The following is a 1,153,433-nucleotide window of genomic DNA, read 5'->3' on the forward strand; positions in this document are numbered from 1 at the left end:
TTATGATTAAAATACACACATAATTAAACACGCATTTGCGATTTAAATCAGAACACAATTTAAATCAATATAAATGTTTATATTGTAACGCATACTGTCCAGCCTCCATTTCTCTATAAACATTTACTCTGTTGCACACACACACAATAGAAGCAGGAACCGCTGTCAGAAGGGAAGATATCTTCAAAATATCGCAAATATCGATAATGTTGCGATATTTTGAAATATAAAAGTCAATTGATTGTCCATAATATCGCTATTCTATTTTTTCGAAGAAATGTTTGTTAAAAAGAAAGTCCAGCACTAGCTGGATTCAAACACACAACCTGCCAGTTGGTAGTCACGCACCTAGACCAGTAGGCTACAAGACAGCTTGCATGAACAGGCAGGCGAAACAGCCCTACACAGCCCTGTCGCAGTACACGAATATAATCATACAGTTATTAAATTCTTTAGATACGCGATTCCATATTATATTCCCTTTTAATCAAATTCTAAAAGTATGCTTGTTGACTCCGGTATCACGTTAGTTAAAGACTTCGAAGCTTAAAATATTTAGGGAGAAATGGAATACTGGTGTGTATTTTTTTCTTTAAATTACCAAGACCAGCTATATACTGTATGTTTATGTTCCAAAATTAATATCGTTTATGGCCTTCACACGCATTACAGTATGCTCCTATTCTTTTTATGCTCAACTACTAAGATTTCCCTTCAGTGGTAAAATTCAATATCTACAACGGGCACATTAAGACGTTTACAGTAAGTCTTTCTACGACAGACCAACGGACCACGAGTGCCCCTGTCGGTCAACCAATCACGAACCGTGTCATCTTGCGTCATGATACGCGATACCGCAGCCAATTACCTGCGGTACGTGTCTGTACCGCACACTTTGAATGGCTGCATCTGTACAGTGTATTGCCAGGGACTTACAGCTTTCCCATAAAATATTACATAAGTAACTGTTGTAACAGAAAGTATAAGGTTCTGGATTCCGAGATGAAGTTAAACAGATTAGTTTATTGCATGCAAGGAACAATTAAGCCGAAGTTTTGTTTCCCGCAAGAAACAACAAAACCGAAATATTGTTGAAAGTGCTGGTACAAACTTTAGGTTTATATATCCTTTCCTTTCCGCTTCTGACATCACTCGTTGTTATGGTAAAGGGGGGAGGTCACGGTGTTTCATCAGTTAACAGACCCTGGCCAAATGGTCAGTTAAGATTATGTCCCCAGGGGGTTCCTAGCTCGCATCTGGAATCCTTATCAGTTAACTGTCACACTCCAGTCTCTTGTGCTTGGGTTTTGACCGAGTTTAGTTGTGTAACTTGAGTTGTAACATTTTTTGGCTGTAGAAAAATGTCTTTTAAAGACAGAAAATTTTTTTTGAATCAGCTTCGGCATATGATTGTGATCTGTGACATATGGTATTTATATTGATTCCATTTCTCAAGGGAATGTTATATACTAAAAGGTTAAGGGAGTTAAATCTCTTCAGTCAGGAGATCAAGAGGAGGTTAATGGGAGGTTTGCACATCAATTCAAATGCACATAAAATGGTTGAGGAACATTTACTGGAGAAGGTAAGGAAACTCATCGCTGTAGCCTGAGCCACAGCCAAAGTGCAGGCATCAGGTGTGGCAAGACCCAGCGCACACTTATATAACTCGACCTGCAGAGGGCATGAAGTAAGTATCAGCAGCTTAGAGACCTATGAGGACAGCAAAAAAAAAAGATTAGGGAATGGAAGTAAACAAAAACAAAAACATTGCTGGGGAGACAGTGCCACAGCAACTGAGCATCATGGAACATCATAGCAGCAAGGGAGATCGCCATAAAGGATAAGGGATAAGATGTTTATGTCTTTGTATGCCCTATGATAGACTTGCATCCCATCCAGAGTGTATTCTGCCTTGCATTCGTTGCTTGTCTGGTTAGGCTCTGGTTCCCTGCATAACCCTGTACTAAATAAGTGGTTTAGAAAATGAAGGGATGAATGGACAACCACACAGTGCTGCATTGTAAGGTTTATATCTGATGAGACCAAACACAGAACAACCAAATTAGATTTTTATTTGTGTTTTGATTATTATTTCACTCTTCCTTCTCATTCCTAGTGATAAGTGGCAGGGGTGAGAGAAATAAAGGATGATCAGACAGGACAGGATGCATGGTGGCTCAAGGGAGTGCAATTGTGTCAAAGGCACAGGTAAGCAGTACTAGGAATAAGTGAAGGCAACATGGCAACTCAGGTTGAAAACAGATTCAACTTCTAAAAAAAGAAGAAAGAGGACTGCTTCAGCTAGACAAGGAAGGCTGCGTGGTGAAACCACCTTCTGGAAGACTTTTTTTTTAAAGAAAGAGGGGGAGAAGAGGAGTCAAATGAAGTTATATAATAAGGTCTGTCAATAGTGAGAACAGATTGAAAACAAACATGCAAACGAGTAACCAAAAAGTATAATTCGTATTGTTTTGCCACTTTGATCGGTCCTTGAAAGGGGCACAGTCTGAGACAGGTTCTGAGTACAGACACCTACAAAATACATGATTTAAAGGGAAAAGGTAATGTTTAATGGAAAACAAGCCTGGCCCTATGGTAAGGAAGTGTAAATAAAATCCACACCAGGTGAAAATAACAATCCACCAAAGTGAAATATAAAATGCTTAGCCAGAGGACTGCTCATTTAACTGTGCTGAAAAAAAAAATAATTAGCAATGCTGCTTTTTTATCAATCCTGGGGAAAGTAATGCCCAGTAGCATTTCTTAAAATGGCTCTTTTTATCAGCCTGGTGAAATAAAGCAGCAGAGGTGTTGTTTCTTTATTAACGATGGGGAAAATAATATTCAGCAACAGAGTGGCTTTCCTCATCAGCACTGATAGAATAACACAGCAGCAATGCTGTTCTGTCTTACCCACACTTAGGAAAGTAAATCCTCTCAGCGCACCTTCCCAAAAGAGACAGGCCTTGTCTTTCTGGAGAAAAAGTGGATGGATCTGAGGTTTTGACATACTACCAAATTTTTATTTAAAACTCCATGTCATTTTCAAAATTATAGATTCAGTGGTTAGAATACTTGCCTACAAAGAACAAGGAATTGATAAGACATACCTTTAATTTAAGTCATAAGGGCACATTACTTTTTTACACAACTTCTTTAAGGCAAATTGGTTTATACACCTTATAAATTTGCAGTTTTTTTATAATGCTTAACCTCACTGTTACAACACAAATACAATCTCTTCATTCAGACTTGTGATGCTATTCAAGATTTTCAATAAAAAATCACTGTGCTGTAAAACTCCTTGGAATTGATGATGCTTGTTTTATGGAAGCATGAGTGGCTAACAAACAGCAGGATAGCTATTCAAAACTTTCTGGAAACTTTGGTTTTCCAGATTGTTCTGAGCCTTAGGATGCATTAATTTGGGATCAAGTAAATACCATCTACTGTACCTTCATTATCAGATGAAAATGATAAGCTGAATGATTATTTTGAGTTCAAATGTCTGTACCCCTTCATCCACAAAACAAAAGTGTATCCAATGAATCATACCACTATCATTAATTGGGCTCCTTGAAAGTCACTATATATCAATTCAGGAATCTTTTCTTGTCCTTATCTACTATAAGTAGTGGGGCGGAGCGGTGGCTCTGTGGCTCTGTGGCTAAGGATCTGCGCCTGTGACTGGAAGGTTGCCAGTTCAAATCCTGCAGCCAGCAGAGGAATCCTACTCCATTGGGCCCCTGAGCAAGGCCCTTAACCCTAACTGCTCCAGGGGTGCTGTACAATGGCAGACCCTGCACACTGACTCCAAGCTTCTCTCCCTGTTTCTGTGTCTGCCTCTCCATTGAGAAAAGCTGGGATATGCAAAAAGATGCATTCCTAATGCAAGAAATTGTATAGGGCTAATAAAGAAACATTATCAATAAGTAAATTATATTAAGAAAACTCAGGTTTATAATTCAATATTTAGGACAGTTGAAAGCCAAACCTATATTGTCCCAAAACGTCATCCCAGAATATTTTTTTTTAATCTGTAACATTAAAATCCCCATTACACACAGTACCAGTTGCTAAATGTTCGTATGACAGTGAAGACATCAAATTTATTTTGGCTCTGAAAACTAACAGATTATGCTTTGTGTATGAAGACAGCCTTAGCCCCTCAGGGACACCAAAGGCATCTCTATCAGTGTATAACATTAATTGATTCAAGTCTGCAATACTGCTGTTAAATATTGCAATAAAAAAGAAATCTTAACCAGATGGTGCCACTGGTTAGACACTTCTTATCTTGATATTAAGATTCACTCTTTACAATAGAAAAGACAAAATGTAGAATGTATCTGTATGGGATCTGACAGCAGCATCTGCAAAGACTTAATTCATTGGTACCTTAAAGTTAGTAAATAAAGTGATTTTTCAATTAAAAATGAAAGTCTGTCTAAATCTTTGTATAATATATGTTAATTATTTTCTGATCATTTCCCATGCAAAATGATCAGAAAAGGTTGAGCATTGTTTAAAAAAGCCAACTTGAGTTACAATTATGTTACTTCTTAAACAAGATTTAGTATAGTTTTGAGATGAATCACTAAAGCCTTATTTCCATGAATACACGGTAAAGGCAACGTGTGATACAAGGTTACACATGACTAAATGTCTACATATGACACCGACAACAACTGTTGTCTGAGTAAAATGTGAAAACTGACAGATGGTCTATTTTAGGTGTCAATGCATGCACTTGAACAGACATTTAGAAATCTCAGAAAAGATTCCTGTAATTGAAAATAGGTATTTAAGAGGAGATGAAAAGGTATTTTACAGCTAATGTACAATGCAGCATCATTTTATCAGTTGAGAAATGTACAGATTAGAAGTACAGTACATACACCACAAGATCAAACAGTATTTCTGCCTATTGTACATGAAAGGCATCAAGGTGGTTTGGTAATGAAGTAGAATGTACAGTAGCAACAGTTATTCACATAATAAAATGAGCTAACTTATAGTTATCATGACACAGCAATCCTGTTTATTCATAGGTTTTTACAATTTCAAAACGGGGTATTTGAATATACTTTCTTGCTCTAATTTCATTTTGTGTAGATTTTTCCTTTTTAAAAGCACATGCTCTCACTTTTGTTTTATGCACCTTTCAGTCCTTTCCCACGCATGTGGTATCGTATGTACCAAGCCATAAAAAAATTGTAGAAGGGTCTGTAACAATAAACTGTACCCATTCCCAAACATACATTGACTGTTTATAATACTCTAATTATGTTGAAATATTGAAAGCTAACTGGATGTCTTTTTATTGACAATAATGTAGTTGTATATTAGTAATTTTACTAACTGAATAGTGGTATGAATGTTTCCTGCAAGTTTATATTATGCGCTGCATTTGGGATAGCCATTCCTTTCTATAAGCCAATAGAAGACCTTACTGTAGTTTCAATAGTTATGAAAGGTGTAGAAAATAACTGTATGCTGTTTCCTGTATTAATTGATCTCTCACAGATTCACGGTGCACTCAGTCTGCTGTACCACTGAGGTGGAGTCTGGATGGTTGACTGACGTAAGATTGTAAGTTCATGCAGTAGTTCAATAATAAACCATGTTTTACTTTTGGGAGATGTTTGGTGTTGTGAAGTGCCTCCCTATGTGCCTTAAACTGCCTACATGACTAGTAGAAGGACAAGGAAGTATTCTAATGTGAATTACGTTCATACTGTAACTAGCTGTTTTTCCATAGTTGAATCTTATTGTATATTCTGTCATTGTCATGTCTGTTAGTCAGTTAAAATTCTGGGGCAAAGATTCTATAAACATTTAAATAGATTTTTTATGAGTGTTGAGTTAGTGAATTGTGGACTACAGGCTCATTGACCATGTTTAACTTTAACAACTGTTTTTTTTTGTGTTTGCCTTTAAATTTTTATATAACCATTTTACTTCTCACTGATTTATGGTGCTAAGGGAATCAAGATCATTTGTTATCCTCCTCCAGGCAGTTTCCCTTTGAGAGCCATGTTTTTTTTTTATTTTCATATATATATATGAATAAAGTGTCTTTTAAATACATTTCATAAAAGTTATTTTTACACATAGGATTCTTTTTGTAACTGTTAAGTCTCAAGACTGCCATTTGTAATTAAAACAGTGCCAGTAATACAGGATTTATGGTTGAATTATTGATTGAATTTGGGATTCAAAGATCCATGGGCAAACTTAATAAGTGTTGTGGAAAATAAATCCTGATAATCTTGCATCAATCAGTCTTACACTTAATTTGACTTCAATTGAGGTATATGCAATCCATCTGAGTAGCAAAGATCAGACTATAAATTAACAATGTGTCTGTTTTCAAACTGTGAATGAAAAGATCCCTGAAAACTGAAGCATTTCCTTTTTTTAATTTTCATTTTCAGGGCCATACCTTTTAGCATAATGTTTTTAGAAACAAGTTGTCTGAATGATTGTGCTCCAAACGTTCAAATTTTCTGCTTTCGGTCTACAGTTGTTTTCAGATGCACATTTTACCCTACTTAAAAGCACTCTACCCTAACCTAAAAGCAGCCATATCACCCTGCAACTCACAACTGGCAACCCCCTGAAGCTAAGCAGGTGTGAGCCTGGTCAGTACCTGGATGGGAGACCTCCTGGGAAAAACTAAGGTTGCTGCTGGAAGAGGTGTTAGTGGGGCCAGCAGGGGGCGCTCACCCTGCGGCTCATGTGGGTCCTAATGCCCCAGTGTAGTGATGGGGACACTTTACTGTAAACAGGCGCTGTCCTTCGGATGAGATGTAAAACTGAGGTCCTGACTCTCTGTGGTCATTAAAAATCCCAGGGTGTTTCTCGAAAAGAGTAGGAGTGTAACCCCGGCATCCTGGCCAAATTTCCCCATCGGCTATTATCAATCATGGCCTCCTAACAATCCCCCTCTGTGAATTGGCTTCATTACTCTGCTCTCCTCCCCACTGATGTGTGGTGAGCGTTCTGGCGCACTGTGGCTGCTGTCGCATCATCCAGGTGGATGCTGCACATTGGTGGTGGTGGACACTGGCAGCATATCGTCACTTTGCTTTCTGCCTATGGAAATTGAACTATAGTAGTTCTATGGAATTAAAAGAAGTATTTGTCTTTGATATCATTCAAACCTAGCTTCTTACAAGTGTAGTTAGAAACTACTGTATAACCTAATCTTAGTTGCATTGACAAACATTATTTTACTCTTTTCTTCAAAGATTCTTAAAGTTTTCTCCTAACATTTTACACATGTTTGAAAATACTTTTTGTTTTGATATCCATATTAAACACATTAACTATTCACTTATTTACTTCATGTTTCACATCTCAAGTGTGTAGGAATTCAATTTCTCACAAACCTACTTGGCTATGATTCTTGCAAATCTATGGGTTTAGCAAGATTGACTGTAGAATTAGATACCTCATTTTAAGGATATGTTTAGAGAAGCATAGAGGGGTAAAGGGGTAAAGAGGGGGGCAGAGGGGTATAAAATCTATTCTCCTCTATTGTGCTAATATTAATATAAAATCTGATGAGATTTCGCACACACAATTCTCTTTTTAAAAGTCCTGTAACATCACAGACTTATCTGGGTAAATGAACTCTTCTGTCCAGCAGACTCGTTTTTCTAGAACAGAAGTTCTTAACCTGGGTGCACATACCCCCTGGATGTGTGAGATACCCTTTCTGGGTGAACAAGATAAGCCAGATTTTTTAGAAGGTATATCACTTCAAACACAAAGCCCAGATTTAAAGTGCAACAATTGTGTATCATTAAACCTAGGTATTTTAGGGTAAAATGAGAATACTTTTGAAAACCAAAGGGATAAGCAGTGGGACTGTGGCTAAAGGATCTGTGCCTGTGGCTGGAAGGTTGCTGGTTCAAATCCTATGGCTTGCAGAGGAATCCTGCTCCAGTGGGCCTCTGAGCAAGACCCTTAACCCCTACTGCTCCGGGGGTGCTGTACAATGGGGGCCCTGTGCTCTGACCCCAAGGTTCTTTCTGCATCTGTGTCTCATGGAGAGCAAACTTGGGTATGCGAATAGACAAATTCCTAATGCAATAAATTGTATATGGCTAATAAAGTGATCTTATCTTATAAAGGCTGCAGCAAATGTTAAGAACCACTATTCTAGAACATAGCTGTTACGAAGCTTCTTTCAGGACCCTATGCAGACAGCACATTCCGGAAGGGAGTGAACAGAGATGGGGAGGAGACGAGGAACTGGGCTGGTAGATGAACAGAAGGGCATGACAAAGATGCTTCGGGGGGAGTGTCCAAGGCAAACAAGCCCGAAGGGAGTCCGTAAGAAAATCCAGGAAATGCAAAAATCCAGATCCGGGTGATCCAATCCAAGACAAACAAGACAAAGTTAAAAGCCGGAGCGGGATCCAGCGAGGGGTCTAAGACAGACAAGACAAAGTTAAAAACCTGAGTGGGATCTGGTGAAGGGTCAGGTTAAAAGAGGGGAATGGGACAAGGCGCTCCAAGTCCTGGACCGGCTGGTCTGTTACACTGATAGGAGGCCAATGTCCTCGAGCCGTGGACGTTAGGTGACTCGGTGGTAGGCAGGCCTCCAGGCGTCTGTGTTCCATGGTAGAGCCCAGAACAGAGTGAGCTTCTGGCTTTTGTAGGGAGCCTGGAACAGGGGGCAGGTGCACAAAATCTACTAAAAGGTGAACGAGCCGGAGTGACCCTAGGGGGGTGGGATTACAATTGTGACAGTGGCTTTTCCTGTCTTCAGTTTTTTCCCCAAAGAAAAACCTTTCCTTTATATAATATTCATGCACACTATGATTTTCTGTAATTTTGATGGGTAAAAATTACCCTCTACAATTTGTAATTAAATTCATTGGTCCTGTATACAGGTAACAAACTGTACTCTGTAGCAGAAACAAATAGTTGCTAGAAAATGCTTTTCTGAATGCAGTTCTGAAACTTTAAGAATTTTAAATTTAGATAGTTTTCTCTTTTGTATGTTAAAGACCATACAGTATTAAAGCACCTTAGAAGAATTGTTCTTGCTAACATCTGATATTTTCATTTGGCTTATTGTACACTTTAAGCAAATTCAAGACTTTCCCTTTTTCAGTTCTTTAAAAAAAAACACTCAATATGCGCATGTACGTTTCCACAAAAATAAAAAAATATGGATTTTGGATATTAAGTGTTTATCGTCTATAAATTTTTAATTCATGACACTGAATTGTTTGGGTTGAGCTGGGATAAAGTATGATGTCCAGGGATGGGAGAACAGTTAACAGGTACAGATGCAGCCATTCAAAGTGCGCCGTACAGACACGTACCGGAGGTAATTGGCTATGGCCTCGCGCAAAATATCGCGATACGTGATTGGTGGACCGAAAGGGGCACTCATGGTCCGTTGGTCGGTCGTTTAAATGTCTTTACTGTGCCCGTTTTAGTATTGAATATTTATATGGAATTTTACCACTGAAGGGAAATCTTAGTAGCTGAGCATAAAAAAGAATAGGAGCATACTGTAACGCGTGTGAAGGCCATAAATCGCGTTTAAATCGCCTTTATTTAAAACCCATAAATAAAGCTGATACTGTTTAGACTTTTAATTATTTAAAACTCTATTACAGCAGCACAATGCACAATGCAACGTAAATCGCTATCTTTGTCTTCTGCGTAATAATGTTCACCTCTCTGTCCAGCAAATTAACAATAGTAATAATAATGAACTTTATTGTATATTGGTACTTTAAAGGTGGCTCCTCAAAGCACTTTACAGGATAAAATCAATAACAACAATACTGTTAGGCTGGGCAAACGATTTTTATTATTATTTTTTAAAGAAATACAAAATGAGATATAATGATGTGTTCTGGCTTAGACATTAACGAAGAGCATAACAAAGGTCATAAAGGTCATAAACGATATTAATTTTGGAATATCAACATATTATGTAAACTGTATGTTGCTGTTATTAGTATTTTAAAGAAAAAATACTGTAAAATCCTGGGTTCGGTACAATGATTCAGGCATCCATGTGAAGGACAACAGAGCTTTCACTGGCTCAAAAAGACAAAAAGACAAAAAAAATAATGGACACAGCGCGAGCCTGCATTCTCTCCTCGGCCGTCCACACCAAACTTTTGCCTGGGTCAGATTTAAAATAAAACTTCACTCGCGCCAAACAAATAACCACACACTGAACACTGAACATGTTAACCCAAATATGTCTCACAATACTTTTATGGTACATTACTTTGCTAAAATGTATTTAAAAATAAAAACGATTAGAAATGCCAGCGGAGAAAGAGACACACACAGTTCTTCATTGTCAAAAAGTAATTGTTTTTTACTTTGTTAGCACTCAGACAAACGCAAACACGTTATTAATTAAATGCTTTTATTCATTCTTAATTGAACTCACAAGTTGTCATCTGCTGTTGAAGCTCTGTGAGACTAGACTCACACATTGCTAGACTTGACTCGGCTCTGGCTTTCCCATCTATACCGATGCACTGCAAGTACAACCCCCTCTCTGCGGGAGTGCTGGCTGTGACGAATTAAACCGGTTTCACAGGTAAGTAGAAGGGGGTGAGATTTCCAGCGAAAGACACCTCCCCCCCTCCAAAACCCAGTAAGTACAGTACTTACTAGTTAAGAAAGCTAGGCTCCTCAATGAATTTGCTTTGACATGCTAATGCATTGGTGTAACAGTCCGGGCGTGGCAAGCTTCTAATGTCTCCCGACTACAGCGTAAGGAACCCTTCTTTCATTGGAAGACAATGAACATATTCTACCCATACATGAGAATATAATGCTGGTGCGTGGGCGCGGTGGGGTGCTGTACCAGCTGTCAAAATAAAAGTTCTTGTTTTTTTTAAGTCAAATGAGTGTCCATAATATTGCAGTAAGTGAAAAGGCCACGGGCATTCCTCCTCCCCCTACATTCTCAGAGTAGAATAGAATTTTCCTTTGACAAAACAAGGCTCGCCAGATAATGTAAATCAAAACCTGTTTTTCTAGCTTTTAAAGTCATGCGATGTGTAAGCAGGAACACATCATTATATCTTACCTATGAAAAATACATAATAGAGCTCCCAAACAAACGCAAACGTTTTTTTAATCAAATGCTTTTATTCACTCATAATCTGACAATTTCAGGAAGACTAAGGAAGGACTAAGGGAATTGTCATCTGTTGTTGAAGCTCTGTGAGCTCGATGACATTGAGACCACTTGTTATCCCAAGTTGTTTGAATTGCCAGAATTCAAATAGAGAAAAAAGAGCTGACTGACAAGATTTAAGATGTGGCTGTCAAAAACACACGGATTAAAAAGAACACATTGCCCGATGTTAGTTGCATTGCTTGAAAAATAATTTTATTTCGAGAGACTGGATAAGTAATTCAAGTGTTTTTTTTAACTTCCTGAAAAACAAGTTATAATTTAACAATTTGTGCAAACGTTTTATGATATGTCGCTGTTGTGAATGTCTGTGGAGTGTATCTTATTTGCCTGTCTGTCCTGGCTGTGCTCTCTCGCTCACCCCCCCCCCTCTCAATTCAATTCAGTTCAATTCAAGGTGCTTTATTAGTATGACAGATGGGTACAATCAGTGTTGGGTATTTACTTTGTAATCTGTATTGATTTGAGATGCCACTTTTAAAGGTGATATATAAAATCAAGGCATTAACTTGCTTTAACTCTGCAAGTCTGAGTTCTTGAGTCCGTCCTATCCAAGTCCAAAAGTATTACAATATGTATCTTTATAGCAGGTGGTGTACAGCTTTTTAGTATAGATTACACTTTTCTAAAATGTATTTTAAAAATAAAAACGATTATAATCTAATCTTTCCACGTTTGATCCCAAGATCCCAAGAAAAATAAATCTAAACAGGGATAAAGCTATGCTGAAAGTTTAATAAGATACTTAGAAGACTGCACAGCCCAATTTATGTTGCATTTGTCTGATTGTGAGGCGAAACAGCCCTAGACAGCCCTGTCGCAGTACACGAATATAATCATATCGTTATTAATTTCTTTAGATACGCGATTCCATATTATATTAGCAGAAAAGCTTAAAACTACCACTTTTTTACACGCTATTTCACATGTTAGTTAAAGACTTCGATGCTTAAAATGTTTAGGGAGAAATGGAATACCAGTGTATTTTTTCTTTAAAGTACCGATTCCTGGAATCTGACTGGCTGACACCCTTCTGAAGTGGTTCCATAATATCTGGTATACGGAAAAGAAAGCGTTGATAAAAAAGCCTCATGTATCTGATACAAGTATCCTTTAATACAGTCTTTGATGTGCTCTTGAGGATCCTTGTGATATTTTGAGCTCTGGTTGAATGATAAGTGTCACAGTTTAAATAATTTTCGTAGTGAGAAATTATGAAACGCTCTGTTAAAAGCAAGGGAGTTTTTATGTCCATTACAGTAAAAGAAAATGCCTGACAAAGTAGGGCTTGGACAGATTCCAAGTGCTTGTACAAATGTGCTAAAGAAATCAAAAATTTCAAAATAAAAAAAAGTAATTCCTTTATCGTATTGGCTAGCTAATGTCCTGTCCTCGTTAGTTAGATCCACGAAATACTGTGGTGTTTGTCAAAGAAAAAACTAAAATTATTTTAGTTTAAAATGATGGTTAGAAAGAATGTGGACCAGCGTAATACTTTGAGTTTACAGCTTGTCCAAAGTCATTCATTATTAATACTATTAGTAATATCTTCGGTAAAGGCTTTGATGCATAAATATTTCTGATAAAGGTAGGTTGTGTACTTTTGTCCAACTGAGCAATCTTGCTTTCATAAAATATACCAACTTTTTAATGACTGATGATTAACATGCTGTAATACACAGTTCAAAATTAAAGGCTCAAATGCTTTACATGAAAGGTTAAGCTTTATTGGCTCCTCCTGGCGGTTTTACAAGGTGATTCCGGATACTTTCCGGCATGACGTCAAATGACGCGATACACCATGTGATACTGCGTTTTAATGTGACACGCCCACCAGGGTGTACCGCGAAATTCCCCACCCATTTTGAATGGCTGCATCTGTACATGCTTGTCCAGGCTTAATGAAAGGAATGGGAGAGTATTCCACAAGACAGCATTTGTAATCCGATGATCTCAGATGTACTGCTTTATTTACTGCCAACCGTGACCAAACACACTATTAATCTATTGCAGTAGATAATGTAAAATAATGCAATAATATATCTAGTGTTTAATTAAAATGACATTGTAACTGCTATAAAAAGATTTGGTCATTTTCCCAATCTTAACTTTATTTTGATGCCTAATGTATTTTCAGGTCGTAAAGTATGTCCACAGTTTTGTTTTCATCATGTGATAAAAGCTCTTTGCAATAACAACACATTTGCAAAACATTTTCCGTGCTAAAAGTTATTTTAATAGTTTCTGAGACTCTGTGTCCTTGTTCTTGTGCAGGATCATTTCCCTGGCTAATGGAATTATAATGCCCTTTTGACTTTTCTAGTTTTGTTTTTAATACATACTCTATACCTAGACATACTTCAATAAAATATTGATACACATTGGCCCATATAAAACATGTGTCTATAGAAAATCAACAATAATTAAATCAATTTCCTGTTGTGAGTCTATATCTAATATCGATCTGATTTATAGCCATTTTCAGTCAGCCTTTGGAGAATTACCTCCATAATCCCAAAGATGGACCTGTAGTAAACTCTTTTTGTACTCTGCATTGATAATGTAATGTTAGACAAGAAGTGACAAATTGTGAGAACCTTGAAGACTTTTTTATTTTTATTTTATGGAGGAGGGGGGCACACGTATTTTTTGGGAAAATCTCTTTAAGCACATCTTATATTTTCTTTTTTATAAACCAGAACTAGATCAAATAGTTACCTACTGTACCTGAAAGACCTTCATCACCTGCAGTCTTTTTGTCAGGGGCCTTGAGTTTTGTCAATTTAAGATTACAGGTTAGTGTAATAACAGGTTAGTTATCAACCATTTTGGAAAAAAATCTTCTTCGGTCGGAATAAGAGCCTGAATCGTACAAGTAGAAAATAGGCTTCTTTCTGATTTGGTTTTAGTGAGCAGCTGTCCATGCTTGGTGTTACAATGTGGAAGATCAGGGACTGAGGCGGACAGATTTCAGAGATGTCTGCTCTTTATTGTGCATAACTCTTAACCGACACAGGCTGGCAAAAACCCGCCAAGGCACGTAAGTACCGTATAGCGGTAACCTCCAGATCCATAGCAGCGTTGGAAACCCCAACTGGGTGCTGTGAGTGACACAACATTTTACCCCCCTTCAGAAAATTAAACAAACACAGTTCTCCCAGACAGTGAAAAGCACTGCTGGAAGTAGGGCTGGAAAGCACCATAAAAGCAACCAAAAATCAGTAATAAAGTAATTAAGCCAGGCTGGTCTGGACCGGACCCTGGCTGGCCTTGGAGAAGGAGCTATGGGTTCCTCAGCCACAGGAACGCACTGCTCCACCAGGACGTGGACCTCGCCTGGGTGTCCAGCAGGGGCAGCCTCGGCCTCCACGTCAGGATATGTGGGCGCTGTCACTGTAGAGGCAGCTGGCATGCCATAGTGACCCATCAGTGAGGCAGAAGGTGATGGGACCCAGCTGATCTATGACCTGTTAAGGAGAAGACCAAAAAGACTGGAGATTGTGCACCTGAGTGGGCCACATGGCGTCAGCAGCAAATGCTATATGGATAGCCTTGTTCAGCGTGAAGTCATCTAGTGTTGCAAGCAACCTTTCTCTGACTTTCTCGTTGTTTGTGTGCTCCACTAGCTGATCTCTTATGAACTTGTCCTGCATCGCGTCAAATTGGCAAGGGGAGGTTAGGGCATGCAAGTCCGCAACAAACTGATGCACAGACTCACCCAGCTGCTGTTTGCACTGTCTGAAGAGAATCTTGTGGAAAATGACTGTAGTGGCAATGCTTATTAATAAGACAGAATTAAGTGTTGCTGTGCTTTCCTAAATGAGGCCCCTTCCCTCTCTCTCTCATCTTTGTGATGCAGCCACAGAGAAGCTATTCATGCAGTTCTGATTTAAGGTGTTTTCTCTCAGATAAGGAGCAGCTCCCAAATGGGGATGGCACCTATCTGTCTTTGAAATTCTTGGGAACATCTGGATTGCAGTCCTAGATGTCAGAGGTCATTGTGACTCATCTCTCACCTTAACCAACCAATCAGGAACCTATAGGGTATGGTTACCCCCGCTAAACCTTTGACCAACCACCACCTGTCTTGGTCCTGGTTTAAAAGACCCTGCACAGCTCAGAAACTTTGCTTCTCTGGCCAATTTTCACACACTCAGAGACAATCACATAACGGCTGGTGCTCTCTGTATAGGGACTGGAACCTTGTTTCAGCAAAGTTCTGGCCCGGCCCGGGGAATGCCCGTATGTAAATTGCTAGGCAACGCCAACATGGACGCTTCGCTTGATCACCAGAGTATACGTTTGGACTCTTGTCAACTACCTGAATATGTTTTTATTCAGCAACAGTGCTACACCGAAAGCAAACCAAGTTTCTTCCTTTAAGAGTGACTTGCTCAGACCCGCGGTCAGCCTCTGTGAGACTTTCTACTAGTCAGCTGGACTACTAGTAGGTCCCTGAGAGAGACACTGTCCGCACGTCGCCACAGCAGAAATCTCTCCTCCTAATTTGTCCGACTTCGAGCTGCACCACAATTGGTTGGCTAGGAGCTAGAGGATGCCGGGACGGAGCCGATTGAACGCTGCAGCGATTGGACAGAGCCGCTAGCTGGTCTTGGTGCCCATGCTGGGAATTATGAATCCATATCTAGATAAGTAAACCCAATGTTCTACATTGCATCTTGAGAATTCAATTGTTACCTCAACACAAGTTGATATCAATTCAATTCATATGCGTTATGTATTTACTTTTGAGTAGCTAATGTAGACTGATTAACGATAGTATAGCCGAACGGTATACTGAAGTATATTCTTTGTATCTCTTTGTGTTTTGCATCTCTTTGTGATTATATACCTTGCACTTTGATAACCCTCACAGTAAGATCTGTCACCTGTATCCAGGAAGACTGTTATATGTTTTATGCACAATTTATGTATTAATGAATGTATCTCATTTATTGAATCCATGTGTGTCACTAATCGATTGTTTTTCTAAAAGCCATAACAAACCACCTTGTTGCTGCTACAATTAATAAGTAAATTCACAAAACCTCTACATGACACTCTGGGGGACAGCGAAGTGCACTTTCAGAAGCTCCACGGCTTATTACTAATAGTATTAATAATGAATGACCTTGGACAAGCTGTAAACTCAAAGTATTGGCCTGGTCCACATTATTTTTTTCATTGAACGTCTTTGTAAAAGTAACACCATAGCATTTCGCAATCACGCATTTGTTTCCAATCATACAAAGTACAGTAATTTTTGAGAATTGATTCACCATGCCTTTCACATGCTCATAAAAGAGATTGATTTAGGAACATAAACATATTACCGTATGCAAACTGTACTGTATACAGAATGTATATGTATATTTAATGTCTAAACTGTGCCCGTTTAAGTATTGAATATTTATATGGAAATTTACCACTGAAGGGAAATCTTAGTACCTGTGCATAAAAAGAATAGGAGCATACTGTAACGTGTGTGAAGACCATAAATGATATTAATTTTGGAACTTAAACATACAGTATATGGCTGGTCTCGGTACTTTAAAGAAAACATACACACCAGTAATCCATTTCTCCTTAAACATTTTAAGCATCGAAGTCTTTAACTAACGTGATACCGGAGTCAACAAGCATACTTTTAGAATTTGATTAAAAGGGAATATAATATGGAATCGCGTATCTAAAGAAATTAATAAGGATATAATTATATTCATGTTGCAAAAAAACTGCAACGGACATAAAAACTCCCTTGCTTTTAACAGAGCGTTTCATAATTTCCAACTACGAAATTTATTTAAACTGCGACACTTATCATTCAACCAGAGCTCGAAATATCACAAGGATCATCTAGAGCACAGCAAAGACTGTATTAAGAGTATACTAGTGACAAACTAGTATACTTTAGATCTTTTCTTCTGAACCGGGGAAAATCTGATCAAGTTTCTCTATAACAATAATAAAAAACATTATTTTACATATCACCTTTATGTGATATCACCTTAAGGACAGCACATACAGTACAAGGGTTAATTGCACAATGGACCGCGCAAAGACATTTAAAATAGTCTTCTTTAGGTGTGAGGGCAGGACTGGATCGCAGAAGGCATAATCAGCAAATTAGGAAAACAAAGAACAGGACAGGTGAGACGTTTATCCAGAGAGCAAGTGATCAGAAAAAGGAACAGCTGTTACGCCCAGGTTTTACGCTCTCTCTCTGCTGAATGAATAAAAGCATTTTATTAAAAACGCGTTTGCGTTTGTCTGGGTATTTACTTTGTAATTTGTGGTTTACATCTACTGTATTGCTTTGAGATGCCACTTTTAAAGGTGATATGTAAAATAAAGTTTTTTTATTATTGTTATAGAGAAACATGATCAGATTTTCCCTGGTTCAGAAAAAAGACGATTAAAATCTGTCATCTTTCCACTTGTATGTCATCTGAAAATACAAGAAGTTTCTGCTTTGTGTAAGGATGGTATCAAAAAGTTATCTAAGTGGTGAGAAAGCTGTGCTCCTCAAAGCACTTTACAGGATAAAAATAACAACAATACTGTTAAGCTGGGCAAACGATTATTTTATTGAAATACAAAATGAGATATAATGATGTGTTCCGGCTAAGACATTAACGAGTACAACCCCCATCCCTGCGGGAGTGCTGGCTGTGATGAATTAAACCAGTTTCACAGGTATTTTCAAAGTAGAAGGGGGTGAGATTTCCAGTGAAAGACACCTCCCCCTCCAAAACAAAGGAAGTTACTAGTTAAGAAAGCTAGGCTCCTCAATGAAATCGCTTTAACATGCTAATGCGTTGGTGTAACAGTCCGGGCGTGGAAAGCTTCTAATGTCAACTCGACTCTAGCCTAGCCTAAACTCTGAACATATTCTAGCCCTAAATGAATTAATAGCAAACATGGTTTACATAAAAGACATTTTTCCAAGAAAGTTTTTAATAATACGATCTATAGTTGAAATCTGAGCCTAAATAAAAAGAAAAAGCATTTTCAGAGAGCAATTACGCTGTGTTTATGTAGAAAAACTGATTAGGTTTATGAGCAATCTAAAAGTCACAGATCGGCACCAGACCGGGAGAATGCCTGCAGCGTAAAAGAAAATGCCTGATGAACTAGGGATTGGACAGTTTCCAAGTGCTTGTACAATCGATGGAAATGTTCAAATAAATGTGCAAAAGAAATAAAATAATCATTTATTTCTTTATCATATTGGCAAGCTGATGTCCTCTCTGTTAGTGGCTGTGTTTCTGCGTTGGGTAGCAATGGGGGACTGTTCTCAGGCGGAAGATGTAAACAGCTTAATTTTTGTGTTAAATATTTTTTTTTAATTAAAATTAATTCCATACAGCAATCACATATTTGGGTACCGTTTCACAAAACTTTCATGCTTAATATGTTTAGGGAGAAATTGAAGACTGATGATGGAATGGAATGGGATGAATGATAAGTGTCGCAGTTTAAATAATTTTCGTAGTTAGAAATTATGAAATGCTCTGTTAAAAGTAAAAGAAAATGCCTGACAAAGTAGGGCTTGGACAGATTCCAAGTGCATTTTTGCAATTTGCGTTGCATTGTCCATTGTGCTGCTGTAATACAGTTTAAAATAAGTCTAAACTGTATCAGCTTTATTTATGGGTTGCAATTTAGAAAAAGTCAAAAACCGCACTCAAAATGCAATTTACAGCTTTCTGGCAAGAGGAGACACCCAAATTAATAATGTAACATGCCACGGTTTGTGCATGAACAAAGTTATACTGCTATTTCCTTAGATACGCGATTAAAAAAAATAAATTTTTTGAATCCCCGGTGGAACACATTCCATAAGATTCAGCGCTTTTATATATCGCCTTTAAAGGTGGCTGCTCAAAACGCTTTACTGGATAAAAACAACAATAACAGCAACAACAACAATATTGTATTTCATTGCACTTTGAAAACCAAGTAATAACTTAACTATATGTGCAAACGTTTTATGATATGTCACTGTTGTGAATGTCTGTGGAGTGTATCTTATTTTCCTGTCTGTCCTGGCTCTCTCGCTCGCCCTCATTTCAATTCAATTTAAGGTGCTTTATTAGCATGACAGATAGGTACAATCGGTGTTGGGTATTTACTTTGCTTTGAGATTCCACTTTTAAAGGTGATATATAAAATCAAGTCTTTAACTTGCTTTAACTCCGCAATGTATTTAAAAAATAAAAACGATTACAATCTCATCTTTCCACGTTTGATCCCAAGATCCCAAGAAAAATAAATCTAAACGGGGAGAAAGCTATGCTGAAAGTTTATTAAGATACTTAGAAGACAAAGATATCAATTTATATTGCATTTGTCTGATTGTAAATCAAAAAAACACATATATTTAAACCCGTGTTTGCGATTTAAATCAAAACACAAACGCGTTGATATTGTAATACTATTCATTGTTATTAAAATGACTTTAATTCGATCATGTTGTGATATTTAGAAATATAAATTTGTTTGGTGTGAGTGAGGTTTTATTTAATCTCTGACCAAGGGAAACGTTTCATTTTTTCAAAGAAATGTTTGTTAAAAAAAAGTAATGGTTCCACAGTGGGATTCAATCACAGACTGTGTGATATGGGAATCAGGAACCTAACCCACAGCCCCACCAGCAAGGTCACATGCAGAGTGCTGAAAAAGCACTACAGAAACATTATCAACAATGTACAGCGTGTACTATTCTTGTGTTGCAGTACATGAATATAATTATATCGTTATTAATTTCTTTAGATACGCGATTCCATATTATATTCCCTTTTAATCAAATTCTAAAGGTATGCTTGTTGACTCCAGTATCTCGTTAGTTAAAGACTTCGATGCTTAAAATGTTTAGGGAGAAATGGAATACTGGTGTGTATTTTTTCTATAAAGTACCGAGACCAGCCATATACTGTATGTTTATGTTCCAAAATTAATATCGTTTATGGCCTTCACACGCGTTAAAGTATGCTCCTATTCTTTTTATGCTCAGCTACTAAGATTTCCCTTCAGTGGTAAAATTCCATATAAATATTCAATACTACAACGGGCACAGTAAAGACGTTTACTGTAAATCTTTCTACGACAGACCAACGGACCACGAGTGCCCCTGTTGGTCAACCAATCATGTAACGTGGTACCGCGCGTCATCGTGTGTCACAATGCGCGACACCGTAGCCAATTACCTCCGGTACGTGTCTGTACCGCTCACTTTGAATGGCTGCATCTGTATGTCCCTCTTGGTTTGTAACTCGTCGTGATCGAATTTATACCTTTTGTATTCTGCTAACCCTCACTGATAAGATCTGTTATGTTTATGAACATTTTATGTATTAATAAATGTATTGTCGTCTATTAGTATCCATGTGTGTCCATTGTTGAATTATCCTGCAAGGTTGGTCTTCTAATAGCCATCAAAGAATCATTTTGTGAATTACTGCTACAATTAATAATAGTCCCCTACATTTATTGGTGCCTCCTGAGAGGATGCCTACACCGGTTTCACAAGTGTTTTCTCAGCTTCTTCATTTTTGAAGTTGAATCGGGCAAGTCTTCCAATGAAAGACAGTCCAGCTTCCCTCCACTGACAGATCGACACATGTTTTCTTAGAAAAACAGATTCACAACGTGAACCTGTGTCAGTCTTCTGTGTAAAAAAAAATCAGCTTGAACACCATGGGTGCTGGTTTTAATAAGCTGCTGAGTAAAGAATAGGAATTTTCCTGCTGTCAGCAGTATTGTGTATATAGTTCATGTACAGGCTGTAAAATGTTTCACAAGAAGAGGTCTTTAAAATTAGGCTGGGCAAACGATTATTTTAATTCTTAAAAAATAAATAAAAAATGAGATATAGTGATATGTTCTTGCTAAGACATTGCACGACTTTAAAACTATAAAAACAGGCTTCGATAGTTAACCACAACAGCATCCAAATCATATCAGCTACTGTATATAAAATAAAGTAATATATTTACAGTAATTTAAAGTATATATTTAAAGTAATAATTTAACAATATATATAAATGTTTTATAATATGTCTTCGTTGCAAATGTCTGTAATATGTCTGTAGATTGTATCTTATTTTTAGTTTTTGTTTTGTTTCATATTAATTTTATAATGGAGAGTGTCATAGAGAGACCCCCTTACCCCCATCTTGATTAAAATCACAAACATGTGTTTCATAAAATACTTTTATTTTTCACAATCTGACAATGCAAGACAGAATTCACATTCACTGTGCCCAATGGCCTTACAGATCAGCAAATCAAGGAAGAAAACAATTATCACGACTGGCTTTTCAATTGAATTGCTTTAACATGTTAATGCGTTACTGTAACACATTGGAAAGTGGGGGGGGTGCTGTTCCAGCAGGAGCATATTGTACTTCCTCTTGGGATCAAACGTGGAAAGATTAGATTGTAATCACTTTTTAAAAAAATACATTTTAGAAAAGTGTAATCTATGCTAAAAAGCTGTATTTATTTAATACCACTTGATAGTTATATTAATAGAATTCAAGTTGATAGTGTTTAGATTTTTAATTATTTTAAACTGTATTACAGCATCGTACACATTAAACATGAAAAAGTGGATATATTTTATAAAAGCAAGATTGCTCAGTTGGACGGTATACAGCAAGTATAATTTTAATATTTGTAATCGCTCTTCTTGCAAGTACAAACATAAACTGGAATGCTACAGAACCCTAAACAAACAATACACTTAGTTTAGCAGGATTGGCATGATAAGCACATTGTTTAATGGGGACATCATTACCCACGTCAATTATCACTGTACAAGACTACTTCAGCCTGCGTAGTCTGCAAAGGAACAAGTAATAGTTTTATTCCATGCTGAAAAGAGAAGAGAAAAAACGCAACGTTACGGCTCTGAATCCTTCTTCAGGTGTGAGGGTCTTCAGCTCAAAATGAAACGCTAAAATGTAATGTACTGTAGGCTCTGAACGGGTTAAACTTTGATTTGGGCTTGCTTGACATCACTGCCTTTCATCTGTAATCCTGCTTGAATCCTGCTAAACTAAAAAAATTAGACACAAGAAGAGAAGAGGCTCTAGTGAAATTTCTCTGTGAACTGAAGAGTTAAAGTGTAAAGTGTAAAGTAGCAGGTTAAGTAATAGGTGTAAAGTAATAGGTTAAGCTAGCAGCCATATCACTTTGCAACTCACAACTAACAACCCCCTGAAGCAAAACAGGTGTGAGCCTGGTCAGTACCTTGATGGGAGATCTGGGAAAAACTAAGGTTGCTGCTGGAAGAGGTGTTAGTGGAGCCAGCAGGGGGTTCTCACCCTGCAGTCCATATGGTTCCTAATGCCCCAGTATAGTGAGATGTAAAACCGAGGTCCTGATTCTCTGTGGTCATTAAAAATCCCAGGGTGTTTCTCGAAAAGAGTAGGGGTGTAATCCCAGCATCCTGGCCAAATTTCTCATTGGCCCTTACCAATCATGGCCTCCTAATAATCCTCATCTATGAATTGGCTTCATTACTCTGCTCTCTGTTCTGGCGCACTATGGCTGCCGTTGCATCATCAAGGTGGATGCTGCAGATTGGTGGTGGTGGTGGATGGGAGTCCCCATTACCTGTAATGTGCTTTGAGTGGAGTGTCCAGAAAAGCGCTATATAAGTGTATGCATTTATGATTATTATTAAAGTGTCTCCTCCTTTTAAACGTGTTAATGTGACACGGAAGATATTACTGTATTAACGATGTCGTTTTTTTGGCTCACGTGGGTTTGCACACTACACACTGCAGTATTGCTGTGTACATACAGTATGAACATGTTGTGATATTTAGAAGTATAAAAAATGTCAATATACAGTAGTGTCCATAATATTTGATATTTTAGTTTTTCAAATAAATGTTTTTTTTTGTTAAAAGAAAACTCATAGTAACTGCTGGATTTGACCACACGACCTCACAGTTATAAGTCAGTCACTTAAGCTCTCACAGCACTGATGCAGTCATGTGACAAGCACTGAAACAGTAATACACATATCAATGGAAAGTTTTATACTACCGTTGGTGCTACAGTACCTGAATATAATTATGTCATTATTAATTGCTTTAGATACGTGAATCCATATTATATTCCCTATTAATCCAATTCTAAAAGTATGCTTTTGTTTACTACGATAACGAGTGTATTCGCAGAAAAGGATAACATTTTCACAAAGTATATAAACATACAGTAATATGGTCAGAAGGAGCACGTAAAAATGTTTCCGAAATAACCCCATGTAAAACTTTGATGCTTAAAATGGAATACTGGTATTAAAATTCAATATAAATATTCAATACTAAGTGGATTAAAATGTGCACAGAAAAGAGATTAAATAATTAAATCTTTTCACTACCGACCAATGCACCATGAGTGCCCCTGTCAGTCATTTTGGCCAGCCAATCACGTACTGCAGTGCAGCGCGGTGGTTCATGCGTAGTTGCGTGCTGTAGGGGTTTGTACTGCGAACTTTGAATGGCTGCATCTGTATTTGCTTTTGCTTCAATAGCTGAAACAAAATTCATAATGTTTATGTTGAAAAAAGTGACAGTGTACACATGGACACTCTTCTATGTTCTCAGAAACAATACCCACACAATAAGGTATGGAGAGCCACACACTTGTGGGAAATTCAGAAAATGCAGTATACACCATATAATAAAATTAAAATATAAAATGACTAATAAATTAGCTGCAGTACTACAATGACTATTATTATTGCATGGAATGAAAATTATTCCCTTCATCCCCTTTTAATATATATATATTACAGAGACATATTTATAACACTACCACAACTTTGAGATGCTCCCCATGATGACTTAAAACCGAACAAGTCATTAGTGCTATTTTGATTCATTCAGATTCCTTTGCTAAAATTGTGAACTGCTCAGCTGTGACTCCTCATTATGAATGTGTTGCTTTCATTAAGGTCCCCATGGCTGACACTTGGGACAACAGAAAATTCCCTGGAGTAGAAAACCCACCAAACATGGCCAGAAAACCAAATCCCAAAAGAGAAAAACACATTAACATTTATCAAACCACAGGCCACTACACATTATCCAGAACTCTCTTGTACTGTTAGGAGGAGCAAATCTGTCTCCAACTTTAGAAATGTAGTAGAAATTCATCAGATATGTTATCATTGTCATTTTTTCAAGCATCATTAGCAAAGTCATCAAGTAGTCTACTGGTTTATGTGCCTGTTTAGAAACCCACAGGTTGTGGGTTCAAGTCCAGCTGGGGCTGTGACTTTTCTTTTTAACAAACATTTCTTTGAAAAAATAGAATAGCAATATTATGGACAATTAATTGACTTTTTATATTTCTAAATATCACAACATGATTGAATGTAAGTCATTTTTAATAACAACGAATAGTCACCTTCTTTCCTTCTGACAACTGTCCCTGCTTCTGCTTCCTGCTTCTATCGTGTGTGTGTTTTTTTTCAAATACATTTTAGAAAATTGTAATCTGTACTAAAAAGCTGTACACCACCTGCTATATAGATACATATTGTAATACTTTCGGGTTCAGATAGGATGGACACAAGAACTCAGACTTGCAGAGATAAAGCAAGTAAAAGCCTTTATTTTTCTTCTCCGTCACCACCTGCCAGCCCGGCTCTCCCGCACCCCGACCAGAGACACACAGCCCCCGCCTGCCAACAGCGAAAGAGAGAAACACCCAGGGGTGCAGAACACCCAGGGGTCCAGTCACATGACTTTGGGGCTGTTTCGAAAGCTTAACCTATCAGCAAGACAGCAAAGACATTTTTCTAAGAAAGTTTAGCATCTGTCACTAATGAAACCACTAAATAAAGACATACATATAGAAATGGACAATTAATTGACTTTTATATTTCTAAATATCACAACATGTTCGAATCCAAGTCATTTTTAATAACAATGGGTCAACTGGGTAAACTATCACAAAGCTTTAGAGAACTTAACATTTTTATTATCAACAAATTGTAAATACCACGTTTACATTGGCGTTATTCATTTTTCACTTAAGTGTATGGAGGATTGTGAGAGCAGACCCCTCCTCTTAGGCTGTGCAAACGATTGTTTACATTTTTATTAAGAAATGGAGGCTGTATGTGTTACAATATAAACATTTACTGTCAAACTTTAAATCAACAGTTGATTTAAAGACGATCTGTCAAAGTGCAATGAAATACAATTTAAAGTGTATTACAGCAGCACAATGTGCTTTTTCATCGTGTGTCTCTCTCTGGACGGGGCGTGGGAGAGCTCACTGGCAGGTGGTGACGGAAAGAAATAAAATAAAGGCAGCTTTTAACTCCGCAAGTCACACAACAATACTCCAGTTCTCCCTAAACACTTTAAGCACCAAAGTCTTTCATGTGTTTTTCATCACTCTCTGGGGAGTGCTGGCTGTGACGAATTAAACCGGTTTCACAGATGTGCCTATGTATGCTGGGAAAATGTTTCGAGGTAAAGTTTTCCAGCACGGGGGAATCTTTAAAGTGGAGATGACGGCACAGAAATTTTGTGGCATGCATAAAAAACAACAATTCTGTCAGTAAGCCCTAAATGAATTAAAAGCAAATATATTTTACATAAAATACATTTTTCCAAGAACGTTTAGCGTTTGTCACTAATGAAACCACTAAATAAAGACATAAACATAGAAATCTTAAGATTTTTAAAATACATGACTTTGCTAAAATGATTACAAACGCCAGCGGAAAGAGAGTCCTTACTTTGTCAGCACCCAGACAAAAATACAATGCTTTTATTAATTCTTAATCAGATGGTGAGAGTAAAGGGGGAGCGATAAGGTTGAAGGTGTGGAAAAAGATTCCCTTCCCCCCACGGAAAGACAGACACATGTTTTCAAGGTTTAGAAGTCCCCTAGATAAAACATCAACTTTATTTAAACTCCAACAAAAGTATTAATGGTTATAACAATAATAAAAAACTTTATTTTACATATCACCTTTAAAAGTGGCATCTCAAAGCAATACAGTAGATGTAAAAACAGTTAAAAGGACCACAGATTACAAAGTAAATACCCAGACAAACGCAAACGCGTTTTTAATAAAATGCTTTTATTACCCGGGCGTAACAATTGTTTCCTTTTTTTGATCACTCACTCTCTGGATACTCGTCTCACCTGCCGTGTTTTCTTGTTATTTGTTGATTATGCCTGCTGTGATCCACTCCTGCCCTCATACCTAAAGAAGACTATTTTAAATTTCTTTGTGCGGTCTATAGTGCAATTAACCCTTGCTAATACATTTGCGGTCTTTTTAAAGTATGTGCTGTCCTTTGACAAAAAAAGGCTCGCCAGATAATGTGAATCAAAACCTGTTTTTCTAGCTTTTAAAGTCGTGCGATGTGTAAGCAGAAACACATCATTATATCTTACATATGAAAAATACATAATATAGTTCCCAAACAAATGCAAACGTGTTTTTAATCAAATGCTTTTATTCACTCATAATCTGACAATCTCAGGAAGACTAAGGAAGGACTAAGGAAGTTGTCATCTGTTGTTGAAGCTCTGTGAGCTCGATGACTTTGAGACCACTTGTTATCCCAAGTTGTATGTATCGCCACAATTCAAATAGAGAAAAAAGAGCTGACTGACAAGATTTAAGATGTGGCTGTCAATGTTGGATTAAAAAAAGACACATTGCCCGACGTTAGTTGCATTGCTTGAAAAATAATTTTATTTTGAGAGATGGGATAAGTAATTCAAGTGTTTTTTTAACCTGAAAAACAAGTAATAATTTAACAATATGTGCAAAAGTTATATGATATGTCGCTGTTGTGAATGTCTGCGGAGTGTATCTTATTTGCCTGTCCTGGCTGTGCTCTTTCGTTCGCCCTCCCCCCCCCCCCTCTCAATTCAATTCAATTCAATTCAATTCAAGGTGCTTTATTAGCATGAGAGATGGGTACAATCAGTGTTCGGTATTTACTTTGTAATCTGTGGTCCTTTTAACTGTTTTAACATCTACTGTATTGCTTTGAGATGTCACTTTTAAAGGTGATATATAAAATAAAGTTTTGTATTATTGTTATAGAGAAACATGATCAGATTTTCCCTGGTTCAGAAAAAAAGATCTAAAGTGTACTAGTTTGTTACTCTTCTCATTCCCTCTTTGTTAAATGGCTTTTAATACTAATCTGACCAATCTAACTGCCTGTTTTCTGTGCTTTCTCTATGCTTTAAAATAAACTATTATTCCACAATGCAGGGTATTACATGGCCAGTATTACATCCTTCTGTTGTATTTATGAAAAAGAAACAAAACAAAAAGCATACTAACAACTGTGCCAGGTATCTGTTTTCCTTGTAAATAGTTCCCTGCGGGAGATCCGGGCTGGCAGGTGGTTTCGGAGAAGAAAAATAAAGGCTTTTACTTGCTTTAACTCCGCAAGTCTGAGTTCTTGTGTCCGTCCTATCCAAGCCCGAAAGTATTACAATATGTATCTTTATAGCAGGTGGTGTACAGCTTTTTAGTATAGATTACACTTTTCTAAAATGTATCCCAAGATCCCAAGAAAAATAAATCTAAACGGGGAGAAAGCTATGCTGAAAGATTATTAATATACTTAGAAGACAAAGATATCAATTTATGTTGCATTTGTCTAATTGTGAATCAAAAAACACATATATTTAAACCTGCATTTGCGATTTAAATCAAAACGCGATTTAAATCAATATAAATGTTTATATTGTAACACATAGGTGACTATTCATTGTTATTAAAATGATTTAAATTCAATCATGTTGTGATATTTAGAAATATAAATTTGTTTGGTGCGAGTGAAGTTTGATTTAATTTCTGACCCAAGGAAAAGTTTTATTTTTTCAAAAAAAATGTTTGTTAAAAAAATGTCAGTGGTTCAGCTGGAGTCAAACACACACCGTGTGATATATAAGTCAGAAACCTAACCCACAACACCACTGGCAAGGTCACATGAGGTTCTATAGATACGCGCGATTCCATATTATATTCCCTTTTAATCAAATTCTAAAAGTATGCTTGTTGACTCCGGTATCATGTTAGTTAAAGACTTCGATGCTTAAAATGTTTCAGGAGAAATGGAATACTGGTGTGTATTTTTTTCCTTAAAGTACCGAGACCAGCCATGTACTGTATGTTTATGTTCCAAAATTAATATCGTTTATGGCCTTCACATGTGTTACAGTATGCTCCTATTCTTTTTATGCTCAGCTGCTAAGATTTCCCTTCAGTGGTAAAATTCCATATGAATATTCAATACTTAAACTGGCACAGTAAAGACATTAAATATACATAGTTCAGGTGGGTAGCTGCGTCAGCATGCGTAGGCTGCAAAGGAACAAGTAATAGGTTTATTCCATGCTGAAAAAAAGAAGAAAGAGAACACAACGTTTCGGCCGTGGAGCCTTCTTCAGGTGTGAGAGAGACACGGCAGTAGGCAAAGGTAAAGTAGCGGGAGAACAAAGGTTGGGAGGGAGGAGGAGTGAGAGGCGGGAGCAGGGGACAGAAAGAGACGCCAATCAAGAGGTGTGAAGTCAGAATGGGTGCAGAGAGGTGTGAAATGAAACTTCCAATGAATGGAGAAAATTTAAAAGAACAGTAATCTGTCGTTAAGGGAAGGGAGAATGTGTGATCCTAACTGCAGAATAATTTTAGTTTCGGTGGTCTTTCTGATGTATGACTTCAGAAAACCGTCTTTGAGAACACAGACGGAGAGATTAGTGTGGTCGTGGCAGTCAGAGGTGAAATGAGAAACAATGGGCTTGGAGAGATCTTTAATCTTCACAGCCCTGACATGTTCTCTGAAGCGGTCTCCGAGTCTCCTTCCTGTTTCTCCAATGTAGATGGCTGGGCATTTACTGCAAGAGATACAGTAAATAAGGTTGCTGGAGGTACAAGATGCTGTCTGGGTGATCCGGAATTGTCCTGAGGGGCCTTGAATGAGTGTGGTGGTGGCTGTGTACGTGCAGGTGATACAGCGAGCTCTGTTGCAAGGGAAAGTGCCTGGTGTGGATGGTTGTTGAGGGCGGTCAAGGGAGCTGTGAACAAGGAGGTTACGCAGATTAGGTGGTCGGCGATATGAGATGATAGGGCGATCAGAAAAGAGGGCCCCAATGGAGGGATCATCCTGTAGGATGGAAAAGTTCTGGTTAATGGTCCTGGGGATAGGAAGTGTGTTAGGGTGGTAAGGAAGCACCAAGGGAATGCGGTTGTTACGGCGGGAGTTCCTGATCGGGTTGATGGTCCGGGGGGTGTTTTTGGCTCAGGCAAGGGCCCTGTCAATCACACTGCTGGGATATCCTCTGTTGATAAAAAATGAGTACATTACGAGGGCTTGGTTCTCAAAGTCGATGTCGTCGCTGCATAGTCGTTTTAACCTAAGGAACTGTGAAAAAGGAAGAGAGTTTTTAGTGTGTTTGGGGTGAAATGAGCTGTACAGGAGGTAGCTGTGTGAATCCGTGGGTTTGTAATAAAAACCCACAAATATACATATACATACATACATTAAATATACATATACATACTGTATACAGTACAGTTTGCATGCAGTAATATGTTCCTAAATCAATCGCTTTTATGAGCATGTGAAAGGCATGGTGAATCAGAGATTCTCAAAAAATACTGTACTTTGTATGATTGGAAACAAATGCGTGATTGCGAAATGCTGTGGTGTTACTTTTACAAAGACGGTCAATGAAAAAAAGAATGTGGACATGGGCAATACTTTGAGTTTACAGCTTGTCCAAGGTCATTCATTATTTATACTATTAGTAATATCTTGTTAAATACTTTGTTGGCGACAGCTCAAACATGAGAGGTTGAGCTTTATTAGCTCCACCTTGCAGAAATTCCGGATACTATTATTTTACTTGAGGTACTATACGAGAATTTACGGTAACTCAGTAATAATGCGGTATCGCCTGCTCGTTTTGAATGGCTGCATCTGTTGCCCCTCACGTACATCTGTAGCCTGATGCTGAAAGTTATGACTAAAGAAAAAATGAAATGAAGTTTATGCTTCTAAGAATTAATTACTAATACAAGTAATTGACTCAGTATTAAAATATTACCTTTTGTTGGTTTTAAAGGCACCATGTGTGTTCTGCACAAGAGAAATCTAAAGTACAGTAGCAATACAGCCTTCTGTTTATTGGATACCAAATTTTATTAAGTCAGAATCACTGGACAAAATGTTTTTTTTTTTGCTTCATTAATTTTGAACCACATAAGATCAACAAAAGCAATTTTTAATTAAAAAGATCAAATTGGTATTTATACGTTACTTAAATCAAGTCTTAAATGCATGTGTATTGTATTTACATTTTATTTTTATTAAAAACAACTTTACAATGTTATCTACTCAAGAATGAACATCAGAAAGAGCCTGCTACTTACCGTGCATGTTAATCATCCCATATTGTTTCAGAAAACAGAAAAAACATTTATTAAAATGTGTTTTAGATACAATTTAAATCAATGGCTTTAATACTCTGACTGACAGCTGTACAATTTACAGTGCCATCTGTCTGTCAAGGATTATTTTCATTTTGTGTGCACAATGTGCAAGAAGCCGTATAATAATGCAGTTGCCACATGGTCAATAAGAAGATTTATACTGCAGCAGTATGGCACTGACAGTACAGTCAATTATGTCACACTGTACATCTGCATGGGGGCTTTTTTTTCATTGTCTAGATACCTCACCTTTTTAAACCCTTTCTGCTCTTTCATCCTCTCATGCAAAAAATAACCCTGGCAGTCCTGGTAAGCAGCCGGGTGATCCAAAATGGTCTGTTGAATGTGAGCACTGTAATAGCATAGAATCCCAGAAATGATGTCGCTGCTTGGAAATGTCTTCTTTCCTTTCTTGAATTCTGACTCGCCATGAACCACACATCAAGCCAGCTTTTACCTGATAGTGGCCCCTCCTTTTGCCATGGTCTATGAACTTTGTCCAGAAAGAAGTTTTAAAAAAATAACCTTACTACATATGGTGGAATGAATATGAATTAAAATGTGTAATCACCTCCATGCTGACCATGCAAACACTAGTGGTACTACAGTAATGTATGTGGAGTCTCAGCATCGATATTACGATGTCCTCCTCCAAAACTCCATTAACCTTACTTCCCCTTCCAAAATGCCATTCTCGTTGCTCCACAACTCCATGCTTCCAGCTTCAACATTGGAGGATATCCTAATATGGATGGCATAATGCTGAAGCTCAAATTACTCTGGTTTAAATCACTGTGTGTAATCTCCTAAATTTATGTTTAGAAGCCACCTTTACCAACATAAAATATGTTATAATGCTCTAAAGTTAGGACTTATTTTTACCTTTTTATTGGGGACTTTTATCTATTTTCAGTCTTTCTGTCCTAATGAAAATTATGGTCACTGCATTTTTTAAATTTTATTTATACGATATACTGTATATGTGCAACTTTAGATGTGCTGTACAGTATCAATATACTGTATTTACAGTATACTGAGGAAACAGGAAAATAAGAAGAGGTCATTTAGACCATCTACCTCTTCTGGTTACTAGTAACTAAATGTTATATAGAAAATACAACTGATTTCTGTTAAATGTTGAGTAACACATGGGAAGCTAACTATTAGCTTGTTCTAGCTGGAAAATATATGAAAAATTATATTTAATTAGATTAAATATCTATGTGTATTGTCCGCAATGGCTACATCTGAATTTATTAGGAATAATGAAAAAAAGTTAAAAAAATATTTCATTAAGCAGTCTTTTTATATTTTAATTAAGGTTTATAGTCATACAAAATGCAATTAACTATAGTATGAAAAAATATATTTTAGAGTGCTTTGTTATTGAAATATTCTTTTTACTTTTTTTACATTTCTGTGACATTCTTCATTTCAAATTAAAATGTTTTAGACAAAATGTATTCTTAATGAAAATGTACCAGTACTAAAAAAAGCATTTATGCATCATGACCATTGTGTTGCCTGACAGCTTGACATTCTTATGTTAAAAGAGGTCTTGTCTGTAAGGAAGATACTTTAGTGGGAAATCAGTCACACCTGATTTCTGAATAACTGGAATTCTAACACTGTGCTTACACTGTAGATGTCTCAGGTCTTAAAGACATAACTGAAATCAGGGGTACTCAATTACAGTCTTGAATAGCTGTAGGTTTATAAGTAAGTAATTTTGGATCTCTAGCATGTAAGGAATCGGAGAAAGGTATTAAATACGCCCAGTGATGTTAATTAAGTAGGTAGGTAAGAATAAAAATATCCAGCTTTGGAATCGGTGGTCTTTCAGCTATGGAATTGTACATCCTTTCCTAAGTGTGAATTAATCCCTAAGACATGTGTGCTCTTTTTTACTACTTCCTGTTTCTAAGAAACCAATTATAATACTAGACAATTTTATTCTTGTATTGTTTCTCAAGCCGTGACATTGCTGAATACTGTAAAAAAATAAAATGTAGCTTAGCAAATGAAAGTCCATTTACATTATAAGCCATTACACAGAAAAATGTATTGAAACTAGTTTTCAGCATTTCTGGTGTTGATTTAGAAAATGAGTTTGAGAAATGGGCAGGATAACAGTTACAGTAAATGTTCTACGTCCAACAAATAAAAGACTGTGAGTACCACCAGTAAAACTCAAGTTTCAAATTGAATTGGTACAGTACACATGGGCTGAGAAACTTTCATTGGTAGAAGGACCCTAGAAGGCCATAGAAATCTTTACACAGTTGACTCTTTAATACCCTTGGTAAAATGTAACTGAAAATTGGTTTTAACAAAATAAAATGCATGTATACAATCAATATGTGTTGCATAAATAAATGAAAATATGAACTGTTGTAAAGTTATCAGTACCAGATATGGCAAAAACAAATCTGTCCAAAATAATTGCAGATTTTTCTAAACACACAATATTCAAATTTATTCACATCCTGTAAATGTTATGATTGTAGTGCCCACTTTTTTGGTCATCTGGTTGTTGCTCAAAATTTATGGAAGTCAGGTTCTTGGAAATAGATTGCTGAACACAGATTAACCTAATCAGCAATATGAACCATCATGGGGAGTGTCAGCAGATTGTCAGAGGGTCTCAAGCAAGAGTTAATCTCCACAAATTGGATAAGGGTTATATAAGCATCCTACCATCATGGATCCAAACACCACATACAGGATATATCCATAAAAAAAATAATCCAATAATTTTCAAGTTCTCTTTGGCATGGAGCAATTTCCTTTCTTTGAGTCTTTAAGGATCATCCTTGAACCTAACCTTACATGCCTCCTTGCTACAATCCAACATCACAGATTTTTGGGTAATTATTGAATCTCAGTAACAAAATAAATGCATTGTGTTGGATAACAGTGTTTTTTCTTAAAGTGAATAGAAAATTCTTAATATAGAAGTCCTTCAATACTTTCTATTATCTCTCACGCTTCCCTGTCAGACTTTCAGCATTCCAGGATCACATTCATCCTCCTCTTCATTATTTTCCAAAGATTACTTATTTTAATTCAACTGGTTAAAGTAGCCTTTGTGTCCAGCATGCTTCAATTCCGGTTCAGACCAGTTCTGTGCGTTCCACTTTATAAATTACTGCAGATCTGCATAAAAAAGTATGTATAAAGTTCACAAGAACTCTCAACAGACGTTACAGAAAAAAAATACAGACTTCAAATTAAGCACAAAATTGTAAACTTTGTGAAAATACTGTAAGTCGCCATATTGTTGCAAACCCCCAGTTTCGCCACAGGTGAGAGTGAACAAATTACAATGTGATGCAGCCTCTTTCTACTCACTAGTCACTGTTATCACTAATGTATTGCAGTGAATGAGTGAATAAGTGCAGGTTGTGCAGCAGACATTTCACCACAGAAATGTTCAAATTTATCTGCATGCATAGTTAACTAAGTAGTATTTGTCAAGAAAACCATCTCAAAATTGAGAGCAATATTTCTGTTGGATTAAAAGAGATGTATTCACAAAGGAATAAGTAACAGGTTTATTCCATGCTGAAAAGAGAAGAAAGGAAACACAATCTTTTGGATATGGAGCCTTCTTTGGGTGTGAGAAAGACAGGGCAGACAGCAAAGATTATATAGCATAGGAGAACAAAAGCCAAGAGAGTGGAGGAAGAGGGAGCAGGGGAGAGGCAGAGTGGCCACTCGGTAATGAAGTCGAAACCTACAAATTAATAGAGAGAATTAGAAGAAAACAAATCTGTCATTGAGAGAAGGGGGAAGGTGTGAACCACATTTCAGGATAATTTTAGTTCCTGATGTCTTTCTGCTATAGGAGTTAAGAAATCTTTTTTGAGAATGCAGAGAGATCAGTGTGATCATGGCCATCAGAGGTGAAATGAGAAACTATGGGCTTGGAGAAATCTTTAATCTTCACAGCCTTGACATGTTCTCTGAAGCGGTCTCCATGTACAGATGCAGCCATTCAAAGTACATGGCACAAACACGTACCGCGGGTTATTGGCTATGTCCTTGCGCATCGTGAAGCATGATGACGCGAAATACCGGGGTACGTGATTGGTTGACCAACAGGGGCACTCGTGGTCCGTTGGTCTGTCGTAGAAAGATTTACAGTAAACGTCTTTACTGTGCCAGTTTTAGTATTGAATATTTATATGGAATTTTACCACTGAAGGGAAATCTTAGTAGTTGAGCATAAAAAGAATAGGGGCATAACACGTGTGAAGGCCAGAGATGATATTAATTTTGGAACATAAACATACAGTATTACAGTATATGACAGGTCTCGGTACTTTAAAGAAAAAATACACACCAGTATTCCATTTCTCCCTTAACATTTTAAGCATCGAAATCTTTAACTAACGTGATACCAGAGTCAACAAGCATACTTTCAGAATTTGATTAAAAGGGAATATAATATGGAATCGCGTATCTAAAGAAATTAATAACGATATAATTATATTCATGTACCGCAACACAAGAATAGTACACGCTGTACATTGTCTGTTGATAATGTTTCTGTAGGGCTTTCTCAGCACCCCTCAGGTGACCTTGCTGGTGGCACTGTGGCTTAGGTTCCTGACTCCACCATCCCAGGGTGGGTGTTCAAATCCACCCTACGCCATGACTTTTTTTTTAACAAACATTTCTTTGAAAAAATAAAACTTTTGCCTGGGTCAGAGATTAAATCAAACTTCACTTGCACCAAACAAATTTATATTTCTAAATATCACAACATGATCGAGTTTTGATTTAAATCGCAAAAGCGGGTTTAAATATATGAGTTTTTTGATTCACAATCAGACAAATGCAACATAAATCGATATCTTTGTCTTCCTAAGTATCTTAATAAACTTTCAGCATAGCTTTCTCCCCATTTAGATTTATTTTTCTTGGGATCTTGGGATCAAACGTTGAAAGATTAGATTGTAATCGTTTTTATTTTTTAAACACATTTTAGAAAAGTGTAATCTATACTAAAAAGCTGTACACCACCTGCTATAAAGATACATATTGTAATACTTTCGGGTTCAGATAGGACAGACACAAGAACCCAGACTTGCAGAGTTAAAGCAAGTTAAAGCCTTGATTTTATATATCACCTTTAAAAGTGGCATCTGAAAGCAATACAATAGATGCAAAAACAGTTAAAAGGACCTCAGATTACAAAGTAAATACCCAACACTGATTGTACCCATCTGTCATGCTAATAAAGCACCTTGAATTGAATTGAATTGAATTGAATTGAGAGGGGGGTGAACGAGAGAGCACAGCCAGGACAGACAGGCAAATACGATACACTCCACAGACATTCACAACAGCGACATATCATAAAACGTTTGCACATATTGTTAAATTATTACTAATTTTTCAGGAAGTTAAAAAAAAACACTTGAATTACTTATCCAGTCTCTTGAAATAAAATTATTTTTCAAGCAATGCAACTAACATCGGGCAACGTGTTTTTTTTAATCCAACATTGACAGCCACATCTTAAATCTTGTCAGTCAGCTCTTTTTTCTCTATTTGAATTGTGGCGATTCAAACAACTTGGGATAACAAGTGGCCTCAAAGTCACCGAGCTCACAGAGCTTCAACAACAGATGACAATTCCCTTAGTCCTTCCTTAGTCTTCCTGAAATTGTCAGATTACGATTGAATAAAAGCATTTGATTAAAAACACGTTTGCATTTGTTTGGGGGCTATATAATGTATTTTTCATATGTAAGATATAATGATGTGTTCCTGCTTACACATCGCACGACTTTAAAAAGCTAGAAAAACAGGTTTCGATTCACATTTTCTGCAGAGCCTTGTTTTGTCAAAGGCCAGCACATACAAGGGTTAATTGCACAATGGACCACAAAAATAAATGTAAAATAGTCTTCTTTAAGTGTGAGGGCAGGAGGGTATCGCAGCAGGCATAATCAGCAAATTAGGAAAACAAAGAACAGGTGAGACGTGTATCCAGAGAGCGAGTAATCAGAAAAAGAAAACAACTGTTACGCCAAGGTTTTAGACGCAATTGTTTTAACTTGCTAATGCATCAGACACATTTCCTGGCGTATTGTGTTTTAAATAAAATAGGACTGTCTTTCTCTGGTATTAGCTCATCGGTATGGTGTAAGTTTTATCTGTACCATACTATACAGTATATAGGTACAGACAAGCTGCACTACTGTATCGCTTTGGTAAGGAGACGGACTATGGCCAAAATCACGAAGACTCTCTCATACCAAATAATGAAGATGAAAAGAAACAGGAAGTCAACACGAGACATTGAACAGCATTTGGCTTCGATGGACATCTTCGTTTGTGAAAGCACAGTGAGACGACATTATAAAGGGGAGAGGAGGCCAAGATAATCTAAACTGAGGACGATTCAAAGGTAAATAACTTTCTAAAAATACTTTTCTTGCATGTAAGTACAACTACGCACATTATTTTTAAAACTAACTGTTGATCTCTTTTTTTCAAGTCCTATTGTGAGAGCTATCGACAGACTGACTGATGAAAATGATGAGCTACCAGCGATGCAAGTCCAAAGATGGCTATGGGCTGACCTCGGTGCGAGCGTTAGTCCGACATCGATAAGAAGAGTGCGCAGGAGGCTTGGATGGAGATACAGAAAAACCAACACTTGCCCCATGATAAGGCTAAAAAACAAAGAGGAAAGACTCAAACATGCACTCCAATGGATTGAACAGGGGGAGGCATTTCATGATGTCAACAATTTTATTAACAGGCTGTTTCGTGTTCTTCCTAGGATTGTTGACCGGGGCGGGGGATATTCGGGAATGTGAGTCTAAGAAAGACAGTCTCACGTTTGTGGAGAGTCTGTCCACAAACAAAACATTCCTGTTGGACAAGAGGAATGTAAAAAAGACAATTACTTTTTGTCAATGAAAACCGGTGTGTGTATCTCTCTCTGCTGGATGTCTCTCTCTTTCTCTCTCTCTGCTGAATGAATAAAAGCATTTTATTAAAAACGCGTTTGCGTTTGTCTGGGTATTTACTTTGTAATCAAAGTTTTTTATTATTGTTATAGAGAACCATGATCAGATTTCCCTGGTTCAGAAAAAAATCTAAAGTATACTAGTACTAATCTGATCAATCTAACTGTCTCTATCCTTTAAAATAAACTATTATTCCACAATGCAGGGTATTACATAGCCAGTATCACAGACCAGTTCACAGGTTTGCATGCATAATTTAATTTTGAAAGCCACTAAGACATCAGGTACTACTGTTGTATTTCTGAAAAAGAAACAAAACAAAAAGCATACTAATAACTGTGCCATCCTGCTCCTTAGTTAATACAATTGATTATTTATAAACAGTTAACATTGTTAGCAAAATATTCTGAATTATATTTTACCCTGTTTTTTGGTTTTGTATTTAACTTATTATATGATTGTAGTGTGCTCTCTGAAGGCACCAGTTCTGTAGGGTTTGGGCATTTACTGGGACAATTATTAATTGTAGCAGTAAATCACAAAGTTGATTCTTTTGATGGCTTTAGAATCCAACCATGCGATATAACTCAAACAACGCACACACACACAGGTACTAATACACGAGGATACATTTATTAATACATAGAATATGCATGTAAACCTAACAGATCTTATCTTGAGGGTTATCAGAATACAAAAGGTATATATTCAGTCAGTTACAAAGAGTTACATATATCAAGAGGACATACGTTCAGTATATCATTCATTTAGACCGTTTTGTAAATTAACTTGGTTATAACTTCTACATTAGATACTCAAAACAAGTACATAACTCTTTGGAATTAAATTGATATCAACTGGTTGGGATAACAATTGAATTCTCGAGCTGTAATGCATTGAGGTTGAATACTCATCCAATCTCTGGGGATTCAGATCTCCTGCGGGCTCTCTGAAACAGTTGCAGGCTGTTGCTGTCCAATCCGCGCACTCTGGCTCGGTGCCAGGCTGTGATGTGCGGCTTGTGACAGTGCCCTGCTGATGCTCACTGACCGGCTAGTTAGTGTTGGCTTTAACTAGCAAAGTTTGCGCACAGGAGAAAAGATGACTGTGGGTCCCAGCAAGTCAGGAAGAGGACCAGTTCGTTCCTGATAAAGAGTTAGTTCTGAATAGTGATTCAGCTGTCCACAGTTCTGACCTGTTCACGGGGCCTGCTGCTGGTGCTAACCTCGGGTGGATCCTCTGGTTACTCTCTGGCAACCTCCGCTCTAGACTCTTAGAACAAAGGAAAGTTCTGGCATTCGGACACACTGGCTGTTCCGTGGTTGTCCGGGCTGAGTCTCAGGATGGTCAGGAGGCACGCTGAGAGAATGTCTTGCTTTTGGGAGCCTTCTGCTCCTGGGCCGTCCTGCCCTGGAATTCTCCTTTGAATTCCCTTTAGAACAGTCCACAGAATCCTCTCCAGAATCCCTTCTGAATCTTGTCTGAATCTCAATCTGAATCTCAATCTGAATCTTGTTGAATCTCCCAGGCTCTCTGTGTTGCCTGTTTTTACCTGGAGGAACTTCAGCTCATTGATTGGCTGAAAGTTCCATGGGCATCAGAGTCCCACGTGGGTTACTCGGCCCTACCAGTCCCTGATTGGTTGATCAAGGTGAGATATGAGTCACTTACTCCTGACACTTAGGAATGCAGTCCAGATGTCCATCTGGCACTCCCTAGACAGATAGACGCCAATGGATGACCATTGATCATGATAGCCAGGCTTAGCTAAGTGCATCCCCATTTGGGAGCTGTCCCTTATCAAAAGAAAACATCTTTAAATCAGCCTGCATGAATAGCTTCTCTGTGGCTGCACCACAGAGATGAAGGGAGAGATGAGGCCTCATTTGGGAAAGCACCGCAACACTTAATTCTGTCTTATTAACAAGCATTCCCGCTACATGATAGTCAGATTTAATGTATATTTTAACAATGAAAATATATTTTTACAGGATGCGGGGGAAAGTGCAACAACTTATTACAGTGCTAAATTCAATATTATTGATTACTAAGAGTTAATGCTTACACCTAACTTTCTTAATTAGATGTATTTAAAACAGTGAATTACTGTAAATGTAACATAACATTTAGAAATACAATCGAGAATAATTTTGTGGTGTTTGTATAGATGAAACGTTCCTAAAACGTATAACGTAACAAAATTAAAGAGGATTAAAATCTGTAATCTTTCCACTTGTATGTCATCGGAAAATGCAAGAAGTTTCTGCTTTGTCTAAGGATGGTATTAAAAAGTAATCTAAGTGGTGAGAAAGCTGTGCTTAATGATAATTAAGGGACTTAAAAGTAAAAAGAGATGCTTCATATTGCTTGACTAATTTTAAAAACTAAGTTATAAATGCAGATGCTCTCTTGGTGCTGTGCTGGGTCTAAATATACATTCGCCCCAGAGAGAGGTCGAAGAGCGCCTGGCTGGGGTGCGCGGGGAAGAGCAGGACAGGAGTGAAAGTGGTCAGGGCGGGGTTTAGGAAGGCCGCTGACCAGTGCGGCTGTTCCACAGTGAAGCAGGCGTACAGTCTGGGGAGGTATCTGTTTTCCTTGTAAATAGTTCCCTGTTTCTGCACCCCTGGGTCTTACTCTCTCTCTTTTCTCTCTCTCTTAGGCGCGGGGGCGGTATGTTGGCTTGCGCTGTTGGCAGGCGGGGGCGCAGGAGAGCCAGGCTAGCAGGTGGTGATGGAGAAGAAAAATAATTGTGAAAAATTGTGTCCGTCCTATCCAAACCCGAAAGTATTACAATATGCATCTGTATAGCAGGTGGTGTACAGCTTTTTAGTACAGATTACACTTTTCTATAACGTATTTAAAAAATAAAAACGATTACAATCTAATCTTTCCACATTTGATCCCAAAATCCTAAGAAAAATAAATCTAAACGGGGAGAAAGCTATGCTGAAAGTTTATTAAGACACTTGGGAGACAAAGATACTGTATCAATTTATGTTGCATTTGTCTGACTATGATTCAAAAAACACTTATAACTAAACATGCGTTTGTGATTTCAATCAAAACGTGATTTAAATCAATATAAATGTTTATATTGTAACGCATACTGTACAGCCTCAATTTCTCTATAAAAATTTAAAAGATCGTGTGCGCAGCCTAAGAGGGTGGTCAACTGTCAGTGACAGCTGACAATCCTACATACACCCATATGAAAAATTAATAATGCCAATGTAAACGTTGTATTTACAATTTGTTGATAATAGAAATGTTAAGTTCTCTAAAGCTTTGTGATACTTGACCCAGGCAGCAAAAGATCAGCAAACGCATGTTTAATTATTTGTATTTTTTTGGCTTTTCATATTAATCTGATCAATCTAACTACCAATTTTCTGTGCTTTCTCTATCCTGCTAGATTTGCAATTATTCTGAACATTTTCTTCTTGAAATAACTCATTTCTAAATACCTTTTTTCACTGTTAACATCTTGCAGCAACTCTGCGACAAGATATACACTTAGCTCAACCTGACAGTTCATCCTGCTACCAACATTGAATAAAAAAATCTTAAGATTTCTATATTGATGTCTTTATTTAGTGGTTTCATTAGTGACAAAGGCTAAACTTTCTTAGAAAAATGTCTTTTATGTGTTGCCGAAAAACTGACTTGCTTTAACAAAATATATTTACAAATCCTTTCAGCTGGCAATCTACCTGAATGCTCAACTATCTGAGAAGCCCTCCATGAAACCATGTTTGCTATTAATTCATTTAGGGCTCACTGACAGAATTGCTGTTTTTTATGCATGCCAAAAAATGTCAGTGCTGTCGTCTCCGCTTTAAAGGTACCCCCGTGCTGGAAGAATTTGACCTCGGAATGTTTGCCCAGCGTACTAATATAGGCACATCCCGGAATTTTGACTCCACTGTGTAATGAAGAAATTTTAAAGACTACTTCTTAGCGTAGATAAAAAAGCTTGGATTCCCATGGACAGTATCTTATACACATATCTTTTTCTGTTGTCTTTGTTGATCTCTTGAGTATCCTTGTGATATTTTCAGCTCTCGTTGAATGATAAATGTGTCGCAGCTTAAATAATTTTCATTGTTAGAAATTATGAAACGCTCTGTTAAAAGCAAGGGAGTTTTTCTATCTGTTATAGTAAAAGAAAATGCCCGACGAACTAGGGATGGAACAGTTTCTCAGTGCTTGTACAATCGATGGAAATGTTCAAATAAATGTGCTAAAGAAATAAACAAAAAAGTAAGTTATTAGTTTATCATATTGGCTAGCTAATGTCCCATTCTTGTTAGTTAGATCAACAAAATGCTGTGGTGGGTGTTATGTTTTGTCGATGAAAAAAATTTTTTTTTTCATTTAAAATGACGGTTGCAAATAGTGTGGACCTGCGTAATACTTTGAGTTTTACTGGTGGAGCTCATACAGCTGTGTCTGGATATCTTGGTCAAATATTCTGCTAGTGTGTATTGTCTGTTTAGGGTTCTGTAGCATTCCACAATGGGCTGCTTGTTCCCCCCTCCTGCTGAAGACTCGACCCCTTCTACTTTAAAATACTTGTGAAACCGGTTTAATTCTTCACAGCCAGCACTCCCACAGAGAGGGATGAAAACCACATGTAAGACTTTGGTGCTTAAAATGTTTAGGGAGAAATGGAGTATTGGTGTGTATTTTTTCTTTAAAATACCAATAACAGCAACATACAGTTTACATAATATGTTTACGTTCCTAAATTAATATAGTTTATGACCTTTATGACCTTAGTTATGCTCCTCTGAGTTTTATGTTTAGCTACTAAAATTTCCTTTTAGTGGTAAAATTCCATATAAATTTTCAATACTAAGCAGATTAAAATGTGCACAGTAAAGAGATTAACTGATTAAATCTTTTCACTACCGACCAATACACCACATTATCTTTCGTGTTGCATTAACATTGGAATGTTTTTTTTACAAGTGTAAATACATTTTAGCAAAGTCATGTACCATAAAAGTATGGTAATCAAAAACCATCTTTCGCTGGAGTTAAAATAAAGTCGATGTTTTCTCTTTTGGTTAGACTTGACTATTTAGCCATAAGATAAACAATAGATTGTCATTATACAACCTTATGTTTATTAATCTTCTTAGTTATGCACAGTGAGAATGATAATGTAATGAGACTTAATTTAATCACAGAGTGCCTATAAATTGTGCTAGGAAGAAAACAGGTGTTCTGAAAGGTCACATACAGTATAAACAGGTTTTCGATTGACAGAATGATAGTGTAACGATTTTGGGTTCGGATAGGATGGACCCAAAAACTCAGACTTGCGGAGTTAAAAGCTGCCTTTGTTTTCTTCTCCATCACCACCTGCCAGCGAGCTCTCCCAGAGAGAGAGACACAACCAGAGAGAGAGACACAACGAGCCCTGCTAATAAAGCACCTTGAATTTGATTGAATTGAGAGGGGGGAGGGCGAGAGAGAGCGAATGAGCAAGAGAAAGAAAAACACCCAGTGGTGCAGAACCAGGAACTATTTACATATTAAAACTATTTCCCAAATTGAATATGTGCTATATTTATTGTCAATTAATTTTCCATAATATTGCTATTCTATTTTTTCAAAGAAATGTTTGTTAAAAGAATAGTCACAGTGTCAGCTGGATTTGAACACAAAACCTCTAGTTTTCAAGTCAGGAACGTAGACTACAGTACCACCCGCAATATGCAAAGAGGTGAAACAGCCCTTCACATACAGAATCAACAGACATTGTACAGCGTGTACTACGGTGTTGCAGTACATGAATATAATTATATCATTATTAATTTATTTAGATACGCGCGATTCCATATTATATTCCCTATTAATCAAATTCTAAAAGTATGCTTGTTTACTCCATTATCGAGCGGATTCGCAGAAAAGCTTAAAACTACCACTTTTTATACACGTTATTTCACATGTAAGTTAAAGACTTCGATGCTTAAAATGTTTAGGGAGCAAGGGAATACTAGTGTGTATTTTGTCTTTAAAATACCGAGACCAGCCATATACTGTATGTTTATGTTCCAAAATTAATATTGTTTATGGCCTTCACATGCATTACAGTATGCTCCTATTCTTTTTATGGTCAGCTACTAAGATTTCCCTTCAGTAGTAAAATTCCATATAAATATTCAATACTTAAACGGGCACAGTAAAGACATTAAATATACATATACATACTGTATATAGTACAGTTTGCATACAGTAATATGTTTATGTTCCTAAATCAATCTCTTTTATGAGCATGTGAAAGGCATGGTGAATCGGAGATTCTCAAAAATTACTGTACTTTGCATGATTGGAAACAAATACGTGATTGTGAAATGCTGTGGTGTAAGTTTTACAAAGATGGTCAATGAAAAAAAGAATGTGGACCAGGGCAATACTTTGAGTTTACAGCTTGTCCAAGGTCATTCATTATTAATACTATTAGTAATATCTTGTTAAAGATTTAGATGGCGACAGCTCAAACATGAGAGGTTGAGCTTTATTAGCTCCACCTTGCGAAAATTCCAGATACTATTATTTTACTTGCGGTACCACGTGGTATCATGGGGCACTATGCGAGAATTTAAGGTATTAATTCGGTAACTTGCGGTAAACTGCGTCAAGCGCACTGCAAAATAATGCGGTATCGCTCGCTTGTTTTGAATGGCTGCATCTGTAGATTACTGGGCATTTACTGCAAGAGAAAAGGTAAATAAGGTTGCTGGAGGTACAAGATGTCATCTGTGTGATCCGGAATTGTCTTAAGGAGCCTTGATTGAGTGTGGTGTTAGATATGTGCTTGCAGGTGATGCAGCTAGCTCTGTTGCAGGAGAAATTTCCTGGTGTGGATGATTTCTGAGGGTGGTTAAGGGATCTGTGAACAAGAAGGTTATGCAGATAAGGTGGTCAACGATATGAGATGATCGGGCAGTTAGAAAAGAGGGCCCCAATGGAGGAATCATCCTGAAGGATGGAAAAGTTGTCGTTAATGGTCCTGGGGTTAGAAAGTGTGTTAGGGGAAAGGGAAGCACCAAGGGAATGCAATTGGTAGGCCAGGAGTTCCTGATCGAGTTGATGGTCCGAGGGCTGTTTTTGGCTCAGGTGAGGGCCCTGTCAGTAACACGGGTGGGGTATCCCCTGTTGATGAAAAAAGAGTGCATTTTGAGTGCTTGGTTTTGGAAATCTATGTCATCACTGCAGAGTCGTCATAGCTGAAGGAACTGTAAAAAAGGGAGAGAGTTTTTAGTGTGTTTGGGGTGAAATGAGCAGGAGATAACTACAGATGCAGCCATTCAAAGTGCGGGGTACACACACGTACTGGAGGTAATTGGCTACGGCCTTGCGCATTGTGACACACAATGACGCGCGGTACCACGGTATGTGATTGGTTGACCGACAGGGGCACTCGTGGTCCGTTGGTCTGTCGTAGAAAGATTTACAGTAAACGTCTTTACTGTGCCCGTTGTAGTATTGAATATTTATATGGAATTTTACCACTGAAGGGAAATCTTAGTACATGAGCATAAAAAGAATAGGAGCATACTGCAACGCGTGTGAAGGCCATAAACAATATTAATTTTGGAACTTAAACATACAGTATATGGCTAGTCTCGGTACTTTAAAGAAAACATACACACCAGTATTCCATTTCTACCTAAACATTTTAAGCATCGAAGTCTTTAACTAACGTGATACCGGAGTCAACAAGCATACCTTTAGAATTTGATTAAAAGGGAATATAATATGGAATCGCGTATCTAAAGAAATTAATAAGGATATAATTATATTCATGTTGCAAAAAAACTGCAACGGACAAAAACGCTTTCCATAATTTCTAACTACGAAAATTATTTAAACTGCGACACTTATCATTCAACCAGAGCTCAAAATATCACAAGGATCCTGTAGAGCACAGCAAAGACTGTATGAAAAGAATCACGTATCTCAAGAAATTAATAAGATATAATTATATTCGTGTACTGTGACAGGGCTGTGTAGGGTTGTTTCACCTCTCTCTTCATGTGACTCTATTCAAAAGCCATTTAGCAAAAAGGGGATGAGAAGAGTGACAAACTAGTATACTTTAGATCTTTTTTTCTGAACCAGGGAAAATATGATCATGTTTCTCTATAACAATAATAAAAAACATTGCCACACCCGGACTGTTAAACCAACGCATTAGCACGTCAAAGCCCATTGAGGAGCCGCGCGCAATAATTGTTTTGTCCCTTGATTTACTGATCTGCATTAATTACAGAAATCGAGTTCCTGCTCTTTGCAGACGACCTGGTCCTGCTGTTGCCAACAGAACAGAGGCTGCCGCAGAACCTGGCGCTGCTGGAGCAACACTGTCAGACCTGAGCGCTGACAGTCAATCTGGACAAGACCAGAGTTATGGTTTTCCAGAAAAAAAGCCAGACCCCCATTAGTCTTCCTGAGATCGTCGGATTATGAACGAATAAAAGCATCTTATTAAAAACACTTTTGCATTTGTCTGGGTATTTACTTTGTAATCTGTGGTTTACATCTACTGTATTGTTTTGAGATGCCACTTTTAAAGGTGATATGTAAAATAAAGTTTTTATTATTGTTATAGAGAAACATGATCAGATTTTCCCTGGTTCAGAAAAAAGACGATTAAAATCTGAAATCTTTCCACTTGTATGTCATCGGAAAATACAAGAAGTTTCTGGTTTGTGCTAAGACATTAACGAGTACAACCACCCTCTCTGCGGGAGTGCTGGCTGTGACGAATTAAACCGGTTTCACAGGTATTTTGGCTCAAGTAGGAAGTACAGTAGGACAGCACAAAAAATTATCATGAACTTATTATTATCATGAACTTACCCAGTGGGCAAAAAACGTATAATAGACGTCTATTATACGCATACCTTAGATGTCTAAATGTGGTCTGCAATTAGTCTAGAATGAAATTCTAATATACATTTAATGTTATACGTCAATTATACTTCTATGTTTAGACGTTCATTATACATAAATGGTTGGAGTTCTATTATACGGATAAATTTAGAGAACTATTATACATATATGGTTGGAGTTCCGGATAACTTTTGAGGTCTATTATACGGATAACTTTAGAAGACTATTATACGTATATGGTTAGAGGTCTATTATATGGATAACTTTAGAGGTCTATTATACGTATACAGATGCAGCCATTCAAAATGCGCGGGTGATACCGCATTATTTTCCGGTACGCTGTATGCAGTCTACCGCAAGCTACCGGTAAATACCGCGAGTTACTGGTAAATACCGCTAGTTACGGTAAATTCTCCTATACTACGACATGCAAAATAATAGTATCCGGAATTTCCACAAGGTGGAGCTAATAAAGCTCAACCTCTCATGTTTGAGCTGTGGCCATCAGTCTTTAACGAAGATATTACAAATATATTAATAATGAATGACCTTGGACAACCTGTAAGTGTAAACTCAAAGTATTGCCCTGGTCAACATTCTTTTTTCATTAACCGTCTTTGTAAAAGTAACACCACAGCATTTTGCAATCACGCATTTGTTTCCAATCATGCAAAGTACACTGATTCACCATGCCTCTCACATGCTCATAAAAGAGTTTGATTTAGGAACATAAACATATTACCATATGCAAACTGTACTGTATACAGTATTTATATGTATATTTAATGTCTTAACTGTGCCCGTTTAAGTATTGAATATTCATATCTAATTTTACCACTGAAGGGAAATCTTAGTAGCTGAGCATAAAAAGAATAGGAGCATACTGCAACGCATGTGAAGGCCATAAACAATATTAATTTTGGAACATAAACATACAGTATATGGCTGGTCTCGGTACTCTAAAGAAAACATACACGAAACATGGTTTCATTATGACCAGAATCGGTCTTGAGATATTTTTAACTTGATTTATAGTATTTGAGAGGTATGTCTTAACACCGATACTACAGTGCGTAAATACTGCTCACGTATATGTTTCTAGGTTTATATTATGCATTTCATACGGTCAAATTACTTTTGAGCAACTAATAAGAAGCGCGAAACGGTATGCGTTTTAGTTTCGTTTTGTGCTGGGACTCCGCGCTTTGTCGCCGTGGATTGATTAGACATATCAAGTACATACAAGTCATTTTTTAAATGTTGTAGTTCGTCTTGTAAAAATGTTACGAGTACATCATCTATCAACAATTACACAGGTTCTGTTTCCATATTGCGGATTTTTGTTACGTAATATTATTTTCTAGATTTTCTAGCCGCCATCTTTAATATATGATTTGGGCAAACAGAGCCGCAAAGAAGTACATTATGGGTTGTTGTTTTTTTTTTTTGCAGTTTTATCTAGAACAAGCGATGCTTAAACCTTTGTCTGATTCTTGTGAAACTATCCACACGACAGTTACAATACCTAGGAGTACGCTGGACAAACGTTCCGAGGTCAAATTCTTCCAGCACGGGGGTACCTTTAAAGCGGAGACGACGGCACCGAAATTTTTTGGTGCGCCTTCTCTTTAAAGCCCTGGCCAAATATGAAGGCAGTACGTACAGTTATAATTCAAATGGAATTAAAAACTACACATCCCAGTTACCATGGTGGTGCTTGTGATCATTGGGTTTAACCAACGAAACAGGGCGAAAAATAAGTCACATGACTTTGGGGCAAAGTTTCGAAAGCTTAACCTATCAGCAACAAAGCGAAATTTACTCGATAGGCTACCTCAAACTGTCAGTTACACGACTGTGTATCTCGCTTAAGCCACTCCTATTTGGCATTTTAGTTATGGAGGCGAGAAGACGCCCCCCCCCCCCCCTCTGGGTGTCTGATTAGCCGCCATCTTTAACCGCTTCGTGTCCGAATGGCAGTAGCTACGAGTACGAAATAAAGTTCATCTCAGCTACAAAACATATATATTTTTGTGGTAAGAGGGAGCAAAACATCAGTATTTACTGCTATTAATTAGTGTATGATTTATAGTTGAAATCTGAGCCTAAATATAAAGTTAAAATCTAGACAAAGCAATGTAGGAAATACAGAGAAAAGAAATCCTTTCTGACATCTAAAATCAGTTTCGATCGAGGTCTCTAAAACGAGCAAGAAAAGGGGATTTTCGGAGGGCAATTACACTGTATTTATATAGGATAAGTGATATATGAGCAATCTAATTTCTTGTTGGTTTAAAACAGTGAAATGTCAGCTGCAAAAGATCGCACCAGAAACAGCACTCTCTCTGCCTGTCATAGACCTTCAGGAAAGGCTGAATGATGTCATGTCAAGTACAATAATTCGGTGATCAATAATAACAGTTGTAGGACAAGAAACAAAATATAGTGAAAACTTAAGATTTTTAAGACAAAAACTCAAATTCATTCTACAAATTAAGGCAAATGAAAATTCAGGACGTTAAAGTGCTAGAGGTGTAAAAAAAATACAAAAATGCACATGAGCAAAAAGTTTTAGAAATGGAGCAAACAGAAAAAAAGCCATGCCTATAGTGCAGAAGAGGGATGCAAGAACTCTTGCTTAGATATACAAAAAAATCACAAAAAGGTGTATGTTACAAAAGAACATCCAAACATGTTCATCATGTACATGAACATGTACATCAATTTCCCTTCGCGATCAATAAAGTCTTATCTATAAACATGAAACAGAGTGAGGAATCAGAAAATTAGAATGCATAAAAAACAGCAATTCTGTCAATGAGCCCTAAATGAATTAATAGCAACCATGGTTTCATGGAGGGCTTCTCAGATAGTTGGGCATTCAGGTAGATTGCCAGGTGAAAGGATTTGTAAACATACTTTGTTAAAGCAAGTCAGTTTTTTCCGCAACACATAAAATACATTTTTCCAAGAAAGTTTTGCCTTTGTCACTAATGAAACCATTAAATAAAGACATAAATATAGAAATCATAAGATTTTTTTAATTCAATGTTCGTAGCAGGATGAACTGTGCTAAGTGTATATTTTGTCGCAAAGTTGCTGCAAGATGTTAACAGTGAAAAAAGGTATTTAGAAATGAGTTATTTCAAGAAGAACATTTTCAGAATAATTGCAAATCTAGCAGGATAGAGAAAGCACAGAAAACAGGCAGTTAGATTGATCAGATTAGTATGAAAAGTTATTTAGCAAAGGGAATGAGAAGAGTGACAAACTAGTATGCTTTAGATCTTTTTATCTGAACCAGGGAAAACTGATCATGTTTCTCTATAACAATAATAAAAAACTTTATTTTATATATCACCTTTAAAAGTGGCATCTCAAAGCAATACAGTAGATATAAAATCAGATAAAAGGACCACAGATTACAAAGTAAATACATATAAGAAAAACAAGCAGATAGAGATGCTACCAAAATTATAAAATGAAGCAGATACAAACACCAAGTCTTCTGAAAAGAAAGGTTCTGAGGTTAGATTTAAATGCACTCAGGGTATGTGACTGATATCACTGGGAATACAAATTGAGAGCTCTGGGGTGCAGCTAGAGAAGTCACCCACAGAATGTAGATGTTCTTGAGGACAGCTAGAAGACCAGAGTCAGGCGGACAAAGGTGGGGAGTAGACAGATAATAAGCCATATACTGTAGGTACTGAATGAGGATGAGGATTTTGAAGTTGACTCGAAACCTGATAGATAACCAATGCAAGGACTTGAAAACAGGCGTAATGCATCCCTGATAGGATTCTCGTTGTCATATTCTGAACATATTGAAGATTGCTCAGTGTGGATTTAATTTCCCCAGTGAACAGGATGTGCATTTATTAATTCTAGAAAAAAAAGCCTTTCTTGATTTCTCTAGTTCTTAGTTTCTCTAGTTCCCTTTAAAATAAACTATTATTCCACAATGCAGAGTATTACATGGCCAGTATTTACACATGATATTTGTGATTTCATGAAATTAACACAAGCAGCTTTTGGAGATTTAAGTGTTGGCTGAGTTATTGCAGGATAATAACTATAGGATAGATTTTGTGTAGTTGCTAGCATTGAACTGTGTGTTGGATGCACATGAATTGAAGGAATGGGCAAACATAGCTGATGCGGATCCAGAGAGCCAGCATATTAAGATGTTTATAATTAGAGGCAATTTGTTTAAATTACTAGGTATGGATACTGATGTGCAAGAGAGGTGGAAAGGCTGTTTCCTTAAGCCAGCACTATAAAATATTTTATTCTCAGTGAGATGCTGCCATTTCATAGTGGGTTTCTAACACTGTGTATAGTTCCATCCACACAGTGCCTTTACTTCCATCCATTTCTAATCTCTTTATCCAGTACAGAGGATTTGGAGCCTATTCCAGTAAGCAACGGACACAAGGCAGAATACACCCTGGACATAGCGCCAGTCCATCACAGGACAGACAGACACAAACACACACACACCAGGGCCAGTTTTCCCATAAACCAATTAACTTACCAGTATGTTTTGGAGTGCGAGAGGGAGTCATATCACACATATGGAGAAAAACCATGTAACCCAGAGAGAACATGCAAAACCCACATACACAGGATGGCAGGAATTGAACCTAGGACCCCAGTGCTCCAAGATAGCAATGCTAACCACTTTGCCACCATTATAAATGGATGGATATTTTAGTTATCTTTCTAGTTCACAGGTTTGCATGAATAATTTAATTTTGAAAGACACTGAGATATCAGGTACTACTGTTGTATTTATGAAAAGCAAAACAAAACAAAAAGCATACTAACAACTGTGCCATCCTACTCTTTAGTTAATACAATTTATTATTTATAAACAGTTAACATTGTTAGCAAAATATTTTGAATTATATTTAACCATATTTTTTCTTTAGTTTTGTATTTAACTTATTATATGATAGTCAGATTTAATGTATATTTGAACAATGAAAATATATTTTTACAAGATGCGGGGAAAAGTGCAACAACTTATTACAGTGCTAAATTTAATATTATTGCTAATAGTTTATGCTAACACCTAACTTTCTTAATTAGATGTATTTAAAACAGTGAACTGAGTGTAACATACCATTCAGAAATACAATCGAGAATAGTTTTGTGGTGTTTGTATGGATGAAACATTTCTAAAATGTATAAATGTGATTGAATCCCATGGAACTATGACTTTATTTTTTAACAAACATTTCTTTGAAAAAATGAAACGTTTCCCTTGGTCAGAGATTAAATAAAACCTCACTCGCACCAAACAAATTTATATTTCTAAATATCACGACATGATCGAATTTAAGTCTTTTTAATAACAATGAATAGTCACCTATGTGTTACAAAATATACATTTATATTCATTTGAATCGCGTTTTGATTTAAATCGTAAACGCGTGTTTAAATATATGTGTTTAAAGGCGATATACTGTATAAAAGCGCTGATTCCTATGGAGTGTGTTCTGCCGGGGATTCAAAAAAATTATTTTAAATAGGCTGATAAAGCTTAGACTACTGTAACTGTATTCTAGCCTGTATTACAACAGAACATTGGACAATGCAACGTAAATTGCAAAAATGCACTTGGAATCTGTCCAAGCCCTCCTACAAAAATTATTTAAACTGCGACACTGATCATTCATCTCTAAATAAACTTTATTTTATATAGCGTTTTAAGCGAAAAGGTAATTAGATTGCTCATAAACCTAATCGCTTTTTCTACATAAACACAGCATAATTGCTCTCTGAAAATGCTTTTCCTTTATATTTACAGTAGGCTCAAATTTCAACTATAGATCATATTATTATAAAATTTTTTGGAAAAATGTATTTTATGTAAACCATGTTTGCTATTAATTCATTTAGGGCTAAGATACGTTCATTGTCTTCCAATCAAGTCGAGTTGACATTGGAAGCTTGCCACTCCCGGACTGTTAAACCAACGCATTATCATGTTAAAGCGATTCTATTGAGGGAGGAGCCCAGCTACCACTTAACACTGTACTTCCTACTTTGAAAATACCTGTGAAATCGGTTTAATTCCAGTGAAAGACACCTCCCCCCCCCTCAAAAACCCAGTAAGCAGTAATGCTTTAAGTTGAAAATCGAGGTAGATTTTGAGGATGATAAAGAGGATAAACTGGGATGGGAGGAGGGTTTGGTTTTGCATAAGGGGCGGGATTATGATAATTGGAGGAATTTGCGAAAGTATAATGGTTTGATATATTTGATTTTGTACTGTGGACGTTATCTATGTTTTTGGTTGGTATTATGTTTATATGGTTGTTTTTGTTGGTTGGTTGTTATTATGGTTATTAATAATACGATCTATAGTTGAAATCTGAGCCTAAATAAAAAGAAAAAGCAAGTGATTAGGTTTATGAGCAATCTAATTACTTATTCATTTAAAACGCTATATAAAATAAAGTTTATTGTTAATTTGCTAGACAGAGCGGTGAACATTATTATGCATAAGACAAAGATGACGAAATCTGTGTACGCTGTAAGGTTTTTACTTCTTAAACTTTTAAAATACACGTTTCGAACAGAAACAAATCCTCTTCCTGGTACAGTACTGTATGTATAGCAAACCAGCACGTCTTTTTTCTCCAATCAGAGGGGTCTCAGATGGTGTCAGCCAATCACCATTCTGAAGCCCTACCATACTCTCTGGTATGGGGAGACCCCAGAATTCTGTCCCATAGTTTAGACAGATGATAGATACTTTTATTGATCCCGTGAGGGAAATAAAGTAAGTCGTTTTCATTTTAGGAAATTATTAAACGCTCGGTTAAAAGCAAAGGAGATTGTCTGTTATAGTGGACATAAAAACAAGAGTTTGCTGGCATTATATCCTAGAAGACAGACCAGGAGAATGCCCGCAGCGTAAAAGAAAATGCTTGATGAACTAGGGATTGGACAGTTTCCAAGTGCTTGTACAATCGATGGAAATGTTCAAATAAATGTGCAAAAGAAATAAACAAAATAATCATTTATTTCTTTATCATATTGGCTAGCTAATGTCCTCTCTTTGCTAGTTAGTGGCTGTGTTTCTGCGTTGGGTAGCAACGGGTGACTGTTCTCAGGCGGAAGATGTAAACAGCTTAATTGCCGTGTTAAATAATTTTTAAAAATTAAAATTCATTCTATACAGCAATCACATATTTGGGTACCGTTTCATAAAGCTTTCATGCTTAAAATGTTTAGGGAGAAATGGAAGACTGGTGTGTATTTTTTCTTTAAACTATCAAGACCAGCCATACACAGTACATTTGATGTACATACAGTAATGTTTATGTTCCTAAATTAATATCGTTTATGACCTTCAGATGCGTTATGCTCCTCTTCTTTTTATGCTCAGCTACTAAAATTTCCCTTTAGTGGTAAAATTCCATATAAATATTCAAAACTAAGCGGATTAAAATGTGCACAGTAAAGACATTAAATGATTAAATCTTTTCACTACCAACCAATGCACCACAAGTGCCCCTGTCGGTCATTTTGGACAGCCAATCACTTACCGCAGTGCCCTGCGGGTAGGTTACTGTACCGCGGGTTTTTACCGCGCATTTTGAATGGCTGCATCTGTATGGTTAGAGGTCTATTATACGTATATGGGTAGAGGTCTATTATACGGATAACATTAGAGGACTATTATACATACATGGTTAGAGGTCTATTATACATCAAAGATAGGTTTTGTAGGTGTAGAAACAAGTAAACCAAGCCAATGATTTGGTTTAGAAATGTATTCTGAAAATACACATTCACACCTGAAAAATTAAATTATACATTGTATGCAATCAATCAACAATCAACATATGGGCAATAATCATAAAAAACACAGCTAGTCTTAAACTTCAGCAACAAATTCTGGTAACATCAATATACAGTATAGTAATGACAAACACAAACTAATTACATTAACACACTAACTCAAAACCACATTTTGATTCAAATATCAATTTTAAAATGTACAACTTATATATTTCCCCCCCAAAAAAACAAACAGATATTACAATGGAAGTTAAGACGATTTTTGTCCACCATTTGCAAACCCTGTCTAATTGTCCTAACAGGAGAAGAAACCTATTATTTTCAGTGTCCAGATCTCCTGGCCCCCTGCCTTGCATATGCATTCTTCAAGTAACGCATTGCGTGCTCCTTTATATCTTTTTCTTTCGATGTAGGGTGGGACTTCAGCACCACAGCTAGGAGAAAATTATATAATATTACTACTCAAATAAATGATGGTTAATATCTTCTTGAGTATAATCTCAAAAATGAACCATTAAGGTTTACTAAGCTCAAAGCTGAAATAAACAGATAAAATGTGGCTGGCATCACAGCAATTGAGCAATAAAGTCTGTCCTAATTAAAGAGTACCCAAAGTTTGAAAGTACAACATAGAATAGGAGTACCTTTAATGACTCTATAAAGATTTTGTAACGGACAGTTCTTTCCGGACCCTATGCCGACGACACAATCCGACGAAGTGGGGAAACACTGGGGAAACGTCATGCAGGAAAACGGGGCTGAAGACAGGGGGGCGTGTCCAAGGTGCGCTGGTGCACGGGGGAGGTGTGGCCGAGGCGAACAATCCAAAAGAGTAATCCTTAGAGTACCCAAAACACAAGGAATTAGAACACGGAATTAAAACCAACGAAGGCCGGGTCAGAACCGGCGGACAGGGAACAGGAACAGGAACAGAGGTTAAACCCTTAACGGGACCAGGCGCTTCCAGGTCCCGGACTCGCACGATATGGAAATCAGATGCAGAGCCCGGATAAGCGTCAGCGCCTGGCTTTTAAGGTGGGCTGGGAATGGGAAACAGGTGCACAGAATAAAGTCTTGAGTGAAAGGGCTGGAGCACCCTTAAGGAGGGGGGACTATAATCGTGACAGATTTATCTCCCAGGCCCCTCTTTTGTTGTTTATCTTTTCGGTTTGTGCCAACGAAGTTGAATTCTGTCATCAGTTTATTTGTCATAAGTCTGAAAACCAAATTTTCATTTTTTCAAGTGAGTTTCCACTCAACATTTATTTACTCAAATATTTAGGATCAAATGTAGTACTGTAATCCTTATATTTTAAAAGACAATTTTGCAGTTTTACACCTTGCACATTCAGTGGTTAACACATAGGTATGCTCAATTCTGTGGATATGTTAATTTGATCGAAGTAAAAATGTAATGTAAAAACATTTTAAAAAATCAATAAGCAATACCTTGACAAGACTGTGAAAACACTCTCTCTGACATCACTGCCGCCTACTCTCTGAAGTTGGTTTATCTGGAAATAATATTATATTAGAAATAATATTAGAAGCTATTTTTACTACTAGATCTTCATTAATCAACTAATCAGACATGCCCATTTACACATTCATGGAACAAACACATTTTCACGTATTAACTGCACTTTTTTGCAGTATTTTCTCAGTCTAAAAATACAAAGTGACCATTTTTCAAAGTAAAAAAAAATTGTAGTAACTTTTTAGAACATGAAAACACTTTATTTTGCCATTAAAGGATAAGCAAGATTATACATTATAAACTAAAAATATGAACTTATGCCAGAGATGGATCATATTAATCAGATGTAGGCTATGAAATTATGACCCATCTGAAACCTAGAATATTAGTAGTGAATATTTCCTACACCACAGTGGGAATATAATATCATACCAGCAGGTTTTGATTGTCCATGCTGTCAAGTGCTTGCTTGTATGCACAGAACTCTTCCATTGTGGTCAGCCTCCTGATGTGGAATTGGGAGTCCACCGGTTCCATGGACCTACCCAAATGCCTCAATTCATCCCTCATCTCTATCAGGAGGCCCAATACCCGCTGACCTTCTGAAACTCTGAAATAATTTACATTTTATGTCAGCATTTAAAAGGAATTGGGTTAGGATTTTCTTACACTATTGTCACATTAGCATTACTGTAGTGTTGCTAATGTGCTACATGCAATTTATAATCTTAAAAATAAAAAATTCCCACATCTGTAGTTCATTTTAACTGTACTTACTTCCTTCTGAAAGAGGATATCTCTTTCTCTTCTCTTCTGGTCTGGACATGGTCTTCTGCCTGGGAGACTCTGAAAAGAATTCAGTTATGGAAAACATTTACTTTATCACATAACTTAATATTTCAATTTAGTCATTTAGTTTGTCATTGAACTAGGATTCTATAAACAATGTCAATTAAACTCCATTGGTGTATTTATTAAAAACATAGCTTCAAGTTTGAATATGTTTGTGTCGTTTGCAGCATTGTGGTAAAACACAACATATTTTTTTATTTTGTATACGAGCTTCACATAATTAAAATACATTCTGTGTAAAAGTATAATATGGGTAGATTTATTTATTACTTTATACAATAAAAAATACATACTTTTTGACATTTCTGCCATCTGGCCAATCCTAGAAATACTAGAAATTAAAAAGTTAACAATAATCTCATACCTATCAAATCTATCATTTGCAGAGGGATCATAAACTATTCTTAAATTTAATAATTTAATAAATATGATACAAGTAATGTACTATTGTTCATGTCTACAAAACCTTGTGTTAAAACATTTATAAAGCCTTATTTCCTCACCTGATCGAGATGAGGGAGAAGGCGAGGGTGAGTGGGAAGCTGAGGAGGCATGGTGACTCTGGGGTTCGGTTGAAGACTTTGGTCTTATAACTTGCTTAGGACTTTGAACATTGCGTGGTGAGGTCACAATTTGGACTACCTGGGCTGTTAATATAATATCGCAGATTTATTATGGACATAAAATGTTCACCAGTCCAATAATCTTTTAATATAATTCGCTTATGGTAGACAGTTCTCCAGACTTAGGAAAGTACAGTGACATAACCTCAGACGTAATAAAAATAAAATAACTTGTGAATTTCATTTCAATTTCATAGAGTAATTAGATGTAGGCAAAAAATGTAGTAATACCTTCAGGAATGTTGAATCAGAACTCGGCACCGTTTTTTTCCTTGGGGAGGTTCTCACCTTTGATGGTTGGGCTTCAATAACATAAAAAATGGTGTTAACTTGTCTTTAAATATGATTGATGATGGTTATCTTCTAAGTGCATTAAGAAAACATTTTAACTTTAATTCCAATAACCTACCTTTAAGCGTACTTGAACAGCTGAGAGAGCTCTGGGAGACACTCTTCCTAGGAGAGAATCTCAGTTTGGGGGGTGGCACTGGCAGCTTCGGTGGCTTCTTCTTTTCTAAACAGAAAAAATATGGCAGTAAAATATTTCATATTAAATTAAATTATTTAATCAACTTGATCTGTAACTTTTTACAATAAATTTATTTCCTTTATTTTGTGAACTTTGAAGGGAGAGAAATTGACTTACTTGGAGTAGCAGCATCAGAATCAGTCTCTAATATAATAGAAAATTATCATATTTCAATATAATACTGAAAATTAGTTTAACATAGAATAAGCTAACCAAAATGTTTAGCAATTTCCATTATCAACAAATCTGATAAGATTTTTAACATTTTCATACAGAACACCTTTCAAAATGACTTATTTTAAAGAGTTGTAAAAAAAATCAATAACAAGTGTAAGAGGACACAGGGAAGGGTCATCTCTAACAGGTACTCAGAAACAAAAAGCTGAAAATGCTAGAGATGGACCTTAGCGAGATGGTGGACAAAAAGAAACAGCTGACTAGTAGATGGAAAGGGTCTACCTTAAGAGACAGCAAGACACAGCTGAGACGCATCAGGAACCGGGATATAAGTGGCCCGGAGGCAGTGAACAGGGCGGAAGCTGGGAAGGTGAATGCATTTTGGAGGAAAAGAGTGGAAAGGTGCTTGTTACGGATCGGGCTAAGGAACAACAAACGACTGCAAGGAGAAAGGTTTATGATTTTGGATTACGGACACTGGTTTAGGATACATCACGGATTGTCTTTATTACGGACTTTTGGAACTCGGAACGAATCAGGACTAAGGGAGCGGATAACGGACTGTGTTGGAAGACACGCCACGGATCTGAGGACAGTAAAGTGTGGTGTAACTACTACCTTCGTTTACATAAACTATCCCCCGGAGACACCACAATTGGTGGAGGATGCGGGCAGCTCCCGCTCGGGTTTGAGAATCGAAGAGAGCAAGTTTTTTTTTTGTGTGTGTGTGTGCGGGTTCTGCTTTGCGCGTGTGAAGAAACGCTATGGAAGACTTACTACAGCAGTTGTCCCAGGCCACCCTCGCCCAATTCCAGGCATTACAAGGACAACGAGAAGCTAACGAAGCGCAACTGGAGGCGAACCAAATCCAAAAAGAAACCAACGAACGAATTATAGAGGAGCAAAAATTAATACGCGCAGAGTTGTGCAGGTTAAGGGAAGAAATCCGGCAGACCCCGGTAGCGGGGAGAGGCACCGCTCAAGAAGAACAAATTACGCTAGAAAATATGACTGAGCTTGATGATGTGGAAGCGTATTTAACCACCTTTGAAAGAACTGCAGCTCGAAATGCATGGCCCAAAGAGCAATGGGCTGGGAGAGTAGCCCCTTATTTAATTGGAGAAGCCCAAAAGGCATATTATGATTTAAAAGAAGAAGATGCAGAGAATTATGAGACTCTGAAAAACGAAATATTGGCAAGACTAGGGGTAACCATGGCGATACGAGCAGTCCGGTTCCACAATTGGAGCTACCAGATGAACAAGCCTATGAGGTCTCAGATGTTTGACCTGGTACATCTGGCAAAGAAATGGCTCCAGCCAGAAGAATTAAACCCAGGACAGGTGGTAGAAAGGGTGGTGTTGGATCATTTCGTGAGGAGTCTGCCTGTGCACCTGAAAAGAAAAGTAAGTGAAGGGGATCCCCAGACCCTAGATCAAGCCGTGGACTGGGTGGACAGACACCATGCCATAGAGGCCCTGATTAGGGAGAGAAAAGGGGACTTTCGGAGGGAGGAGAGAAGAAGCCCCAAGAGTCTGGAAACCAAAATAAAGTACCGGCCAATAAAGTATAGTGATTATCGGGAACCTATACAGTTATAAAAAAACCTTCGGGGGAAGTCTGACTCAAGGGCCCGGCCATGGGAAGAAACCCGGCGACGTTTTAATTGTCAGGAAGAAGGGCATTTAGCCAGCTATTGCCCTGGCCTGCCCGAACCCATGCAGGTAGACCCCAGAGATGAAGCCCTATGCAACTATCTTACAGCGGGGGTCCCGACCCGCGAGGATCCCCATCTTACGAAAATCGAGATAGAGGGAGAACCCATCGAGGCCTTATTGGACTCTGGCAGTGCGGTGACCCTGGTGACCCCTACAATACTTCCGGGAGGACTAGAGATTCCAAGAACAAAGGGAATACCTATTACTTGCATTCACGGGGACACCAAAGACTATCCGATGGTCGAATTGAGCATCTCTACAGAACAGGGGACCTACCGCTCAACGGTAGGAGTAGTTGAGCAGTTGCCATACCCTGTCATACTGGGACGAGATTGTCCCCATTTCCTCCAGATTTGGAACACAATCCAATCAGCTAGGCCAAGACCCATCCCCTGGCCGGAAGACAGTGGTGACGCCCCTGCCGACGACCCTGATGAGACGGACCCACAAGAGAGCGGAACTGAACTTGGAGTTGAGTTTGGAAATATGGAACTACCGAACTGGGAACCCCCAGAACGTCGGGGTAAGTTTGGGACCGCCCAACTAGAAGATGGGAACTTGAGACATGTGTGGGGACATGTCAGGAAAATTGATGGGGAGTGGTGTACTGATCCTAACACAGTGAGTTACCCATATTTTATGACAAAGAATAATCTCCTTTATCAAGTGCAGCAGAAGGGACAGGAAGAAGTGGAACAACTCCTTATTCCCCGGCCTTACCAGATGAAACTCCTCAACTTGGCCCATAGCCACCTCCTGGGTGGGCACCTGGGGGTAAAGAAGACATCCGAGAGACTCCTCTCTAGGTTCTTTTTGCCAGGGATCTATAAGGCCATCAAGAAGTACTGTCAGGAATGCCCCGAGTGTCAGAAAAGTGCGCCACAACCTTATTATAGGAACCCTTTGATTCCCCTCCCAATTATTGAAACCCCCTTCGAACGGATTGGGATGGATTTGGTGGGGCCCCTGATCAGAACCACCAAGGGTCACCAATACATTCTAGTAATAGTAGATTATGCTACCAGGTACCCCGAAGCCATTCCGTTGAGAGCTGCCACCGCCAAAAACATAGCTAGGGAGCTAGTACAACTGTTTGCTCGAGTCGGAATTCCTAAAGAGATCCTAACTGATCAAGGAACACCTTTTATGTCTAAAGTCATGCGAGACTTATGTAAGCTGCTGGGTATACAGCAGATCCGATCCTCTGTTTATCACCCTCAAACCGATGGTCTAGTAGAACGTTTTAATAAGACCCTGAAAAGCATGCTTAGGAAGACGATGCAAAAGGATGGAAAAAATTGGGATCAGCTGCTCCCGTATCTCATGTTTGCGGTTCGAGAAGTACCGCAGGCTTCGACTGGATTTTCCCCCTTTGAATTATTATACTCTCGGAAACCACGGGGCCTATTGCACGTGGTCAATGAATCGTGGGAACATCAACCTTCCCCTTTACATACTATCATTGAGCATGTGGAACAGATGAGAGAAAGAATAAATGTTATTGTTCCCTTAGTGAAAGAAAACCTGGAGAAAGCCCAGGCGCAACAACAACAAATTTATAATAGGGGAGCAGTTGCGAGGGAATTTCAGATTGGGGACAGAGTACTGGTGCTAGTTCCAACCCCAGAGTGTAAATTCTTGGCATCCTGGCAGGGACCTTATGAAGTGGTGGAAAAGGTGGGGCCAGTCAACTATAAGGTCAAGCAACATGACAGAAGACCGCAGCATCAAATCTACCACGTCAATTTGCTGAAAAAATGGCACGGCTCCGAAGTTCTGCTCACCCACTTTTCCCCAGACCTGCTGGAAGAAGAAACGGGTGCGGTAGCCGTGGGAGACCTGGCTCCGGCACAAAAACAGGAACTACAAGAATTCCTGTCCCAAAACAAAGATGTTTTTTCCCGGACACCTGGTCGAACCCACCTTATACAACATAAGATCGTCACGGAACCGGGGAAAAAGGTAAAGCTACCCCCATATCGAGTACCAGAAGCCAAAAGGAAACTGATTAAAGAAGAGGTGGGTAAAATGCTGGAGATGGGAATAATCGAGGAATCCCATGGTGAGTGGGCTAGCCTGATAGTTCTGATCCCCAAGCCGGATGGAACTATCCGATTTTGCAACAATTTCAAAAGGTTAAATGAGATCTCGCGGTTTGATGGATACCCCATGCCCCGTATAGATGAACTAATCGAGCAATTAGGTAACGCTCGATACATCAGCACCCTTGATCTTACGAAGGGATATTGGCAAGTGCCGCTGGCCAAAGAAGATAAAGCCAAAACCGCTTTTGCCACACCTGAAGGACTATATCAATATAGGGTTCTACCCTTCGGTTTGCATGGCGCGCCCGCAACATTCCAAAGATTGATGGACCGAATTCTGAGACCGTATCGGGATTTTGCAGCCGCCTACTTGGATGACGTTGTAATCCATAGCATGACCTGGGAACAACATCTATATCACCTGGAAGCAGTGACTGGAGCGTTGCGAGCAGCAGGATTAACGGCCAACCGAAATAAATGTTGTCTGGAGGCTAGGGAAGCCAATTACCTGGGTTATACGATCGGGAGAGGATTGATCATGCCCCAAGATCAGAAAGTACAATTAATCAAGAACTGGCCCAAACCAGCTACCAAGAAGCAAATTCGAACGTTTGTGGGACTAGCAAGTTACTATCGGCGTTTCATCCCAGGGTTTGCAGCCATGGCCGCCCCTCTACACTATCTGACGAAGATGAGCTGTCCGGAGAAAATAAAATGGACCGACGTGGAAGAGAGGGCTTTCCAAGACTTAAAAGCAGCTCTCACTTCTCAACCCGTCTTACAGGTACCAGACTTCAGTAAGCCTTTCATGGTACAAACTGATGCTTCAGACACTGGGATTGGAGCCATACTGTCGCAGGAGATTGAAGGACTGGAGCATCCTATTCTGTATATCAGCCGTAAGTTGAATCCGGCCGAAAAACACTATTCCACGATAGAGAAAGAATGTCTAGCAATCAAATGGGCCCTAGACTATTTAAAGTATTATTTAGTGGGAAGACAATTTATATTATACACAGATCATGCGCCATTAACATGGATGTTACAAAATATGGATAAAAACGATAGAATTACGCGGTGGGGTCTTAGTCTGCAAAGATTTCAATTTCAGACGGTCTATAGACCCGGAAGGAAACAAGGAAATATAGACGCCCTCTCCCGAATGCACTGTTTGTTTTTTTCTAGATCGCCCGAGGTCGGGGCTGATCTCAGGGGGAGGGAATGTAAGAGGACACGGGGAAGGGTCATCTCTAACAGGTACTTCCGAAACGAAACGCTGAAAATGCTAGAGATGGACCTTAGCGAGATGGTGGACAAAAAGAATCAGCTGACTAGTAGATGGAAAGGGTCTACCTTAAGAGACAACGAGACACAGCTGAGACGCATCAGGAACCGGGATATAAGTGACCCGGAGGCAGTGAACAGGGCGGAAGCCGGGAAGGTGAATGCATTTTGGAGGAAAAGAGTGGAAAGAGGTGCTTGTTACGGATCGGGCTAAGGAACAACTAACGACTGCAAGGAGAAAGGTTTATGATTTTGGATTACGGACACTGGTTTAGGATACATCGCGGATTGTCTTTATTACGGACTTTTGGAACTCGGAACGAATCAGGACTAAGGGAACGGATAACGGACTGTGTTGGAAGACACGCCACGGATCTGAGGACAGTAAAGTGTGGTGTAAGTACTACCTTCATTTACATAAACTATCCCCCGGAGACACCACACAAGGTACAAGCTAAATGAGGCATCAGTTGATATTAAGAACTGTTTAAAAATATAGCTATTGAGATTGTTACTTTTACATACCATCAACGTAATCGGAGAACACCCGCTTTTTACTTTTGCGTTTTGGATTGGGTGTCTCATCCTTGTCTTCAGCATCCGTAACAGAGGTGGTTAAATCAAAGTGATCACACTCTGATTTCTTGTCTACAAATAATTATATTTACATTACATATGATCAAATATGAAAAAGGTATTGTTGCACTAATACATGTACATAGACAGTTACTGTAAATATTCAATTGGAATTTATAATAATTAACAGGAATTTGCTCTTATTTTCAAAGAAAGCTATACCTGATGTATGTTTAACTTTAATGAGCTTGAAGGTAACCCAAGTATCTTTATTAGGGTTGGCCTTCTCTTTGTATAGTTTTGTGGCCTGCTTTGGATCATTCGGCCACCATACATACTCACTTCGGGCAACCACCCAGTTTGAGGGCAAGACTCCGTCAACCTCCCCCTCCTGCTCTATCCAAACAGCGCGTGTCCACATCACCTGAAATAGACATACACATTTTAATTTTGAGTCTTAATTCAGATTGTGGTGCTGATTACTAAACTTGTGTTCGCTTATAATGATTATACTCAATAAAAACACATAATTCAATAATAAACATTCTGCTTTATTTATACATTTGTAGTTAGATGGTATTTACTACAAGCAATTCCTCACAAACTTTAAAATTTAAACTTCACCATGAGAAAAGAGCAGACTGAAGCATCCTGTGTGAATCAAAGTTGCAACTTCTTCATGGAACAGGATTATGTTCTATGCCATGAAGAAGAGAGAAAAGGACATAACCAGCACCATATGGGAGACACAGTACTTTTCTGTGCAACTCTTTTACAGAGAGGAATTTCTCCCTTGCATGCACCTCCAGACTATTAACATATACAATATTAAGCAGTTTTGACTCACATGGTTCAGTGAAGAAGTTACAAGTCTGAGTCTGTCGTACAACATCACATAGAAGACTTCTGTCTGCTCTTTTCTCCTTCACAAATGCAAAGTCCTCATTATCCAACAGGAAACAACAGTCTTTTTGTCTTGACGAAATATACATCCGTGAACCAGATGCTTCATAGTTGCTCTGAACTCTTTCCTTCTCCTTCATTCTCTTTACTACTTGAGCTATAGGGTTATGACTGTTCTGCACTAGTTTCTTCAAGGACTGTAAGAAGTTTTCAAATGGGAATGCAGATACATAATTTAAGGAACAATTACATTGTACCACATCCTGATGTAGATGTCTCAAACTGTGCACATTATATACAACAAATGTTGGTCCATACAAATGCTGAGCATTGTCAACAAAGGTATCAAGCAGTTTTTGGGCATAGTTGAGATAGGCATTTCTCTTTCTTTCGTCCGAGTCCAACATAATGGAAAGAGCAACTGTTAGCATCAGAAAATGGGTGTATAGTTCCTTTGATACAACATTACAAAGCACAATGGGGCCTGTATACAAAAGGAACTGGCGGAACTCTGTAGCCTTCCATCTGTCAAGCTCTGAGAGGGATCTTGGCTGTCTAGCAAATTCCCCAGGCATCTTTCCGCTAAGAATTTCCAAATTGTCAGAAATTTATTTCCTCTGCCTGACAGACAGTCGACATTTAAGTGGTCCTTGCTTTAAGAAAATAAGAATTCTTTTGCCAACACCAAGACAAGCTAGATGCATGTAGTCAAGGGAGAATTGGCTTATGCACCCAATTCCAGCAGCAGCTAAGGGAGAAAGTCTTTGTTGGTGTTCCTTGTACTCAAAGTCCTTGAATTGTTCATCTGTACGATCATTACATGCCTCCTCCCCTGTGAAAACAACTCTTCCCTCCCAGCTCCCTTTAATTTTGCATCTTTTGCAGCCAAAGTACGAATTGTGTCCTTTGCAGCATTTCAGATATGAGCGTGCAGGGGCATCACATATAAAAGCCTTCACAGTAACATTAAATACTCTATCTTCAAAGTGAATGCCATTATTGGTGAGTAACTTTAACTCCTCTAAAAAGTCACTCACATAATCATCAACTGATTCAGGCTTGGACCCTCCACAAAATAATGCTACAATAAAAGGCTGGAATTGATGAAAATAGGCCAAAATTGCACAGATGTAGATTTGAAGAGAGAAACTCCATCAACATTGATACACAGGTCTACAGAATGCATGCCTTCTTGGAATGTTTTAGAAGAAGATATGTTTTTCAGGATTCCTTTCTTTAATCCAAAGTAAATGTACTGACCGTCGCATTTATCACTGATTTGCACTTTATTAGGTGTTTGTAGGAGAGTCCTGCAATCCTTTGGAAGCTTGTGCCCCTGACGTCTCAATATCTCCAATAAATCATTGAAACACTGTCTTTTACAACCATGCTTTGCAGACCAAGCTACAAGTTCGGTAGATTTGGCCTTGCTGGGTCAGTCTGTGCCTCATCTACAGGGTCAGTAGATTCAGGACTGGGATCAGTTACATCAGATTAATCAGAGTCAGAAATTTCAACCTCATTCAAGATTTCTTCTTCAGAAGTAATAACTTCTTCAGTGTACCCATAGTCATTTGAATCCTGGTGTGTAATGTCATCACTGACACAAGCACCCATATCACCAGACGACTGTTCCACATTCTCGTCCTTGGTGTCATCTATGTGAAAACTGTCATCTTGATCATCACTGCTGGATTCTGCAAGAGCATTTAGCTCTGCACGTCGCTTCCTCTATCGGGATAAATAGTGTTTTGACATAAAGTCTGATTTTCCCATAAAAACATATCGTTATTCCTTAAAGTTGTCTTGCTGAGGCAATTCTAATTTCTAAGAATATCCATATATTTTTAGGAGAATCGGAGAAAATTATCATCACATACTTTACAAATCCATGGGATACTATAACATTAAGGGTTGTTTAGCATTGACGTTGTTAATGGTACATGTTACATATTTATTTTCAATGATCTGTTGAACATGTGCTGTTTTTTCTGATTCTCAAATTAGAGAAACGGCAAAACGATTTTGTGTAATCTTCCCCTTCACACTATTTTTATGTGCCATTTTTTGCTTATTAACATACTATTTTAATCAAAATAATATTAAGTAAGATCTGTATGTATTCAGATAGTATTATTATTATTATTTATACTTACTCGTCAAAAAAGGATTGCTGAGATATTCGCGGACTTCTTTTATGATTGAAAAACATGGCCAAAATGGTGACCAACGAATACAAGCAATGCATTGTGGTATATAACCAGAAAATATGCTGGGTTAGATATTTTCTCGACGTATGCGTTTATTAATGTTGTGGATATTATTGTTGAAATTTTACATTGATAAAACATTGCGGCTATGTGCCCCCTGCTATGTGCTGATGTGCAATTTTAATGCATACAGTTAGTAAGGATCGGTCACTGTTGTATGGTATTATATACAGTATAATGACATTATGGAATAGGATGGGGACAGGCCTGGCACCACGGGGGGAGGGAGGAGTGTCGCCCCTTCAGTTTTGGGCAAAAGGATTTACTTAACTTGCGCCCTAAAAAAATAGTTGTAGTTTGTCAATGGTCAGACAACACTAATTGACACTAACAGTCACTCGGACTGTTTGATGTGCAGGAGGGCTCTCCGTCCAGGAACTGCACATATCAGTGTCGTTATTAAGTGTCAACATTACGATCCTGTTTGCTCTGTTGGACCAATTCCTTGCAGTAGTTTATCATTATACTTAAAATCGTTATATAACTAGGACTAGTTATAGCAGTCTGTGCTTTCTGTTGGTTTTACTGTTGGTAGCTGCAAAAATGAACGCTTATACTTTTCGCTCCAGGCAATACAAACCACGAGAGTGACGAAAAATGTGAAACTGAAATTCATCGCAAATACCAGATTGTTAGTCGTTATCTTCTATCATGAAGCACTAATCAATGGCATAGCTGCGAGATTTCATTTGGGTAGCTGCACCGTACAGCTCCGTTTCAACCGAAATATCACCCCCCCCCCCCTCAGAACTTCAGACACCCCCTACAGATTTTTCCCCGGGCACAGCGCACTGATGGGGGACGGGGTGTCCAGGAAATGGTATCAACTTTTCTCAAGAAAATAAAAATAGAAACTCTATTGGCACTCAAACATTTTACTGTTTTTTTCAGGCAGGTGGCAAGTCCCCTCCGCAAAACCCTTGTATGCCAAGCTGTGGGCATTGATTCGTCGAATATACGTATATTCTTAGCGAAAATACGGCTATACGTACAGTGCCTTGCGAAAGTATTCGGCCCCCTTGAACTTTTCAACCTTTTGCCACATTTCAGGCTTCAAACATAAAGATATAAATTTTTTATTTTGTGTGAAGAATCACCAACAAGTGGGACACAATTGTGAAGTGGAACGAAATCTATTGGATTTTTGAAACTTTTTTAACTAATAAAAAAATGAAAAGTGGGGCGTGCAAAATTATTCGGCCCCTTTACTTTCAGTGCAGCAAACTCACTCCAGAAGTTCAGCGAGGATCTCTGAATGATCCAATGTTGTCCTAAATGACTGATGGTGATAAATAGAATCCACCTGTGTGTAATCAAGTCTCTGTATAAATGCACCTGCTCTGTGATAGTCTCAAGGTTCTGTTGAAAGCGCAGAGAGCATCATGAAGACCAAGGAACACACCAGGCAGGTCTGTAATACTGTTGTGGAGAAGTTTAAAGCCGGATTTGGATACAAAAACATTTCCCAAGCTTCAAACATCCCAAGGAGCACTGTGCAAGCGATCATCTTGAAATGGAAGGAGTATCAGACCACTGCAAATCTACCAAGACCTGGCCGTCCCTCTAAACTTTCAGCTCAGACAAGGAGAAGACTGATCAGAGTTGCAGCCAAGAGGCCCATGATCACTCTGGATGAACTGCAGAGAACTACAGCTGAGGTGGGAGAGTCTGTCCATAGGACAACAATCAGTCTTACACTGCACAAATCTGGCCTTTATGGAAGATTGGCAAGAAGAAAGCCATTTCTCAAAGATATCCATAAAAAGTCTCGTCTAAAGTTTGCCACAAGCCACCTGGGAGACACCCCAAACATGTGGAAGAAGGTGCTCTGGTCAGATGAAACCAAAATCGAACTTTTTGGCCACAATGCAAAACGATATGTTTGGCGTAAAAGCAACACAGCTCATCACCCTCAACACACCATCCCCACTGTCAAACATGGTGGTGGCAGCATCATGGTTTGGGCCTGCTTTTCTTCAGCAGGGACAGGGAAGATGGTTAAAATTGAGGGGAAGATGGATGCAGCCAAATACAGGACCATTCTGGATGAACACCTGTTGGAGTCTGCAAAAGACCTGAAACTGGGACGGAGATTTATCTTCCAACAAGACAATGATCCCAAACATACAGCAAAATCTACAAAGGAATGGTTCACAAATAAACGTATCCAGGTGTTTGAATGGCCAAGTCAAAGTCCAGACCTGAATCCAATCGAGAATCTGTGGAAAGAGCTGAAAACTGCTGTTCACAAACGCTCTCCATCCAACCTCACTGAGCTCGAGCTGTTTTGCAAGGAAGAATGGGCAAGAATTTCAGTCTCTCGATGTGCAAAATTGATAGAGACATACCCCAAGCGACTTGCAGCTGTAATCGCAGCAAAAGGTGGCTCTACAAAGTATTAACGCAAGGGGGCCGAATAATTTTGCACGCCCCACTTTTCATTTTTTTATTAGTTAAAAAAGTTTCAAAAATCCAATAGATTTCGTTCCACTTCACAATTGTGTCCCACTTGTTGGTGATTCTTCACATAAAATAAAAAATTTATATCTTTATGTTTGAAGCCTGAAATGTGGCAAAAGGTTGAAAAGTTCAAGGGGGCCGAATACTTTCGCAAGGCACTGTATATATACATCGCCGCGACGTATAATCAACATCGAATTGCAACCGTAAAATCGTATTATTATATTTATTACTATATTTATTATACACGTGTAAATAAATTAATTACTGCGAAAATAATTTACTTCATACACTGTGCAGAGTGCCGTATACTCCTAGTTGCGGCACACACAATATATACAGTAAAAAGCCTCAGGCACTGTGTTAGATGTGTTTTCGACGTTATATATGTGTTTATTAATGTCGTCGATTTTACGGTTGCAATTCGACGTTGATTATACGTTGCGGCAACGTATATATACGTATAGCCGTATTTTCGCCGAGAATATACGTATATTCGACGAATCAGTGCCCACTGGGTAATTCTTTCATAACACGTATACACCACTGTGTTGACCTCAATGCCAGATGCATGAAGATTAGTGTCAATAAAAAAAATATTTCACAGCTCTCTCAACTCATGAATCTTGCCTATCATCATTCCTACTCTTCTTTCTTTGGGATTTAACTTTAACCAAAATCTGTTCTCATCCACTCAGTCTTACATCCATAGTACACAGCATAAACAAAAGCACTTTACATATCTGTGTATCATAAACCTTCCCATACATTTTACCTGGCATAACAATCTATAACTAATTCTTAATATACACAGCTCATATTACCAGTTACTCAATCAAGTTCACAGGATCCCACTTTTTTTTAGAATGCAGCTGAGGTGCCACATTCCTGGTTCACTTCTTCAGAAACTCATCCCTTCTTCATTACTTCAAAACTGTCTTCGCAAACCTCTCCCTTTTCAAACCTTGATATTCCTACTAGCAATTACACTTATTTCATTCAAACCCACTCTATGAAAAATCTATAGTCAGTTAGTGGTCACTGGTTCCTACACCACTATTGAAAATACTAACTAGCTAAACTAAGGTTCAGTCTTAAGTCTTTCTTGCCATTCCTTGGGATATTGGAATAACTGATGCTGTGTTTATGAAAAGATATCCTGTTAAAAAAGAGATACATTTAAAGGCAAAACAAAATATAATGCGTTAAGGATGTGTGTGAAAGACTTCAGTGTGTAACTGTGAAGTTTTGGTATAGTAACTGATGGTCTGAGTGTGTCTAGCCAGCCTGACTGGCTAGAGACTTAACTAAAGAGACTTGACCAAAGGAAATGAAAAAGCAACTTAAGTGACTTGAAAATATAAAAGCATCTAAAACATATAAGTACAAATACCAGCACAGTACAGGTGGACCTAAATGAGTTATCTAAACATGTTATTTGTATAAAATTAATTGAAACAAAGATGCAATATATGGGGAGAGTACAGACCTGCAGTGGTGAGCATTTGTGCTTTATATTGCTTAGATTTAAGTTTAATTAAAGGAGTAATTCCTCATTGGTAATAAAGCAAATTTATTTAATGGCTTGAAACCAGATATTGTTAACATGCTGTAGATTCAGAAACATGTCTGGTGGATAACATCACTATGAAATTTGCAGAACTGGTAAAACTCTGCCAACAGATGGAGAGATATGTGTACACTAAGGTGAGAGCAGTTCACATAGGGTGTATTCCTCAGAAATTGGATGAATCTCAGAAACTATATAAGACTGGGGAGATCTCTGGTTCACAATTATTGTTAAAGAATACAGGTCATTTTAAGAGAAACTGCAGAAAGCACATGCAGGATGAAGTAAAGCAGGGACTTGTCCTGGGGTTCATCTGACAGGGAAGAACAGGAAAAAAATGTATCTCCCTGCTAAGACGTTTGTCTGGGGAAGATAAACAGTCCTTTGAGAGATCTGTTTTTCCAGAGTGTTCCCTTGTAAGTCTGACCTAGTCCATTGAGCAAAATGAGTTAAAACTAAAATGTACTACTAATGGGATGTCTGTTTCTCTGTTATGGGATAGAGGAGCACAACTGTCATGCTTGTCTTATTGTACTGCTCAACAGTGTGTATGTAGAGTATGTGGGTAGACGGCAGGAGACCACAGGAGTAGGGGGCAGTGAGTTGTACTTGCTGAGTACAAGGTCTGATGGCTTCCTCTGATGAGGAAAACCACAAGTCTGAGCTGCTTCAGGTTTTAGTGTTTGTAGTTAAAAAGTACATAAAGCTAGATATGATAAGGCCCAAGTGTGTCTAGAACTGTGTCATTTTAAGAGGCCCTGGGTGGACTCTTTCAGAGTGAGCACAAACAGATCTGCTTAAGGGGGTAGTGCAGCCCAAGGACAAGATTGCCTTGGTTCCGGAGCAGAAGCCACCTTTTACAGGTGCTGAGACTGGGGTTTCCTCCGATGGATTTACCACTCTTTTGTATGTAACTGTGGAAAGTGGGTTCTAGGCAGCTGTGCTGATGCAGGAGCACGGAGGTAGGCACCATCTGTGAATACTGTTTGGGACCATTAGGTGCTGTAACCAAAGGGTGGAGGGACCATGAAGATTTAATACTGTTTACTGATGGGTCCTCTCTGGTGTAGAGGGGAGAATGGAGAGACATAATTTGATGTGTTAACAGCTGGAAAGACGCACAGCAAGCCGAGTTGAGAGCAATGACTGAAATTTGTAAATATGCTAAAGGAAACCGGTAACAATTTAAATCTACTGTATATATGTATTTGGTGTATGCCACGATTTTGGATGGCTGTGGAGGAATAGAGATTTCCTCACCAAAGCAGGGACTCCAGTTAAGAATGCTGGATTGATCTCTGAACTGTTAGAAACTTTGCAGCTGCTGAATGAAGTAGCTGTGATAAAGTGTAAATTATATAATAAAGAAATATCTCCAGTAACTCAAGGGAACAACTATGCAGATGCGGCTGCCAGGCAAGCAGACCTGGGAATGCAAGTCTGAGACCACTGTTGGTGGAAAAAAAGGACAGCTATAGAACATTAAGGCTGAGGCCTCTAAAACTGGACATGGACAGGGTAAGAAAAGAATGTGGGGCTGCATGATGATGAGGTGTGGTGCTGCCAGCAGACAAAATCCCCTGCATCCCCTCACTGCCTAATGTCTTTTGTTGCCTGAAATTGGAGACCCGGGTGTGAAGCAAAAATGTGTGCCAGTTTTCACAACGGGTGGGGACTGCCCTGCCGCTTGGGTTTTAATCAAGGGACACACTTCACTAGAAAGGTTTCAGGCTGTGATCGCCTCACTGGGAGTGAGGTGGGATCTACAGTGCTCCAATCATCCTCAGTCTTCAGGGAAAGTGGAGAGGGTTAATTGAACCCTCAAGAAGAGACTCACCAAGTATTCTGTGGGAGGGGTCTCCTGGATGGAGCTGTGTAGTTTGAGAGCTAGGACCAACCAGACCACAGGACTAAATCCTTTTGAAGTCGTCACAGGGAGGCCAATGCGTCTCACTGACACTTTTGTTGCCACCATCATGATCTGAGACAATTAACTAATTCTGTGGTGCAGTATTGTCATTTGCTTTCACAGGCCAATGGCCTCACCACCCACCAAGCGAAGGCCGCCTGGGGAAAGACCATTCCTGGAGGCCACGACCTACAGCCGGGAGAGTGGGTGTGGATTAGAAAGATACAATCCCAGATGCTTCAGGCTGAGTGGGAGGGGCTGTACCAAATGCTGCTGATGACAGACTACTAATGTGTGAAAGTCCAGAGGAAGGACCAGTGGATTCATGCCTCCTTCTGTCGACGTGCCCAACCTCCGGTGGAATCCACAACATAAAGACTATTTTTATTTTTTGTTTTTATTTTTAGGAGTAGTGTTGTTCATGTGTATAATTGTTATAATCACATGTATTAAGAGCACAATCACTGCTTTATGTCACCACATCACCTCCAATACGAATGTTAGGACAGTACACAAGTATGAAGTAAAGTTAGCAGACTCCGCATTTTTGTTGAAAAATGGAAGCTATGTTCCTATTTTCCAAGGGGGGATTGATGGAGCCTGCTAACGGCTTTTACATGCTGAACTGTAACCATCAAACCTGCTTGATCACAGAGGCTCTGTAACCATCACGCCTGCTTGATCACAGAGGCCTTCCCCCCTGTACTTACCCCCTTTAAGTACTTACTTAAACATCCAAATGGTAAATGTTTACACTAAACTCCTGATGACAAAGAAAGGTTTCTATTTCCTTAGGTTACATCAAAGACAGGAGGGGGGAGGAGGGGGGGGGGAATGCGTATATATAAGTTCTGTAGGACCGTATCCACTTGGAGCAATGATAGGTACTATAACTATTATGGTGCTTATTGTGGTTCCTTGTATGCATACAATAAAGCCAGGCTCGAATTTCTTGGTTTCTACAGTGTGTTCTTCACTACTTGTCATTGATCTCCGCTTGCTACATAGTGTTACAACACTATGTAACACAGCCTACCCTTAACAACAAATGTTCCCCAGGGGCTATAAAAACTCATGATGGCCTCAAATTAATGTCCAGGAAGCTGTATCGCATCCCCAGACAATATTAGCACTGTGCATGCCCTTAAAATACCAAACAAAGTTTAATTGTGCACATGTAAGAATTTGAAATTCCTAAACCCTTCACCAATAATACAATAATTAATTGATCCATACTGCCTTAATTAATCTATACTACCTTTTTTAAAACTGGCTTGTCATTGCCTGCTCTACGAAAGTAATGGAATTTACATGAATTTTGAATCTACTCCAAACAGTGCAGTGTGTCCTGAACCTTTTCTCTCTGGTTGAAAGAGCTTCCTTTCTGGTCTTTTTTTCCATATGCATTTGATCTTATCTTCATTTATATTATATTTTTAGCTATCATAATTTAAAAATTATGCATGGAAGTCATTATTCTTTTGGGGATTAAAGGGATGTGGATAGCCAGTTACTTCAATAAAATTCACCATATGAATTATGTTTTGTACTTAATTAGGATTTCACTAAAATCCTGAAATGGTGTTAATCATTAGAAAGCATCTTTCCAAGGTTTGGAAAGCATAAAGTACCTGGTACTTTAAAATTTGCATAGTATTGATGCCATTTTCACACTGTTGTTCAATATTGTGAGTACACTTGAAGTACTTAAGTGTTTCTCTGACAGCATAATTTAAACCTTCACAGCCATGCCCAGTTGTTCATCTGGAAGATCAATTTTCAAATGATAGAATGGCTCTAGATCATAAGGTCAAATAACGTCAAGTGATACAGGTCTTTCAAAGTATTCCTTCGACCATAAGATCAGTATGTTACATGTTTCCTTCACACCAAAAAACAGTACTTAATTAATGTATTTTTTATTGTTGTTGTTGGCATGGCTCACCATAGATTTTTGGAATTTTCAGATTACACATTTTCTTTGAATTCTGTCAGAGGATTTCCGGGCTACTGCATTCTAACCCTGTTCCTGTAAGAGGCTGTAAAATGTCAGTGTGAATCATCATAGAATTAGGAAAAGAAAAGAAAATCCTCATCTGTCAAATGTTTTGTCAGTTTATAGATTGGTAAGCTGATTCACCATCTTTGTGAATTTTCTCAAAGCAATCTTACAGTGTCTTTTGATTTTCATATTACAGTGTGTACTGTTCTGCTATTTTAGTTAAGAAAAACGATGAAAAAGCCAAAAGATTTGCAAAAAACATCACTAAAAACCGTATGTACTTTTTGCATTATGATTTTCAGTTGATGAGTATAGTGATGTATATAAGTTCAGGTGGGTAGCTGCGTCAGCATGCGTAGGCTGCAAAGGAACAAATAATAGGTTTATTCCATGCTGAAAAAAAAGAAGAAAGAGAACACAACGTTTCGGCCGTGGAGCCTTCTTCAGGTGTGAGAGAGACAGGGAAGTAGGCAAAGGTAAAGTAGCGGGAGAACAAAGGTTGGGAGGGAGGAGGAGTGAGAGTCGGGAGCAGGGGACAGAAAGAGAGGCCAATCAAGTGGAGCCTTCTGCTCCTGGGCCGTCCTGCCCTGGAATTCTCCTTTGAATTCCCTTTAGAAAAGTCCACAGAATAGTCTCTCAGGCCCTCTGTGTTGCCTGTTTTTACCTGGAGGAACTTCAGCTCGTTCATTGGCTGAAAGTTCCACGGGCATCAGAGTCCCACATGGGTTCGGCCCTACCAGTCCCTGATTGGTTGATCAAGGTGAGATATCAGTCACTTACTCCTGACAATTAGGAATGCAGTCCAGATGTCCATCTGGCACTCCCTAGACAGATAGACGCCAATGGATGACCATTGATCATGATAGCCAGGCTTAGCTGAGTGCATCCCCCTTTGGGAGCTGTCCCTTATCAAAGGAAACCTTAAATCAGCCTGCATGAATAGTTTCTCTGTGGCTGCACCACAGAGATGAACAGAGATGGGACCATTTGGGAAAGCTCAGAACACTTAATTCTTTCTTATTAATAAGCCTCGCCGCTACACCACCCTAACACACTTCCTATCCCCAGGACCATTAACCAGAACTTTTCCATCCTGCAGGATGATCCCTCCATTGGGGCCCTCTTTTCTGATCACCCTATCATCTCATATCGCCGACCACCTAATCTGCGTAACCTCCATGTTCACAGCTCTCTTGACCGCCCTCAACAACCATCCACACTAGGCTCTTTCCCTTGCAACAGAGCTCGCTGTATCACCTGCATGTACACAGTCACCACCACACTCGTTCAAGGCCCCTCAGGACAATTCTGGATCACCCAGACAGCATCTTGTACCTCCAGCAACCTTATTTACTGTATCTCTTGCAGTAAATGTCCAGCCATCTACATTGGAGAAACAGGAAGGAGACTCGGAGACCGCTTCAGAGAACATGTCAGGGCTGTGAAGATTAAAGATCTCTCCAAGCCCATTGTTTCTCATTTCACCTCTGACGGCCACGACCACTCTAATCATGTCTCCATCTGTGTTCTCAAAGACGGTTTTCCGAACTCATACATCAGAAAGACCACCGAAACTAAAATTATTCTGCAGCTAGGATCACACATTCTCCCTTCCCTTAACGACAGACTACTGTCCTTTTAAATTTCCTCCATTCATTGGAAGTTTCATTTCACACCTCTCTGTACCCATTCTGACTTCACACCTCTTGATTGGCGTCTCTTTCTGTCCCCTGCTCCCGCCTCTCACTCCTCCTCCCTCCCAACCTTTGTTCTCCCGCTACTTTATCTTTGCCTACTGCCCTGTCTCTCTCACACCTGAAGAAGGTTCCACGGCCGGAACATTGTGTTCTCTTTCTTCTTTTTTTTCAGCATGGAATAAACCTATTACTCGTTCCTGTGATGTATATAATATGCATTGTGAATAGTTTTACTTAAACACCATTTAAAGAATGACTCATTATATCATCAGCATACTATATGTCTCATTGATTGAGTTCTCATTTTCATTTGTTTATGTTAATTTTTCCTTCTGCAGTTAGATCCCCAACTTCAGAAAAACAAAAAAATCTCTTCATGGCAAATTCCCAATACTTATCTAAGCATGATCATTCTAATCACATGCCAAAAATTATGTCTTCTTGTACTGAAACAATCCTTGTAACTGCAACTTGAGTTGGTATTTTACTTCCCTACAAGGCAAACATGCAATCAAACAGTTCATTTGTATGATTTTCAATGTATTGTTGATATGTTTGCATTTCCAAGATGATCAACCACCTGTCTAACATAGAAAACTGATCCACCAAGTTGAGAAACACGCCTAGATTTAAAGAAGACTCATTGTAAAAGTGTGAATTCATGACTGCCAAAAAAGTCATACACACACTATAAAAAACTGGATACAGTTTATTATTTTCAAGTGAATAATAAGCTGTCTGTTATTTGCATGAGCTCATAGGGTCTCTAAACCAAAAGATTGAAACCTTCTTCAATATGGAGACAATATTCAATGTTCAGTATCCCAGCATTTTCAGTTTAAAAATTCCCAATATGAACTGCACAATGTTCTTTGTTGGGTGTATCAAATCTAATTTTTGTTTACTATTTCATGCTATTCCCCTCCAATCATTATTGATACACTGCCTTGCACAATCGTTCAGATAATTTAAAAGTTTTCAAATGTTGCTGGCTTAAAAATTGTACTTACACAACCTTTTCCAAGCAGTGTTTTTATCGGAAACTCACATGGTGAAACAGAAAAAATGTCAGAAGATATCTTAAAGAAATTCAGAAACTGATGTATGCTGTTTGTACAAGTTCAGACCCCACACATTAATATTTGGTAGAGCTATGTTTTGCAGCTATAACAGCTTAATAACTTTTAAACAATGTTTTTTGGAGTACAGATGCAGCCATTCAAAATGCCAGTACAAACCCTCGGTACAGTAATCTACCCACAAGGCATTTTAATCCGCTTAGTTTTGAATATTTATATGGAATTTTACCACTAAAGGGAAATTTTAGTAGCTGAGCATAAAAAGAAGAGGAGCATAACGCATCTGAAGGTCATAAACGATATTAATTTAGGAACATAAACATTACTGTATGTACATAAACTGTACTGTGTATGGCTGGTCTTGGTAGTTTAAAGAAAAAATACACACCAGTCTTCCACTTCTCCCTTAACATTTTAAGCATGAAAGTTTTATGAAACGGTACCCAAATATGCGATTGCTGCATAGAATGAATTTTAATTAAAAAAAAATATTTAACACGAAAATTAAGCTGTTTACATCTTCCGCCTGAGAACAGTCACCGGTTGCTACCCAACGCAGAAACACAGCCAATAACTTGCAAAGAGAGGTCATTAGCTAGCCAATATGATAAAGAAATAAATGATTATTTCGTTTATTTCTTTTGCACATTTATTTGAACATTTCCATCGATTGTACAAGCACTTGGAAACTGTCCAATCCCTAGTTCATCAGGCATTTTCTTTTACGCTGCGGGCATTCTCCCGGTCTGGCGCCGGTCTGTGACTTCAAGGATATAATGCCAGCGAACTCTTGTTTTTATGTCCACTATAACAGACAATCTCCTTGTAACCAAGCATCTAACCCCTCTGATTGGAGAAAAAAGACGTGCTGGTTTGCTATACATACTGTACCAGGAAGATGATTTCTTTCTATTCGAAACGTGTATTTTAAAAGTTTAAGAAGTAAAAACCTTACAGCGTACACAGATTTCTAAACTGATCAGGATCGTTATCCTTGTCTTATCCATAATAATGTTCACCGCTCTGTCCAGCAAATTAATAATAAACTTTATTTTATATAGCATTTTAAATGAATAAGTAATTAGATTGCTCATAAACCTAATCATAAACACAGCGTAATTGCTCTCTGAAAATGCTTTTTCTTTTTATTTAGGCTCAGATTTCAACTATAGATCGTATTATTATAAACTTTCTTGGAAAAATGTATTTTATGTAAACCATAATTGCTGTTAATTCATTTAGGGCTAGAATATGTTCATTGTCTTCCAATCGAGTTGAGTTGACATTAGAAGCTTGCCACGCCCGGACTGTTACACCAACACATGTTAAAGCAATTTCATTGAGGAGCCTAGCTCTTTCTTAACTAGTAAGTACTGTACTTCCTTGGTTTTGGAGGGGGAAGGTGTCTTTCACTGGAAATCTCGCCCCCTTCTACTTTGAAAATACCTGTGAAACCGGTTTAAATTCGTCACAGCCAGCACTCCAGCAGAGAGGGGGGTTGTACTCGTTAATGTCTTAGCCGGAACACATCATTATATCTCATTTTGTATTTCTATAAAAAAATCGTTCGCCCAGCTTAGCACTATTGTTGTTATTGTTTTTATCCTGTAAAGTGCTTTGAGGAGCACAGCTTTCTCACCACTTAGATTACTTTTTGATACCATCCTTACACAAAGCAGAAACTTCTTGTAATTTCAGATGACATACAAGTGGAAAGATTACAGATTTTAATTGTCTTTTTTCTGAACCAGGGAAAATCTGATCATGTTTCTCTATAACAATAATAAAAAAACTTTATTTTACATATCACCTTTAAAAGTGGCATCTCAAAGCAATACAGTAGATGTTAACCACAGATTACAAAGTAAATACCCAGACAAACGCAAACGCGTTTTTAATAAAATGCTTTCATTCATTCAGCAGAGAGAGCGTAAAACCTGGGTATAACAGCTGTTCCTTTTTCTGATCACTCGCTCTCTGGATAAACGTCTCGCCTGTCCTGTTCTTTGTTTTCCTAATTTGCTGATTATGCCTTCTGCGATCCACTCCTGCCCTCACACCTAAAGAAGACTATTTTAAATTTCTTTGTGCGGTCCATTGTGCAATTAACCCTTGTATGTGCTGTCCTTAAGGTGATATCACATAAAGGTGATATGTAAAATAATGTTTTTATTATTGTTATAGAGAAACATGATCAGATTTTCCCCGGTTCAGAAAAAAAGATCTAAAGTATACTAGTTTGTCACTAGTATACTTTTAATACAGTCTTTGCTGTGCTCTAGAGGATCATTGTGATATTTCGAGCTCTGGTTGAATGATAAGTGTCGCAGTTTAAATAAATTTCGTAGTTGGAAATTATGAAACGCTCTGTTAAAAGCAAGGGAGTTTTTATGTCCGTTGCAGTTTTTTTGAATCCCCGGTGGAACACATTCCATAAGAATCAGCGCTTTTATATATCACCTTTAAAGGTGGCTTCTCAAAATGCTTTACAGGATAAAAACAACAATAACAGCAACAACAACAGTATTGTATTTCATTGCACTTTGACAGATCGTCCTTAAATCAATTGTTGACTTTTCTCTCTTTACTACTGAACTTGTTTGGATTGACTGAGCTCCGTTCTGTACCACACAATGATCCCCCCAGAGTCTCTTCCCCGGGTGATTTGTTTTTTTTTGACATAGGGTAAAAAACTTTCTCTCGCTTGCCCTCCCCCCACTGTTTATTGTCTGTTTTTTTTTGTGCTGTCCTTTGACAAAAGAAGGCTCGCCAGATAATCGAAACCTGTTTTTCTAGCTTTTAAAGTCGTGCGATGTGTAAGCAGGAACACATCATTATATCATACATATGAGAAATACATAATATAGCTCCCAAACAAACGCAAACGTGTTTTTAATAAGAGGTTTTTATTCACTCATAATCCGACAATTTCAGGAAGACTAAGGGAGGTCTGGCTTTTTTTCTGGAAAACCATAACTCTGGTCTTGTCCAGATTGACTGTCAGCGCCCAGGTCTGACAGTGCTGCTCCAGCAGTGCCAGGTTCTGCCGCAGCCTCTGTTCTGTGGGCAACAGCAGGACCAGGTCGTCTGCAAAGAGCAGGAACTCGATTTCTGTAATTAATGCAGATTAGTAAATCAAGGGACAAAACAATTATTGCGTGCGGCTCCTCAATGGGCTTTGACGTGCTAATGCGTTGGTTTAACAGTCCGGGTGTGGCAATGTTTTTTATTATTGTTATAGAGAAACATGATCAGATTTTCCCCGGTTCAGAAAAAAAGATCTAAAGTATACTAGTTTGTCACTCTTCTCATCCCCTCTTTGCTAAATGGCTTTTGAATAGAGTCACATGAAGAGAGAGGTGAAACAGCCCTACACAGCCCTGTCGCAGTACACGAATATAATTATATCGTATTAATTTCTTTAGATACGTGATTCTTTTAATACAGTCTTTGCTGTGCTCGTGGGGATCCTTGTGATATTTTGAGCTTTGGTTGAATGATAAGTGTCGCAGTTTAAATAATTTTCGTAGTTAGAAATTATGGAACACTCTGTTAAAAGCAAGGGTTTTTATGTCCGTTGCAGTAAAAGAAAATGTCTGTTTTTATGTCCGTTGCAGTAAAAGAAAATGCCTGACAAAGTAGACTGATTTTTTGAATCCCCAGTGGAACACATTCCATAAGAATCAGCGCTTTAATATATCCCCTTTAAAGGTGGCTTCTCAAAAGGCCTTACAGGATAAAAACAGCAATAACAGCAACAACAACAATATTGTATTTCATTGCACTTTGAAAACCAAGTAATAACTTAACTATATGTGCAAACGTTTTATGATATGTCGCTGTTGTGAATGTCTGTGGAGTGTATCTTATTTGCCTGTCTGTCCTGGCTCTCTCGCTCGCCCTCCCCCCCTCTCTCCCTCAATTCAATTCAATTCAAGGAGCTTTATTAGCATGACAGATGGGTACAATCAGTGTTGGGTATTTACTTTGCTTTGAGATGCCACTTTTAAAGGTGAAATATAAAATCAAGGCTTTAACTTGCTTTAACTCCGCAAGTCTGAGTTCTCGTGTCTGTCCTATCCGAACCCGAAAGTATTACAATATGTATATTAATAGCAGGTGGTGTACAACTTTTTAGCATAGATTACACTTTTCTAAAATGTATTTAAAAAATAAAAACGATTACAATCTAATCTTTCCACGTTTGATCCCAAGATCCCAAGAAAAATAAATCTAAACGGGGAGAAAGCTATGCTGAAAGTTTATTAAGATACTTAGACGACAAAGATACAGTATCAGTTTATGTTGCATTTGTCTGATTGTGAATCAAAAAACACATATATTTAAACCCGCGTTTGCGATTTAAATCAAAAGGCGATTTAAATCAATATAAATGTTTGTATTGTAACACCTAGGTGACTATCCATTGTTATGAAAATGACTTAAATTCGATCATGTTGTGATATTTAGAAATATAAATTTGTTTGGTGCGAGTGAGGTTTTATTTAATCTCTGACTCAGGGAAACATTTCATTTTTCAAAGAAATGTTTGTTAAAGGAAATTCATGTCTCCAGGGGGATTCAATCACAGACTGTCTGATGTGGGAGTCAGGAACCTAACCCACTGTGCCACCGGCAAGGTCACGTGCAGGGTGCTGAAAAAGCACTACAGAAACATTATCAACAGACAATGTACAGCGTGTACTATTCTTGTGTTGCGGTGCATGAATAGAATTATATCGTTATTAATTTCTTTAGATACGCGATTCCATATTATATTCCCTTTTAATCAAATTCTAAAAGTATGCTTGTTGACTCCGGTAGCACGTTAGTTAAAGACTTCAATGCTTAAAATGTTTAGGGAGAAATGGAATATTGGTGTGTATGTTTTCTTTAAAGTACCGAGACCAGCCATATACTGTATGTTTAAGTTCCAAAATTAATATCGTTTATGGCCTTCACATGTGTTACAGTATGCTCCTATTCTTTTTATGCTCAGGTACTAAGATTTCCCTTCAGTGGTAAAATTCCATATAAATATTCAATACTTAAACGGGCACAGTTAAGACATTAAATATACATATACATACTGGATACAGTACAGTTTGCATACGGTAATATGTTTATGTTCCTAAATTAATCTCTTTTATGAGCATGTAAAAGGCATGGTGAATCGATTCTCAAAAATTACTGTACTTTGCATGATTGGAAACAAATGCGTGATTGCGAAATGCTGTGGTGTTACTTTTACAAAGACGGTCAATGAAAAAAAGAATGTGGACCAGGGCAATACTTTGAGTTTACAGCTTGTCCAAGGTCATTCATTATTAATACTATCAGTAATATCTTCGTTAAAGACTTTGATGGTGACAGCTCAAACATGAGAGGTTGAGCTTTATTAGCTCCACCTTGCGGAAATTCTGGATACTATTATTTTGCTTGCGGTATTATAGGAGAATTTACAGTAACTCGCGGTATTTACCGGTAACTCGCGGTAGACTACGTAAAGCGCACCGCAAAATAATGCGCTATCGCCCACGCATTTTGAATGGCTGCATCTGTATGTGTCTACCAGCTTTGCACACTCTTTTGGAGTGATGTTCACCTATTCCTCTTGGCCAATTTGCTCTAGAACATTCAAGTTTATTGAACAGCTCTTGTAGGCTGCAATTTTCAAATAATGCCACAGATTATTGATGGGGCAGAGTTAAAGACTTTGACTAGGGCACTCAAGGACATTTGCCTTTTTATTCTTTAGTCACTCCCAGTGTGGCTCTGTGCTGAAAGGTGACTGTTGTCCTAAGCTTTAGTTTTTTACCAGACTAAAAAGTTTGACATATTTTCCTGTACTTTGTGCCATCCATTTTCCCTTCACCTATAACAAGATTCCGAGTCCCTGCTGATGAGAAGCATCCCCACTGCATGAAGCTGTCACCATCATCCTTCACTGTATGAATAGTGTTTCCTTAGACATGGACATTGTTAGGATTCTACCACACAGAGTACTTGTAATTTTGGCCAAAAGTCTCTATTGTAAAGAAATCTCTACAAAACTTTTTCCAAATCTTTGCAGGAATACAAATTGCAGATGGGCTTTGAGATGGTTTTGTTTGAGTAATGACTACTTTCTTGCACCCTCCCAATTAGGCCAGTGTTATGCACAGTTCTTGATATGGTTGACTGATCCACCTTTACTCTTCTCTCATCCACTGAACTCTGAGTGATTATTGGTCTTTTAGTGACTCTCCTTTTTTGGTTGCTGACTTTTGGGGAATGGCCTTTTATAGGCAGTGTCTGGGTGATGTAATGCAGCTTACATTTCTTGATTATTAAGCCATTAGTGCTCACTGGAATTTCCAAATACCCATTTTGCATTTTTGATCACGATCTGTTAATTCCTTAGAATGCTCTTTAGTCGTCATTTTCATGTGTTTCCTTGAGATTCACTCCCTAACCAATGATCCAGTGATGTTTTTATTTAGTAAACACTTCAGTTACTTCAATTGTAAAAAGACAGAGGTCAATGGTAAATCAATTATATCCTTCTTAGGGCAATTTCTTTCACCTGTGTGAACTAAAAGATACCAGAGCACAGGCACAGGAGTCTAAATACTTACACAAGCAACATACCTGTATTTCAGTTTTTAACAGTCATTTGATATCTGCTGACAATTAACTAATTTTGTTTTATTTTTTTCTGTTTGAGCATGTACGTTTGCAGTCAAAATAGTGGTTGGAAAATAATATGTAACTATCATTTGTAATTCAGCAAGATTTGAAAAATCGTAAAGGGTCTGATTACTATTGCAAGACACCTTAAGTTCTGTCCTGTGTCTCTTTGATTTTGATACCTTGTGCCTGATGAGATTACAATCTTTTAACTTCTAATTTATCTTCTATTGTAGTTAATGAAAACAGCCATTGAAGTAAACTGTTCATATGATTTTTGACCATTTACAGTAGGCACAATCGTATAGTTTTACACAAAACATCAGCTCATGAGATTGGTAGTTCAAAATCAGGTGAATCTGGGCTGTCGGTGATTAGCCCCATCTAATTAAGTATATATTGTATGCATTTTATAATTCTTAAATTAAGTAATTAACACCAGATAAGCATATGATATGGTGTATGTAGATTTTTGAAAGGCTTTTAAATGTTTTTGAGAGATTAGTTCCATACATTTTACAGTAAATATTCATGCAATTGCATTTATTTCCTTTGAATACTGGTTAATGGGTAGAAAACAGAGTATAGAAAAGATGTGAATACTAATATTAGGAATTATACCGCACAATTCTGTATTAAGACCATCACTCATTTGTAGTAATGATCTGCATTCTTGTGTAGCTAGTAAACTATTAAACCTACATAAGATATACCTGTATTTATGTTCATATAGAGAGCATACACTGTAGAAGTGGCAAAGACCATCTGAAAATATTTAAACAACATTCAAAAGTGGCATCAACACCAGGCAGATGACATTCATGATAGAGCAATGGATTGTTTCCTTTAGCATTTATGCAGAAAAAAAAAATCAGAAACTATAAATATGGAAAACAGTAAGTTTTAAGAGGGTACCTATGGTGTGTACAATTTGTTCAACCCTCTATAAGAGAGATATTGCTGCCCTGTGAAGTCCAAAGTACAACAACCCATAATGACGGCCTTACAGCACTCAAGCACACGCTGGACAAACGCACAGTGCTTGATCCACCCACCCACACCCTGGTACGCCTTGCAGAATTGGTCCTCACACTGAACGCATTCTCTTTCAATAATCTTTTTTACCAACAGGTCAGTGGAGTTGCCATGGGCACCAGAATGGGACCCAGCTATGCCAACATTTTTGTTGGCTGGGTAGAAGAACGCTTGGAAACAAATTTGCTGTGTTGATGTTACTGGTTTTATCATAAATAAACCTGCTTTTTTACTTAATCGTCATCATTACTTCATTGTTTGGCACTCCCTCAAAGTCTATATTCGGAAGATAGCAAAACAGAGCATACAGCAAAATTTCACCATAGCAATTATCAGGTTCTAGGAGGAGGAGCTGACTGAACAAAGTTGTAATAATTTTATTAACAGACTTTTTTGTGTTCTGCCCAAGATTTTAGAATATAGTTTAATAATGCTATGTAGGGTGCTCTCTGAAGGCACCAGTTCTGTAGGGTTTGGGCATTTACTGGGACAATTATTAATTGTAGCAGTAAATCACAAAATTGATTCTTTTGATGGCTTTAGAATCCAACCATGCGATATAACTCAAACAACGCACACACACAGGTACTAATACACGAGGATACATTTATTAATACATAGAATATGCATGTTCACCTAACAGATCTTATCGAGAGGGTTATCAGAATACAAAAGATATATATTCAATCAGTTACAAAGAGTTAAAAACTCCCAATATTAACAGTTTTTACCAGAGACTCCCAATATTACAATATTGAAATAAAGACCTTACTCAGGTGAGAACTCTCTCTTCTGGCTTTCCTTGATAGTTATATTTCCATGACAGGAATTAAATTGATATCAACTGGTTGGGATAACAATTGAATTCTCGAGCTGTAATGCATTGAAGTTGAATACTCATCCAATCTCTGGGGATTCAGATCTCTTGCGGGCTCTCTGGCTCGGTGCCAGGCTGTGCTGTGCGGCTTGCGATGGTGCGCTGCTGATGCTCACTGACCGGCTAGTTAGTGTTGGCTTTAACTAGCACAGTTTGTGCACAGGAGAAAAGATGACTGTGGGGCCCAGCAGGTCAGGAAGAAGACCGGTTTGTTCCTGATGAAGCGCTAGTTCTGAATACTGATTCAGCTGTCCACAGTTCTGACCTGTTCACGAGGCTTTCTGCTGGTGCTAACCTCGCGTGGATCCTCTGGTTACCCTCTGGCAACCTCCGCTCTAGACTCTTAGAACAAAAGACAGTTCTGGCACTCGGACACACTGGCCATTCCGTGGTTGTCCGGGCTGAGTCTCAGGATGGTCAGGAGGGGCGCTGCGAAAATGTCCTGCCCTTGGGAGCCTTTCTGCTCCTGGGCCGTCCTGCCCTGGAATTTTCCTTTGAATTCTCCTACTGGAATAGTCCAAAAAGTCCACAGAAGTCTCTCAGGCCCTCTGTGTTGCCTGTTTTTACCTGGAGGAACTTCAGCTCATTCATTGGCTGAAAGTTCCACGGGCATCAGAGTCCCACATGGGTTCGGCCCTACCAGTCCCTGATTGGTTGATCAAGGTGAGATATGAGTCACTTACTCTTGACACTTAAGAATGCAGTCCAGATGTCCAACTGGCACTCCCTAGACAGATAGGCACCAATGGATGACCATTGATCATGATAGCCAGGCTTAGCTAAGTGCATCCCAAATTTGGGATCTGTCCCTTATCAAAGGAAACCTTAAATCAGCCTGCATGAATAGTTTCTCTGTGGCTGCACCACAGAGATGAAGAGAGAGATGGGGCCTCAGAAACCACAGCAACACTTAATTCTGTCTTATTAACAAGCATAGCCGCTACAGCTATATAATGATGTACATTACAAAATCTTCTCACCTTCTCACCCACTGATAATATAGACTCTAAAACAAAAATAAATATATTAAATAACGTGTGCTACATTGACCTTTTTATGAAGTGATAGATAAGCAGGGTAGTGTCTTTCTCTACAAGCTACTGTATGTAAAAATTGTCTCCCAATCTTACAACAACAACAGCAACAATAATAATACTAGTAGCAATAATAATCATTGTCATCACCATACAGTGTGTGATCTTCTGTCACGGCATGAGGAAGACAGTGTGCCTGTCTTTCAATAAGGTTGAATGTTCAATAATAATGTAGGTATACAGCAAATTGGGTAAAATATATTATATACAGTTTAAACAGTGCAACATTTACTGTTGGTATGTACTGGAAATGTCTGCAAATTGTGTTATAATTGAATATGCTTCTGTCAATACATTATTGTAACACAGATTATTGCTCATGTCCATAGCCATAGACTGTAATCAACACATCGGAGATCTTGTTTGGATTGCAAGCACAGTTTAAAATAGCAGTTGCCTAGCCTGTTTCACTCTCAGTACCAGTTATAAAATTGAAAAAAAAAAAACATTATTATTTTTTACAATATATTACTGTACATGCTGTAATACACATTATAAATTTAATGCAAGTCAAAACAGTATGCAAATTAAATTCACTGCAGGGCTAAGTATTGACCAGGATACAAAACCAGGTGTTTTCAGGTGACAGTACAAATAGTCACTAACACAAACATGTTAAACATTTACTGTGCTACCTGGTGGTTTAAAATAATAGTGCATTCCTAAAACAGAATATTTTTTTTAAAAGGTGCAGTGCAGTGTTGTATGTATACTGTTTTATACTGCATTATTTGTCATGCATGTGAATGGCTGGACGTACATTGGATCCCACTATGTCATATGCAAAATTAATGCTTTCTGAAAATACATGGATTGATTCTGTATGTTGGTAAAACATCTGAGATATTCATTTGTTTATTGATTTATACTAGGAGGCACTCTGGATAACTAATCCAACTTTGCCTGCACACTTATTATCATATCTTCATTTGATTTCTTTCACATATCTCATGGTGTCCAATAAAACATATTTTTCCCATGCTAGAATTCTGTTACTGAAGTAGCAGCAGTTAAAAAGTGACAGTAATTGCAGCAAATAAGGCTTTCAGGAATGTAGCAATGTGTCTACTTATACATACACAATCTGTGTATGATCTTCTGAACATCTGAAACAAAAATCATTGTTTTTAAAAAGATCTAGACTTTTTAAAATGAAGATAAATATCAAGATACTCACAAACATGCATACTGCTTTTATAGAATTTAAAGTAATTTCTTTTTATATATATAAATAGATCTTTAATGATTTATTTGCCTTTTATTTTGGAAAAACTTTTCTCCAAAAGCTGAGTCACAGTGTATCAACTGTACTGTATACTGTTGCCCTGGTGATGAGAGCCTATCCTGTCTAATTAGGGACTGAGAAGTGAGTACTGTATATGTGAAAATCTTTTCTTGAAGTTCAAGCAATAGTGCCTTAAAAATATTGGGTACACAATAAATCCCTCTGCTATGCTATTCAGTTCAAACATGAGGACTCCTGATGTTTGGGTTATAATTGCTATGTTACAACGAATTGCTCTCAGCTAGGAAATGTTTGGAAAGCAATGAAAAAACAACTTTGTTGCATATGCAGAAGTGTATTTTTTTGTTTAAGGGAAACTGTGCTAGGTCTTTGCGATATGACTCTATCCTACAATTTTGCATTCAGTTGTGAAACCAGTGAAAAAATAAAAACAGGTCCTAAATGATAGGCAGTAACCTTTGAAAGCCTGGGGAGTCTGCAGTGCGAGAGAAGACAAACTGAATTATATCTGCTGAGTACAGAGATGGAAAAAAAGAAACAAGATAGAGGGAATATACAGTAATCAAAATAGCAAATTAAATAACAATAGCACTGGTCTGAATTGCAAGTGGATATATAAAGTTAATTGTTGCTGCTATCCAACACTTCATACTCTCTTATCTTAATTTCTATAGTGAAGGAGACTAGAGGGGTTGCTAATCAAGTGCAGAGCTGCTCCCAGTAATGTTTGCGGCCATTTGTACAGCTGATTGGACAGGTGAAACTGGTTTGACTACAACAGATGTTGCCTCAGCAGGTATTCTAACTCAGAGCCTTGAATTTGGTCTAATGATTACTATTCTATACAGTATGTTGCCACCCACTCTAGTCCACAGATAACATTACTTATGCATTACATTAGTTACTAAATTTGTGTTGATAAACAACACTTTCTCAATATATGGAATGGCTGCCTTTTTGCAACCTGTGATGCAATTTGCCTCTAGCCTGTTCATAAGATGATGTTCTGATTAATGTTTATAGGGAAGAGTATGTCTTCTCTCTCTCATTTTTCGTCATGGCAGCTCATTCACATCTTCTGTCAATCCCACCTTGATTGCTGTCACCTGTCTAGACAATGGCACTAATGATCACACTGCTATAATTTGGTGTTGTGCTTCACACATGCCTTTTTAGACTGATGGCTTCCAAACATCAAGTGAATGTAAATAACTATTTGACTGTCTTTCAGAAAAATAAACACCACAGCAAAAAAACAAATCAGAAATCAGACACTGAGACAAAAAAAAACTCTCTTTCAGTTTAATTATTCATACCCACTGGGCTGATGGATATCCAGAAAATGACCAGTTTTCAGTTTTCATTTTTTTTTACTGTACAACCTAAACATAGGTTGAGTAGGTGGTCTTGTCTTTGATTTTCATAGCTAGCACTTAATAGCCGGTGTGTTCAACCTCAACCCTGACCAAAGCTGATGTGGACATCAATACCAGAAAAGCAAATATAAGAATCACACACAATTAGAGTACTAAAATATAGAAAAATATTAATAATAAGAAACTACATCAGCATTCCTTTAACACTTACAAGAATAAATGAGTAGCATTAGTTAAGCGCACAAACATACATATAATAAAAGAATCACAAAACTGAACAATTGCCACGACCGCCAGCCAGCAGAGACCAACTTGTAAGCGATCTAATCAGCACCAGCAGCGGGTTATTATTAACATATATTATCACCCCCCCCACCCACCCCCATACCTCTTTTATTCTGGATTATGGATTCCCCTTCTGCTTTTTCGACTTTGGACCTCGCCTCTTGTCTCAGACTGTTTGCCTCCTGTGTTCTCTCCAGATTACGATTTACCTTACCCCTTTTCACCATGACCTTGCCTCTTGCTTCAGATTGTTCGCTTCTATCGCTCTTCCTGGTTACCGGTACACCCTTTTCCTTTGGACCATGAACTCGCCTATCATATTGGATTGTTCGCCTGCCTTGTCAACTACTTACTCCTGTGTCTGCACAGGATCCTCGTATCTATCCACCAGGGATTCCGAACAATTTTTTTTTTCAATCTAAGAATATCTTCGGGTAGCAATTTCTGTACAATGAAAAAAACAAGCTGGATTTTATATACCACTTTAAACTTAAGCGTTCTCATTTTTTAAAACACCACTGCAATTCTTCTGATGTGAAATAACAACATATGTGTAAGAACTACTAACTATTTAATAAAACACATTTGTAGAGATTTTACTGTTTATTGCCTATTTTATGAGTCTTACAGTGTATGTGTGTTGTTGGTTGGGTCAATCAAACAAAATACATATTTTGTGACTAAACTTTAGATCCTGTTGTAAGCACTTTCTACCACAAAGTACAGTAAATGCAAACTATTTCTTTAGGACTTGGGGCATTCACTGATCTGTGGACATTTGTTAAGGTGAGGAATGCTGTGACCCTTCTCAAGGTTTGATCCAACATTGCTGTGAAGCGCAAGTAGATGGGCTAATGGCTGTAGAGGGTGGAGCAGCATACCAGACTTTGCTTCCATGATCCACTTGAGCTCTTTGCTACCTCTTTTCCTTTGTATACTACCTTCCTTGGGTTTTGAAATCCAGTCCTCTTGCGACTAACTTTTTTAAAATTTTCCAAACTTTAAAATTTCGTTTTGTTTTCCCAGACCTAACTTCCAAATTGTGGTTCTTTACTTGCCCTACTTACTTGACTCAGACAATGACATACCAAGGTCTTGTCTGCCAGGGTTCTGGTTAGCCAAATTATATCTAAGATTTGCATATATCTCCTTCAGGAATTTTTATTGTTTCAATCAGGAGAGACAGGAAAATGTCCAGTGACTGTGAAAACTCATTACTTCTTCTGAGTGATACACACAAGTTTGCCCATGCCTTTGATACCAAACAAGCATAGACCACTTCTTAATATAAATAATTGCGGTGCTTTATATTGTATTTTAACTTTATTTTTGGTTTACCCTTATGTTAGGGAATGAAGTATGTATTGTTGCAACACATCCAGTACTTCATACAGTCTTTTATCAATAAGGAATGAAGGATGCTATTTTATTGAGTTAAAATTCATTTTATAGGTATCAAAATTCTGATTTGCTATACAAGCAAACCTGAACCCTTAATTAATGTGGATGGATCAGAATAAATGGTTTTCTTTGCTACAGTCAGAATTCTGACTGTTTCATCTGTCCGTTATAAATTGCTCTTTAATTGAAAACCTAACTATTGACATCTATGGGTATTTGCTCAGTTATCATTTATTTCTTGAGTTTTAATCCAGTTGGTTATGTTGAGTATAACCATGTGATTACTTCATTTAATATCAACAGTGTGGTAAAACATGGTGTTTATAGTACCTAGAATATATATATATATGGATGATTTTATGGTATGATTGCACAATTTCTGGCTAATGAAGAAGTGTCCCCAAATTTATAACTTTGTTTCTGGTGTTGGGGAATCTCTTTTCTTGACTTGAGAACCATCAGGTCTACTTTGTTAGTGGCCAACTATTATCTCTCCTTTAGAGATACTGTAGGTTCACAGTTCTTTTAGCCTTTGTGACAAGGAATCCACTGGGGAGTGCATGCCGACTAACTTGTTAGCGAGAAATGAGTACACACACCCTAAAAACAAATATATGATTTACAAGTATGATTCAGTGCACTATTACTCACTGGTTCAGCCTTAGTGTTTTCACATTCAAAAATACATGCATTTGCTATGCCAATGGTATCGGTTTATAATAAACTAGCTTTTTTTATTACGTCATCCTCTCTCATCACTTCTCAATAGCATTTAACCTGAGGACCACAGGACACCAGTATATCTGTGGCATTTGTACAGTTACTGTACATTTTGAGAATAAATCAGCACAAACACTACTTTCTACAACACATTATGCGATTAAAGGTGGCCCAACTCCTTTCAATGTTTTATTGTTTTTATACTATAGTGTACAAGTCAATGAACTGCAGTATGACCTGTATACTGTATAAATATACTGTATATAAAATCTAAAAACAGTATGATACTGTATGGTTTTAAAGCCACTACAGTACAGTATAAGTGAAATTTAAGATATAACATATTTAATATAATATATTAAATATAGATATACTTAAATCAAAATCTAAAGTAAAATTCTTTCCTAATCACTTGTTGCTGAAATTTGCATTAAGACAAAATATGTAATATTTCAATGCGGATGTACAGTAAACCTGAAAAAATCACATCACATTCACAACAAGCTATAATAATATAACTAAATAAGCTATACCCGGATGAGTAATTTTGCTTTGTAAAACAGCCCTATTTTCATTTTTTTATTAATTTAATATTTAACATACTGTTTAAAACAGTAATTGGAAAAATTCTCAGTCTAAGGCAGAGCATTGACTGGGATTCAACACCAGGCGTTTCGGGTGACAGCCCGGAAAACTTCAGAATGCCATGATAAGCTTTTAATGCACCACCTGGCAGTTTTAAAAAGTAGTGAAGTGTTACAGTGTACGTCATAATATTTAAAAAAATGTTGTAACAGTATATGTGGTGAATCATGCATTCCGAATGGCTGGATCTGTGCAATATAGTAATATTATCCTTTCCCTCTCTGGAAACCAGCAAGTCTATTATTAGCTGGTATCTCCCAACTAGTGGCTCTAACTGCCTGTTAGGCATGTCTTCATGTTGCATGTTCCTCATGCAAATACATACACTCCTTCTACCACTTCACATGTTTATGCATAACCAGGAGGATACAGGCTTTTATATCTTTAAGGAGTCTTTAAGGAGTGATCCATCATTCTGCAATGAGACAATGCACTCCTACAGACAATGAAAGCTGTAATGCAATGCACTGCGTGTCATGATTGTAATCTCTCCCCCTTAAGGGCGCTTCGGCTCTTTCACATTTTAGTTGATTTTGTGTACCTGCCCCCTATTCAGCCCACCTTAAAAGCCAGATGCTCACTCTGTTCCTGGCTCTGCATTGGAACACGGATGCCCGGAGGCCTGCCTACCACCGAGTCACCCTACATCCACGGCTCGAGGGCATAAGCCTCCTATCGGCATCCTGTACCAGCCAAGTCCGGGACCTGGAGTGCCTGGTGCCTTTACCCATTTTTATTACCTGTCCTTGCACTCTGGTTTTTAACTTTTGTTGTGTTGTCTCTTCTGGATAACTGGTTTTTGGACTCTTGGAGTTCGCCTCGGTTTTACCCCTGGACTCCTTTGGATCTGTTCGCCTGGACAATGCCCCCCTGAGCACCAGTGCACACTCATCACGCCCCCCTGTTCATCAACCAGCCCAGTTCCTCATCTCCTCCCCATGTCTTTTCACTCCCTTCCTGATTGTGCTATCTGCATATCTGCATAGACTCTTCGTAACACTGCGGATCATTTGCGTGTGAACCTTGCACTACTAGATTTGTAGTAGTCCAGTTCAGGGTGCTGAAGACTTAGTTAACAACAGGCACAAGGCAGGATGGGACACCAGTCCAGGGTACACACAAAGATACACCAAGTACCTGTTGGAAACATACGTATGTGAACATAGACACAACATACAAACTCCACAAGGACAGGGCATCAGGTCCAGAATTAAACCCAGAGCCCCAGTGCTTGGAGGCAGCAATAATAACTACTGCAGCATTCTGCTGTCTTTGCTAAATACAGTTTTCACCATTTTTTATTTATAAATTGTAACACTGACACACCTAGCACAACTAAACACCTTTCAATTTAAAACAATCCAGATCAGCAACTCTTTATATCACATGTACAATTGGTCAGCAAGGATAGTGTGGAACTGACAGCCTACTGTAAATTGGCATTTTTCAGCTGCGCACAAAAACTTCTCTGTCTCTTATTTCCAATGTAATTTTCTGCATTTGATTCAATTCAGAAATGCGATAGTCAAGTGGAGATGGGATAATGATATGAGATAAAACATTACAGATCAAATATTATAGACAAGATATATAAAAAATCTAATAAAATAACCTTTTAGGTAGTATCCATTTCTAAAAAGAATCTGAGATGAATGATGTATGTGTCAGTATTATACGACTGAACCCTAACAGACTGTTTTCCAGCTAATGTTACCAAGTCACTGTTTTTTTTAATGTAGACCTATTAAGCAGTCAGAGACAAAAGTATTGGCAACATTTATTTTTAAAGCTGATATTAAGATATCTACAGAGCTACAGACATATCATTAGCATTGACATGCACTGAGATCAATCCTTTCAACTGGCACTTTCAGTGCTACTCAGGAAACATTAGTGTCCAATAAAAGTTTAACAGACTTTGAATTGACAAATAAACCTAGTTAAATAAAGTATTTATTCAAATTAATGAATTACAGAATGGTTTTGTTCAGATAAAGGAAACCAATCTTTTTTTAATTACTTTTGGTTGTGCTGTAACCATTGGTGGATTTCAAGTTGAAAAAGACATACAGTGGGTGCAGATGTCTTTTTTTGGTCCCTTGGACTCTTGTGTCTTCCAATTCCATTTCAAACTGAGTCTGCTTTCACTTACGGGACATTAAGATATATTTATATATTTTTATCATACAGTATATATGATATATAAATATCATATTAATATATATTTCTGAAAGTATATCTTTAAATGTAAGTTCCTATTTGTTGCTAGAGGTTTGTAAATACCTATAATTTCTAATTTCTATTAATTACCATAATTATGATTGTAATAATTATTGCATAATGCATGAAATATTTATGAAGTACAACTTTGATAACAGTAATAATGACTCAAGGTGCCAGTTGGAGGTCAAAACCTTGAAGTCTGAGCAGTACAGTAGCCTGTAGCACTATTACTAGCAACACATGGTGACATCTGAAACCATATTTGTTTTTAAACAGTCACAGTTTTTCTTTGAACTGAATGCTTTCTTGAGCTACCTTCACTTGTTGGAGAGCTTAAAACAATTGGAAAGGCAATTATTTCTGTTAGAAAATGCATGGCACAGCTGCAAAGCAAACTAGAAGATGCAGGGGTTCTGAGTGAGTCGAGTGGGGGGATGAGTTTTAGTGCAACAGAGCAGTAGAGAACATACGGTGTATTTTGTCATTAAGAGAGTGGTGACATTTAAATCTGAGAGCATGTCATCCCCATTTCCTGGTTTTGTTTGGTGACCATTAGTGTTTATCTTAATAATCACAGCTAATTTCAGGGACTGGATAGGGTAGGTTCTATGCACAGGAGCCATGTACTGTATCTCTGTTAATGAGGTATTAGGATTGGTCAATCAGATATCTCTTTGCTTCAGTTGAAATCACATGCATTTATTACATCTAGTGGGAACTGAAAGGATCTGACTAGAAGATGATACTTTAAGTCTTGATCAATCTTCAGTTTACTGCCTTAATTGTGGATAGGCACCCAGGGCTAAACTACATTTTCTAAATTCCAGGAGCAAATAGGGTGAAACAAGATTTAATTTGCTTTAAAAAAATAAAACACCATCATGCAGAGAAAAAGAGCAGAGATGCTATTTTTTTTCTCTGTTTTTTTCTGCATTTTCAAGGACTGTATTGAACTTCTGGCATTGCTGATCACAGAGAATGAACAGCCTACCAATTGTGTGATTATACTGTATGTGAACACGATTAAGCATGTATTATCATGTACCTTTTGGCACAGTTAATGACAAATCAATTTTTTTTCAGTCTGGGCAACTTTACTGTGAAATCAGCTTTTTTAATCTGGTTATGTGAATCAGCTATATGGATTTGGTGCACATACAGTAGATAAAACACATTCTGAGGTAAAGTACTGTATACAGGCCTATACCCAAAAAAGGTTTTTGATTGATTGAGTGTGCTTACATTGCTGTTAATACTTATATTGATGATATATATTGATGATTTCCTTATTGCATCAATTAATTAAATACACTGGCCTTGCAGGAAACCTTATATCATATAAATCCTTCTTAATCAGCTAAATATTCCAGTTCAAAGCATAAGATTTTTATTTTTAGAAATGTATCCTTCTCTCAACATGAAGGTAATGATCTGTGCAGGTTTTAAGCATACAGTCATATAAATGTCTCTTTTTGTATGCAGAACCAATGCAATGCTCCTAAAAGCATATTTATAGGGGTCCTTCAGTCTTATTGTACTGCACCTTTCATTCCAATCTGAAGCCCTGAGAATGGATGTACAGCGGTAGTCTAGCATTTCATTATAGGGTCAGTTATACAACGAACTGTATTCAGTGGTGAATAAGGGACAGTCCCTGAGGTGGAAACTGTTATTGAACTGTTATCTGCAGTTATATTTGTTCAAACAAAAGTTAACACATAACACACTGTATCACATTCTCTTTCAGGATGAAATTTATGGAATTTATTCATAAAACTTTTGTGACACATGCTTATGACCTTTTTTAAAAAGACGAGAAGCCTTTGTATTTTTTAGAGAACATAATGAAAATATTTTGACTTATTTTAATAAGTTGATGAAACATCCATGGTATATCACACTTCTCAATTTCTTGGTGGTGTTTTTTTTTTCTCAAGGTAAAAAAAAAACCTAATGGTAAATCGGCATGACAGTGAAATAAATGTGTACAAATTTGTAAGATAAAGATTTCCCCTAAATTAGCTACAGCAGTTCTCCCCAATTCATGTCCTGGAGAGCTGTTGTGCCTGCAGGTTTTCAGTTCATCTAGGCTCATAATGACCTAAATCAGCTCATTATTACCTTAATTCAACAAATTTAACAACTTCCCCCAGCTTTTTTTAGGTACTGCTGCTTTAAAGAGACTTGAAAAACCTGCAGACACACCTGCCCTCCAAGAACAGAACTAGGGACCTCTGACCTACAGCATACACAACAAAATTTCATCATCAATAAATTAAATACAGATTTTTAAATGTTACACTGAAATAATCTTTTCCAGATGATGTAGAAGAATGACATAATTTTTAAGTGTAATTTGTACATCTGGCAGCCTGATGTATTCTATGTCATTACACTGGAGTTACCAATTTCAAATCATCTGCTAATGTGTCTCATACAACTATGGAGAAACAATTAGAAAATACATAAAAAATCAACAAAATTCTGTCTTCTGTTTTATGGCATTTTGTTACACCAAACTCACCTAAATTAGTCAGCATGGCAAATTAAAGTGAGAGACAGTTAAGTTGTCTTAATGTTTTTTCGAATGTTTGACATATACCGTATATTGTATACTTCATATAGTGCTCTATCATGAGTATCTATCCACCAAGGAAGAGATCTGAATGAGTCCAATTACCTGCTCCATTATGCAAAGAGGTCCAGTTAATTGACATGGTGACAAGCACAGTGGCTGTCCCCAGATAATGATTCAAAACATTATATCTCAGTGCTCTGAATAGGACAACATTCTGTTGCTCTCAAGAGAGTTTTGGTAGGTATTCTACTGTATTTGCTTCAAATATTGAATAAAAGGGACTGGCTTTCAGGAGTGACTGGAAACACTGGAAAATTGGGCACTGGATCTTAGATATTTGACAGTAGCATTAACTTTGTAACTTTGTAGCTTGTTCTTATTCGATTTCAGAAGTTAAGCAATGCTAGACCTCCTCAGCACTAGTATGGGAGACCACTATGGAAAAAAATAAGGTGCTGCAAGTGGTCTACTTGGCACTAGCCTCTCTGGACTAGAATTGTCCAACCATTTTTAAAGAAATGTTGTGATCTGTTGTGTATTGGGGCCCTGGGCATGATGATTGCAGTATGTCACCCAGTCAGTGCTTCAGTGGTTTTATACTCTACAGGGTTAAAATCTACATTTAAAATTTTTAAAAGTTAAATTTAGAACTACATATACATATAAATTTCTACATATACATTATGTAGAAATTGCAAACTTTAATGGTAGGAAGCATTAAACACCTTAAAAATTTCTTACAGATGAGTATTCAGAAGAATTATGATACGGAAGAAATATTAATGCAAGGTTTATGTCTAATCAAAGTTGCATTAAAAAAGAACATTCCCCTCACTAGGTAAGTAGTGTAAAGCAAGAAGAGTAAGAAATCTCACACATCTTAAATTAAGAGATACATTTTGTTTAATTGTAAGGCTGTAAGTCTCAAACAAATATCATGTTTATAAATAACAATCTTTCCAATAGGCATGTATTTGTTTAAAAGATTCTCAAAAGTGATCCCTTGCCATGTACAAAGAACCATAACAAGATTATGTGCTGAAACAAGTAGATGAGCATCTTATGACCATGGAAACATTAGCTTTGGGGTAACATAGAGCAGCAATAGGAGCTCTGAACTCATATCAGGAAGGTGATGTGTTTGAGTCCCTGCTATACAATATACTGTGTTGTGAAAAAGTGTTTGCCCCCTTCCTGATTTCTTATTTTTTTGCATGTTTGTCACACTGAAATGTTTCAGATCATAAAACCAATTGAAATATTAGACAAAGATAACACAAGTAAACGCAAAAAATGCAATTTTTAAATGAAGGTTTTTATTATTAAGGGAAAAAAAATCCAAACCTACATGGCCCTGTGTGAAAAAGTGATTGCCCCCCCTGTTAAAACATAAATCAACTGTAGTTTATCACATGTTTGGAAAGCTGAGTTCAATTTCTCTAGCCACACCCAGGCCTGATTACTGCCACACCTGTTCTCAATCAAGAAATCACTTAAATAGGACCTGCCTGACAAAGTGAAGTAGACCAAAAGATCCTCAAAAGCTAGACATCATGCTGCGATCCAAAGAAATTCAGGAACAAATGAGAAACAGAGTAATTGAGATTTATCAGTCTGGAAAAGGTTATAAAGCCATTTCTAAAGCTTTGGGACTCCAGCGAACCACAGTGAGAGCCATTATCCACAAATGGTGAAAACATGGAACAGCGTGAACCTTCCCAGGAGTGGCCGGCCGACCAAAATTACCCCAAGAGCGCAGCGACGACTCATCCAAGAGGTCAGAAAAAAACCCACAACAACATCCGAAGAACTGCAGGCTTCACTTGCCTCAGTTAAGGTCAGTGTTCATGACTACACCATGAGAAAGAGACTGGGCAAAAATGGCCTGCATGGCAGAGTTCCAAGACGAAAACCACTGCTGAGCAAAAAGAACATAAAGGCTCATCTCAGTTTTGCCAGAAAACATCTTGATGATCCCCAAGACTTTTGGGAAAATACTTTGTGTACTGACGAGACAAAAGTTCAACTTTTTGGAAGGTGTGTGTCCCATTACATCTGGCGTAAAAGTAACACAGCATTTCAGAAAAGGAACATCATACAAACAGTAAAATATGGTGGTGGTAGTGTGATGGTCTGGGGCTGTTTTGCTGCTTCAGGACCTGGAAGACTTGCCGTGGTAAATGGAACCATGAATTCAGCTGTCTACCAAAAAATCCTGAAGGAGAATGTCCGGCCATCTGTTCATTACCTCAAGCTAAAGCGCACTTGGGTTCTGCAGCAGGACAATGATCCAAAACACACCAGCAAGTCCACCTCTGAATGGCTTAAGAAAAACAAAATTAAGACTTTGGAGTTGCTTAGTCAAGGTCCTGACCTGAATCCGATTGAGATGTTGTGGCATGACCTTAAAAAAGTGGTTAAGGCTCGAAAACCCTCCAATGTGGCTGAATTACAACAATTCTGCAAAGATGAGTGGGCCAAAATTCCTCCACAGCGCTGTAAAAGACTCATTGCCATCGCAAACGCTTGATTGCAGTTGTTGCTGCTAAGGGTGGCCCAACCAGTTATTAGGTTTAGGGGGCAATCACTTTTTCACACAGGGCCATGTAGGTTTGGATTTTGTTTTTCCCTTAATAATAAAAACCTTCATTTAAAAACTGCATTTTGTGTTTACTTGTGTTATCTTAGTCTAATGTTTCAGTTTGTTTGATGATCTGAAACATTTCAGTGTGACAAACATGCAAAAAATAAGAAATCAGGAAGGGGGCAAACACTTTTTCACACCACTGTATATCTCTAGCTGCTCCAGTTCACGCAGCTGTGAGAATATTCTTACATTTTTGTACCTACATTAAAACTAAATGATCTGTTGTATGTTTGTTTAAACTTTTTTACATACATAAGTGCTCAACTATAGGCATTTGTCTATATACTTTAAGTGGGTAATTGTATTCTAATGTGGTTAAAAGATATTAGCATTTTGTGTATGCCATTTTTAAACAACCTTTCTTATTTAACAATTTAATGAAAAATGACATGAATTTTGATATTACACTGGCAAGCCTTTTAGAAGTTATTCCTCCATCTTCTCTGACTGTACCTTTTACTTTCTCAGGTGGCGAAATTGAAGTTATTAATTTTGATGAGTATTGTAAGCTTGTCAAACTCATTGATTCCAGACACATTCATCTCCCTGGCTAAAAGAAATTAGCACAGAGAGGTTTAAGTAACTGTGATAGTTTTCCTCTGGTTGGCCTGTTCACCTCTAATATAAAACCTCATTTCTTTCTCTGTGGGCTTAATTTAAGAGTAAGGAAATCAAGCAGGTCATGGGGTGGGAGTAAATCCTTCCCTTTGTGAGCCATTCGAACCAAGTACAGAGAGGCATCTTGGTGAGTGCAAGGCTTTCTCTCTCCACCTCATCAAAATGAAGCAGAGAATGGGTGCTAATCCTGTACAGGAAGACCACATTTTTATTAACATGTGCATGTATACGTGGACCTATGTTACAACAAGGCAAACACCAGCCATAGGAAAAGACATTTAATAAAATAACCTTTTTACATCACTAATGTACATCCGAATGAACATTTTATTATCCTTTATACCTGTTATTCATTTTTTTAAGAATGGAGTTTTCTTTAAATAGCCGTTTGTACATACAGTACAAGTTTTATTTTATTTAAATCCCTGATGCATTTCATATTGTTTTACATAGAACTCTTCATTTCTCTTAATAGAAAAGCATATTGTAGGGTCTGTTAAAAGGGAAACTGAAATAACTGAAATCCTTTCAAATCAAGTTTTATAAATATTAGGGAAGTTCTGAATGAATGGCCTGTTAGAAGCCAGATCACTGAGCCCTGTTTTGTGTGTAATGAAATGTATGCCTCCCCTTGGAGAATGTGAAGGCAATACATTACATTTGTGCTTTGTGAGGCCAGGAAAAAAACACTCCATAATTTATTGGGCAAGATTTTGCTTAGAAATATTCCTTTTTTTTTCATCACATTCAACAGGTGTGTATGCTATACCATTACCAATGGGTACAGAAGAGCAGATCATTCACAACAATATTGACGTTTTATTTACATGCAACATGCAGTGCAGTACTGGCTCTTCTGAGATTTCCTCAGAAGCTGCTGACCTGGAGTCATGGTCAACATACTTTTTTTCTGTGGTAAAGCAGTTGAGGACAGTTCCATGGGACCTCTGGTTGGACATACAGTACGTAATCCCCCGTCCTAGTTTATCTTTGCAGGTGCTATTCATTAATGTATACACAATTGCCAAAACCTTTAGTTACACTTAACTCTTACAGCACAAGCTTAAACACAGAATGAAATACAGGATAATCATCACCACACATTACAGAATCTCAATTTTTCATTCCGCTTAGATATAGAATGCTAATGAGAAAGACGGGTATAATGCTCCTCCTTTAAACCATCTTGGGCCAGTTTTCCTGTTCAGCACTAGTTATATTTTTCTTTATTTTGCGGATGGATATTGGTTTAAGAATGATATGGGGCTGCGGATGCAGACTTGGTTGCCTAAGCGCTTTATGAATATAGTGCTGCATTGAGACTGCTTGCGCTTCACTCTGATTCATCTCTGTGGTAGGCAGCGGGCGAACAAGCGAGAGAGGGGGAGAGAGAAACAGAAGAGCGAGTGTCTCGGTTTCTTGTACAGTACACACAACTCGCTACTAACAGGAAGCTGTCCATCAGCCAAACCTGCTGAAAATGATTCTCACCCTGATCAGTTTCCTCGGATTGCTCGTCTCCGGCAGTCAAGGTAGGACAGAATATTACCTGGCAAGATGGGGAATAAGTTGCTAACTGCCTTTTTTTTAATTCCCCAGTTTAAAAAAAAATCAGTCTTGGTTCAAAGTGCGATGTGTTGTTAAGATGAACTAGCTAAAGAGGGAGAGTGAGAGAGGCGGATTAAGACTGCAGTGTTTTGTAGTTGGAGCACGTCCTAATGGAAAAAAATAAAAATAAGGGTATTGTTTTGAAGGAATTGGCAATCAAATAGGGTTCGTGGACAGGCGTGCGTTCTGATCTCTTTTTCATCCTATAGTGCTGTTTACCCAAAAGTGCGATTCTTGAGCAGGAAGAGAATCCTGGAATCTTGGGTTTCGATTAATATCTTGCAAGTTGTAAACTGGCACAATGTCGATGGAATGTGTGCAACCAGTATATGTTTCACAGAGCATAAGTGAGTTTATCATACCAATATTGTGGGGATAGAAAGGAGTTGAACAGATGTTTTGAGATTTGATGTCTAGAGTGCTACAGAATAAGCGAAACAACGGTTCTTTCTAGCAGACATCAGCGCACCCAAACCGTAAACCCAGTGTTCACACTTCACATTTATTTGGTAAGGTAACTTATGTGTAGTTTTTAGTGTCACTGCTCAGTTTAGGTCTCTTCTCTGGGCTTGTACGCGGTAGATTTAGCTTTAAATTAATATATTGACAATGGGCAGTGATATGTTATTTCAATAACACATTGGGGGGTGCTACTGTTTGATTCATTACATCAGTACCAGATTAATTCAAAGGTAAAATACAATTTGGGATTCCCTTTAAGAAGAATAATTCATTTTGAAATCAAACAGATGGATAGGGAGGTTGACTGGTATTAAGACAAACTGATAAATTCGCAGACTTGCAGCCACTGTCCCACGCAGACGCGTTCCTCGGAAAAGCTAGCAGATTCAATGAAGACATTATTTGCCTTCCAAAGCCTGCAACCTGAAAGTTGCTCATCTGTGCTAGCGGCTGCAAAAACCTCAAAGCCAGTGTGAGAAAAAGAGAGGGAGAAGGACAAATGTCTTGTCTTGTTCTTAATAAAGGACGGCAGGTGGGGGTAGAGCGCTACACATAGATCTGAGAAAGTGGGAATTGAATCAAAGACCATTCATCACTAGGGCAGGTTCTGTGCACGGAACGCTCCACCACATGCTCTTTCTCCTTATGCTTTTAGCCCCGTTTGAGCCCAGAAATACAGCAATAACCCTCTAGTCATTTACTCGGTTGTTGTCAGCTAACACTACAGTACAGCGCACAAAATTCACTAGCTGCTTTATGTGGTCATTTTAAAATCAAGCTAATTAATATGCTCATATTTTTGGTCCCCAGGGCAAACTGTCAAGTTTACGGCTGACTGCTGAGAAAATGGTGACCTGATTAGTACAGTGAACACACAACCACAAACTAGTACGGTCATTATTATTACAAATTTTACATGTCGCTCTCATTTTTCATGTGCGCGAATTGCAAGATGGAATTATTACAGCGTTTTGTCTGTAAAACTGAAATAATTTTAAAATATATTTTCCCTCTTTTATCTGGTTTCCCTATTTTTGCTTGTTCTCAGAACCTTCTCATTAATCGCCAAAAAAAAGAATCGCTCGATCAGCCCAGCGCTAAGTTTTTACTTGAGATGAAAAGTACAAAAATACGCTCTCTCTTTAATTACCACAAGTTTCATAGGCACAAGCTGATTCATCATTATCTATTCGCAATACTTCAATGACGAGGTTTAGTTGGGGCTTCTTGTGAGTTATCTAAGAAAATGGGAGTGAAAGTACTGTAATGCTTGTTTTTACCTCAGTTCTATAGGTTTGTTGAGTAACATAGTAAAATATATAGACCTGCACAGTATAGTATTCTTAATGTTTATTATTTTTTAGAGGTAACACTACTTTTTATGCCGTTATATATAAATATTGAAGGAAGTGTTAACCTCTTATTTTGCTGTATCAAAAGCATTGTCTGGAGGAATAATATTGTAATGCAACGGGGGTTCAGGCGGGCGCCTTTGCCTCATTAGGTCGGCCCCCCACCGTCGGGGGCTCGAACCCAGGACTCCTGCATCACTCAACAGAGACCCAGCCCAGTGAGCCAAAGAGAGATCTCTGTACAGCCCAGTAGCTGTAGTCCTGCTATCACAGGGAAGGGCGGCGACGTCACCACTCTGGTAAGCTGGCTCTTACACACCCTGATGGCCGTATGCGTTACACTCTCCCCTGCTTAACTCACCATCCCCGGTGAAGGGCTATCCCATCCCGCTGCTGACACCAATGTAACGCAACAGGGGATCAGGCAGGCGCCCTTGCCGCATTAGGTCGGCCCTGCACCTTCGGGGGCTCGAACCTGGGACTCCCGCGTCACTCAACAGGGACCCAGTCCAGTGAGCTAAAGAGAGATCTCTCCCCGGCAACCACTCCCAGCATGCCCAGCGGTACTAAAAGTGACTAGGGGCGCTTCCTCCTCACCACCAGGCGAGGGAGTTACACTATGATTAATTTGATTTCATTGTGTGTTTCACAACCATTTTTCACTGAATATAGTAAAGTGTATCTATGTTTTTAAACTTAAATTTAGAATATGCAAGTCTCCAGATGAAACAATTGGGAATCCTAAAAAACTAGAAAGGCACAGATGGCTCAGTTATAATACTGACTGTTGCAGGCACGACTTGTGTTTGGAGTAGGACGAATACATTGGTATATATTTACTAGGATTCCAAGATGCAGAACTAAACAGTAATATGAATGTACTTATACAGAAGAAAATTAGAATAGAATAAGTGGTGGAAAATTCCTTATATTACTTTTAGTGCTATCCAACCACAGCATTGCAAAATAAAAAAGTGCAAATCATAAATATCTCATCAAATGTGAAAATGCATTAACTCATGCTGTAGTTGTGTCCCTTCGTTTTCAGTATTTCATGTCAATCAAACAGCTTTTCCAGGTTGATTCATTAATGTCATAAAGAAAGGCAAAAATGTGATTTCATTTAATGTGAAGTGTAAGGTTCCAATATGTTTAATAAATCAAGTGAGACTTGTCTATCAGAATGAAATTTCCTTCAAATCAAATTCACTTTCTTTCTTGACAGCAAGCTTTATTGAGTGTTTATTTTAACATTTTTAAATGTGAAAGGTTTCATGGGAAAATCATGATCAATAAACCCAAGTCAATTTGAAAAAAAAACTGATCCCTCATCTCAAGGTGACAGTGAGCAAACTTTGGTTTCTCTTCGGATACAGGAATATGTTTTGGAAGGAAGGTGTTATTAAACCATGACATTTTTTCAAAGGTTGCTTTTACAGCAGGTGACTATTATTTATGTGTTAGCTTTATAAAGTCATCTCGGTCACAATTGAGACCCTTCATATTCCATTATTTCATTATCCGTAGGGTGTTAGTCTTTATTTTATGGTCTGGGCTTTTTTGAATATGGTAAAAAGGCTGGTTAATGACGGATAAAACTTTGAAGATAAAACTCTGAAGTCAGTAATGTAGTTTCTCAAATGCAACAAGTACAGTACATCTACCTTCACTTTTGTTATATTAATGTTTGATATTTTGTATTTATATGCACTCCACATAAAAGTAAAAAAATGTGGTGTTTATTTGAATAACTATTAAAATATTAAATCGGAACAATAAATAACCACCTAACAACTGCAAATAATGTACCAAACAGTGTACTAATAGGGATTCTCTGCAGCAGAGATGCAAGATCACCCTCAACAGTAGAACCTTTTATGTATTTTGGACAATCAGGACCAAGGCCAGTGAAGTACAGTAGGTAGGTGGCAATTAATTCTTTAATATTTGCCAGTTCAACAGAGAGTTTTAGGGCTTCAGCACACAGCTGAGATGAAGGAGCCTCAAGAATTCATAAAGATAATACATTTTATTACACAGGCATAAAATGTGGAAGATCATTTTGTCTGCAGGGTTTCAAAGCACCAGCATATGAAGAGCTGGGAGAAGTTAGTAAATTGTTTGTTAATAGCTGAACCGGAATTATAACCTGCAGACACATGAGTCCCACAGGACATGGATAAGACAACCCATGTTTAGGAAAAAGCAAAGTCTAACTACACTATGGTAACAGTAAAGCAGACATAAACAATGTGTTACACTCTGTGACAAAGGCAGCTGTGGATAATTCAACACATTCTCCACAGCGGAAAACTCTTAGGAAGCCTCCTTGTATACAGTATCTGAAGAAAATGAACAATCAGGATTTTAACACAGAGAATATGACAACTTTATAAACACTTTCCATTAGAAGAACTCAGAGTGTATTGTAGTGCCACTCGGGGTGCTTTAACATGCGCATGGAAGGTGGGCTGAGTACAGCGCCTGGGGGCGGGACTACAGGACTGTATATAGTAGGGTGGAGGCTGGGAGACAGCCCCTTCCCTTCATGTCTCTGTGTCAGTGAAGGTGTAGCGCTGTAACCCCTGTCCTTGTGTCTGTACCTTTCCCGGTTCAAGTTCAAGTTCAAGTTAATAAATGTCTTCAACCTTATGCCCTGATTCCCATGCCTGCTCTATTCCGTATCAAAACCCGGATTCATTACAGTATGAACAATGAGAAAACATTACAAATGAGCTTGTGAGGTTCCTGCTAGCTCATTCACCAGCAGTATCCTTACACCAGTTCTTCAACAGGTGCAATGTGGTAAGGTGTCTTGGTCCATGAAGATCTCTCAAAATCTCTCACTGCCCATGCTTCTCCTTGTGATTTGCTTTACACAGAACCATATCATACTGATTAGAGTAATAATATGTTACTGTGGAAAACATAGATTCATGTAAGGTGTAGACAATTTTTTTCAATTTGTATTTTTATAGTCTAATCAATTTTAAAGTAACAAATGTGTAGAGATTAAATTAAGCATTTAAAGCAATTTATTTGATGTAGATAACTGTGACAGGCACATAGCATCTGAAATACTTGAAGTGGAACATTTCAAACACAAAATGTTCTGCAGGAACACCATAATCCTCTATACAAATTGGTAGCAATTACATTTTACTCATTTTGTGGACGTTCCAAAGTCATCAAGATAAAGAATGAGCGAAAAAAAAAAGTTTCCAAAGAAATGGGAATACAGTTAATCATCTTTTTTCAGCTCAGTGGGGGTAAAACTGTATTTCATGCCAAGCTAAAACCTTGTCATGTGGACTGATTTAGTTGGATTATTCACCAATGAAGTTACCTTTAAGCACAAAATATTAAATGCATGCAATTAAAAAAAAACAAATGTTTTTTTTCTCAGTATATTGCTATAGTGCTCAAGATTTCAGTCTGCTGAAAAAAAAAAAGACTTTATGATACTGAGATAACTCGCATGGTAACAAGAGATAATAACCTAACATGGAACTAACAAAACTGCATTCAGTGCAGAATAAGGCAAACAGCTTGTAGAGATTAACTGGAGCAAAGCAGCATTCCCAGACAATATCTAAGGCTATCTGGATTGGTGATCTTCAGAGAAAGTGATAATGGCTACAGAATTAGAACCTTGTATGTGGTTTGTTGTGACATGCAGAATGGGTGTCTCATTACAGGCTTCCTGATTTTGTCTCTGAGCACTGCAGGAAGTGTCTTGTATAATATCTGAGCTTTTAAATCAAAGTCTTAAACCACGGAGCTTGTTTCTCCCTGAAGGTAAGTTAGCAGTGTACAGAAAACTAATTCTCAAGCAGGCAAGCTTAAAGTGCTTTTAGCTGGGTTTGTGTTATAGAACAATTTACAGTTTCATAGAGGAAATGGAAATACCCTTTTTTTCTCTTGAGGTTCTGTACAAGTCATTAGTGTCTCTTTGGAATGCAGGAGAACTGTGCAAGAGCAACAGTTTTATGACCTGGAGGAAGAACAGAAGATCAATAGATATAGTCTGGCATGCAAAGATAGGGGAGTTGGCATTCCTGTTGCCATAGTGAATAAAAAACACATTCTCAGGAATATCCAACAGAAATTCAAATATTTCACAGAAACCCAGTGAGAAATACTAGAGTGATCATAAATGTTTGATGAATGCTGTGACAGTGTGTAGTGGGAGGTAAAAAGTCAACGCCCCGAGTGAGGGGACGGAAGCACCGGTGTGAGGTCAGCAAGGACAAAAATAATACAAAAAGAGTGAAAAAACTAACAAAAAGGCAAAAAGAAAGAGTACTGCTGTGCTGCGTTACCATCAGGCTGGGCTTACCCTATTTAACGGGGTCCAGCCTGGGAAAAAACAGCCGCTAGCACAGCGGTGACCAGACTAGACTTACCCTATTTAGCAGGGTCCAGTCTGGTGAGCAGGGCATGTATGGGAATAAAAAAACAAGAACAGAGTGCATATCAAAAATGTGTGTGTATGTATAAGAAAAAGAAAACCTTACACGGTTACAATGCCCTGTGGGACAGTCGGTGTAAACTGCCACCTCCCGGGGGTGGCCCTGCTTGTCGGAGGGTGTCCTGTGTTCCTTTATAGGACCTGCCTAACTGGGGCTCTGCAGCTGTAAGCCAAAACAGCTGGGATTACGAAGGTCGAGGCGTCGCCCTTCTGCCAGGGCTCTGCCTCCACACTGGACACGCCCCCGCGTAATACCACGATGCCATCCATATAATGCCTTTTATGTGGTCAAATTTTTTATCTGGGGGAGGAGCAATAATCAAAATAATGATATACAAACCAGTACAGAATAATGAAATGGCAAAGAAAAACAAACCTGCTATCATACCTCACACACCTTATTCCCAAAACCGGGTATTGGCTCAAAAAGAAAATATGTAGATTATATAACTATTTAAGTACAGTTTTTCTAGAGAGACAGAGAATACTTAAGGTCAGCAAAGAATTCAGAGACTAATTTGCAATCGAGCACAATATTGTTCTCCTGAATCAAGACATAAATGTAGAAGAGTGCAAACAATATCTCAGCACTGTACCATACGGCTTAACTCAAACTGTATCGTGTGTAGCATACAATTTCATTGTTACAGGGAATCATTTGTTGATAATTTTTTTCCTGCAATGAAATTGATTGTGTCTTTTGATTAATTGAATAAAACATACAGTTGAAAATCAAATAATGCACTCATGGAAGTCCACAGAGAAAATCAATTTTAGTAATGGCATCTAAGAATGGCCTGCTGAATAATTATAATAAGACCTTTCAAAATATAGTTATATTTTATAATTGCAATTGTAATGGCAGAAACAGCTTCACAGGTGTTCTTGCCAGGTTAAAAAAATGTTTTCTAAAGCCTGTTCATATTTGGTTTGATACTAAAGAGCAGTACTTGAGGAAGGGCTACTAAACAAAATGTTTTTCTGCCTTACAAAATGGTGGGCTTCTACAACATGCAGTACACTATTCCCTTAAAGCTTGTCTTGTAAAACATAACGACATGTCTGAGACGCTGGTGTTTGGCCTATGGGGTTCAGTCTTTTTTTTCCACTTCATTGACCCTTTGCTAGAACAATTTACCTCTAAAACACAAAGCCTTTCTCTAGAGCTGTCATCTACTGACAGTTTAAACTCAGCAATATTGACTTTGGCTTCTAATGAATAATCTGGGTGAATTATAGAGGTGTTAAAACAAACTGTAGCATTGTCAGATATACTCTACTGTTCTTATGTAGAGCATGCATCTGATTACTTAAAAGCTGGTATAATTTTATAAATTATTTTAGCTTTATACTGCATGGTGCAATGGTTATCATTTTGCCTCACAGTGCTGGGACCCTGGGTTCAATGCCTGGAGTGATATCTGTGTGGAGTTTGTATGGTTGTACCGTGTTCCTGTGGGTCTCCACTTTCCTTCCACAGTTCAAGACATAATGATAGGTTTATTGGCTTCTGGGAAAAAGCGTCTCTAGTGTGAGTGTGTGCATGTCTGTGTCTCTTCTGTGATGGGCTGGCAGCCTGTCAATGGTGTATCCCGACTTGCACCCGTTGTTGCTCAGTTAGGCACTGACCAGCCACCCTCTATATCAATAGAGGATAGAGGTTAGAAGATAGATGAGAGGATTTAAGCTTTATGGATTTTAAGCATTGAAACATTAGTAAATATGCAGTTAAGAAAAGTACACATTTTAATTATAACATTTGAGGTGCAGAATATTGATTACTGTTGGCTTTTCATAGTGTTTCTTGGCCAAACCTGCCCCCATCACAGTTCTTCATCAGAAGTTTGTGAGTCATTTTCAGAGCAAGAGTAAAAAGGCATTTCTCATTTAACAACACCACAGAGCACATCTCATTTCCTGATGTGTTTTCATGAACTTATTCTTGAAAACAGAAATATTTCACAGGTCTCACAGCTAGCATCAGTTAAGGGACAATACAAATAAATAATTCTTGTTTTTGAGCAAATTTGGTTACTTCAGTGGCTAAGGGCTCAGTAGTGTAGTGCTTATTTCCTTGTAAGCGGTGTACTTATGTAAATGTAAGCTCTCTGTGCGTTATTTGGGCTTATTTTACTGGAGCACATTTGATAAGCATGCTACTGAAACAGTTGGGTTTTTGTGATTGTGTTATGTACTGTTGTATAGCACAATACCAAGAGTTAAAATACAAATTGGTTTGCACTCCCCTCTTCTTCAGTTTTTCTTTATGGAAATAAGACCAGGATCATATTGAGATCTAATAGTTCCTAAAAGGAGCTATTAAAAAATAAAAAGTACAATTTTAATTAGTTATTTGACCCATAGGTCCTTCTTGGGGAACCTTATGATACACTGAGTAGCAGCAACCATTATGCATCTGCTCACTGTCTTATAGTACAATTTTTTTTCTCCTTAACAGCCATGATGGAGCAAAAACAGGCCCAATTACTAATATTTACAGGAAAAAAAGAAAAATAAAGTTTGTCCTTAAGTTATGCTAAAATGTCTATTTCAGAAAGGTTTGGCGAAGCTTCCAATGGAATTTTATCATAAAATGTTTAATATGTATAAAAGATGTCTGTTATTATAGGATATGCCAATATTTATGTCTTCTTTACAGGGTGCATGGAAAACTATCATCTGCTTTTGAATGCAATGTCTATTATAGTATCCTCAAACCAAAATGTCAAAATACTGTGTTAGAGCCATTGAACCAGGGAAAGTAATGAAGCAGGAAAGCACACATGCTGCTTAAGGAAGCATGAGCAAATCACACCCTGTAGAGTCCAGTCCTAAAAAAGCTATCCAGTTTGATTGGCTAGTGTTCAAGCATTATTCAGTACATTACACAGTTTCTATGGAGTGTTGCAGATGTTCCTTGGTTTAGTTTTACCACCTCTGCATTCACTACTGTTATCTGATTTTTTTCTTTAAGCAATTGCAGATTGAATTGTGGGATTCTTTCTCAAATCCATTCCCCATAACATCTGAACTACAACTTACTAGGATCCATGAGTGATCAGTGTACTTTAGAAGAAAACAATATGCAATATACTGTACAGTACATACTGAATATTCTTTCAATATACAGATAAAGAGCCACTGTTAATATTGCAACTGTTTAATTTTACAAGACAGGAATGGGTACATACGTTCCCTGAGGCCATTTTTCCTGAAGGACCTACACATAATTTCCTATTAACTTATAAACTGGTGATTTTACTTGTTATGCTATATATAAATATGTAGATCTATTAAATACTTAATTATTATAACAAAACACAGAGGAGCCTACACCCTGTAGCACTACTCATTTAAAACCCCTATAAGAAAAATGTATTGCCACAATACAAGCATATGTCAGGATCCCCATTCTAAGTAGTAATTTTATGTTTATGTTGGAGCTGCCCATTTACCACAGTTTGGGATCTAATGTCATCTGAAGGCATTATTTCACACTAGAGCTTGTGATCACTTCTAGGCTTGTGTTGAACGTTATTTCACAGACACTGCTAGGATTTATCATGATCTAACCATCAATTTACCTACTGTTATCTCTACTACAAGTTGCACAATATATACAGTATATATAATGTATAATAGAGGAATCAGTGGGTAATAGTTCAGTCACAGTTTGGCCTTGCACTGGGGTGCCCAGGTTTGTATTTTATATATACAGTATATACATTTCTGAAGCCAGAAAAAAAGATTAGTCACTACCTACTGTACTCATACTAATAGAATACATAAAAACATGTAGAATAAAAAATCTAAAAGTAATGTTGCTTGCTATAGGATTTTCACAAATGTAATTATAAAACTACTGATCTGAATACACACGTTGTCACGCCCTCTGGCTGCAGAGGGCGCTCCTTCTCTGTCCTGTCTCTTGTTTCCGGTGCTTTGCTGTCCTTCCGGTGTTTCTCTCTCTCTGGTGCTATATATTTCCGGGTCTTACACTCTGCCCTGGCTCAGCATTGACGTTCAAATGTCTTGAGACCCGCCTAGCACCAGGTCACCCCACGTCAGCTGCCTGAGGGCATTGGTTTTTATACGGCACTCCTGAACTCTAATGTGCACTGTGCACTAATGAGCTTGGGCCTTTCTCCGCGTCTTGCCGCTACACATAGGGTCTTTTTTGCTCCCCTGCTCTCCACCGTTCGTCCCATTTTTCAGACACCCGTGACACATGTTTGTTTAACCTTGTTAATAATATAGTAGAAAAACATTTAAATGGTAGTTTATAATTTATTTGTGCACATATAATGATATTTTCACTTACTGAATCATGCAGAGAGTTTGAAAACCTTGAATGAAATCTTCTTTTTAAATTAGAAAGGTATCCCAGGTCTTTATGTACATGACATTGATGCTGCTTGCTAATGTGACATCTCTTTTGTGAACTCAAGTACTTCAGCTTTCAGCATGTGCTGAGAAACAGTATTGCACTCTTCATATACAACGATGAACAGTTCTTCATGTCATATTGGCAAAGGCATACTGAAATGAAAACTAAAGTCGCCCATCCAAGGATGCAGAAATGGAGACAGGAACTAGAAAGAGCATCCTGATGCACTGGGGTGTTCAGAAGTGTTCAGAAAGTGATACTTCTTGTGTCAATTCCCTTAAAGAAGTGCCGATCACCAATATGCAAAAGCACACTCATATAATAGCACATGCAATAGAGTAATATATTGAATTGTTAAAATTTACATTTAAAAATTTAAAATTGATGTAAATTATTTATGATTTGTCCAATTCTTGCCATATTTACTATTATGGAAAATGTCTGTAATTGAGTTGTTAACTCAATTTAAGTTATGTAGCATTGATTTTCACCATAAATGACAAAAATAGTATGAAGGATAAAACAGCAAATTATATTGTAGGGTAAATATACCTTTTTTAAATGGAACTGTGCAAGTACCTGAAAAACAGCACAGAGATTGGCCATATTCTTCTGGAAGCCTACTTGCGTTCCTGGTGTGGACTGATATTTACTCGCAGACTAAAATGGGAATTAAGATTTTTGTAATACACTCTGGTATCACTCACCTGAATCCATAAACCAAAGTTTGTGAATCACAAATTCTTAATCACTTTAATAGCTGTTTAAAGTCCCTGCAATGTAACATGATCTCCACTGCTTTCTTTCCTCCTTAATTGAGCTCTGGTTCACAGTCACCCTTTCAGTGTCTGGAAAAAGTAACCTGTGTGTCTTGACATGTTCTGTGCACCAGCACAACATGCTTGCCTCATGGGTTTTAATAGGCAACACAGGGACTTTGTGATTCAAAAAGGAATCTCTTCAGAGAAACAAATATAATCCCAAAGTTTCATACCTGCAGAATTTATTCCATTTTGAATACAGAGAAATGGGAGAGAATGGGGTTCTTACTTTAAGAACTTCAGGCCAGCAGTGTGCTGGTGAAAGGATAGAGATTAAAAATGTTTATTGTACATCAGCCTTCAGCTTAGTCTTTGGCATTCAGCACAGGAAGTCAAAAACTGTGTGACTTCCTGAAGATAATCCATGAATACTATGGGATTCATTTCATCTGGTTCTTCTTAAACTTAAAGTTTTTTGTTCAATAACCAGAATAAAAATGATAATGTTTTTTAGGGGTGTTTTCCATCTCCACCAAATTATGATGTTTATAACTTGGTAAATGTTTGCAAATAGGTGGAATTAAAATGTTTATTTTTAAGAATTTAATCTTCAAAACAATTTTAGGACAGTATCAAAAAGGTCCCAAGTTGAAAAATACTTAAACATGTCATTTTCCCATTTCAAATCAGTTCAATATCTTTACCAAGGAGAGAAATGATCATTTGTCAGAGGATGATTGACTGCAGCAAGCAATTTATGCCACAATACAATAAAAAACAAAATTAGCAGTACTGTATACATTTACTTTGTGTTAGACGTTAAATGTTTCAACATTGTAAAATGAAAGAGAGCTGAGGAAGGTTTCACAGTCTAATTATCATTTGCTTCTCTTTTTAAAGTTTTTCAGCATTTAATTAACCTCTGATTGTGCCTTATAACATGTTTCAAAATATATTTCAGATATATGTCATATTCCCTGTATTCTTCTAATCTTTAATCTGGAGTATTTGCTGTGCATAGCAGCAGGTTCTGAGTACCTGGCTAATTAAGGTGTAAGGAACAGAGGTTCCCAGCAGACTTCTCAGCTCTTTAGAGGTTAGAAGCAATATGGTATCTTGTCATGTTCACGCCCCCACAAGGGACTCACAGCCCTTCTTTGTGTCAGGTAAACAGACCCAGATTTAGATGCTTAATGATGCAGTTTCACCATGTTGCCCCATCCTTTTCACCTGCAGATTCACACCTCTGTGTCACAGCAAATCAGCAATCAAGGCAAGGGCTTAATAGAGAGAACAAGTGATCTGCAATCATTTTATCCTCCATTTCCACTCTGCCTGTCCAATAACAGCAACAAAAAAACATCTGTTGTCCTTACAATTCCCTGTTTAAGGTCAGGCTATTTGCCACCATGTATTGAAGAGAGCGTGAGGCCAGCAGGATCTCATTCCAGTCGGTGCTACTAATGATCGAGACATTTCAGCCTCTTTACTCTCCACTTGCACACTGTGTGTCCTGCAAGTGCAAAGCAGCAGCCAGGAGAAATTAGACTCTGATGAAAAACAGTGACTGGATAGAGCATCAGTCAGCAAACTACACTAAACACAAAGACCAAAACAACCTAACTCACATTAAGTCTTATGAATTTCTTTACTCTCTGAGACTAGTCGTTATGTAGACCAGTACATAATGCTTTTGCCATAATAAATATTGTGCAGAAGCAAAGACTGTAGTCTTTGATTTGTGTTGATAGCCTTGAAAATGTTAATTGCCTTCCTTCAGTCATTCTGTACACTATTTAGTGCTGCTTAACTTTTGATCAGATGATTTTCTTCAGATACTGAAGAGTAACAATATTTCAGTCAATTTGTAAAGAGACTAAAAGGAGGACTCAGGAAGTGGAAGGCTGATTGGGAACAATTTGTTTGAGTTACAGTACATAAAATGTAACTTATAAACTATATTATTCTTAAAAAGATCTGTTTGTTCAATGTTTAAGTTCGCAATTGAATACCTGATAAATGATAATAATATCAGCTACAAGTAAAGATAGTTCAGGTGGGTAGCTTTTCAGCATAGAATAAACCTACTAAAATTACTTGTTCCTTTACAATTAAAGATGGTGCATTAATATTAATAGCAGCAGTCTAGGGTACCCATTAGTTCATTTTTGACACAATAAATATGAATTGTGAGATATTTTGTGGTTTATGATTAAGGGATTTATGATGACCATTTGTAGGGAAATTTCTACCTGATATATACTCTGATTTAATTTCCTGACTTGTGGTGTTTTCTGCAAAGCCCTTTATTTCATTAAATGTGACCACACATTCTGCCCTCCAACATTCAGTAACAAGGAAAGTTGTTTTGTACTGAGAGATATATACTTTATATCTATATTCAAATTAATCTTTGAAATGATCGTTTTAAAACGCAATCTATGAATGTGTGATTTAATAAATTTTGTTTTACTTCCTGTTTTAAAAACTAATATACAGTGGATTTACATTTTCAGTCTGGGATAATTCCGTGTGCACAGTTATATTCTTTTCGTGAGAACCGTAAGTATTTGACTGTCAGAACTTAAGACGAAACAGGCTAGCACTATTTGAATTTGCAGATCAAAGAATCCTGCTGCTACTATACAGTAATAACCTCCATGCCTTTATACCTGATGTGAGAAAACCTTACATGGAATTATTTAAACTTAATCTTTTTATGAGAAATCATGGTGTAGTTTTCAGTTTGAATTCAAATGAATTAAAAAACTGTGATATTAGACACATTGGTTCAGAAACTGCTTCCAAAAGTTTTTGCATACAGTACTGTATGTAGTTTTTTTTTATATATTTGAAGGAAATAAATCATTAATGCAAGACATTGGCTTTTTAAAAGTGAACTGCACTCAGAATCAGAAGGTAGTTGGGAAACATTACCTTGGTTTTTCACCTCTATTTTTCATCTCTGCCTTGTGAGCTGTCAGTCATGCTAATTGACGGGATATACTGGTGACTGTGAGGGACCTTTGGCTGGAGGGTAAGACAAGAAACCCTACCTGCTGATGGCTGACAATAGAAATAACACAAGCCCATTATAATAAGAGTGAGTGTCTGCTACTCCAATTAGCAATATTGACTTTATAATGATGTTAACACAGCATGGGTCATTGGAGGTGGACAATGGTAGGATGCTATAGTAAACAACAATAAATAAAACACTGCCTGAATTGATTGCTGCTGCTTCCTCCAGTGGCTTCTGAGAGGCTGGTAAATGCCTAGGAGGCGCTTCACTTAAGAGGGTGGCAGCACAAACTACTCTGCCAATAATTGATTATGCTAGTTTGTAAGGCTGGAAATAAACCAGCAGACTGGATCTCAGCCCTTTCTTCTGTTGTGAAAAGTGTAGTTCAATGTATTCAGTCACTGAAATAAAGTAACTGATCATGCCCAAATAGTATTACTTCACAGTAAACATGCTCTTGTTCCTGAAAGACATTTTAGGACATATTTCCATGCAAACTCTAAGCACAGCATAAGTGGAACAGAATATGTTTGCCATTTATACTGATATGATATGAACTCCTTAACATTATGCACTTACTGTATGTCCTATAGTCTGACCAATTAACTTTTTTAATTAGTAAACTGCTTATCATGGAAACTATAATTTCAAATATAAAAATAATTTAAATAAATAATTATTAATTTATCTGGACAATATAGTCTCTTGAACTTGTTACCGATAAACAACTCGATCACATTATTCTGATTTCTGAATGCTAAATATCTTTCTCTAATTTTATGGTAACATATTCACTGGATTTATATTATTTAGAGAGATATTACTTTGCTAAACATTCAATGTAGGCTTTTTGAATAATTATGTTTTTAGTGTAACAATTTGAATTATTTATAGTACTTTCAGACTATGATTCCTATCAGAATACGTGCAGTTTTCAAATCAAAATCACTGTTGATTTTTTCACCATTGCTTTGTACTTCACAGACTAATATGATTATTTTCTCACTATTTTATATTTGTAAATATGATCTGTCTGGTGGAACTATTGCACAATATGGATCGACCCCTTAAAAACAGATACTCTGAAAGGTGAGATATTTTGCAGGGATTGTCTGCATCCAAAAGTAAAATTCTAATTTTAATATTGAAAAAGAACTGGACAGAACGTAATATTGGGTAATATAGGAACAAGTAATAGGTTTATTCCATGCTGAAAAAAAGAAGAGAGAAAACACAACATTTCGGCCATGGAGCCTTCTTCAGGTGTGAGAGAGACAAGGCAGTAGGCAAAGGTAATGTAGTGGGAGAAAAAAGGCTGGGAGGGAGGAGGGGTGAGAGGCGGGAGCAGGGGACAGAAAGAGAGGCCAATTAAGAGGTGTGAAGAAGGCTCCATGGCCGAAACGTTGTGTTTTCTCTCTTCTTTTTTTCAGCATGGAATAAACCTATTACTTGTTCCTTTGCAGTCTACTCATGCTTACGCAGCTACCCACCTGAACTACTATTGGGTAATATAGTATGGAGGAAAAGGGTCCTTTGGCTCTCTTTGTGTCCCTTGAGTGGCCATTATTCTCTGCTGTGAATGGGTCTGTTATTTTATTATGGAGAGGTTAACGTGTAGCATTTGGTTAAAATTGGTTTCCCAAGAAGGGTTCTCTGAGTCTGTGTTGTTTGTTGATTAGATCAGAATGTGATTTTCTTTGTTTCATTGTATAGATATAGTATCTTTAATCTCAGTCTCCCTTGAATTAGAATTGAAAAAAATATTTGAAAATAAACTGTTTTATTGCACTTACAGTATTTGGAAATAAACTTTCTTTCATCTAAGTTTCAAAATCAGAATGGCATGTATCTACACTTGAAAGATATCAGTCTCGTGGTATTCATATTGAATATCCTGGTAGCTTCAGAATGTCATTGCCCTTATCTTGGACTGCTGAGCCTTAAATACAGGTGTAGAAATGTTTGATAAAATAAATTAAGACTCAACAAAATATAGAGATGTCATTTTTCTAGATCTCCATTATAGTAAAACAAATGGGAAAAACTATAGTAAGGACTTATTAAATAATACAGACAATCAGAGGGTATTTGGACTACCCAACACATGTATTTTAATTATTAATTTAATATTTTAAGAATTATTAAGTTGTAAATGTTTCCAGTTGTTCAGTATCCACATCATATTTGATTTTCTTCACACACTCACAGCAACATTATTTTTTTATGTTCTACAGAAGTACAACCTGGTCTCAGTTCTGAATTTATTTGCACTGAAATTCAGTTAATACCCCCTGGTCTATACTGTTATTTTTTTGGTTCTTCTTCCCTGGACTCTCTCCAGCTCTGCAATGTATTTTGTTTCTAGTGGGCTGACCATTATTAAGCACATAAATACAGATACAGTTGCCCTCTTGCCTTACACAGTTTTAATATTACATCTATGTGTTATTAATAATTGGGACACTAAGAAAAGTGCCTGGGAAATGTAATAAGTACTTGTTTGACTAAATCTACTATTAAAATAGACTGATTAAAATGTAAAGAACAAGACTGGGAATAAATGACCTTCTGTTAAAGTCAATCTGGTTCTAGTTGTATATTGGTTAGTTGTTAGACTGCTGTATTTAACACTGTAGACTATAATTCTGTGTTAAATACAGCATACCGTACTGTACATCTATGGTTCTACATGTGTCACAGATATTTTAAAAAATCAGTTCACACCAGTAGTTGCTATTCATGTCTGTGATGACTTTTGTTTCTCTGCTGTCCACAAACATTGGGCACTAATGCAGTGAACAAATGATCTGTCTAATCAAAGGCACATTTCTGTGTATATGCAGTTATTGACTGGCTCAGAAATGTATGGCCTGGTCCAACAAGTTGGAGCACTAAATAGAGCAGGTCCTTAGGGTGAGTGATGCATCACTTTCAATCTAGGCTGGTGCAGGGGTATTAATCACAATCTTCAGCTCTTCCCTTTTGAATAAGATCACACCCTCTTGGGAAAAAATACAATAAAAAATGCTACACTATAATTGGAAACGCTGACTACAAAACACACGAAGAATGGATTGTATAATTTGCAATGAGAGTAGAGATGGTATTTATTTGCTTACTGATTCCCTATCAAAGGGCTTTGCTTTTTTTGATCGCTCATTGACATCTCTAAAAAGATAGCGCACTTTTTTTAGAAAATGTTTCAAATAGTCATTTTTTTCTCTGTTGAAGGCCTCCATAATGAAAAAAGGCTCTGAGTGATAATTAATATATAGTTTAGTTTTAAAGACATCACATGCATTCAGTTGCCTTTAATTATCAAACCATAATGAATTTGTTTTGTGAAGCAAATTTCAAAGTATCTAGGATCTTGATTATCCTATGAGCTAGAATACTAAATAGAGCCCTCTTATTTATAAACATTCTTATGTCCTGTTACTTGTCACATGGTGTTTCCAGTTGTTGCCACTAAGGGGCAATACTTTGTTCTATTAATGCTCGGGATTTTTCCTCTTCAGGTAAGCTGCAGAGCTGTCAGTTGTGTCAGTGTGTGTAGATGACACAGAATAAAGTTTCTCTCCAAGATTATTTTTTTCTGTAGTATGAATGAATGAAACAGTATAGTATATGGTTGAATCTGCAAGGTTTAATGTGTTTCACACATTCACAATCTGAATCTGTTCAGAATGGTCTAATTTACAGTACCTGAAAGCTTAATTCTACTAAAGTGCCTATTTTGGAGCTAAGACAATATATGTTTTGGGGGTTAAACAAAAACACATGTAACAAAAAATACCAGAATCTGTAAAGTAAATTTTAATAATCCATTCAATTAGAAAGATAAATTAAGCATTTCTTTGGCTGAAAAAAAAAACATATTCTTGACCAATGGAGAAATACTGTATAAGTTTTCTTACCAAATTGCTGGAAATTCTATGTAAGCATTTTTTTTCCAGTAGTACATAGCTACAGCATCTAAAACAGTACTGTAGCCTAGCACTAAACTCCCCTTGGCCTAACATCAGGTTGCAGAGTTAAGTATACTGTATTTATATAGTTAAAGAAGAAACAAAAAGTGCAGAATGGAAATTCAATATAAAACCAAACCTGTTTGTATATTAGCATACATCCTGCAATCATGTTACATTTATTTTAGTGTTTGTGCAGTTTTTTTTCATTTGTAATGTGACATAGTGAAAGATGTTGAAGCAGCTGAAGCAGATGTTGAAACATAAAAAAGCCTTTACACATCTAGCGCATAAAAGACAGAGTGTTCTAACGCTTGCATCAACAGAAACCTTTAAAGTCTCAGACTTGGGTTTTGTCTCATTGCTCAGATATTTAAAATATATTTATAATACACCTGAGCAAAGTGCATTACTCTTTTTATATTTTGCCAGGACCTTATTGCATGGTGAAATGTTTGTATTACAGGCTTACTAGGATAATAGTACAGCTAAGACAAACTGAATGACCACAAATACAATTATATAAGCAAATCAAGGGATAATTATTGAGATTACTTTTACTTAATAATACTTTAAAAAAAGTGTGTCTAATTCTCTGCTTAAACATTTGTATGTGTTACTTTAATAGCATAGCTGTGTGCAATAAAGGAAAAAGTACCGGTAGTGAAAATATGGCTGCTGGACAATAAGGAATGGAAAAAAAAAATCTCTGAAAAGAGCTTTTCTACTGAAAGGAGCCCACCAGTAAATAACCCACTTGAAAAGAGGCCATCGGTAAATGTGCCACTGGAAAAGAGCCCATGGATAAATGGCCCACTGGAAAAGAGCCCACCAGTAAATAGCACATTGGAAAAGAGCCCATCAATTTAATTGTAACAAGACAGAAAATCCACTTCCAACAAGAAGCAAGGATTAAGGTTACATTAATGAATCCATCCCTTTTCTAACCACTTCTTCCAATTCAGGATCATGGGGGCACCAGAGCCCATCGTAGAAACCAACTGGCACAAGGCAGGGTACAACTTGGATGCGACACCAATCCATCACAGGGTTAACACACAGACACTTACACCTAGGGCCAATTTTCCCAGAAGCCAATTTGCCTACCTATTTATCACTGTGCAGTTACATTAATTTAATGGCAGCGCATTATAAACAGTGCAATGAGTAAATTAAATTATATTGAAGTGGATTTTTACCTGCTGGACTATATTCCTGCACTGGTCAGGCATTGACTACTGATGCTGGTAACATAGGTCATAGTAGACAGAGAGTAAGGTGGAAACACAATAAAACTCAGCTGCAGGCACAACCTCTGTGGACTTAACTTTCAATGTTAGGTCTTCAGTCTTCTGTACTAAAAATCGAATAAACCAGGAAGTCTGGTTCCTGGTTTATTCAATTATTTTAAGGATCAACAACTCTCTATATAATGAAGCCCGTGGAGAGCCTATCTACTTGATCCAATTCAGAAGCAAATAAAACAGAAACACAAAACAAAATATACCACAAAAAAACAATTATCTCCCACCATACAGAAACCTGATTAATGACAGCCAGTAGAGGAAAGAAAAGTTATAAGTAAAGTAAAAAGACATCGAAACACCCCCCATACTTCAAACATGAGGCAATATGTCATACAAACAGATTTTAATTGCTACAATCATAGCGCTATTTACATCTTGTTGTATAATGTACACCTAAAAATGAGTGCAGATGTGCTGCAATTACTGGGACTACACAGATTATTTTTGTATGAGATTTATTTTTATTTTATCTTAAGTACTCAATTTTAACTTAAATAAAAAATAACTACTATCAAGCCCACTTTCAAAAAGTAGTAGTTCTATTCTTTAAGTTGAGTGAAATATATAATTTATTTCCTGTATAACTGTCTTTCAGTATGATAGGTTTTATTGCTGGTGCTGGAATCATACTAAGGGTTACAGTCTTTAGCATGACTGAGCTGCCTAATGAAGTATGATCTCAGAAGACCAAAAGATCAGAGAATTCTACTCCATTAGGAGAAAAAATACTTCCGGTTCTTTTTTGGGAGATATTTCTGCCTTTTAGTGTTGCAGATAAAGAGTGCAAACTATTGAGATCAATTTAGTCTTATTATGTGTGCTACTTATGAAATGAATGTCTTATAACACTTTATGGCAAAGCTTTATAAAGGAACACAAAAGGTTTGCCACTGTTTCTGAACATAATAACTGGATATCCATCCATTTTCTCACCACTTTATCTAGCGCATGGTTGCGGGGATTCTGGAGACTATCCTGGCAAGCAACAGGTGTAAGACAGGATACAGTACATCCTGGATAAGATGTCAGGGAACACACAGACACAGACATGCACACACTCACACCAGGGCCAATTCTCCCAGAAGCCTATTAACCTGCAAGTATGTCTTTATACTGTGGAAGTAAACCTGAGCATTCTATAGTTTTTTGCAAAAGTATTCAAATCCTCACACAGTTTTCATATCATGTTGATTTAAAGCTTAAAGTCCTTTCAAGTATATATCAATATTTGTAATATACACAACCTTGATTCATGCATTCAAAGCAATAAATTGAAATAAACAAAAAATAAAAAAATGAAATAGATAATATAAAAGAAGAAAGGTCATGATTACATAAGTATTCAAAACCTTTGTTGTTGCAAACTTAAAATAATTTAGGTGCACAAAATTACTTTAACAATAAGTTGAGTAGCTTTCTTGAGTGCAAAACAACTGTTCATATGATTTCAGAATAAATTAACCTTAACTTGTAAGGTCCCTCAGTCAAGTAATTAATTTCAAGCAAAGATTCAGCTAAGAAGCTTTCAAAATATTTCAGGGATAGAGTTGTATAAAGGCAGAGATTAAGGGAAAGACATATAAACTTTTCAAAGACTCTTGATTTATTTTTGATTATTGTGAAATTTGATTTTAAGAGTTGAAAGGCAAAAAGATGCTGTCTAGATTAGGTTATCCCTTCAAAATGAGCAGCCAGGCAAAAAAGAAATGGATTAAGGATTTCACCATGAGCCCAATGGCAAATCTGAAAGAGTTCAGAGAAAAATGTCCATAGGTGTGAACAATATCGTGGTGCCTCCATACATAGAGAATGAATTTTATATATTTGTCTAAAAGTATTGAATTGAAGCGCAGAAGAACATCTCTACTTAGAGCACCTCACAAGTAGATTACATTTTTGCTGCACTCCCCTGCAGTCTCTGCTTTGGCTCCATGGTTTTCAGGGCTCACCTGCTGCTCCCTCTCCATGCCAGGACAGACAGGCTCCCTCAGGTCAGCAGATTAAATGGTTCCACTAACAAGCAATTCGTTTCTCAATGCAGCACCCTGGTGGGAACCAAAAACAGCCTAGATATCTTGATGGTCGATAAGCCTTTTTTTAATACAGGAACAATCAAGCAAATAAGAATGAAAAGAAAACTTCACCATTTGCACATCTTCCTTCAGCTCTGCTGTACATGTGTGTAGGTCACTGGAGTGTAACTGTGATGCAGAAATCTTGCTTTTTCACCTACAGTGGTTTGTGAAGTCGGCAGATTGTAAAAGTTCTGTTCTGTGTTCTCTCTCTAATGTTTTCTGGCACTTGTTCCTTTTCCTCTGTAGTGGCAATGCCTGTTAATAAGACAGAATTAAGTGTTGCTGTGCTTTCCCAAATGAGGCCCCAGCTCCCTCTTCATCTCTGTGGTGCAGCCACAGAGAAACTATTCATTCAGGCTGATTTAAAGATGTTTTCTTTTGATAAGGGACAGTTCCCAAATGGGGATGCACTTAGCTAAGCCTGGCTATCATGATCAATGGTCATCCATTGGCGCTTATCTGTCTAGGGAGTGCCAGATGGACATCTGGACTGCATTCCTAAGTGTCAGGAGTAGGTGACTCATATCTCACCTTGATCAACCAATCAGGGACTGGTAGGGCCGAGTAACCCACGTGGGACTCTGATGCCCATGGAACTTTCAGCCAATGAACGAGCTAAAGTTCCTCCAGGTAAAAACAGGCAACACAGAGGGCCTGAGAGACTTTTTCGGACAATTCTAAAGGGAATTCAAAGGAGAATTCCAGGGCAGGACGGCCCAGGAGCAGAAGGCTCCCCAGAGGAAGGACATTCTCGCAGCGCGCCTCCTGACCATCCTGAGAATCAGCCCGGACAACCACGGAACGGCCAGTGTGTCTGAGTGCCAGAACTTTCCTTTGTTCTAAGAGTCTAGAGCGGAGGTTGCCAGGAGTAACCAGAGGATCCACCCGAGGTTAGTACCAGCAGCAAGCCTCGTGGACAGGTCGGAACTGTGGACAGCTGAATCACTATTCAGAACTAGCGCTTCATCAAGAACGAACCGGTCCTCTTCCTGACCTGCTGGGACCCACAGTCATCTATTCTCCTGTGCACAAACTGTGCTAGTTAAAGCCAACACTAACTAGCCGGTCAGTGAGCATCAGCAGCGCACCATCGCAAGATGCACAGCATAGCCTGGCATGGAGCCAGAGAGCCAGCAGGAGATCTGAATCCTCAGAGATTGGATGAGTATTCAACTTCAATGCATTACAGCTCGATAATTCAATTGTTATCCCAACCAGTTGATATCAATTTAATTCCTAAGAGTTATGTACTTGTTTTGAGTATCTAATGTAGAAGTTGTAACCAAGTTCACTTATGAAACGGTCTAAATGAATGATATACCGAACGTATGTCCTCTTGATATATGTAACTCTTCGTAACTGAATGAATATATATCTTTTGTATTCTGATTACCTTCACGATAAGATCGGTTAGGTTTACATGCATATTCTATGTATTAATAAATGTATCCTCGTGTATTAGTACCTGTGTGTTTGCGTTGTTTTAGTTATATCGCATGGTTGGATTCTAAAGCCATCAAAAGAATCAATTTTGTGATTTACTGCTACAATTAATAATTGTCCCAGTAAATGCCCAAACCCTACAGAACTGGTGCCTTCAGAGAGCACACTACACCTCTAAATCTTTGTTGTCCAAATAAAATGAGGGATATGAGTTTAAATAGAGATTTAGAAGAATTACTGAGTTAAGCAGGAAAGTATGAAGACTATTTTTTCTAGAAAGACATAATGTTAATGTAGTTTAATTATAGAGTATACATGTTCATTTATACATAAATAAATAAATAAATTATATGGAAAATTGAATTGAACAACAGTTTAAACTTCTAAACTTGAAAAGACATTTGTTTTTTTTTCCAAGAATTCCTATTTAACTGTTAATCATGGTAAATGTTAATAGGATCTTTGCTCTGTGCATAAATCCCTCTCCATAGCAATCCTTTAGGATAGCGTAACACAGACAAATACATTTAATTTGAATAATCATAAACATCATAAAAAGATATATTCTAATCTGAAGATGCCCACTGTTAGTTTATGTCCCATGTGGTTTAGATTAGTGACTTAAATGCACTTCATATTTTAAAGCTTTAAATCCTCTTCTTTCATATACAGGATTAAATATGTGGATATAATCCAGAACAGTGGACTACAATTCATCAACAAACTCAGTAAAGTAAATGGATTAAGTGGGATTATACTAGTGAGGCATATTGGATTTGGTGAATGCAGTGTATAACAGAGGCATGTGACTGTGTGGTTGGGAGAGAAAAAAGGATGTGCATGAACTAATAGGACATGGGGCTACTAAAATATTCTCAGAGAAAATATAAGAAAACCTTAACAATAAGCACTATTCTCCTCAGATGGCAGTTCAGAAAAAATGCATTCCTTGCATTCAAGAGCAAATGTAATTGTAATTGTGTTCAACACAGAAGCAATTCATTTTATCAAATTTGTAATATTACTAATCCATAGAATTCCCCTGGAGAACTTGAAGAATATTTGAAAACAGCTCTGTTCTTTTTTTACTTTGGCAGTATGCTTTCAGAAAGAAACTGACCCCACATACAGTAGTACCTAGTTGTCAGTTTTCTGTCATTTGTCTTCTGCCACCTCTTATATTAATATATTTTATCACTGGGGAAAAATCCAGTTGTCCTACTTATATTTCTAGTTTAAATAACCTTCCTTTGACATGACGAATCACACCATGTCCAAGTTAAGCATCCACAGGCATGGTACTTGAGTCCAGCATCAGACCATCTTCCTCAAACTGGGCAAATTATTAAATACTATACACCTTCTCTTCTGTACATGCACATAAATTCTAACAAATACAGTAACAGCAAAGTCAGGTTGATTGAACGTTTACTACACAAACATACATACAGTACAAACACTAACAAATTCCTTGCTCATCCGATTTTGGAATCCTGGCAAATGAGTCACATACAGGAAGGATAAATGACACAATCAACTCACAACCCATTAACTCATTAACACAGAGGTAGAACACTTGTACGTAACACATGCTTTATGTGGGTAGTTGTCTGTTTAATTGTTTATGGCCAGCAAAAGTCTGAGTTAGTTTGTGGTGCTCTCCTTTACTGTTTCTCTATGTTCTGTTCAAATGAAAGAGTTTTTTAAAGTATGTAAATATGTGAAAGACTGTTGGTGGTGGAGCTAAAAGCTAAAACTGGAGAAAGAAGGCTGTGTCAGAGAAAATACTGTACAGCATGAGAGACTGGCTCAGAGGAGTGTCATGTGAATCTATTTTTTGTGGAATGTGAAGGATGGTGATCATTGTCTACATATACTGCACTTGTTTATTTCTTAGTCTTCTCTGTATCACACCTGTCATCTGTGTCTCATTGTTATTTTTCTTTTGCTGTAATGTTTTGCTTGGTTTGTTTTCATATTTTTGATCCCGTGCCCTAAATCACAACTATGTTTTGATATTGTTCCTTTTTTTACACTTTTCCCATACTGCTACTAGAACAGTTTTCCACTTAAATATAGCCTGTGTGAAAAATGGATGAGAACTATTTATTTAGTCTAATATGATGTTCTTGTTGTTGTGATTTATAACAAAGTGCAGTTAATTGTAACTGAATTGCAGAAGGAAGAAGATAAGTTTTTGTTTCTGAACAGCAGGTTACACAACTGTGCTTAATTTTAGCATCTCTGAGTTCTCTGGCACAGATGTAACTGTGTTGAAGTTAGGTGTATGCTTTCACTGCCTTATTTCTTAGAAAAGAAAAAGAAGATTTTTTTTTCAAAATAGCCAATCAATACCATGCAACATGGCATGTTGAAAGAAACATTAAAGATGAAAAAGAAGGATATGAAAATGATCCACATTTCCATTGCTGAAAGTCACTTCATGATTCGGTAGTTCTTATAGAAAGCAGCCCTGTTCTGTACAGTAAAGCTGCAAACTAATGCTGTGTTCCTGCTTATGCTACCAGTAGCTTTGCCATCAGCACTATGTGGAGTGTGGATTAGTGGGCTTGTGAGGTCCAGCAGGCAATCCTTCACACCCACTCTTCTTTCATCAGCACTGTTTTCATTTAAAATGTGTCATTGATTTTCTCACTCATGCTACACAGTAAGTTCAATATAGTCAAACAGTTATGTTTTACAATCCATACCTTCTTAGTAAGAAGTCACTGAGCTTTGTATGACATTAGACTTTTGCAAGATAAAATAGGTATGGAACCACCTCTAATATTTCCCCTGATAGTGATGAGGCATTTCATCATCATCTCCATGGGAAACTAGAAGTTTACAGTAACAGTAATATCCTTTGGCAGATGGAGTATAATTTACTATAATGTTATACTTTTCATAGTTTTTTTTAATCACAGAAATTATTGTCATAACAGCACGATTTGAATGATCCCACAATAAAACCATTGGCTTCACAATAACTTTACTAAGCACAGAGTGTGAGAAGTGCTTTGGACAGTAAACTTTGGCTTAGAATATGTGCTAACCCAGAAAAAGGGAGAACTGCTGTTTACCTTCAGTGAAAGTGGCACTCTTAAGGTTGTTGCATTTGCCATTGCAATTGTTTTCGCAACAAAAGAAATGGATGTTTGCACTCTTCATTTGGTGGTAGTTGAAGATATTCATTGAAGTAAGAATGTATTCTGAAACACGTTACTTGTGATCCATATTTCATTCTTTTCTTGAAATAACAATACACAATTCATAGTAAAACCTAATCTTTCCCTCATCTATTATTTATGTGATGTCTAGGCAGCTCAGTATAAGAATCAGTTTACCTTCTGAAAATCTGCTACTACAGTGAGGAGCTGGCATGCTTCACCTTGGGAAGGGAACCTCATTTGTGACTAGCCTTTGGAAAAAGCTGCTGTGAGGGAGTAGGTGGAAGAGGTAACCAGATGTCATCCAACGATTCAGTGAATCTGAAATTTCCCTTCTTGTATCCCAGAGTCTAGTGAAAGAATTTGAAATGAGTCACAGCTTATTTTCCAAAGTCAGACTGAACAACAAAACTCCAAACCAGAAGTATACCTGTAAATTTAATGTCATCTTCAGATTTATTATTTCTTGTCTGTACAATATGTAACAGTTTTATGTTGTACTTTTTTAACTTTACTGGTTCAGTGGTGACAAATGCATTGATTCTTTTGTCAGCTTCAAAGGCATAAATGGAATGTCATTCCAGTATCACTGACCAGAAAATATAAGCTTGACTTCCTTAAAAAATGTGTACCAAAGAATGTTTTTGCCCAACATAATGAGACAATATCACTACCTTTGGTTCATCCTATGCTATAAAGCAAAAGCATGTCTCTTAATAAAGTCAATGAAATGCTGTATGCATGTGTAATTTTGCTATAATGGTATTTTATATAATGGTGGGTTTATTATTTCCTTGGTATTTAATGTAATGTCTTTAAATGACTGCTGGCACTTAATCATAAAATTGTAAATATTAACAGTAACTGCTCTATTTTCTTATGATTATTAATATCCTTTGTCATTTGCTTGCTTTATTGATTACTTGAACTTATTTTTAATGATTAAGAAACATCAACGTCTGAATCACAGATAGGGTTCTAGCTGCTGTTCATGACTTACTGTATTGTTTTCTGGTGTCACTCAGGAATCTGTGTACTGTATTTTCACAACTTTGTGAAAATGGATTGGGTTATGCATCTAAAGTTCTTTTTGATGTAATGTTGAGTAGTTTTTCATTAAACGATGTTAAATAAAAACAAATATACATGGTTATCTCTTAATTTCTTGTTTTAAAAGAAGCAATAATTCAAAGGAAGCTTTTGTTCTGAATCAATATACATCCATACCAAATCTGACAATGATGTGGCTGTCTCTATTCTATCTAATTGCATCTCTGACATAAGACTTGGATGACTCCAAATTTACTTGATCTTAACTGTGACAATACTTAAAACATGCTTATTGGCACCCCTCATCAACTTCGTAAAGCCAGTCCTGTAACACTATCTGTAGATGGTTTTGTACTTGAGCTTCAGTCTAAATTGAAAAACCTTAGGGTGATATTCGATTCTTGCTTAACATTCGACCCACATGTGCAGCATATTGTCAAAACATCTTTTTTTCACCTCAGAAATATCGGTAGACTACACCCTATGCTATCACTAACTGTGGATGAAAAGCTGGTCAACAGATTTGTGTTCTCTTGAATTGACTACTGTAATGCTCTACTTGCTGGGGTATCTAAATCTACTTTGAACAAATTGCAGTATGTCCAAAATTCAGCAGCCAGCATCCTGACCAGGTCTAGTGCAAGTGATCACATGACTCCTATCCTGGAGTTCTGTCAAATTTCGTGTGGACATTAAAATCCTCATGCCCATCTATAAGGCTCTGCATGCCTTGGCACCTCAGTACCTGTCTGAACTATTATCGCCTTACTTCCCACCTCGCAACCTTCACTGTTCTAATTCTGGTCTCCTAACTGTCCCCCAAGCCCATCTACATTGTATGGGTAACAGGGCCTTCTCCTGTTATGTCCCCAGGCTCTGGAACTCTCTGCCCAATGATATCAGAGAGTCACCTTCTCTAAACTCCTTCAAATCCAGACTCAAAACCTTCTTCTTTAGAAGAGCCTTTACTTAACTAGTTCCATTCTTCACCCCTCTGCTTTTTCTAGTACCACCATCCACGGTCTCCTCTCTATATTGTAATTGTGTTTTATCCTATGTATTCTTTTTATGTATTGTTGTTCTCATTCTGTAAAGGGCTTTGAGAAGCCACCTTTAAAGGTGCTATATAAAATAAAGTTTATTATTATTATTATCTTTCAAAGAAATATATATTTTTTAATTAAAGTATAGGATTTCTGAAAATAGCATTGTTTCAAAGTAAAGGGTTATTGGTACATTATACTGTACATATGCATATTTCTATATGAATCTTTATTTTTAATCTAGATCAGTAAAGCCTTTAAAGGCTAATGATGATAAAAATGCATTTCTTATTCTGCACACCAATATAATGTATTTCCTATATAAATCTGATCAGTTTTGTGACACCCATAACTCTTCATGCTTGCACAACACTTTATGACTTAACTATTTTAAACATCCACAAACCTGGAAATCCATGATGCTGTATTATGTGATAAGAAAAAGCAAACATGTTATTAAGCAGCTATACTTACTTTGCCATTTATCAGCATCAATCATCCAGAGCGATCCCTATGGTAGTATGTTCCAAGTATTTGTGCAGAACAGCAATGAACCTTTTGTAGAGTAATGCAATGAACATAACCTAGACGAGATCAGTTATAATGGTCCTGAGAACTTTGCATGACCTTCCTGATTGCTGTGTGGATGCAGTAAGAAAATGTTACATCTGCTTTTCTGAGATAAACATCAGCCTCCCAGCCAGAACTGGGTAACACTCTTTTATGTTTTTCTTTTACAAACTCCTTTATATTTTTCTCATTCATGTATATAACTCTGAGAGCTGCTCTTTATGCAGGTTATAGACATTCAAGTGACATAAGCCAGGTTCCTTGGGATCTGGCTCTCAAGAATCTCAGCGATGACAAGAAGAACATTGAGCTGATTTCTGTGAGCTGATGGCAGTGACAGCAGGGAGAATAGAGCCAGAGAACTACAGAAATGATGGACTCCCTGATAAATATGTAGAGTTCTACATGGATTTCAAAGGAGTTTTTGCGCAGCATTTTGGTGCAGATTTTAATTTCATGGTTTTCTGTTAAAGTATTATAAATGCTATTGCCGTGGATTGTGTGTACTGTATATAGCACTTTAGAGTGTATTAAGGGTATATTGTACATACTGTACTGCATAGTATTTTTAGTATAAGAAAGTTTATTAATTTGAATGCATTATGCTTATACTGTATGTTTGAGAAATAAGGTTTATAAGATCATATTATGGTAATTAATTAAGATATTATTAAGGTTCACATTGTTAGTTATGCATTTATTTTGTTTTTAATTCAACAATTCCTGAGCTTTTGAGTTAATGTATTTCAGTTTACATGGGTACAGTATTACAAACCCTGCTTTGAATGTTGTGATGCTGACAAAACTACAAACCACAATTGAAATAATTTCCTTTATATACTGGTCTAAAAGAGATGAAGCAAGGCGTGATGATTCCATTAGATACTTTGGTTAAAGGTCCATAATCAATAAGAAAAAGAAAAAAACTGCAATCAGCTGTTCCTTTTTTCTGCATATTTAAAGGTTTTGGAGTCTGTGTTATTAAAATTAAAATCTTCAAAAATTAAGTTTCACTTAAATTCAAAAAGGTGATACCAAGTGTGTCAACAGTATTTAACTTACAATAATGAAGTACCATTTTGCTGCCTCTAAACTGATGTACTAATGCTCTGGCTCCCAGATGCTGTGGTAATACCTCCATTAAAACTGAATACTTCATTTTCGTTTTCTGTTTTCTATTTTCTATTTTCTATTCTGTCTCTAATTCCAAGTTGGTACAAGATAATGCCTTTCAGTTCAAGATTTTTTCTGCTAAAGAGTATGGTGAATAATCTAAATTTCTGCAACTGTGTATCTTTAAAAGTTGAGGGCTTTTATTAACATTCAGCTCCAGCTGCAAACCCTAGATCACCTGTGCTGACAGACGCATAGAGTAGACCAGTGGTTCGCAAACTTTTTGGACCAAGTACCACCCCTAATCCAACCAAAGCATCCAAGTACCACCTACAAGTCATCATCTCATAGGAACCCCAGAAATTCTCAATGACCAACATGAGTGTGCGTGCACACACACTCACACATACATATAATAAATATTATAATAATAAACTTTATTTGATATAGCACCTTTAAAGGTGGCTTCTCAAAGTGTATTACAGAAAAAAAACATTAACAACAACTAATAAAAAAGCACCATTTCAATGAGAGGGGTGAGCCTGTTTAGTTGAGCAAAGCAGATGTGAATTAATTTTTCGAGCCTTGATACAATTCACAACAGAGTCTAACAGATATTAAATCGTCAGGCATTTTCTTGACGGCAAAGGTCTCGCGGTGGATGTTGTAATGCGTACATTAATTTCTGGAGCAACCTCTCTAATTTGTGCAACTACACCGTTATGTCGGCTTGTCATTACTCTAGCACCGTCTGTACAAACTCAGACGCATTTTATCCAGTCGAGGCCATTCTCTTCGATAAATTCATTCAGAAGCTGAAATATGTGCTCTCCTGTAGTTCCTGTTGGTAGCGGTTAACAGATCAGAAAGTCTTCATGGGACATGCCCTCAAACTCGTATCTAACGTAAACGAGCAAATTGGCCAAATCGACTACAGACTCATCTAATTGCAGTGAAAAACATCTGCTCATCTTAACGCGCTCTATCAGTGTACTTTTGATATAATCCTTCATTTCAATAATTCTATGAATGACTGTGTCTTTCCGGGGGAGGAGGGCAGCAGGTCGAGCTGTTTAACAGCTTTTTCTCTACACATAATACGTGTCAGCTCTTTTGCCAAAGGTAAATAAGGTTCTTCAAAAATAGTGTAGCTTACCTGCTTTAGCAATCCGCAAGCTTGCATTTTTCTGTGTTTCCATTTTTATTTCTGTATTTATTTAAAGTTTTTATTTCATGCGCATGGGAGCAAAACACAGAGACGCTTGGTGTATTTTTCTCAAATTAGAACAGTTCTTAAATATTTTTCTGTTATCACGTGTAGTATGCTCTCTGAAGGCACCAGTTCTGTAGGGTTTGGGCATTTACTGGGACAATTATTAATTGTAGCAGTAAATCACAAAATGATTCTTTTAATGGCTTTAGAATCCAACCATGTGGTATAACTCAAACAATGCACACACACAGGTACTAATACACGAGGATACATTTATTAATACATAGAATATGCATATAAACCTAACAGATCTTATCGAGAGGGTTATTAGAATACAAAAGGTATATATTCATTCAGTTACGAAGAGCTACATATATCAAGAGGACATACGTTCAGTATATCATTCATTTAGACCGTTTTGTAAATGAACTTGGTTATAACTTCTACATTAGATACTCAAAACAAATACATAACTCTTAGGAATAAAATTGATATCAACTGGTTGGGATAACAATCGAATTCTCGAGCTGTAATGCATTGAAGTTGAATACTCATCCAATCTCTGGGGATTCAGATCTCCTGCAGGCACAAAGAAACAGTTGCAGGCTGTTGCTGTCCAATCCGTGCTCTCTGGCTCGGTGCCAGGCTGTGCTGTGCGGCTTGCGATGGTGCGCTGCTGATGCTCACTGACCGGCTAGTTAGTGTTGGCTTTAACTAGCACAGTTTGTGCACAGGAGAAAAGATGACTGTGGGTCACAGCAAGTCAGGAAGAGGACTGGTTCGTTCCTGATGAAGCACTAGTTCTGAATAGTGATTCAGCTGTCCACAGTTCCAACCTGTTCACGAGGCTTGCTGCTGATGCTTACCTCGGTTGGATCCTCTGGTTACTCTCTGGCAACCTCCGCTCTCGACTCTTAGAACAAAGGAAAGTTCTGGCACTCGGACACCCTGGCCATTCCGTGGTTGTCCGGGCTGAGTCTCAGGATGGTCAGGAGGCACGCTGCGAGAATGTCCTGCCCTTGGGAGCCTTTCTGCTCCTGGGCCGTCCTGTCCTGGAATTGTCTCGCACCACTGGAATTCTCCTTTAGAATTGTCTCAGAATAGTCTTGGAGCTCTGTGTTGGCTGTTTTTACCTGGAGGAACTTCAGCTCATTCATTGGCTGAAAGTTCCATGGGCATCAGAGTCCCGCGTGGGTTACTCGGCCATACCAGTCCCTGATTGGTTGATCAAGGTGAGATATGGGTCACTTACTCCTGACACTTAAGAATGCAGTCCAGATGTCCATCTTGCACTCCCTAGACAGATAGGCGCCAATGGATGACCATTGATTATGATAGCCAGGCTTAGCTAAATGCATCCCCCTTTCGGAGCTGTCCCTCATCAAAAGAAAACATCTTTAAATCAGCCTGCATGAATAGTTTCTCTATGGCTGCACCACAGAGATGAAGAGAGAGATGGGGCCTCATTTGGGAAAGCACAGCAACACTTAATTCTGTCTTATTAACAAGCATTGCCGCTACACACACTTTCGTGTGCTCACAAGATTACCTGCGTTCGTAGCACATATTTCTATGCATTCCTGTGTTTACAACGTTGGCATTGTTCCAAAATCACGCACATTCTCCTACCTCCCTATTTGCTGGAGATACAGTAGCTTTTTTAAAATACAATTGGTCACTTGCATCCGTAGCACACATTCCTATAGAGTGGTATAGAACTACAGAGTATCTCTTGTGTCCACTGAAGTATTAGCGTGCACTGTATCGTAGCACGTAGGCTGCATATTCAACACGTATTAAAATACAAAATATGAAAACCCGTCCCAATTTTTCAGCACACATGACACAGTTCCAGGGTCATTTGGTGTACCACCTGGCGGCACTCCATGTACCACTGCCGGTACACGTACCACAGTTTGAGAACCACTGGAGTAGACTAAAGGTCAAAATGAAGAGGAGATAGTATTATCTGTCACAGAATTAAGGCCTTTCTGTGGCAGATTTAATTCCCTGCAGCTCTGCTGCTGGGGGTGAAGTGTGTACTGTAGATAAGTTGTGCTCCCCTGTGGTGTCAGAATGGGGGCTGGATTGCATAGGAGTGCAGTGCTGCTCCATGTGCTGAAGACACCCATCTCATTACCGTACCACAGGGCCAGGACAGCTTGCTATTTACATTCTTTTTTTTTACTTCCAACTCAAAAGGATGTAAATCAAAAAGTTATTTTACAAAAATATCGAAGTCTAAGTTTAGAAATTAAAGATTTCCTTTTCTTGCCATTGTTACAGAAAAATGCAGAAGATAAAAATTATTTTGCTCATATTATATTCATTTTTAATCAGTAATAGCACTTACTATACCAGTTGTGATATGTGCCAAGCTTTCACTCATACTGTCTCTGCCAAGTCACTCACTGCCTACTGTGTGATGCAATGTGAGGCTAGCAGCAGTGCGGTATGAAGGTATTTAAGGGTAATGAGGTTTTAGGGAACCAAATCAGTGGTATACTCTAACAGATAAACAGTTCTCTAATGAAATAATTCTCACTGACAAGATTATTGAAAAAGCTGTTGTGTTTCTTGTTATCAGCTTCTGCTTTGGGTTTTAGGAGGCGTGTGAACCTAAGTCTCCTGATGTACAATGTGCCGCAATGAAATAGCTGGTGTGTGTGGTAGAGATGTGTGTATAGACTATGTATAGCATTTAGCACACTCTCACTGGTATGCACCAGTATGGTAAGCAATGAATGTATTAGTAATGTATCTCTGTGAAGCATCACCATAATATTGTCTTCTATAGTTTTCAGAATCTGGCCTCTCTGTGAATTTTCAAAATTCATCATTCTTTATATTTAAAATATTTTCTGAAATGGAAAAGGTAAGAATAACCTTCAGAATCAACAGATGGTTGAAGATACAGCTACAGCCAGGTTGGTTTATCTGTGGTTACTGTATGTGTGTTTTGAGCAGATCTTTTTTATAGTTCTATTAGTAGAGAGATTGGTTGGCCAAATGGATGCAGTGCTCCCCACTGGCCAGAAGATACAGGCCAATATTTCATTCCGGGCACAGGAGATAGCATGTTGATGAAGATACCTTATATCAGATAGTGAAGTAAACTAATGCCTTCAAAGAACTCACAAAAATAATGAAGAGCAGAAGTCTGAAATGCTGTCACAGACAACATATTTTTAAGTTATAGATACTGTCTGCCTACATTTTTGACTTACACATTTTTTTGTTTCACTGTTTTTTTAGATTGCTTTTTTCACTGTCTAGTGCTGTTTCACTACCGTGTTCCAACCCAGAAGATTATACCCTAACAAAAGTATTTTTAGATGGAGTTTTCTAAAGAGTATTATATATCCTCGAATGCTTGCTTGATTTTATAACTTGCTGGATGTTTTTGTTATGATTAATTAACCATGTTTCATGTAGACTACTTACAGTACATTACTGCTATTTGCTCTCTGAGCGCCAACCTACAATGCTATAATCATGACGAAATGTAGTTGCACCATCAGAGAAGAACATGTAACTTGAAATTAATTCCTGCGTATCCAGTAAATACACCAGCTTCTCTTCTGAACAAAAGCAAATCAATGCAAGTGACTTTCATAACATCTATGAATTTCCTTCAGCATATACTGTATAATGAATATATTTTATATACATCTATCCAACCCTGTTATTTTTTAATGCATCATACCCCCCTTCTCAGTAAAACAGGTGCTTATTCAATCCTTCATTGTATCTATTACTTCATGAAATTACATACCATCACCGCCACCCAGAATCTTTAAGTGTGGTCAACCATCATGCTTTCTTTCCTCTTGGCATGCTTATGTTTGTTCATTTCACACATTATATCTTGTTCATTATCATTAGGTTTTATCTTCTAGAGTGTTATTTAAAAACATTTAATTTGTCACTTTTCTGGTATTTACTCTGTTCTCTGTTGTCTTTCTAACATTAGGTTCCTATATTTTATAGTTAATAGTGTACAGTAACCCTCTTTTTGTTTCCCTCACTCTGCAAACAACAAAACTCAAGTCTGTTAAATCAATCAATTCACTTTCTAAAATTACTGTATTTTGATTACATTTGGTAGGATAAGATACTTATTGCACAGCAAGTAATGTAAAGACGTTTCAGAAATCATTTTATTAAATAAATAGAAGTGGATTACAGTATGAGAGGACTACACATACTGTATTGATCAAGAAGACGAACAACCAAAGATGCTGTCTGCTCCTAAGATTACGTTCTCAAATGGTAAAATCTACAAACACTTTGTATTTTTGTGGAACCTAAACAATAATAATCAGGTCTGCCTTGTTAATGATATGTGTGCCATAATCCTCAGTGTGCAATGTGTCCATTAAGAATGCTTTGAAGTCCAGACAGGAAAGATACAAAGGTGTGTGATCTCACTGGCTCTATTTCCAAAATGTATCAGGGTCATGCTCTGTTTGATAACAGACAAGTGCACAAGTGAATGGTATTTTTTTAGCTTCTTATAACCCTGGTTCAAAACTAAAAACACTCCAACTTCAGAAATAAAACACCCGTACTTTGATGGTGCTGCAGTATGTATCTTGACAAACATTGATATGTCACTATATTTACTGAAGCAAATGAGTAGAAGAAGGAATTTCTTTACATTAAACTTTACTTTCCTAGCAAATGTGATTTGACTTAATACTTAGGTGTGAAAAATGTTATCGGTGTCATGTATTGCGAGCTTTACTGTGAAACAATAAACAACCCCTGCCAAAAATAATTAAGTAAATAAACCAAATGAATCATTTTTTCTATGTCAAAGAGCTTTCATTGTGTACAATGTTGTAAAGAACTACAGTCAAGCATACTTTTAATTTATTTTTTAACTTAGTTTCTTTGTGGCTTATTGCGCTTCTATTGGAAGTGCCTCTTTCATTGCACTTGCCATTAAGAATACCATTGCATGCCAGTATGCTTGCCTTAGGTTGCTGACTCCGACACTAGGTGATCATGTTTGTCTGAATGTTAGACTGTAGGCTCCCAAAGAACATACTCCACTCTCCAAACTTAATCAAAGCACCAAAACAAAATAGCATTTCAGTCACACTTGTGACCATGGAAAAGATTTATCTTCAAACCAGTTAATACCTTTTTATTATAGATGGTAGAAGCTAATGCAATTTGTAATTTTTAGAACTGTTGTACTTCCAATAATGAATAGATTGAAATGTATAGTGAATTAAATTTACCAATATCATATATTTTACTGTCATTTAAATACTGTAGAGATTGCAAGACGTTTTATTATGGAATGTCATTGGGAGCATTTTTATAGTGGCTGCCTTTGATGGAGCTTAACTATTTTAAACAAAAAGCTTTCAATTTAAAAACTGTAAAAACAGTGTAGATTGTCTAGTGCTAAAGTTTTACTTCTGCAATTGTTTCTTTTAAATTGCTTTTTTATTGCTAAGTTGTACCGTGTCTTTTTCAGATGGGTGTTTCTTAACCTCAGTGCTTCCAAACACTGTTTTCAGTTCACAAACCATTCAGGCTCCAGATTAAAATGCATTCTATCTGAAACCAGGTGATTCTAATAACCCCGACTGCCGAAACCTCAGAAATTAATTGCATGGAATATCTTCGATGAATGGAATATCTGACTGCATGGAAAATCTTGTCTCAGTTGTGATATTCTTTAACATCATTTTATGATTATGAAGCAACACTGCAACTTTTTTTATATAATTAAAAGAATTTGGGGATTGATTCACTCCAAAACCTGTCTGTGTTTCAGCCTAACTCCGGGGATTCTCAATCGTCAATGAGCTAGTCACTGACCGCTGCATAATGAAATTATTTAAATAAAATTGTAATCAAGGCAAAATGTATCCTTGTGATCTTCTGGGTGTTAACTTTGAAGCTGAGAAGTTGGGTGAGGGAAGTTAAGAGGTGTTGATTCGCTTTGAACAGCGGAATGACAAGAAAACGTCATGCTTGAAGCTTTTGGTTAAAACATAGATCTCTGAGTTTCCATCCTTCAACAGTGTTTCTATGAGGGTTGATACAAAACTTACACTTAAATTTAGATAAGGTACAGATGCAGCCATTCAAAATGGGTGAGGTATTTCGCGGCATACCCCGGTGGGCGTGTCGCGGTATCACGCGGTTAATGGCGCGTCATTTGACGCTCTGCCGGAAACTAACCGGCGTCACCTTGTAAAACCGCCAGGGGGAGCTTAACCTCTCATTTACAGCATTTGAGCCTTTAATTTTGAACTGTGAATTACAGCATGTTAATCATCAGTCATTAAAATGTTGGTATATTTTATGAAAGCAAGATTGCTCAGTTGGACAAAAGTACACAACCTACCTTTATCAGAAATATTTATGCATCAAAGCCTTTACTGAAGATATTACTAATAGTATTAATAATGGATGACTTTGGACAAGCTGTATACTCAAAGTATAATTTCTTTAGCACATTTGTACAAGCACTTGGAATCTGTCCAAGCCATACTTTGTGAGGCATTTTGTTTTACTTCAACGGGCATAAAAACTTCCTTGCTTTTAACAGGGTGTTTCATAATAACTAACTATGAAAATGATTTAAAATGCGACACTTATCATTCAACTAGAGCTTAAAATATCACAAGGATCCTCAAGAGCACAGCAAAGAGTGTATTAAAAGACACTTGTATTTATCAACGCTTTCTTTTCCGTATACCAGATTTTTTGGAACCACTTCAGAGGGGTGTCAGCCAGTCAGATTCCAGGAATCGGCACTTTAAAGGAAAAATACACACCGGTATTCCATTTCTCCCTAACGATTTTAAGCATCGAAGTATTTAACTAGCATGTGAAATAGCGTGTGAAAAAGTGGTAGTTTTAAGCTTTTCTGCTAATATAATATGGAATCGCTTATCTAAAGAATTTAATAACGGTATGATTATATTCGTGTGCTGCGACAGGGCTGTGTAGGGCTGTTTCGCCTGCCTGTTCATGTGAGCTGTCTTGTAGCCTATTGGTCTAAGTGCGTGACTAACAACGGGCAGGTTGTGTGTTTGAATCCAGCTGGTGCTGGACTCTTCTTTTAACAAACATTTCTTTGAAAAAATAGAATAGCGATATTATGGACAATCAATTGACTTTTATATTTCAAAATATTGCAACATGATCGATTCTAAGTCATTTTTGAAAACAATGAATAGTCACCTTCTTCCCTTTAAAAGCTAGCAAGACAGGTTTCGATTCACATTAGCTGGCGAGCCTTGTTAAAAAAACTAATGATAATGTAACATGCCACTGTTTGTTCATGAACAAAGTTATACTGAGATTTCCTTAGATACACGATTAAAAAATAAATAAAAATTTGAATCTCCTGCGGAACACATTCCATAAGAATCACCGGTTTTACAGTATATATCGCCTTTAAAGGTTGCTTCTCAAAATGCTTTAAGGGATAAAAACAACCAGAACAGCAGCAACAACAATATTGTATTTCATTGCACTTTGAAAACCAAGTAATAACTTAACTATACAGTACATGCAAACGTTTCGTATGTTGCTGTCGTGAATGCCTGCGTACCCATAAGTATCTTATTTGCCTTGAGTCCTGTCTACAGTATATTTGTCCCCCTACCCCCCTCTCTCCCTCAATTCAATTCAATTCAAGGTGTTTTATTTGCATGACAGATGGGTACAATTCTTGTTGGGAATGTATACTTTGATATTTACACTCGGTGCGGCACCAAGGGAGCGTCTGCATTTATAACTTAGTTTTTAAAATTAGTCAAGCAATATGAAGCATCTCCTTTTACTTTTAAGTCCCTTAAATACATTGAGCACAGCTTTCTCACCACTTAAGATTGCTTTGTGATACCATCCTTACACAAAGCAGAAACTTTCCGATGACTCAAAGTACAAGTGGAAAGATTACAGATTTTAATCGTCTTTAATTTTATTATGTTATAAGCTTTAGGAACGTTTCATCTAAACAAACACCACAAAACTATTCTTGATTGTATTTCTGAATGTTATGTTATACCTACAGTAGTTCACTGCTTTAAATACATCGAATTAAGAAAGTTAGGTGTAGCACTTTAGATCTTTTTTTCTGAACCAGGGAAAATCTGATCATGTTTCTCTATAACAATAATAAAAAACTTTATTTTACATATCGCCTTTAAAAGTGTTCCGCCGGGGATTCAAAAAAAATATTTTAAATAGACTGATAAAGCTTAGGCTACTGTAACTGTATTCTAGCCTGTATTACAACAGAACATTGGACAATGCAACGTAAATTGCAAAAATGCACTTGGAATCTGCCAAGCCCTGCTACAAAAATTATTTAAACTGCGACACTGATCATTCATCTCTAAATAAACTTTATTTTATATAGCATTTTAAGCGAATAGGTAATTAGATTGCTCATAAACCTAATCGCTTTTTCTACATAAACACAGCTTGATTGCTCTCTGAAAATGCTTTTCCTTTATATTTACAGTAGGTACTGTTAAACCAACAGTGTACTGTTAAACCAACGCATTAGCATGTTAAAGCGATTCTATTGAGGGAGTAGCCCAGCTACCACTTAACACTGTACTTCCTACTTTGAATACCTGTGAGACCGGTTTAACTCGTCACAGCCAGCACTCCGGGAGAGAGGGGTTGAGTAGTAGAGGCAGGCGAGATTTCCAGCGAAAGACACCTCCCCCTCAAAAACCCAGTAAGCAGTAATGCTTTAAGTTGAAAATCGAGGTAGATTTTGAGGATGATAAAGAGGGTAAACTGGGATGGGAGGAGGGTTTGGTTTTGCATAAGGGGCAGAAGATTTCCCTTGTAAGGATGGTATCAAAAGCAATCTTAAGTGGTGAGAAAGCTGTGCTCAATGCATTTAAGGGACTTAAAAGTAAAAGGAGATGCTTCATATTGCTTGACTAATTTTAAAAACTAAGTTATAAATGCAGACACTCCCTCGGTGCGCTGCTCTGGTATGCCGGCTCTTACACAGTGCCTGTCGGCAGTAAGCGTTACAATATACATACCCAACACTGCTTGTACCCATCTGTCATGCAAATAAAAAACCTTGAATTGAATTGAATTCACACGCGTTGCAGTATGCTCCTATTCTTTTTATGCTTAGCTACTAAGATTTCCCTTCAGTGGTAAAATTAGATATGAATATTCAATACTTAAACGGGCACAGTTAAGACATTAAATATACATATACATACTGTATACAGTACAGTTTGCATACGGTAATATGTTTATGTTCCTAAATCAATCTCTTTTATGAGCATGTGAAAGGCATGGTGAATCACTGTACTTTGCATGATTGGAAACAAATGCGTGATTGCGAAATGCTGTGGTGTTACTTTTACAAAGACGGTCAATGAAAAAAAGAATGTTGACCAGGGCAATACTTTGAGCTTACACTTACAGCTTGTCCAAGGTCATTCATTATTAATACTATTAGTAATATGAAGACAATACGTACAGTTATAATTCAAACGGAATTAAAAACTACACATCCCAGTTACCATGGTGGTGCTTGTGATCATTGCGTTTAACCAACAAAACAGGGCGAAAAATCAGTCACATGACTTTGGGGCAGTTTCGAAAGCTTAACCTATCAGCAACAAAGCAAAATTTACACGATAGGCTACCTCAAGCTGTCAATTACACGACTTTTAAGTCCCTTAAATACATTGAGCACAGCTTTCTCACCACTTAAGATTGCTTTTGATACCATCCTTACAAGGGAAACACACTCCATAGGAATCAGTGCTTTTATACAGTATATCGCCTTTAAACACATAAATTTAAACACGCATTTACGATTTAAATCAAAACGAGATTCAAATCAATATAAATGTATGTTTTGTAACGCATAGGTGACTATTCATTGTTATTAAAAAGACTTAAATTCGATCATGTCGTGATATTTAGAAATATAAATTTGTTTGGTGCGAGTGAGGTTTTATTTAATCTCTGACCAAGGGAAACGTTTCATTTTTTCAAAGAAATGTTTGTTAAAAATAAAGTCATAGTTCCATGGGATTCAATCACAGACCATGTGATATGGGAGTCAGGAAACTAACACACAGCGCCACCGGATTTAATAACACAATAAAAACGCTATAAAATAATGTGACTAGGCACAGAAAAAGTTTACAGCACAGTACAATAATAAATGCTGACCATGACTTTAGAAGCATAAATTACCTTACACTCAATTTAAACACAAGCTGTCTTTCTGTATGAGCCTCTAAGCTGGTTCATACAGAAAATGTAGAAATGCATTAGCCTGATTATGATTAAAAAACACATAATTAAACACGCGTTTGCGATTTAAATCAGAACACGATTTAAATCAATATAAATGTTTATATTGTAACGCATACTGTCCAGCCTCCATTTCTCTATAAAAATGTACTCTGTTGCACACACACACAATAGAAGCAGGAACCGCTGTCAGAAAGGAAGAAGGTGACTATTCATTGTTATCAAAAATGACTTAGAATCGATCATGTTGCGACATTTTGAAATCTAAAAGTCAATTGATTGTCCATAATATCGCTATTCTATTTTTTCGAAGAAATGTTTGTTTGTTAAAAGAAAAGTCCAGCACCAGCTGGATTCGAACGCACAACCTGTGTGTTGATAGTCACACACCTAGACCAGTAGGCTACAAGACAACTCACAGTCACAGGGAGGTGAAACAGCCTTACACAGCCCTGTCGCAGTACACGAATATAATCATACCGTTATTAAATTCTTTAGATACGCATATTATATTCCCTTTTAATCAAATTCTAAAAGTATGCTTGTTGACTCCAGTATCACGTTAGTTAAAGACTTCGAAGCTTACAATGTTTAGGGAGAAATGGAATACTGGTGTGTATTTTTTTCTTTAAAGTACCAAGACCAGCTATATACTGTATGTTTATGTTCCAAAATTAATATAGTTTATGGCCTTCACACGCGTTACAGTATGCTCCTATTCTTTTTATGCTCAGCTACTAAGATTTCCCTTCAGTGGTAAAATTCAATATCTACAACGGGCACAGTAAAGACGTTTACAGTAAGTCTTTCTACGACAGACCAACGGACCACGAGTGCCCCTGTCGGTCAACCAATCACGCACCGCGTCATATTGCGTCATGATACGCGATACCGTAGCCAATTACCTGCGGTATGTGTCTGTACCGCGCACTTTGAATGGCTGCATCTGTAGGTCCCTTTCCAGGCCATAAAGGCTCATGGGGAATGGGGGGCAAGGGCTACCATTTTTCTATATTTAGATAAGGTAGTGTCTAAATATCTGAGGGTGGCATATTATAGTGGGTTGACAGGGTGTGGGCTCAAGTCCCTGGTGCAGATAATGCTGTTGTATGCTTGACCAAAGTTCTTTACCCCAGTTGTTTCAGTCCAACAAGCTATATAAGTGATGACCAGTGTTCCTGGGGAGTAACCCTTGCACTGAACTGCTGTTCAAACCTGTGGGGGAGTCTTGTGTTTTCTAGTCTGCTTAATGCTAAAGAAATAAAAGATGAGCTTAGTTATGGATTTTACGTTTTGCCTAAAGGGTGATAGTACAAATTATTAGGATTCACTTCATGCTAGAAGGTAAACAGTAGCCGAGGATTGTTGAGGGGAACAGAACAGGTTTATTAACGAGGCAAACAATCTTGCAGAGGTGTTTAGACTGTAATGTCTTGCATTGAGATTAGATAAGATCTTTTTTTATTTCTGCTTGCTTAAGCTATAGAAGGGATAATGTGTGGTTTCCAGAGAAATAGAGTTTCTTCACAGATTGGACAAATTGTCTGCTAGTCAGGGGAAAGTGCTGTAGTTGATGTGGCAGTGCATTTTCTCACTGTTTCATCCTTCTGTGCGGTCAAATCCCCAGCGTGGCTCCCATGGATCAAAAGCATAAATACAGGCTTATCTAATTGGCTCGGAACACAGGGGAGGACTGTCCCATAGGAACAGGTAGCTGAGAGAGATGAGGCACTGGGTGAGCAGAATCTAAAGACACCCACAATGTGTGCATTCAACATTGGAAAAGAACAGGGTGAATGACACTGGCACTGCCAGTGAGGTGAAGTGTAGGCCATGTATGCCTCACTGCTGTGTAATAATATTGTATTTATATTATTTTATGTGTACCATGTGAATCGATAAAGATGTACAGTACTTTGGCTCTAAAAATGTGGCATAGGGGTGTAACCATTTGAGCTACAAATGTATTGTGTTTGATTGAGCACCAAGACCATAATTTTTTATCTTCCTCTCATTTAAGCCTCATCACTGAGATTGTGTTGTTTTCAGAGTAAAGGGAACACTTTTTTATACAAAGAGCTTTGTGGACAAGCATGTTTAGCATGTTTCTGAATTGACAATCTGGCTTGTTTGAACAAACGACCGGATGAGAACTTTTGATCAATTACTGTAGTTACTAGCAGTCCAGCAAGCTAGATGGGCAGTTTGGGCTTCACGAACATGTTGTGGCTCCAGGATACTATCATAGAACTTTTTGTTTGTTTCAAATGGCCATTTAACCTGTCTGTGTTAATTCATCTGTTAAAATGAGTGAATCTAACATAAATATTTTTTGCTTGCACATTTAGCTGGGTCATCTGTACGCAGGTGGAAACTTTAGGTGCCAGATCATCATTATCCCACTGTGTGACAAGTGTTGACCATATTAAGACAACCTCCTCAATGTTTTAAGATTTCAGAATGATCGAAATCTCTCAGTTTAAAATCTTAAGTGATAGAAAGAAGCAAGTATTCCTCTCACTTCTGAGCAGTGCAAATACAGCATTACAGGCATCATTTATATGTGCTGCATAAGAGCAGTGTCACGTGCTTATACTGATGGCTTAATTTAAAATGGGATTCTACAGAAAATGATTTATGCTTCATTTTAATCAACAGCTGAAAATGCAATTAGATATTATTCCTGGAGCGTGCAAATGAGTTGCCCCTGTAGTATTGTGGGACAGAGGAAGCTAATTAGAGAGGCCGGGTTACCCGTTACGCTGCACTGCAGTGTCAATAGGGCTGCAATGTAAGGAACATTGCAGCGAGCAAGTAATACTGAATCTGTGGGATACTCACAGGTACCCAGGGGAGATTCTCACCTGAGGCAATCTCTTTGTTCGTGACACAAATTCTGAAGATAGTTGTGCTGGAACCCAGCAGAACAAACAGCAAAACAGAGAGAGGTATTTAACTGAACCTGTGCCTGAATGAAGTATCCCTCATCTTTCAAAACTGTATCTTCCTTGTCTACAAAGCTTCTCCTGTATTCCAAAAACAGCAGAACCTACTAGACACATCAAAACGATGTCACATAAGCTCCCAAGCTGAGTTAGTGAAATCACCTTCACAGTCACATAAGACAACACAGTAAATCCAACCTTGAACAAACAGAGAGAGACAGGTCATTTACACGTGGGTTCTCTTGCTTATGATGTTTAGTGAACAGTTTTTTTATCCATCCATCCTGCTGGCTGATTTACTTCTACTGTTTGATTGTTTAATGTGATTCAGTTATCCCGGAGTTTAATCACTTCGCTAGGTAGACCCACACACAAAATACATCTAAAATAAATAAAATTAAAAAACACATGCAGGCTACATTCAAAAAAGATACAGGCAAACAGTACATGGGCTTAATGGCTTGTTGCTCAGTAAAAGGCATTGTGAAATCAGAAAATATAATATCATCACCCAGACAGAAAACAATCGGGTATATTTTGGTATTTGTTTTCTATTTCCTCTTCTGTGTTTTTCTTCTTGTTTTTGTATTTGTGTTAATTGTTGCTGAAGGAAGGAGAAATAGGAGGTGAAAGAACACATAGTTTGAACCACATTATAAGATGGCATTTGCAGATCTTTTATTGTATACTGTATTAACATTATTATCCCACTCTGGAAGTTTATACAGTAGAAGCTTGATTTATGTCTAAAATTCAAGCTAATCATGATAGTACGAACCATACTGTACCTCTGAAATTTACTTGATGTATTATGTCAAATATTATATGGACTTTAAAATCCTCATGCTCACCTACAGTATAAGTTTCTGCATGGCTTGGCACCTCAGTACCTGTCTGAACTATTGTTGCCCCACCTCACAACCTTCGCTCTTCTAATTCCCCCAAGCCCATCTACATTGTATGGGTAACAGGGCCTTCTCCTGTTATGTCCCCAGGCTCTGGAACTCTCTTCCCAAGGATATCAGAGAGTCACCTTCTCTAAACTCCTTCAAACCCAGACTCAAAACCTTCTTCTTTAGAAGAGCCTTTACTTAACTGGTTTTATTCATTACCCCTCTGCTTCTACTTTTCTTAATGCCACCATCCACAGTCTTCTCTGTATATTGTCATTGTGTTTGATCTTGTGCATTCTTTTTATTTATTGTTGTTGTCATTCTGTAAAGTGCTTGGAGAAGCCACCTTTAAAGGTGCTATATAAAATAAAGTATTTTATTATTATTATTATTATTATTATTATTATTATTATTATTATTATTATTATTGGTAGTAGTAGTATTATTATTATTATAGCAACTTCAGTTTAGAGGGATATTTGCTTAAGACTTACACTTACACTCAGGCTTAGATCTGTTCTCAAGTCTGTGGTTTTATACATTTCTGATATTTTTATTTTAAGGATTACAGTTGGAGGACTAAATCAAACCATGCATGTCATAGGGACATCTTAGAGAGACAGTTTTTATCATACAAATTATTATAACATCTCATTTCAGTTAAAGGTGACTATGGATGTGTCTCAAAAGAATCTAGAAACAATGGGTAGTGCCTAGCTAGTGTAAACATTTTCTGCTTCAAAGCAAAGGGGATGTTTGCAGAGATGTAGGGAGTCTAGATTCGGTGATCAAAACAATTGTGTCATGAAGCGTTTTTCAGGACCCTATGCAGATGGCAGAGTATGGAAAAGAGTGCAACAAACATGGGGGAAAGAAGACTAGGATCAGGGCTGGTAGAAGAACGGGGGTGCGTGTCAATATTGCACTGGTGGTCAGGGGTCATGGCCAAGGCAAGTCCAAAGGGAGTCCGTAGGGAAATCCAGGGTAAGCAAAAGTCCAGAGTCGGGTAATCCATCCATGACAGACATAACGAAAGTTAAAAACCAGAGCGGGATCCGGTGAAGGGTTGGGGTAATATTAAGGTGTAACAGGGCCAGTTGCTCCAAGCCCCGGAACCAGATGGTCAGGACACCATTGCAAAGCCTATGTCGTCGGGCCACTCCTGGATTCGCTGGTATACGGGCTTCCGGGCGTTCATTTTCCAAAGCTGAGCCCAGAACGGTAGGAGCGTCTGGCTCTTATAGGGAGGGGCTAGATCAGGAGGCAGGTGCAAAAATCAACACAAACAAGAAAGAGACGGATTAACCTAAGGACTTACGATCATGACAAATTGTTTACCTTGTTTACCTTAGTAAGTTAAGTTCTGGGTAAATTATTAAGTGTCAATCAACAGTCCAGAAAGATACTATATCTAAGATCAGATCAAGACAGAACAAAGGAGAAAGAACAGAACAGAATAGACATGAGGACAGAACATAAATCATGCACCAGGTCATAAATTCTTGTCAAGATCATCCAAAAAAAAACAAACAGATTTGAGCTAAGTATCTGAACCTTGCTAAGACCTTGCTATTCTGTAGTTTTTAGGGAACTTTTAATTCCTGAGTAAAGAATCCCTCCATTAAAATGGTCTCTCATGGTTCATGGGTGCATTTTAGAAAAGGGAGATAGGTTCCCATTTATTTTGTTGTATCTGAGCTTGGAGAGAGGGATTTATCTGTAGGTTGGGTTGTATTTAATTGAAAAGGCATTTTATCTCCTCTTTTGGCCTACATAGGTATTATTTAAGAGTTGAATACTTGGTAGCAGTCTGGAGTTTTAAAGGGTGGTCTAGACATAGGATTCTGAAACACCTTCTCTGTAATCTTGTAAAGAAAATTAGTAAAGACAATTGTGTGTTGTATATTTATGTTGTATGCTTTGTAGTGTGTGTCACTGTCATTGTTAATAAATATTAGTTTAACCAAGAGTGCCTGTATTTACCAAAGCTATGCCAGAGAACAAAGAATCCATGTGAGTAGTAACTACCCCAAACCCACAGGTATATTATTCGTAAAAATCTTTACAATTGGGGTGTTATGATTATTTATTTTACTTATTGACTAATCCACTCTGTCATTTCCTGCTTATTCATGTAACCCCATATTTGTAACAATATTATAACTGGAACAAGTAATAGGTTTATTCCATGCTGAAAAGAGAAGAAAGAAAACACAACGTTTCAGCTGTGGAGCCTATTGTTCCTAATAAACCTATTGTTCCTTTGCAGCTTACTAATGTTGACACAGCTACCCACATGAAATATTATAACTGGGCAAGGCCAGTATTATACAATTAACTGTGCTGTTGCTATACTGCTTTCTAAAATCATAGTTTTGCCTTGTTGTTCTATGGGAGACATGAGTGAATCCTAGCTTCACAAATCTTAACAAGTGCAAAACAACAGATAAAAATGAATGTGTAAAGATGTACTTTGTGTTCAGAGACTTACAGTAGAGTCCTGCTAGTGGTTCTAAGTGTGATTATGTCACTACCCCCAGCCTTTTGTGTTTCACACAGTAAATACACAAATCAGTAAATCTGTTAAAATGGAAACCCTGCAGCTGTTTACTAGAAATAAGTAACCCTGGCACACTCCAGTGGGATTTGTTGACATGACATGAATAAACATTTTAAACATTACCTTATTCAATTTTTCTACTCAGTTCAACGGATTAATAAAGCAATTTGATCAATTTGATATTTGAAGCCTTACTGTAAATTCAAATACTCAGCACTCTTTGTAGCTTTAAGTTTATTTATCTTCCCTTGGTGTTTAACAAGATTTGAGCTAGTACGATTTCTTAAGAGAATGCTTTCAGTTGTAGGTCAAATCAATTGTCTTCTCTCTAGCTTTGTTAGCCATTTTAGTAATAATGAATAAAAAAGGGCATCTGAGCTTGGAGGTTTTATTTAATTTTAAACACTTAAACTCAAAAGGGTTTGCAATTAACTATATTGGTTTAATTTCACATGTGTTAGGTAGTGAAAATCCAACAATGTTGAAGCTGTGCTACAAAATCACTTGACATGGCTTTCATAAGGAAAGTAAAGACAGTCTTAGTTTTGTTGTGGGTTTTAAGAAATGTAGGCCTGCAGGAAATAAAGTTTTTGAAGATGAGACAAGACAAAGAAGTAAGCTCTGTAGATGCATTTTTCAAAATCTTTATCAAATTAGTTTTAAATCTTTGTCAGGAAATAGAAAGGAACTTCCAAAAGGAATCTTGCTGAGGTATGGACACCACTTCTCACAACCTGTAAATATGGCTCTAAAAATTAATGTTGGGCTTTCTTTTGTCCTTTTATAAAAAAAGTTTCACATATCTATATATTTTTTGGAGGAGAATATCACAGAAAACAGCTGTCCACAGTGTTCCAAGCAATAAGTATGCAATTGTGTGAAGTAGTCACCAAGGATTTTTATAGACAATATGTCTATAAATGTTGTTTTTTGCTATATACAATCCCCACAATGTATTTCCTGATGACTCAAACATTCATACCATACAGTATATCTTGCCAAATAAAATTTGTAATAACATAAAGTAGTAATATTTCTCAATCACCATAATTTATTTAAATAACATAAGCCAAATCTAAGATTATTTTCATGGGATGTTAAACAATTACTTTTTTTACAAAATGAACTATATGAACGGCAAGACAAGTGAAGAAGTAACTGCTGTATCTATCATACTACAGTTCTGCAGTTTAATGAACCTTTTATACAAATCTCGGTCTTTGTATGTTGTGTACAAATTGCTGCTGCTAGGAGTTATACAGCATGCTGTAGTGCAAACAGTACTATAATGATAAGAGCATGGGGGATTGATATTAGAGTTTCTGTGAGTGAAGTCAGCAAATGCTATACTGTAGAGTGTGGCCTTGTACAGTATGTATTGAAATATGGATGAGACATTGTACTAATTTATAGTTTTAAATGTTTAATTATCCCCTTCATAAAAGTTCATTGTATATTGTTACAAGCTAGGAGTGTAAACCAATTAAATAAAAGAGATTAAAACTAAAAAAAATGTGATCAATTTCACCACCTTTCTTTGTAAGTAAATAATAAAGTTAACAATTACACTTCACAATTACTGCATTTTTGAGTTTGTGGAGATAACCACAGGATTTTGCATACACAATGTGAAATAATGTTTTGTCACAGACTCTGTAGTCAACCTAACTGTTGATTATTATTCAGAATATTTGTCAATAAAGATCTATAGATACATTATTAAATTAGTAATTAATTAGCATACTTAATAGTTAATTAACTTTACTTAATTTCATCATACATCATACATCAAAATGTATGAATTGGATACATTTGCTATTTGGAAAACCTGACCTATAAAAATAAATGACAAATATCAGAATCTGCATTTAATTTGACATGGCTTCAAAACAATGAATAATTTGATTATCTTCCAAGCTACTAGCAAAATAATGAACATGCAAAATGTCTGTGTATTGCTATATTTTGTTAAGGAAAAATAAATAAATTTCATTGCTCCATATTCACAGACTGTTTCACTGGATGTTAAAGATGCTGTTAATAACTACATTAGCATGAATGCAACACAAAGGATCACAAAGGAAGTCTTCATTAAAGGTAAAAAATACAAGTAGTTAGAGAGTGTAAAGGGGAATGTAATCCCTCTTACCTTCCTTCTCCATCTCTTTTATTCTCTGTATTCTTATTCATACTTCATCAGGACTCACAATTGTTACAGTACTGGCTTAATGACCACCAAGGATTTGTTTTCTAAATATAACTAACATTACCTAGACACCTGGACTAAAGCCATTGTGACTGCCTCAATTTACATGATAAGGGACACTCATGGAACTTCAAATTGATTTGACCAAACATACAGCAACATCATAAGAAAATAAGAAAAATGTTACAAAATACCATATCAAAGTAATGAAAGTATGAAACAGTCAGAGACCATGATAAAGCAAAATAAGTTGTTCAAGTAGGTAGCAGTGTCAGCATGCGTAGGCTGCAAACGAACAAGTAAAGGTTTAGTCCATGCTGAAAAGAGAAGAAAAGAAACACAACATTTTGGCTGTGGAACCTTCTTCAGGTGTGAGAAAGAGAGGGAAGTCAGCAGCTGATATATCAAAGGATAACAAAAGCCAGGAGTGTAGAAGAGGCGGATTGGGCACTCAGGTGGTGCGAAGTCAAGAGAGGTGAAGAGAGGTGTGAAGTCAAAACCTGCAAATGAATAGAGGATTAGAAGGAAACGAGTCTGACATTGACAGAAGGGAGGAGGTGTGATCCTAGTTTCAGGATAATTTTGGTATCTGATGCCTTTCTGCAATTGGAGTTTAGAAACCATTCTTTGAGAATGCAGACGGAGAGATCAAGGCCATTAGAGGTGAAATGAGAAACTATGGCCTTGGAGAAATCTTTGATCCTCACAGCCTTAATATGTTCTCTGAAGCAGTCCAGTCTCCTTCCTGTTTCCCCAATGTAGATATCTAGGCATTTTCTGCAAGAGATGCAGTAAATAAGGTTGCTGGAAGCACAAGACGGGGCTGAGCGGTGGCTCTGTGGCTAAGGATCTGCGCCTGTGCCTGGAAGGTTGCGGGTGCAAATCCTGCATCCGGCAGATGACTCCTACTCTGTTGGGCCCCTGAACAAGGCCCTTAACCCCAACTGCTCCAGGGGTGCTGTACAATGGTTGACGCTGCGCTCTGACCCCAGGCTCTCTCCCTATCTGTGTGTCATATGGAGAGCAAGCTGGGGTATACGAAAAGACGAATTCCTAATACAAGAAATTGTATAGGGCTAATTGTATAGGGTTAACATGATGTGATCTGAGTGTTCCAGAATTGTCCTGAAGGGCCTTGAATGAGCGTTAGAAATACTGTATATTTGCATGTGATGCAGCAAGTTGCAGGGGAAAGTGCCTGGTGTAGATGATTGCTGACTGCAGTCAAAGGAGCTGTGAACAAGATGGTTGTGCATATTAGATGGTCGGAGCTATGAGATGATGGAGTGGTCAGAAAAAGAGTTACCAATGAAGGGATGGGAAAGTTGTCATTAATGGTCCTGGGGATAGAAAGTGTGTTAGTGTGGTAGGGAAGCACCAAAGGAATGCAGTTCTTAGGCCAGGAGTTCCCAATCGAGTTGATGGTCCGAGGGTTGTTTTTGGCTTCAGGGAGGGCTCAGTCAATAACATGCATTCTGTTGATGAAAAAAGAATGCATTTTAAGTGCTTGATTTTGGAAATCCATGTTGTCGCTGCAAAGTCATTGTAGCCTAAAGAACTGTAATAAAGTTCCTTATATATTAGGTGGTCAGAGCTAATAATAATAATTAATAATAATTGCTTACACTTATATAGCTCTTTTCTGAACACTCCACTCAAAGCGCTTTACAGGTAATGGGGACTCCCCTGCAACACCACCAATGTGCAGCATCAACATGGATGATGCGACGGAAACCATAGTGCGCCAGAATGCTCACCACACATCAGCTATCAGTGGGGAGGAGACCAGAGAAATAAAGCCAATTCATAGATGGGGATTATATTAGGAGGCCATGATTGGTAAGGGACAATATTCTAGTTATTTTTGGGGTGAAATTAGCTGTACAAGAGATAGCTGTGTGAATCTGTGGGTTTGTAATAGACTGAAGTAGAGAGTCGTGGATGGTTTATGTATAGAAACCTATCCATTATGTAGTGGAAGATATGTTAACTGTATATTTGAGGGAAGGGTGGGAGTTGGTGAATTGACACAGGAGGTGCTTTAGCTGGTCATTAGAGCATGTGGCGGCACCGTCACAGACATCGGTGTATCACCTGTAGAGGTCAGGGACAAAGCCAGCCTAAGAAGCGAAGAAGCGTTCTTCTACCCAGCCGACAAAAATATTAGTTTAGCTGGGACCCATCCTGGTGCCAAGGGTAAAAATGTAACATTCTGGGCCCTGAAATTGGAAATCGTTAAAAATCAATCCTTAACAGAGCTGTTTGACTCCCCCTTCCGGTTTTCCATCAGTAGATTACTTCATTAACCAATGCAACAATCAAGCTCCCAAGACCCTTTCCACACCCAGGAAACACAGGTCTAACCTTATTCTCAAAGAAGGGTTTCTTCTCCTATTGCAGAAAGACATCCAGAACCAAAATTATCCTGAAACTAGGATCACACCTTCCCCCTTCTCTCAATGGCAGAGTCATTTCCTTCTTATCCTCTATTTACTTGCAGGTTTCAACTTCACCTCTCTCATCTTCGCACCACCTAAGTGCCCACTCTGCATCCCCTCTGCTCCTGCCTCCTCTTCACTCCCAGCTTTTTTTTTCCTATGATATATCAGCTGCTGACTTCCCTCTCTTTCTCACACCAAAGAATGCTCCACATTGAAACATTTTGTTTCTTTTCTTCTCTTTTCAGCATGAAATAAATCTTTACTTGATTCTCTAAAGAAAAATAAACCTCTTGTAAAACATACGTTGTAAATTTACTTTCAAGAGCATACAATACTCGTTTACTTAAAGGTGGTGAGTGCAATTATGCATTTGTTTTGCATCATTTAACTTGAAAAGAGGTATTGGAATGTCAATAAAGCAACTAGATTTTTTTATCTCTTTGTAGAATTTTTAAAATGATACACACAGAAAAGATCTTGAAAGCGTACCATGTTATCAGGAATTCTGTTTACATTACCATGTCAGCTGATACTAAAAAATGGCAAAAAAATGACCACCAAAAATGTCTCTCAGTAGGTCTATATTCTGCTTTTTGTTTTCAAACCATGCTTACAGGAAGCATTTTTTCTACTTTACTTCTACAACATGAAAGGATGCTGGTATCATTTGCAATTCAGTATCTCAATCGAAATCTGTGGCAAGGCATGGTCCTAACGCAGTGGTGCATGGGCACCTTTTCTCATTTAATCACTGTGTTGTCTTTTCAGAAAAGTGCCAGTACCAGTATTTTTTTTTGTCATCCAGCAGTGACAGGAATTAAAGGATGTCGGCTCGGCATGGTCTTTCTAAAAATCATGTAAACTGTATGGCAGTTTCACAACAGTGCCAGCACAGTAACACAGTTTAGTAGAAATGAACTATCATCTCTATCAAGATCACCTGCAGACTCTGGTTACTGACATCATGCCATAACCATTGCTTTACCGTTATAGACTGTTTGACTATAACAGTCAAACTCACATTTTACCAGAGGAAGACGTTATATTATTTGCTCTTGCTCATCATTTACTCAAATTGGTGAATGTACTGTAGTCCCATCTACTGTAGTTATTCACGGGGCATCTGCAGTATGACACCACCAATGCCTGAAGTATGTGTTTGTACTTTAGTTGCATCTACCCTGGAGTAGGAGTGTAAGACCATGAATCCTTCATTATCATTATCTTTTGCTACTTGATGGAAATATTAGTGTACTTACACTTATAATTAGCCCCCAGTTTCCCATGTATAATAATTCATAAAATTTAGTTATTATACATGAATGATAAAATTATTATTAGCTAATATTGTGATCTCATATGTATTAATCACTAATTAATGTACTAATCAAGCAATATTCATAGAAATATGTTAACTGAATGTGGATTCTTGGCTACAGCTAATATTACACGCAATAGAAAAATATTTTGATTTGTTCAATATTTTGCCGCATTAAAAACTCAAAGAAGCTTTTACTGTTTAGTGAGGTTTAAAACACTCCAAAAAAACAAACTCAATTATGAATCACTGACATGAAATTTTGCTTTATTACTGTTCTCAGACCACCGCCTAAGATAGATACAGTAGATACTTTATTGATCCCGTGAGGGAAATTGCAGTGCAACAGCAGCTTAGCACAGTCAACACAGCACAGTGTAACGAAATGATACAATAATACAACAATACAATACAGTACATACAATACATTCAGTACAGTCAGTGAGAGGTGCACTAAGAAGATTTGCTCACAGTCCAGGATATACAAAGAACAAACCAGAACAGTACACAAAAAGTTGTATTGCACATTATAAATATACATATAAAGACCCTGGCATATATTGCACAAAAAACAACAAAAACAAAAAGGGAAAAGCCAGATGTAAGCAGATAGTTTACTGTTTAGTCCAAAACAGGTCAATGTCAATGTTGCCCCTGCCCAGACACAAAGTGGATGAGTTGTGTAGTCTTATGGCAGAAGGCAAGATTGACCTTCTGTTGTGCTCCCTGTCACACTGTGGTTGGATCAGCCTATTTCTGAATGTGCTCTTCATTCTCACAATCATGTCATAGAGGGGATGGGAGACGTAGTCCATGATGGTCTCTAGTTTGGACACCATTATCCTCTCAGCCACTACCTTCAGGGTGTCCAGGTCAGACCCAATGACAGAGATTGCTCTTCTGATGAGCTTGTTCAGCCTGTTAGCATCCCCTACTCTAATCCCAGAGCCCCAGCATACCACCACGTAGAAAATGGCGATCGCCACAACCGACTTATAGAACATATGTAGCATCTTATTACACACATTGAAGGACCTGAGCCTCCACAAGAAGTTAAGTCGGCTCTGACCCTTCTTATAGATGGCCTCTGTGTTCTTAGAACATTCAAGTCTATCGTTGATGTGCACTCCCAGGTACTTGTATGAGACAAGAGTAGATTGGACATTTTCCTCCTGAAATCTATCACCAGCTCCTTCGTCTTTGCCACATTCAATTGCAGGTGGCTCTCCCCACACCACTCCAAAAAGCTGCTGATGAGTCCTTTGTACACTTCCTCCTGCCCACCCTTGATACATCCCACAATTGTAGAGTCATCTGAGAACTTGCAGGTGGCAAGACCTTAAGTTGTATTTAAAGTCCGAAGTATAGAAGGTGATAAAGAACGGAGAATGAACTATACCCTGAGGAGCCCCAGTGTTACTCAGTGCCTGTTCAGGCACACAGTTCTGAAGTCTCACAAACTGTAGTCTGCCTGTCAGATAGTCAGTGATCCATGAGATCATGGAGGCACCCACTTGCATCTCCTCCAGATTCGTCCCTAGCAGTAAGGGCTGGATAGTATTGAAGGCACTGGAGTGAGTGTGTGAGTAGGCCCTTTGCAAAATGTAGATGATTGCATCATCCACACCAGCATTAGGCTGATAGGCGAACTGTAGGGTGTCCAATGATGAAATGACCAGGGGTCTCAGGTGGGACAAGAACAGCCTCTCCAGTGTCTTCATGACATGAGAAGCGCAACTGGTCTGTAGTCATTGATGACAGAGGGGTGCCCTTTCTTTGGTACTGGGACCAGGCATGATGTCTTCCAGAGTACAGGGACAGTCTCCAAGTTCAGACTCAGGTTGAACAGTTGCCGGAGCACTCCGCTCATCTGATCAGCACAAGCCCTCAAAAATCTGGGAAAGATGTTATAAGTGTAACAACATATGTGGTGAGAGTATGCTGCACTATGACATGTTAGTACAAAGTACAAAACATACAGACTGAGACTAGTGAGTGCAACGCAAACTGTGTTTGTTACTTTTGTAGCTTCCTACTCAGACCATCTGTTCTAGAATGTAACTTGATCATATATTAAAAGCAGTAACATAAAATTAAAATGTCAAAAAGTACCTAGGATACTTCAACTGTGGTAAATGCAAAACATCAGTATGCATAGACATCTGCAGTAAAATATCCTGCATTCTACCACAAGGACGAAAATATGCTTCCTACAGAGAGCTTGTCAGATTAAATTCTTCACAATTTTTCTTATATATAACATATAATAATATATATAATAATTAAATAATAAAATACATGCTGAGCTCACTTGCTGTATAATCTTTTACATTTTTTATTGGTTGTTGTAATGTTTGTTGCAAAGGAACTAATCTGGAGACATAATAATGAATCAATAAGGGTTTTCCTATTTATAGACATGCTACGTAGGTGGTGTATATGAAAATTAATTTAGTGTTACCCTCCTTTCAGAAGCATTCATTTAGTTGCAAATAACCAACCTCTACAATAATTTCTCTGGTAGTAATGGCCATTAAATATACTTCCCCTTTATACCCCTTCAGCTTACCTGAAATTGTCTTGAGAGCAAAATGTTAACAACAAGATGCCCTGACAAACATTTATACATCATAAGGGGTGAGCACTGGGTGTGAGAATAATGCATTTGATAACTTCTGTACTGTATGTGCCCATACATGCATTACTTTGTCAGTCTCATCCAAGTACTAAGTAGTAACTGATAGAGAACATTATTGCATCAAAGCTATGAATATGAAATGTGTTCTTAAAGTATGAGTTTTATAATGTGGGTGAATTACGTAAGAGTTGCTAGCAGCAGGTTCTGTGTATGAATACATTTATTAGTTCTGCACAGCTTTGCTCTATTGGTGCTACTCTGGGTACTGTTGAGCGATTTTCACGGATGATTAGAAAAAGGAAATAAAGCTGGATACCCTGAACGCAGTATTAAAATGAAATTGTTAGGTACTGAACACACACCATTTCCATGACAGAGTAAGGAGACTTGATGTAATGAAGTCATTGTTAATGGGCTTAATGTGGGCTGAATAAAAAACAGCATTCATGTAAATCCATTTAAAAATATTGTCTGACGAATTAATTGGAATATCTTTCCTATTTACTCTTAACTTAATAACATCTACGTTATAAACAAGACAACAGTTCCAAAAAATAAATCCCTTGCTAATTATGTATTGTACAGTACCTATCACTAAAATATTAAACATTCTATTTCCTATCAACTTGTCATTTTTTGCAGTCTATACTTTCTATGTTATACATCCAATATACATCAAGTTATAGATCAAATTTGATTTTTATTCTCCTGGAATGTATCTGCATAAAAAATGGAGACCTAATCCAGAGTATAAATATGTGTACTGTATATCTAAAGGTTTGACAGAGGCATAACCGTTGCTTCTGTAGAATTGAAAGGAATTTTAGTAACTACAATTGTTTGACCTGCTTTTAATCCCTTTATCTTGTGATTTTTTTTACATTTTCTTAAATATATTAGTTCCTGAAAGTAGTTAGATGTTACTCTGCATTTTCTCTTCATGTTTTTGCCATCTTATTTTGTAATTTTAGTTAAAATATGGAGAATCAGGATGATGAGGTAATGCAAACAGATTTTTATGAAAAATCTTGATACGCTGATTCAGTCATGCATGTGTGACTAGTGCAGTTCACTCTGACCCTGCCTATCTCAGTCACTTACTGGCTCTGTGCATGAACAGCTCCACACTTCCTAGTGTCGAAAAAGGCCAGGTTCTCTGTCATGAGAGAGTTCTTCACTCTATACAATAAGTTAAAAACCCCAGATTCCAATCCCAACAGGCCCCATACTCGAAGTATATTGATATCAGACATCTAAATTCCAAGACATGCTCTTGAATTCTGACTGACTAGTCTCTAGTGGTGGCCTGGTTAATGTCATAATACTGCTTTTGGAGTTGTTATACAGTAATTGCTGCTGTGGTAACAGTATGTACTGGGCAAGGATCAACTAAGTTTTCTGCACATCAGCATTTGTTCTGGAGTCCTGAAGATGTCAACTTGTGGGAATATGGTATTCTGAAAATCTATCTTTTTTTTCAGTACCTCTTTGTTGTGTTAGTTATTTGTATAATATATTCAAAAAGACCATTATTTTACAGGGTAATGTGGACTCTGTGAAAAGATTTCAAATTTTAGTAGTTGTTAGGAAGGATTGTTATCTGAGATGATACATTCAGTGATTGCTTGTCTGGAAAATGCTGTTTGTAGCTACTTGATCACAGCTGTGGAGGTGTCGCTGTTCAGCCTTTCTGTTTTGAAAATGTCATGTCAACTTTTCCCTCAGAGATCTAGGAAAGATGATTTTCTCATCTTTGAAGATAAAGTCATTAATGTATACCCAACTCTTTGATTCCATTATTCCTTTGTAGGTAATTTCTCTTCTATTCAGGTCATTCTTCTTGTATCATTTTCTTCAGCATACCGTGCAGAGCATCATGGTCAGTCATTGCTTTCAGTGAAGCTACTGTCAAGGGAAGTCAATGACTTCCTGGAGAACATGGGTGCTACAGCGATGTTTTTACCTGTGAGGTGAAATGTGCCTTGATGTGACTAGTTAATTCATGGTGAATTCAAGCACTTTTGGAAGTGCTTGCCTCCAAATAAGTTTTTTTCTTCATTTAAACATACAGTAGTTCACTTTCAAAGCAGTGATTGACTTTGGGGCATCTGCAATAGGCTTGTAATGCTATAGTAGTCTTAGCTCCTTTTTCATCAAAATAACTAAGTGGAATAAGGTCTTTAATTTTTCTGGAAAAAAAATGTCATGTTACTTGTCTGAGCTGCTGATGCAGTTGTACTTTGATATAGGACAGCATATTTGTGACTAAGTAGTTAGCCAAGTTATACCATTGCCAAGATGGTTTCTAGTTTTGTACAGTTCTTTCATGGCTCCTTGAATTTATAACACTTTCTATGAATTAGGCTTTATCTTGGTGTGGGCTTTGTGCTTGCAAGTTAAAGAGCCCTACTGTGAAAAACTCTTTTAATTGTTCGGTAAGCATGGAAACTTGAGTTTTATTATGATAAAAACTGATATACAGTACTATTATAGAGAATAAGGTTCTGTAATCTGATTTTGTTAAGTAAAATTGTCTTCGTATTTTATTTTCTTTGTCACTAGGAAGCAGAGTTTGGCATTTATTTCAAGTTTTTCTTAAAGAGTATCATGTATTAAAGATATACATTTGACTGATTCTGTTGTATGAAGTAGTATTTAGCAAGGCTTAAAATCAAAGAAGAGAAACAAAGAGTTGCACAGAAGCACATGTGTAGTAAACAAATGAAATGCATCTATAGTGTGAGCTTCTAGGGATTTTGATTAGAGCCAAGCTTGCTGTTGCCTGGATAGAAGACTTGGAATTACAGAAGATACTGGAACCCCTTAATCCATACAAAAAGGAGGATTAAGGCTGGCAAGGCAGTCCCATAACTTATACCTAGAATCATCCAATTGTGGTAAGACAGTCAAAAAGTCATAAATGTAGATAATTGTGACACGAATGAGAGAAGCTGCACTTACCTCTCTTCCAAAGAATTCCTTCTGTAGCTCCGTTTTATTGACATTATTATGACATTATCTGTGAGTTCCATATTGCCAGATAATAAATACTCCTAATTAAAATCAAATTAAACTTAAAGCTACTGTAGCCTGTTTTACAAGGTGGATACCATGAAATGTTGTTCAATAGGACACTGAAATGAAAATAACCACTCTCAAATGCATCTTAAATTAACATTAAATAACATTGCATTAATGAACATAACATATTTCAGTGGTTCCTTAATATACAAAATACAAATTCTTTTGACTTTGGCATATTTTTGTTTAAAGAAGAAATTGAAACTGAATGAAGTTTTACATGTTTAATGTCAAATACACCAGGGTCCAAGCTACATACCAAAATAGGCTACTAAAAACATAATTATTAATTTATTTATCTATGTGGCTAGTAAAATTAAACTCTGAAACTTTGGTCAGTCAATATACTGTAATGTCATTAAGAAAACTAAATAATTTAGGATGTATAATTTTGTCAAAAATGCCCAATTGTAGAATGAGGACTGTGTAATAATAGGATGCATATCCTAATTTAAACATATATAATAAACATGGTAAAAAAGTAATTGTCTTTGCTTTTAAAGAGGTCCTCAAAAATGCTTCATGCATTGAAAAATTTCCCTCATGCCTACCCTTAGGTTTGAGCTGAGTTTTATGATACAATGGGTACAATGATGACTGCTGTATCAACACCAGAGTCCACAAACACATGATTCCTTGTAGTCCTAGAAAGTTTGGTAAAAAGTTTGTAGAAAGCAGTTGTCACCGCTGTCGATGATCTGTGTCCTCCAACCTCAGTACAGAACAGTCTCCGTTTCTTGGCTAATGCCATCTGTTCTGTCCTCCGGGGGTGGCTGCACCTTTTCTTTTAGTAAAAGCAAAAGTCTGCAGTACTGTTTAAATAGAATCTGCAGCTAGAGTCCATGGGGGTTGTGTGATATTTCCGCTCAACTCCTCTATGGTTCAGGGGTTGCAGAGAGAGAAGGAGGCCTGAGGAGATGCCTGTGTCCAACACAGCATTGAGAGCAAGCCAAGACAATTCCCTAGGAGATATCTCTCAGAAAGACACAATCCTACTATGGTTTTAAAAATGAAGATTATAGTTGATTTACTGTCTGTTCTCTCTACCATTACTGCTTGGCTCCAGCAGTTAATCAAAGGAAACAAAGTATAGTTTAAAAAACAAAAACACACACATAGCTCTGAGCAGGAATTGCCTTTTCTTAATTCTAAATATTCTCACCCAATTGCAAGTTTTTGAAAACTTTGCTTTATTGCTGTGACTCCTGTTTGATAAACAAGCACCTTTTAAACATTATCTTTATCTATAACTACATGTCAATGTCATCTCTTTTAACATATTACAAGGCCAAGGAGGGCTGGCTAAATTATGATCACTCTGTCACTGTAGCAATCTGCTACATGTCAGCTGCCACTTAGGGAATGCAAGTTGGCCAGTAAGATACTGTAATCCAACCTTGAATCCTGGATTTTCTGAGGAAGTGCCTTTAAGTACTGACCCACTTAAAAGTCCAAAATCTGTGGTATTTATTTTTTGAAGAGATCTACTTTTTTATTAAAAGCTTCTTCTTGCGAATGATATTCCAGATACACAATATCTCACACTGAAACTCCCAACACCCAGTGATGTGAAAGCAAATTACTTCAAGAGCTCATTTCTTTTAATGTAAAAAAGATGGTTTTGGAGAAAAAGAAATGACAAAGTCTGAAGCTTCACGTACTGTGCTGTACAGTGCTGGGATGCATGAAGACTGCTGTCATCTCCTTTTTTTGTAGGAAAATAGCAGCAGCACAGCCTAGTGAATACCTCCCTGGGCTCATGGGCTCATGATGCTTAGAACAGATCACATGGGCTGTGTGATTGATAGAGAGACAGGGGTGTCTGAGTCAGGGTTGAGCTGAAATACGTTAGAATGATGGATGTTCGTGAATTCATAGCTGGGGGGTAGTCTATGATAAAGTGTATTAAAATGATAAATCTGTTCCATATATTGTATGTGAGTGTGGGGCTCCCTGTGGCCAATGGCAGCAAGGAGTAAGAGCACAGCTCTGAGTATGCATTACTGACTTTTCCCTAAGCATGCACGTCAGCCTTCTTATAAGGCTGTGAGAAGAAAATAAAAGGACTTGTCCAGCTAGACGGGTTTCTGCTTCTAGGACCTAGCAGAAAAGTAAAATATGATATAATCCCTCCTTCATCCTCCAGTCTCATCCAATCATATCTCTTCTCAGGAATGTCTAATTGTCTGCTCCATGTCCCTTTTTACTTACTTTAACAACAATGTAAAAAACCTTCTAAGAAAAGACAAAATGCATCTCTATAAAAAAAAATATTAGTATAAATAAATTGATACACATTTTGTAATAAAATAACTATATTTCATAGTTTATAGATGCATGCATGTCTGAATTAAAACCTGGTAATACTAACAGCTTTATGTTAATATCATTATGTCATTGGCATATGTAAGTTGCCAACTTATTCTTATTTAGTTTTATGAACTAAAGAGCTAAAGCAAGCTTTTTAAATCACCATGAGAAACTTGATGCTCTGTTCTCAGCTCATTTCAAACTCAAAGAACATAATTGGAAGATGATATTGAAAAAACAGTTTTATCCTAAAGGTCAATGAACACCGATCTGAATACACATTAAATATGTGTATACTTTTGTCTCACTTTCCACCCATATAACTTTAAGATAGATCAAAAGTATCAATGGGACCTGATTTATTTTTTTTACTTTGATATCTTTGATACAATTGATACCTGGCAGGACATCTGTCTCCTCTCCAGCTCTGCATGCTTGTTTATTTTGTTTTCCTCAATAGAATACATTTCTGTTTAGCAACATACAAATTATCTGTTATTTTGGGCAGCTAGTTACTGCTGTTCACTCTCACTCACATTATTATCGTTTCCACCATTATTTTAGTTTTAGGCAAACCGTTGTTAACAAATGTACAAATGTTCATTTTTCAATTAAATAAGTACATTTAAATATTCTCTCAATTATAAGGCCTTCTTATGAATATCAGCACTTCAGAGGTTTAGAAATATTATTTCCATGGAGCCATGGATCTAAATGTCCTACTTCTCTTGACTGTTTTCTGCAGACAACAAGCATCAGAGCCTGGAGTTATAAAAAAGAGCTGAGCTCTTCCCACAATTTCATTAACTTGTACTGGTATTTGTCTTTCCAAATAGCTGCAAGAGCTCTGCCTGTATTTGCATGGTTAAGGGATAGCATGCTCCTTGCAATGAAGATGTGCTGCTTCGAAGGACATAAAATCCTTCCAATAAAACATTTATGTGATATTATTTTGATCTGTGTGGATTTCCTCTGTTAACTCACCACTGCTTAAGCGATTCCTGCATTTTAGAATAGCTTTTACACACTCATCTAGTGCAAGGAACTGTGTGAAACATGAATTCCTGTTTTGGTTTATTTTTTAACAGGCACAACATGCATTTTTTAATATTGTGACATAGTTTAAATGGATTCTCAACATGTTTAACACAACCAAGAACTCTAAAGGATAATGAAATACAATATGCAAATAAGAGTTGTAACAGAGATGCACAGAGATTGAGGTTGACTATACAAGGTTCCAACTCCTACAGAGAGCCTGCACATACTGTAAACGCACCCTGTTTATAGACAACCTGTTTGTGACAATTAGTCATGCCATTTTGAAAATGCTTAGACTCATACAATTTTCTAGTCCCAGAATTGTAGTGACCAGGCCTTAATGTACAACAATAACATGCATTATAAAATAAGCTAAGTGAGTTTGTATTGCATTAATCATTTGACCAATTTAGGATGATGTTGTTCATAATACAGTCTAGCAAGCAACTTGCTGTCCCTGTCACATTAAAACATGCACAAATGTCACTAAAGCTGAATTCCTGGCAAACCTGAGTCACCCAAGTATTTTTTTACTACATTTGATGCAGATTTCATCCACTTGAAGAGGTGCTAGAATGTCCATCTAATTATAAACATCCAGGTGCTTGTGACAGAACTGCCCTAGATGATAGGGGGACCTACACATAAAATACAACCACAATTAGGGAAATTGAATGGTCCAGGTAACCAGCCTAATGTTATGCTCACATCCCTGCCTTATTGTCACTCCATTAATGGCATGTTTTTAACTCCACCTCAAACCCATAGAAGTAGAAAATCCCTCACCCGGTTGACTCTATTGGGCCAGACTCACTCCTTAACTGTCTTTCTTCTTACCAGAGATCAAACACAGAATATGACGGAGACTGCTAGACAAGATACAAAGTTTTTATCTCTTGGCATCCCCAGATGCAGCCAGTTTCCTAATTCCCTTGTGAGATTGCGAAGAATGCACTGATATCATCTGGCAACTTAACCCCATTTATACAGTCCCAATCCGACCACTCTGCTACTTGCTGCTTAGGACCACTTGCATATTGTAATTCTGCCATGTGTCACAGTGCGCTTTCCTCTTTTCTTTCTCTTTTGGTCATTTTGATCTAGTCCATGCTCAGCATCTATTGTATGACCTCTGGCTGTGTGGTAATTGACAGGTGCCTGGGCAGACAGTATTCCACTCAATTTGTAGTAAATGTCACCTGCTGTGTGGTTTTCTGCAAGGATGGCAGAAAGACTTTAGGAAAGGAGAGCAGATGCAAAATAGAAAAAAAGAAGCACACCCTACCCCCCAGAAAACACTAACCATTATATAAATAACTCAAATAAACATAGCCCCCGAGCCACTGCCCTGCTCCCACTTGGGTGGGTGACACATTTGATTTTACTATATTTGACAAGAAACATATCAGTAGCATGCCCTGCTACTGTAATGCAAGCTCATGCCCTATAACAAAAGGATGAAAGATGTTTGCCCTATATTTTTATTCTGTATCACCAGCAGGAATACAGTGAGAATGACAAGAGGAACTGAGCTATAAAGCAGCATGGTAAACAAATAAATGATGCTTATTTCTGTTTTACGAAATATCAAATATTATCTCCTTATTGCACATTAATAGCACATTGAATTTCATCCCCACAATTTTGACTGTGTAAGCCCTTCACTTTGCCATTGTGGTACATGGCTGCTGGCAGCATTAAAACTGCCATACTTCCCTTAACTACGGATCCTAGACACTTCAGTGAGGCGATACACGTTTATAAACCACTGCAAACTGAGCCGCTAAACATATTCCTTTCTTTATTGCATTCAAGAGTAATTTTGCATTCTGATTAGAGACTTGTTTAGTCATGAGATTTAGAAGAAATTCAAAAAGTCATTAGTGTCATGTTTTCCAAAAATAAAAGAAAAATATTTATATATTTTCAATGCACAGGACATATATTAAATTACCCTGAAATATAATTGAGATTTGTAAATGTTATGGGTATATTTATGTACTGTATGAGAATGAACTGCCTTAATCTTTATTGGTGGATGAATTTGTCTCTAAGTTTCAAACCAGTCCATTGCTGTGATGCACTGCTTCTTAATTGGTGTTCTGGGTAACTGTGGTGTGCCATCAAGCATGAAGAAGTATCCTGATGAGTTTTGGAATAGTTGTGCAACACAAAATCAAAATTTGCTCTAATATTTTAATTAGTGTCAGAAATAAAGTACCTTCTTTGTCTTTGCTCGGTAATAATGAGGCAGTGTTTTTTAAGCCTTAAAAACCTTAGTTAATATTACCTCATTTTATGTCAGATTGATTTTTATTTTGAGTCAGAGTTCTTTTTGGGTTATGTTAGTTGTCATTGTAATTGATGGAAATGTATGACAATGACAGAGTTAACCAGGGAGAACATCTTCTCAAAATTGCCCATTATCTGATTGTACCATTGGTACCATGAGAGCTTGGCTGCCAAACACTGAAACGGGTTGTTGAAAAATGTGTTGAATTAGAAGAGAGCCATGCATTTCAGAGTGGTACTTTAAAAGAACATTATCCCGCTTTATAAAATATGATGCATCTCTTTTATTTCTGACTGTCCTACAGGAAGCCTTCACCTGTTGTCTGTGGTATTGTTCTATAGTTATTACTCCCATCTCTAAAAGTGGAACCCCTACACACTGTTATTAAAACACTTTGACAAATGTCATAAATCTTGTTAGAGGGATGACTGAGCACTCTGCAGGCGAGTGCTCACTTGATGTCGCTCCACGATACAAAGCACTACTTTTCTTTTTCTGGAGTTGGGGTGGTAACAAATTAGTATGGAGCTGGGCTTTAAAGCTTCATTTAAGCCCTCTAGGAGCCCCATATTCCTGGGGTTGATGGCCATCATGCTTACTAAACCATTTCTATTAATTATTGAAAAAGGCTTTACTCTGTATGGTAAGAATATACTATTATTAGACTCATATTTAACATGAGTCACTAACTTGTTTGAAAGGAGTGATTCATTGATATCGGTGAGCCAAAGGAACTGTTAAGTTATGCATCATTATAAGTACTAATTCCATTGTGGTGGTTAATTTGAGAGCAGCAGTTATAGTATCAGAAATGTGAAAAACCTTTGTGAATAATGAACAGTTTTAAACATTGATTATCAGTGACAATACTGAAATAAAGTGTAAATTAGAACAAAATTCAAAGTCAATGAGTTTTAAACTGTTACATTCACAAGACACAGGGCAGAACTCTTCAGAGTCTAGCGCAACCCATAGTCTGTGAACTGTACAGCATGTTCTGCCTTACAAACGCAAATCCTATTAATTATCCCAGAACTCTAGGCATAGAAAGGAAGAAATATTTTTGTGCGCCCTTGATTGCCCTCTAGAACAGTAGTTCACTACAATTGCAGACACCTTGAGGCAGCATTACACTTTTGTTCTTTTTCTCATGTTCTTTTGCTCATGTGAAATAAACACTGCAGCTTGAATCAAAAACAAACCAAGTGCTCTTGGAAGTAAACATGTTGCTGTTACGCCTCACACTCGCCCTCGCAAATACCTTTACATTCTCAAACCCACTTTTTCACAGTCTCATTCCTAATTGAATCCATCACATTCCCACATGCACCAGATTCCACAGATTCTCACTCCCAGACAAATTATCCAACCACGTCCCTTTCCTTTCAGTATTTAAAGTTCCCTCACACACCAACCCATGCTCACTATTGAGAAGCCTCCTGTAGAATTTTCTTGTGTGTTTCTGAACCTTTTGACTGATCTCCTGGTTCTTAATCTTTGCTCCTGCCTTTTGACCATGCTCTTTGGGTTTTGTTTTTTTAGTTTTTGTCTTTTTGGATTTCCCTGGTTACCAGAGTCATTGCTTCTCCAATTGACCAAGCCCCTGGATTACATGTTTTGGATTGTCCCTGTGTTACTCCGCATTTTGCAGGATTCACGGTTATGCATAAAGATCCTCCTATCTTACCTATTGGTTTCCTGACAGTTGCTTTCAGGTGATATACAGCAACAGGCAAAATGAGGTCAAATACATCTGTCAATTTAGATTAAAAGAGCAAAGATTAATGAACTGTTCTGACATATATTTGTGCTTGTGTGGTGCTGAATTTCACTTGATTAGCTGTAGCAACACAGCTGAATTTGAAAATGTTATCTGCTCCCAAATTGATTGCCTGCCAAATGTGTTCCTCCTGACCAATCTCTTTATGCTCTCTGACTTTTTGTAGGAATATTTTTAGAATGTTTTATTTTAGAAGACTGTAGACTCAAAAAGCAAATTAACTGTTTTAGGGGCATGCTTTTCTCTTATTTGCACACCAGCTGGGCACCAGAAGGGTACACACATTAAGTGATGATGAGAGCCCATGGGACTCTCTGCATCAGTCAGTAGCAGTCTCAGTACAAATCATATGACACAAGGAATGGCTTGAGAACATTTAAAAAAATAATGTAATTATTCTCTGAAATAATTTTAATAAAACTGTATAGTGTTAAAACAATTTACAGTAGATTAGTGTTTTGCTTTCATTTAAAAATCTGTTTTCCCATTTTGTAATTGTTTTTAAATAACATTTTGTAATGCTTATCATGAAAGGCACTATGACTTAAATTTTAATATCACTTGAATTTTAATTGCATTTATGTTACAGAGTGATGAACAAATAAAGAGGATTCTTCTTAAATGTTAAAAGAAAAGTCTGCCATGCGCAACACTCACCTTGATAAAACAAGGATTACAGACACATTGCTCTTTAGGGCACAGAGTAATGAGCCTACACTCTTCATACAGAGAGGCTCTTCAGTACATTTATCTTCACAGGCAGCGCTCCAGGGTTCCAAAACTACTGGTCTTTTAGAAGTATAGGCCACTAATTTAAAGCTGTCTACAGTAAGGGCAAATTTAACTCACTGCAAATAATAATATTAAACCCATTTAAGATGCACTATTTAATAATACTAATCATCATCATCCTTATCCCATTTTCCTTTTTATAAGAAAACATTTACCTACAAAAGTGATAACCATCTGTTATATTTTATGAAAACTTATTTGAGATAGATGTTGAATTTGTGCAATATATGTCACAGACTGCTAAAGTCAGATATTTGCGCAAAATGTTATAAATATATTTTAGGATGAAAAAAATAAGAAAGCTAAATTTAAAATCTGAACTTCTGCATGTATTATTCACCTAGTAGCCACATCGAACTTTATAGAGATTGTATTAACACCAACCTACAGGTGCAGCCATTCAAAGTGTGCGGTACAGACACATACCGGAGGTAATTGGCTATGGCGTCGCGCATTTTGACGCAAGATGACGCGCGGTACCGTGGTACGTGATTGGTTGACCGACAGGGGCACTCGTGGTCCGTTGGTCTGTCGTAGAAAGATTTACAGTAAATGTCTTTACTGTGCCCGTTGTATTTTTGAATATTCATATGGAATTTTACCACTGAAGGGAAATCTTAGTAGCTGAGCATAAAAAGAATAGAAGCATACTGTAACGCGTGTGAAGGCCATAAACAATATTAATTTTGGAACATAAACATACAGTATATGGCTGGTCCTGGTACTTTAAAGAAAAAATACACACCAGTATTCCATTTCTCTGTGATACCGGAGTCAACAAGCATACTTTTAGAATTTGATTAAAAGGGAACATAATATGGAATCGCATATCTAAAGAAATTAATAACGATATAATTATATTCATGTACCGCAACACAAGAATAGTACACGCTGTACATTGTCTGTCGATAATGTTTCTAAAGTGCTTTTTCAGCACTCTGCATGTGACCTTGCCGGTGGTGCCGTGGGTTAGGTTCCTAACTCCCATATCACACGGTCTGTGATCGAATTCCGCTGGAACTATGACTTTTTTTAACAAACATTTCCCTTGGTCAGAGATTAAATAAAACCTCACTCGGACCAAACAAATTTATATTTCTTAATATCACAACATGATCGAATTTAAGTCTTTTAATAACAATGAATAGTTACCTATGCGTTACAAAATAAACATTTATATTGATTTGAATCGCATTTTGATTTAAATCGTAAACGCGTGTTTAAATATATGTGTTTAAAGGCAATATATAAAAGCGCTGATTCTTATGGAATGTGTTCCGCCGGGGATTCCAAATTTTTTTTTTATTCGCGTATCTAAGGAAAATAGCAGTATAACTTTGTTCATGCACAAACTGTAATTTGGGTGTCTCCTCTTGCCAGAAAGCTCTAAATTGCATTTTGAGCGCGGTTTTTGACTTTTTCTAAATTGCAACCCATCAATAAAGTTGATACAGTTTAGACTTACTGTATTCTAAACTGTATTACAACAGCACATTGGACAATGCAACGTACATTGCAAAAATGCACTTGGAATGTGTCCAAGCCCTACTTTGTCAGGCATTTTCTTTTACTGCAACGGACATAAAAACTCTCTTGCTTTTAACAGAGCGTTTCATAATTTCTATGAAAATTATTTAAACTGCGACACTTATCATTCATTCCATTCCATTCCATTATCAGTCTTCCATTTCTCCCTAAACATCATTATATCTTACATATGAAAAATACATAATATAGCTCCCAAACAAACGCAAACGTGTTTTTAATAAGATGCTTTTATTCGTTCATAATCCCACGATTTCAGGAAGCTTTCAGGAGCAGCACTGTCAGACCTGAGCGCTGACAGTCAATCTGAACAAGAGCAGAGTTATGGTTTTCCAGAAAAAAAGCCAGACCTCCAGAAAGCTTCCTGAAATAATATATATATATTATATATAGAAAGATATAATGCTATGTTCCCGCTTACACATCGCACGACTTTAAAAGCTAGAAAATAAGGTTTCGATTCACATTATCTGGTGAGCCTTGTTTTGTCAAAAAAAACAGACATTGTGTGGTACAGCATGGAGCTCAGTCAATTCAAACAAGTTCAGTTTCAAAAAAACTGCAACGGACATAAAAACTCCCTTGCTTTTAACAGAGCGTTTCATAATTGCCAACTACTTAATTTATTTAAACTGCGACACTTATCATTCAACTTTAAATAAACTTTATTTTATATAGCGTTTTAAACGAATAAGTAATTAGATTGCTCATAAACCTAATTGCTTTTTCTACATAAACACAGCGTGATTGCTCTCTGAAAATGCTTTTTCTTTATATTTAGGCTCAGATTTCAACTATAGATTGTATTATTATAAACATTCTTGGAAAAATGTATTTTATGTAAACCATGTTTGCTATTAATTCATTTAGGGCTAGAATATGTTCATTGTCTTCCAATCGAGTCGAGTTGACATTAGAAGCTTGCCACGCCCGCACTGTTACACCAACGCATTACCATGTTAAAGCGATTTCATTGAGGAGCCTAGCTTTCTTAACTAGTAAGTACTGTACTTCCTACTTTGAAAATACCTGTGAAACCGGTTTAACTCGTCACAGCCAGCACTCCCGCAGAGAGGGGGTTGTACTCGTTAATGTCTTAGCACAAAGCAGAAACTTCTTGTATTTTCCGATGACATACAAGTGGAAAGATTACAGATTTTAATCGTCTTTTTTTCTGAACCAGGGAAAATCTGATCATGTTTCTCTATAACAATAATAAAAAAACTTTATTTTACATATCACCTTTAAAAGTGGCATCTCAAAGCAATACAGTAGATGTAAACCACAGATTACAAAGTAAATACCCAGACAAACGCAAACGCGTTTTTAATAAAATGCTTTCATTCATTCAGCAGAGAGAGAGCGTAAAACCTGGGTGTAACAGCTGTTCCTTTTTCTGATCACTCGCTCTCTGGATAAACGTCTCGCCTGTCCTGTTCTTTGTTTTCCTAATTTGCCGATTATACCTGCTGCGATCCACTCCTACCCTCAGACCTAAAGAAGACTATTTTAAATTTCTTTGCATATTCTTAAGGTGATATCACATAAAGGTGATATGTAAAATAATGAAAACATGATCAGATTTTCCCTGGTTCAGAAAAAAAGATCTAAAGTATACTAGTTAAAAATAAATCTAAACGGGGAGAAATCTATGCTGAGAGTTTATTAAGATACTTAGAAGACAAAGATATCAATTTATTTTAGTTAAATTTTATATATCACCTTTAAAAGTGGAATCTCAAAGCAAAGTAAATACCCAACACTGATTGTACCCATCTGTCATGCTAATAAAACACCTTGAATTTAATTGAATTTAATTGAATTGAGGGAGAGAGGGTTGGAGGGCGAGCGAGATAACCAGGACGTAAGGCAAATAAGATACACTCTACTGACATTCACAACAGCGACATATGAAATGTTTGCACATATAGTTAAGTTATTACTTGGTTTTCAAAGTGCAATGAAATACAATATTGTTGTAGTTGCTGTTCTTGTTGTTTTTATCCTGTAAAGCGTTTTGAGAAGCCACCTTTAAAGGTGATACATACTGTAAATATGCTGATTCTTATGGAATGTGTTCCGCCGGGGATTCAATTTTTTTTTTTTAATTGCGTATCTAAGGAAATCTCAGTATAACTTTGTTCATGCACAAACAGTGGCATGTTACATTATTAATTCGGGTGTCTCCTCTTGCCAGAAAGCTCTAAATTGCATTTTCAGTGCGTTTTTTGACTTTTTCTAAATTGCAACCCATAAATAAACTGCAACACTTTAAACTGCGACACTTATCATTCAACCAGAGCTCGAAATATCACAAGGACCCTCAAGAGCACAGCAAAGACTGTATTAAAAGAATCGCGTATCTAAAGAAATTAATAAGATATAATTATATTGTATGTTACACCTAAGCAAGAGCCGACCGCTACGCTGCCCTCGTGTTTTGAAATCTTGTGACTTTTGAAATTTACTGGGGATGGACCACATCTGTAAATTTCGATGGGTCCAGAGGCAAAAGTGCCTTGCCTTGCAATCTCCGGGAAACCATTAGTAGCATGGTGAATTGGAGATTCTCAACCCTTACTTCGTGCGACTGGAAAAGAATTCGTGATTTGATCAGTGAAATGCTTCATAGAAGGAGGCGCTCTTTTCCTCTAGTCTAACAGTCTGTCCACAAACAAAACATTCCTGTTAGACAAGAGGAATTGAAAAAAAAACAATTACTTTTGTCAATGGAAACCGGTGTGTGTGTCTCTCTTTGCTGGATGTCCCTCTCACTCTCTGCTGAATGAATAAAAGCATTTGCGTTTGTCTGGTATTTACTTTGGTCCCTTTTAACTGTTTTTCCATCTACTGTATTGCTTTGAGATGCCAGTTTTAAAGGTGATATGTAAAATAAAGTTTTTTATTATTGTTATAGAGAAACATGATCAGATTTTCCCTGGTTCAGAAAAAAAGATCTAAAGTGCTACACCTAACTTTCTTAATTCGATGTATTTAAAGCAGTGAACTACTGTAGGTGTAACATAACATTCAGAAATACAATCGAGAATAGTTTTGTGGTGTTTGTTTAGATGAAACGTTCCTAAAACGTATAACGTAACAAAATTAAAGACGATTAAAATCTGTAATCTTTCCACTTGTACTGTATATCATTGGAAAATACAAGAAGTTTCTGCTTTGTGTAAGGATGGTATCAAAAAGTGCGAGGTGAGAAAGCTGTGCTCAATGTATTTAAGGGACTTAAAAGTAAAAGGAGATGCTTCATATTGCTTGACTAATTTTAAAAACTAAGTTATAAATGCAGACGCTCCCTCGGTGCCGCACCGGGTGTAAATATCAAAATATACATTTGTCCTGGGCAGAGGTCGAAGAGCCCAGCTGGGGTGTGCGGGGAAGAACAGGACAGGAGTGAAAGTGGTCAGGGCGGGGTTTAGGAAGGCGTACAGTCTGGGCAGGTATAGATTACACTTTTCTAAAACGTATTTGAAAAATAAAAACGATTACAATCTAATCCTTCCACGTTTGATCCCAAAATCCCAAGAAAAATAAATATAAATGGGGAGAAAGCTATGCTGAAAGTTTATTAAGATACTTAGAAGACAAAAATACTGTACCAATTTATGTTGCATTAGTCTGATTATGATTAAAAAAACACATATAATTAAACACGCGTTTGCTGACACTTTATATAGTACTTTTAAATGACTTTTTAGCTAAAAAAGATCCTTAATGTTGGAGCTCAGTGAGTGCATGATACTGTGGGGATCAAGTATAAATCAGATCAAGAATCTAATGTTTCTTTATTAGCCCTATACAATTTCTTGCACTAGGTATTTGTCTTTTTGCATACCCCAGCTTTTCTCCAGGGAGACAAGCTTGGGGTCAGAACACAGGGTAAGCCATTCTACAGTGCCCCTGGAGCAGTTAAGGTTAAGGGCCTTGGACAGGGGCCCAACAGAGTTGGATTCCTCTGCCGGCCAAGGGATTTGAACCAGCAACCTTCCAGTCACAGGCACAGATCATTAGCCACAGAGCCACCGCTCCACCCTGATCTAGCATCATTGTTAAGCAACAGTGTCAGTGTTTAAAAGAGAAGGGGCTCATTAGTCATGTACATGCATTGCAGCTGTCCTCAACTGTCCTCAATAGTTCTGATAACTCCTCGCCTTTCATTCAAGTTTGCCTTTCACTGGAGATTTTTTTTGTTATTATGTTTTTTCTGTGTTTTCTACGGAGGGATGGGGTTTCTATTTTGTTGGAGAACAGTTCTAAACAGATTCAGGAAAGAAGATAACAGATCATAGATAAAAGCTTATTAAACTGTGAAAAGGAAAATACAAAGATTATGAGAAAGACCAAGCTGAGCTCCCCTGAGATAGGCACACTGAGTGTGTTTCACAGAGGCCATCAAGTATCAGTTGTTTCCAGACTGCAGATGACTTAATAACCTACACTACATGATCTTTGTTTTTTAAACCCTCAGGTAAATCTCACCTCAACCTGTGGTTCAAAATCACTATACTCTAGGCCCCTGGGATACCTGGCACTAACTGAAACAGCAGAAGGCATTTGAGACAGGAGAGAGACTGCAGAGGCATACTGCCCTTTGCTATGCACTGTTACTACTGTATGTACTGTAAATATTAAAGAATCTGTTTAACTGATTAGAGGGCTCAGTGCTTTTGAACTTCTCCACTCAAGGTGTTAATTTAAGACTGTTTTACCAATTACAGAACAAAATAAAAGGTTCTTGCTTCATATATTTATTCAGGGGAATTACACATCGAATATTGCAACATTTTTATCTACTATCATGTTTTGTGTTTTTGTGACTCTACTTTTCTCCACCAACAACAACGTTTTATTCAACTCGCCCGGTGGAAATAGGAACTGTAATTTGTTGACTGTTCTTTTATTTTGAACTATTTTATTTTAAGATTAATGTGAAATAATTCACACTGTATTCTTTTTAAGACAATATTTAATCTTGAACATTTGAGCATGCAGCTGCCTTAGGTAAATATTATAACCTGGATTCAAACCAGTAACCTTCAGGCTATGAGACAGATCCTGTGCTCTGAGTGAGAGTACCAAGCATTTACAGTATGTTTCCAAGGCTGAACAGAATACTTCCTATCCCAAGGTGAAAAAAATGCTTTTTAAAATGGGGAAATATTTCCTGTGTAAACACAATGCTTCTTCTGTAATTTGTAGAATTGTATTCATGCAGAGGAGCTACAGATTAATCCAAGTTCTCTATAATCCTTTAATACAGGATTAATTTTTATGTCCTTACTGTACTGAAGATTGTATACTGTGTTTCAGAAACTGTGATAGTGTTCAATATGCACTGTGAAGGATGGGTTAGTTTTTAAAGTAATACCTGAGATAGTGCTCAATGTGCAATGGAACCAGAGGATCTGCCAGAAAACGTAGAAACACACAGAATATCTATATAAAACAAATATATATATATAATTTCATTATCTGAAAATAAGAAAAACAATCTATCAGAGTCAATATGTAAAACAGTGTTTTTTTAAGTTTTTAAGTTATACTTGGTAATAAAGTGATTGATGGTCAAGGTGATTATTGTTGGTAAGAAAGTGATTTAATGGTGGATTACAAGGTAATTTTAACTTGTAATGAGTTGATCAATGGTCAAAGTGATTCTTATTGGCAGTAAAGTGGTTGATGGTCAAAGTAATTCTCATAGGTTAAAAAGAACAATTGTCAATGTGATATTTATTGGTATAGTGAAGTGGTTGATGGTCAATAAATTCTTATTAGTATATTCTTATTCTTATAATGGATCAAAGTTCAATGCAATATTTATTGGTCAAGATTATTCTAATTGACAATAAAGTCGTCAATGGTCAAAATGTGATATTTACGGGTAATAAGGTGATTGATGGTTGAAGTGGTCAAATGGTCAGAGTTACATACCCTATATGTAATAATATGTGTATGTGCCATGCCTTTTCTTTATTAGAACATGTTTAAAGCTTGAAAGCATGGGAAATATATGGTGGAATATAAATGTGAGTAAATCTGAAACCTTTTCACTTTTAAAACATGATCCTTGTTGTCTTGTTTGTTATGGATATACAATATATGGTACGTTTGTTTGTATATATGATACTGTGAAGAGTAAAAGACAATTTCAGATCTTGCCCTGACCTTACAACAGAAATTTAGTTTAAGAGATAGTTTATTACTTGCAAATTGCAGATTATTTACATTTTATTTTTATGGATATATGAAATATACTTTAAACCCCGTGACAAACGAGATGCAGAGCTGATTGATTCATAAGCAGTTTAATCATGGAATCTTTGCACAGTTTGCAGCTGCTCTGCATGTGATTAGAATTGATCATACTAATATTAATATTAATTATGCAACACCTGCAGATAGAGATATGAGGGAGTGAGAGCATATATAGGAAACCCCTTAATGTTACAGGGCAGAGTCTGATTTTTGATCAAATATCAAAGTAGACTCCTCCCTTTCTCACTGATTTTCTAAGAATAGGCCCCAGCTCTTAATGTTGAGTTGAATTTTGTGTAAACAGTTTCTGTGATGACAAGTGCCTCAAGGTCAATTGATCACAACTGTACTACGTATGGTAAGATTGGAGTGTCCCTAATTAATATGCATAATCTGAAGTGAACTCTGATTGAGTCTTTACCCACATTTAATTGTGTACAGTACATTCCAAACATATGACAACAAATTATATGATAGCATATTCTGTATTTTTAGGCATTGTTGTTATGGCAATCTATCTAAAAATAAACTAGAGCATATTCTTCAGTTATTAAATAAAATGCCAAACATGAGGAGATGTGTTAATAATTAGAATTCTGTTGGGAACCCATCAGCATTGGCTAAAATATATTATTGTTTCATTTACAGATTGAAATAATATGCTCACTCTTATGTCCTGGGACCAGATTTGCTAAATTCCTCACATTAAGAAATTGTTTTGTTAAATTGAGTTGAACCCTGGCTAGTGTAAGGGCAGGCTTTAGGGAGTTTGGGTGATTGTGTTCTGCACATCATTTGTTTTATCATACTAATACAAAAAGTTATTATAACTGTAATCACTGCAATGCAGTTTGGGGTGTTTGAGTGTGAAATGACTGAACTGGGGAGTGTTTGTGCTAATTTACATGGAGGCTCTGCCAACATCTGCACAAATGTTTCCCAGAAGTAGTTTTGTTTAGGTCTTTTTTTTACTGATGTACAGAAACTAAATTAGGAAGTTTAACTGTGCAGGTGTGTCTTATCATTACCTGACTGCTAAATCCTAAGGGTTAATGATTCATTAAAATCCTAAGCTTCTAATTATGTATTCCGATATTAATGTAAAAAATTCTGGTAACAGGCACAGAGTGTATATTGAGACTGCTGTGCAGATATTGCTCTCCTTGTTGACTGATCTGTTTGTTTGGCAGGTTAGAGGCTCATGTGTGTTGTGCACTCTGGACTTTGTAAGAAACATAACACAGAGCATCAAATCATGTTTTTTTTTAAGATATTGAACAACTGATAGCATTTACTAAACATTTTTATTGAAGACATCTGAAAAATGCCTAAAGCGAAGATCTTCTAATAGGCTTTAAGCTCTCAATGTCGGCATGCATTTCAAGACGGGCTAGAAATATAATTAACTGTTAAAATAAAAGCTGAGAATGTTGTGGTGAGAAAGAAAAACTACCCTAATGAAATTCCTACTGTACCTCTTCACATATCTGAATAAATTTAACATGAATAATTTCATCCTGCTGTGAATCAAGCTGAACAGTCTGTCTTTATGGCCAAAACTCAAATACTGTATGTAGAGGAGCAAACTGGCTTTAATAAAAATGAACAGCCAGGGCTAAAACACAGAGAAAGCTGTCAGTTTTAAAGTGATTTATTTTTCTCATTTATTTCATGAAAAATATTAAGGGATGTTTTAAAGCAGTCAGAATTCTTATATTTCACATCCTTTAAATTCTATTCATGAACATAATTGAGTGCTGACAGTATGAGTAAGATATCATTGTTAGAGAAAAAAAAACCCTCTTAGTAATTAATGTATAAAATTAGCAGTTTGTTTTGTGTATTTTGTGCAAAGCACAACCAGGACACAACCAGGATGTTAATTTTGAACATTAATAGCCATTAAAAAATAGGTCATGGCAAACATGTTGTCTCTGTTCTTATCAAAGTCCAAAATAGAGGAAATATATTTTTGCCACATAGCCATTAAATGTCATTTCATTCTTTTTCATTTTCAATTTTTCCTAAGAAGGTTTTTGACTTCTATTAGAATGAGCTCCACACTTATGTGTTTACAAAAGGTTCTGATGATATGGTAATATTCAGAAACTACTGCAGAATTAATAAATTGTATGTGCTTACACATTAATCTCAACTAAGCAGAGTACTGTAATGTACTGTACAGGAGTTTGGCACACTAAGACAGAGAATTGAAAACATTTTACACTTTTAATATTGGTCCAATATTAATATTGCTACAATCACTAGGAAAGAATTCATGTCATCTTGTTTTGTGTTATTTCACCCAATTCCTTGCAAAAAATATTAAAGTATCTGTTAATTTCAGTGGAGAGCAACTAAATACTCCATTAATAGCCATAACTAACCAACTAATCATTACCTAGTATTTGCTGAACAGAAACTTCCAAGACTATATTAAACACCAAAGGAGCAAGGTTTGCTTTTGACTAGGGTTGTGGGAATTTGGAACAATTGTGTTAAAATGTAACCATCGTCAATTGCAAAGATTTTCTTCTCCCATCTTTAAAAAAACTCCATACGTGTTCATCTCCATCTTAAAGAGGACCAGATAACACCTCTATCTCATCAACTATCTACCTCAGCATTTCTCTGTCTTCTCTGCCTACAGTGTGCCTACCATTTTCCATTAGCAGGCTCCAGTTGTCACAAAATAATTCTGAGATTTTACCAGCAGCACTGAAACATTATTCCACACCTGGGTTATTTACAGTGTAATCTTATCAATGGACTGTTTGTCTGTCATGATTTGTTATGGTGCCAAATAACACCTTCACTGTTTAAGACAACTTGTGTCAATTTAAGACACCACAGTAAAATGATATCCTCATTTAATCAATAGCCTCTAAAACTGAGATGCTGTTCTTTTTTGTCCAATTAAATCAGCAATAAGAAAGTTAGAAAATGGATTGATGATTGTGTGGCTTATATATCACTATTTGGCACCTTGAGGTATAAAGGCTTTTCTTTTTTATGAAACATATATTAAGCAAGAAAATATTTTCTTGTTTTCTTGTCATCTAAAATGTAAAAAAACTTTTGTAGTAGAGCACATGTTGTGCTTTATTGTACTTTATTGTACTTTGCGCTTTAAACACAATACATATATCTTCCAGCCTGAAGATATTTCACCACAGGGAAAGGCACAAAAAGGGGTTGATTAAAAAGTGCAGAAAAAGGGTAATCAAATTATATGAGATTAGGATGAGAATATACAAATATGTCAAGTACTATACCTAAGCCAGGGTCTTTCAATTTAATTGCTAATAATGAATTATTATTCTTATTGCCAAGGGCCAAAATAGAGCTTTAGATGGGCCATAACCAAGCTTTTCTCCATTCTGTTTTTCTGGAATGTCTAAAAATAATACATTTACAGGATGCTGAAGGTAAAAATAGTGACAATAAATGCTGGAGAACTAGCTCTAATATTTTTTCATTTTATCAGGAATTTTAACAAACCCTGCTTTTCCAGTCTTTCAACATCACTCCACCTTCACAGAGCTTCAGCAGTTTGTAGATATATAATTGCCTGCCATAATGCACAAAAATGCTCTGGTTTACTCCCACAATCCAAAAACATACTGGTTCTGTAGGTCGGTCGGAATTCCGACTTAGTATCTCAGAATTGCGACTTAGTAAGTCAGAATTCCGACTTAGTAACTCAGAATTCTGACTTAGTAACTCAGAATTCCGACTTTATATCTCACATTTGCGACTTCGAAATAGCCATATTTCATTGTCCTTTTGTTATTGTTACAGATTCGGGTTCTAGGGCATGTGCCCTCGCCGCTCCCACCCTAGTTCGTGCCTCCCTGCATTGGCTCGAACCCAGGTCTTGCCAGCTGAGCTAAAGAACACTTTCTTTAACCCCAGAGGCCAGTATCCCTGTTATGTGCAGGGGAGGGCGTTGCCGTCACCACACTGCAACCAGATCGTACAACCTGTATGCCGGCCGTTCCATTACACTATTTTCATGAATCGTACAGGATCATAGGATCTATTAGCCTGAAGACTTGTCTTGTACAGTGCCCTGATGAAAATCAAATTAATTACACTAATTTTTATAGAATCCCATTTCTGCCAGTGAGGCTCCCATAGTACCCGGATGGAATAGTGCACGGTGGGCTTTTTAAAAATAGTTTTTATTTACGGAGACAGAATATGAAATAAGATACAGAAATAGGCACTTCACATCCAGAGGAATTCACAATTATAAAAGCTGAAACATACTTTTTACGTATTTCCATTGTATGTCTTTTTTTACTTAAAAAAGAAGGTCTTCTTTAGCTCAGCTGACAAGGTACGAGCCAGTGCAGCGAGGCACGAACTAGGGTTGGAGCGGCAAGGCCACAATCCCTAAAGCCCAAATCCATTACAATGACAAAAGGACAGACAATGAAATATGGCTATTTCGAAGTCGAAATTCTGATTTACTAAGTCGGAATTCTGAGTTACTAAGTCGCAATTCTGAGTTGCTAAGTCGGAATTCTGAGTTACTAAGTCGGAATTCTGAGTTGCTAAGTCGCAATTTTTAGATACTAAGTCGGAATTCTGAGTTACTAAGTCGCAATTCTGAGATACTAAGTCGGAATTCTGAGTTGCTAAGTCACAATTCTGAGATACTAAGTCGGAATTCTGAGTTACTAAGTCGCAATTCTGAGTTGCTAAGTCGGAATTCTGAGTTACTAAGTCGGAATTCTGAGTTGCTAAGTCGCAATTTTTTAGATACTAAGTCGGAACTCTGAGTTACTAAGTCGGAATTCTGAGTTGCTAAGTCACAATTCTGAGATACTAAGTCAGAATTCTGAGTTGCTAAGTTGCAATTCTGAGATGCTAAGTCAGAATTCTGACTTACTAAGTCGGAATTCTGAGATACCATAGTGCGTTTTTTTTTTACTCCCTGGCGGAAACGGGCTTCCATAAGTATCTGTGTGTGCCCTGAGATGGACTAGTGCCTTGTCCAGTCTGTACCATTCCATTCTCCCATTGCTTGCTCTGGCTCACATGTGACCCTGAATTGGATGAAGCATTTAAAACCTAGAAGATATTGCATAAGCGTAACTTAAAGCCAGGTTGGTGACTTTAGGGTGACTTTGACCAGCATCTTCCATATTTGTTTGAGAGATTGATAAGTATGACAGATATGTTGTGAATGCTGAAACACATAAACCAGAGTTTTATGTTTTACATAAAATGTAGAAATATTATTATTTTTTCTAATATATCTGAAGTACTTTCTGAAGAAAAGAAAATGAGATGAAAAGGAGCTTCTCTGCTTCAGCTCTGCCCTGAGGAGTAACAACAGACAGTATTGGCAGTACCAAGATGCAGTGCCAGCAGATAATGCATTACACAATTAAACATTACACAATTAGACAATAAACATGAAGAGAATATCATTACAGAATGTGCTGCTCAACTGAAAATGTGCCAAATTCAATAAAAAAACAGAGGTTGCAACAATGGAGCTTGCACACATCAAGATAAAAAATTGACAAACATGTTTGTAATGCCACTACTGTTTGAATATGCATGCATAATCCAAATCACGGTGTATAATATTTACATTAGGTCTGCATCACACCGAACTCAAGCTGTTCTTCTGAACATTTAACAAAGTGCATAGCTGTAATGAAATCTATAGTTTGCTGGTTAAATTATTTCAATGTAGTAACGCAACAACACTTTGAAATGTGCTACTTATTAACATTTTTACATGCTCAGCAACAGTGAGTGTTGCATACATTGTTCATTAAATATAGACAAATCTCCAACAAATAATTTGTGGAAAAAATGGTTTAAAACCATTTACTATGACCAATTTGTCACTGAAGTGCAAGTCATGTGGGCAAGGCAACCAGAAGCAGTGCCTCTAAAAAGAGCCTAGGAGTTGATGCTTTGATTGTGGTGATGTGGCTAATGAAAAAGTACAAAGAATACTGGGAAATGAAGTATGAAGTCCTGTATACCCTAGTGAGTTGAGGCTGCAGTACTATATTTCTTCCAAACTACTATTATGAACATAATCTGTAACTTTTATGGGCAAATACATTTCATGCAGAGATTCTGGGCTATCATAAAACATGAGAGTGAAATATAAGTGGCTTATTAAATGAACCCAAGACCTGAGATAAAATATATTCTTGTGAATCAGCATATTCAGCAGGTTTTGTTACAGTTTTTTGAATATTGCCTATTTTGCAATATGATTGCTGTTGAATTCAGAGCAGCATTATATTTCATGAACTTATGAGAAATGTATTTTAGAGGGAGTTGTTTCAGGTTCATATAAGATGCTGTCACATCAAATATTGTCAACATTTTTAATAACCAAAAAAAACATCTAAATCATATACAGAAGATGACTACCCTGGTTTGGGTTTTTGCAGGAGATTTTACATGTTAGAAAAAAAATACATTACTAACATCTGCTTATCTCTTCCCTGTAGAGGCATTTACTGTATATGGCATTATATGATATGAATCCTGATATAAGCACAGAGTGAAAGGACTCATGCCTCAACTGTGTGTTCATATAGAGTTATATACACATTAATGTTAATGTGGGAAGACTCTTCAGCGGAAGGTGAGGTGTCATGTTTGTGTGTAATCTAAATGTTTTTGTTAATAAATGCCTTGAATATATTAGTGATTGTGAAATGAGGTTACAAATTATTCTTCTTTGACACTTAAAATTCTAATTGCATCTGTCTCTAAGCCTATTATTCATCATGGTCTCATACCCAGATGGTGGCCATGATAGTAAATTGGATCTGCTCCTGTTCCTATTTAACTGTCAAAACATTTTATTATTTTAGTTAATTAGTTTCTTATACTTTTAATGCTTTTGAAAGTAAAGAGAAAAAAAAACTTCTATTTCCCAACCACCTTCAGCAAAATACACTGATATATGCTTAAAACAAAGGTTTTTTACTCTCATGTTTGAAACAATAAATACTTACTGTATAATCCTTCCAGAACAGTTTGTAATGATCTACAAATCGAGACTTAATATTATGAAAATGTATGTTGCATTTCCACAGTAATATTTAAACTAGTGCATGCAATTTTCAATCAATCACCACTCAAATGAAGTCAAGAGTACATTGATAGTTCTCTTATAATGATACAGTTCATTAATTGTCATTCTGTTTATAATATGTTGCTAGTTCATTTTGCTAGTGTGGACCAGATTGTATTTGCATACTTCACAGTAAAATGCTCATATTATACCCTTACTTTCTTGCAGAGAATTAAAATTTCTTTCAACATCTGTCTCTATTCCTGGGGAATTGCTCTCTGCAACTCCATTAATATGACTTTTATGCAGTCTATTAATTTTCTTGGGCACATTGATGGATGTGATTTCCCCTTGTTAATCTTAGCCCTGTTAACAAGTCTAAAAATTCTTTGACATGCTTAACAAAAGAAATATAAACAAAGACAATGGAATAACATTACACTGTCAATGGTATAATATCCCACCTTTGAGCTGTGTTTTCTTCTTAAAATTTTGCGACAAAAGTTAACCTTTTGTTGTCTTTTTTAAACATTTTTATTTATTTTTTCAAGAAGGAAGAAAGCAACATATTATAAAAAGCGATTGTTGTGTGTACAGAAAATGTTAATCGGTTGAAAACATTTTGCCATGGTTATGGTTTTATGAAGCTCTGGTAGCCCAGACAGCAAAGGTGTCTAACTCCTGACTGGAAGGTACCAGGATCAATCCCAGATAGGATAGCAAGTGATATAGCTCAATCTAATTTCTTCCAGATGGCTTTCAGGACCACTCAGCCTGCTTTCCAAATGAGTACCAGGAGTTAATTCTTCTGGGGGTAATAGACCGGCTAGAGTGTGATGCTGTCCACATCACCACATCACGTCCACTTCTGGTGTCTGATGGTTGAGAAAAATGGTGGCTCTTGCCCCCCATTCCCATGAGCCTTTATGGCCTGAAAATTTATGACCTAACCTAAGCTTATGGTTTTATACAGCAAAATAAACAAAACCAACCAAGTGAGAACTGAAGGTATCTCAGCCTTCATTCGTCCTTTTGAGTTACATATCACTTAAATCCACTACCAAAAAAAAAAGACAGGATTAATGGTAATATTTTCATCTTTCTCAATCAACATATTATGTACAGTAAGAAAAGACCTTGGCCTTTTGAAATGTTATAGCATTGGAAATACAGATAAGGACCATCGAAAAAGGAAGTTAACACTGATAACTCTAAATAATATGTATAATAGGGTATTCTGAAGCTGTCAATTTTATTTTATAAAAAGATTTTAAAACAAAATTTTGAGAGGAGGTCACACCTTAATGTTGCCCTCTCCTGCCCATTTAAAGTGTAAATAGCAGATTTCTTGTTTACTTAGACATTTAGTTTTCACATCCTTCCCTCCACAATTGCAACTACGTCTTTGCAGCAGCTCTCTTGCTCATCATTTATTAACAAAGTAGTGGTGGATGTTGTTATCCTTAGCCAGATGAGTTACCACAATACATCTCACTATATGAATTATGCCTCTTCTCCAGGTTAACTAAGGCTTGAGTGAAGTACTGAAAAAAATCAGTACTGAAACTTCCCTGTTTCATATTGTATCCTATTCCTGGTGTATAAGACTTGTCATTTTGTTCTTAAATGAAGGAATGATGACTAAACGAAGTTTATACTGAGGACATAATGGATATACAGCAGTTAAAATATGAATATGAAATATAAATATAAATTGTTGAAAATTGGAATTCCGACAGTACATGCATGCAATGATTACATGATGATGTTTGTCATAATGTGGCTTTTTAACCTTCAATGAGGTACAATACATTACGGGCACATTGGAACTGGTATAATCCTGGAAAATGTTCCAGGGTATCTTCTGGGATACTTTCACAGAGCTTTTAGATGTACTTAAACACTTCAGTTTATACAGTATACATCATCCAATCAACACCTTTTTTTCAGTTCAGTACATAAAAGCTTTCAACATGTCAGAGAAAAAAGAACCAAAGGTGGTTATGTGTTTCATTAAACATAGCTTTAGAATAAGGAATGCTCTGTAAATGAATAACAGTTTAGTTTCTAAATATATAGAACTAATATTGTGTGTAGGTCAAAACAAAAAAATAACAGCCACTTAAATGTTGTAATATTTGTAAGCACATATTATTGCAGGTCTCTATGGTCAGTGATTTTCTCAAATTATTTAGCATGACATTTCTGTCAGCCCTTACTTTTATACCTGCAATAGTGAGACAAAGCTTTTCAGGCTGGTTTGTATGCTGTGCAAGGAATCAAGATTAATGAACATAAGGAAAGAACATTCATCACCTATCACTCTCTTTCTAATAATCTGGCCTGAGGGATCTATGTGTAAGATGGCCCTGGAGTGATAGTGCCTTATTTTACACTTTACATTTGCTACATTAAAGCACCTCACTGCATAGTCTTTGAATAGTACTTGAGCATGGTTCTTCAAAATACCACACGGCAGCAAGAATGATGAATAAATTGACCGTGAACACAGTGGAGGTAGAACTACAATATGTTTGAAAGTTCAGTAAAGCTTTCATCATAATCATCAGCACAGTGGAGTTATGGTAAAAATGCAAAAGTATATTAATATACTACCATGCCACATGCTGCCAGCAAAACAGACAATCAGTGCACTATAATTTAGGGCAGTAGCCCTGTTAATAAGTTTTGCTGTTTGTGGTGGCTATTTGCTCGCAGCTCTAATTCTAACCTGGATGAGCACAACATATGTTCAGCATTTTTTAAAACTAAGTTTTTACTGTATGAGGGAACAGTTTTTCATTGCCATTCTCTTTTATTGCTTTCTGGGAGAATATATAAATTTTAGGGAATTCATATATGAAGAATAAGTATTAACTTTTAAGGACTAAACACACACAGCAGTGAAATGTACAATTTATTCCTAATAAAACTGTTTTTTGCTTTCACTTTACCTGTTCTGTACAGTTTTCATTTAAATGGGGTGTCACTCTGCACAGAGATCTGTCGAGACAATGGTACTAGACCAGTCTTTTCTTTCAGATCCATTTTGGAACTTTGCTGCTTGTGCTTATTCCAGATATCATCCATTTAGAGCCAGTGGGTGTATTACACCTGCAAATAAGACATGACACATTCCAGTAGATATGAGAAGGACTTCCCGATTTACATACTATATATATTATCCTACACTTCTTAGCACTTTAGGATTAAACATGTGCTACACAGAACTCCAAGAAAAATTTCATTTCACACAGATTTCTTTCAGTTATATTGCTATTATTGTGTTGTTTGGCACTACAACAGATTATAAGAGCCAAACAGTCTGTTGATAAAAATACAGTGTAAATAAGCCAGGTATGGAAAGATGTTTCAGTGCTGCTGGTATTATCTCAGGCTTTATGTTTTGTGGTGGCTGGAGGCTGCTAATGGAATATGTAGGGCACACTTTAGACAGAGAACTGCTGCAGTCCAGATTGGAAGAGATAGCGGTGTTAAAAAGGTAACCTTGTCATCTTTAAGACAATCACATCATTTCATTTTAAAAATAATAAATAAGAAGAAAGATCCAATTTTGTCTTTATTCCATCAAAGACATTTTTATATTTATGCCCGTCTCTATGATTGAATTATACTGTATAAAGGACCAGAGAGAAGGCAATCCAATTAGAAGATCATCTTTTCTGCTTTTGCTTCCTATTATATGGTTGTTGGCTAGACACAGTTTTGGTATGCAAGAAACTAGACTTGCACATCTATTATTTTAAATAATTGTATGGAATTACAAACCACTGCATTTGAAAATTATGGATTATATTGATTATTGATTGGATAATAGTTCTAATAATAATAATAATCTAAAAAAGTGTAGATAAAAATATAAGAAACAGTTAACTGCCAAAATATAATAAATAAACATCCAAAAATGTTATTGAAATAATATACCTCTATTACTGCATATGCTTACTATAAGAAAATATTTTTAAGTCTAAGTTTAGTCTAAGTATTTTTTGTATTTAATTTTAATTTTAATTTTAATTATTAATTCAATAATTCTTGTCATTAAAGATTGCTGAGATTTTTTTTTCTTTTAAATTGTTCATAATCCTTTGCCAGCTGGACAAATGTGCCTCATTTGTTTTCAGGCAAAACTGGAAATTTAATTTAGGTTTAAGTATCAGTCAATGGATTAAACCCAGTGTGTGCATAAGTACTAGTCAAATATTCTTGATCTTGTTTTCCTGTTCCTGTTCTTCTTCTCATCATTGCAAAGCTTTTAATAGGAACAAGGAACAACAATTCGGCCATGGAGCCTTCTTCAGGTGTGAGAATGACAGGACAGTAAACAACGGTAATGTAGCGGGAGAAGAAAAACTGGGAGAGAGGAGGAGCGAGAGGGACAGAAAGAGTGGCCAGTCATGAAGTGTGAAGTCAGGGTAGTTGAAGAGAGGTGTGAAATGAAACCTACATTGAATAGAGAGAACTTAGAAGAAAAGCAGTCTGTCGTTGAGAGAAGGGGGAAGGTGTTATCCTAGCTGCAGGATAATTTTAGTTTCTGTAGTCTTTCTGAATTATGAGTTAGGAAAACTATCTTTGAGAACACAGACAGAGAGATTAGTGTGATCATGGCCGTCAGAGGTGAAATGAGTAGGCTTGGAGAAATCTTTAATCTTCACAGCCCTAGCATTCTCTGAAGCGGTCTCTGAGTCTCCTTCCTGTTTACCCAATGTAGATGGCTGGGCATTTACTGCAAGAGATACAGTAAATAAGGTTGCTGGAGGTACAAGCTGTTATCTGAGTGAACCGGAATTGTCCTGAGGGGCCTTGAATGAGCGTGGTATTAGATATGTACTTGCAGGTGATACAGCGAGCTCTGTTGCAAGGGAAGTGCCTGGTGTGGATGGTTACAGAAGGCAGTCAAGGGAGCTGTGAACAAATAGGTTATGCAGATTAGGTGGTCGGCGATATGAGATGTTGGGGTGGTCTAAAGAGGGCCCCAAAGGAGAGATCATCCTGTAGGATGGAAAAGTTGTCATTAATAGTCCTGGGAATAGGAAGTGTGTTGGGGTAGTAGGGAAGCACCAAAAGAATGTGGTTGTTATGGCGGGAGTTCCTGATTGAGTTGATGGTCCAAGGGATGTTTTTGGCTTGGGCAAGGCCCCTGTCAATAACACTGCTAGGGTATCCTCTGTTGATAAAAAAAGAGTACATATTGAGGGCTTGGTTCTGGAAATTGAAGTAGTCGCTGCATAATCATCGCAGATGAAGGAACTGTGAAAAAGGGAAATAATTTTTAGTGTATTTGGGGTGAAATGAGCTAGCTGGAGATAGCTGTGTGAATCTGTGGGTTTGTAATAGACCAAAGTAGAGAGTCGGGGGTAGTTAATGGAGAAGTTGATGTCTAGAAATGGAAGAGTAGTGGAAGATATGTTAACTGTATATTTGAAGGACGGGTGGAAGTTGGTGAAGTGATACAGAAAGTACTCAAGCTGGTCGTTAGAGCATGTGACGGCACCGATGCAGTCATCAATGTATCGCTTGTGGAAGTCATGGACATTGGAAGTGTAGGAATTAAATAAACATTCTTCTACCCAGCCAACAAAAATATTGGCATAGCTAGGTCCCATTCTGGTGCTCATGGCAACTCCACTAACCTGTTGGTAAAAAAGGTTATTGAATGAGAATGCATTCTGTGTGAGAACCAATTCTGCGTTCCAAGGTTTACCAGGGTGCAGATGGGTGGATCAAGCACTGTGCGTTTGTCCAGCGTGTGCTTGAGGGCTGTGAGGCTGTCATTATGGGGAATGACGGTTTCAAGAGATGTGATGTCCATGGTAAAAATGTAGCATTCGGGGCCCTGAAATTGAAAATCATTAAAAAGTTGGAGCGCATGGTTGCCGTCCTTGATGTATAAGGGAAGACCTTCAACCAGCGGTCTCATAAGCTTTTAATAACTGCTTATCCAATTCACAGTAACGGTGGACCAGAGCCTTGGGCACAAGGTGAGACATACCCATGAACGGATGCAAGTCCATGACAGGGCAAACATGACTCAATTAAACATAAAGTCCCACCAATTTATTTTGTAATATAAGTAAAATGAAAGCAAATTAAAATAACAATAACTAAAGGCATACTATGCATATAGAGATAGTGTGGGTGTAGCCATGTAAACAACCTCTAAGCCTGTATTCTAGGAGATAACATATTGTATTTATAATGTTTTAGGTGAGGAAATGGCATCAGGTGTGATTGTGAATTCCTGACAGCTGAGTATGATTGAACTTGATCTTGAACTTGGCTATTGCCATTCCTCCCAAACTTTCATTATAAACTCCATTTCACTAGGAATAACAATGTCCAATAATTAAGTATACTGAAAGGATAATAGAGTGTTTTATCTTTAACTCAGTCACTCATTGTGGTTAGTTTGGAAAACTTTTGATGTGCTCATACTGACTATATTAAGTTTACATACTTGATAAAAAGCTATAATGTTTTAACCTTCTCTATGAATATTTGATGTTGTAAAACATGTTGTAGTACTTTTTAAAATATATATATATAACAGTGAATATCAATGTGGAATCATGTAACTAAAGACATTTTGGTAGCTGAAAATAAAAATAGTTTCTTCAAGTGTTAACAATATATTTTTTTAATCTAAATATAATATATAGCTAGAAGTAGTACTGTATTCCACTTTCTTCATAAACATCTGCATCACTTTCTTTGACTCATTCACTTTTGATTATTTTGGAAACAATCTAATATGTTGGTTTCAGCTATGTTACTGAGTGAATCTTGACGAATCAATGCATGCCTATCAGCCAGAAGGTCCCAGGCTTGATTCCTGGTCAGGAAACAAGTTTTATTTCTAACAAATAAAATCTCCTTATCTAAAGATAAAATAGTAAACAATATGTGCACTATATTGACATTTTTATTTTATTTTTATGTATCAAAATGTTAAATATTAAAATGATATTTTAATAAATTAAAATAATAATGAATACTGTCAACAGTGGGAGTAAAAACAGTTCTACTGTTTTACAAGCCTTAAAATTAAATCACATATATCTATAACAATAATAATCTAGAATAACAAAGTGTTATTAAAAATTCAAAAGAATACTGACGTATAATAACGTCTCTATACATTATTAAGAATATTAATCTACTAATAATAAATTATTTCAAACTGCTTGAATTTTATTAAGGGTGATTTTCCATTGTTTTCACAACCTTCGCTTTCCCGATTAATCGTTGCTGAATTTTACAATAAAACAAAATACAGATTTTCTCAATGCAGTTGAAAACCTAAAAGAGGGACATCACATTCACAACAAACTATAATAATATATTTTTATATACCTGGCAATGTAAATATAAAGCAATTGACTGTCCAGGAATCAAATTGGTCACCTTCTGAGTAGAAGGCAGCCATCTAATCCATTGGGATAAACTGCTGCTTGAGCATAAGGTGCAACATTACAGTCTATTAAAACATTTCATTAAACAATTCGACTATAAGGGCAGCAAAAATTGGTGTATTGAATGTCAAAATATTTCAAAAATATCCACAGGTGATATTTCTAGCTGCCAGCATTTCTTTAGTTACTGTACATAGTTCCATATCAATAATTCCCTGTGGTAGTGGTAGTGGTACTACAATTAGTACTACAATTTTTTTTCAACAATAACAACAGCCAAGTACAGTGTTCTTATTACATTTACTTAGAAAAGGATAAAACATTATAGCTTTTTGTGAAGTATATACATTTTATTAGGTAGAACAAGCACTTCAAAACTTCCACTGTGTGTTACTGAGTTAAAGACTTTGATGCATAAAAGCTTTATGAAGAAGGTGGAATACCGTTATGTACTTTATTATTTTTATATTTAGCTACCATTACCATCTAATGTATGTACATTTGGTATATATTACATATGACACTGTATGCCTTAAAGCCACTACAGTACAGAATGTGTAAAATATATTTTTCATAATCAAAATTTAAAGCTAAATTGTTTGCTAATTACTCGTTGCTGAAATTTGTATAAAAACAAAATATAGGTTATCTCAGCTGGGATGTTAACCTGAAAGAAGCACATCACATTCACAACAAGGTAGAGTATAATAATAAACTATGTTTTTATAGTTCAGGTGAGCTAAAATGTGGGAGCAAGGTTGACACATGTCAGAGGTGACAGAGAGGTCAAGAAGAACAACATACAGTGAGAGTAGATAGGTGTTAATGACAGAGGAGATTGAGGAGAATGAGTCTGGTAGAGCTGAGTGTCGAGAGGCCGTGGTAATGAATTTGGAGCAAGGAGAAAATCAGAGGATTTGAAGAAGGAGAAGAATAGCAATACAGTTGGGGAAATAGGAGAAGGTTGGGAGTGAATAGCCTGAGGATGAGTGGTAGTAGTTGAGAGAAGAAATGAGCTGTTGAAGAACAATACAAAATTGTAAAATTGGAAATTGAAATTATACCTTTGATTTTGTAGAGAGAAGTCTTGTGTACTGTTTGTAGTGTGTCACACCACACTGTGCTTGTGTAGTGCTTGTAGTGCTTCACACCACCTCAGCCTAGTACAAATACATTTGAAGTTGATATAATCAAGGTTCAAAATTATCCTTTGATACCATTGTGGATTTAGATAGATCACCTGAATAAATACCCTAAACAACATTTCAAACAGAAATTTGAGAAAACAAAAATATTTTAAAAATATATAATAAAGCATTTAAAAAAAATGAGCCTGAGCCTGAAGAATCAGGTAATCCCTTTTCAATGCTGTACTCAGAGAATGTAAAATTGAATAGAACAATTAATCTCCGTGTTTTGGTTTTGTGTTGTGAATTCTCCTGGATTAAATTTCATGTTTCATACACTGTGAAAGAATACAGTAGCATCAGTTTGGAAATATTTCAGGATAAGAAATCCCACATGAAGTGTATTTTCAGTGCACTGAGGGTTGTTGCATTTCCCTAGGAATAGGGAGCAAGAGCTTTTTAACAAAGGTTTCAAAGGCTTTGTATAAACCTTTTGTAGATACGAAAATGTTTCTACTTTGCTGCTTGCAGCTTATACAAGACGGATGTCATTATTGATAACATTTTACTACAGCTATGTCTTCATTCTTGACTTCAGATAAACTTTTCTAATGTCACAGAAATAGACACTACAGAGGATCAGTGTCTACATGTATGTTAGCACCTAGTCAAGGAGGATATATTAAGGTCAATAAACCAAAAAGTGTTGGTCTAAATTTTGCACAGAAAGTGTCTTTGTCCAAAAAAATGTCTTTTTCTGGGACCACTGCCAGATTTGGCTTATTAAGTTGTATCTGATCATATGTTCATTGTGTCAACTCTCAGCGAGTTTGACATTTCAGTAAGATAAAAGTCATCCAGCTGTGTTTTCCCCCTCGAGTCACCCTTGGGAGATCATTTGTTTAGGATTCTCAGGCAGCATCAACTCTGAACAGCACTCAGGTAGTCCATTATGTTGTGAACTAATAAGACAGTGTACAATCCCTCATTGCGGTGCAGAGGGATAAATGGAACATGGAGCAGAAACACATTACAGTGATGTGCCATTACTATATGACAGGCTGGGCTTGTGTGGCTGATACAGTGCAGTTCCTAATGCTCTCGACAGCCTGGGTTTGTGATATCCTGTTTTTCTTACTGTCACACTACATGACTGTTTAGCAGTTCAGTATTTTCTGTTGTGTTGAAAATACATGAAGAGTAACATAGCTTTCAGCAGGCCACACACTTTGTTGCTCAACTTTGTGAAAACAGAAGAATATACTCTCTGAATATATAGGAAAATTGGCCAGAGATGGAGAACTACAGATGCAGCCATTCAAAGTGAGCGGTACAGACATGTACCGGAGGTGATTGGCTGCGGCGTCGCGCATCATGACGCAAGATGACGCGGGGTACCGCGGTACGTGATTGGTTGACCGACAGGGGCACTCGTGGTCCGTTGGTCTGTCGTAGAAAGATTTACAGTACAGTTAACGTCTTTACTGTGCCCGTTGTAGATATTGAATTTTACCACTGAAGGGAAATCTTAATAGCTGAGCATAAAAAGAATAGGAGCATACTGTAACACGTGTGAAGGCCATAAACAATATTAATTTTGGAATATAAACATACAGTACTGTATATGGCTGGTCTTGGTACTTTAAAGTAAAAAATACACACCAGTATTCCATTTCTCCCTAAACATTTTAAGCATCGAAGTCTTTAACTAAAGAGATACCGGAGTCAACAAGCATACTTTTAGAATTTGATTAATAGGGAATATAATATGGAATCGCGTATCTAAATAATTTAATAACGATATGATTATATTCATGTACTGCGACAGGGTTGCGTAGGGCTGTTTCCCCTTTAGTCTACCGGTCTACATGCCCGACTACCAACTCACGGGTTGTGTGCTCAAATCCAGCTGGTGCTGGACATTTCTTCGAAAAAATAGAATAGCGATATTATGGACAGTCAATTGACTTTTATATTTCAAAATATCACAACATGATCGATTTTAAGTCATTTTTGATAACAATGAACAAACAAACATTTCTTTGAAAAAATTTGACGTTTCCATTGGTCAGAAATATAAATATATAATATATAAATAAATTAAATTTAACTAACGTGAAATAGCGTGTGAAAAAGTGGTAGTTTTAAGCTTTTCTGCTAATATAATATGGAATCGCGTATCTAAAGAATTTAATAACGGTATGATTATATTCGTGTGCTGCGACAGGGCTGTGTAGGGCTGTTTCGCCTGCCTGTTCATGTGAGCTGTCTTGTAGCCTATTGGTCTAAGTGCGTGACTAACAACGGGCAGGTTGTGTGTTTGAATCCAGCTGGTGCTGGACTCTTCTTTTAACAAACATTTCTTCGAAAAAATAGAATAGCGATATTATGGACAATCAATTGACTTTTATATTTCAAAATATTGCAACATGATCGATTCTAAGTCATTTTTGAAAACAATGAATAGTCACCTTCTTCCCTTTAAAAGCTAGCAAGACAGGTTTCGATTCACATTAGCTGGCGAGCCTTGTTAAAAAAACTAATGATAATGTAACATGCCACTGTTTGTTCATGAACAAAGTTATACTGAGATTTCCTTAGATACACGATTAAAAAATAAATAAAAATTTGAATCTCCTGCGGAACACATTCCATAAGAATCACCGGTTTTACAGTATATATCGCCTTTAAAGGTGGCTTCTCAAAATGCTTTAAGGGATAAAAACAACCAGAACAGCAGCAACAACAATATTGTATTTCATTGCACTTTGAAAACCAAGTAATAACTTAACTATACAGTACGTGCAAACGTTTCGTATGTTGCTGTCGTGAATGCCTGCGTACCCATAAGTATCTTATTTGCCTTGAGTCCTGTCTACAGTATATTTGTCCCCCTACCCCCCTCTCTCCCTCAACTCAATTCAATTCAAGGTGTTTTATTTGCATGACAGATGGGTACAATTCTTGTTGGGAATGTATACTTTGATATTTACACTCGGCGCGGCACCAAGGGAGCGTCTGCATTTATAACTTAGTTTTTAAAATTAGTCAAGCAATATGAAGCATCTCCTTTTACTTTTAAGTCCCTTAAATACATTGAGCACAGCTTTCTCACCACTTAAGATTGCTTTGTGATACCATCCTTACACAAAGCAGAAACTTTCCGATGACTCAAAGTACAAGTGGAAAGATTACAGATTTTAATCGTCTTTAATTTTATTACGTTATAAGTTTTAGGAACGTTTCATCTAAACAAACACCACAAAACTATTCTCGATTGTATTTCTGAATGTTATGTTATACCTACAGTAGTTCACTGCTTTAAATACATCGAATTAAGAAAGTTAGGTGTAGCACTTTAGATCTTTTTTTCTGAACCAGGGAAAATCTGATCATGTTTCTCTATAACAATAATAAAAAACTTTATTTTACATATCGCCTTTAAAAGTGTTCCGCCGGGGATTCAAAAAAAATATTTTAAATAGACTGATAAAGCTTAGGCTACTGTAACTGTATTCTAGCCTGTATTACAACAGAACATTGGACAATGCAATGTAAATTGCAGAAATGCACTTGGAATCTGCCAAGCCCTGCTACAAAAATTATTTAAACTGCGACACTGATCATTCATCTCTAAATAAACTTTATTTTATATAGCATTTTAAGCGAATAGGTAATTAGATTGCTCATAAACCTAATCGCTTTTTCTACATAAACACAGCGTGATTGCTCTCTGAAAATGCTTTTCCTTTATATTTACAGTAGGTACTGTTAAACCAACAGTGTACTGTTAAACCAACGCATTAGCATGTTAAAGCGATTCTATTGAGGGAGTAGCCCAGCTACCACTTAACACTGTACTTCCTACTTTGAATACCTGTGAGACCGGTTTAACTCGTCACAGCCAGCACTCCGGGAGAGAGGGGTTGAGTAGTAGAGGCAGGCGAGATTTCCAGCGAAAGACACCTCCCCCTCAAAAACCCAGTAAGCAGTAATGCTTTAAGTTGAAAATCGAGGTAGATTTTGAGGATGATAAAGAGGGTAAACTGGGATGGGAGGAGGGTTTGGTTTTGCATAAGGGGCAGAAGATTTCCCTTGTAAGGATGGTATCAAAAGCAATCTTAAGTGGTGAGAAAGCTGTGCTCAATGCATTTAAGGGACTTAAAAGTAAAAGGAGATGCTTCATATTGCTTGACTAATTTTAAAAGCTAAGTTATAAATGCAGACGCTCCCTCGGTGCGCTGCTCTGGTATACCGGCTCTTACACAGTGCCTGTCGGCAGTAAGCGTTACAATATACATACCCAACACTGCTTGTACCCATCTGTCATGCAAATAAAAAACCTTGAATTGAATTGAATTCACACGCGTTGCAGTATGCTCCTATTCTTTTTATGCTTAGCTACTAAGATTTCCCTTCAGTGGTAAAATTAGATATGAATATTCAATACTTAAACGGGCACAGTTAAGACATTAAATATACATATACATACTGTATACAGTACAGTTTGCATACGGTAATATGTTTATGTTCCTAAATCAATCTCTTTTATGAGCATGTGAAAGGCATGGTGAATCACTGTACTTTGCATGATTGGAAACAAATGCGTGATTGCGAAATGCTGTGGTGTTACTTTTACAAAGACGGTCAATGAAAAAAAGAATGTTGACCAGGGCAATACTTTGAGTTTACACTTACAGCTTGTCCAAGGTCATTCATTATTAATACTATTAGTAATATGAAGACAATACGTACAGTTATAATTCAAACGGAATTAAAAACTACACATCCCAGTTACCATGGTGGTGCTTGTGATCATTGCGTTTAACCAACGAAACAGGGCGAAAAATCAGTCACATGACTTTGGGGCAGAGTTTCGAAAGCTTAACCTATCAGCAACAAAGCAAAATTTACACGATAGGCTACCTCAAGCTGTCAGTTACACGACTTTTAAGTCCCTTAAATACATTGAGCACAGCTTTCTCACCACTTAAGATTGCTTTTGATACCATCCTTACAAGGGAAACACACTCCATAGGAATCAGCGCTTTTATACAGTATATCGCCTTTAAACACATAAATTTAAACACGCATTTACGATTTAAATCAAAACGCGATTCAAATCAATATAAATGTATGTTTTGTAACGCATAGGTGACTATTCATTGTTATTAAAAAGACTTAAATTCAATCATGTCGTGATATTTAGAAATATAAATTTGTTTGGTGCGAGTGAGGTTTTATTTAATCTCTGACCAAGGGAAAAGTTTCATTTTTTCAAAGAAATGTTTGCCATAGTTCATGGGATTCAATCACAGACCATGTGACATGGGAGACAGGAAACGAACACACAGCTCCACCAAATTTGATAACGCTATAAAAACGCTATAAAATAATGTGACTAGGCACAGAACAAGTTTACAGCACAGTACAATAATAAATGCTGACCATGACTTTAGAAGCATAAATTACCTTACACTCAATTTAAACACAAGCTGTCTTTAGCCCTCTAAGCTGGTTCATACAGAAATGTAGAGATCCAGGCTCAGAACACACAGCTTCATTAGCGAATACATTTGCAGGACAACTAGAGAAGACATTTTACAGAGGATGGATTTTTAGAAACATCCCATCAGTGACATCACTGAAGTCAACTCCTAGGTACTGTAACTGTCGTGTGGATAGTTTCACAAGAATCAGACAAAGGTTTAAGCATCGCTTGTTCTAGATAAAACTGCAAAAAAAAACAACAACCCATAATGTACTTCTTTGCGGCTCTGTTTGCCCAAATCATATATTCAAACGTGAAATTAAGAAAATAATATTACGTAACCAAAATCCGCAATATGGAAACAGAACCTGTGTAATTGTTGATAGATGATGTACTCGTAACATTTTTACAAGACGAACTACAACTTTTTAAAAATGACGTGTATGTACTTGATATCTCTAATCAATCCACGGCGACATTGTTAAAAGCAGAGTCCCAGCACAAAATGAAACTAAAATGCCCTGGGCATACCGTTTCGCGCTTCTTATTAGTTGCTCAAAAGTAATTTGACCGTATGAAATGCATAATATAAACCTAGAAACATATATGTGAGCAGTATTTACGTACTGTAGTATCGGTGTTAAGACATACCTCTCAAATACTGTAAATCAAGTTAAAAATATCTCAAGACAGATTCTGGTCATAAAGAAACCATGTTTCGTGTATGTTTTCTTTAAAGTACCGAGACCAGCCATATACTGTATGTTTACGTTCCAAAATTAATATCGTTTATGGCCTTCACACGCGTTGCAGTATGCTCCTATTCTTTTTATGCTCAGCTACTAAGATTTCCCTTCAGTGGTAAAATTAGATATGAATATTCAATACTTAAACGGGCACAGTTAAGACATTAAATATACATATACATACTGTATACAGTACAGTTTTCATACGGTAATATGTTTATGTTCCTTAATCAATCTCTTTTATGAGCATGTGAAAGGCATGATGAAACGATTCTCAAAAATTACTGTACTTTGCATGATTGGAAACAAATGCGTGATTGCGAAATGCTGTGGTGTTACTTTTACAAAGACGGTCAATGAAAAAAAGAATGTGGACCAGGGCAATACTTTGAGTTTACACTTACAGCTTGTCCAAGGTCATTCATTATTAATACTATTAGTAATATCTTCGTTAATGACTTTAATGGCCACAGCTCAAACATGAAAGGTTGAGCTATATTAGCTCCACCTTGCGGAAATTCCGGATACTATTATTTTGCTTGTCGCATTATAGGAGAATTTACGGTAACTAGCGGTATTTACCGGTAACTCGCGGTATTTACCGGTAACTTGCGGTAGACTGTGTACAGCGTACCGGAAAATAATGCAGTATCGCCCACGCATTTTGAATGGCTGCATCTGTAAATTGGATTGGGAACATTGCCTTTTCTGAAGGATTTGAAGCCAGCATACCTTGTCTTGTTGTCTTCTGAAAATAAATGGTATTTTATTCATTTTTTTTAAAGAAGCCCCATTTAGGTTTTTCAGAGTAAACAGTTAATTTGGCCTTATTTATCTAACCAAAATATCTTTAAAATCTATTGCCAGATAATTTTTACAAATGCATTTTTACAAACTACTAAGAATAAGAGAACTGCATACAAAATGCCTCCTAGATTTTTGATTCATTACGTTATTAATATATTACATCCAATGCTTATTTTTCAAAATGATGCATGACAAAATGCTAGCAGTGGTCGTGGTCAAGTAATAGATTGTGGCTACCAGCATGGTATAATGGTATAAACGCACCATCCAAATGAATTATAGATGGCTAAATCGAATTAGATCAATTTTAAATATTATTTAATATTATGCAGCACTGAATTAGTTCCATTAGAATCAGAAATAAAAACATGTAATTTCTAGCAAGCAGAGATATTAATAGAGAACAGAGATAGAAAAGTTGGATTTAATGCAGGATTATTACAGACATACTGTAAGTATTACTCTGAAGAGAGTGGTAGTGGTGGTTTGGCATCCCTAATATATAAGCAAAGTGTGGCATTGGTAACTTAAGGTTGCCATATGTGCTCAATTTGTAGACCACTAGAACTGCCCTCAAAATAGATAGTTTTCACTGTGTAAAATATTGACTCAAGAAGGCAGATGGAAAATGTAAAAATACAGTATGATATACTAGTACCTTTATATGCATCAGTAAATAAAAGGAAGAATACTGAATAACACTACAGACGTCTGGTGGCATTCATAAATAATTTGAAATATAAAGGTCAAATTGGCATTTTAATGTAGTTTCTTCATATGCTTGTCTTGTGTTTCCATTAACTACCCAATTATCTCAAGTGATCTCCTGATGTCATGCAATTTAAAAATCTAGATACATTTTTGAAGGTTCCCCTGTTCGGTATATATGTCACATTCAGAAATACACACTTTAAAGTGCACGTTTAAAAGTTCTTCTTGGATTTCTCAGATTCCCTTAAAAATGTGCTTTGTTGCTTTGCACACTTAGGATTTATCTAATCAGAAAATTCCAAAAAAGGAAAGTTTACAAGCCAGATAAAATCTTATAACTCCAATGTTTGGTCGGCATTCTGTTCTCTGTCTTTTTTTTACACAAGAAAATAAATTATATTACAGAACTAAGTTCTGTATTTTGACACCTCTTGCGTACATAATGATTGATTCTGCTCTGAACACCTGCTACGGCAGATGCTGTTACCTTTCTCAGATTCTTTTGTTTTTTTCCTACTTAGAATTTAAAATATGTACATTCTGTATTTTAGCCATATCAGTGAGTCAGTGGCGTTTCTGGATACCTTTATACTTCAGAAGAAATAGATTTTCAGTTGAGTCTCATGATTTAGCATGCATAGATACTCAAGGTACTGTATCTATCAAAGAGTAAGTCTTAAGTTTCAAGCACTGCCAACATTATCTGGTGTACTTCACCAGAATGATTTAAATACTCCTTTTGCTTTGCAGTACACTGTTTCACTGTGGTTTTGTGGAATTAATTTTGTTTGTTTAAAAACAGAACTCTACTGACAGAAAACATAGGTCTCTTTTTGTTTTAAATAATAGTTTCTCCAAAAATATATTTCAGAATTTCTGTTGAGATTTCACAGAGCTCCAAACACTAGAGCAAATGTGCACTAAAACAATAGGCTTGGCAAATTACCTTAACAGTTTTTTAAATCATACTGGCCTTAAGCTGGAGGGCATTCAAAGAAATGTATTTGGTCAATTTTATATATGTTTATTGTTGTAACTACACAGAGGTATTGATAGCTATTAAAATTCATTTCCTGCTCCTTTGAAATCAAATCAATATTTATCATTGTATATTGTGTGGACACTGCATACAACATTAAATATTGACAATAAATATTTTAATGGAGAAATAAACTATTTTAAATAGACCATACTTTTTCAGGCTTTCACTAAAAAAAGTTCCACAATTTACGAATGGATTTGTGAGCACGTTCAAATGGAAGGCATTGGTATGGGTCTTGTGACCCTAGTCACAGCAACAACTGTTTGCATTGCTGAATATGTAGTTAAATACCATATTCTGGCTGACATACTGGGGTTGGTCTGCTCTTAATGAAGCAGTCTGAAACCCTTTATTTTTTTTGATTGGCAAGTCTTTTTTGTGGGAGGTGTTCCAAATCTCTTTCAGCCACTTGTTAATGAATGTTGTTGATTCCATGCAGCATATTACTGCTGAAACCAAGAACACATTAGGAAAGAATAACACATGACAGGAATACAAAATAGAAAGATATCCTTATAGCTCCATTAAAATTGTCTAATAAAACAAAACAAAACTGCTGTAAGTCAATGAAGACTTCTACCCACTGAATAAAACTGAATCTACCCACTGAATTAATCTGTAACGAACAGTTCTTTCCGGACCCTATGCGGACGACACAATCCGAAGAAGTGGGGAAACACTAGGAAAACGTCATGCAGGGATACGGGGCTGAAATCAGGGGGGCGTGTCCAAAGTGCGCTGGTGCACAGGGAAGGTGTGGCCGAGGCAAAGAATCCAGAAGTAATCAATAGAGGGAATCCAAAAACACAAGAATAAGTCCATAGCCAGGAGATCCATCCAAACAAGGAATTAAAACCATGAACCGGGTCAGAACCGGCGGACAGGGAACTGGAATAGAGATTAAAACCTTAACGGGACCAGGGCTTCCAGGTCCTGGACTCGCACGGTGCGGAAACCAGATGCAGAGCCAGGATGAGTGTCAGCGCCTGGCTTTTAAGGAGGGCTGGGAAAAGGGATCAGGTGCACAGAATTAAGTCTAAAGTGAAAGGGCTGGAGCACCCTTAAGGAGGGGGGACTATAATCGTGACAGTACGCCCCTCCTTTTCAGAGCGGCTCTGAAGCCCTAAGAAACAAAAAGGGGAGAAAAAAAACCCGATGGAATCCAGGCTGCCAGGATGCCGTCCGCGGGGTGCAGGTGTTGGCTCTGCATTCTGTAATGAACAGTTCTTTCCAGACCCTATGCGGACGACACAATCCGAAGAAGTGGGGAAACACTAGGAAAACGTCATGCAGGGATACGGGACTGAAAACAGGGGGGCGTGTCCAAAGTGCGCTGGTGCACGGGGAAGGTGTGTCCCAGGCAAACAATCCAGAAGTAATCCATAGAGGGAATCCAAAAACACAAGAATAAGTCCATAGCCAGGAGATCCATCCAAACAAGGAATTAAAACCATGAACCGGGTCGGAAAACCGGCGGACAGGGAACTGGAATAGAGATTAAAACCTTAACGGGACCAGGGCTTCCAGGTCCCGGACACGCACGGTGCGGTAACCAGATGCAGAGCCAGGATGAGCGTCAGCTCCTGGCTTTTAAGGTGGACTGGGAAAAGGGATCAGGTGCACAGAATTAAGTCTAAAGTGAAAGGGCTGGAGCACCCTTAAGGAGGGGGGACTATAATCGTGACATAATCCAAATACAATCTCCCGCACAATGACTTTCAGCTCTCATAATGTATAAAAGAATAGATGATCACAATGAAAACCCAGTGTTGAAACACAATTCACAGTTTCTTTGACTGTCATTAACAAAAAGGCAGCCTGAAGATTTATACCACTGCTGAAATTTTGACCATGTGTAAAACTAAAAGACAAATCAAGTAAAAGCTGTTGGGCTGTTGGTGTTGGGCTGCAAAAGCTGTAGATCAAACATAAAACACATTTCAAAACTTTTAGTCTGAAATTACCCAACCAATATTTCATATTCAACAATTCATGAAGGATTGTTGGTGACAGTTATAAACCTTTATACTGTAGCTAGTATGTTGTTTGAAAGTAGATTTTGAGCATAAAATTAACCATTATGGATGGAAAGAGGTTTGGAAATTGTATAATACTCCATATATAATTATTGTGTTTGAATTGTGCCTTTTAATGCTATAACAAGAATTACAGACCTGTTTATGTAAGCATACTGTACGTGTAGAGGAACAAAGATAATTTTTCAGCTATAGTCCTTTCTTTGCAGTAAATGAGTTGGTTCAAGTTCCTAGAACAGGGACATCAAGGGCAATTAGGGATTTCTTCACTATAGATCCTTTGGATTCATCTAAAACAAATTAATTAAGGAGGGCTGGTAATCTCCATGAAAGGTGGGGCATTACAGGTTTCTTTATGCATTGATCACATTTGTCATTATTTTATCTTTCCTGATGGTTCCCAGTCCCATTGATTAAGATGATTATTTAGCTGTTTTTTCTTTAATATAAACAAATGCTCACACCCCATTTTGCTTAGTGAGCACAACAACAGAGGAGATCTGGCGTAGCACAAACATTTGTGGGAGTGGGGTGACTTAGTGGATTACATTAAATGTGTTATTACGATGGGCCTATAAAGGCACAATAAGCAATTCTAAAGATAGGTGTGTGAATTAAGACAGAGCAAAAAAGAAACAAAACAGAACTTACAGCACCAGTCTCCATTGTTATTGTCTGAGATTTGCAGTTCTATTGCCATATGGCCTTTGTGTTTTGATATGAGTGTATGTTTGGATTTTTAATGTTAATAATCCAAATCAATAATAAATAAAATAGAGCAGCAGAATGGGGTAGTTGCTTGTTGGGATAGCCTTCAGCTTACCCGCAACCTTGTATTGGATAAAACAAAATAAATGCATGGAATAAATTAAATATGGTCTACTTTATATACAGTTTCTTATCACCTGAAACCAGGAATCAGTCATGCTGATCTTCTTTGATCTTTGATCTGTGATTTCCTCTTCCATTTTTGTGGTGTGATGACTGAAACTTCCAAATTAGTTACGAATCTAAGCACATCTTCCCTGAATTTACTTCAGTACAATTTGCAATTACTATATGTATATTGTATTACAAATATATCTTATCAGTATCTTTTAATTTACAAACCATCAATTGTCTACCAAATCAATGGTTTTGTCCGTATTTTTGTATTGTCTGCAAATTTGATTCGTTTTCTAACTACTGTATATAAGAATCTAAATTATAAAGAGCAGAGATCATGTATCCTGTCTTTTCTACCTTGGGCATTATCAAGTGTCAGGAGTACTTAACAGCCACATCCTCTTAACAATTTGGTCAGCCTCCACATAAAAATGATACAGCACTAAAAATAAATTGGCATCTAGCAAGGACTTTACAATATTACTTTATACTTACCATTAAAATAAACCTATAACTGCAACAAAATCACAAAGCTATATTCAGCAACAACAAAAAATCAACTTTAGAAATTGCACTGCCATTTTATTTGACTGATATGACACATCTACCGTAAAAACATGATGTTGATTAATATTTGTTATCAACAGAGTTGATCAACAATTGATATACTGGGAAATTATATCCCAAATTACTTGGCACTGTGGCTAAGGATCTGTGCCCGTGCCTGTGGCTGGAAGATTGCTGGTTCAAATTCCATGGCTGGCAGAGAAAGCCTACTCTGTTGGGCCCCTGAGCAAGGCTCTTAACCCCAGCTGCTCCAGGGGTGCCATATACTGTAAATGGCGGACCCTGTGCTCTGACCCCAAGAGTTTCTCTCCCTGCATGTTTGTCTCATGGAGAGCAAGCTGGGGTATGTGAAAAAGACAAATTCCTAATGCAAGAAATTTGAATATGGCTAATAATGTGATCGCTTATACCAGTATATCACTTACACTACTATGCAGACTACTAGTGTATGAGTCTACTGGCAAAAGCAGTGGAATCTGTAAATCCACATTACTGGCTTCTTTGCACCAGTTTGCATATGCAGTATGATGTACTTCTGCCCCATTACTATCATAGAACCTGGATAAGCGTGTGTCTGTTCACTAGTCTCAGAGCTCTAAATGCCACACAATGTCCCAGTCCATTTCACTAATGTTCAGCAGGGCTCAAATCTGATGAGCAGAACATTCTACTCTTCTCATCTTGATTTTTTTAATGCCTCCCAACATTGTCTTGATGAGGACATAGAGTAAGTTACCGTACATAAATAGCCAGATCTTTTCATGTGTTCAAATTTTCTTTGATCACTTTTCACGTTGTCAAGTGCTAGAGTGAACTGTCATTACATAGGCAGTATCAGAGTGTGTTGTCCTGCTAGAATATTTTTAAGTCAGAATAAGCCTGCTTCCTACAGCAATGGAGGTTCCAGGACCTGATAAATGTAGAGCTGTGTAGTCAAATTGTAGAAACTAGAGCAACTGTGTCTGGAGCACTAGACAGCCATACTCAGAGCACCACACTTGGAGCTTACTATCTATTTATCTCTAAAACACAACAATAGGCATATTGTTCTGAATGGCTGCACCACACTCCATTAGGATAGTGTTCACAAAATCTTGATTCATTGCTAAAGAAGACTTTACTGCTGACAGTTCCCTCTGAAGTGGCTTAGGAGACTTATTGTAGTGCAGTACATACCATATGCTGAATGGGGCGTATTGGTTATTTTCTTTGTTTTTCTTGATTTTCACTAGGCTCCACTTACAACAAGTTAAAACACTTTCTCACTGGTACCCAATCAACTCTCTAACTAATGAGGTTGTTTAGTGCTTATGCAACAGACAAGGGCACTTAATCATGGACAGTCATGGATGCCCAATATAATGAAAGCAAACAATTTAATCAGTGTTCTTAGTAAATAATTATGCACATTTGGAGGAAGGGGTTTGCTTTGTGGCTAAGGATCTGCACCTTTGACTAGATGGTTGCCAGTTCAAATCTCACAGCTGGCAGAGGAATCCTACTCCAATGGGCTCCTGAACAAGGCCCTTATGTTATGATCCCTGCCTCCCGGCAACGGAGGAGGCAGAAGTAGGCGTAGCCCCTATCCATCAGTTCACCTATCAGTTTTCGCATTCACCACCACACCCCCGTCTCATCCTAGTTAAACACCTGTCCTTCCCTACCTCGTTGCTCAGTATTGGTTTTCCCTTTCGAGCTTCCTGGTTGCGCTACTTCTACTCTGTGTTCGTCTTGGCTTTCGGTTTGCGGTTTTTCCCTTTGGACTTCGGCTTTTCGGATCTCGGCTTGGATTGGTTACTTTCGCTCTGTTTTGGATCACTGGCTACCCCTGGATTCTCGGATTGCTCTACGGACTACGACTTCGGATCTCGCTTCGGCTTCGGTACTCGTTCCCTTTCGGATATCTGGCTTCCCCTGGACTCTCGGCTCATTCCTACGATTACGGTTTGCTTTCGGATTACGACTTGGTTTTGTTCGCTCCTGCAAGTGGGTTCACTCACTGGTTCGGTCCCTATTACCGAACCCATAACAGAATACTGAGCCATTTAACATGGACCCAGCGGAGCAAGAGGAGATTCGCTCGGCTTTGGATCAGCACGGACAAGCCTTACTCCAGCTCCAGGTTTCTGTCCAACAGATCTCTGCGCACCTGTCTGCAATGCCGCCTCCGCCAGCTCCTACACCTGCCCCTCGACCTCTTCCACTAACTCCACCTGACAGGTTTGACGGCAACCCTACGAAATGTCGGGGCTTCTTAGCACAGTGTGCGCTGGTTCTCAGGCTTCACCCGGAGACTTTTTTTTCTCCTCAGGACAAGATCGTCTTCATAGTTTCACGGTTAACCGGCCGCTCTTTGGAATGGGCTACTGCTCTGCTTGATCGCGGGGCTCCTGAAATTCAGGATTATGATTTTTCTTTAGAAAAATTTAAGGGGGTTTTTTGTCGTCCCATAGTTGGCCAAGACTCTGCCTTCCGCCTCTCCTCCATCCACCAAGGCCGTCGGTCTGTACATGATCATGCTATAGATTTTCAAGTAGCAGCAGCAGAGATTCACTGGGACGATGAGGTCCTTATTTTTCTTTTCCGTCAAGGACTCAGTGAAGAAATTAAGGACCATCTGGTAAATATGCCGCAATTGGGCAATACGTTGCAGGAAGTTATTTCACAGGTATTGCAATTAGAACTCAGAATTCGTCATAGGAGTGCTGAGAGATCTCGGTCCCCTATACTAGAGGCTCCTCAGCTATCACCTTTCAGATCTGCCGATTCAGAACAACCTATGGAAATAGCCCGAACCCGGGTAACCCCTGAAGAACGAGAGAGGCGCCAACGAGAGGGTCGCTGCCTGTACTGTGGGAAATTTGGACACTTTAAAGCGGCCTGCCCTGCTGCATACTCATCCTTGAAGCGCCGCCCACCTTCTCAGAATCCTAAGGTGAGTGAGAATACTCAATTCCCTCACCTCTCCTCAGGATTTTTTATTTGTTCTACACTATTCTGGGGTAATGAAAGGAGACCTCTTCTTGCTTTTATAGACTCAGGGGCGGCGGGTAACTTTATAGACGCCGCAGTCGCTCGAGCTTGGAAACTATCCTTGACCCTGGTGTCTACCCCTCTTCATGTCCAGTCTATTGATGGCTCCCCCGTATCTCCAGGACTTATTAGGTGGCAAACGGAAATTATAAGCCTGCAGATAGGCGCCACCCATGTGGAAGACATCTGGTTTTATCTCCTTGAGACCCCAACACATCCTCTGGTGCTAGGCTTTCCTTGGCTACAGCAGCATGACCCACACATTTCTTGGTCCCGTAAAGAGATAGTAGCTTGGGGACCCAGATGTATTAGAAAATGCTGTCGCCTACCAGTGAAGATTGCACTCATGGCGACGTTCCCTTCAGGGGTTCCTACCATACCCCCTCAATACTCTGATCTACAGGAAGCCTTTAATGAGCAGGAGGCCTTGGCCCTCCCCCTTCATCGACCATACGATTGTGCCATTGACCTTTTGCCTGGTACTATCCCTCCCAAAGGTCATATTTTTCCACTCTCCAATTCTGAGTCTGAGGCCCTGAAAGTCTATATACAAGATTCTCTGAAGGCTGGGCTTATACGTCCATCCACTTCACCAGCATGTGCCAGTTTTTTTTTTGTGGAGAAGAAGGATGGCGGGCTCCGTCCCTGCATTGACTATCGTGGCCTCAATGAGATCACCATCAAGAATCGGTACCCTTTGCCTCTAATTCCAGCAGCACTTGAGTCTGTGCATGGAGCCAAGATCTTTACAAAACTGGATTTACGAGGGGCCTATTATCTAATCCGCATTTGGGAGGGGGATGAATGGAAGACGGCATTTATGACAACCCATGGACATTACGAATATTTGGTCATGCCCTTTGGTTTGGTTAATGCTCCAGCAGTGTTTCAATCTTTTATTAATGACATCTTTCGTGATCTCCTACAAAGATTTGTCTTGGTTTATCTAGATGACATATTAATTTTTTCTGATTCCTTCCAGGATCATGTTCTCCATGTCAGAGAAGTACTCTCCCGGCTCATTGAGAATAAGCTATATGTCAAACTAGAGAAGTGTACCTTCCATGCTTCGAGGATTCACTTTTTAGGGTACGTCATCTCGCCGGAGGAGGTGGAAATGGATTCGAGTAAAGTCTCGGCAATTACTGATTGGCCCACTCCCAAGAATCTCAAACACATTCAACGATTTCTCGGCTTTGCTAACTTTTACAGGAAGTTTATTCGAAACTTCAGCTCGGTGGTCACTCCCATAACCTCTTTGACCAGTAAAGGACCTAAACAAGGCAAATGGACCCCTCAAGCCGAAGAAGCATTTCAGCGTCTGAAACACCTGTTCACTACAGCCCCCATCCTAAAACACCCTGATCCAACTTTGCCCTTTGTGGTCGAAGTGGATGCTTCTGGCCATGGTGTGGGTGCTGTTCTCTCCCAACGTCATGGAGAAAAACAGATTCTTCATCCCTGTGCCTTCTTCTTTAAGAAGCTATCCCCTGCCCAAATGAACTACGACGTCGGTAACCGTGAGCTCTTGGCCATTAAGCTGGCATTGGAGGAATGGAGGCACTGGTTAGAGGGTGCTCATCACCCTTTTTTAATTTACACTAATCATAAAAACCTGGAGTATTTGCAGTCGGCCAAATGTCTTTGTCCTCGCCAGGCTAGGTGGTCCCTTTTTTTTTCCAGATTTAATGTCTTGATCACCTACACTCCAGGTTCCAAGAACATCAAGGCAGACGCCCTTTCACGGATCCACGACCCCCCTGAGGCCGAATTGATTCCAGAACACATCATCCCGTCTGGTAAGTTCCTGGCAGCGGTAAGATGGGACATTGAGGTAGTTGTCCGACGAACCTTGGTAGGGCAGACGGTACCTCCTCAGTGCCCTCAGGACAAGTTATTTGTCTCTAATTCCGTCAGATCGGCAGTTTTACAATGGGGACACGACTCCCGCTTCGCCGGACACCCTGGATTCCACCGTACCTTGAATTTCATCTCCAGAGACTTCTGGTGGCCAACTATGGCCAAGGATGTCAAGGAATATGTCCTGGCCTGCTCTATCTGCTCCCAAATGAAGTCTTCCCGGATGAGGGCAGTGGGCCTTCTTCAACCCTTACCCATCCCGGACCGTCCTTGGACCCACCTCTCAGTAGATTTTATTACTGACCTTCCACCCAGCCATGGACACACGACTATTATGGTGGTGGTAGACCGTTTTTCCAAATCTGCTCACTTTATTCCCCTACCATCCTTACCTACAGCTCGAGAACTAGCAGAATTGTTTGTACAACATATCTTCCGACTGCATGGCATCCCTAAGGATATTGTTTCTGATAGGGGCCCTCAGTTTGTCTCCCGATTTTGGAGGGCCTTCTGTAAGTCACTGGGTGCCTCAGTCTCACTTACCTCAGCTTATCACCCTCAGGCCAACGGTCAGACAGAACGAATGAATCAGGAACTGCTGACCTATTTACAGACTTATATCTCCTCTACCCATGATAATTGGGTGTCCTTGCTCCCATGGGCAGAGTATGCACACAATTCTTTGTATACCACATCTACTGGCATGTCTCCCTTTAAGTGTGCTTTAGGTTATCAGCCTCCTCTTATCCCTGACTCCCATCCCAACACAGAGGTACCTTCGGTTCAGGACTACATCTCTAACCTGAAGACCTTCTGGAGGAAGGCCAAAGCCACCCTTCTTCGCACCTCAGCTCAGCAGAAGAAGGTGACTGATCGGCGCCGTCGTATCCCACCCAGACTTCGACGTGGTCAGTTTGTTTGGTTATCTACTCGAAACCTTCCTTTTAAGCAACCTTCTGGCAAGCTTGCTCGCAGGCACATTGGTCCTTTTCGTGTCCTCGCCCAGATCACCCCTGTAACTTACCGACTGGCCTTGCCTCCTCCCCTTCGGATCCACCCTACTTTCCATGTTTCCCTCCTTAAACCCTTTCACAGATCCACCCTGTCTAAACCGCAAAAAAAAACCCACCGCCTCGAGTAATTGATGGACTCCCTGCTTGCACGGTCAATAAAATCCTGGATTCCCGATGGTCTCGTGGATCCCTACAATATCTCGTCGATTGGGAAGGCTACGGTCCGGAGTAGCGCTCGTGGGTCTCGGAGAAGGATATTCTGGACCCCAACCTCATCCAAGACTTCCACCTTAACTTCCCGGATCGTCCCGTTAGGGCGTCAGGAGCCACCCGTAGAGGGGGGTATAATGTTACAATCCCTGCCTCCCGGCAACGGAGGAGGCAGAAGTAGGCGTAGCCCCTATCCATCAGTTCACCTATCAGTTTTCTCATTCACCACCACACCCCCGTCTCATCCTACTTAAACACCTGTCCTTCCCTACCTCGTTGCTCAGTATTGGTTTTCCCTTTCGAGCTTCCTGGTTGCGCCACTTCTACTCTGTGTTCGTCTTGGCTTTCGGTTTGCGTTTTTTCCCTTTGGACTTCGACTTTTCGGATTTCGGCTTGGATTGGTTACTTTCGCTCTGTTTTGGATCACTGGCTACCCCTGGATTCTCGGATTCCTCTACGGACTATGACTTCGGATCTCGCTTCGGCTTCGGTACTCGTTCCCTTTCGGATATCTGGCTTCCCCTGGACTCTCGGCTCATTCCTACGATTACGGTTTGCTTTCGGATTACGACTTGGTTTTGTTCGCTCCTGCAAGTGGGTTCACTCACTGGTTCGGTCCCTATTACCGAACCCATAACACCTTAAGCCCGACTGCTCCAGGGGTGCTGTACAACGGCTGACCCTGTGCTCTGACCCCATGCTTCTCTCCCTGTCTGTGTGTCTGTGTTTCATGGAGAGCAAGATGGGGTTTGTGAAAAGATGACCTCCTTATGCAAAAAATTCTATATGGCTAATGATGTGTTGTTTTTGATACTTTCTGTATGTGATCCTTCAACTTACGATGTGTTAGTTCCCTGTGTATGTACAGCATCATGTTATTTTTTTAAATTGTTGTATGTTGAAAGACATGTGTCCTGTCACCCTCAATGTAGCTTTGTTCCATGCTGCTTGTATACACAGATACCAAGATAGCACTTTCCCATGAGAAAGAGGTCTCAAGAGATTGAAAGACCAAGGATTGAAACACCATTTTATATGGAAATTCATGCAAGAATATTTTATAAAGCAGAAAAAGAGACCTGAAGCTGAAGTATAATTTAAACAGAGCTAATCTTTTTCTGATCATTTTTGTGCACTTTGAAAGTCATAGATTTCATTGCCTAGGCAATTTCCAAGTAAACTACAGAAAGTCTCTTGGTTAAATATTCTCTTTAATAATAAATAATATGGTGCTGCCGGCAGTTTTGTAAACCATTTGATGGAAGATGGCATCCCGTGTTTCATGTTTGTGATTCTATAAAAAAACATAATCCTTTAATGCCAGTGTGCAGTAATAGTTTTCATAACAGAATCCCAGGGGCCAGGTGCATGCTCAGTATTTACAAATTAAAAATAAAACACTTAAAATATGGGTTTAATTATATTATAAAATATTGTGAGAAATCTATAGGGTCAAGAAAAAGTTTGAAAGCTCCCTAGGCTGGTTTGTATTCTTGTACAGAATATTTAAGACCTAAAACATAATTATATTCTCATGACATTCTTAATAAAATATAAATATAATTTGATCAAATGTAGAACACAAAGACACAAGATATTAATGTATTATTTAATCATCATAATTATGTAACAGTAAATATAATAGAGAGAAAAAATAATGTGAACCCTTAGTTTCAGTAACTAATGGCTCCTCCTTGAGCAGAAATTACTTCAACTAGATGTTTTTTTTAACTGTTTACCAGTCTCTCACATCATCTTTTAGAAATTGTGGTTTCTTACAGAACTGTGTGAAATCAGTGACATTTGAAGGTTTTCTTGGATGAACAGCTCACATCAGGTCCTGTTGTAACATTTTATTGAGGGTTAGGTCTGGATTTTGGGGCCATTCTGTTGGAGATCTGTTAAGGAATTTCTTGCTGACCCATTTTCAGCTAAGCTACAGCTCACAGATGAATTCTCCACTAGAATTTCCTGACATAATTCCATATCCTTGGTAATGTCAATGATGGCAAGCTGTCCAGGTCCTTACAGTATGCAGCAAAGGAACCCCCAACTTTGAAACCACCATGTTCCATGGTCAGGATGAGGTTTTTCAGTTATAATGTAGTGTTTTCATTTTGCCACACAATACATTTCTCATTTTGGACAAAAAGTCTAAACCCAATGACAATATGTAAGATACAAAGCAATATTGTTTCAGTTTTAGGAATAAATAGGAGTATTCCTAGATAGTATGTCCAAAATTCAGCAGCCAGAATCCTGACCAGATCTAGTGCAAGTGTTCACATTACTCCTATCCTGGAGTCCTTGCACTGGCTTCCGGTCAAATTCCGCGTAGACTTTAAAATCCTCATGCTCACCTACAAGGCTTTACATGGCCTGGCACCTCAATACCTGTCTGAACTTTTATCGCCCTACTCCCCACCTCGCAACCTCCGCTCTTCAAATTCTGCCCTCCTTACTGTCCCCCAAGCCCGTCTACATTGTATGGGCGACAGGGCCTTCTCCTGCTATGCCCCCAAGCTCTGGAACTCCTTGCCCAAGGATATTAGAGAGTCACCTTCTCTAAACTCCTTCAAATCCAGACTCAAAACCCTCCTTTTCAAAAAAGCCTTTACTTAACTGGTTCCATTCTTCACCCCTCTGCTCTTCTTAATACCATCTTCCACGGTCTCCTCTATTGTTATTGTTGTATTGTTATAATTATAATTGTGTCCTGTCTTGTGAAATTTTCTTATTTATTGTTGTAGTCTTCTTATTTATTGTTATTGTCATCCTGTAAAGCGCTTTGAGAAGCCACCTTTAAAGGCGCTATATAAAATAAAGTTTATTAATATTATTATTATATTCTTCCATTGACTTTCATTACCTTTAGGTATCAATTTTTTATATGCCTAATCAAAGTTCTACAATTGTTCATGACAATATTTGCATTCTAATTAATCATATTTTCTCCAAAGGTCTTGTAAGCATTGAGTAATTTTCACATCTCCTGCTTATTGAGAGCTGAAACACCTTAAAAAGCAGTAGCTACACTGAAGGGAAATTATTATTACACTTAATTGGAAGAAGATGCTAGAAAATGTATATATGCATTATTCCGTGGTCTGGGATGCCTGGCTAAGTGCCATTGGTCTTCAAAATGGTCGTGTTAAGTTTGTCAAACTGTTTGCCAAACTGACAGTTAGATTCTGAGCAGTAGTTAGGGGCCTGAAAATACTCCAAATATAGGCTGCACAGCAAAACACACACAGTGCTAAATGTGAACTATGCAGCTGAATGCACAGCAGTGTTCAGAGGAGGGCTGCCAGTCAGAGGAGCTTACAACTGAATTTCATGCCTGATCCACACAGTTCTGTTGATGGTCCCAGCTTAAGCAGCTGGCATTACTCAGATGTTTGTTTCCCACAGTTTTGCTGCTGACAAGTTATTAATGTCAGGGGTTTAATTTTAAAACATTTTTCTCAACTGCAGTTTAATGAGTATCATTTGTCTGGGACAATGCATTGATTATTTTCTTTGAAACTGTGCCTTCTACTAATTTGGTGCTGGTACAGCTGAGAGAGATTTAAACATTATTTAAATTAGTGAAATTGGATTTACTCTAGCAACTCTCTATCAGGGAGATAGTGTGGTCTGTGACAACAAACACCTGCACGTTCTTTTAAATTTTAATTGAAAGAGAAGAGTTACTAAAAAACATGAGTTTCCCCAGGTGGATTAGGTGAATGCAGTCACCTGACAGCAGATCATGATCATGGGTGCAAGCTTTGGACATGTCACTATCCAAGTGTGAGTGGGATCACCCAATTGAATGAGAGCTGACCAAGGGAGTGTGAGATTAGTTTGCCAGGGATATTTTGACTTCAGCTGCCACAGGGACAATTGCAGTGATGTTTGTGAGGGGTGCACCTCTCCAGTTGGTGATGAACACAGGTATTGGGTTGTGTTACCTGCGATGCAGTTAATGATGAGAGTGTTAAAGGTGTATGACTTGAAGCAATCTGTCAAAGCTTCCTCACTCACTCCTCTGTTACAGTAGGTTTCAGGATTCTTAACTGTTTGCTGAGATGAGAAGAAACACACTTGGCTATTCTAAATTGGGTGGGTATAACACAAATAATTTACATGTATATACATTATAACATACTAATATAAAAACATAATTTTATTTACTCAGTTATAGCAATTTATAGTGTTAATAGATATTGTATATAAATAGATTTGGAGCAGGACATGGTGTAGTACTATACCAACCAGCACTGAAAACCAATTCTTAACTGTTCTTGAGAAGCTAAAATTCTGAATTATTAAAAATCTGTCAAAGTACTATGAGCTAACCTTAATTAGCAGAAAATTTGGATTCCCCACAGAAGGCAGAGGCTGAGAGCTAACCCTCCATAAACCAAAAAGAAGATTAATTAAATTTGACATTTTAAGATGTTGTTTGAATGTAATGGCCTTTAATGGAATTGGCTCATGTATGTGACTGAAAATTTATGTTCTCAAGTTGTAACTTTGCTCTTAAAGAGTGAAAAAGGTTACATTTTTATCCCAAAAGATTGCACATTATCAGCCTAAATTCGTTTTTTACAACCACTCCTCATCACACTGAAATAAACTATCCGGAGACATAAAACAAGCTTTTATATGCTCCCACTTTGAGCAAAGGACGTCTTTTTTGAAGTGATGCTATCTTAACACTTTTCTTTTTTAGCTAATAATGCACAGCATTTAGAATTTCATTTAAAAATGACATTGGTAGATTTTCTGTTTAAAATAAGTTCATTTATGCTAATATTAGGAAAATAACTTTTAATTATGACTGAATAACAGCTCTTTGTGCAATGAACTAAACCTGATGTACCTGTCTATCTCAGAGAGAGGGTCATACAAATGGTGTTTAACTTTCCTTAATGAATGTCACCAGTAAGTTAAGATCTGTTCCAGTGTGCATACAAGGAGTTGCACAACTAATGAATAACATCTTTACTGTTATTCTCCCTCAGCTGTCTTGACCATTGTTCCAGGGTTAGAATGAAGTTCTCTCTCCCTAGACCTCAGAATTCATCATCTTCGATTTTTAAGGTGCCCAATTTATGCACCATTTTATTGGTGTGTTTTTGAGGTCCCCTTTGAAAGAAGCAAACTCATGTCCACAAAGTCACACAAAGGAAGAGTGTTTTTTGATATCACAGAATGTGCTGTGGAGGCAGTCCATTGATCAATTATCAGCAGGTGGAAATGAGATAAGAAGACAGGCTACTATCAGCATTTCTCCTTGACCTCTCAGCCTCATATAGCTCCAAAGTCATATGACTATAAAAGTAAATTACACAAAATCATGCCCCAGGAACTATCACTTATGAAATATATTGTAGTGACAATGGTTTGAATTCACTGACACAATTAGAAATTGGTTCAGGTAATTCCAAGAGTACTTTATGGTTAGTAAGAATCAAACAGTCATAACAAATAGCGACATAAAGAGATTCAATAGACACAATCCAGAAGTTAAATTAATGCAATTAAAAAAATTACCAAATAAACTATTAAAATAAGTGATTTGGTTTCTGTGATACACACAAAAGGCAAACCAATCACCAAGGGATTATAGGAGGTAAAAGCAACAAGGATAAACATACATTAACTGTAACTCAGTAGCCAAGCGTAATCAGTCTCACATAATATGTAATGATTTATACACTTGAAAGACAAATAAATATGTAATTATTGGAATGAATTATTCATTAGCAAACACACTGGTTTGGAATAATAGGGTAATTCCCAGGTGTTACAATGTGAAAATTCAATGTAAACTCATTTGCTACTGTATATGATGTCCTGGTCTATTCCATAATCCTAAAGGATTTTGCTTATCAGGGGTACTCTTACAAGCATTTAAAAGAAAATGAGTCTCAGGAGCTACGTTGTTTATTTTCTATTCAAGACAAGAAAACATTTCATATATTTTTGAACACCTTTCATTCTACAGTATCTATAAAGGCCTTCATACAGCTATACACATTCTTTTTACTGTATGGTGCTCCTGGGAGAAACAGAAGTGCACTCAAGATACCTGAGGTCTTACTATTGAGGAGTGAAGTATTAACATAACAGTAACATAGTAAATAGTAACATAGATTTTGATCACGGTGCCATGATTCAGTATGTGCATCTTAGCTTTTATCTGGGATTCTGATATAAAAAGACCACCTTAAATTTAGTTTTCATTTACATTTTCAGAATCCTTTGAGACATTAATAACTTGCTATTTAACTTGTCACGTTGCTATTTTCATTAGAACACATTGCAAAGTCATTGACAAGAGTTCTATTGTTGAGTTGTCTGGAATGTCTGAAACCTCTTTACTTGTCACTACAAAAACCATTTTCCTCTTGGGTGACTTATGGTTGTCGATTTATGAACTTAATCATAACCTAATGAAACTTAATAAACTCATTAATGTAAATGTGCTCAATGTGAATATGTAACAGCAGAGGATATTTCTGTAGGCACAATAAAACAGTTCCACTCACAGGGCCCAGATTAATAAGGATATTGAGTTTAGATCTTCTCAAATTTCAAAATCAACCCTTCAAGCTCATAGCTGTGAAATGATATATTTAATAAACAATATTTTAAAAATTGTCTTGAAATAAAAAAAATAGTGATTCAGAGCATGAATGATACAATTTCTTAGGGAAAAAGCAAATTTAATATCTTAAATGAAAAACACAAATGATGTATCTTTGGGATATTAATAACTCAGTACAGAATAAGAAGACTTAATTTCCTAGTAAACAAAAGCTGCCCAGTTCCCATGAGCATAAAATAATAAGCATAAAAGGAAAATAAGGAAGCAAGGAAGCACAAGTTCAGTTACTACAGGGCTTGGAGAAACTCAGAGTATGTTCCTCCTGCTCCTTACACATTAGGGACAAGCAGTGCCAGGAAGTAATTGGCGATGGACCCCTGGCACACTACAGCACCAGTCAATCTGCACATTCCCCTCCATGCATGCTCAGCCAAAGCAAGTTTTATTATTTATGAGTCTTCCATGAAAGCTGTGATATTATCACCTCGTCTCTCATGGGGCAGGCAAGCTATGTGAATGACTGGGTGAGTGATGGACAGTGCTGCAATGTGACTGTGAATGAATTAGACTGTCAAGTGAGGATGAATTAGATTCACATGTACAGTACAATTCTGGCAATCAAGGGTCTATGTGGGGAGGAGGAAGGAGTTGGAAATTGAGAAGCACAGGAAGAGCTGGTGGGGAGAATGCAAACTTTATTGTTGAGCTGCAGACTTACAGGAATACTTTTCTGAGACTGAGAGAACCATTTTTTCTCAGGATGGATAATGTACAGTAGATGCCATTAATAATTTCACTAAAAATATTATTTTTCTTTTCTCCTCATGCTGAAGTAGACATTGTTGAAGTACAACAAACTGTCCCCTTGTGTGACACAGCCAGCCAAACCTGTAGTTTTAGTCTAATGCATAACTTCATGTGGCTTTTTCTACTTAGTATGTAATCTCGACTTGACATTGTATTTTTCAGATTTCTATATGAACCTCTATCTTTACAAGCATTTCACTGCAAATTATATAATGTACAGTATATAAATGTATGGTAATGCACAACCTGTATGGTAACTGTCACCTTTGGTCAAACTGTCTTGCATTAGCTTGTGGTAATAGAAAATTAAGTTATTTCTTGTCATTCTTATCAAATCTATATAAATTGAGAAGCTGCCCCACTCACCTCTAAATATGATGCACCCTGTGAGAATTGTTTTAAGAGAAAGTTTTTAAGGACAAATGCTCTTCACTTTTTCTTAGTTAGAAAGTCTCAGATTACATTTGTTTAGCCTTAAAGCTTTTATGTCTGTAGAAATGGTTTTCACTTGCACTGAGCATGTGAAATATGGTGGGTGACAAGGAACTGTCAGTGGAGTGAAAGTGTTCTTAAGTGGAGGTTCCTGAATGATAGTGCAGGAAACTCTACTATTTCTCCTTGGGAATATTGTGTCCCAGTTACTGATTTTATTAAAGATACAGATTCAAAAATGTGGGTACATTTGTTCAAATACTTTAAACCATTTTCAGTGAGTCACAGATATATAATTTAAAACAAGCAAGTACCAGTTTGTACTTTATTTTTACAGTATGTATGTCTTCATATAAAAGTTGAAGTATCACTGAGAATAAAATTAATAGCTGACCAGGATGTGAAGATCTTGTATATGTATTTCAAATTATGAAAAAAGATAAGATTATATTAGCACATAATTGCCTTTTACTCTAAAAATTATTATTTTACTATGCCCACTGTGACATTTTATACATTCCCTACAGTTTAAATATACTGTACAATCAAAGACACTACACCGAATTGCTAATTTTGTATGATGAAGAATCTGTATCATCTACTTAAAGGCCAGGAGACATTTTCTTAATGATTAGGAATACCTGCTCGGGAGAGTGAGATTTGTATAACAGCATCGGTAAATTATGTAACATTTTGCTCTGCTTATCTTGGTAATTTGCTCCCATGAGGTTCTTAGCTCATCTCTTGGACAGCACCCTTCTCGTATTTCCTGTTCTACCATGGAGCTTTGGGCAAGTTTCCATGGAGACAGAGTAAGAAATAATGCAACAGCAAAGAATTCACTTATCCTATGCAACATGTATATATTTAAAGGATGAGTGAGACAGACAAAAACATTGCAAAAGGAAAATAACTTTACCTAACCTCATCTCACCATTGACACATTTAGCCAGTTTCCACCTGGAATTTCCTCCCCCTTAAACATTTGTTATATCTCTGCAGCAGAACATAGCAAGAGCCTGGTTTGGGTCTTAAATTGAAGCTAACCCCCTTGGCTTAGTGTGAACAGTCAAATTTCTTATATTTCTTAATGTGTGCACTCAGCAGACAAACATATGAAAAAAAAACCCCAAAAGCAGCAGGCAAAAATGTTTTTTTGGGTCTTCAGAGGTCAGATTTTTCAACTATATGCATGTAAAAAGGCCTGGGAATTATTTGAAAACCTTGTTCTAGGCAACTACTAGCTTGGATAAAAATCTGGGACAAATTGATCAATTAGAAAAAATTCTACATCATGTTTTGTGAAGACTGGACCAGGAATGAAATTTCACGCCTATAATAAAAAATCATAAAAATATCGAAATAATAAGAATAAAAAACATTGCAATTGCTATAAAAACCTTTAGACACTGCTATAGAGCCTTTATCTGCTGTTATGGATGTGTCATATCTGTGGAAACAAACTTTATGGTTTTGTTGTGATGATATTGGAGAATACGTGCATGTAAGAAAATTTCATGCACGTGGAGCAGTTTGAAAAAAAAGTTTATCTTGCTTTTATCTTTAAAAAAAGGGGCATCCGGGCAAACAGGCTAAAAAGAATAATCCAACTTCCTCTTTTCTTCAGAGCCAACCAAAATTCTAACAAAATAGAGGTGTTCTTGGGTACCTCAATCAGTAAAGGCACCTGCTTTGAACACAGGTTAAGTATTATGGCCTAGATGTGTTTTAACTTGGTTATTTCACTAACCAATTGTACCACATAAGTGGTAAAATTGTTGCCATACATTGTTGCCAAGGGCAGGTTTGGGAATAGTTGAATCTCAGCTGAAAAAACAGATATTGTACTTTGGTAACTGTAGTAATGCCACTGAGGGGTGTGGCACACTTCCAATTAGCATTAACTCTCCTCTTGATGTTGCAGCAAACCAAAAGATGAATGTGCTGATGGGTGAATCTGTTAGAGGAGACTGTTTTACTCTGTTTCTCCCTGTGCAGTACAATATTCATTGCAATAAGTAGAGTCTATGGGGCTTCAGTTATGGCAAGCAAGTCATCCACAGTGTAACCAACATTCTCATATTGCAGGAAAGTCATTGTTACACAAGCAGTATGAGGACGTGTGTTTCCCTTCTAGAGTATTGTCTTGTTAGCATGATCCTGCAGGAAGGGCAGCGAGTGAAGTTCCAGGATTTGATCAATGTGTTGCAAAGTGATCAGATTGACATTAATTGCCTGAAATGTTTCTCCAAAATATATGATGCCTCAGTGGGTTGTTCTCTTGATAAAATGATGTATATCAGTTAGTTTCTGTAATTTGCTTTCTTAATTGTCCGCAGCTTTGACTTTCAACATGTAACTTATACAGTGATCTAGTGCTCATGCAATAAAATCACTGAAGAGACAAAGAGAAAAAGTCAGTCATTAATTAACAATTAGTAAAACATCCATAAGCATTGCTGCCGCACAGCATTGAGGCCCTGGTTCAGTTCCTGTGTTGCAATCTGTGTGGAGTTTGTATGTTCTCTTCATGTTTGTGGGGGTTTCCTTAGGTTGCCCTGTTTTTGTCTCACAATCTAAAGACATAATGTGAGGTTAATTGGTTTCTGATAAATTTAGCATATTGTCTATATTTTGTATGTGCTCTATAATGGACTGGCATCCTGTCTAGGGTGTGTCCAGCTTCACCTTGCTGCCCCCTTGCAACCCTGCATTGAAGTTGAAAATTGGAAGTGGATCAGAAAAAGGATGGATGCATAGATATCTTTCTTTTTAGGAGTCTTTAAATCCCTATGACAATATTATAATTTACAGTAATTTAAGCTATTTTCACATTGTAGAATGTGCAAGTAAGACCTTGATTAGATAGAATACTGATGTGACAGACTCCTCCCTAGACAAGATGGTGCCAGGGATCTGAGCACATTAAGATTAATCAGAATAGTAAATTGCAGGAGACTTTATTTCACAAATTTCAGAGGTCTTACATATAAGAGACCCTTAAACATGCTTCCCTAAACGTAGCTCTCCAACTAACATTGAGTTCCTTTATATACTCAAACATCACTCATCATGCCATGTGATTATGTACACTTTACCTATCACCAATAATCAAATTACTTAACTAATTTCCACACAATATATTTAAATATTCAGAGTAGAGCACCACATATCTACAAAGAATGTCCTGTGCCGACCGGTGAAAAAAATAATCTTTTTAATCTTGAACAGACTATTTCTGATCTGAGGGGATCTGATCTGAGTATTCAATATCCTCAGATTGACAAAATCATCTACTTTAGTATCCATAGTGAAACATACAGTATAGGACACAAGTAGAATTGTTGTAAGTATATCTTAAACTATGAATAGTTGGTACTTCTTTACACAAAGTATTGTGGTAGTATAGAACAATCTACAAAGGGTTTCAACAGAATGTGAAGTTTGAGAAGATTATGGAATGAGGGGCAGAAGTTTCTTTATTTCCTCTCAGATTTGTGGGTGTAAAGAAGATGCTGCTGTAATGTAACGGGGGCTCAGGCGGGCCCAGGGATGCCAAATTGTAATTTAGTGTGCTCTCTGAAGGCACCAGTTCTGTAGGGTTTGGGCATTTACTGGGACAATTATTAATTGTAGCAGTAAATCACAAAATTGATTCTTTTGATGGCTTTAGAATCCAACCATGCGATATAACTCAAACAACGCACACACACACAGGTACTAATACACGAGGATACATTTATTAATACATAGAATATGCATGTAAACCTAACAGATCTTATCGAGAGGGTTATCAGAATACAAAAGGTATATATTCAGTCAGTTACAAAGAGTTACATATATCAAGAGGACATACGTTCAGTATATCATTCATTTAGATCATTTTGTAAATGAACTTGGTTATAACTTCTACATTAGATACTCAAAACAAGTACATAACTCTTAGGAATTAAATTGTTATCAACTGGTTGGGATAACAATTGAATTCTCGAGCTGTAATGCATTGAAGTTGTATACTCATCCAATCTCTGGGGATTCAGATCTCCTGCAGGCACAAAGAAACAGTTGCAGGCTTGTTGTTGTCCAATCCGCGCTCTCTGGCTCCGTGCCAGGCTGTGCTGTGCGGCTTGCGACGGTGCGCTGCAGATGCTCACTGACCGGCTAGTTAGTGTTGGCTTTAACTAGCAAAGTTTGCACACAGGAGAAAAGATGACTGTGGGTCCCAGCAAGTCAGGAAGAGGACCGGTTCGTTCCTGATGAAGAGCTAGTTCTGAAAAGTGATTCAGCTGTCCACAGTTCCGACCTGTTCACGAGACCTGCTGCTGGTGCTAACCTCGGGTGGATCCTTTGGTTACTCTCTGGCAACCTCCGCTCTAGACTCTTAGAACAAAGGAAAGTTCTGGCACTCGGACACACTAGCCGTTCCGTGGTTGTCCGGGCTGAGTCTCAGGATGGTCAGGAGGCGCGCTGCGAGAATGTCCTGCCCTTGGGAGCCTTCTGCTCCTGGGCCGTCCTGCCCTGGAATTCTCCTTTGAATTCCCTTTAGAATAGTCCACAGAATTCTCCACTGAATCTTCCTGAATCTCTCAGGCTCTCTGTGTTGCCTGTTTTGACCTGGAGGAACTTCAGCTCGTTGATTGGCTGAAAGTTCCATGGGCATCAGAGTCCCACGTGGGTTACTTGGCCCTACCAGTCCCTGATTGGTTGATCAAGGTGAGATATGAGTCATTTACTCCTGACACTTAGGAATGCAGTCTAGATGTCCATCTGGCACTCCCTAGACAGATAGGCACCAATGGATGACCATTGATCATGTAGCCAGGCTTAGCTAAGTGTACCCCCCTTTGGGAGCTGTCCTAGGTAACCTTATCAAAAGAAACCTTAAATCAGCCTGCATGAATAGTTTCTCTGTGGCTGCACCACAGAGATGAACAGAGATGAGGCTTCATTTGGGAAGGCTCAGAACACGTAATTCTTTCTTATTAATAAGCCTCGCCGCTACACTGCAAAAAAATAAACATGTTGCAAGTGCTTATCCTCTAGAGTCATTCTCAAAACAGAATAGTAAAAACAAGCCTTAACAGGTTTTCAGTTGCCAGAATTTTCACTTCCTCTATTGCTGTGAAGTTGTGTGTATGCTTTTCTAAATCAAGATTAACAGATAGCAAATTGGGTTAAAATCGATGCCAAATAAAAAAAAAAGCAAATGTTACACGTATTTTCCAACCTTACATGGCATTGCTTTGTACAGATGGTTTTTGAGATGTGGTCTGAAATGGACACTTAGAGAAGCTTTGTTATATGTAACAAATAAACAAACTGTGAAGTGCAAATTGATTACCAAATGCAAGCTTATCAATATAATAAAGTTACACCTTTTGGTTAAGCATAAATTAGTCCTGCTCCTGTGAATAAGATGAAATACGAAAAAAAAACATTAACAGCAAAAACACTAGCAATCCAGTGTGTTCCAGATCCAGCACATTCTTTCAGAAAAAAATGGCATACAACCCTATAATGTATTATAACCATGAAGGATTTTAAGAAACATCTATGGACATAAGTATTTAGCAAGACTGCACAATACAATGGGAAACAGTTTCCATACAGTACATGTTAGCAAAAAAGGCTCCATGTTTTGATCTTGATATCTTACTGCTTTGTTCATACAATAATACTAATCTTGCTCTTTAACATATTTGTTTGATGCTCCTTCTAAGAACTGAAATAAAAATCATTTTAATTACTGTTGTGGTCATTTTAGCATGACTAATTAAGTAAATTTAGAAAATTGTACTGTTCATGATGCCTTTGAGAAGATATATTTTTGGTTTTATCTCTGATCTCACCATGTTAGTGGTAAGTGTACACTTCTTGTAAACCACCAAACTATGGTGACCTCTGATCTATTCTGGCTTAATACACTGAGAACTTATTTGAAGGAATGAGCTGAATGTTATGCTTCATCAGTCATGTCTGTTTTTGTGTGGAATTTGCTTAGTTTCACTTTTAGTATTGTAAAAATCACATTATTTCATAACATCCTGTAATATATACATTAATTAAAATACAAATGAAATAATTTTGTAAAGTTATAGATTGATTTTACACCTAGTGAACTAAACTAAAAGAACGCAACACCTCTTTCACAGTCTATCCCTCCCATCTGCATGGAACAGGCTGAAAATTAACTAATTCGTGAAGAGAATCTGATGTCACTGCTGACGAGTTTATTGCGGCCTCTGTCAGCCCAAGCCAGTTGGGTGTGACGTCTAGGAGGTGTGAACAGAGGGCCTCTGACAGGTCGCCTTGCTCTGAGGCCAGCAGCATGGAGCCTCACTGTCCTGTCACTGATGTGGGCATTGTGTCTGCTGGCAGTTTCAGCAGCAGTACGGGTGGCAGATCTGAAATTATCTCTCAGATGGACCAGTCTGATGTGTCGGTCCTGCTCTGGTGTGGTCAATCAAAGGCAACCGGATCTTGGATGGTCATCTCCCCTGCCAGTCTACTGAAACCTTTTCTGCAGTCTGCACAGTGGAGCAGCTTACTCCATAGTGTCTGGCCATGCTGGCACATGACATGACTGCCTGCAGCATGCAAATACCCCTCTACCTTGGTTCTGATGACATTCGAGTCATTATGGAATGCACAGAAAATGGACTAAGTGTGGCCTTTTTCTTGCAGTGACCTGAGGTTTGAATTGAGGCCTTTTTAAAGGTGACCTGATCAGGCATTGTTGCACTTGGACCTTTTTGGGTAAAAGTGCACCTAACAAGCTTTCGTGTGATTGGCAAATTGCAATGCCTCACTGCACAAGCTGTATTGCTGGTTATAGGGCTTAAAACAAATTGACAACTTTTTTTGAAAGTACATAAGCTATAACTATAGCATTCTCATTCCAGAAAATGTTGCATTTCTTTTTTCCATCAGTATATAAATGCCTTAAATCGGATTAGGAATGTTTGAGGCAGGATTCTGAAATAGCAATGGTGTTTGTAAACATTATGATAACATTATTGATAACAATAATGCAAAAAACTGCAGATATTCACACAGGTCTCAGGAGTCTAGTACTTCTGAGGCCCATAAATACAGTATTTGCTTAATTTAAACATTGAGGATTAGGGCATATTTAAAATTGTTCCAGTGCCAGAGACTTAATACTTCTAAAATCTATATAATATTTATTTTAAAAAAGGAATGAGTCTTATAAACAACATTGTATCCAGATCACCATCACCATTTTTTTTTAATTCCTGGACATACTGTATATGTACATTTTTGGATTGTATTACTGCATACGGCATACTCTATGATAGTAGAGTCCAAGTCAAGTCTAATGTGCACGACAAAGCCATTGGTACTGTATGGGTTTAAATTGTTGTAAGACTGGAGCTGGCTCTTCTAACACTAATAGTCACTAATAGCTGGCACAAGATACTGAAATATTCTAAATATTTTACATTGACAGCATCAGTAGTTTGATTACCTGCATTAACAACAGCTTGTCTGTCTAATGACTGCTTGGAATTTAAAATAATGAAGTACACTGGAGTGCTTTAGGGAATAATAGATATGCATTTATCTTATTTTTAAATTCTGTCAATAAATTTTTGTCTGTCTTGTGGTTTTGCTGTTTGCAAATTAATTCCCCTGCTGCCAAGGATAAGGTCATCTATCTGTTCATTAAAACAAAGCTCTTCTAATTACTGTCTATTTGCTGTAACGGGCTTGTTTAATGCAGAGAGTTCATTAACTTAAGGCAATTATCATTTGAAAAGAAAATATTATAATGAATGGTGTATGTTTCCAGCTTTGAAAAAAAAAAACCACAATACTAATAAAAATACCATACTCATATCCCACCCAAGGTTACAGTTTTGGCTTCCTACGGAAAAGTGTACTAAGGCAATTTTAATATTGTAGAAACTATATGTAGAAGGAGAGATGCTTGTTTTACAGTCAGCATCAACACTTTAAAAGAACTTTTCTGAAGCATAATACCACGGAGGGTCAATGGGTATAATACCACGGAGGTCCTGACTCTGTGGTCATTAAAGATCCCACGGTGTTTCTCGAAAAGAGTAGGGGTGTAACCCCGGCGTCCTGGCCATATTTCCCATTGGCCCTTATGAATCATGGCCTCCGAATAATCACCATCTATTAATTGGCTTGATTAGTCTGTTTTCCTCCCCACTAATAGCTGATGTGTGGTGAACGTTCTGGCACACTATGGCTGCCGTCGCATCATCCAGGTGGATGCAGCACATTGGTGGTGGTAGAGGGGAGTTCCCATTACCTCTAAAGCACTTTGACTGGAGTGTCCAGAAGACAGTGATATAAGTGTAAGGAAGGTGTGACTGTTGTTGACTATGGATCCTTCAGACAATCTGTGTTCTGTGTGAGATCACCGGAGCTTGCCTGGGGTTGTCAGGGCTTGTGGGCAGATAAGTGCACTGATACCATTATCAGGCTGGTAACGGTTTTGCTTCTGAAGTGCTGAAGAACCCTTAGTTCTTACCAGTGGCTGACTTTTAATTCATTTTTTTATCCTGTGGATCATTATGTTTTACAGGACATTTAATTGCTAAACATTTTAACAAGTCATAAAGGGTTCTGAAAGATCAATGCGAGCAACTGGATAAATTATATGCTGTTATTATGATGCTGTAATACGAAGGGACAGGGAATGGAGGTGATGGTTTCTCAGGTGGTCTAAGCTAGGTCCAGACAACACCAGCATTCATGTCCTCCCATCATTAAACCCAGAACTTTAATGAGAGCTGCAAAGACATAAATAATCTTAATTCAGGAGGAGTTACTAATTTGTTATAAAACTAATGAGTCCTGCTACACAGAGAGAAACCACTTACAAATCATTCTATGCTTGTTTCATCATTGTTTTATTTTGCCCTTTTAAAGTTTTTAATTTTCTTTATAGGCCTAATCATTTTCTTTTGGAAATTTCAAAATAATTAAAAGACGAAATAATATTTTGAATTAGATGATAGCTTATTTAAAGGAATTTTGCACCATTTACAGCAAAGTTCAGTATTCCTGAACTGTGCCATATGACTCGTATAGAATTGTAGTGTGATCAGCCATAATTGTTACCTGCTAGAGGATTTGTGTCACTGGTGGGCCTATAGAGTATATTCATGTACTGCAGCAGAACTGAAAAATGCACAGTAATGAACCCAAGCAAAATACTGTTAGCAAGACGAAAACAGCAGTAGTTCTAGAGCTTTGTCCTTAAGGGGAATAATTTTCTCACATGTGGACATGTGCTTGTACAGAACTCCTTTAAACTGTATTTGTATTTTTGGTTGTCTTTCCTCTGTTACGCAAGGTGAGAGGGACTACATTCAATTCTTTACACCCCTCTCCAAAGATGACTGCTTTTCACTGCCTGTCTCTCACATAGGTGGATCTACCAATTATCTGAGCTTGTCATCACTGTCTTTGCTCTCCCAAGAGCAATTCTTAAACTAATGGAGTCTTTGGAGGCAGTTTGTGGTGTGAAGCAACACTCCATCTCCGCTCTGCATGGCTGACTGTGGTAAAGTGAGCCCCTTTGAAAAGTGCTTCTGCCTAATTTGCAGTGGGGACATGGGGCCATTAGTCAGGATGCCATAGAACCCTGGAAGGGACTGTCACTTCAAGAGCTGTAATCTGGGAAGGCAGCTGTGCCTCCTTTGGCATTTTTCTAATGCCGCTACCTAGCTGCCAGCAGATGCTGTCCTTTAGTCTCCAGCTTCCCAACATTCACAACACTTAGACATGTAGCAGCAAAAAAAAAACATTCTGAGTCTCTTTGACAAACACCTAGTTTGAAGAAATCAAATCCAAATATTTTTTCTCTGTTCTTGACTTGGTTGAATATCTAGAATGTGGGAGAGTTTGTTTTTTTCTGGGTCTTGTACTGCAGGTGGCATTTGTTTATTTTACAAAATAGGAACACTTTTACTGAACTGCAGTAGCATTATTAATTCTGTAAAGCATGAGTCATTCCTGACCTCTTCAAGATTGAAGGAAATGGAACATTGCAAGTTATCTGTGACATTAAACTGCAAAACATATTTGTGACTGCATATCTAATAATTTGTTTATATAATAAGCAACAGTTAATGATTGCAACAGATATCATGTATCAACTTTTAAACAACCTTACCTCAGGTCAGTAGGTTATTAAGCCAAGAAACAGAACCTTTCTTTTTTAACTTTTTTATCACAGGTTTAAGGGAAGCATCTCTTGTGATTAAGATTAAGATCTAGGCATGACTAGAGCTTTTACATTATACAGATCTTGTTGGATTTAAGTTCTAGGTCATGTTAACAGCAATTAAAATCACATTCATCCACAGATTTATGAAGATGAGCACAGTTCACTAATTAATCATCAAGAGATCTACATTCTCATGCACCAGTAATGGTAAAAAGCTATAGAGCATCACTTCTGTGGTTATTTCACAATGTATATTCTAATAGATTTGTTAATAGTGTGTTTATTCCCTTAAGTGAAGGTACTGCACTGTACCTGTTTGTTTTTCTTGTTTGCTTTTTTTACTCAAACCAGTTGATCTTTTTGCTCTACAGTGCCTTTATGCACTTTTAGCACAAGATATTTGCATGGTAGCTTTGCAGATTTTCTAGACATTTACCATGTGTATGCCATGTCAGTTGGTTTACCATTGTCTCTCACATTTTTTGTGATACCAACTACCTGTCTGTAGCTAACCATGCATTCACTGTGCTTCACAATGCTTAACATTGTAAATGATAGTTAGTGTTTACGAGAGCAGAAGCAACAAAATCACTCTGATATTGAAAAGAGCTACAGAAGTTGCTGTGCAACAAAGTGGTGATCAAAGTGGAAAGAAATAATTCTATCTGCACAACGCTTGTAGCCTTATTTGTGTTTACACGTGGGGATGCCAGGAATACTCCTGTATAAATAACATAAGGAACTAAGGTTGCAGATGAGAGGAGATCATTTGACACATTTTGTATTGCTAGTTTTGCTTATTGATTAATTTTAGCCATTTCTTGAAGAAGTCTGTTTTTACAACATTCTGGGTTGTTAATTACAGTATATATTTCTGCAACACCTTGTGTAAAGAAACATTTCCAATTTCCATTAAGTTTGTGTTTTTGTAAGTTTTTTTTGGTTCACTTTTGGTATTGATATCGATTCCTGTGTGACCTTATCCATAACTTAAAATTTCAAACACTTTAATCAAGGCCCTTCACTAGTCCTCTAAGAAGAAAGTGATGTGATTCCTTTAACTTGTTTGTGTAAGATGTGCCTTTAAGAACGGGAGTCGTTGTTGTATTGGAACAACTATGACCATGTTTGGCCTTGAAGTAGTTAGAGAGCAGAAATGTCATTTTTGAATCACGGTGATCAAAACTGTACACAATACTTTCAATCTGGTCTTACTAATGCAATGGTATTCAAACAGACTTGGAAACAAATCAATTTTTATGTGCCAGTTTTTAATATATTGAGCAATTTTTAGATGTTGTTTCATTAATGAATACCTTTTAATAATATACTGTACTAAAGAATGTGTTTTCTTTCACTGAAAGTTGTGAACATTTTCAATGGAGTTTTAAATCAGTCTGACCCAATTTATTTGAATTTAAACTGTGTTTCAGAGAAGCACAAGCTCATAAATGAATATTAATAGGCAAATGTTTGCCACCAGAATATACTTCAGTTAGTGTTATGTGATTACTGGACAATGAATCACTGTAAAATGTATGTGTAAGCCAAATATTGAAGATAGTGGGCCTTAATAAACTGGATATTATCTCTGAATGTAATTGGAAGTATATGCAATAGTAAAATAAAATAGAAATAATAATTGTATTAATGGTCCTTATGTATTACTGCCAACATTTTAATTTTTATGTGTGTATGAAAACTTCCATCACTAACACCAGTGCTGAAAAAAGCATTTTACAGCTTTGGGCTTTGTTATGCTGTCACAGTTTTTACACTTTTACATTTTAGAGACTTTTAAAAAGGGGCTCCATTGTGACTAGGCATAACTGCTTGGTTTCTGGGCTAGTGCCCAGTCCCACAGAATGCAGACAGATGTAAAAAGGAATAGAAAGCTGACTTCAAAGGTGTTATGGCTGAGCTGAAAAAAATCTGGCAGAAGCTATAAAAAGAAACATTCTTTTCTCAATTGGCTTTGTTTTTCAGAGTACTGCTGCTTTTGCCTCCAAAAGGTAGGCCGGAGGATCATTTGCTTGGTGGAATAGCTCTGGCTCCAGCTCCCCTACAACCCTGTATTGGAGAGAGTAGTTTAAAAATGAATAGAAGGAATTATTTTTCTGCTCTTTGTTATTGTACCTTAGCTGGAAAATTGTTGCATTATACTGCATTAAGGAAGCCTCCCCATAGCCTCAGCGTGAGCCTTCCTACTGATAGAAATATCTTGTGATTTAAACACCCTTCCCTGAACTCTGTACCAGTGGTAGGACAGAGCTAAAAAACACAACATACAAGAAATTTGTTAACTTATTCAGCTCTTTGAATATCACTAAATATGGATGTTTTCTTATTTGTTGATCCAGAAATATTAAAATAGGAATCCCACTTTAAGAAGCAACTTACATGTACAACACTGAACTTCAGCTTAATTTCACATTTAGCTTAACAGAACAAATTAGTCTAAAGCAGCCTGGGATTTTTAGCTGTCCAAAATGATTTTCCATAATTTGCAATATTTAGCCTTTCTTAATGCCGCTAAACTTTTGCAACCATGGGTTTAACAAATGCATGGACATAGACAACTGAGAAATCTATCTCTGTTGAGGGTTACAAAATCATTGCACCTACTGTAAATCATCACACCCGCAAACAAAAAAAATATTATATCTCTCTTAATCTGGTGTTAGAAAAGGCAATTTTGGACCAGAAGGCTGTGTCTCTGCTTAGCATGCTTATTATTTCCTAAGCAGGATGTTCTGTGCTTGTAATGGCATCCCTCTTCTCCCTGTTGGGCTCTATCAACCATGCTGGAGCGTCATGCTGTGAGCTGATTAACAGCAATCCTGTTCTCAGCTAAGCATTTAAATGACAGTTTTGCCTTTTTTAAGGGTGGAGTGAGGGAGGGGGTGGAATGATTTAAGCTCAGGATTTAAACATCTATAAACTGAAGTGAACAAGCCCCCATCAATAAATGATGGTAAAACATTTGGTGTTATTCCCTTTGAAGCATTAACACTGATGATTGCAGGCTATCTGATGGAATATGCCTTTAATCGGAATGGATTCACAGAGAAAGAAAAAGAGGAAAAGGATGCTATAAAAATCACTGTGCTGGTACCTCCCGATACATAAGAATGAAATTGAAGTAAAGAGGCTTTAAGCTATTTTATATATTGAGGGTCTCTCTAGCCATCAACAAATCCCATACATTTTTTTTCAGAAACAGTGCATGAACTGCACCCTCGCCTTGGAGTACTGAAATACCACAGCCACCTGTTTGGGGAGATAAAACCCTGCTTATGAAGAGGAAATGAAGTGATTTCTATCAAGTTTCATAGAATACAAAGTCACATTCCTTAGTCTCCTGGGAGACAGCTACTGAAATCAAATGGTCATCTTGTTTTTAGGGTTCTATTTGTCTTATTCTGATTATGAAAATCTGGCATTTGTGAGGTCTTATGATGAATGAAGGTCTGGGAATACTCATTGAATATTTTCAGCAGGTACAGTACATCCATGGCAGAGATTTATTTTTCTCTAAGGTTGTCTTCTTGGAAATTTGCTTCGATAACATGGAGGGTTTTTTTATTTATAAAAAAATGATTGAATCTTGACAGTTCAGTTTCTAAATCTGGCCAATGAACTGTGTTAATTTTATGCCACAGCAGCTATTATCATAGCTATAATTAATTAAATTTTGTATAATGCTGTATTGTTCAAGTATTGACCAAATGCAGAGAAATGTATCTATTTCAATATGACTTTGTTCAAGGTATTGCTTTGAGTGAAGGTGATTTACTGCTTTCTGGCCCATACATGAAATTACCAAATAAAGTGATAAATTAAAATGCAACAAATGATATGGTCTTTTATTGATATATAATAATTTAATTAACATCCTCAAGACACTAAACATTGTCTTGAGATTTATATAATTGCATTGTCTATATATACTGTCCTCCTTGTGTTTTGTAGCACAATTTGTCAGCCAGCCAAACATCCTTCAAAAATTACATAAAAATCAGGAATACAAGCTTCAGTGTTTTATTGAACAAACACCAAGCATGTAACTTTGGTGTAAGGAGTAAAAAGCAATACTTTTGCTGGCAGAAACCAAGCTGATAGTAGCAAATACTATAGATACACTGACAGCCAATTACTGACAATGTGCTTGGCACAACATTATTTCTTATTTTTACAATCAAAGTATAAGAGATACCATAGAATTATGCTTTTGGTCTTACATTACACACAAACAACCAGCAGGGGGAGGAAAAACTAACAACTGAACACAGAGAAGTGTATCATGGGAAGTAATCACTCAGAAGACTAGTAATGGAAGTGTTCTTTTATTGCTCAGCATGGCATGAGATGAGATCACTACCCTTAAAAGAACTTCTCTCACTAGCCAACAAGAAAAAGCCACACTAACACAGAATGAAGGTGCAGGGTCCTGACTAATACAGGCCAGGAGTTCAGGGTGGGAACTCAAGATCACAGGTCAGGATGAGGAAAGAAGGGACAGTCACACCCATACACTAGCACTACTTGTACATAAACCCCTGTCCTTCTCCCCAAGTCCCAGAAGTTAATGATGTCCCTGTTAGTTCCCTGTTAGTTACAAATATATTGTAAGAAATCCCCAATGAAGAGGAATGCAGATCCTATGCAGACGCAGGAGCAGGTAGATATCGAAACAGGCACTCCGAAACAACAGGCGAGATTATGGTCGAATGGCAAAAGGGAGTTCAAAATCCAGGAGATGCGAAGAGAGGCGTACAATCCAAATCAGTAGGTGAGGTACAAGGTTGAGGGGCAAAAGGGTGGTTCAGTAACTGGGAGAAGTATAGTAAGCGAGGTACAAACCAAGGCAGGGTACAGCTCTCTAAGAGAAGACTCAATACCGAGCAGTTGGAAGCGGGTCAGAATGGTTTAAATAGAGCTGCATGCTGCACGGTAGAGCATGTGCTGGTGGATTAACACGTGCGGCGGCGCTTGTTATTATTAACCTGCTGCTGGTGCTGATTAGTTCTCTTGTGGGTTGATCTCCGCTGGCTGGCGGTCGTGACATATATCTTCTGATCATTGAGAGAATGTGGAGATTTCTAGGAATGATTTTCCCATACCTGTATAAGTGGGGTGTATATCTGTATAAAAAATGGAAAAGGTAATATTATTTTATAGTGAAATGCAAAGGTCTAAGAGCTACCAACATGGTTGCATTCATAACATACTGTACTACTTACCATAACTGCCTTCCAAGCTGCTGACCCTAGGTTGATTCCTTTCCAACACATAGCTGCAGTTGGTCATATATGTATTTTTTTTGTAGGCTGTAGGCTTTTGGGACCATGTCTCCCGCAGCTAGCAGCCATATCTCCCTGCAACTCACAACTGGCGACCACTGAAACTAAGCAGGTGTGAGCAATATCAGTACCTGGATGGGAGACCTTCTGGCAAAAACAAAAGGTTGCTGCTGGAAGAGGTGTTAGTGGGGCCAATAGGAGGTGCTCATCCTTCAGTCTATGTGGGTCCTTATGCCCCAATATAGTGCCAGGGACACCGTACTGTTAAACGAAAGGCAATGTCCTTTAGATGAGATGAAAAACCGAGGTCCTGACTCTCTGTGGTAATTACAAATCCCAGGGTGTTTCTCAAAAAGAGTAGGGGTGCAACCCTGCGTCCTGGCCAAATTTCCCATTGAAAATGATTGGCATCATCTAGGTGGATGCTGCACATTAGTGGTGGAAGAGTCCCCATTACCTGTAAAGCACTTTGACTGGAGTGTCCAGAAGAGCACAATATAAATGTAAGCATTTATACATGTATATCATTGATCTGCTATAGTTTATACTAAAACAGGATGATAAGCACACACTGGACAAACAGAAAATTTAATTCAGAACATTGTTTTTAAACCATGTTGTTGAAACCAATACCCTGCCTTCCTTCAAGGCAGGACTGGATGATATCCTTGTATCAGTTATCTAATAATTGCCCAGTGATCTACTGTATATGGTCATTGAATGGTCTCTGCTAGAATTCTGATAGAACTTTACCCCTTAGTTTACTGAAGTTCTAATAATTGTAATCTCATATGTAAAAGTCAGACTTAATTGTCTGTGATTACTTGATTCAATTTATTACCATTTGTATGGATGGGCACCACATGAGCAATTCATAAATGTACTGAAGTAAATGTTTAAGGATTTGTTTCATAGTTTATTATAACATACAGTACTGTGTTTCATTTATTTATTAAATATATCCTACCAATTAATGAATTATTCATCTTGAATACTTCTTGTATCAATCTACCCTATTAGGATTCTTTCAAGAAATGGCTGGATGAGATTAGCTGCTAACTGCCAAATAGGCCTCCTCTCATTTGCAAGCTTTTTAAGTTTTTATTTAAGAATGAAACAAAATGATATACCGTAAACCCAGATATGTAGGTGATCATTCAGAGACACACGGTTCCACAAAGACCAGTGTGCCTGTATTTTACAACAGATTCCAAAAGGTTGGCATAGTTAATGTTAGTGGTGTGCAATGTACAGTATTGTCAGTGCTCATACAATCTCTAGAGGCAGATGGAAACATGGGGCTTAGGTGTTCTGAACTCTACTAGGGCTAACTCTAAAATGCTGATGTGCAAAAATTTAGCACACAGAATAATGAACAGAATAATGCAGCAAATAATCTATTGGGGCCTAGTAGCAGTGACACGTGATGCTATCTGTGTGAAGTGTTTATGTTGTCTCCATGTTTACACAGGCTTCCTCTAGGTGCTTTGTTTTCCTTTGGTGGGTGCGTGTCTGTGTGTGCTCTGTGATGGACTGGCATCCCGTCCAGGGTGTATCCTGCCTTTTATCCATTTTTAAATGAGCACCTGGCTCCCTTGCAACCCTGTATTGAGAGAAGCAGTTAGAAAACAAATAGATGAAAATATACAGTATGCATGATTATTGCTTTGTGTGTCATGTAGCTCTATAATTTGTTAATTATCTAGAAAATTGCCATTTTTACTATTTGACACATACTGCTGAGTGTATAAAAAAATTACTATACACTTGCATAGCAAATGTTTTACACCAGCAGCAATATTTGTTATGTTTCTTCACAAAAAATGTATTTTCCTCACATAAAATTTACAAAACATATATCTTTAAATTGCTTTGCTATTTTTAAAAATGCAAGTGAAAGTACTGTACATGTTTGCGATAAAACATTGCTAAATTGCTAAATATACAGTTTACATTATATGGAATGTAACAGTGGGTTGATGATCTCATATCTTAATGCTTCGCTCATTAGTAGGTTGTATAACAGGCAGCATTGGAAAATATAGTAGATAACTTGGAAGTATCTGTGCTTTTTTCAAGGGTATGAAAACATTTAAGCATCATTAGAATGATGATAAAACAAAATGTTCTATTTTCTTGTGCAAGTGTTTCAGTAGTGTATGTAGTATAAAAGACAGAAAGGGATAAGTTCTTTAATACTCCACCCATCAAAGCACACCAGACACTAAACAGAGAAATAGAAACACTTTATAAAGGAATTGGAAGGTGCTAACATTTTCAATAATCAAAAACAATACATGGCAAGCTATGTTCTTGTATTGGAGAAATAAAAAACAAAACAGATGTACAGTATGTGTGGATTATATGTATTACTTCAAAAAGCATAGGATCTAGATAATTATTAAGGGCAACACTAAGAATTGAGTTCCCCAAAAGACAAACATCTGCCCTTGACCAATATGTTATGAACAGTAAACAACACAGACACAATGTTACACAAAAGTATGTACAGTATGTGCTATTATACATTTAAAATCAAAAGATTTACATAAAAATATGTGATTGAATTATTTGGAATTTGTCTTGAATATAAAGTTCTCAATTGTCCCCTGAAAAAATACTCACTGACTTGTTTTAGCTATACATACAGGATATGTTTTAATATATGAATTATGTACATATATTGTAAATTTGCATAAATGGTCTTTGGTGCTTTCAAAAGTTGGACCTGATGATGATATATTACTGTGCATTTCAAGCAGATCGGTAATATGTGTTCAAACAACAAAATCACTTGTTTTTTGTACTGATATGCTGGATGATTTCTAAGTGGAAAAATATTACTGTGTATCTGATTAAAATGAATACTCAGATTAGATTCAAACCAATTTCACACGTGGAAGCAGTTTTAATAACCAACAAAATGTGTACAGAGATTGTCAACAACAGTCATATGGAGAAACAGAGAACTATAAACTACATTATACTATAAACTACACTACATTTCAGATCACTTCAGGATTCCTTTAGAGAACTCTCATGTTCTCACTCTCAGATGCCTGCTACAGAATAAGGTTCAATTGCTGTTGATTTTCCCAAAGCGCTGCTATGGGTTCAGTGAAGACCCAGGTCTCACAGGTGGAGCAGACTGAAATAAGTAAATCCAGCACCTATGAAGAAAGCCAGTCAGGCATCACAGAATTAAATTAATGTTAATGAATTCTAAATGTACATCTCACTTAAAGTGATAATGTGATGTCTGCTGCAGGGCATATACTAATAACGCATTCATTTAATGTTGATAAAGGCTTCTTGTGGACAATATGCTGATAAAGTGTGTGCTGACAGTCAATTATTACAGCAACAAAAGCATCACACAGCCTTGCAAAAAGAATTCTGGTACACTTTCAGTCATTCCAATTACATACTCACAGGACTGGATACTGCCAAAAGGCAAACTGTGTTACCTAAGAGTGTGTTTTTGATAGAAGGGGAGATGTGTGCGGTATTAAAATACATGTACTTAAAATTTTACCTGTTTAATTTTAAGGCTATAGAAAAATACAGAAAGGAACTAACAGGCCTCACTAATCAAGACCACATTGCTTTCATATCATTGTTATTTTTTAGGCTGTTCTAAGCCATCTTTTCTTTTCTAAGTCATCTCAGGTGGACTGGCCTCACTCTAGCCACGTCATCATTAATAATGATATCAGGAAGTGTGGTACAGATGTGCAGAATGATAATTTTGCTAGTTCTTGAGTACAACAGACTACTAAATTAGAAGGTCCAAGATGGTTTGTACAGGAGTGTATAGTTGCTAGAAAGCTTGTAGTGATTTTGGTAGCCTAACTGCATAGCACTACTGTACTGTATATTGATCAAATCCTCACTTGCTGTGCCTAGTGAAGGCTTATACGAATGAGACAAAATTTCAGCAGAAGAATTCAAACATTCAATCTGCTTGTGTACAGTGTCAGCAGTTTTCTTGTAAAATAAGAATGTGTCAATTATGTTGATACCCCACTCATGAATTGAATGCCATTGAACATTTATGTCAACGAATCAATCCTTTGTTGTTATAAAACCCTTTACAACAGCTTACCTCAGAGCACTTAAAAGATTTACATAGCGTTTGAGAATATTGCACAGCAATGGTCAGCTGGGATGATCATCTAGGAACATCTAGGAATATCTAGGATGTGACAGAATCCTGTGATATTATTATTGTATTGGTTTTGATGGTGGCTGCATGCTGTATGCTCTAGCTTGTGACTTTCACAGTAGACTTCTTATTGATCAAATAATTAATGATAAATGTGAATCAGCATAATTAATTTATCTGTCACATCTGTTCAATGAAGTTTTTTTTTTCATTTTCCTGATAATTTCCACTGTGAATTAGTTCCAGCTATACATTATCATTTTATTTTTATGGTAAGTATATTATCATGAGTGTGTTATTACCTATGTTCCATATTTCTGAAGTTGAAGCTGGCACCGACCTCTTTAGCCCCCACGAGACCAACTCCTTTAACAAAGTCTCTGATTGGTAACGCTAATTAGGAGGTTTGCTGTTGGAGACAGCTGTAAGGAGCTGTAAGGAGATCTTTATTTTTAATTGCTGTGACTGAAATGTTGTTCTCCTAGCAGCATATTGTTTTTTTACAGCTCATTTTGTGTTTATTATAACTAAAGCCCATGAACCTGTACAGACAATGCAGTGCTGTTATGCAAAAGTTTAATGTACAAAAAAAATACAATGTATTTAAAGTATAGAGTGCACTTTATTCCACAAATGTAATGGATTTTATTATTGTTTGCCTTTATTACTGTTGTAAAATCTGTATAGTACAAGTAATTGCATATACAGATGCAGCCATTCAAAGTGTGTGGTACAGAGATGTACCGCAGGTAATTGGCTGCGGTGTCGCGAATCATGACGTAAAATGACACTGGGTACCGTGGACTGTTAAACCAACGCATTAGCATGTTAAAGCAATTCTATTGAGGGAGGAGCCCAGCTAACACTTAACACTGTACTTCCTACTTTGAAAATACCTGTGAAACCGGTTTAATTCCAGCGAAGGATACCTCCCCCCCCCTCAAAAACCCAGTAAGCAGTAATGCTTTAAGTTGAAAATCGAGGTAGATTTTGAGGATGATAAAGAGGATAAACTGGGATGGGAGGAGGGTTTAGTTTTGCATAAGGGGCGGGATTATGATAATTGGAGGAATTTTGCGAGAGTATAATGGTTTGATATATTTGATTTTGTATTGTGGTTGTTATCTATGTTTTTGGTTGGTATTATGTTTATATGGTTGTTTTTGTTGGTTGGTTGTTATTATGGTTATTAATAATACGATCTATAGTTGAAATCTGAGCCTAAATAAAAAGAAAAAGTAAGTGATTAGGTTTATGAGCAATCTAATTACTTATTCGTTTAAAACGCTATATAAAATAAAGTTTGTTATTAATTTGCTAGACAGAGCGGTGAACATTATTATGCATAAGACAAAGATAACGAAATCTGCGTACGCTGTAAGGTTTTTACTTCTTAAACTTTTAAAATACACGTTTCGAACAGAAATAATTCCTCTTCCTGGTACAGTACTGTATGTATAGCAAACCAGCACGTCTTTTTTCTACAATCAGAGGGGTGTCAGATGGTGTCAGCCAATCACCGTTCTGAAGCCCTACCATAATCTCTGGTATGGGGAGACCCCAGAATTCTGTCCCATAGTTTAGACAGATGATAGATACTTTTATTGATCCCGTGAGGGAAATAAAGTAAATCATTTTCATTTTAGGAATATATTTTTCATTTTAGTTATAGTGGACATAAAAACAAGAGTTCGCTGGCATTATATAATTATATGAATTACACGAATATAATTATATCTTATTAATTTCTTGAGATACGCGATTCTTTTAATACAGTCTTTGCTGTGCTCTAGAGGATCCTTGTGATATTTCGAGCTCTGGTTGAATGATAAGTGTCGCAGTTTAAATCATTTTCGTAGTTAGAAATTATGGAACGCTCTGTTAAAAGCAAGGGAGTTTTTATGTCCGTTGCAGTTCTTTTGCAACATGAATATAATTATATTGTTATTAATTTCTTGAGATACGCGATTCCATATTATATTCCCCTTTAATCAAATTCTAAAAGTATGCTTGTTGACTCCGGTATCACGTTAGTTAAAGACTTCGATGCTTAAAATGTTTAGGGAGAAATGGAATACTGGTGTGTATGTTTTCTTTAAAGTACCGAGACCAGCCATATACTGTATGTTTATGTTCCAAAATTAATATCGTTTATGGACTTCACACGCGTTGCAGTATGCTCCTATTTTTTTTATGCTCAGGCACTAAGATTTCCCTTCTGCTTTGTGTAAGGATGGTATCAAAAGCAATCTTAAGTGTAGAGAAAGCTGTGCTCAATGTATTTAAGGGACTTAAAAGTAAAAGGAGATGCTTCATATTGCTTGACTAATTTTAAAAACTAAGTTATAAATGCAGACGCTCCCTCAGTGCGCTGCTCTGGTACGCCGGCTCTTACACGGTGCCTGTCGGCCGTAAGCATTACAATATACATACCCAACACTGCTTGTACCCATCTGTCATGCAAATAAAACACCTTGAATTGAATTGAGGGGAGAGGGGGGGAATACTAAAGCCAATACTGGCTCAATACCCTCAATGGGCTTTGACGTGCTAATGCGTTGGTCCGGGTGTGGCAAGCTTCCAATGTCAACTCGACTCCATTGGAAGACAATGAATGTATTTTAGCCCTAAATGAATTAATAGCAAACATGGTTTACATAAAATACATTTTTCCAAGAAAGTTTATAATAATACGATCTATAGTTGAAATCTGACCCTAAATATAAAGGAAAAGCAATCAAGCTGTGTTTATGTAGAAAAAGCAATTAGGTTTATGAGCAATTTAATTACCTATTCGCTTAAAACTCTCTATAAAATAAAGTTTATTTAGAGATGAATGATCAGTGTCGCAGTTTAAATAATTTTTGTAGGAGGGCTTGGACAGATTCCAAGTGCATTTTTGCAATTTACGTTGCATTGTCCAATGTTCTGTTGTAAAACAGGCTAGAATACAGTTAGTCTAAGCTTTATCAGCTTATTTAAAATAATTTTTTTGAATCCCCGGCGGAACACACTCCATAGGAATCAGCGCTTTTATACAGTATATCGCCTTTAAACACATATATTTAAACACGCGTTTACGATTTAAATCAAAACGCGATTCAAATCAATATAAATGTATATTTTGTAATGGATAGGTGACTATTCCTTGTTATTAAAAAGACTTAAATTCGATCATGTTGTGATATTTAGAAATATAAATTTGTTTGGTGCGAGTGAGGTTTTATTTAATCTCTGACCAAGGGAAAAGTTTCATTTTTTCAATTAAATGTTTGTTAAAAAATAAAGTCATAGTTCCATGGGATTCAATCACAGACCATGTGACATGGGAGTCAGGAAACTAACACACAGCGCCACTGGATTTAATAATGCAATAAAAACGCTATAAAATAATGTGACTAGGCACAGAAAAAGTTTACAGCACAGTACAATAATAAATGCTGACCATGACTTTAGAAGCATAAATTACCTTACACTCAATTTAAACACAAGCTGTCTTTCTGTATGAACCTCTAAGCTGGTTCATACAGAAAATGTAGAAATACATTAGCCTGATTATGATTAAAAAACATAATTAAACACGCGTTTGCGATTTAAATCAGAACATGATTTAAATCAATATAAATGTTTATATTGTAACGCATACTGTCCAGCCTTCATTTCTCTATAAAAATTTACTCTGTTGCACACACACACACAATAGAAGCAGGAACCGCTGTCAGAAAGGAAGAAGGTGACTATTCATTGTTATCAAAAATGACTTAGAATCGATCATGTTGCGATATTTTGAAATATAAAAGTCAATTGATTGTCCATAATATCGCTATTCTATTTTTTCAAAGAAATGTTTGTTAAAAGAGGAGTCCAGCACCAGCTGGATTCGAACACACAACCCGTGTGTTGTTAGTCACACACGTAGACCAGTAGGCTACAAGACAACTCGCATGAACAGGGAGGCAAAACAGACCTACACAGCCCTGTCGCAGTACACGAGTATAATCATACCGTTATTAAATTCTTTTGATCCGCGATTCCATATTAGATTGGCAGAAAAGCTTAAAACTACCACTTTTTCACACGCTATTTCACATGCTAGTTAAATACTTCGATGCTTAAAATCGTTAGGGAGAAATGGAATACCAGTGTGTAGTTTTCCTTTAAAGTACCGATTCCTGGAATCTGACTGGCTGACACCCTTCTGAAGTGGTTCCATAAAATCTGGTATACGGAAAAGAAAGCGTTGATAAATACAAGTGTCTTTTAATACACTCTTTGCTGTGCTCTTGAGGATCCTTGTGATATTTTAAGCTCTAGTTGAATGATAGGTGTCGCATTTTAAATCATTTTCGTAGTTAGAAATTATGAAACGCCCTGTTAAAAGCAAGGAAGTTTTTATGCCCGTTGAAGTAAAACAAAATGCCTGACAAAGTATGGCTTGGACAGATTCCAAGTGGTTGTACAAATGTGCTAAAGAACTTATACTTTGAGTATACAGCTTGTCCAAAGCCATCCATTATTAATACTATTAGTAATATCTTCAGTAAAGGCTTTGATGCATAAATATTTCTGATAAAGGTAGGTTGTGTACTTTTGTCCAACTGAGCAATCTTGCTTTCATAAAATATACCAACATTTTAATGACTGATGATTAACATGCTGTAATACACAGTTCAAAATTAAAGGCTCAAATGCTGTACATGAGAGGTTAATCTCCCCCTGGTGGTTTTACAAGGTGACGCCAGATAGTTTCCGGCAGAGCGTCAAATAACGCGCGATTAACCACGTGATACCGCGTGATACCGCGGCATGCCCACCGGGGTATGCCGCGAAATACCTCACCCATTTTGAATGGCTGCATCTGTATATGGAATGTGTAGGAATTGAGCTGTGTTTCAAGAACACATACTAAAATGGAAATGGAAAATCAGACATTTGGGGGCCTGGGCACCACTGTTACATTGTCCCTGACCAATACAGACCAAAAAAATGTGTTGCTCGTCTTCTGTTATATACATAGAAGTGTGAAACTGAGAACTATTCATCCTTCTCTCTTTCCATTACTTTTTCCCTCCAGGGCTGAGAAGCAGAATGTTTCTGTTATTATCTGAGCACCCTGCTGTGAGGCTATACATGACCATGGAAAGCATTTACAGTGCTGCGAATATCTGAGTATCACTTCTTAAAGGTACACCCCCTGTCATTAGAAGACTGTTATATAGTAGTATATATAACTTTATACTACTAGTAAGAGTAGGAGATCGGGATAAAGTAATGGTGTCTAAAAATGCATTCAATACGCAAACCACCTCATGCGGTTCCAGCGAGATTGTATCCTTTTCCTTCTGTTCTTTAACAATCATACATGGCATAATTCTTGAGGAGTTTTGAAACTGTAACATTGAACTATAGAAAATTATAACTTTAAACAGTGTTTTGTGTTGTCATGTGGTAACATATCACATCTGTTAAATACCTAATAATTTTATATTTATATATAACAATAACTGTGGTGGGCACAGTGGTTAGCATTGCTGTCTTGCAGTGCTGGGGGCTTGGGTTCAATTTGTGGGGTAATATCTGCATGGAGTTTTCATGTTCGCAGGGTGCTATTGTATCCTCTTTCATTCCAAATATATGTTGGTAGGTTGATAAAAACAAATTCACCCTGGTGTGAGTGTGTGTGCATGTTTGTATATTATATACAAACGTTGGTGTGCCAATTCTATTGCCCTGGCTCTGAACCACTGTGACCCTGAATCAGATAAGCAGTTACTGTAAGTGAGGGTGATAACAACAAAGATATGATGATTATTATTACTGCTGTTGTTGTTAAATTAAAATAGGAAAAAGCAAGAACTTTATCCCGGGTACCTTATATTAAAAATATCAAAATATAAAAATTAAATAAGTTACAAATTGTACACTTTTTTACTTCAAAATAGGTACAACCATTAAAGACAACATAGGCGTGAAAAACAAGATTTAAGAGTATAATCTGAAAGGTTGCATCTTGACGTACACTAAAAGGTGGCACAGTAGATATATCCAGATGAGTGTGGATTAGTTGATTAGAAACTGTATTTTTTCTAGTTAAATGCGTTTTAAAGGTATTTATTTTTAAGGCTTGTGCTGTTACATTACTCAATGGTAACACTTAGTGTTGCCTTGAAGGTACTTGGAAACAATATGATTAGTTATTTTTTCATTTGATTTACCTGACAGATGTCATCTCGTATCTTAGAACTTGCTGTTCAGAACTTGAAAATCAATCTGCAAACACCCAGTGGTTATAGCACTCTAAGCAAAGGTCAGAGAAGAAACATTTCAATTATTTAAAATACGTCTCTGTATCTTGACAAAAAGTACAGTTCTAGAGCAATGGCCCACATATTGAAGAGTGGCAAAGTAGAATTAATGTACACTAAATGATATGGAAGGAAGATTTTTTAAACAGTTTGTTTATTGGGAAGTTCAAGTGCATTACAGAGCCTTATTTCTGAAGTGTTGTAACTGCTGTGCACTTCATGGCTTGAGGCTTGTTGTGCACATTTTTTAACAACTGTATATAGAGGAAAGGAGACAGAACACTGTTATTTTTAAATGGACATGTTGATTAATGTAGTGCATTACTACATTATTTTGTATTTGTACATAATGCAAAAATAGTCTTTATTATAAGCTTTTAAGCTTTATTATAGAGTGTTAAGTAAATCCTACATATGCAGCATTTAGTGCTGTTGTTTTTAATATGGAATACATCTGATGTCTCCAAAATGAACAGCATATTAACTGATTCATTTCTGAATGGAAGAATTATTTTATAGAACAGAGAAAATAGCTTAACATTTGTATTATATCTTGTGAATGAATAATGAGAATCTGTCCTGTATGATATTGACAAAATAAAAAATTAGAAGCTGGCATTTGAAAAATCTCAGTGGAACAGAATTAGGATAGGATAGGATTTCATAAAGGAAAAAAAAGTTTTCAGTAGTTATGAATGATTCTGAAATTCGTAATCAGTAAGATCCTACTAGTTTACATCACTGCATATTAACAGATCATCAGATCACAACTGCTTGCTTTTTTTGCAAAAGTCTTTCTGAAGCAGACAATTCCATTTGTACGCAGTACAGCATATCAGGATTGTTTCTGAAGGTTGTGGAGAGACCTGGCTCATTACTGGCTTGGCTTTTCTGTCAGGCTAAGATTAGCTATCCTCTTTTCCAAAAGGTAATGTGCAGTACTGTCAGGGAACTGCTTCACTCAGCACCCTTCAGTCAGACTGCCATTCATCTACTATTGCCTGCAGCACAGGACACTGACAACCTTGTGCTGAAGGGTGACAAGCCAAGGTTTTGTTTAGTTTTGAGCGCAACTGGCTAATAAAGCCCCTCTTCCCCTTACATGTAATTTTAATCCAGCTTCATTTGTGTCTACTCATAAACCGTGACATTTAAAGCAAAAAAGCATAAATAAACTGTAATTGATCAAAACAGTACTTTAAATTCTCATGAAGTTAAATCATATTGAAAGCAAAGCGAAACAATCCACATTCCTATTTATTTATACATTATATTATCATACAGATTATACTAATTCATTTTTGGTACATTAACCTTGGATACAGGTACCTTCTAAATAATTATGCACATAAATAAAAATATTAACAGTGTGTTGAAATAAAAGAGTTCACCAAATCCAAATCATATCAAGGGTTACTGTGGTCTAAAATGTGATCAACACATCATACTCCTTGTTACAGGTACATTGTATATTATTGTGGCACATGCTTCAAAATATACAAATAGTTAATTTTTTTTTCTTTTTTTGGTATTTTAGCTATGATAAAAAGTTCAAAATGGGAACATATATCTTTGTTTCGCCTCCACTGGATTCTGGCTGTTAGTCAGAATAAAACCATCCCTGGGACCTACAAAGATCTTGACAGAATACTTTCCAGTGCTGGAGAGATTGTGCCTCAGCCAGCAGGTTTTCTGACAGGATAATCCAGCTGGGATTTATCAGCTGTGGGCTGACACAACCTCATTGTGAGCCAGTTGTAGACAAACCACCAAGCCTCCTTTCACTGTCCTGTCTGCTCTGGCTCTTCATTAAAGTGGTTCTTTTACTCATGTCTCAAAGAACCTCTCACCTGCAGACAGCTAGTCACACAAAACAGACAATTGGTACTACAGTATATGTTGATTTTAGGAAGTGGGAATCCCATTTTTGAAGAAGTGAGTAAGGAGTGATATACAAATGAACACATCAAACACCTTTCTATTCAATAAGGTCCCTGTTTACTTTATTCTGTTGTGATAATTTGATGTGTGGACTTTGCAGTAGTGAGTACATTTATTTACAAGTATACCAATATAGAAGAGAGCCATTTGTGTAATATACTTTACAAATTAATCTGTGAAAGGTTAAGGGTCAAATCAGTATCTCCTGAAGCAGAATAGGTTTGTACAGTATGTCATATTGATTTGATGGTCAGACAGTGCTCAAGCAGATTTAGATCATTGGATAGGATACAGTGCTTAGAAAAAAAAGTGAATTCCCTTGGTTGGTCTGTATTCTCATATATTTTAGACATAAAACATAATTACTATGTTTACTTGAATATAAGTCACACCTTGATTTTTTTTAATTTTGAAATTGAAAAAAAAGAACTTTGCAAAGCAAACCTTACTTTTCTGAATAGAAATTACCGAAATGAAAAAATAGTTTTCCTGGTTTTAAATAAATAAAGGAAAATGGAGAGAAGTTTAACAGAGAAAATACAAATAATGTATGGATAAGCACCATCCTTTCTTCCTCTAAAATATCATCTTGCTTCCCTTTTGAAGCGAGAGCTTCTCCTTCATCCTTCTTTTTCTTCTTATGCATCACTAGTCTACTTCAATATGCCTTGCAGCCTGATGATTTCCATGCTTTTCAACACACAGGATTACCTCCTTTTTGAATCCAAAAGTGTACTGTGATTTCTTTTTAGTAAGCAAAATGTCATTCTGTTAAAGTACGTACAAACAGTTCAACACTGTTCAGCACCCTGGTGGAAATATGTCAACAATCAGATCAATGTCAAATTTTTTATTTAGTTGTAAAAATGTAAGCCACATGCCAGATGTACCACCTTGAATTTTGGAAAACTAATTGTGGCTTATATTTGGGTAAATATGGTAGATCTCCATGAAGGTCTTAAAAAAATTAAATTAATATGATGTGTTAGCTAATAACATAAGATACCTCTTAATTTTTACATAAAATTATCCAATAGCAAATAATATTTGATAAGATCACTTCATTAGACATACAATTTCTGGCATTAGGAATTTGTCTTTTCACATACCCCAGCTTGCTCTTCATGAGACACACAGATGGAGAGAGAGAGAAGCTTGGGGCCAGAGTGCAGGGAGCCATTGGAGCACTGGAGCAGTTTGGGTTAAGGGCCTTGCTCAGGATTCTAGCTGAAGGATTTGAACCAGCAACCTTCCAGCCACAGGCACAGATCCTTAGCCACCGCTCCACCCCTTTATTCATATTGTGTGAATAAGTATAACTATATTTAATTTCAGCAACTGGTGGCACTTCTTTAAACCGCAATGACATTAACTAGATGTTTTCTGTAACTATTAGTCTCTTGCATTGGAAATATAAGGAATTTTGGCTAATTATTCCTTTCAGAACTACTTATCAGTAGTATTTGAGGACTTCTTTGCAATAGCAACTCACTTTAGTGACATAACACTTCAGTGGAGTTTATCTGCTTATGAATTTAGAATCATTGTCTTACTATATGGTCAGCTTCAACTGACGATTTGATAGACTGATCAAGAATATCCTCAAGAATATGCTGATACAATGACAAAGTTATGGTTCTGTCAATGATGGCAAGCTGTCCAGGTCCTGTGGCAGCTAATGACTCAATATGACACAGAAACCTATTCAAACAATGACAATCCCACCATCATGCTTGATTTAAACTGGAATGGAAGAATGCTGAACACAAGGACTATTATGTGATTCTTTACTGTGTTATATAGGAACACGTGCTAAGTAACAAATTGTATTAAAATAAGTTATCTTTGGCAAATAGGGAAAAGGAAGATAAGCATTATCCTAGAATGCTGCCAATCTGATAAGCACAGGGAAGAGTGATAGATAACAGAAAATATTTAAGGACTGTTCTAGTTTAATCATTTTGATAAAAATACACCTAGCATCTCTGTGTGTTTCACTCCCATGCGCATGAAATAAAAACTTCTATTAACTTCTGCGACGGACTCCTGACTGTCTTTTAAGGGGAACATTTTTTTCCCCAGAAATTTCTTTTTTAACCATTCGGGTACTCTTTGGCTATTCTCCCATCAAAGCCATTCCCTTTCAGTCCTTTCCTGAAGACTGAGGCATGAACACTAGCATTAGCTGCAGTGAAAAAGGCCTGATAATCCTTAGATAATACTCTGGAGTTCTTTGTGACTCCCTGATGATTTTTCGAGATACTTTTGGGGAGATCTTGGTTAGACAACCAGTCCTGGGTAGAATTTCTTTGGTTTTGAATATTTTCCATTTGTAGACTGTATCTGTTTGACAGTGGATGGGAAGTGCCCCATGTTTAGTTTTCATAACCCTTTCCAGACTGATAAGAAGCAATGACTACTTTTTCTGAAGTCTTCTGAAATCTCTTTTGATTATAGAATGGATTTGTTACCATACACTTCCACTAAAGTTTCTGACTACTACATAGCACAGGGCTACCCAAATTCAGATATTGTTTACTTGCTCCCCAATTATTTGATTCTAATTGTCCCGTATTTGTTCTATGAAAACTAGTGTTTTTTCTACTAGTGGTTGAAAATACAATTTATTTGCTCTACCTCTTATACCATAATGCTGTACATGGTCTTAAATTAGGCTTTATATGACATCATAATGATGTTCATAATGCCTTATAACCTGGGCTGTTTTCCATATATTCTTCCTCCATCTGGTTTTGTCAAGGGCCCAGGAGTTGATTTTGATGTTATATTTTTCATAACAATTAGAAGAATTTTAAAAGAGAAGAAAAGATACACAACGCATCAGAACAAGTGGTTGAATATCAGCTGGGTTTCAGTTTTTTGTGTAAGTGGAAACCCAGTTATTTGCATCCTTTGGTGGTCAAAATCCATGTTTCCAAGGAGTATAGAAAGGTACAGGCAATTATCATAAATCTGAGTCAATAGCACTGGGGTTTGTACATTTGGAGCTTACCAAGCTTACCAAACTTCTGTCTTCTCATCTTCACATATGCTTCAGTAAATGCGTTGGCATTATTCTGGTGATCCTTTTTTGTTAAGGCATACTGTATTGCAGCATCAAAGACATACTATTACTAACATTGCACCCAAATAAATTTACTATTACTAAAAATCTTTGTAACTATAGGAGGTAGAGACTTTTTTTAGCACATGCCCTTATCCTGACTTGCAAAAAATATGCAGTTTTACTTTAAGTACTAAACAAAAAAATGAATATGTTAAAATGCAAGTATAATAAAATAATCATTTAAGCAACCCAGGATAGCTGATTCACAGATACTTACGTTTGCAAACAATATGTTCTTCATCAACTTGAAACTGTATTTTCTTTCAGTATGCATGTCTCTGCATCCTGCCAGCATTAGAAGAGTGAGGAGGACTCTTAGTTATGACCTCCAGCTAGAACATAATGCCTATTAATAAAAAAAAGACTAAGGTTTTGTAGAAATTAAACTAAAATTCTATCCTATGAGAGATATTCTTGTTTTTTTTTTATCTTGTCATCAGGTCTTTGTGTGAACAGCACAATGAGACTTAAAAGACTTAAAGCTCTAACTTGGTCAAGACTTTTGAAGCTTTGTAGAGCAGACTTGTACATTGTTCCCCACGCCTCTCTGTTTTCACACCCTGGTGCCGTGGTGACAGCAGCAATTTTCAGAGCAATTTCCTTGCAGTGGAGACCATTATTCCTCCCTGTGGCTATCCTGTTTGTCCTTGACTGGCACTCCGAAAATATGGCAGTAGTAGCTCAAGTGACAAGTTTTTCAACATCATATATAGGAAGAAAAAAGTCTCCAGGGCTGGCTCTAATGTTTTTTTTTGCATTTTGCTTTTGTTTGTTTTGTTTTGTTCTTTTTTTGGGTGGGGAGTGGCGGACTTGTAATAGGCCAAGTTATTCAACAATTTCATCATGCTGTGACTTTGATAGTGTACTTCTGTGCTTCATGTAGTACATATTGATTTTGCAGAGGAATACCGCTGGTGGGGTGATAACGTGGCATTTTAGTTTGATTAAAATATTATGACTTCAAAAGAATGTCCAGAATTGTGTTAATGTACAGATGCAGCCATTTAAAGTGCGCGGTACAGACACGTACCGGAGGTAGTTGGCTACGGCGTCGTGCATCGTGACGCGCGATGACGCAAAATACCGCGGTGCGTGATTGGTTGACCGACAGGGGCACTCGTGGTCCGTTGGTCTGTCGTAGAAAGACTTACTGTAAACGTCTTTACTGTGCCCGTTGTAGATATTGAATTTTACCACTGAAGGGAAATCTTAGTAGCTGAGCATAAAAAGAATAGGAGCATACTGTAACGCGTGTGAAGGCCATAAACGATATTTATTTTGGAACATAAACATACAGTATATAGCTGGTCTTGGTACTTTAAAGAAAAAAATACACACCAGTATTCCATTTCTCCCTAAACATTTTAAGCATCGAAGTCTTTAACTTACGCGATACCGGGGTCAACAAGCATACTTTTAGAATTTGATTAAAAGGGAATATAATATGGAATCGCATATCTCAAGAAATTAATAACGATATAAATATATTCATGTTACAAAAGAACTACAACGGACATAAAAATCCCTTGCTTCTAACAGAGTGTTCCATATTTTCTAACTATGAAAATGCCAGGTGAAAGGATTTGTAAACATATTTTACATAGATACTGAAATAAAGATTGTATTTTAGATTATGTGTAGTTGTTAGCGTTGAACTGTGTGTTGGATGCACATGAATTGAAGGAATGGGCAAACATAGCTGATGCGGATCCACAGAGCCAGCATATTAACATGTTTATAATTAGAGGCAATTTGTTTAAATAACTAGGTATGGATACTGATGTGCAAGAGAGGTGGAAAGGCTGTTTCCTTAAGCCAGCACTATAAAATGTTTTATTCTCAGTGAGATGCTGCCATTTCATAGTGGGTTTCTAACACTGTGTATAGTTCCATCCACACAGTGCCTTTACTTCCATTTCTAATCTCTTTATCCAGTACAGAGGATTTGGAGCCTATCCCAGTAAGCAACGGACACAAGGCAGAATACACACTGGACATAGCGCCAGTCCATCACAGGACAGACAGACACAAACACGCACACACCAGGGCCAGTTTTCCCATAAACCAATTAACTTACCAGTATGTTTTGGAGTGCGAGAGGGAGTCATATCACACATATGGAGAAAAACCATGTAACCCAGAGAGAACATGTAAACCCCACAAACACAGGATGGCAGGAATAGAACCTAGGACCCCAGTGCTGCAAGATAGCAATGCTAACCACTTTGCCACCATTATAAATGGATGGATATCTTAGTTATCTTTCTAGCTCACAGGTTTGCATGCATAATATAATTTTGAAAGCCACTGAGACATCAGGTACTACTGTTGTATTTATGAAAAGGAAACAAAACAAAAAACATACTAACTGTGCCATCCTACTCCTTAGTTAATACATTTTATTATTCATAAACAGTTAACATTGTTAGCAAAATATTTTGAATTATATTTAACCCTATTTTTTCTTTAGTTTTGTATTTAACTTATTATATGATAGTCAGACTTAATGTATATTTGAACAATGAAAATATATTTTTACAAGATTTTACATTAAGCACTTAAAATTAATATGGTTAATAAGAGTAAACTGTAGCATGCTGTAACAAGATCGGTTAAACTGCGAAGAAAATGCTTTCAGAGAAAATGTTTCAGGTGTGAAGAACATAGATCTCCAATGCAATTTCAACCAAACCTGTTCCCACACACCCTGCCCCCACTACCATTAGAATATACACAAAGCACTCAAATCTTTCGAGCTAATGATCAGGTGACCCGAGAGAGAGCGAGAGAAACACCAAGGGGTGCGGAACCAGGGAACTTTTTACATGGAAACGGGCAATCTCCCCAGACTGTCCGCCCGTTTCACTGTTACCTGGATACCTCTTTATTTAGAACTCACTAACACTGGTTTTTAGTTTAGAAGGATTCAAGTAGGGTTTTAGATGAAAGGCAGTGACCTTAATCAAGCCCAAATCATAATTGAACCCATTCAGAGCCTACATTACATTTTAGCGTTTCATTCTGAGCAGAAGACCCTCACACCTGAAGAGTGCTGGCTGTGACGAATTAAACCGGTTTTACAGGTTTCAATCACAGACCATGTGACATGGGAGTCAGGAAACTAACACACAGCGCCACCGGATTTGATAACGCTATAAAAACGCTATAAAATAATGTGACTTGGCACAGAACAAGTTTACAGCACAGTACAATAATAAATGCTGACCATGACTTTAGAAGCATAAATTGCCTTACACTCAATTTAAACACAAGCTGTCTTTAGCCCTCTAAGCTGGTTCATACAGAAATGTAGAGATCCGGGCTCAGAACACACAGCTTCATTAGCGAATACATATGCAGGACAACTAGAGAAGACGTTTTACAGAGGATGGATTTTTAGAAACATCCCATCAGTGACATCACTGAAGTCAACTCCTAGGTACTGTAACTGTCGTGTGGATAGTTTCACAAGAATCAGACAAAGGTTTAAGCATCGCTTGTTCTAGATAAAACTGCAAAAAAAAACAACAACCCATAATGTACTTCTTTGCGGCTCTGTTTGCCCAAATCATATATTCAAACGTGAAATTAAGAAAATAATATTACGTAACCAAAATCCGCAATATGGAAATAGAACCTGTGTAATTGTTGATAGATGATGTACTCATAACATTTTTTCAAGACGAACTACAACATTTAAAAAATGACTTGTATGTGCTTGATATCTCTAATCAATCCACGGGTCTCAGCACAAAATGAAACTAAAACGCATACCGTTTTGCGCTTCTTATTAGTTGCTCAAAAGTAATTTGACCGTATGAAATGCATAATATAAACCTAGAAACATATACGTGAGCAGTACTTAAGCACTGTAGTATCGGTGTTAAGACATACCTCTCAAATACTGTAAATCAAGTTAAAAATATCTCAAGACCGATTCTGGTCATAATGAAACCATGTTTCGTGTATGTTTTCTTTTTCATCTTGAAATAGCTCATTTCTAAATACCTTTTTCACTGTTAACATCTTGCAGCAACTCTGCAACAAAATATACACTCTGACAGTTCATCCTGCTACCAACATTAAATAAAACAAATCTTAAGATTTCTATATTTATGTCTTTATTTAGTGGTTTCATTAGTGTCAAAGGCTAAACTTTCTTGGAAAAATGTATTTTATGTGTTGCGGAAAAAACTGACTTGCTTTAACAAAATATGTTTACAAATCCTTTCACCTGGCATTTTCGTAGTTAGAAATTATGGAACGCTCTGTTAAAAGCAAGGGAGTTTTTATGTCCGTTGCAGTTCTTTTGCAACATGAATATAATTATATCGTTATTAATTTCTTGAGATAGGCGATTCCATATTATATTCCCTTTTGATCAAATTCTAAAAGTATGCTTGTTGACTCTGGTATCGCGTTAGTTAAAGACTTCGATGCTTAAAATGTTTAGGGAGAAATGGAATACTGGTGTGTATGTTTTCTTTCAAGTACCGAGACCAACCATATACTGTATGTTTATGTTCCAAAATTAATATCGTTTATGGCCTTCACACGCGTTGCAGTATGCTCCTATTCTTTTTATGCTCAGCTACTAAGATTTCCCTTCAGTGGTAAAATTAGATATCAATATTCAATACTTAAACGGGCACAGTTAAGACATTAAATATACATATACATACTGTATACAGTACAGTTTGCATACGGTAATATGTTTATGTTACGCGATTAAAAAATAAATAAATAAAAATGAAAAGCCCAGCACCAGCTGGATTCAAACACACAACCTGCTAGTTGGTAGTCATGCACTTAGACCAGTAGGCTACAAGACAGCTTGCATGAATAGGCAGGAGAAACAGCCCTACACAGCCCTGTCACAGCACACAAATTCTTTAGATACGCGATTCCATATTATATTAGCAGAAAAGCTTAAAACTACCACTTTTTCACACGCTATTTCACATGCTAGTTAAAAACTTCGATGCTTAAAATCGTTAGGGAGAAATAGATACCGGTGTGTATTTTTCCTTTAAAGTGCCGATTCCTGGAATCTGACTGGCAGACACCCCTCTGAAGCGGTTCCATAAAATCTGGTATACGGAATAGAAAGCGTTGATAAATACAAGTGTCTTTTAATACACTCTTTGCTGTGCTCTTGAGGATCCTTGTGATATTTTAAGCTCTAGTTGAATGATAGGTGTCGCATTTTAAATCATTTTCGTAGTTAGAAATTATGAAACGCCCTGTTAAAAGCAAGGAAGTTTTTGATATTGTCAATATCAAAAGCATTGATATTGACAATCTGCTGTTGCGATACATAATTCTTCAGCACAATAATTTTTTATTACAAGCCACAGTACCAGTTTTTGCATAAGCCCCCTTTGCCTAGATTTTTCCTTCTTTTTAATGGATTAAGATCCTTTAGTCTGATGTGTTCTCCTTGTTCCTCTTAAAGGCATGACTGAGGGCAAACCTGAGTCACATAAACTCTAATTTGCAGAATAAGCCTTAGATTTGTGCTCAAATGCCTTATATAAGCAAATTTTCTTTCTTCTCATGGCTTCCAAGAAAAAAAAAACTTTTCTAAATGTTAGTTTGCCCATCTACAGGTATAAATAGACTGATTGTTTTGTGTGATTCCTACATTTAGACATTATTTAAAATCATAAACATCACCATAATCATCAAAGGTCTTAATCAAATGCATCATTCAGTCACTGGAGCTTCATTTTTAAACTGCTTACTAAAACTGCGGCTTTATTCATTTAAAACTGTTATGACTGTACTTATCTGTTTATTGAAATTGACACTTGAAATTCACTGCCTAAACTTAAGATTAAAGGTTAAATTATTTTCATTAGAAAGCATGTTATTACAACTTCTAACAGAAGTGGCTTTAATGAACATTCCATGTCTGCCTTAATTACAAATAAATGCTCATTATTATTTTTTAATTAGTTTTCCAAATCTGTCGTGAAAAGGTTTTTATTTTATATTCTTTTCAATCACGGTCTCTTAGACTAATGAGTTCTTTGTAGGTTTATTTAATTAAATTTAATTGCAGTGCAGTTGTACTGCTTTAATGAAGATTCCCACACTCAGTTACAAGCTCACACACACACTCATACACAGTAGTGAGACACTGTTGACTTGGAGAGTATAGATTGAAAGAGAAATGTAGGACTGTGGAGCAATAGCTTGAACATTGCTAGCTCAGATCCGAGTTATGATACAACATGACCAGCATCAAGATTTACATAGAAGTTACATGCAGTTACAAGCACCAGGATTCAGGTAGCACCACATGCTTTGTAGTAGTCCTAGAGTTAAGTAAAGTAAAACTAATTAATTCCATTAACTTAATTAATTCCAAATCAGTGAATATAAAAAAAAACAAATGTGAGTTTCAGAAAATAAAGAGATAAGAAGTAAACATCATGCTATGAGCTGTTGCCATCTTTAACTGAACATTGATGGATTCCATTATTTTAAATTACATATTTCTATTTAATAATTTAGGTTTATTTATACAGATCTTGTTTTCTTGCAGTAATGTAAAAACTGTGTTTATAAGATCTGTAAGATTTCTTTAACACAAATGATATACTTATAGCTCCAAATTTATTTTTACAATGTAATTGAAATGTAGTCATAGCACAAAAACACAAGTGTAAATTACATAAATTATACCATGAAAAATTGTTGAATATGACCATTATATTACTATGTTGCCTATGTCTAAACATGATTATCAGTACTCGATACCACAATAACAAATCTGTACAAAACAGAATATTTTATGGCATTTAATATACAACATTAAATGTATTTAATTCTAAATTTATGACATTTAGAGTTATTCATAACCCCAGCAATTGTTTTATTGATCCTAATTTGGCATTGGTAACATTACAAACATGGTTTTAGACCATTTCCCCATGCAGAATATGAAATTGTGATAACCAAGAAAGAACATTGTTTTTATGCTCCCTAAACCATTTGATAGTAGATATGGAAGTGACTGCAAAACAAGTTTTAACTTTTTAGTAGAGAGAACCTGGTATTTGATATACTTTGGAATCCATCCATATCTCAATTTTAATAAGTGGCACTGGGACCGGAGGACCCAGTTACAGAGGACGTGAAAACAGCGGACTCCAAATCTTACAAAAAGTATGGCATTTTTTTTAAATTGAGTTTTACCTGAATGCATTTGATTGCACATTTTAATTAAACTTCCTAGTATTTTCTTCCTGGTGGGATAGCAACCATTGCATTAGCATTCAAGATGGATGTCCAAATTCTCTGATTTTCTGATGGCATACCATATTTGTTGCACTTCTATGTTTAGTCTTCAGGAATACCCAGGAGGAAATATAAAATATGAAATGGAATTTGAAAAAAAATCTATGTAAATCAAATAGTCTGGTGTTATGCAGATAATTATCTAGTATTTTCACTAAGTCCCAGAAAAGATCAAGTATTGAAGCTTGTCTGCCACTAAAAGCATAACAATGGTCAAATATTAGCTAATGATTCTCACCTAGCCATTTCTTGGCATGAACAACATGTCTATGTAGTTTGTTTTACTTCTACATGCTACAGAATAGTTTCCTCTTGTGTCCACTGAATTTTAATTTCTGTCCACTAGACACATGGCTAAGGCTTTTATGAAACTATCATATAACTGCAAAATACTAGAATATTCAATTTGCAGATTTTTTAAAAACAAACTGGTTGTTTGTAATTAAATTTGTACATTGTGTATTTAGAAAAATATTTGATTATTTTTGACAAATGTTTTGTCATCAGCAACTCTGATAGTGATGTTTTCATGCTTTCATTTGTGTAGTAAAAGCTATTTTGGAGTCTAGTTGTGTACGACTGGAGTGACCGGAACCTTCTGCCAGATGGTAGGGGAACAAGTTATGACTGGGGTGAGTGGGGTCAGACATAATTTTGGTGGCTTTTTTCAGACTCCTGTTGTTGTATATTTCCTGGATGGATGGTAAGGCACTGCTGATGATGTGTTGTGCAGTTTTGACCACCCGCTGTAGTGCCTTACGGTCGGATGCGGTGCAGTTGCCATACAAGACTGTGATGCAGCTGGTCAGTATGCTCTCCACCATATATCTGTAGAAGTTGGTGAGGATCAGTGGATGTAGGTGTATTTTCTTCAGCCTTCTCAGGAAGTACAGCCGCTGATGTGCCTTCTTGATGAGACTGGAGGTGTTCAGTGTCCATGTAAGGTCCTTAGAGAATTTGAAGTTATTCACCATCTCCACCGCAGACCCTTCTATGTAGATGGGGGAATGAACTTTTCCTTGTCTTCTGAAGTCAACAATCAGCTCTTTGGTTTTGCTGATGTTGAGACATAGATTGTTGGTATGGCACCAGTCTGCAAGTTGTTTTATCTCCTCCCTGTAGGCAGTCTCATCATTGTCAGTGATCAGGCCCACGACTGTGGTATCGTCAGCATACTTGATGATGGTGTTTGTGCTAAACTTGGCAGTATAGTCGTGAGTGAACATGGACTAAAGCAGTGGGCTGAACACACAGCCTTCAGGGACACCAGTGTTAAGGGTGAGTGTGTTGAAGGTGAGGTTGCTAATTATGACAGTCTGGGATCTGTTGGTGAGGAAGTCTAGGATCCAGCTACAGAGGGTGGTATCTAGACCTAGAGCCCTGGGTTTGGTAGTGAGTTTTATGGGTATGATGGTGTTAAATGCTGAGCTAAAGTCAATGAACAGCATTTTTGTATTCTTGTATAGGTGTTCCTTTTATCCAGGTGGTTAAGTGTGGTGTGTAAAGCTATAGAGATTGCATCCTCTATGGACCGGTTTGTGCGATAGGCAAACTGGAGAGAAACAGGTGTTTTTGGAATGCTGGCTTTAATGTGTGGAATAAGTAGTTTTTCAAAGCACTTTATTATGATGTGGGTGAGTGCAATAGGGCGGTAGTCATTCAGGCATGGGGGTGCTGATTCTTTTGGTACTGGCACATTGGTGGTTGTCTTGAAGCAGCTAGGAACAGTAGCCTGGACCAAGGACAGGGTGAAGATGTCAGAACAGACATCAGCTATCTGTCAGGCACATGTTCTGAGTACCTGGCCAGGGATACCATCAGGTCCAGCAGTTTTTTGTGTGTTCACTCTACTTAGTGATTTCCAGATATCTAGCTTGGATAGTGTGGGGTGTAGGGTGGCAGCGGAGTCAGAGGTCCAGGTGGCTGATTCAGGGTGAAGAGCTTCGAAACATGCGTAGAAGGTGTTAAGCTTGTTTTTTCTGTGGAGTTTTTTCCCTTTTAATTTAAGGGATACCTGAATATAAAGATGGTGACATTATCCATACACTTATCATTAAAAAGTTTAATGAGAATCATAGTGAGTTGGAGTCTGTTCTGGAAGAAAAAATGCAATGTGGGACTGAGCGCTCATGACTGCTCTTCTCCTGCACAGGATGCCTATCCATCTCAGATCTACACAGAAAAAACTATCTAAAAAACAATTATGCAAATAATTCAAATAATAATATAATTAAATAATTGTCCAACTATTCAAATCTAGTCAGTTTGTCCCTGGGAAAGGATTTTGGGAACACCTTGTAGTATACTGGTGTGGTATATGGAATCAACTTTCACATATAGTGAGGTGTCAATCTGACCCTTATTCTGTATTAGAACTAAGCTACAGTAGGTGCTGAGTTCTCAAAGTCTTGCCGCATAATGTGGTGACACTTTATATAGTGAATATTTTTAATCAAACCTTAATGCTCAAACTGAACACTTTTATTAGTTAAAGAAATTAAATGTTAAAAAAATGTAAAGGCAAAAAACAAAGATATGTTGATTACATAAGTATTCAATCCCTGAGAAATAGTGGAAACACCTTTGACTGTATTTACAGCAGCTACCAATTATGTCTCTATAAATTCTCCACACCTACAAACTTGCTCAAGTTATGTTGGATCTTGAATCAAAGGTAGCTCATTTAATATATTGTAGATCAAAAAGTTTGAATTTTGTCTCATCTGATCAAAATATCCTTTGTCACATATTTGCAGTATCACTGAAATTATTTGTTGCAAACCCTATGTGGGATTTGAAATGACTTTTTGTCATTAAGGATTTATCTTCTTACCACTTAGCCCATGAATATTTTCTCTCATCTCAGTCATAGAACTCTGTATCTTTTTCAAATGTATTGTGGGCCTCACAGTGGCATCCCTCATCAATTTTCTTTTTCTCTTTTCACTTCTTAATGATCAAATAGGTTCTGTCCATCACAGGACAGACAAACAGACACAAACACACACACACCAAGGCCAGTTTTCCCATAAGCCAATTAACCTACCAGTATGTTTTGGAGTGCGAGAGAGAATCATATCACACATAAGGAGAAAAAACACAGAACCTAGAGAGAACATGCAAATTCCACACACACAGGATGGTAGGAATTGAACCTAGGGCCCCAGTGCTGCAAGACAGCAATGCTAACCACTTCGCCACCATTAGAAATGAATGGATACCTTATCTTTCTAGTTCAGAGATTTGCATGCATTTTTGCATTTAATTTTGAAAGCCACTGAGACATCTGGTACTACTGTTGTATTTATGAAAATGACATACAAAAAGCATTCTAACAACTGTGCCATCGTATTCCTTAGTTAATACATTTTATTTGTTAGCAAAATATTTTGAATTATATTTTACCCTATTTTTTCTTTAATTGTGTATTTAACTTATTTTCTGATAGTCAGATTCAATGTATATTTGAACAATAAAAATATTTTTTTACAAGATGTGGGGGAAAGTGCAACAATTTATTAAAGGGCTAAATTTAATATGCATTCAGAAATAGTTTTGTGGTGTATGTATAGATTAAACTTTTCTAAAATGTATCATAAAATTAAAGACGATTAAAATCTGTAATATTTCCATGTGTAATGTCAGTAGAAAGTATAATAAGTTCCTGCTTTGTCTAACGATGGTATCAAAAAGTAGTCAAAGTGGTGAGAAACCTGTACTTAATGATAATTAAGGGACTTAGAAGTCAAATAAAATGATTTACACTGTTTCATTTTAAACAATGAGTTATGAATGCAAACGCAATTGGTGCCATTCGCTATAGAACGGCCATTGTGGAATACTGAGCTCTGCGCTTCCTCCTCTCTCACTGCCGCCTCCCCCTCTGACGGAGCACAGTGGGTGGCACACTATTTTCAAACCCTTTTGATTGGGAAAAAAAGACCTGCTGATCTGTTCTACATACCAGGAAGACAACAGAATATGATTTTTTTCTACTCGAAACATGTGTTGTCTTTATGAAATTCATGTATTTTAAACATTTAATTAAGAAGTAAAAACCTTACAGTGTACACAGAGATTCTAAACTGATCAGGAGGAAGAAACATTAACTATTATTAACTATCAAAGTCTGTTTTTATAGCTTTTAAAGATGTGCAATGTCTAAGCAGCAACACATCAATTATATCTCATTTTTTATTTATTTTTTTAATTTATTAAAATTGTTTGCCCAGCCTTATTTTAAAGACCTCTACTTGTGAAACTTTTCACAGACTGTATATAAAACTATATACACAATACTGCTGACAGCAGGAAAATTCCTATTCTTTACTCAGCAGCTTATTAAAAACAACACCCATGATGTTCAAACTGATTTTTTTACACAGAAGACTGACACAGCTTCGTGTAGTGCTGGGCGATAATTCGATAACGAGATTTATCGCGATATAATTTTCCTCTATATAATTTTAACAAAAGTTCGATAAATGTTCGATATATATGTTTATGCTTTGCGCATGAAATGCGCATGAGCACAAAAGACTGCGCGAGTGCGCGTGCGTGTTGCAGACCAGGCAGCTAATGTGGTGTTGTTTACCCACACAGTGGTGGCTGACAGGATTGTAGTTAGAGTGGAGAAATGAGAGACACTGAAGCAAATGTAGTGCTGCCAACGACCAGCTCGAAGGACGATGACATTATCGACAGAAAAGGTCATTCAACTTCGGGAATTAGGAGATTATTTGGCTTTTTACGATCAGACATAAAACAGAGCACTTTAAACTTTGCAGTCTGTCTGAGCCATCTTCCATGTGTGTTTTATCACACTGTAGTATTTATTTTTTCTATTAAGATATTTATTTTGTAAATTTTACTCATGCATATTTGCTATTTTGTTTTTTCTACAAAAGAAATGTTTATTTGTTAAAAGAAAACTCTTGGCAATAGCTGAATTTGAACACCTGATCTTAGTTTTACAAGTCAGTCACTAAAGCCATCACACCACAAACGCTAACTAAATAGTGAAACAGAAGTACACATATCAATGGAAAGTCTTATACTACTGTTTGTGCAACAGTACATGAATATAATTATATCGTTATTAATTTCTTTAGATATGCGATTCCATATTATATTTCCTATTAATCAAATTCTAAAAGTATGCTTTTGTTTATTCCGATAATGAGCGTATTCGCAGAAAAGGTTAAAACGATCACTTTTCACAAAGTGTATAAACGTAAAGTAATATGGTCAGAAGGAGAACGTAAAAACGTTTCCGAAATAACCACATGTAAGACTTTGATGCTTAAAATCTTTAGGGAGAAATGGAATACTGGTGTGTATACATAATACGTTTATGTTCCTAAATTAATATTGTTTATGACCTTCAGATGCGTTATGCTCCTATTATTTTTATGCTCAGTTACTAAAATTTCCCTTTAGTGGTAAAATTCCATATACATATTCAATACTAAGTGGATTGAAATGTGCACAGTAAAGAGATTAAATGATTCAGTTAAGTAAAGAGATTAAATGAATCATTAAATGATTCAGACCACAGTCTGTGAGAATTCAGAACTGTGTGTCTGAACAGGTAGTGAGTAACACAGGGACACCTCAAGGGACAGTTATTTCTCCATTCCTCTTCACCCTCTATACTTCTCAAAGTACAACTCAAAGTCATGCCACCTGCAGAAGTTCTCAGATGACTCTGCAATTGTGGGATGTATCAAGGGTGAGCAGGAGGAGGAGTACAGAGGACTGGTCAGCAGCTTTGTGGAATGGTGTGGGGTGAACCACTTGGAATTGAATGTAACAAAGACAAAGGAACTGGTGGTAGATTTCAGGAGGAAAAAGGTCAAACCTACTCCTGTCTACATCCATGGAAGTGGCGTGGAGATGGTGGACTCGTACAAGTACCTGGAAGTGCACATCGACGATAGACTGGAATGGTCTAAGAACATCGAGGCCATCTATAAGAAGGGACAGAGCCGACTTTACTTCTTGAGGAGGCTCAGGTCCTTCAATGTATGTAGAAAGATGCTACATATGTTCTAACAGTCGGTGGTAGAGAGCACCATTTTCTACGCAGTGGTATGCTGGGGCCCTGGGATTAGAGCAGTGGATTCTAAAAGGCTGAACAAATTCATCAGGAGAGCAAGCTCTGTCATTGGGTCTGACCTGGCCCTCCTGGATCTCCCATCCCCTCTATGACAGGCTTGTAGAAATGAAGAGCACGTTCGGCAATAGACTGATTCATCCACGGTGCGACAGGGAACTCTACAGGAGGTCATTCTTGCCTTCTGACATAAGACTGTACAATGCATCTACCTTGCGTCTGGGCAGAGGCAACATTGACAGTGACCTGTTTCTGGACTGAACGCATCTACACATCTACTGCTACATCTGTTCTCTTTCTTTTCTTTTCCCGTTTACAACCATTTTCTGTGCAATATATGCCAGGGACCCATGCAATACATTTATATTTATATCTATATCTATATTTTCATCTATATTTATATTCATACAGATGTAGTCATTCAAAATGGGTGGGGTATTTCGCGGCATACCCCGGTGGGCCTGTCGCGGTATCACACAGTATCACGTAGTTAATCGCGTCATTGACGTCATGCCGGAAAGTATCCGGCATCACCTTGTAAAACCGCCCATGTACAGGGGGAGCTTAACCTCTCATGTACAGCATTTGAGCTTTTAAATTTGAACTGTGTATTACAGCATGTTAATCATCAGTCATTAAAAAGTTGGTATATTTTATGAAAGCAAGATTGCTCAGTTGGACAAAAGTACACAACCTACCTTTATCAGAAATATTTATGCATCAAAGCCTTTACCGAAGATATTACTAATAGTATTAATAATGAATGACTTTGGACAAGCTGTATACTCAAAGTATAATTTCTTTAGCACATTTGTACAAGCACTTGGAATCTGTCCAAGCCCTACTTTGTCAGGCATTTTGTTTTACGTTTCAACGGGCATAAAAACTCCCCTGTTTTTAACAGGGCGTTTCATAATTTCTAACTACGAAAATGATTTAAAATGCGACACTTATCATTCAACTAGAGCTCAAAATATCACAAGGATCCTCAAGAGCACAGCAAAGACTGTATTAAAAGATACTTGTATGAGATACATGAGAATCCAGGCTTTTTTATCAACGCTTTCTTTTCCGTATACCAGATATTATGGAACCACTTCAGAAGGGTGTCAGCCAGTCAGATTCCAGGAATCGGTACACACCGGTATTCCATTTCTCCCTAAACATTTTAAGCATCGAAGTATTTAACTAACATGTGAAATAGCGTGTGAAAAAGTGGTAGTTTTAAGCTTTTCTGCTAATATAATTTGGAATCGCGTATCTAAAGAATTTAATAACGATATGATTATATTCGTGTTCTGTGGCAGGGCTGTGTAGGGCTGTTTTGCCTCATTCTTCATGTGACTTCCCTTGTAGCCCACTGGTCTATGTGCCTGATTACCAACTCATGGGTTGTGTGTTCAAATCCAGCTGGTGCTGGACCTTTTCCTTTAACAAACATTTCTTCGAAAAAATAGAATAGCAATATTATGGACAATCAATTGACTTTTATATTTCAAAATATCACAACATGATCGATTCTAAGTCATTTTTGATAACAATGAATAGTCACCTTCTTCCCTTCTGACAACGGTCCCTGCTTCTGCTTCCTGCTCCTATTGTGTGTGTGTGTGTGTAATAGAGTAAATTTTATAGAGAAATGGAGGCTGGACAGTATGTGTTACAATATAAACATTTATATTGATTTAAATCGTGTTTTGATTTAAATCGCAAATGTGTTTTTTTAATCATAATCAGACTAATGCAACATAAATTGATACAGTATATTTGTCTTCTAAGTATCTTAATAAACTTTCAGCATAGCTTTCTACCCGTTTAGATTTATTTTTCTTGGGATTTTGGGATCAAACGTGGAAGGATTAGATTGTAATTGTTTTTATTTTTCAAATACGTTTTAGAAAAGTGTAATATGTACCTGCCCAGACTGTACGCCTTCCTAAACCCCGCCCTGACCACTTTCACTCCTGTCCTGCTCATCCCCGCGCACCCCAGCCGGGCGCTCTTCGGCCTCTGCCCAGGACAAATGTATATTTTGATATTTACACCCGGCGCGGCACCAAGGGAGCGTCTGCATTTATAACTTAGTTTTTAAAATTAATCAAGCAATATGAAGCATCTCCTTTTACTTTTAAGTCCCTTAAATACATTGAGCACAGCTTTCTCACCACTTAAGATTACTTTTCGATACCATCCTTACACAAAGCAGAAACTTTCCGATGACATACAGTACAAGTGGAAAGATTACAGATTTTAATCTTCTTTAATTTTGTCACGTTATACATTTTAGGAACGTTTCATCTAAACAAACACCACAAAACTATTCTCGATTGTATTTCTGAATGTTATGTTACACCTACAGTAGTTCACTGCTTTAAATACATCGAATTAAGAAAGTTAGGTGTGGCACTTTAGATATTTCTTTCTGAACCAGGGAAAATCTGATCATATTTCTCTATAACAATAATAAAAAACTTTATTTTACATATCACCTTTAAAAGTGGCATCTCAAAGCAATACAGTAGATGGAAAAACAGTTAAAGGGACCAAAGTAAATACCAGACAAACACAAACGCGTTTTTAATAAAATGCTTTTATTCATTCAGCAGAGAGTGAGAGGGACATCCAGCAGAGAGAGACACGCAGACCGGTTTCCATTGACAAAAGTAATTGTTTTTTTTCAATTCCTCTTGTCTAACAGGAATGTTTTGTTTGTGGACAGACTGTTAGACTAGAGGAAAAGAGCGCCTCCTTCTATGAAGCATTTCGTTGATCCGATCACGAATTCTTTTCCAGTCGCACAAAGTAAGGGTTGAGAATCTCCGATTCACCATGCTACTAATGGTTTCCCGGAGATTGCAAGGCAAGGCACTTTTGCCTCTGGACTCATCGAAATTTATAGACGTGGTCCACCCCCAGTAAATTTCAAAAGTCACAAGATTTCGAAACACGAGGGCGGCGTAGCGGTCGGCTCTTGCTTTCCTGTCTATGCCGATGCACTGCAAGTACAACCCCCCCTCCATCTCCTGAGTGATGGGTAACAGTTGGATATCTGGGAGAATTATTCATCCCACTGGCGTCTGTGAATTCCGCTCTGTAAACAGTGCTTCCTGGGGGGAGATAGACGGCGGGGACAGCATCAACAAATTCCTGTGTGGTGGTGAGCGGAGAGGCTGGGATGGAGTGTCCTGAGGCGGTGTGTGCTCTGCGGGGGGCAGAGCTTCCGCCAGGCATTGCAACCTGCGCGGTGGGGAGAGGCATTTTTCGGGAGACAGCTGCTCAACTGTTGACTGCTGGAACATACTGTCTCCTTCCTCTGCATTTTCAGGAGTGTCTCTAGCCTCCCAGTCCTCCCCAGTAATGCGTCGTACTGCTACCCCTGCTGCCGAAAAGTCTCCACACAGGTGCTGCTTCTACAGGTTGGCACCCTGGCCAGTGGCCGAGAGCAGAGACCCACGGCCCGTGGCAAAATAACAGAATTCATATAAGAAATAAAGTCACACAGTAGTATTCATCAGTTGCGGAACAGATGTCAAAATAAACTTTTCTTTTAAAAAAGAAAGCGTCTTACCGCTTTCTTTTTTACTGTCCTGGTGGTAGATTTCGAAGATCGTTTCGCCCGTGCTGTGTTTTCTTGAAGAACAGGCTACGAAGAAATAATTATAATTGAATTTAAAATTCAAAACGGCAATAATACCTTGTAATATGCACTGTAATCGCGTATTTCAGATGAAGTCTGCTGTATTTGCTTACCCTTCGCTCTTTGGAAGCTGGGGCGGCAGAAGCACCCCGTCTCTTCCCGTAAAAGGTCTTGGTCTCCATACTGTACTGTGGCTGCTGTAGTGCAGATTCGCAGTTTTTTTTGTGATGGGAGCTCACCCATCTTGGTGTATTTATGCTATATTCACATGTACAGCTAGAATGTTCATTGTCTTCCAATGAAAGGCGGGTGCCTTTTGCCGAAGTCGGGAAACATTAGAGGCTTGCCACAACCGGACTGTTAAACCAATGCATTAGCACATCAAAGCCCATTGAGGACCCGGGCGCAATAGTTGTTTTGTCCCTTGATTTACTGATCTGCATTAATTATGGAAATCGAGTTCCTGCTCTTTGCAGACAACCTGGTCAGCTGTCGCCCACAGAAAAGAGGCTGCGCCAGAACCTGGCACTGCTGGAGCAGCACTGTCAGACCTGGGCGCCGACAGTCAATCTGGACAAGACCAGAGTTATGGTTTTCCAGAAAAAAAGACAGACCTCAGGGAAACAGGTACAAATTCACACTTAACAACACATTAACACCTAACAACGGGAGCAGGGACGAATTAGGCCAGTACCCACTACTGTTAAACATACAGAAAAGAATATTAAGGTATTGAAGTATTGGCTTTAGTATTAGCCATACAGAACATTAAAGTGCCCCTTTTCCATTCAGCGGATGCCTGAGCCACTGTGTCCTATCTTCTGACAGTCGCCGTTGTGAATGTCTTTAGAGTGTATCTTATTTTAAGTACTATATTTTTGTATTATATTCCCTATTAATCAAACTCTAAGAGTATGTATCGGCTTGTCCCCTCCACCCGCCCCTCTCTGTGTACAGTAGAGCCTCCTGTCCAGCCAGCACATGTCCACAGACATTCACAACAACGACATATCAGAAAACGTTTGCACATATAGTTAAATTATTAGTTGTTTTTCAAGAAGTTAAAAAAAAAACACTTGAATTACTTATTCAGTATCTCGAAATAAAGTTATTTTTCAAGCAATGCAACAAACGTCGGGCAATGTGTTTTTTTTTAATCCAACATTGACAGCCACATCTTAAATCTTGTCAGTCAGCTCTTTTTCTCTATTTGAATTGTGGCTTACACATCGCACAACTTTAAAAGCTAGAAAGACAGGTTTTGATTCATATTAGCTGGCGAGCCTTGTTAACAAAAAAACAGACAATACACAAGGGAGGGGGATGTCAAGCGAGAGAGAGAGTTTTTTACCCTCTGTCTCAAAACCCAAATAACCCAGAGCAGAGACTCTGGGGGGATCATTGCATGGTACAGAGCGGAGCTCAGTCAATTCTTATGGAATGTGTTTTCTTTCCTCTTTTTTTCAGCATGGAATAAACCTGTTACTTGATTCATATGGATGCCCGGTTCCTCCGGGTATTCAAAACATTTTTTATTTTTTTTTAATCGGGTATCAAAGGGAATAGCAGTATTTTGAGCGCGGTTTTTGACTTTTTTTAAATTGCATTTTGAGCACGGACAGCACATACAAGGGTTAATTGCACAATGAACTGTGCCAAGAAATTTAAAATAGTCTTCTTTAGGTGTGATACAGTCTTTCAATATAGTCTTTGCTGTGCTCTTGAGGGTCCTTGTGATATTTCGAGCTCTGGTTGAATGATAAGTGTCGCAGTTTAAAGTGTTGCAGTTTATTTATGGGTTGCAATTTAGAAAAAGTCAAGAAAAAATTGCACTCAAAATGCAATTTAGAGCTTTCTGGCAAGAGGAGACACCCAAATTAATAGTGTAACATGCCACTGTTTGTGCATGAACAAAGTTATACTGAGATTTCCTTAGATACGCGATTAAACAAAAAAAAAATAAAAATTTGAATCCCCGGCGGAACACATTCCATAAGAATCAGCGCTTTTACAGTATATATCGCCTTTTAAGGTGGCTTCTCAAAACGCTTTACAGGATAAAAACAACAAGAACAGCAACAACAATATTGTATTTTATTGCACTTTGAAAACCAAGTAATAACTTAACTATATGTGCAAACGTTTCATATGTCGCTGTTGTGAATGTCTGTGGAGTGTATCTTATTTGCCTTACGTCCTGGTTTTCTCGCTCGCCCTCCCCCCCTCTCTCCCTCAATTCAATTCAATTCAAGGTGTTTTATTAGCATTACAGATGGGTACAATCAGTGTTGGGTATTTACTTTGCTTTGAGATTCCACTTTTAAAGGTGATATATAAAATTTTAACTAAAATAAATTGATATCTTTGTCTTCTAAGTATCTTAATAAACTTTCAGCATAGCTTTCTCCCCGTTTAGATTTATTTTTCTTAACTAGTATACTTTAGATCTTTTTTTCTGAACCAGGGAAAATCTGATCATGTTTCTCTATAACAATAATAAAAAAACATTATTTTACTTATCACCTTTATGTGATATCACCTTAAGGACGCGCAAAGAAATTTAAAATAGTCTTCTTTAGGTGTGAGGGTAGGAGTGGATCGCAGCAGGCATAATCGGCAAATTAGGAAAACAAAGAACAGGACAGGCGAGACGTTTATCCAGAGAGCGAGTGATCAGAAAAAGGAACAGCTGTTACACCCAGGTTTTACGCTCTCTCTCTCTGTTGAATGAATGAAAGCATTTTATTAAAAACGCGTTTGCGTTTGTCCGGGTATTTACTTTGTAATCTGTGGTTTACATCTACTGTATTGTTTTGAGATGCCACTTTTAAAGGTGATATGTAAAATAAAGTTTTTTTATTATTGTTATAGAGAAACATGATCAGATTTTCCCTAAAAAAATAAATTTTTTGAATCCCCAGCGGAACACATTCCATAAGAATCAGCGTTTTTATATATCGCCTTTAAACACATATTTAAACACGCGTTTATGATTTAAGTCAAAACGCGATTCAAATCAATATAAATGTTTATTTTGTAACGCATAGGTGACTATTCATTGTTATTAAAAAGACTTAAATCCAATCGTGTTGTGATATTTAGAAATATAAATTTGTTTGGTGTGAGTGAGGTTTTATTTAATCTCTGACCAAGGTAAACGTTTCATTTTTTCAAAGAAATGTTTGTTAAAAAAAAAGTAATAGTTCCAGTGGGATTTGATTACAGACCATGTGATATGGGAGTTAGGAAGCTAACCCACAGCACCACCAGCAAGATCACATGCAGGGTGCTGAAAAAGCACTACAGAAACATTATCGACAGACAATGTACAGCGTGTACTATTCTTGTGTTGCGGTACATGAATATAATTATATCATTATTAATTTCTTTAGATATGCGATTCCATATTATATTCCCTTTTAATCGAATTCTAAAAGTTTGCTTGTTGACTCCGGTATCTCTTTAGTTAAAGACTTTGATGCTTAAAATGTTTAGGGAGAAATGGAATAAAGTACCAAGACCAGCCATATACTGTATTTTTATGTTCCAAAATTAATATCGTTTATGGCCTTACAACGGGCACAGTAAAGACGTTTACTGTAAGTCTTTCTACGACAGACCAACGGACCACGAGTGCCCCTGTCGGTCAACCAATCACGTACCGCGGTACCGCGCTTCATCTTGAGTCACAATGCGCGACGCCGTAGCCAATTACCTCCGGTACGTGTCTGTACCGCGCACTTTGAATGGCTGCATCTATATGTGTGATACTATTTTTCTGCATACTGTTCTGTTCTAGTTTGTTCTTTGTGTGTCCAGACTGTGAGTAACTCTTTTTGTGCACCCCTCACTGTACTGATTGTATTGTATGTATTATACTATTATTATACATTTGTTACACTGTGGCTGTGTTGTCTGTGTAAAGCTGCTGTTGCACTGCAATTTCCCTCATGGGATCAAGTATCTATCAATCTTTTCACTACTAACCACTGCATCACGAGTGCCCACAGTGTGAATCACAGAGTGAATGGCTGTATCTGTATAGTCACATGATTGCCCAAAACATGACACACTATATATCAGGAATGAAAGAAGGTGGAAAGCTACTTTCAATAACACAAAGTGTCACAAACACAGCACTAGAAAAGGAGACTGTTTAGATTCTCTTGCGCTTTTGTAGGTATCTGAGTGACTGCGGAGCAGTAATTCTTGCAGTCTGAAGTGATGATTCTGCAAAAAAACTAAGCTTTCTAAAAATTGTTAGTTCATAGATATTACTGTATTTAAATAAAATTTGTGAAAAATAAATATTAGTCTCTTAAACATTATTGGTTTAAAAAACTGTAAGTTCCACACATATCAATGGAAAGTCTTATACTACTGTTTGTGCAACAGTATTAATTTCTTTAGATATGCAATTCCATGTTATATGTCCTATTAATCAAATTCTAAAAGTATGCTTTTGTTTACTCCGATAATAAGTGTATTCGCAGAAAAGGTTAAAACGATCATTTTTCACAAAGTATATAAACGTAAAGTAATATGGTCAGAAGGAGCACGTAAAAACGTTTCCGAAATAACCACATGTAAGACTTTGATGCTTAAAATCTTTAGGGAGAAATGGAATACTGGTGTGTATTTTTTCTTTCAAATACACACACCGAACCTCTAATTTTCAGTGGTTTTAATTTACAAAACTGAAAAACAAACATGAAATTATTTTTAATGATGTTCTAATTTGATAACAAATAACAACATAACAAGTGAAATAGCCTGGATCTGTAAACTACAGTAACTACAGTTTGTTAAGGACTAGCGTCTTCATTATAACTTAAGTGTATATAAACTGATTTTTTACAGCATGATTAAAAGGGATATTAGCACATCTGCTAATTATCTGCGTCAATTTACTTTACATGATAAAGACACCTTTAATGATGTTTTGTGTTGGGGAGGGGGCAGTTTATATATTTTTATGATTAGATCGTTTCATCAATTGTATTATATTAATATTATTTTAACATTTAACCTACTGTTAGGTTAATAAATAAAACTGTCAATACTGTACATATATTATTTATTGTATTTTATTATTAATTACCCATATAAACAGTAAAAGAACCTCAAAAGATTTAAATCACTGATATTATTACAGAGAAAGTGAAACAAAAAGGAAGTGTTACAAAATTAAACAATTTAACTAAAATGGCTGAACTTAAACCTGCATGGAATTATTGAGAAACACTGAAAAAACAGCATATTGTAAATGAAAAACATTTTGTCATAATTATTGCAGAATTGTTGTGGTGAAACTGATTTCCTGAAAGAAAAAAACATTTATATAGTGCAACTTGTTGTAGTATCAGTTCCAATGCAATGTATAGTACGTGACAGTATAGTAGGTCATTCAAGTCACTACTAATTTATTTTGTTTATGCTTATTTGATTTTAAAGCCCTGCAACCAGAATCATAAAAATAAATAAATAGTTTAGCTTGTTTTGTGTAGAACAAAACTGACTATCATATAAATCTAATTAGTTTGTGTTAGCAGTAACTTTCTTTATCGCATTGGTATAACTGTGTGATTGTGTTTAAGTGCTCAAATCATTGGCCACAGTCCAGTCACGGATTGCCATTCAATCTCAGATTTGTCAAGTGAAAACTCCAGTCCGTAGCTGCAAACTCTGTTCTTCTATTTCTGGGGTTCAATGGGAGAGTGCTTAGTTTTTGTTTAAGTATTCTGGTCCAGGAGAATGCTACTATTAGAACAGATGGGAGAATTAACAATAAAAGATACTTGTTTATAGGGGTCTGTGTGCTATAATAGGGCATTAGTTATGAGTTTAGGTTTGAAAAATGTGTTTGGTAAAACAATCAAGTCAAATTCAGTCTTATGCTGTTAATGTAATTTTGCAAATGGTGGCCAAATGATATTAACAGCAAGCTTTGTTAATACCAGCCATGGTTTGTGTGTTTTACCATCTCTTTTTACTTTTGCAATGAAAGCCCACCCTAATTGTAACATAAACATGCAGGTAATTGAAAATAGTGTCAAGTGACAACACTTTCCAAAGACAAACAAATAAATTGCCTGGAAAACACTCTGTATTTATATTCAGAAATATGTCTAGTAGTACCTTCATATTTCCAGGTTCTCAAATACATTTGTTTTCAATTCTGGTACTGGAGATCTTTTTGTGGTGGGTTGAGTTTAATTTTGAGTAGATATTCACTGGTGCTAATTGGTCTACTTTCTTGTTTTGACTTTTGGTTATCCATTTCTGATTTTTGGACTTTTACTAAATAGTTGATATTAATTAAATAGTTAATAGTTAATTAAAGTGTTCCAAAAACAGAATATTTTCTCTCTTCAGCTTGATTTTCTTACTTACCCTTCTTACTATCTAAACATCTAAACTAAAATGTGACCAACTGACTGATGACATTGAAAATGAACTGGACACTCCTTCACTCCATCTCTTTTTACAGGGGTTACATTTTGGTTTACAGGTTGGTTACATTTTATTTACACTCCAGAATAAGGGAATTTCAGAAATTTGGCAATCGGTATGGGGTTGATACTATCGACAATCCTATTAAAAGTTTTAAGAGTTAAAAGCAAATTAACAAATACACCTCAATTAGACTATTAGTGAGGATGTGCTGGAACAAAAACAAGAAGACACAGCAGTCTTCCAAGTCTGAGAATCAGTGCTGTAATAGAAAAATGAGACAGTCATCAATGGCTGAGACAGTCAGCAATGCCCCAGAGCCTCACCTACTGTAGCTCAGCGTTGCAGGTGATACAAATTAGGATATTTAATGACCCTCTAGATAACAACATTTACAATGCTGTGAGGTGCAGAGAGCCATCAAACCCACATCAATAGTAATTAAATTAGTAGGGGCCGGAGCAGAGAGAGTCCAATCTGGGAGAGACTTTAGGTAGACAGGTATAGCTCTGACATAAAAAAGGTTGATTAATCCTCCTCTTCATGATTCAAATATTGACTTGTGGCATCGTTCGTGTATTCATTATTCAATTGGCCAGAGCCTGCCACTATGACAACATTTCAGCAATTGCTCTGTTAAACTTCAGGGTTATTCTTTACAGATAAATTTGAAAGTCATCCTTAAATAAAAAGTCGTAATATTTTCTCGTAAACTGACCCTTTTTACCAAAGGTGCTTTAGAGAGCACTACAATTTTCATGTCACATTTTTGTAATCCAAAGTTTAAGGAAAATGCATTTTGTACTTTTTTTCTCAAGAATTTTGTAAATGTGTGATGATCATGAGAGACACCCTTTAGTTTGAGATTGCCAGATACTCTGAGATATAATATTTATGAGACATTCAAAAGACAAGAACACCTGACATTCTTTGGTTGGGTGGTCTTAATTTATTTATGTCATGAATAAGTTATGGCTAACAGGTATGCCAACAGTTATGGAAACTTTCCTTTGTCAGCTCTTCCTCAGACCTAAATTAGGCTCCGTAGTAAAAACCTAGTGTTTCTTTTATTTTCCTTTTACCATGAAATTAACCTTTACCTGTTTCTTTGCAGTCTACACATGCTGACACAACTCCTTACTCAAATGTCATGAGTACACAGAAATTAAGACCAATTGCTAAAATGGCATATTGTATTTTGACATATATAATCCATTCATCCAATTTCTAACTACTGTATGTAATACTGGGTTGCAGGAGTCTATCCCAACAAACAACAGGCACAAGTTGGGATACACCCTGGACAGGATGACAGTCCATCACACAGAACATCCAGACAAAGACATGCACACATTCACACCAGATTGACTTATCGCAGAAGCCAATTAACCTAACAGTATGTCTTTGGACTGTGGGGAGAAAGCAGAGCACCCAGAGGAAACCCACACAAACACAGGGAGAACATACAAACTCCACGCAAAGAGTTCCCCAGATCCAGAAATGAAACCAGGGCCCCAGCACTGCGAGGTAACAATACTTACCACTATGTGACTTGTATAACATGAAAGTAAATTTTTAACTACAAGGTTCTGATTTTTTCTTTTGCATTTCTTATGCTATGGTATAGTTTAATCCTTCTGTCATGCATTAACTGCAGAAAGGTGAGTGAAATCTGATTAAATTTAACACCCATCTAAAACAATCGAAATTTAAATATTTGCATAAACACAGAACAGTAATGTGATTTGTGTGTAAAAAAATACAAAGTTGACAGATTTCCTAACATACAACAGTATGTAGCCTGGGTTTCTAAAAGGCGCAAAAACTATCATGCCACACCTCTCAGGTCCGATTTCACTCAACAATAACAAAAAGCCAGTGCTGCCAAAATCTTTTTTTTTTGTCAAAAGAAACAGATTCTCTTTTTTGATGTGATTATCAAAACTATTATTTATCTCCTCAGAATGATCCTAACGCCTAGAGGCTTTATGGCATGCTAAGCAGATATTTTCTGTTTATTAAACTGCCTTGCTTCCCTCGGTGCTTTCAAATCAATAAATCATTGTTTTCTGATGTTTCATAGGACATTTTCTTTATGGAAAGTCTCATCTCAGAGCACTTCAGAATGAGTCATTTCAGAATTGAATACAGGAAGGGTTACAAACCCCCCCCAAAAAAATAGTGTATTCAAGTAACGAGAGGTATGTATTTAATTCATACAAGGGAAATTTAATTCAAAGTGTGATTAAATAATATACAGTAAATTGATTGTCTTTAAAGCTGAAACTCCACCCCTGCACCCCTTGATAAATATGAAGAAAAAGTCATCATAAAATAAACCACATGATAATGATAGATATTTGATACTCATACTGTACGTATGTTAGGGGAATCCTTTTTTTTCTAAAACATTTTTTTTCATTTCAAGGTTCAATGTAATCAAGTTATGTTGTTTTACCTGAAAAACATAGGTGCCAAAATTATTTGCACCCTTCAAGATCCCAAATACAAACACGTGAAAAAATAACATTTGTACTTGTTTGTTTGAGTTCTATTTTACACACTAATGTGTGTACTTCAGTGGTTTCACGTTTTCCTACATTATAAAAATGCCGAAACGGACAGAAAATCCTTTTGTCATCCATCAGCATTGGGAAGGTCAAAGAACTAACAACAGAAATAAGGCAAGTCATTGTTGATCGTCACAAGGCAAATAATGGGTACAAGAGTAAATTAAGTAAAACCTTAAAAACACCAATATGTCAGAGCAATAATTAAAAAAATTCAACACTACTGGAACAGTGGTTAATTTGCCAGGAAGAGGATGCAAGCCAAGCACAGTGAGAAGGATGGCTGAGGGTTATATAAATATGAGGAGTGGTTGCATCATGGGGCCATCCCATCTCTAAAATGACTATTAGACAACACCTCCATGCCAACAAGCTATTTGGAAGATGGATCTTTCAACATGACAATGATCCAAAACACACTTCAAAATCAACAAAGAAATAGTTGACAGAAAAGAAAGTCTGTGTTTTGCCATGGTCATCTCAGTCCCCTGACTAGAACCCTATTGAAATGTTATTGTATAATGTTTTTTTGTGTTAGTTGATTCCATTGAATCATTAATTCAGGATAATTAATCTCTTATGTTGGGAATATATTTCAGTGCTGTATGAACTCATTATTTGCTTTATACTTCTTTCATATTTTTACAGAGGTTGTCAATAATTCTGGAGTCCACTGTATTTCTTTTTACTTTAAATAACAATATGAGAAATATTACGCTTCAAATTGCCTCAATTCTGAGTCTTAGATACCTGTCTGTGTGGAATTTACATGTTCTTTGTGCATTTGCAGGTACTGATTTTGACAGGTACTGGCTATGTTTTATTGCAAATTTGAAATTTTCTTTTTATAATATATTCATTATATATTATTATTATACATTATATCTGGGCTTCTTTCTCCAGATTACTGTAATACTATTGGCAGCTTCTGTGTTATCAAAAAGGTGTATGGCTGGAAAGAATATTAAGAATACAATATGAACTGATTAAACAGATTCAAATTAAAAACCTTGAGTAACTGCAGAACAGAAATCTATGGGAAGTGAATGTCAGTCATGAGGAGTTGTGTGAAAAAGAAAAACATTTGGCTTTACGTTCTAATTCCAGATGCTGTTAGTAGAAAGTGTAAAGCTCAAGGAGTAAACAGTGTTATCACTTCAGAAACAGCTACCATACTCCAAAGCATTTCCTTTCATGCATTTGAAGAAGGAAAACCTGAGTGCGATACCAGTCAATTGCAATCTTTGTCATGGCAAATGCACAGGTAACTTTAAATTTAGCTCTGGGGGTTCTTTTTTAAATTTGGTACGCTGGTATAAAATGAGGCTTCAGAGGTCTCAGGCTAGATCATTTCATTTAATGATGATAATTTTAGGACAAAGAAGGTTTTGATTTAGAAGGAAAGGCAAACAGACAATGAATATTAAGTTTTAATTTAACAAATGAATCAATTCATCAAAGCATTAGCAGGGTATGTTAGTTTGTCACATATGAATAGATGTCTGTGTCTGGGAAAAAAATAAGGTTTGGAATACCAATGTTTAGAGCAGTCCTCACATTAATGCCAGTCACACTCTTTTGCAAGGACCAGTTAAGATCAGTGTCTCTTCACCAATAAGGTCAATACTCCTCCTGTCATTAGCCCACATATTGAGTATGACACCTTCTGGCATACCCTAATAAAAACAGTTTATTCCTTTTTGTTAGTTTTTTTTTCTAATTTGGTCCCAAAAGAAAACCTACAGCTCTATCTAAGCAGTCCTTTAATCCCATTTCTGTGTTTAAATGGCAATAAATCACTCTGAGATGTCATAAAACAATAAGTAGCAACAACTTTTGAGCAAATAAAAAAAAATAATGCAGGTAAAATATCCCATATTTGGCCATTTAATTTTAGAATAAGTTTGTGAATTTCTGGACTGAGTTAGAATAATATGTATAATAAAAAATCTTTTGTCCATGTGTTTTGTTTCACAAATACTAATTATACATTTTTCACATTTTAATTTATTTAAAATAAAATCCTTTAAAGCCAACTTACAGTTATATTGAAAGAAGGATATGTATACATTTGGAGTTATTTGTTGTATATGTTTAATAAAAAATAATAAATGTAGATTAAAATGTTTCATCTATACTGAGTGTTGAACTAAATCTAGTAGTTTCAGTGGTTGTTGTTTCAGGCATAATATGTCCAGCAGTGCTCCTGAGCTCAAACTAGAATTATCAGAACAAAGAGAAAATTAAGAACCTAATGCACAATGGGATTTTGAACAGAGATAGGCCATGTCCCAATTATCACACTGCACCCTAAGCCCTTCCTGCACTTTCTGCACTTTCTGCATTTCTGTGACTTAGAGCAAGTGTGGATTTCAATTGTGCAAGCATTCGAGGGTGCATCATTATATAAGGGGTAATGGGACACCCCTACCTGAGCCGTGGTTACAGCTTTCTGTTGTTGGTGCTGCTTTTTCAGTGGCTAAGTGCATGTTGGCAGATATTTTTTTAAATAAATTTTAATTATCCGGTTGCTTGTTTCATTGATGAATTTCATCTCGTCTGTCCCTGCATAAAAGTAGTGACACATTGTAATCATTCATGCTGAGATGGCTGTATTTAAAATAGTTGAAGTAAACTAAGGGAAATTTGGCAGTACCAGTCTCTGTTAATTCAAAGTTTTGTATTACTAAATGCATTTCATATTGGCTTTCCCAGTACAAAATTGATAGTATGAGGAACATAAAACATTCATTAATTTTCATTCAAAATAAACTAAATAAAGGTAAACTTGACAATACCTCATAGCTTTCTACTATTAAATATTCTGCGTACAAATTACATCGCAGGTAAACAAAAATTCATCACTTGAAATGGGTGACGGAAGCTTTATGTCAAAACTTTGTAGCTATAATATACAGTATATAGTATGAATCTAGACTAGCCTAATGCAATCATGTTTTCACATAAAATATTATGAATTTTAAAACTGTAAAAAAGTTCAATTTTACTAACATGTGAGTATTTTATTCACCAATGCAACTGCATTGATAGGATTAAATGTCACCACTCCACAAAGAATTGGGGGTAATAACCTTCAACGAAGTCTGTTCTAATGTGGACTTCATCATAGACTGATGGTTAGGGTATCAGGGGCTGCAGGGGTAGAGCAGTTCTTAGTATTGAAGCCTCACAGAGCTGGGGACAAGGTTTCCATTCCCTACCTTGGGTGCTATCTGCATGGAGTTTATACAGTATTTTTGCCTGGGTTTTCTCCCACTGTTCAAAGACATACTGGTAGGCTAATTGACTTCTCAGAAAACTGGAGGTGGTCTAAGTGTATGTGAGCCCTGCAATGGACTGGAGTCTCATCCAGGGTGTATCCCATATTATGCCTCTTGCTCATTGGGAAATACTGTCTAACCTGTGACCCTGACATGGATGAAGTGGTTAGAAAATGGACAGATGCATGGATAGGGAGGACAGCAAAAGATAACACATGAAGGGGAGCGTTTATCAGGTGAGAGCCAGTGGCCAAGTCTCTGACCACCAATAAAGAACAAGTCTTTATTATCTTAAAGAAACACTGTCCAGTACCATTATTGCATACATATATATATATCACCATTTGTGATTTTCAGACATCATCTAGGTATCTGCTTTACATCTCTGTGCAGATCTCAATCATCAGATGACAAAAATAAATAAAATGTAAAGAGAAAGTTACACATCAGCTACAGACTAAATTAGGTTTTTGATGGAATGGAATATGGACAAATGAAAAGTAAACATTTGTCAGTTGTTTTCCAATTAGGGTGAAATGATTAGCAGTTCAATCAAGCCAAACTAAAGAGAAATAAGCTTTTGAAATTAATATATTGTTGTGATGTAAAATGCAATTGGATCAAATAATTTAAAGACTGATCACAGTGTTCAATAATAAACACCAATAACCAGAAACCTTAAATTATTTACATATACTGTACAATATCCTTTAAAAACCTTGCTGATAACAGTTTAGCAATTGACCTCACTTTAGTAGTGCTTAAATTTACATATATAACCGACATATAACCGATATAAGTGTCAACAGCAACAGCAGTCTTACATTCTTTACTGATTGTGTTGGGTTGCAGAGTTAATTATGAGTTAAGTTATTTTTATTAGAACAGTACCATAAGAGAAACTAATGTTAGTTTAATCAAATGCCTAGGAAAACTGTAGGAAAGACATTTTTTTATTTAAACAGCTGATTTGATGTTTGCTGTTTTTATAAATAACAGCAGGAAGGGTATACAATATCTGCTTTGAAACCTAGAGAATTGGAAGAGCTGTTTTGTATTCTTATACATATTCTAGTGTGTGTTAACTTTCAGCTTACAGTTAAAGGCTCTTTGATATTAAATATTTGCTTTTAAAATGGGTTGTTTCATATTATGTATTTAATGTTTATTTTTATTATAATAACTTTATGTAAGGTCAGTTACAAATTGTAATAACATAATTCATAATTTGAATAACAAATAGCTCAAAGTTTAATATTGACAATAAAATGTTATTAAAAGGGTCAGTACTAATTGCACTGATTTCACAGTGGATTAAGAAGTGATGTAAATGTCATGTATCCCGTGGAACAAAACTGCTGCTTCAAAGAATAATTATATTTACCCATACTTGCATATTTTATACACTGCAGACAATTGAGATACTTGACATTCTAGTTTTGAGTAGGAAGAGAAGCCTAATTTGGTTTACTGCTTATTTTCTGTTTTGAGTTTGTTAAAGTCTTAAATTACTTTAGAAGTATTCCCTGTTGGTTTTGAGGAAGAAATGAAAAATGACATAATGCAAACTGATTCCAAATACCAATCTATCAGTATTATTTCTTTTTCATGAATCTTTTTCAATTGTGTATACTTGGTTAGTGTTTCTTACATTTTCTCTGTTGAGACAGATTAGATTCAGCCCAAATCACATTAGAAATATACCCTGCCCCTATGAAACCTATCTTCAAAGTGAGGTATTATTTTTCAGCATAACCACTGTGCCACCAACATATATTCTTCAACAACTGCTTTTTGAGTTTTAACAATAACCGTTTGCTATAAAACTATTGAAGTACAGAAGCAGTGATTTGTCAGTTTAATTGTATTTAATTGCATTAATTCAGTTTTTAAATAGTTTTGTCTTTCTCTTTGCTATTAAAATATTTCAATAATAGAATAATAAATCTTAATGAGGATCTAGAATCAATAAACAATGTAACTTTTTTGTTTTGTGTATTTGTTTAAATTATATTAATTTCATTCCATCTCATCCATTATATAAAAAATATCACAGGTACTATAAAAAAAAAGTTTCAAACAAATGATTGCACAGTGCCTTTAACACCTATTATTTAACTTAATTTATTTTGTTGTTCTCTGTTTCCTTTTAACTCTTTCTTTATTCTGACAAAGAGATTTGTTTTTAATGATACAGTATGTGTCACAAACTCGTTTCACTGTGAACTGAATAAAAGGATTCTTTTTCATATCCTTCATGGACTGGAACAAAAAAACATGCAGTTGCATTATGCAGATTTTTCTATATTTAGGAATTAAAATGTGAAAAGGGTATACTGAAGCATGTACATGTTTTAAAATAAATGTATATTTATTTCACTTATATTAGTCATTTGTGAGTTTCATAAAGCCCCAGAATGTTACAGAATCTTTTGGAAGTCACCTTGATTGCTACTGAGTATATAAGGAGACCGAACACAGAAGCGAAATGATCAATATGACAGCATCATAGGTAATGTCACATCTGGCAAAATAGTCATTGACCTCAAGCATCTCTAGTGGCAGCTAGAAAAAAAATCCATATTTTTCAAGCATCCAAGTTTTAATGTGGTATCCATCATCAAGAAGTTCAAGGTTAAATGAAAGGTTTCTCTCTTTTGCAGTCAGAAATTTAGTTTTAGAGACTAACTCACACCCAAAGGCAATTTATGGGACTCTTAAAAAGTTCTACTGTAATTCGTTTTTTCACATGGTAATGGCCTGGCAAAGCACTGTAAAGTAAAGTGTTTTCTACGCAGCAATTACAGAGCTGTTCTTTAAAATGCCCTGTTAGTGAGCCTGCTGCCCCACTCACTCTGTACTCTTCTAAATCCTGTCTTGGTTTCTATTCCCTAATCTAGGGAAGTTATCATTTTTTCCCCACAGAAGATTAATACAGACCAAGAACCATAGACTCCTGCAGTACACAAATGAAAATAACTGTGAAGGTGTGAAGTCAAAACATGCATGAAAATAGAGAAGATTACACTAAATAAATCTGTCGATAATTATGAGAAGGAGGAAGGTGTGAACCTAGTTTTTAGGATGAGTTTAGTTTCTGTTGTCTTTCTACTGTGGGAGTTGAGAAACCCTTCTTTGAGAACAGAGACAGAGAGATCAGTGTGATCATGGCTGTCTGAGATGAAATGAGAAACTATGGGCTTGGAGAAATCTTTAATCTTCACAGCCCTAACATGTTCTCTGAAGCAGTCACCTAGTCTCCTTCCGGTTTCCCCAATGTAGATAGCTGGGCATTTTTTGCACGAGAAACAGTAAATGAGGTTGCTGGAGATATAGGATGTCGTCTGGGTGATCCGGAATTGACCTAAGGGGCCCTAAATAAGCGTGTTATTAGATATGTACTTGCAGGTGATGGAGTGAGTTCTGTTGTGGAGGAAGGTGCCTGGTGGGAATGATTGCCAAATGTGGTCGAGGGAGCTGTGAACAAGATGTTTACATAGATTGGATGGTTGATTGTAACAGATTGGGCGGTCGGAAAAAAGGGTACAGATGGAGGGATTGTCCTGTAAAATGAAGCAGTTTTTAATGATGGGTTAGGGTGGTAAGGAAGCACTAAGGGAATGCGATTTTGAGACTGGGAGTTCCTGATCGAGATGATGATCCCAGAGCTGTTTTTGGCCTGGGTGAGGTGCCTATTGATAACCTGGGTGGGGTATCCTTTGTTGATGAAAAAATAATGCATTTTGAGTGCTTGGTTCTGGAAATTCATATATATATATTTGTATGAGCTTAACATGCAGAAGTTACATAGTTATATTGCCACAGTCAGGTGCCTCAACCAGTCGCGGCTGGCATCATCCAAATCGATACATTTCCCGGGGATAGTATAGGATGTGGTCGGCCGTCTGCTCCTTGCCATCGCCGCATTCGCAAGTTGGGTCATCAGTGAGACCCCACTTGTGTAGGGTGGCCCGGAAACGGCCATGTCCGGTTCTTAGTCAGTTCAGCTTGACCCAGGCTTGTCTGGGTAGGTCATTTCCAGTGAGTTTGTTGTATACTTTGTCAATAAATTGTTTGAGTCTGTGGTTGTTATTATTCCACGTGTCTTGCCACTTTTTGTTAGCCCAATTAGTGCCATTGTCATTGTTTGCTTCTTTCATAAGGCGCCTCATTGTGTTAGGAGGTGAGTGCCGGTTTTCTAATCAGAGGATTGTGGTGTTCCGGTTGCAGATGGCATCGTGCAGCAGGTGGTTGGAGTCATCCGAGGCTTTCAGTGCAAGGTTGATGCAACTTGCTTCTCTGCGAAGGTTAGGTGGGGAGATGCCACTGAGAATCGGTAGAAATTCAGTGGGTGTAGATCTAATGCACCCGGTTATAATGTGCATGCTGTTCTTCAGGGCTGTGTCTACCTTCTTCGTGTGGCTGCTGTTTTGCCAGGCAAGAGAGCAGTACTTAACTACCAAGAAGGCCAGAGAAAGCACAGAAGTGCGTAAGATGGTAAAATTTGCACCCCAGCTAGTGCCAGCTAGTCTTCGCAGGAGGTTGTTCCTTGCTTGGATTTTTGCTGCTGTTTGTTCAAGATGTTGTTTGAAGGTCAGTGAGCGGTCAAGGACAACTCCTAGATATTTCGGGCTTTTCTTAAATAGAATAGTTTTGTCTTCGCACTTGACGTTGATTGTTATGTTAGGAACGTGATTGGGGAGGTGGAAAATGCTGCTCACTGTCTTAGGTGATGCTAAGTTTTAACCTCCAGTCTTTGAAGTAGCAGTTCAGCTTGTTCAGGTCATTCGATAGTGTAGTTTCTATTGCTTTGATGTCTGCGGAGCAATGCATAACAGCAATGTCGTCTGCGTATATGGACTTTTTGGCAGTTGTACATGGCAGGTCAGCTGTGTAGATGTTTAACAGTGTAGTGGTTTGATGGGTTTACTGAGACAATTATTAATTGTAGCAGTAATCACGAGGTTGTTCATTTGGGCTTTTAGAAAATCAATCGTCAGAACAACTAACAACGCACACACACGGGTTCAATACACGAGATACATTTATTAATATAAACTGTGCACCAAACATATACTAGTCTGCCTGGATACGAGCGGCAGACCTTACTGTGAGGGTTATCAATATACAAGGTATATAATCTCGAAGTGATGCAAACACAAAGAGATACACAACAGAGAATATATGTCAATATATATCGTTCTGTTACCAAATCGCTAATCAGTGTTATTACCCACTGTTACTTTAAACTCGTAAGTAAATACATTACTCATGAATTAAATTGATAACAACTTATGTTGAGGTACAATTGAATTCTCGAGACGCAATGTAGAACATGGGGTTTACTTATCCACTGTGTATGGATTTGGAATTTCCTGGCACGAACACCAAACCAGCTGACAGGCTCTGTTGCAGCCTCTGTTTCAGCGGTTGTCCAATGGGCGTTGTGTCGGCGTCCTCTGGCTACCGGCCAACCAGTCAAGGTGCAGCTCGGAGTAGGACGGGCGGAGGAATCTGACTGCGGCGCGCAGGGCAGTCGTTGCTCCGAGGGGATCTACCAGCAGTCCGGCTGGCTAGTAGAAAGTCTCTATGCACAGAGTGTGACCGCGAGTCCTCGCAAGTCACTTTTTTGCCTGGGAAGAAGCTGGTTCGTTCCCAGTCCAGTGCTGCTTCTGAATAAGCTATTCAGGTTGTCGACGAGGGTCCAACTGTAGGCTGCCGTTGATCAAGCGGAGCATTCACGTTGGTAGAATTCTGAGTACGTACGGGATCCTCGGCCTCGTGCTTAGAACAAAGTCCAAGTCCCTTTGCAGACAACAGCAGTTGTCACGTGATTGTCTCTGAGGATGCGCGAAAATGGCCAAGGAGAGCCCCGATCTGAGCTTGCGCTCCCTTTTTGACCAAGACCCAGATGTGTGCTGATTGGTTGAGAGTTTGGCGGGCATTGGAGACCCACGTGGTATTACCACGCCCTGCCAGTCCCTGATTGGTTGGTCAAGGTGAGATATAAGTCACTTACTCTTGACACTTAGGAATTCAGTCCAGATGTCCATTCGGCACTCCCTAGACTGATAGGCGCCAATGGATGACCATTGATCATGATAGCCAGGCTTAGCTAAGTGCATCCCCGTCTGGGAGCTTGTTCCTTATCGAAAGAAAACATCTTAAATCAGCCTGCATGAATACTTTCTCTGTGGCTGCATCACAGAGATGGAGGGTGAGATGGGGCCTCCTTTAGGACAGCATACCAACGCTTAATTCTGTCTTATTAACAAACATTGCCGCTACAACAGCATTGGCGCCAGCACCAAGCCTTGTGGGACACCTTTCTTAAGGTAAAATTTCCTGGAGGTGTCATTGCCCAGTGTTAAGATAAATGATCTTACCATGCAATGGAAATTCATGTTCACTGCCGAGTAGATGTAGCCTGAGGAATTGTGAAAAAGGGGGAGTTTCTGGGGTGAGTGGGGTGAAAAGAGCTATACAGGAGATAGCTCGAAACCAGCTCGAAACTCGAACCATCTCTTTCTCTCGCCCTGCCCCCTGGTACAATGACCATCTGCGATTCATGAAGGCAGCCTCTCGCAAACTTGAGCGTAGGTGGCGTCTTTTCGGCCTAAATGTACATTATCAGGCCTGGAGAGATTACTTATCTGATTATAAGGTTACTATAGAGTCTGCTACATCCACCTACTTCTCTCGCATCATTGAAAATCACCAAAACAATCCCAGACATCTTTTCTCCACCATCAACAGACTGCTCAAGCCAAACTGCCCCACCACATTACCTGCCTCATCACAACTTTGCAACACATTATTAGATTTCTTTAGTTCTAAGATTGACAACATCTGGCATCACATTCTCTCCACTACGGATATAATTTCCAGACCTCCTCCCTCCTCATCCATCTTCTCTGTTTCCCGTCTCGCCAGCTTCTCTTCTTGACTCAGCATCCCTAAACAAACTAGTTATGCGCATGAAACCCACCACATCTATTTTAGATCCCATTCCCACCACTTTATTCCAGTCCTGTTTCTCTTCTCTCTGTCCCATTGTCCTCAATATAATACATGAATCCTTGAGCACCGGCATTGTACCAACGGTCCTCAAAACTGCTGCTATTACCCCTGTGCCAAAGAACCCTAACATGGCTCTCGACAATCTTAACAACCTTTGCCCCATCTCCAACTTACCCTTTCTCTCTAAAATTCTAGAACGTGCTGTCACACTTCAGTTACATAACCACCTCATGACAAACAACCTTTTCGAACCCCTCCAATCTGGCTTCCGTCAACTTCACAGCACAGAAACCGCCCTAGTCAAAGTCACCAACGATCTCCTAATAGCTTCTGATTCTGGTTCTCTTTCCATACTCATCCTTCATGATCTCAGTGCTGCCTTTGACACTGTTGACCATTTCATCTTACTTTCTCGTCTCGAGACCGTGTTTGGAGTCTCTGACACTGCCCTCAAATGGTTTAAGTCTTACCTCACTGTTCGCTGTCACTTTGGCTCTCTCAATGGGTACAGGTCTGAAATTGGTCTTGTCAAGTCTGGTGTCCCCCAGGCCTCAATACTGGGCCCCTTGCTCTTCAGCATTTACATGTTCCCACTTGGTCAGCTTTTAAGATCACATGGCCTCAGCTTTCATTTTTACGCTGACGATACTCAAATATACATCCATACCAAACCCAACACTGATGTGGCTGTCTCTATTCTATCTAATTGCATCTCTGACATAAAAATTTGGATGACTCAAAACTTCCTTCATCTTAACTGGGACAAGACTGAAGTCATGCTTATTGGTACCCCCATCAACTTCGTAAAGCCAGTCCTGTAACCCTGTCTGTAGATGGCTCTGTACTTGAGCTTCAATCAAAATTGAAAAACCTTGGGGTTATATTCGATTCTGGCTTAACATTCGACCCACATGTACAGCATACTGTCAAAACATCTTTTTTTCACCTTAGAAATATCGCAAGACTACGCCCTATGCTATCATTAACTGTGGCTGAAAAGCTGATCAACATATTTGTATTCTCTCGAATTGACTACTGCAATGCTCTACTCCCTGGGGTATCTAAATCTCTGAACAAGCTGCAGTATGTCCAAAATTCAGCAGCCAGAATCCTGACCAGGTCCAGCGCAAGTGTTCACATTACTCCTATCCTGGAGTCCTTGCACTGGCTTCCGTTCAAATTCCGCGTAGACTTTAAAATCCTCATGCTCACCTATAAGGCTTTACATGGCTTGGCACCTCGATACCTGTCTGAACGTTTATTGCCCTACTCCCCACCTCGCAACCTCCGCTCTTCAAATTCTGCCCTCCTTACAGTCCCTCAAGCCCGTCTACATTGTATGGCCGACAGGGCCTTCTCCTGCTATGCCCCCAAGCTCTGGAACTCTTTGCCCAAGGATATTAGAGAGTCACCTTCTCTAAACTCCTTCAAATCTAAACTCAAATCCTTCTTCTTCAGAAAAGCCTTTACTTAACTGGTTCCATTCTTCACCCCTCTGCTCTTCTTAATACCACCTTCCACGGTCTCCTCTATTGTTATTGTTGTATTGTTGTAATTATAATTGTGTCCTATCTTGTGAAATCTTCTTATTTATTGTTGTAGTCTTCTTATTTATTGTTATTGTCATCCTGTAAAGCGCTTTGAGAAGCCACCTTTAAAGGCGCTATATAAAATAAAGTTTATTATTATTATTATAGCTGTGTGAACCAATGAGTTTGTAATAGACCAAGCTAGAGAGTGGGGAATGGTTAATACACTTATGTCTAGGAACAGAAAAATGGTGGAAGATATGTTAACTGTATAGTTGATAGATGGGTGAGAGTTAGTGAATTGATGCAGGAAGTGCTCTAGCTGGTCATTAGATAATGTAGCAGCACAGACAGAGTCATCGATGTATCGCTTGTAGAGGTCAGGCACAAAGCCAGCATAGGAAGCAAAGAAGCATTCTTCAAAACAGCTCATAAAAAATATTGGCATGGCTAGGTCCAATACTGGTACCAATGGCGACTCCACTAACCTGCTGATAAAGGTTATTAAATGAGAATGCATTGAGTATGACAACCAATTCCACAAAACGCACAAGAGTGTGGGTGGGTGGATCAAGCACTGTGTGTTTGTCTGGCATGTGCTTCAGGGCTGCAAGACCGTAATTGAGGGGAATGACGGTGTAAAAAGACATGAAATCTACAATTTCACGCAAGACAATTGCATGTTGAGACAATGGGACACCCAGGGGTGTCTGGCTTGTGGATTTTGGGAAGGAGGTAGAATTGGGATACCTGGGGATGTTTGACGATTGGTTGCTGATAAGAGAGATAGTGGATACCACTTCCTACTGGTAGTCAGTGGTAGGATCCTGTTGGAGAGGACGGTAGGCAGAAGTATCGGTTAATGGTCTGGAGGCTTCCTTAATGATGTCCTTATTACCATATCACAACAGCTCCTCCTTTGTCCGCTGATTTAATGACAATATCATCCCTATTGCAGAGAGATTGGAGCATCTGAATTTCTCCTTGGGTGAGGTTAGACCTGCGTTTCCTAGGTGTGGAAAGGGTCTTGGGAACTTAAATGTTTCATTGGTTAATAAAGTAATCAACTGGTGGAAAACAGCCAGAACGGGGATTCTAAGAGCTCTGTTAAGGATTGATATTGTTAATGCTATCAGTGACCAGGCTGTTGTCCGCTACTGGTGAGGAGGAGTCATCAGCAAAATGAGTTTTGAGCCAAATCCTGCATTGAAAACGGTTGAGGTCAACTTGGGTTTGTGGGATGTCCAGCTTCTTGGGGACTGGAACAAAACTGAGGCCTTTTCCAAGAAGAGATCGCTCATCCTGTGAAAGGGAAAGGTCAGGAAAATTCTAATATATTCATTTTAATAGATGACATAAAACTATTTCTAAATATTTGCATGGGAAAAATGAACTGCAATATGTTAACTCCAGATTAAGAAAGTCAAACTCTCTCTAACATCAACATGAATGCTAAAATAATCATAGTTTTAGAAACAAATACACATTATATTGAAATGGTACATAGACTATACAAAATCTCTAAACAGCACTTCCCTCATTTGTAAAAACAAATTACTTAATATTAAAGACCAAAAAGAAAATCAGGAGGAAAGAGGACAATTAGCTACACTACTTTCATTCCCCATGAGAACAAGCAAGAGCACATAAATCTTACAACCTTTCAGTGTAATTTCGTTTGCATGTTATAATCTGATTCAATTGGAGATGTCTTGGTTGCATTAAGTTCAAAGATGGAGAGCATTGTAAAATTACAAATAAACTCTGATCACAAGGTGTTACAAATTGCTTGCTATTTTCTGCACATTAGCAGAATTCAGCACAAATATTTTGGACCAGAAGGCATGACTTCCCCTAGGGAAGAGAAAAAATGAGATCACATTTTAGAGAAGCAAAAAAACTGTATCCTTTGTCAGTCTGTTAGCAAATATTTTATTGTATTTAAGCAGGGGCTGAGGTAATTTCATTGCTGTTTCAGTGGTAATTCTGAGTTCAAATGCAATGGTGTTAAGACGCCTCTATTCACGACACCTCTCTAAATTTCAAGATGAAGCTAAAGACTATTTCTCATTGGAGTGACACAGAAGAAGACCCAATTATGCAGGCCTTGTAGCCAATTACACTACTTATCAATTTTAAAATTGCTAGCACCTTTTTCTCCATAAAAGGTTTGTTGTATTCCCCATAACCACCAGAACACCCACAGACATGCAAAAGATAAACTAGATAATTGCAGTTTTTTTATTAATCTAACAATTACAACATACAGTATCACCATCTACTCATAAAAAGAAAACAAGAAAACATATACACAAAAACAAATCAAGTGCATGGTCCTCAAAAATCAACACAAAAGTCCCTAAATAAATCCAAAAGTACCACTCTCCTCAATCAGCTGTGTCCACTACTCTGGTGCACCCCCTTTGCACTGAAGGTTTAATTTACCTAAAGCATGCTCTTCAGTTCAGACAGTCCTAAACCAATGAGACAAAATTGTTACATTGTACTACTTTTACACCACTCTCCAAAAAACAAAATACAGGATCAGGGGAGGAAGACAATGCCTTAGCCTTCCTCTGCTGCTCTCTGTTGAGCTGGAGCTTATTTTCCTAAGGGCTATATATCTTCTGGTCCCAAATTCCAGGACTTGAATAAGGAGCAGAATTGTCTGGGTGATCACCAAGGTAAAGGTAACAAGTGAAGACCAATTAGGGAATTGACAGTATGCAGCTGATCAGGTACCATAGTACAATGTCCCTTTCTCCTTTATCTGCTGTGCTTTCTCTCTGTTCACCTTTTCTAGGTACAGATCACTCTCCAAACTGTTTGCACTAGGTATATTTGGAGACCATGATCAAAAGAGGAAAGTATACATAAAAAGAAAAAAAAAGACACCTAACAGAAGCACTATTATATTGCATACTCCCAAACTACTCCCCTACCTGCACTCTTGTCACTCTGTGACTGTTACACTGGAGACCAGCTAGTTGGAAAGCAATAGACCCTATACGGGTGAAAAGATCACAAGGAAGCCGTGAACAGGATGATCAGTGAAATCCAAATTTGAGGTCTAAAGACTAGCAAAAAGGTCAAAAGCCAGAAGAGAGACAAATTATACAATACCCAAGACAAGATCCAGAAATCAGGATTAAAAGACAATCCAAAACTCAATAAACCAAGAAGCACTCAAAGGAGGATCAGATGTGTAGCTCACCAGGCAAAACCCAATATGGAGCAAGACTGGAACTGAGCGCAGGGTTTAAGTAGGTTGGAGACAGGAGGTGTGGTGATGAAGGAGTACTGAGATTGGCTAATGAAGTCTGGTAGATGTACGCCTTCCCTGAGTAGATGAGGTAGGCCGTAGCGGTATAGGTGCCCTCTGGTGGCTGGATGCTGGTACTGTTACAGAGACTCAACTTATTAACTTTGCATAAGGAAATACAACCCAACCTCTGGCCATAAATCTCACATGGCACTACAGCTTTGAAGATACTTTCCATTGTCAATCTGGGTTAGGGCTCTAAAAGTCACTTATAGTTTACAAGGAAACTGAGTGTCTAAGGTGGTCTTGAGCATACTTCCAGAGCCCAGAGTCCAATAACCAATAAGTGACAATGAGAATGAGAGCACTTCACTAACTGACCATGGAAAGTGTCTCTGGTGCTTTTCTCTTAACTACAACCAGTAATATTTAATGGACTGCTCATACAGCACATGCACGCACATACAGTGCCTTGCGAAAGTATTCGGCCCCCTTGAACTTTTCAACCTTTTGCCACATTTCAGGCTTCAAACATAAAGATATAAATTTTTTATTTTATGTGAAGAATCACCAACAAGTGGGACACAATTGTGAAGTGGAATGAAATCTATTGGATTTTTGAAACTTTTTTAACTAATAAAAAAATGAAAAGTGGGGCGTGCAAAATTATTCGGCCCCTTTACTTTCAGTGCAGCAAACTCACTCCAGAAGTTCAGCGAGGATCTCTGAATGATCCAATGTTGTCCTAAATGACTGATGGTGATAAATAGAATCCACCTGTGTGTAATCAAGTCTCTGTATAAATGCACCTGCTCTGTGATAGTCTCAAGGTTCTGTTGAAAGCGCAGAGAGCATCATGAAAACCAAGGAACACACCAGGCAGGTCCGTAATACTGTTGTGGAGAAGTTTAAAGCCGGATTTGGATACAAAAAGATTTCCCAAGCTTCAAACATCCCAAGGAACACTGTGCAAGCGATCATCTTGAAATGGAAGGAGTATCAGACCACTGCAAATCTACCAAGACCTGGCCGTCCCTCTAAACTTTCAGCTCAGACAAGGAGAAGACTGATCAGAGATGCAGCCAAGAGGCCCATGATCACTCTGGATGAACTGCAGAGAACTACAGCTGAGGTGGGAGAGTCTGTCCATAGGACAACAATCAGTCTTACACTGCACAAATCTGGCCTTTATGGAAGAGTGGCAAGAAGAAAGCCATTTCTCAAAGATATCCATAAAAAGTCTCGTCTAAAGTTTGCCACAAGCCACCTGGGAGACACCCCAAACATGTGGAAGAAGGTGCTCTGGTCAGATGAAACCAAAATCGAACTTTTTGGCCACAATGCAAAACGATATGTTTGGCGTAAAAGCAACACAGCTCATCACCCTCAACACACCATCCCCACTGTCAAACATGGTGGTGGCAGCATCATGGTTTGGGCCTGCTTTTCTTCAGCAGGGACAGGGAAGATGGTTAAAATTGAGGGGAAGATGGATGCAGCCAAATACAGGACCATTCTGGATGAAAACCTGTTGGAGTCTGCAAAAGACCTGAAACTGGGACGGAGATTTATCTTCCAACAAGACAATGATCCCAAACATACAGCAAAATCTACAAAGGAATGGTTAACAAATAAACGTATCCAGGTGTTTGAATGGCCAAGTCAAAGTCCAGACCTGAATCCAATCGAGAATCTGTGGAAAGAGCTGAAAACTGCTGTTCACAAACGCTCTCCATCCAACCTCACTGAGCTCGAGCTGTTTTGCAAGGAAGAATGGGCAAGAATTTCAGTCTCTCGATGTGCAAAACTGATAGAGACATACCCCAAGCGACTTGCAGCTGTAATCGCAGCAAAAGGTGGCTCTACAAAGTATTAACGCAAGGGGGCCGAATAATTTTGCACGCCCCACTTTTCATTTTTTTATTAGTTAAAAAAGTTTCAAAAATCCAATAGATTTCGTTCCACTTCACAATTGTGTCCCACTTGTTGGTGATTCTTCACATAAAATAAAAAAATTATATCTTTATGTTTGAAGCCTGAAATGTGGCAAAAGGTTGAAAAGTTCAAGGGGGCCGAATACTTTCGCAAGGCACTGTATATAGGACACCGCCTGGGATTGAACCTGGTCCGACAGCGTCATTCAACCAGCTGGCTGAGCTAAAGAATACCTCAGCCTGGGTGCCTGATTTGTTCTTGGAAGCCGTTTCTGACTAACTTGGCTCTGGCATGTGTAATTGGATGAATTATTATAAGTGATGGTTTTGTGTTTAAGGATTTCTTCACGGAAATCTTTAAGTTAAATAAAGGATTGGGAAATGGTTATTTTTTACAATTGCAGGTAGTCGAAGAACATCAACATGATGGGGAAATGATTTTTTTAATTTTTAAAATGTAAATAAAAAATAAGATACAATGACGTGTCCTTACCTAATATTGCATAAATTTAGAAGCTGTAAAAAACTGGTTTAATTAAAAAACACTTTTATGCGAGAAAAACAAGTGATTTAATTTTACAGCTTGTATATTTAGTGGTTTATTTTGTATTGTCGATTTAAACTGCCCATATTGAACAAAATGCACAAGTGCCTGTGTGCGCCCCCACTCCTTGAAAACCAGCGCGACTTTTGACGCTATTAAGAAGCATCTTTGATTTTTTTCCTCAAAGGAGCGAGGAGGACTGCTGCAGATTTAAGTGAGAGCACACTAAATAATGAAGACAAACACGCGGCTGGTAACTCTTCATTTTCATACCGTCTGAATCAACTTTTCTTATTCAGATCCAAGCTTAGCTATCGCAGTAGCACTGCCCATGCTGGTGGTTTCCCTGCTATGCGGATCAGTGTTTAGGTTTTACGGGTCACTGCCCAAGATTGCAGAGCTTTATAGTGCAGTTAAGGAGCGCTTTGACAGATAAGAGCTGAAACCAGGTAATGCATGATAATGGCATGGCTCTCTGTCTCTGTTTGGACATCGGTACATTTAGATGTTGCGTTGCGTGTGAATATAGTTTCCTCTGACCGTAAGCATAATGTCAAAATGTCACACTGTTCGAATCCGCAACTGCCAAAAGCGTGATGCTGTTCTTAAGTGTAAAATTGTCCCTTTAAAAGTTATTCCTGGCCCTGTCTTCGTACGATACAGTACTGTATCACTGTATCAGTACTCGTGATCAGCTTAGAGTCTTTGTGTGCGCTGTAAGAGTTTTACTCTTTACTTTTCAATCAAAATTTTTAAAATACTTGAATTTAATGAATGCAACACACGTTTCATACAGCAAAAAATCACATTCTCTTCTCTTCCTGTTAGGTAGGACAGATCCGCTGGTCTTTTTTTCCCAATCAGAGGCTGTGAAAGTACTGCACTCCGTCAGAGGGGGGGAGACAACACAGCCTGAGCTTTCTATAGCGTGCAGTTCAAGTGGCACCAATCGCGTCTGCATTTACTTAGTTTTTAAAATTAAACAATGTAAATTGAGATCTTTGTCCTCTAAGTCCCTTAATTAACTTTAAGCATAGGTTTCTCACCATTTAAATTTATTTTCATGCCATAATTAATGCAGGAGTGTGTTGTACTTCCTAATGGCATCACACATGGAAAGATTAGACTGTAATCATTTTTATTTTTTAATAAATTTAAGCAAAGTGTCATCTATACAAAAAAAGTTATATTTATTTAATATCACTTGGTAATCATATTAATATGGAATCGTGTAACTAAGCAGCTAAAATATCACAGGTGGACATTTTGAAAACATTTGGACATGTTTCTTTTTTAAAAGCTTTTATTGTCCTTGTAGTGGTAATGAACAAAGCAATGCACCCAATGCTTCAAAGCATGATCAGAGTATTACTTTCAGTTTGTGTCTTATATATTGAGTACATAAAAATTGTCCACTGTTATTGTCACACCCTCTGCAGCCAGAGGACGCTCCTTCTCTGTCCTGTCCCGAATTTCCGGTCTGCTGTCCTTCCTGTCCCTCTCTTTCCCTTGGGCTATATATTTCTGGGTCTTGCACTCTGTCCTGGCTCAGCATTGACGTTCGGATGTCCTGAGACCCGCCTAGCACCAGGGCGCCCCAACTCCACTCCCTGAGGGCATAGGTTTCTATACGGCATTCCTGAACTCTTTGCACTAATGAGCCCAGGCCTTTTTCCCGTCTTGCGGCTACGCATATGGGTCTTTTTCCGCTCTCCTGCTCCCCACGGTTAGTCCCTTTGGACATCCGGAAGGGGGGGGGGGGGGTTACTGTCACACCCTCTGCAGCCAGAGGGCGCTCCTTCTCTGTCCTGTCCCGAATTTCCGGTCTGCTGTCCTTCCTGTCCCTCTCTTTCCCTTGGGCTATATATTTCCAGGTCTTGCACTCTGTCCTGGCTCAGCATTGACGTTTGGATGTCCTGAGACCCGCCTAGCACCAGGGCGCCCCACGTCCGTGTAGCGGTGAGGCTTATTAATAAGGCAGAATTAAGTGTTTCTGAGCTTTCCCAAATTAGGCCTCATTTCTCTGTTCATCTCTGTGGTGCAGCCACAGAAAAACTATTCATTCAGGCTGATTTAAGGTTCCTTTGATTTAAGGTTTCCTAGGACAGCTCCCAAAGGGGGATGCACTTAGCTAAGCCTGGCTATCATGATCAATGGTCATCCATTGGTGCCTATCTGTCTAGGGAGTGCCAGATGGACATCTGGACTGCATTCCTAAGTGTCAGGAGTAAGTGACTCATATCTCACCTTGATCAACCAATCAGGGACTGGTAGGGCCGAGTAACCCACATGGGACTCTGATGCCCATGGAACTTTCAGCCAATGAATGAGCTGAAGTTCCTCCTGGTAAAAACAGGCAACACAGAGAGCCTGAGAGATTCAGTAAGATTCAGTAAGATTCAGTGGAGAATTCTGTGGACTTTTCTTAAGGGAATTCAAAGGAGAATTCCAGGGCAGGACGGCCCAGGAGCAGAAGGCTCCCAAGGGCAGGACATTCTCACAGCGCGCCTCCTGACCATCCTCAGACTCAGCCCGGACAACCACGGAACGGCCAGTGTGTCCGAGTGCCAGAACTGTACTTTGTTCTAAGAGTCTAGAGCGGAGGTTGCCAGAGAGTAACCAGAGGATCCACCCGAGGTTAGCACCAGCAGCAGGCCTCATGAACAGGTCAGAACTGTGGACAGCTGAATCACTATTCAGAATTAGCTCTTCATCAGGAACGAACCGGTCCTCTTCAAGACTTGCTGGGACCCACAGTCATCTTTTCTCCTGTGCACAAACTTTGCTAGTTAAAGCCAACAGTGAGCATCAGCAGCGCACCGTTGCAAGCCGCACATCACAGCCTGGCACACAGCCAGAGAGCGCGGATTGGACAGCAACAAGCCTGCAACTGTTTCTTTGTGCCCGCAGGAAGATCTGAATCCCCAAAGATTGGATGAGTATTCAACTTCAATGCATTACAGCTCGAGAATTCAATTGTTATCCCCACCAGTTGATATCAATTTAATTCCTAAGAGTTATGTACTTGTTTTGAGTATCTAATGTAGAAGTTATAACCAAGTTCATTTACGAAACGGTCTAATGAATTATATACTGAACGTATGTCATCTTGATATATGTAACACTTTGTAACTGATTGAATATATACCTTTTGTATTCTGATAACCCTCTCGATAAGATCTGTTAGGTTTACATGCATATTCTATGTATTAATAAATGTATCCTCGTGTATTAGTACCTGTGTGTGCGCGTTGTTTGAGTTATATCACATGGTTGGATTCTAAAGCCATCAAAAGAATCAACTTTGTGATTTACTGCTACAATTAATAATTGTCTCAGTAAATGCCCAAACCCTACAGAACTGGTGCCTTCAGAGAGCCACTACATTTACATTTTGGCTATGGCAACATTACATCTGCTCTCTAAGGGCATAGGTTTCTATACGGCATTCCTGAACTCTTTGCACTAATGAGCCCGGGCCTTTTTCCCATCTCGCCGCTACCCATATGGGTCTTTTTCCGCTCTCCTGCTCCCCACGGTTAGTCCCTTTGGACGTCCGTGACAGTTATAGCTTGTTGTTGGCTCTGGCATGAATTTGTGGATAAATTAAGCAATGGTTTTGTGATTAAAGATTTCTTCGCAAAATTAAAAGTTAAACAAAGAAGGAAAGAAGGGTTATTTTTACAATTGCCACTCCGAGGTGTTAGCTTTTATCTGTAAAGGAATAAGAGGTGGTTAGAAAGCTTGGTCTAGGAACAGATCGCTGTCAAGGGATGGAATGCTGGATTAGTAAGAGAGGGGGCCAAGTAGCCCAGGGAGGAAGAGAAGGAACGACAACTGAACTGACACTTTTCTCTTTTCAGCATGGAATAAACCTATTACCTGTTCCTCTATAAATCTGCAGCTTTAAATGACCGTCCAAGGTAATTTATCAAAATTGGAATGTTTTTTACAAGTGTTAATCCACCTATTTTCCAACCACTTTATCCAGGACAGGTAACAGTTTCACCAATGCTATTTGGTAACATTTTTTACAATTTTGACAGACTTCAGAATGCTTCGACTGATACTTAGCCAACAGCCATATCACTCTGCAACTCACAAGTGACAACCCACTAAAGCTAAGCAGGTGTGAGCCTGGTCAGTACCTGGATGGGAGACCTTCTGGGAAAAACTAAGGCTGCTGCTGGGAAGAGTTGTTAGTGTCGGTGACACTATACTGTAAACAGGCGCCGTCCTTCAGATGAGACATAAAACTGAGGTCTTGACACTCTATGGTCATTAAAAATCCCAGGGCGTTTCTTGAAAAGGGTAGGGGTGTAACCCCAGCATCCTGGCCAAATTTCCCATTGGCCCTTACCAATCATGGCCTCCTAATAACCCCATCGATAAATTGGCTTCATTAATCTGCTCTCGTCCCCACTGATAGCTGATGTTTGGTGAGTGTTCTGTTGCACTATGGCTGCCGTCGCATCATCAAGGTGGATGCTGCACATTGGTGGTGATGGAGGGGAGTCCCCATTACCTGTAAAGCCCTTTGAGTGGAGTGTCCAGAAAAGCTCTATATAAGTGTATGCAATTTTTATTATTAAAAATGTAACAATGTGTACTGTGGTAAGAGCACAGAACATCTTTCCACCTGTGAAAAGATTTGCATATGTAGTTTATTCTTATCTGTGTAAAAACACGAAATACAGAGGGAGTTTCAGAAATTAAACAGAGGTCTGGAACACCCTGTCTCAAAAATAGACATTTAATAAATTGAAGGTTGTGAAAATAGTGACAAATCACCCCGAAAACAAAATACAATTTTAAAATACAGTAGTGTGAAAAAGTGTTTGCCCCCTTCCTGATTTCTTATTGTTTTGCATGTTTGTCACACTGAAATGTTTCAGATCATCAAACAAATTGAAATATTAGACAAAGATAACACAAGTAAACACAAAATGCAGTTTTTAAATGAAGGTTTTATTATTAAGGGAAAAAAATCCAAACCTACATGGCCCTGTGTGAAAAAGTGATTGCCCCCCCTGTTAAAACATAAATCAACTGTGGTTTATTACATCTTTGGAAAGATGAGTTCAATTTCTCTAGCCACACCCAGGCCTGATTACTGCCACACCTGTTCTCAATCAAGAAATCACTTAAATAGGACCTGCCTGACAAAGTGAACCAAAAGACCAAAAGATCCTCAAAAGCTAGACATCATGCTGCGATCCAAAGAAATTCAGGAACAAATGAGAAACAGAGTAATTGAGATTTATCAGTCTGGAAAAGGTTATAAAGCCATTTCTAAAGCTTTGGGACTCCAGCGAACCACAGTGAGAGCCATTATCCACAATTGGCGAAAACATGGAACAGTGGTGAACCTTCCCAGGAGTGACCGGCCGACCAAAATTACCCCAAGAGCGCAGCGACGACTCATCCAAGAGGTCTCAAAAAACCCCACAACAACATCCAAAGAACTGCAGGCTTCACTTGCCTCAGTTAAGTGTTCATGACTCCATTATAAGAAAGAGACTGGGCAAAAATGGCCTGCATGCCAGAGTTCCAAGACGAAAACCACTGCTGAGCAAAAGAACATAAAGGCTCGTCTCAGTTTTGCCAGAAAACATCTTGATGATCCCCAAAAGTTTTGGGAAAATACTCTGTGGACTGACGAGACAAAAGTTGAACTTTTTGGAAGGTGTGTGTCCCATTACATCTGGTGTAAAAGTAACACAGCATTTCAGAAAAGGAACATCATACCAACAGTAAAATATGGTGGTGGTAGTGTGATGGTCTGGGGCTGTTTTGCTCCTTCAGGACCTGGAAGACTTGCTGTGGTAAATGGAACCATTAATTCTGCTGTCTTCCAATAAATCCTGAAGGAGAATGTCTGGCCATCTGTTCTTGACCTCAAGCTGAAGCGCACTTGGGTTCAACAGCAGGACAATGATCCAAAACACACCAGCAAGTCCACCTCTGAATGGCTTAAGAAAAACAAAATGAAGACTTTGGAGTGGCCTAGTCAAAGTCCTGACCTGAATCCGATTGAGATGTTGTGGCATGACCTAAAAAAGCGATTAAGGCTCGAAAACCCTCCAATGTGGCTGAATCACAACAATTCTGCAAAGATGAGTGGGCCAAAATTCCTCCACAGCACTGTAAAAGACTCATTGCCAGTTATCGCAAACGCTTGATTGCAGTTGTTGCTGCTAAGGGTGGCCCAACCAGTTATTAGGTTTAGGGGGCAATCACTTTTTCACACAGGGCCATGTAGGTTTGGATTTTGTTTTTCCCTAAATAATAATAACGTTCATTTAAAAACTGCATTTTGTGTTTACTTGTGTTATCTTTGTCTAATGTTTCAGTTTGTTTGATGATCTGAAACATTTCAGTGTGACAAACATGCAAAAAAATAAGAAATCAGGAAGGGGGCAAACACTTTTTCACACCACTGTACAAGCCGTTTGAAATTATTAGTTGTTAGTAATTTATTACTTAACTTCGAACATGTTGTGATATTTAGAAATCCCAAAAAATTCAATGTAGTGTCCATAATATTTACTATTTTTAGGTTCGAACCCCCGACCTCCAGCATGCGAGTCACAAGCCAAAGCCATTACACCAATGCACTACTTGACAACTTAAGCTACAACTGAAAAGGGCAGGCAAAATGTTTCCAGGTGCATGAGTCAAATTGATGCAGATGTTTACAAAGAAAGTGTACTACTGTGATAATTTGAGCTACATGAAAATAAATAAATTCTTAAATGTCATTATTAATTTCTTTACATGCACGATTGCATATTATATTCCCTATTAATCAAATTCTAAAAAGAATGCTTTTTTTACTGCGATAACGAGCGCAAGTATTCATAGAAAAGATTAAAACATTATAATCTTTTATAAAGTATAAAAACTTAATATAGTCAGAAGGAGCAGGAGGAGTTATATTGCCAAAATAACCACAATAAGTAACCGAATGAAAGACTTTGATGCTTAAAACGTTTATGAAGGAATTAAAATACTGGTGTGTATATTTTTATTTAACTTACCAATATCAGCCATATACAGCTTCCATAAAATGCCTTTATTTCTAAATTAATATCATTTATGATGTTCAGAGATGTTATTCTCTTGTTATTTTTGTGCTCAGCTACCAAAATTTCCCTTCAGTTGTACGTTCCATATTAATATTCAAATTAATCAGATTTAAACATGCACAGTAAAGAGATTGAATGAAGCAATCGTTTCACTAACAACCAATGCACCACAAGTGCCGCTTGTCAGTCATTTTAGCCAGCCAATTAAATACTGCGGTATAACATGCTAATCTGCAGATAATTTCCTGCAGTATGGGGATTTACCGCACATTTTGAATGGCTGCATCTGTACGTGTTACGAACACGGACTGAGATCTGTGTCAGGTCTTGTAGTAGACCCTATGTGATGCGGTAAAAGCTGGAGAAAACTGGAAGCGTGGTAAAAGGAAACACACAGGGGTTTAATAGTGCACAAAATAATAGTGACAGTCCGTGAGACAGTGAGCGGGGGAGACAAAGAATAGCATCCAAATCCAAACGGGTCCAAAGGCAGGTCAGGGCACAGTCTGAGAGTCTATCAGCGAGTAATCCATCCTGGGATGCGACAAGGTTAAAATCTCCTGGAAGGGGGAACACATGCACAGACAAAACACAGAGGTCCAAGGGTGACTGGGTGAGATCCTCCAGACCCCATGGGATGAGGCCTATGCCCTCAGGAGACGGATGTAGGGTTTCCTGGTGCTAGGCAGGCCTTGCGACATCCTTACCCTAATGATGAGCCCCGAGGACTGGAGGAGCTAGTCTTTAAACAATACTCCTAAGAAGGTGCACCTGGGGAGCTTAATCACAGGAACAATAACGGAAGTAGTGGAGTGCCCTCTACGGAGGGATGTCAGTTGTGGCAGTATGTAAGGTATAAAGTTGTGCTGAGACTAGACAGATTTTTTTATACAATTTTAGATTTTTTATACAATGAGTACAATATACTCATCTAAAATAAAATACTTGAAGCAGTTTCATGGACAGTTGAATACCGAGAGTAAATTCACGAGGAATGACAGCAGCTGAAAGCTTGGGAGAAATTAGAATCATTTATTGTGATGTGGAGATTTGGCGTAACCCGCTTGGCTGAGGGCCAACCTCCCGGCCGTTGGACGGGGAGGATAGGACCCCCAAAAGAACTAAGCGGGACCCCCAGTCACCAGTGCAGAAAAAACAAAAACAAAAGATTATTGGACCAATTCAGCTGAGGGGAGAAAGTGCCTGCTTGAGGATACCGGAGTTAGTTTTAATGTATGCATGGTAAGCCTCGGAGGATCAACGGCCGAGTTGCTTGATGAGATACTCGGGTATGCCTTGGCGAGCGGCGGAGGATGCGGCCCCTGATCTAAAGGAGTGCCCGGAGAATTGTTTAGGAGGGTATCATGATATGGCTCTTCTCATTTGCGAACAGAGGGGCAGTAGGCAAAGCTCCGGCAGAGGTGCGAAGATGTGCGTAATGGGATAGAGGCTCGTAAGGGCTTATGTAGGAACGGAGTGTGAAATAATAGATGAGAGTGGCAGATCTGAGTTGGTTGGTTTTGCTTTTCTTGAGATAGAAGGTCAGTGTCTCGGAAGATGAGATGGAGATGTTGGATAAGCAGGGTTGAGGAGAAGGATCGAAGGATGTGGAATTAGCGGTAATTTCAGAGCACCTTAGGAAGATAAAGAAGGCTAACAAGAATAAAGATTCAAGAGGGCGGTCGACCCAGGGTGAGTGGTAACCGGACGACGTTGATGCAGGATTCGAGGATGTCTGAGGTAAGTGGTGCGCGTAGGTTCGGAAGTGATTTTCAAGCCACTGAAAAGCCTTTAAGGAGAGTGATTCGAGGGTGGATAAGGGATAGACGGATCGTGCCGAAAAGGAGTGGATGCCGCACAGGTATACTTTGGTGGTGGATGCTCGTACCTTGAGTGAGTTTCTACGATAGCGAACGAAGGATGATGCGGTGAGAATGTCGAAAGAACAGAATTTTATGTTCGCAGAGAGGTGGAAGGATTGGAAGCCCTTTCAGGCAGTGCAGTAAGAATCGAGAGTTCAAGGGGCGATAGTTTGCTGGGCCGGCTGGAGATAGCGATGGAAAGGATAATTCGGAGGAACGTGAGTTCCGAATAGGGAGATACTGTGTACGGGTTCGGTCTTGCATCTGGTGCCAAGTTCCTGAAGCGAGAGAGAGAGTCAGCTATCTCATTAAGGTGACCTGGAATGTGAGCAGCTACGCGAATGAATTGATGTGTGAAAGAAATCCATTTAAGGCAGCAGAGGAATTTCATGATGGATTGGGATGAAGACCTTCCTTTGTTGATTATATGAACTACTGCATGGATGGCCGAATGGATGAGGATGGTTTATGTTTCCAATTGTGGCCCCAAAGAGAAGCAGCAACGACAATTGGAAATATTTCTAACAAGGCTGATGACTGGTTGGCGAGAGGGATTGGAGAGAAATCAGGAGGCCAAGGGGCCGCAAGCCATTGGCCTTTGTAATAGCCTCCGAAACCGACTGAGGGGGCTGCGTCTGTGAAAAGCTGGATATCTTCAGTGTCAGAGAGGAGGTCATCGTAGAAAAGAGATATGCCATTCGAGTTGGCCAAGAAAAGCTGCCAAAGCCTGGGCTCGGATTTGCAGTTGGCTGAAGGGCTTACGTGGTGGTAAAGAGAGGGCACGGAAGAGGCGAGGTCGAGAAGGTAGACCGTCCTTGAGGGATGATACGCATGGCGTAATTGAGGTGGCCGAGCGGAGAGAGAAGTTCCCTCTTTGTGTGAAATTTGGCAAAAGAATAGATAGAAATATACATCTGGATCCTGTCGATTTTGTCGCGAGGCAGGGAAGCGGAGAAATTGATGGAATTGAGGGTGATCCCGAGGAATTGGATTATATGAGAGGGGCCAGTTGTTTTGTCCATGGCAAGGGGTACCCCTAGTTTCCTAAAAACGGAAAGAAGTGTGGTGGAGGCTCTTGCAAGTGGGGTGTGAGGAAAGTCTATGGTAAGGAAATCGTTGAGAAGGTGGACGAGAAAAGGAAGCTTATAGTTATTCGAGGGGATCCAGCCGAGAGTTTCGGCTAAGGTACCGAAAATGTTTTTGGGCTACTCCTACGTCCGAAGGTAAGGCGGACTGCAAAGAACTTGTTCTGCCAATGAACTCTGAAGAGGTGCCAGAGGTCTGGGTCAGGAGGCATAATTTTAACAGCACTGGAGATGTTGGCCTTAGCGAGCCAGGCGCCCAGACGAACCGCTATACCAATGGGATTGATGTGGTATGCAAGGAATGGGGAAGAGTCAAGTGGGCAAATCGTGAAACCATTCTCGACTTTGGATGCTAGCAAGGAATCAACGGACTGGGGATCGGCGGTGGCAGATTGCAAAATTTTTTTTTTTGCAAAAGACAAAGGAAGAAGGAAGTGTGCACGGGCCTGGTGAAAATCTGAAGGAAAGGCCGTCGAGTAAGATGTGGGTGGAAGAGGGGTCGGGGTGATGGAGCAGGCCGAAAAACAAGAGCGGGGATGTCAATTGGGGTAGACAGAAAAGCCAGTAGTCTTTTGGGAACGCTGAAGGTGGAGCGAGCATGAGCTTCGCCGCAGAAGCTGCGAATGTGAAGGAAGCGACGAAGGGGAGAGGTACGTGTAGAGGAATTGAAGATGTTGGGAATTTGTTGGCCTCTGATCATCACGATGGGGCGACTGCGAACATCTTTGGACCGGGAAGGTTTGAAGAAGACCTGGCGGGAGAATAGATGCTGTGGGGGAGAAGGGGCGGAGTCAAGGTTGGGCTTGCGGACGGTACCTGGGCAAAGATTTGATGAATGTGTCTAAGAGGAACAGAAGTCGCAGGAAAGAGCTTGGACACCAGTGAAAGTGCGACAGTAAAGCTCAATGTCCAGGGCTCCCCAGTAGGTGCGCTGGTTCCGTTAGAGTAGGCGGGCAGCGGCCTCGGCCAAGAACTGCTTATGGTAATCGTAGGACAGGGAGCCCTCGAAAAGGACGGATAGATCGGGGATGCTGTGCATGTAATCGTCGAGTTCCTGACGACGTTGGGGAAAGGCGGAGCACGTGATGTCGTGGAAAATGCTGAAAGCCAAGCAGAAGTCGGAAATTCGAAGGACTGAAGCAGAGTGAGGGTCAGAAGATTTGAGTAATGGAAATCGAGCCGCAGTCGACTGTTCTAGAATCGGAGTTGTAAGTGGAGGAAGAGAGAAAGTGAGCTAGATTGACGTCCGCACCTCAGAATTTGCTGCCGGAGTGGAAAGGGAATGGGAGGAGGACTAAACTTTAGTGTGTTAGGAGGAGCTGGGAGAGGAACGGCTGTTCAGACAAAAAGTCCTTAGTAAAGGGGAGATTGGAATCCAGGGCCGAAGGCATGGGATGACGGATGCCGTGTTGGACACCGGGGAAGGGAGAAGATGAGGAGAGAAGAAGAGCGGAAAGCAGATTGTGGTAGGAGGGGTTTGACGGATCTGGGGCCTGAAGCTCGGTGGCTTGGGATATGGAAGCCGAAGACTGCTGGGAATTGAAGCAGGAGCGAAGGCTGCGTTAAGGACTGAGGAGGCTGCCGAGTCGTCTTGGACGCTAGGGGGTTGGGGAGGGTAAGGGGCCGCCTGCTAGCTGAGCTGGGGGTCGTTTACTAGCTGGCCTTCAGGCCGTGGAGACAGCAGCATGGGCCAAAAGAAAAGAAACCGGGGCCGAAGGCACCAAGCTGGCGGAGCTTGAGCCGTGTTGGACGCCGGAGGTAGAGACGGGAGAGTGCAGAAATTAGATTAAGCGGGGAGGGGGGGGGGAGGGGAGGGGCGTGAGCCTGGGGCCTTAGACTCGGCAGCAAGGAGTTTAGGGCAGGAGGCTGGGTGGGAGAGGCTAGGTGCAGTTGTTCAGCAGAGGAATGGATTGCTTGGGGGAAGAGACAGACACGGATATATCAGGACAAGACAAGACAGAACATGCGACAGGCAGAGGCGCGGGCGGCCTCGGGGTCCTCACGTTGGGATGAGTGGCGGCGGCGCGGGTGATGTCATCAGAGAGCGCCGGGGGAAGCTGGGGAGTTGATGTTTCCTTGTGTAGACTGCGGTTACGTTTTTTTTTTTTTTTTGGAAGCGTTTCTTTTAAAATGGACGCCATGTTTTCGAAGTATCCTCTGGAGGCTTGCTACGGTCCGGTTGGAAATCGCGAGAGATGATCCAGGAGAAGGGGGAGCCGATGTGCATGAAGCGCGGCGGCAGGGACATCCTCAAGAGAAGCGGGGGTTATTTGGAGATTTCGCCGTGGAGGAACGGGAAGGCTGGGTTTGTAATGAGAGAGGGACTATGACGGCGGAACGCAGTCTTCGACGAGGAGCTGGATCTTGTGAGGACTGGCTGGGAGATGAGCGGCGCTGATGTGGCACGGCGGCTGAAGGAGGCGATGAGACGGAGGTGAGGGGAGCTGTGGGGGGTGGACTGGACGAGAAGGGTAGGAGAGTCTCCTGCGCTGCAGAAAAGGTCTTCATCGGAGCGGCGGATTTGTAGATCCATGAGAAGGGAGCACGGATTCGAACTAGGCAAAAACAAACCATGCAGAAAACGAACGAGGAAGAGGAGAGGGTGACGTTTGATATTTATGGAGACTGGTTGCTTACGTCGGGATTAGTGAGAATTGCAGCAGCTGTGTCGAATGAGCGCGGCTGCCTTCATTCCTCCCGAACTTTCATTAAAAACTCCATTAAATAAATTAAAACATGATATACAGTTGTTGTATTCTCCTAAAATGTGTTCCAATAAAATGTAGCACATTTAAAAGATAAAAAACTGCATCAGATGATCAGTAATTGAGGGTAACCATGAACTGAATTTAGGGACCTGCTAAAGACTAGAGAGACAAACAATATCCAGGGTTGGTGTCAGAGAAGAATTTAAGGACATTCTTCCCTCAAAGACAAACTAAGACTCCAACCCATCTACAGTATAACTGCTCTAGTTTCCTGGAGTGCCAAGCTGCAGTGTGGTCCAATCTGAGAAGACTGATAGTCTCCTCACATACTTTTCAAAGTGAAAGATGTCATCATCAAGCAGAAGCAATTCACTGAAATTCCTGTTTCTGCTCTAACTCTTTTCCTGGGTCCTTGGTGAAAGATGAGAGATATGAGTAACCATTTATTCCAAACATTTTCAAAGTCTCCACAGAGGTTCTCTTATACTCATTAAAATCCAAGTCTTATGGAACTACAATATACCAATATTAAAAACAATAACAATACTAAAGTACTTAAAGATATATGGTATTCAGCAGTGAAATACTGCTGTGCTATGTACAGTATATGACAAGAAGTGTCAAGAAATTTGCCTGAAGTATCAGCTGTTACATACAGTAATGTCTGCCATGTCTCAAGCAGACAGTTCCTGCACTTCACTGATGGATGAAACTGGTCCTGTCCCATATGAAAAAGGCTTTGGGATCCCTTGGGATGAATGGCGCTATGTAAAAACATGGAATTATTATATTGCCCTTTCTTATTCCTTCAGTGATAAAATTCAAATGATGTAAAAACACATTGTATATACTGTATACTGTACTGCAGTGGTTCTCCAACTGTGGTACGCGTATGCTGGTACGCCATATGACCCTGGAACTTTGTTGTGTGCGCTGAACAATTGGGACGGGTTTTCTTTTTTTTTTACATATGTTGAATACACAGTCTACAAACTACGATACAGCGTATGCTAATACTTGAGTGGTGACAGAGCTACAATGTAATTCTATACCACTCTATAGGAATGCGTGCTATGAAGTAAGTGACCAATTGTATTTTAAAAACATTATCTCCAGCAAATAGAGAGGTAGGAGAATGTGCGTGATTTTGGAACAATGCCAATGTTGTTAACACAGGAATGCATTGAAATGCGTGCTAGGAACGCTGGTAATCTCGTGAGCACAGGAAAGCTTGATAGATAACAGAAAATATTTAAGAACTATTCTAGGTTAATTTGAGAAAAATACACCAAGCATCTCTGTGTGTCGCTCATACGCGCATGAAATAAAAACTTCTTTTAACTTCTGATTCAGACTCCTGAAACTGAAGCTTCTGGATTGCTAAAGCAGGTAAGCCCCACACTATTTTTGAAGAACCTTATTTACTGTTGTCTAAAGAGCTGACACGTATTATGTGTGGAGAAAAAGCTGCTAAACAGCTTGACCTGCTGCCCCCTCTGAAAGACACAGTCACTCATAGAATTATTGAAACGGCGGATGATATCAAAAGTACGTTGGTAGAGCGCGTTAAGATGAGCAGATGCTTTTCACTGCAATTAGATGAGTCTGTAGTCAATTTGGCCAATTCGCTTGTTTACGTTAGATACAAGTTTGAGGGTACTGTACGTCCCATGAGGACTTTCTGTTCTGTAAACTGCTACCAACTACAGGAGGGCACATATTTCAGCTTCTGAATGAATTTATCGAAGAGAATGGCATTGATTGGATAAAATGTGTTGGTGTTTGTACAGACGGTGCTAGAGCAATGACAAGCCGACACAGTGGTGTAGTTGCACGAATTAGAGAGGTTGATCCAGAAATGAATGGACGCATTGCAACATCCACCGCGAGACCTTTGCCGTCAAGAAAATGCCTGACGATTTAAAATCTGTTAGACTCTGTTGTGAATTGTATCAAGGCTCAAAAAATGAATTCACATCTGCTTTGCTCGACAAAACAGACTCGCCCCTCTCACTGAAATGGTGCTTTTTATTGTTTATTTTTATTTGTTGTTATTCCTGTTTATTTTTCTGTAAAGGGCTTTGAGAAGCCACCTTTAGATAAATAAATAATACTTTATTAATCCCATAGGCAAATTGAGGGAAATTTTAAAGGCGCTATATCAAATAAAGTTTATTATTATAATATTTATTATATGTGTGTGAGTAAGTGTGTGCACACACACATACTCATGTTGGTCATTGAGAATTTCTTGGGTTCCTATGAGAAGATGACTTGTAGGTGGTATTTTGATGCTTTGGTTTGATAAGGGGTGGTACTTGGTCCAAAAAGTTTGAGAACCACTGCTGTACTGTAAAGTGAACTCAGAAAAATACACCTTTAATTGATTAATTTGTGGTCTTAAAAAATCTCTTTTTAATTGGAAGTAGTAGTAGTTGTTATTCAGAGGTTTTCCTTAACTATGATTATTGGCAATCCTTATCAATAAGACATAATTAAGTGTTCAGGTGGGTAGCTGCGTCAGCATGCGTAGGCTGCAAAGGAACAAGTAATAGGTTTATTCCATGCTGAAAAAAAGAAGAAAGAGAACACAACGTTTCAGCCGTGGAGCCTTCCCCAGGTGTCACACCTGAAGAAGGCTCCACGGCCGAAACGTTGCGTTCCCCCTCCTCCCCGGAGAATGGAATTTCAGCATGGAATAAACCTATTACTTGTTCCTTTGCATAATTAAGTGTTGCTGTGCTTTCCTAAATGAGGCCCCATCTAGAGGCCCCATCTAGAGATGAATTCTTGCCAGGGTCTGGATTGCAGCAGGCCTCCTGAAACACTAGCTAAATCCAATGTGGACACTTTGCTTGATCACCTACTGTAAGTATACATTTGGACTCTTGTCGACAAACTGAATCAGTTTTATTTAGCAGTGGCACTATGCCGGAAGCAAATCATGTTTATTCCACCGTAAGGAGTGACTTGCTTGGACACGCGGTCACCCCCTTTGCATAGAAACTTTTTGCTAGTCAGCCCGAGGTCCCTGAGAGAGACACTGTCTGGCCTGTCGCTGACAGCAGAAATATCTCCGCAACAGATGTTGTCCATACTCCAGAAAATACAAATCCATATATGGACAACTAACCCAATATTCTACATTGCATCTCGAAAATTAAATTGTTACCTGAACACAAGTCGATAACAGTTTAATTCATATAAGTAATGTATTAACTTTTGAGTATCCAATGTAGAAGTTGTATTAATGAGACTGATTAAAGTCTTTTATGATTAGTATAGCTGAATAATATACTGAAGTACTATATATTCTTTGTTTTGTATCTCTTTGTGTTTTGTATCTCTTTGTGAATATATACCTTGCATTTTGATAACCCTCATGGTAATAGCTGCCATCTGTATCCAGGCAGACTGTTATATGTTTTATATGCACAATTTATGTATTAATAAATGTATCTCATGTATTGAATCAGTGTGTGTACATCGCTGATCGATTGACTTTCTAATAGCCATAAATGAATCACCTTGTGGTTTACTGCTACAATTATTAAATTAATAAAACCCCTACACTTGAAAGGAAGTTTGGTTGCTTGCTGGAATGGAAAACGTAGAAAAAGTTAGCTCTTATCCCTCCAATGGCTAAGGAAGCCTAATTGAAATACATAATGTGTTTGGATGATGAGCCCCATCCATCTTCCTCTCATCTGGTGCCTAGGCAGGATTAGGGGTTTCAGGTACAGTGAGCTCCAGTGCTCCTGCATCATAGACTGCACTGAGGCATCAACCCTTATGTCAGGGCTTATCTCTGTATTCTGCTCCCAGTGATAAAGAGAACACTTTAAAAGATACACAGGCCCATTCTTTAGTGTTATTGTGAATGTACAGTGATACATAAATTATGTTACATACAAATCATGTTTTTTATAATAGATTATGTGTATGATTTTTCAAGAAAATTTGGGAGAGTTATTTTTTGGAGATTTCAACATACATTACAATATTGTCTTCTACAGGTTCACAAAACAACTTTTGTATAAAAATAAACTTTTATTTTTCAAAACCAACTCAAATCATGAATCCCTTAATCCAAAGAAAATTACTAACTAAAGTAAATCTTATTTTTACAAACTTTTTTTAGAGAAGTGTATTATGCTAGCATAATTTAGTAACTGAACTAAACATCCTTTTCTCCATTATGACTCCCATTCACATATGACATACTGTATATTTATTTGTATTTTCTTTCTGAATTTCTTTGCATCAATCCCATTTCTTTCCTGAAATGTTCTTTATTTTTTTTATTTAACCCTTTTTTGAATATGATGATAATTTAGTTGATAATTTAGTAGAGCCCATTTCCTACGGAAACTTCTTTCTTTTCCTAAGTACTTATGTGAACCTTAGTAAGGTTACCTGCAAGATCTCCTGCACTGCTTTAACCATTTTTCTCTGTGCTGTTGAAACCTTGCACACCTTATCTGCAGATGAGACTCATCCATATTGATTACACTGATTTATTTTCTCCCAGGTGGTGACTACATTTTTCAGATTTTTTTGTCCTACTTTGTGAAACACATCGCCCTTAAAAATGATTTAGTATTTTTTCCTTATCTTCATTTTACATTAAAACTAATTTATTCATCAGACCCTTTACAAAATAGTATGACTTACCTGGCAAGTAGCAGGGTCATTGAGTGGGGTGTTATTTTTTTTCATTCTAGATATTATTGTTTATCATTTATTTCATTCAATCTTATCTGCAGATGAGTAAGAGAATTGTATTTTCATTGTCTTGTACTGATAAAGGTCCTCTGATCTGTAACATAGCTTCTTCCTTCTGGCCCAGGCACTGATGAATCAGAAACAAGCATCATACTGTATGTCCTCTTTTACCTTCCTACCTGACCCATCTCACATAGTTTCTAAAATCGGAAATGCTTCTTTTAAAAATGCTAGATCAAAAGTGTTCAAACACAAATAAGAGATCAGAAGTGAAAGTGGATGGAAATGATAAAACACAGCTTCCCCTGTCCCACAGTATATCCACAGATAAAAATGTCAGACCTTCGGTTATTTTTGTATCACTTCAATTCTTTGTTATACAGTAGACTACTTAATTAGACTCATTAATGACCATATACAGTATGATAACTTTACATCCATATAATATATAAATAATTATACAGGAGCCTTCAGAAAACATCCATCTCATTTTCTGACCTGAGTATATTGTCAAATGTAAAAGCAATTAAGGTTTACATAATATTGGAAAAGATAATGGAGTTAGTTGACTCCATTATCTGTGAATTAGTTGTGAAATGTGTAGTTTGTGATAGACTATTTCATTTTTTTTCATCCTGGTACCAGTCACATTTAAGACATGCATGAACAAACGTGTGTAAATGTGATACCTCCAGTATGATTTACAGTACAGTTCTAGTTCTAAATAAGAGAAGGCCTGATTGATTTTATATTTTATTCTAGTGTATTTCAAAACTGGGGGCGGTGGTTAACATTTCTGCCTCACAGTGCTGGGTACTTAGTTCATTTCCAGACCTTAGGTGCTATCTGCTTATAGTTTGTATATTCTCCCCATGTTTGAATGAGTTTCCTCCAGCAATCCAAAGACTTTAGATTAGGTAGATTAATTAGCTTCTGGAAACATTGACCTTGATGTGAGTGTGTACATGAATGTGTTTGTATCTTCCCCACAGTGACCTGGCATCCCAACAAGGGTGTATCCCACCTTGCACCAGTTACTTCCCGGGATAAGTCCAACTATCCTGGAACCGTGGAAAACGGTTAGAAAATAGTTGCTAATCGAAATTTCAGCGAAAGTAAGCTAAAGTCTTACTTTATTTCTGGGAAGAAAATTATAAAATTCATAGTGAGCAAGAGCACAGATGGATAATAGTTTTTTTTTTTAGAACCATGTTGCATGGTTCATTTTAATGTGCAAGACCACCATTTGGAATAGGTTTATGGCCTGGCAACTTTAGTGTTGAAAATTGGTTGTTTGTTTATGTTGTAACAGAAGGAATAAGGTTCTTGATCCCGAGATGAAGTAAAACAGATGAGTTTATTGCATGCAAGGAACAATAAAGCCAAAGTCTTGTTTCCCGCAAGAAACAACAAAACCGAAGTATTGTTCGCCATACTGGTACAAACTTTCGGGTTATATAGTGTCTTCTTCTCCGTTTCTGACGTCACTCGGTCTGATGGTAAAGAGGGGGGTTCATGGTATTGGGCCAGTTTACGATGACCTGGCCAAATGGTCAGTTTAAGATTACACCCAGGGGGGTTCCTAGCTTGCATCTGAAATCCTTATCAGTTAACCTTTCCTGCCATCAACCCCAGCTTGTGACTTAGAAGTCTAAATCTCATACAGGCAGGCTTAAATTCAAACCCCCGTCTTCACATCTTTCTTCATTTATATGAAATTGCTCTTTGGTGACCATGTGCTTCAGTCTACTTATTATTTGCTTAAACCATAACCAACTGTTACGACCCCAAGTGTCTAGGGGTAAAGGGGTGTAACATTTAGGATAGTTTTTGGATGCAGGTGGGTTCTGCTGATGGACTTAGGAAGCGTGATAACAAGTGTTGGTGAAAAAGTGATTATTTTAAGGTGAATAAGTGACTGGTATGTAATAGGACACAATAACACACAGGGAGAGGGAACTAGAGTGGTGCCAAAGAAGAGAAAACAACAAACAAAGTGGAGCTTGCTAAGGAGTGAGGGAAAGCTAACCTAACTACAAAAGAAAACCCAAAACACTCGGTCTTCAGCATCTTCAAACACCCTAGCTAACCTTCACTAACTACCCAAAACCACACAAGACAAAATGGCACTCACCCGTCCTAAACTAGTGTTACTAATACAGAGATCAACTACATGTGCAGAATGTACCCAACAACCTAAACTAACCCTATACACAAATGTTCACACAAATACACAAGTGAACTATGAATACCAATAAGGGAAAATGAGAGTAGACACAAGGAACAGGGTACAAAAGAACACAGAGGTTGATACAATACTTCTGGGCAAGGTAATGGCAAAATAAACGATAAACACAAACCAACTAAAGTACAAAGAGATGAACACAAACCAACAAAAGCTGAAGCTATACGAAAACATACATGAATGCAGCAAAGCCAAAGCAAAAACCAAAAAAGCAAAGTGAAACCAAAGCTGAGCCGAGCAGGACCGAAGTCAAACGAAAGGCCCCTTCCTTCTGAAAACCTCCAAGTTATATACTGAATAAGGTTTATTCTGATTGGCCGAGAAGCTGATTGATGATGATGTCATACGGAAACAATGGTGTAATGATGGACCAATGGGGGAGGGAGAACAATCAAGGTCAGGAAGTGTGGAACATAGGAACAAAATACACGTGGACCACACACTCGATTGTAACACCAACTCTGAAACAAATTCTCACAGTCCGGTGGACATTTTTTAATGTACGTAGCACTAATGAATAAGTGAACAAAGATGTGAAAATGATGTGGATAAAAAAAGTAAAGAAGCTGCTCTATTTCGGTGTTTAGCTGGTATCCAATGCTAGCTATCAAAGTAAATAAATATTAATGCAAAATTCCAAACTTCCAAAGTGCATCAATAAGGTAATCAATAAGCCAGCAAAACAAGACTGAAAAAGCAAAAACCAGCAATATATATATATATCCTATGTTTTTACATGTTTTTGCAATGTTTTTTATTGTAATTGCTTTCAATACTTTTTATGATTTATTTATTATATGCAAGAAATTTCATTCCAGGTCCAGTCTTCATAAAAACATGTGTTTTTTTTTTTCAAATTGATCAATTTGTCCCAGATTTTTATTAAAACTAGTAGACACGTAAAGCAAGGTTTTCAAATCATTTCCAGCTACCTGATAGGCCTAGAATTGAAAATTCTGACCTCTGAAGACCAAAACAATTTTTTTTCATATGTTTGTCTGCTGAGTGGGCACATTAAGAAATAAAAGACATTTACTGTTCACACTCAAAGCCAAGGGGGTTACCTTAATTTTAAGACCAGAACCAGGTTCCTGCTATGTTCATATTTTTGCTCATTTTGGTAAACATACAGTACTTAAGGCTGCATATCAAACTATGGAATATAGTTCCATAAGTAAGTGATTTTATATATTTGATATGTGTATAATAGTTATTGTAAATGTGCTTTTATAAATTCTTGTTGGGCAGCTGAGAGTTCCTGTTTCTGATGATTAGAGAGGGGTTCAAAAACGTTAGCCTTTCCAAATGACTCCCTTGCTGTACTTAAGTGCAATCAACACCTCAATTCTTATATTGATCCTTTAATTTAACAATTAAAGAAATGAAATGCTGGTAACACTAAAATACAGGACTGGAGAAGAGTGGGAGATCCCCTGCAACAAAGCATCTAACAAATTTACTGTTTAAAGTTCACACACACACCAAGCCTGCAATTAGAGCATTTGGTGCATTTTGCTTTTCATAGTGCTATATTACATAATGCCTTGATCATTTGTCATTAATTACACTTATACAGCCCTTTTCATTCCAAAGGATCCCGAAACACATTAAGCATTGGATCTGTTTCTTTCACAACACAAATATAGTACCCAACTCTGGGTGAAATGTAGCAGCCATTATCGGTGGGTGTCAGTCCCACAGCACAGTAGATTTGGTAGAGAAATTACAAATAAAATGAAAGGGAACTTTAGGGAACACAGAGTAAGTACACAGAAAGGTTACAAACAAGAGGAGTCAATTTGGCCCTTCTTAAATATTTAATAGTTAGTAATTAATTGATCCATGGGTGTCATCCAGCCATATCTTCAAAGAAGAAAATATTGCTTCAACAACATAACTGGGTAGCTTGTTCAATACTTTCATAGCTCTTTGTCTCTTTTAAGCTTTAAATGCGCTTCTACCGCTTCTACATTCTGTACAGCATGTTCTCTGGTTATGTTTCTGTGGTTATTCTAAAGACTTCTGCTGGCAAGTCCACAGTGGAATTTAGCCTCTTTAACAAAGTGCCATTGTTTGTTTAGTGACCAATTAGTCAGGATCTCAAATGTCAGAAGAATTCAATAGCACAATGTCCCTTATCACAATGCTGGGTCATTGCTCCAGCAGTACTACTTACAGTAGTAACCTTTTTTTCCCCTGGAGGTCTCCCATCCCAGTGCTGACCAAGCTGAGCTTTATTAAGCTTCTGAAATCTAATGAGATCATTGTACAAGATAGTATTTTCTCAGTCATTATATCCAATGCCACAGAACACAAAGAGGAATAAAAGAACAGACAAAATATGTACAGTATGGATCTTTTGCTCTTGAAGCCAATGGATATACAGAATTCAAGGCACACAGGAAATAAAATGAAAGGATTACAATAGAGTCAAGGAACATAATCTTTTTACACATAACCATTTGTTTTTCCACTGTACAAGGTAAACCCTGCTGCTTTTATTTATTGCGAATACAGCAGCTTTGATCATGCTTTCATATATTGTGCTTCAACATGACAGCTGTAATCATATGAAAAGTACTTATTGAAAAATTAACCTGGTGCAGCTTTAACATCATCACTTTGCTTCAGCTATTGATGAAGGTCAATTGTTTACCTCAAAATGCAAATGCATTTGAAATACGAAATCTTCTGTGTAGACTGCTAAAAAATTACAAAAGAGATACAGGTATAAATACAGTACATGTAGTAACAGAGAGCCTCATTAAGTTTTCATTAGAAAAAACTATTGAGAGATGTCTGCAATCCTGCTTTCTCATGAACATTGTACTGAAATTGACGTACAATAAAATATCTTAAATATAAACTTAAAAATTAATAAATATTGGAGGAAATCATTCGAAATAGGAATTAAGAATACGGAATGAATTTCTTAATATAGAATTAACTAAAATACATGTTTGCAAAGTTTCATCTTTAAGATAAATATCCCACGATTGCTGCTATATTGCTATAAGTGCATTTCACAAGGGCGGTAGTTTAAATATCACTAGCAGGGGAGAGGATATACTGTATAGTGAAAGCACCACATTTCATAATCTGGGTATGCCACCAAGGGAATTTCATCCTTGATTTTTCTTTTCATCCTGATCTGGTGGGCAGGAGGGTAGTAATTTAAATTAAATTGATCTGGAATTTCAAAAAAATGTTTTATGACATATACTGTAATTGCAGTGACTGAAGGTATTATTTGTCTTTTAAAATATGCAGTCATTAGCCACATGTTTAAGCAACAATATGTAATTTATCAATACACATATCCCCTACAGTACATAAACAAGCTACTGGTTGTTATTATTCTCATTTCCCAGGTTTGTACATACTGTAACTTTAAAATAAATGTTTACGTGAACAACTACAAGAACATTTAGATAGGACACGGGCACAAGGAGGAGTGTTACAGAGTGTGAACCAACACACCATTAGAACACATAATTAACAGCCCTGACTAACAGCTAATTTTTGTTTTGTTCTTTTAGATTGGCAGCATCTCCCTCATTCACATACAAAAAGGCAATTATCCCCACATCGTGGATATGCCTCAGTGTGTACCAAATGTAATTCTTGATCATTTAGCTACTGAAAAACCAAATGAGTTCTAGGAGCCAAGAAGGCCCCTCTTGTCTGGTACCAGTTTTATATTCTCATGTTTATTTTGGCTGACAGGTTCTCCTACTAATTATAAGATTTTCTAATCTAGATAACACAGATAAAACAGAAAGATATACAGTATATAAAAACAAATATATATATAAAGAATATAGTGTTACAAACATAAAACTCAAATGTACAAACTGCAAACAAAAAATACTGTAGTTACACTGCCAACAGGACTGACATTTAAATTGATGGGAAAAAAAACACTGAGTATACTTACAAACAGCATATTATCTGTTTCAGACAGAAATAAAGAGAATGGATTATTTCCCACAGTCAGTTATGCAATGCATACTGTACATTAGGCAAACATTTATTTTTATTTTACCTATGCCATACCTCTGCCTTGTATAGTATGTGCAAAGCTGAACAAAGGTCTTTGTTGAATCATGTCTTTATGCTGCTTATTTACTGTATATAAGGGCAGTATGTAACAGCTCACGCCTACTAAAAACAGGAAATATGCGTTCTACATAATTTACATTTAATTGTGCTGTTTTAATACATTGTCTAAATGTTGCATATAATTATATTACAATATATACAGTACTGAGTCTTTACCAGGGTAATATTTTAATCTGAAATATTGCCTACTTCAATAACCTTGACTGGACAAATAAGTGCAGTGATACTGCACAAGATGGTAATGATCCCACTGCACTTTGCATAAATTTACCAAACTCACTGTGGTCCTCTGATATCAGAGACATGATCAAAGAGTTAAACTGCTTGATATCACACTGGTTAACATGAGAGGCAAAACAATTCTTACTGTGGTTATAGTGCCAATTCTGATTACACATTCTATAAAAGATTGCATGCCCTTCCTTTCACACCTGGGAGGCTTAAGGAAGTTCAGGATTGCAGATTAACGTTTTTGATCATGTGATTATAATAATACTATCCTTCAGAAACCTCTCTGAATGAATGATTATCCTATCACCTCTGACTTTGTAGGACCTCATTTGGCAATAAGACACAACTCATTTCCACTGCTCCCAGGAGGAAGAGAACTGTTGTTATTGAAAAGGACTGAAGCTTAGAAGCTCTTAGCAAAATGGATACGGTATGATGCAGGACCCAGGAGAATGAGAGAATGTTAAAGCTCTGTAGAAGGTTCCAATCTAGGTTCAATCTAGTGTCTGGAGTCTTGTATGCCAGTGGAGAGTGGTTTATTTCATAAACTACTCTACACAGTGATGGACAACTTAAAAAAAAAAACTCTACCACAGTAGACAAGGAGGCTAGCTATTACTGAAACAGAAATGTACAGGTACTGTATGATATCAGAAACACTGGGCCTCACTATTCCAGAGTTCGGTTATTCAAGTAAACCCATAAACAGATAATGTATTTTTTTCAGTATGTTGGCTGTTGTACAAACGACCATGAAGAAGGTTGTGATGCAAATTGACTTGATCTTGCAATTTGAATTATGTGAGTAATTAGCTCAAGTATGGGATTAATAATAACAACATAATTATAACAGTACAATTATATGACTGGGAGTTTAGAAGTTACAAGTAAATATATAATAAGGCTTAATCTAAATAAATTGTGACATATGATTGGCATAGGAAATAGAGAGTTCTTGACATTAGTCAGAGCTATGGACTACTGACTACTACATAGGTTGTAACTCTATGTCTGTCCAGGGAAATTCAGAGCTGCTCTTTACACATATAATGGATGTCAGAGGAAGCTCAATGCAGCCCAGGGAAGGTGACCTTTAGACTTACATTGTGGTTTATTGCTGAGCATTTAAATTATATCCTTTCTGGTGGTGCCCCGTCCTTTAGGTCTTGCTTGCAAGCTGAGCAGGAAAGTTTTGGTAACTAATCAGTACATTTTCGTGATTTCCTTATAATGTACACTTCTATAGTTGTGTTCATTAAACAATGTAATATCACTTACATATCTCTAGAAATTAAATCTAAATGATTGTACTTATATTTACTGGTGAATCATGTGTAATTACTGTAATAATTATATTATTTATATGAATTCTAATACAAATAATCAGATACTATTCTTCCATTTTCAAATAACTGCTTTGTCCAATTGCAGAACTGCAGTAAACTGAAAAATCTAATCTGTCAGAAACATCTAAACAATGTTGAGATTTTAATCTCAAATACTACTAAAATGTGATTTATGAATATAAAAAGTGCAGGATCTGTAGTGTATATGTACATATCAAAGAATTAAGTTTGTGCTTAACCCTGAAAATGTTAAATGAATGTCGGATGTCCTTTGTCAGTGTCTAGTTGTTTGATTGCATTTTTAAACATATGGTTTCTGTTTTCTCTTTCACTCTTCCTCCCTGTTCTTTTTGACATTGAAAACCTGCCTCTTCCTGATGTTGGGCCTGTCCTACATGATAAACCCTGTCTCTACCATCCACTTTGTTTTGGTCCTTCTCTATTGGTTTTCTGCTCTTCAGGTAAGACAGAATTGGATTTATTTTGTTAAACTGAACCAAGAGGTGAAGCATATTTTAAGCATTTTAGGAATCATTAGAATTATTGAATGCTTTAGAAGCCATGTTTAGATGTGTCCCCAACATATTCTGAATGACTGGTGATTGAGTCATCAGAATGGAGTCAGAAAGTGATTCATATGGATGTGGTTACTTTCAGTACATTGGGAAAATGATTTACTCTTCCAATCATTTGAGAAATCTGTTGAGCATTTTTAATAGATTAATTTTTAATAGATTTTGTGCTGGTTTATCAATTCTGAAAAGGAGCAGAAAATTACCCAATGTAATTCATTACAACTGTATTCAGTTGTTGTTTACACAAAACACTAGGAGACACCTGTGGTACACAGAAAGTTGTATAGGAGGCTGAGAGCTCCTTCACTGAATGCACCTAGATTGGAAATACTGTACATATTGATATACCTGGGGTAGCTAAAAAAATTCTAACACATAAGTACACCACCATTTTATGTCCAATCCCACTTGCATCCCTGAATTATATAGACACATACATATTCAGCTAAATGAGCTTGATCACATTTATTTTTATGACTAATAAAAAACAGCCTACTTTGGAATTACAAATGCAAATGGGGTTAATGGATCTGCATTATCTGATGTGGTCTGATCTTTGGGTGAATTTGCTGGGACACCCACTCCTGGGTAGACTTGCCTCTGTCTTGAACTCGTTCTCTGTATAGAAGATGGACTTGATATTGTTTGGAAATAACTTGAAAACCCTTCCCAGACAGAAAAGGAACAATGATTTTAGTTTCTATGAGACTATCACAGTTATCTTTTGACCTAGGCATGATGTGTTACCATAAACCCGAATGCTCCAGTCAAGGCTGACAAAGATTTTATGTATGGAAGTACATTTTGATGATCAACTAAAAATGTGCATAGCAGCACTTGATTCTAATTACCTACATAACTGATATGGAAGCAATAAGGTTGCACTTACGTTTTTACACAAGGCTTCTGAATGTTGATTGTTTTTTTTGTTTCATAAAGAGTCTGGGGACAGTAGGCCACATATTGTATCCACTGAATTTGTATGTGTTATACATCACAGACACAGTACCCTGGACCTGTAACATTATTCACCCATTTGCCGCACAATAAAAAGAGCTCCTGTAGGCTCTGTAACTAGTTTTCAAAGAATTGCTCAGGTGCATACTATGCTAGATTTGCATCTCCGGAATAAATAATTCCTGATAGTCATTAAACTGCAGATTTTATCTAACAAGAAATTCAGAACAAAGATCCAAATTATTTCTTCAAATAAATGGGGCAACTTTAAAAAGTTTAGGAACCTGGAAAAATAAGGCCAGGTGGAAACTATATTTACATGGACAGTTAAGCTCAATGATATGCATATCATAAACTGGGAACTCTAATCCTCTATGGGAACATGTTATAAAGACATTGTTTACCAGCATTTTAATCTTTGTTCCATCTTGTGAAAAGAGAACGTATTGTTCTCAATACAGAGTGTAGAGGTATCAAACCAGCAGAAGATTATTTGTTTCATTTTCAGATGTGTTTTGATACTGGCATAACTGATTTTGCTAAAATATCTTCAAAATGTTAAACTGCTGTAGATAATGTCTTATACAACAGTAGTGTGAATCAGTTTTTTAAATCAAATTTTTATACCTGAGATTTACGAAAAAAAACCCAACAAAAACAAATACTTGTACTGATCAACAAAAGTTCCATTTTTGATGTGACTTAGAAAAATGCATTCCCTGTTGCCTCAATATAACCAATGCCTTCACATCTGCTCGATTCTCTCCTGTTATAGCTAGCTATCACCCACCAGTGACTTGTTCTGCACACACACACAGTGGCACTCACACCTTTGATTCCAAATGTCTTCTTATAGTGAAAACAAAACACAGTGGTTGTGAGCTTTACAGTATTCAAACTCACTTAAAAAGTTTAGTGTCTTTTTTTAAAGACAGAGAACCTTATATTTTTTTCATAAATCTCTTTCATCATTTTTGCACCCTCTATAAACCTCATATGCCTGTTTTATTTATCCACACCAACCGCTCTTTCTACTTTTTCCCAACATTCTTCCTCACATCTCGTTTTCTTAGCCACAAAAACAATTTAGAAAGATTTAAAATTATGTTATTGTCAGGTTCCTGGCATGTCCAACTACACCTAGAGCTCCTTATAAAAGCTTAAATGAATAGAAAAAGGGAGATATTGATCTTTGCAGCTTTTGTAATAAACCATTACATTTTTCACACAAAACACCTCACTATAAATTTTACACCTTTTGCCAATTAAGATGTCTCTGAGCTTGTAAAACTATGGGTAAGTACAATGGAATATTTATAGAAATAATGAAATGAAACATATGAATTTGAAACAGTTACCTGTAAGCATTCAGTTAACTAGAGATACTGTTTCTGGTTTATGCAAGTAAGAAGGTGCTGAAGCATGAAAGCCAAAGATCTGATTAAGGGAGACAAGAATAAATAAAGATGTGAAAAGTGCGGTAAAAATGTTACAGTGATATAAACATTCCTGGGTCCATACAATCAGGCCATGACTGGCTTTCAGATGATTGCAAGAACCATTCATGCGTTTAGTATGAAAGTATAACTGAGAAATGAGGACAGTTAGGGAAGTTTGCCAAAAGAACCTCCTGTTCTCTATGGATGAACATGTACTTATGCAAACAGTCCCATAGACTCAAGAGAGATATTGATGTTCTACAGTATATGTAACAATGCAAGTATAATTTCTCCTCTAAGTGAGTCAATATTTGAATAGTTTCTTAATTTTTTATTCTCCTTTAAAAGGAGTGTCAAATCTTACTAAATCTTCTGTTTCTAAAATTATCACTGTGTGGGATAACAAAAATGTATATACTCAGAACAAAAGGTATCCAAAAACAGTAAATATTGTGAAATAATGAGAACTCCTGTAGGAATCAAGGCCTTCTTTATGGCTTTATTTAAAACAAAAAGGATTATAAGATCCATTTCTAAAATAAGCATATTGTTAAATTCCTGATCAGAGGAATGGGAATGTCAGTTTGAAAATGAGCTTACCAGAACGGTAGATATGTTTTCTTTTTGCTTTCAGCTCCAAAGCAATCTGCCTTTACGATTGTTCAGAATGAATAAAAGCCCCATGACAAAAGCTCATTAAGGATTAAGGCAGCCAAAAGCTCCAGCAAGAGGAAAACTGAAGAGTAGCTGCCTGAAAGCCTAACAACGTGTAGAAAATGAAGTCAGGAGACCCCAAAGTTAATTTTCATAATATTTCATCCAGAAAATGGGATATCTTACTTATACATATTATATATAAGAATATATATTACATTCTTATATATAGAAATAGAAACAACCTTAAGATATATAGCTCAGTAGCTATAGTATACAAATACCAGGACCAGCTGGTATTTCAACTTTCTTTTATTAAGGTACAAATGAGAAGTGAGGGAAGGTGAAAAAGAAAAAGATCAAATCCAATTCTTAAGAGCAGGCAATGCTGTTTTGTATGACACAATATTTGGGTAAATGCAAAAACTACAATACTTTTAATTTTAGAGAAATTTCTTCTCCCAAGAAGTGCAGGTATCTTGGCTACATTTGCATCATATACTCTTAATGAATATTGTGATACACTGCAAGCTGGTGTGCTGTAGCAGTTAACTTTAAAAAGGGGATCTGAGGTAAAACACATGTGCATTAATGTAAAATACTTCTCTTTTATTGATAGTATGAGAAAACAAAAACACAAAAAGCTTAAGCTCTTCTTTGAGCTTTTATTTGAGTTCTCTTCAGTCTGTCTCTATCATTAACTGGTCAGCTAAACTAGGTTTTCAAAATAAGGTCTCTTTCTAAGACCTTTTCAAACCATTCAACCACACTAATTTGAAGTTACTGTAAGTCTCTCTTTGTGTCCATTCCCCAAGCATTTAACCTCTAAAACTCAAGAAAACTAAAATACTCACAAAAATGTCTAGACACTCATATTTCATTTTTACACAGCTCCTTCTTAACTAAACCTATTATCCTATCAAAATATTTTTAAAAATCTAAAACTGAAATAATATTGCATGACTGACAACAGTAGGAAGAGTACCAGAAACCAGAAATGTAAAATACATGAACTTCAGATGTTACAGAGTTACAGTAGATGTTGTATAATTTTATGCTTGACTTCCAGGTCCGGATTGTAAACCCCCCTGTCCTACTCCAGGCATCCTGATATTATTTTATTCTGTAATATTAACAATATTTGTTTCTTTCCTCTGACGTTCTATAAAGCACCATAAACATTTGATTTTAATGATTAAAAGGAATATGTTCATGTGGCAGATCTCTGAGACTTTTTCACAGACTGAGCAAAATGTAGTTGTATTTGCAGTTTTCCTTTTTGGTCTGGAAACAATCCAAAAAGGAGATTGGAAACAGAAAACTTTAGTTTTGTTTTATTTTGCACAAATATAAAACCAATGGCTGTGTAATTAAAAGTTGCTCATGCTTCAAGTACGTTCAACAATATTTGTTCTTTGTTTCTTTGCATGATGTAATACAGTACATGGTTGAAATCAATCTAAAGCTCTCTTGCTATTCATCTCTTGTTAATGTGCTGCCTTTTTGACTGCTTGTTCTCAAAACAAAATGAAGGTTATTTAATCTCACGTGACTCAAGGTTAAGGTAATCATAATGTTTTGGACAGCTTGCCCCCCCAACTCACAGAACAGCAGGCAATTTTATCTATTCCCTCATTCACAGCTCATTATGAGATGAGCTACATGGCTTGTATCAAATAAAAATTCAAGGTGTTTATGACATATGATGGCACAACTTTGTGAAATATCTTTGATGGACTCTACATTTTGGAGCATCCTCGTTTTCACAAGGGCTTAATTCTCATCATATTACTTAATTTTATTGATAGCAAGTTCTTTCCAGCACTAGAAGTGGTCCCACTGGTATTGTATTTTAAATTAATACAAATGACTTATTTTAAGTATGATTAAATTCAGAATGCAAATGTTCACCTCCATCTTCCTTTAGGTATAAAAAATCCAGTTGCATTTCCTACTCACAGCTTCTGCACATTCCAGGAAAGAGGTAAAGATCTAGTGGAAAAAATATTTTTATACTTTTTTTTTTCAGTAAATATTTGAAGTATTAGAATTAATTATCATAGGATATCTCCATTCCAAAAATACAAATTCTGTAAGACATAGAAAAGAAAAAAAACAAGTCTGAGGTCCTTGTTGCACAGGTTACTGAAAAGAAGAAACTACAATAGAAGAACCCTGAAGTGGCCGTCCTTTTCTGGGGCTGCACTGGTCTTTAAACAAGCAAGTCAGAGACAGCAAAGACTCATTCTAGATTGCATATGTGAAACTTTTCTTGATACCTTAGTCAATCCAAATCTTTCTTTCTATCACACTTTATTCACTCCTCAATACATCCATTTCATGCTGACAAAAATCCATGTGAGAATTCAAACATTTCCCCACAAGTATCCAATCAAACAAATATAAGCATGTGAAACCACACACAGGTGCTCTCCATATACCTAATTAACATCTCCTGTGGTGGCCATGTTGCAACAACTGTGCTCTGTGTGGGTGGTATGGTATGGCTCTGTATCATTTCCCCTGAAAGGTGGGAGGATTTATTGTAGGTACTGTACAATTCACAGTCATAATAAAAACCTGTTGATTCATCAGTCATGTTAAAAAAATATGCTGAAATTTGATGTGAAAATGATTAAGCTCCTTTCTTTCTACTAAACAATAATGAGCCACATGAAACGGTTGTCCTTAATGAAATGATATTGGCAAACATAAAACCTTGAAAATTCAAATAAAAAGCAGCTGTATGAACTGTGCTTAACTGAAGGATCTTTTAAAATGATTTAACACAGAAACAATTTTCATGAGATGTCAGAATGTGTAGATCTCTGTTCGAAATATTCTAGAGTTTACATTTATATCCTGATTTTGCCATTGTAAAAAATAAATCTCTTTAGAGAAGAAAAGTTTAATCTGACATTTCTTTTTAAAAGCCATAGGCCCTCATTATTAAAATGGTACTTTCGTATTTATGGAAATATCCAAAGGTAATATAATTTCCCTTCATAAAGCTCACCTCAAGGTCTTAATCCCACAAGAGGATATTATTTCATTTCCTTGAACACTTGGAGTGTCAGGTGGCATTGAGCTCGGTTAACTGTTGCTCCAGGCACATACTTTAAGCAGTCACAGCAACACAGAGCTTCCCTACATTAACCCGACTCCAACCCAGGGGACTGTAGCTGCACTGAGCCTGCTAGCAGCTGGCAATCTGTGGAACATGCTTGAGGACCAATCATGGGATCCACATGAGTTATCTGAAAGAGTGAGCTCCCTTCTGCTTTGGATTCCCAGTGGTTCTAGCTGGCAGGCAAGCCATCTCCCTGTTCGTTCCTCTGTGGATAGAGAAAGGGCAGTTTATCTCTCAAGTCCCAATAGAAAATGTCTGACTACATTTTTAAAAGGATTTGAACCAATGGCAAGTTATTAGGACAAGCATTGCCTATTGCCTAATATTTGATTGGATCAGCAATGTACTAATGTCTGAGAATGCATTAGAAACTGAGTTGGATAGAAACAACTGCAGTAGTATTAATTACAACATTACCATCCACTACCTCACACATAACAACAATTCTCATATACAGATGCAGCCATTCAAAGTACGCGGCACAGACACGTACCATGGGTAATTGGCTACAGCCTCGCGCATCGTGACGCAAAATACTGTGGTACGTGATTGGTTGACCGACTGGGGCACTTGTGGTGTGTTGGTCGGTCATAGAAAGATTTAAATGTCTTTACTGTGCCCATTTTAGTATTGAATATTTATATGGAATTTTACCTCTGAAGGGAAATCTTAGTAGCTGAGCATAAAAAGAATAGGAGCATACTGTAACGTGTGTGAAGGCCATAAACAATATTAATTTTGGAATATAAACATACAGTATATGGCTGGTCTTGGTACTTTAAAGAAAAAATACACACCAGTATTACATTTCTCCCTAAACATTTTAAGCATCGAAGTCTTTAACTAACATGTGAAATAGCGTGTAAAAAAGTGGTAGTTTTAAGCTTTTCTGCTAGTATAATATGGAATTGCATATCTAAGGAAATTAATAACGATATAATTATATTCATATACTGCAACACAGCAGTACACGCTGTACAATGTCTGTTGATACTGTTTGTGTGGGGCTTTTTCACCACTCCTCATGTGACCTTGTGTGTTGTGCTATGGTCTAGGTGCCATGCTTGCAAGCCAAAGATTATGTGTTCAAATCCAGCTAGCACCATCACCTTTCTATTAACAAACATTTCTTTGAAAAAATAAAATAGCAATATTATGGATAATTAATTGACTTTTTATATTTCTAAATATCACAACATGAATAACACAAAATCATTTTTAATAACAATGGGTAAACTGGGTAAACTATCACAAAGCTTTAGAGAACTTAACAATAGCAATATTATGGACAATCAATTGACAATAAATATAGAAAAGCACATATTAAATTTGGGAAATAGTTTTAATATGTAAATAGTTCCCTGGTTCTGCACCCCTGGGTGTTTCTCTCTCTGGTCGGGGCGCGCGAGAGCTCACTGGCAGGTGGTGAGAGGAAAAATAAAGGCAGCTTTTAACTCTGCAAGTCTGAGTTTTTGGGTCCGTCCTATCCGAACCCGACTCCTCTTGCCAGAAAGCTCTAAATTCCATTTGTCTTTTTTAAATTACAGATCAGCAGGTCTTTTTTCCCCAACCAGAGGGGTTCCAGATGGTGTCAGCCAATCACCATTCTGAAGCCTACCATAAACTCTGGTATAGGGAAAATACTGGTCTTGGTACCATATTTCACAGAAAAAATACACACCAGTATTCCATTTCTCCCGTGTCCTGTCACAGTGAAGTAGGAAGTGCACCTCTGTCTCTATTTCTCCCTGCTTGCTGGCAGTGGGAGCACAGCCTGTCCTCTCTGGGTAACCAGGTGTTTCATGCATGAAAAGTGGTTATTTACAATCGAAACCTGTTTTATTTATTTTATTTTTATTTAGATTAAGAGTTCCCGTCACCCCCATTTCCATTTAAATCACAAACCCGTGTTTAATTAAATGTCTTTATACACAGCTGTATGAGCTCCACCAGTCAGGACAGGAGGCTCTACTGTACACAGATAAGGGCAGGAGGGGGGAACAAGCTGCCCAGCCATGTGGAATGCTACAGAACTCTAAACAGACAATACACAGGGGGGAGGGCGAGAGAGAGAGAGAGAGGGGGTGGGCGAGCGAGAGAGAGAGGTTTTTTGCCCTCTGTCAAGAAAAATCAAATCACTTGGGACAGAGACTCTGGGGGGATCACTGTGTGGTACAGAGCAGAGCTCAGTCACTCCCTACAATTAGTAAAGAGAGAACAGTCAACAATTGATTTAAGGACGATCTGTCAAAGTGCAATGAAATACAATATTGTTGTTGTTGTTATTGTTGTTTTTATCCTGTAAAGCGTTTTGAGAGGCCACCTTTAAAGGCGCTATAGAAAAGCGCTGATTCTTATGGAATGTGTTTTCTTTCTTCTTTTTTTCAGCATGGAATAAACCTATTACTTGATTCTTATGGATGCCCAGTTCTGCCGGGGATTCAAAAAAAAAACTCATGGAATTGCGTATCTAAGGAAATAGCAGTATAACCTTATTCATGTTCAAACAGTGGCATGTTACATTATTAATTTGGGTGTCTCCTCTTGCCAGAAAGCTCTAAATTGCATTTTGAGTGCTGTTTTTGACTTTTTTTAAATTGCAACCCATAAATAAAGCTGATACTGTTTAGACTTTTAATTATTTTAAACTGTATTACAGCAGCACAATGCACAATGCAACGTAAATCGCTATCTTTGTCTTCTGCATAATAATGTTCACCTCTCTGTCCAGCAAATTAACAATAGTAATAATAACAAACTTTATTGTATATAGCACCTTTAAAGGTGGCTCCCCAAAGCGCTTTACAGGATAAAAACAATAACAACAATACTGTTAGGCTGGGCAAACAATTGTAAAAATTTTTTTAAAAGAAATAAAAAATGAGATATCATGATGTGCTCCGGCTAAGACATTAACGAGGAGCATAACGAAGGTCATAAAGGTCATAAACGATATTAATTTTGGAACATCATTATGTAAACTGTATGTTGCTATTGTTGGTATTTTAAAGAAAAAATACTGTAAAATCCTGGGTTCGGTAAAATGTTTCAGGCATTCATGTGAAGGACAACAGAGCTTTCACTGGCCGATTATCAAACTTTATTGATAAAGCAAAAACAAAAACTATCCGACCAAACCAGAAAAAGAAAAAAAGAATCAAGATTAACGGACACAGCGGGAGCCTGCATTCTCTCCTCATGTACAGCATTTGAGCTTTTAAATTTAATTTGTATTATAGCATGTTAATCATCAGTCATTAAAAAGTTGGTATATTTTATGAAAGCAAGATTGCTCAGTTGGACAAAGGTACACAACCTACCTTTATCATATTAAATATTTTAATTATGCAGAAATATTTTATGCATCAAAGCCTTTACCGAAGATATTACTAATAGTATTAATAATGAATGAGTTTGGACAAGCTGTAAACTCAAAGTATTACGCTGGTCCACATTCTTTCTAACCTTCATTTTAAACGAAAATACTTTTTTTTCTTTGACAAACACCACAGCATTTCGTTGATCTAACTAACGAGGACAGGACATTAGCTAGCCAATACGATAAAGGAATGACTTTGCTAATTGTACAAGCACTTGGAATCTGTCCAAGCCCTACTTTGTCAGGCATTTACTTTTACTGTAACGGACATAAAAACTCCCTTGCTTTTAACAGAGCGTTTCATAATTTCTAACTACAAAAATTATTTAAGCTGCGACACTTATCATTCGACCAGAGCTCAAAATATCACAAGGATCCTCAAGAGCACAGCAAAGACTGTATTAAAAGATTTGCGTATCTAAAGAAATTAATAATGATATAATTATATTCGTGTACTGCAACAGGGCTGTGTAGGGCTGTTTCACCTCTCTCTTCATGTGACTCTCTTCAAAAGCCATTTAGCAAAGAGGGAATGAGAAGAGTGACAAACTAGTATACTTTAGATCTTTTTTTTCTGAACAAGGGAAAATCTGATCATGTTTCTCTATAACAATAATAAAAAACTTTATTTTACATATCACCTTTAAAAGTGGCATCTCAAAGCAATACAGTAGATGTAAAAACAGTTAAAAAAAAAACAGTGCACTGCTTGCAGAACTGCCCCACCACAAACTGCCACCTGACCTCGCCGCTGGAGGGCCCCCACCACCCCCGGCGCAGCACCCCGTCCCTCACACCCAAGTCAAGGCAACCACCCACCTGCTGCAACCAGTCCAACCCCAGGATACAGTCCTTACAGACTGGGGCAAGGTAGAAGGGTTGTTTCACCCTCGCAGCCCCAAAGTGCATGGTGAGCGCCCTGGCAGGACACCAGGCCACAGCAGGGTGATGGTTGAACTGGTGTTGACGAGGGCCTGGCTGGGTCTGCCCTCGGTGAGGCAGGGAAGAAATAAGCCAACTCTTCCCACAGCAGGTGGGGTAAACCCCTCCTTCTTGCTTAGAATAGCAATATTATGGACAATCAATTGACAATAAATATAGAAAAGCACATATTAAATTTGGGAAATCTGGTTTCAAAATTCCTCATATCAACAATGCCTATACTGTTTTCCTCTACAGTATGCTAATCTATTGTCTGTGCTTTCTTACTCGCCCTTCCCCCCTCTCAATTCAATTCAATTCAAGGTGCTTTAGTAGCATGACAGATGGGTACAATCAGTGTTGGGTATTTACTTTGTAATCTGTGGTCCTTTTAACTGTTTTTACATCTACTGTATTGCTTTGAGATGCCACTTTTAAAGGTGATACAGTATATAAAATAAAGTTTTTTATTGTTATAGATTTTCCCTGGTTTCAAAAAAAAGATCTAGTTTGTCACTCTTCTCATTCCCTCTTTGCTATATGGATATTCATACTAATCTGATCGATCTAACTGCCTGTTTTCTGTGCTTTCTCTATCCTTTAAAATAAACTATTATTCCACAATGCAGGGTATTACATGACCAGTATCACAGGCCAATTCACAGGTTTGCATGCATAATTTAAATTTGAAAGCCACTGAGACATCAGGTACTACTGTATTTATGAAAAAGAAACAAAACAAAAAGCATACTAACAACTGTGCCATCCTACTCCTTAGTTAATACATTTTATTATTTATATACAGTTAATATTGTTAGCAAAATATTTTGACTTATGACCCTGTTTTTTCTTTGGTTTTGTATTTAACTTATTATATGATAGTCAGATGTAATGTATATTTGAACAATGAAAATATATTTTTACAAGATGCGGGGGAAAGTGCAACAACTTATTACAGTTGTATTACTTTCTTAATTAGATTTATTTAAAACAGTGAACTACTGTAAGTGTAACATAACATTCAGAAATACAATCGTGAATAGTTTTGTGGTGTTTGTATAGATGAAACGTTTCTAAAATGTATACAATGTAACAAAATTAAAGATGATTAAAATCTGTAATCTTTCCACTTGTATGTCATCGGAAAATACAAGTTTCTGCTTTGTCTAAGGATGGTATCAAAAAGTAATGTAAGTGGTGAGAAAGCTGTGCTTAATGATATTTAACGGACTTAAAAGTAAAAAGAGATGCTTCATATTGCTTGACTAATTTTAAAAACTAAGTTATAAATGCAGACGTTCTCTCAGTGCCGCACTGGGTTTAAATGTCTAAATATCTAAACATACTGTATTGCAGCTCCTTCGCCACGGGCAGAGGCCAAAGACTGCCCGGCTGGGGTGCGATGTGAGGGACAGGACAGGAATGAAAGTAGTTAGGGCAGGGTTTAGGAAGGCAGCTGACCAGTGCAGCTGTCCCACAGTGAAGTGGGCGTACAGTCCGGAGAGTTATCCGTTTTCCTTGTAAATAGTTCCCTGCTTCTGCACCCCTCGGTGCCACTCTCTCTCTTTTCTCTCTCTCTCCCTTGGGCGCGCGGGTGGTGTGTTGGCTCGCACTGTTGGAAGGCGGGGGCGTGGGAGAGCCAGGCTGGCAGGTGGTGAAGGAGAAGAAAAATAAAGGCTTTAACTTGCTTTAACTCCGCAAGTCTGAGTTCTTGTGTCCGTCCTATCCGAACCCGAAAGTATTACAATATGTATTTTTTTTAGCAGGTGGTGTACAGCTTTTTAGTATAGATTACACTTTTCTAAAATGTATTTAAAAAATAAAAACGATTACAATCTAATCTTTCCACGTTTGATCCCAAAATCCATAGAAAAATAAATCTAAATGGGGAGAAAGTTATGCTGAAAGTTTATTAAGATACTTAAAAGACAAAGATATCAATTTATGTTGCATTTTTCTGATTATGATTAAAAAAACACATATTATTAAACACGCATTTGCGATTTAAATCAAAATGCGATTTAAATCACTATAAATGTTTATATTGTACACAAATACTGTACAGCCTCCATTTCTCTCTAAAAATTTAAAAGATCATGTGCGCAGCCGAAGAGGGTGGTCCACTGTCAGTGACAGCTGACGATCCTGCATACACCCAAGTGAAAAATTAATAATGCCAATGTAAACGTCGTATTTACAATTTGTTGATAATAGAAATGTTAAGTTTTCTAAAGATTTGTGATAGTTTACCCAGGCAGCAAAAGATCAGATGCGACACCGAAGATATGATTAATAACCTTTTAAATCTGAAGGGAGATTTAAAGGGTTCCCCTCCCACACACACAGTGGGCTACTGGGGAAGTCACATGAAGCAAGAGAGGTGAAACAGCCCTACTCAGACCTGTCGCAGTACACGAATATAATTATATCGTTATTAATTTCTTTAGATACGCGATTCTATATTATATTAGCAGAAAAGCTTTAAACTACCACTTTTTTACACGCTATTTCACAAGTTAGTTGAAGACTTCGATGCTTAAAATGTTTAGGGAGGAATGGAATACTGGTGTGTATTTTTTCTTTATAGTAGCAATTCCTGAAATCTGACTGGCTGACACTCTTCTGAAGTGGTTCCATAATATCTGGTATACGGAAATGAAAGCGTAGATAAAAAAGCTTGGATTCTCATGTATCTGATGCAAATATCTTTTAATACAGTCTTTGCTGTGCTCTTGAGGATCCTTGTGATATTTTGAGCTCTGGTTGAATGATAAGTGCCGCAGTTTAAATAATTTTCGTTGTTAGAAATTATGAAGCGCTCTGTTAAAAGCAAGGGAGTTTTTATGTCCATTACTGTAAAAGAAAATGCCTGACAAAGTAGGGCTTGGACAGATTCCAAGTGCTTGTACAAATGTGCTAAAGAAATTAGCAAGAAAAAGTCATTCCTTTATCGTATTGGGTAGCTAATGTCCTGTCTTCGTTAGTTAGATCAACAAAATGCTGTGGTGTTAGTCAAAGAAAAAAATAAAAGTATTTTCGTTTAAAATGACGGTTAGTAAGAATGTGGACCAGCGTAATACTTTGAGTTTATATCTTGTCCAAAGTCATTCATTATTAATACTATTAGTAATATCTTCGGTAAAGGCTTTGATGCATAAAATATTTCTGCATAATTAAAATATTTAATATGATAAAGGTAGGTTGTGTTCTTTTGTCCAACTGAGCAATCTTGCTTTCATAAAATATACCAACTTTTTAATGACTGATGATTAACATGCTGTAATACACAGTTTAAATTTAAAAGCTCAAATGCTGTACATGAGAGGTTAAGCTTTATTGGCCCCTCCTGGCGGTTTTACAAGGTGATTCCAGATGCTTTCCGGCATGACGTCAAATGACGCGATACACCGCGTGATACCGCGTTTTGATGCGACACGCCCACCGCGGTATACCGCGAAATACCCCACCCATTTTGAATGGCTGCATCTGTACATCTACATCTACTGAAGCTCTTCTCAGTCAATAGTTGCATTGACTATTGCTGTTGGAATCGGGAATTTCGACCCTTAGCCAAAATGTCCTTCTGTGGATATGTACTCATCAATAAATCCTTGTAATGGCTTATTTTTGACATTACACGTCTTGATAATACATCATGGAAGAAGAATGATGTAGTCCGAGTCTAGGTTCATAATGTAAACTAGGCCATTACGTCACTTTCTTAGCTTCTAAAGTACATTCAGATCTTGTGAACTAGATGACCAGTGTTTTGACACTGTGAATTTGAATCCCATTGGAAACATTTGGAATGGTGTCTCTGCCTAGAATACGTGTTTGAAACGTAGGTTTGATCACATACAGTATAGTACATTATTGTAAATCAATCTAATCTCCACAAAACTAAGTAGCATTAGAGTCTAAAGCAAGAGTTTACAAAAAACCTTGTAACCATTCTAATGCTCTTGTGCTCCAATACTTGTGAAATACTGGTATAAGTGTCAGAAAAGACAAGTTCTTACGAGAAAATTGAATGACAAAATAAAATGACCTGTTAACTGTTGCTCTGTGATGCAGGGAAATTCTCAAATAAGTACATTTCATAGAATGCATTGTTATAATATCCCTTTCACTAGCATACACATTTTTGTATGAAATGTGCCCATGTTTTAATCTCAAGTGAGCAGTATATGAAACTTTTGTCTGCAGTTTCCTACCATTCATAATCACCTGAGTTAAGGAATTTGCCAGCTAAGACACTCATTATTAATATAAAAGCATTATGTTTGCTGAAGTATTCTAATTATACAGATGTGATCATATACTATCACCAAAGCAATTTTGACTCTTACAGTTAAAAAAAGATGTATAAAAGTCAGCCCATTTATCCTTTTAAATGAAAGACAGTTGTGTTACATCCATTGAGAAGGATTTTGTGTTTTGAACACCTTGTATATAGGGCTGAGCTGATTTGCAGTGGCTAAGAGGCTAAGTGTGGATAAGCACATTATTTACTGGTGCTTTTCCATTATGTCTTACTGTGCATTGGTAGACAGTGCTGGCAGTATGGAAGGAAACAAGAAAATGACCAGCATAGTACATCAGTCCAAGCTCAGGTGACACCATTCCTTTTACTTCTTTGGAGAGAACTATTCCTATGACAGGATAGAGTTCTGGGCTAGCATTTGAGGATGCAAGGGTAATAGGAGCCTATATAGTACATTTAGACAGACATTTCTGGTCTTAAGAGATAAAAAGACAACATTTAAAACCATGTACAGTATATGTGATAGAATCATAATAAAATGTATATATAACACAATATATATACTGTATATAAACAAGAGACAGAAATGTTAACCAATAATGCAGAAGATCCCAAATTGGAAGATAAACTCTCCTCATTATATGCGGATTGTACACTAAGTCAATTTCAATAAAGAATTGTTTGTATTACCAGTTATTTAGATGTATAACTCTCAGGTACAAAAAGTCACTGATGAAATAAATCTCAAGAACTGCAGCAGTCTGGGCACCCAGAGAATGAACAATCAAAATGGTATTGATTTGCCTTCTACACACAATAGACTGTTCAGGGTTAATGGGACAATAAGTAAACAAAAGCTTTTGATTCTACATGTTTTAGAATTACATCGTGTTAAATATTATGCATCGGAAGCACTGGGGTGTAAATTGTGAAATACTAGGTTACAACCACAGAAAACCAAGTTAGATCTTTCCTTCTATATCACATAGAAATATTTCCTTCCCCACAATCTGTTTAGTCTTTAGTTAAGCAAAGTTCTGTGCACTGGGTTTGGACAAGTCACATAAAACATTTAATAAACTATGATAACCATATCAATGTTTTGCCTAATGAGGTTAAAAGGATCCATTGTACACTTTAAAAACTAAAAGATGTCAGTGCCCATGGCTCAACATTCTGCATTTTCAGGCATTGTTGACACTTAACTTGTTGCTGAGGCACACTTGTTATTCTTGAGGCACAACAAATGGTGGGTGGATGTGTCTGTGAATCCATGAATGAACTCCAATTGTGAAATAATTTATCACCTTTTGGGAGGACCGGCAATGATATTTGTTTTATTTAGATGGCAATGCAGCTTTGACAAAGTTTTGAAGTTTTATTAACTTATATTCATACTGTGTCATTTAATTCAGAGTCCGCTCTCACCTGTGGCACTGAAGACCTGTGTTAGAGCCTGAATGCCACTTGCAGTAATGAGCTTTGATCACTAGGCCCAAACTTCACATCTTTAAAATGGTGTTAGTGCAGGACAATAATGTAAGACCTTTGAATAACATGCAATAACAGATCTTTCTAGAGCTGGCTCAAATGTCAATATTTCTGTTACACCTTTCTCTTCAACCCTTGCTTCTCACTTGAGAATGCATAAACCTGACAACAACACTGTTGCCTGATTAAGATTGTTAGTATTATATTTTATAAGGAGCAAGCATCATACTTCTAACTGTAAACATGTACTGTAGTTTTTTGCTTTTGTTTCAGATTCATGGTATTAAGTTCCAAAGTAAAATAAATACTTAAAATTAGAAGTTATTTGTTTACCAGTTTTAATTTGCTGTTGGATTTGACCATTAATAAATTATATGAAGGCTCAGCTTTGGACAAATGCATAATGGTCCTGAAAAGAAATACAAATGAACCAAGCAATCTCCTGTGTGATGTTTGTTTTCTATTTAAATAAACCTAATTTAAAAACATTTAAATCTTTCTAGCTATTCTTGACAAGGCATTTTATAGTAAGCTTATCCTTAAACACATTTTATTGTCCGATGATAGCACAATTAAACTAATTTTAGAATCATTCCATATTTTGAAAAGATCATTGTTCCAATGCATTTTAAGGCAGTTAATTAATCACCTTACTTTTCTGAGTGCCTTTGAAAACTGCTTTCCATGATTGCTCTCAGAAACAAATGTGTTGTAATAAATTAAGTACATTATAATTCATTTAATATTTTTAATTTTAATGTGTTGCTATTTTATAATATTGGTGTATCAAGCCTGGACTCAATTACTGATGAGTAAAGTAGATGTTGCAAATGATTTCAATATGTACAGGGGAATATTCCGTAACACTAGGAGAATCTTATATTCTGCTGTTAGCAATCACCTGAATTTCGACCATTATGCATAGATTCCAGCCTAGCCTGTGATTTTTATACATTTTAATTTTTAGAAACAGTTGCTTTCCTTTTGAAATTTAAATGCTTAAATATTTATTTATGGTATTTGGATAATAACAAACCTTTAGTGAACAAATAAATTCACTAAAGCATTTTAGACTCCTAAGAATAAAAAAATACACTTCTGATAATAAATCTTAATCTCTTTCCCTTGTTCACAGCAATTTATCTCATAAATAATGTAAAATTTTGTCTGTAAAGCTGTACCTGTTTGCCATCACACCAAGTATCTGAAAAGAAACAGTCAATATTTTCAGATCTCTTTCACCTGCAGACCAGGAGAGAGTGGAAACAACACCACAAATCTACAACTTCAACAGCATATAATTCACTTGTATGGGACTCTTAAAAAAACATGACTGTAAAAAATGAAAAAAGAGAAAATAATTTGCTTCCCTTAAAATTAGGGTAATTTACACTTTTTGCTATGTTTTTTTTAAAATGGGTTTAAAACTATGGTGATCCTGTTCTGATTGCAAATTACTGTGGGTGACTTTGAAATGCCAAATATGAATGGAACAAATACAGATTTCACAAAGTGACAACTTCTTGTTTTGCTTCATTGGATCCCAGTGATATCTGAAAAGGAAAGTAAGCATTGTTGTAAGTAAGCATGGAGTACATATTTGTTTTGAACCAGAAACGTATCCCAAAAAAATGCTCGGACAATCCTAGTATTGAATATGGATCACATGCTGAAGCTAGTTGCTTTTCTTTTAGAACCAGTCAGGCACAATCAGCAGGAGGAATTGCAATGTGTGTGTACCTCACTGACAGTCTTCCTTTATTTTCACAACCTAATCATTATTACCCTTCAGTCTGAAGTTGGGCCAAATAGTGCCAATTTTTCCACCCTGTGTCCTGCCCACTCATTTTGTGATAAACAGGTGATTACCATGGCCCCCATGTTGTTGACTGCCCAGAACGTGCACATAGTAAATACCGATGTCATAAAAGCTGCTTTAACGCACATACAGTAGCTTCAAAGGAGGGAGATAGAATGTCCTCCCTGCAGTTTAAGTCCAGTGAAATGAAATATAGGAAATTTGAAATTGTGCAAATACCTAAGTGTGCTGGATATGATGTTTGGATGGTTATTCCTACAGGCAGGAACCTAGCTAATCTCTTGCAATAATACAGGTTTGCTACATACTGTAGCAATGTAAAAAGAACATTACTAAGCTTTCTCAATATGGCAAAATAAAATTTCTGGTAAGTATCATCTGTCACTTAGGCATGCATTAGAAGCCCAATTTATTACTGCCTGAAATGATAACTTTATTTTCAAATAGAGGTTGGTGGGGGTGTTAAATCTTTCATACCAGGAGTACATCATATTCATAGACTGGGTATTTCATATTGTTTTTGAATACTGACAAAAAACATTTGTATAGCAACAAATCTAATAGATCAACAGCAGGAATTAATTATGTGTTTTAGGCTCGTCAAATATTCAGTATTTCTCAATTCCCTTTGCATGGTCAATCAAAGTTAAGGAATAATTAAATAATGATAGAATATCTGCTCTTTTTTATATGTTAGGCAACTTTGACAAGCAGTTACAGTATGTTGTAGAAGCAACAAATATATTCACATGTTCATAATGTTAACAGTATGAAAACTACATGTTTAAAAACATACTGTAGTCTGTATCAAAGATTAGACCCTTAGGTGTAAATGTGTCCAGATTTTAGATTGTTGCTTATTTCTACATTTATTGATTTTTTTATTACTTCTTAATTTTATGTTATTATTCATACAATAAGACTAAAAAAAACAATAACATAATGGTCTGACAGGGAGGTACGTCTGATTTATGATTTATTAGACTTAAATGTCCCACTTCTTTGCTATAATAAAAATGAATAGCATAACTTATGTAGCAAGAATTTCTGTTTACTCCTCTTTTTGACTTATAGCACATGCAGGTCATTTCGTAACAATCTATTAATCATTATGTTAAGCAAGAGAGGTTTTTCTCACATGATTATCAAGTGTTCTACAAAAACATTTAATTTTCTTGCCATGGTTTTTCAAAAGACAATACAGTATACACAAATATGTACTTTTTTTCAGTTTTGTATGTTTCTTTATTTTGTTTTTTTTTGCTGCAATTTTATTTTATCTGTATTTGATAAATAATTCTAATGTACGGGTGGCATATTGGTTAGCATTGCTGCATCAAGGTCCTAGGGCCTAAGAGTAGGGTCAGTGTACACTTCACACTCAATGTGATTTTATATTAAATATCTACTGACATCAATATTTATTGAATCAGCACAAGGGAGATTGGGCATATGTGCTTTTTACAGTCAAAAATGGCTGAAAAAAAAAGGTCACCATGAACACCATGATCTACATAGGTGATTTATTTCTTCGAATTTCGAAACACCAATTATGATTATTTTTTTGGATTTGTCTGTATGGCATCAACTCCCATACCTATCAGGAGAGAATGAGACATCTGGACTTTTCTGACACTTCCACCTGCTGAGAGATTAATCTTTTGACAATTTTCAATCACCACAGCACTTGACAGGAGGGCTAACAGCAAATGGAAGAATGGCATTTCTAGTTACATAATGTAACTACAAGCTAGCAGGCACTCAACACATTGCAGAAGTAACCCATCCCAGTGGATCTCTGCAAACGGTGTATTGCTGCTTGGGGATAAAGCTTGGTTACTGTCAGCTAGTGATATGTGTCACTGTCACTTGCAACAGGACAGGAAATTAATAAGAGATGTGAAATATGGTGTCCACTGCCCCGTATTAGTTCAGGTCTTGCAAATAGTGCTTTTTGTAGGTTCCCTGCAGAAATAAAATATTGCCACACATACTGTACGTGCATGTAAAGAGCAACAGTCAAAAACTCTTGGTTTTAAAATATTCTATTTTTTGCTTTTCTGCAGGGATTCTAGTGTCTTTTCAACTCAAATGAGTTATGATTGCAGAAGGAAGTAGTTTTCCTGCTGTTGACATGCCAATCAATAGTTAATTTAGCTTCCAATGACATTGTACAGCTTAAGAAGAGTTTCTGTGCTTCCTCTGGAACATGATGCATATGACAGCTGACATTTTAACCCAATTACTAATACATTATCTAAAATATATTACTTGATTAGAATAAAATGCAAAATATGCAACATTACGTAATGTAATGTTTGTGAATGGTTGCAAATTAATAATTATTGAAATTGTTTATCAATTAATAAAAAATATATTTCAGTGGTAATTAACATGTACTAGGAAATTAACTAATTACAAATTCAGTCTATGCTTACACCTGCAGCTATATAGTACTGTAGTCAAGGTATCTTTGCAGTCAAAAATAAACCTTCTTTTGCCATCTCTGCATTATCATCAAAATTAAGTTGATGCAAAACTTACTGTGACCTTAGCTGTACACAATTTATAATTCCATACATTTATGTGTATTCATCCTATGACATCTTTATTGCAATTAGCAAGAATGAAAGAAATCAACTTCATACAGTAGCTGTATGAATCCATGTAACAGCAGGGTAGCTGTATGGGTACAGTGTCATTCATTGTAGTGCTCTTTAACCTTTAGGGATTATAACACCTCACAAAATCACATACTCCTCTAAATGAAGCAGAAAACCCAGCAGGAATACTCCTCTATCAGCAGCAGCTTTAAATATTAGCACATTTTCTTTTAAAATACATTTTGAAAGAATACCTGTTCTCTTAATAATTTTAAATATACTGTAGTTGTATATAATGTAGACACATTAGTGGTTCTCAAACTGTGATACTCCATATGACCCTGGAGCTCCGCCAGCTGGTACCCCATTTGACCCTGGAACTTTGTTGTGTGCACTGAAAAATCAGGATGGGTTTTCATATTTTCTATTTTAAGACATGTCAAATATGCAGACTACATACTACGATACAGCGCGCTCTAATACTTGAGTGGTGACAGAGCTACAATGTAATTCTATACCACTCTATAGGAATGTGTGATACAAACGTAAGTAACAAATTGTATTTAAAAAAACTTATCTTCAGCAAATAGAAAGGTAGGAGAATGTGCGTGATTTTGGAACAATGCCAATGTTGTAAACACAGGAATCCATAGAAATGCGTGCTAGGAATGCTGGTAATCTTGTGAGCACAGGAAAGAGTGATAGATAACAGAAAATATTTAAGAACTGTTCTAGGTTAATTTGAGAAAAATACACAGAGCGTCTCTGTGTTTTGCTCCCATGCGCATGAAATAAAAACTTCTTTTAACTTCTGAGACAGACTCCTGAAATGGAAACGGAGAAAAATGCAAGCTTGCAGATTGCTAAAGCAGGTAAGCCCCACACTATTTTTGAAGAACCTTATTTACCATTGGCAAAAGAGCTGACACATATTATGTGTATTATTTATTGAATAGAATGACATCGACTGGATAAAATGCGTCTGAGTTTGTACAGACAGTGCAAGAGCGATGACAAGCCCACAGTGGTGTAGTTGCACGAATTAGAGAGGTTGCTCCAGAAATGAATGGACGCATTGCAACATCCACCACGAGACCTTTGCTGTCAAGAAAATGCTTGACGATTTAAAATCTGTTAGACTCTGTTGTGAATTGTATCAAGGCTCGGAAAACAAATTCACATCTGCTTTGCTTGACTAAACAGGCTCACCTCGTCACTGAAATGGTGCCTTTTTGTTTATTTTTATTTGTTGTTGTTCCTGTTTTTTTTCTGTAAAATGCTTTGAGAAGCCACCTTTAAAGGCGCTATATCAAATAAAGTTTATTATTATAATATGTATTATATGTGTGTGAGTGTGTGTGCTCACACGAGTGCTTATGTTGGTCATTGAGAATTTCTGGGGTACTTGTAGGTGGTACTTGGATGCTTTGGTTTGATCAGGGGTGGTATTTGGTCCAAAAGGTTTGAGAACCACTGGTCTACATTATTAACTAGAGTACTTAGGGACTCAATACTGTATTCTACAAGCTGCATATTTAGTTGGTGCCATTCCACTTCATAAAAATAGAATAGTAAGCCAACTTTTCAGTTTTCTGTGCTACTTTCTGATGGAATGTCAATATGGCTCTTGGGAAACATAATGACTGTTTAAAACACAGACAGCTTGCCATTTGGATTTATGAATGCTCAAAACAGCACTTGAAAACTTATCCAATTTATATTGATCAGAGAACATGACATATTTTAAAAGGTACAGTAACAAATTCAGATTATTTATAGCTATGTGGCTATGAGTAGTTGATGGAGAACACCCTCTTTCACAAAATGCATCCAAATAGTAAATGTGGAAATGCTTCCACATTGCTTCCACATTCCATGTTGAAATAAAACAGAAAAATACAAGTTATTTTCTGCACAGAGAAAAAGTGTTTCTGTCTTTGGTGCCTCAGAAAATGTTATGTGGTTATATTCAGTGGAAAGACAGTGCAAGTTTATTAACATGCCAGATGTAACATGGGCATGAAAGAAGTGTCATTTCAATCCTAGGGGAGGAATAATCTCATCAAGAAAATCAGATTTCACTCTTCTGCTTTCTAACTCCTGATTGCCATCATTCCATTTCCACTGAATAAAACAGAAGGACCCTGAGATGTGGAAATTGAGCCTGAGTAACCAAGTCTGAATTGTATTTCTCTGAAGACACTGTTGGTGTCTATTAAACCTATTCCTCTTGTCATTACATTAATTAAGCATCACCTTAGATCTGCAATGTTAATTAAAGAGGAAACAGATGGTATGACATTCTAACGTTTAATATAAAACAATGGAAGATAGCTTTTTTACACTGGCCTCTGAAAGATTTTTGCAAACAAATATTTACAAACATAAAATGCACAGACAGAAAATAAATTATTGTGACCATCTTCTGTTCAGCTGTTCAGCTTTTCAAACAAAAACTAAAACAATTAAAGCTTTCATGACCTTCAAGGTCTTTAACAATTAGAAGATAAGAGTGGTTACATATTCCTTCAGTCCCGCTCATAATTTGTGTTTCAATTTGTATGTCTCCACCAACCTTGTACAAAGATATTATGTGAATGCAAAAGCTTTATCAAGTTACAAAACCTTGATGTACTGCAAACATTTTGCCACTGATTCAAACTAAGTGAAGTCAGGACTTTGACTAGACCATTTAAAAACATTAACTTTCTTCCTACTAAGTTTGATACAGTGTATTTTGGATTAGTGCTTTGGATAGAGAACTGTTGAAATGTGATTTTTTTACTCTTATGTCTGCAACAGGTTTTCCTGAGTAATGCACAACTTTGGGTTTGAATCAGATGTAATGCTTTGCATTTTGACAAAAAAAGTTCCAATTTTGTCTTGTCTGATCACAACACCTGTCACCAAGTTTGCAGTATTACTTTAGCTCATTGGGTGCTGGGATGGGGGTGTAGGCAGGGTGCAGTGGCTACCAGCTAGAGAACTGAAGTGGAGGAGGGGACCACCAGAGCTGGCACCTGTGCAAAGCTCCCAAGTGCAGGGCTGAGCTGCCAGGCCCCTGGCCTGCCACAGCACCCCAAGAGAACTGAGAGCCTGGTAAAACAGCAATCTGACATGCAATCGGACATGCCACTCCCACTTGGGAAAGAATGCAGTGTGATGCTGGTACCAGGGAACCAGAAAAACCTCATGTCCATTGGAGGACAATTCCATTGTGACATGAGTGCCAGGGGAACAGAAGTGTGCACTCTGACAGCAGGTAGCTGCTGCACCAAGCCTACAGCCCCATGCAGTGGTGCTGACAGCCAAACAGCCAGCACACAGCAGACTGGAGCAGTGGAGGAGAGAACAGCAAAGTAAGAGTCCCACATGCAGAACCAGGTGAGCCAGGACAGGGGCAGGCAACATGGAAAGCTCAGGCAGGCAAGGAAGAAAACAAGAAGAAAGCAGAGAGAACTCTACTGGGAAACAACTGACTGGAGCTCTGAAGGTGCAGGGCAGGACACAGACTGAAACATAATGCTGGATTGCTGAGGAGAATCCAAACAGGATTTAAATAATCCCCAACACCTGATGCAGCCTCATTTCTCATTGCATTCAGGTGCAATGAGTATTTTGTCTCCTCAGTAACTGGTGCAAGGCTGGCAGGGAGGAGGAGACTTGGCTCACAGACACTACAATTGCACATTTCCTGCAGTCTTTCTACAACTTTATTGCTGAGTTGTTTTAAAAGATCCTTGATCTTGTAGTGTTGCCATAGCCGGCCCAGGGACACCAAATTAAATGTAGTGTGCTCTCTGAAGGCACCAGTTCTGTAGGGTTTGGGCATTTACTGGGACAATTATTAATTGTAGCAGTAAATCACAAAATGATTCTTTTGATGGCTTTAGAATCCAACCATGCGATATAACTCAAACAACGCACACACACAGGTACTAATACACGAGGATACATTTATTAATACATAAAATATGTATGTAAACCTAACAGATCTTATCGAGAGGGTTATCAGAATACAAAAGGTATATATTCAGTCAGTTACAAAGTGTTACACATATCAAGAGGACATACGTTCAGTATATCATTCATTAAGACCGTTTCATAAATGAACTTGGTTATAACTTCTACATTAGATACTCAAAACAAGTACATAACTCTTAGGAATTAAATTGATATCAACTGGTTGGGATAACAATTGAATTCTCGAGCTGTAAGCATTGAAGTTGAATACTCATCCAATTTCTGGGGATTCAGATCTCCTGTGGGCACAAAGAAACAGGGTGTTGCTGTCCAATCCGCGCTCTCTGGCTCCGTGCCAGGCTGTGCTGTGTGGCTTGCGACGGTGCGCTGCTGATGCTCACTGTTGGCTTTAACTAGCAAAGTTTGTGCACAGGAGAAAAGATGACTGTGGGTCCCAGCAAGTCAGGAAGAGGACCGGTTCGTTCCTGATGAAGAGCTAGTTCTGAATAGTGATTCAGCTGTCCACAGTTCCGACCTGTTCACGAGGCCTGCTGCTGGTTACTCTCTGGCAACCTCCACTTTAGACTCTTAGAACAAAGGAAAGTTCTGGCACTCGGACACACTGGCCGTTCCGTGGTTGTCCGGGCTGAGTCTCAGGATGGTCAGGAGGCGCACTGCGAGAATGTCCTGCCCTTGGGAGCCTTCTGCTCCTGGGCCGTCCTGCCCTGGAATTCCCTTTAGAACAGTCCACAGAATCCTCTCCAGAATCTTTCTGAATCTTACTGATTCACTTAGTCACTTACTCCTGACACTTAGGAATGCAGTCCAGATGTCCAACTGGCACTCCCTAGACAGATAGGCACCAATGGATGACCATTGATCATGATAGCCAGGCTTAGCTAAGTGCATCCCCCTTTGGGAGCTGTCCTAGGACCTTAAATCACCCTGCATGAATAGTCTCTCTGTGGCTGCACCACAGAGATGAACAGAGAAATGGGGCCTAATTTGGGAAAGCTCAGAAACACTTAATTCTGCCTTATTAATAAGCCTCGCCGCTACAAAGGTATGTATGTTTTGGGTCATTGTTTCTGTGTAAGGTGAATTTTTGTCTCAGTTTTAGTATTTGGGAGATCAAAACAGGTTTTCTTCTAAGATTTGCCAGTACTTTGCTCCACCTATTTTTCAATCCATCATGACAATCTTCACAGTTACTTCTAAAGAGAAGCAGCCCCATAATTTAATGCTGCTATAATCATAATTGACAGTAGGTTCAGTGAATGAAGAGTTGTGTTGGGTTTGCTCCAGACCTAAAGCTTTGTTTGTATCACTTAAATGTTTTATTGTAAACATCTTGCACGATTTGAGGTTTGCTAATCTGCCAAATAGGTCTGCTTTGTGGAGTGACTGGGATACTGTTGACTCACGGACATTTTCTCCTATCTGAGCCATTGAACTCTGTAGATGAGTTCAAAGTTACCAGCTGCTCAGGGTGGAGGGACAACCTGATCTAAGCAATGTCTGGGTGGCATAATATACCTTCCACTTCTTAATAATCATAGTTTTTTTGCTGAAAGTGTTATTCATTGTCTTTTATTTTTAAACCCTTCTCCATATAAGGTTTTTCTACAACTTTATCCCTAAGTTGTTTTGAAAGCTCCTTTGTCTTCATGGTTGAATCTTTGCTTACAATTCGCTACCTGAATGAAGCATCTTACAGAGATGCATTTAATTAATTGTGTAACTTGTCAAAGAACTTCTTTGTACCTGAAATAATTAACTTTTACCACAGCAAGGAGGGTAAATTAACATACTTTTTATTTTTTGTTATAGCTTTTTATGACATGTATCCATTCACTTTGAGCATCCAAGTGTTTATCAAAATATTCAAATAAAAATGTGAAGAGATTGGATACTTTTGAAAGGCACTGTAAGTCAGGAGTAATGATAACAATACAACCCTAAAAAGAATGGTCTTGCCTGATTGCCTCACACTTCTCCAGAGTGTCATAGAGGACAGGTACAAATGGTTTAGATTCATGTGTCTTTTCTCTCACATCCTTCCATTCAGCCTTCTTATTATAAGGTAGCTTCGTGTGGTGCATTAACTATTAAAATCACTTTGAAATGGGTAATACTTTTTCACAGAACAGAGATTTAGTTAACAAGAGAAAGCTGTCGGAGCAATTTATATAAAAATAGAAAGCTGTAGTGAATGTACATTTTAACAAGTGGAAAAATCATGGTGATCTGACGATAATAGAGAGAAAAGAGATAAGGAATTCAAGCAAAAAGAACAAGTTTGTTTAGTCAAATGGCGTTTTCATGCTTTAAAAATTACTGATGATCTTATGTTTCATTACCCAGAGCACTCCTGAAATTAATATTTATGACTGAGGACACTATGCTTGAAAATTTAAACTTGCATGTTAGTAAACCAATTAATGAAAATAAGAAGAAAGCAATGTGCTAATTGCTAATTGTTGAATTTTTCAATATAATAATTTCCTAAACAAACCTGACAGTTTTTGAGAGGATAACAAGAGAAATGGGTTTTGCTAAAGGCTACATTTTCCAGTATTTTATGAATGTTGTTAGATAATTTATTCATTGTATGATTAGAGGAGAAAATGAGAGAGGTGGTACGGTTCTGGGGTGCTATCTGCATGGAGCTGGAATGTTCTTACTTGTTTCAATTCGGTTTCCTCTAGGTGTTCCTGTTTTCTTCCACAATGATATACTGGTAGGTTAATTGGTTTCTGGAAAAAAACTTGGCCCTGGTGTGAGTATGTATCTTGTCATAGATTGGTGTCCCATCTGGGGTGTACCTCACCCTGCACCCCTTGCTTGCTGGGATAGGCTCCAGCTCCCCTATGACCATGAATTGGATGAAGCGGTAAGAAAATGCATGGATAGGTTAATTTGAAAGATCATCACTCTTATTTGCTTTCTGTGACTCAAGAGTAAAAGTTTAAAATGCTCTAGAATCCTTTGTTTTTCTCTAAACTAAATGGAGCATGCTTTAAAAGTCAAAATGTACTTCTATCTAGAAATATATGTGGAAAAGAGATACTATGTAATAAATAAATAATAATTGCTTACACTTATATAGCGCTTTTCCACAGTCCACTCAAAGCACTTTACAGGTAATGGGGACTCCCCTCCACCACCACCAATGTGCAGCATCCACCTGGATGATGCGACGGCAGCCATAGTGTGCCAGAACGCTCACCACACATCAGCTATCAGTGGGGAGGAGAGCAGAGTGATGAAGCCAATTCATAGATGGAGATTAATAGGAGGCCATGATTGGTAAGAGCCAATGGGAAATTTGGCCAGGACGGCACCAATTTACAGTATATTGTCCCCATCACTATACTGGGGCATTAGGACCCACATGGATTGAAGGGTGAGTGCCCCCTGCTGGCCCCACTAACACCTCTTCCAGCAGCAACCTTAGTTTTTCCCAGGAGGTCTCCCATCCAGGTACTGACCAGGCTCACACCTGCTTAGCTTCAGTGGGTTGCTAGTTGTGAGCTGCAGGGTGATATGGTTGCTGGATATAATAAATGTAAATAATAAATGTAAAATACCAGTAACAACTGACCCAGGTACTCAAAGTCTAAATACTATTTTTTTTTTCTTTTGGATTTACAGTTATTTAACCAAAATATTTCTTAAATAAATATATCTTCTCAAGGAACTTACTGGTGCTGAAAGCAGAGTTCAATATATATTGTACAAAACCTGCAAAAGCGCTGTCGAGAATGCAATGGCTTATACATTAAATGCATCAATAACAGTAGACACCCCATTTTTAGATACAAGGTAATTTCAATCATACTATTAGGTCAAAATCCAGCCTCACCTCTAAATCTATTTTAAACCAAAAAGTCTCTCCATATCAAAAATAGAGAAACTGACACGTGGTAATATTTAAAAGCACTGACCTATCCTTTAATTCAGATATGTTTTTTCTTTAGTATTCAATAATCAGAAAATGTGACAGCTCTGTATTAGAAACATATTAGAATGCAGTTTGATTAATTTTTCAGCTTTTCAACTGTATACGTTCCTAGAGGATGGTCAGGGGAAATTGATTTGTCTTTCTGCCAAATTTAGAGAGCTCATTCTCATATTTCAATTAATCTTGCTATGATTCTTAATTGAATAAGTTCCAAGCATCACCAATCATCTACTTAATGGTCTGCTTCAGCCAAGCCAAGTGCTATAGAGTACCTTAAGTTTTTTATTTAAAAATCTGTTTTTTGGTGAGCAGCACCCTTCATTTTAATAAAATAAGCTAAATTATAGTAATCTGGAACTCATTTCACTTAATTAATCTCTTGACTTCTGAGAATAACAGGCTTCATGCTCTATAGATTCCACTTATGTGGTGAGGTATTGTCATTGAGACGGTGTTAAAAAGATAAACAAATAATTGCTTTTAGCTTCAGTTAATGTGATACAATAATTCATATGTATCTGTAAATAAGACTGTGGGTCCCTTCCAGACAAAATAGGTTTGAGTTTTTTATGGAAAGAGGTGATTAAGACTTCAGTGAGTACAAATAGATTGACCCATTTGTTTTTAAGAGTGACAATATTTTGTGTGAGATTTTTTTAGATAAGCAGTGAAGATGAATATAATCATTTTTTAAGAGAACTAATGAAAATGTGTCACCAAAAATTATATGAGGAAAAAGTCAATCAATCCTCCTACACTGCTGTTATTATTGAAATGTATGTAGGCAATCTGGAGAACTTTAATATTGTTAAAGTTATAAATGTTTTAAAGTTTTATTTATGCAGAATTTATTTGGCTTAAATGTCATAGCAGGATCAAGAATCAAAGATATTAGCTATACTGCAATTCACAAATCAGTGGCATGCTGTACTTGTAAAATGTTATGTTCAATTTTTTCTTGATTGTAACTGTCTTCTTTTTTCACAATAAAAATATCAAATGGCTTGTGTGGGATACACTAGGCAGCAAAATATAATGAAGTTTTATCCTTTATCATTTTTTGCTTCTTGATGGTTTGTGATTTGGAAATACAAATCAGACCATAATGAAATAAAATCCAAATGATAATTGTTTTTTGAATAAAACCTGTAGTCTATTCAAATAAACTACAGTAATGTAGATTATAGATATAGAATTTATAGAAATATAATACAGAAAATGTTATGTTCAATGGTGCTTTTGCATTAGAAAAGTACAGTAACGATAACAAAATCTGTATATAGTGTTTTCAACGCATAGAAGAGGTGTGTGTTCATCCACCTCTGAAGTTCGTCCACCAAATCTGATGACTCACAAAGGCCCTTGTATGCAAACAGCCCCCTTACACGAAAGATCAGATGGTGAGGTAAAAAAATCATTTCACCAATTAAACTGAATTGTTTCACTCATTTGAACCAATTGAATAATAATAATTGCTTATACCTATATGTAGAGCTTTTCGAGACACTCCACTCAAAGTGCTCTAGAGGTGGTGGGCAACCATAGTGCGCCAGTACACTCATCAGCTATCAGTTGGGAGGAGAACAGAGTGATGAAGGCAATTCATAGAAGGGGATTATGAGGACTCCATGATTAATTAAAGGCCAATGGGAAAATTGGCCATGACGCTGGGGTAACACCCTTATTCTTTTCAAGAAACACTCTGGGATTTTTAATTACCACAGAGAATCAGGACCTCGGTTTTTCATCTCATCTGAAGGACAGCGCCTATCCTGGGGCATTAGGACCCACACAGACTATAGGGTGACTGCCCTTTACTGGCCCCACTAACACCTCTTCCAGCAGCAACCTTACTTTTTCCCAGGAGGTCCTCCATCCAGGTACTGACCAGGCTTACACCTACTTAGCTTCATTCGGTTGCCAATTGTGAGTTGCAGGGTAACATGGCTGCTGGCACAGCAGCCCCCCTTTAGGGTGGCCTGGTTGAATAATTAGGGAGTGTACTTTTGCCAGAAAACTAGGATTAACTCCCCAATAAATCTTTTCTTCTAATTTAATGCCAGTAAAGAGTATGTTTCAATATGGTTTAGTAAATAAATAAATATTTATAACACTACAAGTATTAAGAAATGATTATTTCAACAGCAAAGTTTCAAAACTTTGTCTTCACCTGTACATGATCTGACGGATTCAACAATTGTGCCCTTCAGTTGAAGTAGCAACATTTGACCCTAGGGTAGACCTTTCCATATTCAGCAGGGATGTAGTGTACACCATGGGCATTTGCTAAAGGGATACTCTTAGGTTTTGTTATGAATTTAAAAGAGACTGAATTATAACTGTCACAGTTTGCTCTACTCAAACTGAAAAAAAACATTTAGTGCAGACTATATAACTGTAAGTACAGTAGTAATGAACCTTTCCTTTTTGTTTATAAATTCATCACAAGCATAGAGATACTGCAAGAGAACATTTGACCATTTGTTCTATTTGATTAACTCACACTTTTGTATTGCATCATATCATGTAAAAACATATCCTTTTCTGCACTTTCCCTTCTAATTTTAGAAAAACAAAGAAAAATGTTGTCTTTGGAATTATTTTCAGTAATGATAGATGGAAAAGCATGTGATAGTGGAATACAGAGATGTTCATGAAATTCATTCATACAATTGTTCTAGCAATGCACTTAATGCTGGTTGCATAAATAACTTTTCAAATAATGGCACTGATAGTTTCAACTTCTTTATGACACATCATGCCACTCTGAAAGCTGAGTTTTAAAGACCATACACAATTAAATTTCAAGCACTTTATTCTCCAAACACACAGGGTTAAATGTTCCTGTAGTGCATACTTATTTCTGAACCTTATTCAGAAATATTTAATTTATTGAATTAGTATTTATATTGTGGTCTTTTGCATGTCTTCAGCTTCCTTGTAAACAGTGATGCTACAGTATAGTGCTTTTGTACAGTATTTTTCAGCTTGAGCTCTGGAAAAATTTGGACTGAGTCCTTCATGGGTGATACTGAACTTCCTAGGTATGTCCTTTTACGAGCTTTCACAAGGAAGAGCAAATTGATGAACCTGACAAAGTACATCTTAGTATCAATCTAGGAAACCTATAAGCAATTCCAAACACATAGCAGGGACACTAGTCTGGCTCTTTATAGGACAAAATAGTTCCTTTTCTGTTGGAGGTATGGGAGGGTTGGGACTGAACCTTGAAAGGATCAGTTTAAAGTAACCAGTTAGACCTTTCCTAGGTATTTTGAGAGTAAAGCTGAGTGCCAGTGAAAGTAGAAGCAAACAAAGGACATGCATGCAAACTGTGTACAGAAAGGCAACTAAAGTTGGAATCAGAATGTGCAGCACTAATCTCCATGCCACCATTTTGCCCATAAATGTAAGTATCCATTCATCCAATTTCTAACCACTTTACCCAATACAGGGTTGCAGGGAATCAGAGACTACACCGGCAAGCAACAATCATAAGGCAGGATGCTTGAAGGGACACCAGTCCATCATAGCACACACAGGCACAAACACACACACTAGGGACAATTTTCTCAGAAGCTCACTAACCTACCAGTATGTCTTTGGACTCTGTAGGGAAACCGGACAACCTGGAGTAAACCGACATAGACATGCGGAGAATATTAAAACTCTGCTCATGCAGATAGAACCCCCCTAATTGAACCCACGGTCCCAGTGCTGCCAGGTAGCAATGCTAATCACTGCACCAAAATGCCCCCCAAAATGTAAGCATACAGATGAAAACTTAATTGTCACTACAACATACATTTTTATTTGTCTGATGCAGAATGTGCTTAATACCATAACCCAACTGTGGGTTTGAAATAAAGTATACTGATTCCTCGAATTAATTTATCTGGCAATTGCCAACAAAATAGAATCATAATTAACCGAGAAAGCAAACAGGTTTAATTAATCATTATGGCGCAGCTCTCTCTTCACTGCTTCAAATAGTGGCTATGGCATAAAAAATGAGGTCACCCTAAGGATGTGTGAGAATTTAACAACATTGTTGGACACAGGCAATCTTCTTAAACTATACCTGTTAATTAGATATTTCAGTCTGTCGTAATTCTTGTCATGCATTTTATTGATTTTAGATCTATTTCAAATAAAGAGACTTGCCTTATGACAACTGTTAATGGCATGTAGATATACAATGAGTCTTCATAAACACAAGGAGGAAGGTAAGCAGATATAATTTGAAAAGCAGGGATGAATTTATGAAAACAAATTAAAGGCAGTTATAGTCCAACTGGACTTCTAAGAATCATTAAATCACCAGTGTCTTCAGACCTGGGTAACTCAAGGGTATACATTTCCCCCTGATTTATCATTGACAAAAACATATATAGAACATCTTGTAGCTCTTGATATTCTTAATTGGGGACAAGATTAGGCAACACTGGCTGTACAATTTACACAGGCACGTCCTCAATTACTGAAATTTCACAGGAGGGTCAATTAAATAATTAAGGACCCATTAGCAAATTGGAGATGAAAGCTGTAATTGCTGAATGAATACTCATGCATACTGAATGAATAATCGCCTAATATCTTTAATAATTGCCAACAGATTTTTTTATCTGGACATTGCAATTATTTGTTGCTTTCTCAATATTTGTTTTGTTTTCCCTTCTTTCCTTTCTGACCTTCTTCTCACTAACGCTCATATTAAATAGAACTTGACAGTACAAGTCTGCATGTAAAAGGCTTCTTCACTGTACCAGGGATATCTGTTGTCCAGTACTGCTTCTATCATTTACAATCAAAGGGAGTTGAAGTTATGTAATCCAGACCTAAAAGAGACTTTTATACTCCCTGTGCGAGCAACCATACATGCCAGTTAAGGAAAGTGTAGATTTCAGCTGTTTTTCACAGCACAGATGGGGACATACTCACAGCTGTCCCCGTAGACTGATATGCAATAACAATGCAATATGCTGTGTGAAAATGAAGGCAGGGATGACTTCACAATGCTGAATTAGTCTCAGTGACAAACTTATCTATGAGTGCTATGCTCTGTAAATAGAGAACAACAAACCCGATTAAGTACTCAAACAACTGGAAATTTGGTAAAACTTTTTTTCTTTGAGCCTTGGAATAAAGGAGATATTCCATTAGTATTAAAACTAAAGTCATTCTAGAGATGAAAATAAAAAAAATGTGCAGAAGGAATTTAAAACCTCAGTTATTTTACCCCCAAGCTTTAAAATATTAATGAATTCCTTATCTCTCTATTGTATAAAAAGTTAATGTTCACATAGATGACAGATCATCAAAATGAATGTCATAGCTACTTCACTGTAGGATAGAGATATACTCGGGTAAAACTCGAGATACAAGCTTTTAGCTTGGGTAAAACGTCTCAGATTTGAATAATCATAAACATTGCATTAAGTCGGGAATTAAACTGTATAGGGTCCTGTCTTTAAAGAAATTGAGATAGGGACATTGCATTTGAATTAAGGAGTGTATTTTTTGGTTTTGTTAGAGAAGAAGAAAAAGCAGAAGAACAGCATTGTTCTGTGTGAGTGTGTTTGCTTGCTAGTGCAGCTGGATACCATCAACTAAGGCAATTAATTTCATCTAAAGCCAGCTGTTCTTCTGTCTAGATAATATCAGACAACTGTAACAAAAAACTGTTTCAAAAGCTCAGTTGCTATGCCGTAAAATAAAAACAGCATCTTGAATTTAGTTCAGGTGGCTAGCATGCATAGGCTGCAAAGGAACAAGTAATAGGTTTATTCCATGCTGAAAAGAGAAGAAAAAACACACCCGAAGAAGGCTCCACAGCCGCAACATTGTGTTTCATCGAATAAAGCATCGAATAAACCTATTACTTGTGACTTATCTTGAATTTAGTACTTCATCAGAGATTTAGTTTATGTGCAGGAATGGCTTTTAACTCCTTTATAACCCCAAGTAAGTACAAGGCAGGTATAACATTTTGTGTGAATCATGTAATAGTAATAAAAAATGGTATCTATACCACTAAAATGGTATCTTTAAAGTAACAAGTAATAGGTTTATTCCATGCTGAAAAAAAGAAGAAAGAGAACACAACGTTTCGGCCGTGGAGCCTTCTTCAGGTGTGTCACACACCTGAAGAAGGCTCCACGGCCGAAACGTTGTGTTCTCTTTCTTCTTTTTTTCAGCATGGAATAAACCTATTACTTGTTCCTTTGCAGCCTACGCATGCTGACGCAGCTACCCACCTGAACTACTATCTTTAAAGTAATGTTGTCAGATAATATACAGTATGCATTAATCTTCTGGCTAAGTGGATATGGATATGCAGATTTCTCTTATAATTAAATTCTGACACCCTTTGCTTATCGATGTTTCTGGCATTCTTACACAGACTCTAGAGTCAATGCATACCTGGCTACAAAGACTTTACTTGAACAAATCTTGCACCTATTCAATATTCAGTGACCGTGTCAAGAATAATTCTGAGAATAATCTGGAGGGTTTGAGCTAAAATAAGAGGTTTGATACCAATGTAATTTTCAATTGAAAAGAAAGAGACAACCAAAAATCTATTAATCTGCATGTTAGGATTCCAAGTCATAATTCTACATTATAATCAGAGCAACTTTACGGGCTTGGGATTAGGCAAAGCTTTATTAAAAATCTACTTGTGAGTGGTTTGGTTATATTTCGTTAATGCCTCCACTGTTATGCAGAAAATTCACTGTATTAGAAGCCTCTGTATGTGCTAATCAGCATCGTATTCAGATCTTAACTTGGGCTGTGATTGTGTATGTGCATATAATGCACTCTGTGTACACCTGAGACAGCAGTTTGTTTTATTCATTACCTTTCTGTCTACCTGAAGCATAAATTAATGGAAGGTGATGCCTTGTGCTGTGACATTGGGTGATTACTAGAATTCTGGGCTTTGAAATATTTATTTTGATTTCTGGAGATTTATAAAATAGGTGAGCTATGGAGATAATGTATAATTTATGGAGGGAGTAGATTGATGTAATTTTAGAAATGCATACTGGCAAACACACAAGAAGGGCACATTTATATGATGTAGTCTTCCAAAATGTATAGAGGTTTGGAGCTAGTATTCCTGTCAATCTGAAATAACTGTTTGCCTCAACATTAGACCTCTCTATTTACAGTACTGTAAAGTATCTTGCTTGCCAGACATCCAGGACATTAGGAGCTGTTTTTTTCTCTTTCAGAGCTCTTCAGCTATTAATAAGATAGTAAGAGGGATTGAGGTGAAAGCACAATCTCATTAGCATTCATATGCTGGAATTATTTAAATCAAATATTAGAAATATGAAAGAAGCTTTACCACCTTGATTATGTTGACTCCCAGATCACCTCTTAGGCTAAACTGTGGAAAGCTTTGAAAAATAGCACCTGATCCTGTTGCCATGGTCACATCACAGTCAATGCAGACAGACAGCTTGTGGGCCTGGAGAAGTGAAGCTTATGGCCAAGAACTCTTGGCTTTGCTGTGTAGAGCCCCATTATCACTTTGGATGTGGTCACCTTTACAAAGGCTGACCATAGGGGAGTGTGGTCTTGACATTGAAAATCTTCTCCTGTCACCTGCCCAGATGTTTTTGAAGGGAAATCCCATTATAACAGAGCTCATTTGCCGTGAACCTGTTATACTGATGTAACCTCTGAAGTGTGAAAAGCTTTGCAAGTCCACTGGGTCACCCTGAAGTTTGAAGGTTCTGGAAGATGGTGGATTGAACATGAGGTCTGTCACTACCATAAACAAAATAAAATAGTTATTAAACTGCTGGACATTTGTGTCAAATTATATCAATCAAACACTCCAAAAGTTACAACACTAAACCCTCAAGCATTAAGAAAAACATTTACCTTCCCACACTTGTTTATTTTATTTCTGTTGTTGCTGTTGTAAAAACAAGATCTGATCACAACCTCTTATTGCTTTCAAAAGCAATGCTATCCTCAGTAGTCTCTGACATTTTATGTTCATTTAATTAATTCATTCATTATTTATAAATATATGAAAATGTGAATATTTTCCTAAGAAGATGGATATTACAGTTCTTATATATGTAAATACCAGGTCCAATGGAATTAAAAATCCTTAAAGATTTAATTGTTTCTTTAATCTAAAGTTTTTAAAAAACAGTCTTCTCCCAAAAGTTTTAATCTTGTGAAAGAGTATGTATGTATATATTTATTCGATTTTTAAGATATTTTTAAAAATGCCAGAAGCCAAAGTAGATTTTCCAAAGCAAATTATAACTATGACTTATTCTGTAAATAATATTGTTATTAATTAATATTGTGTCGATTTATTCTGGATATGTGTTACAGAGATTCTTTACATCATAAAGATATAATTTCAGATGTGTTTCAGAATACCCAGAACATAAGCCTTACCTCCATTGATATGAATAAGGATCAGCCTAAACACCTTATAACACAGGATATTGCTACTATTCAAATATCCATTTTCTAGCCACTTTATCCAATTCAGGGATGTAGAAGAGCTAGTCCCTCTCTTGGCAAGCAATGGCACAAGGTAGCATGGATACCCTGGATGGAATATCAGTCCATTGGAGGGCACACACAGACACTACACTCACAGTAGAGACGATTTTTCAAGAAGCCAATTAACTTAATAGTATGTAGCTATCAGTATGAAACCAAACCTACATTGGACTGCAGGAGGAAACCCATGCAAACACGGAGAGAACATACAAAATTCACACAGATATCACCTCAAGAGTTGAATCTAGAGCCCCCTGTGGTGTAAGGCAGCAATGCCGCTGTTGCTAACAATTTATTAATATATTCCATTAACAAAGCATTTCCAACAAATGAATAGAGAAATAAATAGTCCAGACTAGCCTAGAGCTGTTTCCCAAAAAGACACTGCATACACCATATAGTACATACTGTATTTTTGTTTTTTGTCAATGCATTATACAACAAGACATAAATATCACACTAATTTTGTTCTGCTTTAAATATTTGGTTTTGCATTTTGATTAGATGTTTTCGATTTCATTTCTTAATGAGTAAATTATCGCAACATTCCATGATACTTTAGTGACCTTGACCCTCTCAGATGCACTAATTACCTTATTAGTATTTGGTCACAAGTGAAAAGGTCGATTTAACCTTTTGAATGCAAAATTTATTGAAAATCAGGAACAAATGAACAAATATGATTATCTTTTCAACAGAACAACCTCTTTGTGACATTGATATATATTACACTGTGCAAATCTGTGCACTGTTTCTCGCTCTCTGAGGGTTTCATTCAACATTCTAAACTGGAAAGATATTACAGTGAATAATAAGTTATGATTTGGGAGAACCTGAGTCTGAACACCTCATCAGATTCAAATGGGCAGTCCAACTGTCAGTGTAAAAGTATTTATTTGCCACAGAACGTCACTTAAATAACAACCTGACTGCATGATGCTACATTGAAGATCTTGTTGAGGGAGTTATAGGACCTCATCAGTTGCAGGATTTCCAGTGTTCTCCTCCTGACAGCACCCACATTTCAGTAGGATAGTACACATCGCCATGCAGCTCATGTAACATCAACTTTCTTAAAAATGTGACAATCCCATTGAACATCTATGGGATGAACTGGAATGACATGTGTCATCTAAGGCTTAGAGATCAGTGAACAGGCACATGCTTTTCAAGGGTTTACCTGAAGAAAGGGACAAAATGGAAATACAACTTGATTTGCTTCATGTGGTAGCCACACAAGTTACTAGTTTGTGACTTTAAAAGTAGATTAATTAAAAAAATATTTTTTCTTTCATTTCCCTCATTCATTCTTACCTTTTCAGGATTTGGTAAGTTTTGTAAATTTTTTGCAGATATACTGTAGATGAAAACTGTTGGTGCCCATATATTAAAGATATATGTGGTTTTGTTTTGTGTGTATATATTTTGTACCCACCATGTCTAAACATACAGTACAAGGTGCTTGTTAATCAATGTCACCAGGAGGGCAGGAGAGGTGCCCAAGTTAGTCCTTTTAAAACAGAATGATGGCTCATTTATTCTTGTATTGTACCTTGCACAATAAATGTCAATTTCATATCACTCCAGTTCAGCATTCCAGTGCCCCTTCTTGACCTATGAAATATCTCTAGGGTGCTGATTAGCTCTCAGTCCTTGTATCTGTTACCTCAGTGTTTTTATAGGCAACACCTATTGAAATTTAAAACTTAACCCAGAAATGAAAGTCTGAGAAGAATTAACAAATAAAAACAGAATATCAAATATGCTGGAGATGAATTGAAAGATAATCTTGTTTTTACCTACTGTCTGTGAAATAATCACATTCCATTGAGTGACAGATTGAAAAAAAGAAAGAGGCTGCTTGCATGCCAGGTTGGGGGTTGGTTTGTACTGTAGTTCAGAATATGTAATAAAGGAAATAGACTATTTGGTGATTCCAGGCAGGAGCTTTACTCCTGCTTAGCACTGCTGGGTTAACTGCAGCTCTTTGATGTGGTTCTGCCAAGCTCTGCCAGCAGCTGCAACAATCATAGAATTAGATCAACATAATGCAATGATGCTGCTTCCCAGCAGATTAGCTTGTCTAAAGAGAGGACAGGCCACAGGCAGGGACAGGGAGACAAGTAATGTATAGTACTTTAGCCCCTGTCTCCTTCTTCTGTCTCCATCTATGGAAACTGATAAGATGCTAAGAGGGAAAAGCTGCAAAGCTGAAATAGGAAGACTGAAAGTTAAAAAGAGGGTGGGGGAAAATGAAGAAAACTTAGTATGACACGTAAGATAACAATTATTGATGAGGAATAAGCTACAGACAGGAAAGTATAACATTCTGCCTATCCTGACTGTTTGGTAGCTTTGTACCAAAGTAAAGAAAAGGTTGGCAAGCAGTTTCCTGAAAGTACACACAATTCAGGTCTTCACTGTGTAGAAGCAAGGCTTATTAAAAATACAGGAATTAAGTTTGCTGCTCCCTTGGCAGTCTCAGTCTCTCATCTTAGTGGTGCTGGATATAGAGAGATTATTCAATTTGGTTCACATTTAAGGTGTTTTACCTAGGTGATGGAGTTTCATGATAAAAACATCTCCCAAGGCTGAAATTCACCAGCCACCCTAATAAATGGTCATCTCTGGCGCCTTACTGTCTGGGAGATTCCAGGGGAGAATCTCATCCACAGCACATTGTTACTCATCATCCACCTCAATCAGCCACTGCTTCTTTGTGTTTGCTGGAGATCTGAATCCACACTGATTGGATGAGTATTCAACATTCTGCATTAAAGCTCAAGAATTCAATTGTTACCTCAACACCAGCTGATATCAATTTAATTCCTATGAGTGATGTACTTGCTTTTGAGTATCTAGTGTAGAAGTTGTAATCCAAGTTCATTTACAAAACGGTCTAAATGAATGGTATACTGAATGTATGTCCCTCTTGGTTTGTAACTCTTTGTGATTGAATATACCTTTTGTATTCTGCTAACCCTCACTGATAAGATCTGTTATGTTTATGCACATTTTATGTTTTAATAAATGTATTCTCATGTATTAGTATCCATGGGTGCGTTGCTGAGCTATCCCGCAAGGTTGGTTTTCAAATAGCCATCAAAGAATCATTTTGTGACTTACTGCTACAATTAATAATTGTCCCAGTTAATGCACAAAACCCCTACATTTATTGGTGCCTCGCGAGAGGATGCCTACAACTGTCTTTGAAGCCTGCTCCAGATACCCACTACTCTTTCTGTAAAAAAATGTGTTTCCTATTCATTGTTCTAAATTAATTCCCTTTTAGTTTTCACTTGTGTCCTAGGACTGCTACTGAAATAGTCCCGTGGGTTAACCCCCCATACTCCTGATTACATATACATGAATCCTTCTTCTTTGCTCTAAACTTAAGAGTTTTAGTTCCGTATTCCTATCCCTATATTTAGTGCATTATAATACCTAAAATAACTTACCTGGATTTAGATTTAATATATTTTTAGTTTTATTGTTTCTTCACATTGTCTTTGATGAAGTCATTAAATAATCTGCCTAAGGACTTAAAATGAAAAAAGAATTACTGTACTTACATTCAGACATTCTGTAGCCACAAAATAAACATACAGTTGTGTTATGAATGATGTGTCCATCAGAGAGAGAGGAAGGACCCTGTACATTGTTCTGAGAGTCTCGGCGGGTAGGAGAAAAAGGGTAGAATAGAAAGGAAATCGATGACTACTTATCCAAGACGCTGGGCTGAAGTCGAATTCTGGGGACAAAGGCCAAGTTTCGAAGGCCAGAGGTTCAAACAGGAAGAAAATCTCTCAGTAAAGAAGGGTGAGGTACAGATGCAGCCATTCAAAGTGAGCGGTACAGACACGTACCGCAGGTAAGATGACAAGGGGTACCGCGGTGCGTGATTGGTTGACCGACAGGGGCACTCGTGGTCCGTTGGTCTGTCGTAGAAAGACTTACTGTAAACGTCTTTACGGTGCCCGTTGTAGATATTGAATTTTACCACTGAAGGGAAATCTTAGTAGCTGAGCATAAAAAGAATAGGAGCATACTGTAACGCGTGTGAAGGCCATAAACGATATTAATTTTGGAACATAAACATACAGTATATAGCTGGTCTTGGTACTTTAAAAAAAAATACACACCAGTATCCCATTTCTCCCTAAACATTGTAAGCTTAGAAGTCTTTAACTAACGTGATACCGGAGTCAACAAGCATACTTTTAGAATTTGATTAAAAGGGAATATAATATGGAATCACGTATCTAAAGAATTTAATGACGGTATGATTATATCCGTGTACTGCGACAGGGCTGTGTAGGGCTGTTTCGCTTACTGCCGACAAGCACTGTGTAAGTCCCGGCATACCAGAGCAGCGCACTGAGGGAGCGTTTGCATTTATAACTTAGTTTTTAAAATAAGTCAAGCAATATGAACTCCCGGAGTGCTGGGTGTGACGAATTAAACCGGTCTCACAGGTTTTCAAAGTAGGAAGTACAGTGTTAAGTGGTATCTGGGCTACTCCCTCAATAGAATCGCTTTAAGGAAAAGCATTTTCAGAGAGCAATCACGCTGTGTTTATGTAGAAAAAGCGATTAGGTTTATGAGCAATCTAATTACCTATTCGCTTAAAACGCTATATAAAATAAAGTTTATTTAGAGATTAATGATAGGTGACTATTCATTGTAATTAAAAAGACTTAAGTTTGATCATGTCGTGATATTTAGAAATATAAATTTGTTTGGTGCGAGTGAGGTTTTATTTAATCTCTGACCAAGGGAAATGTTTCATTTTTTCAAAGAAATGTTTGTTAAAAAATAAAGTCAAAGTTCATTGGGTTTCAATCACAGACCAAATGACATGGGAGTCAGGAAACTAACACACAGCGCCACCGGATTTAATAACGCAATAAAAATGCTATAAAATAATGTATCTGTCCCACTCAGAATATCCTCAGATCAGTTTGCTACCAGCAATCAAACAAAAAAAATGGAAAGAATTGTCTCCTCCTGATTGGAACCTTTCTTACTGTCTAATAATTTATCAGGCTACCTTTTAATTTCCACTGAAAGAAGGAAGTCACTTGTCATGCAGCTATTTTATTCTTCATTGCACAATATGCTCTAAGTTAGCAAATGAAACATGAACACTTATTGAAATAAATCAAGAATACGATTAACATGAATGTACAGATGCAGCCATTCAAAATGTGTGGTACAGACACGTACCACAGGTAAGATGACACGGGGTACCGCGGTGCGTGATTGGTTGACCGACAGGGGCACTCGTGATCCGTTGGTCTGTCGTAGAAAGAATTACTGTAAACGTCTTTACTGTGCCCGTTGTAGATATTGAATTTTACCACTGAAGGGAAATCTTAGTAGCTGAGCATAAAAAGAATAGGAGCATACTGTAACGCGTGTGAAGGCCATAAACGATATTAATTTTGGAACGTAAACATACAGTATATAGCTGGTCTCGGTACTTTAAAGAAAAAAATACACACCAGTATTCCATTTCTCCCTAAACATTGTAAGCTTCAAAGTCTTTAACTAACGTGATACCGGAGTCAACAAGCATACTTTTAGAATTTGATTAAAAGGGAATATAATATGGAATCGCGTATCTCAAGAATTTAATAACGGTATGATTATATCCGTGTACTGCGGCAGGGCTGTGTAGGGCTGTTTTGCCTGCCTGTTCATGCGAGCTGTCTTGTAGCCTACTGGTCTAGGTGCGTGACTACCCACTGACAGGTTGTGTGTTCAAATCCAGCTGGTGCTGGACTCTTCATTTTTATTTATTTATTTTTTAATCACGTAACATAAACATATTACCGTATGCAAACTGTACTGTATACAGTATGTATATGTATATTTAATGTCTTAACTGTGCCCATTTAATTGAATTTAAAAAAAATATTTAAAACACGAACATTAAGCTGTTTACATCTTCCGCCTGAGAACAGTCACCCGTTGCTACCCAACGCAGAATGGTGATTGGCTGACACCATCTGACACCCCTCTGATTGGAGAAAAAAGACGTGCTGGTTTGCTATACATACTGTACCAGGAAGTGGATTTCTTTCTATTCAAAACGTGTATTTTAAAAGTTTAAGAAGTAAAAACCTTACAGCGTACACAGATTTCTAAACTGATTAGGATCGTTATCTTTGTCTTATGCATAATAATGTTCACCGCTCTGTCCAGCAAATTCATAATAAACTTTATTTTATATAGCGTTTTAAACGAATAAGTAATTAGATTGCTCATAAACCTAATCACTTGCTTTTTCTTATTTAGGCTCAGATTTCAACTATAGATCGTATTATTAATAACCATAATAACAACCAACCAACAAAAACAACCATATAAACATAATACCAACCAAAAACATAGATAACAACCACAATACAAAATCAAATAATCAAACCATTTTACTCTCGCAAAGTCCTCCAATTATCATAATCCCGCCCCTTATGCAAAACCAAACCTTCCTCCCATCCCAGTTTATCCTGTTTATCATAAACAAAATCCACCTCAATTTTCAACATAAAGCATTACACAAAATCAATACCTCAACACTCCATACTCAACAACGATAATTCACAAACAGCCAGAACATGTAACTACACATTCCCAAACAGACCTAATTCCCATAGCCCTGCCCCTTATGCAAAACCAACATCCCTCCCCTGTTCTCTCTCTCCCCTGGCGGGGGATAAATAAATAAACATAAATGTTATATTAAATTTATTATATTTATAATATTTATAATAAAATAAATTTATTATTTATTAATACGGGATAAATAAATAAACAACTGGTTTAGAAATGAGTTATTTCAAGATGAAAAAGAAAGCATACACGAAACATGGTTTCATTACGACCAGAATCGGTCTTGAGATATTTTTAACTTGATTTACAGTATTTGAGAGGTATGTCTTAACACCGATACTACAGTGCTTAAGTACTGCTCACGTATATGTTTCTAGGTTTATATTATGCATTTCATACGGTCAAATTACTTTTGAGCAACTAATAAGAAGCGCGAAACGGTATGCGTTTTACTTTCGTTTTGTGCTGGGACCCGTTGATTGATTAGAGATATCAAGTACATACAAGTCATTTTTTAAATGTTGTAGTTCGTCTTGAAAAAATGTTACGAATACATCATCTATCAACAATCACACAGGTTCTGTTTCCATATTGCGGATTTTGGTTAGGTATTATCAAATTCAGTGGCGCTGTTAGTTTACTGAGTCCCATGTCACATGGTCTGTGATTGAAACCTGTAAAACCAGTTTAATTCGTCACAGCCAGCACTCTTCAGGTGTGAGGGTCTTCTGCTCAGAATGAAACGCAAAAATGTTTGTGTGTATTCTAATGGTAGTGGGGGCAGGGTGTGTGGGAACAGGTTTGGTTGAAATTGCATTGGAGATCTATATTCTTCACACCTGAAACATTTTCTCTTAAAGCATTTTCTTCGCAGTTTAACCGATCTTGTTACAGCATGTTACAGTTTACTATTATTAACCATATTAATTTTAAGTGCTTAATGTAAAATCTTGTAAAAATATATTTTCATTGTTCAAATATTCATTAAGTCTGACTATCATATAATAAGTTAAATACAAAACTAAAGAAAAAATAGGGTTAAATATAATTCAAAATATTTTGCTAACAATGTTAACTGTTTATGAATAATAAAATGTATTAACTAAGGAGTAGGATGGCACAGTTGTTAGTATGTTTTTTGTTGTTTCTTTTTCATAAATACAACAGTAGTACCTGATGTCTCAGTGGCTTTCAAAATTAAATTATGCAATAAATAACCACATGTTAGACTCTGATGCTTAAAATGTTTAGGGAGAAAGTGGAATACTGGTGTGTATTTTTTCTTTAAACTACCAATACCAGCCATATACAGTCTGTAATGTAGGGATTTCTATATTTCTTTATTTAGTGGTTACATTAGTGACAAAGGCTAAACTTTTAGCTTCAGTAACGTGTACATATCTCCCCTTTTTATAAAACGACATGGTTGAAAACTGTTCCAGAGCCACTGTTGTTTCATCAGTGAAAAGTACATCATGAAATGCCTCTCCCTGTTCAATCCACTGGAAAAAAGAAAAGGAGCATAAAGCTTCTGATGGTCATAAACGATATTCATTTAGGAGCAGCATCAGAGGTATGTTTTTAACTGCACTGCATTGGAGAGAATACCATAGTGTGTTTTTTTTTTTACTCCCTGGCGGAAACTGGCTTCCAGAAGAATCAGTATGGCTCAGAGATTAAATAAAACTTCACTCGCACCAAACAAATGTATATTTCTAAATATCACAACGATCGAATTTAAGTCATTTTAATAACAATGAATAGTCACCTATGCGTTACAATATAAACATTTATATTGATTTAAATCGCGTTTAAATCACCTTTATTTAAAACCCATAAATAAAGCTGATACTGTTTAGACTTTCAATTATTTAAAACTGTATTAAAGCAGCACGATACACAATGCAACGTAAATCGCTATCTTTGTCTTCTGTGTAATAATTCTGTGTAATAATTCTGTGTAATAATGTTCACCTCTCTGTCCAGCAAATTTACAATAGTAATAATAATGAACTTTATTGTATATGGCTCCTCAAAGCATTTTACAGGTTAAAAACAATACTTTTAGGCTGGGAAAACGATTTTTTTTTTAAGAAATACAAAACGAGATATAATGATATGTTCCGGCTTAGACATTAACGAAGAGCATAACGCGTGTACTGTATACACTGCAAGTACAACCCCCCTCTCTGCAGGAGTGCTGGCTGTGACGAATTGAACCGGTTTCACGGGTATTTTCAAAGTAGGAGGCGAGATTTCCAGCGAAAGACACCTCCCCCCCCTCAAAAACCCAGTAAGTACAGTACTTACTAGTTAAAGGCTAGGCCCCGACTACGGCGAACCCTTCTTTCATTAGAAGACAATGAACATATTTTAGCCCTTGAATGAATTAATAGCAAACATGGTTTACATAAAAGACATTTTTCCAAGAAAGTTTAGCCTTTGTCACCAATGAAACCACTAAATAAAGACATAAATATAGAAATCTTAAGATTTTTAAAAGACATGACTTTGCTAAAATTTATTTGAAAATAAAAACAATTACAACCGCCAGGGGAGAGAGAGAACAGGGGAGGGATGTTGGTTTTGCATAAGGGGCGGGGCTATGGAAATTAGGTCTGTTTGGGAATGTGTAGTTACATGTTCTGGCTGTTTGTGAATTATCGTTGTTGAGTATGGAGTGTTGAGGTATTGATTTTGTGTAATGCTTTATGTTGAAAATTGAGGTTGATTTTGTTTATGATAAACAGGATAAACTGGGATGGGAGGAAGGTTTGGTTTTGAATAAGGGGCGGGATTATGATAATTGGAGGACTTTGCGAGAGTAAAATGGTTTGATTATTTGATTTTGTATTGTGGTTGTTTTCTATGTTTTTGGTTGGTATTATGTTTATATGGTTGTTTTTGTTGGTTGGTTGTTATTATGGTTATTAATAATACGATCTATAGTTGAAATCTGAGCCTAAATAAAAAGAAAAAGCAAGTGATTAGGTTTATGAGCAATCTAATTACTTATTCGTTTAAAACGCTATATAAAATAAAGTTTATTATGAATTTGCTGGACAGAGCGGTGAACATTATTATGCATAAGACAAAGATAACGATCCTGATCAGTTAAGAAATCTGTGTAAGCTGTAAGGTTTTTACTTCTTAAACTTTTAAAATACACGTTTTGAATAGAAAGAAATCCACTTCCTGGTACAGTATGTATAGCAAACCAGCACGTCTTTTTTCTCCAATCAGAGGGGTGTCAGATGGTGTCAGCCAATCACCATTCTGCGTTGGGTAGCAACGGGTGACTGTTCTCAGGCGGAAGATGTAAACAGCTTAATGTTCGTGTTTTAAATAATTTTTTTTAAATTCAATTAAACGGGCACAGTTAAGACATTAAATATACATATACATACTGTATACAGTACAGTTTGCATACGGTAATATGTTTATGTTACGCGATTAAAAAATAAATAAATAAAAATGAAGAGTCCAGCACCAGCTGGATTTGAACACATAACCTGTCAGTTGGTAGTCACGCACCTAGACCAGTAGGCTACAAGACAGCTCGCATGAACAGGCAGGCAAAACAGCCCTACACAGCCCTGCCGCAGTACACGGATATATCATACCATTATTAAATTCTTGAGATACGCGATTCCATATTATATTCCCTTTTAATCAAATTCTTAAAGTATGCTTGTTGACTCCGGTATCACGTTAGTTAAAGACTTCGAAGCTTACAATGTTTAGGGAGAAATGGAATACCGGCGTGTATTTTTCCTTGTGATATTTTAAGCTCTAGTTGAATGATAGGTGTCGCATTTTAAATCATTTTCGTAGTTAGAAATTATGAAACGCCCTGTTAAAAGCAAGGAAGTTTTTATGCCCGTTGAAGTAAAACAAAATGCCTGACAAAGTATGGCTTGGACAGATTCCAAGTGCTTGTACAAATGTGCTAAAGAAATTATACTTTGAGTATACAGCTTGTCCAAAGTCATCCATTATTAATACTATTAGTAATATCTTCAGTAAAGGCTTTGATGCATAAATATTTCTGATAAAGGTAGGTTGTGTACTTTTGTCCAACTGAGCAATCTTGCTTTCATAAAATATACCAACATTTTAATGACTGATGATTAACATGCTGTAATACACAGTTCAAAATTAAAGGCTCAAATGCTGTACATGAGAGGTTAAGCTCCCCCTGGCGGTTTTACAAGGCGACGCCGGATAGTTAGTCACGTAACACACGTGAACTGTGTGAAACTGCGTGATACCGCGACACGCCCACCGGGGTATGCCGCGAAATACCTCACCCATTTTGAATGGCTGCATCTGTATAAACATCCAAACTATACTTTATCACATTTAATTATTGTTTACATCTTCCGCCTGAGAACAGTCACCCGTTGCTACCCAACGCAGAAACACAGCCACTAACTAGCAAAGAGAGGACATTAGCTTGCAAATATGATAAAGAAATAAATTATTATTTTGTTTATTTCTTTTGCACATTTATTTGAACATTTCCATCGATTGTACAAGCACTTGGAAACTGTCCAATACTTAGTTCATCAAGCATTTACCGGTCTGGCACCGGTCTGTGTCTTCTAGGATATAATGCCAGTGAACTTTTGTTTTTATGTCCACTATAACTACGCTGGGCAAACGTTCTGAGGTCAAATTCTTCCAGCACGGGGGTACCTTTAAAGTGGAGACGACGGCACCGACATTTTTTGGCGCGCCTTCTCTTTAAAGCCCTGGCCAAATATGAAGACAATAAATAATTTCCTAAGATACGCGATTAAAAAATAAATAAATAAAAATTTGAATCTCCTGCGGAATACATTCCATAAGAATCAGCGGTTTTACAGTATATATCGCCTTTAAAGGTGGCTTCTCAAAACGCTTTACAGGATAAAAACAACCAGAACAGCAGCAACAACAATATTGTATTTCGTTGCACTTTGAAAACCAAGTAATAACTTAACTATACAGTACGTGCAAACGTTTCGTATGTTGCTGTCGTGAATGCCTGCGTACCCATAAGTATCTTATTTGCCTTGAGTCTGTCTACAGTATATCTGTCCCACTACCCCCCTCTCTCCCTCAATTCAATTCAATTCAATTCAAGGTGTTTTATTTGCATGACAGATGGGTACAAGCAGTGTTGGGTATGTATATTGTAACGCTTACTGCCGACAGGCACTGTGTAAGACCCGGCGTACCAGAGCAGCGCACTGAGGAAGCGTTTGCATTTATAACACAGTTTTTAAAATTAGTCAAGCAATATGAACTCCCGGAGTGCTGGCTGTAACAAATTAAACCGGTCTCACAGGTATTCAAAGTAGGAAGTACAGTGTTAAGTGGTAGCTGGGCTACTCCCTCAATAGAATCGCTTTAAGGAAAAGCATTTTCAGAGAGCAATCACGCTGTGTTTATGTAGAAAAAGCGATTAGGTTTATGAGCAATCTAATTACCTATTCGCTTATGTAGCGGTGAGGCTTAATAATAAGGCAGAATTAAGTGTTTCTGAGCTTCCCAAATGAGGCCCCATTTCTCTGTTCATCTCTTTGGTGCAGCCACAGAGAAACCATTCATGCAAGATGTTTTCTTTTGATAAGGACAGCTCCCAAATGGGGATGCACTTAGCTAAGCCTGGCTATCATGATCAATGGTCATCCATTGGCGCCTATCTGTCTAGGGAGTGCCAGTTGGACATCTGGACTGCATTACTAAGTGTCAGGACTAAGTGACTCATATCTCACCTTGATCAACCAATCAGGGACTGGTAGGGCCGAGTAACCCACGTGGGACTCTGATGCCCATGGAACTTTCAGCCAATCAATGAGCTGAAGTTCTTCCAGGTAAAAACAGGCAACACAGAGAGCCTGTGAGATTCAGATTCAGATTCAGATTCAACAAGATTCTGTGAGAATTCCAGGGCAGGACGGCCCAGGAGCAGAAGGCTCCCAAGGGCAGGACATTCTCGCAGTGCGCCTCCTGACCATCCTGAGACTCAGCCCAGACAACCACGGAACGGCCAGTGTGTCCGAGTGCCAGAACTTTCCTTTGTTCTAAGAGTCTAGAGTGGAGGTTGCCAGAGAGTATCCAGCAGCAGGCCTCGTGAACAGGTCGGAACTGTGGACAGCTGAATCACTATTCAGAACTAGCTCTTCATCAGGAACGAACCGGTCCTCTTCCTGACTTGCTGGGACCCACAGTCATCTTTTCTCCTGTGCACACACTTTGCTAGTTAAAGCCAACACTAACTAGCCGGTCAGTGAGCATCAGCAGCGCACCGTCGCAAGCCGCACAGCACAGCCTGGCACCAAGCCAGAGAGAGCGGATTGGACAGCAACAGCCTGCAACTATTTCTTTGTGCCCGCAGGAGATCTGAATCCCCAGAGATTGGATGAGTATTCAACTTCAATGCATTACGGCTCGAGAATTCAATTGTTATTCCAACCAGTTGATATCAATTTAATTCCTAAGAGTTATGTACTTGTTTGAGTATCTAATGTAGAAGTTGTAACCAAGTTCACTTTACGAAACGGTCTTAATGAATGATATACTGAACGTATGTCCTCTTGATATGTGTAACACTTTGTAACTGATTGAATATATATCTTTTGTATTCTGATAACCCTCTCGATAAGATCTGTTAGGTTTACATGCATATTCTATGTATTAATAAATGTATCCTCGTGTATTAGTACCTGTGTGTGTGCGTTGTTTGAGTTATATTGCATGGTTGGATTCTAAAGCCATCAAAAGAATCAACTTTGTGATTTACTGCTACAATTAATAATTGTCTCAGTAAATGCCCAAACCCTACAGAACTGGTGCCTTCAGATAGCCACTATGATTACATATTTGGCGTCCCTGAACCGGTTTCCCCTACACTTAAAACGCTATATAAAATAAAGTTTATTTAGAGATGAAAGATCAGTGTCGCAGTTTAAATAATGGGAGTCAGGAAACTAACACACAGCGCCACCGGATTTAATAACGCAATAAAAACGCTATAAAACAATGTGACTAGCCTGATTATGATTAAAAAACACATAATTAAACACGCGTTTGTGATTTAAATCAGAACACGATTTAAATCAATATAAATTTTTATATTGTAACGCATACTGTCCAGCCTCCATTTCTCTATAAAAAGTTACTCTGTTGCACACACACACTAGAAGCAGGAAGCAGAAGAAGGGACCGTTGTCAGAAGGGAAGAAGGTGACTATTCATTGATATCAAAAATGACATAAAATCGATCATGTTGTGATATTTTGAAATATAAAAGTCAATTGATTTTCCGTAATATCAATATTCTATTTTTGCAAAGAAATGTTTGTTAAAAGAAAAGTCCAGCACCAGCTGGATTTGAACATACAACCTATGAGTTGTTAGTCAGGAACGTAGACAAGTAGGCTACAGGGGAAGTCATATGAAGTGAGAGGCCGAAACAGCCCTACACAGCCCTGTCGCAGTACACAAATATAATCATATTGTTATTAAATTCTTTAGATACGCGATTCCATATTATATTCCCTATTAATCAAATTCTAAAAGTATGCTTGTTGACTCCGGTATCTCTTTAGTTAAAGACTTCGATGCTTAAAATGTTTAGGGAGAAATGGAATACTGGTGTGTATTTTTTACTTTGAAGTACCAAGACCAGCCATATACAGTACTGTATGTTTATGTTCCAAAATTAATATAGTTTATGGCCTTCACACGCGTTACAGTATGCTCCTATTCTTTTTATGCTCAGCTACTACGATTTCCCTTCAGTGGTAAAATTCAATATCTACAACGGGCACTGTAAGGACGTTTACTGTACTGTAAATCTTTCTACAACAGACCAACGGACCACGAGTGCCCCTGTCGGTCAACCAATCACGTACCCCGCGTCATCTTGCGTCATGATGCGCGACACCGCAGCCAATTACCTCCGGTACGTGTCTGTACCGCTCACTTTGAATGGCTGCATCTGTATAAACATGAAACAGTGAGGAATCAGAAAATTAGCATGGATAAAAAACAGCAATTCTGTCAGTGAGCCCTAAATGAATAGCAACCATGGTTTCATGGAGGGCTTCTCAGATAGTTGGGCATTCGGGTAGATTGCCAAGTGAAAGGATTTGTAAACATATTTTGTTAAAGCAAGTCAGTTTTTTCCGCAACACATAAAATACATTTTTCCAAGAAAGTTTAGCCTTTGTCACTAATGAAACCACTACATAAAGACATAAATGTAGAAATCTTAAGATTTTTTTATTCAATGTTGGTAGCAGGATAAACTGTCTGGTTGAGCTAAGTGTATATTTTGACACAGAGTTGCTGCAAGATGTTAACAGTGAAAAAGGTATTTAGAAATGAGTTATTTCAAGAATAAATTTTTCAGAATAATTGCAAATCTAGCAGGATAGAGAAAGCACACAAAATAGGCAGTTAGATTGATCAGATTAGTATGAAAAGTCATTTAGCAAATAGGGAATGAGAAGAGTGACAAACTAGTATACTTTAGATCTTTTTTTCTGAACCAGGGAAAATCTGATCATATTTCTCTATAACAATAATAAAAAACTTTATTTTATGTATCACCTTTAAAAGTGTCATCTCAAAGCAATACAGTAGATGTAAAAACAGATAGAAGGACCACAGATTACAAAGTAAATACATATAAGAAAGACAAGCAGTTAGAGGTGCTACCAAAATTAGAAAATGAAGCAGATACAGACACTAAGTCTTCTGAAAAGAAAGGTTTTGAGGTTAGATTTAAATGCACTCAAGGTATGTGACTGATATCACTGGGGATACAAATTGAGAGCTCTGGGGTGTAGCTAGAGAAGGTCCTGTCACCCACAGAATGTAGATGTTGTTGAGGACAGCAAGAAGACCAGAGTCAGACGGACAAAGGTGGGGAGTAGACAGATAATAAGACATATACTGTAGGTACTGAATGAGGATGAGGATTTTGAACCAGTGCAAGGACTTGAAGATAGGTGTAATGCATCCCTGATAGGATTCTCGCTGTCATATTCTGAACGTATTGAAGATTGCTCAGTGTGGATTTAATTTCCCCAGTGAACAGGATGTGCATTTATTAATTCTAGAAAAAAAAGTCTTGATTTCTCTAGTTCTTAGTTTCTCTAGTTCCCTTTAAAATAAACTATTATTCCACAATGCAGAGTATTACATGGCCAGTGTTTACATATAATATTTGTGATTTAAAGAAATTAACACAAACAGCTTTTGGGGATAAGTGTTGGCTGAGTTATAGCAGGATAAAAGACTGGAGATGTTGGTAAAAAAATATAATTTTGGGAAAGCTGAGGAATACACTGATAACAAGAACACTTCCTAATGGGGTTAGGCATACTTTTGATGAAGATGATGAAGTTAACAGACTGTATGTTTACATAGATACTGAAATGAGGATTGTATTTTAGATTTTGTGTAGTTGCTAGCATTGAACTGTGTGTTGGACGCACATGAATTGAAGGAATGGACAAACATAGCTGATGCGGATCCACGGAGCCAGCATATTAAGATGTTTATAATTAGAGGCAATTTGTTTAAATAACTAGGTATGGATACTGATGTGCAAGAGAGGTGGAAAGGCTGTTTCCTTAAGCCAGCACTATAAAATATTTTATTCTCAGTGAGATGCTGCCATTTCATAGTGGGTTTCTAACACTGTGTATAGTTCCATCCACACTGCCTTTACTTTCATCCATTTCTAATCTCTTTATCCAGTACAGAGGATTTGGAGACTATCCCAGTAAGCAACAGACACAAGGCAGAATACACCCTGGACATAGCGCCAGTCCGTCACAGGACAGACAGACACAAACACACACACACCAGGGCCAGTTTTCCCATAAACCACTTAACTTACCAGTATGTTTTGGAGTGCGAGAGGGAGTCATATCACACATATGGAGAAAAAACATGTAACCCAGAGAGAACATACAAACCCCACACTCACAGGATGGCAAGAATTGAACCTAGGACCCCAGTGCTGTAAGATAGCAATGCTAACCACTTCGCCACTATAACGTTGCCGTAGCCAAAATGTAAATGTAGTGGCTCTCTGAAGGCACCAGTTCTGTAGGGTTTGGGCATTCACTGGGACAATTGTTAATTGTAACAGTAAATCACAAAATTTATTCTTTTGATGGCTTTAGAATCCAACCATGCGCTATAACTCAAACAACGCACACACACAGGTACTAATACACGAGGATACATTTATTAATACATAGAATATGCATATAAACCTAACAGATCTTATCGAGAGGGTTATCAGAATACAAAAGGTATATATTCAATCAGTTACAAAGTGTTACATATATCAAGAGGACATATGTTCAGTATATCATTCATTAAGACCGTTTCGTAAATGAACTTGGTTCTAACTTCTACATTAGATACTCAAAACAAGTACATAACTCTTAGGAATTAAATTGATATCAACTGGTTGGGATAACAATTGAATTCTCGAGCTGTAATGCATTGAAGTTGAATACTCATCGAATCTCTGGGGATTCAGATCTCCTGCGGGCACAAAGAAACAGTGGCAGGCTTGTTGCTGTCCAATCCGCGCTCTCTGGCTGCGTGCCAGGCTGTGCTGTGCGGCTTGCGATGGTGCGCTGCTGATGCTCACTGATCGGCTCGTTAGTGTTGGCTTTAACTAGCAAAGTTTGTGCACAGGAGAAAAGATTACTGTGGGTCCCAGCAAGTCAGGAAGAGTACCGGTTCGTTCCTGATGAAGAGCTAGTTCTGAATAGTGATTCAGCTGTCCACAGTTCTGACCTGTTCACGAGGCTTGCTGCTGATGCTAACCTCAGGTGGATCCTCTGGTTACTCCCTGGCAACCTCCACTCTAGACTCTAAGAACAAAGGAAAGTTCTGGCACTCTGACACACTGGCTGTTCCGTGGTTGTCCGGGCTGAGTCTCAGGATGGTCAGGAGGCGCGCTGCAAGAATGTTCTGCCCTTGGGAACCTTCTGCTCCTGGGCCGTCCTGCCCTGGAATTCTCCTTTGAATTCCCTTTAGAACAGTCCACAGAATTCTCCAGAAATCCTCCACTGAATCTCTTCTGAATCTTTCGGAATCTTACTGAATCTCTCAGGCTCTCTGTGTTGCCTGTTTTTACCTGGAGGAACTTCAGCTCGTTGATTGGCTGAAAGTTCCATGGGCATCAGAGTCCCACGTGGGTTACTTGGCCCTACCAGTCCCTGATTGGCTGATCAAGGTGAGATATGAGTCACTTAGTCCTGACACTTAGTAATGCAGTCCAGATGTCCATCTGGCACTCCCTAGACAGATAGGCGCCAATGGATGACCATTGATCATGATAGCCAGGCTTAGCTAAGTGCATCCCCCTTTGGGAGCTGTCCTAGGAAACCTTATCAAAGGAACCTTAAATCAGCCTGCATGAATAGTTTCTCTGTGGCTGGACCACAGAGATGAACAGAGAGATGGGGCCTAATTTGGGAAAGCTCAGAAACACTTAATTCTTTCTTATTAATAAGCCTCGCCGCTACACCACCATTAGAAATGGATGGATAGCTTAGTTATCTTTCTAGTTCACAGGTTTGCATGCATAATTTAATTTTGAAAGCCACTGAGTCATCAGGTACTACTGTTGTATATATGAAAATGAAACAAAACAAAAAGCATACTAACAACTGTGCCATCCTACTCCTTAGTTAATACATTTTATTATTTATAAACAGTTAACATTGTTAGCAAAATATTTTGAATTATATTTTACCCTATTTTTCTTTAATTTTGTATTTAACTTGTATTATATGATAGTCAGATTTAATGTATATTTGAACAATGAAAATATATTTTTACAAATGCAGGGGAAAGTGCAACAACGTATTACAGTGCTAAATTTAATATTATTGATTACTAATAGTTTTTGCTAAAATCTAACTTTCTTAATTAGATGTATTTAAAACAGTGAACTAAGTGTAACATACCATTCAGAAATACAATCAAGAAAAGTTTTGTGGTGTTTGTATAGATTAAACATTTCTAAAATGTATAACGTCACAAAATTAAAGACTATTAAAATCTGTAATCTTTCCACTTGTAATGTCATTAGAAAGAACAACAAGTTTCTGCTTTGTCTAAAGATGGTATCAAAAAGTAGTCTTAGTGGTGAGAAAGCTGTGCTTAATGATAATTAAGGGATTTGAAAGTAAAAAGAGATGCTTTTTTAAAAACTAAGTTATAAATGCAGATGCGATTGGTGCCATTAAGCAGAACGTTCACTCTGAACTGCTGAGCTCCGCGCCTCCTCCCTCTCTCAGTGCCGCGCCCCTCTCTGACGGAGCGCAGTGGGTGGTACGTTCTTTTCAGAGCCTCTGATTGGGAAAAAAAGACCTGCCGATCAGTTTCACACAACAGGAAGAGAAAAGAATGGGATTTTTTATCTTCGAAACGTGTGTTGTCTTTATGAAATTCGTGTATTTTAAACTTTTAATTAAGAAGTAAAAACCTTACAGCTTACACAAAGATTCTGAGCTGATCACGAGAAAGAAAAATCACCAATTTATCACGCATACAAAGTGGCTTTTAACTCTCAAAACCTGTTTTTATAGGTTTTAAAGTCAGGGCAGTGAGGTGAAGAGCTCATGCTGGGGGTGGTGACTGTCCTCTGTGATGGCCAGAATTCTACCACGGCAGCAGACCTCATAGAGCTTTTTGATCTTTTTGAGACCATGGCCGATGATCTTCTGGGCCACATTCACCATTCTCTGCAGTGCCTTTCTCTCTCGAGAAGAGGTGTTGCGGGACCACACAGTGATCGCATTGGTGAAGAAGCTCTCGATAGTGCAGCGGTAGAAGTTCACCAACACAGGTACTGGCATCCCCCATCCTTTGAGGCATCTCAGGAAATAGAGGTACTGCTAAGCCTTCTTCAAGATGGAGTCCGTGTTCACTGTCCAGGTTAGAACATTAGAAAAGTGAATTCCCAAAAACCTTAAGCTGGTGACTGTTTCCACTTCCGTTCCATCAATACTGAGTGGGCTGTGAGTGTTCGGCCTATGTCTCCAAAAGTCCACTATAAGCTCTTTTGTTTTATTCACATTCAAGTCCAGGTTATTGCTATGACACCACCTCAGCAGCTGTATGACTTCATCCCTGTAATCCCTGTCATCATTGCTGATATGGCCTATTATAGTGCATGTCATGTGCCAGCCTTGCCAGACACTATGGAGTAAGCCGCTCCACTGTGCCCTGACTGTAGAGAAAGTTTTAGCAGACCGGCAGGACAAATGACCGTACAAGATCCGGTTGCCCTCGAGTGACCACACTAGAGCAGGATCGACACATCAGACTGGTCGATGTGAGAGATCATTTCAGATCTGCCACCAGTACTGCTGCTGAAACTGCCGGCTAACACAATGCATCTGGCCTTAGAGGAAGGCGACCTTTCAGAGGCCCTCTACACACACCTCCTAAACGTCACACACGACTGGCTTGGGCCAGACAGAGGCTGCAATGCACTCGTCAACAGTTTCAACAGGTCCTCCTCATGGATGAGTCATTCTTCAGCCTGTTCCATGCAGACACGAAGGCCAGGCAGTGGAGGGGGAGGTGTTCTGTTTCTTTTTTCCATCAGTACATACTGTATATGTGGGGTGGCATGGTGGTAAAGTAGTTAGAATGGCTGCCTTGCAGCACTGGTATCCTGGGTTCAGTTCCTGGGGTGCTCGTTCTCTCTGATGTATACATCCAAAAATTTACTGGTAGGCTTTTGTAAATTGACCTGGTGTGAGTGTGCCCTGTGGTGGACTGGGGTTGTATTCCTACCTTGTGCCCAATGCATCCCAGAATTGGCTCCAGGCCACAATGTACCTGAACTGGATAGGTGGTCACATTGAAAATTATGTGATCTGATATATATATATAGTTGTAGCTATAGCTGAGAAGGAAGTGTCTCTAAGACTCTACATAAAGTGGGTAACACCTGGCAACATCCCTGTTATGCACAGGGGAGTAGAGGACTGTACTGTAACCGTGCTGCAACTGACTCATACCATCTGTATGCCGGCTGTTCGTTACAATATTAATAATGAACGACCATGGATCAGCTGTAAACTGAAGAGTTAAAGAAGACACGTTGAGTCTTGTTTTTTCAGCATGGAATTTAACTTTTACAGTGATCCTTTTGGCTTTTGACATATCTCTCTGTCTCTGTTCTCAAGGAAGGGTTTCTCAACTCCCACAGCAGAAAGACAACAGAAATTAAACTCATCCTGAAACTAGGTTCACACCTTCCCCTTCTCTCAAAGACAGACTTATTTTTGTATAAAGTTCTCCATTCGCATGCAGGTTTTGACTTCATACCTTTCTCTACACCTCTCCACTTTGCACATCTTGAGTGGCCTCTCTGCCTCTCCCCTGTACCCCCTCCTCCACTTCTCCAGCTTTTGTTCTCCTGTGCTGTTTAATCTTTGCTGTCTACCCTGTCTATCCCACACCAGAAGAAGGCTCCACAACCGAAATGTTATACTTCCTTTCTTTTCTTTTGAGCATGGAATAAACCCACTACCTGTTCCTTTGCAGCCTACGCATGCTGACAGAGCTACCTACTTGAACTACTTCATCCTTTTGGCTATATTTTTCACATAGCCAGATGAGTAAATTAGATTGGATTAATAGCTGGAGTAAGAAAAGATATTTCACACATACTTTGAAACCATACGGCTTTGGAACAGCGGGAGGCGAGACTCGGCTGGGAAGGAGGGGCGGTATTTTGATTTTCCTGCACAATCTATTAGCTACAATACTATAATGAGTGCCTGAAGCATATCGTTCAAATTTCGGAATTATAAAAAAATAAACCTCTGTTGAGTTTGCACAAGAGACAAAAGGTACCTTTTGAGAAGTCGTGTACTGCTTGCAAAGTAGCTGATTTTGTCAAACAGCTAGTTTTGATTGAATAATTTAAAATCTGTCTGTACTGTAGCTTTATTAAATTGAGCTGAAAGCAGAAAGCTCTTACAAGCAGGTCTGTTAAGTACACCACACCCTTTTGAATGAGTTTTAATCAACTTTGTCTGCCCAGGGGGTTTGGGCAGAGTGATGGAGAGTGAAATAAATGACCACCAGCACTTTTCCTTCCTCCCTGGTGTGAGGTGATAATGCAGAAAACAGGGTTTTTTATTTTACTGCGAGTGTGAAAATTGAGTGAGTACTGGGGCGCACAGTGAGATTAACACAGTGAGATTACTGAGATGGATAATTTTAGTAAATATGTTGACAAATGTCTGAATTTTTGTTTTCACGAGGCAAGATACAATTGTATCCAGCTGTGAATCATCTATGAGACCTTACCCCCGGGAAATTTTGGGGAAAGACGTTTAGTGACCAGCGTTACTCACAGTGTAGTGCCCATTAAGTGTTAATTTTAATACACTGTACAGTATAACAGTATAAAGCAAGTATGTTTTTTAAATGTTTGTAATCATTTTTTTTGCAAGTACATTTTGTATTCAGAGAAGATGGCACCAAACATTTTCGGCTCTGTATGTCGCTTATGCCATTCCTCTTTGGCACTTTAGCCATAGAGGTGGGAAGACGCCTCCTCCCTCCCCCTTCCCTATGCCTGCCTGACCTGTCCACATTTTCAACCATTCTGTGTCCGAATCACAGAGGGTGAGAGAGCACAGAGAGACAGAAAAAAGTTAATGCTGCCTTAATTTTAAATTACTGTATATTTTACCTTCATTTTTTGGTTTTATAAGTTTGTATTTGACTTATTTTCTGATAACATATATTTGAACATAGTCTTGTATATTAATGTTTTTACACGATGTGGAAGAAGTGCAACAATTTATCACACTGCGAATTTTAATACTAATTATTGATTACTAATAGTTTATGCACCTGACACCTGACTTTGTTATTTAGATGTATATAAAATATTGAACTAAGTGTGACATAACATTCAGAAATACAATTGAAAATAGTCTGTGATATTTCTGTAGATGAAAACTTTCTAAAATTTATTTTTAATAAATTAAAAATGATTAAAATATATAATCTTTCCATGTGTAGTGTCATAAGAAAGTACAATAAGCCCCAGCTTTGTTTAATGATGGTTTCAAATATAAAACTAACTGGTGAGAAAGCTATCTTTAATGATAATTAAAGGATTTCAAGTCAAATAAATGATTTACATTCCATTATTAAGTTTTAAAGGCAGACATATTTAGTGCAGTAAACACTGCAAGCTGCAGAACAGTCTCTTTATGGCGCCACCTCGTCTCTGATTGAGCTCATTGGGCAGGGTGCTATTTTCTCAGCCAGCTGCTGATTTGCTTCACACTTTGGGAAGACAGGAGAATGTAATTGTACTGTATTTGTACGTAATGTGTGTTGTATTTACAAAATAAAAGTGTTTAAAATGTTAAGTTAAAAAGTTACTTACATTTTACACAAAGATTCTAAGCTGATCACAAGGAGGAAAAATCACCCGTTTTTTGTGGATTTCATGTTTTCAACTAAGCCCATTTTTTATGGGTTTTAAAATCATGCAATTTCTATTTTAGGCAGACATTTTATTGTTTCTTATTTTTGATTTTCTTTGAAATTAAAAGAATCAGTTGCCCATCATGCCACACAATATAATGTTACATTTTTATGTTTTTGAGAGACTTCAGAAAGCTTCAATTGATACATAACAAATATAGCATACATATATGGAATCCGCTTTATTCAAACTAAAGTTTCAAAAAATGCAACCAGGTACTAGATATTGTTTAAATAAAAAGTCAACAAATTGTGATCTTTAAAATGTCTGTGGCTTGAAGGCTCTGTGGCATTTGTTGACAGTTATTGACATCTGAAACACTGTGTCTTATAAATAGGCGTTTTATTAACCGAAGATTATGAAAACCAAAGAAAAAATGACTCTGAAAAAGATACAAGAAACTTGAAATTACTTTTGTTAAATTATTACTGTTAATAATGATGAGGCACATAATTATAGTTTCAGTGGTATTTTTAATGCTGCATTGTTATTCTGGATTCTAATTACAATATATACGATTTCGTTTTAAGGCTTTCTGTAAAGGCATCTGTTAAATTGCCCCACTGAATAAAGTGTTTTGAATTGTTAAATTGTTGAATTGAACTGGTTTTTACTCCAACTGGTGACAGTATTTACTGTATATACTGTATTCAGAATCTGCTAATTCACGTTTTTTTTTCATTATTAATATCACTTTACATTGAATATGTTATAAAATATTGAAAAATGCTAATATAGTGTATATAATATTTGCTATTTTAATTTTTAAAAAGTCTTTGTTAGGAGAAAATCTTGCACTCTAAGCAAGTATTGAACTTGGATCACCAAGACAGAATACCTATTTAAAAACCTGCTGTACCAACAGGCTGCTCAAAAACAGACCTGAGACGAACAGCTTAAAAATGTTTCTAAAGTAATTATGCGTGAATGAGTCAAGTTAAAAATCAAACATGTTTACAAAGTAAGCAGATTACAGTAATACTATCAGCTATATAAATACATATATCTAGATCCTTAAATTAATATAGTTATTAATTTCTTTAAATAAGACATTCCATATTATATTCCCTTTTTAGCGGATTCTAAAAGGTATGAGGTTTTTCACTCCGATAACAAGTATTCATAGAAAAGGATAAAAGACACTAACACATTCACTGAAAGGAAGAGGCTGTCCCCCAGCCTCTGTCCCACTATATACAGTCTCGTAGTCCTGCCCCCAGGCGCTGTTCTCAGCCCACCTTCCATGCGCATGGCTAAAGCTTCCCGCAAACGTAATATAGCATAGTAGAACAAAAGCTGGGAGAGAGGAGGGGCCAGGGGTGGGAGCGGTGGACAGACAGAGTGGCCAATCAGATAGTGTGAAGTCAGGATAGATGAAGAGAGGCGTATAATGAAACCAACAATGAATAGAGAGAATTTAGAAGAGAATGAGTCTGTCGTTGAGAGAGGGGGAAAGGTGTGATTCTAGCTGTAGGATAATTGTAGTTTCAGTAGTCTTTCTGATGTGGGAGTTAGGAAAACTATCTTTGAGATCACAGACAGAGAGATTAATGTGATCTGGTCGTCAGAGGTGAAATGAGTTAAATTGTTAAATTGTTAATTGTTGTTAATTGTTAAATTGAGTTAAATTGATATCAACCTGTGTTGAGATAACAATTGAATTCTCAAGATCGGTAATGTAGAATATTGGATTTATACTCATCAAGTATGGATTTGTATCTCCCGGCATGGACAGCGAAGGAACAGCTGACAGGTTCTGTCAAAGTGGTATCCAATCCATGGTCTTCTGGCTCGATACCCCATCAGTCCTGGTGCAGCTCGGAGTTGTGGGGAGAAGCAGACAGAGATCATCTGGCAGCTTTGTGCTGTACAGTTGTAACTCTCTAGGGACTTGCTAGTTAGCATCACACTGAACTAGTTAATCTGTGCACAGAGGTAACTGCGCAATCAGAGCAAGTCACTCTTTGGGGGGAGAAACTTGGTTTGCTTCCAGCGTAGTGGCTACCTCTGAATAAGATAAGATCACTTCATTGGTCATATACAATTTCTTTAATTAGATATTTGTCTTTTCGCATATAAAAGTATTCAGATGGTGACAAAAGTCCAACCATATTGTTCCGTTGATCAGGCAGATATAACAGTGGTTGCTAGCACTTCGCGAAATTTTGCTGCAGGCTTGACCTCAGGCAGAATTCTGTCTTTAACATACAGGTTCTCTCTGGCTAGGCACTTGGGAAAAAGTTACAAGTTCCAACACTCAGACTACAGCACTGGCAATCACGTGATTGTCAGACAGCCAAGTTGCTCAGATAAGTTTAATGATGTTCAAGGGTACACAGTGCAATGCCTTTTAAGTGGAGGACAATATGGTTGGTGATTGGTCGCCAGGCAGTTGGGGTTTCCACGCCCTGTAGGTTCCTGATTGGTTGGTCAACTTGAGGAATGATTGACCATGACCTCTGACTCTAGGACCATAATCCAGAAGTGCTTAGAGTCTCAATAGACAAGCAGGTGCCAAGAGTGGGCATCTGTCATGATATCTGGTTGCATCCCAATCCTGGGAAGTATTCCTAAATCAGTCCACCAACGTGAATGGCTTCTCTGTGGCTTGGACCACTGGGAAAAGTACAGTAACACTTAATTCTGTCTTATTGATAAGCCTTGTCGCTACAGCAGTAACAGTATTATAATTGAATGAAGGATTGAAGGCCGCCCATTTTCCATTACATCCCACTTACACAAAAGCTGCAAAGGCTGGCATCAGTGTAAGAGACCCCTCACTCCAGCTGAGCTTTCTGCAACAAAACTGGTTGTTCTCAAGTCAATTCAGAGACAAGTATACTCTGCTGAGATCAGTGCACTCACAGAGAAAAGAATCCTTTCCAAAACCAGTTCTCTTCTTAAGCCTAACCCTTTGCTCCAAGATGGTTTCACCAGGATAGGTGGGTTGCTGAAACATGCAGCAATGGACCAAGGTGAAAGGAATCCTCTCATACTCCCAAGAAAGAGCCATGTTACAACTCTGTTAGTGAGGCACTACCACAAACAGGTAAAACACCAAGGCCATCACTTCATGGAGGGAGCCATCAGAGCAGCAGGTCCGTGGATAGGTGGCGGTAAGAGGCTCATCAGTTCTGTTCTTCACCATTGTATTATGTCCTAAATTCACAGGCAAAATGGAGGAACAACAGATGGCGGATCATCCCTGAGACCGCCTTAGCACATTCCCTCCTTTCACTTATGTGGGGCTGGATGTATTTGGCCCCTGGACAGCTACCACATGGCACACCAAAGGAGGTGCGGCTGAAAACAAGCGCTGGGCAGAGCTATTCACTTGCATGAGTACTAGAGCTGTGCACATTGAAATGATTGAGTCCATGGACACCTCTAGTTGTATTAATGCCCCGTGAAAATTCTTTGAAGCCCGAGGTCCTGCAAAGCAGCTCAGGTCCAATTGTGGAACAAACTTCATTGTAGCCAGTAGAGAATTGAGACTTGCAAAAGACCCTGAGGAGCATGCAAGCATCCAGCAAACAGTGAACAGGGCTGCACATGGAAATTCAACCCCCCTCACATGGGAGATGCCAGGGAGCGTAAGATTGGCATGATGCATAAGATCCTTGACTCTATGTTACTACAGAGCAGACGATCTCCCCTCTCCATCAAAGTCCTTTGCACCTTTATGGCTGAGGTGTAAGCAATACTAAATGCAAGACCACTGGTCCCAGTCTCCTCTGACCAAGAGTCACCATTTTTCTTGAGCCCTGCAATGCTACTTACCCAGAAAGTGGATGTGCTTGCTCCTCCAGGTGATTTCACAGAGAAAGATGTCTTTAAGACCCAGTGGAGACAAGGACAAACCTTGGCCAGTGAATTCTGGACTTGCTGGAGACGTGAATACCTTCCCACTCTGCAGAGCAGGTGCAAATGGAACAACTCATCCAAAAACTTCCAAGTAGGAGACATTGGGCTTATGAAGGAGAGTCAGATCTCACGTGACAAGTGGCCTATGGCATTGATAACTTTGGTATTCCCTAGCAGTGATGGAAAGGAGCAGAAGATACAGGCCAAGACCACCTCTCAGGGCACCTCAAAAAGGTTTGCCTTTGGCAGAGGTCATTCTCCTAGTTCCTTAAGAGGACTGAAAAGTTAAAATGTGTTCAGGTTTAGTTATAGTTAGCAGTGCTATCTAAAGATGTCAGGCAGGGAGTGTTGTGTTCTCTGTTTAATCTTGATGTGATTTTGGCACCTCCTGTGGACAGTTTTTAAGTAAACAGGAAGTAGCACTCTTATGTTCATAGCATCAGCAGTGCGAATAAAATCCAGGTCAATCCTTGTTTGTAGCACTTAAGAAAGCAATGGCTGTAAGTAAATGTTATTGTTTACATGTTTCCAGCCATATACTGAAGAATATTTTGTAAATGCAACCTTTCGAAACGTTTCTGTGTGTTTATGTTCTGCATACACTACATTCCTGCTCTACGCATAATATACAGATGCAGCCATTCAAAACAAGTGAGGTACACCTCGGTACCATGCGGTTGGCGTGTCGCATCCTAACGTCGTATGTAACGCGTCATATGACGTCATATCAGAAAGTATCTCGAATCACCTTGTAAAACTGCTAGGAGGAGCCAATAAAGCTTAACCTCTCATGTACAGCATGTGAGCTTTTAAATTTAAACTACTGTATTACAGCATGTTAATCATCAGTAATTAAAAAGTTGGTATATTTTATGAAAGCAAGATTGCTCAGTTGGGCAAAAGTACACAACCTACCTTTATCATAAATATTTTAATTATGGATAATTCCAGGACTGGGATTATCTGTTTTATGATCGAGAATATAATATGTAATCACGTATCTAAAGACATTAATAATGATATTAATTTAAGGATCTAAATATCTAAATCTATGTATATATATAGCTGGTAGTATTACTGTATTTCACTTTCTTTGTAAACACGTTTTGTTAACACTCCAATCGCAGGTGGATTCTGTTTTTTGGTCTGTTATGGTCTGTAGCTCAAATCCTGCTTAACTGAAAATTAGACCCGAGAAGAGTATTATTGGACAATGTTGTGAGGCTCTGGTGGAATTTCTCTGTAAACTGAAGAGTTATAGAGGAGACAGGTTGTGTATCGCTTCTTTTGACACTTGTAAAAAAACATTCCAATGTTAATGCGACACGGAAGATAATGTGGTGTATTGGTCGTTAGTGAAAAGATTTAATCATTTAATCTCTTTACTGTGCACATTTTAATCTGCTTAGTATTGAATATTTATATGGAATTTTACCACTAAAGGGAAATTTTAGTAGCTAAGCATAAAACGCAGAGGAGCATAACGAAGGTCATAAAGGTCATAAACAATATTAATTTAGGAACATAAACATATTATGTAAACTGTATGTTGCTGTTATTGGTATTTTAAAGAAAAAATAAACACCAATACTCAATTTCTCCCTAAACATTTTAAGCACCAAAGTCTAACATGTGGTTGACTTTCCAACCATATTACTGTAATGTCTGTATTGCTGTTTCAGTGTGTGTCACATGACTTGCCTCTGTGGCGTCACGGCTTAAGCGACTCATTTACAGTATACTCTCTGTGGGAGTGCTGGCTGTGACGAATTAAACCGTTTTCACAGGTATTTTCAAAGTAGAAGGGGGTGAGTCTTCCAGCGAAAGAAGACCCCCCCCCCCTCCAAAACCCCTTTTTTTCTTACACTTGTGTCAAGCTGTCAACAAAAACCAGCTGTCAAAAAAAAGTTTGTTTTTTAAAAAAAAGTCAATTATATGTCCATAATGTTGCTATTGGTACAGTAATTTCTATTGCTACTGAGTCTCTGTGTCTACAGCACATTGTTTGTGAACAAACCGGTTTCACAGGTATTTTCAACCCCCAGCCACTGTTGTTTCATCAGTTGTTATCCTGTAAAGCACTTTGAGAAGCCACCTTTAAAGGCGCTATATAAAATAAAGTTATTATTATTATTATTATTATTATTATTATTATTATTATTATGGATCATATTTTTCCTCCCAGAACTTGTAAATTGTTGTTGTTATTGTTGTTGTTGTCCTGTAAAGCGCTTTGATAAGCATCCCGTCCAGCTTGTCAGGTGCATTCTCTTGTAAAATAGTAAGTAGAGCTCCGGAAAGCCAGAAGTAGCGTTTCACCCCGCCTGCTGTGGGAAGAGTTGGCTTATTCCTTCCCTGCCTCAACGAGTGCAGACCCTGCCAAGCCCCTGTCGACACCGGTTCGACCATCACCCTGCTGTGGCCTGGTGTCCTGCCGGGCACCGAGGCAGCCAGACCCCCAGGGCGCTCACCATGCACTTCGGGGCTGCGAGGGTGAAACAGCCCTTCTACCCTGCCCCAGTCCGTGAGGACTGTATCCTGGGGTTGGACTGGTTGCAGCAGGTGGGTAGTTGCCTTGAGTTGGGTGTGAGGGACGGGGTGCTGCGCTGGGGGTGGCGGTTTCCCTCCAGCGGTCACCGGGGCTCCAGCCCCAGGCACTCCCATGTGATGTGCTTCATCTCCCCACAGCATCGCCGCGCTGGCCGTCTCCTCCCCCCCATCTGATTCCCCGTGCGCCCCTCCGTTGGTGCCCACCGGTCTACTCGAATACGGCATCAGCCTGCTCAGCCAGAGCCAGGGCTGCACCTCAGTCAGGGCCAGGGACCAGAGGAATGCCTGGAGCGCTATCTCCTGGTAGGCCTCCTTCGGGAGAGTAGGGTAACCCTGGCGAGCTAAGTAGGCCACGTCTGCAGCAATTGGACCCAGTGGCTCTCCCACTAGGCAGCAGCGTTGAGCTAACCTTGCCCACGGCAGTCCCGGCACCTCCCCTCTCCTGCCAAAATGCCTCCGGAGGGCAGACGCCAACGCCGTGTGGTTGTACCACTGGTTAACCTACCCCTGTATGGCATTATTGATATTGTTGAATTTTATGTAATATTTATTTTTACCCTGTTTTATTATTTATTATTTTTGCATTTTACAGAGTTATGTTTTTACATATTGTTTTTTCCTGATAAAACAATGCTTACTATCTTCTGTATAAAATAATCAAAGATAGCTTCTCTATTTTATTATATCCACAAAGTAATTGATATTTATATTTATTTATGTGTCCACAAACTAAGATTTTGCATATTTAGATTATAGAAAATATTACATACAGTAGATGTACACCAGCCAAGAAAAAAAACAACACCACCACCAAATAACTTGGTAAAAGAAAAAAAAAACATTTAAGAACACTTAAATATTTTCACTGTTTGAAGGGAACTTCACACCTTGCTTATAACATTCTTCACACTAATGTGCACTTTTTTCAATACTCCAAGACTTAGTATTGTGCTTAACCTACTCAACAATAATTGAAGAGTGGGAAGATAATTAGCCTGATTCCCTGTCTCAGTTCAGGAGACATATTAAATAGTCCAGAGGGATTACTGATATTACAAACAAAATGTATTCCCTAGCAGCTTATTTCTTTTTCACAAAATGGTGGAATTTTCAATTATTTTCCTTGCACATTCTCTAAGCTTTAAACAGTGACCAGAGTTCAACATATTATGACTCTTGACTGAATCAACCTGTGTATAACATCCTCTTCATTTAAAAACACACTGACAGTCTTGTTCATTCTAGAACCAGATACACAGTATATATATATGCTGTATCTTATTATTATGTGGTCTATTGGCCATTCTGTCTCCCTGCCAAACTCACCCCACACAGGTGTACACAATTGTAGCACCTCACCTAATGTACTGTACCTTACCTACAGTACTTCCCTAACACATTACTCTATTGAGCCAATCCTAACTCCATGTTGCCTTTTTAAATTCTCTAACGACTGCTGCTTCCAGCTCGGCAGGACCCTAGGAACCTAGTCAGCTGAAAAAAAGTAATCCAAAACTATTACCAAACCTCTTTTTTAAAATCAATTACCAATGAGAAACTCTAGAAAAGATAGAAAAAAAGGAATGCAGAGGAGGAAAAAATAGACAGCCTACTCAGAAGCCCTTACTTCCTGGCACACTCCCAAACACTACCAACAAACGTGCTTACGGACCAGCATCACAGACGGATACTATCCATAAGATGCTGCTTAAAATCTTTGGTCCTAAATGCCTTCTAATTTCCTCACACCTTACAATTATGCATTCAAAATCTAATGAGGAATCAAGCTTGTCCATAATCTACAAAACCACATTCTGCTTTAGGAGCATGAGCATGTGTTATTATCCATGCTATACGCCAGAAAATGAATTACCAAGAACAGTGTCCACAGTACCTTGTTAAAGACTGATTATGCAGATCTGCCATCTGTTGAGTCTGCATTGACATTTCTGATCAATAAAACAAGAGAACTTTACTATCAAGTTTCATTAGCTGTTCAGCTGCTCCTATAACTCAGTAGTAAGTTGCAACAAGGTTTGTGACACATATCCTGGCAACCGCTCAGACAGCTAGGAATACTCAGGTTGCTCCTCTACAATCTGTCCCCAGTATGCCCCCCTTGGGCTTGATTTCTTAAAGAGGTACATACTGTTTAGGAAACAAAGGAAGTTATTTTATTGATTGTCATTCCTGTATGACATTGTAAAGCCTCCAGCATTAGGCAGAGAACTAAGGTCATCAACATTAATCATAATAAGAATAAGAGTAACAGATAAGTATTCTACATTTTTGTCCATAGAAAAGGATGTTGGAGAATAAACGGGACTGATGTTTAATGTAATTGTGACCAGTTCAAGTAGCTGGCAATTCTCAAGTGTTGCTAAAATGTACTCCAGAGAGATACGTTCAGATAATAATAATATTTGCTTACACTTATATAGCGCTTTTCTGGACACTACACAAAGCACAGATAATGAGTCCTCCCGTCCACCATAAACAATGTTATGCACCTGTAGCGGCAAGGCTTATTAAAAATACAGGAATTATGTTTGCTGCTCCCTTGCCAATCCCTCTGTTTCTCATCTCAGTGGTGCTGGATACAGAGAGGCCATTCCATTTGGTTCACATTTAAGGTGTTTTTCTAGCTGATAGAGTTTTCTGATAAGGAGGTCTGATATGGAGGTCGCCTGCGTGTAACCAAAGGATCCACCCAAGGTTAGCCCAGCAGCAAGCCTCGTGAACCGCCAGTATCCCACCATGAATGCTTGCCTGATCAACAAGTGAACCACGGTCGGAACTGTCGACAACTGAATATCAGTATTCAGGACTAGCGCTACATCGGGAACGAACCGGTCTTCTTCCCATCTAAAGAGTGTGACTTGCTTGGACCTGCAGTCACTTTCCAAGTCCACAATCTGCTAGTTAAGCCAGGACTGACTAGCCGGTCTTCAGAGAGCCCACTGCCAGCGCGTCGCAGCAGGAATCTCTCCCTCCTTCTCCCACACCTCACGCCGAAGCAGGACAGCCTGGCATCAGGCCAGAGGACACCGATTGGACGCAGCAACAATCTGTCGCTGTCCCCTTGTGTCCGTGGGAAATCTGAATCCACACAGATTGGATGAGTATTCAAACTTCTGCATTACAACTCGAGAATTCAATTGTTACCTCAACCCCAGTTGAAATAAATGTAATTCCTATGAGTGATGTACTTGCCTCCTATGAGTGAGTATCTAGTGTAGAAGTTGTAATCTAAGTTCATTTAAGAAATGGTACAAATGAATGGTATACTGAATGTATGTCCCTATTGGTATTTGTAACTCTTCATGATTGAATATATACTTTTTGTATTCTGCTAACCCTTACTCTTAAGCTCTGTCATGTTTATATGCACATTTTATATGTATTAATAAATGTATTGTCATGTATTGGTATCCCTGTGTGTGCGTTGCTGAGTTATCCCGCAAGGTCAGTTTTCTAATAGCCATCAAAGAATCATTTTGTGACTTACTGCTACAATTAATAATTGTCCCAGTAAATGCACAAAACCCCTACATTTATTGGTGCCCCGTGTGAGGATGGCTCAGAGTGAAATGAGTCGATCAAGTGGAATAATTCAGTGGGAAAAAAAGCGGCGCGGCTCGTGCAAAGCGAGCAATACAGTGTGCTGGAAGCCAGAAAAAATAAAGTTCCCCTTGCTCTTTAAGCTACAGTGCTTGATTTCTGTGATCTTTTGCGATCTAACGCATTGATTGCATATTTGATCTTGTGGTTTTCTGTGGTAGAATTGTGATTTAGTACTTAAAAGTAATACTCTCAAGTTTCCTGAGTAATAACAATGGTTGTTAAAAAGTCTGAATTAGAGTCACTAATAAGCACTTTCTCTAGCAACGACAATCCTGACTACTGGCACAGTATTAAGAAAGCTGTCGCTGAGAGGGCTCAGAAACGGCTAGAAGCTAGGCTGCATGAAAAAGAAAGGGACTGGAGAGTTTATACAAACGTAACCATAAAATGCGCAAGGACTTGTTGCGTGTCAGTGAGGATAAAGACTCGCTTAGACAGGAGCTGGATGCTGCCCTGCGGGGAGCACAGCAATTGCAGCACAAGCGTTCTTTACCACCAAGCAGTCCAGAGCACTCGGGTTAGCCGGGAGCTAAGGGTTCCGCCTGAGAGAGAGCTCTCCGGGCCGTGATCTGGAACTAGGGTCACTGTAGAGTAGAAAGCCAAGTCAATTAAGGTGTATGCCCCCCGACCACGATCTCCACCATCTCTCCATCAGAGGAGAAGCTAGGAAAATAAACCTCCACTCGCTGAGACAACTAGCGAAGGACATAGAGAGATTTGATCGATCCACAGTGTCAGGGAATAATGTCGAGAGTTATATTAATGACCTCAGATACACACTGCAGTTCATGCCAGACGCCACAGAACAGGAGAAAGTGTTGCTGGTCAGAAAACTACCAGCAGAGCCGTACGTGAGTGGATGGCTAGGCAGACAAAAGAGGTCTGCAATGACTATGAGGAGCTGTGCTAAGCACTGATCCAAGGGTACAATGCGTTTATTGACCCGATTGCTGCTGTGGCCACCGCCCATCACGTTAAGCACAAGAGAGCCAAGTCACCTTGCGAATATTACGAGAAACTTAAACAAACTTATTTTGCAGGGCAAAATTATGAGGGTTGCGAAAAGAATGCAAATTTCAAGGGTTTATTCATCGCCAATCTCCACCCATCAGTCAGAAAGATGATCTTAATGCTTACAGATGCACAGACCATGAAAATGACTGGTATTTGGAGATAAACGCAGAAAGCCTGGGAGTTTGAGGTCCAAAGTCGCTCCTAGCGAAAAGCTGATAATGCGACTGTGTTAACCGTCAGAGCCAGCAGGGTTAATTCTCTCCTGCTTGAAGGAGCGGAGGTTTCTGAGCTAGCTAAGCCCCAGCACAATGCAGGCACACAGGACCGCACCCAGCCTCCTAAACACTGTGAGAACACCGGGGGAGGGAAAGGGCTAGAGAAAGCTAGCAAAAAGGCTAAGCAAAAAGATGCGATAGAAGCCCACCTGGCCAGGCTTGAATAAGCTTTATCTGGACAGGGACAAACACTCCCCAAGGCTGCCAGAAATGTGAATGACCTAAAACTCTCCACCTCAGGAGAACAGGCCACGCTCCTCTCCACTGGAGGAAGCAGAGACCTGCCCCTCCCCCTCCCTCAGTCTATCTGATTGAGCAGAAGGGTTCCTGCCTGGATGAGGTCAGCCACTCCCAAGCAAGTACTGACCACCCCTGAAGTCAGAGAGCAGGCAGGCTCCAGACATTTTCTGGGGAAGTTAAATCAGAGAGGAAAAGCCAGAGGCTTTTACCTCAAGGTTACCATGGGAGATGTCTTACACAGTGAGACACTGATTGCCACTGAGGTTGAAAATAAATGTAGGGGTTTGTGCATTTACTGGGACAATTATTAATTGTAGCACTAAGTCACAAAATGACTCTTTGATGGCTATTAGAAAACCAAACATGTAGGATAACTCAGCAACGCAGACACACGGATACTAATACACGACAAAACATTTATTAATACATACAAAATATGCATATAAACATAACAGATCTTATCAGTGAAGGTTAGCAGAATACAAAAAGTATATATTCAATCACAAAGAGTAACAAACCAAGAGGGACATACATTCAGTATACAGATGCAGCCATTCAAAATGGGTGAGGTATTTCGCGGCATACCCCGGTGGGGGTGTCGCAGTATCACGCGGTATCACGCAGTTAACATGGTGTTACGTGGTTAACTATCCGGCGTCGCCTTTTAAAACCGCCAGAGGGAGCTTAACCTCTCATGTACAGCATTTGAGCCTTTAATTTTGAACTGTGTATTACAGCATGTTAATCATCAGTCATTAAAATGTTGGTATATTTTATGAAAGCAAGATTGCTCAGTTGGACAAAAGTACACAACCTACCTTTATCAGAAATATTTATGCATCAAAGCCTTTACTGAAGATATTACTAATAGTATTAATAATGGATGACTTTGGACAAGCTGTATACTCAAAGTATAATTTCTTTAGCACATTTGTACAAGCACTTAGAATCTGTCCAAGCCATACTTTGTCAGGCATTTTGTTTTACTTCAACGGGCATAAAAACTTCCTTGCTTTTAAAAGGGCGTTTCATAATTTCTAACTACGAAAATGATTTAAAATGTGACACCTATCATTCAACTAGAGCTTAAAATATCACAAGGATCCTCAAAAGCACAGCAAAGAGTGTATTAAAAGACACTTGTATTTATCAACGCTTTCTTTTCCGTATACCAGATTTTATGGAACCACTTCAGAAGGGTGTCAGCCAGTCAGATTCCAGGAATCGGCACTTAAAAGGAAAAATACACACCGGTATTCCATTTCTCCCTAACGATTTTAAGCATCGAAGTATTTAACTAGCATATACATTCCCAACAAGAATTGTACCCATCTGTCATGCAAATAAAACACCTTGAATTGAATTGAGGGAGAGAGGGGGTAGTGGGACAATAAGATACTTATGGGTACGCAGGCATTCACGACAGCAACATACGAAACGTTTGCACGTACTGTATAGTTAAGTTATTACTTGGTTTTCAAAGTGCAATGAAATACAATATTGTTGTTGCTGCTGTTCTGGTTGTTTTTATCCCGTAAAGCATTTTGAGAAGCCACCTTTAAAGGCAATATATACTGTAAAACCGGTGATTCTTATGGAATGTGTTCCGCAGGAGATTCAATTTTTTATTTATTTATTTTTTAATCGCGTATCTAAGGAAATCTCAGTATAACTTTGTTCATGAACAAACAGTGGCATGTTACATTATCATTAGTTTTTTTAACAAGGCTCGCCAGCTAATGTGAATCGAAACCTGTCTTGATAGCTTTTAAAGTCGTGCATGTATAAACTGTACTAGAGGGCATGCAAGTTACTCTGCCCCTTTCAGCTGCAGGGAGTCCCTCTGCTGCAACACACAGCAGACAGAACGGGAGACTATTGCCTTTCATATCTGACACCAGTGAAGTAAAAGGGGTGTCTAAAGGGATGATTTCAGACCACATTTTAGTTACTTTATTTTGTTTACTTTTAACATTTCTGTAATTTACAGTAGATGTCACAATAGAAGCCCGAAGCATATTATACTCAGTCTAGCCTTGGATCCTCTGAGTCCCATGGCTCAGTCTTGTCTGCTTTCCTAGAATAAAAACAGTTAAGTCTTGTGTACTATGCAATTTATATTTTCCGATTCCATGCATTCCCTTAATGTTTAGAGTTTACTATATTCTCCAGACTCAAACACATAAGTACTAATAGCTCTGTCCCTTTAGGAGACTCTTTGCAGTACTGTGTCCCACTACCCCCATGAATTCTTTAGGTTGGGTCTAATATTTTCCAGTAATATACAGAATGGGATACAAAATGCTGTCAGGCAGGTAACAGAAAAGAGAAAAATATAAATATTTCCATTTTACAGACGTTCACACATTTATAACATTTTGGCTCAATAAAAAGCTAACCCAATAATTAAATGTGATAAAGTATAGTTTGGATGTTTATACATTCATGTTAATCGTATTCTTGATTTATTTAAATAAGTGTTCATGTTTCATTTGCTAACTTAGAGCATATTGTGCAATGAAGAATAAAATAGCTGCATGACAAGTGACTTCCTTCTCTCAGTGGAAATTAAAAGGTAGCCTGATAAATTATAAGACAGTAAGAAAGGTTCCAATCAGGAGGAGACAATTCTTTCCATTTTTTTTGTTTGATTGCTGGTAGCAAACTGATCTGAGGATCTACCCCTGCTCTATCTCTTTTTATCATACAGTACATTTTATTTTCTTGCTTTCTGAAACACAATATAACAAAAAATAACCTCACAAACTCAAAGAAAAAATCCTTGCCCCCCCCCCCCCCCCCCCTCCCTTTGGCAGTACTTCCTCCCATGCTTTTAACTAAGGGCATCTAAAATACTGTCAAACAGCTACAGTGGTATCTCTGTACAAGGCTTTGACTGTGTCAAACACAGCACCTACCGTTCCCTTACCAGCAACAACATGGATTCTAACACTCAGACATTAAAAAATGTCAGGCCAAGAGAGAAAATACTGAGCTTTACAACATGCGGTACCAGTAACATTTTACCCAAAGTAGACTCACCAACCAGATGTGTTTCAGTTTCTGTGATAAGCCTAGATTAATCATATCCTCTCCTCTAGTAGGAGCACCAAGTGTAAACATGTAACGTCCCTATTAAAAATAATGGCAAAACAGAAGTTCACTCTTTCTAGAACATACCTTCCTATGGACACTCCTAAAATGTATAAAATAGTGTCCACAGCATCTCATGATAAAGGCAAATGGGAAACTACAAACTCATTTCATACAATGCCATCCATGAGGGGTTAAAAACACCCTGAGAGAAATTAATTTCTGGATAATTCAACTGCTGTGATTTCTGGAATATGTATTATCCCAAATATTTTCAAAAGAAATTGAATCATTTCAATGAATCTGTGCCATTCAAGTACCTGCTCCAGACAGTAACCACTGCTAAGGATTTATATGAAGCTTGCATTAAAAGACTTTAAAAAAATGTCATGTTCCCATAAAAAAGTCATGCCTTGGAGTATAGACCCCCAAAGGAATGCCATAGACTCAAAAAGCAAAATAAACACATACAGAAAGAAAGTATTTGTATTGTAATTGCAAATCCTGGTATGAGTGATTGGTATGACTTTCCTCATTACAAATCTCTTATTAGAATTTAAATTTCTCTGAAACTCCAGGTCAGAACAGAGAAAATGTAACTGCCTTAAGGAGTTTACGATTATGAAAAATAGAAGGATAAGCATGATACGTATGTCTTCTGTCATTTTCTAAGTCATGTTACTGAGCACCAAAGTAAGAACAAAGTAAAGTCCTGGCACTCGAACTCACTGGCCGTTACCTGATTGTCCGAGATGAGTCTGAGAATGTCCTGGAGGAGTCTTCGAGGAGCCTTGGAGGAGCCCTATGCTGCCTGTTTTACCTGGAGGAACTACGGTCGTTCATTATTTGAAAGTTTCGTGGGCATCTGAGCCCCACGTGGGGTTAACCTGCCCTACCAGTTCCTGATTGGCTGATTGAGGTGGATGATGACTAACAATGCACTCTGACCTTAGAGTTGTAAACCTTGGGATGAGACTCTCCCAAGGAATCTCCCAGACAGTAAGGCACCAGAGATTACTATTTATTAGGGTGGCTGGTGAATCTCAGCTTCGGGAGGTGTTCCTTATCAGGAAACTCTATCAGCTAGAAAAACACCTTAAATGTGAACCAAATGGAATGGCCTCTCTGTATCCAGCACCACTGAGATGACAGAGTGACTGGCAAGGGAGCAGCAAACTTAATTCTTGTATTTTTAATAAGTCTTGCCGCTACACACCCACCTGGATGGCAGCCATAGTGCGCACCGTACACTCACCACATATCAGCTACCAGTGGGGGGGAGAACAGTGATGAAGCCAATTCATAAATGGGGACTTCTAGGAGGCCATGATTGGTAAATGCCAATGGGAAATGTAGCCAAGACAGCAGAGTAACACCCCTACTCTTTTCAAGAAACTTCCTGGAATTTTTAATGACTACAGAGAATCAGGACTTTGGCTTTATATCTCAACCAAAGGATAGTGCACTTTTACAGTATAGCGTCCCCATCACTGTTTTCCCTGTTGTGAGCTGGAGGGTGATATGGTTGCTGCCTGTGGTAATGGAAATACTCTTTTATTAGTCAGAATGGCTTAGTTTCACTATCCTTAAAGGGACTGCTCCCACCAGCCAACAAGAATAAATCCAGATATATTGCTACAGATGCAGCCATTCAAAATGCACGGGCGATACCGCATTATTTTCCTGTACGCTGTACTCAGTCTACCACGAGTTACCGGTAAATACCGCGAGTTACCGGTAAATACCGCTAGCAAAATAATAGTATCCGGAATTTCCGCAAGGTGGAGCTAATCAAACTCAACCTCTCAAGCTGTCGCCATCAGTCTTTATCGAAGATATTACTAATAGTATTAATAATAAATGACCTTGGACAAGCTGTAAACTCAAAGTATTGCCCTGGTCCACATTATTTATTTCATTGACCATCTTTGTTAAAGTAACACCACAGCATTTAGCAATCATGCATTTGTTTCCAATCATGCAAAGTACAGTAATTTTTGAGAATCGATTCACCATGCCTTTCACATGCTCATAAAAGAGATTTATTTAGGAACATAAACATATTACCGTATGCAAACTGTACTGTATACAGTATGTATATGTATATTTAATGTCTTAACTGTGCCCGTTTAAGTATTGGATATTTATATGGAATTTTACCACTGAAGGGAAATCTTAGTGCCAGAGCATAAAAAGAATAGGAGCATACTGCAACGCGTGTGAAGGCCATAAACGATATTCATTTTGGAACATAAACAAACAGTATATGGCTGGTCTCGGTACTTTAAAGAAAAGATACACGATACATGGTTTCGTTATGACCAGAATCGGTCTCGAGATATTTTTAACTTGATTTACAGTATTTGAGAGGTATGTCTTGACACCGATACTACGTAAAATACTGCACACGTATATGTTTCTAGGTTTATATTATGCATTTCATATGGTCAAATTACTTTTGAGCAACTGATAAGAAGCGCGAAACGGTATACCCAGGGCGTTCTAGTTTTCGTTTTGTTTTAATGCAGTGCAGTGGATTGATTAGAGATATCAAGTACATACAAGTCATTTTTTAAATGTTGTAGTTCGTCTTGTAAAAATGTTACGAGTACATCATCTGTCAACAATTACACAGGTTCTGTTTCCATATTGCGGATTTTGGTTACGTAATATTATTTTCTAATTTCACGTTGTGAATATATGATTTGGGCAAACAGAGCCGCAAAGAAGTACATTATGGGTTGTTGTTTTTTTTTTGCAGTTTTATCTAGAACAAGCGATGCTTAAACCTTTGTCTGATTCTTGTGAAACTATCCACACGACAGTTACAGTACCTAGGAGTTGACTTCAGTGATGTCACTGATGGGATGTTTCTAAAAATCCATCCTCTGTAAAACGTCTTCTCTAGTTGTCCTGCATATGTATTCGCTAATGAAGCTGTGTGTTCTGAGCCTGGTTCTCTACATTTCTGTATGAACCAGCTTAGAGGGCTAAAGACAGCTTGTGTTTAAATTGAGTGTAAGGTAATTTATGCTTCTAAAGTCATGGTCAGCATTTATTATTGTACTGTGCTGTAAACTTGTTCTGTGCCTAATTACATTATTTTATAGCTTTATCAAATCTGTACATTGTCTGTCGATAATGCTTCTGTAGTGCTTTTTCAGCCCTCAGCATGTGACCTGTGGGTTAGGTTCCTAACTCCCATGTCACACGGTCTGTGATTGAATCCCATGGAACTATGACTTTATTTTTTAACAAACATTTCTTTGAAAAAATGAAACGTTTCCCTTGGTCAGAGATTAAATAAAACCTCACTCGCACCAAACAAATTTATATTTCTAAATATCACAACATGATCGAATTTAAGTCTTTTTAATAACAATGAATAGTCACCCATGCGTTACAAAATAAACATTTATATTGATTTGAATCGCATTTTGATTTAAATCGTAAACGCGTGTTTAAATATATGTGTTTAAAGGCGATATACTGTATAAAAGCGCTGATTCTAATGGAATGTGTTCCGCCAGGGATTCCCCAAATTTTTTTTTTTAATCGCGTATCTAAGGAAAATTGCAGTATAACTTTGTTCATGCACAAACAGTGGCATGTTACATTATAATTTGGGTGTCTCCTCTTGCCAGAAAGCTCTAAATTGCATTTTGAGAGCGGTTTTTGACTTTTTCTAAATTGCAACCCATAAATAAAGCTGATACAGTTTAGACTTACTGTATTCTAAACTGAATTACAACAGCACATTGGACAATGCAACGTAAATTGCAAAAATGCACTTGGAATCTGTCCAAGCCCTACTACGAAAATTATTTAAACTGCGACACTTATCATTAATCTTTTAATAAACTTTATTTAATTATGCAGAGCGTGTTTAATTGTACTGTTTCAGCACATCAGTTTTGCAGAAAAGGGGATGGTTGTTAGGTCAGCTTCAGTTTTACACGTAAAGTACACATTTGATTTCATTAAAATTATGAGGTACCCTGTATCTGCAGGACTCAAGAGCCTCTCAGTCATATCACTTTGCAGTTGATGTCTCCTAGAGGTTCCTAGATTCTTATTGTAAATAAAAGGAACAGCATACAGTGGGACTTTTTCAAAAACGGGGAACAAATTTCAACATCCGACTGCACCGAGCACACAAATATTGGTTCTAGGCTCCTGAATCACCTTTGGTCCCTGGATCATTGCTTTTAACCATTTACACAAGGTTTTTACTGTAAAACACCTTCACAGCTCAACATAAATGGACCTTCTGGGGCACAGGCTTTAAAGGAGCTTTTTAAAAAAAACAGACTTTGCCTTTCCTGTTATAAGCTATTCTTTTAGCATATGACAAGCATGCCCTTATTATGGCGATATCCTCCTAAACATTGGAGAAATAACTCTAGAAGTTCAATTAAAACAGAAATGCTTCAAATCACTTGGGATACAACAAAAAATTGGTGTATTATAAAGTGTGTTAAAAATGTAGCTAGTTTGTTTTCATACCTTAGATTATAATAAAACCTCACCATTTAACACCAACAGGTGTTTTCTTGAAGTCTGCTAGCTTCAAAGTTTATGGTTTGGCTTTTGTGTATAATGATAGTGAACTCCATTGGAAATGTAGGAAAGTAAGCATTAATAAGCAGGAAAATTAAACCAAGAAACACCTAAAGTACTGGACTATATTGCAGATAAACTACCGATCTACCTTTTAAGCCTGTATAACCTGCAGAACTCCAGCTTTAATTGACTGGACTCAACAGCCTAAGTTTTAAGGTTATCCTTACAAGTGTGGAAAAGCATGGGCGTAATGTTGCAGCCTTCACTGTTGTTTTAGAAGTTGTTTTTCTGTCTTGAGTCTTTCTTAACAATATGGTGTAAACAGTGTCTGGTTTCTACTGTGATCATTATTTCATTACTGAAGTAGCCTTTTGATATTTGCACAGTATTTTTTGTTGCTATGGCTGTTTTCATATTAGTATCTTTAGTATTATTTATTTAGTATTTATAAATAATAGATTTATTAAAGTTGTGTGATGTGTAAGCGGGATATGTAAAATAATGTAAAATAAAGTTTTTTATTATTGTTATAGAGAAACATGATCAGATTTTCCCTGGTTCAGAAAAAAGACAATTAAAATCTGTAATCTTTCCACTTGTATGTCATCGGACATTAACGAGTACAACCCCCCTCTCTGCCGGAGTGCTGGCTGTGACGAATTAAACCGGTTTCACAGGTATTTTCAAAGTGGGAAGTACAGTGTTAACTAGTAGCTAGGCTCCTCAATGAAATTGCTTTAACATGCTAATGCATTGGTGTAACAGTCTGGGCGTGGCAAGCTTCCAATGTCAACTCGACTCGATTGGAAGACAATGAACGTATTTTAGCCCTAAATGAATTAATAGCAAACATGGTTTACATAAAATACATTTTTCCGAGAAAGTTTATAATAATACGATCTATAGTTGAAATCTGAGCCTAAATATAAAGGAAAAGCATTTTCAGAGAGCAATCACGCTGTGTTTATGTAGAAAAAACGATTAGGTTTATGAGCAATCTAATTACCTATTCGCTTAAAACGCTATGCAAAATAAAGTTTATTTAAAGATGAATGATAAGTGTCGCAGTTTAAATAATTTTCATAGTAGGGCTTGTACAGATTCCAAGTGCATTTATGCAATTTACGTTGCATTGTCCAATGTGCTGTTGTAATACAGTTTAGAATACAGTAAGTCTAAACTGTATCAGCTTTATTTATGGGTTGCAATTTAGAAAAAGTCAAAAACCGCACTCAAAATGCAATTTAGAGCTTTCTGGCAAGAGGAGACACCCAAATTATAATGTAACATGCCACTGTTTGTGCATGAACAAAGTTATACTGCAATTTTCCTTAGATACGCGATTAAAAAAAATAATTTTTGGAATCCCTGGCGGAACACATTCCATTAGAATCAGCGCTTTTATACAGTATATCGCCTTTAAACACATATATTTAAACACGCGTTTACGATTTAAATCAAAATGCGATTCAAATCAATATAAATGTTTATTTTGTAACGCATAGGTGACTATTCATTGTTATTAAAAAGACTTAAATTCGATCATGTTGTGATATTTAGAAATATAAATTTGTTTGGTGCGAGTGAGGTTTTATTTAATCTCTGACCAAGGGAGACGTTTCATTTTTTCAAAGAAATGTTTGTTAAAAAATAAAGTCATAGTTCCATGGGATTCAATCACAGACCGTGTGAAATGGGAGTTAGGAACCTAACCCACAGGTCACATGCTGAGGGCTGAAAAAGCACTACAGAAGCATTATCGACAGACAATGTACAGATTTGATAAAGCTATAAAATAATGTAATTAGGCACAGAACAAGTTTACAGCACAGTACAATAATAAATGCTGACCATGACTTTAGAAGCATAAATTACCTTACACTCAATTTAAACACAAGCTGTCTTTAGCCCTCTAAGCTGGTTCATACAGAAATGTAGAGAACCAGGCTCAGAACACACAGCTTCATTAGCGAATACATATGCAGGACAACTAGAGAAGACGTTTTACAGAGGATGGATTTTTAGAAACATCCCATCAGTGACACCACTGAAGTTATTCCATATGAATATTCAATACTACAACGGGCACAGTAAAGACGTTTACTGTAAATCTTTCTACGACAGACCAACGGACCACGAGTGCCCCTGTCGGTCAACCAATCACGTACCGCGGTACCCCGTGTCATCTTTCGTCACGATGCACGACGCCGTAGCCAATTACCTCCGGTACGTGTCTGTACCACTCACTTTGAATGGCTGCATCTATAACCATTGCAGTACAGCATTGAGAAAGTATTTCCAATCATTACTTTGAAGGAAAAGGGTGGCCCTTTTACTATTAAAACGTGACAACTGAAAAAGAACTTGAGAGAAACTAAAGATAATTGCAATAATTTATAACACTTACTTAAATGTTTTACAAATCCTGGAGCAATAATGTTTGAACTGATGACCAAATTGTGGATTAGATTCCTTCACAGAGGAATAAATTCAGACAGGGCAATTAAATCAATGCAAATTATTGCTTGGATTGAACTCTGAACATTTTCATAACATTTTTGTTTATTCTTCTGAAATTCACGTAAAAGAACATATGTTATTCAGCTATCACTCCTGTGATATTTGGACAGAATATAAATTAAAAATTCACAGCAATATTTCTTAAGTGTTGTCAAGTGATCAGTAAACCGGGCCAAGGGCAGAAAGGGTATCAGTTTTGCTGATGCTGTTGCTTTTGTATTAATAATTTAGCTAATCTAATTTTCAGGGAATACTCTCAGAAGATTTTTGAGGTGTCCCAGATTTAATTAATTTTTGCTTAGTGTTGTATTTTTTAAGATCAAACACAAGTGCTTCAAGTTGTTTTACAATAGCATCAATAATTTTTCACAAATCAACCTAAGCATCCAGTAATGTCAGTCTGACTCTCTGACTGGTACAGTGGTGAAGATAATAAATGATAAGGGCATTTTATGATTTCCAGATGCCGTGTCTGACTCACTGGCTGACAGACAGAATAGCAATTGTTTGGCATAAACAAGCTAATTTGTTTTATTGCTGTTCTATTCAATGTTGTGTGTAAAGCAAATTATAACCTTTGGATTATAAGCATTACAACAAAATGTATCTAGTAACAAAGGTATTTAATTCATTGATCCAGTCATTTGTTTGCTTTGAATAAACCCTGTTTTTTTCTAGGCAGAATAGAAGTATCAACATTTCATATTATTTCTATAATATTTTATATAGTAGCTGACTACTCCTAAACAATACACAAAATAGCAAGCCATTTTATTTAGCTAGTGTACAATTGGTGAATATAGAACTTCCTAGAAAAACTAGTATCCACAACTTAAAAAAATTCATCTGGTAGCCACAACAGTTGAAATGAAGAACAAATTGTGAAGGGAAGAGTAAAACAAGAGAGATTGTTCTCTAATAAAGAAATTAAAAAATAAAAATAACCCCACTAATAAACTCACCCTACTCTGGTCAGCTTCTAACAAAACACTGATAATAAACCATGTCACTTACAGTACATTTTTAAAAATCAGTAAAACTAAAAATTCACTTTGTGTCTCCATGTTCTGGCTTCAAGGATTTATCCCCTGTTCTATGCAAACCCACAAACAGAGAATGCTCATCATGTTAAAACAAGCATGGTCTTATGGACAGGTGTGTGCTTGAACCAGGAATTCCCTGCTTTTCGGGGAGTAGAACACAAGAAACAAGGAACTAGTGCAGTTCTAATCTGGGGAAATGGTCAACACCGCCTCCCCCAGAAGTGCCAGAATCTCATAGGGCAATATAAGAGGCATCTTAACTTGACTTGACATACTAGAGGAAGATTTACAAAATTACAGGGGTGTGAAGAAATGTGATGTGATCTTCATGTTTTGTCTACTACAACTTTGCTATGCCAATGCTATTATATGTTACTTAATATTTGAATTCCTTTGCTGTTACATGAAGTTTTTTTGGGGGGAGTATGATCAAATCTGGAGGGCAAGACATCACGTGATAAAAAAAAGGTGTACATAACAGGGCACTGTGACCATATTATGTACAGATGCAGCCATTCAAAATGGGTGAGGTATGTCGCGGCATACCCCGGTGGGCGTGTCGCAGTATCACGCAGTATCACGCAGTGTCACGGGGTTAATCGCGCATCATTTGACGCTCTGCCGGAAACTATCCGGCGTCGCCTTGTAAAACCGCCAAGCGGAGCTTAACCTCTCATGTACAGCATTTGAGCCTTTAATTTTGAACTGTGTATTACAGCATGTTAATCATCAGTCATTAAAATGTTGGTATATTTTATGAAAGTAAGATTGCTCAGTTGGACAAAAGTACACAACCTACCTTTATCAGAAATATTTATGCATCAAAGCCTTTATTGAAGATATTACTAATAGTATTAATAATGGATGACTTTGGACAAGCTGTATACTCAAAGTATAATTTCTTTAGCACATTTGTACAAGCACTTGGAATCTGTCCAAGCCATACTTTGTCAGGCATTTTGTTTTACTTCAACGGGCATAAAAACTTCCTTGCTTTAAACAGGGCGTTTAATAATTTCTAACTACGAAAATGATTTAAAATGCGACACTTATCATTCAACTAGAGCTTAAAATATCACAAGGATCCTCAAGAGCACAGCAAAGAGTGTATTAAAAGACACTTGTATTTATCAACGCTTTCTTTTCCGTATACCAGATTTTATGGAACCACTTCAGAGGGGTGTCAGCCAGTCAGATTCCAGGAATCGGCACTTTAAAGGAAAAATACACACCGGTATTCCATTTCTCCCTAACGATTTTAAGCATCAAAGTATTTAACTAGCATGTGAAATAGCGTGTGAAAAAGTGGTAGTTTTAAGCTTTTCTGCTAATATAATATGGAATCGCGTGTCTAAAGAATTTAATAACGGTATGATTATATTCGTGTGCTGCGACAGGGCTGTGTAGGGCTGTTTCACCTGCCTGTTCACGCGAGCTGTCTTGTAGCCTACTGGTCTAGGTGCGTGACTAACAACGCACAGGTTGTGTGTTCAAATACAGCTGGTGCTGGACTTTTCTTTTAACAAGCATTTCTTCGAAAAAATAGAATAGCGATATTATGGACAATCGATTGACTTTTATATTTCAAAATATCGCAACATGACCGATTCTAAGTCATTTTTGATAACAATGAATAGTCACCTTCTTCCCTTTAAAAGCTAGCAAGACAGGTTTCGATTCACATTAGCCGGTGAGCCTTGTTAAAAAAACTAATGATAATGTAACATGCCACTGTTTGTTCATGAACAAAGTTATACTGAGATTTCCTTAGATAAGCGATTAAAAAATAAATAATTAAAAATATGAATCTCCTGCGGAACACATTCCATAAGAATCACCGGTTTTACAGTATATATCGCCTTTAAAGGTGGCTTCTCAAAACGCTTTACGGGATAAAACATCCAGAAAAGCAGCAACAACAATATTGTATTTCATTGCACTTTGAAAACCAAGTAATAACTTAACTATACAGTACGTGCAAACGTTTCGTATGTTGCTGTCGTGAATGCCTGCGTACCCATAAGTATCTTATTTGCCTTGAGTCCTGTCTACAGTATATTTGTCCCCCTACCCCCCTCTCTCCCTCAATTTAATTCAATTCAAGGTGTTTTATTTGCACAACAGATGGGTACAAGCAGTGTTGGGTATGTATATTGTAACGCTTACTGCCGACAGGCACTGTGTAAAAGCCGGCATACCAGACAGATGGGTACAATTCTTGTTGGGAATGTATACTTTGATATTTACACCCGGCGCGGCACCGAGGGAGCGTCTGCATTTATAACTTAGTTTTTAAAATTAGTCAAGCAATATGAAGCATCTCCTTTTACTTTTAAGTCCCTTAAATACATTGAGCACAGCTTTCTCACCACTTAAGATTGCTTTTTGATACCATCCTTACACAAAGCAGAAACTTTCCAATGACTCACAGTACAAGTGGAAAGATTACAGATTTTAATCGTCTTTAATTTCATTACGTTATACGTTTTAGAAAAGTTTCATCTAAACAAACACCACAAAACTATTCTCGATTGTATTTCTGAATGTTATGTTACACCTGCAGTAGTTCACTGTTTTAAATACATCGAATTAAGAAAGTTATGTGTAGCACTTTAGATCTTTTTTTCTGAACCAGGGAAAATCTGATCATGTTTCTCTATAACAATAATAAAAAACTTTATTTTACATATCGCCTTTAAAAGTGTTCCGCCGGGGATTCAAAAAAATATTTTAAATAGGCTGATAAAGCTTAGGCTACTGTAACTGTATTCTAGCCTGTATTACAACAGAACATTGGACAATGCAACGTAAATTGCAAAAATGCACTTGGAATCTGTCCAAGCCCTCCTACAAAAATTATTTAAACTGCGACACTGATCATTCATCTCTAAATAAACTTTATTTTATATAGCGTTTTAAGCGAATAGGTAATTAGATTGCTCATAAACCTAATCGCTTTTTCTACATAAACACAGCGTGATTGCTCTCTGAAAATGCTTTTCCTTTATATTTACAGTAGGTACTGTTAAACCAACGCATTAGCATGTTAAAGCGATTCTATTGAGGGAGTAGCCCAGCTACCACTTAACACTGTACTTCCTACTTTGAATACCTGTGAGACCGGTTTAATTCGTCACAGCCAGCACTCCGGGAGAGAGGGGTTGAGTAGTAGAGGCAGGCGAGATTTCCAGCGAAAGACACCTCCCCCTCAAAAACCCAGTAAGCAGTAATGCTTTAAGTTGAAAATTGAGGTAGATTTTGAGGATGATAAAGAGGGTAAACTGGGATGGGAGGAGGGTTTGGTTTTGCATAAGGGGCAGAAGATTTCCCTTATAAGGATGGTATCAAAAGCAATCTTAAGTGGTGAGAAAGCTGTGGTCAATGTATTAAAGGGACTTAAAAGTAAAAGTAGATGCTGCATATTGCTTGACTAATTTTAAAAAAAAGTTATAAATGCAGATGCTCTGGTATGCCAGCTCTTACACAGTGCCTGTCGGCAGTAATCGTTACAATATACATAGCCAACACTGCCTGTACCCATCTGTCATGCAAATAAAACACCTTGAATTTAATTGAATTCACATGCGTTGCAGTATGCTCCTCTTCTTGTTATGCTCAGCTACTAAGATTTCCCTTCAGTGGTAAAAATAGATATGAACATTCAATACTTAAATGGGCAAAGTTAAGACATTAAATATACATATACATACTGTATACAGTACAGTTTGCATACGGTAATATGTTTATGTTCCTAAATCAATCTCTTTTATGAGCATGTGAAAGGCATGGTGAATCACTGTACTTTGCATGATTGGAAACAAATGCATGATTGCGAAATGCTGTGGTGTTACTTTTACAAAGACGGTCAATGAAAAAAAGAATGTTGACCAGGGCAATACTTTGAGTTTACACTTACAGCTTGTCCAATGTCATTCATTGTTTATACTATTAGTAATATGAAGACAATACTTACAGTTATAATTCAAACAGAATTAAAAACTACACATCCCAGTTACCATGGTGGTGCTTGTGATCATTGCGTTTAACCAACGAAACAGGGCCAAAAATCAGTCACATGAATTTGGGGCAGAGTTTCAAAAGCTTAACCTATCAGCAACAAAGCGAAATTTACACGATAGGCTACCTCAAACTGTCAGTTACACGACTTTTAAGTCCCTTAAATACATTGAGTACAGCTTTCTCACCACTTAAGATTGCTTTTGATACCATCCTTACAAGGGAAACACACTCCATAGGAATCAGCGCTTTTATACAGTATATCACCTTTAAACACATATATTTAAACACGCGTTTACGATTTAAATCAAAACGCGATTCAAATCAATATAAATGTATATTTTGTAACGCATAGGTGACTATTCATTGTTATTAAAAAGACTTAAATTCGATCATGTCGTGATATTTAGAAATATAAATTTGTTTGGTGCGAGTGAGGTTTTATTTAATCTCTGACCAAGGGAAACATTTCATTTTTTAGAAGAAATGTTTGTTAAAAAATAAAGTCATAGTCCTATGGGATTCAATCACAGACCATGTGACATGGGAGTCAGGAAACTAACACACAGCGCCACCGGATTTAATAACGCAATAAAAACACTATAAAATAATGTGACTAGGCACAGAAAAAGTTTACAGCACAGTACAATAATAAATGCTGACCATGACTTTAGAAGCATAAATTACCTTACACTCAATTTAAACACAAGCTGTCTTTCTGTATGAACCTCTAAGCTGGTTCATACAGAAAATGTAGAAATGCATTAGCCTGATTATGATTAAAAAACACATAATTAAACATGCGTTTGCGATTTAAATCAGAACACGATTTAAATCAATATAAATGTTTATATTGTAACGCATACTGTTCAGCCTCCATTTCTCTATAAAAATTAACTCTGTTGTACACACACACACAATAGAAGCAGGAACCTCTGTCAGAAGGGAAGATATGTTCAAAATATCGCAAATATCGATCATATTGCGATATTTTGAAATATAAAAGTCAATTGATTGTCCATAATATCGCTATTCTATTTTTTCGAAGAAATGTTTGTTAAAAGAAAAGTCCAGCAGCAGCTGGATTCAAACACACAATCTGTGCGTCGTTAGTCACACACCTAGACCAGTAGGCTACAAGATAACTCCCATTCACAGGGAGGCGAAACAGCCTTACACAGCCCTGTCGCAGTACACGGATATAATCATACCGTTATTAAATTCTTGAGATACGCGATTCCATATTATATTCCCTTTTAATCAAATTCTAAAAGTATGCTTGTTGACTCCAGTATCACGTTAGTTAAAGACTTCGAAGCTTAAAATGTTTAGGGAGAAATGGAATACTGGTGTGTATTTTTTTCTTTAAAGTACCAAGACCAGCTATATACTGTATGTTTATGTTCAAAAATTAATATCTTTTATGGCCTTCACACGCGTTACAGTATGCTCCTATTCTTTTTATGCTCAGCTACTAAGATTTCTCTTCAGTGGTAAAATTCAATATCTACAACAGGCACAGTAAAGACGTTTACAGTAACTCTTTCTACGACAGACCAACGGATCACGAGTGCCCCTGTTGGTCAACCAATCACGCACCGCGTCATATTGTGTCATGATACGCGATACCGCAGCCAATTACCTGCAGTACGTGTCTGCATCTGTAAATAAAGGCCTTTATATTATTGTTATTGTAAAATAAAATCTGGTTTGATTTATTTTGAAGAACTGATAATGATTTTTTTTCTTTTTCTATAGCTGAAATGTAACATTGACAATTGTTCATCATGTCAAATTTAATACCACACTATTTGTACTAGCTTGGAATTGCAGACTGATTTCCTTTACAGTTCTACTGTCAGAGGCTACTGTCAAAAATCTCACAGTAAGTCCTTTGGTTTGTTCTTCAGAGTCTGTTTTAATTGACAGCAGTCTAAGCCAATTGATGGCCTGCAATACAGCATTCAGAAAATAGTGTTGCCACTTGCAGTATCCCAGTCACAACCAGATATGTTTTGTTTAATGTTAAGTTTTTACTTATTCATCTTTTTGGTGTCATGATGAATCTTCACTGCTACTTTTCATATATGTATATGTACATAGAAAAGTGTGGGTTAACACATTTTCTTTTCCATCTAGAACCTGTGGAAATGCACTCACCAATGGAGTGCTTTATGGGTTGAGACAGAGTGCACTTTCATTAAGAAGTTATCGATTTATTTTTAATTTTAATTTATTTTTTTTATCCGCCTCTTGGAATTGGAATTAGTGGGAGTTTCATTCACACAAAATCAATATGTTCTGAGGTGAGTGAGCTGGCATTACAGGGAGAAGGGAGAGTACAGGGAGTGGAGTTAGCATGGCCTCATAAAAACCAGGGCTATTTGTGTGGAGGAGTGCTCTAAAACCTATCTTAGTGTATCTGCCAACTCCAAGATATTTAGAGCCTAGACACAGCTCTTTTGTTGCACTTGTGAGTCAGCTGTGCCAGTTTTTAGGAGTCTAATGGTTGCAAGATCTTTTGAAATAAATATGAAGAATTTGCTTTCCGTCCAGAAAACATATACAGTGAATACTGTGAGGCAATAAAAGCATAACAAGTGCAATGGGTTATAATATTAATTCGTTATATTTTTAATGTCTCTCACTATACAGTATATCAAAATGTATGCCTACATAAGGGCTACCATATTATAATCACAGACTATATCTACAAAAGCATATGTTGTACATATGAGGAGAATGTTCATGCTGTACCATGCTGTATAATTATGCTTTACTTAAGTGGTGGCCACTTATGAGGAATCTTCCACTCTTTTGGAATTTCCTTCTTATTGAACAAATATATATATATAAATGTAAACATTAAACTGGAACGATGAATGCTTATAGGGGCTATCAAAAGTATCCACTTCTCTTGAACATTTTCACATTTGATTGTATTACAATATGGATTCATTATATATTTAACTGAGCTTTTTTGGCATTCATTGACGCACAAAACCTAATAATGACAAAGTGAAAGCTGAGCCTCCTAAATAAATTATGAATATAAAACAGAAAATAACTGATTGCATAAATTAAATAAAATGTGAAAAAGTCCAAGGGAAGTGAATACTTTTGATACCCAGTGTATCTATGTAGTCCAACATTATCATCCATCCTATCCTATTAGTCTTTAAACTATGTAACATTGGACAAAATTGGCAATTCAGCATTTGCGAATAAGACATCAAGGGCATGGCTTACCCCCTGCTACCCCAGTTCATTCTAGTTTTATATTCTAGAAATAAGTCCATGATAATAGTTATTATATTTAATACTATGTTTTATAAAGTGCATCTTAGGTTAAAAATGTAGGCTTTAGGCTTCATCTAACTCACTTAAAATTAAAATTAAATTAAAAAGTAACTTCAAATTATTGTTAGTTTAATACTTAATATTAAGATAAGAGGAGGGGGGATATTTTTCATAAAATGAATTGGCATAGCAATTTATGAAAAAAAGTATTGAATTAGGTTAGTATATCAAAGAACACTCAAATGAGTTAATGTTCATTAAAATAAATGTATATATTTATTTTATGTTTATAACCATAACATATTCACAAAGTTATTGAAAGTAAAATGGAAAATCTGTTTTTATAAGGTATGCTGACATTTATTTGAACAGACACGAGAAGTAAAATTATTAAGCTGATTAACATTTCTCATCAACTGTGTTGATTATCAGGGGTGAACTGTGGAGATCCCAGGATTTCATAAATGTAGTGCCATGCAGTCTGGTTGCAATGTAGTTATGTACATAACTACATTAAATTATGTAGTGACTACACTTCCCAGACCATCACATACAGTATGTACTCTCCATCTATTACTCTGTTGCTTGTCTTGCTAATGTCCACCAGAGAATTCTGCGTAAAACCCTAATTTTAGGTAACTTAAACCAGATTCCAACATAATGATGGCATGAAGGCATTGCTCACTTGATATGAGGGATATACTAACTCCCATCAACGCTTTTCTTTCTTGATTTTCCCCAGGCTTGACAATACTGTACCTGTGGCCAACAGACTTTAATTATTAAATTATGCTTTATTAAGTATAAGATTAAGTATATCGACCTAAAACATTATATTTTGTCTATTTTGTAGCTAGATCAATATTATCTTTATAGTCCACTATACAGGAATGTTTGGCTATCTTAAAAAATAAAATCAGTAGCAGTTTTAATTTGTTGATGGGGCACATTAATGGCACAAACCAAGTTTGAAATATTTTATTAGACTTATATAAAGATTGAATTGTTATGGCTAAATACCCTAACTTTAACTGAACCCTTACGCGGGATCAGGGCTAGTTTAAGGGCTGTGGTTACAGGAAGAAATAGCAGTACTTATCCAAATCACAGATCAAGTCTTGTCAGGCATAGATTGTGAAACCGGAATGTCAGATAAAGGGTAGCACAGTACTAGAGGTTAACAAGAAAGTAAAGCTCCTCTGGTGAACCAATACTGAGCATGGTGAATAGGGAAGTGAGTCCTTATATAGTTTGATGCTGACGTGACTGATTGGGTAATTGAGTAATGCATCTGCTTGAGTGGGAATTGGCAAGGGCTTGTGATGGATTATGCATAACAGTGACGTGTATATTCTAATGTATTTGGCAACACTATAATTTATCCATCATACCAATAAAACCCTTTTAATTTAATGTTTCCTTAATTATTAGTTTTACAAGTGGGGTTAAAACAAAAAAAATGGAATATTGACCCATGTGAGTGAGGTTTTGTGAAATTTCTAAGAAAATATTGAACTTTTTGAGGACAATAGGGTAATGAGCACTTTGATGTCAATCTGTCAAGGTCTAAAATCCATTTTCTGTTACTGTTACTTCTATGTCGGCAATTGTAATTATAGTTATCAAGCCATTTCTTCATCATAAGTAGAAAAAACATATTCTACATTCTCTTTTTATCATTGCTATCAATTATTTAAGCTACAATACAAGTAGTTTAAATATTCTTACATACAGATTCAGCCATTCAAAATGCATGGTACAAACCCGTACTGCGGTCAAATACGCGTGCGCCACCACGCCATATCGTGGTATGTGACTGGCTGGCCAAAATAACCGACGGGCACTCGTGGTGCATTGGTCGGTAGTGAAAAGATTTAATCATTTAATCTCTTTACTGTGCACATTGTAATCCAATTAATATTGAATGTTTATATGAAATTTGACCACTAAAGGGAAATTTTAGTAGCTGAGCATAAAAAGAAGAGGAGCATAACACATCTGAATGTCATAAACAATATTAATTTAGGAACATACAGTAAACATATTACTGTATGTAAACTGTACTGTATATGGCTGGTCTTGGTATTTTAAAGAAAAAATACACACCAGTCTTTCATTTCTCCCTAAACATTTTAAGCATCAAAGTTTTATAAAACGGTCCCCAAATATACAATTGCCGTATAGAATTAATTTTAATTTTAAAAATTTATTCAAAACAAAAATTAAGCTGTTCACATTCCTCCGCCTGAGAATATAGTCGTTGCTATGCAACGCAGAAACACAGCCACAGGTAACTAGCAAAGAGAGGACATTAGCTAGCCAGTATGATAAAGGAATAAATGATTTTTTTATTCTTTTGCACATTTATTTGAACATTTCCATCGATTGTACAAGCACTTGGAAACTGTCCAATCCCTAGTTCGTCTGCATTTTCTTTTATGCTCCGGGCATGCTCCCACTAGCGCCGGTCTGTGTCTTCTAGGATATAATGCCGGCAATTTGTGTTAAAATTGGGTTTCCAATAACACCGCAGCAAACTCTTGTTTTTATGTCCACTATAACGGACAATCTCCCTTGTTTTTAACTGAGCGTTTCATAATTTCCTAAAATGACAGAATTCTGGGGTGTCCCTATACCAGAGATTACGGTACGGCTTCAGAATGGTGATTGACACCCCTGACACCTGACACCCCTCTAATTGGGGAAAAAAGACCTGCTGATCTGTTCTACATATCAGGAAGACAACAGCATATGTTGCTTCTATTCGAAACGTGTATTTTAAAAATTTAATAAGTAAAAGTAAAGTAAAAGCCTTACAGCGTACACAGATTTCTAAGCTGATCAGGAGGAAGAAAACACCCGTGTTTTGTGCATAAAAAGTGGTTATTAACTATCGAAACCTGTTTTTATTTCGCCTGGTAATCTACCTGAATGCCGAACTACAGTATCTGAGAAGAGCCACAATTGAACTAGTGTTGATAATAAGAGAGAGAGAGTCCCCGTTACCCCCATTTTTATTTAAATCGCAAACGCGTGTTTAATTAAATGTCTTTTTTAATTCACAATCAGACAAATGCAACATAAATTGTTATTTTTGTTTTCTAAGTATCTAAATAAACTTTCAGCATAGCTTTCCCCCCGTTTAGATTTATTTTTCTTGGGATTTTGGGATCAAACGTAGAAAGATTAGATTGTAATCATTTTTATTTTTTAAATACATTTAAGAAAAGTGTAATCTATGCTAAAAAGCTGTATTTGTTTAAAACCACTCGATACTTATATTAATGGAGTTTAGTTGATACTGTTTAAACTTTTAATTATTTTAAACTGTATTACAGCATTCTACACATTCTTACAAGAGAAGAGAGAAAACGCAAGCCTTCTTCAGATGTGAGGGTCTTCTGCTCAGAATGAAACGCTAAAATGTAATGTAGGCGCTCTGAATGGGTTTTATTATGATTTGGGCTTGATTGAGGTCGCTAACTTTCATCTAAAATCCTGCTTGAATCCTTCTAAACTAAAAATTAGACAAAGAAGAGAAGAGGCTCTGGTGAAATTTCTCTTTTTTAATTTCTCTTTTTTTCTTGAAAAAATATCTTACCCACTGAAATCCAGGCACAGAAGGATTAAAAAAGTCAGACAGGCAGGGGGGAGAGTGAGTTCTAAATAAAGAGGTATCAAGGTAACAGTGAAACGGGCGGACAGTCTGGGGAGAACGCCCGTTTTCCATGTAAATAGTTCCCTGGTTCCGCACCCCCTGGTGATACCCTCTCTCTTTTCTCTCTCGCTCTCTCTCCTGTGGGAACAGGTTTGGTTGAAATTGCATTGGGGATCTATGTTCTTCACAACTGAAACATTTTCTCTGAAAGCATTTTCTTCCCAGTTTAGCCAATCTTGTTACAGCATGTTACAGTTTACTGTTACTGACCATATTAATATTAAGTGCTTAATGCCATTTTTTGACCACGCACAAATATTCTTATGTCCATATCTTCGCAAGGAATCAGTGCGAATTGTAATACTAATTAAATTACCACGGGCACTTTTCACCCTCTCTGACAGCAGGAACATTCCTATTCTTAGCTCAGCAGCTTATTACAAATAGGGTGTTCAAACTGTTTTTTTTACACAGTGACACAGCGTCACGTTGTGAATCTGTTTTCTCATGTTTACAAAGAAACTGGAATACAGTGACACTATCTGCAATATAGATACATATTTTTAGATATTTAGACCCTTATATTAATATCATTATTAATAATAATGATAATCGGCCAGTGAAAGCTCTGTTATCCTTCACATCAATGCCTGAAACGTTTTACCGAACCCAGGATTTTACACTATATTCCCCATTATAAAATGGATAATTTTGGTCCTGAAGTCTGATTGCCTGACATACGTTCGAAGAAGTCCTATGTTTTCTAATATAGGCACATCCCAGAATTTTGACTTCACTGTGTGATGAAGAAATTTTAAAGACTACTTCTTAGGGTAGATAAAAAAGCTTGGATTCTCATGTACAGTATCTTATACACATATCTTTTTCTGTTGTCTTCGTTGATCTCTTGAGGATCCTTGTGATATTTTGAGCTCTCGTTGAATGATAAAAGTGTTGCAGTTTAAATCATTTTCATTGTTAGAAATTATGAAATGCTCTGTTAAAAGCAAGGGAGTTTTTATGTCTGTTACAGTAAAAGAAAATGCCCGACGAAGTAGAGATTGGACAGTTTTTCAGTGCTTGTGCAATTGATGGAAATGTTCAAATAAATGTGATAAAGAAATAAACAAAAAAAGTAATTTATTCCTTTATCCTATTGACTAGCTAATGTCCCGTTCTTGTTAGTTAGATCAACAAAATGCTGTGGTGTTACTTTTTGTTGATGAAAAAATAAAGTATTTTCATTTAAAATGACGGTTACAAATAATGTGGACCAACGTAATACTTTGAGTTTACAGCTTGTCCAAGGTCATTCATTATTAATACTATTAGTAATATCTTTGGTAAAGGCTTTGATGCATAAAATATTTCTGCATAATTAAAATATTTATGATAAAGGTAGGTTGTGTACTTTTGCCCAACTGAGCAATCTTGCTTTCATAAAATATACCAACTTTTTAATTACTGATGATTAACATGCTGTAATTCACAGTTTAAATTTTTCGGATACTTTCCGATATGACGTCATATGATGCGTTCCACTGCGTCATACCGCGTTATGATGCGACACCGTGGTGTACCTAACGCATTTTGAATAGCTGCATCTGTAGCATTAACTTATAATGCTCTAATTATAATAATGAACCATAAAGCCGATATATGCAGTGTTAAATCCACTGAAAGTGGATGAGCTGAACGCCTATTATGCTTGCTTTGACAAGGAAATCACAAAACCACCTTTGCTCCTTGCCACTGATGATCCAGCCTTGTCTGTCACTGAGGCTGAAGTCAGGACAACTTTCAGACAGGTGAACGGCAAGTCCTGTGCTGACCTGTTGGCCACGGTTTTTACAGATATTTTTAAAGATATTATTTCATCTTTGTTGTAACAGACAAATACATTCTGGATCCTGAGATGAAGTTTAAACAGATGAGTTCTATTGCATGCAAGGAACAATTAAAACAAAGTATTGTTCAAAGTGGCAGTTCAAAACTTCCACTTTATATAGCCCTTTTCTGCGGCTTCTGACATAGCTCATTACTATGGTAATGGGAGGAGGTCATGGTGTTCCGACAGTTCACAGACTTTGGCCAAATGGTCAGTGTTAGGTTTCCTTCCTTGAAAAGAGGGGTTTCTAGCTGACATCTGGAATCCTTATCAGTTATCCCCCTTTCCTGCCATAACTCTAAGCCTGGAATGTCTTGTGTCACAAGAAGTCCAGTCCTTGTGCAGAAAGGAATCAGTTAACCCCTTCCTCACATCTTGTATCTTTCTTCACCTTTAATCTTTTACAATCTTCCATTCTCTTGTTTTAACAAAACTACCATTATTTCAGTGCCAAAGAAAAATTCTGTGACCTCTTTTAATTATTACATACCAATACATCTACCGTATTGAAATGCTGGTCATGAGGCATGTAACATTGCCATAGCCGGCCCAGGGACGCCAAAATGTAATGTAGTGTGCTCTCTGAAGGCACCAGTTCTGTGGGGTTTGGGCATTTACTGGGAGAATTATTAATTGTAGCAGTAAATCACAAAGTTGATTCTTTTGATGGCTTTAGAATCCAACCATGCGATATAACTCAAACAACGCACACACACAGGTACTAAAACACGAGGATACATTTATTAATACATAGAATATGCATGTAAAACTAATAGATCTTATCGAGAGGGTTATCAGAATACAAAAGGTATATATTCAGTCAGTTTCAAAGAGTTACATATACAGATGCAGCCATTCAAAATGAGCGGTAAAAACCCGCGGTAAAGTAACCAACCCGCAGGGCACCGCGGTAAGTGATTGGCTGGCCAAAATGACCGACAGGGGCACTCGTGGTGCATTGGTTGGTAGTGAAAAGATTTAATCATTTAATGTCTTTACTGTGCACATTTCAATCCGCTTAGTTTTGAATATTTATATGGAATTTTACCACTAAAGGGAAATTTTAGTAGCTGAGCATAAAAAGAAGAGGAGCATAAAGCATCTGAAGGTCATAAACGATATTAATTTTGGAACATAAACATACAGTATATAGCTGGTCTTGGTACTTTAAAGAAAAAAATACACACCAGTATTCCATTTCTCCCTAAACATTTTAAGCTTCGAAGTCTTTAACTAACATGATACCGGAGTCAACAAGCATACTTTTAGAATTTGATTAAAAGGGAATATAATATGGAATCGCGTATCTAAAGAATTTAATAACGGTATGATTATATTCGTGTGCTGCGACAGGGCTGTGTAGGGCTGTTTTCGCCTGCCTGTTCATGCGAGCTGTCTTGTAGCCTACTGGTCTAGGTGTGTGACTAACAACTGGCAGGTTGTGTGTTCGAATCCAGCTGGTGCTGGACTCTTCTTTTAACAAACATTTCTTCGAAAAAATAGAATAGTGATATTATGGACAATCAATTGACTTTTATATTTCAAAATATCGCAACATGATCGATTCTAAGTCATTTTTGATAACAATGAATAGTCACCTTCTTCCCTTCTGACAGCGGTTCCTGCTTCTATTGTGTGTGTGTGTGCAACAGAGGAAATTTTTATAGAGAAATGGAGGCTGGACAGTATGCGTTACAATATAAACATTTATATTGATTTAAATCGTGTTCTGATTTAAATCGCAAACGCGTGTTTAATTATATGTGTTTTTTAATCATAATAAGGCTAATGCATTTCTACATTTTCTGTATGAACCAGCTTAGAGGTTCAAACAGAAAGACAGCTTGTGTTTAAATTGAGTGTAAGGTAATTTATGCTTCTAAAGTCATGGTCAGCATTTATTATTGTACTGTGCTGTAAACTTTTTCTGTGCCTAGTCACATTATTTTATAGTGTTTTTATTGCGTTATTAAATCCGGTGGCGCTGTGTGTTAGTTTCCTGACTCCCATTATTTAAACTGCTACACTGATCATTCATCTGATCATTCATCTCTAAATAAACTTTATTTTATATAGCGTTTTAGGCGAATAGGTAATTAGATTGCTCATAAACCTAATCGCTTTTTCTACATAAACACAGCGTGATTGCTCTCTGAAAATGCTTTTCCTTTATTTTTAAAGTAGGCTCAGATTTCAACTATAGATCGTATTATTATAAACTTTCTTGGAAAAATGTATTTTATGTAAACCATGTTTGCTATTAATTCATTTAGGGCTAAAATACGTTCATTGTTTCCAATCGAGTCGAGTTGACATTGGAAGCCTGCCACACCTGGACTGTTAAACCAACGCATTAGCATGTTGCCAGTATTGGCTTTAGTATTCCCCCCCTCTCCCCTCAATTCAATTCAATTCAAGGTGTTTTATTTGCATGACAGATGGGTACAAGCAGTGTTGGGTATGTATATTGTAACGCTTACGGCAGAGAGGCACTGTGTAAGAGCCGGCGCACCAGAGCAGCGCACCGAGGGAGCGTCTGCATTTCTAACTTAGTTTTTAAAATTAGTCAAGCAATATGAAGCATCTCCTTTTACTTAGTGCCTGAGCATAAAAAGAATAGGAGCATAATGCAACGTGTGTGAAGTCCATAAACAATATTAATTTTGGAACTTAAACATACAGTATATGGCTGGTCTCGGTACTTTAAAGAAAACATACACACCAGTATTCCATTTCTCCCTAAACATTTTAAGCATCGAAGTCTTTAACTAATGCGATACCGGAGTCATACAAGCATACTTTTAGAATTTGATTAAAAGGGAATATAATATGGAATCGCGTATCTCAAGAAATTAATAATGATATAATTATATTCATGTTGCAAAAGAACTGCAACGGACATAAAAACTCCCTTGCTTTTAACAGAGCGTTCCATAATTTCTAACATACGAAAATGCCAGGTGAAAGGATTTGTAAACATATTTTGTTAAAGCAAGTCAGTTTTTTCCGCAACACATAAAAGACATTTTTCCAAGAAAGTTTAGCCTTTGTCACTAATGAAACCACTAAATAAAGACATAAATATAGAAATCTTAAGATTTGTTTTATTTAATGTTGTCAGAGTGTATATTTTGTTGCAGAGTTGCTGCAAGATGTTAACAGTGAAAAAGGTATTTAGAAATGAGTTATTTCAAGATGAAAATTTTCAGAATAATTGCAAATCTAGCAGGATAGAGAAAACACAGAAAACTGGCAGTTAGATTTATCAAATTAATATGAAAAGTCATTTAGCAAAGGGAATGAGAAGAGTGACAAACTAGTATACTTTAGATCTTTTTTTCTGAACCAGGGAAAATCTGATCATGTTTCCCTATAACAATAATAAAAAAAACTTTATTTGATATATCACCTTTAAAAGTGGCATCTCAAAGCAATACAGTAGATATAAAAACAGATAAAAGGACCACAGATTACAAAGTAAATACATATAAGAAAGACAAGCAGTTAGAGGTGCTACCAAATTTAGAAAATGAAGCAGATACAGACACTAAGTCTTCTGAAAAGAAAGGTTCTGAGGTTAGATTTAAACTGGCCCTGGTGTGTGTGTGTTTGTGTCTGTCTGTCCTGTGATGGACTGGCGCTATGTCCAGGGTGTATTCTGCCTTGTGTCCGTTGCTTACTGGGATAGGCTCCAAATCCTCTGTACTGGATAAAGAGATTAGAAATGGATGGAAGCAAAGGCACTGTGTGGATGGAACTATACACAGTGTTAGAAACCCACTATGAAACGGCAGCATCTCACTGAGAATAAAACATTTTATAGTGCTGGCTCAAGGAAACAGCCTTTCCACCTCTCTTGCACATCAGTATCCATATGTAGTTATTTAAACAAATTGCCTCTAATTATAAACATCTTAATATGCTGGCTCTGTGGATCCGCATCAGCTATGTTTGCCCATTCCTTCAATTCATGTGGATCCAACACACAGTTCAATGCTAGCAACTACACAAAATCTAAAATATGAGCTCTACTTGCCACTTACAATACCAACAGTACCAGCTAACTTTAGTAGTGACATTTTCATGGATCTTTTTAACAATGAAATTTACAACATCAGACTTCAGACACAATTAAACAGGCCTCAAAAAAGTCTGGTACAAACATTTTCAGCATGGAATAAACCGTTACTTTAATGGTGTAAACCTTAAATGGATTCATATTCTCAATAAGATTTGGTGCTCAGTAACATGACTTAGAAAATGACAGAAGACATACGTATCATGCTTATCCTTCTATTTTTCATAATCGTAAACTCCTTAAGGCAGTTACATTTTCTCTGTTCTGACCTGGAGTTACAGAGAAATTTAAATTCTAATAAGAGATTTGTAATTAAGAAAGTCATACCAATCACTCATACAGTACCAGGATTTGCAATTACAATACAAATACTTTCTTTCTGTATGTGTTTATTTTGCAGTTTGAGTCTATGGCATTCCTTTGGGGGTCTATACTCCAAGGCATGACTTTTTTATGTATAAACATCAGTATTTACTGCTATTAATTACTGTACGATTTATAGTTGAAATCTGAGCCTAGATATAAAGTTAGATATAAAGTTAAAATCTCGACAAAGCAATTTAGGAAATACAGAGAAAATAAATCCTTTCTGACATCTAAAATCAGTTTCGATCAAGGTCTCTAAAACGAACAAGAAAAAGAGGATTTTCGAAGGGCAATTACGCTGTGTTTATATAGAATAAGTGATTTATGAGCAATCTAATTTCTTGTTCGTTTAAAACAGTGAAATGTCAGCTGCAAAAGATCGCACCAGAAACAGCACTCTCTCTGCCTGTCATAGATGTTCAGGAAAGGCTGAATGAAGTCATGTCAAGTACAATAATTCTGAGATCAATAATAACAGTTGTAGGACAGTATATAAGGAGGATAAGGATTTTGAAGTTGACTCAAAATCTGATAGGTAACCAGTGCAAGGACTTGAAAACAGGTGTAATGCATCCCTGACAGGATTCTTGCTGTCATATTCTGAACATATTGAAGGTTGCTCAGTGTGGATTTAATTTCCCCAGTGAACAGGATGTGCATTTATTAATTCTAGAAAAAAAGCCTTTCTTGATTTATTTAGTTCTTAGTTTCTCTAGTTCCCTTTAAAATAAACTATTATTCCACAATGCAGAGTATTACATGGCCAGTATTTACACATGATATTTGTGATTTAAAGAAATTAACACAAGCAGCTTTTGGAGATTTAAGTGTTGGCTGAGTTATTGCAGGATAAAAGACTAGAAATGTTGGCAAGAAGAAGATAATTTGTGGAAAGCTGAGGAATACACTTATAACAAGAACACTTCCTAATGGGGTTAGGCATACTTTTGATGAAGATGATGAAGTTAACAGACTATATGTTTACATAGATACTGAAATAAGGATTGTATTTTAGATTATGTGTAGTTGCTGGCATTGAACTGTGTGTTGGATGCACATGAATTGAAGGAATGGGCAAACATAGCTGATGCGGATCCACAGAGCCAGCATATTAAGATGTTTATAATTAGAGGCAATTTGTTTAAATAACTAGGTATGGATACTGATGTACAAGAGAGGTGGAAAGGCTGTTTCTTTAAGTCAGCACTATAAAATGTTTTATTCTCAGTGAGATGCTGCCATTTCATAGTGGGTTTCTAACACTGTGTATAGTTCCATCCACACAGTGCCTTTACTTCCATTTCTAATCTCTTTAACCAGTACAGAGGATTTGGAGCCTATCCCAGTAAGCAACGGACACAAGGCAGAATACACCCTGGAAATAGCGCCAGTCCATCACAGGACAGACAGACACAAACACACACACACACCATGGCCAGTTTTCCCATAAACCAATTAACTTACCAGTATGTTTTTGAGTGCGAGAGGGAGTCATATCACACATATGGAGAAAAACCATGTAACCCAGAGAGAACATGTAAACCCCACACACACAGGATGGCAGGAATTGAACCTAGGACCCCAGTGCTGCAAGATAGCAATGCTAACCACTTTGCCACCATTATAAATGGATGGGTATCTTAGTTATCTTTCTAGTTCACAGTTTTGCATGCATAATTTAATTTTGAAAGCCACTGAGACATCAGGTACTACTGTTGTATTTATGAAAAAGAAACAAAACAAAAAACATACTAACAACTGTGCCATCCTACTCCTTAGTTAATACATTTTATTATTCATAAACAGTTAACATTGTTAGCAAAATATTTTGAATTATATTTAACCCTATTTTTTCTTTAGTTTTGTATTTAACTTATTATATGATAGTCAGACTTAATGTATATTTGAACAATACAATATATTTTTACAAGATTTTACATTAAGCACTTAAAATGAATATGGTTAATAATAGTAAACTGTAACATGCTGTAACAAGATCGGTTAAACTGCAAAGAAAATGCTTTAAGAGAAAATGTTTCAGGTGTGAAGAACATAGATCTCCAATGCAATTTCAACCAAACCTGTTCCCACACACCCTGACCCCACTACCATTAGAATATACACAAAGCACTCAAATCTTTTGAGCTAATGATCAGGTGACCCGAGAGAGAGCGAGAGAAACATCAAGGGGTGCGGAACTATTTACATGGAAAACGGGCAATCTCCACAGACTGTCCGCCCGTTTCACTGTTACCTGGATACCTCTTTATTTAGAACTCACTAACACTGATTTTTAGTTTAGAAGGATTCAAGTAGGGTTTTAGATGAAAGGCAGCGACCTTAATCAAGCCCAAATCATAATTGAACCCATTCAGAGCCTACATTACATTTTAGCGTTTCATTCTGAGCAGAAGACCCTCACACCTGAAGAAGGGGGAGGTGTTTTTCGCTAGAAATCTCGCCTGCTTCTACTTTACAACCGGAGTGCTGGCTGTGACAAATTAAACTGGTTTTACAGGTTTCAATCACAGACCATGTGACATGGGAGTCAGGAAACTAACACACAGCGCCACCGGATTCGATAACGCTATAAAAACGCTATAAAATAATGTGACTTGGCACAGAACAAGTTTACAGCACAGTACAATAATAAATGCTGACCATGACTTTAGAAGCATAAATTGCCTTACACTCAATTTAAACACAAGCTGTCTTTAGCCCTCTAAGCTGGTTCATACAGAAATGTAGAGATCCAGGCTCAGAACACACAGCTTCATTAGCGAATACATATGCAGGACAACTAGAGAAGACGTTTTACAGAGGATGGATTTTTAGAAACATCCCATCAGTGACATCACTGAAGTCAACTCCTAGGTACTGTAACTGTCGTGTGGATAGTTTCACAAGAATCAGACAAAGGTTTAAGCATCGCTTGTTCTAGATAAAACTGCAAAAAAAAAACAACAACCCATAATGTACTTTTTTGCGGCTCTGTTTGCCCAAACCATATATTCACAACGTGAAATCTAGAAAATAATATTACGTAACCAAAATCCGCAATATGGAAACAGAACCTGTGTAATTGTTGATAGATGATGTACTCGTAACATTTTTACAAGACGAACTACAACATTTAAAAAATGACTTGTATGTACTTGATATCTCTAATCAATCCACGGGTCCCAGCACAAAACTAAACTAAAACGCATACCGTTTCGCGCTTCTTATTAGTTGCTCAAAAATAATTTGACCGTATGAAATGCATAATATAAACCTAGAAACATATACGTGAGCAGTACTTAAGCACTGTAGTATCGGTGTTAAGACATACCTCTCAAATACTGTAAATCAAGTTAAAAATATCTCAAGACAGATTCTGGTCATAATGAAACCATGTTTCGTGTGTGTTTTCTTTAAAGTACCAAGACCAGCCATATACTGTATGTTTATGTTCCAAAATTAATATCGTTTATGGCCTTCACACGCGTTGCAGTATGCTCCTATTCTTTTTATGCTCAGCTACTAAGATTTCCCTTCAGTGGTAAAATTAGATATGAATACTCAATACTTAAACAGGCACAGTTAAGACATTAAATATACATATACATACTGTATACAGTACAGTTTGCATACGGTAATATGTTTATGTTCCTAAATCAATCTCTTTTATGAGCATGTGAAAGGCATGGTGAATCACTGTACTTTGCATGATTGGAAACAAATGCGTGATTGCGAAATGCTGTGGTGTTACTTTTACAAAGACTGTCAATGAAAAAAAGAATGTTGACCAGGGCACTTACAGCTTGTCCAAGGTCATTCATTATTAATACTATTAGTAATATCTTCGTTAAAGACTTTGATGGCGACAGCTCAAAACATGAGAGGTTGAGCTTTATTAGCTCCACCTTGCGGAAATTCTGGATACTATTATTTTGCTTGCTGTATTATAGGAGAATTTACGGTAACTCGCGGTATTTACCGGTAACTCGCGGTAGACTGTGTACAGCGTACTCTTAGGAATTAAATTGATATCAACTGGTTGGGATAACAATTGAATTCTCGAGCTGTAATGCATTGAAGTTGAATACTCATCCAATCTGTGGGGATTCAGATCTCCTGCGGGCACAAAGAAAAAGTTGCAGGCTGTTGCTGTCCAATCCGCGCTCTCTGGCTCGGTGCCAGGCTGTGCTGTGCGGCTTGCGACGGTGCGCTGCTGATGCTCACTGACTGGCTAGTTAGTGTTGGCTTTAACTAGCAAAGTTTGTGCACAGGAGAAAAGATGACTGTGGGTCCCAGCAAGTCAGGAAGAGGACCGGTTCGTTCCTGATGAAGAGCTAGTTCTGAATAGTGATTCAGCTGTCCACAGTTCTGACCTGTTCACGAGGCCTGCTGCTGGTGCTAACCTCGGGTGGATCCTCTGGTTACTCTCTGGCAACCTCCGCTCTAGACTCTTAGAACAAAGGAAAGTTCTGGCACTCGGACACACTGGCCGTTCCGTGGTTCTCCGGGCTGAGTCTCAGGATGGTCAGGAGGCGCGCTGCGAGAATGTCCTGCCCTTGGGAGCCTTCTGCTCCTGGGCCGTCCTGCCCTGGAATTCTCCTTTGAATTCCCTTTAGAAAAGTTCACAGAATTCTCCTGAATCTCACTGAATCTCTCAGGCTCTCTGTGTTGCCTGTTTTTACCTGGAGGAACTTCACCTCATTGATTGGCTGAAAGTTCCATGGGCATCAGAGTCCCACGTGGGTTACTCGGCCCTACCAGTCCCTGATTGGTTGATCAAGGTGAGATATGAGTCACTTACTCCTGACACTTAGGAATGCAGTCCAGATGTCCATCTGGCACTCCCTAGACAGATAGGCGCCAATGGATGACCATTGATCATGATAGCCAGGCTTAGCTAAGTGCATCCCCCTTTGGGAGCTGCCCTAGGAAACCTTATCAAAAGAAACCTTAAATCAGCCTGCATGAATAGTTTCTCTGTGGCTGCACCACAGAGATGAACAGAAAAATGGGGCCTCATTTGGGAAGGCTCAGAACACTTAATTCTTTTTCATTAATAAGCCTCGCCACTACAGGCACATTAACACAATGGTATCTGAGCACTTATAGCCCCTGCAGTTTGCATATCTGCATAATAGGTGCACTGACGACGCTACATCCCTGTCTCTTCAGACTGCCCTAGCTCATTTGTATGATAAAGACACATACATCAGAAAGCACTTCATTGATTACAGCTCCGCATTGAATGCTATAGTTTCATCCAGACTAGTCAGGAAGCTTAATAACCTGGGCGTCAACACCTCTCTATGCAGCTGTATTATGAATTTCCTGACTGGCAGACCACAGTCTTTCCTCCATGCTGACTGTCATTATGGGTGACCCTCAGGACTGTGTGCTTAGCCTCTGCTTTTTTCCTTGTTTACCCATGATTGTGTGGCTCCAACACCATCTACAATTATGCTGATGACACTACCATCATTGGCTGAATCACCGGTAATGATGAGACAGCTTAAAGGGGTGAGGTCAGGAACCTGGTGGAGTAGTGCCTTGACAATCACCTCTCCCTCAACATCAGTAAAACCAAAGAGCAGGTCATCGATTTTAGAAAGCAGGGTGGGGACCACACCCCTGTTCACATCAATGGGGTGGCTGTTGAGATGATTAGCAGGTTCAAGTTCTTGGGTACCTTCATCGCTAATGATTTAATGAGGTCCCAGCAAGTAACTGGAGCTACAAAGAAGGCACAACAGTGCCTTTACTTCCTCAGGCAGTTGAAAAAATATGGTATATCTTTAACTGTCCTTACTGCATTTTACATTGTCTGCGCTAATGAGAGTGTGCTCACATATGTTATTACAGCAGCTTATTGTCTGACTGAAAGACATTACTGTGGGTTGGTCATTGGAGTGCAGCTCCCCCCTATTTCAGACATTTTTACAACTGGCTGTCTCAGAAAGGCTGGAAGTATCGCTAAGGATACCAGTCATCCTGGTTTCTAATTTTTCTCCCCCCTTCCCTCAGGTAAGCTTTATAGGAGCATAAAGGCACATACATCCAGGTTCAGAGAGAGTTTCTTCCAACCAGCTGTCAGGTTACTGAACTCTACCCCTACAGTACCACTGAATCACACTGATGTGTTTTATTTCTAAGATGTATGTTAACTTGTTGTTACTGCTGCTGTTCTGTGTTTGGTGTTTCCTTAATGTCTTTGTATTTGAGCAAACATGCAAATATGCATTTCATTGCACTTGTGCATATGACAGTAAACTCTACTACTACTACTACTATTAACACACTGTGAAGTAATGTTAAACCACATTATTACCATTGTTCTAATACTACAAACGTTTCAGATTTTGCATTTTTACTTTATTTCATCTGCAGTTTTAAAAATGTAGGATAATCTGACAGACTTTTGCTGTAATGTTCAATTGTTAGCTATGGAGTTTTGTAAATTCTTTTAAACCTTCTGATATGCTAATGCCATGGATAACACAAAGTAAAGTTTTATAAAATCATATAAGATGCAGCCATTCAAAATACGCGGTAAAATCCCGTACTGCATGAAATTATCTACAGTTTAGCGCATTATACTGCAGTACATGATTAGCAGGCCAAAATAAGCGACAGGCAGCACTTATGGTACATTGGTTGTTAGTGAAACGACTGATTCATTTAATCTCTTTACTGTGCATGTTTAAATCTGCTTAATATTGAATAATAATATGGAATTTTACAACTTTTTACAAAAAAACTCACATGCTGGAGGTCAGGGGTTCGAACCCAGCTCTCGTCATGAGTTTTCTTTTAACAAATAAACATTTCTTTGAAAAACTAAAATAGTAAATATTATCGACACTATATTGAATATGTTGGTATTTCTAAATATCACAACACATTCAAAGTTAAGTCATTTATTAATAACAATGAATAATTTCAAACTGCTTGTATTTTAAAATTATATTTTGTTCGGGGTGATTTGTCACTGTTTTCACATACTTCAATTTATTAGACGTCTATTTTTGATACAGGGTATTCCAGACCTCTGTTTAATTTCTGAAACTCCCTCTGTATTCCATGTTTTAACCTTTTCTATGAATACTTGCGCTCGTTATCACAGTAAAAAGCCTCATACTTTTTAGAATCTGCTAAATAGAGAATATAATATGGAATCGCTTATCTAAAGAAATTAATAACAATATTTATTTAAGGATCTAAATATATGTATTTATATAGCTGGTAGTATTACTGTAATCCACTTTATTTGTAAACACATTTTATTTTTAATTTGACTCATTCACGCATAATTACTTTAGAAACATTTTTAAGCTGTTTGTCTCAGCTGTGTTTCCGAGTAGCCCATGCCCGTTTACTAGTAGGAGTTCTGTCTAGGTGATCCGGGTACCCTTTTTGGGCACACATTTATTTTCTAACAAAGTCTTTTTAAAAATTAAAAAAAATAATAATGTGTACATTATATTAACATTTTTTCGTTTTTTATATTATATATTATATATATATATTTTTATATTGTATATACTGTAACATATTTAATATTAAGTGATATCGATAATGAAATAAAAATGTGAATGACATAGAGCCTGCAACCTACAGATTTAAAGATTGTGATTTGTGAAAAAAATCACAGCTTCAATTTAAACACTATCTAGTACCTCATTGCATTTTTAGAAACCTTAGTTTGAATAAAGTGGATCCCAGGTGCAAGTGACTTCATAACGTGAGAAGGCATTATGCTAAGGAGACCATTCTACAGCTTGCAGTGTTTATAGCGCGTCTGCCTTTAAAATTTAATAATGGAATGTAAATGAATTTTAACTTGAAATCTTTTAATTATCATTAAACATAGCTTTCTCACCAGTTGGTTTTATGTTAGAAACCATAATTAAACATACTTTCTAATGACATTACACATGGAAAGATTATACATTTTAATCGTTTTTAATTTTTTTTAAATACTGTAAGAGGACACGGGGAAGGGTCATCTCTAACAGGTACTTCCGAAACGAAACGCTGAAAATGCTAGAGATGGACCTTAGCGAGATGGCGGACAAAAAGAATCAGCTGACTAGTAGATGGAAAGGGTCTACCTTAAGAGACAACGAGACACAGCTGAGACGCATCAGGAACCGGGATATAAGTGGCCCGGAGGCAGTGAACAGGGCGGAAGCCGGGAAGGTGAATGCGTTTTGGAGGAAAAGAGTGGAAAGAGGTGCTTTTTACGGATCGGGCTAAGGAACAACGAACGACTGCAAGGAGAAAGGTTTATGATTTTGGATTACAGACACTGGTTTAGGATACATCGCGGATTGTCTTTATTACGGACTTTTGGCACTCAGAACGAATCAGGACTAAGGGAACGGATAACGGACTGTGTTGGAAAAAACGCCACGGATCTGAGGACAGTAAAGTGTGGTGTAAGTACTACCTTCGTTTACATAAACTATCCCCCGGAGACACCACAATTGGTGGAGGATGCGGGCAGCTCCCGCTCGGGTTTGAGAATCGAAGAGAGCAAGTTTTTTTTTTTGGGTGTGTGTGTGCGGGTTCCGCTTTGTGCGTGTGAAGAAACGCTATGGAAGAATTACTACAGCAGTTGTCCCAGGCCACCCTCGCCCAATTCCAGGCATTACAAGGACAACGAGAAGCTAACGAAGCGCAACTGGAGGCAAACCAAATCCAAAAAGAAACCAACGAACGAATTATAGAGGAGCAAAAATTAATACGCGCAGAGTTGTGCAGGTTAAGGAAGAAATCCGGCAGGCCCCGGTAGCAAGGAGAGGCACCGCTCAGGAAGAACAAATTACGCTAGAAAAGATGACTGAGCTTGATGATGTGGAAGCGTATTTAACCACCTTTGAAAGAACTGCAGCTCGAAATGCATGGCCCAAAGAGCAATGGGCTGGGAGAGTAGCCCCTTATTTAATTGGAGAAGCCCAAAAGGCATATTATGATTTAAAAGAAGAAGATGCAGAGAATTATGAGAGTCTGAAAAACAAAATATTGGCAAGACTAGGGGTAACCATGGCGATACGAGCAGTCCGGTTCCACAATTGGAGCTACCAGATGAACAAGCCTACGAGGTCTCAGATGTTTGACCTGGTACATCTGGCAAAGAAATGGCTCCAGCCAGAAGAATTAAACCCAGGACAGGTGGTAGAAAGGGTGGTGTTGGATCATTTCGTGAGGAGTCTGCCTGTGCACCTGAAAAGAAAAGTAAGTGAAGGGGATCCCCAGACCCTAGATCAAGCCGTGGACTGGGTGGACAGACACCATGCCACAGAGGCCCTGATTAGGGAGAGAAAAGGGGACTTTCGGAGGGAGGAGAGAAGAAGCCCCAAGAGTCTGGAAACCGAAATAAAGTACCGGCCAATAAAGTATAGTGATTATCGGGAACCTATACAGTTAAAAAAAAACCTTCGGGGGAATTCTGACTCAAGGGCCCGGCCACGGGAAGAAACCCGGCGATGTTTTAATTGTTAGGAAGAAGGGCATTAAGCCAGCTATTGCCCTGGCCTGCCCGAACCCATGCAGGTAGATCCCAGAGATGAAGCCCTATGCAACTTCCTTACAGCGGGGGTCCCGACCCGCGAGGATCCCCATCTTACGAAAATCGAGATAGAGGGAGAACCCATCGAGGCCTTATTGGACTCTGGCAGTGCGGTGACCCTGGTGACCCCTACAATACTTCTGGGAGGACTAGAGATTCCAAGAACAAAGGGAATACCTATTACTTGCATTCACGGGGACACCAAAGACTATCCGACGGTCGAATTGAGCATCTCTACAGAACAGGGGACCTACCACTCAACGGTAGGAGTAGTTGAGCAGTTGCCATACCCTGTCATACTGGGAAGAGACTGTCCCCATTTCCTCCAGATTTGGAACACGATCCAATCAGCTAGGCCAAGACCCATCCCCTGGCTGGAAGACAGTGGTGACGCCCCTGCCGACGACCCTGATGAGACGGACCCACAAGAAAGCGGAACTGAACTTGGAGTTGAGTTTGGAAATATGGAACTACCGAACTGGGAACCCCCAGAACGTCGGGGTAAGTTTGGGACAGCCCAACTAGAAGATGGGAACTTGAGACATGCGTGGGGACATGTCAGGAAAATTGATGGGGAGTGGTGTACTGATCCTAACACAGTGAGTTACCCATATTTTATGACAAAGAATAATCTCCTTTATCAAGTGCAGCAGAAGGGACAGGAAGAAGTGGAACAACTCCTTATTCCCCGGCCTTACCAGATGAAACTCCTCAACTTGGCCCATAGCCACCTCCTGGGTGGGCACCTGGGGGTAAAGAAGACATCTGAGAGACTCCTCTCTAGGTTCTTTTGGCCAGGGATCTATAAGGCCATCGAGAAGTACTGTCGGGAATGCCCCGAGTGTCAGAAAAGTGCGCCACAACCTTATTATAGGAACCCTTTGATTCCCCTCCCAATTATTGAAACCCCCTTCGAACGGATTGGGATGGATTTGGTGGGGCCCCTGATCAGAACAACCAAGGGTCACCAATACATTCTAGTAATAGTAGATTATGCTACCAGGTACCCCGAAGCCATTCCGTTGAGAGCTGCCACCGCCAAAAACATAGCTAGGGAGCTAGTACAACTGTTTGCTCGAGTCGGAATTCCTAAAGAGATCCTAACTGATCAAGGAACACCTTTTATGTCGAAAGTCATGCGAGACTTATGTAAGCTGCTGGGTATACAGCAGATCCGAACCTCTGTTTATCACCCTCAAACCAATGGTCTAGTAGAACGTTTTAATAAGACCCTGAAAAGCATGCTTAGGAAGATGATGCAAAAGGATGGAAAAAATTGGGATCAGCTGCTCCCGTATCTCATGTTTGCGGTTCGAGAAGTACCGCAGGCTTCGACTGGATTTTCCCCCTTTGAATTATTATACTCTCGGAAACCACGGGGCCTATTGGACGTGGTCAAAGAATCGTGGGAACATCAACCTTCCCCTTTACAAACTATCATTGAGCATGTGGAACAGATGAGAGAAAGAATAAATGTTATTGTTCCCTTAGTGAAAGAAAACCTGGAGAAAGCCCAGGCGCAACAAAAACAAATTTATAATAGGGGAGCAGTTGCGAGGGAATTTCAGATTGGGGACAGAGTACTGGTACTAGTTCCAACCCCAGAGTGTAAATTCTTGGCATCCTGGCAGGGACCTTATGAAGTGGTGGAAAAGGTGGGGCCAGTCAACTATAAGGTCAAGCAACATGACAAAAGACGGCAGCATCAAATCTACCACGTCAATTTGCTGAAAAAATGGCATGGCTCCGAAGTTCTGCTCACCCACTTTTCCCCAGACCCGCTGGAAGAAGAAACGGGTGCGGTAGCCGTGGGAGACCTGGCTCCGGCACAAAAACAGGAACTACAAGAATTCCTGTCCCAAAACAAAGATGTTTTTTCCTGGACACCTGGTCGAACCCACCTTATACAACATAAGATCGTCACGGAACCGGGGAAAAAGGTAAGGCTACCCCCGTATCGAGTACCAGAAGCCAAAAGGAAACTGATTAAAGAAGAGGTGGGTAAAATGCTGGAGATGGGAATAATCGAGGAATCCCATAGTGACTGGGCTAGCCCGATAGTTCTGATCCCCAAGCCGGATGGAACTATCCGATTTTGCAACAATTTCAAAAGATTAAATGAGATCTCGCGATTTGATGCATACCCCATGCCCTGTATAGATGAACTAATCGAGCGATTAGGTAACGCTCGATACATCAGCACCCTTGATCTTACGAAGGGATTTTGGCAAGTGCCGCTGGCCAAAGAAGATAAAGCCAAAACCGCTTTTGCCACACCTGAAGGACTATATCAATATAGGGTCCTACCCTTCGGTTTGCATGGTGCGCCCGCAACATTCCAAAGATTGATGGACCGAATTCTGAGACCGTATCGGGATTTTGCAGCCGCCTACTTGGATGACGTTGTAATCCATAGCATGACCTGGGAACAACATCTATATCACCTGGAAGCAGTGACTGGAGCGTTGCGAGCAGCAGGATTAACGGCCAACCCAAATAAATGTTGTCTGGGGGCTAGGAAAGCCAATTACCTGGGTTATACAATCGGGAGAGGATTGATCATGCCCCAAGATCAGAAAGTACAATTAATCAAGAACTGGCCCAAACCAGCTACCAAGAAGCAAATTCAAACGTTTGTGGGACTAGCAAGTTACTATCGGCGTTTCATCCCAGGGTTTGCAGCCATGGCCGCGAAGATGAGCTGTCCGGAGAAAATAAAATGGACCGACGTGGAAGAGAGGGCTTTCCAAGACTTAAAAGCAGCTCTCACTTCTCAACTCGTCTTACAGGTACCAGACTTCAGTAAGCCTTTCATGGTACAAACTGATGCTTCAGACACTGGGATTGGAGCCATACTGTCGCAGGAGATTGAAGGACTGGAGCATCCTATTCTGTATATCAGCAGTAAGTTGAATCCGGCCGAAAAACACTATTCCACGATAGAGAAAGAATGTCTAGGAATCAAATGGGCCCTAGACTATTTGAAGTATTATTTATTGGGAAGACAATTTATATTATACACAGATCATGCGCCATTAACATGGATGTTACAAAATATGGATAAAAACGATAGAATTACGCGGTGGGGTCTTAGTCTGCAAAGATTTCAATTTCAGACGGTCTATAGACCCGGAAGGAAACAAGGAAATGTAGACGCCCTCTCCCGAATGCACTGTTTGTTTTTTTCTAGATCGCCCGAGGTCGGGGCTGATCTGAGGGGGAGGGAATGTAAGAGGACACGGGGAAGGGTCATCTCTAACAGGTACTTCCGAAACGAAACGCTGAAAATGCTAGAGATGGACCTTAGCGAGATGGCGGACAAAAAGAATCAGCTGACTAGTAGATGGAAAGGGTCTACCTTAAGAGACAACGAGACACAGCTGAAACGCATCAGGAACCGGGATATAAGTGGCCCTGAGGCAGTGAACAGGGCGGAAGCCGGGAAGGTGAATGCGTTTTGGAGGAAAAGAGTGGAAAGAGGTGCTTGTTACTGATCGGGCTAAGGAACAACGAACAACTGCAAGGAGAAAGGTTTATGATTTTGGATTACGGACACTGGTTTAGGATACATCGCGGATTGTCTTTATTATGGATTTTTGGAACTCGGAACGAATCAGGACTAAGGGAACGGATAACGGACTGTGTTGGAAGAAACGCCACGGATCTGAGGACAGTAAAGTGTGGTGTAAGTACTACCTTCGTTTACATAAACTATCCCCCGGAGACACCTCAATACATTATAGAAAAGTTTCATCTACACAAAAATCACAGACTATTTTTGATTGTATTTCTGACTGTTATATCACAATATATTATATGCATCTACAGTCAGGTGTCAGGTGAGTAAATTATTAGTAATCAATAATTAGTATTAGTATTAAAATTTGCACTGTGATAAATTGTTGCACATCCACATCTTGTAAAAACATTTCAAACATACATTAAATCTGACTATCAGAAAACCAGGGTTCACTTTTTTTCTGTCTCTCCCTACTCTCTCTCACCCGCTGCGATTTGGACACAGAATGGTTAAAAATGGGAACAAGTCAGGCAGGCAGAGGGAAGGGGGAGAAGGGAGGCATCTTCCCACCTCTATTACTAAAATGCCAAAGAGAAATGGCTTGAGCAACGTTCAGAGCCGAAAACATTTGGTGCCATCTTCTCGGCTTTAAAGGTACACTCCTTGTGGAAGAATTTTCACCTCAAGCGTTTGCCCACCAGCTAACACAGAAGCAAATTGTACTTGCAAGAATAGCGATAACAAACATTAAAAAACATACTTGTTTTATACTGTTACACTATACAGTGTATTAAAACTAACCATCTATGGGCACTACACTGTGAATAATGCTGTCCACTAAACCTCTTTCCCACAATTTCACATGGGCAAGGTCACATAGCTAATTCACAACTGGATACAATTTTATCTTGCCTCATGAAAGCAAAAATTCAGATATTTGTCAACATATTTACTAAAACTATCCATTTCAGTAATCTCACTGTGTCAATCCCACTGTACACCCCAGTGCTTACTCAATGTTCACGCTCCCAGTAAAATAAAAAAAAAAACATTTTACGCATTATCACCTCGCACTGGTGGGGGGGAGAGTGCCCATGGTCATTTTTTTCACTGTCTATCACTCTGCCCCTGGACAGACAAAGTTGATAAAAACTCATTCAAAAGGGTTTCTTGTGTTAACATAAACTGTTTAACAGAGCTGCTTATAAGACCAAGGTGACTTTCTGCTCAATTAAATAAAGCTACAGTACAGACAGATTTTAAATTCCTCAAGCAAAAAATCAGCTACTTTGCAAGCAATACACAACTTCACAGATGGTACCTTTTGTCCCTCATGCAAACTCAACAAACATTTGTTTTTTAGAATTCAGAAATTTGAACGGTATGCCTCAGGGACTCATTATAGTATTGTAACAAATACGGTTCATGCAGGAAAATCAAAATACCACTCCCCCTCTCATCTGGGTCTGCCACCCGCTGATTCAAAGCCATATGGTTTCAAAGTATGTGTGTAATATCTTTTGTTACTCCAGTTATTAATCTGATCTATTTTTACTCATCCGGCTATGTTAAAAATATAGCCAAAAAGATCACTGTAAAGGTTAAATTTCAAGCTGAAAAGACAAGACTCAATGTGTCTTCTCTAACTTAACAACTCGTCCATGGTCATTCATTATTAATAGTGTAACGAATGGCAGGCATACAGATGGTACAAGCTGGTTGCAGCGTGGTGACAGTAAAGCCGTCTACTCCCCTCTGCACATAACACGGATGTTGGCTTCACAGGCTGAAGAAAGATCTGTAGCTTAGCTGGCAAAACCTCTGTTGAGCGACACAGGAGACCTGGGGTCAAACCCATGTGGTGAAGGATGAACCGGGACAGGAGCAGCGAGAGCACAAGTCCACAAACCTGAATTCATTATTATATTATTAATAATATATTCCATATTACATTTAAATTGGAATGTTTTTACAAATATAAGAAGAGGTGATACACAACATGTAAATATAACCCTTTTCCCTCCTTTAACTTAAAGAATTGGGTGAAGAAATCCTAAATAACGAAACCATCACTAATAATAATTCATCCAGATACACACACTTACAGCATACCCAACAACAAGCTATTATAGTGGATTTAAATATATTCGGCTATGTAAGAAACAAAGTAATTCTCTGATCGGGCTTTGAACCCCCTGAGTGCAATGTACCACATAACCTTCCAGTGCCTATATAATATATATTTTTAAAAAATGAACATCAAATGTTTCCAAAATGGAGTTGTGTAACTAAACAGCTAAAATATCACAAGAGTACATGTTAATATTACTATCAAGAGGTATTAAATCAGTACAACTTTGATTAACTTAAAGTATTTTAAACGTTTAATTAAAAAGTAAAAATCTTACAGCATACACAGATTTTAAGCTGATCACAAGGAAGAAAAAATCACCCATTTGTCACTCATAAAAAGTGTTTTTTAACAATCTAAATCAGTTTTTTACAGCTTTTAAAGTCATGCAATGCTTGAGTTAGGCAGGAACACATCATTGTATGTTATTTTTTATTTTGTATGCCTGTTGTGTTGATAAACTGTTCCCCGATTACTGGCAATTGTAAAACATAATCCTTCCCCCCTTCCTCATTTAAATGAAAGATTTCTGTGACGAAATATTTAAACACAAAACCATCACATATAATCCAGCTGGTTCCCTGTTGAATGACGCTAACAGACCAGGTTCAATTCCAGGTAGTGTACTATATAGTTCAGTTTAAACTTTTTTTGTAAAATTCCAAGTTAAATTGTTAGCTGATTACTGGCTGCTGATATTTGGATTAAGACAAAATATAGATTTTCTCAATTCGGGTGTAAATCTAAAAGAGACACATCATGTTCACAATAAGCTATAACAGTGGACTATTTTTTGCATTCAGCTTTATGAGAAACAAACCAAAAGTAATAATAATAATAATTGCTTACACTTATATAGCACTTTTCTGGACACTCCACTCAAAGCGCTTTACAGGTAATGGGGACTCCCCTCCACCACCACCAGTGTGTAGCATCCACCTGGATGAGTGCGCCAGAACGCTCACCACACATCAGCTATCAGTGGGGAGAAGAGCAGAGTGATGTAGCCAATTCATAGAGGGGGATTATTAGGAGGCCATGATTGGTAAGGGCCAATTGGAAATTTGGCCAGGACACCGGGGTTACACCCCCTACTCTTTTCAAGAAGCACCCTGGGATTTTTAATGACCACAGAGAGTCAGGACCTCGGTTTTACGTCTCATCCGAAGGACGGCACCTGTTTACAGTATAGTGTCCCCATCACTATACTGGGGCATTAGGACCCACACAGACCGCAGGGTGAGCACCCCCTGCTGGCCCCACTAACACCTCTTCCAGCAACAACCTTAGTTTTTCCCAGGAGGTCTCCCATCCAGGTACTGACCAGGCTCACACCTGCTTAGCTTCAGTGGGTTGCCAGTTGTGAGTTGCAGGGTGATATGGCTGCTGGCATAAAAAGTAATGCTCTGATCGCGCTTTGAACCACCTGGGTGCAGCTACATTACAGTGCTCAATACCACTACAAGGACAATAGGAGGTTTTTTTTAAAAAGAAACGAATGTCAAAATGTTTCTAAAACGTTGACTTGTGATACTTTAACTGCTTGGTTACACAATTCCATATTCTTAGAACTATCAAGTGATGCTAAATCACTACAACATTTATCTTTTTATAATAACAGCAAGTGGTGTTCTTACTACTTATTCTTAGAAAAGGATAAAAAAAAACATAAAAAGAACCCACTGTAAGTTACCAAGTTAAAAGACTTTGATGCATAAAATATTTATGCATAATTCAATTATTTATGATAAAGGGTGAAGGTTGTGTACTTTTGTCCAACTGAGCAATTTTGCTTTTATAAAATATACCAAGTCTATTTATAGTCTAAAGAGTATACAACTTAAATTCTTAATTGGAAGAAGATTGTCAGCAGTGACTGGGATTCGAAACTGGGCATTTTCTGGCGACAGCTTAGCTTGGTGTACATGAGACGTTAAGCTTTATTGGCTCCACCTGGCAGTTTTACAAGGTGCTTCGGGATACTATTATCATATTTCAATTAACATGCGGTATGATGTGGTATATTGTGCCACGTCCACTGCATTTTAATGCAGCATAACTCGCTCGTTTTGAATGGCTGGATCCGTAGGTGATAGCTAGGCTAACTTGATAGCTAGTCCCTATACTAACAAAAAATTAAATCCATACTGTATGTTCTGTACTTCAAAGCACAAACACAGTTGCCTTGGGAATGTCTATACCAAGACAAATAACTTTCTTCAAATTCTGTAAAGATAATAAAGATTGATTTTCCTTATTCTTTTTTTTAATTGAAAATACATTACTATTGTAGCGGCAATGCTTGTTAATAAGACAGAATTAAGTGTTGCTGTGCTTTCCCAAATGAAGCCTCATCTCTCTCTTCATCTCTGTGGTGCAGCCACAGAGAAGCTATTCATGCAGGCTGATTTAAAGATGTTTTCTTTTGATAAGGGACAGCTCCCAAAGGGGATGCACTTAGCTAAGCCTGGCTATCATGATCAATGGTCATCCATTGGCGCCTATCTGTCTAGGGAGTGCCAGATGGACATCTGGACTACATTCCTAAGTGTCAGGAGTCAGTGACTCATATCTCACCTTGATCAACCAATCAGGGACTGGTAGGGCCAAGTAACCCACGTGGGACTCTGATGCCCATGGAACTTTCAGCCAATTAATGAGCTGAAGTTCCTCCAGGTAAAAACAGGCAACACAGAGGGCCTGAGAGACTTTTTCAGACAATTCTAAAGGGAATTCAAAGGAGAATTCCAGGGCAGGACGGCCCAGGAGCAGAAGGCTCCCAAGGGCAGGACATTCTAGCAGCGTGCCTCCTGACCATCCTGAGACTCAGCCCGGACAACCACGGAACGGCCAGTGTGTCCGAGTGCCAGAAGTTTCCTTTGTTCTAAGAGTCGAAAGCGGAGGTTGCCAGAGAGTAACCAGAGGATCCACCCGAGGTTAGCACCAGCAGCAGGCCTCGTGAACAGGTCAGAACTGTGGACAGCTGAATCACTATTCAGAACTAGCTCTTCATCAGGAACGAACCGGTCCTCTTCCTGACTTGCTGGGACCCACAGTCATCTTTTCTCCTGTGCGTAAACTTTGCTAGTTAAAGCCAACACTAACTAGCCGGTCAGTGAGCATCAGCAGCGCACCGTCGCAAGCCGCACAGCACAGCCTGGCACACAGCCAAAGAGCACGGATTGGACAGCAACAGCCTGCAACTGTTTCTTTGTGCCCGCAGGAGATCTGAATCCCCAGAGATTGGATGAGTATTCAACTTCACTGCATTACTGCTCGAGAATTCAACTGTTATCCCAACCAGTTGATATCAATTTAATTCCTAAGAGTTATGTACTTGTTTTGAGTATCTAATGTAGACGTTATAACCAAGTGCATTTATGAAACGGTCTAAATGAATGATATACTGAACGTATGTCCTCTTGATATGTGTAACACTTCGTAACTGACTGAATATATACCTTTTGTATTCTGATAACCCTCTCGATAAGATCTGTTAGGTTTATATGCATATTCTATGTATTAACAAATGTATCCTTGTGTATTAGTACCTGTGTGTGTGCGTTGTTTGAGTTATATTGCATGGTTGGATTCTAAGGCCATCAAAAGAATCCTTTTGTGATTTACTGCTACAATTAATAATTGTCCCAGTAAATGCCCAAACCCAACAGAACTGGTGCCTTATACACTACACTATGTTGCTGAGCATAAAAAGCTGATTTACCAGTCAAATTCCAATCCAATTTATCTGAATGGCCAAAGCAAAGGTAACGCAATGCGTTTCAGAATTTTGTTAAAATGAAGTATAAAAACTATATTTCCTCAGTGCTACACAGGTTCCATACATACAGATGCAGCCATTCAAAATGAGCGGTACAATCAGTTGAGCAACTGATAAGAAGCGTGAAACGGTATGCCCAGGGCGTTTTAGTTTTCGTTTTGTTTTAATGCAGTGCGGGGACTCTGCTTTAACTATATCGCCATGGATTGATTAGAGAAAGTACATACAGATACAGCCATTCAAAATGCGCGGGCGTTACCGCATTATTTTCCGGTATGCTGTACACAGTCTACCGCAAGTTACCGGTGAATACCGCTAGCAAAATAATAGTATCCGGAATTTCCGCAAGGTGGAGCTAATAAAGCTCAACCTCTCATGTTTGAGCTGTCACCATCAAAGTCTTTAACGAAGATATTACTAATAGTATTAATAATGAATGACCTTGGACAAGCTGTAAGTGTAAACTCAAAGTATTGCCCTGGTCCACATTCTTTTTTTCATTGACAGTCTTTGTAAAAGTAACACCACAGCATTTCGCAATCACACATTTGTTTCCAATCATGCAAAGTACAGTAATTTTTGAGAATCGATTCACCATGCCTTTCACATGCTCATAAAAGAGATTGATTTAGGAACATAAACATATTACCGTATGCAAACTGTACTGTATACAGTATGTATATGTATATTTAATGTCTTAACTGTGCCCGTTTAAGTATTGAGTATTCATATCTAATTTTACCACTGAAGGGAAATCTTAGTAGCTGAGCATAAAAAGAATAGGAGCATACTGCAACGCGTGTGAAGGCCATAAACGATATTAATTTTGGAACATAAATATACAGTATATGGCTGGTTTCAGTACTTTAAAGAAAAAAATACACACCAGTATTCCATTTCTCCCTAAACATTTTAAGCATTGAAGTCTTTAACTAACGTGATACTGGAGTCAACAAGCATACTTTTAGAATTTGATTAAAAGGGAATATAATATGGAATCGCGTATCTAAAGAAATTAATAATGATATAATTATATTCATGTACCGCAACACAAAAATAGTACACGCTGTACATTGTCAGTTGATAATGTTTCTGTAGTGCTTTTTCAGCACTCTTCATGTGACCTTGCCGGTGGTGCTGTGGGTTAGGTTCCTAACTCCCACGTCACATGGTCTGTGGTTGAATCCTGCTGGAGCCATGAATTTTTTTTAACAAACATTTCTTTGAAAAAATGAAACGTTTCCCTGAGTCAGAGATTAAATAAAACCTCACTCGCACCAAACAAATTTATATTTCTAAATATCACAACATGATCGAATTTAAGTCATTTTAATAACAATGAATAGTCACCTAGGCGTTACAATATAAACATTTATATTGATTTAAATCGCGTTTTGATTTAAATCGCAAACGCGGGTTTAAATATATGTGTTTTTTGATTCACAATCAGACAAATGCAACATAAATTGAAATCTTTGTCTTCTAAGTATCTTAATAAACTTTCAGCATAGCTTTCTCCCCATTTAGATTTATTTTTCTTGGGATCCTGGGATCAAACATGGAAAGATTAGATTGTAATCGTTTTTATTTTTTAAATACATTTTAGAAAAGTGTAATCTATACTAAAAAGCTGTACACCACCTGCTATAAAGATACATACTGTAATACTTTCGGGTTCGGATAGGACAGACAAAAGAACTCAGACTTGCGGAGTTAAAGCAAGTTAAAGCCTTGATTTTATATATCACCTTTAAAAGTGGCATCTCAAAGCAAAGTAAATACCCAACACTGATTGTATCCATCTATCATGCTAATAAAGCACCTTGAATTGAATTGAGAGAGAGAGAGCGAGAGAGCACAGCCAAGACAGACAGGCATCGCATATCTAAGGAAATAGCAGTATAACCTTGTTCATGCACAAACAGTGGCATGTTACATTATTAATTTGGGTGTCTCCTCTTGCCAGAAAGCTCTAAATTGCATTTTGAGTGCGGTTTTTGCCTTTTTTTAAATTGCAACCCGTAAATAAAGCTGATACTGTTTAGACTTCTATTAGGATTTAGACTTATATTAGGATTATATACTTTGTGAAAAGTGAGAGTCTTTTAACCTTTTCTGTGAATTCGCTTGTTATCTAACAAATACATACTTTTAGAATTTGATTAACAGGGAATATAATATGGAATTGCTTACCTAAACAAATTAATAATGATATAATTATATTCATGTACTGTCTGGCGGAATAAACTGAAGAGGTTAGTTAATGCGACACAGAATTATTAAGAATTATCACCTCTTTTTACAATTTAGATCAAATGAGAACATTCCACTCAGTGGGCGGTGCATTGTTATCTCAATCACCTGCTAATTCATTTTACACCACTGGACGACAGGAGAATGTGATTGTACTGTATCTGTACAGAATGTGTGTTTCAATCAATACAGTAATTGATTAAAATCACAATCACGTGTTTAATTAAATGCCTTTTTGATTCACAATCTGAAAATGAAAACCACGGTAAAGTCACCTTGAATTAAAAAAAAAACGATTTTGGCACGCCTGTAGCATTTTCGCGAAACCTCCTAGAGTTGTGAGAACACTTGCTTTGTGTATAAAGTACATTGTGAATGTTTTCACAGCCTTCACTTTGTCGTTTTTATGCCATTTTTTTGACCACACATGAATATTCCTATGTCGGTATCTTCGCAAGGTAATCAGTGCGACTTTTAATACTAATTAAATGACCGCTGGCACTTTCCACCCCCTTTACATTCTCAGAGTAGAACAGACTAACCTTCTAATGAAAGACGGTCCACCCCCCACGGACAGGAAAAGTGCCTACAGGCACTTAAACTTAATATGGTCAGTAACAGTAAACAGTAACATGGTCAGAACGAGCACATACAAACGTTTCCGAAATAACCACATGTAAGACTCTGATGCTTAAAATGTTTAGTGAGAAAGTGGAATACTGGTGTGTATTTTTTCTTTGAACTACCAATACCAGCCATATACAGTCTGTAACGTAGGGATTTCTATATGTCTTTATTTAGTGGTTACATTAGTGACAAAGGCTAAACTTTTAGCTTCATTAACACGTACATATCTCCCCTTTTTTATAAAACAACATGGTTGAAAACTGTTCCAGAGCCACTATTGTTTCATCAGTGAAAAGTACATCATGAAATGCCTCTCCCTGTTCAATCCACTGGAAAAAAGAAAAGGAGCATAAAGCTTCTGATGGTCATAAATGCTATTCATTTAGGAACAGCATCAGAGATATGTTTTTAACTGCACTGCATCGGAGAGAATACCATAGTGTGTTTTTTTTTACTCCCTGGCGGAAACTGGCTTCCATAAGAATCAGTATGGCTCAGAGATTAAATAAAACTTCACTCGCACCAAACAAATGTATATTTCTAAATATCACAACATGATCAAATTTAAGTCATTTTAATAACAATCAATAGTTACCTATGCGTTACAATATAAACATTTATATTGATTTAAATCGCGTTTAAATCACCTTTATTTAAAACCCATAAATAAAGCTGATACTTTTTGGACTTTAAATTATTTAAAACTGTATTACAGCAGCACAATGCACAATGCAACGTAAATCGCTATCTTTGTCTTCTGTGTAATAATGTTCACCTCTCTGTCCAGCAAATTAACAATAGTAATAATAATGAACTTTATTGTATATGGCGCCTTTAAAGGTGGCTCCTCAAAGCTCTTTACAGGTTAAAAACAATAACAACAAAACTGTTAGGCTGGGCAAACAATTTTTTTTTTAAGAAATATAAAATGAGATATAATGATGTGTTCCAACTTAGACATTGACGAAGAGCATAACACGTGGCGGCGTAGCGGTCGGCTCTGGCTTTCCCATCTACTGTATTACCAATGCACTGCAAATACAACCCCCCTCTCTGCGGGAGTGCTGGCTGTGACAAATTAAACCGGTTTCACAGGTATTTTCAAAGTAGAAAGGGGCGAGATTTCCAGCGAAAGACACCTTCCCCCCTCAAAAACCCAGGAAGTACAGTACTTACTAGTTAAGAAAGTTAGGCTCTTCAATGAAATCGCTTTAACATGTTAATGCATTGGTGTAACAGTCCGGGCGTGGCAAGCTTCTAATGTCAACTCGACTCGATTGGAAGACAATGAACATATTCTAGCCCTAAATGAATTAATAGCAAACATGGTTTACATAAAAGACATTTTCCAAGAAAGTTTATAATAATACAATCTATAGTTGAAATCTGAGCCTAAATAAAAAGAAAAAGCATTTTCAGAGAGCAATTACGCTGTATTTATGTAGAATAAGTGATTAGGTTTATGAGCAATCTAATTACTTATTCGTTTAATCTAATTACTTATTCGTCTGTCCCATAGTTTAGATAGATGATAGATACTTTTATTGATCCCGTGAGGGAAATAAAGTAAATCATTTTCATTTAAGGAAATTATTAAACGCTCGGTTAAAAGCAAAGGAGATTGTCTGTTATAGTGGACATAAAAACAAGAGTTCGCTGGCATTATATCCTAAAAGACACAGACCGGTGCCAGACCGGGAGAATGCCCGCAGCATATAAGAAAATGCCTGATGAACTAGGGATTGGACAGTTTCCAAGTGCTTGTACAATCGATGGAAATGTTCAAATAAATGTGCAAAAGTAATAAACAAAATAATCATTTATTTCTTTATCATATTGGCTAGCTAATGTCCTCTATTTGCTTGTTAGTGGCTGTGTTTCTGTGTTGGGTAGCAACGGGTGACTGTTCTCAGGCGGAAGATGTAAACAGCTTAATTTTCATGTTAAGTAATTTTTTTAAATTAAAATTAATTCTATACAGCAATCGCATATTTGGGTACCGTTTTATAAAACTTTCATGCTTAAAATGTTTAGGGAGAAATGGAAGACTGGTGTGTATATTTTCTTTAAACTACCAAGACCAGCCATATACAGTACAGTTTACGTACATACAGTAATGTTTATGTTCCTAAATTAATATTGTTTATGACTTTCAGATGCATTATGCTCCTCTTCTTTTTATGCTCAGCTACTAAAATTTCCCTTTAGTGGTAAAATTCCATATAAATATTCAATACTAAGCGGATTAAAATGTGCACAGTAAAGAGATTAAATTATTAAATCTTTTCACTTCCAACCAATGCACCACGAGTGCCCCTGTTGGTCATTTTGGCCAGCCAATCACTTACCGCGGTGCCCTGTGGTGGCTTGTGGGTAGTTTACTGTACCGTGGGTTTGTACCGTGCATTTTGAATGGCTGCATCTGTATAGCTGAAGGAGATATGCCAACAACACTTCCCCTTGTGGTCTAGGTGACTCTGGTCATTGTGCTTAGCAGATTGTCCTCAGCATTCCAGAAGCAGGATGACAGAAAGTGGCCTTGAAAAGCATCTTTTCTGAAGCTGGTTTTGGGTATGACTCTTGACAGCAGCAGCAATCTGTCATTAAAGCATAGACATCTTGGCATTGACACCTCACTCCTCTGCCCAAGGCTAAGTGCAGGCTTAGTCAAATTGAAATTTCTCTGTTAGACTGCTATAGAAAATCTCTCCTTAACAAAGTATGCTTTGTGCAATTTTAGGTATGCAAAAGCTAAATACAGAGCATACACTACTTGATAATACATACACACACACACTTTCTTTATTGACAAAGCTCCATCAGCCAGCAGTTAGGCAACAGAGACACTAGACACCAACCCAGTTAACACACACACAAAGGTTGTAAATGGAACACCTACAGAGGTTTTGGGTGGTTTCAAGACAAAGGGGGCAAAACAGGGGTAAACAATTATCTACTATTTACATTAGGTTTTATAGTCACTATTTAAATTGGCAGGGTGACCTAGTGATCACTCTGCAGACCCTCAGACCATCTCCTAGCTACAGTTACCAGCCTGCTCTGCGGCACATGCATTAGCCGAGCGCGCCTCCGCTTTGCCCCCCGGTGAAGTTGCTACATTACTGAGCTGTCAGAGAAATACATTTCATTTTTGGAAAGTGGTGTTGAAAGTGAAGAGGTAAGCGGTAATAGGATTACACAACTGTAAGACAAAAAGTGGTGAATAATAAAGAGTAGGTGGAGACAGAAAGTGAAAAACATGCAACAGAACATGCTCTACTTAAAAAAGGAAAGACAAGTATCTACAGTATACATTTTGCTCTGGAATATTAAATCTTCAGTTGGAGCCACTGTTCCTTCAGAACAAAATGTGAAACCAGGTGTTTCTAAACAACACATAACATGTATTTAAAACAGAACAGTTTTTGTCCTTATATGCATCTTTACCTGGATTATTTGGATTGCCAGGAGACAAGCCTGGTTATTGTCTTACATGACTGTAATAGAACAATAAAGTCAAGAAAACCAACTAAATCTGTAATTTCATTTTACAGATGAACTTCAAAAAACAATAAACATAATAAGTGCCAATATATTGTTAACCAGCCATTTTATATTACTTGATGTTTATATAGAGCACTCAGTTAAAAACATATTAACATGAGGAGGACATGCAGACATACAGTACAGACAGGTACCCCAAACTGGAATCAAAGCCCTGCCCCTGGAGATGTGTATTGCTAGTCATAATGAGACTCTGACCTATTACAATCTAAAAGCTTCATTTTTCATTTTATAATGCTTGTCTAAGCATTATACAACTCCCATAGTCGGTTTTAATCTAGGGTAGCCCAGTGGTGCAGTGGTTAGCATTGATTCCTTGCTGTGCTGGGGCCTTGTGTCCAATTTTGGACACGAGGTGCTATTGTGGAGTTTGTATGTTCTACCTGTGTTATTGTGAGTTTCCTCTAGGTGCTATTTTTTTCTTTCCATAGTCCAAAAACATACTGCTAGGTTAATTGGCCTCTTGGAAAATTGGCCCTGGTGTGAGTGTATGCAGGTTTTTATCTGTATAACCTGTGATGGACTGGTGCCCCAGCCAGGGTTTATCATTCACCATTGCTCGCCAGGTTCCCCCATGACCCAGTACTAGATAAAACAGTTTATAAAATGGACAGATGGATTTCAATAGGGATTGAGCCTGGAACAAATGTGAATTTAAGGAGAATCAAGGGTTTTTTTTTGTGTTATCCTTGAATTAAGACTTAATTTCTAATTATAAATAACAACCATCAGTTTCCTTGTTTAATTGATACAGCTTATAACTAAACTGCAACAAAAAAGGGGAAGTACAGTATGGAACCAGCTACCCAGCCTGGTGGTTTAAGACAATACACTAGTTCTAAAAATGGCTGGACGAGATCCTTGGATCAGTAATCTACTAACTAGCAAACAGGCCAGTGAATGGCCTCCCCTTATTTGTACCATTTCTTACATTCTGTTTTCCTACATTACAGATAATATTTTTATACATTACAGATAATATGTTAACCCTTTTCTTATTTACACACACAATATACTTTTATCTCCAGGAAACATTTGCAGAATGAAGAGAGCAAAATCAGATTAATCAGATAACTTACTTCATATTTTCAGCAAAGTAGTGCTGATTAAGGTGCAGTGAAAATGAAACTGTAAGAAATATTAAGTACCCACAGGTTGTCAATATTGGGTGACACATAGGCTAAGGCATTTGGAACACCTTTACTTACAATCTTCATAGTGGCAATTAAACAAAGATATCAGTCTCACTTGTATGTTATTGCCACTTGTTTGTTTCTGATTCAGCAATTTCAGATATCAGATCTGTCTTTGTTTGTACAGATGCAGCCATTCAAAGTGCTGCGGTATCGGAATCATGACGCAAGATGACGCGGTTCGTGATTGGTTGACCGACAGGGGCACTCGTGGTCCGTTGGTCTGTCGTAGAAAGACTTACTGTAAACGTCTTTACTGTGCCCGTTGTAGATATTGAATTTTACCACTGAAGGGAAATCTTAGTAGCTGAGCATAAAAAGAATAGGAGCGTACTGTAATGCATGTGAAGGCCATAAACTATATTAATTTTGGAACATAAACATACAGTATATAGCTGGTCTTGGTACTTTAAAGAAAAAAATACGCACCAGTATTCCATTTCTCCCTAAACATTTTAAGCTTCGAAGTCTTTAACTAACGTGATACCGGAGTCAACAAGCATACTTTTAGAATTTGATTAAAAGGGAATATAATATGGAATCGCGTATCTAAAGAATTTAATAACGGTATGATTATATTCGTGTGCTGCGACAGGGCTGTGTAAGGCTGTTTCGCCTCCCTGTGAATGCGAGTTGTCTTGTAGCCTACTGGTCTAGGTGCGTGACTAACAATGCACAGGTTGTGTGTTCGAATCCAGCTGGTGCTGGACTCTTCTTTTAACAAACATTTCTTCAAAAAAATAGAATAGCGATATTATGGACAATCAATTGACTTTTATATTTCAAAATATCGCAACATGATCGATTCTAAGTCATTTTTGATAACAATGAATAGTCACCTTCTTCCTTTCTGACAGCGGTTCGTGCTTCTATTGTGTGTGTGTGTGCGCAACAGAGTAAATTTTTATAGAGAAATGGAGGCTGGACAGTATGCGTTACAATATAAACATTTATATTGATTTAAATCGTGTTCTGATTTAAATCGCAAACGCGTGTTTAATTATGTGTTTTTTAATCATAATCAGGCTAATGCATTTCTACATTTTCTGTATGAACCAGCTTAGAGGTTCATACAGAAAGACAGCTTGTGTTTAAATTGAGTGTAAGGTAATTTATGCTTCTAAAGTCATGGTCAGCATTTATTATTGCACTGTGCTGTAAACTTTTTCTGTGCCTAGTCACATTATTTTATAGCATTTTTATTGTGTTATTAAATCCGGTGGCGCTGTGTGTTAGTTTCCTGACTCCCATGTCACATGGTCTGTGATTGAATCCCATGGAACTATGACTTTATTTTTTAACAAACATTTCTTTGAAAAAATGAAACGTTTCCTTTGGTCAGAGATTAAATAAAACCTCACTCGCACCAAACAAATTTATATTTCAAAATATCACGACATGATCAAATTTAAGTCTTTTTAATAACAATGAATAGTCACCTATGCGTTACAAAATATACATTTACATTGATATTGATATTGATATTGTTTTGATTTAAATCGTAAACGCGTGTTTAAATATATGTGTTTAGAGATATACTATATAAAAGTGCTGATTCCTATGGAGTGTGTTTCCCTTGTAAGGATGGTATCAAAAGTAATCTTAAGTGGTGAGAAAGCTGTGCTCAATGTATTTAAGGGACTTAAAAGTCATGTAACTGACAGTTTGAGGTAGCCTATCGTGTAAATTTCCCTTTGTTGCTGATAGGTTAAGCTTTCGAAACTCTGCCCCAAAGTCATGTGACTGATTTTTGGCCCTGTTTCGTTGGTTAAACGCAATGATCACAAGCACCACCATGGTAACTGGGATGTGTAGTTTTTAATTCCGTTTGAATTATAACTGTAAGTATTGTCTTCATATTACTAATAATATTAATAATGAATGACCTTGGACAAGCTGTAAGTGTAAACTCAAAGTATTGCCCTGGTCAACATTCTTTTTTTCATTGACCCTCTTTGTAAAAGTAACACCAGAGCATTTCGCAATCACGCATTTGTTTCCAATCATGCAAAGTACAGTGATTCACCATGCCTTTCACATGCTCATAAAAGAGATTGATTTTGGAACATAAACATATTACCGTATGCAGACTGTACTGTATACAGTATGTATATGTATATTTAATGTCTTAACTGTGCCCGTTTAAGTATTGAATATTCATATCTAATTTTACCACTGAAGGGAAATCTTAGTAGCTGAGCATAACAAGAATAGGAGCATACTGCAACGCATGTGAATTCAATTTAATTCAAGGTGTTTTATTTGCATGACAGATGGGTACAAGCAGTGTTGGCTATGTATATTGTAACGCTTACTGCCGACAAGCACTGTGTAAGAGTCGGCATACCAGAGCAGCGCACCGAGGGAGCGTCTGCATTTATAACTTAGTTTTTAAAATTAGTCAAGCAATATGAAGCATCTCCTTTTACTTTTAAGTCCCTTAAATACATTGAGCACAGCTTTCTCACCATTTAAGATTGCTTTTGATACCATCCTTACAAGGGAAATCTTCTGCACCTTATGCAAAACCAAACCCTCCTCCCATCCTAGTTTACCCTCTTTATCATCCTCAAAATCTACCTCAATTTTCAACTTAAAGCATTACTGCTTACTGGGTTTTTGAGGGGGAGGTGTCTTTCGCTGGAAATCTCGCCTGCCTCTACTACTCAACCCCTCTCTCCCGGAGTGCTGGCTGTGACAAAACAAACCGGTCTCACAGGTATTCAAAGTAGGAAGTACAGTGTTAAGTGGTAGCTGGGCTACACGTTCGTCAGCGTGCAGGTTACTGGGCTAGGAAACAAAGAGTCATTACTGGAAACAAGCAGCCATGCTCATGCACTGGAGATTCAGGGCTCCAGTAGACTGAATATCAGTAATACTGGGTGATCTTCTAGACCTCAGGAATGACAGTTTTACAATAAATGGGAATTCTGTTCCCCAGTTTACAGATCTGGACCTTGCGCACAGTGTTTAAGGAGCAATTCAGTTCGGAAGTAGATTCAATAGAATCGCTTTAACATGCTAATGCGTTGGTTTAACAGTACGCTGTTGGTTTAACAGTACCTACTGTAAATATAAAGGAAAAGCATTTTCAGAGAGCAATCACGCTGTGTTTATGTAGAAAAAGCGATTAGGTTTATGAGCAATCTAATTACCTATTCGCTTAAAATGCTATATAAAATAAAGTTTATTTAGAGATGAATGATCAGTGTCGCAGTTTAAATAATTTTTGTAGGAGGGCTTGGACAGATTCCAAGTGCATTTTTGTAATTTACGTTGCATTATCCAATGTTCTGTTGTAATACAGGCTAGAATACAGTTACAGTAGCCTAAGCTTTATCAGCCTATTTAAAATATTTTTTTGAATCCCCGGCGGAACACTTTTAAAGGCGATATGTAAAATAAAGTTTTTTATTATTGTTATAGAGAAACATGATCAGATTTTCCCTGGGTCAGAAAAAAAGATCTAAAGTGCTACACATAACTTTCTTAATTCTATGTATTTAAAACAGTGAACTTCTGCTGGTGTAACATAACATAACATTCAGAAATACAATCGAGAATAGTTTTGTGGTGTTTGTTTAGATGAAACGTTCCTAAAACGTATAATGTAATAAGACGATTAAAATCTGTAATCTTTCCACTTGTACTGTGAGTCATCGGAAAGTTTCTGCTTTGTGTAAGGATGGTACCGAAAAGCAATCTTAAGTGGTGAGAAAGCTGTGCTCAATGTATTTAAGGGACTTAAAAGTAATAGGAGATGCTTCATATTGTTTGACTAATTTTAAAAACTAAGTTATAAATGCAGACGCTCCCTCGGTGCCGCGCCGGGTGTAAATATCAAAGTATACATTCCCAACAAGAATTGTACCCATCTGTCTGGTATGCCGGCTCTCACACAGTGCCTGTCGGCAGTAAGCGTTACAATATACATACCCAACACTGCTTGTACCCATCTGTCATGCAAATAAAACACCTTGAATTGAATTGAATTGAGGGAGAGAGGGGGGTAGGGGGACAAATATACTGTAGACAGGACTCAAGGCAAATAAGATACTTATGGGTACGCAGGCATTCACGACAGCAACATACGAAACGTTTGCACGTACTGTATAGTTAAGTTATTACTTGGTTTTCAAAGTGCAATGAAATACAATATTGTTGTTGCTGCTGTTCTGGTTGTTTTTATCCCGTAAAGCGTTTTGAGAAGCCACCTTTAAAGGCAATATATACTGTAAAACCAGTGATTCTTATGGAATGTGTTCCGCAGGAGATTCATATTTTTATTTATTTATTTTTTAATCGCTTATCTAAGGAAATCTCAGTATAACTTTGTTCATGAACAAACAGTGGCATGTTACATTATCATTAGTTTTTTTAACAAGGCTCGCCAGCTAATGTGAATCGAAACCTGTCTTGCTAGCTTTTAAAGGGAAGAAGGTGACTATTCATCGTTATCAAAAATGACTTAGAATCGATCATGTTGCGATATTTTGAAATATAAAAGTCAATTGATTGTCCACAATATCGCTATTCCATTTTTTCGAGGAAATGTTTGTTAAAAGAAGAGTCCAGCACCAGCTGGATTCAAACACACAATCTGTGCGTTGTTAGTCACGCACCTAGACCAGTAGGCTACAAGACAGCTCTTATGAACAGGGAGGCGAAACAGCCCTACACAGCCCTGTCACAGCACACAAATATAATCATACCATTATTAAATTCTTTAGATATGCGATTCCATATTATATTAGTAGAAAAGATTAAAACTACCACTTTTTCACACGCTATTTCACGTTAGTTAAATACTTCGATGCTTAAAATCGTTAGGGAGAAATGGAATACCGGTGTGTATTTTTCCTTTAAAGTGACGATTCCTGGAATCTGACTGGCTGACACTCCTCTGAAGTGGTTCCATAAAATCTGGTATACGGAAAAGAAAGCGTTGATAAATACAAGTGTCTTTTAATACACTCTTTGCTGTGCTCTTGAGGATCCTTGTGATATTTTAAGCTCTAGTTGAATGATAAGTGTCGCATTTTAAATCATTTTCGTAGTTAGAAATTATGAAACGCCCTGTTAAAAGCAAGGAAGTTTTTATGCCCGTTGAAGTAAAACAAAATGCCTGACAAAGTATGGCTTGGACAGATTCCAAGTGCTTGTACAAATGTGCTAAAGAAATTATACTTTGAGTATATAGTTTGTCCATAGTCATCCATTATTATGATATTAGTAATATCTTCAGTAAAGGCTTTGATGCATAAATATTTCTGATAAAGGTAGGTTGTGTACTTTTGTCCAACTGAGCAATCTTGCTTTCATAAAATATACCAACATTTTAATGACTGATGATTAACATGCTGTAATACTAGGCTGGGCAAACGATTTTTAAATTTCTTAAAAAATAAATAAATATCTATGTAAACATACAGTCTGTTAACTTCATCATCTTCATCAAAAGTATGCCTAACCCCATTAGGAAGTGTTCTTTTTATCAGTGTATTCCTCAGCTATCCCAAAATTATCTTCTTACCAACATCTCTAGTTTTTTTATCCTGCAATAACTCAGCCAACACTTAAATCTCCAAAAGCTGCTTGTGTTCATTTCTTTAAATCACAAATATCATGTGTAAATACTGTCCATGTAATACTCTGCATTGTGTTATAATAGTTTATTTTAAAGGAAACTAGAGAAACAAAGAACTAGAGAAATCAAGAAAAGCTTTTTTTTCTAGAATTAATAAATGCACATCCTGTTCACTGGGGAAATTAAATCCACACTGAGCAATCTTCAATATGTTCAGAATACGACAGCGAGAATCCTATCAGGGATGCATTACACCTGTTTTCAAGTCCTTGCATTGGTTACCTATCAGGTTTCGAGTCAACTTCAAAATCCTCATCCTCATTCAGTACCTACAGTATATGGCTTATTATCTGTCCACTCCCCACCTTTGTCCATCTGACTCTGGTCTTCTAGCTGTCCTCAAGAACATCTACATTCTGTGGGTGACAGGACCTTCTCTAGCTGCACCCCAGAGCTCTCAATTTGTATTCCCAGTGATATCAGTCACGTACCCTGAGTGCATTTAAATCTAACCTCAGAACCTTTCTTTTCAGAAGACTTAGTGTCTGTATCTGCTTCATTTTCTAAATTTGGTAGCACCTCTAACTGCTTGTCTTTCTTATATGTATTTACTTTGTAATCTGTGGTTCTTTTATCTGTTTTTATATCTACTGTATTTCTTTGAGATGCCACTTTTAAAGGTGATATATAAAATAAAGTTTTTTATTATTGTTATAGAGAAAAATGATCAGTTTTCCCTGGTCCAGATAAAAAGATCTAAAGCATACTAGTTTTTCACTCTTCTCATTCCCTTTGCTAAATAACTTTTCGTACTAATCTGATCAATCTAACTGCCTGTTTTCTGTGCTTTCTCTGTCCTGCTAGATTTGCAATTATTCTGAACATTTTCTTCTTGAAATAACTCATTTCTAAATACCTTTTTTCACTGTTAACATGTTGCAGCAACTCTGCAACAAAATATACACTTAGCACAGTTCATCCTGCTACCAACATTGAATAAAACAAATCTTAAGATTTCTATATTTATGTCTTTATTTAGTGGTTTCATTAGTGACAAAGGCTAAACTTTCTTGGAAAAATGTCTTTTATGTGTTGCAGAAAAAACTGACTTGCTTTAACAAAGTATGTTTACAAATTCTTTCACCTGGCAATCTACCTGAATGCCCAACTATCTGAGGAGCCCTCCATGAAACCATGGTTGCTATTAATTCATTTAGGGCTTATTGACAGAATTGCTGTTTTTTATGCATGCTAATTTTCTGATTCCTCACTCTGTTTCATGTTTATAGATAAGACTTTATTGATCGAGAAGGGAAATTGATGTACATTATGAACATGTTTGCATGTTCTTTTGTAACATACACCTTTTTGTGATTTTTTTTGTATATCTAAGCATGTGTTCCTGCATCCCTCTTCTGCACTTTAGTCATGGCTTTTTTTCTGTTTGCTTATTTCAAAGCAACACCTGCTCCATTTCTAAAACTTTTTACTCATGTGCATTTTTGTATTTTTTACACCTTTAGCACTTTAACATCCTGAATTTTCATTTGCCTTAATTTGTAGAATGAACTTCAGTTTTAGCCTAAAGAAGTTTTCATTATCTTTTGTTTCTTGTCCTACAACTGTTATTATTGATCACCAAATTATTGTACTTGACATGACTTCATTCAGCCTTTCCTGAATGTCTATGACAGGCAGAGAGAGTACTGTTTCTGATGCGATCTTTTGCAGCTGACATTTCACTGTTTTAAACGAACAAGAAATTAGATTGCTCATAGATCACTTATCCTATATAAACACAGCGTAATTGCCCTCTGAAAATCCTCTTTTTCTTGTTCGTTTTAGAGACCTTGATCGAAACTCATTTTAGATGTCAGAAAGGATTTCTTTTCTCTGTATTTCCTACATTGCTTTGTCGAGATTTTAACTTTATATCTAACTTTATATCTAGGCTCAGATTTCAACTATAAATCTTACAGTAATTAATAGCAGTAAATACTGATGTTTTGCGCCCTCTTACCACAAAAATATATATGTTTTGTAGCTGGGATGAACTTTATTTCGTACGCGTAGCTACTGCGATTCGGACACGGACGGTTAAACATGGCGGTAAATCAGACACCCAGAGGGGGGGGGGCGTCTTCTCGCCTCCATAACTAAAATGCCAAATAGGAGTGGCTTAAGCGACATACACAGTCGTGTAACTGACAGTTTGAGGTAGCCTATCGTGTAATAATTATTATTGAGGAGCTGATAGGTTAAGCTTTCGAAACTCTGCCCCAAAGTCATGTGACTGATTTTTCGCCCTGTTTCGTTGGTTAAACGCAATGATCACAAGCACCACCATGGTAACTGGGATGTGTCGTTTTTAATTCCGTTTGAATTATAACTGTACGTACTGTCTTCGTATTTGGCCAGGGCTTTAAAGAGAGGGCGCGCCAAAAATATTCGGTGCCGTCGTCTCCGCTTTAAAGGTACCCCCGTCGCGGAAGAATTCGATCTCGGGACGTTTGCCCAGCGTAGTAATACACAGTTCAAAATTAAAGGCTCAAATGCTGTAAATGAGAGGTTAAGCTCCCCCTGGCGGTTTTACAAGGCGACGCCGGGTAGTTTCCGGCAGAGCGTCAAATGACGCTCGATTAACCATGTGACACCACGTGACACTGCGTGATACCGCGACACGCCCACTGGGGTATGCCGCGAAATACCTCACCCATTTTGAATTGCTGCATCTGTAGGTGAGTGAAAACAACATGCATAATCCCAGTAGATGTGCCATTAGAAGATGACTCTGATGAGAGTTTTAAGAGTTAATTCTCACCCTACAGTAGCTATTAAAAATCATTAAATGAGAGAAATTGATAACTATTATAAAATGGTTATCCAAAGGGTCACTTAATCTGCATTGAAAACATTTATGTCATTCATTTAAAAAGGCCACCAATATTTAGTTTTAAGTGTCTATAGTCTAATGACTAGACTGCACTCAATGCTCTTAACTAGGCCTTTGGTTTTCAAAGATGCAAACCACTAAGATGACATGCATTGCAGCTTCGGAGAAGGTGATGGTTCCTAAGTGAGATGTCATTTAAGTGTCATTTACAATGCCTAAATGAAAATGTTGCAGAAACAAAATGCAAAAGTGCTCTGTATCTGTTGAATAATTGGAGTCTTTCAATATATATACATACATACCATATGTTGTTTATATTGATAGCTACCAGAAGGCAAGAATACGTTATGAACCTAATGTGTTTTGTATCTTTCAATATGCTCTTAAGATCAAACATAAAACAGCATCTTTTAAATAATTCATCTTGTTGTCCCTTTTATCATAATCATTACCTCCTGCTCTGCATAATCTATAGATTTACTAATTTACCTGTGTTTACTGTTCTATGGTAGTGTAATTAAGCATTTGGAACACATTTGGGATATTCTGAGCTGGCTAATGATCAACACCCCCCACCCAGGTCATTCCTCCAATGCATATGCATTTTAAGGACAGGTTGTCTATTGTCTACGACAACTGGTTGTTAGCTAATTTATTATGGAGACTGAGGTGCTGCAAGAGAATACAAAGTCAGTTCAAGCTGAGTTACCATGGAAACAAAGGAAAATAGGAAGAGGTCTAGGTAGAAAGAGAAAACACTGCTCCTGTGAAACTGTACTGTGAGCTGAGGTTTTCTGATTAATTAATAGACAGCTTATATATGGCAAGGGGTAAGGAGAATTACTCCTCTGTTGGCAACTGCATGAAGGAAATAAGAGAGTCTTGCTTTCATTTTTTAAGTAGAGCATATACTGTATCTGGAAGACTTTCTTTGTGTTAAATTTAAAAACAGTAATATTAATGATATCTGCAATTTCATAATGCATTTTTGTTAAACACTTACTTGTTAAAATGGAAAAAAAAACTGACAGTAAACAGAATATTAAAATGTAATGTCAAGAAATGACAAACATTAACAGAAGGCATCACTTTGTCTGTTTCCTTTTTTTCTAGTTTGCATTGATTGTCTTGGTTAATTTTAACCACCTAAAGTCACCTAAAGACTAATCTGTTTGGCAGTACATATATAGCAGTATATATAAGCACATATATATATTCTTCAGCAGTTGATGAGGAAAGTGTTCTATATGCAAACGTCTGTTACATATGATGTCAACAAAGTGAATGCAATGAAATGAAAATGAAAAGAAGGCTTAGGTGTGAAGTAAGTACACAGTTTGTTGTGTTTGTAAACAAACAGAATAGGTTGGACTTTTTAAAAGTTAGGCTACATAGCTGTTGTTGTGACAAAGTGATGCCTTCTGTTAATGTTTGTCATTTCTTGACATTACATTTTAATATTCTGTTTACTGTCAGTTTTTTTTTTCCATTTTAACAAGTAAGTGTTTAACAAAAATGCATTATGAAATTGCAGATATCATTAATATTACTGTTTTTAAATTTAACACAAAGAAAGTCTTCCAGATACAGTATATGCTCTACTTAAAAAATGAAAGCAAGACTCTCTTATTTCCTTCATGCAGTTGCCAACAGAGGAGTAATTCTCCTTACCCCTTGCTTTTGCTGTATACTTGGAACTGTAAGCACAAACATATTTAGGAGAAAAAAGCACTTGCAATGTCTAGCATCTTAAAACAGTTAACCAAATAGACATAACTGAGTGACAGTAAAAAAAAGATATAATAAAAGAACACTCTTGCCATCTATTCTATATGTAATGCGATTTTACTGCAGTCATTACTGCCTTTGATTTAATTTTACTTCTCCCCATGGTGCAGCAGAAATGTGAATAGCAATCTCTCTGTTTCTGAAGAAAAAAAAACAAAAAATAGAGCACTTTACAAAAAATCTCTGCATGAGTTTTAATTCAGGCTTCATGTACATTTTCATCATTGCACTAGCCTATGTATGATTCATTACCATACCTAATACATGCTGTAATTAATAACACTGCCCACTGATTCTGTAAAAGTGCCAAATATATATATATATTTACATTTTGGAAGGGTATCATCTCTAAAGCTGTTTACACAGAACATTTGTCGTAGCTATTATCTGTCATAAATAAAGAAAATTCAATACAAATTGTACGAATGTCTGCCGCTTCAGTACACTTTAACTGAGAAGTTACTCTTGTCACCTCTCTCTTGTGTTTAAATGCTTTTCAATGCTGATGCCATGATTGGCAGGAATTGTAAATGACAGGGTTCGTAAATAAAATCTACAACTCAGCTCCTCAATAATAATTATTATTAACAATTTGTTAATGGGTAACAGTAGTCTCAAAATGTCTAGTTTTGAGTCTTTTTGTATACTGCAGAATGGGCATTCAAAGGTAGTCAAGAGTGTTTACAGAGGAGCCTACACATTTGCATGCTCTGTACCTGAATAGGTGTATTTAGACACAAGAAGTGTGTGTGTTTATCATTTCATTAAATATTAATGAAAATGAACTTCAGAGATCTGTCAGCACCAATTACCTAAACAAAAAAGAATAGTAAGAATACAAGAGTAATATTGTGAGCCTGTGACATATAGATCACAAATGACAAAAATCCCTGTGAGACTTCTGAATGTTTTTAAGGGTGACAAATGGAGTTCAGAATAAACATTTGGGAAAATAATAAATCTAATTCCTGCCAGTCACCTGATCTTATTAAAGTATAAACACAGAGTTTCAGCATTGTTGCTCAGCATCTCTCCCCAAGCCCCATCATCATCATCACTGCTGCAAATCTGTCTCATCTTTTTAAAGGGGTTTTGATCAGCATTATTAATGTCTTGAAAACAAAATATTACTGCCCATTGTAATTTTGCCTAGACCTAAAAGACCACACCCTGAATGATCCACAACTCTACTGGAAGAATATTATCTGGACAGATGGGTCAAACAATTTTGGCCACAATGAGAAACATTGTATAGGGAAAAAACTAGATAACGCCTTCCAAAAGGAGAACCTCATTCTAATTGCCAAGCATGATGGTGGGAGTATTATGGTTTGGCAATGCTTTGCTGCCTCAGGACCTGGATGGCTTGCCATCATTGATGGAACTTTGAATTTGGTGTTGTATCAACAAATTCTGGGGGGTGAATGTCAGATCAGCCATGAGCCGAAAGTGGGTCAGACAATAATTCCAAATACATATGCAGGTCTTCAAACAGTGTACCTAAATAAAAATTAATTTTGCATTTTGGATTGGTCATGTAAAAGCCATGTGCCTAAACTGCACTGAAATGATATGACTGAAGCAAGATATTCATGCATGGAAACTCTTGAAAGTCACTGACCTGAATGGTTAGAATTAATGGATCCTTATTCCTAAAAGTAGGCTGGGCAAACAATTTTTTTTAAGAAATAAAAAATGAGATATAATGATGAGTTCCTGCATAACTTAGACATTGCACGACTTTAAAACCTATAAAAACAGGTTTCGAGAGTTAAAATTAAGCACAGCTTTCTCACCACCTAGACTACTTTTTGATACCATCCTTAGACAAAGCAGAAACTTGTTGTTCTGTCTAATGACATTACAAGTGGAAAGATTACAGATTTTAATCGTCTTTAATTTTGTTACGTTATACATTTTAGAAACGTTTCATCCATACAAACACCACAAAACTTTTCTCGATTGTATTTCTGAATGTTATGTTACACTTAGTTCACTGTTTTAAATACATCTAATTAAGAAAGTTAGGTGTTAGCATAAACTATTAGCAATCAATAATATTAAATTTAGCATTGTAATAAGTTGTTGCACTTTCCCCCACATCTTGTAAAAATATATTTTCATTGTTCAAATATACATTAAATCTGAACTTGAACTTGAACTTTATTGCCATATTGGTACTGGTACAATGGAATTCTTACTTACAGAAAGTCTCTCGATTGTAAAACAAGTGTAAAAAACAAAACAAAGTGCAAACAGTGCATCAAGACAATGTACAAACAAACAATAGACAATGTGCAAGTAAACATGTAGACAGTTTGAATGTAACCAATACAGATGTGTAAACAATGACTGTAGATGTGCAATAGATAAGAAATCATAAAGAGGTAGATGGTGTAGGTGTGGTCCGAGGGGGATGGCTAAGTGTGTTCGCCAGTCTCACTGCTTGTGGATAGAAGCTATTGAAGAATCTAGTGGTAAGTGGCCGTATGCTCTTATATCTCTTGCCTGAGGGCAGTGGGGTGAAGAGCTCATGCCCGGGGTGGTGACTGTTCTCTGTGATGGCCAGAATTCTACCACGGCAGTGGTCCTCATAGAGCTGTTTAATCTCGGTGAGACCGCAGCCGATGATCTTCTGGGCCATATTGACCATTCTCTGCAGTGCCTTTCTTTCTCACGAAGAGGTGTTGCCATACCACACGGTGATCCCGCTGGTGAGGACGCTCTCGATAGTGCAGCGGTAGAAGTTCACCAACACATGTATTGGCATCCCCCATCGCTTGAGGCACCTCAAGAAATAAAGGCACTGCTGAGCCTTCTTCATGATAGAGTCAGTGTTCACAGTCCAGGTTAGATCTTTAGAAATGTGAATTCCCAAAAACCTAAAGCTGGTGACTGTTTCCACTTCCGTTCCATCAATACTGAGTGGGCTGTGAGTGTGTGGCCTGTGTCTCCGAAAGTCCACTATTAGCTCTTTCGTTTTCTTTATGTTCAAGTCCAGGTTATTACTATAACACCACATAAGCAGCTGTACAACTTCATCCCTGTAAGTGGACTCGTCATCATCACTGATCAGTCCTATTATAGTGGTGTCATCGGCAAACTTTATGATACGGTTGTTGCTGTGTCTTGCTGTGCAGTCGTGAGTAAATAGGGAGTACAACCTTGGACTCAGACAGGAGCCTTGTGGGGTTCCAGTGCTAGGGGTGAGTGGTGTTGATGTTTTATTGCCTATCCGCACCACCTGTAGTCTCTCGAAAAGAAAGTCCAGCAGCCAGTTGCAGACAGAGTTGCACAGACCTAATCCCCTGAGCTTTGTCACCAGTTGACTGGGTATGATGGAATTTGAATGCTGAACTGTAGTCCACAAACAGCATTCTCACATATGAGTTCTTAGTGTCCAGGTGTTCCAAGGCTGTATGCAGAGCCAGGGAGACAGCATCATCCACTGATCTGTTGTTCTGGTAGGCGAACTGCAAGGGGTCCAGGGACTCTGTGATGGAGGAGTTGATGTGTGACAACACCAGCTTCTCCAGGCATTTCATCACCACAGATGTTAATGCTACTGGGCGGTAATCATTCAGGCATCTGATTATCTGATTATCATATATTAAGTTAAATACAAAACTAAAGAAAAAATTGGGTTAAATATAATTCAAAATATTTTGCTAACAATGTTAACTGTTAATGAATAATAAAATGTATTAACTAAGGAGTAGGATGGCACAGTTGTTAGTATGCTTTTTGTTTTGTTTCTTTTTCATAAATACAACAGTAGTACCTGATGTCTCAGTGGCTTTCAAAATTAAATTATGCATGCAAACCTGTGAACTAGAAAGATAACTAAGATATCCATCCATTTATAATGGTGGCGAAGTGGTTAGCATTGCTATCTTGCAGCACTGGGGTCCTAGGTTCAATTCCTGCCATCCTGTGTGTGTGGGGTTTGCATGTTCTCTGGGTTACATGGTTTTTCTCCATATGTGTGATATGACTCAGTCTCGCACTCTAAAACATACTGGTAAGTTAATTGGTTTATGGGAAAACTGGCCCTGGTGTGTGTGTGTTTGTGTCTGTCTGTCCTGTGATGGACTGGCGCTATGTCCAGGGTGTATTCTGCCTTGTGTCTGTTGCTTACTGGGATAGGCTCCAAATCCTCTGTACTGGATAAAGAGATTAGAAATGGATGGAAGTAAAGGCACTGTGTGGATGGAACTATACACAGTGTTAGAAACCCACTATGAAATGGCAGCATCTCACTGAGAATAAAATATTTTATAGTGCTGACTTAAAGAAACAGCCTTTCCACCTCTCTTGCACATCAGTATCCATACCTAGTTATTTAAACAAATTGCCTTTAATTATAAACATCTTAATATGCTGGCTCTGTGGATCAGCATCAGCTATGTTTGCCCATTCCTTCAATTCATGTGCATCCAACACACAGTTCAATGCTAGCAGATACACAAAATCTAAAATACAATCCTCATTTCAGTATCTATGTAAACATACAGTCTGTTAACTTCATCTTCATCAAAAGTATGCCTAACCCCATTAGGAAGTGTTCTTGTTATCGGTGTATTCCTCAGCTTTCCCAAAATGATCTTCTTCCTACCAACATCTCTAGTCTTTTATCCTGCAATAACTCAGCCAACACTTAAATCTCCAAAAGCTGCTTGTGTTCATTTCTTTAAATCACAAATATCATATGTAAATACTGGCCATGTAATACTCTGCATTGTGGAATAATAGTTTATTTTAAAGGAAACTAGAGAAACTAAGAACTAGAGAAATCAAGAAAGGCTTTCTTTTCTAGAATTAATAAATGCACATCCTGTTCACTGGGGAAATTAAATCCACACTGAGCAATCTTCAATATGTTCAGAATATGACAGCAAGAATCCTATCAGGGATGCATTACACCTGTTTTCAAGTCCTTGCACTGGTTACCTATCAGGTTTCGAGTCAGCTTCAAAATCCTCATCCTCATTCAGTACCTACAGTATATGGCTTATTATCTGTCTACTCCCCACCTTTGTCCATCTGACACTGGTCTTCTAGCTGTCCTCAAGAACATCTACATTCTGTGGGTGACAGGACCTTCTCTAGCTGCACCCCAGAGCTCTCAGTTTGTATCCCCAGTGATATCAGTCACGTACCCTGCGTGCATTTAAATTTAACCTCAGAACCTTTCTTTTCAGAAGACTTAGTGTCTGTATCTGCTTCATTTTCTAATTTTGGTAGCACCTCTATCTGCTTGTTTTTCTTATATGTATTTACTTTGCAATCTGTGGTCCTTTTATCTGTTTTTCCATCAACTGTATTTTTTTGAGATGCCACTTTTAAAGGTGATATATAAAATAACGTTTTTTTATTATTGTTATAGAGAAACATGATCAGATTTTCCCTGGTTCAGAAAAAAAGATCTAAAGTATACTAGTTTGTCACTCTTCTCATTCCCTTTGCTAAATGACTTTTCATACTAATCTGATCAATCTAACTGCCTGTTTTCTGTGCTTTCTCTATCCTGCTAGATTTGCATTTATTCTGAAAATGTTCTTCTTGAAATAACTCATTTCTAAATACGTTTTTTCACTTTTAACATCTTGCAGCAACTCTGCGACAAAATATACACTTAGCACAGTTCATCCTGCTACCAACATTGAATAAAAAAAATCTGAAGATTTCTATATTTATGTCTTTTTTTAGTGGTTTCATTAGTGACAAAGGCTAAACTTTCTTGGAAAAATGTCGTTTATGTGTTGCGGAAAAAACTGACTTGCTTTAACAAAATATGTTTACAAATCCTTTCACCTGGCAATCTACCTGAATGCCCAACTATCTGAGAAGCCCTAAATGAAACCATGGTTGCTATTAATTCATTTAGGGCTCACTGACAGAATTGCTGTTTTTTATGCATGCTAATTTTCTGATTCCTCACTCTGTTTCATGTTTATAGATAAGACTTTATTGATCGCAAAGGGAAATTGATGTACATGTTCATGCACATGATTAACATGTTTGCATGTTCTTTTGTAACATACACCTTTTTGTGCATTTTCTGTATATCTAAGCAAGTGTTCCTACATCCCTCTTCTGCACTATAGTCATGGCTTTTTTTCTGTTTGCTTATTTCAAAGCAACACCTGCTCCATTTCTAAAACTTTTTGCTCATGTGCATTTTTGTATTTTTTTACACCTCTAGCACTTTAACGTCCTGAATTTTCATTTGCCTTAATTTGTAGTATGAATTTGAGTTTTAGCCTTAAAAAGCTTAAGTTTTCACTATCTTTTGTTTCTTGTCCTACAACTGTTATTATTGAACACCGAATTAGTGTACTTGACATGACTTCATTCACCCTTTCCTGAATGTCTATGTCAGGCAGAGAGAGTGCTGTTTCTGGTGCGATCTTTTGCAGCTGACATTTCACTGTTTTAAATGAACAAGAAATTAGATTGCTCATAACTCACTTTTTCTATATAAACACAGCATAATTGCCCTCCAAAAATCCTCTTTTTCTTCTTCGTTTTAGAGACCTTGATCGAATCTGATTTTAGATGTCAGAAAGGATTTATTTTCTGTGTATTTCCTACATTGCTTTGTCAGATTTCAACTCAAATCGTACAGTAATTAATAGCAGTAAATACTGATGTTTTGCTCCCTCTTACCACAAAAATATATATGTTTTGTAGGTGGGATGAACTTTATTTCGTACGCGTAGCTACTGTGAGTCGGAAACGGAACAGTTAAAGATGGCGGCAAATCAGGCACCCAGAGGGGGGGGGCGTCTTTCTGCCTCCATAACTAAAATGCCAAATAGGAGTGGCTTAAGCGACATACACAGTCGTGCAACTGACAGTCTGATGTAGCCTATCGTGTAAATTTGGCTTTGTTGCTGATAGGTTAAGCTTTCGAAACTCTGCCCCAAAGTCATGTGACTGATTTTTCGCCCTGTTTCGTTGGTTAAACGCAATGATCACAAGCACCACCATGGTAACTGGGATGTATAGTTTTTAATTCCGTTTGAATTATAACTGTACGTACTGTCTTCATATTTGGCCAGGGTTTTAAAGAGAAGGGGCACCAAAAAATTTCGGTGCTGTCGTCTCCGCTTTAAAGGTACCCCCGTGCTGGAAGAATTTGACCTCGGAATGTTTGGCCAGCGTACTAAAAGCCAATATGATAAACTATTAAACAATTACAGGAAACATCAAGTTGAAGCCATTGCTGCTCAAGGAGGTGACACCATTTACTGAATCTAATAGTTCACATACCTGTACACAACATTTTCTAGTGAATTATACTGTTAATTAAAAATGTACATATGTCTTATGTGTTATACATTTAACATTTTTAGGTTATTTTCATTTACTATCAATATCTAACTACATTTGTGTCTAAAACAAGAAAATGGATAGTTTTCCACCATAGCACCCAAAAAGGAACATACTTAAATCAAAAAAAGAACTTTAAACACTACATCTATGCAGAACAAGACTTCTAGGATTCTCTTATTGCTCTTTAATGAAATCAGACACTTAAAAAAGTAAAATATGTGATTAATTAACTTACTGAGTTTTAATCTGTTATCATTTTCCCTGAAAGTTAATTAAATTAGATGCTGAGTACATAAATAGAAAGTTAGCCAGTAAAGCAATCTAAACAATTACTGCTGACCCAGTTGAGGACTCTTTCTTACAGAAATTCATAGTTAAACTGTACGTTTCACTGGGACTGTTCCTAGCATACCCAGGATTCCTAAGTAATGATATAATGAAGGGTACTAATAATATTTTGGAAAACTGTAGAGTGATTTAATTCCTACTTGTGTTTATCTCTTAACTGGCCTTGGTCATGCTGCTCTTTCCTGCTCTCATTAGTTTATTTAGATACAAATTAGCTCACTGAGACGCAACATCTTGTTCACCATGATTTGAGATAGCAAATGACAGCTTAATCAAAATTCACTCAAAACAAATAAAATGTGCATGTTATGTACTTCACGGACTGCATGCTTTGCTTGTTGATCAATCTTAGGGAACAGTATGGCACACTGACAACTTGCAATAACCTTTTTTTTAATTTTCACTGTGAGAAAACTGAAATTGAGATTATTTTATTTTACCCTTTGTGGTTTACCGAAGGACTGAGCCAAAAAAAAAATCCCTATTCTCTGGAATTTAAATGAATTAAAGGTTTCTTTACCAGACAGAACTGTAGAAATACTAGGATATTTCAGTAGTTTTCTCTCTGTAACATTTATTACTGTAGCGGCGAGGCTTAATAATAAGACAGAATTAAGTGTTTCTGAGCTTTCCCAAATTAGGCCTCATTTCTCTGTTCATCTCTGTGGTGCAGCCACAGAGAAACCATTCATGCAAGGTGATTTAAGGTCCAAGGACAGCTCCCAAAGGGGGATGCACTTAGCTAACCCTGGCTATCATGATCAATGGTCACCCATTGGCGCCTATCTGTCTAGGGAGTGCGAGTTGGACATCTGGATTGCATTCCTAAGTGTCAGGAATAAGTGACTCATATCTCACCTTGATCAACCAATCAGGGACTGGTAGGGCCGAGTAACCCACGTGGGACTCTGATGCCCATGGAACTTTCAGCCAATCAATGAGCTGAAGTTCCTCCAGGTAAAAACAGGCAACGCAGAGAGCCTGGGAGATTCAGACTGAGATTCAGATTCAACAATTCTAAAGGGAATTCAAAGGAGAATCCCAAGGGCAGGACATTCTCGCAGCGCGCCTCCTGACCATCCTGAGACTCAGCCCGGACAACCACGGAAGGGCCAGTGTGTCCGAGTGCCAGAACTTTCCTTTGTTCTAAGAGTCTAGAGTGGAGGTTGCCAGAGAGTAACCAGCAGCAGGCCTCCTGAACAGGTCGGAACTGTGGAAAGCTGAATCACTATTCAGAACTAGCTCTTCATCAGGAACGAACCAGTCCTCTTCCTGACTTGCTGGGACCCACAGTCATCTTTTCTCCTGTGCACAAACTTTGCTAGTTAAAGCCAACAATGAGCATCAGCAGCGCACCGTCGCAAGCCACACAGCACAGCCTGGCACGGAGCCAGAGAGCGCGGATTGGACAGCAACAGCCTGTAACTGTTTCTTTGTGCCCGCAGGAGATCTGAATCCCCAGAGATTGGATGAGTATTCAACTTCAATGCATTACAGCTCGAGAATTCAATTGTTATCCCAACCAGTTGATATCAATTTAATTCCTAAGAGTTATGTACTTGTTTGAGTATCTAATGTAGAAGTTGTAACCAAGTTCACTTTACGAAACGGTCTTAATGAATGATATACTGAACGTATGTCCTCTTGATGTGTAACTCTTTGTAACTGATTGAATATATATCTTTTGTATTCTGATAACCCTCTCGATAAGATCTGTTAGGTTTATATGCATATTCTATGTATTAATAAATGTATCCTCGTGTATTAGTACCTGTGTGTGCGCGTTGTTTGAGTTATGTCGCATGGTTGGATTCTAAAGCCACCAAAAGAATCAACTTTGTGATTTACTGCTACAATTAAAAATTGTCTCAGTAAATGCCCAAACCCTACAGAACTGGTGCCTTCAGAGAGCCACTATGATTACATATTTGGCGTCCCTGAACCGGCTTAATCTACATTACAAAAGTCTCCAACAGTGTTTAATACAGCATCAAGATCTGAAAAAGAGTGACATTTTAAAACAATTTGATCAGAATTACTTCTCTGGCCTCTATGTAATTTTATATCATAACTGTACCATATTAAACATTTCTTTCTGCTACTTTTACTGCAAGTCATTTGACAAAACACAGCGTTTCATGTCGATTCCCTTTTTGTGGCAAAAATCATTAGATTATCTGTGGAAGTGCTCTGATCTGTAAATATGAAACCATTATTAAAAGAAATAACACATGAAGTCAGAGAGCAATGAAAAGTAAATTATTACTAAAAAGTTAAAGTTGCCAACCTATTTTACTGGAGATTTGTCCAACCAAGGGATTGTTTCCTTTAATCCATTTGATTTTCTTAAATCTCAATTTACATTATGGTGATTTTGCACCTGGAAGTTGTCCATCAGTACTTCCATCTGTAACAGTCTTTTGTTGCATTAAGATCTTAAGAGGAAAGTAACAAGCAGTAAGGAAAATCAATTCACAGCATGTAAATCAAAGAAAAGGATAAAGACCTTACATAAATAAATCAAATGGATTTTTCTTCCATTAAAACATGGTTTAATCAATCAATCAATCAAAGTTTATCAAATGCACAGCAATACAGCATGCAGCAGTAATTGCTGGCAATGAAATGCCTTTTCTGCGAGCTCACCAGCAGGGAATAAAAATAAAAATAAAAGATGAAAAGTTGTAAAATAAGGTTACATAATAATAGTGCAATAAAAATTGAATAAAAAACTCAATATAAATAGAATTTCTACATATCCAAGGAGTATGCAATACATTATGTCCAAATAGTGCAATATGCAGTGTGCCAAATACAATGGAAAACTGTATTCGTCATTTGGTCATTTAAAAAAGACCATTAGGGTTGTTGCTGAAGGTGACTGCAGCTTGGCTGTTTAGCAGTCTTATTGCCTGGAGATAGAAGCTGTTCCGTAATCTGTTGGTCTTTGACTGAATGCTTTGATACCGTTTACCGGATGCTAAGAGAGAAAATTTGGATGACTGGGGTCCTTGAGAATAGACCTTGCCTTCTTAAGACATCTAGCTCAGTAGATATCCTGGATGTTTAGTAGCTCACAGCCGGTAATGAGCTGCGCTGACTTCACCACCTTCTGCAGTATTTTGCAATGCAGGGCGGAGCAGCTTCCATACCAGACAATGATGCAGCCAGCCGGGATACTCTTAATAGTGCACCTGTAGACGTTAGTCTGGATATGTGTTGACATGCCAAACTTCTTTAACCTGTGGAGATAGAATAGGCGCTACCGTGCTGTTTTGACCAAGATGTTGGTGTGGTGATACCAGGTTAAGTTCTGTGATGTTAACTGCCAGGAACTTAAAACTGCAGTCCCGTTGATTTAGATAGGTATGTGACATCCTCCCTGATGTTTCCTATAATCCACAATCATTTTTTTATTCTTACTGATGTTCAAAGAGAGGTTGTTATCCTGGCACCATACTGCCAGGGTTTCAACTTTTCTCCCTGTAAACAGACTCCTCATCATCAGCGATCAGGCAAATGACCGTTGTATCGTCTGCAAACCTAATGATGGAGTTTGAGTTATGCCTGGTGTAGCGGCGAGGCTTAATAATAAGGCAGAATTAAGTGTTTCTGAGCTTTCCCAAATTAGGCCTCATTTCTCTGTTCATCTCTGTGGTGCAGCCACAGAGAAACCATTCATGCAAGGTGATTTAAGGTCCAAGGACAGCTCCCAAAGGGCGATGCACTTAGCTAAGCCTGGCTATCATGATCAATGGTCATCCATTGGTGCCTATCTGTCTAGGGAGTGCGAGTTGGACATCTGGACTGCATTACTAAGTGTCAGGACTAAGTGACTCATATCTCACCTTGATCAACCAATCAGTGACTGGTAGGGCCGAGTAACCCACGTGGGACTCTGATGCCCATGGAACTTTCAGCCAATCAATGAGCTGAAGTTCCTCCAGGTAAAAACAGGCAACGCAGAGAGCCTGGGAGATTCAGACTGAGATTCAGATTCAACAATTCTTAAGGGAATTCAAAGGAGAATCCCAAGGGCAGGACATTCTCGCAGCGCGCCTCCTGACCATCCTGAGACTCAGCCCGGACAACCACGGAACGGCCAGTGTGTCCGAGTGCCAGAACTTTCCTTTGTTCTAAGAGTCTAGAGTGGAGGTTGCCAGAGAGTAACCAGCAGCAGGCCTCGTGAACAGGTCGGAACTGTGGAAAGCTGAATCACTATTCAGAACTAGCTCTTCATCAGGAACAAACCGGTCCTCTTCCTGACTTGCTGGGACCCACAGTCATCTTTTCTCCTGTGCACAAACTTTGCTAGTTAAAGCCAACAATGAGCATCAGCAGCGCACCGTCGCAAGCCGCACAGCACAGCCTGACACCGAGCCAGAGAGCGCGGATTGGACAGCAACGGCCTGCAACTGTTTCTTTGTGCCCGCAGGAGATCTGAATCCCCAGAGATTGGATGAGTATTCAACTTCAATGCATTACAGCTTGAGAATTCAATTGTTATCCCAACCAGTTGATATCAATTTAATTCCTAAGAGTTATGTACTTGTTTGAGTATCTAATGTAGAAGTTGTAACCAAGTTCACTTTACGAAACGGTCTTAATGAATGATATACTGAACGTATTTCCTCTTGATGTGTAACTCTTTGTAACTGATTGAATATATATCTTTTGTATTCTGATAACCCTCTCGATAAGATCTGTTAGGTTTATATGCATATTCTATGTATTACTAAATGTATCCTCGTGTATTAGTACCTGTGTGTGCGCGTTGTTTGAGTTATGTCGCATGGCTGGATTCTAAAGCCATCAAAAGAATCAACTTCGTGATTTACTGCTCAAATTAATAATTGTCTCAGTAAATGCCCAAACCCTACAGAACTGGTGCCTTCAGAGAGCCACTATGATTACATATTTGGCGTCCCTGAACCGGCTTAATCTACATTATTTGGCGTCCCTGGCACGGGCGTGGCAAGACTGAAATGAGTCAACCAGGCGGAATAATTCAATATAAAACGCCGCGGGTTTCATACACGACAATACAGTGTGCTGAAAGCCGAAAGAAAAAAAGTTCCCCTTGCTCTTTAAGCAGTGCTTGATTGTTTTCCGATCTTTTTTGCGATCTACCGGGTTGATTGCATACTTGATCTTGTGGTTTTCTGTGGTAAAACTGTGATTTCGTACTTAAAAGTAATACTCTTTAAGTTTAACGATGGTTGCTAAAAGGTCTGAATTCGAGTCGCTATTAAGCACTCTCTCTAGCAGCGACAGGTCTGACCACGATCTCTTCCATATCTCCGTCAGCGGAGAAGCTAGGATAAATCTCCATTCTCTGAGAGAGCTAGCGAAGGACATAGAGAGATTTGACCCCGCAGTGTCAGAGAATAATATCGAGAGTTATATTCAGGACCTCAGGTATAACCTGCAGTACCTGCCAAACGCCACAGAACAGGAGAAAGTGTTTCTGGTCAGGAAAACTACCAGCAGAGCTGTACATGAGTGGATGGCTAGGCAGATGAAAGAAGTCTGTAATGATTTTGAGCAGCTTTGTCAAGCACTTATCGAAGAATACAGTGCGTTTATTGACCCGACTGCTGCGATAGCCGCCGCTCTTAACATTAAGCACGAGAGAGCAGAGTCCCCTCGCGAATATTACGAGAGACTTAGACGAACTTATTTTGCAGGGTGAAATGATGAGGGTTGCGAAGAGAACACACATTTCAAGGGTTTATTCATTGCGAATCTCCACCCGTCAGTCAGAAAGATGATCTTAATGCATATAGATGCACAGACCATTAAAATGACTGATATTAAGAGATTCGTGCAGAAAGCCTGGGAGTATGATGTCCAAAGTCGCTCTGAGCAAAAAGCTGTTAAAGCGACTGTGTTCGCCGTCAGAGCCAGCAGGGTTAATTCCCCCCTGCTCGAAGGAGCACAGGCTCCTGAGCTGGCTAAGCCCCGTTCCAAAGCAGGCACACAGGACCGCACCCAGCGTTCTAAGTGCCATGAGAACACCGGGGGAGGGAAAGGGCTAGAAAAGGCTGAACAAAAGGATTCAGTAGCCGCCCGCCTGGCCAGGCTTGAACAAGCTTTATTAGGACAGAGACAACCGCTCCCCAAGGCTGCCGGAAGCGTGAATGAGCTGATACTCTCCACTGGAGGAGGCGGAGACCCGCCCCCTCTCCCTCCTTCAGTCTATCTGATTAAGCGGAAGGGTTCCTGCCTGGATGAATTCAGCCACTCCCAAGTGAGTTCTGACTCCACCCCTGAAGTCACAGAGCAGGCAGTAAAACGCAGAGGAAAAGCAAGAAGCTTTTACCTCAAGGCTGCCATGGGAGATGTCTTACCCAGTGAGACACTGATTGACACTGAGGTTGAAAGGTGTTTGATGTCACACGGCAAGCTCAAACGGGTAGAAAAAGAAAAGGGCATGCGACTCAGAGAGGAACCTTTGGTGGATCACCAGAAAGGCAAAGTGTGGAAACAGGTCAAGGCTCCTAAGCCTTCTGTACAGAAGGAAAGGGGGGCCAAGAGGCAAACTGTGCTCACACAGTACCCACCGAACACAGAAGCCTATGCGGCGATTCCTTCTGTTCCCTCTGGACAAGAAATAAAAATATTTCCTTGTTCCCCGGATATACAGGGAAGTCGTGTCCCGGCTGAGGTCCCAACAGCCTCCATGCCACAGGAGCGGTGCTCCAAGCAGCCGCCTGATCCACCAGGTAAAGCACACCCCTTTTACGTCCCTAAAGAGGAGCAGATCTCCCCACCTGGCGATGAAAAGGAGCTTTCCCTGTGCACCCTGGCACCCAAGAGGGGTCAGGACCACCACCCTGCAGTGTTGGAAGGGATCCAGATGGCAGGAGAGCAGGTTGGTGATGTAGCCCTCACCCTTAGCCCTGACAGGTCCTCTATTAGTGAGGATCTGCTTGAGCAGCTGTCACAGGGCCACCACCAGGTGCCCCTGGTGCAACATTCACAGGTTAGACAGGAGGTCCAGCTGGACGCTGAGACTACTGCGCTGTGGACACACCTGATCCCAGATGCCGATTCCCTCTGCTGTGACCCAGGGAACCTGCAGTCAGGTAACATTATTTCTCACAACTACCAGGTAGTGAGTGAGACTGACCTGATTGTTCCTGCCTCAACGGCAGGGTTGCCAACACACCCAGTCCCCCAGAAGGGACAGGGAATGAAAGCCGAGACGGTTTTCTTACAGCCACCAGCTCAGTCTGTCAGTCTGAGTCTGACCAACAGTGGTTCACCCAGACTGGAGCTGGATGGTCAAGCCACCCGCCTGCCAGTGCAGGACATCGCAAAGAGGGGTGTCAGAATCCCCACCTGCACTGACATGGGCCTGGTGAGTGATAGTGAGTTCAAAGACAGTGAACTAGCTATCCCACTGCTGGGGCAGCTCCCTGAACCCCTAGCGAGGGAAGGGGGGAGCGAGCAGGTGTCCTACACCCACGCCCAGCGAATGATTGTAAACATGCCGATAGAGGGATTCCTCAATCAGGAAGTGTGCAGGGTGCACCTGAACAGTGAGAATGGGATAACAATCCCAGATCACTCAGGTGCTCCAGATGACCACTCAGCCGAGGGTCAGGCATGCTCCACCGCTGCACCGCCCCCTGCAGGGTTACTAGAGCACAGGCATGAACAAATCGAAAAAGCAGATGCCCTGGAAACGGAGGAGCAGCATCAGCCGCTGCGTCAGATCTCCCCAGATTTCCAGGATGTTGGTGCCCAAGATGCCACAGGGCATACTGAGAAAGACACCATGTACACGCTACGCCAGCTTAGAAAGGCAACAGTCACTCAGAAGGAGATGACTGGGATCAGCCACCCAAAAAGACTTTTGGGAGGACTGATTGCTGCCGCCACTGTTGCACGTTTGCTATTTCTGGTAGGTTTGTGTGCTACTGGCACTCTCACCCTGACTGCCCCAAGAAGGCAGGTGTCAGAAATGCCAGAGGGTAGTGACAGACTGTATCAACAGCAGCAAAAGTTGGAAAGCTTAGGGAAAACCCTAAAGGCAACTTCCTATGCAACAGGATTAAACCTTATTCCCCAACCAGTGGACATGATTCTTGGTGTTATACAGTGGGTTTATGCTTGTGTGCAACAGGCCAGAATGTTGACACAAGACCTGTTAAGGGAGTTTAGTGCCACTGTAGCCAGTCTAGCCACGGCACAATTCCCAACCCACTTGATTCCACTCTTCTCAGTAGAGGAGTATGTGACATTAACCACATCGCTCATAGCTCACCCAGAAGGCAATCCAAGATTGAATTTGGTTCCAAATCTTGAGATGGGGATGGCTACCAAAGCTATCCATTGGCTGTGTCTAAACGATTCACCAATGAAGGGTGTAAAGCTACTGACGAGCAGAGGGAGGTTAATGAAGCCCACGAAGAGCAGGTGGGAAGTAAATGGCTGGTCAGCACACCACATTTAACTGACACCATGACTTGTGACAGGGATGATATAGCTACCACAATGCAGCTACCTAACCAATAGTTTTCCTGTAAGTTCCCGAGGAGGCCATAGTACAGCATGGTAACTTAACACTGTACGGTCTGGAACCAGACAATATAAGACCAAACTTGAGGTCTAAGATGCCTTCAGGTGCCACACTATTCAATTGGATAGAAATCCAAGAAACAGTAAGCCCTGAAGAGGTACAGGTAGTTAGTTTGCTTTAATGGAACAAACCTCCAAACCACAGGTGTTGTGGTTTATCGGGGGCTGGGAACAGGAACTGTTGTTATTGTAACACTACTGCCAGGTAGCTGGATCATGACTGACAGTGTACTCTGAATGATGTAGTCTCACATCAAGATGTACTCTGGGTAGCATGAATGAGTCAAAGGTAGCATGTCAAAAGAAAGGAAGTGACTTCTCCCCAAATATCTACTACAGAGGTATCAGATATTGACAGTGAACTTCCTCATGTGTAATTCCTAGACTGAGATAATGTCTCCTACCGTGTTTATACTCCAGATGTTATTCATCCTGTTTGTTCCCAATGTTGGTTCTGGTATGAATTCTCGAGGAATAATGTAGACATTTAAGATTAATGTTCTAATGACAAGGGACATCACTTAACTCTGTTTTGTTTTGAAGGCAACAACGCCTCAGGACCTCGTGACCTTCAAAAAGGGGGGATATGTAGCGGGGAGGCTTAATAATAAGGCAGAATTAAGTGTTTCTGAGCTTTCCCAAATTAGGCCTCATTTCTCTGTTCATCTCTGTGGTGCAGCCACAGAGAAACCATTCATGCAAGGTGATTTAAGGTCCAAGGACAGCTCCCAAAGGGGGATGCACTTAGCTAAGCCTGGCTATCATGATCAATGGTCATCCATTGGTGCCTATCTGTCTAGGGAGTGCGAGTTGGACATCTGGACTGCATTACTAAGTGTCAGGACTAAGTGACTCATATCTCACCTTGATCAACCAATCAGTGACTGGTAGGGCCGAGTAACCCACGTGGGACTCTGATGCCCATGGAACTTTCAGCCAATCAATGAGCTGAAGTTCCTCCAGGTAAAAACAGGCAACGCAGAGAGCCTGGGAGATTCAGACTGAGATTCAGATTCAACAATTCTTAAGGGAATTCAAAGGAGAATCCCAAGGGCAGGACATTCTCGCAGCGCGCCTCCTGACCATCCTGAGACTCAGCCCGGACAACCACGGAACGGCCAGTGTGTCCGAGTGCCAGAACTTTCCTTTGTTCTAAGAGTCTAGAGTGGAGGTTGCCAGAGAGTAACCAGCAGCAGGCCTCGTGAACAGGTCGGAACTGTGGAAAGCTGAATCACTATTCAGAACTAGCTCTTCATCAGGAACGAACCGGTCCTCTTCCTGACTTGCTGGGACCCACAGTCATCTTTTCTCCTGTGCGCAAACTTTGCTAGTTAAAGCCAACACTAACTAGCCAGTCAGTGAGCATCAGCAGCGCACCGTCGCAAGCCGCACAGCACAGCCTGGCACGGAGCCAGAGAGCGCGGATTGGACAGCAACAAGCCTGCCACTGTTTCTTTGTGCCCGCAGGAGATCTGAATCCCCAGAAATTGGATGAGTATTCAACTTCAATGCATTACAGCTCGAGAATTCAATTGTTATCCCAACCAGTTGATATCAATTTAATTCCTAAGAGTTATGTACTTGTTTTGAGTATTTAATGTAGAAGTTGTAACCAAGTTCAATTACGAAACGGTCTAAATGAATGATATACTGAACGTATGTCCTCATGATATATGTAACTCTTTGTAACTGATTGAATATATACCTTTTGTATTCTGATAACCCTCTCGATAAGATCTGTTAGGTTTACATGCATATTTTATGTATTAATAAATGTATCCTCGTGTATTAGTACCCGTGTGTGTGTGCATTGTTTGAGTTATATAGCATGGTTGGATTCTAAGGCCATCAAAGGAATCATTTTGTGATTTAAGGCTACAATTAATAATTGTCCCCGTAAATGCTCAAACCCTACAGAACTGGTGCCTCATAAGAGCACACTACAGTTGTATAGTTTTAAAGCCAATACAGTATAGCTTGTGGGGAATACATTTATTTGTACTACATCAAAGCTTAATTCGTTCAGAGCACCCGACATTACAAACGCAGAAGTAAAAGGAACGTCAAAATATTCCTAAATAATTACAAGTGAAGAGTTGAGGGATTCAGTGATAATAAAGAAATCATAACAATAACCCAGTTGTTTCATGCTACCCATGCAATCCAACTGAAAGAAGGACACTTAAATCAACACAAAAAAGCTTTATATATATAAATCAGTTAACAACACTTTTACTTAATGAAAAATGGGTAGTTATTCTTCCGCGTGATCAGCTTAGAGTCTTTGTGTAAGCTGTAAGTTCTTTTAACTTCTTAATTAACATTTAAACACCTTAATTTTGTAAACACAACACACATTCTTTACAGAAATAAAATAATGTTTTCTACAGGTGTTCCGTAGATTAGCAGATTGCTGACAAAATAGCGCACCATCCACTAACTGTAAAGACCGTTCTACAGCTTCTATTTTTTAAAAACATTTAGAAAAGTTTCATCTATACAAGTACCACAGACTATTCTCGATTGTTTTTTCTGAATGTCACACGTAGTTCAATATTTTATTTACATAAAGAAAGTCAGGTGTTAGCATTAACTATTAGTAATCAATAATATTAAAATTTGCAATGTAATAATTTGTTGCACTTCTTCCACATCTTGTAAAAACATTAATTTACAAGAATTTGTTCATATATACGTTAAATATGACTATCAGAAAATAAATAAATATAATTTAAAATTAAGATAGCATGCACTTTTTCTGTGTCTCTTCCTACTCTCTCTCACCCACTTTGATTCAGACACAGAATAATTAAAAATAGGAGGGAATGTTTCGCGCCAGTCAGCGCATTATCATCTTGCACCAGAAGGAAGGGAAAAAGCTGGTAGTGCTTGTCATTTCTTTCAGTCTCCATCACTCTGCCCAGTGATATAACATTTATATAAACAATATCTAGTATCTGGTTCAATTTAAAAAAACTTATTTTGAATTAATCAAATCCTAACTGTGAGTTCATAAAGTCAGAATTACATACTATCCCAGCATAACACCTGACCATCTACTGTAAGTATTTCAGTGTTTTTTTTTGTGTATATTCCAATCGCAGCGGGGGCAGGGTGTGTGGGGAAACGTTAAGCTGCAATTAAATTGGGGCTCTGTATTCTTCACATCTGAAACATAGTTTTCTTTGAAAGCGTTTTCTTCCCTCTTTTTGCAGCCTACGCATGCTTACACTACTCCCTATGTGAATTCTCATTCTTGACTGAAAAAGCTTTAGAGAACTACCATTTTTATTTTCAACAAGTTGTAAATATGAAGTTTACATTGGCGTTTTTATTAATTTTTCACTTAAGCGTATAGAGGAGTGTCAGCTATCAAGGAGAGCTCCCCCCTATCCCCCGACAGACAGAATGATAAAGCAATTGGGAAATGTTAACTATCCAGCCATTGCAAGGGGTTCAACTGCAGCAGCCACAAATAAATAAAAAAATACTTTTTTTTTCTCCTGATGGTAACTGTAACAAATTTTCACATTTCACATCCTTGTGAAACAATCATTATGTTCTCATCCAATCAAATGTCTTTTTTTTAAACTGTGATCTTGACATGCAGATGTGAAGTAGAGTTAACAGCTTCAGATTTAAAAGGTTATTAATAATATCTTCCATGTGGCATTAAAATTGGAATGTTCTTACAAGTGTAAAAAAAACATGTCTCCTCAATAACTCTTCAGTTTACAGAGAAATTCCACCAGAGCCACACAACATTGTCCAATAATACTCTTCTTGTGTCTAATTTCCAGGGAAATTACAAAAGGGAACAGCGCATCGGTCCTTGACTATAGGTAAACAGTACATATGATGTCTGGTGGAGTTTCAGCGTTCACTTTTCTGTAATCTGTACAGAACCGTGACGTCTCATCAATGTTTGGTACCAATAAACAGGGGGCTTCACAGACTTCTTTCTTTGAACTCAACTGCGTTCTAGTAAATAATGCACAGTTTATCACCTTCTGAAATGCTTCTAGTTTAGCAGGATTTGCGTGATAAGAACATTGTTTAATGGGGATGACATTACCCACGTCTATATCACTGTACGATACAGGTTTAAGTCGGAGTGTCTGTTAATAAAACAGAGCACCTTCCAATACATATTCAGATGTAGCCATTCAAAATGCATGGTATAAACCCATACCGTGGTACTTGATTAGCTGGCCAAAATGACCGACAGGGGCACTCGGGGTGCATTGGTCAGTAGTGAAAAGATTTAATCATTTAATCTCTTTACTGTGCACATTGTAATCTTCTTAGTATTAAATATTTATATGGAATTTTACCACTAAAGGGACATTTTAGTAGCAGAACATAAAAAGTAAGGAGCATAACACATCTGAAGGTCATAAACGATATTACTTTAGGAACATAAACATATTACTGTATGTAAACTGTACTGTATATGGCTGGTCTTGGTATTTTAAAGAAAAAATACACAGCAGTCTTTCATTTCTCCCTAAACATTTTAAGCATCAAAGTTTTATAAAATGGTCCCCAAATATGCGATTGCTGTATAGAATTAATTTTAATTTTAAACATTTATTCAACACAAAAATTAAACATTCCTCCGCCTGAGAATATAGTCCATCGTTGCCACGCAATACAGGAACACAGCCACAAGTAGCTAGCAAAGAGAGGACATAAGCAAGCCAATATGATAAAGAAATAAATGACTTTTTTGTTTATTTCTTTAGCACATTTATTTGAACATTTCCATTGATTGTACAAGCACTGAATAACTGTCCAATACCTAGTTCGTCAGGCATTTTCTTTTATTCTCCAGGCATGCTCCCAATGGCACTGGCCTGTATCTTCTAGGATATAACGCCAGTGATTTGTTGTTAAAATTGGCAGAGAACTCTTGTTTTTATGTCCACTATAACAGACATAATCTCCCTTGCTTTTAACCAAGCATTTCATAATTTCTAAGAATGAAAATGATTTAAACTATGAGACATTTATCATTCAACGAGAGCTCAAAATATCAAGAGCGCAAGAAAGCAGAAAAAGATATGTGTATCAGATACATGAGAATCCAAGCCTTTTTATCTACGTTTTCTTATCTACACTAAGAAGTAGTCTTTAAAATTTCTTTATCACACAGTAAAAAGTCAAAATTCTGGGGTGTGCGTATACCAGAGATTATGGCACAGCTTCAGAATGGTGTCAGTCAATCACCATTCTGAAGCCATTCAATTTTTTTCCTCTGATTGGGGAAAAAAAGACCTGCTGATCTGTTCTACATACCAGGAAGTCAAAAGAATATGATTTTTTTCTCTTTTCGAAACGTTTATTTTAAAAGTTTAATTAAAATGTAAAAACCTTACAGCGTACACAGATTTCTAAGCTGATCAGAAGGAAGAAAATAACCCGTTTAATGATATAATGATGTGTTCCTGCTTAGACATTGCATGACTTTAAAAGCTATAAAAACAGGTTTCGATAGTTAATAACCACTTTTTATGCGCAAAACACTGGTGAATTTCTTCCTCCTGATGAGCTTAGAAATCTGTGTACACTGTAAGGTTTTTAAGCCTTACTCCTTGGCTATTCCAAGAAAAATTAATCTGAACGGGGAGAAAGCAATGCTTAAAGTCTATTAAGATACTAAGAAGACAAAGATAATGATTTATGTTGCATTTGTCAGATTGTGAATCAACAAAGACATTTAATTAAACATGCGTTTGCGATTCAAATCAAAATGGGGGTAATGGATATTTGCAGTGCATCGGCATAGATAGGAAAGCCAGAGCTGACTGCTATGCCTCCCTTGTGTTTCAAAATCTTGTGATTTTTTAAATTTACTGGGGGTTGAAAATACCTGTGAAACCGGTTTGTTTACAAGCAATGTCGACAGACTCAGACAAAAGCAATAATAACTCTAATAAATTAATAACCCTAATTAATCGAATCCCAGGTATGAGTTCATAAAGCCTGAATTACGTACTATGCCTACATCTGCGAAACACCTGATCATCTACTCTAAAGATTTCAGTGCTTTGTGTATATTCTAATCGCAGTGGGGGCAGGGTGTGTGGGGACAGGTACCATGGTAAAGTTAGCTTGAAGTTCAAAAAACAATTTTGGCACGCCTGTAGCATTTTCACGAAACCTCCTTGAGTTGTGAGAACACTTCATTTGTGTATAAAGTACATCGTGAATGTTTTCACAGCAAGTGAATCAGTACGAATTTTAATACTAATTAAATGACTGCGGGCACTTTCCAACCCCTCTTCTCTTCTCAGAGTAGAATAGGCTAACCTCGGTGGATGTTCTGGGTTTTGTTTGTTCAAAAATCTCCCCTTTTTATAAAACAACATGGTTGAAAACTGTTCCAGAGCCACTGTTGTTTCATCAGTGAAAAGTACATCACAAAATGCCTCTCCCGCCTTTTTTCAAGTCATTGGAAAAAGAAAAGGAGCATAAAGCGTCTGATGGTCATAAACAACATTAATTTAGAAACAGCATCAGAGATATCGGAGAGAATACCATAGTGCGTTTTTTTTTTTTTACTCCTTGAGCATTATTACTCCCTGGTGGAAACGGGCTTCCATAAGAATCAGTATAGCTTCTGGGAAATACATTTTTCCTGCATTGAAGTTTAACTCGTTCAGAGCGCCCTTACATTACAAACTCCAAGCGTTTCATTTTGGCTGTGTTTATTTAACAGGCTGTGGAAACAATAACAACGTACAAAGCTACAGACATGCCAAAATCATTGTCGAACTTCAAGCTAATTTTACTCCGGTAAACACCTGATCATCTACTCTAAAGATTTCAGTGCTTTGTGCATATTCTAATCTCAGTGGGGGCAGGTTTTGTGGGGACACATACCTGTGAAACTTAACCTATCATGCCACCGAGGCAGTCATGTGACAAGCGCATATCAATGGAAAGTTTTATACTTCTGTTTGTGCAACAATACATTAATATAGTTATACCGTTATTAATTTATTTAGATATGCGAATCCATATTATATTCTCTATTAATCCAATTCTAAAAGTATGCTTTTGTTTGATCCAATAACGAGCTTATTCGCAGAAAAGGTTAAAACGATTAATTTTCACAAAGTATATAAACATACAGTAATATGGTCAGAAGGACCACATAAAAACATTTCAAAATAACCACATGTAAGACTTTGATGCTTAAAATGTTTAGGGAGAAATGAAATACTGGTGTGTATTTTTTCTTTAAACTACCAAGACCAGCCATATACAGTACGTTAGTTAGTATGTTCCTAAATTAATATCTTTTATGAGCATGTGAAAGGCATACTTTGGAAACGAATTGGAAACGAATGCGTGATCGGATCAATGAAATTCTGTGGTCATTTTGTGAATGAAAAAATAAACTATTTTCGTTTACAAAGATGGTTACAAAGAATGTGGACCAGGGTAATACTTTCAGTTTACAGCTTGTCCAAGGTCATTCATTATTAATACTATAAGTAATATCTTCGGTAAAGACTTTGATGCATAAAATTCTTTCTGCATAATTAAAATATTTATGATAAAGGTGTTAGGTTGTGTACTTTTGTCCAACTGACCAATCTTGCTTAATAAAATGTGCCAGCTTTTTAATGTATAATGATTAACATGCTGTAATACGCAGTTTAAATTTAAAAGTCTAAAGAGTATACAACTTAAATTCTTAATTGAATAAAGATTGTCCCTCAGCAGTGATCGGGATTCAAAACCAGGTGTTTTCTGGTGACAGCTCAAATGCTGTACATGAGAAGTCAAGCTTTATTAGCTCCACCAGGCAGTGATTCCGGATACTATTATCTTACTGTGGTATCATATGGTATGACGTGATATGACGTGTTATGACGTGTTCTGATGCGACACCCCCACCATGTTTTACCACGGCATACCCCGCTCGTTTTGAATGGCTGCATCTGTACTGCATGCTTTCTTTATCCGTTTCAGCTAAATGAGGGTAATTAAACCAGTCAGAATCTCAGAGTGCCAATTGTAAGAATAACCTTTTTTCCCTCCTTTGTTTAACTTAAACAAGAAGTTTAACTTTGTTTAACTTCTTGCGAAGAAATCCTTAATCAAAAAACCATCACTTAATTTATCCAGATGCACAAATTCATGCCGGAGCCAACAACAAGCTATAATAGTGGACTATTTTTATGTATTCACTATGTAAGAAACAAACCGAAAGTAATACTCTTTCGGTTTGTTTCCAGAACCATTGGGACAGAACCATTGGGTGCTGTTCTTTCTCCATTGCCACTACAGGGACAATAAAAGTTTTTAAAAAGAAACGGATATCAAAATGTTTTCAAAATATCCAACTGTGATATTTTAGCTGCTTAGTTACATGATTCCATATTTATATAACTACCAAGTGATGTTAAATCACTACAACATTTATCTTTTTACAATAACAGCAAGTGGTGTTCTTACTGTGTATTCTTAGAAAAAGATAAAACATTATAACTTTTTATGAAGTACAGAATATAAGCTTAATAATGTTAGAACAAGCACGTTAAAGCAAGAACCCACTGCAAGTTACCAAGTTAAAGACTGCAGGCATCCTTTCAAGAGGCACCAATAAATGTAGGGGTTTTGTGCATTTACTGGGACAAGTATTAATTGTAGCAGTTAGTCACAAAATGATTATTTGATGGCTACTAGAAAGCCGACCTTGCGGGATAACAGCAACACACACACGGATACTAACACATGATAATACATTTATTCATACATAAAATGTACATAAACATAACAGATCTAATCAGTGAGGGTTAGCAGAAAACAAAAAGTATATATTCAATCATGAAGAGTTACAAACCGAGAGGGACGTGCTTTCAGTATATCATTTAGACCGTTTTGTAAATAAACTTGGATTACAACTTCTACACTAGATGCTCAAAAGCAAGTACAGATGCAACCATTCAAAGTGCGCGGTACAGACACGTACCGGAAGTAATTGGCTACGGTGTCGCGCATCGTGACGCAAGATGACGCGGGGTACCGCGGTACGTGATTGGATGACCGACAGAGGGCACTCGTGGTCCGTTGGTCTGTCGTGGAAAGATTTACAGTAAACGTCTTTACTGTGCCCGTTGTAGTATTGAATATTCATATGGAATTTTACCACTGAAGGGAAATCTTAGTAGCTGAGCATAAAAAGAATAGGAGCATACTGCAATGCGTGTGAAGGCCATAAACAATATTAATTTTGGAACATAAACATACAGTATATGGCTGGTCTCGGTACTTACATGAAACATACATGAAACATGGTTTCATTATGACCAGAATCAGTCTTGAGATATTTTTAACTTGATTTACAGTATTTGAGAGGTATGTCTTGACACCAATACTACGTAAATACTGCTCACGTACTGTATATGTTTCTAGGTTTATTTAATGCATTTCATACGGTCAAATTACTTTTGAGCAACTGATAAGAAGCGCGAAACGGTATGCCCAGGGAATTCTAGTTTTCGTTTTGTTTTAATGCAGTGCAGTGGATTGATTAGAGATATCAAGTACATACAAGTCATTTTTTAAATGTTGTAGTTCGTTTTGTAAAAATGTTACGAGTACATCATCTGTCAACAATTACACAGGTTCTGTTTCCATATTGCGGATTTTGGAACGTAATATTATTTTCTAATTTCACGTTGTGAATATATGATTTGGGCAAATAGAGCCACAAAGAAGTACATTATGGGTTGTTGTTTTTTTTTGCAGTTTTATCTAGAACAAGCGATGCTTAAACCTTTGTCTGATTCTTGTGAAACTATCCACACGACAGTTACAGTACCTAGGAGTTGACTTCAGTGATGTCACTGATGGGATGTTTCTAAAAATCCATCCTCTGTAAAACGTCTTCTCTAGTTGTCCTGCATATGTATTCGCTAATGAAGCTGTGTGTTCTGAGCCTGGTTCTCTACATTTCTGTATGAACCAGCTTAGAGGGCTAAAGACAGCTTGTGTATAAATTGAGTGTAAGGTAATTTATGCTTCTGAAGTCATGGTCAGCATTTATTATTGTACTGTGCTGTAAACTTGTTCTATGCCTAATTACATTATTTTATAGCTTTATCAAATCTGTACATTGTCTGTCGATAATGTTTCTGTAGTGCTTTTTCAGCCCTCAGCATGTGACCTGTGGGTTAGGTTCCTGACTCCCATGTCACACGGTCTGTGATTGAATCCCATGGAACTATGACTTTATTTTTTAACAAACATTTCTTTGAAAAAATGAAACGTTTCCCTTGGTCAGAGATTAAATAAAACCTCACTCGCACCAAACAAATTTATATTTCTAAATATCACAACATGATCGAATTTAAGTCTTTTTAATAACAATGAATAGTCACCTATGTGTTACAAAATAAACATTTATATTGATTTGAATCGCGTTTTGATTTAAATCCTAAACGCGTGTTTAAATATATGTGTTCTTATGGAATGTGTTCCGCTGGGGATTCAAAAAAATTATTTTTTTAATCGCTTATCTAAGGAAAATAGCAGTATAACTTTGTTCATGCACATCATTATACAGTATCTCATTTTATATTTCTATAAAAAAAAAATTGCCCAGCCACTATTGTTCTTATTGTTCTTATCCTGTAAAGCGCTTTGAGGAGCACAGCTTTTTCACCACTTAGATTACTTTTTGATACCAATTGTACACAAAGCAGAAACTGATTGTATTTTCCAATGACATACTGTACAAGTGCAAAGATTACAGATTTTAATCGTCTTTTTTCTGAACCAGGGAAAATCTGATCATGTTTCTCTATAACAATAATAAAAAACTTTATTTTACATATCACCTTTAAAAGTGGCATCTCAAAACAATACAGTAGATGTTAACCACAGATTACAAAGTAAATACCCAGTCAAACGCAAACGCGTTTTTAATAAAATGCTTTCATTCATTCAACAGAGAGAGAGCGTAAAACCTGGGTGTAACAGCTGTTCCTTTTTCTGATCACTCGCTCTCTGAGATACATAGAATCCAGGCTTTTTTATCAAAGCTTTCTTTTCCTGTACCAGATATTATGGAACCACTTCAGAAGGGTGTCAGCCAGTCAGATTCCAGGAATCGGTACTTTAAAGGAAAAATACACACCAGTATTCCATTTCTCCCTAAACATTTTAAGCATCGAAGTATTTAACTAACATGTGAAATAGCGTGTGAAAAAGTGGTAGTTTCAAGCTTTTCTGCTAATATAATATGGAATCGCGTATCTAAATAATTTAATAATGATATGATTATATTCGTGTACTGCAACAGGGCTGTGTAGGGCTGTTTTGCCTCTCCATGCGACTGTACCAGGAAGAGGATTTCTTTCTATTCGAAATGTGTAAGTAAAAACCTTACAGCGTACACAGATTTCTAAACTGATCAGGATCGTTATCTTTGTCTTATGCATAATAATGTTCACCGCTCTGTTCAGCAAATTAATAATAAACTTTATTTTATATAGCGTTTTAAATGAATAAGTAATTAGATTGCTCATAACCATAATCACTTGCTTTTTCTTTTTATTTAGGCTCAGATTTCAACAATAGATCGTATTATTAATAACCATAATAACAACCAACCAACAAAAACAACCATATAAACATAATACCAACCAAAAACATAGATAACAACCACAGTACAAAATCAAATATATCAAACCATTATACTCTCGCAAATTCCTCCAATTATCATAAGCCCGCCCTTTATGCAAAACCAAACCCTTCTCCCATCCCAGTTTATCCTCTTTATCATAAACAAAATCCACCTCAGTTTTCCACATAAAGCATTACACAAAATCAATACCTCAACACTGCATACTCAACAACGACAATTCACAAACAGCCAGAATATGTAACTCCACATTCCCAAACAGACCTAATTTCCATAGCCCCACCCCTTATGCAAAACCAACATCTCTCCCCTGTTCTCTCTCTCTTCTGGCATTTGTAATCGCTTTTATTTTCAAATAAATTTTAGCAAAGTCATGTATTTTAAAAATCTTAAGATTTTTATATTTATGTCTTTATTTAGTGGTTTCATTAGTGACAAAGGCTAAACTTTCTTGAAAAAATGTTTTTTATGTAAACCAGGTTTGCTATTAATTCATTCAGGACTAAAATATGTTCATTGTCTTCAAATGAAAGAAGGGATCCTTTCGCCGTGGTCAGGTTGAAATTAGAAGCTTGCCACGCCCGCACTGTTACACCAACGTATTAGCATGTTAAGGTGATTTCATTGAGGAGCCTAGCCTTTCTTAACTAGTACTGTACTTACTGGGTTTTTGAGGGGGGGAGGTGTCTTTCGCTGTGAAACCTGTTTAATTCACCACAGCCAGCACTCCTGCAGAGAGGGGGGTTGTACTTGCAGTGTATACAGTAGATGGGAAAGTCAGAGCCGACCTCTACGCCGCCCACGTGTTATGCTCTTCCTTAATGTCTAAGCCGGAACACATCATTATCTCTCATTTTGTATTTCTTAAAAAAAAATTGTTTGCCCAGCCTAACAGTATTGTTGTTATTGTTTTTAACCTGTAAAGCGCTTTGAGGAGCCACCTTTAAAGGCATCATATACAATAAAGTTCATTATTATTACTATTGTTAATTTGCTGGACAGAGAGGTGAACATTATTACACAGAAGACAAAGAAAGCGATTTACGTTGCATTGTGCATTGTGCTGCTGTAATGCAGTTTTAAATAATTAAAAGTCTAAACAGTATCAGCTTTATTTATGGGTTTTAAATAAAGGCGATTTAAACGTGATTTAAATCAATATAAATGTTTATATTGTTACGCCTAGGTGACTATTCATTGTTATTAAAATGACTTAAATTCGAACATGTTGTGATATTTAGAAATATAAATTTGTTTGGTGCAAGTGAGGTTTGTTTCCCCCAACAACTTTCCAGAGGAGCTATAAATATTTTAAATAAATACACTCAGTATTGCTCATAAGGTCTGCTATTTGAGGTCCAGTTATTTATATGCATACATCTTATTTTATCTCAGCTTTTCAGCTGAGATACACAGATCATACATAAACAATGCAGTAAAAAAATGTCTCATCAAGTATTTAATCATTAGGTATAACAGTTTCCCTTTAAGCCTCTGAAAATACCACCTTCTACCTTGTGAATACCAGTACCTCCTAATTGTCTAAAGGCTTTATTTAAAAAATTAAAAAAAAGAATTGATGTGCTGAAACAGTACAATTAAACACGCTCTGCAGAAAAGGGGCTTCAGTATTACACGTACAGTACACATCTGATTTCATTAAAATTATGAGGTACCCTGTATCTGCAGGACTCAAGAGCCTCTCAGTCATGTCACTTTGCAGTTGATGTCTCCTAGAGGTTCCTAGATTTTTATTGTAAATAAAAGGAACAGCATACAGTGGGACTTTTTCAAAAACAGGGAACAAATTTCAACATCCGACTGCACCGGACACACAAATATTGGTTCTAGGCTCCTGAATCACCTTTGGTCCCTGGATCATTGCTTTTAACCATTTACACAAGGTTTTTACTGTAAAGCACTTTCACAGCTTAACATAAATGGGCTTTCTGGGGCACAGGCTTTAAAGGAGTTTTTAAAAAAAACAGACTTTGCCTTTCCTGTTATAAGCTATTCTTTTAGCATATGACAAGCATGCCCTTATTATGGCGATATCCTCCTAAACATTGGAGAAATAACTCTAGAAGTTCAATTAAAACAGAAATGCTTCAAATCACTTGGGATACAACAAAAAATTGGTGTATTATAAAGTGTGTTAAAATGTAGCTAGTTTGTTTTCATACCTTAGATTATAATAAAACCTCACCATTTAACACCAACAGGTGTTTTCTTGAAGTCTGCTAGCTTCAAAGTTTATGGTTTGGCTTTTGTGTATAATGATAGTGAACTGCATTGGAAATGTAGGAAAGTAAGCATTAATAAGCAGGAAAATTAAACCAAGAAACACCTAAAGTACTGGACTATATTGCAGATAAACTACCGATCTACCTTTTAAGCCTGTACAACCTGCAGAACTCCAGCTTTAATTGATTGGACTCAACAGCTTAAGTTTTAAGGTTATCCTTACAAGTGTGGAAAAGCATGGCCTTCACTGTTGTTTTAGAACATTTCTGTCTTGAGTCTTTCTTAACAATATGGTGTAAACAGTGTCTGGTTTCTACTGTGATTATTATTTCATTATTGAAGTAGCCTTTTGATATTTGCACAGTAATTTTTGTTGTTATGGCTGTTTTCATATTAGTAGTTTTCTTCTGTTAAAACTTAAAATCTCTAGCATTAAATTGGCTACAAATGCAAGAAATCAACCAGATATTCTTACTTGTAAAATGTATACTGTTGCATTGCAGTTAGTTAATGTAGTTAGTCCATAGTCAGCAATCTAAACTTTATTGTTAAGCTTTAATGATTGATGTTGTACCAGTAACCTTTAGAAATACTATAGTACTTCACAAATGCTTTGTGTGTTTGGAAATCTTTTGAGTAAAAGCCTTATAAAAATAGGTTTAGTTTTTACAGGACATCACAAAGAAATAGGATGGTATAATTCTTATAATTGCTTAGTGATTGTATTTGGAAGATTATGGACTAAACATACTTCAGGGATGCCAGTGGATCATTGTGCTATTTGGAATTATTCCAAAAATCAAGTGACCTCTTTGCTGTAGTATTTTTAGTATTATTTATTTAGTATTAATAAAGAATAGATTTATTAAAGTCGTGCGATGTGTAAGCGGGATATGTAAAATAATGTAAAATAAAGTTTTTTATTATTGTTATAGAGAAACATGATCAGATTTTCCCTGGTTCAGAAAAAAGACGATTAAAATCTGTAATCTTTCCACTTGTATGTCATTGGAAAATACAAGAAATTTCTGCTTTGTGCTAAGACATTAACGAGTACAACCCCCCACTCTGCGGGAGTGCTGGCTGTGACGAATTAAACCGGTTTCACAGGTTTTTTCAAAGTAGGAAGTACAGTGTTCCTGTGCTTCCAATGTCAACTCGACTCGATTGGAAGACAATGAACGTATTTTAGCCCTAAATGAATTAATAGCAAACATGGTTTACATAAAATACATTTTTCCAAGAAAGTTTATAATAATACGATCTATAGTTGAAATCTGAGCCTAAATATAAAGAAAAAGCATTTTCAGAGAGCAATCACGCTGTGTTTATGTAGAAAAAGCGATTAGGTTTATGAGCAATCTAATTACCTATTCGCTTAAAACGCTATATAAAATAAAGTTTATTTAAAGATGAATGATAAGTAATAATTTTCGTGGTAGGGCTTGGACAGATTCCAAGTGCATTTTTGCAATTTACTTTGCATTGTCCAATGTGCTGTTGTAATACAGTTTAGAATACAATAAGTCTAAACTGTATCAGCTTTATTTATGGGTTGCAATTTAGAAAAAGTCAAAAACCGCACTCAATTTAGAGCTTTCTGGCAAGAGGAGACACCCAAATTATAATGTAACATGCCATTGTTTGTGCATGAACAAAGTTATACTGCAATTTTCCTTAGATACGCGATTAAAAAAAATATTTTTTTTAATCCCCGGCGGAACACATTCCATAAGAATCAGCGCTTTTATACAGTATATCGCCTTTAAACACATATATTTAAACACGCATTTACGATTTAAATCAAAACGCGATTCAAATATATATAAATGTTTATTTTGTAACACATAGGTGACTATTCATTGTTATTAAAAAGACTTAAATTCGATCATGTTGTGATATTTAGAAATATAAATTTGTTTGGTGCGAGTGAGGTTTTATTTAATCTCTGACCAAGGGAAACGTTTCATTTTTTCAAAGAAATGTTTGTTAAAAAATAAAGCTGTCTTTAGCCCTCTAAGCTGGTTCATACAGAAATGTAGAGAACCAGGCTCAGAACACACAGCTTCATTAGCGAACACATATGCAGGACAACTAGAGAAGACGATTTACAGAGGATGGATTTTTAGAAACATCCCATCAGTGACATCACTGAAGTCAACTCCTAGGTACTGTAACTGTCGTGTGGATAGTTTCACAAGAATCAGACAAAGGTTTAAGCATCGCTTGTTCTAGATAAAACTGCAAAAAAAACAACAACCCATAATGTACTTCTTTGTGGCTCTGTTTGCCCAAATCATATATTCACAACGTGAAATTAGAAAATAGTATTACGTAACCAAAATCCGCAATATGGAAACAGAACCTGTGTAATTGTTGACAGATGATGTACTCATAACATTTTTACAAGACGAACTACAACATTTAAAAAATGACTTGTATGTACTTGATATCTCTAATCAATCCACTGCACTGCATTAAAACAAAACGAAAACTAGAACGCCCTGGGCATACCGTTTCGCGCTTCTTATCAGTTGCTCAAAAGTAATTCTACCATATGAAATGCATAATATAAACCTAGAAACATATACAGTACGTGAGCAGTATTTACGTAGTATCGGTGTCAAGACATACCTCTCAAATACTGTAAATCAAGTTAAAAATATCCCAAGACCGATTCTGGTCATAATGAAACCGTTTCCATAATAACCATAATGAAATGTTTGCGTATGTTTTCTTTAAAGTACCGAGACCAGCCATATACTGTATGTTTATGTTCCAAAATTAATATAATTTATGGCCTTCACACGCGTCGCAGTATGCTCCTATTCGTTTTATGCTCAGGCACTAAGATTTCCCTTCAGTGGTAAAATTCCATATAAATATTCAATACTTAAACGGGCACAGTTAAGACATTAAATATACATATACATACTGTGTACAGTACAGTTTGCATACGGTAATATGTTTATGTTCCTAAATCAATCTCTTTTATGAGCATGTGAATGGCATGGTGAATCGATTCTCAAAAATTACTGTACTTTGCATGATTAGAAACAAATGCGTGATTGCGAAATGCTGTGGTGTTACTTTTACAAAGAAATGAAAAAAAGAATGTGGACCAGGGCAATACTTTGAGTTTACACTTACAGCTTGTCCAAGGTCATTCATTATTAAAACTATTAGAAATATCTTCGTTAACGACTTTGATTGTGACAGCTCAAACATGAGAGGTTGAGCTTTATTAGCTCCACCTTGCAGAAATTCCGGATACTATTATTTTGTTTGCGGTATTATAGGAGAATTTACGGTAACTAGCGGTATTTACCGGTAACTCGCGGTGGACTGGGTAAAGCACACCGGAAAATAATGAGCTATCACCTGGGCATTTTGAATGGCTGCATCTGTACATAACTAAATTATTTATGATGAAGGTGTAAGGTTGTGTACTTTTGTCCAACTGACCAATCTTGCTTTTATAAAATATACCGACTTTTTAATGTTTAGTGTTTAACATGCTGTAATAGACAGTTTCAAATGATTAAAAGTCTAAACAGTATACAACTTAAATTCTTAATTGGAAAAAGATTGGAAAGATTTCTGATGACAGCTTAGATGCTGTGCATAAGATATTAAGCTCCACCTAGCGCTTCTACAAGATATTATTATCCTATTTTAAAAAACATGGGATATATTGCGGTATGAGGTGGTATGTTGCACAACATCCACCTTGTTTTAAAACAGCGTACCTCACTCATTTTGAATGGCTGGATTTGTACACATTATATTTTAACTTTTCATGCTTGTGATGTTTTAAAGTTATCTATTAATATGAAATTCATAGGAGTAAAGTTTTTTAAGTCTTTTGTCATTTTTATTAATAATATTAATTATTAATTATAATAATACACAAGAAAGGGCTATCTTTAATACTTCCTCCTACATGCAAGAAACACCTTTCAGTGTTGTAGTATTACAATTTTTCACAACCTTGGGAACTGTGCATTTTTAATATCAGAGCAGGTACACATAGCTGTGTTGCCTTATTGTAATATATTATGTGTACACTCATACTGTATACATTTGACTGATGACTGTTCCTATATACTGTATATATGTCTATCTATTCTGCAGTGTCTGACAAATATAGCAAACATGAAAAACTACATGATCACTCTTTTTACTGCAGGCTCACAGTGATAAGGTGTTGACTCGCTCTTTTCCTGTCATTAGTATCTTAGAATTCTGTAGCAGACAGCTGTGACAGCCAAACAGTTCCTATCATTCAGGGACTGTTATTCCCATTATGAATGGACAGCTCACACCTCATTTTGTTACACCTTTCAGATGCTGTAGAAACATTGACAGGCATGACACATCATTACATTTAAACAATAATTAACATGAACTTTATTAAAATATCTAGTAAACGGTTTTATTAACCTAAAACTCTTGTTAGTATGTTAAGAATTAAGCAATATGTTTCCATTTGCAATGCAGCTTATAAGCATATAAGAACACATGAATGTTTGGAACTCTGAGCAAATCATTTGGTCTGTCATTCTCATTTCATTGCTCTGTAGGAATGATTTGAGTAATTTAAATTACTGCCAAAAATGACCTCTTTATTTTCACAGTATTTGCAAAACATTATCCTTCCCTTTATTTGTAGGCAATGCATAAATTAGTCCTGGTAATTAATTGTTCCATTGCTCCAGTACACTCAGTACAAATCACAGAATGACTGAAAGACAGTCATCAGCCATTGACTGGTGTCCCAGTGTAGGTTCTATGTACTCACTCTGTCTACCTCACACTGTATACACCAGGATAAACTTAGACCTGGATTTTAGAAAAATTGTGAATATTTTTAATGGGAAATTTACTTTGTACATAAAAAGATTATGTTTTAAAGATATTTATATTTAAATATAATTTGTGATTTCACAATTATCAAACAAATCGCTCAGCACTCATTAACCTGATATCAATTAGTACTACTAATAATCCTCCAGTTATTTATAATTACATGTTTAGTGCACATTCATTTATGTTCTGCTATTATTAGTTAGAGGCAATGCACTGTTTAAATGTTATAATTTTGTTATGGTTATAATCATGGGCTATTCACACTTTAAAATATGTGCATATGCATTATAATGAATATTGAAAAGTGCTATAGAAAATAAAACTGTATTTTAAATATATAATTATAATTACATGTTTCATGTGCTGTATTGTAAGATTAAGTTTTTTTACCTTCCATCAGGAACCAGAAAAAGTTTTTAAATGAAATTTAAATATTTCTAAAACTCATTACATGTCATTTCTTCTGACATGTTTTTTTATTATTCTGCTTCTTAAATGCACATAATGTAATTTTTCAGGATGACCTGGTCCTTGCCATGAAGAGTAATGCCATCTGGTAAACAAATTGCCATCAGTACCTTTAGGAACACAGCAATTAAAGCTATTAATCTCATCTTATCTCTCATAGCATAACACATAAACTCTGTGCAAACTCTACATGTGTACCTAAGGACCACAAATCCCTTACTATTCTTGGTGCGCTGAATGCAATTCAAGCTTTGCTTGTGTAAGTGAGGTCCCTGAGTGTCCATGAGCCAAAGGAGCCATGTCTGTGCAGCAGCAATGTCTTATATTACAATTCAGCGCCACTGCTTGAACTGAATGTTTACCAAGAGCACTATGCAGCTTATTGCCTCAGTGCATCTTTCTTAATCCTGCCAGTGATTTCCATTCTAAAAGAATTAATGAACATAACATTTCATCAGTATACTGTAGATCAAACAGTGCTGTCAACAGGCTAAGCACTGAAATGTATGATTGGTCAGTTGATCAATTATCTAATTTTTACTTTACTTTTATTATTAAGGATCAGTTAATAAAGGGAAGTAAAACGTGAATGCTTATGATTAATGCTTATAAAATACAAATGAAGTTTTTGCATTTTATTTTAGTCTAATATTGTCCATTAACAGGTCAGTATTACCAGGTAATAGGTATTTACAGAATATCACTAATTTTAAGCTTCTCATGTTATTTATTCTTGTCATCTCATGTTATTCATGTCTTCTTTAAAAATGATGCTAAGCAGTGATCTGCAATAGGACAAATGGAAATAAAATACCATTAGAATAAATAAGAAGACACAATGCATAGTTTTAGTTCTATTATCCACTGGAGTTCAGAATCTTTAATAGAACATGAAAGAGCTGCTTCTACACTAAAATTGCAATAACAGATTAGATCTTGTTGTTTTTTTCTTTAGTGAATCACAGTTTATTTTTGGTTAATGCTTACTGAAGAAGTCATTTTTTTCTGGAAAGGAAAGAGCAGTACAATATTAATGAACATTAAAACAATAAAAGACAAACTAATTTGAAAGGATGTTAAATAGGAGGCACTGTTTTTGTCGCCTACACTCAATCAACACTTTTTAAACAGCCTTTGCTTAAAGGATTCTGAAATGTTACCCTCATTATCATGTCAGTACATCCTAAGCTGTGGACCCAGTATTCTCTTTATTGCCAGTCAGTAAAGGTTTCCCTTTCTGAGGGCCTGAGGGCCTGTGGAAAGCAAGTAACCATTCTTCAAATACCCCAAAAAAAACACTCCACACAAAAATATTAGCTCAGTTTTACACATTTCCACACTAAATTCATATTAATTATTTTTCCAACTCATTGTAACATAAATATCAATAGAACCTATATTAAATAATCTGTTTAGTTTGGAATGAAATGGACATGATATGAAGATGTGACACAAACATGTGTTCACATGCATAATTTTGTCATTTATGAACAATTGTGATCTTCTGCCACTTAATTTGGTTGAATATTGATATGGCATTGTGAATTTAGAAATGAGTAACATTTGGACCCCATATCTACCATTTAAAAAATGCAGCTTACACTGCTTGATGTGTAACTTACAAGTGCACAGAACATCCAACCAGTTGGTTGTTTTTATGAATGTCTCTTGTGAAGGAAATGTCATGCTTCTTTTCTGAGTCTCTTTATTTTTGTTTCTTGTGTGATTATATACTTGTGAAAATTTATATCTCATTCACTTACTAACTGCTTCAATATTCTGTGACAATATTCAATGTCGGTATTCTGTGACTATCACTGATTCACAGAAGACAAGATATCTGTAATGCAATGTCTAATTTTCAATACCAGCATGTTGTTGAAGCTGTTGATTGTGTATTTTTCTGCTATTTTCCTTCATTGTGTTGCATCGTGTGATCTTTTTTGTTTCTATATTGATTATTGCTTATGGTCTCCAGCAGACAAGTGTATAGAGAATCAAATTAGTATTGCTGGAATTTCCAACCTGCTGGTGAACACTTGTTGGCAAGCTTCTGTAGCTATTGTGAGAAGTTTATTCAGGGTGTGATCAGTTAATAGGATAGATGGCTAACAGAGACTAAAAATTATCTGGATTTAGGAGAAAAATGTGAGCTGAGAGCAATTTTTATATGCAAAATATGTACAGCATATATAACAAAAGTATATATACAACAAAAATTTGCCGGACAGCCAAAATCATAGAATTAGAAATCTTCATTCCTAGATAGTATGCTGATTTGAAATTTGTGCTACGACCCCTTCCACACATTGAACTAACAATTATTAGGAATTAACATGTTTTAATCAAGGTGGAACTTAAATTTTCATCTACTTAAAGTAATATAAGGCAACAGTTGAAGCAGAAACAATACCAGAACATATATATACCAGAATACTGTATATAAATATTTATAAAACCTTTATACAAGGAGATGAAACAACTCAGAAGTTATTTAACAATGAAACACATATGATATGAAGTACTCCTGTTATTATTAATAGTTGTTCATAATAATACCATGAGATTATAGCAATGCATCAGAACATAAGAATGGTGATAAATGAGAGCAGACCATTTTGTTTGGTTGCTTGTAGTTAATTGATCTGATAATTTCATCCAACTGTTTCTAGAAACATCCAGACACTTCGGTCCCGGTTTTGCAATTTTCACTTGTATCATCTGCATCATTACCTCTTACCTCTCTTATCAATGAGGAATTAAAGTAAGGTGTCATGTTTTATTGAAATGTGGACCTCTACACTGAAAAGATGCAAAGGTGTGAACTGAACACCAGTATGTATTCGGGTTAATTTAACGACGTCCCTGTGTTGGATTAGGAAAGCACAAAAATATGTTATGCTTATCTGTCTTTGAAAAATTTTTTTCAGGCTATCCTGCTAAGTGGTGTGTAGGTGTACTTGATGGATGAATTTAGGGGGAAAATGATTCTAATGTGGGTGACCTCTTCCAATAAAGGCCAAGGCTGGAAAGGCACCAAGAGATAGCCCCAATAAATCCAATAAAGCATTGTGATGATTTTATATTGTAGCGTGCATTGTACCTAAAAGGTTGGAAAGGAAAGGTTTGGAATAATTCTGAAATTGTCTTTTTAAAAATCTATTTTGCATATTAAAACTAATGGTCAAATCTGAGTGTCATATAAAATTAAGATGCTCCATGGAGGAAGAGTCCATTAACACAAATGGAATGAGAAGATGATAGTAAGCAGTAATGATAAAATGACATGAACCACGTGCATTGCAACTGGTTACAAATACAGTAAATGGGAATCATGATGTCAGCTAGTTCCATTTTTTCTATATTGAGGGGTTTCTCTGACTGCAAAATCATTTCAGTCATACAGGCCATAGTTCAAAACATAAAAATATATACATAGTCAGTCTCATGCCTCACAGTGAGTGAAACTGTGGAAACTTTATTTTTCTAATGGGTTTTATTTCCTTACAGTTATTCAAGCTCTGCATTAGTATCCTTAAGGAGGCAGCTGTCATTTGTTGATATTGACAAGAGCTGGAAGCAAGGATTTATTCATTACTTTCTTCACCAGAAAGTGTTGATTAGGCACTTCACACCCACAGGCCTAATCTCACCGCTCTGAACTCATTACAATCAGTGCCCACTGAAATCTAAGAGTGCAAATAATAGGTCTGTGTGCCATGTGAAGTAGAGAGTTATGAAGAAGGTGCAAAATCATTTTGTATTATTTCATTTCCCTTTATGTTACAATCATGGAGAGATTCCAATCTGTTAATAAAGAACAGTGAGAGATGCATGCAAGGGTGTATAACAATGACATACTTTTAATCATTTATTTGATTGATTTGCTTACTTATCTGGTATTTTTATCAATAATGAATCCTGCTTTGAAAAACTGAGTTTGTAACAGATGTGTAAATCAAAGTTTTAAAGGAATCCAGGCCCAGATGAGTACTGGTAGACTTCTGTACATTATTTCTGCTGGACTTAATTTTCTAACAGCTACAATATCAAACACAAGAATATTATGAGGTCATTTGGTGCATTAGAGTCATTTCAGAAACTCCTTAGGCCTTTGGGACTGTATGTCTAGGACTAGGTCTGCTTTGTTCAGCAATTAATTATAGTAATTTATCAGACATTGACTAAGCTATATTAAAACTCTAAATCTACAGTTCAGGGTACACAGAGTTCTGCAATAATAATTTGGTCAGTCCCATTTATAAAGGTTAGGTATGTTTTTTGTTTTAGATTTTGATCAACCCCACTTCCTTAATATACCCAGTTTTCCATTCACTTACCTTATAGTTTAGAAATAAAAATTCTTCATTGTTGACTATAATTCAGAAAACACCTATAAAAGACAATAACTCAAAGTGGCAGCAAGTAAAGTTTTGTAAAGCATCTCAAATGATTATACAATAACTTTGATGAGATCTGTCCATTGCACATATCATTGCCCCAAAGGAATATACTGTACACAATTCTGGCACAGCTGACTTTTTAATTTTAGCTTATCTTCACATCTTCTTGAGTCCCAGCACTTCTGTTAATCATTCACAGAACTACATTTCCTAATAATTCTGTCTTTTACAATGTCACAGCATGTTAGATGTAAAATGTATTTAATTTAATAATATCCCTTTTTAAGAGCTGCATTTTCCAAATTTCAACACACTGATCTTATGTTGCAACAGATACTGCAAAAATCAGGCTATGATTTTTACAACCAAATGATCTAACATATGTTAACATTTTAAATTAAAATTACATATTGATGTAAACTACTAGTAAACAAGTATGCTTATTAATTACTTGTATATTACTACCTTTATTCCTGATAATATATTTTTAATAAATCTCTTATTAAATGTCAGATAGATTAATAATGAACTAAACAGTGTGACAAAAACAGCATATATGCATTATAAGTGACAATAAAGATTAAAGTCACTATTTATTATCCATCCATTATGCAATATGTTTTATGCAATACAGGGTCGTGGAGCCTATCCTGGCAAGCAATGGGTACAAGGCAGAATTCACACTGGACAGGATGCCAGTCCATCACAATGCACACATACGGTATACCAGGGCCAATTTGTACATAAGCCAATTTACCTACCAGTATATTTTCAGATTGTCAGAGGAAATCCAAGCACCCAAAACAAAACCAAACATAATACGAACATGGAGAGATCATACAAAATTAACACAGACAGGTGTGGAATTGAACCCAGCTGCAAGGCAGCAATGGTAAACACTGCACCACTGTGCAACATTATTTATATTATGTTGCTTTAACTGTATATAAAACCACATTATTTGTACAATTCCAAAGCAAAGAAGCTAGCAGGAAAGATAGCTGCTGACCAGGCCTACCCAGGTTACCACAGGTTTTAAAACCTTCCTTCAGGAAGATGCTACCGCTCTATTAAAATCTGGGCCTCCCAGTATTTAAACAGTTCTTTCCTAGGTCTGTCTATTTGCTTAAGCAGAATTCCTGATTATATGCGCACTGTCTCAATGTATAAATGTATATTGTCTTGTTTATGTATGGTATATGTAAAATGTTTTTACAGTATCAAGTACACCAGACCACACTCACAATAAAAGTGCTCACTCTATCAAAGCTGCAACATTGATACACTATTAATTCACCGGGAATTCTAAACAACTGAACATTAAACATTATTAAGCACAAATAATGATGCTTAATTTGTTAATTTCTTTCCCTTAAAGGACAATCTTGGCCTTCATACCCTTACTCTAAATGGTTATTTTTAAACATAGATCTGACATGGGCGCTTAAAAAAAAGTATCACAAAACTTTCCCACAAGCCCTCTGGATTCACAAAAGAATAATTTGCAGAAAGAGATCAGTTGCGATTTGTATTAACCTGGTATGGCCATGTTTCAGCAAGTGCCATTTCTCATATTCACTTACATTATATTGTCATTTGATTTGTGAGCAGACAACGATACAATCTGTAAACATATTTCAACACCAACATAATAATGAGATGATGTAGCTAAGTAGATTTATTTGAGTTAATGCATCTGTGTTACTTTTAACAGCCTTTTACCATAATTTAATACCATAATACCATAATCTACTCTGCAGGGAAGAAAATGTCAGATTGGGCTTTCATGTTAATATAAATCCCAATACTCTTCTAATTTAAATTTACATAATATGTAATTTGAATACATATACTGTAAATTTATATAATTTTCCTTCAGGTATTAAAGATTCTAAATTTCACAATTAATTCTGCTTTAAACAGTTTTGTTGTATCTTCCCTACTGGTTGAAATAGTTTTTTAGCAGTTGCTTTGAATTAAGTACTAAATATTTTCTATTCTTAACTACAGTTTCATAAAAATAGATGACAATGGGATTTTTAAATTTAATATAATAAAAATGCAATAAAAATAATTGCACACTGAATTTGGAGTTCTTTAAGACTCCGACAATGATTCCTAAAGATAGCAGACATTATTATCCACACTGATTTACTGAAAGCTCTTCCATGTCTTACTGGATAGTTAACAATTGTCATCAGTGATAGTTTTAGGTCTATCACTGATCTCTCTACAAGCCTTCAGGAACCAAAGAAGCTGCAGGAGTCACTGTTGTGCCCAAAACAGAGGAGACCTTTGCCAATTAGCACTTGTACTTGGGAAATACTGGTTACAGTTGACTAGTGATATGAAATAGGTTTTAAATAGGCTGGGTTAAATGAGTCTTAGCTCTACTCTGAGTGGGAACTTTTACATCTTGGCGCACACACAAAGCACCAGCTACTGTATGTCAGTACATATCAGCCAAATGTATGCTATTATTCGTGGAATCCTAGCCACTGTTGATCAATGACACATCCCAGGCATGAGTAAGTGCAGAAAATTCTGACTCACATAGAAATGTTGATGCAAAGTTTTTTCAGTGCCAAAAGTCTTGGAAATTCAGTTTGTACTGAAATCCAGAAGTCAGCCAGAGGGCCCTCCATGAACCTCTGCTTCAGGGCCATATCAGTGATCAGATTTACATAATAAGTAATTTGAATACATATGGTCAGATCAATCAATGACTCCTTTATTTCCTGGTGGCCTTGGAGAGAAAGGATTCCTTATCCATTCGTCTGTTGCAGACACTGCCCCGTTTTCTGGAAAATAATTTTATCTTAACGATCACCTGCTCTTCTGTGTCTCTTGTCATACTCCCAGTGCATTAAGACATGGTATCATATATCATTTGACACCACTGGTATCAATGCTAACTGGTCTGCACACTTTTCCAACACATGACTGAAACCGTTTCCTCAGCGCATGGTAAGAAAAATGTTTCACCTAACCTGTGTGGCTTACCAGTTTTGGCAATCCAGTTAGCTATGACAAAATATGCCTGTAATGCCTTCTGGTTCACAGTGGTAGCTTTTTGGAGGGTAGATTGTTAGCCTCTTAGCTCCTGTAGGTTTCCTTGAGACTGCAAGGTCGAGTGTCTGGTCTGCAAGTGGTGTAGCAGTTTGGAGGGCTTGAGGCTTTCCTTAGCCAACACTTCGCCACAAACCACACATAGCAGTTGTGCATCCTCTCCATCACTTGTCTGTACTTTAGGTACTTTTTGTCTTATTTCTCATTTTCTTCATTTTTTGTGTTCGGGGTTTTCTGCTGTGTGTTTCTCCACATTTTCTTTAGCTCTCACTCTTCCAGTGCCACCTATGCTCCATTGTTCCATTGCTAGGCTAATCACGACTACCTTGCACAAAAGAAAATGTGCTACAAATATAAATACAATCGTGGCCCACCCAATAGAAATTAATGTAGCGCCCTCGCTGGGCTCACCACAGAGCAGGCTGGGAGTTGGTCTCTGGGCTCGCAGAGTGACCACTAAGTTACCCTGCTAACGTAAATAGTCTCAACCATACAGGCGTATATAATAGTTAATTGGTTATCTCTGTTATTGTCATTTGATGTGTAACCACCCTGAACCATTGTACGTGTCCTGTTTACCGCCCTCGTGTGTGTGTTAACCTTTGGTTGATTCTGTCTCTGTTACCTATTGTACAACCTCCCTGGGACAAGTCCCCCAGGTTAAGAACCCAAAGACTAGACCATTGGAAAAAATAGCGTTTGGTCATATTTAGTGCAGGGGATTTGGGTGAGATAACACAATAACACTGTCATGGCCAATAAAACATCTTTGCCCAAATCTATGGAAGAAGTCAATGTATATATGTAATGTATAGTAATCAAAGCAATGGAAGGTTGTTAGAGGCAGCTACCATGCAGCATTTTTCAGCAATATTTTTCACAAAGAGTTCTGTGAGAGAAACACTAGTACTGAAAGCTACAGTGATGCTGGATGTGTAGATACTTTTCCCTTGGAACTAGAGAATTTGCCTATAAACTATAAATTGCAGCAAAACACACTGATGAACAGCAGTACCAGAGTGCTTATGGACAGTCCCTTGTTGCAGATGAAACAGAAAGTTTGTAAACATTAAAGATTATCTATGTTTTTCAATTATTTCGGAGAGTAGTGGTTAGGTATCTGAGTTTGTAACAGGTTTCTCAATTCCCAGGAGACACTGGTGTTGTACCCTTCAGCAAGGTACTTCAACTGAATAGATCTAGTGAAATACCTAACTGTATAAATTGATTATCCATGTCACCTCACATATTTGACTTACTGACGTGCCACTCTTCCAGTCTTCAAAAACCCTTCTACTGATAAAGCCAGCAAAAGCAAAATGAACAGTACAACATTACATATTTCTGGGAAAAAAAAATATGCTTATCTAGGTGATACAGTACATATTTTAAATAAAAATGACAGCATTATAACAATATGGAACATAAAACACAAACGGAGGGAGGCCATTCAGGGCATGTAGTTGGTTGTTAGTAGCTAATTAATCCAATTGTGTCATTTAGCTAATTCTTGAAATGAGCCAGGATAACATCTTTGATAATATGAAAGTTTGTTTCATACTTTCTCGCCTCTTCTAACAAACTCTTCCACTGTACTGAAACACTGGTTCTAAAGAAGTCCAATCTGGATTAATTTTATCAATGCCTTTGAGTTAATTTAGTAGTCAGGCTAAAAATAAGCCTTGAAATATATCAGGTTTTCTTTCAACTGTTTTCAGAACAGCAATACATTTTTTTAACATGTTGACCAAAAGGCTTCATCCAATTCAGGCTGACAGGGGAGCCAGACCTTTTTGTAGCCTGCAGCCACATCACTCTACAGCTCACAACTGGCAACCCACTGAAGCTAAGTAGGTGTGAGCCTGGTCAGTACCTGGATAGGAGAAGTTCTTGGAAAAGCTAAGGTTGCTGCTTGAAGAGGTGTTAGGGGGCTAGCAGGGAGCACTCATGCTGCAGTACATGTGGGTCCTAATGCTCCAGTATAGTGATGGGGACACTATACTGTAAACAGGAGCTGCCCTTCGGATGAGACGTAAAACCGAGGTCCTGACTCTCTATGGTCATTAAAAATCCCAGGGTCTCTCAAATTCCCCATTGTCCCTTACCAATCATGGCCTCCTAATAATCCACATCTATGAATTATCTTCTTTACTCTGCTCTCCTCCCCACTGATAGCTGATGTGTGGTGAGTGTTCTGGTGCATATGGCTGCCATCGCATCATCCAGGTGGATGCTGCACATTGGTGGAGGTGGACTGGAGGTGGACGTTACCTGTAACGTGCTTTGATTGGAATGTCCAGAAAAGGCTATAAAAGTGTAAGCAATTATTATTATTAATATTTCAGCAATCAACAGGCAAGAGGCAGGGTGCACCCTGGACAGGACACTGATGTCACGACCACTAACCGGCCCAGACAAGCTTCCAAGAGGGCTAATCAGTTCCAGCAGCAGGGTGTTAATTACAAAACGCTGCCACACATGTTAATTTCTTATCAGACGCCTTACCGTGCTGCTGGCTGCATTATTTTAGCCTCCCTTACCCGTGTATCGTTGCTTGGTATTGAGTTCACTTCTTGTTGCTCTACCTAGCATTTCTTTTCCTTTTGCCTTACTGGAATTCTGACCTCACCTTTTGCCTTCGGACTTTGGTTCTCGTCTCGCCCCTTGGATTGTTTGCTACCTGTGACTACTTTCGGATTTGACTCTGTCACTCTTGTTTCGACCTCATACCTGTGTCACGTTCTGGATTGTTCGCCACCAGTCCCTTAACCGGATTTGACCTACCTTACACCTTTGAACTACGACTCAGCTCCAGGTTTTGCTCTGTTCACTTACTCGCCTCCCAAGGATTCCTGTATCTGCATCGGATGCTTTTTCAACCCTACCTAGCTTCGTTACAGAATACCGAGCCCTACAGTATGGATCCCGCGGATGCGCAAGCTCTTAGCTCCCTCCTCCAGCAGCACTCCCAAGCTCTATCTCAGTCACAGCAGTCTGTCCAACTTCTTACCAATAACGTTGCCTGGCTTTTGTCCCCCCCGGTGCCCCTGGCACCTTCAATAGCTCCTCCTGCAGTTTCTTCCGCAGAAGCCGCGGTCCCCCCCCAACCTTACCGTTTGTTCTCATTGAAAAATATGACTGTAATCCTTCTGGTTGCAGAGGCTTCATTACTCAATGCTTTCTCTCTTTTCATCTGCATCCAGAGCGTTTTCCTACGTCGTGAGAACAGATTGGTTTTGCAATCTCTCTGCTGACAGGCATTGGATTGGGCTTCTGTTTTTTTTTACCAGAGCAGATTCGCAACCCATGGATTTTAATAGTTTTGCAGATCGTCTTCAGGCACGTTTTTCGCAGAACAACCTGGACCTGGTTCACCTTCAGCTCTCAGCAATTCAACAGGGTGACAGACCACTACAGGATTATGTGGAGGAATTTCAGTCTCTTGCCACAGTCTGCCTGGAACCCAGAGGCTCTTGTTTGCCTTTTCTGTAAGGGTTTATCAGAGGAGTTGAAGGAACACTTGGTATTCATGCCAATCCACTCTCATTCCCTGGAAGCAGCAATCTCCCAGGTCCTGGAATTGGACACCCGCATCAGAATCCGGAAAGCAGACAGACCCACTGGAAGCAGACATGGCCCCCCCGAGGCATCGCTTCCTGCATCAAGTAAAGGAAAGGCGCCGCCGAGAGGGACAATGTCTGTACTGTGCTTCTCCTAACCATCTGCTCGCTACTTGTCCTTCGAGACCACCGTCTGCACCTCGTGCTCTACCGCAGCCTTCAGCTAAGGTCAGCAGTGCTGTTTTTTCCCAAGCCTCTTCGGGCACTCTGTTTCCTGCAGAATTGTCGTGGTCTGATACTCACCTTCGTATTGCGTATTTGCGTACTTCGAAAACACTTTTCTATCACTTCAACTTCGTGATCACCTATACCCCTGGATCTAAGAATGGCAGGGCAGATGCACTTTCTCGACTTCACGACCCCCCAGATCTGGATTATGTACCCGAACCTATAATTTCCACTAACCGTGTCGTGATAGCAGTTCGTTGCTCGATTGAAGGTCAAGTCAGACAGGTCCTGGACAAGACTACCATTCCGCTCCGTTGCCCCTTGGACAAATAATTTGTGGTGGATAATTTACATTCGGCGGTTTTACAGTGGAGTCATGATTCACAGTTCGCAGGCCACCCTGGGGTCAAACGTACTTTGGATCTCCTGAGTAGAGACTTCTGGTGGCCTACCATGAGAGCGGATGTGGCAGACTATATTCGAGCATGTCCTACCTGTGCCAGAACCAAGACCCCACGTGCCAAGAAAATGGTTCTCCTGCACCCCCTCCCGGTCCCCTACCGCCCTTGGTCTCACGTAGCGGTGGATTTCATCACAGATCTCCCCAGCAGTCAAGGAAATACGGTTATCATGGTGGTCTCCAACCGATTTTCCAAGTCAGCCAATTTTTTCCGCTTCCAGCCTTACCCACAGCCCAGGAGATGGCAATGCTGTTCGTCCAGTTTTGCCCAGGGATGTGGTCTCGGACAGAGGTCCCCAGTTTGTCTCGGCCTTTTGGAAAGCGTTTTGTCAAGCCCTGGGCACTCTTGTGTCCTTAACTTGGGTATATCACCCGGAAGCCAACGGCCAGGTAGAGAAAGCTAATCAAACGCTCCTTGCTTTTCTTAGAGCCTTCACTTCATTTTCCCAAGATGACTGGTCATCTTTACTTCCCTGGGCAGAGTATGCACATAACTCCCTAACATCCTCCTCCACAGGACTCTCTCCCTTCCTTTGCTCCTTAGGTTACCAACCCTCCCTCATTTCTGACGCCCCTCTGGTTACAACAATTCCGTCTCTGAGGCAATACATCTCGAAGTTAAGGAGGATCTGGAAGGTGGCTAGAACATCTCTTCTCAAGTCAACCCAGCCCCATGCCGCTTTTGCCAACAGACGTCATAGTCCTGCCCCTCGTTTCCGGAAAGGTCACTTCATCTGGCTGGCCACCAAGAATTTACCCTTGTGCCTGTCCTCCAAGAAGCTAGGCCCTAAGTATATAGGTCCTTTCCGGATCCTCTCACAGATTGCACTAGTCACCTACCGACTAGCACTCCCCCCCACTTTCAGAATCCATTCCGCCTTCCACGTCTCTCTTTTGAAACTTTTCCACCGTTTGTCCCTAGTGGCCCCTCCTGCTCGTCTTACTATAGCATTGCTCTGCATCGCGTAGCATTTTATCATGTACTCTGTAGTGTATGTCTTTTACTATTGTTGTTTTTTTTCAAAGAATTAGTTGTTAGTTTAGCAATCTTTTCAAAATCCATGTTGACTGTTCTGTATGGCCTTGCTTATACCTAGGTTTAGTTTTAATTATAGATTCCATAACTGTACTAATAACAGTCAAACACGATGATCTGTAATTCCTTTATCCAGTTTTTTCACCCTTTTATGGATGAGCACTATTGTACAACAGGCTTTCTTTAGTCCGTGGATACAACCCTAATCTTGAATGATTGTTGAAAGAGATTTCTCAATTAATTATAGTCATAATTTCTTGTTTTTTTTAAGTAAATACAATATTGAAAAAATCATTTATAAATTGTACACTGAATCCTGTTATTTCTGTTACACATAAGAATACTACATTTTGATTGAATATGAGTTGAACAGTAATGTCAATTAAGCCAATAATGCTTAGTTTGGGTTTTAATTAATTTACAGGCAGTGTGAAAAGCAGCTGCAAATTAACAATTTAAAAATGTTTGTTGATCTGGAGACAATTCACATCCCTTCTGTAGCATGATGCAATATAGGCTGACAATATGCCAAAGTTTACAGAAAAGAAAAATCTGTTTGTCACTGTTTGCCCAAATATACAATTTATTCATTTAGTGCACAAAGTTGGCAAATATTTAGTACTTTAAAAGCATAAAGATTCATTACAATTTGTACTATCACATAAAAAATAAAACAGAAGACACAATTCCAAGGTTCTTTTGTTCTTTATTGAAGTGTCTCTGTCCAGCTATTAATTAGAAGAACAAACCCATATCATGTAAACATAGGGTTCAACATACAGTAGCACTACATCTTAGATGGAACACCAGTCCATGACAAAGCTTTCTCACAAAATGACAACTTAAATATATCTATCAACCCATCCAGCATGTCTTCATGGGAGGTGGGGGGTAATTGGATCATCCAGAGAAATCCCATGAAAACGAGGGGAGAATTTCCATACTCTACACAGGAGGTGACCCACACTATAATCAAACCAGGTTTCACTATGTTCAACTGGTTAAATTACCTGTGCCAATCAACCATCTCACCAATGAGGTGATGAACAGTCAAAAATAGGATTTCATCATGGTCAGACTTGAATGGTCAATTAATCAAAATGATGCCAAAACATTCAATTAATATCCAAAATCCATATACTTTTCTAAAAACATATGTGTACAAACAGACATAAAATTTAAAGGTGTAGGTAAATTTGAAACATCTACAATTTTTCCATTTGCCATCATTGCCACACTGGCAAGATTTTATGGGCAAGAACATGTTCAGTCTTTATGTTTATCTATATGAAGTTGAAAAGGGGCTCTATAAATGTCCTCTTACACATATGTTTGAAAATGTATTTTCTAGTCTTTATAAATGTATATATGCATGTGACTTCATATCTTATGTTGGAGAATGGGTTAATTTCAAAGAATACACAATTTTGGCCTTGAAGGGCAGACAGTCTACTTCAGATACCATCAATCTTGTAAACAGTGCAGGAACACAGCCTGTCTTCAGGGAAGCACTGGTGCCTCAAATATACAGTTCAGCACAGATTTTAAATTAGCAGACATTGTGGCATTTTGAAATGATTGCCTTCATTGCATAGAAATAAGTTAAAAAGAGCCGACAGTTAATGTCAGGCTTTTTGTCAGAAAAATTACTCAATAAAATAAAGTGTATGAATCTAACAGGAACCTCACCATGACAGATGATAAGGATGGGAAAAAATATATTATTTAAAAATGAATCAGAGGAATGAGAAAATTATTAACATATATCACATTTAGTCATTAAAAGCACGATTAGCACCCCCACTGTTTATAAAAGAATGCATTAAGAATGGACTGTCCACAGAGGAACAGAGTTTTTGAGATAATGTTTCCATGGTAAAACTGCACCTCCTACCCACTTTGCAAAGGCATTGGTGTTTAATTTCTGGCCCATAGGTAGTTATGCCACCTACTGATTATCCTACAGAATCTACTAATCTGTGCTAAATGTGCTTTACTTTCTTGTTGTTCTTGTGCTGTAAATCCAGAAGAAGGGTACAAATTTTTAAAAATAGAGGGTTACAAAAATAGAATAAATCAGCAAATGACTGAGCCAATAAATCAATTTGTAAAATAAATTATCAAAACCCCCAACTTGCACGTTTTTCTCTAAGAATATACTTGAGATATTGACCTAGTTATAGGCACATTAATTATTTGTTCTCTGGCACAGATTTGGTGAAAAGAATAATAATTCAGGCACAATGGGTTAAATAAATATTTACTAACCATACACTACACTACAAACAGCATAAAAATTCAACACACACATTTCTCTACATACATGTTTAACAGACAATGAATTTTAGTGACCTACAGTATGTCTAGACCACCCAGTAAACTCTAGACTGTTACCGGGTATTCAATTCTTAACACCTACAAAGGCCAAATGAAGAGAGAAGCTGTCTTCTAAATTAAATACAATACATTCTATGATTAAGTATCTTTCTCTCTGAAAACCCAGATGGGGTTTTCTAAATGAAAGATCCCCCTATTCTAAAATTCACCCACTAAGCAGGCGATGCTGTTTTAAATCAAGAGATTCTTCACTCAGGAACTCCAAGTTCCCAAAAAGCTAAATAATAGCAAGCTCTCTTAGCAAGGTTTAAATCCAATCGGGTCTTTTCAGTTGATCTCCAACAAGGAACTCTCACCTGGCGTTTGAGTTCTGTCCTCTGCCTCTATGTTCTTGTGGTCTGTTCTTCCCTCTTTTTCTGTCCTGATCTGATCTTATATGTTGTCTTTCTGAACTGTTGATTTACACTTAATAATCTACACAGAACTTAATTAAGTAAGGTAAACCAAGATAAAATGTATGATTGCTTTGATCACAGAATCTGGACCCATTACATCTCAGCAATCATCTCCTTAGCTTTGAAGCTGGAAATGTTTACACTACCAGATGTTACACACTTTATCTAGATTCTTAGAGACACTTCTGAGTCACCTATATCTGTAAGGGTAGTCAGTAACAATATTGATGCATTCTGACAATCAACTGTAGCACCAGTAATGAATTAGATTGTATGTGTAATAGAGACTCTAAACTCCCAGATAAAGTCTTGTTAATACCAGCAATAGGAGAAATGGCTAGGTTGGCATTCTGAATCCTAAAGACTGAACTTGGGAGAATGCTAAAAGTTTGGCTTTAATCAAAGCCTTAGAGAGCCACAAAACAAAAAAGAACTATATTTACCTCTGCACAGTACCTTGAAAAGACCTCTCTCTATTAAACTCTTAATCTCTAGGGTATTAACATTAATACAATTTTTATTATGGTAACATCTCCATAGTATTTCTCTAAGCAAGTTATGAGTATTGACATTTCACACGCTGTTAACCTATTCAGGCTATGCTTTTGAGCTGATGCAAGCAGTGAGATTTAAGCGGCTAAAAGTGAACGCATTTTCATGCACAACAAATATGAAAAAGGTCACCCTGCAGCTGAAAAGTCAGTTCTAAAGTGCCAATGCACTGTTGTTACATTTTAAAAACAGTAAAAATGCATAACCATTGTGCTACTCTTTTAAGTGATTGACTGCCTTAAAGGAAATTGTCAGGCAATGTTAAAATGTGCTAAGAGTCATAAAGCTGTAACAGGTGGAATGATATACTCTTACTGTGGATTTTTTAGATGATCTAAAGTATGATCAAAATCAAGTTATATCACTTATATTTCTTTTCATATTTGCTGTTTATTTCTGCTTGGTACATAAAGCTTTATTATAGAGTAGCACTGTCTTGAACAGACAGAGTAGTGCTCTTGGGATTCTTATAGTTCTTCCAAACGCACTCTGTACATCTTTACAATTTGATATGACTGCATTTTTCAACAATTCAGGAAGTTCACAAAATACTTAACTATATCTGCTAATTTCTTTCACTATATTTCACTATATTTTAAATTGATATCCTTGAATTTATTGCATTCCTGACTTGATTTTGGTAAATGGCAGTGGAGCTAATTTCTTAACCAGTGTTCATTATTGTGTTCTTAATATTAATGTGCTAATATGTTTGCCAGATATCCTGGCTGTTTTCAAGAAATTCAACACTGAATTTGTATGTAGTAGCATGAACACTACAGATCATGGAGAAAATACATTTTTGCTGATACTAATTTTCTGGATGTATGTCAGATGAAAACTCAGTAAATATGTGCTTATGTTCCATTTTATCTACTTGTACATATATATTACAACGACCAATTTGCATTGTTGATATCGGATTTATGTTGCCCGTGATCATGAAGCTTGTCCATGCAATCAATCATAGGCCGCTTGAGAGCACTTGCAATAACTCATTATATTGCCACACATTTAACCTATTTACAGGCTTTCAAAAAAGCATAAGTGTACGCTATTAACAACTGATCATGCACTATGAGAGACATAATAAATATTGCTAAGAAACAAGCAATGTTAAAAGATGGAAATACAGATGCAGCCGTTCAAAATGGGTGAGGTATTTCGCGGCATACCCCGGTGGGCGTGTCGCGGTGTCACGCGGTATCACGTGGTGTCACGTATCATTTGACTCTCTGCCGGAAACTATCCGGCGTCGCCTTGTAAAACCACCAGGGGGAGCTTAACCTCTCATGTACAGCATTTGAGCCTTTAATTTTGAACTGTGTATTACAGCATGTTAATCATCAGTCATTAAAATGTTGGTATATTTTATGAAAGCAAGATTGCTCAGTTGGACAAAAGTACACAACCTACCTTTATCAGAAATATTTATGCATCAAAGCCTTTACTGAAGATATTACTAATAGTATTAATAATGGATGACTTTGGACAAGCTGTATACTCAAAGTATAATTTCTTTAGCACATTTGTACAAGCACTTGGAATCTGTCCAAGCCATACTTTGTCAGGCATTTTGTTTTACTTCAACGGGCATAAAAACTTCCTTGCTTTTAACAGGGTGTTTCACAATTTCTAACTACGAAAATGATTTAAAATGCGACACCTATCATTCAACTAGAGCTTAAAATATCACAAGGATCCTCAAGAGCACAGCAAAGAGTGTATTAAAAGACACTTGTATTTATCAACGCTTTCTTTTCTGTATACCAGATTTTATGGAACCACTTCAGAGGGGTGTCAGCCAGTCAGATTCCAGGAATCGGCACTTTAAAGGAAAAATACACACCGGTATTCCATTTTTTGATCCGTGATCTTGACAAACTCGTTCAGGTGCCCTGCATTACAAACGTTCTTCGCAAAATTCTTTAAGTTAAGCAAATTAAGGGTTAATTTTACAATTGGCACTCCAAGATTCTGACTGATTTAATTCCCTTCATTTAGCTGAAATGGATAAAGAAATAATGCAGTAGTTACAGTTAGGGAAAAAGTAATAGGTTCATTCCATGCTGAAAAGAGAAGAGATCAAACACAATGTTTCGGCTGTTTTCACAAGAGACAGCTTGTGAAAACTCCAGCTGAATCCCCAGATTTAAATCCAATAGAGATGGTATGGCATTCCATGCACAAACAAATGTTGTACTGTGATTTAGACATGGGTAATGTCATCCCCATTAAACAATGTACTTATCGCGCAAATCCTGCTAAACTAAAAATTAGACACAAGAAGAGTATTATTGGACAATATTGTGAGTCTCGGGAAGAATGTCTCTGTAAACTGAATAGTTATAGAGAAGACACGTTGTGTATCGCCTCTTTTTACACTTGCAAAAAAAACATTCTGGATAAAGAGATTAGAAAACAGATGGAAATAAAGGCACTGTGTGGATGGAACTATACAGTGTTAGAAACCCACAATTAGATTGCAGCATCTCACTTAGGATAAATTATTTTAGTGCTGGCTTAAGGAAACAATTTAATGGTGACAAAAATGTACTTTATGTGTTGCAAAAAACTGACTTGCTTTTACAAAATATATTTACAAATCCTTTAGCCTGGCAATCTACCTGTATGACCAACTATCGCATCTTTTTACACTTGTAATGCAACACAATGTTAATGCAACATGGAAGACATTATTAATCATGTAGCACTTTCGGGCTCACGGGGGTATGCAGCTGAAACGTCACTGTTTAAATGAATAAGAATTTAGATTGCTCAGAAATCTAATCACTTATTCTACATAAACACAACATAATTGCTCTCTGAAAATGCTCTTTTTCCTGTTAGATTAAAGTTATACTGGGCAGTGGTGGATGTTGTGCTATTTTGTTAGCAACCTGCTAATCTGCTTAACACCTGTAGAAAATATTATTTTATTTCTGTACGGAATGTGTGTTGTATTTACAAAATTAAAGTGTTTCAATTGCTTAATTAAGAAGTAAAAAGAACTTACAGATTACACAAAGACTCAAACTACAGTATGGGAAACCGAGTGTTTTAGTTGCATTGTATGATTAGTGTTATAGTTTCTCTAGTATTATTAAATCCATCAACTCATTCACTTGTGATTATTTTGGAAATATTTTGACGTTCTTTTTAACTCGGAGTTTGTAATGTGGGGTGCTCAGAACGAGTTAAACTTTGATGCAGTACAAGTAAATATATTTCCCACAAGTTATACTGTAGTGGCTTTAAAACTATACAACATTACGCTGTTTGCATGCATATTTGTTCAAGTTTTAAAACTACAGTATGGAAAAACGAGTTTTAAGAGAAAACAGGACATTTGATTGCTGGTTACCTTTTATTTATTTTTAAAAATGTAATAAAAATAAGATTCAATGACGTGTTCCTGCCTAACTCAAACATTGAGACTTTAAAAGCTGTAAAAAAAATTATTTAGATAGCAGAAAGTCACCTGAATAACAAAGCGGTATTAAAAATACCACTGCAACAATAATAATGTGCCTGGTCATTATGTACAGTATTAATTTAATAATAATTTCAAGTTTCTTGTAACTTTTTCAGAGTCGTTGTTTTCTTCGGTTTTCAACCGCGATAAAGTTACCTTGAAGTTCGAAAACGATTTTGGCACACCTGTAGTATTTCCTTCCACGAGAGTTATGAGAACACTTGCATTATGTTTAAAGTACAATGCGAGTGTTTTCACAGCCTTCACTTTGTCATTTTTACACCATTTTTTACAGGGGCATAAACTATTAGCAATCAATAATTAGTATTAAAATTCACACTGTGATAAATTGTTGCATTTCCACACCTTGTAAAAACATTAAATTGCAAGACTGTGTTCAAACATACGTTAAATCTGATTAAATAAAAAAAAACAGGGTTCACTCTTTTGGTGTCCCTCACCCGCTGCAATTCAGACACAGAATGGTTAAAAAATGGGAACAGGTGAGGTGGGAAGGGGGGAGTTGTCTTCCCACCTCTATGACTAAAGAAAGAATCAAAGAGAAATGGCTTGAGCAACATGCAGAGCAGAAAAAGCTTTGTGCGGTCTTCTCTGCTTTAAAGGTACACTCCTTGTGGTAGAATTTTCACCTTGAAAATTTTCCCACCAGCTAATACACAGAAGCAAACAGAATACAAAGTGTACTTGCAAGAATAGCGGTTACAAACATTAAAAAACATACTTACTTTATACTGTTATACTATAAAGTGTATTAAAACACTCCATGGTCACTACACTGTGAGTAATGCTGCCCACTAAATCTTTTTCCACAATTTCACGAAGGGCAAGGTCACTAGCTGATTCACAGCTGGATAAAATTTTATCTTGCAAAAATTTAGAAATTTGTCAACATATTTACTAAAACTATCCATCTCAGTATTAATGCATAATTAAAATATTTATGATGAAGGTGGAAGGTTGTGTACTTTTATCCAACTGAGCAATCTTGCTTTTATAAAATATATATGTACCAACGTTTTCATGTTTAATGTTTAACATGCTGTAATACAGTTTAATGAAGATCTAAACTGCATGCAACTTGAATTCTTATCTCTATTAATATAACAGTCAAGTGGTATTAAATAAATACAACTTTTTTGTATAGATGACACTTTTCTAAAATGTATTTAAAAAAATAAAAAGGATTACAATCTAATCTTTCCACGTGTGATTCCATGAGGAAGTACAATACGCTCCTGCTTTGTTTAACGGTGGTATGAAAAATACATCTAAATGGTGAGAAAGCTATGCTTAAAGTTAATTAAGGGACTTAGACAACAAAGATAATGATTTATGTTGCATTGTCAGATTGTGAATTAATAAAGGCATTTAATTAAACACACGTTTGAGATTTTAATCAAAATGGGGGTAATGGGGACTCTATCATTTCCCTATTTTTATCAATCTCGTTCAATTGTGGTTATTTTGGAAACATTTTGACATGTTCCTTGTAACTACACTGCTAACGATATTGTAGGAATAGATAAAATTAAATGCTTGGAGTTTGTAATGTAGGGTTTTCCATATTTATGTCTTTATTTAGTGGTTTCATTAGTGACAAAGGCTAAACTTTCAGTTTCAGTAATGCATACGCCTTATGGCCGACATTACAAGTATTGTGTGAGCTGGCTTGCCAGCGCGGTGAGGTCACTGCCTTTCCTGTGAATAGCAGGGACCTGAACCGCCAGCAGATGAGGGCAGATGTCACTGTAGTTCAACTGGCTTGTTCCCTGTTGAGTGATGCTAGAGGCCTGGGTTCAATCCTGAATACCTGCATAACGTGAGCCCGAAAGTACTAAGTTATTAATAATACCTTCTGTATTGCATTAAAATTGGAATGTTGTTTTTTACAAGTGTAAAAAGAGGCAATACACAACATGTTTCCTCTATAACTCTTCAGTTTACACTGGAATTCCGCCAGAGCTCACAACATTGTCCAATGATACTCTTCTTGTGTCTAATTTTTAGTTTAGCAGGATTTGAGCTACAGTATATATATATAATTATATTGTTATTAATTTCATTATATACATGATTCCATATTATATTACCTATTAATGAAATTCTAAAAATGTCAATGTAGTGTCCATAATATTTGCTATTTTGGTTTTTCAAACAAATTTTTATTTGTTAAAAGAAAACTCATGGCGACAGCTGGGTTCAAACTGCTGACCTCAGGCATGTAAGGCACACACTTAAGCCATTACACCACACACGTAATCACGTAAGAATGAGTTTAACTGATGCAGACATTTCCAAAGAAAATTTACAACTGTGATAATTTGGGCTACTGTATATGCACATAATCATATAATTATTAATTTCTTTAGATACGCGATTCCATATTATATTCCCTATTATTCAAATTCTAAAAAGCATGTCTTTTTTTACTGTGATAATGAGCAGCTGACGGGAGCCCCGGCTTTTCCGGGTTCGAATGCGTTACCGCACTGGGTGCATGTCTCCACCACTCCGGATTCAGGGATCTGAACCCGACTCCCTTTCGATCGGCAGGGGGCGATGGAGGCCTTATGAACGGCGCTCCCCCCGTCTTAGGACCGACTGACCCATGTTCAACTGCTGTTCACATGGAACCCTTCTCCACTCCGGCCTTCAAAGTTCTCATTTGAATATTTGCTGCTACCACCAAGATCTGCACCCACGGCGGCTCTACCCGGGCCCGCGCCCTAGGCTTCTGTGCTCACCACGGCAGCCCTCCTACTCATCGTGGCCTAGCCCCCGCGGGCTCCCGGTGCCAGCAACAGCTGGGTATGGGCCCGACGGTCCAGCACCATCCATTTTCAGGGCTAGTTGATTTGGCAGGTGAGTTGTTACACACTCCTTAGCGGATTCCGACTTTCTGCTGTCTATATCAACCAACACCTTTTCTGAGGTCTGATGAGTTTCGGCATCGGGCACCTTAACCCGGTGTTCGGTTCATCCCACAGAGCCAGTTCTGCTTACCAAAAGTGGCCTACTAGGTGGCTCGCATTCCATGCCCGGCTCCAGGCCAGCAAGCCGGGCTCTTACCCATTTAAAGTTTGAGAATAGTTTGAGATTGTTTTGGCCCCAAGACCTCTAGTCATTCGCTTTACCAGGTAAAACTGCGAGACTGTCGAGCGCCAGCTATCCTGAGGGAAACTTTGGAGGGAGCAAGCTACAAGATGGTTCGATTAGTCTTTCGCCCCTATACCCAAGTCAGATGACCGATTTGCATTTCAGAACCACTACGGACCTCCACCAGAGTTTCCTCTGGCTTCGTCCTGCCCAGGCATAGTTCACCATCTTTCAGGTCCTATCGCACACACTCGTGCTCCACCTCCCTGATGGAGCGGGCAAGACTAGCCGGTGGTGGCGGGATCCCACCTCGGCCGGCGGGCGCAGGTCTTCACTTTCATTGGGCCTCGGGGTTTCGCTCACCCTCTGACTCGCGTGTGCGTTAGACTCCTTGGTCCGTGTTTCAAGAGGGGTTGGGTGGTTAGCCGACTTCGTCGCAGACCCCTGGCGCCCCGTCGAGGGTCGGTCCCCAGCCCGGCGAAGCGATGTGGTTGGGGCGCACTGAGGACAGTCCTCCCCGGTCGACAGACCTTCCCCCTGGACCCTTCCAAGCTGACCCAGGGCCGGTTGCGGCGCACCGCCGAGGAGGAAATGTGCCCAGTGGGAGGAAGGGGTGCCCGGCCGGGAGGCAGTCCCGCTGGGGGATCCGCCGGTCCTGGGATGGCCAACTGGAACCCGTCGGGTTGAATCCTCCCTTTGGACTGCAAGGACCCCACACGTTTACCTCTCAGTGGTTTCATGCCCTCTTGAACTCTCTCTTCAAAGTTTTTTTCAACTTTCCCTTACGGTACTTGTCAACTATCGGTCTAATGACGGTTTTAGCCTTAGATGGAGTTTACCACTGCTTTGGGCTGCATTCACAAACAACCCGACTCAGAGAAGACCGGACCCAGGCGCGACGGGGGCCATTACTGGCCTCACACCATCCACGGGCTGGGCCTCGATCAGAAGGACTCAGGCCCCCGGTCGACACCAGGGAGAGGCAGTCCTACGTACATCACATTTCCCGCGCCCAACGGACAGATGGGGATTCGGCGCTGGGCTCTTCCCTCTTCACTCGCCGTTACTGAGGGAATCCTGGTTAGTTTCTTTTCCTCTGCTTAGTAATATGCTTAAATTCAGCAGGTCGTCTCATCTGATCTGAGGTTGTAGCCAGAAGGCGCCGGGGTTGCTACCTGAATGCCCAACTATCTGAGAAGCCCTCCATGAAACCATGTCAGAGATCAGAGATACCACATCAGAGATTTTTTTTACCTGCACTGCATTGGAAAGAATAAGTATAGCTTCTAGTATTTTCTTTCATCAAAGTTTAACTCGTTCAGAGCACCCTACATTACAAACTCCAAGTGTTTCATTTGGAGCTGAAGATCCTCACACTCTTCTCTTTTCAGCATAGAATAAACCTATTACTTGTTCCTTTGCGGACTACACAGGCTGACACGGCTAGCCACCTGAAGTAGTGTTGTACAGTGATAATAGATGTGGGTGATGTCATCCCCATTAAACTATGTGCTTATTGCGCAAATCCTGCTAAACTAAAGATTAGACATGAGAAGTAGTGTCTGAATCACTGTGCCCGTCCTCGCCGAACCCGAAAATACTATATTATATATATTATATTCCCTATTAATCAAATTCTAAAAGTATGCTTTTGTCTACTCCGATAACGAGCGTAGTCACGGAGGGCTTCTTAGATAGTTGGGCATTCTGGTAGATTGCCAGGCAAAACACACATTTCGTACAGATACAGTACAATCACATTCTCCTGTCTTCCCGTGGTATAAAACAAATTAGCAGGTGATTGAGATAACAATACATTGAGACACTTTGCGTTAATATGCGTTAAATATATTTAGATCTTTAAATTAATATCGTTATTGATTTCTTTAGTCTCACAAAATTGTCCAATTAAACTCATCTTGTGTCTAATTTTTAGTTAAGCAGGATTTGAGCTACAGACCATAAAAAAACAGGATTCATTTTTTTCACATATTAAACTTAATATGGTCAGAAGGAGCATGTAAAAACGTTTCCGAAATAACCACATGTAAGACTTTGATGCTTAAAATGTTTAGGGAGAAAGTGAAATACTGGTGTGTATTTTTTCTTAAAACTACCAAGACCAGCTATATACAGTTTACATAATATGTTTATCTCCCTAAATTAACATCGTTTATGACCATCAGATGCATTATGCTCCTCTTCTTTTATTGCTCAGCTACTAAAATTTCCCTTTAGTTGTAAAATTCCATATAAATATTCAATACTAAGCGGATTAAAACGTCCACAGTAAAGAGATTAAATGATTAAATCTTTTCACTAGCGACCAATGCACCACGAGTGCCCCTGTTGGTCATTTTGGCCAGCCAGTCATGTACCGTGATACGCCACAGTGGCTTGTGGGTAGCCGCGTGTTGCGGTGCAGGTTTGTACTGTGCATTTTGAATGACTGCATCTGTAAATCAATACAAATATTCTACCTCTGATTAATACAGGTGGGCTATTTATTAAGCAGACAAGGTGATGATTGTTTATGTGACCATTATAGAAACTGAATCAAACCAGATTTCTTCTAATGACCTAATCACAATGTGTGCTTAAAGCATGCTCAATATCTCTGTGTAGAACTTCTAGGTGAAAGGTAAGTAGAATTCATTTTGGAATGTTAACTCAGAAATTTTGAAAAGTCTGCATATCAAGACAAACAATAAGACTGAATTATTTCAGTCACAGCTTTCCCATGTTCCCACTGCTATGTCAATGTCCAGTCTCACTGATAGTCTCTGCTCTAGACATTGCCTGGATTTAGCTGAAAAACTGGGATTGCATTCTACTAAATTATGTCTAACAGCAGTTCCCTTCTAAGAACGTACAAGGAGATTGAGGAGGACAATGTTTCTGGATGTAGTAACAAGTGAAGTATTTGGAGCAAGAACTCAAAGGGACTAATTACAGTATACTGTAAAATTCAGATAACACACAAAAAAAAGCTTCATTATGTAATCATTATAGATGTACAGATGCAGCCATTCAAAATGCGCGGTACAAACCTGCAGTACGGTAACCTACCCACAAGCCACCGCGGGGCACCGTAGGGCACAGTGGTAAGTGATTGGCTGGCCAAAATGACCGACAGGGACACTCGTGGTGCATTGGTTGATAGTGAAAAGATTTAATCATTTAATGTCTTTACTGTGCACATTTTAATCCACTTAGTTTTGAATATTTATATGGAATTTTACCACTAAAGGGAAATTTTAGTAGCTGAGCATAAAAAGAAGAGGAGCATAACGCATCTGAAGGTCATAAACGATATTAATTTAGGAACATAAACATTACTGTATGTACGTAAACTGTACTGTGTATGGCTGGTCTTGGTAGTTTAAAGAAAAAATACACACCAGTCTTCCATTTCTCCCTAAACATTTTAAGCATGAAAGTTTTATGAAATGGTACCCAAATATGCGATTGCTGTATAGAATGAATTTTAATTTAAAATAAAAAAAATTATTTAACACGAAAATTAAGCTGTTTACATCTTCCGCCTGAGAACACTCACCCGTTGCTACCCAACGCAGAAACACCGCCACTAACTAGCAAAGAGAGGACATTAGCTAGCCAATATGATAAAAAAATAAATGATTATTTTGTTTATTTCTTTTGCACATTTATTTGAACATTTCCATCGATTGTACAAGCACTTGGAAACTGTCCAATCCCTAGTTCATCAGGCATTTTCTTTTACGCTGGGGGCATTCTCCCGGTCTGGCGCCGGTCTGTGTCTTCTAGGATATAATGCCAGCGAACTCTTGTTTTTATGTCCACTATAACAGACGATCTCCTTTGCTTTTAACAGAGCATTTAATAATTTCCTAAAATGAAAATGATTTACTTTATTTCCCTCACGGGATCAATAAAAGTATCTATCATGTATTTAAACTATGGGACAGAATTCTGGGGTCTCCCCATACCAGAGATTATGGTAGGGCTTCAGAATGGTGATTGGATGACACCATCTGACACCCCCCTGATTGGAGAAAAAAGACGTGCTGGTTAGCTATACATACTGTACCAGGAAGAGGATTTCTTTCTATTCGAAACGTGTATTTTAAAAGTTTAAGAAGTAAAAACCTTACAGCGTACACAGATTTTTAAACTGATCAGGATCATTATCTTTGTCTTATGCATAATAATGTTCACCGCTCTGTCCAGCAAATTAATAATAAACTTTATTTTATATAGCATTTTAAATGAATAAGTAATTAGATTGCTCATAAACCTAATCACTTATTCTACATAAATACAGCATAATTGCTCTGAAAATGCTTTTTCTTTTTATTTAGGCTCAGATTTTGACTATAGATCGTATTATTATAAACTTTCTTGGAAAAATGTCTTTTATGTAAACCATGTTTGCTATTAATTCATTTAGGGTAGAATATGTTCATTGTCTTCCAATGAAAGTAGGGTTCCTTTCGCCGTATTCGAGTTGACATTATAAGCTTGCCACGCCCGAACTGTTACACCAACGCATTAGCATGTTAAAGCGATTTCATTGAGGAGCCTAGCTTTCTTAACTAGTAAGTACTGTACTTACTGGGTTTTTGAGGGGGGGAGGTGTCTTTCGCTGGAAATCTCGCCCCCTTCTACTTTGAAAATACCTGTGAAACCGGTTTAATTCATCACAGCCAGCACTCCCGCAGAGAGGGGTTTTGTATTTGCAGTGCATTGGTAATACAGTAGATGGGAAAGCCAGAGCCGACCGCTACGCCACCACGTGTTATGCTCTTCGTTAATGTCTAAGCTGGAACACATCATTATATCTCATTTTGTATTTCTTAAAAAAAATCATTTGCCCAGCCTAACAGTATTGTTGTTATTGTTTTTAACCTGTAAAGAGCTTTGAGGAGCCACCTTTAAAGGCGCCATATACAATAAAGTTCATGATTATTACTATTGTTAATTTGCTTGACAGAGAGGTGAACATTATTACACAGAAGACAAAGATAGCGATTTACGTTGCATTGTGCATTGTGCTGCTGTAATACAGTTTTAAATAATTTAAAGTCCAAACAGTATCAGCTTTATTTATGGGTTTTAAATAAAAGCGATTTAAACGTGATTTAAATCAATATAAATGTTTATATTGTAACGCATAGGTGACTATTGATTGTTATTAAAATGACTTAAATTCGATCATGTTGTGATATTTAGAAATATACATTTGTTTGGTGCGAGTGAAGTTTTATTTAATCTCTGAGCCATACTGATTCTTATGGAAGCCAGTTTCCGCCAGGGAGTAAAAAAAAACACACTATGGTATTCTCTCCAATGCAGTGCAGTTAAAAACATATCTCTGATGCTGTTCCTAAATGAATAGTGTTTATGACCATCAGAAGCTTTATGCTCTTATTCTTTTTTCCAGTGGATTAAACAGGGAGAGGCATTTCATGATGTACCTTTCACCGATGAAACAACAGTGGCTCTGGAACAGTTTTCAACCATGTCGTTTTATAAAAAGGGGAGATATGTACGTGTTACTGAAGCTAAAAGTTTAGCCTTTGTCACTAATATAACCACTAAATAAAGACATATAGAAATCCCTACATTACGGACTGTATATGGCTGGTATTGGTAGTTCAAAGAAAAAATACACACCAGTATTCCACTTTCTCCCTAAACATTTTAAGCATCAGAGTCTTACATGTGGTTATTTCGGAAACGTTTGTACGTGCTCCTTCTGACCATGTTACTGTTTACTATTACTGACCATATTAAGTTTAAGTGCCTGTGGGCACTTTTCCTGTCCGTGGGGGGTGGACCGTCTTTCATTAGAAGGTTAGTCTGTTCTACTCTGAGAATGTAGAGGGGGTGGAAAGTAATTCCGTGTCACATTAACTAACCTCTTCAGTTTATTCCGCCAGACGGTACATGAATATAATTATATTGTTATTAATTTGTTTAGATACGCAATTCCATATTATATTCCCTGTTAATCAAATTCTAAAAGTATGCATTTGTTAGATAACAAGCGAATTCACAGAAAAGGTTAAAAGACTATCACTTTTCACAAAGTATATAATCCTAATATAAGTCTAAATCCTTATATAAGTCTAAACAGTATCAGCTTTATTTACGTGTTGCAATTTAAAAAAAGTCAAAAACCGCACTCAAAATGCAATTTAGAGCTTTCTGGCAAGATGAGACACCCAAATTAATAATGTAACATGCCACTGTTTGTGCATGAACAAGATTATACTTGTTCCGCGGCGGAACGCATTCCATAAGAATCAGCGCTTGTATATATCACCTTTAAAGGTGGCTTCTCAAAACGCTTTACAGGATAAAAACAACAATATTGTATTTCATTGCACTTTGACAAATCGTCCTTAAATCAATTGTTGACTTTTCTCTCTTTACTACTGTACTTGTCTGGATTGACTGAGCTCCGTTCTGTACCACACAATGATCCCCCCAGAGTCTCTGCCCCGGGTGATTTGTTTTTTTTTGAAAGAGGGTAAAAAACTCTCTCTCTCGCTTGCCCTCCCCCCCCCCCCCTGTGTATTGTCTGTTTTTTTTTGTGCTGTCCTTTGACAAAACAAGGCTCGCCAGATAATGTGAATCGAAACCTGTTTTTTTAGCTTTTAAAGTCGTGCGATGTGTAAGCGGGAACGCATCATTATATCTTACATATGAAAAATACATAATATAGCTCCCAAACAAACGCAAACGTGTTTTTAATAAGATGCTTTTATTCACTCATAACCCGACAATTTCAGGAAGACTAAGGAAGGACTAAGGGAATTGTCATCTGTTGTTGAAGCTCTGTGAGCTCGGTGACTTTGAGACCACTTGTTATCCCAGGTTGTTTGAATCGCCACAATTCAAATAGAGACAAAAGAGCTGACTGACAAGATTTAAGATGTGGCTGTCAATGTTGGATAAAAAAAACACATTGCCCGACGTTTGTTGCATTGCTTGAAAAATAACTTTATTTCGAGAGACTGGATAAGTAATTCAAGTGTTTTTTTTAACTTCCTGAAAAACAACTAATAATTTAAATAATAGGGAATATGATATAAAAATATAGTACTAAAAATAAGATACACTCTGTCAGAAGATAGGACACAGTGGCTCAGACACCCACTGAATGGAAAGGGGCACTTTAATGTCCTGTATGGCTAATACTAAAGCCAATACTTTAATATTCTTTTCTGTATGTTTAACAATAGTGGGTACTGGCCTAATTCGGCCCTGCTCCCGTTGTTAGGTGTTAATGTGTTGTTGTTAAGTGTGAAGTTGTACCTGTTTCCCTGAGGTCTGGCTTTTTTTCTGGAAAGCCATAACTCTTGCCTTGTCCAGATTGACTGTCAGCGCCCAGGTCTGACAGTGCTGCTCCAGCAGTGACAGGTTCTGTCACAGCCTCTGTTCTGTGGGCGACAGCAGGACCAGGTCGTCTGCAAAGAGCAGGAACTTGATTTTTGTAATTAATGCAGATCAGTGAATCAAGGGAGAAAACAATTATTGCGCCCGACTCCTCAATGGGGTTTGACGTGCTAATGCGTTGGTTTAACAGTCTGGGTGTGGCAAGCCTCTAACGTCTCCCGACTTCGGCAAAAAGAACCTGCCTTTCATTGGAGGGGAAAGCAAGAGCCGACCGCTACGCCGCCCTCCTGTTTCGAAATCTTGTGACTTTTGAAATTTACTGGGGGTGGACCACGTCTGTAAATTTCGATGGGTCCAGAGGCAAAAGTGCCTTGCCTTGCAATCTCCGGGAAACCATAAGTAGCATGGTGAATCGGAGATTCTCAACCCTTACTTCGTGCGACTGGAAAAGAATTAGTGATCAGATCAACGAAAAAACAATTACTTTTTGTCAATGAAAACCAGTGTGTGTGTCTCTCTCTGCTGGATGTCCCTCTCACTCTCTGCTGAATGAATAAAAGCATTTTATTAAAAACACGTTTGCGTTTGTCTGGTATTTACTTTGGTCCTTTTAACTGTTTTTCCATCTACTGTATTGTTTTGAGATGCCACTTTTAAAGGTGATATGTAAAATAATGTTTTTTATCATTGTTATAGAGAAACATGATCAGATTTTCCCAGGTTCAGAAAAAAGATCTAAAGTATACTAGTTTGTCACTCTTCTCATCCCCTCTTTGCTAAATGGCTTTTGAATAGAGTCACATGAAGAGAGAGGTGAAACAGCCCTGCACAGCCCTGTCGCAGTACATGAATATAATTATATCTTATTAATTTCTTTAGATACGCGGTTCTTTTAATACAGTCTTTGCTGTGCTCTAGAGGATCCTTGTGATATTTCGAGCTCTGGTTGAATGATAAGTGTCGCAGTTTAAATAATTTTCGTAGATAGAAATTATGAAATGCTCTGTTAAAAGCAAGGGAGTTTTTATGTCCATTGCAGTAAAAGAAAATGCCTGACAAAGTAGGGCTTGGACAGATTCCAAGTGCTTGTACAAATGTGCTAAAGAAATTATACTTTGAGTTTACAGCTTGTCCAAAGTCATTCATTATTAATACTATTAGTAATATATTTAATAAAAGCTTTGATGCATAAATATTTCTGATAAAGGTAGGTTGTGTACTTTTGTCCAACTGAGCAATCTTGCTTTCATAAAATATACCAACATTTTATTGACTGATGATTAACATGCTGTAATACACAGTTTAGATTTAAAAGCTCAGATGCTGTACATGAGAGGTTAAGCTTTATTGGCTCCTCCTGGCGGTTTTACAAGGTGATGCCGGATACTTTCCGGCAAGACGTCAAATGACGCGATTTACCCCGTGATACTGCGTAATACTGTGTAGGAAAACCGGTTCAGGGACGCCAAATATGTAATCATAGTGGCTCTCTGAAGGCACCAGTTCTGTAGGGTTTGGGCATTTACTGAGACAATTATTAATTGTAGCAGTAAATCACAAAGTTGATTCTTTTGATGGCTTTAGAGTCAAACCATGCGACATAACTCAAACAACGCACACACACAGGTACTAATACACGAGGATACATTTATTAATACATAGAACATGCATATAAACCTAACAGATCTTATCGAGAAGGTTATCAGAATACAAAGGTATATATTCAATCAGTTACAAAGAGTTACACATATCAAGAGGACATACGTTCAGTATATCATTCATTAAGACCATTTCATAAATGAACTTGGTTACAACTTCTACATTAGATACTCAAAACAAGTACATAACTCTTAGGAATTAAATTGATATCAACTGGTTGGGATAACAATTGAATTCTCGAGCTGTAATGCATTGAAGTTGAATACTCATCGAATCTCTGGGGATTCAGATCTCCTGCGGGCACAAAGAAACAGTTGCAGGTTGTTGCTGTCCAATCCGCACTCTCTGGCTCGCTGCCAGGCTGTGCTGTGCGGCTTGCGACGGTGCGCTGCTGATGTTCACTGACCGGCTAGTTAGCTAGCAAAGTTTGTGCACAGGAGAAAAGATGACTGTGGGTCCCAGCAAGTCAGGAAGAGGACCGGTTCGTTCCTGGTGAAGAGCTAGTTCTGAATAGTGATTCAGCTGTCCACAGTTCTGACCTGTTCACGAGGCCTGCTGCTAGTTACTCTCTGGCAACCTCCACTCTAGACTCTTAGAACAAAGGAAAGTTCTGGCACTCGGACACACTGGCCGTTCCGTGGTTGTCCGGGCTGAGTCTCAGGATGGTCAGGAGGCGCGCTGCGAGAATGTCCTGCCCTTGGGAGCCTTCTGCTCCTGGGCCGTCCTGCCCTGGAATTCTCCTTTGAATTCCCTTTAGAACAGTCCACAGAATCCTCTCCAGAATCTTACTCTTACAGGCTCTCTGTGTTGCCTCTTTTTACCTGGAGGAACTTCAGCTCATTGATTGGCTGAAAGTTCCATGGGCATCAGAGTCCCACGTGGGTTACTTGGCCCTACCAGTCCCTGATTGGTTGATCAAGGTGAGATGTGAGTCACTTACTCCTGACACTTAGGAATGCAGTCCAGATGTCCAACTGGCACTCCCTAGACAGATAGGCTAGATAGGCACCATTGATCATGATAGCCAGGCTTAGCTAAGTGCATCCCCCTTTGGGAGCTGTCCTAGGACCTTAAATCACCCTGCAGAATAGTTTCTCTGTGGCTGCACCACAGAGATGAACAGAGAAATGGGGCCTCATTTGGGAAGGCTCAGAACACTTAATTCTTTCTCATTAATAAGCCTCGCCGCTACAACTGCGACACACCCACCGGGGTATACCGCAAAATACCCCACCCATTTTGAATTTCTGCATCTGTAGCCATACAAAAATGCACATGAAAACCCCGTAACACGTTAAAGGGGCTGTGCTTTACCGTGGCATGTGTTTCACTGGCCAATGATCATCAATAGGCGACACTTGTGGTGCATTAGATGTTAGTGAAATGATTGCTTCATTTAATCTTTCTGCCGTGCATGTTTTAATCCACTTAATATGGAATACTAATATAGAATTTTACAACTAAAGGGAAATTTTGGTGGCTGAGCATAAAAATAACAGGAGTATAACATATCTGAATGTCATAATCAATATTAATTTAGGAATATAAGTATATTATGCATAATGTAATGGCTGGCAGTGGCAGCTCAAAAAAATAAAAAACAGTACTCCACTTCCTTCATAAACATTTTATGCGTCAAATCATTTAACTTGGTCACTTACTGTGGTCATTTTGGAAAAGTTTTGACATGCTTGTTCTGACTATATTAAGTTTATATTCTGTATAAATATCTATAAGGTTGTTTTGCCCTCTTTTTAATCTTGCAGTGTTTTTGACACCTTCTTTTTAGTGCAGTTGGTGCTATAGTGCAAAACAGAAAGTAAACAGGAAGTAGTGCTCTTAAGTTCATAACGTCAGCAGTGTGTCAGCTCCATAAAATCCAGGTCAATCCTCGTTCATAGCACTTAAGAAAGCAATGGCTGTAAGTAAATTTTATTTTACATATTTCCAGTTATATAGTGAAGAATGTTTTGTACATACAACCTTTCCAAACGTTTATGTTCAGCATACGCTACATTTCTGCTCTACACAACATATGACAGCATGCTCGCAGTTAACACTAACAACTGTTAATGCTATACAAATTAAGATATGTCCTGTTGTATTTTTATACATACTGTAAGACCGTTTAACGTTTCTTATTGATTGAGAAGTTCTTTATGGATTGAATAGTATTAGAATGTAACATTTGTGGAGCCTGTGCAGTACTGTGAAAGGTACAGTTGGTAACTGCTGTATATTCCTTTCTTTTTCTAGTTTCACTCTGATTCATATTATCAAATATACTGTTCTACCATTGATGATTAAACAACAGAGTTAGGATGCTATTACCTGACTTGCATGTGTTTATGAATAGAGTTTGGCTGGCTGTCTAACTACGTACATCTTCATACACACACATAGAGAGGACAGTATATGTATACTTTTTAGAATCCATTTAATAGTGAATATAATATGGAGTCACGTAACTAGAGAAAGTAATAATGATATTAATCTAAGGATCTAAGTATAATGTATTTATATAGCTGGTAGTATTACCGTATTCCAATTTCTTTGTATACATCTACATCAGTTTGACTCATTCACTCATGATTACTTGGGAAACATTTTGACCTGTCTGTTTCAGCTACATTTCCAAGTGGTGCATTGGTACAGTGGGTTTAGTGCATGTCTCTCATGTAAGTTCATGTTTGATTTCTGCTGAGTGTACAAGTTTTCTTTTAACAAAGATTCTTTTTAAAAAAAAAAAGTAAATATTATGTACATTTTTAATTGACATTTTTATTGTTTTTAAATATCATTCATTAAAAACATGAATGAGCAACAGTGGGTGTAAAAACCTGTTCAACTAGTTTAATTTAAGTCAATTTAAAATACTTTATTCATCCAAGTGGGGCAATTAAAGACAAGCCTTTAAAACAAGCCTTAAAATTAAATAATATATACTATATTTATAATTGAGAATAACACAGTGCTATTACAAAGACCACTAAAACTGAACAAAGATAATGGATCTGATTAACATGATCAATTTATAAATAATAAATAATAATTTCACACGTCTTGTATTTTGGTCTGGGTCACCTTAGCTTTCTTATTAAAACACCTATTTATGAGACACAATGTTTCAGATGTCAATAACTTTGAGAACAGATGACATGGAGCCATCAGACCACTGGAATTTTAAAGATTGTGATTTTTATGTAAACAACATCTAGTACCTGATTGCATTTTTACAAACCTTACTTTGAATAAAGCGGATTCCAGGTGTATGTGAGTTCATAATGTGAGAATTACAGTACTATTCTAAAGCTACTGTATGTACGCAAAAGACCTGACCATGACACCTTACCATGACCTGAATAACACAAACTCATGTGGTTCAACCTCTCTTTCATTTTTGAAACTCTTTCTGTATTTTCTGTTTTTAACTCAGATAAGAATAAACTTTGAAATTATTTTGACAAGAGGAAAGATTTTCTGTGCTCAATAGCTTTATCACCACAACACCCATTATGCTACATTCTTTATGCATCAGTTGAAACGTTCTGAAGTCTCTCAAAATGTACAAAATGTAACAAAATACTGTACAACACAATGGGCAACTTATTATTTTAGTTTTTTAAAGAAAATAAATAATAAGAAACAATAATGTGTCCCTGCATAAATTACACATTGCATGACATTAAAAGCTATACAAAATGGATTTAGATTATGAAAACCACTTTTTATGCATGAAAAAACTTCATCCACTTTTTGTGCTTAATAAGTGTTGTTTACCTATCTTTATTGACATGATACCTTTATATATATAAAGGTCTTCATAAACAAAACTATGGCTCTTCTTGAGTAGAGGTCAGATTTATCTTGTTCATAACTTGGAGAGGTAAATAAATAACATATTTGGGCCAATATTATTGACATAAAAAATGTATCTATTTTACATGTATCTGTAAAAAAAAGTTTTTTTCTCTGGTGCTTCTTCAAGATCAAATATGATCCCAAATGTGTAAATGACCTTGTGCCTCAAAAGAAAGTTCTTTGACTGTGTGTTGTTAATAATATATATTATAGATATGTATTATATTCCTTTGTACTAATAGGCACACATCAATGTTTAAATAGAAATTACATGCACATACTATATAACATACAGTATACAATACTGTTATACTATTATTTTGATACCATAAAACACACATGTGAAACAGAGGTGAGTCAAATATACATGGTAATGTGCTGTCTATGTTATGCTGCAGTTGTACACAGAGATTCCATATAGGGAATCCACTGGGGTACTGGAAGGTGACTCGGAAATGGAGAGAAAATGAGAAAATAAAGGGGATACCCACCAAGATCCAAAACTATACTTAGCACCAGGGCACAATTCAGGGAGAAGAGGTCCAGCAAGATGGCCAGTCAGGACACTCACCCAGGCAGTCTAAGGGAGGTGTGCCAATAATATACAAAACTGAACTCATGCTTATAGGGGAGTCTCCAACTGAGACAAGGGGGCTCCGTTGGAATGTCCAAAGCCAAGCAGGGAGTGTCAATAGCAGGGAATGTCAATAGTCTTGGTCTCCATTCCTCTCTTGGAGAGATCATGGAGCTCCCTGATGGAACCCAGGGAAAGGAATACCTGAAACAAGGAAGGCTGGCGGGGAGCATAAAAAGCAGGAAAAAGAAGAAAAGAAAGAAAAGGTAAGCTAGAAGTGGGTTAGGCATGAGGCCGAGACAGTTGATGAACTCCTGATGTAAGATGGAGTGAAGGCAGTCCACAGTGAGAGCATGATAGGACTGCCTGCAGTAAAGGCTACTCCAGCAAAAGGGCAGAGACAGTGTCCCTAGGTTGAAACTGCAGTTGGAGTGAAGGCAGTCAACAGTGAGCACTAGGTAACACTGCTTGAGCAAAGGCTGCTTATGCAGCAGGCTAGAGACAGTTCAAGATGAGTTCTAGAATACAGATGGAGTGAGTAAAATTGCTCAGGAATGGAGCTGGAGAGTGAGACAGTTGGAGAGAAAGGTTCCAGGTAAAAGTGGACTGTGAAGAGTGAAGGCTGCTTCAGAGGAGCTCTTTCGAGTCACCATGGGCTTGAGAATTATCCTGAGGAACGTATTAAGGAAAATCCTTATATTATTGTAAATCTACACTTCTGCCAACTGTCAAGGCTTAAATTAGATTGTAGTTTGCCCTCTGTGCTGGCCTTATATAGCCATCTATAGAGAGTAACACACACCATGTAAAACTCTTCCTTTGTTCATACACATGAAATACCTATAATTAAAATAGAATGGGCTGTTCCTATTGTGTGTATTACACCCTCTAATAGCAACAATCAGCTTAGCAGCTTTCCTTTCAGCCACCTTGACAAACAAAATTTTGGGATGGTCTTCACCCAGGAGTGGACTGATAAAAGTTGAAGAAGATGATAACATAAAAAATCTGTTTTGAAAAAAGTTATATCGAGCATACTTCATGTTTTAATGCTAGTTTCTTATGTGGAACTTCTCTGATGTGACTTAAGTTATGGACAGATATACTGTACAAAAATATCTTAAGAGTACTGTTGGATTTCTGCATAAATTATAGATATTTGGGTATTATTATATTGTGGGTATCGAATATATGGCTCATGTTTGTACTATTATTTGATTTACAGCACATGCAATATTATTATAAAGTAGTTCAGGTGGGTAGCTGCGTCAGCATGCATAGGCTGCAAAGGAACAAGTAATAGGTTTATTCCATGCTGAAAAGAGAAGAAAGAAAACACAACGTTTTCGGCCGTGGAGCCTTCTTCAGGCGTTCCAACACCTGAAGAAGGCTCCATGGCCGAAACGTTGTGTTTTCTTTCTTCTCTTTTCAGCATGGAATAAACCTATTAATTATTATAAAGTACCCAATTTAGTTTATTTTCAGAATAAATGTTTTTTGTGTCTTGACTGACTTTAATTTACTTTGTATATTCTTATCTAGCAGTACCCCATTTGCACAGATGTATACCATATTATGTATAAAGTTTGAGTATAAAAATAGTTGTAGACTTCAGCACGGCAAATAATCCACAGGAATCCAGGAGTGCTAGTTGAGTGAAGGTGATGCATGCTAAGGCCGTTTTAATTCCTTAGAAGTGACATCATAAGCTCTCCTTGTCTGATTTGGAAGAACCAATCAGAAAAAAAGAGATATCCAGGAATGTACAGAGATAAAAAGGCAAGTGTATTCACTTTTAATTTTTTATCCATGTCTTCTGCAGAAATAGAAAGAGGGTACCTGTTTATCAGCATCTTACAATCAATTTCTTGCAGGAACTGAAGATAAGCATTCACACAACTTTCAACCCACAATTATAGAAAATAAGGATATACATTTTAAATGTCTTCAGTAAAATATAGAGTATTTTTAATTTGCTCTATATTATTGGCATGTTGCTATCAATAAATAGGCAAAACAGGCACTTGTGAAGAAACCAAGATTACAAAACAGTGTGGAACAAGATGTTCTCGAGTTATTGTATTTCACAGTGATAGCATATTAACACTCATTGCAGCACAAAATGACAGCACATTAACACTTATTGTTCTGCACACTGACAACACATCTAAGCTCTTTTCAGTGCAAACAAAAGTTCCTAGCAGTACAGACATGCAACTAATGAATGCTCATTGTAACAGATTCTAACAGCACACACACACACATACTGTACATACTTGCTTATTGTTGTTGAACACTAAAAGTGCATTCCATCCCTGGACTAAACCTGCAGTATTTATTGGATGAGCATTTGGGGATATAAAATTGGCTTTTTTTTTAAAAAAGAAAGACACTTTTCCCACGAGGTTCAAGGTATCACAACCACACTACCTCCAAAAAGTCATAGAGCTGAGCTTGTGTAAGGGCTTTGATGGGGAAGGATGAGGGACGTGAAGAAATGATTGCTGGGAAAAAGGTGTGTGTCACCAATACTTACACGCAGTCAAGTATGGCTGAAGGTTAGTGCTAGTTCACAACTAGCAATCAGTACACTAGCAGCATATGAATGCTCTTTGCAGTGCACATTGATGACATACAGATGCAGCCATTCAAAATGGGTGAGGTATTTCGCGGCATACGTGGGCGTGTCGCGGTATCACGCGGTATCACGCAGTTCAGGTGTGTCACGTGACTAACTATCCGGCGTCGCCTTGTAAAACCGCCAGGGGGAGCTTAACCTCTCATGTACAGCATTTGAGCCTTTAATTTTGAACTGTGTATTACAGCATGTTAATCATCAGTCATTAAAATGTTGGTATATTTTATGAAAGCAAGATTGCTCAGTTGGACAAAAGTACACAACCTACCTTTATCAGAAATATTTATGCATCAAAGCCTTTACTGAAGATATTACTAATAGTATTAATAATGGATGACTTTGGACAAGCTGTATACTCAAAGTATAATTTCTTTAGCACATTTGTACAAGCACTTGGAATCTGTCCAAACCATACTTTGTCAGGCATTTTGTTTTACTTCAACGGGCATAAAAACTTCCTTGCTTTTAACAGGCATAATTTCTAACCACGAAAATGATTTAAAATGCGACACCTATCATTCAACTAGAGCTTAAAATATCACAAGGAAAAATACACACCGGTATTCCATTTCTCCCTAAACATTGTAAGCTTCGAAGTCTTTAACTAACGTGATACCGGAGTCAACAAGCATACTTTTAGAATTTGATTAAAAGGGAATATAATATGGAATCGCGTATCTCAAGAATTTAATAACGGTATGATTATATCCGTGTACGGCGGAAGGGCTGTTTAGGGCTGTTTCGCCTGCCTGTTCATGCAAGTTGTCTTGTAGCCTACTGGTCTAGGTGCGTGACTACCAACTGGCAGGTTGTGTGTTCAAATCCAGCTGGTGCTGGACTTTTCATTTTTATTTATTTATTTTTTAATCGCGTAACTTAAACATATTACCGTATGCAAACTGTACTGTATACAGTATGTATATGTATATTTAATGTCTTAACTGTGCCCTTTTAATTGAATTAAAAAAAATTATTTAAAACACGAACATTAAGCTGTTTATATCTTCCGCCTGAGAACAGTCACCCGTTGCTACCCAACGCAGAATGGTGATTGGCTGACACCATCTGACACCCCTCTGATTGGAGAAAAAAGACGTGCTGGTTTGCTATACATACTGTACCAGGAAGAGGATTTCTGTCTGTTCAAAACGTGTATTTTAAAAGTTTAAGAAGTAAAAACCTTACAGCGTACACAAATTTCTAAACTGATCAGGATCGTTATCTTTGTCTTATGCATAATAATGTTCACCGCTCTGTCCAGCAAATTAATAATAAACTTTAATTTATATAGCGTTTTAAACGAATAAGTAATTAGATTGCTCATAAACCTAATCACTTGCTTTTTCTTTTTATTTAGGCTCACATTTCAACTATAGATCGTATTATTAATAACCATAATAACAACCAACCAACAAAGACAACCATATAAACATAATACCAACCAAAAACATAGAAAACAACCACAATACAAAATCAAGTTAGTGGGGCCAGCAGGGGGTGCTCACCCTGTGGCTCATGTAGGTCCTAATGCCCCAGTGTAGTGACGGGGACACTATACTGTAAACAGGTGCCGTCCTTCGGATGAGACGTAAAACCGAGGTCCTGACTCTCTGTGGTCATTGAAAATCCCAGGGTGTTTCTCGAAAAAGAGTAGGGGTGTAACACCGGCATCCTGTCCAAATTTCCCCATCGGCTGTTATCAATCATGGCCTCCTAACAATCCCCCTCTGTGAACTGGCTTCATTACTCTGCTCTCCTCCCCACTGATAGCTGATGTGTGGTGAGCGTTCTGGTGCACTATGGCTGCCGTCGCATCATCCAGGTGGATGCTGCACATTGGTGGTGGTGGAGGGGAGTCCCCATTACCTGTAAAGCGCTTTGAGTGGAGTGTCCAGAAAAAGCGCTATATAAGTGTAAGCAATTATTATTATTATTATTATTAAATAATCAAACCATTTTACTTTCGCAAAGTCCTCGAAATGATCATAATCCCGCCCCTTATGCAAAACCAAACCTTCCTCCCATCCCAGTTTATCCTGTTTATCATAAACAAAATCCACCTCAATTTTCAACATAAAGCATTACACAAAATCAATACCTCAACACTCCATACTCAACAACGATAATTCACAAACAGCCAGAACATGTAACTACACATTCCCAAACATACCTAATTTCCATAGCCCCGCCCCTTATGCAAAACCAACATCCCTCCCCTGTTCTCTCTCTCCCCTGGCGGTTGTAATTGTTTTTATTTTCAAATAAATTTTAGCAAAGTCATGTCTTTTAAAAATCTTAAGATTTTTCTATTTATGTCTTTATTTAGTGGTTTCATTAGTGACAAAGGCTAAACTTTCTTGGAAAAATGTCTTTTATGTAAACCATGTTTGCTATTAATTCATTCAGGGCTAAAATATGTTCATTGTCTTCTAATGAAAGAAGGGTTCCTTTCGCCGTAGTCGGGAGCCTAGCCTTTAACTAGTAAGTACTGTACTTACTGGGTTTTTTTTGGGGGGGGGGTGTCTTTCGCTGGAAATCTCGCCTCCTACTTTGAAAATACCCGTGAAACCGGTTCAATTCGTCACAGCCAGCACTCCTGCAGAGAGGGGGGTTGTACTTGCAGTGTATACAGTACACGCGTTATGCTCTTCGTTAATGTCTAAGCCGGAACATATCATTATATCTCATTTTGTATTTCTTAAAAAAAAATCATTTTCCCAGCCTAACAGTATTGTTTTTAACCTGTAAAGCGCTTTGAGGAGCCACCTTTAAAGGCGCCATATACAATAAAGTTCATTATTATTACTATTGTAAATTTGCTGGACAGAGAGGTGAACATTATTACACAGAAGACAAAGATAGCGATTTACGTTGCATTGTGTATCGTGCTGCTTTAATATAGTTTTAAATAATTGAAAGTCTAAACAGTATCAACTTTATTTATGGGTTTTAAATAAAGGTGATTTAAACGCGATTTAAATCAATATAAATGTTTATATTGTAACCCATAGGTGACTATTCATTGTTATTAAAATGACTTAAATTCGATCATGTTGTGATATTTAGAAATATACATTTGTTTGGTGCGAGTGAAATTTTATTTAATCTCTGAGCCATACTGATTCTTCTGGAAGCCAGTTTCCGCCAGGGAGTAAAAAAAAAAACACACTATGGTATTCTCTCCAATGCAGTGCAGTTAAAAACATACCTCTGATGCTGCTCCTAAATGAATATCGTTTATGACCATCAGAAGCTTTATGCTCCTTTTCTTTTTTCCAGTGGATTGAACAGGGAGAGGCATTTCATGATGTACTTTTCACTGGTGAAACAACAGTGGCTCTGGAAAAGTTTTCATCCATGTCGTTTTATAAAAAGGAGAGATATGTACACGTTACTGAAGCTAAAAGTTTAGCCTTTGTCACTAATGTAACCACTAAATAAAGACATATAGAAATCCCTACGTTACAGACTGTATATGGCTGGTATTGGTAGTTTAAAGAAAAAATACACACCAGTATTCCACTTTCTCCCTAAACATTTTAAGCATCAGAGTCTTACATGTGGTTATTTATTGCACAATTTAATTTTGAAAGCCACTGAGACATCAGGTACTACTGTTGTATTTATGAAAAAGAAACAAAACAAAAAACATACTAACAACTGTGCCATCCTACTCCTTAGTTAATACATTTTATTATTCATAAACAGTTAACATTGTTAGCAAAATATTTTGAATTATATTTAACCCTATTTTTTCTTTAGTTTTGTATTTAACTTATTATATGATAGTCAGACTTAATGTATATTTGAACAATGAAAATATATTTTTACAAGATTTTACATTAAGCACTTAAAATTAATATGGTTAATAATAGTAAACTGTAACATGCTGTAACAAGATCGGTTAAACTGCGAAGAAAATGCTTTCAGAGAAAATGTTTCAGGTGTGAAGAACATAGATCTCCAATGCAATTTCAACCAAACCTGTTCCCACACACCCTGCCCCCACTACCATTAGAATACACACAAACATTTTAGCGTTTCATTCTGAGCAGAAGACCGTCACACCTGAAGAGTGCTGGATGTGACGAATTAAACCGGTTTTACAGGTTTCAATCACAGACCATGTGACATAGGACTCAGTAAACTAACAGCGCCACTGAATTTGATAATACCTAACCAAAATCCGCAATATGGAAACAGAACCTGTGTGATTGTTGATAGATGATGTATTCGTAAAATTTTTTCAAGACGAACTACAACATTTAAAAAATGACTTGTATGTACTTGATATCTCTAATCAAACCACGGGTCCCAGCACAAAACGAAAGTAAAACACATACCGTTTCGCGCTTCTTATTAGTTGCTCAAAAGTAATTTGACCGTATGAAATGCATAATATAAACCTAGAAACATATACGTGAGCAGTACTTAAGCACTGTAGTATCGGTGTTAAGACATACCTCTCAAATACTGTAAATCAAGTTAAAAATATCTCAAGACCAATTCTGGTCGTAATGAAACCATGTTTCGTGTATGTTTTCTTTTTCATCTTGAAATAACTCATTTCTAAAGCCGTTGTTTATTTATTTATCCCGTATTAATAAATAATAAATTGATTTTATTATAAATATAATACATATAATAAATTTAATATAACGTTTATGTTTATTTATCCCCCGCCAGGGGAGAGAGAGAACAGGGGAGGGATGTTGGTTTTGCATAAGGGGCGGGGCTATTGAAATTAGGTCTGTTTGGGAATGTGTAGTTATATGTTCTGGCTGTTTGTGAATTATCGTTGTTGAGTATGGAGTGTTGAGGTATTGAGTTTGTGTAATGCTTTATGTTGAAAATTGAGGTGGATTTTATTTATGATAAACAGGATAAACTGGGATGGGAGGAAGGTTTGGTTTTGCAAAGGGGCGGGATTATGATAATTGGAGGACTTTGCGAGAGTAAAATGGTTTGATTATTTGATTTTGTATTGTGGTTGTTATCTATGTTTTTGGTTGGTATTATGTTTATATGGTTGTTTTTGTTGGTTGGTTGTTATTATGGTTATTAATAATACGATCTATAGTTGAAATCTGAGCCTAAATAAAAAGAAAAAGCAAGTGATTAGGTTTATGAGCAATCTAATTACTTATTCGTTTAAAACGCTATATAAAATAAAGTTTATTATTAATTTGCTGGACAGAGCGGTGAACATTATTATGCATAAGACAAAGATAACGATCCTGATCAGTTTAGAAATCTGTGTACGCTGTAAGGTTTTTACTTCTTAAACTTTTAAAATACACGTTTTGAATAGAAAGAAATCCTCTTCCTGGTACAGTATGTATAGCAAACCAGCACGTCTTTTTTCTCCAATCAGAGGGGTGTCAAATGGTGTCAGCCAATCACCATTCTGCGTTGGGTAGCAACGGGTGACTGTTCTCAGGCGGAAGATGTAAACAGCTTAATGTTCGTGTTTTAAATATTTTTTTTTAAATTCAATTAAACGGGCACAGTTAAGACATTAAATATACATATACATACTGTGTACAGTACAGTTTGCATACGGTAATATGTTTATGTTACTTGATTAAAAAATAAATAAATAAAAATGAAAAGTCCAGCACCAGCTGGATTTGATCACACAACCTGTCAGTTGGTAGTCACGCACCTAGACCAGTAGGCTACAAGACAACTTGCATGAACAGGCAGGCGAAACAGCCCTAAACAGCCCTGCCGCAGTACACGGATATAATCATACCGTTATTAAATTCTTGAGATACGCGATTCCATATTATATTCCCTTTTAATCAAATTCTAAAAGTATGCTTGTTGACTCCGGTATCACGTTAGTTAAAGACTTCGAAGCTTACAATGTTTAGGGAGAAATGGAATACTGGTGTGTATTTTTTTCATTAAAGTACCGAGACCAGCTATATACTGTATGTTTACGTTCCAAAATTAATATCGTTTATGGCCTTCACACGCGTTACAGTATGCTCCTATTCTTTTTATGCTCAGCTACTAAGATTTCCCTTCAGTGGTAAAATTCAATATCTACAACGGGCACAGTAAAGACGTTTACGTTTACGGATCACGAGTGCCCCTGTCGGTCAACCAATCACGCACCGCGGTACCCCGTTTACAGTAAACGTCTTTACTGTGCCCGTTGTAGTATTGAATATTCATATGGAATTTTACCACTGAAGGGAAATCTTAGTAGCTGAGCATAAAAAGAATAGGAGCATACTGCAACATGTGTGAAGGCCATAAAAGATATTAATTTTGGAACATAAACATACAGTATATGGCTAGTCTTGGTACTTTAAAGAAAACATACACGAAACATGGTTTCATTATGACCAGTATCGGTCTTGAGATATTTTTAACTTGATTTACAGTATTTGAGAGGTATGTCTTGACACTGATACTACGTAAATACTGCTCACGTATATGTTTCTAGGTTTATATTATGCATTTCATACGGTCAAATTACTTTTGAGCAACTGATAAGAAGCGCGAAACGGTATGCCCAGGGCGTTTTAGTTTCGTTTTGTGCTGGGACTCTGCTTTTAACAATGTCGCCGTGGATTGATTAGAGATATCAAGTACATACAAGTCATTTTTTAAATGTTGTAGTTCGTCTTGTAAAAATGTTATGAGTACATCATCTGTCAACAATTACACAGGTTCTGTTTCCATATTGCGGATTTTGGTTACGTAATATTATTTTCTAATTTCACGTTGTGAATATATGATTTGGGCAAACAGAGCCGCAAAGAAGTACATTATGGGTTGTTGTTTTTTTTTTGCAGTTTTATCTAGAACAAGCGATGCTTAAACCTTTGTCTGATTCTTGTGAAACTATCCACATGACAGTTACCTAGGAGTTGACTTCAGTGATATCACTGATGGGGTGTTTCTAAAAATCCATCCACTATAAAACGTCTTCTCCACTTGTCCTGCATATGTATTCGCTAATGAAGCTGTGTGTTCTGAGCCTGGTTCTCTACATTTCTGTATGAACCAGCTTAGAGGGCTAAAGACAGCTTGTGTTTAAATTAAGTGTAAGGTAATTTATGCTTCTAAAGTCATGGTCAGCATTTATTATTGTACTGTGCTGTAAACTTCTTCTGTGCCTAATTACATTATTTTATAGCTTTATCAAATCTGTACATTGTCTGTCGATAATGTTTCTGTAGTGCTTTTTCAGCCTTCAGCATTGACCGCGCTGGTGGCGCTGTGGGTTAGGTTCCTGACTTCTATGTCAAACGGTTTGTGATTGAATCCCATAGAACTATGACTTTATTTTTTAACAAACATTCTTTGAAAAAAATGAAACGTTTCCCTTGGTCAGAGATTAAATAAAACCTCACTCGCACCAAACAAATTTATATTTCTAAATATCACAACATGATCGAATTTAAGTCTTTTTAATAACAATGAATAGTCACCTATGCGTTACAAAATAAACATTTATATTGATTTGAATCGCGTTTTGATTTAAATCGTAAACGTGTGTTTAAACATATGTGTTTAAAGGCGATATACTGTATAAAAGCGCTGATTCTTATGGAATGTGTTCCGCCGGGGGATTCAAAAAATTTATTTATTTTTAATCGCGTATCTAAGGAAAATTGCAGTATAACTTTGTTGCACATCATTATACAGTATCTCATTTTGTATTTCTATAAAAAAAATAGTTTGCCCAGCCACTATTGTTGTTATTGTTTTGATCCTGTAAAGCGCTTTGAGGAGCACAGCTTTCTCACCACTTAGGGTTAGGGTTAGGGTTAGTTACTTTTTGACACCATCCTTACACAAAGCAGAAACTGATTGTATTTTCCGATGACATACAAGTGCAAAGATTACAGATTTTAATCGTCTTTTTTCTGAACCAGGGAAAATCTGATCATGTTTCTCTATAACAATAATAAAAAACTTTATTTTACTTATCACCTTTAAAAGTGGCATCTCAAAACAATACATTAGATGTAAACCACAGAAAACAAAGTAAATACCCAGACAAACGCAAACGTGTTTTTAATAAAATGCTTTCATTCATTCAACAGAGAGAGAGCATAAAACCTGGGTGTAACAGCTGTTCCTTTTTCTGATCACTCGCTCTCTGGATAAACGTCTCGCCTGTCCAGTTCTTTGTTTTCCTAATTTGCCGATTATGCCTGCTGCAATTTAATTTAGTCAAAATTTTATATATCACCTTTAAAAGTGGAATCTCAAAGCAAAGTAAATACCCAACACTGATTGTACCCATCTGTCATGCTAATAAAACACCTTGAATTGAAATGAATTGAGGGAGAGAGGGGGGGAGGGCGAGTGAGATAACCAGGACATAAGGCAAATAAGATACACTCCACAGGCATTCACAACAGCAACATATGAAACGTTTGCACATATAGTTAAGTTATTACTTGGTTTTCAAAGTGCAATGAAATACAATATTGTTGTTGTTACTGTTCTTGATGTTTTTATCCTGTAAAGCGTTTTGAGAAGCCACCTTTAAAGGCAATATATACTGTAAAAGTGCTGATTCTTATGGAATGTGTTCCGCAGGGGATTCAAAATTTTTTTTATTTTTTTTTAATCGCGTATCTAAGTAAATCTCAGTATAACTTTGTTCATGAACAAACAGTGGCATGTTACATTATTAATTTGGGTGTCTTAATTCGATGTATTTAAAGCAGTGAACTACTGTAGGTGTAACATAACATTCAGATGTAGGGAAAACCGGTTCAGGGACGCCAAATATGTAATCATAGTGGCTCTCTGAAGGCACCAGTTCTGTAGGGTTTGGGCATTTACTGAGACAATTATTAATTGTAGCAGTAAATCACAAAGTTGATTCTTTTGATGGCTTTAGAATCCAACCATGCGACATAACTCAAACAACGCGCACACACAGGTACTAATACATGAGGATACATTTATTAATACATAGAATATGCATGTAAATCTAACCAATCTTATCGTGAGGGTTATCAGAATACAAAAGATATATATTCAATCAGTTACAAAGAGTTACACATCAAGAGGACATACGTTCAGTATATCATTCATTAAGACCGTTTCGTAAAGTGAACTTGGTTACAACTTCTACATTAGATACTCAAACAAGTACATAACTCTTAGGAATTAAATTGATATCAACTGGTTGGGATAACAATTGAATTCTCGAGCTGTAATGCATTGAAGTTGAATACTCATCCAATCTTTGGGGATTCAGATCTCCTGCGGGCACAAAGAAACAGTTGCAGGCTTGTTGCTGTCCAATCCGCGCTCTCTGGCTCCGTGCCAGGCTGTGATGTGCGGCTTGCGACGGTGCGCTGCTGATGTTCACTGTTGGCTTTAACTAGCAAAGTTTGTGCACAGGAGAAAAGATGACTGTGGGTCCCAGCAAGTCAGGAAGAGGACCGGTTCGTTCCTGATGAAGAGCTAGTTCTGAATAGTAATTCAGCTGTCCACAGTTCCGACCTGTTCACGAGGCCTGCTGCTGGTTACTCTCTGGCAACCTCCACTCTAGACTCTTAGAACAAAGGAAAGTTCTGGCAGTCGGACACACTGGCCATTCCGTGGTTGTCCGGGCTGAGTCTCAGGATGGTCAGGAGGCGTGCTGCGAGAATGTCCTGCCCTTGGGAGCCTTCTGCTCCTGGGCCGTCCTGCCCTGGAATTCTCCTTTAGAATTGTTGAATCTGAATCTGAATCTGAATCTCCATCTGAATCTGAATCTCTCAGGCTCTCTGTGTTGCCTGTTTTTACCTGGAGGAACTTCAGCTCATTGATTGGCTGAAAGTTCCATGGGCATCAGAGTCCCACGTGGACTACCGGTCCCTGATTGGTTGATCAAGGTGAGATATGAGTCACTTACTCCTGACACTTAGTAATGCAGTCCAGATGTCCAACTGGCACTCCCTAAACAGATAGGCGCCAATGGATGACCATTGATCATGATAGCCAGGCTTAGCTAAGTGCATCCCCCTGTGGGAGCTGTCCTTATCAAAAGATAACATCTTGCATGAATAGTTTCTCTGTGGCTGCACCACAGAGATGAACAGAGAAATGGGGCCTCATTTGGGAAGCTCAGAAACACTTAATTCTGCCTTATTATTAAGCCTCGCCGCTACACAGAAATACAATCGAGAATAGTTTTGTGGTGTTTGTTTAGATGAAACGTTCCTAAAACGTATAACGTAACCGGGCATCCATATGAATCAAGTAACAGGTTTATTCCATGCTGAAAAAAAGAAGAAAGAAAACACATTCCATAAGAATTGACTGAGCTCCGCTCTGTACCACGCAATGATCCCCCCAGAGTCTCTGCCCCGGGTTATTTGGGTTTTTAGACAGAGGGTAAAAAACTCTCTCTCTGGCTTGACCTCACCCTCCCTGTGTATAGTCTGTTTTTTTGTTAACAAGGCTCCCTTTTAACTGTTTTTCCATCTACTGTATTGCTTTGAGATGCCATTTTTAAAAGTGATATGTAAAATAAAGTTTTTTTATTATTGTTATAGAGAAACATGATCAGATTTTCACTGGTTCAGAAAAAAAGATCTAAAGTGCTACACCTAACTTTCTTAATTCGATGTATTTAAAACAGTGAACTACTGTAGGTGTAACATAACATTCAGAAATACAATCGAGAATAGTTTTGTGGTGTTTGTTTAGATGAAACGTTCCTAAAACGTATAACGTAACAAAATTAAAGACGATTAAAATCTGTAATCTTTCCACTTGTACTGTATGTCATCGGAAAGTTTCTGCTTTGTGTAAGGATGGTATCAAAAAGTAATCTTAAGTGGTAAGAAAGCTGTGCTCAATGTATTTAAGGGACTTAAAAGTAAAAGGAGATGATTCATATTGCTTGACTAATTTTAAAAACTAAGTTATAAATGCAGACACTCCCTCTGTGCCGCGCCGGGTGTAAATATCAAAATATACATTCGTCTCGGGCAGAGGCCGAATAGCACCCAGCTGGGGTGCGTGGGGAAGAGCAGGACAGGAGTGAAAGGCGGGGTTTAGGAAGCTGTTCAGTCTGGGCAGGTATAGATTACACTTTTCTAAAACGTATTTGAAAAATAAAAACGATTACAATCTAATCCTTCCACGTTTGATCCCAAAATCCCAAGAAAAATAAATCTAAACAGGTAGAAAGTTTATTAAGATACTTAGAAGACAAAGATACTGTATCAATTTATGTTGCATTAGCCTGATTATGATTTAAAAAAACACATATAATTAAACACGATTTAAATCAATATAAGTGTTTATATTGTAACGCATACTGTCCAGCCTCCATTTCTCTATAAAAATTTACTCTATTACACACACAAACAATAGAAGCAGGAAGCAGAAGCAGGGACCGTTGTTAGAAGGGAAGAAGGTGACTCTTCATTGTTATCAAAAATGACTTAGAATCGATCATGTTGTGATATTTTGAAATATAAAAGTCAATTGATTGTCCATAATATTGCTATTCTATTTTTTTCGAAGAAATGTTTGTTAAAAGAAAAGTCCAGCATCAGCTGGATTTGAACACACAACCCGTTCACTGGTAATCGGGCATGTAGACCAGTAGGCTACAAGGTAAGTCGCACGAAGAGAGAGGCGAAACAGCCCTACACAGCCCTGTCGCAGTACACGAATATAATCATATCGTTATTAAATTCTTTAGATACTCGATTCCATATTATATTAGCAGAAAAGCTTAAAACTACCTCTTTTTCACACACTATTTCACATGCTAGTTAAATACTTCGATGCTTAAAATCGTTAGGGAGAAATGGAATACCGGTGTGTATTTTTCCTTTAAAGTACCGATTCCTGGAATCTGACTGGCTGACACCCTTCTGAAGTGGTTCCATAAAATCTGGTATACGGAAAAGAATGCATTGATTAAAAAAGCCTGGATTCTCATGTATCTCATACAAGTATCTTTTAATACAGTCTTTGCTGTGCTCTTGAGGATCCTTGTGATATTTTGAGCTCTAGTTGAATGATAAGTGTCGCATTTTAAATCATTTTCGTACTTAGAAATTACGAAACGCCCTGTTAAAAGCAAGGGAGTTTTTATGCCCGTTGAAGTAAAACAAAATGCCTGACAAAGTATGGCTTGGACAGATTCCAAATGCTTGTACAAATGTGCTAAAGAAATTATACTTTGAGTATACAGCTTGTCCAAAGTCATTCATTATTAATACTATTAGTAATATCTTCGGTAAAGGCTTTGATGCATAAATATTTCTGATAAAGGTAGGTTGTGTACTTTTGTCCAACCGAGCAATCTTGCTTTCATAAAATATACCAACATTTTAATGACTGATGATTAACATGCTGTAATACACAGTTCAAAATTAAAAGCTCAAATGCTGTACATGAGAGGTTAAGCTCCCCCTGGCGGTTTTACAAATGAAATTATATTTTACAGGATCACTTTATACTTAACTGAATGTAAATCTTATTTTTTAAAACCCAAAACAAAGTAGTACCAAAAATCATTGAGTATTATTTCAAGTAAAGTGATTTAAAATTTCAAACACAGATCTTTTTCTATCAATTTCCACATTTCACCTTAATAAATTAATTGTTTCATATATGTTAGTTACACTATAGTTTTTTTGTATTTCAATTACAGGTCAAATGCTGATTAATCTTTAGTTTATTCATAGAAGATCATGAAGTACTGTCTTCTGATTATGAATAGAATGCCTACGAGTAAACTGACTTGGAAATAATCTTTCTAGATTGTGTTATATGTAATATAAACATTTTTAAAGCTAAGGTATGTCTTAGGTCTAAAATAACTACCACAGATATCATAACTGATAAGGAGTAATACACCAATGTGCACCCATAATGACAGGCAGTAGCTGTAACTTAAAAGAAAATGTGGATGTTCTTTTTGTCATATTTCATTTATAGTGCCCACTTTTTTTAACTCTAAGAAGCAAGAGCATGTATGACAAGTTTGATGAGGTGAAGCAGGACCAATAATACATTCTTCTGTACATGTATTTCCATTATGTTAACACCTGTTTAGGAAAATTCACTTTGAGCTTTTGTGCACACCCATTTTTATTCCTCAATAATTACACAGATAAGTCTTTAAATAAAGCAAGTCAACTTCACTGTCACCTCCTTTCATTACTGTTCTCAGCTTTTGTTATAGTTCCTCTTGTCAACACTTTACAAGAATGACATGCAAACACTGTCTGATACTACTGCACTGCACTGTTACACCCACAATAGAACAGTTTACATATTGGTGAAATTCACAGCCCAGTCTTAACACCAATTGATCCCATACCTTTCTGCTGCTTTTTAGCTACATGATGAACCCAGTAGCAAATTACCTGAGCTAATGTCTACACTTACAGTATGAATGCTCAGCTGGGATTGGCTTTAGCTTATAATTGTGTTTAATACTGTGTAAGGACAGGTGAATCAGTCCTTAGATGCTTCAAAGTGTATGAAAAATGTATCATTTATTGCAGTAGCTAAAACTATTGTACACAACATGAAAATACATTCAGAAAATGACATGAAAAGACATGAAGAAGAAGGAAAATGGATGACACGAAATAGGGTTTCTTGTATATTTTCAAATAAACTGCCTCTAGAAAAAGATTATCTAATAGCCGTCTTTCAGCAAATTCAGAAACTTGAACCTTCCACAATGTCTGTTGATACTGTATGTGTAGGGCTGTTTCACCTCTGCTCATGTGACCTTGCTGGTAGCCTGGTGGTCTAGGTGCCGGATTAGGTCTTGGCTGTTCAAATCTAGCCGGCGCCGCGACTTTTCTTTTAACAAACATTTCTTTTAAAAAATAGAATAGCAATATTATGGACAATTAATTGACAATAAATATATTTTATTTATGGAATTTATATTTTATTATATGGAATTTTACCACTTAAGGGAAATTTTAGTAGTTAAACATAAAAGGCAGAGGAGCATAACGAAGGTCATAAAGGTCATAAACTATATTAATTTAGGAACATAAACATATTATGTAAAATGTATGTTGCTGTTATTGGTATTTTAAAGAAAAAATACACACCAATACTCAATTTCTCCTACAGTATATTGACATTTTTAATATTTCAAAATAACACATTCGTACTGTATATACAGTACACAGCGGTACCGCAGATTGAACTGTAGGGCACAAATCCACCCGAGCCCAAAAGCCCAACATATTAATATGCATTCACCTGGCGCTGCGCGGTTTTCATCACTCTCTGCAGGTTGTGAAGAATTAAACCGGTTTCACAGGTATTTTCAAAGTAGAAGGGGGAAAGTCTTCCAGCAAAAGACACCTCCCCCTCCAAAACCCCTTTTTTTTTATTACAGTACTTGCTGTACTGTACTTACTTAGGGTAGTACTTCTCGCGTTAAGAAAGCTACGTGTTAGCCGAAACTATTAGTAGTCAATAATATTAAATTTAACACTGTAATAAATTGTGCTAATAATAAATTATATTCAACTCTGAGAATGTAGGGGGGAGGAAGAATGCCCGTGGTCTTTTCACTGATAAACTTGTGTCAAGCTGTCAACAAAAAACAGCTGTCAACAAAAAGTTGTTTTTTTTTAAGTCAATTGTTTGTCCATAATATTGCTATTTTGATATTGCTAATTGCTATTGCTACTGAGTCTCTGTGTCTACAGTACATTGTTTGTGAACAAACCGGTTTCACAGTTATTTTCAACCCCCAGCCACTGTTGTTTCGCCAGTTGTTATCCTGTAAAGCGATTTGAGGAGCCACCTTTAAAGGCACTATATAAAATAAAGTTTATTATTATTATTATTATTATTATTATTATTAATATTGATCATATTTTTCCTCCCAGAACTTGTAAATTGTTGTTGTTATTGTTGTTGTTATTCTTTTGTAAAATAATAAGTAGAGTTTTGGGGTTATTAGTGTTCCATTTACAGCAACCCAATGTAAATACATTTTGTCTCCAAATCCACCACCACAATGGTTATGTGCAGGAATTATTCATTATGGCATCTCCACGTTCAATTAAACACTGCTCTGTGTGCAAATGCAATGCAATTTGTTTTTAAAAAAGCCATCTTTAAAGGTGCTATATAAAATAAAGTTTATTATTATTATTAATATTGATGATATTCTTCCTCCCAGGACTTGTAAAATTGTTGGTGTTATTGTTGTTATCCCGTAAAGCACTTTAAGAAGCATACTGTCCAGCATATTGTATTTCATTGTACTTTGACAGATCGTCTTATAATCACTTGTTGTTAGAATATCCCCCAAGAGGATATAGAGGATAGCCCCCAAGAGGTATTCAGGTAACAGTAAAACGGGCATACATTCTGGGGAGATTGCCCGTTTTCCATTTAAATAGTTCTCTGGTTCCGCACCTCTTGGTGTCTCTCTCTTTCTCTCTCTCTGTCTCTCTCGGGCGTGCACTCTTGGCGGGCTTGTCTTGTGTCTCTCTCTCGTCTGGGTGCGGGAGTGCTGCTGGCGGGTGGTGACGGAGAATTAATTAAGAAATAAAGCGCAGTTTTTAACTCCACAAGTTTTAGTCTCTGTGTTCGTCCTCAATGAACCCAAATTCATTACATTGGTAAATAAATGTGCAAAAGAAATAAAAAAATCATTTATTCCTTTATCATATTGACTTGCTAATGTCCTCTCTTTGCTAGTTACCTGTGGCTGTGTTTCTGCATTGAGTTGCAATGAATGACTATATTGTATTACTGTGTTGCAGTATATGAATATAATTATATAGTTATTAATTTCTTTAGATACGCGATTCCATATTATATGAGCAGAAAAGCTTAAAACTTTTTATACACGTTATTTCACGTTAGTTAAAGACGTTGATGCTAAAACGTTTAGGGAGAAATGGAATACTGGTGTGTAGTTTTTCTTTAAAGTACCGAGACCAGCCATATACAGTTTACATACTGTAATACTGTATGTTTATGTTCCAAAATTAATATCGTCTATGGCCTTTTCACACATTATGCTCCTATTCTTTTTATGCTCAGCTACTAAGATTTCCCACAGTGGTAAAATTCCATATAAATATTCAATACTTAAACAGGCACAGTAAAGAAATTAAATATACATATACACACTGTATACAGTACACTTTACATACAGTTATATGAGCATGTGAAAGGCATGGTGAATCGGAGATTCTCAAAAATTACTGTACTTTGCATTATTGGAAACAAATGCGTGATTGGATCAACGAAATGCTGTGGTGTTACTTTTACAAAGATGGTCAATGAAAAAAAGAATGCGTACCAGGGCAATACTATGAGTTTACAGCTTGTCCAAAGTCATTCCTTATAAATACCATTAGTAATATCTTCAGTAAAGACTTTGATGGCGACAGCTCAAACATGAGAGCACCTTGTGGAAATTCCGGATACTATTATTTTACTTGCAGTACCTCTTGGTATAATGCGGCACTATGCAAGAATTTACAGTATTAATACGGTAACTTGTAGTACACTGCGTCAAGCGCACCAAAAAATAATGCGTTATCGCCCACTTGTTTTGAATGGCTGCATCTGTAGCTAAATAGGAAAATGTACACAACAGTATTCCACCCTTTTCATAAATATTTTATGCATCAAAATCTTTAACATGGTGACTTACAGTGCATTATGGTTTTAACATGCTTGTTCAGGCATTATATACAGTTTACATACTGTAATTCATAAAAAAGTTTACCGTATACATTTTTATCCTTTTCTAAGAATATCTAGTGAATACCTTTTATTGTAAAAAAAAGTTGTACTGATTTAATACCACTTCATAGTAAATAAGTATGGAATCGTGTAATGAAGCAGCTAAAATATCAGAAGTGGTTGTTTTGGAAAGATTTTGACGTTCTTTTTTTGCACGAGAGACTAAGGGTACCTTTTGAGAAGTTGTGTACTGCTTGCAAAGTAGCTGCTTTTGACAAATAGCTAATTTTGTTTAAAGAACTAAACATCTGTCTATTGTGTAGCTTTATTTTTTAATTTGATTGAGCAGAAAGTCACCTTGCTCTTCTTTTTTTATAATGGGAGTGTGAAATTTGAGTGAGTACAGTGAGATTACAGAGATAGATAATTTTAGTAAATATGTTGATCTGTCTGGATTTTGTTGATGTCTGGATTTTCGGTTTCACCAGGCAAGATGAAATTGTATCCAGCTGTGATTTAGCTACGTGACGTTGCCCCCATGAAGTCACAGTGTATTGCCCATAGAGTGTTAGTTTTAATATAACAGTGCATTACTGTGATCTTGCTGGTATGTTTTTTTAAAAAACATAAATTCTTCCATGAGGAGGGTACCTTTAAAGCAGAGAAAACGGCACCAAACTTTTTCGGCTCTGTTTGGCTTGAAGAAAGCTTAAGCCATTCCTCTTTGGCACTTTAGTCATAGAGGTTACATTACAATTATGTTATATTTTTATGTTTTTTGAGAGAGGTCAGAAGGCTTCAACTTATGCATAAAAAATGCCGCATAATGCGTTCTCACATTATGAGGTCACTTACACCAGGGATCCGCTTTATTCACACTAAGTTTTCTAAAAATGCAAGCAGGTACTGGATATTGTTTTAATAAAAGCTGTGACAATTTTCACAAATCACAATCATTTAAATGCCTGCGGTTTTAAGGTTCTGTGTCATTTTTTGCAAAGTTATTGACATCTAAAAAATCTCTAATAAGTGAACGTTATGAAAACCGGATTACACAAAGGATTCTGAACTATAATAACGTATCTGATAATTATTAACAATATGAATTTACTAATAACACCTAATAATTTCAAATTGCTTCTATCTTTTTCAGTTTCAGCTCGATTATAATTATAAGAATAAACATCATTATTGTTATTGCTGCTTCTGCACCCACTGGGCTTTGAGTTTGAGTCACCTACTTCTTCAACTAGCTTGCAGAGAAAGTCATTGCCCTGCTTTTTGTAGAACACGCTATTTATTACTGCGGGAAAACACAACGTTTCGGCTGTGGAGCCTTGTCGTGTCGTGTGAATAAGTGTCACACTTGAAGAAGGATCCACGGCCAAACTATTGTGTGTTCTTTCTTCTCTTTTCAGCATGGAATAAAATCCTTTGCCGCCTACCTATGCTGATACAGCTACCCACCTGAACTTTTATTACTGTGTTTTGGGCCTTTATATTTAGGTTTATAATAGAGGTTCCCCATTATACAGTGTACTGTACTGATGAGCTAATATCTGGGAAAAGTTGTTTTCTTTTACCTTCAATCAAACACACCAAAATACTGAAAATTGACACAATATGCCAGTAAATGTGATAGACACATTAGCAAGTCAATGCAATTCTATTAAAAAAACAGTGTGATCTCGTGTCCCATCCTCAGGAGCAAACAGTGAGCACAAAGCAAGAACTCATCATAGCAGATCAACAGGTTTTGTTTTTCAGTGTGCTTATAAATAAAATAAATTTTAACAAATGAATTTCTCTGTCAGCTAGTCGAAGAAGTAGGCGACTCAAGGTTCGAAGCCCAGCGGGTGCAACCGATGCAACAACAATAATAATTTAATAATAAAATTCTGAAACAACTCGGGAATATTGTTATAATTTGTCTATTATTATCGAATCCCTCAACTCAACTCGTTCACTTGTAGTTATTTTGGAAACATTTTTTCATGTTCCTTTAGCTACATTGCTGTTGATACTGTTGCAAAAGGCAATGAAACGCACAGAGTTTGTAATGGGTGCTGTGAATGGGTTATATTTTAATACAATACGAATAAATGTATTTCCCACAAGCTGTACAGTAGTGGCTTTAAAACTATAAAGCATTGCGCTGTATGCATGTGGCACATCTTCAGAACTACAGTACGGAAAAACAAGAAACAACAGGACATTTGATTGCTGATTGCCTCATATTAAAGAGTAACAAACACAACAGAGGGCTTGCTACTAAAAACAATATTCAATGTTGGTAGCAGGATGAACTGTCTGGTTGAGTTAAGTGTATATTTTGTCACAGCGTTGCTGCAAGATGTTAACAGTGAAAACAGGAATTTAAAAATCAGTCATTTCAAGAAGACTATTTTCAGAATAATTATAAATCTAGCAGGATAGAGAAAGCACAGAAAATAGGCAGTTAGATTGATCAGATTAGTATGAAAAGCCGTTTAGCAAAGAGGGTGTGTGAAGAGTGACAAACTAGTATACTTTAGATCTTTTTTTCTGAACCAGGGAAAGTCTGATAATGTTTCTCTATAACAATAGTTTAAAAAAAACCTTTATTTTATACAGAACCTTTAAAAGTGGCATCTCAAAGCCATATAGTAGGTGTAAAAACAATTATAAGGACCACAAATTACATAGTATATACATATACTGTAAGAAAGACAAACAGAAGTGCTACCAAAATTAGAAAATATTTTATTGATCCTGTGAGGGAAATTGCAGTGCAACAGCAGCTTAACACAGACAACATAGACACAGTGTAACAAATGATACAATAATAATAATACAATACATACAATACAATCAGTACAGTGAGAAGTGCACTAGGAAGAGTTACTCACAGTCCAGAACACAAAAAGAACAGAACAAACCAGAACAAAACAGTACATAAAAAAGTCATATTGCACAATATGACTATAAATATAAATGTATTGCACAGGTCCCTGGCATATATTGCACAAAAATGGATTTAAACGAGAAAAGAAAATAATCAGTTTACTGTTCAGTCCAGAAACAGGTCATTGTCAATGTTGCCTCTGCCCAGATGCAAGGTGGATGCGTTGTACAGTCTTATGGCAGAAGGCAAGAATGACCTCCTGTAGCGCTCCCTGTCGCACCATGGATGAATCAGTCTATTGCTGAACGTGCTCTTCATATCTACAAGCATGTCATAGAAGGGATTGGAGACGTTGTCCATGATGGCCTCTAGTTTGGACACCATTCTCCTCTCAGCCACTACCTCCAGGGTGTTCCAGGCCAGACCCAATGACAGAGCTTGCTCTCCTGATGAGCTTGTTCAGCCTGTTAGAATCCACTGCTCTAATCCCAGAGCCCCAGCATACCACTGTGTAGAAAATGGCGCTCACCACCACTGATTGATAGAACATATGTGGCATTTTACTACACACACTGAAGGACCTGAGTCTCCTCAAGAAGTAAAGTCGGCTCTGACCCTTCTGGTAGATAGCCTCGATGTTCTTAGACCAGTGGTTCTCAAACTTTTTGGACCAAGTACCACCCCTAATCCAACCAAAGTATCCAAGTACCACCTACAAGTCATCATCTCATAGGAACCCCAGAAATTATCAATGACCAACATGAGCGCATGTGCACACACACTCACACATACATATAATAAATATTATAATAATAAACTTTGTTTGATATATTAAAATGTGGCTTCTCAAAGTGTTTTACAGAAAAAAAGACAACACAAAAATAAAAAAGCACCATTTCAGAGAGAGGGGTGAGCCTGTTTAGTCGAGCAAAGCAGATGTGAATTAATTTTTCGAGCCTTGATACAATTCACAACAGTCTAACCGATTTTAAATCGTCAGGCATTTTCTTGACGGCAAAGGTCTCGCGGTGGATGTTGCAATGAAACCATTAATTTCTGGAGCAACCTCTCTAATTCGTGCAACTACACCGCTGTGTCAGCTTGTCATTGCTCTAGCACCGTCTGTACAAACTCCGACACATTTTATCCAGTCGATGCCATTCTCTTCGATAAATTCATTCAGAAGCTGAAATAAGTGCTCTCCTGTAGTTCCTGTTGGTAGCGGCTTACAGAACAGAAAGTCCGCACGGGACGTAACCTTTAAACTCGTATCTAACGTAAACGAGCAAATTGACCAAATCGACTACAGACTCATCTAATTGCAATTAAAAACATCTGCTCATCTTAACGCGCTCTGTCAGCGTACTTTTGATATAATCCTTCATTTCAATAATTCTATGAATGACTGTGTCTTTCGGGGGGGCAGCAGAACGAGCTGTTCAGCAGCTTTTTCTACACACATAATAGTGTGGGGCTTACCTGCTTTAGCAATCCGCAAACTTGCATTTTTCCACGTTTCCGTTTTTATTTCAGTGTTTATTTTAAGTATTTATTTCATGCGCATGGGAGAGAAACACAGAGACGCTCGGTGTATTTTTCTCAAATTAACTTAGAACAGTTCTTAAATATTTTTCTGTTATTTTTCACGCCTTCCTGTGCTCACATGATTACCAGCGTTCGTAGCACGCATTTCTATGCATTCCTGTGTTTACAACGTTGGCATTGTTCCAAAATCACACACATTCTCCTTTCTCCCTGTTTGCTGGAGATAAAGTAGCTTTTTTTAAATACAATTGGTCACTTGCATCCGTAGCACGCATTCCTATAGAGTGGTATAGAATTACAGAGTATCTCTTGTGTCCACTGAAGTATTAGCGCGCACTGTATCGTAGTACGTAGGCTGCGTATTCGACACATATAAAAATACAAAATATGAAAACCCGTCCCGATTTTTTCAGCGCACACAACACAGTTCCAGGGTCATTTGGCGTACCACCTGGCGGCACGCCACGTACCACTGCCAATACGCGTACCACAGTTTGAGAACCACTGTCTTAGACCATTCCAGTCTATCGTCAATGTGCACTCCCAGGTACATGTATGAGTCCACCATCTCCATGGATGTAGACAGGAGTAGGTTGGACCCTCTTCCTCCTGAAGTCTATCACCAACTCCTTATTCTTTGCTACATTCAATTGCAGGTGGTTTTCCCCACACCACTCCGCAAAGTTGCTGACCAGTCCTCTGTACTCTTCCTCCTGCCCACCCTTGATACATTCTTGATACATCTTGATAAAATGATACAGATACAGACACTATGTCTGAAAAGAGAGGTTTTGAGGTTAAATTAAATGCACTCAGGGTAGGTAACTCTATTATCACAGGAGATACAAATTCAGAGCTCTAGGGTGCAGCAAGAGAAGGTCCTGTTACCCACAGAATGTAGATGTTCTTGAGGACAGCTAGAAGACCAGAGTCAGACAAATTGAATATTTTAAAGTTGACTCAAAACTTGAAACCTGATAGGAAGCCAGTGCAAGGACTTGAAGACAGGCGTAATGCATCCTGATTAGGATTCTGGCTTCCAATTAATTGGGCTTCTTTAAAACAAAAGCAGGAAAAGATCCTCAGATTAATATATTATTAACAACTACAGATGCAGCCATTCAAAGTTTGCGGTACAAACCTGTACCGCAGGCCTCTACGCATGAACCTCCGGGCTGTACCGCGATATGTGATTAGCTGGCCAAAATGACTGACAGGGGCACTCGTGGTGCATTGGTCAATAGTGAAAAGATTTAATCATTTAATTTCTATACTGTGCACATTTTAATCTGCTTAGTACTGAATATTCATATGGAATTTTACAACTAAAGGGACTTTTTTTACTTTAGTAGCTGAGCATAAAAAGAATAGGAGCATAATGCATCTGAAGGTCATAACATATATTAATTTAGGGACATAAACATATTTTGTAAACTGCGTATTGCTGGTATTGGTATTTTAAAGAAACACACCAGTATTCAATTTCTCCCTAAATATTTTAAGCATCAAAGTCTTACATGTGGTTATTTAGGAAACGTTTTTTACATGTTGACCGTGTTACGTACGTTTATATACAGTACTTTGTGAGAAAAGTGATAGTTTAAGGCTTTTCTGTGAATACGCTTGATATCAGAGTAAAAAAAAGCATACTTTTAGAATTGATTAAAAGGGAATATAATATGGAATCGCATATCTAAAGAAATTAATAACAATATAATAATATTCATGTACTGTAGCACAAACAGTAGTATATACACATCTATTGATATGTGTATGGCTGTTTCACTGCTTGTCCTGTCACTGGGTCAGTGGTGTGATGGATTAAGTGACTGATTTATAGGTGTGAAGTTCAGTGGTCAAATCCAGCAATTGCCATGAATTTTTCTTTTACAAATAAACATTTCTTTGAAAAACTAAAATAGCAATAGCAAAATAGCAAAATTATGGACACTCTATTGACTTTTTTATATTTCTTAATATCACAACATGTTCGAATCTAAGTCATTTATTAAGAACAACGAATAGTTTCAAACTGCTACTGATATCATTATCATCAATATGTGAAAAAAGTGAATCCTGTTTTTTTGTGATCTGTAGCTCAAATCCTGCTTAACTAAAAATTAGACACAAGGAAAATATTATTGGACAATGCTGTGAGGCTAAAGAAATCAATAACGATATTAATTCAAAGATCTAAATATATTTAACACATACGCCTGACATTAGAGGGTGTGTCTGCTCACCTGTGCGGTGATATCACCGTCTTTCCTTCTGAATAGCTAGCAGGGACCTGTACTGTGTGGATCCCTTTAGATCTCCCTTCAGACTTAAAAGGTTATTAATAATATCTTAGTGTTGCATTAACATTGGAATGTTCTTCCAAGTGTAAAAAGAGGCGATACTCAACGTGTCTCCTTCATAAATTTTCAGTTAACAGACCGTACAAGATCATTTTTTATTAATAATTTCTTCCGTATCACATTCAAATTGGAATGCTTTTCATAGGTGTAAATCCACCTATTTTCTAACCGTTTTATCCTGGACAGGTAACAGTTTCACAACTCACCCTTCCCTCTCTCTGTCTGACTCTTTTTAACCCTTCTTTTAACCCTCTGTCACCCAAATCGCACCCAAATCGCAGCGGGTGAGAAAGAAAAAAAATGAAACTTAGAGCATACACATATGAAAATTCATATTCTTTACTCAACAGCTTTTTATAAACAGCACCCAGTGATGTTCAAATCATGATGTCCGTGATGTTTTTACACAGAAGACTGACACAGCTACTGTATATTCAGCTAGTGTGTATTGTCTGTTTAGGGTTCTGTAGCAGTCCAGTTAATGTTGTGTTTGTACTTGCATGAACAGCTATTACAAACATTAAAAAACATACTTGCTTTATACCGTCCAACTGAGCAATCTTGCTTTTATAAAATATACCGACTTTTTCATGTTTGATGTGTAAGATGCTGTACTACATTTTAAAATGATTAAAAGTCTAAACAGTATCAACTTGAATTCTTAGCTCTATTAATTTAACAATCAAGTGGTATTAAATAAATACAGCTACTTAGTATAGATTACACTTTTCTAAAAAGTTATTTAAAAATAAAAACGACTACAATCTTATCTTTCTACATTTGATCCCAAGAGGAATCACAATATGCTCCTGCTTTGTTTAGTGATGGTATGAAAAATAAATCTAAATGGAGAGAAAGCTATGCTGAAAGTTAATTAATATACTTAGAAGACAAAGATAATGATTAACGTTGCATTGTCAGATTGTGGATCAATAAAAGCATTTAATTAAACACGCATTTATATTTTAATTTAAAAATGAGGCTAATGGGGACTTTCTTATTATTTATCTCTTCTTTCTCTTATTGTCAAAACTCTTTCAGTTGTGGTTCTTTTGGTTTCACTGAGGGTTTCTATGATAGTTGGGCATTCAGTAGATTGCCAGGCGAAAGGATTAGTAAATATATTTTGTTAAAGCATATCCATTTTTTGTGACACAGAAAAGACATTTTATCTGATGACGAGGAAGTAAAATCACAAAAATCAAGCGCAAAAAGTGATTATTAACTATCTAAACTTATTTTCATTGCTTTTAAAGTCATGCAATTTCTAACTTAAGTAGGAACACATCATTACATCCAATTTTTTATTTCTTTTTTTTAAATTAAAAAAATCGATTGCACAGCCTAATGGGCGTTTATAGTACTGTGGCATTATTATACAGGATGGACACAGTGACTCAGGCACTCGTTAAATGAAAAACGGCTCTTTATTTTTCAGTGCAGCTGAGTACAGAGAGACACACACACACACTTTTTCATTGATAAAATGTAACGCCACACTCTCTTGTTTAATGTACACAGGCAGCTGAAGTACCACATTTCTTCTCGTAAAAAGTCTTTGTCTCTGTCAGCCCTCTGCAGCCAGAGGGCGCTCCTTCTCTGTCCTGTCTCTTCTTTCTGGTGCTTTGCTGTCTTTCCGGTGTTTCTCTCTCTGGGGCTATATATTTCTGGGTCTTTCATTTGCTTTCATTCGGATGTCCTGAGACCCGCCTAGCACCAGGTCGCCCCATGTCCACTACCTGAGGGCATAGGTTTCTATATGGCATTTCCTGAACAGCTGAGCCTGGGCTTACCCCCGTCTCACCGCTACGCATAGGGTCTTTTCACTCTCCTGCCATTCCGCGGTTTGTCCTTTCCAACATCCGTGACAGAAAGCTGAGCCATTTTTGACCCCACGAGCAGCGTCTTTTGTTTTTTCCTCAGCTTTTTTCTTTTTCTCTGGGCTTTTTTCTCAGTTCTTCTATTCTAATCGCGGGATGCTACTCCTGACTTCTGTGTCTGTGAGCAGGTCAGTCTGTGTTATGCCGTTCCGACATACCCTCCTGAATACCTGGCTTTCCTTGGGTTGTCTCTCCCGGCATCCGTGATTGAATGTTGAGCTGCCTCTCCCATCCTCATTGCTGGATATCACTTCGGTCTTCCGTGTCTGTGAGAGGGTCCTGTACCTGGTTTTCCTCGGGTAGATCACTCCGATATCAGTGATAGGATGCTGAGCATTTTTTTTTCCTCTCCCTTTCTAATTGCTGGATATCACTCTGGTCATCCGTGTCGCCTAGCACCAGATCGCCCCACATACGCTACCTGAGGGCATAGGTTTCTATACAGCATTTCCTGAACTGCTGAGCCCGGGCTAACCCCTGTCTCGCTGCTACGCATAGGGTCTTTTCGCTCTCCTGCCATTCCACGGTTTGTCCTTTCCGACATCCGTGACAGTCTCTATACTATGGCTGCTGTAGTGCAGGCTTGAGGATTTTTTTTTAATGTGATCTCAGCCCAATCCCTTGGTGTATTTATATTATATTCTCATGTATGAGTAGAATAGGATTATTGTCTTCCAATAAAAGACAGGTTCCTTTCGCCCAAGACAGTCAGGGGACAGTAGAAACTTGCCACACCCGGAGCCTTGCAAATGAGGTCACACTGTTGGATATATACTCGACACTCCAGAGTCATATTTTTTTTACATGTCAAACTGGTTGCTTTCTATTGCAGATGTGCTGCCACTGAGACTTTTTTTCCTCATAGCACTTTACACTTAGTTTAAACTACTGAGTGAAATAGGTTTAATACAGGTGGGTAGCCGCGTACAGCATGCATAGGCTGCAAAGGAACTAGTAATAGGCTTATTCCATGCTGAATAACAACACAACGTTTCAGCCGTTTAAGGCTGTGTAGTTCTGCTTCTTATGGTGATATATGGGTTTTTCGCACAAAGCTGTATTGAGCAGTATTTCTCGCGTTGTGAACGTGTGTACATAGCTGTCCCCCTGGGTTCCAGTTAGTGTGTAATTACGCATCGATGAAAAACCAGAAATTTTATAAAAGAGAAGTAGCTAACTGATAGTTTTATGTGGAGGCTGTGAAGATTTTCACAAGTCGTGGTCTTTAAAATGCATTTGGTTTGAAGGCTTTCTGTGTTTCCCTTCCAAGTATATGGACAGAAAAATATTTGAGTGTGGTAAAAAAATGGCTTTAAAACGACATAGTGAAGGCTGTGAAAACAGTCACATGTACTTTGTACACACTGCAAGTGTTTTGGTAACTCTAGGAGGTTTCGTGAAAAAGCTACAGGCTTTTTTTGTTAACACAAGTTTCTTTTACTGTGATAACGAGCGCAAGTATTCCTGGAAAATGGTAATCACTTAAATTTGAATGTTTTGTGATTTATAGAAAGACCAACAAATTTAATATAGTGTTAATAATATTAAACTATATTATTTAATATACAATAATATCTATTGTTAGTAAAAATATCAGTAGCAATTTGAAATTATTTGTTGTTATTAATAAATGACTTAGCTTCGAACATGTTGTGATATTAAGAAATATAAAAAATGTCAATATACAGATGCAGCCATTCAAAACAAGCGGGCGATACCGCATTATTTTGCGTGGTACCGCAAGTAAAATAATAGTATCCGGAATTTCTGCAAGGTGGAGCTAATAAAGCTCAACCTCTCATGTTTGAGCTGTCACGATCAAACTCTTTACCGATGATATTACTAATAGTATTAACAATGAATGACCTTGGACAAGCTGTAAACTCAAAGTATTGCCCTGGTCCACATTCTTTTTTTCATTGACCGTCTTTGTAAAAGTAACACCACAGCATTTCATTGATCAAATCACACATATGTTTCCAATCATGCAAAGTACAGTAATTTTTGAGAATATCCGATTCACCATGCCTTTCACATGCTCATAAAAGATATTGATTTAGAAACATAAACATATTACTCTATGCAAACTGTACTGTATACAGTATGTATGTTTAGGTATTGAATATTTATATGGAATTTTACCACACAAGGGAAATCTTTGCAGCTGAGCATAAAAAGAATAGGAGCATAATGTGTGTGAAGGCCATAAACAATATTAATTTTGGAACATAAACATACAGTATTAAAGTATGTAAACTGTATATGGCTAGTCTCTTTACTTTAAAGAGAAAATACACACCAGTATTCCATTTCTCCATAAACATTTTAAGCATCGAGGTCTTTAACTAACATGTGACATAACGTGTGTATAAAAAGTGGTAGTTTTAAGCTTTTCTGCGAATACGCTCGATACCGGAGTCAACAAGCATACTTTTAGAATTTTATTAATATGGAATATAATATGGAATTGCGTATGTAAAGAAATTAATAACGATATAATTATATTCATGTACTGCAACACAAGAATAGTATACAGTGTACAACGCCTGTTGATACTGTATGTGTAGGGCTGTTTTACTCCTCACTGTGTGAGTAGCCTGGTGGTCCAGGTGCTGGACCTATAAGCAATAGGTTGGGTGTTCAAATCCAGCTGGTGCTATGACTTTTCTGTTAACAAACATTTCTTTGAAAAAATAGAATAGCAATATTATGGACAAGTAATTAACAATAATTATAAAAAAGCACATATCAAAATTGGAAAATTTAGTTTCAAAAGTCCTCATATCAATGATGCCTATACTGGTTTACTCTACAGTATGCTAATCTCTTGTAGCACATTCGCCCCGGGCAGCTGCCAAAGAGCGCCCGGCTGGGGTATGCGGTAAGGGGCAGGACAGGAGTGGAAGTGGTCAGGGCGGGGTATAGGAAGGCCGCTGACCAGTGCAGCTGTCCCACAGTGAAACGGGCATACAGTCTCGCTCATTCGCTCACCCTCTCTCTCTCTTGGGCTCGTCATGTGTCTCTCTGGTCTGGGCATGGGAGAGCTGCTGGCAGGTGGTGACGGAAAAGAAAATAAAGGCAGCTTTTAACACCACAACTCCACTATCATTCTGTCCATCGAAAACCTGTTTATATGTGACCTTTCAGAACACCTATCTGTTTTCTTCCTAGCACAATTTATGAGCACTCTGTGATTAAATTAATTCTCAATACATTATCATTCTCACTGTGCATAACAAGGAAGATTAATAAACATAAGGTTGTTTAATGTCAATCTATTGTTTTTCTCATGGCTAAATACTCAAGTCTAGCCAAAAGAGAAAACATCGACTTTATTTAAACTCCAGCGAAAGTATTAATGGTTTTTAATTACCATACTTTTATGATACACGACTTTGCTAAAATGTATTTAAAAATAAAAACGATTACAAACGCCAGCAGAGAGACACACACACAGTTTTTCATTGTCAAAAAGCAATTGTTTTTTACTTTGTCAGCACCCAGACAAATGCAAACTCATTTTTAATAAAATGCTTTTATTCATTCTTAATCAGACTCACATTCCCGAATGCCCCCAGCCCCACTCAACAATCCTAGGAAGAACATGAAGCAGCCTGTTAATAAAATTGTTGCAATTTTGTTCTGTCAGTTCTTCCTCCCAGTTCTTCCTCCCAGAACTTGTAGATCACATTGATCAGTTCTTGCTTTGTATTGGGTTTAGCAGTTTTCCGAACATAGTCTTTTTAGCGAATGCCAAACCATCTCTATCGTATTTAAATCTGGGGATTCAGCTGGAGTTTTCACCCAGTTCTTTCCTTCTGCTATTAGTCTCGCCCTTGTTGCTGTGTGTTTCGGATCGTTGTCTTGAAAGAGATGGTGCCATGATCCAAAGTGCTCCCTTATATATGGGGCGGCATGCCGTGTGACCACGACTTCCTCGAAGAATTCACGATCCATAATTCCCTCGAAAATAAGAAGTGGTCAGGGCCTCTTCTAGATATACCCCCCCAGACGTGAACCTTCAGTGGATTTGGCTTTGGCTTGTCCACTTATCTCCCCTTTTTACAAAATGACATGGTTTAAAACTGTTCCAGAGCCACTGTTGTTTCATCAGTGAAAAGTACCTCATGAAATGCCTCTCCATTTCCTCTTTGTTTTTTACCCTTATCGTGGGGCATGTGTTGTTTTTTTTGGATCTCCATCCAAGCCTTCTGCGCACTCTTCTTATCGATGTCGGATTCACGCTCGCACCGAGGTCAGCCCATAGCCGTCTTTGAACTTGCATCGCTGATAGCTCATCATTTTCATCCCTCAGTCTGTAGATGGCTCGCACAATAGGACTTAAACAAAAGGAATTAACAGTTAGTTATAAAATCATGTGCGTAGTTGTATTTACATGCAAGAAAAGTATTTTTAGAAAGTTATTTACCTTTGAATCGTCCTCACTTTAGATTCTCTTTGCCTCCTCTCCCCTTTATTATGTTGTTTCACTGTGCTTTCACAAATGAAGATGTCCATGGAAGCCAAATGCTGTACAATGTCTCGTGTTGACTTCCCGTTTCTTTTCATCTTCATTATTTTGTGTGATTGAGTCTTCGTGATTTTGGCCATAGTCCGTCTCCGTACTAAAGCGATACAGTGGTGCAGCTTGAAGTCTGTGCCTGTATACAGTATGGTACAAATAAACTTGCACCATACAGATGAACTAATACCTCGGAAAGACACTCCTATCTTTTTTAAAACACAATACGCCAGGAAATGTCTAATGCATTAGCAAGTTAAAAAAAATTGCGTTGAAAAGCCGGGCGTAACAATTGCTTCCTTTTTCTGCTCACTCACTGTTTGGATACTCGTCTCACCTGTCCTGTTCTTTGTTTTCTTGTTATTTGCTGTGTATTCCTGCTGCGATCCACTCCTGCCTTCACACCTAAAGAAGACTATTTTACATTTCTTTGTGCGGTACATAGTGAAATTAGCCCTTGCTACTGTAGTATCTTTTGCGGCCTTTTGAAAGTCTGTGCTATCCTTTGAAAGCGAGATGATCTTTGGTTCTTTGACAAAACAAGGCTCGCCAGATAATGTGAAAAAGACACAAATCAAAACCTGTTTTTATAGCTTTTAAAGTCGTGCAATGTGTAAGCAGGAACACATCATTATATCGTATACAGAAGCAGCCATTCAAAATGCACGGTACAAACCCGTGGTACGGTAAACTACCCACAAGCCACCGCATGGCACCACGGTAAGTGATTGGCTGGCCAAAATGACCGACAGGGGCACTCGTGGTGCATTGGTTGATTAGTATGACTGTATTTCACTTTCATTGTAAACGCATTTTTGTTAACACCCAAATTGCAGGTGGATTCTGTTTTTTGGTCTGTTATGGTCTGTAGCTCAAATCCTGCTTAACTAAAACTTAGACCCGAGAAGAGTATTATTGGACAATGTTGTGACGCTCTGGCGGAATTTCTCTGTAAATTGAAGAGTTATAGAGGAGACAGGTTGTGTAGCACTTCTTTTGACACTTGACGTAAAAAAAACATTCCAATGTTAATGTGACACGAAAAATAATGTGGTGTATTGGTCGTTAGTGAAAAGATTTAATCATTTAATCTCTTTACTGTGCACATTTTAATCCGCTTAGTATTGAATATTTATATGGAATTTTACCACAAAAGGGAAATTTTAGTACTGAACATAAAAAGAAGAGGAGCATAACGGATCTGAAGGTCATAAGCGATATTAATTTAGGAACATAAACATTACTGTATGTAAACTGTACTGTGTATGGCTGGTCTTGGTAGTTTAAAGAAAAAATACACACCAGTCTTCCATTTCTCCCTAAACATTTTAAGCATGAAAGTTTTATGAAACAGTACCCAAATATGCGATTGCTGTATAGAATGAATTTTAATTAAAAAAAATTATTTAACACGTAAATTAAGCTGTTTACATCTTCCGCCTGAGAACAGTCACCCGTTGCTACCCAACGCAGAGTCACAGCCACTAACTAGCAAAGAGAGGACATTAGCTAGCCAATATGATAAAGAAATAAATGATTGTTTTGTTTATTTCTTTTGCACATTTATTTGAACATTTCAATCGATTGTACAAGCACTTGGAAACTGTTCCTAGAACCTAGTTCATCAGGCATTTTCTTTTACGTTGGGGGCATTCTCCCGGTCTGGCGCCGGTCTGTGTCTTCTAGGATATAATGCCAGCAATTTTTTGTTAAATTTGGGTTTTTATGTCCACTATAACAGACAATCTCCTTTACTTTTAACCGAGCGTTAAATAATTTCCTAAAATGAAAATGATTTACTTTATTTCCCTCACGGGATCAATAAAAGTATCTATCATCTATCTACATAAACTATCGGACAGAATTCTGGGGTCTCCCTATACCAGAGATTATGGTAGGGCTTCAGAATGGTGATTGGCTGACACCATCTTTTTAAGAAGCAAAAACCTTACAGCATACACAGATTTCTAAACTGATCAGGAGGAAGAAAAATCACCCGTGTTTCGTGCATAAAAAGTGGTTATTAACTATCGAAACCTGTTTTATTTATTTTATTTTTATTTAGATTAAGAGTTCCCGTCACCCCCATTCCCATTTAAATCACAAACCCGTGTTTAATTAAATGTCTTTTAACGTAAATCATTATCTTTGTCTTATGCATAATAATGTTCACCACTCTGTCCAGCAAATTAAAAATAAACTTTATTTTATATAGCGTTTTAAATGAATAAGTAATTAGATTGCTCATAAACCTAATCACTTATTCTACATAAATGCAGCGTAATTGCTCTGAAAATGCTTTATCTTTTTATTTAGGCTCAGATTTCGACTATAGATCGTATTATTATAAACTTTCTTGGAAAAATGTCTTTTATGTAAACCATGTTTGCTATTAATTCATTTAGGGTAGAATATGTTCATTGTCTTCCAATCGAGTCGAGTTGACATTATAAGCTTGCCACGCCCGGACTGTTAGACCAATGCATTAGCATGTTAAAGCAATTTCATTGAGGAGCCTCGCTTTCTTAACTAGTAAGTACTGTACTTACTGGGTTTTTGAGGGGGGGAGGTGTCTTTCGCTGGAAATCTCGCCCTTTGTTAAAATGTCTTTTAACGTAAATCATTATCTTTGTCTTATGCATAATAATGTTCACCACTCTGTCCAGCAAATTAATAATAAACTTTATTTTATATAGCGTTTTAAACAAATAAGTAATTAGATTGCTCATAAACCTAATCAGTTATTCTACATAAACACAGCGTAATTGCTCTCTGAAAATGCCTTTCCTTTTTATTTAGATAGATATATAATACTATATAATTGATGTGTTAGGCTCAGATTTCAACTATGGATCGTATTATTAATAACCAAAATAACGACCAACCAATAAAAACAACCATATAAACATAATACCAACCAAAAACATAGATAACAACCACAATACAAAATCAAATATATTAATCATTAAACTCTCTCAAATTCCTCCAATTATCATATTCCCACCCCTTATGCAAAACGAAACCCTCCTCCCATCACAGTTTATCCTCTTTATATAAACAAAATCCACCTCAATTTTCAACATAAAGCATTACACAAAATCAATACCCCAACACTCTATACTCAACAACAATAATTCCCAAACAGCCAGAACATGTAACTCCACATTCCCAAATAGACCTCATTTCCGTAGCCCCGCCCCTTATGCAAAACCAACATCACTTCCCTGTTCTCTCTCTCTGCTGGCGTTTGTAATCTTTTTTATTTTTAAATAAATTTTAGCAAAGTCATGTATTTTAAAAATCTTAAGATTTCTATATTTATGTCTTTATTTAATGGTTTCATTAGTGACAAAGGCTAAACTTTCTTGGAAAAATGTCTTTTATGTAAACCATGTTTGCTATTAATTCATTTAGGGCTAGAATATGTTCATTGTCTTCCAATGAAAGAAGGGTTCCTTTTGCCGTAGTCGAGTTGACATTGGAAGCTTGCCACGCCCGGACTGTTACACCAACGCATTAGCATGTTAAAGCAATTTCATTAAGGAGCCCAGCTTTCTTAACTAGTAAGTACTGTACTTCCTTGGTTTTAGAGGGGGGGGGGTGTCTTTCGCTGGAAATCTCGCCCCCTTCTACTTTGAAAATACCTGTGAAACCGGTTTAATTCGTCACAGCCAGCACTCCCGCAGAGAGGGGGGTTGTACTTGCAGTGTATCGGTATACAGTAACCAGAGCCAACCGCTACGCCGCCCACGTTATGCTCTTCGTTAATATCTAAACCGGAACACATCATTATATCTCTTTTTTATATTTCTTTAAAAAAAATCGTTTGCCCAGCCTAACAGTATTGTTGTTATTATTTGTATCCTGTAAAGCACTTTGAGGAGCCACCTTTAAAGGCGCCATATACAATAAAGTTCATTATTATTACTATTGCTAATTTGCTGGACAGAGAGGTGAACATTATTACGCAGAAGACAAAGATAGCGATTTACGTTGCATTGTGCATTGTGCTGCTGTAATACAGTTTTAAATAATTAAAAGTCTAAACAGTATCAGCTTTATTTATGGGTTTTAAATAAAGGCGATTTAAACGTGATTTAAATCAATCTAAATGTTTATATTGTAATGCATAGGTGACTATTCATTGTTATTAAAATGGCTTAAATTAAATCATGTTGTGATATTTAGAAATATACATTTGTTTGGTGCGAGTGAAGTTTTATTTAATCTCTGAGCCAGGGAAAACGTTTTATTTTTTCAAAGAAATAAAAAATAAAAAATTAGATATAATAATATAAACATTTAATGCAATACATTTACTTTGGTGGGTAGCCGCGTCAGCCTGCAACGTTTCGGCTGTGAATCCTTCTTCAGGTGTTAGGGTCTTCAGTTCAAAATGAAATGCTTGGAGTTTGTAATGTAGGGCGCTCTGAATGAGTTCAACTTTAATGCAGGAAAAATGTATTTCCCAGAAGCTATACTGATTCTTATGGAAGCCAGTTTCCGCCAGGGAGTAAACAAAAAACACACTATGGTATTCTCTCCGATGCAGTGCAGTTAAAAACATATATCTGATGCTGTTCCTAAATGAATATCATTTATGACCATCAGACACGTTATTCTCCTTTTCTTTTTTCCAGTGGATTGAACAGGGAGAGGCATTTCATGATGTACTTTTCACTGATGAAAGAACAATGGCTCTGGAACAGTTTTCAACCATGTCATTTTATAAAAAGGGGAGATATGTGAACAAGCAAAACCCAAAACAAACATGTATGCCATATGGCGTTCGCGTTAATGAAGCTAAAAGTTTAGCCTTTGTCACTAATGTAACCACTAAATAAAGACATATAGAAATCCCTACGTTACAGACTGTATATGGCTGGTATTGGTAGTTAAAAGAAAAAAATACACACCAGTATTCCACTTTCTCCCTAAACATTTTAAGCATCAGAGTCTTACATGTGGTTATTTCAGAAATGTTTGTACGTGCTCTTTCTGACCATGTTACTGTTTACTGTTACTGACCATATTAAGTTTAAGTGCCTGTTGGCACTTTTCCTGTCCGTGGGGGGTGGACCGTCTTTCATTAGAAGGTTAGTCTGTTGTACTCTGAGAATGTAGAGGGGGTGGAAAGTGCCCGCGGTCATTTAATTAGTATTTAAAGTCGCACTGATTCCCTTGCGAAGATACGGACATAGGAATATTTGTGTGTGGTAAAAAAAATGGCATAAAAACGAAGGCTGTGAAAACATTCACAATGTACTTTATATACAAAGCAAGTGTTCTCACAACTCTAGGAGGTTTCGTGAAAGTGCTACAGGTGTGCAAAAATTGTTTTTTTAAATTCAAGGTGACTTTACCGCGGTTTTCATTTTCAGATTGTAAATCAAAAAAGCCATTTACTTACACACGCAGTTGCGATTTTAATCAATTACTGTATTGATTGAAACACACATTCTGTACAGATACAGTATAGTCACATTCTCCTGTCGTCCAGTGGTGTAAAACGAATTAGCAGCTGATTGAGATAACAATGCACCGCCCACTGAGTGGAATGTTCTCATTTATTCTCAAGTGTAAAAAGAGGTGATAATTCTTAATAATTCCGTGTCGCATTAACTAACCTTTCAGTTTATTCCGCCAGACAGTACATGAATATAATTATATCGTTAATAATTTGTTTAGATATGCAATTCCATTATCCCTTTGGAGGGGGATCAGAATACCTCCTGGGTATCCCTGCCTGTCGTAAGAGGCAACTAAAAGGGTTGTGTCAGGAAGGACATCCGACGTAAAACCATCTTGCCAAAACCATGGTTGCAAAGAACACAAAGCACATACCGGATCGGTCGGGGCCCGGGTTAACAACGGCTGCCATAAGTGCTGTGTCCCAACAGGGTACTAATGGAAATTATGCTACTGTAGGGAAAACTGTAGAGTGGGGGCTACAGAAAAGAAACAAGGTGAAGGGGCCTGGAAGGAATGTTAAGTCAATGAGAGTGGGCAGTTGGAATGTTGGTACCATGACAGGGAGAGGGAGAGAATTGGTTGAAACTATGGCAAGGAGAAAAGTGGAGATCTTGTGTGTGCAAGAAACGAAGTGGAAGGAAACAGCTCAAGACACCTAGGAGAGGGATACAAGATTCTATACGCTGGAAAGAGTACAAAAATGAATGGAGTGGGTGTGATAGTGTGCAAAGACCTAGCAGACAAGATAATGAGGGTGGTTAGACACTCAGACAGGATTATCAACGTACAGGTGTCTTTTGAGAGTGGGATATATCATCTCTGTATATGCACCACAGGTAGGAAGACCACAGGAGGAAAAGGATAGCTTCTTGGAAGATCTTGAAGAAGTGGTTAGCAGAATCCCAGGAAGTGAAATGGTGGTAATTGAAGGAGACTTCAATGCACATTTAGGAGATAAATGCCCAGATTATCCAGATGAACATGGTCAGACAGGGTTAGGAGAAAGAAATGAAGAAGGAGGAAGGCTACTAGAAACACTCCAAGCTCTAGAATTGTTACAGTGAACACAAGGTTCACGAAGAATTATGAGCAAAAGGTGACATACAGGAGTGGAGGCCATGATACCCAAATAGACTACATATTAGTGAGAAGAATTGATAGAACGAAAGTCCAAGATGCTAAAGTCCTGCCCTATGAGGCTGTTACCAGACAACACAGGCTACTGGTGATGGACATCACAATATTGAAGGAGCGAAGAATAAGGCAGAGGAAACACCCAGCACGAACAAAAGTGTGGAAACTGAGAGAAAACAAAGTAGATTTCAACAGGCTGGTGAGAGAAATGAAAAACAACACAGAGGAAACAGAGGAGCCTTCAGATGAAGAAGAGAGGACTGAGATGAGCCACATCCTAGAAGAGGCTGCTACCAGGGTTTGTGGAAAGACAAGAGGAGGCAGACTGAGGGAAAATGAAGAGTGGTGGTGGGATATGGAAGTTCAGGAAACACTGAAGGAAAAGAAAAAAGCATACAAGCCACTGAAAGATGGCACTGGAGAATTACAAGAATATAAGAGACTAAAGAAGGTAGCAAAAAGAAGTGTAGCAAGAGCAAAGGAAAGAGCCTGGAAAGAATGGTATGAGAAACTTGAAACAAAGGAAGGAGATGACCAAATCTACAAGATTGCTAAACATAGAGCGAGACAGAAAAAATATATTATCCGGGTGGCAGTACTCAAGGATGGAGAAGGCAGAGTCTTGATTAAAGAATAACAGATCAAGCAAAGATGGCTGGAGTACTTCAAAAATCTGTTAAATGCAGAAAATGAGAGGGAGAACCTAGTGGAGGCAGACGTAGTGTGTGGACCAATCCAAAAAATTTCAGTAAAGGAAGTGACAGAAGCTATCAAAGAGATGAAAGTGGGCAAAGCAACTGGACCATCAGGAATAGCAGCAGAACACTTTAAGAACCTCGATGAAGAGGGGATTCAGTGGCTGACGAGATTGCTAAACAATATTGCAAAGGAAGAGAGAATTTCAGAAGAATGGACAAAAAGCAGTATGGTTACCATCTACAAGGAGAAAGGAGACCCAATGGAGTGTAAAATCTATAGAGGAATAAAACTTCTGGAACATGAATTGAAAATCCTGGAAAAAATTCTGGACAAGAGACTCAGGAAGATAGTCAGGATCCACAACTCACAATTTGGATTCTCAGCGGGGAAAAGCACAACAGATGCCATTTTTGTGATGAGACAGTTACAGGAGAAGACACTAGAGAAAGGGAAAAAGCTGTATGTGGCCTTTCTAGACTTGGAGAAGGCATATGACCGTGTGCCCAGAGAGGTGTTGTATTGGTGCTTGAGGAAGAAAGGAGTACCAGAAAGCATGGTGAAGTTAGTTCAAGCAACCTACAGATGCAGCCATTCAAAATGTGCGGGCGATACCGCATTATTTTGCGGTACGCTGTACGCAGTCTACCGCAAGCTACCGGTAAATACCGCGAGTTACCGTAAATTCTCCTATAATACGACAAGCAAAATAATAGTATCCGGATTTTCCGCAAGGTGGAGCTAATAACGCTCAACCTCTCATGTTTGAGCTGTGGCCATCAGTCTTTAACGAAGATATTACTAATAGTATTAATAATGAATGACCTTGGACAAGCTGTAAGTGTAAACTCAAAGTATTGCCCTGGTCAACATCCTTTTTTTCATTGACCGTCTTTGTAAAAGTAACACCACAGCATTTCGCAATCACGCATTTGTTTCAAATCATGCAAAGTACAGTGATTCACCATGTCTTTCACATGCTCATAAAAGAGATTGATTTAGGAACATAAACATATTACCGTATGAAAACTGTACTGTATACAGTATGTATATGTATTTTTAATGTCTTAACTGTGCCCGTTTAAGTATTGAATATTCATATCTAATTTTACCACTGAAGGGAAATCTTAGTAGCTGAACATAAAAAGAATAGGAGCATACTGCAACGCGTGTGAAGGCCATAAACGATATTAATTTTGGAACATAAACATACAGTATATGGCTGGTCTCGGTACTTTAAAGAAAACATACACGAAACATGGTTTCATTATGACCAGAATCGGTCTTGAGATATTTTTAACTTGATTTACAGTATTTGAGAGGTATGTCTTAACACCGATACTACAGTGCTTAAGTACTGCTCACGTATATGTTTCTAGGTTTATATTATGCATTTCATACAGTCAAATTACTTTTGAGCAACTAATAAGAAGCGCAAAACGGTATGCGTTTTAGTTTCGTTTTGTGCTGGGACCCATGGATTGATTAGAGATATCAAGTACATACAAGTCATTTTTTAAATGTTGTAGTTCGTCTTGAAAAAATGTTACAAGTACATCATCTATCAACAATTACACAGGTTATGTTTCCATATTGCGGATTTTGGTTACGTAATATTATTTTCTAGATTTCACGTTGTGAATATATGATTTGGGCAAACAGAGCCGCAAAGAAGTACATTATGGGTTGTTGTTTTTTTTTTGCAGTTTTATCTAGAACAAGCGATGCTTAAACCTTTATCTGATTCTTGTGAAACTATCCACACGACAGTTACAGTACCTAGGAGTTGACTTCAGTGATGTCACTGATGGGATGTTTCTAAAAATCCATCCTCTTTAAAACGTCTTCTCTAGTTGTCCTGCATATGTATTCGCTAATGAAGCTGTGTGTTCTGAGCCTGGATCTCTACATTTCTGTATGAACCAGCTTAGATGGCTAAAGACAGCTTGTGTTTAAATTGAGTGTAAGGCAATTTATGCTTCTAAAGTCATGGTCAGCATTTATTATTGTACTGTGCTGTAAACTTGTCCTGTGCCTAGTCACATTGTTTTATAGCGTTTTTATAGCGTAATCAAATCCGGTGGCGCTGTGTGTTAGTTTCCTGACTCCCATGTCACATGGTCTGTGATTGAAACCTGTGAAACCGATTTAATTCGTCACAGCCAGCACTCCAGCAGAGAGGGGGTTGTACTCGTCAAGTAGAAGCAGGCGAGATTTCCAGCGAAAGACACCTTCCCCTTCTTCAGGTGTGAGGGTCTTCTGCTCAGAATGAAACGCTAAAATGTAATGTAGGCTCTGAATGGGTTCAATTATGATTTGGGCTTGATTAAGGTCGCTGCCTTTCATCTAAAACCCTACTTGAATCCTTCTAAACTAAAAATCAGTGTTAGTGAGTTCTAAATAAAGAGGTATCCAGGTAACAGTGAAACGGGCAGACAGTCTGTGGAGATCGCCCGTTTTCCATGTAAATAGTTCCCTGGTTCCGCACCCCTTGGTGTTTCTCCCGCTCTCTCGGGTCACCTGATCATTAGCTCGAAAGATTTGAGTGCTTTGTGTATATTCTAATGGTAGTGGGGGCAGGGTGTGTGGGAACAGGTTTGGTTGAAATTGCATTGGAGATCTATGTTCTTCACACCTGAAACATTTTCTCTGAAAGCATTTTCTTCGCAGTTTAATCGATCTTGTTACAGCATGTTTACTATTATTAACCATATTAATTTTAAGTGCTTAATGTAAAATCTTGTAAAAATATATTTTCATTGTTCAAATATACATTAAGTCTGACTATCATATAATAAGTTAAATACAAAACTAAAGAAAAAATAGGGTTAAATATAATTCCAAATATTTTGCTAACAATGTTAACTGTTTATGAATAATAAAATTTATTAACTAAGGAGTAGGATGGCACAGTTGTTAGTATGTTTTTTGTTTTGTTTCTTTTTCATAAATACTACAGTATTACCTGATGTCTCAGTGGCTTTCAAAATTAAATTATGCATGCAAACCTGTGAACTAGAAAGATAACTAAGATATCCATCCATTTATAATGGTGGCGAAGTGGTTAGCATTGCTATCTTGCAGCACTGGGGTCCTAGGTTCAATTCCTGCCATCCTGCGTGTGTGGGGTTTACATGTTCTCTCTGGGTTACAAGGTTTTTCTCCATATATGTGATATGACTCCCTCTCGCACTCCAAAACATACTGGTAAGTTAATTGGTTTATGGGAATACTGGCCCTGGTGTGTGTGTGTTTGTGTCTGTCTGTCCTGTGATGGACTGGCGCTATGTCCAGGGTGTATTCTGTTTTGTGTCCGTTGCTTACTGGGATAGGCTCCAAATCCTCTGTACTGGATAAAGAGATTAGAAATGGAAGTAAAGGCACTGTGTGGATGGAACTATACACAGTGTTAGAAACCCACTATGAAATGGCAGCATCTCACTGAGAATAAAATATTTTATAGTGCTGGCTCAAGGAAACAGCCTTTCCACCTCAGTTGCACATTAGTATCCATACCTAGTTATTTAAACAAATTGCCTTTATTTATAAACATCTTAATATGCTGGCTCTGTGGATCCGGATCAGCTATGTTTGCCCATTCCTTCAATTCATGTGCATCCAACACACAGTTCAATGCCAGCAACTACACATAATCTAAAATACAATCCTTATTTCAGTATCTATGTAAACATATAGTCTGTTAACTTCATCATCTTCATCAAAAGTATGCCTAACCCCATTAGGAGGTGTTCTTGTTATAAGTGTATTCCTCAGCTTTCCCCAAATTATCTTCTTCTTGCCAACATCTCTAGTCTTTTATCCTGCAATAGCTCAGCCAACACTTAAATCTCCAAAAGCTGCTTGTGTTAATTTCTTTAAATCACAAATATCATGTGTAAATACTGGCCATGTAATACTCTGCATTGTGGAATAATAGTTTATTTTAAAGGGAACTAGAGAAACTAAGAACTAGAGAAATCAAGAAAGGCTTTTTTTCTAGAATTAATAAATGCACATCCTGTTCACTGGGGAAATTAAATCCACACTGAGCAATCTTCAATATGTTCAGAATATGACAGCAAGAATCCTATCAGGGATGCATTACACCTGTTTTCAAGTCCTTGCACTGGTTACCTATCAGATTTCGAGTCAACTTCAAAATCCTTATCCTCCTTATATACTGTCCTACAACTGTTATTATTGATCACCGAATTATTGTACTTGACATGACTTCATTCAGCCTTTCCTGAACGTCTATGACAGGCAGAGAGAGTGCTGTTTCTGGTGCGATCTTTTGCAGCTGACATTTCACTGTTTTAAACGAACAAGAGATTAGATTGCTCATAAATCACTTATTCTATATAAACACAGCGTAATTGCCCTCCGAAAATCTTCTTTTTCTTGTTCGTTTTAGAGACCTTGATCGAAACTGATTTTAGATGTCAGAAAGGATTTATTTTCTCTGTATTTCCTACATTGCTTTGTCGAGATTTTAACTTTATATCTAACTTTATATCTAAGCTCAGATTTCAACTATAAATCGTACAGTAATTAATAGCAGTAAATACTGATGTTTTGCGCCCTCTTACCACAAAAATATATGTTTTGTAGTTGGGATGAACTTTATTTCGTACGCGTAGCTACTCCGATTCGGACACCGAACAGTTAAAGATGGCGGCAAATCAGACACCCGGGGGGGGGGCGTCTTCTCGCCTCCATAACTAAAATGCCAAATAGGAGTAGCTTAAGCAACATACACAGTCGTGTAACTGACAGTTAGAGGTAGCCTATCGCGTAAATTTCGCTTTGTTGCTGATAGGTTAAGCTTTCGAAACTCTGCCCCAAAGTCATGTGACTGATTTTTCTCCCTGTTTCGTTGCTTAAACGCAATGATCACAAGCACCACCATGGTAACTGGGATGTGTAGTTTTTAATTCCGTTTGAATTATAACTGTACGTACTGTCTTCATATTTGGCCAGGGCTTTAAAGAGAATTCGCGCCAAAAAATGCCGGTGCCGTCGTCTCCGCTTTAAAGGTACCCCCGTGCTGGAAGAATTTGACCTCAAAACGTTTGCCCAGCGTAGTTATAGTGGACATAAAAACAAGAGTTCGCTGGCATTATATCCTAGAAGACACAGACCGGCGCCAGACCAGTAAATGCTTGATGAACTAGGGATTGGACAGTTTCCAAGTGCTTGTACAATCAATGGAAATGTTTAAATAAATGTGCAAAAGAAATAAACAAAATAATCATTTATTTCTTTATCATATTGGCTAGCTAATGCCCTCTCTTTGCTAGTTAGTGGCTGTGTTTCTGCGTTGGGTAGCAACGGGTGACTGTTCTCAGGCGGAAGATGTAAACAGCTTAATTTTCGTGTTAAATAATTTTTAAAAATTAAAATTCATTCTATACAGCAATCACATATTTGGGTACCGTTTCATAAAACTTTTATGCTTAAAATGTTTAGGACATGGAAGACTGGTGTGTATGCTTTCTTTAAAGTACCGAGACCAGCCATATACTGTATGTTTAAGTTCCAAAATTAATATCGTTTATGGCTTCACACGCGTTGCAGTATGCTCCTATTCTTTTTATGCTCAGGCACTAAGATCTCCCTTCTGCTTTGTGTAAGGATGGTATCAAAAGCAATCTTAAGTGGTGAGACAGCTGTGCTCAATGTATTTAAGGGACTTAAAAGTAAAAGGAGATGCTTCATATTGCTTGACTAATTTTAAAAACTAAGTTATAAATGCAGACGCTCCCTCGGTGGGCTGCTCTGGTGCGCCGGCTCTTACACAGTGCCTGTCTGCCGTAAGCATTACAATATACATACCCAACACTGCTTGTACCCATCTGTCATGCAAATAAAACACCTTGAATTGAATTGAATTGAGGGGAGAGGGGGGGAATACTAAAGCCAATACTGGCTCAATACCCTCAATGGGCTTTGACGTGCTAATGCGTTGGTTTAACAGTCCGGGTGTGGCAGGCTTCCAATGTCAACTCAACTCGATTGGAAGACAATGAACGTATTTTAGCCCTAAATGAATTAATAGCAAACATGGTTTACATAAAATACATTTTTCCAAGAAAATTTATAATAATACGATCTATAGTTGAAATCTGAGCCTACTTTAAAAATAAAGGAAAAGCATTTTCAGAGAGCAATCACGCTGTGTTTATGTAGAAAAAGCAATTAGGTTTATGAGCAATCTAATTACCTATTCGCTTAAAACGCTATATAAAATAAAGTTTATTTAGAGATGAATGATCAGTGTCGCAGTTTAAATAATTTTTGTAGGAGGGCTTGTACAGATTCCAAGTGCATTTTTGCAATTTATGTTGCATTGTCCAATGTTCTGTTGTAATACAGGCTACAATACAGTTACAGTAGTCAAAGCTTTATCAGCCTATTTAAAATAATTTTTTTGAATCCCCGGTGGGACACACTCCATAGGAATCAGCACTTTTATACAGTATATCACCTTTAAACACATATATTTAAACACGTGTTTACGATTTAAATCAAAACGCGATTCAAATCAATATAAATGGATATTTTGTAACGCATAGGTGACTATTCATTGTTATTAAAAAGACTTAAATTCGATCATGTCGTGATATTTAGAAATATAAATTTGTTTGGTCGAGTGAGGTTTTATTTAATCTCTGACCAAGGGAAACGTTTAATTTTTTCAAAGAAATGTTTGTTAAAAAATAAAGTCATAGTTCCATGGGATTCAATCACAGACCATGTGACATGGGAGTCAGGAAACTAACACACAGCGCCACCGGATTTACCAACACAATAAAATCTTTCTGTGACTAGGCACAGAAAAAGTTTACAGCACAGTACAATAATAAATGCTGACCATGACTTTAGAAGCATAAATTACCTTACACTCAATTTAAACACAAAATGTCTTTCTGTATGAACCTCTAAGCTGGTTCATACAGAAAATGTAGAAATGCATTAGCCTGATTATGATCAAAAAACATATAATTAAACACGCGTTTGCGATTTAAATCAGAACACGATTTAAATCAATATAAATGTTTATATTGTAATGCATACTGCCCAGCTTCCATTTCTCTATAAAAATTTACTCTGTTGCACACACACACACACAATAGAAGCAGGAACCACTGTCAGAAGGGAAGATATGTTCAAAATATCGCAAATATCGATCATGTTGCGATATTTTGAAATATAAAAGTCAATTGATTGTCCATAATATCGCTATTCTATTTTTTCGAAGAAATGTTTGTTAAAAGAAAAGTCCAGCACCAGCTGGATTTGAACACACAACCTGCCAGTTGGTAGTCACGCACCTAGACCAGTAGGCTACAAGACAACTCACATGAACAGAGAGGCGAAACAGCCCTACACAGCCCTGTCACAGTACACGAATATAATCATACCGTTATTAAATTCTTGATTCCATATTATATTCCCTTTTAATCAAATTCTAAAAGTATGCTTGTTGACTCCGGTATCACGTTAGTTAAAGACTTTAAAGCTTAAAATGTTTAGGGAGAAATGGAATACTGGTGTGTATTTTTTTCTTTAAAGTACCAAGACCAGCTATATACTGTATGTTTATGTTCCAAAATTAATATCGTTTATGGCCTTCACACGCGTTACAGTATGCTCCTATTCTTTTTATGCTCAGCTACTAAGATTTCCCTTCAGTGGTAAAATTCAATATCTACAACGGGCACAGTAAAGATGTTTACAGTAAGTCTTTCTACGACAGACCAACGGACCACGAGTGCCCCTGTCGGTCAACCAATCACGCACCGCGGTACCCCGCGTCATCTTACGTCATGATACGCGACACCGCAGCCAATTACCTGCGGTACGTGTCTGTACCGCTCACTTTGAATGGCTGCATCTGTATAGAGATGCAACTACGAAGATGATAACACAACGGGGAGAGACGAAAGAGTTTGAAATCACAGTTGGAGTACACCAAGGATCAGCACTAAGTCCTTTCCTTTTCATAAACATTATTGACACACTGACAAAGGAGGTAAGAACAAAAGTGCCTTGGGAACTCATCTTTTCTGATGATGTGGCACTGATGGCAGATTCAGAAGTAGAACTACAGGAGAAAGTGTTTAAATGGCAGAGGAGTCTGGAAAAGGGTGGACTAAAAATGAATGCAGAAAAATCTGAAATAATGGTAATGGAGAGAAGAGGAGATACTATGACCAATATTGAAAACTGAAACAAGTTGATGGCTTTAAATACCTTGGATCAAAACTGGTAAAGGGAGGAGAAACACTGGAGGCAGTAAAACAAAGAGTGAAAGCTGGATGGATCAAGTGGAGAGAAATAACTGGAATAATCTCTGACAGGAAAATTCCTAGAAAGTTAAAGTGCAAAATGTACAAGACTGTGATTAGACCTGTACTACTATATGGAGCTGAATGCTTGGCAGTTGGAAAGAGGGAAGAGAACTTGATGAGAAGAACTGAAATGAGGATGTTGAGATGGATTCTACAGGATAAGATCAGAAATGAAGAAATCCGTAGACGATGTAGGGTGGTGGATGTGGTTGAGAAGATGCAAGAGGCGAGGTTACGGTGGTATGGACATATCATGAGGAGGGACGTTGAGGAAGTAACAAAGAGGGTAATGGAATTTGAGGTGGAAAGTAACAGAAGAAGAGGCAGGCCTAGAAAGAGATGGATAGATTGTATGAGAAAAGATATGGAGGCATGTGAAGTGAGTGAGGAAGATGTGCTCGACAGAGACAAGTGGAGAAGAGCAACCAAAGCAGCTGACCCCAAGACAGTCTGGGACTAAGGCTGTGAAAAAGAAGAAGAAGAAGATACGCAATTCCATATTATATTCCCTGTTAATCAAATTCTAAAAGTATGCATTTGTTAGATAACAAGCGAATTCACAGAAAAGGTTAAAAGACTATCACTTTTCACAAAGTATATAATCCTAATATGGTCAGAAGGAGCACGTAAAAACGATTCCCAAATAACAGCATGTAAGACTTTGATGCTTAAAATGTTTAGGGAGAAATGGAATACTGGTGTGTATTTGTTCTTTAAACTACCAAGACCAGCAATATGCAGTACAGTTTACATACAGTAATATGTTTATGTTCCTAAATTAATATAGTTTATGAGCATGTGAAAGGCATGGTGAATCTGAGATTCTCAAGAATTACTTTGTATGATTGAAAACAAATACGTGATCGGATCAACTAAATGCTGCGGTTTTACTTTTTGTCAATGAAAAAATAAACTCTTTTTGTTTACAAAGACTGTTACAAAGAATGTGGACCAGGGTAATACTTTGAGCTTACAGTTTGTCCAAGGTCATTCATTATCGATACTATTAGTAATATCTTCGGTAAAGACTTTGATGCTTAAAATATTTCTGCATAATTAAAATATTTATGATAAAGGTGGTAGTTGTGTACTTTTGTCCAACTGAGCAATCTTGCTTTCATAAAATCTACCAACTTTTTAATGTATAATGATTAACATGCTGTAATGCTGTAACAGTTTTAATTTAAAAGTCTTAAGAGTATACAATTTAAAATCTTAATTGAATAAAGATTGTCCCTCAGCAGTGATTGGGATTCAAATCCAGGTGTTTTCTGGTGACAGCTCAAATGCTGTACATGAGAGGTTAAGCCTTATTAGCTCCACCTGTCAGTTTTACAAGGTGATTCCGTATACTATTAACATAATCTAATTTGCATTTGGTATGTTGCTATATATCGCCCACTGCATTGTACTGCAGCGTATCCTGCTCTTTTTGAATGACTGCATCAGTATGTAAGAAAAAACAAGCCACCCACCCCATTAAGAGGCACAAACAAAAATATATAGTATTTCTTCCCCCCTTTCTTTTTTTAAACATTTGTTACATTTTTACTTTTTCTAAAAGTAATTTTATTTGCATTTTACAAAGAGGTTGAGAATTTATTTCAAATTGTTTTCACATTTACTGTACTTAATTTCAATAAAATGTTTGGTCAAGTATTTTTTTACTATTTTGATCGAGCTTTTACGAGTATTTTTTTTTAAATGATTAAAAATAATAGAACTTATTTTTTACACATGGGAGGCACCTGGGAAATTTGACAGGTCAAGGAAGGCATGGACCAAAAGGTTTGAGAACCCCTGCACTTTAACAAAGTGTGCCTCAGTCACAGCACTCTACATTAGAAACTATGGGTATTTCATTGTCTATTGCAACAGCATCTACAGAAAAATGTAGTTAAAATGAACATGTTAAAATGTTTCCAAAATAACTACAAGTTAACAAGTTAAAAATGTGATGAAAATATGTTCAAAGAAAGTGGAATGCCCTTCCACAATCGTCTAAATACATCTATAACCATACAAATGCAGCCATTGAAAATGAGTGGGGTATTCTGTGGTTAAATGCAGCGGGAGTGGTGCAATATACCGCATTATACCATAAGCAAATTAGATTATGATAAAAGTATCGTAAGACCTTGTAAAACTGCCAGGTGGAACTAATAAAGATTAATGTCTCATGTACAGCATTTGAGCTTTGAGCTGTCAACAGAAAACACTGCTGAGGGACAATCTTTTTCCAAGTAAGAATTTAAGTTGTATACTCTTTAGACTTTTAATAATTTTTAACTGTGTATTACAGCATGTTAATCACTAAACATTAAAAAGTCCATGCGCATGTTTTAATCCGCTTAGTATTGATTTATTTATATGGAATTTTACAACTATAGGGACATTTTTGTAGCTGAGCATAAAAAGAAGAGGAATATAACACGTCTGATGGTCATATAAATATTCATTTAGGAATATAAATATATTATGTAAACTGTACATGGCTGGTATTGTGAGTTTAAAAAGGATACACACCAGTATTTCACTTTCTTCCCTAACATTTTAAGCATCAAAGTCTTTCATTCGGTTACATATTGTGGTTATTTTGGAAAATGTTTTTACGTGCTCCTTCTGACTATATTAAGTTTATATACTTATACAAAAGCATACGTTTTGAATTTGATTTATAGGGAATATAATATGGAATAGCATATCTAAGGACATTAATAACAATATAATTATATTCATCTAGCTCAAATGATCACAGTTGTACACATTATTTGGATATGTCTGCTTCAGTTTCACTCCTTTCTATTTTATTATGTTCGTGTTGTGATGGCTTACGTGTGTGCCTTAGATGCTTGAGGTTGGGCGTTTGAACCCAGCTGTCAGCATTAGTTTTCTTTTTACAAATAAACATTTCTTTGAAAAACTATAATAGCAAATCTCATGGACACTATATTGAGATTTTTTATATTTCTAAATATCACATGTTCAAAGCTAAGGCATTTATTAATAACAATGAATAATTTCAAGCTGCTACTACTGTCGTTATTACTGATAATAAATATTATCGACGCTATATTGAATTTGTTGGTATTTCTCAATATCACAAAACATTCAAAGTTCACATCCCTGCGAAACAATCATGACATTCTCATCCAATCTAAGGTTTGATGTTTTTTTTAGTTTGAAACCGTGATCTCGACAAAGTCGTTCAGAGTGCCCTACCTTACAAACTTTCTTTGCAAAATTCTTTAAGTTAAACAAATGAAGGAAGAAGGGTTATTTTTACAATCGGCACACCGAGATTCTGACTGATTTAATTCCCCTCACTCAGCCCCCCTACAATGTCACAGGGGAACCAGACCGGTCTCAATCGTTAGTGCTGCATTTGTGCCGGTTTGTGCCGTTGAAAGTAGTGTTTGTGCTGCTTTCGTTCCCAAAATATAGCGCCTTGTTTTTCCGGTGATCACGTGGCCAGACACGGTGACTTTGACCTCTGGTAACCCTGTCTGCTGAGTTCAAGCACTCTGTTACCAGCACAAGAGTAACAATTCTGCAACTTTGTTCCTCTGTTTGGCTGGGTGGGGGAAGGTGGGGGATATCAATATCATACACAAATCAGAAGAGTTGCGGGTGTAGCCCTAAAAAGCGAACATTAGCAAACAATTTTATATTCTTTCAATGAGGCTTTAATGAACACATCTTAATACCTCGTAGTGGTGTCCTTTTTTAAAAATCTGAAGAAGCAGTCAGTTTCGCATTGTCTACTTAAATAAACATAGGCATCAAGGGCTATGTGAAGATTCCACTTGTTTGTCGAGCCACATATTTAAAAAGACTTAAATTTGCAACTTTCTGAACCATTGTTGCTCTTTTTTATGCAAAGCACATTCGCCAATGTGAAAAGGAACCAGGACTTAAGAACTTATTTTTAAACGGGCACTATGTACAAAGTTTACACAGTTCATAACACATCCGAGAAACGAGAGAAACAATAATAAATATTGACACTACATTGAATTTATTGGAATTTCTAAATATAAAAAAAGTTCAAAGTTAAGTGAGTTAAGTGATTACAAAATTCTTTCGCATGGCAATCTACCTGAACATAAAGCAAGTGGTCTCATAACTCTAGGAGGTCTAGTGAAAATGCTACAGGCGTGCCAAAATCGTTTTTGAACTTTACCGTGGTTGAATACTGCTTTGTTATTCTCGATTCTAATTACAATATATACGATTTCATTTTAAGGCTTGAGGCATCTGTTAAATTGCCCCACTGAATAAAGAGTTTTGAATTAAACCTGTTGAACAGCTGTTAAGCATACTGTAGTTTTTGTTAACACAACACAGCTTTGACAGTGAAAGAAATTACCGTGAGCACTTTTTCTCCCCCTCTACATTCTCAGAGTAGAATAGGCGAACCTTCTAATGAAAGACAGTCACCCCTTCCCCCCATGGACAGACTGACAAATGTTTTCACAGCCTTCACTCCAATTACCCAGACTGTAAGGATGGAAATAAAGCTTTGTTTTATTTCTGAAACCCTTTCTTTATGTCCTGTTTTTATTCAGGTAAGGGTCAACTATATTCACAATACTGCTGACAGCAGGAAAATTCCTATTCTTTATTCAACAGCTTTTTAAAAGCCGAACCGTTGATGTACAAACTGATTTTTTACACAGAAAACTGACACAGCTTTGCATTGTAAATCTCTTTTCCTCATGGTTTTATTTAATGTGGCACTATGCACTAGGATAGGGTGATGCTGTTCATGAGCTTATAGCATTTAAACCACAACAACCACAAAGCCTAACTTTGGGAAGTGAAACTTTTTTTTAATACAGTGATACTTCCAGCTATTTAAATACACTTCAGACTGTAATACAGTTTAAAATGATTAAAAGTCTAAACAGTATACAACTTGAATTCTTATCTCTATTAATATACCTAACAAGTGGTATTAAATAAATATAACTTTTTTGTATAGATGACACTTTTCTAAAATTTATTTAAAAAATAAAAAACGATTACAATCTAATCTTTCCACGTGTGATCCCATGAAGAAGTACAATATGCTCCTGCTTTGTTTAAAGATGATATGAAAAATAAATCTAAATGGTGAGAAAGCTATGCCTAAAGTTAATTAAGGGACTTAGAAGACAAAGATAATGATTTACATTGCATTGCCAGATTGTGAATCATTAAAGGCGTTATTTAAACATGCTTTTGTGATTTTAATCAAAATGGGGGTAATGGGATTGGACCATTAGACATGCAATACATTTCCTTGAGAACATCTTAGATTCTTTGTGTTAGCTGTAAGGTTTTTTTTTACTTTTTAATTAAACATTTTAAACACTTTAGTTTTGTAAACGCAATACATTTCATACAGATACAGTACAATCACATTCTCCTGTCTTCCTGTGGTGTAAAACGAATAAGCAGGTGATTGAGCTAACAATGCACCACCCACTGAGTGGAATGTTCTTTTTTAAAAGTGTAAAAAGAGGCGATATCCAAAGTTTCTCCTCTATAACTCTTCAGTTTACAGAGAAATTCTGCCAGATCCTCATACCATTGTCCAATAATACTCTTCTTGTGTCTAATTTTTAGTTTAGCAGGATAAGCGCAATAGGCACATTATTTAATGAAGATGACACTACCCATGTCTATTATCACTTTATAACACTAACTGCTTCAGTACAACACTAACTGCTTCAGGTGGGTGGCTGCGTCAGCCTGCGTAGTCTGCAAAGGAACAAGTTATAGGTTTATTCCATGCAGAAAAGAGGAGAGAGAAAACACAATATTTCAGCTGTGAAGCCTTCTTCAGGTGTAAGGGTCTTCAGCTCAAAATTAAACGGTTGGAGTGTGTAATGTAGGGCGCACTGAATGAGTTAAACTTTGATGCAGGAAAAATGTATTTCCCAGAAGCTATACTGATGCTCTTTGATGCAGTGCATCCGCTGGTCAGGTGACTGAGGGCTTGCCAGCGTGGTGACGTTATTGCCTTTCATATGAATAGGAGGAACCTGGGCCAGCAGGGTTGAGGGCAGATCTCAATGTAGCTCGACTGGCTGCTTCCTTCTTGAGTGACGCTAGAGGCCTGGGTTTGATTCCCCAGCTGGTAGGGTGCATACTCATATGAGCCTGAAAGCACTATGTAATCAACATTATCTTCCATGTCGTATTAACATTGGAATGTTTTTTTACAAGTGTAAAAAGAGGCGATACACAACGTGTCTTCTCTATAACTCTTCAGTTTACAGAGAAATTCTGCCAGACACTCAAAACATTGTCCAATAATACTCTTCTTGTGTCCAATAAACTTCTTTTTAGTTTAGCAGGATTTTAGCTACAGTATATGAATATAATTATATTTTTATTATTTTTTTAGATACACGATTCCATATTATATTCTGTATTAATCAAATTCTAAAAATGACAATATAGTGTCCATAATATTAACTATTTTATTTCCTATTTTAGAAAACTCATGGAATATTCCCTATTAATCAAATTCTAAAAAGTATACGTTTTTTTACTGCGATAATGAGCTTAATTATTCACAATAAAGGTTAAAACAAAATAACATTTAACAAAGTATATACTGTAAACTTAATATAGTCAGAAGGAGCACTTAAAAACATTTCCAAAATAACTACAGTATGTAACTGAATGAAAGACTTTGATGCTTAAAATGTTTAGGAAGAAAGTGGAATACTGGTGTGTATTTTTTATTTAAACCACCAATACCAGCCATATACAGTTTACATAATATGTTTATGTTCCTAAATTAATATTGTTTATGACCTTCAGATGCATTATGTTCTTCTTCTTTTAATGCTCAGCTACTAAAATTTCCCTTTAGTTCAACCTGTGGTACCACTGTGTACGGTACATACAGTACAAACGTGTTATTTTGAAATATAAGAAAAGTCAATATACTGTAAGAGAAATTGAGTATTGGTGTGTATTTTTTCTTTAAAATACCTATAACAGCAACATACAGTTTACATTATATTTTTATGTTCCTAAATCAATATCGTTTATGACCTTTATGACCTTCGTTATGCTCCTCTGCCTTTTATGCTTAGCTACTAAAATTTCCCTTTAGTGGTAAAATTCCATATAAATATTCAATACTATGCGGCTTAAAACATACACAGTAAAGAGATGAAATGATTAAATCGTTTCACTAACAACGAATGCACCACAAGTGCCCCTGTCGGTCATTTTGGCCACGCAATGAACCATGGGTAATTTTGCGCAGAACGAGTTTGTATCGTGCATCTTGAATGGCTGCATCTGTATGTTTTCTCTGTCTTTTTTTGGGATTCCTTAGGGTTTTCTGGTTTCCTCCCACAGTCCAAAGACATACTGGTAGGTTAATTGGCTTCTGGAAAAATTGGCCCTGGTATGAGTGTGTTTGTGTATGCCCTGAAAAGTAGGAAGAGCACAACATGTTGGCTATTGAGCCTTCTTCAGTTGTGAGCTTGCACGTGAAAAAGGCTTAATATACCAAACATTGTGTTATTTCTTTCTACTTTACAGAGTGAATATAACATTTACTTGTTGCTTTATAACAAACAAGCTATTATTTACATACTGGAGTGTGGTTCAGAACTCAAACAATACATCAATATTTTTACAAAATCTAATACACCCATTTAAATCCTTAACTTAAATCCTGGCAAAAGCAAAGCAAGAATAAAATCAGTCATAAAAGATTATGGTTATTATACACCACTCAAAACAAATGCTTAAAGAATAAATCTACAAGAATGTATCCAAGCACAAATGACACTTTTTGGTAGAACTAAGAATAAAATTACTTCTATACACAAATATTAAAAATATTTTCCAGTCGTTTATCAGAGTAACTTCAGTTCAGTTCAGTATTTGAAAGGTTTAATTTCAACAATGAGGATTCCAGGTGAGGGAATTTGTCCAAAGTGTTGCAACTCTTTCCTGTCTTCTCTTTCTCTCTTTTCCCTTTCCCTTTTGTCATCAAATAAAGCTGATGTTTGAAAGTAGATGTAAAGATTTAATTTCCTTCAGATTTAGCCATTTAAATCACACTACTGTCTTGGTTGCATCCCTTTAAAGATAAGGGACATGAACATATCACAGGCATTTCCAAATATAAGCTTTACGTTCCTAACATGTAACAATGAAAATCATAACAAAGAAGAATTTTGGTAACATAATGCGATTTTCCTACAATCCTGTCAGTACCAGTAACAGTACAGTAACAGTTACAGTAACAGTACGTCTTTCACTTTTCTTCTATTATATCCTTAAGATTCCAGGTCAATGATTTAAAAGCTGTTCTCAGATACCATTAATTTTGTTTTATAGCCTATGTTGTACAGGTGTGATCTAAGTCCTGGCAAGCTACAGTGCTTTCTTATTAAAAATGTTTCTTAATTTGCCACTTTAACGACAACATCACTTTATTAACCCTTTACAATTTCTTGCATTAGGAATTTGTGTTTTCACATACCCCAGCTTCCTCTCAATGAGACACACAGATAGGGAGAGAGCATGGGGTCAGAGCACAGGGCCAGCCTTTATTCAGCAATGCTAGAGCAATTGGGGTTAAGGGCCTTGCTCAGGGGCCCAACAGAGTAGGATTCCTTTGCTGGTTGTGAGATTTGAACCAGCAACTTTCCAGCCATAGGCGCAGATCCTTAGCCACAGAGCCACCGCTCCACCCAGTTCCCACTTAAATAATCAGAATAGCAGGTTGTTTTTATATGGTTTATTATTTAAATACATTGTAATTGACCTTTTAAGATAACATATATCTAATTTGCCAGCAGCCATGTCACCCTGCAATCCATGTGGGTCCTAATGCCCCAGTATACTGATGAGGACACTATACTGTAAACAAGCACTGTCTTTGGGATGAGACGTAAAACCGAGGTCCTGACTCTCTGTGGTCATTAAAATTCCCAGGGTGTTTCTCAAAAAGAGAAGGGGTGTAACCCCGGCATCCTGGTCAAATTTCCCATGCCTCCTAATAATCCCCCTCTATGAATTGGCTACATTACTGTGTTCTCCTTCACCCTCCGACGGCAGGCGGAGCTATGCGCCAGTTGGAGTATTCTCGATTGCATTTAATGGCAACGTCAGCTCAAAGATTTGGTTCAAACCACCAAATGGAGATGGGCGTGCTGACAAGCGGACCCTGCTGATGCGGGAATAACGCTAGGATGAGAGAGAGAGAGAGAGAGATAACATTTATCTAATTAATAGTAATTATAGCTGATAAAGCCATGTTCTGCTCTTTAGTTAGTAGTTTATTGCAGAACAATATTGTACTTATTAATAAAAACATGATCTATGCAATATTTGATTTCCCAGTGGCAAGTTTTATCTACAGAAAGTGTTTCCATTTGTTATTTGACTTGTTCCAGGAATGTCTCAGGGTTCAACCTCCAAAGGCTTTGTGTGTAAGACTTTTCACTTTAACATCAGCTCTGCCTGCTAAATTGTATGTTGTTTTGTGGAATAAGGGAATTGGGTGACTTGAGTTTAATTAAGGCAAGTGTTTGAAAAAAGAAATGTTTTGTGCAGATAGACAAATACTATCCAAACCTATTTTCCAGTGAATTTTTGGGAAAATATCAAACATTTTCCTTATTTATTTTTTATCTTTGTTAGATAATTAAAAAAACATTCACTTTAATTCATTAACAAAGTGGAACATCATTGGGGGCACAGTGGTAAGCATTGGTAGCTCAGCACTGGGGTACTGTCTGCATTGAGTTTATATATTCTCCCTGTGTTTGCATGGGTTTCCTCCCACAGTCTAAAGACTTATAGTACTTGTAATTGGCTTCTGAGAATAATTGACTCTGGTGTGAGTGTGTGTCTGTTTATGCCCTGTGATGGACTCATGTCCTGTCATGGGTGTGTCCCACCTTCAGTGCATTGCTTGTCAGAATAGGCTCTGGCAGACCTGTAACCCTGTATTGGATAAAGTGGTTACAAAATGTATGAATGGATGGAACATGATTAGAATGGTATAAATATTTTTAAAAGGATTTGTATTTTTTAAACATTTTTGTAGCAGCCTTTTAAAATAATGATAGCACTTTTCAGGCCTGAAAGATCCTAAAGCAAATTATATTATATGCTTTATATAATAGTACCTGTCTCACCTGTAGCAGGCCAGGCTTATTAAAGTACAGGAATTAAGTTTTTTTGCTCCCTTGCCAGTACCTCTCTCCTTCATCTCAGTGGTGCTTGATACAGAGAGGCCATTCCATTTGGTTCACAATTAAGGTGTTTTTCTAGCTGATAGAGTGTCCTGATAAGGAACGACTCCCAAGCTGAGACACATCAACCATCCTAACAAATGGTCATCTCCGGCACCTCAAAGTCTGGGAGATTCTGGGAGAGTCTTATTCAAAGTTGTTTACAACCCTTAGGTCAGAGTGCATTGTTACTCATCCTCAGCCAATCAGGAACTGGTAGGGCAGGTTAAACCCACGTGGGTCTCTGATGCCCATGAAACTTTCAACCAATGAAACGACCGCAGCTCCTCCAGGTTAAACAGGCAACACAGAGTTCCTCAGGGCGCCTCCTTGACATTCTCAGACTCAGCTCAGACCATCACGTAACGGCCAGTGTGCCCGAGTGCCAGGACTTTCCTTTGTTCTAAGAGTTGAGAACGGAGGTCGCCAGCGTGTAACTAAAGGATTCCACCTGAGGTTAGCCAGCAGCAAGCCTCGTGAACCCAATCTGAATCTAAGGATTCAGGACTAGCGCTTCATCAGGAACGAACTTCTACTTCCTGCCTAAAGAGCACGACCTGCTGTGACCCGCAGTCAATTTTCTCCTGTGCAGAAACTCTGCTAGTAAGCCAGGATTAACTAGCCGGTCTTCAGAGAGCCCACTGCTAGAGCATCGCAGCAGAAATCTCTCCCACAACGTCACACGCCGCAACAGCACTGCCTGGCACAGAGCCAGAGAGCGCCGTTTGGACAGCAACAAGCCTGCCATTGTTTCTTTGTGTCTGCTGGAGATCTGAATCCACACAGATTGGATGAGTATTCAACATTCTGCATTACAGCTCGAGAATTCAATTGTTACGTCATCCCCAGTTGATATCAATCAAGAGTGATGTACTTGCTTTTGAGTATCTAGTGTAGACGTTGTAATCCAAGTTCATTTACGAAATGATCTGAATGAATGATATACTGAATGTATGTCCATCTTGGTATTTGTAACTTTTCGTGATTGAATATATACCTGTTGTATTCTGTTAACCCTCCCGATAAGTTCTGTTATGTTTATATGCACATTTTATGTATTAATAAATTTATTATTGCGTATTAGTACCCGTGTGTGGTACCCGCGTTGTTTGAGTTATCCCACAAGGTTGATTCTAATAGCAGACTCTCACAGCAGCCATATCACCCTGCAACTCACAACTGGCAACCCACTGAAGCTAAGCAGGTGTGAGCCTGGTCAGTACCTGGATGGGAAACCTCCTGGGGAAAAACTAAGGTTGCTGCTGGAAGAGGTGTTAGTGGGTCCAGCAGGGGTCCTAATTCCCCACTATGGTGATGGGGACACTATTCTGTAAACAGGTGCCTTCCTTGGGATGAGATATAAAACCAAGGTCCTGACTTCTCGAAAAGAGTAGGGGTGTAACCCCGGCATCCTGGCCAAATTTCCTATTGTCCCTTACCAATCATGTCCTCCTTATAATCCCCCTCTATGAATTGGCTTCATTACTCTGCTCTCCTCCCCACTGATAGCTGATGTGTGGTGAGCGTTCTGGCGCACTATGGCTGCCGTTGCATCATCCAGGTGGATGCTGCACATTGGTGGTGGTGGAGGGGAGTCCCCATTACCTGTAAAGCGCTAGTGGAGTGGAGTGTCCAGAAAAGCGCTATATAAATGTAAGCAATTATTATTATTATAATAGCCATCAAAGGAATCATTTTGTGACTTACTGCTACAATTAATAATTGTCCCAGTAAATGTATAAACCCCTACACTTACTGGTGCCTCGTGAGAGGATGCCTACACCACTGAAATAGAACATCCAAATGGGTGACCATTGGATGTTATTATGTAGTATCATCTCCACCATATAATGGATCAAGGAGATAGTGGGAAACTGTACCATTGAACTAACACATCTACTCTTATGAACAGTGTCATGGGATCTGTATTAATCATGCTGTCAGGACATCAGTTTAGTGCATCTTACAAAATATGGCATCTCTTGCAGCATTGAATTCCCTGTCAGCATTATCATTGGATGTTCTGGACCTGATGTAACACTTAACAGACTCCTACTAGTCCGTTAATACCACCTTCAACAGCAACCTGGTTTTCTTTAGAAGTCTCCAGTCATGGTACCAAACAGACATTATTTAATTTCTGAGATTTGACAAGTTCAGGCTAAAATGTGTAGCAGTCAGGGGAAGGCTGACTTTAAACTATTTGTGCCAAATAATTAACCCATAGATTTAGAACAATTACCTCTCAATCTACCATTTACATAATTTCCTTTTTAAAGAGCTGTAAACAAATTATTACTTTAAGGCTTTTTGACTCTAAAATCCCCAAATTAAAGTATTATGATTTCACTGGTAGTTTTTTTTTTCAAGCACTGAGGCATTTGATATTGATAAAAGCATTTAGTGAAGATTATCACCCTATCTGGCCTTATCTGAAAATTGAAAGAAAAACACCTTATCCTTCATTTTATGTAAAGAAGTGAATTTTTCTTGTAAATGGAAATTTCATTATGCTTTGTAATTTATTGGTACTGCTTCATTGAGCTGTAGCATTAATGTTTTATATAACCCACTACCACCTCTGCACTCACCATCTGAAGAAATGGTCACAGAAAGGTGAGGGGAAATGGCTCTTAAAGTGGGCTCTAATTGCTGATGACTCATTATATGGCAAATAAAGAGTAACATTCAGCTTACCTGTATTTATAGTTCAGACAGTATATTAAGCTATCAGATAAACTGTAGGCCTAAAGGGCATTTCACTCAGAAAAAAGACACAGGGGAGAACTCTGTGATTAATTTCTTTTGTTTTAATGGATAAAACACTGAAAACAATATTTTTGGTGAAATTAACAAGATTAAAATCTGCTGATGTTTTCATATGGAGCCATGATAGATCAGTTGGCAAGAGTGTCTAGCTGCTGACCGGCAGGTTCTGGCTTCAACCCCAGGTAGGGGGCAAGTGATGTAGCTTGATCTAATTCCTTCCCAATGACTCCCAAGACCACTCAGCATGCTTTCTAAATGAGTACCAGGGGTTAATCCTTCTGAGGGTAATAGGATGGCTGGAGCACGATTCTGACCACATCACCTCCACTTTTAGTGTCACGTGGTCGAGAAATTGGTTGTATATTGCTGGTCTTGGTATTTTAAAGAAAAAATGCACACCAGTATTCCATTTCTCCCTAAACATTTTAAGCATCAAAGTCTTACATATGGTTATTTCTAAACGTTTTTATGTGCTCCTTCTGACCATATTACTGTATATTTGTATGCTTTGTGAAAATTGATCGTTTTAACCTTTTCTGCAAATATGCTTGTTATCGGATTAAACAAAAGCATACTTTTAGAATTGGATTAATAAAAAATATAATATGGATTCGCGTATCTTAATAAATTAATAACAGTATAACTATATTCATATACTGTTGCACAAACATTAGTATAAGACTTTTTATTGATAAGTGTATTGCTGTGTCAGTACAACACATGTTTCGAATAGAAAAAAATCATATTCCGTCATCTTCCTGGTATGTAGAACAGATCAGCAGGTCTACGTGGAAAGATTACAGATTACAGATTTTAATCGTCTTTAATTTTGATATACATTTTAGAAAAGTTTCATCTATGCATACACCACAAAACTACTCTCGTTTGTATTTCTGAATGCTATGTAAAAAAAAAACTTGCAGCTTACTCAACGATTCTAAGATGATCACGATTAAGTGAATTGCATGTCTAATGGTCTAAGCATAACAGTGCAGCCTCCAATTACCCAGACTGTAAGCACGGTAATAAAGCTTTGTTTGATTTCTGAAACCCTTTCTTTTATGTCCTGTTTTCATTCAAGTAAGGGTCAACTATATACATGTAGATTATGCCGGTTCAGGGACGCCAAATATGTAATCATAGTGGCTCTCTGAAGGCACCAGTTCTGTAGGGTTTGGGCATTTACTGAGACAATTTTTAATTGTAGCAGTAAATCACAAAGTTGATTCTTTTGGTGGCTTTAGAATCCAACCATGCGACATAACTCAAACAACGCGCACACAGGTACTAATACACGAGGATACATTTATTAATACATAGAATATGCATATAAACCTAACAGATCTTATCGAGAGGGTTATCAGAATACAAAAGATATATATTCAATCAGTTACAAAGTGTTACACATATCAAGAGGACATACGTTCAGTATATCATTCATTAAGACCGTTTCGTAAAGTGAACTTGGTTACAACTTCTACATTAGATACTCAAACAAGTACATAACTCTTAGGAATTAAATTGATATCAACTGGTTGGGATAACAATTGAATTCTCGAGCTGTAATGCATTGAAGTTGAATACTCATCCAATCTCTGGGGATTCAGATCTCCTGCGGGCACAAAGAAACAGTTGCAGGCTGTTGCTGTCCAATCCGCGCTCTCTGGCTCGGTGCCAGGCTGTGCTGTGCGGCTTGCGACGGTGCGCTGCTGATGCTCATTGTTGGCTTTAACTAGCAAAGTTTGTGCACAGGAGAAAAGATGACTGTTGGTCCCAGCAAGTCAGGAAGAGGACCAGTTCGTTTATGATGAAGAGCTAGTTCTGAATAGTGATTCAGCTGTCCGACCTGTTCACGAGGCCTGCTGCTGGTTACTCTCTGGCAACCTCCACTCTAGACTCTTAGAACAAAGGAAAGTTCTGGCACTCGGACACACTGGCCGTTCCGTGGTTGTCCGGGCTGAGTCTCAGGATGGTCAGGAGGTGCGCTGCGAGAATGTCCTGCCCTTGGGATTCTCCTTTGAATTCCCTTTAGAATTGTTGAATCTGAATCTGAATCTTGTTCTGAATCTCCCAGGCTCTCTGTGTTGCCTGTTTTACCTGGAGGAACTTCAGCTCATTGATTGGCTGAAAGTTCCATGGGCATCAGAGTCCCACGTGGGTTACTCGGCCCTACCAGTCCCTGATTGGTTGATCAAGGTGAGATATGAGTCACTTAGTCCTGACACTTAGTAATGCAGTCCAGATGTCCAACTGGCACTCCCTAGACAGATAGGCGCCAATGGGTGACCATTGATCATGATAGCCAGGCTTAGCTAAGTGCATCCCCCTTTGGGAGCTGTCCTTGGACCTTAAATCACCTTGCATGAATGGTTTCTCTGTGGCTGCACCACAGAGATGAACAGAGAAATGAGGCCTAATTTGGGAAAGCTCAGAAACACTTAATTCTGTCTTACTATTAAGCCTCGCCGCTACATACCCCCCCTTTTTGAAGGCCACGAGGTCCCGAGGCATTGTTGCCTTCAAAACAAAACAGAGTTAAGTGATGTCCCTTGCCATTAGAACATTAATCTTAAATGTCTACATTACTCCTCGAGAATTCATACCGGAACCAGCATTGGATACAAACAGGATGAATAACATCTGGAGTATGTATAAACACGGTAGGAGACATTATCTCAGTCTAGGAATTACACATCAGGAAGTTCACTGTCAATATCTGATACCTCTGTGGTAGATATTTGGGGAGAAGTCACTTCCTTTCTTTTGACATGCTACCTTTGACTCATTCATGCTACCCAGAGTACATCTTGATGTGAGAGTACATCATTCAGAGTACACTGTCAGTCATGATCCAGCTACCTGGCAGTAGTGTTACAATAACAACAGTTCCTGTTCCCAGCCCCCCGATAAACCACAACACCTGTGTTGGGTATCTGCTAGGGTGATTTGGAGGTTTGTTCCATTAAAGCAAACTAACTACCTGTACCTCTTCAGGGCTTACTGTTTCTTGGATTTCTATCCAATTGAATACTGTGGCACCTGAAGGCATCTTAGACCTCAAGTTTGGTCTTATGTTGTCTGGTTCCAGACCGTACAGTGTTAAGTTCAAGCTGTACTATGGCCTCCTCGGGAATTTGCAGGAAAACTTTTGGTTAGGTAGCTGCATTGTGGTAGCTGTATCATGCCCGTCACAAGTCATAGTGTCAGTTAAATGTGGTGTGCTAACCAGCCATTTACTTCCCACCTGCTCTTCATGGGGTTCATTAAACTCCCTCTGCTCGTTAGTACCTTTACACCCTTTATTGGTGAATCGTTTAGACACAGCCAATGGATAGCTTTGGTAGCCATACCCATCTCAAGATTTGGAACCGAATTCAATCTTGGATTGCCTTCTGGGTGAGCTATGAGCGATGGGGTTAATGTCACGCACTCCTCTACTGAGAAGAGTGGAATCAAGTGGGTTGGGATTTGTGCCGTGGTTAGACTGGTTACAGTGGCACTAAACTCCCTTAACAGGTCTTGTGTCAACATTCTGGCCTGTTGCACACAAGCATAAACCCACTGTATAACACCGGCAATCATGTCCACTGTTTGGGGAATAAGGTTTAACCCTGTTGCATAGGAAGTTGCCTGTAGGGTTTTCCCTAAGCTTTCCAACTTTTGCTGCTGTTGATACAGTCTGTCACTACCCTCTGGCATCTCTGACACCTGCCTTCTTGGGGCAGTCAGGGTGAGAGTGCCAGTAGCACACAAACCTACCAGAAAAAGCAAACGTGCAACAGTGGCGGCAGCAATCAGTCCTCCCAAAAGTATTTTCGGGTGGCTGATCCCAGTCATCTCCTTCTGGGTGACTGTTGCCTTTCTAAGCTGGCGCAGCATGTACATGGTGTCTTCCTTAGTATGCCATGTGGCATCTTGGGCACCAACCTCCTGGAGATCTGGGGAGATCTGACGCAGCGGCTGATGCTGCTCCTCCTTCTCCAGGGCATCTGCTTTTTCGATTTGTTCATGCCTGTGCTCTAGGAACCCTGCAGGGGGCGGTGCAGCGGTGGAGCATGCCTGACCCTCGGCTGAGTGGTCATCTGGAGCACCTGAGTGATCTGGGATTGTTACCCCATTCTCACTGTTCAGTTCCACCCTGCACACTTCCTGATTGAGGAATCCCTCTATCGGCATGTTTACAATCGTTCGCTGGGGGTAGGTGTAGGACACCTGCTCGCTCCCCCCTTCCCTCGCTAGGGGTTCAGGGAGCTGCCCCAGCAGTGGGATAGCTAGTTCACTGTCTTTGAACTTACTATCACTCACCAGGCCCATGTCAGTGCAGGCTTGGGTTCTGACACCTCTCTTTGCGATGTCCTGCACTGGCAGGCGGGTGACTTTACCATCCAGCTCCAGTCTGGCTGAACCACTGTTGGTCAGACTCAGACTGACAGACTGAGCTGGTGGCTGTAAGAAAACCGTCTCGGCTTTCATTCCCTGTCCCTTCTGGGGGACTGGGTGTGTTGGCAACCCTGCCATTGAGGCAGGAACAATCAGGTCAGTCTCACTCACTACCTGGTAGTCGTGAGAAATAATGTTACCTGACTGCAGGTTCCCTGGGTCAAAGCAGAGGGAATCGGCATCTGGGATCAGGTGTGTCCACAGCACAGTAGTCTCAGCGTCCAGCTGGACCTCCTGTCTAACCTGTGAATGTTGCACCAGGGGCACCTGGCGGTGGCCCTGTGACAGCTGCTCAAGCAGATCACTAATAGAGGACCTCTCAGGGCTAAGGGTGGGGGCTACATCACCAACCTGCTCTCCTGCCATCTGGATCCTTTCCACCACTGCGGGGTGGTGGTCCTGACCCCTCTTGGGTGCCAGGGTGCACAGGGAAAGCTCCTTTTCATCGCCAGGTGGGGAGATCTGCTCCTCTTTAGGGATGTAAAAGGTGTGTGCTTTACCTGGTGGATCAGGCGGCTGCTTGGAGCACCGCTCCTGTGGCAGGGAGGCTGTTGAGACCTCGGCCGGGACACGACTTCCCTGTATATTCGGGGAACAAGAAAATATTTTTATTTCTTGTCCAGAGGGAACAGAAGGAATCTCCGCATGGGCTTCTGTGTTCGGTGGGCACTGTGTGAGCACAGTCTGCCTCTTGGCCCCCCTTTCCTTCTGTACAGAAGACTTAGGAGCCTTGACCTGTTTCCACACTTTGCCTTTCTGGTGATCCACCAAAGGTTCCTCTCTGAGTCGCATGCCCTTTTCTTTTTCTACCCGTTTGAGCTTGCCGTGTGACATCAAACACCTTTCAACCTCAGTGTCAATCAGTGTCTCACTGGGTAAGACATCTCCCATGGCAGCCTTGAGGTAAAAGCTTCCTGCTTTTCCTCTCTGTTTTACTGCCTGCTCTGTGACTTCAGGGGTGGAGTCAGCACTCGCTTGGGAGTGGCTGACCTTATCCAGGCAGGAACCCTTCCGCCCAATCAGATAGACTGAGGGAGGGAGAGGGGGCGGGTCTCCGCCTCCTCCAGTGGAGAGTATCAGCTCATTCACGCTTCCGGCAGCCTTGGGGAACGGTTGTCCCTGTCCTAATAAAGCTTGTTCAAGCCTGGCCAGGCGGGCGGCTACTGAATCCTTTTGTTCAGTTTTTTCTAGCCCTTTCCCTCCCCTGGTGTTCTCATGGCACTTAGGACGCTGGGTGCGGTCCAGTGTGCCTGCTTTGGAACGGGGCTTAGCCAGCTCAGGAGCCTGTGCTCCTTCGAGCAGGGGGGAATTAACCCTCCTGGCTCTGACGGCGAACACAGTCGCTTTAACAGCTTTTTGCTCAGAGCGACTTTGGACATCATACTCCCAGGCTTTCTGCACGAATCTCTTGATATCAGTCATTTTCATGGTCTGTGCATCTGTATGCATTAAGATCATCTTTCTGACTGACGGGTGGAGATTCGCAATGAATAAACCCTTGAAATGTGTGTTCTCTTCGCAACCCTCATCATTTCGCCCTGCAAAATAAGTTCGTCTAAGTCTCTCGTAATATTCGCGAGGGGACTCTGCTCTCTCGTGCTTAATGTTAAGAGCGGCGGCTATCGCAGCAATCGGGTCAATAAACGCATTGTATTCTTCGATAAGTGCTTGACATAGCTACTCAAAGTCATTACAGACTTCTTTCATCTGCCTAGCCATCCACTCATGTACAGCTCTGCTGGTAGTTTTCCTGACCAGAAACACTTTCTCCTGTTCTGTGGCGTTTGGCAGGTACTGCAGGGTATACCTGAGGTCTTGAATATAACTCTCGATATTATTCTCTGACACTGCGGGGTCAAATCTCTCTATGTCCTTCGCTAGCTCTCTCAGAGAATGGAGATTTATTCTACTAGCTTCTCCGCTGACGGAGATATGGAAGAGATCGTGGTCAGACCTGTCGCTGCTAGAGAGAGTGCTTAATAGCGACTCGAATTCAGACCTTTTAGCAACCATCGTTAAACTTAAAGAGTATTACTTTTAAGTACGAAATCACAGTTTTACCACAGAAAACCACAAGATCAAGTATGCAATCAACCCGGTAGATCGCAAAAGATCACAAAACAATCAAGCACTGCTTAAAGAGCAAGGGGAACTTTTTTTTCTTTCTGCTTTCAGCACACTGTATTGTCGTGTATGAAACCCGCGGCGTTTTATATTGAATTATTCCGCTTGGTTGACTCATTTCAGTCTTGCCACGCCCTTGCCAGGGACGCCAAATAACGTAGATTAAGCCGGTTCAGGGACGCCAAATATGTAATCATAGTGGCTCTCTGAAGGCACCAGTTCTGTAGGGTTTGGGCATTTACTGAGACAATTTTTAATTGTAGCAGTAAATCACAAAGTTGATTCTTTTGGTGGCTTTAGAATCCAACCATGCGACATAACTCAAACAACGCGCACACAGGTACTAATACACGAGGATACATTTATTAATACGTAGAATATGCATATAAACCTAACAGATCTTATCGAGAGGGTTATCAGAATACAAAAGATATATATTCAATCAGTTACAAAGTGTTACACATATCAAGAGGACATACGTTCAGTATATCATTCATTAAGACCGTTTCGTAAAGTGAACTTGGTTACAACTTCTACATTAGATACTCAAACAAGTACATAACTCTTAGGAATTAAATTGATATCAACTGGTTGGGATAACAATTGAATTCTCGAGCTGTAATGCATTGAAGTTGAATACTCATCCAATCTCTGGGGATTCAGATCTCCTGCGGGCACAAAGAAACAGTTGCAGGCTGTTGCTGTCCAATCCGCGCTCTCTGGCTCGGTGCCAGGCTGTGCTGTGCGGCTTGCGACGTTGCGCTGCTGATGCTCATTGTTGGCTTTAACTAGCAAAGTTTGTGCACAGGAGAAAAGATGACTGTGGGTCCCAGCAAGTCAGGAAGAGGACCAGTTCGTTTATGATGAAGAGCTAGTTCTGAATAGTGATTCAGCTGTCCACAGTTCCGACCTGTTCACGAGGCCTGCTGCTGGTTACTCTCTGGCAACCTCCACTCTAGACTCTTAGAACAAAGGAAAGTTCTGGCACTCGGACACACTGGCCGTTCCGTGGTTGTCCGGGCTGAGTCTCAGGATGGTCAGGAGGCGTGCTGCGAGAATGTCCTGCCCTTGGGATTCTCCTTTGAATTCCCTTTAGAATTGTTGAATCTGAATCTGAATCTTGTTCTGAATCTCCCAGGCTCTCTGTGTTGCCTGTTTTACCTGGAGGAACTTCAGCTCATTGATTGGCTGAAAGTTCCATGGGCATCAGAGTCCCACGTGGGTTACTCGGCCCTACCAGTCCCTGATTGGTTGATCAAGGTGAGATATGAGTCACTTAGTCCTGACACTTAGTAATGCAGTCCAGATGTCCAACTGGCACTCCCTAGACAGATAGGCGCCAATGGGTGACCATTGATCATGATAGCCAGGCTTAGCTAAGTGCATCCCCCTTTGGGAGCTGTCCTTGGACCTTAAATCACCTTGCATGAATGGTTTCTCTGTGGCTGCACCACAGAGATGAACAGAGAAATGAGGCCTAATTTGGGAAAGCTCAGAAACACTTAATTCTGTCTTACTATTAAGCCTCGCCGCTACATACACAATACTGCTGACAGCAGGAAAATTCCTATACTTTGCTCAGTAGCGTCTTAAAAACAGCACCCATGGTGTTCAAGCCAATTATTTTTACACAGAAGACTAACACAGCTTCGCGTTGTGAATCTGTTTTTCTAAGAAAACATGTCAGTGGTGGAAGGTGAACTTGCCCTTATTGTACTTTGAAAATGGTTTGTTTACAAACAAGACAGAGAGAGAGATGGAGAGATGCGATAACTGTGCAGCGCCAGGCGAATGCATAACATTAATGTAGGGCTTTCGGGCTCACATGGATTTGCGCCCTACACTCTGCGGTACCGTTGTGTACCTACAGTATGAACATGTTGTGATATTTAGAAATACAAAAAATGTCAATATAATGCCAATAATATTTGCTATTTTAGTTTTTCAAAGAAATGTTTATTTGTTAAAAGGAAACTGATGGCAACAGCTGGGTTTGAACACTCAACTTCATGGTTATAAGGCAGTCACTTAAGCTATCATGCCACCAAGGCAGTCATGTGACAAATGTATATCAATGGAAAGTCTTATACTACTGTTTGTGTAACAGTACATGAATATAGTTATACTGTAATTCATTTATTTAGATACTCAAATACATATTATATTCCCTATTAATCCAATTTTAAAAGTATGCTTTGCAATAATGAGCATATTCACAGAAAAGGTTAAAATGATCAATTTTCACAAAGTATATAAACGTACAGAAATATACGGTCAGAAGGAGCACGTAAAAAAGTTTCCGAAATAACCACATTGATGCTTAAAATGTTTAGGGAGAAATTGAATACTGGTGTGTATTTTTTCTTTAAACTAACAAGACCAGCAATATACAGTACAGTTTACATAATATGTTTAAAGATGCGGGCGATACCGCATAATTTTGCGGTGTGCTTGTCGCAGTGTAACGCAAGTTACCGTATTAATACTGTATATTCTCGCATAGTAACGCATGATACCACAAGTAAAATAATAGTATCCAGAATTTCCGCAAGATGGAGCTAATTAAACTCAACCTCTCATGTTTGTGCTGTCGCCATAAAAGTCTTTACCGAAGATATTACTAATAGTATTTATAATGAATGACCTTGGACAAGCTGTAAACTCAAAGTATTGCCCTGGTCCACATTCTTTTTTTCATTGACCATCTTTGTAGTTACACCACAGCATTTTGTTTATCAAATCACGCATTTGTTTCCAATCATGCAAATTACAGTAATTTTTGAGAATGTCCGATTCACCATGCCTTTCACATGCTCATAAAAGATATTGATTTAGGAACATAAACATATTACTGTATGCAGTATGTATATTTAATGTCTTTACTGTGTCTGTTTAAGTATTAAGTATTTACATGGGATTTTACCACTGAAGGGAAATCTTAGTAGCTGAGCATTAAAAGAATAGGAGCATAATGCATGTGAATGTCATAAACGATATTAATTTTGGAACATAAACGTACAGTATTACAGTATGTAAACTGTATACAGTATGGCTGGTCTCGGTACTTTAAAGAAAAAATACACACCAGTATTCCATTTCTCCCTAAACATTTTAAGTATCGAAGTCTTTTCTGTGAATATACTCGATACTGGAGCAAACAAACATACTTTTAGAATATGATTAATAGAGAATATAATATGGAATAGCGTATCTAAAGAAATTAATAACAATATAATTATATGCATGTACTGCAACACAAAACAATGTCTGTTGATACTTTATGTGTACGGCTGTTTCACCACTCCTCATGTGACCTTGTGAGTGGTGCTGTGGTCTAAGTGCCAGACCTGTAAGTAACAGGTTGGCTGTTTAAATCCAGCCAGTGTCATGACTTTTCTTTTAACAAACATTTCTTAGAAAAAATAAGATAGCAATATTATGGAAAATCAATTGACTTTTTATATTTCTAAATATCACAACATGTTCAAATCTAAGTCATTTTTAATAACAGTGAATAGTCACCTTCTTTCCTTCTGACAACGGTTTCTGCTTCTGCTTCCTGCTTCTATCGTGTGGGATACCTTTAGATCTCCCTTCAGATTTTAAAGGTTATTAATAATATCTTCGGTGTTGTACTTCCCAGTGTAGCTGATCTTTTGCTACCCACGCATGTTTACACAAGCTCCCTGGGTAGACTATCACAAAGCTTTAGAGAACTTAACATTTTTATTATCAAGAAATTGTAAATATGACGTTTACATTGGCATGATTCATTTTTCACTTGAGTGTATGGAGGATTGTCAGCTGTCACTGAGAGCAGACCCCCCTCTTAGGCTGCGCAAACAATTTTTAAAATGTTTGTAAAGAAAAGGAGGCTGTACAGTATGCGTTACAATATAAACATTTACTGTCAAACTTTAAATCAACAATTGATATAAAGACGATCTGTCAAAGTGCAATGAAATACAATATTGTTGTTGTTGTTGTTGTTATTGTTGTTTTTATCCAGTAAAGCGCTTTGAGAAGCATTTGAATAGTGTTGATAGATGTGGTATTGATGGATATCTATAAATATTGAGAACAAGTGACCATGCCAATTTTACCAAGCAAAGCGAAATATACTGTAGTATAAACTGAGTTGCTTTCCATTTAGGAAAGTCCCTTATCATAAAATGGGATTTCTAACCATTACCAATTCGGAATACTGTAAGTTTTTACTAGAACCTATTAGTCCTACTGTACCAATATAGAAAAGCACATATTACATTTGGGAATGCTCCTATTCTTTTAATGTTCAGCTACTAAGATTTCCCTTCAGTGGTAAAATTCCATATAAATATTCAATACTAAAATGGGCACAGTAAAGACATTTACAGTAAATTTAAGACTGACCAATGCACCATGAGTGCCTCTGTTGGTCAACCAATCACGTACCACGGTATGACGCGTTATGACATGCCATGACGTAGCCAAATACCCGTGATACGTGTTTGTGCCGTGCAGTTTGAATGGCTGCATCAGTATGTTCCTAAATTAATATTGTTTATGAGCATGTGAAAGGCATGCTGAATTGGATACTGTCAAGACTTACTTTTTATGATTGGAAACGAATACGTAATTGGATCAACTAAATGCTGTGGTGTTACTTTTTGTCAATGAAAAAATAAAGTATTTTCGTTTACAAAGACGATTACAAGAATGTGGACCAGGGTAATACTTTGAGTTTACAGCTTGTCCAAGGTCATTCATTTTTAATGCTATTAGTGATTTCTTTGGTAAAGACTTTGATGCATAAGATATTTCTGCATAATTCATATATTTGTGTTAAAGGTGGTAGGTTGTGTACTTTTGTCCAACTGAGCAATCTTGCTTTCATAAAATCTACCACCTTTTTAATGTAAAGTGATTAACATGCTGTAATACACAGTTTAAATTTAAAAGTCTAAAGAGTATACAAATTAAATTCTTATTTAAATAAAGATTGTCCCTCAGTAGTGATCAGGATTCAAAACCGGGTGTTTTCTGGAGACAGCTCCACCTGCTGGTTTTACAAGGTGATTACAGATACTATTAACGTAACCTAATTCAAATCTAATTTGCATATGGTAATCGTCGTATACTGTGACACACCCAATGTGTTGTACTGCAGCATACCCTGCTTGTTTTGAATGGCTGCATCTGAATATTACATAAAATGTATATCTGAGAAAGTACTTTAATTGAAATTAAGCATTAGAATTTGATTTTAAAAGCAATGGACACCTGAAACAAAATATTTCACTAATAGTCAAAAATATGTAGGTATTGTTTTTAATTTTTCCAAATGTTTCCGTTGCCCAGTGTTTCATTACTGTAATGTTCGTCTTGCAAACCTTTCTAAGAATCTATGGCATAGACTTCAATTTACACAACTTTGTGATGGCTTGTGTTGTGTGATCCCTCTGTTGGCTTTGCTGTGGTCCTGATCAATTATATTTAAAACTGATATTAAGATTTTATGGCTGAGGTTGAAATCTCTGAATGACCATGTACCTCTGTACCTCAGAGATCTGTTGTGATTTGAAAGATCTTTCAGTACCTTAATTTGTGCTTCATATTTTGCTTGTACATAAGACCAGACTGCTAACTACAAGAAAAATACCTGCTCAGCGTGAGCACCAAGGCTATGGAATTCCTTGCATTAATACACCTGCCACCCTGATTCAGTGACTGGTTTTAGAATTAAAGTTCTTGTTCTTGTTCCAGTTAGATTTTTCATAAATCATTAGTTTTATGCATACTGTAATGCATGGCATATTTACAATGCATAATTATTTATTTTGACTTTGTGAGTTCAGATATATATATGTATATTGTTACAGCTTTAGGTGACTGAGAAGCGTCTCTTAGATTTGAAATAAATGTTTGTGACATCTGGCAGAGTAAATACTTCTACTTTCTAGCTGGGGGGTGGGGCTTGACCAGAAACAATTGTAAAGTTTGCCTTAGTTTACCTAGATAAGCTGTGGGTTAATGATTATTAATGCGGAGTACAGAAACACAACATAAGCTAACAATAAGACCACAGGGAAGGAGGAAAAGAGAAAGATGTCTGGAGAAGTTGAGACTTGAAGCTTCTGCTAGGCGGGAGCCCTTTCTTCATGATCATCCAAACCAAACCTGAATGGAGCTATTTGAACTGTGTTATAGAGTATGTTATTCTGTTTTTTTTATGGAACTTGGGTTTCCTGGGTAATAGATACCTGAGTTAGAAACGTCTTTCCTTCTTAGTTTGCATTTTTATTTTGTAGCATCTGGGCTACAGAATTAGAGATTTAAATGCAGGCTGCATTGTATTTGGTTCGAAGTCAGCTCATCTCTTATGTGGAGGAACAAGTAAAGGTTTATTCCATGCTGAAAAGATAAGAAAAGAAACACAAAGAAGGCTCCACAGCCGAAACATTGTGTTTATTTTCTTATCTTTTCAGCATGGAATAAACCTTTACTTGTTCCTTTGCAGCTTACGCATGCTGATGCATCTACTTACTTGAACTACTTCATCTCTTATGTGGCCTTTGTAGGCATTATGAGTTTAAAGCTTAGTAGCAGTCTGGGGTTTTCTGGGTGACCAGAATTTTAGGTCTCTGAAACACCTTGTTTGTAGTTACTGTACATAGAGTAACTTGTGTGTTGTATTTTTGTTGTGTGTAGTGTAGTTTGTGTCTTGTCATATAATACATATTTGTTTAACCACATGTGCCTGGATTATTACTTCTCTCACCAAAACTGTGCCAGAGGACAAAGAATTAATATACCTTTAATTATATCAGCCACTCTGGTATATTGCAAAAAAATACTTACAAGTTGGGGGTTATGAATAATTATTTCAGTTTTTGACTAAATCTTTCTGTCAAATCCTGACTTTCACCATTTTCATAACCCCCATTTATGTGTGTGTGACTGGCATCATCATCACCAGGATGATGAGGTTGATGCATTTATATTTTATATACATATTCATTTTTTATACATACTTATTTCCACATTTTCCACTCATATCTATAGTATTTCATCCTTTTCATGTTCTTTCAACCGATAATTCCCAAAAACGAATACCTCACAGCCTTACTTGTACATGCCCTTTTCCAAGGCTCTGTCCTAGCAGTGAAGACATGTGAGACATCACTCAGTATTATGAAACCAGGGTCAACAAAAGCAGCCACTTTCACTTTTCCTCTTACTGTTTCCTCCGAACAGAGACACACAGCAATCAGCCACTGCTCTCTGATAGAACCTACAAAGTCCTCTAAAAGAGCATTTAAATTGAATAGCCAGTGCCAGTGTTAATAGTTCCTCATGTTTTTTGCAGTTTTTTAGCACCTGTGGTTGACAACACTTGTCTGCTTTTTCTTCTGTTTTCTGAACGGGTGTTATATCTCTGTCTCCAAAAATGTCCTTGCGGGCTCATTGCTGTCTGTTAGGACCTACAAAGTTCTGTAAAAGAGAGTTTAGAGAGGTAGTTTAAATTGAATAGCCAGTGCCAGTGCTAATAGTCAGTATGGCTCATCAAGAAACCCATTCCCTTCAGTAGTTCCCTTCCCAGACGAACACTGGCTAACATCTTGTCACACCATGTTTCTAATGCATGTTTGATTGGGAATTTGTTGCCATGAGTGCATTTTCTAAACCAAACTTTTCTTTGATTATGGTTATTATTCAATTGTATATACACATAGCAAAAAGCAAGGGTATACATAAAAAAAAATGATTCTGTAAACCATATTTGACATTTCAATAGTTTGAATGAGATTTAATGTTATAGTCAGAAGCTTTACACATTGTTAGATGAGATCATGGATTGTAGCGCTCAGTATTTTCGTCCACAAATGTAATCTTCTTATGGTGTTGTGCTTCAGCAGTTGCCACAGTTGGTTGTATGTTTTTCCTGTTGTAAGTCAAATTAAGCATGACGCTTTAAATCTCTCTAAATCAGTAGGTGCACTGTAATATATATTTACCTTCTGTAGCAGTATTCATATAGCATTTTGTCTATTCAGTATCCTGACATTCTTTGTAAACAAATGTACTGTATAAAGAACAAAAATAGATTAATTTTGTATTTTATAGATCTAATTCCCAACTCAAAAATATTTATTTTTAACAAAGTTGTTGAGGACTTGCTCTTCGAGAGAGCATTGTATAAGCACAGTGAAAAAAGAGTCAGAACCTGCAAATACATTGAACATGCTGCAAAATATAGAATTAGTGTGGAACCAAGAAATAGGGACAAAAACTCTAAATACAAGAGGGGTTCAAAGTACATGCATTAGAAAAATACATTTTCAGAAATTCTAAATTCTATTATTTTATATAGCACTCACCCTCTTTGAAAGTGTATTGTACTTTGAAAATTAGATATATGACATTTAACCACCAATGAAATTGCACCCCTTTTTAGACTTTTTTTAGGCACATTAATCTGGTCACTGCAAAGATAGTTCAGAGTATATCTCTAGTTAATAGAAAGACTTTTAAGTGGAGCAAAGACTATTTATTTAACACATTACATACATATTTCTGTAAGTTCTGTAATTTCACATCTTCAAATGTTTTTTTTTCCAAAAGGAGACTTTGGGCTTTTTATTTCAGCTTTCATTTTCTAGAGGCCTATGTGTATCTGAAAGACTGGGTTTTTGCAGTTGGTGTGGCTGACATCACTGATTAGTTAAAGGCAGCCCAGAGGTTTAGACATTCCTGAAGGACCACTCCATATTCCATAAATAGACCTGTATAACAAACAACATGAAAAGCATTGCCTTTCCACAGTAGGAAGAGCTAGAAGTCAAACACTACACTTAACACTGAACTATACACACAATAATCTAACTTGAAACTTTGAAAGTTCTTGGAATGAAAATTCTATTCTGTATTCATCAAAATATCATATAATGACACTAACCAGCAACACGTTTATAGCCAGATGAAGAATGACTTTTATCCAAAACATACTACAATCAATATTTTTTTAAAATTCAAAACTTTTTGAAAACTTTGTACATCACAAAAACATCATTTTTTAAAATGAAGTTAATGTCCTTTAAGAACAAAAAAATAATATAGATATTGTACACACATATATATATATATCTCCATGCTGAAAAGAGAAGAAAAGATAAGCAATGTTTCTGCTGTGGACCCACTTGTTGTTTCTTTTCATCTCTTTCCAGCATGGAATAAACCTTTACTTGTTCCTTTGCAACCTACGCATGCTGAGGCAGCTACCTACTTAGAATATATATATATACAGTATCAACTGTTGATGAAAGATCATTTTTTTAAATACAAAGATGTCTGAAATAGTATCAGTATTAACATAACATTATATTATCATGGCAAACACAAGTACATTCTATTATTAAAAATTGTGTTTGTTTCAAATGCTCTATCCCTGTTAATCTCTGAGAAAAATAGATACAGCATCAGCAGACTGCCTATGCTTTTATTTCTACTGGGTTTTGTAGAGTTTTTTATGACTACATGTTTTGAGTACAACTTCTGAATTCCAAGTAGAGATTAGTGTAATGATTCCTGATTACAGAAGAAAAAAACATCATTATCTTTGGATTGAAAAGAATTAGCAGTAAACTGTATAGAATTTGAAACTAGGATTGTCAACAGTCAGAGATGAAAGGTTCTGCACAGAAGCAGAACAATGCCTGTCCAATTTGACACCCTACTTACTTTATAGTTAAAAATAGGCTGTTTTTGAAGTGAAGATGAGTAGCAGCCTGGCAGTAAAGGAAAAGACATGTCCAATGAGACAAAGAGAAAGCAGAACACGAACAAGAAAGAAACTGAGCACTTGCAAATACAAGGGTAAATCTATAGCTCCTTCTCAGTAAGAATTATTGTTGATGTAGATTTGTAGTGAATAAATGCTGAGAAAACTGTGATACCTGAATGAAAGTAAGATTCAGTGTCTTAAACATACATTTTAAAAGTTAAGGCAAACTAGCTTGGTAATTTTCTACTTTTGTACAAAATTATTACCCTTGTTCAATTTGTTCAATTTGTCCAATTTACCCTTAAAATACTTTGATAAAGTAAAAAGTGTGATAAAGTATAGTAACTTATTAGAAAACCAACACGTTCCAAATTACCCTCCTAAAATTAAAGTTTATTGCAGTCATGTTAAATTGTGGAATAACCTTTTCTAATATTTCTTTATTCTTCATGTTCAAAACTGTTCTTTAAAATTTGTTAATGATTCCTGTGCTGTTCCTTTAATTATTTCTGCCTGTCTGCTACATTGATGCCTTTTGCTCTGTGCTCTTTGCTAACTATATTTATGTGAACTATATTTCTGTTCTCATTATCTTATTTATAAATTCTAAGGAGATCTCTGTATTTTGTAGGGGTTTTGTGCATTTACTGGAACAATTATTAATTGTAGCAGTAAGTCACAAAATGATTCTTTGATGGCTATTAGAAAACCGACCTTGCAGGACTCAGCAATGCACACATACAGATACTAATACACAAGAATATATTTATTAATATATAAAATGTGCAGATAAACATAACAGATCTTATAGTGAGGGTTAGCAGAATCCAAGAGGTACAGTGCCTTGCGAAAGTATTCGGCCCCCTTGAACTTTTCAACCTTTTGCCACATTTCAGGCTTCAAACATAAAGATATACATTTTTTATTTTATGTGAAGAATCACCAACAAGTGGGACACAATTGTGAAGTGGAACGAAATCTATTGGATTTTTGAAACTTTTTTTAACTAATAAAAAAATGAAAAGTGGGGCGTGCAAAATTATTCGGCCCCTTTACTTTCAGTGCAGCAAACTCACTCCAGAAGTTCAGCGAGGATCTCTGAATGATCCAATGTTGTCCTAAATGACTGATGGTGATAAATAGAATCCACCTGTGTGTAATCAAGTCTCTGTATAAATGCACCTGCTCTGTGATAGTCTCAAGGTTCTGTTGAAAGCGCAGAGAGCATCATGAAGACCAAGGAACACACCAGGCAGGTCCGTAATACTGTTGTGGAGAAGTTTAAAGCCGGATTTGGATACAAAAAGATTTCCCAAGCTTCAAACATCCCAAGGAGCACTGTGCAAGCGATCATCTTGAAATGGAAGGAGTATCAGACCACTGCAAATCTACCAAGACCTGGCCGTCCCTCTAAACTTTCAGCTCAGACAAGGAGAAGACTGATCAGAGATGCAGCCAAGAGGCCCATGATCACTCTGGATGAACTGCAGAGAACTACAGCTGAGGTGGGAGAGTCTGTCCATAGGACAACAATCAGTCTTACACTGCACAAATCTGGCCTTTATGGAAGAGTGGCAAGAAGAAAGCCATTTCTCAAAGATATCCATAAAAAGTCTCGTCTAAAGTTTGCCACAAGCCACCTGGGAGACACCCCAAACATGTGGAAGAAGGTGCTCTGGTCAGATGAAACCAAAATCGAACTTTTTGGCCACAATGCAAAACGATATGTTTGGCGTAAAAGCAACACAGCTCATCACCCTCAACACACCATCCCCACTGTCAAACATGGTGGTGGCAGCATCATGGTTTGGGCCTGCTTTTCTTCAGCAGGGACAGGGAAGATGGTTAAAATTGAGGGGAAGATGGATGCAGCCAAATACAGGACCATTCTGGATGAAAACCTGTTGGAGTCTGCAAAAGACCTGAAACTGGGACAGAGATTTATCTTCCAACAAGACAATGATCCCAAACATACAGCAAAATCTACAAAGGAATGGTTCACAAATAAACGTATCCAGGTGTTTGAATGGCCAAGTCAAAGTCCAGACCTGAATCCAATCGAGAATCTGTGGAAAGAGCTGAAAACTGCTGTTCACAAACGCTCTCCATCCAACCTCACTGAGCTCGAGCTGTTTTGCAAGGAAGAATGGGCAAGAATTTCAGTCTCTCGATGTGCAAAACTGATAGAGACATACCCCAAGCGACTTGCAGCTGTAATCGCAGCAAAAGGTGGCTCTACAAAGTATTAACGCAAGGGGGCCGAATAATTTTGCACGCCCCACTTTTCATTTTTTTATTAGTTAAAAAAGTTTCAAAAATCCAATAGATTTCGTTCCACTTCACAATTGTGTCCCACTTGTTGGTGATTCTTCACATAAAATAAAAAATGTATATCTTTATGTTTGAAGCCTGAAATGTGGCAAAAGGTTGAAAAGTTCAAGGGGGCCGAATACTTTCGCAAGGCACTGTATATATTAAATAACAAAGAGTTACAATACCAAGAGGGACATACATTCAGTATACCATTCATTTATACCGTTTCGTAAATTAACTTTGATTACAATGTCTACATTAGATACACAAAGGCAAGTACATCATTGTACTCAGCTGGGGTAACATTGAAGTAACAATTGAATTAAGAAAGTTGAATACTCATCCAATCTATGTGGATTCAGATCTCTCGCAGACACAAAGGAACAGCAGCAGGCTGTTGCTGTGTCCAATCGGCATCCTCTGGCCTGGTGCCAGGCAGTCCTGGCGTGAGGCGTGAGGTGTTGAAGAAGTAGGGAGAGATTCCTGCTGCGACGTGCTGGTAGTGGGCTCTCTGAAGACCGGCTAGTTAATCCTGGCTTAATTAGCAGAGATTGTGCACATGGAAAGTGACTGCGGGTCCAAGTAAGTCACACTCTTTAGACAGCAAGAAGACCGGCTCGTTCCCGATGTAGCGCTAGTCCTGAATCCTGAGATTCAAGTTCCGACTGTAGTTCTCTCGTTGATCAGGCGAGCGTTCGTGGTGGGGTACCGACAGTTCATGAGGCTTGCTGCTGGGCTAACCTTGGGCAGATCCTTTGGTTACACGTGGGCAACCTCCGTTCTTGACTCTTAGAACAAAGTGAAGTCCTGGCACTCGGACACACTGACCATCACGTGATTCTCCAAGATGAGTCTGAGAATGTCCTGGAGGGGCTTCTTCTGGGCCCTCTGCTGCCTGTTTTATCTGGAAGAACTATGGTCATTCATTGGTTGAATGTTCCATGGGCATTTGGGTTACCCTGCCCTACTGGTTCCTGATTGGTTGATCGAGGTGGAGGATGAGTAACAGTGCTCTCTGACATTAGAGTTGTAAACAACCTGGGATGAGGCTCTCCCTTGGAGTCTCCCACACAGTAAGGTGCCAGAGATGACCATTTATTAGGGTGTCTGGAGAATCTCAGCCTTGGGAGTTGTTCCTTATCAGGAAACTCTATCAGATAGAAAAACACCTTAAATCTGAACCAAATGGAATGGCCTCTCTGTGTCCAGCACCACTGAGATTAGGGAGAGAGGGACTGGCAAGGGAGCAGCAAACTTAATGCCCGTATTTTTAATAAGCCTTGCCTCTACAATATTAACAACTTTAAAAATAAAAATAAATAAAAGGGGAGTTATTTTAAACAGAAGATCATGTAAACAAATAAAAATTAAGATTTCTGAAACTTAACCATGCTTATTCCTGATCTCTTAACAGATTTTCAAAGAAAGCAGGTCGATCATTAATTGTAAATAGTAGGCTCCTAGCTCTTGGGGATGCTTATGAGCATTAGCCTGCATGCTTTCTTTATGACTTGAGATTCATATAAACTAGTTTACAATGACTGCACTGTGAAGAAAAACCTAGTCTGCAGATATTGCTTTTTGACCTATAAATGTATTTTTTATTTTCAATTTCACAGAATTTAACCACTGTAACTATGTTTTTGAGTGCATATGCTCTTTTTGAATTAAAAATTTCCTCTTTAAGGATTTGATGCATTTATATGGAGCACATGTTTCTAACTAATAAAAGCTATCATAGCTAAAATTATTGAAGATTATCTGCACTAGTCAGTCACATTAAAGGTTAAATGTTTCTTAAAATAACTGTGGTGGATGGCAAGGCCGCACTTAATTCACTGATAATGTAATTATTGCATACATGACCAAACTGGAAATATAATTTTGAAATGAAATGTATACATTTTAAAGTAGGGAGGGTTGGTGACAAGGCTTTAAATACAATTAAATGTTTAATATGGAAACATACCTATTTCAGGGGCCCACTTTATACTAATATAATTATTTACATTACCGAATTAACATTATGAATGGCAACACTTCAGTTGACAAAACTTTCTTATTGACATCTGAATTTTAATAAGGATCTAATTGAGTCTGGAATTGAACCCCGTCTTTTTGGTAATGTGTACTTGATGCAGTATGTTTGTGAATGTGTTTTACAATAAAATGCATCTTGTCATCTTCAGATTATGACCTCCCTTGAGGTGCATGCCCCGAGGATTGGAGCCATGGAGTGTGATGGCATTGACCTTTGTGCTCTTTGTTTGTAATTTTTTTGTGTGGCCAAATTCTCTGACTTTGAGATGTGTATGTAGGATATGCCTCAAGATTTAGAAGTTGCCTAGTGCACTCTGCGTTTATTTTAGTTTAGTCCAGTCTAAAGCTCAGAGGCTTCTCAAAGGCTTACATTTTGCTGGTTACATAGAATGTTTTTACATGTTTTTAATTGTTCAAATATTCCAACAATTTTACATGAAGTATCTTTAAAGAAAAGAAGGAGAATCGGGACTTGTAAAACCCTGGACTTGTAACCTTGCATGTGCTCCTGATCCTGATTAAATTCTTACTTTAGTATCTTAGAAAATGAGTCCATCATCACTTTTTCTTTTGTGATTACCTGTCATGCTTTGTTCAAGCATTTTCACGTGCTGTGTAATGGCCTTTAAGATTTAGTTTCTTCTGGTGGTGTACCTTACAGTAACTGTGAGATTATGTTTTAATGCTTTCAAGTGACAAAAGTGTATGATGGTGATCTCTTGTAACAATATGGCTAAATGAATAACAGCACTATTTTCAATATGGCTAGTATTTGATTGTCTAGAATTATTTTACTCACACTCTATCTGAGCAGAATGTCAGAGGAGTCAATAATGGTCTCTTGATTAGAGTTTATTTTTCATCATCTGAGTGGCATGTTGTTTGAGAAGAATCGCCTTATGTCTCTTCTTTTTTCATGTCTGATTGACATGCATAAAATCAGCATTATTTATCATTTGCTACTAAGCAGAAACTACTGAGCTAAGTGAAACACAGAACATTTCCTTCATTCCAAATACAATGTCTGGCTGCCATTTCTGTTTCATTCCTATTTTCCTTATACTGATTGAATGTAAATATGTTTCCTAAATATTGTTTAGCAGATTATCACAGTTATCTCTAATTATCATTGATTTAAAAATTAAAATTTTCCTGGAATGCTATAGTCTTGTCTGAATGTTAATATGCTAACATGTTATCACTGTTATTCCTTAGAGATGCTGGAGCATGATATGCCACACAGAAACAGTTACTGTCATTTTTCTCAGGCTTAACTGGCCGATGTAGTTTGATCTTACAAATTAATTATCTGATTGGACTGCTAAAGAATTTTGCACAATAGAACCAGAACCCACTGTGGATACTAAGGTAATTAATTTGTGTTTACTAGATTATTTCTCAAACACAGATTACAAAGATTTTATTTTATAATAAACTACATAAATAATTTTCACTAATTAGCTTAGTTTATTATGAGATTATATCAAATCGATAATATGATCTACCATTTTTTCCCCTGCTCATATTAAGAATGTTCTTTAAGAAACAATTTTAGAAACTCTAAAGCAATCTTGATTTAATTGGTAAATTAACATTGATGGTAAACACCAAAGCCTCAGATGGTTATCACACATTTTACTCTTTATAGAGAAAATTACTGTAAGCGACATTGTGCTGATAAACAGCAACCTGTCTTCATTAGTTCCGTTGTTTTTATTCAGGTTCATACATGGGTATAAAATGGCAAACAAATACCTTATGTAACTACAACCCTATTTAATTTTTTTTCTTTCATTTGTAATAAAAAACAACACTACCATCTTGATTTTTTATGTCTGCATAATTACAGAGTACCTAGAGCACATGGAATAATAACAATGTTTTGTTATTAATGCTGTTAGACATGAGATCAAACAAGGATTCCAATGCATTTTCGAAACAAATATATTTTAAACATATTTTCTGAACATACTTAAAAATGAAGGTGCTAAAAAGGAAGCCCAAACAAAAAGAAAAATATATAAAGATTAAAAATATAAGTCACAATTAGCCCCAAACCTTCATGGTATGCTTTGGAGCTCAGCAGCTGTTTTAGCCATGTACAGTAGTTTTGAACTCTTTACTGACATTTACGGGCTGTTTTATACAATTGCACATTGGGTTGTCAGTTTTGCTTACACTGCAGTGTACTGTGGCATATAGTTTATTTGAAATGGATGTCATTTTATTTCTGAATGGATTTAGTTCTTGTTTATTTATTTTGTTCTCCTTCATACAATTTATTTATTTATGCTGAATTATGAGTAAAACTTGGGATATGATACATTTTTGAAAGAAAAACAAATATTGCAAAACTTTTTATAACAACTTTGTATTGCAAAAATTTATTTTCTTTTGATGAAAGGGTTGCAATTATCTAAAATAATAAGTACTTATCAAAATATACAGAAAAGTGCACAAATGCACCCATGCATACTTTAGTTTGGCTTAAGAAAATAAGGCATTTTAAAAACCTTTGCAGTAAATCACTTTCTAACAGCCAAGTTAATAAAGGGTTGCTGGTTATGAAGCTGAGGGTAAAAAGAGTGGATCGGGCATACATCTTGGAGCAACTCCAGTGATCATTATGCTATTATCAATCAACATGGCAGCTGTCAGAGAAGCCCTTGCAAGTTGAGCCCACAGGCAGTGCTTTCTCAGAGGGTAAAAAGTTGATGATTCCTTTGAGATCTTCATGCTCATTCGTATCTAGACTGCATAAGAGTCCTGGAAGCAGGCATGCTATTTCTAAATGACAAATTACTGAATGCCGCATTTTATTAACTAATTGGTGTAATTTGTACAGAATATTAAATTTATTAAGTTCCACCCATGACAGTGTGATTACACAAATGAGCTGAGTTGTTGGCTACTGAGCCCAGTTAGATGTTGGGAAGCCAGCCTGACAGAGACTGGGGCTAGGTGTGGTCTCAACAAAGTCATGTAAACTTTCTATTAACATAAGGAAATATATATGATTAAATAAATGAGAACCGTTAGGACTATGTTCTGAGGCGCATTCTGGGGCACACTGTCACGGACGTCCAAAGGGACTAACCGTGGGGAGCAGGAGAGTGGAAAAAGACCCATATGCGTAGCGGCGAGACGGGAAAGAGGCCCGGGCTCATTAGTGCAAAGAGTTCAGGAATGCCGTATAGAAACCTATGCCCTCAGGGAGCGGACGTGGGGCGCCCTGGTGCTAGGCGGGTCTCAGGACATCCGAACGTCAATGCTGAGCGAGGACAGAGTGCAAGACCCGGAAATATATAGCCCAAGGGAAAGAGAGGGACAGGAAGGACAGCAGACCGGAAACTAGGGACAGGACAGAGAAGGAGCGCCCTCTGGCTGCAGAGGGCGTGACACACACCTATTGAATTTTATTATCGTAATTAAGTAATTTAAGTCTAAATTTAACAAACAAGTTGCTTGATTAGAATATTTGTAAATTATATTATCTACTCCAAAGGTGAAAGGTGGATATTTTATTTTACTTAAGAAATACAACAGTTAAAAGACAGCCTTAAGCATATTTAAAAGCCAAAAACAATTAAACATTTCAAATGAAATGCATTATTACTGTAAGTCCATTAAAGGTTCAAGTATGTAACAGAGATCTGGACTGAATTAAAAAAAAACAAACAATATGAGCAAGGACTGGGAACTCCTGGCTTGTCACATACAGCACCTAAATGTTCCAGTTTTCAGTTGGTAGGCATGAGTATCCACCTAGCTATCTTCCATCCCTCACTCACACTTTGGCCACTTTCATTTATTTTATTTAGCTTTATAGTTATTTATCTTTTTTATGAAGTTCCAGAGATATGTAAACTGTGTTTCTAGTATAGAATCACATCTATGTGTTGTAATGATATCATGCTGTGAAACATTATTTACTGAGAAATTATTATTTACTGTTTCACTGTGGAAGAAAACTACAGTATGTGACTTACTTGATGATACTGTAAAGCTTTGCAGTAGCTAATCAGAGTAACACGAAAATGTTCCATGAAAAACAATATTTACATGCATTTTGATTTCCTCCATGTGAATCATTTCTTGTGAATACAGGTATACAATATAAGTGCTTTCTATGTAAAACCCAACTCACTTCCAGTGAAACATCTGAAGGATACTGTTGTGAGCACAGGATCCTGCCTTCAGAGAATACATTTAGATAATTTAAGGCGATTTAGTTCACGAGAAAAGAAAGGTGGCAACAAGTACTACTTTCTCATCTCTGCTTATGACATACTATGATTACATCAAAAATTATTCTCTTTGTGATTCTATAATATGAAATTAAAAGTGAGCAAATAAAAGAAAACTTTTTCAACAACACAAAAATCTTAATTAGCACTTGAACAGAACTTACAAAAAATAACAAATAATTTACTTATCATTTGAACTGTAGCACAATAGCATATAATGTAGCACTGTAGCATATAATGAGTATTTTACTATATTTAGACTCCATTTTACTCCATAGAAACAGACATTTTTTACAGCATTTACCGTAAGCTAAGCATAATGAAAAAAAAAAGATTCATGGCATTTATTTTCCAGATAAGGACATTTATATCAATGAAGCATTTTGAATATTCTTAAATTTCAAAGTAATATTAACAGCAGGATTACCAAATTATAGTCTGATCTCTGAAATTTAGCAGGTCTTGGTTTAGTCAGTACAAAGACGGGAGGTCCCTTGGGAAAATTTGAATGCTGCTATAAGTGATGTTGGTGAATCTCTAGGTTGCACTCTTCCCTCTAGACCAGAATTTCTATATTCAATACTGATGGAGTCTGCTAGCAGAATCTGTATGTTACTCTATACCCATATAGTGGTAGGAGCTGTGAACTTCTGCTGAATTCACATGCTAAACTCTAACCTTCACGCTTGCTTTAGCACAGATGCTTCTCCCTCCCCATCTTCTGTACTAAACTCCCTGATGGGGAATGTTGAGACTAAACTCCTGATAAGAAAGGAATGTTTTAAGTGTTTTCTGAGTTCCAGAGATTCTTGAGAAAGCTACCTCAAATACAGGAGGGGGAGGGTGTAGAGAAAAGTATATAAAAGCTGTGTAGAGTTATATTCCCTCTGAGCAATACAACAATAATCCTCAAATGCGTTGCTCCTTGTATGCATACAATAAAGCTTGGCTTGAGGAATGGACATTTCAGGCTCAACTCTCTTGGTTTCTACAATATCAACACCAATAACTAAGGTGACAGTGTATATTTTACTTTAGGAAGTTCCAATCTTCAGAAAAGACATTAAACCAATGTCCTGATTTTTGGTCATTAAAGATCTCAGGATGCTGTTCATCCTGACTAAGGGTGTTAACCCAAACATCACCACTTTAGACTTGTTCAGTCTGACCTAGCTCCATTCATCCGTTTTCTAACTGCTCCATCCAATTCATAGAGCCAGAGCCTATCCCAGAAGTCAGCATGCGCAAAGCAGGATACATCTTGGACAGGATGCCAGTCCATCACAAGGCACACACGGACACAGCCATAAACACATAAGGGGTTAACCTCTTTATCACCATGCTGCCCACCTAGCTATATTTCTCCGTTAATTAAGTTGAAGTGATTTCTCATTTCTCTTCCTGATCTATTGTTTAATGGGTCTTCTGGCATAGAATTATCTACCACATGTCAACCCAGGTTTTGCTGCATGTAATATACTTTTAAATTAATGGAAAAGAAACTCACTGTAAAGTATACACATAAAAGGAATTATTATTTCTCAGCTATTGAGGCAAATTTATATAATGTGGTTCAATGTGTAGTTTTTCTTATCCATACACCATTTGACTGTTTCTTGAATTCCTCTTTGTCTTTAAATGAATATGCATCTGTTATGTTTCAACTGAAACTGTAAAACAACACATAATACATTAGGTACAATACTTTTGAAAAAAAAAAACTGTTTTTCTGCTTATAAATATTCATATTCCAGAATTCTAAGATTTTTTTAATTGTACTACACAACAGAAATCCTGATGTATCTGGGGTTTAACAATTAATATCTGTTATTGGTTGAGTGCAATCACTGTTAAAAACAGTAATTTAACAAAATACTGTAACAGCAGGTATACTTCATGGAACAATTCTCAACTGTACACTGTAATAAATCTTACTACAGCATTTGTATAGTTTTGAGTAAAACTGTAAATAACATTTAACAGTAAAGTGCAATATATCTTTTAAATAATGTTCACTGGGCACAGAGCAATGTCAGTCTTTTTTTCATTCTGCTGAGTTTTGCATTTAAGTGAGAATTAAACAGAGGGAAATAAAACAGAAGGGAAAGACAAAATATCCAACATACAAAACACATTAAAGTTGGTTTAAAGTACACCTTTTGATTTGATCTTAACTAGAATAAACACATGCATCTGCTGGCAAAAACATTGCAGTCCTGTACTATTCCTCATACTGTACATCTGCCAGAAGTCAACAAGCATTTAATTCATTCTTAATTTCTGATGTCTTTCTTTCACTTTTTTCTCTTGCAGCTGTTCTTCAAGCCACAATTTCACTGAGCAAAGTGGAGCTGAGTGTGGGGGAGTCCAAGTTCTTCACCTGCACTGGTATGCAATTCCATTTGGTTATTATCAAACAGAATCACATTCAGGACAGGGCAGGAACAGATAATGATCATACTTGCTGTCATTCTCTACCATTATGCCATTAGCAAAGATATAAATGCTGCTTTCTGAAAAAAAAAACAGGGGCTGGAAGAAAAAAATAAGTGTTTTTAGACAGGGCTATATAACTAAAATATGAGGATGTTTCCATACAGAAGTTAACAAGAGCTCCTATGGTATTGTATTGATTCTTACAAAACTGTAGGTATAAGCAATAAAACAGTAAATCCATGAAATACATAATTGGTCCACATTGTCTACAATCCTGTTTGGGTCCTGTTGTGAAAGCAGTGAATTGTCTGGTAGAACTCTTAAGACTTAACTGTCAGGTGCACTTCGTCACTGGTAACAAATTGCCTGACAGACAGGCGCTTCAGAGGGGAACCAAAGAGATTAAAACCACTAGGCCATGACTGTGACCAAGGACTAAGTGTCTCACCTGTAACACCATAAATCAAGGCTGTGGTTGACATTTGGCCTAGCAATATTGTGTAGGAAGATGACATACTTTCACAGCAATGAGGCTGAAAGGTTCTGAAGAATAATCTTCTTGTTAACAGTACAGCGTGTGACCGTAGGGGTCAGTGTTAGACCACATTTGTACAAAGGCAGCATCTTGAAACTGATAGGGAAAATACAACAGACAGGTAGTATGGCTAATAACGAAGTGGACAGTGCTGTTACCTATGCAGAACAGCCAGCCATTGTATATCATTTGACATTTCATTACAGAGAACTTTTAATGTATTTGAATTTGTGGCTGTAACAGATGTTAGTCATGATCAGAAACATTCTTTTGCTTCAAGTCATAACAATTGCATAGATTGTCACTTAACATCTATAATTCACCTATAGTGCAAAGCACCCAGCTATTAAAAATCTCCGGACACAGGATAAACATTTTAATCTTTTGTTATTTTCATCCATCTTTAATGTTAAACCTTTTGATTAAAAACATTTTCGCTTCATACATGCTGAACTTCATACTCTGCTGAAATGTCACAGTTTATATTTTTGTCCCCCTAGCAAATTCAATTTATGAAATAAGATTTTTTTTTATTTCATTTTTAAGATATTTTAACATACGATTGATAAAAATATTTGAAAGGTGGTCATAATGTTTCTTGTATATAGATGCAGCCATTCAAAACAAGCGGGCAATACCACATTATTTTCCAGTGAGCTTGATGCAGTTGACCGCAAGTTACCATATTAATACCGTAAATTCTCGCATAGTGCTGCATGATACCACGTGGTACCGCAAGTAAAATAATAGTATCCGGAATTTCCGCAAGGTGGAGCTAATAAAGCTCAACCTCTCATGTTTGAGCTGTCGCCATCAAAGTCTTTACCGAAGATATTACTAATAGTATTAATAATGAATGACCTTCGACAAGCTGTAAACTAAAAGTATTGCCCTGGTCCACATTCTTTTTTTCATTGACAGTCTTTGTAAAAGTAACACCACAGCATTTCACAATCGTGCATTTGTTTCCAATCATGCAAAGTACAGTAATTTTTGAGAATCTCCGAATCACCATACTTTTCACATGCTCATAGCATAGATGCATAGATGCTAAATCAAGATATTGATTTAGGAACATAAACATATTACTGTATGCAAACTGTACTGTATACAGTATGTATATGTAAATTTAATGTCTTTACTGTGCCCATTTAAGTATTGAATATTTATATGGAATTTTACCAATTAAGGGAAATCTTAGTAGCTGAGCATAAAAAGAATAGGAGCATACTGCAACGCGTGTAAAGCACATAAACGGTATAATTTTGGAACATAAACATACAGTATATGGCTGGTCTCGGTACTTTAAAGAAAAAATACACACCAGTATTCCATTTCTCCCTAAACATTTTAAGCTTCGAAGTCTTTAACTAACATGTGAAATAGCGTGTATAAAAAGTGGTAGTTTTAAGCTTTTCTGCTAATATAATATGGAATCGTGTATCTAAAGAAATTAATAACGATACAATTATATTCGTGTACTGCAACACAGTAATACATGCTGTACACTCTGTTGATTCTGTATGTGTAGGGCTGTATTACCTCTGCTCATGTAGCCTGGTGGTCTAGGAGCCGAATTAGAAACCCACAGGTTGTGTGTTCAAATCCAGCTATGGATTTGACTTTTCTTTTAACAAACATTTCTTTGAAAAAATAGAATAGCAATATTATGGACAATTAATTGACTTTTTATATTTCTAAATATCACAACATGATCGAATTTAAGTCATTTTTAATAACAATGAATAAGCACCTTCTTTCCTTCTGACAACTGTCCCTGCTTCTATCGTGTGTGGGTTTGTGTGTGTGTGGGGGGATCCCTTTAGATCTCCCTTCAGATTTAAAAGGTTATTAATCATATCTTCGGTGTCGCATCTTCCCAGTGTAGCTGATCTTTTGCTGCCTGGGTAAACTATCACAAAGCTTTAGAGAACTTTTACATTGGCATTATTAATTTTTCACTTGAGTGTATGGAGGATTGTCAGCTGTCAATGAAAGTAGAATCCGCCTTTTAGGCTGCGCAAACGATCTTTAATCGTTTAAATTTTTATAGAGAAATGGAGGCTGTACAGTATGCGTTACAATATAAACATTTATATTGATTTAAATCGCATTTTGATTTAAGTCGCAAATGCTTTTTTAATTATATGTATTTGTTGATTCACAATCAGACAAATGCAACATAAATTGTTATCTTAGTCTTCTAAGTACCTTAATAAACTTTCAGCATGGCTTTCTCCCCGTTTAGATTTATTTTTCTTGGGATTTTGGGATCAATCATGGAAAGATTAGATTGTAATCGTTTTTATTTTTTAAATACATTTTAGAAAAAGCTGTATTTATTTAATACCACTCGATACTTATATTAATGGAGTTTAGTTGATCATGTTTAAAATTTTATTTTAAATTGTATTACAGCATTGTACATATGTTTAAAAGAGAAGAGAGAAAACTCAAGCCTTCTTCAGGTGTGAGTGTTTCTGCTCTGAATGAAATGCTAAAATGTAATGTAGGCTCTGAATGGGTTCAATTCAGTGCAAATTGTTATACTAATTAAATGACCATGGGCACTTTCCACCCCCTCTGACAGCAGATAATTATATTCTTACAGTAGCTCAACAGCTCATTACAATATAGGGTGTTCAAACCGTTTTTTTTTTACACAGTGACACAGCATCGCGTTGTGAATCTGTTTTTTCGTGTTTACAAAGAAAGTGGAATACAGTGACACTACCTGCAATATAGATACATATGTTTAGATATTTAGACCCGAGAGGGAGGAGGCGCAGAGCTCAGTTCTGCTACCTGGAGCGCTTAATACACCAATCGCGTCTGCATTTATAACTTAGTTTTTAAAATTAATCAAGCAATATGAAGCATCTCTTTTAACTTTTAAGTCCCTTAATTATCATTAAGCGCAGCTTTCTCACCACTTAGACTACTTTTTGATACCATCCTTAGACAAAGCAGAAACTTGTTGTACTTTTTAATGACATGCAAGTGGAAAGATTACAGATTTTAATCGCCTTTAATTTTGTTACGTTATACATTTTAGAAAGGTTTTATCTATACAAACAGCACAAAACTATTCTCGATTGTATTTCTGAATGTTATGTTACACTTAGTTCACTGTTTTAAATACATCTAATTAAGAAACTTAGGTGTTAGCATAAAGTATTAGTAATCAATAATATTAAATTTAGCACTGTAATAAGTTGTTGCACTTTCCCCCGCATCTTGTAAAAATATATTTCCATTGTTCAAATTTCCATTAAATCCGACTATCATATAATAAGTTAAATACAAAACTAAAGAAAAAATAGGGTAAAATATAATTCAAAATATTTTGCTAACAATGTTAACTGTTTATAAATAATAAAACCAAGGAGTAGGATGGCACAGTTGTTAGTATGCTTTTTGTTTTGTTTCTTTTTCATAAATACAACAGTAGTACCTGATGTCTCAGTGGCTTTCAAAATTAAATTATGCATGCAAACCTGTGAACAAGAAAGATAACTAAGATATCCATCCATTTATAATGGTGGCGAAGTGGTTAGCATTGCTATCTTTCAGCACTTGTTTCCGAGGTTCAATTCCTGCCGTCCTGTGTGTGGGGTTTGCATGTTCTCTCTGGGTTACATGGTTTTTCTCCATACTGTATGTGTGATATGTCTCCCTCTCGCACTCCAAAACATACTGGTAAGTTAATTGGTTTATGGGAATACTGGCCTGGTGTGTGTGTGTTTGTGTCTGTCTGTCCTGTGATGGACTGGCGCTATGTCCAGGGTGTATTCTGCCTTGTGTCCGTTGCTTACTGGGATAGGCTCCAAATCCTTTGTACAGGATAAAGAGATTAGAAAATGGATGGAAGCAAAGGCACTGTGTGGATGGAACTATACACAGTGTTAGAAACCCACTATGAAATGGCAACATCTCACTGAGAATAAAATATTTTATAGTGCTGGCTTAAGGAAACAGCCTTTCCACCTCTCTTGCACATCAGTATCTATACCTAGCTATTTAAACAAATTGCCTCTAATTATAAACATCTTAATATGCTGGCTCTGTGGATCAGCATCAGCTATGTTTGCCCATTCCTTCAATTCATGTGCATCCAACACAGTTCAATGCTAGCAACTACACAAAATTTAAAATACAATCCTCATTTCAGTATCTTTGTAAACATACAGTCTGTTAACTTCATCATCTCATCAAAAGTACACCTAACCCCGTTAGGAAGTGTTCTTGTTATCAGTGTATTCCTCAACATTCCAAAAATTATCTTTTTCTTACCAACATCTCTAGTCTTTTATCCTGCAATAACTCAGCCAACACTTAAATCTCCAAGAGCTGCTTGTGTTAATTTCTTTAAATCACAAATATCATATGTAAATACTGGCCATGTAATACTCTGCATTGTGGAATAATAGTTTATTTTAAAGGGAACTAGAGAAATTAGGAACTAGAGAAATCAAGAAAGGCTTTTTTTTTCTAGAATTAATAGATGCACATCCTGTTCCTATCAGGTTTCGAGTCAACTTCAAAATCCTCATCCTCATTCAGTAGCTACTATAGATCACTGGCTTCAAACAGGCTTGGGGTGCAATGGAGGGGAACCTGGAGATGGCCAACGAGTTGAATCATGGCCGCCTACAGATACAACCCCCGACAGCTACTCACCCCCCATCCCCCACAGCTGCCACTCTCCAACACCTCCGCCATTAACACCTGCAGCACTGAAAGTGCTATGAGCACCATCCCCCAGGCCAAGCTGACCATCTTGGCTGACCAGGTGAAGAGGGAGCCAAAGAGGCTGCACCAGGGTAAGGCCACAAGACCAGACGACATCTGTCCCAGAGTTCTGAGGGCTTGTGCTGGTCAGCTGAGTGGAGTGCTCCAGCGACTGTTCAACCTGAGCCTACGCTTGGAGAAAGTCCCTGTCTGATCCAGGTACAAAAGAAAGGGCGCCTCTCTGTCCCTGTTAGGATTCTCGCTGTCATATTATGAACATATTGAAGATTGCTCAGTGTGGATTTAATATCCCCAGTTAACAGGATGTGCATCTATTAATTCTAGAAAAAAAAGCCTTTCTTGATTTCTCTAGTTCCTAGTTTCTCTAGTTACCTTTAAAAAATAAAAACGATTACAATCTAATCTTTCCATGTTTGATCCCAAAATCCCAAGAAAAATAAATCTAAACGGGGAGAAAGCCATGCTGAAAGTTTATTAAGGTACTTAGAAGACTAAGATAACAATTTATGTTGCATTTGTCTGATTGTGAATCAACAAATACATATAATTAAAAAAGCATTTGCGACTTAAATCAAAATGCGATTTAAATCAATATAAATGTTTATATTGTAACGCATACTGTACAGCCTCCATTTCTCTATAAAAATTTAAACGATTAAAGATCGTTTGCGCAGCCTAAAAGGCGGATTCTACTTTCATTGACAGCTGACAATCCTCCATACACTCAAGTGAAAAATTAATAATGCCAATGTAAAAGTTCTCTAAAGCTTTGTGATAGTTTACCCAGGCAGCAAAAGATCAGCTACACTGGGAAGATGCGACACCGAAGATATGAATAATAACCTTTTAAATCTGAAGGGAGATCTAAAGGGATCCCCCCACACACACACAAACCCACACACGATAGAAGCAGGGACAGTTGTCAAAAGGAAAGAAGGTGCCTATTCATCGTTATTAAAAATGACTTAAATTCAATCATGTTGTGATATTTAGAAATATAAAAAGTCAATTAATTGTCCATAATATTGCTATTCTATTTTTTCAAAGAAATGTTTGTTAAAAGAAAAGTCACATCCATGGCTGGATTTGAACACACAACCTGTGGGTTTCTAATTCAGCTCCTAGACCACCAGGCTACATGAGCAGAGGTAATACAGCCCTACACATACAGAATCAACAGAGTGTACAGCATGTATTACTGTGTTGCAGTACACGAATATAATTGTATCGTTATTAATTTCTTTAGATACACGATTCCATATTATATTAGCAGAAAAGCTTAAAACTACCACTTTTTATACACGCTATTTAACATGTTAGTTAAAGACTTTGATGCTTAAAATGTTTAGGGAGAAATGGGATACTGGTGTGTATTTTTTCTTTAAAGTACCGAGACCAGCCATATACTGTATGTTTATGTTCCAAAATTAATACCGTTTATGGCCTTCACACGCGTTACAGTATGCTCCTATTCTTTTTATGCTCAGCTACTAAGATTTCCCTTCAATGGTAAAATTCCATATAAATATTCAATACTTAAATGGGCACAGTAAAGACATTTAAATCTTTCTACGACTGACCAACGCACCACGAGTGCCCCTGTCGGTCAACCAATCACCTACCACGTCATCGCTCGTCACGATGCGTGAGGATGTAGCCATTTACCCGCGGTACATGTCTGTGCTGTGCACTTTGAATGGCTGCATCTGTATATCTGATTCCTTTGTCACCCTGAAATGTAACTGGAATAGTCTGATTTATCATTAATCTTTTGATGGTTAAATGCTTTGGTTGTTAAATGCAGAATATTTCTCTTTTGGTGTTTGTGTTTAGTATCTGCAACTTAAATCTCCCAAGCTATATGTTTTATCCTTAACCTTAATCAATGGCTTTCTTCTGAAGTTAATGTTATTCTAAAAGTGGCATACCACACTCATAATGATCTATTACTGTTCTGGACATTTTTTTACATTCACATAAAGTACAGTAGATTACCCTCCTAGCATGACACGTTGCATTCTTCTCAAGATTAATTTAAGACCATTCTCTCTCAGTATTTAAGGAAACTGGTACACAGTATAATCATGCCCATATTCTAGATTTAGTGATATTGTGTAGTCTGTGTAAAATTAGCACATTTAATTTTACTAAGATAGTAAATATAATGAAGATTTCTGATGCTATTGAGACATCAGCTCTGTTTAGACATATCTTTACATGGTACCTCACCTGAACTATGCATGGTTCCCAGTTACTTTATTAGTTAGCTGCATTTGACATTCCAAGACTTATATTTAATATCCATATGTTTATGTGTAAATATTATATTGTAGATACAGCTATTGAAGTCACTACTGAAGTGTTTCCGAAGATAGGAAACCATGATAGAAGACTAAGGTGTATGCAGAGCTGTAGGTAGCCCGAGAGACAATAGATGAAATGGTACAGTATCCTCTGGTTTAACCTAATCAGCTCCTTGATAAAACATTGAGAAACATCACTAAGAAACACAGGATTAAATACAAGTAGGCAGATGCAAAGGGAGAAATAGAATGAGACAGAAAGACAGACAAAAGGAGGGAGGAAAAGAAGTGCATGCCACATATGAAGAACTTGTTCAGATTAAACGTAAAGACCAGAATCTAGCTAAAATTTGTACTTTGTTTAAGAGAGCTTGCTATCTGCTATTAAATAAAATCTGTGATTTTCCTTTATGAAGAATCCCCAGGATAAAAATGTTCTTGTCAGTTTAGTGGCTACATTTGTGAAAGTGAAAGGGAGGGTTCTATTCACTTTGGAGCATCTGGATTTTTAGGAAGAGAGATGTAGCTCTGCATTATATAGAATTTTTTAATACGGGGTAGGAGTCTAGGTTTTTGTGGTTGGTGAGGACGAAGGTCTTTGAGATGATGATAATAATAACTGGAATGTTGAATCTTGTGTGTTGTTTACTGTGCATTACTGCCATTGTAAATAAATATTTATTAACATTTTTTAATATAAATATTTATCCTAATTTGTCTCCAAATTATTACTCCTTCAGTAGAGTATGACAGAAAATACAGATCCCAGGTGCCACTGACTATACCAGCCATTATTGTTATTGTTCAGAGCACATCTTTTACAATTTGAGGGTTATGATTATTTATTTTAATGATCAACTTTCCTGCTCAGTATTTAAGTATTTTCTATTTTCATTACTCCTATATGTGTAATATTACCTCAGTATATACCACTTATTGTTAAAATTTATAATTGATAGTTGGCTCCCCAGTAATGCAAGCAAGGTATTCATCTAGCTGAGATTATTAACATACAGTATACAAAAATTAAGTTCACTAATACACACTTAAGTATTAAAATCTCACTTTTATTCATGGGCAGTGATACAAGCCTAAGTGTCTAGGGGTACAGGGGTGCAACATTTAGGATAATTCTTTTGGAACCAGGTGGGTTCTGCTGAGGGACTAGGAATCGTGATGACAAAGGTGGGTGCAAAAGTGGTGATTTTAAGTTGAACAAGTGACTGGTAAGACACGATAACACACAGGGGTAAGGGAACTAGAGTGGTGCCAAAGAAAAGAAAATAAACAAAATGGAGCTGGCTAGGAAAATAAGGGAAAGCTAATCTGACTACAAAAGAAAACCTGAAACACATGGTCTTCAGCATCTTCAACACCTTAGCTAACCTCCACTGATTACCCAAAACCATACAACAAAATGGCACTCATCCGTACTAAACTAGTGTTACTAATACAAAATCAACTAAGTGTGTAGAATGTACCCAACAACCTAAACTAACCTTATACACAAAAGTTCACACAAAAATACAAGTGAACTAGGAATATAAATAAGGGAAAAGTAGAGAAATCAACAGGAACAGGGTACAAAAGAACACAAAGGTTGAACATGTAACACGTTAGGGCAAGGTAATGGCAAAACAAGGATAAACACACAAACAAGCGAAAGTACAAAGAAATGAACAGAAACAAACAAAAAAAAGCCAAAGCTTTACAAAAATACACACACACAAAGCAAAACAACAAACCAACAAAGCTGAAGCAAAAGCAAAACGAAGCGATAAGCAAAGATAAATGAAGCAAAGCAAACCAAACAGGACCGAAGTCAAACAAAAGGCCTCTCCTTCCTGAAAACCTCCATGTTATATAGTGAATAAGATAAGTTCTGATTGGCAGAGAGCTGATTGATGATGAAGTCATAGGGAACAGTGGTGTTATGGTGGGGATATGGGGGAGGGAGAACAATCAAGGGTCAGCAGTGTGGAACATAACAACAAAAACACAGAGACCACACTGGCTCTGTGTCTAGAGGACATCAGTTACATTTTAGATGAGGTCAATTTTCCTGTAATCAGAAGTACAACTCTGATTTTACAACTTACCTTAAACTCTGCATGCAGATCACATTTGAACATTTCTGTGGTGAAATGTTTGCTGCACAACCTATACTAATCTGGTTGTATGTCAAATTATGTTAGTCATTACAGTGATTAGTGAGCAGGAAGGGCCACTTCACAATGCAATTTGCACAAACTTTCTCTCTTGGTCAGGGCGAGATAAGGGGTTTGCAACAATATGGCGAGTAATCTGTACTTTCACAAAGATCCTGATTTTGAACTTATTTCAGAATTTGTAAAATTTTGTGAAAATGTCAATTAATTTATTTTGTTACCGAGAAAGACAAGATGTTTTTATTGTGATTGAGCTTCATTTCCAATAGTTTAAAGGGTACAGATTTAATACTAATATTTTGTTAATTGAGTGCATGTATAGTGTTTATTGAAAAATGTTGAAGATAATACCTTCAATGATGCAGTTTCGTACATCACTGGATGTGGTAGCATGGCTATCATTAATGAAACAAATCTTTGTTGCTTATCTACAGTACCATTTTTTCCCCTGACAACACCAGAAAATTGCAGTTCAACAAGCAATACTTCTGACTTTGCTCATGACTGTACCCTGACCTATTATTTGAACACTGTTTCTGTAACTACAGAAATAGTCTGGTTAGGTGCCTATCAATTTCTATTTTGTGGTACTTTACAAAAAGTCTAATACATTGTTCTTTTCAGAACTTAATCTCTTCAGGAAACTGAACATTCATTAGCTTGATTTCCTTTGATCTGAAACCATATTTACTCTTGAGGAATTTTGGCACTATGTTGGTTCCTCATTAATGCATTTAGTCCTTTATAATGTATATGGTGAATCTTGCTCACCTTTGCATGGTACAGGACATACTGTAACAAGCGGTGTGAAGAACCCTATATAGGTCGGGTAGCAAACGAGTCTATTAGGGCAAGGCGAAGTCAGAGGCTGTTAAGAAGGTGCAAATCAATCCAAAGGGTGAGATGAAGACGTTGTCGGGTAGGCAATCAGTGTCGTTTCCAGGAGGCTTGAACGAAAAGGGATCGCAAAATGTTTTGGGGGTGAAGAGCTCAGGAAAACAGTAGACTGTTTAATACCAAGCAGTGAAGTGAAGGTTGAGGAGGTTTAAATAGTAGGTGCAGTGAGAAGCAAGAGACGTGACAGGATGATTAGCTTGTGCGTTCTCATTTTCGAGAATTGGATCAGGCTGGTGTCTGATTGACAAGGGTCATGGGAATGCGCCGGCATTTATCCGAGTTATGTGCTTGATTATGTGAGAGCGTGACACTTACCTGTACTAGGTGACTGAAACCATCAGTTCTTTTCTTTTTTTTTCATTCAAATTGGTCCAAGGAAAACAGATGATGTCTTTCCAGGCATGAATAATTTGACCAAACCATGTGTACTTTTTGCTCAAAGTCCTTAGAGCAATATTTACATGTTCTATTCATGTTACATGTTACATGAAACATGTTACATGTTTCAGATTCTTATTGGAAGAAATTTTGTATTTTAATATGTGGAACCATTCTTTGAATTTCACATAAAACACATAGTTTAATGTCCTCTAGGTTTGGATGCAGAGATAGCCTTGAACAGGGTAAAAGGTTATTTTTCAGTGGATGCACAAACAGATAACAAAGCCAGTGTCAGAATGTAAAAGCTTGAGTCACTTCATGTGATAATAGAAATCTTTGTCTCAAAACAGCTGTACTACATGCTTTTGTACTTGGCAGTAATGTACATCATACTTCATAGTACATGATTGTTTATTTCCTGTCTCTTTTGCTTTATGTGAAGCAAATATTTGCAGTATGATATCAGGTGTGTTCACTTTAAGATAAACAAGACAGATCAATTGAGGTGTTATTTTTGAGCCTAGTGTCTTTGAGTTTTGTAAGATCAGGAATTAATTTCCAACTTTTCTGAGAACTAGCTGACAAACAATTTGTTCGGACCAATGCTTCAACTTCTGTTGGGCTGCAGCCAGAATGGTGGGGATTAACATGCCTACAGTTATTTCAACAGTGCCTCAGGAGGATGTCTTTGGAGTAGGTTGGTTAAATACCAGACCTGCATTATGGCATTTCAAACAGCATGGTCTCTTTACTTAGAGATGCTGCTGTTTGATTTGTTATTTCCAGAGTGGAAAGGCCAGTCACTCCTGCCTCCTTGTTTTCATTATAAATCATATGATGAAAATACTGACTACTGTAGATTCATCCTTGTTCAGCTCAGGCAGCCTTTTTGATTCTTTTACTGTTGTCACATATTACTACTATCTTTGATTTACATAATGAATAAATCTCAAATAATAACAAGCCACTGTTATTATTTATTACAGTGTGCAAGTACTGTACATACTGTATCTGTTTTTATGGATTGATCAGATACAGTAAATCTGTGTTGTTCCAAATGGAAACTCCTCTGGTTTGACTCAGGAGAACACCTTGTTTGTATGGTCTCAGGGAAATTCTTAACTCAGGGACTTTGGTCTGGTTAAGCTTATAGATCAGTCAGCATCCAGTACAATACTTGTATTATTCATTTAAAATGTTTTCTGTGTTTCCAAGAATGGGTCTGACACCTGCAGCTTTCTTTGTGAATTTAAAGTACTCACTTTCTTTTTTCTAAATGTGGTAAATAGCACACATTTGAGATGTTGCCTCTCAAAAGAATTAAAACAATTCTCTCAATAGTGCTGCAGGAAATACAAGAGCAATGCTAAAGCAATGCAGTTCTTATATGATCTGAGGGACAAGTGCAAATTCAGCTTCAGGCAAGAAATTATGGAATATGTTTAGAACATTGACACTAAAGAGCCTATAGCAAATCAACAACTTTTTTGTTGTTGTTTTGAAGTAAAATTTTGCATTTCTTATATGCCTAAAACTTTTGGGGGGATTTTGTTTTTGTTTTTTCTCAATTATGATCTTTGTGGCTTTAGTTTCATTAAAGTCATGGGGTTCTAATTTTCCCTGTACCAGTAATGTTTTCTTTGTAACAATTGTATTGAAAATGCAGATAAACTGCTTTTATTTTCTCTTGATATATAACTGAAAGTCCCTGAAACCTATGTGCATTTGGCACATCTTAGAAAGATCTGTAGATCTGATTTACAGTTGCCAACATAAGACATGCATAGCCATCTCCGGAACTGGCTCATTCATTTATTGATGATGTAACTACTGATGGCTGCAGCTTAATGAAAATTGAATTTTGTAGAAATAGTCTTCCTGTTTAGAAGAAAATCTACATATATGTATTGTGTGGTTCTTCACAATACAGCCTCATTAGGTTCCACGGCCGAAATGTTGTGTTTCCTTTCTTTTCAGCGTGGAATAACCTGTTACCTGTTCCTTTGCATGACTCTAAACATATGACTGATACAACCAAAGAGTTCATTAGTAGAAAATGTTTTTGGAAAATCTTAGGTTCAGTCAATCCAAGGTTTAAATTAAATTGAGCATGCATTTTATGTGCTTCATAAATTTGTAGTCAAAACATCCCACCAACTTAAAGAGGCAACAGTGAAGCTTCTCAAATGATTATACAAAGTTTAGATTACATTATTTGTTGATATGCAGCTATTGCCTCAAAGTGAAATGCAATGAAATACTTTTATACTCTTAAATCACCTTGAAATAAAAAGAGTCCCAACTCCATGTCACTTACAATGACTGAATTGAAAACAAAGTATGATTGTCCTCTAATATGAGCAAATACAGTATATGCATGACATTTCCTTTAAAATAAAATGGATATCACATTGTATTAATTGTTCACATCTCATCTATCACAAATACTAATTGGTTGACTGTAAAGCAAAATACATTCAAAGGGAATTGTACTCCTCTTGCCCTATACAGCATGCATGGTGCTTACAGACTGCTGAGTTTCTTCCTTGTATTAGCATTATGTAGTAAATTGTTGTTAATTACTCTACCTTGTATACATGTACAGTGAGTCACACATTGAACAATATTGTTTCTATTATTTTAAATCAGTTTCATGTAATGGTGCATGATTGAATTGTCATTATCAAACTCCTTGTCGTGATTGTAGTCCCTCCCCCTTAAGGGCGCTCCGGCTCTTTCACCTTGGACCTGATTTTGTGCACCTGCCCCTTGTTTCAGCCTCCTTCCAGCCCCCCTTAAAAGCCAGACGCTGATGTTAATCCAGGCTCTGCATTGGTTTCCACATCATGTGAGCACGGGACCTGGATGCGTCTGGCTCCATTATGCTTTTAGTTTCTGTTCCCATTTCCCCTGCTGGTCCCGACCCGGCTCTGGTTTTTAATCTTTATTCCCAGATGGATCGCCTGGCTTTGGACTTTTGCTCTGTCTTTGGATTCCGCTTTTGACTCGTCCCTGTATTGTTTGCCTTGGTTACACCTTCCCCGGCCACCAGCACTCCATGGACACGCCCCCGTTTTCATTCCCGTATCCTGCATGACTTTTTCCCCCGTGTTTTCTTCACTTTTCCCTGGATCATGTCGTCCGCACAGAGTCCGGAAAAAACGCTTTCGTTACAGTCCTGAAATCTAATTCAGTGGTATACTGTATTTATATTTTCTGTTCTGAAAGAACAGTTCAGAAGGGGGGATATTATGTTTCTTGTTTTAGGATACTAAATCTTTGTATACATAATGTATTAGCTGTTTACAAAGGGTAATATGTTACTTGTGATGCTTCACAAGTAACATATGAGAATATTGAACTACTAATACAATTATAAGAAAATTAAAATGACAAAAATAGAATAAATGACTATAACTAGAAATGGAGCAAAATACACATTTAGAGAAGCTTAATATATCTAATGTTCAAAACATTTATGACACTTCTATTTTTGATATCATTGCTTTTGTAATATACCAAAAGCTAACTCTCATTTACAGGGCCAATGTCCTAAAATCACATATGGAGCAGTGGAGACAGTCAGTGAAGACAAACTTCAGCTAGACAGTCACAGTCCCTGTGGTAATAAACTGCTGTCTTTAATTAAATAGATTTAATTGTATTTTGGATTTTAAATCTTGGGATTGAAGCATATAAAACATATAAAATAAAATTATTTGATAATTTGATAAGTTTAAAATGCATTTTAGAAACAAACATGGAATAATAACTTGAAGTAGTTCAGGTGAGTAGCTGCGTCAGCATGCGTAGGCTGCAAAGGAGTTCTCCTATGCTACCTTACCTTTGCTTACTGCCCCATCTTTCTCACACCTGAAGAAGGCTCCACGGCCAAAACGTTTTGTTTTCTTTCTTCTCTTTTCAGCATGGAATTACTTGTTCCATAATAAGTTGAATGCCACAATTAACTAGTGCGATACCACAAGTTCACACTATGTAATACTGACAAATATGATGCTTATCTGTATGACATCATATTTTCTTATTCCGTCAGGAAGATGAGAAGTGTTTATTTAGGTGAAATACATTTAGATGACATATGCTTATTTAGATGACATACAGTATATTCTTTCTTATAAATAACCCCTTGCATACTTCAGTACTGACAATGCTTGTTCTCAAAGACTTACTTGCAGAGTAACTAAAATGTCCTACTAAAATGAAAAATTGATATTGGCAAGGGAATTAAAAAAATACATTCTCAAGGTCATATTTCACACCATCATGTTTGTATTTTTTGGTACTACAGATATCTTGTTCCACCCTCACCACCCAAACATATGTGATATAAATTTGTAGTAGAAAGGGGCTATGTAATTTGTGACTTACAGATGCAGCAATTCAAAGTTCGTGGTACTAACCTGTACCGCATGCAACTACACACGAGCCGGCGCGCCATGCTGTGGTACTGATATGCTGGCAAAATGACCGACAGGGGCACTCGTGGTGCATTGGTAGGTAGTGAAAAGATTTAATCATTTAATATCTTTACAGTGCATAACTTAATCCTCTTAGTATTCAATATTTATATGGAATGTTATAACTAAAGGGAAATTTTAGTTGCTGAGCATAAAAAGAATAGGAGCATAATGCATCTGAAGGTCATAATCGATATTAATTTAGGAACATAAACATATTATGTAAACTGTATATTGCTGGTATTGGTAGTTTAAAGAAAAAATACACACCAGTATTCCATTTCTCCCTAAACATTTTAAGCATCAAAGTCTTACATGTGGTTATTTGGGAAACATTTTTACATGCTTCTTCTGACCATGTTATTGTACGTTTATATACAGTACTTTGTGAGAAAAGTTATAGTTTTAAGCTTTTCTGCGAATACGCTCAATATTGGAGTAAACAAAAGCATACTTTTAGAATTTGATTAATAGGGAACATAATATGGAATCGCGTATCTAAAGAAATTAGTAACGATATAATTATATGCATGTACTATAGCACAAACAGTAGTATAAGACTTTCTATTGATATGACTGCGTTAGTGGCATGATGGCTTAAGTGACTGACTAATAAGCAAGAGATAGGGTGTTCAAATCCAGCTATCACCATGAGTTTTCATTTAACAAATAAACATTTCTTTGAAAAACTAAAATAGCAATAGTAAACAGCAATGTTATGGACACTCTATTGACTTTTTGATATTTCTAAATATCACAACATGTTCGAATCTAAGTCATTTATTTATAACAACGAATAGTTTCAAACTGCTACTGATATCATTATCATCAATATGTGAAAAAAGTGAATCCTGTTTTTTTTTAAGGTCTGTAGCTCAAATCGTGCTTAACTAAAAATTAGACACAAGAAGAGCATTATTGGACAATTTTGTGAGGCAAAAGAAATCAATAATGATATTTATTCAATGATCTAAATATATTTAACACATACGCCTGATATTAGAGGGTGTGCCTGCTCATCTGCGTGGTGCCGTCACCGGCTTTCCCTCTGAATAGCTAACAGGGACATGTGCTGTGTGGACCCCTTTAAATCTCCCTTCAGATTTAAAAGGTTATGAATAATATCTTCAGTGTCGCATTAACATTGGAATGTTCATCCAAGTGTAAAAAGAGATGATACTCAATGTCTCTGTAGTGTGCTCTCTGAAGGCACCAGTTCTGTAGGGTTTGGGCATTTACTGGGACAATTATTAATTGTAGCAGTAAATCACAAAATGATTCTTTTGATGGCCTTAGAATCCAACCATGCGATATAACTCAAACAACGCACACACACAGGTACTAATACACGAGGATACATTTATTAATACATAGAATATGCATGTAAACCTAACAGATCTTATCGTGAGGGTTATCAGAATACAAAAGATATATATTCATTCAGTTACAAAGAGTTACATATATCAAGAGGACATACGTTCAGTATATCATTCATTTAGACCGTTCCGTAAATGAACTTGGTTATAACTTCTACATTAGATACTGAAAACAAGTACATAACTCTTAGGAATTAAATTGATATCAACTGGTTGGGATAACAATTGAATTCTCGAGCTGTAATGCATTGAAGTTGGTTCCGTGCCAAGCTGTGCTGTGCGGCTTGCGACGGTGCGCTGCTGATGCTCACTGACCGGCTAGTTAGTGTTGGCTTTAACTAGCAAAGTTTGCGCACAGAAGAAAAGATGACTGTGGGTCCCAGCAAGTCAGGAAGAGGACCGGTTCATTCCTGATGAAGAGCTAGTTCTGAATAGTGATTCAGCTGTCCACAGTTCCGACCTGTTCACAAGGCTTGCTGCTGGTGCTAACCTTGGGTGGATCCTCTGGTTACTCTCTGGCAACCTCCGCTCTAGACTCTTAGAACAAAGGAAAGTTCTGGCACTCAGAATCACTGGCCGTTCCGTGGTTGTCCGGGCTGAGTCTCAGGATGGTCAGGAGGCACGCTGCGAGAATGTCCTGCCCTTGGGAGCCTTCTGCTCCTGGGCCGTCCTGCCCTGGAATTCTCCTTTGAATTCCCTTAAGAAAAGTCCACAGAATGGTCTCCACTGCCCTCTGTGTTGCCTGTTTTTACCTAGAGGAACTTCAGCTCATTGATTGGCTGAAAGTTCCATGGGCATCAGAGTCCCACGTGGGTTACTCGGCCCTACCAGTCCCTAATCGGTTTATCAAGGTGAAATATGAGTCACTTACTCCTGACACTTAGGAATGCAGTCCAGATGTCCATCTGGCACTCCCTAGATAGATAGGTGCCAATGGATGACCATTGATCATGATAGCCAGGCTTAGCTAAGTGCATCCCCATTTGGGAGCTGTCCCTTATCAAAAGAAAACATCCTTCCGTATCGCATTAAAATTGAAACGCTTTTCACAGGTGTAAATCCACCTATTTTCTAAATGCTTTATCCAGGACAGGTAACAGTTTCACAACTCACCCTTCCCTCTGCCTGTCTGACTTTCTTTTTAACCCTTCTGTGCCCGAATCGAAATGGGTGAGAAAGAAACAAAGTGAAACGGAGCATACACATGAAATTTCATATTCTTTACTCAACAGCTTTTTAAAAACAGCACCCAATGAAGTTCAAATCATGATGTCCGTGATTTTTTTACACAAAGGACTGACACAGCTACTGTATATTCGGCTAGTGTGTATTGTCTGTTTAGGGTTCCGTAGCATTCCATTTAATGTTGTGTTTCTACTTGCAAGAATAACGATTACAAACATTAAAAAACATCCTCGCTTTATACTGTCTAACTGAGCAAACTTGCTTTTATAAAATATACCGACTTTTTCATGTTTGATGTGTAAGATGCTGTAATACAGTTTAAAATGATTAAAAGTCTAAACAGTATCAACTTGAATTCTTATCTCTATTAATATAACTATCAAGTGGTATTAAATAAATACAGCTTTTTAGTATATATTACAGTTTTCTAAAAATTTATTTTAAAAATAAAAACGATTACAATCTAATCTTTCCATGTTTGATCCCAAGAGGAACCACAATACACTGCTGCTTTGTTTAGCGATGGTATGAAAAATAAATCTAAATGGAGAGAAAGCTATGCTGAAAGATGATTAAGATACTTAGAAGACAAAGATAATGATTTACGTTGCATTGTCAGATTGTGAATTAATAAAGGCATTTAATTAAACACGCATTTATGTTTTCATTTAAAATGGGACTAATGGGGACACTCTTATTATTTCTCTCTTCTCTCTCTTATTGTCAAAACTCATTCAGTTGTGATTCTTTTGGTTTCACGGAGGGCTTCTCAGATAGTTGGGCATTCAGGTAGATTTCCATGCGAAAGGATTAGTAAATATATTTTGTTAAAGCAAGACATAAAAGACATTTTTCCAAGAAAGATCTGATGATGAGGAAGAAAAATCACCCATTTTTCATGCACAAAAAGTGGTTATTAACTATCGAAACCTGTTTTTATCGCTTTTAAAGTCATGCAATTTCTAAGTTAAGCAGGAACACATCATTACATCTCACTTTTTATTTCTTTTTTTTAAATTAAAAAAATTGATTGCCCAGCCTAAGGGCATTTATAATATTGTGTCATTATAATATAGGATGGACACAGTGACTCAGGCACTCGTTGAATGAAAAACAATGCTTTATTTTTCAGTACAGCTGAGTACAGAGAGAGACACACACACACTTTTTCATTGACAATAAGTAACGCCACACTCTCCTGTTAAACGCACACAGGCAGCTGAAGCACCATGTCTCTTCCCGTATAAAGTCTTTGTCTCCATACTATGGCCACTGTAGTGCAGACTCACAGATTTTTTGTAATGTGAACTCAGCCCAATCCCTTGGTGTATTTATATTATATTTTCATGTACGAGTAGAATAGGTGCATTGTCTTCCAATGAAAGACAGTCAGGGGACAGTAGAAACTCGCCACAGCCGGACTGTTAGATTAACTCAATCAACCTTAATAGCCTTGCAAATGAGCTCACACTGTTGGATATATACTCGACACTCCAGAAACACATTTTACTGTACATGTCAAACCGATTGCTTTCTATTGCTGATGTGCTCCCGCGGAGACTTTTTTTTTCCTCATAGCACTTTACACTTAAACTACTGAGTGAAATAGGTTTAATACAGGTGGGTAACTGCGTACAGCATGCGTAGGCTGCAAAGGAACAAGTAATAGGTTTATTCCATGCTGAAAGAGAAGAAAGACAACACAACGTTTCGGCCGTATCAGGCTGTGCTGTTCTGCTTCCTATGGTTATATATGGGTTTTTCGCACGAAGTTGTATTGAGCAGTATTTCTCGTGTTGTGAACGTGTGTACACAACTGTCCCCCTGGGTTCCAGTTAGGGCGTAATTACGCATTGATAAAAAACTGGAGGTTTTAAAAAAGAGAATTAGCTCACTGATAGTTTTATGTGGAGGCTGTGAAGATTTTTTATAAGTCGTGGTCTTTAAAATGCATTTGGTTTGAAGGCTTTCTGTGTTTCCCTTCCAAGGATATGGACAGAAGAATATTCAAGCGTGGTAAAAAATATGGTTTAAAAACGACATAGTGAAGCAGGCTGTGCCTGCTAAAGCACCACAATTCACACTGTCAGATTCACACACAGATCAGTCCCAGTGTGTGAGATATTGATCTTTGATCTGAGCTTTTTATTTATTTATTTTATTTAATATTTATTTTGTATTACTGTACGTATTCTAATTTTTCGTCTATTCTGATGTCTGTTTTTTTTTTTGCTTGTCTTGGGCTGGACTGCTCTAACACATCAATTTCCCTTCGTGATCAATAAAGTCTTATCCATCTATCTAAATGCTGTACAGAATGCTGTACTAAATGCTTTATTAGCTCCTCCTGGTGGTTTTACAAGGTGATTCCGGATACTATTAACATAATCTAATTTGCATATGGTAAATTGCGAAATGACGCATTTTGATGCACGCCTACTCTGATCTTATACTGCACCATACCCTGCTTGTTTTGAATGGCTGCATCTGTACAAGTCAGTTTGTAAAGTTCTACCTCCGTCAGCAAAATTTATATTTATCACCATATCTCTTAGCGATTGCATGCTCTTAAAACACACCATAAACTTGAAAAGTGTTAATTGTAAGCTTTATATACTGTGTACAATGTATATATAGTAAAAAAAAAAATGATTGTTTTTTCTCCTTTCACATTTTATTCCATGCATGAGGCTTAGACCCATTGGAAAATGTGGCTAGATGTACAGTACACTGTATGATTAATAAACTTTTTTTGTCTAGTATCAGGAGTGACCTGAATTACTAATTTCTCTATTTTTTACCACCTTAGTCTGCATAATAAAGGTTGTTCTGAATTGTAATAAACATATGTGTTTTGGAAATGTAAATTGTTTAACCCATTGGACTTCTTTATGGGATGCAACAGGACATAGCACCTGACTGCTGCTGGTAGATATCTCATGATAACAAAAAGTATTATGTGCAAGCAAAAAGAATGAGAAGCAATCAGTATGGAATATAAATATAACTACAGGTAATGTATTTGAGGAAACTGACATTCACATAAGATGCCTTGGGGACCATACCTTAGAGATGAGAAAGGATTAACCTTGTCACTATAAAAGAAGAGAAAGAGTCACTCTAATGTTATTAGACACCCATATCTACTTGTAATAAATGTAGAAAAGTATGTCCTTTCTTTTCTGAAAGAGATAAAGTTAAACTTAGCCGATAGAAAAAAAAATCTTTAGACAGTGGAACCGAAGATGATTTTGCTGCTGTTCATAAAAAAAAACTGCCTGCATAGCAAATGTAATTTAAAAATGTGCACAATGTTTGTTTCCTTACATATTATTGCACTGATGAATATATGAAACTGGGTCGAATTTCACAAGTGTTTGTCTTCATGGTTCTCCTGATTAATTAATATCATCTTAAGCAGGCTTTAATGGATTTATTTATACTTTCATGTAGAGATAATTGTGTGGTGTATGATTAGGGATTTTATTATTTAAGATTCCCATTATATAGGGACAGATGATATACTGTCATTAATATATAATGATGGAAAAAAGTCACGCAACATTTTCTGGAATGAGAATACTACAGTTATAGCTTATGTACTTTCACAAAAAGTTGTCAATCTGTTTTAAGCCCTCTGACCAGCAATACAATTGTGCAGTTAGGAAATGCAACTTTCCGATTACACAAAAGCTTGTTAGATGCACTTTTACCCAAAGAAGTCCAGGTCGAACAATGCCTGATCAAGTCACCTTTAAAAAGGCATAAATTCAAAGCTTAGGTCACTGCAAGAGAAAGACCACACTTAGTCATTTTTCTGTGCATTCCATAATGCCTCGAATGTCACCAGAAGCAATGGAGAGAGCCATTGGCATGCTGCAAGCAGGCATGTCATGTGCCAGTGTTGCCAGACACTATGGAGTAAGCCACTCCACTGTATCCCAGCTGCAGAGACCACACCTCGAGTAACCACACCAGAGCTGGATCAACACATCAGAGTGTTCCATCTGAGAGATCAATTCAGATCTGCCACCTGTACTGCTGAAACAGCCAGCAGACACAATGCCTGCATCAGTGACAGTGAGGCTCCATGCTTCTGGTCTTAGAGCAAGGCGATCTGTCAGAGGCCCTCTGTTCACACCTCCTTTACATCACACCAACTGGCTTGGGCCTGACAGAGGCTGCGATGGACTTATCAGCAGTGGCATTAGGTCCTGTTCACTGATAAGTCACCCTTCAGCCTGTTCCATGGAGATGGGAGGGCCAGAGTGTGGTGGTGGAGGTTTTGCATTTCTTTTTTTCATCAGTATATATTTAATTATACCCCACAAACTAATTTGACTAGTATCTATTTTCCTCATATTTCAACAGATATTAGGCAGCTTGTTACTTTAGGGTGTGTGGCTAGACACGGCTCTGATCTAGAAAGCATTAGGTGTCTACACTGCTGTTGTCTGAGTTGCTTAGTGTGTTCTACATGTTTTTCAGCCATTGGAGAGCCTGTCAGTATTGAGTGGTTCAACCCCCAAGGGGAGCGAATCATGTCCTCACAACGCGTGGTGCTGCACACAGAGAGGGTTCGTTCACGACTCACCATCTACAATGCCAACATTGAGGATGCAGGCATATACAGGTGCCAAGTTTCTGATGCCAGGGGCCAGACACAGGAAGCCACTGTGGTCTTGGAAATCTACCGTAAGTGTACATGGTCAAATATTACTCTGTTCAGCTGTTGATGGCTGTTTAATCTCTGAATGGTCACATGGTATCATATATCTCATGTCTTTTGAAGATTTTGTTTCCCTTTTCAAGCTTATTTTTAAACATTCAATTAAGAATTGAACAAAGATAAACAAACTTGGAAGTGCTTTGGAAAAACATATATGTATTTTAATTACTTAACGCAAAACAAATCTTAAAAAATATTTAATTTCAGAACCATGTGAATTAAAATGCTAAATGATTAATTCACTTAATAATGAGCAATGATTAATGTTGTTATTCTCCTTCTCTGGATTCTTTCAAGAGATCCAGCTATGTTCCTCTGTCTGGAGATTAAAAAAAAAGCTGGAGATCAATCGTGAGAAAAAAAATCACATTGATATGAGTCTTGTTGTTTTGATTCAAACTATTTTTACTCTGCATCCAAGCACTTCATCTTCTTTGAAACTCGGTATGTGACAGCAAAATAAAATGAAAACGCTGCAGTAGTCTGAGGTTTAGTCAACTGCTTAAAAACAGACAATAGGGATGTAAAAACAAGTTTTTGCATCAGAATCCAAAAAATATGTAGCTAGTTTAAAGCACTGAAATAGCTGTACTATGGCAGAGCTGTTTTAATTAAGTATGGTATTTTGAAACACTTGCATCAACAAAAGAAGGGAAGCCTTTCAACAAGGAAGAAGGTCAGAAAGTAAAAAGCCATGAAAACATGAAACAAATATACAGATGCAGCCATTCAAACTGCACTGTACAAACCCATAATGCACACATCTACCCACAAGCCACCGAAGTGGTAAGTGATTGGCTGGGCAAAATGACCGATAGGGGTACTCGTGGTGCATTGGTCGGTGGTGAAAAGATTTAATCATTTAATCTCTTTACTGTGCACATTTTAATCCGCTTAGTGTTGAATATTTATATGGAATTTTACAACTAAAGAGACATTTTAGTAGCTCAGCATAAAAAGAAGTGGAGCATAACACATCTGAAGGTCATAAACGATATTAATTTAGGAACATAAACATATTACTGTATGTAAACTGTACTGTATATGGCTGGTCTTGGTAGTTTAAAGAAAAAATACACACCAGTCTTCCATTTCTCCCTAAACATTTTAAGCATCAAAGTTTTATGAAACGGTCCCCAAATATGCGATTGCTGTATAGAATGAATTTTAATTAAAAAAATATATATATTTAATTAAGCTGTTTACTTTCCTCCGCCTTAAAATGTAGTCACTCGTTGATACGCAACTCAGAAACACAGCCACTAACTAGCAAAGAGAGGACATTAGCTAGCCAATATGATAAAGGAATAAATGATTGTTTTGTTTATTTCTTTTGCACATTTATTTGAACATTTCCATCGATTGTACAAGCACTTGGAAACTGTCCAATCCCTAGTTCGTCTGCAATTTCTTTTATGCTCCGGGCATTCTCCCGGTCTGTGTCTTCTAGGATATATTGCCTGCGACTTTTTGTTAAATTTGGGTTTCCAATAACGCCGCTGCAAACTCTTGTTTTTATGTCAGACAATATAATAACAGACAATCTCCCTTGCTTTTAACCGAGCGTTTCATAATTTCCTAAAATAAAAATTATTTTAACTATGCAACAGAATTCTGGGATCTCCCTATACCAGAGTAATGGTACTGCTTCAGAATGGTGATGACACCCCTCTGATTGGGGGAAAAAAGACCTGCTGATCTGTTCTACATACCAGGAAGACAACAGCATACAGTATGTTGCTTCTATTCGAAACATGTATTTTAAAAGTTTAATTAGGAAGTAAAAACCTTACAGCATACACAGATTTCTAAGCTGAATAGGAGGAAGAAAAATCACCCGTGTTACAAACATAAAAAAGTGGTTATTAACTATCGAAACCTGTGTTTTATTTATTTAATTTTTATTTAGATTAAGAGTTCCCGTCACCCCCATTTCCATTTAAATCGCAAACCTGTGTTTAATGAAATATTTTTTTTTATTCACAATCTGGCAATGCAACGTAAATCGATATCTTTGTCTTCTGCATAATAATGTCCAGCAAATTAATAATAAACTTTTTTTTCGTAATCTTCGCTTTAAAGGTACCCCCGTTGCGGAAGAATTTGACCTCGGAACGTTTACACAGCTTAATATTGTATTTCATTGCACTTTGACAGATTGTCTTTAAATCAATTGTTGTCAGAACAACCCCACCTCCAAACAAGAACAAAATTGCAACAATTTTATTAACTGGCTGTTTCAGTAACTTAAAGTATATATTTAAAGTAATAATTTAAATATATATGTAAATGTTTTAAGATATGTTTATGTTGTGAATGTCTGAAGATTGTATCTTATTTTTAGTTTTTCTTTTGTTTCACGTTTATTTTATAAGGGAGAGTGTCATAGAGACGACTCCCTTACCCCCCATCTTTATTCAAATACTTCTATTTTTTCTCAATCTTACAATGCCAGACAGAATTCACATTCGCTGCAGCCAAATAGCCTTGCAGATCAGAAAATCAAGGAACAAAACAATTATCGCGCCCGGCTCTTCAATGGAATCGCTTTAACATGCTTATGCGTTGGTGTAACAGTCCAGGTGTGGCAAGCTTCTAATGTTTCCTGACTTCGGCGAAAGGAACCTGTCTTTCATTGGAAGACGATGAACACATTCTAACCGTACATGAGAATATAATGCTAGCACACGGGCACGGTTTGGTGCTGTACCAGCTGTCAAAAAAAAGTATTAAAAAAATGTCCATAATATTGCTATTTTGCTATAGCTAAAGTAATTGCTATTGCTGCTGAGTCTCTGTGTCTACAGTACATTGTGAACAAACTGGTTTTACAGGTATTTTCAACCCCCAACCATTGTTGTTTCATAGGTTGTTATCCTGTAAAGCGATTTGAGGAGCCACCTTTAAAGGTGCTATATAAAATAAAGTGTATTATTATTATTATTGATATTGATCATATTTTCCTCCCAGAACTTGTAAAATTGTTGTTGTTATTGTTGTGGTTATCCTGTAAAGCGCTTTGAGAAGCATACTGTCCAGCTTGTCAGGTGCATTCTCTTGTAAAATAATAAGTAGACTTTTGGGGTTATTAGTGCTCCACTTACAGCAACCCAATGTAAATACATTTTGTCTCCAAATCCACCATCACTTGTATGAATCATAGCCCTGCCATTCAATGCAAATTCCACTGCAATGGTTGTGTGCAGGAATTATTCAGTATGGCATCTCCATGTTCAAGTAAACTGCTCTGTGTGCAAATGCAAATGCATTTTTTAAAAAAGCCACCTTTAAAGGCGCTATATAAAATAAAGTTTATTATTATTATTAAAATTGATGATATTCTTCCTCCCAGGACTTGTAAAATTGTTGTTGTTATTGTTGTTATCCTGTAAAGTGTTTATCAATAATAATAATAAACTTTATTTTATATAGCGCCTTTAAAGGTGGCTCCTCAAAGTGCTTTACAGGATAACAACTGATGAAACAACAGTGGCTGGGGGTTGAAAATACCTGTGAAACCGGTTTGTTCACAAACAATGTACTGTAGACACAGAGACTCAGTAGCAATAGCAATTAGCAATATCAAAATAGCAATATTATGGACACACAATTGACTTTTTTATAAAAAAAACTTTTTTTGACAGCTGGTTTTTGTTGACAGCTTGACACAAGTTTATCAGTGAAAAGACCGCCGTCATTTTTCCTCCCCCCTACATTCTCAGAGTAGAATAGAATTTATTAAAAGCACAATTTATTGCAGTGCTAAATTTAATATTATTGATTACTTATAGTTTATGCTAACACCTAGCTTTCTTAACGCGAGAAGTACTACCGTAAGTAAGTACTGTAAGTACTGTAAGTACTTACTGTACTGTACTTAAGTACTACTACTGTAAGCAAAAAAATTGGTTTTGGAAGGGGAGGCGGTGTCTTTCGCTGGAAGACTCACCCCCTTCTACTTTGAAAATACCTTTGAAACAGGTTTAATTCGTCACAGCCAGCACTCCCGCAGAGAGTGCTGAAAACCACGCAGCACCAGGCAAATGCACATTAATATGTTGGGCTTTTGGGCTCAGATGGATTTGTGCCCTACAGTTCAACCTGCGGTACCGCTGTGTACTGTACATACAGTACGAACGTTATTTTGAAATATAAAAAATGTCAATATACTGTAGTGTCCATAATATTTGCTATTTTAGTTTTTCAAAGAAGTGTTTCTGTTAAAAGAAAACTCACAGCGATTGCTGGATTTGAAGACCTGACCTCACGCTAATACAGTACTGTAAATCGGTCGTTTAAGCCGTGGCACCACTGAGGCAAGTTATGTAACACTGAAACAGCAATACAAATATTACAGTAATATGGTTGGAAGGTCAACCACATGTAAGACTTTGGTGCTTAAAACGTTTAGGGAGAAATTGAGTATTGGTGTGTATTTTGTCTTTAAAATACAAATAACAGCAACATACAGTTTACAAAATATGTTTATGTCCCTAAATTAATATCGTTTATGACCTTTATGACCTTTGTTATCCTCCTCTGTGTTTTATGCTTAGCTTAGCTACTAAAATGTGCACAGTAAAGAGATTAAATGATTAAATTTTTTTAGTAACTACCAATACACCACATTATCTTTGTGTCGCATTAACATTGGAATGTTTTTTTTTTCGAGTGTCAAAAGAAGCGATATACAACTTGTCTCCTCTATAACTCTTCAGTTTACAGAGAAATTCCTCCATAGCCTCACAACATTGTCCAATAATACTCTTCTTGTGTCTAATTTTTAGTTAAGCAGGATTTGAGCTACAGACCATAACAGACCAAAAAACAGAATCAACCTGTGATTCGGGTGTTAACAAAACGTGTTTACAAAGAAAGTGAAATACAGTAATACTACCAGCTATATAGATACATAGATTTAGATGTTTAGATCTGTAGTGTGCTCTCTGAAGGCACCAGTTCTGTAGGGTTTGGGCATTTACTGGGACAATTATTAATTGTAGCAGTAAATCACAAAATTGATTCTTTTGATGGCTTTAGAATCTACCCATGCGATATAACTCAAACAACGCACACACACAGGTACTAATACACGAGGATACATTTATTAATACATAAAATATGCATATAAACCTAACAGATCTTATTGAGAGGGTTATCAGAATACAAAAGATATATATTCACTCAGTTACAAAGTGTTACACATATCAAGAGGACATTCGTTCAGTATATCATTCAGTAAGACTGTTTCATAAATGAACTTGGTTATAACTTCTACATTAGATACTCAAAACAAGTACATAACTCTTAGGAATTAAATTGATATCAACTGGTTGGGATAACAATTGAATTCTCGAGCTGTAATGCATTGAAGTTGAATACTCATCCAATCTCTGGGGATTCAGATCTTCCTGCGGGCACAAAGAAACAGTTGCAGGCTTGTTGCTGTCCAGTCCGCGCTCTCTGGCTGCGTGCCAGGCTGTGCTGTGCGGTTTGCGACGGTGCACTGCAGATGCTCACTGACCGGCTAGTTAGTGTTGGCTTTAACTAGCAAAGTTTGCGCACAGGAGAAAAGATGACTGTGGGTCCCAGCAAGTCAGGAAGAGGACCAGTTCATTCCTGATGAAGCGCTAGTTCTGAATAGTGATTCAGCTGTCCACAGTTCCGACCTGTTCACGAGGCCTGCTGCTGGTTCTAACCTCGGGTGGATCCTCTTGTTACTCTCTGGCAACCTCCGCTCTAGACTCTTAGAACAAAGGAAAGTTCTGGCACTCGGACACACTGGTTGTTCCGTGGTTGTCCGGGCTGAGTCTCAGGATGGTCAGGAATGCGCGCTGCGAGAATGTCCTGCCCTTGGGAGCCTTCTGCTCCTGGGCCGTCCTGCCCTGGAATTCTCCTTTGAATTCCCTTTAGAAAAGTCCACAGAATTCCACTGAATCTCACACTGAATCTCTCAGGCTCTCTGTGTTGCCTGTTTTTACCTGGAGGAACTTCAGCTCATTGATTGGGTGAAAGTTCCATGGGCATCAGAGTCCCATGTGGGTTACTCGGCCCTACCAGTCCCTGATTGGTTGATCAAGGTGAGATATGAGTCACTTACTCCTGACACTTAGGAATGCAGTCCAGATGTCCATCTGGCACTCCCTAGACAGATAGGCGCCAATGGATGACCATTGATCATGATAGCCAGGCTTAGCTAAGTGCATCCCCCTTTGGGAGGTGTCCCTTATCAAAAGAAAACATCTTTAAATCAGCCTGCATGAATAGCTTCTCTGTGGCTGCTCCACAGAGATGAACAGAGAGATGAGGCCTCATTTGGGAAAGCTCAGAACACTTAATTCTTTCTTATTAATAAGCCTCACCGCTACAGATCCTTAAATTAATATCATTATTAATTTCTTTAGATATGTGATTACATTATATTCTCGATTATAAAACAGATAATTCTGGTCCTGGAATCTGACTGGCTGACACCCTTCTGAAGCGGTACCATAATCTCTGGTATATGGACTCCCCAGATATTTGACTTTTTACTGTGTGATAAATTTTAAAGACTACTTCTTAGCGTAGATAAGAAAGCGTAGATAAAAAAGCTTGGATTCTCATGTATCTGATAGAAGTATCTTTAATACAGTCTTTGTTGTGCTCTTGAGGATCATTGTGATATTTTGAGCTGTGGTTGAATGATAAGTGTCGCTGCTTAAATAATTTTTGTTGTTATAAATTATGAAACGCTCTGTTAAAAGCAAGGGTTTTTTTATGACCGTTATTGTAAAAGAAAATGCCTGACAAAGTATGGCTTGGACAGATTCCAAGTGCTTGCAGATTCCAATGTGCTAAAGAAATGAACAAAAAAAGTCATTTTTTCCTTTATCATATTGGCTAGCTAATGTCCTGTCCTCATTAGTTAGATCAACAAAATGCTGCGGTGTTTGTCAATTAAAAAAAAAGTATTTTCATTTAAAATGACAGTTAGAAAGAATGTGGACCAGTGTAATACTTTCAGTTAATAGCTTGTCCAAGGTCATTCATTATTAATACTATTAGTAATATCTTCGGTAAAGGCTTTGATGCATAAAATATTTCTGCATAATTAAAATATTTATGATAAAGGTAGGTTGTTTACTTTTGCCCAACTGACCAATCTTGCTTTCATAAAATATACCAACTTTTTAATGACTGATGATTAACATGCTGTAATACACAGTTTACATTTAAAAGCTCAAATGCTGTACATGAGAGCTTAAGCTTTATTGGCTCCTCCTCGCGGTTTTACAAGGTCAAATGACGTCAAATGACACGTTACACCGCATGATACTGCGTGATACTGTGTTTTTATGCGACACGCCCACCATGGTGTACCGCGAAATACCCCAAGCATTTTGAATGGCTGAATCTGTACAGTAAGTAGAGTTGCTATTTAGATTTATTTTAAAGTGGTAACTCTACTTAATGTATGTATGTTATATGTTTTAATTTCTTATATTTGTATTAGATTTGATAATTGTTATTATTATTTCATAAAACATGAAGCATGAACAAAATTTCTCCCAAGTCATGTTTTCTGCTCAGGGAGATATTTTTAATGCAGAAGCAATCTCCTACAGATCAGACAAGAAAGCTTTACTGAAATCTTGCAATTCAATGTAACATCCTACCAAAATGCATAAAGTCTGCATTTTCCTTTGTCAGTACCTAAAAGTGTATAGAATGTACATATAACACTGTATTGTACAGTATACACAATGTCTTTCAAAAGTATTAACTTCCCTGCAAAGTATGTAAGCAATGTTTTTTCATGCTGTCTGAGTTTGCCATCTTGAAATAGGACATTATATTTACAGTGCCTTGCGAAAGTATTCGGCCCCCTTGAACTTTTCAACCTTTTGCCACATTTCAGGCTTCAAACATAAAGATATAATTTTTTTATTTTATGTGAAGAATCACCAACAAGTGGGACAAAATTGTGAAGTGGAACGAAATCTATTGGATTTTTGAAACTTTTTTAACTAATAAAAAAATGAAAAGTGGGGCGTGCAAAATTATTCGGCCCCTTTACTTTCAGTGCAGCAAACTCACTCCAGAAGTTCAGCGAGGATCTCTGAATGATCCAATGTTGTCCTAAATGACTGATGGTGATAAATAGAATCCACCTGCGTGTAATCAAGTCTCTGTATAAATGCACCTGCTCTGTGATAGTCTCAAGGTTCTGTTGAAAGCGCAGAGAGCATCATGAAGACCAAGGAACACACCAGGCAGGTCCGTAATACTGTTGTGGAGAAGTTTAAAGCCGGATTTGGATACAAAAAGATTTCCCAAGCTTCAAACATCCCAAGGAGCACTGTGCAAGCGATCATCTTGAAATGGAAGGAGTATCAGACCACTGCAAATCTACCAAGACCTGGCCGTCCCTCTAAACTTTCAGCTCAGACAAGGAGAAGACTGATCAGAGATGCAGCCAAGAGGCCCATGATCACTCTGGATGAACTGCAGAGAACTACAGCTGAGGTGGGAGAGTCTGTCCATAGGACAACAATCAGTCTTACACTGCACAAATCTGGCCTTTATGGAAGAGTGGCAAGAAGAAAGCCATTTCTCAAAGATATCCATAAAAAGTCTCGTCTAAAGTTTGCCACAAGCCACCTGGGAGACACCCCAAACATGTGGAAGAAGGTGCTCTGGTCAGATGAAACCAAAATCGAACTTTTTGGCCACAATCCAAAACGATATGTTTGGCGTAAAAGCAACACAGCTCATCACCCTCAACACACCATCCCCACTGTCAAACATGGTGGTGGAAGCATCATGGTTTGGGCCTACTTTTCTTCAGCAGGGACAGGGAAGATGGTTAAAATTGAGGGGAAGATGGATGCAGCCAAATACAGGACCATTCTGGATGAAAACCTGTTGGAGTCTGCAAAAGACCTGAAACTGGGACAGAGATTTATCTTCCAACAAGACAATGATCCCAAACATACAGCAAAATCTACAAAGGAATGGTTCACAAATAAACGTATCCAGGTGTTTGAATGGCCAAGTCAAAGTCCAGACCTGAATCCAATCGAGAATCTGTGGAAAGAGCTGAAAACTGCTGTTCACAAACGCTCTCCATCCAACCTCACTGAGCTCGAGCTGTTTTGCAAGGAAGAATGGGCAAGCATTTCAGTCTCTCGATGTGCAAAACTGATAGAGACATACCCCAAGCGACTTGCAGCTGTAATCGCAGCAAAAGGTGGCTCTACAAAGTATTAACGCAAGGGGGCCGAATAATTTTGCACGCCCCACTTTTCATTTTTTTATTAGTTAAAAAAGTTTCAAAAATCCAATAGATTTCGTTCCACTTCACAATTGTGTCCCACTTGTTGGTGATTCTTCACATAAAATAAAAAATTTATATCTTTATGTTTGAAGCCTGAAATGTGGCAAAAGGTTGAAAAGTTCAAGGGGGCCGAATACTTTCGCAAGGCACTATACAGACTACACCAGGAATGGCCTTTCCTGGTCATGGAGCACCAGTGAGTCTGTAGGTTTTGTGGGTTTTTTTAATCTGAACAATGTGAGAAGCGTTCAAAGTGATCTATCAAAGCCAGTCACCAGCTGATTTAGCTAGCTAAAGGCTAAGATGGAAAACAAGCTAAAACATTTAAAATTGCTGAATACTCCAGGATTTACTTTATGGAAAATTCCTGACTCATTGTCCTTTTGGATAAAATTACCAGTTTTCTCAACTTTTTAGTCTCTGCTAACATTTTCTTAAAGAAGACTACCCTTAGACGTGGTATATAGCCTTTCACATCTGACCAAACATCTTTCTCCAATTTCATTGTTCGACATCTGTAAAAGAAAATAAATCAGATTGCTACTGCTATCCTGTTTAGACCAATCTGCTGCATAGGCTTATAAAATTCATGCAGACATTAGCTGAGAGACATAGAGTTGAATTCAGCTTTTATTCCTGAAAATAAAATTATTGACCTTTTAAAAAGGATGTGTTGGCAGATCAAATCTGCTGATCGATATTGTCCTTGTCCTCAAACAAAAACAGCACTATTAAGTTTTCAGTAAATGGATTAGTCTCTAGTTTGAACATGGTAATAAAGAGATACAGTATGTAAAGAAGACTGAGTATGAGAATAAGTGGAGAAAAGCAATTGAAAGAATGAGACAAATTAAAAAGAGAAAACTCTCCTGATTTTGATTGAACAATTTTCTAACAATAAAACACTTTGTAAATGGACAAAATTGATGCATACACTATAACTGCTGCAGATTTCATCATTAAAAAAATAAGAGGATAAGTACATTTGTGAAACTATGAATTTATATGAAACGTGTATTTCTAAGTAGGCTTTGTAATCAGCTCCATAAAAGAGTACAGTTATTCTTAGCTACATAATTCATCAGCATAACTCTAAAAGGATGGAAGTTGGGGTGAGGTGGCACAGTAAAAAATGAAAAGTTGAAGACCTTAGACAAACCTGTTAATATAAAGTTCTGCCAAAAGTCAGTTTTAGAAAACAAAAAAAGATTACTGTCACGGATGTCGGAAGGGACCAACCGTAGAATGGCAGGAGAGAGAAAAGACCCTATGCGTAGCGGCAAGACAGGGGTTAGCCCGGGCTCAGCTGTTCGGGGAATGCCGTATAGAAACCTATGCCCTCAGGTAGTGGACGTGGGACGACCTGGTGCTAGGTGGGTTTCAGGACATCCGAACGTCAATGCTGAGTGAAGGCAGAATGAAAGACCCGGAAATATATAGCCCCAGGGAGAGAAACACCGGAAAGACAGCAAAGAACCTGAAATGAGAGACAGGACAGAGAAGGAGCGCCCTCTGGCTGCAGAGGCCATGACAATTACTTCCTTCAATGTGGCCACGCAAATTTAGCAGGGTTGTAATAAAAAGAGAATGAAGAAAGACATGGTGAAGGAGACTAAGGGCCCTTTCATGCTTCATTTTATTGAACAACAAAGAACAGCTAATAGGTTTTGCCTTATGTAAAGGAAGGGGATGATGTGAATGAACAGGGAACAAGTACAATCTGACAGCATCTAGAGGAAAGAGAACAGAAATGTTAGGTTCAATGTTGCCTCCTAGGACCAGTAAAGACAGCATTGTTAATGCCTTCAAGAGCATCTTTGAATTAAATTAGCTCAGAGGAGGAATGGATTAGGAACAAGTACCCAAATTACCATGATTGGAATAGGATAGCAATTAAAATAAATATTCTGAGTACACAGATATGAGTTTAATTTTCCTTTTGTATTTACCATTTCAAGCTGCAAATTCTGTACAAAAGATACAAATAGGGCACCCACAAAAGGATGTAATAATATGTTGCATATTTATAGTTTACTGTCTGCAAGATTAAACAGAGCACCATTGACAACATGAAGCACTGTGATGACATGGGAGCAGTCAGAGGACTTATTTATTTCTGAAGAGGAACAAAAATTGTTCCCTAACACTAGAATCCACAACTCAGAAACAGTAGTACTGTACTGGTAACAGGGAGCACATCACATGACAGTCAGTACTGCTTTTTTCCCACTTCATGTATATTCTTCACATCAACAAACTGAGACTATCAGAGATTGGCAGAAAGTAGAATTTTCTGATGAATGAGAATATGCTAATTCACTTACATATAGGCTCTACACCACACCACAGATGCAGAAGCATAACCAGTCTAACATGTTTATTGTTGTTTTCTAATTTTTGTGAGAAATGTTAGTTAGAAACCACATTTGTCCCAGTAGTCCTTTCCAAGTTTTGTATTTAAAACTATGTTTTTTAAAATTTCCTGAGCAGTGGTAGCATGTAAAAGTTACAACAAATGATTACAATCAGCATGAGGTGTGGACCGGATCTTGGTGTTCCCTCTAAAATTCTAGTGTAATCCTTTCTGACCTAGAGAAGAAAGTATTAACGAGTGCAGAAGGTTATAAGGTAGCCCTTTGATGCCATTCGAATGAGACTAGAAATGTTGCTCTTATCTGCCTTACAATCCCTTCCCATCTTTTCTGATCAACCTTGCAGAGAAGCTGACATTCCAAGAAATGAAGTCTCCGCAGGAATTCCGGCAGGGTGAGGTGGCAGAGGTAGCATGTAATGTCACCAGTTCCCCTGTGCCCATTGTCACCTGGCTCTACAATAACATGGAGATCACTGCAGACAGCTTCAGTAAGTGAAACAAGGGCAGGACCAAGATTTTTTTGCCTGTGCATTTCGACATTTACAATGCTGATACAATTAAACAACAGCCTAATGTGAAACTTGGAAGGCTAATGCATTTCAGTTATCAGCACTTAGCCGTTAACACAGCACCAATGATGCTGTAACACTCTAATTTATTGAAGCATAACTTTTGCTTTTGGTGTGCTTTGTGGCTCAAAAAGTGAGGTAGAGTGAATTGCACAGTCTACTGATTTCTTTAAAATATTTCATTAAGAAACGTTCTTTGTCACTACAGCTGGACTTTCTCCCATCTGTTGTGAAATCATAACAGCAACCAAGCACATGCAACACACACATGCAGTACATGAAAATGACTATTTTCTGAATTCGGCAGACATGCTGAAAAAATAATGATGTACAATCACAGAATTTCAAACGTAGCAGGGTCAGCTTTGAAATAGACTAGGTAACGCACATTTGAAAATGCAATTACCTAAGGAGAGAAATTCGCTACCTGAATCCAATTGCATAGTTAACATTTTTAAAATCAATTATTATGTTATGAAATTCAAATGGGTCTTCTGTAATTCAAATATAGTGCTAAAATATATCCTATCAAATATGTCCTAACACTTGAGTAAGGTTAAAGGTGTTGGGGAGACCCTCTGCACTTTCCAATGTGACTTACTGTACTATCAGTAAATTACTCAGGGATTTACATTTATAATTCTTATACTTGTATTTTTTAACATATAATAAAAATGTTATGAGTGAAATTCAGAAGTATACATGTATGATTTTGTTTTTGTATTTAGTGTTAATATCATGTTTATTATGTATCTTAAATTATAAAAATTTCCAAATGTATAAACAAACACAATACACTCAGATCATTGGAAACTAGAATGTTATTTAAATGTGCAAGGCATTTCAACACTCAATTCTGTGATATTAAATTAGTTTATTAATCCAGGTTAATAATAAGTTATCATCTTAGAGAAGATTTACCAAAAACAAATGTTTTGAATACAGGGAGGAAAAGAGATCCAATTTCCCTATGTCCAAAGATCCCATATGTGGATAATTTTCTTGCCAACCAGACATCTTGGGGTTAACATTTAAACCTACCCTGTAGAAAGTCTGAATTTATCTTGCCACAGCTATACAGTTTGCACATCTCATAGGATCCCAGGTGATCAACTCATACTATACATTTTAAATATTTTTTAATATAATTTTGGCATTAACGAACAGTATTTAATTGTATTCTGTAGCAGAGATGAAAAGGTGTAGATATTTGGCAGTGGGAAGATTATCTCTGTTTTGGGAATATTTGTTCATTCTAATTATAGGAGATACTGTTTAATTTGCCAGAATCAAACAGAGTCTTACTGCATTTCTACACCTGCTATCGCAAGTACAATAGAGGGCACATTTCTGATTTAATTTTCATTTATCTGTACTCTGTAAGGCCTTTGTAAATGCAAAGCAAATGCAAAACTTACCATGGAACACAAACACTAAATATATGCAGTATATAATATAAACCTGCAGCCCAAGACAAAAACTGCAGTGAGAAGTGAGAAGGCAGTGAGAAAGTCTGTAGTCTACTCACAATAATGTGTCTTGAGATTTAATGTGTCTGCAGTAAAAGATGGTTTGAAGCATTTACTTTTTTATGTGTTATAGGATATTATCATCGCAGTCAAAAAGTTACCAGTGGCTATTGCCCACATTCCATGCAAAACACTAAAGCTGGGCATTTTACTAGTCATTTGCATTGCTCACTATGTTTCCAACTAAAGCAGTAGCTGAAAAAAGCAGACCAGAGTGAAGCAATTTTTGCAGCTTTAAAATGCCAGCTGATTATGAAGCATCCTGTCAATGCATGTAGCTCCTGAGTGAAGAGCCCTCAGATGGAGAATCTTCATAGCTGTTCTAATTGTACTGTAGTAGTTGTCATCTTCACAGTTTGCCCCTTCCTCTCTCTCCTCAGAGCGCTTCCAGATTCTTCCCAACAACAACCTGCAGATTCAGAAAGTAGCAAAGGCTGATGAGGGAGTGTACCGCTGTGAGGCCAGAGTGGAGGCCAGGGGAGAGATCGACTTCAGAGATATCTCTGTCATTGTCAATGGTGAGAGCAACATTCAGAAGGGAGTTAAAATAAAGCATTTTTTTGCGTGGGTAAAGGGAACACACATTTCCAAAGGAACTCCTAAACACATTAAAGCCAGATGGTGCTCAGTAATTAAAATAAGAAAAATGGCTTGCTTGCTAGAACAGAACCATCTTGCAAAATCACAAGAAAGTAAATACATATTGAATACATCTGTTTTACAACATTTTTTTTTTCTCGTAATTATCTAAAACTGCATTTCACTCTCAAACTATATTATCTTTGTCAGAACTTCAGGTATAGGTAGAAACTACTGTCCAGGGTATAATTTCATGATAAAGTTGATCATGGTTTTAGCTCTAAATGCTTCCAAGTGCTTTTTGGCTCTTTTATCTCCAAAAGACTCTGTGAACCAATCAAGACTGTGAAACCAGATTAACCTTTTCCGAAAAGTTTCTATTATGTTCTGTTAGAAAATCAAACTTATATAGAGTATAATATATATACAGTTTGTGTGTAATATATATGTATATGTCTTAGTTGTGATTTGTTGTGTGCGCATGTACCATATGTGCATGTACTCTCCAAAACTCACTTCACAGGCAAGAGAGACTTTCCAATAACTTTTCAGTTCATTTCGTCTAGAACATCTGCAAGCTTTTTCCACTGCTTCACAGGGTGATGGGATCTCTTGTAATAAAATGGTGTTGGTCCCTAAGCCATTCATACTCTACCAATTGAAGTACTTGTCATCGCTGTAGTTCTGACCTTGAATAATTCAGGCCGTGCAGATAAAAGGTTGTAAAAAATATCAAGGCATATCCAAGTGTCAGTGAAGAAAACAATTTTCTGGGATCACAGGAGTGTGAGACCTAATTCAATGTGGGATATTAAACAATAATAAGTACTACATATCCTTACCACAGGTGTCTGTAATTGATTTTACAGTCTCAAATTTACATGTCTGTGTTTTCATCTGTTGGGTCAGGTGAATGAAAGTCATGCATACAGAGTGTGATACAAACCATTGGTTTTAATTTGAATTAAAAGGTTTAAAGACTAAAAAAAATAGCTACACATTATTTTGATCTCAATACCATACACTTACCTCTGTTCTATTTTATCTAAATTTCAAGCCTATTTCATTTTTTTTAATTCAAATATTCAAAGCAATTTGAACAGTGCAGAATTCTTCAGTATAATACAGTCAATGGGCCCTGTTTTTCATTATGTCATAGATACGTACATAGCAAGGCTTATTAAATTTGATAGAATAGAAAATCAATGATATGATCTCTATTTTAATTAGGTCAGTTTTTGTTTTTGTTTTGTTTTGTTTTCCTTTTGCTTTTAAATTGCGTTTAGAGTTCTATTAATCTTACATTGAGCTCAAGGGTGAAACTGAGAATATTAGTGTCCTATTAAGCAGAATGAACTGAAGGGAAAATGGGATTTCTTTCCAATATAATTTTGTATGCAATTATTTAGCATATAACAACGACAGTAACCATATTGATAGATCACATAAATTACCTGATATAATCCCTGTTTATGGTATTAAGACAATCTCACATGATTGCCTTTATAAAAGTTGTAGTTATAAAATTATGTTTACTTATTTAAGCATATAAATTGTAACTGGAATAGAGACTGTTTTAATGAGTAAAATAAAATGTTTAGACTTTGAAATGTATTTTGTTTACAAAACAGTTCTGGTTGAATGTAATTATATAAGCTTTACATGTACTGTATAAATACGTGCTACCACCCCATGTGACTAAAATAGCAATTTCCATCAATATATAAAACATAACAGAACATGTACATCTACATACATTTTTTCTTAAATATTTTTTTTTGTGGTATTATGGCATCTTATGAAATACTTCACTTCAGAAACTGTTTCTTATGGTGCACTGTGAATTAGACATTGAGCAGTCATTACCAGCATTCTGAATGCTGGTCACAGACTGTTTTCTGCCTGCAATGAGTACAGGATAATCTACCCATGGGGAAAGTGCTGGTATTTCATGCCACTGAATTAACATCCAAGGGCTTATTAATAAACAATTTAGATTCACAGGGCCATGTGTTTGTCAAAGAAAATGTTAACATTGCACAGTACATCTCTTTTTGTATGAGAAATGCATTTTTCCTCAGTGGTATTTGTGCAAAAGTTTTTATCCTGAAAAGCCCAAATGAGCTGGGCATAAGGTAAGCAGCAGAGCCTCTGTGTGCCCTTGTCTTTCCAGCAAAGGGGAAGAGACAGGAATGAATCAACACCTCAGTCCTTCAATAGCTGATATTCAGAGTTTGAATTAAGAAAAAACAGAATATTTTCTAATTCATTTTTTCCCGCTTGCTACATTTAAATGTCTTTTAACTGAGAATTAGTATGTGGGGTGCAAACAGCAAAAAAACTAAAGACCAGAATACAAACACTCCCGTAATCCCTCTGAAGTAATCTCAAAACCAGTCTGATTGGTGTATCTGGTTCTTTGGAAAGGAGTTGTCATCTTGTAGTCATTATGGTCAGTGCATTAATTTAACATGGAACAAAGACAGTTGAAACTGGTTTTCAATATATTTTGAATGTTCTTGAGGGATTTCACTGGGTATTCACTTTCCTCCCACAGTTCAAAGAAATGTTAACTAGATTGATTTGCACATTCAAATTATCTCCGTCTGTGCACCCTGCAATACACTGGCATCACCTAGAATATACTGTATCTTTTCTTGTGCCCACTGTTCGTCAGGTTAGGCTCTGGCTCACCACAACTTGTGTTAGACTAGGTAGAAAAAATGAAAATTAAAAAAAGGTAGTTGTAGTAGTAGTGATAATAATAATAATAATAAGAAGAAGAAGAAGAAGAAGAAGTTAAGCTAATTGATTCTCAGAAACACCTTGTGAAATGCCTGTTTTGGCATTTTGGCAAAACCGGTCCTGTTAGACCACAAATACTCATTAACAGTGTCACTCTTAGACATAGGGAATTCATAGCGACAGTATAGATTGTCCTATATATATAGAACAATATATATATTGTTCTTTAGTTCTCTAGTGCACAAATATAGTTATATTGAAACAACTGTAATCATAACTGTAATCATATTAAGAGTTTAGATTTGTATTACTTTCATTAAAAAATTAATTAATTTCATTAAAAAGGTAACAATATGAAAATCTATTACTTAAAAGAGAAATTGATTATGTGCAAGGCAAACAAATTCATATGCTATCTGTAGGCAATCTATGGGCAAACTGTCCACTCCAGAGTCAATTAGATGTGGCTATTTGCATAGAGTCAGCCTGCTGGAAAAGAAATTAAACTAACACTACGTTAAAGTCAATGTGGAAAGAATGAGGCCAAAAGAAAAAGTATCTTCCTTTGAATGAAAAGTAATGTATAATGTACCAATAGTACTTTTCTACAGGACCTGGTTATTCATTCAAAACATAGTTCTGTAACTTGTATATGTGATACCATTTTTGTTTATGTATCTTGTCAGTTACAAAAAGTATTTTAAAGAAATACATACTTTATATGAAATATGTAGTTCCTATTGATTAATATGTTCAAGGGTTCTTTGCAGGCCCCATAATTGCATGAAGGTGATCCATGACATTGTACAACAGTAATCAAAGACCTCAAATGAAGCTCTGCAATGAATGAGGTGTCAAGGTTTTTTTTAAATTACTTTTACTTATCATTGAGACCTGATATCTATTTCATAAAAAAAATAAAATTCATCCTACTTGTACTTCTACCGAGAGATGATAGTTTTTTGTCATGGAAATATTATTTTTTTTAAGGATCACTTACTGATGTCAGACTTCTGCCAATTCTCCAGACCCGTCTCTGGAAGGATAAACAGTTTACCCCCCTAGGTTCGTCCAATTTGCTAAAATTGTCCGGGTCTGGATGGAGTTTCAGCAGCCGTCCGCGCTCAGGTTTGTGATCCCGGACGAGCCCCCAAACCATTTTCATGGACATATAACTATCAAGGAAGCCACAAGAGAGAGTTTTCACCTGAGTAAGGTCTTTATTTCAATATTGCAATATTGGGAGCCCTGTTGCCACTCTGCAAAGTGCCTCAGAGACTCAATTTATTACAAGCAGTACAGGGTTTTTATTAGATGTTGTGCTGTAAGAGAAAGCTCAGCACTTTGTCCCTTCTAACACTTCCCCTTTCCCAAAGACAAAACAGATTACATCATAAAACGAAAGAAGAAGCACCACTAGATTTGTTTTTCAAAGCTTATCAGTTACTTTCGGCTAATCTAATGACCTAGACAGCATATATTGTTTTGGTACATTGTCTTCTAAAGTAACCTAAACAGTGCATACTTTGTTATATATTTTCCTAAAGCTCTCTACATTTTGAGAATCAATTTACTTATTAGATTTCCATTTCAGTTTTATAAGCAGCAGTGAAAATGCTTTTCTGAAAAGTAATAGAAAAATTAATTAACACTAGAATACATGAAGAAAAGAGTAGTACACACTGACTCACCTGAACACATGAATTATCTAGCCTTTGCTTGGTAATAGAATGTGTTTAATGGACATGTATTTATTTATTTTTATCATGGTTTCCCAAATACCTGCAGTAAAACTTTAACATCAGCACAAATCATTGGAACAGACCCCAGACATCCATTAATGATACATTTAAGCTTCTGTGACCACAGTATCACACAATATTACCCCCCACACACACCATCTCAAGAGAGCAGTCTGGCTGAGCAGATAGACTTGTGGGACTGAAGAACACTGTTGAACTCAGTGAGGAGAACCTGTTTTGGTGGCTTTGATGTTACTTTGTCTGCTGTGCAATAGAAAGAAATAAAGACTCATGAGGTAGGTAAGGCCAGGAAGTATACAGCTACAACAAGCTGCTCATTCTACTGCCTGTTTTATGATGCTGATAGATGGACTAATGCCAGGGAAAGTGTTAGAGAGAAAGAGAACCCGTGATTTTTTTCAGACTGATAGGTAAACTGTTGTTTTCTGGATTCTCTTTCTATGGTATTTTGTGTCTTAAATAGTAAAAATGGAATGTCGTGCTTCATGTAGGAAACTTCCATTATTTGCACATACTGTGCACATTTTAATCCGCTTAGTATTAAATATTTATATGAAATGTTACAACTAAAGGGAAATTTTAGTAGCTGAGCATAAAAAGAAGAGGAGCATAACGCATCTGAAGGTCATAAACGATATTAATTTAGGAACATAAACATTACTGTATGTACGTAAACGGTACTGTATATGGCTGGTATTGGTAGTTTAAATAAAAATACACACCAGTATTCTATTTCTCCCTAAACATTTTAAGCATCAAAGTCTTACGTTTTTATGTGCTCCTTCTGACCATAATACTGTATGTTTATATACTGTACTTTGTGAGAAAAGTGATAGTTTTAACCTTTTCTGTGAATACGCTCATTATCAGAGTAAACAAAAGCATACTTTTAGAATTTGATTAATAGGAAATATAATATGGAATTGCGTATCTAAAGAAATTAATAACTAATGATAAGAAATTAATAATTAATAATAATTCATGTACTGTAGCAGAAACAGTAGTATAAGACTTTCTATGTGTATGTGTACAGCTGTTTCACTACTTGATACGTTGATGGCATGATAGTTTAAGTAACTGACTTATAAGGCTGAGAGTGGGTGTTCAAATCCAGCTATCACCATGAGGTTTATTTTAACAAATAAACATTTCTTTGAAAAACTAAAATATCATATATTATGGACACTCTATTGACTCACAACATGTTCGAATCTAAGTCATTTATTAACAACAACGAACAGTTTCAAACTGCTACGATATCATTATCATCAATATGTGAAAAAAGTGAACCCCTTTTTTTATGGTCTGTAGCTCAAATCGTGCTTAACTAAAAATTAGACACAAGAAGAGTATTATTGGACAACGTTGTGAGGCTAAAGAAATCAATAATGATATTAATTCAAAGATCTAAATATATTTAATGCATACGCCTGACATTAAAGGCTGTTTCTGCTCACCTGCGCGGTGACGTCAACGTCTTTCCCTCTGAATAGCTAACAGGGACCTCTGCCGTGTGGATCCCTTTAGATCTCCCTTCAGATTTAAAAGGTTATTAATAATATCTTCAGTGTCGCATTAACATTGGGCAGAGGGCTGTGTGGAGATACACCTTCTGCCAGGCACAGCAACCTGCGCGGCCGGGAGAGACACTTATCATGAGATGAAGGTCTGGCTAGATAAAAGCTAAACTTTCTTGGAAAAATGTATTTTTTATGTTGCAAAAAACTGACTTGCTTTAACAAAATATATTTACAAATCCTTTCAACTGCTCTATTTCCAAAACTTTTGTATTTTTTACACCTCTAGCACTTTAACATTGTAGCGGCAAGGCTTATTTATCATACAGGTATTAATTTTGCTGCTCTCTTGCCAGTCCCTCTTTCCCTCATCTCAGTGCTGGACACATAGAGGCCATTCCATTTGGTTCAGATCGAAGGTGTTTTTCTATCTGATAGTTTCCTCATAAGGAACAACTCCAAAGGCTGAGATTCTCCAGCCACCCTAATAAATGGTCATCTCTGGCACCTTACTGTCTGGGAGACTCCAAGGGAGAGTCTCATCCCAAAGTTTACAACCCTAAGGTCAGAGTGCACTGTTACTCATCCTCCACCTCGATCAACCAATAAGGAACTGGTAGGGCAGGATAACCCCACGTGGGTCTCGAATGCCCGCATAACTTTAAACCAATGAATGACCGTAGTTTCTCCAGATAAAACAGGCAGCACAAGGCTCAGAAGATACTCCTCCAGGACATCCTCAGACTCAGCTCGGACAATCACGTGAAGGCCAGTGTGTCCGAGTCAAGGACTTTACTTTGTTCTAAGAGTCAAGAACAGAGGTCGCCCACGCGTACCCAAAGGATCCGCCCAAGGTTAGCCCAGCAGCAAGGCTCATGAATCGCGGTAACCCACCATGAACGCTTGCCTGATCAACGAGTGAACTACGGTCGGAACTGTAGACAGTTGAATATCAGTATTCAGGACTAGCACTACATCGGAAATGAACCGGTCTTCTTCCCGTATAAAGAGTGTGACTTACTTGGCCCTGCAGTCACTTTGCATGTGCACAATCTCTGCTAGTTCAGCCAGGACTAACTAGCAGTCTACAGAGAACCCACTACCAGAACGTCACAGCAGGAATCTCTCCCTCCTTCCCCCACACCTCATGCTGGCACTGCCTGGCACTGGGACAGAAGACGCCAATTGGACGCAGCAACAGCCTGTTACTGTTCCTTTGTGTCCACGGGAGATCTGAATCCACAGAGATTGGATGAGTATTCAACATTCTGCATTACAGCTCGGGAATTAAATGGTTGCCTCAACCTGAGTTGATATCAATTTAATTCCCATGAGTGATGCACTTGTTGCAAGTATCTAGTGTAGAAGTTGTAATCAAAGCTCATTAACAAAACAGTATAAACAAATGGTATACTGAATGTATGTCTCTCTTGGTTTGTAACTGTTCGTGATTGAATACATACCTTTTGTATTCTGCTAACCCTCACTCTTAAGATCTGCACACTTTATGTATTAATAAATGTATTGTAGTGTATTAGTATCAGTGTGTGTGCATTGCTGAGTTATCCCGCAAGGTTTTATAATAGCCATCAAAGAATCATTTTGTGACTTACTACTACAATTAATAATTGTCCCAGTAAATGAACAAAACCCCTACACAGTGTTTCAGGTGTGATGAAAACAGATCACCAATTCAATTTCAGCCTTAACCTGTCTCTGCCCCCTCTGTGATTAGAATATACACAAAGGACTGAAATCATAAGCATAGTACGTAATTCAGGCTTTATGAACCCACACCTGGGATTCATTTAATTAAAAAAAAATGTTTGTTTTTTTAAACTGCACCAGGTATTAGATCTTGTTTATATTAAAGAGATATCACTTGGCAGTGTTGGACGGTGCGCTATTTTGTCAGTAACCTGCTAATCTGCTTAACAACTGTAGAAAATATGATATCACTTCCTCCTTGTAAATTGACACAGAGCTGTGCACTGCCAGACAGGAAAAAGTCTCATTCCTGACACAAAGAAAAATTGTGCCTCTCCAAAAGAAGTTCAAATCTATTCTACAGACCCACAGATAATAGAAAATCACCATGGTTTTCTCAAATAAGTGTCTCTGTCAAAACGGCAGGGAGTGGTCTCACCCCCCTCTCGACCAAAGAAACATTTGTGCCTCTCCAAAAACACCTCAAATCTACTCTACAAACCCTCAGCTAATAGAAAATCACCATGGTTTTGTCAGATAAGTGTCTTTGCTAAACTTCCTGGGGTTTATACTGTTAAATTGCCCCATTGGATAAATTGCTTGGAAAAAAATGGTTTTACATTTTCTTTTCTTTTTCATTTTCAAATTAGAATAGGCAAGCCTTCCAACTGAAAGACAGTTCCCCTTACCCCCACAGACAGACTGACAAATGTTAAATTAGAAAAAGAGATTCACAACGCAAAGCTATGTCAGTCATCTGTGTAAAAAATCAGTTTGAACGTCATAGGAGCTGTTTTTCATAAGCTGCTGAGTAAAGAATATTTGAATTTTCCTGCTGACAGCAGTATTGTGTATATAGTTGACCCTTACCTGAATGAAAACAGAACATAAAGAAACTAAGCAAACTAAGCTTTTAATACATAAAATATGCTCATAAACATAACAGATCTTATCGAGAGGGTTATCAGAATACAAAAGGTATATATTCAATCAGTCACGAAGAGTTACATATATCAAGAGGACATACGTTCAGTATATCATTCATTTACACCGTTTCGTAAATGAACTTGGTTATAACTTCTACGTTAGATACTCAAAACAAGTACTTAACTCTTAGGAATTAAATTGATATCAACTGGTTGGGAAAACAATTGAATTCTCGAGCAGTAATACACTGAAGTTGAATACTCATCCAATCTTTGGGGATTCAGATCTCCTGCGGGCACAAAGAAACAGTTGCAGGCTTGTTGCTGTCCAATCCGCGCTCTCTGGCTCGGTGCCAGGCTGTGCTGTGCGGCTTGCGATGGTGCGCTGCTGATGCTCACTGACCGGCTAGTTGGTGTTGGCTTTAACTAGCAAAGTTTGTGCACAGGAGAAAAGATGACTGTGGGACCCTTTTTCAGACCGAGCAAGTCAGGAAGAGGACCGGTTCGTTTCTGATGAAGAGCTAGTTCTGAATCGTGATTCAGCTGTCCACAGTTCCGACCTGTTGACGAGGCCTGCTGCTGGTGCTAATCTCGGGTGGATCCTCTAGTTACTCTCTGGCAACCTCCGCTCTAGACTCTTAGAACAAAGGAAAGTTCTGGCACTCGGACACACTAGCCGTTACATGGTTGTCCGGGATGAGTCTCAGGATGGTCAGGAGGCGCGCTACGAGAATGTCTTGCCCTTGGGAGCCTTTCTGCTCCTGGGCCGTCCTTCCCTGGAATTCTTTAGAATAGTCTCGCACCCCTGGAATTCTTCTTAGAAGTTCTGTTTTGCCTGTTTTTACCTGGAGGAACTTCAGCTTGTTCATTGGCTGAAAGTTTCGTGGGCATCAGAGACCCACGTGGGTTACTCGGCCCTACCAGTCCCTGATTGGTTGATCAAGGTGAGAAATGAGTCACTTACTCCTGACACTTAGGAATGCAGTACAGATGTCCATCTGGCACTCCCTAGACAGATAGGCGCCAGTGGATGGCCTTTGATCATGATAGCCAGGCTTAGCTAAGTGCATCCCCATTTGGGGGCTATACCTTATCAAAAGAAAACATCTTTAAATCTGCCTGCAGGAATTGCTTCTCTGTGGCTGCACCACAGAGATGAAGAGAGAGATGGGGCCTCATTTGGGAAAGCACAGCAACACTTAATTCTGTCTTATTAACAAGCATTTCTGCTACAACCTGCTAATTCGTTTTACACCACGGGAAGACAGGAGAATGTGATTGTACTGTATCTGTACAAAATGTGTGTTGCATTTTCAAAATTAAAGTGTTTAAAATGTATAATTCAAAAGTAAAAAAAACCCTCAGCTTACTGGTTTGGGCCGTCTGGCTGTGCCGAAAAATAAATAAAAACCAGTTTAACAACTCTTAAGCATAGTGTAGTTTTAGTTAACACAACTTTATCAGTGAAAAGACCACGGGCACTTTCCTCCCCCCTACATTCTTAGAGTAGAATAGGCTTACCTTCCAATGAAATACAGTCCCCCTTCCCCCCACGGACAGACAAATGTTTTCACTGCCTATTATTTGACTAGCTATTTAGAGGGAAAGGTAGTGATGTCACCGTGCTGGCAAGCATGCTCTTTAGATAACGCAATTCCGTATTATAGTCCCTATTAATCAAATTCTAAAAGTATGCTTTTGTTTACTCTGATAGCGAGCATATTTGCAGAAAAGGTTAAAACTATCACTTTTCTCATAAAGTATATAAATAATATGGTCAGAAGGAGGACGTAAAAATGTTTCCAAAATAATAATAAAATTCTGAAAACTGTGATAACAAGTGCAAGTATTCATGGAAAATTGTAATCACTTAACTTTGAATGTTTTGTGATGTTTAGAAAGACCAACAAATTCAATATAGTGTCGATAATATTTATTGTCAGTAATAATATCAGTAGCAGTTTGAAATTATCCATTGTTATTAATAAATGACTTAGCTTCGAACATGTTGTGGTATTTAGAAATATAAAAAGATCAATATAGTGCCCATAATATTTGCTATTTTAGTTTTTCAGAGAAATGTTTATTTGTTAAAAGAAAACTCATGGCGACAGCTGGATTTGAACACCCACCCTCAGCCTTCAGTCACTTAAGCCATCATGCTACAGATATATTCACTTAACAAGCAGTGAAACACCCGTACACATATCAGTAGAAAGTCTTATATTACTGTTTGTGTTACAGTACATGAATATAAATATATTGTTATTAATTTCTTTAGATACGTGATTCCATATTATATTCCCTATTAATCAAATTCTTAAAATATACTTTTGTTTACTCCGATAACAAGCATATTCTCAGAAAAGGTTAAAACAATCAGTTTTAACAAAGTATATAAACGTACAGTAATAAGAACATTTCCAAAATAACCACATGTAAGACTTTGATGCTTAAAATGTTTAGGGAGAAAGTGAATACTGGTGTGTATTTTTTTCTTTAAACTACCAAGACCAGCAATATACAGGACAGTTTACATAATATGTTTATGTTCCTAAATTAATATTGTTTATGAGCATGTGAAAGGCATGGTGAATCGGAGCTTCAGTGGACCAGAGTAATACTTTGGGTTTACAGCTTGACTAAGGTCATTCATTATTAATACTATTAGTAACATCTTCTGTAAAGACTTTGATGCATAAAATATTTCTGCATAATTAAAATATTTATAATAAAGGTGGTAGGTTGTGTACTTTTGTCCTACTGAGCAATCTTGCTTTCATAAAATATATCAACTTTTTAATGTATAATGATTAAAATGTTGTAGTACACAGTTTAAATTTAAAACTCTAAAGAGTATACAACTTAAAGTCTTAATTGAATAAATATTGTCCCTCAGCAGTGATCGGAATTAGAAACTCAGTTGTTTTCTGGTGACAGCTCACATGCTATACATGAGAGGTTAAGCTTTTTTAGCTCCACCTCGTGGTTTTACAAGGTGATTCAGGATACTATTTATATAATCTAATTTGTATACGGTATGGCGAAAAATTATGTGTTAAGACGCGTTTTGATACGACACACCCACCGTGTTGTACCTCGTTTTGAATGTTTGCATTTGTGTCCACTGTCTCCTGACATATTGCTTTGTCTTTTGAGACATCAGCTTTTTCATTTTTTGATTTGCAAAAGTTTCTCATCTGTCAGTTTGGCTTAGACTTCTGATACAGTGCCTGACCAATTCCATCAAACTTGGCAGTCTATGATTAAGTTAAACAACAAGATGCCTATTTCAAAAACCTACTTTTTAATTTCCACATTGGGAACACAATTATTTACAACAAGAATGATTTCTAAATATATTTTTTTAATTTATACAAATGGGAACTTAACACTCATTTATCAAATCAGTAGATGGTAAAACTACCTTTTTACTTTAAAATTTATAGCCAACAATTTCTGCTACTAAATTTTGATTTTCTGTTTGTTAAATAACTCCATTTTACTACAAACTTTGTACCCATGTGTCAATACTGAAATCGTTTTTCAAAGAAAGTAGCTCTTCCTTCACAGAGGAGCTTTTGCAGCTCCTACATTATCTACAGTAAAGTTAAATATTATTTGAAGGAGTGACAGAACAGGCAAATGAAACAAGTCATAGACACCCTCGTTAACACAAGAGTCAGGTAGTCTATTGTCAACCACAGTTCACCATCTTATTATTTTTTAAGATTTTGTCTTTTGCATATTTTTATTAATAACTTACCTTTTTACTTATAATTTAGTTAACCTGATTTCCCTCTTCTTCTCAGATTGTGATCCTCTAATTTTCTAAAAGTGGAAAATATTTATTTCAGTTTCTAATCTTTCTTGTATCTCTCCCATGTCTTTTTTGCCATTTTCTCACTTATCAAAATAAAAACAACAATTATATTAAATTAAATAAAAACATTATATATGTTTCACCTGATTTTCTCCTCATGCTAAAATTTCCATCTGTTAATCAGCAATAAATCTTAGAGACGGTAATCTTATGTTGAAGAGTATATTTTCTAAAGCACATCAGTCTTGATAAAGTTTTATTGAAAACAGAGATGCAGAAACTGATAAATTGATGGTATGGTGCAGTAGACATGTTTGTTTTGTGATACATGATGTGGTATTGAATTGCTAGTGTTAGATTTAATTCACACAAAGTCCTGAACTAGGTGATTGATTCTCATCAACTAATTAAAAATCAAGGGAGATTCCCCCAATGGAACCATGTAGAAAGCCATATCAAAGCAAAGTGAGTTGCACTAACCTCCCAAGGAGTTCATGTTTGATAGGCATTTTTAATAAATTTCTATGCATTTTTTCCTGGTCGCACCAGGATGCTGCCATACAGAGCTAACAAACTTGGTAAAAGATTGTTTATCTAATCTCGAAGTCACACTTGATCCCATTCTGCCTTTTGATCCCCAAGTGAAAAAATTGATTTTCTTCACCTTAAAATTATTGCATTACATTAGGCATTTTTAAAATAAATGTACAATACTAAGTGCCTGATTCATGCATTTATAAGAGGGGTGGGCAAACTTTTTTGTCTCAAGGGCCACATACAATTTTGAAACTGTATAGTTGCCACTTCACGCTGCTGTTACAGAAAGCCTATGCCCTATATAAGGTAAGAATCCAACATTATTAGTTCAAGGTTAACGATAAGCTGAGAGAAAAAAAATATTTTAAATATTAAAAAAATAAAAATTGAATAAAACTTGACGTTCAACTCACAAGCCAAGACTTCATCAATTACCTCAACCCAACTGGTAAATGTTCTGCGTGATAAACATATTTTCTCAAATTTGTTCTTGCTCTCTGGACAAAGAATATCTATGGTTTCTATCATACACTCCTTTAAAAGCTCCCCTTCAGAGAGCAGCTTGCTTTGTTTAACAGTTTTATATGCGCACTCTGCATTCAATGTCAACTTTCTGCTTCTTCAATCCACTCATTTTGGAACAGGTTCCCTCTCAGTACGATGGACCTACTATAACTAGTGAATCAAATTGGTAAAGCAAGAGTTTCCTAACGTTTTGGGTCCATGCCTCCCCTGTGTCAAAAATAAGTTCTATGGCAGTGCGATATTTTACAAAAGATTATAAATTTGTGCCCCCTTAATGGATATTTGGGCTTGTTTAATAAATTATGTTAACATAATTCACCAAACATAATGGGTAGTATTTTTGAAATTGCAACGTGCATTTCCTTCTGAACATTGACTATTGATCTGAACTTGGATTTGATAACCGCAAGTGCTGAAAACCCAGCTTCACAAAGGCAGGATATTGCAAAGGGCAGCAGAATTCACAGAGATCTGTTGCTTATTCCTTGGTACTCCAATAGTATGAGTTTTTTTTGCATTGTGTTACTCGGTACGCTACTTTGTATGATAAAAAATAACTTTGCTGGGGTCTGTAGTTTGGTTAGAAAAAGTTTTCTGTTCATTCATTCAATACTCAAGAGGCTTACTTATCAAAGTACTGTGAACAGTTTCCAAATGACGTTTCAATTTAATTGTGATCGTGTAACAAAACAATTCACAAAATGACCACTCATAGAAACATGAAACACAGAAGCCACGGTCAACTGGTACGATGCTTACAGACTGCTGATTCTTGTGGCCAGTGTCATGTGACCAATCTATCTAGGAAGCACATGACTCATACATTCTGTGTGCATGAACAGCGGGTTTCGCTCATAATAAAATGTTTGACTGGCGATACCTGAGACGCCCCTGACCGACAATGGCGCCTCCCATAGATGGCACAATGCACAGTTTGGAATTACTGTGGTAAAACGTTCGTGCGCCATCTAACAGCATGAAAAATAAAATGTAAGAAAAATGGCACCAAACAAAGTGGAATATGGCTAATATTGACTAATTTATTTTTTACCACAAGGGCCAGTTAAAACTGGCTGGCTGGCTATAGTTTGCCCACAGGTAATTTATAACATCAAAACGTTAGGTAGCTGCTTCAGCATGCGTAGGCTGCAAAGGAAAAGGTAAAGGTTCATTCCACAATAAAAAGTAAAACAAAACACACCTTCTTCAGGTGTATGAACCGTTACATAGATACTTTATTGATCCCATGAGCGAAATTAAGGTGCAACAGCAGCTTAGCATGGTCAACACAGCACAGTGTAACGAAATGATACAATAATACAACAATACAATATAGTGCATACAATACAGTCAGTACAGTCAGTGAGAAGTGCACTAAAAAAAGTTGCTCACAGTCCAGGATATACAAAGAACAAACCAGAACAAAAGTTGTATTGCACATTATAAATATAAATATAAATATAAATATAAATATAAATATAAATATATTGCACAAGTCCCTGGCATATATTGCACAAAAAAGTAAAAAACATTTGTAGATGGGAGAAGCCAGAAAGTTGACTGTTTAGTCCAAAAACAGGTTCATGTTAATGTTGCCCCTGCCCTTACACAAAGTGGATGAGTTGTACAGTCTTATGGCAGAAGGCAAGAATGCGCTCCCTGTCGCACTGTGGTTGGATCAGCCTATTGCTGAATGTGCTCTTAATTCTCACAAGGATGTCGTAGAGGGGATGGCAGATGTTGTCCATGATGGCCTCTAGTTTGGACATCATTCTATCTCCAGGGGGTCCAGGTCAGACCCAATGATAGAGCTTGCTTTTCTGATTAGCTTGTTCAGCCTTTTGGCATCACCTGCTCTAATCCCAGAGCCCCAGCATACCATTGCATAGAAAATGGTGCTCGCTACAACCGACTGATAGCACATATGTAGCATCTTACTACACACATTGAAGGACCTGAGCCTCCTCAAGAAGTAAAGTTGTCTCTGACCCTTCTTTTATATACATACACTCCTAGGTAATCCACTGATGGTTTACTCCAATTCTAGACCAATGTTAGTTTTCTGTCAAAGGAAATAATGATTCCAAGAATAAGATAATATGGTAAAGAGGCGTCTGAAAGGTTTATTTTTCCTCTTTTTCTTGAAAGATGTCCATGGTGTATAAGGTGATTCTATACTATGGTAATATATGGGGGAAAACAAAATGGAAATCTTACAGTTATTGGACAAAAATTGAAACACCTATATAAAATCACTTAATGGCTGTGTTGGCTTAATTCCTCTCAGAATATTCCATAAATGTTTGATTGAGTTCTGTTCTGCTGACATAGAAAGCAACAACATAGGGATAACATCAGTGTCATGCTCATCATACCACTGGGGTACAACACAAACAGTAATTAACATCCTAAAATACATCCCTCCCAGCATGAAAGAAATTCTGCAACATGGAATTAAGTTGATCACTTAGTGACCCCTTCACTGTTGAAAACAAGCACTCGGAGTGTAGAGGTTTTCGGTTGGGACCACATTTGCACTCATCCTTTTCTTGAGAACATAGTGAAGGAAGACCATTTCACATTTCTCCACTGGTTATGGTTTCCATCTTACTGAATTTCCTTACACAAAGTTTTTAATGAAACTGGCTGCGGGTGCCCCAGGTTAAAATTTGTGCTCAATTAATCTGCAATTGCCCACCTATTTTGACTGGATCCACCCTGTGCTTAATGATCACCTTGCACATAACTTGTCATATTAGAAAAATGAGAAACATTAGCAAACTGAATTTGATAGGTTAGTGAAGATTTCCTTGTGCAGCCATACTAGTCATAATCATAGGAAAACGGGTCTGTTTAGCATTTTTATATCACTAAGTATGCTGAGATGTTACATGAATAATTAATATATGGGCCACACGTGTGGAAGCTCTTGCTTTGGTGTCCAACAATTATGCATTTATTTCAATTTTTTTACCACTACCTCTATATGTTTTGCATACAACTCAATGTCAACAGATTCTAATACCTATAAATAAGTCAATAATGTAATTTCATTACAAAAATGTTTGCAGTTAAAAGAATGAGAATGGTAAATACTGACAGTAAGTAATGTGTTTAACAACATGAGTTCTTATCACATAAAATTTAAAATTAACCAAATAATTAAATCCAGATCTCTGAAGTTACGCTGTTTTATAGATTCTGTGGACTTTTATGTTTACTGTGGCTTTCTTTACAATCTTGCCAAGTTAAAAGAGGCTATCAATGTGCATAATTCTAAAACATTTACAAAGGTTCAAGCAAAAACAAGATTAAAGGACAAAGTACTTGATTTTTTTCCAGTTGCTGCCTGAGCAGATTAACTTTGGCTATCATTAAATGCATTTGAAGTCTATATCATAGAATGAGCTGTAACATAGCCTTTTTTACAAGGTCCCTTTCTGCCCGGCCTCTGCCACATACTGAGTGATTTGACTGCTAGATAAAAGATGACAGCTTTCAAGCTACACTCAGCTTTGGAGGAATTAATTTAACCTAAATTTGTATTTACTGTATGTCCATTACAGATAATGAGCGCAGTCAAACCTATGTAAAAAGACCCCTCAAGGTACAATGAAAATCTAACACACCTTACACAGGTGGTCTTTAAATGCAGAACCATTTACTCATTTCACTATGTTCTATTTGTGTCTAGTGTACCATTCTGTAACTATACATTATGCACCTCTTAATTAGGCTAAAAAAACAGGCAGTGTTACTATAAGGGAAATTTATTTTTTGCCACAAAATGGTAAGTGAACTAAGTTTTGCTGATACATTGAAGCTGCGTACTTGCAAATGTGATGCTTGTGCATGACTGACAACAGTGATTAAATTAATTTTTTAAAAAAGATTGAAATAGTGAAGGAAAAAAACAGAAGCCCGATTTAAAATTCATTTTTATTTAAATTAACCATGAGTTATATTAATTACATTTTCAAATTTGTTGGGAACAATCAGTGTTTAATATTTTGTGAAGGGTGGCAAGAGAAAGATGAGTATTACAAAATTATGTATTTATAATGAAATATGTATTATAAAACATATGCTTTTGTTCCTAATTTGCTATTAAACACATAGCACAAAACTGCCAACATGAATTATGTTCACATAAAGCACTTCATTTTGAAATGAATATGTGAATTGGTAACTCATATAATGATTCCTAATTTGAGCCTTACAGTTCTAAACATCTAGTGAATTAAATCTTACAACAGGGGTGAAGATTTGATTTGAAGATGTGTTGCCAAGATTTGATTCTTCTACCTAGGTGACACTTGTGTAGATTTGCATCAATTTCTACCTTACTCCATATTCCTTAAATTTTACTGCCACAAGCTTTCTTTATTTGATAGCTAGATGTTCCGTTTTTGTATTTCAAACTTGTTTACTCATTTTCAAGATAATGGACTCCAGTCTTCCAGAGCATCAATTTGTTTTCCTTACCACTATTCTATGTTTGATGTGTTTCATAAATATATACAGATGCAGCCATTCAAAGTGCGCGATACAAACACGTACCGCAGGCATTTCCCTACGCCATAATGTGTCATAACGTGTCATACCACGGTACGTGATTGGCTGGCCAAAATGACCGACTGGGGCACTTGTGGTGCGTTGGTCGGTTGTGGAAAGATTTAATCATTTAATGTCTTTACTGTGCACATTTTAATCCGCTTAGTATTGAATATTTATATGGAATTTTACCATTGAAGGCAAATTTTAGTAGCTGAGCATTAAAAGAATAGAAGCATAACGCATCTGAAAGTCATAAATGATATTAATTTTGGAACGTAAATATATTATGTAAACTGTACATGGCTGGTCTCGGTACTTTAAAGAAAAAATACACACCGCATCAAATAAGCATCAAAGTCTTGCATGTGGTTATTTCGGAAACATTTTTACGTGCTCCTTGCTCCCTCTGACAATGTTACTGTACTGGACATTTATACAGTACACAGTACTCTGTGAAAAAAGTGATAGTTTTAAGCTTTTCTGCGAATACGCTCGATACCGGAGTAAACAAGCATACTTTTAAAATTTGATTGATAGGGAATATAATATGGAGTCGCGTATCTAAAGAAATGAATAACAATATAATTATATTCATGTACTGTAACACAAACAGTAGTATATACTGTACACATACATATTGATAAGTGTATGGCTGTTTCACCACTTGTCACTTGACTGTGCTAGTGGTGTGATGGTTTAAGTGCTTGACTTATGAGTGAGAGGTTAGCTGTTCAAATCCAGTTAACACCATGAATTTTCTTTTAACAAACATTTCTTTGAAAAAATAAAATGGCAATATTATGGACAATTCATTGACTTTTTTATATTTTGAAATATCACATGTTCGAATCTAAGTCATTTTTATAATAACAACAAATAGTCATCATCTTTCCCTCTGAATCGCTCCAGTAGCAGGAACCTGTATCTCGTGGATCCCTTTAGATCTTCCTTCAGATTAATATCCCTTAATGCATATTAATATGGAATTTTACAAATAAAGGGAAATTTTGGTAGCTGAGCATAAATACAAATAATAAAGGAGCATAATGTCTGTGAATGTCATAAACTATATTAATTTAGGAACATAAATATATTATACACACTGTGTATGGCTAGTGGTAGTGGTAGCTAAAATTAAAAATACACAAAAGTATTCAACTTCCTTCAAAAACATTTTATGCATCAAAGTATGTAACATACAAGTTTTTACATGCTCCTTCTGACTTTATTAAGTTTATATACTTCATAAAAAGTTATAATATTTTAACCTTTCCTATAAATATTTGTGTTCATTATCGCAGTAAAAAACACATCCCTTTTAGAATTTGATTAATATGAAATATAATATGGAATCACGTATCTAAAGAAATTAATAACGATATTAATTTAAGGATCTAAATATATGTATTTATATAGCTTGTAGTATTACTGTTATCTACTCTCTTTGGAAACATGTTTTATTTTAAATTTGACTCATTCATGCATGATGAAGAATTATGTACACTATATTAACAAGTTTTTTTGTATATATATATATTATAACATACTCAATGTTAAGTTATATTAATAATGAAATAAAAATGTGAAATAGCAAACATGAATACTGTCAACTGTTCAATCAGTTTAATTCAAAACTGTTTATTCAGTGGGGCAATTTAACAGATGCCTCAAGCCTTAAAATGAAATCGTATATATTTTAATTAGAATAGAGAACAACAAAGCGTTATTAGAAATACCACTGAAACTATAATAATGTATCTGGTCATTATTAACAGTATTAATTTAATAATAATAATTTCAAGCTTCTTGTATCTTTTTCTGAGTCATTTTTTTCTTCAGTTTTCATAAGCTTTGCTTATTCAAATACCTATTTATGAGACATGATGTTTCAGATGTCCATTAATTTGTGAACAAATGGCACAGAGCCTGCAACCAGCTGCAGGTGAAGCAGGCAGAGGGAAGGGCAGTGATTTTCTCTGCAAGCTATTTAAATGAAGTAAGTAAGCGACTCAAAGCTCGAAGCCCAGCAGCAACAATAACTAATACAGTGTGTATTCTCCAGTCACGGTATAAAATAGAACAATGTAGAGTACATAACATGGTTATGTATCGGGAATGTTTGCAAATGTTGAGATAATTGTACAGTATATGCTTTTGGGAACACATTTGTTTTCGAGCAGGTAATTGCTCACTTCTGCTGCCGTATGTTGAGTGTTTTGGATCTACATGCTCTTCCCACATAGTTATCGACAATGAAAATGTCTCTGGAATAAGCATACTGTATAAATGATAAAGCAGAAGCTATGGTGAAAACCATTATGCAACAGAAGCGCATCTGCAACGGAAAGCATCTGGTTTGACATGTACGGTGAATGTGACACCTGTGGCACATCGAGTGCATATCCTACAGTGTGAGCGCATATGCAAGGCTATTAAAAAGGCTGACTGAGTAAACAGTCTGGTGTGGCCAGTTTTGACTGTTTCCTGACAGTCTTGAGCAAAAGGAACCTGTCTTTCATTGGAAGGTTCACTTATTTTACTCATACATGGGAATAAAGGTGGGAAGGAAAAGTGCCCACAGTCATTTTTTTCACTGACAAAGTTGTGTTGTGTTAACTCAAACTCTGCTTAACAGAGCTGCTTGTAAGAGAAATGTGACTTTCTGCTATCAAAGTTAAGTGAGTTAAGTGATTAACCTTTTCTATGAATACTTATGTTCCGTATCACATTTATCTTTTTACAATAACAACAAGTGGTGTTCCTATTACATATTCTTAGAAAAGGATAAAACGTTATAACTTTTTATGAAGTATAGAATATAAGCTTAATAATGTTAGAACAAGCACATTAAAACCAGAACCCATGTAGGTTACCAAGAATAAAGACTTTGAATCATAAAATATTTATGTATAATTAAAAGATTTATAATGAAGGTGGAAGATTGTGTACTTTTGTCCAAATGAGCAATCTTGCTTTCATAAAATATACTGACTTTTTAATGTTTAACGATTAACATGCTGTAATACACAGTTTTAAATTATTAAAAGTCTAAAGAGTATACAATTTAAATTCTTTATTGGAAAAAGATTGTCCCTCTACAGTGACTGGGATTCAAAGCTGGGGATTTTCTGTGACAGCTCAAATGCTGTACTTGAGACATTAAGCTTTATTAGCTCCACCTGCCAGTTTTACAAGGTTTTACAAGGTGCTTCTGGATACAATTTGCATGCGGCAATATTTTGCCAATTCATATTGTTCTAAACATATTTCAAAATATTTTCTGATAAATGTTGTTTGCAAATGAAAGAAAAACAGGTTTCTAATATAATATTAACCCATTAGTTCATTTTTTAAAAACAGTATACAGAAATATTGGTAAACATTGTTAAATTGTGTATAAATAGGAATTAGAAAACAGATAATTTAATCTTAGATTTTGATTGTCAAAAATATATAATATTGGCGTTAAAAACATATATTTCAAAGCAAATACATATTGATTCATTTTGAAACACATCGGTATCATGTGGGTTCTCTTCTTCTGCAATCTACTATAACATTTGTAATTTTATTTATTTTTTGTTGTATAGAGTATATATGTTTATATATAGAATATGTAATACTTTCAGTGTAATGGAAAATTAAAAACTTGTTATGTTTAATTTAGGTAATCCAAGCAGAGTGATTCATTAAAGGTTCAGTGTTAGAACTCTCGCCTGCCACATGGGAGATGCAGGTTCAATTCCTTCCCAATGTGCAAGTTGTCCTTCAACAAATTGTCCCTCATGGATAATAAAGACCCTTTCTCTAATAATAAAATACAATACAAATTACATATTTATAGCAGCTCATCAGAAAGAAACTTACAGACTCAGATACGGACTCGGACCAGACAGTTAGATTTGGTGCCCCCTCAGGTTGGACCAAGACTGAAGTATCAATAACTAAATAACTGAAGTAACAAGAAAAATACTAGGAGAAACTGTTGATCTGGATATCAAGAAAAGATATTGCAGCAGCATCACTATGTGAGGCTCTGCCCGCCTGATATTAAGTTGCTGTCAATATCAGTAAGACCTTCTTATCTATCTACAGAATTCCTACAGATATTTATAACCGTTACAATACAATAGTAATTCAAAAGCAAATGAAAAAAATACAGTTAACAGCTTTTGTAATGTCATTCACTCTCTGCTGTCTCAATCTCCCATTGCAACTAATATGATTCAAGGTGGTTTTAACTACTGCAGTCTAAAAAGTCTTGAACAATTTCTTCGAATATGTCACTTAATTAAAATTATATATTATGGGACAATTCAATTATGAATTATGGGACACATTTATTCAAATGACTACTCATTTTTAACCTGGCTTCTTTACTACAGTACATTTTACTAATGATAAAGAAAAAAGGGCAGCTACAGGAAAACAAACAAACAAAATGTATACAAATATTTTAGAACATAATCTAGTTAAATACTTTTTTAACAAAAGAAAATCCTCGCGACAGGTAATTAAAAGTGTATGATCTATTAGAGTGTTACTAACTGTAGACTTCGTTATATAGACAGTCACATGATTACCCAAAACAGATGTAAAACAAATGCTATATTTTGGGGATGAAAGCAGTTGGAAAGCTATTTTCCATGGCACAAATGCACCACTAACAAATGAGACTGGCTCTCCTGTGCTGCTGTAGGGATACTGTGTGACTGCTGAGCAGTAATTCTTGCAGTATGAACTGATGATTGTGTAAAAACAAAAAACTAAGCTTTCTAAAAATGCAGTTTGGTCATAGATAATATTGTATTTAACATAAAGAGTGGACCTTTAAATATTACTGGACTGAAAGAAAACAAAACTGCAGGAGCATCGATAAAGAGATGTCCAGTCCACACACAGAGAACCTCTATTTTCAATGCTTTATTCTACAAAACTGAAAAACAAACATGAAATATATGAAAACACCAAGATTCTTTTCCAGATGTTCTAATTTGGTGACAGAGAACAAAAGAATAGGTGAAACAGCAGCTGTAGCAGCTAATTAATTTAATAGTTTACAAAGGACCAGAGGCTTCATTATAATATTACTGTACATAAACTGATCAATTTAAATAGAACAAATACATTAAATGTGTTCTCACTGTAAACATTTATGGTGTTTATTCAATTGCAAATGAGGCTTGAGCTATTTAATTAGACTTGTTTCTGGGAGGGAGGCTGTTTTTTCATGCTTATATCAGTTTATCCATGCCATTGTAATTTTTATTATTATTGTGTTAATATTTAACATATTGTAATGTGTAAAATAATAAAAGCATCAATATAGCACATATTATTTATTGTATTTTATTACAAGAGAGAGAGTTTTAATTGTCCCAATTTTGTTAAAAACACAACTTGTGCATTTGTTGGGAACTGAACCCAGTTCACTGATGTGGCAAGCAAGAGTTCTGCCACTGTATTAAAGCATCACCCTGCTTGACAGCCTAAATTTAAAACTAAAAACATTTCATTTCCCATTACACTGCAGATAAGCCGTAATATATAACATACTGTATAAATATATACCGTTTTAACAACACACAGTTAAAATTATTAATGTTATAATTGCTTGAAGAGAAAATGAATCAAAGCAAACCCAAAGTCTGTTTATTTAAAAGTCATCTGAAATGCATCTACAGTATATGAATAAAAATTACTGAATGTAAACTTGCATGAAATTACTAAGCATCACACTACAAAACAGCATAAGTAACATAATATAATCCTGTATAGTACAGACTTGCAATATATAGCACAATTTGCTGTACAGTACATGACTGTAAGTCATTTTCCATTACACTGCAAATTCAAGTGTTACAAACATTCAAGTCATAATGGCCTCTTTTTTATTTGCTTTTATATATGATATGTTTTAATACATTTTACTTTTAAAATATATTTTATTTTATTATTAAAGTAAGATTAGCTTAAATTTCTTTCTTATAAAACAAACATCGGGTTAAGGATTCACTGCACCATCTCGCAGTTTTGCAGATTAGTGCCGTCCTGCATCAGATTATTTGAAAAATTAAAAGGTGTTGCGCAGTAACTTTCAGCGTACTTAACCAAGATTAATTAGATTAAAGCATGTTTTTGATGTTACATTGAAAAGCAAAGCTCACAAACTTTTGTCCTAAGATGAAAGTCCATAGTTTACATTAACATGTAAAGTCATTATCCAACAAAAAATTCTCCTCACACCACATTTATTATCCTTGATGTGTGGAGAAACACAACCAAAACAGCAATAATTAATTTCCCACCAGATCCCAGTATTTACTGTTTTATTTGTTGAACTCTTTGTAGATAATCTTGTTCTTTAATATTAAACTGTGTATCAAATCTGAATGTATATTCATACTTAAGAAACCTCACTTGTATTTTTTTGTTTAAGGGCATCTTAAAATGTTCTTACTCTCTCTGAGCATCCTGGAGATTGTTGGTTGGGTAATCAATGTTGGTTGGACTGGTAAAACTGGTTTATCTTTTCTCCCCCTATGGCAATATTCAAACATTGATTAACTCTACACTATGGAGATTTATTAATGTTTTGTACATCATTCATTATTATTACTTTAATATTTAACATATATTAAATATAAAAATGTCAATACAGTATACATATTTTTTATTATATTTTATTACAAGTGTCTTTACGGTCCAAATGTCCAAAGGATAAGTTGTTAAAAGTACGAATTGAACCTAGATCACTCACATGTCAGATAAGAATTCTACCACTGAGCCACAAATGTGTCACTCCCCTGTGGATGATTCTATATATATATATTAAAGGGACCTAAAGATGTACAACATTAAATGAAGCTAGTGTTTCACTAACATCTAACACTCCACAAGTGCCACCCATCGATCTTCTTTGGCTAGTCTAATGTAAAATTTGCCATGCTGAACAATACTGTGGTACAATGCAGCTAGCTTTTTTCTTACATGCATACTGCATGGCTGCATCTGTATAAATTAAATTAAATAAGTTTCCATGTTGATTTCTGAGACTACATATGCTTGTAGTATATGTTGATATGCTGAAAGGGCACATTAGATAGTCAGAGTGTTTACAGATGCAGCCATTCAAAGTGTGCAGTACAGACACGTACTGCAGGTAAGATGACACGGGGTACTGCGGTGCGTGATTGGTTGACCAACAGGGGCACTCGTGGTCCGTTGGTCTGTCGTAGAAAGACTTACTGTAAACGTCTTTACTGTGCCCGTTGTAGATATTGAATTTTACCACTGAAGGGAAATCTTAGTAGCTGAGCATAAAAAGAATAGAAGCATACTGTAACGCGTGTGAAGGCCATAAACGATATTAATTTTGGAACGTAAACATACAGTATATGGCTGGTCTCGGTACTTTAAAGAAAAAAATACACACCAGTATTCCATTTCTCCCTAAACATTGTAAACTTCGAAGTCTTTAACTAACGTGATACCGGAGTCAACAAGCATACTTTTAGAATTTGATTAAAAGGGAATATAATATGGAATCGTGTATCTCAAGAAATTAATAACGATATAATTATATTCATGTTGCAAAAAAACTGCAACGGACATAAAAACTCCCTTGCTTTTAACAGAGCGTTCCATAATTTCTAACTACGAAAATGCCAGGTGAAAGGATTTGTAAACATATTTTGTTAAAGCAAGTCAGTTTTTTCTGCAACACATAAAATACATTTTTCCAAGAAAGTTTAGCCTTTGTCACTAATGAAACCACTAAATAAAGACATAAATATAGAAATCTTAAGATTTGTTTTATTTAATGTTGGTAGCAGGATGAACTGTCAGAGTGTATATTTTGTCGCAAAGTTGCTGCAAGATGTTAACAGTGAGAAAGGTATTTAGAAATGAGTTATTTCAAGATGAAAAAGAAAACATACACGAAACATGGTTTCATTACGACCAGAATCGGTCTTGAGATATTTTTAACTTGATTTACAGTATTTGAGGGTGTGGGTGCTAACAGAATGAAACGCTAAAATGTTTGTGTGTATTCTAATGGTAGTGGGGGCAGGGTGTGTGGGAACAGGTTTGGTTGAAATTGCATTTTCGTAGTTAGAAATTATGAAACGCCCTGTTAAAAGCAAGGAAGTTTTTATGCCCCTTGAAGTAAAACAAAATGCCTGACAAAGTATGGCTTGGACAGATTCCAAGTGCTTGTACAAATGTGCTAAAGAAATTATACTTTGAGTATACAGCTTGTCCAAAGTCATCCATTATTAATACTATTAGTAATATCTTCAGTAAAGGCTTTGATGCATAAATATTTCTGATAAAGGTAGGTTGTGTACTTTTGTCCAACTGAGCAATCTTGCTTTCATAAAATATACCAACATTTTAATGACTGATGATTAACATGCTGCAATACACAGTTCAAAATTAAAGGCTCAAATGCTGTACATGAGAGGTTAAGCTCCCCCTGGTGGTTTTACAAGGTGACACCGGATAGTTAGTCACGTGACACACGTGAACCGCGTGATACCCCGGTGGGCGTGTCGCGGTATGCCGCGAAATACCTCACCCATTTTGAATGGCTGCATCTGTACATTCTTTCACTGATTGGATTGCAACAGTAACAAATTAAAGGGAATACAGACAATAAAAGGTGTATAAATAATAAATAAGGAATAAAATATATATTCAGACTTTAATTTTTGCATTTTGGCAGCATAGTGAAATGGTGATTAGCACTGCTGCCTCACAGCCCTGAGTTCAATTCCTTGCCTGGGGTTCTGTCTGTGGGAAATTTGTATGTTCTCCCTGTGTTCACATGGGCACTCCCTGAAAGCTACTGTTGCTTGCCAGTATAGAATCTGGCTCTCCCAGACCCTGAATTGGATTAAACAGTTAAAAAATAGATGCATTTGTTCATGTGCATATATACACAGCTGCCCAGAAATTCTAAGGCAATTTGGAGTTCCAATGTTATGTTATGTTTAAGTTGAACTATATACTAGCCAGATCTAATTTAAAAATCTGTTCACAATTTTTAAATAAAACTTTTTCATATCAAAGAGAGAAGACTGCTTGAATTGGATCCACTCACAATCAAAATGTTTGAATCACTTGAGCAATCATTCGGCGTCTCATGTCATTAGTTCACATAAAACTGAAAGGGTGCTTTTATACTACAATGCACAGATAGGATCGGACATTAGCTTAAAGCAAAAAGGTACATTTTTCAAAGATCATCATAAATTGTTGCATAAAGAATGAATGTGAGGAAAAGAATACAGCAATGCAAACTACTCTTGCAGAACAGTGAACATACTTTCACTGAGTTATGTAACTTTAACTCAGTGTCCATATTATTAGACATAGCATATTAACTTAAATTGGTTGAAAAGCAAGGTTTAAAAATGCAATGTTTTCCATATTAATGGGTTTGCAGTAAAAGAGAATTATGGCATCTGTGTTTAGAGACAGCCTTTTACTTGATTCATCCTGAGCACTTTAACCACATATTAGGGATATTGACCCAACAATATAACTCATTTTACATCTAATGTTTTATCCTTCAAAGAGGAAAATAAAACAAGATAAACCAAACTGTGCTATATTGTACACATTTTCTTACAAGTACGAGCTGCACACTATGAGAGATAAAACATTTGATTTTCACATAATATTTCGATGGTGACCAGATTCTGGAAATTAAGTCTCTTATTTCTTTTCTTGTTCAGTCCCTCCAGTTCTCTCCGTGCCACAGCAGTCTTTCAATGCCACGGCAGATTACCAAGAGTCTGTGACATTGACCTGCAGGGCCTATGGCTCTCCTGAACCAGAGGTCACCTGGCACAGGTAAGAGCTGCAGGATTGTCTTGCATAATATTAGGAAACATGACAACTTTCTACTACAGGTTTTATCCAGTTATTCTTACAGATTTTTCAATAGGTTCAATTTGCAGTCATGGCCTTGGCTGATATGTTATTTGGAAAACTCCCAGGGGCAGGGTGGTGATCTTTTAATAGGCAGATTTCAGGACAGATACACACATGTTAACACACAAAAATCAGTGCTCTTTTAATCACATGTATTTTACTTCAAAACCCCAAAACAAATCACTAGCTCGTCACTAGCACAATCTATACTTCTTGTAAATAAATAGCCATATATTACACTCGCCCTGCTGTGCCGTAGCATGGTGTGTTGCAGTTGCTGGCAGCCATGCCCTGATTGCCATGAAGATAGCTGATGCAGAGCACCTGACTTTAGTGAGAGCACTGCATCAGCAGAACGAGCATAACAGCATGAAGTTAAACTTTTTACCAGCTCCATAAACCCAAAGTCTCCATTTTCTCAAATTGCTCATTTTCCAAAATATTCTTCCAAATACTCACAGTTCCCAAAACTCACATATATTCAACCTTACATTTAGTCAGTCAGGACATTTCCATCCCAATCTTTCTCTGATGACTTTCCAAACATAAGGTAAAAATTAGCACTGGAAGCCACTGTACTTATCTACCTTCTTACATCGAGTAAAGAATGCATAGACTGTTCATATTTATTTTATGGATAATAATAATAACAACAATAATAATATAGCACTTATATAGCAATTATATAGCACTTTTCCCATAGTTCTTTACACAATGAAGGGGACTTCAGTGACTATCCATCACTGCAAGAGCAGCATCCACCTGGAAGACAGCCATTATGTATCATTTACAGCAAAAACATTTCGTAAGGATAAAATAATGAAAGTGATGCATTCATTTTGGTTCAAATAGGACTAATGACATTATTTTATCTAGCACTGTGAAAAAAATGTGATGATAAAAAATGTTAATTTTTTAAGTTTAATTGATGAGTGTGTAGAGACCCAGAAGACATGCAGTATATTGTTATAAATGGGGGATTATGAAAATAGTGAAAATCAGGAATTGACCAAGTGGTTTAGTCAATAAGTAAAATACATTTTCTAAACCCCCAACGTATGTGATTTCTCCAGAATATACCTGAGCAGTTGGTATAATTAGAGGCACATTAATTCTTTGTTCTCTGGCACAGGTTTGGTGAAAAGAATAAAAATCCAGGCTCACTTGTTTAAACAAATATTTATTAAAGATGACAATACAAACTCTTCAATACACACAACAAAACATTTAACACACAAGTTACTATATTTACAGAATATACATACAAGGTGTAACATCCTAATCACCCAGAAAAACCCCAGACTTCTTCTAAATATGAAACTCTTAAATGATGCTTACAGAAGCCAAATAAGAGATACACTGCCTTCTAAATAAATGTAATACAACCTGCAGTTAAGTCTCTGCACCCTGGATGCCACAACATAAATGGGAGCCCATCTCCCTGCTCTAAAAAAGCACCCTAAGCAGGAAAGATGTCTCTAACCGAGGTATCTTTTACCCAGGAAACCCAAGTTCCCTCAAAACACAGAATAGCAAGCTCAGGTTCAAATACGTAGCTCCAGTCAGGTTTTCTTTGGATGATCATGAAGTATGGGCTCTCATCTGACCCTAGCTTCAAATTCTACTCTTCTCTTGTCTCTATTCTTGTCCTCTTCTGTCTTGTTGTTTTTCTCCCCCTGGTCTTAATTTGATCTTATATGGTGGGTTTCTGTACTGCTTATTGACAATCATTAACATGTGACTTAATTACCTAGGTATACCAAGGTAAACATTACAATTGGTTTGATAAGGTGACCCCCAACGTCTCAGCAAATATCCAGTCTGCTTTGAATCTAGAAATGTTTACACAACTTTAAGAGTCACTTCCCAGTCACCTAAAGCAGTAACTATAAATATATATCAGAAATGTAAAATGGTATTTATTGCAATAGTGAGTGATTCTCATTTTCAACAATAATTCTTAATGTTTTAAAATATATACATTTAATTCCGTTCAGGTTCAAAGCCCTGTGTTCAATTTCAAGGTCAAATGTGGACAAATATAAATATTATGCAACTTATTAAATTGTATACCACATTTTTCAAATACAAAACTTAATGAAATCAAAACTATGTTACTGTACATCATTTAGTATGATAGACTCTGTAAGCATGAAAAAATAGCTAAATATTTTTAAAATGCCCAGATGCATACAGCACACAATAAGAACGTAAAAATGCTATTGTTATGTTTGGCTTTATCTACAAATTAATAAATGACATTTTATAAAGGTTACTTAAATATCAAGAGGCTTAATAAATGAGCTTGTAATATCTGAAACAGAATCAGAGTGGAAATAAAATCTGAAGCCAAGGTTTTTACCAACACATAAAAGTTGTTTTTCACATTTAATTTTCCAAGTATTATGTCTAGGAAATTACTGACTTTCAGTTCTCAGTAATTTTTTAGAACTATTATAATCTTTGAGCATATAAAAAACTTTTCAAGATCGGAATTAATTTGTGTGCAACACTGGTGTAATACTAGGGGAAAAACAGGAGTTAAATAATTGTCTTTTACAAAGAATTATCAAAAAACAAAAGATTCAGAACAGCTGATGAAAATTAATCTTAACTATCAGCACTGTTGTTCCAAGTACCCAGGGTTTTTTTTTAAAAATCACTCACTAGGCTATCTTGGATTATCAATAGAATATTAATGACAATTACAATCAGATACTGCTCTAGTCATCCAGTGTATAGGAAATAAACCATGTTAACATTTTCTGAATGAATTACAAAAATATACCATCTAGGAAGTTAGTGTTCATAGATTTCCTACAATTCATAAACAACATTTTTACAATGTTCCTGAAATAATGCCAAGAAAAAAAGCTGAAAGAAAAACGAGTTCTGGAGAAAGGACATTAAAATGAGTAAGCAACAGCTTACTTTTATATAAATAACAGAGATTGGGTTCAAGGAAGATGAAATATGATGTCAATTAAAACACTGCAGTAACTATTCTTTTAATTAAAATATTGTAACATTACATTTTGCCCTTAATTAAAAATTTGCCAAATTAAACCAGTAGGATTGTTTTTTTTTAATTTAAAAGAACAAGTTAACACTGCAGGATTGCTTACCTTGGTAGAATAACATAAGAACTTTAAATTAAAAGTCTTAAGAAGTCATGGGACTGCAATGTTTTGGTTTGAAAAAAGACACTTTGGATAATTGTTTTTTTAATGGCACAGTCTTCTTAGAATGACCGAGTCAAATATTGAACAGTTCAAGTAGTGACTTCATTAAATACAATTTCAGTGTCAAGATTTTTGATTACTATAAATGTTACCAATATACTGTACAGTACTGTCACACCTTTCACAGATCTTATATTCCAACAACAAGAAAGGGTTGTGGCTGATAATTTTTTATATGCAGGGAAAGTCCAGAGCCTCATTCACCACTGCATGCACATTCAAACTGACATAGTGTAATGTAGTTAAACTGTCAAGTGGAAGCCTTGCTATCTTGTGTGACTGCTATGTGACTGCTATCTCTCTGTTGGCAGGAGGGGTAAACAGATTGAAGAATCTGACCAATATGTTCTGAAGGGAAGAGGTACCATGCTGACTATCTGTAGCATCAAGCAAGACGATGGAGGATCCTATTTCTGCAAGGCAACAAACAAAGCTGGGGTGGTAGAGGAAGAGCTTGTTCTCAAAGTGTTTGGTAAGGAACATTTGAATCTTCTGTCGAACAGATTCACCCGTACATTAAGGACTTTATTTTTTGGGTCCTATAAAAAATATCATATGGAAAATCACTAACATCTACACATCATAAAGCTTTTATAAGATATCATAAAAGCATAAGAACAGTTACAAAGAAAAGGAAACCATTAGGCCCATTTAGCTAGTTTACTTGTATGTAGCTAATTTATCCATTGTTATAATCCAACCATTTGAAAGAAAGGGGGGAATCGGTTTAAACAACATGGTTGGGTAGTGTGTTCCAAATTCACGCAACCATCTGGTTAAAAAAGTGACTCCTGTTTTTAATTTTATGTCCTCATTGGATCTTTACAAGAATTTCCTCTTGTCCATGCTCCAACAAATAATAATAATAATAATAATAATAATAATAATAATAATAATAATAATAATAATAATAATAATAATTGCTTACACTTATATAGCACTTTTCTGGACACTCCACTCAAAGCACAAAGCGCTTTCCAGGTAATGGGGACTCCCCTCCACCACCACCAATGTGCAGCATCCACCTGGATGATGCGACGGCAGCCATAGTGCGCCAGAACGCTCACCAAACATCAGCTATCAGTGGGGAGGAGAGCAGAGTGATGTAGCCAATTCATAGAGGCGGATTATTAGGAGGCCTTGATTGGTAAGGGCCAATGGGAAATTTGGTCAGGACGCCGGGGTTACACCCCTACTCTTTTTTTCGAGAAACGCCCTGGGATTTTTAATGACCACAGAGAGTCAGGACCTCGGTTTTACGTCTCATTCGAAGGACGGCGCCTGTTTTACAGTATAGTGTCCCCGTCACTATACTGGGGCATTAGGACCCACATGGACCGCAGGGTGAGCGCCCTCTGCTGGACCCACTAACACCTCTTCCAACAAAGTAGGCAAGAATGCTGTCAAACAATTCTTCTATTTCAGTTTGTGCTGATGACATTCCTATAGTTTTTAGTCTATGTGGGTAAAGTTGAAAAAATACCTCTTCTTTTGTAATTTGTTCAATTTCCTTCCACCCCTCCTTCCAAACTATTTTAAATGTTTCTGGAGTCATTTTATTTAGTTTTATTTTGTCCTTTTATTTAGTTTCCTACCAAGTTGCCTGAATTTGTTACAAATGGAATGTGTGCTGTTTATACCAATATTTTGCCTACTTGGATAACAGTAAGTGGGATGTCACCTGCCTAAGATAGGAGCCTATTATCTCTATGGTATTATACACATTAGATACAGATAGACAGCACACTGTTGTCACCTCATGGTCACAATTTTTTTTTGTATTCTTGGTATTACTACCTGTAATTCTAGTTGAGACCTTTGTTTGAGATCTCCTATCAGTGACTACTTTAAGCTCTGTCTGATTCTGAGGACTGGAGAGCAGCACATTTATTTTGTGATGTGAAGTTGAAAAATATTATTTGGTTGGCTTGCTGAAATCTGTTTTCTTTTTCACTTGGGGCCATCTTCTCTTAAACAGTTTACCCATGATTTTCTCAGACAGTTTGCCTTCCTTTCTGCCTTCCTTAACGTTGGTTTTGTACTCTGTCTTCAGTTATTTGATTAGCTATTATTCCTCCTTTTATTAGGAGGCTAGCCTTGTCCAGGTGTGAGTAGGCCCTTTATAGAATTTAGATGATCTTCCACACCAACATTGGGCAGGTAGGCGAACTGTAGGGTGTCCAGTGATGAACTGACCAGGGGTCTCAGGTGGGACAAGACCAGCCTATCCAGTGTCTTCATGACATGAGAATTCAGTGGTACTGGTCTATAGTCATTGAGGACAGAGGGACGCCCTTTCTTTGGTACCAGGACTAGACATGATGTTTTCCAGAGCACAGATACTCTCTTCAAGCACAGACCCAGGTTGAATAAGTGCTGGAGCACTTATCACTTAGCTGATCAGCACAAGCCTTCAAAACTCTGGAACAGACGTCATCTGATCCTCTGGCCGAACCCTGATGAAGCCTGGAGTTTCCTCTCACGAGGCACCAGTAATGTAGGGGTTTGTGCATTTACTTGGACAATTCTTAATTGTGGCAGTAAGTCACAAAATGATTCTTTTCATGGTATTAGAATCCAACTTTGTGGTATAGTTCAAACAACACACACACACAGGTACTAATACACGAGAATGCATTTATTAATACATAAAAAATTGCATATAAACATAACAGATCTTATCGAGAGGGTTAGCAGAATACAAAAGGTATATATTTAATCACAAAGAGTTACCAATACCAAGAGGACATACATTCAGTATATCATTCATTTAGACCGTCTCGTAAATGAACTTGGTTACAACTTCTACACTAGATACTCAAAACAAGTACATAACTCTTAGGAATTAAATTGACATCAACTGGTTGGGATAACAAATGAATTCTCGAGCAGTAATGCAGAATGTTGTGTAAGAAAACCGGCTCAGGGACGCCAAATATGTAATCATAGCCAAAATGTAAATGGAGTGGCTCTCTGAAGGCACCAGTTCTGTTGGGTTTGGGCATTTACTGAGACAATTATTAATTGTAGCAGTAAATCACAAAGTTGATTCTTTTGATGGCTTTAGAATCCAACCATGCGACATAACTCAAACAGCGCACACACACAGGTACTAATACACGAGGATACATTTATTAATACATAGAATATGCATGTAAACCTAACAGATCTTATCGAGAGGGTTATCAGAATACAAAAGGTATATATTCAATCAGTTACAAAGTGTTACACATATCAAGAGGACATACGTTCAGTATATCATTCATTAAGATCGTTTCATAAATGAACTTGGTTATAACATCTACATTAGATACTCAAAACAAGTACATAACTCTTAGGAATTAAATTGATATCAACTGGTATGGATAACAATTGAATTCTCGAGCTGTAATGCATTGAAGTTAAATACTCATCCAATCTCTGGGGATTCAGATCTCCTGCAGGCACAAAGAAACAGTTGCAGGCTGTTGCTGTCCAATCCGCGCTCTCTGGCTCGGTGCCAGGCTGTGCTGCGCGGCTTGCGACGGTGCGCTGCTGATGCTCACTGTTGGCTTTAACTAGCAAAGTTTGTGCACAGGAGAAAAGATGACTGGGGGTCGCAGCAAGTCAGGAAGAGGACCGGTTCATTCCTGATGAAGAGCTAGTTCTGAATAGTGATTCAGCTGTCCACAGTTCCGACCTGTTCATGAGGCCTGCTGCTGGTGCTAACCTCGGGTGGATCCTCTGGTTATTCTCTGGCAACCTCCGCTCTAGACTTTTAGAACAAAGGAAAGTTCTGGCACTCGGACACACTGGCCATTCCGTGGTTGTCCGGGCTGAGTCTCAGGATGGTCAGGAGGCACGCTGCGAGAATGTCCTGCCCTTGGGAGCCTTCTGCTCCTGGGCCGTCCTGCCCTGGAATTCTCCTTTGAATTCCCTTTAGAACAGTCCACAGAATCCTCTCCAGAATCTTACTGAATCTTACTGAATCTCTCAGGCTCTCTGTGTTGCCTGTTTTTACCTGGAGGAACTTCAGCTCGTTGATTGGCTGAAAGTTCCATAGGCATCAGAGTCCCACGTGGGTTACTCGGCCCTACCAGTCCCTGATTGGTTGATCAAGGTGAGATATGAGTCACTTACTCCTGACACTTAGGAATGCAGTCCAGATGTCCAACTGGCACTCCCTAGACAGATAGACACCAATGGATGACCATTGATCATGATAGCCAGGCTTAGCTAAGTGCACCCCCCTTTGGGAGCTTGTTTCTTAACAAAAGAAAACATCTTAAATCAGCCTGCATGAATAGTTTCTCTGTGGCTGCACCACAGAGATGAACAGAGAAATGGGGACTCATTTGGGAAGGCTCAGAACACTTTATTATTTCTTATTAATAAGCTTCGCCGCTACAGTTGAATACTCATCCAATTCTCTGGGGATTCAGATCTCCTGCTCGACACAAAGAAGCAGTGGCAGCTTTGTTGCTGTGTCCAATTGGCGCTCTCTGGCTCGGTGTCAGGCCATGCTGCTTGCGACGTGGTGAGAGAGATTCCTGTGAAGCGGTGCTCTAGCAGTGGGCTCTCTGAAAATCAGCTAGTTAGTTCTGGCTTACTAGCAGAGGTTGTGCACAGGAGAAAGGTGACTGCGGGTCCCAGCAGGTCAGGAAGAATACCGGTTCGTTCCTGATGAAGCACTAGTCCTGAATCCTTAGCTGTCCACAGTTCCTACTTGTTCACGAGGCTTGCTGCTGATGCTAACCTCGGGTGGATCCTTTGGTTACGCGCTGGCTACCTCTGTCCTCAACTCTTAGAACAAAGGAAAGTCCTGCACTCAGACACACTGGCCATTACATGGTGGTCCGGGCTGAGTCTGAGGATGTTCAAGAGGAGCCCTAAGGCTGAATGTCCACCAGACGCGCTGCGAGAGTGTCCTGCGCTTGGGAACTGTTCCCTTTGGGACTATTCTGCGCTTCCCAACTGTTCTGCCCCGGAATTGTTCTTCGACTCTCTGTGTTGCCTGTTTTTACCTAGAGGAACTGCAGGTTGTTCATTGGTTGAAAGTTTCATGGGCATCAGAGACCCACGTGGGGTTAACCTGCCCAGCCAGTTCCTGATTGGCTGATGATGAATAACCATGCCCTCTGACCTTAGGGTCGTAAACAAACTTTGAATTAGACTCCCTTGGAATCTCAGACTTTTAGGCACCAGAATTGAGATTATTAAGGTTGCTGGAGAATCTCAGGAATTGGGGAGCTGTTCCTTATCAGGACACTCCATCAGCTAGGGAAGCACCTTAATTGTGAACTGTATCAGGCACCACTGAGATGAAGGAGAGAGAGACTGGCAAGGGAGCAGGAAACTTAATACCTGTATTTTAATAAGCCTTGCCGCTACAAGCCTCTTCAATTCCCTCTTCACCTGGTCGCCCGTGATGGTCAGCCTGGCCTGGGGAATGGTGCTTTTACCCCTGTCAGTGCTGCAGGTGTTAAAGTGGGAGGTGTTGGAGAGTGGCAGCTGCAGGAGATGGGGGAGTGAGTAGCTGTTGGGGGTTGTAGCTGTAGGCGGCTGTGGTTGTGGGAGGATGGAGGAGGTGTAGGGCAGTCACAGCTGCGAGGGGTTAGGGAGTGTGTGGCTGTGGGTGGTGAGCCAAAGAGGGCCCTGAATCAAACCTATTAAAGAACTGGTTCAGGTCATTATCCATCTCCATGTTCCCCTCTATTACACCCCCAGTCTGTTTGAAGCCAGTGATCTCTCTCATGCTGCTCCATACGATCCTCACCCTATTCCTTGCCAGCTTGTCCTCTACCTTCCTCCTGTTGGAGTCCTTTCTCTCCCTTAACCTGTTACTGGCAAAGACCCTTTTAGCCAATGTCTGCCTGGAATTTCCTCCCCTTAAACATTTTGTTATATCCCTGCAGCAGAACATAGCAGGAACCTGATTCAGGACTTAAATTGAAGCTACCCCCTTGGCTTTGAGTGTGAATAGTCAAATGTCTTGTATTTCTTAATGTGTCCACTCAGCAGACAAACATAATGAAAAAAAAAAAACCAAAACAGCAGGCGGAAATTTTGTTTTGGTCTTCAGAGGCCTGTCAGGTAGCTTTTGTAGACATTGTCCTAGGTGTCTACTAGCTTGGATATTAATTTGGGACAAACTGATCAATTAGAAAAAAATCTACATAATGATTTGTGAAGACTGGACTTGGGATGAAATTTTCTGCATATAATAAATAAAACCTAAAATATTGAAAGTAATAACAATAAAAACCTTTGCAATAGCTATAAAAATATTTAGACACTGCTAGAGAGCCCTTTTCTGCTGTCAGGCATTGAAAAAAAAACCTCAGAGTTGCCTTCTGGTGTGAAAAAAGGAGCACTGATAAGAAACTGATTGATTACCCCTTCAGAGTCAATGATTGACAGCTAGAAAGCAAGCGGCATGTAGCCTGAGGTTTCTAGAGGAAGTCTTACCCCTTAAGGGCTCTGAATGGCTGAAAATACAATGAAGGACAGCATTTTTTACCAATCAGATCACCTAATTTCTGTCATTCCTGCTTCAAATATCTTCTACATAGTCAATAACCTATCAGTAACCTCCAGGTCTGAGGGAGGGTTAGTGTAGGCTCTGTGGATATATATTGTGCTACAGAATAAGGTAAAAACATAGGATGTATATATTTTTGCTGTTTTTTTCTTTTGCGGTCTTATTTTGCTGGCTTATTGATTACCTTATGCATATTGGAAGTTTGAAATTATATCATCAGATAAAAAGTGACTTTGTCATTGATCAATGTTTTTTTTAAAGCTCCGGTTGTCTTTTTTTGATTGATAAAATGTTTTTGTGGTTTTGTTGGTAAAAAACAATTAAAAATGATGCAGGAATCAAAAGTAGGTATTGATTTACACCATGGACGCTTGCAACTACGCCAAGCATGGGACACGTTAGATTCTATGAACATTTTTTCTTTAAGCTCTGAAAACGGCTTTGTGAAGCTCTAGTTGAACCTTTTTCAATTGATAAAATGTTTTCTGCAAAGGTTTTGTAGTTTTGGTGATATAAAACAATGAAGTGAGACGCTCCTTTTGAGTCAAGTTTTTCTTGACTCAGGCGCTTACGTAGGTGCTTGCATCCATGACCAGGATTAAGTTGCCTATCATGATCACATAATCATGGAATCTATCTTGGATTTAGATCACCATAACATCCAATCCAATAAAGAAGCAAATCTCCAAACATAATGTCACCACATAATGGAAGCTTCTCTACTGATGCCAATGTTACCTTGCTAGTATACAATTACAGTCCATAACAAGATGTTAATCATCTTTTTCTTGATGCTGATGCTCAACTTCAAAAGTTTCTTTGGGTTTTGTATCATATAGACTGCATCAGAGCTGATACACCACCACCATTACGTCAAAATAAAGTATTTAATTTGACTTCGGTAGTTGCATGCTGCCTTGATGGAAGAACACTCACCTTGGGCGTCATAGCCAATGACAATGAAGCTAATTGTTTCTGGTGTGGCTCAGATGTTCTTAATTAAATCTATGGCTTGGCTTAGTGCTTGTTGCTGTTAAGGTTGATTTCTGTCCTCCATCTTGGAGCACAGCAGAAAATGAGAAAGTTTATTGGAAACTTTCTCATTTTCCAATCACATTGTGCCATTTAGACGGACAACCTATATTGGACCATAATTCATCTTTCATACGCGTAAAATGGTCTCACACTCTTCATTTTACCTCTCACATACACATAAAATGCATGCACATTCATTAGTTTTGTTTCTCACATTCACATTGTGAAGGAGTGTTTTATGTATGTGCAAGGTAAAACTAGTGAATGTGAGAGCGTTTTGTGTGTATGTGAGAGGTAAAACTAGTGAAGTGACAGCTTTTTGTGTGTAGGTGCGAGGTAAAACTAGTGAATGTGAGTGCATTTTATGTATATGTGAGAGGTAAAATGGAGAGTATAAGAGCATTTTATATGAATGTGAGAGGTAAAATGGAGAGTGTGAGAGCATTTTGTGTGTGTATGAGAGGTAAAGTTTGAATAATGGCCTAAACGGCACCTCATACATGGCTGCTGCAGTTCAGAGCCTGGTATTACCTTGGAAATGTGCTCATCTCTGTGACACTGCAAAGACTGGATAGTTAGCATTCACGTTCTCAGTCTGTCTGGCTTTTACAGCTTGGTGGCTGAAGGTTTCTTTAATATATGGTACATCCTCAGTACAACTGTGAATTGTGATTGTGAATGTAAAGTCAATATTTAACATACTGTGATATATAAAATAAAAAAGTCAATATACAATTTAATAAGAAGAATACAATTATATTGTATTATTAGAGAATGGTTTAAGATAAAATGTATTCTAAATTAATATAGAAGTTAAAATCTAAAAAATATATTATATTAAAATATATTTTAATGTATTCATATTTATGGTCAACTGATACATAAAAGGCCAGTTTCACACAACCCATTTGAGCAGTCATTTGATTGAATTTGCTGCATAGTGTAACTTGCCTTACATTAAGGTGTATTAGTATCCAAGAGGAAAAGATGATGCCAAGAATTCATGGGAATTGGAGTTCCTCAACTAAAGCTGCATCAGTGACTACTGCCAATGTAGTGAAGACAGAGAGTGAAAATAAAAGCCTAAGCCACTTTACCACACTGCAAGGGGACACCCATAGAAAATATCAGATAAGTTAAGATGAAATAGGTGCTACACCCCACAAGTACAGTTGTGTTGTTCTTGCATATTTTAACAACTGTTTCTAACAACTTACTAATTACTAGTAATATATGCTGATGGAACAAAAATGCAACACTTTGTTAGACTGAAATTTCAACCTTCATTGCTGAAATAACAAATCAAAATAGGAAAACAAAACAGTACACCAACAAAAACAACAGGAAAAGACTTAACAACTGTGAACATTAACAACAGTCATCTTGCAGTCCTTCAGTATCTTGTGTGACCGCCTCTTGCAGCCACCACTGCTTGACACCTCTGGCGCATAGAGCCAATGAGCCTCTGAATCTGCAGGGATGTTATCCCAATCCTGCGGAAGGGCCTGACAAGGTTGTTGGTCATTGGCAGACAGAGGGTCACATCTCCTGGTGCTATCCAGGGCATCCAAAAGGTGCTCTATGCTGTTACAGAAAACACCTCTGGATAGCAAGAAGCATAGCTGGCAAAAAAGATATGTTCATGTCCTCTAGGGGACCTGTCTAAAAGACTGAAAACATCCATGGCAATGTGCTCAAAAGGGACATATAATTAGATGCTATAAATAATAAAAAAACAGTGTCCCCTGATCCATCCTTCTAACCAGCCCCATTATTTTTTACTACTGATTCTTGAGCATGTTATAATGAGGGATCAATAGTATGTTCACATGGGAAGCTCTCTGAAGGACTCCCTAATTCCCATTTGTTTTTCAGTCTTCTGTCTGGGAATTCTTCTTTGCACATTGCATGATCTGTGCTAGTACTTGCCTCTGGAGATATACTCAGTGTTTCATCCGACTACAGGACTTTTGCTCTCAGTCTCTAGGGTTCTGTAACACAGGACAAAAGGTATTTCCCTACTCAATTTATCTGCCCTTCTTTGTCTACCCATAAGAAAACTACCCATTGAGTTTTTATCTTTCTATTAAGAGGCTCAAATAACTCATCAGCAAAGGGATACAGACTCTGTCTCTTTTTTCTGAGATACTATTAGTTCATGTTCTCTCCTCTATAACACGTTGGAAAAGCCTGGAAAATCTCTCCCAATAATCATACTGTATAGTGAGGCAGTCCTCCTACTACAGTGGCTGTAGTACAGTGTAGTGTTGGTGCAGTCGCAAACGAGTTATATCTAGTGTCTCCATGCACAAAAGTAACTTTGGAACAGATTGTATTTGCTGCCTATCTATAACTGCGTCATTGAATGAAGTAACATCAAATACCCATGCAGTCAATTCTTTTATCACTATCCCTCTAAAATGCACAAATAAAGTCTGTGTAAGAGCGACACTACAGTCCATGGATTCTAAAGCAGCAGTCCTCTGAGGGCAAGTGGGTGATGGTTTTCCCCATTCTCTTCACAAATAACATAGAGACTCTTTATAATAATTAATGATATTATATAGGTCATTTCTGGGCACTCCACTCAAAATACTTTACAGGTAATGAGGACTCCCCTACACCACCAATGTGTAGCACCCACCAGGTTAATGTGATGGCAGCCAAAGTGCATCAGTACACTCATCACACATTAGCTATCAGTGGTGAGCAGAATAGTGTAACGAAGCAAAATAATTTATCTTGTATGGAACCTCTTGTAAACCCTGGGGAGTATGCTTTGGGAAAACTTTTCTCTCCTTTACCCAATCTAAACCCCACATAAACCCATAGTCATTTTCACATCACTCTCTCTGCTCAGGCTCTGACTTCAATTTACATTACTGATTTTCTGTAGCAGAACAGGGCTTCCTATACCTCATATATTATATTTCTCCATTGACCCTGTCCCAGTGGCCAGTCATATCTGCCTCCCTGGAGAGCAGCTGTGACCCAGTATGTCTCTCCACCACCGAATAAAAACATTTACATTTTGAGGGGCATTTACATCTTGCCCTACACTGTTTTAATTTAGTGAGTTGATTTTGAAGATATGTGTCCAATGCTTGTACTGTCCTGTGTTTTCTACCACAACTTGACGTCCAGTCAAACTCCATTCAAAAATTACATGGGAGTAAGGAATCCAAGCTTCAATGTTTTATTGAAGCAAACACCAAGCATGTAACTTTGAAAAAAGAGTAAACCTAAACAGATACAACATACAAAAAAATAATTACTAATTAAGATTGGTGCAGTTTGAATTTGAATTTGAATTGGTGCACAGTAAGGTTTGGTTTGGATGATCAAGAAGTAGGGGCTCTTGCATGGCACAAGCTTAAAGTCCCAGTTCCTCTGGACGTCTCTCTCCTCTCCTTGCTCTCCTTGTTTCTTCCTTCTCCTCCTGCTTCTCCTCCTCCTCTGTGCTCTTAAGGTTAACTTATACAGTGTCTTTCTGCCCTGCTCCTTTGCAGTCATTAATTCACAACTTGCCTAGGCATACCAATGTAGCAGTGAGGCTTATTAATAAGGCAGAATTAAGTGTTTCTGTGCTTTCCCAAATGAGGCCCCATCTCTTTGTTCATCTCTGTGGTGCAGCCACAGAGAAGCTATTCATGCAGGCTGATTTAAAGATGTTTTCTTTTGATAAGGGACAGCTCCCAAAGGGGGGTGCACTTAGCTAAGCCTGGCTATCATGATCAATGGTCATCCATTGGCGCCTATCTGTCTAGGGAGTGCCAGATGGACATCTGGACTGCATTCCTAAGTGTCAGGAGTAAGTGACTCATATCTCACCTTGATCAACCAATCAGGGACTGGTAGGGCCGAGTAACCCACGTGGGGCTCCGATGGAACTTTCAGCCAATCAACGAGCTGAAGTTCCTCCAGGTAAAAACAGGCAACACAGAGGGCCTGAGAGAATTCTGGAGAATTCAGTGGACTCTTCTAAAGGGAATTCAAAGGAGAATTCCAGGGCAGGACGGCCCAGGAGCAGAAGGCTCCCAAGGGCAGGACATTCTCGCAGCGCGCCTCCTGACCATATTGAGACTCAGCCCGGACAACCACGGAACGGCCAGTGTGTCCAAGTGCCAGAACTTTCCTTTGTTCTAAGAGTCTAGAGCGGAGATTGCCAGAGAGTAACCAGAGGATCCACCCGAGGTTAGCACCAGCAGCAGGCCTCGTGAACAGGTCAGAACTGTGGACAGCTGAATCACTATTCAGAACTAGCGCTTCATCAGGAACGAACCGGTCCTCTTCCCGACTTGCTGGGACCCACAGTCATCTTTTCTCCTGTGCACAAACTTTGCTAGTTAAAGCCAACACTAACTAGCCGGTCAGTGAGCATCAGCAGCGCACCGTCGCAAGCTGCACAGTACAGCCTGGCACGGAGCAGGAGATCTGAAAACCCAGAGATTGGATGAGTATTCAACTTCAATGCATTACAGCTCGAGAATTCAATTGTTATCCCAACCAGTTGATATCAATTTAATTCCTAAGAGTTATGTACTTGTTTTGAGTATCTAATGTAGAAGTTATAACCAAGTTGATTTAAGAAACGGTCTAAATGAATGATATACTGAACGTATGTCCTCTTGATATATGTAACACTTCGTAACTGACTGAATATATACCTTTTGTATTCTGATAACCCTCTCGATAAGATCTGTTAGGTTTATATGCATATTCTATGTATTAATAAATGTATCCTTGTGTATTAGTACCTGTGTGTGTGCGTTGTTTGAGTTCGCATGGTTGGATTCTAAAGCCATCAAAAGAATCATTTTGTGATTTACTGCTACAATTAATAATTGTCCCAGTAAATGCCCAAACCCTACAGAACTGGTGCCTTCAGAGAGCACACACTACACCAAGATAAACTTTACTATTTTTTTTGCTCACAGGACCCTCCAGAACTCAGAAATGATCCTCTCTGCCTTGAAGTTAGAAGTGTTTACTCTTCTCAGTGTCACAAACTTTATCTAAAATCTAAGAGACACTTCTCAAGTCACCCAAAGCTGTAGCAATATTATTCTGAAATATATCTATATAACATGTAAAGATAACAATAAACACATATTCACTTACAGGCAATATTTTGCTGGCAGGAACCAAGTAGGTGGTAGCAGATTAATAAATGGGCACCCGATTACTGACAGTATGCTTCAGCAATAACATTACCCAAGTCAAAGTCTTACAATTCCATACGGTTATGCTTTTGTTCTAGCATTAACTGCATACAAATGGTCAGCAAGGGGAGTAACATTACAAAAACTACACACTGGATGCATAATACTCCTCGACTGACTGCTATAAGATTTCATTACCTATTTGAACATAACTAATGACAAGATTTCAGTCCTCTTTGGCTAGAAGAAGGATGATGTCAGATACAGGTCTCAAGAGCTTTCTGATAGACTCTTGGTTGATAACCTTGACTTCCACTTTACGCTCTTCTGTCATTGCTAAGTATGGCAGTAGTGATGTGCATCATTGGCCATTCATTACAGGTTGCTTGACTGTCCTTTAGCAGAATGAGAACTCTCTGTTTAAGGTTCGGGTGAGCATGATGACTCTTGCAAGAAGATACAATTCCAGCAAGTCCAGAACTTGGTGGCTAGAACTGCATTTGACTCCACAGGTTGGCCTCCACTGAGGAATAGTGACTTTGGATTAGAGGTTTGGTCTTCATGATGGTAAGGAAAGCATCGAGAACATCTTGTGAGAGACAATAAGGCCTGTTTTGTAGTAACATTAATTTTAGGATTTTGGAACACTCCAATTATGTATTTCCAGGCTCCACTCATGCTGGATGAATGGGTAGGGTCAATTTCCTTTGTCTTGCTTTTTTAGGAAGTTTGGACACCTCTCTTGCTGCTCCTTGCTAAACTGCAACTCTTTACATGCACCAATGAAGTTTGTTCCAAAATCCACTCTAAGTTGTTTGGCATGTCAAAAATGCAAAAAAGTGCATTGATGCAGCATGATGTGTCTATGGATTCTAGAACTTTTATGTGTACTGCATGAGTGCTCATGAACATGGACAGCACTGCCCAACATTTGACTTTGTAAGAAATTTAATTTTTCATTCAGAAAATGGAACTTGTAAAATATAATAAAAAAACACATTTGAGAATACTTACTAGTCTAATGTAGGATGTTACTAGGACAAATGTAGCAATTAATAATTAAACAACTGTGACACATTCTTCATGGAAAGGAAAGGACTTTTTTATTGATGATTCTGTTTACTGCTGTGAATTCTCATTAGATATGGTAGGAATGGTTGTATTATCACATATGACCATACAATATCAAACATTGTCTATTAGAATCACTTTTCACAGACAGGTGTGAGATAGATATGCTTGTCAGTTTCTTGTGTGAAAGGTGTCAGGTCCCACTATATACTATGTTTTACTTTATTTAAATATAACATAATAAGAATGTTTTTAAATAAGCAATACAATCTGCTATATATTTAACACAATTGAAGAATTAAAGGTGATGTCATATTGCATACTGTAGGTACTAGATACTTCTGGAAACTCACTTCTTGCAAAATAAATTATTGTCTTTTTAATGTTTCTGTAAATAAGTGCATCTCAACAGATAAAACCATATTTTCCAATGTAAAAAGGTTACCACCAATCCCTTCCTTGAAAATTGAAATGTGCTGTTCAATTTTTATTTTAAATAATGTGGAAAATTTCTAGCTATGCATTAAAAATTCAAGCTGCAGTACTTCAAAAATATTGACTCTAGGTCTGTTTGAATCTCTTTATTCAGAAGCAATTGTCGTATAAACATTTTACAGAACTCCTGCATTTTTAAAAAAGACACTTCAGAATTAGCTTTCAGTTCAAGTTGTAGTTAAGAAGACTTCACCACAGTAGTTTATATAAATTAATAGAACACTTAGAGCACAATGCTCACTGCATGGGTCAGAAATGCATTATTAATGAAATCTGACATTTAATTGTCAGAATTAAATTGGAAAAGAAGAAACTGCTAAAGTGAAGATTATAACACTTAGAATTAAATTTCCTCTGCTACAAATATGTATCCATTTTTAAAGCTTTGTTTCTTAGATTATATTTAACACAAAGGGAAAGCAACCTACATGATCTCTGGTATTGTTTGACTAGAATCCTTGTTTTTTTTGTGTTGTCATGTGTACAGTATTTATAGTGAGAATTAATGTTATTTCTGTTTATCCTACTATTTAGCAGCCAACAAAATTTATCTTATTCTTTATGAAATGTAATTAAATGATGTTTTAGCAAAAAAAGTGCACATAAATTTCTTTATTTTTTTACAATTAAAATGAGATTATTTTAATTAATAAAATAGACAAAAACATATTTTCAAATTTACTGAGTTTATGAAACCGAGTTGTGAATATCTATAGAATGAGAGTAAAACTTAATTACATAGTTCTTAATACACACTTTTTCAAATGTATGCATATTCTATAGATATTTGAAAAAATAAATGCTGTAAATCTCATTCTCTAATATTTTTTGGCAATCTTAGTTTTGTAGCTGCAAAATGTCTATAGATTGGGAGGGTGGGGGCAGTCCTGGTTCTGGAGGGCTGGTGTGTCTCTATGGTTTTCTAGTTAGAAAGAAGCTGTAAAGTTGGTCCCATCATGCCAATAAGGACCAGACTGATCTTGTTAAGTGCTGTGTTAGAATAGAAGTCAACTGGTCAAGTGAAAGAGCAGCGTCTTATTCCCCAAGAGGAATCTGGAAATGTTGTTCCTACAGAGCATTGCTCTAACAACTTCAACAACTCTAAGGACACCAGAAATAATCAATAGGTCAGTCCATTTCAACTGTAGTGTCCATCTCCAAGAAGTTCAAGGCTATTGGGTTGGTTTCTACCCCGCTAGGAACAGGATGTAAGAACGTTTTACAGAAATATGCATTTAGAAAAGAGTTTTGGGAAGTCAGACTCAAGAGCAACATTTAGGTACTGTATCTTCAAAAGAAATGGCATTGTGTCTCAAGACTATCATTTAATGTTGCCTTCTGCCAAATTGTCTGAGAGTTCCATGGCAATGTAAAAAGAAAAGACAAAATAACTGTCTGACTTTAAATTCAAATACTGTTGATCCACATGATACTGTTAAATAAAACACAACCTGAACTTTTTGGATACCTGCACCAGGCCTATGAACATTTAAAGTGTTTTCCAGAGGTTGTCAAAGATAAAGGAGAGTTCACATGATGCGATTCAGTAGGAGGATTGAACTTCCAACAGATGTTATGTTGCAGAAGAGTGTTGAAGAAGGGTTTGAATAAATCTGCACATCATGCATTTAGATAAATCAGCAACTATTTATAATACAATAAATGGTGGGTGGCAGGTGAGTCAGCATGAGTAGGCTGCAAAGGAACAAGTAATAGGTTTATTCCATACTGAAAAGAGAAGAAAGAAAACACAACATTTCAGCTGTGGAGCCTTCTTCGGGTATGAGAAAGACGGGGCAGACAGCAAAGATTAAATAGCATAAGAGACCAAAGGCTGGGAGAGTGGAGGAAGCAGGATGCAGAGGCAGAGGCCACTCAGGTGGTGCGAAGTGGAGAGAGGTGAAGAGAGGTGTGAAGTCAAAACCTGCATGTGAATAGAGAAGATTATACAAAAACAAGTCAGTGAGAGAAGAGGGAAGGTGTAAAGCAAGTTATAGGATCATTTCTGTTTCTGATGTCTTTCTGCTATGAGAGTTAAGAAACCCTTCTTTGAGAACGCAGACGCAGAGATCAGTGTGATCATGGCTGTCTGAGGTGAAATGAGAGACTATGGGCTTGGAGAAATCTTTAATCTTTGCAGCCCTAACATGTTTTCTGAAGTGGTCTCCTAGTCTCCTTCCGGTTTCCCCAATGTAGATGGCTGGGCATTTCCTACAAGAGATACAGTAAATGAGGTTACTGGAGGTACAAGAGGTCACCTGGGTGATCCGGAATTGTCCTGAAGGGCCTTGAATGAGTGTGGTGTTAGATGTGTACTTACAGGTGATTTATTTGTATTTCCAGTAGTTCCAGAAGCAAGAACTCAAAATGCACTTCTTTTTGATCAACAGAGGATACCCCACCGATGTTATTGACAGGACCCTCATCGGAGCCAAAAGCTTGATCATCAACTCGATCAGGAACCCCGAGCCTAACAACTACATTCCTTTGGTGCTTCACTTCCAAGCTAACTCACATTCTTACCCCAGGACCATTAACAACAACTTTTCCATCCTACAGGATGATCCCTCCATTGGGGCTCTCTTATATCTGATTGTCCCATCATCTCATATAGCGACCACCTAATCTGCGTAACCTTCTTGTTCACAGCTCCCTTGACTGCCCTCAACAATCATCCACACCAGGTACTTTCCCCTGCAACTGAGCTCACTGCATCACCTGCAAGTACATACAGATCCAGCAATTCAAAATGATCAAGGTACTCTGCATTAAAACGTGGCGGATATTGCACCACATATCGCCTCACACCGCAACATATCGCATGTTTTTTTATTAAATAGGATAATAGAACCTCCTAAAACTGGCAGGTGGAGCTAATGAAGCTTAACGTCTTATGTACACCATTTGAGCTGTCACCAGAAAATGCCCGGTTTCGAATCCCAGTCACTTGTGAGGGACACTCTTTTTCCAATTAAGAATTTAAGTTGTATAATCTTTAGACTTTTAATAATTTTAAACTGTATTACAGCATGTTAAACATTAAACATTAAAAAGTCATATATTTTATAAAAGCAAGATTGCTCAGTTGGACAAAAGTACACAACCTTCCACCTTCATCATAAATAATTTTATTACACATAAATATTTTATGGATCAAAGTCTTTAACTTAGTAACTTATAGTGAGTTTTGGTTTTAACGTGCTTGTTCTAACATTATTAAACGTATATTCTGTATTTCATAAAAAGTTATAATGTTTTATCCTTTTCTAAGAATACGTAGTAAGAACACCACCTGCTGTTACTGTAAAAAGATAAATGTTGTATGATTTAACATCGCTTGATAGTTATATGAATATGGAATCATGTAACTTAGCAGCTAAAATATCACAGGTGGAACTTTCAGAAACATTTTGACATCCGTTTCTTTTAAAAAACTTGTATTGTCCTTGTAGTGGTGATGGACAAAACACTGCACCAAGGCAGTTCAAAGCGCAATCAGATAATTACTTTCGATTTGTTTCTTATATAGTGAATAAATAAAAATAGTCCAGTATTATAGCTTTTTGTTGGCTCTGGTGTGAATTTGTGTATCTGGATAAACTAAGCGATAGTTTTGTGATTAAGGATTTCTTCGCAGAATTCTTTAAGTTAATCAAAGGAGGGAAGAAGGTTTTTTTTTACAATTGCACTGAGATTCTGACTGATTTAATTAATGCAGTATTGTATGTATCGGAAGGTGCTCTGTTTTATTAACAGACACTCCGATTCAAACCTGTGTTTTACAGTGATATAGAAGGGGCTAATGTCATCCCCATTAAACAATGTGCTTATCGCGCAAATCCTGCTAAACTGGAAGCATTGCAGAAGGTGATAAACCAATTGCAATGGCTGGATAGTTAACACTTCCCAATTGCTTTATCAGTCTGTCCATGGGGGGAAAGGTGGGGGTGAAGATCTCCTTGACAGCAGACACTCCTCCATACACTTAAGTGAAAAATTAAAAACAAAATCAATGTAAACGTCATATTTACAATTTATTGAAATAAAAATGGTTTTAAAGTTCTCTAATGCGTTCTCAGTCAAGAACAAGAATTCACATAGGGTGCTGTGTAAGCATGCATAGGCTGCAAAAGATCAGCTAAAGAGGGAAGAAAATGCTTTCAGAGAAAACAATGTTTCAGATGTGAAGAATACAGAACCCCAATTCAATTGCAGCTTAAACGTTTCCCAACACCCTGCCCCCTCTGTGATTGGAATATACATGGGCGGAGCGTTGGCTCTGTGGCTAAGGATCTGTGCCTGTGGCTAGAAGGTTGCTGGTTCAAATCCTGCAGCCGGCAGAGGAATCCTACTCCGTTGGGCTCCTGAGCAAGACCCTTAACCCCACCTGCTCCAGGGGTGCCGTACAATGGCAGACCCTGCGCTCTGACCCCAGGCTCTCTCCCTGTCTGTGTGTTTCATGGAGAGCAACCTGGGGTATGCGAAAAGATAATTCCTAATGTGAGAAATTGTAAAGGATTAATAAAGTGATGTTATGTTACACAAAGCATTGAAAGCTTTACAATAGATGGTCAGGTGTTATGTAGGGATAGTACGTCATTCTGACTTTATGAACTCACATCTTTAATTTTGAAAATTAAACCAGGTACTAGATCTTGTTTATATAAAAGTTATATCACTGAGCAGAGTGATGGAGACTAAAATAAATAATAAGCTCTACCAGCTTTTCCAATTCCCTCTGGTGCGAGATGATAATGCGTTGACAGGCGCGAAACATTCCCATTTTTAATCATTCCGAATCAAAGCGGAATGTCCGAATCAAAGCGGGTGAGAGATAAAAAAGTTCATTTTGTCTTTACTTTCAAATTATATTTTCCCTTCATTTTTTTACTTTATAAGTTTGTATTTTACTTATTTTCTGATAGTCAGATTCAATGTATATTTGAACAAATTCTTGCAAATTAATGATTTTACAAGATGTGGAAGTTCAACAAAAATTGTGAATTTTTATATTATTGATTACTAATAGTTTATGCTAACACAATCAAACAATCGAGAATAGTCTAAGGTATTTGTATAAATGAAACTTTTCTAAATGTTTTTAAAAAATTGAAGCTGTAGAACAGTCTTTACAGTTAGTGGATGGTGCGCTATTTTGTCAGCAACCTGCTAATCTGCTTAAAACCTGTAGAAAACATTATTTTATTTCTGTACGGAATGCATGTTGCGTTTACAAAATTAAAGTGTTTAAAATGTTTAAGAAGTAAAAAGAACTTTCAGCTTATGCAAAACCACCATTAATTAAATCATTAATGGTGATTTAGTAAGTAAATAATTAATTAAAAGTGTTTTTTACTGATTTATATACAGATGCAGCTATTCAAAACGCGTGAGGTACACCACGGTACCATGCAGTGGGCATGTCGCATCCTAATGCGGCATGACGCAGTATCATGCGTAATATGATGTCATATCGGAAAGTATCCAGAATCACCTTGTAAAACTGCCAGGAGGAGCCAATAAAGCTTAACCTCTCATGTACAGCATTTGAGCTTTTAAATTTATCAAACAGTAAAAAGTCAAATTTCTGGGGCGTCCGTATACCAGAGATTATGGTACCTCTTCAGAAGGGTGTCAGCTAGTCAGATTCCAGGACCGGAATTATCTGTTTTATAATCAAGAATATGTAATCACGTATCTAAAGAAATTAATAATGATATTAATTTAAGGATCTAAATATCTAAATCAATGTATCTGTATAGCTGGTAGTATTACTGTATGTCACTTTCTTTGTAAACACATTTTGTTAACACCAGAATCGCAGGTGGATTCTGTTTTTTGGTCTGTTATGGTCTGTAGCTCAAATCCTGCTTAACTAAAAATTAGAGACAAAAAGAGTATTATTGGACAATGTTGTGAGGCTCTGGCGGAATTTCTCTGTAAACTGAAGAGTTATAGAGAAGAAAGGTTGTGTATCGCTTCTTTTGATACTTGTAAAAAAATACATTCCAATGTTAATGCGACACGGAAGATAATGTGGTGTATTGGTCATTAGTGGAAAGATTTTATCATTTAATCTCTTTACTGTGCATGTTTTAATCCGCTTAGTATTGAATATTTATATGGAATTTTACCACTAAAGGGAAATTTTAGTAGTTAAGCATAAAACGCAGAGGAGCATAACGAAGGTCATAAAGGTCATAAACGATATTAATTTAGGAACATAAACATACTATGTAAACTGTATGTTGCACAGTACACAGCGGAACCGCAGGTTGAGCTGTAGGGCGCAAATCCACCGCAACCCAAAAGCCCAACATATTAATGTGCATTCGCCTGGCACTGCGTGGTTTTCATCACTCTCTGCGGGAGTGCTGGCTGTGACGAATTAAACCGGTTTCACAGGTATTTTCAAAGTAGTAGGCGGCGAGTCTTCCAGCGAAAGAAACCTCCCCACCCCAAAACCCCTTTTTGTTGCCTACACTAGTAGTTCTTAAGTACAGTACAGTAAGTACAGTAAGTACGTACGGTAGTACTTCTCACGAAAAGAAAGCTAGGTGTAAGCATAAACTATAAGTTATCAATAATATTAAATTTAGCACTGTAATAAATTGTGCTAATAATAAATTCTATTCTGCTCTGAGAATGTAGGGGGGAGGAAGAATGACGGCAGTCTTTTCACTGATAAACTTGTGTCAAGCTGTCAACAAAAACCAGCTGTCAAAAAAAGTTTTTTTATAAAAAAGTCAATTGTGTGTCCATAATATTGCTATTTTGATATTGCTAACTGCTATTGCTACTGAGTCTCTGTGTAATGTAAATACATTTTGTCTCCAAATCCACCACCATTGTATGAATCATAGCCCTGCCAAATGATGCAAATTCCGCTGCAATGGTTGTGTGCAGGAATTATTCAGTATGGCATCTCCATGTTCAAGTACACACTGCTCTGTGTGCAAATGCAAATGCATTGAAAAAAGTTTAGTTGAGGAAGAACACAGAGACTCAGACTTGTGGAATTAAAAACTGCGCTTTATTTCTTCTCCGTCACCACCCGCCAGCAGCACTCCTGTGCCCAGATGAGAGAGAGAGACACAAGACAAGCCTGCCAAGAGCGTGGGCCTGAGAGAGAGACAGAGAGAGAGACACCAAGGGGTGCGGAACCAGGGAACTATTTACATGGAAAACAGGCGATCTCCCCAGACTATACGCCTGTTTCACTGTTAACTGGATACCTCTTGGGGATATCCTCTATATCCTCTTGGGGGGAATATCCTCTTGGGGGATATTCTAACAACAAGTTATTATGAGATGATCTGTCAAAGTGCAATGAAATACAATATGTTGGACAGTATGCTTCTCAAAGTGTTTTATGGGATAACAACAATAACAACAACAATTTTACAAGTCCTTGGAGGAAGAATATTATCAATATCAATAATAAAAAACTTTATTTTATATGGCGCCTTTAAAGGTGGCTTTATAAAAAAAATCTTTTTTTAAATGCATTTCTATTTGCACACAGAGCAGTGTGTACTTGAACATGGAGATGCCATACTGAATAATTCCTGCACACAACCATTGCAGCGGAATTTGCATCGTTTGGCAGGGCTATGATTCATACAAGTGGTGGTGGATTTGGAGACAAAATGTATTTACATTAGGTTGCTGTAAGTGGAGCACTAATAAGCCCAAAGCTCTACTTATTATTTTACAAGAAAATGCACCTGACAAGCTGGACACTATGCTTTTCAAAGCTCTTAAATCAATATTAATAATAATAAACTTTATTTTATATAGCACCTTTAAAGGTGGCTTTTCTAAAAAAAAAACTGTTTTTAAATGCATTTGCATTTACACACAGAGCAGTGTATACTTGAACATGGAGATTCCATACTGAATAATTCCTGTACACAACCATTGCAGCGGAATTTGCATCGTTTGGCAGGGCTATGATTCATACAAGTGGTGGTGGATTTGGAGACAAAATGTATTTACATTGGGTTGCTGTAAGTGAAGCACTAATAAGCCCAAAGCTCTACTTATTATTTTACAAGAGAATGCACCTGACAAGCTGGACACTATGCTTCTCAAAGCGCTTTACAGGATAACAACAACAATAACAACAACAATTTACATGTTCTGGGAGCAAAAATATGATCAATATTAATAATAATAATAAACTTTATTTTATATAGCGCCTTTATATGGCTCCTCAAAGCGCTTTACAGGATAACAACCAATGAAACAACAGTGGCTGGGGGTTGAAAATACCTGTGAAACTGGTTTGTTTACAATGTACTGTAGACACATTAGCATGTTAAAGTGATTCTATTGAGGCGCCAGGCGCGATAATTGTTTTGTTCCTTGATATCTGATCTGCAAGGCCATTTGGCTGCAGCGAATGTGAATTCTGTCTGAAAAAATAAAAGTATTTTAATCAAGATTCCCTTATATATTAACGTGAAACAAAACAAAAACTAAAAATAAGATCTACAATCTACAGAAATTCACAACAAACATATCTTAAAACATTTACATATATTGTTAAGTTATTACTTTAAATATATACTTTAAGTTACTGAAACAGCCAGTTAATAAAATTGTTGCAATTTTGTTCTTGTTTGGAGGTGGGGATATTCTGACAACAACTGATTTAAAGACAATCTGTCAAAGTGCAATGAAATACAATATTACGGGGGTACCTTTAAAGCGGAGACGACGAAATAAAGTTTATTATTAATTTGCTGGACAGAGAGGTGAAAATTATTATGCAGAAGACAAAGATAACGATTTACGTTGCATTGCCAGATTGTGAATCAATAAAAATATTTATTTAACACGGGTTTGCGTTTTAAATGGAAATGGGGGTGACAAGAACTCTTAATCTAAATAAAAATAAAATAAATAAAACCGATTTCGATAGTTAATAACCACTTTTTATGCACGAAACATTTTTCTTCCTCCTGATCAGCTTAGAAATCTGTGTACGCTGTAAGATTTTTACTTCCTAATTAAACTTTTAAAATATGCATTTCGAATGGAAGCAGCATATGCTCATGTCTTCCTGTTATGTAGAACAGATCAGCAAGTTTTTTTTTTCCCCAGTCAGAGGGGTGTCAGATGGTGTCAGCCAATCACCATTCTGAAGCCTACCGTAATCTCTGGTATAGGGACACCCCAGAATTCTGTCGCATTTTAATTTTAGGAAATTATGAAACACTCGGTTAAAAGCAAGGGAGATTGTCCGTTATAGTGGACATAAAAACAAGAGTTTACTGAGGCGTATTGGAAACCCAATTTTCCGGCATTATATCCTAGAAGACACAGACCGGCGCCAGACCGGGAGAATGCCCGGAGCATTAAAGGGATTGGACAGTGTCCAAGTGCTTGTACAATCGATGGAAATGTTCAAATAAATGTGCAAAAGAAATATAAAAATAATTTATTCCTTTATCATATTGGCTAGCTAATGTCCTCTCTTTGATAGTTACCTGTGGCTATGTTTCTGCGTTGTGTAGCAACGAGTGACTTTTTTCTCAGGCGGAGGAACCTAAACAGCTTAATTTTCGTGTTAAATAATTTTTTAATTAAAATTCATTCTATACAGCAATCAAACTCAGAAGGAGCACAAAAAAAAACTTTTCCAAAGTAACCACAGTAAGTAACCGAAAGAAAGACTTTGATGCTTAAAATGTTTACGAAGAAAGTGGAAAACTGGTGTGTATTTTTTATTTAAACTACCAATACCAGCCACATACAGCTTACATAATGTTTATATTCCTAAATGAATAGCATTTATGATATTCAGAGACATTATGCTCCTGTTTTTGTGCTCAATTACCAAAATGTCCCTCTAGTTTTAAAATTCCATATTAATATTCAATATCAAGCGGATTTAAACATGCACAGTAAAGAGATTAAATGAAGCACCACAGGTGCCGCCTGTCGGTCATTTTGGCCAGACAATCATGTATCGCTAATCTGCACATAACGTCGCGCTGTACAGGATTTTACCGCGCATTTTGAATTGTTTCAACTGTATCTAACACCACACTCATTCAAAGCCCCTCAGGACAATTCCTCCCCAGCTCCTGCCTCCACTCTCCCAGCTTTTGTTCTCTTATGTTATTTGATCTTTGCTGTCTGCCCTGTCTCTCATGCCCAAAGATGGCTCCACAGCTGAAACGTTGTGTTTTCTGTCTTCTTGTTTCAGCATTTATAATAGATGTTCCATTTTGATATGATATTGAAATCTATTTATTGTAGCACAAAAATATTGCATGCACATTTTATGCTGTTACACTTTGCTTTTAATTCATCAAGTGTAAGCACACATTTGTAGGCTACAAATGGATAAGGATAATTAGACTGTCATAAACATCTCTTGGTTCTATGTTTTAGACCTTGTTCGGTTAAATTAAATGTGCAACACAACCATTTATACAGTAAACTATAGGCAAAAGGGTAATTTAGCCTATGATAAATTAATGGAAATTATGGTAGTGGCCATGAATTACAGAAGGAGGAGTTGCAAGGCTCTTCACATGAATTGCAAGGCTAAGATAGTTATGACTCGAAGATTCACCTTGTATAGTACAAGTAAGGAAGGAATTCAACAGAGTAGGCTGTATGACAGACTTTAATACAAAGATGATAGTGAGTCGCACTCATTATATGTACTCTCTCCTTCATCTGTACAACAAAGCACTTTCTTCTTGTAAGACATCATTGGAAGGTCCAAGATTCTGTCTAAGCTAATGTGGCCAGGGCTACTAATTATTTCCAGATCACTACTTGTCAGTTTATTAACAGATGAAAAAGCAGTTGACTGAGTGCCTTTTATTACAGGAAAGACCATGTAACGGGATCACAATATTCACATATACAAACCAGTGCACAGAGATGATCTCTGTGCACTGGTTTGTATTTGTGAATGGGGTCATGAAACCACAGAAAAAAACAAGACTATAGGTTTATAATGACAAAGCCCATCTTTAAAAGTAGTTCATCCATTAGAGCCTACATTTTTAACAAAAACTGCACGTCTCTAGATGTGTCGAGGTCTGATACAGCATAGTTAAAATCTATAAGCCACATATAGAGAAATGGTTTGGATCTAGAGTAAGACCTTATGTTCCCAATTCAAATGGCCACTCCACTTTCAATGTATGCTTAATCACTGAAGTGTTCTTCAGCATAACATTAATTTACTAAGGATGTCTCACTAAGATTGATGTCCCACAATAGATTGCATCCAAATATACATACCACTGTTTTAGTTTAGTGCAGTTAATTACATTCATACTTAAAGTGAATTAATTGCTTGTTGCAATACTCTTCTTATTGCACTGATATTCTAAATAGCTCTTTGTTGCCATATTGTCATACAGTATATATACAGATGGAAAAAAGAAACGCAACATTTTTTGGAATGAGAATACTATAGTTACAGCTTATGTACTTTCACAAAACGTTGTCAATTTGTTTTAAGCCTTCTGACCAGCAAAAAAGTTTGTGCAGTGAGGCATTGCAACTTGCCAATCACGCAAAAGCTTGTTAGGTGCACTTTACCCAACAAACCCAGTTGGAAAAATGCCTGATCAGGTCACCTTGAGATAGATAGATACTTAATTAATCCTGTGAGGGAAATTACAGTGCAACAGCAGCCTGGTACAGTCAACACAGCACAATGTAATGAAATGATACAATAATACATCAGTACAATACAGTAAGCATAGTCAGTGAGAAGTATAGTAAAAAATAAAAAAGCGGAGTATACAGAATTACTCACAGTACAGAAGATACAAAACAAACCAGAAAGTACAGTACACAAAAAGATATATTGTACATTCTAAATATATTGCACAAATCTCCAGCATATACAGATGCAGCCATTCAAAACAGGCGGCTTATATCGCGTTAAACACGGGTTACAGTATAATACCGCATAATACCGCAAGTAAGATAATAGTATCCGCCAGGTGGAGCTAATAAAGCTGAACCTCTCATGTACAGCGTTTGAGCTGTCGTCATCAAAGTCTTTACTGAAGATATTACTAATAGTATTAATAATGAATGACCTTGGACAAGCTGTAAACTCAAAGTATTACCCTGGTCCAAATTCTTTGTAACCATCTTTGTAAACGAAAATACTTTATTTTTTCATTAACAAAATGTAACACCAAAGCATTTTGTTGATCCAATCACAAATTTGTTTTCAATCATGCAAAGTAATTCTTGAGAATCTCCGATTCACCATGCCTTTCACATGCTCATAAAAGATAATAATTTAGGAACATAAACATATGTATGTAAACTGTACTGTATATGGCTGGTCTTGGTATTTTAAAGAAAAAATACACACCAGTATTCCATTTCTCCCTAACAATTTTAAGCATCAAAGTTTTACACGTGGTTATTTCGGAAAAACGTTTTTACATGCTCCTTGCTCCTTCTGACCAAGTCCCTGTACGTTTAAAAGCGTACTTTTAGAATTAGATTAATAGGGAATATAATATGGAATCGCGTATCTAAAGAAATTAATAATGGTATAACTATATCCATGAACTGTTGCACAAACAGTAGTATAAAACTTTCCATTGAGATGTGCTTGTCACTTACTGCCTTGGTGGTGTGATCACCTAAGTGACTGATTTTTAATCACCAGCTACAGTTTACATAATATGTTTATGTTCCTAAATTAATATTGTTTATGACATTTAGTTGCGTTATGCTCCTCTTCTTTTTATGCTCAGCTACTAAAATTTCCCTTTAGTGGTAAAATTCCATATAAATATTCAATACTAAGCGGATTAAAATGTGCACAGTAAAGAGATTAAATGATTAAATCTTTCCATGACTGACCAACGCACCACGAGTGCCCCTGTCAGTCATTTTGGCCAGCCAATCACGTACCGCGGGTGCGGGCAGGCACAGGCGCGGTGGCGAATGCGTAGATGCCCTTGGTACGGGTTTGTACCGTGCATTTTGAATGGCTGCATCTGTATTGCACAAAAATCAGTTGTAAACAGGAAAACCAGCTGTAAAGAGAGAATTCATGTTTAGTCCAAAAACAGATCAATGTTGCCCCTGCTGGGACACACAGTGAATGAGTTGTAAAGTCCTATGGCAGAAGGCAAGAATGACCTTCTGTAGTGGTCCTTGTCACACAATTGTTGGATCAGCCTATTGCTGAACGTACTCTTCATTCTCACAAACATGTCATAGTGGGGATGGAAGATGTTGTCCATGATTGGCATTAATTTGGACAATATTCTCCTCTCAGTCATTACCTCCAAGGGGTCCAGATCAGATCCAACGACAGAACTTCCTCAAGAAGTAACGCGGCTCTGGCCCTTTATGTAAAAGTCCTCAGTTTTTTTAGTCCATTCCAGTCTATCATCATGTGAATGCCCATCTACTTGTATGAGTCAACTATCTCCATTCCACTCCGATGGATGTAGACAGGAGTAGGTTGGACCCTTTTTCCCCTGAAGTCTTTAACCAACTAAAAAGGCCTTAATTCAGAGCCTAGGTCACTGTAAGAAAAAGGCCGCACGGCACATGTCATGTGCCAGCATTGCTAGACACTATGCAGTAAGCCTCTCCACTGTGTCCCGACTGTAGAAAAGGTTTCAGCAGACCAGCGGGACAGATTACTGCCCATGATCCAATCGCCCTCAAGTTACCACAACAGAGCAGGACTGACACATCAGACTGGTCCATCTGAGAGATCGTTTCAGATCTGCCACCTGTACTGCTGCTGAACACAATGGCCGCATGAGTGACAGGACAATGAGGCTCCGTTCTGCTAACCTTAGAGCAAGTTGAGTGACATATAAGTTTATTGAGACATAAATGTGTGTTTTTTACTAAATGAAGTGGAGTGGCTTAAATGTCAGAACTGATCCTATTTAGGTGGAACCTAAATGTCCTCTGCCCAGTCTTTGGCAAGACTTCAGAACAGATCTGGAAAATTGATTGAGAATCCTAAATACAGTCTAGTAGGGAAAGTAATAATATACAGTACACATTGGCAATTTCAAACCATGACAAATATTCTCTTGATGGTTTGCTCAGCAGTTTCAGGAAACATATTGCTCTGCAGCTCTGTTTTTTGCAAAGAAAAATTACACAATAAATCAAATTTCGTTAATCAAATGAACGTTAATGTATGGGAAAAGTTATTTAAATGTCCATATCTAACATAAAGAACAGTTGTGTATATCATGTGAAGCACATAATACATTGCTATGAATATTAACTTAGTAGCTGTCCGCTTGCATTCCTAACACAAATTTTTCATTCTCAGATTGTGGTTTTCCCAATACCCAACTTTTGTCTATACAGTTAGGGAACAATTTTTAGAAAATATATTACACAATTGTATATATACACTACAAGACATATACGTTTATTGATTAATGTGTGTTTTTACCAAATGAAGAGAGGTTGATTTTAGTTTTGCAGTGTTTTTGTTCTGTTTATTATTATTTTTTCTCTGATATGCCTTTTATGCTGGAGAACAGCATGAGTGTAAATCAATCAAACAGGATCTTGAATTTCCATTAGAGTCAAATGCAATTCTACTGTCAATTTGTAAGGTATTTTAAGGTGTTTTAAAAGTGAGAGAACAATTGATCCTGTCTTTGATTTTGCAGTCTAAATGTGCATTAGACTATTTGCATTGATCTTTCTCTTCTAAACTTAGTGACCCTATTGATTTAATTCTGTTTGCATGTATTTGAAAATTGCCTCCATATTATAAGGACTTTGCTATGCATGCTATCCTTAAAAGAAACTTAGATTTTGCCTTTCATTAGGTTTAATAATATAATCCTCTTTCATTGCATATTATAAAAAATGGATAGTGATTGGAACTACTGTGGTTGACTTTCATAAATGTACGCCAATTCATTTTAATGCAAATACAGTAGAGCTATTATAACTGCAATAAGCATGAAAATATTCTTTTTAGAATATTACAATTTGCCCAATGGGTTTCACATGATATGTATTTATTTGTTCAACAGTGGTGCTGAAAAAACATTATTCTAAATTGTTACCTAGAGGGGTACGCCATTCCAATTAGTCTGCTAATGAGCAAAACTGGGGACAGTGATTTTGTATGGATTGTAAATGCATAATGACTGTATTTTTTATTTCAATTTGTGTAAATAGGGTCTTTTGTTTAAAGTGCTATATATGACACTGATTATTCAACAATTGAGAAATACACAATGGGCTAAAGGCCTACCACTTCAGATTATGTTTTTAACTTAAATATAGAGAGTGGACAGAACACAGGACAGATATTGTAGCCAGCTCAATTGATTCCCCTTCCCCCTCTCCTAGTAGGATTGGGAACTGTTCTGTGGCAGGTGTGGGAATTTTGGGATAAAGTTTGTTATTTTAGGGAAGAACGTTTGTCTAATCCAAAAATATTCCTCACAGTGCACCAGAAAGTGCAGAAAGTGCATCTCTGTCTCTGTTTTCTCCTTGCTGGCACTGGGAGTATTCTGTGTCCTCCCTGTGCACCCAGGCTTGTCTGTGTCACCCAGTTTCTATGGCCAGATTGTGGCCATTGAGCTTCATTAGGGTCATTTTTTTCTTTGCCGTTTCTTACCCTGGTCAAATATTCAGATAGTGTGTATTGTCATTTTAGGCTCCTGTAGTATCCCAGTTTATGTTGTGTTTGTGTGTGTGTTCCAGTGTGTGAGATATTGTTGTTTGTCCTGTGCTGTAGTTTGGTTGACTCTAATTTGGGGTGTTCTAGAAGTATTGTCCTTAGGCTGGCTTGTGTCAGTGTGGCTTGGAGATTTTCAGGACCACCTGGCTCAAGTGGCTCTTCTTTGGGCTCAGCTCTTGGCTCAGCAGGGGCCTTGTAGTGGTAGGAGATCTGGTCAGAACTCCATGTGCAAAGTTTCTGTGGAGTATTTATCTCTTTTTATGTAATCGTGGTCTGTGAGTGAGCCCCACACTTCACTGCCATATAAGGTGTTGTAACAGAAAGAATAAGTTTTGTATCCCACGATGAAGTTAAACAGATGAGTTTATTGCATGCAAGGAACAATAAAGCCAAAGTCTTGTTTCCCGCAAGAAACAACAAAACTGAAGTACTGTTCAAAGTGCCGGTACAAACTTTCAGTTTATATAGGGTTTTCCTGTCACTTCTGACGTCACTCCTTATTTTGTGTTTGGACAGTTTACGGATTCTGGCCAAATGGTCAGTTAGATTACATTCTCTGGCTCAAATATTTGAAGCCAGATTGTTGTGGGAGGGTTTATGTTGAAAATCCTCCATATTGTGTAAAAAGCTGCTGTGTCTCAGCATCTGGTTGTTGACTCCATCGTGACCATGGGCCTTTCGTGGCCTAATTGCCTGGAGTTTGTCTTATAGCTCCTGTTCAGTAATCAGGGAGTCCAAGGATTTTGGTTGTCTTTAATAGCCAGTTCCAAAATTTTGAGTTCTTCATATATGACGTGATGTTTTGGTCTGATTTATTTGTACTAGGGACCCTTTGATAAGCTTTTTAAAATATGTTTGCCAGATTGTTCCACTTTGGATGGCCAGGTCTTCTGGATTTGACTTAAAGTGTTCAATGTCTCTCAGAAGTAGTTTTCCTCATTTTCTGCAAGTTGTTTGTTTATGTATGAGTTTCTTTTCTTTTTGAGTGTATATTTAAAATATTATACCATCTTTCATTAACTGTGGTGCAGAACTGGATGTGGTTACCTGCATTTTTGAATTGAGAGGTTGCTTTCCTAATATTCCTAACTTTCCTAATATTTGTGAACTCCATATTGTTGGATAAATGTTTCCCTGCTTCCCTTTAAAAGACAGTCAGGAATCTGTCTCAGAACTAAAAAAAAGTTGTCATTTCATGCGCATGGTAGCGAAACACAGAGATGCTTGGTGTATTTTTCTCAAGGTAATGTAACTAAAACAGTCTTTAAATATTTTTCTATCTATCATGCTTCCCTGTGCTTACAAGATTGGCAGTGTTCCAAATTCACACACATCTTCCTACCTTCCTATTTGCTAAAGAACTTATTTTAATACAACTGGTTACTTACGTTCGTAGCACACATTCCTATATAACAGAATAGAATTACATACTCTAGTCTCCCTTGTGTCTAACAGTCTTCCAATCCAGTTCACACTAGTTCTGAATGTCCACCTTATAAAATATTGCATCTTCTGCAGGAAAAGTGTGTACAAAGTTCAAAGAGACCCTCTCAACAATATCAAACCATTTTTTCTTTCACTTTTGTTTTTTTATAGTGTATTGATTTTCATCTTTTTAGCTTTGTTCTTTATGCTAATTTAGGAAATAGATGATTTAGTTTTTGTTCAGCCACATTTATGCCTATTTTGTTGGTTTGATACTGAGGTTTATGGAATGTGTTCAGTAGTGTCTGAATTTCTTAATTCCCTAGTCCAGTCTGATATCTGTTCAGGCTGTCACTGTCCCATTTGTATTGCTGTTCAGCTGTCTGGGCTGTGTCAGAGTGTCTCTGTGCAGGTGCTCTCTCTTAATGTAGAGGTTGATCTAGCTGTACTAAGAGGAAAGAGTTTGTGGCATAGTACACTACTGATATAATGACACTGCTACCCAGAGATGAGCTATAGGTGAACCTGCCCCAAGAGTCCACTCTGATCCTGCCATTGATGATGTACAGTACAGGCCCAGCTCTTGACAGATCTGCAGCAGCTCCTGCTTTAGTGTTGCTGACATATGTGTCATGGCTGCACCTGTGTGATGTGACCAGTGTGTTGTACAGGGGGCATAGTGCATAGTATTTCCTGTGTGCTGGTGACATCTACTAGTGTGCTTATTCATGTGTTGAGGTCTCCACACAACAGCACCTTAACCTGGTTCTGGAAGTGACAGATCTCGGTGTGCAGACTGAAGAATTTCCTCTCTGTAATTTGGGGATTCACTGGAGGAATATAAATTGCAAACAATTGCATGTTTTGAGCCAGAGATGTGACTCCCCCATCTTAAGAGGCTGTAGAGAGTCACTGAGCTCCTCTGTGTACCTCTGTCTCTGGAGAGTGCCCTGGATAACAAAGGGTTCTCTCTTTATTCTATATTCATAATAAATTTAAGGTCTATGCTCTTCAACCTGAATTACTAGGAGCCCAGACCCTGAATGTTCAACATACTGATGGTAAGAAATCTCAATTTAGCTTTAAAACTTTAGATTAGATTATTATTTTCTTGAATGACAGCAAATTGATCTAGAGCATTGGTTCTCAAACTTTTTCGATGTCGAAGCTAATGTCACGGATCCCCAGCAACTTTTGTTTTCACAGTTACGGCGGTGTTCTCCAAAAAGCATTCTAGGACTGCTATTCAGAGGCAATTATAGTTAATTATTAAGGAAGAAACTATTGATTGCTTTTGTTTTCATTTTAAGCATTGTATCAGCCCATTGGGTTTATTTCAGTCATTTATTTATTACATGAGGCTAGCAGCCATATCACCCTGCACAACTGGCAACCCACTGAGCTAAGCAGGGCTGAGCCTGATCAGTACCTGATTGGAAGACCTGCTGAAAAAAAACTGTGGTTTCTGCTAGAAGTGGTGTTAGTGGAACCAGCGGGGGGTGCCCACCCTGCAGTCTGTGGGGGTCCTTATGCCCCTGTATAGTGGCGGGGACACTATACTGTAGTGGGCTCTGTCTTTCAGATAAGGCGTTAAATTGACGTCGTGACTCTCAGTGGTCATTAAAGATCCACAGGCATTTCTCGATAAAAGTAGGGAGTTATCCCAGTGTCTGGGCCAAATTTCCCCCCTCAGCCCTTATTGTGGCCTCCATGTTGCCCCCATTTATGATTAGCTTGCATTTCCCCTTCGATGGACTGATGCCCTGTCCAGGTTGTACCCTGCCTTGTGCTCGATGCTTGCCGGGTAGGCTCCGGCTTCACTGTGACCCTCACCAGGAAAATTGGAAGGTAAAATGGATGGATTAATAACATGATAACTTGTCTGCGATTAGCACCCCTACAGTTCAATAAAGCTTAATCACTGGAATACTCGTTGAGAATAAAAGAATCAAAGTTCTAACTGCAGATTCGACCAAATTAGAAGAAAACCAGAGGGGTTTCCTTCTGGTTTGAAAACTTTAAATTTTTTACATTGTTAACAAAGGAAAAAAACGAATAGATTTATAGAACCAGACAATGCTTTCTGTGGTCTTACCGGGTGCAAATAGGGAAAGTTGGTAGCAAAATGACTAAGTAAAACACAGTGAGACAATACATTTGTTTTTTTTAAAAAGAGTACTGATAGTTTTTACTTCAAACCAGCAGAAACAGAACAATCTCAGTGTGATGAGTGAGTTTGCCTTGTACTTCTACATTTTTTTTTCATATTTGGAGTTATGGATGTGAGTTGTGACTGCATCCAATCTGTTGTGATACTTCATTTTTGTGGACACGTATGATAAAAATCCGATTTCACACAAGTAGGTGGTCACAAATGGGAGAAGAACAGAAAGACCTTTCTCTGATAATACTGGATATTCATTTTTGGTGCTGCACCAAAACTCTGCCAACTGCACTTCATTAAAAGCTGTTTGTAAGGAAGAGTCTGAAATCGAGTCAATGAACTTCTTGTAATGTGAAGTCTGTTTTTCACATTTTCTTTCTTTTTCTTTTCTCTCGTGGTTGCTGTAATTTCTAAGCGATCTTTCTACCTAGTAACATGCTATTTTCTCTCATTGCAAGAGTTTTTGAGATTTGCCGGATGGCGAAATGGCTAAAATTTTTATCTCCAAACAAGATAAAAAAGCAGTTGTAAGAGGAAATTTAATCTGACACCTCCGAGGTACCTTTTGGCTCCAGCAGCCAAAGTAAAGAAATTTATTCAGAGAATGAATCTGAAGAGGACGTTTCAGAAGATATGCCTAATTTTTCTGACTTCTTCGAGCCATGTAAAGCCATCGTAACTCACGTTTTTTATTGTTAGCAAATTTTTATTTTTCTTGTAACATATATGAGAGCTCACAGAACCCCTGCAGATGTCCCATGGAACCCCAAGGGTTCCATAGAACACAGTTTGAGAACTACTAGTCTAGAGTATTAATCCTATCATCAAGAGATTTTAACCTCAGTACAGATTTTGCTTATGTATGATTTTGTTATGTGGCATAATGACCTTAAAATCAAGCCCAGCAGTCTATAGCAAAGTTACACATATTTCATCACCTAACTCTATTGAATATTCCCAATTTAATAACCTACAGTATACATGTGCTGTACTTAGGCATATCTTCTGATGGAGGAAAAAATGTTTGTAGCTACATGCTGCAGGACGAAGCTGATGAAGTGGCATTTAACATAGATCAAATAATGGTTTGAAATTATTTGCAATCAACAAATACAAAATTGTAGTTAATTGATAAGTGGAAAAGGTAGCAGTCAGTGAGCAACAAATGTACCAATTTATAATTCAATTCAGTACTTGACTTCTGAAATATGGACTGAAATAACTAGAGCAGTCAAGTGGATAGAGCTGAGAGGACAAAAAGGCGCAGATGACCTTGGCATGATATGTGCTTTTTTATGTTATAAAAGGTGTGTACATTCTGCATGAGGCATCTCGCAAGGCTTTTTCATTTGGGTAGTGAGGTTCTCAGCTTAAACTTTTGAGGCATTTGAAAGAGAGATACATACCAATTACATAATTGTCCAAAGTGGGATACAATCTTTCCAAAGTCACATTACCTCCCTTTTTGTTCTTATCAACCCTGCAGATTTTTACTTTTGGTTGGTGCAATGACTCCTAACCATAATTTTTCATCAATTATAAAAATAGAATAATAATTTATTTATCAGTAACTGTGGAGTTATGCCTATAATGTTTTTCCTGTCTCTGTGTTTATATATCTTATTTTTTTCTCCTGTCCTTGGGTATTTAGTACAGCCACACATCACTCTGCTGAACAACATCACAGCAGTAGAGGGCAGTGCCACCATGATCTCCTGCACAGCAGAAGGCGAGCCAGTTCCTGAGGTGTCCTGGAGAAGGGCCAGTGATGGCTACAGCTTTACAGATGGAGACAAGGTACACAGCTTTGGACATTTTTTTGCATGATATTTGTATCTTTTCTCTTAAACTCCATGTTAAATGCAAATAAGGTTACTCAGCATAATGAATAAACAAAATAATTGTTACATTGTTAAGCATTAGGTACTAATAGAGTTTTGAAAAACAAAACAAACAAATAAACTGGCCCTACATTTTTTACATTGTTTTTAGAATTTGTGGCATGCTTCGATCCTTAAGATCACAATCACCCATTTACAAAAAAATAAAAGCCCTTGCTTACATTTTATTTCTATCATAGTCTCCTTTAAATGTTAACATCAGGATGAAATATAATAGGAAAATGAAATGCCACCAAGAAGTGAAAGCAAAATACAAAACAAAACTAATCATACACAGAGCTTTTATAGTATTGATATTCTATGTTTTTAAATTACATAAGCTTGTCCATTCTATTAAATATTTATGGAGAATATAGCCATAATCAACTAAATTACATAGCAACTCAGTGTTGCTTAATCTTCTTACAGTATGTGATATTTTCTGCAAGTAAATAAAAGGCTTTTATAAAAGTTGTCATAGTAAATGAATGTTCCCTGAATTTGGCTAAGTATGCTTTCCTTTATTCCTCTTACACATGATGGTGTAAATACTAATCGGGAAGGCTTCTGTCTGTTGCTGAGAAGGAATTCTGAAATAGTCAAAGAGAAACATATGTGATGTGGAGAGATTTCTTTGCTGAATGGCATATTCATTAATGATGCTTGAAAAACAAATGCACAGAAAACTGTGAGGTTACTAATAACAATCTTTGTTTGCTATAAAACTGATCAATGTCTTTTGTGATGTTGGTTTTGTGCTTAAGAGATTTGTCAAATAAAAAAAAGTTTAATATGTCATTGAAATATATATAGAAAGTGTGATAGAAAATTAATTCATGATTTTATTAGTTTTACTAAATTAATTATCCTTGTTCACCTATCCATTCAGAGTCATTTCAATTTCAGAGTTCACAGGGGAAAGTAATATGTTTATATTCCTAAATTAATATCGTTTATGACCTTCAGATGCATTATGCTCCTCTTCTTTTTATGCTCAGCTACTAAAATTTCCCTTTAGTTGTAAAATTCCATATAAATATTCAATACTAAGAGAATTAAAACTTGCACAGTAAAGACGTGATTTAATCTTTCCACGACCGACCAACACACCACGAGTGCCCCTGTCGGTCATTTTGGCCAGCCAATCACGTACCGCGGTAGGGCGCGGTGGCGAATGCGTAGATGCCCATGGTACGGGTTTGTGCCGCACACTTTGAATGGCTGCATCTGTATATGTATTGTATTTTGTTGTGTATGTCAGAGATAAACATATATATTGCAAAATATTGAGAAAACAGTTTGAAGCCTGGTTCAAATATAACATTTTCCATTGGTTGATATCTACAGTACAATTCAATGTATAACAACATTATTCACATTCTGAATCTATGAGATAATGTTCGGCATGTTGCAAATTTTATATTAAAATGTCGCAGACACATAATTCCTAAATCTAAATCCAATTTTAAACATTGTCACTTTGAAAAAATATTGAGAAATCCAAATTAGCACATTCTGTTAAGTGTTTTTGAGCACAATTCCCTTGGTGTATCATTAAAATTGTTCACCTCAAAGAGAATGATGGATCTGTGTTAATGAAAGGGACAGCAGCTGGGGACAGTTGTCTCTAGTATCCTGACACCTTTCTCGCACAACAAAATTTCCTTCTCACCTGTACCTGTCACATGGTAATAGCACAGAATATGTTGTGTATGTGTGTGCAGGAGTGTTTGTCTTTTAGCTTTTCTATTTTTTTGGTGTGCATTATGACTACTTTTTCTTACTGGTATTATAATTTATCTTGTATTGTGTCGCATCTTGCAATGAACACAATGAACACTCTTACATATATTTAATTTTCATATCCATAATTCATTGTGACTGTTAATGTCCACTCTAATCCTGAAGTTTATTCTATCATATAAACATGCATAACTCTACCTGTGTTAATGGTCAATGTAAGCTTCTTAACATGGAAAAATCCTAATAATGGTAAAATAGTGATCCGTAGCTGTTGCCTTTGACTTTACATAATATGCACAAAACCTTAGAATCCGAAGTAAAAAGAAAGTTCCATTTCTTGTAGTTTTGTGTTTAGACAAAAAAATAATAATATTCATTTTGATACCTCAGGGTGCAGGGTGTTCATTCTATAACGCTATTATATATATTTACAGTAAGTGGTGTGGTATATGTTATGGTGATGATATTTGTAGACATACAGATGCATCCATTCAAAATGCGTGGTACAACCCTGTACCATGCAAAATTATCCACAGTTCGCTGCATTGTACAGCAGCACGTGATTGCCTGGCCACAAAGAAGAGGAGCATAACACATCTAAAGGTCATAAACAATATTAATTTAGGAACATAAACATTATGTAAACTGTATATGCCTGGTATTCGTAGTTTAAATAAAAAATACACACCAGTATTCCACTTTGTTCCAAAACATTTTAAGCATCAAAGTCTTTCATTCGATTACACATCGTAGTTATTTTGGAAAAGTTTTTACGTTTTATTTTTACATGACTAGATTAAATTTATATACTTCATAAAAAGTTATAATGTTTTAACATTTTCTATGAATATTTGCGCTTGTTATCGCAGTAAAAAACACACTTTTTAGAATTTGATTAATAGGGAATATAATATGGAATCCCATATCTAAAGAAATTAAAAACAATATAATTATATTAATATAGCTCAAATTATTACAGTAGTACACTTTCTTTGTAAACAAAAATATCTTTGGAATAGGCATACTGTATAAATGACAAAGCAGAGGCTATGGAAAAAAATAAATCACAATCTGCTACAGAAATCAACTGGTTTGACATGTACAGTAAATGTGACACCTGTGGCACGTTGAGTGCATATCCTACAGTGTGAGCGCATTTGCAAAGGTGCAGTATTTTAAAAAAACTTATTTTGAATTAATCGAATCCCAGGTGTGAGTTCATAAAGCCAGAATTATGTACTATCCCTACATCTGTGAAGCACCTGATCAGCTTTCAGTGCTTTGTGTATATTTCAATCGCAGCGGGAGCAGGGTGTGTGGGGAAACATTTAGGCTGCAATTTAATTGGGGATCTGTATTCTTCACACCTGAAACATTGTTTTCTCTGAAAGTGTTTTCTTTCCTGTTCAGCTGATCTTTTGCTGCCTAAGCATACTTATACTGCTCCCTAAGTGAATTTTCGTACTTCACTGAGAAAGCTTTAGAGAACTTTAAATTTTATTTTAAACAAATTGTAAATATGACATTTACATTGGGGTTTTTATTCATTTTTCATTTAAGCGTATGGAGGGGTGTCAGTTGTCAAAGAGAGCACCCTCGTTCTCTTTCCCCCTTTCCCCTCTAACCCCCACGGACAGACTGACAAAGCAATTGGGAAGTGTTAACTATCTAGCCATTGCAAGCCACTGCAGCAGCCACAAATAAATAAAAATAACCTTTTTTTCTCCTAATGGTAACTGTAACAAATTGTCACGTTTCACATTCTTGCGAAACAATCATCCAATCAAAGGTTTGATGTTTTTTTTTAATTTTAAAAACTGTGATCTTGACATGCAGGTGTGAAGTCGAGTTGACAGCTTCAGATTTAAAAGGTTATTAATAATATCGTCCGTGTTGCATTAACATTGGAATGTTCGTACAGTGTAAAAAGAGGCGATACACAACATGTATCCTCTATAACTCTTCAGTTTACAGAGAAATTCCATCAGAGCCACACAACATTGTCCAATAATACTCTTCTTGTGTCTAATTTCTAGTTTAGCAGGATGTGCACAACAAGCACACTGTTTAATGGGATTAACATTACCCACATCTACTGTATATCACTGTACATCACAGGTTTGAGTCAGAGTGTCTGTTAATAAAACAGAGCGCCTTCCAATACATATAAGTATTGCATGATTTCTTTATTGTACCAATTGTAAAAATAACCCTTCTTCCCTCCTTTTTTTTAACTTAAAGAATTTTGCAAAGAAATCCTTAATCACAATACCATCACTTAATTTATCCAGATACACAAATTCATACCAGAGCCAACAACAAGCTATAAAAGTGGACTATTTTTATGTATTCACTACATAAGAAACAAACCGAAAGCAATACTCTGATCTCACTTTGAACCATTGGGTGCAGTGCTTTGTCCATTACCACTACACGGACAATATTTTTTTTAAAACAAAATGTTTCCAAAATGTCCACCTGTGATATTTTAGCTGCTTAGTTACACGATTCCATAGTCATATATGTAATAAGTAAAATCGCTGGAACATTTATATTTTTACAATTACAGCAAGTGGTGTTCTTACTATGATAAAACGTTCTAACTTTTTTTTGATGTACACAATATAAGCTTAATAATGTTAGAACAAACATGTTAAAACCACAACCCACTATATTACCAAGGTTGTGTACTTTTGTCCAACTGAGCAATCTTGCTTTTATAAAATATACCGACTTTTTAATGTTTAATGATAAACCTGCTTTAATACACAGTTTAAAATTATTAAAAGTCTAAAGAATATAAAACTTAAATTCTTAATTGGAAAAAGATTGTCCCTCTGCAGTGACCAGGATTCGAAACCGGGCGATTTCTAGCAACAGCTCAAATGCTGTACATGAGATGTTAAGCTTTATTAGCTTCACCTGGCGGTTTTACAAGGTGCTTCCGGATACTATTATCATAATTCAACTAAAATGCGGTATAATGTGGTATAATGTGCAATGCCTACCGCGTTTTAACGTAGTGTACTTCAAGCATTTTGAATGGCTGGATCTGTATAGTGCATAGAAGTGTGGAGAACCATAATCGAAACTGCTTTGCTAATGATTTCAGGCTGTTGCAGCAGTCTTGTCCTAAGCACTAAACAGAGACCTACATGCCACACTGGTGCAAAATGTATTAGAGACCATAATCCTGAACTATTTGCCTTCATAACAAATTAAGCATTTAGATACATTAGCATTTTATTCGGTTAAATTCAGGTTTCAAAGTAAAGGTCACTGGAATGATTTCAGAGCTAAGCCAAGAAGTGTATTTTTTCAGCTGTTCACCTTTGTTAGGGTTTACATTGATGGAAGATCACATGTATTATTAATTAATAAACATATAAATGTTGTCAGTTCTGGAGAATTAAGACGACCCTTGGTATAAAAGATTACTTTGATATTTTTCCTTTGGTAAAATTACTTTTAAGTAATATCAAAACATGCAAATGTTAAAATAAAATGATTTTGTCTTTTCAAAAGAATGTTTCTCACAGGATGTACCTTCACAGTTTTAATGGTTTTTGGAATATTCCTCATTCTAGTCATGATCCCTGCTCTGTTACATGTTTTATAAATGAGGATTTTAAAACATAGGCATCTAAGTCTGGCAGTAACAGTAGGCCTGGAATGAGTTGAAGTTTTATTAAATGGTTCCACTTTAAAGGAACCCCAAAACAAAATTTAATTTGTCATTAGGAGCCATCTGTCATTCATAAAAAACAGCATTAAGTAATGGAACTGAAGGAGAATGTGTGAAATTGGGAAATATATTTTAATTTGAATGCATTTGACCAGCCTTAGGAGTGAATACAATTTCATTATATTATAGTTAGAACACGATTCTTGTTGGTTTACTGTTAACAGTAGTTTTCCACTGCCTGAGATACTGTCAGAATAACAAGCAGCTGAATTTCCATTTCAGGCCTCACTGTTTGCATGTTTTTTTTTATTATAGTACACATTCTCACAGGAACCGAAACACCTTCAGAACAGATGCTTTATTTAATGTATTGCCTTCTAGAAAGGAAACAACGCAGTTTCACCAGTTTGCTACTGTCTGATTGTAGATGTGTTGCAAATTCATTAATGCATGCATGGCCAGATACATAAATCCTTTATAAAAACTTCACTGTGGCTTTCTGGGATTGCAATTATCCACACTCACAAAGTAGTCTGGTGATGTCTGAAAATGATGGAAGCCAGCATTACATAAGTGGGTGAGGAAGAATCGGGGTGGGTTATAGGCAATATAAGTTTATAAGAAAACAATCACCGCTTCAATGTTAAACCAAATTCAATCTTTTTGCAATAACCACTTTCTTCCTTGTTTCCTTTTTTAAAAATGTATTTTCCATTTACTTAATAAAAACAGTTACTTTACAGTATTTTTTACAACAGTATTATGTATACAGTATTATGCAACAAGGAATAATTGTAAACAGTTGCACAAACCTGAAAAAAGTACTTACAGTATATGTTACTATCTAAAGTACTAGTAGGTAAACCCTGTGATGTATTAATCCCACAGGAGATGACAGATGCTACAGCGAGAGGTAGCAACGTCATGTCAGTACAGTTTATATATTGAAAATTAATCTGCTTAGAATGCTGAGAGGGATAATAGCCCACAAGTTTGATATTTCTTGGTAACAGAGAAAGAACAATGTGCCATAAAATCTGAATTACGTAGAACAGACAAACAAGTCCTTACAAACATTACAAATAACCCATACACTCTAAGATGCAAGATTGATTTTACCAGAACTTCTAATCTGAGTTTGGAATACTTGGTTTATAATAGAAAAATATTGATTTCAAAACATGAAAGTGTGTCTGCTGGTTATTCCAGAGACTTATTGTCTTAATTGTTCTATGTGCCTTATGAGCCTGATTGTTTGAACATTAAATTTCAAATGCAGTTTTCTTAGGATTAAAATGCAATTAAATTTTAGGGTTATTGGCCATTGGACCTTGTTGGCATTTTTAAAATACAGGATGCATGTTCAGTTACCAGGACACCAAATGATGTTCCTTTTGTGCCTACCTGTTTGATGCATAATGTACTACTACTACTACTACTACTACTACTACTACTACTACTACTACTACTTAGAAGAAGAAGACCGTTTTGTAGTATATAATGTTTTATAGATTTTAGTTCCCTATATGTTTACTGCAGTATATATTTTTAAAATATTTGGCAATCTTCTATTCGTGTAGATTTCTTCTTAACTTAGGTTAGGAAATCTTCAAACTATGCTTTGGTAATAACAAACATTATGATTGTAGAAAGCACAGTTTTTACTCCAATACTACATATGTAGTGGTGGTTTTGAGTAAATTATAGGTGCTTATACATTTATAGTAACTCCTGATTGTGTTGAAGATAGCTAAGACTGTCATATGTATCCTGTACTTTAATTTGTTCAACGTTCTACATTTACTCAGAGTGGACAGTCTTCAGTAGGATGTTTTGAACCAGGTGAGTAAAACAGCTCAGTTCTTACATCAAAATGAGCGTTTGTTTTCCCAGTCACCTAAGGGACAACTGGATTTTAAAGATTATTATTTTTGTGCAAAGAACTGCACTGCCAATGCTTACACATCAGTAAGCAATATTTGAGATGGAAATATATGATTCTTTGATTTTGTGTTTATAGAGCCCGGATGGACGGATTGAGGCACATGGGCGCAAGGGCAAGTCCACTCTGACTATTTCTGTAGTGAAGCTGTCAGACTGGGGGCGCTTTGACTGTGAGGCACTGAGTAGGATTGGAGGACACCAGAAGAGCATGTACCTGGACATTGAGTGTAAGAACAAATTCTTTCTTTACTGGGAATGCGGCTTTAATATAACTAGCTAAGTGTGCTGCTAATGATAGTATTACTATGGAACCAGTTCTTATCATACAGCATTTAAGCTAAAATTAGTAATAGTTGATTTTTTATCTTAAAATCGATAGAGCATGAGAAAAGTAGTAAACATTGTGTTTTCCCTGCAGGTTAAGTCATTTGGAAAAACAAATGCGGGTGAAAACTGCAGAATGTCACCAAATACAAAGCAAAGAGTAGCATAGAGACTAGTGACATACATTCCACCAGGAAACACCCAGTGGATTTTACACCCAGTGGAGTTCTTCAACTAATCAGTGCCTGTGAGAGTATTAGGGACTTGTCAGATGTTAAACTAAAACATATTTTTTATTAAAATTCATCATTCTAGCTGGCCTAGCAGTTGACAATTAATTTTCCATTGCACCTCAATATGGCATGATAAAGAAAATAAACATGGTTGTAAACTGCTACTCCAAAGCTGTATAGCTGGCTTTACAGCATAGAGAGCTGTTGGTTTGTGCTTCTTCCCACATTTGGGAGTGCAAATAAATAAGTGCACTCCACTCCCAGTTACCCTCACTGCGATGAGACATTGCAACCAAGGGACGATACACTCCATCCAGTGTTACATCAGAAAGGTTAAGCTGAAATAGACACTGTTACGCATTCTTCACGCACTCACACTGTCACGCATTCCAAACGCTCTGACAAACACATTCACATTGCCACGCACACCCACTTAAACAGACGCTCACGCCACAACTAAATTTCCTATCACCTTTCACTCCCATCATTACTTTAATTCTCCTCTTTTTCCTTATCGTCTTTCACTAATTTGGATTCTTTTTGGAGCTCCCTAGTATGCGTACCCTTCTTCAAACAGTTTGATCTCTTTGTTGGTTCCTGGACTCTTGCTAGTTTCTGACCACGTTTCTGCCTTTGCGATTTGGATTTGTTGTCTCGATTGAATTGTCCCACCCTAGTTTTGACTTTCGCGTGCCCATTGGTTTTTGAATATTAGAACTTGCATTTTTTTGTAACCTTTTCTATAAGGCCTTCCTGCAACACTCAATACTTCCTGCAATACTCCTGCAGTTTTCCAAAACTTTAGGAATTACATTTTTAGGGATATCATTCGAAATTACATTTTCATTTACCTGGATGACATCTTAATTTGTTCCCGCAATTTACAAGAACATGTTTCTCATGTCCGTAAAGTCTTGACCCGACTGATTCAAAACAAACTCTATGCCAAATTGGAGAAGTGCTCTTTTCATGCTTCCAGTATTCATTTTTTGGGGTACATAATCTCATCTCTGGGTATTCAGATGGATCCAGATAAGGTTAAGGCCATCAGAGACTTGACCACCCCCAAGAACTTGAAACAGGTACAGCGTTTCCTGGGTTTTTCTAATTTTTACCAACATTTTATCAGGAATTTTAGTTCTATTGTGGCACCAATTACCTCTTTGACCCGTAAAGGTTCCCTATAAGGCAAGTGGACTCCCGAAGCTGACAAGGCGTTTAATCGACTCAAGCAGCACTTCTCCACAGCACAAATCCTCCTCCATCCAGACCCTACACTCCCCTTTGTGTTTGAGGTCGATGTTTCAGCCCATGGAGTCGGCCCCGTCTTATCTGAGCGCCATGGAAAGAAGAGCGTCCTCCACCCATGTGCCTTCTTTTCAAGGAAACTGTCCCTGGCGGAGATTAATTATGACGTCGGGAACAGGGAGCTACTAGCCATCAAGCTCGCCCTGGAAGAATGGAGACACTGGCTAGAGGGGGCTCGACATCCCCATCACCATACTCACGGACCATAAGAACTTGGCCTATTTGTAATATCTCACCAGGCAAGATGGGCTTTGTTCTTCTCCAGATTCGATTTTTTCATCACTTACACCCTAGGTCCCAAGAATGTCAAAGCCGACGCCCTTTCCCGCTTACATGATCCTCCCTACACCCACATTTCACCTGAACCCATCATTTCACTGTTGTAACAGAAGAAATAAGGTTCTTGATCCCGAGATGAAGTAAAACAGATGAGTTTATTGCATGCAAGGAACAATAAAGCCGAAGTCTTGTTTCCCGCAAGAAACAACAAAACTGAAGTATTGTTCAACGTACTGTTACAAACTTTTGGGTTATATAGTGTTTTCTTCTCCGTTTCTGACGTCACTCGGTCTGATGGTAAAGAGGGGGGTTCGTGGTATTTGGCCAGTTTACGATGTTCTGGGCAAATGGTCAGTTTAACATTACTTCCAGGGGGGTTCCTAGCTTGCATCTGCAATCCTTATCAGTTAACCCCCTTTCCTGCCATAAACCCCAGCTTGTGACTTAGAAGCCTAAACCCCCTACAGAAAGGATTAAATTCAAACCCCCGTCTTCACATCTTTCTTCATCACCTACCAAGATTCTCGCAGCCATAAGTTGGGACATCGATGACCAGATGAGACGTGCTTTTCAGGATCACACAGTACCCCCCCTAATGCCCCTGGGGCCGATTGTTCATCCCCAACTGCCTCCAATCTGCAGTTCTTCAATGAGGTCATGATTCTGTATTTGCGGGTCATCTGGGCACTAAATGGTCCATTGACCTAATCTCCAGGGATTTCTGGTGGCCTTCCCTGAGGACTGATATGACGGAATATGTCTGGGCCTGCACCACTTGCTCCAGAGTCAAGACGTCCCAGCAGAAAAAGGTGGGTCTTTTACAGCCCCTTCCATTTCCTACGTCCTTGGTCCCATTTTTCAGTTGACGTTCTAATGGATCTCCCTAAGAGTGAGGATAAGACTACTGTCATGATGGTACTTGACTAATTTTCGAAGGTTGCACATTTTATCCCTCTTCATTCTCTTCCATCCACCCGGTAAATGGCTGACCTGTCTGTACCTGATGTATTCCAATTGCATGGCATCCTGAAGAGCGTAGTTTCTGACAGGGGACCTCAATTTATTTCCAATTCTGGAAGGCGTTCTGCAAGGTTTTGGGGGCATCTTCCTCCCTTACCTCTGGAAACCCAGAAGCTAATGGCCAAGCAGAGAGGATAAACCAGGATCTGTTAACCTTCCTGAGAGCGTATGTCTCCACAACCGAAGACAACTGGGTCTCCCTTCTTCCATGGGCTGAGTACGCTCATAACTCCCTCTACACTTCTTCCACCAAGATGTCTTCCTTTCTTTGTTCACTCGGTTATCAACCTTCACTTTTCACTGACACCATTCCTGAAACCAACGTCCTTGCAATCAAGACCTTATTTTTACTTTGTCCAACAGCTAGAACCGCACTATTAGGAACTGCTTGCAGACAACTGACCTCCACTAATAAATGCCGACAACCATTCCCCAGGTGAAGATGAGGACAATTTGTTTGGTTATCCACCATGAACATTCCCCTCCGACAACCGTCCCACAAGCTGGGTGCTTGTTTCATAGGGCCCTTCCGGATTCTTATCCCAATCAAGCCTGTCTCCTACCATCTCACACTTCCCCCCTCCGTTAAGATTCATCCTACTTTCCATGTTTCCCTTTTGAAAACTTAAAACAGAACCTCTCTTTCTAAACCAGAACCTCATCCACCTTCTACCCGACTTGCTTGTGGATCAACTACTTCAAGGTCAACAACACCTTGGATGCCTGTTGGCACAGAGGTTCTGGTCCAGAAGAACAGTCCTGGGTTCCGGAGGGCAACATACTGGACTGAAGTCTTATCAATGACTTCCTAGTACCCGTCCAGATCCTCCTATAAGGGTGTCCTCCTTTGGGGGGGGGGGAACTATTACGTATTTCACACGCACTCACACTACCACGCATTCCACAAACACCTGACAAACACATTCCCATGTACACCCACTTAAACAGACGCTCATACCGCAACTAATCTTCCTATTACCTTTCGCTCCTGTTACTACTTTAACCCTCCTCTTTTTCCTTACTGTTGCTCACTAATTCAAATTCCCTTTGGAGTTCCCTAGTGCGCATACCCTTCTTCTAACAGTTTGATCTCTTCATTTCTTTGTGGACTCTAACTAGTTTCTGACCATGTTTCTTCCTTTGCGATTTGGATTTGTTATCTTGATTTAATTGTCCCAGCCCAGTTTTGACTTTCACCTGCCCATTGGTTTTTGAATATTAGGATATATTATATATATATATTAGAATATTAGCCCTGCATAGTGTCATTAGTGAGCATAAACAATTGCTAACAGGCTACATGAGAAAGCACAACTTTGGTGAAGCCAAATTATTATAAAAAACTATGATTATATCAAACACTAAGAAGACAAAAATTTAGTTCTAAACATCTACATAGTGGATTACCATTTAAAAGCGAACAAGTAAAAACCTCAATTACGATTTCTCTTTAAGGGTATCTTTAAATCCCCTTACACTCTGGAGATTGTTGGTCTAAAGATTCATTCAGGGATAATGTAAAATCTTTGAAAAAAAACACTTTAGATGAATAGCTCAAGAATTCGATGCAGGAAATGTTTATGAAGAAAGTAGAAAACTGTTGTGTGCCTTTTTTAATTTTAAGATACCACTGCAAGCTAGAGTATATATATTATTTATATTCACAAATTAATCATTAATGGTGTTCAGAATATTATATTTATTCTCAGCTACTAAAATTTATTTTAGCTAATGTTTTTACTAACATCTAACTCACCACAAGTGCCACCCATCAATTTTCTCTGGCCAGTGAAGATTCTTTAGTTTTTCAGCCTTATCGAGACAATACGTTTTGACAAAAAATTTAGATGCACAATCTGAATGACTTTATCTGTAGATAAACAGATACTAAGAGATACAATGTTGCATTATCATTGTCATCTTTATCAGCACCACTTGTACACTGCAGGATCAATATTCTTTAGCGGTCATTCATAAATGTCATTATGTCATTAAGCATATAATCTTGTCCAACTCATCCCTTTTTACAAGGGATTTATTGTGATCCAGTTCAGCATTTATTTGACTTCTTAATGGGTATAGGTCTGAAATTGGTCTTGTTAAGTCTGGTGTTCCTCAGGGCTCAATACTGGGCCCCTTGTTCTTCAGCATTTACATGTTCCCACTTGGTCAGCTTTCATTTTTACCCTGGTGATACTCAGATATACATCCATACCAAACCTGAAACTGATGTGGCTGTCTCTATTCTATCTAATTGCGTCTCTGACATAAAAATTTGGATGACTCAAAACTTCTTTCATCTTAACTGTGACAAGACTGAAGTTGTGCTTATTGGCACCCCCCATCAACTTCGTAAAGCCATTCCTGTAACCCTATCTGTAGATGGCTCTGTACTTGAGCTTCAATCAAATTTGAAAAACCTTGGGGTTATATTCGATTCTGGCTTAACATTCGACCCACATGTACAGCATACTGTCAAAATATCTTCTTTTCAGCTTAGAAATATCGCTAGACTACACCCTATGCTATCATTAACTGTGGCTGAAATACACTTTTGTATTCTCTTGAATTGACTACTGTAATGCTCTACTCGCTGGGGTATCTAAATCTACTCTGAACAAACTGCAGAATGTCCAAAATTCAGCAGCCAGAATCCTGACCAGGTCTAGTGCAAGTGTTCACATTACTCCTATCCAGGAGTCCTTGCACGGCTTCCGGTCAAATTCCGTGTAGACTTTAAAATCCTCATGCTCACCTATAAGGCTCTGCATGGCTTGGCACCTCAGTAACTGCCTGAAATATTATCGCCCTATTCCCCACTTCGCAACCTTTGTTCTTCTAATTCTGCTCTCCTTACTGTCCCCCAAGCCCGTCTACATTGTATGGGTGACAGGGCCTTTTCCTGTTATGCCCCCAAGCTCTGGAACTCTCTCTCCAAGGATATCATAGAGTCATCTTCTCTAAACTCCTTATCCAGACTCAAAATTCTCTTCTTCAGAAAAGCCTTAACTTAACTGGTTCCATTCTTCACCCCTCTGCTTTTCTTAGTACCACCATCCATGTGTCCTCTGTTTATAGTAATTGTGTTTTATCTTCTGTATTCTTTTTATTTATTGTTGTTGTCATCCTGTAAAGCACTTTGAGAAGCCACCTTTAAAGGCACTATATAAAATAAAGTTTATTATTATTATTATTATTATTATTTGTAGTTTCACTGGCAATGTTGCTGTAGCAGAGTAGTTGTCAATCTGAACAATCTTTGCTTGTTTTGGAGTCTGGAGAGCAGCTTTAATGTTAAGGTATTTGTGATCATAAAGAAACTGGTGACTGCAGACATTTGCATTAGGATGCAACAGTTCAGCTGCCGTTTTTTGCTAGCAAATATTCTCTTTAAATAAGGAATTAATTCAAGAGATGGAATTTTCCAACAACAATCATTTTTATTTGGACCAGTAGTTTAGGGAATAAAAGTTGTCAAAGAAGAAGGTACTGAAGGTTAGGTGGTCTCCAGTCGACTTAGTTAAGATCAATCTCTTGGAGTGGGTTATAATACAAGGCTAAACTAGGTGGAGTAGAAGCATGGTTAGTTCCCTCAATTAATGCATCATCATTTAACAAGTTTTCTGGAGGTTACAGATGGTGATTAGAGATGATGGAGTGTAGAGAGAAGTAGGGTACTAGACATGTAAGTGAAAAAGCAGTTAACTCTAACTACAGTTACTCACCCAGGGAGCACTCTCTAAAGAGCTAGTTTGCTCTATTTGTACTGAAGGAAAAACTGGGTGGGGAGGTTGGAGTGGCACTGTTAGCTCTTCCCAATATATGCTCCAAGGTTATGAATTACAGTTAATCCCAGACTTTAGAAAGGAGATGAAGCTCTCGAGTAGGAGCAGTGTCTGTAGTTTCTTAGATTAGAAGGAAGGTATGCCATTAATGGTTGGACAAAAAAAGATCAGACAGGGAAAGTAACACGAAATCTGACTGCTGCTGTTTCAGGGGCAGAATCACATAGAATCTAGGAAGTTAGTGCAACAGATAAAACAAGTTCAGGGTAAACAATAGTTTAAAATTAAAGAACAATGGAGAGCAATAACAATGACTTGGGATTTCCTACGTTTAGGCTAACAGGTGTGAATATTATTCAGCATGCAAACCCACAACACTACAAACATTAAAAATAACCCTGGAACATGCATTGCGAAGAGCTAATTGTGCCTCATTTTTCAAAGTGCTTTTGAAAAATCAGATATGACTGTAAAAATTAACTTCCCATAATAAATGTGATATCCAGGCATTCAAAATGCATGCTGAATAATGTAGCAGTTTGCAGTGTACATGCCACACCACGTCACACCCCATTTCACTGCTCTTTTTTAAAATATTTTCTTTTGGAACGAAGATATTTTGTAAAACTGCCAGATGATGCACTAAATGCTTAACATGGTTTCTCTAGAAAATGTAAATTGTTTTAATTCTTTGTCAATGCTGAGCCCCTTGGGACAATCATTTTCCATTTATTTAAGATATATATGGTTTTTTACTTTTATTAATTTTCTACTGTATATTACAGTATGTTAAATATTAAATTAATTTATAGAAAAAGAAAGTTGGGTTATTTTACAGAAACAAAATTACTCAGTTGGATATATAAAAATGGTTTATTATTTATTAAAGCTTGTTGTGAACGTGATGTGCTTCTTTCAGATTTATATCCACATTAAATTAAACTCATAAATATATTTGGTCTTACTGCAAATTTCAGCAAGAAGTAATCAGGAAACAACTTAACTTTAAATTTTGATAATGAAAAATGTACTTCACACATACTGTACTGTAATGGCTTTAAACCATAAGGTTATTATACTGTATATACAGCATATTTATATGATATACTGATCACACTGCAGTTCATTGATGTGTAGGCTACTGTTTTGGTATATCTGTGGCTATGACTTTTTTGTGATTCGCATAACCCCAGTGAAACGTCGGGACTTGTTGTTGTTGTTCTCATGTTCGATTCAAATAGCTGACATTTTAAAACTACATTACACACTTACATTTACACCCTCAGTGCAATATTAGGTGAATGGCAATTATATTTATCATTGTTTTGATCATACTATGAATTAGTCCCTGAGGCATACTGTTGAAAGATCAAATGTTACGTTTGCACGGGAGGATGGTGTACCTTTTGAGAAGTCATGTACTGCTTGAAAAGTAGCTGGTTTTGACAACTACTAATTTTGCATGAAAAATTTAAAAACTGTCTGCCTGACTGTATTGTGGCTTGTTTCATTGATAAGAAAGTTACCTTGATCTTACAAGCAGCTGTTTGTGTTAGTGTTTATTACTTCTGTTCCTCCTCTCAGAGAAATTATAAAAACTCAACAGTTCCAATATCCTATTGTGTTTTCCGATCTAAACGAAATGTGCTTGCTTATTAAACTCAGAGATCCTGACTGATTTAATTAATTATTTGTCTGATATAGCTGAAACAGAAAAAGAGTTCTGTAGTTAATCTTATTGGAATTTGAGGAGCAGGACTGCTGCAGTTCATAACCTCTCATTAACTTGCAAATGTGCTGAACTCTGCAACACTACACTCTTTTGACTGGATATGACACTTTTCTCAATTTGTCCAGGGCATGGGGGTTGGGGCTCAAGTTATTGTCTACCTTCTTCAGTTTAAAATCTGATTGGCCCCCAGTACAGCTAGAGTCTTAAGAGATTGTGATTGTAAAATGAATATTTTACATACTGTGATATATAAAATAAATAAAAATGCCAATGTAGTATAAATATTAATTTAATTATGAGAATGATTTTATTTTTTAAAGATTTTCATTATATTTTATATATTTTATATTAATAACCAGGATACATAGACGCTGCCAGGAAGTACAGGGTTAATGGGGATTGGTGTCCCTTCGCTAAAGCTGCATCAGTGACTATTGGGAATGTGTATTGAATGCATATTGAATAGTGAAGTGTTCCCTCCATGGCTACATCAGAAAAATTCAGTTGGGATTTCTGTTTAAGGGCATCTTTAAATCCCTTGCTCACTCTGAGCACACTGGAGATTGTTGGTTTGGAGGTTCATTCATGTTATTACTTTATTGTTAATATTAATATTTGGCATGGTTTGATATGTAGAATTATCAGAAATGTGAATACATTTTGCTTATTCTTTTATGAGAAAATCACAGTTATATTTGCCACTGTATTAACAGATGCAAAATTCTAATCTAATCTGAGATCTTAAAAAAAAGTTATTAACCTTACTGTATTTCACAGCTGTATATAAGATCACGTTTTATGTTTTGATTATACTGAAGATGTGAAGATTCAGTGAGCACTGGGGTGCTATTTAACACAGTCAGATTACACAGCCAAATTATTTTAGAAAATATGTTGAAAAAAGTCTGGATTTATGTTTTCACAAGACAAGATCAAATTGTACCCAGTTGGGAATTAGCTACATGAAGTTGGCCCCATTATTTTTTGGGGAAAGGGTGTTATTGGGCAATTGCTATTCTTGCAAATACACTTTGTATTATTATACAGTTTGTCTTAGCATGTTTATTATATCTGGGTGTATATGGGTGCTGTATAGGGGTAATTGGTGGTGTGTCCATCATGGCATAGAAATGGGGCATGTGAAAGTGCCAATTCATATTGTGCATTTAGAGTCTAATTTTATTACTGGCTTTGTTAAGAGAGGGATTCACCTTACAGTAGTATTGGTGTGGTCAGGGCCAGCCCTAGCTTTTTGGGAGCCCTTGGCAAGACCTGAAAGGGTCCCTTCCAGATCACAATTTGCATATACTGTACACTGCTATTATCAGCTCCCAACACGACTTTATTTTAAACCTTAGACAACAAAATTGATTAATTATATAAGTACTTATAGTATAGTACTTAATAGTATTAATTATTATTAACCAGCTTTGAAAAACACATAGTAAATAAATTATAACAAAAACTCAGGGCATACATTTCACAAAGATTAAGTATTTTAAAATTGAAAGTAATAAAAGGAGCATTAATAGCAATAAAATAATGATAATTAGGATTTCTGTTACTTCCACATTTTAGCAATTCATAACTTACAAATTACTGCATTGAAACCTTATTAAAAATGACCTGCAGAAATAAATATGAAATTAAGAAATTAAAAAAAAAATTCACTCAATGGAAAGTAAGGGGAGATAAGCAAGGCTGAGTGGAATGTTTGAGAAAAAATGTTCTATGAATCAATTTGTCTATATTTTCAACCTCAAGTATGTTTTAATCAACTGGAGCTCTGAAAAGCTCCTCTGTGCTCTTGCCGCTGTCACTGGGAGAGATTCTAAGGGCTACAGGTTGAGTTCATAAATCACCCATTTAATGAAATACAAAATCGCAAGGAAAACAATTTGTTTTAATGCCAATTACATATACAGATGCAGCCATTCAAAGTGCACGGCACAGACGCGTACCGCGGGTAATTGGCTACGTCCTTGCGCATTGTGACGCGCAATACCGCGGTACGTGATTGGTTGACCGACAGTGGCACTCATGGTCCATTGGTCGGTCGTAGAAAGATTTACAGTAAATGTCTTTACTGTGCCCGTTTTAGCAATGAATATTCATATGGAATTTTACCACTAAAGGGAAATCTTAGTACCTGAGCATAAAAAGAACAGGAGCATACTGTAACGCGTGTGAAGGCCATAAACAATATTAATTTTGGAACATAAACATACAGTATATGGCTGGTCTCAGTACTTTAAATAAAAAATACACACCAGTATTCCATTTCTCCCTAAACATTTTAAGCTTCAAAGTCTTTAAGTAATGTGATACCGTAGTCAACAAGCATACTTTTAGAATTTGATTAAAAGGGAATATAATATGGAATCGCATATCTAAAGAAATTAATAACGATATAATTATATTCATGTACTGCAACACAAGAATAGTACACGCTGTACATTGTCTGTTGATAATGTTTCTGTAGTGCTTTTTCAGCACTCTGCATGTGACCTTGCTGGTGGTGCTGTGTGTTAAGTTCCTGACTCCCATGTCACATGGTCTGTGATCAAATCCAGCTGGAGCCCTGACTCTTTTCTTTCAACAAACATTTCTTTGAAAAAATGAAACGTTTCCCTTGGTCAGAGATTAAATAAAACCTCACTCGCACCAAACAAATTTATATTTCTAAATATCACAACATGATCGAATTTAAGTCATTTTAATAACAATGAATAGTCACCTATGCGTTACAATATAAACATTTAAATTGATTTAAATCGCGTTTTGATTTAAATCGCAAACTCGGGTTTAAATATATGTGTTTTTTTATTCACAATCAGACAAATGCAACATAAATTAATATCTTTATCTTCTAAGTATCTTAATAAACTTTCAGCATAGCTTTCTCCCCGTTTAGATTTATTTTTCTTGGGATATTGGGATCAAACGTGGACAGATTAGATTGTAATCATTTTTATGTTTAAATACATTTGAGAAAAGTGTAATCTATACTAAAAAGCTGTACACCACCTGCTATAAAGATACATATTGTAATACTTTCGGGCTCGGATAGGACGGACACAAGAACTCAGACTTGCAGAGTTAAATCTCAACAAAACAACAACAAATCACAATATCTTGTACGAATTATTCGTAATACAAACCCAAAACTCTCTCAAATTCCTTCAATTATCATAATCCCGCCCCTTATGCAAAACCTAACCCTCCTCCCATCCCAGTTTATCCTCTTTATCATAACCAAAATCCAGCTCAATTTTCAACATAAAGCATTACACAAAATCAATACCTCAACACTCTATACTCAACAACGGTCATTCACAAACAGCCAGAACATGTAACTCCACATTCCCAAATAGACCTCATTTCCATAGCCCCGCCCATTATGCAAAACCAACACCCCTCCCCTGTTCTCTCTCTCCGCTGGCATTTGTAATCGTTTTTATTTTTAAATAAATTTTAGCAAAGTCATCTATTTTAAAAATCATAAGATTTCTATATTTATGTCTTTATTTAGTGGTTTCATTAGTGACAAAGGCTAAACTTTCTTGGAAAAATGTCTTTTATGTAAACCATGTTTACTATAAATTCATTTAGGGCTAGAATATGTTCATTGTCTTCCAATGAAAGAAGGGTTCCTTTTGCCGTAGTTGAGTTGACATTAGAAGCTTGCCACGCCCAGACGATTACACCAACGCATTAGCATGTTAAAGCGATTTCATTGAAGAGCCTAGCTTTCTTAACTAGTAAGTACTGTACTTCCTTGGTTTTGGAGGGGGGAGGTGTCTTTCGCTGGAAATCTCGCCCCCTTCTACTTTTAAAATACCTGTGAAACCGGTTTAATTAATCACAGCCAGCACTCCCGCAGAGAGGGGGGTTGTACTCGTTAATGTCTTAGCCGGAACACATCATTATATCTCATTTTGTATTTCTATAAAAAAATCGTTTGCCCAGCCTAAACTATTGTTGTTATTGTTTTTATCCTGTAAAGCGCTTTGAGGAGCACAGATTTTTCACCACTTAGATTACTTTTTGATACCATCCTTACACAAAGCAGAAACTTCTTGTATTTTTCGATGACATACAAGTGGAAAGATTACAGATTTTAATCGTCTTTTTTTCTGAACCAGGGAAAATCTGATCATGTTTCTCTATAACAATAATAAAAAACTTTATTTTACATATCACCTTTAAAAGTGGCATCTCAAAGCAATACATAGATTTAAACCACAGATTACAAAGTAAATACCCAGACAAACGCAAACGCATTTTTTAATAAAATGCTTTTATTCATTCAGCAGAGAGAGAGCGTAAAACCTGGGTGTAACAGCTGTTTCTTTTTCTGATCACTCGTTCTCTGGATAAACATCTCACCTGTCCTGTTCTTTGTTTTCCTAATTTGCTGATTATGCCTTCTGCGATCCACTCCTACCCTCACACCTAAAGAAGACTATTTTAAATTTATTTGCGCGGTCCATTGTGCAATTAACCCTTGTATGTGCTGTCCCTAAGGTGATATCAAATAAAGGTGATATGAAAAATAATGTTTTTTATTATTGTTATAGAGAAACATGATCAGATTTTCCCCAGTTCAGAAAAAAGATCTAAAGTATACTAGTTTGTCACTAGTATACTTTTAATACAGTCTTTGCTGTGCTCTTGAGGATCCTTGTGATATTTTGAGCTCTGGTTGAATGATAAGTGTCGCAGTTTAAATAATTTTCGTAGTTAGAAATTATGAAACGCTCTGTTAAAAGCAAGGGAGTTTTTATGTCCGTTGCAGTAAAAGAAAATGCGTGACAAAGTGGGGCTTGGACAGATTCCAAGTGTTTGTCCAAATGTGATAAAGAAATTATACTTTGAGTTTACAGCTTGTCCAAAGTCATTCATTATTAATACTATTAGTAATATCTTCGGCAAAGGCTTTGATGCAAAAATATTTCTGATAAAGGTAGGTTGTGTACTTTTGTCCAACTGAGCAATCTTGCTTTCATAAAACATACCAACTTTTTAATGACTGATGATTAACATGCTGTAATACACAGTTTAAATTTAAAAGCTCAAATGCTGTACATGAGAGCTTTATTGGCTCCTCCTGGCGGTTTTACAAGGTGATGGCGGATATTTTCCGGCATGACGTCAAATGACGCGATTAACCCCGTGATACTGCGTGATACTGCGACACGCCAACCGGGGAAAACAGCGAAATACCCCACCAATTTTGAATGGCTGCATCTGTAGTTTGCCATCATTGACACTATCATGAATTCAGCATTGTATTAGAAGATTCTAGAAAATGTCAGGCCACCTGCAACCTGAAGCTGAACTCAAAGTGAGACTTACAGCAAGACAATAATCATAAACACATGAATAGATCTACAAAAGAATGGCTGCAGAAGAAGATACTTTGTTTTACAGTGGCCTAGTTAGTTAAAATTGACACCAAAAACCCATCGAAATGTTGTAGCAGGACCTAAAGTAAACTCTCCATGCAAGTCAGCCCTCAAATAAACAGAGCTGATAGAGCTCTGTAAATAGGAATAGGCCAAAATTTATCTAGACAAATGTGAGGTGGGAGACTGATCAATGGTTACAGGAAGTGTTTAGTTGCAGTCATTGTTGCTCAAGAGGATGCCACCCCTTGAATCTAAAGGTTCACATGCTTTGTCATACATGGATACTGAATGTTGCTTCATTCAGGATAAACAAATGTTGAAATTGAGTATTGTGCTCTGTGTATTTTGTTATTCAGGTTACCTTTTTCTATTATTATGACTTAAATCAAAATCCAGAACATATTAGTTTTCAAATATGTGATTAATGTGAAAATACTGAGGGGTTCACTGACTTTTGCCTTAAACTGTATATGTTTAATTAGCAAATCCTGTTATTTTCTAACTGTTTTTGCATGCAAATAAAATAGCATAAACAGTATGTAGAGATCCAGTATATATTTTTTAAGAACAATACAAATGGAATTCTTAGATAGTGGGAAATGTATTCCATGTATGAGGTTAATAAATGGGAATCTATAGCATTTTGTTTGAATAGTATTCAATGCAGAGTTCCAGAAGTAATAAAGCTTTCAGTTATTGTAATGATAGTACAGTATTAGATTCAGCGATCAGCTAAAATATCATGATGACATTGCTATCAGCGAGAATGTGGGCTTTGCTTTGTGCCAAAACACTCATAAAACACCCTTGCCATGAACCGCATGCAGGAACTGATAACCAGTGCTCTAATGAAGCTAATGAAATCCTGTTAGTAAGCATAATATATCCACAAAAGTAATAAAGTTGCAGGCTCCTGCCCAAATGTAACACCCTTAATTGTTGCTAACATCAAGATAACATTTAGTAATAAAGTTCTGTGTGCTTAGAAATGACAGAATATGGATCTCAAGTAAATATGGAAACAGTCGCTGGCGTTTTTTTTTCCTTTGGTGCTTTATCAGCTTGTGACATACTTTATTTTTCATCAGAGATACTGTGCTGTAAATAAGGCTTGATTGACAATTGTGCCCAAATCAAAAAATCTTATTAGGGTCAGGTTTCTCATTGTATGGGGATGTTTTTTTGGATGTTTTTGGCTCTCCTATCCTTTTAACAGAACCCTTCATGAAATAAAAATACCAGTGGCAAAGAATGTGATGTGTCATGAATAATTAACACTTTATCATTGTGCAGGATGACAAATATATTCTGTATGTATGTATTCTATATATATATTCTATATGTTAACAATATCAGAACTTTTGGGGATTGAGGTTACTTGTTTCACAATCATTCATTTTATGCAGTATTAATGTGGTATTATCATTAAAAACATTAAGTGTGTTTTATATAATCAAAAGTAACTTGTAAAAAGTTGTGGATTGCATGTTATTATTTTTTTCCCCGAACATGTTGCATTGTTATACAACTTTCAAAGCATTCCATTTTGGCATACTATGAACCAACAATAATTAAAATAATTATTTTTTAAAAGACTGACATATTAAAATACATATTGATATTAATAAAATCATGTCATATTTGTGAAAGAAAATATATATGCTTTTTTCTGTTTTTCCTCTTTTTTATTAGATGCTCCCACGTTTCTATCTAATTACACCATCTACTTCTCTTGGGAAGGAAACCCCATCAATATCAGTTGTGATGTCATAGCAAATCCTCTGGCCTCCATACTTTGGAAGAGGAACAAGATAACAATATCAGGGGAGGGCACAGGCCACACCAGAGTATACAATACTGATGGGAGATCTCTGCTAGAGGTCAGTAACAGATTTCTGAAATGTTCAAACATAAAATTTTATTCTTAATCTTTATAGTGCATTGCAAACATGCATTATATGAATGAGCCTGGCTATGCTAAACATTTAAGAAAATACTATTCAATAATGTAGTTCAGTTGCAAAAACAATACTTAAGCAGTTCATACATTAAAAAGTGTCATTATTCTGAAAACGTCTTATGACTTAGTGATTTAAACTTTTTAATATAAAAACATTTATAGTTCATCTATATCTACAATATCAGTAAGCCACATATCCTAGTGAGGATTAGACTCTAGCCTCCCATAACCCAAAAGTACAGAATATAATTAAAAGATGGAATGAGGTTCACAAAAATAGAAACTTCATAATATCCAATCAAACCTAGCCAAGTATATTTTGTGGGAGGTGGAAGGAAATCAGAAAACCTGACAAAATAGGGGAAATATGCAAGCTCCACCTAAGATGATCTTGAAATTAAACCTAGGGCCCTGAAGTTTTGAAGCACAATGCTGATTTATAACATTTGTATTTGGAAACATGGGTAATATTGCCATGATGCCAGTGAGTGATGCAGTGTTCTTCCAATAGTGCTAACTCTCCTATCAGGTGGTTTAGAACTTGAAATTTGTCCAAAGTGAATGACTCTTACAGGTAGGCATATTAGAGGTAATTGTTTATATTATATTAAATTGTATATTGATATATAATTGAAGATATCCCTGTTCTGTTTATGCAGGTACATGATTCTTTGCCAGGGAGACAAGTCTTAATGGATAATTGCAACTTGGGTATATATTTAGATTTAAAACAGACTCATTGTTTATAAATGTTAAATCTAATGTATTTCAAGTAAATCCAGGCCCAACATTATTTCAATCATGTAAATTAAGACATAAATAATTCTGGAAATCTAATAATATACATGTGCAATTTTGATTGTACACACATGTAAGTTTAGATCTTAGGTCCCTATCTGTTATTCTGGAAAAAAAAATCTTGATGTTTTTGTGTTTTTTTAGGTAACTCCAATGTCTGAACGAGATTTTGGTCGATATAACTGCACAGCCAGCAATAAGATAGGAATGAGATTCCAGGAGTTCATCCTGGCACAGGCTGGTGAGTATTTATATTTGTGAGCTTATAAATATAAACATATTCCATTTTAATATGTTTTTAGAAAAATAAATGATATGGGTTAATTTTGAATGTTGATTAAATGTTTTTGTGTTAATTTTGATGAATTGATCAATTATGACTATGATTCACCCAAATAACTTTCACAGTTACATAAACACTAAATCACCTTATCAGGGAGATAATGGATCAAGCAAAGGTGATGAAATGAACTAACTTGTTGATAATTAAGTGACTAATAAAAATTAAGAAAGACAAACACAGAAAGGAATCAATATATCACGCTCTTTTAAGAGAATGTCTTTGTGCTTGGACTCAGCCAGTGCACTGTTCACTGTCACCTGCCACCTGGAATGTTCCCAAGTAGTAACTTCTATTTGGCAATATATCAGTGATTGGCTTTGACACCTCTACAAGATCAACATATCATCATGCTCCATGAACATGATTATTCTCATACTGCCATGCTGACTGCATCAGAAACTTGGATAACTACAACATTTCATCTGTGAGGAAGCAGCTACACCATCATGGTTCTCAGTCCTATTGACCATACATGGTCCCAGTGCACACCAATGTTCACTGATGCAATAGACACAATGGTGTAAATAAATCCTTAGGTCGACTCCCAGGCAGTGGAGTCAAGAACCTCACTTATTTCCTTTAATGAGGGCTCATCATAATGTAAAAAATACAGATGAAGCCACTCAGTATATATGGCAGAACTCACTGCCATGTTAAACATGTTGCATTACATCACGGTGTGATTTGGCTGTGTGATTTACAGGCCAAAGATGATCAATACATATACAGTACACTATACAATACACTGTGTTGTTAGGTGTTAGCAAAAAGATTGCTTCATTTAATCTGTTCCGCTACTATACTTCTTCAGATCCACTTAATATGGAATATAATATGGAATTATGTAACTAAAGGGAAATCTTGATAGATGAAAATAAAAATAAGTGAAGTATAAAAACTTCTCTGTACATCAATTATTTTATTAATTTACGAGTAGAAATATAATAAACATACTGTTTATAGCTAGCAGTGGTATCAAAAAAAAGGCATGCAACAATTTTCCATCTTTATAAACATTTTAATCTTAACTTGTCACTTAGCGTGGTTACTTTAAAAAATGTCTGACGTTTTTTTTCATGTTTAAATACAAATTAAATAATCTTTATTTGTCTGAATGATAAAAAAATATAAGTAAAAAAGTAATTCAAAAATGTATTTTAGAATTTGATCATAAAACAATATTAATTATATACATACTGTAGTGGCTTTAAAACCTTACAGAATTATACTATATTTAAGAGCAAATAAACACAAACAGGTCAGTAAAAAACAACAGATAATTCAGTTCTCCTGCCCCACTATAGTGGAGCAGAGAAAAAAAAATGTCCAGGAACCAACACTGCACAAGGATCTGGCACCAGCAAGATGACGATGGTTTACAGAAAGCTCTCTCATTGTGTGACTGTTTTAATGTTTATTTATATGTTAATGCTCTTCTTTTGTGTTGGATGCTTAATGGCTGTCATTACTTATGGCAGACAAACATTTTTAAACCTAAGGACAGACTCCTTAGGGTCATCAAACAACTTTTTTTACGTACCGAACCCAAGCTGCCGGACTGGACAGAGATGCGGTCGAACAACAACAATAGGTGGGCAGATGCCGGGGGAGACGAGGCGGCATACTAGCATGTCTACTGAGGCGTCCACACAGGACACCACTGCCGTCTATATTGTTAGCTAATGTTCAGTCACTGGACAATAAGATAGACGAGCTACACTGTCGGATCAACACCGAAAGGGACCTGAGGGAATTCTGTGTGTATGCCTTCACTGAAACCTGGCCGAATGTATGCATCCAGAACACCACCATCCAACCAAAGGGGTTCACCGTTTACCGCCAAGCAACCGACAAACACAAAGGAGGAGGCATTTGCTTCCTGGTCAACAGCAAATGGTGCACCAACATAGAGGTAATCTCTTAATCCTGCTCATCCTCTAGAACACCTGACCATAAAATGTCGACCTTTTTATTTGCCGAGGGAGTTTTCTGCCACCATTATTAAGGACGTTTACTTTCAACCTCAAGCCCGCATGGAAGCAGCACACAGCGAACTCTACGTCATTATCAGTAAATACAAAACTCTTACCCAGAAGCGGTCTCAATTGTAGTGGGGGACCTCAATCACTGCAATCCGAGGGAAGTACTGCATTAATACAGATGCAGCCATTCAAAACAAGCAGGGTATGCTGCTGTACAATGCGGTGGGCGTGTCGTAGCATACCGCATTATACCGTATGCAAAATAGATTATGTTAATAGTATCCGGAATCACCTTGTAAAACCAGCAGGTGGAGCTAATAAAGCTTAGCCTCTCATGTACAACATTTGAGTTGTCACCAGAAAACATCTAGTTGTATACTCTTTAGACTTTTAAATTTAAACTGCGTATTACAGCATGTTAATCATTATACATTAAAAAGTTGGTATATTTTATGAAAGCAAGATTGCTCAGTTGGACAAAAGTACACAACCTACCACCTTTATCATAAATATTTTAATTATGCAGAAATATTTTATGCATCAAAGTCTTTTATCAAGATATTACTAATAGTATTAATAATGAATGACCTTGGACAAGCCGTAAACACAAAGTATTACCCTGGTCCACATTCTTTGTAATCGTCTTTGTAAATGAAAAGACTTTATTTTTTCATTGACAAAAAGTAACACCACAGCATTTAGTTGATCCGATCACGTATTTGTTTCTAATCATACAAAGTAAGTCATGAGAATTTTCGATTCACCATGCTTTTCACATGCTCATAAACTATATTAATTTAGGAACATAAACATGTTATGTAAACTGTACTGTATATTACTGGTCTTGGTAGTTTAAAGAAAAAATACACACCAGTATTCCATTTCTCCCTAAACATTTTAAGCATCAAAGTCTTACATGTAGTTATTTCGGAAACGTTTTTACATGCTCCTTCTGACAATATTATTGTACATTTATATACTTTGTGACAATTGATGGCTGCATCTGTACATTCAGCATGTCACCGTACCAACAAGAAAAGGCAATATTTTGGACCACTGCTACACAACAATAAAAGGAGCATACAAAGCGCTTCCCAAACCAAGTTTCGGCAAATCAGACCACATCACTCTCCTGTTGCTCCGGACTGCAAACAGAGGCTGAAGACCTCTCCTATTGGGAACTGTTGGTCTGAAGAGGTGGAAAGCAGGTTAATAGATTGCTTTGATTGTACAGACTGAGATGCATTCAGAGCTCCCAACACAGATTTAAATGAGTATACAGACACAGTCACCAGCTATATTAAATACTGTGCCGACAGTTGTGTACCATAAAAGAAAATGTGGACATTTCACAATCAGAAACCGTGGTTCAACATGACATCATAGAGTCCCTGGACCCCTTGCAGTCCATCTACCAGAACAACAGAACGGTGGATGATGCTGTCTCCCTAGCTCTACAAACAGCCTTGGAACACCTGGACTCTAAGAACTCATATGTGAGAATGCTGTTTGTGGACTACAGTTCAGCATTCAATTCAATCATATCCAGTCAACTGGTGACAAAGCTCATGGGACTAGGACTGTGCAACTGTCTGCAACTGGCTGCTGGACTTCCTAATTGAGAGACCACAGGTGGTGCAGATAGGTAATAAAACATCAACACCACTCACCCTGAGCACTGGCACCCCTCAAGGCTGTACTCCCTATTCACTCATGACTGCACAGCAGGACACAGCAACAACTGCATCATTACATTTGCAGAGGACACCACTATAATGTACCTGATCAGCAATGATGACAAGTCCACTTACAGGGAAGAAGTCGTACAGCTGCTGAGGTGGTGTCATAGCAATAACTAATAGGTGGCTTTAAGAAACACAGGCTGCATGCTCACATCCCACAGCCCACTCAGTATTGATGGAACGAAAGTGGAAACATTGTCACCATTTTTGGGGAATTCACATTTCTAATGATCTAACCTGGACTGTGAAGAAGGACATTATCTTGGAGAAGGTTCTCTCTATTCGCCTCTATTTCCTGAGGTGCCTCAAGCATTGGGGAATACCAGTAACTGTTTTGGTGAACTTCTACCGCTGCACCATCGAGAGCATCCACACCAATGGGATCACCGTGTGGTACGGCAACACCTCTTCTTGAGAGAGAAAGGCACAGCAGAGAACGGTGAATGTGGCCCAGAAGATCATCCGCTGTGGTCTCACAGTGATTAAACTGCTGCCATGGTAGAATTCTGGCCATCACAGAGGACAGTCACCACCCCAGGCATGAGCTCTTCATCCCAATACCCTCAGGCAAGAGATAAAAGAGCATACGGCCACTTACCACCAAATTCTTCAATAGCTTTTTCCCACAAGCAAGGAGATTGGCTAACACATTTGGTCACGCCCCTCGGACCACAACTACACCATCTACCTCACTGTAATTTTATTTATCACAGTCATTGTTTACATGTCTGCATTCTTTACATTCAGATTGTCTACTTGTTTACTTGTACATTGTCTACTGTTTGCTTGTATATTGCCTTGATGCTCTGTCTGAACTTTTTGTTATACACTTTTTTTTAACAATCTAGATTTCTGTAAAAATTCCGTTGTACCAGTAGATGTACCGGTTACATATGGCAATAAAGTTCAAGTTCAAGTTCAAACACTGTTTTCTACAGCACAAACAGAGTTAATGCTAAGTAAAATAAAATCCTTAAACTAAACATTTCCTATCAGTGTTTATCATTTTCTGCATTGGTTTGGAATAATTCAAGCCCATTCTTTTTTACAAAACTGCTTTAACTTTGTGATGTTTGAGGACTATAAATTAGGGTGCTGCACGGGACTATACTCACACCAATGAATGATTGTGGGCTAATCCCAGATAAATGAACTAATTCAGTATAATAAATGAAACAAAAAAAATGTTTTGATTTATATGGGTAATTATATATTTGTCTAATAACAATGACTAATCTATTCCCAACACAGGGCCGCATTGACATTGTTATCCAAAATTGTTCCAAAATGTTGTAAGTGACAACTTCCCCCAAAAATAACTCCCTACAGTATTTCTCAGCAGTGGGTCACTCTGATTTGTGTTTTGAAGACTTTGATACAGAAAATGATTATGGAGAAGGTGGAATACTGTTGTGCACATTTGTACTTCTTTATTTTTAACTACCACTAGCAGCTATCTATCTACTGTATATTACAATTTTAGTCATTATTAATTATACATAAATTGAGATCAGAGACATTATTATACTTCAGTTATTTCTATTTTATTTACCAAAATTTATGTATTGTTACATATTTCTATATTAATATTCCATATTAAGTGTATTCAATTAATTACAGAAGTATTCAATGACAGCACCATAATATTAACCCATGAATTCCCCCATCCCCACTACATACAGCACAATGACACCCACCATACTTTGTTCCTGACATAAATTTGTTCACGACATCTTCTTTTTCAGGGTGTGATGCCACTATGTGATATTGCTCTATCATTATTATGAATGTTGTATTATAATTATGATGCCACTCTTTGTCTTTTAAATTGAATATATTATCAACCTGATTGTTTTATTTTAAATGTAAAGTAACTTAAGAAAAATATTTTAATGTGGTAGCAAATGCTTCAAAAGTGTATATGCTTCATCTTCTCATAAATATCAAGCTTTTTACAAAAGAGAATGAAATTGTCACAATTTGTTATAGTTTTGAATTTTAATTAATTCATATCATTTCTTCTATGTTCTATTAGGAGAAAAAACAATCCTAATTGCTTATCCTAAATCAATTCATGGCTGCTTTGGTTCATACCTGTGCATTATCTTGCAAGTGCACTCATCTCTGTGCCACTGCACCCTTTGTAATGATTGGATAGTTAAAGCCTCCAAATTGCTTTCTCAGTCTGCCCAGGATTTGGGTGGTGGGGCTGAAGTTATTCTCCCGGAGTTTTTTCTGAATTCTTGTACTAAAAACCTGGTATCCATCTCATTTAGATGCAATCCATCATGTTTGTATGAAAAGGTTTCCAGTGGCCAGGAAAACTTAAGTCTTCACAGCAGCCATGTGATTACAGATTTACAGATTAGGTTTTACAGTTGTTCAGGGCTGGTAGGATTCATCTAAAAACAAATTACTTGGTCTTAACTATGACTTAACTTTCAGGTTTTTGTAAGCTGTTTAAGTATTTATGGAGGTAAAGTGTACATTTTATTCCAATGCATTTGTGATAAGAACTGCGTTATTGCTAACCCTGTTTAGCAGCCTGTTGACTCTATGGACAATATGAGTCCCCTTAGCTCCAGGGAGAAAGCTGCTGCAAATCTCAATTGCAATATTCCAGGCAATGGACAACTATGACTTGTTTTTTAGCATTCTTAGTAAAGACAAGCATTTATTACATAGGATTTGTAATTTATAAAGGAGGCATCCTGGCCTCATGCTCCCATTTCTGACTCCAGTTTTTAGAGAGAAGCAAATTTATACGATTGGTGAAATTATTTTCTATTACTACCTGGGACCAGTTTCTCTCAGTCCATTTATCCATGTTGTTTCTCTGACAATCCAGGATCCACAGGAGCTTGTTGAGTTTCTTTTTCAGTGCATTAACCTTTTCATTAAGGATCTGGATTTTGTGGCAGTTACCACAGATGAAGTGTGTCTGTTGGAGTTCTTCTAGGATGCTCTATATACTGTTTTGTATAATGTGGACATTACTTGTTTAAACACCATTTTAAAACATTATAGAGCATTACATGTAACAATATGGATAAAGAGAGGTGACGTTTGGATGTATTTCCATACCTATTTAATTACCATCAATCTTCTTGCCTTCAGTTAACACTTTTTTAGCTCCTTCTGCAACACTTGCAAATTAGTCGTCTGTCATCAATCAGTCAGACAAAATGTAAATTAACAAGGTTTAGTCCATGCTGAAAGGAAAAGAAACACAATATTTATGCTGTTTGCCTGTTCCTTTGCAGCCTACACGTGCTGACACAGCTACCTACTTGAAAAAGTAAATTATGTTTAAGGTAAATAAAAATTACTGTCTATACTAAGGAATTAAAACAAATTTTTACTTAAGTCAAAAATAAACTTCACTTGCCTTGATTCTTTCACCTCTAGTTTCTCTTATTGTTAGCCATGCTGTTTCTCTGTAGCTGCTTAAATGTTGCTATCCTTCCTGCTACAAATCCAACATTTCAACATTTTAGCAAAACAATACAAGTCCTCTTTTTTATTATGTAACAACAATTTTTGTCCAAGAAGCAATAGTGTCAGTAATCTTGTCCACGCCTTTGTAACAGAAAAGGCCCCACACCACCGAGTGAACTCATTGCTGGCCTGTCTGTACATGATGTTTTTCACATCCACAACACATTACATATTTCCTTTTCTTTTTCAGTCACACTATCACTACTAACAGCCTTCAACAATCCATTTACTATTTTTCTTTTTTTATATATACACAACCATTCACATTCTCACAGTCTGTAGGGCACTTATGATGTCGCTCTGACCACACATACTTCTCTTTGGTCATCACTCAAAATCGAAATTTGCAAATTACAGCTTCCTTCATCTGGGCTGAGGGACTCCCATTTTATGGCTATATGGCCTGACAAGATAGAAGGGATAACCCTTCTAAATTCAAACAGCTTTATTTGCATTATTGGTAAATTACAGTGTGCCAAAACAATAAATACAACATTCTTCCCCTCTATCCCTCCCAGGGTGGATTAAAGTGATCAGAGGCCCCCAGGGTCCCCAGGGTCCCAATTAACAGAAAAAAACGAGAGAAAATTATATAATAATTCAGTGATGTGTTCAGAGTAAGAGCCTGCTACCTCCAATTCAAATGGAATATGACCCTGCACATACAGGGAGCACGCACACATAGTACTAAAGCCTGTAATGTAAGTATAGCAATCCGACCAATAAATCAAATTCACAGCCAATCTACGAGCTGGCTTGTCGTCATGATCAGGGTTGATGTGGTCTGCGCCCAGGCTAGAGCTAGCTGCAGCTAACCTATCAACTGCAGTTGTTGTAGCACTGGCTGCAAAGTTAGCCGTAAGCTCAGGGTCGGGGTCTGGCTCAGGCTGACTGGATGATGATCCATCAGACTAAAAGTAACCAGTCAATTTGGAAACTTTTTAAGTAGATCCTACTCACGCTGCTTTTTTAACTGCTGTGCTTTTCGTTTTTGCACCCCACTATAATATTCTAATGAATATGGCTGACATACAGGTTGTATGAGCTGGTTGCGGTGAGGTGACGGCACTGCCCTCTACTCCACTGCCCATAACAGGGATGTTGGCTACCCGGGCCAGTGAAGATCTTCTTTAGCTCAGCCGGAAATGTTTTGGCCCCAGCCAGCCACCACCATTCATTCACAAACTATTTTCTCACACACTGTCACTTTAAATCATTTGTATTTTTTTCATTAACTTGGACATGGCAAGACAGGATAGGAGACCTAATGCAGTCTGAAAGCTCCTTTCCATCGGAAAACCTCAGGAACATTCTGGCTGTCGGAAACTCCTTGGCTGTCTTAAATCAGCTATCACTGGTCTCATTCTCTCAGGTCCCCAGTGGATGGTGTGGACTTCATTACTTCCACTACTTGGAAATATAAAAAACAAAACTTTAAGATATATACAAAATAGGAAATGATTAATATAATAGCAAATGAGCGACCATAACTGGAAACAAGAAAAGGAATCATGAGAACTAGTAGTATGTTAGAAGGCAGAAACAGATATTATGAAATGGATAAGAAAAATAAACAGAGCAATACAAACAGCCAGGTTGAGGAGCCTAGTATGTTGCCCATTAATGCACACAGATAAAGCAGCACGCAGAACACTTTGGGAAGTCAACTTTGAGCTAACATGATGACATGCATGGGTTTAAATAATTTAAAAAGGACCTGATGAAGACTGAAGAAGAAACTTGCAGAAAACTAGAGTCTAGTGTTGGTGGTGCAGTTACTGATATAATCCAAAATTAAGGGTTAAGGAAACAAAAAAATGTCACATGCATTAGTAACCCACAAAAATAATTTCAATGGGTCTAGGTACAAGGAATAGAAATATGAGTAATTCTCTCCATTGTGTTTCCTTAACCTTCCAAACAGAGAGCCCAAAAGAAATGGATAAGTACAAGAATTTAAGGCTGGTAGAGACCTCTTTAGTTCCATCCATTTTTCAACCAAAAGACTGTAACTTGTGTACTTGTAAAACGATGTGAGTTGACTTTAGCATTTTTGTCTTGTAAGCTGGTATTGAGAAATTGAATTCCAGGTCAAGGAGACATATGAAATTACTCATACTGGCGCCCACATTCAGGCTGCTCTGACTAAAGATTTGGTTTCATAACTACTCTACTTTGGTTTCCATAACAGAGTGGAACATCTCCTTGTTATACTGGGATTAACCAGAGATACAGATCCAGCCATTCAAAACTAGAGAGGTACGCTGTGTTAAAATGCAGTGGATGTAGCACAACATACTGTCTCATACCATAACACACTGCATGTTTTTTTAAATAGGATAATACTATCCGAAAGTACCTTGTAAAACTGCCAGGTGGAGCTAATAAAGCTTAACGTCTCATGTACAGCATTTGAGCTGTTGCCAGAAAAAGCCAGGTTTTGAATCCCGGTCACTGCTGAGGGACAATCTTTTTCCAATTAAGAATTTAAGTTGTATTCTCTTTAGACTTTTAATAACTTTAAACTGTGTATTACAGCATGTTAAACATTAAAAAGTTGGTATATTTTATAAAAGCAAAATTGTTCAGTTGGACAAAAGTACACAACCTTCCACCTTCATTATAAAAAAATTAATTATGCATAAATATTGTATGCATCAAAGTCTTTTACTTGGTAAATTACATGGGTTCTGCTTTAAACGTGCTTTTTCTAACATTATTAAACTTATATTGTGTACTTTATAAAAAGTTATAAAGTTTTATCCTTTTCTAAGAATACGTTGTAAGAACACCACTTGCTGTTAATGTAAAAAGATACGTGTTGTAGTGATTTAACATCACTTGATAGTTATGTTAATATGGAATTGTAAAACTAAGCAGCTAAAGTATCACAGGTGGACGTTTTGGAAACATTTTGACAGTCATTTCTTTAAAAAAACTTCTATTGTCTTTGTAGTGGTAATGAGCACTGTAATGTAGCGAGCTGCACCCAGGCGGTTCAAAGAGCATTATTTTTGGTTTGTTTCTCATAAAGCCAAATGTATTAAAATAGTCCACTATTATAGCTTAATGTGAACATGATGTGTGTCTTTTAGGCTTGCACCCCAAAAATCTCTATTTTGTCTTAATCCAAATGTCAGCAGCCAGTAATCAGCCAACAATTTAACTTGGAATTTGTTTTAAAAAAAGTTTAAACTGTACTATATGGTACATTGCCTGGAATTGAACCTGGTCTGTTAGCGTCATTCAACAGGGAACCAGTTGGATGAATTATTATACATAATGGTTTTGTGTTTAAAGATTTCTTAAATTAAACGAGGGAGGGGGGAAAGATTATTTTTTACAATTTACTGTAATTGGAAAACATCTTATCCACGTGATGGGCAAGCGCTTTTTTATTTTTTAAAAAATAAAATAAAAGATAAGATACAATGATGTGTTCCTGCCTAACTTAAAAATTGCATTACTCTAAAAAACTGGCTTAGATAGTTAAAAAACACTTTTTATGCACAACAAACGGGTGATTTTTTCTTTCTCGTGATCAGCTTAGAATCATAAATTCAACAGTAGCACCAGATGTCTCTGAGGCTTTCAAAATTAAATTATGCATGGAAATCTTTGAACTAGAAAGATGACTAAGATATCCATCCATTTGTAATGGTGGTGCAGTGATTAGCTTTGCTATCTTGCCGTGCTGAGGCCCAAGGTTCAATTCCTGAGGTAACGCATGTGTGGAGTTTGCATGTTCTCTCTGGGTTTTCTCCAGGTAATCTAATTCTTCTTGCAGTCCAAAACAAACTGGTAGGTCAATTGGCATATGTGAATACTGAACCTGGTTTAAGTGTGTGTTTGTGTCTGTTTGTCTGCCTTGTGATAGGCAGTGATGGTCTGTATTTTGCCTTGCATCCATTTCTTGCTGGGATAGACTCCAGCTACTTTGTAAAGGATAAAGAGATTAGAAAATGGATGAAATTAAAGGCACTGTGTAACTACTCTATACACAGTGATAGTAACCAACTATGAGATGGTAAGATCTCACTGCAGATAAATTATATTATAGTGCTGGTTTTAGTCAGCCACTTCTCTGTATTTGATCAATCTAACTACCTATTTTCTGTGCTTTCCCTATCCTGCTTGATTAATAATAGTATTATTATTCTGATTTGATTTAAAATCTCCTTCTTGAAATGGCTCATTCATAAATACCCATTCTCACTGTTAACATCTTGCACCAATTGTGTAACAAAATATACACTGAGCTCAACCTGACAGCTGCTGAGTCGTTAGTTCATCCTGATAACAGCATTGAATCAAAAAATTTAGATTTCTATATTAATATATTTATTTATTAGTTCCATTAGTGACAAAAGCTTAATTACTTTCTTGGAAAAATGTATTTTATGTATTGCAAATTACTTGCTTTAATCTAACCTTCATAGTCTCCCTACCAGAAATGCACCTGATATTCAAGCCCCTAGCTCTCAGGTTCGCATGTTCTTCTGTGATGTTTTGTATTATCTAAGCTTTTGCTTGTGTTCCTGCATCCCACCTCTGCACTGTCTGGTCATTGCTTTTTTCTGTTTGGTTATTTCAAGGTAGCACCTGCTCCAATTCGAAAACTTTTTGCTCATGTGCATTTTTGTATTTTCACTTTCATTTACATCCCTAACACTTTAAAGTCTCAAATTTTCATTTGCTTTAATTTTTTAAACAGAATTTTAGTTTCATCTTTAAAAAAGCTTAAGTTACTCTCTTTTGTTTCTGACCCTACAGAGCTCTTTAATTGTGAAGTCCCTAGCATTTTTATGTTACTCTATTGAATGGTCAGGTTACTTGGACATAATGTTTTCATTGTATTTGGCATACTGCACTACTTGGACATAATCTATTGGATGTACTGTACACACCGGACATATAGCAGTTCTGTTTATTTTCATTTTATTCAATTTTTTTGCAGTATTGTTATGTATCTTTATTTTGTAACTTTTAATTTTGTGATCCCCCCTGCTGAGCTTCCAGAAAAGACATTTCATTGTCAGCAATTACTGCTTCATGCTGTATTTGATAAATATTTTTTTATAGCTATTATTTCTGCTCACCGAATTATTGCACTTCACATTGCTTAATTCACCCCTTTTCCTGAACATCTGTGACAAGCAGAACTAGTGCTGTCTCTGGTGCGATCTTTTTGCAGTTGAAATTTCACTGTTTAATCAAATAAGAAATTAGATTGTTCATAAATTTAATCACTTATTATATGTAAACACAAAGTAATTGCTCTCTGAAAATGCTCTTTTTCTTGTTAGTTTTGGGTGAAAACAGCTATTTAATTCAAAGAAGTCCATGAAGTGAAACACATCAGCAATGGCGAGGCTTTTAAGCACAGAGAATAATCTGGGTGAAAACTCCAAATGAGTCATCCAATAGAAATAATATGCCTTTCACTGAAAGACTTTTCGGAAAATGTCAAAATCGAGCACAAAGCAAGAATACTTTTGCAAGGCACTCTATATCTGTAGATCTGATTTGCGTGTGGAACAGTGGGAGGCAAGACTTTCAAGAATTGAATAAAAATATAAACCTTTGCTGTTTTGTCTATACGAGAGACAAAAGGTACCTTTTGAGAGGTCGTTTACTGCCTGCAAAGTAGATGATTTTGACATACATCAAATTATTACTCTAAGAATTTAAAATTTGTGTTAAGCACAGTTCACACCCTTTTGTCTGTCGGGGTGTGGAGCCTATTCCTGAGAGATTTTCATTGTCGACAACTATGCAGGAAGCATGTAGAAACAAAACAATCTGCGGCAGAGTGAAACAAAAACCAATGTGATGCCAAAAGCATATATTACAAAAGTATCGCAACATTTGCAAACATTCCCTATACATAACCATGTTATGTACTCTGAATTGCTCTATTTTGTATCATGACAGGAGAATACACACTGTATTTATTATTGTTGTTGCTGCTGGGCTTCAAGCTTTGAGTCACCTACTTACATCTTCGACTAGCTTTCAGAGAAAGTCATTGCCCTGCTTTTTGTCTATCACTTAATAAAAAGGTCAATGTATTTATTTTGGGGCTTTAATTTTACATTTATAATGGAGATACACTCCTAGCCTTTGTGAGAAGTGTGGAGCTGCGTTACATAAAGTGGCTGCAATGGAATATACACTACTTGTTATGTAAAGATTAATTCCAAGCTGGAAAGAAAAGACCCATCATGTCTCCTCTGTAAATCTTAATCTTACAGACTGTCCAATTTGTCATTAACACACATCAGCAGCCATATCACCCTGCAACTCACGACTGGCAACCCATTGAAGCTAAGCAGGTGTGAGCCTGGTCAGTACCTGGATGGGAGACCTCCTGGGAAAAACTTAGGTTGCTGCTGGAAGAGATGTTAGTGGGGCCAGCAGAGGGCGCTCACCCTGCAGCTCATGATGTAAAACCGAGGTCCTGACTCTCTGTGGTCATTAAAAATCACAGGGTGTTTCTTGAAAAGATTAGGGGTGTACCAAATTTCCCATGGATATTTATCAGTCATGGCCTCCTAATAATCCCCCTCTATGAATTGGCTTCATTACTCTGCTCTCCTCCCTGTGGTGAGTGTTCTGGCGCACTATGGCTGCTGTTGCATCATGCAGGTGAATGCTGCACATTGGTGGTGGTGGAGGGGAGTCCCCATTACCTGTAAAGTGCTTTGAGTGGAGTGTCCAGAAAAGCGCTTTATAAGTGTAAGCAATTATTATTAATAATAATAATACCTCCCATATCACATTAAAATTGGAACATTTGTTACAAGTGTAAATTCACATATTTTCTAATCGCTTTATCTAGGACAGGTAAAAGTTTCACCAATACATTTGGTAACATTTTTTACAATGTTGACAGACTTCAGAATGATTCGACTGATGCTTAAAAATGTAACAATGCGTACTGTGCTAAGAGCCCAGAACATCTTTCCGCCTGTGAAAAGATTTGCATATGTAGTTTATTCGTATATGTGTGAAAACATGAAATACAGAGGGAGTTCCAGAAATTAAACAGGTCTGGAACACCCTATCTCAAAAATAGATGTTTAATAAATTAAATTAATAAATAACTAAATAAATAATTAATCACCCCAAACAAAATACAATTTTAAAATACAAGCAGTTTGAAATTATTAGTTGTTATTAATAAATCACTTTACTTCAAACATGTTGTTATATTTAGAAATACCAAAATTTCAATATAGTGTCCACAATATTTACTATTTGAGTTTTTTAAAGAAATGTTTATTTGTTTAAAGAATGCTCAGGCCAGAAGTTGGGTTTAACCCCTGACCCCCAGCATGCGAGTCACACACCAAAGCCATTACACCAACACGTCGTTTGACATCTTAAGCTATAACTGAAAAGGTCAGGCAAAATGTTTCCAAGTAATCACGGGTGAATGAGTCAAATTGATGCAGATGTTTACAAAGAAAGTGGACTAAAGTAAAAATTTGAGCTATATGAAAAAAATAAATCCTTAAATATCATTATTCATTTCTTTAGATATTTATATTATATTTTCTATATTATATTTTATATTAATCAAATTCTAAAAAGAATGCTTTTTTACTGCAATAAAGAGCGCAAGTATTCATAGAAAAGGTTAAAACATTATAACTTTTTATAAAGTATATAAACTTAATATAATCAGAAGGAGCACATAAAAACCTTTCCAAAATAACCACAGTAAGTTACCGAACCGAAGACTTTAATGCTTAAAAAGTTTATGAAGACAGTGGAATACTGGTATGACTTTTTTATTTAAACTAGCAATACCAGCCATATACAGCTTACATAATATGTTTATATTCCTAAATTAATAATATTATTTATGACGTTCAGAGACGTTATGCTCCTGTAATTTTTGTGCTCAGCTACCAAAATTTCCCTTTAATTGTAAAATTCCCTATTAATATTCAATATAAAGTGGATTGAAACATGCACAATAAAGAGCACCACAAGTGCCGCCTGTCAGTCATTTTGGCCAGCCAATCATATACTGCAGTAATCAGCAGATAATTTCACACAGTACAGGATTTTACCAAACATTTTGAATGGCTGCATCTGTATATGGAATTACAGTATAATGTAGTAGCAGTGATGGTATTCCTTTTAACTCAGTTTGCAGCTTCTGATTATTTTTCTATTTGTCAATTCATTAAAGCCATTCTTATTTTGGCATTTGACATTTCATTCTGATGTCACTGCAAGCTGGCAGGCACCTTAAAGTTCCCTGGAATATTTGTCATGTTGAAAGCAGAGAACTCACCCAATTCCAGTGGGGCTTAGCAAGTAGTTCATCACCAGTGGGTGATCCCTGTCACTGTCACCTTAAGTCATGATCTGAGTAAACAGCTTTTATTTGTTTTACTGCTATAAAAGGCTTTACTTTTTAAATGTATTTAAGTGACCCTTCTGTTCGCAGAAAGATTGTGTAAAAAAATAGAATATGTTTGAATCAGTTACAATAACAAATACAGCCTGGGTAAAAGCTAAATTGTTGGATATGAAAAAATAATAATGAAGAGTAAATAACAACTTTAGACCTAGGGGAGTCATAGACTGTGAGGGATTCACTTAGGGAAGTCAAAAGGAAACTGTATATTTTCAATTGAGATGTTTCATAAAATTACGTAATCAAATCATAAAGTTCTATACATAGACTATAAAAGCAAACCTAAAGAATGTACGCTGTAGGCCTTCTGGCCACTGAATTAATACAAGTTAGTGCATCTTTATCAGACTGAGAACTTTCTGCTGGCACCTTTGATGAAACTACTAGCAGTGGTGTTCCCTTTCTTTGCAGTAAAGAACATAATGACACATTTTTATCATTTAAGATTCTTTATATATATATATCTTGAAATGAATTAGAAAGAAATATTTCCAGCTGATAAACATGTAAAAGCTCCGGAATATTAACTCTACACTGTCTTCACATTACAGGAAATGTACATGTAAACTAAAGATGTGCAAAAAGAAAATCTGCTCTTTTTCACCTTCCTTCCTTTTTCTTTCTTAACTTCCTTTCTTTTTTTCTACAAGAGTGGTTGGAAAGTTGATAGGCTTTCACACCAGCTGCACAGTTCTGCTAGCATTCAGAGTCCAAAGTCTCTCACAGTTGTTGTAAAGGCGTGATAGTTATGATTTGTATGACCTTGAGGGAGCTGTTAAAGATTAGTAACACAGCACTAGATATGAAGCCCAGATTCTAGACTTTCAAAAGTAATTACTGAAATGCCTGAAGCACCACAAATTCAGCTGACTGGAAAGATGATATTTACTTGAGAACTTGAGAAATAGGGAAAATTTGAATTTCTGTTAAATATTATTTAGTCTGTGCTTAAGAGATGGACGAATGCATTATGACTATTCCATTATACTGCCCAAATGGTATTCATGATCCCAGCAAGCTCTTATCTCAGAATTCAACAGCATGTTAAAAAGTCCAGTTTACGTTACAAGACCCAGTCTCTTTCTGTCACAGTAGTAGCTGTAACTTGGTATGCTTAGGCTGTATCATCTTAGCTCTCTGAATTCAAATTAAATGCTGTCTGGGGGTGGTGTGCATCCTCATGCCTTTGGTGGCACTCATATTTGCAGAGCTGAGCTGAGCAGAGCTGCTCCTGCGGGCTGGTATTGATCATTGTTGTGTTTTAGCACCTTAACTAAAAGCTTTTAGTGTAGTCATTGCAATAATTCTAAAACATCCTGAAAACAGGAAGAAAGCTTTTATTGAACCGGAAACAGCAAATATGAAAGTGTCCAAACAAACCTAATAACCTAATAAACCTTATTGCCCTGAAGAACAGGATAAAACATGACCTGTGAAATCTATACTCCAGTACTTTTCAAGGACTGGTGCTAGGATTTTGTTGTTGGTTGTTCCCAATATGGCACCTGGGAGAAGCGAAGGACAAATATACTCCTTACCCTGAAGCTCTTTCTCTATCTGGGGAGGTGCGTATGAAGAGGCCATTACTTTCAGAGTCATTTTTACTAGGTCTTTTGTTATCTATAATGAGATATTATGACATGGGACAAAATAATATGCTTAGTCATTATATCATTATAGTTACATAATTTCTTTATGGTGGGACAATGACCCCCTGGCTTCCTGGTCTCCCTGCTTGTGGTGCATCCATTTTGTATACTGGCTTTAGATTTTCAATCCCATTTGCTATAGAACTGCAAATTCATACCACAGTTTAAGAAATGCCTGTGATTCTTAATATTTTCAATTTATTGATTTTAGGTTTTTAGTTCAAAATTCTTTACATTTAATAAACTATTCAATTTATTAGCAGCCTTTTGATATAAAGTAATAGGTTGCAAGGTACTATAGGACATGATATTGCTTCAGAGTCATGAGTTTATTAATTTCTATCAGTACAGCAGTGATTTAGCTATAGTTCACAGGCATGATGAGTCTAGATAACTGATTATTTGTGAGTAGGATTCTTGTAAATCTGACTCAGGATTGGTAAGGAAATTAATTGTGTTTTAGTGTGAGATTTTGTTACATTGTGAGTGAAGGATGAGACTGTTATTATGATTAACAGTTTTTTTTCCATTTCTATCAATGTCTGATGCAGAGTGCTTGATTCATACATTTATAACATCAAGGCTTAAATTCCTTCTAACTCAGACCTGACCCTGGCAGCATACCACTACTACAGATGCAGCCATTCAAAATGCGTGGTAAAAACCCGCGGTACAGTAACCTACCCACAAGCCACCGCAGGGCACCGGAGGGCACCGCGGTAAGTGATGGGCTGGCCAAAATGACCGACAGGGGCACTCGTGGTGCATTGGTTGGTAGTGCAAAGATTTAATCATTTAATGTCTTTACTGTGCACATTTTAATCCACTTAGTTTTGAATATTTATATGGATTTTACCACTAAAGGGAAATTTTAGTAGCTGAGCATAAAAAGAAGAGGAGCATAACGCATCTGAAGGTCATCGATATTAATTTAGGAACATAAACATTACTGTATGTATGTAAACTGTACTGTGTATTGCTGGTCTTGGTAGTTTAAAGAAAAAATACACACCAGTCTTCCATTTCTCCTTAAACATTTTAAGCATGAAAGTTTTATGAAACGGTACCCAAATATGCGATTGCTGAATAGAATGAATTTTAATTTAAAAAAATTATTTAACACGAACATTAAGCTGTTTACATCTTCCGCCTGAGAACAGTCACCCGTTGCTACCCAACGCAGAAACACAGCCACTAACTAGCAAAGAGAGGACATTAGCTACCCAATATGATAAAGAAATAAATGATTATTTTGTTTATTTCTTTTGCACATTTATTTGAACATTTCCATTGATTGTACAAGCACTTGGAAACTGTCCAATCCCTAGTTCATCAGGCATTTTACCGGTCTGGCGCCGGTCTGTGTCTTCCAGGATATAATGCCAGCGAACTCTTGTTTTTATGTCCACTATAACAGACAATCTCCTTTGCTTTTAACCGAGCGTTTAATAATTTCCTAAAATGAAAATGATTTACTTTATTTCCCTAACTGGATCAATAAAAGTATCTATCATCTGTCTAAACTATGGGACAGAATTCTGGGGTCTCCCCATACCAGAGATTATGGTAGGGCTTCAGAATGGTGATTGGCTGACACCATCTGACACCCCTCTGATTGGAGAAAAAAGACGTGCTGGTTTGCTATACATACTGTACCAGGAAGAGGATTTCTTTCTATTCAAAACGTGTATTTTAAAAGTTTAAGAAGTAAAAACCTTACAGCGTACACAGATTTCTAAACTGATCAGGATCGTTATCTTTGTCTTATGCATAATAATGTTCACCGCTCTGTCCAACAAATTAATAATAAACTTTATTTTATATAGCGTTTTAAACGAATAAGTAATTAGATTGCTCATAAACCTAATCACTTGCTTTTTCTTTTTATTTAGGCTCAGATTTCAACTATAGATCGTATTATTAATAACCATAATAACAACCAACCAACAAAAACAACCATATAAACATAATACCAACCAAAAACATAGATAACAACCACAATACAAAAACAAATATATCAAACCATTTTACTCTCGCAAATTCATCCAATTATCATAATCCCGCCCCTTATGCAAAACAAAACCTTCCTCCCATCCCAGTTTATCCTGTTTATCATTAACAAAATCCACCTCAATTTTCAACATAAAGCATTACACAAAATCAATACCTCAACACTCCATACTCAACAACGATAATTCACAAACAGCCAGAACATGTAACTACACATTTCCAAACAGACCTAATTTCCATAGCCCCGCCCCTTATGCAAAACCAACATCCCTCCCATGTTCTCTCTCTCCCCTGGCGGTTGTAATTGTTTTTTATTTTCAAATAAATTTTAGCAAAGTCATGTATTTTAAAAATCTTAAGATTTTTATATTTATGTCTTTATTTAGTGGTTTCATTAGTGACAAAGGCTAAACTTTCTTGGAAAAATGTCTTTTATGTAAACCATGTTTGCTATTAATTCATTCATGGCTAAAATATGTTAATTGTCTTCTAATGAAAGAAGGGTTCCTTTCGCCGTAGTCGGGTTGAAATTAGAAGCTTGCCACGCCCGGACTGTTACACCAACGCATTAGCATGTTAAAGCGATTTCATTGAGGAGCCTAGCCTTTAACTAGTAAGTACTGTACTTACTGGGTTTTTGAGGGGGGGGAGGTGTCTTTCGCTGGAAATCTCGCCTCCTGCTTTGAAAATACCCGTGAAACCGGTTCAATTCATCACAGCCAGCACTCCTGCAGAGAGGGGGGTTGTACTTGCAGTGTATACAGTACACGCGTTATGCTCTTCGTTAATGTCTAAGCCGGAACATATCATTATATCTCATTTTGTATTTCTTAAAAAAAATCCCAGCCTAACAGTATTGTTTTTAACCTGTAAAGCGCTTTGAGGAGCCACCTTTAAAGGCCCCATATACAATAAAGTTAATTATTATTACTATTGTAAATTTGCTGGACAGAGAGGTGAACATTATTACACAGAAGACAAAGATAGCAATTTAGGTTGCATTGTGTATCATGCTGCTTTAATACAGTTTTAAATAATTAAAAGTCTAAACAGTATCAGCTTTATTTATGGGTTTTAAATAAAGGTGATTTAAACACAATTTAAATCAATATAAATGTTTATATTGTAACGCATAGGTGACTATTCATTGTTATTAAAATGACTTAAATTCGATCATGTTGTGATATTTAGAAATATACATTTGTTTGGTGCGAGTGAAGTTTTATTTAATCTCTGAGCCATACTGATTCTTCTGGAAGCCAGTTTCCGCCAGGGAGTAAAAAAAAAAACACTATGGTATTCTCTCCAATGCAGTGCAGTTAAAAACATACCTCTGATGCTGCTCCTAAATGAATATCGTTTATGACCATCAGAAGCTTTATGCTCCTTTTCTTTTTTCCAGTGGATTGAACAGGGAGAGGCATTTCATGATGTACTTTTCACTGATGAAACAACAGTGGCTCTGGAACAGTTTTCAAGCATATCGTTTGATAAAAAGGGGAGATATGTACACGTTACTGAAGCTAAAAGTTTAGCCTTTGTCACTAATGTAACCACTAAATAAAGACATATAGAAATCCCTACATTACAGACTGTATATGGCTGGTATTGGTAGTTTAAAGAAAAAATACACACCAGTATTCCACTTTCTCCCTAAACATTTTAAGCATCAGAGTCTTACATGTGGTTATTTCGGAAACGTTTGTATGTGCTCCTTCTGACCATGTTACTGTTTACTGTTACTGACCATATTAAGTTTAAGTGCCTGTGGGCACTTTTCCTGTCCGTGGGGGGTGGACCGTCTTTCATTAGAAGGTTAGTCTGTTCTACTCTGAGAATGTAGAGGGGGTGGAAAGTGCCCGCGGTCATTTAATTAGTATTAAAATTCGCACTGATTCCCTTGCGAAGATACAGACATAGGAATATTCGTGCGTGGTCAAAAAATGGCATAAAAACGACAAAGTGAAGGCTGTGAAAACATTCACAATGTACTTTATACACAAAGCAAATATACCCCCCCCCCCTCTCAATTCAATTCAAGCTGCTTCATTAGCATGACAGATGGGTACAATCAGTGTTGGGTATTTACTTTGCTTTGAGATGCCACTTTTAAAGGTGATATATAAAATCAAGGCTTTAACTTGCTTTAACTCCGCAAGTCTGAGTTCTTGTGTCTGTCCTATCCGAACCCGAAAGTATTACAATATGTATCTTTATAGCAGGTGGTGTACAGCTTTTTAGAATAGATTACAGTTTTCTACAATGTATTTAAAAAATAAAAACGATTACAATCTAATCTTTCCACGTTTGATCCCAAAATAAATCTAAACTGGGAGAAAGCTATGCTGAAAGTTTATTAAGATACTTAGAAGACAAAGATATCAATTTATGTTGCATTTGTCTGATTGTGAATCGAAAAACACATATATTTAAACCTGCATTTGCGATTTAAATCAAAACGTTATTTAAATTAATATAAATGTTTATATTGTAACGCCTAGGTGACTATTCATTGTTATTAAAATGACTTAAATTCGATCATGTTGTGATATTTAGAAATATAAATTTGTTTGGTGCGAGTGAGGTTTTATTTAATCTCTGACTCAGGGAAACGTTTCATTTTTTCAAAGAAATGTTTGTTAAAAAAAAAGTCACGGCTCTAGCAGGTGTAGGGAAAACCGGTTCAGGGACGCCAAATATGTAATCATAGTGGCTCTCTGAAGGCACCAGTTCTGTAGAGTTTGGGCATTTACTGAGACAATTATTAATTGTAGCAGTAAATCACAAAGTTGATTCTTTTGATGGCTTTAGAATCCAACCATGCGACATAACTCAAACAACGCGCACACACAGGTACTAATACACGAGGATACATTTATTAATACATAGAATATGCATGTAAACCTAACATATCTTATCGAGAGGGTTATCAGAATACAAAAGGTATATATTCAGTCAGTTACAAAGTGTTACACATATCAAGAGGACATACGTTCAGTATATCATTCATTAAGACCGTTTCGTAAAGTGAACTTGGTTACAACTTCTACATTAGATACTCAAAACAAGTACATAACTCTTAGGAATTAAATTGATATTAACTGGTTTGGATAACAATTGAATTCTCAAACTGTAATGCATTGAAGTTGAATACTCATCCAATCTCTGGGGATTCAGATCTCCTGCGGGCACAAAGAAACAGTTGCAGGCTGTTGCTGTCCAATCCGTGCTCTCTGGCTCGGTGCCAGGCTGTGCTGTGCGGCTTGCGACGGTGTGCTGCTGATGCTCATTGTTGGCTTTAACTAGCAAAGTTTGTGCACAGGAGAAAAGATGACTGTGGGTCCCAGCAAGTCAGGAAGAGGACCGGTTCGTTCCTGATGAAGAGCTAGTTCTGAATAGTAATTCAGCTGTCCACAGTTCCGACCTGTTCATGAGGCCTGCTGCTGGTTACTCTCTGGCAACCTCCACTCTAGACTCTTAGAACAAAGGAAAGTTCTGGCACTCGGACACACTGGCCGTTCCTTGGTTGTCGGGGCTGAGTCTCAGGATGGTCATGCCCTTGGGAGCCTTCTGCTCCTGGGCCGTCCTGCCCTGGAATTCTCCTTTGAATTCCCTTTAGAACAGTCCACAGAATCCTCTCCAGAATCTTACTGAATCTTACTGAATCTGAATCTGAATCTGAATCTCTCAGGCTCCCTGTGTTGCCTGTTTTTACCTGGAGGAACTTCAGCTCATTGATTGGCTGAAAGTTCCATGGGTATCGGAGTCCCACGTGGGTTACTCGGCCCTACCAGTCCCTGATTGGTTGATCAAGGTGAGATATGAGTCACTTACTCCTGACACTTAGTAATGCAGTCCAGATGTCCATCTGGCACTCCCTAGACAGATAGGTGCCAATGGATGACCATTGATCATAATAGCCAGGCTTTGCTAAGTGCATCCCCCTTTGGGAGCTGTCCTTATCAAAAGAAAACATCTTGCATGAATGGTTTCTCTGTGGCTGCACCACAGAGATGAACAGAGAAATGGGGCCTCATTTGGGAAGCTCAGAAACACTTAATTCTGCCTTATTAATAAGCCTCGCCGCTACACAGGATTCGATCACAGACCATGTTAAATGGGAGTCAGGAACCTAACCCACAGTGCCACCAGCAAGGTCACATGGAGACTGCTGAAAAAACACTACAGAAACATTATCAACAGACAATGTACAGCGTGTACTATTCTTGTGTTGTGGTACATGAATATAATTATATCGTTATTAATTTCTTTAGATACGTGATTCCATATTATATTCCCGTTTAAACAAATTCTAAAAAGTCTGCTTGTTGACTCCGGTATCACGTTAGTTAAAGACTTCGATGCTTAAAATGTTTAGGGAGAAATGGGATACTGGTGTGTATGTTTTCTTTAAAGTACTGAGACCAGCCATATACTGTATGTTTAAGTTCCAAAATTAATATCGTTTATGGCCTTCACACGCGTTATAGTATGTTCCTATTCATTTTATGCTCAGGTACTAAGATTTCCCTTCAGTGGTAAAATTCCATATAAATATTCAATACTTAAACGGGCACAGTTAAGACATTAAATATACATATACATACTGTATACAGTACAGTTTGCATACGGTAATATGTTTATGTTCCTAAATCAATCTATTTTATGAGCATGTGAAAGGCATGGTGAATCGATTCTCAAAAATTACTGTACTTTGCATGATTGGAAACAAATGCGTGATTGCGAAATGCTGTGGTGTTACTTTTACAAAGACGGTCAATGAAAAAAAGAATGTGGACCAGTGGACCAGACTTTGAGTTTACAGCTGAGTTTACAGCTTGTCCAAGGTCATTCATTATTAATCCTATTAGTAATATCTTCGTTAAAGACTTTGATGGCGACAGCACAAACATGAGAGGTTGAGCTTTATTAGCTCCACCTTGCGGAAAGTCCGGATACTATTATTTTACTTGCGGTATTATAGGAGAATTTACGGTAACTCGCGGTAGACTGCTTAAAGCGCACCGCAAAATAATGCGGTATCGCCCGCTCGTTTTGAATGGCTGCATCTGTATGTTTAAGTCTATACATTGGTTGCCTACAATCACAAATTCAATATAAAGTCTTGTTATACTCTGGTACCATCATACATCTCTGAATTCCTTCATTTTTGCCATGTTTCCCATATGCTCAGTTCATCTGAGGCTTGTCCTTTATTCTTTTTACTTAGGACTAAATCTCAGACCTTTTATCTTTTTTGTGGCTAGTCCATTGCTAATAATAATAATAACAACAACAACAACAACAACAACAACAACAACAATAATAATAATAATGATGATAATAGTGTATGACAGTGTTTGCCTTACATACCTCATGAGAGCCGTTCTATTAGATAGGAAGGTACTGTAGGTGTAGATGAACTGCTCCGCTGTGATGGTGACAACAAGAAGACCAGTTATTAGGATCTTTCTTCTTTTCTGCAATAACTTATCAAGGGTTACTATTTTTTATACCTTATTAATGGATTTTGACTAAAGTTACTTCATAAAGACAAAAAGTGGATAGTTGTTATAGGGGGACTGAGCACTTGTCATTGGCCACAGCAGTGAGATCCACTAAAGTATATGTCTATGTTTCCATAAATCAAAACTGCTTTCATTAACACAACATGGTCCTGACTTAGAGGCCTTCAACACCTGCTCTGTCACAGTACAGATGCAGCCATTCAAAGTGCGCGGCACAGACACGTACCGGAGGTTATTAACTTCGGCCTCGCGCATCGTGACGCGCAATGACGCAAAATACCGCGGTACGTGATTGGTTGACCGACAGGGGCACTCGTGGTGCATTGGTCGGTCGTAGAAAGATTTAAATGTCTTTACTGTGCCCGTTTTAGTATTGAATATTTATATGGAATTTTACCACTGAAGAGAAATCTTAGTAGCTGAGCATAAAAAGAATAGGACCATACTGTAACGCATGTGAAGGCCATATATATTAAGGCCACGATATTAATTTTGGAACATAAACATAGAGTATATGGCTGGTCTCGGTACTTTAGAGAAAACATACACACCAGTATTCCATTTCTCCCTAAACATTTTAAGCATCGAAGTCTTTAACTAACGTGATACCGGAGTCAACAAGCAGACTTTTAGAACTTGATTAAAAGGGAATATAATATGAAATCACGTATCTAGAGAAATTAATTACGATATAATTATATTAATGTACCGCAACACAAGAATAGTACATGCTGTACGATGTCTGTTGATAATGTTTGTAGGGCTTTTTCAACACTCCTTATGTGACCTTGCCGGTGGCGCTGTGGGTTAGGTTCCTGACTCCCACATCACATGTTGGGTGTTTGAATCCAGCTGGAACCATGACTTTTTTTTAACAAACATTTCTTTGAAAAAAGAAAACGTTTCCCTGGGTCAGAGATTAAATAAAACTTCACTCGCACCAAACAAATTTATATTTCTAAATATCACAACATGATCGAATTTAAGTCATTTTAATAACAATTAATAGTCACCTATGCGTTACAATATAAACATTTATATTGATTTAAATTGCCCATAAATAAAGCTGATACTGTTTAGACTTTTAATTATTTAAAACTGTATTACAGCAGCACAATGCACAATGCAACGTAAATCGCTATCTTTGTCTTCTGCGTAATAATGTTCACCACCTCTCTGTCCAGAAAATTAACAATAGTAATAATAATGAACTTTATTGTATATGGGGCCTTTAAAGGTGGCTCCTCAAAGCGCTTTACAGGATAAAAACAATAATAACAATACTGTTAGGCTGGGCAAATGATTTTTATTTATTTTTTTAAAGAAATACAAAATGAGATATAATGATGTGTTCCAGCTTAGACATAACACTGGGGCGGCGTAGCAGTCGGCAGTTAGCAGTAGCAGTAGCATGTTAAAGCGATTTCAGCTACTAAGATTTCCCTTCAGTGTTAAAATTTATTATTAATACTATTAGTAATATCTTCGTTAGAGACTTTGATGGCGACAGCTCAAACATGAGAGGTTGAACTTTATTAGCTCCACCTTGCGGAAATTCCGGATACTATTATTTTACTTGCGGTACCACATGATATTATGAGGTACTATACGAGAATTTTCGGTAACTCGCTGTAGACTGCTTGAAGTGCACTGCAAAATAATGCGGTATCGCCCACTTGTTTTGAATGGCTGAATCTGTTTTTAGGTAAGATACTGAATGATTCTGCCTGGATGCAGAACAGCTTTATACATGTGTAAGAAAACCGGCTCAGGGACGCCAAATATGTAATCATAGTGGCTCTCTGAAGGCACCAGTTCTGTAGGGTTTGGGCATTTACTGAGACAGTTATTAATTGTAGCAGTACATCACAAAGTTGATTCTTTTGATGGCTTTAGAATCCAACCATGCGACATAACTCAAACAACGCACACACACAGGTACTAATACACGAGGATACATTTATTAATACATAGAATATGCATGTAAAACTAACAGATCTTATCGAGAGGGTTATCAGAATACAAAAGATATATATTCAATCAGTTACAAAGTGTTACACATCAATAGGACATACGTTCAGTATATCATTCATTAAGACCGTTTCGTAAAGTGAACTTGGTTACAACTTCTACATTGGATACTCAAAAGAAGTACATAACTCTTAGGAATTAAATTGTTATCAACTGGTTTGGATAACAATTGAATTCTCGAGCTGTAATGTATTGAAGTTGAATACTCATCCAATTTCTGGGGATTCAGATCTCCTGCAGGCACAAAGAAACAGTTGCAGGCTGTTGCTGTCCAATCCGCGCTCTCTGGCTCCATGCCAGGCTGTGCTGTGCGGCTTGCGACAGTACCACTGTTACATAATTATTGAGCTGCATTTCCCCAAGAGAAACTAATTTACAAACATAGTAATCCATTCATTCTTTTAAACAATAGTGTATACAGAACGTACAAAAAAAATACCAACCTGAACACCTTTTACTCATTTGTAACCATCTGTATAAATGGTACTTCCTTTACAGGAAGATGTGCACATGCACCACTCAGCATTGACACTACAAAGCCAAGCTAAAAGCAGGTATCGGGTTTAGACCAATGAGACCACCATACCCGGAAGTCAGACTGCAACACGGAAAAAGACGACAAACAAACAGTCGAGCACTCTCTCACACAGCTAAGTACTAATATACAGAAACATAACAATAGACCTTCAGAGTTTGTGTTTGTGTCTCTACAGATAACAGGAACTGATTTTGAAATAAAATGTGGTAATTTTTTGTGTGTATGAAGTAGGCAACTGCTAGCCAAGCCCTGAGTGTGCACCATCATGAGCTAGCTAGCCGGCAAGAAAGTATGCATGAAAGTGTGTAACTTAAGGTGAATAATGCGTGTTGTGTGCTGTACCATCTGCAGATGGTGACAGAGATCCCCCTGTCACAAGTATATATATATAAATTAGATCATCACTTCACTAATTTCATACACAATTATATGTGTAGAATATATTGTGCAAGAATTATTTTCTACACAAGAAAAATAAAAATATGCACATTAATAAAGAGTTTGTGAAATTTCTCCACAGTTTATACTCTTTGCTGCGTAAAAATACATTTTTCCATCCCATTTATTTTTGGACCTATTTCCTTCTAGGCTTCTTAATATGAAGTACATTGCAATGAAATATCTGTGCTATATCTGATTTTACAAACAATACATAAACAAGGATTTTACATTCCTACATTACATATGCATATTTTTCTGTAAAGGAATAAAGTCTGTAGGATTTAAAGGCTTCTTGCTAATTTGTTTCTGCTTTTATGGAGAGCAACTCTGCAGGAGAGATTAAATTTCTTTGGTTTCTTAAGCCCCTGAGGCACTAAAGTGATAAAGGAAGTGTTTGTTTGATAAGGAGGTTGAGGAGCCTGGTGATAAATGGCAGACCCTAACCATGCAGAGTTGTGTCTCTGTGTTAGGCAGTGTCTGTATCAACTTTGGTTATATTTATGCTACACATAATGAAATCGTTGCATCTCTATGAAAAAGTTCAGAATGTTGGTTTAGCAGTCATGAACTTTATCTAGGTCTGTCACGATCATTACTCCTCCTTTTAAGGGCGCTCCAGCCCTTCCTCGTTCTGTTCCATTCCCCACACCTGTTCCTTATTCTAGCCCCTCTTTAGTTCCACCTTTAAAGGCAGACGTAGGTGTTTGCCCTAGGCTTGTCATTGAATCCCGTTTCATGAGAGCCCTGAGTCCTGCCGCGTCTGGCTCCATTATGGTTTTAGTTTCCTGTTCCTGATTCCCTGCCCCGCCGGTCCCAAACCAGTTCTGGTTTTTAATTACTTTGGATGGATCCCCTAGTCTTGGACTCTGCCTCCCGTATTGGATTCCCTTTTGGATTTATGCTTGGATTGTTCGCCCAGGACTCACTTCCCCAGGACACCTGTTCACCTCGGACACGCCCCCCTGTCTCCTGACTCACTCCTGCATGATATTTTTCCCTATTGTTTCTTCACCTTCGGGATCATGTCGTCCGCATAGGGCCCGGAAAGAATTGTTCGTGACAAGGTCTTTGTGTTAACCCTTATCAATGTTATTGTGTATTGTGTATTATGTATGAACTTTTTAACCGCTTGAAAAAGAAATCAAATAGTGAATCCACTGGACAATCTCCTGTCGATTTCCTTTACATTGCTTCTCTGATGTAATTGCTTTGAAAACAACAGATCTGTTCATGATTTGCACTGCTTCTTCATTTAAAATCTATACTGTATATATAAATCTGTGATAGAACTTGAAATCCTGTTTAAACATGTTCAAGGAAATACATAATATTGACCCTGGGAGTGAAATCTAATTAGGTTAATTGAAAAGAACATCAGAAGATAACCAATAAGGAATAGGTGTAACAGATGTAGTGATATGAAGGTTTTTTAATTTACTGTAACAATTAGAAATAGAAACACTAAATTGCAAGAGTGCTTTGGTGCCTGTTAAAAAATCAAATATAGGAATTTACAGTCTCACACATGGATTCTTAATATACAGTACACAATTTGTTATAACAACAAAACATGCACAAAAACAAACATAATATAATATTTCAGCTATGATCTATTGTGATACAAAAGGCTGATCATTCAGTTAGCGATAACAAAAAGTTAAGAAGTTCAGAGTTACAAGATCATTTTAATCCACATGTGTGACGAGAGGTAGGCAAAACATGTGGGAAGCATGGTGTGGTATTAGGAAAGGAACATAGACAGACAGGTGTCCAAAACATAGTCCAGATCAGAGGTCAAAAGCAAAGCATGGTTCAAAACCAGAGAGATACAGAGGTGCAGCACAATGAAGGCACCAAGGAATTCCAGAATCATATTTAAGAGTTTCAAATCACAAAGGGGGATTTCCAAGAGAACAGGAGAGGATTAGGGTAGAGTGAGGGTCAAATATTCAGGTAGAAACAACAGCAAGAACTCAGGAGCAAAGCTGACACAAAACTATGCTCAGAGCTTAATTCTATACCAGAGCAAAAGCACTCCCTAGTTAGAGCTTAAGTCGCCTTCTTGACATGAAAAGGGGTAGGATGTAATTACTCATAGGTGAAACAAACTTCCTGTCTGATTGCATATCCACAGCAACTGGATTTGTCTAACAGGGGAGCATAGACCTGTCAGCTGCCTTAGAAATGCTAGCTAGCTACAGATGCAGCCATTCAAAACAAGCAGGGTACGCTGCGGTATAATGCAGCGGGCGTGTCGCATCAAAACGTGGTATAACGCGTCATACTGCAAATTACCAAATGCAAATTAGATTATGTTAATAGTATCTGGAATCACGCTCTTACTTAAAGGTTGTACAGAGCTTAAGCCGTAAGATACAAAACGTGTTCCATTCATAGCTTTTCCATCCAAAATGTGTTCTGCTTTTCCTATCATCAAATAAAATTCTAACATTTCCAAAACTGGTGTGTGGGTTTTTGGGTTTTGATAAATCTGGGCTTGCTATTTAGTGAAAAAAAAACTTTCTCTATTTCACAGATATAGTTTTTCCTGCTAAATCAGTCTCTTTCAGCTAATAAAGCTTGACCTCTCATGTACAAAATTTGAGCTTTTAAATTTAAACTGTGTATTACAGCATGTTAATCATTATACATTAAAAAGTTGGTATGTTTTATGAAAGCAAGATTGCTCAGTAGGGCAAAAGTACACAACCTACCTTTATCATAAATATTTTAATTATGCAGAAATATTTTATGCATCAAAGTCTTTACCAAAGATATTACTAATAGTATTAATAATGAATGACCTTGGACAAGCTGTAAACTCAAAGTATTACCCTGGTCCACATTCTTTGTAAACAAAAAGACCATTTTTTCATTGACAAAAAGTAACACCACAGCTTTTCAGTGATCCGATCACACATTCGTTTCCAATCATACAAAGTAAGTTTTGAGAATCTCAGATTAACCGTGCCTTTCACATGCTCATAAACGATGTTAATTTAGGAACATAAACACATTATGTAAACTGTATATTGCTGGTATTGGTAGTTTAAAGAAAAAAATACACACCAGTATGCCATTTCTCCCTAAACATTTTAAGCATCACAAGTCTTACATGTGGTTATTTCAGATAAGTTTTTACATGCTCCTTCTGATCATATTACTGTACATTTATATACATTGTGAAAAGTGATCATTTTAACCTTTTCTGCGAATATGTTTGTTATCGGAGTAAACAAAGCATACTTTTAGAATTTGGTTAATAGGGAATATGATATGGAATCGCATATCTAAACAAATTAATAACGATATAATTATATTCATGCACTGTAACACAAACAGTAGTATATACGTACGGCTGTTCCACTGGTTTAAGTGACTGACTTATAAGCTAGAGGTTGGGTGTTCACATCCAGCTACTGCCACGAGTTTTCTTTTAACAAACATTTCTTTGAAAAACTAAAATAGCAATATTATGGACACTCTATTGATTTTTTTATATTTCTAAATATCACATGTTCGTACTGTATGTACACAGCAGCACCGCAGGGTGTAGGACGCAAATTGACATGAGCCCGAAAGCATTTAAAATCTCTCTCTCTCTCTCGAATTTCACTCCACTGTCAAAGTCTCTGTGTCTGCATTGTTTGTAAACAAACCTGTTTCACAGGTATTTTCAAAGTAGAACAGGGCAAGTCTTCCAATCAAAGACACACACTCAACCTTCTCCCACGGACACATGTTTGCTTAGAAAAACAGATCCACAACGCGAAGCTGTGTCAGTCTTCTGTGTAAAAAAAATCGGTTTGAACACCATGGGTGCTGTTTTTAAGACCCTGCTGAGTCAAGTATAGGACTTTTCCTGCTTTCAGCAGTATTGTGTATATAGTTGACCCTTACCTGAATGAAAACAGGACATAAAGAAAAGGTTTCAGAAATCAAACAAAGCTATATTCCTGTGCTTACAGCCTGAGTAATTGGAGGCCACTCTGTTATGCTTCCTATGGTGATATACAGGTTTTTCACACAAAGCAGTATTGAGCAGTATTTCTCGCGTTGTGAACATGTGTACACAGCGGTCCCCCCAGGTCCCAGTTCATAATAATAATAATAATAAACTTTATTTTATATAGCGCCTTTAAAGGTGGCTTCTCAAAGCGCTTTACAGGATGACAATAACAATAAATAAGAAAATTTCACAAGACAGGACACAATTATAATTACAACAATACAACAATAACAATAGAGGAGACCGTGGAAGATGGTATTAAGAAGAGCAGAGGGGTGAAGAATGGAACCAGTTAAGTAAAGGCTTTTCTGAAAAGGAGGGTTTTGAGTCTGGATTTGAAGGAGTTTAGAGAAGGTGACTCTCTAATATCCTTGGGCAAGGAGTTCCAGAGCTTGGGGGCATAGCAGGAGAAGGCCCTGTCGCCCATACAATGTAGACGGGCTTGGGGGACAGTAAGGAGGGCAGAATTTGAAGAGCGGATGTTGCGAGGTGGGGAGTAGGGCGATAAAAGTTCAGACAGGTATTGAGGTGCCAAGCCATGTAAAGCCTTGTAGGTGAGCATGAGGATTTTAAAGTCTACGGGGAATTTGACCGGAAGCCAGTGCAAGGACTCCAGGATAGGAGTAATGTGAACACTTGCACTAGATCTGGTCAGGATTCTGGCTGCTGAATTTTGGACATACTGCAGCTTGTTCAGAGTAGATTTAGATACCCCAGGGAGCAGAGAATTGCAGTAGTCAATTCGAGAGAATACAAATATGTTGATCAGCTTTTCAGCCACAGTTAATGATAGCATAGGGCGTAGTCTTGCGATATTTCTAAGGTGAAAAAAAGATGCATAATTACGCATCGGAGAAAAAACTGAGGTTTTAAAAAAGATAATTAGCTCACTGATAGTTTTATGTGCAAGCTGTGACTTTTACAAGTCGTAGTCTTTAAAATGCATTTGGTTTGAAGGCTTTCTGTGTTTCCCTTCCGAAGATATGAACAAAAGAATATTCGAGCTTGGTCAAAAAATGGCTTAAAAACAACATATTGAAGGCTGTAAAAAACAGTTACAATGTACTTTGTACACACAGCAAGTGTTTTCGTAACTCTAGGAGGTTTCGTGAAAAAGCTACAAGCGTGCCAATATCATTTTCAAACTTACTTGACTTTAAAGCTTACTTTACTCCAGTCCTGTTCAATCTATTGGAAAAAAGAAAAGAAAAGCGTCTGATGGTAATAAACAATATTAATTTAGGAACAGCATCAGAGATATTTTTTTAACTGCACTACATCGGTAAGAATACCATTACGTTTCTTTTTTTATTCCCTGGCAGAAACGGGCTTCCATAAGGATCAGTATAGCTTCTGGGAAATACATTTTTCCTGCATTAAAGTTTAACTCGTTCAGAGCGCCCTACATAACAAACTCAAAGCGTTTCATTTTGAGCTGAAGACCCTCACACCTGAAGAAGGATTCACAACTGAAATGTTGTAGGCTGACATGGCTACCCAACAAAGTAAATGGATTGCAGTAAATGTTTATATCATTATATCTAATTTTTTTATTTTTTTAACAAATTAAAAAAATCGTTTGCCCAGCCTAAGAGGAGGGGTCTGCTCTCATTGACAGCTGACACTCCTCCATACGCTCAAGTGAAAAATTAATTCCGCCAATGTAAACGTCGTATATACAATTTGTTGATAATAAAAATGTTAAGTTCTCTAAAACTTTCTCGGTCAAGTATGATAATTTACCTAGGGAGCTGTGTAAGCATGCGTAGGCAGCAAAAGATCAGGTAAACTGGGAAGAAAACGCTATTAGAGAAAATGTTTCAGATGTAAAGAACACAGATCCCCAATGCAATCTCAAGCAAACCTCAAGCAAACCTTCAAGCAAAAAAGTCAATAGAGAGTCCATAATTTTGCTATTTTGCTATTGCTATTTTAGATTTTCAAAGAAATGTTTATTTGTTAAAAGAAAACTTGAGGCAATTGCTGGATTGGGCACCCAACTTCACATGTGTATATACTACTGTTTGTGCTACAGTACATGAATATAATTATATCGTTATTAGTTTCTTTAGATACGTGACTCCATATTATATTCCCTATTAATCAAATTCTAAAAGTATGCTTTTGTTTACACAGATATCGAGCATATTCACAGAAAAGCCTTAAACTATCACTTTTCTCACAAAGTACTGTATATAAACGTACAGTAACATGGTCAGAAGGAGCACTTAAAAACGTTTCAGAAATAACCACATTAAAGACTTTGATGCTTAAAATGTTTTGGGAGAAATGAAATACTGGTATGTATTTTTTTCTTTAAAATACCAATTCCATCAATATACAGTTTACATAATATATTTATGTCCCTGTAATGTTGCCATAGCCGGCCCAGGGACGCCAAATTAAATGTAGTGGGCTCTCTGAAGGCACCAGTTCTGTAGGGTTTGGGCATTTACTGGGACAATTATTAATTGTAGCAGTAAATCACAAGATTGATTCTTTTGATGGCTTTAGAATCCAACCATGCGATATAGTTCAAACAACGCACACACACAGGTACTAATACATGAGGATACATTTATTAATACATAGAATATGCATTTAAAACTAACAGATCTTATCGAGAGGGTTATCAGAATACAAAAGGTATATATTCAGTCAGTTACAAAGTGTTACACACATCAAGAGGACATACGTTCAGTATATCATTCATTTAGACCATTTCGTAATTGAACTTGGTTACAACTTCTACATTAGATACTCAAAACAAGTACATAACTCTTAGGAATTAAATTGATATCAACTGGTTGGGATAACAATTGAATTCTCGAGCTGTAATGCATTGAAGTTGAATACTCATCCAATGTCTGGGGATTCAGATCTCCTGGGGGCAAAAAGAAACAGTTGCAGGCTTGTTGCTGTCAAATCCACGCTCTCTGGCTAGGTGCCAGGCTGTGCTGTGCGGCTTGCGACGGTGCGCTGCAGATGCTCACTGACCGGCTAGTTAGTGTTGGCTTTAACTAGCACAGTTTGTGCACAGGAGAAAAGATGACTGTGGGTCCCAGCAAGTCAGGAAGAGGACTGGTTCGTTCCTGGTGAAGCGCTAGTTCTGAATAGTGATTCAGCTGTCCACAGTTCCGACCTGTTCACGAGGCTTGCTGCTGGTGCTAACCTCAGGTGGATCCTCTGGTTACTCTCTGGCAACCTCTGCTCTAGACTCTTAGAACAAAGGAAAGTTCTGGCACTCGGACACACTGGCCGTTCCTTGGTTGTTCGGGCTGAGTCTCAGGATGGTCAGGAGGCGCACTGCGAGAATGTCTTGCCCTTGGGAGCCTTCTGCTCCTGGGCCGTCCTGCCCTGGAATTCTCCTTTGAATTCCCTTTAGAAAAGTCCACAGAATCCTCTCCAGAATCTTACTGAATCTTCTGAATCTCTCATGCTCTCTGTGTTGCCCGTTTTTACCCTGAGGAACTTCAGCTCGTTGATTGGCTGAAAGTTCCATGGGCATCAGAGTCCCATGTGTGATACTCGGCTCTACGAGTCCCTGATTGGTTGATCAAGGTGAGATATGAGTCATTTACTCCTGACACTTAGTAATGCAGTCCAGATGTCCATCTGGCACTCCCTAGACAGATAGGTGCCAATGGATGACCATTGATCATAATAGCCAGGCTTTGCTAAGTGCATCCCCATTTGGGAGCTGTCCCTTATCAAAAGAAAACATCTTTAAATCAGCCTGCATGAATAGTTTCTCTGTGGCTGCACAACAGAGATGAACAGAGAGATGAGGCCTCATTTGGGAAAACACAGCAACACTTAATTCTGTTTTATTAACAAGCATTGCCGCTACAGCAGGATTTGAGCTACAGACCACAAAAAAACAGGATTCACTTTTTTCACATATTGATGATAATGATATCAATAGCAGTTTGAAAATATTCATTGTTATTAATAAATGTCTTAGATTCATATTTTTCATATATTTAGAAATATAAAAAAGTCAATAGAGTGTCCATAATATTACTATTTTAGTTTTTCAAGAAATGTAAACTAAATAAAAGAAAACCCGTGGTGATATGTGTATATACTACTGTTTGTGTTACAGTACATATATAGATACATATATATGCATATATATATATACAGAATATAATTATATCAAAGTGGAATATCCTGCTTTGCACACATCAAGACAATATCCAAAACAACTTTTACAGGCTGGCGGTTTCTCTCTATAAATGAAATGTTAGCATCCCCCTGTAGTTGATTTAGCTCTGTCCCACAGCTGTGTGAGGCATGGCCACCATGTATGCCTCTGACTTGCTAAGTGCTATATGATGCTCTTTACTGTTCTTATTTTTTTAACAAGCCTGTCTAAAATAGTTACAATTTTTAAATCCTTCTCTACTGAACACTAACTTGGAATGCATCTCTGGGAAGTGTCTGCAGACTTTGCAGTACACTGTATAGGGGTTTTGTGCATTTACTGGTACAATTATTAATTGTTGCAGTAAGCCACAAAATGATTCTTTGATGGCTATTAGAAAACCAACCTTGCAAAATAACTCAGCAATGCACACACGAATACTAATGCATTAGAATACATTTATTAATACATAAAATGTGCATATAAACATAACAGAACTTACAGTGAGGGTTAGCAAAACACAAAAGGTATGCAGTATTTTCAATTACAAGGAGTTACAAACCAAGAGAGACATATATTCAGTATACCATTCATTTATGCCGTTTCGTTTAATGAGCTTTGATTACAACTTCTACACTACTCAAAAAGCAAGTATGTAACTCATAGGAATTAAATTGACATCAACTGGGGTTGAGGTAACAATTGAATTTTCGAGCTGTAATGCAGAATGTTGAATACTTATTCAATCTGTGTGGATTCAGATCTCCCATGGACACAAGGGAACAGCAACAGGCTGTTGCTGCATCCAATTAGCATCCTGTGGCCCAGTGCCAGGCTGTCCTGGTTCGGCGTGAGGTGGGGGAGAAGGAGGGAGAGATTCCTGCTGTGGCACTCTGGCAGTGGGCTCTCTGAAGACCAGCTAGTTAGTCTTGGCTGAACTAGCAAGTGTTTGTGCACATGAAAAAGTGACTATGGGTCCAACAAGTCACACTCTTTAGATGGGAAGAAGACCGGTTCGTTCCCGATATAACGCTAGTCCTGAATGCTGAAATTCAGCTGTCAACAGTTCCAACTGTAGTTCACTCGTTGATCAGGCGAGCGTTCGGTCTCGGCTCTTGGAACAAAGTAAAGTCCTGGCACTCATACTCACTGGAGTCACGTGATTGTCTGAGCTAAGTCTAAGAATGTTCTGGAGGGGCACCTTCTGGGTCCTGTGCTGTCTCTTTTATCTGGAGGAACTACGGTCGTTCATTGGTTGAAAGTTTCACGGGCATTTGAGACCCACGTGGGGCTGTCCTGCCCTACCAGTTCCTGATTGGCTGATTGAGGAGGGGGATGAGTAACAATGCACTCTGACCTTAGGGTTGTTAACCTTAGGATAAGACTCTCCCTTGGAATCTCCCAGACAGTAAGGCACCAGAGATGACCATTTATTAGGGTGGCTGGAGAATCTCAGCCTTGGTAGTTGTTCCTTATCAGGAAACTCTATCAGACAGAAAAACACCTTAAATCTGAACCAAATGGAATGGCCTCTCTGTGTCCAGCACCACTGAGATGAGGGAGAGAGGGACTGGCAAGGGAGCAGCAAACATAATACCTGTATTATTAATAAGCCTTGCAGCTACATCTGCATCCTTAGCTATACTGTATTCTAGCCATTTAAATTGTTCATATTACTTTATCAAAAAACACCGTGCCTTTCCTAGTGTCATTGCTGGGAATGATTGCAACTTGGGTTGAGTGTCTGGTTCATCAATGGCAGACAAATCTGTTGGTGGTCTTGTCACTCGTCTTTTGAGGCTGAAGGTAGACTCGCCTCAGATGAAGAAATTATGGTTGTAGTGTTCACCCCCGTCATCTCCACAGCAGCCTGTAGCATCTCATGTGTCTTATCATTTGTTTCGGGGCTGATCTGGTAGTTTAAACGTGGCTTTTTGAAAAACATATATTCATTTGTTTTGACATTGGCTATTGAACTACAAACCTAGCACAAGATAGCTCTAAGAGTGTCTGATGATGACGATAGCCAATTAGGTTACAGCTACGCATGCACTGCCCCACTGCAATTTTATTATTGGTTAAAAAAAATACAGTGAGCCAATAGTAAATTAAAATCAAATCATGTAACATAAAAAAGCAAATCATGTAACGCAAACAAGAAATCACACACACAAAAAAAATGTAATTACCTTGAATTGATTGGGTAGGCCTAGGATCAATCAGGGTGGGCCACTGGTGATAATGGATTGTTCATGAAAGTAGAGGCACTGGATCTTTAGTAAAGGCATAGACACTGAAAGCAGTGACATTTGATTTTTATCAAGTCAAACACAGCATCTTTCATGAGTTAAACAGACATAAATCTGTACCAAACAGTCAGGAGCTCATTTTCAAATCTCATACAAATTGTAGCAACTTCTACAGCATAGTGGTACCTATTACAATATTGGGGATTCATTTGGAATTTGTGGTCTACACGTTCAGAGAAGAATGCTACGTACTTTTGCACAACACTGATTACAGCAGCAGTCTAGTTTTCCTTAGAGTATGGACTAATCCTAGTCCAAGAGGCCCACACAATATTGGTTTTGGTTTATTCCCAGCTGTAAATTACACAATTAAATTCATTATTTAATAATAGGATCAATTTGAGCTATTACTGCAAATCCAATCAAGCAACTTGTTAGTTCAATTATAGCTTCAATTAGGTAATTAAGCTTATCTGGAATTAAAACCAGCAGATGTGTGGTCCTCTATAAAGGATCAGGGACCCCTGCCTTAGAGGACTCATACATCTCACTACTGATGAGTTTCAATTTTGTTTAACTTCTGAAATCTAATTCTAAGGCTATGAATTGGTAATGATTTAAGTTTAATTTACTGAGAAGCATTAAAAACACAACTTAATGTTATTGGGTTCAACACTTCTTTGTACCTTTTCTTATAATTAAAATGAAAATCAGTACAATTCACACATGTTCTTGTTGTGTGGCTTCTTCTCAGCTAGTATTTGATCCATTATATCTCAGGTATCTTCTAGCCACCTGAAGTTGCTTAGCATACAAACAGTATTTAGTGAACCAAAAGACAGGTCCAGTAATGCTGGCTTGAATTATGAAGATGATGAATATCATCACATAACAACAAGTAGTATACCAGTATGAAATCTTTCTCTAAAATGCATTTTAGAAGATTGATTATTTTATAAGCTTTTTACAGTGCTGCATATAGGCATTTTTTTTAAATCAGTGCTGTTTTTGTGCGTGTGTTTCTCTTCCATATGTCAATTAATAATCATTGAGCTATATTACACCTGGTTGTGGCAGCTGTCAATTGGTAGGCAATAATGTCGTTGGTTGACACTGATTATACCGATTATATACTATATAGACAATAATTAGGTATTATGTATAACATGAGAGTACATGCAGTCTATTGTGGGGGGATTGCTGTTATTATTGAAATCTAAGTTAGTTTGGTAACCCTATCAACATTGACTGTAGATGCAACTTCCCTTCTGTGTTGTTTTATTTCAATGAAGAACAAATTGTCATCTAATATGAGGTGATATTACCAAGACAAACTGTTAGTGATTAATTCATGCTGTAGAATGGAAATAATATGCAATATGTAGAATTTGTAATTAATGCAGGCTGACTTATAATAATCACACAGGAACGTTGACGGACACTTAAACATTTGTAAGAATTATTAAAACGTATCATTGTGAGATGGATGATCATGATTTTGTGCTTTTTTTCAGATGTTCCATCAAATCCCTATGCAGTGCGGCTGAGCTCAGTATCTCAGAGATGGGCCACCGTGTCCTTCATGAAACCAGACTCTCATGGAGGAGTACCTATTGGACACTATCTGGTCAAATACAGGGATATCGGGTTGCAGGACTGGAGAGATGTCAAGTCAAATGGTGTTCAGAGTAAGTGCACCAAGTTGAGCAGTACTGATCCAGCTCCTTGCTACTAATCTACTTAGGAAATGATGACCTTAGTTGTAGCACTCAGCAGGCCACTGGCCTCACTGGCCTAAGCTACTGTAGGCAAGTTCAGCTGGGGTTTGCTGTGATATGGTAAAATATATTATTCTTTTCCCAGGCTGAAGAAATGCTGCCAAAATTAATATTAATATTGTACATGCATTAAATCATTAAAAGATAATGTAAAGAATAAATAAATTATGGCTTTTAGTAATTATTATAAGCATGGCAAATAATCCTCATGTTAAAGTCAGTTCTGAATTTTGTGAAGAATTATGTGATTTTGAAACAGAATGAAGTGGAAGTAAATTTTCAAAAACAGGTTATGTCATAGCTGTGTTTTTAGTTTGGTATCAACAAGTTCAATGAAAAAAAAATACAGTAATGAACATGACAAAAAAAAATGAAATGCTATTAACGTTTTTATGTTCACACCTGCCCATTCTAATATACTGTTCACATGAATACTTAATCTTTTGGTGGAAATATAGGGACTTGAATAGCTCTGTATATCTGTCAGAGGAGAGAAAGTAAAGCTTAATTCCCTTCTGAAATTGGAGGGGAATCACAGGAATCTGCCAACACAATAGGATCTCCATATTTAATTCCCCCAATATGTCTTTAGCTTGTAATGCTATCAACATGACAGAAAATTGTCTAAAAGCCAGTAAATCTAAATAAGGCAGAATTATTTTTGACAAAATCAACATAAATACACAAGACAATGTAACCAAACCTTTTGAAGCAATAGGTTATCAGTTCCCATCTAATATTAATGTACAAATAATCATCTGATAGAATATTAAATGTAAACAACTGTTTAGTTTATTTTTTCATCCTGCATTAGTCTTCCATTTTCTACTCTACTCAGAAACTGTTTACACCTTTTGTTGTTTACTAAGCTTCAAAGCCTTGATCAGAGAGGATCAGCAAACAGCAAACTTTGATTTTAAGTCCTAGATGTTGTTGCACTTAGGGAAAGAATGAAGTGGCTCCCCTCCTAGAGTATATGTAAAGCACTTTGGTATCCCTTGGGATGAAACAAACTACTGTACATAAATGCAAAGAGATTATTATCACTACTTTTTAGTTTTTTGCTTAATATAACATGAAGCTATAGAAATCACTTTAAACTTGAAAGATTGAGCTATTTGCTATTTATGAAGACATAGCTGATTAGGACCAAATTGTTCTACACGAATATGTATGAGCAGTTGTAATAGCTTTAATGCTGTGCTACTGGGTAAAGTAGTGATATGTGCAATTGATATTTCTATGTAAGTGCATGTTCAGGGCCTATTTTTTGCACTAACAGTGCTAATGACACTGTTATTAAAACTGCATTATACAGAAGAGTATTATTTGAAACTAGCTTGAGGGTGGTGAAAAAAGATAGATTTCATCACATAAAACATAATTGTATTTTATGATCTTTGAAAGACTAGCTAGGGAAATATAAACCGTACAATATTATGTGGAGTTCCTTCACATTCAAAAAGATTTATTTCACCTGCCACCTTGTAAATATAAGTAAATCCTGTACAAACTGAGATAGAACCTCAATAGATTAGGACATCTTCCTTTGACATATCACTAATTATCAAATTACATAGTGACATTTGCTGTCATAGACTTTGTTTATAAATGGGATTCTTTTCTATATCACTTTTTTGTGTTATGGGAGGGACAGTAGCACAGTGGTTAACATTGCTGCCTTGTAGCACTGGGTCCCTGGGTTCATTTGCTGAGGTGCTGTATTTTTGAGGAGTTTGTATGTCCCCCCCATGTTCATGTGGATTTCCATGAGGTGTCCCAGTTTCTTCCCACAGTCCAAAGACATGGTGGTAAGTTTATTGGCTTCTGTAAAAATCAGCCTGATGTGAAATGTGAGTGCTTGTTTGAGTGCTGTCCTGCTTGTATTCTGCTTGTGCCTGGTGCTTCAGGGGATAGGCTCTGGGCTACTGTGAACCTTTATTTGATAAGTGGTTATTAAAAGTGATGTGAGGATGTTTTGAGTTATGTTTCATTTCAAAAGTTAATATATAAATGAGTTATTTAACATACTAAACATAATTGAATATTTTAATGGTTTATTGTAGTGTTTTAGACCTATGCAGATTGTATACCAGATTTAGCAGCACCAGCACCTGAAGAAGAAGTAAAATTAAATTAAATTAAATTAAATTAAATTGGTCCCATTATGCCAGTAAGAAGATAATCGAGCTTGTTAAGAACCAAGTTCAAATGAAAACCTGCAGAGACAATGGCCTTCCATGACTAGGATTGTATTATGCCTATCTGGTCGTCTTTCCATCTATTTCTCTCTTTCCATCTTCCTCATTCCATCTACTATTGATATTTCCATCTGATATGTACTTACAACTCATGCAGATTGTATTTTTCTCTGTGGCATCAATGCTTACGTTTTTTTCATTTAAAACATTCCCACTTCAAACTCCTAATGAAATGCTTGAATTGCCTTATTTCACTGTTTGTTGCATTTGTTAGTGAGCTCATTTAAAATACATTACAGCATTAAATTAAGCAATATCTGTTGCACTTAAAACATGCATAATAAAGTGATTTGCATGTACTACTAAAGGCTTAATGATGAGCAATTATCCAGTCCATGTGTTAAAATGGTTTGCATTTTAACATATAAACAATGGATAAATTTTAAAAAAAGATTTTTAACACCCTTTAAGATAAGTCAATTTCAGGGGAACAATAGTAAAATAAATTATGCTTAGAAGAAATGTTATGCTATTTTAGTATGAATTTACAGAAATGTCCTTAATATTTGCACACATCCATTATAACAGTGGGTTAGATGAATGGACTTTGGAAGACACAACTTAACAAGGAACGGATGTCAACCCAATAAAGTGATTCTGTCTGAAGCTCAGAACAGATTTATCCCACAAGTGAGTAAATGAAAGCAGGCAGGCAGTAGGCCAAATTGTTAAATAAATCAATGATGAAGAATATAAGAAGAAAGAAAACACTTTCTAAAGCGTTAAAAAAAGAACACGGTCCACATAAGGAAAAGAGCTACAGTGAACTTTAGCATAATGTGGCGCAAGCACAGCTCAAAAAGTTTGTTAGAAAGCTCAAGAGAGTGATACAAAGTAATATTGCAGTGAAGACTAAAACAGTAATTTTTAGTAATAAAATAGCAAAGGAAAGTAAAGGATGTAGTAAAATGTACAGAAGCAGAAAAGAGAAATAGAAATAAATGTAAAAAATATTAAATTGAAAGAAAGAATGAAGATCTTGTTGAGAATGTTGACATCCTACAAGAACAAGTAAATCTTGAAGTAAGATTTAAAAACGTCAGCAGTGGGTTTTTTCACCAGGGGTTTGATATGATGAGGAAGTGTATCTAAAGATGAGGGGCTATCACTCATCATTCACCAGGTATGAACTAATGACTACCAATAAGAATCTGACAGATAATTACCCAACATGTAAACAAAGCTGGCAAAAGCAAAAGCAAAGCCTATAGTGGAAGTACTGTCTCTAATCACAATGAATGACAGCAATTTGAACCAATTAGATCAGCTTTTTAGATCAGGTGGTATTTTTTTTAAAAACCCAAAAGCCAATAGTACTCAGTTGTCTCCAAGCCTAGAGATGAGTGTAGTCTCTCATATATGGATATACTTTTTATAGTTTCTTTGCATATATTTTACATAAAAAATACAACTTTTGCAATTGTATATGCTGGGTTATTGATAAATTATCAACGGACTTTGGAACTTTCCTGAACTGCATTTTCAGATTAATTAAGTGATTGCTTTGTCATATTTTGAATTGGGAAACAGCCTATGAAGCTCTGGTTATCTTGTTTCATTTGATACAAGGTTTGTTTCGATGTTTTTTTTTTAATATGCTGGTGAAAATGTATTAAATATGCTTATTTATTTGCTTGTTGGTGTAGATTATTTATATTTAAAGGGGAGTTCCAGTTGGAATCAAAATCAGTCCATGGTACACATTATAAATAAATATTCCTTGCATCTCTATAAATCGAGAAACTTTCCAGTAATCTCTCCTGGGTTTCTATCTGTAACAATTTCTTAATATACACTGGACCACTGAGGCTAGTTCTACACCTTATCAGAAGTCACATTCCAGTATATCATCTTCTGTATGCTGCATAATCTTCTCAGACTATTTTGAAGGGAAGCACAAGCCTCTAACAAGTCATTCATTACTTCAAGCATTTATTTCCAACCTACTGTATCTATTTTACGAACATATATATTAATCTCAGACAACCATAACTTCATTACTCTTTGAAAAATTAACAGAGAAGGACTTGCCACTGATTCCTATACCACATCCTCAATGCACTATTTAAACTGACTGGTATTAAATAATATCTAGTCATTTCTTGGCAGAGTACTCTTCCTTGCCCATCGAGGACTCCTTATGTCTGCTTGTAATCCCCTGAGTGCTTTTCTCCTGACGTTATGAAGTTTACATCAAATCCAAACCCAATGTGCTGTATATCTGATATACTGTAAATACTGTACAGTATATGAATCTGATACAATGTTATGGGGTCCTCATTTGTTCTCTTTCAGCAGTATTTCTTTGTTTCCCAAACATTTTCTCTCTAGATAATTTGGAAATATTTGTAAAGCTTCTCTTGAACCTTTCACTTCACTCTTATGCATCCAATCTGCAAAGCATACCATCATTTTTCATCAATATTTGAGTTTCTCTTATTAATTTTGGGGGCTCTCGGAGCCCCATTCTTATGCATTGGTGTTTGTTCTTATCCAGGCAGGTTACCCCATTAATGGTCATTTTTTTCTTATCATGTTTTTAGTTTGCTTTAATTAGGGTTTTAATGACCTGATGAAAATGTGTTGATTTTATACATATTCACTTTTACTACAAACAAAACTAACTAAAGTTCAGGTGCACAGAATTGCTTTGTAACACAGTTACACTATTACTTGAATGGATTCATATAATTTCAGAATACATAAACCTGACTTTGTAAGGTGCTGTAAGTGAGGCAATTTTAAATATGGATTCAAGCATGAAGATCAAAGACCTTTCAAAGCACCAAAAAATATAGCTTTAGGAGGGTGCTGTTGAGCATGGCTTGGATGTAGATGTGTGTTAGGTGCTCCTGCTTTACTTTTTTTTCCCACAAACAGGGTAATTTATTTTGTTCTATCTGTAATAGTACTGATATCTGATCCTTCCAGTTTTATTTACTATAAAACCAAGATAAAAAACGATAAAAAAGAAGAGATAATCGACAGAATCCACTCATTTGGATTCCAAATCATGCCAGACCGACAGTAATGTTGCTTCGTGGGAGGGTAATGGCGGACTGACAGCGCTGATGTTGGTGGTGAGCAAGATACAAGCTTATATTAAGTCCTTCAGATCTGAAATCTGAGAGGCAATCAATAAGCTTCAGAACACCCTTGAATCCTACTGGAGCTGGCTGCAGGAGGTTTAAAGGTTCTTTCGGAGGGTCATGGGATTAGAGGCCACAAGTAAAACACTTCCGTGGAGAATGAGATGCTTAAACAGAAAGTGGAGGACTTAGATGCAAGAGGTAGGAAAAATAATCTACGCATCATCAGTGTTCCTGAGGGAGCAGAGGGCCACGACCCTATCGCCTCTGTTTTTCAGGTCCTGGTTGATCTTTAAGGCAAGGATGAAGTGAAACCCACTCCTGTCCTAGATTGCGCTCAGCACTTGCTTGTGCCACGGCCCATGGAAGGGGATGAGCCCCTTCCCCTTATTTTGTGCGTGCACAATTTATATGAAGGAAAAAAAAACTGTATCTGGCGAGAGACAAGGAACAACTTTGCTTTTGAGGGAAGCAAATTCATATATTTCCCGATTTCAGTGCTGATGTGGCTAAAAGCCATGCAGTTTTCAACACAGTGAAAGCACAATTGTGTGAAGCCGGAGTGTAATACAGCATATTATACCCTGCTCAGCTGATGATTGTCCATGAAAACTGTTGGTTGATTTTCACTACTCCTGGGGATGCTGCCGCTTTCTACAAAGATAAGATTACCTCAAGCTAAACTTTGTTTTTTCATTTTTTACACTTTTTTTTTTAACTGTCAGTGCTACTTCTTGCCTCAAGATGGATATATTCACCTGAAACATACTGGTTTCAGGTAACATACAGATCAGCCTATTGAATTTGATATTTTCTTTTTTTGTGAATTTTTTCCCATTTGTTTTTGAAGAAAAATGGCTACTAGGTACTCGTTCATTGTTATTATTTCAGTGTCTCCCTGCCGTTTGTAAACAAATAAGTAATTATAAAGTTCTACTTGATGGTGAATACATGTAACTGTATTTAGTTTTTTAGGTCTCTTGTAGAGATCTCAACTTTATCTTTATGAATTTATAAAGTCTTAAAGTTTTATCCTCCCTTTTTGTTAATTTATATTTTATTTAATTGTGGCTTCATGTCACATACAGTGTGATGACTCATTTTTTTTTGTCTGAACATTGAACATTTGAGGAGGTGCTTTGACTTAGTTAAGGTCTGCAGTCATACACTGCCCGTATCAAGTAATTTGCATTTACTGGAAATAATTCTTGTTTATGTAGAATAGTTTGGGATCATAGTTTATGACAATTTTCATCTTTCTGCTCCTAAACTGTTAAATTGATTCAGATTCTACCTTGTTGATTCCAATATATTGAAGAAAAGGGGTATTTGTTAACTACCACCACTTTAGTTTCTGTTTGCATGCTTATAATGTAATTAAGTAATAGGAGCTTAGGTATTAGTGTGTCAGTCTACACTTTCTTTCCCCACATGAATTCAATATTTCCTACATGGTTTGCTGTCACCTCGATTGGGGAGGTGACAAGGGTGGGGTGAGGGGATTCTGTTCTTTTTCTGTTCACTTTCCATTCTCCCCTTTTTTCTTATGCCACGTTTCTTGATCTTTGTTGGATTATTTGTATGGTGCACTGTACATCTATGTATATTCTCTTGTAACATTTAAATGTATTACATCACTCTTTCTCTTTGATGTCCATTAACCAAAAATACACTGTCACAGTTTGCCCCATGAGCTTTATAAGTTGGCATGTTCAAGGTCTAAATACTCCTGTGAAGCGTAATAAAGTATTCCCGCATCTTCAGAAGCTTAAAGTTGGAATAGCATTTCTTCAAGAATCACACCTCTGCACCTCAGACCACTACTGTATTTGAAAGGGTTGGGTGGGACAACTTTTTCATTCTAAATTCCATAGTAAGGCCAGAGGTTCAGCAATCTTAATACAGAAAAAATATTCCAGTAATCTCTGCACATGTAATATCAGATTCTAATGGTTGGTATGTGATAGTTAAAGGCAAACTTTTCAACACATCCCTAGTATTGGCTAATGTCTATGCCCCTAACTTTGATTACAGTAATTTTATGACTAACTTGTTTACTTTGCTACCTGAATTGAACTCTCCCCATTTGATCTTAGGAGGTGATTTTAATTGTGTTTTAAATCCTTTGGATCGCTCTGCTTCAAAATCTGTTTGGCCTTCGAAACCTGCTCAAGCACTTAGCTCTTTTTTACATGCATATAGTGTCTGATTCTTGGTGTTTTTTATTTCCCTCTGCCAGGGAGTACTCTTTCTTTTCTTCAGTAAACCACTCATATGCTTGTATAAACTACTTCCTTATAGATAAAAAGTTGCTTTCTAGTGTAAAGACCTGCAAGTATGACAGTATTATAATTTCAGATCAAGCTCCTGTTATTTTAACTCTTATCTCTTGTAATAAGTTTCCCTGTCAAAGCTCTTGGCGATTCAACTCCCTGTTATTATCTGACAATAGTTTTGTTGAGTTTATGACATCACAAATATGTTTTTTCCTTGACACTAATACTACTCCAGGCATCTCCAGCTCTACCCTATGGGAGACACTCAAGACTTATTTATGAGACCAGATAATCCAATTCATGCAAAGCGGCAAATGCCCAGGTTTCCAACTAAATTTCAAAACAAATGCAGTTCTCAACTTACACCTTTGTTAGGTTCTGTGTCTTTTTAGAGTGACTTTCGACCCAGGCATTTACTGCAACCTTTAGCCAACCAACAATTTCATTGTTACTAAAAAATGATAAAGATCCCTTAGATTGTAGCTATTATAGGCCAATTTCTCTTCTTAATGCAGATGTGAAGATACTTGGCAAAGCTCAGGTCCACCAACTTGAGACTGTCCTACTAACAATAATTTCACCAGATCAAACAGGGTTCATACAAAATAGTCATGGTTTCTTCAACATTAGAAGATAAGTTATTATCTACACTAAACCTACTTAATTATTACCAGAGATTATGGTTTCTGAGATGCTGAGAAAACCTTCGAATGGGATCTTTTTTTGACCATGTAAAGATTTGGTTTTGGACCACACTTCATCTCCTCCATTAAACTATTGTACTCTTCTCCGAAGGCTTCTGTCCAAACAATAATATTTTTTTCTCAATAATTCCCCTTACATTGTGGGATGAGGCATGGTTGCCCCCTCTCCCCTCTTCAATTTGCTATTGCCATTGAGCCCCTTGCTATATCTCTGTCCACATGTACGGGGTGTGGTGAAGGGTGGCCTTGAGAATAAAGTCTCCCTTTATGCAGATGATTGCTATATTTAGCAGATCCAGCCTCCTTTCTTTCTCTTGTAATCTCTGTCCTTGAACGGTTTGGTAAATGCTATGGTTATAAACTTAACTTTAATAAGAGTGAGTTGTTTCCCTCAAACCCAGATGCTCAAAAGTGTCCTCTTAATCAGTTTCCTCTTAGAATTGAGACAAATAGTTTAAACTACCTGGGCATAAAAGTAACCCTCTCCTCTTCTGGCATTTTTAATTCAAATTTTCTTTCTTTATTAGAATGCACTAAACAGGACTTGGCTCATTGGTCTACCAAGATGAACAAGATGAACTCTATCAAGATGAACATCCTACCTAAAGTTTATACTTATTTCAGTGCATTCCAGTAGTTATTCTCAGATTCTTCTTTAGATCTGTTGATCAAAATATATCTTCTTTTATTTGGAATAGTAAGTCCCCGAGAATACGTAAAGGATTTCTTCATAGATCAAAAAAAGATGGGGGCCTTGCATTGCCCATTGTTTTTGTTTTATTATTGGGCAGCTAACAATTGGGTGATCTCTTATTGGATGTATTCCCATACCCTGTTACACTGCCCATCTTGGTTATATACGGAAGCATCTTCCTGTTCTACCAGCCCTGGTATGCTCCTCCCTTCCTCTCTCAATTACCCAAGTTAGCAGCAATCCCCTGATTAGGTGGTCTCCTGGGATTTGGGTTCAGCTTTGGAATGTCATGGATGTCGGAAAGGACGAACTGTGGAATGGCAGTAGAGCGAAAAAAAACCCTATGCATAGCGGCAAGAAGGGGGTTAGCCCGGGCTCAGCTGTTCAGGATATACCGTATAGAAACCTATGCCCTCAGATAGCGGACGTGGGGCGACCTGGTGCTAGGCGGGTCTCAGGACATCCGAAAGTCAAAGCTGAGCGAAGGCAAATGAAAGACCCGGAAATATATAGCCCCAGAGAGAAAGAGACACAGGAAAGACAGCAAAGCACCGGAAACAAATGAGTAGGAGCGCCCTCTGGCAGCAGAGGGCGTGACAAGGAAAAACAGTCGTTCACATTTGTGCTCCTCTCCATGTAAACCATTTGTTTCCTCCTTCTGTTATAGACCAGGCATTCCTTCTTTGGAGCTATGAAGCTATTATATCTTTCAGAGACCTATTTATTAATGGTTGTTTTGCCTCATATGAGCATCTATCCAGCAAATTTAAGTTACCCAAATCACACTTTTTTCATTACCTTTCAGATTCGACATTTTATCCAAAACCAAGTGCCAAATTTCCCTGCTCTCCTTCCAGACATGTCTGTTGATTTTCGCTTAAGTTAACTCCAAGTGTTAAAGGTGTCATTTCCCAAATGTATTCCACTATACTGTCTCTGGATTGCACTATGGATTGCACTGGATTGGCTACTGTGAAATTCCTATGGGAACAGTATTTAGGATTTGGACTTTCTGAAGATATGTGGGAAACTATTCTGTCTCGAATACATTCCTCATCTATATGTGAAAGGCTTGGTTTAATAAAGTTCACGCTTCCACTTCTCTAAGGTTAAACTTGCTAAAATTTTCTGAAACACTGATCCTAAATGTGATAAGTACAAGCAGGCTCCTGCTACTCTCCTCCACGTATACTGGTCTGCCAGCACTTGAACTGGTACTCATTTAGGAAGTCTATATTTGAATCTCTTTCAAAAATTTTAGATGTGCCCCTAGAGTCCTCTCATCTTATAGGTATCTTTGGTGTCCCTCCTAATCATATTTGATCTAATATTCAGTTAGGCACTCTGGCATTCTCCAGTTTACTTGTGAGACATTTGATTTTGGTCCATTGGAAAAACCTGGTTGCACCCACCTACATTCACTGGGTAAGAAATGTGATGTACTTTCTCCACAAAAATAGGTTTTTCTTTTGTGGCTCAACTGCAAAATTTTATTCTGCCCGGCAGCCCTTTTTAAACTTCAAGAAGTTGTAGCTTGACCCAGACATATGAGAGACCTTGAAGACAGTGGCTTCCCTCTTCTGTCCTTTCACTACCTTTGTTTCTTTCTTTTCTCTTTTATCCCTTGCTTATTTCTTCCAAATCTCTGGTTTCTTTACTGTTGATTTATTCCTGTTTTTATATTATATTTGATTTAACAATTTAAGTACCAAGTCTTTCATGCCATGATGATTTTTTACATGTATTTATTATTGTATATGGTACCATGCAATATTCTTTCTTTTCCCTGAAAAAACAATAAACAAATTGATCATAAAAATATAGCTTTTAGAAAGACATTGAATTTATTTAGAAAGACCCTTTCTGGAAAATTAAGGTGAAAATTAGTAAGCCTCGGACATTATTAAGGCTGTCTATCCAAATGAGTATCCAGGGAAGCAGAAGGCTTGTTAGAGATGACACCACAAGGCCAGTAATGACTGAGATAACTGCAGAGTTCAATGGTAGAAAATGCCATTGAATCAACTCCATCCTCATCGCTTTACACAAAGCTTTTGATGGCAATGTGGCAAAAATAGCAAAGCTTTTGTGGATATTGCAAAATGTTTTGGGGTCAGAAAAAACAAAATCAAATGGTCTGAATGCAAAGTGTCATGTCTGGTACAATCATGGTGATGGTACATTATTATGACTTTATTATGGCAGTGAATGGGAAGCGTTTTATGATTGACATGGTAAAAGATGGAGCAAAGTACAGGCAAAGTTTAGAGAAATGCCTGTTTATATGTACTAATATATTGTGGTATGTTAACACAGACTTATCTTGCAGCTGTAATTACTGCCCAATATGCTTCTACTATTGACACAGGGGGTGAATACTTGGGTAATTTTTTTTTCTTTGCAATTATTGTTTACATTTAGCTCTATTCAACCCTAGAAATGTTCAGATTTAGGATTCATGTTTTGTTTAAATTGTGGAAATATAAATGTCAATGCTACCTATAGAGAATACATGTCTAAAATACAAGATGTCCAAGAGATAGGATGGGAACCTTTGGAAGATAACAATGATCTTAATTCTTTTTGCTTCAGTGCTGCAGGTAATGTAGCTTTAATGAGGCGGGACAGTAACATTTACCTCAGCCTGGTGGTTACATATGTCCCCATGCATTTTCAATAGCTTGTTATGTGTAAAGGTCAATACTTCTCATATTTAAAACCAAGCCTGGGTCTCTGTTGATTTTAAAATCCAATATGATATTTCTCTGTTCATATCTTTTTTGATAGATGTATGGGCACCTGGTTTGCTTTATTACAAACAGATATATTTTGTCTACTTTATTTTTACTTTCAAAATTCATTCTAGAAATAATACCCATAACATTGGTAGATCCGACATTCATAATCATATTTGCTACACTGAGTACAGAAGGCTTATCTGGGCACCTGTGCCATGTTCAGCAGTGTTGAAAGCCCAGATATTGACACCTCTGGAGAATCCGGGTCTTTATCTTTTCTTTCTGTTTCCTCCCTTCCCCACAACCTATGTCTGGGCAGCCTTGGAACAGTCCTTTCTTCCCCTGTAAGATAACAAAACATGTCGGCAAAAAACAAAAGAGCAGTCAGGGAATAGATACAAATGTGACAAACCCTCCCTGAATGAAATCTACTGTATGGAAATGGGTAGTGGAAGCAGATGTGAATTAACCACATATAATTTCTACTTTTGAAAAGAGATCATTATGGTAGTCAAGAGGGACTTACCTTTTTTCATAAGCAATAAAAGTCACAGCAGAAAAATAAAGAGACACTATTTTATTCATTGCAGGTCCACAGAGCATTTCTTCTTTAAGATATCAAGGGAAATGCATTGATTCACTGAATAAACCATTAACTCTAGATACAATAGCAGTGAGCAAGCTTAGAGTTTCAGAAATTAAGCTTCAATGGGAATGTAATTGTAATGACTGCAGTACAGTCTTCAATGCAAGAACCCCATCACAGACACTTTAATCTGTTTTTTCTTGTTTTTATTTTTATAAGCTCTTTGTTTCTGATTTTCTGCACTTTTTAAAAAAAAACTCTTACAAAAGGGTATTAAACTGGATCAGCAATAATATGTTAAGAGGAAGAAATGGAAGACAAAGCTTTAGACAAAAAAAACATACAATTTTGATTAATGACATAATTTGAACCCATATTACAATGTTTTTGTACTACATAATCATAAAAAGTTATGCCATCGCCTTATTATAACTCGTGAAAAGTAGCATTATGTTCATAATATTTAATAGCTGAAATTACTTTACAGAGGAACATAATGACAAATGTAATGGTGAACATTTTTTCTCAGTGGGTTGCTCCACATTAAGACTTCTAGTACAGCAACAGATGTTATTTGTAGGGCAACTCTAGAACTATAGAGGGTAATTTAAACACTGGTTCAACATGCAGGACCTGAGCCACTGAAAGAGAAACTATGTTTGCACACATTGATTAAAATCAAGAAACACACCCAAAAAGAAGGAAACGTCAAACGTCTTCAAAGAGTACAAAAGCCAGATTGTGTTCACTGTGTCAAATACAGCACAGTCTAGGGTTTTATAAACCATAAGGAACTATGACAAATCATATAGACTCTGACAATGTAGTAATGTGAGGGTTCCACTGTAACACTCATGCATTGTAATGGTAAATTGCATGAGTACTTAATGACTTTTTAGAATCGGATAATTTAAAGTGTCACACACAGATTCTAAATGCACAATATTCAAATTATTAATATTACACCAAACATGCATAACAAACAACAAGCAGAATTTATTTGTGGAGTGATCTGCTGTGATACAAAAGTTGATCATTCACTCAGGAATTATAAAAAGATCTAATAATTTCAGAGTAATATAATACAACACAGTATGATCTACTGCATAGGTTTTATCAGTATCCATGAATAACATCAGATACATGCTCTCAGATACAAATAAATAAGCATTTACTTTTAGTAGGTAAAGAATAGCTAAATTCTCAAGAATGATAAAGTGAATAAAGATGTTTTATATTCAAATAACCATTGGTCGAACACCCAGTGGAACATTCAGTTAAACTTCCCACTGAGAAAAGGGAGCTGGTCTGATATGTTGTGGTCTGATTGCACAGCTGTTCTTTGCTAGGACTATGCCGGTATAGAAAAAAGAGAGAGAGCTCTGCCTTGTGTTGGGCTTAGCAGCTAGTGTTGCAAGGAAATAGCATTGTGCTGACACCTGTCTTTAAAAACAGTCTGTGCACAGTTTGTCTTCATGGGTCCAGCTGCAAATTTCTTGGTACTGAATATGTTTGGATATTTAGGATACTGACATAAAAAAATCAAATTTTCTTATTTCATTGATCAGCTGAAAATAGCTCTGGGTTCACAAACACAATATTTCTTCTGTTTCACAAAGAATATCTTGGCAAAAATTCCACACATTTCTGAGAAAAGTCTAAGTCCTGACTCAGAATGCTTGCTGTCATGTGGTTGAAAATGTCAGATTGCCAGTTTAGTTGGAAAGAAATGAGGAGCCAGTGAGGTAACTAATGAAAATGAGTTGGGCTCTCACTTTCAATGTATAACATTGTGACTGCTTGACATGCTATCAGTTTTATTCCCTACCTTGACATGCTATAGTTTTGTTCCCTACCTTGCAGATCCCCATTGGTGGATCTTCCTTAAGTTGATGATCAGGACCGGTGGTTTGGAATTGTTAGTAAACAATTGCTTCATTTAATCTGTTTCTATACTGTACATCTTTAAATCCACTTAATATTGAATATAAATATGAAATTATATATAATTGAAATTTTGGTAGTGGACAATAAAAATAAAAAAGTATAATGTCTCTGAGCATCATAAACAATATTACTTTATGAGTATAACTATATTATACATACTGTATATAGCTAGTAGTGTTAGCTAAAAAAAGCCACAACTGTATTCCACCTACTTCATAAACATTTTCTGAATCAGTCTTTAACTCAGTCACTTACTGTGGTTATTTCACAGTAATGTTCTAATTATAATGTTTTAAACTTTACTATGACTTGCTGTTGTTATTGTTGTAAGAAAAGTTGTACTTTTGAAATCCACTTAATAGGGAATATAAATATGGAACCATGTAACTAAAGGGGAATTTTGGTAGCTTAAAATAAAAGTAACTGAAGTACAGTATAACATCTCTGAATGTTATTAGCAATATTAATTTAAGAATAATAAATCATAATAAAATTAAACATGTTTAGCAGATAGTTGTTGCTAAAGTGGTTAATAAAAAAATAAGGTACACAACAATATTCCACATTCTTCATAAACATTTTCTTCATGATCGTTTTTAACTTGGTCAAGTGCTGTGCTTATTTTAGAAAAATGTTGATGTACTCCTTTAACTTAATTAAAAGATGCCCTTAAACAGACATCACAACTGAGTTTTTACGTGTACAGATGCAGCCATTCAAAACAAGCGGGCGATACCGCATTATTTTGCGGTGCGCTTCTCGCGGTGTAACGCAAGTTACTGTATATTCTCGTATAGTACCACATGATACCGCAAGTAAAATAATAGTATCAGGAATTTCAGCAAGGTGGAACTAATAAAGCTCAACCTCTCATGTTTGAGCTGTCGCTATCAAAGTCTTTACCGAAGATATTACTAATAGTATTTCTAATGAATGACCTTGGACAAGCTGTAAACTCAAAGTATTGCCCTGGTCCACATTATTTTTTTCATTGACCGTCTTTGTAAAAGACTGTGGTCTAGGTGCCGGACTTGTAAGTGAGAGGTTGGCTGTTTGAATCCAGCCAGCGCCATGACTTTTCTTTTAACAAACATTTCTTTGAAAAAATAATTTCTTCCTAAACATAATTCTCATTGTTATATTTGAGGAAAGAAATTAATTGATTCAGTTGGAATTAGCAAGTAATTCCAACAAAGCAAGCTCTTATAATGAGAATAAACAGCCATCTGAGGATAGTAAATTAAATGCATTTATTATATAAAAACCTATGTAATCTATCTACTTCCTTTTCTTGTTACAATGGAATATTTCCACCCTTTTGTAATGGATAAGAGCTGTTACAATTAGTGTTTAAACCCACACCTTCATGCATATTGTGAGCAGAATATCTTTCCCTAAAATGATAATAGTGTTGAATGATGTGGTATTGATGGATATCTATAAATATTGAGAACAAGTGACCATGCCAATTTCACCAAGCAAAGCGAAATATACTGTAGTATAAACTGAGTTGCTTTCCGTTTAGGATAGCGACCAGAGTCCCTTATCATAAAATGGGATTTCTAACCATTACCAATTCTGAATACTGTAAGATTTTACTAGAACCTATTAGTCCTACTGTACCAATATAGAAAAGGACATATTAAATTTGGGGAATTTGGTTAAAAAAGTCCTCATATCAACGATGCCTATACTGTTTTCCTCTACAGTATGCTCATCTATTATAGCGCATTCGCCCCGGGCAGTGGCTGAAGAGCGCCCGGCTGGGGTACGCGATGAGGGGAAGGACAGGAGTGGAAGTGGTCAGGGCGGGGCATAGGAAGGCCGCTGACCAGTGCAGCTGTCCCACAGTGAAACGGGGGTACAGTCTGGGGAGATCGCCCGTTTTCCATGTAAATAGTTCCCTGGTTCTGCACCCCTGGGTGTTTCTCTCTCTTTCGCTCGTTCGCCCTCTCTCTCTCTCTCGCTCGCCCTCTCTCAATTTCAATTCAATTCAAGGTGCTTTATTAGCATGACCGATGGGTACAATCAGTGTTGCCAAAGCAAATAAAATAATGAGATTCACATGAAACAAAAAAAATAAATAAATTTCAAATATCAAATCTACAGACATATTACAGACATTTACAACAAAGACATATTATCAAATATTGACATATACTGTAGACAGAAGGAGCATTATTGGGAGATAGGCTCACTGTTCCTCAGGCTGTGACAGGAGATCACATACTGGGCTGCCAGTTCCACTGAGTTCCCTCCTCCCTCTCCCAGTAGGATTGGGACCCGTTGTGATTCTGGCAGGTGTGGGAACTCTGGGATTAGATTTCTGAATTTAGGGAAGAATGTTTCTCTAATCCCAGAGTATCTGTCACAGTGCAGTAGGAAGTACAACTCTGTCTCTATTTCTCCCTGCTGGCAGTGGGAGCACAGCCTGTCCTCTCTGGGCAGCCAGGTCTGCCTGTGTCGCCCAGTTTCTATGGCCAGGCTGTGGTCACTGAGCCTGTACTTCATCAGGGTCTATTTCTTTTTGTTGTTTCTTATCTTGGTCAATTATTCGGCTAGTGTGTATTGTCTGTTTAGGGTTCTGTAGCATTCCACATGGCTGGGCAGCTTGTTCCTCCGTCCCGCCCCTCTCTGTGTACAGTAGAGCCTCCTGTTCCGACTGGTGGAGCTCATACAGCTTTGTCTGGAGAGAATCCAGGGTATCAGCTTCAACCACACGGCTGGGCAGCTTGTTCCCCCCTCCTGCCCCTCTCTGTGTACAGTAGAGCCTTCTGTCCTGACTGGTGAAGCTCATTCAGCTGTGTTTGGAGAGGGAGAGGGAGAGGGGTGCGGACATTCACAACAGCGAATATCAGAAGATAGGACACAGCGACTCAGACGACTGTTGAATGGAAAGGGACACTTTAATGTTCTGTACGGCTGGTACAGCACCCCACCGCGCCCGCGCACCAGCAGAGAGAGAGACACACACACCAGTTTTCAATGTCAAAAAGTAATTGTTTTTTACTTTTATACTATTTTTTTTAACATTCCTCTTGTTTAACGGGAATGTTTTGTTTCTGGACAGACTGCTAAACTAGAGGAAAAGAGTGCCCATGAAAGACAGGTTCCTTTCGCCGAAGTCGGGAGACATTAGAAGCTTGCCACACCCAGACTGTTACGCCAATGCATTAGCAAGTTAAAACTATCCCATTGAGGAGCCAGGCGCAATAATTGTTTTGTTCCTTGCTTTTCTGATCTGCAAGGCCATTTGGCTGCAGCGAATTCGACAGAGAGGTGAACATTATTATGTAGAAGACAAAGATAACGATTTACGTTGCCTTGCTAGATTGTGAATCAATAAAGACACTTACACAGGTTTGCGATTTAAATGGAAATGGGGGTGACGGGAACTCTTAATCTAAATAAAAATAAAATAAACAGGTTTTGATTGTTATTAACCACTTTTTATGCACGAAACATGGGTGATTTTTCTTCCTCCTGATCAGTTTAGAAATCTGTGTACACTGTAAGGTTTTTACTTTTTAATTAAACTTTGAAAATACACATTTCGAATAGAAACAACATATGCTATTGTCTTCCTGGTATCCTCACAGACCAGGATTACGCTGACAGTCAATCTGGACAAGACCAGAGTTATGGTTTTCCAGAAAAAAACAGACCTGACCTGTGCCGAAAAATAAATAAAAACCGGTCTGACAACTCTTAAGCATACTGTGGTTTCTGTTAACACAAGCTTATCAATGAAAAGACAATGGGCATTCTCAGGCGTGCGAAAAAGCTACAGGCGTGCCAATCGTAATCGTTTTTATTTTTAAATACATTTTGGCAAAGTCATGTTCCATAAAAGTACGGTAATTAAAAACCATTAATACTTTAGTTGGAGTTTAAATAAACTTGATGTTTTCTCTTTTGGCTAGACTTGACTATTTAGCCATGAGATTATGTTTATGTCTATGTTTATTAATCTTCCTTGTGAGAATGATAATGTAATGATAATGTAGCCTTTGGCTACAAAACTAAAACCAAAATTAAAAATAAGATACACTCTACAGACATTCACAACAGTGACATATCATAAAACATTTACATTTATTGTTAAATTATTACTTTAAATAAATACTTTGAGTTACTGAAACAGCCCATTAATAAAATTGTTGCAATTTTATTCTCGTTTAGAAGGGAGAATAAAAAATGAGATATAATGATGTGTTCCAGCTAAGACCTTTAAAGGTGCCCCCGTCGCGGAAGAATTTGACCTCGGAACGTTTACCCAGCGTAATATTGTATTTCAATGCACTTTGACAGATTGTCTTTTAATCAATTGTTGTCAGAATTTCCCCACCTCCAAACGAGAACAAAATTGCAACCATTTTATTAACTATTTGGAAGTATTAACTATTTAGTCATTCGGTGTTGCAGAGAGTGACAGACATTTGCAAGATAATGCAAGGGTATGAACTACATAAGTGTTTTACGCTGCACAGCCATGAGTTCTGTTGCAACAAGGAAAAAAAATATCTTAATTACGAAACAGGAGTAATTTTTTTATAAAAGATCAAATAAAAGCACACATGCACCAAGAAAAAAAAAATTCTGGTTACACAAAATGGATCAAAGATCCTGGACTCGCCCCCAGATATACCATCCACTATACTTACATCTAGAGTTAAGTGGGGTGCAATATATAAACTGGATATAATGAATACAGACACAAACTGAACAACAATATAAAGTTTATTTGCAAGAATAGTAATTACAAAAAAATACTTCCAAGATAAAGATTTTTTTCAGATGTTGTAACTGTTGATACAGTGGCGAATATAATTGAGATTCTACTTTTTATTGCCTAATATTGCGAGTCATACACAATCACAAGGATCAAAGGGTGATGTCACCACTGAAATAGCAGATGGAAGTAGAAATAGTGAATAAGAAGATGAGGGTTGTGAGAAATAGATTAAATATGAAAACAAGATTTGTGATGTTAAGAAAAAATCACTAATCTGATGTGTTTGATTTGATCTCCTTTCCCCCCTTCTTCCCTCCTTTGTTTTTCTTAAAAAATTCCATGAAGCTATATTCAGAGATATCCATACATCAATTGCAGCCATTCTTGCAGACTGCCTTCATCTAGATATAATTATTTATGGGTAATTAGCAGGCATTAGCTGTTCTCAGCAATTCATAATTTATTCAGATACACACACTCACAACGGGGCCAGTTTTCCATGAAACAATTAACCTCCCAGTATTTGGACTGTGCAGTGCTGTGCATTATATCATAATGTGCAGTAATCAACTGCAGTATTAAATAATAGATACATAAATATAATATACAAAGTTTAAGTATATACAGTAAGTACAGTATGATATTGTACTGTTTTAAAGCCACCACAGTACAGGATGTGTAAAATATTTTTTTATAAATGAAATCTAAAATGAAATGATCTGTTTCCTAATTATTTACTTAAGTTAGCATTGACAAATATAGATATGATATAATCTAATGATATTTTAATGCAGATGTGATCCAGAAAAAAAAACATTTAATTCTCAATGGCCTATAACAAGAAAGTACTTTTTATATAAGTGGCTCAGTAATCTTGCTGTAATCTTGCAGTAAACAGCCCTACTTAATTTTTGTATTTTAATTTAATATTTAACATAGTGTGATATATAAAATTAATAAAAATGTAAAATTAATATAAAAATTAAATTTTATTATGGGACAAAGATTGTCCCCATTGTGCAGGCTATTTGATAATCTGCAAATATTTGATTTAGCAATGTAGCAATGTAAATTTCATAGTTGACTGTGAGGCTGAATCAATGGAAAAAGAGAAGGCACTTGCATTTTACACACATTACCTATTGTAATACCTATCTTTTCCATCTCCTCACTTTTAATTTTTCTTTTCTGTTTTACAGCGATGGTCCTGCTGACCAATTTAGAGCCTAACACAACATATGAGGTCCGTGTGGCAGCTGTCAATGGAAAAGGCCAAGGAGAGTTCAGCCGCACTGAGAGTTTTCAGACCCTGGCCATCCGTAAGTGCACTCTTTACACATGCATCTACTTTTCATTGCATGCAAGAATACTAAATTCCCAAGGTCCTGTAAAATCACCTTGAATATATTGTAGATTTACTGAAGTTCTGTTATGTTGTATCCAAGGTTTAAATGATCAAAGAATTATGTGTTAAGGACATTTTGAATGAAATTTCTTCAGCTGTTTACAGAAAGACGTAACCAAACTGTAGTAAGTGTGCTGCAGTTTTAAAATTAACACTAAAAAATGAACATATTTGAATATAAAATTGAACACTAAAAATAATGTGAATATAAACCTAATATATATATATTTACTTGTATTCACACTGTAAGTCATCAATTGCTAATAGCGCATAAATTAAATGCTTTCCAGGGAGGAATAATGCAGTTGTGTTTTAAGATTCACTTTTTTCACTCTTCCCTTTAACCTCTTCATAAATGTAAAGATTTGAATTCAAGGCACAATTAATTAAATCTCTTTTCACCTTCTTTAATTGGTTTCCTTTCTAATAAAATAGTATATTTGTTTTATTTAGGATTCAGATATTGTTCTGTCACTGATCATTTTTAATAATATGTAATAAATCAAATTTAAGTATGTAATAGAGACTGCTGTAATGATCATTTTTTATATAATTTCCTATCCGACAGTAAGCTAGACAATGAAAGGCAGACAAAATCAGGCTTATCAATGATATTGGTTGGCTTTTATTGCACACTGCTTTATTTTATGTTATTCTTATTTTTAATCCATCATAAATTGATTTACCATTTTAATTTGAAATTAAAATAAAACATTGGATCCTTTAAAAATAAATTGTTTTGGGATTTGTTTTAATTAGGGAACAGTGACTGACTGGCTTCTTATTTATGTTCCATGTTCTACAGCAGGGCCGATAGAGACAGATAAACACTTTGTTAGATCAAATGCTTACATCTTGTGGTTTAATTATGATATTAGGAAATGACCTGATATAATAAATAGATCCGGGATCTAGATAAACTGTCAGGGGCAGTCAGTGTTTAAACTTGAGAGGCCATTGGAGTGATATAAAGAATACTGAATAGCCATACTTTAATTGCTGCAAGATAAAACAGCTTCTATATACAGATGAATTTTCCCATATTTCCAAATCAACAGGCACAAAAAGATCTCTAAAAAAAGTTCAGAAAAATCATAAATTCATGACTTCCAAAGAAACAGACATCACATCTTCAAACAGGTTTCAGATCAAAAGCCAAACTCTGTGCTTCTTAGCTTGTTTTTAGAATATTAGCTCATACCACTAACCATGTCAAAAGCCCTGACCTTCATGTTTCCCATGTTTTCTTCATGTTGAAGTACTGTGTGATCTGTATTCTTTGCTGATGTTCTTTTGATATTCAGTGATGTGAGAACACACTGCAGAGTCTCATGTTTTGGTTTCTGTTATGGCTCCCTATCAGGAGAACCTAGCCCCCCTTCAGTTCATGGGCAGAGAGGAGGAGGGAAGTCCTACAGGCTCAGCCTTATCAAGCAGGACGATGGAGGGACGCCCATCGTGGAGTATATTATCAAGTACAGGACTGTGAGTCTACTGCAGCTATGCTCCTCAAAATTCATTCATTTCTTAGATTTTTTTTGCTTCAATTGAAACCTATCAAAGCCTTTTAAACATTTCAGCATCCCTTTTGTACCTGACAGAATCCACTTTCTGAGCTTCAACAATATAAAAGGAACACATTAGATGAATAATTGCTTCACCCATACACTGATATAATGCAGAATTAGCTTTGCATGACTTGCTTTAAAAATACAATTGTTTATCTGACGTCTTTCTTAAAATAAGCTTTCATAGAAACACAATTGTAGTGTATATTTATTAACTAATTATTACATTTTGTGTATCGAGTCTGAAGATAAATCTTTTCAAAGTATTTAATAAATCTATTATGCATAGTAGGCACAAGTAATAAATCCTTCTTGAGGAGCCAAAGCACTTTCTTGTGTTACTACAACGATGAAAATTGCACCATGTCAGTAGCTTAAAAGAGAGAAATTAAGCCACAAAAACCATGAGAAAATAATGAAGATAGGAAGTGTATACAGAAGTTTTAAATGTATAGCCTCTAGTAAGTGTAACCTGTGTCTCAGTAATTCAATGTAGTGAAGTACCCACTACCACTACCAATGTAGTGGCTGTAATTCCACTGATCCTTGACCCAGTGGCACTCCTGACACTGAGGTTCATTGAAAACATGTTATTGTTGTAAGTACAGCAAAGTTAGCATGGTCATATCATTTAGAAACTTGCTAACTAATATAATACCATTTTATGATTCCTGCAGTGTTCAGTTTCAGCTGATTTCCACAAGATAAAATAGGTAAGTAAGAAATATCTAGATGTGTTTAAAACAAAAAATCAGGCTGAAATTTAAGATTAGGCACAATCAGGTCAGTCTGGTACAAGCTTGTCACTTGAGCTAGAATCCATCTTATCATTATTTAAAATAAAAAACAAGAAGTGAACCAAATAAACAGAACTACATATTGTTCTTGATTAGCTTCACCTTGGCAATGTGAGATAAACTCCAGGTCTCTCTCTGCACGATCCATCTTTATCTGTTAACCACATATACTGCTGGAGCCTTGCTCTGGGTTTATCTGCCATGTGAAGTCAAGCATGGTGTGTGTTATAAATACTCTAGCAGGGTAATGAAAGGGCATAGTTATTCCATATCTTGGGGTGCCATGCTGTGACCTTTTAGCTAATAACTTTTTTTTTTCCCTTCATGAAGTTGGTGAAGTCTCACCTTATTAAACATGACATGCTATTGGATCTGACGGAGTGCCATCACTCCCTTTGGTCCCTCTCTCCTTGCTTCACTGCAGTTCATTGACATTTCAATGGCCTTAATAAAATAAAAAAGAAAAGAATGGAAAATAAAGATAATCTTATCTCAGACTCTACAGCTACTGTAGCTTTTACAATGGCCAAGACTCACCATCCAAATAAGGAGAAATCCCCGGCTGTATTTAATTTGTAGAATGTGGAAAGGTTACAAATCAAGAAAGTTATCTGTATTCAAGTTACTTTACAAAAACTGATAGTGCTGTAAATATTCTTATATTGTATTGTGCTTTTTCTGCATGTGTGTTTGTTTAGTATGATGATTTTAAGTAATCTACAGATATAAATTAAGCATGCACTTGGAATCCAGTTACTGTCTTGTTTTATACTATACTATATTAACCAATACAAAACAGATTTAAATATGTTTACATTTATATTAACTACTTAATATAATATATTTAATAACTAACTTTTTATTTTCTCAACATTTAGTTCACAAGTATTCTTAAAAATATTCAACTGCACACATTTATATATTTATATATTTATTTCTAGATGAAATTTGTATTATTTTATGCATCAAAGGATAATTTATGCAGATATGCTTTAGGTCCATGCTAGATGGTGTCAAATAGGGAGGCCTTAATTAGGCATTTTTGAAAGTTCATCTGCAGCCCTGTTTTTCATGGATCTGAAAAATGGAAAATTGAGATGTTTCAGTCTAATCTATAAAGTGCCAAGTGACTGACAAGTGTGCAAGCTGTGATTTTCTGTCTAGTTTTTCAAAAGAACTCAGGTATTTTAAGTTTAAAAAATGAAAAGAATTCCAAGATTGAGTTTTTAAAGAATATCATTTTGGATCTTGGACAGGATCCAGAGAGCATAAATGTCTCTCACTTTTCCAAATGAAACACAAGACTTTTTAGTTTGGAAATATTTTTTTTTCTAGATTGAACTTAGAATGAAAGAAAATCTTCAGAGCAAACTCATCAGGCAGTATATAGTAAGAAATGGTTTTTAATGCCTTTTTGAAGTACATTTCCTTGCAAAAAATGTTCTTCCTTTTTCCATTTTCATGTTAATGTGCTACCAGTATAATATGGAACTGGGCACAGGTTTGCCTTTGAAGGTATAGCAATAAAATCCCTATTTTTTCCTTTGAGGTGGGCAATTGAATTGCTTCAGGACTGCTCACCTAAGGACTTGGTGTGATGCCGCTAATAGTAGTTTTGTATTTTCAGTATTAATGAACTACCTGGAGATTTTGAAGCTTATTGTGCCAGTTTTAAGTTGTGAAAACAATTAATATTGTAGTTATGAGGTTTGGTAAACTTAAAAATGAGATTAATGGTATAACAAATTTTAATATACTAAAACAGTGTTCAGTACATTAGAAGGAGTTACATTGGCTAACTTGACAACCATTTATGCCAAGATATGCTACAGTACATGACTTTATGAAATTGTTCAAGAAATCATTTTGATTTCACATGATAGACGTGATCTGATCAGGATATAGTTCATTCATCCCTTTATTGTAAGCTCCTTATGTTACTTTATGTTGAATGCACACCTGTCCATGAATTGTGATCTTTGAGAGAAAGTTGTAAGTTAGATGTTACAAATCATCCAATGTCATCCCACAAATGTTCAGTGGGACTCAAGTTTGGTGAATAGGGCATCCATGGCATAACTATTACATTATTATGTCACAAGAAAACCACTATTGCATAAGCAGCAAAAGGAAGTTCAATGTCCTACTGGACTCAAGATGTGCTCACTGGAAGTGCAGGAAATGAGATACAAGGACTTGATTAGTGTACCACCATACCGTCATATTCCCATCAATCACTACAACTTGATTCTGTCATGATCAAAAACCACTTGAAGCTCCCTATCAATTGATCTTTTAGACAGAAAATTGTGTATTGTTCCACATGTCTGCACCAGACTTGCTCAACTCTCCCAATTTATTAAAGAAGTGTTTTAGACCTTATTCAACAGTCATGGATATATAATCTCCAGTCATGAATGATCAATTAATCAAAATTATGCTAATAACATTTACTCAATATTCAAAAATTGTCTACTTGAATCTTCTAAAACCTTCTAAAAGCTATGATATGCACAATCATAAGGAGATAAGTTTTTTATTATTTTGGAAGTACACAAATGTGTTATGCAGAACAGATATATTTGCCAAATGGCCCAGACTGCATGCTACAACATTTCTTCTTTGTATCTTTTAGAGAGATCGAGAGGACTCATGGATGTTTAAGACAGTTCCCGGTGTCAGTGACCAAGTCCTTCTTCAGCATCTGCAGTGGAACACAGAATATGAGGTGGAGATCACAGCCAGGAACATGCAGGGCCTGTCAGAGCCCACATTTTATGAGTTCAAAATGCCCCAGAAGCAAGATATCACAGGTAGAGTCAAAATTCCTCTCATTACCTACAACTAATCATGATTTTTTTTAAATCACAGAGTTATTATTAGACCTTGTGCAATCGTAAAACCAACATTTTCATTAGATTTCTACAGTGTGAAATATTTGTAATTGAGATGCTCTTGCATAGAAATGTTCTGTGGCTATATCTTTAATCAAAACAATTTCAGTCATTTTTATGCCTTTGAAATGTGGATGTTTCACATGTTCATTTCATGTATTATTTATTTAATATCCACAAATCAAATATCAGTAAACTAGTTTGAAAAGGAATAAACTATTGAAGTGCTGGTAGATAAAACTTACAGTACTACCAGTGTGCACTAAGGCAGATTGATGGGAAAACTCTACAGACACACTTAGCTTCTTTACTTTCTAGTTCCTACAGTTTAGAGCTAGAACAGTGTCCAGGGCATTATCACCAAGGATTACTGATATACACACTGTAATGTCTTATTTGATTACAATGGCAATTGCTTGTACAAGGTATCATACAGACTATTTTTGCTGGTAAAAAATCCCATTTCTTTTGAGTTTCTATAAAGCAATTCCATGACTGTGATTTTTGATGTTAGTCACAATAGAGAGTAAAAGCAGAGCTTTGGTTAAGTGCAGGTCTTACTTAAATAGTTTCTTGTCAGTGAACACGACCATTATCTATTATTTACCCTCATTGTCATTGTCGTATAGAATGCATTCGCTGCTATGGAATTTGGATGATATAATAGACATATAGATTATATGTATGCATATGCATGCATAGAGTTGTTTGCAGTACAAAATTTCCTATCAGTACTGATTGGCAGTTTGCTTTCAATATCCTATTCACGCAGAGTGCGTTGGAGCTCACTTTCTAGCCATTGTCGTTCATTGCCAAGGACAGATAATGTCAGCAATTTTGAATAACTGTAACACTACTGCCAAACTGGTATTTTAAAGCACTATAATCCAATCACTGTCCCTGTGGCCATTTTTCAAATTGAAAATCCATCATCTGTTCCTACCACCCTTCCTGTGCTAAGGCAGAGGCATTTACACTAGAGATTACCCACTGGTACAGTTAAGCTTACGTAAATAACCCCGTGCTTGACTCGATCAGTAAAAAATATATATATACAGTATTTGGGCCAGTAAATTGAAATCAATTAAGGAGTAATATAATTAATTAGGTGTAAAATGAGGGAGAGAGGATTGTATGTGGACACTAACAAATTTGTAGGCTATTAATAAGGCTATTAGCGTGCATAACAAACTTAAATATTTTTTGTAACAGAAAAGACACGAGGACTTGTAAGGAAATTTCAAATATTCAATGAGAAGTTTTAAGATAATATTTAAAAAGGTTTTGAAAGACTTTGCTGTCTGTTTCTTAACATTTTGTACAAGGAAGATTAAAATGTAAAGAGATATACAAATAATCCCATATAATTAATAATAATACTTATTACTGTTCAGGGTAGAATCATATGCTGAAGACAAGTAGATATTACTGCTGCAATCTTTATAATTTATAATATTGTGTGATTACTTGAATCATAGTGATTAAGTAAAAGTAGATTAATATAAAAATCTCAAAAGTTTTTGAGAAGAATTTGCTTTTCTTGAATGAAAAACATTTTTTCCTGGATTTGGTTGCAATATTAGCTATGGAAGAAATTGAAACATTCTTCTTTAAACATTGCCCTGTGGTTAAAGAAACATTTTTCTTTAACCACAGGGCAAACAAAATAACTTTGTGCAACTTTAGTGTCTTATAAAGTTACATAGCTGAGGGACCATTTGCTGCAGTTACTTTGTACCTTTTAGAAAATGAGATATTCCTGTCTTTCAAAAGTAACTATTCCCAATCACTATGCTTTTATAATGTACAGATGTAGCCATTCAGTATGTGCGTTAAAACCTTGTAATGCATTACAGGGGCTGTGTTTTACTGTGACATATGATTCACTTGCCAAAGATGATCAATAGGTGGCACTTGTGGTGCATTAGATGTTAGTGAAATGATTGCTTCATTTAAAATCTCTACCGTGTATGTTTAAATCCACTTAATGTGGAATATTAATAATTAATTTTACTAACAGAGTAAACAGAGTTTTACTAACAGAGTTCATTTTAATGAACAGAGAAATGGGGCCTCATTTGGGAAAGCCCAGAACACTTAATTCTTTCTTATTATTAAGCCTCGCTGCTACACAGTGTATGGCTTTCATCACTTTAATTAACATATATGCCTTAGGTGTTGATCACTCAAACAATTGATTTGAACACATGAAAGTCAAATTCATTTGGAAAATAGACAAAACAATCTAATAATTCAACAATAAGATTTAAAAAAAAAGAAACTATCAGTAACAGAATACATGAGAAAGCATATTTTGTAAAAATAAGAAAAAAATATGAGGAAGAACACACTGTATGTGATAGGTTAGTAGGAAAGTTAATATACTTTATAAAAAAACTAGGATGTTTAAACCTTTTATATGAATACTTGCTGTCATTATTTCAGTAAAAAAATACTTTTTAGAATCCGCTAAATAGGGAATATAATATGAAATCGCATAGCTAATGAAATTAATAAGGATATTAATTTTAGGATTTAAGTTCGCGTTATGAAATATATTAGTAATATTAGTTACGATTTAGTTATATAAATATATTATATTTATATAGCTGGTAGTATTACCATATTCCACTTTCTTTGTAAGCATCTGCATCAATTTGACTCATTCACTTGTGATTACTTTGGAAACATTTTGACCTGTGCATATCAGCTACGTTTAAGAGCAGCACATTGGTAAACCTTTTTCTAAATATCGAACCTCTAGTACAACTTAAGCAATTTTTTGTAGTTTTATGATAAAGGCCAAAACATGTTTATGTGTAGTTCACAGTGTTGTAGTCTGTTGACTGATATACTTTGTCAAACAACATAAATTGTAAGTATGTGGGGGTATATCAGGTGCAACAGACACTGGTATAGCTTAAGTGTCTTTTTTATTTTCTAGTGGTTAACAACATTTGACTTTCCATTCAACACCCAGAGCACTTCATAAAAAAAACTCTAAAAGTTCTAAAAGACATACACAAACACACATTGGGTCACAAATACCCTATGGGAATCAGTCCTGGCTGTCCTGAAGAACTAACTTCCCTCATGCCCTCCCCCACCTTCATTCCTTCAAGTCCAATGTCAGTCTCCTCCCTGAGTCCAATCTGTCCCGCAAACCTTTCTTCTTCCAAAGGGTCCAAGTTCTGTCTTGGTGGGGGCTTTTTATGCCTTAACAGTGGCACCTAACTTGCAAGGGGATTGGGGTTGGAGTTGGGGGGAGGGGGTTGTGTGGCCAGCTGCCCAGGCTCATTCAGGATATGACTATATATAGATGGCCGGGTATAACAACACATCATTCCAGTGCATCCTGTCCTTAGACTCCTTCTCAATCATAGGTCCAGTCTAACCTGTTTGCACACCCCTGAATGGTGTGGTAATTACTCAGGGCTTATGTAAAAAGGGCCATTGATCAGGACAGAAAATGCTGAAGACTGCATCAATACTAGGATGCCACTGACTCATCAATGCAGCTTAACATCAATACAGCCCATGACAGCTGGTGCCCAAATACCCATTGTTTTCACTCTGTGACATAACATGTCAATTAATATCTCAGAAACATTAATATATTTTAGCATCTGGTTGCCTAGAGGGAATATTAGCCCTTTTCCCTGTAAAACACAAGAGGAGTTAATGGATTCTCCTGCAGGGCCTGGAGCTGATGCCCTCTTGCTGTATCTTTGGCTTCCTCTGTTTTCCTTGTCTTCATTCACTTGCCTGGGGGGCACATGTAGGTAAATTAATCCCAAATGATAAGATCCAAGTCCACCGATCAAAGCCTGATAGCAGTAACATGATAATTTAGGCATACAGTTGTAAGAAAACCGGCTCAGGGACGCCAAATATGTAATCATTCATAGCCGTCCAGGGACGCCAAATATGTAACGTTGCCATAATGTAATGTGCTCTCTGAAGGCACCAGTTCTGTAGGGTTTGGGCATTTACTGAGACAATTATTAATTGTAGCAGTAAATCACAAAGTTGATTCTTTTGATGGCTTTAGAATCCAACCATGTGACATAACTCAAACAACGCACACACACAGGTACTAATACACGAGGATACATTTATTAATACATAGAATATGCATGTAAACCTAACAGATCTTATCGAGAGGGTTATCAGAATACAAAAGGTATATTCGGTCAGTTACAAAGTGTTACACATATCAAAGTTTGTGCCAGGAGAAAAGATGACTGTGGGTCCCAGCAAGTCAGGAAGAGGACTGGTTCGTTCCTGATGAAGAGCTAGTTCTGAATAGTGATTCAGCTGTCCACAGTTCCGACCTGTTCACGAGGCCTGCTGCTGGTTACTCTCTGGCAACCTCCACTCTAGACTCTTAGAACAAAGGAAAGTTCTGGCACTTGGACACACTGGCCATTCCGTGGTTGTCCGGGCTGAGTCTCAGGATGGTCAGGAGGCACGCTGCGAGAATGTCCTGCCCTTGGGAGCCTTCTGCTCCTGGGCCGTCCTGCCCTGGAATTCTCCTTTTAATTCCCTTTAGAACAGTCCACAGAATCCTCTCCAGAATCTTACTGAATCTTACTGAATCCCCCTGAATCTCACAGGCTCTCTGTGTTGCCTGTTTTTACCTGGAGGAACTTCAGCTCATTGATTGGCTGAAAGTTCCATGGGCATCAGAGTCCCACGTGGGTTACTCGGCCCTACCAGTCCCTGATTGGTTGATCAAGGTGAGATATGAATCATTTACTCCTGACACCTAGGCCATATGTCCATCTGGCACTCCCTAGACAGATAGGCGCCAATGGATGACCATTGATCATGATAGCCAGGCTTAGCTAAGTGCATCCCCCTTTGGGAGCTTGTTTCTTATCAAAGGAAAACATCTTAAATCAGCCTGCATGAATAGTTGCTCTGTGGCTGCACCACAGAGATGAACAGAGAAATGGGGCCTCATTTGGGAAAGCCCAGAACACTTAATTCTTTCTTATTATTAAGCCTCGCCGCTACACAGTGTATGGCTTTCATCACTTTAATTAACATATATGCCTTAGGTGTTGATCACTCAAACAATTGATTTGAACACATGAAAGTCAAATTCATTTGGAAAATAGACAAAACAATCTAATAATTCAACAATTAGATTTTAAAAAAAGAAACTATCAGTAACAGAATACATGAGAAAGCATATTTTGTAAAAATAAATCAGAAAAAAATATGAGGAAGAACACACTGTATGTGATAGGTTAGTAGGATAAAAGTAAAGATAATGTGACGCCAAGGGGGTGTTGGTGCCACCAGGGCACACACAGACATGTCTACCACCTTCTTTCCATACACTCTCATCCAAAAGTGGTAGTAATCATGGCTCCCTTGTTGGGGCATCAGGGATAGGTGGTGTCACATACTTAGAGATCTCTGGACTCTTGGCTCATGGATTCTCGGGCCCAGAGTCTCTATCTCACTCACACCACTGTCCTTCGCAAATTTCCTCTGAGATTGTTAACTATGATGCCTTGCATTTCTGAGCTCTTCTCTCATGGATTCTCAGGATTGAAGAACTTCACCTTCCATTCTAGCCCTCCAGTCAGTCCCTACCGGGAAGATGTATCTGGGTCCCTCACTTGGCCGAGCCCTTTGCTTCCATTTTCCTGGGCTAAACAAACTTCACCCTCCAATGACATGGGACTGCTATGATTCTCCCTGCTCCTAGCCACCTAGTCACTATACCTGGAGCCTCCTGCTCCCTCACTCATCTAGAACTTTCTGCTTCCTTCTCAATTTCCTCATGTGGTTCTACTGGTCCTCATGACAGCCTGTCCCAGCCTACCAAGGTCCACTTCCAACTATTAACACCACCTCCCAATGCCAGCAGGCTGGGACTCACACACTAGCTACATCTCAAGCCTCTATATAGCACCTTACATTCATGCCAAGACTCACACTTTTCCCTAATTAAAATCCACATACCACACACACAACCTCTCTGGTGCCTCACTCTCATGTCCCATGTTGTGTACACTTCTGTAGCTACCAGTACACCTTCTCCCGTACCTAGCTCCCAGTACTGACTCATTCACTGCTGGTACACCTTCTCCTGTGCCTGACCACTACTGTGCTTCTCCCATTTGCCAGTACATTTTGCACTAATGACCAAGAACCATTGTGCCTCACTACACTTTGCAACATCAGTGGGGACTTCTCTTCATTGCCACTGCATGCTCACCAACAGAGGTCTGCAATAAGATGGACTATGCTCCCTCCCCCAAATACCCCATATTGCCAGGGGTAGGGTTCCTCTAATGCTGCCAACACTCTAATCATAGTCATACACATTAGCCCTAGCTCACATTACACTAGACTCACAAACCTTTCACATAGCGGACTCAAGGGCAGTCATTTTCTCTCCCATTTTAAACAGGTTGCTGTCTCTTTAAATCGAAATCTTAGTCTGCTCAACTCTTTCCCTTACAATTAAACATGTACTACTAATTGATGTTTAATTTTAAGAGCCCTATTTTTCCCTCTCAGTCTCCTCCGAAATTGACACTCTTCTTGGTCCCTTTGATATTCCTACACTGTTCTATTCCACAGTGTCTTCTGAGACTGGCTCTCATGCTCTTCCTCTTATTGTGGTTTAGCTGCAGCCACTAGACTGTTTCCTTTTTCTCACTACTAAGGCAGATGCGCTTTCTTAACAGCTCCCGCATGAGAAGCATCTCACATTAGTTTGTGTGTCATTTCGACAAGGCTTTCTCAATGGGACACCTGAACTTACATAAATCCTCCCTAGCCTGTGGCTAGCTCAAGAGTGAGGTCTTGCTTGCTCTCCTCTGGTGGGAAGTAGCCTGCCTATTCAAGTACTCCACCTACAGCTGAGTCTCATTAGCTCTCAACACAGCTCTGCTGAGACTGCCGAGGCAATGTGCTACTCTCTCAATGAGGCTCAGCTTCTTAAAAGCACCACACCTGGAATGGCATTACAATGTTTTAAATGAAAAATATATATTAGCATTTAAATAATTACAATTATTGGTTATTAATTAAAACAGCAATTAATAGTTTTAAGCAAAGTGTCTTACACAAAGTAGACAAATTACAAAAAACCTTGCCTCTTCACATGTTTCTACACAATACAAGTATATCAATAATGTTAGGACTAATGCTATTATTGTATATGCTAGAACTATTATTACCCATCTTACTTTTATATGTTGATAGTCAGGATAAAAGTGGGGAATTAAAAGAGTTCCATTGTGGGTGGGGGTGAGGTACTCGATAAAATTCAAGCATTATGTTTCCTCTTGCAAACTGCACAATCAATGGAAAATGTGTTCTAAAGGCAATAAAACAAAAGAACTAAACTTTCAACTTAAGGAAAGTAAGTTTTTAACACTCAGTACATAAGGACATTTGTGTCTACCACCACAAAGTATATCACAGATAAGGAAGAATCAAAGGGGAGCATCAAAGGGAGAAAAAAACATTATATCTTTCGTATTAAGGTTTTGAAACTGTAAACAGATCGGTGCTGCCATGAAAGCAGCAGAAAGCATTAGCAGGAATACTACAATTCAACCAAGATGGGTTGAATGTTTTCCTTAAGAGGGGAATTATTTTGAAAAATAGGTGTAAGTGTAAATCACACTTGTAATATAGAGCAGTATTTCATTTCTGAATTAATATCATATATAAATACTTTATATAGTAATACTTAAATGGAAAAATGCCATTTCTCTTTGAGGTCTCCTTTGCAACTCTTCTGTTCTCTGACAATGCTTAAGATCATTCTGTAACTATTTCAAGGATTTGTCTGTATTTGTCTATAACAAACTGTCAAAGCTTTTGTTATTTTTTTAATCATTGCCCCGCAGGCGAATCTCTTGCACCCCAAAATAAAGGGTATATATGGTATTTTAGACACATGCTTGATTCTTCAAAATGAAAAAGAAAGAAATGGCTGCCAGGGTGTTATCTGATGAAAGAAACAGGTGTATGGTACTTAAATAACTGTTGCAGTGTGGGGGAATATAATGTTATATTTTTCAGTACTTCACTACTTGCTGTTTAAAAGATCATTAAAGTAAATAATAATAATAATAATAATAAACTTTATTTTATATAGCGCCTTTAAAGGTGGCTTCTCAAAGCGCTTTACAGGATGACAATAACAATAAATAAGAAGACTACAACAATAAATAAGAAAATTTCACAGGACAGGACACAATTAAAATTACAACAATACAACAATAACAATAGAGGAGACCGTGGAAGATGGTATTAAGAAGAGCAGAGGGGTGAAGAATGGAACCAGTTAAGCAAAGGCTTTTCTGAAAAGGAGGGTTTTGAGTCTGGATTTGAAGGAGTTTAGAGAAGGTGACTCTCTATTATCCTTGGGCAAAGAGTTCCAGAGCTTGGGGGCATAGCAGGAGAAGGCCCTGTCACCCATACAATGTAGACGGGCTTGGGGGACAGTAAGGAGGGCAGAATTTGAAGAGCGGAGGTTGCGAGGTGGGGAGTAGGGCGATAAAAGTTCAGACAGGTATTGAGGTGCCAAGCCATGTAAAGCCTTGTAGGTGAGCATGAGGATTTTAAAGTCTACGCGGAATTTGACCGGAAGCCAGTGCAAGGACTCCAGGATAGGAGTAATGTGAACACTTGCACTAGACCTGGTCAGGATTCTGGCTGCTGAATTTTGGACATACTGCAGCTTGTTCAGAGTAGATTTAGATACCCCAGGGAGCAGAGCATTGCAGTAGTCAATTCGAGAGAATACAAATATGTTGATCAGCTTTTCAGCCACAGTTAATGATAGCATAGGGCATAAAATAGCATAAATCCCCCATATGTGACTAAAGTGATAGCATGACAGTTGTCTTTAGAGAAGCATAGATTTCATTATCTTGTATGTGTGCCCCAGGCACTTTGCCATTTCTAAAATATCAGTTTTATCAAACCACTTGTGTTAAGCATTCATGGTTATTTCTGAATAGCTGAATGCTGATATATTTTAAATGTATTAATGTCATTGTAGTGCACTGTGTGTACCACAATTTTATACACTTGTTTGTGTGTGTTAAATTGCAGACTCCTACATTTGTATAATGTGTGTAAAGGAATGTCTTAAGTGTCATTGAACCTTGTTAATCAATTGCCATTTATGTATTTTCTTTAATTCCCTTCTCCCCCTCCTTCCTCATTTTTCAATTCCCCTGCCTTGTGTTTCTGCTGTTTCCCTCAAAACAATTCTGCTTTCCAATCTTGTCTTCATGCATAATGCATTGCCTTTTCCCATATCACAAATCTGTATGGTTTTGTTTCGCAATGTACTGCCTACCACTAAACCCCTGCCTCTTCTTAAACTCTGAATTAAAAAAAAAACAATGAATTATTGCTATGTCCCCTTGCATTATTTTTCAATTCTCTCACTTACAACTTTGGAAAATCATCATATATTCAATCATTCTGGTCCCTTTGTTTGGAGTTTCTGTTTTTCTATTTATTGTATTCGAATCTTATTTACCAACTTGCCATCTGCTTGGTGGGTTGCTCAATTGCATCTTTTCCAACTCTGACTCATTCTATACATACCATTTTTTCTTCTCTGCAAACTGGTGTTTATCAAACTCCCTCACTTAATTATATATCATATTGTTTATTACTTTAATGCTGACCTTTGCATTTTTTAATTTAACTTATAATATTTACCTATGTGTTTTCATTTTTGCAAAATATTTTGCCATATGCTTTTTAAACCTTAATCATTATTTGTTTAAAAATGCATTAAATGTGGCATCAATGTATTTACTTAAAACCCTCCATTTTGTTCATTCTAACGCCCCATCTGTTAACTGTGGATTTTTGCTTTGCTCTGATTGCCTGAATCCATCCTTCTGTTATCACACCTGAATGTTAATGTTTCCTCCCTACAAACATTTCATGCAACCGAAAAAATATTTTAAAAATACATTTTTTTTGCTCAACCTGTACTGTGTGCTCATCTGCCTTAATGCTGAATCTGTGTTTGCATGGAACGAACTGATTATTATATAATTTATGTCTTTGAAATGTTTATTGTCCTCCTTTCCTTCTTGTCTTCACTGCTGTGCTTTCTATTGCTTTCCTCTGCCTTCTTCTCTGGATCATTTTGCTGTTTTTTTTGCACAAAGCTCAACCTTCCCTTTCCCCCTCCCCCCACCTCATTACAGATGACGCCTTCCAACATGGATGTGGAAGTCCATCTCCGCACCCCATCTCGGCTGTTGCTGCCATCGGAGTAACATTGTCCTTTGCCATCCATTTGTCTTGATGTTTTCCAGTCCAACAGTTACAGGATCAGTTTGTGTATCACAGCCAATCCACTGCCCCCTGGGACAGCACTCTTTGCTCCATACTCTTGAGACTTGAATCTGCTATGTCACATATGATAAAGCCTACGCTGGTTAAACAGGGTCAAATGCACAGATATTTATTTACCAAGAGAGGCAAGAACATGGATCTCATTTACAACAAAACAGATCCTTATTAACCTCTATTAAATTAGAAATTGCAGATATTTTAACTTCCATGAAAACAGTTCCTTTATGGAAATAAACAATGGAATTGAAACCATGAAAAACAAAAGAAGGCTTAGTTTAAAACACTTTAAGTATGCTGAGTAAATTGTGAACATTTTATTATTTGTTCTATGGTGCAAATACTTAATTTGGCATTTGTTTAAATATATTCCTATTTTAGTAACACCCATTAAAAGAAAAAAAAAGTTTATAATAATTTTAAAGAAAGAAAACACTGGGATTTGAATTGTAAATTCACATTAATATGGAAATACTCTATTCCTGTGAATACTCTGGTGACTTATTTAGAATAAAGCATACATTATTAACATTACACATTTTAGTTATTAATTTGATATGAAGGTCATATGAAGTATGTTCTCAATATTCATAGAAAGTTCATATTTTGGGGAATGCAGATAGTGAATAGGATTGAAATGGATCCAGCTGCCAGGCTATGTATAGAGAACAATTAGTTTTCACTCACTCCATGATCTTACTCTCTCAATGATAGTTCATACAACTGCAACTATTTGTCAGATATTTAGTTTTCATTTTTAAAGACAGGTGCATGTACAATATACTATGAATGCACTATTACAGATTTAATGCAGTGCTGCTGTAAATATTGCTTTTAGAAGTTAATGTTAAAGTATACACTGATACTTTTTAATGCAAAGAGCATACTGTAGATTTTGCTGAATATGAATTAGAAACAAGACTTTGGCTAGTCTATTTTGCTTTATATTTCCTTGCCTGAATTCTTGATCAATAATTGTTCTATTTTGTAAATGGCAGAGGGACATGCCCTCCCACTCAAGATTTCTCTTGTGAGCTAGAATAATGATGTTAAACTGTATTACACAACCCTCTGTTACCCACATTCTCTTTGTCTGATTGACAGCCACAATTGTGTTATTTTTATTTGTGTCTATGAAGATGTCAAGCTTTAATCTGACAAATAAACTTCTTAGAAATGAACTGTAAAACTATACAACCTGTGCACAATGAATTCCTTTCTACAATAGCATAAAGGCTTTCACAACAGTGATATTGCAATGACACATAAATATACAGTAAGTGTAAACATTCATAGCTTTGTAGTGGCAAGGCTTATTAAAATACAGGAATTAAGTTTTCTGCTCCCTTGCCAGTCCCTCTCTCTTTCATCTCAGTGGTGCTTAGTACAGAGAGGCCATTCCATTTGGTTCACAATTAAGGTGTTTTTCTAGCTGATAGAGTGTCCTGATAAGGAACAACTCCCAATTCCTGATATTCTCCAGCAACCTTAATGTTAATCTCTGGCGCCTTAAAGTCTGAGATTCCAAGGGAGTCTTATTCAAAGTAGGTTTACAACTCTAAGGTCAGAGTGCATAGTTACTCATCAAGAGCCAATCAGGAACTGGTAGGGCAGGTTAACCCCACGTGGGTTTCTGATGCCCATGAAACTTTCAACCAGTGAACGACCTGCATTTCCTCCAGGAAAAACAGGCAACACAGAGCGCCTGTAGAACAGTTCCCAAGGGCAGAACAGTTCCCAAGCGCAGGACATACTCGTAGCGCGCCTGCTGGACATTCAGCCTCAGGGCTCCACCTGTGCATCCTCAGACTCAGCCCGGACAACCACATAACGGCCAGTGTGTCCGAGTGCAGGACTTTCCTTTGTTCTAAGAGTTGAGGACGGAGGTTGGCAGTGCGTAACCAAAGGATCCACCCGGATTAGCATCAGCAGCAAACCATGTGAACAGGTCGGAACTGTGGACAGCTAAGGATTCAGGACTAGTGCTTCATCAGGAACGAACCGGTCTTCTTCCTGACCTGCTGGGACCCGCAGTCACTTTTCTCCTGTGCACAAACTCTTGCTAGTTTCAGCCAACACTAACTAGCTGGTCTTCAGAGAACATCAGCAGCGTATACATCCGGAATCTCCATCACGTCGCAAGCCACACCGAGCACTGCCTGGCACCGAGCCAGGGAGCACCGATTGGACACAACAAGCCTGCCACTGCTTCTTGGTGTCTGAAGGAGATCTGAATCCCCATAGATTGGATGAGTATTCAACTTTCTGCTCGAAAATTCAATTGTTACCTCAACCCCAGTTGATATTGTTGTAACAGAAAGAATAAGGTTCTGGATCCCGAGATGAAGTAAAACAGATGAGTTTATTGCATGCAAGGAACAATAAAGCCGAAGTCTTGTTTCCCTCAAGAAACAACACATCCGAAGTATTGTTCAATGTGCCGGTACAAACTTGTAGGTTATATAGTCCTTGCTTGCTGCTTCAGACGTCATTCGGTGTTATGGTAAGGGGAGGGGGTCATGGTATTTGGCCAGTTAAAAGACCCTGGCCAAATGGTCAGTTTAAGATTACGCCCGCAGGGGGTTCCTAGCTTGCATCTGGAATCCTTATCAGTTAACCCCCTTTCCTGCCATAAACCCCTGTTGCTTAGAAGTCTAATTTTCAGGCAGAACTGACTTAAGTTAACCCTTTTACATCTTGTCTCTTACTTCAATATCAATTAAATTCCTATGAGTGATGTACTTGTTTTGAGTATCTAGTGTAGAAGTTGTAACCAAGTTCATTTATGAAACTTGGTTACAAATCTAAATGAATGACATACTGAATGTATGTCCCTCTTGGTATTTGTAACTCTTCGTGATTGAATACAGATGCAGCCATTCAAAATGGGTGGGGTATTTCGTGGTACACTGCAGTGGGCGTGTAGCATCAAAACGCAGTTTCACGTGGTGTATCGCGTCATTTGAAGTCATACTGGAAAGTATCCGGAATCACCTTGAAAAACCGCCAGGAGGAGCCAATAAAGCTTAACCTCTCATGTACAGCATTTGAGCTTTTAAATTTAAACTGTGTATTACAGCATGTTAATCATCAGTCATTAAAAAGTTGGTATATTTTATGAAAGCAAGATTGCTCACTAGGGCAAAAGTACACAACCTACCTTTAAATGAATATAAATATAAATATAAATATATAATATAAATAAATATTTTAATTATGCAGAAATATTTTAAGCCTTTACCAAAGATATTACTTATAGTATTAATAATGAATGACCTTGGACAAGCTGTAAACTCAAAGTATTACGCTGGTCCACATTATTTGTAACCGTCATTTTAAATGAAAATACTTTATTTTTTCACCGACAAAAATTAACACCACAGCATTTTGTTGATCTAACTAACAAACACGGGACATTAGCTAGCCAATAGGATAAAGGAATAAATTACTTTTTTGGTTTATTTCTTTAGCACATTTATTTGAACATTTCCATCGATTGTACAAGCACTGAAAAACTGTCCAATCCCTAGTTCATCTGGCATTTTCTTTTAGTATAACAGACATAAAAGCTCCCCTGCTTTTAACAGAGCGTTTCATAATTTCTAACAATGAAAATTATTGAAACTGCGACACTTATCATTCAACCAGAGCTCAAAATATCACAAGGATTCTCAGACTGTACAAAGACTGTATTAAAGGATACTTGTATCAGATACATGAGAATCCAAGCTTTTTTACCTACGCTTTCTTATCTACGCTAAGATGTAGTCTTTAAAATTTATCACACAGTAAAAAGTCAAATTTCTGGGGTGTCCGTATACCAGAGATTATGGTACCACTTCAGAAGGGTGTCAGCCAGTCAGATTCCAGGACCGGAATGATCTGTTTTATAATCGAGAATATGTAATCACATATCTAAATAAATTAATAATGATATTAATTTAAGGATCTAAATATCTAAATATATGTATCTATATAGCTGGTAGTATTACTGTATTTCACGTTTTGTTAACACCCGAATCGCAGGTGGATTCTGTTTTTTGGTCTGTTATGGTCTGTAGCTCAAATCCTGCTTAACTAAAAATTAGACACGAGAAGAGTATTATTGGACAATGTTGTGAGGCTCTGGCAGAATTTCTCTGTAAACTGAAGCATTATAGAGGAGACAGGTTGTGTATCCCTTCTTTTGACACTTGTAAAAAAAACATTCCAATGTTAATGCACTACGGAAGATAATGTGGTGTATTGGTCATTAGTGAAAAGATTTAATCATTTAATCTCTTTACTGTGCACATTTTAATCCACTTAGTATTGAATATTTACATGGAATTGTACCACTAAAGGGAAATTTTAGTAGCTAAGCATAAAACGCAGAGGAGCATAACAAAGGTCATAAACGATATTAATTTAGGAACATAAACATGTTATGTAAACTATATGTTGCTGTTATTGGTATTTTAAAGAAAAAATACACACCAATACTCCATTTCTCCCTAAACATTTTAAGCACCAAAGTCTTACATGTGGTTGACCTTCCGACCATATTACTGTAATGTCTATATTGCAGTTGCAGTGCGTGTCACATGTCTTGCTTCGGTGGCGTCACGGCTTAAGCGACCGATTTACAGTACTGTCAGGTGTTCAAATCCAGCAATCGCTATGAGTTTTCTTTTAACAGAAACACTTCTTTGAAAAACTAAAATAGCAAATATTATGGACACTACAGTATATTGACATTTTTTATATTTCAAAATAACACATGTTCGTACTACATGTACAGTACACAGCGGTACCGCAGGATGAATTGTAGGGCGCAAATCCACCTGAGCCCGAAAGCCCAACATTATGTGCGTTCGCCTGGCGCAGGGCGGTTTTCATCACTCTCTGCGGGTGTGCTAGCTCTGACGAATTAAACTGGTTTCACAGGTATTTTCAAAGTAGAAGTCTTCCAGCGAAAGACACCTCCCCCCTCTCCAAAACCCCCTTTTTTTTTGCTTACAGTAGTAGTTCATAAGTACAGTACAGAAAGTACAGTAAGTACTTACTGTACAGTACTTACTTACGGTACTAGTTCTTGTGTTAAGATAGCTAGGTGTTATCATAAACGATTAGTAATCAATAATATAAAATTTAGCACTGTAATAAATTGTGCTAATAATAAATTGTATTCTACTCTGAGAATGTAAGGGGGAGGAAGAATGCCCAAGGTCTTTTCACCGATAAACTTGTGTCAAGCTGTCAACAAAAAATTGTGTGTCCATAATATTGCTATTTTGATATTGCTAATTGCTATTGTTACTGAGTCTCTGTGTCTACAGTACATTGTTTGTGAACCAACTGGTTTCACAGGTATTTTCAACCCCCAGTCAGTGTTGTTTCATTGGTTGTTATCCTGTAAAGCGCTTTGAGGAGCCACCTTTAAAGGCGCTATATAAAATAAAGTTTATTATTATTATTAATATTGATCATATTTTTCCTCCCAGAACTTGTAAATTGTTGTTGTTATTGTTGTTGTTATCCTGTAAAGCGCTTTGAGTGTCACGCCCTCTGCAGCCAGAGGGCGCTCCTTCTCTGTCCTGTCCCTAGTTTCCGGTCTGCTGTCCTTCCTGTCCCTGTCTTTCCCTTGGGCTATATATTTCCGGGTCTTGCACTCTGTCCTCGCTCAGCATTGAGGTTCGGATGTCCTGAGACCCGCCTAGCACCAGGGCGCCCCACGTCCGCTCCCTGAGGGCATAGGTTTCTATACGGCATTCCTGAACTCTTTGCACTAATGAGCCCGGGCCTTTTTCCCGTCTCGCCGCTACGCATATGGGTCTTTTTCTGCTCTCCTGCTCCCCACGGTTTGTCCCTTTGGACGTCCGTGACATTGAGAAGCATACTGTCCAGCTTGTCAGGTGCATTCTCTTGTAAAATAACAGGTAGAGCTTTGGGCTTATTAGTGCTCTACTTACAGCAACCCAATGTAAATACATTTTGTCTCCAAATCGACCACCACTTGTATGAATCATAGCCATGCCAAATGATGCAAATTCCGCTGCAATGGTTGTGTGCAGGAATTATTCAGTATGGCATCTCCATGTTCAAGTAAACACTGCTCTGTGTGCAAATGCAAATGCATTTAATTTTTTTTTTTAAAAAGCCACCTTTAATGGCGCTTTATAAAATAAAGTTTATTATTATTAATATTGATGATATTCTTCCTCCCAGGACTTGTAAAATTATTGTTGTTATTGTTGTTATCCTGTAAAGCGCTTTGAGAAGCATACTGTCCAGCATATTTCATTGCACTTTGACAGAGTCTTATAATCACTTGTTGTTCGAATATCCCCCAAGAGGATATTCCCCCCAAGAGGATATAGAGGATATCCCCCAAGAGGTATCCAGGTAACAGTGAAACAGGTGTACAGTCTGGGGAGATCACCCGTTTTCCATGTAAATAGTTCCCTGGTTCCGCACCCCTTGGTGTCTCTCTGTCTCTCTCTCTGTCTCTTTCTGGCCCGCACTCTTGGCGGGCTTGTCTTGTGTCTCTCTCTCGTCTGGGTGCGGGAGTGCTGCTGGTGGGTGGTGACGGAGAAGAAATAAAGTGCACTTTTTAACTCTACAAGTCTGAGTCTCTGTGTTCATCCTCAACGAACCCAAATTCATTACATTGGTGTCAGAAGCAGGAGGATGGACAGTGAACTGCCAGTTCTCCCAGCCCCGGGGACTCCGGAGGCCATTGGGAAATGGGAGCAGGGTGGTCTAAAGGGGGGAAGGCCGCCCTTGAGCGACGCTACCCCCGCTCCGGAAAGCCAGAAGGAGCGTTTCACCCAGCCTGCTGTGGGAAGAGTTGGCCACAGCCGGGGCTAATTCCTTCCCTGCCTCACCGAGGGCAGACCCTGCCAGGCCCTCGTCGACACCGGTTCGACCATCACCCTGCTAAGGCTTGGTGTCTTGCTGGGCACCGAGGCAGCCGGACCCCCAGGGTGCTCACCATACAGTTTGGGGCTGCAAGGGTGAAACACCCCTTCTACCTATCCTGGGGTTGGACTGGTTGCATCAAGTGGGTGGTTGCCTTGACTTGGGCGTGAGGGACGGGGTACTGCACTGGGGGTGGCGGTTGCCTTCCAGCGGCGAGTTCAGGTGGCAGTTTGTGGTGTCGCGGTTGCTCCGTGGGGCAGTTCTCCAAGCAGTGCACAGCCAGCTGAAGTCTGCCAATCAGTGACCTCGCCGCTGGAGGGCACCTGCCACCCCCGACGCAGCACCCCGTCCCTCACCTCCAAGGCCTCCCACAGTGCATTGAGTGCCTTACAGACTCCGGGTAGGGGCAAGCTTATCTCACAGTCCTGGGAGTCAGCTCTGGCACGCTCGCCCCGACACCTGCAGTTCCGACAGGCCCAACATGTCAGCTGCTGCCACCTCTGCTTCCCGCTCCGGTCAACCCACACACCCCGGACACCTCCTGCCCCGCCCACCGTAAGACTGATTCATTCCTCCTGCTCCACCAACTCTCGCCGGACCAAGTCAAGGCAACTACCCACTTGCTGCAACCAGTCCAACCCCAGGATACAGTCCTCGTGGACTGGGGCAAGGTAGAAGCGGTGTTTCACCCTCGCAGCCCCAAAGTACACGGTGAGCGCCCTGGGGGTTTGGCTGCCTCGGTGCCCAGCAGGACACCAGGCCGCAGCAGGGTGATGGTCGAACCAGTGTCGACGAGGGCCTGGCAGGGTCTGCCCTCGATGAGGCAGGGAAGAAATAAGCCCCGGCTGTGGCCAACCCTTCCCACAGCAGGCGGGGTGAAGCACTCTTTCTGGCTTTCCGGAGCTGGGGTAGCATCGCTCAAGGGCGGCCTTCCCCCCTTTAGGCCGCCCCACTCCCGTTTCCCAATGGCCTCCGGAGTCCCTGGAGATCCAGGGCCTGGCACTCCCGGGCGATGTGCCCCCTCTTCCCACTGCGGTGGCAGATGACCAGCCGTCGTCGCTCTCCCCGCATCGCCGGGCTGGCCGTCTCCGTCTCCCCATCTGATTCCCCGTGTGCCCCTCCGTTGGTGTCCACCGGTCTCCTCGAGTACGGCATCAGCCTGCTCAGCCAGAGCCAGGGTCTAATCTAAGAGGACCGGCGCAGCCAGCATCACATGGCGCTGAACCTCACTCGGCACCAGGGTCCAGAGGAACGCCAATGGATAGCTTTGGTAGCCATACCCATCTCAAGATTTGGAACCAAATTCAATCTTGGATCGCCTTCTAGGTGAGCTACGAGCGATGGGGTGGTAAACATCACATGCTCCTCTACTGAGAAGAGTGGATTCAAATGGGTTGGGATTTGTGCCATGGCTATACTGGCTACAGCGGCATTAAGTTCCCTTAACAGGTCTTGTGTCAACAATCTGGCCTGTTGCACACAAGCATAAACCCACTATATAACACCGACAATCATGTCCACTAGGTGGGGGATAAGATTCAACCCTGTTGCACAAAAAGTTGCCTGTAGGGTTTTCCCTAGGCTTTCCAGCTTTTGCTGCTGTTGATACAGCCTGTCACTACCTTCTGGCATCTCTGACACCTGCCTTCTTGGGGCAGTCAGGGTGAGAGTGTCAGTAGCAAACAAACCTACCAAAAATAACAAACGCACAACAGTGGCGGCAGCAATCAGTCCTCCCGAAAGTCTTATAGGGCGACTGATACCAGTCTTCTCCTTCTGAGTGACCATCGCCTTTCTAAGCTGGCGCAGCATGTACATGGTGTCTATCTCAATATGCCGTGTGGCATCTTGGGCACCACCATCCTGGAAATCTGGAGAGATCTGACGAAGCTGCTGATGCTGCTCCTCCATTTCCAGGGCATCTGCTTTTTCGATTTGTTCATGCTTATGCTCTAGGAACCCCACTGGGGGTGGGGCAGCGGTGGAGCATGCCTGACCCTCGGCTGAGTGGTCATCTGGAGCACCTGAGTGATCTGGGATTGTTACCCCATTCTCACTGTTCAGGTCCACCCTGCACACCTCCTGATTGAGGAATCCCTCTATCGGCATGTTTGCAATCGTTCGCTGGAGGTAGGTGTAGGACACCTGGTCTCTCCCCCCTTCCCTCGCTAGGGGTTCAGGGAGCTGCCCCAGCACTGGGATAGCTAGTTCACAGTCTTGGAACTTGCTATCACTCACCAGGCCCATGTCAGTGCAGGCGGGGATTCTGACATCCCCCTTTTCCATGTTCTGCACTAACAGGCAGGTGGCTTGTCCATCCAGCTCCAGTCTGGCTGAACTACTGTTGGTCAGACTCAGACTGACAAACTGAGCTGGTGGCTGGAAGAAAATCTGCTCAGCTTTAATTCCCTGTCCCTTCCTGGGGATGGGTGTGCTGGCAACCCTGCCGTTGAGGCAGGAACAATCAGGTCAATCTCACTCACTACCTGGTAGTTGTGAGAAATAATGTTACCTGACTACAGGTTCCCTGGGTCACAGCTGGGGGAATCGGCATCTGGGATCAGGTGGGTCCACAGCAAAGTAGTCTCAGCGTCCAGCTGGGCTCTCTGTCTAACCTGGCGGTGGCCCTGTGGCAGCTGCTCAAGCAGATTCTCACTAATAGAGGACCTCTCAGGGATAAGGGTCTACATCACCAACCTGCTCTCCTGCCATCTGGATCCCTTCCACCACTGCGGATTGGTGGTCCTGACCTCTCTTGGGTGCCAGGGTGCACAGGGAAAGCTCCTTTTCATCACCAGGTGGGGAGATCTGCTCCTCTTTAGGGATGTTAAAGGGGTGTGCTTTACCTGGTGGATCAGGCGGCTGCTTGGAGCACCGCTCCTGTAGCATGGAGGCTGTTGGGACCTCGGTCGGGCCAGAAATTCCCTGTATATCCGGGGAACAAGAGAATATTTTTATTTCTTGTCCAGAGGGAACAGAAGGAATCTCAGCATGGGCTTCTGTGCTTGGTGGGGACTGTGTGAGCACAGTCTGCCTCTTGGCCCCCCTTTCCTTCTGTACAGAAGGCTTAGCGGCCTTGACCTGATCCCACAATTTACCTTGCTGGTGATCCACTCTGGTTCCACTCGCATGCCCTTTTCTTTTACAACCCGTTTGAGCTTGCCGTATGACATCAAGCACCTTTCAACCTCAGTGTCAATCAGTGTCTCTCTGTGTAAGACATCTCCCATGGCAGCCTTGAGGTAAAAGCTTCTTGCTTTTCCTCTTTGTTTTACTGCCTGCTCTGTGACTTCAGGGGTGGATTCAGCACTTGCTTGGGAGTGGCTGATCTCATCCAGGCAGGAACCCATCCGCTCAATCAGATAGACTGAGGGAGGGAGAGGGGGAGGGTCTCCGCCTCCTCCAGTGGAGAGGGGCATGGCCCGCTCTCCTAAGGTGGATTCTTGCTCATTCACGCTTCTGGCAGCCTTTGGGAGCGGTTGTCTCTGTCCTAATAAAGCTTGTTCAAGCCTGGCCAGGCGGACGCCAATTGAATCTTTTTGTTTAGCCTTTTCTAGCCCTTTCCCTCCCTCGGTGTTCTCACAGCATTTAGGACGCTTGGTGCGGTCCTGTGTGTCTGCTGTGTGCCGGGGCTTAGCCAGCTCAGGAGCCTGTGCTCCTTCGAGCAGGGGGGAATTAACCCTGCTGGCTCTGATGGTGAACACTGTCGCTTTAACAGCTTTTTTCTCTGAGTGACTTTAGACATCATATTCCCAGGCTTTCTGCACCAATCTCCTAATATCAGTCATTTTCATGGTCTGTGCATCTGTATGCATTAAGATAATCTTTCTGACTGACGGGTGGAGATTGGCAATGAATAAACCCATGAAATTTTTGTTCTCTTCGCAACCCTCATCATTTTGCCCTGCAAAATAAGTTGGACCAAGTCTCTCGTAATATTCGCGAGGTGACTCGGCTCTCTCGTGCTTAACATTAAGGGCGGCGGCTACGGCAGCAGTCGAATCAATAAATACACTGTATTCTGGATAAATGCTTGACACAGCTCCTCAAAGTCATTACAGACTTCCTTAATCTGCCTAGCCATCCACTCATGCACAGCTCTGCTGGTAGTTTTTATGACCAGAAACACTTTCCCCTGTTCGGTGGCGTCTTGCATCAACTGCAGGGTATATCTGAGGTCCTGAATATAATTCTCGATATTATTCTCTGACACTGCGGGGTCAAATCTCCCTATGTCCTTCACTAGCTCTCTCAAAGAACGGAGGTTTATTTTTCTAGCTTCTCCGCTGACGGAGAGATGGGGGAGATTGTGGTCTGTGGGCTCACGCCTTAATCGACTCGGCTCTCTACCCCACAATGACCCAGTTACAGATCCCGTCTGGTAGAGCTCTCGCGCAGGCGGAACCTTTTTATCCAGGCTAACCGAGTGCTGAGGACTGCTTGGCGGTGAGGAACGCCTGTGTTGCGGGAGCTGTGCTGCCCGCAGGGCAACATTCAGCTCCCGTCTAAGTGAGTCCTCACTGACACGCAACAAGTCCTTGCTCATTTTATGGTTACGTTCGTATAAACTCTCCAATTCTCTTTCATTTTCATGCAGACTAGCTACTATGTCACGGACGTCCAAAGGGACTAACCGTGGGGAGCAAGAGAGCAGAAAAAGACCCATATGCGTAGCGGCGAGACGGGGAAAAAGGCCCGGGCTCATTAGTGCAAAGAGTTCAGGAATGCCGTATAGAAACCTATGCCCTCAGGGAGCAGACGTGGGGCGCCCTGGTGCTAGGCGGGTCTCAGGACATCCGAACAACAATGCTGAGCCAGGACAGAGTGCAAGACCCGGAAATATATAGCCCAAGGGAAAGAGAGGGACAGGAAGGACAGCAGACCGGAAACTAGGGACAGGACAGAGAAGGAGCGCCCTCTGGCTGCAGAGGGGGTGACATACTAGCCCTCTCTGAGTTCTCTCAACGCTATGCCAGTAGTCAGACCTTTTAACAACCATCGTTAAACTTAAGTGTATTACTTTTAAGTACGGAATCTCAGTTTTACCACAGAAAACCACATGATCAAGTATGCAATCAACCTGGTAGATCGCAAAAGATCACAAAACAATCAAGCACTGCTTAAAGAGCAAGGGGAACTTTTCTCCTTTTGGCTTTCAGCACGCTCTGTATTGTCGTGCATGAAACCTGCAGCGTTTTCTTTTGGAATTATTCCGATTGGTTGATTCATTTCATTCTTACCAGGCCCCCCCAGGCCAATTTATAGTATCCGCTCATGAGGCAGCAGTAATGTAGGGGTTGTGCATTTACTGTGACAATTTTTAATTGTAACAGTAAGTCACAAAATGATTCTTTTCATGGTATTAGAATCCATCCTTGCGGGATAATATAAACAACACACACATAGGTACTAATACACGAGAATACATTTATTAATACATAAAATGTGCATATAAACCTAAGAGATCTTATCGTGAGGGTTAGCAGAATACAACAGGTATATATTCAATCACGAGTTACAAATACCAAGAGGGACATACGTTCTGTATATCATTCATTTAGACCGTTTCGTAAATGAACTTGGTTACAACTTCTACACTAGATACTCAAAACAACTCTCAAAACATCACTCATAGGAATTAAATTGATATCAACTGAGGTTGAGGTAACAATTGAATTCTTGAGTGATAATGCATAATGTTGAATACTCATCCAGTCTCTGGGGATTCAGATCCCCTGCGGACACCAGGAAGCAGTGGCAGGCTTGTTTTGTCCAATCGGCGCTCTCTGGCTTGGTGCCAGGCAGTGCTCGGTGCGGCTTGCAACGTGGTGGAGATTCCGGCTGCATATGCTGCTGATTTTCTCTGAAGACCAGCTAGTTAGTGTTGGCTGAAACTAAGAAGTGTTTGTGCACAGGAGAGAAGTGACTGTGGGTCCCAGCAGGAAGAAGACTGGTTTGTTCCTGATGAAGTGCTAGGGAGAGCCTGGGAGAGTCCAAGGGAGAGTCTGATTCAAAGTTGGTTTACGACCCTAAGGTCAGAGTGCATGGTTACTCATCATCAGCCAATCAGGAACTGGTAGGGCAGGTTAACCCCACGTGGGTCTCTGATGCCCATGAAACTTTCAACCAATGAACAACCTGCAGTTCCTCCAGGGAAAAAAAGGCAACACAGCACGGTTCGCAGGACAGGACAGTTCCAAAGGGCAGAACAGTTCCCAAGAGAACATATTTCGCAAGCGCAGGACATTCTCGCAGCGCACCCCCTGGACATTCAGCCTCAGGGCTCCACCTGAGCATCCTCAGACTTAGCCCAGTCCACCACATAATGGGCAGTGTGTCCGAGTGCATAACTTTCCTTTGTTCTAAGAGTCGAGAGCGGAGGTTGCCAGTGCATAACCAAAGGATCCACCTGAGGTCAGCATCAGCAGCAAGCCTCGTGAACAGGTCGGAACTGTGGACAGCTGAATCAGTATTCAGTATTAGTGCTTCATAAGGAACAAACCGGTCTTCTTCCTGACCTGCTGGGACCCGCAGTCATTTTTCTCTTGTCCCCAAACTCTGCTAGTAAGCTAACTTCAGAGAACCCACTGCTAGAGCATCGCAGTTGAAATCTCTCTCACCACGTCGCAAGCAGCACCACTGCCTGGCCAGAGAGCGCCAATTAGACACAGCAACCAGCCTGCCTTTGCTTCTATGTCCGCGGGAAATCTGAATCCGTAGAGATTGGATGAGTATTCAACTTCACTGCATTAATGCTCGAGAATTCAATAGTTACCTCAACCCCAGTTGATATCAATTTAATTCCTATGAGTGATGTACTTGTTTTGAGTATCTAGTGTAGAAGTTGTAACCAAGTTCATTTACGAAACGGTCTAAATGAATGATATACAGAACGTATGTCCCTCTTGGTATTTGTAACTCGTGATTTAATATATACCTGTTGTATTCTGCAAACCCTCACGATAAGATCTGTTATGTTTATGTGCACATTTTATGTATTAATAAATGTATTCTCGTGTATTAGTACCTGTGTGTGTGTTGTTTATATTATCCCGCAAGGCTGGTTTCTAATACCATGAAAAGAATCATTTTGTGACTTACTGTTACAATTAGTTTTTCTAAGAATGTTTTGCTATGCTATTTTTTTACATATATGACATTTGCTATACTTGGAATTTAATATATTGGTTTTCCCTGCAGGAGGCTCTATCCTTTGGGCTCTCTTTACTTTGAGATAAAATTTATTTTGAACATCTGAATGCTGTCACGGCTTTACATCAGTTCATATAAAACAAAAAAAATACAAATAAAATGAGGTTTAAAATACGTCTTTATTTCTCTAGTATGAATGTTGTCATTCAAACCAGTTTAACTGTAAAAACTGGTTAGCAGAAGTGTTCACAAAGGAGAAGTTTAAAATAAAAAAATAGACATCAAACTTGGAATATTAAAAGTGTTCAAGAAAGGTATTTAGTTATTTAAATGCCTAAAATGTAAAATAATATAATTCATCAATAATGTATCAAGAACTATTAAATTAAACCTAGTTATACAAAAACTCAAAATTCCAGTCAGTGAATTAAAATCACTCATAAGTGGTCAATTTCAACATATAAATATTCCAGTGCCACAACTTGTTTCCAGAGTTCAGAACGACCACTGTAGTTTGAGATAACACAGGTACTGATAGCATTTAGACATTAATGAAAAGCCTGTTGTTCTTGCACATGTATACTGGATGAAATAGAAATGTCAAGAAAGTGCCATACCTTTACATTACTAAAAGTAAATGTTGTGCCACAAAACAGGTACCCCTCTTTGCTCTTATCTGCCTATGGTACAAGGGAATTGCAACTCTAGAGAGTCGGCAAATTCCCTTTCAAATGACAACTTATTTGCAATGGTCTCTCATATGAGGATTTTATCTTTAGCTAAATAAAACCTGCAAGAGCTCATTTTCACTTGTTGCTTGTAACAGTTCTAAGTATTTTATATGCCTGCTTTTAGATTGTTCAGTAGTTTTACAAATTACTCTGGAGTTAATATTTTATTGCAAAACACAATGAACACAATGCAAAACGCAAGATTCAAAATCCGTCCGAAATATTGTATTTAAAATACCTTGCAGGGTTTAACTTACCTTTAAATATTCAGCAGACTTTAGCATAACACAAATCAGAAGAACGTGCACACACATACGTTTTTCAGAGGTTGAAGTAAATAAATCGCCCCAAGGGTATTATCAAGTGAGGCACCATGAGAGTAAAAACTGCGAAGGTATTAAAATATTAAGTTCTGAAGATCTTGTTTGATGCTTTGTGATGCTTTAAAATGTGTATGAAGCCCAATAAATTAGTATTCTATTTTCAATGCCAAAAGACACCTAATTTGGAAATTTGTGACTTACTTCCCACAAGACTTAACACTGAATTGGTATAGTCAAATGACAGTGCTAACCAATTCATCATACCTTTAATTGCAAGAATGATCTGCTAATAAATGTCGTTCACTTAAAAATACTGCAGGACATTTAGAGGCGATATGAATAATTATCTGTAAAATGCACACTCACACTTTTCAACAATATTATCTTAATGTTATTCATGCATTCCAAAACTTGTAATTTGTTTACAGAAGAAACTTTAGAACCTCTTCGTGCTTAACTTCTACAGGTCGAGCATGTATCGAGCTGCTGAAAGCAAATGCGTGGACTGCCGCTTGCGTTCCAGAAACACATGTATTCGGGAAACCAGACTGTACTCCTTAAACCCCAAGATGCCTGTAGCATCTCATGTGTCTTATTTGGGCTGGTCATCTACATGTGAGTTTTTGAAAAATGTAGATATATGCTTTTGTTTTGCCATGTTGGCTAATAAACAAAAAACCTAGAGCTAGATAGCTCCAAGAGTGTCTGACAACAATGAAAGCCAATTAGGCTATGGCTATACATGCACCTCCCCACTGCATTTACATAATTTTCTCATTCATCACAAAAGATACAGCAAGCCAATAGAAAATTACATACGATGAAAAAATCAAACACGTAACATGAAAAACCAAACATACGTACGTTTTCATAACGTAAACAAGAAAAAAAAATAAATTGCTTTGGACTGATGGGTAGGCCTAGGATCAATCAGGGTGGGCCTGTGCCCTCCCAGGCCCACCCGTGGCTACGACCCTGCTTCAGAGTACATATAAACTTACAGTATTGGTTCTTTCAATCAAGGACAGAAATGCCAGAATGTTCATTATAAAATTTTTAATTTTCCTCAATGTATTGATAAGACCAAATGACAAAGCATTATAAACATGAAAACCTGCTGAGAACCAAAACTATTGTGATATTTGTGTCGATAAAAACAATACTAAAATACTTTAATAAATTAATACCATTTAGATTAATTGATATACCCATAAATTACAAAGAGTTAATGCGATGCATTATAGTTTACAATTCTACCCCAAAACCTCTTTGGATTAATGTTATTGAGTAGGTTTTCTCAAATCTAATACCTACACAGAAATGCCAATTATCAGTCAGGGGTGAGTTTCCTGAAAGCATCGTAGCGCTAAGAACATTGTAAACTCGAACTTAAGATCGATCGTTAATTTACGAGTGTTTCCCAAAACTCATCATAACTAAAGTAGCACGTTAAATCTTTTGTAATCTACATGCTCCCCGACCCACTCGTTAATCACTAAGTGCTTTAAACTGGCAACCTCTTGTGCCAACCTTAGCGACAGAGATCACCAGACAGAGCACATTCAATTCATGTCATGGGAATTCTCTGGAAATATAGAATACTAAGATTTTATATTAAGGATTTTGTTGTACTATGTAAGAGGAAATTTGAAAAAAGAACATTTATTTATACAGTAATTAATTTATTAGTCATCTTGGGTAAATTTCATATTCATTAGTCAAATGTTTTAATAATACTCCCTCTTTTAGTACTTTTGAGGTGGGGTTTAAATTGTATTTAAATTCCAAAAAGAACGTGAAAAATGCCAAAGCAAGGAAAACATTTGATATATGTAAAAATATAACTTGGTTACATAAATATTTACCTCATTACCACTGGCAGTTAATTGTTTTTTCTTTTTCTTTTTAATTCTTTTATCTGTATTTTCTCCTCTACTTGTATTTGTTTGGGAGCTGCGAGGGCATATACCCAGAGAACCCCAATCTGTTACAATACATTTAATTAAAAAGAAAGGCTAAGTTTTATAGTTGACTAGATGATATTATTTTCAGGATGAAATGCAGCAATGTATTATTTAAGTTAAATCATTGGGCCTAACATCTATTAATAATGTAGCACCACGCAGAACAGCACCTGGGGACTACCGGACTATATAGTGGGACGGAGGCTGGGATACAGTCTCTTCCCTTCGTGTGTGTGTGGTTGTTAGTGTAGGTGCAGCGCTGTAACCCCTGTCCCTGTGTGTGTACCTTTCCCAATTTGAGTTAATAAATGTGTTGTTCAACCCCATTCCCTGAGTCCCACGCCTGTTCCATTCCGTACCGAAAACCGTGTTCGATACAATATTTAAAGTTCGAATACCGTTTTATGTTCTGTCATGATTGCTGAGGATAAAGCTTAGAAATACTCGTTTTTAAATTTGATTATAGGTCCTGTATTTGTTGAGTGACACATGCCAAGCTTAGTAGTTAATTTTTCCATTGAGTTCCAATACACCCGATAACTATAAATAACAACAGCTTTTTCTGAAACACTGTGATTCTTAACAATGGCAGCACGCCAAAAAATATTGCTTTAAATCAAAGACGTCGTGCAGGAGGCATACACTGTCCACGCAGTAAATCTTGGTTTTCTTTTACGGCATGTCAGTCATTTATTTTATTTTCTCTTAGAATCAATAAGGGTCCCATTTTGTGCCTATCTATACGCTTATGCTTAAATGGTTGTTAAATTATGATGCCAAGTTTATGTTGTAACAGAACGAATAAGGTTCTTGATCCCGAGATGAAGTAAAACAGATGAGTTTATTGCATGCAAGGAACAATAAAGCCGAAGTCTTGTTTCCCGCAAGAAACAACAAAACCGAAGTATTGTTCCCCATACTGTTACAAACTTTTGGGTTATATAGTGTCTTCTTCTCCGTTTCTGACGTCACTCGGTCTGATGGTAAAGAGGGGGGTTCATGGTATTTGGCCAGTTTACGATGTTCTGGACAAATGGTCAGTTTAAGATTACACCCAGGGGGGTTCCTAGCTTGCATCTGCAATCCTTATCAGTTAACCCCCTTTCCTGCCATAAACCCCAGCTTGTGACTTAGAAGTCTAAACCCCCTACAGAAAGGATTAAATTCAAACCCCCGTCTTCACATCTTTCTTCATTCCCCCCTTATAAAATATGGCATACGTCAGTGTAGCCTATTTTTATACATACAATGTCAGGGCAGATCTTTCCTTTCTTGGCTAACAGGTCTGTATTGCCATGACATTGTACGTTCCACGGTTATAGCAAGATGTGATACATGTTTTTGTGCACGTGATGATTACAATTATACATATAAACAATACTATTCCTACAAATAAACACTGTAAAAAGGTTCCACCCCAGGCGCCAAACACAGACTTTACCCAAGACCCAATTCCCCAATTTTCAGTATAATAGTCCTGATATTTCTGTCCCTCATTGTAATGTGTTGGGCCAGATCTGAGATGTGCTCAGAATTATCAGGAATATATGTGCAGCATTCAGTGCTAATTACTGCACAAGTTCCTCCTTGGGCCGCCAGTACATAATCTAAAGCTAGTCGGTTCTGCATGGCCACTGTTCTGAGGGCTACCATCTCATTTTTAACAGCCTTCAGACTAGATGAGGTAGAATTTGCTAATTCTAAAGTCGAGGCCATTTGAATTAACTATTGACTCAGAAAGTTCATGCCGTCTTGTGGAAATATTATACCTAAATAATATTCCCAATCAGCCAATTTTCTTTGTGGTCTGTGGTTAGGTCCGAAGGAGCTTTGTGTTAGAACACGGATATGAGGAACCACATATCCTAAATAACATGAGCCAGACCACTGGGCTGGCAACCATGGGTAGGCTCATTTTCCACAAATGAAATATGTTCCGTTTGGCGCTCCCCATGCCTCTGAAAATAAGAAGCTTATACCGAATTGTGGGGTGTGTCGATCCCATCCTGGAATTTGGAAGGTAGAGGTGGATATATTTGCAGCGATGGTAAGGTTGCAACGACTCCATCCAACCAAGGGCAGACCATTAGCATGCTGAAAACATATGTTTCCCTCACGTTCCTTATTTAGAGTCAGGTATGGTGGTGTATGGCTTCTGTTATATCTAGGAGCGTAAGAGCCTGTGAAACTCGTGGGCTTTAAGCCTCGCTCCTGTAGATATCGTAATGTTGTGCAGGTTAAAGTCGTGTTATAGCAACCCCCATAGTTTGTCATATTAAAATCTCATAAATTATCCCTCCAAATGATCATGCCTATGACTTCCTCGAGACGCCAAGGAATGGCCCCCATAGGAAGTCCTCCCTGTACATATTTGGGTAATGTGGCACACACCCAGCAGGCACTTTGGTTTTCTTAGCTGTCAGATAGGAGAGGCCTAAAAAGGAATTAATTCCATGTTCTCCTTTGTGGGAGAGATGATCATTAATCCCTGCGGAACATAGTCCTACAGCAACAATTATCGTTATTAACAGAAATGATTTAATTCTGAGTCTGCAACTGGGGATGAGGCTCGTCGGCAGTGTGATGCGTGGATCCAGCGATCTTTTCCTTCCACTCGAACCGCAGACTCGGTTGTCAACAGGATCTGGTAGGGTCCGTCCCACCTGGGCTGGAGAACCTGTGAAGGAAATTTCCTGATCCACACCCACTCTCCTGGGATGAGGTTGTGCCCTCCTTCAGGTGGTGGTCCCCACGCCTCCAGGACCTGCTCGCGGGCTCCTTGGGTGGCCTCTGTCAGCAACTTGCAATAATACAAAGGAATGGTTTATCCATCTGAGGAAACCCCAGTCTCAACACCTGTAAGAGAGCTTGTTTCAAATTATTACAGGTGGCTTTTGCTGCGGGAACCAAGGCAATCTTGTCCTTGTACTGCACTCCCCCCTTAAGCAGATCTGTTAAGAGTTGTGCTCACCCTGTAAAAACATTGCACCCAGGCCCTGTTAAAATTTCACAATGCTAGACACAAAAGGGCCTTATCATAACTGCTTCTATTAGACACTCTAAAGCTGAAGCAACTCAAACTTGTGGGTTTCCTCATCAGGGGAAGCACTCAGAATACCATCAACATACTGAGTGATCACAGTCAGTTGAAGCCACGTGATATCCTGTTCTGGATAGTCATTCTTTGTAATGCATAATATTCCAACCCAATAGATCTGGGATAAAACCACCCATTAAAATCTGGTACTCGGCAAGTAAAACTTGCTGTCCCAATACTCCTGTGGCCTCCTGCCGTCTTCCCATATACATTAATCTATAGCACACTGTGGAACAGAGGAGTGAAACAAGCATGACAGTAGTGCTCCAGTATCCCCTAACAGAGAAACCAACACTCCATTAACAGTACATTTTTAACCACTGGACTGGGACAGACTTAGGGAGAATACAAGGGATTTATAGGATCTAATCGTTAGGTAAACAGATCTTCTCACAAGACGTTATTCTCCCCAGTCTCGATTCTAAACCTACAGCGTTTCAGCATGTCTGGTTTCAAGACATTCGAATAAAACCAATTTGTTTCCACTATTGCAACGAATTGTATAAAAATACAAAAACTGTTTAACTACTTTTACGTCCACCTGTACTGTACTTATACGTTTCAGACGCTCTTATTTTTTCCAATCTCCTTAAGTTGATTTTCGTCAAGTCTCTTTAGTTACGTCTCTAGCCAGTCCCGCTGGCTAAACACACTCACACCGTCATTAAGTATACCAAAACTCACAGTTACACACATACATGCCGGCACACAAATTCATAAAACACACATACACATGGAGAATATATTTTTCTCTTCCTACTACAATGTGCTGTATTCTTGTTTTACTTCTACATTAATCCTTTTAATTCCTGAAGTGCACTCCAGGTTCGCTGCATTCCTAATTTCGGGTGCAGTACTTTAACCCACCGGTCAATATCTTCCGGTTTTGGATTTGATCGTATGGGGGAGTCAGGGAAGGTAGGTGCGAGTGCGGACCCCCCGACGGGGTGCGAGACAGTTAGAGTGACGCTGTCATCAACAGCGCCAGCCCCCGCTACATCAGGCCCTCTCCCACTTAGGGTGAGAGTACAGGTCTGCGGGCACCCTCTGTTTAAAAAGGGAGTTCCTGTTCCGTCTCTATCACACTCGTACCAGGTGTCATCCCACTCAGACCCCCCGTCTCCATATGGTCACTGTGGGAATTGATCCCAATTATTTTCATTTCCTGCCTGTCTGTTCCCCTATGGGAGAGCAGGATATAACACATTAACTAGTGCAGTGTGACCAGGAACTAATTCTTCTTTTAGTTTCTGATTCTCCTGCACTGCTTCTTTTCGCTTTTGTTTATACTCTTTTGTAGCAAGTAAAGTATCTTTTCTTCCGGGTTTTTGTTTTCCCCGTAAACACACTTTTAAGTCACATCCCAATTTCTTTTTTTTTTTCCTCATGTATCTGTGCTTTTGCCAATCAATACTCATATGCTTTCTTTACAGGCGTCTGACAAACTCAACTTTTCGCATATTTTTCTCCTTTTTTTTTTCCATCAACTTACACTTTTCCGATATATAAACGGACTCTTCCACCACTTTCTCAAACCATCAGTTAGCACACATGTTCGGTCTCTTTTACTTTTGTCGTGTGTGTGGTAACAGCTCATACAGTAAGGGGATGCTTTCACTTGAAAAACCTGTGCATTCCTGCACTCATTCAGCCAAGGGCGTCTGTTACCTCCAGATCTAAATGCCTCTCAGAGACTTTAGAGAGGACTTACACCACACTGTTCACAGGTAAGGAACGAAACCTCGAAAACCCCCTTTCTTGATCAGTAATTCACCATCCCCAAAACACCAGCAACGCTGCTTTTGCCCCGGGGTGGATTTACGCACTGAGCTCAATCAGGGCGATTCTCGGGTCTCAACGTCCTTTAAATCCTGCTACTTAATGCTTTGCTCTTTTATTATGAGATGTGTTTATGTTAGTGTCGTGCGTGTGTATATGTATTTCACAAACAAGGAAAACACCAAAAACATACATACATATATATCTCTTCTACTCCTGTTTCCTTTTAAAACAAAAAACCACGCCACGCCAATCTGTGCACGATCATGGCGTAGCTAATCTCAGGACCCCGGGCGCAATTAAGGCCCACACCGATCCTAAACCTCAGAACTCCGGGTGCAATTAAGGCCCAAACCAGTTCTGACCTTCAGAACTCCGGGCGCAATTAAGGCCCACACCAGTCCTGAACTTCGCGGTAAGGGTCCAAAACCTGTTAAAAAACTCCACACGCAATTAAGGCATACACCAGCTTCGAACACCTGTACACAATACCGTGGACCGCCTGCCAGACCAAATTCTGGGCTTACAGCAAACAACCCATTACATACACCAGTGTCTTCCCCGGGCCAGAGGAATTCGGGAACTCACGTTTACTCTGTCATCTCGGGCGATTCTCGCAGGGAGCAGAGACTTTCCAATCGGTCAGAGAGAGTCGGGACTTTTTTTTTAAAAGAGGAGTCCTTACCTCTTAGTAATGTGAGCGCTGACCGTCTCTCTTGCTGATGGGAAGTTCTGCGCCTTCTGGAGCATCCGCCAACTACGCCAAATTTGTTGTAACAGAACGAATAAGGTTCTTGATCCCGAGATGAAGTAAAACAGATGAGTTTATTGCATGCAAGGAATAATAAAGCCGAAGTCTTGTTTCCCGCAAGAAACAACAAAACCGAAGTATTGTTCCCCGTACTGTTACAAACTTTTGGGTTATATATTGTCTTCTTCTCCGTTTCTGACATCACTCGGTCTGATGGTAAAGAGGCGGGTTCATGGTATTTGGCCAGTTTACGATGTTCTGGACAAATGGTCAGTTTAAGATTACACCCAGGGGGGTTCCTAGCTTGCATCTGCAATCCTTATCAGTTAACCCCCTTTCCTGCCATAAACCCCAGCTTGTGACTTAGAAGTCTAAACCCCCTACAGAAAGGATTAAATTCAAACCCCCGTCTTCAGATCTTTCTTCATTTACTTCATATTCCTTTTCACAACTTTATTTCATCCCACTGAAGGACCAAAAACGACACCATATAATGAAAGTATTGTCAATCGGTTGTTTTCAATCGACTTGTGATTCTTTTTGCTAAGCGATTTCAGGGGCGGGGTCAACAAAGAAGTACTTTATACTCGCTCGTTAAATGACCGATTAAGAGGGGTTTTGGGAAAGGCACGAAAAAGTAGCTCGTATGTTACGTACGTACATCGTAAAGTTGCTCGTTAGTCTCTAAGATTAATCGTTTTCGGGAAACTCACCCCAGATCTTAATGAATATTATTTTATCTGGGATACACTTTTCAGAAGGAGGTGTGTTACAGTGACTACTAAAATGAAAATAATAGGGGTAAGTAATATTAATAAGTAATTTGTGTTTTTTTTGTCCTGATAACTAAAAGGGTATAAGAGGATGCTTCTCTCCGGCTATAGACATTCCCTACACAGTATACCTTGTCCTTTTGTGCATCTATTATCGCTCCATGCCTTGTGTCATTCAAGAAAAAAACACAAACCAATATTTAAATATACAAAAACTATTCACTACAAAAGAGTCACTATGTGGTTTATTTTAAATCTCATAATAATCTACCCATCAATGCCTAGTTTGTTTTCAACATGTATCAGCCTTGCCAGTAAAATATTGCCCCTTCTTCATCCGATAGATTATACTATTTTAAAATTGTGGGCACATTAATTAAGTTGTTTTTTTACATGCAACTTGGTAGTGCAATTTGTAATCATGACCAAAAAATTATAAAGATTAAATCAGATGGTTAAGAAGAGGTTTGAGAGGGTAGTCATGCAACATTCCTGAAAGCAGCTGAAAACAGATTGGTAAAAAGTAAGAAATCTGTTAATTCAAGCAGTCTTCTGAACAATTTTCTCCGTATATATATTACATACAGCACCTTTGTACCTTTGAAAATGTTTGCTCTCATTTTATTTTGTCTAATATCCAGTGTTGAAGAGGCTGTAAATCACACCTATCAATCAATCAAGCAAGCAATCTGAAAACCTGTAACATACCTTTTTACAGTCATTTTAAACAAAATTATTACTGTAAAGTCTTAGAATAGCAACTAATACTATTGCCTCCAGTACTTCTTTGTTGTTTTTTACGCCTCATAGTAAAAACAACACTGCTGACAGTAGCCCTGCTGCCAGTAATATTCTTTTTGAAAATTACCCATGACCCATCTCTTTACCAGACCAAGAATACCAGAATCTAAATAGTTGATATAGATGAGGAAGATCAACAGTCCTGAAATGGATTCCTGCACGGCACCACTATCTGCATAATTAGAGGTTCTGCCCCTTAAGATAACATGCTGTTACCACTTTTCAATGTGCTTACATTAACAGATGCAGCCAACCGGAATGCATGAGGTGTCAGGTGGTTTAATGTAGTAAGCGTTACGATGATTACACACAACTCCAAATAAGATACTGTAATTGTAACTATTTTTCATACAGTCATATGCAGGTATTTCACACAAACCCATTCCACGTTTTTTCTAGTTCTTTTAAGATTAAATGAGCAGCAAAGATTCTCTTTTAAGGAGCAGAAACAAACTTTTTCCAAAATAATTCTGACTTTTTTAATTTATAATATATAGTTTTTTTTTGTATGTTTCTCAATAAATTTGTGTTGTGTTTTTTTATTCATATTATTTTATTTGCAATATACAGATGCAGCCATTCAAAGTGCGTAGCACAGACATCTACTGCGGGTAATTGGCTACGTCCTCGCGCAATACCGCAGTATGTGATTGGTTGACTGGCAGTGGAACTAGTGGTGCGTTGGTCGGTCGTAGAAAGATTTTAATGTCTTTACTGTGCCCATTTTAGTATTGAATATTTATATGGAATTTTACCACTGAAGGGAAATCTTAGTAGCTGAGCATAAAAAGAATAGAAGCATACTGTAAAGCGTGTGAAGGCCATAAACAATATTAATTTTGGAACATAAACATACAGCATATGGCTGGTCTTGGTACTTTAAAGAAAAAATACACACCAGTATTCCATTTCTCCGTAAACATTTTAAGCATCGAAGTCTTTAACTAACATGTGAAATAACATGTATAAAAAGTGGTAGTTTTAAGCTTTTCTGCTAATATAATATGGAATTGCGTATCTAAAGAAATTAATAAAGATATAATTATATTCATGTAGTGCAACACAGTAATACACGCTGTACAATGTCTGTTGATTCTGTATGTGTAGGGCTGTTTCACCTCTGCTGATGTGACCTTCCTGGTAGCCTGGTGGTCTATGTGCAGTGACTTTTCTTTTAACAAACATTTCTTTGAAAAAATAGAATAGCAATATTATGGACAATTAATTGACTTTTTATATCTCTAAATATCACAACATGATCGCATTTAAGTCATTTTTAATAACAATGAATAGTCACCTTCTTTCCTTCTGACAACTGTCCCTGCTTCTGCTTCCTGCTTCTATCGTGTGTGTGTGTGTGGGGGGATCCCTTTAGATCTCCCTTCATATTTAAAAGATTATTAATCAAAGCTTCGGTGTCGCATCTTCCCAGTGTAGCTGACGCTGCCTGGGTAAACTATCACAAAGCTTTAGAGAACTTAACATTTCTATTATCAACAAATTGTAAATATGACGTTTACATTGGCATTATTAATTTTTCACTTGAGTGTATGGAGGATTGTCAGCTGTCACTGAGAGTAGACCCCCCCTCTTAGGCTGCGCAAACGATCTTTTAAATTTTTATAGAGAAATGGAGGCTGTACAGTATGCGTTACAATATAAACATTTATATTGATTTAAATCGTGTTTTTATTTAAATCGCAAATGCATGTTTAATTATATGTATTATTTTATTCACAATCAGACAAATGCAACATAAAGTATTATATTTGTCTTCTAAGTATCTTAATAACTTTCAGCATAGCTTTCTCCCTGTTTAGATTAATTTTTCTTGGGATTTTGGGATCAAACGTGGGAAGATTAGATTGTAATTGTTTTTATTTTTTAAATACATTTTAAAAAAGTGTAATCTATACTAAAAAGCTGTATTTATTTAATACCACTCGATACTTATATTAAAGGAGTTTAGTTATACTATTTAATCTTTTATTTTAAATTGTATTACAGCATTGTACACACATTTAAAAGAGAAGAGAGAAAACTCAAGCCTTCTTCAGGTGTGAGGGTTTCTGCTCTGAATGAAATGCTAAAATGCAATGTAGGCTCTGAATGGGTTCAATTCAGTTTGAATTGTAATACTAATTAAATGACCCCGGGCACTTTCCAGTATGAGTGAATAAGCACAGGTTTTTCAGCAGATGTATCACCTCAGAAAAGTCTAAATGTTTTCTACATGCGTTGTTAATGAGAAAGTCCCATTTGTCAGCAAAACCGTCAAGATAAATATTTCTATTGGTTTAAAATAAATAAATTCACCTGACTGCTTGTTTACAATGTAATAGGGCCCTTTCACATAATCAGAGGTTTTGTTACCTGCAGTAGTTTTAAAAAGTTCACAATTTTGTGCTTAATTCTGAATTTTTTTAATTTATTTTACAACTGAGATTTAATAACGAGTTTGAGAAATTGAGACTGCAGTTCCCCTTTAATTCACAACTGATAACAGATAGAACAATTACAGTATCAGAATCCTGACAGAAGGGAATATTTCTAAAGAGAAAAAGACAATTGACCATTAGAATAACACATTTCTGGGCTGATTTTCAGTATAAAGACACCTATAGCAAGGTTTTGAAAGGGGCTGGGAAATTATAAGATTCATTAAAGTTTATGGTTTTACAATAAATATGCATTTTATATATACATGACATAAGTTACAGATTTACAAATTTTTAAGATTTTGGACAATATACTATCTATCAAATAATAATTTTTAAAGTAAAAATTAGAGCAAAAGAACTTGCTCTATTAGCTTTATATCTCCTTCTTATTAGATGATATAATTTCCTTGAGATCTTATTTTCTGGAGCTTTAAAGTCTGAATTAAATGCTAAAAATGTGTAAATGTAAAAATATTTATTTTGTACATAATTTGTATAATTATTTGTTCATTGTAATGGAATAATATGTACAACAACGTACAACCCGACACATTTTAATTAGCATGTTCAAATATGTGCAAAAAAATTCCCCATAGTGTTTCTGCTGTGGATTTACCTAATGCACACCCAGTCAAAAAAAAATGACCAATCATAATTGACTATGTAATGTTTCTGGAGCACAGAAAAAAGAGAGGAAAATGCGAATCAAGTTGTAATAAAACATAATATGCATAATAACGTAATAATATGTATTTCATTTGGCTTTAAGTGTGTCAGAAAACACAACGTTTCGGCCATGGGGCCTTCTTCAGGTGTGACATGCCATGTGTGTACATGCCATGGAGTTTGCCTGGCTAAAAGTCTGTGCTGCCAGACCAAACAAAAGCATGAAAGCAGATGTACAGTACAAAAAACTGTTCAGCGATTATACTGAAACACATTGTGATCAGCATTAAAATGCATTGGTTCTCTTGCAGTTTCTCCTGTATTTCATTAAATGGGGGTTTTGTGAACTCAACCTATAGCCCTTCAGATTACAGGTGCTCTCCCGGTAACAGCGGCAGGAGTAGAGATGAACTTTTCACAGCTCAAGTTGATTAAAACATACTGTACCTGATGTAAAAAATATAGGCAGATTGATTTATAGAACTTTTCTATCTGCTTAGCCTTTCTGATCTCACCTCCATTGTTAAGAAGTGCACTAATGTTTTTTATTTCTTACTTAATTTCATATTTATTTCTGCAATTCCTTTGTACAAAGTTTTCAGTGCAGTACTGAAAATGTTAAAATATTTAACTAACATAGTTAGATAAACACATCCTAACACATTTATTATTATTAATACTCCTTTTCATTACTTTGAATGTTAAAATACATTATCCTTGTAAAATGTATGTTTTGTGTTTTTGTTTATAATGTATTTATTATGTGTTTCTAAAGCTGGTTAATAAAACTTTTCTAGTTATTTAATTATTTTATTGTTCTAAAGGTTAAAATAAGGTAGTATAACAGTGTACTGTATGTCTAAATCGTTATCTGGAGGGTGCCCTTTCCATGGTCTTGACCAGGGTATGGTATGGTATGCAATATTTAGAAAAAAAAATAAATTTATTGATACCAGAATGCACATACTAATGCAGCCACCCAGGTTACGCATCAAGAACTCATTGCTACAGCGAGATGTCTTTGTCATTCCACGGTGTGATTCGTCACACTGACCAGAGAAGCTACACTGGCCAAACAAGATTGATAAGTGACACCTACTGTATATAGGTGACACCTGTGTAAAATCTATGGGTGCAACCATCACCCATGACCAACAAACACTTCTGGACCTGAGATTTACAGCTTCGAATCTGACTTCAGTGGAATTGAAAGTATATGGCTGTGCTACTCATACACAGATCAAACAGGGACTTGAATGCAAGAGACTAAGAGAACCAGCATGTAAGCGTGCTCCCACTCCCCTGTATCCTGCTTGCAAATATAGTATCGCTGGAAAGTATGATTGACGAACTTCACTGTTGCATCAATACTCATCGCGACTGAGAGACTGCTGCATCTTCTGTTTCACTGAAGCTTGGCTGAAACCCAACATTCCTCATGTACCTCTGTACAACAAGCTGCATTCACACTGTATAGAGGGGACTGCAAAGCTGAATCTACTGGCAAGGAGAAAGGAGGTGAAATGTATTTCATGATTAATAATCTTTGGTGCACTGACATAGAAATTCTCTACAGGTCTTGCTCATCTAATCTAGAATACCTCTTTATTAAATGTCACCCTTTCAACCTATCAAGGGAATTTATGGCTGTTATCTTGACCGCAGTGTACATTCACACGCATTCTAATACTGAATCGGCACTCAGCAAGCTGTACAGCATCATCAGCAAATATGAAAACATGCATCCGAAAGCTGTTTCTATTGTGGCGGGGGACTTTAACCACTGTAACCTTTCAGCACAGCTCTGTTCCCACTAGAAGGAATAACACCTGGATCACTGCTATACCACCATTAAAGGAACATACTGCTCCATTTTACCACCATATTTCAGGAAGTTTGACCATGCCTCCGAGCTCCTTCTGCCTGTTTACTAGCAGAAGCTTAAGAGTGCACCACCTGCAGTAAAGATAATGCAGTGCTGGTCAGACGCTGTTGAGCAAGAACTCGCAGACTGTTTTGAAATGACTGATTGGTGTATATTCAAAGATTTGTCCACTGATCTAAATGAGTTTACAGAGGTGGTCAAATCCTATGTCAACTACTGTGTGGACAGATGTGTTCCTACCAAGAAGATCCCGATCATTCCAAATCAGAAGCCCTAGATGAACAGACATTCGCTCCAAACTTAAATCACGGTCTGCTACCTTCCTATCAGGTGACAGAGAACTATATAAAAAATCAAGGTACCTGGAAAACCTAAAGAAAGCTATAAAACAAAAATACAAGGACAAATTAGAAAAAACAACTTTGGGGCAACTTAAGGCACATGTAGCAAGGCTTGTGGGCTATCACAAACTACAAAGGCAAAAGCACCGGTATTTCCTCCACTAAAGCATCTCTACCAGATGAGCTGAGCACCTTCTACTACCGTTCTGAGGCTCAGAACACCAAGGCTGCAATCAAAGCTCCCAGTAAACCAGGGGACTTTGTGTTACAGGTCTCTAAACATGAAGTTCGTAGTGCCTTTAAGAGAGTGAAAACCCACAAAGCAGCCAGCTCAGATGGCGTCTCCCCTCGTGTCCTTAAAACCTGTGAATTCCAACTATCTCCGATTTATACAGACATTTTTAACATTTCTCTGTACCAGAGTGTTTTAAGAAAACCACAATTTTGCCACTGTCCAAGAAGACCAAGTGTTACGACCCCAGGTGTCTAGGGGTAAAGGGGTGTAATATATAGGATGGATTTGAATGCAGGTGGGTTTCTGGTGAGGGACTGAAAGTGTGACAACAAGTTTTGGTGCAAAAGTGATTTATTTTAAAGTGAATAAAGTGACTGGTATGTAAATAGGACACAAATAACACACAGGGAAAGGAACAAGAGTGGTGCCAAAAAAAGAAAATAACAAACAAAATGGAGCTCATAAAGTGAGGAAAAGCTGACCTAACTACCAAAACAACACACGAAACACTCGGCCTTCGGCATCTTCTAACGCCATAGCTTCACCTTTACTAACTACCCAAAACCATACAAGACAAAAGGCACTCACCTGTCCTAAACCAGTGTTACTAATACAAAGATCAACTACGTGTGTAGAATGTACCAGACAACCTTTACTAACCCTTAACACAAAAGTTCACACAAATACACAAGTGAACTATGAATACAAATAAGGGAAAACGAGAGTAGACACAAGGAATAGGGTACAGAAGAGCACAGAGGTTGATATAACAAGTTTGGGCAAGGTAATGGCAAAATACAGGATAATACAAAAAAACTAAAGTACATGGAAATGAACACAAACCAACAAAGCCGAATGCTATACAAAAACACATAAATAAGAAGCAAAACGAACGAAAACGCATAGAAATATAGCCGTAGCAATATGAAAGTGAAACGAAGCTGAGCCGAACAGAACTGAAGTCAAGCCAAAGGCCCCATCTTTCTGAAAACCTCTAAGTTAAATACTGAATAAGCTGAGTTCTGTTTGGTCGGGAGTTGATTGAAGCTGATGTCACAACGCCAAAGATGGATGAATTATTGAACCAATGGGGAGGAAGAACAACCAAAGTCAGGAAGTGTGGAACATAACATCAAAACAAATACATGAACCACACTGGGACGTAACATCAAGATAACTTGCTTGAATGATTACCGCCGAGTGGCACTCACTAGTTGTCATGAAGTGCCTGGAAAGACTACTACTGTACTAGATAAATTGCTCTATTCCAGACTCCCTTGACCCACTTCAGTTTGCTTACTGCCGAAATAGGTCAGTTGATGATGTCATATCTCTAGCACTTCACACTGCCCTAGAACATTTAGACAGACGGGGTACCTACTGTATGCTAGGATACAGTTTATTGATTCCAACTCGGCCTTCAACACAATTGTTCCTGCCAAGCTGGTCCCAAAACTCAGGAATCTGGGCTTATGCAAATATATCTGCAACTGGATACTGGATTTCCTGACTTCAGGTGGTGAAAATTGTCAACAATATCTCCTCTACAGTGATCCTAAACACTGGAGCCCTACATAGCTGCTGTCTCAGTCCTAGGCTATACAACATGTTCGTCTACAACTGTACAGCCACCTACAGCAGCAGCCACATCATTAAGTTTGCAGATGACACCACTTTTATTGGGCTGATCAACAACAACGATGAGTCTGCATACAGGTGAGGTGGCTCATCTTACAACATGGTGCCTTGACAACAATCTGGCCCTGAATGTCAACAAGACAAAAAATTGAGTTATACCTCAATCAACATCAATGACACACCAGTGGAAACTGTCAGCTGCTTCAGGTTCCTTCACTGCAGATCTCCACGGACCTGGCTTGGACTCACAACACTGTAGCGAATCTGAAAAAGGCACAACAGTGCTTGCACTTTCTGCAGTGCTAAAAAAAATGCAGTTTCGGGAAGCAGTTACTCATGAACTTTTACCACAGCACCATAAAAAGTGTCTTTACTTTTGGCATCACTGTTTGGTACAGTAGTACTGCCATGCATGACAGAGATGCACTACAAAGGGTTGTGGCAAAAGCACAGAGGATCATAGGATGCAATTTAACATCAATCTGTGAGATCCACACCATGTACTGTCGCAATAAAGTGCAAACCATCATTTAGGATCCCAACCATCCCGTCCACAAAATGTTCTTCCCCCTACCCTCTGGCAAGTGGAACCGCACTGTTAAAGGACCACTAGACCCAAGAACAGCTTCTATCCCACTGCAGTGCACATCCTCAACAACCACTAACTGTAGGGCCTCAGACTCAATACACATCTCCATGCTGCACTTTTTACATAGTCTACATTTTTTTTCTTGGTTTAACTACTACATTTTTATTTATTTTCCCACAATATATTTATTGTTCCTCTTGTCTACATTGTGTACTGTGTACATAGTGTTGTCTGTTGTACTGTGTATGTTCCGAGAGATCAAGAGATTACGAATTCCAATGTATGTGTACATATGGCAATAAACTACTCTACTCTAGTGGGCAAAACCCATGGTCACACTGTGAGACATCCCAGTCAATTCAGCTAATTTACTGACTTGCCTCTGGTTTACCATTTTTACCTTTTACCTTTAATTAAGCAATCAGAGATTTGCTTGACCATGTAATCTCCTGATACTGTTGACTGAACAGGGGAAAGCTTTCAACTTTTATTTTCATGCTTGCAGCTTTTTTCATCCAGAATCTCCAATATAGAACCTTATATAATAGAAGACTGTGTTATATTAAAATAAATTGTGCTGTAGTTTAGAATTGAAAGAGATAGACCGATGAGTTGACCTGCTAACAGTAATAGAAGTGAAGGATAACTCTATCATGTGTTCCCTTGATGCTGACTTAAAATGGTCTGAGGTGTGCTCCACCACAGGAGATAATCAGCATGGAGACGCATTCGGACAAGAGACAGAATACAGAACACTTAAACAGCACACGCCTTTTCTGATTAAACAGTTTTATTGCTGTTATTGATTAGCATATACAGTACAAAAGACTCATGGAGTTTATACATAGTGGTGCACACAAAATAAAAAACAATTATTGTAACAACATTTAAGAATAAAAACAATATAGCATGTCCCAATATATGGAGCCAGGATGACTAATAAGAAATGTTAATTTGGAATGACTTAGAAGGGTAAGGGTAAAAGTAATCTCTCTGTTCAAACACATCAGGACTTTTAATCAGATTAAAGCAGTACAGCTCATTGTTAAGGCTGAATGCCGTAGAATAAGCAGGACCCTATGTGTTGTGTTGGTTATCTGGAAGGCAGACAAATACGAAAAGTTCAGTCCGAAAAGAGTGAAATCCTAAGGTCAAAGAACTTGGTCAGAAATCCGAAAGAGTTGTTCAGGAGAAATCCACCAAATGAGTTTGCCGATATGCAACAAGCTCACAAAAGAGAGAAACTCCAATACCGAGCCTGGGAATGTGGGACATGAGGGTTTAAATAGTGAAGGAGAGAGGTGTTATAGGTGAACAAGTTGATGAGGTTCAATTAGTGGCAGGTGCTGTGCGTGGTCATAACACTCATAAGATCCAATATTACCTTGGCTTATTCGTCATTCATGATCAGAGGGTGTCTACAGATATTAATCGGTGTTTAAGTTTCAAGGGATCAACAACAATGAATAGTCTGGGGCAAAAAGGAATAACACCTTGCCGCTATATGCCCCCCAACTGGCAACCCTGTATTGGATATCAGTTAGAAAATAGAAATAAACCCTCCTTCAGAAGAATTAGAAACAAGACCTGTCTTTAATACCAGATTTCCTTCACTCCTTCAAAAGAAGAACATAAACTTAAGTTTTTTCAAAGTAATTTTAAAATTCATTTAAATTCTTCATTCTTCTTAACCTATATTGTCATGCAAGGCATGGAGTCCCTGAGAGGCAGATCCCTTGCTGAGAGGTATGCATTACTAAGCGACCACAGCTGAAGTGAGTTTGTGAATTAACTAAGTTCAGCTGTGGGAGGTCTTTAAGATCAGGCTGAGCAATTCCCTAAGTGGTCCCCAAGCCAGGATGTCAGTCCTGTACTGGCTGCAGACCTGAGTAGATGTAATATCAGGTGAAATTATCAGGTCCCACGCAAAGTAGCATTAACTTTAAAAACAGTAGAATATTGTCACACTCCTATTTAAAAAAAAAAAATCTAAAGCAGCATGTGTTCTGTCTTTTGTATACATGAAGTACAACACCATGTCAGTAAGCATTCCCTAGCTAAACACCTAATGTTTTTCGCCGTTTCTGTGACCAATAGAAATGACACGTTTTAGACAAAAGTTATTCTTTATGAGAAACCGCAAAACATGTACTGTACATAGGTTTTTGCCTGCTCTTTAAATATTGAACAGAAGACATTTACGATGACTTAATAGTGTAGGGAAAACCGGTTCAGGGACGCCAAATATGTAATCATAGTGGCTCTCTGAAGGCACCAGTTCTGTAGGGTTTGGGCATTTACTGAGACAATTATTAATTGTAGCAGTAAATCACAATGTTGATCCTTTTGATGGCTTTAGAATCCAACCATGCGACATAACTCAAACAACGCGCACACACAGGTACTAATACACGAGGATACATTTATTAATACATAGAATATGCATATAAACCTAACAGATCTTATCGAGAGGGTTATCAGAATACAAAAGGTATATATTCAGTCAGTTACAAAGTGTTACATATATCAAGAGGACATACGTTCAGTATATCATTCATTAAGACCGTTTCGTAAAGTGAACTTGGTTACAACTTCTACATTAGATACTCAAAACAAGTACATAACTCTTAGGAATTAAATTGATATCAACTGGTTTGGATAACAATTGAATTCTCGAGCTGTAATGCATTGAAGTTGAATACTCATCCAATCTTTGGGGATTCAGATCTCCTGCGGGCACAAAGAAACAGTTGCAGGCTGTTGCTGTCCAATCCGCGCTCTCTGGCTCCGTGCCAGGCTGTGCTGTGTGGCTTGCGACGGTGCGCTGCTGATGCTCATTGTTGGCATTAACTAGCAAAGTTTGTGCACAGGAGAAAAGATGACTGTGGGTCCCAGCAAGTCAGGAAGAGGACCGGTTCGTTCCTGATGAAGAGCTAGTTCTGAATAGTGATTCAGCTTTCCACAGTTCCGACCTGTTCACGAGGCCTGCTGCTGGTTACTCTCTGGCAACCTCCACTCTAGACTCTTAGAACAAAGGAAAGTTCTGGCACTCGGACACACTGGCCGTTCCGTGGTGGTCCGGGCTGAGTCTCAGGATGGTCAGGAGGCGCGCTGCGAGAATGTCCTGCCCTTGGGAGCCTTCTGCTCCTGGGCCGTCCTGCCCTGGAATTCTCACAGAATCTTGTTGAATCTGAATCTGAATCTGAATCTCACAGGCTCTCTGTGTTGCCTGTTTTTACCTGGAGGAACTTCAGCTCATTGATTGGCTGAAAGTTCCATGGGCATCAGAGTCCCACGTGGGTTACTCGGCCCTACCAGTCCCTGATTTGTTGATCAAGGTGAGATATGAGTCACTTAGTCCTGACACTTAGTAATGCAGTCCAGATGTCCAACTGGCACTCCCTAGACAGATAGGCGCCAATGGATGACCATTGATCATGATAGCCAGGCTTAGCTAAGTGCATCCCCCTTTGGGAGCTGTCCTTATCAAAAGAAAACATCTTGCATGAATGGTTTCTCTGTGGCTGCACCACAGAGATGAACAGAGAAATGGGGCCTCATTTGGGAAGCTCAGAAACACTTAATTCTGCCTTATTAATAAGCCTCCCCGCTACAATAGTAAGACTTATACCAGCTGTTATTGTTGGTAACAGTAAACAGCAAACCAACAATGCCCAAACTGTATAACTGGTTGTGTGTCATCCTGAAATTCTTCTTTTTGTTTGGCATTACCCTATCTCTTTACATTCAATACATTTATGCAAACAGACAGATAGATACGGTTTCTTCTCCCTTCAAAATCCACTTTTCCTGCATTTTCTATGTAATTCCAAATTCTAATATATATTGGTGTCTGTATACTGACCATACTAAAAGCTTTTAAGGTTTTTGTGTTTAATGATTTAATGAGTGACTAACAATAACAATAACAGTAAACCAACAGTAGGCATTAAGCCTGGCTGTCAAGTCACTGTACTATAAACTGTATTCCATTTAATGTTTAAAGAGGTAGCAAAAGCCCATTTTAAAATTCAAATCTCAAAGATATACAAAAAAGGATTATGATTATAATGAGAAAAAAACAACAATTTTGCATTGCCCATATAATATGTCCAGTTTGGTTTTAGAATTGCAACAAAATAACAGAATAAAAACACTGGGAAGTCCAGAATTATTTTGTCTTTCATACATCCATTTACAGTCCATTTATCTTGGTCAGGATTGTGACTTTATGTGTCACACAAAATATAACACTGTAAAAATACTTGCCTGAGTGGATGTGTCAAGCCTACTAGCTTGTACAACTCACTTGTGTATAAAAAAATAATGTGTTAAATGTTATGTCACACCCTGTACAGTCTAGTAATTCAGATAATAAAAAACTGTGTTTTCTAAGAGGAAAAATACTTCCCACAGGATAATAAGATTGCTTTTAATAAATAGCAAGAAGTATATAGTAGCGTTTACAGGTTCTTCTCAGGACAAAGGACCAGTGGAGACGTGATAAACGAACCAAGTGATAGCTTTATTCTTTATCAACCACACCAAAACCAAACACATGATATACACACACATGAGGAGACTGACGGAACACGTACACATCTTTAGAGTGGTAATTACTTAACAACAAGCTATATACTTATAAGACTACATAGGACACTAGAACTGCTATGACATTATTTACACAGTTAGGGTCAGCAGCTGGTCATCATGCTGACCCTCAAACTCTCCCCGGCTATAACTCCCAGCCTGCTCAGCGGTACTATGAGCACCTAGGGGCGCTTCCTCCTCACCACCGGGCGAGGGCGTTACAATTTATTTCCACCATACAGTATTCTGGAAGGTAAACCACTAAATAGCAGCCAACAGCAAAAAGAAATATTGGTCAAATGTCATGCAATTTCAAACTAGAAGTTAAAAACAAAATGAAATTACAGAAAAAATTACAGAGCTGTAAGGCTTTTTTTTTGCAATGTCACTGAAATTTGTTTAAAGAAAACACATAAATCAGGTCTACTGTGTATACTGTATATACAGTACTGCATGAGCACCACTTTATACTTAGTATATATAATAAATGTACAAGTATAATTTAAAATGAATTAGAGATTTCACAAATGCAACATAAAACTTTAGAGTTTTTGAGTCTCTGGTCCAATGTACATTGTTTAGTTTAATGGACACTTAGATAAAGAAGTATTAATACCTTCAGCACATGATGTGCAAAACAAGAATCATACAGTGTTGAAAGAATGCATTTCCCTGTGAGTGTAAAAGTTTGGAAGAAATTTGTGTTTTTTAGTTGTTGTTTTTACCTCCCTTTGGAAATTGTTAATAAATTCCACTATAAATTCCACTTTTGATATAAATAATTGTAAATTTTAATATCACTGTTGAAGACTTCAGTGTATAAACGCAATAGATTATTCCTTCATCACTTGTTTACTTATTCCAAAATGAAATTATCACTTAGTGATAATCATTCTAGATATATAAATCTAATAATTTTTTTTTTATTCGCTGCTGCACAAATGCTCAGATAGTTGCTTCTATAGCTGTCAACAAAGAAAGTTTCATGCATGAATAGTATGTTCAAATACTACTGTCTGAAATGCCAGACCTCTTTAACTGCACAAATTATGTCTGAAAAGCAAAGATTAGTTATTTTGTTATTTTAGTCTAATTAATAATGAGATGTTTTCAGAATTGATTCTTCATTAGAATTTATTATTACTACTTGCTTAAAATTCCATGTCATTATGAAACTAATTTAATTTTAAAGAATCAATTCTTCTGGTGATACAGTATCCACAACAATATCTGTTCTTAACAGGACAATGGTGGTAATCAAAAAGACATCATACTGAGAAATGTTTCTGTCCCTACAAAAAGTTGAGAGAGGTTGTGAAAGGAATCATGAAAGCTCAGTTCTCTGACTTTGCCCTCTGTGTTGTCCCAGCAGACTCCCTGTTCAGTAGCCTGGGCCTGGGAGCGGTGGTGGGACTGGGCGTGGCGGCCCTGGTTCTCATTCTGGTGGCTGTGGATGTTAGCTGTTTCTTTCTGAAGCAGTGTGGCCTGCTCATGTGCATCACCAGAAAGGGCTGTGGGAAAAAGACAGCCACCAGTGGCAAAAGCAAAGACTTGGAGGAAGGGAAGGCCGCTTACCTGTAAGTACCTGCTCTAGTGCATCAACATTCCCACCTAAACAGATACTGTTAAACTTCTCTGGCAATGTATAAATGTGAAATAAATTAATCATACAGTAATATCATATTAAAGGCTCTGTGTTTGGTTCTAGCATTTGGTGCCTGTCTCCATGGAATTTATGAATGTACCCATATGGTTTATGTCCCTAAGGCAGAAGGATAAGCTCCCCACATCTTTGCTTTCCGATGAGCATTTTAGTAATTCATTCTTACAACATGTCCAGGTCATGAGATTAACTGAATAGATTAACATACATTTGTTTTACTGAAACATACAGTGGTGTGAAAAAGTGTTTGCCCCCTTCCTGATTTCTTATTTTTTTGCATGTTTGTCACACTGAAATGACACAAATTTAAATATTAGACAAAGATAACACAAGTAAACACAAAATTCAGTTTTTAAATGAAGATTTTTATTATTAAGGGAAAAAAAAAATCCAAACCTACATGGCCATGTGTGAAAAAGTGATTGCCCCCTAAACCTAATAACTGGTTGGGCCACCCTTAGCAGCAACAACTGCAATCAAGCATTTGCGATAACTGGCAATGAGGAATTTTGGCCCACTCATCTTTGCAGAATTGTTGTAATTCAGCCACATTGGAGGGTTTTTGAGCCTTAACCGCTTTTTTAAGGTCATGCCACAACATCTCAATCGGATTCAGGTCAGGACTTTGACTAGGCCACTCCAAAGTCTTAATTTTGTTTTTCTTAAGCCATTCAGAGGTGGACTTGCTGGTGTGTTTTGGATCATTGTCCTGCTGCAGAACCCAAGTGCGCTTTAGCTTGAGGTCACAAACAGATGGCTGGACATTCTCCTTCAGGATTTTTTGGTAGACAGCAGAATTCATGGTTCCATTTACCACAGCAAGTCTTCCAGGTCCTGAAGCAGCAAAACAGCCCTAGACCATCACACTACCACCACCATATTTTACTGTTGGTATGATGTTCCTTTTCTGAAATGCTGTGTTACTTTTACGCCAGATGTAATGGGACACACACCTTCTAAAAAGTTCAACTTTTGTCTCATCAGTCCACAGAGTATTATCCCAAATGTCTTGGGGATCATCAAGATGTTTTCTGGCAATACTGAGACGAGCCTTTATATTCTTTTTGCTCAGCAGTGGTTTTCGTCTTGGAACTCTGCCATGCAGGCCATTTTTGCCCAGTCTCTTTCTCATGGTGGAGTCATGAACACTGACCTTAACTGAGGCAGGTGAAGCTTGCAGTTCTTTGGATGTTGTTGTGGGTTTTTTTGTGACCTCTTGGTTGAGTCGTTGATGTGCTCTTGGGGTAGTTTTGGTCGGCCGGCCACTCCTGGGAAGGTTCACCACTGTTCCATGTTTTCGCCATTTGTGGATAATGGCTCTCACTGTGGTTTGTTGGAATCCTAAAGCTTTAGAAATGGCTTTATAACCTTTTCCAGACTGATAAATCTCAATTACTCTGTTTCTCATTTGTTCCTGAATTTCTCTGGTTCGCAGCATGATGTCTTGCTTTTGAGGATCTTTTGGTCTACTTCACTTGGTCAGGCAGGTCCTATTTAAGTGATTTCTTGATTGAGAACAGGTGTGGCAGTAATCAGGCCTGGGTGTGGCTAGAGAAATTGAACTCAGCTTTCCAAAGATGTGATAAACCACAGTTGATTTATGTTTTAACAGGGGGGGGCAATCACTTTTTCAACAAAGGGCCATGTAGGTTTGGATTTTTTTAAACCTCCATTGGATTTTTTTAAAAACCTCCATTTAAAAACTGCATTTTGTGTTTACTTGTGTTATCTTTGTCTAATATTTCAATTTGCTTGATGATCTGAAACATTTCAGTGTGACAAACATGCAAAAAAATAAGAAATCAGGAAGGGGCAAACACTTTTTCACACCACTGTACATAACATACATAATAGTTTAATGGCTAGCAAGACAATGAACTTTTTTATGCTTTTAATCTTATTTATTTCATTGTAAGAACGTTTTCTGTCTTATTTACCACCTGATAATTTTTTAACAAGTTTTTTTTTTCTGGTTCATATGCTCCTAAAACTAGTTCACTTCTTTTTTTCATTTGTGCTTGAAGATGAATTTAGCAAATATAGTGCATCAATCCATTCTCTTACCACTTTATCCACTACAGGGCTGTACAGGGCTCTAGAACTCAGAGCAACAGGCTCATGGCAGGATACACCCTGGATAGGACGCTACTCCATTGCAGGGCACACATAGACACAAACTCACACACACTCACATAAGAGTCAATCTTCCAAGAAGCCAATTAAACCACCAGTCTTTGAACTGTAGGAGGACAGTAGAACACCTGGGAAAAACCGATACAGTCACAGGGAGAACATACAAACTCCACTCAGCTAGTACCTAATGAAACTGACTTTACAGCCCCAGGACGCAGAGGTAGCAATCTTAACCACTGTGCCACTATGCCATTCAATATAGCACATTTACAGGACAATTTAATGTTTCTGTCATAGATGAGGTGAAAAGTGAATTGAATTCCAAATGGAAACTCAGTGTCAGTGCCTTCCAAGCTGCCTTCCAAGCCTTCCAAGCTGGTGACTGTCAAAGAGGGTTTGTAGGTGAACCAATAGATTTAACATCAATTAGGTTTTTATAGTATCCACTATATTAACCTTAAATACAGTATTTTATGTCATTAGGGCATATATTGCTTCTGTATTTATAACCCCTCACTATTTGTTTCCATTTTTCAGCAGATACTATATATTTCAAATTGTGATATTCATTTCAAATGTCTTTCCTATTTTAGTCTTGCCATTGTTGTAACAGAAGAAATAAGGTTCTTGATCCCGAGATGAAGTAAAACAGATGAGTTTATTGCATGTAAGGAACAATAAAGCCGAAGTCTTGTTTCCCGCAAGAAACAACAAAACCGAAGTATTGTTCAACGTACTGTTACAAACTTTTGGGTTATATAGTGTTTTCTTCTCCGTTTCTGACGTCACTCGGTCTGATGGTAAAGAGGGGGGTTCATGGTATTTGGCGATGTTCTGGGCAAATGGTCAGTTTAACATTACACCCAGGGGGGTTCCTAGCTGGCATCTGCAATCCTTATCAGTTAACTCCCTTTCCTGCCATAAACCCCTGCTTGTGACTTGGAAGTCTAAACCCCCTACAGAAAGGATTAAATTCAACCTCGTCTTCACATCTTTCTTCACCATGTTGTTTTTTGAAAAAGGATGTAGTGCAATTGAATTTCTGATATTAATCATGCTGGAAAAGCTGCATCAAATGTTTTACTTCTTTAAATAACCCTGCTTGTGTCCCTTGCAGAGATTGAATATCATTACACTGTTTCTAATGCACTGATGAGAAATTCAGGCACGTTTTTTTTGTACAACTTATTAAACTTATTAAATAACTTATTTTTGACAAGACCTCTGTAAGCACTGACTTTGAAACACATCCATGCTGACAAAAGCCATTTTTTTGTTTACTTACAGTATGCACCCAAGGATGTAAGCAACAGCTTGATTATGACTTCAAAGGACTAAATGCTGTGACAAGGCTCATATTATAGATCAGTTTGTAGGTCAGATCAATTAAAGTAGCATTAATACATTCATATTTAGAGGGCTATGAAATACATTGGCGTGTAATTTATATTCACATACAGATGCAGCAATTCAAAATGCGCGGTAAAAACCCGCGGTATGGTAATCTACCCACAAGCCACCAAGGTAAGTGATTGGCTGGCCAAAATGAACGACAGGGGCTCTCGTGGTGCATTGGTTGGTAGTGAAAAGATTTAATCATTTAATGTCTTTACTGTGCACATTTTAATCCACTTAGTTTTGAATATTTATATGGAATTTTACCACAAAAGGGAAATTTTAGTAGCTGAGCATAAAAAGAAGAGGAGCATAATGCATCTGAAGGTCATAAACGATATTAATTTAGGAACATAAACATTACTGTATGAACGTAAACTGTACTGTGTGTGGCTGCTCTTGGTAGTTTAAAGAAAAAATACACACCAGTCTTCCATTTCTCCCTAAATATTTTAAGCATGAAAGTTTTATGAAACTGTACCCAAATATGCTATTGCTGTATAAAATGAATTTTAATTAAAAAAAAATTATTTAACACGAAAATTAAGCTTTTTACATCTTCCGCCTGAAAACAGTCGCCCGTTGCTACCCAATGCAGAAACACAGCCACTAACTAGCAAAGAGAGGACATTAGCTAGCCAATATGATAAAGAAATAAATGATTATTTTGTTTATTTCTTTTGCACATTTATTTGAACATTTCCATCGATTGTACAAGCCCTTGGAAACTGTCCAATCCTTAGTTCATCAGGCATTTTCTTTTACGCTGCAGGCATTCCCCCGGTCTGGTGCCGGTCTGTGTCTTCTAGGATATAATGCCAGCGAACTCTTGTTTTTATGTCCACTATAACAGACAATCTCCTTTGCTTTTAACCGAGCGTTTAACCCCTCTGATTGGAGAAAAAAGAGGTGCTGGTTTGCTATACATACTGTACCAGGAAGATTATTTTTTTCTATTCGAAACGTGTTTTTTTAAAAGTTTAAGAAGTAAAAACCTTACAACGTACACAGATTTCTTAACTGATCAGGATCGTTATCTTTGTCTTATCCATAATAATTTTCACCGCTCTGTCCAGCAAATTAATAATAAATTTTATTTTATATAGCGTTTTAAACAAATAAGTAATTAGATTGCTCATAAACCTAATCACTTTTTCTACATAAACACAGCGTAATTGCTCTCTGAAAATGCTTTTTCTTTTTATTTAGGCTCAGATTTCAACTATAGATCGTATTATTATAAACTTTCTTGGAAAAATGTATTTTATGTAAACCATATTAATTCATTTAGGGCTAGAATATGATCATTGTCTTCCAATCAAGTCGAATTGACATTAGAAGCTTGCCACGCCCGGACTGTTACACCAACGCATTAGCATGTTAAAGCGATTTCATTGAGGAGCCAAGCTTTCTTAACTAGTAAGTACTGTACTTCCTTGGTTGTGGATGGGGGAGGTGTCTTTCGCTGGAAATCTCGCCCCCTTCTACTTTGAAAATACCTGTGAAACCGGTTTAATTCGTCACAGCCAGCACTCCCGCAGAGAGGGGGGTTGTACTCGTTAATGTCTTAGCCGGAACACATCATTATATCTCATTTTGTATTTCTATAAAAAAATCGTTTGCCCAGCCTAACGCTATTGTTGTTATTATTTTTATCCTGTAAAGCGCTTTGAGGAGCACAGTTTTCTCACCACTTAGATTACTTTTTGATACCATCCTTACACAAAGCAGAAACTTCTTGTATTTTCCGATGACATACAAGTGGAAAGATTACAGTCTTTTTTCTGAACCAGCGAAAATCTGATCATGTTTCCCTATAACAAGAATAAAAAACTTTATTTTACATATCACCTTTAAAAGAGGCATTCCAAAGCAATACAGTAGATGTAAACCACAGATTACAAAGTAAATACCCAGACAAACGCAAACGCGTTTTTAATAAAATGCTTTTATTCATTCAGCAGAGAGAGTGCGTAAAACCTGGGCGTAACAGCTGTTCCTTTTTCTGATCACTCGCTCTCTGGATAAACGTCTCACCTGTCCTGTTCTTTGTTTTCCTAATTTGCTGATTATACCTTCTGCGATCCACTCCTGCCCTCACACCTAAAGAAGACTATCTTAAATTTCTTTGCGCAGTCCATTGTGCAATTAACCCTTGTATGTGCTGTCCTTAAGGTGATATCACATAAAGGTGATATGTAAAATAATGTTTTTTATTTATTGTTATAGAGAAACATGATCAGATTTTCCCCGGTTCAGAAAAAGAATATCTACAGTATACTAGTTTGTCACTAGTATACTTTTAATACAGTCTTTGCTGTGCTCTAGAGAATCCTTGATATTTCGAGCTCTGGTTGAATGATAAGTGTCGCAGTTTAAATAATTTCCGTAGTTGGAAATTATGAAATGCTCTGTTAAAAGCAAGGGAGTTTTTGTGTCCGTTACAGTAAAAGAAAATGCCTGACAGAGTAGGGCTTGGACAGATTCCAAGTGCATTTTTGCAATTTACGTTGCATTGTACTGCTGCAATACAGTTTAAAATAAATAAAACTCTAAACGGTATCAGCATTTTTTATGGGTTGCAATTTAAAAAAAGTCAAAAACCGCACTCAAAATGCAATTTAGAGCTTTCTGGCAAGAGGAGACACCCAAATTAAAAATGTAAAATGCCACTGTTTGTGCATGAACAAGGTTATACTGCTATTTCCTTATATACGCGATTAAAAAAAAAAATTGAATCCCCGGCGGAACACATTCCTTAAGAATCAGCGCTTTTATATATCGCCTTTAAAGGTGGCTTCTCAAAACGCCTTACAGGATAAAAACAGCAATAACAGCAACAACAACAATATTGTATTTCATTGCACTTTGAAAACCAAGTAATAACTTAACTATATGTGCAAACGTTTTATGATATGTCACTGTTGTGAATGTCTGTGGAGTGTATCTTATTTGCCTGTCTGTCCTGGGTCTCTCGCTCGCCCTCCCCCCTCTCTCTCCCTCAATTCAATTCAATTCAAGGTGCTTTATTAGCATGACAGATGGGTACAATCAGTGTTGGCTATTTACTTTGCTTTGAGATGCCACTTTTATATAAAATATAAAAATCAAGGCTTTAACTTGCTTTAACTCCGCAAGTCTGAGTTCTTGTGTCTGTCCTATCCGAACTCGAAAGTATTACAATATGTATCTTTATAGCAGGTGGTGTACAGCTTTTTAGTATAGATTACACTTTTCTAAAATGTATTTAAAAAATAAAAACGATTACAATCTAATCTTTCCACGTTTGATCCCAAGAAAAATAAATCTAAACGGGGAGAAAGTTATGCTGAAAGTTTATTAAGATACTTAGAAGACGAAGATATCAATTTATGCATTTGTCTGATTGTGAATCAAAAAACACATATATTTAAACCCGCGTTTGTGATTTAAATCAAACGCGATTTAAATCAATATAAATGTTTATATTGTAACGCCTATTTGACTATTCAATTCGATCATGTTGTGATATTTAGAAATATAAATTTGTTTGGTGCGAGTGAGCTTTTATTTAATCTCTGACTCAGGGAAACGTTTCATTTTTTCAAAGAAATGTTTGTTAGAGGAAATTCATGGCGCCAGTGGGATTCGATCATAGACCATGTGACATGGGAGTTAGGAACCTAACCCACTGCGCCACCGGCAAGGTCACATGCAGAGTGCTGAAAAAGCACTTAAGAAACATTATCAACAGACAATGTACAGCGTGTACTATTCTTGTGTTGCGGTACATGAATATAATTATATCGTTATTAATTTCTTGAGATACGCGATTCCATATTATATTCCCTTTTAATCAAATTCTAAAAGTATGCTTGTTGACTCCGGTATCACGTTAGTTAAAGAGTTCGATGCTTAAAATGTTTAGGGAGAAATGGAATACTGGTGTGTATGTTTTCTTTAAAGTACGGAGACCAGCCATATACCGTATGTTTAAGTTCCAAAATTAATATCGTTTATGGCCTTCACACGCGTTACAGTATGCTCCTATTCTTTTTATGCTCAGGTACTAAGATTTCCCTTCAGTGGTAAAATTCCAAATATTCAATACTTAAATGGGCACAGTTAAGACATTAAATATACATATACATACTGTATACAGTACAGTTTGCATATGATAATATGTTTTTGTTCCTATATCAATCACTTTTATGAGCATGTGAAAGGCATGGTGAATCGATTTTCAAAAATAACTGTACTTTGCATGATTGGAAACAAATGTGTGATTGCAAAAATGCTGTGGTGTTACTTTTACAAAGACGGTCAATGAAAAAAAGAATGTGGACAGGGCAATACTTTGAGTTTACAGCTTGTCCAAGGTCATTCATTATTAATATTATTAGTAATATCTTCGTTAAAGACTTTGATGGCGACAGCTCAAACATGAGAGGTTGAGCTTTATTAGCTCCACCTTGCGGAAATTCCGGATGCTATTATTTTGCTTGCGGTATTATAGGAGAATTTACGGTAACTCGTGGTAGACTGCGTAAAGCGCACCGCAAAATAATGCGTTATCGCCCGCGCATTTTGAATGGCTGCATCTGTATATTATATTTATTTTCACAGCAAACAGCTACACCGGAGCCCTTAATAAACTAGATGCTTCATGTGCAGCTTGCAAAAATGCATTCTTGAAGATATATACTGTTCTCTATTAACAGGTTTAGATTGCCTACCTGTTTCACAGCTTTGTGATTATTTCTAACAGATTTGTTAGATTTTATGTTCTCAAACATAAAGGAAATGAATGTATTTCTGTGTGAAATAATATGTACAGTATGTACATGTGTGTATTCATTTCAGATCATATTAATTCAGATTTTATACCGAGCATGAATTATAATTAGGGTAAAACAGCCTTGATTCTAATATTCCAGTATCATTTTTTTTAATTACTTCTTTATACTATTTCTTCAGATTAGAATTAAGATTCTGATATTCTGTGATGTTACTATAAGACATTCAGCAGGGAATTCTACTTTGGTTCACTATATTGCAAATAACATACGCTGAACTCTTGCAAAGGACTAAGGCAAGACAGAGCCTTTGCTCTTCTTTGTGTTGCAGAGACTGTTTTCTATGGGCTGCTAATGACTGAATTCTGTTGGTATGTGCAGGAAGGATGGGTCAAAGGAGCCCATTGTTGAGATGAGAACAGAAGAGGAGAGAATAACTAACCCTGATGATGGGAGCCATATTAACGAGCCCAATGAGACCACACCACTCACAGAGCCTGAGTAAGAGTTGATTTTATTGGCTCACTTAGAAGTGCTTTTTATCTGGAGAATGTAGGGTCAGGTACAAACTCCCAAACATGAAGCCTAAGCGGTGCTTTCATAGTACTCCTTAATAAACCTGTAAGAGAGATGATGTTTTTTGTTGTCTTCATTTTTAAACTATATGTCGTTTACTAAGTTAACTTTTAAAAAGAACGTAGGCCCCATTTCTGGTTTTCTGACTTGGTAAATATCCAAGTATCACAAGTATTATATAGTGAGTATCACAAGATGAGCTGGACAGACAACAGGGAATAAAAAAGCATACAAATTAACATCATGCAGATTGCAAAACACAGGACTGTTCAAAAATAAATAAGAAAAGCTGTCAGCCTTCAATGAGATGGATTCTCAGCGTACAGGAAAAGCACAGGAGAGTGGTGTGGTCTGAGGAACTTTTTTCAGAGTGAGGGATGCTGACTTTAGAATGTCACCTCCCATTTCAAATTGAAGCCTGTCATTTAGCTGAGAAACTCATCAGAGCAAATATATCTTAATGATACTGAACAAATGTATTATTATATGTTTTATTTTGGCGGTACTTATATGTGTCATATTTTGAGCAAATACAACCACTATAAAAATATTCCCACTTAGCATTATATTTTGCATTATCACTGTTGTCTTACAGTACAGGATGTAGGTTATGGTATAGTAAGATATATCCTTACTTTTGTGCTGGAATATTTTACTAATGTGCCATTTCTGTTTATTTTTTGTGTTATTTTGTTTGGTTTGCTTAACATAATGCACTAATTTTGCAGTAATTACTACACAGAGCTTACATCTGTATAAGCAGGGTTTCTTTCTTGGAATGTTTATCTTTAATGTTTTGTTCACAGGTTATATTTATCAGTGCTCTGGTGATATACTTGGTACTGGGGATTTTGAGCCTCTGTATGTATCCTCTCATGAGGCACCAGTAAATGTAGGGGTTGTGCTTAACTGGGACAATTATTAATTGTAGTAGTAAGTCACAAAAATGATTCTTCTGATGGCTATTAGAATCCAACCTTGCAGGATAACTCAAACAACGCACACACAGGGGAACTAATACATGAAATACATTTATTGATACATAAAATGTGAATATAAACATAACAGATCTTATTGTGAGGATTAGCAGAATACAACAGGTATATATTCAATCATGAAGAGTTACGAATACCAAGAGAGACATACGTTCAGTATATCATTCATTTACAGATGCAGCCATTCAAAGTGCGCGGTACACACTCGTACCGGAGGTAATTGGCTACGGCGTCGCGCATTGTGACTGGTTGACCTGTGAAACTGGTTTAATTCGTCACAGCCAGCACTCCCGCAGAGAGGGGGGTTGTACTCGTTAATATCTTAGCACAAAGCAGAAACTTCTTGTATTTTCAGATGAGTGGAAAGATTACAGATTTTAATCATCTTTTTTCTGAACAAGGGAAAATCTGATCATGTTTCTCTATAACAATAATAAAAAACTTTATGCGGTAGTAGTTCAGGTGGGTAGCTGCGTCAGCATGCATAGGCTGTAAAGGAACAAGTAATAGGTTTATTCCATGCTGAAAAAAAGAAGAAAGAGAACACAACGTTTCGGAGGTTGGGAGGGAGGAGGACTCCTCCTCCCTCCCAACCTTTGTTCTCCCGCTACTTTACCTTTGCCTACTGCCCTGTCTCTCTCACACCTGAAGAAGGCTCCACGGCCGAAACGTTGTGTTCTCTTTCTTCTTTTTTTCAGCATGGAATAAACCTATTACTTATAAAAACTTTATTTTACATATCACCTTTAAAAGTGGCATCTCAAAACAATACAGTAGATGTAAACCACAGATTACAAAGTAAATACCCAGACAAAAGCAAACACGTTTTTAATAAGATGCTGTTATTCGTTCATAATCCGACGATCTCAGGAAGACTAATGGGGGTCTGGCTTTTTTTCTGGAAAACCATAACTCTGGTCTTGTCCAGATTGACTGTCAGTGCTCAGGTCTGACAGTGCTGCTCCAGCAGCGCCAGGTTCTGCAGCAGCCTCTGTTCTGTGGGCGACAGCAGGACCAGTTCGTCTGCAAAGAGCAGGAACTCGATTTCTGTAATTAATGCAGATCAGTAAATCAAGGGACAAAACAATTATTGCGCCCAGCTCCTCAATGGATTTGACGTGCTAATATGTTGGTTTAACAGTCTGGGTGTGGCAATGTTTTTTATTATTGTTATAGAGAAACATGATCAGATTTTCCCCGGTTCAGAAAAAAAGATCTGAAGTACTGTACTGTATACTAGTTTGTCACTCTTCTCATCCCCTCTTTGCTAAATGGCTTTTGAATAGAGTCACATGAAAACAGAGGTGAAACAGCCCTACACAGCCCTGTCACAGTACACGAATATAATTATATCTTATTAATTTCTTGAGATACGCGATTCTTTTAATACAGTCTTTGCTGTGCTCTAGAGGATCCTTGTGATATTTCGGGCTCTGGTTGAATGATAAGTGTCGCAGTTTAAATAATTTTCATAGTTAGAAATTATGGAACGCTCTGTTAAAAGCAAGGGGGTTTTTATGTCCGTTGCAGGTTTTTTGCAACATGAATATAATTATATTGTTATTAATTTCTTGAGATACGTGATTCCAATTCGATTAGAATTCAAGTTCTAAAAGTATGCTTGTTGACTCCGGTATCACGTTAGTTAAAGACTTCGATGCTTAAAATGTTTAGGGAGAAATGGAATACTGGTGTGTATGTTTTCTTTAAAGTACCGAGACCAGCCATATACTGTATGTTTAAGTTCCAAAATTAATATCGTTTATGGCCTTCACACGCGTTGCAGTATGCTCCTATTCTTTTTATGCTCAGGCACTAAGATTTCCCTTCAGTGGTAAAATTCCATATAAATATTCAATACTTAAACGGGCACAGTTAATACATTAAATATACATATACATACTGTATACAGTACAGTTTGCATACGGTAATATGTTTATGTTCCTAAATCAATGTCTTTTACTAGCATGTGAAAGGCATGGTGAATCGATTCTCAAAAATTAAAGTACTTTGCATGATTGGAAAAAAATGCGTGATTGCAAAATGCTGTGGTGTTACTTTTACAAAGACGGTCAATGAAAAAAAGAATGAGGACCAGGGCAATACTTTGAGTTTACACTTACAGCTTGTCCAATGTAATTCATTATTAGTATTATTAGTAATATCTTCGTTAAAGACTTTGATGGCGACAGCTCAAACATGAGAGGTTGAGCTTTATTAGCTCCACCTTGCGGAAATTACGGATACTATTATTTTGCTTGCGGTATTATAGAAGAATTTACGGTTACTAGCAGTATTTACTGGTAACTCACGGTATTTACCAGTAACTCATGGTAGACTGCGTACAGCGTACCGGAAAATAATGCGGTATCGCCCGCGCATTTTGAATGGCTGCATCTGTAGGTGGGTAGCTGCGTCAGCATGCGTAGGCTGCAAAGGAACAAGTTATAGGTTTATTCCATGCTGAAAAAAAGCATGGAATAAACATTCATTTAGACCGTTTCGTAAATGAACTTGGTTACAACTTCTACACTAGATACTCAAAACAAGTACATCACTCATAAGAATTAAATTGATATCAACTGGGGTTGAGGTAACAATTGAATTCTCGAGCTGTAATGCAGAATGTTGAATACTCATCCAATCTGTTTGGAGTCAGATCTCCTGCAGGCACAAAGAAGCAGTGGCAGGCTTGTTGCTGTCCAGTCGGCACTCTCTGGATCTGTGCGGCTTGCGATGTGGTGGGAGAGATTCCTGCTGATGATGCTCTCTGAAGACCAGCTAGTTAGTGTTGGCTGAAACTAGCAAAGTTTGTGCACAGGAGAAAAGTGACTGCGGGTCCCAGCAGGTCAGGAAGAGGACCGGTTCGCTCCTGATGAAGCGCTAGTCCTGAATCCTTAGCTTCAGATTGGGTTCACAAGGCTTGCTGCTGGCTAACCTCGGGTGGATCCTTTGGTTACTCGCTGGCAACCTCCGTTCTTCACTCTTAGAACAAAGGAAAGTCCTACTACTCGGACACACTGGCCGTTACGTGGTGGTCCGGGCTGAGTCTGAGGATGTTCAGGAGGAGCCCTGAGGCTGAATTTCCAGCAGGCACGCTGCGAGAATGTCCTGCTCCTGGGAACTGTTCTACAGGCGCTCTGAGTTGTTTGTTTTACCTGGAGGAAATGCAGGTCGTTCATTGGTTGAAAGTTTCATGGGCATCAGAGACCCATGTGGGGTTAACCTGCCCTACCAGTTCCCGATTGGCTCTTGATGAGTAACTATGCACTCTGACCTTAGAGTTGTAAACCTGCTTTGAATAAGACTCCCTTGGAATCTCAGACTTTAAGGCACCAGAGATTCCATTTGTGAAGGTTGCTGGAGAATCTCAGCATTGGGGAGCTGTTACTTATCAGGACACTCTATCAGTTAGAAAAACACCTTAAGTGTGAACCAAATGGAATGGCCTCTCTGTATCAAGCACCACTGAGATGAAAGAGAGAGGGACTGGCAAGGGAGCAGAAAACTGAATTCCTGTGTTTTAATAAGCCTCGCTGCTACACCTCACAATCAGTCTTGTTTCAGTTTTTCAATGACAGTGCTCATAGTGCTGTGTATGCTTTGACATAAAAGCTGAATGACAGAAACCATGGAGAATTTATTTTTGTTCTAATTTTAAGCTCATAAATTGTTATAAATTATGCAGAGAATGTGGATGATGTTTCTTTTTACACAACACACAATCTAATCATTTAAGTTATTTGTTAAGGGCTTGTTTCTCTGACATGTTTTAATTTCTTTATGTTTAATTCTTTCTTCGATAAGAGTGGTTTTTAGTCAAACATATAGCAGGTATTAGTTAGAAAAAAATCCCTGTTGATGTCACAGAGCAAAGGTTGTAATATGGTGTTTAAATTAAATTTTATATCAATGCTTGAGTACTGATAATAGTCAAAACATGCCCTGTAAATTAATTCTTTTGTAGTTTTGCTCTAATATCTACTGTAATTATAGCCCAGTTAAAGCAAAATATATTATCAACAGTTATAGGTATATCTCAGGTATCATCTTACACAAATTCCTCAGAGACATGATTTAGGGCTTTTCACATTGTTCATTCTTCCTGCTCCACAAAAAGTGTTTGTGACCATGCAGTGTACATGTAGATGGATGTGAATGTAAATGTGAGATGCGTGTACAGTATATAGGATTTCTGTCTGTACTCTGTCTGTACTCTTTTTAACCCCCTTAAATGTAATGTTCAAGAAAGATTAATTGTTTTATTCCATAACCTGTGGATTGCTGAATGCTATTGTAAAATTAATGGGCAAGCGAAAATACGGTGAGTATTTACTAGAAGAATGGTATAAATGTAACAAGTGGAATTTTTAGTTTTAGACTTTTTTGTATCTCTTAAAATGTTTTTAATAGAAGAATGAACTAATAAATGTATGCATTTGTTGAACTGTTAAATTATCAAGAATGCAATTTATAAATATGCAATGAGATAATATCTTGGGATAGAGCATGTAATTTCTGAAGTCCTCTGAGCATGAGCTGTAATCATTTCAAATAACAGCACTTTTAAGTCATGAAGAGCACTTACAGTATTCCTCAAGGTATGAATCACATGTTTAATACAAGGGTGTGGTGGAGCTGTACTTCGTAAGCTGATGGCTGTGATATCAGGCTGCTTTTGTGTTATTTCAGTATGATATTGTTGGATAAACTGTTCCCCGCTTTCCCTTAAAAGACAGTCAGGAGTCCATCTCAGACCGGAAATTTCTAACTGGTATAGAAATAGAAAAGTTCCAGCATTGTTTAAATAAGGTTTTGTCATTTAGAACTTACAAAGATTAAAACCGCTATCTCCGTGCTTTGTTACTTCTCTACCCAAGTTAATGGTTAACTGCCGAATAGTTGTGTTGCTTATTTGTATTTAAGATTAGAATTAATAGCATTAACCGTCAGCATGATTATACTTTGCGCTTAGGCATTTTGTGGCTTATGTGGTTTAATTAACATTTTCTGGCAGCACAACAGAGCACTGAAACACAAATCTACAAATTTAAATCTATTAATTTAATGGGAGATCTGCATTGTCTTATCCATACCATATCTGTGAAACCACCATCTTCCATTAGGTCTACAGTTATTATTTACCAAAATAACCTTCAGTGCTTGTTGTGGCATTTTTGGTTAATGTGGAGTTGTCCATTTCTAATGCATATTTTATTTTCTTTAAAAAAAAGCTTAATTGATTTTGAAGTTCTTTATTGTAAGTGCAAGAACTTGTTTTTTAATTTTTATTATTTTCAAATGCATGCTGTTCATTTTTTGCATTAAGAACTAAAATCAATCAGCAGTCTTATTATTTCTTAAGAGTACAGTATATGGGGTATATTTAGCATATACAAATACATTTGATGTGCAAAAACGTACATTGAGTCTATTTGGTTTACATATGTGTTTAAGTTTCTATATGATCATGGGAAGATTTTTCAGCCACATAAAAATTGTTTGGACTAGATCATTAAACCCACTCTGGAGAATGGCAGACAATATCTAGTTATTTATGAAAATACTTTTGGCAGCTTGTTCAATCTAGACTCAACAGATTGAATAAAATATTAAATTTTCACAAGGTGTCTGGTCAAAGGCTGTAGAGCCTTGGCATTAGTTTGAATTGGTGGTATAAGTTGAGATTCCATTATTGAACCAAATGGATTCTGCCTGAGAATAAAACTTCAGGGATGGTTTTTGCCAATTGCCGATGGTCTAAAGTGGATGGAATACAGTGAAGATATATTATCATTGAAGATGATAAAAAAAGAAAATAATGTAATAACATTTTTCCATGAACATTGTCATGGAAATATAACTATCAAGGAAGACACAAGAGAGAGTTCTCACCTGAGTAAGGTCTTTATTTCAATATTGCAATATTGGGAGCCCTGCTGCCACTTCGCAAAGTGCAACCAGAGACTCAATTTGTTACAAGCAGTACAGGGTTTTTGCGCTGTAAAAAAGCTCAGCGCTTTGTCCCTTCTAAAACTTCCCCTTTCCCTTAGAGAAAACAGATTACATCATAAAGCGAGAGAAGAAGCACCACTAGATTTGTTATTCAAAGCTTATCAGTTACTTTCGGCTAATTCTAACGACCCAGACAGCATATATTGTTTTGGTACATTGTCTTCAAAAGTAACCTAAACACATTGTCTTCAAAAGTACGTGCAGAATGTTTTCTAAAATTCTGCACGTAATGTAGCACAGCAATTACATCCTTGAAATATATTTTCTAAAAGCACCAATATATTTTTTGCAAAGTTCTCTAAAGTTTTAAGAATCAATTTACTTATTAGATTTCCATTTCAACATACTGGAACATTTCAATTCATGGAAACACTATTGACAATACCTGTATAGGGAGTGATATTTTAAAATACACTGCTTCTGGTAATGCAAATATATTTCTGGTTTAATTAACTGACACATTTGAGGCATCCTTTTTTTAGCAGACAATAAATCACTTAATTATTTGGACCTTCTTGCATGTGAGGTCTTCATTATCGTCATTGCTCTAAGTTCATATTATCCCCATATATCTATTTTTATTACATTCGACTAATTGTACTCTCTGTACGTCATTTATGCATCTTGTGATATTATTTTTAAATATGGGTTTACTCATACAAAAAATGCTGTTATTGCTGAATACCTGCTGAATACCTTTGTAGCTGCGAGGCTTATTAATAAGGCAGAATTAAGTGTTTCTGAGCTTTCCCAAATTAGGCCTCATCTCTCTGTTCATCGGGAAACTATTCATGCAGGCTGATATAAGGTTCCTTTGATAAGGACAGTTCCCAAAGGGGGATGCACTTAGCTAAGCCTGGCTATCATGATCAATGGTCATCCATCGGCGCCTATCTGTCTAGGGAGTGCCAGATGGACATCTGGACTGCATTCCTAAGTGTCAGGAGTAAGTGACTCATATCTCACCTTGATCAACCAATCAGGGACTGGTAGGGCCGAGTAACCCACATGGGACTCTGATGCCCATGGAACTTTCAGCCAATCAATGAGCTGAAGTTCCTCCAGGTAAAAACAGGCAACACAGAGAGATTCAGTGACATTCAGTAAGATTCAGGAGAATTCTGTGGACTTTTCTAAAGGGAATTCAAAGGAGAATTCCAGGGCAGGACGGCCCAGGAGCAGAAGGCTCCCAAGGGCAGGACATTCTCGCAGAGTGCCTCTTGACCATCCTGAGACTCAGCCCGGACAACCACGGAACGGCCAGTGTGTCCGAGTGCCAGAACTTTCCTTTGTTCTAAGAGTCTAGAGTGGAGGTTGCCAGAGAGTAACCAGCAGCAGGCCTCGTGGACAGGTCGGAACTGTGGACAGCTGAATCACTATTCAGAACTAGCTCTTCATCAGGAACGAACCGGTCCTCTTCCTGACTTGCTGGGACCCACAGTCGTCTTTTCTCCTGTGCACAAACTTTTCTAATTAAAGCCAACAGTGAGCATCAGCAACGCACTGTCGCAAGCCGCACAGCACAGCCTGGCACGGAGCCAGAGAGCGCGGATTGGACAGCAACAGCCTGCAACTGTTTCTTTGTGCCCGCAGGAGATCTGAATCCCCAGAAATTGGATGAGTATTCAACTTCAATGCATTACAGCTCGAGAATTCAATTGTTATCCCAACCAGTTGATATCAATTTAATTCCTAAGAGTTATGTACTTGTTTTGAGTATCTAATGTAGAAGTTATAACCAAGTTCATTTACGAAACGGTCTAAATGAATGATATACTGAACGTATGTCCTCTTGTTATATGTACAGTGCCTTGCGAAAGTATTCAGCCCCCTTGAACTTTTCAACCTTTTGCCACATTTCAGGCTTCAAACATAAAGATATAATTTTTTTATTTTATGTGAAGAATCACCAACAAGTGGGACACAATTGTGAAGTGGAACGAAATCTATTGGATTTTTGAAACTTTTTTAACTAATAAAAAAATGAAAAGTGGGGCGTGCAAAATTATTCGGCCCCCTTGCATTAATACTTTGTAGAGCCACCTTTTGCTGCGATTACAGCTGCAAGTCGCTTGGGGTATGTCTCTATCAGTTTTGCACATCGAGAGAGTGAAATTCTTGCCCATTCTTCCTGGCCAGGCAGGCGGCTACTGAATCCTTTTGTTCAGCCATTTTTTAACCCTTTCCCTCCCCTGGTGTTCTCATGGCACTTAGGACACTGGGTGCGGTCCTGTGTGCCTGCTTAGGAGCTGTGAGCTCGAGCTCAGTGAGGTTGGATGGAGAGCGTTTGTGAACAGCAGTTTTCAGCTCTTTCCACAGATTCTCGATTGGATTCAGGTCTGGACTTTGACTTGGCCATTCAAACACCTGGATACGTTTATTTGTGAACCATTCCTTTGTAGATTTTGCTGTATGTTTGGGATCATTGTCTTGTTGGAAGATAAATCTCCGTCCCAGTTTCAGGTCTTTTGCAGACTCCAACAGGTTTTCATCCAGAATGGTCCTGTATTTGGCTGCATCCATCTTCCCCTCAATTTTAACCATCTTCCCTGTCCCTGCTGAAGAAAAGCAGGCCCAAACCATGATGCTGCCACCACCATGTTTGACAGTGGGGATGGTGTGTTGAGGGTGATGAGCTGTGTTGCTTTTACGCCAAACATATCGTTTTGCATTGTGGCCAAAAAGTTCGATTTTGGTTTCATCTGACCAGAGCACCTTCTTCCACATGTTTGGGGTGTCTCCCAGGTGGCTTGTGGCAAACTTTAGACGAGACTTTTTATGGATATCTTTGAGAAATGGCTTTCTTCTTGCCACTCTTCCATAAAGGCCAGATTTGTGCAGTGTAAGACTGATTGTTGTCCTATGGACAGACTCTCCCACCTCAGCTGTAGTTCTCTGCAGTTCATCCAGAGTGATCATGGGCCTCTTGGCTGCATCTCTGATCAGTCTTCTCCTTGTCTGAGCTGAAAGTTTAGAGGGACGGCCAGGTCTTGGTAGATTTGCAGTGGTCTGATACTCCTTCCATTTCAAGATGATCGCTTGCACAGTGCTCCTTGGGATGTTTGAAGCTTGGGAAATCTTTTTGTATCCAAATCCGGCTTTAAACTTCTCCACAACAGTATTACGGACCTGCCTGGTGTGTTCCTTGGTCTTCATGATGCTCTCTGCGCTTTCAACAGAACCTTGAGACTATCACAGAGCAGGTGCATTTATACAGAGACTTGATTACACACAGGTGGATTCTATTTATCACCATCAGTCATTTAGGACAACGTTGGATCATTCAGAGATCCTCGCTGAACTTCTGGAGTGAGTTTGCTGCACTGAAACTAAAGGGGCCGAAAAATTTTGCACGCCCCACTTTTCATTTTTTTATTAGTTAAAAAAGTTTCAAAAATCCAATAGATTTCGTTCCACTTCACAATTGTGTCCCACTTGTTGGTGATTCTTCACATAAAATAAAAAAATTATATCTTTATGTTTGAAGCCTGAAATGTGGCAAAAGGTTGAAAAGTTCAAGGGGGCCGAATACTTTCGCAAGGCACTGTAACTCTTTGTAACTGAATGAATATATACCTTTTGTATTCTGATAACCCTCTCGATAAGATCTGTTAGGTTTACATGCATATTCTATGTATTAATAAATGTATCCTCGTGTATTAGTACCTGTGATTGCGCGTTGTTTGAGTTATGTCGCATGGTTGGATTCTAAAGCCATCAAAAGAATCAACTTTGTGATTTACTGCTACAATTAATAATTGTCTCAGTAAATGCCCAAACCCTACAGAACTGGTGCCTTTAGAGTGCCACTACATTTACATTTTGCCTATGGCAACGTTACATATTTGGCGTCCCTGAACGGCTATGAATGATTACATATTTGGCGTCCCTGGGTGGGCTATGATTACATTCATGGCGTCCCTGGGTGGGCGTGGCAAGACTGAAATGAGTCAACCAAGCGGAAAAATTCATATAAAACGCCGCGGGTTTCATACACGACAATACAGTGTGCTGAAAGCCGAAAGAAAAAAGTTCCCCTTGCTCTTTAAGCAGTTCTTGATTGTTTTATGATCTTTTGCGATCTACCGGGTTGATTGCATACTTGATCTTGTGGTTTTCTGTGGTAAAACTGTGATTTCGTACTTAAAAGTAGTACTCTTTAAGTTTAAAGATGGTTGCTAAAAGGTCTGAATTCGAGTCGGTATTAAGCACTCTCTCTAGCAGCGACAGGTCTGACCACGATCTCTTCCATATCTCCGTCAGAGGAGAAGCTAGAATAAATCTCCATTCTCTGAGAGAGCTAGCGAAGGACATAGAGAGATTTGACCCCACAGTGTCAGAGAATAATATCGAGAGTTATATTCAGGACCTCAGGTATAACCTGCAGTACCTGCCAAACGCCACAGAACAGGAGAAAGTGTTTCTGGTCAGGAAACTACCAGCAGAGCTGTACATGAGTGGATGGCTAGGCAGATGAAAGAAGTCTGTAATGATTTTGAGCAGCTTTGTCAAGCACTTATCAAAGAATACAGTGCGTTTATTGACCCGACTTACGCGATAGCCGCCGGTCTTAACATTAAGCACGAGAGAGCAGAGTCCCCTCGCGAATATTACGAGAGACTTAGACGAACTTATTTTGAAGGGCAAAATGATGAGGGTTGCAAAGAGAACACACATTTCAAGGGTTTATTCATTGCGAATCTCCACCCATCAGTCAGAAAGATGATCTTAATGCATACAGATGCACAGACCAGGAAAATGAGTGATATTAAGAGATTCGTGCAGAAAGCCTGGGAGTTTGATGTTCAAATTCGCTCTGAGCAAAAAGCTGCTAAAGTGACTGTGTTCGCCGTCAGAGCCAGCAGGGTTAATTCCTCCCTGCTCGAAGGAGCACAGGCTCCTGAGCTGGCTAAGCCCCATTCCTAAGCAGGCACACAGGACCGCACCCAGTGTCCTAAGTGCCATGAGAACACCAGGGGAGGGAAAGGGTTAAAAAATGGCTGAACAAAAGGATTCAGTAGCCGCCCGCCTGGCCAGGCTTGAACAAGCTTTATTAGGACAGGGACAACCGCTCCCCAAGGCTGCCGGAAGCGTGAATGAGCTGATACTCTCCACTGGAGGAGGCGGAGACCCTCCCCCTCTTCCTCCCTCAGTCTACCTGATTGAGCGGAAGGGTTCCTGCCTGGATGAATTCAGCCACTCCCAAGTGAGTGCTGACTCCACCCCTGAAGTCGCAGAGCAGGCAGTAAAACACAGAGGAAAAGCAAGAAGCTTTTACCTCAAGGCTGCCATGGGAGATGTCTTACACAGTGAGACACTGATTGACACTGAGGTTGAGAGGTGTTTGATGTCACACGGCAAGCTCAAACGGGTAGAAAAAGATAAGGGCATGCGACTCAGAGAGGAACCTTTGGTGGATCACCAGAAAGACAAGGTGTGGAAACAGGTCAAGGCTCCTAAGCCTTCTGTACAGAAGGAAAGGGGGGCCAAGAGGCAGACTGTGCTCACACAGTGCCCACCGAACACAGAAGTCTATGTGAAGATTCCTTCTGTTCCCTCTGGACAAGAAATAAAAATATTTTCTTGTTCCCCGGATATACAGGGAAGTCGTGTCCCGGCTGAGGTCACAACAGCCTCCATGCCACAGGAGCGGTGCTCCAAGCAGCCACCTTATCCACCAGGTAAAGCACACACCTTTTACAGTGCCTTGCGAAAGTATTCGGCCCCCTTGAACTTTTCAACCTTTTGCCACATTTCAGGCTTCAAACATAAAGATATAATTTTTTTATTTTATGTGAAGAATCACCAACAAGTGGGACACAATTGTGAAGTGGAACGAAATCTATTGGATTTTTGAAACTTTTTTAACTAATAAAAAAATGAAAAGTGGGGCGTGCAAAATTATTCGGCCCCCTTGCGTTAATACTTTGTAGAGCCACCTTTTGCTGCGATTACAGCTGCAAGTCGCTTGGGGTATGTCTCTATCAGTTTTGCACATCGAGAGACTGAAATTCTTGCCCATTCTTCCTTGCAAAACAGCTCGAGCTCAGTGAGGTTGGATGGAGAGCGTTTGTGAACAGCAGTTTTCAGCTCTTTCCACAGATTCTCGATTGGATTCAGGTCTGGACTTTGACTTGGCCATTCAAACACCTGGATACGTTTATTTGTGAACCATTCCTTTGTAGATTTTGCTGTATGTTTGGAATCATTGTCTTGTTGGAAGATAAATCTCCGTCCCAGTTTCAGGTCTTTTGCAGACTTCAACAGGTTTTCATCCAGAATGGTCCTGTATTTGGCTGCATCCATCTTCCCCTCAATTTTAACCATCTTCCCTGTCCCTGCTGAAGAAAAGCAGGCCCAAACCATGATGCTGCCACCACCATGTTTGACAGTGGGGATGGTGTGTTGAGGGTGATGAGCTGTGTTGCTTTTACGCCAAACATATCGTTTTGCATTGTGGCCAAAAAGTTCGATTTTGGTTTCATCTGACCAGAGCACCTTCTTCCACATGTTTGGGGTGTCTCCCAGGTGGCTTGTGGCAAACTTTAGACGAGACTTTTTATGGATATCTTTGAGAAATGGCTTTCTTCTTGCCACTCTTCCATAAAGGCCAGATTTGTGCAGTGTAAGACTGATTGTTGTCCTATGGACAGACTCTCCCACCTCAGCTGTAGTTCTCTGCAGTTCATCCAGAGTGATCATGGGCCTCTTGGCTGCATCTCTGATCAGTCTTCTCCTTGTCTGAGCTGAAAGTTTAGAGGGACGGCCAGGTCTTGGTAGATTTGCAGTGGTCTGATACTCCTTCCATTTCAAGATGATCGCTTGCACAGTGCTCCTTGGGATGTTTGAAGCTTGGGAAATCTTTTTGTATCCAAATCCGGCTTTAAACTTCTCCACAACAGTATTACGGACCTGCCTGGTGTGTTCCTTGGTCTTCATGATGCTCTCTGCGCTTTCAACAGAACCTTGAGACTATCACAGAGCAGGTGCATTTATACAGAGACTTGATTACACACAGGTGGATTCTATTTATCACCATCAGTCATTTAGGACAACGTTGGATCATTCAGAGATCCTCGCTGAACTTCTGGAGTGAGTTTGCTGCACAGAAAGTAAAGGGGCCGAATAATTTTGCACGCCCCACTTTTCATTTTTTTATTAGTTAAAAAAGTTGAAAAAATCCAATAGATTTTGTTCCACTTCACAATTGTGTCCCACTTGTTGGTGATTCTTTACATAAAATAAAAAATTTATATCTTTATGTTTGAAGCCTGAAATGTGGCAAAAGGTTGAAAAGTTCAAGGGGGCCGAATACTTTCGCAAGGCACTGTACATCCCTAAAGAGGAGCAGATCTCCCCACCTGGTGATGAAAAGGAGCTTTCCCTGTGCACCCTGGCACCCAAGAGGGGTCAGGACCACCACCCCGCAGTGGTGGAAGGGATCCAGATGGCAGGAGAGCAGGTTGGTGAAGTAGCCCTCACCCTTAGCCCTGAGAGGTCCTCTATTAGTGAGGATCTGCTTGAGCAGCTGTCGCAGGGCCACCACCAGGTGCCCCTGGTGCAACATTCACAGGTTAGACAGGAGGTCCAGCTGGACGCTGAGACTACTGCGCTGTGGACACACCTGATCCCAGATGCCGATGCCCTCTGCTGTGACCCAGGGAACCTGCAGTCAGGTAACATTATTTCTCACAACTACCAGGTAGTGAGTGAGACTGACCTGATTGTTCCTGCCTCAACGGCAGGGTTGCCAACACACCCAGTCCCCCAGAAGGGACAGGGAATGAAAGCCGAGCCAGTTTTCTTACAGCCACCAGCTCAGTCTATCAGTCTGAGTCTGACCAACAGTGGTTCAGCCAGACTGGAGCTGGATGGTCAAGTCACCCGCCTGCCAGTGCAGGACATCGCAAAAAGGGATGTCAGAATCCCCGCCTGCACTGACATGGGCCTGGTGAGTGATAGTAAGTTCAAAGACAGTTAAATAGCTATCCCAGTGCTTGGGCAGCTCCCTGAACCCCTAGCGAGGGAAGGGGGGAGCGAGCAGGTGTCCTACACCCACGCCCAGCGAACGACTGTAAACATGCCGATAGAGGGATTCCTCAATCAGGAAGTGTGCAGGGTGGACCTGAACAGTGAGAATGAGGTAACAATCCCAGATCACTCAGGTGCTCCAGATGACCACTCAGCCGAGGGTCAGGCATGCTCCACCCCTGCACCACCCCCTGCAGGGTTCCTAGAGCACAGGCATGAACAAATTGAAAAAGCAGATGCCCTGGAAAAGGAGGAGCAGCATCAGCAGCTGCGTCAGATTCCCCAAGATTTCCAGGATGGTGGTGCCCAAGATGCCACAGGGCATACTGAGAAAGACACCATGTACACGCTGCGCCAGCTTAGAAAGGCAACAGTCACTCGAAAATACTTTTGGGAGGACTGATTTCTGCCGCCACTGTTGTACGTTTGCTTTTTCTGGTAGGTTTGTGTGCTACTGGCACTCTCCCCCTGACTGCCCCAAGAAGGCAGGTGTCAGAGATGCCAGAGGGTAGTGACAGACTGTATCGACAGCAGCAAAAGTTGGAAAGCTTAGGGAAAACGCTACAGGCAACTTCCTATGCAACAGGGTTAAACCTTATTCCCCAACCAGTGGACATGGTTGTTGGTGTTATACAGTGGGTTTATGCTTGTGCGCAACAGGCCAGAATGTTGACACAAGACCTGTTAAGGGAGTTTAGTGCCACTGTAGCCAGTTTAACCATGGCACAATTCCCAGCCCACTTGATTCCACTCTTCTCAGTAGAGGAGTGTGTGACATTAACCCCATCGCTCATAGCTCACCCAGAAGGCAATCCAAGATTGAATTCGGTTCCAGATCTTGAGATGGGTATGGCTACCAAAGCAACGTTACATATTTGGCGTCCCTGAATGGCTATGAATGATTACACCTTCCTCTAAAACAATAAGAAGTGTGTCACCATCCTTTTCAAACAATTTCCCTTAGTAACAAAAGCCAAAATTAATGTGAAATTTACCATGCTGTCTTGTCAATGTTCTAACTTATTACAAAAGAAACTTGTAAAGGTTTGAAGTGTGAACCCTAACACATCAAGAGCTCTCTTCTTTCATGTGTCTCAAGGCAGGCTTAATGCTTTGCCTTAGTGCTGTAGGATTAATGTTTTCCTAAGTTCCTAAGTAGGAAAGCCTGGAGCATTTTAATGATTATTTCCCCGGAGAAAAAAGACTTTGAATTGCTAAACAGTATGAAGTTTATTCTGGTATACATTCTATGGGTATTATGAGAATTATGCAGTACCTTGAAAACATTATGATATATTTTATTGACAGAATTAATTTCAATTTAGTTTAAAATACATTTTAAATGTATCATCTGTGCTTCTTTATTGAACTGTAAGATTACATCTGTACAAAAAATAATCAATTTTGTGAGTACTGACCCTCTCTCTTATTTTACATTACTATTTAAAGCATTGTACAAAAGATCAACTGATTGAATTATATTGTCAATTGGATGTAATGTCAAAAATAATTAATTTGTGATTCTCCTATCCTAAAAAAAGTTGACTTTCTTTCCTTAGGAAGTTACCATTAAAAGAAGAAAATGGGAAAGAAACTCTCAAGCCAGATGCAATCGAGGTCAAAGTTCACAGTGACAACAGCATCCAAACAAAGGAAGAGGACAGCAAAGCATAATGGGAAGTTCATCGTCATTTGAGAACACTAATAGTAAGCTACCCTGTGACCAAAACCAAGATAAAAAACAGGATTCTCCCCCCAAAAAGGGAAATTATAAATCTAAAAGAGATGAGAACTGTCAGGGCAATTAAGCCATTGTGTAAATATGGATGGAGAAAGACCCAACAAATAGTTAAATCAATAATAATCTTTGGGGGATGCCACTGGTCCATATTGACCACTATTCAGTAACGTTATTTTAAGTCCTGCTTGTTGCTTATGTGTTTTTTTTCTTTGTCCTCTGAAAACAGTGTCTTCAAGTAAAAAATGAGCAAGTCAGTGGAGTGCCAACACAGTTTTTTTCCCATCAACCAGGAGCTCTCTGAGAGGGATTTGACATAAAGGGAGAACAAAGTCTATGTTCAAATAGTCGCTTTCTGTTGGGTCTTTTCAAAGACAGCTAACTAGAAATGGTGGGAGGTAAATGTTTGTGAGATTTTGTTGCCTTACCTAATATATGTATAATTTGATTTTAATTTCTTCTCATCCTCAAAGCTTGCTTGAAGAAATTTTGTCTTAAATAATGTTTCATATTTTTCCCCATATATATTTTATGAGTCAGGGCTGTGCAACTGAAATATACAGTATAGTTCTGAGTTAATAACTTCTGTGCTTGACTAAAAGCAAGGACCTTTCTTTCAATATGTAAATTCAATCATTTATATAGAAAGAGTCAAACAGATGCATCTGTTGTGTCCAGGGTGGAGTGCCTTTTGGGCAGTGAATCAGATTTTCTGATTAAATCAGTACAAGATTTTGAATTCTGTAACATTTTTGGAAAATCAGTGCTGCTCTCAAAGCATATTAGCAGTTGTCAGATTAGTTTTATTAGTGATATTAATTTCATAGAGCACTTAGAAATGCATTTTCATAGATGTAAAAAATGTATTATAATTATGCAGTGTTGGTTTACTGTGATCAATAACTTGTTGCTTACAGTATCTATACCATTATCTCCTATTTTTATTAGAAGTGTTCAGTACAGTATATTGGACCTCTATAAATTTAAAACAGTATTTTAAAAATGTTCATACAAGCCAGAGGAGTCAATGTCAAAAATTCACTTCTGAGAAACTGAATTATCTGAGGTGTAGGTTGTTGACAGAATTATGTTCTCAATTGTATTCTGAGGTTTTTTGTTTTATTGACTTGTGAATTACATGTTTACGGATGGGATTTCTTATGATTATTTTATGCATATCTTTCTGACTTTATTATTTAATCTGTTTTGTTTTTGAAAAACTTTAGAGAGGTAATTAATTTGGGGTGATTTTTTCACTGAATTTGAAAATAACCCAGTAAATACAAAGTATTGCATTGACACAATACCTTGGCTGTAGTATTTTAGTATGCCTATCACAGCTTGTGCTTTTAATGAGTGATATAAGACATGTGAGTGTCATGTTTTCATATGATTGGGGAGCTTTTGCTGATTGTGTAATTGCAAAAAATTACTAACTCATTAGGAAAGTGTATTTATTACAGCATTCTCTGTCTCACTCCCTCCCTATACATTTAAATGTTGTATCCCACTTAAACAAATAACTTATATTACATTGCTTTTTAAACTCTTCAAAAGGTCAGTGGGTCTACAAAGATTTATGACTTGTGATGCCTGCTCTAATGTGATGGTGTGCACTTGCTTAAATAAATCTCAGTATTATGTTTACTTATCACGTTCAAATAAGTCAATTTAATTTCAGTTCAGTTTCATTTATATATGTAACTTATAAGGTGAAGAAATTAAAGTTTCTGATATGGTGACTGATTAAGAATCTCTAGTAGGAATGGCACCTATGCATAATTTTAATGCAGGAAAGCCAAACAGGCAAACAAATGTAGAGACTATGAGTTTTGACCAGTTTAGTATATTAACTGTGAGATACTGTACAAGTGAGTCATTGACAGCTACAGACTGTGATAAATTTTAACAGGTTATCTGCTTGACTGGTCTAAATTTTAAAATTTGGAAATTAATTTAAAACCCAACAGTCACATGTAAAACCTATCTAATTGTGGTTCTACAGGATCCATGCTGGCCACCCCTTGTATAGAGACTATACACAGTACCGTATATAAATGAAAGAATGAGCAAAATTAAGAGTGCAATTCCTATGTATTTTTGAAAGTACTAATAATAATAGGCAGCAATACTGTGGTGCTTCACAAATATTTACTCATCTTATGCACATTAATTCCGTGTGGTTGTATTCTGAATGTAATTGAGCAGTATGTAGCATTTCCTGTCATGACATCACTCACAGAAACCGTTGATCTTTAATAAAGTTTAAACGTTGTGTCCAAAATTACCATTATTAAGCTTTTAGTGTTCTTTCCACATATCTGTTAATAACATGGTCATTTCTAAGACATTCATAGGACTCTAAACGTACAAAGTGATCTCATTATTGAAAATGAAAATGGAAAGTGACATAAAAAACATAGTAATATATCTGTCATTGATCAATACCACGTTACTATCCTTTATTGATAAATCTATAAGTAAAAGGGAGCTCACTACAGATGTTTTAGTCCTTAGACCATGCCTTATGCTAACAAAACAAGAATGCCTCATTAATTAAACTGCACATACAGATGCAGCCATTTAAAATGCGTGGGGTACTTCACGGTACAACGCAGTGGGCGTGTCGCATCAAAAATCAGTATCACGCAGTATCACGCGGTGTAACGTGTCATTTGACGTCATACCGGAAAGTATCCGGAATCACCTTGTAAAACCGCGAGGAGGAGCCAATAAAGCTTAACCTCTCATATAGAGCATTTGAGCTTTTAAGTTTAAACTGTGTATTACAGCATGTTAATCATCAGTCATTAAAAAGTTGGTATATTTTATGAAAGCAAGATTGCTCAGTTGGGCAAAAGTACACAACCTACCTTTATCATAAATATTTTAATTATGCAGAAATATTTTATGCATCAAAGCCTTTACCAAAGATATTACTAATAGTATTAATAATGAATGACTTTGGACAAGCTGTAAACTCAAAGTATTACACTGGTCCACATTCTTTCTAACTGTCATTTTAAATGAAAATACTTTATTTTTTTCATTGACAAACACCACAGCACTTCGTTGATCTAACTAACGAGGACAGGACATTAGCTACCCATTATGATAAAGGAATAAATGTCTTTTTTTGTTCATTTCTTTAACACATTTGTATAAGCACTTGGAAACTGTCCAATCCTTACTTTGTCAGGCATTTCTTTTACTATAACAGACATAAAAACTCCCTTGTTTTTAACAGAGTGTTTCATATTTTCTAACAACAAAAATTATTTAAACTGCGACACTTATCATTCAACCAGAGCTCAAAATATCACAAGGATCCTCAAGAGCACAACAAAGACTGTATTAAAAGATACTTGTATCAGATACATGAGAATCCAAGCTTTTTTATCTACGCTTTCTTATCTACGCTAAGAAGTAGTCTTTAAAATTTATCACACAGTAAAAAGTCAAATTTCTGGGATGTCCATGTACCAGAGATAATGATATCGCTTCAGAGGGGTGTCAGCCAGTCAGATTCCAGGACCGGAATTATCTGTTTTATAATCAAGAATATAATATGTAATCATGTATCTAAATAAATTGATAATGATATAAATATCTAAATCTATGTATCTATATAGCTGGTAGTATTACTGTATTTCACTTTCTTTGTAAACACATTTTGTTAACACCCAAATCGCAGGTGGAATTTTTTTTCTATTATGGTCTGTAGCTCAAATCTTGCTTTACTAAAAATTAGACACAAGACGAGTATTATTGGACAATGTTGTGATGCTCTTGCGGAATTTCTCTGTAAACTGAAGAGTTATAGAGGAGACAGGTTGTGTATTGCTTCTTTTGACACTTGTAAAAAAAACATTCCAATGTTAATGTGACACGGAAGATAATGTGATGTATTGGTCATTAGTGAAAAGATTTAATCATTTAACCTCTTTACTATGCACATTTTAATCCGCTTAGTATTTAATATTTATATGGAATTTTACCACTGAAGGGAAATTTTAGTAGCTAAGCATAAAACACAGAGGAGCATAATGAAGGTCATAAAGGTCATAAACGATATTAATTTAGGATCATAAACATATTATGTAAACTGTATGTTGCTGTTATTGGTATTTTAAAGAAAAAATACACACCAATACTCCATTTCTCCCTAAACATTTTAAGCACCAAAGTCTTACATGTGGTTGACCTTCCGCTCATATTACTGTAATATCTGTATTGCTGTTTCAGTGTGTGTCACATGACTTGCCACGGTGGTGTCATGGCGTAAGCGACCGATTTACGGTATAAGCATGAGGTCGGGTGTTCAAATCCAGCAATCGCTATGAGTTTTCTTTTAGCAAAAACACTTCTTTGAAAAACTAAAATAGCAAATATTATGGACACTACAGTATATTGATATTTTTTATATTTCAAAATAACACGTTTGTACTGTATGTACACTACACAGTGGTGCCGCAGGTTGAACTGTAGGGCACAAATCCACCTGAGCCCAAAAGCCCAACATTATGTGCATTCGCCTGGTGCAGCGCGGTTTTCATCACTCTCTGCAGGAGTGCTGGCTGTGACGAATTAAACCGGTTTCACAGGTATTTTCAAAGTAGAAGGGGGCGAGTCCTCCAGCGAAAGACACCTTCCCCCCTTCAAAAACCCCTTTTTTTTGCTTACAGTAGTACTTAAGTACAGTAAGTACAGTATTTAATTATGGTAGTACTTCTCACGTTAAGAAAGCTAGGTGTTAGCATAAAATATTAATAAATGTGCACAGTAAAGAGATTAAATGATTCAATCTTTTCACTACCGACCAGTGCACCACGAGTGCCCCTGTCGGACATTTTGGCCAGCCAATCATGTACCGCGGCTTGTGGGTAGTTGCGTGTGGTACCGTGCATTTTGAATGGCTGCATCTGTATGTAAGTCATGTTTTAAACATCAATAGCAGGTGCTGACTGAAACAATAACATTAATTGAACAACAAATACTATACATATATATTAAACATATATACAGTACAATATACCATAATCAAAAAGAAAAAGAAAAAATAACATCACATGAAAAGTCATAAGCATTCATAAAGTTAATTGAGTCATGTCATTAACATTTTAAATGTGTTAAATCAAAAGAAAATCATAAAATAGCGAGAGATTCTATGTATTCAATAACTATGCAACCTTAAGAGTTATTTAATAGTTAACATTTATGTAATAAAAATATATTATAAAAAACAAGTCCATATGCTGTGTTAATATCCTTAATTCTGTGATAAAAGATCCATTTAGACTCACTAAAGCTAATTTAGATTAGCCTTTAAAGGTTTAAGATTCATTTTAACTTCACAATATTTAAGATCATACATGTTTCGTAGCTATAAAATGTCTAGCAAAGAAATTAAAATATTTATTCTGCAAATGGCTCTCTTTTATTTATTAATGCACAACTGGAAAGTTGTTGAAATGTATGAACAATTTCTGTCTAGGAATAAAATGGGCTAGATTAAGTTAAGAAAAGTTAAGTATGCCATCACACATTCTGATATTACTAAAGACATAACATCATACAAACAATTACTTGTGCTTCAGACTGTATTTTTTTATTTCCCAGCCATGCAATGTGCATTTTGCTGACAAAGCAAAAAGATAACACAGTGGCTTAATTAGCCAGCAGGCATATCACCCTGCAAATCACAACTGGCAACCCACTGAAGCTACGCAGGTATGGGCCTCGTCAGTACCTGGATGGGAGACCTCTTGTGAAAAACTAAGGTTGCTGCTGGAAGAGGTGTTAGTGGGCCAAGTAGGGGGTGCTCACCCTGTGGTCTATGTGGGTCCTAATGCCCCAGTAAAGTGAAAGGGAAGCTATACTGGAAAAAGGGCACTGCCCTTCACATGAGATGTAAAACTGAAGTCCTGATTCTCTGTGGTCATTAAACATTCCAGGGTGTTTCTAGAAAAGAGTAGGGATATAAACCCAGTGTCTTGGCCAAATTTCCAGTTGGACCTTACTAATCATGGCACCCTTATAATCCCCATCTATGAATTAGCTTCATTGCTCTGTTCTCCTCTCTGCTTGTAGCTGATGTGTGGTGAGTATTCTGGTGCACTGTGGCTGCTGTCACATCATTCAGGTGGAAGTTGCACATTGGTGGCAGTGGAGGGGTCCCCATTACCTGTAAAGTGCTTTGAGTGGATTGTCCAGAAAAGTGCTATATTAAGTGTAAGCAACTATTATGATTATTATTAACATTTGTTGGAGAGATATTAATTTGAATGGACTAAGGTTCTATCCAAGTTGTAATCCTGCCTTGTACCTTGTTTCTGTCAGGATATGCTCTGATAAAAAGTCTGCAGACAGGAATTTAGATGTTGCAGAACACTCTGTTACAGATCTTAAGATCTTACCTATATACAATAATTATGGTACACCAACAGAAGTGGTAATTTTAATCTAAAATCACTTAAATGTGAGTTTAAATGGACTTTTTTATCTCAAAGCAGTGCAACCTGGTGGGGGATTAACCAAAGTTAAGACTTTCATATTTTTAATAGGGTGGTGTGGTGACTAGTATTCCTGCCTCACAGCTTTTGGGTCTCCATGCTGTGTTTCGATTGGATTGCATTTTTACCAGCTTTCCTGCCATAATCCAAAGACTGTCTAGGTTAACACATTTCTAAATTGTCCCCAGGTTGTACAGTATGTGTGTCCTATGACAGACCGGTCTCTATTTTTAGAATACATTTTTTGTAAAACACTTCATTAGTAGCTAGTAACTACTTTTTTCTCTTTCTGGATTTTTCATGTATATTGTGTACATGAATCTCTCTCTATTTCATGGTTTTTATTTTGGTGGTCAGAAAGAGTAGAGATTAAAACATTAATGATAATGTGACTCAACTTTATGAAGGATCATTGGGTATTTGACTTTTGTTTATTCTCAAGAATGCTATGTAGTATGACTTTGTATAATATATGTTTATTTTTCAGTGTTTATCAACATTAAAGTATATATTTGTTGTCCATGTGCATCTGTTGTTTGTAGTAAATGACTGAAATTTATCAATATGATTGCATTTTAAAATATTTAGGAAGTTATTGGTTTGATAGCACTGCTGATGGTCTAGTGATCAAAATGTGTTCACTTAGCATTTTTTTACCTTTAGGTTTATCAATAAATTTAATAGATTTTTCTTCTAATTTTGTGGTCTTTTCATAACCATTCTAACAGCTTCGGTGAGTAGATCAGTATATACAGTATACAGCATACCATATTCTGTGAATCAGAACTGTAAATAACTCTCCATGCTACTTGTTGAACTTTCTTTTTATAGGCACAGTAAACACTTGCTTAAAGACAATACTCAGCAATTTTTTAAATAAAAAGCTTGAATTTCAGAAGGACATCAACTTTAACGTAAATTTAACCACATCATACGTGCCTCACGGAAATTTAAGGCAAACAGTAGTAATTTCATTTTCTCACATTTTATAGAAAACACAGAAATCTCAACTTCTACTAAGTTTTACAAAAAAAAAATAGAGTAAACTGTAATCATTTTGTATTCTTGGACATTAACCAAAATACTTTCCCGAGCTCTAGCCCACATGTATATGTACAGATGGAAAACAGAAACACAACATTTTCACAGAAACACAACCTAAATAGTATACATTTAGAAACCTGTGCTATTAACAGTTGTATTATGCTTGTAGATAGCACCTGATTATAGAACCTCATGAGCTCTATATTGACTCACAGCAGTGTGCTGCTGCACATACACCACAGCAAGGATACACACTCATACTCAGACTCATTTATTCATACGTCACATTTATTCATTGAATCCAGTATATAACAAAGGTGACAAATATAATGTCTTAAAGGGCCCTGAAACTTGTTTTGTCTCAAACCATAATAAAGCAAATTCCAACAGTTAAAAGCAAATGCAAAACAGAATCATTTAACTATGGTAGTGGGCAACAACAAAATGCAACTAAGGCATACTTTTGAGATTGCTAACTGTCCCTAATATTGAGAGAAGCAGATGGAAGCATAGCAAAAATAAACACAGGGATGGATACTTTTCAAGCATACATCTTTAAAAATAAATGGACTACTCACAATCCTTTTGCATTGTAAAACTATGCGTATTATTAATTCAAGATGCAATGCATTTAGCAGGACCACAATGGCTACAATTAATACAGTAAGAGCTTGAAGAATTACATTAATTTCTTAAGGCTGAGACTAAAGTATGACATTTAAAAAGAATATTTTTTGTTCTTTAATGAGGCCTGATATCTATTGTGGCTTTTCTGCCATCAGCTAACTCAATTTTTGTTGATTCTTAAGCAAAGAAATAATAATTTCCTCATGCATTCCCTCAGCCTTGGAGTTTCACCTTAGTTTTGTTATAGAAAGACTGCAGGAGATAGACAGTAAGACACCAATTTTTCTGTACAGTAAGGTAATGATTTCACAATTACACAATGATTTTAGTCACATTAGCACATTCCATATTTAAATTATATGTGTGCATTTAAAGTATTTAAAAGTATTTTTTCACTTACTAGTATTGTGTCATTTTTACTCAGAATCTGTGTTTGACCCAATGCCATTTTATTTTTTGATTTTTAATAATGTTTCCAAATCTCTCAGACATCAGCATCTTATTTTAAAAACTGACTGCTTCATTCATTCGTGTCTTCTGAAAGTAATTAATTTTGTGCAAGAGTCTGTGCAGGAATGAGCACTTGTCTCAATAAATGTACTGTACAGGATATATTATGTTTGAGCTGTTCCCTGTAGGGTAACCATATGACTCCATGTTCATTAGGATACTGAGACAAGTAGGTATTTTAAAATGTCCTCAAACTGAAGAAATTGAATATGTATTCAGCATTACACTACTGCAGAGATGAATATTTATGAAGATTGTACAAAGTACTGTAAATCATACATCTTCCTTTTGATCAGACCCAAAAGCTAATTTGTTCAGGATAGACACTGTACATTGTGTGTTCCATTCAGTGTATTTGAAGCTTATGTATTTCTGTTTGAGAGCAATTTAAAAATTCCCTCCTATCTTAAGTATCCTTGTGAACCTGGAATCTTACATAGCTAACAGAGTATTACCTAAAAAAAACTAGAATTAGGCATCTGCTAGCAGAAAACCAATTAATAGCAATGCAGAGAAGAAAACTGAAATATTTGCTCATTTCAAACACATTTTGTTTTGTAAAGGGTTAATAATAACAACTATTGTTAATGGTACCCAGATTTAAAGATGCAAAGTTAACTTGCATGCTTTGCTCCTAAAGCCTTTAGCAAATACGTTTTTTTTTTTTTGGTGGGCTTCAAAGTTTAAAAGGAAATGCGAGTATGGCTATCAGGTCCACTCATTTCTATTTATTGGGAATTCTATATTACTATTACATGACAACAAGTATACCTTTTGTTCATCCTTGGACATCTTATAGGAAGAGAATCATCACAGAATCTATTTTATTGCATTAATATTTTTTTTTCTGTAAAATGTACAGCAATCCTAAGGATAGTCTTTTTCTTCAAGCATACACATACAATACACAGTGTTATGTATACATAACTGCAATTAATCTGTTTCTACGTTCCAGTGTTTTATAACTTAAATTCGACAAAAAAAAGCTTTCTGCAGTTCTAAAATATTGATTTGTATTTTTAATTACAGTTTATTTCTTGGTTTGTTTACCTAATACTATTTTGAGGTTTGTTTCAGTACAGAAAAAGCCTGCACATATCCTGAGATACTAAGATCAACTTTTGAAAAAAAGTGTTTTGCCAGTTTTGTTTGTTAGCAAGCAGAGAAACTGACACATTCATCAGAACAGCTGAATGTAGAGGTTTCAGAGCAAACAAAATTCTGTGGCAAACAACAGTCATGTTCCAGGAGGTACAAAAGCATTTACCTTCATCACTGTGCAGAGCTCCTGTTAGTTATTTGCACGGTCAGCTAAAACAAATATTCATTTTTTTAGATACATCCATTTTCTTGTCTGCTGTCTACAGCTTCACATTTTGCTTTTACTGTATATAATGAAATGCCAAAAATGGCTTCTACACATCACTCTCTGTACACAGAGTGCCACAGTGCAACTGCTGAACTTGCAGTTATGATCTTGCAGTTAAGGTAATTTTTTGCATGAAAAACTTTGTATGCATTTTCATTTTATTTTTCACAACACAGAAAATAACTGCAGGTAATTTCCCAATTTCTGTGTTGTTTGTGAAATGGTTATTTAAGCAGGGCATTAAGCATGAATCACAGCATTCAAGAATCAGCACCTAAAGAGAATAACGTGGTTGTGGACAAATCAATCAAAACAGTAATATATTAACATTTACTGATGTGGAATTACATCACTATTTAATTTATTTGATCAATCAAATACATTTTACTGGATCAAGAGTAACAATTATGTGATATGCATGTTCACTTGCATTTTCCTTATATATGTTAAAACTTGCTTTACTATCTGTTTGGTTCTATTTGTCTGAATATGATTTTCTGGTTTCAAACATGAATTTTGGGAGTGTCAAAAACAAAACACACTGGTATTGTTTTACAATACATAAAGATTGTCCCTTTTTAAAATGGATCTTAACAGAGCATTGTGATGAAGACTGATATTTGTATTTTTCTTTATTTTGGGGTTCATACATGTCTCTTCAATCTGCAAAAAGATCTTGTGTTCTTTATGCTAAGTGTGTTCTCCCTGAAGAATGGCACTGCAAGAATCCATTGTATGTATTAAATAGATGTCCACTGTAATTTTCAAATGTAAATAAAAGTGTGTTCAGTTATCAATGTGCTTGTAATAGCTGACCTGTTGATTTTAGTTTGTCTGTTTCCCCCATTTAATTACATCTTGTACTGTTGATTGCTGAGGCAAGAAGGTGCTGCTATGGTAATTACCAAATTACATTTTGAAATTTTAGAGATGACAGAAAAAAGGCAGTTAAAATCAAATTCCTTCAGAAAGCTTTTTTGTTAATATTAGGATTCCAAGGTCAAAATGGTAACATATTGATGTAACAAATCAATTTTACCATTGTATGAGGTTACATGCGCTCCCTAGACTTCATTTTAACATTGTTATATATAATAACTTCTGACTCAACCCTGTACTTCTTATGTCACACAGCATATATGCAAGATCATTTCTCTTTCCCACTTTCCATAAAACAAGACCAATTTTCTATATACTGAATACTGGAATGATTTTGGAATGACCGAGGCAATACAAATGTGGCTTAGAGGGGAGTGTACAATAAATTGTTTTGACAATTTATTTCACCATGGATAACATGTTAAGCTTTGATAATTAATATACAGCACATACAAATAATTTCTAATGAGTGATTGCATCTATTTCTCATGACTGTAAATCTACAGAAGACACAATCCTGATAATAAAGTCTTATTAGAAAAGACCTGTCACTTTAATGTGCTAATTTATAGTTTAGCAATGCACAATGTCAAACTCTTCTATTTTCAATAACCAGCTGCCCTTGAACACTAATAGAAGAATAATATTGAGGAGCATCATAGGAAACAAGTGTGGATTTCCAGAATTATTTTCATTTTCCACTGCGGAAATACCTTTGATGGATTATCAGCAAGTATTGAGGCTTATCATCTTTATTCATTTGATCAAAAAATTAAATATTTACCTATAGTAGTGACTGTAAAGATTTAGAAGAATTGATTTATTAGACAGTAAAATGGTAAAAGATACATAAATAATTAACTTTGCAGAAAGGATAAATAAATAAAGGGACAGAAAATTGTTGTCTTAATTTAATGCAGTGATAAACTGTAGTAAAATTAGTAAAATGTACAAAAAAAATAAATCAGGTGGGTAGCTGCATCAGCATGCATAGACTGTAAAGGAACAAGTAATAGGTTTTTTCCATGCTGAAAAAAAGAAGAAAGAAAACACAATGCTTCGGCCGAAACGTTGTGTTTTCTTTCTTCTTTTTTTCAGCAGGAAATAAACCTATTACTTGTTCCTAAAAAATTAAATGCCAAATTACACATTTTATTGGAAACGTAATGCCTTAAATGTTCGGTATTAATTGTGGTAATCACAGTAACAACAAAACCTAGAAGTCTGAGCTAAATTTGACATAAAAATACAAGAAGAAAGAATAAAATCTAAGACTTTTTCATGAAAATCCCTTCTAATACTTTTTTGATTACTTGTGTAATCAAATCTTAATCTTAGTAGCTGAGCATAAAAAGAATAGGAGCATACTGTAACGCGTGTGAAGGCCATAGACGATATACATTTTGGAACATAAACATACAGTATATAGCTGATCTTGGTACTTTAAAGAAAAAAATACACACCAGTATTCCCTAAACATTGTAAGCTTCGAAGTCTTTAACTAACGTGATACCAGAGTCAACAAGCATACTTTTAGAATTTGATTAAAAGGGAATATAATATGGAATCGCGTATCTCAAGAAATTAATAACGATATAATTATATTCATGTTGCAAAAGAACTGCAACGGACATAAAAACTCCCTTGCTTTTAACAGAGCGTTCCATAATTTCTAACTACGAAAATGCCAGGTGAAAGGATTTGTAAACATATTTTGTTAAAGCAAGTCAGTTTTTTCCGCAACACATAAAATACATTTTTCCAAGAAAGTTCAGCCTTTGTCACTAATGAAACCACTAAATAAAGACATAAATATAGAAATCTTAAGATTTGTTTTATTTAATGTTGGTAGCAGGATGAACTGTCAGAGTGTATGATTTGTTGCAGAGTTGCTGCAAGATGTTAACAGTGAAAAAATGAAATGAGTATTTAGAAATGAGTTATTTCAAGATGAAAAAGAAAACATACACGAAACATGGTTTCATTATGACCAGAATCGGTCTTGAGATATTTTTAACTTGATTTACAGTATTTGAGAGGTATGTCTTAACACCGATACTACAGTGCTTAAGTACTGCTCACCTATATGTTTCTAGGTTTATATTATGCATTTCATACGGTCAAATTACTTTTGAGCAACTAATAAGAAGCGCGAAACGGTATGCGTTTTAGTTTCGTTTTGTGCTGGGACCCGTGGATTGATTAGAGATATCAAGTACATACAAGTCATTTTTTAAATGTTGTAGTTCGTCTTGAAAAAATGTTACGAGTACATCATCTATCAACAATTACACAGGTTCTGTTTCCATATTGCGGATTTTGGTTGTGTGTTACTGTAGTTTCCAGACTCCCATGTCACATGGTCTGTGATTGAAACCTGTAAAACTGGTTTAATTCGTCACAGCCAGCACTCTTCAGGTGTGAGGGTCTTCTGCTCAGAATGAAACGCTAAAATGTTTGTGTATATTCTAATGGTAGTGGGGGCAGGGTGTTTAGGGAGAAATGGAATACTGGTGTGTATTTTTTTCTTTAAAGTGCCGATTCCTGGAACACCCCTCTGAAGTGGTTCCATAAAATCTGGTATACGGAAAAGAAAGCGTTGATAAATAATAAATAAGTGTCTTTTAATACACTCTTTGCTGTGCTCTTGAGGATCCTTGTGATATTTTAAGCTCTAGTTGAATGAAAGGTGTCGCATTTTAAATCATTTTCGTAGTTAGAAATTATGAAACGCCCTCTTAAAAGCAAGGAAGTTTTTATGCCCGTTGAAGTAAAACAAAATGCCTGACAAAGTATGGCTTGGACAGATTCCAAGTGCTTGTACAAATGTGCTAAAGAAATTATACTTTGAGTATATAGCTTGTCCAAAGTCATCCATTATTAATACTATTAGTAATATCTTCAGTAAAGTCTTTGATGCACAAATATTTCTGATAAAGGTAGGTTGTGTACTTTTGTCCAACTGAGCAATCTTGCTTTCATAAAATATACCAACATTTTAATGACTGATGATTAACATGCTTTAATACACAGTTCAAAATTAAAGGCTCAAATGCTGTACATGAGAGGTTAAGCTCCCCCTGGCGGTTTTACAAGGCGATGCTGGATAGTTAGTCACGTGACACACGTGAACTGCGTGATACCCCGGTGGGCGTGTCGCGGTATGCCGCGAAATACCTCACCCATTTTGAATGGCTGCATCTGCACTTTAGGGTTTATTAGCATTTTTCAAATATTAAGCTGATGAAGGACCCCCATTTGTACCCATTTCAAAGAACTGAAGAGGACACAATTATTAGTTGTTCTTTGTAATTATATGAGTAAAACCCACTAATCTGACAGTCAAGCTATGAAACTAAAAAAAAACATACACTGTAGGGTTAATACCTGTATGCCTTAAATTTTGTGAATTAACAACCACATTGAAAATATTAGTTATTTTTGTGATTTTTTTTATTTGTCAACCCTTGCACTTTAAATATTATTATGATTTAATTTGTACAGGTGACATTTTCCTTCAAAAATCTCTAAGAAGACACAAATGCATAAAACCCTACATCTGTTTATGGTCAGGATTTTTAGAAGCATTTAAAAGAAGACTTTAATCAATTTATTTAAAATAAAAAAAACAATTGACCATTCTAATTCACAGTGCATTATTTTTCTTGGTGACATAGTGTATGGAAGAAATTATGCATTTTAATTATTATGATTTACTAATACTATGGATGAAGGTAGCCTAGTGGTAAGTGTTTGAATTGGTGGGTTGTTGATTCAAATCTCTACTATGAACTTGTTGTTGAATCTTTACTGTAGTACTCACATAAAGGTTCACCAAGCTCTATAAATGGGAGACACCATTGCTGAAGAGTATCTTTGGTGTCCTATACGGTGTGGGGAGTCACATGCTCTGACATCCTTTTCCGTCTTGGACAAGGGTATAACAACACTGTCAGTTACCCTTTAGGTTACATTATCTTAAACAACATATTTTTAACCATTTCACAAAGTATTGGACATGAAAGTGATCTCCAATATCTCTATTGTACATAGAAATATCTATATAGTGATCTCTACATACAACTGTTAAATTTGATTTCACAGCAGTAAAACTAGTTTAAAAAGACACAGACACAGCACTGACCACAATAATAAAAAACATACCACACTATCATTTGTTTTCATCAAATTTTAGCAGCAAAATCAAAACAGATCACAATTCATTATATATTAATAGAAACATGACAACCTCTTCTTCAAGATAATGTGTTTCAAATCCCAATATGGCAATGTAATAATTTTATATGACCATTTTCCTGATGACACAGTATAATAATGTTCAATATTACAAATGAAAACTTGCCCAAATATAAAATATGTCCTGAATCTGAAACTCAAAAGAAATATTCAATTTAGTGTAAAGAGCATACAAATACAGACCAAAGGGTGAGTGAAATAATCCTGAATTGAAAAGAAAAGCTCAGCATTTACTGTGAATTAAGCTGCTCTGATAAGTGAAGCTAGTTGTCAGTTAGTGAAACCTGACTATTTAGACACTAAGTAAAGGTTTATGCCAAAAAGAAATTTAGATGGAATTCCAAAGGTTTATTTATTTTCCTTTGTCTACCTGTCAATCAAGTGAAGATCAAACAGTCATATCTGCTGGGCTCTGACAGACTAGAAAGGTTATGTTTTATGTTTGAAGGATTAAAAAAACCATGTCATCTTTATAATCAGATTATTTGTTCTATCAGTCTCAAATTTCTAGAATTAGTACTAGACATATTGGAGAAGCCTTTGAAAAACCTTTCTGTACCTACATGTATTACAACTTAAAAATTAACTTTTGAAGAAAAAATAATTTTCTTTAATTTTGTTTTTTTAAATCTATATTTTTCTTAGTGTGTGCATTGACTAAGACATAAAAAATCTTGCAGACTTTTTCAAGGTGTAACCTTGAATTAAATACCGAAAACAGGCCTGTACTGTCTTTGATTTCCAAGATAATGCAGGATGTTACAGACCACATTCCAGGTGGGCTGGAGCCTTCGTACAAAGAAATTAAAAAGAGTTAAAACCATGGAATTGCTGGGAATATCTGGAATATCTGGCCTGATAAGCTGATCATATGGCTCGGATTATAAAATCTTGGCACACATTTAGAAGACTCAGACCATTCTGGAATTTTACAAATATTTATTTGTTAACAGTTATACCATCTCAAGTGATGAATTGATTAATACAATTGTATACAGTATACAATTGTATACCATAGGTGGCTGCACACAAATTATTGAAGCTTTGTTTTATCTTATCTAGAGAGGGAAAGCATTAAAATCCAAAATACTTTTTAAAGTATTTATTCTAGTAAATAACCATAAACATATTTTAAGGTATTTAATTTTAATGAAGCTTTGACAAGACATACAGTGTGAGAATCTTAATTTAGAGAAACTTAGTCTTACCACTACAGCCTTGACAGTCAGAGATGTTATGCTTCTCTTATTTTTATGCTCCATGACCAAACATTCCCTTTAGTTGTAAATTTCCATATAATATCACATATATATAATATATATATATATTATTAAGCGGATTTAAACATCCACAGTAAAGAGATTAAATTTCATGAACAACTAATGCACCACTAATGCCACCTGTTGGTCATTTTGGCCAGCCAATCAGGTACCGCAGTAGTCTGCATGTGGTAATACACAGACAGGGTTTTATCGCTCAGTTTGAATGGCTGCATCTGTATACTCAACTATACTCATCTATGCATCTATACATAGCTCTCAGAAATCCAAAGTTCTGCTTCCTTGGTCTTGCAGCTCCCATGTAGGCTTCATTGTTATTTGTCCTGTACAGCCAATGGAGGGTCTTGCTGAGGTTAAAGTGTTCATGATTAAACCTACCAATGTCAACAATTGGAATTAAAAAGATTTTAATTCTGAATGAAAGAACATACTGCAAATCATATTTTCATTTTAACTGCACTTCTCACTGACTTGACTTACTGTATTGTATTGTGTATTATTGTATCATTTCGTTACACTGTGTTGTGTTGACTGTGCCAGGCTGTTGCACTGCAGTTTCCCTCAGGGGATTAATAATGTATGTATCTACTGTATCTATCTTGGAGCGTAAGAAGTGCAAAAACATTTTGCTTACCAGAACCATGAAAGAAGCAGACCTTAAATTTGGATTGGGCATCTCTGTAGGTGTCAGAATATTTCAACAAAATAAACTTCAATACAGTGAAGAAGACAGATTTTAAATTCTTAAAGCATAATCACCTCTAAGATTTTTCAAAATCAGATTCTTTGCCATCAGTACACGACATCTCAAAAGATACTGCACCCATTTCTTTCATCCAAGCAAAGGTCTGATTTTTTAATAATTTCAAAACCTTGGATGGTATGCCCCAGGGACTTATTCATAGTATAATACAAACAAACAAAAGAGCTGCTGGTGTACAGCATGCAGATGTGAAGTACAGTTAATAGCTTCTGTTTTAAAAGGTTTAGGATTTATGTTCAGGTCTGTATTTTGTAACTGGAAATACAATGATGAATATAAATTAGGTTCTACTGTTTAAAGTTTAAGCTTTTTAAAGTCATGCAATGTCTAAATTAGGAACATGCCACTATTTCTTGTTTTTGATTTAAAAAAAATGTTTAAAAAATCAGCTTCCCACTTTCACCTTGCCGTAACTATAGCGGGAATATAGCATATTTAGGGGCTTGTTCAGAAATTTTGACTTGTTTTGTGGAGTCAATATTTTTCCTTTGATTCACGGGTGCTGCTGGTTTTAGCAGTCTTTGTACTACAGGTATTACAGTACTGTAGTTTGTATTATTGATAATTGTGGTGTCCATCATGGCTTTGAATTTAGCATGTTTTATTCTGCACCGGGCTTTGGAACAGTCTGAGAAATGTTGCAAGGCAGACAGTGGGTTTTAGTCTTGTTTTACTTGGGACATATCAGATGTTAAACTAAAGAAGGCATTCGACACTCACCCCCGCAAAGATGAAGGTGATAAAGGGGATAATCATACTTTCAAAAGAATGCAGTGTGTTAACACAAACTCTGCTCAGTTACACGAGATCCAAGGATCCAAGGTACAGTCTGATAGATTTTAAATTCTTTAGATCAACAGATTTACTGAAACAGTAGCGCACAAGGCAGAGTCATCACATACTGTATAAATTTACTGTATGTACAGTAAGATACAGTATGGTTTCAAAACATTGTGTTTTCAAAGTATATGTTAAATATTTTAATCTATTTTTACATATCTTTGTATTTAAAAATATAGCCAAAAGGATCACTGTAAAGGTGCGGTGGCTCTATGGCTAAGGATCTGCGCCTGTAACTGGAAAGGTGCCAGTTTGAATACCGCGGGGTGCTGTATAAATGGCTGACCTTGTGTTCTGACCTGAAGCTTCTCTCCCTGTCTGTGTGTCTCATGGAGAGCAAGTTGGGGTATGTGAAGAGACAAATTCCTAATACAAGAAATTCTACAGCATATAGCCAATAATGGGAACTTAACTTAAATTCCAAGCTGAAAAGACAAGACTCAACGTGTCTTCTCTGTAACATTTCAGATTACAGCTCGTCCATGCTCATTCATTATTGATATTATTAATAATATATTCTGTATAGCATTTAAATTGGAATGTTTTTACAAAAAAGAGGCGATACACAATGTTTCTCATCTAAAACTCTTCAGTTTACAGAATAATTCCCACAGAGCCACACAACATAGTATACAACAAAATGTGGGTCACGGTGTAACACATCAGTCTTCACTGTCATGATATGAGTTTCAACATATTGATAAGCTGTTCTCTGGTTTCTGCTAATTGTAAAAATAACCCTTCTTCCCTCCTTTTTTTAACAAAGAATTCTGTGAAGAAAGTCATAATCATGAAACCATCCCTTATAATAATTCATCCAGATACACACAATCACACCATAACCAACAACAAGCTACATGTATAATAGTGGACTATGTCCATTCGGCTATGTAACAAACAAACTGACAGTAATTCTCTGATCAGGCTTTGAGGCACCTACATCATAGCATGCTACATTACAGTCCATTCCCCATTACCACTATAAAGACAATAAAATATTTTTTTTAGGAAAGAATGTCAAAGTATTTCCAAAATGTCCACTTGTGATATTTTACCTGCTTACTTACAGGATTCCATATTAATATTACTATCAAGTGATATAAAACCACAACCCACTGTAAGTTACCAAATTAAAGACTTTGATGCATAAAATATTTATGCATAATTTAAATATTTATGAAGGTGGAAGTACTCCTGTCCAACTGAGCAATCTACCTTTTATAAAATATACCTTATTTTTTTCATCGGTTTAATGTTTAACATGCTGTTATACACAGTTAAAATAATTAAAATCTAAACAGTATACAACTTAAGTTCTGTAATTGGAAAAAGATTCTCCCTCAGCGCTGTCCGGGATTCAAAACTGTGTGTTTTCTGGCGACAGACAGCTCAAACGCTGCACATAAGACATTAAGCTTTACTAACTCCACCTGGCGGTTTTACAAGGTACTTCCGGATACTATTACCCTATTTAAAAAACATGTCGTATGTTGCGGCTCATACGCTGTGATTTACCACAGCATACCTCGCTCATTTTAAATGGCTGGATCTGTAGCTACTCAGAATGCTTGGAGCATTAAATGAATCTGTATTAGTGCTTTTCTGAACTAAACATACTGTACTGTAACACTAACAGAATGTTGTTGTTTTTCTGACAGGGTGTCTAAATTTGTAAAAATTAGTATTAAATAATTCAAGACCTTTACTGTACCATTCCTGATTGTTTGAAAGTGTACTATATGAAGTGTGGATGATACAAACCCCCTCATTTGTTTCCATAAATCACTTCAGGGGTCCCCATTTTGGAGTATGGTGTTATGTTGGGCAAGTTAGCCACCAGTCACGCATTGTGGTGCATTGGTTGTCAGTGAAACGATTGCTTTATTTAATCTCTTTACTGTGCATGTTTAAATCCGCTTAATATTGAATAATAATATGAAATTTTACAGCCAAAGTAAAATTTTGGTAGCTGAGCATAAAAATAAGAGGAGCATAACATCTCTGAACATCATAAACAATATTAATTTAGGTATATAAATATATTATCAAACTGTATATGGCTGGTAGTGGTAGTTTAAATAAAAAATAGTATTCAAAGTAACAGTATTCTACTTTCTTCATAAACTTTTTAAGCATCAAAGTATTAGTGTACTTATTTTATTTGGTTACTTGCTGTGGTTATTTTGGAAACGTTTTTACATGCTCCTTTTGACTTTATTAAGTTTCTATACTTTATAAAAAGTTATAAAGTTTTAACCTTTTCTATGAATACTTGCTATTTCTATGAATATTTGAGTGAGCAAATATGGTGTCAATGACAAAGAACACAGCAATAAAACCCACAAGATTTTATTATAAACAAATTAGTATAACAGTCTTACATTACATCTGGAGCAATTTGAAGAGCGAGAAGTGGGATCAACAGGAGCATTATCATCAATAGATTCATACAATGGATGCCTAGGCTTTTCATGCATTCAGGTGTGGACTACACCCTGAAATGTGATTAGAACAATGGCAGCAATTTTTACATTTCTAGGTGTGCTCAAATTAAAACGGTCTGGGTTTAACGACCATGGGGTATGGACCAGTCCTTGAAATTAGAGAGACCAAGAGAAAACAGAAAGAGAGAAAGTGAAAACCAGCACACATTAATAATAACCAATCATCACAAAATACAAGGCTTTCTGGGTCATAAAGCAATTTAACCATAACAAAATAATTTCTAGTCAAAACAAAAGGATTTTACCCGTTTAATGTGTAGATTGATACTTTATTGTTGTTAAAATAAAAACTGCAATAATATAATGTATCTACCTTGTACTGGTCTGTGGTGGCAGTTTTGGAATCGAATAGTCAGGGAAGAAATATCTTGGCGTTGTTAAAATAGTTAGCTAGAGTTCCTGTAAAATTGTTGCTATTGTGACTTCAGTTTAAGGACTGTAAATAGCTTTAGAAAATACCTTAGAAAATAGCTTTTCTTATTCTTGTACGGCCACATTAAGCCTTGGATCAATTCAGGTACTCTCAAGTCTTCAACCTGGCAATAATTCAGTTCTGAGGTCAAGAACAGAGTGAGGCTAAAACTCAAGTCTTTGACCTGTTTATTTTTCTTTATGAATCCTAAAACTGACAGAAAACCTTTCCCTACAATATCATTTTAAAACCACATTGGCTATGCAGCACCAGCACCAGCAATGCAGTCTACATACTTGCTTCTTACCACCTCTTGAAGCCAATATAAGAAACATACCTATTTGTTATTTTCTAGACCTAGACTGTCACCTTACTGGTTTTATCTGTCCTATGGCAGTCCTTAGAGGAACTTCACCTTGGCATTGCTTCTAGTTTGCAGCAGTGATTTCAGTTTTGTTCACAGTTTTTAATATATTTTAATATACCAAATACTTTCCACAAAACTGTATAGGATTTTTAATTTTTGTATCAAATAAGGTGTGCTTTTTGAATAAAATATGTTAATTATTTTAATCTGAATTTTGTAGAAAAGTACTGTATAATCAATGTTTTCCTGGTATTTTAATGGTATTTTATAGTAATTCACCTTTTGGAGTTTGATATGTTTTCTTTTCATTTGTTCCACTGAATCAAAAAACAGCCCTTGAAGTGATTTGAAACTCTTTTTCATTAGGGGCACTAGATAATTTTAAATATTTTTTTAGCCATCATGTGAATATATGAAAATACTTACACTTATTAATTTTCTTTCTTCATAACTATATTTAAACATTGTTCCGTTATTAGTAAGTTGCTTTTTCCTGGAAATGGTTGTGGCAGGAAAAACCTATCCTTGAAGAATGGGCGCAAGGCAGTAATAATAATAACACTTATATAGCGCTTTTCTGGACACTCCACTCAAACCACTTTACAGGTAATAGGGACTCCCCTCCACCACCACCATTGTGCAGCATCCACCTGGATGATGCAACAGCAGCCTTAGTGCACCAGAACACTCACCACACATCAGCTATTAGTGGGGAGGCAGCCAAGTTTTAGATGGGGATTATTAGGAGGCCATGATTGGTAAGGGCCAATGGGAAATTAGGCCAGGACGCCAGGGTTACACCCCTACTCTTTTCATGAAATGCCCTGGGATTTTTAATGACCACAGAGAGTCAGGACCTCGGTTTTACATCTCATCTGAAGTACGGCACCTGTTTACAGTATAGTGTCCCCCTCACTATACTGGGGCATTAAGACCCACATGGACCACAGGCTGAGCGCCCCCTGCTGGCCCCACCAACACCTCTTCCAGCAGCAACCTTTTCCCATGAGGTCTCTTATCCAGGTACTGACCAGGCTCACACCTGCTGAGCTTCAGTGGGTTGCCTGTTGTGAGTTGTAGGGTGATATGACTGCTGGCATACAGCCAATACTATGATCTGGATGGGATACCTGTCCATTGTAGGGCAACATGTACACAAACCAACAGATATGATTCCAAGGTTCTGGTTCAACTCCTAAAAAATACTTTGGAAGGTTTAACTGCTTGAAACTTGTGATTTCAGGTGGTATATCATTAATACAGAAATTACCTGATGCCTGATTCATAGTACTACTTTTTTTTCAAAATGGAGAACTATTCTAGTAAAATTATATCAGTGCTTGGCTTAAAAAAAATATGTTCATTTTTAAGAAATATTTAGCAGTTAAACAAAATTATGCATTATAATATCTAAAAGAAATAACTTGATAGCCCATAAAATCTTAGAAAATTAGGCCTCTTAAAATAGATAAAAGAATGCATTTTCACACAGTCCTGGGGTTAGATCTTGTCATTGCCCTGTTGTTTAAAGAGAGATGCTATGCACAATATAACTGCAAATGGCCTTGTTTTCTAATGAAAACATGACAAACACTAATTCAAAAAGTAATAAATAAGACAGACTTCAATTATACTTCATATTGTTATAGTGCCATTTTTCCTGTAGTTATTCCTATTGTATGTATCTCTCATCACTACATACATTTCATTATACATTCACTGGATTACCTTCTTGAATTGTGTGACATTATTTTTTTTTTTAAATAAAATTGTAATTGCCAGGCATAGGTATTTATAATTCACACTAATCTTTTTCAATAAATTTACATGTCATCTGGTTTAATCTGAAGCTATAGCTATATATAAAGTTGATTAAATTAAAATTTTCACAAAAGACTCTTGATTTTTTCCACAATTCTGTGCTTCTCTATTTAACAGTATACTGAGATTTACACAGAATAATATGTGTTGCCATAGCTACATTTTGCTTTGTGGGCAGACATTGTTGATGACATGACATTTTCTTGGCATTTGTCTTATTAAATATAAATCACAGATTTTAATAACATTAATAAAAAATAACTTTTTGACTGAATTCACTCACCAGTTACCATGAATTCCCTCTATACTGAATGAATGATTATTTCCTTTGTCAGGGAACACCAAGAAGGTCCCATTCAGATGCTGGCTGAAATTTTATATTGGCATTTTGTCGGGGGCAGGCTGGTGGGTTTGAGGACAACTCAATATGAACTTGAAATACATGCAGATGCATTTGCAAATGAACAAATAATAGGTTTATTCCATGCTGAAAGAGAAGAGAGAAAACACAACAGCTTTGGAGCAGAGCCCCCTTGGCTCCTGATAGGCCAGTTTAATTAAAATATGTTAATTTCCTATTTCAAATGGAAAGGGAAATTATTCTAGTCAGTCAATCACTATATCTTTGGAAGGTGGGAGCAAAACATATTTATTTCAATCATGCTATAACTTTGCAAAGGTGGAGTGCTGCACAGACATGTTTTATTAGTATTTCCACATCGTCAAAAATGTGTACATGTGTTCTGTGATTCTCCTCTTCGTGTTGGGAGGTATCATAATTTTTTATGCTATCTGCAGGAACATGTACACATGCCATTCATCTTTGTTCCTATCCTGACAATACCAACAAGAGCACAACATGTAGATATAAAGGAGTTTTTTACAGTGGCGGAATATTTACTGCAAACAAGTTCATAAGGTAAGATAATGTATATTATTGTAAAGGCTAAAAGTAAAAAAAAAATGTTAGAAGGGTGAAGGGTGCAAATTCAAAGGAGTATATTAAGTACAGATGCAGCCATTCAAAATGGGTGGGGTATTTCGCAGCATACCGCGACACGCCCACCGGGGTATCACGCAGTTCACGTGTGTCACATGACTAACTATCCGGCGTCGCCTTGTAAAACCGCCAGGGGGAGCTTAACCTCTCATGTACAGCATTTGAGCCTTTAATTTTGAACTGTGTATTGCAGCATGTTAATCATCAGTCATTAAAATGTTGGTATATTTTATGAAAGCAAGATTGCTCAGTTGGACAAAAGTACACAACCTACCTTTATCAGAAATATTTATGCATCAAAGCCTTTACCGAAGATATTACTAATAGTATTAATAATGGATGACTTTGGACAAGCTGAATACTCAAAGTATAATTTCTTTAGCACATTTGTACAAGCACTTGGAATCTGTCCAAGCCATACTTTGTCAGGCATTTTGTTTTACTTCAACGGGCATAAAAACTTCCTTGCTTTTAACGGGGCTTTTCATAATTTCTAACTACGAAAATGATTTAAAATGCGACACTTATCATTCAACTAGAGCTCAAAATATCACAAGGATCCTCAAGAGCACTGCAAAGACTGTATTAAAAGATACTTGTATGTATCAACGCTTTCTTTTCCGTATACCAGATTTTATGGAACCACTTCAGAAGGGTGTCAGCCAGTCAGATTCCAGGAATCGGTACTTTAAAGGAAAAATACACACCGGTAATCAATTTCTCCCTAACGATTTTAAGCATCGAAGTATTTAACTAGCATTTGAAATAGCGTGTGAAAAAGTGGTAGTTTTAAGCTTTTCTGCTTATACAATATGGAATCGCGTATCTAAAGAATTTAATAACGATATGATTATATTCGTGTACTGCGACAGGGCTGTGTAGGGCTGTTTCGCCTCCCTCTTCATGCGAGTTCCCCTGTAGCCTACCGGTCTACGTGCCTGACTACCAACTCACAGGTTGTATGTTCAAATCCAGCTGAAATAGAAAAATAACAAAATAGAATAGCGATATTATGGACAATCAATCGACTTTTATATTTCAAAATATCACAACATGATCGATTCTAAGTCATTTTTGATAACAATGAATAGTCACCCTCTTCCCTTCTGACAACGGTTCCTGCTTCTGCTTCCTGCTTCTATTGTGTGTGTGTGCAATAGAGTACATTTTTATAGAGAAATGGAGGCTGGACAGTATGCATTACAATATAAACATTTATATTGATTTAAATCGTGTTCTGATTTAAATCGCAAACGCGTGTTTAATTATGTGTCTTTTAATCATAATCAGGCTAATGCATTTCTACATTTCTGTATGAACCAGCTTAGAGGGCTAAATACAACTTGTGTTTAAATTGAGTGTAAGGTAATTTATGCTTCTAAAGTCATGGTCAGCATTTATTATTGTACTGTGCTGTAAACTTGTTCTGTGCCTAGTCACATTATTTTATAGCGTTTTTACAGTGTAAAATCTGGTGGGGCTGTGTGTTCGTTTCCTGACTTACATGTCGCATGGTCTGTGATTGAATCCCATGGAACTATGACTTTATTTTTTAACAAACATTTCTTTGAAAAAATGAAACGTTTCCCTTGGTCAGAGATTAAATAAAACCTCAATCGCACCAAACAAATTTATATTTCTAATTATCACAACATGATCGAATTTAAGTGTTTTTAATAACAATGAATAGTCACCTATGCATTACAAAATAAACATTTATATTGATTTGAATCGCGTTTTGATTTAAATCGTAAACGCGTGTTTAAATATATGTGTTTAAAGGTGATATACTGTATAAAAGTGCTGATTCTTATGGAGTGTGTTCCGCCGGGGATTCAAAAAATTTATTTTTAATAAGCTGATAAAGCTTAGACTAACTGTATTCTAAACTGTATTACAACAGCACATTGGACAATGCAACGAAAATTGCAAAAATACACTTGGAATCTGTCCAAGCCCTCCTACAAAAATTATTTAAACTGCGACACTGATCATTCATCTCTAAATAAACTTTATTTTATATAGCGTTTTAAGCAAATAGGTAATTAGATTGCGCTTAAACCTAATCGCTTTATCTACATAAACACAGCGTGATTGCTCTCTGAAAATGCTTTTCCTTTATATTTAGGCTCAGATTTCAACTATAGATCGTATTATTATAAACTTTCTTGGAAAAATGTATTTTATGTAAACCATGTTTGCTATTAATTCATTTAGGGCTAAAATACGTTCATTGTCTTCCAATCGAGTCGAGTTGACATTGGAAGCTTGCCACACCCGGACTGTTAAACTAACGCATTAGCACGTCAAAGCCATTGGGGGTATTAAGCCATGTCTGTAGAGTGTATCTTATTTTTAGTACTATATTTTTGTATTATATTCCCTATTAATCAAACTCTAAGAGTATGTATCGGCTTGTCCCCTCCTCCCGGCCCTCTCTGTGTACAGTGGAGCCTCCTGTCCAGCCAGCACATGTCCACTGACATTCACAACAGCGACATATCATAAAACGTTTGCACATATAGTTAAATTATTAATTGTTTTTCAGGAAGTTAAAAAAAACACTTGAATTACTTATCCAGTCTCTCGAAATAAAGTTATTTTTCAAGCAATGCAACAAACATCGGGCAATGTGTTTTTTTTTTATCCAACATTGACAGCCACATCTTAAATCTTGTCAGTCAGGTCTTTTTTTCTCTATTTGAATTGTGGTTTACACATCGCACGACTTTAAAAGCTAGAAAGACAGGTTTCGATTCACATTAGCTGGCGAGCCTTGTTAACAAAAAAACTAATAATAATGTAACATGCCACTGTTTGTTCATGAACAAAGTTATACTGAGATTTCCTTAGATATGCGATTAAAAAAAAAAATTGAATCCCCGGTGGAACACATTCCATAAGAATCAGCGCCTTTACAGTATATATCATCTTTAAAGGTGGCTTCTCAAAACGCTTTACAGGATAAAAACAACAAGAACAGCAACAACAACAATATTGTATTTCATTGCACTTTGAAAACCAAGTAATAACTTAACTATATGTGCAAACATTTCATATGTTGCTGTTGTGAATGCCTGTGGAGTGTATCTTATTTGCCTTGAGTCCTGGTTATCTCTCTCCCCCTCCTCCCTCTCTCCCTCAATTCAATTCAATTCAAGGTGTTTTATTTGCATGACAGATGGGTACAATCAGTGTTGGGTATTTATATTTTGATATTTACACCCGGCGCGGCACCGAGGGAGCGTCTGCATTTATAACTTAGTTTTTAAAATTAGTCAAGCAATATGAAGCATCTCCTTTTACTTTTAAGTCCCTTAAATACATTGAGCACAGCTTTCTCACCACTTAAGGTTGCTTTTTGATACCATCCTTATACAAAGCAGAAACTTTCCGATGACTTACAGTACAAGTGGAAAGATTACAGATTTTAATCGTCTTTAATTTTGTTACGTTATACGTTTTAAAAACGTTTAATCTAAACAAACACCACAAAACTATTCTCGATTGTATTTATGAATGTTATGTTACACCTACAGCAGTTCACTGCTTTAAATACATTGAATTAAGAAAGTTATGTGTTTATTTAAAGTTATCTTAAGTTTAGATCTTTTTGTCTGAACCAGGGAAAATCTGATCATGTTTCTCTATAACAATAATAAAAAAACTTTATTTTACATATCACCTTTAAAAGTGGAAGTAACTTTTTTAGTACTATATTTTTGTATTATATTCCCTATTAATCAAACTCTAAGAGTATGTATCGGCTTGTCAGTCAGGTCTTTTTTCTCTATTTGAATTGTGGTTTACACATCGCACGAATTTAAAAGCTAGAAAGACAGGTTTCGATTCACATTAGCTGGCGAGCCTTGTTAACAAAAAAAACAGACAATACCCATGGAGGGGGAGGTCAAGCCAGAGAGAGAGTTTTTTACCCTCTGTCTAAAAACCCAAATAACCCGGGGCAGAGACTCCGGGGGGATCATTGCGTGGTACAGAGTGGAGCTCAATCAAATCTTATGGAATGTGTTTGCTTTCTTCTTTTTTTCAGCATGGAATAAACCTGTTACTTGATTCATATGGATGCCCGGTTTCGCCGGGGATAAAAACATTTTTTATTTTTTTTTAATCGGGTATCGAAGGGAATAGGCAGTATAACCCTGTTCATGCACAAACTGTGGCATGTTACATTGATTTGGGTGTCTCCTCTTGCCAGAAAGCTCTAAATTGCATTTTGAGTGCGGTTTTTTACTTTTTTTTAATTGCATTTTGGGCGCAGACAGCACATACAAGGGTTAATGAACTGCGCCAAGAAATTTAAAATAGTATTCTTTAGGTGTGAGGGTAGGAGTGGACCGCAGCAGGCATAATCATAATTCGTGATTGGATCAACGAAATGCTTCGTAGAAGGAGGCGCTCTTTTCCTCTAGTCTAACAGTCTGTCCACAAACAAAACATTCCTGTTAGACAAGAGGAATTGAAAAAAAAACAATTTTGTCAATGGAAACCGGTGTGTGTGTCTCTCTCTGCTGGATGTCCCTCTCACTCTCTGCTGAATGAATAAAAGCATTTTATTAAAAACGCGTTTCCGTTTGTCTGGTATTTACTTTCCCTTTTAACTGTTTTTCGATCTACTGTATTGCTTTGAGATTCCATTTTTAAAGGTGATATGTAAAATAAAGTTTTTTATTATTGTTATAGAGAAATGTAGCGGCGAGGCTTATTAATAAGAAAGAATTAAGTGTTCTGAGCTTTCCCAAAGAGGCCCTATCTCTGTTCATCTCTGTGGTGCAGCCACAGAGAAATTATTCATGCAGGCTGATTTAAGGTTTCCTATGATAAGGGACAGCTCCCAAAGGGGGATGCACTTAGCTAAGCCCGGCTATCATGATCAATGGTCATCCATTGCCGCCTATCTGTCTAGGGAGTGCCAGATGGACATCTGGACTGCATTCCTAAGTGTCAGGAGTAAGTGACTCATATCTCACCTTGATCAACCAATCAGGGACTGGTAGGCGCGAGTAACCCACGCGGGACTCTGATGCCCATGGAACTTTCAGCCAATCAATGAGCTGAAGTTCCTCCAGGTAAAAACAGGCAACACAGAGAGCCCGAGAGATTCAAAGGGAATTCTGAGACTTTTCTAAAGGGAATTCAAAGGAGAATTCCAGGCCAGGACGGCCCAGGAGCAGAAGGCTCCCAAGGGCAGGACATTCTCACAGCACGCCTCCTGACCATCCTGAGACTCAGCCCGGACAACCACGGAACGGCCAGTGTGTCAGAGTGCCAGAACATTCCTTTGTTCTAAGAGTCTAGAGCGGAGGTTGCCAGAGAGTAACCAGAGGATCCACCCGAGGTAAGCACCAGCAGCAAGCCTCATGAACAGGTTGGAACTGTGGTCAGCTGAATCACTATTCAGAACTAGCTCTTGATCAGGAACGAACTGGTCCTCTTCCTGACCTGCTGGGACCCACAGTCATCTTTTCTCCTGTGCCCAAACTTTGCTAGTTAAAGCCAACACTAACTAGCCGGTCAGTGAGCATCTGCAGCGCACCGTCGCAAGCCGCACAGCACAGCCTGGAACCGAGCCAGAGAGCACGGATTGGACAGCAACAGCCTGCAACTGTTTCTTTGTGCCCGCAGGAGATCTGAATCCCCAGAGATTGGATGAGTATTCAACTTCAATGCATTACTGCTCGAGAATTCAATTGTTATCCCAACCAGTTGATATCAATTTAATTCCTAAGAGTTATGTACTTGTTTGAGTATCTAATGTAGAAGTTGTAACCAAGTTCATTTACAAAACGGTCTAAATGAATGATACAGATGTAGCCATTCAAAATGGGTATATGGAAACAGAACCTGTGTAATTGTTGATAGATGATGTACTCGTAACATTTTTTCAAGACGAACTACAACATTTAAAAAATGACTTGTATGTACTCGATATCTCTAATCAATCCACGGGTCCCAGCACAAAACGAAACTAAAACGCATACCGTTTCGCGCTTCTTATTAGTTGCTCAAAAGTAATTTGACAGTATGAAATGCATAATATAAACCTAGAAACATATACGTGAGCAGTACTTAAGCACTGTAGTATCGGTGTTAAGACATACCTCTCAAATACGGTAAATCAAGTTAAAAATAACTCAAGACCGATTCTGGTCATAATGAAACCATGTTTCGTGTATGTTTTCTTTAAAGTACCGAGACCAGCCATATACTGTATGTTTATGTTCCAAAATTAATATCGTTTATGGCCTTCACACGCGTTACAGTATGCTCCTATTTTTTTATGCTCAGCTACTAAGATTTCCCTTCAGTGGTAAAATTAGATATGAATATTCAATACTTAAACGGGCATAGTTAAGACATTAAATATACATATACATACTGTATACAGTACAGTTTGCATATGGTAATATGTTTATGTTACGCGATTAAAAAATAAATAAATAAAAGTGAAAAGTCCAGCACCAGCTGGATTTGAACACACAACCTGCCAGTTGGTTGTCACGCACCTAGACCAGTAGGCTACAAGACAGCACGCGTGAACCGGCAGGCGAAACAGACCTACACAGCCTTGCCGCAGTACACGGATATAATCATACCGTTATTAAATTCTTGAGATACGCGATTCCATATTATATTCCCTTTTAATCAAATTCTAAAAGTATGCTTGTTGACTCCGGTATCACGTCAGTTAAAGACTTCGAAACTTACAATGTTTAGGGAGAAATGGAATACTGGTGTGTATTTTTTTCTTTAAAGTACCAAGACCAGCTATATACTGTATGTTTACCTTCCAAAATTAATATCGTTTATGGCCTTCACTCTCGTTACAGTATGCGCCTATTCTTTTTATGCTCAGCTACTAAGATTTCCCTTCAGTGGTAAAATTCAATATCTACAACGGGCACAGTAAAGACGTTTACAGTAAGTCTTTCTACGACAGACCAACGGACCACGAGTGCCCCTGTCGGTCAACCAATCACGCACCGCGGTACCCTGTGTCATCTTACCTGCGGTATGTGTCTGTACCGCTCACTTTGAATGGCTGCATCTGTATACTGAAAGTATGTCCTCTTGATATGTGTAAACTTCAATGCATTACAGCTCGAGAATTCAATTGTTATCCAAACCAGTGGATATCAATTTAATTCCTAAGAGTTATGTACTTGTTTTGAGTATCTAATGTAGAAGTTGTAACCAAGTTCACTTTACGAAACGGTCTTAATGAATGATATACTGAACGTATGTCCTCTTGATGTGTAACTCTTTGTAACTGACTGAATATATACCTTTTGTATTCTGATTACCCTCTCTATAAGATCTGTTAGGTTTATATGCATATTCTATGTATTAATAAATGTATACTCGTGTATTAGTACCTGTGTGTTTGCGTTGTTTGAGTTATGTCGCATGGTTGGATTCAAAAGCCATCAAAAGAATCAATTTTGTCATTTACTGCTACAATTAGTAATTGTCCCAGTAAATGCCCAAACCCTACAGAACTGGTGCCTTCAGAGAGCACACTACATTCCAACATTGACCACTACTGGTGAAGTTACAGCTATAAAACTGTTGCCAGCATGGCAATAGCCTCCTCACAGACATTTGTGAGTTGTTTACCTTCAAAGTTACCTGTAGTATTAGAAGGTATTATATCATTCAGATTTAATATTCTGAGATATTTCTCACTTATAATTAGACATTAGATATAAAGTATGATGTATACAGATTATATGATTTTTAATATTCAAAACAGATTATATGATTGGAAATATTCAACTTAAAGAACCCTAAACTATGCCTGTTTCTAATGCAGTTTTGAGAACTGAGATTTATGCCCAAACAAAATGGAAGATTCAGTAGAAAAGAACCAGATTAATGCTAAATGGGCTTGTAGTTGTGATTGGTTAAAAGTTGTGAAAGTTTTTTCACAATGCATCTGTGAATTGTAGTGGTTTATACTGTAGGTGTATTTCTGATGGACTTTAAATACTGTAGGTGCAGTTAAAAGGGGGCATTTTGACGTACTGTTTGGTTGTTATCTTAATTTAACAAAAGTATTTTTGTGATAATAACTACCAGATGAACACAGTAGCTACTTAATATTCTGTTTCAATATTCAAAATAGCAATTTAATGGCAAACACGACTCACATCTATAGTGGTTAGTATAAAGCGTCACCTTTCGTCAAAAAGTTTAAGGAAAGGTGTCGCTTTATACTAACCACTATAGTGGTACAACACCCCCTTTTTCAGCCAATGGGTGTCCACGGTGGGGCAGATGACCTGCCCCCTTGTCATCCAATGGTGCATTGTTATGGACGGATGTTCAACCCCCTCCCGAGCCAATGGTGTGTCGTTAAGGGTGGGATGTCCCGCCATCCACCACCGAGCGGTCCTGAGCCTCAGGGTCCTAAAGCCCCTGCCACTGCATCCCTCGATTTATAAATAATTGTATGAAAGCGTGTATTAGGGTTGGAAGACGATCATGTTTGCCGGGGGATTGAGCACGCTCTATTATAACCCTAGGGAATCGGTGAGTTATGGCGGCATGGGGAGTCTGGTGAGGGCCGCGAGATCCAGGGGTGTGAGGAGAACCTGCCGCGGCCGGGTGTCAGAGTGGTTGTCTAGTCAGTCGGCTGATACGTTGCACAAGCCGGCGCGTGTACGCTTTAAGAGAAACAGGACACTGGTGCCCGAAATGGACTGACAGTGGCAGGCCGATTTGGTGGACATTAGAGAGTACAGCGAGTTCAACGATGGTTTCTGCTACATCTTAACATGTATAGACATGTTGTCTAACTACACCTGGGCCGAGCCACTGAAAACCAAGTCTGGAGGGGGCGTGACAAGCGCTTTCCGAAATATACTTCTAGAGTGTCGTACTCCGAAAAAATTACAAACGGACGAGGGAAAACAAATTTCTTAACAGGACCTTCCAAAATGTTCTCAAAATGTGAGAATATTGAACATTTCGTTACGGCCAGCGATGTGAAAGCTAGCGTGGTAGAGAGGTTTAACAGAACTATTAAAACAAAAAGGTGGCGGCACCTGACACACAAAAACACCTTTCGTTATATCAACGTCCTTTCTGATCTAATTTACTCTTATAATCATAGTTACCACACGACTATTAACGAACCCTGGCATCTGTTATGACCGACAACTCCCTTGAGGTGTGAAGGACGGTCTATGGCGAACACTTTAAGAGAAAACCGTCAAAGTTTTCATTTAATGTGGGTGACCGTGTGCGGGTGTCCAAAATAAAGTTATTGTTTGAGAAGGGGTATGAACAGACCTTCACAGATGAAATTTTCATTGTCAAAGAGCAGACCCTGGCTCTGAGACCCTATTACAAGATGCAAGACTACGCAGGCGTTGCCATTAAGGGCTCCTTGTATGCAGAAGAGCTACAGAAGATAAACCCCAATGCCGAGAGTGTCTACCGCATCCAAAAGATTTTAGCGTCCAGGGGGCGTGGTAAAAACAAACACCTTTTGGTAAAGTGGCGCGATAAATTCAATAGTTGGGTAAGGCTTCCGAGGTCAGAGACATATAGAGGTGGTGAAAAAATGAACCCCAATAGCTTCTATGTTACACTGGCCAGTAATTCATCCTCAAAAATGTTTCCAAAGAACACCAGCACGTACTTCATGGAGTATCTAGCCAAGGTGATTGACCTGGATGGGAGCTGGGAAGTGAGTCTGGTCGAGCTGCATTATCCGCATATGTTAAACACGCTTGATCAAGATGAAGATTTTCAGCTCATCAGCGATGAGAGTGCGACTATATGGCCATGTACCTTACCTAGATGGTGCTACAGCAACATCGAGCATCTCATGCATGAAATGAAATGGTTAACTTATATAAGTTTTAAATACAACCCCATTAGACGGTCTGTAAGGATTGTGGGTGACAACCGGATTGTTATGTGTTGGGTTTCAAATTGGGTGTTGGAAGTGTAAAATCACCTTACCCCGTGGATATGACTGGTGGATTTAACACAATGCATATATATACAGACATCATAGAACACCAGTTAATAGGCGACGTCTATGCACCGCTTTTGCATTTTGTGCTCTTCAAAGGCGCGGATGGTGAATTCGTCACAGTGCTGTATGACAAACCTCATTACGTGCCGGTGAGTATCGACCATTTTAACACCATCGCTGTTGAAATAAAAACAGATCAAAACGAGCACTTGTCATTTGCATTTGGTAAGGTCATCGTCAAGCTGCATTTCAGACCAGTGAAAGCGACAAACACCTAAAAGGATGACGGTCATCAAGAGCTACGGGGATCCTTCTTTGTATACACACTATTACAAACAACAGGCTGGTTATGGATTGCCAGGATTTTCTGGGCTACCAGTTCAGTAAGGCGCGAATATAGGGGGTATTTTCAGAGCACTATTTAGAAAAGCCGTGCCTTTTCTGAAATGAGAGTTTGAAATACTCACACCGCAATCAACAAGACAACGAGCTTTTGTTCACGGCAGGTCTGCAGAATGCGCCAAGTTGGAGCTGGACATATTTCAATTAGCGCCTACCCAAACAACCATCAAGAAAAGCTTTTACAAAGAAGTTCCACCCCTCACTGCCCTAACGGAAAACGCACCTCTTGAGTTCTACATTGCAGGCAACGGAGAAGATTATTTAGATTTATACAATACCCCGCTCTATTTGACCTGTAAAATAACGGAAGCAGACGGTCGGGACATTGATGCGGCAGCCCATGTGAGTCTGGTGAATTACCCCATCGCAGCCATCTTCAGCCAGGTTGACATCACCGTAGGAGACCGATTGATCAGCCAGAGCAACAACTGTTATCCTTACAGAGCCTTTATAGAGTCTGTCCTGAACTACAGTGAAGAGACGCTGAAGACGCAGTATTCAACAGGGCTCTTTTACAAAGACACAGCCGGGCAACACAAGTCCACAATTTTGGATGGTCCCAATCAGGGGTTCCGAAAAAGAGCATCATACACGACACAAAGCCGAAAACTGGAGCTCCTGGGTCACATTCACGCAGACCTTTTTTTTCAGGACAAACTACTACTGAATGGCGTTGACCTGAAAATAAAACTCACGCACTACAGAGATGCTTTCTGCTTAATGAAAAACGTCAGAGAACACAAACTTAGCTGTAAATGTTGGAGCTGCTTAAGATATGTTAAAACAGCCAACATATTACACAATGCGCCTGAACCAACACTGTAGTGTTGAATACAGATAAATTATATATACATTTTCCATCAATGATATATATATAAGTGTTTTTCTACTTCAGTCCCTCCTGTTAACCACCTGGCGATAGCCCCAGTAGGTTACCTATTACCCTCCACGTACACATCAGCAGAGCCCGTCTACTCATTGGACCTGAAGTTTTGGGTAATTTGCACTCCTCGTAGAGCCTTAACCATTCCCTATTGGAAGGACCTGAGCTTGGGAGTTTTAAATTTGATTTCCTTAACTCTGTTGAAGAACTGGTGGTGTGGGTGAGGGGTCAGTGGTAAAACCCTCGTTCCTCTTGTCTGACTAGAAGGCCAATTACTATTTCATGAATAGAAATCTCACAGTTTGTTAATAAATGATGCTAGTCACAAGAACTAGCACTGAGGCTCCTGATGTGGCAACTGCCCAATGTCTCACCAATTGTGTAAAGAGCTATATACGCACCAATCATCACAGAGTCTGCCAACCTCATCACTATTCCATGCTCCAGACTGACTTTTAATTTCCTCTTCTTGAATGATTGTCCTGCCTGACCAAAATATTACGCAGAGCTATCTGAGGAAGGGTATACCAGTAAAGGATTCATAATGGCTTCCACATTTCCACACCATTGCACAAATCACCACCAATTCACTACTAAATTAACTACTTTAAATTATTATGGTTACCTTAGTTCTATTGGTTTCACACTCTCCGAAAGCTTGACTTGTCACTGCTCAAATGCAATGTAAATAATCCATTTACTTTGGAATTAATGTAAAACTCAATTTCAGACACTAGACTAGACTTCAACATGTAACATTTTCCTTGGTATCTTATAACAAAGAATATCATCAGGCGCCTCTGCAATAACAGGATATTGCACAGGCCTCCAATGTGCACAAAATAAAATACAACACTTATACCTATATTTACATTTACCATCTGTCAGGTTATCCCCCCCCCTCATAGTTCAGTCCAGTTTCCCAGATAAATGGGGCATCTCTGTCCATCCTTGAACTTGAACTTGAACTTGAACTTTATTGCCATATGTGACCGGTACTGGTACAATGGAATTCTTACTTACAGAAAGTCTCTCGATTGTAAAACAAGTGTAAAAAACAAAACAAAGTGCAAACAGTGAATCAAGACAACGTACAAACAAATAATATACAATGTGCAAGTAAACATGCAGACAGTTTGAATGTAAACAATACAGACGTGTAAACAATGACTGGAGACGTACAATAAATAATCCCTGAAGATTGGGGTCCACAGTTCAGAAAAGAACAATAAATCCTTCATGTTAACTTGAGGTCGATGGGGTGATAACTTAATGTTCTACTAGGTCAAGTCCATCTCGGAACCCAAAAGGCCAGGTTATTTTGTCAATCCAGTCCCTCCTGTTTGGAGTTGAACACACCCAGGCCTTAAGCAGATGAATTAGAGTTGTGTTTTACGACTGATAAGGTAACAGAAGCAAGGCCTTCACTCTTCGAGCGCTCAGATATTATAACACCTGTAATGAGATTTTTTAGAAAGCAGCTACAGGTCCTTCTGTTGAAGAAATAGAATGTTAATAATAGAGTTTCTTTATCAATTTTCCTCTCTACTTTCAACTTTTTCTCACGAGATGTCCAAATAAACACGGGTCGTCATTCATTAAGACTTCATGTTGATCTGGATAGAAATCTTTCCAAATGGACTAGATGCATGCTTTTCTCTTGTCTCCTATCTGAAGAAATTCTGATTGGTCGCCATTTACCTTTCGGCTCTGATCAGCCAGGGCCTACTGCTTTGTGTTCCTTCCGTGAGGTCACAGGGCTCGTGGCCTCAAATTCCATCACTTAACAGGCCAGATTTTTATGACTCTGTCAACTCCTCAAGAGTTCCTGTATCTTTCTGCTGAGAGTCTCACCACATTCCCTTCTCTCCAGGTGTTGCACCCTGCTGCTTCCATTCTGTTTCCTCTCTGAATGAAGCTCTCTGTTGGATGTCTTGAATATTTACATTTCCTATTTGGGAAAACCCTGTCACTTCAGATACCAAAAGGGCCATTACCTTAGATTATCCCCTCATGACCTTAATTATATAGACAATCGTCTGTTACTCCCAAACTTGCATATTCCAATACGATTCAATACATAGTATGGCTTTTTCATCCAGAAGAAATCTATATGATGTAAAAAAAATCCTTAATTTCATTCTTGCTACAAAGTGGTGCCTTTATCTACCATTTTTAATGATGACAAAGAGTGAGATCTATAGGTGTTAGGTCTGAGCAGCTTTGTTCTCCCACTGGATTGCCTTAGGGCTCTGAATTGTCCCACACCCTATACATTCTGCATTCAATCAACTGTAGAATCCCTTTTGAGAACACATTGTTAAATTTGCTGTGACTGTCACTGTCAGTCTTCTCCTAGACATAGACGACTACAGCTTTCAGACATTTAAGTCAAACATATAGAGGAAGACCACATAGTCATAACTGCCAAGACCACCCTTTACACAGTGCTGCAAACAACCTTACTCATGCCTCCATCACACCTCAACTAGATTACTGTAATAAGTTTACAGTGGGTCTCTCTATTCACCTTTTAAATAAACCATATGGATAAAACTCCACTGTGTGACTCCTAACACATTTAAGGCACTGTGACCACATCGCCCCAACTGTGGCATCTCTGCACTGGCTCTCCATTATTCAGCACATTGACTTAAAATTTTTAACTTTTACTCTCTGCAGTCTTATACTCTGAACACTGCAAAGCTTTACATTTTAATTACTAACTGTGAAATAAGCAGGGCCCAACTCTCTGCTAAGCCACATCTTTTAATAGTTTCTTTAGTATTTTCAGGACGTGATTTTAACCACCTTGGTCCACCGCTCTGAAGCTCACTCCCTGTCTATCTGAGAACTATAGACTCTTTTGAGGTCTTACGTCTAAAATGAATACCAGGGGTCCTAATCTTATTTTCATCAGTTCCCTTTTTTTACTGCTTTATCTATCTATGCTTTGCAGGAGACCTGGAGTTCATCCCTGTCCAGCACCATGAATGAGACACCAGTCCACCACAAGGCACACACAGATACAGGGCTCTGTACACACTCACACCTAGGTCAAACTTTTCCCTTTTTTTTTAGATACCATTTGACCCACCCGCATGTCTTTGGACTGTGGGGGGAATCCAGAGCATAGGAACAGAACCCACACAAATACGGGGAGAAGATATACAGATGCAGCCATTCAAAATGGGTGGGGTATTTCGCGGTCCAGTATCACGGGGTTAATCGTGTCATTTGATCACCTTGTAAAACCGCCAGGAGGAGCCAATAAAGCTTAACCTCTCGTTTACAGCATTTGAGCTTTTACATTTAAACTGTGTATTGCAGCATGTTAATCATCAGTCATTAAAAAGCTGGTATATTTTATGAAAGCAAGATTGCTCAGTTGGACAAAAGTACACAACCTACCTTTATCAGAAATATTTATGCATCAAAGCCTTTACCGAAGATATTACTAATAGTATTAATAATGAATGACTTTGGACAAGCTGTATACTCAAAGTATAATTTCTTTAGCACATTTGTACAAGCACTTGGAATCTGTCCAAGCCCTTTGTCAGGCATTTTCTTTTACTGCAACGGACATAAAAACTCCCTTGCTTTTAACAAAGCGTTTCATAATTTCTAACTACGAAAATTATTTAAACTGTGACACTTATCATTCAACAAGAGCTCAAAATATCACAAGGATCCTCAAGAGCACAGCAAAGACTGTTTTAAAAGATACTTGTATCAGATACATGAGATTCCAGGCTTTTTTATCAATGCTTTCTTTTCCGTATACCAGATATTATGGAACCACTTCAGAAGGGTGTCAGCCAGTCAGATTCCAGGAATCGGTACTTTAAAGAAAAAATACACCCCGGTATTCCAATTCTCCCTAAACATTTTAAACATCGAAGTCTTTAACTAACGTGAAATAGCGTGTAAAAAGTGGTAGTTTTAAGCTTTTCTGCTAATACAATATTGAATTGCGTATCTAAAGAAATTAATAACAATATGATTGTACTGCGACATTTCTTTGAAAAAATAGAATAGCAATATTATAGACAATTAATTGACTTTTATATTTCTAAATATCACAACATGATCGAATTTAAGTCATTTTAAAAACAATGAATAGTCACCTATGCTTTAAAATATAAACATTTATATTGATTTAAATCGCAAATGCGTGTTTAACTATATGTGTTTTTTTATTCACAATCAGACCAATCGTGTGATCTTGGGATCAAACGTGGAAAGATTAGATTGTATTTTTATTTTTTAAATACATTTTAGAAAAGTGTAATCTATACTAAAAAGCTGTACACCACCTGCTATAAAGATACATATTGTAATACTTTCAGGCTCGGATAGGACGGGCACAAGAACTCAGACTTCTGGAGTTAAATCTAAACAAAACAACAACAAATCTCAATATCTTGTACGAATTATTCGTAATACAAACAAAAAACTCTCCAAATTCCTCCAATTATCATAATCCCACCCATTTATGCAAAACCAAACCCTCCTCCCATCCCAGTTTATCCTGTTTATTTATCATAAACAAAATCCAGCTCAATTTCCAACATAAAGCATTACACAAAATCAATACCCCAACTCTCTATACTCAATAACAATAATTCACAAACAGCCAGAACATGTAACTCCTCATTCCCAAATAGACCTCATTTCCCTAGACCCGCCCCTTATGCAAAACTAACATCACTCCCCTGTTCTCTCTCTCTGCTGGCGTTTGTAATCGTTTTTATTTTTTAATAAATTTTAGCAAAGTCATGTATTTCAAAAATCTTAAGATTTCTATATTTATGTCTTTAAGTAGTGGTTTCATTATTGACAAAGGCTAAAACTTCTTAGAAAATTGTCTTTTATGTAAACCATGTTTTCTATTAATTTATTTAGGGCTAGAATATGTTCATTGTCTTCCAATGAAAGAAGGGTTCGTTTCGCCGTAGTCGAGTTGACATTAGAAGCTTGCCACCCCCGGACTGTTACACCAATGCATTAGCATGTTAAAGCAATTTCACTGAGGAGCCTAGCTTTCTTAACTAGTAAGTACTGTACTTTTGGAGGGGGGAGGTGTCTTTCGCTGGAAATCTTGCCCCCTTCTACTTTGAAAATACCTGTGAAACCGGTTTAAATCGTCACAGCCAGTACTTCCGCAGAGAGGGGGGTTGTACTCGTTAATGTCTTAGCCGGAAAACATCATTATATCTCATTATAATGAGATATGTTAGAAGAGGTGGAAGAGGTGTTAGTGGGGCCAGCAGGGGGCGCTCACCCTGCCGCTCATGTGAGTCCTAATGCCCCAGTGTAGTGATTGGGACACTATACTGTAAACAGGCGCCGTCCTTCGGATGAGACGTAAAACCGAGGTCCTGACTCTCTGTGGTCATTAAAAATACCAGGGTGTTTCTCGAAAAGAGTAGGGGTGTACCCCGGCATCCTGGCCAAATTTCCCATCGGCCTTTATCATTCATGGCCTCCTAATAACCCCCCTCTATAAATTGGCTTCATTACTCTGCTCTCCTCCCCACTGATTACTGATGTGTGGTGAGCGTTCTGGCGCACTGAGCGTTCTGGCGCACTGCCTTCGCATCATCCAGGTGGATGCTGCACATTGGTGGAGGTGGAGGGGAGTCCCCATTACCTGTAAAGCGCTTTGAGTGGAGTGTCCAGAAAAGCGCTATATAAGTGTAAGCAATTATTATTATTATTATTATTATTTTGTATTTCTATAAAAAAATCTTTTGCCCAGCTTCACACTATTGCTGTTGTTTTTATCCTGTAAAGCGCTTTGAGGAGCACAGCTTTCTCACAACTTAGATTACTTTTTGATACCATCCTTACACAAAGCAGAAACTTCTTGTATTTTCCGATGACATACAAGTGGAAAGATTACAGATTTTAATCGTATTTTTTCTGAACCAGGAAAATCTGATCATGTTTCTCTATAACAATAATAAAAAATTTTATTTTACATATCACCTTTAAAAGTGGCATCTCAAAGCAGTATAGTAGATGTAAACCACAGATTACAAAGTAAATACCCAGACAAAGGCAAACGCGTTTTTAATAAAATGCTTTTATTCATTCAGCAGAGAGAGAGCGTAAAACCTGGGCGTTACAGCTGTACCTTTTTCTGATCACTTGTTCTCTGGATAAAAGTCTCACCTGTCCTGTTATTTGTTTTCCTAATTTGCTGATTATGCCTTCTGCGATCCACTCCTGCCCTCACACCTAAAGAAGACTATTTTAAATTTCTTTGCGTGGTCCATTGTGCAATTAACCCTTGTATGTGCTGTCCTTAAGGTGATATCACATAAAGGTGATATGTAAAATAATGTTTTTATTATTGTTATAGAGAAATATGATCAGATTTTCCCCGGTTCAAAAAAAAAGATCTAAAGTATACTAGTTTGTCACTAGCATACTTTTAATACAGTCTTTGCTGTGCTCTTGAGGATCCTTGTGATATTTCGAGCTCTGGTTGAATGATAAGTGTAGCAGTTTAAATAAATTTCGTAGTTGGAAATTATGGAACGCTCTGTTAAACGTATGCTCCTATTCTTTTTATGCTCGGGTACTAAGATTTCCCTTCAGTGGTAAAATTCCATATAAATATTCAATACTTAAATGGACACAGTTAAGACATTAAATATACATATACATACTGTATACAGTACAGTTTGCATACGGTAATATGTTTATGTTCCTAAATCAATCTCTTTTATGTGCATGTGATAGGCATGGTGAATCGGAGATTCTCAAAAATTACTGTACTTTGCATGATTGGAAACAAATGCGTGATTGCGAAATGCTTTGGTGTTACTTTTACAAAGACGGTCAATGACAAAAAGAATGTGGACCAGGCAATACTTTGAGTCTACAGCTTGTCCAAGGTCATTCATTATTAATACTATTAGTAATATCTTCGTTAAAGACTTTGATGGCGACAGCTCAAACATAAGAGGTTGAGCTTTATTAGCTCCACCTTGCGGAAATTCCGGATACTATTATTTTGCTTGTGGTATTATAGGAGAATTTACGGTAACTAGCGGTATTTACTGGTAACTCGCGGCAGACTGCGTAAGCGCACCGGAAAATAATGCAGTATCGCCCACGCATTTTGAATGGCTGCATCTGTATGTATACGCTCCAGGAAAACTAAGGGGTCTCTATTCACACCGGCACCGCCACCAATCTGATTCTCATGATTCATCACAACCGGTTCTTTGTTTACAAAGTTACCGCCATCCGGTTCTGCTACAGCACTCCAGGGCATTAAGTTATTTTCTACCAATGCATTCTCATTGTGTGGTTCGGCTTGCCCTTGGGAAGTCTGATGCCTCTCTCTGAATCTATTACGTCTCAACAAACATGCTTTTGATAGTTTAATACTTTTATTAACATAGAAATGCTTGATGTCAGAAAGAGGTCGGTCTTTTAACCAGTTTTTAGACCGCATGCTTAGTCATTTATCACTCGGGATCTTCACCAATGAATCATGAAATAGCATTATCAGGTTTTGAAATCCTGAGTTTAGAGCTGCATCCTCTGTAGAAATTATATCTAAGAGGTTAGCTGCGAAAGCCTGGATCGGTTTTTGGAAACAAGGAATGTACACTTGCTAAAGCCGCTCTTAGATGCTTTAAATCTGGCTTTTTATCAACCTCATTAGTGCTCACCGTTGATAGTAACTGTGCAATATACCGCACTGAATCTAGCGCATCACCAAATGCCAAGTCTCTAATTGCATTATTATTTCTCTCCAAAGGCTTGACACGTTTGGATTTGGTCAGCGTATTAACGGCAGTCTTCAACGCTGTCACCACCTTAGGTCCTGGCATTTCTTCCACATTTTTTTCCTCGCTCGTCGATACAGCTTCTGTGGGAATAAAAATAAAAGACTTTTTAATACCCCGCCAGTGCTCCATATCTCAAAATCAGAAAACTACGCAAACTGGGGTAAAAATAAAAATAAAAGACTTTTTAAGACCCCAACCAATGCATTCTAAATGGTCAAAAGCAGAAAACTACGTTAACTAGGATAAAAACGCCACACATGTGGCGCTTCCTTACACAAAGGGTTGTGGGAGAATGGAACAAGTTACTCGGCCATGCTGAAGTTGTTACCCTGGTTTCCTTTAAAACACTGCTGGAGCTACTAGCAACCGGTTAGATTAACTTCATAGAGACAAGACGCAGACCAGTCGTTTTTAACTTTAAATATGAAGTCTTAAAGGCTAAGAAGTTTAAAAATAAGACTTTTTAATACCCCAAATCAGAAAACTACGCCTACTGGGATAAAAATAAAAATAAAAGACTTTTTAAGACCCCAACCAATGCAATCTAAATGGTCAGAATCAGAAAACTACGTTAACTAGGATAAAAACGCCACACTTGTGGCGATTCCTTACACAAAGGGTTGTAGGAGAATGGAACAAGCTACCGGCCATGATGAAGTTGTTACTCTGGTTTCCTTTAAGACACTGCTGGAGCTACTAGCAACCGGTTAGATTAACTACATATAGACACAAGACGCAGACCAGTCATTTTTAACTTTAAATATGAGGTCTTAAAGGCCAAGCAGTTTAAAAATAAGACTTTTTAATACCCCAAAACAGAAAACTACGTGAACTATGATCTTTCAACGAATCAACATTCTAACAAAAGAAGTAACTGTTTATACCACACCTTGACGGCGCCTAAATAATATTAACCTTTGGTTGTTGATTTGTGACATTTGAGTTAGCTGTTTTGTTTGACATCTTCGAGATCGCTGACCGTCGAAATGGTGCTTTATTTTTTGCCAGTTCGGGTTCTGCATGGAGGTGGAAAATGCCATTAGAGAAAGACCTCAACACCCCAAATTACACAACGGTGTGATGATGTGGAGAAAGTGACTGGGTGTCTTTAAGACTCACATGGCCGTAAAGCGTTATTCAAAACATTTTCGTAATTAGTCACCGGTGTTGGTATGCATCACTGTAGCTGGTCGTTTGACAGCTATCGAACCGATGGTCTGTGTCATTATTGTTTTCGGTGCATCTAATGGAAAAGAATGGATACCAGCAGTCACTTTCACATTACTGAACAACTCCCTTGTAATTCCATTATAAAAATTCAATATTGTATAATATACAAATATTATACAACGTTTTGCATCTATAGGTAAGAACAAGGCTACATGAGACAAGGACAGTAACGTTTTTTTAGCTTTATCTCACAATACGCCAAATATACATACCTGGGAAATCTTGGAAATCATCAACATCTATCAAGTCATCTAGTGTTAGGTCTGAAAAAACGGCGTCTTCAGAGTGCAGGATTTGATCACTGCGGCCATTCTCCAGTTTCTGACAAGTTAGTCGATCACTCGAGACTGACTGGCCACTAGCCAGCGGTTACGCTTCGTGTCCTTCTACACTTTGGTGTGGACCCCCCCCCCCCCCCGATAAGCATTTTAAGAAACTCATGTTTTTGGAAGATAAACATTTCTCTACACCACCATATCCTTTAATCTTAGGCACTATGGGGTGTGACCGTGTTGGGATGTAGAAATTATTTTAATGGAAACATTTTTAGAAACATTTTAGAAAAGACCGTTATAATGTTAAAATCAATATTATTTTAAGTCATACATCTGTGTCTGCCTAAATTTCATAGCTGTTAAAACGTGTCAAAAATGTGGACTGGTGCCTGTGATTGATTCAGCAACAGACCTCTATGAATATTATTAAGAAAAATGTTTTTAATTAACAGTATCGCTATAAGAAAATGTATCTTTTCTTTATAGCGGCGTGTTCACAAACCTTCCTTGACGTTTTGAGGGTTTTATTTTTTCACAATGCAGAGTTAAGAACATTTACATTTTGCGTAAAATATATGTAGTGATTATAAATTAGAAAACTTTACATTAATATAAACCTAAAATGTATATACAAAACAGCATTTAAAACAAAAGAAAAACTATAACTACTATATCTGTCCATTTATTGTCACTGTTAATTGTACCGGCTTAAAATTTAAAACTTTTATGAACTTTCGCTATGAGGTCAATTTTATCGCCCCCCCCCGATGACCATCCACACCCCTCCCCCTGACTCCGGGTGTCTAAATGACCGCCTGTGTTTGTCTGATAAAAGCATACATTGTCTCTACATCCCATCACCTTTAACGGTCGGTCCATTTCGTGACCACAGCCCCCCCTCACAACTCCCAGAGATGACTACCTCTGTGTCGTGAAAGCTGTCGAGAATGTGTCATGTAAAATAAGCTAAATGTGTCTTATTAAATTATTTTTAAAACTTAGAGACCAGTCTGTTAAAATAAAAAGAACAACACCGCATCATTTGAGATTTGTGTTGTGTTAATACTTTTAAAGTTTAAAGACTTTTACGTTCACGGTGTGTGGAAATTCATTTCAAACTCTTGAAAATCTGTCGAAAATGTGTCATTAAAAATAAGCTAAATGTGTCTTATTAAATTATTTTTAAAACTTTAAAACTTTAAAAGACCAGTCTGTTAAAATATTGTAAAGCATACGGCCACCAGTGAGTGTGTAAGAGCCGGATTACCAGAGCGGTGACGTCACCGCCCTTCCCTGTGATAGCAGGGGCTGCAGCCGCGGGGCTGAAGGGAGATCTCTCTTGAGCTCAATAGGCTGGGTTCCTGTTGAGTGATGCTGGAGGCCTGGGTTCAAGTACCTGATGGTGGGGACCAACCTGATGTGGCAGTGGTGAGGGTGCCCATGTGAACCCTGAAGCGTTACAATATAAAGAACTACAACACATCGTTTGTGTTGTGTGTTAGTACTTTTAAAGTTTAAAGACTTTTCCGATCACTGTTCGTGGAAATTCATTTCAAACTTTTGAAAAGCTGTCGTCATGAATGTGTCATTAAAAATAAGCTGATAAGTGATTACTTTGCGCTCTTGATAAAACACGTGTGGTTTTCGGGGCGTGGAGATACGGTGGGTCATTCTAAAACATCACAACCAATTGGAAAATGTTTTGAGTTATGTGGGCGCTGTTACAATGTTGGCGTTATTCTTAAATGCGCCAACTTGTCAGTGTTGAAGCATGTCACTTGAGCTGTCAGACTCCCTCGATATTGACAGTAACGAAGATGGCTTCTTTGAGTTGCGAAACATCAGATTCCTCTGCTCAGCAATGTGAAGAGGTAGGCTGTTAAATATTTTTTCTGATCGTGGAATTGTTGTTTCAATCTGCGCTTAGTGTATGTCATTTTCAACACTTGGTCTTCTTTTTAGCAAAAGTCGCCCCCACCCTCTGCGGTGTGTGACAGTGGCTGTCATGTGAGCTCGGACGGGGAATCTGGTGATGGTGAACCGTCAACGCCTGATGATGAAGATTCGCTACAAATGGTAAATATTCAACCGCTGCTGGTGCGGAGGAAACGAAAAACCCTGACTCAAAAGAGGTGTTAAATGGTAAATATTTTAGGTAAAAAACATGACTATTTATTTTGTTAAGCCTTCCTTTTCTTTTTTCCTTTAATAGAATAACGAAGAGGTCGACACATCAATCTTCAAACTTCAAAGCCTTTGAGCTTGAATGTTTCGTGTCTATGCTTGTGTGTTCGTCAAAATGTTAATAATGATGAAGCTCAACCAAGTTTAGCTAACGATGTCCCTAATGAGCGCGATGTTATGTCCCAGATTGTAAAGGCGGTATTTTGTTGCATCTTCAACCACTGTTTAAAGGGGGTTCTGGTTGACGAATGCCCGGCCTGTTTGATTGACCACCCCGGTCACACGTCTGGCTTTCGGCTACACAGATGGGTTTGAAGATGTGACTTTTGCCGTGTTAAAAATTTAGAAGTCTCTCAGTTTAGCCCGAATTTTATCGGCTCTTCTGCACATCGCAGTGGCCTGGGTGCATACACCATTACAAATGATACTGAGCGGTGTATAAAACACCTGCTGGGAAACATAATTGACGACCACATGCCACACTAGCATGTATGCTCCTTACTTGACCAGGTAGATGAAAAAATAGTAGACGTGACTTTTCATGCGTTGCAAAAGAAACATTATACATATTTTTACAGACGCGAAAAAAGATCTGTATAAAACCAGGGCTGTAAAATACACGCCATGTGAATAGCGCTTTCACTCTGTTTTACAGACACGAGTGTGCCATCGTCCGAAGAATGAAGAATTTCGAATGTATATGTCGGAATTCTTACAAAGAGTGCTTTACACACTGCTTTCTGCAAAGCTTGACATGAAAATCAATGAGTTGAATGCTGAGGTCCTTAAATTTGTTAAAGAGATAGATCTGTATGTCAAGAACATGAGTGAAATTACAGCCCTTCTGTGGTTTTCAGATCAGAAACGGAAGCCTGGAGAAATCAGCGGTGTGTTTTCCAAAATACAACATGTTTTGCATAGAGTCTGTGGTAACACCATCCCTCTGGTTACTCAGGCAATTTTTTTTGCTCTGTTAGACCAGGTCACCTGGTGCGGTTCTCATGGTTTTAGACATGGGGAGTGGAAAGGCATTATGAACGCTTTTTCAGATGCAGCAAAGTTTCTGAGCAATGTTGGGGTGATATTTACCTGTACCGAACTAATTTTCCGTACCAACATTTAATTGGTGATTGCAAACAGGAGTCTGTAACGTGTGTGAAAAGTTCAAAAGTGTGTGTTGTGATGTTTCTGTGTTTGAAAACCTACTAATGAAATAATGGTTCACATTTCACATGCTATTTGTCCGGAGAGTTCTTTCCGTGAGACTTTATGCGGTCAGTGTGTGTGTACGAGTGGTTACATGCCCCTGATGTTTTTTTGAGACATGCTGTCCGGGTTAACCACTCTGACACCAGGCCACGGCAGGTGCCGCTCACACCCCTGAATCTTGCAGCCCTCACCAGACTCCCTACGCCACTGTAACTCCCCGATTCCCTAGGGTTATAATAGAGCGCGCTCAACCCCGCGGCAAACATGATCGTCTTCCAACCCTAAGGTGTCGCTTTATACTACCGTGGATTAACAGTTTCAGAACTGTTTTGTCAGCCTAATTGTTTCAGAAAGTGATATTTTCTTTCATTGTAAAAGTGTGCTGATTGTAGCATAAAAACATTGCTTTTGTGTACAGTAGATTATTGTTCCATAAAATCCGATTTGTTTTATATCAATGATGTTTGTTATTCTTTTATTTCACCCTGGTACAGATTTTCTTGCATGTTGCCATGTAGTACACGGCATTGTGGAATAAAAGCGGTGACGTCACCGCCCTTCCCTGTGAATAGCAGGGACCGCAGCCGCTGGGCTGACGGGAGGTTTCCCTTTGGCTCAAGTGGCTGGGTTCCTGTTGAGTGACGCCGGTGGCCCGGGTTCGAGTCCCCAATGGTGGGGGGCTGACCTGATGTGGCAGCGGTGAGGGTGCATACCAATGTGAACCCAAAAGTGCTACAATATTTACAGTAATTTAAAGTATATATTTAAAGTAATAATAGTACATGTTTTTCTGTGCCAAATGTCAGTACAGACAACTTACTGCACTATAGCTTTGGTAAGGAGACGGACTATGGCCAAAATCACGAAGACTCTCTCACGCCAAAAATAAAGATGAGAAGAAACGGGAAGTCAACACGAGACATTGTACAGCATTTGGCTGTATGCGGCTACCCACCTGTATTAAACTATGACTACGTCTGCGAAACACCTGATCATCTACTCTAAAGATCTCAGTGCTTTGTGTATATTCTAATTGCAGTGAGGGCAGGGTGTGGGGGGGCAGGTTTAGGCTGAAAGTGCATTGGAGATCTGTATTCTTTACACCTGATACATTTTCTCTGAAATCGTTTTCTTCCCAGTCTAGCTGATCTTTTGCTTTTATCATACTTGATAGAGAACTTAAATTTGTTATTATCAACAAATGTAAATACTACATTTACGTTGGCGTTATTAATTTTCAGCTCAAAATGAAATGCTTGGAGTTTGTAATGGCGCTCTGAACGAGTTAAACTTTGATGCAGGAAAAATGTATTTCCCAGAAGCTGTACTGATTCTCTCGGATGCAGTGCAGTTAAAAATATATATTTCTGATGCTGTTCCTAAATTAATATTGTTTATGACCATCAGACGCTTTATGCTCCTTTTCTTTTTTCAATGGAATGAACAGAGGCATTTCATTATGTACCTTTCACTGATGAAACAACAGTGGCTCTGCAACAGTTTTCAACCATGTCATTTTATAAAAAGGGGAGATATGTATACATATATTTAGATATTTAGATCCTTAAATTAATATAATTATTAATTTCTTTAGATTCGTGATTCCATATTATATTCCCTGTTATAAAACAGATAATTCTGGTCTGGTAATCTGATTGGCTGACACCCTTCTGAAGCCGTGCCATATTCTCTGATACACGCACACCCCAGAAGTTTGACTTTTTACTGTGTGATAAGGACATTTTAAAGACTACTTCTTAGTGTAGATAAGAAAGCATAGATAAAAAAGCTTGGATTCTCATGTATCTGATACACGTATCTTTTTCTGCTGTCTTTGTTGTGCTCTTGAGGATCTTTGTGATATTTTGAGCTCTCGTTGAATGATAAGTGTAGCATAGTTTAAATCATTTTCATTCTTAGAAATTATGAAATGCTCGGTTAAAAGCAAGGGAGATTATGTCTTGTATAGTGGACATAAAAACAAGAGTTTGCCACGGCATTATTGGAAACCCAATTTTAACAACAAATCGCTGGTGTTATATCCTAGAAGACACAGACCAATGCCAGTGGGAGCACACCCGCAGCGAAAAAGAAAATGCCTAACGAACTAGGGTTTAGACAGTTTTTCAGTGCTCGTACAATCGATGAAAATGTTAAAATAAACGTGCTAAAGAAATAAACAAAAAACAAGTCATTTATTTATTTATCATATTGGCTTGCTATATGTCCTATAGACGATATTGTCCTCTCTTTGCTAGTTAGTTACTTGTGGCTGTGTTTCTGCATTGCGTAGCAAAGAAGGACTATATTCTCAGGCAGTGGAATGTAAACTGCTTAATTTTCATAATTTTTTTTAAATTCAAATGTATTCTACATTTGGGGACCGTTTTATAAAAGCAATAAGGCACTCGAGGCCTGTGCTATATCGTGGATATAGTCAAAGTTAAATGAGTTGCCGGCCCTCTGCATCGCGTTTGGCCTAACAACACCTTTTAACTGTGACTATATCCACTATATAGCACGGTCTCTCGTGCCTTATTACTTAAATAATTAGATTCTGAAAAGTAGGAGTTTGAATGTTTTGGGATATTTAGAAAGACCAACAAATTCAATATAGTGTCGATTATATTTAGTCAGTAATAATATCATTAGCAGTTTGAAATTATTCGTTGTTATTAATAAATGACTTAGCTTCGAACATGTTGTGAAATTTAGAGATATAAAAAAATGTAAATATACAGTAGTGTCCATAATATTTGCTATTTTAGTTTTTCAAATACATTTTTATTTGTTAAAAGAAAACTCATGGCAATAGCTGGATTTGAACACCCGACCTTAGCATTAGAAGTCAGTCACTTAAACCATCACACCACAGACATGCACCAAATGGTGCAACGAAAGTACACATATCAATGGAAACTCTTATACTACTGTTTGTGCAACAGTACCTGAATATAATTATTTCGTTATTAATTTCTTTTGATAAGCGATTTCATATTATAATCCCTATTAATCAAATTCTAAAACTTTGTTTTGTTTACTTCGATAATGAATGTAATCGCAGAAAAGGTTAAAACAATCAATTTTCACAAAGTTTAAACGTACAGTAATATGGTCAGAAGGAGCACATAAAAACGTTTCTGGAAATAACCACATGTAAGACTTTGATTTACAGCAATAGAATGGCTATAATTGAGTATGCTGCAAAATAATGGAACTTTTCTATTGACAGATTAAGTATTTAAATTCACTAGGAATGACAACGCCCAAGATCAAAGGGTAAAGAACTAATTTGGAGCTGATATTTGGCTTAACCCGCTTGGCTGAGGTATCATTGGAGGTTATGTAGAGGTTATGTGCACTGCTTGGATAAGTACCTGTCAATTACCAAGTATCTGCATTGCATTTAATGTCAACATTAAATTTACAGTACCAAACTCCTAACTCTGACAACTCAGAGAGGGCTTAACTTTTGCTCTGAAGCAGCTCTTTTTACCCAGAAACCCTTATATTGTCAGTTAAAATGCTTTCACACATTACTGATAGGCTAAATATTTCAACAAATAAAGTTTAATTGAGTCACTGAGTCTTTAACTAATCTAACGAATCTATTCCACTGCAGTCTACATTGTGCAATGTCCTTTCAAAACCTTTTTCAAGTTAACCAGAACTCATAAACAGGCAATCAGATATAAATTTTGAACCCGTAAATTCTAGCACTTTTCACATTAGCATGTAACTAATCTTTTATAGTTTTATTTATGACAGTTGATGATCTATGCATTTAAATTGGGTATCTGATGATTTTGACATCAATGCAAATGCAGAAGTCTGTAAAGTATCGTGCTTTAATACTTGGTAAGTATTTTTAACGTGCTATGAAAAACCTTAGAACTATTAGTAAAACTTTTCTTGAAAACTAATACACATTGTTTGACAACCTATAATTATATTTATAAATATTATAACAATCTTAAAACAAGAACCAAAAGTGTACCTGACGGCTCTGGAATTGGTTCAGAGAACAGAAAGAACTGATTTTTTTAATTTGATTAAAAAGACATTTAAGTAGTAGTAATAATAATAATAATAATAATAATAATAATAATAATAATAATAATAATAATAATAATAACAATTGCTTACACTTATATAGCGCTTTTCTGGACACTCCACTCAAAGCGCTTTACAGGTAATGGGGTCTCCCCTCCACCACCACCAATGTGCAGCATCCACCTGGATGATAACATGATTCAGATATACAGGCCTCAAAATCCTTGCTTTAAAAAGAAGATTGTATTTAAAAAGCATAGTAGTTAAAATTCTCAGATCAATTATAACTTCCGCTCCTTTTTTTATAGAATAGAATAGAATCTGTATTGCCACACGACCGAGGCCGTTGGAAATTTTTGTTGGTACAGCTTTGCTACAGACATTCGACATGTGACAATAACATATAGAATATAAATATAGGATCAGAATGCACAATATACAATACAGATTATTAAAAAACGGGATGACAAGAGACAGAACACAATATAGAACATAAAAATTCACTCTATGTTCAAATATGCAAAGAAAAAAGTACAGCTGATGCCCTGCAATGTAAACACAGATAAATAGACAAATGTAAACACAGACAAATCAGTGCAATTTAAATGTGAAACATGTCATAAAGCACAATACTACGTTTTTGATGCTTGGGGGCACATTACATGTTGAGCAACCTTGTTGAGCAGTCGGGAATAAGCTGTTCTTGAAATGTGAAGTTTTGGATGTCAGTGATCTGAAACGTCTACCTGAGGGGAGCAGCTGAAATAAGTTGTACGCTAGGTGAGATGGATCTGCGATAATCATGTTAGCATGAATGGTGGTACGTTGGGTGTACAAGGATTTAACTGAGGAGAGAGCAGTGCCAGTGATCTTAGAGGCTGTGGAGAAAATACTGGGGTGGTATAGGGCGGCAGCTGCCACCCTAAAAGAATGCCTTTCCACCCCACTCACCACTGCAGTTATACACTCTGATGCTAATATGAAATATTTATATTATTATTATATTTTTAAATAATATTTTTCCGACAACACTTTGATTTTAAACCACCATAACACCTAGTTCCAAACTCAGGCCTGCAGTAAAAAAAAAATGGTTGCACCTACTACTCTTTCCTTTCTCCCACTGTGCACACTGTTTAAACTTGGTGATAGTGGACAGTGTGAAATCTGTACCTGAGGCTGGAAGTTTCTTTTCCTTGTTAGAGCGATTGTATGTATTTATGTTGGGCTCTTATTGGGTTCAAAACAAATGGTTGGAAGTACAAAAGGAAATGTTTTAAGGTGCACCAAGGGAACTCCAGTGGCTTAGTAACACACAATGGGCATGCAAGCCCATCACACCCACTCTTGGCCAGCACACAGAACCAAACAGCAAAGAGTCTTATTGAGTTAAAGTATTACCTTGTCATTGATTGTATGATTGGTGAAATGAAAAGGCATTTCTCCAACTCAAATTGTGAAATCATAAAGGATATTCAGGCATTAAATCCATCAAGCAGCAGGTTTTTGAATGAGGAGGCTATTCTCTTATTGGCAAATGCATATGGAGCAAATGTTGAGGATCTCAAACATGAACTGCATCAAACTTGGAAATTATTGTATCGACAAATACAAAGTGTAAAAGACCATCCATCCAGTCTGATTTTTTCTTTGAGATGTTCTGGTTATGTAATAGTTGTGGTATTGCTGGTTAACAAGTAAAGCGGTTTTCAGCATTGAGTCAAAACATGCAAAAGCTCTGGATTTGGAGGGGTTTGTGTGATGATTTGCCGTATACCATGGCAATCATCACATTCTGCTCTTATAGTTGTGAAAAACCTGTTTAACCTTGCCATTGTGGTATTATTGCAACATGACATGATATTGCAAAATAAATTGTATTTAACATTAAATTCAGGACTTCGTTGTCTGCTTGGAGGATTTGTTTTCATTATTCTCTTGTGAATTTAAACAATTGACCAGTTTGTGACTTTTTTTGCTATTGCTTAATGATAATTGCACTGATGCTAGATGTGTCATTCTCTTTTGAAAACATAAGCTATTGACCTTTGGTGGGGGGTGGTCTGTGACCAAAATCAAAACCTCGATAATGAGAATTATTTTTAAAAGCCAGTGATGTGTTTTGTGCTATCTTTCTGTATTAAGCATCAAAAATAACAATTTCGTTACTAAACAAGTTAAAAGTCTATTGATATTACCTTCTTACCCAACAAAATAATGAATCTGTCCTGCCACCTTTTTGCCACCCCATGTATAATTCTCTAGAACTGTCACTGTTCTAGAGGCCTTCGTAACAATGCGTTGAAGTCTTTTCCTTGTTAGGATGTCCGTGCTTCCGTACCACTCAGAGATAAAACACGTCAGTATGTTCTCTATAATGGCTGTGTAGAATTGGACAAAGAGGTTTTATCTGACTCCAATCTTCCTTAATTGACTATGGAAGTACAATCTCTGATGTGCCTTCATGATGAAATTATCTGTGTTGATGTGCCATTTTAGAGAGCTACAGATATAGGTGACCAGGAATTTAAATGAGTCGGTTATGGCTATTTGTTGACCACTGATGGAGATGGGGGATTTGAGATCCTGGGTGTGCCTGAAGTACACAATGACCTCAAAGGTTTTGGATGTGTTAAGTTGTAGGCCATTGTTAGCACACCAAGTGATAGCTGTACCTACTTCCAGCCGATATTGTGCTTCATTGTTTTCAGTAATGAGCCCGATGATGGTGGTGTCATCTACATATTTGAGAATTTTGACAGTACTGTGCTGTGATGTGAAGCTGTTTGTGAACAAGGAGAAGAAAAGCGGGGAGAGTACACAGCCTTGCGGTGCACCTGTGTTTATCAGAGGATGGGAGGTAAACATATTCACTTTGACTTGACAGCCAGTAGCACATGGCAGGGTTGATTCCCATATCTGTTTATTGAAAAGTTTAAGAGGGTTAATAGTATTGAACGCAGAGCTGAAGTCTATGAACAGAATATGTGCATAGGTGCTTGGTGTCTCAAGGTGTTATAGTGTATAACAGAGGGCCAGGTTGATGGCATCTTCCACAGACCTATTGGTGTGGTAGGCAAATTGAAGTGGGTCCAGCCGTGAGGAAGTGCAGGACTTATTAATAATAATAGTAATAATAATAAACTTTATTTTATATAGTGCCTTTAAAGGTGGCTTCTCAAAGTGCTTTACAGGATGACAACAACAATAAATAGGAAGAATACACTGTTATGCCCCAACGAGCTCCAGCACTGCTGCATTAGTTCCACCAATTGCCAATGCATATTTCGCACATGCTGGAGACTCAATGGGGCCATCCTCAACGAGTTCAGGCCAGGCCTATCAGGCCAATTAGGGAACCTCTCACAGTATTTAACGAATCATTCCTCAGGGCTCAGATATTGAGTCACTAACTCTGCTTGAGCTTCTCAGTTTCAGGTTCTCAAAAGTATCAGTCTCTGCCTGATTCAGCTGTGCAGCTACTGCTTAAGCTGTTTTCTGTCTCACCTCTGTTGATCCTCTTTAGTGCTGCCACCAAATAAATTACCTTGATCGCTGCATATCTTGGCTCATCGACTAATTTTCACCGAGCCCATCTCAACACCTTGTCGGGCCCAGCGCAACAGAATGTCAGAGCCACCCAAGTCTAGAGCCAGGAGGCGGCAGAAGAAATCAGGTCGCAGTGCCGCTGATGCAGCACAATACCTCAGAAACCTGCTCCAGGAAATTCTTCCAGAGGCTCCATGGTTAACTCCTTCCGCCTCTTCAATGGATACGATACCCCGTGCCTCAAGCCCTGGGCTTCCCCAGTTGCCAACCCAGCCCACAGGTCAGTGCTCACCTCAGGAGGTCTCAGCCTTTCTTCAGCAGCAGGTTCCAGGTTTCCAGACGCCGGGACCTCAGCCTCAGTCACACACCTTGGAACCTGGGTCTCAGTTTTTTGCCCCAGGGGGATTTGCTTCCCAGCCTCAGCCCCAGATTCCAGCTCAGATGCTGCCTCAGTCTCAGGATACAAATCAGTGGCCTTCTTTCCCACCATTTCCTGCAAGAGGGCATGAGCCAAGATTGCCACCTCCAACCTCTTTCTCTGGAGCTCCAGACCAGTGTCGAGGCTTCATCATGCAATGTGAGATGGCCATGTCTCTGCAGCCCTCAGCATTTCCGAGTGATGCCTCCCGGTTAGCCTTTATATTTTCTCTGCTCTCGGGAAGAGCTCTTGGTATGGGCTACAGCGTTATGGTACTGAGAAGACCCAGTTTGCCCAAATTATTCGGCCTTTATGCAAAAGCTGCTTCATGTTTTTCAACCCCCAGAGTATGTAATAAGAATGGAGCATCAACACCTTCAGCTGTCTCAGGGCAACCTCTCTGTTAGTGATTATGCTATTAAATTTCAGACCCTAGCCTTAGAAACTAGGTGGAATGAAGTGGCCCAGTGTTCATATTTTTATAACGGCCTCACTGAAAGGGTCAAGGATGAGCTGGCAAGGAACAAACTCCCGGACTCCCTGGAGGAGCTCATATCATTTGCAACTCTGCTTGATAATCGACTCTGGGAAAAACACTCAGAAAAAATTCCGAAACAGGTGAGACCAGAACTCCCGTTACCACTTCTAACTTCCTTGCCTCAGACTCCACTCTTGCAGGCTTCAGACTCCGAAGAGCCCATGCAAATTGAGAAAACGAGACTCTCAGTGGACAAAAGAGAAAGAAGATATCGAGGTAAACTTTGCATGTACTGTGGGAAGGAGGGCCATTGGAAAAGGACTTGCCCTGAGTTATCGGGAAACGGGGTAAAAAGTAAAAAGGGGAGAAGCCTTGCTGAGCGGAGCCCTTCAGTCTCCTCTAGTCACAGTTAAACTGTTACCAGCCTCTCTCCACTGCGCAGACGGTCAAGTGCATCTGTCTGCATTTATAGACTCTGGGGCGGCTGGTAACTTTATTGATGAAGACACTGTAAAAGGATTACAGATTCCTCTAGTTCGCTGTAATTCTCCCCTAAAGGTCCAAGCTCTAGATGGCTCCCCTATTGGGTCAGGCTGAATCTTTCGACAGACTATCCCACTAATTCTTCAGATCGGCTCTTTCCATCAGGAACCTATTTCCCTATTCTGCATCAGGGCTCAACAGGTGCCGCTAATTCTTGGCTTTCCCTGGTTACAGAAACATAACCCACACATAGACTGGAAAAAGAGAGAATTACTATCTTGGAGTCCCAATTGAAACTCCCAGTGCTTGTCTGGAGCCAAATTACTGAGCTCTATGGACATTGATCTTGATAAGCTACCTATTGAATATTGGGATTTTCAATACGTTTTCAGTAAACGAAAGGCTCTTTCAGAACTTCCACCCACAGACCATATGACTGTGCTATTGACCTAGTCCCAGGGAAATTACCCCCTGAGGCTGGTTATATTCCCTGTCTCCCACAGAAACCAAAGCTATGGAGTAGTATATCTCGGAAAATCTTGCCTCAGGATTTATTCGACACTCTTTGTTGAAAAGAAAAATGGCAGTTTACGCCTGTGCATCGATTACCGAGAGCTCAAAAAATAACCTGGGGTGTATAACCTGGTTCGAATAAAAGAAGGAAAATGGAATGGAAGACTGCCTTCAGCACAGAAACTGGACATTACGAGTACCTAGTGATGCCATTCGTTTTGTGCAATGCACCAACTGTTTTTCAGCACTTTATGAATGACATCTTCCGGGATTACCTAGGTAAGTTTGTCATCATTTATATCAATGACAACCTAGTGTTCTCCTGTGATTACACGGAGCATGTGCAACAGGCACGAATGGTGCTAAGCAGACTCCGAGAACATCATCTCTATGGTAAATTAGAAAAATGTGAATTTCATCGCTCAGAAAATGCCTTCCTGGGGTACATTCTCTCCTGTTCAGGCAGGAAGATGGATCCATCCAAAGTCTCAGTAATTCAGAATTGGCCTACTCCCAGTAACCTGAAACAGATCCAAAGATTTATCAGCTTTGCTAATTTCTGCAGGTGCTTCATTACAAATTTAAGTTCTCTCATAGCTCCCATTACTGCCCTGATGAAAAGGGGAACAACGCAAGAACAGTGGAACCCCCAGGCTCAAGAAACCTTTGAACTACTCAAAAGAAAATTCATTTCTGCACCTATTTTGTGTCACCCAGACCCAGAGCTACAGTTTGAAATTGAGGTGGACGCATCTGAAGTTGGGGTAGGTGTGGTGCTCTCTCAACGGGTGGCTCGCCCCCAAAATTGCATCCATGTGCCTTTTTTTCCAGAAAGCTCACACCAACCGAAAATAATTATGACGTTGGCAATAGAGAGCTCCTGGCTATAAAGCTGACACTGGATGAGTGGAGGCATCTACTGGAAGGTGCTAAATACCCCTTCCTCATGTTCACAGACCATAAGAATCGTAAGTATATTTGCCAAGCCAAGAGGCTAAGTCCGTGAAGGACACGCTGGACACTCTTCTTCTCGCGTTTTGACTTCTCAATTTCCTACAGATCTGGGAGTAAGAACGGAAAAGCGGATGCCCTGTCTCGAATGTTTCTACCTGAACACCTTCCAGACCAACCCAAAACCATCATCCCTTGGAGAAAGTCATTGGAGTTACCCTCCTAGACGTGGAAAGGACTGTCTGTGAGGCACTCCGTAGCACCACCCCTCCTCCTGAAACTCCACCAGGTAAAGTTTTTGTACTTCCACAGGCCAGGATGGAGGTACTGAAATGGGGGCACTCTTCTAGGGTGGCTGGACACCCTGGGGTCAAACAGATGTTAGAACTCATCCAACGGAAGTTCTGGTGCCCTTCGATGCGCACGGACGTGGAGACCCTCATCTCCATCTGCACTCCCTGCCAGATGTTGAAGGACTCCAGGCAAGCCCCAGCTGGACAATCCCTCCTGCCCCTGGAGCATCCGTGGGAATTCCTGTCCGTGGATTTCATCACAGGCCTCCTTAGATCCCGAGGACAGTCAGTCGTCCTCACAGTAGTGGATCAATTCTCCAAGGCAGCTCATTTTATTCCACTGCCCTATCTGCCGACCGCTTCTCTGATGACAGACATTTTTATAAAGGAGATCTTCTGACTACACGGATTCCCTAGGAACATAATCTCGGACAGAGGTCCCCAGTTTGTCTCCAGATTCTGGTGAGCCTTCTGCCGAAGACTGGGAATCAAGACTGACCTGTCCTCCGGAGACCACCTGCAGACAAATGGACAAACGGAACGGGTAAACCAGGACTTGGAAACTTACCTCAGGTGCCACATATCAGCATTTCAGGATGATTGGGTGCAACATCTGCCCTGGGCTGAGTTCTCACACAACAACCTGGTGAACTCTGCCAGGAGTTTCACCCTTTGAATGCCAATATAGGTTTAAACCACCTCTCCTTCAGATCTCTGCTCAAAGCTCTGAAGTACCAACCGCAGACCTAAGGACCAAAGATCTGGAAGGAGTCTGGAGACTTGTGCTGGCAAATCTTTGGAGGGCTACCCAACGTCAGGAAGCCACTGCTAACCGATGCCAAAGACAACACCCTCCACTCCGGGTCAGGCAGTGGGTCTGGCTTTCCACTAAACATCTCAGACTGCAGGTACCCTCCAAGAAACTGGCACCTTGGTACATCGGCCCTTTTAGAATCTAGGAGCAGGTGAATGCTGTCACTTACCACCTTGTGCTCCCCAGGACACTCAGCTCCAAGACCTCGACAGCATTCCATGTTTCTCTACTGAAACCTGCACCCGCACTAGCAATACCTGGTGAGTCACCCACTCTCTATCTGGAGGATGCGGAACAGAAAATTCTTGACTCCAGATGGGTCCAAGGAAGTTTACAATACCTTGTTTATTGGCGGGGGCGTGGAGCTGAAGATCGGTCCTGGGTCCCAGCGAGACAGTTGACAGCTCCACAACTAATCCGGACATATCATGCGAGGTTCCCCAGAAGGCCTGGTCCAGTGCCCGGAGGTCGCTCCTTCAGGAGGGGGCACTGTTATGCCCCAACGAGCTCCAGCACAGCTGCATTAGTTCCACCAATTGCCAATGCGCATTCCGCACATGCTGGAGACTCAATGGGGCCATCCTCAACGAGTTCAGGCCAGGCCTATCAGGCCAATTAGGGAACCTCTCACAGTATTTAATGAATCATTCCTCAGGGCTCAGATATTGAGTTGCTAACTCTGTTTGAGTTTCTTAGTTTCGGGTTCTTAAAAGTTTCAGTCTCTGCCTGATTCGGCTGTGCAGCTACTGCTTAAGTTTTCTCAGTCTCAGCTCTGTTGATCCTCTTCCGTGCTGCCACCAAATAAATTACCTTGATCGCTGCATATCTTGGCTCATCGATTAATTTTCACGAGCCTGTCTCAACACCTTGTCGGGCCCGGCGTAACATACACAATTACAATATATAGAGGAGACCATGGATAGTGGAACTAAGAAAAGCAGAGGGGTGAAGAATGGAACCAGTTAAGTAAAGGCTTTTCTTAAGAAGAGGGTTTTGAGTCTGGATTTGAAGGAGTTTAGAGAACTCCACCATATCAGCAGTGTTTATAAAAAAGAAGAGTGAGAAACGTCAGATGGATGTGACAAAAGCATTCTGTGTCACAAAGGGTAAAAAAATCTCGAAAATTTCTGTCAACCTCTTTGGTAGGGAACCTGGAGATGATCAAAAAGTGCTATGTAGGATCTAGCATCCTTGATGGTTTGCCAGATGCCTCATTCAATTATCAGAAAAACTATGAAAGTCTCAAGGTCTATTTGTCTGAAAGCAGTAAATTTAAACAAATATTGAATACTTAGTATGTTTTTAATCTTCATACAGAATAAGAATTTTTATTAACCTTTTTTTGGGGTGATTAGTACAATTATACTTTCAGTGACCATTTTCTCTTTTTTCCTAATTAGCTGTACATTTTGTTTTCTTACAAAATATAGAAATAACATAAAATCACAAGATGAATTTGGATTGCTGGTTCCACGCTTTCTAGATAGTTCGTGTTTGTAGTTTATTACTCCCATAGTGATGATAAGACGTTTGTCAAAAGAAGTATGGAAACATTTTTGTGTTCATCAGTCTCTCTTAAACTCACCAGCTTCAGTCATGTAAAAAACACTTATTCACAAAACAATGGCATCAAATGTCTGTACAGAGGATACAACAAATTTGTATTTCTGTACTTGTTTCATTGTCATAGAGACCTTTAAGAACATTCATGATGAACTACCTTTCCTTCCGCAAACATGTTCCAAAAAACAGAAAATGTTATTCATATACTGTATGGAAAAGGAAACTGATTTTTTTGTTGAATTCAATTGACATCTTCTATAAGAAATGTTCCATTATTTATCAAATTAATAATAATAACAACAACGATTATTATTCCTCAAACTTATATAGCACTTTTCTTGACACTCCACTCAAAGAGCTTTACAGGTAATGGGGACTCCCCTCCACCACTATCAATGTGAAGCACCCACATAGATGGTGCAACAGCAGCCACAGTTCCCACAGTACGCTCATGACAATATCACAACTAACAGTGGGGACGACAACAGAGTGATGATGCCAATTCATAGATGGGGATTATTAAGAGGCAATGACTGGTAAAGGTCAATAAAAAATATGGCTAAGACATTAGGCTAACACCCCTACTCTTTTCGAGAAATGCCTTGGGATTTTTAATAACCACAGAGAGTTAGGACCCTAACAGACCAAAGGATGAATGTACCCTACTGGACCCACTAACACCTCTTCCAGCAGCAACCTTAGGTTTTCTCAGGAGTTTTTTCCATCCAGGTACTGACCAAGCTCACCTGTTGGCTTCAGTGGGTTGTCAATTGTGAGTTGCAGTGTGATTACAGCTGCTGGCAGAGAAGGAGACCTCTTGGCCCATATAGAGATCAAACCTGCGACTTTGGTGTTATTACCACTACGCTCTAACCAATTGAGCTAATTGGTCTCATATATGATGACGATTCAGAAATTAATGTGTTTTGGGATTTTCTAAAATGACAATGACAAAAGATCAATTTTTGAAAACAGATTTTCAAATTATTTGCATTCCTTAAACTACAAATGCAAATAAATAAAAAAAACATTGCCTCAGCATTGTACAGCATTGATGAAGACACCAAATGCATAAGGGAGTAACAATAATGTTTTTTCTTAATGGTATATATCTCTTTTGGATTTTATCTCCTGACAGACAAAGTGTGCAGTTGTGGTACTGCACAGTGGCATACCACTTTCATGGCAGATCGTGTTATGAAGCCAGTAATTACTTTTGCTAAATCAAATCTGAAGTACAAAATGATGTAATGAAATGCTGAAATAGATTAGGTTTTATGTCTTGCTTTTCTGTTATTTTTGTTTGCTGGTTTGAGTCAGTTTTGTTTTACATTTGCATTCACTTTTCTCTGGCAGGAGCTATTCAATAATTACTAACACAGAGCTAATGTTTGATTCAACTAATTAGGGAATTTATAAGGAATCATACTGGCTGTTTTTTTTTCTGGGATTTATATAGCAATTGATAGGTGCCAATAGAATCTGCACACCACAACCTGAACAGCCTACTACTTCAACGTATACTACTGCTACCATTACTTCTGATGCACCTGCTGTTACTACTAAGTGATTTTCTTTCAAAGCTGCTCAACTATGAACAGCATCAAAATGTATTTTTGGAAAAATGTTTCATTTTACAAAGGTCTTTTAGAAGTGTCTTATTTTAACACACCTGGATATAATATACAAGAGTTAGCTTTGTTTTGTTTGTAGCCTAAACTAGAAAAGCACATATATTGAATACAAATATATTATATTGTCACATAGTTTTCAAAACGTGAAAACAGTTTATAACAAGAATCATCAGCATAGTTTATGAGAAAGGAATTACTGGGGGAAACTAGAGTTAGCTTTTTTGATAACAGCATTGTCTCAGTTTAGTGCTTAATTTAATCAGTCTAATAACAATAAGCCAGATGTAGCACTTGCGGCCACAGATTTTTATTAGATCATAAAACACATCCTACAGCTGTAGTGTGATTTAGTGTGAAGTGCTGGCCAAATTCTGTACCATCCAGCTGAAGATCCACTAAGCCAAAGAGCAGTGACTCTAGCAAGGATATGCTAGGCAGGACACACTTGCAAAAAACATGTGACAGGTTACATTCAAATGTAACATTTCAGATTATCTACAGATGCAGCCATCCAAAATGAGTGAGGTACACCACGGTACAATGCGGTGGGCGTGTTGCGTCAAAACGCGGTATGACGCAGTGTAAAGGGTCATATGACATCATAACTGAATGTATCCGGAATCACCTTGTAAAACCACCAGGAGGAGCCAATAAAGCTTAACCTCTCATGTGCAGCATTTGAGCTTTTAAATTTAAACTGTGTATTACAGCATGTTAATCTCAGTCATTAAAAAGTTGGTATATTTTATGAAAACAAGAGTACACAACCTACCTTTATCATAAATATTTTAAGTATGCAGAAATATTTTATGAATCAAAGCCTTTACCGAAGATATCACTAATAGTATTAATAATGAATGACCTTGGTTAAGCTGTAAACTCAAAGTATTACGCTGGTCCACATTCTTTCTAACCATCATTTTAAATGAAAATACTCTATTTTTTCATTGACAAAAAGTAAAACCACAGCATTTCGTTGATCTAACTAACAAGGATGGGACATTAGCTAGCCAATATGATAAAGGAATAACTTACTTTTTTGTTTATTTCTTTAGCACATTTATTTGAACATTTCCATCGATTGTACAAGCACTGAAAAACTGTCCAATCCCTAGTTTGTCGGGCATTTTCTTTTACTACAACAGACATAAAAACTCCCTTGCTTTTAACAGAGTGTGTTTAAACAGTGCCCTGCCTGCGGGCACTTTTCCTGTCCATGGGGGAGGGTGGACTGTCTTTAATTAGAAGGTTAGCCTATTCTACTCTGAGAATGTAGAGATGGTGGAAAGTGCCCGCGGTCATTTAATTAGTATTACAATTCACACTGATTCCCTTGCGAAGATATAGACATAAGAATATTCGTGCGTGGTCAAAAAATGACATTAAGCACTTACAATTAATATGGTCAGTAACAGTAAACTGTAACATGCTGTAACAAGATCGGCTAAACTGGAAAGAAAATGCTTTCAGATAAAATGTTTCAGGTGTGAAGAACATAGATCCCCAATGCAATTTCAACCAAACCTGTTCCCACACACCCTGCCCCCACTGCCATTAGAATGTACACAAAGCACTGAAATCTTTCGAGCTGGTGTTTCCGTCAACACCTTCCAGCAGCACTCCTGTGCCCAGACGAGAGAGAGACACAAGACAAGCCCGCCAAGATCGCAAGTGAGCCAGAGCGCGAGCCCGAGAGAGAGAGAGCGAGAGAGGGTAACACCAAGGGGTGAGGAACCAGGGAACTATTTACATGGAAAACGTGCAATCTCCCCAGACTGTCCGCCCATTTCACTGTTACCTGGATACCTCTTTATTTAGAACTCACTCTCCCCCCTGCCTGTCTGACTTTTTTTTTAACCCTTCTGTGCCCGGATTGCAGCAGGTAAGATATTTTTCCAAGAAAAAAAGAGAAATAAAAAAAGAGAAATTTCACCAGAGCCTCTTCTCTTCTTGTGTCTAATTTTTAGTTTAGAAGGAATCAAGCAGGATTTTAGATGAAAGGCAGTGACCTCAATCAAGCCCAAATTATAATTGAACCCATTAAGAACCTACATTACATTTTAGCATTTCATTCTGAGCAGAAGACCCTCACACCTGAAGAAGGCTTGAGTTTGCTCTCTTCTCTTTTAAGCATGTATACAATGCTGTAATACAGTTTAAAATAATTAAAAGTTTAAACAGTATCAACTAAACTCCATTAATATTAGTATCAAGTGGTATTAAATAAATACAGCTTTTTATTATAGATTACACTTTTCTAAAATGTATTTAAAAAATAAAAACTATTACAATCTAATCTTTCTACGTTTGATCCCAAAATCCCAAGAAAAATAAATCTTAACGGGGAGAAGGCTATGCTGAAAGTTTATTAAGATACTTAGAAGACAAAGATAATGATTTACGTTGCATTTGTCTGATTGTGAATCAAAAAATACATTTAATTAAACACGCGTTTGCGATTTAAATCAAAATGGGGGTAACGGGGACTCTCTCTCTCTCTTATTATCAATGCTAGTTCAATTGTTGTTCTTCTCAGATACTGTAGTTGGGCATTCAGGTAGATTTTCAGGTGAAATAAAAACAGGTTTCGATAGTTAATAGCCACTTTTTATGTGCGAAACACTGGTGATTTTTCTTCCTCCTCATCGGCTTAGAAATATGTGTACGCTTTAAGGTTTTTACTTCTTAATTAAATGTTTAAAATACACGTTTCGAATAGAAAAAAGCATCTTCTGTTGTCTTTCTGGTATGTAGAACAGATCAGCAGGTCTTTCTTTCCCAGTCAGAGGGGTGTCAGACGGTGTCAGCCAATCACCATTCTGAAGCTGTACCATAATCTCTGGTATAGGGACACCCCAGAATTCTGTCGCATAGTTTAATTCATTTTCATTTTAGGAAATTATGAAACGCTCAGTTAAAAGCAAGGGAGATTGTCCGTTATAGTGGACATAAAAACAAGAGTTTACTGCGGCGTTATTGGAAACTGTGGAAGAAAAGTCTTCACTAACCCACCTGTTCCTGCTGGGACTCTAACCTGGGCTTAGTGGGACTCTAACCCACCTACAATATTCAGAGTCTACCTGACCACAGAATAAAACTCGGGTCACGTACCCTGTTGAATTGGGAAAATCCCTTCTACGTTCAAGCGACAACAGCAACCACTCAGGGAATTTCAAAAGGCTCCCTTACCTCTTATGGTGTGCACTGTGGTCTGTTGTCGCTCACTCATTAGGAAAAATTCCCTCTCCACAGGGGTTTGTGACCCTGCTCGCAGTGCCAAGAAATTGTCGAAGAAAAGTCTTCACTCAGGTTAGGTGTGGTCAAGCAGAGTCCCTTTAAACTTGCGCATGGGGAGGATATAATCATGCAGACCTGAGAGCAGCCTTTCATACAGATCTGTGAGTAACCTCTCCACCGAGATGATAAATGCAATGAGTTTTATACAGCAAATTCACACAGGAAAGCTCATTCTAAGTTTCCATATTAGGAGTTGTTTTTCTCTCTACAAACATTTCTTTGGAATTGACCACATTCTTCTTAAGAAGCAGTTCTACCTTGCATATAGACAAAAGGAAGTATATAAATAAAAGGTGTGAAATGAGCTAGACATTCTGCAGTTGTACCATTAATATCAAAAAGTCAAATAATATGCTTACAATTGTTCTTTCATATTGTTGCTGGGTAAAAAGCATTTTTCAAAGCCAACTAGTCACTATCTTATACATTTGAAAAAAAGGTACTTGTAAATGCTAAAATTCTCCCTCATTCCCCCCTTTTGTCCTTTTAAGGACAACTACACTCTTTTACTTCTATAACACACATTTTTAAAAATGCTTTATCTTCAACTTCACTTTCATAAGGTTCCAGCAGAGTTGGAGATATTCGGACAGGCTTAAGATTAGTTACTTTGATAAGACATAGTGAGCATAGTTTCTTTAAGCACAGAACTAACAATAATGATCAAAATCAACTATTCACTATCTTATACACTTGAAAAAAAGGTAAATGCTAAAATTCTTCCTCAAAACCCAATTTTAACACAAATCGCTGGCATTATATCCTAGAAGACACAGACCGGCGCCAGTGGGAGCATGCCCAGAGCGTAAAAGAAAATGCCTGATGAACTAGGGATTGGACAGTTTCCAAGTGCTTGTACAATCGATGGAAATGTTGAAATAAAAGTGCAAAAGACATAAAAAAACATGTATGCGTAGCAACAAGTGACTATATTCTCAGGTGGAGGGATGTAAACAGCTTAATTTTCATGTTAAACTATTTTTCAAAATTAAAATTTATTCTATACAGCAATTGCATATTTGGGGACCATTTCATGAAACTTTGATGCTTAAAATGTTTTGGTAAAAATACCAAGACCAGCCGTATACAGTACAGTTTACATACAGTAATATGTTTACTGTATGTTCCTAAATTAATATCATTTATGACCTTCAGATGTGTTATGCTCCTCTTCCTTTTATGCTCAGCTACTAAAATTTCCCTTTAGTGGTAAAATGTCATATAAATATTCAATACTATGCGGATTAAAATGTGCACAGTAAAGAGATTAAATGATAAAATCTTTTCACTACCGACCAATGCACCACGAGTGCCCCGGTCGGTCATTTTGGCCAGCCAATCACATACCGTGGTACGGCGCGGTGGTGCATGCGTAGTTGCCCGCAGTACAGGTTTGTACCGTGCATTTTGAATGGCTGCATCTGTATCTCATTTATTTGTTAGTAGGTAAGTAGTCAAGAGGATTTTATCCATTTACTTCTCTGTATTTTTAAGTTTGCTTTAAATTTATCATATAACCATTTAATTGTTATTTGTTTCTCAGCACTTTGTATTTCCTTAAGTAGCAAATCAACAGGACAAAGAGGACAGACATTAAAACTAGTAGTACTACTAGTAGTAAACTAGTAGTACTAGTAGTAGTAAACTACTAGTACTAGTAGTAAATTCAGAATTTGACAGAATGCATTTCACTCTTCTGAGTGGTTCTTTTCAAATTGCTTTTGTAGAAACCAAGAAATTCGAGCCTGAAGTGTTTGTTCATCCAGCCAAGTTTTATTGCATGCATACAAGGAACTACAATAAGCACCATAATAGTTATAGTACTACCGATCACAGCTCAAAGGGGATATGGTCCTACAGAACTTAAAAGTATGTTTCCCCCCCTCCTGTCTTTGATGTAACCGAAGGAAATAGAAACCTACCTTGTCATCAGGAGTTTAGTGTAAACATTTACCATTTGGGTAAACATTCACCATTTGGGGTAAGTACAGGGGGGGGAAAGCCTCTGTGATCAAGCAGGCGTGATGGTTACAGAGCCTCAGTGATCAAGCAGGTGTGATGGTTACAGCATGTAAAAGCCATTAGCAGGCTCCATCACTTTCATGAAACCATGTTCTGCAGTCTTTCCACTCTGGTGACTTTAAAAGATGCTTATTTTCACTTCCATGTCTGCATACAGTATGTCAAAGGAGTTACAGTATCTTAAATTAGTCTTCGTGGGCAAAACTCACAAGGCTTGTGTTCCTGATTCCCTTTTCACTAAAGTGCTGAGCAGTGTAAGATCAAAAGATCATGTTTCTGATTCTTAGGTTAGATTCTGATGGAGTCTAACCTTGGAATCCAAAACAGGACAAGAGGATGAAGCCAGTTATTCTGTGTCAGGTTCCTGGGTCCTTCGCATTGGCAATCTTCAGCTATGGCAATTCCAGGTGTAATATTCTAAGTGGATGTCATCACCACAGATTTTTCCAACAATGGTGTTTCTAATATAACTACTATAGAAATGTTTGAAAATTGTTTTGAAAAACATAACCATAGTGTGATTTCATTTTTTCTACCACTTTTGCTAGTCATAATGTAATCTCTATTCTATCCAAGGTAAACAATCTGAAACAACCTGGACATGTACAATATTGATGATTTAAAGTTTTTTTTTTCAGAAAGAAATAAATGTAATAAGCATTTGTCACATGTTATCTTCAGCTCCTTGGTACTGTCAAATGGGAAAATCACAAAGGCTTTTGCAAAGCTTCCAACAGCTAAATCTACTTTACCCTGTCAGATAAACCCAAAAGCACCTTACTAATCTCCTTGTACTTGCAAGCATTTATATGGCTTTTAAAAGATTTGTAAAGGGGCAAGTAGTTCTTTTTTCCAGTGAGATAAACAGTCCATTTATCCTGGCAGGTAAATGAGAGTCGGATAAAAAGGAGTGTCAAGCAGTGTTGATGGAAACCCATAATTTGTTTTTCCTGAAGCTTCAGAACCCCGCTGTGCACATCAAAACTGTTTACAGCTAAAGGGTCCCTTGGGGCCTGTGTCTTCACAGCTTGGTAGCGTTATAAATTGTTCAGGGGAGCAGAGAGTCATCAGATTATTTAATACATCAGTGGTATTTCATAAAAGCCCTAGAATGAATCATTTAATCTGTACAACTGTCAGATAAAGGAAACACCTGGTAGTTTGCTTGCAAACTACAGTATCTTACTCCCACACCCCCTTCTAGTGAATTCACATTGATTAGTCAAACATAAAAAAGGAAAATCCCTCCTCATGCTGAAGTGCCCACTCAGACATGGAGACACCTATTTCTAATATTCTTCACCTGTTGTGCTTGCATTTGTTACGAATGCTGAAAATATATTTGCCAAAGCCCAACATACTTTATGAAAATGATGCATCGATATTTTCTGCATCAGAGTTTCTGGTTTACTTAAAGCTCTTTTGAAAATGATTAATCTATAATTGAAATGCATATCAATACATGTCTTTTGGCATTAATCTAGAATAATGTCAAAATGCTCTTAGACATTTTTGTAACTGTTTATTAATGGTGAAGTGCAATGATGGCATTGTATGTAATAATGAACAACATAAAACGCTTTTAAATAATCATACTGTTAATAAAAATGTGTAGTATTGAGAACTTTAATCCAATAATATTCACTATTCTGATTATATATAACATTTCCCCATCAGAAAAGCACTGATAACCTTCCAGTCCAACTAATTTTAACAGAAAGGAAAAAAAATGCCCTCAAGAGGAAAGTTATCTCTTAAAAGGTGATGATATCTCTAATCAAGGGCAGTCTGCACTTTTATTATAGGTAAAACAGAGTGTTGATAAGAAGTGGGAATACCAGGCTAGAGAGAAGGAAATTAATTTAATGAAAATAACTAAAAAAGTTATATATGTAATTAACTTGAATATTCATTATATCAAATTGTTTTCAAAACCTAAAGATGCAAAATGCAAGTACTTTTACATAACAATATAATTTATTAACATATTACTGTACAGATTTCCCATTTTCTATGAGTTTTTGTGTTTCTTAAATGAAAACTGTCTAGGTTTATGGTATACTAGTGTGCTATTGTATAAACTGCTCAGGTGTTCCACACATTTGCAAGACCATTTCCAGTCCATGCAATTTTCTCTCTTTACAGGGATTCATCTGTATATTTCAGAAAACTGGAATCTTTTCGGTCACAAAGAATGATTATACTGTATAGTTTTTTTGCAGTTTTAGAATTGCTAACATTTTTGGAATCGAACCAGATCCCCACTGTGTGGGACCTCTCTCTCTTTCTCTGAGGTTTGAAAAACGAAATGGAAATTAACAAATAAATCAATGGAAATATCAATATTTTTGAAGTAATCGAAACATCAATATAAGTTTTAGATGGGAAGCAGGGACTTCGGAAATGGAATGGACTAAGATGTTTATATTGATTCATCATGTTTATTGCAACAACAGGCCAGAAAACTCTAGATCCAAAAGAATAGTCGTTTAAAAGAAAATAACAAAATAAACATACAATATGAAATATATGGGCTGATTTATTAAAACAGTGCTTAATAGTGTTTTGTTAAACCAAACAGGCAAGTAGACCTATGGTAGGTATGGCTTGTTTGTCAGACCGTCCATCCAATGGGCACAAGAAAGGGACACAGAGACACAGGGACAAATTCCTAGAAACCAATTAAATTATTAAAACAATTAAATTTAATTAAACTATCAGTCTTTGGACTGAGGGAGAATACAAGAGTACCTGGAGGAACCCCACATACCCACACAAACTCCATACATATAACATTCCAGGAATTCAACCCAGGGCCCCAGTGTGGTGAGGCAGAAATCTGAACTACTCCACACCATGCCAACCACAAGATAAGTTTTTATAAATGGGGGGTTATGAAATAATTATTCATAATCCCCAAATTGTAAGTGATTTCTCTAAAATATACCCAAGCAACTGGTATAATTCGAGATATGTGAATTATTTGTGGCATAGCTTTGGTGAGAGGAGTAATAATTCAGGCACACTTGGTTAAATAAATATGTATTAATGATCTTAAAACACAAACTACAGTACACACTACAAACAATACAAAAAACAAGTTACTCTATGTACAGTATTTACAAACAAAGTGTTTCAGAGGCCTTACATTCTAATTACAGAAAAAAAAACAGATTGCTACTAAGTATGAAACTCTTCATTAATGCCTACAGAGGCCAAATAAGAGATGTGATGTATTTTAAATAAATGTGAAACAACCTGCAGTTAAATCTTTCTCTCTGCATCCCGGTTGCCACAAAATAAATGGGAGCCTATCTCCCTATTCTAGAAATGCACCCACAAGTAGATAAGATGTTACTAACCGAGTTATTTATCTTTTACCCTAGAAACCCAAGTTCCCTAAAAACACAGAGTGGCAAGCTTTCTCTAGCAAGATTCAAATGCTTAGCTCCAGCTGGGTTTTGTTTTGGTGATCAAGAAGTAGGGGCTTTTGTCTGGTACATATTTCAAGTTCCCATTCCTCTTGACTCCTCTCTCTTCTTTCTATTACTGTCCTCTTCTTGTTTCTTTCTTGTTCTTCTGTGCTCTTAACATGATCTTATATTGTGTTTCTGTACTCCACATTGACAACCTACCTAGGTATAACAAGGTTTATAATTGTTTCTGCTCAAAGGCACCTCCAGACCTCAGCAAACATCTTCTCTGCTTTGAAGCTAGAAGTCTTTACTTTGCCAAGTGTCACAAATGTTGTTATCTAAAATCTAAGAGAAACTTCTTAGTCACCTTAAAATTTAACAAAATCACAATTTTAACAAAGTCATCAGGTAGTTCTTCCAAGAGTTCTCTACTATTTTCTGAGATACCAGTCTGTTATTTCATGGACGTTACTAACTGATGTTCGGGAGGAATAACAATGACAAGTTAATCTCATACAGCTGCACCAAATTATTATCACCCCCAAACTAGCTAAATAAACTGAACTCATATGCCTTCAATCACATTCGTCTCAAGCATCCCTCCTCCACCCCATCTCCACCTTGCAGTTATCCCTTGGTTCACTCAGTCTGAATGGGGTTCAAGCCTCCTCCTACATTGGCTAGGAGGCTGCCAATTTACCAAAAGGGTTAAGCCAACCTTTTCTCTTCAAGTATTCCAGGCATTCATAAGCATTCAACCCTTGGATGATGTTGTCCCTAGTGAACTGCCCTTAATGCTCCTAAACCTAAATTTAATTTGTCTCCATAGTCTTGTATTGCTGTTGACTTTGGTAACAGGGCTTTGTTGTTAATGTTGATTCACAACAGGAGCAGGAATACACGCATGCCTAAAATGTAAAAGATACCATAAATAAAACAATTGTCTTTAGTTATCTAGGTATCAGTTTTGGTGTTATGCATCTTCCCTCTTAAATATCAAACCTCTACCAATTGTCTTTAGTCATTTATCTAGAGTTTATTCTTAAATCTAAATAGTAATGTATAACTACACCTAATGTTTAAAGTTCAGATATTTTGAGATAATAATGAATTTCTGTCTAACACTAGTACAGTGAAAACTTTACAGACTAAACAATAAAGTCTGAAAACAGCAGAATTTTATGACTTTTCATTGACCTTGATGTGGGACATGTAAATATTGTACATATCCAGCATTGCAATATTATTGCTTGACCATATTGGATCTGTTAATTTAGTCTTCACTAAATTATGCTAAGATGTAAAAAAGCTGATTTGCTCATCAGCTCTAGTGACTTAAACCATATAAAAAAGACAGGACTTACATTAAACCATATAAAAAAGACAGGACCTACACCCATAAACAAACCATAAACAGGTTAAAATAGATCAATGTCTATTGCATATCAAAAGACAGAACTTCTTTCAGGGCCCATACTGTGTAAAAGGTTTGGTAACAACTTTCAGGTAGTTTGCTCTGCGGAGCAGACCCAGCATGCATTGATGTCCTTATTGAGCTCAATAAAACTGAATCTGCACAAGGCTGTGTCTCCTCTGATGAAGAATTTCCCATAATAGACCATTTTTTATAATAAAGTTCCATCTATATGACTTAACAACACAACCAATATGTCAAAGTATCTTAGATTTAATTCTTCAGCCACAGATAATCTCTATAAGTGGACAGATCGAAAAGGATTGATCTTGATTTCTAGACTTTTAAAGCTCTCGAATAATTGTATCCCCAATGACTTTGTAAGAAAGTTCATTCATTCACTGGGGATTTTTTTCAAATACCAAGGTCACAAAGAATCAGAAAAAAAATCATACATAGTTGTTTACTACAAACCTGAAACTGAAAAGCATTCTTAACATACATATTGTTATCAACCGTAGAATCAATATTAAATGCACTTATTTCAAGTTATTTATAAGAAAAATGACTGGAGTGATAATTGAAGATTCTTTATTTTATTTAGGCTATTACCCTTTTACACTACAATCATAGACTATTATTCTTATTCTTATTATATCATGTTTATTGTGTGCATATACCAAAAGATATACCAAAGATTCTAGGTCAGTAATACTTTCAAAATTTTGATGTTACCACTCTGTCAATATTTTAGAATATTACACTATGAAATAGATCATCAGTAGATCATCACCTTGTTGTGGCTGAGGGGCTTGCATGTCTCAATGACACCTAGAGCTATGCCGGCGGGAGCATAGTATCCTGGAAGGACCACCCAAACTGGACAGGTCGAAGGGTAGAGTCCAGACTAAGTGTGATCTACTGGCTCTCCAGGCTGGGGCACAAGCCTAACAACCTTGTCCAGTACAAAATCTGATGTTAAGGAAACCACAACAAAGAAAACAACTACAACCACAATTGTGTGTGATGGCTTTTCAGAGATATCGCAAGATACGCACATGACAGCTAGTGGTGAAAGCTGGAAGGAAACCACTGGCACAATGGCAGAAGTCCTAAGCGCAAAATGTAAGACCAGAATTGGATTCTGGAATGTGCGCACAATGTATGAAGCTGGCAAGTTAGCACAAGTCACGGCTTAGTTGAGGCGTTATGACCTATACATCCTGGGAATCAGTGAGAGTAGATGGACTGGATTTGGGAGAACGAAAACACAAGCTGGAGAAAAAGTATTGTATTCAGGAAGGGGAGATAACAAACACTACGTGGGAGTAGCCATCATCTTGAGGAAGGGAATTGATAAATGCCTGATGGAATGGAAGCCTATTAATAGCAGACTGATTATGGCCAGAATGAAGGGAAAACATGCCAACTTGACCTTGATCCAGGGTTATGCAACAACAAATGACAGTGATTATATAGTCAAGGACACACTTATGAGCATTTGCAAGTAGAAGTAAGAGCAATGCCACATCACGACTTGCTGATTGTGATGGGAGACATGAACGCCAAAGGTGAGAAGCAATAACACTCATATAGAGAAAGTCATGAGAAGGCATGGATGTGGCATCATTAATGAAAATGGAGAGATGCTGGTGGAGCTGTACACTGCCTATAATCTCGTGATAGGAGTGACACTCTTCCCACATCTCAATATTCACAAGCTGACATGGTGTTCAGTTCAACAAAAGTTAGAAACAATTACCAAATCGACCATTTGATGATCAATGGTAAATGGAGGCGCTCTCAATTTGATGTTAGAGGAGTGGACGTTGGGAGCAACCATCATCTTGTGACAGCCTTTGTGAAATTGAAGCTAAGGGGTACAGGACACAAAACATTGGTACTAAAGCATCTTGCCATTGAAAAACTAAAAGATCATAAAGTGAAGAATACTTTTATCCTTCAAGTGAAAACCAAGTTTCAAGCGATGGCAGACATGACAGATTATCATAAAATAGACACTGACACAATCAATGAGAATAGGGAACCTGTAAGATCAGCGTATCAAAAGAGTAGTGAGATCTGTCTGGGGTTTAAGCAAAGAAAGAAGAAGAGGGGGGATATCATCAAATACGTGGCAAGTAATTGAAGAAATAAAAGTTTTGAAAAAGAAGCTCATAGATGCCAATTTAGAAAGATTACAAGAAAGATACAAACTGTATTACAGGGAGATCGACTGGAAGGTCAAAAGAATGGTGAAAGCAGACAAACAGGCTTATCTGAATAACCTCGCTAACCAGGCGGAAGAGCTAAGAAAGGAGAACAGGGCAAAGTCTACAAAATCACCAAGCGTGTTTGCGGCAAATGTTTTGGCACCAGTAGCGTCCCTATCAAAGACAAACAGGAAAAACTATTGACAACAGCGAAGGAACAGGAAATCCACTTCAGAGACTTTCTGAATAGGCCACCACCTATCGAAGAAGCTAACATACAAGAAGCAGAAAACAGACCTTGAAGTTAATATTACTCCACCTGACAAACAGGAAATCATTAAAGCAATAAAATCTTTAAAGAATGGAAAAGCCCCATTTTTGCCTGTTCCAAGCAAGATTATCACTAAGATCATCATTCAGTGGATTTCTGATGTAGTTGATAAGTAGATAAGTAAAGAACAGGCTGGATTCTGTAAGGGAAGGGGATGTATTGACCAGATATTTGTGCTATACAACATTATTAAACAGTGTACAGAGTAGCAAAAGCAACTGTACATAAATGATGTTGATTTTCAGAAAGCGTTCGATAGCATCCACAGCGACAGCCTATGGCACATTTTAGGAGCATATAGAATACCACAAGAGATTACTCTACTCATCAAGAGCTTCTATACTAACTTTACCTGTAGTGTAGGAAACAGTAATCTCTGTTTTGAAGTGAAGACTGGTGTGAGACAAGGATGTGTAATGTGTCATGGAATTTTTATCAAAGAAGAGCCAGGAAAGGTGTTCTCATTCAGTCAGTAAGGCATTTATTCATATTGCGCAATAGGGAAAAACAACAACCACTAGTCCGTGCAGCAAGTGCGAGTTGATTTCCAAAGTAAGATAGAGAAAGATCCCTTATTTTACACACTTAGCTTATGCAACACCTCACCTTGTTTACCTCATTATGGTTGTTTGTAATACAAAGACAGGCAACAGTAATTTTCTAGTCCTTATAGGTCTTAGCCTTGAAGGACAGAGAAGACAGCTACATGCAGTTTTGTATTTGCCTTTTTTCTGGGGCAGAGATAAGCATATTCTTAGAACATCCCTTGCCCTTGACTCGCTGGGTATAATCGCACTTTGTTCATAGAATCCAGCTGCTTTTACAACACAGCTCTACCCTTAAATGACATTTCTAGGATAAAAAACTTTCTGCAGTAACATTCCATTACAAATGTCTGCGTTGCTTTTTAACTTGGTCATCTCAATGACTGGGTGATGCATCGCACAACCGAAGACGAGCCAAGAGGAATCAAGTGGACACTCTTCTCCATGCCTGAAGACCTTGACTTTGCTGATAATCTTGCATTATTCTCACAAACCCATCAACACATGCAAGAGAAGACTAATCTCCTGAACATTTTAACACAGCAAGTAGGACTAAAAATAAGTCAGACCAAAATTGAGGTCATGATACTCAACATAAAAAAGACCAATTAAAGTAGATGGAGAAGATCTTCCCATGGCTGAAAGATTCACATATCTAGGAAATGTAGCCAGGCAAGATGGAAGAGTAAGTATTGACATCCAGAATAGACTAAACAAAGCTGGAAATGCCTTTAGGATGCTTAATAATGTTTGGAAGTCATCCCAATTTAGTACTTACACCAAGTTGAAGCTATACCAGAGCTGTGTCTTGTCAACTCTTCTGTATGGCTTATGTTGGGGGATGATGAAGGCAGACCTGAACAAGCTATCAACATTTTATACCAAAAGCTCTAGAAGAAACATACGTATCTTCTGGCCAAGGACTATTTCAGATGAAAAATTGCTATCCCAATGCCAACAAGTGAGTATGGCAACTATCATAATGAGAAGACGCAGGAGATGGATTGGCCATATCATGAGAAGTGAAAACTCCATCACTAAGACTGCCCTGTACTGGACTCCTGAAGGAAAACACAATAAGGAAGACCCAAAACCACATGACAGAGAACTGAGCAAGAAGAACTGAATGCCCTGAGCCGCAACTGGAATACCATTACAAAATTGGTTAAAGATGGACAGAAGTAGAGCATCTTTGTTGCTACCCTACATGCCAACAGGCATAATGGGCAATAATAATAATAATAATAATAATAAATAATAACTATGAAATATTCCTCATTTCTGTCTAACTGCATAATTGTATTCTTTTGAAGACCATACTTTGATTTAAATTAAAATTGCTAAATCCTTTTTTTCCACTGTGATACAAGCAGTAAAGCCTCACTATATGGACTCGGCACCTCCTGACAACAATGAGCATGCACTCATTGATAGGGCTCCTGGATCATAGAACCCAAAGGATTTTTTTTAATGTTAAATGCATTATACTGTAAAAATGGCTTTACCAATTAGTTAATGCTCTAATCAGGCCTCAGACAGCAAGTATCACAGCCTAAATTCAAGGCAGCTGCAGAACACATTGTTCACTTCAGGCTTCAGGAAGACTCACAATTGTTTAATCTGACTGATGATGGAATTCTATGTACTTGATTAATATATATATCATTCAAGCAAAAATTGTATGAAGCAGATAGAATCTTAATTATTAAGCTTCATAGGGAAAAGAAAGGTATATTGAGAATTTCAAAGATTCATAATAAATGACTGATTTAAGGAAAAGCACACATATAATATCAATTAAGTAAAGCATCGTTAAAAAATAAATTTCAGGTTAATGCTATTTATCCTAGAAAGAAGTATGTTAGTATTCAGTCTCTGCAGAAACAACCCACATGCTATTTTACCTTGTGTTTGCCAATGTATTAAGACAGAAATCTCTAATTTTTTTATCCTATTTTAAGATATTGTATCTTATATTAACATATGTATTTTGTTATGCAAGTGTTGACAATATATGTTCATAATCAATAATATCATGTTCAATAATAATGTATCATGCACTGACTTTAAGGTCAGTGAATGGTAATCCCTTACACAAAAGCAGCCACACAGAACATGCATTAATACCCATTGCTGCATTAGAGGCTCTGCTGCACGGCATGGTGTGTTTGATTTACAGGACAAAGATGATCGATAGGTGGCAGTTGTGGTGCATTAGATGTAAATGAAACAGTTGCTTCATTTAATCTGTTACGTTACTGCAGTTCTTTAAATCCACTTATTATGGAATATTTATATTAAATTATGTAACTAATGTGACATTTTGTTAGCTGAAAATAAAAATAACAGAAGTATAGCATCTCTGAACATATTAAACTATATTATTTGATATAGATATATATATATATTATTCCAGCTGTAAGTGAATAGGAATAGTCTCTACAAGTTCAGATAAAGTGTGTAACACCTGGCAGTGTAAATATTTCCAACCCCAAAGCTAATGGGATGTTTGCTGAAATGTAGGGGTTCCAGAGTCTATGATCAAAGTGTATAAAGTTTGCACAGGTTTTCCTTGATTCATTAAATTATGAGTAAATGATTGAGTGTCAACAGTCCAGAAACACATCATATAAGATCAGATCAGGAAGTAAAGCAGGAGAAGAGGAAAAGATGAGACAGAAGGTCAGACCACAACAAAAAGAGGAGAGGAGTTTGAACTTAAAGCTTGCATCATGCAAGAACCCCTACTTCATGATCGTCCAGACTAACCCAATCAGAGCTAAGTATTTAAACTTTGCTAGAGTTTGCTATTTTTATAAATAAAGAAAATAGAAAAAAAGTTTTTTTTTTAGGGAACTTGGGTTTCCAGAGAAAACAAATGCTTGTTTAAGTATAGCTTTGCATGCATTTTTAGAGTAGGAAAACACAATGAAGAAGGCCTCACACCTGAAGAAGGCTCCACAGTCAAAATGTGGTGTTTTCTTTCTTTTCTTTTCAGCATGGGATAAACCTATTACTTGTTCCTTTGCAGCCTAAGCATGCTGACGCAGCTACCCACCTGAACTACATTTTTGTATTATACTGGTAGTGGGAAGATTCAGTAAGTTCCTGGGCGCTATTTAACACAGTGAGCTTACTCGGATAATTTTAGTGAATACATTGACAGAAGTCTGGATGTGCGGTTTCACGAGGCAAGATAAAATTGTATTCAGCTCTGAATGAGGGTTAGTGGCCAGCGTTCCCCACTGTGTAGTGCCCATTGTTAGTTTTAATTTAACAGTGTATTACTGTGATCTTTATCTTGTAATTATGTTTTTAAACATTTGTAATAGCTAATCTTGAAAAGACACTTTGTATTGTTACAGTTATTATACAAATATTGTAACAATTGTTTATATTGTTATTCAGTTTGTATTCTGCATGCTAGTTGGTAGGCAAATGATGGAGGTGAAACTTTTTCCATGAGGAAGGTACCTTTAAAGCGGAAATGATGACACTGAATATATTTTTGGATCTCCATCTTTTTAAAGCCCTGGCCAAATACTCAGACAGTATGTACAGTTAAAATTCACATTTAAAACTACACATTTCAGTTAACATGACAGTGCTTGTGATCATTGAGTTTTTTATTTTTACTATTATATATTATTTACTATTTTATATTATTTTAACATTATTTACAAGATGTGGAAGAAGTTCAATAATATATTACAGTGTAAAGGTTAATGATAATAATTGATTACTAATAGTTTATGTTAACACCTGACTTTCTTATTTATGTACAGTATATAAAAACATTGAAGTGAGACATATTATCGGAAATACAATCAAGAATAGAATTTGTGGTTTTTCTATAGATGAAACTTCACGAACAATTATAAAAAAATAAAAACAATTGAAATGTATAATCTTTCCACATGTAATTTCCTTAGGTAGTATAATAAGCTCCTGCTTTGTTTAACGGTGGTTTCAAAAATAAAAGTAGAAAGCTATGCTTAATGATAATTAAATGACTTGAAGTTAAAATAAATGATTTATGCTGCTTGATTAATTTTAAAAACTAAGCTTAAAAGGCAGACGCACTTGATGCCATACAAGCTCCAGGCTGCAGAACACTCTTTCTGTATTGCTGAACTCAATGCCTCTTCTCTGACTCAGTGGTTGGTGCACTATTTCCTGTCCCTCACGCACCCTGTCCCTCACACCCAAGTCAAGGCAACCACCCACCTGCTGCAACCAGTCCAATCCCAGGATACAGTCCACTTGGACTGGGGCAAGGTAGAAGGGGTGTTTCACCCTCATAGCCCCAAAGTGCATGGTGAGCGCCCTGGGGGTCCGGCTGCCTCAGTGCCCAGCAGGACACCAGGCCACAGCAGGGTGATGGTCGAACCGGTGTCGATGAGGGCCTGGCAGGGTCTGCCCTCGGTGAGGCAGGGAAGGAATAAGCCAACTCTTCCCACAGCAGTCAGGGTGAAGCGCTCCTTGCTTAGAATAGCAATATTATGGACAATCAATTGACAATAAATATAGAAAAGCACATATTAAATTTGGGAAATTTGGTTTCAAAAGTCCTCATATCAACGATGCCTATACTGTTTTCCTCTACAGTATGCTAATCTATTGTAGTGCATTCGCCCCCCTCTTAGGCTGCGCAAACGATCTTCTAGATTTTTATAGAGAAATGGAGGCTGTACAGTATGCGTTACAATATAAACATTTACTGTCAACCTTTAAATCAACAATTGATTTAAAGACAATCTGTCGAAGCACAATGAAACCTATTACTCAATTTTTATGTACTCTGGTCCCGCCAGGGATTAAAAAATAACATGGAATTGTGCATCTAAAGAAATAACAGTATACAGTAACTATGTTCATGCACAAACAATAGCATGTTACATTATTAATTTGGGGGTCTCCTCTTGCCAGAAAGCGCTAAATTGCATTTTGAGTGCGGTTTTGGACTTTTTTTTTAAATTACAACTCATAAAAGCTGATACTGTTTAGACTTTTTTAAAACTATTACAGCAGCACAATGTGCTTTTTCACGAAACCTCCTAGAGTAATGAAATGTCTTGCATTGTACATCTTTTCAGTTAAATACTGTATATTTATCGCTTACGCCTGACATAAGATGTGCCCGATAAAAACCGATTGAACAGCTCTGTTGGAAGTTTCGTGAAAAAGGAGGTTTCGTGAAAAATCTACAGGAGTGCCAATCGTAATTGTTTTTATTTTTAATTGTTCAATGAAGATGGCTGGTGGCATGTTCCATAAGAGTACGGTAATTAAAAACCATTAATACTTTCTTTGGAGTTTAAATAAAGTTGATGTTTTATCTAGGGGCTGCTCGCCTGCGTCTGAATAGCAGCTTCTAAACTGTGAAAACATGGATCTGTCTTTCCGTAGGGGGAAGGGAATCTGATCTGCAAGGCCCTTTGGCTAAAAAGTAAAAAGAAGGCACTCTTTCTCTCTCTCTCTTTTGATTATTACATCCAATAATCAAAAATGACACAATAAACATAATAACCATAATAACGACCAACCAACAAAAACAACCATATAAACATAACACCAACCAAAAACATAGATAACAACTACAATACAAAATCAAATATATCAAACCATTAAAGCAAAACCGTCCTCCAATTATCAACAAATCTCAATATCTTGTACGAATTATTCGTAATACAAACCAAAAATAGCCCACAAACTCTCTCAAATTCCTCCAATTATCATACTCCCGCCTCTTATGCAAACGCAAACCCTCCTCCCATCCCAGTTTATCCTCTTTATCATAAACAAAATCCACCTCAATTTTCAACATAACGCATTACACAAAATCAATACCTCAACACTCCATACTCAACAACGATAATTCACAAACAGACAGAACATGTAACTCCACATTTCCATAGCCATGCCCTTATGCAAAACCAACATCCCTCCCCTGTTCTCTCTCTCCGCTGGCGTTTGAAATTGTTTTTATTTCTAAATAAATTTTAGCAAAGTCATGTATTTAAAAAATCTATTTAAATATTTCTATATTTATGTCTTTATTTAGTGGTTTCATTTTTGACAAAGGCTAAACTTTCTTGGAAAAATGTATTTTATGTAAACCATGTTTGCTATTAATTCATTTAGGGCTAGAATATGTTCATTGTCTTCCAATGAAAGAAGGGTTCCTTTCGCCATAGTCGGGATACATTAGAAGCTTGCTACGCACGGACTGTTACACCAAAGCATTAGCATGTTAAAGCGATTTCATTGAGGAGCCTAGCTTTCTTAACTAGTAAGTACTGTACTTACTGGGTTTTGGAGGGGGGGGGTGTCTTTTGCTGGAAACTGGTTTAATTTGTCACAGCCAGCACTCCTGCATAGAGGGGGGTTGTACTTGCAGTGCATCGGTATAGATGGGAAAGCCAGAGCTGACTGCTACGCCGCCCACGTGTTATGCTCTTTGTTAATGTCTAAGCCGGAACACATCATTATATCACATTTTGTTTTGTTTTTTTAAAAAAAAAGCGTTTGCCCAGCCTAACAGTATTGTTGTTATTGTTTTAATCCTGTAAAGCGCTTTAAGGAGCCACCTTTAAAGGCGCCATATACATTAAAGTTCATTATTATTACTATTGTTAATTTCCTGGACAGAGAGGTGAACATTATTACGCAGAAGACAAAGATAGCGATTTACGTTGCATTGTGCATTGTGCTGCTGTAATACAGTTTTAAATAATTAAAAGTCTAAACAATATCAGCTTTATTTATGGGTTTTAAATAAAGGCAATTTAAACGCGATTTAAATCAATATAAATGTTTATATTGTAATGCATAGGTGACTATTCATTGTTATTAAAATGACTTAAATTCGATCATGTTGTGATATTTAGAAATATAAATTTGTTTGGTGCGAGTAAAGTTTTATTTAATCTCTGACCCAGGGAAACGTTTTATTTTTTCAAAGAAATCTTTGTTAAGAAAAAAGTCATGCCTCCAGCAGGATTTGAACACCCAACGTGGGATGTGGGAGTCAGGAACCTAACCCACAGCGCCACCAGCAAGGGCACATAAGGAGTATTGAAAAAGCCCTACAAACATTATCAACAGACATTGTACAGCGTGTACTATTCTTGTGTTGCGATACATGAATATAATTATATCGTTATTCATTTCTTGATATACGCGATTCCATATTATATTTCCTTTTAATCAAATTCTAAAAGTATGCTTGTTGACTCCGGTATCACGTTAGTTAAAGACTTCGATGCTTAAAATGTTTAGGGAGAAATGGAATACTGGTGTGTATTTTTTCTTTAATGTACCGAGACCAGCCATATACTGTATGTTTATGTTCCAAAATTAATATAGTTTATGGCCTTCACACGAGTTACAGTATGCTCCTATTCTTTTTATACTCAGCTACTAAGATTTCCCTTCAGTGGTAAAATTCCATATAAATATTCAATACTAAAACGGGCACAGTAAAGATGTTTAAATCTTTCTACGACCGACCAACACACCACGAGTGCCCCTGTTGGTCAACCAATCACGTACCGCGGTATTTTGCATCGTGACGCGCGAGGCCGTATCCAATTACCTCCGGTACGTGTCTGTGCCGCGCATTTTGAATGGCTTCATCTATATGTAGACAATCTACCCTTACTCTCAAATTTCTATTTTAACATATACTACAATCTATTACTACTCATTAGGATGATTTTTATTGCATTGTTATTTTTGTAATATTTTCTTTGGGAAAAACGAGATGCATTTTTAACTCAAATGAGATTTTTTATCAGATTCTGTCTTTAGTTTCATGTCCACACCTGACAATTTATAACTGTCTGGCTGAGAGAGGTTAATCTTTAAAACATAAAGTCCAAAACTCAAAAGTTTTACAGCATGTGATTGTAATTGCAACTGCCTAACATCTTCAGGATTTAGTTGAAACTTCAGACATCAGGCTAGAAACACAGCAAAAGCTGAAGACAGCTGTGACATGGTGAGAAACAGAAGGATACACTGTGAGGTTAGTTTGTTCCAGGTCACTTCATGAACACAGATTGAGATAATCATTGAGATGATCAGAATCTTAAAACAAGCTGTTATGGTTTATTGTTTTTTAATACTCCAGCAGAAGCAATCGTTACTGCAAAATTTACAATCCAAAAAGCTGGATTTTTTCATGCACAGTAATGTTGTCATTTTGCATGCATGGTGAATGACTGTGATGCCTGGACATTGGGAGCTGAGTATTGCCAGGTGATTACTGTTTGGAGGACACATCTTTAAATATGGAGATCAGTGTTTTGAGTCTCTTACTCCGTATGTCTACCACTGCAGCATTAAAAAATAAATACTATGTAAAGCAGGATGTTCCCCTCAAATGTAAGGTAAATATTAAAGGCACATTAAACTCAACTCTATGTGTTCTACATAATCTCGCATATTTAATTATACAGACAAAAACTTTACCACTGGCACTCACACTTTTATTAAAATGTGTTGATACAGAGGAAAAGGGCAGATAATGTATGAATCCAAATAAAGTCTGCAATAACTATATATATACTCACAATGAAACAGAATTTAATTAACTGCATAGTAATGTTCCTCTATTCCATTCATTTTAAGTTTCAAAAGTGGCTTATTCTCAGATTTAATCTGTTTATCATGCAATTAATTGTGGTCTTAATTGCAGCAACATGGACTACTGCAATAAAATAAATTCTGAAAAGTTTCACAGTAAGTAAAAATGGGTTGAACCAAATTTGAGCATTAAGCGGTCTATATTCTTGGGCCAAAGCCTGTAAATAATATTTCAGAGGACTTGTCAAAGCAAGGACCACCCTACTTTTTTCTACTTTTTTTGTATTGTGGCTTTTATACTTTACTTCTAATGAATGTAATAAAATGTATTGTATTTTAGGATATAATAGAATAGTGACAAAACTACAAAAGAACTTTCATCTAATTATCATAAACTACCTCGAAAGACACTGAGTGAATACCAGCTACAACATATTATTATACTACAGGCAATGCAAAAGTGAAAAATGTGAGAAATCATTATGTTTCCTAGTTGTTGCATAACACAAAAAATGCTTCTTAAAAACAAGTTGTCCAGTATATGCAATATATGTACTCACAACATAAACATGTACTGTAAGTGTTCAGCTGTCTGTTGACATCAAATTTATTGCGTTGAAAATATACCATTTACATTTACATTTCTCATCCTGTTGGGTTTAGGTTTTTTTTTTACAGAGGATAAACAGCAAAAATGCATTGTGGAGACCCATGCTGGGAATGAATGGTCAGCTTATTAGAAATTTTGAGCAATTCTAATTCTGCTCCATCACTGGCATACATCTTGATGTATATATGAAATGAGCAGCTTTAAAGTGAAAATATCTAACCAAAAGAATGATGAGTCCTTCAGGTTTCAAACCAGACAGTTGATGGAAAATTTACTATAGGAGCAAAAGGTCAAATAGAACCAGAGCTTTATTAAGTTATATGATTTAGTCATTTCAAACATTAAGAAATGATTTGATCCCTCCACCAAGAACATGATGAACCTGAAATCCATTAATACCTACAAGTGTTTTCCAAAAACTGGCAGACACAATCAAAATGACTGAAAGGATCATTTTGTTTGAAAGATTTTCCACATGTACAAAGAATTCTAAGATTCTTAGACAATGTGATTACAAGAACTGATTGTACCAAACGAACCGGCAAAAAAAGGGTGGCAAAAAAAAGTTAGGAAAGGAACATCAGGTAAATAACTTTTTTTTTATTTGTTCTTTTTTCTCTTTGTATCAGGATCAAATATATATTCTTGGATAGATTTCTTCATTAATGTATAGCATATGGGTAGATGCAAGTAACAGATGCTGAATTGACCTGATCAAAAGTGAACTGTAGATTTCTATAAACTTTAATATGTAATACAAGGACTAATCCCAGCCTGTGCAAAAGGACACAAAATGAATGCTGTGAAGAGCAGCAAGAAATACCCTTTAAGAAAGAGGTAAGTAAACCTACAGCATAATTAATAATATAGTCCACATGCATTATTAGCAAATGTTAAATACCCAAAAGGTATTCTTAGATGCTTTCAATGTACTGATTAAACTAACTTCTAATATGTATTTATTTTGGTAATATACAGTATAGACAACTTGGGAATTAATAGGTCTTCTGATGATTCAAGACACAAAGCAATGATAAATGCGTTTCTGGAAATTTAATGTGATGACTATCATGTATTAGGCTGTCTCAGAGTGGTGCCTGGAGCAAGAAAAAACTAATGAATTCCATATCACAATCTGATACTTTGCTTGATTGAATTCCACATCTTTTTTCATGTTCTGGATTGATGAGTTAGAAAGCAAGATGTGTGCATGTGTTTCAGTTTCTGCCAGTATAATCAGTTTACTGAACTTCATAAATGTTGTAGAATGTTGTAGAAGCAAGACTTTTTGGGTTGACAGCTGATAAGACAGAGGTAGCTGCATGTTAAGTGAGAGAAAATAGAAAAGGTAGTTAAGATTAATGTTTTCACAGGACAGAAAGAACAATTTGAGTTTTCAGCATGATGAATTCATTCCAAGAGTCTATATCTCTGTGATCTGAAAAGTATTACCATCTGTACAAATAAAACAAATGGATCTATGAATAGAAAGTCCAGTTCTTTCTTTCCAAGGAAACACACATGTGCTAATTCTCTATATGGTAGTAGTAATGACAGTGAATTATTTGGTGTGTTGGAAACTGAATGTGTTAACAGTGTATTGGGAAAAACATATTTATTGTCAAAGGAACTTATTCTGTACTTTACAAAGTTTAATAACTGCTGAACAACCATCCTCCTGCCCCTCACCACGTTTCTGCTTGAAAATTAAACCAGTGATTAGTATTCCTGAGATAACAGGAATTCATAATGTGACACATAAAGTGGTTATCTGTTATCATTTTCATTAGAGCCCTTTCAGCATTGTGAAACATTTATTCTGCAACTACAACATCAGTATTTTGAGTGGAGTGTCCAGAAAAGGTAAAGGAATTATTAAAATGAATGATAGAATTATTTTTTCCCCTTATACTTTCAGGGGCGTGACTCTGCTGCTGACCCTCTCCTTACATGTGGCAGATGTTCTTTGTCTGTTTTTGAATTTAATTATTTTTTTTATTTTAACTGTGTTGCAAGTATGAAAGTGAAACGCTGCATGCTATTTTCAACTTTGTCCAATTTGATTGCTGTTATATGTAAAAACTTTGCAATGGTTATCGCTATGGCATCAGTGAGTACCAAGATATTCCTACTATCATTATAACTTACTCCAGAGAATTCCTGCTACTGGTCTGTGACAAGGCATCCTAACTGGTTTCCTAACAACAAGATGGATGAATTAGTGGCAAGAGTCAAGTATGATGAAGACTTTAGGCAAAATATTTTTTTTTGCTTCACCAAAACATGGCTATAACAGGAAAACAGGGATGTAAACATTGATGGATATACTGTTGTTAAAGCAGATTGAGTCAAAACAACATCATGGAAATCCACTGGGGGCCTGTGCATCTATGTAAATAACAATGTGTGCTACACATTTTAATGTAGTGAAGCAGGTGTGTGTTAAGGACTACAAGACTATGACTGTGACATTTTATTTACCCCACATGTCTGGAGAGATTACTATTATTTTAGCATTTATTGAAAATAAAGGAATACCCCAGAACTCTGAAACAATATATTATAGCCACAATCACCAGTATCTCGAAACATGCATAAAAAATATAGCACATTTCATTACAGTGAGTCTCAATCCTTTTCACATAAAAAGCTGAAAGCGAAGTCAACGATCTTAAAAATGTGTAAGGAAGAAGTTTCTTTTTTCTAGATTTTTATATTTCAGCACAGATTTTTGTATGAGATGTTCAGGGAGGCTGTTCCAAGTGGAAAGTATAGACACTCATAGTAAGTACCTGCAGCACATTAAATTGACTTGATGTTAAAGACCAGGCTTAGAAAAAGAAGGTGGTTAGTGAGGGAGATGGGACCTTTATGTTTTAAAGCCTTCAAAACCTGAAACAACATTTTTAAATCCACTCTGTGGTCGACAGGGGGTGAATGGAGCTTTGCTAGAATATGGATAATATGGTCTTACTTGCTCTGGTCAGTACCATGGCAGCATTGATCTGGAGAAATTGTAATTTCATTAATGTATAGTGATGGGGACAGCATACCGTAAAAAGGTGTTGTCCTTCTGTAGTGGTTTTATGATTTTTCTAAGACAATTATTAATTGTAGCAGTAATCATGAGGTGGTTCGTTGTGGCTTTTAGAAAATCAATTGTCAGAACAACTAACAACGCACACACACAGATTCAATACACGAGATACATTTATTAAACATAAACTGTGCACCAAACATATACCAGTCTGCCTGGATACAGGCTGCAGACCTTACTGTGAGGGTTATCAATATACAAGGTATATAATCTTAAAGAGATTCAAACACAAAGAGATACACAACAGAAAATATATTTAAATATATCATTCAGCTATACCAAATTGTTAATTAGTGTTATTACCCACTGTTACACTAGACTCGGAAGTAAATACATTACTCATGAATTAAAATGATAACAACTTGTTGTTGAGGTAACAATTAAATTCTCGAGACTCAATGTAGAACCAAACCAGCTGACAGGCTCCGTTGCAACCTTTGTTCCAGCGGTCATCCAATAGGTGTACGTCTAGGCATCCTCTGGCTACCGGCCAACCAATCGAGGTGCAGCTCGTAGGACGGGAGGAGGAATCTAACTGCGGCACGCAGGGCAGTCGTTGCTCAAAGGGGATCTACTAGCAGTCCGGCTGCCTAGTAGAAAGTCTCTATGCAAAGAGTGTGACCGCGGGTCCTCGCAAGTCACTCTTTTGCACGTGTAGCGGCAATGCTTGTTAATAAGACAGAATTAAGTGTTTCTGTGCTTTCCCAAATGAGGCCTCATCTCTCTGTTCATCTCTGTGGTGCAGCCACAGAGAAACTAATCATGCAGGCTGATTTAAAGATGTTTTCTTTTGATAAGGGACAGCTCCCAAAGGGGGATGCACTTAGCTAAGCCTGGCTATCATGATCAATGGTCATCCATTGGCGCCTATCTGTCTAGGGAGTTCCACATGGACATCTGGACTGCATTCCTAAGTGTCCGGAGTAAGTGACTCATATCTCACCTTGATCAACCAATCAGGTACTGGTAGGGCCGAGTAACCCACATGGGACTCTGATGCCCATGGAACTTTCAGCCAATCAATGAGCTGAAGTTCCTCCAGGTAAAAACAGGCAACACAGAGAGCCTGTAGGAGAATTCTATGGACTTTTCTAAAGGGAATTCAAAGGAGAATTCCAGGGCAGGACGGCCCAGGAGCAGAAGGCTCCCAAGGGCAGGACATTCTCGCAATGCGCCTCCTGACCATCCTGAGACTCAGCCCGGACAACCACGGAACGGCCAGTGTGTCCGAGTGCCAGAACTTTCCTTTGTTCTAAGAGTCTAGAGCGGAGGTTGCCAGAGAGTAACCAGAGGATCCACCTAAGGTTAGCATCAGCAGCAAGCTTCGTGAACAGGTCGGAACTGTGGACAGCTGAATCACTATTCAGAACTAGCGCTTCATCAGGAATGAACAGGTCCTCTTCCTGACCTGCTGGGACCCACAGTCATCTTTTCTCCTGTGCACAAACTTTGCTAGTTAAAGCCAACACTAACTAGCCGGTCAGTGAGCATCAGCAGCGCACCGTCGCAAGCCGCACAGCACAGCCTGGCACGGAGCCAGAGAGCCCGCAGGAGATCTGAATCCCCAGAGATTGGATGAGTATTCAACTTCAATGCATTACAGCTCAAGAATTCAATTGTTATCCCAACCAGTTGATATCAATTTAATTCTTAAGACTTATGTACTTGTTTTGAGTATCTAATGTAGAAGTTATAACCAGGCTCATTTCCGAAACAATCTAAATGAATGATATACTGAACGTATGTCCTCTTGATATATGTAACACTTCGTAACTGACTGAATATATACCTTTTGTATTCTGATAACCCTCTCAATAAGATCTGTTAGGTTTATATGCATATTCTATGTATTAATAAATGTATCCTTGTATATTAGTACCTGTGTGTGTGCGTTGTTTGAGTTATATCGCATGGTTGGATTCTAAAGCCATCAAAAGAATCAATTTTGTGATTTACTGCTACAGTGAATAATTGTCCCAGTAAATGCCCAAACCCTACAGAACCGGTGCCTTGTGAGAGCACACTACACTACTAATACCAGCCATATACAGTTTGTAATGTAGGGATTTCTACATTCCTTATATTTTAAAAGACAATTTTACAGTTTACACCTTTTTCAAATTCAGTGTTTAACACATAGGCATCTATAAGCTAAATTTTGTGGATATTTTAACTTGATCGGATTTAAAATGTAATGTAAAAACATTTAAAAAAATCAATAAGCAATACCTTGACAACACTATGAACACACTCTGACATCAATGCCACCTACTCTCCAAAGTTGGTTTATCTGGAAATTATATTATATTAGAAATAATATTGGAAGCTATTTTTACTACTGGATCTTCATTAATCAACTAATCAGATATACACATTACATATGACCATTCAATAAAACGAGCACATTTTCACATATTAATTGCACTTTTCTTTGAATACAAAGTGACCATATTTCAAAGTTCAAAAGTTGTAGTAACTTTTAAGAACATGGAACTTTATGTAAAACACTTTATTTTGACATTAAAAGATAAGCAATATTGTACATTATAAACTAAAAATAAGAAAGTATGCAAGAGATGGATCCTATTAATCAGGTGTAGGCTGTCAAATTATGACCTATCTGTAACCTAGAATACTAGTAGTGAAAATTTTCTACACCACAGAGAGAATATAATATCATACCAGCAGCAAGGACTCACTCTTGTGTACAGAACTCTTCCATTGTGCTCAGCCTCTTGATGTGGAATTGGGAGTCCAACGGTTCTGTACACCTTCCCACATGCATCAGTTCATCTCTGATCTCTATCAGGAGACTCAATACCCGCTTCTAAAACTCTGAAATCATTCACATTTTGTATCAGCATTTGAAAGGAATTAGGTCAGGATTTTCTTATTATTTCTTATTATTGTTATATTAGCATTACTGTAGTGTTGCTAATGTGCTACATGCAATTTATAATCTTAAAAATTTTAAATTTCCACATTTGTAGTTGATTTTGTGTGATCTTCACCTTCACACTATTTTATGTGCCATTTATTGCTTATTAACATACTATTTTTAATCAAAATAATATTAAGTAAGACCTGTATGTATTCCAATACTATTATTATTATTTATACTTACTCGTCAAAAGAGAATTGCTGAGATGTTTGCAGATTTCTTCTTCATTGAAAAACATGCCAGTATTTAACCAAAATGACCAATATATAACCGGAAAAGTTACTGTGTTAGATATGTTTTCAATGTCTATAATATATGTGTTTATTAATGTTGTTGATATTACAGTTGCAACTTAACATTGATAATACATTGCGGCAATGTGCCCCCTGCTGTGTGCTGATGTACACCTTTAACGCATACAGTAAGGAAACGGTCACTGTAGTAAGATATTATATATAATGACATTATGGAATAGGATGGGGACAGGCCTGGCATCATGGGGGGAGGGAGGAGTGTCGCCCCCTCAGTTCTGGGCAAAAGGATTTTTGAACACTTTCTCTCACTTAACCTGCACCTTAAAAAAATGTTGTACTTTATCAATGGTCAGATAACACTAACTCGGACTGTTTGATGTGCAGGAGGGCTATCCGTCCAGGAATGGCACATGTCGGTGTCGTTATTGGGTATCAAAATTACGATCCTGTTTGCTCAGGTGGACCGATTCCTTGCAGTAGTTTATCCTTTTACTGAAAATCGTTATAAAACTAGGACTAGTTATAGCAGTCTGTGCTTCCTGTTGGTTTTACAACTATTTTTTTTTAACGATTCAGAACCTCGTTACCGTCGATGTAGCTGCAAAGATACACGTGTGGTACTTTGTCGCTCCAGGCAATACAAACCTCAAGAGTGCTGAAAAATGTGAAACTGAACTTCATTGCAAATACCAGATTGCTAGTCGTTATCTTCTATCATGAAGCACTAATCAATGGCATAGCTGCGAGATTTCATTTGGGTAGCTGCAACCTACAGCTCCGTTTCAACCGAAATATCACTGCCCCCCTCAGAATTTCAGATGCTCCCCTACAAATTTTTACCTGGGCACAGCACACTGATGGGGGACAGGGTGTCCAGGAAATGGTATAGACTTTTCTATAAAAATAAAAACAGAAAATCTATAGGAATTCAAACATTTTACTGTTTTTTTTTTTCAGTCAGGTGGCAAGACACCCTCCGCAGAACCCCTGTATACAAAGCTGTGTAAATAAATTACTTACTGCAAAAATAATTTACTTTGTACACTATGCAGATTGCTGTCATACTCCTAGTTGCGGCACACACAATATATAAAAAGCCTCAGGCACTGTGTTAGATGTGTTTTCGACATTATATGTACATTTATTAATGTTGTCGATTTTACGGTTGCAATTCAACGTTGATTATACAGATGCAGCCATTCAAAGTGTGCGGCACAGACACGTACCAGGGGTAATTGGCTACGTCATCGCATATCACTGTGGTATGTGATTGGTTGACCAACAGGGGCACTCGTGGTGCATTGGTCGGTCGTAGAAAGATTTAAATGTCTTTACTGAGCCCGTTTTAGTTTTGAATATATATATGGAATTTTACCACTGAAGGGAAATCTTAGTAGCTGAGCATAAAAAGAAAAGGAGCATAATGCGTGTGAAGGCCATAAACTATATTAATTTTGGAACATAAACATACAGTATTACAGTATATGGCTGGTCTCGGTACTTTAAAGAAAAAATACACACCAGTATTCCATTTCTCCCTAAACATTTTAAGCATTGAAGTCTTTAACTAACATGTGAAATAAGGTGTATAAAAAGTGGTACTTTTAAGCTTTTCTGTGAATATAATATGAAATCGCGTATCTAAATAAATTAATAACGATATAATTATATTCATATACTGTAACACAATAGAACATGCTCTACAATGTCTGTTGATACTGTTGATAATGTCTGTTGCCCTCCTCACGTGACTCTTGGTGGTCCTATGGTCTACGTGCCTGACTTCTAAACAGGAGGTTGGGTGTTCAAATCCAGCTGGCGCCATGACTTTTCTTTTAACAAGCATTTCTTTAAAAAAATAAAATAAATATTAATTTAAAATTAATAAAATGTATTTTTTGATTCACAATCAGACAAATGCAACATAAATTGTTATCTTTGTCTTCTAAGTATCTTAATAAAATTTCAGCATAGCTTTCTCCCCGTTTAGATTTATTTTTCTTGGGATTTTGGGATCAAACATGGAAAGATTAGATTGTAATCGTTTTTATTATTTAAATACATTTCAGAAAAGTGTAATCTATACTAAAAATCTGTATTTATTTAATACCACTCAATACTTATATCAATGGAGTTTAGTTTAAACTTTTAATTATAAATATATAACTTTTGTTTAAACTTTTAATTATTTTTAATTGTATTACAGCATTGTGCACATGGTTAAAAGAGAAGAGAGAAATAGCAAGCCTTCTTCAGGTGTGAGGGTCTTCAGCTAAGAATGAAATGCTAAAATTTAATGTAGGCTCTGAATGGGTTCAATTATGATTTGGGCTTGATTAAGGTTGCTGCTTTTCATCTAAAATCCTGCTTGAATCCTTCTAACCTAAAAAATTAGACAGAAGAAGAGAAGAGGCTCTGGTGAAATTTCTCTTTTTTAATTTCTCTTTTTTTCTTGGAAAAACATCTTACGGGCAGACAGTCTGGGGAGATCACCCATTTTCCATGTAAATAGTTCCCTGGTTCCGCACCCCTTGGTGTTTCTCTCACTCTCTTTCGGGTCACCTGATCATTAGCTCGAAAGATTTCAGTGCTTTGTGTATATTCTAATGGCAGTGTGGGCAGGTTTGTGTAGGAACAGGTTTGGTTGAAATTGCATTGGAGATTTATATTCTTCACACCTGAAACATTTTCGCTGAAAGCCTTTTCTTCCCAGTTTAGCCGATCTTGTTACAGCATGTTACAGTTTACTATTATTAACCATATTAATTTTAAGTGCTTAATGCCATTTTTTGACCACGCATGAATATTCTTATGTCCATATCTTCACAAGGGAATCCGTGCTAATTGTGATACTAATTAAATGACCACGGGCACTTTCCACGTCCACTGGCAGCAGGAACATTCCTATTCTCAGCTCAGCAGCTCATTACAATATAGGGTGTTCACACTGTTTTTTTTTACACAGTGACACAGCATCGCATTGTGAATCTGTTTTTCCGTGTTTACAAAGAAAGTGGAATACGGTGATACTACCTGCTATATAGATACATATGTTTAGATATTTAGACCCGGCGCGGCACCAAGAGAGACAGGAGGCATGGAGCTCAGCTGTACAGAACGAACGTTCTGCTGCCTGGAGTGCTTAATGGCACCAATTGCGTCTGCATTTATAACTTAGTTTTTAGAATTAATCAAGCAATATGAAGCATCTCTTTTTACTTTTAGGTCCCTTAATTATCATTAAGCACAGCTTTCTCACCACTTAGACTACATTTTGATACCATCCTTAGACAAAGCAGAAACTTGTTGTACTTTCTGATGACATTACAAGTGGAAAGATTACAGATTTTTATCGTCTTTAATTTTGTTACGTTATACATTTTAGAAAGGTTTCATCTACACAAACACCACAAAACTATTCTCGATTGTATTTCTGAATGTTATGTTACACTTAGTTCATTGTTTTAAATACATCTAATGAAAGTTAGGTGTTAGCATAAACTATTAGTAATCAATAATATTACATTTAGCACTGTAATAAGTTGTTGCACTTTCCCCCGCATCTTGTAAAATATATATTTTCATTGTTCAAATATACATTAAATCTGACTATCATATAATAAGTTAAATACAAAATTAAAGAAAAAAATAGGGTAAAATATAATTCAAAATATTTTGCTAACAATGTTAACTGTTTATAAATAATACAATGTATTAACTAAGGAGTAGGATGGCACAGTTGTTAGTATGCTTTTTGTTTTGTTTATTTTTCATAAATACAACAGTAGTACCTGATGTCTCAGTGGCTTTCAAAATTAAATTATGCATGCAAACCTGTGAACAAGAAAGATAACTAAGATATCCATCCATTTATAATGGTGGCGAAGTGGTTAGCATTGCTATCTTTCAGCACTTGTTTCCGAGGTTCAATTCCTGCTGTCCTGTGTGTGGGGTTTGCATGTTCTCTCTGGGTTACATGGTTTTTCTCCATACTGTATGTGTGATATGTCTCCCTCTCGCACTCCAAAACATACTGGTAAGTTAATTGGTTTATGGGAATACTGGCCCTGGTGTGTGTCTGTTTGTGTCTGTCTGTCCTGTGATGGACTGGCGCTATGTCCAGGGTGTATTCTGCCTTGTGTCCATTGCTTACTGGGATAGGCTCCAAATCCTTTGTACAGGATAAAGAGATTAGAAAATGGATGGAAGCAAAGGCACTGTGTGGATGGAACTATACACAGTGTTAGAAACCCACTATGAAATGGCAACATCTCACTGAGAATAAAATATTTTATAGTGCTGGCTTAAGGAAACAGCCTTTCCACCTCTCTTGCACATCAGTATCTATACCTAGTTATTTAAACAAATTGCCTCTAATTATAAACATCTTAATATGCTGGCTCTGTGGATCAGCATAAGCTATGTTTGCCCATTCCTTCAATTCATGTGCATCCAACACACAGTTCAATGCTACATCTACACAAAATCTAAAATACAATCCTCATTTCAGTATCTATGTAAACATACAGTCTGTTCTTCATCAAAAGTATGCCTAACCCCATTAGGAAGTGTTCTTGTTATCAGTGTATTCCTCAACTTTCCCCAAATTATCTTTTTCTTACCAACATCTCTAGTCTTTTATCCTGCAATAACTTAGCCAACACTTAAATCCCCAAAAGCTGCTTGTGTTAATTTCTTTAACTCACAAATATCATGTGTAAATACTGGCCATGTAATACTCTGCATTGTGGAATAATAGTTAATTTTAAAGGGAACTAGAGAAACTAAGAACTAGAGAAATCAAGAAAGGCTTTTTTTCTAGAATTAATAAATGCACATCCTGTTCACTGGGGAAATTAAATCCACACTGAGCAATCTTCAATATGTTCAGAATATGACAGCGAGAATCCATTACACCTGTCTTCAAGTCTTCCTATCAGGTTTCGAGTCAACTTCAAAATCCTCATCCTCATTCAGTACCTATATGGCTTATTATCTGTCTAATCCCCAACTTTGTCCGCCTGACTCTGGTCTTCTAGCTGTCCTCAAGAACATCTACATTCTGTGGGTGACAGGACCTTCTCTAGCTGCACCCTGGAGCTCTCGATTTGTATTCCCAGTGATATCAGTCACGTACCCTGAGTGCATTTAAATCTAACCTCAAAACCTTTCTTTTCAGAAGACTTAGTGTCTGTATCTCCTTCATTTTCTAATTTTGGTAGCACCTCTAACTGTTTGTCTTTCTTATATGTATTTACTTTGAAATCTGTGGTTCTTTTAACTGTTTTTACATCTACTGTATTGCTTTGAGATGCCACTTTGAAAGGTGATATATAAAATAACGTTTTTTTATTGTTATAGAGAAACACGATCAGATTTTCCCTAGTTCAGAATAAAAGATCTAAAGTATACTAGTTTGTCACTATTCTCATTCCCTCTTTGCTAAATGGCTTTCCTACTAATCTGATCAATCTAACTGCCTATTTTCTGTGCTTTCTCTATCCTGCTAGATTTGCAATTATTCTGAAAATTTTCTTTTTGAAATAACTCATTTCTAAATACCTTTTTTCACTTTTAACATCTTGCAGCAACTCTGTGACAAAATATACTTTTAGCTCAACCTGACAGTTCATCCTGCTACCAACATTGAATTAAAAAAATCTTAAGATTTCTATATTTTTGTCTTTATTTAGTGGTTTCATTAGTGACAAAGGCTAAACGGAAAAAAAAAAAGTTGACTTGCTTTAACAAGGGCTTTAAATAGAGGGCGTGCCAGAAAATTTTGGTGCCATCGTCTCCACTTTAAAGGTACCCCCGTGCTGGAAGCACAGTGTAGCGGCGAGGCGTATTAATAAGAAAGAATTAAGTGTTCTGAGCCTTCCCAAATGAGGCCCCATTTCTCTGTTCATCTCTGTGGTGCAGCCATAGAGAGACTATTCATGCAGGATGATTTAAGATGTTTTCTCCTGATAAGGACAGCTCCCAAAGGGGGATGCACTTAGCTAAGCCTGGCTATCATGATCAATGGTCATCCATTGGCGCCTATCTGACTAGGGAGTGCCAGTTGGACATCTGGACTGCATTACTAAGTGTCAGGAGTAAGTGACTCATATCTCACCTTGATCAACCAATCAGGGACTGGTAGGGCCGAGTAACCCACGTGGGACTCTGATGCCCATGGAACTTTCAGCTAATCAATGAGCTGAAGTTCCTCCAGGTAAAAACAGGCAACACAGAGATTCAGTAAGATTCTGAGGAGAATTCTAAAGGGAATTCAAAGGAGAATTCAAGGGCAGGATGGCCCAGGAGCAGAAGGCTCCCAAGGGCAGGACATTCTCGCAGAGCGCCTCCTGACCATCCTGAGACTCAGCCCGGACAACCACGGAACGGCCAGTGTGTCCGAGTGCCAGAACTTTCCTTTGTTCTAAGAGTCTAGAGCGGAGGTTGCCAGAGAATAACCAGAGGATCCACCCGAGGCTAGCACCAGCAGCAGGTCGGAACTGTGGACAGCTGAATCACTATTCAGAACTAGCTCTTCATCAGGAACGAACCGGTCCTCTTCCTGACTTGCTGGGACCCACAGTCATCTTTTCTCCTGTGCACAAACTTTGCTAGTTAAAGCCAACACTAACTAGCCGGTCAGTGAGCATCAGCAGCGCACCGTCGCAAGCCGCACAGCACAGCCTGGCACGGAGCCAGAGAGCGTGGATTGGACAGCAACAACCTGCAACTGTTTCTTTGTGCCCGCTGGAGATCTGAATCCCCAGAGATTGGATGAGTATTCAACTTCACTGCATTACAGCTCGAGAATTCAATTGTTATCCAAACCAGTTGATATCAATTTAATTCCTAAGAGTTATGTACTTGTTTTGAGTATCTAATGTAGAAGTTATAACCAAGTTCATTTACGAAACGGTCTTAATGAATGATATACTGAACGTATGTCCTCTTGATATATGTAACACTTTGTAACTGACTGAATATAAATCTTTTGTAATCTGAAAACCCTCTCGATAAGATATGTTAGGTTTATATGCATATTCTATATATTAATAAATGTATCCTCGTGTATTAGTACCTGTGTGTGCGCGTTGTTTGAGTTATGTCGCATGGTTGGATTCTAAAGCCATCAAAAGAATCAACTTTGTGATTTACTGCTACAATTAATAATTGTCTCAGTAAATGCCCAAACCCTACAGAACTGGTGCCTTCAGAGAGCCACTATGATTACATATTTGGCGTCCCTGAGCCGGTTTTCTTACATTGTATTATAGGAGAATTTACGGTAACTTGCGGTATTTACCGGTAGCTTGCGGTAGACTGCGTACAGCTTACAGCATAATAATGCGGTATCGCCCGCGCATTTTGAATGGCTGCATCTGTATAATAGCATGTTGTCCTTTTTTTGAAAATGCAAAAGAAACCATAGTCCTATGCACAACAAGATTCCAGTTCTCATGTTTAGTAAGCTTTCTTGTCATAGGGAAGCTAACATTGTCATTAAAGGAGGCTGTGAATAAGGCTGTGTGTCAGGGTGGGATGGAAAATGACCACGGTGAAAAACTTTGTAGGATGCCAGATATGACTGACTATTAAGGACACACATATCCTTGTGTCGCTAGAACAAAAACCCATAGTACACCCAGTGGGAGAGGACAGAAGTCTATGATGACTCCAAAAACAATTTTACAACTGACTTTGGAAAATTAGGTTGAAGGAGGTTCAAGTGAGCTACTGGAAACTATGATGGAGATACACTGGCAGCAGCTGGAGCAGCAGAGATAGCAGTTAGAACGGCAGGAGCAAAGAACCAAGAAACAAAAGCAACTCCTTGTGGGCCAGGGTCTACTAAAAATTCTGAAGACTGGATGTACTAGCTGGAGCCAGCGATTCAACAGAACAGACCAAAGATATACAGTAACAGAAGGGAGCCATTCCCAATTAGTGGCACCAAAGCTGAATCCCTCGAATTTACAACCATGACTGGAAGCAGTGGGCTGCTTGATTTGCAGGACTATTATCAGGAAAGGTCAAACAGGCACATGTGGCACTCCCCTTGTCTGAGAGTCAGGACTATGATCAGTTAAAGGCAGCTATTTCCACCAATATGAATCTAGCTTTGACTTACTCATGCAAGTTTCGCGAGGCTGCATGTAGAAAGGGAGAGACTCCAAAATAATTTAATCAACTGAAGGACCTGATTTATTGATGGCTGAAATCACAGGAGCAATCAGTCTTGGCTATACTGGAGCAGCTCATCTTGGAGCAATTTTTGGGAATCTGCAATCCTGAAGTGCATGCAGTAAAAGGGCATAATTTATCTACAGTATGGCTGTGGAGGCATATCGGTGGATGGAAACCTTTTAACTGGCACGTGAGAAGGGGGAGAATTCTAGTTTTAGAAGCTATCTTGCTCATTATAGGTGCCCAACACTCTATAAGTCTGTGGGAGATTGACAAACCGAATGCTTAGTGCAAACCTAATAATAATACTAAATATACAGGTACTAGTAGGAATACAAAGTTTAACACTGGGATGGTAAAAAGACCATTGTTCTGTTATAATTGTGGACAGATGGGACATAAAGTACAAATGTGTGGCAGCACAGATGAAAGGAATAAGACCAGTCAACTTTTTTCTGTATTTCTAGGGAATTATTACCGACATTGCAGAACAAGGATGGGTTATGTGCAGTTCAGGTGAATGGGAACTTAGTTTATGCCTTGGTGGATACATGGAGTACCCAGACATCGGTTCATGGTGATATATTATAGATAACAGTATAATATTAGTATCCGTTGTAAACATGGGGATGAAAAGGAATACGCTACAACAGAGGTGTATTTAATGGTACATGAACGGCAGTACTTCCTCACAATGGGACTAGTTAAAGATCTTTTGGGGGATTTGATCAAAGAAACCTGTATTTTGGTAAGTACACGAAGTCAGATCAGACAGAAACAAGAGACAGAACATGCGATCTTATAGCAACTAACTTTTGTCAATGAAAAATTAGATTGTCAGCCTGGTACAACTCGTAAGTTGTAAAGACAACATAGACTGGAGAAAGCAGAGTGGATGTCAAGTAGATTGAATCCTAGTGAAGCATACCTGGAGTCACAGATTCCAAGTAATTTTGCTGCCCTGCAACAGAAACCTATATTGTGGAAAATTTGTTTTTATATTAAAGGAAGGCAACAGGGAAGTACTTGGTGATGCCTTATGAATTAAGAGAGCATGTGTATTTAAGCCACACAGTCCCAATGTATGGCCACGTGGGCCAGGAGAAAACACTTATTAGTAGGATTACTAGTAGATGTTACTGGCCAGACCTCAATAAGTATGTGGCTAATTATTGTAAAATGTATCAAATTATTTGTAAAATTGGATTGAGGTTGCTTAGAAGGTGGTATGGCTGAATAAGGAGGGACCGGAGGTGTACGGATGTGAATAAAATGGAGCATACATGTCCACTGAAGATCTAGAGCAGAACCAAGTGAAATGTACTCTTATCACAAAGCATATATTCATGAGTACAGTCACCAACAAAGTTGCAGGACTGGAAAGCAGACTCACTGTAGGCTGCTGAGGCCTTTGGTGATGAAAATATATGTGATATATTTGTTGTCTCTGGAGAACAGGCATGGACCGGATAGCTGAGAGCTGTAGACCACTGTTACCACATTAAAGTTGCTGGTGTGTTTGTGAAGAGAATAATGGTTGCAAAGTTGAGATCCTGGAGGTGTTTTGACAGAAAAGGGCTTCTGACTAATAGACCACGAAAAGGGTACACTCTGTGTAAAACTCTTGTAAACCAGAGAGCGAGAGATGCAGTTGATGGCCTCCAGCTCTTATGAAAATAGAGTGGGAGAGGCTGCCTGTCTGATTATGCTAGTACTTATGATTGGAAGTCTGGTGTGTCTGCATTGCAACAACAGAAATAAAGCCATAGCAGGCAAGGTGTACCCTCTTTTTCCTGTCCATTAATAATTTTATAATAATTTTATAAGTCCATGCATTAACTTCAATTCCTATTGTGTGCAATTTAGGAATTAATCTCATGAGGAATTTTATCAAAATGTAAAGGCCACTGGCAACAGCAACATTCCCACAAGCTATCATTTAGATTACATCAGGCATTTTGTTAATTAAGCTTTCATTTTTTCAATCAGGCATCCAATGTAGTTTGGAATCATGTTAATTAAAACCTTTATTTAAGACAGATCGGACCACTGAATTGTTGTTCCATCACTAGAGCCTAACTCAGCAAATTTCAACTAAAATTTATTCATGTTGTCTTCCTTCCCTTGTTCCCTGGAGCAATGACTCAGAAGAATCATTTTTAAGAGTTTTTTTCTTTTTTCATTCAGTTACCATCTTGGCTCTTGAGATAATTTTGTTCCTTTTTTAATTTTTCTTACACAGTACTGACATGCCAGTATTTTAATTTATTTATTTCAGGTGGTAGATGTGCACCCATCTTCTTATTTTTCCTTTCTTTTTTTGACTGATCTCCTAACATCTACCTGCATCTAACCTCGCTATCTGACTCTGTCAACTTAGAAACATCTAAAAGTGCACTGAGTCCTGTCCTTGGGCTTTAACAACTGCTCCTTCTGCAGAACAATCTCCAGCCTTCTGCAGCATTACAAAATAATCTCCCATTCAAATCTGAAATGTTCTGTGGAAGATAAATTAAAAGGATTGCAGTTTCAGTCTGCAACAGCAGGCCAACAAAAGGCCTCCTAGTATTGTAAAATCAGATGACAATGATTAAATTATTAGTAATGAGTGGAAAAGTGTAAATATGCACATGACCACAATTAGTGACTTTGTGCATGGTGCTAGTGGTGGTTGGGGTTTATGATTATTATTTTCTTTTGTAAGCCTTGAAAAAGTCTAGAATAAAGCTTCCTCAATCTAAGCAAGTATACAGAGGTGGTCACATCCTATATCAATTATTGTTCGGACAGATGTGTTCCTAACCAGGAAGGTCCTGATATACCCCCATCTGGAACAGTGGATGAACAAAGGTATTAGCAGTAAAGGTAAAGTATGGTCTTCTCTCTTTCAGTCAGGAGACTGTACAAAACACATTTGGTAAGGTCTGCAGGCTAATAAAAATATAAAAAAAAACATTAGTCATTTTTCCTTCACTGTTGCATCACTACCAGATGGGCTGAACAACTTCTTCACCCACTTTGAGGCTCAGAACACCAATTCTGCTATCAAGGCTCTCGGGGAACTAGGGGACTTTATGTTAAAACTCTCTATACATGAGGAGTGTAGAGCCTTGCAGAGAGTGAAAACTTGCAAAGCAGCTAGCCCAGTTGGTGTAACATGTTTGAACAGTTACCACACTGTTATTCACTTCTATGATTTTGACATGCCTGGAAAGTCTAGTATTGTAATATTCAAATTGCACCATCCCAGACTCCCTCAAACCACTTCAGTTTGCTTACCGCTAAAATATATCAGTTGCTGATGCTATATTTCTAGCTGATATATCACAGCATGATGAGGCTGACAGCTGCGGGTTAAAGACTGTAATCATAGTGGCTCTCTGAAGGCACCAGTTCTGTAGGGTTTTACTGAGACAATTATTAATTGTAGCAGTAAATCACAAAGTTGATTCTTTTGATGGCTTTAGAATCCAACCATGCGACATAACTCAAACAACGCGCACACACAGGTACTAATACACGAGGATACATTTATTAATACATAGAATATGCATGTAAACCTAACAGATCTTATCGAGAGGGTTATCAGAATACAAAAGATATATATTCAATCAGTTACAAAGAGTTACACATCAAGAGGACATACGTTCAGTATATCATTCATTAAGACCGTTTCGTAAAGTGAACTTGGTTACAACTTCTACATTAGATACTCAAAACAAGTACATAACTCTTAGGAATTAAATTGATATCAACTGGTTTGGATAACAATTGAATTCTCGAGCTGTAATGCATTGAAGTTGAATACTCATCCAATCTCTGGGGATTCAGATCTTCTGCGGGCACAAAGAAACAGTTGCAGGCTGTTGCTGTCCAATCCGCGCTCTCTGGCTCCGTGCCAGGCTGTGCTTTGCGGCTTGCGACGGTGCGCTGCTGATGTTCACTGTTGGCTTTAACTAGCAAAGTTTGTGCACAGGAGAAAAGATGATTGTGGGTCCCAGCAAGTCAGGAAGAGGACCGGTTCGTTCCTGATGATTAGGTAGTTCTGAATAGTGATTCAGCTGTCCACAGTTCCGACCTGTTCACGAGGCCTGCTGCTGGATACTCTCTGGCAACCTCCACTCTAGACTCTTAGAACAAAGGAAAGTTCTGGCACTCGGACACACTGGCCGTTCCGTGGTTGTCTGGGCTGAGTCTCAGGATGGTCAGGAGGTTCGCTGCGAGAATGTCCTGCCCTTGGGAGCCTTCTGCTCCTGGGCCGTCCTGCCCTGGAATTCTCCTTTGAATTCCCTTTAGAATCTTACTGAATCTTGTTGAATCTGAATCTGAATCTGAATCTGAATCTGAATCTGAATCTCACAGGCTCTCTGTGTTGCCTGTTTTTACCTGGAGGAACTTCAGCTCATTGTTTGGCTGAAAGTTCCATGGGCATCAGAGTCCCACGTGGGTTACTCGGCCCTACCAGTCCCTGATTGGTTGATCAAGGTGAGATATGAGTCACTTACTCCTGACACTTAGTAATGCAGTCCAGATGTCCAACTGGCACTCCCTAGACAGATAGGTGCCAATGGATGACCATTGATCATGATAGCCAGGCTTAGCTAAGTGCATCCCCCTTTGGGAGCTGTCCTTATCAAAAGAAAACATCTTGCATGAATAGTTTCTCTGTGGCTGCACCACAGAGATGAACAGAGAAATGGGGCCTCATTTGGGAAGGCTCAGAACATTTAATTCTGCCTTATTATTAAGCCTCACCGCTACAAGACTAATAGAGATCTAAGTGTGGGAGCTCTGTGATTCTTGGCAGCTGGTGGAGAAAGCTGAGGTGCAGGAGCTCAGGACACGCTGGAGAGAGATGATCAGCAGAGGAGTGATAACTGGGTTATGATGAAAGAACAAAAGGAGTGACTAAAAGCAGGCAGCTGAGGAGATTATCCACAGGACTAGTGAGGGACTTCAGACATTAGGTGTAAGTTTTCCAGGTTACAGGACTTGGGTTACTGGTTTCAGGTTTCAGAATTCTTCAATTTTTTATGCTTTCGAGCTGACGCGTTCCTTAAAGCAGAGATGAAGTGCAGCAGTTCCTGAAAAAAAGCTCACAACATCAGAACACTAATCTAGTGACAAAAACAGTATTAAATAGTGGGATTAATTGGATGATTGTGTGGACTAATTGGAAGATTGATAGGGAATGGGGCTTACACACAAGCAACCTGGTCATGTTCAAATGTGATCACTCGTGAGAATATTGCTGTGTCCCGACATAACCGAAGACTCTGAGCTGTTCACCATCCAGCCACCCCCCCCTTAATGGTTCTCTCTCTGGACACTTGGCGGGGTTTTCTGGAATACCCGTTGTGAAAGGCGTGGACCATTCGTGGTGAATGAATGTCTGATGCTGGCACACCTGTCCGCTCTTCTGGTCCACGACCAGAATATTTCAGGAAATTCAGCGTAGGGAAACAGAGATACCTAATCATTTTGAAATGCCAATACATCGCACATCAGGTAAGTCCTGGTTTCCAAACCTGACAGAAACTGCTGGATTGGAACAAAAGTGCGCAGCTTTGGAAAAATTGTTGATCTCTGTCAGTTTCACTGAATGGCCGCATGAGCAGGGAATGCCAGTGATGGAATCGACTGAGAGGAGTTGCAACAGATGGTCAGGAATCAACAGGGACCTGAGTAAACCAGCTAGTGCTATGCCTGAATCCTTGGGCCTGTTACAAGTGGAGCATATCTCCACATCTGCCAGCATGGACGGCCACCAGAAGTGGTTGCGGATTAAATTTAGGAATCAGTGAATTCTGGTGTGGCCTGGTGGTCTGGAGGAATGCCCCCATTTTAAGACCCCTTGCCTGGCTGGGGCAAGAGGTTTTCCCAGTGGAGTTTTAGGCAGTGCTGGTTTGGAAGTCCCGCCAACAGTGTCTGTTCCACTTTCACTTCAAGCAGGGTAACCACCGTAATCCGATGTTGAGTTATGATGGTTGCTGACTCCGAGCGAGCCTTGCCTGGGGCATAGATCCTTGACAAAGCATCAGCTTTCCTGTTCTTTATTCCCGGCTGGTAGAATAGGGTAAAGTCAAACTGGTAGAAGAACAGAGACCTGAATGCCTGCCGAAGGTTGAACCGTTCAGCCTTCCAGACATACTCCAGGTTATTGTGGTGTTTTAAGACCATGAAGGGGTGCAAAGATACCTTTAGCAGATGTCTCCATTCTTCGAATGCCATATTGACTACTAAAATTTCCAGTTAGTCCAGGTCATAGCTGTCCCAAATCATTAAGAGTATACTCCCATGTCCAATGCTTCCACTTCATCTTCAAAGAGCCTAGAGGAGTCTGAATGATGAAGAATCTGTGCTAAAGTGAAGCAGCTCTTGAGCTCATAAGGCTCTGCGCTTTTGGAGTCCATCATGACTGTGTTGAAGTTTCTGAGTAATTGCAGGTAGAAAATGGCAAACCCCAAGAAGCGCTGGCTTGCTGGGGTCCATTTGCAGTCCAGAGGAGGACATGATGTATCCTTGAAGGCCACCCCTTGCTGGTGGAATGCAAAATTCTCCAGAGGTGGTATTCTCTGAGATGCAGTAGGACCTGACATGACTAACATGTTTTCTGAAGGTTGTGGGAGTAGACTAGGATATTGTCCAGATACACCATCATAAACATATGTAAAAAGTCCTTGATGATGCTGTTCATGAAGTTATGAAAGACTGACAGGGCATTCCAGAGACCGAAAGGCATCACTAAGTATTCATAATGCCCCATATTGGTGTTCAATTGTTGAATGCTGGCTTTCATTCATTGTCTTCTCTGATGTGGATAAGGTTGTAAGGCCCCGCAGGTCTATTTTAGAAAAGACGGTTGCCTTACTTGTCTTCTCTAGAAGCGAGGGTATCAAGGGTAGTGGGTACCTATTCTTCTTCATGAGTAGTATAAAGCGACACCTTTCATCAAACTTTTGACAGGTACCACGCCCCCTTTTCCCAGCCAATCGGAGTCAGCGGTGGTTGGATGTCCCACCCCCTTGCCAGCCAATGGTGTGTTGTTATGTGTGCATGTCCCGCCCCCTCAGGAGCCAATGGTGTGTCGTTAAGGGTCGGAACTCCCACCTTCCCCTCCGGCCGGTCGGCCCGGCCTCAGGGTCCCAAAGCCCCAGGGCGGCGCATCCCTCGCTTTAGGTGTGTGAAAGTATGTATTGGTTTGGAAGGGGACCATGTCTGCAGCAGGGTTGAGTGCGCTCTATTATAACCCTAAGGAATCAGGTAGTTATGGTGGTGCGGGGAGTCTGGCGAGGGCCGCGAGATCCCGGGGTGTGAGCGGCTCCAGCCGCAACCGGGTGGCCAAGTGGTTGTCTGGCCAGGCTGCTTATACGCTGCACAAGCTGTGTCTCAAAAGCATCAGGGTTGTAAGCACACACACACACACACTGACTGTGTAAAGTCTCACAGAACTCGAACAGAACAAAGAACCCGGCTAAAATTGACCACAGGGAAAGTTTATAAACATTTTATATTCTTATATTCATGTAAAGTTTTCTAATTTATAAGCACCACGTATTTCGCGCAAACTTTCGCGCATCGCGAAAAAATAAAAACCTCAAAACGTCAAGCTTGGTTTGTGAACACATCGCTATAAAGAATAGATACATTTTCTTATACCGTTAATAAATCACATTTTGCTTGATAATATTCTTAGGGGTCTGTTGGTGAATCAAACACAGACACCGAGGCACATTTTCACCACCATGAAATTTAGACACCGTTGTATGTCTTAAAATAATATAGATTTTAACATTATAACGGTCTAAAACGTTTTCTAAAATGTTTCTTAAAATAATTTCTACAGACCAGTACGTGCACCCCCAACGATACCTAAGATCAATGGTTTTATGGGGGGGCCATGTGTGTTTCTTAGAAGAGAATGTTTATCGGTTTGGGTATAAGTACCGGCGGTGTAACAGGCGAAGTTTTGGCTGGATTCCAATTCTTACAGTCTCACGTTATCGCCTAACTCGTCAGAATGGATCACGCCGATCAATTACAACAGTCTAAAGATAGTCTATTTACAGACTTGTAGCGGCGAGGCTTATTAATAAGGCAGAATTAAGTGTTTCTGAGCTTTCCCAAATTAGGCCTCATTTCTCTGTTCATCTCTGTGGTGCAGCCACAGAGAAACCATTCATGCAAGGTGATTTAAGGTCCAAGGACAGCTCCCAAAGAGGGATGCACTTAGCTAAGCCTGGCTATCATGATCAATGGTCATCCATTGGCGCCTATCTGTCTAGGGAGTGCCAGTTGGACATCTGGACTGTATTACTAAGTGTCAGGAGTAAGTGACTCATATCTCACCTATCTCAACCAATCAGGGACTGGTAGGGCCGAGTAACCCACGTGGGACTCTGATGCCCATGGAACTTTCAGCCAATCAATGAGCTGAAGTTCCTCCAGGTAAAAACAGGCAGCACAGAGAGCCTGAGAGATTCAGATTCAGATTCAGATTCAACAAGATTCAGTAAGATTCTGGAGAGGATTCTGTGGACTGTTCTAAAGGGAATTCAAAGGAGAATTCCAGAGCAGGACGGCCCAGGAGCAGAAGGCTCCCAAGGGCAGGACATTCTCGCAGCGCGCCTCCTGACCATCCTGAGACTCAGCCCGGACAACCACGGAACGGCCAGTGTGTCCGAGTGCCAGAACTTTCCTTTGTTCTAAGAGTCTAGAGTGGAGGTTGCCAGAGAGTAACCAGCAGCAGGCCTCGTGAACAGGTCGGAACTGTGGACAGCTGAATCACTATTCAGAACTAGCTCTTCATCAGGAACGAACCGGTCCTCTTCCTGACTTGCTGGGACCCACAATCATCTTTTCTCCTGTGCACAAACTTTGCTAGTTAAAGCCAACACTAACTAGCCGGTCAGTGAGCATCAGTAGCGCACCGTCGCAAGCCGCACATCACAGCCTGGCACGGAGCCAGAGAGCGCGGATTGGACAGCAACAGCCTGCAACTGTTTCTTTGTGCCCGCAGGAGATCCGAATCCCCAGAGATTGGATGAGTATTCAACTTCAATGCATTACAGCTCGAGAATTCAATTGTTATCCAAACCAGTTGATATCAATTTAATTTCTAAGAGTTATGTACTTGTTTTGAGTATCTAATGTAGAAGTTGTAACCAAGTTCATTTATGAAACGGTCTTAATGAATGATATACTGAACGTATGTCCTCTTGATATATGTAACTCTTTGTTACTGATTGAATATATATCTTTTGTATTCTGATAACCCTCTTGCTAAGATCTGTTAGGTTTATATGCATATTCTATGTATTAATAAATGTATCCTCGTGTATTAGTACCTGTGTGTGCGCGTTGTTTGAGTTATGTTGCATGGTTGGATTCTAAAGCCATCAAAAGAATCAACTTTGTGATTTACTGCTACAATTAATAATTGTCTCAGTAAATGCCCAAACCCTACAGAGCTGGTGCCTTCAGAGAGCCACTATGATTACATATTGGCGTCCCTGAACCGGTTTTCCCTACAGACTTAACACTGTTCGACTTGATAGACAAAGACGAGGACTCCACGAATTTCAGCGGTATGTATATCTGGCTTATTGTGAGACAATTACAATGTCACGGTGCATGTCTCATGTTAGCTATAGTTACAAAACATTGTATAATATTTGTATACTAGGCAATATTGAATTATTATAATGGAATTACCAGGGAGTTGTTCCGTAATGTGCTCGTGACTGTGTGTATCCATTTCCATTAGCCCCGAAAACAACAGCTGTAAAAAGACCAGTTACGGCGCAACCCAACACTGGTGAGTAATTCCGACAATGTTTTGAATAACGCTTTATGACCATGTGAGTCTTAAAGACACAGGGGTACATTCTCCAAACCAATACACGCATCTGTCTATCCCACAGACACGGTCGAAGGGACAAGTTGCTACACGTTTAAAAAACCTCGTTTGGGGTTTACAATACCACCGCAAAACCTTGTGGAGACACATGCAGATGTTCACGTCATACCAGAGGGTGCGGACCATATTATCAGATCGCCTGGGAGAAGAGGTCGGTATTATATTAAACATTGTTTTAGCATGTCCATTTAAACGTGTCTATAATAAAAATCCCCATCGTTTTTCTATTTTTTGGTAATTTGCGGTGTTGAGTTCTTTCACTAATTATAATTTCCCTCTCCGTGCAGAACCCGAACCTTCGGGCAGTAAACTGCGATGCCAAGCCAACACGTTAACTGGGTCAACGAGCTTACAGCAAACGTTACTTCTTTTGTTAGGATGTTAATTCGCTGAAAGATCCTAGGTTGTGTGGTTTTCTGTTTGGGAGTGTTAAAAAGCCTTATTTTAAAACTGCTTAGCTTTTAAAGTTAAAAGCGACTGGTCTGTGCCAGGGGTCTATATGCCGTTAACCATGCCGCTTGACTCAGTTGCACCACCACAGTCTTAAAGGAAACCGGTGTAACAACATGTCCAGGTAACATGTTCCATTCACCCGCAGCCCTCTGTGTAAGGATGCGCCACATGTTTGGCGTTTTTATCCTAGTTATCGTAATTTTCTGATTTTGACCATTTAGATTTCATTGATTGTTGTGTTGAAAAGTCTTTCATTTTTATCACAGTGTAGTTTTCTGATTTTGAGATATGGAGCATTGGCGTGGTATTAAAAAGTCTTTTATTTATTCACACAGCAGCTGTATCGACGAGCGGCGAAAAAAGTGTGGCGAAAACATCAGACCCTAAGGTGGTGACTGCATTGGAGACGGCTGTTAAGACGCTGACCAAAACCAAACGTGTCAAGCCTTTGGAGCGAAATAATAACGCAATTAGAGACTTGGTGCTTGGTGATGTGGGAGACTCAGTGCGGTATATTGCACAGTTAGTATCAAAGGTGGGCACTAATGAGGTGGATAAAAAACGGGGTTTAGAGAATCTAAGAGCGGCTTTAGCAAGTGTACATTCAGTGTTTCCAAAACCGATCCAGGTTTACACCGCTAGCCTCTTAAACGTTTTTTTTAAAGAGGATGCCGATCTAAACTTAGGATTTCGTTACCTGATAATGCTATTTCATGGTGCTTTGGTGAAGACCCACCGGGATAAATAACTAAACATACGGTCTAAAAAGTGTTTAAAAGACCGACCGCTTTCCAACATCAAGCGTTTGTACGTAAATAAGAGAATTAAACTGGCAAAAGCATGTTTGTTGCGTCGTAAAAGATTCAGGGAGAGAAATCAGATTTCCCAAGGGCCGCCCGATCCACGCAATGAAAATGGAGTGGTAGAAAATAACTTAATGCCCGAGGGTGCTGTAGCAGAACAGGATGGTGGTAACTTTGAAAACCAAGAACCAGTTGTACTGAACGATCTGAATCAGGTTGGTGGCAGTGCAGGGGCGAATAGAGGCCCCCTAGTTTCCCTGGAGAGTATACGTAGTTATAACAGGTCTTATAATAATTTTTGAGCAACAGAACACTATGAAGAATTTAGTTTTGTTAATCTTGACAGAATAGCGTTGTATGTACAGGCTATAGACACTGTGCATGGTGCAGTCCAGAGAATATTGGATGAACTTTCTCCAAACATCGGGGTGAATGATTTTGTACAGCTGCGTTTGACTGTGGGTGGTTTTAACAAACCCTTGTTCTCATGCAGGAGACAACCCGGAGAATTAAATGCTGCTGATTTTTTAAGCCACATCTCAGACCTCTTACAGAGCCACACAGAAGTTCTCACCGATGACAGCCTCCGATTAGTGGTGACGATAGTTAGGAATATGCAGGGGGTGCCCGCCGAAGATTTAAATCCGTTCTGTACAGCCGGGTAATTGCTCAGAAAAAAGCGCACCTTATCTACTTACATTACACGGGTAGTAATCTTTGTTTCGCTGGGAGTGTGTATGGTTTGTTGAATGAAGGTTGTACCGATGGGGAAATGTTACAGGGCACTAAACGAATGCACATAGAGTTGGGTTTTCCAGAGAATCGGAAAATTTGTTTGTCAGACATTACCGCTTTTGAAAAACATTTAAAGGTGGTCATTAAAATTTTGTACCACGACCAGGGTGATTGGAAATATTTAACAACGGGGCCCACACCACCAAATTCTAAAATTTTTTAGATTTTTTGTTCTACTGCATGAAGAGCATTTTTATGGGGTTTTAAATATTAAAGCTTTTGTGGGGGCGGCATATTTTTGCACTAACTGCCATGCGGCGTATAGCCACAAGAACGCACACGCCTGTGTTAAAGCTTGTAAAACCTGTTTAGATCCCCAGTGTTGCGAAATTGATGCAGAAATTCAGAAATGCCCGGCCTGTAAGGTCTTTTGTTGTAGCTCTAAGTGTTTGGCGAGACACTTTCGGAATGCGGCGACGGGTGTTAGTAAGTGTGAGTGCAGGGTCTTTTGTGAGAAATGTGGGGTTTATAACCTCGCAAGTCACAAATGTAAAGAGAAACTGTGCTCGCATTGTAACAACGTGATCGACACCCCTGACACAAATTTGTGCTATATACCGCCTTTGGACAACCTAAAAATTTCAAACAAGTACATTTTTTTCGACTTTGAATGCATGCAAGAAACGGGGACACAAATACCAAATTACGTCCATGCCCTTCATATTAACAATAAACAAAGCTGGGAATTTTATGGTGAAACTTATCTAAAGGATAAAGGTGTGTAAATTTATCGATAGACGCTTCAAAAACCATACGTTCATATCGCACAATGGTAAAGGATATGACAATTACCAAGTAATCAGACAGTTGTTAGATGAAAAGATGGACGTTGAACTAATTAATCAGGGTGGTAAGATAATGTGTATGACCGTAAAAGCTCTGAACATCAGATTTATCAATTCTTTCTACCTATGAAATTAAGCAAACTGCCATCCCCCATGGGGTTCCCCGGGGGTAAGGGTCATTTTCCACACTTGATGAACAATTCAGAAAACCAAAATTATGTCGGCCCGATGCCGCCGCCAGAACTTTATGGCGTTAACTACATGCTGCCGAGCGAGAAAGCAGAGTTTTTGGTTTGGTATGAAGAATGCACGGGAAGTGTGTTTAACTTACAGAGAGAGTTGAAACGTTACTGCCAGTTGGATGTGGCAATTCTAGGAGAAGGCTGTGTCAGGTTTCGGGACAAAGTCATGAATATGACCAGACAGACACGCGTGACTGAGTCAGGGGCCGCCTGCGTTGTGTGCATCGACCCCTTTCAGTTTGTGACCATCGCTAGTGTCTGCATGGCCATTTTCAGACTTATGTTTTTACAGGAAGAGACGATAGCATTGCTACCCCATGACAATTACCACCGCCAGCAAAAATGATTTTCTACACCCAGCATTCAGTGGCTTATGTACATCGAACACACAGAGCCCGTTAAAATCCAACACGCGTTAACCACGGCCGATGAGTTCAAGGTTGGTCCATATTTTCTGGATGGTTAGGTGGTAATTGACGGAGTGCTGACAGCCTTTGAGTTCAACGGTTGCTTTTTTCACGGTTGTAGCATTTGTTATTGTGAAAATGATTTTAATCCGCTGACAAACACTACTTTTGTTTGGTTGTACAGAAAGATGATGGTGAAAATTAATTTTCTCAAAATGAGGTTTTAACGTGCGTGTTTTGTGGGAGCACGAGTTCAGAGACATGCTTGTTGAAAATGGAGACTTGGGTAAATTTCTAACAGCTGCGCAGTTACCAGAGCCTCTGCAACTGCGCGATTCGCTTTTTTGGGGGAGAACAAATGCGATTTTTTTGCATTACACAGCGCAGCCCAGTGAAAAAATTCATTACTATGATTTCACCAGTCTGTATCCGTTTAGGATAAGTAGAACACATTAAATACAAAGTACATGGTGCTGTTTAAAAACCCTGGAGATAAACTACAGATTACAACCCAGTCCCGGCAGCTGTACCCCGGTAAAGCCAAATTTATTTTGGAAGCATTCGATGATGCTACTAAAAAACCTTTCGGTTACTTGTTGGTGGATTTAAATGCCGACACCCCAGATGACTATCACTTTCAACCAGGTCTTTTCCCCCCAGATGTACCCACGGCTTATGTATTTAAAAAATCTAAAAGTCGGTTATCTCGCAACCACAGACTCGGAGAAACCTGACTCTCTTACATTTTCTGATAAAAGCTGCCCCCAAGCAGCGGAAAGCTATTCTCTGCGGGGCTACAAATGATGTTGTACAGACCATAGCTGAAATCACCTTGAATACCTTGAAAGGGAACATACTGTTATCTGCTAAGCAGTTTGGGACCCTGAAGAGAAAGCATAAGCTTATAAAGACTTTGAGTCTAAAGGGTCTTTCTCTTAAAAGAAAGAGACTCTTGGTGAACCAGTCCGGCGGTTTTATCAGGACCCTGTTGAGTATTGCAGTACCATTGATTACGGGGCTTCTACAACGTCAATAATGGAGCACCCTGAAAAAATGTACCTATTCCCTCATAAACAGCTCGATCGACTCCGAGAGCGGTCTGGGTTTGAAGGCAATGTAAGAAAAATAACAACCCGTCGGTTGGATGATGAAATGCGAGACATTCTTCAGAACTCACATCTGGCCAAATATGAAAAAGTGAAATTGTACGGTCAGGTGTTACAATGGTATTTGATATTAGTACGCTAGGAGACTTCTGAAAAGGGGACTGTTGTACTACCGGAAAATGCACCCGCCGAGCTATCACACACGTTAGCACAACAGCCGACATCGAGCTACGCTGACTTTGGGTAGATTTTGGACAGCGTGTCTCAGCAGTTCCGGAGGAATGCCGAGATATTGTTAAAGACCATGGCCCGCAATGAACCATTAATAGCCTGGAATGAAAAAGGGGAATTTGTGTTCAAGGGGGCACCAGTTGAGGGCTCTCACGCAGCAGCAAGCAGTTGCGGTTGGTAAGAAGCCAAAAGATTGGGTTGTGTTCATGGAGGCAATGGCAGAAATCAACCTGCTGGGCACCTTGCTAGCCAACTCTGGTAACCGAGAGCTACTTGAAAAGCTCAAAACTACCCCTTTGGGGTGTGCAGCATCGGTCAAAACTTTAAAACAACCTGTAAGTTGTCGACAGTCGACCCGGTCTCTAAGATAACCGCTGAAAGGAGACGATCATTAATACCTAAACCCACATGGTTGTCTTTGTAATATTTTTTCTCTGGGTATGTGTGTTTGTGATAAATGACTTGAAATGTATATTAAAAAGCGTGAGCAATATAGTTAAAAATGTTTGTAAGAAAATGGCTTGGATGTAACGTATTAAAAAAAGCTTGAGCGCTATAACAGCGAATGTATAACAAAAATATTGTATTGATTTTAATTCATGTTTTGTGTTCTTTTTAAATAATAACCACACAGACGTAGAAATGGTTCGATTTCATTTTTATTTTAGATGGTCGATTAACATTTATGACATGTTTTAAATTGTCGTAAACACCCGCATAATTGAACATTCGTATTTTCAAATGGCCTAAAAGTTCAGAATAAAGAAAAGAATAAAGTTCTAAAATGTTTCTAAAAGATAAACCTTTACATCTATGGTATAGAATAAAGACGCAATGTAGACCGCAGGTCACCGCAAAAGAATCTTGCAATTGTCTGTTGTTGTAAAATATGGAATTAGCATTCTGTTTAAGAAATCAATAATGTTCTTGGGAAAGAAAAAAGGCTTCGGGTGAAAATCCGTAGGAGTCGAAAAATTCTGCGCCCTCGTCGTCGGGTAAGTAAATAGCAAGCCAGTGTTCACCGGGGTGCTCGTGTGGGTGAGTATTAACTATTAAACTCAGAGGGCGCCATGCCAGTCTCTCGCGCGGTAGGGCATCACTGGGGAACACGCCTAGAAAACTGTCTCGGGTGTAGTAGTCTCGGGTTAGAATGTCTTCCAGCTGCTTGGTGTTCATCTTTATGTGCAGGTTGTGTGGCCTCCAGTGCTCTTTAGCTGAAGTCGTAAATGACTTGACGTCTCATATCCAGCTCTATCACATTGTCTAACAGCGCGTACACAACCATGTTAACTGTAGTGGGTAGCGGTAGCGCGAAGCGTATTTCAGCTCTCAGATTACCCATTTTGATAAGTGAATAATGCCCTGTGCACTCGTCGTCGGGGCTGAGGTTGAAAGCGAACAATGTGTAACCACGCGCGTACTCCTCGCGGTCCACAAGAAGTGGTTTGTCTTTCAGACGCTTCCCGGATGTTTCCACCAGATTTAAATATTCACAGACGCAATGTCCATTCTGGAAGTCTGGTTGAAGCGGTTTAGTGGGGATTTGTTCACCATCCGCGTAGAGAGCCAGAAAGTTAACGTTGTAGTGTTTAAAATTGAAGGGGTTTTGTGTAAAACTGCCGCTGAATGCCGCGTTGTCCACAAACCCCAAAATGACCACTTTGGGTAACTGTCCGAGAAAGAGGTTTTCTTGGTTACACACACGGCTCCCTGCAGGCAGGCTGAAGACTTTCATCTGCATGCGGTCTATGGGGTATTTAGTGTTGGCCGTCAGGAGTGCTTCGGCGTGTCCCAGTCTGACACCGGGTGACACTCTGACTCTTTTCACAAACAAAGATGCAGAGAATATGCTCAGTTTGTGTTGTCCAACGTTGTTCATTAAACAGAAAGCATCTCTGTTGCGCGTGAGTTTTATTTTCAGGTCTACGCCATTCAGTAGTAGTTTGTCCTGAAAAAACAGGCCTGCGTGAATGTGACCCAGGAGCTCAAGTTTTCGGCTTTGCGTCGTGTATGATGCTCTTTTTAGGAACCCCTGATTGGGACCACCCAAAATTGTGGAGTCATGTTGCCTGGCTGTGTCTTTGTAAAAGAGCCCTGTTGAATACTACGTCTTCAGCGTCTCTTCACTGCAGTTCAGGACAGACTCTATAAAGGTTCTGTAAGGATAACAGTTGTTGCTCTGGCTGATCAATCGGTCTCCTACAGTGATGTCAACCTGGCTGAAGATGGCTGCGATGGGGTAATTCACCAGACTCACATGGGCTGCCGCATCAATGTCCCGACCGTCTGCTTCCGTTATTTTACAGGTCAAATCGAGCAGGGTATTGTTTAAATCTAAATAATCTTCTCTGTTGCCTGCGACGTAGAACTCCAGAGGTGCGTTTTCCATTAGGGCCGTGAGGGGTGGAACTTCTATGTAAAAGCTTTTCTCGATGGTTGTTTGGGTAGGCGCTAATTGAAATATGTCCAGCTCCAACTTGGCGCATTCTGCAGACCTGCCGTGAACAAAAGCTCGTTTCGTGTCTCATTGATTGCGATGTGTCACGCCTTTATTGGTCGACCTGAAGCTTTTATGAAGTGACTGTCTGCGCTTAGCCGTTCTTTTATCAGTTTTCGGCGGCCCCCGACGGTAAGATGATGATGTCTGTCTTTTTCTCTTGACACCCCTGCGGATGTATGCTAGACCCGAACCTTCCTGCTGATGTGCAGCCACCTTAGACATGACAGCGCTTCTAACGTTGCCGACCACCTCTTTGGCGATGTTTTTAGCTGCCAGTGCACGGCTTTTCTTAATAACGCTCTGAAAATACCCCCGATACCAGCGCCGTACTGAACCGGTAGCCCTGAAAATCCTGTTAATCCATAACCAGCCTGTTGTTTGTACTAGTGCGTATACAAAGAAGGATCCCCATAGCTCTTGATATCTGTCATCCTTTTAGATGTTTGTCGCTTTCACAGGTCTGAAATGCAGCTTGACGATGACCTTTCCAAATGCAAATAGCACGTGTTCATTTTGATCCGTCTTTATTTCAATAGTGATGTTGTTAAAATGGTCGATGCTCACCGGCACGTAATGGGGTTTGTTGTACAATACTGTGACAAATTCACCATCCACGCCTCTGAAGGGCACACAACGCAGAAGCGGTGCGTAGACGTCGCCTATTAACTGGTGTTCTATGATATCGGTGTACAGATGCAGCCAGGTAATTGGCTACGGCATCACGCTAAAAGTGTTTAGTGTATGTGGATAGTGCAGCTCGACAAGGCCCACTTCCCAGCTCCCTTCCAGGTCAATCGCCTTTGCCAGATGCTCTGTGAAGCATGTGTTGGTGTTCTTTGGAAACATCTTTGAGGATGAATTACTGGCCAGCGTCACATAAAAACCATTGGGGTTCATTTTTCATCACCTCTATATGTCTCAGACCTTTATCTTACTATTGAATTTATCGCTCCAGCCGTGCCACTTTACCAAAAGCTGTTTGTTTTTGCCACGACCCCTGGCTGCTAAAATTGTTTGGATACAGTTGACGTTCTCAACATCAGGTTTTATCTTCTGTAGCTCTTCTGCATAGAAGGAGCCCTTAATGTCGTTGCCTGCGTAGTCCTGCAGTTTGTAATAGGGTCTCAGAGCTGAGGTCCGCTCTTTGACAATGAAAATTTAATCTGTGAAGGTTTGTTCATATCCCTTCTCAAACACTTCCTTTATTTTGGACACCTGCACGTCGATCACCCACATTAAATGAAAACTTTGACGGTTTTCTCTTAAAGTGCTCGTCATAGACCATTCTCCACACCTCAAGGGAGTTGTTGGACGTAACAGAAGCCGGGGTTCGTTTAATAGTCGTGTGGTAACTATGGTTATAAGCGTAAATAAGATCTGAAAGGATTGGCGGCTTGGCCCGGCACATCAAACATTAAATGGAACACCTCAGTAAACAGAGCGTAATCAGACAGACGGGGTCTGCACTCTCCCTAAAAGTTACAAGTCATGGACAATCATCAGATTGACCTTTTGCAGAATAACCATCACTTATAGTAATTCATCCAGATACACACACTCACGCCGGAGCCTCTTTTGCACGAAACAACCTCCCAGTAAGTCTTTGGACTGTGCAGTACTATACAGTACAATATATGGTTTAAAGTTTTAAATTTAAAGTTACATTCTTTGTTGATTACTAGTTGCTAGAATTTGGATTAAGACAAAATATAGATTTTTTAAATTTGGATGTAAATTTGAAAGAGGTTCATCATATTCACAACAGGCTATAATAATAAACTATTTTATATATTTACCTATGTAAGAAACAAATCAAATGTAACACTCTGATCAGACTTTGAACCACCTGGGTGCACCGTGTTACATTACAGTCCATAAGCGTTTCATATTTTATATACCACTCACTATAAGGACAATAATTAAAAAAAAACTAATATCAAACATTTGTTTTACAATAACAAGTAGTGTTCTTACTATGCATTCTTAGAAAAGTAAAAAATATTGTAGTGTGCTCTCACGAGGCACCAGTTCTGTAGGGGTTTAGGCATTTACGGGGACAATTATTAATTGTAGCCGTAAATCACAAAATGATTCTTTTAATGGCCTTAGAATCCAACCAAGCGGTATAACTCAAACAACGCACACACACAGGTACTAATACACGAGGATACATTTATTAATACATAGAATATGCATATAAACCTAACAGATCTTATCGTGGGGGTTATAAGAATACAAAAGATATATATTCATTCAGTTACGAAGAGTTACATATATCAAGAGGACATACGTTCAGCACATCATTCATTTAGACTGTTTCGTAATTGAACTTGGTTACAACTTCTACATTAGATACTCAAAACAAGTACATAACTCTTAATTAACTCTCAATTAAATTGAGCTGTAATGCAGTGAAGTTGAATACTCATCCAATCTCTGGGGATTCAGATCTCCTGCACGCACAAAGAAACAGCTGCAGGCTTGTTGCTGTCCAATCCGCGCTCTCTGGCTCGGTGCCAGGTTGTGCTGTTGCGGCTTGCGACGGTGCGCTGCTGATGCTCACTGACCAGCTAGTTAGTGTTGGCTTTAACTAGCGAAGTTTGTGCACAGGAGAAAAGTTACTGTGGGTCAGGAAGACCGGTCCGTTCCTGATGAAGCGCTAGTACTGAACAGTGATTCAGCTGTCCACAGTTCCGACCTGTTCACGAGGTTTGCTGCTGATGCTAACCTCGGGTGGATCCTCTGGTTACTCTCTGGCAACCTCCGCTCTAGACTTTTAGAACAATGGAATGTTCTGGCACTCAGACACACTGGCCGTTCAGTGGTTGTCCGGGCTGAGTCTCAGGACGGTCAGGAGGCGCGATACGAGAATGTCCTGCACTTGGGAGCCTTTCTGCTCCTGGGCCGTCCTGCCCTTGAATTCTTTAGAAATTCTCCCACCCCTGGAATTCTCCTTAGAGATTCTCCTTAGAATAGTTCTCCTACTCCAGGATCTCTGTGTTGCCTGTTTTTACCTGGAGGAACAGCTTGTTCATTGGCTGAAAGTTTCGTGGGCATCAGAGACCCACGTGGGTTACTCGGCCCTACCAGTCCCTGATTGGTTGATCAAGGTGAGATATGAGTCACTTACTCTTGACACTTAGGAATGCAGTCCAGATGTCCATCTGGCACTCCCTAGACAGATAGGCGCCAATGAATGACCATTGATCATGATAGCCAGGCTTAGCTAAGTGCATCCCCATTTGGGAGCTATCCCTTATCAAAGGAAACCTTAAATCAGTCTGCATGAATAGTTTCTCTGTTGCTGCACCACAGAGATGAAGAGAGAGATGGGGCCTCATTTGGGAAAGCACAGCAACACTTAATTCTGTCTTATTAATAAGCCTCGCCGCTACAACATTATAGCTTAGTACAATACATATCTTAAAACATTAAAACTTTTCCAAAATAGTCACTGTATGTTACCCAGTTATAGACTTTATTTCATAAAATATTAAGGAAGAAGGTGAAATGCTGTTGTGTACTTTTTATATTTAGCTACCACTACCATCTACTGCATGTGCAATAGGCAGGTGCATATTAATGTAAGGGGTTACCTGGTCTCAAGCCTGGGGACCCCAGGCTGGGTGGGGGGGGGGGGGGGGGGGCACTGGGGCACTTGGGATATAATTAGGAGACGACAATAGATTACTGCAATTTATCCATGTATCGCTAAGTACCCGTAACAATATTTCTCAATCTCCGCTGGGTCATTTCCCTGCCCTCCTCCATTTTGCAAAAACTTTTTATGTCATGTGTTTTGTGTCATCCTATGAATAAAATGATTATATTCAAACTTTTGAAATGCACGCATTGATAGGCTCATTGTTATGATACATAATTCTTCAAAGTCACTCTATAATATGAATGTCTGATCTGGTAATCACACCAGTGCCGGAGCTACGGGGGAGCATTGGGGGGCAATGCCCCCGAGATGGATTTTTGTACCCCCTTGGAAAAAATGTCTAAACTCTAATTCAGGTGCATAGCTACTGGTGAGCCTGGCCCAACCAGACAAAGAGAGATTCCTCTCTGACCCAATCAATTAAAAGAAAAATTGATGATGTGATAATTGTCATAGCGTTTCTAACCAATAAGAAAATGAAACAAATAAAATGGGGAGGTCAATGTTGCATAATTGGATGAGTCGCTGTCAAACTCTTGACATTGGAGTAAAATAAAAAATCCCGCCAGTTGTATTGCAACATCGAGTAACCTACAAAATTAAACTGTTAACATGGAAAACAAATGTAATTTCAAAAAAACACTTGGACAGTTCCAATTCTGGATAGTCACCATATTTAATGCCAAGCCCCGCCATATTTGCTTTGTGATGTAGACCACACATCACATGCTGGCTCAAAATACATCAAAGGCAGGGCTAATAGGGCTAATAATTATTTAGTCTCATAACTTGAATATTAGACTAAATTAGGCCTGTTTACATGATGTTATTATTTCCGTGCCAGCCGTGGCATCTCTGTTCGACCTCTGTAAAGTTTTCTATCTTAATTGTGCTTGCTATAATTTCATTAGGACAGTGTGTTTTTTTAACACCGGCATTCCTTTGTTCATTAGTCTGTAGCTAAAAAATAGACAGTTTTCACATAGTTTTTTTTTCTTCATGTTGCATTTTGCTTTCATAGGCTACGTGCTGTGTGTTTTATAGCGCATATGGATGCGTTCGTTAAATCACCCGGAATGCCCAGCGGTGCACTGGTTTGTCTTTGATTGGATTCGATTTATGCAGTGTACCAAGTTGTGTGCCGATTCCTCATGTCCCTAATGTAAGACGAACAAGCCTCAGAAATGGACTGTTCAGAGACTGCTGTCAGAGCACCATAAAACCATTAAAGCAATTCCTGCAGTAGCCTAATAATAACATTTAAACTGGCCCTAGTATGCTGTGCTTCAACAGCAACATGCAAAAACTCTTACTCCACACTCAAAACTTTTTTCCGACCACGGTTCTTAATAGTTCAGTTCAGGTCACATGCGTTGCTTTCAGCTTTACTGATGGTAACTAAGATGGGTTTTTTTCTTACTAAACATGAGCCTCTACCATCAATGGTCAAAATGATTACATTGTCTTGGCTAGTTTTATCAGTTAGGTCATGCCATGGTCCTGATTGTCACTCCCACCGTGGAGGAATAAAACATCTATTTGCATTTAAGATGATTTTGTGTGACTTGTATTATTTAACTGCATTCTTTGTAATGGTACTTGTGTTTTAAATGGGCATTGGTTGAGTCTGTAGTTCAAGTTCAAGTTCACGATTATTTGTCATTCCAGCCATATACAAGTATACAGTGGAATGAAATATCGTTGCTTCTGGTCCACGGTGCAAATACAGACAGGACAGACAGGACACTGACATAGACATTGTTGACAGGATACACAGAGTGCAAAGTGCAGATAATGCAAATTACTAAGACAAATATACAATACAAGATGCACAAACCACTGTGTGAATTTAAACCCTGTTTCTGGAATTGGAGTGGGTGCAGGTAGATTCTAGGATGTTGAGGAGAATGAGAGCCTGCGGGAAAAAAGCTGTTACAGAGTCTGGTGGAGCTAGCCCATACACTACAATATCCTTTTCCAGTTCTGGGAATAACGTGCGATTTGTGTTTGTTGAGAAGACCAGTATGCAGGAAAACTTCACTTATATTAGCCTATAATATGGTGCTATTAAGAAATGTTTCTAACTTGTCTTACGTTCTGTTTTTCTACAATGATTTGAGCAAGATTTGAATTTTAAATTAAATGACATGTAGGGCACAGTTGTGTTTGTTGGTTGAAAGTGATGTGTGTTGGGGGGAGGGGTCCCTGAACATCTATAGCCCTGGTCCCTGTGATATTCTTAATGCGGCCCTGGCAATAGGTTTATATATGTGAAACTTCTGTTTATATTTTCCGCTACCAAAATTTACCTTCAGATTTTCTCTATGCGGAAGTAAACCTGAAAGAGGAACATCGTGTTCACAACAAGCTACAATATAACAATAAACTCTTTTTATTTATTCAGCGGAGTAATTTTGCTTTTATAATATAGAATTACTTTTTAACTTATTTAATGTTTTATATATTTATACACAGTTTAAAGTAAATGAAAGTCTAAACAGCATGCACCTTAAATTCTATAATTATAAAACAATTGTCTCAAGTGGCTCAGCATTGACTGGATTCAAAACCAAGTGTTTTCTGACAAAAGCCCTAATGCTTCAACATGCCGTGTTAAGCATTTACTGCACCACTGAAACCTATGCTGCATTGAGTCAGGAATCCCTTGTAGCTGTCAGGGTTCCCGCAGTATGGAATGGGGATTTAGAGGTTCTGCCACATGTACTTCTGGCACCTGATCTGGAACTGGAGGAGAAGCAGAGTCTTAGGGAGGAACAGGAGCAATAGGTGGACTGGAATGCTCTGCTGAAGCTGGGGGTGATGCAGAAACTGTAAGGGTGGAGATGGTCTACATCACATTCTGCAGCAGAACTTATTTTTCCTTCACAACTTCTTGTAGTTAAGCTGTATGTGTCTGCTGAACGTTCAGAGCTGCCTCATGGCATGTCAAAGATCTCCAAGCCTCACTAAATTTATTTCTTCTGGTTCTGACATTCTGCTACTCCACAACTTAATAAGGCTGAGAGCTGTGGTATAAAGACTGACAGAGATCCAATTGCAGGGACTCAGTGATTCTGGGAAGTTGGCGGAGAAAGCTGAGGTACAGAAGCTCAGGATTTGCTGGAGAGAGCTGATCAGGAGAAGAGTGATGACTGGATTTTGATGGAAAATAAAAAAGGACTGACTGAAAGCAGGCAGCTGAGGAGATTTGCCACAACATTGGTGCTGGACTTCAGACAGATTAGATTATAGATATCCAGGTAACATATTGTATGGCAAAAAAAAAAAACTCTCTCTCCTCAACTTCAATTTTATGGTCATTGTGTGTTTGATATGTGCACTTGCCTGGAACTAGTGAAGATGAGTACAAAGTCAATAACAAAACAATATCATTTTTGGTTTGAAATCATTACCTTTGTCACATGTTCAAAGAACACTTACAAAAAATTCAAGCAAGAACTACCATAATAACCTGAATGTGATAAAAACAAATGAGTTTTCAGAATTGTGCAAGCTTTACATTTTGACCAAAGCACAAACTTTAGAGCTGAGATTATGTATCCCAGTATCACAGTTAATGCTGTACACCTTAATTTTCTGAATATATTTTGACAATCACTTATCATATTGCCATAAAGCTGGTCCTCTTGTTTAGTTCTAAATATTGTTTCCATAACCTTAAATATAATAGATTTGTGCTGTTATAATAGATTACTAGTCTTAAGGTACTTGATTCATTTTTGTTTTGCCAAAGGCACACAAACCACAATCCAAGAAATCTAAGTGAAAAAAAAACTTAAACTTCTGTACACTAGCATAAAACACAGAAATCAGACAATAACAGAAAACCTAAGTGATGCTGTGTCCTTTAGATCTTCTTAATCCCACATTTTGTGGACTGGGTCCAGTCCCTGCAGGAATGCTGATCAGTCTCTATCTTATAGCTAGAGAGACATAGTTAAAATAGATGAATTTGTTTTTTTTTTGTTTTATTTTTGGCCTAAGTAGTCCTAAAAATGAGGAGGACCTTAGGGAAATGCACTGGTCCCTCCTATAAAAATGGTTAAGAATTACTGCTCTTTATGTCACTGAAAAAAGGTAGAGATGTATTAAATAACCAAATAAACTTTAATAAATGATTAATTGTAATAATTATTCATAACTAATACAAAGTAAAATCGTTTAGATCCGAGAACAGTTGGTGATCACTCACAGGTTGTAATCCACAACAAACTTATCACTCTGGTTGATTCATATAAGTACTTAGGTGTACACATAGACCGTAACCTGTGTTGGACTACTCATGTTGAGAGTGTTTGCTCCAAAGTTCAGCAGCACTTATATTTCCTGCGAAGACTAAGAGTGTTTGGGGTTCGACAGGAAGTAATGCTACTCTTTTACAGTGCTGTAATCGAGAGCATTATCAGATATGGTATTTCAGTGTGGTTTGGTAATCTATCAGTTCAATTTAAATAGCAAATTTCCCACCTCATCCAGACAGCTTTGAAGGTCATGGGAGTGAAACAGCAACCCTCCCTGCAGACAATTGTTGAAAAATCCATGATCAAACAGGCAGGAAAAGTTTATCAGATCCTTCCCACATCCTCAACTCTGAATATCAACTTCTTCCTTCTGGCAAACGTTTTAGGGTTCCCAAATGTAAGTCAAACAGATACTAATATTCCTTTGTTCCACTATCCATTAAAGCTGTCAACGCAAATGGCAAGGATAAACACAATTTTGACTCTTACAACCCACTTGAGTGCAATATGTTTTGTGATGTGTTAGAAATGTTACATGTTGTTATGTGTAATACTGTCCATGTGCAATAGAATAATGTGTAATGTTTTTCTTATTTTTTGTAATAGTATAATGTGCAATGTTTTTCGTCTCTCTTTTTTTGCATTCTATTTAAATGTACAGGAGTGCTGGGTGTCCTTAAAGAATTCCCTCAGTGTAAAGAATTCCCTCAGTGGACAATAAAATCTTATCTTATATAAAATCAATGGTTGATATATCGTGGGTGAAGCAGTAGTCTTCACCACAGTGTTGTTCTGGATTGTAATAACTGGAGTTCTAAACCATCTGAATAATATTTGGATTTGTGATTTTTCACAAACACAGGAAGCACTGATGTTGCTAGGTTTATTTTCAAAAGAGGATTACCTCTTTTTTTCAAGGAAAGTTAAGATTATGAAAAAGACAAGTGAGGGGACTTTATACAAATATCGATTTATATATTATCTATAATAATTATATAATATTAAATGCACTGACACATTCAACTCAGTTGAGTCTATATCAGGACCACTTCAGTTATACAGGTGTAAACTTGAAAGAATATTTGTTGTAGAATAAAATCAGAAATCACTCCTACACAAAGGTTGTGGGGGTTTAAATGAGAGCAGTGAGCTTTATGCATACGGGTTACAGTGGTACTTTCCCCAGTGTATATGCCGTGATCAAAACAAGTTACTGAGCTGATTACATCCTTTTTACTAGGCAGAGCTTTAGGCAAAACTTTAGGAAACAGGTAAATATTAAGTTTAATATGGAGTTAAAACAAGCGGTTTACAGCTCTGGATACTCCTGCGACAGGGAGCTTTAAGAAACCTGAGGAAGTTGACGGTTATTCATAGCACTGCAGCAGCCTCACTAGGAAAGTGTGGTTAAACTGTACTGAGCTTGACCTACGGCACATATTACAGAAAACAGCAAAACAGCCTTCTTCAGGCAATGCCTTTGTGACAGAACATTATTAACCCTTCAGAAACAATTGCCCATATATATGTTGTTGAAATACAATCCTATCCATCTGTTACTTTAGTAAGATGTCAACATGTCAACATAGACAATATACGGTAGCTGGATAGCTTGATCTTTTATCTAAAGGGTTGTAGGAAAGGGGAACAATGTATCTTGCCATGTTGTTGAAGCCCATACCCTAGTGTTTTCCAATAAATGGATTTTATTAGATCCTTGGATCCAAAATGGTTTTATTAGATCCTTGGATCCAATTTGCTACTAATTAGCTGAATACCAAACAGGTGAGATGGGCTGAATGACCTCCTCCCATTTGGACACTTAATGTTTTTTAAAAGCCTCCTACTGATGTGGGATCTAAATGTATTTAGCTGTAGTTACAATGTGTGTTCTCTGGTTCATGTTTTAGTATTGCTTCTGAAAAAGACAGATGGGTTGACTGGCTTTAAGAATTTTGAGTACTTACAGGTATATCCCCCCATAGTCTTTTCTGTTTTATGCTATCAAATATTAAGTTATTTTATCCTTTCAGATTAGGTCATTCCTTTAAGTTCCGGAAGATATTTGGTCTTTTTTTCTTTTCTAGATCAGCAATAACATTTTTGTAACATAACAGAATGTATCCCTTGATTTAAATTCTGCAGTTTAACTATACAGTATATCATTAATTACAGCTAGTCATTCTTGTTGCTTCTCAGAAGATAAAGATAATGTCAACATAGACACCTATGTCTCTTCATAGCTTCTTGAGGCTCAGTGTTTTCCATTTCATATTTAGCTTAGAATTGTATTACCTGTATTAAATAATTATCACTTGTCTGCATGTTCATCTGTTATGCGTTTGTCTAGACTGAGATTTTTTAAATTATTTTCCTTTGTAGATTTTACAATGTTTGCAAATGATCCTGTTTCAACTGTGAGCTTGATGATTGATGCCCTTTGGTACTCTACTAATTATGTTATCCAAATTTGAGCATTCACCGTTTATCTTGTACTTATGGTCTATATGCTCTTTTTTTCTATACATCAATGAGATATCAACTGTTGAAATACTTTAAGGGGTCAATGGTTGCAATTTAGAGATTCATCCTTAATATAAGTCTTCTGAAAATTGAAATAAATTATATCACAAGCTGTGTTCATAGCCATTACTGTTTTTCTTTGTTGAAAGAACCCTATGTTGTCTAAGCAAGATCAGCTGTTTTTAATCTATATTATATATACCTAAGAAATCCTATTGCCGTAAGGATAGATAAACCTCTAGGTCTGTTTATCATTTCCATAATATTGCATGTAATAGATGACAAAGTGGGAAGAAATTATTTTTAATTTTTTTGTCACCAAGTGAAATGCTGAATATCTACTAATGTTAAGTTATTTATATCATTCTCTGATAGACCTTACATTGATTCCAACTACATGCTACAGAACGAGCAGTTGATTCCAACTCTCGCGGCAAGACCAATGGTTTGCAAGAACATGGTGACTATCCAGTATTTTCACAAAATTCATGATTAATTCTGAGTTTGTAAAATTTTCATGATTAATTTTTAGTTTGTAAAATACCATCATTTGTTTTATTGAGATTTAATAACTAGTCTGAAAAATTGAGTCTGCATTTCCCCTTTAACTACAATGCATTGACAGTATTATTCATCACTGAGACATGGACATGTCGACATGTGGTCGTCAACATGTCATACAAACCTCTACCCTGGGTTCAAGGGGTCTTCTCTCATTTATAATCTTTCTTGTGTTCATAAGTAAGAGAATTGATTCAATGAATAAGGAAGGTGCCTGTAGTGATCCAGATGATTTGCAACTGTTTATATAAAAAGGATAGATAACACTATCATTGTTCAAATGTTTTTTTTAATTACTAATGGGCTTCTATTCCTATTTAACAAAACTATACAAGTTTTCACCTCCTTTAGCTTTTATTGAATGCCTTTTCTTTAAAGTACTGCGATCATTGAATCTCAATGAACTAAATTTAAGTTGACTTAAATAATTCAATGCTATTATGTATGAGGGTGATTGATTAAAGCAATTCTGTGTCCTATTTTATGTCACAAACAGGCTATTAATAGACTATAAAGATTATATATTATACTATTAATAGACTATTTATTATTATTATTATTATTATTATTATTATTATTATTATTATTATTATTATTATTATTATTATAAAGAGCATAATCCCATGCTATTGTAGAAAACCAAATGTTTACACACACAGTTCACTCTTCATAAAATGCAGTTTTAAGCATATATGCTCTGAAAGTGTTAATGTTTTGGAAATTTAAACATTTAAACATAAAATTCTTGGATATTTTGGGATACCCTATTAAAGTGATCTAGGGGAAATTATTTAGCCACAGCATGTTATTCTGTGTGAGAGAAAAAATAGTTCAAATTTAGCAATTCATCATCAGGAAGCCTATTAAACCTAGGGAACAGAGAAGATAAATGAAACCCAGTGGCCTCTTGTAGAACAAACAAACAAAGTGAATCTAAGTAAAGCTTTTAAGACATTTCTTTTCTGTTTTCAAATACATTAGTATTGTTTTTACAGAAATCTTCTACCACAGAATACTTTTATATCTTATGTAATATGTAATTACTTTGGGCAAAATGTTTAAAAGGAGGTATGTTGGGTTAAAGTCAATAGAAACAAAAAATGATTTTTTCCAAGAATATCCATGCATTTTTTTATTAATTGCAGACTTACATACACAGTGTTTCTTGCATTGGCATCAATGGAAAAATATCAGGTTCTTCTCACTATGATGTAGTTTCATATTTATGACTTTGTTGTATCATCTCATTTAAACACATCCCACTGAGCTCTGCAGGAGGCAGTGTTGTTCCCATGGGGAATAGTTAAATGCATCTTGTGTGCATCCATAAAGGACTCTACTGGGATCAGTTCATTGATCCGCTTTACACAGTCTCATTTACATTTCAAATTTGAAGTGACAGCTGAATATCATGCTGCTGACATTAATGTCACTGTTTGTTACACAAAATATAACATATTCTGATATGGGATAAATGCAAGTTATATCACTTCATTATACAGCAACCTCAAAATTACTAAGAACTGTAAGCACTCTAGTGTGATGCATTGTGTATTTTTGAAAAAGCTTAGCTCCACATTCGCCAACAGAACAAGTGATCAAAAATTAATACCTCACAAAAATCAAGTACTATGCCATGGTTGAAAAGAATAGACACCAAGAGTACTGACGCTAGCTCTGATAGATCACACACACCCATTGAGAATGAAGAGGATTATACATCAGCCACAAGGGTTACCATATTTGAACATCAAAAAAAGAGGACACCCTGGAAACTTTCCTACTGCCTTATCTGGGAAGGGGGTTGGGATGGAGAGGGTTTTCAAAATATCCCACTTTTAATGTTCATTGGTAAAGTTACTGTGATGATGTTTAACTGTATGTAATGTATAAGTCCCCTCTGCTGCAATAACAGTATCCTCTGTTTTGCTGCCAGATTTTACAAAAGAATCTGTTAATTTGGTTGATGAACTCTCTCCTTGAATTGCCTTTTTGAGTCAAGATAGATAGTTACTTTATTGATCCCGTGAGGGAAATTTCAGTGCATTCAATTTCAAGTCATTCAAGTCAACATGAGCTTTCAAGTCAAGTACACCTTTATTGGCCACGGAGACAGAAGTACCAGGCTTACACACCAAACATTCGGCTTTCCAGTCTTCTCTGCCACTTCGAAAAGATGGTAATTTATTTTTTAGTTCTGCTGTGAATTTACACTTTCGCTTTGGCATTGTGTTTGAGGGTAGGGAAACGAGAAATAAAATACTGTAGGGAGCCTTTCGAGGGAATGTTTCTGCACTGCACAGACTGAAGTTAAAAAATTCTCTCATTTTCTAACTATCTTTATATTTTTGTTAATTACTCTTGTAGAGGTTTGATGGGTTTACTGAGACAATTATTAATTGTAGCAGTAATCACGAGGTTGTTCGTTGTAGCATTTAGAAAATCAATCGTCAGATCAACTAACAATGCACACACACGGGTTCAATACACGAGATACATTTATTAATATAAATTGTGCACCAAACATATACTAGTCTGCCTGGATACAAGCGGCAGACCTTACTGTGAGGGTTATCAATATACAAGGTATATAATCTCGAAGAGATGCAAAGAGATACACAACAGAACATATATGTCAATATATATTGTTCGGTTACAAAATCGCTACTCAGTGTAATTACCCACTGTTACTCTAAACTCGGAAGTAAATACATTATTTATTAATTAAATTGATAACAACTTGTGTTGAGGTACAATTGAATTCTCGAGACGCAATGTAGAACATGGGGTATACTTATCCACTGTGTATGGATTTGGAATTTCCCGGCACGAACACCAAACCAGCTGACAGGCCGCGGGTCCTCGCAAGTCACTCTTTTGCCCGGGAAGAAGCTGGTTCGTTCCCGGTCCAGCGCTTATGAATAAACTATACAGGTTGTCGACGAGGGTCCAACTGTAGGCTGCCGTTGATCAAGCGGAGCATTCACGTTGGTAGAATTCTGAGTACGTACGTGATCCTCGGCCTTGCGCCTAGAACAAAGTCCAAGTCCCTTTGCAGACAAAAGCAGTTGTCACGTGATTGTCTCTGAGGATGCGCGAAAATGGCCAAGGAGAGCCCCGATCTGAGCTTGCGCTCCCTTTTTGACCAAGACACAGATGTGTGCTGATTGGTTGAGAGTTTGGCGGGCATTGGAGACCCACGTGGTGTTACCACGCCCTGCCAGTCCCTGATTGGTTGATCAAGGTGAGATATGAGTCACTTACTCTTGACACTTAGGAATGCAGTCCAGATGTCCATTCGGCACTCCCTAGACAAATAGGTGCCAATGGATGACCATTGATCATGATAGCCAGGCTTAGCTAAGTGCATCCCCGTTTGGGAGCTGTCCCTTATCAAAAGAAAACATCTTAAATCAGCCTGCATGAATACTTTCTCTGTGGTGCAGGGTGAGATGGGGCCTCATTTAGGAAAGCACAACAACGCTTAATTCTGTCTTATTAACAAACATTGCCGCTACGGTCTCACAAGTGAAATCAGATTACCCAAGTGGCTGTACACAATTGACTGAGCAAATTATCACTCATCCTAAAGTTAACTGGGGGCCCGGAATGCAGCACTGACAGTAAAAAACGTATACGTTGTGTGGGATCGCTAACCCTAACCCTAGCTAGGGTTGAAAAGTGAAAAATGCTGTCGAATGGTACATACTGTACATTAGCATGCCTTTAATGCCTGGCTAGGGTTAGGGTTAAGAGAACCATAGAATTTTGCCCAAAGATACACTTCTAGCTGCACTTTAAATGACAAAATGAAGAGAGTTTACCCCTTAGAACAGGTATTCTTCACACCTTTCATCTGGCTCACTTTTGGGATAAAATCAGTGAATGGGGCAACTTATTGAAAGGTGGCCAAAAGTGTCCGAAAACTAAAAGTGCAGATAGGAGCAAATTATCACTCATCCTAAAGTTAACTGGGGGCCCGGAATGCAGCACTGACAGTAAAAAACGTATACGTTGTGTGGGATCGCTAACCCTAACCCTAGCTAGGGTTGAAAAGTGAAAAATGCTGTCGAATGGTACATACTGTACATTAGCATGCCTTTAATGCCTGGCTAGGGTTAGGGTTAAGAGAACCATAGAATTTTGCCCAAAGTTACACTTCTAGCTGCACTTTAAATGACAAAATGAAGAGAGTTTACCCCTTAAAACAGGTATTCTTCACACCTTTCATCTGGCTCACTTTTGGGATAAAATCAGTGAATGGGGCAATTTATTGAAAGGTGGCCAAAAGTGTCCGAAAACTAAAAGTGCAGATAGGAACAAATTATCACTCATCCTAAAGTTAACTGGGGGCCCGGAATGCAGCACTGACAGTAAAAAACTTCTACGTCGTGTGGGATCGCTAACCCAAACCCTAGCTAGGGTTGAAAAGTGTACATTCCTGCAGGGCGTCTCAGAAGCCCTCCAATCATAAGATTTGAATTTTTTCCTCAAACCCAAAAATATGAGTCTCAAACAACCCAAACTGTTTTCAAAACCTCTTGGAAATGTATCTTCTTTAAAAAACTGTCTTCTTTAGGCAAATTTTCATTGAGGTGAAAAATGCTTTCAAATGGTACATACATCGGCAAGATTTTGATGCCTGGCTAGGGTTAGGGTTAAGAGAACCATAGAATTTTGCCCAAAGTTACACTTCTAGCTGCACTTTAAATGACAAAATGAAGAGAGTTTACCCCTTAGAACAGGTATTCTTCACACCTTTCATCTGGCTCACTTTTGGGATAAAATCAGTGAATGGGGCAATTTATTGAAAGGTGGCCAAAAGTGTCCGAAAACTAAAAGTGCAGATAGGAGCAAATTATCACTCATCCTAAAGTTAACTGGGGGCCCGGAATGCAGCACTGACAGTAAAAACCGTATACGTCGTGTGGGATCGCTAACCCTAACCCTAGCTAGGGTTAAAAAGTGTACATTCCTACAGGGTGTCTCAGAAGCCCTCCAATCATGAGATTTGAATTTTTTCCTCAAACCCAAAAAGATGAGCCTCAAACAACCCAAACTGTTTTCAAAACCTCTTGGAAATGTATCTTTTTTAAAATCTGTCTTCTTTAGGCAAATTTTCATTGAGGTGAAAAATGCTGTCGAATGGTACATACTGTACATTAGCATGCCTTTAATGCCTGGCTAGGGTTAGGGTTAAGAGAACCATAGAATTTTACCCAAAGTTACACTTCTAGCTGCACTTTAAATGACAAAATGAAGAGAGTTTACCCCTTAGAACAGGTATTCTTCACACCTTTCATCTGGCTCACTTTTGGGATAAAATCAGTGAATGGGGCAATTTATTGAAAGGTGGCCAAAAGTGTCCGAAAACTAAAAGTGCAGATAGGAACAAATTATCACTCATCCTAAAGTTAACTGGGGGCCCAGAATGCAGCACTGACAGTAAAAAACATATACGTCGTGTGGGATCGCTAACCCTAACCCTAGCTAGGGTTAAAAAGTGTACATTCCTGCAGGGTGTCTCAGAAGCCCTCCAATCATGAGATTTGAATTTTTTACTCAAACCCAAAAAGATGAGCCTCAAACAACCCAAACTGTTTTCAAAACCTCTTGGAAATGTATCTTTTTTAAAATCTGTCTTCTTTAGGCAAATTTTCATTGAGGTGAAAAATGCTGTCGAATGGTACATACTGTACATTAGCATGCCTTTAATGCCTGGCTAGGGTTAGGGTTAAGAGAACCATAGAATTTTACCCAAAGTTACACTTCTAGCTGCACTTTAAATGACAAAATGAAGAGAGTTTACCCCTTAGAACAGGTATTCTTCACTCCTTTCATCTGGCTCACTTTTGGGATACAATCAGTGAATGGGGCAATTTATTGAAAGGTGGCCAAAAGTGTCCGAAAACTAAAAGTGCAGATAGGAGCAAATTATCACTCATCCTAAAGTTAACTGGGGGCCCGGAATGCAGCACTGACAGTAAAAACCGTGTACGTCGTGTGGGATCGCTAACCCTAACCCTAGCTAGGGTTAAAAAGTGTACATTCCTGCAGGGTGTCTCAGAAGCCCTCCAATCATGAGATTTGAATTTTTTACTCAAACCCAAAAAGATGAGCCTCAAACAACCCAAACTGTTTTCAAAACCTCTTGGAAATGTATCTTTTTTAAAATCTGTCTTCTTTAGGCAAATTTTCATTGAGGTGAAAAATGCTGTCGAATGGTACATACTGTACATTAGCATGCCTTTAATGCCTGGCTAGGGTTAGGGTTAAGAGAACCATAGAATTTTACCCAAAGTTACACTTCTAGCTGCACTTTAAATGACAAAATGAAGAGAGTTTACCCCTTAGAACAGGTATTCTTCACACCTTTCATCTGGCTCACTTTTGGGATAAAATCAGTGAATGGGGCAATTTATTGAAAGGTGGCCAAAAGTGTCCGAAAACTAAAAGTGCAGATAGGAACAAATTATCACTCATCCTAAAGTTAACTGGGGGCCCAGAATGCAGCACTGACAGTAAAAAACATATACGTCGTGTGGGATCGCTAACCCTAACCCTAGCTAGGGTTAAAAAGTGTACATTCCTGCAGGGTGTCTCAGAAGCCCTCCAATCATGAGATTTGAATTTTTTACTCAAACCCAAAAAGATGAGTCTCAAACAACCCAAACAGTTTTCAAAACCTCTTGGAAATGTATCTTCTTTAAAAATCTGTCTTCTTGAGGCAAATTTTCATTGAGGTGAAAAATGCTTTCAAATGGTACATATATCGGCAAGCTTTTAATGACTGGCTAGGGTTAGGGTTAAGAGAACCAAACAATTTTGCCCAAAGTTACACTTCTAGCTGCACTTTAAATGACAAAATGAAGAGAGTTTACCCCTTAGAACAGGTATTCTTCACACCTTTCATCTGGCTCACTTTTGGGATACAATCAGTGAATGGGGGAATTTATTGAAAGGTGGCCAAAAGTGTCCGAAAACTAAAAGTGCAGATAGGAGCAAATTATCACTCATCCTAAAGTTAACTGGGGGCCCGGAATGCAGCACTGACAGTAAAAACCGTATACGTCGTGTGGGATCGCTAACCCTAACCCTAGCTAGGGTTGAAAAGTGTACATTCCTGCAGGGTGTCTCAGAAGCCCTCCAATCATGAGATTTGAATTTCTTAATCAAACCCAAAAATATGAGTCTCAAACAACCCAAACTGTTTTCAAAACCTCTTGGAAATGTATCTTCTTTAAAAATCTGTCTTCTTTAGGCAAATTTTCATTGAGGTGAAAAATGCTTTCAAATGGTACATACATCGGCAAGCTTTTGATGCCTGGCTAGGGTTAGGGTTAAGAGAACCATAGAATTTTGCCCAAAGTTACACTTCTAGCTGCACTTTAAATGACAAAATGAAGAGAGTTTACCCCTTAAAACAGGTATTCTTCACACCTTTCATCTGGCTCACTTTTGGGATAAAATCAGTGAATGGGGCAATTTATTGAAAGGTGGCCAAAAGTGTCCGAAAACTAAAAGTGCAGATAGGAACAAATTATCACTCATCCTAAAGTTAACTGGGGGCCCGGAATGCAGCACTGACAGTAAAAAACTTCTACGTCGTGTGGGATCGCTAACCCAAACCCTAGCTAGGGTTGAAAAGTGTACATTCCTGCAGGGCGTCTCAGAAGCCCTCCAATCATAAGATTTGAATTTTTTCCTCAAACCCAAAAATATGAGTCTCAAACAACCCAAACTGTTTTCAAAACCTCTTGGAAATGTATCTTCTTTAAAAATCTGTCTTCTTTAGGCAAATTTTCATTGAGGTGAAAAATGCTGTCGAATGGTACATACTGTACATTAGCATGCCTTTAATGCCTGGCTAGGGTTAGGGTTAAGAGAACCATAGAATTTTACCCAAAGTTACACTTCTAGCTGCACTTTAAATGACAAAATGAAGAGAGTTTACCCCTTAGAACAGGTATTCTTCACACCTTTCATCTGGCTCACTTTTGGGATACAATCAGTGAATGGGGCAATTTATTGAAAGGTGGCCAAAAGTGTCCGAAAACTAAAAGTGCAGATAGGAACAAATTATCACTCATCCTAAAGTTAACTGGGGGCCAAGAATGCAGCACTGACAGTAAAAAACATATACGTCGTGTGGGATCGCTAACCCTAACCCTAGCTAGGGTTCAAAAGTGTACATTCCTGCAGGGTGTCTCAGAAGCCCTCCAATCATGAGATTTGAATTTTTTACTCAAACCCAAAAAGATGAGCCTCAAACAACCCAAACTGTTTTCAAAACCTCTTGGAAATGTATCTTTTTTAAAATCTGTCTTCTTTAGGCAAATTTTCATTGAGGTGAAAAATGCTGTCGAATGGTACATACTGTACATTAGCATGCCTTTAATGCCTGGCTAGGGTTAGGGTTAAGAGAACCATAGAATTTTACCCAAAGTTACACTTCTAGCTGCACTTTAAATGACAAAATGAAGAGAGTTTACCCCTTAGAACAGGTATTCTTCACACCTTTCATCTGGCTCACTTTTGGGATAAAATCAGTGAATGGGGCAATTTATTGAAAGGTGGCCAAAAGTGTCCGAAAACTAAAAGTGCAGATAGGAACAAATTATCACTCATCCTAAAGTTAACTGGGGGCCCAGAATGCAGCACTGACAGTAAAAAACATATACGTCGTGTGGGATCGCTAACCCTAACCCTAGCTAGGGTTAAAAAGTGTACATTCCTGCAGGGTGTCTCAGAAGCCCTCCAATCATGAGATTTGAATTTTTTACTCAAACCCAAAAAGATGAGTCTCAAACAACCCAAACAGTTTTCAAAACCTCTTGGAAATGTATCTTCTTTAAAAATCTGTCTTCTTGAGGCAAATTTTCATTGAGGTGAAAAATGCTTTCAAATGGTACATATATCGGCAAGCTTTTAATGACTGGCTAGGGTTAGGGTTAAGAGAACCAAACAATTTTGCCCAAAGTTACACTTCTAGCTGCACTTTAAATGACAAAATGAAGAGAGTTTACCCCTTAGAACAGGTATTCTTCACACCTTTCATCTGGCTCACTTTTGGGATACAATCAGTGAATGGGGGAATTTATTGAAAGGTGGCCAAAAGTGTCCGAAAACTAAAAGTGCAGATAGGAGCAAATTATCACTCATCCTAAAGTTAACTGGGGGCCCGGAATGCAGCACTGACAGTAAAAACCGTATACGTCGTGTGGGATCGCTAACCCTAACCCTAGCTAGGGTTGAAAAGTGTACATTCCTGCAGGGTGTCTCAGAAGCCCTCCAATCATGAGATTTGAATTTCTTAATCAAACCCAAAAATATGAGTCTCAAACAACCCAAACTGTTTTCAAAACCTCTTGGAAATGTATCTTCTTTAAAAATCTGTCTTCTTTAGGCAAATTTTCATTGAGGTGAAAAATGCTTTCAAATGGTACATACATCGGCAAGCTTTTGATGCCTGGCTAGGGTTAGGGTTAAGAGAACCATAGAATTTTGCCCAAAGTTACACTTCTAGCTGCACTTTAAATGACAAAATGAAGAGAGTTTACCCCTTTAAACAGGTATTCTTCACACCTTTCATCTGGCTCACTTTTGGGATAAAATCAGTGAATGGGGCAATTTATTGAAAGGTGGTCAAAAGTGTCCGAAAACTAAAAGTGCAGATAGGAGCAAATTATAGCTCATCCTAAAGTTAACTGGGGGCCCGGAATGCAGCACTGACAGTAAAAAACTTCTACGTCGTGTGGGATCGCTAACCCAAACCCTAGCTAGGGTTGAAAAGTGTACATTCCTGCAGGGCGTCTCAGAAGCCCTCCAATCATAAGATTTGAATTTTTTCCTCAAACCCAAAAATATGAGTCTCAAACAACCCAAACTGTTTTCAAAACCTCTTGGAAATGTATCTTCTTTAAAAAACTGTCTTCTTTACGCAAATTTTCATTGAGGTGAAAAATGCTTTCAAATGGTACATACATCGGCAAGCTTTTGATGCCTGGCTAGGGTTAGGGTTAAGAGAACCATAGAATTTTGCCCAAAGTTACACTTCTAGCTGCACTTTAAATGACAAAATGAAGAGAGTTTACCCCTTAGAACAGGTATTCTTCACTCCTTTCATCTGGCTCACTTTTGGGATACAATCAGTGAATGGGGCAATTTATTGAAAGGTGGCCAAAAGTGTCCGAAAACTAAAAGTGCAGATAGGAACAAATTATCACTCATCCTAAAGTTAACTGGGGGCCCGGAATGCAGCACTGACAGTAAAAAACTTCTACGTCATGTGGGATCGCTAACCCTAACCCTAGCTAGGGTTGAAAAGTATACATTCCTGCAGGGTGTCTCAGAAGCCCTCCAATAATGAGATTTGAATTTTTTCCTCAAACCCAAAAATATGAATCTCAAACAACCCAAACGGTTTTCAAAACCTCTTGGAAATGTATCTTCTTTAAAATCTGTCTTCTTTAGGCAAATTTTCATTGAGGTGAAAAATGCTGTCGAATGGTACATACTGTACATTAGCATGCCTTTAATGCCTGGCTAGGGTTAGGGTTAAGAGAACCATAGAATTTTACCCAAAGTTACACTTCTAGCTGCACTTTAAATGACAAAATGAAGAGAGTTTACCCCTTAGAACAGGTATTCTTCACACCTTTCATCTGGCTCACTTTTGGGATAAAATCAGTGAATGGGGCAATTTATTGAAAGGTGGCCAAAAGTGTCCGAAAACTAAAAGTGCAGATAGGAACAAATTATCACTCATCCTAAAGTTAACTGGGGGCCCAGAATGCAGCACTGACAGTAAAAACCGTATACGTCGTGTGGGATCGCTAACCCTAACCCTAGCTAGGGTTAAAAAGTGTACATTCCTACAGGGTGTCTCAGAAGCCCTCCAATCATGAGATTTGAATTTTTTCCTCAAACCCAAAAAGATGAGCCTCAAACAACCCAAACTGTTTTCAAAACCTCTTGGAAATGTATCTTTTTTAAAATCTGTCTTCTTTAGGCAAATTTACATTGAGGTGAAAAATGCTGTCGAATGGTACATACTGTACATTAGCATGCCTTTAATGCCTGGCTAGGGTTAGGGTTAAGAGAACCATAGAATTTTACCCAAAGTTACACTTCTAGCTGCACTTTAAATGACAAAATGAAGAGAGTTTACCCCTTAGAACAGGTATTCTTCACTCCTTTCATCTGGCTCACTTTTGGGATACAATCAGTGAATGGGGCAATTTATTGAAAGGTGGCCAAAAGTGTCCGAAAACTAAAAGTGCAGATAGGAACAAATTATCACTCATCCTAAAGTTAACTGGGGGCCCGGAATGCAGCACTGACAGTAAAAAACTTCTACGTCGTGTGGGATCGCTAACCCAAACCCTAGCTAGGGTTGAAAAGTGTACATTCCTGCAGGGCGTCTCAGAAGCCCTCCAATCATAAGATTTGAATTTTTTCCTCAAACCCAAAAATATGAGTCTCAAACAACCCAAACTGTTTTCAAAACCTCTTGGAAATGTATCTTCTTTAAAATCTGTCTTCTTGAGGCAAATTTTCATTGAGGTGAAAAATGCTTTCAAATGGTACATATATCGGCAAGCTTTTAATGACTGGCTAGGGTTAGGGTTAAGAGAACCAAACAATTTTGCCCAAAGTTACACTTCTAGCTGCACTTTAAATGACAAAATGAAGAGAGTTTACCCCTTAGAACAGGTATTCTTCACACCTTTCATCTGGCTCACTTTTGGGATACAATCAGTGAATGGGGGAATTTATTGAAAGGTGGCCAAAAGTGTCCGAAAACTAAAAGTGCAGATAGGAGCAAATTATCACTCATCCTAAAGTTAACTGGGGGCCCGGAATGCAGCACTGACAGTAAAAACCGTATACGTCGTGTGGGATCGCTAACCCTAACCCTAGCTAGGGTTGAAAAGTGTACATTCCTGCAGGGTGTCTCAGAAGCCCTCCAATCATGAGATTTGAATTTCTTAATCAAACCCAAAAATATGAGTCTCAAACAACCCAAACTGTTTTCAAAACCTCTTGGAAATGTATCTTCTTTAAAAATCTGTCTTCTTTAGGCAAATTTTCATTGAGGTGAAAAATGCTTTCAAATGGTACATACATCGGCAAGCTTTTGATGCCTGGCTAGGGTTAGGGTTAAGAGAACCATAGAATTTTGCCCAAAGTTACACTTCTAGCTGCACTTTAAATGACAAAATGAAGAGAGTTTACCCCTTTAAACAGGTATTCTTCACACCTTTCATCTGGCTCACTTTTGGGATAAAATCAGTGAATGGGGCAATTTATTGAAAGGTGGCCAAAAGTGTCCGAAAACTAAAAGTGCAGATAGGAACAAATTATCACTCATCCTAAAGTTAACTGGGGGCCCGGAATGCAGCACTGACAGTAAAAAACTTCTACGTCGTGTGGGATCGCTAACCCAAACCCTAGCTAGGGTTGAAAAGTGTACATTCCTGCAGGGCGTCTCAGAAGCCCTCCAATCATAAGATTTGAATTTTTTCCTCAAACCCAAAAATATGAGTCTCAAAAAACCCAAACTGTTTTCAAAACCTCTTGGAAATGTATCTTCTTTAAAAAACTGTCTTCTTTACGCAAATTTTCATTGAGGTGAAAAATGCTTTCAAATGGTACATACATCGGCAAGCTTTTGATGCCTGGCTAGGGTTAGGGTTAAGAGAACCATAGAATTTTGCCCAAAGTTACACTTCTAGCTGCACTTTAAATGACAAAATGAAGAGAGTTTACCCCTTAGAACAGGTATTCTTCACACCTTTCATCTGGCTCACTTTTGGGATAAAATCAGTGAATGGGGCAATTTATTGAAAGGTTGCCAAAAGTGTCCGAAAACTAAAAGTGCAGATAGGAACAAATTATCACTCATCCTAAAGTTAACTGGGGGCCCGGAATGCAGCACTGACAGTAAAAAACTTCTACGTCATGTGGGATCGCTAACCCTAACCCTAGCTAGGGTTGAAAAGTATACATTCCTGCAGGGTGTCTCAGAAGCCCTCCAATCATGAGATTTGAATTTTTTCCTCAAACCCAAAAATATGAATCTCAAACAACCCAAACGGTTTTCAAAACCTCTTGGAAATGTATCTTCTTTAAAATCTGTCTTCTTTAGGCAAATTTTCATTGAGGTGAAAAATGCTGTCGAATGGTACATACTGTACATTAGCATGCCTTTAATGCCTGGCTAGGGTTAGGGTTAAGAGAACCATAGAATTTTACCCAAAGTTACACTTCTAGCTGCACTTTAAATGACAAAATGAAGAGAGTTTACCCCTTAGAACAAGTATTCTTCACACCTTTCATCTGGCTCACTTTTGGGATAAAATCAGTGAATGGGGGAATTTATTGAAAGGTGGCCAAAAGTGTCCGAAAACTAAAAGTGCAGATAGGAACAAATTATCACTCATCCTAAAGTTTACTGGGGGCCCGGAGTGCAGCACTGACAGTAAAAACCGTATACGTCGTGTGGGATCGCTAACCCTAACCCTAGCTAGGGTTAAAAAGTGTACATTCCTACAGGGTGTCTCAGAAGCCCTCCAATCATGAGATTTGAATTTTTTCCTCAAACCCAAAAAGATGAGCCTCAAACAACCCAAACTGTTTTCAAAACCTCTTGGAAATGTATCTTTTTTAAAATCTGTCTTCTTTAGGCAAATTTTCATTGAGGTGAAAAATGCTGTCGAATGGTACATACTGTACATTAGCATGCCTTTAATGCCTGGCTAGGGTTAGGGTTAAGAGAACCATAGAATTTTATCCAAAGTTACACTTCTAGCTGCACTTTAAATGACAAAATGAAGAGAGTTTACCCCTTAGAACAGGTATTCTTCACACCTTTCATCTGGCTCACTTTTGGGATAAAATCAGTGAATGGGGCAATTTATTGAAAGGTGGCCAAAAGTGTCCGAAAACTAAAAGTGCAGATAGGAACAAATTATCACTCATCCTAAAGTTAACTGGGGGCCCAGAATGCAGCACTGACAGTAAAAACCGTATACGTCGTGTGGGATCGCTAACCCTAACCCTAGCTAGGGTTAAAAAGTGTACATTCCTAAAGGGTGTCTCAGAAGCCCTCCAATCATGAAATCTGAATTTTTTCCTCAAACCCAAAAATATGAGTCTCAAACAACCCAAACGGTTTTCAAAACCTCTTTGAAATGTATCTTCTTTAAAAATCTGTCTTCTTTAGGCAAATTTTCATTGAGGTGAAAAATGCTTTCAAATGGTACATACATCGGCAAGCTTTTGATGCCTGGCTAGGGTTAGGGTTAAGAGAACCATAGAATTTTGCCCAAAGTTACACTTCTAGCTGCACTTTAAATGACAAAATGAAGAGAGTTTACCCCTTAGAACAGGTATTCTTCACACCTTTCATCTGGCTCACTTTTGGGATAAAATCAGTGAATGGGGCAATTTATTGAAAGGTGGCCAAAAGTGTCCGAAAACTAAAAGTGCAGATAGGAACAAATTATCACTCATCCTAAAGTTAACTGGGGGCCCAGAATGCAGCACTGACAGTAAACAACATATACGTCGTGTGGGATCGCTAACCCTAACCCTAGCTAGGGTTAAAAAGTGTACATTCCTGCAGGGTGTCTCAGAAGCCCTCCAATCATGAGATTTGAATTTTTTACTCAAACCCAAAAAGATGAGTCTCAAACAACCCAAACAGTTTTCAAAACCTCTTGGAAATGTATCTTCTTTAAAAATCTGTCTTCTTGAGGCAAATTTTCATTGAGGTGAAAAATGCTTTCAAATGGTACATATATCGGCAAGCTTTTAATGACTGGCTAGGGTTAGGGTTAAGAGAACCAAACAATTTTGCCCAAAGTTACACTTCTAGCTGCACTTTAAATGACAAAATGAAGAGAGTTTACCCCTTAGAACAGGTATTCTTCACACCTTTCATCTGGCTCACTTTTGGGATACAATCAGTGAATGGGGGAATTTATTGAAAGGTGGCCAAAAGTGTCCGAAAACTAAAAGTGCAGATAGGAGCAAATTATCACTCATCCTAAAGTTAACTGGGGGCCCGGAATGCAGCACTGACAGTAAAAACCGTATACGTCGTGTGGGATCGCTAACCCTAACCCTAGCTAGGGTTGAAAAGTGTACATTCCTGCAGGGTGTCTCAGAAGCCCTCCAATCATGAGATTTGAATTTCTTAATCAAACCCAAAAATATGAGTCTCAAACAACCCAAACTGTTTTCAAAACCTCTTGGAAATGTATCTTCTTTAAAAATCTGTCTTCTTTAGGCAAATTTTCATTGAGGTGAAAAATGCTTTCAAATGGTACATACATCGGCAAGCTTTTGATGCCTGGCTAGGGTTAGGGTTAAGAGAACCATAGAATTTTGCCCAAAGTTACACTTCTAGCTGCACTTTAAATGACAAAATGAAGAGAGTTTACCCCTTTAAACAGGTATTCTTCACACCTTTCATCTGGCTCACTTTTGGGATAAAATCAGTGAATGGGGCAATTTATTGAAAGGTGGCCAAAAGTGTCCGAAAACTAAAAGTGCAGATAGGAACAAATTATCACTCATCCTAAAGTTAACTGGGGGCCCGGAATGCAGCACTGACAGTAAAAAACTTCTACGTCGTGTGGGATCGCTAACCCAAACCCTAGCTAGGGTTGAAAAGTGTACATTCCTGCAGGGCGTCTCAGAAGCCCTCCAATCATAAGATTTGAATTTTTTCCTCAAACCCAAAAATATGAGTCTCAAACAACCCAAACTGTTTTCAAAACCTCTTGGAAATGTATCTTCTTTAAAAAACTGTCTTCTTTACGCAAATTTTCATTGAGGTGAAAAATGCTTTCAAATGGTACATACATCGGCAAGATTTTGATGCCTGGCTAGGGTTAGGGTTAAGAGAACCATAGAATTTTGCCCAAAGTTACACTTCTAGCTGCACTTTAAATGACAAAATGAAGAGAGTTTACCCCTTAGAACAGGTATTCTTCACACCTTTCATCTGGCTCACTTTTGGGATAAAATCAGTGAATGGGGCAATTTATTGAAAGGTTGCCAAAAGTGTCCGAAAACTAAAAGTGCAGATAGGAAAAAATTATCACTCATCCTAAAGTTAACTGGGGGCCCGGAATGCAGCACTGACAGTAAAAAACTTCTACGTCATGTGGGATCGCTAACCCTAACCCTAGCTAGGGTTAAAAAGTGTACATTCCTAAAGGGTGTCTCAGAAGCCCTCCAATCATGAAATCTGAATTTTTTCCTCAAACCCAAAAACATGAGTCTCAAACAACCGAAACTGTTTTCAAAACCTCTTGGAAATGTATCTTCTTTAAAAAACTGTCTTCTTTAGGCAAATTTTCATTGAGGTGAAAAATGCTTTCAAATGGTACATACATCGGCAAGCTTTTGATGCCTGGCTAGGGTTAGGGTTAAGAGAACCATAGAATTTTGCCCAAAGTTACACTTCTAGCTGCACTTTAAATGACAAAATGAAGAGAGTTTACCCCTTAGAACAGGTATTCTTCACACCTTTCATCTGGCTCACTTTTGGGATAAAATCAGTGAATGGGGCAATTTATTGAAAGGTGGCCAAAAGTGTCCGAAAACTAAAAGTGCAGATAGGAACAAATTATCACTCATCCTAAAGTTAACTGGGGGCCCGGAATGCAGCACTGACAGTAAAAAACTTCTACGTCATGTGGGATCGCTAACCCTAACCCTAGCTAGGGTTGAAAAGTATACATTCCTGCAGGGTGTCTCAGAAGCCCTCCAATAATGAGATTTGAATTTTTTCCTCAAACCCAAAAATATGAATCTCAAACAACCCAAACGGTTTTCAAAACCTCTTGGAAATGTATCTTCTTTAAAATCTGTCTTCTTTAGGCAAATTTTCATTGAGGTGAAAAATGCTGTCGAATGGTACATACTGTACATTAGCATGCCTTTAATGCCTGGCTAGGGTTAGGGTTAAGAGAACCATAGAATTTTACCCAAAGTTACACTTCTAGCTGCACTTTAAATGACAAAATGAAGAGAGTTTACCCCTTAGAACAGGTATTCTTCACACCTTTCATCTGGCTCACTTTTGGGATAAAATCAGTGAATGGGGCAATTTATTGAAAGGTGGCCAAAAGTGTCCGAAAACTAAAAGTGCAGATAGGAACAAATTATCACTCATCCTAAAGTTAACTGGGGGCCCGGAATGCAGCACTGACAGTAAAAACCGTATACGTCGTGTGGGATCGCTAACCCTAACCCTAGCTAGGGTTAAAAAGTGTACATTCCTACAGGGTGTCTCAGAAGCCCTCCAATCATGAGATTTGAATTTTTTCCTCAAACCCAAAAAGATGAGCCTCAAACAACCCAAACTGTTTTCAAAACCTCTTGGAAATGTATCTTTTTTAAAATCTGTCTTCTTTAGGCAAATTTACATTGAGGTGAAAAATGCTGTCGAATGGTACATACTGTACATTAGCATGCCTTTAATGCCTGGCTAGGGTTAGGGTTAAGAGAACCATAGAATTTTACCCAAAGTTACACTTCTAGCTGCACTTTAAATGACAAAATGAAGAGAGTTTACCCCTTAGAACAGGTATTCTTCACTCCTTTCATCTGGCTCACTTTTGGGATACAATCAGTGAATGGGGCAATTTATTGAAAGGTGGCCAAAAGTGTCCGAAAACTAAAAGTGCAGATAGGAACAAATTATCACTCATCCTAAAGTTAACTGGGGGCCCGGAATGCAGCACTGACAGTAAAAAACTTCTACGTCGTGTGGGATCGCTAACCCAAACCCTAGCTAGGGTTGAAAAGTGTACATTCCTGCAGGGCGTCTCAGAAGCCCTCCAATCATACGATTTGAATTTTTTCCTCAAACCCAAAAATATGAGTCTCAAACAACCCAAACTGTTTTCAAAACCTCTTGGAAATGTATCTTCTTTAAAATCTGTCTTCTTGAGGCAAATTTTCATTGAGGTGAAAAATGCTTTCAAATGGTACATATATCGGCAAGCTTTTAATGACTGGCTAGGGTTAGGGTTAAGAGAACCAAACAATTTTGCCCAAAGTTACACTTCTAGCTGCACTTTAAATGACAAAATGAAGAGAGTTTACCCCTTAGAACAGGTATTCTTCACACCTTTCATCTGGCTCACTTTTGGGATAAAATCAGTGAATGGGGCAATTTATTGAAAGGTTGCCAAAAGTGTCCGAAAACTAAAAGTGCAGATAGGAAAAAATTATCACTCATCCTAAAGTTAACTGGGGGCCCGGAATGCAGCACTGACAGTAAAAAACTTCTACGTCATGTGGGATCGCTAACCCTAACCCTAGCTAGGGTTAAAAAGTGTACATTCCTAAAGGGTGTCTCAGAAGCCCTCCAATCATGAAATCTGAATTTTTTCCTCAAACCCAAAAACATGAGTCTCAAACAACCGAAACTGTTTTCAAAACCTCTTGGAAATGTATCTTCTTTAAAAAACTGTCTTCTTTAGGCAAATTTTCATTGAGGTGAAAAATGCTTTCAAATGGTACATACATCGGCAAGCTTTTGATGCCTGGCTAGGGTTAGGGTTAAGAGAACCATAGAATTTTGCCCAAAGTTACACTTCTAGCTGCACTTTAAATGACAAAATGAAGAGAGTTTACCCCTTAGAACAGGTATTCTTCACACCTTTCATCTGGCTCACTTTTGGGATAAAATCAGTGAATGGGGCAATTTATTGAAAGGTGGCCAAAAGTGTCCGAAAACTAAAAGTGCAGATAGGAACAAATTATCACTCATCCTAAAGTTAACTGGGGGCCCGGAATGCAGCACTGACAGTAAAAAACTTCTACGTCATGTGGGATCGCTAACCCTAACCCTAGCTAGGGTTGAAAAGTATACATTCCTGCAGGGTGTCTCAGAAGCCCTCCAATAATGAGATTTGAATTTTTTCCTCAAACCCAAAAATATGAATCTCAAACAACCCAAACGGTTTTCAAAACCTCTTGGAAATGTATCTTCTTTAAAATCTGTCTTCTTTAGGCAAATTTTCATTGAGGTGAAAAATGCTGTCGAATGGTACATACTGTACATTAGCATGCCTTTAATGCCTGGCTAGGGTTAGGGTTAAGAGAACCATAGAATTTTACCCAAAGTTACACTTCTAGCTGCACTTTAAATGACAAAATGAAGAGAGTTTACCCCTTAGAACAGGTATTCTTCACACCTTTCATCTGGCTCACTTTTGGGATAAAATCAGTGAATGGGGCAATTTATTGAAAGGTGGCCAAAAGTGTCCGAAAACTAAAAGTGCAGATAGGAACAAATTATCACTCATCCTAAAGTTAACTGGGGGCCCGGAATGCAGCACTGACAGTAAAAACCGTATACGTCGTGTGGGATCGCTAACCCTAACCCTAGCTAGGGTTAAAAAGTGTACATTCCTACAGGGTGTCTCAGAAGCCCTCCAATCATGAGATTTGAATTTTTTCCTCAAACCCAAAAAGATGAGCCTCAAACAACCCAAACTGTTTTCAAAACCTCTTGGAAATGTATCTTTTTTAAAATCTGTCTTCTTTAGGCAAATTTACATTGAGGTGAAAAATGCTGTCGAATGGTACATACTGTACATTAGCATGCCTTTAATGCCTGGCTAGGGTTAGGGTTAAGAGAACCATAGAATTTTACCCAAAGTTACACTTCTAGCTGCACTTTAAATGACAAAATGAAGAGAGTTTACCCCTTAGAACAGGTATTCTTCACTCCTTTCATCTGGCTCACTTTTGGGATACAATCAGTGAATGGGGCAATTTATTGAAAGGTGGCCAAAAGTGTCCGAAAACTAAAAGTGCAGATAGGAACAAATTATCACTCATCCTAAAGTTAACTGGGGGCCCGGAATGCAGCACTGACAGTAAAAAACTTCTACGTCGTGTGGGATCGCTAACCCAAACCCTAGCTAGGGTTGAAAAGTGTACATTCCTGCAGGGCGTCTCAGAAGCCCTCCAATCATACGATTTGAATTTTTTCCTCAAACCCAAAAATATGAGTCTCAAACAACCCAAACTGTTTTCAAAACCTCTTGGAAATGTATCTTCTTTAAAATCTGTCTTCTTGAGGCAAATTTTCATTGAGGTGAAAAATGCTTTCAAATGGTACATATATCGGCAAGCTTTTAATGACTGGCTAGGGTTAGGGTTAAGAGAACCAAACAATTTTGCCCAAAGTTACACTTCTAGCTGCACTTTAAATGACAAAATGAAGAGAGTTTACCCCTTAGAACAGGTATTCTTCACACCTTTCATCTGGCTCACTTTTGGGATACAATCAGTGAATGGGGGAATTTATTGAAAGGTGGCCAAAAGTGTCCGAAAACTAAAAGTGCAGATAGGAGCAAATTATCACTCATCCTAAAGTTAACTGGGGGCCCGGAATGCAGCACTGACAGTAAAAACCGTATACGTCGTGTGGGATCGCTAACCCTAACCCTAGCTAGGGTTGAAAAGTGTACATTCCTGCAGGGTGTCTCAGAAGCCCTCCAATCATGAGATTTGAATTTCTTAATCAAACCCAAAAATATGAGTCTCAAACAACCCAAACTGTTTTCAAAACCTCTTGGAAATGTATCTTCTTTAAAAATCTGTCTTCTTTAGGCAAATTTTCATTGAGGTGAAAAATGCTTTCAAATGGTACATACATCGGCAAGCTTTTGATGCCTGGCTAGGGTTAGGGTTAAGAGAACCATAGAATTTTGCCCAAAGTTACACTTCTAGCTGCACTTTAAATGACAAAATGAAGAGAGTTTACCCCTTTAAACAGGTATTCTTCACACCTTTCATCTGGCTCACTTTTGGGATAAAATCAGTGAATGGGGCAATTTATTGAAAGGTGGCCAAAAGTGTCCGAAAACTAAAAGTGCAGATAGGAACAAATTATCACTCATCCTAAAGTTAACTGGGGGCCCGGAATGCAGCACTGACAGTAAAAAACTTCTACGTCGTGTGGGATCGCTAACCCAAACCCTAGCTAGGGTTGAAAAGTGTACATTCCTGCAGGGCGTCTCAGAAGCCCTCCAATCATAAGATTTGAATTTTTTCCTCAAACCCAAAAATATGAGTCTCAAAAAACCCAAACTGTTTTCAAAACCTCTTGGAAATGTATCTTCTTTAAAAAACTGTCTTCTTTACGCAAATTTTCATTGAGGTGAAAAATGCTTTCAAATGGTACATACATCGGCAAGATTTTGATGCCTGGCTAGGGTTAGGGTTAAGAGAACCATAGAATTTTGCCCAAAGTTACACTTCTAGCTGCACTTTAAATGACAAAATGAAGAGAGTTTACCCCTTAGAACAGGTATTCTTCACACCTTTCATCTGGCTCACTTTTGGGATAAAATCAGTGAATGGGGCAATTTATTGAAAGGTTGCCAAAAGTGTCCGAAAACTAAAAGTGCAGATAGGAACAAATTATCACTCATCCTAAAGTTTACTGGGGGCCCGGAGTGCAGCACTGACAGTAAAAACCGTATACGTCGTGTGGGATCGCTAACCCTAACCCTAGCTAGGGTTAAAAAGTGTACATTCCTACAGGGTGTCTCAGAAGCCCTCCAATCATGAGATTTGAATTTTTTCCTCAAACCCAAAAAGATGAGCCTCAAACAACCCAAACTGTTTTCAAAACCTCTTGGAAATGTATCTTCTTTAAAATCTGTCTTCTTTAGGCAAATTTTCATTGAGGTGAAAAATGCTGTCGAATGGTACATACTGTACATTAGCATGCCTTTAATGCCTGGCTAGGGTTAGGGTTAAGAGAACCATAGAATTTTATCCAAAGTTACACTTCTAGCTGCACTTTAAATGACAAAATGAAGAGAGTTTACCCCTTAGAACAGGTATTCTTCACACCTTTCATCTGGCTCACTTTTGGGATAAAATCAGTGAATGGGGCAATTTATTGAAAGGTGGCCAAAAGTGTCCGAAAACTAAAAGTGCAGATAGGAACAAATTATCACTCATCCTAAAGTTAACTGGGGGCCCAGAATGCAGCACTGACAGTAAAAACCGTATACGTCGTGTGGGATCGCTAACCCTAACCCTAGCTAGGGTTAAAAAGTGTACATTCCTAAAGGGTGTCTCAGAAGCCCTCCAATCATGAAATCTGAATTTTTTCCTCAAACCCAAAAATATGAGTCTCAAACAACCCAAACGGTTTTCAAAACCTCTTTGAAATGTATCTTCTTTAAAAATCTGTCTTCTTTAGGCAAATTTTCATTGAGGTGAAAAATGCTTTCAAATGGTACATACATCGGCAAGCTTTTGATGCCTGGCTAGGGTTAGGGTTAAGAGAACCATAGAATTTTGCCCAAAGTTACACTTCTAGCTGCACTTTAAATGACAAAATGAAGAGAGTTTACCCCTTAGAACAGGTATTCTTCACACCTTTCATCTGGCTCACTTTTGGGATAAAATCAGTGAATGGGGCAATTTATTGAAAGGTGGCCAAAAGTGTCCGAAAACTAAAAGTGCAGATAGGAACAAATTATCACTCATCCTAAAGTTAACTGGGGGCCCAGAATGCAGCACTGACAGTAAAAAACATATACGTCGTGTGGGATCGCTAACCCTAACCCTAGCTAGGGTTAAAAAGTGTACATTCCTGCAGGGTGTCTCAGAAGCCCTCCAATCATGAGATTTGAATTTTTTACTCAAACCCAAAAAGATGAGTCTCAAACAACCCAAACAGTTTTCAAAACCTCTTGGAAATGTATCTTCTTTAAAAATCTGTCTTCTTGAGGCAAATTTTCATTGAGGTGAAAAATGCTTTCAAATGGTACATATATCGGCAAGCTTTTAATGACTGGCTAGGGTTAGGGTTAAGAGAACCAAACAATTTTGCCCAAAGTTACACTTCTAGCTGCACTTTAAATGACAAAATGAAGAGAGTTTACCCCTTAGAACAGGTATTCTTCACACCTTTCATCTGGCTCACTTTTGGGATACAATCAGTGAATGGGGGAATTTATTGAAAGGTGGCCAAAAGTGTCCGAAAACTAAAAGTGCAGATAGGAGCAAATTATCACTCATCCTAAAGTTAACTGGGGGCCCGGAATGCAGCACTGACAGTAAAAACCGTATACGTCGTGTGGGATCGCTAACCCTAACCCTAGCTAGGGTTGAAAAGTGTACATTCCTGCAGGGTGTCTCAGAAGCCCTCCAATCATGAGATTTGAATTTCTTAATCAAACCCAAAAATATGAGTCTCAAACAACCCAAACTGTTTTCAAAACCTCTTGGAAATGTATCTTCTTTAAAAATCTGTCTTCTTTAGGCAAATTTTCATTGAGGTGAAAAATGCTTTCAAATGGTACATACATCGGCAAGCTTTTGATGCCTGGCTAGGGTTAGGGTTAAGAGAACCATAGAATTTTGCCCAAAGTTACACTTCTAGCTGCACTTTAAATGACAAAATGAAGAGAGTTTACCCCTTTAAACAGGTATTCTTCACACCTTTCATCTGGCTCACTTTTGGGATAAAATCAGTGAATGGGGCAATTTATTGAAAGGTGGCCAAAAGTGTCCGAAAACTAAAAGTGCAGATAGGAACAAATTATCACTCATCCTAAAGTTAACTGGGGGCCCGGAATGCAGCACTGACAGTAAAAAACTTCTACGTCGTGTGGGATCGCTAACCCAAACCCTAGCTAGGGTTGAAAAGTGTACATTCCTGCAGGGCGTCTCAGAAGCCCTCCAATCATAAGATTTGAATTTTTTCCTCAAACCCAAAAATATGAGTCTCAAACAACCCAAACTGTTTTCAAAACCTCTTGGAAATGTATCTTCTTTAAAAAACTGTCTTCTTTACGCAAATTTTCATTGAGGTGAAAAATGCTTTCAAATGGTACATACATCGGCAAGATTTTGATGCCTGGCTAGGGTTAGGGTTAAGAGAACCATAGAATTTTGCCCAAAGTTACACTTCTAGCTGCACTTTAAATGACAAAATGAAGAGAGTTTACCCCTTAGAACAGGTATTCTTCACACCTTTCATCTGGCTCACTTTTGGGATAAAATCAGTGAATGGGGCAATTTATTGAAAGGTTGCCAAAAGTGTCCGAAAACTAAAAGTGCAGATAGGAAAAAATTATCACTCATCCTAAAGTTAACTGGGGGCCCGGAATGCAGCACTGACAGTAAAAAACTTCTACGTCATGTGGGATCGCTAACCCTAACCCTAGCTAGGGTTAAAAAGTGTACATTCCTAAAGGGTGTCTCAGAAGCCCTCCAATCATGAAATCTGAATTTTTTCCTCAAACCCAAAAATATGAGTCTCAAACAACCCAAACGGTTTTCAAAACCTCTTTGAAATGTATCTTCTTTAAAAATCTGTCTTCTTTAGGCAAATTTTCATTGAGGTGAAAAATGCTTTCAAATGGTACATACATCGGCAAGCTTTTGATGCCTGGCTAGGGTTAGGGTTAAGAGAACCATAGAATTTTTCCCAAAGTTACACTTCTAGCTGCACTTTAAATGACAAAATGAAGAGAGTTTACCCCTTAGAACAGGTATTCTTCACACCTTTCATCTGGCTCACTTTTGGGATAAAATCAGTGAATGGGGCAATTTATTGAAAGGTGGCCAAAAGTGTCCGAAAACTAAAAGTGCAGATAGGAACAAATTATCACTCATCCTAAAGTTAACTGGGGGCCCGGAATACAGCACTGACAGTAAAAAACATATACGTCGTGTGGGATCGCTAACCCTAACCCTAGCTAGGGTTAAAAAGTGTACATTCCTGCAGGTTGTCTCAGAAGCCCTCCAATCATGAGATTTGAATTTTTTACTCAAACCCAAAAAGATGAGTCTCAAACAACCCAAACAGTTTTCAAAACCTCTTGGAAATGTATCTTCTTTAAAAATCTGTCTTCTTGAGGCAAATTTTCATTGAGGTGAAAAATGCTTTCAAATGGTACATATATCGGCAAGCTTTTAATGACTGGCTAGGGTTAGGGTTAAGAGAACCAAACAATTTTTCCCAAAGTTACACTTCTAGCTGCACTTTAAATGACAAAATGAAGAGAGTTTACCCCTTAGAACAGGTATTCTTCACACCTTTCATCTGGCTCACTTTTGGGATACAATCAGTGAATGGGGGAATTTATTGAAAGGTGGCCAAAAGTGTCCGAAAACTAAAAGTGCAGATAGGAGCAAATTATCACTCATCCTAAAGTTAACTGGGGGCCCGGAATGCAGCACTGACAGTAAAAACCGTATACGTCGTGTGGGATCGCTAACCCTAACCCTAGCTAGGGTTGAAAAGTGTACATTCCTGCAGGGTGTCTCAGAAGCCCGCCAATCATGAGATTTGAATTTCTTAATCAAACCCAAAAACATGAGCCTCAAACAACCAAACTGTTTTCAAAACCTCTTGGAAATGTATCTTTTTTAAAATCTGTCTTCTTTAGGCAAATTTTCATTGAGGTGAAAAATGCTGTCGAATGGTACATACTGTACATTAGCATGCCTTTAATGCCTGGCTAGGGTTAGGGTTAAGAGAACCATAGAATTTTATCCAAAGTTACACTTCTAGCTGCACTTTAAATGACAAAATGAAGAGAGTTTACCCCTTAGAACAGGTATTCTTCACACCTTTCATCTGGCTCACTTTTGGGATAAAATCAGTGAATGGGGCAATTTATTGAAAGGTGGCCAAAAGTGTCCGAAAACTAAAAGTGCAGATAGGAACAAATTATCACTCATCCTAAAGTTAACTGGGGGCCCAGAATGCAGCACTGACAGTAAAAACCGTATACGTCGTGTGGGATCGCTAACCCTAACCCTAGCTAGGGTTAAAAAGTGTACATTCCTAAAGGGTGTCTCAGAAGCCCTCCAATCATGAAATCTGAATTTTTTCCTCAAACCCAAAAATATGAGTCTCAAACAACCCAAACGGTTTTCAAAACCTCTTTGAAATGTATCTTCTTTAAAAATCTGTCTTCTTTAGGCAAATTTTCATTGAGGTGAAAAATGCTTTCAAATGGTACATACATCGGCAAGCTTTTGATGCCTGGCTAGGGTTAGGGTTAAGAGAACCATAGAATTTTGCCCAAAGTTACACTTCTAGCTGCACTTTAAATGACAAAATGAAGAGAGTTTACCCCTTAGAACAGGTATTCTTCACACCTTTCATCTGGCTCACTTTTGGGATAAAATCAGTGAATGGGGCAATTTATTGAAAGGTGGCCAAAAGTGTCCGAAAACTAAAAGTGCAGATAGGAACAAATTATCACTCATCCTAAAGTTAACTGGGGGCCCGGAATAGAGCACTGACAGTAAAAAACATATACGTCGTGTGGGATCGCTAACCCTAACCCTAGCTAGGGTTAAAAAGTGTACATTCCTGCAGGGTGTCTCAGAAGCCCTCCAATCATGAGATTTGAATTTTTTACTCAAACCCAAAAAGATGAGTCTCAAACAACCCAAACAGTTTTCAAAACCTCTTGGAAATGTATCTTCTTTAAAAATCTGTCTTCTTGAGGCAAATTTTCATTGAGGTGAAAAATGCTTTCAAATGGTACATATATCGGCAAGCTTTTAATGACTGGCTAGGGTTAGGGTTAAGAGAACCAAACAATTTTTCCCAAAGTTACACTTCTAGCTGCACTTTAAATGACAAAATGAAGAGAGTTTACCCCTTAGAACAGGTATTCTTCACACCTTTCATCTGGCTCACTTTTGGGATACAATCAGTGAATGGGGGAATTTATTGAAAGGTGGCCAAAAGTGTCCGAAAACTAAAAGTGCAGATAGGAGCAAATTATCACTCATCCTAAAGTTAACTGGGGGCCCGGAATGCAGCACTGACAGTAAAAACCGTATACGTCGTGTGGGATCGCTAACCCTAACCCTAGCTAGGGTTGAAAAGTGTACATTCCTGCAGGGTGTCTCAGAAGCCCGCCAATCATGAGATTTGAATTTCTTAATCAAACCCAAAAACATGAGCCTCAAACAACCCAAACTGTTTTCAAAACCTCTTTGAAATGTATCTTTTTTAAAATCTGTCTTCTTTAAGCAAATTTTCATTGAGGTGAAAAATGCTGTCGAATGGTACATACTGTACATTAGCATGCCTTTAATGCCTGGCTAGGGTTAGGGTTAAGAGAACCATAGAATTTTACCCAAAGTTACACTTCTAGCTGCACTTTAAATGACAAAATGAAGAGAGTTTACCCCTTAGAACAGGTATTCTTCACACCTTTCATCTGGCTCACTTTTGGGATAAAATCAGTGAATGGGGCAATTTATTGAAAGGTGGCCAAAAGTGTCCGAAAACTAAAAGTGCAGATAGGAACAAATTATCACTCATCCTAAAGTTAACTGGGGGCCCAGAATGCAGCACTGACAGTAAAAACCGTATACGTCGTGTGGGATCGCTAACCCTAACCCTAGCTAGGGTTAAAAAGTGTACATTCCTAAAGGGTGTCTCAGAAGCCCTCCAATCATGAAATCTGAATTTTTTCCTCAAACCCAAAAATATGAGTCTCAAACAACCCAAACGGTTTTCAAAACCTCTTTGAAATGTATCTTCTTTAAAAATCTGTCTTCTTTAGGCAAATTTTCATTGAGGTGAAAAATGCTTTCAAATGGTACATACATCGGCAAGCTTTTGATGCCTGGCTAGGGTTAGGGTTAAGAGAACCATAGAATTTTGCCCAAAGTTACACTTCTAGCTGCACTTTAAATGACAAAATGAAGAGAGTTTACCCCTTAGAACAGGTATTCTTCACACCTTTCATCTGGCTCACTTTTGGGATAAAATCAGTGAATGGGGCAATTTATTGAAAGGTGGCCAAAAGTGTCCGAAAACTAAAAGTGCAGATAGAAACAAATTATCACTCATCCTAAAGTTAACTGGGGGCCCGGAATAGAGCACTGACAGTAAAAAACATATACGTCGTGTGGGATCGCTAACCCTAACCCTAGCTAGGGTTAAAAAGTGTACATTCCTGCAGGGTGTCTCAGAAGCCCTCCAATCATGAGATTTGAATTTTTTACTCAAACCCAAAAAGATGAGTCTCAAACAACCCAAACAGTTTTCAAAACCTCTTGGAAATGTATCTTCTTTAAAAATCTGTCTTCTTGAGGCAAATTTTCATTGAGGTGAAAAATGCTTTCAAATGGTACATATATCGGCAAGCTTTTAATGACTGGCTAGGGTTAGGGTTAAGAGAACCAAACAATTTTTCCCAAAGTTACACTTCTAGCTGCACTTTAAATGACAAAATGAAGAGAGTTTACCCCTTAGAACAGGTATTCTTCACACCTTTCATCTGGCTCACTTTTGGGATACAATCAGTGAATGGGGGAATTTATTGAAAGGTGGCCAAAAGTGTCCGAAAACTAAAAGTGCAGATAGGAGCAAATTATCACTCATCCTAAAGTTAACTGGGGGCCCGGAATGCAGCACTGACAGTAAAAACCGTATACGTCGTGTGGGATCGCTAACCCTAACCCTAGCTAGGGTTGAAAAGTGTACATTCCTGCAGGGTGTCTCAGAAGCCCGCCAATCATGAGATTTGAATTTCTTAATCAAACCCAAAAACATGAGCCTCAAACAACCCAAACTGTTTTCAAAACCTCTTTGAAATGTATCTTTTTTAAAATCTGTCTTCTTTAAGCAAATTTTCATTGAGGTGAAAAATGCTGTCGAATGGTACATACTGTACATTAGCATGCCTTTAATGCCTGGCTAGGGTTAGGGTTAAGAGAACCATAGAATTTTACCCAAAGTTACACTTCTAGCTGCACTTTAAATGACAAAATGAAGAGAGTTTACCCCTTAGAACAGGTATTCTTCACACCTTTCATCTGGCTCACTTTTGGGATGAAATCAGTGAATGGGGCAATTTATTGAAAGGTGGCCAAAAGTGTCCGAAAACTATAGTGCAGATAAGAACAAATTATCACTAATCCTTAAGTTAACTGGGGGCCCGGAATGCAGCACTGACAGTAAAAAACTTCTACGTCGTGTGGGATCGCTAACCCTAACCATAGATAGGGTTGAAAAGTGTACATTCCTGCAGGGCGTCTCAGAAGCCCTCCAATCATGAGATTTGAATTTTTTCCTCAAACCCAAAAATATGAGTCTCAAACAACCTAAACTGTTTTCAAAACCTCTTGGAAATGTATCTTCTTTAAAAAACTGTCATCTTTAGGCAAATTATCATTGAGGTGAAAAATGCTTTCAAATGGTACATACATCGGCAAGCTTTTGATGCCTGGCTAGGGTTAGGGTTAAGAGAATCATAGAATTTTGACCAAAGTTACACTTCTAGCTGCACTTTAAATGACAAAATGAAGAGAGTTTACCCCTTAGAACAGGTATTCTTCACACCTTTCATCTGGCTCACTTTTGGGATAAAATCAGTGAATGGGGCAATTTATTGAAAGGTGGCCAAAAGTGTCCGAAAACTAAAAGTGCAGATAGGAGCAAATTATCACTCATCCTAAAGTTAACTGGGGGCCCGGAATGCAGCACTGACAGTAAAAACCGTATACGTCGTGTGGGATCGCTAACCCTAACCCTAGCTAGGGTTAAAAAGTGTACATTCCTAAAGGGTGTCTCAGAAGCCCTCCAATCATGAAATTTGAATTTTTTCCTCAAACCCAAAAATATGAGTCTCAAACAACCCAAACGGTTTTCAAAACTTCTTTGAAATGTATCTTCTTTAAAAATCTGTCTTCTTTAGGCAAATTTTCATTGAGGTGAAAAATGCTTTCAAATGGTACATACATCGGCAAGCTTTTGATGCCTGGCTAGGGTTAGGGTTAAGAGAACCATAGAATTTTGCCCAAAGTTACACTTCTAGCTGCACTTTAAATGACAAAATGAAGAGAGTTTACCCCTTAGAACAGGTATTCTTCACACCTTTCATCTGGCTCACTTTTGGGATAAAATCAGTGAATGGGGCAATTTATTGAAAGGTGGCCAAAAGTGTCCGAAAACTAAAAGTGCAGATAGGAACAAATTATCACTCATCCTAAAGTTAACTGGGGGCCCGGAATACAGCACTGACAGTAAAAAACATATACGTCGTGTGGGATCGCTAACCCTAACCCTAGCTAGGGTTAAAAAGTGTACATTCCTGCAGGGTGTCTCAGAAGCCCTCCAATCATGAGATTTGAATTTTTTACTCAAACCCAAAAAGATGAGTCTCAAACAACCCAAACAGTTTTCAAAACCTCTTGGAAATGTATCTTCTTTAAAAATCTGTCTTCTTGAGGCAAATTTTCATTGAGGTGAAAAATGCTTTCAAATGGTACATATATCGGCAAGCTTTTAATGACTGGCTAGGGTTAGGGTTAAGAGAACCAAACAATTTTTCCCAAAGTTACACTTCTAGCTGCACTTTAAATGACAAAATGAAGAGAGTTTACCCCTTAGAACAGGTATTCTTCACACCTTTCATCTGGCTCACTTTTGGGATACAATCAGTGAATGGGGGAATTTATTGAAAGGTGGCCAAAAGTGTCCGAAAACTAAAAGTGCAGATAGGAGCAAATTATCACTCATCCTAAAGTTAACTGGGGGCCCGGAATGCAGCACTGACAGTAAAAACCGTATACGTCGTGTGGGATCGCTAACCCAAACCCTAGCTAGGGTTGAAAAGTGTACATTCCTGCAGGGCATCTCAGAAGCCCTCCAATCATGAGATTTGAATTTTTTCCTCAAACCCAAAAATATGAGTCTCAAACAACCTAAACTGTTTTCAAAACCTCTTGGAAATGTATCTTCTTTAAAAATCTGTCTTCTTTAGGCAAATTTTCATTGAGGTGAAAAATGCTTTCAAATGGTACATACATCGGCAAGCTTTTGATGCCTGGCTAGGGTTAGGGTTAAGAGAATCATAGAATTTTGCCCAAAGTTACACTTCTAGCTGCACTTTAAATGACAAAATGAAGAGAGTTTACCCCTTAGAACAGGTATTCTTTACACCTTTCATCTGGCTCACTTTTGGGATGAAATCAGTGAATGGGGCAATTTATTGAAAGGTGGCCAAAAGTGTCCGAAAACTATAGTGCAGATAAGAACAAATTATCACTAATCCTTAAGTTAACTGGGGGCCCGGAATGCAGCACTGACAGTAAAAAACTTCTACGTCGTGTGGGATCGCTAACCCTAACCATAGATAGGGTTGAAAAGTGTACATTCCTGCAGGGCGTCTCAGAAGCCCTCCAATCATGAGATTTGAATTTTTTCCTCAAACCCAAAAATATGAGTCTCAAACAACCTAAACTGTTTTCAAAACCTCTTGGAAATGTATCTTCTTTAAAAAACTGTCATCTTTAGGCAAATTATCATTGAGGTGAAAAATGCTTTCAAATGGTACATACATCGGCAAGCTTTTGATGCCTGGCTAGGGTTAGGGTTAAGAGAATCATAGAATTTTGACCAAAGTTACACTTCTAGCTGCACTTTAAATGACAAAATGAAGAGAGTTTACCCCTTAGAACAGGTATTCTTCACACCTTTCATCTGGCTCACTTTTGGGATAAAATCAGTGAATGGGGCAATTTATTGAAAGGTGGCCAAAAGTGTCCGAAAACTATAGTGCAGATAAGAACAAATTATCACTAATCCTTAAGTTAACTGGGGGCCCGGAATGCAGCACTGACAGTAAAAAACTTCTACGTCGTGTGGGATCGCTAACCCTAACCATAGATAGGGTTGAAAAGTGTACATTCCTGCAGGGCGTCTCAGAAGCCCTCCAATCATGAGATTTGAATTTTTTCCTCAAACCCAAAAAGATGAGTCTCAAACAACCCAAACGGTTTTCAGAACCTCTTGGAAATGTATCTTCTTTAAAAATCTGTCTTCTTTAGGCAAATTTTCATTGAGGTGAAAAATGCTTTCAAATGGTACATACATCGGCAAGCTTTTGATGCCTGGCTAGGGTTAGGGTTAAGAGAATCATAGAATTTTGCCCAAAGTTACACTTCTAGCTGCACTTTAAATGACAAAATGAAGAGAGTTTACCCCTTAGAACAGGTATTCTTCACACCTTTCATCTGGCTCACTTTTGGGATAAAATCAGTGAATGGGGCAATTTATTGAAAGGTGGCCAAAAGTGTCCGAAAACTAAAAGTGCAGATAGGAGCAAATTATCACTCATCCCAAAGTTATCTGGGGGCCCGGAATGCAGCACTGACAGTAAAACACTTCTACGTTGTGTGGGATGGCTAACCCTAACCATAGGTAGGGTTGAAAAGTGTACATTCCTGCAGGGTGTCTCAGAAGCCCTCATATCATGAGATTTGAATTTTTTAATCAAACCCAAAAATATGAGCCTCAAACAACCCAAACTGTTTTCAAAACCTCTTGTAAATGTATCTTCTTTAAAATCTGTCTTCTTTAGGCAAATTTTCATTGAGGTGAAAAATGCTGTCGAATGGTACATACTGTACATTAGCATGCCTTTAATGCCTGGCTAGGGTTAGGGTTAAGAGAACCATAGAATTTTGCCCAAAGTTACACTTCTAGCTGCACTTTAAATGACAAAATGAAGAGAGTTTACCCCTTAGAACAGGTATTCTTCACAACTTTCATCTGGCTCACTTTTGGGATAAAATCAGTGAATGGGGCAATTTATTGAAAGGTGGCCAAAAGTGTCCGAAAACTATAGTGCAGATAAGAACAAATTATCACTAATCCTTAAGTTAACTGGGGGCCCGGAATGCAGCACTGACAGTAAAAAACTTCTACGTCGTGTATGATGGCTAACCCTAACCATAGGTAGGGTTGAAAAGTGTACATTCCTGCACGGTGTCTCAGAAGCCCTCCAATCATGAGATTTGAATTTTTTAATCAAACCCAAAAATATGAGTCTCAAACAACCCAAACTGTTTTCAAAACCTCTTGTAAATGTATCTTCTTTAAAATCTGTCTTCTTTAGGCAAATTTTCATTGAGGTAAAAAATGCTTTCAAATGGTACATACATCGGCAAGCTTTTGATGCCTGGCTAGGGTTAGGGTTAAGAGAACCATAGAATTTTGCCCAAAGTTACACTTCTAGCTGCACTTTAAATGACAAAATGAAGAGAGTTTACCCCTTAGAACAGGTATTCTTCACACCTTTCATCTGGCTCACTTTTGGGATAAAATCAGTGAATGGGGCAATTTATTGAAAGGTGGCCAAAAGTGTCCGAAAACTATAGTGCAGTTAGGAACAAATTATCACTCATCCTAAAGTCAACTGGGGGCCCGGAATGCAGCACTGACAGTAAAAAACTTCTATGTCGTGTGGGATCGCTAACCCAAACCCTAGCTAGGGTTGAAAAGTGTACATTCCTAAAGGGTGTCTCAGAAGCCCTCCAATCATGAGATTTGAATTTTTTCCTCAAACCCAAAAATATGAGTCTCAAACAACCCAAACTGTTTTCAAAACCTCTTGGAAATGTATCTTCTTTAAAAAACTGTCTTCTTTAGGCAAATTATCATTGAGATAAAAAATGCTTTCAAATGGTACATACATCGGCAAGCTTTTGATGCCTGGCTAGGGTTAGGGTTAAGAGAACCATAGAATTTTGCCCAAAGTTACACTTCTAGCTGCACTTTAAATGACAAAATGAAGAGAGTTTACCCCTTAGAACAGGAATTCTTCACACCTTTCATCTGGCTCACTTTTGGGATAAAATCAATGAATGGGGCAATTTATTGAAAGGTGGCCAAAAGTGTCCGAAAACTAAAAGTGCAGATAGGAACAAATTATCACTCATCCTAAAGTTAACTGGGGGCCCGGAATGCAGCACTGACAGTAAAAAACTTCTACGTCGTGTGGGATCGCTAACCCTAACCCTAGCTAGGGTTGAAAAGTATATATTCCTGCACGGTGTCTCAGAAGCCCTCCAATCATGAGATTTGAATTTTTTCCTCAAACCCAAAACTATGAATCTCAAACAACCCAAACGGTTTTCAAAACCTCTTGGAAATGTATCTTCTTTAAAAATCTGTCTTCTTTAGGCAAATTTTCATTGAGGTGAAAAATGCTGTCAAATTGTACATACTGTAAATTAGCATGCCTTTAATGCCTGGCTAGGGTTAGGGTTAAAAGAACCATAGAATTTTGACCAAAGTTACACTTCTAGCTGCACTTTAAATGACAAAATGAAGAGAGTTTACCCCTTAGAACAGGTATTCTTCACACCTTTCATCTGGCTCAATTTTGGGATAAAATCAAAACCTCTTTGAAATGTATCTTCTTTAAAAATCTGTCTTTTTTAGGCAAATTTTCATTGAGGTGAAAAATGCTTTCAAATGGTACATACATCGGCAAGCTTTTGATGCCTGGCTAGGGTTAGGGTTAAAAGAACCACAGAATTTTACCCAAAGTTACACTTCTAGCTGCACTTTAAATGACAAAATGAAGAGAGTTTACCCCTTAGAACAGGTATTCTTCACACCTTTCATCTGGCTCAATTTTGGGATAAAATCAAAACCTCTTGGAAATGTATCTTCTTTAAAAATCTGTCTTTTTTAGGCAAATTTTCATTGAGGTGAAAAATGCTTTCAAATGGTACATACATCGGCAAGCTTTTGATGCCTGGCTAGGGTTAGGGTTAAGAGAACCACAGAATTTTACCCAAAGTTACACTTCTAGCTGCACTTTAAATGACAAAATGAAGAGAGTTTACCCCTTAGAACAGGTATTCTTCATACCTTTCATCTGGCTCAATTTTGGGATAAAATCAGTGAATGGGGCAATTTATTGAAAGGTGGCCAAAAGTGTCCGAAAACTAAAAGTGCAGATAGGAACAAATTATCACTCATCCTAAAGTTAACTGGGGGCCCGGAATGCAGCACTGACAGTAAAAACCGTATACGTCGTGTGGGATCGCTAACCCTAATCCTAGCTAGGGTTAAAAAGTGTACATTCCTAAAGGGTGTCTCAGAAGCTCTCCAATCATGAGATTTGAATTTTTTCCTCAAACCCAAAAATATGAGTCTCAAACAACCCAAACGGTTTTCAAAACCTCTTAGAAATGTATCTTCTTTAAAAATCTGTCTTCTTTAGGCAAATTTTCATTGAGGTGAAAAATGCTTTCAAATGGTACATACATCGGCAAGCTTTTGATGCCTGGCTAGGGTTAGGGTTAAGAGAACCATAGAATTTTGCCAAAAGTTACACTTCTAGCTGCACTTTAAATGACAAAATGAAGAGAGTTTACCCCTTAGAACAGGTATTCTTCACACCTTTCATCTGGCTCACTTTTGGGATAAAATCAGTGAATGGGGCAATTTATTGAAAGGTGGCCAAAAGTGTCCGAAAACTATAGTGCAGATAAGAACAAATTATCACTAATCCTTAAGTTAACTGGGGGCCCGGAATGCAGCACTGACAGTAAAAAACTTCTACGTCGTGTGGGATCGCTAACCCTAACCCTAGCTAGGGTTGAAAAGTGTACATTCCTGCAGGGTGTCTCAGAAGCTCTCCAAACATGAGATTTGAATTTTTTCCTCAAACTCAAAAACATGAGTCTCAAACAACCCAAACTGTTTTCAAAACCTCTTGGAAATGTATCTTCTTTAAAAATCTGTCTTCTTTAGGCAAATTTTCATTGAGGTGAAAAATGCTTTCAAATGGTACATACATCGGCAAGCTTTTGAGTCCTGGCTAGGGTTAGGGTTAAGAGAACCATAGAATTTTGCCCAAAGTTACACTTCTAGCTGCACTTTAAATGACAAAATGAAGACAGTTTACCCCTTAGAACAGGTATTCTTCACACCTTTCATCTGGCTCAATTTTGGGATTAAATCAGTGAATGGGGCAATTTATTGAAAGGTATACAAAAGTGTCCGAAAACTAAAAGTGCAGATAGGAACAAATCATCACTTATCCTAAAGTTAACTGGGGGCCCGGAATGCAGCACTGACAGTAAAAAACTTCTACGTCGTGTGGGATCGCTAACCCTAACCCTAGCTAGGGTTGAAAAGTTTACATTCCTGCAGGGTGTCTCAGAAGCCCTCCAATCATGAGATTTGAATTTTTTCCTCAAACCCCAAAATATGAGTCTCAAACAACCCAAACGGTTTTCAAAACCTCTTGGAAATGTATCTTCTTTAAAAATCTGTCTTCTTTAGGCAAATGTTCATTGAGGTGAAAAATGCTGTCAAATTGTACATACTGTACATTAGCATGCCTTTAATGCCTGGTTAGGGTTAGGGTTAAAAGAACCATAGAATTTTGCCCAAAGTTACACTTCTAGCTGCACTTTAAATGACAAAATGAAGAGAGTTTACCCCTTAGAACAGGTATTCTTCACACCTTTCATCTGGCTCACTTTTGGGATAAAATCAGTGAATGGGGCAATTTATTGAAAGGTAGCCAAAAGTGTCCGAAAACTAAAAGTGCAGATAGGAGGAAATTATCACTCATCCCAAAGTTATCTGGGGGCCCGGAATGCAGCACTGACAGTAAAAAACTTCTACGTTGTGTGGGATGGCCAACCCTAACCATAGGTAGGGTTGAAAAGTGTACATTCCTGCAGGGTGTCTCAGAAGCCCTCCAATCATGAGATTTGAATTTTTTCCTCAAACCCAAAAATATGAGTCTCAAACAACCCAAACGGTTTTCAAAACCTCTTGGAAATGTATCTTCTTTAAAAATCTGTCTTCTTTAGGCAAATGTTCATTGAGGTGAAAAATGCTGTCAAATTGTACATACTGTACATTAGCATGCCTTTAATGCCTGGTTAGGGTTAGGGTTAAAAGAACCATAGAATTTTGCCCAAAGTTACACTTCTAGCTGCACTTTAAATGACAAAATGAAGAGAGTTTACCCCTTAGAACAGGTATTCTTCACACCTTTCATCTGGCTCACTTTTGGGATAAAATCAGTGAATGGGGCAATTTATTGAAAGGTGGCCAAAAGTGTCCGAAAACTAAAAGTGCAGATAGGAACAAATTATCACTCATCCTAAAGTTAACTGGGGGCCCGGAATACAGCACTGACAGTAAAAAACATATACGTCGTGTGGGATCGCTAACCCTAACCCTAGCTAGGGTTAAAAAGTGTACATTCCTGCAGGTTGTCTCAGAAGCCCTCCAATCATGAGATTTGAATTTTTTACTCAAACCCAAAAAGATGAGTCTCAAACAACCCAAACAGTTTTCAAAACCTCTTGGAAATGTATCTTCTTTAAAAATCTGTCTTCTTGAGGCAAATTTTCATTGAGGTGAAAAATGCTTTCAAATGGTACATATATCGGCAAGCTTTTAATGACTGGCTAGGGTTAGGGTTAAGAGAACCAAACAATTTTTCCCAAAGTTACACTTCTAGCTGCACTTTAAATGACAAAATGAAGAGAGTTTACCCCTTAGAACAGGTATTCTTCACACCTTTCATCTGGCTCACTTTTGGGATAAAATCAGTGAATGGTGCAATTTATTGAAAGGTGGCCAAAAGTGTCCGAAAACTAAAAGTGCAGATAGGAGCAAATTATCACTCATCCTAAAGTTAACTGGGGGCCCGGAATGCAGCACTGACAGTAAAAACCGTATACGTCGTGTGGGATCGCTAACCCTAACCCTAGCTAGGGTTAAAAAGTGTACATTCCTAAAGGGTGTCTCAGAAGCCCTCCAATCATGAAATTTGAATTTTTTCCTCAAACCCAAAAATATGAGTCTCAAACAACCCAAACGGTTTTCAAAACTTCTTTGAAATGTATCTTCTTTAAAAATCTGTCTTCTTTAGGCAAATTTTCATTGAGGTGAAAAATGCTTTCAAATGGTACATACATCGGCAAGCTTTTGATGCCTGGCTAGGGTTAGGGTTAAGAGAACCATAGAATTTTGCCCAAAGTTACACTTCTAGCTGCACTTTAAATGACAAAATGAAGAGAGTTTACCCCTTAGAACAGGTATTCTTCACACCTTTCATCTGGCTCACTTTTGGGATAAAATCAGTGAATGGGGCAATTTATTGAAAGGTGGCCAAAAGTGTCCGAAAACTAAAAGTGCAGATAGGAGCAAATTATCACTCATCCTAAAGTTAACTGGGGGCCCGGAATGCAGCACTGACAGTAAAAACCGTATACGTCGTGTGGGATCGCTAACCCAAACCCTAGCTAGGGTTGAAAAGTGTACATTCCTGCAGGGCGTCTCAGAAGCCCTCCAATCATGAGATTTGAATTTTTTCCTCAAACCCAAAAATATGAGTCTCAAACAACCTAAACTGTTTTCAAAACCTCTTGGAAATGTATCTTCTTTAAAAATCTGTCTTCTTTAGGCAAATTTTCATTGAGGTGAAAAATGCTTTCAAATGGTACATACATCGGCAAGCTTTTGATGCCTGGCTAGGGTTAGGGTTAAGAGAATCATAGAATTTTGCCCAAAGTTACACTTCTAGCTGCACTTTAAATGACAAAATGAAGAGAGTTTACCCCTTAGAACAGGTATTCTTTACACCTTTCATCTGGCTCACTTTTGGGATGAAATCAGTGAATGGGGCAATTTATTGAAAGGTGGCCAAAAGTGTCCGAAAACTATAGTGCAGATAAGAACAAATTATCACTAATCCTTAAGTTAACTGGGGGCCCGGAATGCAGCACTGACAGTAAAAAACTTCTACGTCGTGTGGGATCGCTAACCCTAACCATAGATAGGGTTGAAAAGTGTACATTCCTGCAGGGCGTCTCAGAAGCCCTCCAATCATGAGATTTGAATTTTTTCCTCAAACCCAAAAAGATGAGTCTCAAACAACCCAAACGGTTTTCAGAACCTCTTGGAAATGTATCTTCTTTAAAAATCTGTCTTCTTTAGGCAAATTTTCATTGAGGTGAAAAATGCTTTCAAATGGTACATACATCGGCAAGCTTTTGATGCCTGGCTAGGGTTAGGGTTAAGAGAATCATAGAATTTTGCCCAAAGTTACACTTCTAGCTGCACTTTAAATGACAAAATGAAGAGAGTTTACCCCTTAGAACAGGTATTCTTCACACCTTTCATCTGGCTCACTTTTGGGATAAAATCAGTGAATGGGGCAATTTATTGAAAGGTGGCCAAAAGTGTCCGAAAACTAAAAGTGCAGATAGGAGCAAATTATCACTCATCCCAAAGTTATCTGGGGGCCCGGAATGCAGCACTGACAGTAAAACACTTCTACGTTGTGTGGGATGGCTAACCCTAACCATAGGTAGGGTTGAAAAGTGTACATTCCTGCAGGGTGTCTCAGAAGCCCTCATATCATGAGATTTGAATTTTTTAATCAAACCCAAAAATATGAGCCTCAAACAACCCAAACTGTTTTCAAAACCTCTTGTAAATGTATCTTCTTTAAAATCTGTCTTCTTTAGGCAAATTTTCATTGAGGTGAAAAATGCTGTCGAATGGTACATACTGTACATTAGCATGCCTTTAATGCCTGGCTAGGGTTAGGGTTAAGAGAACCATAGAATTTTGCCCAAAGTTACACTTCTAGCTGCACTTTAAATGACAAAATGAAGAGAGTTTACCCCTTAGAACAGGTATTCTTCACACCTTTCATCTGGCTCACTTTTGGGATAAAATCAGTGAATGGGGCAATTTATTGAAAGGTGGCCAAAAGTGTCCGAAAACTAAAAGTGCAGATAGGAACAAATTATCACTCATCCTAAAGTTAACTGGGGGCCCGGAATACAGCACTGACAGTAAAAAACATATACGTCGTGTGGGATCGCTAACCCTAACCATAGGTAGGGTTGAAAAGTGTACATTCCTGCAGGGTGTCTCAGAAGCCCTCCAATCATGAGATTTGAATTTTTTAATCAAACCCAAAAATATGAGTCTCAAACAACCCAAACTGTTTTCAAAACCTCTTGTAAATGTATCTTCTTTAAAATCTGTCTTCTTTAGGCAAATTTTCATTGAGGTAAAAAATGCTTTCAAATGGTACATACATCGGCAAGCTTTTGATGCCTGGCTAGGGTTAGGGTTAAGAGAACCATAGAATTTTGCCCAAAGTTACACTTCTAGCTGCACTTTAAATGACAAAATGAAGAGAGTTTACCCCTTAGAACAGGTATTCTTCACACCTTTCATCTGGCTCACTTTTGGGATAAAATCAGTGAATGGGGCAATTTATTGAAAGGTGGCCAAAAGTGTCCGAAAACTATAGTGCAGTTAGGAACAAATTATCACTCATCCTAAAGTCAACTGGGGGCCCGGAATGCAGCACTGACAGTAAAAAACTTCTATGTCGTGTGGGATCGCTAACCCAAACCCTAGCTAGGGTTGAAAAGTGTACATTCCTAAAGGGTGTCTCAGAAGCCCTCCAATCATGAGATTTGAATTTTTTCCTCAAACCCAAAAATATGAGTCTCAAACAACCCAAACTGTTTTCAAAACCTCTTGGAAATGTATCTTCTTTAAAAAACTGTCTTCTTTAGGCAAATTATCATTGAGATAAAAAATGCTTTCAAATGGTACATACATCGGCAAGCTTTTGATGCCTGGCTAGGGTTAGGGTTAAGAGAACCATAGAATTTTGCCCAAAGTTACACTTCTAGCTGCACTTTAAATGACAAAATGAAGAGAGTTTACCCCTTAGAACAGGAATTCTTCACACCTTTCATCAGGCTCACTTTTGGGATAAAATCAATGAATGGGGCAATTTATTGAAAGGTGGCCAAAAGTGTCCGAAAACTAAAAGTGCAGATAGGAACAAATTATCACTCATCCTAAAGTTAACTGGGGGCCCGGAATGCAGCACTGACAGGAAAAAACTTCTACGTCGTGTGGGATCGCTAACCCTAACCCTAGCTAGGGTTGAAAAGTATACATTCCTGCAGGGTGTCTCAGAAGCCCTCCAATCATGAGATTTGAATTTTTTCCTCAAACCCAAAAATATGAATCTCAAACAACCCAAACGGTTTTCAAAACCTCTTGGAAATGTATCTTCTTTAAAAATCTGTCTTCTTTAGGCAAATTTTCATTGAGGTGAAAAATGCTGTCAAATTGTACATACTGTAAATTAGCATGCCTTTAATGCCTGGCTAGGGTTAGGGTTAAAAGAACCATAGAATTTTGACCAAAGTTACACTTCTAGCTGCACTTTAAATGACAAAATGAAGAGAGTTTACCCCTTAGAACAGGTATTCTTCACACCTTTCATCTGGCTCAATTTTGGGATAAAATCAAAACCTCTTTGAAATGTATCTTCTTTAAAAATCTGTCTTTTTTAGGCAAATTTTCATTGAGGTGAAAAATGCTTTCAAATGGTACATACATCGGCAAGCTTTTGATGCCTGGCTAGGGTTAGGGTTAAAAGAACCACAGAATTTTACCCAAAGTTACACTTCTAGCTGCACTTTAAATGACAAAATGAAGAGAGTTTACCCCTTAGAACAGGTATTCTTCACACCTTTCATCTGGCTCAATTTTGGGATAAAATCAAAACCTCTTGGAAATGTATCTTCTTTAAAAATCTGTCTTTTTTAGGCAAATTTTCATTGAGGTGAAAAATGCTTTCAAATGGTACATACATCGGCAAGCTTTTGATGCCTGGCTAGGGTTAGGGTTAAGAGAACCACAGAATTTTACCCAAAGTTACACTTCTAGCTGCACTTTAAATGACAAAATGAAGAGAGTTTACCCCTTAGAACAGGTATTCTTCATACCTTTCATCTGGCTCAATTTTGGGATAAAATCAGTGAATGGGGCAATTTATTGAAAGGTGGCCAAAAGTGTCCGAAAACTAAAAGTGCAGATAGGAACAAATTATCACTCATCCTAAAGTTAACTGGGGGCCCGGAATGCAGCACTGACAGTAAAAACCGTATACGTCGTGTGGGATCGCTAACCCTAATCCTAGCTAGGGTTAAAAAGTGTACATTCCTAAAGGGTGTCTCAGAAGCTCTCCAATCATGAGATTTGAATTTTTTCCTCAAACCCAAAAATATGAGTCTCAAACAACCCAAACGGTTTTCAAAACCTCTTAGAAATGTATCTTCTTTAAAAATCTGTCTTCTTTAGGCAAATTTTCATTGAGGTGAAAAATGCTTTCAAATGGTACATACATCGGCAAGCTTTTGATGCCTGGCTAGGGTTAGGGTTAAGAGAACCATAGAATTTTGCCCAAAGTTACACTTCTAGCTGCACTTTAAATGACAAAATGAAGAGAGTTTACCCCTTAGAACAGGTATTCTTCACACCTTTCATCTGGCTCACTTTTGGGATAAAATCAGTGAATGGGGCAATTTATTGAAAGGTGGCCAAAAGTGTCCGAAAACTATAGTGCAGATAAGAACAAATTATCACTAATCCTTAAGTTAACTGGGGGCCCGGAATGCAGCACTGACAGTAAAAAACTTCTACGTCGTGTGGGATCGCTAACCCTAACCCTAGCTAGGGTTGAAAAGTGTACATTCCTGCAGGGTGTCTCAGAAGCTCTCCAAACATGAGATTTGAATTTTTTCCTCAAACCCAAAAATATGAATCTCAAACAACCCAAACGGTTTTCAAAACCTCTTGGAAATGTATCTTCTTTAAAAATCTGTCTTCTTTAGGCAAATTTTCATTGAGGTGAAAAATGCTGTCAAATTGTACATACTGTAAATTAGCATGCCTTTAATGCCTGGCTAGGGTTAGGGTTAAAAGAACCATAGAATTTTGACCAAAGTTACACTTCTAGCTGCACTTTAAATGACAAAATGAAGAGAGTTTACCCCTTAGAACAGGTATTCTTCACACCTTTCATCTGGCTCAATTTTGGGATAAAATCAAAACCTCTTTGAAATGTATCTTCTTTAAAAATCTGTCTTTTTTAGGCAAATTTTCATTGAGGTGAAAAATGCTTTCAAATGGTACATACATCGGCAAGCTTTTGATGCCTGGCTAGGGTTAGGGTTAAAAGAACCACAGAATTTTACCCAAAGTTACACTTCTAGCTGCACTTTAAATGACAAAATGAAGAGAGTTTACCCCTTAGAACAGGTATTCTTCACACCTTTCATCTGGCTCAATTTTGGGATAAAATCAAAACCTCTTGGAAATGTATCTTCTTTAAAAATCTGTCTTTTTTAGGCAAATTTTCATTGAGGTGAAAAATGCTTTCAAATGGTACATACATCGGCAAGCTTTTGATGCCTGGCTAGGGTTAGGGTTAAGAGAACCACAGAATTTTACCCAAAGTTACACTTCTAGCTGCACTTTAAATGACAAAATGAAGAGAGTTTACCCCTTAGAACAGGTATTCTTCATACCTTTCATCTGGCTCAATTTTGGGATAAAATCAGTGAATGGGGCAATTTATTGAAAGGTGGCCAAAAGTGTCCGAAAACTAAAAGTGCAGATAGGAACAAATTATCACTCATCCTAAAGTTAACTGGGGGCCCGGAATGCAGCACTGACAGTAAAAACCGTATACGTCGTGTGGGATCGCTAACCCTAATCCTAGCTAGGGTTAAAAAGTGTACATTCCTAAAGGGTGTCTCAGAAGCTCTCCAATCATGAGATTTGAATTTTTTCCTCAAACCCAAAAATATGAGTCTCAAACAACCCAAACGGTTTTCAAAACCTCTTAGAAATGTATCTTCTTTAAAAATCTGTCTTCTTTAGGCAAATTTTCATTGAGGTGAAAAATGCTTTCAAATGGTACATACATCGGCAAGCTTTTGATGCCTGGCTAGGGTTAGGGTTAAGAGAACCATAGAATTTTGCCCAAAGTTACACTTCTAGCTGCACTTTAAATGACAAAATGAAGAGAGTTTACCCCTTAGAACAGGTATTCTTCACACCTTTCATCTGGCTCACTTTTGGGATAAAATCAGTGAATGGGGCAATTTATTGAAAGGTGGCCAAAAGTGTCCGAAAACTATAGTGCAGATAAGAACAAATTATCACTAATCCTTAAGTTAACTGGGGGCCCGGAATGCAGCACTGACAGTAAAAAACTTCTACGTCGTGTGGGATCGCTAACCCTAACCCTAGCTAGGGTTGAAAAGTGTACATTCCTGCAGGGTGTCTCAGAAGCTCTCCAAACATGAGATTTGAATTTTTTCCTCAAACTCAAAAACATGAGTCTCAAACAACCCAAACTGTTTTCAAAACCTCTTGGAAATGTATCTTCTTTAAAAATCTGTCTTCTTTAGGCAAATTTTCATTGAGGTGAAAAATGCTTTCAAATGGTACATACATCGGCAAGCTTTTGAGTCCTGGCTAGGGTTAGGGTTAAGAGAACCATAGAATTTTGCCCAAAGTTACACTTCTAGCTGCACTTTAAATGACAAAATGAAGACAGTTTACCCCTTAGAACAGGTATTCTTCACACCTTTCATCTGGCTCAATTTTGGGATTAAATCAGTGAATGGGGCAATTTATTGAAAGGTATACAAAAGTGTCCGAAAACTAAAAGTGCAGATAGGAACAAATCATCACTTATCCTAAAGTTAACTGGGGGCCCGGAATGCAGCACTGACAGTAAAAAACTTCTACGTCGTGTGGGATCGCTAACCCTAACCCTAGCTAGGGTTGAAAAGTTTACATTCCTGCAGGGTGTCTCAGAAGCCCTCCAATCATGAGATTTGAATTTTTTCCTCAAACCCAAAAATATGAGTCTCAAACAACCCAAACGGTTTTCAAAACCTCTTGGAAATGTATCTTCTTTAAAAATCTGTCTTCTTTAGGCAAATGTTCATTGAGGTGAAAAATGCTGTCAAATTGTACATACTGTACATTAGCATGCCTTTAATGCCTGCTTAGGGTTACGGTTAAAAGAACCATAGAATTTTGCCCAAAGTTACACTTCTAGCTGCACTTTAAATGACAAAATGAAGAGAGTTTACCCCTTAGAACAGGTATTCTTCACACCTTTCATCTGGCTCACTTTTGGGATAAAATCAGTGAATGGGGCAATTTATTGAAAGGTGGCCAAAAGTGTCCGAAAACTAAAAGTGCAGATAGGAGCAAATTATCACTCATCCCAAAGTTATCTGGGGGCCCGGAATGCAGCACTGACAGTAAAAAACTTCTACGTTGTGTGGGATGGCCAACCCTAACCATAGGTAGGGTTGAAAAGTGTACATTCCTGCAGGGTGTCTCAGAAGCCCTCCAATCATGAGATTTGAATTTTTTCCTCAAACCCAAAAATATGAGTCTCAAACAACCCAAACGGTTTTCAAAACCTCTTGGAAATGTATCTTCTTTAAAAATCTGTCTTCTTTAGGCAAATGTTCATTGAGGTGAAAAATGCTGTCAAATTGTACATACTGTACATTAGCATGCCTTTAATGCCTGGTTAGGGTTAGGGTTAAAAGAACCATAGAATTTTGCCCAAAGTTACACTTCTAGCTGCACTTTAAATGACAAAATGAAGAGAGTTTACCCCTTAGAACAGGTATTCTTCACACCTTTCATCTGGCTCACTTTTGGGATAAAATCAGTGAATGGGGCAATTTATTGAAAGGTGGCCAAAAGTGTCCGAAAACTAAAAGTGCAGATAGGAGCAAATTATCACTCATCCCAAAGTTATCTGGGGGCCCGGAATGCAGCACTGACAGTAAAAAACTTCTACGTTGTGTGGGATGGCTAACCCTAACCATAGGTAGGGTTGAAAAGTGTACATTCCTGCAGGGTTTCTCAGAAGCCCTCCAATCATGAGATTTGAATTTTTTCCTCAAACCCAAAAATATGAGTCTCAAACAACCCAAACGGTTTTCAAAACCTCTTGGAAATGTATCTTCTTTAAAAATCTGTCTTCTTTAGGCAAATTTTCATTGAGGTGAAAAATGTTTTCAAATGGTACATACTGTACATTAGCATGCCTTTAATGCCTGGCTAGGGTTATTGTTAAAAGAACCATAGAATTTTGCCCAAAGTTACACTTCTAGCTGCACTTTAAATGACAAAATGAAGAGAGTTTACCCCTTAGAACAGGTATTCTTCACACCTTTCATCTGGCTCACTTTTGGGATAAAATCAGTGAATGGGGCAATTTATTGAAAGGTGGCCAAAAGTGTCCGAAAACTAAAAGTGCAGATAGGAGCAAATTATCACTCATCCTAAAGTTAACTGGGGTCCTGGAATGCAGCACTGACAGTAAGAAACTTCTACGTCGTGTGGGATCGCTAACCCTAACCATAGGTAGGGTTGAAAAGTGTACATTCCTGCAGGGTGTCTCAGAAGCCTTCCAATCATGACATTTAAATTTTTATTCAAACCCAAAAACATGAGTCTCAAACAACACAAACGGTTTTCAAAACCTTTTGGAAATGTATCTTCTTTAAAAATCTGTCTTCTTTAGGCAAATTTTCATTGAGGTGAAAAATGCTTTCAAATGGTACATACATCGGCAAGCATTTAATACCTGGCTAGGATTAGGGTTAAAAGAACCACAGATTTTTGCCCAAAGTTACACTTCTAGATGCACTTTAAATGACAAAATGAAGAGAGTTTACCCCTTAGAACAGGTATTCTTCACACCTTTCATCTGGCTCACTTTTGGGATAAATCAGTGAATGGGGCAATTTATTGAAAGGTGGCCAAAAGTGTCTGAAAACTAAAAGTGCAGATAGGAACAAATTATCACTCATCCTAAAGTTAACTGGGGGCCCGGATTGCAGCACTGACAGAAAAAAACGTATACGTCGTGTGGGATCGCTAACCCTAACCCTAGCTAGTGTTGAAAAGTGTACATTCCTACAGGGTGTCTCAGAAGCCCTCCAATCATGAGATTTGAATTTTTTCCTCAAACCCAAAAACATGAGTCTCAAACAACCCAAACGGTTTTCAAAACCTCTTGGAAATGTATCTTCTTTAAAAATCTGTCTTCTTTAGGCAAATTTTCATTGAGGTGAAAAATGCTTTCAAATGGTAAATACATCGGCAAGCTTTTAATGCCTGGCTAGAGTTAGGGTTAAAAGAACCATAGAATTTTGCCCAAAGTTACACTTCTAGCTGCACTTTAAATGACAAAATGAAGAGAGTTTACCCCTTAGAACAGGTATTCTTCACACCTTTCAACTGGCTCACTTTTGGGATAAAATCAGTGAATGGGGCAATTTATTGAAAGGTGGCCAAAAGTGTCCGAAAACTAAAAGTGCAGATAGGAACAAATTATCACTCATCCTAAAGTTAACTGGACGCTCGGAATGCAGCACTGACAGTAAAAAAACGTATACGTCGTGAGGGATCGCTAACCCTAACCCTAGCTAGGGTTGAAAAGTGTACATTCCTGCAGGGTGTCTCAGAAGCCCTCCAATCATGAGATTTGAATTTTTTCCTAAAACCCAAAAACATGAGTCTCAAACAACCCAAACGGTTTTCAAAACCTCTTGGAAATGTTTTTTCTTTAAAAATCTGTCTTCTTTAGGCAAATTTTCATTGAGGTGAAAAATGCTGTCAAATGGTACATACATCGGCAAGCTTTTGATGCCTGGCTAGGGTTAGGGTTAAAAGAACCATAGAATTTTGCCCAAAGTTACACTTCTAGCTGCACTTTAAATGACAAAATGAAGAGAGTTTACCCCTTAGAACAGGTATTCTTCACACTTTTCATCTGGCTCACTTTTGGGATAAAATCAGTGAATGGGGCAATATATAGAAAGGTGGCCAAAGTGTCCGAAAACTAAAAGTGCAGATAGGAACAACTTATCACTCATCCTAAAGTTAACTGGAGGCTCAGAATGCAGCACTGACAGTAAAAAACTTCTACTTCTTGTGGGATCGCTAACCCTAACCCTATCTAGGGTTGAAAAGTGTACATTCCTGCAGGGTGTCTCAGAAGCCCTCCAATCATGAGATTTGATTTTTTTCCTCAAACCCAAAAATATGAGTCTCAAACAACCCAAACGGTTTTCAAAACCTCTTGGAAATGTATCTTCTTTAAAAATTTGTCTTCTTTAGGCAAATTTTCATTGAGGTGAAAAATGCTGTCAAATGGTACATACTGTACATTAGCATGCCTTTAATGCCTGGCTAGGGTTAGGGATAAAAGAACCAAAGAATTTTGCCCAAAGTTACACTTCTAGCTGCACTTTAAATGACAAAATGAAGAGAGTTTACCCCTTAGAACAGGTATTCTTCACACCTTTCATCTGGCTCACTTTTGGGATAAAATCAGTGAATGGGGCAATTTATTGAAAGGTGGCCAAAAGTGTCCGAAAACTAAAAGTGCAGATAGGAGCAAATTATCACTCATCCTAAAGTTAACTGGGGGCCCGGAACGCAGCATTGACAGTAAAAAACGTATACGTCATGTGGGATCGCTAACCCTAACCCTAGCTAGGGTTGAAAAGTGTACATTCCTGCAGGGTGTCTCAGAAGCCCTCCAATTATGAGATTTGAATTTTTTCCTCAAACCCAAAAACATGAGTCTCAAACAACCCAAACTGTTTTCAAAACCTCTTGGAAATGTATCTTCTTTAAAAATCTGTCTTCTTTAGGCAAATTTTCATTGAGGTGAAAAATGCTTTCCAATGGTACATACATCGGCAAGCCTTTAATGCCTGGCTAGGGTTAGGGTTAAAAGAACCATAGAATTTTGCCCAAAGTTACACTTCTAGCTGCACTTTAAATGACAAAATGAAGAGAGTTTACCCCTTAGAACAGGTATTCTTCACACCTTTCATCTGGCTCACTTTTGGGATAAAATCAGTGAATGGGGCAGTTTATTGAAAGGTAGCCAAAAGTGTCCGAAAACTAAAAGTGCAGATAGGAGCAAATTATCACTCATCCTAAAGTTAACTAGGGGCCCGGAATGCAGCACTGACAGTAAAAAACTTCTATGTTGTGTGGGATCGCTAACCCTAATCCTAGCTAGGGTTGAAAAGTGTACATTCCTGCAGGGTGTCTCAGAAGCCCTCCAATCATGAGATTTGAATTTTTTCCTCAAACCCAAAAACATGAGTCTCAAACAACCCAAACGGTTTTCAAAACCTCTTGGAAATGTTTTTTCTTTAAAAATCTGTCTTCTTTAGGCAAATTTTCATTGAGGTGAAAAATGCTATCAAATGGTACATACATCGGCAAGCTTTTGATGCCTGGCTAGGGTTAGGGTTAAAAGAACCATAGAATTTTGCCCAAAGTTACACTTCTAGCTGCACTTTAAATGACAAAATGAAGAGAGTTTACCCCTTAGAACAGGTATTCTTCACACTTTTCATCTGGCTCACTTTTGGGATAAAATCAGTGAATGGGGCAATATATTGAAAGGTGGCCAAAAGTGTCCGAAAACTAAAAGTGCAGATAGGAACAACTTATCACTCATCCTAAAGTTAACTGGAGGCTCAGAATGCAGCACTGACAGTAAAAAACTTCTACGTCGTGTGGGATCGCTAACCCTAACCATAGGTAGGGTTGAAAAGTGTACATTCCTACAGGGTGTCTCAGAAGCCCTCCAATCATGAGATTTGAATTTTTTCCTCAAACCCAAAAACATGAGTCTCAAACAACCCAAACGGTTTTCAAAACCTCTTGGAAATGTATCTTCTTTAAAAATCTGTCTTCTTTAGGCAAATTTTCATTGAGGTGAAAAATGCTTTCAAATGGTACATACATCGGCAAGCTTTTGATGCCTGGCTAGGGTTAGGGTTAAGAGAACCATAGAATTTTTCCCAAAGTTACACTTCTGGCTGCACTTTAAATGACAAAATGAAGAGAGTTTACCCCTTAGAACAGGTATTCTTCACACCTTTCATCTGGCTCACTTTTGGGATAAAATCAGTGAATGGGGCAATTTATTGAAAGGTGGCCAAAAGTGTCCGAAAACTAAAAGTGCAGATAGGAACAAATTATCACTCATCCTAAAGTTAACTGGGGGCCCGGATTGCAGCACTGACAGTAAAAAACGTATACGTCGTGTGGGATCGCTAACCCTAACCCTAGCTAGTGTTGAAAAGTGTACATTCCTACAGGGTGTCTCAGAAGCCCTCCAATCATGAGATTTGAATTTTTTCCTCAAACCCAAAAACATGAGTCTCAAACAACCCAAACGGTTTTCAAAACCTCTTGGAAATGTATTTTCTTTAAAAACATGTCTTCTTTAGGCAAATTTTCATTGAGGTGAAAAATGCTTTCAAATGGTAAATACATCGGCAAGCTTTTAATGCCTGGCTAGAGTTAGGGTTAAAAGAACCATAGAATTTTGCCCAAAGTTACACTTCTAGCTGCACTTTAAATGACAAAATGAAGAGAGCTTACCCCTTAGAACAGGTATTCTTCACACCTTTCATCTGGCTCACTTTTGGGATAAAATCAGTGAATGGGGCAATTTATTGAAAGGTGGCCAAAAGTGTCCGAAAACTATAGTGCAGATAGGAACAAATTATCACTCATCCTAAAGTTAACTGGTGGCCCGGAATGCAGCACTGACAGTAAAAAACTTCTACGTTGTGTGGGATCGCTAACCTTAACCCTAGCTAGGGTTGAAAAGTGTACATTCCTACAGGGTGTCTCAGAAGCCCTCCAATCATGAGATTTGAATTTTTTCCTCAAACCCAAAAACATGAGTCTCAAACAACCCAAACGGTTTTCAAAACCTCTTGGAAATGTTTTTTCTTTAAAAATCTGTCTTCTTTAGGCAAATTTTCATTGAGGTGAAAAATGCTTTCAAATGGAACATACATCGGCAAGCTTTTGATGCCTGGCTAGGGTTAGGGTTAAGAGAACCATAAAATTTTGCCCAAAGTTACACTTCTGGCTGCACTTTAAATGACAAAATGAAGAGAGTTTACCCCTTAGAACAGGTATTCTTCACACCTTTCATCTGGCTCACTTTTGGGATAAAATCAGTGAATGGGGCAATTTATTGAAAGGCGGCCAAAAGTGTCCGAAAACTAAAAGTGCAGATAGGAGCAAATTATCACTCATCCTAAAGTTAACTGGGGTCCTGGAATGCAGCACTGACAGTAAGAAACTGCTACGTCGTGTGGGATCGCTAACCCTAACCATAGGTAGGGTTGAAAAGTGTACATTCCTGCAGGGTGTCTCAGAAGCCCTCCAATCATGACATTTAAATTTTTTTTCAAACCCAAAAACATGAGTCTCAAACAACACAAACGGTTTTCAAAACCTTTTGGAAATGTATCTTCTTTAAAAATCTGTCTTCTTAAGGCAAATTTTCATTGAGGTGAAAAATGCTGTCAAATGGTACATACTGTACATCGGCATGCCTTTAAAGCCTGGCTAGGGTTAGGGTTAAGAGAACCATAGAATTTTTCCCAAAGTTACACTTCTGGCTGCACTTTAAATGACAAAATGAAGAGAGTTTACCCCTTAGAACAGGTATTCTTCACACCTTTCATCTGGCTCACTTTTGGGATAAAATCAGTGAATGGGGCAATTTATTGAAAGGTGGCCAAAAGTGTCCGAAAACTAAAAGTGCAGATAGGAACAAATTATCACTCATCCTAAAGTTAACTGGGGGCCCGGATTGCAGCACTGACAGTAAAAAACGTATACGTTGTGTGGGATCGCTAACCCAAACCCTAGCTAGGGTTGAAAAGTGTACATTCCTGCTGGGTGTCTCAGAAGCCCTCCAATCATGAGATTTGAATTTTTTCCTCAAACCCAAAAACATGAGTCTCAAACAACCCAAACGGTTTTCAAAACCTCTTGGAAATGTATCTTCTTTAAAAACATGTCTTCTTTAGGCAAATTTTCATTGAGGTGAAAAATGCTTTCAAATGGAACATACATCGGCAAGCTTTTGATGCCTGGCTAGGGTTAGGGTTAAGAGAACCATAAAATTTTGCCCAAAGTTACACTTCTGGCTGCACTTTAAATGACAAAATGAAGAGAGTTTACCCCTTAGAACAGGTATTCTTCACACCTTTCATCTGGCTCACTTTTGGGATAAAATCAGTGAATGGGGCAATTTATTGAAAGGTGGCCAAAAGTGTCCGAAAACTAAAAGTGCAGATAGGAACAAATTATCACTCATCCTAAAGTTAACTGGGGGCCCGGATTGCAGCACTGACAGTAAAAAACGTATACATCGTGTGGGGGATCGCTAATCCTAACCCTAGCTAGTGTTGAAAAGTGTACATTCCTACAGGGTGTCTCAGAAGCCCTCCAATCATGAAATTTGAATTTTTCCTCAAACCCAAAAACATGAGTCTCAAACAACCCAAACGGTTTTCAAAACCTCTTGGAAATGTATCTTCTTTAAAAATCTGTCTTCTTTAGGCAAATTTTCATTGAGGTGAAAAATGCTGTCAAATGGTACATACTGTACATTTGCATGCCTTTAATGCCTGGCTAGGGTTAGGGTTAAAAGAACCATAGAATGTTGCCCAAAGTTACACTTCTAGCTGCACTTTAAATGGCAAAATGAAGAGAGTTTACCCCTTAGAAAAAGTATTCTTCACACCTTTCATCTGGCTCACTTTTGGGATAAAATCAGTGAATGGGGCAATTTATTGAAAGGTGGCCAAAAGTGTCTGAAAACTAAAAGTGCAGATAGGAGCAAATTATCACTCATCCCAAAGTTAACTGGGGGCCCGGAATGCAGCACTGACAGTAAGAAACTTCTACGTTGTGTGGGATCGCTAACCCTAACCCTAGCTAGGGTTGAAAAGTGTACATTCCTGCAGGGTGTCTCAGAAGCCCTCCAATCATGAGATTTGAATTTTTTCCTCAAACCCAAAAATATGAGTCTCAAACAACCCAAACGGTTTTCAAAACTTCTTGGAAATGTATCTTCTTTAAAAATCTGTCTTCTTTAGGCAAATTTTCATTGAGGTGAAAAATGCTGTCAAATGGTACATACTGTACATTAGCATTCCATTAATGCCTGGCTAGGGTTAGGGTTAAAAGAACCATAGAATTTTGCCCAAAGTTAAACTTCTAGCTGCATTTTAAATGACAAAATGAAGAGAGTTTACCCCTTAGAACAGGTATTCTTCACACCTTTCAACTGGCTCACTTTTGGGATAAAATCAGTGAATGGGGCAATTTATTGAAAGGTGGCCAAAAGTGTCCGAAAACTAAAAGTGCAGATAAGAACAAATTATCACTCATCCTAAAGTTAACTGGACGCTCGGAATGCAGCACTGACAGTAAAAAACTTCTACTTCTTGTGGGATCGCTAACCCTAACCCTATCTAGGGTTGAAAAGTGTACATTCCTGCAGGGTGTCTCAGAAGCCCTCCAATCATGAGATTTGATTTTTTTCCTCAAACCCAAAAATATGAGTCTCAAACAACCCAAACGGTTTTCAAAACCTCTTGGAAATGTATCTTCTTTAAAAATCTGTCTTCTTTAGGCAAATTTTCATTGAGGTGAAAAATGCTGTCAAATGGTACATACATCGGCAAGCATTTAATGCCTGGCTAGGGTTAGGGTTAAAAGAACCATAGAATTTTGCCCAAAGTTACACATCTAGCTGCACTTTAAATGACAAAATGAAGAGAGTTTACCCCTTAGAACAGGTATTCTTCACACCTTTCATCTGGCTCACTTTTGGGATAAAATCAGTGAATGGGGCAATATATTGAAAGGTGGCCAAAAGTGTCCGAAAACTAAAAGTGCAGATAGGAGCAAATTATCACTCATCCTAAAGTTAACTAGGGGCCCGGAATGCAGCACTGACAGTAAAAAACTTCTATGTTGTGTGGGATCGCTAACCCTAATCCTAGCTAGGGTTGAAAAGTGTACATTCCTGCAGGGTGTCTCAGAAGCCCTCCAATCATGAGATTTGAATTTTTTCCTCAAACCCAAAAACATGAGTCTCAAACAACCCAAACGGTTTTCAAAACCTCTTGGAAATGTTTTTTCTTTAAAAATCTGTCTTCTTTAGGCAAATTTTCATTGAGGTGAAAAATGCTTTCAAATGGTACATACATCGGCAAGCTTTTGATGCCTGGCTAGGGTTAGGGTTAAAAGAACCATAGAATTTTGCCCAAAGTTACACTTCTAGCTGCACTTTAAATGACAAAATGAAGAGAGTTTACCCCTTAGAACAGGTATTCTTCACACTTTTCATCTGGCTCACTTTTGGGATAAAATCAGTGAATGGGGCAATATATTGAAAGGTGGCCAAAAGTGTCCGAAAACTAAAAGTGCAGATAGGAACAACTTATCACTCATCCTAAAGTTAACTGGAGGCTCAGAATGCAGCACTGACAGTAAAAAACTTCTACTTCGTGTGGGATCGCTAACCCTAACCCTAGCTAGGGTTGAAAAGTGTACATTCCTGCAGGGTGTCTCAGAAGCCCTCCAATCATGAGATTAGATTTTTTTCCTCAAACCCAAAAATATGAGTCTCAAACAACCCAAACGGTTTTCAAAACCTCTTGGAAATGTATCTTCTTTAAAAATCTGTCTTCTTTAGGCAAATTTTCATTGAGGTGAAAAATGCTGTCAAATGGTACATACTGTACATTAGCATGCCTTTAATGCCTGGCTAGGGTTAGGGTTAAAAGAACCATAGAATTTTGCCTAAAGTTACACTTCTAGCTGCACTTTAAATGACAAAATGAAGAGAGTTTACCCCTTAGAACAGGTATTCTTCACACCTTTCATCTGGCTCACTTTTGGGATAAAATCAGTGAATGGGGCAATTTATTGAAAGGTGGCCAAAAGTGTCCGAAAACTAAAAGTGCAGATAGGAGCAAATTATCACTCATCCTAAAGTTAACTGGGGGCCCGGAACGCAGCACTGACAGTAAAAAACGTATACGTCATGTGGGATCGCTAACCCTAACCCTAGCTAGGGTTGAAAAGTGTACATTCCTGCAGGGTGTCTCAGTAGCCCTCCAATTATGAGATTTGAATTTTTTCCTCAAACCCAAAAACATGAGTCTCAAACAACTCAAACTGTTTTCAAATCCTCTTTGAAATGTATCTTCTTTAAAAATCTGTCTTCTTTAGGCAAATTTTCATTGAGGTGAAAAATGCTGTCAAATGGTACATACATCGGCAAGCATTTAATGCCTGGCTAGGGTTAGGGTTAAAAGAACCATAGAATTTTGCCCAAAGTTACACATCTAGCTGCACTTTAAATGACAAAATGAAGAGAGTTTACCCCTTAGAACAGGTATTCTTCACACCTTTCATCTGGCTCACTTTTGGGATAAAATCAGTGAATGGGGCAATATATTGAAAGGTGGCCAAAAGTGTCCGAAAACTAAAAGTGCAGATAGGAACAAATTATCACTCATCCTAAAGTTAACTGGGGGCCCGGAATGCAGCACTGACAGTAAAAAACGTATACGTTTTGTGGGATCGCTAACCCTAACCCTAGCTAGGGTTGAAAAGTGTACATTCCTGCAGGGTGTCTCAGAAGCCCTCCAATCATGAGATTTGAATTTTTTCCTCAAACCCAAAAACATGAGTCTCAAACAACCCAAACGGTTTTCAAAACCTCTTGGAAATGTATCTTCTTTTAAAAATCTGTCTTCTTTAGGCAAATTTTCATTGAGGTGAAAAATGCTGTCAAATGGTACATACTGTATTAGCATGCCTTTAATGCCTGTCTAGGGTTAGGGTTAAAAGAACCATAGAATTTTGCCCAAAGTTACACTTCTAGCTGCACTTTAAATGACAAAATGAAGAGAGTTTACCCCTTAGAACAGGTATTCTTCACACTTTTCATCTGGCTCACTTTTGGGATAAAATCAGTGAATGGGGCAATATATTGAAAGGTGGCCAAAAGTGTCCGAAAACTAAAAGTGCAGATAGGAACAACTTATCACTCATCCTAAAGTTAACTGGGGGCCTGGAATGCAGCACTGACAGTAAAAAACCTCTACGTCGTGTGGGATCGCAAACCCTAACCCTAGCTAGGGTTGAAAAGTGTACATTCCTGCAGGGTGTCTAAGAAGCCCTCCAATCATGAGATTTGATTTTTTTCCTCAAACCCAAAAACAAGAGTCTCAAACAACCCAAACGGTTTTCAAAACCTCTTGGAAATGTATCTTCTTTAAAAATCTGTCTTCTTTAGGCAAATTTTCATTGAGGTGAAAAATGCTGTCAAATGGTACATACATCGGCAAGCTTTTAATGCCTGGCTAGGGATAGGGTTAAAAGAACCATAGAATTTTGCCCAAAGTTACACTTCTAGCTGCACTTTAAATGACAAAATGAAGAGAGTTTACCCCTTAGAACAGGTATTCTTCACACCTTTCATCTGGCTCACTTTTGGGATAAAATCAGTGAATGGGGCAATTTATTGAAAGGTGGCCAAAAGTGTCCGAAAACTAAAAGTGCAGATAGGAACAACTTATCACTCATCCTAAAGTTAACTGGAGGCTCAGAATGCAGCACTGACAGTAAAAAACTTCTACTTCGTGTGGGATCGCTAACCCTAACCCTAGCTAGGGTTGAAAAGTGTACATTCCTGCAGGGTGTCTCAGAAGCCCTCCAATCATGAGATTAGATTTTTTTCCTCAAACCCAAAAATATGAGTCTCAAACAACCCAAACGGTTTTCAAAACCTCTTGGAAATGTATCTTCTTTAAAAATCTGTCTTCTTTAGGCAAATTTTCATTGAGGTGAAAAATGCTTTCAAATGGTACATACATCGGCAAGCTTTTGATGCCTGGCTAGGGTTAGGGTTAAAAGAACCATAGAATTTTGCCCAAAGTTACACTTCTAGCTGCACTTTAAATGACAAAATGAAGAGAGTTTACCCCTTAGAACAGGTATTCTTCACACTTTTCATCTGGCTCACTTTTGGGATAAAATCAGTGAATGGGGCAATATATTGAAAGGTGGCCAAAAGTGTCCGAAAACTAAAAGTGCAGATAGGAACAACTTATCACTCATCCTAAAGTTAACTGGAGGCTCAGAATGCAGCACTGACAGTAAAAAACTTCTACTTCGTGTGGGATCGCTAACCCTAACCCTAGCTAGGGTTGAAAAGTGTACATTCCTGCAGGGTGTCTCAGAAGCCCTCCAATCATGAGATTAGATTTTTTTCCTCAAACCCAAAAATATGAGTCTCAAACAACCCAAACGGTTTTCAAAACCTCTTGGAAATGTATCTTCTTTAAAAATCTGTCTTCTTTAGGCAAATTTTCATTGAGGTGAAAAATGCTGTCAAATGGTACATACTGTACATTAGCATGCCTTTAATGCCTGGCTAGGGTTAGGGTTAAAAGAACCATAGAATTTTGCCCAAAGTTACACTTCTAGCTGCACTTTAAATGACAAAATGAAGAGAGTTTACCCCTTAGAACAGGTATTCTTCACACCTTTCATCTGGCTCACTTTTGGGATAAAATCAGTGAATGGGGCAATTTATTGAAAGGTGGCCAAAAGTGTCCGAAAACTAAAAGTGCAGATAGGAGCAAATTATCACTCATCCTAAAGTTAACTGGGGGCCCGGAACGCAGCACTGACAGTAAAAAACGTATACGTCATGTGGGATCGCTAACCCTAACCCTAGCTAGGGTTGAAAAGTGTACATTCCTGCAGGGTGTCTCAGTAGCCCTCCAATTATGAGATTTGAATTTTTTCCTCAAACCCAAAAACATGAGTCTCAAACAACTCAAACTGTTTTCAAAACCTCTTTGAAATGTATCTTCTTTAAAAATCTGTCTTCTTTAGGCAAATTTTCATTGAGGTGAAAAATGCTGTCAAATGGTACATACATCGGCAAGCATTTAATGCCTGGCTAGGGTTAGGGTTAAAAGAACCATAGAATTTTGCCCAAAGTTACACATCTAGCTGCACTTTAAATGACAAAATGAAGAGAGTTTACCCCTTAGAACAGGTATTCTTCACACCTTTCATCTGGCTCACTTTTGGGATAAAATCAGTGAATGGGGCAATATATTGAAAGGTGGCCAAAAGTGTCCGAAAACTAAAAGTGCAGATAGGAACAAATTATCACTCATCCTAAAGTTAACTGGGGGCCCGGAATGCAGCACTGACAGTAAAAAACGTATACGTTTTGTGGGATCGCTAACCCTAACCCTAGCTAGGGTTGAAAAGTGTACATTCCTGCAGGGTGTCTCAGAAGCCCTCCAATCATGAGATTTGAATTTTTTCCTCAAACCCAAAAACATGAGTCTCAAACAACCCAAACGGTTTTCAAAACCTCTTGGAAATGTATCTTCTTTAAAAATCTGTCTTCTTTAGGCAAATTTTCATTGAGGTGAAAAATGCTGTCAAATGGTACATACTGTATTAGCATGCCTTTAATGCCTGTCTAGGGTTAGGGTTAAAAGAACCATAGAATTTTGCCCAAAGTTACACTTCTAGCTGCACTTTAAATGACAAAATGAAGAGAGTTTACCCCTTAGAACAGGTATTCTTCACACTTTTCATCTGGCTCACTTTTGGGATAAAATCAGTGAATGGGGCAATATATTGAAAGGTGGCCAAAAGTGTCCGAAAACTAAAAGTGCAGATAGGAACAACTTATCACTCATCCTAAAGTTAACTGGGGGCCTGGAATGCAGCACTGACAGTAAAAAACCTCTACGTCGTGTGGGATCGCAAACCCTAACCCTAGCTAGGGTTGAAAAGTGTACATTCCTGCAGGGTGTCTAAGAAGCCCTCCAATCATGAGATTTGATTTTTTTCCTCAAACCCAAAAACAAGAGTCTCAAACAACCCAAACGGTTTTCAAAACCTCTTGGAAATGTATCTTCTTTAAAAATCTGTCTTCTTTAGGCAAATTTTCATTGAGGTGAAAAATGCTGTCAAATGGTACATACATCGGCAAGCTTTTAATGCCTGGCTAGGGATAGGGTTAAAAAAACCATAGAATTTTGCCCAAAGTTACACTTCTAGCTGCACTTTAAATGACAAAATGAAGAGAGTTTACCCCTTAGAACAGGTATTCTTCACACCTTTCATCTGGCTCACTTTTGGGATAAAATCAGTGAATGGGGCAATTTATTGAAAGGTGGCCAAAAGTGTCCGAAAACTAAAAGTGCAGATAGGAACAACTTATCACTCATCCTAAAGTTAACTGGAGGCTCAGAATGCAGCACTGACAGTAAAAAACTTCTACTTCGTGTGGGATCGCTAACCCTAACCCTAGCTAGGGTTGAAAAGTGTACATTCCTGCAGGGTGTCTCAGAAGCCCTCCAATCATGAGATTAGATTTTTTTCCTCAAACCCAAAAATATGAGTCTCAAACAACCCAAACGGTTTTCAAAACCTCTTGGAAATGTATCTTCTTTAAAAATCTGTCTTCTTTAGGCAAATTTTCATTGAGGTGAAAAATGCTGTCAAATGGTACATACTGTACATTAGCATGCCTTTAATGCCTGGCTAGGGTTAGGGTTAAAAGAACCATAGAATTTTGCCCAAAGTTACACTTCTAGCTGCACTTTAAATGACAAAATGAAGAGAGTTTACCCCTTAGAACAGGTATTCTTCACACCTTTCATCTGGCTCACTTTTGGGATAAAATCAGTGAATGGGGCAATTTATTGAAAGGTGGCCAAAAGTGTCCGAAAACTAAAAGTGCAGATAGGAGCAAATTATCACTCATCCTAAAGTTAACTGGGGGCCCGGAACGCAGCACTGACAGTAAAAAACGTATACGTCATGTGGGATCGCTAACCCTAACCCTAGCTAGGGTTGAAAAGTGTACATTCCTGCAGGGTGTCTCAGTAGCCCTCCAATTATGAGATTTGAATTTTTTCCTCAAACCCAAAAACATGAGTCTCAAACAACCCAAACTGTTTTCAAAACCTCTTTGAAATGTATCTTCTTTAAAAATCTGTCTTCTTTAGGCAAATTTTCATTGAGGTGAAAAATGCTGTCAAATGGTACATACATCGGCAAGCATTTAATGCCTGGCTAGGGTTAGGGTTAAAAGAACCATAGAATTTTGCCCAAAGTTACACATCTAGCTGCACTTTAAATGACAAAATGAAGAGAGTTTACCCCTTAGAACAGGTATTCTTCACACCTTTCATCTGGCTCACTTTTGGGATAAAATCAGTGAATGGGGCAATATATTGAAAGGTGGCCAAAAGTGTCCGAAAACTAAAAGTGCAGATAGGAACAAATTATCACTCATCCTAAAGTTAACTGGGGGCCCGGAATGCAGCACTGACAGTAAAAAACGTATACGTTTTGTGGGATCGCTAACCCTAACCCTAGCTAGGGTTGAAAAGTGTACATTCCTGCAGGGTGTCTCAGAAGCCCTCCAATCATGAGATTTGAATTTTTTCCTCAAACCCAAAAACATGAGTCTCAAACAACCCAAACGGTTTTCAAAACCTCTTGGAAATGTATCTTCTTTAAAAATCTGTCTTCTTTAGGCAAATTTTCATTGAGGTGAAAAATGCTGTCAAATGGTACATACTGTATTAGCATGCCTTTAATGCCTGTCTAGGGTTAGGGTTAAAAGAACCATAGAATTTTGCCCAAAGTTACACTTCTAGCTGCACTTTAAATGACAAAATGAAGAGAGTTTACCCCTTAGAACAGGTATTCTTCACACTTTTCATCTGGCTCACTTTTGGGATAAAATCAGTGAGTGGGGCAATATATTGAAAGGTGGCCAAAAGTGTCCGAAAACTAAAAGTGCAGATAGGAACAACTTATCACTCATCCTAAAGTTAACTGGGGGCCTGGAATGCAGCACTGACAGTAAAAAACCTCTACGTCGTGTGGGATCGCAAACCCTAACCCTAGCTAGGGTTGAAAAGTGTACATTCCTGCAGGGTGTCTAAGAAGCCCTCCAATCATGAGATTTGATTTTTTTCCTCAAACCCAAAAACAAGAGTCTCAAACAACCCAAACGGTTTTCAAAACCTCTTGGAAATGTATCTTCTTTAAAAATCTGTCTTCTTTAGGCAAATGTTCATTGAGGTGAAAAATGCTGTCAAATTGTACATACTGTACATTAGCATGCCTTTAATGCCTGGTTAGGGTTAGGGTTAAAAGAACCATAGAATTTTGCCCAAAGTTACGCTTCTAGCTGCACTTTAAATGACAAAATGAAGAGAGTTTACCCCTTAGAACAGGTATTCTTCACACTTTTCATCTGGCTCACTTTTGGGCTAAAATCAATGAATGGTGCAATTTATTGAATGGTGGCCAAAAGTGTCCGAAAACTAAAAGTGCAGGTAGGAACAAATTATCACTTATCCTAAAGTTAACTAGGGGCCCGGAATGCAGCACTGACAGTAAAAAACTTCTATGTTGTGTGGGATCGCTAACCCTAATCCTAGCTAGGGTTGAAAAGTGTACATTCCTGCAGGGTGTCTCAGAAGCCCTCCAATCATGAGATTTGAATTTTTTCCTCAAACCCAAAAACATGAGTCTCAAACAACCCAAACGGTTTTCAAAACCTCTTGGAAATGTTTTTTCTTTAAAAATCTGTCTTCTTTAGGCAAATTTTCATTGAGGTGAAAAATGCTTTCAAATGGTACATACATCGGCAAGCTTTTGATGCCTGGCTAGGGTTAGGGTTAAAAGAACCATAGAATTTTGCCCAAAGTTACACTTCTAGCTGCACTTTAAATGACAAAATGAAGAGAGTTTACCCCTTAGAACAGGTATTCTTCACACTTTTCATCTGGCTCACTTTTGGGATAAAATCAGTGAATGGGGCAATATATTGAAAGGTGGCCAAAAGTGTCCGAAAACTAAAAGTGCAGATAGGAACAACTTATCACTCATCCTAAAGTTAACTGGAGGCTCAGAATGCAGCACTGACAGTAAAAAACTTCTACTTCGTGTGGGATCGCTAACCCTAACCCTAGCTAGGGTTGAAAAGTGTACATTCCTGCAGGGTGTCTCAGAAGCCCTCCAATCATGAGATTAGATTTTTTTCCTCAAACCCAAAAATATGAGTCTCAAACAACCCAAACGGTTTTCAAAACCTCTTGGAAATGTATCTTCTTTAAAAATCTGTCTTCTTTAGGCAAATTTTCATTGAGGTGAAAAATGCTGTCAAATAGTACATACTGTACATTAGCATGCCTTTAATGCCTGGCTAGGGTTAGGGTTAAAAGAACCATAGAATTTTGCCTAAAGTTACACTTCTAGCTGCACTTTAAATGACAAAATGAAGAGAGTTTACCCCTTAGAACAGGTATTCTTCACACCTTTCATCTGGCTCACTTTTGGGATAAAATCAGTGAATGGGGCAATTTATTGAAAGGTGGCCAAAAGTGTCCGAAAACTAAAAGTGCAGATAGGAGCAAATTATCACTCATCCTAAAGTTAACTGGGGGCCCGGAACGCAGCACTGACAGTAAAAAACGTATACGTCATGTGGGATCGCTAACCCTAACCCTAGCTAGGGTTGAAAAGTGTACATTCCTGCAGGGTGTCTCAGTAGCCCTCCAATTATGAGATTTGAATTTTTTCCTCAAACCCAAAAACATGAGTCTCAAACAACTCAAACTGTTTTCAAAACCTCTTTGAAATGTATCTTCTTTAAAAATCTGTCTTCTTTAGGCAAATTTTCATTGAGGTGAAAAATGCTGTCAAATGGTACATACATCGGCAAGCATTTAATGCCTGGCTAGGGTTAGGGTTAAAAGAACCATAGAATTTTGCCCAAAGTTACACATCTAGCTGCACTTTAAATGACAAAATGAAGAGAGTTTACCCCTTAGAACAGGTATTCTTCACACCTTTCATCTGGCTCACTTTTGGGATAAAATCAGTGAATGGGGCAATATATTGAAAGGTGGCCAAAAGTGTCCGAAAACTAAAAGTGCAGATAGGAACAAATTATCACTCATCCTAAAGTTAACTGGGGGCCCGGAATGCAGCACTGACAGTAAAAAACGTATACGTTTTGTGGGATCGCTAACCCTAACCCTAGCTAGGGTTGAAAAGTGTACATTCCTGCAGGGTGTCTCAGAAGCCCTCCAATCATGAGATTTGAATTTTTTCCTCAAACCCAAAAACATGAGTCTCAAACAACCCAAACGGTTTTCAAAACCTCTTGGAAATGTATCTTCTTTAAAAATCTGTCTTCTTTAGGCAAATTTTCATTGAGGTGAAAAATGCTGTCAAATGGTACATACTGTATTAGCATGCCTTTAATGCCTGTCTAGGGTTAGGGTTAAAAGAACCATAGAATTTTGCCCAAAGTTACACTTCTAGCTGCACTTTAAATGACAAAATGAAGAGAGTTTACCCCTTAGAACAGGTATTCTTCACACTTTTCATCTGGCTCACTTTTGGGATAAAATCAGTGAATGGGGCAATATATTGAAAGGTGGCCAAAAGTGTCCGAAAACTAAAAGTGCAGATAGGAACAACTTATCACTCATCCTAAAGTTAACTGGGGGCCTGGAATGCAGCACTGACAGTAAAAAACCTCTACGTCGTGTGGGATCGCAAACCCTAACCCTAGCTAGGGTTGAAAAGTGTACATTCCTGCAGGGTGTCTAAGAAGCCCTCCAATCATGAGATTTGATTTTTTTCCTCAAACCCAAAAACAAGAGTCTCAAACAACCCAAACGGTTTTCAAAACCTCTTGGAAATGTATCTTCTTTAAAAATCTGTCTTCTTTAGGCAAATTTTCATTGAGGTGAAAAATGCTGTCAAATGGTACATACATCGGCAAGCTTTTAATGCCTGGCTAGGGATAGGGTTAAAAGAACCATAGAATTTTGCCCAAAGTTACACTTCTAGCTGCACTTTAAATGACAAAATGAAGAGAGTTTACCCCTTAGAACAGGTATTCTTCACACCTTTCATCTGGCTCACTTTTGGGATAAAATCAGTGAATGGGGCAATTTATTGAAAGGTGGCCAAAAGTGTCCGAAAACTAAAAGTGCAGATAGGAACAACTTATCACTCATCCTAAAGTTAACTGGAGGCTCAGAATGCAGCACTGACAGTAAAAAACTTCTACTTCGTGTGGGATCGCTAACCCTAACCCTAGCTAGGGTTGAAAAGTGTACATTCCTGCAGGGTGTCTCAGAAGCCCTCCAATCATGAGATTAGATTTTTTTCCTCAAACCCAAAAATATGAGTCTCAAACAACCCAAACGGTTTTCAAAACCTCTTGGAAATGTATCTTCTTTAAAAATCTGTCTTCTTTAGGCAAATTTTCATTGAGGTGAAAAATGCTTTCAAATGGTACATACATCGGCAAGCTTTTGATGCCTGGCTAGGGTTAGGGTTAAAAGAACCATAGAATTTTGCCCAAAGTTACACTTCTAGCTGCACTTTAAATGACAAAATGAAGAGAGTTTACCCCTTAGAACAGGTATTCTTCACACTTTTCATCTGGCTCACTTTTGGGATAAAATCAGTGAATGGGGCAATATATTGAAAGGTGGCCAAAAGTGTCCGAAAACTAAAAGTGCAGATAGGAACAACTTATCACTCATCCTAAAGTTAACTGGAGGCTCAGAATGCAGCACTGACAGTAAAAAACTTCTACTTCGTGTGGGATCGCTAACCCTAACCCTAGCTAGGGTTGAAAAGTGTACATTCCTGCAGGGTGTCTCAGAAGCCCTCCAATCATGAGATTAGATTTTTTTCCTCAAACCCAAAAATATGAGTCTCAAACAACCCAAACGGTTTTCAAAACCTCCTGGAAATGTATCTTCTTTAAAAATCTGTCTTCTTTAGGCAAATTTTCATTGAGGTGAAAAATGCTGTCAAATGGTACATACTGTACATTAGCATGCCTTTAATGCCTGGCTAGGGTTAGGGTTAAAAGAACCATAGAATTTTGCCCAAAGTTACACTTCTAGCTGCACTTTAAATGACAAAATGAAGAGAGTTTACCCCTTAGAACAGGTATTCTTCACACCTTTCATCTGGCTCACTTTTGGGATAAAATCAGTGAATGGGGCAATTTATTGAAAGGTGGCCAAAAGTGTCCGAAAACTAAAAGTGCAGATAGGAGCATATTATCACTCATCCTAAAGTTAACTGGGGGCCCGGAACGCAGCACTGACAGTAAAAAACGTATACGTCATGTGGGATCGCTAACCCTAACCCTAGCTAGGGTTGAAAAGTGTACATTCCTGCAGGGTGTCTCAGTAGCCCTCCAATTATGAGATTTGAATTTTTTCCTCAAACCCAAAAACATGAGTCTCAAACAACTCAAACTGTTTTCAAAACCTCTTTGAAATGTATCTTCTTTAAAAATCTGTCTTCTTTAGGCAAATTTTCATTGAGGTGAAAAATGCTGTCAAATGGTACATACATCGGCAAGCATTTAATGCCTGGCTAGGGTTAGGGTTAAAAGAACCATAGAATTTTGCCCAAAGTTACACATCTAGCTGCACTTTAAATGACAAAATGAAGAGAGTTTACCCCTTAGAACAGGTATTCTTCACACCTTTCATCTGGCTCACTTTTGGGATAAAATCAGTGAATGGGGCAATATATTGAAAGGTGGCCAAAAGTGTCCGAAAACTAAAAGTGCAGATAGGAACAAATTATCACTCATCCTAAAGTTAACTGGGGGCCCGGAATGCAGCACTGACAGTAAAAAACGTATACGTTTTGTGGGATCGCTAACCCTAACCCTAGCTAGGGTTGAAAAGTGTACATTCCTGCAGGGTGTCTCAGAAGCCCTCCAATCATGAGATTTGAATTTTTTCCTCAAACCCAAAAACATGAGTCTCAAACAACCCAAACGGTTTTCAAAACCTCTTGGAAATGTATCTTCTTTAAAAATCTGTCTTCTTTAGGCAAATTTTCATTGAGGTGAAAAATGCTGTCAAATGGTACATACTGTATTAGCATGCCTTTAATGCCTGTCTAGGGTTAGGGTTAAAAGAACCATAGAATTTTGCCCAAAGTTACACTTCTAGCTGCACTTTAAATGACAAAATGAAGAGAGTTTACCCCTTAGAACAGGTATTCTTCACACTTTTCATCTGGCTCACTTTTGGGATAAAATCAGTGAATGGGGCAATATATTGAAAGGTGGCCAAAAGTGTCCGAAAACTAAAAGTGCAGATAGGAACAACTTATCACTCATCCTAAAGTTAACTGGGGGCCTGGAATGCAGCACTGACAGTAAAAAACCTCTACGTCGTGTGGGATCGCAAACCCTAACCCTAGCTAGGGTTGAAAAGTGTACATTCCTGCAGGGTGTCTAAGAAGCCCTCCAATCATGAGATTTGATTTTTTTCCTCAAACCCAAAAACAAGAGTCTCAAACAACCCAAACGGTTTTCAAAACCTCTTGGAAATGTATCTTCTTTAAAAATCTGTCTTCTTTAGGCAAATTTTCATTGAGGTGAAAAATGCTGTCAAATGGTACATACATCGGCAAGCTTTTAATGCCTGGCTAGGGATAGGGTTAAAAAAACCATAGAATTTTGCCCAAAGTTACACTTCTAGCTGCACTTTAAATGACAAAATGAAGAGAGTTTACCCCTTAGAACAGGTATTCTTCACACCTTTCATCTGGCTCACTTTTGGGATAAAATCAGTGAATGGGGCAATTTATTGAAAGGTGGCCAAAAGTGTCCGAAAACTAAAAGTGCAGATAGGAACAACTTATCACTCATCCTAAAGTTAACTGAAGGCTCAGAATGCAGCACTGACAGTAAAAAACTTCTACTTCGTGTGGGATCGCTAACCCTAACCCTAGCTAGGGTTGAAAAGTGTACATTCCTGCAGGGTGTCTCAGAAGCCCTCCAATCATGAGATTTGAATTTTTTCCTCAAACCCAAAAACATGAGTCTCAAACAACCCAAACGGTTTTCAAAACCTCTTGGAAATGTATCTTCTTTAAAAATCTGTCTTCTTTAGGCAAATTTTCATTGAGGTGAAAAATGCTGTCAAATGGTACATACTGTATTAGCATGCCTTTAATGCCTGTCTAGGGTTAGGGTTAAAAGAACCATAGAATTTTGCCCAAAGTTACACTTCTAGCTGCACTTTAAATGACAAAATGAAGAGAGTTTACCCCTTAGAACAGGTATTCTTCACACTTTTCATCTGGCTCACTTTTGGGATAAAATCAGTGAATGGGGCAATATATTGAAAGGTGGCCAAAAGTGTCCGAAAACTAAAAGTGCAGATAGGAACAACTTATCACTCATCCTAAAGTTAACTGGGGGCCTGGAATGCAGCACTGACAGTAAAAAACCTCTACGTCGTGTGGGATCGCAAACCCTAACCCTAGCTAGGGTTGAAAAGTGTACATTCCTGCAGGGTGTCTAAGAAGCCCTCCAATCATGAGATTTGATTTTTTTCCTCAAACCCAAAAACAAGAGTCTCAAACAACCCAAACGGTTTTCAAAACCTCTTGGAAATGTATCTTCTTTAAAAATCTGTCTTCTTTAGGCAAATGTTCATTGAGGTGAAAAATGCTGTCAAATTGTACATACTGTACATTAGCATGCCTTTAATGCCTGGTTAGGGTTAGGGTTAAAAGAACCATAGAATTTTGCCCAAAGTTACGCTTCTAGCTGCACTTTAAATGACAAAATGAAGAGAGTTTACCCCTTAGAACAGGTATTCTTCACACTTTTCATCTGGCTCACTTTTGGGCTAAAATCAATGAATGGTGCAATTTATTGAATGGTGGCCAAAAGTGTCCGAAAACTAAAAGTGCAGGTAGGAACAAATTATCACTCATCCTAAAGTTAACTGGGGGCCCGGAATGCAGTACTGACAGTAAAAAACCTCTACGTCGTGTGGCATCGCAATCCCTAACCCTAGCTAGGGTTGAAAAGAGTACATTCCTGCAGGGTGTCTCAATTGCTCTCCAATCATGAGATTTGAATTTTTTCCTCAAACCCAAAAACATGAGTCTCAAACAACCCAAACGGTTTTCAAAACCTCTTGGAAATTTATCTTCTTTAATAATCTGTCTTCTTTAGGCAAATTTTCATTGAGGTGAAAAATGCTGTCAAATGGTACATACTGTACATCGGCATGCCTTTAAAGCCTGGCTAGGGTTAGGGTTAAAAATACCATAGAATTTTGCCCAAAGTTACACTTCTAGCTGCACTTTAAATGACAAAATGAAGAGAGTTTACCCCTTAGAACAGGTATTCTTCACACCTTTCATCTGGCTCACTTTTGGGATAAAATCAGTGAATGGGGCAATTTATTGAAAGGTGGCCAAAAGTGTCCGAAAACTAAAAGTGCAGATAGGAACAACTTATCACTCATCCTAAAGTTAACTGGAGGCTCAGAATGCAGCACTGACAGTAAAAAACTTCTACTTCGTGTGGGATCGCTAACCCTAACCCTAGCTAGGGTTGAAAAGTGTACATTCCTGCAGGGTGTCTCAGAAGCCCTCCAATCATGAGATTAGATTTTTTTCCTCAAACCCAAAAATATGAGTCTCAAACAACCCAAACGGTTTTCAAAACCTCTTGGAAATGTATCTTCTTTAAAAATCTGTCTTCTTTAGGCAAATTTTCATTGAGGTGAAAAATGCTGTCAAATGGTACATACTGTACATTAGCATGCCTTTAATGCCTGGCTAGGGTTAGGGTTAAAAGAACCATAGAATTTTGCCCAAAGTTACACTTCTAGCTGCACTTTAAATGACAAAATGAAGAGAGTTTACCCCTTAGAACAGGTATTCTTCACACCTTTCATCTGGCTCACTTTTGGGATAAAATCAGTGAATGGGGCAATATATTGAAAGGTGGCCAAAAGTGTCCGAAAACTAAAAGTGCAGATAGGAGCAAATTATCACTCATCCTAAAGTTAACTGGGGGCCCGGAACGCAGCACTGACAGTAAAAAACGTATACGTCATGTGGGATCGCTAACCCTAACCCTAGCTAGGGTTGAAAAGTGTACATTCCTGCAGGGTGTCTCAGTAGCCCTCCAATTATGAGATTTGAATTTTTTCCTCAAACCCAAAAACATGAGTCTCAAACAACCCAAACTGTTTTCAAAACCTCTTTGAAATGTATCTTCTTTAAAAATCTGTCTTCTTTAGGCAAATTTTCATTGAGGTGAAAAATGCTGTCAAATGGTACATACATCGGCAAGCATTTAATGCCTGGCTAGGGTTAGGGTTAAAAGAACCATAGAATTTTGCCCAAAGTTACACATCTAGCTGCACTTTAAATGACAAAATGAAGAGAGTTTACCCCTTAGAACAGGTATTCTTCACACCTTTCATCTGGCTCACTTTTGGGATAAAATCAGTGAATGGGGCAATATATTGAAAGGTGGCCAAAAGTGTCCGAAAACTAAAAGTGCAGATAGGAACAAATTATCACTCATCCTAAAGTTAACTGGGGGCCCGGAATGCAGCACTGACAGTAAAAAACGTATACGTTTTGTGGGATCGCTAACCCTAACCCTAGCTAGGGTTGAAAAGTGTACATTCCTGCAGGGTGTCTCAGAAGCCCTCCAATCATGAGATTTGAATTTTTTCCTCAAACCCAAAAACATGAGTCTCAAACAACCCAAACGGTTTTCAAAACCTCTTGGAAATGTATCTTCTTTAAAAATCTGTCTTCTTTAGGCAAATTTTCATTGAGGTGAAAAATGCTGTCAAATGGTACATACTGTATTAGCATGCCTTTAATGCCTGTCTAGGGTTAGGGTTAAAAGAACCATAGAATTTTGCCCAAAGTTACACTTCTAGCTGCACTTTAAATGACAAAATGAAGAGAGTTTACCCCTTAGAACAGGTATTCTTCACACTTTTCATCTGGCTCACTTTTGGGATAAAATCAGTGAATGGGGCAATATATTGAAAGGTGGCCAAAAGTGTCCGAAAACTAAAAGTGCAGATAGGAACAACTTATCACTCATCCTAAAGTTAACTGGGGGCCTGGAATGCAGCACTGACAGTAAAAAACCTCTACGTCGTGTGGGATCGCAAACCCTAACCCTAGCTAGGGTTGAAAAGTGTACATTCCTGCAGGGTGTCTAAGAAGCCCTCCAATCATGAGATTTGATTTTTTTCCTCAAACCCAAAAACAAGAGTCTCAAACAACCCAAACGGTTTTCAAAACCTCTTGGAAATGTATCTTCTTTAAAAATCTGTCTTCTTTAGGCAAATTTTCATTGAGGTGAAAAATGCTGTCAAATGGTACATACATCGGCAAGCTTTTAATGCCTGGCTAGGGATAGGGTTAAAAGAACCATAGAATTTTGCCCAAAGTTACGCTTCTAGCTGCACTTTAAATGACAAAATGAAGAGAGTTTACCCCTTAGAACAGGTATTCTTCACACTTTTCATCTGGCTCACTTTTGGGCTAAAATCAATGAATGGTGCAATTTATTGAATGGTGGCCAAAAGTGTCCGAAAACTAAAAGTGCAGGTAGGAACAAATTATCACTCATCCTAAAGTTAACTGGGGGCCCGGAATGCAGTACTGACAGTAAAAAACCTCTACGTCGTGTGGGATCGCAATCCCTAACCCTAGCTAGGGTTGAAAAGAGTACATTCCTGCAGGGTGTCTCAATTGCTCTCCAATCATGAGATTTGAATTTTTTCCTCAAACCCAAAAACATGAGTCTCAAACAACCCAAACGGTTTTCAAAACCTCTTGGAAATTTATCTTCTTTAATAATCTGTCTTCTTTAGGCAAATTTTCATTGAGGTGAAAAATGCTGTCAAATGGTACATACTGTACATCGGCATGCCTTTAAAGCCTGGCTAGGGTTAGGGTTAAAAATACCATAGAATTTTGCCCAAAGTTACACTTCTAGCTGCACTTTAAATGACAAAATGAAGAGAGTTTACCCCTTAGAACAGGTATTCTTCACACCTTTCATCTGGCTCACTTTTGGGATAATATCAGTGAATGGGGCAATTTATTGAAAGGTGGCCAAAAGTGCCTGAAAACTAAAAGTGCAGATAGGAACAAATTATCACTCATCCTAAAGTTAACTGGGGCCCCGGAATGCAGCACTGACAGTAAAAAACTTCTACGTCGTGTGGGATCGCAAACCCTACCCTAGCTAGGGTTGAAAAGTGTACATTCCTACAGGGTGTCTCAGAAGCCCTCCAATCATGAGATATGAATTTTTTCCTCAAACCCAAAAATAAGAGTCTCAAACAACCCAAACGGTTTTCAAAACCTCTTGGAAATGTATCTTCTTTAATAATCTGTCTTCTTTAGGCAAATTTTCATTGAGGTGAAAAATGCTGTCAAATGGTACATACATCGGCAAATTTTAATGCCTGGCTAGGGTTAGGGTAAAAAGAACCATAGAATTTTGCCCAAAGTTACACTTCTAGCTGCACTTTAAATGACAAAATGAAGAGAAGTTACCCCTTAGAACAGGTATTGTTCACACGTTTCATCTGGCTCACTTTTGGGATAAAATCAGTGAATGGGGCAATTTATTGAAAGGTGGACAAAAGTGTCCGAAAAGTAACAGTGCAGATAGGAACAAATTATCACTCATCCTAAAGTTAACTGGGGGCCTGGAATGCAGCACTGACAGTAAAAAACCTCTACGTCGTGTGGGATCGCAAACCCTAACCCTAGCTAGGGCTGAAAAGTGTAAATTCCTGCAGGGTGTCTCAGAAGCCCTCCAATCATGAGATTTGAATTTTTTTCTCAAACCCAAAAACATGAGTCTCAAACAACCCAAACGGTTTTCAAAACCTCTTGAAAATTTATCTTCTTTAATAATCTGTCTTCTTTAGGCAAATTTTCATTGAGGTGAAAAATGCTGTCAAGTGGTACATACATCGGTAAATTTTAATGCCTGGCTAGGGTTAGGGTTAAAAGAACCATAGAATTTTGCCCAAAGTTACACTTCTAGCTGCACTTTAAATGAACAAAATGAAGAGAGTTTACCCCTTAGAACAGGTATTCTTCACACTTTTCATCTGGCTCACTTTTGGGCTAAAATCAGTGAATGGGGCAATTTATTGAAAGGTGGCCAAAAGTGTCCGAAAACTAAAAGTGCAGATAGGAACAAATTATCAATCATCCTAAAGTTAACTGGGGGCCCGGAATGCAGCACTGACAGTAAAAAACCTCTACGTCGTGTGGGATCGCAAACTCTAACCCTAGCTAGGGTTGAAAAGTGTACATTCCTGAAGGGTGTCTCAGAAGCCCTCCAATCATGAGATTTGAATTTTTTCCTCAAACCCAAAAACATGAGTCTCAAACAACCCAAACGGTTTTCAAAACCTCTTGGAAATGTATCTTCTTTAATAATCTGTCTTCTTTAGGCAGATTTTCAATGAGTTGAAAAATGCTGTCAAATGGTACATACTGTACATAGGCATGCCTTTAAAGCCTGGCTAGGGTTAGGGTTAAAAGAACCATAGAATTTTGCCCAAAGTTACACTTCTAGCTGCACTTTAAATGACAAAATGAAGAGAGTTTGCCCCTTAGAACAGGTATTCTTCACACTTTTCATCTGGCTCACTTTTGGGCTAAAATCAATGAATGGTGCAATTTATTGAATGGTGGCCAAAAGTGTCCGAAAACTAAAAGTGCAGGTAGGAACAAATTATCACTCATCCTAAAGTTAACTGGGGGCCCGGAATGCAGTACTGACAGTAAAAAACCTCTACGTCGTGTGGGATCGCAAACCCTAACCCTAGCTAGCGTTGAAAAGTGTACATTCCTGCAGGGTGTCTCAATAGCTCTCCAATCATGAGATTTGAATTTTTTCCTCAAACCCAAAAACATGAGTCTCAAACAACCCAAACGGTTTTCAAAACCTCTTGGAAATTTATCTTCTTTAATAATCTGTCTTCTTTAGGCAAATTTTCATTGAGGTGAAAAATGCTGTCAAATGGTACATACATCGGCAAGCTTTTGATGCCTGGCTAGGGTTAGGGTTAAAAGAACCATGGAATTTTGCCCAAAGTTACACTTCTAGCTGCACTTTAAATGACAAAATGAAGAGAGTTTACCCCTTAGAACAGGTATTCTTCACACCTTTCATCTGGCTTACTTTTGGGATAAAATCAGTGAATGGGGCAATTTATTGAAAGGTGGCCAAAAGTGTCCGAAAGCTAAAAGTGCAGATAGGAGCAAATTATCACTCATCCTAAAGTTAACTGGGGGCCCGGAATGCAGCACTGACAATAAAAAACGTATACGTCGTGTGGGATCGCTAACCCTAACCCTAGCTAGGGTTGAAAAGTGTACATTCCTACAGGGTGTCTCAGAAGCCCTCCAATCATGAGATTTGAATTTTTTCCTCAAACCCAAAAACATGAGTCTCAAACAACCCAAACGGATTTCAAAACCTCTTGGAAATGTATCTTCTTTAAAAATCTGTCTTCTTTAGGCAAATTTTCATTGAGGTGAAAAATGCTTTCAATTGGTACATACATCGGCAAGCTTTTGATGCCTGGCTAGGGTTAGGGTTAAAAGAACCATAGAATATTGCCCAAAGTTACACTTCTAGCTGCACTTTAAATGACAAAATGAAGAGAGTTTACCCCTTAGAACAGGTATTCTTCATACCTTTCATCTGGCTCACTTTTGGGATAAAATCAGTGAATGGGGCAATATATTGAAAGGTGGCCAAAAGTGTCCGAAAACTAAAAGTGCAGATAGGAACAAATTATCACTCATTCTAAAGTTAACTGGGGGCCCGGAATGCAGCACTGACAGTAAAAAACTTCTACTTCGTGTGGGATCGCTAACCCTAACCCTTGCTAGGGTTGAAAAGTGTACATTCCTGCAGGGTGTCTCAGCCCTCCAATCATGAGATTTGAATTTTTTCCTCAAACCCAAAAATATGAGTCTCAAACAACCCAAACAGTTTTCAAAACCTCTTGGAAATGTATCTTCTTTAAAAATCTGTCTTCTTTAGGCAAATTTTCATTGAGGTGAAAAATGCTGTCAAATGGTAATACTGTATTAGCATGCCTTTAATGCCTGGCTAGGGTTAGGGTTAAAAGAACCATAGAATTTTGCCCAAAGTTACACTTCGAGCTGCACTTTAAATGACAAAATGAAGAGAGTTTACCCCTTAGAACAGGTATTCTTCACACCTTTCATCTGGCTCACTTTTGGGATAAAATCAGTGAATGGGGCAATATATTGAAAGGTGGCCAAAAGTGTCCGAAAACTAAAAGTGCAGATAGGAACAAATTATCACTCATTCTAAAGTTAACTGGGGGCCCGGAATGCAGCACTGACAGTAAAAAACGTATATGTTGTGTGGGATCGCTAACCCTAACCCTAGCTAGGGTTGAAAAGTGTACATTCCTGCAGGGTGTCTCAGAAGCCCTCCAATCATGAGATTTGAATTTTTTCCTCAAACCCAAAAACATGAGTCTCAAACAACCCAAACGGTTTTCAAAAACTCTTGGAAATGTATCTTCTTTAAAAATCTGTCTTCTTTAGGCAAATTTTCATTGAGGTGAAAAATGCTTTCAATTGGTACATACATCGGCAAGCTTTTGATGCCTGGCTAGGGTTAGGGTTAAAAGAACCCTGGAATTTTGCCCAAAGTTACACTTCTAGCTGCACTTTAAATGACAAAATGAAGAGAGTTTACCCCTTAGAACAGGTATTCTTCACACCTTTCATCTGGCTCACTTTTGGGATAAAATCAGTGAATGGGGCAATATATTGAAAGGTGGCCAAAAGTGTCCGAAAACTAAAAGTGCAGATAGGAACAAATTATCACTCATCCTAAAGTTAACTGGGGGCCCGGAATGCAGCACTGACAGTAAAAAACGTATACGTTTTGTGGGATCGCTAACCCTAACCCTAGCTAGGGTTGAAAAGTGTACATTCCTGCAGGGTGTCTCAGAAGCCCTCCAATCATGAGATTTGAATTTTTTCCTCAAACCCAAAAACATGAGTCTCAAACAACCCAAACGGTTTTCAAAACCTCTTGGAAATGTATCTTCTTTAAAAATCTGTCTTCTTTAGGCAAATTTTCATTGAGGTGAAAAATGCTGTCAAATGGTACATACTGTATTAGCATGCCTTTAATGCCTGTCTAGGGTTAGGGTTAAAAGAACCATAGAATTTTGCCCAAAGTTACACTTCTAGCTGCACTTTAAATGACAAAATGAAGAGAGTTTACCCCTTAGAACAGGTATTCTTCACACTTTTCATCTGGCTCACTTTTGGGATAAAATCAGTGAATGGGGCAATATATTGAAAGGTGGCCAAAAGTGTCCGAAAACTAAAAGTGCAGATAGGAACAACTTATCACTCATCCTAAAGTTAACTGGGGGCCTGGAATGCAGCACTGACAGTAAAAAACCTCTACGTCGTGTGGGATCGCAAACCCTAACCCTAGCTAGGGTTGAAAAGTGTACATTCCTGCAGGGTGTCTAAGAAGCCCTCCAATCATGAGATTTGATTTTTTTCCTCAAACCCAAAAACAAGAGTCTCAAACAACCCAAACGGTTTTCAAAACCTCTTGGAAATGTAACTTCTTTAAAAATCTGTCTTCTTTAGGCAAATTTTCATTGAGGTGAAAAATGCTGTCAAATGGTACATACATCGGCAAGCTTTTAATGCCTGGCTAGGGATAGGGTTAAAAGAACCATAGAATTTTGCCCAAAGTTACACTTCTAGCTGCACTTTAAATGACAAAATGAAGAGAGTTTACCCCTTAGAACAGGTATTCTTCACACCTTTCATCTGGCTCACTTTTGGGATAAAATCAGTGAATGGGGCAATTTATTGAAAGGTGGCCAAAAGTGTCCGAAAACTAAAAGTGCAGATAGGAACAAATTATCACTCATCCTAAAGTTAACTGGGGGCCCGGAATGCAGCACTGACAGTAAAAAACGTATAAGTCCTGTGGGATCGCTAACCCTAACCCTAGCTAGGGTTGAAAAGTGTACATTCCTGAAGGATGTCTCAGAAGCCCTCCAATCATGAGATTTGAATTTTTTCCTCAAACCCAAAAACATGAGTCTCAAACAACCCAAACGGTTTTCAAAACCTCTTGGAAATTTATCTTCTTTAATAATCTGTCTTCTTTAGGCAAATTTTCATTGAGGTGAAAAATGCTGTCAAATGGTACATACTGTACATCGGCATGCCTTTAAAGCCTGGCTAGGGTTAGGGTTAAAAATACCATAGAATTTTGCCCAAAGTTACACTTCTAGCTGCACTTTAAATGACAAAATGAAGAGAGTTTACCCCTTAGAACAGGTATTCTTCACACCTTTCATCTGGCTCACTTTTGGGATAATATCAGTGAATGGGGCAATTTATTGAAAGGTGGCCAAAAGTGCCTGAAAACTAAAAGTGCAGATAGGAACAAATTATCACTCATCCTAAAGTTAACTGGGGCCCCGGAATGCAGCACTGACAGTAAAAAACTTCTACGTCGTGTGGGATCGCAAACCCTACCCTAGCTGGGGTTGAAAAGTGGACATTCCTGCAGGGTGTCTCAGAAGCCCTCCAATCATGAGATATGAATTTTTTCCTCAAACCCAAAAATATGAGTCTCAAACAACCCAAACGGTTTTCAAAACCTCTTGGAAATGTATCTTCTTTAATAATCTGTCTTCTTTAGGCAAATTTTCATTGAGGTGAAAAATGCTGTCAAATGGTACATACATCGGCAAATTTTAATGCCTGGCTAGGGTTAGGGTAAAAAGAACCATAGAATTTTGCCCAAAGTTACACTTCTAGCTGCACTTTAAATGACAAAATGAAGAGAAGTTACCCCTTAGAACAGGTATTGTTCACACGTTTCATCTGGCTCACTTTTGGGATAAAATCAGTGAATGGGGCAATTTATTGAAAGGTGGCCAAAAGTGTCCGAAAAATAAAAGTGCAGATAGGAACAAATTATCACTCATCCTAAAGTTAACTGGGGGCCCGGAATGCAGCACGGACAGTAAAAAACCTCTACGTCGTGTGGGATCGCAAACCCTAACCCTAGCTAGGGTTGAAAGTGTACATTCCTGAAGGGTGTCTCAGAAGCCCTCCAATCATGAGATTTGAACTTTTTCCTCAAACCCAAAAACATGAGTCTCAAACAACCCAAACGGTTTTCAAAACCTCTTGGAAATGTATCTTCTTTAAAAATCTGTCTTCTTTAGGCAAATTTTCATTGAGGTGAAAAATGCTGTCAAATGGTACATACTGTACATCGGCATGCCTTTAAAGCCTGGCTAGGGTTAGGGTTAAAAATACCATAGAATTTTGCCCAAAGTTACACTTCTAGCTGCACTTTAAATGACAAAATGAAGAGAGTTTACCCTTTAGAACAGGTATTCTTCACACCTTTCATCTGGCTCACTTTTGGGATAAAATCAGTGAATGGGGCAATTTATTGAAAGGTGGCCAAAAGTGTTTTAAAACTAAAAGTGCAGAAAGGAACAAATTATCACTCATCCTAAAGTTAACTGGGGCCCCAGAATGCAGCACTGACAGTAAAAAACTTCTACATCGTGTGGGATCGCAAACCCTAACCCTAGCTGGGGTTGAAAAGTGTACATTCCTGCAGGGTGTCTCAGAAGCCCTCCAATCATGAGATTTGAATTTTTTCCTCAAACCCAAAAATATGAGTCTCAAACAACCCAAACGGTTTTCAAAACCTCTTGGAAATGTATCTTCTTTAATAGTCTGTCTTCTTTAGGCAAATTTTCATTGAGGTGAAAAATGCTGTCAAATGGTACATACTGTACATCGGCATGCCTTTAAAGCCTGGCTAGGGTTAGGGTTAAAAGAACCATAGAATTTTGCCCAAAGTTACACTTCTAGCTGCACTTTAAATGACAAAATGAAGAGAGTTTACCCTTTAGAACAGGTATTCTTCACACCTTTCATCTGGCTCACTTTTGGGATAAAATCTGTGAATGGGGCAATTTATTGAAAGGTGGCCAAAAGTGTCCGAAAACTAAAAGTGCAGATAGGAACAAATTATCACTCATCCTAAAGTTAACTGGGGGCCCGGAATGCAGCACTGACAGTAAAAAACCTCTACGTCGTGTGGGATCGCAAACCCTAACCCTAGCTAGGGTTGAAAAGTGTACATTCCTGAAGGGTGTCTCAGAAGCCCTCCAATCATGAGATTTGAATTTTTTCCTCAAACCCAAAAACATGAGTCTCAAACAACCCAAACGGATTTCAAAACCTCTTGGAAATGTATCTTCTTTAAAAATCTGTCTTCTTTAGGCAAATTTTCATTGAGGTGAAAAATGCTGTCAAATGGTACATACATCGGCAAGCTTTTAATGCCTGCCTAGGGTTAGGGTTAAAAGAACCATAGAATATTGCCCAAAGTTACACTTCTAGCTGCACTTTAAATGACAAAATGAAGAGAGTTTACCCCTTAGAACAGGTATTCTTCACACCTTTCATCTGGCTCACTTTTGGGATAATATCAGTGAATGGGGCAATTTATTGAAAGGTTGCCAAAAGTGCCTGAAAACTTAAAGTGCAGATAGGAACAAATTATCACTCATCCTAAAGTTAACTGGGGCCCCGGAATGCAGCACTGACAGTAAAAAACTTCTACGTCGTGTGGGATCGCAATCCCTACCCTAGCTGGGGTTGAAAAGTGTACATTCCTGCAGGGTGTCTCAGAAGCCCTCCAATCATGAGATTTGAATTTTTTCCTCAAACCCAAAAACATGAGTCTCAAACAACCCAAACGGTTTTCAAAACCTTTTGGAAATGTATCTTCTTTAAAAATCTGTCTTCTTTAGGCAAATTTTCATTGAGGTGAAAAATGCTTTCAATTGGTACATACATCGGCAAGCTTTTGATGCCTGGCTAGGGTTAGGGTTAAAAGAACCATGGAATTTTGCCCAAAGTTACACTTCTAGCTGCACTTTAAATGACAAAATGAAGAGAGTTTACCCCTTAGAACAGGTATTCTTCACACCTTTCATCTGGCTTACTTTTGGGATAAAATCAGTGAATGGGGCAATTTATTGAAAGGTGGCCAAAAGTGTCCGAAAGCTAAAAGTGCAGATAGGAGCAAATTATCACTCATCCTAAAGTTAACTGGGGGCCCGGAATGCAGCACTGACAATAAAAAACGTATACGTCGTGTGGGATCGCTAACCCTAACCCTAGCTAGGGTTGAAAAGTGTACATTCCTACAGGGTGTCTCAGAAGCCCTCCAATCATGAGATTTGAATTTTTTCCTCAAACCCAAAAACATGAGTCTCAAACAACCCAAACGGATTTCAAAACCTCTTGGAAATGTATCTTCTTTAAAAATCTGTCTTCTTTAGGCAAATTTTCATTGAGGTGAAAAATGCTTTCAATTGGTACATACATCGGCAAGCTTTTGATGCCTGGCTAGGGTTAGGGTTAAAAGAACCATAGAATATTGCCCAAAGTTACACTTCTAGCTGCACTTTAAATGACAAAATGAAGAGAGTTTACCCCTTAGAACAGGTATTCTTCATACCTTTCATCTGGCTCACTTTTGGGATAAAATCAGTGAATGGGGCAATATATTGAAAGGTGGCCAAAAGTGTCCGAAAACTAAAAGTGCAGATAGGAACAAATTATCACTCATTCTAAAGTTAACTGGGGGCCCGGAATGCAGCACTGACAGTAAAAAACTTCTACTTCGTGTGGGATCGCTAACCCTAACCCTTGCTAGGGTTGAAAAGTGTACATTCCTGCAGGGTGTCTCAGCCCTCCAATCATGAGATTTGAATTTTTTCCTCAAACCCAAAAATATGAGTCTCAAACAACCCAAACAGTTTTCAAAACCTCTTGGAAATGTATCTTCTTTAAAAATCTGTCTTCTTTAGGCAAATTTTCATTGAGGTGAAAAATGCTGTCAAATGGTAATACTGTATTAGCATGCCTTTAATGCCTGGCTAGGGTTAGGGTTAAAAGAACCATAGAATTTTGCCCAAAGTTACACTTCGAGCTGCACTTTAAATGACAAAATGAAGAGAGTTTACCCCTTAGAACAGGTATTCTTCACACCTTTCATCTGGCTCACTTTTGGGATAAAATCAGTGAATGGGGCAATATATTGAAAGGTGGCCAAAAGTGTCCGAAAACTAAAAGTGCAGATAGGAACAAATTATCACTCATTCTAAAGTTAACTGGGGGCCCGGAATGCAGCACTGACAGTAAAAAACGTATATGTTGTGTGGGATCGCTAACCCTAACCCTAGCTAGGGTTGAAAAGTGTACATTCCTGCAGGGTGTCTCAGAAGCCCTCCAATCATGAGATTTGAATTTTTTCCTCAAACCCAAAAACATGAGTCTCAAACAACCCAAACGGTTTTCAAAAACTCTTGGAAATGTATCTTCTTTAAAAATCTGTCTTCTTTAGGCAAATTTTCATTGAGGTGAAAAATGCTTTCAATTGGTACATACATCGGCAAGCTTTTGATGCCTGGCTAGGGTTAGGGTTAAAAGAACCCTGGAATTTTGCCCAAAGTTACACTTCTAGCTGCACTTTAAATGACAAAATGAAGAGAGTTTACCCCTTAGAACAGGTATTCTTCACACCTTTCATCTGGCTTACTTTTGGGATAAAATCAGTGAATGGGGCAATTTATTGAAAGGTGGCCAAAAGTGTCCGAAAGCTAAAAGTGCAGATAGGAGCAAATTTCCACTCATCCTAAAGTTAACTGGGGGCCCGGAATGCAGCACTGACAATAAAAAACGTATACGTCGTGTGGGATCGCTAACCCTAACCCTAGCTAGGGTTGAAAAGTGTACATTCCTGCAGGGTGTCTCAGCCCTCCAATCATGAGATTTGAATTTTTTCCTCAAACCCAAAAATATGAGTCTCAAACAACCCAAACAGTTTTCAAAACCTCTTGGAAATGTATCTTCTTTAAAAATCTGTCTTCTTTAGGCAAATTTTCATTGAGGTGAAAAATGCTGTCAAATGGTAATACTGTATTAGCATGCCTTTAATGCCTGGCTAGGGTTAGGGTTAAAAGAACCATAGAATTTTGCCCAAAGTTACACTTCGAGCTGCACTTTAAATGACAAAATGAAGAGAGTTTACCCCTTAGAACAGGTATTCTTCACACCTTTCATCTGGCTCACTTTTAGGATAAAATCAGTGAATGGGGCAATTTATTGAAATTGGCCAAAAGTGTCCGAAAACTAAAATTGCAGATAGGAACAAATTATCACTCATTCTAAAGTTAACTGGGGGCCCGGAATGCAGCACTGACAGTAAAAAACTTCTACTTCGTGTGGGATCGCTAACCCTAACCCTTGCTAGGGTTGAAAAGTGTACATTCCTGCAGGGTGTCTCAGCCCTCCAATCATGAGATTTGAATTTTTTCCTCAAACCCAAAAATATGAGTCTCAAACAACCCAAACAGTTTTCAAAACCTCTTGGAAATGTATCTTCTTTAAAAATCTGTCTTCTTTAGGCAAATTTTCATTGAGGTGAAAAATGCTGTCAAATGGTAATACTGTATTAGCATGCCTTTAATGCCTGGATAGGGTTAGGGTTAAAAGAACCATAGAATTTTGCCCAAAGTTACACTTCTAGCTGCACTTTAAATGACAAAATGAAGAGAGTTTACCCCTTAGAACAGGTATTCTTCACACCTTTCATCTGGCTCACTTTTGGGATAAAATCAGTGAATGGGGCAATTTATTGAAAGGTGGCCAAAAGTGTCCGAAAACTAAAAGTGCAGATAGGAACAAATTATCACTCATCCTAAAGTTAACTGGGGGCCCGGAATGCAGCACTGACAGTAAAAAACGTATACGTCGTGTGGGATCGCTAACCCTAACCCTAGCTAGGGTTGAAAAGTGCACATTCCTACAGGGTGTCTCAGAAGCCCTCCAATCATGAGATTTGAATTTTTTCCTCAAACCCAAAAACATGAGTCTCAAACAACCCAAACGGTTTTCAAAACCTCTTGGAAATGTATCTTCTTTAAAAATCTGTCTTCTTTAGGCAAATTTTCATTGAGGTGAAAAATGCTTTCAATTGGTACATACATCGGCAAGCTTTTGATGCCTGGCTAGGGTTAGGGTTAAAAGAACCATAGAATATTGCCCAAAGTTACACTTCTAGCTGCACTTTAAATGACAAAATGAAGAGAGTTTACCCCTTAGAACAGGTATTCTTCATACCTTTCATCTGGCTCACTTTTGGGATAAAATCAGTGAATGGGGCAATATATTGAAAGGTGGCTAAAAGTGTCCGAAAACTAAAAGTGCAGATAGGAACAAATTATCACTCATTCTAAAGTTAACTGGGGGCCCGGAATGCAGCACTGACAGTAAAAAACTTCTACTTCGTGTGAGATCGCTAACCCTAACCCTTGCTAGGGTTGAAAAGTGTACATTCCTACAGGGTGTCTCAGCCCTCCAATCATGAGATTTGAATTTTTTCCTCAAACCCAAAAATATGAGTCTCAAACAACCCAAACAGTTTTCAAAACCTCTTGGAAATGTATCTTCTTTAAAAATCTGTCTTCTTTAGGCAAATTTTCATTGAGGTGAAAAATGCTGTCAAATGGTAATACTGTATTAGCATGCCTTTAATGCCTGGCTAGGGTTAGGGTTAAAAGAACCATAGAATTTTGCCCAAAGTTACACTTCTAGCTGCACTTTAAATGACAAAATGAAGAGAGTTTACCCCTTAGAACAGGTATTCTTCACACCTTTCATCTGGCTCACTTTTGGGATAAAATCAGTGAATGGGGCAATTTATTGAAAGGTGGCCAAAAGTGTCCGAAAACTAAAAGTGCAGATAGGAACAAATTATCACTCATCCTAAAGTTAACTGGGGCCCCGGAATGCAGCACTGACAGTAAAAAACGTATACGTCGTGTGGGATCGCTAACCCTAACCCTAGCTAGGGTTGAAAAGTGTACATTCCTACAGGGTGTCTCAGAAGCCCTCCAATCATGAGATTTGAATTTTTTCCTCAAACCCAAAAACATGAGTCTCAAACAACCCAAACAGTTTTCAAAACCTCTTGGAAATGTATCTTCTTTAAAAATCTGTCTTCTTTAGGCAAATTTTCATTGAGGTGAAAAATGCTGTCAAATGGTACATACTGTATTAGCATGCCTTTAATGCCTGGCTAGGGTTAGGGTTAAAAGAACCATAGAATTTTGCCCAAAGTTACACTTCTAGCTGCACTTTAAATGACAAAATGAAGAGAGTTTACCCCTTAGAACAGGTATTCTTCACACCTTTCATCTGGCTCACTTTTGGGATAAAATCAGTGAATGGGGCAATTTATTGAAAGGTGGCCAAAAGTGTCCGAAAACTAAAAGTGCAGATAGGAACAAATTATCACTCATTCTAAAGTTAACTGGGGGCCCGGAATGCAGCACTGACAGTAAAAAACGTATATGTTGTGTGGGATCGCTAACCCTAACCCTAGCTAGGGTTGAAAAGTGTACATTCCTGCAGGGTGTCTCAGAAGCCCTCCAATCATGAGATTTGAATTTTTTCCTCAAACCCAAAAACATGAGTCTCAAACAACCCAAACGGTTTTCAAAAACTCTTGGAAATGTATCTTCTTTAAAAATCTGTCTTCTTTAGGCATATTTTCATTGAGGTGAAAAATGCTTTCAATTGGTACATAAATCGGCAAGCTTTTGATGCCTGGCTAGGGTTAGGGATAAAAGAACCATGGAATTTTGCCCAAAGTTACACTTCTAGCTTCACTTTAAATGACAAAATGAAGAGAGTTTACCCCTTAGAACAGGTATTCTTCACACCTTTCAACTGGCTCACTTTTGGGATAAAATCAGTGAATGGGGCAATTTATTGAAAGGTGGCCAAAAGTGTCCGAAAGCTAAAAGTGCAGATAGGAGCAAATTATCACTCATCCTAAAGTTAACTGGGGGCCCGGAATGCAGCACTGACAATAAAAAACGTATACGTCGTGTGGGATCGCTAACCCTATCCCTAGCTAGGGTTGAAAAGTGTACATTCCTACAGGGTGTCTCAGAAGCCCTCCAATCATGAGATTTGAATTTTTTCCTCAAACCCAAAAACATGAGTCTCAAACAACCCAAACGGATTTCAAAACCTCTTGGAAATGTATCTTCTTTAAAAATCTGTCTTCTTTAGGCAAATTTTCATTGAGGTGAAAAATGCTTTCAATTGGTACATACATCGGCAAGCTTTTGATGCCTGGCTAGGGTTAGGGTTAAAAGAACCATAGAATATTGCCCAAAGTTACACTTCTAGCTGCACTTTAAATGACAAAATGAAGAGAGTTTACCCCTTAGAACAGGTATTCTTCATACCTTTCATCTGGCTCACTTTTGGGATAAAATCAGTGAATGGGGCAATATATTGAAAGGTGGCCAAAAGTGTCCGAAAACTAAAAGTGCAGATAGGAACAAATTATCACTCATTCTAAAGTTAACTGGGGGCCCGGAATGCAGCACTGACAGTAAAAAACTTCTACTTCGTGTGGGATCGCTAACCCTAACCCTTGCTAAGGTTGAAAAGTGTACATTCCTGCAGGGTGTCTCAGCCCTCCAATCATGAGATTTGAATTTTTTCCTCAAACCCAAAAATATGAGTCTCAAACAACCCAAACAGTTTTCAAAACCTCTTGGAAATGTATCTTCTTTAAAAATCTGTCTTCTTTAGGCAAATTTTCATTGAGGTGAAAAATGCTGTCAAATGGTAATACTGTATTAGCATGCCTTTAATGCCTGGCTAGGGTTAGGGTTAAAAGAACCATAGAATTTTGCCCAAAGTTACACTTCTAGCTGCACTTTAAATGACAAAATGAAGAGAGTTTACCCCTTAGAACAGGTATTCTTCACACCTTTCATCTGGCTCACTTTTAGGATAAAATCAGTGAATGGGGCAATTTATTGAAAGGTGGCCAAAAGTGTCCGAAAACTAAAATTGCAGATAGGAACAAATTATCACTCATTCTAAAGTTAACTGGGGGCCCGGAATGCAGCACTGACAGTAAAAAACTTCTACTTCTTGTGGGATCGCTAACCCTAACCCTAGCTAGGGTTGAAAAGTGTACATTCCTGCAGGGTGTCTCAGAAGCCCTCCAATCATGAGATTTGAATTTTTTCCTCAAACCCAAAAACATGAGTCTCAAACAACCCAAACGGTTTTCAAAACCTCTTGGAAATGTATCTTCTTTAAAAATCTGTCTTCTTTAGGCAAATTTTCATTGAGGTGAAAAATGCTTTCAATTGGTACATACATCGGCAAGCTTTTGATGCCTGGCTAGGGTTAGGGTTAAAAGAACCATAGAATATTGCCCAAAGTTACACTTCTAGCTGCACTTTAAATGACAAAATGAAGAGAGTTTACCCCTTAGAACAGGTATTCTTCATACCTTTCATCTGGCTCACTTTTGGGATAAAATCAGTGAATGGGGCAATATATTGAAAGGTGGCCAAAAGTGTCCGAAAACTAAAAGTGCAGATAGGAACAAATTATCACTCATTCTAAAGTTAACTTTGGGCCCGGAATGCAGCACTGACAGTAAAAAACTTCTACTTCGTGTGGGCTCGCTAACCCTAACCCTTGCTAGGGTTGAAAAGTGTACATTCCTGCAGGGTGTCTCAGCTCTCCAATCATGAGATTTGAATTTTTTCCTCAAACCCAAAAATATGAGTCTCAAACAACCCAAACAGTTTTCAAAACCTCTTGGAAATGTATCTTCTTTAAAAATCTGTCTTCTTTAGGCAAATTTTCATTGAGGTGAAAAATGCTGTCAAATGGTAATACTGTATTAGCATGCCTTTAATGCCTGGCTAGGGTTAGGGTTAAAAGAACCATAGAATTTTGCCCAAAGTTACACTTCTAGCTGCACTTTAAATGACAAAATGAAGAGAGTTTACCCCTTAGAACAGGTATTCTTCACACCTTTCATCTGGCTCACTTTTAGGATAAAATCAGTGAATGGGGCAATTTATTGAAAGGTGGCCAAAAGTGTCCGAAAACTAAAATTGCAGATAGGAACAAATTATCATTCATTCTAAAGTTAACTGGGGGCCCGGAATGCAGCACTGACAGTAAAAAACTTCTACTTCGTGTGGGATCGCTAACCCTAACCCTTGCTAGGGTTGAAAAGTGTACATTCCTGCAGGGTGTCTCAGCCCTCCAATCATGAGATTTGAATTTTTTCCTCAAACCCAAAAATATGAGTCTCAAACAAACCAAACAGTTTTCAAAACCTCTTGGAAATGTATCTTCTTTAAAAATCTGTCTTCTTTAGGCAAATTTTCATTGAGGTGAAAAATGCTGTCAAATGGTAATACTGTATTAGCATGCCTTTAATGCCTGGCTAGGGTTAGGGTTAAAAGAACTATAGAATTTTGCCCAAAGTTACACTTCTAGCTGCACTTTAAATGACAAAATGAAGAGAGTTTACCCCTTAGAACAGGTATTCTTCACACCTTTCATCTGGCTCACTTTTGGGATAAAATCAGTGAATGGGGCAATATATTGAAAGGTGGCCAAAAGTGTCCGAAAACTAAAAGTGCAGATAGGAACAAAATATCACTCATTCTAAAGTAAACTGGGGGCCCGGAATGCAGCACTGACAGTAAAAAACGTATACGTCGTGTGGGATCGCTAACCCTAACCCTAGCTAGGGTTGAAAAGTGTACATTCCTAAAGGGTGTCTCAGGAGCCCTCCAATCATCAGATTTGAATTTTTTCCTCAAACCCAAAAACATGAGTCTCAAACAACCCAAACAGTTTTCAAAACCTCTTGGAAATGTATCTTCTTTAAAAATCTGTCTTCTTTAGGCAAATTTTCATTGAGGTGAAAAATGCTGTCAAATGGTAATACTGTATTAGCATGCCTTTAATGCCTGGATAGGGTTAGGGTTAAAAGAACCATAGAATTTTGCCCAAAGTTACACTTCTAGCTGCACTTTAAATGACAAAATGAAGAGAGTTTACCCCTTAGAACAGGTATTCTTCACACCTTTCATCTGGCTCACTTTTGGGATAAAATCAGTGAATGGGGCAATTTATTGAAAGGTGGCCAAAAGTGTCCGAAAACTAAAAGTGCAGATAGGAACAAATTATCACTCATCCTAAAGTTAACTGGGGGCCCGGAATGCAGCACTGACAGTAAAAAACGTATACGTCGTGTGGGATCGCTAACCCTAACCCTAGCTAGGGTTGAAAAGTGTACATTCCTACAGGGTGTCTCAGAAGCCCTCCAATCATGAGATTTGAATTTTTTCCTCAAACCCAAAAACATGAGTCTCAAACAACCCAAACGGTTTTCAAAACCTCTTGGAAATGTATCTTCTTTAAAAATCTGTCTTCTTTAGGCAAATTTTCATTGAGGTGAAAAATGCTGTCAAATGGTACATACTGTATTAGCATGCCTTTAATGCCTGGCTAGGGTTAGGGTTAAAAGAACCATAGAATTTTGCCCAAAGTTACACTTCTAGCTGCACTTTAAATGACAAAATGAAGAGAGTTTACCCCTTAGAACAGGTATTCTTCACACCTTTCATCTGGCTCACTTTTGGGATAAAATCAGTGAATGGGGCAATTTATTGAAAGGTGGCCAAAAGTGTCCGAAAGCTAAAAGTGCAGATAGGAGCAAATTATCACTCATCCTAAAGTTAACTGGGGGCCCGGAATGCAGCACTGACAGTAAAAAACGTATACGTCGTGTGGGATCGCTAACCCTAACCCTAGCTAGGGTTGAAAAGTGTACATTCCTACAGGGTGTCTCAGAAGCCCTCCAATCATGAGATTTGAATTTTTTCCTCAAACCAAAAAACATGAGTCTCAAACAACCCAAACGGATTTCAAAACCTCTTGGAAATGTATCTTCTTTAAAAATCTGTCTTCTTTAGGCAAATTTTCATTGAGGTGAAAAATGCTTTCAATTGGTACATACATCGGCAAGCTTTTGATGCCTGGCTAGGGTTAGGGTTAAAAGAACCATAGAATATTGCCCAAAGTTACACTTCTAGCTGCACTTTAAATGACAAAATGAAGAGAGTTTACCCCTTAGAACAGGTATTCTTCATACCTTTCATCTGGCTCACTTTTGGGATAAAATCAGTGAATGGGGCAATATATTGAAAGGTGGCCAAAAGTGTCCGAAAACTAAAAGTGCAGATAGGAACAAATTATCACTCATTCTAAAGTTAACTGGGGGCCCGGAATGCAGCACTGACAGTAAAAAACTTCTACTTCGTGTGGGATCGCTAACCCTAACCCTTGCTAGGGTTGAAAAGTGTACATTCCTACAGGGTGTCTCAGCCCTCCAATCATGAGATTTGAATTTTTTCCTCAAACCCAAAAATATGAGTCTCAAACAACCCAAACAGTTTTCAAAACCTCTTGGAAATGTATCTTCTTTAAAAATCTGTCTTCTTTAGGCAAATTTTCATTGAGGTGAAAAATGCTGTCAAATGGTAATACTGTATTAGCATGCCTTTAATGCCTGGCTAGGGTTAGGGTTAAAAGAACCATAGAATTTTGCCCAAAGTTACACTTCTAGCTGCACTTTAAATGACAAAATGAAGAGAGTTTACCCCTTAGAACAGGTATTCTTCACACCTTTCATCTGGCTCACTTTTGGGATAAAATCAGTGAATGGGGCAATTTATTGAAAGGTGGCCAAAAGTGTCCGAAAACTAAAAGTGCAGATAGGAACAAATTATCACTCATCCTAAAGTTAACTGGGGGCCCGGAATGCAGCACTGACAGTAAAAAACGTATACGTCGTGTGGGATCGCTAACCCTAACCCTAGCTAGGGTTGAAAAGTGTACATTCCTACAGGGTGTCTCAGAAGCCCTCCAATCATGAGATTTGAATTTTTTCCTCAAACCCAAAAACATGAGTCTCAAACAACCCAAACAGTTTTCAAAACCTCTTGGAAATGTATCTTCTTTAACAATCTGTCTTCTTTAGGCAAATTTTCATTGAGGTGAAAAATGCTGTCAAATGGTACATACTGTATTAGCATGCCTTTAATGCCTGGCTAGGGTTAGGGTTAAAAGAACCATAGAATTTTGCCCAAAGTTACACTTCTAGCTGCACTTTAAATGACAAAATGAAGAGAGTTTACCCCTTAGAACAGGTATTCTTCACACCTTTCATCTGGCTCACTTTTGGGATAAAATCAGTGAATGGGGCAATTTATTGAAAGGTGGCCAAAAGTGTCCGAAAACTAAAAGTGCAGATAGGAACAAATTATCACTCATCCTAAAGTTAACTGGGGGCCCGGAATGCAGCACTGACAGTAAAAAACGTATACGTCGTGTGGGATCGCTAACCCTAACCCTAGCTAGGGTTGAAAAGTGTACATTCCTACAGGGTGTCTCAGAAGCCCTCCAATCATGAGATTTGAATTTTTTCCTCAAACCCAAAAACATGAGTCTCAAACAACCCAAACGGTTTTCAAAACCTCTTGGAAATGTATCTTCTTTAAAAATCTGTCTTCTTTAGGCAAATTTTCATTGAGGTGAAAAATGCTTTCAATTGGTACATACATCGGCAAGCTTTTGATGCCTGGCTAGAGTTAGGGTTAAAAGAACCATAGAATTTTGCCCAAAGTTACACTTCTAGCTGCACTTTAAATGACAAAATGAAGAGAGTTTACCCCTTAGAACAGGTATTCTTCACACCTTTCATCTGGCTCACTTTTGGGATAAAATCAGTGAATGGGGCAATTTATTGAAAGGTGGCCAAAAGTGTCCGAAAGCTAAAAGTGCAGATAGGAGCAAATTATCACTCATCCTAAAGTTAACTGGGGGCCCGGAATGCAGCACTGACAGTAAAAAACGTATACGTCGTGTGGGATCGCTAACCCTAACCCTAGCTAGGGTTGAAAAGTGTACATTCCTACAGGGTGTCTCAGAAGCTCTCCAATCATGAGATTTGAATTTTTTCCTCAAACCCAAAAACATGAGTCTCAAACAACCCAAACGGATTTCAAAACCTCTTGGAAATGTATCTTCTTTAAAAATCTGTCTTCTTTAGGCAAATTTTCATTGAGGTGAAAAATGCTTTCAATTGGTACATACATCGGCAAGCTTTTGATGCCTGGCTAGGGTTAGGGTTAAAAGAACCATAGAATATTGCCCAAAGTTACACTTCTAGCTGCACTTTAAATGACAAAATGAAGAGAGTTTACCCCTTAGAACAGGTATTCTTCACACCTTTCATCTGGCTCACTTTTGGGATAAAATCAGTGAATGGGGCAATTTATTGAAAGGTGGCCAAAAGTGTCCGAAAACTAAAAGTGCAGATAGGAACAAATTATCACTCTTCCTAAAGTTAACTGGGGGCCCGGAATGCAGCACTGACAGTAAAAAACGTATATGTCGTGTGGGATCGCTAACCCTAACCCTAGCTAGGGTTGAAAAGTGTACATTCCTGCAGGGTGTCTCAGAAGCCCTCCAATCATGAGATTTGAATTTTTTCCTCAAACCCAAAAACATGAGTCTCAAACAACCCAAACGGTTTTCAAAACCTCTTGGAAATGTGTCTTCTTTAAAAATCTGTCTTCTTTAGGCAAATTTTCATTGAGGTGAAAAATGCTTTCAATTGGTACATACATCGGCAAGCTTTTGATACCTGGCTAGAGTTAGGGTTAAAAGAACCATAGAATTTTGCCCAAAGTTACACTTCTAGCTGCACTTTAAATGACAAAATGAAGAGAGTTTACCCCTTAGAACAGGTATTCTTCACACCTTTCATCTGGCTCACTTTTAGGATAAAATCAGTGAATGGGGCAATTTATTGAAAGGTGGCCAAAAGTGTCCGAAAACTAAAATTGCAGATAGGAACAAATTATCACTCATTCTAAAGTTAACTGGGGGCCCGGAATGCAGCACTGACAGTAAAAAACTTCTACTTCGTGTGGGATCGCTAACCCTAACCCTTGCTAGGGTTGAAAAGTGTACATTCCTACAGGGTGTCTCAGCCCTCCAATCATGAGATTTGAATTTTTTCCTCAAACCCAAAAATATGAGTCTCAAACAACCCAAACAGTTTTCAAAACCTCTTGGAAATGTATCTTCTTTAAAAATCTGTCTTCTTTAGGCAAATTTTCATTGAGGTGAAAAATGCTGTCAAATGGTAATACTGTATTAGCATGCCTTTAATGCCTGGCTAGGGTTAGGGTTAAAAGAACCATAGAATTTTGCCCAAAGTTACACTTCTAGCTGCACTTTAAATGACAAAATGAAGAGAGTTTACCCCTTAGAACAGGTATTCTTCACACCTTTCATCTGGCTCACTTTTGGGATAAAATCAGTAAATGGGGCAATTTATTGAAAGGTGGCCAAAAGTGTCCGAAAACTAAAAGTGCAGATAGGAGCAAATTATCACTCATCCTAAAGTTAACTGGGGGCCCGGAATGCAGCACTGACAGTAAGAAACTTCTACTTCGTTTGGGATCGCTAACCCTAACCCTAGCTAGGGTTGAAAAGTGTACATTCCTACAGGGTGTCTCAGAAGCCCTCCAATCATGAGATTTGAATTTTTTCCTCAAACCCAAAAACATGAGTCTCAAACAACCCAAGCAGTTTTCAAAACCTCTTGGAAATGTATCTTCTTTAAAAATCTGTCTTCTTTAGGCAAATTTTCATTGAGGTGAAAAATGCTGTCAAATGGTACATACTGTATTAGCATGCCTTTAATGCCTGGCTAGGGTTAGGGTTAAAAGAACCATAGAATTTTGCCCAAAGTTACACTTCTAGCTGCACTTTAAATGACAAAATGAAGAGAGTTTACCCCTTAGAACAGGTATTCTTCACACCTTTCATCTGGCTCACTTTTGGGATAAAATCAGTGAATGGGGCAATTTATTGAAAGGTGGCCAAAAGTGTCCGAAAACTAAAAGTGCAGATAGGAGCAAATTATCACTCATCCTAAAGTTAACTGGGGGCCCGGAATGCAGCACTGACAGTAAGAAACTTCTACTTCGTGTGGGATCGCTAACCCTAACCCTAGCTAGGGTTGAAAAGTGTACATTCCTACAGGGTGTCTCAGAAGCCCTCCAATCATGAGATTTGAATTTTTTCCTCAAACCCAAAAACATGAGTCTCAAACAACCCAAGCAGTTTTCAAAACCTCTTGGAAATGTATCTTCTTTAAAAATCTGTCTTCTTTAGGCAAATTTTCATTGAGGTGAAAAATGCTGTCAAATGGTACATACTGTATTAGCATGCCTTTAATGCCTGGCTAGGGTTAGGGTTAAAAGAACCATAGAATTTTGCCCAAAGTTACACTTCTAGCTGCACTTTAAATGACAAAATGAAGAGAGTTTACCCCTTAGAACAGGTATTCTTCACACCTTTCATCTGGCTCACTTTTGGGATAAAATCAGTGAATGGGGCAATTTATTGAAAGGTGGCCAAAAGTGTCCGAAAGCTAAAAGTGCAGATAGGAGCAAATTTTCACTCATCCTAAAGTTAACTGGGGGCCCGGAATGCAGCACTGACAGTAAAAAACGTATACGTCGTGTGGGATCGCTAACCCTAACCCTAGCTAGGGTTGAAAAGTGTACATTCCTACAGGGTGTCTCAGAAGCCCTCCAATCATGAGATTTGAATTTTTTCCTCAAACCAAAAAACATGAGTCTCAAACAACCCAAACGGATTTCAAAACCTCTTGGAAATGTATCTTCTTTAAAAATCTGTCTTCTTTAGGCAAATTTTCATTGAGGTGAAAAATGCTTTCAATTGGTACATACATCGGCAAGCTTTTGATGCCTGGCTAGGGTTAGGGTTAAAAGAACCATAGAATATTGCCCAAAGTTACACTTCTAGCTGCACTTTAAATGACAAAATGAAGAGAGTTTACCCCTTAGAACAGGTATTCTTCATACCTTTCATCTGGCTCACTTTTGGGATAAAATCAGTGAATGGGGCAATATATTGAAAGGTGGCCAAAAGTGTCCGAAAACTAAAAGTGCAGATAGGAACAAATTATCACTCATTCTAAAGTTAACTGGGGGCCCGGAATGCAGCACTGACAGTAAAAAACTTCTACTTCGTGTGGGATCGCTAACCCTAACCCTTGCTAGGGTTGAAAAGTGTACATTCCTACAGGGTGTCTCAGCCCTCCAATCATGAGATTTGAATTTTTTCCTCAAACCCAAAAATATGAGTCTCAAACAACCCAAACAGTTTTCAAAACCTCTTGGAAATGTATCTTCTTTAAAAATCTGTCTTCTTTAGGCAAATTTTCATTGAGGTGAAAAATGCTGTCGAATGGTAATACTGTATTAGCATGCCTTTAATGCCTGGCTAGGGTTAGGGTTAAAAGAACCATAGAATTTTGCCCAAAGTTACACTTCTAGCTGCACTTTAAATGACAAAATGAAGAGAGTTTACCCCTTAGAACAGGTATTCTTCACACCTTTCATCTGGCTCACTTTTGGGATAAAATCAGTGAATGGGGCAATTTATTGAAAGGTGGCCAAAAGTGTCCGAAAACTAAAAGTGCAGATAGGAACAAATTATCACTCATCCTAAAGTTAACTGGGGGCCCGGAATGCAGCACTGACAGTAAAAAACGTATACGTCGTGTGGGATCGCTAACCCTAACCCTAGCTAGGGTTGAAAAGTGTACATTCCTACAGGGTGTCTCAGAAGCCCTCCAATCATGAGATTTGAATTTTTTCCTCAAACCCAAAAACATGAGTCTCAAACAACCCAAACAGTTTTCAAAACCTCTTGGAAATGTATCTTCTTTAACAATCTGTCTTCTTTAGGCAAATTTTCATTGAGGTGAAAAATGCTGTCAAATGGTACATACTGTATTAGCATGCCTTTAATGCCTGGCTAGGGTTAGGGTTAAATGAACCATAGAATTTTGCCCAAAGTTACACTTCTAGCTGCACTTTAAATGACAAAATGAAGAGAGTTTACCCCTTAGAACAGGTATTCTTCACACCTTTCATCTGGCTCACTTTTGGGATAAAATCAGTGAATGGGGCAATTTATTGAAAGGTGGCCAAAAGTGTCCGAAAGCTAAAAGTGCAGATAGGAGCAAATTATCACTCATCCTAAAGTTAACTGGGGGCCCGGAATGCAGCACTGACAGTAAAAAACATATACGTCGTGTGGGATCGCTAACCCTAACCCTAGCTAGGGTTGAAAAGTGTACATTCCTACAGGGTGTCTCAGAAGCCCTCCAATCATGAGATTTGAATTTTTTCCTCAAACCCAAAAACATGAGTCTCAAACAACCCAAACGGATTTCAAAACCTCTTGGAAATGTATCTTCTTTAAAAATCTGTCTTCTTTAGGCAAATTTTCATTGAGGTGAAAAATGCTTTCAAATGGTACATACTGTACATTAGCATGCCTTTAATGCCTGGCTAGGGTTAGGGTTAAAAGAACCATAGAATTTTGCCCAAAGATACACTTCTAGCTGCACTTTAAATGACGAAATGAAGAGAGTTTACCCCTTAGAACAGGTATTCATCACACCTTTCATCTGGCTCGCTTTTGGGAATAAATCAGTGAATGGGGCAATTTATTGAAAGGTGGCCAAAAGTGTCTGAAAACTAAAAGTGCAGATAGGAGCAAATTATCACTCATCCTAAAGTTAACTGGGGGCCCGGAATGCAGAACTGACAGTAAAAAACGTATACGTCGTGTGGGATCGCTAACCCTAACCCTAGCTAGGGTTGAAAAGTGTACATTCCTGCAGGGTGTCTCAGAAGCCCTCCAATCATGAGATTTGAATTTTTTCCTCAAACCCAAAAACATGAGTCTCAAACAACCCAAACGGTTTTCAAAACCTCTTGGAAATGTATCTTCTTTAAAAATCTGTCTTCTTTAGGCAAATTTTCATTGAGGTGAAAAATGCTTTCAAATGGTACATTGTGTACATCGGCATGCCTTTAAAGCCTGGCTAGGGTTAGAATTAAAAGAACCATAGAATTTTGCCCAAAGTTAAACTTCTAGCTGCACTTTAAATGACAAAATGAAGAGAGTTTACCCCTTAGAACAGGTATTCTTCACACTTTCCATCTGGCTCACTTTTTGGATAAAATCAGTGAATAGGGCAATTTATTGAAAGGTGGCCAAAAGCGTCCGAAAACTAAAAGTGCAGATAGGAACAAATTATCACTCATCCTAAAGTTAACTGGGTGCCCGTAATGCAGCACTGACAGTAAAACACGTATACGTCGTGTGGGATCGCTTTCCCTAACCCTAGCTAGGGTTGAAAAGTGTACATTCCTGCAGGGTGTCTCAGAAGCCCTCCAATCATGAGATTTGAATTTTTTCCTCAAACCCAAAAACATGAGTCTCAAACAACCCAAACGGTTTTCAAAACCTCTTGGAAATGTATCTTCTTTAATAATCTGTCTTCTTTAGGCAAATTTTCATTGTGGTGAAAAATGCTGTCAAATGGTACATACTGTACATCGGCATACCTTTAAAGCCTGGCTAGGGTTAGGGTTAAAAGAACCATAGAATTTTGCCCAGAGTTACACTTCTAGCTGCACTTTAAATGACAAAATGAAGAGAGTTTACCCCTTAGAACAGGTATTCTTCACACTTTTCATCAGGCTCACTTTTGGGATAAAATCAGTGAATAGGGCAATTTATTGAAAGGTGGCCAAAAGTGTCCGAAAACTAAAAGTGCAGATAGGAACAAATTATCACTCATCCTAAAGTTAACTGGGGGCCCGCAATGCAGCACTGACAGTAAAACACGTATACGTCGTGTGGGATCGCTAACCCTGACCCTAGCTAAGGTTGAAAAGTGAACATTTCTGTAGGGTGTCTCAGAAGCCCTCCAATCATGAGATTTGAATTTTTTCCTCAAACCCAAAGACATGAGTCTCAAACAACCCAAACGGTTTTCAAAACCTCTTGGAAATGTATCTTCTTTAAAAATCTGTTTTCTTTAGGCAAATTTTCATTGAGATGAAAAATGCTGGCAAATGGTACATACTGTACATCAGCATGCCTTTAATGCCTGGCTAGGGTTAGGTTTAAAAGAACCATAGAATTTTGCCCAAAGTTACACTTCTAGCTGCACTTTAAATGACAAAATGAAGAGAGTTTACCCTTTAGAACAGGTATTCTTCACACCTTTCATCTGGCTCACTTTTGGGATAAAATCAGTGAATGGGGCAATTTATTGAAAGGTGGCAAAAATTGTCCGAAAACTAAAAGTGCAGATAGGAACAAATTATCACTCATCCTAAAGTTAACTGGGGGCCCGGAATGCAGCACTGACAGTAAAAAACCTCTACGTCGTGTGGGATCGCTAACCCTAACCCTAGCTAGGGTTGAAAAGTGTACATTCCTGCAGGGTGTCTCAGAAGCCCTCCAATCATGAGATTTGAATTTTTTCCTCAAACCCAAAAACATGAGTCTCAAACAACCCAAACGGTTTTCAAAACCTCTTGGAAATGTATCTTCTTTAAAAATCTGTCTTCTTTAGGCAAATTTTCATTGAGGTGAATAATGCTGTCAAATGGTACATACATCGGCAAGCTTTTAATGCCGGGCTAGCGTTAGGGATAAAAGAACCATAAAATTTTGCCCAAAGTTACACTTCTAGCTGCACTTTAAATGACAAAATGAAGAGAGTTTACCCCTTAGAACAGGTATTCTTCACACCTTTCATTTGGCTCACTTTTGGGATAAAATCAGTGAATGGGGCAATTTATTGAAAGGTGGCCAAAAGTGTCCGAAAACTAAAAGTGCAGATAGGAACAAATTATCACTCATCCGAAAGTTAACTGGGGGCCCGGAATGCAGCACTGACAGTAAAAAACCTCTACGTCGTGTGGGATCGCTAACCCTAACCCTAGCTAGGGTTGAAAAGTGTACATTCCTGCAGGGTGTCTCAGAAGCCCTCCAATCATGAGATTTGAATTTTTTCCTCAAACCCAAAAACATGAGTCTCAAACAACCCAAATGGTTTTCAAAACCTCTTGGAAATGTATCTTCTTTAAAAATCTGTCTTCTTTAGGCAAATTTTCATTGAGGTGAAAAATGCTGTCAAATGGTACATACATCGGCAAGCTTTTAATACCTGGCTAGGGTTAGGGTTAAAAGAACCACAGCATTTTGCCCAAAGTTACACTTCTAGCTGCACTTTAAATGACAAAATGAAGAGACTTTACCCCTTAGAACAGGTATTCTTCACACCTTTCATCTGGCTCACTTTTGGGATAAAATCAGTGAATGGGGCAATTTATTGAAAGGTGGCCAAAAGTGTCCGAAAACTAAAAGTGCAGATAGGAACAAATTATCACTCATCCTAAAGTTAACTGGGGGCCCGGAATGCAGTACTGACAGTAAAAAACCTCTACGTCGTGTGGGATCGCAATCCCTAACCCTAGCTAGGGTTGAAAAGTGTACATTCCTGCAGGGTGTCTCAGAAGCCCTCCAATCATGAGATTTGAATTTTTTCCTCAAACCCAAAAACATGAGTCTCAAACAACCCAAACGGTTTTCAAAACCTCTTGGAAATGTATCTTCTTTAAAAATCTGTCTTCTTTAGGCAAATTTTCATTGAGGTGAATAATGCTGTCAAATGGTACCTACATCGGCAAGCTTTTAATACCTGGCTAGGGTTAGGGTTAAAAGAACCACAGCATTTTGCCCAAAGTTACACTTCTAGCTGCACTTTAAATGACAAAATGAAGAGACTTTACCCCTTAGAACAGGTATTCTTCACACCTTTCATCTGGCTCACTTTTGGGATAAAATCAGTGAATGGGGCAATTTATTGAAAGGTGGCCAAAAGTGTCCGAAAACTAAAAGTGCAGATAGGAACAAATTATCACTCATCCTAAAGTTAACTGGGGGCCCGGAATGCAGTACTGACAGTAAAAAACCTCTACGTCGTGTGGGATCGCAATCCCTAACCCTAGCTAGGGTTGAAAAGTGTACATTCCTGCAGGGTGTCTCAGAAGCCCTCCAATCATGAGATTTGAATTTTTTCCTCAAACCCAAAAACATGAGTCTCAAACAACCCAAACGGTTTTCAAAACCTCTTGGAAATGTATCTTCTTTAAAAATCTGTCTTCTTTAGGCAAATTTTCATTGAGGTGAATAATGCTGTCAAATGGTACCTACATCGGCAAGCTTTTAATGCCTGGCTAGGGTTAGGGTTAAAAGAACCATAGAATTTTGCCCAAAGTTACGCTTCTAGCTGCACTTTAAATGACAAAATGAAGAGAGTTTACCACTTAGAACAGGTATTCTTCACACCTCTCATCTGGCTCACTTTTGGGCTAAAATCAGTGAATGGGGCAATTTATTGAAAGGTGGCCAAAAGTGCCCGAAAACTAAAAGTGCAGCTAGGAACAAATTATCACTCATCCTAAAGTTAACTGGGGGTCCGGAATGCAGTACTGACAGTAAAAAACCTCTACGTCGTGTGGGATCGCAATCCCTAACCCTAGCTAGGGTTGAAAAGTGTACATTCCTGCAGGGTGTCTCAATAGCTCTCCAATCATGAGATTTAAATTTTTTCCTCAAACCCAAAAACATGAGTCTCAAACAACCCAAACGGTTTTCAAAACCTCTTGGAAATGTATCTTCTTTAAAAATCTGTCTTCTTTAGCAAATTTTCATTGAGGTGAAAAATGCTGTCAAATGGTACATACATCGGCAAGCTTTTAATACCTGGCTAGGGTTAGGGTTAAAAGAACCACAGCATTTTGCCCAAAGTTACACTTCTAGCTGCACTTTAAATGACAAAATGAAGAGAGTTTACCCCTTAGAACAGGTATTCTTCACACCTTTCATCTGGCTCACTTTTGGGATAAAATCAGTGAATGGGGCAATTTATTGAAAGGTGGCCAAAAGTGTCCGAAAACTAAAAGTGCAGATAGGAACAAATTATCACTCATCCTAAAGTTAACTGGGGCCCCGGAATGCAGCACTGACAGTAAAAAACTTCTACGTCGTGTGGGATCGTAAACCCTAACCCTAGCTGGGGTTGAAAAGTGTACATTCCTGCAGGGTGTCTCAGAAGCCCTCCAATCATGAGATTTGAATTTTTTACTCCAACCCAAAAATATGAGTCTCAAACAACCCAAACGGTTTTCAAAACCTCTTGGAAATGTATCTTCTTTAATAATCTGTCTTCTTTAGGCAAATTTTCATTGAGGTGAAAAATGCTGTCAAATGGTACATACTGTACATCGGCATGCCTTTAAAGCCTGGCTAGGGTTAGGGTTAAAAGAACCATAGAATTTTGCCCAACGTTACACTTCTAGCTGCACTTTAAATGACAAAATGAAGAGAGTTTACCCTTTAGAACAGGTATTCTTCACACCTTTCATCTGGCTCACTTTTGGGATAAAATCAGTGAATGGGGCAATTTATTGAAAGGTGGCCAAAAGTGTCCGAAAACTAAAAGTGCAGATAGGAACAAATTATCACTCATCCTAAAGTTAACTGGGGGCCCGGAATGCAGCACTGACAGTAAAAAACTTCTACGTCGTGTGGGATCGCAAACCCTAACTTTAGCTGGGGTTGAAAAGTGTACATTCCTGCAGGGTGTCTCAGAAGCCCTCCAATCATGAGATTTGAATTTTTTACTCAAACCCAAAAATATGAGTCTCAAACAACCCAAACGGTTTTCAAAACCTCTTGGAAATGTATCTTCTTTAAAAATCTGTCTTCTTTAGGCAAATTTTCATTGAGGTGAAAAATGCTGTCAAATGGTACATACATCGGCAAGCTTTTAATACCTGGCTAGGGTTAGGGTTAAAAGAACCACAGCATTTTGCCCAAAGTTACACTTCTAGCTGCACTTTAAATGACAAAATGAAGAGACTTTACCCCTTAGAACAGGTATTCTTCACACCTTTCATCTGGCTCACTTTTGGGATAAAATCAGTGAATGGGGCAATTTATTGAAAGGTGGCCAAAAGTGTCCGAAAACTAAAAGTGCAGATAGGAACAAATTATCACTCATCCTAAAGTTAACTGGGGGCCCGGAATGCAGTACTGACAGTAAAAAACCTCTACGTCGTGTGGGATCGCAATCCCTAACCCTAGCTAGGGTTGAAAAGTGTACATTCCTGCAGGGTGTCTCAGAAGCCCTCCAATCATGAGATTTGAATTTTTTCCTCAAACCCAAAAACATGAGTCTCAAACAACCCAAACGGTTTTCAAAACCTCTTGGAAATGTATCTTCTTTAAAAATCTGTCTTCTTTAGGCAAATTTTCATTGAGGTGAATAATGCTGTCAAATGGTACCTACATCGGCAAGCTTTTAATACCTGGCTAGGGTTAGGGTTAAAAGAACCACAGCATTTTGCCCAAAGTTACACTTCTAGCTGCACTTTAAATGACAAAATGAAGAGACTTTACCCCTTAGAACAGGTATTCTTCACACCTTTCATCTGGCTCACTTTTGGGATAAAATCAGTGAATGGGGCAATTTATTGAAAGGTGGCCAAAAGTGTCCGAAAACTAAAAGTGCAGATAGGAACAAATTATCACTCATCCTAAAGTTAACTGGGGGCCCGGAATGCAGTACTGACAGTAAAAAACCTCTACGTCGTGTGGGATCGCAATCCCTAACCCTAGCTAGGGTTGAAAAGTGTACATTCCTGCAGGGTGTCTCAGAAGCCCTCCAATCATGAGATTTGAATTTTTTCCTCAAACCCAAAAACATGAGTCTCAAACAACCCAAACGGTTTTCAAAACCTCTTGGAAATGTATCTTCTTTAAAAATCTGTCTTCTTTAGGCAAATTTTCATTGAGGTGAATAATGCTGTCAAATGGTACCTACATCGGCAAGCTTTTAATGCCTGGCTAGGGTTAGGGTTAAAAGAACCATAGAATTTTGCCCAAAGTTACGCTTCTAGCTGCACTTTAAATGACAAAATGAAGAGAGTTTACCACTTAGAACAGGTATTCTTCACACCTCTCATCTGGCTCACTTTTGGGCTAAAATCAGTGAATGGGGCAATTTATTGAAAGGTGGCCAAAAGTGCCCGAAAACTAAAAGTGCAGCTAGGAACAAATTATCACTCATCCTAAAGTTAACTGGGGGTCCGGAATGCAGTACTGACAGTAAAAAACCTCTACGTCGTGTGGGATCGCAATCCCTAACCCTAGCTAGGGTTGAAAAGTGTACATTCCTGCAGGGTGTCTCAATAGCTCTCCAATCATGAGATTTAAATTTTTTCCTCAAACCCAAAAACATGAGTCTCAAACAACCCAAACGGTTTTCAAAACCTCTTGGAAATGTATCTTCTTTAAAAATCTGTCTTCTTTAGCAAATTTTCATTGAGGTGAAAAATGCTGTCAAATGGTACATACATCGGCAAGCTTTTAATACCTGGCTAGGGTTAGGGTTAAAAGAACCACAGCATTTTGCCCAAAGTTACACTTCTAGCTGCACTTTAAATGACAAAATGAAGAGAGTTTACCCCTTAGAACAGGTATTCTTCACACCTTTCATCTGGCTCACTTTTGGGATAAAATCAGTGAATGGGGCAATTTATTGAAAGGTGGCCAAAAGTGTCCGAAAACTAAAAGTGCAGATAGGAACAAATTATCACTCATCCTAAAGTTAACTGGGGCCCCGGAATGCAGCACTGACAGTAAAAAACTTCTACGTCGTGTGGGATCGCAAACCCTAACCCTAGCTGGGGTTGAAAAGTGTACATTCCTGCAGGGTGTCTCAGAAGCCCTCCAATCATGAGATTTGAATTTTTTACTCCAACCCAAAAATATGAGTCTCAAACAACCCAAACGGTTTTCAAAACCTCTTGGAAATGTATCTTCTTTAATAATCTGTCTTCTTTAGGCAAATTTTCATTGAGGTGAAAAATGCTGTCAAATGGTACATACTGTACATCGGCATGCCTTTAAAGCCTGGCTAGGGTTAGGGTTAAAAGAACCATAGAATTTTGCCCAAAGTTACACTTCTAGCATAACTTTAAATGACAAAATGAAGAGAGTTTACCCCTTAGAACAGGTATTCTTCACACCTTTCATCTGGCTCACTTTTGGGATAAAATCAGTGAATGGGGCAATATATTGAAAGGTGGCCAAAAGTGTCCGAAAACTAAAAGTGCAGATAGGAACAAATTATCACTCATTCTAAAGTTAACTGGGGGCCCGGAATGCAGCACTGACAGTAAAAAACGTATATGTCGTGTGGGATCGCTAACCCTAACCCTAGCTAGGGTTGAAAAGTGTACATTCCTACAGGGTGTCTCAGAAGCCCTCCAATCATGAGATTTGAATTTTTTCCTCAAACCCAAAAACATGAGTCTCAAACAACCCAAACGGATTTCAAAACCTCTTGGAAATGTATCTTCTTTAAAAATCTTTCTTCTTTAGACAAATTTTCATTGAGGTGAAAAATGCTGTCAAATGGTAATACTGTACATTAGCATGCCATTAATGCCTGGCTAGGGTTAGGGTTAAAAGAACCATAGAATTTTGCCCAAAGTTACACTTCTAGCTGCACTTTAAATGACAAAATGAAGAGAGTTTACCCCTTAGAACAGGTATTCTTCACACCTTTCATCTGGCTCACTTTTGGGATAAAATCAGTGAATGGGGCAATATATTGAAAGGGGGCCAAAAGTGTCCGAAAACTAAAAGTGCAGATAGGAACAAATTATAACTCATTCTAAAGTTAACTGGGGGCCCGGAATGCAGCACTTACAGTAAAAAACTTCTACTTCGTGTGGGATCGCTAACCCTAACCCTTGCTAGGGTTGAAAAGTGTACATTCCTGCAGGGTGTCTCAGAAGCCCTCCAATCATGAGATTTGAATTTTTTCCTCAAACCCAAAAATATGAGTCTCAAACAACCCAAAGAGTTTTCAAAACCTCTTGGAAATGTATCTTCTTTAAAAATCTGTCTTCTTTAGGCAAATTTTCATTGAGGTGAAAAATGCTGTCAAATGGTAATACTGTATTAGCATGCCTTTAATGCCTGGCTAGGGTTAGGGTTAAAAGAACCATAGAATTTTGCCCAAAGTTACACTTCTAGCTGCACTTTAAATGACAAAATGAAGAGAGTTTACCCCTTAGAACAGGTATTCTTCACACCTTTCATCTGGCTCACTTTTGGGATAAAATCAGTGAATGGGGCAATTTATTGAAAGGTGGCCAAAAGTGTCCGAAAACTAAAAGTGCAGATAGGAACAAATTATCACTCATCCTAAAGTTAACTGGGGGCCCGGAATGCAGCACTGACAGTAAAAAACGTATATGTCGTGTGGGATCGCTAACCCTAACCCTAGCTAGGGTTGAAAAGTGTACATTCCTACAGGGTGTCTCAGAAGCCCTCCAATCATGAGATTTGAATTTTTTCCTCAAACCCAAAAACATGAGTCTCAAACAACCCAAACGGATTTCAAAACCTCTTGGAAATGTATCTTCTTTAAAAATCTTTCTTCTTTAGACAAATTTTCATTGAGGTGAAAAATGCTTTCAATTGGTACATACATCGGCAAGCTTTTGATGCCTGGCTAGGGTTAGGGTTAAAAGAACCATAGAATTTTGCCCAAAGTTACACTTCTAGCTGCACTTTAAATGACAAAATGAAGAGAGTTTACCCCTTAGAACAGGTATTCTTCACACCTTTCATCTGGCTCACTTTTGGGATAAAATCAGTGAATGGGGCAATATATTGAAAGGTGGCCAAAAGTGTCCGAAAACTGAAAGTGCAGATAGGAACAAATTATCACTCATTCTAAAGTTAACTGGGGGCCCGGAATGCAGCACTGACAGTAAAAAACTTCTACTTCGTGTGGGATCGCTAACCCTAACCCTAGCTAGGGTTGAAAAGTGTACATTCCTGAAGGGTGTCTCAGAAGCCCTCCAATCATGAGATTTGAATTTTTTCCTCAAACCCAAAAATATGAGTCTCAAACAACCCAAACAGTTTTCAAAACCTCTTGGAAATGTATCTTCTTTAAAAATCTGTCTTCTTTAGGCAAATTTTCATTGAGGTGAAAAATGCTGTCAAATGGTAATACTGTATTAGCATGCCTTTAATGCCTGGCTAGGGTTAGGGTTAAAAGAACCATAGAATTTTGCCCAAAGTTACACTTCTAGCTGCACTTTAAATGACAAAATGAAGAGAGTTTACCCCTTAGAACATGTATTCTTCACACCTTTCATCTGGCTCACTTTTAGGATAAAATCAGTGAATGGGGCAATTTATTGAAAGGTGGCAAAAACTGTTCGAAAACTAAAAGTGCAGATAGGAACAAATTATCACTCATCCTAAAGTTAACTGGGGGCCCGGAATGCAGCACTGACAGTAAAAAACGTATACGTCGTGTGGGATCGCTAACCCTATCCCTAGCTATGGTTGAAAAGTGTACATTCCTGCAGGGTGTCTCAGAAGCCCTCCAATCATGAGATTTGATTTTTTTCCTCAAACCCAAAAAGATGAGTCTCAAACAACCCAAAAAGTTTTCAAAACCTCTTGGAAATGTATCTTCTTTAAAAATCTGTCTTCTTTAGCAAATTTTCATTGAGGTGAAAAATGCTGTCAAATGGTACATACATCGGCAAGCTTTTAATACCTGGCTAGGGTTAGGGTTAAAAGAACCACAGCATTTTGCCCAAAGATACACTTCTAGCTGCACTTTAAATGACGAAATGAAGAGAGTTTACCCGTTAGAACAGGTATTCATCACACCTTTCATCTGGCTCACTTTTGGGATAAAATCAGTGAATGGGGCAATTTATTGAAAGGTGGCAAAAACTGTTCGAAAACTAAAAGTGCAGATAGGAACAAATTATCACTCATCCTAAAGTTAACTGGGGGCCCGGAATGCAGCACTGACAGTAAAAAACCTCTACGTCGTGTGGGATCGCTAACCATAACCCTAGCTATGGTTGAAAAGTGTACATTCCTGCAGGGTGTCTCAGAACCCCTGCAATCATGAGATTTGAATTTTTTCCTCAATCCCAAAAAGATGAGTCTCAAACAACCCAAACAGTTTTCAAAACCTCTTGGAAATGTATCTTCTTTAAAAATCTGTCTTCTTTAGGCAAATTTTCATTGAGGTGAAAAATGCTTTCAAATGGTACATACTGTACATTAGCATGCCTTTAATGCCTGGCTAGTGTTAGGGTTAAAAGAACCATAGAATTTTGCCCAAAGATACACTTCTAGCTGCACTTTAAATGACGAAATGAAGAGAGTTTACCCCTTAGAACAGGTATTCATCACACATTTCATCTGGCTCGCTTTTGGGAATAAATCAGTGAATGGGGCAATTTATTGAAAGGTGGCCAAAAGTGTCCGAAAACTAAAAGTGCAGATAGGAGCAAATTATCACTCATCCTAAAGTTAACTGGGGGCCCGGAATGCAGCACTGACAGTAAAAAACTTCTACGTCGTGTGGGATCGCTAACCCTAAACCTAGCTAGGGTTGAAAAGTGTACATTCCTGCAGGGTGTCTCAGAAGCCCTCCAATCATGAGATTTGAATTTTTTCCTCAAACCCAAAAACATGAGTCTCAAACAACCCAAACTGTTTTCAAAACCTCTTGGAAATGTATCTTCTTTAATAATCTGTCTTCTTTAGGCAAATTTTCATTGAGGTGAAAAATGCTTTCAAATGGTACATTGTGTACATCGGCATGCCTTTAAAGCCTGGCTAGGGTTAGAATTAAAAGAACCATAGAATTTTGCCCAAAGTTAAACTTCTAGCTGCACTTTAAATGACAAAATGAAGAGAGTTTACCCCTTAGAACAGGTATTCTTCACACTTTCCATCTGGCTCACTTTTTGGATAAAATCAGTGAATAGGGCAATTTATTGAAAGGTGGCCAAAAGCGTCCGAAAACTAAAAGTGCAGATAGGAACAAATTATCACTCATCCTAAAGTTAACTGGGTGCCCGTAATGCAGCACTGACAGTAAAACACGTATACGTCGTGTGGGATCGCTAACCCTAACCCTAGCTAGGGTTGAAAAGTGTACATTCCTGCAGGGTGTCTCAGAAGCCCTCCAATCATGAGATTTGAATTTTTTCCTCAAACCCAAAAACATGAGTCTCAAACAACCCAAACGGTTTTCAAAACCTCTTGGAAATGTATCTTCTTTAATAATCTGTCTTCTTTAGGCAAATTTTCATTGTGGTGAAAAATGCTGTCAAATGGTACATACTGTACATCGGCATGCCTTTAAAGCCTGGCTAGGGTTAGGGTTAAAAGAACCATAGAATTTTGCCCAGAGTTACACTTCTAGCTGCACTTTAAATGACAAAATGAAGAGAGTTTACCCCTTAGAACAGGTATTCTTCACACTTTTCATCAGGCTCACTTTTGGGATAAAATCAGTGAATAGGGCAATTTATTGAAAGGTGGCCAAAAGTGTCCGAAAACTAAAAGTGCAGATAGGAACAAATTATCACTCATCCTAAAGTTAACTGGGGGCCCGCAATGCAGCACTGACAGTAAAACACGTATACGTCGTGTGGGATCGCTAACCCTAACCCTAGCTAAGGTTGAAAAGTGTACATTCCTGCAGGGTGTCTCAGAAGCTCTAAAATCATGAGATTTGAATTTTTTCCTCAAACCCAAAAACATGAGTCTCAAACAACCCAAACGGTTTTCAAAACCTCTTGGAAATGTATCTTCTTTAAAAATCTGTTTTCTTTAGGCAAATTTTCATTGAGATGAAAAATGCTGGCAAATGGTACATACTGTACATCAGCATGCCTTTAATGCCTGGCTAGGGTTAGGTTTAAAAGAACCATAGAATTTTGCCCAAAGTTACACTTCTAGCTGCACTTTAAATGACAAAATGAAGAGAGTTTACCCTTTAGAACAGGTATTCTTCACACCTTTCATCTGGCTCACTTTTGGGATAAAATCAGTGAATGGGGCAATTTATTGAAAGGTGGCCAAAATTGTCCGAAAACTAAAAGTGCAGATAGGAACAAATTATCACTCATCCTAAAGTTAACTGGGGGCCCGGAATGCAGCACTGACAGTATAAAACTTCTACGTCGTGTGGGATCGCAAACCCTAACCCTAGCTAAGGTTGAAAAGTGTACATTCCTGCAGGGTGTCTCAGAAGCTCTAAAATCATGAGATTTGAATTTTTTCCTCAAACCCAAATACATGAGTCTCAAACAACCCAAACGGTTTTCAAAACCTCTTGGAAATGTATCTTCTTTAATAATCTGTCTTCTTTTGGCAAATTTTCATTGTGGTGAAAAATGCTGTCAAATGGTACATACTGTACATCGGCATGCCTTTAAAGCCTGGCTAGGGTTAGGGTTAAAAGATCCATAGAATTTTGCCCACAGTTACACTTCTAGCTGCACTTTAAATGACAAAATGAAGAGAGTTTACCCCTTAGAACAGGTATTCTTCACACTTTTCATCTGGCTCACTTTTGGGATAAAATCAGTGAATAGGGCAATTTATTGAAAGGTGGCCAAAAGTGTCCGAAAACTAAAAGTGCAGATAGGAACAAATTATCACTCATCCTAAAGTTAACTGGGGGCCCGCAATGCAGCACTGACAGTAAAACACGTATATGTCGTGTGGGATCGCTAACCCTAACCCTAGCTAGGGTTGAAAAGTGTACATTCCTGCAGGGTGTCTCAGAAGCCCTCCAATCATGAGATTTGAATTTTTTCCTCAAACCCAAAAACATGAGTCTCAAACAACCCAAACGGTTTTCAAAACCTCTTGGAAATGTATCTTCTTTAAAAATCTGTCTTCTTTAGGCAAATTTTCATTGAGGTGAAAAATGCTTTCAATTGGTACATACATCGGCAAGCTTTTGATGCCTGGCTAGAGTTAGGGTTAAAAGAACCATAGAATTTTGCCCAGAGTTACACTTCTAGCTGCACTTTAAATGACAAAATGAAGAGAGTTTACCCCTTAGAACAGGTATTCTTCACACCTTTCATCTGGCTCACTTTTGGGATAAAATCAGTGAATGGGGCAATTTATTGAAAGGTGGCCAAAAGTGTCCGAAAGCTAAAAGTGCAGATAGGAGCAAATTATCACTCATCCTAAAGTTAACTGGGAGCCCGGAATGCAGCACTGACCGTAAAAAACGTATACGTCGTGTGGGATCGCTAACCCTAACCTTAGCTAGGGTTGAAAAGTGTACATTCCTACAGGGTGTCTCAGAAGCCCTCCAATCATGAGATTTGAATTTTTTCCTCAAACCCAAAAACATGAGTCTCAAACAACCCAAACGGATTTCAAAACCTCTTGGAAATGTATCTTCTTTAAAAATCTTTCTTCTTTAGACAAATTTTCATTGAGGTGAAAAATGCTGTCAAATGGTAATACTGTACATTAGCATGCCATTAATGCCTGGCTAGGGTTAGGGTTAAAAGAACCATAGAATTTTGCCCAAAGTTACACTTCTAGCTGCACTTTAAATGACAAAATGAAGAGAGTTTACCCCTTAGAACAGGTATTCTTCACACCTTTCATCTGGCTCACTTTTGGGATAAAATCAGTGAATGGGGCAATATATTGAAAGGGGGCCAAAAGTGTCCGAAAACTAAAAGTGCAGATAGGAACAAATTATAACTCATTCTAAAGTTAACTGGGGGCCCGGAATGCAGCACTTACAGTAAAAAACTTCTACTTCGTGTGGGATCGCTAACCCTAACCCTTGCTAGGGTTGAAAAGTGTACATTCCTGCAGGGTGTCTCAGAAGCCCTCCAATCATGAGATTTGAATTTTTTCCTCAAACCCAAAAATATGAGTCTCAAACAACCCAAAGAGTTTTCAAAACCTCTTGGAAATGTATCTTCTTTAAAAATCTGTCTTCTTTAGGCAAATTTTCATTGAGGTGAAAAATGCTGTCAAATGGTAATACTGTATTAGCATGCCTTTAATGCCTGGCTAGGGTTAGGGTTAAAAGAACCATAGAATTTTGCCCAAAGTTACACTTCTAGCTGCACTTTAAATGACAAAATGAAGAGAGTTTACCCCTTAGAACAGGTATTCTTCACACCTTTCATCTGGCTCACTTTTGGGATAAAATCAGTGAATGGGGCAATTTATTGAAAGGTGGCCAAAAGTGTCCGAAAACTAAAAGTGCAGATAGGAACAAATTATCACTCATCCTAAAGTTAACTGGGGGCCCGGAATGCAGCACTGACAGTAAAAAACGTATATGTCGTGTGGGATCGCTAACCCTAACCCTAGCTAGGGTTGAAAAGTGTACATTCCTACAGGGTGTCTCAGAAGCCCTCCAATCATGAGATTTGAATTTTTTCCTCAAACCCAAAAACATGAGTCTCAAACAACCCAAACGGATTTCAAAACCTCTTGGAAATGTATCTTCTTTAAAAATCTTTCTTCTTTAGACAAATTTTCATTGAGGTGAAAAATGCTTTCAATTGGTACATACATCGGCAAGCTTTTGATGCCTGGCTAGGGTTAGGGTTAAAAGAACCATAGAATTTTGCCCAAAGTTACACTTCTAGCTGCACTTTAAATGACAAAATGAAGAGAGTTTACCCCTTAGAACAGGTATTCTTCACACCTTTCATCTGGCTCACTTTTGGGATAAAATCAGTGAATGGGGCAATATATTGAAAGGTGGCCAAAAGTGTCCGAAAACTGAAAGTGCAGATAGGAACAAATTATCACTCATTCTAAAGTTAACTGGGGGCCCGGAATGCAGCACTGACAGTAAAAAACTTCTACTTCGTGTGGGATCGCTAACCCTAACCCTAGCTAGGGTTGAAAAGTGTACATTCCTGAAGGGTGTCTCAGAAGCCCTCCAATCATGAGATTTGAATTTTTTCCTCAAACCCAAAAATATGAGTCTCAAACAACCCAAACAGTTTTCAAAACCTCTTGGAAATGTATCTTCTTTAAAAATCTGTCTTCTTTAGGCAAATTTTCATTGAGGTGAAAAATGCTGTCAAATGGTAATACTGTATTAGCATGCCTTTAATGCCTGGCTAGGGTTAGGGTTAAAAGAACCATAGAATTTTGCCCAAAGTTACACTTCTAGCTGCACTTTAAATGACAAAATGAAGAGAGTTTACCCCTTAGAACATGTATTCTTCACACCTTTCATCTGGCTCACTTTTAGGATAAAATCAGTGAATGGGGCAATTTATTGAAAGGTGGCAAAAACTGTTCGAAAACTAAAAGTGCAGATAGGAACAAATTATCACTCATCCTAAAGTTAACTGGGGGCCCGGAATGCAGCACTGACAGTAAAAAACGTATACGTCGTGTGGGATCGCTAACCCTATCCCTAGCTATGGTTGAAAAGTGTACATTCCTGCAGGGTGTCTCAGAAGCCCTCCAATCATGAGATTTGATTTTTTTCCTCAAACCCAAAAAGATGAGTCTCAAACAACCCAAAAAGTTTTCAAAACCTCTTGGAAATGTATCTTCTTTAAAAATCTGTCTTCTTTAGCAAATTTTCATTGAGGTGAAAAATGCTGTCAAATGGTACATACATCGGCAAGCTTTTAATACCTGGCTAGGGTTAGGGTTAAAAGAACCACAGCATTTTGCCCAAAGATACACTTCTAGCTGCACTTTAAATGACGAAATGAAGAGAGTTTACCCGTTAGAACAGGTATTCATCACACCTTTCATCTGGCTCACTTTTGGGATAAAATCAGTGAATGGGGCAATTTATTGAAAGGTGGCAAAAACTGTTCGAAAACTAAAAGTGCAGATAGGAACAAATTATCACTCATCCTAAAGTTAACTGGGGGCCCGGAATGCAGCACTGACAGTAAAAAACCTCTACGTCGTGTGGGATCGCTAACCATAACCCTAGCTATGGTTGAAAAGTGTACATTCCTGCAGGGTGTCTCAGAACCCCTGCAATCATGAGATTTGAATTTTTTCCTCAATCCCAAAAAGATGAGTCTCAAACAACCCAAACAGTTTTCAAAACCTCTTGGAAATGTATCTTCTTTAAAAATCTGTCTTCTTTAGGCAAATTTTCATTGAGGTGAAAAATGCTTTCAAATGGTACATACTGTACATTAGCATGCCTTTAATGCCTGGCTAGTGTTAGGGTTAAAAGAACCATAGAATTTTGCCCAAAGATACACTTCTAGCTGCACTTTAAATGACGAAATGAAGAGAGTTTACCCCTTAGAACAGGTATTCATCACACATTTCATCTGGCTCGCTTTTGGGAATAAATCAGTGAATGGGGCAATTTATTGAAAGGTGGCCAAAAGTGTCCGAAAACTAAAAGTGCAGATAGGAGCAAATTATCACTCATCCTAAAGTTAACTGGGGGCCCGGAATGCAGCACTGACAGTAAAAAACTTCTACGTCGTGTGGGATCGCTAACCCTAACCCTAGCTAGGGTTGAAAAGTGTACATTCCTGCAGGGTGTCTCAGAAGCCCTCCAATCATGAGATTTGAATTTTTTCCTCAAACCCAAAAACATGAGTCTCAAACAACCCAAACTGTTTTCAAAACCTCTTGGAAATGTATCTTCTTTAATAATCTGTCTTCTTTAGGCAAATTTTCATTGAGGTGAAAAATGCTTTCAAATGGTACATTGTGTACATCGGCATGCCTTTAAAGCCTGGCTAGGGTTAGAATTAAAAGAACCATAGAATTTTGCCCAAAGTTAAACTTCTAGCTGCACTTTAAATGACAAAATGAAGAGAGTTTACCCCTTAGAACAGGTATTCTTCACACTTTCCATCTGGCTCACTTTTTGGATAAAATCAGTGAATAGGGCAATTTATTGAAAGGTGGCCAAAAGCGTCCGAAAACTAAAAGTGCAGATAGGAACAAATTATCACTCATCCTAAAGTTAACTGGGTGCCCGTAATGCAGCACTGACAGTAAAACACGTATACGTCGTGTGGGATCGCTAACCCTAACCCTAGCTAGGGTTGAAAAGTGTACATTCCTGCAGGGTGTCTCAGAAGCCCTCCAATCATGAGATTTGAATTTTTTCCTCAAACCCAAAAACATGAGTCTCAAACAACCCAAACGGTTTTCAAAACCTCTTGGAAATGTATCTTCTTTAATAATCTGTCTTCTTTAGGCAAATTTTCATTGTGGTGAAAAATGCTGTCAAATGGTACATACTGTACATCGGCATGCCTTTAAAGCCTGGCTAGGGTTAGGGTTAAAAGAACCATAGAATTTTGCCCAGAGTTACACTTCTAGCTGCACTTTAAATGACAAAATGAAGAGAGTTTACCCCTTAGAACAGGTATTCTTCACACTTTTCATCAGGCTCACTTTTGGGATAAAATCAGTGAATAGGGCAATTTATTGAAAGGTGGCCAAAAGTGTCCGAAAACTAAAAGTGCAGATAGGAACAAATTATCACTCATCCTAAAGTTAACTGGGGGCCCGCAATGCAGCACTGACAGTAAAACACGTATACGTCGTGTGGGATCGCTAACCCTAACCCTAGCTAAGGTTGAAAAGTGTACATTCCTGCAGGGTGTCTCAGAAGCTCTAAAATCATGAGATTTGAATTTTTTCCTCAAACCCAAAAACATGAGTCTCAAACAACCCAAACGGTTTTCAAAACCTCTTGGAAATGTATCTTCTTTAAAAATCTGTTTTCTTTAGGCAAATTTTCATTGAGATGAAAAATGCTGGCAAATGGTACATACTGTACATCAGCATGCCTTTAATGCCTGGCTAGGGTTAGGTTTAAAAGAACCATAGAATTTTGCCCAAAGTTACACTTCTAGCTGCACTTTAAATGACAAAATGAAGAGAGTTTACCCTTTAGAACAGGTATTCTTCACACCTTTCATCTGGCTCACTTTTGGGATAAAATCAGTGAATGGGGCAATTTATTGAAAGGTGGCCAAAATTGTCCGAAAACTAAAAGTGCAGATAGGAACAAATTATCACTCATCCTAAAGTTAACTGGGGGCCCGGAATGCAGCACTGACAGTATAAAACTTCTACGTCGTGTGGGATCGCAAACCCTAACCCTAGCTAAGGTTGAAAAGTGTACATTCCTGCAGGGTGTCTCAGAAGCTCTAAAATCATGAGATTTGAATTTTTTCCTCAAACCCAAATACATGAGTCTCAAACAACCCAAACGGTTTTCAAAACCTCTTGGAAATGTATCTTCTTTAATAATCTGTCTTCTTTTGGCAAATTTTCATTGTGGTGAAAAATGCTGTCAAATGGTACATACTGTACATCGGCATGCCTTTAAAGCCTGGCTAGGGTTAGGGTTAAAAGATCCATAGAATTTTGCCCACAGTTACACTTCTAGCTGCACTTTAAATGACAAAATGAAGAGAGTTTACCCCTTAGAACAGGTATTCTTCACACTTTTCATCTGGCTCACTTTTGGGATAAAATCAGTGAATAGGGCAATTTATTGAAAGGTGGCCAAAAGTGTCCGAAAACTAAAAGTGCAGATAGGAACAAATTATCACTCATCCTAAAGTTAACTGGGGGCCCGCAATGCAGCACTGACAGTAAAACACGTATATGTCGTGTGGGATCGCTAACCCTAACCCTAGCTAGGGTTGAAAAGTGTACATTCCTGCAGGGTGTCTCAGAAGCCCTCCAATCATGAGATTTGAATTTTTTCCTCAAACCCAAAAACATGAGTCTCAAACAACCCAAACGGTTTTCAAAACCTCTTGGAAATGTATCTTCTTTAAAAATCTGTCTTCTTTAGGCAAATTTTCATTGAGGTGAAAAATGCTTTCAATTGGTACATACATCGGCAAGCTTTTGATGCCTGGCTAGAGTTAGGGTTAAAAGAACCATAGAATTTTGCCCAGAGTTACACTTCTAGCTGCACTTTAAATGACAAAATGAAGAGAGTTTACCCCTTAGAACAGGTATTCTTCACACCTTTCATCTGGCTCACTTTTGGGATAAAATCAGTGAATGGGGCAATTTATTGAAAGGTGGCCAAAAGTGTCCGAAAGCTAAAAGTGCAGATAGGAGCAAATTATCACTCATCCTAAAGTTAACTGGGAGCCCGGAATGCAGCACTGACCGTAAAAAACGTATACGTCGTGTGGGATCGCTAACCCTAACCTTAGCTAGGGTTGAAAAGTGTACATTCCTACAGGGTGTCTCAGAAGCCCTCCAATCATGAGATTTGAATTTTTTCCTCAAACCCAAAAACATGAGTCTCAAACAACCCAAACGGATTTCAAAACCTCTTGGAAATGTATCTTCTTTAAAAATCTGTCTTCTTTAGGCAAATTTTCATTGAGGTGAAAAATGCTTTCAAATGGTACATACTGTACATTAGCATGCCTTTAATGCCTGGCTAGGGTTAGGGTTAAAAGAACCATAGAATTTTGCCCAAAGATACACTTCTAGCTGCACTTTAAATGACGAAATGAAGAGAGTTTACCACTTAGAACAGGTATTCATCACACCTTTCATCTGGCTCGCTTTTGGGAATAAATCAGTGAATGGGGCAATTTATTGAAAGGTGGCCAAAAGTGTCTGAAAACTAAAAGTGCAGATAGGAGCAAATTATCACTCATCCTAAAGTTAACTGGGGGCCCGGAATGCAGAACTGACAGTAAAAAACTTCTACGTCGTGTGGGATCGCTAACCCTAACCCTAGCTAGGGTTGAAAAGTGTACATTCCTGCAGGGTGTCTCAAAAGCCCTCCAATCATGAGATTTGAATTTTTTCCTCAAACCCAAAAACATGAGTCTCAAACAACCCAAACTGTTTTCAAAACCTCTTGGAAATGTATCTTCTTTAATAATCTGTCTTCTTTAGGCAAATTTTCATTGAGGTGAAAAATGCTTTCAAATGGTACATTGTGTACATCGGCATGCCTTTAAAGCCTGGCTAGGGTTAGAATTAAAAGAACCATAGAATTTTGCCCAAAGTTAAACTTCTAGCTGCACTTTAAATGACAAAATGAAGAGAGTTTACCCCTTAGAACAGGTATTCTTCACACTTTCCATCTGGCTCACTTTTTGGATAAAATCAGTGAATAGGGCAATTTATTGAAAGGTGGCCAAAAGCGTCCGAAAACTAAAAGTGCAGATAGGAACAAATTATCACTCATCCTAAAGTTAACTGGGTGCCCGTAATGCAGCACTGACAGTAAAACACGTATACGTCGTGTGGGATCGCTTTCCCTAACCCTAGCTAGGGTTGAAAAGTGTACATTCCTGCAGGGTGTCTCAGAAGCCCTCCAATCATGAGATTTGAATTTTTTCCTCAAACCCAAAAACATGAGTCTCAAACAACCCAAACGGTTTTCAAAACCTCTTGGAAATGTATCTTCTTTAATAATCTGTCTTCTTTAGGCAAATTTTCATTGTGGTGAAAAATGCTGTCAAATGGTACATACTGTACATCGGCATACCTTTAAAGCCTGGCTAGGGTTAGGGTTAAAAGAACCATAGAATTTTGCCCAGAGTTACACTTCTAGCTGCACTTTAAATGACAAAATGAAGAGAGTTTACCCCTTAGAACAGGTATTCTTCACACTTTTCATCAGGCTCACTTTTGGGATAAAATCAGTGAATAGGGCAATTTATTGAAAGGTGGCCAAAAGTGTCCGAAAACTAAAAGTGCAGATAGGAACAAATTATCACTCATCCTAAAGTTAACTGGGGGCCCGCAATGCAGCACTGACAGTAAAACACGTATACGTCGTGTGGGATCGCTAACCCTAACCCTAGCTAAGGTTGAAAAGTGAACATTTCTGCAGGGTGTCTCAGAAGCCCTCCAATCATGAGATTTGAATTTTTTCCTCAAACCCAAAGACATGAGTCTCAAACAACCCAAACGGTTTTCAAAACCTCTTGGAAATGTATCTTCTTTAAAAATCTGTTTTCTTTAGGCAAATTTTCATTGAGATGAAAAATGCTGGCAAATGGTACATACTGTACATCAGCATGCCTTTAATGCCTGGCTAGGGTTAGGTTTAAAAGAACCATAGAATTTTGCCCAAAGTTACACTTCTAGCTGCACTTTAAATGACAAAATGAAGAGAGTTTACCCTTTAGAACAGGTATTCTTCACACCTTTCATCTGGCTCACTTTTGGGATAAAATCAGTGAATGGGGCAATTTATTGAAAGGTGGCCAAAATTGTCCGAAAACTAAAAGTGCAGATAGGAACAAATTATCACTCATCCTAAAGTTAACTGGGGGCCCGGAATGCAGCACTGACAGTAAAAAACCTCTACGTCGTGTGGGATCGCTAACCCTAACCCTAGCTAGGGTTGAAAAGTGTACATTCCTGCAGGGTGTCTCAGAAGCCCTCCAATCATGAGATTTGAATTTTTTCCTCAAACCCAAAAACATGAGTCTCAAACAACCCAATCGGTTTTCAAAACCTCTTGGAAATGTATCTTCTTTAATAATCTGTCTTCTTTAGGCAAATTTTCATTGTGGTTAAAAATGCTGTCAAATGGTACATACTGTACATCGGCATACCTTTAAAGCCTGGCTAGGGTTAGGGTTAAAAGAACCATAGAATTTTGCCCAGAGTTACACTTCTAGCTGCACTTCAAATGACAAAATGAAGAGAGTTTACCCCTTAGAACAGGTATTCTTCACACTTTTCATCAGGCTCACTTTTGGGATAAAATCAGTGAATGGGGCAATTTATTGAAAGGTGGCCAAAAGTGTCCGAAAACTAAAAGTGCAGATAGGAACAAATTATCACTCATCCTAAAGTTAACTGGGGGCCCGCAATGCAGCACTGACAGTAAAAAACCTCTACGTCGTGTGGGATCGCTAACCCTAACCCTAGCTAGGGTTGAAAAGTGTACATTCCTGCAGGGTGTCTCAGAAGCCCTCCAATCATGAGATTTGAATTTTTTACTCCAACCCAAAAATATGAGTCTCAAACAACCCAAACGGTTTTCAAAACCTCTTGGAAATGTATCTTCTTTAATAATCTGTCTTCTTTAGGCAAATTTTCATTGAGGTGAAAAATGCTGTCAAATGGTACATACTGTACATCGGCATGCCTTTAAAGCCTGGCTAGGGTTAGGGTTAAAAGAACCATAGAATTTTGCCCAAAGTTACACTTCTAGCTGCACTTTAAATGACAAAATGAAGAGAGTTTACCCCTTAGAACAGGTATTCTTCACACCTCTCATCTGGCTCACTTTTGGGCTAAAATCAGTGAATGGGGCAATTTATTGAAAGGTGGCCAAAAGTGTCCGAAAACTAAAAGTGCAGCTAGGAACAAATTATCACTCATCCTAAAGTTAACTGGGGGTCCGGAATGCAGTACTGACAGTAAAAAACCTCTACGTCGTGTGGGATCGCAATCCCTAACCCTAGCTAGGGTTGAAAAGTGTACATTCCTGCAGGGTGTCTCAATAGCTCTCCAATCATGAGATTTGAATTTTTTCCTCAAACCCAAAAACATGAGTCTCAAACAACCCAAACGGTTTTCAAAACCTCTTGGAAATGTATCTTCTTTAAAAATCTGTCTTCTTTAGGCAAATTTTCATTGAGGTGAAAAATGCTGTCAAATGGTACATACATCGGCAAGCTTTTAATACTTGGCTAGGGTTAGGGTTAAAAGAACCACAGCATTTTGCCCAAAGTTACACTTCTAGCTGCATTTTAAATGACAAAATGAAGAGAGTTTACCCCTTAGAACAGGTATTCTTCACACTTTTCATCTGGCTCACTTTTTCGATAAAATCAGTGAATGGGGCAATTTATTGAAAGGTGGCCAAAAGTGTCCGAAAACTAAAAGTGCAGATAGGAACAAATTATCACTCATCCTAAAGTTAACTGGGGGCCCGGAATGCAGCACTGACAGTAAAAAACGTATATGTCGTGTGGGATCGGTAACCCTAACCCTAGCTAGGGTTGAAAAGTGTACATTCCTGCAGGGTGTCTCAGAAGCCCTCCAATCATGAGATTTGAATTTTTTCCTCAAACCCAAAAACCTGAGTCTCAACAATCCAAACGGTTTTCAAAATATTTTGGAAATGTATCTTCGTTAAAAATTTGTCTTCTTTAGGCAATTTTTCATTGAGGTGAAAAATGCTGTCAAATGGTACATACATCGGCAAGCTTTTAATGCCTGGCTAGGGTTAGGGTTAAAAGTACCATAGAATTTTGCCCAAAGTTACACTTCTAGCATCACTTTAAATGACAAAATGAAGAGAGTTTACCCCTTAGAACAGGTATTCTTCAAACCTTTCATCTGGCTCACTTTTGGGATAAAATCAGTGAATGGGGCAATTTATTGAAAGGTGGCCAAAAGTGTCCGAAAACTAAAAGTGCAGATAGGAACAAATTATCACTCATCCTAAAGTTAACTGGGGGCCCGGAATGCAGAACTGACAGTAAAAAACCTCTACGTCGTGTGGGATCGCTAACCCTAACCCTAGCTTGCGTTGAAAAGTGTACATTCCTGCAGGGTGTCTCAGAAGCCCTCCAATCATGAGATTTGAATTTTTTCCTCAAACCCAAAAACATGAGTCTCAAACAACCCAAACGGTTTTCAAAACCTCTTGGAAATGTATCTTCTTTAAAAATCTGTCTTCTTTTGGCAAATTTTCATTGAGGTGAATACTGCTGTCAAATGGTACATACATCGGCAAGCTTTTAATGCCTGGCTAGCGTTAGGGATAAAAGAACCATAAAATTTTGCCCAAAGTTACACTTCTAGCTGCACTTTAAATGACAAAATGAAGAGAGTTTACCCCTTAGAACAGGTATTCTTCACACCTTTCATCTGTCTCACTTTTGGGATAAAATCAGTGAATGGGGCAATTTATTGGAAGGTGGCCAAAAGTGTCCGAAAACTAAAAGTGCAGCTAGGAACAAATTATCACTCATCCTAAAGTTAACTGGGGGTCCGGAATGCAGTACTGACAGTAAAAAACCTCTACGTCGTGTGGTATCCCAATCCCTAACCCTAGCTAGGGTTGAAAAGTGTACATTCCTGCAGGGTGTCTCAATAGCTCTCCAATCATGAGATTTGAATTTTTTCCTCAAACCCAAAAACATGAGTCTCAAACAACCCAAACGGTTTTCAAAACCTCTTGGAAATGTATCTTCTTTAAAAATCTGTCTTCTTTAGGCAAATTTTCATTGAGGTGAAAAATGCTGTCAAATGGTACATACATCGGCAAGCTTTTAATACCTGGCAAGGGTTAGGGTTAAAAGAACCGCAGCATTTTGCCCACAGTTACACTTCTAGCTGCATTTTAAATGACAAAATGAAGAGAGTTTACCCCTTAGAACAGGTATTCTTCACACTTTTCATCTGGCTCACTTTTGGGATAAAATCAGTGAATGGGGCAATTTATTGAAAGGTGGCCAAAAGTGTCCGAAAACTAAAAGTGCAGATAGGAACAAATTATCACTCATCCTAAAGTTAACTGGGGGCCCGGAATGCAGCACTGACAGTAAAAAACGTATATGTCGTGTGGGATCGGTAACCCTAACCCTAGCTAGGGTTGAAAAGTGTACATTCCTGCAGGGTGTCTCAGAAGCCCTCCAATCATGAGATTTGAATTTTTTCTCAAACCCAAAAACCTGAGTCTCAACAATCCAAACGGTTTTCAAAATATTTTGGAAATGTATCTTCGTTAAAAATTTGTCTTCTTTAGGCAATTTTTCATTGAGGTGAAAAATGCTGTCAAATGGTACATACATCGGCAAGCTTTTAATGCCTGGCTAGGGTTAGGGTTAAAAGTACCATAGAATTTTGCCCAAAGTTACACTTCTAGCATCACTTTAAATGACAAAATGAAGAGAGTTTACCCCTTAGAACAGGTATTCTTCAAACCTTTCATCTGGCTCACTTTTGGGATAAAATCAGTGAATGGGGCAATTTATTGAAAGGTGGCCAAAAGTGTCCGAAAACTAAAAGTGCAGATAGGAACAAATTATCACTCATCCTAAAGTTAACTGGGGGCCCGGAATGCAGCACTGACAGTAAAAAACTTCTACGTCGTGTGGGATCGCAAACCCTAACTTTAGCTGGGATTGAAAAGTGTACATTCCTGCAGGGTGTCTCAATAGCCCTCCAATCATGAGATTTGAATTTTTTACTCAAACCCAAAAATATGAGTCTCATACAACCCAAACGATTTTCAAAACCTCTTGGAAATGTATCTTCTTTAAAAATCTGTCTTCTTTAGCAAATTTTCATTGAGGTGAAAAATGCTGTCAAATGGTACATACATCGGCAAGCTTTTAATACCTGGCTAGGGTTAGGGTTAAAAGAACCACAGCATTTTGCCCAAAGTTACACTTCTAGCTGCACTTTAAATGACAAAATGAAGAGAGTTTACCCCTTAGAACAGGTATTCTTCACACCTTTCATCTGGCTCACTTTTGGGATAAAATCAGTGAATGGGGCAATTTATTGAAAGGTGGCCAAAAGTGTCCGAAAACTAAAAGTGCAGATAGGAACAAAATATCACTCATCCTAAAGTTAACTGGGGCCCCGGAATGCAGCACTGACAGTAAAAAACTTCTACGTCGTGTGGGATCGCAAACCCTAACCCTTGCTGGGGTTGAAAAGTGTACATTCCTGCAGGGTGTCTCAGAAGCCCTCCAATCATGAGATTTGAATTTTTTACTCCAACCCAAAAATATGAGTCTCAAACAACCCAAACGGTTTTCAAAACCTCTTGGAAATGTATCTTCTTTAATAATCTGTCTTCTTTAGGCAAATTTTCATTGAGGTGAAAAATGCTGTCAAATGGTACATACTGTACATCGGCATGCCTTTAAAGCCTGGCTAGGGTTAGGGTTAAAAGAACCATAGAATTTTGCCCAAAGTTACACTTCTAGCATAACTTTAAATGACAAAATGAAGAGAGTTTACCCTTTAGAACAGGTATTCTTCAAACCTTTCATCTGGCTCACTTTTGGGATAAAATCAGTGAATGGGGCAATTTATTGAAAGGTGGCCAAAAGTGTCCAAAAACTAAAAGTGCAGATAGGAACAAATTATCACTCATCCTAAAGTTAACTGGGGGCCCGGAATGCAGCACTGACAGTAAAAAACCTCTACGTCGTGTGGGATCGCTAACCCTAACCCCAGCTAGGGTTGAAAAGTGTACATTCCTGCAGGGTGTCTCAGAAGCCCTCCAATCATGAGATTTGAATTTTTTCCTCAAACCCAAAAACATGAGTCTCAAACAACCCAAACGGTTTTCAAAACCTCTTGGAAATGTATCTTCTTTAAAAATCTGTCTTCTTTAGGCAAATTTTCATTGAGGTGAATAATGCTGTCAAATGGTACATACATCGGCAAGCTTTTAATGCCTGGCTAGCGTTAGGGATAAAAGAACCATAAAATTTTGCCCAAAGTTACACTTCTAGCTGCACTTTAAATGACAAAATGAAGAGAGTTTACCCCTTAGAACAGGTATTCTTCACACCTTTCATCTGGCTCACTTTTGGGATAAAATCAGTGAATGGGGCAATTTATTGAAAGGTGGCCAAAAGTGTCCGAAAACTAAAAGTGCAGATAGGAACAAATTATCACTCATCCTAAAGTTAACTGGGGGCCCGGAATGCAGCACTGACAGTAAAAAACCTCTACGTCGTGTGGGATCGCTAACCATAACCCTAGCTAGGGTTGAAAAGTGTACATTCCTGCAGGGTGTCTCAGAAGCCCTCCAATCATGAGATTTGAATTTTTTCCTCAAACCCAAAAACATGAGTCTCAAACAACCCAAACGGTTTTCAAAACCTCTTGGAAATGTATCTTCTTTAAAAATCTGTCTTCTTTAGGCAAATTTTCATTGAGGTGAATAATGCTGTCAAATGGTACCTACATCGGCAAGCTTTTAATGCCTGGCTAGGGTTAGGGTTAAAAGAACCATAGAATTTTGCCCAAAGTTACGCTTCTAGCTGCACTTTAAATGACAAAATGAAGAGAGTTTACCACTTAGAACAGGTATTCTTCACACCTCTCATCTGGCTCACTTTTGGGCTAAAATCAGTGAATGGGGCAATTTATTGAAAGGTGGCCAAAAGTGTCCAAAAACTAAAAGTGCAGATAGGAACAAATTATCACTCATCCTAAAGTTAACTGGGGGCCCGGAATGCAGCACTGACAGTAAAAAACCTCTACGTCGTGTGGGATCGCTAACCCTAACCCCAGCTAGGGTTGAAAAGTGTACATTCCTGCAGGGTGTCTCAGAAGCCCTCCAATCATGAGATTTGAATTTTTTCCTCAAACCCAAAAACATGAGTCTCAAACAACCCAAACGGTTTTCAAAACCTCTTGGAAATGTATCTTCTTTAAAAATCTGTCTTCTTTAGGCAAATTTTCATTGAGGTGAATAATGCTGTCAAATGGTACATACATCGGCAAGCTTTTAATGCCTGGCTAGCGTTAGGGATAAAAGAACCATAAAATTTTGCCCAAAGTTACACTTCTAGCTGCACTTTAAATGACAAAATGAAGAGAGTTTACCCCTTAGAACAGGTATTCTTCACACCTTTCATCTGGCTCACTTTTGGGATAAAATCAGTGAATGGGGCAATTTATTGAAAGGTGGCCAAAAGTGTCCGAAAACTAAAAGTGCAGATAGGAACAAATTATCACTCATCCTAAAGTTAACTGGGGGCCCGGAATGCAGCACTGACAGTAAAAAACCTCTACGTCGTGTGGGATCGCTAACCATAACCCTAGCTAGGGTTGAAAAGTGTACATTCCTGCAGGGTGTCTCAGAAGCCCTCCAATCATGAGATTTGAATTTTTTCCTCAAACCCAAAAACATGAGTCTCAAACAACCCAAACGGTTTTCAAAACCTCTTGGAAATGTATCTTCTTTAAAAATCTGTCTTCTTTAGGCAAATTTTCATTGAGGTGAATAATGCTGTCAAATGGTACCTACATCGGCAAGCTTTTAATGCCTGGCTAGGGTTAGGGTTAAAAGAACCATAGAATTTTGCCCAAAGTTACGCTTCTAGCTGCACTTTAAATGACAAAATGAAGAGAGTTTACCACTTAGAACAGGTATTCTTCACACCTCTCATCTGGCTCACTTTTGGGCTAAAATCAGTGAATGGGGCAATTTATTGAAAGGTGGCCAAAAGTGCCCGAAAACTAAAAGTGCAGCTAGGAACAAATTATCACTCATCCTAAAGTTAACTGGGGGTCCGGAATGCAGTACTGACAGTAAAAAACCTCTACGTCGTGTGGGATCGCAATCCCTAACCCTAGCTAGGGTTGAAAAGTGTACATTCCTGCAGGGTGTCTCAATAGCTCTCCAATCATGAGATTTAAATTTTTTCCTCAAACCCAAAAACATGAGTCTCAAACAACCCAAACGGTTTTCAAAACCTCTTGGAAATGTATCTTCTTTAAAAATCTGTCTTCTTTAGCAAATTTTCATTGAGGTGAAAAATGCTGTCAATTGGTACATACATCGGCAAGCTTTTAATACCTGGCTAGGGTTAGGGTTAAAAGAACCACAGCATTTTGCCCAAAGTTACACTTCTAGCTGCACTTTAAATGACAAAATGAAGAGAGTTTACCCCTTAGAACAGGTATTCTTCACACCTTTCATCTGGCTCACTTTTGGGATAAAATCAGTGAATGGGGCAATTTATTGAAAGGTGGCCAAAAGTGTCCGAAAACTAAAAGTGCAGATAGGAACAAATTATCACTCATCCTAAAGTTAACTGGGGCCCCGGAATGCAGCACTGACAGTAAAAAACTTCTACGTCGTGTGGGATCGCAAACCCTAACCCTAGCTGGGGTTGAAAAGTGTACATTCCTGCAGGGTGTCTCAGAAGCCCTCCAATCATGAGATTTGAATTTTTTCCTCAAACCCAAAAACATGAGTCTCAAACAACCCAAACGGTTTTCAAAACCTCTTGGAAATGTATCTTCTTTAATAATCTGTCTTCTTTAGGCAAATTTTCATTGAGGTGAAAAATGCTGTCAAATGGTACATACTGTACATCGGCATGCCTTTAAAGCCTGGCTAGGGTTAGGGTTAAAAGAACCATAGAATTTTGCCCAAAGTTACACTTCTAGCATCACTTTAAATGACAAAATGAAGAGAGTTTACCCCTTAGAACAGGTATTCTTCAAACCTTTCATCTGGCTCACTTTTGGGATAAAATCAGTGAATGGGGCAATTTATTGAAAGGTGGCCAAAAGTGTCCGAAAACTAAAAGTGCAGATAGGAACAAATTATCACTCATCCTAAAGTTAACTGGGGGCCCGGAATGCAGCACTGACAGTAAAAAACCTCTACGTCGTGTGGGATCGCTAACCCTAACCCTAGCTAGGGTTGAAAAGTGTACATTCCTGCAGGGTGTCTCAGAAGCCCTCCAATCATGAGATTTGAATTTTTTCCTCAAACCCAAAAACATGAGTCTCAAACAACCCAAACGGTTTTCAAAACCTCTTGGAAATGTATCTTCTTTAAAAATCTGTCTTCTTTAGGCAAATTTTCATTGAGGTGAATAATGCTGTCAAATGGTACATACATCGGCAAGCTTTTAATGCCTGGCTAGCGTTAGGGATAAAAGAACCATAAAATTTTGCCCAAAGTTACACTTCTAGCTGCACTTTAAATGACAAAATGAAGAGAGTTTACCCCTTAGAACAGGTATTCTTCACACCTTTCATCTGGCTCACTTTTGGGATAAAATCAGTGAATGGGGCAATTTATTGAAAGGTGGCCAAAAGTGTCCGAAAACTAAAAGTGCAGCTAGGAACAAATTATCACTCATCCTAAAGTTAACTGGGGGTCCGGAATGCAGTACTGACAGTAAAAAACCTCTACGTCGTGTGGGATCGCAATCCCTAACCCTAGCTAGGGTTGAAAAGTGTACATTCCTGCAGGGTGTCTCAATAGCTCTCCAATCATGAGATTTGAATTTTTTCCTCAAACCCAAAAACATGAGTCTCAAACAACCCAAACGGTTTTCAAAACCTCTTGGAAATGTATCTTCTTTAAAAATCTGTCTTGTTTAGGCAAATTTTCATTGAGGTGAAAAATGCTGTCAAATGGTACATACATCGGCAAGCTTTTAATACCTGGCAAGGGTTAGGGTTAAAAGAACCGCAGCATTTTGCCCAAAGTTACACTTCTAGCTGCATTTTAAATGACAAAATTAAGAGAGTTTACCCCTTAGAACAGGTATTCTTCACACCTTTCATCTGGCTCACTTTTGGGATAAAATCAGTGAATGGGGCAATTTATTGAAAGGTGGCCAAAAGTGTCCGAAAACTAAAAGTGCAGATAGGAACAAATTATCACTCATCCTAAAGTTAACTGGGGGCCCGGAATGCAGCACTGACAGTAAAAAACGTATATGTCGTGTGGGATCGGTAACCCTAACCCTAGCTAGGGTTGAAAAGTGTACATTCCTGCAGGGTGTCTCAGAAGCCCTCCAATCATGAGATTTGAATTTTTTCCTCAAACCCAAAAACCTGAGTCTCAACAATCCAAACGGTTTTCAAAATATTTTGGAAATGTATCTTCGTTAAAAATTTGTCTTCTTTAGGCAATTTTTCATTGAGGTGAAAAATGCTGTCAAATGGTACATACATCGGCAAGCTTTTAATGCCTGGCTAGGGTTAGGGTTAAAAGTACCATAGAATTTTGCCCAAAGTTACACTTCTAGCATCACTTTAAATGACAAAATGAAGAGAGTTTACCCCTTAGAACAGGTATTCTTCAAACCTTTCATCTGGCTCACTTTTGGGATAAAATCAGTGAATGGGGCAATTTATTGAAAGGTGGCCAAAAGTGTCCGAAAACTAAAAGTGCAGATAGGAACAAATTATCACTCATCCTAAAGTTAACTGGGGGCCCGGAATGCAGCACTGACAGTAAAAAACCTCTACGTCGTGTGGGATCGCTAACCCTAACCCTAGCTTGGGTTGAAAAGTGTACATTCCTGCAGGGTGTCTCAGAAGCCCTCCAATCATGAGATTTGAATTTTTTCCTCAAACCCAAAAACATGAGTCTCAAACAACCCAAACGGTTTTCAAAACCTCTTGGAAATGTATCTTCTTTAAAAATCTGTCTTCTTTTGGCAAATTTTCATTGAGGTGAAAAATGCTGTCAAATGGTACATACATCGGCAAGCTTTTAATGCCTGGCTAGGGTTAGGGTTAAAAGTACCATAGAATTTTGCCCAAAGTTACACTTCTAGCATCACTTTAAATGACAAAATGAAGAGAGTTTACCCCTTAGAACAGGTATTCTTCAAACCTTTCATCTGGCTCACTTTTGGGATAAAATCAATGAATGGGGCAATTTATTGAAAGGTGGCCAAAAGTGTCCGAAAACTAAAAGTGCAGATAGGAACAAATTATCACTCATCCTAAAGTTAACTGGGGGCCCGGAATGCAGCACTGACAGTAAAAAACCTCTACGTCGTGTGGGATCGCTAACCCTAACCCTAGCTAGGGTTGAAAAGTGTACATACCTGCAGGGTGTCTCAGAAGCCCTCCAATCATGAGATTTGAATTTTTTCCTCAAACCCAAAAACATGAGTCTCAAACAACCCAAACGGTTTTCAAAACCTCTTGGAAATGTATCTTCTTTAAAAATCTGTCTTCTTTAGGCAAATTTTCATTGAGGTGAAAAATGCTGTCAAATGGTACCTACATCGGCAAGCTTTTAATGCCTGGCTAGGGTTAGGGTTAAAAGAAACATAGAATTTTGCCCAAAGTTACGCTTCTAGCTGCACTTTAAATGACAAAATGAAGAGAGTTTACCCCTTAGAACAGGTATTCTTCACACCTCTCATCTGGCTCACTTTTGGGCTAAAATCAGTGAATGGGGCAATTTATTGAAAGGTGGCCAAAAGTGTCCGAAAACTAAAAGTGCAGCTAGGAACAAATTATCACTCATCCTAAAGTTAACTGGGGGTCCGGAATGCAGTACTGACAGTAAAAAACCTCTACGTCGTGTGGGATCGCAATCCCTAACCCTAGCTAGGGTTGAAAAGTGTACATTCCTGCAGGGTGTCTCAGAAGCCCTCCAATCATGAGATTTGAATTTTTTCCTCAAACCCAAAAACATGAGTCTCAAACAACCCAAACGGTTTTCAAAACCTCTTGGAAATGTATCTTCTTTAAAAATCTGTCTTCTTTAGGCAAATTTTCATTGAGGTGAATAATGCTGTCAAATGGTACCTACATCGGCAAGCTTTTAATGCCTGGCTAGGGTTAGGGTTAAAAGAACCATAGAATTTTGCCCAAAGTTACGCTTCTAGCTGCACTTTAAATGACAAAATGAAGAGAGTTTACCACTTAGAACAGGTATTCTTCACACCTCTCATCTGGCTCACTTTTGGGCTAAAATCAGTGAATGGGGCAATTTATTGAAAGGTGGCCAAAAGTGCCCGAAAACTAAAAGTGCAGCTAGGAACAAATTATCACTCATCCTAAAGTTAACTGGGGGTCCGGAATGCAGTACTGACAGTAAAAAACCTCTACGTCGTGTGGGATCGCAATCCCTAACCCTAGCTAGGGTTGAAAAGTGTACATTCCTGCAGGGTGTCTCAATAGCTCTCCAATCATGAGATTTAAATTTTTTCCTCAAACCCAAAAACATGAGTCTCAAACAACCCAAACGGTTTTCAAAACCTCTTGGAAATGTATCTTCTTTAAAAATCTGTCTTCTTTAGCAAATTTTCATTGAGGTGAAAAATGCTGTCAAATGGTACATACATCGGCAAGCTTTTAATACCTGGCTAGGGTTAGGGTTAAAAGAACCACAGCATTTTGCCCAAAGTTACACTTCTAGCTGCACTTTAAATGACAAAATGAAGAGAGTTTACCCCTTAGAACAGGTATTCTTCACACCTTTCATCTGGCTCACTTTTGGGATAAAATCAGTGAATGGGGCAATTTATTGAAAGGTGGCCAAAAGTGTCCGAAAACTAAAAGTGCAGATAGGAACAAATTATCACTCATCCTAAAGTTAACTGGGGCCCCGGAATGCAGCACTGACAGTAAAAAACTTCTACGTCGTGTGGGATCGCAAACCCTAACCCTAGCTGGGGTTGAAAAGTGTTCATTCCTGCAGGGTGTCTCAGAAGCCCTCCAATCATGAGATTTGAATTTTTTCCTCAAACCCAAAAACATGAGTCTCAAACAACCCAAACGGTTTTCAAAACCTCTTGGAAATGTATCTTCTTTAATAATCTGTCTTCTTTAGGCAAATTTTCATTGAGGTGAAAAATGCTGTCAAATGGTACATACTGTACATCGGCATGCCTTTAAAGCCTGGCTAGGGTTAGGGTTAAAAGAACCATAGAATTTTGCCCAAAGTTACACTTCTAGCATCACTTTAAATGACAAAATGAAGAGAGTTTACCCCTTAGAACAGGTATTCTTCAAACCTTTCATCTGGCTCACTTTTGGGATAAAATCAGTGAATGGGGCAATTTATTGAAAGGTGGCCAAAAGTGTCCGAAAACTAAAAGTGCAGATAGGAACAAATTATCACTCATCCTAAAGTTAACTGGGGGCCCGGAATGCAGCACTGACAGTAAAAAACCTCTACGTCGTGTGGGATCGCTAACCCTAACCCTAGCTAGGGTTGAAAAGTGTACATTCCTGCAGGGTGTCTCAGAAGCCCTCCAATCATGAGATTTGAATTTTTTCCTCAAACCCAAAAACATGAGTCTCAAACAACCCAAACGGTTTTCAAAACCTCTTGGAAATGTATCTTCTTTAAAAATCTGTCTTCTTTAGGCAAATTTTCATTGAGGTGAATAATGCTGTCAAATGGTACATACATCGGCAAGCTTTTAATGCCTGGCTAGCGTTAGGGATAAAAGAACCATAAAATTTTGCCCAAAGTTACACTTCTAGCTGCACTTTAAATGACAAAATGAAGAGAGTTTACCCCTTAGAACAGGTATTCTTCACACCTTTCATCTGGCTCACTTTTGGGATAAAATCAGTGAATGGGGCAATTTATTGAAAGGTGGCCAAAAGTGTCCGAAAACTAAAAGTGCAGCTAGGAACAAATTATCACTCATCCTAAAGTTGACTGGGGGTCCGGAATGCAGTACTGACAGTAAAAAACCTCTACGTCGTGTGGGATCGCAATCCCTAACCCTAGCTAGGGTTGAAAAGTGTACATTCCTGCAGGGTGTCTCAATAGCTCTCCAATCATGAGATTTGAATTTTTTCCTCAAACCCAAAAACATGAGTCTCAAACAACCCAAACGGTTTTCAAAACCTCTTGGAAATGTATCTTCTTTAAAAATCTGTCTTCTTTAGGCAAATTTTCATTGAGGTGAAAAATGCTGTCAAATGGTACATACATCGGCAAGCTTTTAATACCTGGCAAGGGTTAGGGTTAAAAGAATCGCAGCATTTTGCCCAAAGTTACACTTCTAGCTGCATTTTAAATGACAAAATTAAGAGAGTTTACCCCTTAGAACAGGTATTCTTCACACTTTTCATCTGGCTCACTTTTGGGATAAAATCAGTGAATGGGGCAATTTATTGAAAGGTGGCCAAAAGTGTCCGAAAACTAAAAGTGCAGATAGGAACAAATTATCACTCATCCTAAAGTTAACTGGGGGCCCGGAATGCAGCACTGACAGTAAAAAACGTATATGTCGTGTGGGATCGGTAACCCTAACCCTAGCTAGGGTTGAAAAGTGTACATTCCTGCAGGGTGTCTCAGAAGCCCTCCAATCATGAGATTTGAATTTTTTCCTCAAACCCAAAAACCTGAGTCTCAACAATCCAAACGGTTTTCAAAATATTTTGGAAATGTATCTTCGTTAAAAATTTGTCTTCTTTAGGCAATTTTTCATTGAGGTGAAAAATGCTGTCAAATGGTACATACATCGGCAAGCTTTTAATGCCTGGCTAGGGTTAGGGTTAAAAGAAACATAGAATTTTGCCCAAAGTTACGCTTCTAGCTGCACTTTAAATGACAAAATGAAGAGAGTTTAACCCTTAGAACAGGTATTCTTCACACCTCTCATCTGGCTCACTTTTGGGCTAAAATCAGTGAATGGGGCAATTTATTGAAAGGTGGCCAAAAGTGTCCGAAAACAAAAAGTGCAGCTAGGAACAAATTATCACTCATCCTAAAGTTAACTGGGGGTCCGGAATGCAGTACTGACAGTAAAAAACCTCTACGTCGTGTGGGATCGCAATCCCTAACCCTAGCTAGGGTTGAAAAGTGTACATTCCTGCAGGGTGTCTCAATAGCTCTCCAATCATGAGATTTGAATTTTTTCCTCAAACCCAAAAACATGAGTCTCAAACAACCCAAACGGTTTTCAAAACCTCTTGGAAATGTATCTTCTTTAAAAATCTGTCTTCTTTAGGCAAATTTTCATTGAGGTGAAAAATGCTGTCAAATGGTACATACATCGGCAAGCTTTTAATACTTGGCTAGGGTTAGGGTTAAAAGAACCGCAGCATTTTGCCCAAAGTTACACTTCTAGCTGCATTTTAAATGACAAAATGAAGAGAGTTTACCCCTTAGAACAGGTATTCTTCACACTTTTCATCTGGCTCACTTTTTCGATAAAATCAGTGAATGGGGCAATTTATTGAAAGGTGGCCAAAAGTGTCCGAAAACTAAAAGTGCAGATAGGAACAAATTATCACTCATCCTAAAGTTAACTGGGGGCCCGGAATGCAGCACTGACAGTAAAAAACGTATATGTCGTGTGGGATCGGTAACCCTAACCCTAGCTAGGGTTGAAAAGTGTACATTCCTGCAGGGTGTCTCAGAAGCCCTCCAATCATGAGATTTGAATTTTTTCCTCAAACCCAAAAACCTGAGTCTCAACAATCCAAACGGTTTTCAAAATATTTTGGAAATGTATCTTCGTTAAAAATTTGTCTTCTTTAGGCAATTTTTCATTGAGGTGAAAAATGCTGTCAAATGGTACATACATCGGCAAGCTTTTAATGCCTGGCTAGGGTTAGGGTTAAAAGTACCATAGAATTTTGCCCAAAGTTACACTTCTAGCATCACTTTAAATGACAAAATGAAGAGAGTTTACCCCTTAGAACAGGTATTCTTCAAACCTTTCATCTGGCTCACTTTTGGGATAAAATCAGTGAATGGGGCAATTTATTGAAAGGTGGCCAAAAGTGTCCGAAAACTAAAAGTGCAGATAGGAACAAATTATCACACATCCTAAAGTTAACTGGGGGCCCGGAATGCAGCACTGACAGTAAAAAACTTCTACGTCGTGTGGGATCGCAAACCCTAACTTTAGCTGGGATTGAAAAGTGTACATTCCTGCAGGGTGTCTCAATAGCCCTCCAATCATGAGATTTGAATTTTTTACTCAAACCCAAAAATATGAGTCTCATACAACCCAAACGGTTTTCAAAACCTCTTGGAAATGTATCTTTTTTAATAATCTGTCTTCTTTAGGCAAATTTTAATTGAGGTGAAAAATGCTGTCAAATGGTACATACTGTACATCGGCATGCCTTTAAAGCCTGGCTAGGGTTAGGGTTAAAAGAACCATAGAATTTTGCCCAAAGTTACACTTCTAGCTGCACTTTAAATGACAAAATGAAGAGAGTTTACCCTTTAGAACAGGTATTCTTCACACCTTTCATCTGGCTCACTTTTGGGATAAAATCAGTGAATGGGGCAATTTATTGAAAGGTGGCCAAAAGTGTCCAAAAACTAAAAGTGCAGATAGGAACAAATTATCACTCATCCTAAAGTTAACTGGGGGCCTGGAATGCAGTACTGACAGTAAAAAACCTCTACGTCGTGTGGGATCGCAAACCCTAACCCTAGCTAGGGTTGAAAAGTGTACATTCCTGCAGGGTGTCTCAGAAGCCTTCCAATCATGAGATTTGAATTTTTTCCTCAAACCCAAAAACATGAGTCTCAACAATCCAAACGGTTTTCAAAATCTCTTGGAAATGTATCTTCTTTAAAAATCTGTCTTCTTTAGGCAAATTTTCATTGAGGTGAATAATGCTGTCAAATGGTACCTACATCGGCAAGCTTTTAATGCCTGGCTAGGGTTAGGGTTAAAAGAAACATAGAATTTTGCCCAAAGTTACGCTTCTAGCTGCACTTTAAATGACAAAATGAAGAGAGTTTACCCCTTAGAACAGGTATTCTTCACACCTCTCATCTGGCTCACTTTTGGGCTAAAATCAGTGAATGGGGCAATTTATTGAAAGGTGGCCAAAAGTGTCCGAAAACTAAAAGTGCAGCTAGGAACAAATTATCACTCATCCTAAAGTTAACTGGGGGTCCGGAATGCAGTACTGACAGTAAAAAACCTCTACGTCGTGTGGGATCGCAATCCCTAACCCTAGCTAGGGTTGAAAAGTGTACATTCCTGCAGGGTGTCTCAATAGCTCTCCAATCATGAGATTTGAATTTTTTCCTCAAACCCAAAAACATGAGTCTCAAACAACCCAAACGGTTTTCAAAACCTCTGGGAATGTATCTTCTTTAAAAATCTGTCTTCTTTAGGCAAATTTTCATTGAGGTGAAAAATGCTGTCAAATGGTACATACATCGGCAAGCTTTTAATACCTGGCTAGGGTTAGGGTTAAAAGAACCACAGCATTTTGCCCAAAGTTACACTTCTAGCTGCATTTTAAATGACAAAATGAAGAGAGTTTACCCCTTAGAACAGGTATTTTTCACACTTTTCATCTGGCTCACTTTTTCGATAAAATCAGTGAATGGGGCAATTTATTGAAAGGTGGCCAAAAGTGTCCGAAAACTAAAAGTGCAGATAGGAACAAATTATCACTCATCCTAAAGTTAACTGGGGGCCCTGAATGCAGTACTGACAGTAAAAAACCTCTACGTCGTGTGGGATCGCAAACCCTAACCCTAGCTAGGGTTGAAAAGTGTACATTCCTGCAGGGTGTCTCAATAGCTCTCCAATCATGAGATTTGAATTTTTTCCTCAAACCCAAAAACATGAGTCCCAAACAACCCAAACGGTTTTCAAAACCTCTTGGAAATGTATCTTCTTTAATAATCTGTCTTCTTTAGGGAAATTTTCATTGACGTGAAAAATGCTGTCAAATGGTACATACATCGGCAAGCTTTTAGTACCTGGCTAGGGTTAGGGTTAAAAGAACCACAGCATTTTGCCCAAAGTTACACTTCTAGCTGCATTTTAAATGACAAAATGAAGAGAGTTTACCCCTTAGAACAGGTATTCTTCACACTTTTCATCTGGCTCACTTTTTCGATAAAATCAGTGAATGGGGCAAATTATTGAAAGGTGGCCAAAAGTGTCCGAAAACTAAAAGTGCAGATAGGAACAAATTATCACTCATCCTAAAGTTAACTGGGGGCCCAGAATGCAGCACTGACAGTAAAAAACGTATATGTCGTGTGGGATCGGTAACCCTAACCCTAGCTAGGGTTGAAAAGTGTACATTCCTGCAGGGTGTCTCAGAAGCACTCCAATCATGAGATTTGAATTTTTTCCTCAAACCCAAAAACATGAGTCTCAACAATCCAAACGGTTTTCAAAATCTCTTGGAAATGTATCTTCTTTAAAAATCTGTCTTCTTTAGGCAATTTTTCATTGAGGTGAAAAATGCTGTCAAATGGTACATACTATACATCGGCATGCCTTTAAAGCCTGGCTAGGGATAGGGTTAAAAGAACCATAGAATTTTGCCCAAAGTTACGCTTCTAGCTGCATTTTAAATGACAAAATGAAGAGAGTTTACCCCTTAGAACAGGTATTCTTCACACCTTTAATCTGGCTCACTTTTGGGATAAAATCAGTGAATGGGGCAATATATTGAAAGGTGGCCAAAAGTGTCCGAAAACTAAAAGTGCAGATAGGAACAAATTATCACTCATCCTAAAGTTAACTGGGGGCCCTGAATGCAGTACTGACAGTAAAAAACCTCTACGTCGTGTGGGATCGCAAACCCTAACCCTAGCTAGGGTTGAAAAGTGTACATTCCTGCAGGGTGTCTCAATAGCTCTCCAATCATGAGATTTGAATTTTTTCCTCAAACCCAAAAACATGAGTCCCAAACAACCCAAACGGTTTTCAAAACCTCTTGGAAATGTATCTTCTTTAATAATCTGTCTTCTTTAGGGAAATTTTCATTGACGTGAAAAATGCTGTCAAATGGTACATACATCGGCAAGCTTTTAGTACCTGGCTAGGGTTAGGGTTAAAAGAACCACAGCATTTTGCCCAAAGTTACACTTCTAGCTGCATTTTAAATGACAAAATGAAGAGAGTTTACCCCTTAGAACAGGTATTCTTCACACTTTTCATCTGGCTCACTTTTTCGATAAAATCAGTGAATGGGGCAAATTATTGAAAGGTGGCCAAAAGTGTCCGAAAACTAAAAGTGCAGATAGGAACAAATTATCACTCATCCTAAAGTTAACTGGGGGCCCAGAATGCAGCACTGACAGTAAAAAACGTATATGTCGTGTGGGATCGGTAACCCTAACCCTAGCTAGGGTTGAAAAGTGTACATTCCTGCAGGGTGTCTCAGAAGCACTCCAATCATGAGATTTGAATTTTTTCCTCAAACCCAAAAACATGAGTCTCAACAATCCAAACGGTTTTCAAAATCTCTTGGAAATGTATCTTCTTTAAAAATCTGTCTTCTTTAGGCAATTTTTCATTGAGGTGAAAAATGCTGTCAAATGGTACATACTATACATCGGCATGCCTTTAAAGCCTGGCTAGGGATAGGGTTAAAAGAACCATAGAATTTTGCCCAAAGTTACGCTTCTAGCTGCATTTTAAATGACAAAATGAAGAGAGTTTACCCCTTAGAACAGGTATTCTTCACACCTTTCATCTGGCTCACTTTTGGGATAAAATCAGTGAATGGGGCAATATATTGAAAGGTGGCCAAAAGTGTCCGAAAACTAAAAGTGCAGATAGGAACAAATTATCACTCATCCTAAAGTTAACTGGGGGCCCGGAATGCAGCACTGACAGTAAAAAACCTCTACGTCGTGTGGGATCGCTAACCCAAACCCTAGCTAGGGTTGAAAAGTGTACATTCCTGCAGGGTGTCTCAGAAGCCCTCCAATCATGAGATTTGAATTTTTTCCTCAAACCCAAAAACATGAGTCTCAAACAACCCAAACGGTTTTCAAAACCTCTTGGAAATGTATCTTCTTTAAAAATCTGTCTTCTTTAGGCAAATTTTCATTGAGGTGAATAATGCTGTCAAATGGTACCTACATCGGCAAGCTTTTAATGCCTGGCTAGGGTTAGGGTTAAAAGAACCATAGAATTTTGCCCAAAGTTACGCTTCTAGCTGCACTTTAAATGACAAAATGAAGAGAGTTTACCCCTTAGAACAGGTATTCCTCACACCTCTCATCTGGCTCACTTTTGGGCTAAAATCAGTGAATGGGGCAATTTATTGAAAGGTGGCCAAAAGTGTCCGAAAACTAAAAGTGCAGCTAGGAACAAATTATCACTCATCCTAAAGTTAACTGGGGGTCCGGAATGCAGTACTGACAGTAAAAAACCTCTACGTCGTGTGGGATCGCAATCCCTAACCCTAGCTAGGGTTGAAAAGTGTACATTCCTGCAGGGTGTCTCAATAGCTCTCCAATCATGAGATTTGAATTTTTTCCTCAAACCCAAAAACATGAGTCTCAAACAACACAAACGGTTTTCAAAACCTCTTGGAAATGTATCTTCTTTAAAAATCTGTCTTATTTAGGCAAATTTTCATTGAGGTGAAAAATGCTGTCAAATGGTACATACATCGGCAAGCTTTAAATACCTGGCTAGGGTTAGGGTTAAAAGAACCACAGCATTTTGCCCAAAGTTACACTTCTAGCTGCATTTTAAATGACAAAATGAAGAGAGTTTACCCCTTAGAACAGGTATTCTTCACACTTTTCATCTGGCTCACTTTTTCGATAAAATCAGTGAATGGGGCAATTTATTGAAAGGTGGCCAAAAGTGTCCGAAAACTAAAAGTGCAGATAGGAACAAATTATCACTCATCCTAAAGTTAACTGGGGGCCCGGAATGCAGCACTGACAGTAAAAAACGTATATGTCGTGTGGGATTGGTAACCCTAACCCTAGCTAGGGTTGAAAAGTGCACATTCCTGCAGGGTGTCTCAGAAGCCCTCCAATCATGAGATTTGAATTTATTCCTCAAACCCAAAAACATGAGTCTCAACAATCCAAACGGTTTTCAAAATCTCTTGGAAATGTATCTTCTTTAAAAATCTGTCTTCTTTAGGCAATTTTTCATTGAGGTGAAAAATGCTGTCAAATGGTACATACATCGGCAAGCTTTTAATGCCTGGCTAGGGTTAGGGTTAAAAGTACCATAGAATTTTGCCCAAAGTTACACTTTTAGCTGCACTTTAAGTGACAAAATGAAGAGAGTTTACCCCTTAGAACAGGTATTCTTCACACCTTTCATCTGGCTCACTTTTGGGATAAAATCAGTGAATGGGGCAATTTATTGAAAGGTGGCCATAAGTGTCCGAAAACTAAAAGTGCAGATAGGAACAAATTATCACTCATCCTAAAGTTAACTGGGGCCCCGGAATGCAGCACTGACAGTAAAAAACTTCTACGTCGTGTGGGATCGCAAACCCTAACCCTAGCTGGGGTTGAAAAGTGTACATTCCTGCAGGGTGTATCAGAAGCCCTCTATCATGAGATTTGAATTTTTTCCTCAAACCCAAAAACATGAGTCTCAAACAACCCAAACGGTTTTCAAAACCTCTTGGAAATGTATCTTCTTTAATAATCTGTCTTCTTTAGGCAGATTTTCAATGAGGTGAAAAATGCTATCAAATGGTACATACTGTACATCGGCATGCCTTTAAAGCCTGGCTAGGGTTAGGGTTAAAAGAACCACAGCATTTTGCCCAAAGTTACACTTCTAGCTGCATTTTAAATGACAAAATGAAGAGAGTTTACCCCTTAGAACAGGTATTCTTCACACTTTTCATCTGGCTCACTTTTTCGATAAAATCAGTGAATGGGGCAATTTATTGAAAGGTGGCCAAAAGTGTCCGAAAACTAAAAGTGCAGATAGGAACAAATTATCACTCATCCTAAAGTTAACTGGGGGCCCGGAATGCAGCACTGACAGTAAAAAACGTATATGTCGTGTGGGATCGGTAACCCTAACCCTAGCTAGGGTTGAAAAGTGCACATTCCTGCAGGGTGTCTCAGAAGCCCTCCAATCATGAGATTTGAATTTTTTCCTCAAACCCAAAAACATGAGTCTCAACAATCCAAACGGTTTTCAAAATCTCTTGGAAATGTATCTTCTTTAAAAATCTGTCTTCTTTAGGCAATTTTTCATTGAGGTGAAAAATGCTGTCAAATGGTACATACATCGGCAAGCTTTTAATGCCTGGCTAGGGTTAGGGTTAAAAGTACCATAGAATTTTGCCCAAAGTTACACTTTTAGCTGCACTTTAAGTGACAAAATGAAGAGAGTTTACCCCTTAGAACAGGTATTCTTCACACCTTTCATCTGGCTCACTTTTGGGCTAAAATCAGTGAATGGGGCAATTTATTGAAAGGTGGCCAAAAGTGTCCGAAAACTAAAAGTGCAGCTAGGAACAAATTATCACTCATCCTAAAGTTAACTGGGGGTCCGGAATGCAGTACTGACAGTAAAAAACCTCTACGTCGTGTGGGATCGCAATCCCTAACCCTAGCTAGGGTTGAAAAGTGTACATTCCTGCAGGGTGTCTCAATAGCTCTCCAATCATGAGATTTAAATTTTTTTCTCAAACCCAAAAACATGAGTCTCAAACAACACAAACGGTTTTCAAAACCTCTTGGAAATGTATCTTCTTTAAAAATCTGTCTTCTTTAGGCAAATTTTCATTGAGGTGAAAAATGCTGTCAAATGGTACATACATCGGCAAGCTTTTAATACCTGGCTAGGGTTAGGGTTAAAAGAACCACAGCATTTTGCCCAAAGTTACACTTCTAGCTGCATTTTAAATGACAAAATGAAGAGAGTTTACCCCTTAGAACAGGTATTCTTCACACTTTTCATCTGGCTCACTTTTTCGATAAAATCAGTGAATGTGGCAATTTATTGAAAGGTGGCCAAAAGTGTCCGAAAACTAAAAGTGCAGATAGGAACAAATTATCACTCATCCTAAAGTTAACTGGGGGCCCGGAATGCAGCACTGACAGTAAAAAACGTATATGTCGTGTGGGATCGGTAACCCTAACCCTAGCTAGGGTTGAAAAGTGCACATTCCTGCAGGGTGTCTCAGAAGCCCTCCAATCATGAGATTTGAATTTTTTCCTCAAACCCAAAAACATGAGTCTCAACAATCCAAACGGTTTTCAAAATCTCTTGGAAATGTATCTTCTTTAAAAATCTGTCTTCTTTAGGCAATTTTTCATTGAGGTGAAAAATGCTGTCAAATGGTACATACATCGGCAAGCTTTTAATGCCTGGCTAGGGTTAGGGTTAAAAGTACCATAGAATTTTGCCCAAAGTTACACTTTTAGCTGCACTTTAAGTGACAAAATGAAGAGAGTTTACCCCTTAGAACAGGTATTCTTCACACCTTTCATCTGGCTCACTTTTGGGATAAAATCAGTGAATGGGGCAATTTATTGAAAGGTGGCCAAAAGTGTCCGAAAACTAAAAGTGCAGATAGGAACAAATTATCACTCATCCTAAAGTTAACTGGGGCCCCGGAATGCAGCACTGACAGTAAAAAACTTCTACGTCGTGTGGGATCGCAAACCCTAACCCTAGCTGGGGTTGAAAAGTGTATATTCCTGCAGGGTGTCTCAGAAGCCCTCCAATCATGAGATTTGA

The 1,153,433-nt window shown here is 37.8% G+C and overlaps 1 protein-coding gene and 1 long non-coding RNA gene across 8 annotated transcripts; one reads left to right on the forward strand and one right to left on the reverse strand.

Moving 5' to 3' along the window:
* Positions 1-102,330: 102,330 nt before the first annotated feature.
* LOC102686692 (neural cell adhesion molecule 2) lies at positions 102,331-894,100 on the forward strand. 7 transcript variants are annotated; one of them, XM_015361841.2, is made up of 19 exons: positions 102,331-102,535; positions 618,402-618,476; positions 641,088-641,294; positions 653,366-653,509; positions 655,500-655,637; positions 683,542-683,659; positions 687,294-687,454; positions 722,197-722,342; positions 729,874-730,024; positions 745,582-745,769; positions 746,792-746,888; positions 786,763-786,936; positions 807,256-807,375; positions 808,825-808,946; positions 812,462-812,639; positions 861,111-861,318; positions 870,089-870,208; positions 886,884-887,031; positions 887,292-894,100. In XM_015361841.2, exons 1-18 carry the CDS (start codon positions 102,484-102,486, stop codon positions 886,996-886,998), a joined length of 2,514 nt encoding a protein of 837 aa, XP_015217327.2. In that variant the 5' UTR covers positions 102,331-102,483; the 3' UTR covers positions 886,999-887,031; positions 887,292-894,100. The 7 variants fall into 7 exon arrangements, with proteins under 7 accessions (XP_015217327.2, XP_015217326.2, XP_015217328.2 ...); XM_015361840.2 differs by having other exon boundaries at positions 886,884-894,100; XM_015361842.2 differs by having other exon boundaries at positions 102,332-102,535; positions 861,114-861,318; positions 886,884-894,100.
* LOC138242276 (uncharacterized) lies at positions 376,753-389,697 on the reverse strand. Its single transcript, XR_011191486.1, has 3 exons — positions 389,589-389,697; positions 382,979-383,097; positions 376,753-377,102 (listed from the first exon to the last, which is right to left on the reverse strand). It is a non-coding gene; the product is annotated as an uncharacterized lncRNA (long non-coding RNA).
* Positions 894,101-1,153,433: the final 259,333 nt, after the last annotated feature.

This window comes from Lepisosteus oculatus, chromosome 13, assembly GCF_040954835.1.
Source record: "Lepisosteus oculatus isolate fLepOcu1 chromosome 13, fLepOcu1.hap2, whole genome shotgun sequence".
Taxonomy (NCBI): Eukaryota; Metazoa; Chordata; class Actinopteri; order Semionotiformes; family Lepisosteidae; genus Lepisosteus; species Lepisosteus oculatus.

What these genes read in the sequence shown, in the direction of transcription:
- LOC102686692 (XM_015361840.2), top strand. Translation starts at nt 102,484, where the DNA reads ATGATTCTCACCCTGATCAGTTTCCTCGGATTGCTCGTCTCCGGCAGT. An exon ending in GCTTGTTCTCAAAGTGTTTG is followed by an intron (nt 687,455 to 722,196) that starts GTAAGGAACATT and finishes TTGGGTATTTAG; the next exon opens with TACAGCCACACATCACTCTG. An exon ending in GTTCATCCTGGCACAGGCTG is followed by an intron (nt 746,889 to 786,762) that starts GTGAGTATTTAT and finishes GCTTTTTTTCAG; the next exon opens with ATGTTCCATCAAATCCCTAT.